Below are 1,062,514 nucleotides of genomic sequence, written 5' to 3' on the forward strand. Positions count from 1 at the left end.
TGGTGGGCACAGTGGATCACGGCGCTCTGCATCCAAGCCTCTGTGAGTGGCCAGGGTATCATGTGATCACTATGACTAATCATAGCGATCACATTATATTATGAAAGCAAACTGTCATGAATGGCTTTCATTCAAGAACAGCTTGCTTACTGTTGTGATGCTGTGATTGGATCACAACTATCACATGGTACCCCGCCAATCACAGCACTCTGTACTGTTTCACTGGCTGTAGTCAATTACAGCATGTCAACAGTAAGCAAGCTGTCATGAATGAAAAGTTAACTATTGCTTATACCAATGTCTATCACTATAATACCTTCCAGAGGTCAAGTGGTTAAAAGACCACAGATAATAAAGCGGTGAAAAATTGGAAAGTGCCCAGACAGTTTTATTAAGCAATACTAGACAAAATATAGAGAGATAAGGTACACAGGTGTTTCCATACAAGAATTAAGAGTGTCAGCTGTGTAAAATTTGCCAGAAGAAAGACAATTTTACTTCAGTAGAATAGGCTTAACTAATGTACTGTATGCCTAACTTTTATTTTTACTGTGGGGACAGAGGGTTGCAGTGAATGCCAATGATATAATTTGAGGTGGTTTAGGCACACACTCTTCACACACTTAGTTTTTATTTTCTTTCAAACAATAAAGTGGTGTGCTGCAATCCATAGGTAGCTTAAAAAAACTTTGATCACCCCAAACTTGAATACAAGACCCTATCAACATAAAAATATACTCCAAAAGATATCACAGCTTGCTGATATACCTTAAAGGATTCATTTCTCTTTGTAGAAAAAATGAAAAGATGAACTAACACTGTATACCCCCCCCCCCAGCAGTGTTGGAATAAGGGCATCTAGAGTCCAGGGCGTTATCCAGGACGTTATCCAGTCCAGGACATATGATGAGCAACCCCCCCCCCCCCCCCCACCAAAAAAAAAACAATAAACGAAGCACTAATCTTTATGCTTACCCCTAAGCACAAACCCCCCCTGTTGAAATCCCCTTCCCAGCATGAATCGTTGCCCCCCCCAACCCCCCAGCTCAATCCTCTCCCTTCCCATATGCCCCTAGCACAAATCCACCCCCCCCCCCAAAAAAAACCTGACCACACAGTGATGCAGGTAAAATAAAGCAGTTTATTGGAGAAAACAACAATAAACGCACAGCAAGAGTGAGGAAGTGAGAGCAGGAACAAGCCAGGGTCAAGTCCAGAAGCAGGTAGTGACCCAAGCCAGGGTCATGTCCAGGAACGGGTAGTCTGCCAATGCCAGGTCATCTGCCAATGTGGGGTCATCTGCCGATGCGGGGTCAAGAGCCAGGAGAGTCGTCAGCCAAGCCAGGTCATACACAGAGGAACACGGAGAACAGAAGACTGCTAGCAGAGATGCACCTTGGAGCACAAACACAAGGGCAAGGACTGCAACCCATCAGGTGATATATATATAGTCAAGTGTGCAACATCATCAATGAGCAACACCCAGGCAGCAGGCAATGGCCCCTCTGCGGAGCAAAAACTATTTCTGAGGAAAGTGAGCATGGAAAGCGCAGAGAAGGGCGGGAGCATGAACATCATTGGAGGGAACCCAGGAGCGCTCCTCGGGACCATAACCCTTCCAGTGCACCAGGTATTGAACCTGACCTCAGGACAGACAAGAATCCAAGATGCTGCTAACCTCATACTCCTTATGATTGTCCACAGGAATGGGACGAGGGCGAGGAAGTGAAGAAGTATAGTTGCAAACCAGTGGCTTCAAAAGTGACACGTGAAAGACATTGGAGATACACATGCCAGGAGTAAGATCAAGGGCATAGACCACCGGGTTCACCTTACCTTACGGAGGATGCGAAAAGGCCCAACAAAACGGGGGGCCATTTTAGGTGTGGGCACACTGAGGCACACTGAGGTTGAGATTACAGGTTGACCACCACACTTTCTCCCTGACCTGGTACGAAGGAGCAGAGAAACCTCTCCGGCGTGCCTGGAGCTTCTGACGGTGTGCAGAGACCCATAAGGTCTCTTGAATCAGCACCTTAGAGGAACGGAGGGCACCAAGATGATCCTCCACAGTCGGGATGTCCTTTGGTGAGGACAACTCGGGCAACACAGTGGGTTGGTACCCATAATTAGCCCCGAATGGAGACATTCTGGAAGAGTAGATGATGGCTGAGCTCCTGGCAAACCCTGCCCAGGGTAGCAGATCAACCCAATTGTCCAAAGGGTGGTAATAAATATTGCATATCCAGACTGGTCAGGAGTGGTAAGTGGGGTCCCCCATGGCTAGGTCCTGGGACCAATATTGTTCAATTTATTCATAAATAGCATTAAGGACAGGATCACTAGCTCAATATCAGTTTTTGCAGATGACACAAAATTAAGCAGGCAATAACTTCACATCATGATGCAGAAATCTTATAGAATGACCTGAACAAAATAACAGAGTGGGAAACTCTGGCAAATGAGGTTTAATGTGGAGAAGTGTAAGGTATTGCACTTAGGGAATAAAAACATAAACGCAAAATACTGTACGTGTTAGGGGGGGGGACCTCTGGGGGAATCAAGAATTGAGAAAGACCTGGGAGTCTTATTAGAAGATAGGCTAAGCAATAGCATGCAATGTCAAGCTGCAGCTGCCAAAGCCGGCAGAATATTAGCATGCATAAAGAAGGGGATATATTCCAGAGATAAAACTATAATCCTACCACTTTACAAAACGCTGGTCCAACCACATCTGGAGTATTCTGTCCAGTTCTGGTCTCCAATCCTCAGAAAGGATGTGCTGGAACTGGAAAGAGTCCAAAGAAGGGCAACTAAGTTAGTTAGGGGATTGGAGGACCTAAATTATGATGAGCGTTTACAAGCACTGGGTTTATTCACCCTAGAGAAGAGAGGCCTGAGAGGTGACATGATAGCGTTTTACAAATACCTCAATGGTGATCTCAGCATAGAAAAAAAACTATTCAGTGGCAATGAGTAAAAGAGGACACGCGGCCATACAATGCTATTAGAGGAGAAGTGATTTAACCTTAGGCTACGTAAGGGGTATTTTACAGTAAGGGCTATAAGAGTGTGGAACTCTCTTCCACAAATGGTGGTAAGTGCGGGGAGTATGGCCACTTTAACAGACTCTTGGACATACATCTCCAAGAACAAAACATTCAAGGGCATGGGAAAAGAATACATTGACACACACCACACAGGTTGAACTGGAAGGACTGTTATCTTTTTTCAACCTCAACTACTATGTATGTCCTGATGGTCAGAGATATAGCAGTGAAGAAACTGCTCCAGAGCTTTGTTGGAACGCTCAGCGGCACCATTGGACTTCTGAGGGTAGGCCAAGGAGAAGGAGAGTCGAATACCCAACTGGAAGCAAAATGCGCAACAGAACCTGGAGACAAACTGGCTCCCACGGTCCGACACAATCTCCTTAGGCAACCCGTGTAAGCTGAAAACCTCCGATGCTGAGACAGGCGCCTACTCCCTTCTCAGAAGCATCTACCTCTAGGACAAATGGCAAACCAGGATTGGGATGAGACAGAATGGGAGCCGAAGCGAAAGCAGACTTGAGGGCCTCGAAAAATTGAATGGCAGCAGGCGTCCAACTGTGGGAATCGCTGCCCTTTTTGGTCAGATCTGAGATAGGTTTGGCCAAAGAGGAAAAATTCCTGATAATGTTCCGGGTCATTGTAGCCGTATTAGTGCACAGAGACAATTGAGTACTGTCCGTGATACTTTTTTTATTTGCACTAACATACAATTTTAAGTTGCAAGCGAGGATGAATTTGCACAGACATACCATCAAGGAACATAAAGGAACATAAAGAAGATAGTTTCTGCACACCTGTGGGACATCATTTTTCACAACCGGACCACACTATAGAAGACCTCAATGTTTTAGTTCTTAAAGGGAATTTCAGAACTATCCAGGAAAGGAAAACTTTTGAATTAAGAATGATACTTCTTTTTGACACAAAAAATAATGGCTTAAATTTAGATATGGGTTTCCTTACTCATTATCCTACAGTTTTACGACCCCCTCTGTGACTATCCCCCCCACCTTCCCCCTGTCTTCAGCTCTCCCTCTGTCTTATCTCACTAACTATGCTAGTTTTATTACCATTGCCAGTTAAATTTGTTTATGTTTGTTTGGTTTTCTCTTTTATTTCCTTTGGCTTAGAGATTGTGTGTTTTTTTACCATTCTGCTAAACATTTTGTTAATCAGTACTGCTTGGATCTTGATGAAGGGGACATACCTCGAAAGCTTGTCCTGAAAAATTGTATGTTAGTGCAAATAAAAAAAGTATCACGGACAGTACTCAATTGTCTCTGATAATGTTCCGATAGTAGTTGGCAAACCCAAGGAAACGCTGAATGGAACGGAGACCACTAGGGCGAGGCCATTGTAGAACAGCTGAAACCTTCTGAGGGTCCATGGAGAACCATTTAGCAGAAATGATGTAGCCCAAGAAGGCAACCTGAGAGAGGTGGCATTCACATTTCTCAAGTTTACAGAAAAGCCAATTCTCACGTAACCATTGCAGCACCCGCCTGACATCCAGGTAGTGTGATTCAATGGAGTCCAAGTAAATCAGGATGTCATCCAAATAGACTATCTGCTGCAACATATCACGAAAGACATCATTGATGAACTCCTGTAAGGCACAAGCCAAAGGGCATCACCAGATATTCATAATGACCGGTTCTGGTATTAAACGCAGCCTTCCACTCATCGCCCTCCTTGATCCTTACGAGCTTATACGTAGCCCTTAGGTCAAGCTTGGTAAAGACCACTGCTCCTTTGAGGCGGTCGAACAATTCAGTAATCAACCGAATCGGGTATGCATTCTTGACCGTGATGTGATTGAAACCTCTATAATCAATGCAAGGTCTCAACTCACCCCCCCCTTTCTTCTTTACAAAGAAAAAACCGGCACCTGCTGGAGAAGTGGACTTGCGAATGTGTCCCCGGGCAAACGCATCCATCACATACTCCTCCATGGCTTTATTCTCCACAACCGAGAGAGGATAAACCCTGCCACAAGGGGAATGGCACCAGGTTGAAAGTCTATGGTTAAATCGTACGGGCAATGAGGAGGAACAGTACCAGCGCGCACCTTGTCAAATACATCTTGATACTCATGATATTCAGTGGGCAGCACTGAATTCGAGGAGGTACAAAGTACCTTAACAGCTTATGGATACAAACAGCGCCACACTGTGGAGACCAAGAGAGGATCTCGACCAACTGCCAATCAAAGGACAGATTGTGTTTCTGAAGCCAAGGGTACCCCAAAACAACAGAGTAGTGTGGGGACGATATAACCTGAAAACAGATCGACTCCTTGTGAACAGCCCCTATCGCCATGCCGACCGGAAAACAGTCTCGTGGGTAACCTGTGTCGGTTGCAGGGGTCTGCCATCAATCACCTCGATGCCTCAAAAGTGATATGGTCCAGAAATATTTAGACAGAATAAGGGTAGATAAAGCGCCTGGACCAGATGGCATCCACCCACGCATCCTAAAAGAATTGAGCGCTGTAATTTCAAATCCTTTGTTTCTAATTTTTAGGTACTTGTTAAGTACTGGAATAGTACCACTGGATTGGCGTAGGGCCAATTTGGTGCCTATATTTAAAAAGGGATCAAAATCAAGAAAACCTGATTTCTTTTTATGAGGAGATAAGTAAAAACTTGGACAAAAGGGGTGGCTTGGATTTTGCAAAAGCATTTGACACAGTTCCCCACACACGGCTAATGTGTAAAGGTAAAGTCTACAGACTTGGAAAGATCAGATTGTATATGGATAGAAAATTGTCTAAAAGATAGAATTCAGAGAGTAGTGGTTAATGATTCTTACTCTGAATGGTCTAAGGTTATCAGTGGTGTACCCCAAGGTTCAGCGTTGGGACCCTTAATTGTTAATATCTTTATAAATGATATAGGGTCTGGGATTAAAAGTACCATTTCAGTCTTTGCAGATGACACCAAGCTATGCAGTGGAATAACTTCTTTACAGGATGTCTCCAACTTACAAGCTGACCTCAATGCACTGTTTCATTGGTCAACTATGTGGCAAATTAGGTTTAATGTTGATAAATGTCAAGTTATGCACATTGTACCCTGTACAAATCATTAATAAGACCTCATCTGGAAAGTGCAGAGAAGGGCAACGAAACTGCTAAGAGGCATTTAGGAGCTCAGCTATGAGAAAAGATTAGAGGAACTGAATTTATTTAAATAGATATTTAACTAGACAAGTGTGCTCTTGAGCGGGTTTCTAGAGAGTGTACCGCATCCCTAAGTCTTAAGACAAAGTGTGGGGGTTCCCCTGGGGTGGGACTTTGTAGGCACAAAAGAAAAATTGAAAAAATGTTTTAAGAAAAATAACAATTTTATTGTAGAACAAAATATACATATTAAACATTAAAACCACAAGCAAGCAGAGAGCATCACATAATGTCAGAAACCAACCACACAGTACAAAGTTGATACCCGACGCGTTTCGAAGTGGCAGGGCAACTTCTTCATCAGGGGTTACTTTGGGTGGTTTTCTGTAGATATTAAATATAGTGATAAGACCACTTAAATGTAATTAGCAAAAAAACTAATAATTCAGTGACAAATGCAGAAAGAAAAAACTTTTTAAGTATACTAAACAATAATCATAAAGAAAAACTTACATGGTTTCCTGTACATAGGTTTTTACTGCTTACTAATATTAAAAACAAAACAGGGTTGATTGGAGCCTAAATGGTGCTATATGGTCTGAGCAATCCAATGTGTGTAAGAATACACAAGGAATTTTGCCAAAGGATGTGTCACCTGGATAATGGACAGCTGGAGTCCAAATAGACAGAAGAGCTTGCTTTTCACTCATTGTAAATTAAATCAAATAAAAATTAATGATTATGTTAATGATCATATATGTAGGGCTTCAAATGGCAAAAAGAAACATAGAAAATATTGTATGGATGCCAATAGAGTTAATTAATAGGACACTTGTTCTGTTGGTAATATATCATGATGAGGGTATATGTAAATTAAAGTGAAGAGGCTAGAGGGTATGACATGCATTGTTAAATTTATGCCAAAAAATCAATTTAACAGGACTTGGCTGTATAGGCGATGGCTTTCCTTCATATGAAGGGAAAAAAGTTTTTTGTTCCAAGTAACTTAATATATATAAGGTGCCAACTTCACACAAATGATGGTTTATACGATACAAAAAAAAAGTGGGAGAAAAAAGAAGGAAAAACTCACTAATAGATCATGATGGAAAAGCATCTTCTTACCTTGCTTGCAAAGCAATAAACAAATGTTGTAAAAGGGTGTGAAGACATCAAGCTCCTGGCAGGCTGTACATCAGAATGCCAGCAGGAGCTTGATTAAATAGTACCTGGAAGGATAAGTGAATTAGCCCGATGACCCTGAGCTGTGATCCGCCCAGGGCTCCCTGGATCACAGGGGCCGGGAACGTCCTCAGTGGGAGGTCTGCGCCGTATGGCGTGATGTCATGGGGGCGTGGCCAGTGCCTGCGTTCCACTGGCACGGAGGAAGCTCCGTCGGCGTGGACCGCAGGCGGGGCTGTGCTGGGCGTGTGCCAGACGATGCGAAAGCATTGTCAGATGAGGAAGAGCGGATGCTCAGTGTAAGGCGCCCACAAGGTGGCACCTCTCACCGTGCCGGGCTGGCCAAAGTGGGGACACACCTATAAAACTGGCAATACTGATAATCAAAGTGTAAATGTTTTGGGGTAGATATGGAACAAGTTTTATTCCAAAAGGAACAACTTTTCAAAAACCTTATTAAAAATGCCAAAGTAAATGAGAAGCCTCTAATGGCTGGTTTATCATACCCTAAAAAAGGGAGAAAGAGTCAGAGCAAGAAATATATAATAAATAAATAAGATGAAAAATATACAAATGTATTTAAATGTTTCAGAAAATGTAGAAAGAATCCAATTTGCACCAGTCATGATTCCAATACCTGTGAGGAAATAACAGTAAAAGAGGAAATCAACTTATGAAAGATGACCAATAAAGAACAAGTCCAACTAAGGAATGTGGGAAAACGGATGTCTAGAGACAGGAAATAATAACTACTTTTCCATGCCCCCAGAATTAAACCCTTCCAAGAAGGGCTTAAAGGAAATTACATCATTGAGGCCTGGGGGTTCAGTGGCTTTCAATGAATATATCCACCCCACTTCCAACTCCAGTCTCCGGCTCTGGAACTGGGTTGGATGCGGTCCAATATCAAAAACTTTAGTTTAGGAAATTTACCCGAATGCACCAAGCTTACATGGCGACCCAGTGGCAACTCAGGATCACAAGACTTCATGCATTTTATATGTCGGTAGGCCTGCCTCCAAAACTCTAATTTTGTCTTTCCAACATAGAAACAGCCGCAGTCACAGAGCAGTAAATACACTACTCCATGAGTGCGGCAATTGGCAAAATGCTTGGCTATAAATTTATGGCCGTTGGGTAAAACGGGATTTTTTTGTGTGTACATTTACCTACAGTAATTACAAGTGCCGCACATGTAGGTGCCTTTGTATTTGCAAGGGTCGCTCATAGAATTGCCTCTATATTCACTTTGTACTAATTTGTCTCTGAGCGCAGGTGCCCTCCTAAAGGTGAAATTTGGGGGTTTCTGGTACATGGGGTCCAAGAGTTGGATCAAGTGCCAATAGATGCCAGTATATCGTCACAATCTTACGTAAGTTGGAGTGTTGGTCTGAGTATTTGGTAATAATCCTAAGAGTGTTATCCTCCTTTCAATTTTTAGGGAGCAAAAGTTGATGTCTATTGTTGTTTAAGGCCTTCTTATAGGCTTTTTTAAAAGAGTTTTTGGAATAGCCTCTCAACAAGTGTCTATGCCTTAGCTCATTCGCTGCCCTTTGGAAGGTATCCAGATCAGTGCAATTACGTCTAATGCGTAAGTATTGACCAAAAGGGATTGAGCGTACCAAGGGTTCTGGGTGGAAACTGGAGGCGTGGAGGATGGTGTTGCCAGCAGTGGGCTTACGATAAAGACCACTGCGAACGACACCATCCTCACCCTTGTATACCTCAACATCTAAGAACGTGACCTTAGTAGGGTCCACACTCATAGTGAATGTGAGGTTAAAATCATTTCTATTCATTCTGCTGAGGCAGTTATCCAAAAGGTCAAGGGGGCCCTCCCAAATGAGAACAATATCATCTATGTACCGGACCCACATTTTTATGTGGTCCGTGTATAAAGATAAAGACTCATCTGACAAAAAGAATTGCTCCCACTCCCCCAGGTACAGATTGGCGTAGGATGGGGCACAGCAAGTCCCCATCGCTACGCCCTGTACCTGGAGGTAGTGGGAGCCATCGAAAGAAAAAACATTGTGGGTAAGGATGTACTGTAGCAGGGACAAAATGAACTCGCAATAGGCATCTAGTTTGTCCCAATGTATGATGGTATGCTGTACAGCCGCAATCCCCCTGTCATGGGGGATCGAGCTGTACAAAGCCTCGACATCAATGGTGACTAACAATGATTCTTGTGAAATGCTGATATTATTGATTTTGTCCAAAAAGTGAATGGTATCGCAAGTGTAGGAAGGCAGGCATACAACAAAAGGTTTAAAAAAAGAATCGACCAGTTTACTGGCATTATCAGAGATTGATCCCCGCCCGGAGATTATTGGTCTACCGGGTGGTTTTAGGGGGTCTTTATGAACTTTGGGAAGTGCATAAAAGGTAGGCGTGATAGGGAAGGCCGTGCGGATATATTCCCAAGTGTATTTGGGTATAGTATTGTTTAAATATGCAAGATCAACAAGTTCGTAAAATTCATGCTGGTATTTGAGGATAATGTCCGTGGTAATCCGTCTGTACCAGTGATTTTTTAATATTTTTAAACACATATTGACATATTGGGCATTGTCCATAAGGACTACATTGCCCCCCTTATCTGCCTGTTTAATGACAATGGAATGATTGTCGGCCAGTTTGTTGACTGCCTGTCTTTGCTCTCGTGGGATGTTGGGTTCAAGGGGAGAATGAAGTTTTAAATTATCAAGATCTTTGGATACTAATTTCAGGAAGGTATTGATGTTGGAGTTTTGTATTGGAGGACATTTATCTGATTTTTTCCTCAAATTTGAGGGTTGAATAGATATAGAGGGTTGATCCGTACGGATCCCCGCTAACAAGGAAGATAAATCAATACGATTGATTAGATCATCATTTTCTTCCAGAAGCGAACTTAGTGTGTCCAGTGCAGGGTCTTTGGAGATGGTATGTGGATTGTTCCTGCTATCTTTATGAAAAAGGGTTTTAAATTAAGCTTCCGTGCAAATAGGTGGAGATCCTTTGTGAACTCAAACTTGTCAAGTTTAATGCTTGGACAGAAACTAAGACCTTTTTGGAGTATGACAGATTCATCTTCATTAAGTGTGTAGCTAGAAAGATTGATGATCGATTGATCAACGTGAGAAGTGTCAGCATTGATCGTTAGGGAAGGGGTGGTGGGAGTGAGGGTGTTTGTTGTGAGGTGGGGGTGAGTTTTAAGGCCTTCTGATGTAGCAACTCTAAAAAAGTTGGATATAAGAGATCTATTGTGGAGGAAAGAGTAGATGATGGGCCCACAGGGGCTTGATTAGATTGAATAGTGTGAAGTGAATTGGGAGATTGTGAGATCGTGTTCACATGTTGGAAGGGTGTAGACAGTTTAGAGAGGGAAAGTGTCCCCTTTGTGTTTTGTTTATTATTGGGTTTTTTGGAAATTTGTTCTGATGTTACTTCATCGTTGTAATAAGGTCTTTTAGATCGGTCTGTGGTCACAGGTTTTTTGGTCTTAGAGTGGAAGGGACCTTGGGAGACCGGATAGGAGAAATTAGTATGAGGATCTTTGTTAATGGACAGATTGTTAACTTGTTTATTATGGGTCCAATTGTAGACCCTGCCTTGATGAAAGGCATTCCTAAGGATGTTTTTGTTATAGCGTTCAAGATGTTCCCTGAGCTTGACCTCACGCTCTTGGAACAACTTGTGCGTTTTATAATTTTGAATTTTTTCACAAAGTGATCCAATGTCTATGTCTAGTTTGGTTGACCGAATTGTATACTCCTCGATAAGTAATTTCATTAAGGAAGCCGAACACTCCCGCAGCGATTTTTCTCAATTGGTCTTGAACATAGGGCTCAGGTCCTCCAACGGGGGGAAGACTTGTATCCTAAGTCCAAAGGGATTGATGTTCTCCTGTAAGTAATCCTTAAAGGATTTGATATGCCAAAAATAAGTGGATTTTTTCTCTAATAGTTTGGAAAGTTGGAAAAAAAGGGAAAGAAGCTCGGTTTCAATGAATTCCTTTTTTCCTAAATCATTCAAATATTTGGACATGAGAGGGTCCCAATCGTCACCTGTGTAGTTGGACATGTTTGAAATTGATACACCTCAGAAACTGTTACCAATGCACAAAAATAGATATGAAATACAACAAAAAACTTATACAGACAAAGTATGTCCGAAGATATGTATAAATCCCAAAGAGGGAAAGAGAAATAAAAAATCAAAAAGTTGAACCTCAAAAAGAGAGGTATCAAGAAAGCCGGTCAAGAGCGGACGGGGAATGGTATTTTCTACCTCAATACAAGACAAGTGTGCTCTTGAGCGGGTTTCTAAAGAGTGTGCCGCATCCCTAAGTCATAAGACAAAGTGTGGGGGTTCCCCTTGGGTGGGACTTTGTAAGCACAAAAGAAAATTTGAAAAAATGTTTTAAGAAAAAATAAAAATTTTATCGTAGAACAAAATATACGTATTAAACATTAAAACCACAAGCAAGCAGAGAGCATCACATAATGTCAGAAACCAACCACACAGTACAAAGTTGATACCCGACGCGTTTCGAAGTGGCAGGGCAACTTCTTCATCAGGGGTTACTTTGGGTGGTTTTCTGTAGATATTAAATATAGTGATAAGACCACTAAAATGTAATTAGCAAAAAAACGAATAATTCAGTGACAAATGCAGAAAGAAATAACTTTTTAGGTATACTAAACAATAATCATAAAGAAAAACTTACATGGTTTCCTATACATAGGTTTTTACTGCTTGCTAAGATTGAAAACAAAACAGGGTTGATTGGAGCCTGACTGGTGCTATATGGTCTGAGCAATCCAATGTGTGTAAGAATACACAAGGAATTTTGCCAAAGGATGTGTCACCTGGATAATGGACAGCTGGAGTCCAAATAGGCAGAAGAGCTTGCTAAGCAAAAGCCAAGGAGAGCTGCAACAAGAAAGGAAAAGAGCATGCTTTTCACTCATTGTAAATTAAATCAAATAAAAATGAATGATTATGTTAATGATCATATATGTAGGGCTACAAATGGCAAAAAAGAAACATAGAAAATATTCTATGGATGCCAATATAGTTAATTAATTGGACACTTGGTAAGATATCATGATGAGGGTATATGTAAATTGAAGTGAAGAGGCTAGAGGGTATGACATGCATTGTTAAATTTATGCCAAAAAATCATTTTAACAGGACTTGGCTATATAGGCGATAGCTTTCCTTCATATGAGTTACTTCATATGAATATACTTGGAACAAAAAATGTTTTTCCCTTCATATGAAGGAAAGCCATCGCCTATACAGCCAAGTCCGGTTAAATTGATTTTTTGGCATAAATTTAACAATACATGTCATACCCTCTAGCCTCTTTACTTCAATTTACATATACCCTCATCATGATATCTTACCAACAGAACAAGTGTCCTATTAATTAACTCTATTGGCATCCATAGAATATTTTCGATGTTTCTTTTTTGCCATTTGAAGCCCTACATATATGATCATTAACATAATCATTAATTTTTATTTGATTTAATTTACAATGAGTGAAAAGCATGCTCTTTTCCTTTCTTGTCGCAGCCCTCCTTGGCTTTTGCTCAGCAAGCTCTTCTGCCTATTTGGACTCCAGCTGTCCATTATCCAGGTGACACATCCTTTGGCAAAACTCCTTGTGTATTCTTACACACATTGGATTGCTCAGACCATATAGCACCAGTCAGGCTCCAGTCAACCCTGTTTTGTTTTTAATCTTAGCAAGCAGTAAAAACCTATGTACAGGAAACCATGTAAGTTTTTCTTTATGATTATTGTTTAAAATACTTAAAAAGTTATTTCTTTCTGCATTTGTCACTGAATTATTTGTTTTTTTGCTAATTACATTTTAGTGGTCTTATCACTATATTTAATATCTACAGAAAACCACCCAAAGTAACCCCTGATGAAGAAGTTGCCCTGCCACTTCGAAACACGTCGGGTATCAACTTTGTACTGTGTGGTTGGTTTCTGACATTATGTGATGCTCTCTGCTTGCTTGTGGTTTAATGTTTAATATGCATATTTTGTTCTACAATAAAATTGTTATTTTTTCTTAAAACATTTTTTCAATTTTTCTTTTGTGCCTACAAAGTCCCACCCCAGGGGAACCCCCACACTTTGTCTTATAACTATTTAACTATGTAACTACGTAACTAGTGGAGAAACACGGGGCTGCAAAGGAATGGAATTTGCAGCAGCAAACGTACTGTCAATAAAGTACCTGCCAGCACCAGGGTCTACCAATGCCTGAGTAACCGCAGAACCTCCTACCCAGGAGAGGACAAATGTGGAGCACAAACACTAGGGCAAGGACTGCAACCCATCAGGTGATATATATAGTCAGGTGAGCAACATCATCACTGAGGACACCCAGGCAGCAGGCAAGTGATGATGCAAACAGAGTTCATAAGAGACAGCAGTCTGCACATGTCCAAGATTTCTGCCAACAGGAAGGCAAAGTAAGACCTTGACACCCTCTACCCCTCTAAGCACAAATCCTATCCACCCACTCCAAATCCCCCCTCCCAGCATAAATTCTCCCCAATCACTCATCCTAGTACAAATTCCCCCCTATTTCTCCTCCTAGCACAAATCCCCCCCTCCCCCCCCCCCCCCCCACACACACACACATCTTTTCTAGTACAAATGCCTTAAAATCCCCCCTCCTAGCACATATCTTCTTCCTTGCATCCCCTCTCCAAACACAAATCCCCTCAAATCACCACCCCTAGCACACCTCCCCAAATTTCCCCTCCTACAACAATGCTTATCTCCCCTGCTGCCCTCCAAATCCCCCCTCACATTACAAATCCCCCCTCCACCTCCTTTTGGTGCCCCCCCCACCTCACATGATACCACAATGCCCAGGGCAGCCTCTCCTCCTGCCCACCCCTTGTCCAAGCCCTGCCATTAATTGACACAGTACAGATGAGAGATTCCTGGCAGGATTGTTCAGGTGGGTTCAGACTAGGATCTGACCACGCCTAAGCTCATCCCTACTGACAAAGGGGTACTATATGGTGTCACTTGAGTAAAAGCAAGAGTCCATTATGGCAATGCCCAGTATTAAGTATGTAAAGTGCATCAAAAGCTGGATTTCAGCTTTAAATATGGTATCTCCACAGTGGAATGGCAGCTGTTACCCCCATTCAGACTGAAGAATATGAGATGAAATTTGGGTTGATGAATAACAATTTCAAAAGGAGGTTAGATTTAAACTACTTTTTAAGTTGTTATTTCTTCCAGAAAAGGAGTAATTTTAAGTAAAAAAATATCTACAAAAAAGGTAAACTGTGAGATGCTAACAGTACTTTGAAAACCAGTTCAAACCCGAAGGTTGACTTCATCAGCTGTTTTAACCTCTTAACGACCGCCAGCCCAACCCGTGATCACTCCTCGTGGAGACAGAACAGCAGTCTTCCACTGTAAACACGGCAGACCACTGTTCTGTCAGTTAAGAACACAGGGACCCTGTGTGCCTCCTATTTAGGAACACAGGTCTCTGTGTTCATGCAGAAAGCCCTACCCCCCCCCCCCCCACAGTTAGAGAGAATCTACTAGGAAGACATTTAACCCTTTGCTTGCCCCTGGTGTTAACCCCTTCCCTGCCAGTGTCATTAGTACAGTAACAGTGCATATTTTTCGCACTGATTACTGTAGTAATGTCACTGGTCCCCCCAAAAGTGTCAAAAATGTCAGTTAGGTGTCCGATCTGTCTGTCGCATGTTGCAGTCCTGTTAAAAATCGCTGATCGCCACTATTACTAGTTAAAAATAAATAAATGAATACAAATGACATAAATCTTTCCCCTAGTTTGTAGACGCGATACCTTTTGCGCAAACCAATCAATATACACTTATTGGGATTTTTTTTACCAAAAATATATGGCAGAATACATATTTGATTTTTCAATTTTTTATGGGGAATGTTATATAGCAGAAAGTAAAAATTATTATTTTTTTTTTTTTTTCAGAATTGTCGCTTTTTTTTGTTTATAGCGCAAAAATTAAACATCGAACAGGTGATCAAACACCACCAAAAGAAAGCTTATTTGTGGGAAAAAAAGACATACATTTTATTTGGGTGCAGTGTCACACAACTGCGCAATTGCCAGGTAAAGTAATACAGTGCATATCGCAAAAAATGGCCTGGTCATTAAGGGGATAAATCCTTTCCGGTCCAGAAGTGGTTAAAGCAGCAAACAGCATCTTTCCAATTAAGTTTTATTATAATATGCGATGGGTAAAATGTACACAAGATTCTACATTTTTCCTGTCACAATGCTAATGTGATTTGGATGGGTGCAATTTATTTTCATAGTTTGCATTTACTACCTCCGATGTTCTGCTATTTGGTAAAAGACAAGCAGGAGACATGCTTTGTTATGGCATTATTATGGAAAATGAATTTGTGAAGAAATTAGGATTCTGGGGAACCTCTCTTGACTATCTAAAGTAAATATTGTTAGGGTCTGCTTTGTTGCTGGAAGATTGAATTCACACTCTTAGCTTCAAGTTTCTCAACCCTATATAATCCGCTAACCAATTTTATAATATGAATTGCTACTATGCTCCTAGGAAACTTTAAAAAAAAAAGTGTTTTTTCTCCTGGATGGGAGCTAAGGATTATGTCTGATTAATGCAGGAATCGCTGTTAATGATATGCTTGAAGCTTAGAGTATGCAGTTCCTCTGGAGAGAGATATAAACACATTGCCTTTTATTTTTAGCTCTTGCTCCAATCAGTTACAAAATTGTATTTAACTGTTTCACGTTTCAATGAAGGTGCAGTGTGCTGCACTGTAACTTCCTCTAATTTTTCATGTAACAAAACTGGTATATTATGTACAGATTGAATACACAGTTACAGGGCCATCTTTAATGCAGGGCAAAAGGGGAAGCTGCCCCGGGCCCAGTCATTGTTGTGGGGCCCAAAGCAGCTGCCTCTTGATCCCGCACATAGTTGATAGGTGGATTCGGGAGGGCCCAAGAAAATGTTTGTCCAGGGTCCAATCAATAATAAAGACGGCCCTGCACAGTTAACACCTCCTGTGGTATTTGTCCAATCAAAATGAAACTGTTTTGTGAATGAGTATCCCTACTCATTCACAAAAAAGTGAAACATAAATAAAAACATGCAGTCCTTTAACTAGTTTGGGGCCACCCTATAGCAGATTTACTGCTACAGGGCAGCCCTCCTGTGCAGGATCACATATATTCAAGATTCCACCTACAGGGGGCGCGCATGATTTATCACAGCAGAAGTCAATCTGCGGGTGTCAGGCACTGGATGTCTGCCGACACCTCCAGATCGTCGGTAAAACACACAGAACCGAGATCTGTTTATGTAAACAAAGCAGATCTCCATTCTGACAGAGGAGAAGAGATGGATTTTTCGTCCCTGCAAAGCAGGGAATAAAATCCATGTCGTCCCTTAGTAAAATCAGCACAGACCTGTCACAAAAACACTGGCTAGGCACACAGTTAATCCTTCGATTGCCCTAGATGTTTAACCCCTTCCCAGCCAGTGTCATTAATAGAGTGACAGTGTATATTTTTTAGCACTGATCACTGTATTAGTGTCACTGGTTCCCGCAAAGTGGCAAAAGTGTTAGTTAGTGTCCGAATGTCTGCCGCAGTATTGCAGTCCTGCTATAAGTTGCTTGCTATATAAAAAAATAAGAGTTCCATAAATATATATACCTGTAACGCTCCTGCGTTTCATGTATGGTGTGGATTTTCAGCTGCAGAAATATTCCACTTCAGTAGTCATGTAAGAGAGATGCTGAGATACCATTCCCAACCTCAATGACTCATCATGTGTGGAAGGTCTTAATTCAGCTAGTAAATACACACACTCAACAAGCTGGTTCCTAGAGTGACTTTATGTATGTAGTAACACAGTGATGAAGATTTAAGAGACAGGTTGAGTGGAGGTGGTAGGTGACACTTGAAGGTAAGACAGTAGCAGATGGATGCAGGTAGGTTTAGCAATCATGTATGGTAGCAGATGACAGAGTAGCAGGTGGACATACAAGAGTGATCAACCCAGTGCAGGAATAAGTAGCAGTAGTCTTAAGAGCTAGCAATCTAGATATGCAGATGTGATAAATAGTCTTTACTATGCAGAGCTAGATAGTGTAAGCTTAGTATAAGTTTATAGAGGGTTCCCCTGCGGGGTACTTAGCACTAATAGCAATACAGCCGAAGGTTGGTTCAGGAGGAGCGGATGATCCGGAAGCGGGATGCAGGGATCAGCGCAGCGAGGTTCCGTCAGCGAGGTATGCTTGCAAGCACGAAAGCTTCAAGCCAAGTTAGCATCCAGGTAAGGGTGTTTGAAGGAACACATGTGAGTGAGAACCGGCGCTTTAAATAGCCATCTAGTCCGGCGCTGAGTGATGACAGCTTCAGTCTTAAAGGTGTATGCGCACCTTTCCAAAAGAGAATGGTGGGGCGCATACACTTGTGAAAAGAGTAATTTAGGGTACCAAAGGTACCGGAACATTACAATACCCCCCCTTAAGGCCGGCTCCTGAAGGCCTCTGGAGCTGGTTTGTCTGGGTATCTCGCATGAAAATTGCGGATTAATCTAGAGGCATGTATTTCAGAGGTGTTTAGCCAGGTGTCGTCTTGGGGCCCATAGTTCTTCCATCTAACCAAGTACTGAAGTCTTCTTCTGTAGATACGAGAATCCAGAATCTCTTTTATCTCGTATTCTTCTCCACCTTCAACTTGTACAGGAGGCGGAGGTGGAATATTAGGCCTTATTCCGTGGTCCGGAACATGGGGCTTCAGTAGCGACACATGGAAAATGGGATGTATTTTGAGGTCTATTGGCAATGTAAGCTGTACTGCAGCTTTTCCAATAAGTTTTTTGATTGGGAAAGGTCCCAAGAACAGAGGTCCAAGCTTTTTGCTAGGGATCTTCAGTCTTAAATTTTTTGTTGAGAGCCAAACGAGGTCCCCGATAGTGTACTGTGGAGAAGGTCTTCTGCGAAGATCATAGTACTTCTTTTGTTGACTGTGAGCGTGTGCAATGGTAGTATTTAATAAACCCAGAGAATCCTTTATTTGGGTAAGATAGTCTGAGGCTACTGGGTTGTTTGAAGGAAGGATGCGTGGTGGAAGAATAGAGGGATGAAACCCATAGTTCAAGTAGAACGGACTCTGCTTGGTTGTACTGTGGGTTGCGTTTTTGTAGGCAAATTCTGCCAGAGGGAGATGATCCACCCAATCATCCTGTTGGTAAGAAGTGTAACAACGTAAATACTGCTCGATGCATTGGTTGACTCTTTCAGTCTGTCCGTTGGTCTGCGGATGGTAAAGAGAAGTGAGCTTCCGCTCGATCCGTAGTATGTGACATAGTTCTTGCCAGAACTTAGAAATAAATTGGGATCCACGGTCAGACAGAAGAGTTTTTGGGATACCATGTAATCTAAAGACATGTTTCATCAGGAGTTCTGCCGTTTGTTTGGACGAAGGTAGTCTGCGAATAGCAATGAAATGTGCCATCTTTGTCAGATGGTCCACTGACACCAAGATGGTATTAAATCCTTTGGAAAGAGGCAATTCTACGATGAAGTCCAAGGACAAAACTTCCCATGGAGTTTGGGGTATTGGTAGACTGCATAGTAGACCGGATGGTCTCGTAGTGTCAATTTTGGACCTGGCACAGACATTGCATGAAGAGACAAATTTTTGTATAGATGTTTTCATGTCAGGCCACCAGAATTGCCGGGAAATCAAATTAAGAGTCTTTGTCATACCCATATGTCCTGCCATAGGCACATCATGAGATAATTCCAAGATCTTGGTGCGTAGGGTAGGTGGTATGTAAAGTTTGTTGTTGTAGTAGAGGAAGCCTTCTGCATCAGTATTTAGTTGTGGTGGGGGTGAATCCAAACTTATACCATGCAAAACCTCTTCCTTCAAGGAACGGACAACTCCAATAATGCGTTTGTGAGGTATTATAGGAACGGAAGGGATTTCAAAGTAGTTTTCTTCAGTTAGTCGTGATAGTGCATCCGCCTTTTTGTTTTTATCTGCAGGTGTGTAAGTCACTAGGAAGTTAAACCTTAGAAAGAATAGTGACCATCGTACCTGTCGGTGCGAGAGAGTTTTGCTAGCCTGAAGATATTGGAGGTTTTTATGGTCCGTGTATATAATTATTGGTAATTGGGTGCCTTCGAGTAAATGTCGCCAATTCTCCAGAGCCAATTTTATAGCAAGCAGTTCCTTTTCACCCACGGGGTAATTTATCTCGGGACTGCTTAGGGATTTAGAAAAAAAGGCGACTGGATGAAGTGGTGAAGTGTAGGTTGGTCGTTGGGAGAGTATTGCTCCTACTGCCATGTTTGACGCATCTACCTCCAGAATGTATTGGAGGGATGGGTCTGGATGGCTTAATATGGGAGCGGAAGTAAACCTTGTCTTTAACAAGTGGAAAGCTTTATTGGCTTCTTCTGACCATTTGAGTGGTTTTTTTATGCTAGTGAGCTGTGTGAGCGGTCTCACAATAGCAGAAAAGTTTTTAATGAACTTCCTGTAGAAATTTGAAAATCCCAGGAATCGCTGTAGCGCCTTGCGTGTGGTTGGTGTAGGCCAATCCTGAATGCAGGATATTTTACTCATGTCCATCTCGATTCCTGTTTTGGATATGATGTAGCCTAGAAAGAGTACCTCGTCTTTATGAAACAAGCATTTCTTCAGTTTCACATAAAGGTTATGTGCAAGCAATCTCGATAGTACAAGTCTTACATGTCTTATGTGTTCAGACAGGGATCGTGAATATATAAGTATATCGTCCAGATATACCACAACACAGACATCTAGTAAGTCTTTAAAAATATCGTTTATAAATCGTTGGAAAACTGCAGGGGCGTTGCATAGCCCGAATGGCATCACAAGATATTCGAACAATCCGTATCTGGTTCTGAATGCAGTCTTCCACTCGTCTCCATCACGGATTCGAATGAGATTGTATGCTCCTTTCAGGTCCAATTTTGAAAAATAGGTAGCTCCACGCACCTGCTCAATGAGCTCAGGGATAAGCGGTAGAGGATATCGATCTTTTATTGTGATAGCATTCAATTTCCTGTAGTCGATGATAGGTCTGAGACTTGAGTCCTTATTGCGAACAAAAAAGAGTCCTGCTGCTGTGGAAGAAGTGGAAGGTCTAATAAAACCTTTTTCCAAATTCTCATCCAAATAGGTTTTGAGATGGGAAAGTTCATCCTGTGAAAGAGGATAAACATGACCGAACGGCAATTTGCTATTTGGGAGTAGATCAATGCTACAATCATAGTCTCGATGAGGAGGTAATGCTTGAGCATTTTTCTCAAGAAAAACGTCAGAAAGATCCTGATAACATAGTGGTGCAATCTCATCTGTCACCATAGACAGAATCTTCCCGGAAGACGGGAGGTTACACGTATCCTCGCAATAGCAAGAGAGGAAGGCCAAGGACCTTTCCTTCCACTCTATGGTTGGTTGGTGTGTGTGTAACCAGGGAAGTCCCAACACAATGGGAAAGTGGGGTGAAGGTATTAAATCGAAGGTAGTAGTCTCCCTATGAGACTCGTTAATAGTGACTAGAAGTGCCTGTGTCTGATCGGTGATTGGACCAGAGGACAACGGAACACCGGTAATAAGACTTACTGAGACAGGTTTAAGTTTAGAAATAATAGGAATTTTATTTGAAGCAGCAAAACATATATCAATATAATTTAAACAAGATCCTGTGTCAATCATGGCCTTAGTAGTAATCCTGTTCTGGTCCCACTGTAATGTCAAACAAACAAAAATGTAAGGGTTAGTGAATGAAGTTGTCAATCCCCCTAGGAGGACATGTGAACACTCACCCTTCTTTTTGTTGACTAGGGGACAGACATTTATCTTGTGATCCGGGGATGCACAGTACAAGCAGAGATTTTCATATCGTCTTTTGGCTTTTTCCATAGTTGATAGCGGTGGGCGTATGGTCCCTACCTCCATAGGAACGGGGTTAACGGCCGGAATCCGAGAGGAAACGGATAATGGCATTCCCATTTTCTCAGCCTTTCTTTCTCGTAGTCTTCTATCTATGGTAATACTGAGTTGTATTAATGCATCCAGGGTTTTTGGTAGATCCGCTCGGGCGAGCTCGTCCTTAACGGCTTCTGATAGGCCAAGCCTAAATTGGGTTTTCAGAGATGCATCATTCCATTCTGAATCAAGGGTCCATCTCTTGAATTCCGCGACAAAGTCTTCTACAGGCCTCCTTCCTTGTTTCAAGGATCTTAATTGAAGATCGGCAGTACTCTGCCTATTGGGGTCATCATATAGGCTAGTGAGTTCTGCTAGGAACAAGGCATAGGAGTTGAGAAGCTGGTCGTTTTTCTCAAAAAGAGAGTCTGCCCAGGCTCGAGGATCACCTGTTAGGTAAGAAATAATAGTACAAACCTTAATGTGATCAGTAAGGTAGGTACGAGGTTTTAGCAAAAAAAGTAACTCACATGCGTTTTTAAATTCGCGAAATTTTTTGCGATCGCCTGTAAATACCAAAGGGGGATTTATCTTGGGTTCAGGGGACTGAGCAGAGGTAAGTTGTGTCAGTCTAATTACCTGCTGCGACAGAGCCTGATTGTCTTCTTTTAATTCAGCAAGTGCGTGTATTAACGCAGTTACTTGCTGTTTTAATTGTGTCACCTGAGTGGTTATTTCTGCTGAATCCATTTGTAGGTTCGTTCAATCTGTAACGCTCCTGCGTTTCATGTATGGTGTGGATTTTCAGCTGCAGAAATATTCCACTTCAGTAGTCATGTAAGAGAGATGCTGAGATACCATTCCCAACCTCAATGACTCATCATGTGTGGAAGGTCTTAATTCAGCTAGTAAATACACACACTCAACAAGCTGGTTCCTAGAGTGACTTTATGTATGTAGTAACACAGTGATGAAGATTTAAGAGACAGGTTGAGTGGAGGTGGTAGGTGACAGACACTTGAAGGTAAGACAGTAGCAGATGGATGCAGGTAGGTTTAGCAATCATGTATGGTAGCAGATGACAGAGTAGCAGGTGGACATACAAGAGTGATCAACCCAGTGCAGGAATAAGTAGCAGTAGTCTTAAGAGCTAGCAATCTAGATATGCAGATGTGATAAATAGTCTTTACTATGCAGAGCTAGATAGTGTAAGCTTAGTATAAGTTTATAGAGGGTTCCCCTGCGGGGTACTTAGCACTAATAGCAATACAGCCGAAGGTTGGTTCAGGAGGAGCGGATGATCCGGAAGCGGGATGCAGGGATCAGCGCAGCAAGGTTCCGTCAGCGAGGTATGCTTGCAAGCACGAAAGCTTCAAGCCAAGTTAGCATCCAGGTAAGGGTGTTTGAACGAACACATGTGAGTGAGAACCGGCGCTTTAAATAGCCATCTAGTCCGGCGCTGAGTGATGACAGCTTCAGTCTTAAAGGTGTATGCGCACCTTTCCAAAAGAGAATGGTGGGGCGCATACACTTGTGAAAAGAGTAATTTAGGGTACCAACGGTACCGGAACATTACAATACCATAGTTTGTAAATGCTAAAAGGTTCATGTAAACCAATCAAAATACGATTATTGGGATTTTGTTTACCAAAAACATGTAGCAGAATACATATTGGCCTAAAGTGATGAAGAAATATTTTTTTTAATTTTTTTATTAGAAATGTTTTGTATCAGAAAGTAAAATAAATTGGGGTTTCTTTTATTTATAGCGAAAAAAAATCAATTGGTAGCCAAATACCACCAAAAGAAAGCTCTATTTGTGGGAAAAAAATGACATAAACTTTATTTGGATACAGTGTTGCATGACTGCGCAATTGTCAGTTTATTGTCAGGTATCGCAAAAAAAGGCCTGGTTATGAAGGGGGGTAAATCTTCCAGGGGTCAAGTGGTTAATAAGGGAAAAACATGTACCAATATGTAAGTCCACTGTCAATCACATCATCTAGCAATGCAGATCCATATCAGTCATGATGAACTGCTCCAGTGTTTTTATCTTTTGCTGAATAAATTATTTTATCGTTTTTTTTCCCTGGTGAGTGGAACGCTTCCTGAGGTACTGTGTGGAGAGAGAGTCTCACATACTCTTGGATTATTTTTGCAGCAATATTGACCCACGTGTCTGGGACAGCTTTGGTTGACCTTACCATTGTGTAGGTCAACATTTGAGATAAGAGGCAGTAGAGACAGGTGATGAGCACACAGCAGTGGAGCACCTCTACTTTTCGTTTATTTGGTTTGGAACGTTAGATTTAGAGCATGCATGTAATTAAATGCATTATTTAAATGGCGATATCTTATAACCTTGAAGAAGAAGAAGACCACGGACTATTTATTTGAATTAGTATTGGCTATTTGTAAATATATCAGCATACTTTAATATATTTTGAGGGTCACTTTTGTGTTTATTATACCTAAGATTGCATTATGTTTTTTCTTTATGTTATGTGTTGATTTTTTTCATATATATTTATAATTGTGTTGCACTGCACTTTTTGATTTTTTAATGTATTTGTTTACATGGCTAGGGTTTCCCAGCCAGTAAATGAATGGGAGCAGCACGCACCGATGCCTAACAATCATTGACCATGGAAGAGGGAAGCTGTCATTTATAGTAATGGGAGAAAACCAGATGCTCTATATCAAGTTTGGAAGAACAACCGAACAAGCAAAGTTTAGTCTCAACTTGTGTTTGGACCAAACTGGGAGCTTAACCTTAGTAATCATAGGAAGGAATTTCTGTCACCTAAGAGAGAACAGTAATAGGGGAAAGGGGAAGGTAGCAGAAAGCAGGACCAAGAAAGGGAGAAAAAAGAATGGTCGATGGCAGGACCAAACTTCAACTAAGTAGGTGTGTCTAACTCTTTTAGAGAACCATTAGCTCCCGGTCAAAGCAGAGACTGGGAACAGATGGCAAACAACTCAAGGTTTACAAATCTTTGTAAGCTTAAGCATGGTTTCCAAAAGTTTAACTTGTTATTTCTCATTAGTGAAAGTCCAGTGGAGCCATGCTTTGTAAATAGTTTGTCTTTTATCCATTAAAACATAAGGCAAATTTGTATTTTGTGAGATCGTTTGGCTACAAATTCAAGGGCACTTCACTTGGATTCATGTTGATGGGGACTTGCAGCTGAGTGCAAAATCTCATATAGACTTCTCTCCATAAGTCTTGGGTAATTGGACTGGACTACCAGGTGTGAAAAAAATGCCTGTTACTGGGCAGCCCCGCAATCAGTTATAGCAGTGTCCCAATAATATCTTTGTCAGCCTAGAGGATACATACTATACTTGGTTTCTAGGGCCTTCAAGTTTTGGGAGGAAGATTTGGTAGTACAGCATATTTAGAACCGCGTTTTGAAGTTTGAATTATTGTTTAGGTTTGTTGCCCATTTCATCACATAGTTGTGGGTGTGTTCTGGGGATCCATGTAGAAGTTTGGTATACAGAAAATATATCAGATAAAAGTATATCTGAATAAGAGCGTAATCTTCAGAATTAATTCTAGGCTCCTTCCCAACTAATTCCTAGGTTAGTTGAAAAATAAATATTCTAATTGCGAAAAATGCTTAGCATTTAGTGGTCACTCGATGCACTGTGTCTTGAGTCATCTTCTTCCTTGCAGTGGAAGAGGGCCTGGGAGATGTTGACACTTCCTACTGGTTGTCCAGTTGCAGGGTCCTCTGAAGACTGCAGAGGCTGATGATAAGAAGAACAGATGATCAAATCAACTAGGCATAGCCCATGGAAGTGGCGCCTGTCAGGAACATTGATGGCAGACATAGAAAAGTTTAAAAAAAGGTTTTCAAAGGTATTTTTTCTAAGCTAACTAGGGAACGGGTGGGGGTGTGTAAGAGGGAAGGGTGGAAGTGTTTTCTGTGATGGGCTTTAAAACTATTTATCTATGTCCATCAAAAACACATTTACATAAACTGTAAATTGTTTGTTTTAAACTGTACACCTGTTCTCCATTTCTATGTACATTCTACATTTCCTGCATCATTTTGAAGCTCGGTTCTTTAGATGTTTTATAGCCCATTTGTTTGGTGTATAATTTTGTTGGTTGTGATTGTTACTATGATATTTATTACCAAAGTGTTACACTTTTTTTCAAGTAGGAGTCGCCATCAGTAGAACTGATGTTGCCTCTTGAACGTTTTTTCTCTCTGCACACTGTTTAATTGGAGCTTGATCTGCCTGGTACAAAGTATGACCTTCATGGACATCACACAGTTTTTTGTACCTGTTTTAAACTCTTAATATTACTGTCTCCCACTCGTTTCTTCGAAAAACTACAATGAACCTTTACAAAATTTATTGGCGAGTCAGGTCATCAGAAACTACATCATAAATAACTCTCTTTTCCCAAAACTTAGAGGAGTAGCAGGTGCCCTGTCAAGGATATCGAATGCTGGTATCCTGTTAAACAGGCGTGACCAGAAATGTATGGACATGCGCAGAGAACACAAGACTCAAGTATAGTATAAATATTGGGATTTATTAAAGATAAAGTAAAAAAAAAAAACAACAACAATATAAATACATATCCAGTATACCAAAAACCCATGAATCAAAACCAGTGAATCTAATGAGTGAAAGTGCTAACAGCGAAACAAACTACCTAAGCCAACAAAACAACCATATATAGACAGGAGGATATGGCTAAGAAGCGTAGTCAGTGTCAGAGCCAGGGTCATGCACAGGAGATTAGGCCACAGCGCCACCAGCAGATGAACCCATTCCTGACATGCCCCCAGCATTGCTCTCTCCTATAGGGCATCAATACTCACTAGAGTAGAAGACTTGGTACAAAATACTAAACTTTAGGTGGCCATTGAACAAAACCTCAATTTTATTGACCTAAGAGCCCTATCATGGGTGGATACTACATCACAGATATATGCCCATTCTTCCATCTCTTATGAAACAAATGCTAGCTGTTTGGGACCATACCATCTCATCTATACCCATCTCCTCTTATATAGGCCCTAAGAGAACATTTTTTTGATGACCACCCAGTATTTTCCTTTCCTTCCTCTCATCTCCTCCCCTCTCCAACCACAACCCCCCCCCCCCCCCCCCCCCACACACACACACACACACACACACCCTATCCTCCTTTTTAAATCTCTTCTTTGCCCTTTCAGGTTCACACCTTTTCCACAGTTATATTGTCCCTATCTCAATATACCAATACCAACACACAATTTTTACATTCTTCCCTAGCTGGTATATTGGTAATATCAGGAGATATCTTCTCCTCCCCCTTATGCAATGAAAATTATAGACATATCAACAATATTGTATTTGTTTTTCAGTAAATCTGACCACTTTCAGCTATAGGCTATAGTATGATGATGTACACTGCTCAAAAAAAAAAATTAAGGAACACTTTGGATATCATGCCACAACGTTTGATGGAAATGAAAATTATCAACCTACAGAGGGCTGAATTCAAAGACACCCTGAAAATCAAAGTGAAAAAAATGATGCAGCAGGGTAGTCCATTTTGCTGAAATTTAATTGCAGCAACTCAAAATGATACTCAGCAGTTTGTATGGCCTCAATGTGCTTGTATTCATGCCTGACAAGGTTAGAGCATACTCCTAATGAGATGCCGGATGGGGCATTTCCTCCCATATATGGACCAGGGCTTTACTGAGCTCCTGAACAGACTGAGGTGCAACCTGGCGGCGTCAGATGGACCGAAACATAATGTCCCAGAGGTGTTTTATTGGATTTAGGTCAGACGAGCATGGGGGCCATTCAATGGCATCAATTCCTTCACCCTCCTGGAACTGGCTGCACACTTTCGCTACATGCATTGTTATGCACCAGGAGGAAGCCAGGACCCACTGCACCAGCGTAGGGTCTAACAATGGGTCCAAGGAACTCATCCTGATACCTAATCACAGTCAGAGTGCCATTGTCTAGTCTGTATAGGTCTGGGCGTCTCCCCATGGATATGACTCCCCAGACCATCACTGACCCACCACCAAACCTGTGCTCAGGGTGAACCTGCTCACATCTGTGAAAAGCACAGGGCCCCCGTGGCAGACCTGCCAATGCTGGTGTTCAGTGGCAAATGTCAATTGAGCTTCGCAGTAAGCACATGGCCCACTAGAGGGCATCAGACCATCAGGCTACCTTCATGAAGTCTGTTTCTGATTGTTTGGTCAGGGACATTCACACCAGTGTCCTGCTGGAAGTAATTTTGTAGGGCTCTGGCAGTGCTCATCCTGTTCCTCCTTGCACAAAGGAGCAGATACCGGTCCTGTTGATGGGTTAGGGACCTTTTACGGCCCTGTCCAGCTCTCCTAGAGTAACTGCCTGTCTCCTGGAATCTCCTCCATGCTCTTAAGACTGTGCTGGGAGACACAGAAAACATTCTGGCAATGGCAGGTATTGATGTGCCATCCTGGAGGAGTTGGACTGCCTGTGCAACCTCTATAGGGTCCAGGAATTGCCTAATGCTATCAGTAGTGACACGGATCCTAGCCACATGCAAAACTTGTGAAAACAGGAGGAAAAGATAAGTAGGGAAAAAATGCCACTGGCCTCTACATGAAAACCATTTCTGCTTTGGAGGTCGTCTCATTGTCGCCCATCTAGTGCACCTGTTGTTAATTTCATTAACACCAAAGCAGCTGAAACTGATTAACAACCCCCTCTGCTACTTAACTGACCAGATCAATATCCCAGTAGTTTAAAAAGTTGCTAACCACCAGCCGCAGTTTTACTGAGGCAAGGTGGCTTGGCTTAGTAAACTGATGTAACTGCACGTTAGTCGCACGACCCCGCAATGTACTGATTCGGTTAAGAACCTATCAGTCATCAGGTCCAGGCCAATGATTTTTGGCCTGGACCTGGTGATCGGTTCTGACCAATTGCAGAGCGTCCTTTGCCTGTGTAATGTAAACACAGGCACAGGAAATTATGCAATCTTCTCTCCTGGAGCCCTTTTCGGTTCCAGCATGAGAGAAAAAAAGCATCAGACAGTTAGTACACAAGCACTACACTAACACAGTACACATAGGCACATATTTAACCCCCTGATCACCCAAGTTAACCCTTTCACTCCCTGTCACAGTGTCATTATATACAGTATACAGATAATTTACTGATCACTGTATTAGTGTCACTTGTTAGTGTGAGAGGCAGTTAGTGGTAGTTAGCGGCAGTCCCAGATAGGTTTAGGGTACCCACCATACATCCCCTAATAAAGATTTAACCCCCTGATCACCCCAGTTAACCCCTTCATTGCCCTGTCACAGTTTTACTATTATAGTGTACAGATGTTTTTTTCTAATCACTGAATTAGTGTCACGGGTGACATCAGTTAGCATTAACATTAGTTAGCGTCAATCCAGGACAGCGTCAGATTGCCTGCTGCATATTTAGTAATATAATTTAACCCTTTGATTGCCAGTGACACACACACACACACACTAAACACCTCCATTACTAGTATAGTGTCTGAATGGATCAATATCTTTGATCAGATCATAACTATACTAGTGTCCCAAAACTCAGCATTAGCAGGATCTGTCCCAACACCTTCTAGAACCTGCATTTAGCCCCTCCGCCCATACCCCAAGAAGTGCGGTATCAGCAGATTAATGTTACTTCCAATACACAGCATACTAAACCGCAGTGTTAGCAGAGTCATGCCTGAGCCCTAGCAGTTACATTTTTTAGTAGCGGTTCAAACAGTCCTTGACAACCACATGCTTTTTTACCTGTGAGTCACACTAGATATCTATTAAATTTATTGGCCAAAATGTCCAAACAGAGGTATACTAGTGAAGAGGCCTACACGATTCTGAGCATGATAGATAAGAGCGATGGGGAAGCCTCACTGTCAGAATCAGACTCAGTATTCGAACCTGTAGAGAGCAGTGGCACCCTGACAGATATAGACGGAGTAGTGGTCTCTGCTAAGATCAGGCATACCCGACCTCGCTCTTCTGTTGCTGAGGTGCAACAAGGGTGCAACAACAGTATGCAGCAGAGTGGCGGTACTAGTGCCGCTCAACCCTCTGGTGAACTGGCAGGCACCAGTGGCCTAAACAACCGATTTTACTCCCCTTGGTTTCTATGAGCTGTTTTTCATGGAAGATGTTTACAGATCTATTATGGACCAAAGCAATATATATGCCGATTAATTAATCGCTGTAAATCCAAATTTAACCCTTGCCAGAGAATTTGCATGGAAAAGTATCACTGTTTCTGAATTTAAAACCTTTCTGGGCCTATCCCTCCTCATAGGCATTACTAAAAAGAGTGAGTTGCGGTCATATTGGTCCACTGACCCAATTCATCATATGCCCGTGTTTTCTGCTGCCATGGCCAGAACTAGATATGAGCAAATCTTGTGGTTCATGCACTTTAGTGACAAAGAACTCTGTCGTCCTCGGGGTGACCCTGGATATGACCTTCTCCACAGAATTCGGACCCTTGTAAATCACTTTAACCAAAAGTTTCCAGCCTTATATATACCCCAACAAGCTGTCTGCATTGATGAGTCTCTGAATAAATTTTCTGGCTGCCTTGCTTTCAAATAGTTTCTCCCCAACAAGCGCACCAGATATGGGGTCCAGATGTATAAGCTCTGTGATAGGGCAACAGGATATACTTGTAGTTTAGACTTATGAGGGAAAAGATAACAAAGTGTCTGTACACTTATTCCAATTGGCTCTGCTGAACGCTTATGTGCTATACAAAGCGTCAAGAAGAAGTGGATCCTTCCTAAAATTCCAGGAAGAGATCATCACAGTCCTTCTGTATACAGAAGGTGCTATGGCCCAAATTCACAATCCAGATGCAGTGAGTAAGCTGCATGAGAGGCATTTTCCATATGTCATCCCTGGTACACCTACCCAAAGAGCACCCCAAAGAAGATGTCTTGTCTTTAGAAAATTCAGATATAGGCGTGACACCCACTATTTTTGTCCCTCCTGTCCTGGCCAACCTGGTCTCTGCATCGGGGACTGTTTCCGTCGCTACCACACACTAGTAGAGTATTAGTATAGGGCAGTGTTTTTCAACTCCGGTCCTCAGGGCACACTAACAGGCCAGGTTTTAAGTATTACCTTGGGGAGATGCAGACTAGAATACTGCAATCACTGAGCAGCAAATTATATCACCTGTGATGTATTTCAGTTTTCTTGCAAACCTGGCCTGTTAGTGTGCCCTGAGGACCGGAGTTGACAAACACTGGTATAGGGTACAGCACAGCACAGGCTAGGGCACACTTTCACACAGGGTCTCAAAAGATGTTAGATGGCTATCACATTTTGAGAGACCCTAGCCTGGAACATTTAAAGTTTTTTTTACAGTTACAAAAAAGTTTAAAAAAAAGTTACAAAATAAATAAATTAAAAAAATAAAAAAGCCAAAATTAGTTGTCGTTTTTATTGAGTTGATTTTCTGTTCTTACTCTTTTACTGTAATTTATAATATACTGCTATATTGTAATCTTTGTTGCTTTGCAGATACCACCATTCTACTGTATGGTGTGCTATTATAATGTAATGTTTTATTATTGCTGTGTTTTTCATTGTTAACCATAGTTTTCTTTGCAGATATCACCATTCTACTATTTTACTGTACTGTATACTATTATATTGTAATGATTTATTGTTACTGTGTTTTATTGTTAACCATTGTTTGCTTTGCAGGTATGCCGATCAGCTGCAGCACTGATTTGTTTATTTTGACAGCAACAGCGTTTGCTCTCAGCATATACCCAAATCAATGATTGCAGCGCTGTAGGAGGTAATTTCACCACCGCAGTTAAAAAAGAGCATATATGGTGAAGCAGAGGGGATCGGGTGGAAACAGAGGGTGGATCTCCCCTATGCTTCGTCATATATTTTTTAACACTTTTCTTGGCAGAGATTTCTTCATCCACATTGAGCTATAATACTGGTATAATACTATATATACTGGTACATCGCTGGACTTTGAGTGGTCATACCAGGATGAAGCCTGCAGATTTAGGCATCATCTTGGTATAATTTTTTACAGCCAGTGGTCGGCTTTTATGTAAAAGCAATCCTAGCAGATAATTAGCCTCTAGACTGCTTTTACAAGCAGTGGAAGGGGACTCCCCCTCCACTTTTTTTTTTATCAAAGACATGTAGCTAAATACATTTTGGCCTAAATGTATGATAAAAACTGAGTTTATTGGATATTTTTTATAAGAAAAAGTAGAAAAATGAATGTATTTACTGTAAAATCAATTTCTCAGTTCATCAGCGCACACAGCGCTCCATAAATCATAACTACTGGGTTATATTGCCTCCTTCAGGAGTAGGACTAGGCAGAACAAAAAACACCTGGCTGCGTTCATGGGCCTTCCTGACCTTGGTATATAACCCCACTCTCTGTTCTAGGTAATCAGTTTAGTAGCAAGCAGTATTAGAAGTATAACAACTCCATAGAGGGGTGGGTGCTGTGTCCGTCGATTAACTCAGAGAAATGGATTTTACAGTAAGTACAAAAATCCCATTTTCTCTTTCGTTCATCAACGGACACAGAGTTCCATAAATCATAACTACTGAGATGTCCAAAAGCAGTGCCAAAAGGAAAATGATGGGTAGGGACAATAATCCAAGGCTAAACATAAGAGCCCTTAACCAGGACACAGGAGCCTTAACCGGGTCACAGGAGCCCCGACTGAAAAATAAATTGTTTAACGAAAAACACCCCTTATGAGGAAATAGCCCCTCTTAATTAGCAGCCTGTAAAACTTTGCAGCCAAAAGAAGCAGATGTCAAAGTATCTAACTTATAGAATTTTGTGAAGGTATGCACCAATGACCAAGTGACCGTCTTGCAAACTTGCTATATTGATGACTGATGACAGAAGGCCCTAGAAGCACTCAGCGCCCGAGTAGAGTGCGCCGTGACAGAGAAACGTGGAACCTGACCTTTAATGGAATAGGCCAGAGTCACCATTTGTCTGATCCATCGGGAGATGGTAGCCGAAGAAGCGTCCAGCCCTTTTCTTGGTCCGTCTGTAACCACAAAAAGCGAGTCTGACCTCTGAAAGGACTCAGTAGCTGCCAGATACACGTGAATCGCACGACCCACATCCAAGGTATGCAAAGCTAATTCCTTGGGATGACCTGGTTTGGGACACAAGGAAGGAAACACAATGTCCTCATTCAAATGGATGTCAGAGACAACTTTGGGCAGGAATGATGGACAGGGACAAAGAACCACTTTATCCCTACTGACCACTAAATAGGGACTGCGACAGGATAATGCCGCCAATTCCGATACTCTGCCACCAAGAATATCAAGTATTAGCCACCAAGAATATCACCTTCTGGGGAAACGTAGGAAAGGAAATCTCCCGAATATTCTCAAATGGAGGTTTCTGGAGAACCGAAAGTACTAAATTTAAATCCCATGGCGGACCGTACAGATGGAGCCACATGTCGAACCCCCTGAATGAAGGTAAGAACTAAAGAGTACATGGCTAAGGGTCACTGAAAGAAGATTGCCAGGGCAGACACCTGGCCCTTGATGGTCTTCAAAGCCAACTCCTGATCAACACCCTGTTGAAGAAAGGTTAAGATTCAAGCCACAGAAAAGGATAGAGGATAAGCGCCAATCGACTGTGGCAGCAGATACCAATGTCTTTGTAAAATACATTTTTACTGTGTGTGTTGGGCATTTAACTGAGTAATAAACCTAAAGGTATCACTGTTTTTTTTACTTTTTTTCTGGAACAATATGGATTCTCTAGATTGAGTTTTAGTGTGATTATAACCCCCAATAAGGCATTTATTACTATATCCTCTTGCCAAGAGTCTGTCTCCTTAAAGATTAGCTTCCTTTTCAATTATTACTACAATTGCGATTTAAACTGAGATATTGTCCATATGGAATGGACCGTATTCTCTGGAAGCTCAGATCCTGGATCTAGAAAACAAGGTGGCAACACTGCATAGCATCAAAAACCTGGAAAGGAGCTTGGAGAACTGGGCTGACTTCTCAGTCGGCTACCGGCTCTTTAGTAATGACAGGCTGCACCTTAATGGGGACGGTACAGCTCTATTGGGGAGAAAGATGGCCACTGGAGGGGCTTTTAAACTAGGAGTTGGGGGGAGGGCTCAGAGGTAGAGTCAGTTAGTAGGGAGCAAAGGACAGAAGGTATTATTGGGGTCAGCAGCGATAGTAGATCCGTAACGTCAACCATTGGGGGGTCTGTGCAGACAAACCTCCGACCAAACAGGAATAAACTTCACTATCCACTTCCACAAAACTAAGAGGGGTATACGCAAATGCCAGGAGCCTAGCTAATAAAATGGATGAGTTGGAACTGTTAGTTCATGAGGAGGACATAGACCTTGTGGGAATAACAGAAACTTTGATCGACCCCTCACAAGACTGGCTGGACAATATCCAAGGGTATTCTGTGTATCGGAAGGACAGGGAAGGAAAAAGAGGGGGAGGGGTATGTCTTTATGTCAAAAATAATGTAAGGGTGGTAGAGAGGAGTGACATTATGGAAGGGATGAGTATGGTGGTAGAATTCATATGGGTAGAACTCCATAGGGAAGAAGAAAAGGGAAAAGTAATAGTGGGGGTTTGTTATAGGCCGCCCAACCAAATTTCTATCACTGTTGGGTAATGTGGCAAAACTGGGACCAGTCATCATATTGGGGGACTTCAGTTATCCCAACATTGACTGGGAAGAGGGGACTGCACACTCACTAAAGGCCCATCTCTTCATGAATATCTTACAGGACAACTACATGCCTCAGTTGGTGGATTCTCCTACTAGAAAGAATGCAGTGCTGGATCTATTAATTACTAATGACCCAGATCTAATCTCAGATATAGGAGTCCGGAACAACTTGGGTTCTAGCGATCACAGGATGATCACATTTAGCGTAAATCACAATATAGCAGGGCAAGAGGGGAACATAAGAACCCTAAACTTCAGAAGGGAAAACTTTCCCAAACTGTGCTCAATGATAGAGAAAATAAACAAAATAACTCAGTAAGGTTATATCTAGACCACTGTTCCTGATCTTTGCAGATAGTATTTTGACAGGAACTGTACCAGGTGGCTGGAGGAAAGCTAACGTGATACCAATATTCAAGAAAGGGCAGAGGCACATCCCAGGAAATTATAGGCCGGTCAGCCTGACATCAATAGTATGTAAACTACTGGAAGGGATGATAAAGGACTATATCCACAAACTTGCTAAAGACAACAACATCATGAGCAGTAATCAGCACAGGTTTACAAAAGGGCATTCTTGTCAAACCAATCTGTAAACATTCTAAGAGAAGGTGAGCTGTGAGCTAGATAGGGGGAGACCTGTGGATGTGGTGTATCTGGATTTTGCTAAGGCATTTGATACAGTTCCCCACAAACGCTTAATTCAAAAAATAAGGTCTGCAGGCATCGACCACAAGGTATGCTCTTGGATAGAAAACTGGTTAAAGGGGCGTGTCCAAAGGGTGGTAATAAATAACATGTAATCAGACTGGTCTGGGGTGGTAAATGGGGTCCCCCAAGGCTCAGCCATGGGACCAATTTTGTTCAACCTATTCATAAATAGCATCGAGGAAGGAATTGTTAGCTGAATTTCAGTTTTTGCAGATGACGCAAAATTAAGCAGGGCAATAACTTCATGATACAGAAACCTTACAGAATGACCTGAACAAAATAACAGAGTGGGCAACTACATGGCAAATGAGGTTTAATGTGGAGAAGTGTAAGGTATTGCACTTGGGGACTAAAAACATAAACGCAAAATTTGCTTTAGGGGGGGACCTCTGGGGGAATAAAAAATGGAGAAAGATCTGAGAGTCTTAGTAGAAGATAGACTAAGCAATAGAATGCAATGTCAAGTTGCAGCTGTTAAAGTCAGCAGAATAATAGCATGCATAAGGAAGGGGATATATTCCAGAGATAAAACTATAATCCTACCACTTTATAAAACTCTGGTCCGACCACATCTGGAGTACTCTGTCCAGTTCTGGTCGCCAGTCCTCAGGAGGGATGTGTTGGAGCTGAAGAGAGTCCAGAGAAGGGCAACTAAACTAATTAAGGGATTGGATTAAGGGAGACTAATTAATCTCAGCATAGAAAAAAAAACTATTCAGTAGCAAGGAATGTAAGAGGACACAAGGCCATACAATGCGATTAGAGGAGAAGTGATTTAACCTAAGGCTACACAGAGGGGTTTTTACAGTAAAATCTATAAGATTGTGGAACTCTCTGCCACAAATGGTAGCAACTGGTGGGAGTATGGCTACTTTTAAAATACTCTTGGATGTACATCGCAAAGATCAAAACATTCAGGGGTATGGGAAATGATTACATCAACACACACCTACACAGGTTGAACTGGATGGACTATTGTCTTTATTCAACCTCAACTACTATGTAACTGTGTATAAGCAGGGCTGGGTGGGCACTGGTGGCATGCAATATAGAATTGCCTGCCGTAGACTTACAGCATTGTCCTACTGGACAGTGATATCCAGAAATGGAACTTGCGTTTGATCATATGTCATCATAAATTGTAGGTTCCAGCTATTTGAATTCAATTGAGTCAAGAATTCAAGTAAAAGTTTTTCCTCTCCTTCCCGAACAATGAAAATGTCATTGAGGTACCTGTGTCATGACAAAACATGGCACAAGTACATTGAGAGGTCATCGCTGGCAAAGATGTCATGCTCCCACCCCTCAGGTACAAGTTGACGTAAGAGGGCGCACGAAATGTGCCCATGGCCATACCCTGCACCTGGAGGTAGTTTTTTTTTCTAACTATTCGGTTTGTGTTTTTAGATTCTTATCTGTGCTTCTCCTGAGGAAGCGTGTTTTGTACCTTGCGAAACGCATAGAGGCACAAACAGCACAGACTGTCCAAAATTGTTGGAATGTTTATACAATGACATGTATTCTATTCATGCATTTTCTACTGTTGGATCTTTTTGGTAACCATTTATCATGATATGGTTTTCAATGTAATTGATGTCATATGTGACTTCAAATAATAAATCTATGTATTTTTAATTTGTGGGTTGTGTCTCTTTAAAAGTCCCATGGGGTTATGGTTTTTGTTGTTGTCTGTACTATTTGGGACTGAGACATAGCTTGATCCCATATATTCCAGCTTCCATTTTGTATATAAACCTGCTCAGACTTTTTCTTAATGTACAATCGAAAGGCTGATACTATAGGTGATAGAGTCTTGTTGTCTCTGTTGCCCATAAAGTCTTTGATATTATTGAGTGGACAAATTTATGGACCATCCTGCAAAAATTTTAATTTGGGGAAAACTTTATTTCATGGGCCCAGCTGCTGTATAGTGCCCCTAAGGCTGCCATTAGAAAGGCAGGAGAGGTATCCGCAAGCTTTAGCTTATATAGCGATACTAGACAGTGGTGTCCACTGACCCCACTTCTTTTTGCTCTGGCTATTGAGCCTTTAGCGGCCCTGGCTATTGAACCTGTAGACGGATAACCCTGATATCCAAGGATTCGATTATAAGAAACTGCATGAAAAACTGATGTTATACACAGATGATACCATGCTGCTTTTAGGAGATATCTCATCATCCCTAAAAGAAGCTATGAGGGTCTTACTGGCATTTGGCCATTACTCTGGGTTAGTTATTAATTGGACTAAGTACTCACTTATGCTACTAGATAGATAGATGTCAGATCCACAGCTAATTACCCTGTTTGATATTCCAGTTTCTAGTGCCTTTAGGTATTTGGGAATTCAGGTAACCCCAAACTCCCTTGACTATATTCGGCTAAATCTAACCCCCCTACTTAACCACTGCCGATTAAAATGTGGTCTAGACTGAAACAGTCTCCAGTAGGCAGGATTAACCTTATAAAAGTTATCCAAATGCCACAAATTTTTTACACGCTCCATAATTCTCTCATAGTCATTGCTTTGAAGCTGTTCCACTGAACACTGCAGCAGGTCAAAGGGTTCACTAGGCTTAGCCCTACATGGGGCAATAGTCGTTAAAGAGAGCTGGAGAAATTGCAATATGGCCTGAAATGGCAATAGTATGGAGTTACCTACCTGTGACAAATATTTGGTAATGGAGAGTTCTCCAATAGCAGTTCAGGCATTCCCTCATCCATGATATTTTTTTAATCTTCAACTTCAGCATGCGATTAGGGCCCAAAAAGACGTTCATTTGTGAGCCCCACCCCTATTTTCAACTACATGTCTGAGATAACTTCCTATAAGGGGTTTATCTCTTGCAGCTATGCTATGCTGCCTAATATGTTCCTCCCTGATTTTACCAGGCAGGTGATATCCCAATGGGAACATGATGTTGGGACTTTTGAAGAGGAACAATGGGAGGAGGCTTTATTAGCGGTCACACAATGTTCTCTAAATGTTGCTCAATGACTGTCTCAGTTATATTTACTCTTATGTGTCCATTATACACCGGCTAGACCAGCAAGAAGGGAAGTGCCTGATGACCCCATCTGCACTCGATGCATGATAGATCATACTCATTTAATTTAACTTTTATGGCGATGCCCAAAACTACATTTCTCTATCGTTCATCGACGGGCGCAGTCTTCTGATCTTCATATCAGTAGGGTTAGGCTGCCCCCTACAGGAGTAGGACACTAGGCAGAAAAAAGTTCTGGCTACGCCTATGGGCAGTCCCAGGGGGTATACCCTCTCTCTTCCTGCTTCAGGATGTCAGTTTTAATCTGCCTAGTCAGTGTCAGGGACTCAATACAATGCGCAGGCGCACTGGCGTCACTAACCGGCGAACGCCTATGCGCATGCACTGAGGCTACCTTGGTAGAGTTCGAGGCTACCTTGGTAGAGTTCAAGGCTACCTTTGTAGAGTTCGAGGCTACTTTTTAGAGTTCAGGGCTACCTTGATTGAGTTCGAGGCTACCTTTGCTGAGTTCGAGGCTACCTTGGTAGAAGTTCGAGGCTACCTCGGTAGAGTTCGAGGCTACCTCAGTGTAGTTCGAGGCTACCTTGGTAGAAGTTCGATGCTACCTCGGTAGAGTTCGAGGCTACCTCGGTAGAGTTCGAGGCTACCTCAGTGTAGTTTGAGGCTACCAAATTGGCGCCAAAACGGCCTATTTAAACACAGCTGTCACTCTAGGTGATTGCTGTGTTGTCTTCAGCTCTCCTGTATCCTGTGCCTGTTATATCCGCTGTTCCTGTTTACCTGACCCGGCTTGTCTTTGGATTCTGATTGTTCCTGTTTACCTGACCCGGCTTGTCTTTGGATTCTGATTACCTGTTGCCCGCCCTGACCTTGGCTTGTTCTTACTATCCTCCTGTCTCGCCCTGATCTGTTTACCTGCTACCGGCTATTGGTCCTGGCTCTCCCAGGGAATCCGGGGGGCCGCGACCTGGTGTTAGCAAGCAGCAAAGTCCATCCCCACCATCCTGGGCCCTGGTGAAAACCGGCTAACACTCCGCGCCTCTGGTGAACCTGTGCCACGCCAGTTACCCGGTAAGCCACTGCTCTTACGTCAGGCTCTGCCACGCTACCCCGTGACAGTCAGGAGTAAGTTCTAGTTCCTTGCTGGGATCTCTGGTCCTGGCAAAGTTTTTTCTAAATAGTTTTTTCGAGTTAGCTTTTTCTCCGGATTTTTTTACTGTGAGATCTACAAGCAGCTATGCTGGATCTGGGTGACAAGCTGGATATATAGATCCAGTGGTCATCCCAGCCAGCCAACGAGCATGCGCAGACCTTAGCTCCGCACTGGGTCAGCCGCGACATAGTCCCACTGGACGGGGACTAGCCCCGGGAGTTAAATGCCTCACCAGGTCACATACGACTGGGTCTAGGCCCGAGTCGCAGCTTCCTATTTGGCCGACAGCCCCCCACTTCGACGGAGAAGGGTTCTATCAGGAGATGGTGCCCGCCTGTTCCTGGTATGGTGAGTAAATGTTCCCCCCTCTTCCCTTGGCAGGTTTTGGGGTGGACGCGGGCCCCTCCATAGGACAATCGAACCCTTACAACCCCGGATTCCTCTCTGTCCTGTCATGCCCCCACCTACCTGCCCCCCCTCACTACTGGGGGTATTGGGACATTTGTAACTACTCCTGGGGGCTGGGTCCGAGCTTCAGGCCACAGGTGGGGGCAGGGGGTGCGCCGCAGGCGACGGATGAACAATCGTGTGGGGGGGTTTCTACCTGTCACTCCAGGGCCCACCTTCCAATCGATCCCATTCAGGAGGCTGGGGGGTCCTCAAGAGGGTCCTCAGTAGCTCCGCAGGCCACGCGGGGTCACCATTTTATTGTAGCCCATGTGCTCTGCATGAATCGGCGGCCATCTTGGTACACCCGGCGCCATTTTGCGGTGATTTTCTGATAGGAATCACTGAATTGGAGTTCCTGGAGGCTTTTTTCTGGGTGGAGCCCCTCCATATACCCTGGTGCTGATCTCCAGATCTTTCTATCTGGATCGAGATCGCTGCTGACACGTGCTGTGCAAACGTTCTGGACCTCCTGGTGCATCTTTGGTGTAGGGTGGTGAGTTTGGGGGGTCTCTCTCTCTGCTGGGGGTCTCAAGTGCGTTCTGCCTGACCTCTTGGGGGCGCTGTAGCGTGGTGGGACGTTTTTGAAAAAAAAAAAAGTCAACTTTTTGCTGACGGATTTCCCTGGTGCAACATGGACCCTGCAGAACATGTGTCCCCACCTGACCCCCTCAAGGAGGCCACAGGGCCCTCCGGATACCAGCTGTCAATAGATGCACTTTTGGCGATCCTGGAATAGTTTGTGTCCCGAGTGGAGGTGGTCTTTAAAGGGCGAGGTGCTAAAAAACGCCCTCTGCCTACCCCTGCCTCATCTGATGTCTCAGATTCCGAGTCTGACTCAGCCACCGCAGACGCAGGTCTCCCTGCCCGGTCTACTACCTCACGCCCTGCGAGGATGACATTTCTATGTCCGCAACCGCGGAAGAAAAGGCACTGGTGGACGCACTGGTTGGATCTGTGCGTGAGACCCTAAATATGGAGGACACCGCTACAACTGTGACGCAGGTTACAGTTTGGCACTCACAAGCCATCCAGAGCGGCAAAGGTTTTTCCCTTTCCCGCATTTTTTGACAATATGCTCGAAAAAGAATGGGACCACCCAAAGCATTCCCCTGGGGTGCCTAGGCGGATTGCTAGACGCTATCCCTTTGAAGAGTCCGTTATAAAGAAGTGGACTGTGCAACCTACACTGGACCCTCCAGTCTCAGGACTGAAAAAAGCTACCAGCATCCCAGTGGAGGATTCCCCATCCTTTAAGGATCCGGCGGATAGAAAGACGGAGTCTGTGGCCCGCAATATGTACTCCCTGGCGGGGTCTGCGCTCAGACCATTGTTTACAGTTGTCCTGGTCTCGCAAACATTGACTGAATGGGCTAAGTTACTACGCCGTGACCTGGAGGGGAAACATCTTCCTCCTGCATTTGAGGAGCTGTTGGACTAGCTGGTGCAGGGGCTGCAATTTGTTTGCGATGCCACGCTGGATAGTGCTCCCATATTGGGCCGACTGTCAGTTTGGGCAGTGGTCCTCCAGCATATACTTTGGCTAAAATGCTGGTCTGTGGATCAGACTTCAAAGAAGGCCTTGACTGATCTTCTTTTTCAGGGGGATCAAGGAGATCGCCTGTTTGGGGCTACCCTGGATGACATTATCCAATGTCTCACAGGGGGAAAGAGTACCTTTCTCCCACAGGCTAAGAAGGGTAAGGACCTCGTCGCAGACGGGGTCCCTCCTTTTCAGCACACAAGTTTTTTCGTCCTTCAGGGTTAGTCCATAAGGTAAAGCCCTTCAAGACTCCCATGGGTGGTTCCAAGCGACCCTGGTCTGGCAAAAAAAAAAATCTAGTTTCTCCAGACCTGAGGACAAGGCCACTTTTGCCTGAAGGTGCGCCCTCACCCGTATCTGGGGTGGGGGAACATCTTTGCCGGTTCCCGGACCTGTTGCTATCCCGGATACAAGACAAATGGGTTCAAGAGGTCATACAATCCGGTTACAAGATCGAGTTTCGGTCCATCCCGCCGGTAAGGTTTTTCCCTTCCAATGTGCGGCTGTCCCCGGATCGCTTACAGGCTCTCTTTGGGGCGATACAGGACCTGGTGCAACAGGGAGTAATAGTTCAGTTTCTGTATGCGGAATGTTTTCAGGACTTTTATTCAAATCTGTTTATGGTCCCCAGGAAGGAAGGCAAGGTGTGTCCAATCCTGGACCTGAAAGCACTGAATTGCTTCGTGCGAATTCAAAAATGCAAGATGGAATCAGTTCACACGGTGGTGGCTTCCCTACAGCAAGGGGATTTCCTGGCCTCCATAGACATCAAAGATGCCTACCTTTAAATCCCGATATGTGCAGGGCACCAACAGTTTCTCCGTTTTGCCATGGAAGAGGATCGCTATCAGTTTGTGGCATTACCCTTTGGTCTCACCTCTGCTCCTTGGGTCTTCACAAAGGTGTTGGCTCCGGTCCTGGCGCTATTGCGACAGCGGGGGATATCAGTGCTGGGTTACCTGGACGATCTGCTTCTACATGCGGAGTCTCCCACAGTGCTGTAAAAAAATAAAATGTGACAATCACCATGAGAACTCTGGAGGAGTTTGGGTGGATTCTGAACCTTCAGAAGTCGACTATCTGGGCCTGACTTTGGACTTGTCCTCAGCCAGGGTGTTTCTTCCTCTGGAAAAACTCCAAAAACTACAGACTGCGATTCAGCTGTTGCTGTCTAGCAAATGGTCATCCCTTTGGACCTGTATAAGAGTTCTGGGACTGATGGTGTCATCCATCGAGGCGGTCCCCTTCGCTCAATTCCACACGAGGATACTCTAGAAGGAAATCCTTCTCAAATGGAACAAGAATCCAAATTCCTTGGACAATCAGATCCAACTGAGCCAGGTGACCAGGGAGTCCCTGATATGATGGCTTCTTTGCTCGATGCTCAAGCATGGAAAATCCTTCCTCCCTGTATATTGGACAATTGTCACCACGGATGCCAGTCTGTCCGGGTGAGGAGGGGTTCTCGGCAGGTTTTCTGCTCAAGGAGTCTGGTCCCTGGAAGAATCCAGGTTACCGATCAATGTTCTGGAGCTGAGAGTGATCAGGCTTTGCCTAGTCCACTGGACTGAGCACCTGCAGGGTTTTCCAGTGCGCATTCAATCGGACAAAGCCACGGGTGTGGCTTATGTCAATCACCAAAGGGGCACCAAAAGTGTCCTTGCGGCCTTGGAAGTGGCAGGCATCCTTCAATTGGTGGAACGTTTTGTTCCAGCTCTCTCCGCTGTTCACATTTCAGGAGTGGAAAATTGGCAGGCGGATAACCTCCTGCTTTGGATGCAGGAAAATGGTCTCTCCATCCGGACGGTATTCCAGCAGTTTCATTGGGGCACTCTATATGTAGATCTGTTGGTGTCTTGGATCAACAGGAAAGTGCAGAGGTTTGTGGCCCGCTCCCGGGACCCTCTGGCAGACGCCACAGACAAGCTGGTGGCCCTGTGGGGTCAGTATCAGCTGATATATGCCTTTCCTCCTCTCAAGTTGCTGCCAAGACTTCTTTGCAGGATCGAGGGATTCTGGTCATTCTTGTGACTCCAGACTGGCCTCGTCGGGCTTGGTACGCCAACTTGGTCAGGCTAGTCGCAGACGCTCCTTGGAGACTTCCTCTCAGGGAGGATTTACTGTCTCAGGGGCCAATCTTCCATCCTGCTTTACGGTCGCTGGATTTTGACGGCTTGGCTGTTGAGCCAAGGTGCTGAAGGACAGGGGTTTGTCTACTTCAGTAATCCCAACTATGCTTAAAGTGAGAAAAGCGACTTTTAGGAAGATCTATCATCGTACGTGGAAGTCGTATATTGCGTGGTCTGAGTCTCTTGCGGCTCCTCCTCGCTCTTACTCCGTGGCTCAGATCTTGGCTTTCCTTCAACGGGGAGTTGATCAAAAGTTGGCCTTGGGTACTATCAAGAGACAGGTCTCGGCCTTGGCAATCTTCTTCCAAAGGCCATTAGCCACCTATTCCCTGGTACATAAGTTCATCCAGGGGGTGCGACACTTGGTACCTCCGGTGCGACCTCCGTTGCCACCTTGGGACCTTAATTTGGTGCTGTCGGTTCTCCAGAAACCTCCTTATGAAAGTATTCGGGAGATTCCCCTGCTTACCTTATCACAGAAGGTGACCTTCTTGGTGGCTATTACTTCTGCGTGCAGGGTGTCGGAACTGGCGGTGTTGTCCTGTCGTTCTCCCTATATGATGATTCACAGGGATAAAGTGGTACTTCGTCCGCATCCGTCCTTCCTTCCGAAGTTGATTTCCAGTTTTCACTTAAATGAGGACATCGTGTTACCCTCTTTGTGTCCTAAGTCAAAACATCCTAAGGAATTTGTACTGCATACTTTGGATGTGGTTTGGGCAATCAGGGTGTACTTGGTGACTATTGAGTCTTTTCAGAAGTCAGATTCATTCTTTGTTTTTCATGGATGGCCCAAAGAAAGGGCTGCCTGTGTCTGCTGCAACTATTTCCAGATGGATCAGACAGACAGTGGTGCAGGCTTATTCAATTAAGGGTCAGGTTCATCCTTTCCCTGTTAAGGCGCATTATACTCGGGCGCTTAGTGCTTCCTCGGCTTTTCGCCATCAGGCATCTATGCTTCAGGTTTGCAAGGCGGCTACCTGGTCGTCTGTTCATACCTTCACAAAATTTCATAAGGTGAATATGCTGGCATCTGCAGATGCCTCTTTTGGCCGCAAAGTTTTGCAGGCTCCTATTTAAGGGGGTTTCTTAGTCTCCCTTGAGGGTGTTTACGTTTTTTTCAGGTGGGCCTCATCTTGTTGTTCTGAAGAGTCCTATGTTGCCTGGTCGGCTATGGTTTAGTCTTGGGGACTTATTTTTCTGCAAATCCCACCCCTCATTTTATGGCACTGCTGTGGGACATCCCTACTGATATGAAGATCAGAAGACTGCGTCCGTCAATGAACAATAGAGAAAATTGGATTTGTGTCTTACCATAAAATCCTTTTCTCTGAAGTTCATTTTGAGTTGGGTTGGTATTATTTTCTCTGACACTGCTTTGATACAAAACTGACATCCTATAGCAGGGAGAGAGAGGGTATACCCCCTGGGACTGCCCATAAGCGTAGCCAGATCTTTTTTCTGACTAGTGTCCTACCCCTGTAGGGGGCAGCATAACCCTACTGATATGAAGATCAGAAGACTGCGTCCATCAATGAACTTCAAAGAAAAGGATTTTACGGTAAGACAAAAATCCAATTGTTTACTGGACAGAAGTAATAGATATTATTAACCGGGTCTTTCAGGTCAAAATTAGAGGGCACCCTAAACAATATCTTTTGGGTAATATAGATGACATTCCTTTGGAAGAGGCCCCCAAACAAGCGAAAGCTAGAGCCCTTTTTTTCTGGCTCGAAATTTATTCTGAGGCAATGGAAGTCTACGGAGTCCACAACAGTGAAGGAATGGATAGTTCAAATGGGAAACACCATAAGATTGGGAAAATATATTTACCAACACAGGGACAGTTTTAATAAATTTGACAAGCTTTGGGCTTCCTGGTAGGATGTCCCTGGCTTAGCCACAATAGATCTGGTTCTGGATCGGATGTTATAACTGTGGTGCTGCAGAATTGACACCTATACTGTGGTTCTCCCTTAACATAATTTCCTATATGCCTGATTGTTTATATTTAAGTGTTTGATGTTTGATATTATGATCAGCGTTGATTCTTTGTGATCATACAGTGAAGTGCAATTTTTGGAACAAAAAAATAGATGTGAACGAGTAAAAAACTGTATTGCTCTGGAATCTGTAATGTTTATTTTATGTCTGTTAAATAAAGTATTTTTTAAAATAAAAAAAAATATTACAGAGGCTATTCCCATAGTAACTCAACAATCTATAATGCTTGCTACTTACTAGTTTGACCGCTATCCATTCAAATGTTTCTTTATGTACACCACTGTACCCAGCACAGTTAGGTCTCTCAGCTTATACTAACATACCTTATATTGTCTTTCTTGATATGACTTGTATGCCAAATGTTGAGGCCATTGTTCTTGTTAATCGCATTTTCACAATAAATTAAAAACAAAATATATATTACAGAGGCTGTAACTCTTCCTTACTCTAAAACCAATACAAAAGAGCTATAGTTCCCTTTTAACTCTGCTTTTTCTAGACAATACAGCAAAATATTTAAAATTGCTACACTCATATTGACTTTTGCATTAAATTATAACATTATGTTGGACTTGGCAAATTAATGTACTCTTTATGAATGAATGAATGAGATCCAGCTCCTCCAAGCACTCATTTCTTGAAGACAGATGCTTTTTAAGTTGAACAGGAGAAGCAATAGTTTGTTTGCAATACATCCAGTGCATACATACAGTCTGTACAAATATACAGTCAGAAAACCTTCATAGAGTAATATAAAGTACTTGTGGACATTTAAAAGCAATACATTGTGTTGAGTTTAGACTTCAGAATATAGGTTTTTATCTTTTTTGGTATTTTGGTTTTCATACACCATCTTTTCTAACACCATCATGTCTGCAATCTTTGGACTAACAATCGCTTGCACAGTGTCTCCTGCAGACATTAACCACTTTAATACAGGGCACTTCCCTCCCTTCCCGCCCAGGCCAATTTTCCCCTTTTAGCGCTGTTGCATTTTGAATGACAATTGCGCGGTCATGCAACACTGTACTTACACCAAATTTATATCATTTTCCCCCCACAAATAGAGCTTTCTTTTGGTGGTATTTGATCACCTGTGCGATTTTTACTTTTTGCTAAACAAATAAAAAAAGACAGAAAAGTTTGAAAAAAAGAAAAAAGTTTTTTTGTTTATGTTATACAATTTTGTAAATAAATAAGTTTTTTCCTGCACTGATGAGCACTGATGAGATTGCACTGACAGGCACTGATGAGGAGGCAATGATGGGGTGGCACTGATGGGGTGGCACTGATGGGGCGGCACTGATAGGCGGCACTGATAGGCGGCACTGATAGGCACTGATATGTGGCACTGATAGGTAGCACTGATATGCAGCATTGGTGGGCACTGATAGGCGACACTGCTGGGCACTGATAGGCGGCATTGATGGGCACTGATAGGTGGCACTGACGGGCACTGATAGGTGGCACTGACGGGCACTAATGGGCACTGATAGGCAGCACTGGTAGGCACTGATGGGCACTGATGGGCGGCACTGATCGGCACTGATGGGCGGCACTGATGGGCACTAATGGGCACTGATAGGCGGCACTGGTGGGCAATAATGGGCACTGGTGGGCGACACTAAAGGATGGCAATGATGGGCACTTGTGGACAGCACTGATAGGGAGGACACTAGTGGGCATCACTGATGGGGAGGGCAATGGGGGGCTCCCTGAGCCCTGATCGCCATCCCTGGTGGCCATAGTGGGCATCCCTGGGGTCATAGTGGGCATCCCTGGGGTCATAGTGGGCATCCCTGGTGGATCTAGTGGCATCCCCCCCCCGAGGGTCTGCACTGGTAATCAATGATCTGATTACCAGTGTCGACCCCCCCCCCCCTGTCAGGGGAGCAGCCGATCGGCGCTCCTTTACTCGTGCCTGTCAGGCACGAACTAAGGAAAGCCGATCAACGGCTGTTCCTGTTTTACTATGTGACCAGCCGTGATTGGACACGGCTGATCACATGGTAAAGAGCCTCCGTCAGAGGCTCTTTACCGAGATCGGAGATGCAGGGTGTCAGACTGACACCCCGCATCACCGATCGCCGCTCTGCGCGCCCCCGGGGGGCGCCCAGAGCGGTGTTATCCTGCCACCATCATATGACGTCCGGTCAGGATAACTCAACCACATTCCCGCCGTCAATTTGTAATAGGGCGGGCGGGAAGTGGTTAACTTCCATCATCCAATCATGTGCAACCTAACCATTTTTTTTATTTTCCTTGCACATAACTGGGTGTAGCACCCTCCTAGAATAGGTTGCTTGGGAGGATCGGGTACATCTTTTTGGCTCCTCTAAAAATTGTAGTAATGTGTACATTTTATTACTGTTTTGGGTCTCACAGGTTGCAGGTTCAGCTACTTCTCCCTGCCTTCTAGTAGGTTTTAGAATGTAGTGAGCTGGAAGAGGCAAACCCTGAGTTTAAATAGTTATGCGGTCTCAATCAATCCCGGTGGGAGGGGCGGGGTCACCCAGTAGGTGACTGAGAAGGATGTAAATAGTTTGAGGCTTGGAGCAGCAGGGTTCTTGTCCTGGAGGTGAAGATCCCAGCCTGAAGGGATGTTGCCCTTCTGGACAGGTTAGCTAAAGCCTACATTAGTTCTTCAAGGTCCCAGCTCAGTGGTAGCTGGAGGGGCCTGTTAAGGAGAGTTCACAGAGTTCCCAGCTTAGTGGGAGAAGAGGGGCCAATTGCAGACAGTTCAAGGAGGTCCCAGCTCAGTGGTAGCTGAGAGGGGTCCTGTTGAGGAGAGTTCCCAAAGTTCTCAGCCCAGCTCAGTGGGAGAAGGGCCTATTTCAGAGAGTTCATCAGGGTTCCAACTCAGTGGGAGCTGGGGGGGTTCTAAGTTCCTGGAAGCACGTTGAGCCAAGTAAAGGGCGTGCACGGATGATCTGGCCTGAAGATTCACAAGTGAAGTGTCTAGCTATTGGACAGGAGGTATTCAAGTGTCTGGAGACACAGTAAGTAGCCTGGAAGTAGGATCCCAGTGACTGTCTGCCGTTGAACCCCTTGTGTGACTGTGTCATTGTTGCTAAAGTGGAACTTGCCATGCTGGGAGTCCTAGTAGTGTTTGGGTTCTAGTCTCTGCCATGAAGGGAATTTCCCTGAAGAGAGTAGATATAATAGAAAGTGCTTACATGGTGCACTAAATTTTGGATTATCCCAAAAGCTTCCCTGCTCTCCAACCAAGTTCAACTAGCAATAAAGCATGAAAAGACACTCACTACCTGGGTATTGTAAAGTGTGAATTTGTCCAAGTGCTGTGTGCCTGGCTGCCTGTAGACTCAAATGGGAACAAAACCTGGGAGAGATCAGCAGGACCTGTCAGGGGCCTGCCCAACATGGGTATTCTTTGAAAAGTGAGGTTTCACAGCATTCACTAGGCTGAAGGAAAATCCCAATTCAAAGTGAACAGCCTATTTGTATTTAGTGACTCAACCCCTGTGCATCCTAAAAAAAAATTACAGAACATTCATCTAAAAGATTGTATTTTAAAGTTTCTTTGCAGCAAGATTGCATCCTTTTATTCCACTTGAGTGCGGACTGTTTGTATTTTGTTATCAATGGCCTCCGTTCATTTAAAAAAAAAAAAGAGTTAAGAATTGCTACAGCAAAATCTGTTTTATTTGTCATTACTTTTATTTAGGTCTCCTACGTATATCATAATGACAGATATTAGGGTAATTATTATAGTGGATACTACAAAAGCCACACAAGTATACATAATAGCATTACTCTCCGTAAATGGGTTTAGATATAATGATACAGATTATGCAGACTTTGTCATGTACATTCTTGATGGGCATATGACGTCTGTTTTTTAAAATGTGCAAATTATTAATGAAAAGAAAAAAGTTTAGCCATAGAAGGTAAAGCTCTTGTTATGTTTTATACATTGTCACACACACATAACCAACCTTCTTCACATACTTGCTTAATTAAAGAGAAAGGGTTCAGTGAATATACTGTAGGAACAGCAATGTCACACCAAAAGCAAACACAGCTCCCTTGTGAAACTAAAACACTGACGCCTAGTACATTTGTAATAAGCTGATTACTGATGGCTTTGAAAATGTTTGCTGTTCCAAAGATATTTGTCATGACCCGCATAACTTACTTAGGTTATGTAATGGTAATTTGTTTCTGTCAATTTTCTGACACTTTTCAAATTTCAGAATGATGGCTAAGGGCTGAATTTATTTTATTTTAGTAGTACGAATTAATTCAATGTTATAATGCCAGATAACTATTTAATTGAAAAAAAAAAAAAGATGAAAAAATTATTTGAATTAAGCAGAAAATGTTAAAAGCAACAACCAGCAGACAGTTTCTCAGTCTGCAGCTTAACACATCATGCTCTTGTGTTGCAAATTAGGCAATATCAAAATGCTTGTATCCAAAAAGCAGTATAAATATTTCATCTGAATAAAATAGCAACAACATTTGCAATTTAAAATGTAATCTTCAGGCAATAGACACAGATTCTTCAAAGCATATTTTGAAGTCCACAGCATTAGTAGATTCCTACAATCCAGTGAAAAAAAAAATGATTTGGTAAAATAAGCAATTTTTATGGTATCTATCTATCTATCTATCTATCTATCTATCTATCTATCTATCTATCTATCTATCTATCTATCTATCTATCTATCTATCTATCTATCTATCTATCTATCTCTGTCCGGACCAACCTTTTTGCACTAGGTACAATTTTAGTATGACCCTTCCCATTTAATCTAAATTTAACAGAACTCCTCTCACACTAATGTCCTCACTACATGTATATTTTATTAAAGCGCACAGCACATTATAAAGCTTATAATCCAATACAAACAGATCATTGCGGAGCACTTGTTAAAAGAGAAGTACTTTTCTGGTGTTAATCTATCTTGTTAATGTATTGCACCAAATTCATGATGCATCGGCGACACTTCTGGTTCCGACAGCGACTCATAAACTACAGTCAGGTAGTTCTAAAATTTAAAACTTCCTGAAGATGCCTGATTGGGGGAAACACGTTGGGATGGAACGCGAGCGCTGGCTTTACTTCCGGTGGCGTCACTTCTGGATTTTGGAATGCACGCTGCTTTTAATCATCAGAACAGTGACGTTATTACCCTGTTTCAAACCACATACTGCTGGAAATCCTGAGTGCCAGGGAGGGCACTAATTGATGTAAGTGCACATCTAACAGGGGGTAATCTGTGTGTGTTAAAGGAAGACTTATTTTAATAAATGTGAAATACCATGACTTCTTCTCTGTGGTCTCTCCCTACATATAATTAATCCATCTGGGCTGAGAGAGCTGCAGGGGAGCCAGGAGATCAGAATTGGTGGCACTGGAAGACAGAGGTGGCATATCCACATTAAAAGCATTCGATGACCCAAAATTGGTGGGTCATGGATGTCTGGTGAGTATATGGTGTGAAGGGGGTGTGAGTCACCATCACTTGTTTGGAGCACTGGAAGTTTGGTGGTTGTTTTAACACATTTACAAGAAGGACTTAAACATCAAAGTGAAGTCTGAATAAGCATGGTTTAAGCTTTAATGTATGGACTTTTCTTGAATTCTATTGTTTTTTTATTATATATATATATATATATATATATATATATATATATATATATATATATATATATGTATATATATATATATATACAAACCCGATTTCAAAAAAGTTGGGACAGAATGCAATGATGTGGAAGTTTCAAATTGCAATATTTTATTCATAATACAACATAGATGACATATCAAATGTTTAAACAGAGAAAATGTATAATTTTAAGGGAAAAATACGTTGATTTTAAATTTCATGGCATCAACACATCTCAAAAAAGTTGGGAAAAGGCCATGTTTACCACTGTGTGGCCAGGGCCGGCCTTAGGTGTTCAGGCACCCTGTGCAAGCTAATCCTGCCCCCCCCCCCCCCGCCACGCGTGCATTCTCTTGCACCTTTTTTTCACTTTTCTTTTTTATGATCACTGATACCCTAGCCCCCCTTACATCAGAGACCCCCCACACAGAGCCCCCTTACATCAGAGACCCCCCACACAGAGCCCCCTTACATCAGAGACCCCCCACACAGAGCCCCCTTACATCAGAGACCTCCCCACCGAGACCCCTTACATCAGAGACTCCCCCACACAGAGCCCACCTTACATCAGAGCCCCCCCACACAGAGCCCCCCTTACATCAGAGATCCCCCACACAGAGCCCCCCTCACATCAGAGAGCCCCCCACATCAGAGAGCCTCCCACATCAGAGACCCCCCCATACAGAGCCCCCTTATATCAGAGAGACCCCCACACAGAGCCCCCCTCACATCACAGACCCCCCACACAGAGCCCCCTTCACATCACAGACCTCCCACACAGAGCCCCCCTCACATCAGAGGCCCCCCTTACATTATTGCAGGAGAGAGACCTCACTTACCGCACGCTGTCTGCAACTTCTTTCCCGCCCACACATCCCCAGAGAGTGTGGGAGGGGGAGGAGAAGGGGCGGGAGAAGGAGGAGCTGACGATCTCTCTCCTCTGGCATCCCTGCAGATGAAGAGGAGGGATCAGTCAGCGACGGCATCTCTGTGGCTGAGCTGTGTGTGATACACAGCTCAGACTGCAGATGGTAGTAGACCGGGGCAAAGCCGCACAGCGGTAGGTAAGTGGCGGCCGCGGCTTGTGTTAACCCTGTCCAGGCCGCGGTCGCCGCTTACCTCCCGCTGTGCGGCCTGATCTTCTGCGAGCTGTGATGGCCGCACGGCGCCCCTGTTGCCCATGGCGCCCTGTGCGGCCGCACAGCTCGCACACCCCAAAGGCCGGCCCTGTGTGTGGCATCATCTCTTCTTTTTATAACAGTCTGCAAACGTCTGGGGACTGGGGAGACAAGTTGCTCAAGTTTAGGAATAGGAATGTTGTCCCATTCTTGTCTAATACGCATCTTCCTCTTTATGATGCACCAAATGTTTTCTATGGGTGAAAGATCTGGACTGCAGGCTGGCCATTTTAGTACCCGGATCCTTATTCTACGCAGCCATGATGTTGTAATTGATGCAGTATGTGATCTGGCATTGTAATGTTGGAAAATGTAAGGTCTTCCCTGGAAGAGACGACGTCTGGATGGAAGCATATGTTGTTCTAGAACTTGGATATACCTCTCACCATTGATGGTGCCTTTCCAGATGTGTAAGCTGCCCATGCTACACGAACTCATGCAACCCCATACCATCAGAGATGCAGGCTTCTGAACTGAACGCTGATAACAACTTGGGTTGTCCTTGTCCTCTTTAGTCCGGATGACATGGCGTCCCAGTTTTCCAAAAAGAACCTAAAATTTTGATTCGACTGACCCCAGAACAGTTATCCACTTTGCCACAGTCCATTTTAAATGAGCCTTGGCCCAGAGAAAACGCCTGCGCTTCTGGATCATGTTTAGATATGGCTTCTTTTTTGGCCTATAGAGTTTTAGCCGGCAACGGTGGATTGTATTTACCGACAATGTTTTCTGGAAGTATTCCTGAGCCCATGTTGTGATTTCCATTACAGTAGGATTCCTGTATGTGATGCAGTACCGTCAAAGGGTCCGAAGATCACGGGCATCCAGTATGGTTTTCTGGCCTTGACCCTGACGCACAGAGATTGTTACAGATTCTCTGAATCTTTGGATGATATTATGCACAGTAGATGATGATAACTTCAAACTCTTTGCAATTTTTTTCTGAGAAAGTCCTTTCTGATATTGCTCCACTATTTTGCGCCACAGCATTGGGGGAATTGGTGATCCTCTGCCCATCTTGACTTGTGAGAGACACTGCCACTCTGAGAGGCTCTTTTTATACCCAATCATGTTGCCAATTGACCTAATAAGTTCCAAATTGGTCCTCCAGCTGTTCCTTTTTTTTTACATTTAACTTTTCCGGCCTCTTATTGCTACCTGTCCCAACTTTTTTGGAATCTGTAGCTCTCATGAAATCCAAAATGAGCCAATATTTGGCATGACATTTCAAAATGTCTCACTTTCAACATTTGATATGTTATCTATATTATATTGTGAATAAAATATAAGTTTAGGAGACTTGTAAATTAGTCCATTCCTGTTTTACTCACAATCTGTACAGTGTCCCGTAGTAGAAATTCTGGAATATAGCGCTGCTTACAGTATATGTTTGATTTGGGAACCAGCTGGGTATTATTTATTCACTTAGAGAAAGCAGCTGGCTGTGTCAAGCACTGATATACATTGTACACGTTTAAAAAAGGTTTTGGGTTCACCTGGTTACAAATATACACAATAGGTTTTCATTCACCTTTTATCTTGGGCACAACTATAGGAGTAAAATGTACAGTACATTTTATAAAAAATTGTTTTTCAATTCCTATAATAAATCCTGGGTGCAGGAAGTTTTGGGTTTTTTCACATATTTCTAAAATGAGCCATTTTAACTTTGTGGCGCAATGAATGCAACAAATTTAAAATCAAATACCGACAGTTCGTACCTTACAAAAGTGGAGCTAATTAAGACCAATTATTTTTTGGCGTACAGAGAGAGAAATTGGAACAGACAGATTTATTGAAAATGTCTTATGTGTTCTAAAAGTGGTGCAGCATGTGCTACATTCAAGTACAAGTTCTAGACAGGTACAGTATATAAATTTGGTGCATTCTGCACCTTTTTTAGACTGCATGAAAGACCCTTTTGCAAAATCTGTCTGTGCCAATCTTGATGAATTCAAGGGTGTATGTTCCTTCCTCAGGCTCTAAACCCTCCCCCCAACTAAAATCTGACAGCTGTTGGCCTCAGCCAGATTTTATTCTATTCACTTACCTGATTTTCCTCTTTTTGCTAAATATGGAAATCCTTGTAAGTTTAAGAACACAAAAATCTTTAGACGTTTTAGATGTTGACCTCTGCTGCTGTAGTTTTCCATAAACATGACATGAGAGTAGGGATGGGTCAAACACCCCCCTGTTTGGTTCGCACCAGAATGCCTCGAACAGGGAAAAAGCTTGAGCGAACATGCAAACTCTAATAAAGTTTATGGAACACGAACATGAAAAACCAAAAGTCTTAAGGGTTTATATGCAAGTTATTGCCATAAAAAGTGTATGGGGACCTGGGTACTGCCCTAGGGGGGACATGTACCAATGCAAACATTTTTTTTAAAACAATCGTTTTTAAAGGAGCAGTGATTTTAATGATGCCTAAAGTGAAGTAAAGTGGTGCATCTGTACGATGTATAGAGCCTGCTGCAGCAATACTGCCATTTCTAAAGGAAAAAATGTCATTTAAACTTGCTCGCGGCTGTAATGTATTGTCGGCAATACAAATTAAAGAAAATGAAAAAAACTGGGCGTAGGGTCCCCCCCAAAATCCATACCAGACCCTTATCTGAGCATGCAGCCTGGCAGGTCAGGAAAGGGGGGGATGGACGAGCACTCCCACTCCTGAACCCTACCAGGCCACATACCAGGACACATACCCGATACCCATTTACAGAGGGGGGGGCTTTGATCTAGTTGCCCCCTTGTTAAAAGGTGGCTTCCAGATTCCGATAAGCCCCCCACCTGAAGACCCCGACAACCACAGCCCAGGGTTGTCGGGAAGAGGCCCTTGTCCCCATCAACATGGGGATAAGGTGTTTTGAGGGCACCCTAAGGCACCCTACCAATGTTGAGGGCAAACGGCATGGTATCATTCGGGAGGGGGGACGCTCACTGGTCCCCCCTCCCTTTCTAGCATGCCAGGCTACCTGCTCGGATAAGGGTCTGGTATGGTTCTTGGGGGAACCCCACACAGTTTTTTTTAAATTTTGGTGTGTAGTTCCCCTAAAAATCTATACCAGACCCGAAGGGTCTGGTATAGATTTTGGGGAGATCCCACGCCATTTTTTTTTACATTTTGGCATGGAATCACCCTTCAAATCTATTTCAGACCCAAAGGGCCTGGTATAGATTTTGGGGGGGACCCAACACTGTTTTTTTTCTATATTCTGTCATGGGGTTACCCTTAAAAGCCATACAAGAACGAAAGGGTCCCTCTCCCAATTTTTTCCCCAATTGTTTTTTAATTTACATTTTTTTTACTATTATTTTTTTAAATTCAGCTCTCAGCAGAGAAGCCTTAACAACCAATTGACTGTGCACTCGGTGGGCGAACATCCCACTCAGTGCGAGAAAGTTCAGGTGTGGCACCACTAGGTTCTAGTGGTCCCTGAACACTGTAACCCCTCACAGTTACTCTTGCTGGGCACAGGAACGGCCCTGCTGTTAAAAATTAGAAAAAAAAACGTAAATTACATGCACATGTCAAATAGGTGCAGAAAATTTGGGCCTTGGGTGTTGGTGATGCCCTAAACCAAAAACATTGTTGGTAGCTAGCATAATCAAGATTCAGGAATAAGATAGGCAGCATAGGCAATCTTCAAGAGATCCTAGATCCCCAGCAAATGTAATCAGTTACATCAATATCAGGGGCTTGATAGCTGCTGTTGATCCAAAACTGATTCATTTTAATAAATGTCAGCCAGTCAAAAGAGTCTGTGGACAGACACGCTGTTATCCATCACAAAACCTCCAGCAGCACTGAATGTCCATTCGAAAAGCACGCTGGAAGCAGGACATGCCAGTAGCTTAATTGCATGGCCAATGGTCCATCCTCAAGACCCAGTAACCCAGTGGATGCTCAGTTGGAAAGGTCTCCAAGTCTGCTCTTGCCCCTAGATAATCTTGCATCATATGTTGCAGATGCTGCCGATGGTTGCTTAAACCTAACAGCCCTGGGCACTGAGGACTAAAGAATTGTTTAAAGCTATCGGTCAGCCGGCTACCTTCTCCACCACTCTTCCTTTGACCGAACAAAGCCTCAGAAACACATTGTCCAGGAAATGGTAACCTCCCAGTGTCTGAACACAAGTTTTTCTTCAAGGCGTCCTCAAGATGTTTTATCCTCTGCTCCCTATGCAAAGGCAGGATGAGCTCCTCAACTTTACCCTTGTAACTTGGATCAAGAAGGGTTGCCAACCAGTAATTATTCCCTCTCCTTGATGCCATGAATCCTCGGGACCTTTCGCAGGCTTTGCAGAATCAGCGAGCCCATGCAGCGTAAGTTTGAGGAGGCATGAGATTCTGAGTCATCTGGGTCACTAAGGATGACTTTCTCAGGAACTACCTCTCCCCAGCCACGTACAACTCCTGGGGTTTTTGGAGAATGAAAACCATCCCTTGAAGACTGCTGTATGTTATCCTCTACATCCATGCTGCCACAATCCATCTCCTCCTTCTTTTTCTCCTGTGTGTTTTCCAGTCCCACAGCAATGGTATCTGCATAAAGGGGGCCTTGTGAGGAAAGTCTTCCTACCACTTTTCTTCCTCAAGTGCCCTGTCCTTGATTTCACGAAGCGTGTGCTCCAGCAGGAATACTAGAGGGTGCATGCATTGTCTCGGCTCACAATCCTTGTGGCCTTCTCAAATGGTGACAGGACAGTGCATGCATCCTTTATCAGCAGCCACTTGCATGGCGAAAAGAAGCCAAGCTCCCCTGAGCCTATCCTTGTGCCATATTCATGCAGGTACCCGTTGAATGTTGTATGATCGCTGGAAATGGCCACAGACTTTTCTGGCCTGCCTCAGAAGATCTTGTAAGCCCAGGTACCTATTCAAGAAATGCTGCACCTCCAAATTCAGGACATGTACCAAGAATGGAACATGTGTCAAGTGTCCCTGTAGGAGGGCGGAGAGAAGGTTGGTGCCATTGTTGCATACAACCATTCCTGGCTCAAGCTGCTGTGGTGTCAACCATCTCTGAGCCTGCCCCTAGCAATTTGGCCAAGCTAACATTTAGACGCTGAGCATGTGGATGGCTGGGACACTATTTTTTTCAGCAACTGGGGTAGTAAAATTTGCCTGGTGAACACAGCAGGTGGTGTACTGCTATCAGATTGGGTGCAAGTATCTGTGGCACCCATTTCTATACCATCATCCCTCTCAGTGCAGGTTTTTGAGAAGACTTGAGATAAAGTAGGGGTAGAGATCCCAGAAGAGGAGCAAGGAGAAATCTGCATTTTTTTTTTTCGATGTGGGCCTTTCAGGTGCTGTTGCCAACTGCGTTTTATTATCTTTTTTTATTTTTTTTATTTTTAAATACAGAGGGGGGGGGGGGCTTTGATCTGGTTGCCCCCTTGTTAAAAGCCCACAAAAAAAGGGGGGGGACCACTGCTGATGCAGAGGAGGGAAGTCTGCATTGCAGAATGAAGGAACAGCAATTAAGCTCTAAATACTTTTAGTGGTGCTGCAGGAAAAAAAAAAGAAACCACTGCTCACGCAGGAAGAGGAACACCTGCGACGCAAAAGGAGGGACAGCAATTATGCCCTAAATAATATTACTGCTGCTGCGCCACAAAAAAAATAAAAATAAAAAACACTGCTAATGCAGAAGAGATAGCACCTGCAATACAGAAGGGGGGACAGCAAATATGCCATAAATATTATTAGTGCTGCTGCTCCACAAAAAAACGAAAGAAAATCAGAAGGAATAGCACCTGCGACACAGAATGGGAAGAACTAATAGTGCAGCAACAGGACCTGATGCTGCTACAAAAAAAAAAAAAAATGTCAATGGAAAAATTAATGGGATCAGTGGGGTGACACAGATGTGCTGTATTCACCAACACTTCACCACTACACTTTTGTTACACAAGAATCACAGCACAGCACTACACTACACTGAATGCACTAAACTGACTGAACACATAATCCACTGACTATCCTGCCTAATCTCCACTAACACACTACACAGGGCTGCCGTGTAAGTGTGGGGCGTGGACTTAGCCCCTGAGCTATGATTGGCCAAAGTCACCCTGCCTTTGGCCAATCATGGCTCTGACAGGTCATTGTGCTATCATTGGCCAAAGCATACAGGTCAGGTGCATGCTTTGGCCAATCACCAGCAATTATGCACTGCAAGATCGCAGTGCATTATAGGGCACTTGTCGCCAGGTGAACTTCCCGCCGAGTGCCCCTGTTCAGCGAACACACAAAGACCCAATGATCGAGTCGAACATACGTTCGACTCGAACATAAAGCCCATCCGTACATGAGAGCCGTAAATATAAATAACAGGCTACAATGATACCCAAACAATCTTCACAAACATGTATTTGTCATGTCCTGCAAATAACAGGCTGCTTTATTAAAACCTGGAAAATCTGGGATTTAGTGAGTATTTTCTCTTTTTACAACTAACTTATCAGTATACATGGCAGCGGTCTTTAGTATTCATTTCCTTGATTGCAATTACCATGATTGAGATATGTGAAGCCCAATTTACAAATACAGGTAGTTTGAATGTCAGTGCAGAATTCATTGAAGATTCGGGTTTAGGTAAAACCTATCAAAATATCAAGCTTCAAATGAAAAAATAACACCTATCTAAAAAAAAATGTACGATTATAAATGTATACCTGTCACTTTGTTTTACGCATAAATAGTTGAAAGCTGTTATTAACTAACTGTTCGTAATTTTAAAGCAGTATTAAACCCAAAAGCAAGCATTTATTATATTGTAGCTTACCAATTCTTAGATGTAATGGATGTATTAGTTTCCTTTTTTAGGCTTTCTTTCTTCTAATTTCATCTGATAATCCAGCCAGCAAGTCTGATGTTCAAAAGCCCAAGCTCTCCCGCAGAATGTATCAGTTTACGTGGATGAGACCAAACACTTAACACTGGAAGGGGTGGTTAAAATTATCAGCTTTTATTTATTTATGTAAAAACTTTATTCCCAAAAGGAAAAATCTGCTTGATGCAACTGCCTATAAAGTGTGATCTGGAGTTTGGATTAAATTTGTTAGTGTATCTAAATCCGCTAATACGCCTATTACTACCCTCCCCTCAGACTGACAATGCTGCTGACTGCTGTGCTTCCTGTTCTCATTCCTCCAGAGTTGTGTCTCAATAATACATTGGGTGTGTTACTGGCCAAATAACCAGGTGAGGGGAAAAAGCCACAGAAAAGAAAATGGATGTAGCCATAACATTTAATGATTGGTAAGCTAGCTGCAATATAATACATTTTTGGGTTTGGGTTTAATACTGTTTTATGCACTGATCAATAACATGTGAATATAAAAATGATCAAAAGGCTAATTTTTGCTGAAATTTTAACTGCATCCAAAACTTTTTTGGATAGAGTGGAGAGGGATTAGAACAACTGTAAGTTTTTTATTGGTGTCTGTGCCCCTGTTAGGGAGATTAAGGTTGGCCATACACTATACAATTTTCTTGTTCAACTTTCCTTTAGATTTACCAAAACCATGTAATATAGGGTCAAACCTAAACACTTTCAATTTGTATGCAGTCAGGCAGGCCCTTGCACTACATAGTTTAAGGTAAATCTAAAGGAAATTGAATAAGAAAATTGTATAGTGTATGGCCAGCCTAACCCTCTCTATTTGTCCTATTTATCGTTATCATGGAAAGTAAAAGTTTTTTATTATGGAAAGTATTGGCTTGACCAGAACAGTAACAGAGGGGAACTTTTCCAATGATAACATTAGTTCTGGTGACCCTGGTGACACCTTGGGATTTCCTCACTCTAAAGGGGGTTTCCTCTCACTTCCTGTATTGGCTATGGGACAGGAGGTGAAGGGAAATCTCTCCAATGGGACAGAGATAGTAAAAAAATTAAAAAGAAAAAGAAACTGGCATTACCCTCCCTTATGCTGTCCAAAATGGAAAAAAAATACATTTTGTCCTTTAGGTAAGCTTATAATAAGTCTTATCTGTAGATAAAGTGAATATCTCATTAACTAGTTCTCTTTAGGTAATTTTTCACATCGGCTGTAGCCACGATGATGACTTCCATGCCCATGCAAGGCAGTGACGCCATTGTGGCCTGGCTATTTAGGCGGCCAGAAAGCGTGAAACCCAAAGGAAGCCCGGGTAAAAATGGAAGTGCTGGCAGAAGTGACAGCTCGGTGCTGGGGGGCTCTGATTGAATGGTAAGTCTGTGCATACTAGCACATTATGGCATAACACTGTAGGAGGCCCATTTAAAAGAAAAGTTGGTAGAGTTTGCTACCAGTTTAAAATATATTTTTCTCCTAGGCACTTGTGTTTGACCATGCTGCCCAGTACACTCCATAATTTAACAGACCTGGTCAGATACACTTCTTGAAGCTTGTTGAATTCCTGCTGAAGCCTGCTAGCAGCTGGCTTAAAGTGGCAGTCAACACTCCCATTAAAATCTGTGTTTAAAGTTTCCAAATTCGAGTTGAATGGTGCTTTAAAAGCTTCAACAAAGCTTGCTGAAAGTTCTGCAAATGCTTTGTCAAAGCTTGCTATTCACACTGCTCTTAAGCTGAAGCCTGTGTGTAACAGACCTGAGTAGAAATGCACTTCCTGTCCTCTCACTGTAGTGCTCTATGCTCACGTAGAATGGCAACACTCCTCAGCACAATTGTCCTCAGACAGACAATTGGTGCAGAGGGGTGTATCTGACCAGGTCTGTTAAATGTTATGGAGTGCATAGGGCAACATGGTCAAACACAAGTGCCTGTTGGTGTTGGACTGCATAGTAATATTTGGCATGATTGCAATAAGAGGAAAGTAGAGATATATCTATAAAAATGATGCTTATTAGTGTAATTTCTATTAGGCCAAAATGTCTTTGTATGACTTGAATTTGATTTGATATGATCACCAAATAAAGTGTAATGTAGTAATAATAATTACATTATATGTATTTATTCACCTCTTTGGGGCATTATGACACAAATGCAAGTATTTTCTCCTCTCATTACTACAACCTCACCCTCACCATATACTATTTTCAGCACAACTGATATGCAACTTGCCTGGTACAGTATCTAGTTACATGTATTTAACAGATTTATCATTAGAAAAACTTTATCTGTCAAGAATAATTAAAATATATTTTATTCCAGGCCACAGACCAGGATGGTAACTTTCCATCACTTTGTTGGTCGTGATTGCATGTATTTTTGTTGGTATCCTCTTTTTCCATATCTGCGTGACATTTTCAGTTTTTAATATAAACGTTATAATTTATATAGGAAGCTGAATGTTTATACATATTTGTAAGGTGCTTCCACAAAAAGGCCCAGTTCCAAGGGAGTTGCAGCTTGTTTGCCAATATTAAAAAGGACATTTCTATTTATAAATTGTTCAAAGGTGAAAATGTGTGTTTTAGCAGCTGAATTTTAAACAAATGGTAATCCATGCAGCAACTACCATTTTAACAGGGAAGTAACCGCGTATACACTTCATCTCTGTCTCACTTTGCATTTCTTATATGTTGACATACAAAGCTCCTACCATTTATTTAACTTCACTGTAGGCAGACCTATAGCTTTAAAAGGTCTTAGAGAGCAGTCTGGTTCAGTGGTTTAAGTGTACATTCCAAATGTATGCTCATACTGAAAAATCCCAGTTGTGTTCAGTCTCTGCTTTGTTTGTAGATATGCTTATTAGCAGTGTCTTGGATGTGCAATCCTTACACAGTTTAGAGAACAGAATATACTGTACTTACATATAAAAAAATATTTAAAATGTTCATATTTTTTCATTACAACAAAGTGAAATTCTGTAAATAATATATAAACAAGCTTCACTCTAAAAAGATTGAATATATCATGAACAGACATTAGTTTGATCAAACATTAGTATAATCAAACATTTTTAAAAATGGACACAAACTTCATGCTTTTTAAATACATTAAAATGCACTTTGTATGAAATAACAACTACAAGATGTGAAAAACTATTGTAGCACCCTTCAGTGTGCTACTAGTGTGAGAGCAGGCAAATCAATGTTTTGGCTTAATTTGTTAGTCTTTAACCTGAGTCAAAAGTTTATTGCAGGTCAGAGCTGGATGACTCATACAGGCAGGTCTTGGGCGCTTCCCCCTGGCTCTGGAAGTTTGGAGAATTTTTAGAAACTGGAGGGCGGAGGCCAGGAGGGATGATTTGCATACATAGTGGAGCTCAGCCAATCCCCAGGCAGTGGGCTTGGCATGGCAGCTGAGCCAGCCCTTAAATATGAATTTTGGCTGGGGAGTCTGGTGGAAGATAGAGATCGAGTGCTGAGGAACCTGTCTGTGGCCCTTGAGGGGACCCCTGTCGGGAGGGGGGGCCTCTACCTCGGTCTGGAGCTCGGGCTGGCTTGGGAGGATCCTACCAGTATTGCAGTTTAAAAGGAATCTTTACCTAAGCGGCAGCGGGAGAAAAAAGGAAAGGGTGAGTACATCAGTATGGTCAGGGAGAGAGAGATTGCCACATGTAGCAGGTATCTGTGGAAGCAGCGTTGTGCTTAAATCTCTCATTACCTTGCCCTGGGCAGTCAGGCAGGCTGGTGGAGACACAGCCGGGTGGTCTGGCAAAGAGTCAGTTGGACAGACTGGTAAAGAAGCAGCCGGGTGGGCTGGTGGAGAAGCAAGCAGGTGGGTTAGCATTTCCTGCAGTTGGTAGAGCTGGGATCAGTGTTTACGAGGGAGTTGGAGGTACTCCAGGATGCAGTCTACACCACTTTGTGCTACTTTCCTAAGAACTGAGAGTTCCTAGTCCTTAATGGGCTTTTGCATCTTTTCAAGCAGAGACTGTCAGCAGTCCGGCGTGAGATCAATCTGGAGTTGTACATAGCGAAGAAGAGTGAGATCAATCAGAGTTGTACATAAGCAGAAAGTTGTCCCTGGTTTTGTTGCTAGAAAGTTGAGCATTCCATAATTCCATAATTCCTATTCCTATTTTATTAGGGGTTATTACACCTAATAAAAGATAAAAACCCAGCTCAAAGACTATTCCTTGTTTTTTGTGGAAGTTACTTATTGCCTGGCTGTGCAGGAGTGGGGAACCCAGTTATCTGCAACCCCTGCAGGGGTAGTGCTACACTATTAAATTAGCGTGTTGTGGGAAGTCTGCCACTTAAAGTGGTTGTAAACCTTAGACATGAAATATGAAGGAAGCATATCCTTCTATAGTGTCAATTAAGGGCCCTAAGTGTCATATCTGTCTGCTGCTTCATTCCTCGTAAATGGTGACAGGAGAGGAACAGCCTCAGCTCTGTTTCTATATGCTGTGTGGAGGGGGGGGGGGTTGTTCCTTCCCTCCAATCAGCTGTCAGAGCTCTCCTCACTGAGCTGCACAGAGATTATCTTCAACTTTCCACCCCCTTTTATCTGATAGTTCAGACAAGCTTATATATTCTGGATTTTGAATGGATATGGAGAAGGGAAGACTGCAGATAGACATGTTCAACTTATATAGGAAGATTTGCTCCACCTCTGTGTATCACCTGAGGCCAGTCACCTCACTGGGTATATGTAAAGGTTTACAACCACTTTAAGTAAGTCATTGATTATGCAATTTTCCCATGGTGGCAGGAAAGAAAATTGCTTGATTCCCCCATCAACACATTCAGTGCTGATGGGAAAATACCTCCCACAGTGCTATTGTGTTCTGCCAGTGGGGACCCTTCCTTGCTGCCAGAACACAATGATTGCTTCTGGTTGCTATAACCTCCGGCAATGATCACATGAAAAAAAATGGACAGGCTGGTTGTAATGAAGTCTATCAATGGATCGACTTTAGTACAATGAGCCTGCCCATAGATGAATCGAATCTCAGCTGGTCAATGCTGAGATTCGATACATCTATGGCTGGCTCATACACCCCCAGATTGTCCTTTTTTCTACTGTTGGGAAGGTATTTGGGAAAAGTTCTCAAAATGGTATTGCCCCTCTAGTCATATTGAGTGTTTCAATGTTCAATGCTTACTCTTCTTACAAAGTAGAGCTTTAAGGTACTATTTTGCCGACACTAATTATTCCTTGTTACATCCTCATTTTCTTTTGCAGTAGTGGACAGCTTTTTCAAATTTGGTAGCAATTTCCTAAAGTTAAACTCTTTTGCATCAGAATGTATTCCCTAATTTATTTTATCATATAGATTAAAATCCAAAAATCTTCTTAGAATGGACCAATATTATCTCTACATCTCACAAACATATTCTTTTAAAATAACTTGGCTGGCAATATTAATTATCTAGCATTCTGCTAGATAAATAAGAAATATTCAAGAGGATTTGGACCCTCTGGATATGATCAGTACAAATCCAGCTTCTGCCAGGGAAAAGAAGATGGGGGCCTTGGGGAGTACACTTGTTATTCATGATCTCATCTTTCTTTCTCTTGGACTTATCTTCCTACTTCACTTTTATGTAATGCTCCTGAGCATAACTCGAGTTGTCATTGGTGTCTGGCCTTCTTCACCTGGAAACTGAAGGTACACAGTGTCACTGGTGAGTTTTGTTATTTATACCTACAGTAGTTGGTGTTTTTACACTGCTTAAAGTGGATCTCCTGCTGACTGCTGATGCACAGGTGGAGCACAGGAACCTGAAGGGGAAAGAAGCAGAGCAGTAGTCAAGACCAGCAGGAATCAGCAACATCATTTCTTAAAAACTATCTAACAATATAACCTTCATCGAACTTTAAGCTGCTGGCGTTTAAAGTGAAAAAAAAGAAAAGAAATCGCAAAAAAAAGGTGTGTTTGCAAAATATGCCATGCTAAATGCAAATAAATTTATCGTACCTTAACTTGTTAAAACTTTAATAAAAATAGTTTTCAAAAAAAATATATATATATATATGTATATTCTTACCTAGTGCATCAAATCATTTACTACATACCCAAGTACCAATTGAATATCACCAAATGTAATAATACATTACAAAGTGTACCACATAAGTTAAGTAAATACACAAATTGGGTATCACATTAATACAAAAAACAAAACACAATAGCAAATTATCAAATACAAATATAAAGATAGTGTCCATATATTGCATCTTCTAATATGCTTTTGCAATACGTGAAGTTATAAACATACACTGGTCTCAAAAGAAATGTGACCTCCACATTCCCCAGTTGGCACGCTCCCACCTTCTTAAATAGACCTTTATAGCAAAAGGTCAGGCAGAGCATGTTCTTTTTAAATTAAAGCCTGCACAGGTATATCCCCTTAAACAGATTTAGTTTGCTCAATACACAGATGTCCAAGCATGATGATAAACTCAAAAATTATAAAAGGAAACCATAGTGCGCTCTATAATATCAAACAGATATATTATAAAGATAAAAGTTATTCTCACATGTGTTTAAAAAACATCAGGCTTATCTAATGACTGCAGGAATACATCTCATAAAGCAATACTAAACACACATTGTTTAATTTACATTGTCCCTTCTATTTCTGTATATGGATGATGGCACTGCAATTATTTTAATTAAAAAAATGTAAGTACCTTTATCCTAATCTATATACAGATGTCACATGACACAGATTTTTCCCAGCTTGTCTGCAGGGAAACAAAAAGGAGCTTCTGGCCCTCTGCTGCTGGTCACCAGTGATGGTAGTAACTGCGTTTAAGTAAACGGCGTTACTTAACGCAGTTACTTTTGAGGGTAACGAGTAATCTATCTGATTACTCGTTCCCTCCCTGTAACGCAGTTGCTGCTACTTTCTGCTGCGTTACCGCAATTACATCTACAGCCACTAGATGGCAGTAGATGTAATTGTAATTCCCCCTCTCCTCTATGACCGAGGACGAGAGAGGAGGAGACTGTGAGTGAGCAGAGAGGACGAGTGCGGACTCCGGACTGAGTGAGTACAGCGCGCCAAGCCCAGCAGCAGCCAGCCACCACCACCATCCCCAGCCAGCCACCACCACCATCCCCAGCCACCACCATCATCCCCAGCCACCACCACCATCATCCCCAGCCAGCCACCAACACCATCCCAGCCAGCCACCACCATCATCCCCAGCCAGCCACCACCATCATCCCCAGCCAGCCAGCCACCACCATCAACCCCAGCCAGCCACCACCATCATCCCCAGGCAGCCACCACCACCATCCCCAGCCACCACCACCACCATCATCCCCAGCCAGCCACCACCATCATCCCCAGCCACCACCACCACCATCCCCAGCCACCACCACCATCATCCCCAGCCAGCCACCACCATCATCCTGTAATGTTCCGGTACCTTTGGTACCCTAAATTACACTTTCCACAAGTGTATGCGCCCTACCATTTACTTTTGGAAAGGTGCGCATACACCTTTAAGACTGGAGCTGTCATCACTCAGCGCCGGACTAGATGGCTATTTAAGGCGTCGGTTCTCACTCACATGTGTTCGTTCAAACACCCTTATCTGGATGCTAACCTTGCTTGAAGCTTCCATGCTTGCAAGCTTACTTCGCTGACGGAACCTCGCTGCGCTGATCCCTGTATCCCGCTACTGGATCATCCGCCTCTCCTGAACCACCCTTCGGCTGTATCGCTAATAGTGCTAAGTACCCCGCAGGGGAATTCTCTATAAACTTATACTAAGCTTACACTATCTAGCTCTGCATAGTAGAGACTGTTTATCACATCTGCATAAACTAGATTGCTAGCTCTTGAGACTACTGCTACTTTTCTGCACTGGGTTGATCTCTTTTGTATGTCCACCTGCTATTCTATCATCTGCTATCATACAACATTGCTAAACCTTCCTGCATCCATCTGCTACTGTCTCACCTTCAAGTGTCTATCACCTACCACCTCCACTCAAACTATCCCTCAAACTTCATCATTGTGTTACCACATGCATAAAGTCACTCTAAGAACCAGCTTGCTAATTGTGTGTATTTACTGGCTGAAATAAGACCTTCCACACATGATGAGTCATTGAGGTTGGGAATGGTATCTCAGCATATCTCTTACATGACTGCTGACGTGGAACTATTTCTGCAGCTGAAAATCCACACCATATAAAAACGCAGGAGCGTTACACATCCCCAGCCAGCCACCACCATCATCCCCAGCCACCACCAACACCATCCCCAGCCAGCCACCACCATCATCGCCAGCCAGCCACCACCATCATCCCCAGCCAGGCACCAACACCATCCCCAGCCAGCCACCACCATCATCGCCAGCCAGCCACCACCATCATCCCCAGCCAGCCAGCCACCACCATCATCCCCAGCCAGCCAGCCACCACCATCATCCCCAGCCAGCCACCACCATCATCCCCAGCCAGCCACCACCACCATCCCCAGCCAGCCACCACCACCATCCCCAGCCACCACCACCACCATCATCCCCAGCCAGCCAGCCACCACCATCATCCCCAGCCACCACCACCACCATCCCCAGCCAGCCACCACCATCATCCCCAGCCAGCCACCATCACCATCCCCAGCAAGCCACCACCACCATCATCCCCAGCCAGCCACCACCATCATCCCCAGCCAGCCACCACCATCATCCCCAGCCAGCCACCACCATCCCCAGCCAGCCACCACCAGCAGCAGCCAGCCACCACTACCACCACCAGCAGCCAGCCACCACCAGCAGCAGCAGCAGCCAGCCACCACCACCAGCAGCAGCAGCCAGCCACCACCACCACCAGCAGCAGCCAGCCACCACAACCAGCAGCAGCAGCCAGCCACCACCACTAGCAGCAGCAGCCAGCCACCACAACCATCAGCAGCAGCCAGCCACCACCACCATCATCCCCAGCCAGCCACCACCATCATCCCCAGCCAGCCACCACCATCATCCCCAGCCAGCCACCACCATCCCCAGCCAGCCACCACCAGCAGCAGCCAGCCACCACTACCACCACCAGCAGCCAGCCACAACCACCACCAGCAGCAGCAGCCAGCCACCACCACCAGCAGCAGCAGCCAGCCACCAGCAGCAGCAGCCAGCCACCACCACCACCAGCAGCAGCCAGCCACCAGCAGCAGCAGCCAGCCACCACCACCACCAGCAGCAGCCAGCCACCACAACCAGCAGCAGCAGCCAGCCACCACCACTAGCAGCAGCAGCCAGCCACCACCACCATCATCCCCAGCCAGCCACCACCACCATCATCCCCAGCCAGCCACCACCACCATCATCCCCAGCCAGCCACCACCATCATCCCCAGCCAGCCACCATCATCCCCAGCCAGCCACCACCAGCAGCAGCCAGCCACCACTACCACCACCAGCAGCCAGCCACCACCAGCAGCAGCAGCCAGCCACCACCACCAGCAGCAGCAGCCAGCCACCAGCAGCAGCAGCCAGCCACCACCACCACCACCAGCAGCAGCCAGCCACCACAACCAGCAGCAGCAGCCAGCCACCACCACTAGCAGCAGCAGCCAGCCACCACCACCATCATCCCCAGCCAGCCACCACCATCCCCAGCCAGCCACCACCACCAGCAGCAGCAGCCAGCCACCACCAGCAGCAGTAGCAGCCAGCCACCACCAGCAGCCAGCTAGCAGCAGCCAGCCACCACCAGCAGCAGCAGCAGCCAGCCACCACCACCAGCAGCAGCAGCCAGCCACCACCACCTCCAGCAGCAGCCAGCTAGCAGCAGCCAGCCACCACCACCAGCAGCAGCAGCCAGCCACTGCCACCTCCAGCAGCAGCCACCAGCAGCAGCCAGCCACCAGCAGCCAGCCAAGCAGCACTGCAGCAGCAGCACAGGTACAAAACATTTTTTAAAAATACGGTTACTCACAGACTCAGTCACTTAAAGAGTTACATCAGGAAAAAGTAACTCAGTCACTAACTCAGTTACTTTTTGGGAGAAGTAACTAGTGACTATAACTAATTACTTTTTTTAAGTTACATGACCAACACTGCTGGTCACATGTTCAAAATAAAAAAACAGCCTTTGTGGAATACAGAGTAAAAATAAATTATGAATATCAAGAAATTGTTTTAAATTTTCATACAAATATATATTTGAAATCAAATCTTTATTATTTTGCAGAGATAAAACAGTGGGGGTGGATTTCTGCCAGTAACAGGCTGTGTCATGCCCCTCCTTAGAATAAGAGGGGGATGAAGCCTCCATCAATCTACATGTAATATCTTACCCCCATTGTGTTTAGCTGGTTAGAGGCATGGAGGATGAGGGAGGGAGTAGGCTGGCATTTACCACTGTATATACGCGCACATGTGTGACTCTATAGTTACATGGGCTGCTCAGATGTGATAGGGAGGAAATGCTCAGCGTAGAAACTCACTGAAAACTGAGCATGTGCAGAGTTGCCACCACAGCTACAAAATCCCTAGCTGAATTGTGGACATGAACAGAAGGTGGAGATAGAGAACAGCAGGATCAACAGGATGAACCAGGATTTTTTGCAGAATACAGAAAACGAACCTCATAGTGATTGAGTGACTATGAATACTACATTTATTGATAGCTTTTTTTATGAAGGGGGTTTAGTGACACTTTAAGGGCTTGTGCAGTACAAGCTGCTCACAGAGACACACTGCGCAACCCCTCCAAGCAGTCTTAGGCACATGCATGATCTCCTTGTTCCGACCACTAGTTTAATTATTCATGACATCATCAGGGGCACACTTTAAGGAAAAGCTTCTATTTATTTATACACTCCAATACTCGTGAGTTCTTCCTCATAGGCTAAATACATCAATACATTTGTGCAGCATTATAAATCAAGTGGGCAGACAAATCTAAACAGATCATGGCCATAATAAAACATATGTACATAATAAATAAAAATGTGTAAAGGTATATGTAAGTAAGTTTGCAAAAGTACACTATATTTTCAAAAGTATTGGGACGCCTGCCTTTACACGCACATGAACTTTAATAGCATCTCAGTCTTAGTCCGTAAGGTTCAATATTGAGTTGACCCACCCTGTGCAGCTATAACAGCTTCACTCTTCTGGCAAGGCTATCCACAAGTTTTAGTAGTGTGTTTATGTGAAGGTTTGACCAATCTGCTAGAAGCGCATTTGTGATGTCAGGCACTGAGGTTGTACTAGAAGGCCTGGCTCGCAGTCTCCCCTCTAATTCATTCCAAAGGTGTTCTGTTGGGTTGAGGTGCAGGCCAGTCAAGTTCTTCCACCACAAACTCGCTCATCCATGTCTTTATGGACCTTGTTTTGTGCACTGGTCCAAATCATTTGGTGGAGGGGGGAATATGGTGTGGGGTTGGTTTTTTTAGGGGTTGGGTTTGGCCCCTTAGCTCCAGTGAAGTGAACACTTAAGGCGTCATCATGCCAATACATTTTGGACAATTTCATGCTCCCAACTTTGTGGGAACAGCTAGGGAATGGCCCCTTCCTGTTCCAACATGACTGAGCACCAGTGCACAAAGCAAGGTCCTGTAGGGTCTTTGACCCTACAGACAGTCCACATCTAGTTTAAAAGTGATATTGAAATCTGCCAGTGAAGTACAGACAGAATTTTTGTAATTATGGCAAATCCACAGAACCGTCATTAACAGAATGGAAAGACTAAGTAGGATTTTTCAGTAATTGAGTTTCCGGTAAAGTGCATGTGAAAATGTAAGCAACAATTTTTAAATATAATAAAATAAAAGTTATGCCATGTAAATGGGAACATGTAAGTGGGTGTTATAGTAATTTGGCTGCAAAAGTTGAAATACACTTTCTAAACAGGTATTCAATGTTTGCACATAATGCAATAAATTATTAAAGTACATGTAAACCTAGCCAGTAATATCTCATAAAAGCATTGCCATATAAATGCAATTTGAAAGGTAGTTTTTAATATTTTTAAATCTGCAGCTTTCATTACCAGGTGATCTTGCCATAAAGGTTCTTGTTCAGACACTTTCTGTTATAGGGTGACAATGCTCTGTCTTTGTTTCTCAAATGGAATCAAGCAATGTATTGGAATGTTCATGGTACAGAGTACCTTTGCCAGCTTGTAGACAGGTGCATTCTACTTTCTTCTCTGCAGGTGGCATTAGTCCACAGCAGCATTGCAGCTAGAGAGAAAGTAAAGAGGAACATGGTTCCACTCTGGTTTCCTGGGTTATTAGGGAAGCTATCTAATTGGATGCTGCCTCTCCAGGTGACTCCAGCTTCCATCTTGGGTCAGGTAGAGACTATTTAAGGCCCTGGCTCCCAGGCTTAGCACGCATTTGTGAGTGGGTAGTGTAGGGACAAGTACCCTGACTGTTAGGGACAGAACTGTGGCTGGGAAAGGTTCTGGACAAGTTGGGGAAGCGTAGGATTTGGAGCTTTTCTGCACATCTTCCCGCTTGGGCATGAGGCGGCCAGGCTGCATTCTGCCCTTCCAGGCACTGTCAGTTCCGCTGAAACAAGCTCTGTTCAGGCTCTTTGGACCCCTAAGTGTTCCCAGGTTGGGCTGTCTTCCCACTGAGATTATTGTGAACTATCTTTGCTTTACTTCAATACAAGTTCTTTACATCCCAATTGGACTTTGTGAGTTATTTTCACTGCACCATGCTTCATCCCACCTACAAGCTAAATGTCATTAATTTGGGGTTTACATCTGCTAAGGAAGGATGTGCTGGAACTGGAGAAAGTCCAGAGAAGGGCAACAAAAATAATTAGGGGAATGGAGGACATCAGCTATGAGGAAAGACTACAAGCACTGAACTTATTCTCTCTGGAGAAGAGACGATTTAGGGGGGATATGATATCAATGTACAAATATTGTACTGGCAATCCTAGCATATGGAAAAACCTATTCAGAGAAAGGAAATACAAAAAGACACGTGGCCACTCACTAGAACTAGAGGAAAGGCGGTTTAACCTTAAAATACGCAGGGGGTTCTTCACTGTGAGAGCAGTAAGGATGTGGAATTCTCTTCCGCAAACAGTGGTATCAGCAGGGAGCATTGATAGTTTCAAAAAACAATTAGATGGGCACCTTAAAGACCACAACATACAGGGGTATACAATGTACGGTTAACAGCAAACACACACATAATAGGTTGAACTGGATGGACTGATGTCTTTTTTCAACCTCACTAACTATGTAACTATGGGGGCACGCGCCGAATGGCTACAGGGGGAGCCAATCAGCGGGTCCGGCAGCTATGCCACTGGTCCCCCCAAAGTGTTAAAAATGTCAGTTAGGTGTCCGATCTGTCCGCCGCAATGTCGCAGTCCCGCTAAAAATCGCTGATCACCGCCATTACTAGTAAAAAATAAATAAAATAAAAATGACATAAATCTTTCCTCTAGTTTGTAGAGGCGATAACTTTTGCCCAAACCGATCAATATACACTTATTGGGATTTGTATTACCAAAAATATGTAGCAGAATACATATTGGACTAAAATGATGAAAAATTCAGTTTTACATTTATTTCATTGGGAATGTTTTATAGCAGAAAGTAAGAAAAATTGATTTTTACATGTAGGAGGGAAGTGTCAGAATTGCCCCAGTTACGAAGTGGTTAAAAAAAAACTTGAAATGCATGAATTCACATTATGCTGGTAGAGATAGGACTGACCAGTGAGGGGTCACTGTGGTACACCTGGACAGCTTAACTTCTGGACCGGAAGATTTTACCCCCTTAAGGACCAGGCCATTTTTTGTGATAAGGCACAACATTACTTTAACTGATAATTGCACGCTCATGGGACACTGTACCCAAATAAAACAGATGTCTTTTTTTTCCACAAATAGAGCTTTCTTTTGGTGGTATTTGATCACCTCTGCGGTTTTTATTTTTTGCGCTACAAACAAGAAAAGACCAACAACTCTGAAACAAAAACAATATTTTTAGCTAGTAAATCACCTAGAACCCCTGAACGTCATATATATATATATAATTTATTTATCAGAGACCCTGTAGAATACAATTATGAGTATTGCAATTTTTTCTATCACATGGTATTTGCCCAGCGATTTTCCAAACGCAATTTGTTTTTGAAAAAAGAAACAATTTTTTTACAGTGTGAAAGATAACGTTACGCTGAGTAAATACAGTATCTCACAAAAGTGAGTACACCCCTCACATTTTTGTAAATTTTTTATTATAACTTTTCATGTGACACCACTGAAGAAATGACACTTTGCTTCAATGTAAAGTAGTGAGTGTACAGCTTGTATAACAGTGTAGATTTGCTGTCCCCTCAAAATAACTCAACACACTGCCATTAATGCTTAAACCTCTGGCAACAAAAGCGAGTACACCCTAGTGTAAATGTCCAAATTGGGCCCAAAGTGTCAATATTTTGTGTGGCTACCATTATTTTACAGCCCTGACTTAACCTCTTGGGCATGGAATTCACCAGAGCTTCATAGGTTGCCACTGGAGTCCTCTTCCACTCCTCTGTGAGGACATCACGAAACCGGGGGATGTTAGAGACCTTCTGCTCCTCCACCTTCTATTTAATGATGCCCCACAGATGCTCAATAGGGTTTAGGTTTAGAGACATGCTTGGCCAGTCCATCAGCTTCTTTAGTAAGGCAGTGGTCATCTTTGAGGTGTGTATGGGGTTGTTATTATGTTGGAATAATGCCCTGCGGCCCAGTATCCGAAGGGAGGGGATCATGCTCTTCTTCAGTATGTCACAGTACATGTTGGCATTCATGGTTCACTTAATGAACTGTAGCACCCCAGTGTTAGCAGCACTCATGCAGCCCCAGACCATGATACTCCCACCACAATGCTTGACTGTAGGCAAGACACACTTGTCTTTGTACTCCTCACCTGGTTCCTGCCACACACGCTTGACACAATCTGAACCAAAAAAGTTTATCTTGGTCTCATCAGACCACAGGATATGGTTCCAGTAATCCATGTCCTTAGTCTGCTTGTCTTCTGCAAACTGTTTGCGGGCTTCCTTGTGCATAATCTTTAGAAGAGGTTTCCTTCTGGGACGACGGCCATGCAGAGCAATTTAATGCAGTGTGTAGTAGAGGGCTGCATTGAGTTTGGGCTCCCCCGGGACCAAATGCAAATCTTGCAGGAGCGGGCGGTTTTACCTCTGCTGCGGGCGGGAGTGGGCAGCCAAAAACTTTGCGGAGACCCACGGTGCAATTTGGTGTAACGTATTTTCCGGCGTATAAGACACCTTTTTTTAAATAAAAAAAAGATACCCCAAAAATCAGGAGTCGTCTTATACGCCAGGTACTGTAGCTTCAGCTAGTTACAGAACATCCCTATTAAAAATGTTAGCCTGCTGGATGTGTATACAGTACCTTTGGCAACTTACAGAACATCCCTGTTCTGTAATACTCCATGTACCATGCTGAGCCAATCACGGAAAGCGGTGTATTCTATAAATGCTTACAAAGCCTGCTCGGATTGGCTGAGTCAGAGAGGCAGGCTTATACAACCTTTGCCAATCCGAGCAGGCTTTGTATGCAATAATAGAATACACAGCTTGCCATGATTGGCTCAGCGTGGTACATAGAGTATTACAGAACAGGGACGTTCTGTAAGTAGCCAAAGCTTACAGTATACACATCCAGCGGGCTAAACTATTAATAATAGAGAAGTTCTTTATGTAGCAGAAGCTACAGTACATATTAGGGCACATCCAGTGGGCTAAAATATTTAATAGGGACATGATGGCTCCACTGATGTTATGAAATGGTGTTGCCTCAGAAGAGGGGGTAGTCTTATATGGCGAGTATAGGGCAAAACCGCTGGAGTGGACACAAACATTGCGGGTGCGGGCGGGAGTGGACACAAACATTGCGGGTGCGGGCGGTCCTGGACATACATTCTGCAGGTGCGGGTTTCATAAAACAGTCCTGCGCAGGGCTCTAGTGTGTAGCGTATGGTCTGAACACTGACAGGCTGATCCCCTACCCCTTCAGCCTCTTTAGCAATGATGGCAGCACTCATAAGTCTATTTCCCAAAGACAGTCTCTGGATATGATGCTGAGCACATGCATTCAACTTCTTTGGTCAACTATGGTGAGGCCTGTTCTGAGTGGAACCTGTCCTGTTAAACTGCTTTATGGTCTTGGCCACCGTGCTGCAGCTCAGTTTAAGGGTCTTGGCAATCTTCTTATAGCCTAAGCCAATTTTATGTAGGAGAATAGTTATTTTTTTCAGAACCTTGGAGAGTTCTTTGCCATGAGGTGCCACGTTGAACTTACAGTGACCAATATGAGAGAGTGAGATAACAATGAGTGTGATAACACCAAATTTAACAGCGCTGCTCCCCATTCACACCTGAGAACTTGTAACACTAGCGAGTCACATGACACCAGGGAGGGAAAATGGCTAATAGGGCCCAATTTTGACATTTTCACTTAGGGGTGTACTCACTTTTGTTGCCAGTGGTTTAGACATTAATGGCTGTGTGTTGAGTTATTTTGAGGGGACAGCAAATTTACACTGTTTTACAAGCTGTACACTCACTACATTACATTGTAGCAAAGTGTCATTTTTTTCAGTGTTTACACTCTTCACATTTTTGTAAATATTGTATATCTTTTCAAGTGACCTCACTTTTGTGAGATACTGTAGATACCTAACATGTCACATTTTAAAACTGCGTCTGCCTGTGGAATGGCGGCAAAATACGGTGTTTAGAATTCTCCATAGGCGGCACTTTAAATGCCTTTACAGGTTACCAGTTTACAACTACACAGGAGGTCTGGTGCTAGAATTATTGCTCTCGATCTGTTGTTTGCGACAAATTTCCCCATTACAGCCCTGCATGTGTAGCAGCTGATAATTATGAAGTTATTCCCATAAAGATTTACTCAGAACATGGACAAAGACAAACAAACAGCTACTTCTTCAGAATAACAATATGTAGGAATCTGCAACACAATTTGTTAAAATCCTTGCAAGGCATCACCCAGAGAGCAATATTGTTTTCTCAACAAAAGTGGAGTTAGTGCGGGTTCACAATGGTGCTTTGCGGGAACCCTGCAAATCCACTGCGGGTTCCCGCATTGCACCCGACTCGAAGGCAGTTCACACTGCCATATGCAAACTGCTGGGGTTGTCAATACAAATTAATTACACCCCCCAATTAGTTCACATATAGCAGTGCGAACTGTCAGTTCGGGCAGGAATCAGATCGCATAGGTGTGAACACCCATGCGATCCGATTCTGGTGCAGACCAAGAAAGGGTCCTTTGGGACTGTGGTCCGAATGCGATACAAATTCAGCCATGCAGTCTGCATGGATGAATTTGAATCGCACAGACATCGCATGTTATTTGCACAGCAGTGCGGTGCGAATTACATGTGATGTCTGACATTGCATATGTGTGAGCCGGCACTTAGTCTTTCAACAAACATTTTTGTTTTTACTTTACAATTACTGGTTTTCCACTTTTTGGTTGAGTGAAGCAGTGGTGATGTAACCAGGGCCTCCCAACCTGGGAAGGCTACTTTACCTGTGCCTTCACCTTTAGATGATGTTCACTGTCACATGTTCCAAGAGGCAGTCCCAGAGCAAGTAAAAAAGGCTACCACGAGAAGAATGGGGAGAAGATGAAAAAGAAGATATGCAAAGAACTGTTTTTGTGTCTAACATGAAGAGCCCATTTACACTATTGTGTTGCATTTTGAATGGCATGCCAATGCAACAAGGCAAAGTGCATTTGTTGTAGTGCAGCACAATGCAAACTAGTGTACAAAATTTGTGTCACATCTGTTTTTTGGCATGTTAGGGAGCATTGGCAGCAGGCACGTGCAGAGGGGAGGACAGAGGGTGCTTAAGCACCTGCCCCTTTGCCCCTTGATGCCCAAAGTGCCCTTTTGTCAAGGCAGGCATCCTAAGTGCCGCACGATGTCTTGGCTGCCAGGCTGTCAGCAGTCAGAACGAAGCCGATGCTTCCTGTATTGTTCCAGCTCCATCCTGTCACAGGCAGAGCGATATCAAATGCACACCGCCTGTGAGAGGAGAGATACAGTAAGTATTAGCTCCGCATGCTTCCTCTAGCACCACTCCTCACACTCTGGTGTTGATGTGTCTCAGAGGAGCCAGCATTTCCCGCCAGCAGTACCAGCCAGTAGTATCCACCAGCAGTACCAGCTGGCAGTACCCGCCAGCAGTACCAGCCAGCAGTACCAGCCAGCAGTACCCACCAGCAGTACCTGCCAGCAGTACCATCCAGCAGTACCCACCAGCAGTACCAGCCTGCAGGTAAACTGCAGTGCATCTGTGTGAAAGCAGCCTTAGGCCCCTTTCACATGATCAGTCTGTGCATTAGCGGGTGTAAATTGTTGTCATATGTTTTTTAATACCTAGTTGTGTTCTCTTATAATAAAATGTCATGTCCTTGTTCATAAATGTATGAACAAGGACATGACAATTTCTGGCTGCCTAAGTCACATGTGCTAGGGGTGCAACTAGCCCCTAGAACATAATCGTAAATATCCCAGCATGAGCAGTGTTCCTGACTACATTTTTCTGCCCTATCAATACAGAATAATCCATATCAATACGCGCATCAGGAAGGAATGCATCACGATAATTTGCTGTATTGAAATTTTGAGCACAACACTATTTAAAGCCCTGTTCTTGTGCCCCTTTTATACTTTGAGCACCTGCCCCTCCAAAGGTCTTTGCAAGGCCCTGACTGGCAGCCAAGTTCAATGGGTTGCTTTAACACAATGCAATTAATGCATGACGTAACGCATGTGCAGTAATGCATAGTAAAGAAGTAAATGGGCCCTCAAGCAAAACTCAAGGCATATATATTGGACAGACAGAAGTACAAATCTTTTTGCAAGTAGAACAACCCCCATATGCAGTATTTATCTGTGTTAAGCTTTTTGTCCAGAGTGCAGCTTTAAATCATGAAAAATCACATTCTCATTTTAGGATTCACAAGTACATGACTGGATATTCCAGGTTCACTGCATTTCACTTTTCTAACAGGCTAGCATGGCTAATTTCAGATGTTTAAAGCAATAAATAATTATTTTTTACTTCATACGTCTGGATTTATCCACCTTGGTCTGGTTATCTTATTGTCTATGGGAGTAAATCTGCTCCCATTTTAATTATGTATTTTCATTATATATTTTTAAATATGTCATCACAGTCTTCTGGGACTATAGTCCATTTATAAGGATAAGAAAAAAAATGAACGCTTCTATTTCAAAAAACATTGTCCTATTTCACCAGGAAAATGCATACAATTCATTAAAGATTGATAGGAATGCCAAAGTGAAGAGAAGAAAACAGTAAACTAAACTGATAACAAAAATGATGAATTGTGTTAAAACACAACAAACAAAGCTGAAATCTAGCCACATGGTTAAATATAGTGTTGAAATACTGTGTATGTATGGGTGAACTGTTTTACCTTCTAAAATAGTTGTATTTCCTCGAAAGAATCTGGCAGCGTCGGTCTTCCCAATACACGGGCATATTATTTACCTACCATACTGAGTCAAGCTAAGTATTGGTTCTCCGCACAGGAGGAAACTTATGGAATCAAATTGAAAGTTTTGTCACCGATACTCATGACCTCCCTGCTCTGGCTATAGCTAAGCATGTTAACTGTAAAGTTGAAGTACCACAATACCCGACTATTTTAGCCACAATAAATGCTTGGACAACATTACTAGGGCAGGAGTTCAGAGAGAAATCTTGTTTTTCACTCCGGATTCCGACTGCCAGTTACTGTTTCCTGTTTCCAGGAATATCTACCTCTCACTGGAAGAAGCGGGGGCTGAACTATCTCCCTGATAAAATTCCTGACCCTAGCATTATGGATACATTTACCCTCTCCCGAATAAACTTGTACAATCATGCGAATAAAGCCCCTCCACTATGCATTCCTGTCAGACTATGGGACTACCTAATGCATAAGTCACCCACTAACCGTAAAGGTATCTCCCTCTTTCACTCTGTATGTAATCATCCCTCTGGGTTTTGTAAAACACCCAACATGCTTAAATGGGAAGCTGAATTATCTCAATCATTTTCCATTGCTCAATGGCTGACGGCGTTAAAAGCCAACACCACTCCCTCCTCTTGTGTGGACCATTGGGACAATGCACAAAAGATACTGCACACATACTACATGACGCCTCACAGACTACACACAATAGATGACACCTTATCTCCATCTGTTGTTAATCTAATATTAAGGTCTCCCTTAACATTGCACAGTTTTCACCCACCTACACAAGAATTTTTGGCACCAGTCACTTTATATATTCGGATTTGCGCTGTGTGTCCTTTTTTGTCATTTTCCATTGCCTCGCTCCCCACTTACCTATGCAACATGGCCTCTCCTTTAGAACTGAGAATAGCTTCCTTAAACTGCAGGGGGTTTAATACTCCAGAAAAACGTAGACAAATCCTATATCATTTTCATAAAAAGAAAACCCAGGTATTACTACTCAAGGAAACCAACTTCCGCTCAGATACTATCCCCTCCTTGTCAAATAAATATTTCAATACATGGTTTCCCAGTACTAATCCAGGCGCCAGGTCTAGAGGAGTATCTATAGCCTCTCACAGCTCCATTAACCCTGAGAATTTAGACTACTATGTTGACCCTTCGGGTCGCTTTATATTTCTTAAACTAAAACACATGCAAACTGTCTTCACAGTAACTAATGTTTATTCTCCTAATCAGGAACAACTACACTTCCTCTCGACTGTGGCGGCCCGGTTGGAATCTTTTGGTACTGCTAATCTGATTCTAGGGGGTGACCTCAACGTGCTGCTGATTCCTAGACTGGACTCTTCTATGGGTAAGTCATGCCTCACTCCATCTACACTAAGGAAAATTCGCTCCCTTTTCACAAGATTAAATGTGGTTGACGTATGATGGATTTTCCACCCAGCAGAAAAAGACTACACTTTCTTTTCCATAGCACACAACTCTTACAGTAGACTGGATTACTTCCTCATTTCACAAGCTGCTAGATTCTGATCCCTCAACGTTGATTGGCACAAAGCTGTGGTCGGACCACGCTCCTATATACATGTCAGTAGGCCACCTTCCCAACACCACTAACAGGGGGACTTGGAGACTGAACCACAAACTCATCTCCTCTACTGTCTGCATAAACTCCATCTCCCAGTCCATCAGGGATTTTATCGACAACCATGCGAAAGACCAAACACACCCCATGACTCAGTAGGAGGCATTGAAATGTGTCCTTCATGGAGTGCTTATACAACATGGTTCCAGGTTAAAGCGTGAACGATTGGGAGATACTGTATACGCCGTCTCCTCACCCTGGTTTTCGACCTTGGAAGCCTCTCATAAACAAACTCTTGATGCTAAAGTTCTTATCGCTCTCTCGATTGCTCTAGGCAATCTACTCCGTCTGTTTGCCGAGAAATCCATGATCGCGAGAGACAAAATGAGGCATACACACTATGCACAGGCCAATAAATGTGGCAGGCACTTATCCAGAATTATACACCCAAGACAAGTCAGACAACCTATTCAATACCTCATTTCGTTCTCGAACAATAAGCTGTTCGGAATTCAATCGGTTTTACTCTTACCTACTGTATATAATTTACCTTCACAACCTCCTACGTATACGGACCCTTCTGACCCAGTGACCCTCGATCTTCCAACCTATATAAATGGAACAGCCCTCCCTATGCTATCTAACGAAACACTGGATGATTCGGAAGCTCCAATCACTGACATGGAGATCCTAAAGTCCATTAAAGGTCTTAAGAATGGGAAAAGCCCCAGCCATGATGGCTTCACGCCACGTTTCTATAAAACTTTCGCCCCTTTGCTGGCACCTCTAATGGCGAAAGCCTTCGAGGCCATAGACAAACAACACCCCCTATCCTCCGCCATGCTCCAAGTACAGATTGCAGTCATACCCAAGCCAGGGAAAGACCCCTCCAAGTATGGGAGCTATAGGCCCATTTCTTTACTTAATGTAGACCTCAAATTGTACTCAAAAATCCTGGCTAATTGCATTGCCCCCGCCTTGCCTGACATCATCCATGGAGACCAAGTTGGATTCCTCCCAGGGCTTGAAGCCAGGGAGAATACCACAAAGACTACACCTTTTTTCATATGCTCAGTGACTACACATTCCAGCTTGCCTTCTGGCGCGTGACGCCGAGAAGGCATTTGATAGGGTTAACTTGACCTTCCTTTGCCTGTCACTGCAACAGCTGGGCATGCGTGCAAAAACGTTAAACAGAATAATGTCCTTGTATTCTTTGCCATCGGCTGCTGTTCTTGCCAACAGAACGAAATCCAATGCCTTCTCCATAGCTAACGGGACTTGCCAGGGCTGCCCCCTCTCTCCCTTGTTATTTGCAATAGTAATAGAACACCTTGCACAAGCTATTAGACAAAACCCCTCTATACCAAGAATCTCCACCCCTTCAACCCCCTATAAACTCTCCCTTTACGCTGAAGACCTTCCCCTATGCGTTACCCAATCCCATATTAGCATCCCTTGTTTCTTACGGGAATTTGATAAATTTGGCAAATTCAGTCATTTTAAATTAAACATCACTAAGACCGAGGCCTTAAACATCTCCTTATCCAAGCACACCCTGGATTCCCTCCCTCAATTTCCCCTTCACATGGCAACCCCATTCCATTAAGTATCTGGGGACTGAGATCCCTCAGCGGCTACAAAACCTCTCAATTACAGCCCTTTGTTAACCAAAATGAGGAGGTCCATGGAATCATGGCACCGCATAAACACTCCCTGGTTTTGTGGCAGGAATATATAGAAGACGAACATCCTGCCTAAGCTTCTTTATCACAAGTGATTCCCATTGCTTTGCCCTCTGCATTTTTTCGCACATTACGCTCCTTTTCGATTCAATTTTTATGGCAACATCAACCGGCCCGACTTAAACATAAGATGCTCTGCACTTATAAGCAACTCGGGGGGCATGGGACTACCCGACTTTGAGACCTACCATATCTCAGCCACCCTCTCTAGAATACTGGAATAGTTCCCGAGACCATTAGCAAAAGCCAAAAAAAAATGGAAAAAAAAAAAGCCACCACACTCATTGAACAAGACATGTCTCCGATGGACCTGCAGGCCTTGCTACGGGGTCACTCAGACAAATATAAACGTATGCCCGCCCTGTCCCCCGGACACAGGCAGCTCTGAAGCAATGGTATCAAAGTCGAGATTTATTTTCGTTATCCACTCACCCCAGTCCCCTGACCCCTCTCTTTGACAACCCACTACTCCCGGAGGGCAGGAAGGTGGCGACATACGCCTCTTATGATAGAGGATCATGGCCAACGGCACAAAATTTTACCAACCCTTCTTCGGGCTGCTTCATACCTGGTTCTCCTACACAATTCTCTTCTATTGACTGTCTCACCAAACTTAACCTAAAAAAGTTTGGTTCCACCCTACACACAACATGACAAATAGATAGACCTCTGACCCCGTTCTAAATCACATGCACCCTCTCACGGGTACCCCGCCATACAATTTCAAACATATATATTGGGATTATGTCCCACACCCACGGCTCCCTACCAACGTATACTAAGGGGTGGGAAAGCGAACATGAGATGGAGATATCCACTGAGGAATGGCGAGCCGCTTTTCTGTTTACTCTAAATCCACCTTTTGCAAGAGAAAAAATTAAAAATATTGTCTAGATGGTACCGGGACCCGTGCACGTTGAGGATAATCTTCGCTAAGTCCTTAGAGACCAGCTAACGCTGCCTCAGAGCGAGAGGTACATATAAACATATTTGGTTGGACTGTGATCGCATTCAAAATTTCTGGCAGCAGATATTTCACACATATAATGAAATATATGATGAATCAATCTCCCTCTCACCTAAAGTGGCACTCCTCTCCATCCTCCCGGGATCGGTCACTTCACATAAATCTAAGCTCCTCCGTTTCTTCCTATCAGCCGCCAGGCAATTGATCCCAAGTTTTGAAAGACTGAGACCTCCCCCTCAATCACTATGTGGGTAGATATTATGAATGACTACATGTTAAAGGAGGGGAAACAGACCTTGGAGGGCAATGCCTGGGAAAAACATACATAATTATGGTATAAATGGATACACTACTCCTCTTCGAACAAACTTAACAAACGCTTAGCGCACTGTCAACGAACCCATGTCGGACATCAACTCTGACCCAACACTGCTGTCTCTGGTGCAGGGGTCGAACTGGGTTCCACTCAAGATACAACCTTAAGGGTATGGGGCACCTGCGTCTGGTTCTCGGAAAGAAAGTGACCCTACATCAACAAGCAGGAGATGATCTTTTTGCCCCCCCTTTTTTTTCTCTCTCTCACTCTCTCTCTCTCACTTCCCCCTATGCTTGCCCCCCCCCCCTTTTTTTTTTATTTATATTCTCACCAATAATACCACTACTGTACTTATTTACTCCCTCTGCGTAGGGATTTACTTCTGTGTATTGTCTCATATTGTGACGGTTACCCTGTGTAACTCGTCTAATGTACAACACTACTGTTATTTCATGTCCATATTTTCATTGCAAATAAAAATATATTCAACCAAAAAAGTCTGTGCAGGATAGCAAAATCCATTAAAATGGTACCAAAACACACACTACATACATCTAAAAACATGCACACAACCACAACACTCCTCATATGCAGAAGAACCCAAACTGTATCAAAAAGTGCAAAGATGAATATGATAAATGTAAGAAGGGTTAATATTCAACATGTTGGTGATAGAATCTCCATATTAGGGAAGTGGGGAGGGACTGTAAGGGATGGATATCAAACTAATTGACTCATCCAAAGATGGTTTGAAAGTCTCCTTGTCTCCAATGAATAGTTGTCAATGAATGAAGATGGCAATCTTTGAACAGTTGTCAAAGAATGAGGGTGTGTGTGGTCCAGAGGAGGCATAATGTTCACCAAATAGCAAAGTCATAAATCTTTTATGTATGAGCCTCAGTGAGCAGAGAAGCCCCCCTCGCACATCACAAATATATTAATCCATTGTAAGTCCTCCACATGAACAGCAAATAACCAAAGGGCTGGTAATGATGGTTTAAATAAGTGAGGTATACTCATTCGTCCAGTAAATCCATAGGGTTTATCCAAGTCATCAGTGGTTCATACGGAAAATGTACAAGTCCCTAAAGTCCATAATTGATTGTTGCATCACCAAGAGGGGAGGAGGATGACCAAAGGGGTGGATGGTGTGTACGCCTGACCAGTTTCGCCGGGCACAGGCCAAGTGCTTCAAAAGTATGATATTAGTGTACAGAAAAATATATTACAAAATAGAAAATAACAGAATACTTAAAGTTGATCTCCAGGTTTTCCATGACTTTATATAGTTTGTTTGGATGAAGCTGGCCCAAAATAACTATTTCTTTCACAAAGTGCTGCATTGGCTCTAAGCATTGTATGTACTGCACGTAGCCTCTGGCTGGGAGATAAAGACTTCCCATCCCACACCCGGAGCAGACTAGAGTCAGTCTTAGTGGCACTCAGCCATTCATAGGCAGCTTTGTATTCTGCGAATGGTCGTATAGCTTCCTCTGATTGGTAGGCTGATGATGTCATGTTCTCTGATTCAGCCAATCAGAGGAAGCTTTGTATTTATTTACAGAATCCAAAGCTGCCCTTGAGTGCTGCTCAGACTGACTCTGTTTTTTTTCCAGGTATGAGACAGGAGTCTCTGTCTCACAGCCGGAACCCAGCACTGTGTACTGTATGTAGCTGAAGCTACATGCAATACGCACAGTGCTTAGAGACATTGCAGCACTTAATGAAAGAACTTGTTTGTTTGGACCATCATGGTACAAAAAAACTATTTAAAGTCACAGAAAACCTGGAGATTAGCTTTAAAGGGTAACTCCACTTTAGTGGGGAAAAAATAGCAAATAAACAAAAAAACAATATAGCGTATACAATTGTGACACAAATCATATTGTAATTGAATGTTATTAAAAATTACCTTTCCTTTTCAAGCTGTTGTAGTTTCTGAAAATGCAATGCAATATGGCTACCTAGAGCTGTTCTGTTCACAGAATGTATACTGACCACACCCCAGAAACATAATTTCCTGCTTGTGTGATTGGCTCACCAATTTTCCCAGAAGTCTGCCTAAGATACAAGTCAGATTTCTGGCATCCCCTGCAACAAAAATTTAATTTTCTTTTTGGTGCGATACTTCCAAGTCTAAAAGGATGCAGGCCCAGCAGCTTTTCTCATTAGTGCCTTGCAACTGCCACAGCTGGTTGATAACTATGAATCCACTCCCATTAGACCCACTCAGCACAGGAGAACAGAGGAACAGACAATGATTACTTCAGAATAACAAAAGGTAGGAATCTTCAACAAAGTTTGTTAAAATCCATGTAATATAAATGGATCACCCAGAGGGGAATGTTTTTTGCTCAACAAAAGTGGAGTTACGCTTTAACTGAATTTTCCTGGTTTTAGGTTACTGAAGAATCTAGTTCAATATACCACAAGTCTCATCTAATGTATCAGAGTCAATGGCCCTCAGAAAGATTCTCTCAGCATGTGTATGTGGTTTTGATGGGAAAGGAGAGCAGCTGAGCTACAGATGCAATCATCTTTTCAGGACCCTGAGAAGGGAATTTATCAAAATGATATGACCAATAAAAGAAATGAGGAATAGCTGAGGTTTGTAGAAGTGTTTCATGACACTCAGCAGACAATCCTTCAGAAACAGTTTTCCTGACTATATCAATATTTCCATATGATCACATATCAATACAATACATTAATCAATATTTTAAATTGGAATGTTTTATGACTAGTTTACGATATGCGCATTTCAAATATCTGGCTTTCATTATTTAGTCTAGGGCCTAAAATGACTGATTATATTGCTGCTAAAAGCTTTGCTGACCCTGTTAAAAAAGGCCCATTGAAGCAAAAGGCGTGAATATTGACATTGATTCATAAAGCCCTTATCTCAAACTCAATTCAGAAAACAGGTTTTGAAATCCTTTCATGCTGGTATATGGTCATTTTACCACAGTGCTCACAGCTCTGTTGGAGGTGTTAACAACATGGCTTGTTGAGGCTTCAGGGATCAGGTGAAAGCTATTTCCTTTTAACTTACGGTTGTACAGTTTGGGGATAATGCAGCTGCTTTACTCTTACATCTTACTCCACTATCAAGGAGGAGTATAAAAGATCTTTGTTGAACCATTAGTAAAAATGAAGCAAAAGTACTTTACTGGAGACCCCCGTCCTTCAATCAGTCTATGGTTAGCCAAAATGAAACAAAACAAATTGATGGAATAGTGGAATAAAACCAAAAGAAGGAACAGTTTCAGAAAATATGATTCTTCTGGTTGGATTTCACAGGGTCAGATTACTATGGTACTCTCATGGAAAGTACTTAGCATTCAATTCTCCTGCAATTTTGGAATTAATGAAGTTACCAGCTTTCTCATTAGTAGAAAGTGGCCAATGTTAACCCATCTTACTTTAAATATGGACCATGCTACGTTAATTTGTGGTTAAGCATTTCTGCAAGTACAGATCTTCCTATGTGTTAATTGCCACATTAACCATCTGAAATTGAATCAATCAAAATGAAGAATTAAAAAAGTCCTTTGAAGCTCAATGGAAAGTCTCTGCTAAAGGGTTTGTTATCCACTTTAATCTGTCTGGGCTGGTTGTAATGAAATACAGCATGCCTTCTAAATGAGAGATAAATGAAATGCACAAAAATTTTAAATTGGATATAGTTTTGCAAAGCTGAAAGTTCTCAAGACGATGCCCCAGGATAGTACAGATTTGGGGGTACTCAGACTCCAATATTTCACAACATTATCTCTCCCTCGTGCAGTGCTGCTCCCCATTCTCCTCCCATCCAAAATAAAAATCTAGTCCACTCTGGTAATGATGTAAAGTTTAGAACAAATTTTACATTACACTGGTGCTTGATTAGCAAACACTATTGGACATTAATAGAAACAATGGTTGCATATCAATTGTGATTTGGCATGGGTGTCTTGCTTTTTTTTATGATGTAGCAAACACTCTCAATCAGGCAGGTTAAACACATAAACATTTATTGCGTCTTCAACTCTTATTTTTGTAACAGAACCATAGTGGCTAAATAAATTAAAGGAAGGATCCCAGACAGGACATACAGTAACCATACATTCCTTTCTCCCAGCAAAAAACAGCTTTTTTACAAACACTGACTGACAGATTAAAAGCAATACATGGTTACTGTGCTACATCCCTTCCGCCCCCTTAGCTAGCCACCACACTCTCTTATAAAAGCAATCTTCGAATTCATAATAAATCCTCACATAAGTAACCTGCTAGCTTGGGAGCTTTTTTCTACTTCTGCCTCACCTCCTCTAATTACTGCAAGGGTAAGGTTAAAATCAGATCAGCTGCTCTTCACTTGGCCTCTGCTGTAATAAATGTTTTTAAACCCACGGTAACACTAACTTTCATTGGCTCCTTTATCCCCTCGTCTTTATTGTTTTTTGTAAATGGAAACTTAAAAATGTGGGGTTTGTTTTAAAAAATGCTTGGGTCGGAAACATCACTTTTGTACTGTTATAAAAAGGAGACAAATGCCAAATAAAAATTGCCTTTGTGATGAGTATTAAGCAACCTTAGCTCTCTAGGGCTCTTTCACACAGGCGGACAGTTCAGATCCGCCTGTCCGTTTTTTTGGCGGATCTGAACAGTCCCCCCATGCATCCCTATGGGGCATCGGATGTCAGCGGAGACATGTCCGCTGACATCCGATCCGATCCGTCAAATCTGGATGGAAACCCTATTTTCCATCCGTCCAACGGATCGGATGAGAACGGACTGACGGTCCGTTCCCATCCGATTTCCCCCATTAGAGATGCATTGGAAACTGACAGCTGTGTCTCCACACACAGCACGGAGACACAGCTGTCATCCTCCTGCTCAGCGGGGGATCGGCGGATCGATCCCCCGCTGAGAAAAACGGACTCCGTCCGACAGACAGATTTTGTTTAACGTTTTTGTTCAAAAATGTTGTCATTTCTACCTACTGCACCAGTGCAGCCACTGTATGTGTGGTTGTGCAAGCTCCATCCATCTCAGCATGGGAGGTGCACTTTGGCATCTTCTTCTTGGGTGCCAGAGGACCGTGCCCTCAAACTGCCCACCTGTAAGCTAGCTCACAGTGACTGAAAACATACAATGTGCAATGTAGTTTCACCTAGTTGTCTAATAGTGCTGGCCCTCTTTCTCTTAGTCCTGTTATAAAGGGATTTAAGAAAATCTAATATAAAAACAAATGTAAGCAGTATCATTTAAAAGGCAAGGTCTGTGATAATCCTTGCATTATTTAAAACTATATTTTTAATAAATAAACTAGATTAAAAGGTGTTTCTGATCTTTGTGTGTAATTCTAATATGAACCATATAACAAAACCCTTTCTTTAAAAATAATGGCTTATACATATCTTAGATAAAATGCAGAAGAAAGCCCTTATAATAATAATATGTTTTATAGATCTAGAAGTTAGGCATGTATGTAAATGCTTTCACTCAATGTCAAATTCTATCTATAAATTCTATTTCCTCTATTATTCTGACCTTTCTCCATTTGAAAAAAGTAGTTAAAGAATTGCTCTTTAGACAGGTATGTAGGTGATTCTCAGATAATGTGTTACCATAATCCCTTGATAAGTTTATAAAAGAAAGGAAAGACCCCCTAAAAAGGGTGGGACTTTAAAGGTAACTAATAAGGATCTCTCTTGAGAAAGATAAAATTAAGTAAAATAAACAATTTATTAGAGCAGTTGTGATTGTAAAAAGGATCAATCAAATTAATAATGATACATTCAAAATACGATACAATATAATTGCAGATGCATAGCAGAATCCAACGCGTTTCGAAATTGTGTAATACCAGAGTCTTCCTCAGGGAATCTGCATGTCTTCCTGGAAAGCATAATCATATGCCACAAATAAATCCAAGAAAACAGGACAAAATATAATAACATACACTTTGTATATCACATCATCCATATCAGAATTTCTTGCAGTTGCGACAACATATTATTTCATCTTATGAGGTAATGTCACTTATTTGGTTAGTTGTAAATATACCAAAATAACATTTCCAGAAAGAAAAAAAAAAAAGGAAAAAAAAGGGGGGGGGGGGAGAAAGAAAAAAGGGGGGTAGAGGAAAAGAAAAGAAAAATAAAAAGAAAAATACACAAAATACCACTCGGTAGGTGTTCACATACCAGCAGATATTTGGAGCCACTCATATTATCCAAAGGGGGATATATTGGAATCCCGCACGGTGGGAGCTAGAGTCAGGTATTTGTATTGATTATGTATCCTCTTTACCTGCGAATAACAATTCAATGTCAGGGAGATTCGCTTAATGGGTAAAATTCCCTATATATCTATAATTTCGGGTCACTTCACCTGTTGTGATGATCCAAAAGGGGATAAGTGATGTGTGGGGACGGGGAGGAAGAAGGTCCTCAAATGAAGGAAAGGATTCCAATCACCTTTCCAATAGTCGTCCTCAAGTGGGGGTGCCTATTGGAACTTAATAAATAGTGACCCCTAAAGGCGGATAGAAAAACACAAAAAAGAAAAGGGGGTACTAGAAAAAAGAAAGGCTCAGAAAATGGATTGTCCTCAAATAGAATATGTAATAAACCCTTGTCATTTGGGGTATCTTACCTCCGTATTGGAGTGGGACATCCATAGTGCCTCAAGCGGCTTAGATGGATAGGGAGTCCACCAGGATGTAAATAGAAAATATAATGGTATATATACTATAATATATTCCAAAACTTCAGATGGATATCATTTGCCTGGAATACATATATAGAAATATTGCATATGAATATATATACTTTCAAATGTATATTAATGGAGTAAAGGCATGTACCCACTAAATAGTGAGTTTATTTCTATTCAATTGCCTTACCTCCGTATTAGTATGAGTTAACTACCATATCCGGACCAGTTCAGAAGATGCAGTGTCCACTCGGGAATGCACTTCTGTTCCAGAGTGGTTCAGTGTCAGTATTTTGCTTTGCCTAAAATATAAAAAATTATAATATATCTATCTGATTGCCTGTCCAAGGTGTTATATCAGCAGAGGATGTCCCCAATAAAACAGAGTGTATATATAAGTACCGTTTGATGAAAGAAAGCAGCAAACATTCAATGGCACTATCCGCCAGCGAGGACAGTTTGAGGTCCTAAGGCTGATGATACAGCTGATGGTATTCACTCACTGACCTAAAAAAATATATGTACAAGGCAAAATTCTCCTTAGTTAAAGTGCAGAAAGCATTCTGGCAACCAAGGGTCCCCCGAAGTGTACTTACTGAATTATGAAGAGGCTTAGAGGAACATCAATTCTGTCCTGTCACGGAGAGATCACTCACCGGACTGACTCTCGGCGTTCCCTTAAGTATCAGAGCGAGACCCGTGATTTCCCATTGAGTATCGCGGGATTCCGTAAAAATGAATAGTCGGCCTTAAGTGATGTCGTCATTTCCGTCTATTTAGTATCGCGGAAAATGCCGCGAGTTTTGACGGTGACATCACATCTGGTTTGGGTATATCCTACAGGTTCCACGGAGCATAACCACGGTGATGGACTTCCGCCCTAACTCACCGATGGGCGTGATTGCAGTATCCGCCCTTAGTTCTAATGGTCCGTGGATGTTATAAAGGGAAAACATAGAACAATAGGGCTATAGGGCATTTTTCAATGAAGAATCAATTCCAACAATATATATATAAGAACTGAAGATTCAAAAAATAAGGATTATAAGGAAAATCCAAAAAATATATATGCCAATTCCCTATTATAAGGGGAAATACTAATGCCTGTAGATACAAAAGGGGGGAAATCTTATCAGATATTGCCCTGGCACGGGTGGTAGCGTTTGACTCCCTAAAGGATCGGGGGTTCAGACATGGAGATTCCCACAATTAATGGGGGATTTATCCAGCTGTACAACGCATAATCTCTCCAGATGAAGATGGGACATCCAAAATCAATTTGGAGTCCCAGGGAGAGATATCTCACCCGTGCCGGGCTCCCAACCTGCGGGTAATCTCCCCATAAAAGGAATATGAGAACATGCAATGGGCATGGTTATGACTTCAAAACTGCTGGCCGGTAGACCCACCACGTGGGGGAAAAAAGAGGGAAGGGGGGGGGGGGTTTTGGTGGTTAAAAGGGAAATGTTGCTAATAAGGGTAATTACCTGATTGGATGTATTTGGAGAAACAGATGTTAGTCGCATCATGCAATCACATAGTATTATGCTACAAAAGTATAATATATTATTTATATTCAAAATAAATCAATATGAAGAACCCACTTAGAGAAATATATTAACCCAGGTAGGGTTAAATACTGGCAGCATATATCCTCAGAATGCTTAGAATAGAGCCCTACAGAGGGATAGAAGGTGGGAGAAAGAGACGCTGGATATAACTCTGAAAATAACAGAGGGGACATTTAAAGCATGTAGAGCAGACAAAAAGAGAGGGGAACAGGAAGGATAGAGGGAAATCAATATTTGAACACTGAAGCAAAAATATAAGTTGTTCATTGGGGGGACTCTTAATCTGTCTTCCCTGAGACGAATCCCTCCAAAAAAGGTCTATAACTTTCCGTTTCATTCAGGCCAGGGGGGTCGTTGCCCCAAGTCTAGCAATCCAGCGCATTTCGCATTGGAGAAGCTGCTTGTTCCAATCGCCCCCCCTGGCCGGAATGTGCACCCTTTCAAGGGCATAAAATGTGACTTTGGGGGTCCTGTATCTGTGGGCGGTGGCCATGTGTCGGCCAAGTGGTAGATATAGATTGCCGATGTTCAGGCTTTGCATATGTTTGCTGATGCGTTTCTTGTCTGGTCTTCCCAACATAAAAAGCCTTACATTCACATCGCATCAGATACACGACCCCTTTTGTTTTGCAATTAACAAAATGTCTTGGGTGATATAGTTCACCATTAGCGAGCTTTGTACTTTTACATCTGACTATCACCTTGCATTGGTCGCAGTTGCCGCAGGGAAATGTCCCTTTATCTCGGCAAGGATCTCCTCTATCTGCACCCTTGTATTCACTTTGGACTAAGTCATCCATCATAGAGGTGGCTCTTCTATAGGTAATAGCAGGGGAAGGTGTTACTATCTGTTGGAGGATAGGGTCTTCCCTGAGTATTGTCCAATGCTTTTTAAGAATCCCATAGATTTTATCATGTTCATTGGAGTAATTGAGAATGATTCTTGGTTGATTCTTTAAGGGTGCCCCTTCCTTTTTGGAGGTTTTAAAAAGTAGATCCTGTCTCGTGATAGTTTGTACCCTATTAAAGTTTTTCCTAAGACACGTCTTAGAATATCCTCTTTCGAGGAGTCTCTGTGTTAGTTCCCCTGCCTTTTCCTTGAAGTCCCCTTCTGCGGAACAATTTCTCTTAATTCGCAAATATTGCGAATATGGAATTGATCTCTTGAGGGGCTCGGGGTGAAAACTGGCTGCATGCAGCAGGGTGTTCCCTGCTGTGGATTTCCTGAATAGGGTTGTTGATATATAACCCTCATCACTTTTGTTAATAGTGATATCTAGAAAATCCACAGATTTTGAATCATAATGCATGGTAAAAAACAGATTCATGTTGTTTTTATTTAGTTTCCTAAGCCATTCCTCTAGGAGTTCCACCGGACCGTCCCATACCAGGAAGATGTCGTCGATGTACCTCTGCCACATAACTACGTGGCAGAAGTACATCGACAAGTCATCACTGGTAATGATGTTGTGTTCCCACTCCCCCAGGTACAGGTTGGCATAGGATGGGGCACAGCAAGTCCCCATCGCTACTCCCTGTACCTGGAGGTAGTGGGAACCCTGATAGGAGAACACATTGTGCTCCAAGATAAATCTCAAAATTTTCCAAGATAAACATATTTTAATTTAGTTCCTGAGGGCCTCGCTGTTTCAGAATGTTGGTTATAGCGAGAAGACAAGCTGTATCATCAGCCTTAGGACCTCAAACTGTCCTCGCTGGCGGATAGTGCCATTGAATGTTTGCTGCTTTCTTTCATCAAACGGTACTTATATATACACTCTGTTTTATTGGTGACATCCTCTGCTGATATAACACCTTGGACAGGCAATCAGATAGATATATTATAATTTTTTATATTTTAGGCAAAGCAAAATACTGACACTGAACCACTCTGGAACAGAAGTGCATTCCCGAGTGGACACTGCATCTTCTGAACTGGTCCGGATATGGTAGTTAACTCATACTAATACGGAGGTAAGGCAATTGAATAGAAATAAACTCACTATTTAGTGGGTACATGCCTTTACTCCATTAATATACATTTGAAAGTATATATATTCATATGCAATATTTCTATATATGTATTCCAGGCAAATGATATCCATCTGAAGTTTTGGAATATATTATAGTATATATACCATTATATTTTCTATTTACATCCTGGTGGACTCCCTATTCATCTAAGCCGCTTGAGGCACTATGGATGTCCCACTCCAATACGGAGGTAAGATACCCCAAATGACAAGGGTTTATTACATATTCTATTTGAGGACAATCCATTTTCTGAGCCTTTCTTTTTTCTAGTACCCCCTTTTCTTTTTTGTGTTTTTCTATCCGCCTTTAGGGGTCACTATTTATTAAGTTCCAATAGGCACCCCCACTTGAGGACGACTATTGGAAAGGTGATTGGAATCCTTTCCTTCATTTGAGGACCTTCTTCCTCCCCGTCCCCACACATCACTTATCCCCTTTTGGATCATCACAACAGGTGAAGTGACCCGAAATTATAGATATATAGGGAATTTTACCATTAAGCGAATCTCCCTGACATTGAATTGTTATTCGCAGGTAAAGAGGATACATAATCAATACAAACACCTGACTCTAGCTCCTACCGTGCGGGATTCCAATATATCCCCCTTTGGATAATATGAGTGGCTCCAAATATCTGCTGGTATGTGAACACCTACCGAGTGGTATTTTGTGTATTTTTCTTTTTATTTTTATTTTCTTTTCCTCTACCCCCCTTTTTTCTTTCTCCCCCCCCCCTTTTTTTCCTTTTTTTTTTTTTTTCTGGAAATGTTATTTTGGTATATTTACAACTAACCAAATAAGTGACATTACCTCATAAGATGAAATAATATGTTGTCGCAACTGCAAGAAATTCTGATATGGATGATGTGATATACAAAGTGTATGTTATTATATTTTGTCCTGTTTTCTTGGATTTATTTGTGGCATATGATTATGCTTTCCAGGAAGACATGCAGATTCCCTGAGGAAGACTCTGGTATTACACAATTTCGAAACGCGTTGGATTCTGCTATGCATCTGCAATTATATTGTATCGTATTTTGAATGTATCATTATTAATTTGATTGATCCTTTTTACAATCACAACTGCTCTAATAAATTTTTTATTTTACTTAATTTTATCTTTCTCAAGAGAGATCCTTATTAGTTACCTTTAAAGTCCCACCCTTTTTAGGGGGTCTTTCCTTTCTTTTATAAACTTATCAAGGGATTATGGTAACACATTATCTGAGAATCACCTACATACCTGTCTAAAGAGCAATTCTTTAACTACTTGTCAGTAACAGTGCATATTTTTCACACTGATTACTGTAGTAATGTCACTGGTACCCCCAAAAGTGTCAGCATTGCCAATAGTTTCCTGTTTTTATTACCAAAATCAAAGTTGCCTTGTCTAAGAGATTGCATGCCTAGTCTACATGAAGGTGTAGCACCGTCAAGCTGCAGCGAGGTGATCAAAAATTTCAGTCGTGGGAGATGAAGAATATTGGGCAGAGGCACTCTCGACTCCTGGAGTGGGAGCTAGAGTCAGGTGGTGACGGTAGCAACATAAACCTTGATCAACCCCTTGCTTGTTATTTTACGTTTGCAGAGCAATAACCATGTGTTGGAAACAAGCACCCCCCCCCCCCACATAGTGTCTCTTTGGATGTGGCTAATCAACTCTAGTTTGCCCCTCTATAAGGCCACCTACGCCAATACAGGGTGCCCCCATAAATTCAAAAAAGTCTGGTCCTGCTGGACGGAGGACACATGTACAGCGGTGGCAGCAGCTGAAGACACTCATTAGAATGTTAGCCCTGATGCAGTGAATTGTCTTGTGTAGCAATAAACAATGAAATTTAAGTCCATTCTTTATGATTCTGAGCTTTATGTATGTGGACCCCACTTCTCTCTATGGGGTTGTTTTTTTGCTATGTTTTCTGTTTTTTTTTTGTTTTATTTTTTAGTTGTTTTCCTTACTCACTTCCCGACCACTCGCCGCAGCTTTACTGCGGCAGGGTGGCTCTCCTGCGCAAACCGACGTAGACCTACGTTGGTCGCGCACGGTAGGTTGGGGGAATGCGCGTGCCGCCGGCGCGCTCCCGCCCCCACTCAGCAGCAGGGAAGCCGTTGCATGGGTCAGGCGGCTCCGATTGCCCCGCCGCTGAGAGAGAAGGACGGTCGACTATTGTAAACACAGCCGACCGTTGTTCTCCCTGAAATGATCACGTTATGATCATGTTATTCTTCTATATAGGATCACATGTCTCTATGGTAATTTCACAAGCCACACCCCGCCACAGTTAGAATCACTCCCTTAGGCTCACATTTAACCCATTGATCACCCATAGGGTTAACCCCTTCCCTGCCAATGAGGAGACCTCGGTATCCTAAATAGGAGGTGCTGTAGGACCTCTAGGGACTGCACTATTGCCGCTTCCAGAACTATCGAGGGGTTAGTTAAATCGGGCTGCAGCCACCAGTAACAGGTAACAAGCTGCATCGCAAAGGAATATTTTAAGCAGTCGGGCAGGGCGAAACCCCTTCTATCAACTGGTCTAATAAGGGTAGTGTATTTTTACCTAGGTATTTGAGTTCCCCATAGAGATGACAAAAAAAAGAAAAGAAAGAAAGTAAGTGGTACAAGGAGCCAGAGAGAAAGCAAGTTTTATATAAAGTTGTTAGATTGGGGTGAGTACTTAAGCATGTGCTCTATAGAATTAATTTGGCAAACTGTCAAGTCCCGGGGCCTTTCCCACTGGGAAAGAATGGATGGCAACGGTGACTTCCTCTGGAGAAATGTCGGCGACTAGTAGCTCTCTTGCTGAATCTGAAAGCCAGCCTAATGCCAAGGTGTCCAATATAGGGGTCATGGTGGCTGTGTCAAAATTTTGCAGTTAACAGGTGGTGTACAAGCTACTGTATGATCCAGATGAATTCCACCAGGATATCCTCCTGAGAGGTTAATATCTCCGGTAGTAGTAAGGATTTCTGGAATAATTGTAACAAGCCTGTCATTTTGGGCCAGCATTGCCAATAGTTTCCTGTTTTTATTACCAAAATCAAAGTTGCCTTGTCTAAGAGATTGCATGCCTAGTCTACATGAAGGTGTAGCACCGTCAAGCTGCAGCGAGGTGATCAAAAATTTCAGTCGTGGGAGATGAAGAATATTGGGCAGAGGCACTCTCGACTCCAGTTTGCAAGATGAAGGTGAGTGTTTCCTGCTCCGCCCTAAGAGCAGCTATAACAGAGACATAGTAACCTCTACTGGTCACCTTGAATGTATCCCAAATTACCTCCGGAGAAGCAGACCCAACATTGTGTTCCCAGTACTCCTGCAGTCTGGGGAAGATACGTTCCTGTGAAGTTTCATGGCTAATCCATTTGGGCAGTAAGCGCCATAGGGCGCAATTATGCACTGTCTGAACTCTTATGTCCAGTTTCAGGGGACTGTGGTTGGATAGACCCGAGGGCAGATAGCAGGCATCTTGAACCTCATCGAGGAGCACAGGATTGGCAAAGGCCAAATCTATCCGGGAAGATGGTTTAAACGTGGCAGAGAAGCATGAATATGCCCTGTCCTGGGGGTGTAACGCCCTCCACGCCTTGATGAAGTCCGCCGCCAACACCCAGGTAACCAGGTGAGAGCTGAAGTTGTTAGGGGTGTTGGTCTATCCAGATCCTGCGACAGAATGGCATTAAAGTGCCCCATAAACAGGATCTTAGCAGGGTAATGCAGGGTCAGCTTCTCCAGCAACAAGTACAAAGAATGCATCTGGCTAGGAGGGGGCAAATAGACATTAACTATAATATATTTCTGGTTCTATACAGTGATAACCAACATGACAAACTTCCCATTAGGGTTAGTGACTACATCATTTATTGTGCAAGGTAAACTCTTACTTATCAATACCGACACTCCACGGGAGTATGCGTAAGTTGCATGAAACGTTTTCTGTATCCATGGCCTTTTAAGGGCCAAGGTCTTGCTGTCCGTAAGATGCATCTCTTGCAAAGGATTATATGCGGGTTGTACATTTTTAGAAACTGGAACAATAGAGACCTCTTATATTTTGAATTAGGCCTCTAACGTTTCAAGACAGGATAGTTAGTGAGTATTTAGTGTTTCTGGCCATGCTGATAATGACATTAGCGCCAAGATATGGCACTGGGTAGTAGGATAATAACACCGTCACGGGCAGCAAAACCCTCAGAAAACTCTCTACCCTTTCACCATCAAAAGAAAAGAAAAAACACAAAAATGAAACATCTGGTGCCTGTGCCCATAACGCCTGCAAACTTTGGGGACTCTATCACCCTTGGGAGGGGTTCATGTAGAGGGGGGCTGCTCTGGAACAAGTCCCGGGCAACCGTGGCATCTCTAGGAATGACGCTGGAGTGATGGAATATGCTCAAAAACAAAAGTGACAGGGTTTTAAAAAACAACCAAGTAGGAAAAAGGAAAAAAAAGCAATAGTAGAACCTTGTGTGCTGTGTTGAAGTGCCCTGCTTCAAGAAAGACTGGCCTGCAGACAGTCAGGATTACACGCTCATGGGATGCTGTGTGATGCAAAAATGTAGTTCCAATAAGGAGGCATGATGAGAGGCAATCAGGAGTATATCAGGATAATGGCCATTCAGAGTTCACCGCGAAAAAAGGAAAATAAGGAGTGGGACAATATCCCTCAAACCTTTAGCGAGATGCCAGCCAAGTATCTGCAGCTGCAGGGGTGTCAAAGTAGCGACTAGTATGGCCATCAATGATTCTAAGCTTGCTTCAGTACAGGAGACTATATTTCAATCCACGCTCCCTGAGACGTTTGCGGATGTCAGTGAATGAACACCGGCATTGCTGTACCTCAGGGGAATAACCAAAGCGCGTAATCCTCGGTTCACATCCGGTAGCTGGGAACTTTTTATGCAAAGCTGAACAAATGTAACCAGGTGATTGGCTCAGAATAAGTGTAAGCGAAACACTGGCTGCACTGAACTGAACTAAACTGTGCTGAACTGATTAACAGCCATTTCAGCAAGGGGAGGGAGCTGCTGAGCAGGAAGAGTTTAACCACTTGCCTACTGGGCACTTTTACCCCCTTCCCACCTAGGCCAATTTTCAGCTTTCAGCGCTGTCACATTTTGAATGACAATTGTACGGCCATGCAACACTGTACCCAAATGAAATTTTTATCTTTTTTTTTTTTTTTAAAAAGAGCTTTCTTTTGGTGGTATTTAATCACTGCTGGGTTTTTCATTTTTTGTTAAAAAAAAAAATTAAAAAAGACTAAAAATTTTGAAAAAAAAAATGTTTTTCTTAGTTTCTGTCAGGAAATTTTGTAAATAAGTAATTTTCCTCCTTCACTGACATGCGCGGATGAGACGGCACTGATGGACACTATAGGCAGCACTGATGAGGCGGCCTTTATGGACACGGATGAGGCGTCACTGAAGGGCACTGATTAGGTGGCACTGAGGAGGAGGCACTAATATGCTGCACTGATGGGCACTGATAGGTGGCATAGATATGCAGCACTGATAGGCGGCACTGATAGGTGGCACTGATGGGCCCTGAAAGGCAGCACTTACTGGCATCACTAATGGACACTGATTGGTGTCACTGTGATTGGACACAGCCGATCACAAGGGTAAAGAGCCCTGTCATTAACTCTTTACCAAAATTGGGTTCGCAGCGTGTCCTAGGAACATTGCGCGACCACAATTGCCGTGCTGCATGTCACCGAGAGCGCACGTAAGCGTTGGTTCTGAGGCTCCATCATATGACGTCTTCCCAGAACGAGAAGTGGTTAAAAGGCTGAATAAGGCAGCAATGCACTGTGGGACCTGTAGTTCTGAGGAGAGACTGTACTGTGTAATCAAGAGCTTTTGAACTACATTTAATAAACAAAAAATTGTGCTGCGCTACTTATACATAAACAAATTGCTAACACATCAATAGTGAATATAAGATCCGTTTGTAGCACTGGAACATACAGTGCCTCCGGAAGATATTCCCAGAGCTTCACTTTTTCCACAATTTGTTATGTTAGAGCCTTATTCCAAAATGGATTGAATTCATTATTTTTCCTCAAAATTTTACAAACAATACCCCATAATGATGACGTGAAAGAAGTTTGTATGAATTCTTTGCAAATTTATTACAAATAAAAAAAAAAAAAAAATCCCATGTACTTAAGTTTTCAAAGTTTTTGCTCAATACTTTGTTGAAGCACCTGTGTCACCAATTACAATCTCAAGTCTTTTTAAGTATGATGTTACAAACTTGGCACACCTATGTTTGGGCAGTTTCTCCCATTCTTCTTTGCAGAACCTCTCAAGCTCCATCAAGTTGGATGGGGAGCGTCGGTACACATCCATTTTCAGATCTCTCCAGAGATGTTCAATTGGGTTCAAGTCTGGGCTCTGGCTGGGCCACTCAAGGAGATTCACAGAGTTGTCCCATAGCCACTCCTTTGTTATCTTGTCTGTGTGTTTAGGGTCGTCTTTCTGTTGGAAGATGAACCTTCACCCCAGTCTAAGGTCCAAAGCGCTCCGGAGTAGGTTTTCATCAAGGATGTCGCTGTACATTGCTGCATTCATTTTTCCCTTGATCCTGACTAGTCTCCCAGTTCCTGCCACTAAAAAACATCCTTACAGCTTGATGCTGCCACCGCCATGCTCTACTGTAGGGATTGTATTGGCCAGGTGATGAGTGGCACCTGGTTTCCTCTAGTCATCACGCCTGCCATTCAGGCCAAAGAGTTCAATTTTTGCTTCATCAGACCAGAGAATGTATTTCTCATGGTCTTAGAGTCCTTCAGTTGCCTTTTGGCAAACTCCAGGTGGGCTGTCATATGTGGCTTCCGATTGGCCGCTCTACCATGCAGGCCTTATTGGTGGAGTGCTGCAGAGAGGGTTGTTCTTCTGGAAGGTTCTCCTCTCTCCACAGAGAAATGTTGCAGCTCTGTGAGAGTGACCATTGGGTTCTTGGTCACCTTCCTAATGCCCTTCTCTCAAGTTCGCTCAGTTTGGCCGGGCGGCCCGCTTTAGAAAGAGTCCCGGTGTTTCCAAACTTATTCTATTTATGGATGATGGAGGCCCCTGTGCTCATTGGGACCTTCGATGCTCGTCTCAGAGGTCCACTTCCTTGGACTTCATGGCTTTGTTTGTTCTCTGACATGCACTGTTAACTGTGGGACCTTGTATAGACAAGTGTGCGCCTTTCCAAAACATGTCCAATCAACTGAATTTACCACAGGTGGACTCCAATCAAGCTGTAGAAACATCTCAGGGATGATCAGTGGAAACAGAACGCACCTAAGCTCAATTTTGAGTGTCATGTCAAATGCTGTGAATACTTATGTACATATGATTTTTTTCGTTTTTATTTTATTAAATTTGCAAAGATTTCAAAAAAACTTTCATGTTGTCATTATGGTGTATATGGCGTATTGTTTTTAAAATCTTAAGAAAAAAAAATAATTTAATCAGTTTTGGAATAAGGCTGTAACATAACAAAATGTGGAAAAAGTAAAGCTCTGTAAATACTTTCCGGATGCACTGTATACTGAAACTCAAAACTTCAGTGACACATTGACAACAATATTTTATCAATATTGTATCAATATAAGAAAAATATAAAATGATGAATAAACTTGTTTGTTTGTTTTTTTTTTAACTACATTCCGTAGAGAGGAGATTGCAAAGGAGGCTAATGCTGCATTTCCCCAAGCTGTACAGGACACAGCTTCCTCTTGCCATGAGGGATACTGGAGAATGCACATCGTTGTGCAGTGTGCGCCATCCCTGCTGCATATTGGCGGCATAAGCGGGAGTGAGCTCAGGGGTACCAACAGACAGTGTCATCTGGGTGCTGAACAAAGAGTGGACTCTGTGGTCGGATGGTGAGCTGCAATCAGGGGAGGACTGGGCCAGGGGGCAATTGCCCCCTGGACCGCTCTGATGCCCTGTAAAAAGGCTGCACTGCTTCTGCTACAGACATGCCTAAAGGATTCCTGGTGAAGAAAAGTAAAAAGCCCCTGCCGCTGTCCTACTGAGTGCGGGTTAAAGACAAGGAGAGAGCACAAGCACCCTCCACCCCACCCCCTTCCCCAGCATAAATGGTGTAAACTGTGTCTGAGCAGAGGCTGGTTTAATGCCCCAATGGAGACTCTCATCCCCCGGCCAGCCCCAACCAAGCTGTCCCAGATCCCCCCAACTGCCCCCTGCTGGCCAGGTCGGCAAGTGGGATTTAGCCGTGAGTAGAGAGTACCAGGAGTGGAGCTTCAGCCTGGAATGGTGGTCAGGAGGAGGACAGGAAGAGGGAGAGTGGAAGGGAGGCCGAGTCGCTGCACCATGGGCCCTCTCGTTTGTACTTGCCCCCGGGCTGAAAGTTTCCAGTCTGCCCCTGGCTGCAATATTTCTGGGACTGGGGAACTGCTGCTGTGGGGATTTACTATCTGCTGCTAGAGAGACTGAGCCCTTTATGAAATTACTATACAGTCATCTTGTAGCCCTATTGCTGCCTGCAGGCTTGAGTGGGACTATTCTTCTGTGCACTAATGGTACAACTGGGGCCCAATGCTAGCTGAAAAAAAGTGTGTCCCTGCTGCTAACATAGAGACCTTTACCTATTGCTTTTGCTAAGAGGTACTTCTCAGAGGACATTGCACCATATCCTAGCCATTCTCCTCCCACTAACTTTCTTACTCCTATAATACCAATACCTACCCTGTAAAAGGAATATGCTTATACTTACCTTTTTGCAGGGCACTCCAATCCAGTCACATGATTATCCCAGCAGTTGGCTTCAGGGGAGAGAAGAGAGCACTGACAACAGCTGGAATGCCCGATTGGTGGCGTCACCCAAAGGATTACTATAGGGCAGTGATGGCGAACCTTGGCACCCCAGATGTTTTTGAACTACATTTCCCATGATTCTCAACTACACTGCAGAGTGCATGAGCATCATGGGAAATGTAGTTCCAAAACCTCTGGGGTGCCAAGGTTCGCCATCACTGCTATAGGGCATCTGTTGTTGGCTGTCCCTCCTGTCCCCTGTAGCTGACTGATCAGAGCCAATCATGAAGAACCAAACCAAAATGCTTTGAGAATACTATAGGTAAGTATATACATCTGTCTTCCACAGGGTAGTTATTATAGGAGTTATGAGGGGGTGGGAGTGGTTTTAAAGCGTATGTAAACACAATATTTCATATTCCTAAAATGTGTCTGCTGTACCATGTATTTGTATGAAAAAGTATCCTGTTCTCTTTGTATTGCTTCCATTGTGCGAAACTGCTGGTATTCCAGCCACTCCCTCTGCTTTCCTATTTAAAACTGACCACACTTAGAGGGAATATCAGAGGGAATATCTTCACTTTCAAAAAAAAAGGGGAAAAAAAGATTTTCATTTCATTTCATTTTTTTTTTTTTTAATATATACACAAATGTTTTGCCTTTCATTCTATTTTAACCTGAATGGGTTGTTTTATAAGGTGATCGCTTACAATCACTTGTAAGAAGCTTTGTTCAATCAAGGCTGGAATTCCACTTTAAGAGTCATACCTTTGAATGCATTTAAAATAGGAAAGGCTTTTATAGCCATGCTTTTCTACAAACCACACACTTTAAATGAACATGGTGAAAAGCAATAGGATGTAAAACGCATTTGCATTTGGACATTATTTAATTATGAACACTGTGACTGATCCAATGCATGGGCTCAGAGCTTGCCTGGTCTTAAAACCAGTTCAGCTGGTACTTTCTGCAGGGGATTTTTAAAAGCACAGTCAGCTGATGATGTGATATTCTTAATGATATTTTTTACAGGCTGTGACAGGCTATTTTTTACAGGCTATGACAATCTCTGGAAAAATATGACATTCATGCAAGTATAACAATAAGCCTAATAGTAGCTGATTCTTAAAGAGTAGCAAAAGCAGTGAAAGAAACACTTGGAAAACAGCCTGGATGTCAGATCAAGGTATTGTCAAATCAAGCCAAACAAGATCATTTGCATGCTTTCAATGTTTTAGTGCACCATAAAGAAGGTACAGCTTTAACAGACCACCTGCAACATTTGCACATCTATGTAAACAGGTATCCTGTTATGTGGATCATGTCTTTTTAGCATTTGCAGCAGTAGAACATAAATTTATATTGAAAGCCATGCTTTAAAGATGCTTGAAAGCAAAAAAGTATTGAATTTGCTGGATAGAATGGATCCCTGACCTTCCCAATAACCTCAGTTCCTCCGACACGCCAGGTTGAGTGTACAAACATACAATATCACATGAAATCACTAAAAGTAATACTTAGTGCCCAATAGTAGTGCTATTTCAAAGAAAACAAGCAGGCAAATTTAAGTTTATTCCACCGAGTGCTGGAACTATACTGCCAGAGCATATTTATAGCGGCGATGCTATTCCTAAACCAACCAGGTATCGACTGTCCAAAAAAAAAAGGATGATGGTAGTGGATGGGGCAGGGGAACAAAAGGGGCATTATTACAATAATTATTACAAGGAGGGCAGTCCTTTGAGATGTTCTTCTGACAGCTATCATTGGGGCCCTTTAAGAGCATTGGTGCCCTTAATGACAGTCTCAGTTAACTTGCATGCAGTATAGATACAGAAGAGGTACAGTATAGACTTGGCTGTCACTGTAGAAGGAGGGGGTCCTAGGACTCTCCCCAAAAGTCTCTGGTGATCAGCAGTGGGATACAGAGGCTGAGTGGACACTCCAGCCTCCCTGTAGTAGCGATGCAGGTGCTGTGATGTGAGTGGTGCTGCACTGTCCCCGGGTGTCCTAACTCCAAGTCTCAGGCTCAGATCTCCACTGGTATGGTCTGCCGCTAGCAGGCGAATATCTAGACAGAGGTGCTCTCTCTCTAACTCACAAGGTGCCAAGAAGAAAAACTTTCCCGGACAGTGTAATAAAAATCATCTCTCCAGTCCTCCTATTGCACAGTGCCTACTGGGATCTGTAGTCTAAATAGTCTATTTGACCCATTATATGACTGCTGTCTCAAACTACAGAGCCCAGGATTCTCAGAGCTTTTCAAAGACCTCTATAGACTTGCTTGGCTTTAGCTCTCCCATGCTAGCCAGAGGAGAATGGTGCAGAATAATATCAGTATCTCAGTATAGGGAGAGAAGAGTGAAAGGCAATTTCTCCTACTCCATATTGAATAAGTCCAGCACCTGGCTACACATATACAGTATAACTGCAGCAGTCCCTTAAAGCTAAAATCAGGTTAAATCTATTAAGGGAACAGATAATTATTTGGCTTGCTATATTCATCATATTCTTTTAATGTTTTATCTCCTCTACGAGAACAAAGTTTATGGCAGGGCAAAATAACATTTGCAGTACATCTCTGCTATACATACACAATTCACCAGTTTTGGTTCACAAATAAAAGATCATTGTTAGGGTTAACATACACTTTATTCAACGAAAACATGCCATCAGATAGCAGCAATCTGAGCATATAAGTTTAATATTTAACGTGCCAATCCTAGAGTTTACTACATAGAGAAATGTGGAAGATTGGGAAAGAAGGATTTTCCAGGCACATAGGTTACTTAAAAAGCAATTTTATTCAAATTCCATCACACATAAAATTAAAGGGGGAAAAAAGACAAATAAATCACAAAACGAAAAAGGTCTGATAAAATTGACTGAACCCAGAATTGGCTGAGTAGTCAAATAGGTAAAATACTAATGGCGGCGGTTCCCCATCCGGAGTGGACATCATGGAGGTATAGGACAGAGCTGACACAAGGATACTTATACACCATTATCTGCTGGTGTACTTTGCTGGCTCTCTTTCCCACTGAATATATGGAGATATGCTTTCATAGCGCAATGTTTGGTGGCTCCCAGGCTTTACTACCCCTGGGCTAAACCTTCCTTTTTAGTATCGAGCTCTGTACCTGTCCATGAATGTCCCTTCGTTATTAACTATTATGTTTCTGCGGTGACATTTGTCCTGCATAACAAACACACAGAGTTATCCATTCTAATTACAAGCAGGCTCCAGACGAAGCCTCTATATGAGGCGAAACATGTTGAGCAACTTGAGCAATCGAACTACTATTTTTTGTCACCATTACCTGAGTATATAAATATGTATATATAGTCGCAATTTGTGACTATTAGCATTCATGTATGCATAACTAAATCTAGTCGAACTGCTGTATGTTACCTATTTGACTACTCAGCCAATTCTGGGTTCAGTCAATTTTATCAGACCTTTTTCGTTTTGTGATTTATTTGTCTTTTTTTCCCCCTTTAATTTTATGTGTGATGGAATTTGAATAAAATTGCTTTTTAAGTAACCTATGTGCCTGGAAAATCCTTCCTTCCCAATCTTCCACATTTCTCTAACATACACTTTACCAAAAGTTCTAACATTCTTGACAATCTGACTTTAAAATAAATCTTGACAGAGCAATGCATTTGCCAAGAGAGAACAATTTTTTGCTCATGTGAGAATATTAGTAATATGTGTAAAAAGAAGTAACATTTTAACCACATGTCGACCAGCCGCGGCTTATATGCGGCGGCAGGTTGGCAGGTTCCCGCAAATCGCCATACCTGTTTGCTGGAACGCTCTACTCGCCAGCGGGGAAGCCAATCCACGGGGCTGGCAGCAACAATTGCTGCAGGGCACCTGCGATCGCTCCCCGTGAAGAGAGAACAGTGGTCTGCTGTTGTAAACACAGCAGACCGTTGTTCTTTCTGGTATCAAAGCAGAGCTCCTGTGTTCCTCCTATTTACAGGTCTCTGTGTTGATTTCACAAGCCCATCCCCCCACAGTTAGAAAACACACCCTAGGCTCACATTTAACCCTTTGATCGCCCCTGGGTTAACCCTTTCCCTGACAGTGTCATTATTACAGTAACAGTGCATATTTTTAGCACTGATTACTGTAGTAATGTCACTGGTCCCCCCCCCAAAAGTGTAAAAAATGTCAGTTAGGGGTCTGATCTGTAAGCTGCAATGTCACAGTCCCGCTAAAAATCACTGATCACCGCCTTTACTAGTAAAAAATAAATACATCTTTTTGTAGATATGATAACTTTTGTGCAAACCAATCAAAACCCGCTTATTGGGATATTTTATTACCAAAAATATGTAGCAGAATACAAATTGGCCTAAAATGATGAAACAATTTGATTTTAAATGGTTTATTTTTTTTTAAATGTTATATAGCAGAAAGTGAAAAATATTGATTTTTTTTTGTTTATAGCACAAAAAAATAAAAAAAGCACAGGAGATCAAATACCACCAAAAGAAAACTCTATTTGTGGGGGTTAAAAAAAGGACATCCATTTTATTTGGGTACAGTGTCGCACTACTGCACAATTGATCTTTTAAACTAACGCAGTGCAGATTTGCAAAAAATTGCCTGGTCATTGAGGGGCAAAATCTTCCGGTCCAGAAGTGGTTAAGACGATGCCTTTAAACAATCACTTGATGCTGTATTTTCCCAACAGGGGAAACCACTTAGTTTTGGAACCCAACTGTATTTAAAAGTTAGGACAAAGATACAGAAAAGAGTTAATAATAGGAAACATCATTTTGGGCCAGTGAAAAATAGGAGCAGAACATAATACTCCACAAAGCTTCTGAACACTATTGTCGGGGTTATTGGGGGTTGATTAAAATAATAATAGGTAAAAAGAAAAATGATTTTAAAAGCCATGTATATTTCATATTATGCATATAAGAGATTCTGAACAGCATGGCGTCCATCTTGTTTTTAAGGTGAAATAGAGTTCATATATGTATTCTAACAAAATGTCTCTCACAGGCTTACAAAGGGTCTATGGTTTCAACAGAGATCTTTGTATTTCTATGTAATCGTAAATAAGATCCCTTTTGACATCTCGATCAGATAAAACTTAGTCAGTCTGACGCTATGTTAAGGGGGGATATCTCAGTCTGTCTATAAGTATATAACAATGGACAATACCCCAGTATATTCTAGCAGACATTTAAAGATGAACCATATAAGTTTTTATAAAAACATCATCATATGTAAGATGTATATTAACGATAATACATTGTATTCTTATTAATATAGAAGTGTGAACTTGATACTTATATAATATTAGATATATAATATATAAGTATACTTTTCTATGATGTGTAAGGACTTGTGCGTCTTAAAAACAAATTACTTCATGTTAAGGCATGTGGTAGGAGTGTTTATATAAGGATTGCTTTGGACTGGTTTAGTGCTCAAGGTGTCGTAAATATTCCCAAACCTAGACTATATCTGACAGCCCTTTGGCATGGTCAAATAAGTAATTGCTTTTCACTAGCCGACAGGTCAATAGGTCATCAGATAACAAATTGTTTTAATTATATTAAATACAAAATCTAATGAACGGTACAATACTGCCCTCTGGAGACAAAATACCAGGTTCAGTCTTGAGATAATTTGAGATATTCCAATATAAAAATATTATATTGTGTTAAATAATATAATTATTGAAATGGCATTACTTGCCAAGATGAATGATGGAAATACAGGTGGACATTTATGTATGTACTGGTAGTCTGGATAAAGTTTTATGTTGTGTTATATGATTAATCTCACATATAGAGAAATCATTTAACTTTATTATCCAAGTATGGGGTTAATTATCAAAAGGGGTGTGTCTCTGACCTCACTAGTTTAGGTATAGAATATCCCGACCAATTGGGATAATGTTTCATCCCTCTGGGTTTTACTTATGGTAATTTTTATAGCTCTTTGTTCTTACCATATAAAAGACCAACCCAGATATGAGATAGGGACACTTTACACTACTGACAACACACCTCACACTTACATCACACACGCTAATACATTACTCGATAGAATCATTCAGACATACTCTACCTTGATCCACATCATTCATCTGAAACTTGAAGGGAATCCACCATCTTAAGAAAGGCATCCATCTTAGGACTCTGGTAACGATTTGAAGCTAGCGGCTATCTTAAGTGTGGTAATTATGCCTTGCTATGTTATTTGATTTTATTCAACAATTGTTTATTCTTTCCTTATATGTTTTATATTGCATATTTAAAGGGTAATGAGATTACAATCCCAGCCGTATAAGCCATGGTAGATTTTTCTCTAAAAAGCTGATTTTTGTTTTTATACATTTTTATTAATATCAGATTAAGTGCATTATTTGCAATTTTAAGTCTTCCGTTTTGCATGGCTTATTCTCATTCCTTCTGCAGTGGAATGACTTTGGGCCCTGTGATTCGCAGACCATTGTAGTCTGTTTATATAGAACATTAATTTATGGCTTATACTATACCTGGGAAGAAATGGTAATCTTGCTTTCATTTTGTTTTGGTTTCACCTTGTTTCACTTTGTTTTAGTTTCACATTGTTTTACTTTCACTTTCATTATTGAGCTACACATCACATTGCATTGATTATTTGAAGTTAGTATTTTTATGTAGAGTTATTTTTGTGTCACTTCTTGTTTGATCATATATTGTGTTTGCATGTCTTGAGAATAAATATTTTTATATATATTCCACGCTGTAGACTGTACTCACTAAGATTGGTATATGCTTTTAAAAAGAAATTAATCAATTAAAAAGAATTCACGACATTGATTTATGGCAATAGGTGAAGACTCTCCTTTTTCACAGATCTTTGCTTATTAACCATAAATACACTGCTATATTCAGAGCAGTATAAATATTCTGATATAATTAAGTACGAGCGCGAGATATTTATTATTAAATATTCTTACATATAATGGAGGCCCCAGCGAGATAATTATTGATTTCTTACATATGCCAATCATAAATATTGATCAGGTGACATAATCAGTAACTTAAAAAAAAAAAAAAAAAAAATTTTTTTTTTTTTTTTTTTGGATTTTTTTTTATTAATTGCAATGTAATAGAAATGCCTTAAAAATGTTTATAGCAGGTAATGTTCACGCTGCCAACTCTGGCAAGGTGTGAGTCCCTGGTGGTAATGCCACAACCCCAGTAGATTTGGCACAGATCATAAATATGTGGAAACACCTCTCTGAGTCTGAAATGGTGTAATATGTAAATGCTGGTTAGAGTCATATATCAAAATCCTCAGAACGTCGGTCCAATAAAGGGCATCTGACATGGGTAGAGGACAACCTGTATGTATGAACTCACCAATAAGCTTATCTAACACCAAAAGACATCAGGAAGTGTAATCACATACTTTTTGGTCATGGCTAATCTTACTGTATCTTTATGAGGAACTGCACCAGAAGGCTCAGCAAAAAAGGAGTTTAGTAAAGTTTCAATCTCCACTCCAAATAAATGAGAGTATGAGATTAGGAACCTCCTTGAGCAGGTGAAAGTAAACTCTATTGGGACACATAAGTTAAGAGAATGTAGCGTGAAACTGCAAAATAAAGTAGAACTGTGGCAGAAGTCTTATCAAAAGTAAGCTGTAATGAAAGTAATCATGTGAAAAAGAGAAATGTAAATCATTAATGCAATAATTAGGAAGTTTTGAGCAAGGAAAAATGTTTCTAGCAAAAAGTTGCCGAGTAACCAGCAGTGGAAAAAAATAAAATAAATAAATAAAAATGTAACTGTTCAAATCATGACAGGAACTCATAAGTAAATACGTAGCAGAGTTCCATAAGGTCATGGTGTCCATGCAATAAGGGCAATGTTTATTAGTCCTGCATTTTAAATATGATATAATTATTCATAGACCCAGATATGATTCCCAGTCTGTTGGTTATGACCCAGACAAGGGGGGATAGTCAGGCAAAGAGTCCAGGTCCTACCCCAGCCATATTCCTAATATAGGAGGGCAGAAATTGGGCAGCCATGCATAAATAGGTATGAGTCATATCAGGTCATTGCAAAAAGACTAGCACCCCTAAAAAGATACCATGCACCTACAAAATGTAAAGGTTTTAAAAAGAGTACTGTCCTGATTTTTTTTGTCATGAAAAAGGTCCTTAAACATTATTGATCATCTTGAGGCCTATGAAAACAACTGTCTATGTTGTGCCTGCAGGATGTCATTTAAAATGCAGCCCATACAAAAAATCTCACTGCTGCTAGAGCTGTTATCTACAATTTAAAATGTACACAGCACCAAAGCCCCATTGAATTTTTGCTGTACTCAAAAGTGCCTACCACCCTTCAATGAAGGAGCTGAGTACAACCACCAGGAATTTAAATCCCTGTGCTTTGATGCATTGCCCATGCACATAAAAATAGTAAGTTTGGCAAAGGAGCAAGATATGCCACCTAGGCCCCAAGGGGACACCGGATACCTTAAGGAGGACACCGGACATCCCATTAACAAGGGGGGGGACACCCACAAATAAATAGGGATTTGCCCCATCCTAGGGTTCCCCAAAATCCTCGGGAAGTTCAAGTGACATTAAGGCCCAGACCTCACGCCAGAACCAAGTAACTGGTTCTGATGGGGATCTGTCCCATATGTCTGAACCCGAGAGACATAGGCACCGCAGGAGGCGGAGCCAATAATCTAATTCTGTAAAAGTTTTCAGCAGAATAGAAGCCAAATTGATCAGCTGATCAATTGGTTCCCTCAGGGCACTGCAGCCCAGAACTAAAATAAATTCCTCTTCAGGAACAAATCCTATGGCCAGCCAAAGGCCACAAAATCCTTAAATGCCCAAGTGGCAGGAATCAGTAGGGATACACTGAATAGAGGCATAGGATACAGAGGTTCTAACACCATTTTATCCCCAGATCACAGCATTGAGGAACCTGAAATCCCTGCCAGAGGGAATCTTGGTTGTTAGATACTAACTACCCTCCTATTTTTCAGTGGTCACTTCATCCCTCTGACTCAAACAGGTCGCTCAAAGCGGACATATTTTGAAAAATCGCCAATGACGGTGATACCAAGGAGGATCAAACCCTAATGACATAATGCAGTCAAGAGGTTAAAGGTTGTATACGGTAACCAAGAAGGAATCCTCAATGCCAGGTAGTTTGTTGCCTACAATAAATTGCATTGATGCCCCAAAGGGGGAGATATTATATTTTTTCCCTAAGTAGTAGGTAAACTTTAAACAAAGTATTGTATTACTATACAATTGTCCAATGTGTAGTATCCATGGCGATGGATACATCCCCATGTTAATAAGCCCCAGAAGTCAGTCGCCCTAGGAAAGGTCGCATATATAATCTCACCTTCCCTGGTGTCATAAAAGGGCTGATCACACGGTGGATTAAAGGAGAACTCTAAGAAAGCTTAGGGTACCAACATCGCATTGAAATGTCAATTGATAAGAATGTATATTCATACTATATGTTTCATCCAATAGGAAGAGCTTAACCTTCCATGCCAGGTCGTTGATTGGTATAGACGATGATGTTTGCCAAAAGACACAGCGCTCGGATGGGTCATCTCTCCTTAGAGTCCAGCTCAAGACGGAACCCCTCATTGCATCAGGTCCCTCTTCAGGAATAAAGCTGCGAGACGCCCCAGATTCTTGTTGACGGAGAGGAAGATTTGTTTCAACAGATCTTTGTGCATTTGATCCGAGGAAATCCATTGAGAGAAATCACACTATCTCCTGTTTTCAGTTGAAGGAGATGTGAGAATGATGCATTGCTTATGTGAGCAAACCTCAGTCTAGGTGTATGACACTCTAGACCATGCTGAAACCATTCATTATCCAACCAACATCCAAGGTTGAACGTCCAAACAGATTTCTCGGATTCCTGATTGCCAACGTTGTTTTACTGCGCTTTGAATGGTAATTGCCAATGCCATCGCAGCAGTTAATTTCTGTCTCCATTAACACTTTGCAAGCTGGAGATGCAGATTTCAAGGAACATTTGAGTTTCTTTACTAGGAGATCAGAAGTCAAAGAGACTAACAAGGAACAGTTGGTGACATAGCTAACATTGCAAAGTCGCTACGAACTGACATTTTGAACTGATTGTTTTTTTTTCTCTTCTCATTTTTTTTTTATTTTACCGATTTACTTAAAAGTTATGAGCAATTCCCAATATGAACTATTCTCTTACAAAAAGAGAACAAGACATTTTTTTTTTTCCACTACTCCTTAAAAAGCTTTCTTTCCAGATAGGCCTAAGTTGCTCACTTGTCTACTGGGAAGAAAGGGGGGGGATATGTCGGGGTTATTGGGGGTTGATTAAAATAATAATAGGTAAAAAGAAAAATGATTTTAAAAGCCATGTATATTTCATATTATGCATATAAGAGATTCTGAACAGCATGGCGTCCATCTTGTTTTTAAGGTGAAATAGAGTTCATATATGTATTCTAACAAAATGTCTCTCACAGGCTTACAAAGGGTCTATGGTTTCAACAGAGATCTTTGTATTTCTATGTAATCGTAAATAAGATCCCTTTTGACATCTCGATCAGATAAAACTTAGTCAGTCTGACGCTATGTTAAGGGGGGATATCTCAGTCTGTCTATAAGTATATAACAATGGACAATACCCCAGTATATTCTAGCAGACATTTAAAGATGAACCATATAAGTTTTTATAAAAACATCATCATATGTAAGATGTATATTAACGATAATACATTGTATTCTTATTAATATAGAAGTGTGAACTTGATACTTATATAATATTAGATATATAATATATAAGTATACTTTTCTATGATGTGTAAGGACTTGTGCGTCTTAAAAACAAATTACTTCATGTTAAGGCATGTGGTAGGAGTGTTTATATAAGGATTGCTTTGGACTGGTTTAGTGCTCAAGGTGTCGTAAATATTCCCAAACCTAGACTATATCTGACAGCCCTTTGGCATGGTCAAATAAGTAATTGCTTTTCACTAGCCGACAGGTCAATAGGTCATCAGATAACAAATTGTTTTAATTATATTAAATACAAAATCTAATGAACGGTACAATACTGCCCTCTGGAGACAAAATACCAGGTTCAGTCTTGAGATAATTTGAGATATTCCAATATAAAAATATTATATTGTGTTAAATAATATAATTATTGAAATGGCATTACTTGCCAAGATGAATGATGGAAATACAGGTGGACATTTATGTATGTACTGGTAGTCTGGATAAAGTTTTATGTTGTGTTATATGATTAATCTCACATATAGAGAAATCATTTAACTTTATTATCCAAGTATGGGGTTAATTATCAAAAGGGGTGTGTCTCTGACCTCACTAGTTTAGGTATAGAATATCCCGACCAATTGGGATAATGTTTCATCCCTCTGGGTTTTACTTATGGTAATTTTTATAGCTCTTTGTTCTTACCATATAAAAGACCAACCCAGATATGAGATAGGGACACTTTACACTACTGACAACACACCTCACACTTACATCACACACGCTAATACATTACTCGATAGACTCATTCAGACATACTCTACCTTGATCCACATCATTCATCTGAAACTTGAAGGGAATCCACCATCTTAAGAAAGGCATCCATCTTAGGACTCTGGTAACGATTTGAAGCTAGCGGCTATCTTAAGTGTGGTAATTATGCCTTGCTATGTTATTTGATTTTATTCAACAATTGTTTATTCTTTCCTTATATGTTTTATATTGCATATTTAAAGGGTAATGAGATTACAATCCCAGCCGTATAAGCCATGGTAGATTTTTCTCTAAAAAGCTGATTTTTGTTTTTATACATTTTTATTAATATCAGATTAAGTGCATTATTTGCAATTTTAAGTCTTCCGTTTTGCATGGCTTATTCTCATTCCTTCTGCAGTGGAATGACTTTGGGCCCTGTGATTCGCAGACCATTGTAGTCTGTTTATATAGAACATTAATTTATGGCTTATACTATACCTGGGAAGAAATGGTAATCTTGCTTTCATTTTGTTTTGGTTTCACCTTGTTTCACTTTGTTTTAGTTTCACATTGTTTTACTTTCACTTTCATTATTGAGCTACACATCACATTGCATTGATTATTTGAAGTTAGTATTTTTATGTAGAGTTATTTTTGTGTCACTTCTTGTTTGATCATATATTGTGTTTGCATGTCTTGAGAATAAATATTTTTATATATATTCCACGCTGTAGACTGTACTCACTAAGATTGGTATATGCTTTTAAAAAGAAATTAATCAATTAAAAAGAATTCACGACATTGATTTATGGCAATAGGTGAAGACTCTCCTTTTTCACAGATCTTTGCTTATTAACCATAAATACACTGCTATATTCAGAGCAGTATAAATATTCTGATATAATTAAGTACGAGCGCGAGATATTTATTATTAAATATTCTTACAATATTATGTCAGTGAAAACATTGCCAGAAATCCAAATAATTACCAGTGAACACTGGAATAGTGAAATAATGAGAACAAATGCTAAAAATAAGAGCATAATAGTTTTTTTCCACGTATTAGGGTATTTCAGGACAGTCCTAGGGGTTTTCAGGACAGGTAACCATGTTTATAACTCCTTTCTGAAAGCCATGGCAAAATACAGGTTAAAAGGCTAAAGGGTGATGATAAACCTTAGAAAGATTGCCTAGCCAAACAAAGAAAGGAAATGAGAGAAAAAATTTATGGGTACCTTCCTGCTCCAAGCAAAAAATAAAATGAGCAAAGGAAGACAATAATCCAAAGAATTTAAAGGCTCATAGACATTTGCAGCAGCCTTTGCTGCCCCTCTGAAAAGCAATCCATTGTGGTTCTTCAGAGAGTAGCTGACAGGCTGCTGGAAGGCGATATGTCACCTCCTTGCTGCCTGTTTTAACACTGAAAATGTTGCACCACTGCACCACAACCAGGGCAGTCTTTAACACGGGGCAAACTGGGCAGCTGTCCGGGGTCCAGTCATTGTCGTGGGGCCCAAAGCAGCTGCCCCTTGAGCCTGCGCTGTTACAGCTTTTAAAAAAGCTGTCCCTATACAACCTTGTCCAGACCAATCACGGACAGTGCAGCAGGTGCCTGGACACAGATCTGGCTGTGTCACATTGGGGCAAGTATGACAGGAGCTTACATGTGCTGCCTATAAGAGACAGAAAAATTTATTGCTGGGGACAGATCCCTCCCCCTACCTCTTTCCCCAGCAGCTGCTGTTTAGGCCTCTTTATGTCTACAAGTAGTGTTTGGCGAACGGTTTGGGCCAAGCAAAAGTTCAGCCCAAACATTGCATGTTCGCCCCTTCAGCGAACATCCTGCCAAGCACCCCACAATGCTGCATAGTGCATTCCAAGCCCTGATTGGGCAAAGCCAGCCCACAGTGTCCTTATACCAACAGATGAGTCATCCCTGCTGACAGCTGAATAAAAAAAAAAAAACATTGCCAACAATAGAAAAGAGTGAGTAAAATGCCATGCCCCCCCCCCCCCCCCCCGGGTCTGGTATGGTCTTTAAGGAGATCCCCATGCCAAGATGTTTTAAAAAATGGCATGGGCCCCCAGTTAAATGGGTGGGGGGTTGAACTTATGGGTGTTTTCAAAAGAAAATCTTTCTACTCAGGATACCGACCCAGCTAGTCATTTATGCTTTTTATTCACAAACAGTCATACATCTATGGGCAGGCCAGCTGTACTGAAGTTGATCCATCAATAAACTTCAGTACAACCAGCCTGTTGGAGTTTTTTTTCATGCGATCACTGCCGGCAGCTATAGCAGCCAGCAGTGACTACTGTGTCTGTGTTGATGGGGGAATTGAGCAATTTTCTTTGGAAGGAAAGAAAATTGCATAATCTATGGACTACTTAAGGCCCCTTTCACACATGCTGTCCGTTTGTCCGTTTTTCATCCATCCGTTGACGGATGAAAAACGGACATCAATGTATCTCTATGTAAAAACGGGTGACAACGGATGATCATCCGTTAACATCCGTTTTCATCTGCTTCTGTCAATGTCCGTTTTTTTGAACGGATGAATGCCCTATTTTTCATCCTTCAAAAAAACGGATCGGACGAAAAACGGATGACAACGGATGAAAAACAGATGACAACGGATGAAAACGGATGACAACGGATGAAAAATGGATAACAACTGACGAAAAACGGATGACAACTGATGAAAAACGGATGAAAAATGGATGGAAAACTGATACATTTAACGTGACTGAACTGATGAACTGAACGGACTGTATGTGTGAAAGGGGCCTAAGGGTCCATCCATCTTAGTAAAAGGGCCAAACCTGCAAAGATCAATACAGGTTGTTGCGTTTCGATGGTCTTCAACCAGGTAGCATGTAAACCTGTTAAAGAAACTGAAGGCAACATGATGTTTGGTCATAGCAGCTACTGTTAATTTTGTTGCTCTCCGTAGTAAGGAAGACTGTTGCTCTGTTAGTTTTTCCCTGGCTTTAGTGCAATTCAAAATAACTTAATATGAGGATTGAGTAATAATTTAAACAAACGATAGGCAGTATATTTTTAATTCAAGAAATTGAAGTTCTGCTTTGGTAAATATACAACACTCATAGCACTAACCCTTCCAGCACAGCCTCCTGAATCTAATAAACCATAGCTATTAGATGCTGTTAATGATATATAAGCACCTAAATACCTCCCAGATGTTGCATGTTAACAAATGTTTCCCATTTCACATTAATCAATTCTGAATCAGAGTAGTGAGCTCATTCTTTATATGGAAAATATAGGACATATATTATTTGCTCTCTATTTATGATTCATGCCCAGCAAAAAAAAATCCTCAATTGCAATCCTCATTTTTCTTCTGCATGCTTGTTTAATAATCTCCACCTATTATATTTTGCACCTATTTTACTCCATATCCTTAATAGTCACCCTATCCCCAGCCCCAACATTTTTATTAAACCACTGCAATAAACATAGCAAAGTTCACAAATATACTAAAAACACTGAAGGGCTCGGAAGGAGATCCTGTACTAACAATCCAATGTTAGTACAGTGACCCCCCCGCTGAGCTATTGTGTTTTAACAGGGGGACAGCCCCCCGCCAGAACACACTGCTCAGCGCTCTAAGCCATTGGCTGACAGCACTGATTGGATGCCGATCAGCAGACCTTTTTTCCGTCATGCCCCCTCGAAAGAAGCCAGACTGTCGAACACATGGGCAGAATGTCAGCCGGTTTGTATTAAACTGGCTGATACCACCCAATATTCGGCCTGTGTGTATGGCCCTTAAGTCTCTTAACTTTGCACCAGTGTGAATAACACGCAATTAAAAGAATGAGAAATAACATTTACTTACAGTAACTGAATGGATGACAGGAAATAAGTATTTTCAGGTTTATCTCTTAGGTTCTGTCCAGCTCAGTGAGGGGCCAAACCTGCAGACATTATTGATGGGTTTCAATGGTCCTGATAGCATTTCCCCCATCAAAGACCCCCCTGACAGTAAACATTTAAGTCAAGTCTTATAGTGTTAAAGAGAGTAATGGAGAAAGCTAGCCTATCACTATTCTTGTTCAATTTGTTGGCACTAAAATCTATACAGATTGGGTAGAATTCAGGATATTTTAGTAAACTGAGCAGTCCTGTTCTGGTATGTGGAATCAGGTGATATATTAATGAAATAGGTTTACAGTGGTTCTAAGCATCAGAAATGAAAAGTTAACAAACCATGTACTTCTATAGTGTTTTCTTGCCTCAATTTATAGCATTTTAATAGTGCAATTTATAGAGTGCGATTTCTGTCTGCTCTTTCCTTCCTCTGCTGTCTGTATAAGTCACTTCTGACAGTTTGTGCAGATACTGAGCATTCCTGGGTGACAACCCAACCCTCCTAAAGCACTCAATGGGAAATTGACAGCCTCAGCTGTGCATGTTTCCCTATGAGACTGTGTAGAGGGGTAGTGTTCATTTTCTCCACTGAGGTCTCAGATTATACTTAACTCTCCTCTCTGTTCTGTGCAGTATGACATCAGATGACTGCCCGCTGCCTCTTGGAGCTCAGAAAAGCTGTGTAAACAGTGCTCTTTGAATGGCTGTGAAGAAGAGAGTGTGGCAGATAAAAGGGTACAATGTATGTAGCAGGATTTATTTAATCTCTGTGTATCACCTGAGGTTAGTCTTTTTGGTGGGTGTACTGTATGTAAGGGTTTACAACCTCTTTAAAGATTTTGGGGTTTCATATTTAGCATGCAAAATTTTTATACCAAACCATATTAATGAGTACTGGTTATTTGTACATTTCTTTTTTATATTAGGCCATGAAAACAGTCAGTGAGTGTGTGTAATATGCATATCTGGCTTTATAGTATACCACAAACACAATAAACATTATTTGCTATATAAAAACCTCTCAAATTTTCCCTCCTCCTGTGGCACTGTGAAAACAGTATCTGCTTTCATTCACATTTGCAAATAACATATAAGGCCTATGTGCTGATAAAAAGGCTAATAACTGAGAAGGGCCTAAACCAGTCAGGTAGATACAGAGTTAAAGTATTTGTAAACCCTAACAATGAACTTAGATTCCCGCTCTCCTCTATGGGAGATCGGATGAAAATGGACTGCCTGTCCATTTTCATCTGATCCTATCCGATCTGATCCTCCAGACAGATGGAAAATAGGGTTTCCACCCGTCTGGATTTCACGAACAGGATCAGATAGCAGCAGGTGTCAGTGGACATGGCACCGCTGACATCCGCTGCTCCATAGGGGTGCATGGACGCTGACATCCGCTGCTCCATAGGGGTGCATGGAGTATCTGATCAGGTCTGCCTGAAAAAATGACAGGCGGCAGACCTGATTAGAAAGCCTGTGTGAAAGGACCCTTATGGTCTTTTAACGACTGGACACCCAAGCCAAATCTTGCATTTCTCTTCTACATGTAAAAATCATAATTGTTTGCTAGAACATTTTTAGAACCCCAAAACATTATATATATTTTTTATATATTAGAGACCCTAGAGAATATAGAGGAGACCCAAGGGAATAAAATGGTGGTCGTTGCAATTTTTATGACACCGTATTTGCGCAGCAATGTTTCAAACACGATTTAAAAAAAAACACTTTCATGACTGAAAAAAAAAGAAATAAAAACAATATTTACCCCAAATTTTTGTATATTGTGAAAGATAATGTTACGCAGAATAAATAGCATAACATGTTACACTTTAAAAGTGATCACACTAGTGGAATGGCGCTAAACTTCGGTACTTAAAATCTCTATTGGCTAGAATTATTGCTCTCACTCTAACCAACGTTCGTGACGATACCTCACATGTGTGGTTTGAACGCCGTTTACATATGTGGGCGCAACCCATGTATGTGTTCGCTTCTGCGTATGCGAGATAATAAAAAATTTAATAAAAAATGTTTTCATTGTTTTTTCTATTTTTATTTTTACACTTTCTCTTTCATTTTTTATTTTTTGATCACTTTTATTCCTATTACAAGGAATGTAAACATCCCTTGTAATAGGAATAGGGCATGACAGGTCCCATTTACAGAGAGATCTGGGGTCTATAAGTCCCCACATCTCTCCTGTATGCTGGAAAGCCTGAGATAAAAAAAAAAATATCGGTCTCAGGCATTCCAGCTAAAAAACTGCAGTGTTTACATCTGCCAGCCCTGGAAGTGACGCCATGACCATCTAGTCCACGGCCAGCTTTATGGTAAGCCATCCCCCCCCCCCCCCGCCCGCCGGCGGATTCATTCTCCAGCTCCCCGATCACACATGAGGACCCGGAGAAGCACTGGAGGGTGGAGGGAGCTGCAGGCATTATCCAGATATCTCAACTCAAAGTCCCAAACATCATATGACGTCAACCCGGGGGAAGTATTTAAATATACTATTGAAAGCAGCGTGTTAGATTTGTTTGGGAAGTGCGTAAAATATGTTGATCTTGTCAGAAATTCAGAGCTGTCCTGTGTGCTCTGCAAACATCTTGTGCCCTTATACAGTAGTTCTTATCTCAGACTACAGAATAATTAGCCTTTATGTTGAAAAGAAAGGAGAGATTATGCAGTTAACTGTAGCGCCCCACTGACCCTCGGCATCATGGAGGACTGACATTTCACCTCAGAGAGCTGGTTCCTAGGCATGATGGGTGTGTATGGTTGCAGAAAAGATGGGCACCAGTCGCTTTTAAATTGAACAATGAACAAGGTGAATTTATTGCTCACAGCAACAAACAATGCAGGGAGAGAGGGTAAGGTCACAGGACACACTTAGGACAGTAGGCAGACAGATTAGCAGACTCTAAAAACAAAAACAGCCAAGTGGACAGCAATACAGAACAAAGACTTTGGGCCTGCCCCCAAAGCTCTGTATCTTCGTAGCAACCACAGTCTCAAATAGCAATCCAAAGATTCATGGTACCATGCAGGGTTTCTTTGGAAGAGTCCCTCTTGATGCTTTCCCAGCCTCTCCATACTAGTCCCTTGTGGAGAAGTAACTCCATCCCTTTCCTCATGCCTCCAGGCAACAAATAGGCTCTCCCCACCAGAGCCTCCCTTGTGCCTCCAGGCAACAACCAGGCTCTCTCCACCAGAGCCTCCCTCATGCCTCCAGGCAACAACCAGGCTCTCTCCCCCAGAGCCTCCCTCGTGCCTCCAGGCAACAACCAGGCTCTCTCCACCAGAGCCTCTCTCGTGCCTTCAGGCAATATACAGACTCTCTCCACCAGAATCTCAAACACATGGTCAGGCCTTAGACTCCAGGCCTCATCCAACACAGCTGTTCCTCACACATCCACTCCAGACCACGGTCTGGGTGAGAGAAGCCTAATCACCTGACTTCCTCCACATATATACTCTCTCCCAGCATGCTCAGTGGCCTGAAACTACTACTGATTGGCTAAAAGAGATATCCATATTTATAATTCAGTCTCACTGCAGCTCGCCATGCTAATGCAAAATGCAACAGTGCCACCTATTGACAGAAGGGAGGAAACACAGATTAAACCAGGCTTGGGAGAAAACCCAAATGATCACAAAGAATACAAATTAGCCAGGGTACTAACCACCTAGCACAGCTATATTTACTAGTAGCCCCTGTTTAAGACAAGGGTGCTACATAAGCAAAAGAGAACTAGGAGGGTTAACAACGCTCAAATTCTCAATTAACCACTTCCCTCTTAATGAATCAGGCCATTTTTTGCGATTCGGCACTGTGTTATTTTAACGGACAATTGCACAGTCGTGCGACGTTGTACCCAACTTCGCATCATACAGGTACGGTGATTCGCGGGAACCTGCCGACCTGCCGCTAAATAACTGTGGCGGCTGGTCGGCAAGTGGTTAAAGAAAATGCTGTGTGTTGTCAGCCTGTAACAAAACCATAGGAGAAGGGTGCATTTCTGACACATGGGAGGTTGGAGGTAAAGGTCCCTTCTCTACAATCATCCAAAATATTTATATCTTTCCCCAGCATAAATTACTGACATGAAACCTCAGAGTGATTTGCAAGTCATAAATACATATTCATAATATTATATTGTTTCTGCTTACTTTGTCTATTGGAGAATACTCTCCAACAACAGGCAGATGAAAACAATAGTTTGAACTTAGGGGAAATCCAATGAGCACAGAAAGAGCTAATGCTGACTTCAGTCCAGCTACAATGCTAGATTTGGAAAAGGGACACGTTTTTTTTTCTTCTTTATTTGCTATTTTTTTTCCCCCCCATGAAAGTGGAGTTACCCTTTAAGGCTAGTGTAAATATCTTGCTGTGCAAAATACTGTCAATCACCATTTTAACATGATTACAGAAGAAAAGAGCACAGGTACAGTTTTATCAGTGTGCTGCTGTTCAATGATTCATTTTTCAATCACATGCTGGGTGAGTCCTGAATCAAGATTTCTGAATTTCCTTGTAATCTGCAGAAAAAGCTTTACATTGGTTGTACTGTCTAGCAGGGCAGGGGTTCCTAGGACACAAAACCAGATGTGCAAATTTATAAAATGTTTGGCAATGAAACAGTTCACATTTTTGTATTTGAAATATGCATTTAGAAAGTTGCCTGGATTCAGTTTTTAAAGTAGAACCAAAGCCATTTTTCCCCCTTTGGAGAGAGTTAAGCCCCGTACACACGTACTGATCGTCGGCCGAACGATCGGCCGTCTTTTGTCCAGGGCTGTCGTGTGACAGTTGAAAACTGCAAAAGACTGCACACGAATTTTGTCGGCCAACAACAGCCGACTGCAGAAGTGATGTCATGAGATGGTTAACTTTCCTTGTCTTTTTTCTTTTCTGAGCATGCCCAGTCTTGCAAATCTGCTGTCTGTCGGCCGAAATCTGTACTGACTGGCGAACAATCGGCCATTCTGGTGTTGGCCAACAAAAATTTTAATGCCTGCACGACAGATTCTGTTCGGCCGAAAATGCGCTGTCGGCTGTCGGAAGCATCATACTAACAAGCCTACAATCGGCCGATCTGTCGTCAGCCGAATCTTTACGGCCGACAATCGGTACGTGTGTACGGGGCATAAGGAACCATATAACCGTTGTCAGCTTTTTTTTTTACCATCAGTGTCCCATTGAGAGGATTTCTCTTCACTTGCTGTCCCATAACCAAAAAAATCAGGGAATCCCTGGGTGTCACCAGAATTAGTTTCCCAGTTGAAAGATTTTCCTGTTCTGGCGACAACCCAAAAGTTGGGATTTTCTTTCACTTTCACTTTTGGTAAAAACAATAATCGAACAAACAGAGAGGGTGAATTTTCCTGACAGAGGCACTTAAAGCAATAAAAGCCTGTCAGGTGATCTAAAACCTCTCCAGCCTATCCAAAACTATAAAAAAAAAAAAAAAACTATGTTGCCCTTAATTATACTTTAATCCCTTAATGCCACCTTAAGTGAGCTTTAATGCCTGGGAGGGGGTGTGATTTCTGTATCATGTGACTGTTGTGATTGGCTCTCACAGCAGTCATGTGATGGGTTAATGACAGCTTGGTCAGTAACTGAGCTCCCAGCAAGACAAAGCTCATGCCACCATAGCCATATATGTGCGATGGCTGGCAGTTAAAGCCCACTTTTCTTTCCCCCCACACGTGTTACAAGAGGTTAAACCTCACATCTTATAGTAACCCTTTTCTGCAAAAAAGAAAGGGTTGTAAATGTTCAAAGAAACTGCTGCCAGATATGAACTATTCAGTTTATAAACAACTCACCAGTGCAAAACCTCTGTTCCAGCCTGTCCCCAAGTACTCAATTGTTGCCTGCTAAGCACCGCCATGTTGACTCTTGTACAGCATAAAGAAGATGAGGTCAGGCTCACTACCAGCATATGAAAGACTTCTCTGCCCATACTGTAACAGTCAGGGCTGCTGTTAGAAATCACGGGGCCCCATACAGCTACAACCTGGCAGCCGCCCCCCCCCCCCCCCCCGGGTATCTTAAGACAATATTTTCACAAAACATACACTAAAATCATTATTAGCAGACACAAACATAACAGTGAACTTGTGTGAATTAGCCCTTTTTAATTGTTTTCTACAATTCAAAAAAAAAAAAAAAAAAACATAATTTATTTTAAAAATGTTAAAAATGTTTACAATCTTTTTATTTTACAGTTTTTTACAATTTGTTATTTTTTTACAGCACAGGGAAGCCTACAGTGCTACAGTTGGGGGGGGGGGCACAGTGAAAGGGGGGCACACAGGGAGGGGGGGGTCAGAAGCAGGCAGAACAGGGAGGGGGATTGGTGTCAGAGAAGCAATTACAGGAATGATGCCCTGTGTCTGTGTCTCTCCCTGCAGTATCTGAAAGCTGGCAGGAGTGGGATAAACTGGCTTTCAGCTGCTGCAGAGAGCCGCACAGGGCATTCTTCTTTAATTGCCCCTTTGCCCAACCGCACTGATTCCCCATGCTGTTGGGGTCCCCCTGCGTGCCCGGCCCCCTACAGGAGGACTGGTGGTCCCCCCTATCAGCGGCCCTGCTAACAGTCATGTGTCACTTCCCCCTGTGTACATCATTGACCGGGTGGGGGGTTTGAGATGAAGGCTTAGCTACTGACTCTTGAGAAAAAGCCCAATTTCGCATATCCGTAACAATGCTGTTAAGTCAGTTTAGGCTGTTTGTTTTTGGGAAATAAGAAGAGCGACTAAAACAGCTGATGAAACAAATGATGAAGGCACCATTAATATGCTCCAGGATTGGAAAGATTTGCTGTAAAATTCCATTTGTTCTGCTATTTTGTTGAGATGGCTTTGTACTGAAACCACAATAATAATCATATGAATATATAATGAATCTGCATATATAAAAATTGAGTTTAGCTATGCTATTTTATTTCTACCACTCTATAAATAAATGTGCAGCCTAATAAAACATTAATACTGAAATGTTTTCTTGTATTAAAACCAGGTAACCAGGATGCTTCCAGCTGATGTCCCGCAGAAGTTCCCTTATCTCGTATGGTATGGGAACAAACTCCCTGAAAGAGAATCAGCAAAACTTTCTCCTGGGAAGATATGTTGCTTACGTTTCCAGCTATATTTGTTAAATGACCTTTCCTTGCTGACCAGTCCATTAAATAGGAATACTGTATATTTGCTGATATTTGCTCTAAGTTAAAGCTGCAATTGGCTTTACATGCCAATTATGCTCATATAAGTAACATGACACTATACAAGTTCAATGCCCCCTGCAAACATTTTTACTCTGTGTTTTTTTAATCCTGAAAAAAAGATGTGTGAAATATATACTTTATCTGAAAGCATTACCTCATATACTTATACTACCTTCTTCATCTCACCAGGACAAATGTATTTTGGTCGCTGCTGAGCAAATAAAGGTTTTACATATTGTATTTACATAATTATAGCAGCTTACAACTACTGTGTAAAACTTGTATTTACATAAACGATACCAATATTGTATTAAGTCCCGGTTCACACTACCGCGACTTGTCAGGCGACTGGTCAGCCTGACAATTCGCGGTCCATTCTGTGATACGGGAACCGTTGTAATAGGAGCGACTCAAGTCGCTTTGACTTAGAAAATAGTTCCTGTACTACTTCGGGGCGACATCGGAGCGACTTGCAATGACTTCCATTATTTGAAGTCCGTGCAAGTCGCGCCGAAGTCGCGGTGCACGCGACTTCACAGGTCGCCCCCGAAGTCGGATCGCCATAGTGTGAACCGACACTAAGACATTTATTGGACAAAAAAAAAATCTCTCTGTGGACTGCTGCCTATACTGTTGCAGACAGAATTAGGTACTTACGTTATCTGTACGTACAATACATTTAAATATTTTTAGACATATACAACTGCTATTATTCACTACAACTGATCCCAACATGGATGTTAATAGAATCTGCTTCTTGCGCTTCGATACCAATTAACCATCTCATGTGGGTACCAAGTAACGGATATTCCCAAATTCTGTACAAATCTTCGTCATTCTCCTTGAGTCTAAAGGGACCGATTGAGTACAGGCCACAAATTTCCCCATAGCCTGATAGCCCTCACAATTAATAACCCACCCTTCACGTTGGACCTTACCACCACAAATTTTGCATAGTGGACCAATAAGGCATTTACAGAAATTGCACATTTTTGTAATGACTGAGGCATATTGTCAAGACAGACTTTACAAGATAAATATAATTTATCCACTATGGAAAATTTCGTTATACCCAAATTTACACATTTTTTAAAAGCATTAGACTGTCTTAGGAATGAGTTAACAACCATGACATTGTAACGCTCCTGCGTTTTTATTGTAGGCTGGATTTACAGCTGCAAAGTCTCCACTCAGTAGTCATGTAGAGATGTGTTGAATACCAGATCCAACTCTCCAGGACTCATCACCATGGGCCTGTCAAATTCAACATACAGATATATACACACTCAATGAGATGTTCCTGGAGTGATAGGATGTATATGATAGTATGAAGGTGATGTGCTGAAGGGACAGGTGTGAACAGTGACAAGGATGGTAATCACTTGATAGGTTTTGTATAGGAGAGTTCAAGATGGTATTTAGGAATGCAGATAGGTTAGTATCGAGTATGCTAACAGGTGGTAAGGACAGCAGATGATAAATACAGGATAGACTAACCCAGTGCAAGGATGATAGTAGTAGACAGGAGAGCTAGCAATCTATGCAGCAGTGCAGATGATAGATGGTAGTAGGCTGAAGAGCTAGCAATCTATGTAACAGTGCAGATGATAGGATAGTATAGATAGGTAGTAACAGTCCTTAATGTGCATAGGTAGATAGTGCAATAAGGTTATGGAGGGTTCCCCTGCGGGGTACTTATCACTTGTAATGTTAGTAGTTTAGAGAGGTCCAGTAGATAAGGGATGGTCCGGTAGCGAGATACAGGGATCAGTAGCGAGGTTCCGGTCTGCTCCAGGTAGAGGGAATAGCTGGAGGTTCCGATCGAGAGACAGGCTTGAAAGCATGTGGATAACAAGGCAGGTTGAACGAACAATGTGAGTGAGACCGCCGGCGGTTGAAATAGCCGCTCTGCGGCGCTCAGCAGTGACATCATCGTTCTTAAAGGTATATGCGTACCACCTGAAGAGAAAGGTGGGACGCATTACAGAGGAAAGTGGTGATTAAGGGTACCGGTGGTACCAGAATCTTACAGTACCCCCCCCCCCTTAAGGCCGGCTCCGGAAGGCCTATAGGACAGGTTTCTCTGGGTGTTTCGAGTGAAAGTTCCGTATAAGTCTAGGCGCATGAATATCAGAGGTATCCAGCCAGGTGTCGTCTTGGGGTCCATAGTTCTTCCATCTTATGAGATACTGGAGTCTTCCTCTATGGATGCGAGAATCCAAAATTTCTTTGATCTCATACTCTTTTCCGCCTTCAACTTGTATTGGAGGTGGAGGCAAGATGGTAGGCCTTATTCCTTGGTTAGGAACATGGGGCTTCAGTAGCGACACATGGAAGATGGGATGGATCTTGAGATCTGCTGGTAGGGTGAGCTGTATTGCAGCTTTTCCGATAAGTTTTTTAATTGGGAAGGGTCCCAAAAATAAAGGTCCAAGCTTCTTGCTAGGGATTTTTAATCTTAAGTTCTTTGTCGATAGCCAAACAAGGTCCCCAATAGCATACTGAGGAGAAGGTCTTCTACGAAGGTCGTAGTACTTTTTTTGTTGACTGTGAGCGTGTGATATAGTGGTATTGAGTAAGCCCAAAGAGTCTTTTATTTGGGTAAGGTAATCCGAGGCTACTGGGTTACTCGATGGCAGGATGTGTGGTGGAAGAAGAGTGGGATGAAACCCATAGTTCAAGTAGAACGGACTTTGCTTCGTGGTACTGTGGGTTGCGTTGTTGTAAGCAAATTCTGCTAGAGGAAGGAGATCCACCCAATCATCCTGCAAGTATGATGTGTAGCAACGTAGATATTGCTCAATGCACTGGTTGACTCTTTCAGTCTGTCCGTTGGTCTGAGGATGGTAGGGAGAAGTGAGCTTTCGCTCAATGCGTAAAATTTGACAAAGTGCTTGCCAAAATTTAGAGATGAATTGTGAACCACGGTCGGACAAAAGAGTTTTTGGAATTCCATGCAACTTAAACACATGTTTCATCAGTAGTTCTGCTGTTTGTTTAGATGAAGGTAGTCTACGGATAGCAATGAAATGTGCCATCTTTGTCAAGTGGTCCACTGACACTAGGATGGTATTAAATCCTTTAGAGGGTGGTAGTTCTACTATGAAATCTAAGGATACAACTTCCCATGGAACCTGGGGTGTTGGTAGACTACAAAGAAGCCCAGATGGTTTTGTAGTGTCAATTTTGGACCTTGCACAGATGTCACATGAAGAAACAAATTTTTGTACAGACGTCTTCATATCAGGCCACCAAAACTGCCTGGTGAGCAAATTAAAGGTTTTCGTTATACCCATATGTCCTGCCATGGGCACATCATGCGATAACTCCAAAATCTTGGTGCGCATAGTAGGGGGTATGTAGAGTTTGTCATTGTAATAGAGGAAGCCTTTTGCATCAGTACTTAGTTGTGGTGGAGGTGAATCCATTCTTATACTGTGCAAAATCTCTTCCTTCAAGGAACGGACAACACCAATAATGCGTTCATAGGGTATTATGGGAATGGAAGGGATTTCGGCGCAGTTATCTTCGGTTAATCGTGATAGCGCATCCGCTTTTTTATTTTTGTCTGCAGGCGTGTAGGTCACTAGAAAATTAAATCCTAAAAAGAATAATGACTATCTTACATGCCGGTGGGAGAGAGTCTTGTTAGTCTGGAGGTATTGAAGGTTTTTATGATCTGTATATATGAGTATTGGTAACTGGGTACCTTCGAGCAGATGTCGCCAATTCTCCAGTGCCAGTTTTATGGCAAGTAACTCCTTTTCACCCACTGGGTAATTCACCTCTGGGCTGCTTAGTGATTTTGAAAAGAAAGCAACTGGGTGGAGTGGTGAAGTGTTTGTTGGTCGTTGGGAGAGAACTGCTCCTACTGCCATATTTGACGCATCTACCTCTAGAATATATTGGAGGGATGGGTCTGGGTGGCGTAGTATGGGAGCAGAAGTAAAGCTTGATTTTAACAAGCAAAAAGCTTGATTTGCTTCTTCTGACCATTTGAATGGTTTTTTAATACTTGTCAGTTGTGTGAGAGGTCTCACAATAGCTGAAAAGTTCTTGATGAACTTCCTATAAAAGTTCGAGAATCCAAGGAATCGCTGTAGGGCCTTACGAGTTGTTGGTATAGGCCAGTCTAGAATACAGGATATCTTACTCATATCCATCTTAATTCCAGTTTTGGATATGAAGTATCCTAGAAATAATATTTCTTCTTTATGAAATAGACATTTTTTTAATTTCACATATAGTCTGTGTGAGAGCAGTCTGGACAACACAAGTCTTACATGTTTTATGTGTTCAGGCATAGATCGAGAATAAATAAGTATATCATCTAGGTATACTACAACACAGACATCCAGTAAGTCTCTAAAGATGTCGTTTATGAATCTTTGGAAAGCTGCGGGAGCATTACATAGCCCGAATGGCATCACAAGGTATTCGAATAGTCCGTATCTGGTTCTGAATGCTGTTTTCCACTCATCCCCGTCACGGATTCGGATTAGGTTGTATGCCCCTTTCAGGTCTGATTTGGTGAAATAAGTAGCCCCACGTACCTGTTCAATAAGTTCAGGGATGAGCGGCAAAGGATAGCGATCCTTTATCGTTATCGTGTTTAATTGCCTATAATCGATAATAGGCTTGAGACTGGAATCCTTATTGCGGACAAAGAAAAGTCCTGCAGCAGTGGAAGAAGTAGAGGGTCTAATGAACCCTTTTGTCAAATTCTCATCCAAGTATTCCTTGAGATGAGAAAGTTCATCCTGTGAAAGGGGATAAACATGACCGAAAGGCAATTTGCTGTTAGGGAGTAGATCAATAGTGCAATCGTAATCCCTATGGGGAGGCAACACTTGAGCATTTTTCTCAAGGAACACTTCGGACAGATCCTGATAGCATAGTGGTGCAATTTCATCTGACACCACAGACAGAATCTTCCCATAAGATGGGAGGTTACACATATTCTCACAATAGTGAGAAGGGAAAACCAAAGTCTGTTTTTTCCAATCTATGATTGGTTGGTGTGTGTGTAACCAGGGAAGTCCCAAAATAATAGGAAAATGAGGTGAGGATAGTATGTCAAAGGTGATGGTCTCCACATGTGATTCGTTGGTAGTGGCAAGGAGTGCCTGTGTCTGGTTGGTGATTGGACCAGAAGACAGTGGAATACCATTAATGAAACTAACAGAAACAGGCTTAGATTTTGAAATAATAGGTATTTTATTTAAGGTAACAAAGCGTGTATCAATATAGTTTCCACAAGATCCAGTGTCGACCATAGCCTTGGTGGTGATCCTAGTTTGGTCCCACTGTAATATTAAATGAACAAAAAGATAGGGGTTAGAGAAGGAAGTCGTTAATCCTCCTAGCAAGACATGTGAACACTCACCCTCTTTTTTGCAGACAAGGGGACAGGTGCTTATCAAATGATCCGAGGATGCGCAGTACATGCAGAGATTTCTGGATGTTCTTCTAGCTTGTTCAGTAGTCGTTAAAGGTGGGCGTATGGTTCCTACATCCATGGGAGTAGGGTCAACGGCCGAAATCTGAGAAGGACTAGACAATGGCATTCCCATATTTTCAGCCCTTCTTTCTCGCAGTCGTCTGTCGATGTTGATACTAAGTTGTATCAAGGCCTCCAAGGTGCCAGGTAAATCCGCTCGGGCGAGCTCGTCTTTAACAGCTTCCGATAACCCGAGTCTGAATTGAGTTCGCAAAGATGTGTCATTCCACCCTGAATCAAGGGTCCATCTTTTGAACTCAGATACAAAGTCTTCTACAGGTCTCCTTCCTTGTTTTAAGGCCCTCAACTGAATATCAGCAGTACTCTGCCTATTGGGGTCATCGTATAAACTAGCGAGTTCCGCTAGGAATAAAGAATAGGTGTTGAGAATCTGATCATTACTCTCAAAGAGAGAGTCTGCCCAGGCCCGTGGATCACCCGTCAGGTATGAGATAACGGTACAGACTTTTATTTGATCAGTGGGGTATGTACGAGGTTTTAACAAAAAAAGCAATTGACATGCGTTTTTGAATTCACAAAATTTTTTCCGATCACCTGTAAACACTAGAGGAGGGTTTATTTTAGGTTCAGGAGGCTGAATAGCAGTAAGCCGTGAGAGCTGGGTTACCTGCTGTGTCAGAGTCTGATTCTTTTCTTGTACGTCAGTCAGAGCAAGTATTAACGCTTTTACTTGTTGTGTTAATTGTGTCACTTGAGTGGGTAATTCTGCTGAATCCATTTTTAAGGTTCGTTCAATCTGTAACGCTCCTGCGTTTTTATTGTAGGCTGGATTTACAGCTGCAAAATCTCCACTCAGTAGTCATGTAGAGATGTGTTGAATACCAGATCCAACTTTCCAGGACTCATCACCGTGGGCCTGTCAGCTTCAACATACAGATATATACACACTCAATGAGATGTTCCTGGAGTGATAGGATGTATATGATAGTATGAAGGTGATGTGCTGAAGGGACAGGTGTGAACAGTGACAAGGATGGTAATCACTTGATAGGTTTTGTATAGGAGAGTTCAAGATGGTATTTAGGAATGCAGATAGGTTAGTATCGAGTATGCTAACAGGTGGTGAGGACAGCAGATGATAAATACAGGATAGACTAACCCAGTGCAAGGATAGATAGTAGTAGACAGGAGAGCTAGCAATCTATGCAGCAGTGCAGATGATAGATGGTAGTAGGCTGAAGAGCTAGCAATCTATGTAACAGTACAGATGATAGGATAGTATAGATAGGTAGTAACAGTCCTTAATGTGCATAGGTAGATAGTGCAATAAGGTTATGGAGGGTTTGTAATGTTCCGGTACCTTTGGTACCCTAAATTACACTTTCCACAAGTGTATGCGCCCCACCATTTACTTTTGGAAAGGTGCGCATACACCTTTAAGACTGGAGCTGTCATCACTCAGCGCCGGACTAGATGGCTATTTAAGGCGTCGGTTCTCACTCACATGTGTTCGTTCAAACACCCTTACTTGGATGCTAATCTTGCTTGAAGCTTCCATGCTTGCAAGCTTACTTCGCTGACGGAACCTCGCTGCGCTGATCCCTGTATCCTGCTACTGGATCATCCGCCTCTCCTGAACCACCCTTCGGCTGTATCGCTAATAGTGCTAAGTACCCCGCAGGGGAATTCTCTATAAACTTATACTAAGCTTACACTATCTAGCTCTGCATAGTAAAGACTGTTTATCACATCTGCATAACTAGATTGCTAGCTCTTGAGACTACTGCTACTTTTCTGCACGGGGTTGATCTCTTTTGTATGTCCACCTGCTATTCTATCATCTGCTATCATACAACATTGCTAAACCTTCCTGCATCCATCTGCTACTGTCTCACCTTCAAGTGTCTATCACCTACCACCTCCACTCAACCTATCCCTCAACCTTCATCATTGTGTTACCACATACATAAAGTCACTCTAGGAACCAGCTTGCTAATTGTGTGTATTTACTGGCTGAAATAAGACCTTCCACACATGATGAGTCATTGAGGTTGGGAATGGTATCTCAGCATATCTCTTACATGACTACTGACGTGGAACTATTTCTGCAGCTGAAAATCCACACCATATAAGAAACGCAGAAGCGTTACAGGGTTCCCCTGCGGGGTACTTATCACTTGTAATGTTAGTAGTTTAGAGAGGTCCAGTAGATAAGGGATGGTCCGGTAGCGAGATACAGGGATCAGAAGCGAGGTTCCGGTCTGCTCCAGGTAGAGGGAATAGCTGGAGGTTCCGATCGAGAGACAGGCTTGAAAGCATGTGGATAACAAGGCAGGTTGAACGAACAATGTGAGTGAGACCGCCGGCGGTTGAAATAGCCGCTCTGCGGCGCTCAGCAGTGACATCATCGTTCTTAAAGGTATATGCGTACCACCTGAAGAGAAAGGTGGGACGCATTACAGAGGAAAGTGGTGATTAAGGGTACCGGAGGTACCAGAATCTTACAGACATCAGTGGTGGAAAAACACAATAAAATAAATATGACAAGATACCATGTCCAACCCCTGATAAACAACCCCACACCATAACCCCCCCCCCCCCCCACACCACCAAATGATTTGGACCAGTGCACAAAGCAAGGTCCATAAAGAACCCTACATACTGAACCCTACAGACGAAGACTGGGATACCATTAAAGTTCATGTTCATTTGCATGTAAAGGCAGGTGTCCCAATACTTTTGACAATATAGTGTATATTCTTCTCCTAAAGTGCTATTTAAAAGCAATAGTTATTAATAACACATTTGTGGTTAAGGCATTTTTTATACAGTTAGGTCCCTATATATTTGGACACAGGCATAATTTTTTTCAGGTATTTACCAAAACATATTCAAACTATAGTTATATAATGGATATGGGCTGAAAGTGCACACTCTCAGGTATAATTTGAAGATATGTACATCCAAATCGGAGGAAGGGTTTAGGCATTACAGCTCTTAAGAATAGCCATCTCCCTTTTCAAAGAACCAAGTAATTGGACAATTGAATCAAAAGCAGTTTCATGGCCAGGTGTGGGCTACTCATTCATTATTTCTTCATCAATTAAGCAGGTAAAAGGTCTGGAGTTGATTTTAAGTGTGGTATTTGCATTTGGAATCTATTGCTGTGAACCTACATCATGCCTTTGTCTTGCAGGGTTTGTTTTTTTTTTTGTTTTTTTCTTTTCAGTATACAACCGCTTTAATGTATCTACACATGCCTGAACTACCTACAATTGTATTTATATGTCTCTGTATAATATACTGTATAATGATTGCCACTATGTGAATTTTTGTGAATGCTTTGTTTGTTTCTTTTGTACTGTCTTCAAATATACATACACAAAAAATTCCTCACTGTTACTCTTATTAATCGGTGTTATACAAAAGTGCTAGTGCTAAACTATGTCAAATTTGTGATGCACATCACAAAAACTCTTCAATATATAATCGTGTTCATAAATACTTATAAATATAGTGCATATAAATATAAAGTGCTATAGTGATAGTGATCAAAAAATATATAAATAAAATTAATAATAAATATCTCCAGTGAAAAGTTCATATAAAAAGTTCATAAGTTCTTCAATTAATTATATTGTGCTGAGTGACAGTCTTTGTGCAAACCAACAAATCCACAACAAAGTGCTAAGTGCTTGCTCAAGATATTCAATCCAAGGTGCCAGTGCTCATATATTGTGAGTGGGTGCTCCCCTCTCGGTCCCCTACTCACCAGAAGACAATCAAGTATACACCTTAATAATCCTTATTATGATAAGAGCCACGGAGGACACCAGCCAGCGATCAGATAGTTAGAGCACTCTGCAACTCGCACCATCCAGGATATGCCCAAAAATCAATAATAAGGATTATTCTTAAGGCGTATACTTGATTGTCTTCTGGTGAGTAAGGGACCGAGAGGGGAGCACCCACTCACAATATATGAGCACTGGCACTTTGGATTGAATATCTTGAGCAAGCACTTAGCACTTTGTTGTGGATTTGTTGGTTTGCACAAAGACTGTCACTCAGCACAATATAATTAATTGAAGAACTTATGAACTTTTTATATGAACTTTTCACTGGAGATATTTATTATTAATTTTATTTATATATTTTTTGATCACTATCACTATAGCACTTTATATTTATATGCACTATATTTATAAGTATTTATGAACACGATTATATATTGAAGAGCTTTTTTGATGTGCATCACAAATTTGACATAGTTTAGCTCTAGCACTTTTGTATAACACCGATTAATAAGAGTAACAGTGAGGAATTTTTTGTGTATGTGTATACACAATGAGTAAGCAGCGCTGATACTTCACCAATTTTCATTATTTAAAGGTATCCCCCCTTTTATCAGCAGCAGCTTTTTATATATTGTATTATTCATTTTAAAATCCTAAGCGCTGGCCCCATATATTTAATGTCTTCAAATATAAACTTAATAAACTAAACTTGAACTAAAAAAAAAATGCCTCTTTAAAATGCCTACTTAAAAGAACTTGGACATGCTTTTTAGTCAAAGTGAAGTTTAACAGCTATTTTTGTTTTCACTTTTCCTTTGATAAAAATTTAGCTGACTACATAAGACTTATTTAGCAAACAGCTTACACATTTTTTAGAATTATGAAGAGTTGGCAAATATTTTATGCTACATTAGAAATTGTGTATTAGGGATTGTTTGTGAATTTTATTATTTTATTCAGCATTAAAAACTGAACCTGCAACATGTGACCCTGAGACCTACAAAATATTCTCAACTAAAAATCATGGGATAATGATGCAAGCTGGAAATGTGATGTGACACACCATGAATTTGTGAATTAAGATCCTTTGTATGACTGATGTACCAGACACTAAGCTCCATCTTCTTTATTGTAATATTGCAGCCAGAATATGTCATATCTCTCAATTACTTTTCCCTGGTCCGCCAGATGTGATTTGTTGATAATTTTTATATGCAGCTTCCTGGCAACATCCTCTACAAAAATAGCGATGAGCTGAAACAGGATGGTGACTATGTGACCTTAATTCCAGACCACGGCACTGGCTCAGTTAATGGAGCATGGCACCACTAATAATGAAGATATATTTTATAACTGACTTTTTTGTTTTCAGCTTCAAAGCATAAACAAACACATAAAGGACTAGACGATGTAATGTAGCTCAATATACATTTTGACAGTTAAAACATTACCTTTCTTTTAATCATGCTTTATACAGTATTATGATAAGAGCCAATGCTTACAACTGCTAAACAAACTAAAGCTGCTTTGATTTGATTTGGCTAACCGGACCTTGGAGAGGACAAACAGTTAGAAGATTCAAATAAACAGTTTTTGGACTGTGTTTATAGTTGGACACAACACAGCATAGTTGGCCTGGAACAGCATGTATTCAGCAGCCCACAACGATAATAGAAGTGGATTACAGAAGAAGCAGAAGAGTTGTATAATTTCCTTGGTTACAGGTTAATGCTTTCTGGGAACTGGAAATGGGTCCTTTGGCCTGGGGATACATCCAGAAGCACTGTTAGACTGGTGCCATAATGCAGCTTTTTCTGTATTAGCTAAATCTATAGTGTCAACATACAGACATGCAACTGTCCCTTCCAGTGAAGGATTGTTTCAGCCTACTGGCAGAACTTAAAAAAGCACATACTTGACTCTTGCAACATCTGATTTCAAGAATTTGTAAACCTGAAACAATGTATGTTCTGTTAACAAATGTTAAAATTTGGAGTAGATAAATGCCTTGAAAACAGGGTAAAACATGAAATTGTGAACTATCCCCTGACTCTGAAAGACAGCTAGGTACAGTGTCAGTTTTTTTTTAAAGCCCAACTCCAGAAAACCTAAAAATCCTGCCTTGCAGTGGGGCTGCGCATGCACTGCATGGGTTAACTGCTCGTGTGTATCTAGGAGACAGAAAAGCACTTTTACTTACCTGATTCTCCGCTCCCCCAGAAGATGGGGCTCCTCCATGCTCCACAGCATCCTCATGTCCAATGTGTTGATGATGTCAGAAGAACCAAGACTACGACAGCATAGGGAAGAAAGGGCTGCAGGGACCAGTCTAGGATCAGGTAAGTAAAAGTGTTTACCAAGTCCCCTAGACTTAATTGAGCATAGTCCCACTGCAACTCAGGATTTTTAGTTTTTCTCGAGATCAGCCTAAATTATCTTTTTTTTTTTTGTACATCAGGGTTGTTGGCTTTGAAGCCATTTTACTAGAGCAGTGGACTCCAATTTAAATGGTTTTGTGTTCTGATTAGACCAACAGTAGTGAGATTTTTTCAGTACTACAAATATTAGGGATGTGATAGATCTGTTTTGATCTTTTAGTTGATTTTGTATATTGTTCTCAGATATACAAATCTTACAAGAATTGTCATTGTGTGATGATGGCAGTCTCCAACCCACCACTGCCACCAATATGTTATGATGGCTCTCTCAGCCTTACCCTGTACACAGATTTTCAGTTTGTGGGACAACAATCTAACTGCCAGTAGACAGAATTAGATTGCCAATCAGTCAAGAAACTCTGCAACTAACCCTTTACATACATGAACAATAGCTGCCACCATGTGTTTTATCAGAAACACAAGTTATTAAAATAAGACAGACACGCCAGCTAGGGAATAAACAGAGTTCCAATTTAGAGATAAAACATAAAGTGTTGTATAAAAAGACAAGAAAAACAGTGCAAGAAAAATATTCAAAGAAAAAGATATTATAAAAGTAGACAATAGCAACAGTAAAATAAATGTGAATAAAAGTGAAAAGTACTTATCAAAGTTTGCCTGGTCTTGGGTTCCAGCAGAGTACAATTCAATGCGCTTAAAGAGATACCAAAGTCTCTGTTTTTTTTTGTTAAAAGTAACAAACATGCCATACTAACCTTCTCTGTAAAGTGGTTTTACACAGAACAGCCCAGATCCTCCTCTTCTCAGATCCCTCTTTTTTTTTTAATTCTTTATTTAGTGCATTGTGCAATATAATTTAAAAACCCAAAACAGTATTCCAATACATACATACATATAAGTAATTATATCACAGTGATTGTGTGGCACTAGAGTTCATAAAAAGAAAGAGGTGATTAGTAGTAATCCGGCCCGGACTGGCCATAGGGCACAGCAGGCATTTGCCCAGTGGGCCGAGGACGGCAAAAGAGGCAGCTGCACATTGCATACATGGCAACTGTCCTTTTCTGTTGCTTCTGCACCTTCGGCTGGCAGCTCTGCGGTTTCTCTGGTGCGGGTGGGAGTACACTCTGCATTAGAGTCAATAGCATTGATGATAGTTATAGGCAAATGAGCTGCCCCGAACCTCTATCTCGGCACCTCCGGCAGCTTACGTGGAGTAGAGAAGCGTGCCTGTGGCAGGCATCCACCAGCTTCAGTACCCAAGCTCGGGCACAGAATCAGATGCACCTCCTGAGTCCCTTCTCCACTGTATACCGAAAGCTACCGGAGGTGAAGAGAGAGGTTCGGGCAGCTCAGCTGCCCATAAATATCATCAGTGCTAGTGACCCAGCTACATGAGATTCTGTGTAGGCTCCGCCCTCTGTGTACTCCCGCCACCACCAGAGAAACCACAGCCTGAGAAATGGAATAGAATGGTATGTGGCCATGGGGTATTCAACAGCTTTCAAAGGGAGGGAGGAGGTTACATAAGATCCTGGAGGGTAAGGAGGTGTATTGAGAATTCAGGAGGGGGTTGCAAAGATGTGCCGGGGGAGTAAATAGATGTAATGGGGGAAAGGGGGATGCAGAGGAATACTGGGGGTACAGAGATGTTTTGGAGGCACAGAGATTTGCAGAGGATATGGAGGGGTACAGGGGGAAGTGCAGAGATGTAGTGGGGGGTACAGAGACTTGCTGGGGTTAAGGAGGTGTGTTTGGGGTACAAAGATGTGCTGAGACCATTAAAGGATACTACTGGGAGGTGTGTGTGTGTGTGTATGTGGGGGGGGGGCAGAGAAGATGTGCTGGTGGATACTGAAGAGTGCTGGGGGTGCAGAGGTGTGCTAGGGTGTGCAGAAGTCTTCTGGAGGTATGAAGATGTGCAGGGGGTACAGAGTTGTGCTGGATGTATAGAGATGTTGGGGGGGTTACAGAGGTGTGCTGAAGGGACGTTGGTGTGCTGGGGGTACAGTTGTTACCTGCTGTAATCTCTAGCAACCAGTCAGTTAGCAGTAATAATGTGCTGTAACCTCTGGAAACCAATTTATGAGTGGCAATGATGTATGGTAACCTCTAGTAAACAATGTGTGAGCGGTAATGATGTGCAGTAACCTCTAGCAACCAATCGGTGAGTTGGAATAATGTGCAGTAACCTATAGCAACCAATCAGCTAATGGGAATGATGTGCAGTAACCTCTAACAGCCAATCAGTGAGTGGTAAGGATGTGCAGTAAGTGGTAAGGGTGTGCAGAAACCCTAGCAACCAATTCCAAAGACCACGTTATATACATAATGTACCAGAGAGATTATCCAAGATCTGGGTGTTCTGTATTTATCCTCTGGGAAGAGTGTGACCCGCATTCCAAAAATATACAATGTAACACTATCATGGGGCACATTGCATGTATACATGTTGTCATATAGGGGTTCCAGTAGACTGGGGGATTGAACTATTGGTATGGTGGTCTCCAATAATGATGTGGTGGGGTTTAATCTAGATGTGGTGTAGTATTGGTTTCATGTGGTGTAGTTTTTGGGTTGTAGTATTGGTGGGCTATTGTATTTGTGTGGTAGCCATGTAGTGCATGGTATTAGTGGTTCGTAGTACTGGTGTGGTTTTCTGTCGTATTGGTGTGGTGCAGTGTAGTAGCTGTGGGCTGCTCAGCCTGAAATGCCCGGGCCAATTTTTTGTCCCAGTCCGGGCCTGGTAGTGACCTTCTGGGGATTACCTGAAATAGCCCTTTTAGTTAGACCTATTTACTTATTCAGGACAATAATAAAAACCTTAAAACAGAAAAAGAGAATAGCCTTGGCTATTGGAACTAATTGTCACCATAGGACTATATTGTAATACCTTGTACGAGAGGTCTATAAAATCAAACCTCATCGCGCAATGAATTTCTATTTTTATTCCTTTCTTTTTCCCTAATTTAATAAAATTTGAGACACCCCCCCCCCCCCCCGAGGTTGGTGGCTGGGGGGGATCCTGAAAAAAAAAAGGAAGAAGAAAACACTGGATTGGGGGGAGTAAAAAAAGAAAAAGAAAGAAATAAACAGGACATAAAGCTTCTCTCTATCCACAGTCGTCCCCCCTCCACCCAAGAAAGACAGTGAGGGGTCACGGCATATCATCTTACGTCAGGGTCTATGAAACTAAGAGGGGGAGCGAACAGTAAATTGGGATGTGCACGTAAAGGCCGTCCATGGCAACCAGCTATCCCTAAACTGATCCTCTCTTCCACAGAGAGATGCTGTCTTGTTTTCCATTGTCCTAATTTAGTCTATTTTGGAAAACCACTGTTTAAAGGTTGGCGGGATTGAGCTCTTCCGTAGGCCAGGGATGCACGCCCAGGCAGCATTCAACAAATGTGCTGTAAAATAATTTTTGTAGTGGAGAAAAGGCATCAAAGCTTGGAAAGTTGGGGGTAACATTTATTGAGTTGGCCCGGACCTTGTACCATCTGGATAAGAGCTTATAGCCCTGTTCCTGAAAACTGTTAGCTATACGTAGATGTTTTATTGGCCAATTAGATAATCCTGGTAATTTGCTGTCCTCAGAATGAAGTGTGTAAATCGATCTCCCATCTGCAAATGTATGAAGAGATATAGCCTTACGCAGGCGTAATAAGTTGTTTACATAGGACTAACAGCAAATGCGGTACATACCTGCCATCTGCACACAAGTGCTGAAAAACTGTCAGTGGCCTGGCATAAAGTCCTGCGTCTGGTATACACGGCAAAATATGTGACAATTGAAATGCCTTTTGGAGAAAATGTATGGAAGAGAACATCATTCAAGGTGCTGATCGAAGGATGAGACTTCAGCCTGTAGTAGTGTTTAGGTGCGACCCAAGGAAGAGCAGATAAGGCAATCAGGGTAGCTTGTTGTTCAATTTGCGCCCATAATCTGTTTTGGGGAGATATGCACCAGGTTACCACCCTGGACAAATGTAGGGCTCTGTAGTATGATACCAGGTCGGGTAGACCAATTCCTCTGTGCTGTTTAGGTAAGACCAGCAAAGAGTGGCGAAGTCTGGCCACTTTATTACTCCAAATAAATTTGCACAGCATAGTCTGGAGTGATAGAAAAAAAGATTGAGGGAGTTGACCGTTGTCATCATAAATTAATTCCATCTGCCAAACCATGTGAGAGGAAATTAGTCTCGTATAATAAAGCAGTGTCCGGAGTAAGCTTGGGTCCCTCTTCGGCTCTCCTGGCCCTTCCCTCCTGTTGAGTGCCCCCACAGCAAGCAGCTTGCTATGGGGGTACCGGAGCTGAGCTGCAGCTCCCTATGTCCACACAGACACGGGGCCGTGCCCCCTCTCTCTCCTCATTGGCTCACTGACTTTGATCGACAGCAGCAGGAGCCAATGGGGCCACGTTGCCTTTTCAGTCAATAAGGAAGGAGAGTCCAGGGAATCCGAGACACTCCTACAATATAGCTGGATCGAGATGGGCTCAGGTAAGTATGGGGGGGGGGGCTGAGGGGGGCTACTTAACACAGAAGGCTCTTTATCTTAATGCATAGAATACATTAAGATAAAAAAACCTTCTGACTTTACAACCACTTTAAGTCTGATCCTGATAGAGTCACTGGCCCTCAGCATGGACTGACCCTCAGCAATGACTCTCAGCATTCGTATACAGTTTCATTGGTAAACTAAATGTTGTCAAACTACAGATCTAGTCATCTTGTTTTGTCCTTCAAGAGAGTGCTTATAGAAATTACATGATCAATCAATAGTCTGAGGAGGTGGGATTGCTAAAGAATGTTTGATATATTCAGCAGACCCTCCCTCTGAGGCCCGATTTCTAAATGCATAAATGTTTTCAAATGAGCAGAGTTATGAGTCTGATAACCAATATATTAACATTGCTCCAAACTGTTCCACAGCAAAGGATGCTCCATTCAGCTCTTTTCAAAATGTGAACATCAGTGCTGTGTTCTCTGCACCTCTGTGACCCCCTTACTAAAAGGACCTTCTTTTTTTCAAAAAGTCTGTATCAGCTCAATTATGCAGGATTTTTTCAGGATTCTCTGATTTCTCTCCACCTGGCTTCTAATTTTTTTTTTTTTTTTTTTTTTTTTTATTCGTGAGTGCACTGGGGCCACAGATTCTCAGGGAAGCTCATAAGGACAAAAGAAACTGCATAATGTATAGTTTCTTTTTATTTCATCATGTGCAATAAAACCACACTTACATTGTATCCTTCTTACAAATCAATATACATAAACAAGTAGAAGAAGGCTGTTTCAAAGAAACTGCCAAACCTCTTAGCTGCCGAGCTGCTGTACACTCTCCTCGCCAATGCTGACGTCACTAGCCATGCCTCCCTGACGCGTTGCATCCTTTGGATTTTTTCAAGGGTTCTAGAACAGATTAAAGCAATACACATCCTGATTTTGTTTTCTTTTTTTTTTCTTTTTTTAACTACCAGAGCTAAACTTTATACAACATGATTGAATTGATTTATGGAATAATGCTAATCAGACACCAGACACTCCTATTTTACAATGTCCAGAAGGCTCATGAGACACATCTGACCTTCTAGGAAAGATATATATAATATCTACATCAAATGTGTTATCTTACAAACTGTAATTTCACTTAGACTTGTCAGATTGGGAACCCTTGTCACATGGAAATATAGATGTATTTAGGCTAGATGGGATTATGGGTGTTTTTGCTGAGCATAATAAATCACTCTAGCATACCCTTAACACAACTCTCCAACCCTTTGTGTGGGTGTGTTAATTCTGTAATGCCTTCCCAAAGGGAACAGAAAAGATGGCTGCATTTTCAGCTCTGCACTTTGTCATAAAAACCACAGATGCTGAGAGACACTTTTTCTGAGGGCTTGTGTCTTTTGCAAACATTAGATTGGACTCTGCATGCACATTGGAATATATATTCAGAATTACATAGTTACATAGTTACATAGTAGGTGAGGTTGAATAAAGACAATAGTCCATCCAGTTCAACCTGTGTAGGTGTGTGTGGCTGTAATCATCTCACATAGCCCTTAATGTCCTGATCCTTGAGATGTACGTCTAAGAGTCTTTTGAAAGCCACCATACTACCCGCAGAAACCACCTCTTGTGGTAGATAATTCCACAATCTTGTAGCCCTAACAGTAAAGAACCCTCCTCATTGCCTGAGGTTAAAACGCTTATCCTCTAATCGCATTGTGTGTCCTTCGAGTCCTCATGCAATCCCTTCGAATGAACAGCTTTTTTTCTAAGCTGAGATCCCCATTAAGATATTTATAAATTGCTATCATGTCCCCCTTCAGACATCTCTTCTCCAGGGAGAATAAATCGAGCGATTGCAGCCGCTCTTCATAGTTAAGGTCCTCCAACCCCCTAATCAGTTTAGTTGCCCTTCTCTGGACTCTCTCCAGCTCCAACACATCCCTCCTGAGGACTGGCGACCAGAACTGGACAGAATACTCCAGATGCGGTCGGACCAGAGTTTTATAAAGTGGAAGGATTATAGTCTTATAGAATTCTATTGTTCTTTTAACTTTGTAACAGCAGCTGTTTTGCACATATCCCTTAAGAAGGGTAAAATGGAAACTGGTGCAGAGATTTCACAACACAATTGCCATGCCATACTCTTAGCACATAGCTGTAAAAGCCCTTGGAGTACCCATTACTGTACCAAATTACATTTTCTGCAAGCTGCTGCCTGGTGAAAGAGCTCCACCCAAAAGGGGAAGTTCCACTTTAAGGACTCGTCCCCCTCTTCTCTTGAAGAATTGGCACTTTTGAAAAAACAGGGGAATGGGTACCTGATTTTGCTAGGTACCCGCTCCCACTTCCAACCGCCTAGGCGATTGGTAGCGGAAGTTCTCTTTCCTCGCTCCACCCCTGCAGTCTTCTGGGTCACGTGACAGGTTCCAGAAGACTGCTTGACCATTCACGATGCATGAGCATGCACAGTGGACACCCAGCTGTGAAACCAAAAGCTGTCACAGCCAGGTGCCCATAGTTGAGATGCTGGCGCCAAGGAAAGAAGACAACAGGTGAAACTGGTTGGCTTGAGCACACCGGCCAATCATAGGACTGGTGAGTGGCTGTTTTTTAAAAGTCAGCAGCAACAGTTTTTGTAACTGCTAACTTTTATTTTTTTTCCACATGAGACTGGAGTTCCTCATTAATGCTAGCTGCTTGACACATTCCATCCATGCTAGTCACAGAGTCCAAGGGTGTCTGGTGGGCACTCGTTCTCTAAAACCAGAAGGAAGCTATCGTATTTAGTAGTGGTAACTAGGGATGATCGAACTTTTCAAAAGTTCGGTTCAGCCAGAACATCCGAACTTCCCGAAAGTTCGGCCCGGATTTCAGAACCCCATTGAAATCAATGGGACCCGAACTTCGGTAATCAAAAAACACCATTTTGAAGCCCTAAAACCCAATAAAACATCGGAACTTGTGTATAGTGGTATATATACCACTATATACAAGTTCAGATGTTTGTCCTGCCACCAAAGAACCCAAAAAATGCCCAAAAAAAAGCTTGCTACTAAACCGGCAAGGTGTGAAAAGCGAGAAGCCACTAACCTGTTCTATAAGTGACAAAATACAAACAATCTTTTTTTTATGGTTCTGGACATGCTACAGAGCTGAAACTTCACAGGTACACCTTTTAGACCCCCCAGACACAAAATCACACAAAAAAAAGTTCTTAAAAATTGTCATTTTTGAAAGAGAGCCAATTATTGAAAAAATTTAAAAAAATAAAACAAAATAAAAAAATGTCTTTGGATTTAGTATCTGGGGGGGGGGGGGGGGTCTAAAAAGTGTACCTGTGAAGTTTCAGCTCTGTAGCATGTCCAGAACCATAAAAGAAAAGATTGTTTGTATTTTGTCACTTATAGAACAGGTTAGTGGCTTCTCGCTTTTCACACCTTGCCGGTTTAGTAGCAAGCATTTTTTTGGGCATTTTTTGGGTTCTTTGGAGGCAGGACAAACATCTGAACTTGTGTTTAGTGGTATATATACCACTATACACAAGTTCAGATGTTTTGCCTGCCTCCAAAGAACCCAAAAAAATGCCCAAAAAACGCTAGCGTCAAAAAAAAAAAGCCCAGGTGTGTTGTTGCAGGCATTTTTTTGGGGTTTATGGAGGCAGGCAAAACATCTGAACTTGTGTATAGTGGTATATACACACACATACTTATATGTATTTTACACTTAGACATATATAGGTGTTATAGGAGCGTAACCATATTAGTGTAAATGATTTCATTAGCGCAAGCATATATTTCTGCTACTATCACACCTATATATGTCTAGGTGTATATATACATATAAGTATGTGTGTATATATACCCGTATACACAAGTTCAGATGTTTTGCCTGCCTCCAAAGAATCCAAAAAAATGCCCAAAAAACGCTAGCGCCAAAAAAAAACGCCCAGGTGTGTTGTTGCAGGCATTTTTTGGGTGTTTTTGGAGGCAGGCAAAACATCTGAACTTGTGTATACGGGTATATATACACACATACTTATATGTATATACACACCTAGACATATATAGGTGTGATAGTAGCAGAAATATATGCTTGCGCTAATTAAATCATTTACACTAATAAGGTTACGCTCCTATAACACCTATATATGTCTAAGTGTAAAATACATATAAGTATGTGTGTATATACCACTATACACAAGTTCAGATGTTTTGCCTGCCTCCAAAAACCCCCAAAAAATGCCTGCAACAACACACCTGGGCATTTTTTTTTTTTTGACGCTAGCGTTTTTTTGGGCATTTTTTTGGGTTCTTTGGAGGCAGGCAAAACATCTGAACTTTTGTATAGTGGTATATATACACACATACTTATATGTATATATACACTTAGACATATATAGGTGTGATAGGAGCGTAACTATATTGGTGTTAATTAGTTCATTAGCGTAAGTAGTTTTTTCTGCTCCTTTCACACCTATATATGGGCAGGTGTATATATACATACATGGGTGTGTATATATACCCCCTATACACATGTTCAGATGTCATGCCTGACTCCAAACATGTGCTCAAAAAATCCCTATAGACGCCTGCAGCCAAAAAGCAAGCTGACAAGGGCGAAGCCATATTACTGCAGCGAAAGTGACTTGAGAGAAACTATCTTTTCTCTATAGCGGTCACCCTGATATGGAAGGGTTTGGTCACCCTGCCATAGCAGTCACTGTCAGTTCACCTTACACTACATTACGGTCACCCTGATATGGAAGGGTTTGGTCACCCTGCCATAGCAGTCAGTTAACCCTACACTACATTACGGTCACCCTGACACTTCACACTTTCCCTACAGAAACTAAATTTTTGCATCTAACTAAAGTGTAAAAGAGCACTCTAACTACACTAGATATCCCTTTCCTCACACTAATAAATGCTAAATGACACTTTTAAAGTAAAATTAACAGAACTGCTTCCACTCTCTTCCATGTCCTGTATAACAATGCTAGGAATTTGGCGGGGGCTATCTTATATACTGGGGGGCGTATTCACTAATGATTGGACTATGGACCCCCTAGTCAATCCAATCACATTCCTAGCATTCTCCTGCCCCCTCAATTGGCTTTTGCTAATGGTTCTGGTCCAATCACGGGCTTTTAAAGCCCATTTCCTGAACCATTGTATTTTGGTCGGTTCTGGTTGCCGAATTCCGAACTTTTTTGGCAAAAAGTTCTAAATTCGGCCGAACCTCGAACACCCAATGTTCGGTTCGATCATCCCTAGTGGTAACAACACCACTGGTAAATATTACATTTCACACTGTATTGGTAAGTTCAATCAGCTAAACACCCATTTGTTCTATTTTTTTTGCACAGGATTTTCTATAGACTATAAAGAGTGCAGAGGTCTTTCTCACATTATTTCTACTGATGATCAAATGTTCTTAGCCTACAGTTTATAGGCCATTTTTTCAATTGGTGAATGTTAACTTTCATGGTCGAATGTTCTTATGGGTATTTTTTTTTTAAGAATTTGATGTTCGGGAATGTTACATTTGCCCAGAGAAAGGCAAAAAAAAAAAACTATTACAAACATATTACACTTGCACAAATGATGAGACGTTGGCAAAGCTAATTTTTTTTATAAATAGACCCCTTAGTCAAAGCACATAAACAGAGCACACAAAGTCACAGCACACAGAGAGATGATGTACACAGACAGAGGGAACTCAATCATAACACACAGACAAATGTGCCATGCAGACACAGTCACAGCACACAGTAGTGTTTTCAGTCTCTGTACACAGACAGCATGTGCAGACCATGCACTCAGTGGGTTTTTTTCTAAACTGAGATTGGTTGGCAGGGAGCAACTGCAGTGTTAACATAATACCCACTGACATGCAAACAACTTTCAGTCTTACGTAATTTGGCAACCAGAGATGACCATTTCATGTCTTTAGGTATTCTAGTTACAAGAAATTTGAATCTTCTCCTCGTTAGTGTATTCTATACTGAACAAAATTATAAACGCAACACTTGCTTTTGCCCCCATTTTTCATGAGCTGAACTCAAAGATCTATAAAAACCGGGATTCATCCGTGAAGAGAAAACCTCTTCAAAGTGCCAGATGCCATTGAATGTGAGCATTTGCCCACTCAGGTCAGTCACGACGACGAACTGCAGTCAGGTCGAGGCCCCGATGAGGACAACAAGCATGCAGATGAGCTCCCTTGAGACGGTTTCTGACAGTTTGTGCAGAAATTCTTTGGTTATGCAAACCGATTGTTGCAGCAGCTGTCCGGGTGGCTGGTCTCAGATGATCTTGGAGGTGAAGATGCTGGATGAGGAGATCCTGGGCTGGTGGGGATACACGTGGTCTGCGGATCTGAGGCTGGTTGGATGTACTGCCAAATTCTCTGATACGTCTTTGGAGACGGCTTATGGTAGAGAAATAAACACTCAATTCAACAGCTCTGGTGAACATTCCTGCAGTCAGCGTTCCAAATGCACGCTTCCTCAAAACTTGCAACATCTGTGGCATTGTGCTATATGATAAAACTGCACATTTTAGACCCCTTTCACACGGGCTTTCTGATCAGGTCTGCTTGGCAATTTTTCAGGCGGACCTGATCGGATGCTCCATGCACCCCTATGGAGTGGCGGATGTCAGTGGTGACATGTCCGCTGACACCCACTGCTATCTGATCTGATCCTGTCCGTGAAATCTAGACAGATGGAAACCCTATTTTCCATCCGTCTGGAGGATTAGATCAGATAGGATCGGATGAAAATGGACAGGCAGTCCGTTTCCATCTGATCTCCCATTGAGGAGAGCAGGGCTCTGACAGGTCTGTCTCAGCACAGTGAGCGGAGACAGACCTGTCATCAGCCTGCTCAATGGGGATTAGCGGATCGATCCCCCGCTGAGCAAAACGGAGTCCCCCGGGCGGAAAGCCCGCGTGAAAGGCCCCTAAGAGTGGCCTTTATTGTAGCCATCCTAAAGCACACACAATAATCATGCTATCTAATCATCATCTTGATATGCCACACATGTGAGGTGAATGGATTATCTTGGCAAAGGAGAAGTGCTCACTAACACAGATTTAGACAGATTTGTGAATAATATTTGAGAGAAATAGGCTTTTTGTGTACATAGAAAAAGTCTTAGATCTTTGAGTTTAGCTCATAAAAAAATGGGGGGGAAAAACAAAATAATTGTATTTAGTGTAGTTACAATAAGTCTTTCGGAACTGAGAACAAATCTTATGGAAGCTGTGCTCTCAGAAAGCATTAAACAGTGGAGAACATGGCACACATCCACAGTATATTGGAAGGGGTTAACGTATTCTTTAGCTATGGGTCCCTTTTTTTTTTACAGGTTATGACCTGCTAATCCGGACCTTTTGGCAGAACCCTAAATATAGGATGGGTGGAATCTAGAAATGGGTGGAGATTTACGTATCTCACTGAAGAGAGATATAGCAGAAAATCAAGTAGAAAGCTGGGCTTCCCTTGCTATTGCCCATGCGACACCACATAATCAGCATTGACCTAAAGAAAATAAGGACTTTAAACTTTACTTGAAGCTGGAGGTGCTGTTTTTACTTTGACAATGTTTGGTAGTTGTATACTTTTGCCTATTGCCAAGTTAAAGAAGATGGACTTTGCTTCTGGCTGGCATGGTGCTATTCAAAGAGGAAGCTACATTGTGGACAAGATCCTGAACAAAAGAAACATATTGCAAACCTAGTCAAGTTAGGAGTAATGGTGATTAGGGGAAGATGTTGCCCTCCTGGCAGACGCCTCTCTGGAACATGAGCCAGGTGACCTGAGCCCTCGTGTCTCATTGGCTCCAAGTCAGATCCCTAACCTGGAGCAACAGAAGGAATTACCTTGCGACATGAGTACTCCTGACTAGTTATGGGTTGGTGTTGCCATGCGCCAGGGGCATGATGTAACAGAAGGTTTCTAGCCCACCATGTGTACACATGTTAGCAGACAGCTTGGGACTACCTGGGTTGTGGGGTGGTTATAAACTGAAGCAGGAGGCCCCTGGGTAGCCCTGTACATCTGTAGGCCCTTAGTGTACTGACAACCATGCAGGACAGCAAGGTACCTGCCTACAAGTATATGAAGCTTCCTGGTAGTAAACTGTGTTAGAATGTTGGCAAAATATTGTTGTATCTGATTATTTCCTCTGGTCCTTGTTTTAAAGTGAGATTTTGTTTTTCAACTAGACCACAATTCTTCAGTAACCACACATTAAAATGGATAGTTATTCCTTTTTTTGAGGCATAATAAAGACAAAAGGAAAGCTGGAATAGCAGGTAATTGTGTATTATAATGGAATGCACTCATCCTTACTCACGCCTTGTCTCTGTTTTCCTTGTATTCAAACAGTTGTCTCATCGTTCAAGAAAGCTGCATCTAATCTGGCAGTGCATTTACAGTCAGGTCCATAAATATTGGGACATTGACACAATTCTAATATTTTTGGCTCTATACACCACCACAATGGATTTAAAATGAAACAAACAAGATGTGCTTTAACTGCAGACTTTCAGCTTTAATTTGAGGGTATTTAACTCCAAATCAGGTGAACGGTGTAGGAATTACAACCATTTGGATATGTGCCTCCCACTTTTTAAAGGGACCAAAAGTAATGGGACAGATTAACAATCATAAATCCAACTTTCACTTTTTAATACTTGGTTGCAAATCCTTTGCAGTCAATTACAGCCTGAAGTCTGGAACGCATAGACATCACCAGACAGGGGTTTCATCCCTTGTGATGCTCTGCCAGGCCTCTACTGCAACTGTCTTCAGTTCCTGCTTTTTCTTGGGGCATTTTCCCTGCAGTTTTGTCTTCAGCAAGTGAAATGCATGCTCAATGGGATTCAGGTCAGGTGATTGACTTGGCCATTGCATAACATTCCACTTCTTTCCCTTAAAAAACTCTTTGGTTGCTTTCTCAGTATGCTTCGGGTCATTGTCCATCTGCACTGTGAAGCGTTGTCCAATGAGTTCTGAAGCATTTGGCTGAATATGAGCAGATAATATTGCCCAAAACACTTCAGAACTAATCCTGCTGCTTTTGCCAGAAGTCACATCATCAATAAATACAAGAGAACCAGTTCTATTGGCAGCCATACTGATGAGGTGGTATGCTTTGGATCACAAGCAGTTCCTTTCCTTCTCCATACTCTTCTCTTCCCATCACTCTGGTACAAGTTGATCTTGGTCTCATCTGTCCATAGGATGTTTTTCCAGAACTGTGAAGGCTTTTTTAGATGTTGTTTGGCAAACTCTAATCTGGCCTTCCAATTTTTGAGGCTCACCAATGGTTTACATCTTGTGGTGAACCCTCTGTATTCACTCTGGTGAAGTCTTCTCATGATTGTTGACTTTGACACTAATACACATACCTCCTGGAGAGTGTTCTTGATCTGGTCAACTGTTGTGAAGGGTGTTTTCTTCTCCAGGGAAAGAATTCTTCGGTCATCCACCACAGTTGTTTTCCGTAGTCTTCCGGGTCTTTGGTGTTGCTGAGCTCACCGGTGTGTTCTTTCATTTTAAGGATGTCCCAAACAGTTGATTTGGCCACACCTTATGTTTTTGCTATCTCTCTGACAGGTTTGTTTTGTTTTTTCAGCCTAATGATGGCTTGCTTCCCTGATAGTGACAGCTCTTTGAAACTCATATTGAGAGTTGACAGCAACAGATTCCAAATGCAAATTGCACAATTGAAATGAACTCTGGACCTTTTATCTGCTCCTTGTAAATGAGATAATGAGGGAATAACACACACTTGGCCATGGAACAGCTGAGCAGCCAATTGTCCCATTACTTTTGGTCCCTTAAAAAGTGGGAAGCACATATACAAACTTTTGTAATTCCTACACCTTTCATCTGATTTGGATATAAATACCCTCAAATTAAAGCTGAAAGTCTGCAGTTAAAGCACATCTTGTTTGTTTAATTTCAAATCCACTGTGGTGGTGTATAGAACCAAAAAGATTAGAATTGTGTTGATGTCCCAATATTTATGGATCTGACTGTATATCACTTAATGGCAGTCTCTATCCAGACAGACCCTCCTGCAAAAAAAAAAGCTTTCTGAAACTTCACTTATGCTTTCACAAACTAAGAAAACCCTTCCAAAAGAAAATAGTTCAAGGTTTTAAAAAAATGGGAAGTGTGAAGGAGTTTATAGGGATTCATGCATCAGAAGATCATGCCATGGATTATTAATGTGGAGTTCATGTGAGCTTTCCATAGGAAGTAGAGGTGTAAGCTTGAGTAAACGAAGACACTGCACAGAGTCCCATAGGAAGGAACACATCTTTTATTTATCACCTCTGCATTCAAACAAAGGATGTAAAGCAATTATTGTACAACTCTGTCACCAAAAGAGCCTTTAAATGAATTATAAAAGGTTTTATTGCTACTTCACTGAAGGTTTGTAGAATATTTTTGGAACAAAACCAGGTTGTCTTGCCTTCCATTTATCTACTTTAGGAGAAGAATAAAGAGAGATTTCTATTACTGTCAAACATCCAACCTTACATGGCCTAAGATTCATGAACAACCAAAACCATTTTAGGTTAGGTTCATTCGGTACGAGTTGAAATAGTTTGCAGTGTGATTTCAAGAAGCAGCTGCAGTGCGAGTTGATGCAGTTCAGATGCAATTGTGAGGCTTTTTTGATGAGATTTGAATGCAGCTGTGATCTCTGTCTCTCTCTCGGAAAGGATAGGAAGTTAGAAAGCAAAGACTTCTGAAAACTGTGTTTATATACTGTTACTATGGGACAGATAAACAATATTCATTCGGTTTCCATTCAGGTCTATGGGCCTAAAAAGTGCACCACAGCACGCTAAGCTTGCACAAGACCCTTTAGCCTATCGCATCGGATTCGAACTGCATATATAATAGCATCCACAGCAGTGGCGGCCCGTGCATAGCGGGCGCCAGGGCGCCGCCCCCCTACCCCTAAAAAAAAGAAAAAAAAAGAAAAAAAAATGACAAAGCGAACAAATAAAGTTTTACAAAAAAAAAAATTGGGTTCGCCGGCCTTTGTAATGGAAGTGGTGGCTAGAGGGGGGGGGGGGGTGGGGTTACGTCCCAGAAGAGGCGCCGATCGGCAGCCTTCTGGGGGCGTAACCCGATCGCAAGTCCTTGCGATTGGACACCCCCACTTTCGGATATCCTGGCTGTGATTGGTCCAGTCTCCAGCCTGGACCAATCATCATCCAGGACATTCGATCCCTGACGTCACAATGGGGGCGGTGCCGGTGCGTGAGTCAGTCACTCACCGTCACCGCCGCTCGGAGGACGAGGGAGAAGCCGCTCTCCTTCCCGCCGCCGCCGCCGCAGAGAGGACGGACTGGATCGAGGAGGGAAGAACCCGCCGCCGCCGCCGCCAGGTAAGTGCATTAAATTGAAGGGAGCAGGCACGCTGCACTCTGCATTGATTGGGGGACAATGCTGTGGGCACTCTGCATTTATTGGGGTACATTGCTGTGGCACTCTGCATTTATTGGGGTACATTGCTGTGGCACTCTGCATTTATTGGGGTACAATGCTGTGGGCACTCTGCATTTATTGGGGTACAATGCTGTGGGCACTCTGCATTGATTGGGGGACAATGCTGTGGGCACTCTGCATTTATTGGGGGACAATGCTGTGGGCACTCTGCATTTATTGGGGTACAATGCTGTGGCGCTCTGCATTTATTGGGATACAATGCTGTGGCACTCTGCAATCATTGGGGTACAATGCTGTGGGCAATCTGCATTTATTGGGGTACAATGCTGTGGCGCTCTGCAATCATTGGGGTACAATGCTGTGGCACTCTGCAATCATTGGGGTACAATTCTGTGGCACTCTGCAATCATTGGGGTACAATTCTGTGGCACTCTGCAATCATTGGGGTACAATGCTGTGGCACTCTGCAATCATTGGGGTACAATTCTGTGGCACTCTGCAATCATTGGGGTACAATTCTGTGGGCACTCTGCATTTATTGGGGTACAATGCTGTGGGCACTCTGCAATCATTGGGGTACAATGCTGTGGGCACTCTGCATTTATTGGGGTACAATGCTGTGGGCACTCTGCAATCATTGGGGTACAATGCTGTGGCACTCTGCAATCATTGGGGTACAATTCTGTGGCACTCTGCAATCATTGGGGTACAATTCTGTGGCACTCTGTAATCATTGGGGTACAATTCTGTGGCACTCTGCAATCATTGGGGTACAATGCTGTGGGCACTCTGCAATCATTGGGGTACAATGCTGTGGGCACTCTGCAATCATTGGGGTACAATGCTGTGGGCACTCTGCATTTATTGGGGTACAATGCTGTGGGCACTCTGCAATCATTGGGGTACAATTCTGTGGCACTCTGCAATCATTGGGGTACAATGCTGTGGCACTCTGCAATCATTGGGGGACAATGCTGTGGCGCTCTGCAATCATTGGGGACAATGCTGTGGCGCTCTGCAGTGATTGGGGACAATGCTGTGGCGCTCTGAATTGAAAGGGGCATGCACGCTGAACTCTGCATTGTGGGGGCACAGCACAGTGTTCATTGCATTGAAGGGGGCACAGCACAGTGTTCATTGCATTGAAGGGGGCACAGCACAGTGTTCATTGCATTGAAGGGGGCACAGCTTCAAAGTCACGCAATTTTTTTACTGCGTTTTTTGGCGCGAAGCAATACCTATTACATTTTTCTTTTTGCGCCCCCCCCAAAAATTTTGAGCACCAGCCGCCACTGATCCACAGAAACTCATGTTATTTCACTAGTCATGTAATTCCATGTGTTCTGGAACACATCAGATGTTGCATCAGAGTGAACCAGGGCTTAAACACAGACAATCTGAGCAACTTATAAGTGCTGTGCAAATAGGAGCATACACTGAACACAGAACATGCTTGTAATCCCTTGGAGCGATTTTTAACATTCTTGTTTTAGATAGAGGTAGGTGAAGTTTAAACCCCAACCAGGGTCTATGGCCCTGGCAGTAAGATCACATATGTATCCACATGAAAAATGTGACAAGGCCATATTAGCTTTATGCCTGTCCAATTATCAAAATACTAGGCCTACCCCCATTAGGGCCATTGGATTTTTGGGCCTTCCCTTATGCACACGGCAAGGCAACAGGAATTTTGCAACTCTCGTACAGGCTCAATTATCAGTCCAGGGTATTTTGTTTTGTTTTTGTTTATTTAGGGCAGGGGTCTTCAAACTATGGCCCTCCAGTTGTTCAGGAACTACAATTCCCATCATGCCTAGTCCTGTCTGTTAATGTCAGAGTTTTACAATGCCTCATGGGATGTGTAGTTCCGCAACAGCTGGAGGGCCGTAGTTTGAGGATCCCTGATTTAGGGGATTAACTTGGATAGAGAATGGGAAGGCAAGGGATGCACAAAACTGTAAAACTTGAATGAAATCCTGAAGACTGGCTGATGTCTCTGGCTGCTAAGTATTAACATCACCAATGCTGTCCTCACCACATAGGGTTGATGGCACAGCTAAACTGATAGCAAAAAGTTCCAACTGATAAATGCAGATGCATAAAGAACTGCTGATGCACCTAACTGCTTTGAACCCAAGCTAGAGGTCTAGGATGGCTTTGATGGCTATGAACTAGCATTGACCACTTGCCGACCGCCATAAGTACATATACTGCGGCAGTCAGCACCGTGCAGGCAAAGTGACGTATGGGTACGTCACTCGCCTGCGAGCCAATAGGGGGTGAGCGCACGCCGTCGGAGGCGCGCTTCCGCCCCCGCTCGTTCACGGCCATCCCCACGCGACTGACCGGTGGCTCCGATGTCCACCGGTCACTCGCGATCTCCCGCAGGAGAGGGAGAAAGGCAGGCGGCTAATGTAAACAAAGCCGCCTGTTATTCTCCCTGATGTAACAGCAGAAATCATACGATCCTGCTATGTAGGATCGTGTGTCTCTGTGGTTACATCAAAAGCCACGCCCATTTACAGTTAGAAGCACGCCCCTAGGGACACACTTAACCCCTTGCTCTCTAATAAAGTTAACCCCTTCCCTGCCAGTGTCATTTTTACAGTAACAGTGCATATGTATAGCACTGATTACTGTAGTAATGTCACTGGTCCCCCTAAAGTGTCAAAAATGTCAGTCAAGGGTCCGATCGGTCGCCGCAAAGTCGCAGTCCCGCAAAAAAAAATCGCAGATCGCCACCATTACTAGTTAGAAAAAAAAAAACAATAAAAATGACATAAATCTTTCCCGTAGTTAGTAAACGCAATAACTTTTGTGCAAACCAATCAAAATATGCTTATTGCGATTTTTTTCACCAAAAATATGTAGCGGAAAACAAACTGATAGCAAAAAGTTACAACTTATAAATGCAGGTGCTACTCCTTAACCACTTTACGACCGGCGCACGACGATCTACGTCGGCACTCAGCCCCGGCCAGGCAAACTGACGTAGGCCTACGTCAGCACAATTTGCCGGCCCTGTGCGCGCTCCCGCGCGTCCCCGCCGCCGATGATGACTCGATTGGGTTCAGAACCGATCAGTCATCAGGTCCAGGCCAATCATTTTTGGTCTGGACCTGTTGATCGGTCCTGCCCAATCAGATCATCCTCTAAGCCTGTGAAATGTAAACACAGGCTTAGAGGAGATGTGCCCTCCCCCCACAACGGTCTTTTTGGATCCAGCGTGAGAGGAGAGCACATCTTACTGTGAGTACTGCACCAAGCACACCCACACACAGTTAGATAGGCACATTTCACCCCCGATCGCCCCCCCAATTAACCCCTACAGCACCTGACACAACACACACTATATACAGCATATAGCATATACCTATATACCTGTATAAGTGTGATTTGTGAACAGGTGTAGCCCTTGCGACCCCCCCTTTTCCACTCAAATTACCCCCCACCCCCCCCTAATAAAGATTTAACCCACTGATCTCCCCTGACCCCCCCCCTGATCACCGCCGTTAACCCCTACACCCTCTGTCACATCAGCACTAATACAAACGCAATATACGGTGTTATTGTATTTTTGTATTAGTGTCATTGTGATCAGAATTAGCGCAGGCGACTAAGTTTCTGTCCCAAGAAGGTTTAGGGTCCCCGCCACCCGCCCAATAAAGATTTAAGCCCCTGACCCCCCCCTGATCACCCCTACACCCCCTGCCATAACACACACCGTATACAGTATATAGCATTTTGCTATATACCCGTATAAGTGTGATTTGTGGTCAGGTCTAGCGCTTGCGACCCCCCTTTTTCCACTTGAATTACCCGCCACCCCCCCCTAATAAAGATTTAAGCCCCTGATCCCACCTGATCCCCCCCTGATCACCGCTAGTTAACCCCTACACCCTCTGTCACATCAGCACTAATACAAACGTAATATACTGTGTTTTTGTATTTTTGTATTAGTGTGATTGTGATCAGAATTAGCGCAGGCGACTAAGTTTGTGTCCCAAGGAGGTTTAGGGTCCCCGCCACCCGCCCAATAAAGATTTAATCCCCTGATCCCCTCCTGATCACCCCTACACCCCCTGCCACAACGCACACTGTATACAGTATATAGCATTTTCTATATACCCGTATAAGTGTGACTTGTGACCAGGTTTAGCGCTTGCCACCGTTCCTTTTATCCTTAGGATACCCGCCAGTCCCTTCCAATAAAGATTTAAACCCCTGATCCCCCCCTGATCACATCCCGTTAACCCCTACACCCTCTGTCACATTAGCACTAATACACACATAATATACTGTTTTTACTGTATTTTGTATTGGTGTCATTGTGACTTGAGGTTGCGCTAGCTAGCTAGTTTCTTTCCCAAAGGAGGTTTAGGGTCCCCGCCACCCCCCCCAGATCCCCAGCACATAGTTTAGAAGTAACCCCTTGATTGCCACACACGCACGCACGCACGCACGCACGCACCTACACTTCCATTTCTAGTATAGTGTTTGAACAGATCAATATCTGATCTGATCAGAACTATACTAGCGCCCCCATAGTTTAGGGTTCCCAAAACGCGGTGTTTGCACGATCAGTACTGATTCCGGCCAGCACCTGCGTTTAACCCTTTCACCCAGGCAAGTGTAGTAATCAATAGATTACTGTCACTTGCAAAAAAACACAAGACACAAAACCGTTGTGTTAGCAGAGTCAGGCCTGATCCCTGCTAGCATCAGCAGTTTTTTTTGTAGCGCTTGAAATAATCTTCGACAACCAGGTGCTTTTATTACCTGTGAGTCGCATCACTGTACGAGTAAATTTAGTTACCAAAATGACCAAACGTTCGTACAGGGATGAAGAGCTTCTCAGTTATATGCTGACCGAGTCATCTGATAGCGAAGGGGAAGCTACAATGACCGAATTAGTGTCAGTATATGAACCTGATGACGGCAGCGGCTCCCTGACAGATAGCTCCGACGACAGATGGGTCCCTGTTAGACCCAGGCGTACCCGACCCCATTCTGAAGTTGTTGTGATGCAGGAATCGCAGGGTGCTCGTATGGAGCAGAGTGTGGGTACTAGTGCCGCTCATCCTTCTGGCGACCTGGCAAGCGCCAGCGGCCTAGTACAACCTGGACCTAGTACAACCAGCACTGCAGTAAGACCTGGTGACGTGGCGAGTCCCCTAAGTGCAGTTGAAGCTGGTGCGGTGGCTAGCACAAGTAGTGGCCCGCGGCCACCGCGTATTCGAAGACAGGCCCGTAGAGCCCATAGTGCCCTCCCTGATGCGCTGGCATTTCCTAATTGGCAACCCACTGATACTACAGCGCCAGTACTTCCCCCATTCACCGCCCAACCTGGAATCCACGTGGAGACAGCTGGTTTTACGCCCCTGAACTTTTTTGAGCTGTTCTTCACGGAAGATCTTTACAGATCTATTGTGGATCAATCAAATTTATATGCACAACAGTTCATCGCCGCCAACCCAAATTCACACCTTGCCAGACAATTCGGCTGGAAACCTATAACGGTTTCCGAATTTAAGATCTTTCTGGGCCTTTCCCTCCACATGGGCATAACTAAACAGAGTGAATTGCGGCTATATTGGTCCACTAGCCCAGTTCACCATATGCGCATGTACTCTGCCTCTATGTCCAGGACGAGATACGAGCAAATTCTGCGATTTATGCATTTCAGCGACAATGAACTCTGTCGTCCTCGGGGAGACCCTGCATACGATCGGCTCCACAAAATTCGGCCCCTCATAGACCACTTCAATCAGCGGTTTGCAGCCTTGTTTACCCCCGAACAAGGAACAAGTTGTCTGCGTTGACGAGTCCCTGATTAAATTTACTGGCCGCCTTGCTATGAAACAGTACCTCCCCAGCAAGCGTGCCAAGTACGGGGTCAAGCTGTATAAATTGTGTGACAGGGCCACAGGCTATACAGTTAGTTTCCGGGTCTATGAGGGAAAAGATAGCTGTGTGGAGCCCCCCAACTGCCCAGACTACATAGGGAGCAGCGGTAAGATCGTTTGGGACTTGGTGTCACCCTTATCCGGAAAGGGGTACCATTTGTACGTGGACAACTTTTATACAAGCGTGCCACTATTTAGTCACCTTCTCGATTTACAAATTGGCGCATGTGGCACCGTGCGACCTAATCGCCGGGGCTTCCCCCAACGGCTTGTAGATTCCCGTCTTAGTCGGGGGGCGAGAGCCTGCTTGAAAACGGACAAATTACTTGCGGTGAAGTGGAAGGATACACGGGATGTTTATGTTCTGTCCTCCCTTCACCCAGACACGACGATCCAAATTCCTACGGCAACTGGCGTTATGGAGAAACCCCTCTGTGTCCACGAATATAACCTTAACATGGGAGGGGTGGACCTTAACGACCAGCTTTTGGCGCCGTATTTAGTTGCCCGTAAAGCCAGACGCTGGTACAAAAAAGTGTCTGTTTACCTATACCAATTGGCTATGCTGAACGCCTTTGTCCTATACAGGGCGTCAGGACGAACTGGATCTTTCCGGGAATTCCAGGAAGAGATCATCCTTGCCTACCTGTACCCAGGAGGCATGCCTGCCCAACTTCCCCTTCCAGATGCAGTGAGCCGGCTGCATGAGAGGCATTTTTCACATGTCCTCCCGAGTACCCCTACCCAAAGATGGCCCCAAAGAAGATGTCGTGTCTGTAGCAAGCGCGGATTTAGGCGTGACACCCGTTATTATTGTCCCAAATGTCCTGACCAACCTGGTCTCTGCATCGGGGAATGTTTCGAGCGCTACCATACACTAGTGGATTATTAGCGTAGGGTACAGCACGACACAGTGTAGGGCACATAAACACAGGGTCTCGAAGGATGTTGGATGTCCATCGACATTTTGAGAGACCCAAGCTGGAAGAGAAGATCGCAGATGATCGCAGTCCCTCCCAAATCAAGAAGTAAAGGAACAGTTAGAAAGAAAAATAAAAGGATCCAAAAACTGTTGTGGTGTCAGTAATTTTATATGTCCTTCTACTCCTTCCTACTATACTTTTTTTCAATGTCCTTTGTTTGTTTTTTCATTCTTTTGTGACCTGTTTCTCTTGCAGGTCCCTCGTCAGCTACCACGCATTGATTTTATATATTCTGACACAAACAGCGTTTGCGCTCAGCATATATGGATACCTTTGCTGATAGCAGCTGTGGTGATTTTCTGATTTCAGCACTGCAGTTAAAATCCTATTTTGGTATACGTGGATAGCGCCGTGTATACCCATCATTAAATTCAGTGGGTGGTTGTTTGGGCGGTTAATGATGAAGATCCAAAAACTGTTGTTGTCAGTCATTTTATATGTCCTTCTACTCCTTCCTACTATACTTTTTTTCAATGTCCTTTGTTTGTTTTTTCATTCTTTTGTGACCTGTTTCTCTTGCAGGTCCCTCGTCGGCTACCACGCATTGATTTTATATATTCTGACACAAACAGCGTTTGCGCTCAGCATATATGGATACCTTTGCTGATAGCAGCTGTGGTGATTTTCTGATTTCAGCACTGCAGTTAAAATCCTATTTTGGTATACGTGGATAGCGCCGTGTATACCCATCATTAAATTCAGTGGGTGGTTGTTTGGGCGGTTAATGATGATGATCCAAAAACTGTTTTTGTCAGTCATTTTATATGTCCTTCTACTCCTTCCTACTATACTTTTTTTCAATGTCCTTTGTTTGTTTTTTCATTCTTTTGTGACCTGTTTCTCTTGCAGGTCCCTCGTCGGCTACCACGCATTGATTTTATATATTCTGACACAAACAGCGTTTGCGCTCAGCATATATGGATACCTTTGCTGATAGCAGCTGTGGTGATTTTCTGATTTCAGCACTGCAGTTAAAATCCTATTTTGGTATACGTGGATAGTGTCGTGTATACCCATCATTAAATTCAGTGGGTGGTTGTTTGGGCGGTTAATGATGAGTAATACTACGCATTATTCCTGTGCTGATTTCTGATAGGTTCTCTTTTTTTCCGTTCAGCCCACAGGCTGCATGAAAAAAAAAAAAACCTATATGCCAAACAAGGACCAGCAATGTACTGGTACGTTGCTGGACTTTGAGTGGTTATACCAGGATGATGCCTGCAGATTTAGGCATCATCTTGGTATCGTTTTTTACAGCCAGCGGTCGGCTTACATGTAAAAGCAATTCTAGCAGGTAATTGGCCGCTAGACTGCTTTTACATGCAGTGGGAGGGGCCTCCCCCCCCCCCACCGCCGCCTTCCGCAGCCTTCCATGGTTTTTCTCGGGCTCTCCTGTCCAACCGGTTAACCCGAGAGTGCAGCCGGTGGTTCAATTATCTAACCATAGAGCTAATTGGAGATGAGAATGGCTCCAATCATCTCTATGGCCTAAGATGCCGGAGGCTACGAGCATTTTATGACTTCTGTTTCGCCAGAAATAAACAGGGCCATTGGGAAATTGGGAAAGTATTTTATCACACCAATTTTGGTGTGGTCAGATGCGTTAAGGTCAGAGGAGAGATCTAGAGTCTAAAAGACCCCAATTTTTTTTAAAAAGAGTACCTGTCACTACAGATTGCTATCATAGGGGATATTTAAATTCACTATGATAACAATAAAAATGATTTAAAAAAAAAAAAATTAAAGGAAAGGTGTCAAAATAACATAAAAAAGCAAAAGAAAAAAGAAAAAAAAAAAAAAATTGAGCCCCCCCCCTTACCCCCGGTGCTTGCGCGCAATGGCGCACGCAAGCGGTGGTCTAGTGTCATATGTAAACCACAATTTCAGCATGCATGTGAGGTATCGCCGCGATCGCCAGATCGAGTGCAGTAATTCTTGCAGTAGACCTCCTCTGTAAGTCTAAAGTGGTAACCTGTAGAGACTTTTAAAGGTTTTCAAAAATGTACATACGTTTTTGTCGCTGCGCAGGCATGCGCAATTTTTAAAGCATGTCATGTTAGGTGTCTATGAACTCGGCATAAGATCATCTTTTAAATTTTACCAAAAAAATTGGAATTATATAGTGTATCTGTGCAATAAATTAAAAAAAAATTTATTTTTTTCGCAAAAATTGCGTTTGGAAAATCTGTGCGCAAATACCGTGTGACAAAAAAATTTGCAACATCCACCATTTTATTCTATAGGGCCTCTGCTTTAAAAAAATATATAATGTTTGGGGGTTCAAAGTAATTTTCTAGTAAAAAAAAAATATTTTTTCATGTAAACAAAAAGGCACAGAAAAGGCTTGGTTTTCAAGTGGTTAGAAGAGTGGGTGATGTGTGGATAAGATTGAGTATAAAATGCCGGAACTGTTCAAACACCCCCCTAATGACCCCTTTTTGAAAAGTAGACACCCAAAGCTTTTTTTCTGAGAGGCATGGTGAGTCCATGGAGTATTTTATATTTTGCCACAAGTTTCGGGAAAATTATTATTTTTTTTTTTTTTGTTGTTTTTTTACAGAAAGTTGTCACTAAATGATATATTGCTCATGCATGCCATGGGAATATGTGAAATGACACCCCAAAATACATTCTTTTGCTTCTCCTGAGTACAGGGATACCACATGTGTGAGACTTTTTGGGAGCCTAGCTGTGTACGCGCCCCCGAAAACCAATCCACATCTTCAGGTTTTCTAATGGCGTAAATTGCTGATTTTACCCCTGACTACCTGTCACAGTTTCAGAGGCCCTGAAATTTCAAGATGGCACAAAACCCCCCCAAATGACCCCATTTTGCAAAGTAGACACTCCAAGCTACTGGCTGAGAAGTATGGTGAGTCCATGGAATAGTTTATATTTTGCCACAAGTTTCGAGGAAAAAAATTTTTTTTATTTTTTTTTATTTTTTTACACAAAGTTGTCAGTAAATGATATATTGCTCACACAGGCCATGGGTATATGTGAAATGACACCCCAAAATACATTCTGCTGCTTCTCCTGAGTACAATGATACCCCATGTGTGAGACTTTTTGCCAGTCTAGCCGCGTACAGGACCCGGAAAACCAATGCGCACCTTTAGGCTTTCTAAGGGCGTAAATTGTTGATCTCACTCCTTACTACCTATCACAGTTTTGAAGTCCATAAAAAGCCAAGATTGCACAAACCCCCCCCAAATGACCCCATTTTGCAAAGTAGACACTCCAATCTATTTGCTGAGAGGCATGGTGAGTATTTTGCAGCTCTAATTTTTTTTGGAAAATGAAGAAAAAACAGGAAAATGCATTTTTTTTCCTCTTTTTTCAATTTCCAAAACTTTGTGACAAAAAGTGAGATCTGCAAAACACTCAACATGCCTCTCTGCAAATAGCTCAGGGTGTCTACTTTCCGAAAAGGGGTCATTTGGGGGGGGGTTGTGCTGTCTTGGCATTTCATGGCCTCCAAAACTGTGATAGGTAGTCAGGAGTGAAATCAACAATTTACGCCCTTGGAAAGCCTGAAGGCGATGATTGGTTTTCGGGGTCCTGTACTCGGCTAGACTGCAAAAAAGTCTCACACATGGGGTATCCCTATACTCAGGAGAAGCAGCAGAATGTATTTTGGGGTGTCAGTTCACATATACCCATGGCATGTGTGAGCAATATATCATTTACTGACAACTTTGTGTAAAAAAAAAAAAATATATATATATATATATATATATATATTTCCCGGAACTTGTGGCAAAATATAAAATATTCCATGGACTCACCATGCCTCTCAGCAAATAGCTTGGGGTGTCTACTTTCCAAAATGGGGTTATTTGGGGGGGTTTTGTGCTATCTTGGAATTTTAGGGCCTCCGAAACTGTGATAGGTAGTCAGGAGTGAAATCAACAATTTACGCCCTTGGAAAGCCTGAAAGTGGGGACTGGTTTTCGGGGACCTGTACTCGGCTAGACTGCAAAAAAGTCTCACACATGGGGTATCCCTGTACTCAGGAGAAGCAGCAGAATGTATTTTGGGGTGTCATTTCACATATACCCATGGCATGTGTGAGCAATATTTCATTTACTGACAACTTTGTGAAAAAAAAAAAAATATATATATATATATATATTTCCCGGAACTTGTGGCAAAATATAAAATATTCCATGGACTCACCATGCCTCTCAGCAAATAGCTTGGGGTGTCTACTTTCCAAAATGGGGTCATTTGGGGGGGTTTTGTGCTATCTTGGAATTTTAGGGCCTCTGAAACTGTGATAGGTAGTCAGGAGTGAAATCAACAATTTACGCCCTTGGAAAGCCTGAAAGCGGGGACTGGTTTTCGGGGACCTGTACTCGGCTAGACTGCAAAAAAGTCTCACACATGGGGTATCCCTGTACTCAGGAGAAGCAGCAGAATGTATTTTGGGGTGTCATTTCACATATACCCATGGCATGTGTGAGCAATATTTCATTTACTGACAACTTTGTGAAAAAAAAAAAAAATATATATATATATATGTATTTCCCGGAACTTGTGGCAGAATATAAAATATTCCATGGACTCACCATGCCTCTCAGCAAATAGCTTGGGGTGTCTACTTTCCAAAATGGGGTCATTTGGGGGGGGTTTGTGCTATCTTGGAATTTTAGGGCCTCCGAAACTGTGACAGGTAGTGCAGAGGTGACATGCACAATTTACGCCATTAGAAAACCTGGGAGTGTTGATTGGTTTTCGCGGTCCTGTACACAGCTAGGCTCCCAAAAAGTCTCACACATGGGGCATCCCCATACTCAGGAGAAGTGGCAGAATGTATTTTGGGGTGTAATTCCACATATACCCATGTCATGTGTGAGAATTTTATCTTTTAGTGACAACGTTGTGTAAAAAAAAAAAAATAAAAAAAAAAAATAGTAATATTCCCAAAACTTGTGGTAAAATATAAAATATTCCATGGACTCACCATGCCTCTTAGCAAACAGCTTGGGGTGTCTAATTTCCAAAATGGGGTCATTTGGGGGGGTTTTGTGGTATCTTGACATTTCAGGGCCTCCTAAACCGTTAGAGGTAGTGAGAAAATGCAATGAAAAATGTACGCCCTTTGAAATTCTGATGGTGGGGATTTGTTTTTGTGGTCCCGTACACAGCTAGGCTCCCAAAAAGTCCCACATATGTGGTATCCCTGTACTCAGGAGAAGCAGCAGAATATATTTTGGGGTGTAATTACACATATACCCATGGCATGTGTGAGCAATATATCATTTCAATGACAACTTTGTGTAAAAAAAAAAAAAATAAAATTTTTAGTCATTTTTCAAACACCTGTGACAAAAAAATGAAATATTCAATGAGCTCAACATGCCTCTCAGAACATTCCTTAGGATGTCTACTTTCCAAAAAGTGGTAGTTTGGGGGGGTTTTGTACTGCCCTGCCATTTTAGCACTTCATGAAATAAGATAGGCAGTCAAAAATTAAAGCTGCGTAAATTTCTGTATTTACACCATAGTTTGTAGACGCTATAACTTTTGCGCAAACCAATAAAAATACGCTCATTGAATTTTTTTTTGTCAAAGACATGTAGCTAAATATATTTTGGCCAAAAAAAAAATACATAAATTGAGTATATTGGATATTTTTTAAAAGACAAAGTTGAAAATGTCATTTTTTTGCAAAATTTTCGCTCTTTTTTTATTAATATCGCAAAAAATAAAAAGCGCAGAGGTGATCAAATACCACCAAAAGAAAGCTCTGTTTGTGGGAAAAAAAGGACGTAAATTTCGTTTGGGTACCACATTGCATGACCGCACAATTGTCAGTTAAAGTCACGCAGTGCCGAGTCGTAAAATACCCCCTGGTCGGAATGGGGGTAAAATCTTCCGGGGCTTAAGTGGTTAAAGAACTGCTGATGCACCTGACTGCTTTGAACCCAAGCTAGAGGTCTAGGATGGCTTTGATGGCTATGAACTAGTATTAACCACTTGCCGACCGCCACAAGTACATATACTGCGGCGGTAAGCCCCCCGTGCAGGCAAAGTGACGTATGGGTACGTCACTCGCCTGCGAGCCAATAGGGGGCGAGCGCGCGCCACCAGAGGCACGTTCCCGCCCCCGCTCGTTCACGGGCATCCCCGCGCGAGTGACCAGCGGCTCCGATGTCCGCCTGTCACTCTCGATCTCCCGCTGGAGAGGGAGAAATGCAGGCGACTAATGTAAACAAAGCCGCCTGTCATTCTCCCTGATGTAACAGCAGAGATCATACGATCCTGCTATGTAGGATTGTATGTCTCTGTGGTTACATCAAAAGCCACGCCCCTTTACATTTAGAAGCACGCCCCTAGGGACACACTTAACCCCTTGCTCTCTAATAAAGCTAACCCCTCCCCTGCCAGTGTCATTTTTACAGTAACAGTGCATATGTATAGCACTGATTACTGTAGTAATGTCACTGGTCCCCCCAAAAGTGTCAAAAATGTCAGTCAAGGGTCCGATCTGTCCGCCGCAAAGTCGCAGTCCCGCAAAAAAGAAAAAAACGCAGATCACCGCCATTACTAGTTAAAAAAAAAAAACAATAAAAATTACATAAACCTTTCCCGTAGTTAGTAAACGCGATAACTTTTGCGCAAACCAATCAAAATATGCTTATTGCAATTTTTTCCACCAAAAATATGTAGCGGAAAACAAATTGGCCTAAATGTTAAAAAAAATTTGATTTTTACATTTTTTTGGGGGGGGATTTCATATAAAAAAATGTGAAAAATATTGTTATTTTCTTAAAATTGTCGCTCTTTTTTTGTTTATAGCGCAAAAGTAAAAAATCGCACAGGTGATCAAATACCACCAAAAGAAAGCTCTGTTTGTGGGAAAAAAAGGACGTCAATTTCATTTTGGTACAGCGTCGCATGACCGCGCAATTGTCCGTTAAAGTCACGCAGTGCCGAATCGCAAAATAGGCCCTGGTCTTTGAGCAGCCAAATCCTCCGGGGCTTAAGTGGTTAAGCGATCTCTTGGTTATGGGCATGCAAAATTCTGCACCTTGCCGCCCCCCTCTATCCAGGCTTGGGTTATAATGAAAAGAAGTTACTCACTAAATTCCTCTTTAGTGAATCCTGAGGTCCAAGAGGTTGCTGCATGGGCTTCCTGCTATACAGGCCCAAATCTTGACTGACATGGTGGCTTCACCTAAGCCTAGCTAAGGCTGGAAAGGGTAGAGCCTAAGCCTAGCAGAGGCTGGAAAGGGTGTGAGACTTCAACTGCTCCTTCTGTCTTTCACTAGCTCCCTCCTGTCCTTCCTTCTGCCCAGGGGTAGAACCCACCCCCCCCCCCCTCCAGGCAACAGGAACCTGCTCCCTCCCTGCCAGGCTCCTGAACATTTACAATATGGCCTATTCTTCTGGGCCTTGCCTACCCAGGGATTGGTGGAGATGGATCCATAAATATTCAGGCTTTAGCCTCTGTTCTTCCACCCTCTAAGTTCCAGAACTATCCAGCAAGTTCTAGAAGCCGGGGGGAGGGTGTAACAGAGGCCCAGCCCTTGGAGCTCTGCACAGCTAAACACAAACAAATTAACCTCAGCTCCTCTGCCTACAGTACTAAAATGTACATAATCTGTAGACTGTGGGTGCGACATTAGCATAATATGAACAGTCTTGCTTCAGTTGTGTCAATTCTTGCCCATATGTAGGTTACTTGTACAAGGTTGTTGTGCTGCATCTTCACAGCCAAATCTTATTTACATTGCCTTGATAAATGCAGAGAAGAATGGACATTGTAACGCTGACGCAAAGTAACTTTTCAGAGCTGAAGCTTAAAATGGGACAATAGTCACAAAATGACTTCAGGCTGGCCCCTTTTGCAGGTATAGCTATGTAAGACATTAAAATAGGTGTCTATACTGTTTAAAATCCAGTAAGACACTGTTTCACCCTGTTCTGAACATGCTCAGTTGCTCTCCACTTTTAGGCATTTTTAGGCACTGCTGAGTTTGTAGATCTGATGGCAGCCTTAAAGCAGAAATAAATCCTCCTATCCTTTACAGCCAAGGACGATGCTTCTGTTTAAACTGCAACTGCCATGCAGCTGCACATCCATGTGATCAGTTATGACACCAGCCATTCGATGGTTTGACAGTTTGGTTGAGAACATAAGCAAATTTGAATGTTAGCAATCTTGGCATTCCAGAAATGTAACTGTTTTTTGAAACCGTTAAACTTAAGGGTTCAGTTCCACTTTATGATTTACTGCTGTTTGGGGGCTCTGGCCATAAGCAAGATGGCAGCCTTCAGCAAGAAGCAAGTTGTTATGGGTAAAGTTCAGCTTTAATGAGCTCAAGGGTCATTTGCATAAACATACATCCCTTACCTTAGGGGAACAGGAAATTGTTGAGTTTCCAACCAACCTAATAGCTTTTCCTGCTGGCACAGTGATGTCTGTAGCACTCATGTGCCAGACAGACAACCTTACTGTCATACTATTCTGTTAGAATTGCAGGTATCTAATGGCAATAGCAACCATTTCTTTTTTAATACCTTGCCCTAAACTATTACTAGCCCCACTAAGGATAGTGTGTAGGGAACAGAACAACTACCTCCTCTTCTGGGAAAATGAGAATAATTTTCACAGCATTTTAAAATGCATGAATATCTTCCTGATTGTACATAAAAAAAGCTACTAAATCAGCTATCCCACTAATAAATATAGCTCTGTGATCAGGGAGTAATGTATTTAGCTTATAAGCAATTCTATCTGTTCCTTGTCTTTAATTATATTGTAAAACAACAATAATGTTTTTTTTTTTTAAATTTGTGCCTATGATATGTCAAAAGTATTGGGAAACCTGCCGTTTTACACACTTGAACTTTAATAGCATCCCAGTCTTAGTCCTTAGGGTTCAATATTTTGTTGGCCAACCCTTTGCAGCTATAACAGCTTTAACTCTTCTGGGAAGGCTGTCCGCAAGGTTTAGGAGTGTGTCTATGGGAATGTTTGACCATTCTTCCAGAAGCACATTTGTGAGGTCAGGCACTGATGTTGGACATGAAGGGCTGGCTCGCAGTCTCCACTCTAATTCATCCCAAAAGGTGTTCTAATGGGTTGAGGTCAGGACTCTGTGCCGGTCAGTCAAGTTCCTCCACCCCAAACTTGCTCATTCATGTCTTTATGGACCTTGCACTGGTACGTAGTCATGTTGGAACAGGAAGGGGCCATCCCCAAACTGTTACCACAATGGTGATAGCATGAAATTGTCCAAAATATCTTGGTATGCTGACGCCTTAAGAGTTCCCTTCACTGGAACTAAGGGGCCAAGCCCAACCGCTAAAAAACAACCCCACGCAATAATCCCCCCTCATAGAAACATAGAAACATAGAATGTGTCGGCAGATAAGAACCATTTGGCCCATCTAGTCTGCCCAATATATCTGAATAGTATGAATAGTCCCTGGCCCTATCTTATATGAAAGATAGCCTTATGCCTATCCCATGCATGCTTAAACTCCTTCACTGTATTTGCAGCTACCACTTCTGCAGGAAGGTTATTCCATGCATCCACTACTCTCTCAGTAAAGTAATACTTCCTCATATTACTTTTAAAACTTTGCCCCTCTAATTTAAAACTGTGTCCTCTTGTGGTAGTTTTTCTTCTTTTAAATATGCTCTCCTCCTTTACCGAGTTGATTCCCTTTATGTATTTAAAAGTTTCTATCATATCCCCTCTGTCTCTTCTTTCTTCCAAGCTATACATGTTAAGGTCGTTTAACCTTTCCTGGTAAGTTTTTTCCTGCAATCCATGTACTAGTTTAGTAGCTCTTCTCTGAACTCTCTCTCGAGTATCTATATCCTTCTGGAGATATGGCCTCCAGTACTGCGCACAATACTCCAAGTGAGGTCTCACCAGTGTTCTGTACAGCGGCATAAGCACTTCTCTCTTTCTACTGCTTATACCTCTCCCTATACATCCAAGCATTCTGCTGGCATTTCGTGCTGCTCTATTACATTGTCTTCCCACCTTTAAGTCTTCTGAAATAATTACTCCTAAATCCCTTTCCTCAGATACCGAGGTCAGGACTGTGTCAAATATTCTATATTCTGCCCTTGGGTTTTTACGCCCCAGGTGCATTATCTTGCACTTATCCACATTAAATTTCAGTTGCCAGAGTTCTGACCATTCTTCTAGTTCTCCTAAATCCTTTTCCATTTGGCGTTTCCCTCCAGGAACATCAACCCTGTTACATATCTTTGTGTCATCAGCAAAAAGACAAACCTTACCATCGAGGCCTTTTGCAATATCACTTATGAAGATATTAAACAAAATAATTGGTCCCAGTACAGATCCCTGAGGTACCCCACTGGTAACATGACCTTGTTCTGAATGTTCTCCATTGACTACAACCCTCTGTTGTCTGTCACTCAGCCACTGCCTAATCCACTCAACAATATGGGAGTCCATGCTCAATGACTGCAGTTTATTGATAAGTCTTCTATGTGGGACAGTGTCAAAAGCCTTACTAAAATCTAGATATGCAATGTCTACTGCACCTCCACCGTCTATTATTTTAGTCACCCAGTCAAAAAAATCTATAAGATTTGTTTGACATGATCTCCCTGAAGTAAACCCATGTTGTTTTTCATCTTGCAATCCATGGGATTTAAGATGTTCCACAATCCTATCCTTTAATAGGGTTTCCATTATTGATGTCAGACTCACTGGTCTATAGTAAATGATTTGGACCAGTGCACAAAACAAGGTCCATAAAGACATGGAGGAGTGAGTCCTGACCTTAACCTGACAGAACACCATTGGGATGAATTTTAGAGGAGACTGCGAGCCAGGCCTTCTCATCCAACATCAGTGCCTGACCTCAGAAATGCGCTTCTGGAAGAATGGTCAAACATTCCCATAGACAAACTTCTAAACCCTGTGGACATTATTCCCAGAAGAGTTGAAGTTACAGCTGCAAAGGGTGGTCCAACTCAATACTGAACCCTACAGACTAAGACTGGGATACCATTAAAGTTCATGTGCGTGTAAAGGCAGGAGTCCCAATACTTTTGACAATATAGTGTATAAAAGCAATAGTTATTATTAAAACATTTGTGGTTTAAGAATGCGTTATACAGTTAGGTCCATTTATATTTGGAAATAGGCACAATTTTAGTTTTTTTTCAGTTATTTACCAAAACATGTGCAAACCATAGTTATATAATGGATATGGGCTGAAAGTACACACTCTCAGGTTTAATTTGAGGGTATGTACATCCAAATCAGAGGAAGTGTTTAGGAATTACAGCTCTCAAGATTAGCCATCCCCTCTTTTTTCAAGGGATAAAAAGTAATTGGACAATTGAATCAAAAGCTGTTGGCCAGGTGTGGGCTACTCCTTCATTATTTCTTCATCAATTAAACAGGTAAAAGGTCTGGAGTTAATTTTAGGTGTAAAAACAGAAACGGCTAGTGGATGAGGGAGTTGACGAATAAGACCAACATCCCTTAACAAGAAGACAAAAGGAGAAAATTCCCCCAGTGGGACTTTAGCAGTCTTTATCCTAAAATAGGTAATCCCCGAATTACAGGTTATGTACAAACAAGTACAAAAATATAAAATCAATACTAAATTTATTAATTGCAAAAGACACAGAAAAAAACAACATGGAAAGAGAGTGCAAACATGTGTGTAAACATATAAATCAGGGTGGCTAGCTCTAAAAAGACTCCATCATATACTGTCACTGTAAATATGACCAATTGACATGGAAACTATTTTGACCATGGTGTGAGATGACTGTACACCCCATGAGACATGGGTGAACAATGTCTTCTGTAAAACATGGTGGAGGCAGTGTGATGGCATGGCCATGCATGGCTTCCAGTGGCACTGGGTCATTGGTGTTTATTAAAATGTAACAGAGGATAGAAGCAGCCAGATGAATTCTGCCGTGTTTAGAGATATACTGTGAGCCCAGATTCAGCCAAATGCAAAGATTATACTGTCAACCCAGATTCAGCCAAATGCAGCAAAGTTATTTGGGTGGCACTTCACAGTACAGACACACAGGGCAATGATCTAAAACACACTGCAAAAGCAACCCAGGAGCTTTTGAAGGAAAAGAAGTGGAATATTCTGCAATGGCCGAGTCAATCACCTGATCTCAACCCAATTGAGCATGCATTTTACTTGCTGAAGGCAAAACTAAAGGCAGAAAAACCCACAAACAAAGAACAACTGAAGAAAGCTCCAGTTAGAGCCTGGCAAAGCATCAGAAAGGAGGAAACCCAGTCTTTGGTAATGTCCATGGGTTCCAGACTTCAGGCAGTCACTGCCAGTAAAGGATTCCCAACAAAATATAAAAATAAACACTTTATTTATGATGATATTCATTTGTTAAATTACATTTTAGCCCCTGGAAATTTGTACTTGATATTTATGTTCAACTCCTTGAATTAAAGCGGTTGTAAACCCAAAGAACAAAAAAAAAAAAAAACCTGCAAGACAAAGGCATAATGAGCTAGTATGCATCGCATACTAGCCCATTATGTGTAACTTACCTTAGAACGAAGCCCCGACACGGACCCCCGAACATCGCTGCGGGCACTGCCATGATCACTCGCCGTCTCTTCCGGGTTCGTCGGCTCCAGCGCGGTGATTGGCTGGAAGAGACGGCTCCGGCGCGATGATTGGCCGGAGCGGCGATGACGTCACTCCCGCGCATGCGCGCGGGAGTGATTTTCCGGCAAGCTCCCGGCAAATAGATTGAAGGTCCCCCCGGACCTTCAGAGCGCATGCGCCGCTCGCACGAGCGGCTGCATGCACTGTAAATATCTCCTAAACCATGCCGGTTTAGGAGATATTATTTGTACCTACAGGTAAGCCTTATTATAGGCTTACCTGTAGGTAAAAGTGTCAAAAAGCGGGATACTACCGCTTTAAAGCTGAAAGTCTGTACTTCAAATTAATTTGGATTGTTTTGTTTTAAATTTTTTCTGGTGGCATACAAAGCCAAAAGTATGGAAATTGTGCCTGTGTCCAAATATATATACGGACCTAACTGTAAATGAAAAAAAAAAAAAATATATATATATATATATATATATATATATATATATATATATATATATATATATACTGTGTGTGTATATATATATATATATATATATATATATATATATATATATATATGTGTGTGTGTGTGTATGTATGTATGTGTATGTGTGTGTGTGTGTGTCATAATCTGTTCATAGTTAATAAATGACAGTCATGGTAATATTAGAGTGTATATTTAAATTAAAAAATACTGTATACCTTGTAATGGGCAGGTAAATGTAAATTGTAAATTTTAAAGTGGAGTTCCACCCTATTTTTATACTTACCTCCATCTTCTCGCTCCGGGTCACCTGAAAAATAAATGGATAATCGCATATTTTTTTTTTTTTTACTTACCTCGTAGCGAAGAAAATATACTTACCTTACTTCCTTCTTCCTCCTTCCTCGGCCGCGGCCCGTCGTCACTTCCTGGCTCTGCAATGATTCCTGGGAGCTGAACGTCATAGCTCCCAGGAATCATTGCGCCTGCACCGGCCCCGACGTCAGTTCCGGGTCGCGCGCGTCATCCCCTTCTAAACAGCTTCTGGGCATGCCCAGAAGCTGTGGAGGGGTGACGCGCGCGACCCGGAAGTGACGTCGGGGCCGGCGCAGAGCATCGTGGGACCACAGAAGGCGGAAGAAGACGCCGAAGAGGACGCGCTGGCTTCAAGCTGCCCACATCTGAGATGGCAGCGCTGGACAAGACGTTTGCAAGGTAAGTATTTCGTCTTGCAGGTAAGTGCAACCCGGGACAGATCAGAGGCTAGCCATTGTGGAATGCACTAGCCCTGACTGTCCCGGGGGTATTAAAAAAAAAAAAAAACAAATCCTGGGTGGAACTCCGCTTTAAGTAAATGTCTAGGTAAAAGCAAACAAAACCTTGCTCTCAACCAATTGCAATAAAAAAAAAAAGGTTGAAAAAGGTCCTCCAAAGCCCTTTACTAAACCAGTCTCAGCTATGATGTGTACTTCTGCGGTGTCTTACCCAGGAATGAAGTATTTTGTGATGTTATGTCGCTACTGCAGTCTTCAGGAACATATGAGAGTGCCACTGATGTACAGTCAAAGGGAAGTGACCATGTCACCAGGCTGTGGTGTGAGTACCTAACGAAGGAACCTCCTATTCTGTAGCCCAGAAGAATGAAAACTCAAGACCTAAGTCGTCACTTGACTATGGACATAAAATGATTTACATATTCTGAAAAAGCAGTAAACAAGCTTTAAAACAAGTCAACCCTGACCCCTCTAGCCGCTTGTATTGTGAGGTAATTAAAGTGGAACTAAAGTCTAATATTAAAAATCTGTAAGTAGGCAGGCTCTTTATTGAAATATTAAAATAAACCTACCTGTCCTCTCACAGTCTTCTGTAGAATATACAGTGGGTACGAAAAGTATTCAGACCCCCTTAAATTTTTCACTCTTTGTTATATTGCAGCCATTTGCTAAAATCATTTAGGTTCATTCTTCTTCCTCATGAATGTACACATAGCACCCCATACTGACAAAAAAACACAGAATTGTTGACATTGTTGCAGATTTATTAAAAAAGAAAAACTGAAATATCACATGGTCCTAAGTATTCAGACCCTTTGCTCAGTATTTATTATAAGCCTCCTTTTGATCTAATACAGCCAGGAGTCTTTTTGGGAAAGATGCAACAAGTCTTTCACACCTGGATTTGGGGATCCTCTGCCATTCCTCCTTGCAGATCCTCTCCAGTTCTGTCAGGTTGGATGGTAAACGTTGGTGGACAGCCATTTTTAGGTCTCTCCAGAAATGCTCAATTGGGTTTAAGTCAGGGCTCTGGCTGGGCCATTCAAGAACAGTCAAGGAGTTGTTGTGAAGCCACTCCTTCGTTATTTTAGCTGTGTTGTCTTGTTGGAAGGTAAACCTTCGGCCCAGTCTGAGGTCCAGAGCACTCTGGAGAAGGTTTTTGTCCAGGATATCCCTGTACTTGGCCACATTCATCTTTCCCTCGATTGTAACCAGTCGTCCTGTCCCTGCAGCTGAAAAACACCCTACAGCATGATGCTGCCACCACCATGCTTCACTGTTGGGACTGTATTGGACAGGTGATGAGCAGTGCCTGGTTTTCTCCACACATACCGCTTAGAATTAAGGCCAAAAAGTTCTATTTTGGTCTCATCAGACCAGAGAATCTTATTTCTCACCATCTTGGAGTCCTTCAGGTGTTTTTTAGCAAACTCCATGCGGGCTTTCATGTGTCTTACACTGAGGAGAGGCTTCCGTCGGGCCACTCTGCCATAAAGCCCCGACTGGTGGAGGGCTGCAGTGATGGTTGACTTTCTACAACTTTCTCCCATCTCCTGACTGCATCTCTGGAGCTCAGCCACAGTGATCTTTGGGTTCTTCTTTACCTCTCTCACCAAGGCTCTTCTCCCCCGATAGCTCTATCGGGACGGCCAGCTCTAGGAAGGGTTCTGGTCGTCCCAAACGTCTTCCATTTGAGGATTATGGAGGCCACTGTGCTCTTAGGAACCTTATATGCAGCAGAAATCTTTTTGTAACCTTGGCCAGATCTGTGCCTTGCCACAATTCTGTCTCTGAGCTCTTCAGGCAGTTCCTTTGACCTCATGATTCTCATTTGCTCTGACATGCATTGTGATCTGGAAGGTCTTATATAGACAGGTGTGTGGCTTTCCTAATCAAGTCCAATCAGTATAATCAAACACAGCTGGACTCATATGAAGGTGTAGAACCATCTCAAGGATGATCAGAAGAAATGGAAAGCACCTGAGTTAAATATATGAGTGTCACAGCAAAGGGTCTGAATACTTAGGACCATGTGATATTTCAGTTTTTCTTTTTTAATAAATCTGCAACAATGTCAACAATTCTGTTTTTCTGTCAGTATGGGGTGCTATGTGTACATTCATGAGGAAGAAGAATGAACCTAAATGATTTTAGCAAATGGCTGCAATATAACAAAGAGTGAAAAATTTAAGTGGGTCTGAATACTTTTCGTACCCACTGTACAATGAGGTGTGCAAAACCTGGAGGAGAATTTTTCTAAAATGGGAGCAGCCAGAACCTGGAGCAACTGTGCAAGGAAACCAATGAGCTTCTATCTTTCATTTTCAAAGCTTATCTGAACAAGCTTTCGATCATGAAAGCCATGCAAAGTGGCTTCAGATTCTGACTGCTCAGATTTTGAATAAAGAACACAAACAAAGTACACTGTTCATTCTTACATATGTTCCTTTTTTAGCACTGTAGCAGAACCTGACTGGCACTTGGCATTGAGTCTCAGGACAGCCATAATGGGAATTACAATTAGTTAATTTCAAGACGGTTCCAGGCACTGACACCATTTGCAGTTAAAACAATGTAATGATGTTTTAATTAACAATACAATAGCCTTCTATGCATCCAGAAAAATGTCTAGGATACAAAAAAAGTTCTTGTGATAAATTCTACATTTTTGTAACATTGATGACTCTAGCACTATATTCGATTTAATGAAGGAATGGCTTGTACCCCTGTACTGTGATTTGGGAATATACAGTACTTTGCCTTCTCTTTGCATAAATAAAAAGTGAAAGAAAGAAAGAAAGAAAGAAAGAAAGAAAGAAAGAAAGAAAGAAAGAAAGAAAGAAAGAAAGAAAGAAAGAAAGAAAGAAAGAAAGAAAGAAAGAAAGAAAGAAAGAAAGAAAAAACATGAATGATAATGTAATGATTTTTAATAAATAAATAAATAACTCCAATAATTGGTACTCTGTCTCTTGGAGTTTGGCTTTAGTACTATATGAGAATAAAAATAAAATGATCAGCACAACAGTGCATTTTACTTGAAGAATGCCCAATCAGTTCTTTCTGTCCTACAGGGAACATTGACATTTACGCATTACAAAATGCCAGTTGCTTATGCAAATATGCAATGGACATTCTTCCCCCTTGGGTACTTTAGAAGCATGACCCTTATATAATCTGTCACCTGGATTTCACTGTACCAATATGACTTCACAACAAAATAATCTATTTCAAATTTAAATATGCAAAATGGCCACTTTTTCATGTTGCGTGTAATGCCCAAAATGAATCATTTTAAATCAAGTGTACTACAAGTGAGATGATCTCTGTCAGATTTGCTTCTTTGCTGGATCACAAGATTTAAAGAGACACTCTCACCTAGCCCATGCACTGCAAAAGGATAATGTCTCTGAAGAGTGCAAGCCCCTCCTCCCTACCTCCACTGACTCCTCCAATGCTTTATTGCCACTTATTCCTCCTCCCCAGCCGGCATTGAAATGACTGGTGTTGGCAATATAATGGTCTGGATTCTATAGTCTAGCACTGTCACAGGGTATAAGGTCACATATTTTTCTTTAACAGGAAGTGCTGGGTACCATAGCTGGCTACAAGACACCTCTGAAATAGTAATTTTTCAGGCCTGTGTGCATGAGGCCTAACGCAGTTATTTAAAATGTATTTAAAGCTTGGACCAATGTAACTATGCATATACCATACCTGTGGGATTCCTCTAGAACACAGGTGTCAAACACAAGGTCCACGACCCGAATGTGGCCCCCCAGGCCATTTTATGTGGCCCACCCCCCTTGTCTCTGCCCCCACCTTGTCTCAGTAGTCAGCAACAGAGAGGACAGAACCCCTTTCCCAGATCCTGTGCTTCTCTGTGCTTCTGCAGAAAGCTCATCTTTGGCCACCCCCCCCCCCTTCTCAGCAGTCTGCAGCAGAGAGGAGGGCAGAACTTCTCCTACAGATCCTGCACCTTTCTGTGCAGCCACAACGCCACCTTGTCTCTGCCTCCCCTGGTCTCAGCAGTCTCTGTAAGCTGACTCCAGCCCTCCTCTGGTCCTCCTCCAGACCTTGCACTTTCTTCTTCCCAGATCTACTTGCATCTTCTTCCTGGCAGTAGCGCAAGGTAAGGGGTGCATTGTGGTGTAAGGAAGGGTGGGTGACTCTTGACTTATGATGGTGGGGGACTCTTGACATCTCATGTAAGGGTGTAAGGGGGCGTGGGGTGCTCTGGATATCTAATCTTACAGATATAACCGGCCCTTTGAGGTCATCTATAATGCTGATGTGGCCCGCAATTTGCTGCTACGTTCTCCTGTGGTTGTCTGCTGTCTGCACATTTTTTTCATATCTCTTGGATCATTTGTAGGATGGTTTTTTATATATAGTGCCCTGCTGGTTTATAGTGTTTTTGCTGGTTTATATTGTAAAATTTATATCATTTTATTCAGCTATACCTAGGGACTGATATAGCTGTTCACATAATACATAATTTTTATCACGTTTTTTATCACGCAATTTTTTATCACGTATTTTTATCAATTAATTTATCTTTATAACACGCCACTCCTGATTCCTATACCTTCTATCACTTATCTGTGACACGTAATATTAGTTATCCCTGATGACATTTATGAATTGTTACATTTAAGGCCGTGCTGATCTTATGGACTGTTATATTTAAGGCCGTGCAGATCTTGCATCATATATTTTAATATTGTGCCTATCAGCCATACTCAGAAATAGGACCCTTAGAGGAATTCATATTATCACTTTTCAAGTATTATCACTATATACACATCATTATTTTATCACTTCAACAAGCTACGGCTTGTACACTTTGTGTTTATTAGGTTTATGTCATGTGGATCTTTTGAATACCATTCACCATATATATATATATTTTTCAATACAGTAACCTTTATTAAATTTTATATCACTTTATTTATTAATAACATATAATAATATTAATACAGTCACCTTTATCAAATTTTATATTTATTAACAACCAGAAGATACATATAGTATATTTATTGCATTGTGGCACTTTTGAAGGCATTTATTTATTAATAAGAGCACATTGGCAGCGCCATACACCTCCTTTAATTTTTTGAAATTGAGTTTTACACCCCTGCTGTAGAAGCTGGAAATCACTGTAGTATACACCGCCACTGCAATAATCTCCTCCCAGGGGTGATGGGGAAAGTAGGGATCAATGTAGTAGCGGTGTCTACTACAGTGATTTCCAGCTTCTTGAGCAGCTATTCTCAACCAGGGTGCCTCTGGAGGTTGCTAGGGGTTCCTTATGCTGTGGTTGATTTACCCAGATAGCAAATAATTGAGCTGCAAGTTTGAAAATGACTTGCTAAGCTATTGCTAGACTTGCCAGGCATTACAAGATTTTTTTTTTTTAAGCCCGTGGTGTGTGAAACACACTCAAAAGACTTATGGGCCATACACACTATAAGATTTTCTGAAGACTTTTTCCTTTAGACTTACCAAAACCATATAATAGGAGGTCAAACCTAAACACTTTCAATTTGTATGCAATCAGGCAGGCCCTTGCACTACATAGAAAAGGTAAATCTGAAGGAAAAGGAAGGACAAGGGGCGGGAGGAGGAGGAGCTGACGATCTCTCTCCTCTGGCGTCCCTGCAGAGGAGGAGGAGGGATCAGTCAGCTGCGGCGTCTCTGTGGCTGAGCTGTGTGTGATATCCAGTTCAGACTGCAGCAGTAGTAGATCGGGGCACAGCCGCACAGCGGGAGGTAAGTGGCGGCCACGGCCTGTGTTGACCCTGTCCAGGCCACGGTCCCCGCTCACCTCCCGCTGTGCGGCCTGATCTTCTGCGAGCTGTGATGGCCGCACGGCGCCCCTGCTGCCCATGGTGCCCTGTGCGGCCGCACAGCTCGCACACCCCAAAGGCCGGCCCTGGGCCTTACCATACACTCTGGGTATCTGTGCTGGCATTACAGAAGTTTCAGGCAGGAGAGCCACTGTTCTTGTAGTAGCTCCCCTGAATGGCAGTGTAGAAATACCACGGCCTACTCTCATCAAGTACAAACAGATTCCAATCAAAAGTAAAGATCCCTATTCCTGCAGCTGCCTCTCACCACTCTCACTTGCGAGGCATAGCTGACCACATACCAGCTCTTGACAGAAATGCAGATATTCTTCTGCTTCTTGGCAGAGATATCCCAAGGGTACACCACGATCGCCAACAAATTAATGGGCCACATTAAGCACCATATGCCCAATGCCTGGACCTTGGCTGGGTCATCATACGCAATGCCTGTCTGGGTAATGTGAGGAGATCTTCCACATTTTTTTTTTTAAAACATGTGTCCTGCCAAATAGTTGCATTACCTGTTTTGAACAATGCTCACAGTACTACTATGTCAAAGAAAGACTTTGCAGGAAAGGCATGCAAAAGTTTTCTTATTGATATTAATAACCGGTAACACAGTTGCACAAGTGGCTGTTTTTTGTTTTTTATTTATTCATTGGTGATCTAGTGCGGTTTTTCGCAGGCAATTTGTCGGGGCAATGGCTGGTGTTGGCCCTTCAATCCTCACGGCACTATGGTTGATATGGTGTCAGGATGATTGAAGCGCATTATTTCTATTATTACATTGTAACATAAAATGAAATAGTTCAACTCACCATAATGCAGAATCAGAGGGAGCCCTGGGTGTGTCACTTGCCACCCATCGCCTGCCACCAGATGCAGCTAGTCACTTGCCACCAGATACAGCTTGTCACTTGCCACGTCGCCTGCCACCAGTTGCAGCTTGTCACTTGCCACATCTCCTACCACCAGATGCAGCCTGTCACGTCACCTGCCTTCAGATGCAGCTTGTCACTTGCCACGTCGCCTATGCAGCCTGTCACGTCACCTGCCTTCAGATGCAGCTTGTCACTTGCCACGTCGCCTACCACAAGATGCACCTTGTCACGTTACCTGCCTTCAGATGCAGCTTGTCACTTTCCACATCGCCTGCCACCAGATGTAGCTTGTCACTTGCCACGTCACCTGCCACCAAATGTAGCTTGTCACTTGCCACATCGCCTGCCACCAGATGCAGCTTGTCACTTGCCACATCGCCTGCCACCAGATGCAGCTTGTCACTTGCCATGTAGCCTGCCACCAGATGTGGATTGTCACTTGCCACATCGCCTGCCACCAGATGTGGATTGTCACTTGAAACGTCGCCTGCCACCAGATGAGGATTGTCACCTGCCACCAGATGTGGATTGTCACTTGTTCCATCATCTGCCACCAGATGCGGATTGTCACTTGCCACGTCACCTGCCACCAGATGCGGATTGTCACTTGCCACATCATTTGCCACCAGATGCAGATTGTTACTTACTACGCTGCCTGCCACCAGATGCAGATTGTCACTTGCCATGTCGCCTGCCACTAGGTGCGGAGTGTCACTATCCTGCAACAGTGACAGCAGAGAAAGAGGTTTCACTCGCCAGCTTTTCAGCACATGTGAGGGCTAGAAGTGAGGGATGATGTGATCTCTCTGCTCGCTCACCCGCCCGCTTACCGGCCCATACGCTCTCTCGCTCGCCTGCCCCCGCTTACCGACCCGCTTGCTTGACGGTCGGCCCACTCCCTCACCCGCTGCACCCGCGATCCGCCCGTTACCAGGCTGTGGCCCGGTGGTTGAAGACCTCTGATCTAAAGAACTTGATTCAAAGGGAGGTCAGAAGGACTGATGCATGTTGCTGCCTTAACCTCTGAATTACTTGATTCAAAGGAAGGTATGAAGGACTGATGCATGTTTCTGCTTCCCCTCTGAAGTACTTGATTTAAAAGAAAGTATGAAGCACTTGATTCAATGATGATTAGTTCCCCTATGTCAATGTACAGTATTCACTCATCTTGCTTGTCCCTATTTGCCAAAGGGACAACATATATTCCTGTTGAAGGTTTCTTCACTGTAAGAGCTGTGAAAATGTGGAATAGACTCCCTCCAGAGGTGGTTCTGGCTAGCTCACTAGATTGCTTTAAAAAAGGCCTGGATTCCTTCCTAGGTGTACATAATATAAATGGGTACTAATATTTATAGGTAAAGTTGATCCAGGGAATATCCAATTGCCTCTCAGTGGATCAGGAAGGAATTTTTTCCCCTGCTGTAGCAAATTGTATCATGCTTTGCTTGGGTTTTTCGCCTCTGGACCAACTGTGGGTATAGGATTGTGTATATGGGATTGTATAGTTGGGTTTTCTTTACTGTTTTTTGTTTTTTATAGGTTGAGCCAGATGGACTTTTTTTCAACCTAACTATGTAACTATGTTCCAGGTCATACAACTTCCAATGCATGCATTTCTGTCTGCTGTGTGTCTCAGCACAGATGTGGGAGTGCTAATGTAATGAAAAAAAAAACAAAAAAACATCTTCCAGCTGACCCAGTGAAGTGTCTGTGTCTCTGTGCGTCTGTGAAGGTTCTGCCTGCTTGAGGCTGTGTCGGAAGGAATTACTATATGCATGTAGAAAGAAAGTGGCACTTCCAGTCTCAGGAAAGTAGAAACTTGAGTTTTATTTCTTCAAATCAAAAAGTCCAACATCGACATGTGCAAGACAAACAGGAAGGAATTACTATGCAGTACTCACCTGCCCAGCACTAGACTGAGAGACCAATGATTGTGGGATATCTAGTTTCTTCATAGAAAGTATCAGTTCTAACACTTCAGAAGTCATGCATTAACCTGCGCAGTACCTTATGCCTCATGTTTAGAGTTGAGCGGACACCTGGATGTTCGGGTTCTACGGGTTCGGCCGAACTTCGCAAAAAAGTTTGAGTTTGTGACCCGAACTTTAACCAAATTTAACCCCGAACCCCATTGAAGTCAATGGGGACCCGAACTTTTGAGCACTAAAATGGCTCTAAAAATGTCATGGAAATGGAAAGAGGGCTGCAAATGGCAGCAAAATGTTGCTAAGAGCATGATAAGTGTCCTGAAAACAAATAGGGAAATAACTTAATAAAATACATAAAAATAAAAAATAATAAATCGATGTAGGAGGACGAGATCCATATGGAGTGGGAGGTTGAGGTGGCGATGGATGTGACGGTGTAGGTGGAAGCGGCGGCGGTGGAGGAGGACAAGGTCCATATGGAGTAGGAGGTTGAGGTGGTGGTGGATGTGGCGGTGTAGGTGGAAGAGGCGGCGGTGGAGGAGAATGAGGTAGCCAACACTGGTTTTAGTTTTTAATTAAATTTTTTTTTAAATTAGGGTACACCCCAAAAGAGTGAGAAAGATCAAAAATACAACAATGGCTGGTTAAGGCCGGTATATATGTCTATTCTGCACAAGGTACGGACAAGTCGCGTGGGATCCATGCCTGGTTCATTTTAATGAAGGTGAGCTTGTCCACATTTGCTCTGGACAGGCGGCTGCGCTTGTCTGATAATGCGCCCTGCCGTGCTAAATACACGTTCAGATAATACACTGGCTGCAGGGCAGGCCAGCACCTCCAATGCGTAAAGGGCAAGCTCAGGTCATATGCCCAATTTGGAGACCCAAAAGTTGAAGGGGGCAGACCCGTCATTCAGTACGTCTAGGCGTGTGCACACATACTGCTCCAACATGTTGGTGAAATGCTGCCTCCTGCTAAGACGTTCCATATCAGCTGGTGGTGCTGGTTGTTGCGGCGTGTTTACAAAGCTTTTCCACATTTCGGCCATGCTAACTCTGCCTTCTGAGGTGCTGGCGGTGCCCCGGCTGCGTTGGCTACCTCTTCCTCTGCCTTGTGCTTCCACTGTGCCCCCGCTGTCGGGTGGAAATGCCACCAGCAGCGCGTTTACCAGCATGCGCTTGTACTCACGCATCTTACGACCACGCTCCAGTGAGGGAATTAAGGATGGTACGTTGTCCTTGTAATGGGGATCCAGCAGCGTGGCCACCCAGTAATCAGCACAAGTTATAATGTGGGAAACTCGGCGGTCGTTGCGTAGACACTGCAGCATGTAATCGCTCATTTGTGCCAGGCTGCCCACCTCTGTGGGAGGTGTATCATCTGTGTCCTCTGTATCCCCCAACCATGCACGAGTGATGGTCATGAGCTGGTCTGGGTGCCACCCTGCTGTGAACATGGTTCTTCCTCCATCTCCTCCTCCTCATCCTCCACCTCGGCATCCTCCAGAACTGTGCCCTTGCTGGAGAATTGTGTACCTGGCGTTTGTAGGTGCAGGAACCCACCCTCGGAGCCACTTGTGAATGACTGCCCTGAAAACCTTGGAAATGATCCCTCTTCCTCCTCCTCCTGTGCCACATCCTCTTCCATCATCGCCCGAATTGTTTTTTCAAGGAGGCAAAGAAGTGGGATAGTAACCCTGAGAACAGCATCATCGGCACTGGCCATGTTGGTGGAGTACTTGAAGCAGCGCAACAAGGCACACAGGTCTCGCATGGAGGCCCAGTTATTGGTGGTGAAGTGGTGCTGTTCCGCAGAGCGACTCACGCGGGCGTGCTGCAGCTGAAACTCCACTATGGCCTGCTGCTGCTCGCACAGTCTGGCCAGCATGTGCAAGGTGGAGTTCCACCTTGTGGGCTTGTCACATATGAGGCGGTGAGCAGAAAGGCCGAAGTTACGCTGCAGCGCTGACAGGCGAGTAGCAGCAGGGTGAGAACGCCGAAAGTGCACACAGACCGCCCGCACTTTCTGCAGCAGCTCTGACATATCGGGGTAATTTTTAAGGAACCTCTGCACCACCAAATTCAGCACATGCGCCAGGCAAGGGATGTGCGTCAAACCGGCTATGCCCAGAGCTGCTACGAGATTTCGCCCATTATCGCACACCACCAGGCCGGGCTTGAGGCTCACTGGCACCAACCACTCATCGGTCTGTTGTTCAATGCCCCTCCACAACACCTGCGCAGTGTGGGGTTTTTCCCCCAAACAGGCAAGTTTTAAAACTGCCTGCTGTCGTTTACCCCTGGCTGTGCTGAAGTTGGTGGTGAAGGTGTTACGCTGACCGGATGAGGAGGCGGTAGAGGATGAGGAAGCGGAGTAGGAGGAGTTAGCAACAGGAGGCAAACTAAAGCGCCCTGCAATCCTCGGAGGTGGAAGGACATGCGCCAAACTGCTATCCGCCTCAGGCCCAGCCGTCACTGCATTTACCCAGTGTGCTGTTAGGGAGATAGAACGTTCTTGACCGTGCTTACTGGTCCGTGTATCCGTAGTTAGGTGGACCTTGCCACAGATGGCGTTGCGCAGTGCACACCTGATTTTGTCCCCCACTTGATTGTGCAGGGAAGGGATGGCTCACCTGGAAAAGTAGTGCCGGCTGGGCACGACGTACTGTGGGACAGCCACCACCATAAGGCTTTTAAAACTCTACATCTCCACCAGACGGAATGACAGCATTTCAAAAGGCAGGAATTTTGAAATGCTGGCATTCAGGGCCAGGGATCGCGGGTGGGTAGGGGGGTACTTCCTCTTCAGCTCCAGTGTTTGGGAGATAGAGAGCTGAATGCTTCCATGGGACATTGTGGAGATGGCTGGTGACCCAGGTGGTGGTGTTGCTGGCTGACCTTCTGTTTGCGGGGTGGCAGGTGCCACTGTCACTACAGAGGTGGATGAAGAGGCCGAGACTGCAGCAGAAGAGGAAGCAGGAGGAGCCAGAGACCTTTCTTGGTTTTTGAGGTGTCTACTCCACTGCAGCTCGTGCTTTGCACTTAGATGCCTGGTCATGCAGGTTGTGCTCAGGTTGAGAACGTTTATGCATCGCTTCGGCCTCTGATTGCACAGCATGCAAACCACTCGTGTCCTGTCATCAGCACATTGTCTGAAGAACTGCCACGCTAGACAACTCCTTGGAGCTGGCTTTGGTGTGCTCAGTCCCTTTCTACATTGGGCAGTAGCAGGCATACTGTCTAGGGGACAGCTGCTCTGCTTTTGCACCTTGCTCCCTCTTCTGTTGTGCTGGTGGCTTTGTGCGACCACCGCCTCTTCCTCCGAACTACACAGGTCACCTGCATGACGTTGATTCCATGTGGGGTCAAGGACCTCATCGTCCTCCACATCATCTTCCACCCAGTCTTCACCCCTGCCCTCCTTGTCGGTCTGCACAATTCTGAAAGCCGCAGCAGTTGGCACCTGTGTTTCGTCATCATCCGAGACGTGCTGCGATGGTCCTTGCATGTACTCATTTTCAAACATAAGTGGTTAGGCATCGGTGCACTCAATCTCTTCCACTTGTGGGGCAGGGCTAGGTGGATGGCCCTGGGAAACCATGCTAACAGAGTCATCAAAAAGCAGAAGAGACTGCTGCATGACTTGGGCCTCAGACTGCTTGGCTGATTTGCAAGGGGGTGAGGTGAAAGACTGATGGGCATCGGCTGCAGGTGCCAGATCTGATCTTTCAGCAGTAGACTGGGTGGGAGACAATGTGACGGCACTGGAGTCACTGTCAGCAACCCAATCTACTATCGCCTGTACTTGTTCTGGCCTCAACATTTGTAGAGCCGCATTAGGCCCAACCAAATACTGCTGCAGGTTCTGTCACCTATTCACACCTGAGGAAGGTGTTTCACTTGTGCGTGTAGCTGGCACTGATCGACCACGTCCTCTCCTTGTAACAGGAGCTCCACCAGCAGCACCACGCCGGGGCCACGTCCCTTATTTGACTTTCTCCTCATATTTCTCAAATTTAGAAACTTGCCCTAAATGGGTGTTTTTTGAATAGCAGAATAGAACAACAGTATGTTGTGTATTTTGCCCAAAAAGGGTGTTTTTTGACTAACACAGTAGGACAGCAGCTTGAATTCTACACGTACAGATGCAGCAAGCAAGAGCTATAAAATTATGGATTTTAGCCCAAAAAGGGTGTTTTTGAAAACCCAGAAAATTATAGCTATATATAGCTTAAAATGCACACTGAATAATGCGACAGAGGCCCAAGAAGGAGGGTGATGCCAAAAATGGGTGTTTTTTAAAACCCTGAAAACTATTGCAGTATTGCAAGCTTTTTTTTTTTTTTTTCACACATGCAGCAAGCAAGGGCTGTAAAACGGTGTTTTTTGACTAACACAGGAGGACAGCAGCTTGAATTCTACATGTACAGATGCAGCAAGCAAGGTCTATAAAATTATGGATTTTAGCCCAAAAGGGTGTTTTTAAAAACCCAGAAAATTATAGCTATATATAGCTTTAAATTTGCACTGAATAATGCGACAGAGCCCCAAGATGGAGGGTAATGCCAAACACACAGAAAACTATTGCAGTATTTCAAGCTTGTTTTTATCACACATGCAGCAAGCAAAGGCTGTAAAACTGTGTATTTTGCCCAAAAATTGTGTTTTTTTGACTAACACAGTAGGAGAGCAGCTTGAATTCTACATGTACAGATGCAGCAAGCAAGGGCTATAAAATTGTGGATTTTAGCCCAAAAAGGGTGTTTTTAAAAACCCAGAAAATTATAGCTATATATAGCTTTAAATGTGCTGGTGCACTGAGCTTGCATAAACCCCCCCCCCCCCCCCCCAACGCTGCCCACCTAACTAACAGATGGATAAAAGTATTTTTTTGTCACTGGGATCAGGGCAGGGTAAAAAGATTGTGCACTGCACCCACACAACAAAATCTATGTAGATGAGTTGAAGTTCTGATTAAAGAATAATATTAATGATTCTGTCCTTTTTCTATATACTCTCCCTCTCTCCCTCAATGCAGCAGCGCCCTAGTACACAACAACATCTATGTAGATTAATTAGAATGATCAAAGATTCTGTCCTACTCCTATGCTTTCCCTCAAAGCAGCAGCCGCAGGCAGCTTTTCCCTACACTAGATAGAGGAGAGTGACGTGCGGCGCTATGTGACTCCAGCTTATATAGATGCTGGGTCACATGCTGCACTGGCCAATCACAGCCATGCCATTAGTAGGCATGGCTGTGATGGCTTCTAAGGGCACACTAGTTAAACGCTTGTGGATTGGCTGCCCTGCATCTTTCTTTTACGCGCCATTAAATTGCCGGACACCAAACTCGATAACGAATATACAGTACAATGTCCGGGATCGGGTCCGGTACCCGAAAACCCTAAAGTCCGGTACGAACCCGAACGTTACAGTTCGGGTTCGCTCAACCCTACGTCATGTTTAAATACAGGAATAAGAAGATTTACATTACTATAGGCTGTGCGTACAGGCCAACAAACGTCACCATGAACTACATGATTGATGCACATGTTTTGATAGTGGAAAACATAGGATGCAGGTAGGAAGGTTTATAAAGCCTTTAACATTGCCTTCATCCCACAAGCTGCTAAACAATCCAGTGCTCCTTTATTCAGGGGATGGTCTAATACAGAGAAAGAGTTAGCCTAATTCGCAGGCCCACACTCTTCCTCTCCACTGGCAATGGTTCGGAGGACTGGTCTCCCAATGCTCTTGTCACTGACCTATTCAGTTACTTGTATCATGTTACCCTTTAACCCTTTTGCTGTCACCCATGTAAAGATTACATCAGTTTTAGCACTAACATGTACACAGACTATAGCAGCTGGGGGGTTGTTAACAATTTAAGAGTGAGCTATGTTCTTGTAGAAAGCAAAGGATGGCAAATGCTGCGTATCCAGGAACACCCACTCCTCCCGACTGACATCCACCTGTAGCGCTACTACCGTAGGAGCCGCTGGAAATCTGCTTAGGTTCTTCCCCAGTGGATTGCTCCGCAGTCAGACACATTCAAGGCACAGTCTAGGGGTGTTGTTTTTATTTTTTGGGAAACTTGGATAGGGTTAAGGCTTGAGGGAATTGTGGGATACTCCAAAAACAGAAAATATGTACAAGTTGAGGACAGTAAACTGCTTTCTGTAAAGCTGAAGCTGAAGTCCTTGCATTTAGCAGACTGTGGATTTGGCTTTTGGAATAGAAGCAGTTAACAGAACAAAAGCTTCTTCCTTTAGAGCGGGAAGAGCAGAGTCCCTTCACAGAGAACTAGACAGACTAAGCTCTTCAGGACACCAGCCAACGTCCCCTTTAGCACACAGTTGACTCTAAAGCACAAGAGGGATGACAGCATCTCAAAAGTCTCTAAGATCTCTCACAGCCGTCTGTACTCACAAAAAGGTCCAGGGACAGTGGGTTGCCTTCTCCCAACTTCCAAGCAACACTTTTCTCCAGTGATACCAGACTAGATCTTCAGCAGACAGACCCTCAGTCAGCTCTCCTTAGCTTCAGCATCCAGGCCCTCGGGCCACCCACTTGAGGCCTCACCAACAACAAGAACATGGTAGTGTTGCTCTGGAGGGCTGCAAGCCCTCCAGGCTACACTAATCCTCTCCAGGAAAAGACCCAGACCCCATTGAAAATATACAGTCTCCCAGCATGTCTTCAGGGCCTGCTTCCTGGGATTGGCCAGAGCTGTATAAATATTCATGCTATCATTTTTTTTTTGTAAATATTTTATTATATTTTTTCATATGAGAACACTGAAGAAATGACACTTTGCTACAATGTACAGTAGTCAGTATACAGCTTGTATAACAGTGTATAGTTGCTGTCCCCTCAAAATAACTCAACACACAGCCATTAACGCCTAAGCCGCTGGCAACAAAAGTGAGTACACCCCTAAGTGGAAATGTCCAAAATGGGCCAAAGGTGTCAGAATTTTTTGTGGCCACCATTATTTTCCAGCACTGCCTTAATCCTCTTGAGCATGGAGTTCACCAGAGCTTCACAGGTTGCCACTGGAGTCCTCTTCCACTCTTCCATGATGACATCATGTAGCAGGTGGATGTTAGAGACCTTGCTTTTCTCCACCTTCAATTTGAGGATGCCCCACAGATCCCAAATAGGGTTGAGATCTGGAGACATGCTTGTCCAGTCCATCAGCTTTATCCTCAGCTTCTTTAGCAAGGCAGTGGTTATCTTGGAGGTGTGTTTGGGGTCGTTATCATGTTGGAATACTGCCCTGTGGCCCAGTTTCGAAGGGAGGGGCATCATGCTCTGCTTCAGTATGTCACAGTACAGGTTTGCATTCATGGTCCCCTCAAAGAACTGTAGCTCCCCTGTACTCATGCAGCCCCAGACCATGACACTCCCACCATGCTTAACTGTAGGTAAGACACACTTGTTTTTGTACTCCTTACCTTATTGCCGCCACAGACACTTGACACCATCTGAACCAAATACTGTAAGTTTATCTTGGTGCCATCAGACCACAGGACATGGTTCCAGTAATCCATGTTCTTAGTCTGCTTGTCTTCAGTAAACTGTTTGCGGGCTTTCTTGTGCATCATCTTTAGAAAAGGCTTCATTCTGGGAAGACAGCCATGCAGACCAATTTGATGCAGTATGCAGTGTATAGTCTGAGCACTGACAGGTGGACCCCCCCCCCCCCCCCCTCAACCTCTGCAGCAATGCTGGCAGCACTCATACGTCAATTTCCAAAGACAACCTCTGGATATGATGCTGAGCATGTGCACTCAACTTCTTTGGTCGACCATGGTGAGGCCTGTTCTGAGTGGAACCTGTCCTGTTAAACCGCTGTATGGTCTTAACCACCGTGCTGCAGCTCAGTTTCAGGGTTTTAGCAATCTTCTAATAGCCTAGGCCATCTTTATGTAGAGCAACAATTCTTTATTTCAGATCCTTAGCGAGTTCTTTGCCATGAGGTGCCATGTTAAACTTCTAGTGACCAGTATGAGAGAGGGAGACCGATAACACCAAATTTACCACACCTGCTCCCCATTCCCACCTAAGACATTTTTGTCGCAGGGGATGCCAGAAACCTGACTTCTATCTTGGGCAGACTTCTGGGAAAATCCGTGAGCCAATCACAGAAGCAGGAAATGATGTTTCTGGGATGTGGTCAGTGCACATTCTTTGTACAGAACAACTCCAGGTAGCCATATTGCATTGCATTTTCAGAAAATTTACAGCTGCTGCAGATTAAAAAGGAAAGGTAATTTTTAACAACATTTAAATACAATATGACTTGTGTCGCAATTGTATACGCTATATTGTTTTTTTTTATTTTGCTATTTTTTTCCCCATGAAAGTGGAGTTACCCTTTAACCACTTGCCGACAAGCCACCGTACATATAGTGCGGTAGGTTGGCTCGTTCCTGTGAAACAAACTATTTGCCACAGGGAAAGCTGATCTGTGGGTCCGGCACCAGCGATCGCTCCCCGTGGAGACAGAATGGCGGTCTGCTATTGTAAACACTGTTCTGTCAGTAATTAACCCAGGGCTCCTGTATTCATCCGATTTAGGAACACAGGTCCCTGTGTTCATTTCATAAGCTCATCCCCCACACAGTTATAAAGCACCCCCTAAGGACACATTTAACCCTTTGATTGCCCCTGGTGTTAACCCCTTATTGCCAGTGTCATTAATACAGTAATAGTGCATAATTTTAGCACTGATTACTGTAGTAATGTCACTGGTCACCCCAAAAATGTCAGCTAGTGGTCTGATATGTCTGCCGCAATGTCGCAGTCCAGCTATCCCGCTAAAAATCGCAGATCTTTTTTTATGATCGCTTGAATGTTTCATGATAACTTGATTGACATGTACTTATTTGCTGTTTCGTTGTTTGCCTTTTTTGTGTTCTAAAATAAAAGTTATATTTGAAAAAAAAAAAAAAAAAACGCAGATCGCAGCCATTACTAGTTAAAAAAAAAAGAAATCAATAAAAATGACAAATCTTTTCCCTAGTTTGTAGATGCGATAACTTTTGCGCAAACCAATCAATATACAATTATTGGGATTTTTTTACCAAAATATGTGGCAGAATACAAATTGGCCTAAAATGATGAAATGAAAATGATTTTTTTATTTTTTTTATTGGGAATGTTATATTGCATAAAGTTAAAAATTATGTTTTTTTTTTTTTTTTCAGAACTGTTGCTCTTTTTTTGTTTATAGCCCAAAAAATAAAAATCGCACAGGTGATCAAATACCATTTGTGGGGAAAAGAAAAGAAAAGGACATCAATTCTATGTAGGTACAGTGTTGCACGACCGCGCAATTGTCAGTTAAAGTAAGGCAGTGCCATATCGCAAAAAATAGCCTGGTCATTAAGGGGGAAAACCTTCCGGTCCAGAAGTGGTTAAGACTTGGTAAACGGCAATATATGTGTATGTATGAGTGTGAGTTAGGCACCTTAGATCAGTGCTCCCCAACCTTTTTATCCCTGCGGACTGGTCAACGTTTGATAATTTTTCTGTGGCCCGCTGGGGGGGGGGGGGGGACGTCAATGCAGAGTGACCTGTGTGCCCCCAATCAATGCAGAGTGCCCACAGCATTTCCCCCAATCAATGCAGAGTGCCCACAGCATTGCCCCCAATCAATGCAGAGTGCCACAGCAATGCCCCCAATAAATGCAGAGTGCCACAGTATTGCCCCCAATAAATGCAGAGTGCCACAGTATTGCCCGCAATAAATGCAGAGTGCCACAGCAATGCCCCCAATAAATGTAGAGTATCACAGCAATGCCCCCAATAAATGCAGAGTGCTACAGCAATGCCCCCAATAAATGCAGAGTGCCACAGCATTGCCCCCAATAAATGCAGAGTGCCACAGCAATGCCCCCAATAAATGAAGAGTGTCACAGCATTGCCCCCAATAAATGCAGAGTGTCACAGCAATGCCCCCAATAAATGCAGAGTGCCACAGGAATGCCCCCAATAAATGCAGAGTGCCACAGCAATGCCTCCAATAAATGCAGAGTGCCACAGCATTGCCCCCGATAAATGCAGAGTGCCACAGCATTGTCCCCAATAAATGCAGAGTGCCACAGCATTGCCCCCAATAAATGCAGCATGTCACAGCAATGCCCCCAATAAATACAGCATGTCACAGCAATGCCCCCAATAAATGCAGAGTGCCACAGCATTGCCCCCAATAAATGCAGAGTGCCACAGCAATTCCCCCAATATATGCAGAGTGCCACAGCATTGCCCTCAATAAATGCAGAGTGCCACAGCAATGCCCCCAATAAATGCAGAGTGCCACAGCATTGCCCCCAATAAATGCAGAGTGCCACAGCATTGCCCCCAATAAATGCAGCATGTCACAGTAATGCCCCCAATAAATGCAGAGTGCCACAGCATTGCCCCCAATAAATGCAGAGTGCCACAGCAATTCCCCCAATAAATGCAGAGTGCCACAGCATTGCCCCCAATAAATGCAGAGTGCCACAGCATTGCCCCCAATAAATGCAGAGTGCCACAGCATTGCCCCCAATAAATGCAGAGTGCTACAGCAATGCCCCCAATAAATGCAGAGTGCCAGAGCATTGCCCCCAATAAATGCAGAGTGCCACAGCATTGCCCCCTTTTCAATGTAGAGATGCCAGCGTGCCACCTTTCAATGCAGAGCGTTCCCCCCGCGTTCAGACCCGTCCGTGCACTTACCTCACTTCTCTTCAGTTCAGTCCCCGGCTTCCCGCGTCTCCTCAGTCCTCCCGTGGCGCCTCCTCCTCGGCCAATGGCGTGGGGTTTGCCTTTCGGCCAATCAGGAAGCGGGAGGACCCGCTCCCTGATTGGCCAGGAGGAGGATCAGTGTGACAATATAGAATTTTCATTCGCTATTATCACACAATGGGCGGGCTCAGGGGAGGGGGGGCAATGCTCTGCGCCTCGGCCGCCACAGTGAAATTATTTAAAGTTCCTCGGGTGGCCCGGTACCGTTTGATCCACGGACCAGTACCGGTCCGCGGCCCGGGGGTTGGGGAACACTGCCTTAGATTGTAAGCTCCTTGAGGGCAGGGAATGATGTGAATGTACAATGTATATGTAAAGCATTGCATAAATTGACAGCGTTATGTAAGTACCTGAAATAAATAAATATATCACATTGTTATTTCTGGACTGAAAGTGATTGTAAACGATCACCTTGTAAAATGACCCATTCAGTTTAAAATAGAAATGAAAGGCAAAACATCTTCTCAGCTGCAAAGGGGTGGGGGAGGAGAAGCAGCAGTACACTAATCTTCTCATTGAATGGCTGTGCAGCGGGGGCATGTCAGGACAAGTCTGATATTCGGAGGAGAATACACAGAGTTCTAAGCATAGCTAGAGATCTGACCATGATGTGTTCTCCTGCTTAGTGTGGTCAGTTTTTAATAGGGAAGCAGAGGGACTGGCAGGAACACCAGGGATTTCATACTCAGGAAGCAATACAACGAGAACAGGATACTTTCTCATTCAAATACATGGTATGGCAGCCACATATCAGGATGCAAATGCTTTAACAACTCAGACACTTTGCATAGATGAACTTTTCCTTTACTTCTTAAACTAGTGAGAACTATGAGAAAAGACAAAGGGACACATAGAGCCATGTATAAGCCATAGAGCCATGTATAATCCATCACACGCCTAGGCACCGATCACAGGTGACACCCGCAGCCTCGACCACCCGATTCCCACTGTTTACCCTCTTTGTTGTGATCTGAAAGTCAGTTCGTGATTGGGCGGAACGTCTCTGCCGCTCTCTCACCATTAGCTGACCTTTGGGAAACCCCGCCTCTCTTATGCCTCTGCCGGTTACGTCACCATTCTAGGGGTGTGCCTACACGCTACGCAAGATGGCGGCTCAGGACGCTGGCCGGGACCGGGTGAGGCGGTGAGCCGGTGTATAAAGCTGAGAGGGGATGAAGAGGAGGAGAAGTCACAGCAGTCGGTGAGAGAAGCTGTGGGGGATGGTGTGTGTGGTGTCAGGCTCCGGTTATGTATGGCTGGTTGTGTGTGGTGGAGAGTAGGGAAGGAAGGGCGGCTTCCCACTCCTAGCCGTGTATGTAATAGGGAGTGTGTGAGGGCGGCTGGTTACATGTGTGCTAGCTGGGAGCCTTGTCTTGTATTGTACTGGAGAGCTCCTCCATCTCCTTATAATGTGTACAGAGAATAGGTGGACCTGGCATTACTCCTCCTCTCACAGTGCCAGCTGTCTGTCTGGGTCATACTAAGGAGCTCTGTCCATTCACCTCACTTGTTCTGGTTAGTGACCTGGAAAGTAGTGTGAGGTGACAGCCAGACAGAGTTCTGCAATGTCTTCCTTCAAGTGTTCCCTGTAAATGTCTCTAGTTTGGCTTTCCTGTAAACTGAAACTGATGGCTTTGTGTGTCTGGCTAGATTGGGTTCTACTCTTCCGTGTTAGTAATTTACATGTCGGTGGACTCTACACTCATGTAGATGTACTTAAGTCTTAAAGGGGCTCTAAAGGTTGTAAATATATATATATATATATATATATATATATATATATATATATATATATATATATATATATATATATAAATTTTTTTTTTTTTTTTTTTTTTTTATAGAACAAACGTTATACTTCCCTGCTCTATGCAGCCCTCATCCTCCTCTTCTGGGGGGTCCCGGCGGCGCTCCTGGCTCCTCCTCCTTCACTTCTGGGGGGTCCCGGTGGTGCTCCTGGCTCCTCCTTCACTTCGGGGGGGTCCAGGCGGCGCTCCTGGCTCCTCCTGGGGGGGTCCAGGCGGCGCTCCTGGCTCCTCCTGGGGGGGTCCAGGCGGCGCTCCTGGCTCCTCCTGGGGGGGTCCAGGCGGCGCTCCTGGCTCCTCCTGGGGGGGTCCAGGCGGCGCTCCTGGCTCCTCCTGGGGGGGTCCCGGCGGCGCTCCTGGCTCCTCCTCCTCTTCTGGGGGGTCCCGGTGGCGCTCCTGGCTTCTCCTCCTCCGGGGGGGTCCCGGCGGCGCTCCTCCTCCTCTTCATTGATTGCCCCAACAGGGAGCCACTTGAGGGGGCACGTTCCCCAGTCCTGCTGCTGCCGCCTCCATTAACACAGACCGTAGGACTCAACCCCACTCCTGTGTCTTTAGATTTAATAGCAGCAGGAGCCAATGGCTCCCGTTGCTATCAATCTGTCCAATGAGATGAGAGCCAGCAGCTGGAGACGGAGGGCTCGTGCACGGCGCTGGAAGGAATGGGCTCAGGTAACAAAAAGAGGGGGGGCTGCAACAAAGGTTTTTCACCTGAATGCATAAGGCTCCATTCACACCTTAGCGTATCATTTTCAGGCGTCTTTTTTGGGGGTTTTTTCAGCCGTTTTGTTTGCAGGTGTTTGGAGGCAGGCATTGACATCTAACAAAAATACTTGTAATCAGCCAAAAAAGAAGCTCATGTACTTTTTTGAGCATCAGACGTTTTGCTTCAGGGGACAAAACGCTGATATGTGAACAGGGGCCATTGAAATGAATGGGATTTTGTTGTTGGGTGTTTTGAGACTTCAGAGATGAGCATTTTAGGAGCTGAAATATGCTCAGGTGTGGACAAGGACTTAAGGTGAAAAACTTTGAGGCCTTGTTCACATCTGGGCATTTTTGGGGCATATTCCAAGCATTTTTGTTGGATGTCAATGCTTGCCTCCAAACACCTGCAAAAAACGCCTGAAAATAATATGCTCAGGTGTGAATGGAGCCTCAACCTTACAAACCCCTAACATCCCTGGCGGTATGATTGTCAGGAATTCTGTACCAAAAGCGGTACAATTGTTTTCATGGAAATTTGGCGTTATGTATTATAGGCCTACAATTCTTAGTAATTGCTGACTTAAACCTGACCAAAACAAGAGTCTAGTAGACATCCCAGATGTGATAAATTTGAAACACAAATGCGTGAATTATAATCGAAGCAATAATATTATTTTATTATTATATAATAAAATTATATTATTAGATTATAATTCATGCATTATATATAGATATATGTGTGTGTGTATATGTGTATATGTGTGTGTGTGTATATATATATATATATATATATATATATATATATATATATATATATATATATATATATATATATATATATATATATATGTGTGTTTTGTGCAACTTTTTTTTTTTTTTTGAATTTCCCTCCCTAGTTCCGCTCCCATGCAGCATTGCTGCTGCAGGGAATGGAACTAGGAAGTCATCAGACCGACGGAGGAGCGGCGGGACTCTCAGCTGGCAATCTCAGCAATGAGAGATCATCGCTGGATCGCCAGGAGAAGGTAAGAGAACACCGCTGCGCTCTCTGCACATCCACCCCGAGCGTGACTCGGGGTTACCGCTCCTGTAATGAAAAATCCACCCCAAGTCACGCTCGGGATTACCGCCTAGATGGTTAATCCCGGTGGGGCTGCTATCACACTGCGAGGGTAAACTCTCTAGGGAAGTGGACTCCAAACTGTCACCTTTTGCTTGTCTTTATCTGGCCCTTGAGCTTCTGCTGCTCTGGCTAACACCGGCAATGGGGCACCACTGCTCCTGCTGGGCCCCATTCACAAAATGAGATCTACCGCTTTAAGAAAGCGCAAAACATTTTTTGCCTTTCACAAATAAATGCAATTTCCACTGGGATGGATGCAGTGGAGAAGAATTAGAGCCCCTGTCAGGTTTTTATTCCTAATTAACCGCTTGCTTACCGCATATTTACTGTGGCAGTGTGGCTCTCCCAGGCAAACAGACGTAGGTCTACGTCGGTCCCTTGGTGACAGCTAGGGGGTATGCTCCCGATCGTCAGCGGGAAAGCCGATGCAGCGGGCAGGCGGCTCCGATTGCTGTTTGACACCTGCGATCGTTCCCCACAGAGAGAAAAGAATGGTCGGCTGTTGTAAACACAGCTGACCGTTCTCCTTGGAATGATCAGAGCCCCTGTGATCCTTCTATATAGGATTGCAGGTCTCTATGGTCATTCCACAAGCCACGCCCCCCCACATTTAGAAACGTGCCCCTAGGTACACATTTAACCCCTTGATCACCTACACTGTTAACCCCTTCCCTGCCAGTGTCGTTATTACAGTAATAGTGCATATTTTTAGCACTGATTACTGTAGTAATGTCACTAGTCCCCCCAAAAATGTCAGTTAGGGGTCCGATCTGTCTGCCGCAATGTCGCAGTCCTGCAAAAAATCACAGATCGCTGCCATTACTAGTAAAAAAAAAAAAAAATGACAAATCTTTCCCGTAGTTAGTAGATTCGATAACTTTTGTGCAAACCAATCAAAATACGCTTATTGCGTTTTTTTTTCCCAACAATATGTAGCCGAAAACAAATTTGACCTAAAATGTTAAAAAAATTATTTTTTTTTTTTTTGGAATGTCATATAGCAGAATGTGAAAAATGTATTTATTTTTATTTTTTTTCCCCAGAATTGTCGCTCATTGCTTTGTTTATAGCACAAAAAATAAAATCGCACAGGTGATCAAATACCACCCAAGGAAAGCTCTATTTGTAGGACGAAAAAAGGATGTAAATTTCGTTTGGGTACAGCATTGCATGACCGCGCAATTGTCAGTTATAGTCAGGCCATGCCAAGTTGAGGAAAGTGACCTGGTCATTAAGGGGGCGGCAAATCCTTCCGGTCTTAAAGCGGTTAAAGAGATAAAATGGTTTAAACTGTAGAAATATGCCAACTCACTAAGTCATGCAGTCCCTGCACCATACGTGTGTATTCATACAAAATAATAAGCATACCAGTCAAAAGGAAGCTGCTTTTACACCACATGTGATGTATCAAAAACAACTAAGTTACATTAGGTAAATACAAAATATCTTTAAAGATGTCAAACGTTGAATGAAAATAGTATCAAAAAATCACACCCATACATAAATACCGTTCTACAAAATTGTCTTGTGTGTGTGGTGTTTTTTTTTTTTTTTTTTCATATAGTTTTCTTTTAATATTTTGACATTTAGTCCCAGTTCGCACTGGTGCAGTGTGGGAAACCCTGCTGTTCAGTTCCGTAAAATAAAAATATTCCATTGCTTGAAGACCCTATTACTTTTGCGCAAACCACTCAATATACGCTTATTGGTTTGTTTGTTTTTTTTTACCAAAATTATGTATCAGAATACAGTAAAACCTTGGTTTGAGAGTAACTTGGTTTGAGAGCGCTTTGCAAGACAAGCTAATTTTTTTAAAAAATTTTGACTTGATATACAAGCGATGTCTTGATAAACAAGTAGCGTCACAACTGGGTATAAAAGAGAAGAGAGGCGCCTCTAAGTGTAGCAATATTGTTACATTTAATGAAGGTTCAATATTTAGCAGCTCACATGGTTGATGATTAAAGAGGCACATCTAAGTATGCCGGCATCCGGGGTAAAGCTTTCCACATAGTCCATCCTCCGCACTGTAATCTTCATCACACCCTTCCACGCTGCGCTCCAAAGTCTCGCTTTCAGATCACTCTACTGCAGGGTAGTCTTCCCAATCACAATTGCAGACTGACATCGGTGAGAGCCAGTGGTTCAGAAGATGGTCTATGTGGACAGTTTTACCCCGGATGCCTGCATACTTAGATGTGCCTCTTTAATCATCAACAATGTGAGTTGCTAAATGTTGTACCTTCATTAAATGTCCCCATACTGCTACACTTAGAGGCGTCTCTCTTCTCTTTTATACTCTGTAGCTCCTGCTGGAATTTGCTTCTAATCCCCTTGTGGAGGCGCCATTTGTGGATGGACATTTTATGATGACACAACCTATCACATTGCTATAATCTATGTATATAGACTATAAACTGAAAGACTTATGAATAAATAGTTGTGGAACGGATCATCTGAGTTTCCATTATTTCTTATGGGAAAATTTGCTTTGATATAAGAGTGCTTTGGATTACAAGCATGTTTCCGGAACCAAGGTTTTACTGTACACTGAATTTATGATGAAATTAGATTTTTTTTTTTCAATTTTGTTACTGGATAGGTTTTAAAGGCAGAAAGTAAAATATATATATAATTTTTTTTTTTTTCAAATTGTCTATTTTTTTTTGTTTTATGGTGCAAAAAATATATACTGCAGAGGTGATCAAAAGAAAGTTCTATTTGTGGGGGGGAGAGAAAGAACCCTTTTATTTATTTTTTTTTTCACAACTGTGCAATTGTCCGTTAAAGTAACGCAGCTGAATTGGTTAAGGAATGTAAAAAATCTAATAGCCCATCTTGCATAGTCTCTGCCTTTTTTTTTTTTTTTTTTTTTTTTTTTTAATCAGTTCTCTCAACAGTAATACATCCAAATCTTAATATGGAAATCATTGGGGTTGATTTACTTAACCACTTTCCAACTGCCTAATGACCATTTACGTCGGCAGTCAGCCCCTCACAGGCAAAGTGACGTAGTACTACGTTGCTAGCCTGTGAGGCCCTAGGGAGCGAGCGTGCGGCGCTGAAGGCGCGCTCCCGCTCGCTCACGGACCCCCACCCCCCCCGCTCGTGTGAGCGGTGGACCGATGTCCGCAGTCACTCGCGATCGTCGGTTACATCGGGAGAAAGGCATGCGGCTAATGTAAACAAAGCTGCCTGTCATTCTCCCCTGTGTAACAGCAGAGATCATACAGTGCTGCTATGTAGGACCATAGATCTCTGCTGTTACATCACAAGCCACATCCAATCACAGTTAGAAGCACGCCCCTAGGGACACACTTAACCCCTCCTTCTCAAATAAAGTTAACCCCTTTCCTGCCAGTGTCATTTTTACAGTAACAGTGCATATGTATATTACTGTAGTAATGTCACTGGTAACCCCAAAAATGTCAGTCAAGGGTCCGATCTGTCCGCCGCAATGTCGCAGTCCCGCAAAAAAAATCGCAGATCGCTGCTATTACTCGTTAAAAAAAAAAAAAACAATAAAAATGACAATCTTTCCCTTAGTAAACGCAATAACTTTTGCGCAAACCAAAATACGCTTTTTGCGAATTATTTTTTTTTTTTTACCAAACAGATGTAGCAGAAAACAAATTGGCCTAAAATGTTAAATTTAGATTTTTACTTTTTTTTTTTTTTGTTTTTTTTGGGGAGTTTCATATAAAAAAAAAATGTGAAATATTATTTTTGCAAAATTGTCGCTCTTTTTTTTGTTTATAGCGCATGATCAAAAAATCGCACAGGTGATCAAATACCACCAAAAGAAAGCTCTGTTTGTGGGAAAAAAGACATCCATTTCATTTGGGTACAGCGTCGCACAGTGCTGAATTGCAAAATAGGCCCTGGTCAGGAAGCGGGTAAAATCTTCCGGGGGTTAAGTGGTTAAAGTATATAACTAAAGGAAAAACTTTTTTTTAAAGAGTGCAGAGGGGTTAGAACACCTGCCAGTTTTTTACTTCTGTCTGTGCCCTCATTAGGAAGATTAATCCTCTCAATTTGTCCTGTTTACCGTTATCATTGAAAGTAAAAGAAAATCCCAAATTTTGGGTTGTCCCCAGAAAAGTAATAGAGGGGAAATCTTCCAATGGGCACAATAGTTCTGGTGACCTTCTACAGTGAGATATAGATGGGGGGGGGGGAAGTTTCTAGCCCTCCATTACTCTATCCAAAATGAATAAGAAAGTTTATCCTTTAGAAAAGCATGTCATGACTTTTTTGCAGCGATTTTTGCTGCAATTTGCATTTTTTTAATCCACCCAACAACAAATTGGCCAAAAAAGGAAAGGCCTAAAAAATGCAAAACACAAAATGCATCAAAAGCATGCGAATAATGGGTCAAAAACCTATGTGCAAAAATGCAACATGCACCTCCAAAAAGCACTGCAGCAATGGATCAAAAGCGAACTGCATAGGTGTGAGCCAAGCCTAAATGAGGGGAAACTCTGCTGACTTTCATCATCCAATCATGTGCAAGAAAAAATGCTGTTTTGCTTTCCTTGCATGTGAGTGGATATTCTTTGTAAAGTGAAGATTTACCTAATGTACTAAGCTCTGGAGCAAAATGCACAGTAAATTTGCCTTAAAGTAGGGCTCTTTTATTTTCCCATTATGGACTAAGTAAGGGATGGTTCTAACCCCTATAAGTTTTTTGTGTCCCCATTGGAAGATTTCCCCTCCATTTACTTTTCTGTGGATGATAATGGTAACACTGACAGGTGTTATAATCCACCTCCACTCGATACAAAACTAAACATTTTGTTTGCCTTTTAATTGCAGTATACTTTTAAGTAAATCAACCCCTGTGATTTCCATGTTTAGGTTTCTATGCATTACTGTTGGGAGAACTGATCCAAAAAGGCAGAGACTACTCAAAATTTACTATATTTTTATATCCCTAAATACTGCATGCATTTAAATACAGTAGTTCTTTCTGTGAATTGAGTTTAAAGTAATATTTAAGTCTCGTGTGTGTGTTTTTTTTTTTTTTTTTTTTTTTTTTTTTTTTTTTTTTAAACAAACATGCTATACTTGCCTGCTCTGTGCAGTGGTTTTGCACAGACAGGCCAGATCCTTCTCTTCTCAGGTCCCTCGCCGGTGCTCCTGGCCTCTCCCTCCTGGCCTCTCCCTCCTGTTGAGTTCCCCCACTGCAAGCAGCTTGCTATTTGGGCACCTGAGCCAAGCCTACTGCTCTGTGGGTCTATTCAGACAAGGGGCTGTGGCTTGGCCCTGCCCCCTCTCTCCTGATTGGCTCACTGACTTTGACAGCAGTGGATGCCAATGGTGCCCGCTGCTTTCTCAGCCAACTATAGGAGGAAAAGTCCTGGGCAACATTGCTGGATCGAGATTGGTCTCAGGTGAGCATTTGGGTGGGTGGGGCTGCTGCTGCACACAGAAGGTTTTTCATAGAATGCATTAAGATAAAAAAAAAAGAACACCTCCTGCCTTTAGAACCACTTTAATGCCTTTACCTGCAGTATTTACCAAGTGTTTTCAACATAGTAAATTGACACTTACAAAATCGCACCTAAATACTGCATGCAATTTTCTTTAGTGAATAGAGCCCATTGACATGAACCATTGATGGGGCACCATTCTTTCTTCTATGTGCTATGTGATCTTTTTACAGTCAGTAAAAAAAAATGATAATAAAGAATGGAGCTAGGTATTAGTCATGTTGTCATGCAAGTAGGTTCCAGTCCGTAGCACCCAACCAATGATGGTGTCTATCAGGCAACACCATAGTAATTCCAAATAATCCTTTGTAGCCAGCCTGTGTCTGGCAAAACCGGTCTGGTTTTTCAGCATCTATCCTCTCTCTGGGCATTGGTGATACAATCTTTTTGGCCAGGGTTGTTTACATACCAGCAGGAGTCTTTACTTTATGACAGTCTTGATCTCCTATTCCCATAGGCATCCATAAGTATCATGTGCATGCACCTAATGAAACATTCCATAATAATCTTGTCTTTTGATATACATGGACAATTTAGGCCCAAGGGGGTGATGGAAAATGCTCCCTGTGTGAAACCTGGAACATTTATTGTTGTGTGAGGGAGGTGACATTTATGTTCACACATATGTTTTGGCTGAAAAGGACCACTTTGATAACATATCAGATCTCAATGGGGAAAAATATCATGCTGGATATCTTTACGGATATGGACTGGGTAATGTGTTAGAAACTAAAGGATGCCACATAGAAATTAAAATTATCAACCTACAGAGAGCTGAATTCAAAGACAGCCTGAAAATCAAAGTGAAAAAATGACGCAGCAGGCTAGTTCATTTTGCTAAAATTTCATTGCAGCAACTCAAAATGGTACTTAGTATGGCCTCTACGTGCTTGTTTGCATGCCTGACAACGTCGGGCATGCTCCTTTTGAGAGGACAGATGGTGTCCTGGGGTATTTCCTCCCAGATCTGGACCAGGGCATCACTGAGCTCCTGAACAGACTGAGGTGCAACCTGGCGGCATCAGATGGACCAAAACATAATGTCCCAGAGGTGTTCTATTGGATTGAGGTCAGGTGTGCTTGGGGGGGGGGGGGGGGCATTCAATGGTATCAATTCCTTCATCCTCCAGGAACTGGCTGCATACTCTCGCCACATGAGGTTGGGCATTGTTGTGCACCAGGAGGAACCCAAAACCCACTGCACCAGCATCGGGTCTGGCCATAGGGGCAAAGATTTCATCCCATTATCTAATGGCAGTCAGGGTGCCATTGTCTTGTCTGTAGAGGTCTGTGCGTCCCTCCATGGATATGCCTCCCCAGCCCATCACTGACCCACAACCAAACTGGTGATAATGAACAATGTTACAGGCAGCATGACGTTCTTCACAGCTTCTCCAGACCCTTTCAGGTCTGTCACATGTGCTCTGGATGAACCTGTTGACAATTTTATGTAGTCCAGTGAGTTGCCATATATAAGTTGTCTTTCCCTCTGGTGGTTGAGTCAAATAAGGTTTTTTTCATCTGCCTGCCATTGTCCTAACAATCATGACTCATCCCTGCTGGCAGCTGGGGGATTCCCAGCTGCCAGCAGAATGTAAACAAAGGAGCTGTTGGTGAATAAAAAAAAAAAAAAAAAAAAAAAATATTTTTCTTGGCTGGAATGGACTTTAAGAGGGACCTATACCAATAAATAAGTTGTGGGGTTCCCCAAAAATACATACCAGACCCTTATCCAAGCATGCGACCTGGGGACCCCAGACTGTGTTGCCTTCCCTTAACCATACCAGGCCACATGCCCCCCCAATGGGGGGGGGGGCCTTTCCCATGTTGATGAGGACAAGGATTTCTTCCCACAACCCTGGCCTCGTGGTTGTGGGGGTCTACAGGGTCGGAAGCTTATTGGAATCTGGAAGCCCATTTAAACAAAAAAGGGGGCCTACGGAATCTGGCCTCCTGACATCCGACTTCTCCCATCAGTCGCTGCCGCTAAATGACAGCTCTGCTTCCACCCTGCCGCTGCAGTAAACAAGAGGGGCAGGACCACTGAAGTAATTGTGTAGATGTCCATATTCTGTCAATGACTTTATAAGAGAGGTGGGTGCATAACCAGACAATGACCTCATCTGGTGCTCTTACCCCACGGTTTACTTCGCAGCAGAGGAAGTGGAGCTGTCATTAGTTAATGGTTGGTGGCAGCGGGTCAATGATGATGATGATGATGGATGTTTTTTTTTCCCAATGAAGGACTTTTCAAAAGCCGTGTTCTGTTGTTTGTTTACTACTGACTGTATTTTTGGTCAATTAAAAGGGGTACCATGTATCCCATACTCAGTTACATAGGGTGAGGCAGGATCCGGGAGGCTTCCAGATTCTGACAAGTCACCCCTCACCCCCACAACCACAAGGCCAGGGTTGTGGGGAGGAGGCCCTTGTCCTCATCAACATAGGAGCAAAGTGCTTAGTTGAGGGCATGTGGCCTGTTATGGTTCTCTCTCCTTTTTCCCTAAGCTGCTGGGCTGCATGCTCCGATAGGGGTCTGGAGTCAATTTTGTATAACCACACATATTTGTTTTGGAGATGGGGAGTTCCTCTTAAAATCCATATCAGACTCCAAATGCAGGATATGGAGTGGAGGGGGGGGGGGGGGCAGGGGGTCATGGAGCCTTTTTCTCTACTCACCGACGGCTTCTTTGTTTACATGCTACTGTCAGCTAGGGACACAGGCAAACAGCTATTTCTTGAGAAAAACAAAAGGTAGGAGTCTGGAACAAAATTCTGCAGTGTACATAGATCACCCAGCGGAAAATATTCTTTTTCTGAACAAAAGTGGAGTTAATCTTTAACAACCAATGATTCATCCCTGCTGCTGGGATGAGGCACAGGTTGTTAGGATGCTGGTGGGTGTCAGCTCCTTAACAACTAATGCAAAAATAGACCGTGTCTGTTTACCTCCATTTAGGTCTGTGTAAAGGAAACAGGATTGAGACTTGTTCCATTTAAAAAAAAAAAAAAAAAGACTTGAAGAATGCGAATGTAAACAATATTATCCATTTACCCACAGAAATGCATTGCTGTTTGTTTATTATCTGTCAACGGAAGGATAAAAAACAGGCAACCGGAACACCTGGGTTAACACTTGTGTGGGCTGCGTTCTGCGTGAAGGGTAGTCCATTCATTTGAGTGGGCTGCCCTTCCTGTGGAAACACGGGGAAATAAGACCACAACCTTTTTTTTTTTTTTAATCACGCAGTATGGAACTGTGTAGTGCTGTGGCACCGTGCAGTTTAGCTCCTGCAAATGCAGGCATTTTGCCAATGTGTCTGCTAAAGTGCAGCACATTTCTGTTGCATGTCTAGAACGTGTTTGATTCCGACATGCAGCAATTTTAACTTAGCATTATGTACTGGAGCAATTTTTACATTTCTGCTATTGTCTCGATAAGCAAGTTTTTTTCTTTTGGTGACACTTGCAAAATTTTTTATCAATGCAAAAAACAACTCGTGCTTATGTAGGTAAAGGGTATACCATTTATTCTATACCTTGTTCCACTTTTAATGGCACTACAATGAAGTTTGTGGTTTAGTCTTGCAGGGGGTTACAAATTTAACCACTTGCCGACCGCCGCACGACTATCTACGGCAGCGGTCAGCCCCTCACAGGCAAAGTGACGTAGGGCTACGTCACTAGCTTGTGAGGGTCTAGGGAGCGAGCGAGCGCTCCCGCGTGGTCACGGACCCCCCCCCCCCCGCGCGTGTGACCGGCGGACCCGATGTCCGCCGGCCACTCTGCGATCGGTGGGGGAGAGGGAGAAAGTCAGGCAGCTTGTGTAAACAAGCTGCCTGTCATTCTCCCCTCTGTATGAGAGATGATCATATGGATCTACTATGTAGATCCGTTGATCACTCTGCATACAGCTGAAGCCACAGCCAATCACAGTTAGAATCACGCCCCTAGGGACACACACAGCTCCTCCCTCTCAAAAAAAGTTAACCCCTTCACTACCAGTGTATTTTTACAGTAACAGTGCATATATATAGCACTGATTACTGTAGAAATGTCACTGGTAACCCCAAAAGTGTCAAAAATGTCAGTCAAGGGTCCGATCTGTCCGCCGCAATGTCGCAGTACCGCAAAAAAAATCGCAGATCGCCGCCATTACGCGTTAAAAAAAAACAACAAAAATGACAAAAATCTTTCCCTTAGTTAGTAAACGCAATAACTTTTGCGCAAACCAATCAAAATACGCTTTTTGTGATTTTTTTTTTTTTTTTTTTTTTTTTTTTACCAAACATAGGTAGCATAAAACAAATTGGCCGAAAATGTTAAAAAATGTTGATTTTTACATTTTTTTGGGGGGGAATTTCATATAAAAAAAAGGGAAAAATATTGCTATTTTTGCAAAATTTACGCTCTTTTTTTGTTTATAGCGCGTGATCAAAAAATCGCACAGGTGATCAAATACCGCCAAAAGAAAGCTCTGTTTGTGGGAAAAAAAGGACGCCAAATTCGTTTAGGTACAGCGTCGCACGACCGCGCAATTGTCCGTTAAAGTCACGCAGTGCCGAATCGCAAAATACCCCCTGGTCGTTTAGCAGCCAAATCCTCCGGGGCTTAAGTGGTTAATAAAGCTTTTTTTTTTTTTTTGTGTAAAACCCAACTGAAAAGGAAAAACAAAATTATTTAAAAATTAAAAAAAAAAAAAAATGAAAAACAATTACTAATGGAAGAAGGGGAAGGTGTTATTAATTTGGGTTAATTAGCAAGAGAAGTATGGACTTTTTGTTGTGCACATTTAGGTCCCTTTCACACAGGCGGACCGTTCACATTCGCCTGTCAGTTTTTTCTGATCTGTCCCCCCATACATTCCTATGGGGCATTGGATGTCAGTGGAGACATGTCCGCTGACATCCGATCTGTCAAATCTGGACAGATGGAAACCCTATTTTCCATCCGTCCAGCGGATTGGATCGGATGAGAACGGACCAACGGTCCGTTCCCATCCGATTTCCCCCATAGAGATGCATGGGGAACTGACAGCTGTGTCTCCGAATAGAGCACGGAGACACAGCTGTCATCCGCCTGCTCAGTGAAGGATCGGTGGATCGTTCCCCTGCTGAGAAAACTGACTCCGTCCGACGGACGGAGTGTGTTAAAGGGGCCTTATACTTAGGTGGATGCAGCATCTGTCCCCTGCTGGCTCTGAGGCCTCATGCACACGGCACAGTTTTACAGCTTTTTTTGGCTTCAAATGTTTATTGGCTGCTAAAATGTTTTTTAGCAGCCAATAAACCTGTTATCTTATGTATCCATGCACACATAGGCTGTTATCAGTAGTTTTTGGCAGGGGCGCTCTCTGGACCCAGAACTAGTGGGTTTTAAAAGGAGTTTTTCAGCTGTAAAAACTTGCTAACTCTGATAAAAGCTTAAAAACGCTGCTATGTGGACTTTATCAGCGTATTTGAGCTATTTTTTTGGGGGTATAGTTTTGCTAAAAAACGCTGAAAAACATCACTTCAAAAATGCTTAAAAACTCATTCTACAGCTATAGCTTTCTACAGCTAACTCTACTGCTGTTTTTGTTCAGTGTACATGAGGCCTAACATTGAGAACCGAGTGATGTAACACAGCCGCTCGCTCAGCTCTCACAGCTCCCTGACTGACAGTCACAAGCTCTCTGCTCTGACTCCGCGCTCACTGGAGTGATGGGCTGTGGAAGGGGCAGAAGTGGCCGACTCAGGCTCTAGGCTGCTTGCTTGAGGCTGAGCTGGGTGTCGGTCTAGGTATGTGGGCGGGTCCTGACTTCATTGTCGTGATCTTGCTCAAGCCTGTGATGTCAGCTCACTGTCTGCTGAAAACGGCTCACAGGATTGCAGAATGAACTGCACTCCTGTGATCCACAGGGAGAAGTACAGCCAAACGACCTTTGGCTGTACTTCTCCTTTAAAGCGGTAGTATCCCGCTTTTTGACACTTTTACCTACAGGTAAGCCTATAATAAGGCTTACCTGTAGGTACAAATAATATCTCCTAAACCGGCATGGTTTAGGAGATATTTACAGTGCATGCAGCCGCTCGCGCGAGCGGCGCATGCGCTCTGAAGGTCCGGGGGGACCTTCAATTTATTTGCCGGGAGCTTGCCGGAAAATCACTCCTGCGCGCATGCGCGGGAGTGACGTCATCGCGGCTCCGGCCAATCATCGCGCCGGAGCCGCCTCTTCCGGCCAATCACCGCGCCGGAGCCGCCGAACCCGGAAGAGACGGCGAGGGATCATGGCAGCGCCCGCAGCCATGTCCGGGGGTCCGTGTTGGGGCTTCGTTCTAAGGTAAGTTACACATAATGGGCTAGTATGCGATGCATACTAGCTCATTATGCCTTTGTCTTGCAGGTTTTTTTTTTTATTTTTTTTATTTTTTAGGGTTTACAACCGCTTTAACTAACTTTTTTTATCAGTTTAGGCCAATTTGTATTTTGCTACATATTTTTGGTAAAAAAAAATCCCAAAAAGCATATATTAATTGGTTTGCGCAAAAGTTATGTTGTTTACAAACTATGGGATAGATTTTTTGACTTTATTTATTTTTTGTTGTTTCTATTAGTAATGGTGGCAATCCGTGATTTTTAGAGGGACTGTGACATTGCGGCGAACAAATCTGACACTAAAGCCCCGTACACACGTACTGATCGTCGGCCGAACGATCGGCCGTCTTTTGTCCAGGTCTGTCGTGTCTGTTGAAAACTGCAAAAGACTGCACACAAATTTTGTCGGCCAACAACAGCCGACTGCAGAAGTGATGTCATGTGATGTAAACAATCACTCTGAATAAAAGTCCATAAATGGAGTCATACACAAAGCAATAGCAGCGCTGATATTAAGTATCAATCAAAGCATGCAGGGAATTGCTACAGTGCACTAGTCCTTTCTCATTAAATGTCCATCTTTATATCAGTCTTTTTCACCAATTTGGGGTCACCAGTGAATTTTTATGGGGTCACCCGACATTCAATCCTCCACCGTTGTGATACAAGTACAAGATGGCAACTCACCAGACAAACTGGCCTTCCTATTCTCATAGAGAAGGCAAACAAGCATGAACTCTGTGGTCTTTACTCGATCGGCTGCAGCCCTTCGAAGAAGTCGGAAATGACGAAACGCGTCAGGGCGTGAACCTCGCGGCGACCGGAAGTTCTCGGGTGACACATTCGGAGGCACTGGAGGCTAGGAACATCAGCGTGGAGAGGGTGAGCCGGCCATCATCGCCTACCGATGCATCCCTGTGACTTCCCTATATGATTTATTAGAAGGCTTACTATTTGATTGCGTTTGTGAGTGCATTTATTGGGGGATTGGTTAATAAAGTATGGAGTGATGTTTTACAATATCACACTAGTGCGGTCCTTTCTTTTATGTTTTCCTTAACCGGTTGGTGAGTGACTCGTGAGCAAAGGGAACTCAGTTTTCTGTGGAGAGAGGTGTGTTTCTAACAGCTGCAGCCGATCGAGTAAAGACCACAGAGTTCATGCTTGTTTGCCTTCTCTATGAGAATAGGAAGGCCAGTTTGTCTGGTGAGTTGCCATCTTGTACTTGTATCACAACGGTGGAGGATTGAATGTCGGGTGACCCCATAAAAATTCACTGGTGAAAAAGACTGATATAAAGATGGACATTTAATGAGAAAGGACTAGTGCACTGTAGCAATTCCCTGCATGCTTTGATTGATACTTAATATCAGCGCTGCTATTGCTTTGTGTATGACTCCATTTATGGACTTTTATTCAGAGTGATTGTTTACATTTTTATCTTTGAAGTAGCTGCGATATTTCTCTGAACGAGATATATTTATTTATTTATTTATTTATTTGTGCGCAGAGGATATAGTATATTAGCACCGTCTGCTTTTATTTATATTATATATTGATTGACGATGTCATGTGATGGTTAACTTTCCTTGTCTTTTTTTCTTTTCTGAGCATGCCCAGTCTTGCTAATCTGCTGTCTGTCGGCCGAAATCTGTACTGACTGGCGAACAATCGGCCGTTCTGGTGACGGCCAACAAATATTTTAAAGTCTGCACGACAGATTCTGTTCGGCGAAAATGCGCTGTCGGCTGTCGGAAGCGTCATACTAACAAGCCTACAATCGGCCGATCGGTCGTCGGCCGAATATTTACGGCCGACAATCGGTACGTGTGTACGGGGCTTAAGTGACTTTTTGGGGACCAGTGACCCAATACAGTAATCGGTGCTAAATAATATCCACTGTTACTGTATAAATGAAGCTGGCAGGGAAGGGGTTAATACTGGGGGTGATCAAGGGGTTAAGTGTGCTTCTAAATTGTGCTTTCTTACTTTGGGGGGGGGGGGGGAGGCTCTGTGACAGGCACACAGAGATCGGTGATTCAGCTTAGCTGAGACACATGATCTCATTGTGCCTGTCTGACAGGAGAGCCGCATGCCTTGTTTATAGGCAGGAGGCTCTCCTGTCAGTTTCCCTGAAGATTGCGGGAGGCTGGCGGTGATCGCACCCACTCCTCCTGCGGTATGGCTCCCGCTGTGTCTAATCACAGCTGGAGCACGTAATCACGTAGATCTACATGATTATGCGCAGTCAAGCCGCCCTGCCGCAGTAAATCTGCGTGGAGCAGTCAGCAAGTGGTTCTTAATGTTACATTGTGTTTTTGAAAGAAAATTCTAAACCGTGTTTACAGACACCGCTTTAGTAAGCCCTGGTTCATACGGTTGTGATTTTCATGCGATTTGACAGTTCAAATTCGCATGACAAGTCACACCCCATTGCTGGAAATGGAACCGTTCAAATCGTTGCGACTCAGAAAAAAGGTTCCTGCCCTACTTTTTTAGGATTTCATTGTGACTTGCATAGACTTCTGTTAAATGAAATGGCAAGCCACAATTAAATCGGAGGTCCAAACCACGCTGATCTGCCGCTTTGAAATTGCGCTGAAGTAGCACGATTTCAAAGCCTCACTGGTGTGAACCAGGGCTAACTGTTTTACCTGCAGCTTTGCTAAAAAGTATTGTAAATGTTTTATTTTTCGCTACTCTTATGCAAGCCTGTTACGAGGCCTAATGCTCATCTGTTCCTGAAGAGAGACAGACACTACAGCCTTTCTCACTACAACATGGAGATTTGCTTTGGTGGTTTTAATGAACTCTGACCCTCCTATTCATAAATCAGTCTGATAAAGGATATAGTGAAGCAAGCAGTGATTTAAGAAAACAAAGATATGAATTAAAAAATGTTTCATAAAACAAATGGAATGTATATAGTTCTGATTTTTCCCAGAAAAACGTGTTGTCGTGCCACTTTTTTCTGTGAAAAACACAAGGCCTAGTTGTTCAAGGTGTGGTACTTTGGACATCTTCGATACTTATGCCTTATAAAACAGTGATTTTAGTGCCAATGCAATCTCTTCTTGCACAATGTCTACCTTTTATTGCCTTTGGATTAATAGACTTATTTGCTGCACTATGAAAATAATTTTTTGATCCTGTAAACTTTTTGCATGGCGTAAAGAAAAATGTTTCAGTTTAGTGGGCCAGGCAGTTATTTGATTAACTGACTTTTTTAAGCATTCTTGATTGTTATGTTTATAGGATTAATTTCATGAAGTGCTTGTACATTTATGAAAAGTAATTGTTCTAGCATGAAGGCGAATACAATCATTCAGTCGTAGTCAGCCATGCATAAGTTATTTGACAGCTAAACAGACTGCAAATAGACATTTACTCTTCCATTAATATAACAGATATAACTGTGTCTGCACATTGATGAAGAGCCAATTGTAATTAATCAGTTTTTACAAAAATGTCAAATCATTGCATTTGTAGACCTAAATAAAGATGCATCACAGAGTTTCTGCGTTTTATTTTGTATTATGATTAGCAGCACCTGGATGGTGCTTCTGCACCAATGTGTTTTATTTCTTGCTCTGTCCACTACCTCTCCTTTTTGTCCTGGATGCTGAGAATCAGAAATGATGGGGCCATGTGATTGGGACTTGCCTGTCTTGTGCTCTCTTATAATTTCCAAATGGAGAAGAAAAACTCTGTTTTAGAGTCTTTTGTTTATCCTTTTTGTAGATTCTTTTCATTAGGACTGTGCTTGAACATCCTCATCATGGCACATAGAATTAGAAGATCTAGCCATTTTATTCATATTACTCTGGAGTTTGTATATGTACAACCAAAGGTGTTTTTGTCATCAACTGAGCCGATTCTTCAATCGTCTTTGGGTGTAGGTGTCGGCATCTCAAGTAAGGGAAGCCGGAAACTAAGCCTTGCGGCTTCACAGCTGGGTTTCTACTGTGTATGCACGAGTCACGCTGCGCATTGTGAAGGTCCCGTAGGCTTCTGGGACCTGTCCGAGAAAACTGGTGGAAGGAGGGAGGGTGGCGAACTTCCTGTTCAGAACGCCGCATCGATCTGAGTCAGAAGTGGGAGCGGGTACCTGTCAAAACCAGGTACCTACTCTTTCTCCTCCAAAAAGTGCCAAATGTGGCAGTGGGGAGGGGGAAAACAAACTGAATTCCCCCTTTTGGGTGGAGTTCCGCTTTAAGTCTCTGGCACATAAAGCAAAGGGATAACTCTCTAATAGGACACTGACAACAAAAAATAAACTTTCTTTTCTTTTTCGTACATCGCAGGATATAGAGTCAGTTATTAAATATCATGACTACCTGGGTTATGCACCAGCTATAGGTTAACAAACACTGTCAGAAACAAACAGACAGGAAGTCCTCCTCTACATAACCCTTCCCATACAGGAAGTACTTCTGTTTTTTCACCAGTCTGAAGGTGATGGTCACAAGTATGAAGCTCTTTGCACAAACACTGCCATGTGCTCAAATTAGTTCCAGTAAGGATCCAGAGTTATATGCTTTCCTGGTCCATTGCTATGGCTAAAATGCTCAGATAAATGGTACCCGGGCCTCGCAGTAGTGAAAGAGGTCTAAATGCTGGAATTTCTTGTAATGTGACCATTCAGCGCTGGGCCCTGCATATATGAAACCCTGTGCAGTATTGACTGACCAAGGTGTTTCCAGCAGTACAGGTCCAGGGAAGGGGACCCCGAGAAAGAGGTCCCTGAGGGTTTACTTAGACATTGACCATTGTGATGGGAGAAGGTTGGATGTTTGTCTTACTAGACAGATCCCACCATGAGATTGGGATCCTGAGGCTCCAGGTGGGAGCAACCTGCTGTCATGTAATCCCACCAGACTGCTGTGCAACATAATCATGCCCATGAACTGTGTGTGACATAAAAGTGTGTGCATTTAGGCCAGGCCCCCTTACAAAGCAAATGCCCGCCACTGTGATGAAGGGGGACTTGATGAGGCTGTGTGATCATGTGACAGCCAAATAAAAGTTTTAAAACGGTTAAAAAAAATTGTATGAAAATAAATGTGTTTGATCTTTGGCTCTTTAATGCAGTATGTTCACAAATACTCCAATATGTATGAGAAAAAAAACATTAAAAGATAAGTTCACGTTTTGTAACCTGTTACACCAATATAAAGGGTGTAACATGTTGCAGATCCACTGGGCCCTGCTCCTCCCTGGCTCACTGATTGTCACAGGCGGCAGGGGACCTTCTCCCCCCCACTCTCTGCCAGAATCTGCAGAGAACAAGGCCGTGCGGGGCTCCGCCCGTCCGCCCACGTCACACATTCACTGATTCCTGTGAATTGAAAACTACAAGATTCGGCAGCCTTTGCGGCCGTTGGCTTGTAGTTCTCAATGGACTACCACGGCACTGTTGTAGCTCATTGATGCTTCCTGGTATGGTTAAACAGTTTACACACAAGAGCCTTCAAGAGCCCTGCATATTACCCACTATCAGCCAGGCTCCCAAATAAAAAAAAATAATAAATGCACATTTTTTTTTTTTTACCTGCTAAACTATGTACATTTATTATTTTTTTTATTATTTTTTTTAAATAGGTGAAATTCTTATCCTTTAAAGTTAACCTTGCTTTAATTAAAACAGGGAAAGTCTCTTGGTTTTAAACAGACAGAAGACCCTGTCTAGTACAGCCTTTTTCAACCAGGATGCCATGGCACCCTGGTGTGCCTTCTGGGTTCTTCAGAGGTGCCTTGACAAAATGTCTAAAAATTGCCAGATTGCCCAAAGAACGCCAACAAAGACTATTGCATACAAAGACCTTGGTCAAATAAAAGGTCTTCTTTATGAGTACTTTACAAAGTTTCTGCATTGATTGATTGCTAACATGTTTAAAGACTACTGCTAGCAAAACTTTCTACTGTAGCATTCCACATAATAATCACACAGTGATAATGCCATAGAGACATATTTTAGTATTTGTAAAATTCTGCATTTTATATGCTATTTATTTTTTTAATGCTGTTTTACCTTTGTTTAAACTCCTTCCCATCCCGGCATCTCTTTAAACAGTTCTGAACGCTCGGGCAGGGAAGGATCGGCTATCAAGTGACCATTGTCGCAGTGGTCCTATGATCAGAAGCTGGCCCTACCTACTAGCAATCCTTTAGTCTGGAATTAATGTTTTAATTTTTATAGTAGATACTGTGACTTTTTTTTTTTTCATTCTTTCTTTATTCTTTCCACATCAGTGGAAAATGTTTTAAGTTTCTCATGTGTTTTTGGGTCCTGAAGACCAAGCAGGGTTGCAGTGTACATTCATTTTTAATTTATCTGGGGAAATAACTTGTTGAATGTTTCATGAAAATGTTTTATGCTACTGATCATTTGTGTGATGTTATTAAAAACTTTAAAATTTGCTTAGTGTAAAACTGCGTATGGATATAAAAAATACATTTGTTACACCTTTGCCACAGTCAGTGAAATTGGTTACATGTTGTGCTGTTGAGAACATAATGCCTGCAATATGCGTGTGTACAGTATATGCATTTGTGTAATTTGTGCAATAGTATAATGGAAGAAGTTGCTTTTCTGGCAGAAAACCCCAAGTCAGCAAGCAGTAATGTACCAAATTCACCAAAAAGAAATAACATTTATAAATAAATGTATCAGTGGGAGGCGTTTTAAAGTGATATTAAAAGGGAAGATCAGGATTTAAAAAAAAAATAATCAAACATTTAGGCCCCTTTCACACATACTGTCCGTTCAGTTCAGTCATAATTTTTGTCTTCAGTCAACGTCCATTTTCATCTCAGTTCATATCCGTTTTTCGTCTGTTGTCATCCGTTTTTCATCAGTTGTCATCTGTTGTTCATCCGTTGTCATCCATTTTTCATCCGATCCCTTTTTTTGACAGATGAAAAATAGGGCATTCATCAGTTCAAAAAAACGTACATTGACGGAAGTGGATGAAAACGGATAATCATACGTTGTCATCCATTTTTCGTCCGATCCGTTTTTTTGACAGATGAAAAATAGGGCATTCATCCGTTCAAAAAAACGTACATCGACAGAAGCGGATGAAAACGGATGATCATCCGTTGTCATCCATTTTTACATAGCGATACGTTTTGCATGCGTCAACGGATGGATGAAAAACGGACTAACGGACAGCATGTGTGAAAGGGGCCTTATACACACCTAGGCTGATGCAATGCTACAATGTATATGTAAAGCGCTGCGTAAATTGACAGCGCTAGATAAGTACCTGAAATAAATAAATAAAATATGCTGCATTTGTTCCCCACCTGTTCTGTAGACAGAACTATAACTGAGCAATCAAAGACTGCTCTGAGCAGAGAGCCATGACTGTCAGTAGCTGAGAGGCTGGGCCAGGTGTCGGCCCAGGCTTATGGGTGGATGCTGACCATATAATCAGGATCAGAGTTATATAAAGTACTCGAAACCCATACTTGAGTAAAAGTACAAGTGCTCGATCAAAAAGTGACTTGAGTAGAAGTGAAAGTGCTCGATCAAAAAGTGACTTGAGTAGAAGTACTAAAGTATTCAACATTTTTTGTACTTAAGTATTGCAAGTAGTTTTTTTTTAAATTTTGCTACTCAAGTACTGAAAGTAAAAGTACTGTTATGTAGTTATTAAAGAAAGAAGTCAAAAGTTTGAACATCATATTGTTTTTTATTATTTCAAATGCAGCTTTTATTTATACATACAGTAGCATTTATTTTCGTATGCGCTGAGAATACACATGTTTTGAGCTTCATGAAACCTGACATCTACTGTTCTGGAATTGGTAATTTTTATAATAGTAATGAGTAACTATGCAGCACAAAAAGAAAATATCGAAGTAGAATGATTGAAATCATTGAAAAAATGTAGTGAAGTAAAAGTGGAAGTAGGAGAAAAAAATTCTACTCTAGGAAAGTACAGATACCGCCTTTCGGTACTTAAGTACAGTAGTGAAGTAGTTCTACTTAGTTACTATACATCTCTGATCAGGATCTTTTCAGAGCCTGGACCGCCTCAGTGACATCAGGCGACAGCGGGCCTCAGCTGAAAAGGTATCACAGGAGTGCAGAATGAACTTCACTTCTGTGATTCATTGGGGATGTATGTATGGTCAAATTAGCTTTGGCTATACTTCTCCTTTAAAGAAGTATAGCCAAAGCTTTTTTGGGTATACTTCTCCTATGGATCATAGGAGTGAAGTTTGTTCTGCACTCACGTGATCCGTTTTCAGCCGACCAGCGGGCTGAAGAAACCTGTCGACTGACGTCACAGAGCGAGCGAGTCCAGACTCTGAACAGATTGTATATGGTCAGGATCCGCCCAAGAACCTAGACATTCAGCTGGCTCAGCCTCTTACCGATCCACTGAAAGCCTGAGCCAGCCCCTCCCTCCCTCCCCTCCACAGCCTAGCTCTACAGTGAGCACTGGAGGGGAAAGCAGGGAGCCCCTGACTGACAGTCCCGGCTCCCTGCTTTTAGGTGAGGGGGAGAGCTGAGTGATCAGTGGTGTTTTGATCTCTCAGTTCTCACTGCAAAGTTGGAGGGGGGGGCAGATGCAGCATTCCTCAGGAAACTATTTTGTGACAATTCTTATCCCAGCACTTGCAATTTACAACTTTCACTGCTTTTGGCTCCTGCTCTCTGTCCTGTATTCCTGAACTTCCAGTCTTCCCAGGAAAAATTGAATATAGTGGTCACGATACAAGCATAATAAGGAACATGGGCAGGATTAAAAGATAGAATGCTACTTACCTGAGCCCCATCTCATTCCAGCGAGGTTGCACAAGAGACTCCGCTGTAGGGGACTCTCCCCCTGATCGGCTTAGACACACATCGGGCGCCATTGGCTCCCTTTTCAGTCAGTCAAAGTCAGCCAGTGAGGAGAGAGGGGGGGCCGGGCCGGGACGAGCCACTGCTCTGTGTCTGAATGGACACGCAGAGCAGTGACTTGGGCGTCCCCACAGCAAGCTGCAAGGGAGGGGGTCAGGAGTGCCGGCAAGGGACCTGAGAAGAGGAGAATCTGGGTTGCTCTGTACAAAACCATGGCACAGAGCAGGCAAAAATAACATGTTTATTTTTAAACGGGAAAAAAAAAAACAAGACTTTGGTATCACTTTAAGTTGTTTTTTTCTTTACTAGCTGCTATTAGCTAGGTAAGCATCTGAACAAGCCGATCAGGGGTCTAATAGACCCCTGACCACTCAATAAAGAGTACCTGTCGCTGCTCATGCTATCACAAGGGATGTTGTATGACATCCATAGAAATGGCTTCCAACTGGAGATGGTAAGAGGCTACAGGCATGCTACAAGAGATGAAAACTGCAGATCGATAAAGAGGAAAATGCAACAGGCGATGGTCACAGGCTGAGCACATGCTATTGTTGTAGACTGAAAAAACACCAAGGGACAGTCGTACACATGAGATCACTCCTATCATAGGCCATTTGCATATGAGTGATTCGATTCAATTTATCTTTACAGCTGTATTAAAACTACTTGTGCCACATGTGATATTTCTCTCAGCAAGGTCCTTTTTGAAAGATCAGACAGAAAGCAGACATTAAACTGAAAATTCATACTAGAACATGTCAAGTACTTTATGAATATTAAACAGTCATGTAATACACATACCTTTTGATAAATTCAAAGCACCTTTTACATCTGTTTGCATGGTGGTTGTCCAACAATCAGCATTGGAAACTGCTGGTCGTTTACATGTGACACCATGCAACTCATGGTGTAGCTCAGCCTTCCCATGCTATCTACACCTTGTAATTACAAAGCCTCACAGAAAACGCTTCCTCTGTTCCCTGATGCGGCCATCGACGTAGATAGCATAAGAGGGGCTAAGCGATACCATGCATTGCTTGATGTCACTGATAAATGGCTTGCAGTTTCCAAAGCTGCTTGTTGGACAACTGGAGAGCAGACACGTGTCTAACATGATGATATGCAGCTAGGTACATATGTTCATGTATTGATTCTAGGATGAACTTTCATTTTAAAAGAGAACAGGAACAGACCACTTACAAGAATTTAACAAAACCATTAACTGATTGTTTTTTATCTTTTGTGCCCCATTGGGCAGATTTCCCTTCTCTTCCTGTCCTATAGCCAAATCAGAAAGTGAGAGAAAATACCTCTAAACTGAGGGAATCCTTGGGTGTCACCAAAACTAGGGTCTCTATTGGAAGATATCCCTCTAATTAGTATTCTGATATAAACCCAAAATTTGGGATTTTCTTTTGCTTTCAATTTCATTTTCATTGATAGCTGTAAACTGGGCAAATATAGTGTGAGGCAGGCCATAGGCGGTGCAGATTTCTTTCCTGCAACCAGGGGTTACAGGAAAGAAACTTGCACGATTTCTCCATCAACACAGTCAGTACTGAGAAGGAAACCCCTCCTGCCGAGCAATTGTCTGCTCCTTCCGAGGGCAGGCAGGGGTAGCCGCCCACCGCCAGGAGAAGACTATGATTTTTGCTAGTGGCTATAGCAGCTGCTAGCCATAATCGCAAATGAATCTGGCAGGCTGGTTGTACCCAAGTTGATCGATCAACTTGATACATTTATCCTGCCCACACACATTTCAAATCTCAGACGGTTCCTGTTGAACTGGCCTAGATTTGAACCACTTCAGGCGGGCCATAGACGGTTCAAATCTCGGCCGGTTCAACAGGAAGCAGCTGAGATTTGAACTTTGTGTGGGCAGGCTGAATGTACCAAGTTGATTGATTAACTTATGTATAACCAGCCTGCCAGACTCCTTTGCAATTATTGCTAGCAGCTGCTATACCCCCTAGCAATAATCACTGTCTTCCCCTGGCAGGGACGGCTTCCCCCGCCTGCCCTCGCCGGGAGCAGACAATTGCTCGGCAGGAGGGATTTCCCTCTCAGTACTGACTGTATTGATGGGGGAATTCTTTCCTGCAACCCCTGATTGCAGGAAAGAAATTTGTACCATCTATGGCCTGCCTCACTCTCTCTATTTGTCCTGTACAGGGGTCAAATTCCGAAAGAATTTTCTTTGGATAATCAAAATCTGTTGCAATTTAACATCATTAGTCAGCCGCAGCAACAACCGATTTTTGTGCTGCCATTAAATTTGAGCGATCGGGCATGTTGGAAATTTTTTGAAAAATTAAAAGTTTTCTAATTAATGATGGGAGAATCGTACAAGAAATATAATAGAAAAAGAAATGCGCTAGAAAAGAAAATTCCTGGTAAGAAAAGAAGATTCTCGGCCATGAAATTTGTTTTCTGTTGCAACATGATGAAATTGAAGGCTTGGTTGGTTGAATTTCGAAATCAATGGTGGCACCATCTGATCACAAAATGTACAAAATTTCTGATTTTTGAAAGAAAACTTGTTCAGAATTCGACCCATGTATGGCCTGCATAAATCGAGGTCACAGTCGGCAATAAAAACTTAGATGTTCTAATCACTCTCCACTCCATACAGAACTTACAGAGGAAGTAAAACCCGCTGAATTAAAATGTGAAAAAAAAAAACAACCTGTAAAGACAAAGGCATAATGAGCTAGTATGTATCGCATACTAGCTCATTATGAAGTACTTACCTAAAAACGAAGCCCCCGCAGTCCCGACAGGACGGCCGACATGTTCGGCTGTCCTGCTTCCTCGATCGCGTCCTCCGGTCATCTGATTGACCAGAGGCACAATTGCATCACTCCCGCGCACTGGGCTCTGAAGGAACAGAATGGTTGGCCGTTCCTTCAGAGCGCATGCGCTGATGACATCGGCTGCATGCACTGTAAATATCTCCTAAACGGTGCATATTTAGAAGACATTTATAGCACCTATAGGTAAGCCTTAATATAGGCTTACTTATAGGTAAATGTCAACAAAGTGGGTTTACAACCACTTTAATAAAAAAAAAAAAAAAAAAACGTTGTCTTTAGGATACATTTTAGGTCAGTTTAAAAATGTCTTTGACTTGAATAAACTAGGTAAGGAAAACACTGACTGTCAGTTGGGCCCAGAGGAGCTGCTTAATTGACAGTGATCAACAAGTTGGGTGGGCACCAAGGATCTAAATGCTGTCCTCTTCCTCCTTGACCCCTTTCTAATTCACATACATCAAGATATGGACATTTGTACTGGCAGTCTGTTGAGGTTTATGCAGCCCAACTAATGCATGCACAGCACTGTGCCAAGTGGAAGAAATGCAATCAAAACAGAGGCTGCATAGGTTTACTGTTTAGAGCAGAGGTCTCAAAACTTTGCAATCTAAGAGCCAGTTTACTGTGCTTCAGACTTGAGGGGGCCCAGACTGTGACTAATGGAAGTAGAAAATGTCCCGGCATTGGTGGGAGTATACAATTCCCCATACATGGTGGCTAGTGTGAGGAGGAAGAAGCCCCAGGTTTTGTGTCATTGGTTGGAATAGCATCCCATCATTTATCAGTGGGAGGAATAGTGCCCCATCATTATTGTCAGTTGGAGGAATAGTGCCCCATTACTGGTGTCTGTGGGAGGAATAGTGCCCCATTATTGGTGTCAGTGGGAGGAATAGTGCCCCACCATTGGTGTCAGTGGAAGGAATAGTGCCCCACCATTGGTGTCAGTGGGAGGAATAGTGCCCCATTGTAGGTGTCAGTGGGATGAATAAGGCCCCATCGTAGGTGTCAGTGGGAGGAAAAGTGCCCCAACGTAGGTGTCAGTGGGAGGAATAGTGCTCCATCGTAGGTGTCAGTGGGAGGAATAGTGCCCCATGTAGGTGTCAGTGGGAGGAATAGTGCCCCATCGTAGGTGTCAGTGGGAGGAATAGTGCCCCATTGTAGGTATCAGTGGGATGAATAGTGCCCCATTGTAGGTGTCAGTGGGAGGAATAGTGCCCCATGTAGGTGTCAGTGGGAGGAATAGTGCCCCATCGTAGGTGTCAGTGGGAGGAATAGTGCCCCATTGTAGGTGTCAGTGGGATGAATAGTGCCCCATTGTAGGTGTCAGTGGGATGAATAAGGCCCCATCGTAGGTGTCAGTGGGAGGAAAAGTGCCCCATCGTAGGTGTCATTGGAAGGAATAGTGCCCCATCGTAGGTGTCAGTGGGAGGAATAGTGCCCCATCGTAGGTATCATTGGGAGGAATAGTGCCCCATCGTAGGTGTCAGTGGGAGGAATAGTGCCCCATCGTAGGTGTCAGTGGGAGGAATAGTGCCCCATCGTAGGTGTCAGTGGGAGGAATAGTGCCCCTTCGTTGGTGTCAGTGGGCGGAATAGTGCTCCATCGTTGGTGTCAGTGGGAGGAATAGTGTTCCATCGTAAGTGTCAGTGGAAGGAATAGTGCCCCATCGTAGGTGTCAGTGGGAGGAATAGTGCCCCTTCGTTGGTGTCAGTGGGCGGAATAGTGCTCCATCGTTGGTGTCAGTGGGAGGAATAGTGTTCCATCGTAGGTGTCAGTGGAAGGAATAGTGCCCCATCGTAGGTGTCAGTGGGAGGAATAGTGCCCCATCGTAGGTGTCAGTGGAAGGAATAGTGTTCCATCGTAGGTGTCAGTGGGAGGAATAGTGCTCCATCATTGGTGTCAGTGAGAGGAATAGTGCAGCCTCATTGGTATCAGTGGGAGGAATAGTTCCTCATGTCTGTGGAGGAACAGTGCCTCAAAGGCCAGATAAATGGCAAGCAAAGGGCCATATGTAGGCCATGGTCCACAGTTTGGAGACCCCTGGCTTAGATCAATGAACTGACCTATCTAGGGATTGGATTATTATTATTTTTATTATTTTTAATTAATATGGTAGGAAGAGCAAGGGTATGGGGGAATTTGTGAAGAAAAATATTTCAGTAGCACATTAATGTTTCATAAATGTTGCTTCTAGATATCCCTTGGGTCACATTATTCCTGTGTTTTACTGGGTGACAGAACTTTCCACAATGTGAAAGATTCCATGCCCCATTAACACTAGTAAAAAGCTGGCCCAGTTGCGTAAAGAGACTGAGAGCCTTCATGGCTGAATGGTTCACTATAAATATAATAATCCTGATTGTTTGACATAGTAAAATGCAGCTTGTGTTCTGCTGTGCAGTCTGTGAGACAGAGGTCACAGGCAAGCTGAATTCTGATGTATCTGGTATCATTTGATTACATTCATTAGCTTGTGCCAGGCTTGATTGTGTGCATCACTAATTCATGACATGGCTCTTTGAGTCATTGATTTTAACAGTATATTTTGAGGTTAGGGATAATCTTATCTGGTACCAGGTTACTGGTAAAGTGTACAGTTAGAAATGCACATATCATGAGCTCTGATTATATCCTATGCTACTTTATAAATTAGATGTGCTTACCTGTTTATTCAACCTCTGATAGATATGAATGTTTCATGCTTAGATTTTTTTCCACCAAATAAAGTGAGATCTGTTTTTCATGAAGGACCCATTCTGCCTTATTTTTTTTTTTGTTATCCATTCTTTATTTATAGAAAGTTTTCCCAAATACAATAAGCAGAAAAACATAGAATACACACTCTACATAAACCTAACCATCCACAAATAAAATCAGAAAGAGTACCAATAGGATACTACCACAAGTCTAGATCAACATAGGTACAACATAAACCCATCCTGGGTCAGAAGTATAGCCCAACACACTTCAAGAGACTAGATCTTCATTCTTAAATGCACGAAGTATAAAACTTTTTGCACCTACAAACATTCTTAGTCGTTTGACAGGCTATAGTTAGCTTGGTTATAGTGAGCTATGTTGTGAGCACTGAAAAAGCAAATTAATGTTACAATACTAACTATACAAAAGTAACTTATGATTATCAGTTTATGTTCTTAACAGGGTGGACCAAGGTGTGTCATAAAAGGCATCATATCGTTTATTATGCTCTATATTTAGCTTTGTCCCACATGTATTTAATATTTCAGCAGAACCAAAAAATTGGAATGGGAATGTAAAACTAATTAAGTCTTTACTCCAGGCAGATAGAATAAAAATCCAATTAATCCAGCTATATAGTCATTAAAAAGACAACTGGTATATTTTTATACACTATTTTAGATTCCTCAGTTTCTCTTGCTGTAAGGTTCCTGCAATCCCCTGTACAGCAGGATTCTGACTAGGAGAGAAATGGTGACTCCTAGGAGCCCATCAGTTTCTGCTAATCAGTGGGGAGAGCAAGGTGATCACTTTGCTGCTGCTCCTTTCTTGTCCAGTCAACATGCTGGGAGCATGTTTTGGACTAAACTGTGCTGTTCCTGCAGTAGAAGTCATGCATCATGATATACAGTTTGGCAGGAGTGCCTGTATAACAAAAAGCGAGTGTCCAGATTTACAGGACTTTAATCGAGTACAATTATTTCAGCAAATGTATTATAATTGCGTAGCTATACCCTGGCCCGGAATTCTGCTTTAAATGTACATGTTTGTTCTAATGGCAGTACTTTATTTTGTACTATTTTCCAAGTTTGGTTAAATCTGGTATACTTGGAAATGTCTCCCCCTCACCCCAGGTTTGTTTGAGGATAAGCACGTGCATGCAACTTGTTAGGTTAGTTGAAACTACTGCTTTTCCTGAGGGGTTGTGCTTGTTTTACCATGTTTCATATCTGGCTATGTCATCTTCTGTTGCTGTTGAATGGAACTCTTCACAGCTTGATTATACTTTATATAATGGGTAGAGATGAGCTCAGGTGTGTTTGGATACTAGTCCGAACCCTTTGAAGCTATCCTGCCAGGAAGCTGTCACTGCAGACCAATTATAACTGACCCAGGCATTCCTTGCCTAACAGCCGCACATATACAACTGTATCCTAAAATGCCTGAGATCATCCCTAATAATGGGTCATTGCATATGGATGACTGAACAGGTGGCTCACATGGCCTGTGAATAACATTAAAAAGTATCTGTATGGTGACTGCATGTAAAAATGCTTTGCACACTTAGACCTCCGCCTAGAGACCTGCTGTAGGGGACTCAGTCCCATTCCCCTTGCTCTTCTTCACATCTTTTTTCCCCCTCTCCTTTTTTTTTTTTTTCTCTCTTTTTTTGCGCTAAAAGCATAAAGAAGCAAGCAAAAGACATAGCATTTATCCAGGAGACCTAGTTTATTCAATCTAAATTGACTGCATTAAAAAATTACCACTTCCCAACGTCATAATACAGCACCCCTCCTGGCTCAAAATCTAGGGGTACCAGCACGAGGCTACTATTTCAGATTAGAATGGCAGATACCGAATAGTCAGTTGTACATAGGCTCACAGAGATTTTTGTTTGCAAATGTGTAAACCTCCGACACCAATCGGGTAGCTTTTCTTGACCATTTCTTTCAGGGAGCAACAGAAAGCCTTTTGATTTTAGGAGGAAATTTCAACCTCCCATTAGACCCACATAAGAATACCTCCAAGGCAACCTTTTCCCTTTTCTTTTGTGGCTCTGATACACATTAAAAATTCTCTACACCAACACGATCTTTTGGATATCTGGAGGACTTTATGTCCTAGACATAGGGACTACACATGCTTCTCTGCAATACAAAAAGGTACATGAGAATCAACTATTTTTTCATACCTAATCTCATATTGCCTAAAATTCTGGCATTTACAATTGAGTGTATGACCTTTTCTGATCACGCTTCGATCTCCTTGACATTAGACTCATGAGCCAAATCCTGGACATGAAAATCAGATGCCAGGCTTCTTCAAGACCCTTTTTTGCTTCCGATGTAGAACAAGAATTGCAACATTTCTTTTCCACTAATCAACATTTAGTTTAAAACCCTCTTACCACCTGGGAGGCGCATTAAGGAAGTATTGATCAAACATGGCCATAAACTAAAACTGTAAAGGAATCTTAACTTGCTTAACTCTTTTTGGATATTAATAACTTTGAGATTAAACACAAATGCACTCAAACATTACAGGATCAATAAAAGCTCACAAGACTAAAGGATGAACTCAGCTTGCTTAAGTTTAAGTAGAGTCAAAAGGGCTTTGTCTCGGTGTAAACAAACTTTCTACGAATTTGCCAACAAATGTGGATGCTCCCTTGCTAATGGCCTCAAAGCCCTCCCTTGCCAATGCTTTCAGACCACCTTCATCTTCCACATCTTGAATGACTCTGGAGACCTCCCCCACAGAGCTGTTGTGTTCACCCACCAGAACACGCCAATGGCTTAGAGTGCTGATCGGGAGCTGGTCGGCTGCTGGTTTTCCAGCATGCTTGTCCGACAAGCCAGCCAAACTTTTTATTGAACCCGCTGATGTTGCCCCGCATTCGGCCCATGTGCTTAACCCTATTATTATAAATACTTACTGTCAATTCGGACTCTGTATTTTTTTTTAGCTTCTTTTAATGGCCTAATTAACAGACATTCTTTCCCCAAAGATTCTCCACAGATTAGAAAGGACTTCAAGTGATACTTAAGTCTCGTTTTTGTTTAGTTGAAAATAACAAACATTATTATATATTATACTTACCTGCCTGTGCAGTGATTTTGCACAGAGCAGCCCAGATCCTCCTCTTCTTTTGTCCTTCTTAGAAGCTTCTGGCCTCTCCCTCCTGTTGAGTGCCCCCACAGTAAGCAGTTTGCTATGGGGGCACCCGAGCTTAGTGTCTAGAATGCGTTAAGTTAAAAAGAAACTTCTGACTTTACAAAAACTTTAAGTTACTGGGGCAAATCTATGATAACCTGGTTTGGTAGATGTAATGCAGTGAAAAATAATGAATACTTGGTTTCTATGCTTACTACAAACTCGACCATAGCCCTTCCACATTCCTGGCTTAAAACCTTGTGCTCAAATTTCATTAAATTTTTGGAGCTGAAGACTAGGGCTGCACGATATTGGGAAAAAAAGTACATTGCGATATTTGGTTTTCAATTATATATATTGCGATATTTCTCCACAGTCACGTGCTATCACTAGGAGACACATATCACAGGGGAGGAGACAGGCTGCACTGAGGAAGACGTTGCTTCAGCCAATCAGTGCTCAGTGCTTACATGACACTGCACAGCTGGAAGGAAGCGATGTGTGTGTGGTGTGCCCAGTGTCAGCTGATCACCTCCATCCCTCCCCCGATCTCACCTGGGGATGGTGCTGTGCCCAGAGTGTAGCCAGGGAACAGACACACCCAACCCCCCCCCCCCTGGACCGAGATCCGGTGTTATGCCGGATATCGGTTTCCCCTTGCTTTCGGCTGTGATCGGAACTCTGCCCCTCCAGCCCGATGCAATCCAGCTCTGCCTCTAGTCTCCAGCCGACCATTATTCTGCCCTGCTCCGCCCATTGTCTCTCCATTGAATCCATTTACAAAACATTACAGCCTGATCCCGCCCCCGTGCGCACCCCCGGTGCAGCCAGGAGAGACAATGGGCGGAGTAATGGTCGGCTGGAGACTAGAGGCAGAGCTGGGAGGGCTGGATTGCATCGGGCTGGAGTTCCGATCACAGCCGAAAGCAAAACGGATGTGTCGGCTGCCAACACTGTGAGTCCTCCTCCTCCCCCGAGTCCCGACTTCTCCCTGTGCTAAATATCGTGTCTTTGGCAATATGAATATCGCCCACGCCCGCAGAACGATAGTCGATATCACATCGACTATCGTTCAGCCCTACTGAAGACTCTCCACGATTCTCTAACGATGTCACTACCTAAATGTATTGGCTTCCCAGGTTCCTTTTGTTTTTATACTGCTCGTATTGTGGACTGGTGTTGTAATTCACATTCCAAATTGTGGATTTTCATTGAACAGGATTATTTATCCTTCCCAATTCAGTACCTTGTATAGCCAGAGCCCTAAGACCTGATTGTCTGGAGTGGATATCCACCCCCACTGCTTTCCCTCACTCTGTTAGTACTCCCGTTGAGTTGCTACCTGAGTACTGTCCAACACTTCCTCATCTATCCCTTTGCTACTCAAGGTTGGGGGAGTTTATGTACATTTTATTTGGTCCCAGCGATGTGTAAGATGCAACCTATGTGGGGGGTTGGAGTTCTATGTGCATCCATGCTCTATGGTGTACTTGCTTGTTGTTGTGTTTTTTTTTTTTTTTATATATATATATTATATATATATATATATATATATATATATATATATATATATATATAATTTGTTTTTTAGGTTTTTTTGTTCCTACTTGTGTGTACCTCTTTTGTATATTTCTTTGTAATCCAGTTTTGTACTTTTCAATAAACCCAGATTGAACATAAATATTGCAAGTGTGTTAAGTAGTATTCTATAGGTCTCATCTGTACAAGAGGTTAATACTTTGTATGCAGTTGAACTCCAGCTGATAAATATCATATAGATGTGAATTTTTTTTCCTGACACAAAATTTGAAGTTCTGCTCAGGCAGATCCATAAATCTCCGAAACACCTCAAAGTTAGGTAGATGACCTCAATTTTCTTTGTTCGGGCCTATTCTGTTTAACGCACAAAAGACGTGTCATAGTTCCCTGTACTATTGATTTGTTGCCAACAAACCTAGGTCAGTGGCTTTTACCTGTATGCACTCCAAATTCTAAGTTCAAAATTGCATCGAAAACATGCATCACTGTGTGTTACAATTCATGTCATCGCACAAAGGAAAAGCATGCTGATGCATGACAGCACACCAGCGCAACACTGAAATAAGCACCTCTATGCACATGTATAGACCTGAATGAGCCCTAACAGTCAAGCACTACAGCTCGGGAAACCTATTCGCCCCAGCCTGTTGATTGGGCAGTAAGGAAAATGCAACAAGCTGGGCCTATGAAATTCATAAAAGCAAACTCCCAGTAGTAAATTAACAGGACTTCTCAATTCTTTGGAGTCCTTATTTGCACACAATGCTTGCTTTACCTCTCTCTGAATCTTGCGCACTGGGAAATATGAGAAGTGATTATAATAACGGATTTCAGACACTTAGGGCTCTTTCACACGGGCGATCCGATCAGATCCGCCTGTCAGTTTTTTAGGCGGATCTGATCGGATCCTCAATGCATCCTCCATCTGATCGGAGACACCTCCGCTGACACCCGCTGCCATCCGATCCGGTCCGTGAAATCTGGACGGATGGAAATCCTATTTTTCCATCCGTTCAGGGATCGGATCGGATGAGAGCGGACAGGCGGACCGCTCTCATCTGATTCCCCCATAGAGAGCAGCATTGTCTGTGACACCTCCCTCTCCGCACTGCAAGTGGAGACGGAGCTGTCATCCGCTGGCTCAGTGGGGATGGGCGGATCGATCCCCGCTGAGCAGCACGGATCCGCCTACGGAGGCGGACCGTGTGAAAGAGCCCTTATAGTAGCAGTAGTTAAAACGCATTTAATGATTTTTATGGATGCATAACTTGAGTAAAGGCTGGTGTTTTATATCTGCCTGGAGTGCAGCTTTTAAAAGCTTTTATGTGTTTTTCCAGTTTTGAGTGTGGCTGCTTTTGTTTGTATTGAGCGTTAGTGAAATGCTGTTATTTTGAGTATTTTTCTAATTAACCACTTCGGCCCCGGAGGATTTGGCTGCTCAAAGACCAGTCCCTATTTTGCGATTCGGCACTGCGTGACTTTAACGGACAATTGCGCGGTCGTGCGACGCTGTACCCAAATTAAATTGACATCCTTTTTTTCCCCACAAATAGAGCTTTCTTTTGGTGGTATTTGATCACCTGTGTGATTTTTCTTTTTTTTGCGCTATAAACAAAAAAAGAGCGACAATTTTGAAAAAATAACAATATTTTTCACTTTTTTTTTTTATGATATTCTCAAAAACAAAAATGTAAAAATCTAAAGTTTTTGGATTGGTTTGCGCAAAAGTTATTGCGTTTACTAACTACGGGAAAGATTTATGTCATTTTTATTATTTTTTTTTTTTATTTTTTTTTTTAACTAGTAATGGCGGCGATCTGCGATTTTTCTTTTTTTTTTTTATATAAATATGCACTGTTACTGGAAAAATGACACTGGCAGGGAAGGGGTTAACTATATTGGTGATCAGTGGGTTAAATGTATCCCTAAGGGCGTGATTCTAACTGTGGGTGGGCGTGGCTTTTGATGTAACCACAGAGACATACGATCCTACATAGCAGGATCGTAAAGTCTCTGCACTTACATCAGGGAGAATGACAGACGGCTGTGTTTACATCAGCCATCTGCCTTTCTCCCTCTCCTGCGGGAGATCGCGAGTGACTGGCGGACATCAGAGCCGCCGTTCACACGCGCGGGGATCATTGTGAACGAGCGGGGGCAGGAGCGCGCCTCCGGCGGCGCGCGCTCGCCCCCTACAGGCTCCTGGGCGAGCGACGTAGCTCTACGTCGGTTTGCCCAGGAGCGGCTGACCGCCGCAGTAAATAGTCGTGCAGCGAGTGGTTTTTAAAAGCAAAGTTTGTCAAGTTGTCTGAGGTGAAGTGTCCCTAGCAAAAGATTATATGGCTATAAGCAGAGTCAACAGCAATATAGAAAAATGTGTTTTCGGATATTTTTTTGGTCACGAGCTGGCAGCAGTCGTCACTTTACATGAGTAGATTGCTAGGTGATAAGGCAGAAAGTATTATTAGCTTTGTTATTGTCTTCAGGCTTTGTGCTTGTAATTGGTAGATATTGTGCTGAAAGCTACATGTCTAGTCCATTCCAAAAAGCCTTCTGATTTTCTTTTTTAAAGCAATGATCTGTAATCTTTTTATATGGCAGTATCTTCATATTGCACTTTTCTGACAAACCTGAGCTGCCTGAACCCATGCTTTTCAAACTAACACTTTGCTTTAGAATTGCATACATATCATTTATCGTGGAAAGAACCTTTGTCAATGTCTGATTCAAGCTGTGTCAGTGCTGTTGGTCTTTTGAAAATTCATTCTATCACATTCTGCATTTAGTCGGCTATATATCATTATATATAGTAATAGCTGTGACTGTTTTTTGATCTACAACTGTACCCTGCTAAAGAAAAACATTACAGAATACTGTTTACATTTAAAATGTCCAGTCCTTGAAATTGAAAAAGGATTTCAGAAAACAGCCATTCTGCAGGGAATATTTTTGTTTGTGGTGTCCCCATGCCAATAACAAGCTTAGATAAATACAAAAAAGCTAACCGCTCTATGTAAATATTTCTGCTCCTTAACATACCAAAACTGTCAGTGGTGGAGTTGAAACAGTTGCTTAACATCTACTGACTTCCAGACCTTTGAATGGTCTAGAAGTGCCATTATCAATCAGAGGTTTGCTAGGGTTATCTTGAGCCGTGGCTGATTGACCCGCCATGTGATGGTGCCTGCATAGTAGGGATCGACGATTATCGGCAAAGCCGATATATCGAGGGCCGATATGCACTTTCCCTGATGTATCGGAATCGGCCCGGCGGTTACCGATCTTGCCGATATTGTGACGTCATGTCGTATGTTGCGCCACGCGCCTCCACACAATGAGACAGCATCTGCCTTTTTAGGCCGCCTCCCTCAGCCTCGTCTGGAGTCGGGACAGGGAGTGTACACTACAGTCACAGTGCACAGTGTGTTTAAGCCGCCACGGCCCCATACTGGAGTCTGGACTAGAGTCGGGAGTGGGACAGTGAGTGATTCTCATACAGTACAGTCACAGTGCACAGTGTGTTTAACAAAGCCGCCGTGGCCACATACACCCACCCACACCTGCCCGGTGCCAGCCAGCCACCCACAGGACTGTACCAGCCAGCCACAGGCCCTGCCTGCTCTGTACCAGCTAGCCCGCCACAGGCCCTGGGCCTGTACCAGCCAGCCACTCACCGCAGGGTGCCAGCCAGCCACCCAACAAAGGGGGCCAGCCAGCCACCCACCACACCACATGGTGCCATCCAGTCACCCACCACAGGGTGCCAGCCAGCCACCACAGGGTAGCATCCAGCCACCCACCACACCACATGGTGCCAGCCAGCCACCCACCACAGGGTGCCAGCCAGCCACCAAAGGGTGCCAGCCAGCCATCCACCACACAACAGGGTACCAGCCAGCCACCCATCACAGGGTGCCAGCCACCCACCACACCACAGGGTGCCAGCCAGCCACCCTCCACAGGGTGCCAGCCAGCCATCCACCACACCGCAGGGTGCCAGCCAGCCACCCACCACAGGATGCCAGCCAGCCACCCACCAAAGGGTGCCAGCCAGCCACCCACCACAGGGAGCAAGCCACAGCCAGCCACTCAAAGGGTGCCAGCCACTCATCACCACAGGGTGCCAGCCAGCAAGTTTTTTTAAGCCTATATTCAATTTCATTAGTGTCTTTCAAATTTCAGTGGAGATGGATGCAGATAGAAAAATTAAAAGTGTGGTCTGGGACTATTTCTCATCCCCATCTCCAGAAAAAGCAGCAGCAGTGTGCAACACGTGCACAAACAATGTATGCATGGGATCAATAACTGCAAAAACCAAAAATGTGTCAAATCTTTGGGCCCATCTAAGAGTTCATCATGTTGAATTGTATCATGCAGCACAGAAAAAACAAAATGAATCACAAGGTGAAACATCACTATCCCAGGCAACAATAACAGATATGTTTCAGAAAAAAAACAGGTGGCTAAAATCAGATGGAAGATCCCAACTGCTGGACAGAGTAATTGCAGAGATGATGGTCACTGGTAACCAGCCATTTACAATGGTGTCTGACTCTGGATTTAAGCGGTTCATGTCCATATTTGAGCCAAGGTACACACTGAAGAGTGACAAATTTTATCGAACTGAAATGCTGGGAAAGATTCAGCAAAAGGTCGTTGAGATAGTAAAGGCTATGCTGAAACCAGAGAATGCTGGCAACTCCCTCTCATTCACGACTGACTGCTGGTCAGGACAAACAGAATCACTAATGAGTCTTACATGTCACTTCATTGACAGCGGATGGACAAGAAGGCATTTGGTGTTGAATACAAAAGTGATGCAAGGATCCCACACTGGGGAGTACATTGGAGAAAGGTTTCTAGTCATGCTAGAAGAATGGGGAATCACCAAAGACCGAGTGATGCTTGTGCTTCGAGACAGCGGAGCGAACATGGTGAAAGGAATGAGACTTGCTGAAGTGTCAGACCTCAGTTGCATGGCACACACTAGGGATGCACCGAAATGAAAATTTTGGGCCGAAACCGAAACCGAAAATGCAGGATGCCCTTGGCCGAAAACCGAAACCGAAACCGAAAATGACTTTTTCCCCCAAAAAATTTTAAAATGGATAGAACAGGGGCATACACCAAAAACAGGCAGGCGTACACCTGTCGCTGCCACCCTGTCACAGTATATGTACTGTGACGGGTTGGCAAGAGGTTAATTTAATTACCAATGGTATTTGTATTATGAAGCATGAGGGGTTAATGTATTGCCACTGCTGGTCACTCATCTATTAGTGACTGACCAGTGGCAGGTAATTAACCCCTTTGTGCTGCATTAGTGCAACCAGTATCAGTGTTAATTAACACTGGTTGCACTAATGCAGCACAAAGGGGTTAATTACCTGCCACTGGTCAGTCACTAATAGATGAGTGACCAGCAGTGGCAATACATTAACCCCTCATGCTTCATAATACAAATATCATTGGTAAGCTGCCTCAGCTCTCTCCCCCCCCCCCACTGCCTCAGCTACCCCTCCTCGGGTGTCCTTCATTCAAAAGTCCCGCCTCTGGCCGGGGACACCGCCTCTCAATGACGTCCCTACTACTCTGTGCATTAGTGAATGGACATACCAGGCGGGAGGGCGGGGCGAGCGGCCGCTATAGATATTACTATGTGATCCATCCCTGTGCATCCCTGTAAGCCTGTCAACTATGTGTGAATGAGAACAGAACAGAACGGACCTGACACCGGGCGGGGGGAGCGGCCGCTATTAGCTGTAACTATGTGAGCGTTTCACTTCCCTGACAGGCATGTATCTCCGCTGACAAGGAAGTGAAGCGCTCACATAGTTACAGCTAATAGCGGCCGCTCCCCCCGCCCGGTGTCAGGTCAGTTCTGTTCTGTTCTCATTCACACATAGTTGACAGGCTTACAGGGATGGATCACATAGTAATATCTATAGCGGCCGCTCGCCCCGCCCCCCCGCCCGGTGTTAGGTCAGTTCTGTTCTCATTCACACATAGTTGACACTGACAGGGATGCACAGGGAAGGATCACATAGTAATATCTATAGCGGCCGCTCGCCCCGCCCTCCCGCCTGGTATGTCCATTCACTAATGCACAGAGTAGTAGGGACGTCATTGAGAGGCGGGCGGCCGGCCAGAGGCGGGACTTTTAAAGCCTGCCCTGCGCTGCGCTGCGCCCTCCTCCTTCTCCACGGCGGCCATTATTTTCGGCAATGTTAACCCATTATCGGCCGAAATGAGATAGGCTCATTTTCGGCCGATAATTTCGGTGACCGAAATTTCGGTGCATCCCTAGCACACACCCTCCAACTTGTGATAAATGATGGCCTGTCAATCCAGAGAGCTTTGCTTGACATAATTAGCATGCTGAAGAAGTGCACAGGTTATTTCCACCATTTAATCCTTGGCCTTACCGCTGTTCGAACACGATGGAACTCAACACTACACATGCTGCAAAGAATGCTGGAGCAGAAGCGAGCTCTTACCATATATTCAGGTGAATATGGAGAATAATCTTGTCCTACTGCTGATCAGTGGGACATTGTAGCCAATGTCATTGAGACCCTCCTCCCTATAGAGGAACTGACACTAGAGGTGAGTCATTACGACTCCTCTGTGTCATCTGTCATCCCATGTGTGAGAGTGCCGAAGATGCTGCTTCAACACAATGAAGGACCCAACACGTGTGACATTAAAACATGTAGGCAGGCCATGAGGGACAGCCTTGCCAAACGTTTTGAGAAGCATGAAGAGAATATGAATGTTGTGCTTGCATGTCTTTTGGATCCTCGATACAAGAACCATCCTTTCTCTTCTGATGATGTATTGGCCAAGGCAAAACAATGGCTGACAGAAGATATTCAACAGGAGGTACAGGAGGTTCCTGCCGAAAAGTCAAGAAGACAAGGTTTACAATGTGAAAGTAGTAGCAGTAGTCCACTGACTCCAATCCACTTCTAGCTTTTTTTTCTAGCAGTTTTGCACTGACTGCAGTTAGTAATTTAAAATCATTGCAGTGAGTGCACTACTGCAGCAGTAGTCCACTGACTCCTCCAATCCACTGTCTAGCTGTTTGTTGTTGTCTAGCTTTTTTTTCTAGCAGTTTAATTTTCACTGACTGCAGTGTTAAAAATGTTAATAAACAAACCTTAACATTTTCAGTAAGACTCCGTTCACACTGGGGCGACCTGTCAGGCGACCTGGACGCCTGACAGGTTGCCTTAGGTCGCCTGCCATAGAGTAGCTGTGGACCCGTTTTAATAGGAGCGACACAAGTCACTCCGACTTAGAAAAAGCGTCCGGAGCTTCTTTGGGGCGACCTGGAGCGACCTGCATTGACTTCAATGATATGAAGTACGTAACGGCTGCTCCGAGGTCGCGGTGCGAGCTGCGCACCGCGACCTATGAGGTCGCCCCGGCAAGTAGCGTCGCCCCAGTGTGAACGGGGTCTTACAGATTTGTGTTGAAAATTGTGTTTATTTTGCAAAACTTTAAATGTCCAAAATATTGGCCCATATCGGCCTATACTGATATGCAATGGCCAAAATATCGGTATCGGTGTCGGCAACGAAAAACTGATATCGGTCGTTCACTACTGCATAGTTCTGGGGCCAACACCACTTGGTAGAGCCAGTGGCAATATACAATTATACAATACATCATTTTAGCTTTCTAATGGTGACTTCCTGGCCACCCATTTGAAGGGGGAATTCTTCCCACTGGCCACCACTGTAAAGCGCTGTATTCCCACTGAAATAATTTTAACAGGGTTTCACCAAGATTTACTGTTTATCTTTCAGGATGCCTTTGGGGTAAACTATTGAGAAAGACTGGTCTAGAACTATGACAAAAGAAAGCACTATTTAAGGGGCCTATTCAATATATGGTGTCTTCCACCCTATTGTATGGCTGACTTGCACATATCTGCAGTACAGCTATCAGTGCTAAATCATTTTAGCCTTCCACTCTCCACTCACTGGCTCATTTGCAGCACATGCACAAATGAGTAAAGTTTACTTTTAGACATAATAGCAGGTTAAGGGCTTGTTCAAACCCGATGTGTTGGGATTCCTAGTACAAGACCAGGCAAGATGCTGTGTTTCCAATCAAGCCAGGTCACACCACTGTGCTGCGATGGTAAGCTATACAAATTTGTACAATTTGCAGTAATTGTTTGTTTCATCTCAGCATAGTGAGACATAATTAGGGCTAACAATTATTTTCATAAACAATTAGTTGACCGATTTTATTGTTTTTCGATTAATCGGATAAAATCCTCAAAGAAAGTGTGGTGTATAATTATTTAGTTATGTAAAGTTTAAAAAAGTTAATGTATTCTTGAATATCTATACGCAGTGGTAAATATAAATAACCAGCTAAATGGTTGGGGAACAAAATATCTAATCCACTCTGGGAGGAAGAGATATACTATATTTACTGTATATACTATTAGAGGCTGAATCTGGTACATATCTTCAGACTCCGAGATTAAAACTTTTATTCAAAGAAAATACAATTTTGAAATACCTAAAACGCACTGTTATGCAGATTTATAGATTTTCAGACCGCATTGTAATTTTATGGACTTTTTTGCATGGACATAATAATTTTTTTTTTTTTTTTAAATAATTTTTATTGAATTTTCAGAAAATAAAGGGTGTGTACAAACATCATAATGAAAATATGCCATATACATGTAAATAACAGCAGATAACTCTGGACGTGAAACTCACATCCACAAACTTACATACTTCTACTTGAATAATTGAACATAATAATTTTAAATATAATGCACAATATTGGCAAACTTTAAATGTAATTGTATTGCCTTATATCACCTCTAGTCTATCAGCCTCCAGCTTCTCTGGGTACAGATATTGATCTTCCCTGCGCAGAGCTCTTAGTGCCGGTTCACACTAGTACGACTTGTCAGGCGACTTGGTCAGCCTGACAAGTCGTGCACCGTCGCGGTCCATTGTGTGGTACAGGAACGGTTCTAATAGGAGCGACACAAGTCGCTCCGACATAGAAAAAGAGTCCTCTACTACTTCGGGGCGACCTGGTGCGACTTGCATAGACATTCATTTTATGAAACCCGTGCAAGTCGCGCCGAAGTCGCGGTGCACGCAACTTCACAGGTCGCCCCCTAAGTCGGATCACCATAGTGTGAACCGACACTTAAAGTGCTTTTAAACTGTGATTTATTTGTTTATTTTTTTTAAACTACAAACTTGTCCTACTTGCCTGCTCTGCAGTGGTTTTGCACATAGCACCCCGATATACCTCTTCTGGGGTCCCTCACCAGCGCTTCTTGCTGCCCCTATAGCAAGCTGCAAAGTATAGTATAGGGGGGCCCCTAAAGCAAGGTAAAAAGACATCTGCCTTTAAAAATACTCCCTTCTCCTGCCCAGGACTACATGTCCCACGAGGCATTGCTCCTCATACATTCACAAGTTCTCAGGCACTTACTGACATGAATGAACAGTGTACTGAGCTGTATTTGTGCTGCAATGGTTTTTCCTGATATGTAAACAAATAATGCATTCTGTATGCAGGCCAACTAATCGGCTGACCAACTGATCGACTATGAAAATAGTTGACGTCTCGATGACATGTCGAATAGTTGTTTCAGCCCTAGACGTTGCGGCCAGTAAAGTGATTGTAAAAGCAGAAGGTTTTTTTTTTTTTTAGCTTAATGCATTCTATGCATAAGATAAAAAGCCTTCTGTGTGCAGTAGCCTCCTAATACTTACCTGAGGCCCCTCTAGCTCCAGCGTTGTTGCAGAAGTGTCTCAGCTGCCTGGGACTCCCCTCCTCATTGGCTGGGACAGCAGCGTGGCGCCATTGGCTCCTGCTGCTGTCAATCAAAGTTAGTCAGCCAATGAGGCGAGAAAGGAATGTCTGGGGTATTTAAAAACGAAAGGGGCTTTATGGCAACTTAAACTTTTAATGCTTTTTTACTAAAAACCGTCTTAAAACCCCCAAACATTATATATATATATATATTTTTTTAAAGCAGAGGCCCTAGAGAATAAATTGGTAGGTGTTGCAATTTTTCTATGTCATACTTTTTAGAATTAAAAAAAAAAAACACATCCCCTCCCTGCTTCTTGTAAAAGCGATCCAGCAGCTTGTTAGCCGCTCAGATTACTTTTACAAGAGAGCTGACCGTCGGCTCTCAACCCTGCCGCTTGACCATAGCAGGGCTAAATGTAAAAAAAAGTCTGCCCGGCACCCAGAACTGCATGCTCCGGGTGTCAAGCGATAGGAATTTAACCTGATAAGTCTTTTGACGAGGGAGGTAGCAAATTTTTTGATACCTACTACGAAGGGGATCAACTGCTTTGCTTATTAACCAGCCCTCTCAACTTCAGAAAAGAAGGGGACATGGTTGACAGATTTTATTTACAAAAAAGCTAAGTTTTTGCTTAGACTGGAGCCTTCTGAGAGTTGATGCTTCAGGCCCTGTTCACACCTGAGCGTTTTTCAGCTCGTAAAAGGCTCATCTCTGAAGTCTCAAAACGCCCAACTAGCAAAATCCCATTCATTTCAATGGCCCCTGTTCACATCTGAGCATTTTTTCGCCTGAAGAAAAAGGCCTGAAGCTCAAAAAAGTACATGAACTTCTTTTTTGGCAGATTACAGGCGTTTCTGTTAGATGTCAATGCCTGCCTCCAAACACCTGCAAAAAACGCCTGAAAATAATACGCTCAGATGTGAATGGAGCCTTAGAGAGTAGAACTCCTAGTAACATGGCTACTGCTGTTCTTGGTCCAGATCCTTGTAGGTTAAGGGCTCTTTCACACGTGTGATCCGATCAGATCCGCCTGTCAGTTTTTTAGGTGGATCTGATCGGATCCTCCATGCAGCTCTATGGGACAGCGCATGTCAGCGGAGACACCTCCGCTGACACCCGCTGCCATCCGTATCCGATCCTGTCCGTGAAATCTGGACGGATGGAAACCCTATTTTTCCATCCGTTCAGGTATCGGATCGGATCGGATGAGAGCGGACAGGCGGACCGCTCTCATCCGATCCCCCATAGAGAGCAGCGGGAGCTGTGACACCTCCCTCTCCGCACTGCAAGCGCAGACGGAGCTGTCATCCGCCAGCTCAGCGGGGATCGGCGGATCGATCCCCGCTGAGCAGCACGGATCCTCCTACGGAGGCGGACCGTGTGAAAGAGCCCTTATTGTTAAAGCAGGGTTCCATCCGTTTTTGTGTTTCTTAAAAGTCAGCAGCTACAAAAACTGTACCTGCTGACTTTTAATAAACACGCTCACCTGTCCCAAGACCCAGCAATGCCGCTGGCGGGAGCCTCGGTTCTCTCCGCGGCATCTCTAGTGTGGTCACCCGGCTGTGACAGCTTGCGGCTTTACAGCTGAGTGAGTGGACAGGCAATCTTCTGGGACCTGTGACGTGTCCCAGAAGATTGCAGGGAGGGAGGGGGAGAGGGGAAGTTCCACTTAAACCTTCCACTTAAACCACCTGACCCGAGCAGAAATGAGAGCGGGAACCTGTCAAATCTAGGTACCCACTCCACCTTTCCAAAAAAATGACATGCCAAATGTGGCACGTCAGGGGGTCAGGAGGCCTTAAAGCTGAATTTACATTTTTGGGTCGAACTCTGCTTTAAGCCAGTAGTCAATATTTCTGCTGGATATTTTCATTACATTCCTTGAGTGATATGAAAAACTGATTCATGAAAGTGTATCACTATGTTATATATACAATCCACAAATGTATTTTTTTTCTTGCACAATCATTCCCTTAGCATTGGAGCATATAGTATATGCTAGCATTGCCTAAGTGTTCATGATAATGACTTTGGAGGAGGTAGGCTGGATAATGATCAGGCAGCCTTTGGTTATGTGAACAGCGTTTTCTCCATTACTGTTTGATCAATAATTCCAACAAGAATGTTAAAATTGTTTTTTTTTAAATTAAAATGCCACGAAACCAAAATCTTTTAAAACTTCCAATACATGCTATATTACATTTTGATTATTCTCACCCATCCATTACAGCATTTGTTTTGTGTAGACTGCAAAAATTCTGGTACATCTTGCCGTTCTCTTTCCTATTCTCCTTGTCTGTGCCTACTTTGCAGCCTAAGATTGTGTGAAGTGAACCAGCTGTTGTCATCTACTGGGCAGGCTCCCGTTTCAGTTCCCTTCATTTCTTCTTTTTCCTTATCTGTGTAGCCCATGTGACAATAAAGTTACATATGTGGCTGTATATACAGTGGTAAATGACAGTCCCCCTCCTCCATGTCCTCATATTGCTAAACAATATGGGGGCAGGATATACAGTGCCTTAAGTTAAATGTTTTGTTATACTGAATTTTATGTGATGGATCAGAACACAGTAGTCTAAGTTGATGAAGTGAAATGAGAAAAATATATACATAAAACAATTTTTTTTAGAAATTGAAAACAGAAAATTGGCATGTGCATATGTATTCACCCCCTTTTTTATGAAGCCCATAAAAAGCTCTAGTGCAACCAATTACCTTCAGAACTCGCATAATTAGTGAAATGATGTCCACCTGTGTGCAATCGAAGTGTCACATGATCTCTTTTTACATATACACACCTTTTTTGAAAGGCCCCAGAGGCTGCAACACCTAAGCAAGAGTCACCACTAACCAAACACTGCCATGAAGACCAAGAAACTCACCAAACAAGTAAGGGACAATGTTGTTGAGAAGTGCAAGTCAGGGTTCGGTTATAAAAAAAATATCCAAATCTTTGATGATCCCCAGGAGCACCATCAAATTTATCATAACCAATGGAAACATGGCACAACAGCAAACTTGCCAAGAGACGGCCGTCCACCATAACTCATGGACCGGGCAAGGAGGGCATTAATCAGAGAGGCAGCACAGAGACCTAAGGTAACCCTGGAGCAGCTGCAGAGTTCCACAGCAAGGACTGGAGTATCTGTACATAGAACGACAATAAGCGTTGGGCTTTATGGCAGAGTGGCCAGCAAAAAACAAAATGGCACGTTTTGAGTTTGAGAAAAGGCATGTGGGAGACTCCCAAAGTGTATGGAGGAAGGTGTTCTGGTCTGATGAGACTAAAATTGAACTTTTCGGCCATCAAAGAAAACTATATGTCTGGCGCAAACCCAACACATCACATCACCCAAAGAACACCACCCCCACAGTGAAATATGGTGGTGACAGCATCATCCTGTGGGGATGTTTTTCAGCAGCAGGGACTGGGAAACTGGTCAGAGTTGAGGGAAAGATGGATGGTGCTAAATACAGGGATATTCTTGAGCAAAACCTGTACCACTCTGTGCGTGATTTGAGGCTAGGATGGAGGTTCACCTTCCAGCAGGTCAATGACCCCAAACACACTGCTAAAGCAACACTTGAGTGGTTTAAGGGGAAACATGAAAATGTGTTGGAATGGCCTAGTCAAAGCCCAGACCTCAATCCAATAGAAAATCTGTGGTCACACTGAAGGATTGCTGTTCACAAGCGCAAACCATTCAACTTGAAGGAGCTGGAGCAGACTTGCAAGGAGGAATGGGCAAAAATCCCAGTGGTAAGATGTGGTAAGCTCAAAGAGACTTATCCAAAGCGACTTGGAGCTGTGATTGCCGCAAAAGGTGGCTCAACAAAGTATTGACCTTAGGGGGTGAGTGGTGGAGTTATGCACATTGATTTTTTTCTGTTTTTTTTGTCCTTTTTGTTGTTTGCTTCGCAAAAAAAAAAATTATATATATATTTTCAAAGTTGTGGGCATGTTCTGTAAATTAAATTATGCAAATCCTCCAACAAACCATGTTAATTCCAGGTTGTGAGGCAACAAAACATGAAAAATGCTAAGGGGGTTGAATACTTTTGCAAGGCACTGTAAGTTGAAGATTGATGTAGACTTTACCTTTCTGTTGGTGTGACACAGCCTGTGATTAGCAGAACTCCAGATCTCTTTACAGTGTGAACACAGTGAAAGCTAATGTCAGCTAACATAAACACCTATCCCATGTTACTACACAAAAAAAAAAAAAACCTTTGCTTTGAAATATAGATTAGTATGAAGCTTTAAAACACTCTTGCTATGAATTATTTATTTAACTTCTTTACGACTGCCCACCGCAGATGTTCTGTGGCAGGCAGCCGCTCTTGTGCAAACCGCGGTAACTATACGGCGGTCGTGAGCAGGAGGCTAGGGGGCGAGCGCGCGCCGCCGCCGGGGCACTCCTGCCCCTGCTCATCAGTGGGGAAGCCGATGCAGCAGGCGAGCAGCTCTGATTGCCGCCTGACACACGCGATAGTTCCCCGCTGAGAGAGAAGAACGGTCAGCTGTTGTAAACACAGCTGACCGTTCTTTTCCCTGGAATGATCATGGAGCCCCTGTGATCCTTCTATATAGGAACACAGGTCTCTATGGTCATTTCACAAGCCACGCCCCCCACAGTTAGAATCACTTACCTAGGCTCACATTTAACCCCTTGATCACCCACAATGTTGACCCCTTCCCTGCCAGTGTCATTATTACAGTAACAGTGCATATTTTTAGCACTGATTATTACTGTAGTTATGCCACTGGTCCTCCCAAAAGTGTCAAAAATGTCAGTCCGCCGCAATGCTGCAGTCCTGCAAAAAATCGCAGATCGCCGACATTACTAGCAAAAAAAACCAAAAAACAATAAAAATGACATAAATCTTTCCCGTAGTTAAAGCGGAGTTCCACCCTCAGAATAATTTTTTTAACAAAAATAGCACATTAATATTAATACATCTCGCTTCACAAAACCACTATTTGCATATTTATGAGTTGAACAGTGTATTTGTTTAGTGAAAATCTTACTTTTAATACTGCTGCCTGTGCATTGTCATCTTTACTAAGGGCGTCTGAAACAGCAGTGTAAGACTTCCTGACCTTCTTCCTGCTTGTTGTTCATTCTGGCTACCCAGAATGCAGCAGGAAATCTCGCACATGGGCAGTACTATGCTTTAGTCACATGACAGCTCCCCCTTCTTACATCGCCCATATCACAGCTTCTCTCTAACATCACAGCCCTTCAGTATTATAGTTCACCCCCCCCCCCCATCTCACAGTCACTCATATTACAGCTCACCCCTCACAGTCTGCCCCCAGCCCCCCCCCCCATTTCTAAGATCCCCCCTCTCACATCACTGCCCGCCCCCCCCCCCCCAATAATCTTCTCCCTACCCTAATGTTCTGGAGGGCGCGGTGGACTCCTCTTCTGGGTGTGATCGACTGCTGCTGCCGCTAGGCTCTGTGCCGTCTGCCCTCCTGCTTGCTTTGGGTTCAGCGGCGGGCCTGTGCATTAGGGGACTAGAGGAGTTGAACAGCTGCCACTCCCCCTGGAGACCTTACGTTCCCTGATGCCTGCTCTGCTGTGACTTCAACAGCAGGGACCGGTGCGTGCATGCGGACGGGTGGGGGACAGCTGCTGCGGTCCAGATTTAGGTGCATCTGGGTCCGGATACCTGGGTCTATGGTGAGGAGGGAGGGAGGCGGCCGGGGAGAGGAGAGTAGAGGAGCTGCACACACACACACACACACACAGCCCGGGATCCAGCCGGTCTATTATGTACTCACTCTGCACACGCCGCTGCTGCTGCAAACACCGCCGGGGATAACCTGAGCCGAGTTCAGGTTGGCTTACTGGTCTCTGACACCCCGTGAGATGCGGGGCTGTGCCGCTGCGGTAATATAATAAATAAAAAAGAGCGGGGCTGCTGTGAGTGCAGGGCAGGCAACCTAGGAACAGCGTCAACCCACTACCATGACAACGGCCATCGAGGCGTCATTTCCGGTTTTGAAAAACGCGAGATGAGGAGAGGCCGATTGCCCATTGCCTTCTGGGAGTTATTACACACAGCTCCCATGAAGCAATGCGAAACAGGAAATGACGACAGCGGCCGCGGCCGAGGAGGGGGGAAGAAGGAGGAAGTGAAAATTATAATGGGTTAAAAATAAGGTAGGAAACTCCAAAAAAAAAAAAAAAAATGCCCAATTGATCTTTAGAATGCACAGCCCGAACTAAAAATGTAAAGTTGTGAAAGAGGGTGGAACTCCACTTTAATAGACACAATATCTTTTGCGCAAACCAATCAAATATACCAAAAAGATGTAGCAGAAAACAAAATCAAATTTTTCTTTCACAAGACAAGTATGTGTGTGTTTTTGTTTAAAAGTCCACAAAAAAGTGTTTGCTGTTTAAAAGTTCCACTTTATAAATTTCAGCTCAAGCCAAAACAAGTGGGGAAGGGTTAGATCTCAGGTTGTTATTGCTGTGTCTTTGAGATTTTTCCTTGCTGTTATGTGGTGACTGAAAATCTCTCCAATGGGAAAATAAACCAGAGTAAGTAGAAAGCTCTTACCCACGCATCTAATTACTGTAGATTTGTAATTTACAAATAGTGCCAGATTAAAAATAAGACCCTTAGAGTCCTTTCACACGAACGATCCGATCAGATCCGCTCAGTTTTTTAGGCAGACCTGATCGGATCCCCCATGCATCCCTACGTGGCAGCGGATGTCAGTAGAGACATCTCTGCTGACACCCGCTGCTATCCGATTCCGATCCTGTTTGTGAAATCCGGGCGGATGGAAACCCATTTTTACATCCGTCCAGCGGATTGGATGGGATCAGATGATAACGGACAGGCGGCCGTTCTCATCCGATTCCCCCATAGAGAAAAGCGGGGATCTGACAGCTCCCTTTCTGCACACAGAGCGGAGACGGAGCAGTCATTTGCCTGCTCAGCGGGGATCGGCAGATCGATCCCCGCTGAGCAGCACAGAGTCCGCCGGCAGAGGACTGTGTGAAAGGAGCCTTAACCTTCCTAGCGGTATTCCCGAGTGTGGCTCAGGATTAATATTCAGTGCCAAAAGCGGTAACCCCGAGCCACACTTGGGATTTCCCCAGAATTATACTCACCTTGCCCTGCGATCCCCCAATGTCCTCCCCAGCTTTCCTCCAGCCGTCCTCCCGCTGTCCTCTTGCGGTGTGTTCAGCCGATGCCGGCACCTCGAGTGCCGTGTCGCAGGGGGGTGGAACCGGCGGGAGATTAAAAATAAATAAATAAAAAAAGAAAATGACATGATACAGTGTAATCTGTTAGGATTACAATTTTATATCATGACATTTCACCTAGTGGCTTTTCCAGTGCCCTGCCTGTACTTTCTGTGGTACTTTGTGCCTGGAAAATTGATAACGTCCATGGCGTCCAAAATGCATTCTTTTAGCTCAAAAACGCTTTTGGACGAACTGGAAAACAGCGACGGTGAATCGGAAATATTTGAAGAACTGAGCGATAGTGATCCATGGGAAAATTCGTCATCAGGTACTAAAAGCGATAACCGCGACAATTCTGCTACTGAGCTCAGCGATATGCGGACTTGGTGCTCTATTGACTGCGGTACCGATCAGGCAGCGCCCCCAAGATACCCATTTACTGGAGTACTGGGTATGAAAGTTGACGTTGACCAGGACCACCCCTTGGCATACCTACAATTATTTCTGACCGATGAGGTTATTGAAAAAATAGTTACTGAGACCAACCGGTACAAAGAGCAACAATTGGCTACGCATAAGAAGTTTGCAAGATGCAGAAAGTGGGAACCAGTGACCAAAGATGGCATTTGGAAATTTCTGGGCCTAATAATTCTTAAGGGAGTGGTGGGGAAACCCCTGCAGAAGTGGTATTGGACAACCAATACATTACTTGCCACTCGATTCTAAGGCACGGTCATGTCAGAGTACAGACTTTCCCTCATAATGAAATATCTCCACTTCGAAAACAGTGAAGAATTTGATGAAATGTATTATTATATTATAATTTATGTTTTCATGTTTCAAACTTTATCATACCTGGGATGTCTACTAGACTCTCGTTTGGACAGATTTAAGTGACTTGTTCGTAAGAATTGTAGGCCTAAAATATAAAACAACATATTTCCATGCAAAACAATGTACTGCTTTTAGCACAAAAATTCTGACATAATCAGACCACCAGGAAGGTTAAAGAACCCACTAATATGGAAAGTTTTAGTTTTATTTTTTTTTTTTATTCAATACATTTTTATTAGGCCCCATTCACACTGGGGCGACGCTACTTCCCGGGCGCGCTGCTCGCACCGCGACCTCGGAGCGGCCGGCACGGACTTCATAACATTGAAGTCTATGCAGGTCGCTCCGGGTCGCCCCAAAGAAGCTCCGGACCCTTTTTCTAAGTCGGAGCGACTTGTGTCGCTCCTATTAGAACGGGTCCACAGCTTCTCTATGCGAGGCGACCTGTCAGGCGACCAGGTCGCCTGACAGGTCGCCCCAGTGTGAACGGGGGCTTAGAGTTTTAAAAAAAGTTTCAGTTTTAAATGTGTGACTTTATTATTGCAATATTCTGCATTTTGTGGAAACACCCCAAAACACACTTTGACATACACTGCATCGCACCTCTACTTATGTAAATCTGCGAATCGGTGCTGTTCATCCATGGGAATGTGTGTTGTGTATAGTTTACATTCTCTCATTGCACAGTTTAGTGGAATCCAACAACCTATGTTTTAGAAGTAGGGCTTGTGCTGTATGTAATACTCCTCTTCTAAGGAATCATGCCTTGTTTCTTTGGTAATGAGCCATTTTACTTCTTATCAAGTGAGCAGATGTTCTGAAATTTGTGTGAACTTGTTTTCACTGTCTGTGTTTCCTGTTTCTATAAAAAGTATGTGCTTGTTATTTCCAATCCATTCTTTGCTTTGGTTAAAGGAGTACGACCTCTTTTCTGTAGTGGAATCTTGTATCTCGTGAGAATATTGAATTCAGTGGTTTAATTTTAGACCGTTGCATTTTCCTATCAGTACACAGTATAACTGCAGTTTCTGTATTCACCCCCTTGGAAGTTTTCATGTTATTGTCATAGAACATTGAATCACAGTGGACTAATTTACTTATTTTTAGACACTGATCAACAGAAATAGGTTCTTTTATGTTAAAACTTTAAAATCGCTTGGCAGAGGTTTCTTCTGATTTTATCTACTTGTGTTTTGCCTTCCTCTGTTCCTCCGTCCTCACTCATCAAGTTGCTAATTTTTTTTGTCAATAAATCCTTTCCATTATAATGTTATACCTTACTTTAGACCAAATATGTAATTATGTAATAACTGTGCCTCTGTGGTTCTCTGTGGTGTGCAATGCAGACAGACCATGGCTAGTGAGGGGGCAAACCCAGTCCTGTGCATAGTTTTTTTTAAAAATATCAGAGCACCCTGATTCAAGTGATTGTAAAGTCTTGTTTTTTTTCCTATAAAAATAACAAACATGTTATACTTACCTGCTCTGTTGCAGTGGTTTTGCACAGAGCCGCCCGGATCGTCCTCCTCTTGGGTCCCTCTTCTGTTTTCCTGGCCCCTCCCTCCTGTTCAGTGCCCCCACAGCAAGCAGCTTGCTATGGGGGCACCTTAGCTCTGTCCATTCAGACATGGAGCCCCGACCTGGCCCCATCCCCTTTATCCCTTTATTGGCTAGCTAACTTTGACAATGAAAAAATAGGATTTGACAGCCAATGGCGCCGCTGCTGCCTCTCATGGCTGAGCCACTCTTGGACATTTCTGGACAGAGAGGGACCTCCGGTAAGTATTAGGGGGACTGAGGGGGACTGCTGCACACAGAGAATGCTGCACACAGAGAATGCATTAAGATAAAAAAAAAAAAAAAAAAAACCTTCTGCCTTTACGACTCCTTTTTAATACTCCACTTAAGGGTCCTCAGCTTTGATGCAAGCAGTGGGCTGGCTGATTGAAGAATTTATGCAAATCTCAGCATTCCTTAAAGCGGTAGTAAACTGCATACTAACACATTATGAAAGACGAACCTTGAAACAAAGTCCTCCAGCGGTGCGTTGTCACCATTGACAGGGGTTCCATCTTCACCTGATCTTCCTCCTAGGTTTGCGGGCTACGGCCACTTTAATGGGTGAGCCGCGAAGATATCATGCGCATAGTAGTCATGACCGTTGGTCAGAGCTCTGAAGGAAGGGCATGGGTATGCCCTTCCTTCAGAGTGCATGCGCCGGTGATGCCACCGGCTGCCAAACAAGCGAATATCTCGCTGTACGTTTATGTGGTATTAATTTTACCTACAGGTAAGCTTTATCTTGAGCTTACCTGTAGGTAAAAATCACAAAGTGGCGTTTACTACCGCTTTTACCGCTTTAACCACTTGCCAACCGCCCACCGCAGATATACTGCGGCAGGCTGGCTCAGCTGCGCAAATCTCTGTACCTGTACGGCGGTCTCCCCTGCTGTCCCCGTGATGTTCTGATTCGGTTCAGAACTGATCAGTCTTTAGGTCCAGGCCAATGATTTTTGGCCTTAACCTGTTGATGGGTTCTGCCCAACTGCAGAACTTCCTGTGCCTGTGAAATGTAAACACAGGCACAGGATATGATGCAGTCTCCTCTCCTGGAGTCCTTTTCGGTTGCAGCATGAGAGGAGGTAACATCAACTGTGAGTTGATGTAACTGTGAGTACACTGACACCAGTACACATAGGCACACATTTAACCCCCTGATCACCCGCAGTTAACCCCTTTATTGCCGTGTCACTATTACAGTGTACAGATCTTTTTTCTGACCACTGTATTAGTGTCACAGGTGACATCAGCTAGCATCAATTCAGGAGAGCATCAGATTGCCCACCACATATTTAGTAATAAATTTTAACCCTTTGACACACACACTAAACACCTCCATTACTAGTATAGTGTCTGGACGGCTCAATATCTTTGATCAGACGAGAACTATACTAACCCCAATGGCATAGTATTCCCAAAACGCAGCGCTATCAGGATCAGCCCCAACACCTGTCAGCACCTGTATTTAGCCCCTGCCCCCCCCTCCCCAAGAAGTGCAGAATCGATAGATTACTGTCACTTCCAATACACAGCACACTAAACCGCACAGCGTCAGGCCTGATCTCTGCTAGCACTAGCAGTTAAATTTTTTTGGTAGCGGTTCAAACAGTCCTTGACAACCAGGTTCTTTTTTTTACCTGTGAGTCACACTAGGTACCTATAAATGTATTGGCCAAAATGTCCAAACAGAAGTACACTAGTGAAGAGGCCTACATGATGCTGAGCATGACAGATGAGAGCAATGGGAAGGCCTCACTGTCAGAATCAGGCTCCGTGCTCGAACCTGAAGACAGCAGCGGCACCCTGACCGATAGCTCTGACGACGGAGTAGTTGTGCCTGCTAAGGTCAGGCATACCTGACCCCATTCTTCTGTTGCTGAGGTGCAACAACCACAGGGTTCTCGTATTCAGCAGAGTGGCGGTACTAGTGGCGCTCAACCTTCTGGTGAACTGGCAAGCACCAGCGACCTAGTACATCCTGGTCATGCACCAGCACTGCAGTAACACTTGGTGATGTGGCGAGTCCCATAAGTAGTGTCCCGCAGCCAAAAATAATTCGAAGACAGGCCCGTAGATCCCATTGGTGTCCTTCCTGATTTGCACTTGCAAATCCTGATTGAGAACCCACAACTTCTGCAGCGCTCATATTTCCCCCATTCACTGGCCAACCCGGAATTCAGGTGGAAACAGCGAATTTTACTGCCTTTGGTTTTTATGAGCTGTTTTCCACGAAAGATCTTTACAGATCTAATGTGGACCAAAGCTATTTATATACCGATCAATTCATTGCCACAAATTCAAATTTGACCCTTGCCAGAGAATTTGAATGGAAACGTATCACTGTTTCCAAATTTTAAACCTTTCTGGGCCTATCCCTCCTCATGGGAATTACTAAAAAGAGTGAGTTGCAGTCATATTGGTCCACTGACCCAATTCATCATATGCCCGTGTTCTCTGCAGCCATGGCCAGGACTAGATATGAGCAAATCTTGCGGTTCGTGCACTTCAGTGACAATGAACTCTGTCGTCCTCGGGGTGACCCTGGATATGACTGGCTTCACAAAATTCGGACCAAAGTTTACAGCTGTAACGCTCCTGCGTTTTTATATGGTGTGGATTTTCAGCTGCAGAAATAGTTCCACGTCAGTAGTCATGTAAGAGATATGCTGAGATACCATTCCCAACCTCAATGACTCATCATGTGTGGAAGGTCTTATTTCAGCCAGTAAATACACACAATTAGCAAGCTGGTTCCTAGAGTGACTTTATATATGTGGTAACACAATAATGAAGGTTGAGGGATAGGTTGAGTGGAGGTGGTAGGTGATAGACACTTGAAGGTGAGACAGTAGCAGATGGATGCAGGAAGGTTTAGCAATGTTGTATGATAACAGATGATAGAATAGCAGGTGGACATACAAAAGAGATCAACCCAGTGCAGAAAAGTAGCAGTAGTCTCAAGAGCTAGCAATCTAGTTTATGCAGATGTGATAAACAGTCTCTACTATGCAGAGCTAGATAGTGTAAGCTTAGTATAAGTTTATAGAGAATTTCCCTGCGGGGTACTTAGCACTATTAGCGATACAGCCGAAGGGTGGTTCAGGAGAGGCGGATGATCCAGTAGCGGGATACAGGGATCAGCGCAGCGAGGTTCCGTCAGCAAAGTAAGCTTGCAAGCATGGAAGCTTCAAGCAAGGTTAGCATCCAGATAAGGGTGTTTGAACGAACACATGTGAGTGAGAACCGACGCCTTAAATAGCCATCTAGTCCGGCGCTGAGTGATGACAGCTCCAGTCTTAAAGGTGTATGCGCACCTTTCCAAAAGTAAATGGTAGGGCATATACACTTGTGGAAAGTGTAATTTGGGGTACCAAAGGTACCGGAACATTACAATACCCCCCCCCCTTAAGGCCTGCTCCTGAAGGCCTCTGGAGCTGGTTTGTCTGGGTATCTCGCATGAAAATTGCGGATTAATCTAGGGGCATGTATGTCAGAGGTGTTTAGCTAGGTGTCGTCTTGGGGCCCATAGTTCTTCCATCTAACCAAGTACTGAAGTCTTCTTCTGTAGATACGAGAATCCAGAATCTCTTTTATCTCGTATTCTTCTCCACCTTCAACTTGTACAGGAGGGGGAGGTGGAATATTAGGCCTTATTCCTTGGTCCGGAACATGGGGTTTTAGTAGCGACACATGGAAAATGGGATGGATTTTTAGGTCCATTGGCAATGTAAGCGGCACTGCAGCTTTTCCAATAAGTTTCTTGATTGGGAAAGGTCCCAAGAACAGAGGTCCAAGCTTTTTGCTAGGGATCTTCAGTCTCAAGTTTTTTGTTGAGAGCCAAACGAGGTCCCCGATAGTATACTGTGGAGAAGGTCTTCTACGAAGATCATAGTACTTCTTTTGTTGACTGTGAGCGTGTGCAATGGTAGTATTTAGTAAACCCAGAGAATCCTTTATTTGGGAAAGATAGTCTGAGGCTACTGGGTTATTTGAAGGAAGGATGCGTGGAGGGAGAATAGAGGGATGGAACCCATAGTTCAAGTAGAACGGACTCTGCTTGGTTGTACTGTGAGTTGCGTTGTTGTAGGCAAATTCTGCCAGGGGGAGAAGATCCAACCAATCATCCTGTTGGTAAGAAGTGTAACAACGTAAATACTGCTCGATGCATTGGTTGACTCTTTCAGTCTGTCCGTTGGTCTGCGGATGGTAAGGAGAAGTGAGCTTCCGCTCAATCCGTAGTATGTGACATAGTTCTTGCCAGAATTTAGAAATAAATTGGGATCCACGGTCAGACAAAAGAGTTTTTGGGATACCATGTAATCTGAAGACATGTTTCATCAGGAGTTCTGCCGTTTGTTTGGACGAAGGTAGTCTGCGAATAGCAATGAAATGTGCCATCTTTGTCAGATGGTCCACTGACACCAAGATGGTATTAAATCCTTTGGAAGGAGGCAATTCTACGATGAAGTCCAATGACAGAACCTCCCATGGAGTTTGGGGTATTGGTAGACTGCATAGTAGACCGGATGGTCTCGTAGTGTCAATTTTGGACCTGGCACAGACATTGCATGAAGAGACGAATTTTTGTATAGATGTTTTCATGTCAGGCCACCAGAATTGCCGAGAAATCAAATTGAAAGTCTTTGTCATACCCATATGTCCTGCCATAGGCACATCATGCGATAATTCCAAGATCTTGGTGCGTAGGGTAGGTGGTATGTAAAGTTTGTCGTTGTAGTAGAGGAAGCCTTCTGCATCGGTATTTAGTTGTGGTGGGGGTGAATCCAACCTTATACCATGCAGAACCTCTTCCTTCAAGGAACGGACAACTCCAATAATGCGTTTGTGAGGTATTATAGGAACGGAAGGAATTTCAAAGTAGTTTTCTTCAGTTAGTCGTGATAGTGCATCCGCCTTTTTGTTCTTATCTGCAGGTGTGTAGGTCACTAGGAAGTTAAACCTTAGAAAGAATAGTGACCATCGTACCTGTCGATGCGTGAGAGTTTTGCTAGTCTGAAGATATTGGAGGTTTTTATGGTCCGTGTATATAATTATTGGTAATTGGGTGCCTTCGAGTAAATGTCGCCAATTCTCCAGAGCCAATTTTATAGCAAGCAGTTCCTTCTCACCCACGGGGTAATTTATCTCGGGACTGCTCAGGAATTTAGAAAAAAAGGCGACTGGATGAAGTGGTGAAGTGGGGGTAGGTCGTTGGGAGAGTATTGCTCCTACTGCCAGGTTTGACGCATCTACCTCCAGAATGTATTGGAGGGATGGGTCTGGATGGCGTAATATGGGAGCGGAAGTAAACCTTGTCTTTAACAAGTGGAAAGCCTTATTTGCTTCTTCTGACCATTTAAATGGTATTTTTATGCTAGTGAGCTGTGTGAGGGGTCTCACAATAGCAGAAAAGTTTTTCATGAACTTCCTGTAGAAATTTGAAAATCCCAGGAATCGCTGTAGCGCCTTGCGTGTAGTTGGTGTAGGCCAATCCTGAATGCAGGATATTTTACTCATGTCCATCTCGATTCCTGTTTTGGATATGATGTAGCATAGAAAGAGTACCTCATCTTTATGGAACAAGCATTTCTTCAGCTTCACATAAAGATTATGTGCAAGCAATCTCGATAATACAAGTCTTACATGTCTTATGTGTTCAGACAGGGTCCGTGAATATATAAGTATATCGTCCAGATATACCACAACACAGACATCTAGTAAGTCTTTAAAAATATCGTTTATAAATCGTTGGAAAACTGCAGGGGCATTGCATAGGCCGAATGGCATCACAAGATATTCGAACAATCCGTATCTAGTTCTGAACGCAGTCTTCCACTCGTGTCCATCACGGATTCGAATGAGATTGTATGCTCCTTTCAGGTCTAATTTTGAAAAATAGCTCCACGCACCTGCTCAATGAGCTCAGGGATAAGCGGTAGAGGATAGCGATCTTTTATTGTGATAGCATTCAATTTCCTGTAGTCGATGATAGGTCTGAGACTTGAATCTTTATTGCGAACAAAAAAGAGTCCTGCTGCTGTGGAAGAAGTGGAATGTCTAATAAAACCTTTTTCCAAGTTCTCATCCAAATAGGTTTTGAGATGGGCAAGTTCATCCTGTGAAAGAGGATAAACATGACCGAACGGCAATTTGCTATTTGGGAGTAGATCAATGCTACAATCATAGTCTCGATGAGGAGGTAATGCTTGAGCATTTTTCTCAAGAAAAACCTCAGAAAGATCCTGATAACATAGTGGTGCAATCTCATCTGTCACCACAGACAGAATCTTCCCGGAAAACGGGAGGTTACACGTTTCCTCGCAATAACAAGAAGGGAAGGTCAAGGACCGTTTCTTCCAATCTATGGTTGGTTGGTGTGTGTGCAACCAGGGAAGTCCCAACACAATGGGAAAGTGGGGTGATGGTATTAAATCGAAGGTAGAAGTCTCCCTATGAGACTCGTTAATAGTGACTAGAAGTGCTTGTGTCTGATCGGTGATCGGACCAGAGGATAACGGAACACCGGTAATAAGACTTACTGAGACAGGTTTGAGTTTAGAAATAATAGGAATTTTATTTAAAGCAGCAAAACATATATCCATATAATTTCCACAAGATCCTGTGTCAATCATGGCCTTAGTAGTAATCCTGTTCTGGTCCCACTGTAATGTCAACAAAACAGAAATGTAGGGGTTAGTGAATGAAGTTGTCAATCCTCCTAGGGAGACATGTGAACACTCACCCTTCTTTTTGTTGACTAGGGGGCAGACGTTTATCTTGTGATCCGGGGATGCACAGTACAAGCAGAGATTTTCATTTCGTCTTTTGGCTTTTTCCATAGTTGATAGCGGTGGGCGTATGGTTCCTACCTCCATAGGAACGGCCAGACTCCGAGAGGAAACGGATAATGGCATTCCCATCTTTTCAGCCTTTCTTTCTCGTAGTCTTCTATCTATGGTAATACTGAGTTGTATTAATGCATCCAGGGTTTTTGGCAGATCCGCTCGGGCGAGCTCGTCCTTAACGGCTTCTGATAGGCCAAGCCTAAATTGGGTTTTCAGAGATGCATCATTCCATTCGGAATCAAGGGTGCATCTCTTGAACTCTGCGACAAAGTCTTCTACAGGCCTGCTTCCTTGTTTCAAGGATCTTAACTGAAGATCAGCAGTACTCTGCCTATTGGGGTCATCATATAGGCTAATGAGCTTTGCCAGGAACAAGGCATAGGAGTTGAGAAGCTGGTCGTTTTTCTCAAAAAAAGAGAATCTGCCCAGGCTCGAGGATCGCTTGATAGGTAAGAAATAATAGTACAAACCTTAATGTGATCAGTAAGGTAGGTACGAGGTTTTAGCAAAAAAAGTAACTCACATGCGTTTTTAAATTCGCTGAATTTTTTGCGATCGCCTGTAAATACCAAAGGGGGATTTATCTTGGGTTCAGGGGACTGAGCAGAGGTAAGTTGTGTCAGTCTAATTACCTGCTGCGACAGAGCCTGATTGTCTTCTTTTAATTCAGCAAGTGCGTGTATTAACGCAGATACTTGCTGTTTTAATTGTGTCACCTGAGTGGTTATTTCTGCTGAATCCATTTTTTAGGTTCGTTCAATCTGTAACGCTCCTGCGTTTTTATATGGTGTGGATTTTCAGCTGCAGAAATAGTTCCACGTCAGTAGTCATGTAAGAGATATGCTGAGATACCATTCCCAACCTCAATGACTCATGTGTGGAAGGTCTTATTTCAGCCAGTAAATACACACAATTAGCAAGCTGGTTCCTAGAGTGACTTTATATATGTGGTAACACAATGATGAAGGTTGAGGGATAGGTTGAGTGGAGGTGGTATGTGATAGACACTTGAAGGTGAGACAGTAGCAGATGGATGCAGGAAGGTTTAGCAATGTTGTATGATAACAGATGATAGAATAGCAGGTGGACATACAAAAGAGATCAACCCAGTGCAGAAAAGTAGCAGTAGTCTCAAGAGCTAGCAATCTAGTTTATGCAGATGTGATAAACAGTCTCTACTATGCAGAGCTAGATAGTGTAAGCTTAGTATAAGTTTATAGAGAATTCCCCTGCGGGGTACTTAGCACTATTAGCGATACAGCCGAAGGGTGGTTCAGGAGAGGCGGATGATCCAGTAGCGGGATACAGGGATCAGCGCAGCGAGGTTCCGTCAGCAAAGTAAGCTTGCAAGCATGGAAGCTTCAAGCAAGGTTAGCATCCAGATAAGGGTGTTTGAACGAACACATGTGAGTGAGAACCGACGCCTTAAATAGCCATCTAGTCCGGCGCTGAGTGATGACAGCTCCAGTCTTAAAGGTGTATGCGCACCTTTCCAAAAGTAAATGGTAGGGCATATACACTTGTGGAAAGTGTAATTTAGGGTACCAAAGGTACCGGAACATTACAACAGCCTTGTATACACCCAAACAAGCTGTCTGTGTTGAGGAGTCCCTGATTACATTTTCTGGCCACCTTGCTTTCAAACCATTTTTCCCCAGCAGATGTGCCAGATATGGGGTCAATATGTATAAGCTCTGTGACAGGGCAAAATGCTTTACATGTAGTTTCTGGGTTTACGAGGGAAAATATAGCAATGTGGAGCCCCCCTACTGCCCAGACTACAGTGACAAGATTGTTTGGGACTTGGTGTCACCCTTATTCAGTAAGAGGTACCACTTATACGTGGAAAACTTCTATACAAGCGTGACATTTTTAGACACTTTTTTTAATTTTATAATTGGCGCACGTGGCACCCTGCAACTTAATCGTCGGGGCTTCCCCCAACGGTTTGTAGATTCCTGACTTAGACGGGGGTAGAGAGCCTGCTTGAAGTCTGATAAATTGCTTGCAGTGAAGTAGAGGGACACGCAGAAAGTTTTTTGTTGTGTCCTCCACTCACGCAGATACGACAGTCCAAATTACAACAGCGACTGGTGTTGTTGAGAAGCCCCTCTGTGTCCACGAATACAACCTTAACATGGGAGGGGTGGACTTCAACGACCAGATGATGGCGCCGTACTTAGTTGCCCGTAAGGCCAGGTGCTGCTACAAAAAAGTGTTTGTATACTTATTTCAATTCAGGATACAGAGTTTCTTGGTAGGTTTAATTTTATCATTTAAAAAAAAAATTAATATTGAAGTGATAATGTAATGGAAACATTTGTAAGTAGATATTTTAATTAAAAACCGCATTGGAATGATCAGTGGATTTAGAAGCAGTTAGCTGCGTATATCAAATTTTACTGTAGATTTTATTTCTCCCTCTCCGGCTACCCAACCCTTCCTATTTGTCATCAAAAAGCTCAGGAGGTGGGAGAAGTTCATACAACTTCAGCTGCTTGTATCCTCGAGTGTTCAGATTTTTTGAGTTTCTCCTGGAATACAACCTCTGCTTACGAATTTGTCCTCCTTTGCTCAGTTTGGGTTTTGGCAAGTGACAGGATTATGTAATATATATATATATATATATATATACAGTAAACCCCCGCTCCATCGCGGTTCAGTTTTTGCGGTCCCGGTATATTGCGTTTTTTTCTGTAATGTTATTTTACTATATAAATCATTAAAAATTTAATATTTTTGTGGTTTCCATAGCTCTTGCTATGTCTCTCAGTATCTTTTATGTGTTTAAATGAGTTTCTATTGTTTTAAAAGTGTGTTTAGAGACCTCAAAATGCTTTTACGTACAGTGACAGTAAAAAAAAACATGCCTACATTGTATTTTAATAGGGTTTTTCTATTTTGCGGATTTTCACTTTTCGCGGCTGGGTCCGGAACGTAACCCCCGCAATGGAGGGGGGTTTACTGTATAGGTGCATTATCCTGAGACAAATAATTTATTGTATAAAAACATGGTAAGTATTACACTCACAAAATAGTTAAAAGCGCATCACAGATCTTGGCATGTTCCGTCCAAATGTATCAACATGTGCAGATACAACAGAAACTGAAGACCCCCTAAGTCAGTGCGCCCTCTGTGTGTTTTTGTATGGTTGCAGTGTTACAGACTTCCCCAAGTATTTGAGGGCAGCAAGACCGTGGTTATCCACTTTTAACTGTGATAAAGATCTATGCATACCCATCTGGAGGGGCCATTTTCCTAAGTGCAGGAGGCATTGTGTTTGACTGTTTAAAAGTGGAGCGCAGGCCCTGGCAGTGAAAGGGTTAATGAATTTGAATGTACACAAACACAATATAATACCCAATTTTTTGATAAATAAAAGATGGTATTACACCGAGTAAATAGATTTGGTGCAAAATAGCATTTCCAATAGGCTTGCAAAGTTGCAAAACAATAACATTTCCAAAAGTGTCCTCAATCTTTGCCACCATTGTATATGTATCCTGTTGCCATTCAGGTGCTTATTGGCCCTTAGGCCCGCCATAGAACGTTAGAATCTTGGATGGTTCAGCAGGAACCTGCCTAAATTGGAATCATTAATGGGCAGGCTGAATCAACCAAGTTAATCAATCAATCAACTTGGGTAAAACCAGCCTTCTGGATTCCCTTGCGACTATTGCAAGCGGCTGCTATAGTTGTTAAACAGTGATCACTCTCTTGCCCAGCCCCGCCGGGAGAAGAAAATTGCTTGGCAAGAGGGATTTCCCGGTCAACACTCTGTGTTGATGGGGGAATCGAGCGACTTTCTTTCCTGCAACCAAAAACATTCTCTCGGTGTATGGCCAGCCATAGTGACCCTGGCTCACACATTGAAAAAGGCTTGCCTCTCCCTGATTCTAAACTCTTCACTGTTCACTGATATCCCACAGGCTATTAATTAGTCAGTGTGTTGTCTGTAAGTGACTTTATTTTCAGAGCCTCTCCAGATGTCAGACCTAGATGTCTTGTGGGGCAGAGCCACCCACTCAAACAGGGTTAGTATTAAAGTTACACTTAAGAGGCATACTTGTAATGTAGTGAATGTGAAATTCACTGCAAGTAATTATTTATGGTGCATGTGTTTTAAATTACAGGGAATTATTAAATACTTGTGAATGTCACTTTCATGTGCTGTATAACAAATGAGTTTCTGATATGCACTTCATCCACATTCTTCATACTCCTATTGATTTTTTTTTTTTTTTTTTTTTTAACATTTATAAGAAATGCAAGCACATATTCTATCACCTTCACATACATCTTTTATCAGGAGGAGTGCTCTACCATTTCTTTCTGTGACTCACATGACTGTTACATTGATTTTTATGATCATCCACAGCCAACTAAAATGCTGGAAATTTTTCAGTGTCCCTACTGGATTCTGGAAAGCACAGCAAGCTCAGCGCCGGTTCACACAAGCCGACATCCCTGCGCGACTTAATCGCGGCTTGCATACAACTTCTTTAGCAGAAGTCAATGCAAGTCATGTTGAAGTCACCCCAAAGTAGTGCAGAACCCTTTTTCTAAGTCGGAGTGACTTGAGTCGCTCCGATTAGAACGGTTCCATTGCCGGTAATGGGGTGCGACTTGTCATGCGCCTTACTCTGCTGTCTTCCCATCACACAGAATAAAAATCAAGTAATTTTCACTAGCTGTTTTATGCAAGGCATTCTTTGAAATGATTATACATATTTATAGTCCTTGCCCCCTCTGTAAATGAGAAAATAATGTTAAAATATGGGAAATGATGATGAGACAGATATGAGTTGTGCTGCGTTGCATAAACAAGCACTAATCTGTGATTTTAAGGAAGAAGTGTAACAAATTGGAATCATGAAATGTTGAAATAGCCATGGCCACTCTGTGGTGGAATTTGCTGATGTATTAGGCACCACTTATCTTCCAATGAGCCATATCATTAATCCAAAGTATAAAGGAGATATGCACTTTTCATGGAAAAAAGGGCTGTTTTTTCTAATCTTATTCATCCAGTCTCGGCACCATTTTAAACTTTCTCCAGGATCAGCCAGGTATTTTAGATGATAGAAAGGGACAAATTACACACCGCAAGCGCTGTAATGCCATGCTTTAAAGAAACAGGAGCATATTTTTTCTCTATCGTCCATTGACAGACGCAGCTCTTATGCTTCTTCTACCATAGGGTTATGCTGCCCGCTACAGGAGTAGTACTAGGCAGGAAAAAATTCACTGACATGCCTACAGGGGCTGTCCTTCATGGCATAACCCCACATACTGCCACAAGCCAGTTTCTTGCTGCCTAGTGAAGGAGTAGGACCTAGGTTTCCTGCTGGGACTTCGGTCTCCATTTTTTTTGTTCTTTTAAGAATTTTTCTGTTTATTTCTCTTTACTCACTAACGCTAGCTAGTGTCAGGGGGATCCTTCTGGTGAACTACAAGCGACAGCTGGCTGAGGTTTTGCACTGGATAATATAGATCCTTACGGTCTCCCAGCCTTGCAAAGGAGCGTGAGCAGGTTATTTTTCCACACTAGGCCTCGCCACGACAGAGCCCCTGTGGACGGGGACAAGCCTGGGAGTGGATGTCTCGCTGGAACGCATCGATCTGGAACGCCCTGATTCGCAGTGTACCCCTCAGCTGGCAGCACCCCCACTCAGGGTTGGAGGTGGTCTGTCCAGGACGGAGCCCACCTGATCCAAGTTATGGTGAGTAAACTGAGCCCCCCATGTCTCTAGTGGCCTCTAGGGGGGGATGTGGGCCCACTCCTGGGGATAATAGGACCCCGTTTTCCTAAAAGATCCCCCTGGCCTATCAGGATCCCGGCCCTGCCCTCCCTGCTCCCCCATGGGGGCGCTATATTCGGCGCCTCGTGCCCGAGGTGGGATATACAGTGATACCTTATCCTGTGGGGTCTGTTTAGGTAGATCCCTGGTGTGGCCTTGTATCTGGGTCCTGACCGCATGGCAGCATTCGGCCGCTATCTTAGGTGTAGGCATCGGCTCATTGTGCGTGAGGTGATGTGGCCATTTTCCCTGAGCTTCCTATGCAGTTGTATTGGCGCCATTTTGTTGTAGTCTGGAGCTACACAGGCAGTTCGGCCTCTTGTGGATTGTCACTTCCTGTGACATCGCTTCCTGTGCTCAGTTCTCCATGCTGCAGATATTGCTGGTTCCTCTGTGAGGGATACAGTATGGGGGTCGTTTCTGGGCATTCCCTGCACACTCTGCTACCTGCCGCTGTTTAAAGGGTAACTCCGAGTACAGCGTGATCGGGCGGTGCGGACCGCAATTGCGAATTTTAAGGGGCAGTGCACGTTTTTTTTTATCACATTGCAAAATGGAGTCCCAGGTGGTAAATTTTCCATCAGTCCCCCTCAGTGCGACTGCTGGTACGTCCGGCTCGCAGCCCATAGTGTCTTTTTCTGCAGCATTGGAAAGTCTGGCATCAAAGGTTGCTCTTGTCATAAAACATGTTGCAAACCAAAAACGGCCGTTGCCTTCTAGGTCTTCTGACTCAGAGACTGATATGGTAGCCACGGACAACTCCCTCCCTGAGGGATTCTTGTCCTCTCATTCAGATGGCGAAGAGGACCTGTCCTCAGCCGCAGCGCAGGAACACGCTATGGTGGAAGCACTGATTTGTTCAGTAAGGGAAACTTTACAATAGTCTGATGAGCTCACACAGTTAGGAAAGCAGGCAGTTTTGACTCCCACATAGCCCAGAAATCGGGTCAGGTGTTTCCTTGTCCCGAGGAATTTCAGGATATTGTGAATGAACAATGCGGTGGTGCCTAAGCATCTTTTGTTGACTCAGTCTTGAACCGCTGGATGGTGCCACCTAGGGTGGACCACCCTGTTTCCAGCTTTAACAAATCTACTGTGGTACCCGTGGAATATTCCCCGGCCTTCAAGGAACCATTGGACAGACAAGTGGAATCCCTTTCCTGCCACCTCAAAAACTGTTCTTGGTGTCCGTTCTGATTTCACAGACGGTAACGGTATGGGTGAAAGTGCTTAGGGGTAACTTGAATGCTGAGATAATTCCCCCAACCTTGATTGGACTCACGGACCAGATGGCCCAGGCCCTGGTGTTTGTGTGATGCGTCCTTGGACGTGGCCCCTCTGGTTGCCAGTGGGTCAGCGGTAGGGATTGCCATAATCCTCTGCATGGTGTAATTTAAGAGCTGGTCGCCTGACCAGGCTTCCAGAAGGCCTTAACAGATCTCCCCTTTCTGGGCGAGCGATTGTTTGGAGACTCCTTGGATGAGTTGATAAAAGGCTTAACGGGGGGTAAGAGTACTCTTCTTCCCCTATCCTCCAAAGGCGGTTTTTTGGTGTCTCCGGGACACAAGAGAAAGGTAAACCGTTCAGGGCATCTGGAAGGAGCAAAAAGGCTTGGTCGGGTAAGCCCAAGACCAGTCAGCCCAGTTTGGCGGACAAATCCTCTTCTTCATGAAGGGGCGCCCTCACCCGTTTTCTGCGTTTTCTTTCAGGAACCCTGGATGTCCTTGATCCGGGACAAATGGGTTCACAAACTGATTAGTTCTGGGTACAAGTTAGAATTTCGGTCTCGGCCGGTAGGCAGATTCTTTCCCTCAAATCTTTGTCTGTCTCCAGATCGCTTGAAGGATCTCAGGGAGGCAGTGCATGACTTCCTTGCACAAGAAGTGATTGTGTCGGGTCTCTTGCAGGACCGATTTCAAGGTTTTTATTCCAACCTGTTCACGAAGCCCAGGAAAGAGGGCAAGGTGCGTCCTAATTTGGCCATAAAGTCTCTGAACCGCTCTGTGCGAGTGCAGTCGTTTTGGATGGAAATTATTTGGTCAGTAGTAGCGTCTTTAGATCAGGGGGATTTTTTAGCCCCCATTAACATCAAAGATGCATATTGGCACATCCCTATGTACGGGGGACACCAGAGGTATCTCTGTTTTGCGGTGGTGGAGGAGCACTTTCAGTTTGCGGCGTTACCATTTGGTCTCGGCTCCGCTCACAGAGTCTTTACCAAGGTTTTGGCCCCGGTGTTGGCGTTGCTGCGCAAAAGAGGGATTGCGATCCTAGGATATCTGGACGTTCTCCTGTTGAGAGCAAACTCTCACCCAGCCTTGTTGGGTGATCACGATTCAGACCCTTCAAGAGTTCGGATTGATCATCAACTTCAAATAATCTGCACTGTCCCCGTCGGTGCGACTGGATTACCTGGCACTAACTCTGGACTCCTCCGTGGCGAGGGTCTTTCTTCCTGGGGACAAACTTCAGAAGTTGCAGGGAGAGATCCGGATGCTGCTGGAAAGCAATCTCTCTTCTCTACGGACATGCATGAGAGCCCTGAGTCTGATGGTGTCCACCTTCGAGGCGGTCCCATTCGCTCAGTTTCATTCCAGGCCTCTTCAGAAGGAGATCCTTGTCAAGTGGAACAGGATGATAAGTTTTGAGCCGACTCACGAGGTCAACGCTCTGTTGGTGACTTTAGTCTCATGCCCTGAGTCAGGGCAAGTCCTTTCTACCGCTGCTGTGGACGGTGGTCACCACAGATGTCAGCCTGTGGGGCTGGGGCAGGGTGCTGGATGACCCCTGTGCCCAGGTAGTCTTGTCGACAGAGGAGTCTTCTTTACCGATCGATGTTCTGGTACTCAGAGCAATCGAGATTTGTCTGATCTATGGACAAATCGACTGTGCAGTCTCCCTGTTCAGATCCTATTGGACAATGCCATGGCTGTGGTTTACATCAATCATCAAAGGGGCAAAAAGAGTGCCTGTGCGGCCCAGGATGTGGCCAAGATTCTGAGGTGGGCGGAAGGATAGGTTCCGGCTCTCTCCGCGGTTCACATTCCGGGAGTGGAGAATTGGCAAGTGGATTACCTGAGTCATCATGTTCTAGATCACGAGGCTTGGTCCCTTCATCCAGAGGTATTTTCGTCACCTGTGTGTCCATTGGGGGACCCCGGAGGAGGACCTGTTTTCATCTCGGTTAAAAAAAGAATTGCTAAGGTTCGTGGCCAGAATTTGAGATCCTCTGGATCAGCTGTTGTCGAGGTTTCTCCGCAGGATGGTGGTGGAGAACGTTCCTAGACTGGCCCTGTCGGTCTTAGTATGCAGACCTGGTAAAGATGGTCGTCGTGCTTCCCTGGCGGTTGCCTTTGAGGGAGGACCTGCTGTCTCAGGGGCCGATCCTCCATCCTGCTTTTCGGTCCCAATTTTAAACGGCATGGCTGTGAGGCCAGGTGCTAAGAGATAGCGGTTTCTCTGAGTCTGTGCTTGCTACCCTGCTGAGGGCCAGAACAGCGACTTCCAGAAAGATTTATCTTCACACGTGGAAGATGTATATTTCATGGTGTGAATTGCAATAATTGCACCCTTGCCTTTTTTTCGGTGGCTAGGGTCTTGGCTTTCTTGAGAAAGGGGTTGAGCAATGGTTGGCCTTGGGCATGATCAAGGGCCAAGTGTTGGCTTTGGTGATGTACTTCCAACGCCCGTTGGCTGCTAATACCTTGATTCACACCTTTCTTCAATGGGTTTGTCATATGGCTCTTCCGAGACGATCCCCCTTGCTTCCGTGGGATTTGACTTAGGTTTTGTCTATTCTTCAAAAGCCTCCTTTTGAGAATATAGGGACATATCTCTGCCTTTGTTATATCTGAAGGTTGCCTTTTGGTGGCTATTACTTCTGCTCACAGACTGTCTGAGTTGGTGGCGCTTTCCTGTCCGCCTTATTTGGTCGTCCACAGAGTAAAAGTGGTTCTCCGACCTAATCTGTTTTTTCTTCCTGCGGTGGTGTCTGATTTCCATTTAAATGAAGACATTGTTTGCCTTCACTCTGTCCTAAGCCTAAGCATCCAAACGAAATTGCCTTGCACTCTTTGGATGTGGTGCTGGCGATCCGGGTTGGGCACGGAGTCCTTTTGGAAATCACTTTTTTTTTTTGTCCTTACTGAAGGATCTCGTAAGGGTTTGTCTGCGTCTGCTGCGACTATATCCAGGTGGATTAGGCAGATGGTTGTACAGACTTGTTCATTGAAGAGTCAGGTTCCTCCTTTCCCTGTGACAGTGCGTCCTACCAGAGTGCTGAGTGCGTTTTGGGCTTTTCCACATCAGGCCTCTAATCTAAAGTATGGTTCTTGCGCTAACACAGAGGATGGTAAAGATACACCTCAATGCAGCATATACTCAAGCTGGTGCTAAATAAAACAGCTGTTCAAAGTAATATATAGGGGGTTGTAATGCGCTTTAAGGTGTACTAAAACCCGTATAAATAAATCTGTATATAATAAACAAGTAAATCATATAAACATCCTATTCCAAATTGTGAATAAAAATATAAAGTGCTCCTGTGCTTCAAGTATATGTGATGTACATAAACTTAATTTCCAATGCCACTGTGCATATCATAAAACATCATCAATCCTTATTATTAAATGAGGTGCCTTAAAGCAGATAAATATATAAGGTGCTTAATATAAAAAGTGCAGGTGCATCAATATAAAATCCTAGTATACAACGTGCTTCTATAAATGTCTAAATCAATATGCTTCTTCCAGTGTTAGATGCTAAAATTAGGTGTCCCAAAAAATTATATAAAGTAGTCCAATCAAACATACAAGAGTCCAATCTGTAAATTAAAATATAAAGTGATCCGTAGTGCTTTCTATTTGGAGGAAAATAAGGAAATTAAGTTTACGTACATCACATATACTTGAAGAACAGGAGCACTTTATATTTTTATTCACAATTTGGAATGGGATGTTTATATGATTTGCTTGTTTATTATATACAGATTTATTTATACAGGTTTTAGTACACCTTAAAGCACATTGCAACCCCCTATATATTACATCAGGCCTCTGTTACTCAAGTGTGTAAGGCGGCGACTTGGTCATCCTTGCATACTTTTCCAAAATTCTACAAGGTAGATTTGTTTGCATCTTCGGATGCATCCTTTGGCCGCAAAGTTTTGCAGGCTGCTGTTAAGAGACTTGTTTTTCTCTTTCAGGGGTTTATGCTTGCTTTCTATGGGTAAACTCCTGTGGTTCCTGGTTGAGCTTTGTTACACAGTTGGCTATGTTAAGCCTTTGGAAAAATGTTACCTTTTTTTTTTTTTTTGCGCTCTTCCCACCCCTCATGCCTACTCTGCTTTGGGACGTCCCTATGGTATAAGAAGCATAAGAGCTGTGTCTGTCAATGGACAATAGAGAAAACTGGATTTTTGGAAGAACTTACCGTAAAATCCTTTTCTCTGGAGTCCATTGACAGACGCAGCACCCGCCCCTCTGTTATGGGGATGGTTTGTCTTCTTTTTCACTGCTTGCTATGAAACTGGCTTGTGGCAGAGTGTGTGTGGGAATATGCCGTGAAGGACAGCCCCTGTAGGCGTGTCAGTGAATTTTTTACTGCCTAGTACTACTCCTGTAGGGTGCAGCATAACCCTATGGTATAAGAAGCATAAGAGCTGCGTCTGTCAATGGACTCCAGAGAAAAGGATTTTACGGTAAGTTATTACAAAAATCCATTTTTTTTTCTTTTTTGGGTTACAACCACTTTAAAAGTGAACCTGTACCTTTTGTGGCAATTAGCCAGTCAAATGCTTGGAAAGAGACAGGATAATTTTTAAAACTTATACAGGACTTTTTCTCAGGACTTAAGGGGATTAATTAGGGGTTGGAGAGCACATAGAAGAAAACTATGAGTAATGAAAGAGACCTATTGATAAAGCCTGTTACTTTGCCCTGAATGGGAACAGTACAGGTTTAATTTAGATGAAAAAAAAAAAAATAATCTGGTTAAAGGTAGCACCAAATCGCAAAAACATGTTTATTACTCAGTGAATGCCTCCGGACTGTGAAATCAGTGCTGCACTGCAGAGGCCAAACTATCAATATTACACTATACAAAAAGCATTCTTGGAACAATTGATGCTGACTCAAGAATTGCTTTATTTCCCAGCTGTACTGTGCATTATTTCTGTATAATGGTGATCTTGTGTATTTAACCACCTTACCACCGGAGGATTTTGCTGTCTTACGTCTGGGCCACTTTTTGCGATTCGGCACTGTGCGAATGTAACTGACAATTGCGCGGTCATGCAACGCCGTACCCAAACAAAATTTATGTCATTTTTTCCCCACAAACAGAGCTTTCTTTTGGTGGTATTTGATCACCTGTGCGATTTTTACGCTATAAACAAATAAAGCGACAATTTTGAAAAAATAACAATATTTTTCACATTTTTTTTATATGATATTCCCCCCCAAAAAATGTAAAAATCTAAATTTTTTATAATTTCAGGCCAATTTGTTTTCTGCTACATATTTTTGGTAAAAAAATCGCAATAAGCGTATTTTGATTGGTTTGCGCAAAAGTTATTTACTAACTAAGGGAAAGATTTCTGTCGTTTTTGGTGTTTTTTTTTTAACGAGTAATGGCGGCGATCTGCAATTTTTTTTTTTTGTGGGACTGCGACATTGCGGCGGAAAGATCGGACCCTTGACTGACATTTTTGACACTTTTGGGGGTACCAGTGACATTACTACAGTAATCAGTGCTATAAATATGCTCTGTTACTGTAAAAATGACACTGGCAGGGAAGGGGTTCACTTTTATTGGTGATCAAGGGGTTAATGTATGCCTGGTGCTTACTGACGTGTGTGGGGGGAGGGGACTATGTGACACAAGGACAGATCGCAGGTTCAGCTAAGCTGAACCCTGCAATCTGACCCTGCCTGTCACTTAGGAGATCCGCCCGATTTGTTTACACAAGCCGGCGGATCTCCACACTCGATTCCCCGACGATCGGGGAAGAGCGGCGGTGATCACCGCCGCTCCTCCCCTGGCCCGACTCCCGCTGTGACTGAATACAGCGGGAGCGAGCCTCCGGCGGCGCATGCGCCGCCCAGAGACGGGAATGTCTGGCGACGTAGGTCTACGTCGCCAGACGTTATCGAGCCACTTTGCCGCAGTAGAGCTCTAGTGAGCAGTGGTAAAGTGGTTAAATATATTTAGAGATCGTTTGCTTACGCAAAGCTTTTTTTTACTTTTTTTCTATACATTTTAGTAATTAACCTCTCAAGCTGGTAAAGAGGAGCTCCAGCCATTTTTGTGTTTTATTAAAAGTCAGCGGCTACAAAAACTTTAGCTGCTGACTTTTAATAAACAGACAGTTTAAAGGGAGAGAAAAAAATTCCTGCGCTAAGTTAAATAAATGACAGTGTATTCGATATGAATTATGTGAGCAGCTAGCACCAAAATCAACTAACAGTGATCAATAACCAAAATCTTTACAAAAAGTGCAGCGCTAAAGTAATTTGAATAATAATGTGGCAAGTGGAGAACCACAAAAAAAACATATACAATATAAGCAAAATAGTGTCCAAAATACTGAATAAAGTCCCAAAACAGAAATGCAAATGAAAATGAATCCGCATGCAAGGTGTTGAGGAGAACAATCCTTTTCAGTGACACCCAGGGAAAAGTGAAGGATGGGGACACCTCTGTGCACAAGTATCACAAGCAGCTTACCAGAACTCCTTGGCTACTCAATTTAATGAGACAGCCTCTCCCAGCAAGATGTTATACCAATGTCACCAGCGGTTGTCAAGCTCCAATGCTTCATAATCACTCCATCATATAAGCATGAGTATATAAAAAGAATAAAAGCCCATAGCGTAATTCCGTAACATATAAAATCCAATTTATTAAAAGAATACTACTCACAGTGAGAAGGTAAAAAACAGGTACATAGAACAGTGCGGCGTCCCGCAATTGTCCAAAACAGCATCAAGCAATGTAAAGCAGCCGGCTCCGTAAGGGGGCGTGTGGACTTTGCATCTGGAGTCGCCAACGTTTCGTCATCAAAAGACTTCGTCTGGGCGTGACTCCAGACACAACTCACACGCCATTTGTACCCCCACATCTAGGTGAGTGACAACCTCGTCCACCAATGATGAAGCAGCGTGGAGACAAAGGTTGTATACATCCAACAATGATGGCCGACAACCCGGAAGTGTAAGCAGTGTCATCACATCTGCCAATGGTAACCACCAACCCGGAAGCGGAAGTAGTATCATCACATGATCTCACTCAATAGGAAGTGATAGACTACCCTGCACTCCATCCCTCTCTATGGTAGCTTAGTGCAAACTAACCACTGCGGGCTATATCATGCACCCACCACTAGAGACAGTATACCTCGCTCATGATTAAAAACTATAAGAAAATAGGGAGGAGTACAGTGTATTAATCACAAAGATTGAGGAGAATTACACAATTTAAAAATACCTATATTGAAACATAATACTTATTTAAGCACTATGTATTTCATAAAACTTTACACATCGTTATTCATAGATTGGGCTAATATGAACACACATCCTGTTGTGAATAAATAAAACGCCATCTTGTGGCCAAAAATGTGTGAAACATCTAATAAGAAAAATGATGAAAAGGTGAAAAAACAGTGAAAAATTACTAAAAACTTTAAAAATTTATACAAAAAAGGCTTTTATATTTTTATATATATATATATATTTTTCTTTATTTCATATGATTAAATATTAATTTCATTTTTTAATATATTCTTAATATTACACTGTTTTCACCAACAGCCTTTTTTGTATAAATTTTTAAAGTTTTTAGTAATTTTTCACTGGGACCTGTGACGGGTTCCCAGATGACTGTGCGGAGGAAGGGAAAGTGTGAGCAGATACCGGTCAAAACCAGGTACCCACTCCACTCAACCCCTCCCCTACAAAAAATGCCATTTGGGGAAGAGGATTGGGGTGGAGGAGGCAGCCCTAAAGCAGAACTTCCCCTTTTGGGCGGAGCTCTGCTTCAACTAGGTTGCTTTCTTGTTCTCCCAATTACAAAATCTATTATGATAATAAAAGTTTTTTTTTTTTTTTATATTTAACCACTTGCCTACAGTGCACTTTCACCCCCTTCCTGCCCAGACCGATTTTCAGCTTTCAGCGCTCTCACAATTTGACTGAGAATTACTCAGTCATGCAACACTGTACCCATACAAAAATTGTGTCCTTTTTTTCACACAAATAGAGCTTTCTTTTGATGGTATTTGATCAATACTGGGTTTTTTATTTTTTGTGCTATAAATAAAAAAAGACTGAAAATATCGTGAAAAAACACATTTTTCTTTGTTTCGGTCATAAAATTTTGCAAATTAGTCATTTTTCTTCACAAATTTTGGCCAAAATGTATACTGCTACTTATCTTTGGTAAAAAAAACCCAAATAAGTGTATATTATTTGGTCTTTGTGAAAGTTATAGAGTCCACAAGCTATGGTGCGAATCATTGAAAATTGATCACACTTGATTACACCTGATGTACTGAAGGCCTATCTCATTTCTTGAGACACTAAAAGGTCAGGAAAGTACAAATACCCCCCAAATGACCCCTTTTTGGAAAGTAGACATTCCAAGGTATTTAATAAGGGGCATGATGAGTTTTTTGAAGTTGTAATTTTTTCCCACAATGCTTTGCAAAATGAAGATTTATTTTTTTTTATTTATTTTTTTTTACAAATTGCCGTATTAACAGGTTATTTCTCTCACACAGCACATGTATACTTGCAACTACACCCCAAAACACATTCTACTACTCCTCCTGAGTATGGCGATACCACATGTGTGAGACTTTTTCACAGCCTGGCCACATACAGAGGCCTAACATCCAAGAAGCAGCGTCCGGCATTCTAGGAGCATAAATTACACATATAATTTCCTGACAACCTATCGCACTTTTGAAGGCCCTGGAGCACCAGGACAATGGAAACCCCCATAAAATGACCCCATTTTGGAAAGCAAACAGCCCAACGTATAATTTTTGAGGCATAATGAGTCTTTTGAATATGTCATTTTTTTCCACAAGTTTTTGGAAAATGTGGAAAGAAAATGAAAACACATTTTTTTTACACAAAGCTGTCCATTTATGCAATATTTCTAACACATCGCATGTACATAGCAAAACTTGCACCCCAAAATACATTCTGCTATTCCTCCTGAGTATGGCGATACCACATGTGTAACACTTTTTCACAGTCTGGCCACATACATAGGCCTAACATCCAAGTAGCGCTTTACACAAAGTTGTCCATTTATCCACTTTAAGACTGGGCCTATTTTTGACACTTGGTGTTTACAAGCTAAAATCATTTTTTTTGCTAGAAAACTACTTTGAACCCCCAAACATTATATATTTTTTTTTAGCAGAGACCCTAGAGAATAAAATGGAGATCGTTGCAATATTTTTTATCACACCATATTTGCGCAGCAGTCTTCCAAATGCGATTTTTTTGAAAAAAATTCACTTTTTTGAACTAAAAAATAAGAAAACAGTAAATTTAGCCCAATTTTTTTCCATAATGTGAAAGATAATGTTACGCCGAGTAATTTGATACCCAACATGTCATGCTTCAAAATTGCGCATGCTCACAGAATGGCGCCAAACATTGGTACTTAAAAATCCCCATAGGCAACATTTTAAAAATTTCTGCAGGTTACTAGCTTAGAGTTACAGAGGAGGTCTAGGGCTCAAATTATTGCACTCGCTCTAACGATCGCGGCGATACCTCACATGTATGGTTTGAACACCGTTTACATATGTGGGCGGGACTTGCATATGCGTTTGCTTCTGCGCGCGAGCTAACGGGGACAGGGCGCTTTAATTTTTTTTTTTTTTTTTTTTTCCTATTTATTTTATTTATTATTTTTTTATTTTTACACAGTTTAAAAAAAAAAAAATGTTTTGATCATTTTTATTCCTATTACAAGGAATATAAACATCCCTTGTAATAGAAATAGGCATGACAGGTCCTCTTTATTGTGAGATCTGGGGTCAAAAAGACCTCACACCTCACAACTACACTAAAAAAGAAAAAAAAAAAAAAAAATTGTTGAAAGAGGAAAAAAAAAAAAGCAAAAAAAAAAAGCGGCCCTTTAAACCGGTTGCTAGGCAACGTCTTTTGACGTAGCTCCGGTCTTCCAAGACCATAGAGTTGAATGAGGGCCATCTTGCCCTCACTCGACTTCCTGTCTCTGAGGATCCGGGACCGGATAGTTTTCCCCGCTGCCGGCTGGTCCGGTAAGCTGGGAAAACATCTGGGACGTGGCAGGAGGGGGGGGGGCACCTCTTCCCCTGCACCGTAAGGGTAATTCCGCGGCGAATCCGCCACTGGGACCACCCTTATCTGAAAGCCGACCGCCCGCCGTTTCAAAAAATACCGGGGTTATGGGGGCTATCTGCTGCCATAACCCCAGTATTTAGCTTTTAATGGCCAACGCATATAGTCGTTAAGCGGTCAGTAAGTGATTGCATGTATATGGCAAACAGGTGACGATGACTGACGGGGTGACAGGTGACGATGACTGATGGGGTGACAGGTGACGATGACTGATGGGGTGACAGGTGACGATGACTGATGGGGTGACAGGTGACGATGACTGACGGGGTGACAGGTGACGATGACTGATGGGGTGACAGGTGACGATGATTGATGAGGTGACAGGTGATGATGATTGATGAGGTGACAGGTGACGATGATTGATGGGGTGACAGGTGACGATGATTGATGGGGTGACAGATGACAATCACTGACAGGGTGACATGTGACGATGATTGATGGGGTGACAAGTGACGATGACTGATGGGGTGTCAAGTGACGATGACTGATGGGGTGACAGGTGACGATGACTGATGGGGTGACAGTGATTGATGGGGTGACAGGTGACGGGCGATGGTGCACGGCGGTACTGATGGCAGTCTCTGGTGACCGGTGAACTTTTGGCTACGTTCACATGTGAGCGTAGCGATCGCAGGCAGAATCACTGCAATTCTGCCCGTGATCCAGAAATCATTGCAAATTGCGGGGCGCCTGTGCGTTGCCCGTGATTTGCAATAGCACCCCAAACGCTGTGCGATGTTGCTGCGATTTCCGCCTGCCGAATCGCGGTAACATCGCGCAAACAATGCATGACGCTCCAAAGAAACTCTTGTACCTTTTTTGGGGCGTCATGCGATGTTTGCGCGATGTTACCGCGATTCGGCAGGCGGAAATGGCGGCAACATCGCACAGCGTTTGGGGTGCTATTGCAAATCAGGGGCAGCGCACAGGCGTCCCGCGATTTGCAATGATTTCCGGATCGCGGGCAGAATCGCAGTGATTCTGCCTGCGAACGTTATGGGTGTCAATTTCTGGGCACTGATGAGGTGACTGTTGGGTGACAGGGGACATTGGGGGGGGGGGGGGGGGGCTGAGGACTGTGTGTGGGGACCTTTATTAGTGTGATTTTTACTTTTTACATGTGTACAGAGCAGTAACTCACTATTTCTAGCTCTGCTCCCCTCATACTGGAAACTGTATGAGGAGAGAAGAGCTAGTAACAGTGAGTTACTGCTCTTTGTTTACATTTTCTGATCGGCTGTGAATGGATTCACAGCCGATCACATAGTAAACAGTCACTGTCAGTGACTGTTTACTACCGCCGGTGACAGCTGTGTTCCTACGGAACACAGTGCCACCGACATGACCGCGCTGCGCGCTCCCGATCGCGCATGCGCGGTCATCTTGTGGGCGCCTTCATTGTGATCGGCTGTGTCATTGGAACACAGCCGATCACGTGGGAAACAGCCACGCCCATTGGCTGTTTCCCCCCTGCCGGTGACGGGGGGTGTCCCGGGGACACCCCGACACCGGCAGTGCACGGCGGCGCGCACGCGATCGCGCGCCTGCCCTGCTTAAAGTGCCGCCGTCATATGACGGCGGCCCAGGATAATGGTCGCACCGCTCCGCCGTCATATGACGGCGGGCGGGCGGCAAGCGGTTAACCGGTTTTATTGAGTTTTCAAATGTTGCAAAATACATAAAACCGTTATTGTATGCGTGTATGTAAATACACACAGACATCACATTTTTAAAATTGTTGTTGTTGCAGATTATTGAGCCTTTTTTTTCTTCTAGGCAGTAAATTTGAAGACTGCTCGCAATGGAACTTACAAATGATAGCTTTGTCCCAACTATTACTCAACTTGAAGGATATCTCTCTGAACACAACTCCAATGTTGTTTGGCTGCTCGTGGGTAAGTTATTGTTTCTGCATAAATATATATATATAAACACGAGAGGGTTCTTCAAAAAGTTTCTGCACTTTTTTTAACCCTATCAAATATAACAAAATGCATACATTTTTTGAAGACCCCTCGTATATTGACTGCACTAGGCCCTGCCACTGTGTTAGAAGAGGGTAATGGCATAAATGGTTCTCAAAGTTGCAGAATGAGTGACTCCAGAAAATTGGTTCGGAGTGGAGAAATCTGGCTTTTCAGTTTTATCCGGGTTTTGTAACTCCTGGATTGGGCTTTGGAGTCCGGAGGCTTCCAACAGCTTTAGAAGGGTAGAAGCCCCTACCCCCCTGTGCCTGGGTCTTGCCGGAGACCAACAGGGTGAGTGTGCAGGCACATATCAGAAATATAAAAATTAAACATTGTTTCACTATGATTTTAAAAACAAAGTAGACATAAAGAGAGGTAAAATTCCAAATGAAAGATGTTTAAAAAAAAAACATATATAAAAGGAGGATTTATTTTCGGTACGGTCTCATAATTTTTCATTTGAAACCTATTGATTTTTTCCATGCAGGGGTTCTTTGGTTTTTTCACAATGCATTTTTCCCTGTAATTGTTTTTGATTATCTTGTTTCATTCATGTCTTAGTTTTTCATTAAGCATGTTTGTTATGGTAAATGTTCCAATATTTTATGCTGAGATATTTTATGGATGGTTTGTTGGGTTACAAGTTAGTCAGTTTATGCCAGAAACTGTCATTCAAGGTCAGGATATCTTAAACTGACAGATATTTCGTGGTCAGTCTTCACCTTAGGGCTGTGTGTACCCTTTAAGTCATTGTTATTTTGCGGTTTAAATTTTTAAACAAATTGTGGAAGCATGCAAAGGATCTTAAAGGGAACATTTCCATGTGTCAATTTCTACATGAATAACCCAGTGCATTCATAAAGTATTCAGACCCCTTTCTCATTTTTCAATTTTGTTATGTTGCAGCCTAAAACTACAGTTGTTTAAATTCATTTTTTTCTCATTAAGCTACACTCAGTACCCCATAATGACAAAATGAAAACAAAATTTCAGAAATGTTTGCAAATTTATGAAAAGGGAAAAACTGAAATATCGCAATGGAATAAGTATTCAGGCCCTTTGCAACAACACTTGAAATGTAGTTTAGGTGCCTCTGTTTCTCTTGATCATTGCTAAGATGTTTCTACACCCTGATTGAAGACCACCTGTGTTAAATTAGGTTAATTGAACATGATCTGAAAAGGTACACACCTCTATAAAAAGTCCACACAGCTGACAATGTATACTGTATCAGAGCAAAAGTCAAAGGAACTGCCTGCAGAGCTCAGAGAGAGGGTTATTGCAAGGCCCAGATCTGGGAAGGCTACAAGAACATTTGTGTTGCACTGATGGTTCCCAAAAGCACAGTGGCCTCAATAATTCTCAAATTGACAAAGTTTGGCACAACCAGGACTCTTCCAAGAGCTGGTAGCCCAGCCATACTGAGCAATCGGGGGGAGAAGGGCCTTAGTAAGAGAGATGACCAAGAACCTGATGGTCGCTCTGGCTGAGTTCCAGTGATCCTGTGTGGAGATGGGACAAAGTTCCAGAAGAACAACCATCACTACAGCCCTTCACCAATCTGGATTTAATGGCAGAATGGCTAGATGGAAGTCCCTTGGAGTTTGCAAAAAAGCTTTGGCTAGAGGTGGGCTTTAAGTCAAGCACATCTACAAAGATAAAATTGTGGCTGATTTTTAGAATGTCTTCTGATGTACTAGTAGCACTAGTAGCCTTGTGGGTATCACAGTGATCTATTACAAGCATTTTTTTTTTCTTGTTACAGCTACCATCTTGTCCTGTGGATGGATTATTTATCTAACTTATTACAACTCCAGGAATATAGGACTTATTTTAACACTGGTACTAAATCGATTGTACAAACATGGCTACATACACATTGGTAAGTAATCTTTTTTGAGCACTTAGAAATACAGTGTTGTACTTTGTCAACCATCAATGGAAGCTAGAAAATGATCATATATCATGTGATATGTGCAGTGGGTTTACATTATATTAACAATTAAATTTTTTTTTTAAATGTTTTCTTTTTCACTTAGAGCAACTATAAAATATTGCATCTGGGCATTATGTAGTTTGCATTCGTCACTCTCTTTTTATGTTTATCTGGAAATGCTTATCTGCTTTACTGAAAAAAAACCCTTGTTCACAGAAATCAGTAGCACAAGCTGAAATGTATGCAGATAAGGACTTTATCAAAGAGAAGAAAGGGCGCCGCTTACCAACCCAGTGCATTAGTATGTAGATAAATGTGGTCTCATCCTGTGTCTCTCCAGCCACGTGGCTGAGGTTGGGAGGACGTGGCTAAAGCAACTCTTGCTGAGGCCACGTTCATTTACTTACTAATGCACTGGGTTGAAGAGCGGCGATCGGCACTCTTTCCTTCTATTTGATAATGCTTTTACCCTTCCGAATGGTGAACTGACGCCAGCTCTCTTCACTGCAACCGGTGGGCAGATCTCTATCCCAGCTTAGAAGAGCACTGCAAGTTTTATTTGGATCACAGTTAAGTACTTGGAGTCATTTCTTCCTCAGCCATTCCCATGCTCATTGTTGCTGATACCTGCAATAAAGCTTAGTTAACACTGCCCCCTTAAGGTGTGAAGGCTTTAAGACAAGGGTATGCACCTGCTGTGGCAACGATGCTTGACTTTGCACTGTGTCAAAAATCGCCAGTATTCATCAAAGAGCACTGTAGGTGTAAACGAGGCCTTAGTTGATGAACTAAGGTCCTGCTGTGTGAGTAAATCCAGCTATGATCAGCTAAAACAGCTGTTCTCTGGAAGTGTTGATTAGATCTTAGCAGCGCTTTCACGTGCATTTAAAGAAACATGCAGCATGCTTGGATCTTCTGCACCAAAATGTATGTGACTGCAGAGCAAACCCATATAAATGCAAGTTACACAAATGCATGTAAAGCGCATGCGGAACTGTACACTGGAATGAGGATTGTGGTGTAATTGAGAAATGAGCAGAAAGATTTTTTTTCTTTTGGTTTAAAACAGGCATGTCTAACCTGCAGCCCAAGGGCTTGCATGCGGCCGGAGCCGCAGGCAATGTGACCCACTGCCCCCTGACAATTTTTTTTTTTGCTGGGGAGGAAGAAAGTCGAGTCGGGGGCATGCCCACAGCGACTTCCAACTAACTGTAGGCAGAGGCTGCCTCGAAGGGGAGGGGGGGCGAGCGCCGCTGGATTACAAACACGGCAGGGATCTCCTGCTTACCCAGCGGCTGCTGTCATACGAAGCTTCACCTCCTGGACGGACCTTGGTGACGTCTATCATAGGAGCCGGTCCAGGAGGCAGGACTTCGTATGACATCAGCCGCCGGGTAAGCGGGAGATCCCCGCTCTGTGTAATCCAGCGGCTCTCCTCTATCTTCATTGCAGACTACATTGGATGGGCACGCACTGGTGAGGCTGCATTGGATGGGCATCTACTGGTGAGTCTACATTGAATGGACACTGATCAGACTGCATTGGATGGGCATGCACTGGTGCCGCTGCATTGGATGGGCACTGATCAGGCTGCATTAAATGGGCATGCACTTGTGAGGCTGCATTGGATGGGCAGGCACTGGTGAAGCTGCATTGAATGGGCATGCAATAGTGAGGCTGCATTGAATAGGCACTCACTGGTGAGTCTGCATTGGATGGGCACTGGTGATGCTACATTGGATGGGCACTGATCAGGCTTCATTGGATGGGCATGCACTGGTGAGGCTGCATTGAATGGGCACTGATCAGGCTGCATTGGATTGGTATGCACTGTTAAGGCTGCATTGGATGGGCACTGATCAGGCTGCATTGGATGGGCACACACTGGTGAAGCTGCATTGGATGGGCACTGTTTAGGCTGCATTGGATGGGCACGCACTAGGCTGCAAGTGCCGTGCAATCTCTCGGCTGCCGCGGGAGACTTAGGATGTCTGCTGTCAGTGACGGAGCCATTGCTTCCTGTATAGTTCCAGCTCTGTCACAGGTGGAGTGATATGAAATGCACTCCGCCTGTGATGGGAGCCAGACAGGAAGCAGCGGATCTGCTCTCTACTGCAGCCGCTGCTTCCTCCAGCAGTACCCGACGTCCTGACCAGCAGTACCCGCATGACCAGCATTACCTGCCAGCAGCAACCGCACCAGCAGTACCTGCCAGCAGTAACCGCCGGCAGTCTGCAAAATAAGTAGAAAAGGTATGTGCGTTAGCGTGTGTAAATTGTTGCAATATGTTTTTTAATAACTAGTTGTGTTTTGTTATATTATGTCATGTCTTTGTTCATACATGTATTAATAAGGGCATGACATTTTCTGGCTGCCTAAGTCATATGTGCTAGGGGTGAAATTAGCCCCCAACACATAACTGTAAATATTCCAGCAAGTGCAGTGTTTCTGACTCCTACCATGACCATTTCAAATCACTGAAATGGTCATGGTGGTTAGAGTGTTCATTTAATATCTCTCAGAAGAAGTAGACCTCTGTATACTGATTGCATTTAATTTGATCATCCTCTAGTTGTGTTAAATTAGTGCGGGGGGGGCAGCGGTGCGGGAAGGGCGCGGCTGCGTTTAACTATAGTATATATTTTATATGCAGCTCGAGAAACATTTTCTACAGTCAGTGTGGCCCAGAGAAGCCAAAAGGTTGGACACCTATGGTTTAAAATAAAGCTCTTTCCTAGTAAACCCTTTATTTACCTCCTTTTTTAAATTTTTTTTCCCCTCAATTTTCTGTCATTAACCACTTAAGCCCCGGAAGATTTTACCCCCTTCCTGACCAGGGCCTATTTTGCGATTCGGCACTGCATGACTTTAACGGACAATTGCACGGTCGTGCGACACTGTACCCAAACGAATTTGACGTCCTTTTTTTCCCACAAACAGAGCTTTCTTTTGGTGGTATTTGATCACCTGTGCGATTTTTTGATCATGCGCTATAAACAAAAAAAGAGCGACAATTTTGCAAAAATAATTTTTTTCACATTTTTTTATATGAAATTCCCCCCAAAAAAAGATAAAAATCTAAATTTTTTAACATTTTAGGGCAATTTGTTTTCTGCTACATATGTTTGGTAAAAAAAATTGCAAAAAGCGTATTTTGATTGGTTTGCGCAAAAGTTATTGCGTTTACTAACTAAGGGAAAGATTTTTGTCATTTTTATTGTTTTTTTTTTTTAAACGAGTAATGGCGGCGATCTGCGTTTTTTTTTTTTTGCGGGACTGCGACATTGCGGTGGACAGATCGGACCCTTGACTGACATTTTTGACACTTTTGGGGGTACCAGTGACATTACTACAGTAATCAGTGCTATACATATGCACTGTTACTGTAAAAATGACACTGGGAGGGAAGGGGTTAACTTTATTGGAGAGGGAGGGGTTAAGTGTGTCCCTAGGAGCGTGCTTCTAACTGTGATTGGATGTGGCTGTGTGTCTAACAGCAGAGATCAACGGTCTTACATAGCAGGACCGAGTGATCTGTACTTTTACACAGGGGAGAATGACAGGCGGCTTTGTTTACATTAGCCGCCTGCCTTTCTCCCTCTCCACCCGACGATCGCGAGTGACCGGCGGACATCGGGTCCGCCGGTCACACACGCAGGCTGCTTAGGGAACGAGTGGGGGGCGGGAGCGCGCCTGCCCCCTATTGGCTCCCAGGCTAGTGACGTACTGGTACGTCACTTTGCCTGGGAGGGGCTGACCGCCGCTGTATATAGTCGGGCGGCGGGCGGCAAGTGGTTAAATCTTTTCTTTTCCTGCCCTCCTTAGCTATGTTTATGATTTTTTTATTATTTGCTTTCATTTTGTCTATTTTTTGTAGGGTAACCATATAAAAGCCACATAGGGAAAAGTAAAAAAGAAAAAAAAAAAAAAGCCATCAATTAAATTGAAAATAACTTTACCATGCTTTTGAACTATACTTTTCAGGTGGTTTTAATAAACACTTCTGGACCAGAAGGTTTTACCATCTTAACTTTAAGACCGAAAAATTTTCCCCCTTAATGACCAGGCCCTATTTTGTGATTCAGCACTGCGTTACTGTCCCCAAACAAAATTTACATCCTGTTTTCCCACAAACAGAGCTTTCTTTTGGTGGTATTTGATCACCTGTGTGATTTTTATTTTTTTGCGCTATAAACAAAAAAGGGGTACAATTTTGAAAAAAAAAAAAACAATATTTTTTTTTATTTTTTTATACTAGTAATGGCGGCGATCTGCGATTTTTTTTTTTTTTTTGGCGAGACTGCGACATTGTGGCGGACAGATCGGACCCCTAACTGACATTTTTGACACTTTTGGGGGTACCAGTGACATTAGTACAGTAATCAGTGCTAGAAATATGCACGGTTACTGTAATAATGACACTGGCAGGGAAGGGGTTTACCCTATGTGTGATCAATGGGTTAAATGTGACCCAAGGGGAGTGATTATAATTGTATGGGGGCGTGGCTTGTGAAATGACCATAGAGACATGTGATCCTTTATAGAAGGATCACATGAGCTCTGTGATCATTTCAGAGAGAAGAGCGGTCAGCTGGGTTTACAACAGCCGACCGTTCTTCTCCCTCAGCGTGGAGCAATCGCGGGGTGTCAGACGGCAATCGGAGCCGCCTGACCCTTGCATCGACTTCCCAGCTGTGGAGTGGGGATGGGAGCGCGCCTTGCTGGGATCTCTGGTCCTTTTTAAACAGATTTTTTTTCCTCTTTTATTATTTTATTTTCTGGATATTCTAGATCCTTATGGTCTCCCGAGTCCGGCCAGCGAACGCGACCCTACCTCCGCTCCACACTAGTTCGGCCGCGACATAGCCCTAATAGACGGGGGCTGGCTGGTGAGTTAAACGTCTCGTGAGAATGCACAGGACCTGGTCATGACCTGAGTCGCAGCGTGCCTCTGGCCCGCAGCACCCCCATTCTGACGGTGCGGTGGTCTGCCTGGAGTGGTACCCACCCAGGTTCCACGATATGGTTAGTAGTGTCCCCCCGCTCTCCCCCTTGTGGGTTTTGGGGTGGACGTGGGCCCCTCCTTGAGACTGTGGGACCCCCAGATTCCCCTCCTTCTCCCCAGCCCCTCTAGGGTCACTGTGGGCCTTCCGTACCCCCTCACTCCCAACCCCCGTCTCCCTGGAGGTTCTGAGCTAGCTTTTGCCATATGCTCTGAAGGGGGGCTTCCTTTGGGGCTGCTGCTGACTGGTTTCTTCGGGCACACACTGGGGGTTACAACAGGATCCTTCGTCACTCTGGGGGGTTAGTGACCTGGGCAGGGGGGTACTAAGGGCTCCCGGCTGTTGTGTTGGGCTGGGGGAGCGGATGGATGCTTTTTGGGGAGGCCCAACCTCCGTTTAGGCATTCTCTATGGGCGGAGGGGGGGGGGCGAGGGCAGCCCCCGCTGAATGTCCTGTGGTCCCCTTGGATGGGATCTGTGTGGCTGGGCCTCCATCTACTACTAGGCCATGCGCCCAGTATGCCGCCTTCCCTGCGGGGGGCGCTGTGAGGTTGCTCACCTTTGTTTAATACAGCATGCTAAATTTGTGCATATGGCAACCCCCCCCCTTTAGCGCAGCAGACCCTCTGGGTACCTTGTCTGCGTGTCCGCGTCACGGCGAGCAGCCCCTTTTAAGGGGGCCATTTATTTTCTTGTGGGCCTCTATGGAGAGGTTCGGTGGGCGATTTCCCCCCCCCACCCCTGTTTTTTTCATGGGGTCCAGTAGGTGATCCATTCGTGGGCCCTGGGTCGGCGTCCCCTTGCAGGATCGCAGTTGGTGACCCTCACCTGCCTGTTTTGTGTCTATGCAACAATCCTGATAGTTATATTTCAGGGTGAGCTTAGTATGTTGCGACCCTACTGGGTCTGCTTTCTCGCACTTCGTGTTCTCTGATAGTGAGGATGTTTCCTCTTCTCCTGCAGCTACTCGTGCAACGGCGCTGGTGGATGCACTGGTTGTATCAGTGCGGGCAGCTTTAAAATTGGAGGATGCAGCTGCTGCTGCTTTGTATGAAGGGCCGGTCTCCATTGGTACCTGCAGCTCCCCAAAAGCGGCAAAAGGTGTCCCCTTTTTCTGCTTACTTGACAAAACTGTCGCGAGTCAGTGCCCTAAATGCATTATGTCAGTGCCTAAGTGTTTTTGCTACACGGTATCCCTTTGAAGAGTCCCTGTTTTAAAAAAGTGGAAAGTCCCACCTGTGGTAGATTCTCAGGGTTTTAGGGCAAATAACTCCACTTTAATTATGGTGGTGGAGTCTGCGGCTTTTAAAGACCCCTTTGACGGAAGAGCCAAGACTTTAGTCCGCCACATGTTTCCTGTGGCCAGTTCCGTACTTAGACCAGTGTTCACCATAGCATTTGTGTCCCAGACTTTAACGAGTGCGCAAAGCTTTTGCGCCAGGATCTGGAAGTGGAACAGCTTTCCCCTGCCCTTGCAAGCTGGTGGACCAGTTGGTCTAGGGGTTGCAGTTTTGTCTGTGGTGCCTCTCTGGATGGGGCTCCCTCGGTTTCTAGGCTGTCCACAACAGCTGTGACAACAGTGGTCCTTCAGGGCCTGTTATGGCTGAAATGCTGGTCTGCGGACCAGTCTTTCAAAACGGCTTTATCTGTTCTCCCCTTTTTGGGGATCGCCTATTTGGATCTTCATGGATGATATCCTTAAGGGACTTACAGGTGGAAGAATACTCTTCTTCCACAGGCTGTCAGGGGCAAAGAGTCCTGTCACAGAGAGCGGGTTCTTCCAGACCTGCAGACAAGCCCTCTTCTACCTGAAGGGTCGCCCTCACCCGAGGTGAGGGGACATTTAAGCTTATTTTCTGGACCCATGGACCTTCCTGATTCAAGAAAGGGGAGTCCACGAGCTGATCAGGCCTGGCTTCAAGATTGGGTTTTCAGTCTCATCCTCCAGGGAGGTTCTTTCCTTCCTATCTGCGCTTGTCCCCAGACCGCCTGCAGGGTCTCTTCGGGGTGGGGTGGGGCAAGTCTTTCTGCTACAAGGGGTGATTGTTCCGGTTCCAAAATCTGAACATTTACAAGGTTTCTAGTCAAATCTGTTTACAGTTCCCAGGAAGGAAGGCAAGGTATGTCAAATCCTGGACCTCAAGGCTTTAAACCGCTTGTGCGGGTACAGAAGTTCCGAATGGGGTCTGTTCGTACAGTAGTGGCATCCCCACATCAATAATGCTTACCTTCATATTCCATTAAATGTCTGTCATCAGCGTTTCCTCCGCTTTCCGTGAGTGAGGAGCATGCTTAATTCATGGCGATACCCTTTAAATGTACCACCCGGTGCTAGCACTGTTGTGACAGCGGGGGATTTCAGTGCTGGGGTACCTGGACGATCTTCTTCTGCGAGCAGATTCTCCGACTGCTCTACAGGACAACCTGGACATCACCGTGTGGACTATGCAGGAGTTCGATTGGACTTTAAACTTCCAGAAGTCTGCTCTGGTTCGGTCCACCAAGTTGGACTATCTGGGTCTGACTCTGGACTCGGCTTAAGCCAGGGTGTTTTCTTCCACTGGACAAGCTCCAGAAGCTGCCAGATGCTATTAGACTTCTGTTGTCCAGCAGTCGGTTGTCTCTCAGGACTTGCATGCGGGTACTGGGCCTAATGGTGTCTACCTTTTGAGGCGGTTTTGTTTGCACAGTTCCACACTAGACCTCTGCAGAGAGAGATTCTTGCCAAGTGGGACAATAATCCACAGTCTCTAGACAATCTGATCCTGCTGAGTCGGGGTACGAGAGGGTCCCTGATCTGGTATCTTCACTCTCCGGATCTTACACAGGGAAAATCCTTGCTTCCAATGTACTGGACGGTGGTCACCACAGATGCCAGCTTGTCTGGGTGGGGAGGTGTTTTGGGCACAGATTGTGCTCAGGGGGTCTGGACTTTGGAGGAGTCCAGACTGCCAAGCAATGTACTGGAACTTCGGGCGATCAGAATTTGTCTGTTCCATTGGATGGTCTGTTTTTAGGGGTTTCTAATATGGGTTCAATTAGACAATGCCACGCCTGTGGCATATGTCAATCACCAAGGGGGCGCAAAAAGTGTCCTTGCAGCTGGGGAAGTAGCCGGCATTCCAAGTTGGGCGAAACCTTTCTTTCCAGCTCTCTCTGCTGTGCATATTCCGGGGTTGGAAAATTGGCAGGCAGATTACCTCAGTCCACAGGCCTTGGGCCACAGGGAGTGGTCTCTTCATCCGGAGGTGTTTCACCAGCTGTGTCTCCAGTGGGGAACTCCCGAGGTAGACCTGTTGGCCTCTCGTCTCAACAGGAAGGAGCAGAGATTTGTAAGCAAGGTCTCAAGATCTCTAGCCGATGCCACGGACACACTGGTGGCTCCTTGGGGCCAGTACCGTCTGATAACGCCGTTCCCCCCTCTCCAACTTCTGCCGAGACTTCTACAGAGAATGGAGGCAGAAGGAATTTGGCTGGTCTCCGATGTCCCTTGGCGACTCCCTCTCAGAGAAGACCTGTTGGCCCAAGTGCTGATCTTCCATCATGCTTTACAGTCGTTGGTTTTAACGGCTTGGCTGTTGAAAGCCAAGTGCTGAAGGGTAGGGGGTTGTCGGACTTGGTGATCCCCACGCTGCTAGGAAGTCTACCTCTAGGAAGATTTACTATTGCGTTTAGAAAGCATGCATTGCTTGGTGTGAGTCTCTGGGGGTTTGGTTTCTCCCTGCTCTTTTTCGGTGGCTCGCATTTTGCTGTTCCTCCAGAAAGGTGTGGAACAGCGCCTCTCCCTGGGTACCATCAATGGCCAGGTGTCTGAATTGACGATTTTCTTTCAATGTCCTTTGGCTACGCATTCCTTGGTTCGCACCTTTTGTTTAGGGGGTTTGCCACTTGACTTTACCTGTGCGGTTTCAGTTGCCTCCATGGAATCTAAAGTTGGTACTGTCTGTTACTCAGAAACCGCCTTTTGAAAATATTCCTGAGATTCCTCTGCTCACATTGTCCCAGAAGTTAGCCTTCTTGGTGGCAATTACTTCCGCAAGCAGGGTGTCCGAGCTGGCAGTTTGTCTTGTCGTTCACCTTTTCTGGTGGTTCACAGAGATAAAGTGGTGCTTCGCCCATGTCAGTCGTTCCTTCATAAGGTTGTCTCTGGTTTCCATCTAAATGAAGACATTGTGTTTCCTTCCCTGTGTCCTAAGCTTAAGTATCCTAAGGAGCTTGTCTTGCATTCTCTGGATGTGGTTCGGGAGATCAGGGTGTACCCAGTCGTTTAGGAAATCAGACTCACTTTTTGTTCTTAGGGATGAACCTGGCAAAGGGTTGGCCTTGTCTGCCGCGACCATTTCCAGATGGATCAGCCAGACGGTAATGCAGCCTATTCGATCAAGGCTCAGGTTCCTCCTTTCCCTGTTAAGGCGCATTCTACATGGGCGCTTAGTGCTTCCTGGGCCTTCCACAAAGACGTCAGTGATGCAGGTTTGCAAGGCGGCCACCTGGTCTGTGCACACTTTCATAAAATTCTACAAGTAGATGTGTTGGCATCTGGGGTTGTTGCTTTTGGCCACAAGGTTTTGCAGGCCGCTGTTTGAGAGGACTTGGTCCTTTTTGAGGGTGGGTATGGTTTTTTTTTTTTCAGGTGAGCTGCAGTTGTTCCTGGTTGGCTAGTTTTAGCATTTGGGATTTTTTTCTGCTGGGTTTTTCCCACCCCTCATTTTGACACTGCTTTGGGACATCCCAGTGGTCAAGAAGATTCTGGAGCTTTGTTCTTTAACGAAAAGGAAAATTGGATTTTTGCCTTACCGTAAAATCCTTTTCTGTTCATTGACGGACACAGCACCCACCCCTCTATTGAGTTGGGTTATTTTTCTTCTGACACTGCTTGCAACAAAACTAAGTGCCTATAGCAGGAAGTGGGAGTATACCCCCTGGGACTGCCCCATAGGCATGGTAAAGCTTTTTCCTGCCTAGTGTTCTACTCCTGTAGGGGGCAGCATAACGCAATTGTCAAGAAGATTCTGGAGCTGTGTCTGTCAATGAACATCAGAGAAAAGGATTTTACTGTAAGACCAAAATCAATTTTTTTTACTTTCTGCTATAAAACAGCCAATAAAAAAAATTTAAAAAACAAATGTTTTCCTCATTTTTGGCCAATATGTATTCTGACACTTATTTTTGGTAAAAACATCCCAATAAGTATATATTGATGGGTTTGCACAAAATGTATCGCGCCTACAAACTAGGGGATAGATTTATGCAATTTTTATTTAGTTATTGATTTTTTACTAGTAATGGTGGCAATCAGCAATTTTTTGTGGTACAGCGACATTGTGGCGGACAGATCGGACACCTAATTGACACTTTTGAGGGGACCAGTGGCATTACTACGGTAATCAGTGGTAAAGATATGCACTGTTACTGTACCAATGACACTGGCAGGGAAGGGGTTAACACCAGGAGTGATCAAAGGGTTAAGTGTGTCCCTAGGGGGGGCTTATTAACTGTGTGGGGATGGACTCATTAGATGAACATAGAGATCTGTGTTCCTAAATAGCAAGTACACAGGATCCCTGTGTTCATCTGTGATAGAACGGCGGTCTGCCTTGTTTACATTTTATGTTGTTTCGCGCAATAGAGCCGACCTTCCGCCGTATATGTGCGACAAGTGGTTAATTGACATACAAGATGTTCAATGATAAATTTTTGTAAACAATATTTATAAAAATACATATAACACAGGATTGGATAATTGTACTTTCAACGTAGACAAAATAAAGTTACAAAAACACTTTCAATGATGATGATTCCACAGGTAAATAAATACCCTCAAAAACCCTACAGCTCAGCATTTTCCATGTAAATAAAACTGCACTGATCTTTCCTTTGCATGAATGTTGATTCTACCCATGGGGCTGGGGTGCTGTTTGACCATTTTCTTCTACCAATGACTTGTCAGAAAACTGTTAAACACATCTTTATATTATGGTATATTACCGTACAATAAAATTAGACTTATTGCCACTAATGTATGTACAAATGTCTTAAAGCGGAGTTCCGGCCTCGGGGGTCAGTTTGATCTAAAAATACCCCCCGGGACAGTAAGGGCTAGTACATTCCATAATGGATAGCCTCTGAACTGTCCCAGGTCGCACTTACCTGTAAGAAGAAATACTTACCTTGAAAATTTCTTCTCCAGCGCTGCCATCTCCGGTGTGGGCAGCTGAAGCCGCAGCGTCCCTCTTCGTGTCCTCTTCCGTGAAGTCGGAGTCCCACAATGCACTGCACCGGCCCCGCTCTTCACTTCCGGTGCAGGTGCCGCATCCCTGCACAGCTTCTGGGCATGCCCAGAAGCTGTTTAGCAGTGAATGCCGCGCCTGCACCGGAAGTGACGAGCGGGGCTGGTGCAGTCACATTGATTCCTGGGAGCGGTGACGTTCGCCTCCCAGGAACCATCGCAAACTGGAAGTGACGGCGCGGGCAGCCGCAGAGGGAGGAATTGGAAGGAAGGTGAGTATATTTTCTTCTATAATAAGGTAAGTGACCAAAAAAAAAAAAAAAATTGCCAGTATCCATTTCTTTTCAGGTTCCCCTTAGCAAGCGGATGGCCCAAAATCGATTTTATCGATTTTGAGGCCGGAACTCAGCTTTAAAGAGGTTCTAAAGTTAAAATTGTTTTTTTGTATTATGGCTGTGCTCATGTGCATATTTTAATTGCAAAATATAAATGTAAACATGGTTTTAAATTATTAGTAGACGATGACAAGTGTATTTAGGAAAAGTAGCTTGTGTCAAACTTGGATACACGCTTATTGCAATACAGAACCCTCACAGTGCACATAAAGAATCTGTTATTTAAAAAGTAATACACTTTGAGGAATTTTAGGTAAAATTCTGCCATTTGGGTCACCATGCAGATATTATGCACACTGACTTTACATTAATTATCTAAATTTATATGCTTCTCTCTAGCTCATGCTTACATCCTCGCAATGAGTTGTATGTTCTAACTTTCATCTTAAATAAAATGATACTTTCACAGAAAATATTGCTTGAGCACTGTATTTTTGATAAAGGCCTGTTCTGCTGATGCCAGAACTTGCTGCTTTACTGCTGACAAGATAATAAAAGCCTAAAGCTAACAGTGACATCCATGTTTCTTTATTTTTGTAATTCTGGCTTACTGAACGCTTGTCCTTTTGTCTAGGGAAGAATGATTTCATGTAAAAGTTCTGCAGAAATCAGTTTTCCTGCTTGTCTGTATCTGTATGAAATGCCTTATTGTCACTATGTACTTTTTCAAGGGCCAAGTAAAGGTAAAGAAGATCTTTGTGTAGAAAATGTAAAGCCATAACACTAGCCACCCTCTGGTGTTTACATGCACTTTTTCTAATCTTCTTGAATACCCTGGGTTCCTGAAAACTTGGTTGGCTCTTGCTTCCCGTGTCTCTCCATTGGTTCTTATGTATATTGAATAGGCACAGTAATCAATAATGAGCTGTAGTAGGGAGAAGGCTTTTGATTCAATTTTAAAGTCCATGTAAAGCCTTTAGTTTTTTCCTCTCGGTGTGATGAACAGCCATTTATAATGCAAATTGGCAAATTCCCTGCGAGAGGAGGTCTGGTCTGAGAGGAAGGGAAATCGGGCTCCGATAACAGGAGAAGTGGGAACCAGGGCCTGTTCAGCCAATGTGGGGCCACCATGACGATCTCCACATCTTCTGCTTGGAGTCTTTGTAGAAATCTGAGAATAATGGGAATCGGGGGAAAGGCATATATCCTGCTGAATTCCCATCTGTCGGTCAGAGCATCTGTTCCGCAGGATTGGTGACACCTACTGCATCTGAAGTACCGGTCCAATTTGTGGTTGCAGGGAGATGCAAACAGGTCTACTTCGGGTGAGACCCCTAGTTACAGAATCCACTTGAATGAGTCGATGTGGAGAGACCACTCGTTGTGATTCAACTGGACTCTGGAGAGAAAATCTGCCTGGACATTCTGTGGCCCTGGAGTGTAGACCGCCGAGATGTTGGACAGATGGGCCTGAGCCCATGTCATGATTGGGTCTAATTCTTGAAAAAGGGAGAAACTTCTGGTTCCGCCCTGTCTCCAAGTAAGCCACTCCTGTGGTGTTGTCCATTCAGAGAAGCACGGATTTGCCTTCTATCAGGTGGCGGAAAGCTCGAATAGCTAGAAAGGCCGCACGGAGCTCCAGGATATTGGAGACCAGGGAGTGGGTTTGTGGAGGCCACTTCCCTTGAGCCACTTCTGCCATGCAATGGGCTCCCCAACCAGAGTTGCTGGCGTCTGTTGTAATGATAACCCAGGAGATGGGGACTAAGGAATGACAATTGAGCAGGTTCTTGCGTTGGAGCCACCATAACAGGCTGTTTCTCATATTGTGGGAAATAGATACGCTGCTTGTGTTGTTCCGGATCCCACTGAAGAAGGAAGCCTCTCTGAAAAGGCCGTGTCCGCCATAGCGCCCACTTGACCATAGTGCCGATGATCTTGAGACACTGGGATGCCATCAGAAAGGAGGAGGAGAGGGCTGGGAGGATCCTCTCCTGTACCACTGGGATTTTCTCTAGAGGTAAAGAAATTGTACCTTGAACGGTGTTGAATTGAGCCCCTAGATAGACCAGATGTTGAGTAGGTTCTAGATGGCTCTTCTGTAGGTTCAACAACCAGCCGAACTCCATAAGAGTTGCAGTGACCTGATCCCTGTGGGACAGAAGTTGATCCCTGTCTTGGGACAACAGGAGGAGGTCGTCTAGGTAGTGATGTAGACGTACACCTTTTGTCCTGATCAGAGCTACCACAGCCAGAAGGACCTTGGAAAACACCCTTGGGGATGTAGACAGACCGAAAGGGAGGCAGATTAACTGGAAGGGCCAGTGCTCTATCGCGAAGCGGAGGTACTTGTGGAAGCTCACTGCTACAGGCACGTGGAAGTATGCGTCTTTGAGATCTATGGACGCTAGCCAATCTCCTGGAAGCACTGCTTTCTGGATGGTAGATAAGGTCTCCATCTTGAACCTTTCGTTCTTTATAAATTTGTTGAGATAGGTGAGGTCTATCACGGGTCTCCATGATCCATTCTTTTTTTGTACTAGAAAGAGGGGCAAATACACGCCCTGGAACCTCTCTTGCATGGGCACCGAAACTATTGCGCCCTGAGCCACCAAAGTGCTTACATAGTCGAGCAAAACACTTCTTTTCTCATCCTGATAAGGCAAGCGGGTGGGAATGAACCTGGGAACGGGATCTGTCAAGAAAGTCCATGTCCAAGTCTTGATGGTCCAGAAGTCTGAGATTGAGGCTGCCCAGACACACTGAAAGTGGAGCAGGCGCGCCCCCACCTGGCATGTCTGAACGGGCCCAACCTCAAAAAGACTTTGAGGTTTCTTGCCCAGAAGGTGCTGAGCTTCTGACCGTTCTACGGAAGATGCTTGACCTCCTTTCCGGTTTCTTCTGTAGTCTCGCCCGGGTCTGTATGAGCAGGCATCTCTTGAATGCTCTGCAAACTGTTTTCTTGGTTGCGGTTTCTTAGGACCAAAGAGGTGCCTATCCTGAGGGAGAAAGCCTGATTTTCCAACCGTAGCTCTAGTAATGGCGCTATCCAATTTGTTCCCAAACCGGGAAGAGCCTTCAAAGGGAATTTTGCACCATGCCAGTTGGGAGGCTGGATCAGCCAGCCAGGGGCACAACCACAGGGCCAGTTTGGCTGTGACAGAGGACAGCATTGTCCTGGATAGGAGACGTAGAACATTGATAGATGCTTCTCCAAGAAAGACTGAAGCTAGCTTGAGTTCTTGAATGGGAGAGTTTTCCACTGCATCTTCAGAAACACTTCCCAGCTTCAGCTCCACGTCCGAAACCCAGGTTTCCATGGCCTTAGACATAGCTGCCAATGCTAGTGCAGGTTTGCAGGCCGCACCGGCCGTGATATAGATTATTTTCAAATCTAGATCCATCTTCCTATCTAGAGGATCTTTAAAAGAAACTGCATCATCCAGCGGTAGGGTAACGTGCTTTGCCAGTCTGGGTGACTGCGGCATCAACCAGGGGAGCTGACTCCAGATGACTGACATTCTCTGATTTAAAAGGATACAGCTTTGCTAATTTAGAGGATAGGAAGGCCTTACTGTCCCCTCTGCTCCATTCTTCCAAAATAACATCCTTTCATTCTGAAAGGAGTGGGAAGTTTAGCCGCTCTTTCCCCAAGTGTTTGAAGAACTTCCGTTGCTTCGTCTGTGGGGTGATGGGATCTTCCCATTTCAGAGCTTCCTTGACTGCTCTGATAAGAGGTGGAACAAGAGCAAAATTAAAGCCCCCAACTGCACCATCTTCTTCTTCCGAATCACTCTTTGAAGATTTTCCGGAAGTGAAACTCGGTTGAGAGGGGCCTTGGTCTTCAAGGGCCTCAGCAGGAGAGTTGGAAGTAGCAGGACCAGGTGCGGGACTAGTGCCCTATTCTTTCGGGGATTGTTGAACAACCCGCTTCACCAAGGATTCCAACCTCTGGTCTTCAGACTCCCTCTCACCGAATGCACAAGCAAAACAGGGCTCGCAAAGGGACTTGTCCTCCGGGACATGCGCCCCACAACCCCAACAGGCTCTCTGGGCCGTATGGCTACTGTGGCGGTGTGTGCGGTGTCTGGAGGAGGAATTTGAGCGTCTCCTCTGGAGCCTGCTCCCTGATGGAGACTCATGGCGTCTGGACCTTGAAGAAGATTCTCTTCATGGCCTGACAGGGTCTCTTTCTTGACCAGACCTGGAGGAGCTGGGAGAAAGAGAAATCCAGGGAGACACAGGATTTAGCCATGAATCATGAGCCAGCATTACTCCCTTCACGCTCCCTCTAAATGTACCAGCACTCACCTGTTGTGAGAGGGCTGGCCACAAGAGGGCGGTGACGCAGGATCCATGTTTCAGGCAAAACCACAACTGACAAGGGAAAAAGATATAATGGATCATAATAAAGCACAGAGAGCCATAATGTGTCTTTCCCCTCATCCATCCATCCATCCGCTCCCCCCCCACCTTTCTCCACACCGCCAGTACAGACAGAATCCGGCCCCCCCCCAGTCCCCACATACCTGGATCACACAAGGTAGAGGCACAGGGAAGTTGTCGCTGTGCCCACAGTGCTTCCCAATAGCACTGAGGCTGACAGCTGTTTAAATTTTGCGCCAGGATGACGTCAGCGGTGACCTGGCCGCGATCGCAAGTGCACATTGCGCAAACCAAGCCTCGCTTTCGATCGCGGCAGACTGACCCTGTCAGGATATCCTTTGGGCATATGAAGCACCACACAGTTGAATAGCCAGAGGGGATTTAAGTGTCACTCACCCGTCCGTGGCTGGGCCCTGGACACAGACACCGCATTGAATTCCTAGGTAAGCCGACCAAAATTTCACAGGAATAATCCAAATAGGGTCCTTGAAGGAGGACAAAAAAGGAACACTGGCTGTACCTGCAAGCTGAAATTTATAGAGGGGGGTCCTATACCATTGGAGAGGAGGCGGGGTTAACCCACACGTAGGCTGCCATGGAGACAGTCAGGAAAGGCTTCTTTTGTTGTTGTTTATTGTTTCTGATCATGTGCAGTCTTTTTGTTTTCTGTTTTTTTTGTATGAAAATCGTTCGAAAACAATACACATTAACCACTTCTGGACCGGAAGGATTTGCCCCCTTAATGACCAGGCCATTTTTTGCGATTCTGCACCGCGTTACTTTAACGGACAATTGCCCAGTCGTGCAAAGCTGTACCTAAATAAAATTGACGTCCTTTTCCCCACAAATAGAGCTTTCTATTGGTGGTATTTGATCACCTGTGCGATTTTTTTTTTTTTTTTTTTCATATTTTTTGGGCTATAAACAAAAAAAGAGTGACAATTCTGGAAAAAAAAAAAACAGTGTTTCTCTTTTGTTTACTGACAGACACAGCTTCAATTCTTCAGACCATTGGGTATTATGCTGTCTCTCTTCAGGAGTAGGTCTAGGCAGAAACCTTTTTGGTTACGCCCCTGGGGCAGTCCCAGAGGGTATGCCATCACTTCCTGCTCCAGGACTTTTCCAGAGCCTCTCCAATCCTATGGAACTCCTTACCCCAATCTGTCTGATTATCTCCTTCTCTATTAGCTTTTAGACAATCCCGGAAAACCTTCCTCTTCAGAGAGCCTATCCTACCCACACTTAACAACTATACTTCCATTTTCTCCATCAGCTCATGCCCCACAGTTATTGCCTTTTGGTTCACTTGACCCCCCTTCTAGATTGTAAGCTCTAACGAGCAGGGCCCTCTAATCCCTCCTGTATTGAATTGTATTGTAACTGTATTGTTTTCTCTTATATTGTAAAGCGCTGCGCAAACTGTTGGTGCTATATAATGGAATTTTTTACTTTTTGTTTTTGTTCCTGTGTGTGTACTGCAATCAACAGCCGGATTAGGCGACACACTGGATAGTCTAGATCTTTACGTCTTCCCATTCTGGCCTGCAAGCACAACCCAACTGTTAGCTCCGAGCTAGGTTTGCCACGACATAGCCCCACTGGACGGGGGCTGACCGGCGAACGAAAACCCCTTGTGAGGTCACATGGCCCTGGTCACGACAACAGTCACAACCAAAGTCGCAGCGTACCTCAGGCTGCAGCACCCCCAAGATGGTGCGGTGGACCTCTGGGGTGGCAACCGCCTGGTGACCGTGGTATGGTGCCAGTTCTTTTCAGAGGGGGAGGTGTCTTGAGAGTGTGTTCGGCCCAACGTGTCTGGACTCAGGTGGAGTCCAGGTTGCCGATCAACATCCTGGAAATTCAGGCGATCAGACTGCGTGTGTCTCATTGGACGGGTCGTCTGCAGGAACGCCCTGTGCGGATACAATCAGACAATGCTACGGCTGTGGCATATATCAATCATCAAGGGGGCGCAAAGAGGGCCCTGGCGGCTCTGTAAGTGGCTGGCATCTTGAGGTGGGCCGAACAATATGTTCCAGCCTTCTCTGCTGTGCACATTCTGGGGGTAGAGAATTGGCAAGCAGACTATCTCAGTCGGCAGACGTTTGATCTGGGAGAATGGTCTCTTCACCCGGAGGTATTTCAATTACTGTGTCTTCAGTGGGGGACTCCCGATGTGGACCTGCTGGCGTCCTGTCTCAACAGGAAGGTGCAGAGGTTTGTGTCAAGTTGACCCCTTGGGGTCAGTATAGCCTTTCCTCCAATAAAACTTCTGGGGAGACTGCTATGCAGAATCGAGGTAGAAGGAATTCCAGTCATTCTAGTGGCACCAGATTGGCTTCGCCGGTCTTGATACGCAGGCCTGGTAAGGCTGGTAGCAGATGTCCCTTGGAAAATCCTCTCAGGGAAGATCTTCTGTCTCAGGAACCAATCTTCCATCCTGCTTTACGGTCCCTGGCTTTAACTGCTGAGCTATTGAAAGCCAGGTGCTTAAAGACAGAGGGCTGTCGGAGTCAGTGATTCCTACACTGTTTAAAGATAGGAAATCTACTTCCAGGAAGGTATATCATTGAGTTTGGAAGGCGTACATTACTTGGGGTGAGTCGCGGGGGGGGTTTCTGCCTGCTCCTTTTCTGTGTCTCGCCTGTTGGAGTTTCTACAATTGGGTGTAGATCAACGTTTGGCTCTGGGCACCATCAAGGGCCAGATTTCCGCCTTGACTATTTTTTCCAAAGGCTGTTGGCAGGGAGGTCCTTGGTTCACACTTTTTTGCAGGGAGTTCGCCATCTGGCTCCTTCCAGGTGCGATCCATGGTACCTTAATTGGTTTTGTCGGTTCTTCAAAAACCACCTTTTGAAAATATCAGAGAAATTCCTCTGCTCACTGTCGCAGAAGGTGCCTTTCTTAGTGGCTATTACTTCCGCATGTCGTGTGTTGGAGTTGGCTGCATTGTCCTGACAGTCACCTTGGTTATTCATAGGGACAAAGTGGCGTTGCAACCCTGTCAGGCGTTCTTTCCTAAGGTTGTCTCAGGGTTTAATTTGAATGAAGATGTGCTACCGTCCCTATGTCTTAAGCCTACCCATCCTAAGGAAATTGCCTTACATTCTTTAGATGTGGTAAGGGGGATTCGGGTTTTCCTGGCCGTGACTGAATCGATTTATCTGATTCTTAGGTATTGGCTTCTTGGGATTGGGGGAGGGGGGGGGCAGGGGTGCCATGTTGTGAATATACTTGATTTACCCTGTACCTTTCAGTTGGTGATTGTTTCTGGCAGGGGGGGTCGTTTTGATATTGGTGACATTATTGCTGTATGGTTGTAATTTTCCTTGGGAATGATGTGAAATGTGTGAAGGCTGTAGTTTCTTGTTTTCTTTAATAAACGTTGTTTCTGATTTAAAAAAAGAAAATCTGATTCTTTGTTCTTACGGATAGACCTTATAAGGGGCAGGCCGCATCTGCTGTGATCATTTACAAGTGGATCAGGCAGACAGTGGTGCAGGCCTACTCCATTAAGAGACAGGTTTCTCCTTTCCCTTTTAAAGTGTATTCTATTAGGACGCTTAGTGCCACCTGGGCCTATCGCCATCAGGCGTCAGTGGTTCAGGTGTGCAAGGCGGCTGTGTGGTCATCTGCACACACATTCACAAAATTTATAAGGTGGATGTACTTGCATCTTCGGATGTGGCATTTAGCCGCAAAGTTTTGCAGGCTGCGGTTGCAGAGGCTTCTGCTTCTTGAGGGTGAACATTTTTTTCCTGGTGGTGAGCTCCAGTTGTTCCTAGTTGAGCTCCTGTTTTTACCTGGTTTGCTATGTTTAGCCTTGTTGGGAATTCTGCGTTTGCTGTGTCCCTCCCCCCCCCTCGTATTGATACTGCTTTGGAACATCCCAATGGTCTGAAGAATTGAAACTGTGTCTGTCAGTGAACGAAAAAGAAAACTGGATTTTTGTCTTACCGTAAAATCCTTTTCTCTGAGGTTCACTGATGGACACAGAACCCGCCCCTCTGTTTGGGTTTAGTTATTTGTTCTTCCGACACTGCTTGTTACAAACTGGAGTCCTACAGCAGGAAGTGATGGTATACTCTCTGGGACTGCCCGAGGGGCGTGACTAAAAAGGTTTCCGCTTAGTCCTACTCCTGAAGAGAGACAGCATAATACCCAATGGTCTGAAGAATTGAAGCTGTGTCTGTCAGTGAACCTCAGAGAAAAGGATTGTACAGTAAGACAAAAATCCATTTTTTTTTCACTTTCTGCTATATAACATTCCCCAAAAAAGAAGAAAAATCTATTTTTTTCATCCTTTCAGGCCAATTTGTATTCTGCTACATATTTTTGTTAAAAAAAATCCTAATAAGCGTATTTTGATTGGTTTGCACAAAAGTTATCGCGTCTACACACTAGGGGAAAGATTTATGTAATTTTTAAAATTTTTATTTATTTTTTACTAGTAATGGAGGTGATCTGTGATTTTTAGCGGGACTGTGACATTGCGGCAGACAGATCGGACCCCTATCTGACATTTTTTACACTTTGGGGGGGGGGGGGGGCAGTGACATTAACACAGGAATCAGTGCTAAAAATATGCACTGTTACTGCTGTGTTTACAACAGCTGGCCGTCCTTCTATCTCAGCGGGGAGCCATCGCGGGTGCCTGGCGGCAATTGTGGCTGCCAGCCCTGTGAATTGGCATCCCCTCTGCCTAGTGGGGGCGGGCGCGTGCTCGCCCCCAGGAGTGCTTCTGCGAACCGCCGTACTGGTACGGCAGTTCACGCAGCCGAACCAGCCGGCCGCAGTATATCTGCGGCGTGCGGTCGGCAAGTTGTTAAACGAAAATTGTTCATTCTGTTCCTGTACGAGAAAAATTTTGGAATTTGTTCCTTTTGTAAATTTTAGTTCGGAACGTCGGAATCGGCTGTTGAAACTTGTGTACACACTATCAGAAAATCATACGATCGTTCCTCGGACTAAAATGTTTGCCCGATTTTCTTATAGTGTGTACGAGCCCTAAATTACCTAAATAAAATTTAACTACTTTACCTCTTCTTTAATAGTAATTATAGCTTGGTAGCTGGATTTCTCATGCATCAAGCAAGTCAGTGCTGGAGAAAGTGGAAGGGACTGACCAATGCTTTTACATATTTTCTCTAAATTGCATGTAGAGCAATGTGCTCTCAATCTAAAGGGCTGTAGACCAGGTTAGGTTTGTCTATTCATTTGTGTGGCTATGAAGAGTGAAAACAATGTTTAAACATTCTGATTCATGGCTTCTAAATCTGCATAGGGAATTAATTTCGAATTTTGTTTGTGTTTTACAGGATCATTTTCCTTTTCTGTCCTCTCTGGAAAGATCATGCTACGTGAAATATACTATATTACAGAAGACATGTCTATTAGGTATGTGATGTTTTCTATAGCCAGTGCAGTGATTATTGCAATGGATCATTTAATAAAGTTTTGAATTATATAACTCAGTGGGGAAAATGTATCAAAACTGGAGCAGATAGAATCTAGAGCAGCTGTGCATTGCATCCAATCAGCGTCTATCTTCAGCTTGTTCAGTTAAGCTTTTAAAATAAAAGCTAGAAGCTGATTGGTTGCTATGCACAATTGCTCCAGTCTCTAGCTGCTCCAGTTTTGATACATTTTTCTCAGGAGGGAAATAAAGTATGAGCCCTGCACCGCTTTTTTAGGCTGAGAAAATGGAGCTGCTCCCTATTAAACAAAAGGGGTGCAAGCAGATTATTCCTGGCTCTGTGACTGATATGGTGAAATTGTTTAGCTGGAGCTGCATGCTCTGATTTCTACCTGCCCCACTCAATGCTTCTGCCCACTCAGGTGAGATCAGGAGAGAGAAGGAGGTGTAACCCTGCAGAGTCTGCCTCTATCCTGCAGAGAGAGGGATGTGAGCTCTTTGCAGACAGTTTTCATCCCCCAAATTCACAAGACAGATCTGTAGTTCTCAATGGACTACGACGGTGGTAATCGGTGCAATTGTAGTCCATTGATTCTTCTTCCAGCTGACAGTGCTAGAGGAAGAGTCTGCAGGAGCCTGTCATTGTACCGGTCATTGATCTAGGATTCCTGTAAAAAATGCACATTTTTCTCTGCATAAACTTGCATTTATTATTTTATTTATAAAGGTGAACCTAGCTTTAAACCCTATTCGCAGCCCAGCTGTCCAATCACAACACATTAAGTTCTGCTTTCAAGTTGGAGACATCCTTCAAAGACATTATTACACTCTTTGGTTTCATCTGCAATCACATAAATGGTACTTTTTATCCCAAAATCCATAAAGCTTGTGAATTAAAGAGTAAGGGTTCCACCACTGAACCTTGGGATACACTACTAATAGCCTTAAGCCCTGTACACACGTACCGATTGTCGGCCGTAAATATTCGGCTGACGACCGATCGGCCGTTTGTAGGCTTGTTAGTATGATGCTTCCGACAGCCGACAGCGCATTTTCGGCCGAACAGAATCTGTCATGCAGGCATTAAAATTTTTGTTGGCCAACACCAGAACGGCCAATTGTTCGCCAGTCAGTACAGATTTCGGCCGACAGACAGCAGATTTGCAAGACTGGGCATGCTCAGAAAAGAAAAAAGACAAGGAAAGTTAACCATCACATGACATCACTTCTGAAGTCGGCTGTTGTTGGCCGACAAAATTCGTGTGCAGTCTTTTGCAGTTTTCAACAGTCACGACAGCCCTGGACAAAAGACGGCCGATCGTTCGGCCGACGATCGGTACGTGTGTACTGGGCTTTGGACCATTCAGAGTATGAATCGTTAATCACTGGTCTCTGAATACAGTCTCTTCTGTTCATTTAGAAACAAAATGTCCTAAGCCTATTGACTTTAAATTAGCCTCATTAGCCATGTGTGGGAAACTGTCAAAACGCTTCTGTAAAGTCCAAGTATACTGTATCCACAGGCACTCCTTTGCCTATGTTTTTACCGAAGATCATGGGAGTACTAAGTATTCCAAAACTCACAAGAAGATGCTTCTGCTCTGTGCAGGAGTGACTTCTCATGAGGCTGGGATCCTCTTTGTTCCAAGGATCTCACTAGAAGGATTGTGATTTGATACTTGCCTAGGAACTGTGACCAGAAGCCAGGAGGAAGGGAAGTACATCTTTCTTACTTTTTTTTTTTTTTTTTCACAATATTTTTTTTTTTTACCTATTTCATGTGGCATTTTAGAATGGGGTTAGAAGGCATTGTGTAATAAGTGGGCCTTTCTTTTTATTGCTTGGTCTGCTTTAAAGCAGAACTAAAGCCATCAATATAATGGTTTCTCAAAACAACAACATTCAAGGCATGCTGTGAATAACTATCACAGTTGCTTGCAATCTGAACCAAACTGTAAAACCATCCATGGTGTCATAACTGATCACATGTGCAGTACCATGGCAACTGCATAGCAAAAAGAGGCTAACATGGCAACCTCCTTGGTTGTAAAGAACAAGTTAGTTCTGCCCTAATGCGATTGTAAAGGGATTTCTTTTTTTATACCAAACATCTCCATACTTACCTTCTATGTGCAATGTAATTGCACAAAGCTGCCTCAAACCTCCTCTTCTTAAGTGCCCCGCCGGAGCTCCTGGCCTCTTCTCTCTGTCTAGTCCCTCCATGGTAAGTGGCTTCCCATGGGGTCACTCGTGCATGCTCGCTTCCGAGCCCCACTGCTGCATCCATTGACACAGACAGCAGGACTGTCTCTTCTTCCATCCATGTGAGGGAGGAGGGCGGGTGAACTGTCAGAGCTGGCTCTGAGCTGTATGAGAGAGATGCTGTCAGCTCAGAGCCCTGCGGCTAGCAACCCCGATGGGGCCCTCCTGACAGTGGCGGACCACCAGGGCCCAGTCGCAAGTGCGACCTTTGCGACCCTGGTAGTTCAGCCACTTGCTCATTTCCTTTTCACTCTGCCCTCTCCTCCTTTCAGCATTTCCTTGTTATCACGTAAGCACTGCAGTATCACTGACACCCTGTGTTGCTTCGCCCTTTCCCATTCTGAATGGTGCAAAAACAGGAACTGCAAAAGGACGAAATCAAATTAAATTTGGGTACGTAAACTGCTTGCAATTACAAAATACATTTTTTGTTGGAAATCTCTGCAAAAGGGACAACGTCATAAAAACCAGGTGGAAAATGTAACCTTTCCATACTCGGAAACACAAAATAATAGTTTTAGCTCCAGTACTGTATTGAGATAAATTAACTAGTGTTCAGAATAAGCTACCATACATTGTGACACAATTTTTATTGTGTTGAAATAGGACAACCTATTTTTGTTCAGCTAATGGCATGCTACATTCTGGTGTGTTTCTTTTTATTTTTCCTATGCATTGTTAATGGCAAATTCCTTTCTTTATATTTTGGAAAGGTATTACTTTTTCATGAAATATAAGTACATATAGAAAGAGTAGAAGGCTCTAGGTCTCCATTCCATTGACAGACCCTCTGTGTTTGCATGTAATGTCCTTTGAACAATTGTTTTAAATTCTATACCCTGCATTACAATGGGGTATTTATTATTATACATGTATTACAGTCAGTAAAATAATTCTGTACATTTTTTTTTTTTTGCTTTATTTTTATAAATTCTTTAATATTTCAGATAAGTGCACATAAATGGTTCAAAAGAGGCAATTTATAAAAAGGTATCCAAAGTAACAGCCTGACCAACATGACATACATTTTCAAATTCATATTCTGGTAAAGTGTCTCTGGAAAAGTGACTAAGTTTCATCTTTATATCCTATAGCCCATTCTGTACCTTTTTATGGTAAAATGCAATCAACCATTAAGCTAAGAAATTATGTGTTTCTAGCTAAATGTTGTGTCTTTGAGTAATTGATTTGTGGTTCTAGTTGCTTACAGCTTAGTGTTTTTGTTTTTACTTGGAATATAGCCAGGTAGGCAGCTTGCCCAAATCCGCTTTATTTAGTAACCTAATGGTAAGATTATATAATCCTATTGCTCTAAAATTAAAATGTACAACACTGTTTTATTGGCTTTGAGGTTCTTAGAATCCATCAGTGAATATTCTTAGGCAGTATATTAGTGCTGTCTGTTTTGAACAAGCAGTAGCCTCAATGTTTAATTGATAAAGTGGGTCAAACATTATAAATTAGGAGGCAAATTCATTAGCCTGCCTAGACTTTATCTGCACATTCCTGTTCAGATTCCTTTGACACTTAACCATGTCCCAATGATGTAATTCCAACTGCCGCATTTCTTGTCATCAGACCATACTGCTGATCACTGTTGTGGGTTATCACTTCCCAAGACCTAATTAAAGTGATAGTGACAACAATGACCGCACTAGAGTTGTTTATTGTAACTAGATCTGATCATGGATTGAACTAGATTTGACATTTTATTTTAATTATAAACAAACTTTATTGAGTTGTACAACAGACAAAACATTCACAATGATAATTCGCAATATGCGCATATACAACAGGAAAGAACATAACAGTAGAACAAAAACTGAACAAGAACAAAATAACCAAGGGAAACTGCAAGTGATTATGAGTTACATGTCTGAGAGGTCTGCAGTCCTCTATCCCATATCTTATTATATTTAGCCGGACATCCCCTATTAGTGTAAATTATCTTCTTGTAAGACAAGGTGGTAATCACTTCAGCAATCCAGGTTGCTAGAGTAGGGGTCAAGGCCTGCATCCAACTTCTAGCCACTAATTTCCTGGCAGTAAATAGGGTTTCATGTAGAAATTTTAACGTATATTTGTCCAGATCTGAGTCCGGAAACAGTCCCAATAGGCACTGTCTGGGGTCCAGTTTGACCGGTGAGCCCATCTGATCATGCAGAAACTGCACCACTTGTTCCCAGAACCGATTAACCCGGGGACAGTGCCAGATAAGGTGCTCAAAGGTGCCAATGGAGATCAAGCATTTGGGGCAATCCGGACACAGAGAAGGAGCAAGTTAAGCCAACTTGGACTGTGTGAGATAGGCTCTATGGATAAAATATACAATGTGTCAATCGGTCCGACATCTTAGGAGACACCAATTTGCCCATCTCCAGGACCTCACTCCAATCCCCATCATCCATTTCACCAGCATCTGCCTCCCATCTAGATTTAAGAGAATAAGCCAGCTGTGTAGCAGACGGGGTAAGTAGCATGTAATAGGAAGTCGAGATTAACTTGCATAAATTACTCCCTTTCAACACCACTAGGATGTCGAGAGGCTGTAACTGTGGATAGGTACAAGCAAACTGCACCCTTAAAGCGTGGCGCAGCTGCAGATATCACACATAAATACATGATTTGGCAGATGGAACTCAAGTTTTAATTGGTCGAATGTTTTAAGTCTACCGTCTTGGAGAACGCGCGACACCTGGAAGACTCCACATCAGATCCAAATCTTCGGGTCAGGGAGCTGTAACAGTTCACTCAATCCCTTATTATACCATGGAGGTGTATCCTCGTGCATCAGAGGGCAATTCATCTTTGCTGTGGCCAAGTCCCAAATTCTTTTACTGTGAAAGGGGAGACCAAAATGAGATGAACCACCAAAGGATCCACTAAGACCTCTCAGTATATCACAAAAAGGGTGGGGGAAATGCCATTCAGAGCTCTGGCTCACTAAGGCTTTATCGCGCACCTATCAGCCTTATCAAAGTAGTACAGATGGGACAGCTGTGCCGCCACATAATACAGACCCAAATCAGGAACTGCCAAGCCACCCAAAGATGTGGGGCTCTTTAAGATCCTCCACGACAGTTTATGCCTACTAGTACCCCAAATGAACGATTTCAGTATAGTATCCATCATTTTAAAATATTTCAATGGGATATAAACCGGGGAGTGCCAGAGGACATACAAAATCTTCGGTAATAACACCATTTTAACTAAACCTATACGGCCCATACCCCCCAGCGGTAACTTCACCCAAATCTGTGTCTTATTTTTCAGTAGCGGTAAAAGAGGCTCCACATTCAAAGGGATAAAATCCGACAGTTCCCTAGACACCTGGTTGTCCAAATATCCAAAGGAGCTAATTCTCTGCAGCGGCAGAGAGGCTTGATCAGCTGGAGGGGGGGAAAACATCTATAGAGAGGATCTCTGACTTGTCCCAATTAATCTTAAGGCGTGAGAAGGCCCCAAAAACGCTCAATAATTTGAAGTGCAAGTGTAAGGGAGGGACCGGAGTCGGCAAGGTACAGGACTATATCATGCGCATATAACCCTATTTTCTCAACGAGAAGCCCAGTGCACAGACCCTTGACTCCAGGGTGGGATCTCAAGGCCATGGCCAGCGGCTTAACTCCTAGTGCATACAACAAGGACGATGTGGGACAACCCTGATGCGTCCCCCTATATAAAGGGAAGGCGGCAGAGGTCCAGCCATTAGCCACCACCCTCGCCTGGGGTGCAGTATACAATATAGAGATTCATTTTATAAATTTGGGACCCAAACCAAAACAGCAGAGACACTTCCATAAATAGGTCCATTCCACTGAGTCAAAGGCCTTGGCTGCATCCAACGTGACCACCACCCTGGAGCCAATCATGTGAGAAGATTGTAAATTCATGTATAAACGTCTGGTGTTTAAAAACGGTATTCTTTGCTGGCATGAAACCTGTTTCGTCAGGATGAACAATCGATAGAATTACTTTGTTCAGCCGTAGTGCCAGAATCTTGGCTAGTATTTTAACATCAGTTTGTAGCAATGATATCGGTCTATATGACTCCGGCAGATGGGGATCCTTACCAGGTTTGGGTATCAGGACTATAAGGGCTTCCCTCATAGATTCAGGCAGTGTGTTTGCCTCAAAGGCCGTTTGATACAACTCTAGGAGTCTGGGGAACAGGGTGTCAGAGAACTCCCTATAACATTCAATCGGCAAGCCACCCGACCCTGGGGCCTTCGACCTAGCAAAGTGAGCCTTAGCGGATGTAATATCTTCCCCCGATATAGGAGCCTCCAGGACCGCCACCTGCTCGGCAGACAATTTAGGAAAAGATAGAGCTCATAAGAAGTCACACAGAGACTGCAATGAGTAATCCACCTTAGATGTGTAGACCTCACCAAAGAAGACAGCAAATTCCCTGGCAACTGCTTCTGGTTCTGTAATGAGGTCCAAGGTCTGGGAACGTAACGCTATCACCACTGGAGGTCTAGAGTCCAAATGTGCTAAATAGGCCAATAGCTTACCCGGGCATTCACTATGCTCAAACATTTTTTGCTTTGTAAAAAACAGCCGCTGCCTAGCTTTTTTATAACAAAGAGCTTCAGCCGAGGGTGCCTCCACAGACAATATATGGTGACAAAAGCCAGCATCTTGCAGTCTGGGAATGAGACGCTGTGAAAGCAGAATGAGATCAATGTGAGACATAGTGGAGTGAGGCGCAGAGAAACAAGAATAAGCCCCACGTCTGGGGTAAAGATGGTTCCACGTATCAATCGGGGCAAAATCCGCCACCAAACGAGAAAATCGGGTCACACGGTCAGGGTGGGGGTTGTCCGGTCCTATTCTGTCCAGGCCTGGGTTAGACACCATATTAAAGTCGCCCAACCAAATAGCCGGGACAGAAGGATGACGAGACATGGAGAACCCTTCGGTTAGTACATTGGAGTTGTATGGAGGTGGCATATACCATGCCAAGATCAAAATAGGGGAACTATAGACATGAGTCAACAAAGAGACCTATCTACCTCGGGGGTCCAACTTCATCAACTGTATCCAAAAACTACTGATTTGGCGATAAGCACAGACACACCTCTGGAATGACTAGTGGGGGTAGAGTGAAACACCCAGCCAATCCACGGCTTCTTCAGTGCCTGCTGCAAAGAGCCAACAATATGTGTTTCAACCAATATAATGATATCTACACGTTGGTGCTTTAAAAAGGACAATATGGCTGTGCGCTTCACCCTGTCCCTAAGGCCCCGAACATTCCAAGTTATGAATTTGAGCGGTGCTGTCTAGAGGGGACAAAGTAATAATAAAAACAGACGGTAAAGGTAAACCCCCAAAGCAACAAGGCTCAAATTATATACAGCAGCTTAAAACCAAAACAATACATAATAAGTATAAATGCTATGACCCCTGCAGCGGTAAGCAAACTATCGTAGAAAAAGTGGTGGAGTGCATTCCGAAGAACCAGAAAAAAAAAAAAAAAAAGACCTTACCCACCCAGGTCTACAGAAACCCCAACATGTGCAAGCATAAACCCCAAACCATAAAACTATTAGAGCAGTAAATTGAATTCGCCAGCACACTCCCTGGACCCTAAAAAGGGCACAGAGCAGTGACTGGGGCACTAGACTTAAAGTAAAACAACACAGGAGAACAATGCATCGGAAAAAAAAATAAAATAGAAAAACATAAACTCCTCGAGGGCAGCAATTTCTCTGAAAAGCGTTGAGAAATGGCAGACCATATCCCATAGAATAGGTCCGCAGTTCACAACAGTGGCAACGGAACGGTCCACCTGTATTGAGGAGAAACAGGAGCAACATTCCCACACAACATCCACAGGAGTTTGTAAAAAAAGAAACCTCCGGGCGGTGCTGTATGAAGGCACATAGAAAACATATAGCCCACAGGAGTCATATAGGGAATATAGGGCTGATTATTACTAGCCAAGGTTCTCCAGTCAGATGGCACACAAAAAACAGGGGAAAAAAAGGGAGAAGCCCCCCACATGAGGGGGGGGGAAGGCGGGGAAAGCTCAGGCAGGTACATTTTGGCGGTCCAGTCACTCCACGGCCAGGGCAGGGTCCTCAAAGAACTGGACCCGGTCATCCGCCTCCACTCGTAGACGTGCAGGCTACAACATAGCATATTTAAGGTGGAGGGCATGCAGACATCTCTTAACCTCCTGGAACCGAGGCCTCTGTCGCTGGACTTCACTGGAAAAATCAGGGAAAGCCGCCATGTGACCATTTTGAAATGGTATGTTACCTTTTTCTCTGTCTCTGAAATTGACAAACTTGGCAATAAAGGTATGAACCGGCGCCCCTGATGGGGTGGGTCTTGCAGGGATGTGGTGCGCTCTCTCCACAGCAAACATCACAGACAGGGCCAGCGGCTGACATTTTGCTGAAGCCCAGAGCCCCTGAGCAGAAGTAAACCATAAAGCGTAACTAAACCCATTGATTTAATGGTTTAAAAAAACAGTTACATTCCTGGAATGTCGGGATTGCTAACTGTCACATTTTATATGTCCTCAATCAAACTGTCAAGCCATTGCTAATACAAGTACAGATTTTGCTGGCTGTAATGGTGATCAGGTACAGATGTTGCTGCCTACATTGGTGACATTGGAACAGTTGTTGCTAGCTACACTGTTGACATTGTGACTTGTGGCTATCAATCAAGGACACAGTGATTGGATGCCCTGGTGTGTGACAGTTTACACTGCTGTGGCTAGCATTGAGATCATTGTAGATGGCTACACTGGTGTTTTTGTTTCACAGTAAAATTACTGTAGCGCACAGTAAAATCACAGATTGTCTCTGTCTTCTCTCACATCATTCTCTGTGTAAGAGGAAACTGAATTGATGTCTGTAACATGCAGCCTTTGTTTACTTTTGTAATCACTGTGATTGGTCACATGGTGCAGGGCCAGTTTCATTTTTCCCTGTACCCCTCTCTGTGATCTGCTATGTCTGGTGAACACAGTGATCACAAGTCGGGCCACACTACACCCTCAAAGGCGCACATGGGTTGTGGGATTGGAAGCACATAATACGCCCTTCAGAATCCATGAAGCTTATGCCCAGTAGCCACTGTAGGGAAAAAAAAAAGACCGGATAGGAGCTTCATGGATTCTGAAGGGGTTAACGTACAATTATTACAAACACATCTTAAAGTGTATGAATAGCCCAATTTTTTTTTTTTTTTAGATTTGGATACAGTAAAAAATGGTTAAAACTCCTGCAAGGTTATTTGTTCTATCATTGTACCATTGAGGGAGGTTGCCCTTCACTTTCTGTCCCAGAGATGCAACTGGAAGTAAGAGGAAATCTTACAAACTGAGGTTCCATAGACATTTGAGTGCAGTACTTTACGTCTAAAAGCATGTTTACGCGAGTATAAATGAGTATATTACAACATTGGTGAAGAAGAATTTTTTACTCATTTATAATTTTGCGCACATTTACACGCCTATACTCCACCTTACTCAGGTCTTTACAGTTTTTGTTTTTTGCTCCGAGACATTCTGTCAAGTTCCAGAGTAAACATCAGTAAATTTTCATTTTCTGTGCCAGAGACAGTGGCCACCAGTACAAATGGAGGGGTGAATTTCCACAGTCATAAAAACTTGACAGATGATCTAACCCTTCACTACTTTATCCAAAACTCAAATAGAAAGTTTTGTTTAAGGCCCCTTTCACACTAGAGCGACTTGTCCTGTGGCTTGGGACTGCAAACTTGCATGACAAGTCGTACCCCATAATTTCCAATGAGTACCACTCATATCTGTGTGACTTCAAAGTAGTCCCGTCACTACTTTGGTCCAAGTTTGATGCGACTTGAGGTCCATAGATCTTAAGATTACACAAGTATTACTTCAAGTCCAGTCACATTTGCGGCAGAATCGCACGCCTTTCAGGCCACACAAGTGTGACTAAAAGCAGGGAAAGGAATATCCCAGAAAAATAAAATTTCCTGACTGTGGTCTGAATCAACATACTTCTTCGTATGTCTTACAGTTTTCAGTATGGTCACCCTAGTGACCTCTTACAAGAGTCGGAAAAATCCCCTTGTAATAACTACTTTGTCCAGATTGGAAAAGTTATTTGGTGGTTGTTTGTTGATAAACATGTCTGTTCTTAAGGCCTGGCAGAATGTGAAGGATGTACAGCTGGAAATAAGTTAATACTGTGTATGTACCTACTATATTGGTAGGGGGTGTCCTGCAAAAACCTCACTCTCAATAATGAAGGGGGGCACCATTACAATTAGTTTTGGTTTAGAACACGATAGAAAGTGTGTTGGGAGTATATGAATTTTGAACATACCCATTTAGAACTAGCAAACGTCCAAACTAATTTTATGTGCTCTATTCCTGATGTTTACTGGGTGTTCCCTCATGTATGCTGTTGATAATAATGCATTCCATCATTATTTATTTTTACTGCAGAATTCAAGATGGATTTATTATATTTCGTTGGTGGAAAATGTATAACCCTAAGCAAAAACAACATGGTGAGTATATACTAATGTGATATGGAGATGTACTGTTTTGAAACTGTGTTGGTTCTATTAAAGACTATATACTGTATACAGTGAGTGTGTGTGTGTGATATATAAAAAATATATAATTTATTTATATATACATATTCATTTTTTTTTTTTTTTTTTTCAAACATTATGGGACACAGGAGAAGTATTTTGGAAACTTAAGACACTGGCTCATTTGCCAGTACCCAAGCTCCTCACGGCCAGTCCAGTATAACCCATCACCATGCATTCAAGTCTCAGTTTTTTCAGTGTCCTTAGGTAAACAACTTGCATAGTTGGCAAGGTTGAATGAAGACACCAATCCCTCCAGTTCACCCTGTGTGTGCGACTACAGTTTTCCATATCCATGTACAAATCTGAAAGTTTTTTTTAATTTTTCCATGCAGCCTGCTGGCACCAACAACTGTGGAAGGAAGTGCCACATCTTTACCACTCAGTTGGAGATTGAACTGCTTCTCATCCAACTTCATTGTGGGGCCGCGTTTTTGTTTAGAAATCTTTTCTCTCTTTTGTTTTTCCCCTGAAATGTTTTCCTATTAGCAAGATTACTCAGCAACTGCAGAGCTACTGAGATTATTTTTTTGCTACTCTTATGCTTTTTGGATTTGCTACTCCTCTACTTTGCCCTGGGGGACAGTACCTTAACCCCACCAGCAAGAAGATGTGGCCCCAGTCTGTAATATTGTTCTTTGGGCACTGGAGTCCACATTATACACTCACCCAGATAAGTGTGAGCTAGCCATAGGGTGTTCTACAGGTCCACAGCCATGGTACACTCGCTAAGTGGATTCCTGCCCTTTTAGGAAGTATGCCCACTGTGGACATCATCTTCGGTTGAAGCCAAGCTGCCCATTAACATGCTGGAGCTCAAAGCAATAACTATATCTATGCAAACACTGAACTCTGCAAGAACACCCAATCTGGGTGCAATCAGTCAATGTCGTGTCTGAGGTGTACATCAACCACTGAGGGGGAACTAGGAGCATGCAACCTGATCATCTCATAGGCAGTGACTTACTGGGGTTGATTTACTACAACTGGAGAGTGTAAAATTTGGTACAGCTCTGCGTAGAAACCTATCAGCTTCCAGGTTTTTTTTTCGTCAAAGCATAAATGAATAAGCTGAAGTTAGAAGCTGATTGGCTACCATGCGCAGCTCCACCAGATTTTGCACTCTCCGGTTTTAGTTGATCAACCCTACAATCTCTATGGTCCACATTCCAGGAGTGGACAACTAGAAAGCGGATCTCCCACTTCACTCCCAGAAATTACTCTGTGCCTCGCATTATGGCCTTCCTATAATTCCTTTATCAGTACTTGGCCTTAAGGGCCCTGAAAGGATAGCTTTCAGCCTTGTCCATTTTTTTTCAACAACCTCTGGCTTTGCTCTCCTTGACAAATTCTTGACTCAAGGCGCATCTTGGATCAGGCCTGCCTTACAGCACCCTGTGCGTCTTTGGGACATCAACTTGGTTCTTGTTATACCTACATAAACCACTCTTTAAACCCATCAGGGATGACTGCAAAATGGCCATTTTGGTTGCTATCACATGAGTCAGATATATCTCTGAGTTGGTGGCTTTCTTTTTCTAGGAAGCTATTCCTTATTCTTCACAATGACAAGTTTGTCCTACGTCTAAAGTGGGGTACACACTAGTAGAAAATCTGCCGAAAATTGCCGTCCGAGGTAAAATCGTACGATTTTCGGCTAGTGTGTACACAACTTTCAGCAGCCGATGCCGACATTTTCAACGAAAAAAAGCGGAGGGACAAACCCCAAAATTTTTATCGTCCTTCCCCAGACAAACAATTTTAGTTTGTGTATGCAGTACGTCCGTGAAAAATCGGATACGAAAGACCGCGCATGATCTGAAGTTGCTGACAACCCAGAAGTCTGGGAACAAATGTCCAAAAAAAAATAAAAAATCGGACGAGAAATTTCATGAACATTTATACACTGTCGACTAAAAATGGTAATGAACGCTGAGCAAGAGAGAGAAAAATCGGAGGATATTTTGTCCGATTTCCGTCAAGTGTGTAAGGCCCTCCTTTCTTCCTTAGGTTTTATCAGTCTTTAACCTCAGAATAGATATAATGCTTACACCCTTTTCCCTGCTTCAGCTGTCTGGTACAAGCCCATGGCTTGGGATTCTGCTTCTGTATTACCGAATCCTTCAGTCCTCTAGCAGCTGAAAATCCTGTCCATGGTCCTGGATTATTGTGTCGACAGACTAGCTGATGCCATTTAATTAGTTTTAACTGTGTTCTTTTAGGAACCCCTTTATTCTTTGATTTGTCGGTGTTGTTGTTTGGCATTGTCTTTATTTTTTTAATTATATAGTCATATTTTGTTTTGTTCTGTAATGCTGAGTGGTTGGATTTGTTTAATGATATTGACTGATGTGAAAAGTTCAACTGTTTTGAGATTTAAGACAAGTAAATACACTAAATATCCAGTTAAAATGGAATCTTGATTAAGGAATGAGGATTTGGTTAATGTTGCTTTCATTGGTTCTGAATTACACAACAGCAACTGTAAATCCCCAGTGTGAAGTGTTTACTTAGTGTGATTGTCTGTGGTTTTGACCTCCGTCATGGCCATAAGGGAAAATTTGTCAGGGAAAAGAACAAAATTGCTTGAGAGTAATCCTTTTATTTAGAGTACAGGGTTTAGTAAAGGATTTATTCCTATGCAGATGATAATGCACGTCCTTTATATTGTACAAAATTTGCTGTAACATGACTTCAAGTATGCAGCCAGCAGCAAGGAATTCACTATTTTTTAGATACATATTAATTTATAGTATTATATGTCTTCATAGACATTTATAGTAGTCACTCAAAAACTCAAAACATCAGTCAAACTGTAATGGGAGTGTGGCTTCTAGAAACCTGTTTCTAACATTCCTTATAAAATAAAAAGTGTATGCGATTAATGGTCTTGGGGAGTTTTACAGAGTTCTCGGTCAGAAATTGCTTTGTCTCAAACAAGCTTCATTGCTAAAACAATTAAAGTATTAAACCCAATACTTTCGTATAATTATTTGCAGTTTCTAAAACAGGTGGGTTGCAAACTGCTTGCTTGTATTAAAGAAAGTACTGATTTAATTTTAACTCTACCAAAAACCCCAGTGCAGTCTTAGAAAAGTGATCTATGTGTGGCCTCTCCAACTTTAACAAAGTCAGTCTAATGATTGACTCCTGTCCAATGCACTTTTTGGTAAATTTATCTTGATCAGTGGCTGACAGTGTTTTCTGACAGTGCAGAGTCTCCACTGTCAGATTACAATATCTCAGCAGTGAGAATTCCCCATATCCACCCTGACTGTGTGGATGGAGGATTTTTTTTTTTGTTTTATGTGGCCCGTTGGCTGAGCAGAAAAAAAAAAAAAGATCCGTCCTCTGGCCAGCCTTAGCTGTCTTTTATAGTTACAGTTGAAGAAAATTGAAAAATAACACTGGACCCAAAATGTTATTTTATTGGTATTACTATCTTAAACACCTCAATACCGTCACACCTATATACATATGCCCTTATTTGAGGTAGGTATACCGGGATTCTGATTGCAGTTGCTACCATCATCTGGGTACCATTCTTTTTAGGCAGCGATTCCCTATCTGGTAAAAGTGATCTGAGTGGCTATATAGCCACTTGATAACTTTTACAGGGGCTGCCCGCCGCTACCTGCCTCATTTACCTGGTTCTCCTGTCCCAGCAGGAAGCCTGATACCAATACAGTCGGTTGCATCGGATTTCCTAGACAGAGTGAGGGGAACTACTGTTGGTCCTCCCACTCTGTGATGTCAGAAATGGGAAAGTGTTGTGGATTTTGTCACTTTTGGTTTGTTTACCAGCTTTTAAAGCAGCCAATCAAACCGATCTCGGTTTAATCGGCTGTTTTGGAGGGCAGAGGAAAGATCTAGGGTCTAATAGACCCCAGATCTCTCCTTAAAGTTGACCTCTCATGGCCCATGCTATCAAAAGGGATGTATTTAATCCCCTGTAATAGCAATTAAAAAAAAAAAAGTACAGTGTAAAAAAAAATAAATAAAAAAAATTTAAATAAAATAATATTTTCATCTTTTTTTTAAAGCACCCCCATGCTCACATGCAAATGCGAATGTGCACATCTGTCCCACACACATGTAAATGACTATCACACCACACATGTGAAGTATCACTGCGAGCTTTAGACTGAGAGCAATAATTTTTGCACAAGACCTCTTGTGTAACTGTAAACTGGTAATCTGTAAAAGATTTGAAAGTGTTGCCTATGGATAATTTAATGTAATGTAGTTTGTTCACATTTCACAGGCGTGTACAATTTTAAATGCAAATGGGGGGTAATGGCGCAAACAGATTACCAGTCATGCTCAGGCAGTCCTTACTGGGCTGGGGGATGGGGGGGGGGGTATTAAATATGCAAAATGCAAAATATTGTGTGACATTGCAACAACTATTTTATTGTCCAGGGTCTCTGCCTATATATATATATATATATATATATATATATATATATATATATACACACACACAGTATTTCACAAAAATGAGTACAGCCCTCACATTTTTGCAAATTTTTATTATATCTTTTCATGTGACAACACTGAAGAAATGACACTTTGCTACGATGTAAAGTAGTGAGTGTACAGCTTGTATAACAGTGTAAATTTGCCGTCCCCTTAAAATAACTCAGCACACAGCCATTAATGTCTAAACTGCTGGCAACAAAAGTAAATATACCCCTAAGTGAAAATGTCCTAATTGGGCCCAAAGTGTCAATATTTTGTGTGGCCACCATTATTTTCCAGCACTGCCTTAACCCTCTTGGGCATGGAATTCACCAGAGCTTCACAGGTTGCCACTTAAGTCCTCTTCCACTCTTCCATGACGACATCACTGAGCTGGTGGATGTTAGAGACCTTGCACTCCTCCGCCTTCCGTTTGAGGATGCCCCACAGATTCTAAATATTTTAGGTTTGGAGACATGCTTGGCCAGTCCATCACCTTTACCCTCCTCTTCTTTAACAAGGCAGTGGTCGTCTTGTAGGTGTGTTTGGGGTCGGTATCATGTTGGATTACTGCCCTCTGGCCCAGTCTCTGAAGGGAGGAGATCATGCTCGGCTCCAGTATGTCACAGTACATGTTGGTATTCATGGTTTCCTCAATCAACTGTAGCTCCCCAGTGCCGGCAGCTTTTATGCAGCCTCAGACCATGATATTCCTACCACCATGCTTGACTGTATGCAAGACATACTTGTCTTTGTACTCCTCACCTGGTTGACGCCATCTGAACCAAATATGTTTATCTTGGTCTTATCAGACCACAGGGGATGATTCCAGTAATCCATGTCCTTAGTCTGCTTGTCATCAGCAAACTGTTTTCAGGGTTTCTTGTGCATCATCTTTAGAAGAGGCTTCCTTCTGGGATGACAGTTATGCAAACCAATTTGATGCAGTGTGCAGAGTATCGTCTGAGCACTTACAGGCTGATCTCCCATCCCTTCAACCTTTGCAGCAATGCTGGCAGCATTCATTTCCCAAAGTCAACCTCTGGATATGACGCTGAGCACGTGCACTCAACTACTTTGGTTGACCATGGCGAGGCCTCTTCTGAGTGAAACCTGTCCAGTTAAACCGCTGTATGGTCTTGGCCACCGTGTTGCAGTTCAATTTCAGGGTCTTGGCAATCTTCTTATAGCCTTGGCCATCTTTATGTAGAGCAACAATTCTTTTTTTCAGATCCTCAGAGTTCTTTGCCATGAGGTGCCATGTTGTACTTCCAGTGACCAGTATGAGAGAGTGAGAGCGATAACACCAAATTTAACACACCTGCTCCCCATTCACACCTAAGACCTTGTAACACTAACGAGTCACATGACACCAGATAGGGAAAAATAGTTAATTGAGCCCTATTTGGACATTTTCACTTAGGGGTGTACTCACTTTTGTTGCCAGCGGTTTAGACATTAATGGCTGTGTGTTGAGTTATTTTGAGAGGACAAATTTACACGGTTATACAAGCTGTACACCGTGTCATTTCTTCAGTGTTGTTATATATATATATATATATATATATATATATATATATATATATATAATGCATATAAAAAGTCTACACATCCCTGTTATAATGTCTGGTTTCTGTATGTTAAAAAAACATGACAAAGGTAAATCATTTCAGAACTTTTTCCACCTTTAATGTGACCTATAAACTGTACAACTTAGTTGAAAAACAAACGGAAATCTTTTGGGGGTGGGTAAAAATAAACTAAAATATTGTGGTTGTTTAAGTGTGCACATCCTCCTATAACTGGCGATGTAGCTGTGTTTAGAATTAAGCAATCACACTCAATGTGACGAGACCAATCTCGCCACTGGTTGTTGGAGAAGCCTGGTTGCTCGCCTCCTGCAATATGACTATGGACCCTCTCATCAGCCCATGCTAAACATAAACACCATGGCAATTTGACTGTGTTTGTGGCATCTGAGCGCTGTTTGGATATGTTGAGCGCTCAGATCCAGGCTATCTGGGGATGGGTTGAATATGGGGTTCTGTTCAGTAGCAAGGAACAGGAAGCCAACTCCTAATATGGGCATTACAGGAAGTTCTGAGGAGATGGGCGGTCTATTGACACTCAGAGTAATGTGTATTGAGATCTCGTTAGGGAACCATTGTTCTGTGTCTGACTATTGTGTACATTGATTGCCCCCTGGGGCTTCTGTCTCCTTGCATTGGTCAAAGCTATCTGACCAATCCCTGTTGACTCATTTTCAAGCCCTCATTTGCATATGCTGGAGAGGACCTTAGTGAGAACTGCAAGTACTTTACAATTGACCAATGGGAAAGCGGTTGTTGGGGGAAGGATGTTTCAATTTCTGTATAAAAGTGTGCTCTGTTCTTCCAATAAATGTTGTTCCTGTTTTACCCTCATCTCGGAGCTTTGTCTCGTTATTGGGGGAATCTGCTGCAGGGATTGCTATGGTCTTCCATACTCCCTTAGAGAATCACTAAGCTCTTGTAAGAGCTTGTGAAAGAGCTTGTTCGTGCTGCACTCTCTGGGGAAAGAGAGGTTCACCCACAGGAACCTGGGGCCTTGTCGTTGGTCCAGGGTGGGTAGGAGATGCCAAGACCCTAACCAAGCTGCGGCGGTTCGTGGAGTCTGAAGTGCTTACGGTGTCTGGTGGAGTGCTTGGAGCCCTCGGGAAGCACTAGGAGCATCTGTCAACTGAGGTACCTGCTCAGGGGTGCCCTGTTCCGTAACAATTGGTGGCAAGCGACGGGATGGAACCAGCAGTGGAGTACAGATACTCTCTGAGAGAATATGACCGTATGGTGTGGTTACGGCTGAACTTTTTCGGACCCAATCCACTGGAGAGATCCAAGCGGTTCGTGAAGAACTTAGTGTTCGGGACTCTGCTAGACAGGGCAGAGAGAGAGGGCCAGCTGGCACGTTGGGAGGAACTCCAGCGGCAATTACAGTTAAGGGAAGAGGAGAACCCAGTCTCCATTCCCCAGCGGCAGCCTGATTTATTGGGAATTGGGAGCCCAGTCTCCATTCTCCAGCGGCAGGCTGAGTTAAAGGGGGCAGAGACAGTCGGTCCTGTCGCCCAGCAGCAGGACTCTGTGTTGGGAGGAGAGACAGTCTGTCTCCCTCCACAAAGACTGGAAGTATGTATGGGAGAGGAGATTGTTACCCCCTCTCCCCAGCGGCAGCTTAATGTACCAGGGGGAGACTGTAAGCCCCCCACCAGTGCAGATGGGACCGAGGTCTCTCCACCGGTCCTGCAGGGAATTGGGAGCCCAGTCTCCATTCCCCAGCGGCAGTGTAAAGTGCAGGGAGAGGAGAGCAGTGTCCTCCCTCCCCAGCGGCAGTGTGATGTGCCGGGAATTGGGAGCCCAGTCTCTTGTCCCCAGCGGCAGAGTATCCAACAGGGAATAGAGAGCCCAGTCTCCTTTCCCCAGCAGCAGAACTCTGTATTGGGAGGAGAGACAGTCGGTCTCCCTCCGCAAAGACTGGAAGTATGTATGGGAGAGGAGATTGTTACCACCTCTCCCCAGCAGCGGATCATTAATGGGCAGAGTGTTCTATCGGGAGAGGAGCTTGTTACCCCCTCTCCCCAGCGGCAGCTTAATGTACCAGGGGGAGACTGTAAGCCCCCCACCGGTGCAGATGGGACCGTGGTCTCTGCACTTACCACACAGGGGGTAGGGATGGTCGGTCCTACCCCCCCACGACAGAGCTGTGTATCCAAGGGGGAGACAGTCAGTCTCCAGCCACCAGGCTCCAACCAGACTACTCCGGTGGTAGTGCTGGCACCAGGACAGAGTACCGCTGGTCTCTGCCCACTCAGCAACCCACCAAGGCAGCCTACCAGTCCCTTACACAGCCGTGGTGAGGCACCTGGACATGGACAAATTTCTCCTCTAACCAGGTGTAGTAACCATTTATTGTGGGTTGGTCGTACTGTTTTTTCTGCTTTGTGGGTGGGCTGTTGGACTAACAAGGGCACTGACCGGCAGGAGGTCAGGTACCCTGTTAGTCTTTTTGGAAAGGGGGAGAGATGTGACGAGACCAATCTCACCACTGGTTGTTGAAGAAGCCTGGTTGCTCGCCTCCTGCAATATGACTATGGACCCTCTCATCAGCCCATGCTAAACATAAACACCATGGCAATTTGACTGTGTTTGTGGCATCTGAGCGCTGTTTGGATATGTTGAGCGCTCAGATCCAGGCTATCTGGGGATGGGTTGAATATGGGGTTCTGTTCAGTAGACTGGGAGTTATGCATTTTTGTGTCTTTTTGTGTTTCTTTAAACATGTGGCTAATGGAGCCTTGCCTCTCCTGGAAGCTAAAACGTATTCCTGTAAACTGTAAGGAACAGGAAGCCAACTCCTAATATGGGCATTACAGGAAGTTCTGAGGAGACGGGCGGTCTATTGACACTCAGAGTAATGTGTATTGAGATCTTGTTAGGGAACCATTGTTCTGTGTCTGACTATTGTGTACATTGATTGCCCCCTGGGGCTTCTGTCTCCTTGCATTGGTCAAAGCTATCTGACCAATCCCTGTTGACTCATTTTCAAGCCCTCATTTGCATATACTGGAGAGGACCTTAGTGAGAACTGCAAGTACTTTACAATTGACCAATGGGAAAGCGGTTGTTGGGGGAAGGATGTTCCAATTTCTGTATAAAAGTGTGCTCTGTTCTTCCAATAAATGTTGTTCCTGTTTTACCCTCATCTCGGAGCTTTGTCTCGTTATTGGGGGAATCTGCTGCAGGGATTGCTATGGTCTTCCATACTCCCTTAGAGAATCACTAAGCTCTTGTAAGAGCTTGTGAAAGAGCTTGTTCGTGCTGCACTCTCTGGGGAAAGAGAGGTTCACCCACAGGAACCTGGGGCCTTGTCGTTGGTCCAGGGTGGGTAGGAGATGCCAAGACCCTAACCAAGCTGCGGCGGTTCGTGGAGTCTGAAGTGCTTACGGTGTCTGGTGGAGTGCTTGGAGCCCTCGGGAAGCACTAGGAGCATCTGTCAACGGAGGTACCTGCTCAGGGGTGCCCTGTTCCGTAACACTCAAACTCATGTTAAATAGAAGTGAGTACACACCTGCCATCATTAACCCATCAGTGCCTCTGATTAACCCCAAATAAAGTTCAGCTGTTCTAGTAGGTCTTTCCTGACATTTTCTTAGTCGCATCCTACTGCAAAAGCCATGATCAGCAGAGATCTTCCAAAGCATCAGAGGAATCTCATTGTTAAAAGGTATCAGTAATGAGAAGGGTACAAAAGAATTTCCAAGGCATTTAATATACCATGGAACACAATTGAAGACAGTCATCATCAAGTGGAGAAAATATGGCACAAGAGTGACATTACCAAGGACTGGTCACCCCTCAAAGAGTTATGAAAAAAATGAGAAGCAAACTGGTCAGGGAGGCTGTTAAGAGGCCCAGAGCAACGTTAAAGAGGCTGCAGGAACACATGGCAAGTACTGGCTGTGTGGTACATGTGACAATCCCCTGTATTCTTTGTATTTCTGGGCTATGGGGTAGAGTGGCAAGACGGAAGCTCTTTCTTACAAAGAAAAACACCCAAGCCTGGCTAAATTTTGCAAAAACACATCTGAAGTCTCCCTAAAGCATGTGGGAAAATGTGTTATGGTCGGATGAAACCAAGATTGAACTTTTTGGCCATACTTCCAAAAGATATATTTGGCGCAAAAACAACACTGCACATAACCAAAATAACACCATACCCACAGTGAAGCATGGTAGTGGCAGCATCATGCTTTGGAGCTGTTTTTCTTCAACTGAAACAGGGGCCTTAGTCAAGGTAGAGGGAATTATGAACAGTACCAAATACCAGTCAATTTTGGCACAAAAACGTCAGGCTTCTGCTAGAAAGCTTAACTTTATCTTTCAGCATAATGACCCAAAGCATACACCCAAATCAACAAAGGAATGGCTTCACCTGAAGAAGATTAAAGTTTTGGAATGGCCCAGCCGCAGCCCAGACCTGAATCCAATGGAAAATCTGTGGGGTAATCTGAAGAGGGCTGTGCACAGGAGATGCAGTTGCAAGCTGACCGACTTGAAATGTTTTTGCAAAGAAGAGTGGGCAAATATTTCCAAGTCGAGATGTGCCATACTGATAGACTCAGTTTATAGGTCACATTAAAGGTTGAAAGAGTTCTTAAATGATTTATCTTTGTGTCATTTTTTTTCATCATAGAAACCTGACATTTTAACTAGGGGTGCACTGATCCGACTTTTCACCGAACCCAGGACTCACTGCACCAGCTTAGGGTCTGACAATGGGTCCAAGGATTTCACCCCAATACCTAATGGCAGTCAGGGTGCCATTGTCTAGCCTGTAGAAGTCTGTGCAACCCTCCATGAATATGCCTCCCCAGACCATTACTGACCCACCACCAAACCGGTCATACCAAACGATTTTACAGGCAGCATAACGTTCCCTGCAGCTTCTCCAGACCCTTTCACGTCTGTCACATGTGCTCAGGGGGAACCTGCTCTCATCTGTGAAAAGCACAGGGCGCCAGTGGCGGACCTGCCAATTCTGGAGTTCAATGGCAAATGCCAATCAAGCTCCACGGTGCCAGGCAGTGAGCACAGGGCCCACTAGAGCACATCAGGCCCTCTGGCCACCCTCATGAAGTCTTTTTCTGATTGTTTGGTCTGAGACATTCACACCAGTGGCCTGCTGAAGGTCATTTTGTAGGGCTCTGGCAGTGCTCATCCTTTTTTCCTTGCACAAAGGAGCAGATACTGGTCCTGCTAATGGGTTAAGGACCTTCTACGACCCTGTCCAGCTCTCCTAGAGTAACTGCCTGGAATCTCCTCCAAGCTCGTGAGACTGTGCTGGGAGACACAACAAACCTTCTGGCAATGGTACATTAGGATGGGCCATCCTAGAGGAGTTGGACTGCCTGTCCAATCTCTGTAGGGTCCAGGTATCGCTTCATGCTACCAGTAGTGACACTGACCCTAGCCAAATGCAAAACGAGTGAAAAACATTCAGAAAAGATATGTAGGGGAAAAAAAGTCAGTGGTCTCCACCTGTAACATCATTCCTGTTATGGGGGTCATCTCATTGTTGCCCATCTACTGCACCAGTTGTTCATTTCATTAACACAAAAGCAGCTGAAACCTATTGTTAACCCTCTGTGATACTTAACTGGTCAAATCAATATCCCAGGAGTTTACTTGACTTGATGTTATGCTCTGATTAAAAAGTGTTCCTTTTTTATTTTTATATATATATATAAAATCTAGTCTAATGTTTGGGGGGTTCTAAATAATTTTGTAAGCGTGTGCGATACATACCAGAATTGGTCTGTTTTTGAAGCAGTTAATGTATTGATGTTGATGTAAATAATCTGTTTCTGGGAAGGTGGCCCCCTACACCACAGAGGATCTTCATGGTCTCCTTGGCTTGTAGTGTAATGTAACAAAAATGGAAATTTAAAGGCAACACCACTAACCAGAGGTCCAGATACAACTTTATTCCTAAAAAAGTCAGGGGGACAATCCAAAGAATAGTCAACTAATTTTAAGGGTCCAAAAATGCTTAATTGAACACAATGTGATTGTACTGAGCTGCTGACAAGAGATGCTGACAAGACATGCTTGTAATCACACTGAAAGGAATAACATTAATAGTCTAGCTTTCTTCTAGTGTTCAATCAAACTCTGATGAAAGGGGTGTTTTTGAACCCCAATAACACGTTGGCCGTTCTTTAGCTTGTCCCTTGACTTTTATTAGAATAAAGCTGCATCTGGACCTCTGTGTTGAAAGCAACAGCCTCACACTGCAGCCACATGGGATATACCACTCCTATAGACCAAGAAGACCATCAATCCAGGTCAGGGTGGACCCAAAAGATGCACTAGTGAGGCGATAGGGGGGCTAAAGAGGACAAGTCAAACAGTTTTTTAATGGCAGAGTTTCGTGCTCTGCGGGATTTAGCGCTGCTGTACGAGAAGGGGAATACCGGGGGCCCTATGGGATCCACCGGTCCGGTGGATCCCGTGGATCCTGTGGGCCCCCCCGTCTCCCCCTCCTCAGGAGCAGCGGCATTTGTCCAAAATTTTTAAGTGAAAATCTCTAACTTCCCGGACCTTACTACGGTCCCAAATGTATGGACATTTGTGCAACAAGTAACTAATGACTTGAAGAACAATGAATGGCATCCAATATCAATGAACCTATCACTAGAAAAAGAAACTGCCTTAAAGGAACTGAAAAAACAGTACACAAATTGTAATTAAACCATCTGATAAGGGTGGCAATATTGTAATTATGACACAATACCAACTTATGTGCCATAATGTACTTCACAACAGAGATTGGTATCGTCCAAACTCTCAGAATTTGGTAGACACATATATTGACAAGTTCCGCTCCTTAGTGGTAGGGGCCTTCTTGGGTGGTTTAATCAACAAAGACACTCTGGATTTCCTGAACAATAAATTTCCTAGATTATCTACATTCTATTGCCTACCTAAGGTACACAAGAATTTAAGAGAGCCCCGGGAATGCCTATAGTATCGGGAATTGGATCTCTCACTGAGAATGCTAGCAGATATGTAGATTCGTTTCTACTTCCCCATGTTTTGCGCCTACCGTCATACATCAAGGATACGTCAGACTTCCTAAGGCATTTAGAAGGGATTCATGTTTCTCCAGGCGTCCTCATCGTGACAGTTGATATTAAGGCACTTTACTCAAGTATCCCTCATGAGTGGGGCATCCGGATTACTGAATCCTTCCTTAAAGAACAAGATAGACACGCATGGCCTTTGATGACATTTGTCACCAAACTGCTTTATTTCATTCTTACGAGGAACTATTTTGTATTCTCCAATCAGATGTATCTTCAAACCCAGGGGGTGGCTATGGGCACTTGCTGCGCACCATCATATGCAAATCTATATCTCGGTGGTTGGGAAAGGACATTGTTTTTAGATGACATGATGGAAGAAGGGTTATCACAAACCCTTTGTTCGTATAGGTTTATTAATGACCTGTTCATTATGTGGATGGGCAATCTACAAAACTTGCATCAATTTTTGATGAATCTTAATGTTGATGATTTCAACCTAAAATTGACCCCCTCCATCCACCATCAATATGTGTCCTTTCTGGACCTGGAGGTCAGGATCCAGGAAGATGGTACTATAGCAACTAATCTATATAGGAAGCCCAGTGCAGGCAACACTATATTGTGCGCAGCAAGTGCCCATCCCGCCCCCTTGGTGAGAAGCATACCATATGCTCAATACCTTAGATTACGCAGGAATTGTTCCTCGGAATCTGAATTCAAAACTCAGGCTGACAATTTACATCAGTGGTTATTGAAAAGTGGCTATGCACGCTCCACACTTAGGAAAGCATTTAATAGAGCTATGAGACAATCGAGAACTTCCTTGCTCTATAAAACCGCTATCAAAAAAGAGATGAATACGGTTAAAGTAATTACTAAGTTTTCAGGTAATGAAAGAGACCTACGTAATCTTTTGAGTAGACACTGGCATCTTCTAACTAGTGATTATACCCTCAAAAAATATGTGAGGGACACTCCGGAACTGGTACTTAGAAGGGCTAGATCCCTTCGTGACCAGCTCACGGTGAGCATTACACCTCTGAACAGGCCACTGGTGCTCAACCCAGGGGCACCTTTAGGTGTACTATGCCCATGGGTTAGACAGGCTAGTGGTATTCGTTTGCCAAATGGTAAGTGGCATAGGTCCAAACAATATGCAGACTGTGCCACCCAGGGAGTAATCTATTTAATGACCTGCCTTTGTGGCACTTTTTACGTAGGTAAAACAATCAATTTGGGCAAAGAATTGGGGATCACTTATATTATGCAGGAGGAGGGAAGATCTTGACTACTGTAACCAGACATATTGGGATTATGTCGTAGATATAACAATTCAGTGGTGTCATTTTTTGTGCTTGAGGTAATTCCTCAAGATCCACGAGGTGGAGATTGGGATAGTCATATTCTACAGAGGGAAACCTTCTGCATGAATGCCTGAATGACATTTTTCCCCCTGGTATTAATGAAGTGCTCACATATAAACACTTTCTATAAGGTCAGCAAGATCCCCCCCCCCCCCTTTGGGATAATCTCTAGTATAGAGACTCATTTATGGTTCGGTCTCCCTTACTTTTGGTATTGGACTTATTAATCTATTTGGCATTTGTTCCAGATGTGGAAGTATGTAGTCCCTTCTGGTCCGTGTTGCGGTCCCCATGGGCGCGGGGGACACATGGACGTATTTGTCCACCTTTGTTGCTTTTGTGGTATATTTATTGTATATTTGTATATTTATTGTATTGTTATTGTGAAGAAACTTTCATTGTATTTATTTGAAACTTGCTCTATTACTCTGTTGTATTCTGTTATAACAATCTTGCTTTTTTCTTCTGTGTTATTCTTTGTATATATTGATATAAAAAGTGTTTGTGTATAATGCAAAATGATAATATTGGATCGTAGCATTGCAGTGTCCTCACTATCCACTAGGGGGAGCCCAGACCGGTAGTCTCATAGGCGGGTGTGCGTTGCCTGGAGGGTTGGCATCGGCGGGTTGGAGGGGAATGTCTCCTCTCCTCTCCCTCATTGTGGCCTCCTCTGACTTGGTGTCTCCGCTTTGGTGGATGTATTTCCGCCGCTTGATCAGGAACCGGAACTGGGCATGCGCAAATTTTCGCACGTGCACAGTTTGGCAACGGGTCTGGCGCTTTACGTCCGGTGTCCCGGGATTGGCGCCGTCCGGATTGAGGCCCCTCTTTGAGACTCCGCGTCTCTTGTGGTGAGACTGTGATGGTCATGCGAACGGAGTCCATCTTGGAGGAGTAAGTAACATGGGAACTAGCACACTCTCTTTATTTTTGAGAGCCAATATACTACTGGGAAAAGCTTTTTGGGGAATCCTTTTTGCTCCATACTTTATATAAAATTATCCTTATTATGTACTAGATCCACGGAATATCCTATAGCTGTGTGAATATGCTAAACCTGGTATACCCCATGGAATTCCAAGGGTGAATGTACTACCACATGGCAGTCTGTTGAATCCCCTCCTTGTTTTGAACAGAATATGTCCTCATTTGGATATCCTCCGCACATGACCCGCAGATTCTCATCTGTGTACAGACACAATCTCATAGGGTAAAATATTTATGGTCCTATTATTAATGATTAAAGACTTTTCACATATGGAGGTTTGAATAGTAACTATATTTACAAGCCTATATATTTTCCCTTTCCTGCCCTGTCCCTTTGATCCTGTATAAAGGAATGTGTTTGCCAACAGCAGTTGAATCATCTATATCTACGCAGAACAACGATACAATAGCAATTCTCCACTAAGGGACATGTTGATCCTCAGGGCTCTATTCTGATGTCAACCTTTGTTCCAGCTAAACAGCTTAGGTTACCTAGCTTTGTTCTAGTTATATGATGTTGTCCCACCATGGACACTCTTTTTCTACATTTTACATCTGCTTATTGTTGGTTGGGCGTCCTATGGGTGCCTCCACACCCGCCTGGGGGAAATTTCTGGTCTTGGGCTCTATATTCCTTCCCCACATTTCCATCTTGGTGGTGGTGGCACTGCATAATAGGGATCCCTTTAAAGGTGTCTTTCGCTCCATATATTTTTAGCAACAATACTAATGTATATGTTATTGATATTCATACTGTATTTTTCTGTCCACTACAGTTAAAGTGCTAGAACTTCTGAAGTATGGATGGGCATGGACATGACTCGCATAATATATATATATAACTGTACTATGTTCAGGATTGGAGAATATGGTTATCTCGAATGATCAGTCCTTAGCCCAGTCAGCATATTTTTGACTATATTAGGTGGATAATCAGCTCTCATTGTATGATGCTGTTGCCTGGTTAAACTGTGTTGTATGGATATTCTGCTTTTACAAAAACAATTTTTGTGTAATAAATTTTGATTTTACTATATTATATGTGTCTATATTCCTGCTAATCTACTAATTTTTTATGGCACCATTAAAGTCCTCTTTAGCCCCCCTGTCGCCTCACTAGTGCACCATTTGGGTTCTCCCTGACCTGGATCTATGGTCTTCTTGGTTTATAGGAGTGGTATATCCCATGTGGCTGCAGTGTGAGGTTGTTGCTTTCTTTCATGCATGATATTGGACGTAGGTGCCTGGTTTAAATACTGCCAATCACAGCCTTATATAATATCATATGGACCTCTGTGTTGTTTCAGTTTCCATTTCTGACGACTACAGTATCCTTCCCTGTGAAGATTGTGAGATCCCAAACTGTGGGAAGAGAAGTCCAGAAAGATAATAATACACATTAGACCTCCTAGAAGAAACGCATAATAGATGCTCTGTATATCATATTTAGTATCCAACAAATCATAATAATAATATTCTAAATAATGTGACGCTTTTGGAAACTTGATAGCGCAATCAAACTTTTAATTCCATCTTTTTGTCAATTTCACCCGAAAGTACAGATGTGCCTCGGAGATTTGGCATTAAGGTATTAATACTGCACACTATTTTTACGCACTTCTCAGATCTTAAGGCTGATGGAAGGAAAGTCCTATTCTCCAAAACGTGTTCCTATGACCCTTTGGGATTTCCAGTAAGTTATAAGGAAAGAGAATGGTTTGTAATTATCCCCCGACAGCACTCCCTTATCTGTTTACCGGTATTTCAGTGTGTTGTCCGCACACTTTGCCTCCCCGCACCCTGGTGATAGCTCTCCAGATTGTACACCTGCGATGTCACACATCCCCCGAGGACATAACTTACCTATATGTACGCCCTCTATTCCTATACTTATGAGTGCATTACCTTTAGTGTGTGTTTATGTGCCATTTGATTAAAGATGTTACTGCACTATGTGGCTTCTTTGTGCCCCTTTCTATTCTCTTTTTAGTTAGCTCTGTATCTCTTTCTCCAGGACAAGAAAAAACTATGACACTCTGGGCCGCCTCTAGGTCTGTCCGTACTTTACTGGGTCTCTTCCTATTTTTTGCCCGGAAAAGTATTATGCTTAAATGGAGGGTTTCCTCTGTTCATACCCTAAACACGTGGAAGTCGTTGGTCAACTTAGTCATCCCCTTGTACAACAGAACCTATCTGCACAGGGGCTGCCCTCAAAAATTTCACAAGGTGTGGGATATCTGTTCAGAATCTGATTCCACTACTGCCGGGCAGGATAGCCCTGCGGATATTCCAACTTAATTTTCCGACTCTTTCCCGGCCTTAGCCAGTTTAATAGTGTTGAAGTGGTAGATGCATTGAATTGTCTATCAAGATATTTCAGCTCCTTAAACCCCTTGACTAATGTTGATGTAGAGATGAAGGACTATCTAGTGCTGATAATCCGATCATCATCCCCATTAATTATGCTTCCTGTGTGCTTGAGCACTTTCACTCGCCTTTCTTAGCAGCAAGCTTGTTGATATGTGTTTTTTCTTTTGTTTTCTTGAGCTGGGGTATGCCCAGAGGCTATGTTTTGTTCCTCTTATACTTTCAAATAATAAAAAGAATTTGCAAACAAAAAAACGGAAGCAAAAAAAAAAAAAAAAAAAAAAAAAACAGCACCATGGCAACTTCCTTGAAAATGCATGGATTTTTTTTCAGTGTTCAAATCAAGAGTCAAATCCATCTTCTTGTGTCGATCAAAGCCACTATTTTATAATTTAGATAGCTTTGCAGTTTTAACAAAAAGTGAAATTGAAAGTTTGATTGCTCTATCAAAATGCCACATGTATGGCAACCTTTGGGCAAGGCATCCAGGAGCACAAAATGCATTATTGTGCCGATAGCCCCTTGCACACTGTCAGACACTCCTGAGTATTAGTCTTAGCATAAAAAACAAGAGTTTGATCTGTGGTCTGTATAAAGCAATTTCTAGGAATGGAAGGGTATGTCATGTAGGAATGATTACATTTTCAAGCACATCATTTGTATATGCCAGCTCAGAACTTACTATTTGACTCAAAGCATTCTATTTTATGTTCTTAAATACTAAATATTGCAAGTTAAATGTAACCTGTCAGATTTGTCTTACATAATTTAGGATTACACTTTTAATGAGGCCTAATAGCTACCCAGGAGAATCAAATCTAAAAGAAAAAAAACTCAATCATCTTCTTGTTGGTGATAGTTTGACAGGGTCCCAAGTGGGCCCTGGTCTGCTTTAATTTTCCATGTATAATTGATCAGAGTCTCTTGGAACTGATACTCCTAATTAATAGCCTAACTTTCTGTTCTTCTCTATTAAGCGTTTTACTTTTCTTTTGTACTGTGTTTTGGCACAAGTGTATCATATACTGTGGTACAAGTGTAAATAATGTTATGTGTTTTCTGCTTCTCTTTTGAAGAATTATTTATAAAGATTAGATGCATAAAAGTATCACATTTTTTTTTTAAATGGCGTTGCTTATTCCTGTTCGATTTGCAGGGAGTTGAGCCAACTGGGTTGAAAATCTGCAAAAACGCCAAACCTAAATCTGAAGGACGTTGAAGTGACTGAATTTGGTTGGCTTTATAGGCTGCTCTACCGCCTCTAAATAGCAGATTCCAGGTTGCAGTAGTTTCAATTTACAGCTGAGAAACCTGGTGGAGGATGGGTCATTGTAATTTATACAAATTACCTAGCTGAATGCTGTGAATAATGTGGATTACCTAGCAGGATGCTATGACTGATGTGGATTACCTTGCTGGACACCGATCAGCTCTTGATTTACTTCTGGGAACATTAATACATTTTATTTTCTTTATCATTCATTAGGGGACACAAGGTTAAATCTGAGACAAGAGGTGTTATGCTGCTGCCTGCAATAGATTGGTTAAAGCCCGAAGCAAAGCCAGCTATAACCCCTCCCACTCCCATTGTTCTTTTTTTTTTTATGTCAGTGTCTTAAGATAATGTACATCTTCTCTCCCTTAGAAGTAAACCCTTTTCACTAAACTTTTTTTCTGCTTTTATCATGATCCTTTTTTTTATTTTGCTTTAAGATTCTTTGCTTATTGCAGAGCCAGAGAGCAAGTTATTTGCAGTTTTCCAGGTCAGCTGATCCTCGACATAGCCTTGGAGGCTGTATCCAAACCCCACCATGAAAATGGAGGACCAGCCTATAATGATTTGTATTTCTGTCTCTGGCTGTGCCCAGATAGGGGTTAATGCCTGAAGCTCTGACTATGGCACTCCATGTGTTGTAAGGTATGTGTGGGAAGCCAGTGCGTCACACAGATCTGCCCTGGCCGCCACCTGTCACGGGTTCTACGCTTTCCACTGACCTCGGAAGCAATGTGAGAGGCCTCCATCTCTCCATGAGGAAGCGGACATAGTCCGTCCCAACAGACTGCCGTCTGTTCAACTATGAATGGAGATTCTGCTGGGCTGATGTCTATGAGCATTGTCAGCCATTGACTCCACCTGTCTTGTTCAATCTGTGTTATTATCCCACATTGTGCCTTTCACCTGTGACAAGATGTTATAGACTGTGGAATGTTTTACTAGTGTTGCCAAGCTTCAAGTCAGTGATTCATTCCATTCATTGCTTTCTACAGTACCCATCATCCAGGAATACTTAAGAGGCTCCTGAAATCTTATTTTCAACCAGGCTAATATTGCATGGATACTAGTAGTGGACACCTAGTCACAATATTAACATTGTTCAAATACTACCCCTTACTCATTGGAATATGTCTATGAGACTGCTGTACTTTGATTTATTTTAGTCCTCTCAGGAGCGCTCAGTTTACTTACTCTGGTACTTGGTCTACTTGGGCGACAGTCAGGTCAACAGCAGGGGGATTTGGTGCTTGACCTGCGGAGACCCACACTTCTGGTACAGTGGGCTGCACCATTATCTTTATCTCCTTTGTTGTCACTGTTGGTCATTTCCAAGGTGGAACCTCTTTTCGATACACAGCCACTAGCTTTATTTACTTACACATTCTGTGGCCACTTAGTATGACTGGGCTATGAGCGTGTGAGTGTGGCGTCTGGTGCTGATGCTTTGGGTTTTAAGACAACATTGTCTTTTTTTATAGGTATGTGGGTGGTTCCTTTTTGATATTTTTTCAGCATAATGTTTTGTATTTTCAACAATACATTTTTGTAATTTGGTACTCTTTGACTTTTGCTCTCGTTTTTGTAACCATACCTCGGTGGCTTACATATATGATACTTTAGGTGGTTCTTCTTGCCTGCCTGTGTTTTTTATATACTCTTACAAACGTGCAGTATGTTAGATCATGAGTGCAGAGGGAACATTTCTGTGGATTCTCTTGGCTCCTGACCCACTGAAGCAGCATGGGTCGCTCAAGCCCAAGGGCCTGACGCTGACACCCTGGACTGTTGACCCTCTGCTGGGGTCCTCACTAACTCCCCCAAGTGCAACACCATCCAGGTAGAAATTTTCGGCAACCATGTCAGAATTCATGGCTGATATCAATCTGGTAGCTAACACAGGAGATACAATTATGCCTCCTATTTTTTTCCTTCAAAGTCTGTATCTGATTTTCTTTCAGTAAGAATCTGACTGTTCCTGTCAAGGTGATTTTATTTGCTGTCCCGTTCATCTGCAAGACCCTTGGTGTATGGTCCAAAGATGCACTCAGAGATCCCGCTTCAATCCTTACTGATCATTCGGTTTTCAAACAATTGGAACCTTATGTATGTTGCCCTGCACTATACTGATGTCATATGCCTGATGGGTCTCTTGTCTTTTCATATGGAGGACCCTGTGGCTCAAATGCTGGTCTGTGGAACATCAGTGCAAAAAATGCCCATTCGTGCCCTTTTATGGTTAGCGCTTCTTTGCTGTCTTTCTGGACAACTTTAACGGGGGATGACAAAGGAGAAAAAGAAGCAAAAGAAAGCTAAGGCTCAGACTGGCAAACAGCCTGCTTTTGAAGCTAAGAAGAGTTCCTGTCATTTCTCCCATTACTCTAGGTTCAAAGCCAAGCCTTGAAATCAGTTCCACTGCAAGCCTTGAACTCCCAAAGCCGTCAAGCCTGTGAGCGAGCCCTCTATACCATGAGTAGGATATAAAGGCAGACAAATCCAACCTTCGAGTCGGGGAAATTTTCAGAGGAGTCTTGGAACCCTTTCGGTGCAGGGCATGTGGTCACCAGGCAAAGCTTGTCTTCCAGTAAACATACCGGAGCATACCGGAGCTCAGAGAAAATGGGTTATCCATTTAGCACTGGACTTCCAAATTCCAGCGAGGCTGAAATTCAAGACCTCTGTTACAAGTGTGTACCTCCTGGCTTCCACGTTCAACTAAAAACTGAGCAGTATTGTCTCCTGGTGCTGGGACACACTAGCTATAACAAATTGATGGCCTAGTGACCCAGTGGGATTAGTCATCTATGCCATTTCCATTCTGAAACTTCTTCCTTATCTGCTTTATAGAATCAAAACAGAGGGTATCTTGATGCTATGCATCATGTCGAAATTGCCCAGGTGGATGTGGTACTTGGACTTTATAAAGATTAACCATGGGCACTCCCTGTTCATCTGGTTCTTCAATTCCAAGGACCAGCTTACCACCCTGCTTCATGGTCGCTGACTTTTAACTGCAAGGCTGTTTAAGTCCAGGTCCTAAATTGTAGGGCATGGCTCGTTCTGTTTCTCCTACATTTCTAAAAGCTAGAAAATGCACCTCTCGCAAGGTCTATCCTTGCACTTTGAAGATGTACTTTACATGGTACGAGGCAAGAAAATGAAATCCTAGGAGGTAGGTACTCTGTGCGATGCATCCTGGCCTTCCTCTAACCTGGCATGGATCAGCATTTGGCTTTGAGTACCTCAAAGGCCAGATCTCTACTCTTGTAAATGCTTGCTTCTTATTCCCTGGTGAAAGCCCTTTGTACAAAGGGTAACTCGCATACTGTAGTTTTACCCATATGCCCATTAAAGGGACATTTGGGAAAGGCAAAAAATGAGTCAGTCCATCAAGAGGAAGCAATAGAAACTTAAGAGAACTCTTCTCGAGAGAAACTCGAACAGCTTGAACTGCATCTAAAACAATAGAGGAATATCTCAATGGGATGTACCATTCCAGAACAGAGATATAGAAGAACAATATCCTGGCCAAGATGAAAGGGGGATATAAGGGAGAAAGGATCTAACCCTCAAGACAACCTTGTCCCTATGTAGCACCAGAAAAGGTTCTTTACAAAACAAGGCAGTTAACTCCCCCTGCAGAGGTAATGGGAAAAGAAGGCTGCCCTGTGAGTGAGAGCAGACATAGGAATCTCTCTAATAGGTAGGAAAGGGGGTTTTGAAGGGCTGACAGAACTAGGTTGAAGTCCCATGGAGTCAAAGGTGGACATATCTTCTGGTTTCTCCCTTTCACCTTGACCCGGACATTGTGCTTGTATATCTCTCTCCTGTGATGGTACATCCCATGGAGAAATTCCCCTATTGTTTTAAATGCAGTTCAAGCTGTTCGAGTTTATCTCTCCGCTATGGCTTCCTCTTGATGGACTGACTCCTTTTTTGCTTTTCCCAATTGTCTCTTTAACAGACATCACGCCTTTCTTTCTACTGTTCCAACTGTCTTAGTAAGCTCATTATTCAAGCCTGTAAGCTTAAGCAGTATGTTCTAAATTTTCCTGTAAAGGCACACTACACTAGAACAGAGTCCCTCTTGGGCCTTTAGGCATCAAACATCTGTTGGCTGCTTCCTGGTCTTCTGTTCACACATGCTCTTTGGGCGGCATGCTACCCCAGTTCTACACTGCTGTTTTGGAAGGATTATTGGTGTTTGTTTGTGGTGTTGCCCTGTTTTTGGACATCCCTCTCGTCCCCTAATGAACGATAAAACAGGATTTTTGTATTTACATAAACTCCTTTACTTGGATTCCATTAAAGAACAAGGGTCCCACCCCTGGCTTTATTATCCACTCCTCCTACTGCTTTTCGACAAAACTGAAGATTGAGAGGGAGGGAATGGCTGATCAGTCAGTGTCCAATCCCCAGTAATATAGCCCCTCTTGTCTCAGAATTAACTCTGTTGCTCCATACTGAACATTCTGAACTTCAAAAAAGACTTTCACTGTAAAAATCCATTTTAAATAGCCAGTATATTTGTATCTGTGGTTTAGTTAATTAATGGATTTTTAAATTGTGCTTAAAGTATCAGACCTTTATCTATTCATGCAACCTGGGTGGTAAGGAAAGGGAGGGCAGCAAGCACGTGCCCCCTTTTGCTACCATACTGGGCCACATTCCTTTCAGCCTCTCACTCTACAAAGCCCACTTGTCCCAATGATTAGGGACAAGGGCCTCTTCACCACCTTCCCACTCTTTGTTAGTATAGGTAAGGGGTATAGGTTCAGTTTTTTTTTTTTTTTTTTATCATAAACATGTTATACTTACCTGCTCTGTGTAATGGTTTTCCACAGAGCTGCCCGATCATCTTGGTCCCCCCAGCGGCACTCCTGGCTCCTCCCCATTGACCAGCTCCCCCCAATAGCAAGCCACTTGCTATGGGGGCACTGGTGCATGTTTGCTCCAGAGCCCTGCTCTGTGCATCCATGAGACACATAGAGCTGTGGCTCGGCCCCGCTCTGTTCTCATTGGCTCTCTGGCTGTGATTGACTTTGAGTACTTTGGGGCACACATTAACGTTTAGTTCTTCAAGTAAATTGTATAAAATAGGATTGTAGTGGCTCAACATGAAGTGGAAATCGACATTCTTACACAGGGATTATACTATTGTTTGCTAATTTGCAGTATTAGTGTAATGCTATATGCATTTAGGCATTTTGCTGGCCACACACAAATTTATATATCAGTTTTGCCACACAGCGCAATGCCACAGATGTCGCAAGTTTTGAGGGAGCATGCAATTGGCACGCTGATTGCAGAAATGTCCACCAGAGCTGTTGCCCGTGAATTGAATGTTTATTTCTCTACCATAAGCTGTCTCCAAAGGCGTTTCAGAGAATTTGGCAGTACATCCAACCGGCCTCACACCTGCAGACCATGTGTAACCAACCCATCCCAGGACCTCCACATCCAGCATCTTCACCTCCAAGATCGTCTGAGACCAGCAAATCAGACAGCTGCTGCAACAATCAGTTTGCATAACCAAAGAATTTCTGCACAGACTGTCAGAAACAGTCTCAGGGAAGCTGATCTGCATGCTCGTCATCCTCGTCGGGGTCTCAACCTGACTGCAGTTCATCATCGTAACCGACTTGAGTTATGAACAACGAACACGGGTGCATTTTGTTGATGGCATTTTGAATACACAGAAATACCGTGATGAGATTCTAAGGCCCATTGTTGTGCCATTCATCCACGACCATCACCTCATGTGGCAGCATGATGATGCACAGCCCCCATGTTTCAAGGATCTGTACACAATTCCTGGAAGCTGAAAACATCCCAGTTCTTGCATGGCCAGCATACTCACCGGACATGTCACCCATTGAGCATGTTTGGGGTGCTCTGGATCAGCGTGCACGACAGCGTGTTCCAGGCCCTGCCAATATCCAGCAACTTTGCACAGCTATTGAAGAGTAGGGGACCAACATTCCACAGGCCACAATAAACAACCTGATCAACTCTATGCGAAGGAGATGTGTTGCGTTGCGTGAAGCAAATGGTGGTCATACCAGATACTGACTGGTTTTCGGACCCCCCCCCCCCCAAAATAAAACTGCCCATTTTAGAGTGGCCTTTATTGTGGCCAGCCTAAGGCACACCTGTGCAATAATCATGCAGTCTAATCAGCGCCTTGATATGCCACACCTGTGAGGTGGATGGATTATCTCGGCAAAGGAGAAGTGCTCACTAACACAGATTTAGACAGATTTGTGAACAATATTTGAGAGAAATAGGCCTTTCGTCTACATAGAAAAAGTCTTAGATCTTTGAGTTCAGTTAATGAAAAATGGGGGCAAAAACAAAAGTGTTGCTCAGTGTATAAATAAAATTCACTCTTCACATATATTGGTAGGGCATAAATCAGCATTTTATCTTTTAATAATAAATATACCATATAAATGTCACCTAAACAAATCCTTGATAACATGGCCCATGGGGTATCAACGAGCATTGTGGGTTTTATAGGAAAGGGTTTATTGTTGTTAGCCTTGCAAACCCTGTCTGGTAAGCTTGTAGTGGGTTAGAGCAGCCTTTTTAAACCATGTTTCCCAGACATCCTGGGGTGTCTTTAGGTGTCTCCAGGGGTGCCTTGGCAAAAATGCCTAGAAATTGCCCAAATGTATACAAGCCTGCTTATTAGTTACATAAAGCCACAAGTTTGCATTATGCATTACAACTTGTCAGCCACCAGCGTCCTCATCGATTGATAAGGAGAATGTTGGGGACTTGCACATCATTCTTGTTTTCCCCTCCCCTGCCCCTGTCCATCAGCTCTGAGATCACATTAACTGAGTGAGGAAGAGAAACATTGGAATACTAGTCAGTACCAGTGTGCAAAGATGTTGCTTTGGAAGAATAATCTCCTCCTAACGTTGGGCGTGCTACTTGTGTGGTTGTTGCCGTGGTATGTAAAACTATTAGTTTAGTTTTTAAACTTGAGAATAGGGTGCCTCGAAATTGTGTGAAATTTTAAAGGGTCACTTGACTGAAAAAAGGTTGAGGAACACAATAGGTTTTGAATATTTTTGTATTCCCTCTGTAGGGTGACTAAACTATACAAACAAAGTTTTTTTTTTTTTTTTTTTTTTTACAATATAATCTTGTTTTGTCTTTCTAGATCCCAAAGCAGAAACCAGGCTGTACATTACAGTAAATGATTTTGAATTCCATGTGTACAATCGCTCTGATCTTTATGGACACCTCCAGGAAGTTTTTGGTTTAGACCCAACAATATTCCCTCCCCGGAAAGAAGATGATAAGGTCCGAGAGAATGGAAAAGAAAAGGTGCATGCTGGACTTGCAAGGTAATATGGCTTCTTCAATTACTAGTTATTTTAAAAAGTAATTTGCATTTAAAAGGGTTCTAAAGGCTGGATATTGTTTACCTTAGAGCATTCCCTGCATTGAGTTAAAAAAATGTATACTCATCTGAGCCCGTTCTCGATTCAGCGCTGTGCCCATCTGCAGCAGCTTTTTCTCTGTTTACGAAAGCCCTTGGTCGCTGTCAATCAAATCCAGAAAGGGAGAGGCAGGGCTGAGCTGTGCTATATGTGTCAATAGATGCACACTGCTTAGCTAGGGAGCAAGCCTGCAGGTGCGCTCCCATGGGCAGCAGCTTTCTATAGTGGTGAATCGGGAGCTGTTCTGGTTAGACTCCTCTATTCATGTCTGGCCAGTATGTGTGCGGACTTATTGTGGACTTATAGAGCCAGAGCAGCAGTAGTGTTCCTGTTCTCATTTCTAACTCCTCCCACTCCCAGCATCGCTTTAGTTTTTCTTGGTGCTATATAGCAGTGGCAGTTTTACAGGTCTCTCGGCAGCGTAAGCGGCTCCACCTCTCTCACTTGTAGAGAGATCATCGATCACCATCTGTGCACTTGAGCATAGATAAGTATCCCAGGGCAGTTTACTCTGTGATGCCTTATCCCACACTGCAGCTGCATCTCCCTTGTCCCTGCCACGAGTGCAGGGCAGGGAACGATCTGTGAGAGCCACCGAGAGAAAAGCTGTCTTTGTAAACACAGAAGGCTTCTGTAATTACAAGTGACTGTGGTGAGCAGGGAGTGGAGGGTGAGGAACTGAGTTTCACCTGAAGAAAGCCCTGGGTGCAAGGGCCACATGAAATGGCCTGGTGAGCTGGATTCGGCACGCAGGCCTTGCGTTTGACACATGGCATTAAGGAGATTTCCTGGCTTCTGTAGACATCAAGGATACCTACCTCCACATATCTATTTTTCTGCTTCATCAGCTGTACCTGTGCATTGTGGTTGGGAAGCAACAATTTCAGTTTGTGGCTCTGCTGACAGCCCCACTTATGTATATTAGCATGCTGACTCAGATTTTGGCTGCTTTATAAGACAGGGGATCACCATTCTTCGGCCAATGTGCAGCAGACAGTCCTGCAGGAGTTCGGCTAGGTCCTCAACCAAAAGTTGATTCTAGAGCCTCCATCATGGCTTGAATATCTGGGCCTCGTCCTTGATATGGCCTTGGCATGAGTTTTCCTTTACCAGGAAAAGCTTCAGACCCTGAGGTCAAAGGTACAGAAGTTAGAGGAGCTCCAGCCAACTATAAAGTAAATAAAAGTCAGCAGCTACAAAAGGTTGTCTTTATATCCAGAGACAGGCTGTCTTTATATCCACAGTTGCTGTCGGATTAAGCAAATAATTACTCAAGGCTTATGACCTTTAAAGGTAGGGTTCCTCTCTTTCCTGTGAAGGCCCATTGTACTAGAAGTGTTGGTTGTTCTTGGGTTTTCCTATATCAGGTCTTGGTTTCCCAGGTCGTTAAGGCAAACACCTGGTCATCTGCCTGTATATTCTCTATGTTTTATCAGATCAGTGTTCAGGCCTGACACTATTCTCAGTCAGATTCTACTCCAGGCAGCCCTGTAAGGGCCTTATCAATTATTTTGTTATGTTAAGGGGATTTTTTCTGTTTGCCATTGTTTAGCCGTTTGCCCATACCTCATGGAATTGCTTAGATGGTGCTCAATTCCCCATAAACACAGTCAGCGTTGAAGAGTGGGTTGAAGATGGAAGCACCAGGGACCTGCAGGATTAGTGACAGTGCTAAAATGTGATGCATACTAGCAGTCTATTTCATAAACCACCTGTGGGCACATATAATTAAAAAAAAAAGTTTATTATAGCTTTAATGTGGAGGACAGGGAGGCAAAATAGATAATTGACAGGTCACATTGACAGCATGGAAATTAGATGTACTGGAGAGGTACGTGCTGAAAGGGTGAAAACAACAATCCCACAATCAATTAAATCCCCTCACTGTAAATCTGATCCCTTCCTTCACAAATATTCACTGATGGATACCCACTTCCTCTCAGATGTAAACACTATAGTGTTTTATAGTGTGCTGACCAATTACAGCATGGAAGTTTATATAGAGACCTGTAGAAATAATGTCCACCAATCCACCATTCTTAAAAGTTTAACCGTGGTTGAAGTAGAACCTTGGCCCATTGAAAAAATAATATGCTGTAGCATCCAACTTTAATTGCATCTACCTCTACAGTTTTTTTTTTTAGCCCATCTGCAAAGTCTCACAAACACATATGTTGAGCTTGCCGGTGAAATCCACCTAATGAATCCCTCTGTGATGGGTACAACGATTCTTAGTTTTTCCTGAATTCAGAATTTCTGAACTCAGGTATAGGCTGTGTCCACTTGAACTACACTGGGATGAAAAAATGTTGCAGATCATTTCTATGTGTATTTATGACTTTAACCACTTTAGGACCGCTCATTGTGCTGCTACTGCGGCACAGTGGCTCCCCTGGGTTCAGCGAGAAAGACCTGGATTCCTAGTGGGCTCGGGCGTGCACGTGGCGCCGTGGTCGGCTCGCTCCCACTGTGTTTAGACACAGTGGGAGTCGGGCCGGAGGAGGAGAGGCGGCTATTGCCGTCTCTCTTCCCCGATTGACAGACAGGGAGAGATCACAGGATTCAGCATAGCTGAACCTGCGATCTCTGTCACAGAACCTCCTCCCCCCACACACGTCAGTAAGCATGAGGCATACATTTAACCCCTTGATCAACAACAGTGTTAACCCCTTCCCTGCCAGTGTCATTATTACAGTAACAGTGCATATTTATAGCACTGATTACTGTAGTAATGTCACTGGTCCCCCCAAGTGTCAAAAATGTCAGTTAGGGATCCGATCTATCTGCCGCAATGTCACAGCCCCGCAAAAAAACACAGATCGCCACCATTACTAGTAAAAAAAAAATAAAAATGACAAATCTTTCCCGTAGTTAGTAAACGCGATAACTTTTGCGCAAACCAATCAAAAACCGCTTACTGCGATTTTTTTATTCTTACCAAAAATATATAGCAGAAAACAAATTGGCCTAAAATGTTAAACATTTTGATTTTTAAATATTTTTTTGGGGAATGTTTATAGCAGAATGTGAAAAATATTGTTTTTTTTTTTTTCAAAATTGTCGCTCTTTTTTTCAAAAATTCAAAATCGCACAGGTGATCAAATACCACCAAAAGAAAGCTCTATTTTTGAGAAAAAAAAAGGACGTAAATTTCATTTGGGTAAAGTGTCGCACAACCGCGCAATTGTCCGTTTAAAGTAACGCAGTGACAAATCGCAAAATTTCGCCTGGTCAGGAAGGGGGTAAAATTTTCCGTCAAAGACATGTAGCTAAATACATTTTGGCCTAAATATATGACAAAAATTGAATATATTGGATATTTTTTAACAGTCAAAGTAGAAAATGTCAATTTTCAGAAAATTTTGGCTCTTTTTTATTAATATCGCAAAAAATAAAAAGCGCAGAGGTGATCAAATACCACCAAAAGAAAGCTCTATTTGTGGGAAAAAAAGGACGTAAATTTTGTTAGGGTACAGCATTGCATGTCCGCGCAATTGTCAGTTAAAGTCACGCAGTGCCAAGTTGAAAAAAGTGGCCTGGCCATTGAGCAGCAAAATCTTCCGGGACTAAAGTGGTTAAAATAATGTAATAAAAATATTGAACAGAAAAAAATGTTGCCTGGAACATAGCTATCAGCATTGTCACTGCTAGTTCACAAGCCTTTAGCTAGTCTTGCACACTGCTTTTTGGATTGACATTTGTTTGGACTGTATAACGTGGGCCTTTAGCTTTAATAGTCAAAAGTTGACACTATGGGGTAGATTTACTAAAACACATGCACTGAATCTGATGCAGCTGTGCACGGTAGCTTTGCCAATACAACCTGGAAGCTGATTGGTTTCTGTGCAGAGCTGCACCAGATTTTGAACGCTACAGTCTTCGTAAATAACCCCCTATGGGCCTTATTGATGAGGGCAATTGTGTCATTCTGTGTTGCCCCAGTGCAGTAAGTAAACGGATTATAAAATAGTGGAACAGTATGATACCCTATATACCCTTGTGTTACTGGGCAAAATTATTAATTCCCACAGTCTCTTAATTGTCGAATTACACATAAACATGTAAACATTTTTTAGCTCAGATATAATATTTATAGGATCTCTGTAGATTATTTTAAAAGCAAACATTGTGATGTTTTGCCTTGTTTAAAGAGTCAGCCCACATAAAACTGTGTGTAGGTACTTGGTAGATACAGAGGGGTTGAACTAATGAGAAATTTTAGTATTTTGCTGGAACTCTGAAAGTGAGATCTTGATATCACATGTTGCAGCTCTGCCCATCTGCTGTGGTCATAATAAAGATACCTCAACTTCATTATCTCCATTTATTAATTTTTACATCACAGAGAATTCAGAAGGAAGTGTGAGACCCCACCACCACCTTGGCTGCATTAGGGGGAACAGAGCTGCAAACTCCAGCATATCCTTATTGCCACTGGTGGCAAGAGGAAGCTGTGGTTTAACCTATTGACACACACAAACAATTAACTTACTGTACCTTTTAAAGAATAGCTAGTATATTTGTCAGTGCTTCGTCCCTAATTTTCTTTTTATTAGCAGTGCTAAAACGGAACCTCAAGATCCATCCTCATCATGGAGATCTCTCATACCAGTGATTAAAGTGAATATCAGCACAGTAAGTAATATATAATTGTATGAAGATGTTTGCCCTTTATGGATACTGTATATTGACTTTCTAGTTTAGTCTTTGGTGGGTCCAGGGGCAAGTAATGTTTGCTGATAATCAGTGGCGGGCCGTGCATAGGGGGCGCCAGAGCGCCGCCCCCCCCCCCCCCCCAAAAAAAAAAAAGAAAAAAAAAATAGTAAAAAAAAAAATGACAAAAAGAACAAATAAAGTTTTGAAAAAAAAAAAAATTGTGTTCGCAGGCCTATGCGCTCGGCCTGGTGGCTATGGGGTGGGGTTTACGACCCAGAAGAGGCGCCGATTGGCTGCTTTCTGGGGGCGTAACCTGGGCGCAGGAAAAGGCGCTGAGCCACCCCCACCTTCGTGATATCCTGGCTGTGATTGGTCCAGTCTCCAGCCTGGACCAATCATCATCCAGGACATCGCTGACTCGCAATGGGGGCGGTGCCGGTGCGTGCGTCAGTCACGCACCATCACCGCCCGATCTCCTTCCCGCCGCCCGGACCGGAAGACAAGAAGACTGAAGAGGAGGACGTCCACAGCGCTGCTCGTCTCGGTTCCCGGAATCCCGCCATCCCGCCGCCGTCAGAAGGTAAGTGATTGAAGCCGACCTGTGCCCTCACCTGTGCCATGCCTGTACCATCACCTGTGCCATGCCTATGCCATCACCTGTGCCATGCCTATGCCATCACCTGTGCCATCACCTGTGCCATGCCTATGCCATCACCTGTGCCATGTCTATGCCATCACCTGTGCCATGCCTATGCCATCACCTGTGCCATGCCTATGCCATCACCTGTGCCATCACCTGTGCCATGCCTATGCCATCACCTGTGCCATGCCTATGCCATCACCTGGGCCATGCCTATGCCATCACCTGTGCATTGTCTATGCCATCACCTGTGCCATGCCTATGCCATCACCTGTGCCATGCCTATGCCATCACCTGTGCCATCACCTGTGCCATGCCTATACCATCACATGTGCAATGCCTATACCATCACCTGTGCCATGCCTGTACCATGACCTCAAAGTCATGCAATTTTTTTACCGCGTTTTTTGCCGCGAAGCAATACCTATTACATTTTTCCTTTTGCGCCCCCCCCCCCCCCCCCCCCAAAATTTTGAGCACCAGCCGCCACTGCTGATAATGCTGTTCCTCCTTGATGTTGCTTTTTCACAAGTGATCTGTGAGCCTTCACACACATTCCCGTATGTGGAGGGGAGAAGTAACTTGATTAACTTGAGTACAGCGACCTGCAGGCCTGGTAGTAGCTGCAACTCCAGCATTCAGCCACTGGTGACAATCTTTCAAGTTTTTAGGTTAGGGTCTTTTGCATCTCTAAGGTATAGATCAAAACAAACTAAGCAACCTGCTAGTTTGTACTACGTATATAAAACAAGTTGTAATGTTTTTAATAGATACTTTTATTAAGGGCTCTTTCACACGGGCGTTCCGTATGTCCGTTTTTCATCCCATCCGTTTGCGGATGAAAAACTGACATAATGTATCTCTATGTAAATACGGATGTCAGTGGATGATCATCCGCTGACATCCGTTTTTCATCAGTTCAGTTCAGTTCAGTTTTTTTGAACGGAGGAGAACCCTATTTTTTCTTCCTTTCAAAAAACGGAACGGACGCAAAAACGGATGTCATTGGTGTCATCCGCTGACATCCGTATTTACATAGACATGCATTATGTCAGTTTTTCATCCGCAAACGGATGGGATGAAAAACGGACATACGGACCGGATGACACAAGTGTCATCCGTGTCCGTTACAAAAAAAAAAAAAAAGGACCTGATCGGGCAAAAAAAAAGGAACGCCCTTGTGAAAGAAGCCTAAAGTAACATTGAATTAACTTTGGTGATGAGAGAAAGCAGCTATATTTTCTTGTCTTGTTTTGAGCTTAAAGGCGAAGTTCACCTTTAGTAACATGTGACATGTTACACCCGTATTTAGGGTCACTGTGAACTGATGAGCACCCTTGTATTTCATTACTCTGCAGGCAGGGGCCTGACATTGCACCAGCAATCTACTGATTGCGGATGCAATGCTCTGCAGGCTCCTGCAAACAAAATGTGCATTTATTAATATTTTTTTTAAAGTGAAATGTGAACTTATCCTTTAGGCTCTGTTAGATTTTAAAGAGCAGCAGTTAGAGACTTCAGAAAAGTAAATGTATTTTACAACGCCCTTTCCAAAAAAGTTTGGATGCTGTGTAAAATCTACATAAAAGCAGAGTGCAATGATTGCAAATCTTCTAAACCCGTATTTATTCAAAATAGAAAATAGAAAGCTTATCAAATGTTCTAACTGAGAAAATGTATAATTTTAACTCCTTTCCCTAAAAAGCCTCTGGATTTCTTTTACATGTAGTCGACTTCCACTGCCTTCTGCCGCGTTACCATAAGGCTCCATGTACATGGGACGTTAGAAAAAACGTGCTGCAAAGCTAGTTCTGACGCCGGGAAAAAGCAGCTGTTAAACGTGCTTTTAGTAGCTTTTTCCATTGGCGTTATTGCAGGTTTGGCCACGTTGCTTTTAGCAGCGTTTTTTCTGCCTCCATTCAAAATCAATGGTTCCCTATGGGAGCCTATTGATTTGAATGGAAGTCGCACCGCAAGTCGGATCAGGATGATCCGACTTGCGGTGCGACTTGCGCTGTGAGAATCTTGAGGGGGAACTCCACGCCAAAAATGGGAAAAAAACTGCATGGGGGCCCCTCCCAGGTTCCAAACCAGGCCCTTTGGGTCTGGTATGGAATTTGAGGGGAGCCCCACGCCAAAAAAACGGCGTGGGGTCCCCCCCAAAATCCATACCAGACCCTTATCCGAGCATGCAGCCCGATAGGGCAGGAAGGGGGAGGGGACAATCGAGCGGCCCCACCCCCCTGTACCATACCAGGCCACATGCCCTCAACATGGGGGGGTGTTGGTGCTTTGGGGCAGGAAGAGCTCTGCACCCCCCACCCCAAAGCACCTTGCCCCCATGTTGATGAGGACAAGGGCCTCATCCCCACAACCCTGGCCGGTGGTTGTGGGGGTCTGCGGGCAAGGGGCTCATCGGAATCTGAAAGCCCCCTTTAACAAGGGTGCCCCCCAGATCCCAGACCCCCTCCCTATGTGAATGGGTATGGGGTACACTGTACCCCTACCCATTCACCCCATAAAAGGCAGTGTATGTAAATAACGACAGGAGACGTTTTGGAAAGTTTATTAAAAATCTTCATCCGGTCTTCTCCGCTCTGGTCTTCTTCTCTCCGCTCTCCTGGTCTTCTGGTCTTCTGCTGTCCAATCTTCTGCTCTTTTGCTGTCCGCTCTTCTGTTCTTTTGCCCTCTGCTCTTCTTCTTCCTCCGGTCCTCCTCAGAAGATGTCTCTGGTGATTATGCCGGTCTCCGGTCTCTGCAGCTTGTTATATAGCCAGTAGGGACGTGGCCTCCCGATGACGTCACCGGGAGGCCCCTCCCCCTTATGTCACAGATGACGTCATCTGTGACATGAGGGGGCGGGGTCTACTCATGATGTCACCTGGCGGCCACACCCACAATGGCTATATAACAAGCTGCAGAGGTTGGAGACCGGCATAATCACCGGAGACATCGTCTGTGGAGGAAGAAGAAGAGCCGAGGGCAAAAGAGCAGAAGAGCGGACAATTGTTGCGCAAATAACACATTACATAAAAAATTTCAATGCCCACCATTTTATTCTCTAGGGCAGTGTTTCTCAACTCTGGTCCTCAGGACACACTAACAGGCCAGAGTTTAAGTATTACCTTGGGGAGATGCAGACTAGAATACTGCAATGACTGAGTAGAAATGATATCACCTGTGATGTATTCCAGTTTTCTTGCAAACATGGCCTGTTAGTGTGCCCTGAGGACCGGAGTTGAGAAAAGCTGCTCTATTGCTTCTGCTTAAAAAAAAGTATATAATATTTGGGGATTCTAAATAATTATCATTGGTGGTGGGAGTGTCATAGTCTGGGGCTGCATGAGTGCTGCCGTCACCGGGGAGCTACAGTTCATTGAGGGAACCATGAATACCAACATGTACTGTGACATACTGAAGCAGAGCATGATCCCCTCCCTTCAGGGATTGGGCCGCAGAGCAGTATTCCAACATAACGACCCACAAACACACCTCCAAGATGACCACTGCCTTGCTGAAGAAGCTGAGGGTAAAGGCGATGGACTGGCCATGCATGTCTCCAGACCTAAACCCTATTGAGCATCTGTGGTGCATCCTCAAATGTAAGGTGGAGGAGCGCAAGGTCTCTAACATCCACCAGCTCCGTGATGTCATCATGGAGGAGTGGAAGAGGACTCCAGTGGCAACCTGTGATGCTCTGGTAAACTCCATGCCCAAGAGGGTTGTGCACTCACTACTTTACATTGCAGCAAAGTGTAATTTCTTCAGTTTTGTCACATTAAAAGATATAATAAAATATTTACAAAAATGTGAGGGGTGTACTCACTTTTGTGAGATACAGTGTGTGTGTGTGTGTATTTATTTGTTCATATCAGTGTCTGTGTGTTTTAGGCAGGTAAAAAAAACAGCGAAATGTGCACTATTGTTTCTGGGCTGTACTATGGGTACAAACAATAACTAACAAACACATATGGGATAATACTGCAATCGTCAGGAGCAGGGGAATTTATTTTGGGTTATTCTCTAGTGGTAAATTATGATAATAGCAAGAAATACACAGCTAAATTTAATTTTCTTTTTTTTTTTTTTACTATTTTGGGCCAGTTTTTGTTTGTAATAACAATATCAGGAGTTATCCATTACCATTTAACACCAAAAGAAAGCCTGATTTGTCCTGAAAGAAAACAAGGTGGTATTCACCTGGATACACAAAGTAGTTGTGACGATATGTACAGTTTTACTAACACATTTCAGAGTTGCAGAATTGTATTTACATTACATTTACATTAGACGTGAAGGGGTTAAATATAACTTTTTAATGTATTTTTCCATTAAGCCATTTTTCCAAAAGTGAGAACAATGAAATCTTGGTAAATAGCATATCGGGCTAAATAGAGGCATAAAAACATCCCAGCGTGGCTAGTTCTGATTAGTATTTTGCTATACACACAAGCAAAATCCAAATGTTACAGGATATTTAAAAAAGTACTGGGGGTAATATATAATCCAAAAAAAAAAAAATAAGAAACATGAACTGAAAATAATGGAAGAAGCATAGACATGGAAAAAAGAAAGAAAAAGAGAAAGTATTGTCCAGTCAGCGGAAGGCGCAGAATCAATATATTTGTTCAGGGCTATGCTGAAAGATCAGCCCTAATAAGGTTCCAGGGTTCCCACTTGGTTTCAAAAAGGTCATAGGTATTATGAAGTTTGGAGGATAAGAGCTCCATCGATTTGAATCTCCCTCGTGCGTGTATAGAGATCCTTTTTATACAGTAGTGGTATTATTATTTTTTTCCAGTGTAGTGCTTTTAGACTAGTTAGCAGTCAAAATATGAGCTGCAAGTTTGTTAATTTTAGAAGATAAACCTAGAAGGTGTAGTCCAAAGGAACAGGAGATTTTGATTTATCAATACGTTTTGCAACCCAGTCTGTCACAGTACACCAGAACAGTGCATTTCTTCTGACAAGTCCAAAAAATATGGAATAACTTACCCAATGCTTTTCCACATCTCCAGCACAAGTCAGCACTGTCTTTTAGCAGCTCCAGCAGCCACCAATCGCAGTTGTCATTTAAGGTTTATTTCTTGAAAATTGAAAATGTAATGGTAATTAATGTTGTTAATGTAAACAAAGGTAAAATATTGATGACTGATCAGATTGCATATTAAATTGTAGGGACGCTTGGCTTTTGGAAATCATTACCAACCACAAACCTTATGTGTAAATTTTGATGATGCATTCCTTACATACACCACTAAGCCCCCATCAAGCCACCTGGACCAGTTCATGCACATACTGAAAGGCAAACTGGAGAATGTCAGGGTGATGCTTGTGCCCAGTCCAAGATATGTCGGCCTTCAAAATGACGAGTAAGTTTTTTAATAACTATTTTACTATAACTTTATTTTCACATTGGTAATGTGTTCTAACTGCATAGTTTGCTCTCTGTTTTTTTTTTTTTTTTTTAACATGGCTGTGTGATTACGCTTTAATGTGTAAAAGTAAATTGTTTTTATGCTTGCACTTGCCTTGCTAATAGTGTGTAGACTTTTATGGCTCTCAAAAAATCACATACAATTTTATAGAATCTAGACTACTTGATACCAGTTATAAACACGAGTTCATAGTGCTAAAATACCATCCCAAATCCAGTGGTAAAAATGTGTCCATACTATACTGCTGCCGCTGGCATAGCTGAAGCAGTGATTATGGATGGATTATGGATGGATGAAATTACAAAGCAAGGCAAGCACACACATCTATTTTCATAGATAATCTTCCTATCATAGCAGGCAAAAGTTTATAGGGAGTCCTGAACCACTGGCAAGATTACAGAATTGTGCCAATAATGGTGCAGACAACCAGCACAGGCAACATTTTAGCAGTGGGGACAATCTTGACTTAATAGGCATATGATGCAGATGCACTCCAAATATTTTCTGTAAAAGGTGGACTCTTGTGTGTGGGGTTCACACTGGGATCCACAACAAACTGATGTGTCCAGCCAGAAAATCCAAAAACAATATTAAACCAATCAGTAGAATCAAATGATTCATGGTCACCTCCTTTATTAAACATTGAAAATTAAAAAGTAATCCACTTAAAAGGTAGTCCACTCCAGAAGCCCTTCCAGTGTTTCCTCAGTGTGATGGAAAGTTATGCTTGTTGCCAATCAAGAGGGGAAGCGAGTAGGGAAAACTGCTGGGGGGGTGAGGGCAGAAGAGCCTCTGTGGACCAACAGAGCTGCGCACTGAGTCGCACTGGTAGATGGAAACCAAAAAGGACTTCAGCCTTCCTTTTTGTTCTCCATTGTCCATAGTTTTTGGACCTACTGGCTGGACACATGAGTTTTTTCTGGGTCCATCTTTTAAAGCGGAGTGCATTGGCATCATATGCCTATTATCATTAAGATTGTCCCCACTGCAGAATCTTTTGTCTGCACGCTGTGTTGGTTGCCTACACCATTATCAGCACAATTCTGTATACTTGTGTGTGGTTCAGGACATCCTATCAACATCTGTCTGCTATGGTTGGAAGACCCTCTATGGAATACTACAACGTCTGCGCTTGCCTTCTTCTTATCATACTCTTTATATTTACTTTCTTGGAGATGGGTACATTTAGAAATGCTATTACTCAAAACATTTTTTGATAACTATACAGCTGCACAGGCTTTAAAAATAGTCATGCATTTTGTTGTATGTCTGTTTCTTGGAAATCCCTGCTTCATATTCCTTTGTCACAGGGTAATACATTCCTCCAGCTCTGACCTCCCCACGTTCTCCATATTGAAACAAAGTTTGCGTCTTTTTTCCCTCATAATCCACAGTGGCACCCTCAGGAATGTAAAAATTCTTCAACAGTTGAGGTATTTTTATTGCCTTCAGGAGATTTGCACACTGGCGTACACCAAAAAATGTTAAGCCAACCCCTGTATAAACCTGCCTCCAACTGTCATGCCTTTTTTTTTTTTTTTGCTGGTGTCTTTTGAGATCAATCTTTGCTGAGAAATCATAGCTATAATTTTAGCTTTTATTTTTTTTCTTAATTTAAGATACTCTGTTAATATTTTCTGTTTAGTGATGTCATACAAGATTTCAAGAAACACTGCACAAACTTCTCTTTACCTAGCAGCTATCTTGAGCAGCATATCCTTGGCAACCGCCCATCGGGCATTGAGCTCTGCCTTGTGGCACTTCTCAAATCTCTGTGTACTGAGTATGTAGTCTGTGTACTGAATTAGCCTCCTGCTATTCATTCTCGTGGAAGCACCTTCCTGTTGCTGCTTCTAAAACATTTTTTGGATCATCTAGTCTGCAGATCCTCTGCCTGTCTGCATTGACTTGGTCACCTCGGAATTCCTGTGACCCTCATCAGCTTTAGCTGCTTTGGTTTGTGAGTATGCAAGACTTTGCCTCACTTTAAGCCCAAGTATTCCCAGCAATGTAGAGCAGCGTGTCTTTCTGAGACCCACAGAGGACAGCCCTGCTGCAACAGTTGACTACAGCCTATACTCCTCCATTGTTGATAATAGGCTATTTCTTAGTACTCCCTAAAGGGAGGGATGCCTGCAACATAGATTCTTGAGCCCCTATTACTATAGGGTAATTCACTTCAAAATCTTATACAGCTCCGCTGTCTGAGACTGACACGTTCCATACACCCGTGGAACCTTTAATATCCATTTCAGATTTTTTTTTATTGATTTTATGCACACATATTGGTCACAGAGGCACTTTCAACAACAAGCTATATGAGAAGTTGGAAAATACGCTCTCAGATAGCGGTGTGCTGGGCGTATGGGTAAGGTAATAAGTGCCACATCCTAAATTGGGTCAAAAATTGCAAAAAAAGGAAACATGGACTTTGCAGGCACTGGGTATCATAAAATCACATACTTTATTTTACAATGCATTTAAAAACATAAAAAAAAATAGAAAAAAAGCATAGAACAGTCATATCCCATATGAGGGGAATATGAGATACAGGATTAGTAGGGAAATAATTTACATGGGTGGTAATACACATTAATACAGTCCCAATAATATGTCAGTAGTATTGATACTTCACATCGGGACGATCATCACCACAGGTGACAGGGAACGGTATAGTCGTCCCAGGTAGATCGAACGATGTGTGTTAGCAGTAGATCATAGAGTACTCTATACCTGGTCCTAGCCAGGTATAGAGCGTAAATGATCATCAGATTGATGATGTTCTCACCTTTAAGGATTTCACTAATTATCAGTTGGATTGCCTACCCTGAGTTTGAGTTGTCAGATCTCTGTCCTGCACAAACCAGATGTTGAAGGAGCATCCCCAGTAGCCGCTCTGGCTCATGCAGAAAGCGTGCATGCACAGTGTGTTCTCTTAGTTGCTGCTACTGCAGAGAGAGCACTCTGTTTGAAAGGGTATTCCTGATGCCTCTGGTGCTTGGTATGTGTGCTTGCCTTAATGCAGGAGGTCTTAGGATGGGGTAGAGGAGCCCTGTTCTTCATCTAGTACCATAATAATACCTCATAGACGATCACAGTCTTTATCCCACTGAAGCTACAGATCTCAGAGCCAGACATTCCCTGACTCATCATCTCAGCCCTCCACATAAAAGGTACCTTTTCACTTTTACACTTGCAGGGTTGTTTGTTTGTCTTGCTGAAACTTCTTACAGCTTTATTTCCTAGCAGTTCCGACTGTCAGATTTCCCCTTGTAGCCTCTTAAGCTTTGGATCCCGTGTCTTTGTTTAGCTGCCTTTTTCTGGAATTACTATACCCCATTGTGTGCACGCTGTTAGGTGCCTGTGAGGTAAAGTCCAAAGTGGAGCTTGAGTGCTGAGGATCAGTGGCGTAGCGTGGGTTGTCAGCACCCGGGGCAAGGCAAGTAATTTGCGCCCCCTAACCCGCGGGATTTTAGCACTCGAGTCTCTTCCACTAGATTAGTTAAAGAAACCCTTACCCCCTAAGCACATGTATTGTTTGTTATGAAAATACTGATGTAATTAAAGTAAAATGCATCTAAATACAAGTTTGAATGACCAGCGTGCCCCCTTTCAATGCAGAGAGACCAGCGTACCCCCTTTCAATGCAGAATGACCAGCGTGCCCCCATTCAATGTAGAGAGACCAACGTGCCACCTTTCAGTGCAGAATGACCAGCGTGCCCCCTTTCAATGCAGAATGACCAGCGTGCCCCCATTCAATGTAGAGAGACCAGCGTGCCACCTTTCAGTGCAGAATGACCAGCGTGCCCCCTTTCAATGCAGAATGACCAGCGTGCCCCCTTTCAATGCAGAATGACCAGCGCGCCCCCTTTCAATGCAGAATGACCAGCGTGCCCCCTTGCAATGCAGAATGACCAGCGTGCCCCCTTTAAATGAAGAATGACCAGCATTCCCCCTTTCAATGCAGAAGGACCAGCGTGCCCCTTTTCAATGCAGAGAGACCAGTGTGCCCCCTTTCAATGCAGAATGACCAGCGTGCCCCCTTTCAATGCAGAATGAACAGCGTGCCCCCTTTCAATGCAGAATGACCAGCGTGCCCCCTTTCAATGCAGAATGACCAGCGTGCCCCTTTTTAATGCAGAGAGACCAGCGTGCCCCCTTTCAATGACATGCGTTCGCCTTTCGGCCAATCAGGAAGCGGGTCTCGGACCAGGCAGCCAGGCTGCTGACTCAATAGCTGCTAAACTGACAGAGCAGTGAAGAGGGGCGGCATAGGCGGGGCTTGGCTTTCAACGCTACCTCACCCTACACCAATGCACAGATGAGGCACAGTCCAGCCCCGACCCGCCATTTTCAGCCATAGGGCGGCCGCGCTGGCCATCTCCCAGCCTACAGATGGAGGCAGCCGCAGACAGTGTGTGAACTGTGTATGTCAGAGCAGGGGTCAAGTCCTGGGAAAAAAAGTGTGGTAACTCACCCAAGACCCCCCCCCCCCCCCAAGTGACATTGCAAAAAAGTACCTAAAATGCCAGTATTCTGTGCTAAACAGTACAAATATCAATATTTAAACTATAAACATGTAGAAAGTGCTATAAGCAATGTGTTAAAGTCAAAAGCCATATTTCTCCATTTACATGAAGGTCAGATTAATATAACCCCGCCAGCACGGAGTCCCTCCTTGCATCGGAGTCTGCAGAATTCCCCCTTACAGTGCAAGGGAACTCTGGCATAAAGGGGAATTCTGCAGATCATGCTCTAAAGGAGAACTCTGATATAAGGGAGGGGCTCTGGTGACCAGAGACCACCTTATATCAGAGTCCACAGCGTTCACCTTTGCATCAGAGTTCACACTTACATTAGGGTCTGCAGCATTGCCCTTTACATCAGAGCTCCCCTTAACATCAGCGTCCACAGAGTTCCCTTTTGCACTATAAGGGGACTCCTGCAGACTAATGTAAAGGGGAATGCCAATAACTCTGATGTAGGGAGGACTCTGGTCACCAGAGACCACCTTCAGCAGAGTGAATGCACTAAGGAAGGGGTGGGTCCTGATATATGGGGAAACCTTTATATCAGTGCCCCCTACCTGGCTCCACTGACTTGGACTTGCCTGGCAGGGGGGTACTAATGTGGGCACCTGGGGGATTGCCCTACATCTCTATCAGCTGTTTAGCAGCCAGCATCTCATTGATTTTGGGGGGGGGTTAACAACAGGATACTGTATGTCCTAGGGGGGCTTTGGAAGTAGAGATGACTTGTTCCGGGGGTGGGGGGGATGGGGGTGGACTGATTTCATATACAACCCCCCCTCCCCCAGCACAAGTCATCCCTTCTTCCAAATCCCCTCAAGGACATACAGTATCCTGTTAGAACTTAGAACCCCCCCCCCCCCCCTCATTCCCTGCAAGTATTCATTTTTAGCTTGTCTCCCTCACTCTCCTTCCTTGAGTTTTATCTTCCAATGCAAATCCCACTGACCCCCCCGCAAGTGTCGTGTATAGTGTGTGTGTGTCTGCTCTGTAATAATCACAGACCTGAGATCCGCACGGAACATGCACAGCGATCTCCTCCTCCCAAGCTCTTCCTGTCTGTACTGTCCGAGGGAGGAGGGGGCGGGTTCAGTCTGCTACAGTGTAAAAGGCAGCTGGGGGAGGCAGATGCTGGGTGCCGTACAGACTACAGAGCAGAGATTAGCGTGTGGGACATCAAACATCCCACAAAAGCTACGAGGAAACCTAACTTCTCTGGCTTCTCCGGGCGCTGGCTCTGCCTGCAGGACGCGGCTGCTAATGGGAACGGCGTTCCTGCTGCGGAAAAAGAGGAGGAACGTCATTCCCATGTGTTCCTGCAGGACTCGAGCCCTGTGTCAGAGTCACAGACAGAGTGACACTGAGGATGCGCCCCCCCCAGATGTTGCGCCCGGTGCGGCCGGCCCCCCCTGCACCCCCCACGCTACGCCACTGCTGAGGATTCAGGCAAAAACGTAGTCAGAGAGATCGGGCCGGCAACAGATCGGGCAGATTGGTATACAAACGAAATCCAAAGAATGGTCAGGCAGGCAGAGGTCATACACAGGCTGGTGGTGAAGTACGAAATCGACAGGCTGAAGAGGAGTCAGGAATTCAGGCAAAAGTTCATACACGATAATCAGTCAAAGAGCATACAGCACACCCAGGGAGATAATCCAAACAAACAGGCACTCAGTAAGAGGAAGTGCTGCTATTTATGGGCTGGTTAAATTGTACATTGTTTGCAGCTGGCAGCAGGTGGGGCTTGTGAGTCCAAGGCAAAGCATCAGGCTGGAAAATCACAGCAAAGACTCCAGAGCTTCCCTGTGGCACAGCAGGCAAGGCTGCAGGCTGAGAAACTGGGAACCTCCCGGTTCAAGGACATCCAGATACATGACACATGCTGGGATCTCAATTTGAGAGTGGTATCCCATTCAATCCGACACTCCTCTTTGCAGTGAAGTTCTTTTCCGTTATCTTCGGTCATCTTGCGCTAATTGTGATGCTTGACTTGCTTCAAGATCTATCCTTCTCTGGATAGATCTTGTGACTTATTGGATCAACAAGAATCAGTTCACACTATACTCTCTTGTGATTGTCTGACTCTCCAGTGTACTCCAGTAATTGTACATCTTACCCGCAACATCGAATTACATGTCTAGCCTGGTGCCCTTTATTCCTGGATTCCCTATTGTGGAATTCCTAGGACATAACCTCTGAAAAGAGTCCATGACCTAGATTTTTGTTTTTCCTGCACTTCCTGCTAAGCCATGAATCATATTGTCTACACTCTTTGGGTATAACAATTTTTGTCCATTTACTTATTTAAGTGCTTGTGGGATTATAGGGGAATTCCTTTTCACAAAGTCCTCCCTTTTCATGTTTTTCCCTCAGTGCTTTCCAATTCTTCTTTTGGAAAATCTAAAATTTGGCCAATGCCCAAACCTGATCCTTTGGACGGCCTAATCCTGCTGTTTTCAAACCAAGCCAGGGTGGGAATTAGCTCTTAATTATTTTTTCATCCTGGTGGGATTCTTCTCATTGGTCCTGTACTCCTAGTTCATCAAACCAGTCAGTTTCACAAGTTCAAGGGATCTCTGTTGGTTAGTTCTTCAATTTATCCTACGCTGTACTGAAAGCGGAACGTTAATCATAAAAATAGGTCTTGCTAGATCACTTCAGGCTTGAACCCTTTTGCAGGTATATGTATGTAAAACATTAAAAATACGTGTCTGTACAGTATGGTTTACAATCCAGTAATACACTGTCTCAACATGCTCTGCACATGCGAAGTTCTCTATTTTTTAGGCACTGCTGAATTTTTAGAGGCTGATCTTCTGGCAGCCTTAATGGAATTAAACCCCGCTATCCTTAACAGCCAAGGAAGCTGCTTTTGTTTGATCTGAAACTGCCATGGTGCTGCACATGTAATCAGTTATGACACTAGCCATTTGATGGTTTGACAGTTTGGTTAAGGATACAAGCAGATGTGACAGTTTGCAACCCTGGCATTCTGGAACTATTTTTTGAAACCGTTAAATGGGTTTAATACTGATTGCAGAATACTGCAATCACTGAGCAGCAAATGATATCACCAGTGATGTATTTCAGTTTTCTTGCAAACCTGGCCTGATAGTGTGCCCTGAGGATCGAAGTTGAGAAACACTGCATTAGACAGTGAACATCACCACGAGGCCTGGAGCCTGCACAATAACCTCTCATATTTCCATCATCATAGGTTCTCTTTGCAAGTAACCTGCCTTGAATACGGAAATTGTGACAAAAATACTAGGTCATACTTTGAGATCAGCACCTCTGTAGTTGACTACATGTTTTTGTATAGGCCTGCGTGAATTCCCTTCTTATTTTTCTAGTGGTATACTTATGTTTTTTGATAAAACATGCCCCACTAGGTTTCTAATAAGTGTGCAGTAAATTATTATAGAATAATCTGACTGCAAGCCTGGTGCACCTGTCTATGCCCTCTACACCTGTTGCTGTGTTTGCATTTTTTGTTTCTTGTGCAAATGTTAGCTTTCCTTGAGGCCTTTCCTGTTTACAATTACTACAGTGTTCAAAATAAATTCCAACTGATTGTTCATAATGATCATGTAAATTTGTAAAGTATTTATTGAAGTCCTCAAAGGGCAAGAGGTATGAGATAATAAACCCCAAACTGCAGTAAGTACAGGTAGACATGGCACTGATAAGAAGTATTACATACTATAAACTGTTAAGATTTTTATGGGATGTTTACTAGACTAGAAAGAAATATCTTTGTAGAATTTTTCAGCCTATACTTTTTGTGATCTTTTAAAAACTTGCTTTTATAGGTATGTGCAAAAATTGAGGAATGACTCTCTGATCTTTGTGCATAGTACATTAAATAAAGTCTTGCACTCTTGAGACAGACATGCCTTTACATAATATGATTTCCTATGCTGCTTCTGTTATCAGCAATTCTGTCTTTTATAATTTGAGTGGTATCAATGAGAGTGGTGTGTCTGTGTAAAAAAGTTTTTTTGTGCACACAAAATTATTAAAAATATAGGTTATAAAGTAATTTTTTGCCTGGAATGTAAGCCATTATCATTTGGGTCTGTTTAATGTTGTAAAAGACTGTTTTCCCTCAGCACTGAAGTACTCTGGAAAAGGCCAAACAAGCATGATAAATAATGCTAAAAAATTAAGGGCATTTGAAAGTAGAGGAAATGTTTTCAAACTAGGTCTTTTCAGGACCCAGGAGGTGAGATAACTCGGAAAATTCCTTTCAGTGTGAATTTAATCAGAGCTGCGTGATCGTGAAAACAATCACAAACATTTTTCTTATAAGATTACATCAAATATTTCATCTTAAGTCTCAATATCCTATTACTAGTGGCTTATCTGGCACTTTATATCAGAGGGCAGTTGGAATTGTGGGCATCATCAAACTTTTATAAGGTTTTTTCTTTTTTTTTTTTTTTAAAGCTCATCTGTAGCTTCCACAAAATATATAGTTTAATTCAAAGTGCTGAAAATACTCATCTTGCAAAGTTGTACTCTTTTGTGGGGCTAGCAAACCATTGCCAGCTGCAGTGCAAAACTCCATTGCCAGGCAGGAGGCTGCAAAACAGACAGCTGCTTTCTTCCTGGAAGCAGCAGTCTCTCTACAGTGGTCTGGCATGCCTCCAATTGAGTCAGAGCTACAGTGCACCATTCAACATAGTTTATGCTGTCTTCTGGTTGCCTAGCCCTGACCCAGTAAGGAGACATGTTGGACCATTGAAGAGAGTCCACTACTTCCACACAGAGAGCAGTGGTCTTAAATCTAACCCCATGGTTGTCTATAGACTTTTGTACTACAGCTGGGAATGATTTGAACTCCAAAAAAGTAAGTTTTGCAGAGTGAGCATTTTCAGCACCCTGCATTTATGAGTTTTTTTTATGGATGCTACAGTCGGGCTTTAAACATACTGTTACTTTCCAGGTATAACATGAGCTCTGGTATCATCTCAGTGGACATGTTTTTGCAAATGCAGAAGGGAGGGTCAGCAACCAGATACTGTCAGCATCCGGAATAGTTTGAATCTCTGGAAATATCTCTCATAGCCAATTCCTATTTTCTCTTACGCTGTCTGACAGACACAGCCTCTTCCAAGTTTCATCACTATTGGGTAATGGCGCCCTCTGCAGGAGCAAGTTAGGTAATTAAACTTCATTAAAAAGCTTTAACTAGAAACACCTTAGGGGCTGTCCCTCTCGACATTACCCTCAGACACTTAGAGCTTACTAATCAGTTTTCTTGCTGCCTAGCTCAGGAGTAGGACCTAGGATACCCTGCTGGGACTCCGGTCTCAGTTTTTATTTTTTCTTTGAAAAATGTTTTCTTTTATTTTCTCACTCACGAACGCTAGCTAGTCAGGGGGATCCTCCTGGTGAACTACAAGCGACAGCCGGGCTGGGCTTTGCACTGGATAATCTAGATCCTTATGGTACCCTAGCCTGGCCTACGAGCGTGCGCAGGTTGTGTTCCGCCCAGACCTCGCCACGACGGTGCCCCGATGGATGGGGACGAGCCTGCGGGATTTTTTCTTCGCTAGGACGCATCAACCCTAGAACGCCCTGTGTTGCAGTGTCCCCTCTTGGCTGACAGCACCCCCACTCAGGGTGGGAGACGAGCTGTATCGGAGCGGAGCCCGCAGTCCATGGTATGGTGAGTGATGCTACCCCCCGTGTCCCTGGGACAGTCCTCTGCGGGGGGGGGGGGTGATGTGGGCCCACTCCTGGGGATGTCAGAGCTGACGGTCTCTGTGAGGCCATTTTCCCTGTGTTTTCCCATATACTTTCTATTGGCATCCATGTTTGTGTAGCTCAGGGGGCTGTTCAGTCTCTAGTGATTTCGGTCACTTCCTTCAGCCATCTTTCAGTTGCTGTAGTGGAAGCGTGGAGAGTGGTTTGTTTTCTCTCTCTCTGGCACTTTAAGGGGTTTTATTGCTTTTTGGGCATTTCTCCGTAGACACATTGCTTTCTCAGTTATCTAGCAATATAAAGGGGTACTCCAGCAGCAGCGCGGGATCGCGGTGCGGACCGCAATCGCCAATTTAAAGGGCCAGTGTTCCTTTTTCTCTTGCGTCCTCTGACAGTCGCCACCCGTTCAGTTAGCCTTCACTAGTGGGTAATGGCGCCCTCTGCAGGAGCAAGCTAGGCAGTTTTAAATGTTAATAAAAAACTTTCTACACTTAGGCGCACCTCCAGGGGGCCTGGAGGACTACAAAGGACAGCAGAGCTGGGCCTCGCACTGGATAATAGATCCTTATGGAGTCCCGGCCTGTCACTGAGCTTCGCAGGTCACTGGCGCGCCCTGGCCTCGCAACGACAGTGCCCCTTTTGGGATGGGGACGAGCCTGCAAAGTTTTCTTCGCCGGGATGTCTCAACTCTGGAACGCCCGTAAGTTGCTAGCATCCTTCCTGGCTGACGGCACCCCCACTCGAATTGAACAAGTCCACGGTGGTTCCCGTGGAGGACTCCCTGTGTTTAAAGACCTGATGGATAGGCGCGTGGAGTCACTTTCCCACCACATGTACTTGGTGGCTGGCTCACTCCTCAAGCCGGTGTTCTCTTCCGTGCTGGTCTCTCAGACATTTACGGAATTAATTAAGGTGCTTAGGCGCAACTTTGTGGCTGAGTCGGTTCCTCCGAATCTCATTGAGCTCATGGACCAAATGGCCCAGACCATGGTGCATCTGTGTGACATGGCCCTGGATGAGGCTCCCCTGGTCGCAAGATTGTCTGCGGTGGCGGTTGCACTCCGCCGCATGGTGAGGCTGAAGAGCTGGTCAGCAGACCATGCCTCTAAAAAGACCATGTCTGATATCCCCTATTTGGGGGAATGTCTTTTTGGGGACTCCTTGCATGAGATTGTCAAGGGTCTCACAGGGGGTAAGAGTACCCTCCTAATAAACAAAAACAAGCTGAGCTGAGTGATAAAAAAATATAAATGTGACAATAAATGATGAATATGCTTAAATCAAATAAATATGTGCATAAATATATAATACATAATATATATTGCTGTGTAAGTGAAGTCCAATAAGTCCCAAATCCGTGAAGAAAAAGGATGCTGAAAGGTATAACACCACACCGTACTGTGTACTCCACCAATGAGTTATCCTCCTTACCAGATGAATGGTACAATTAAGCCTGTAATCTCCAAAGCGGATGACCACCAAAGAGACAGCCATAAAAAGATCTCCTCTTGGGCCACAGATACAGATGCTGCACAGGAACTAATGTTGCCAAATACACCTTAGGGGACACTCAGGAGCCGGCCCTCAATGACACCCATGTATCGCCACCATAGAAAGAAAATAGAATTGCTCCATAGCGTAAAACCGTATGACTTTATTAAATAATATAATGGAATGCACTCACATATAACGCAGAGTAAAGAGCAGATAAACAAAACGAGCCGCCGGCCGGTCGGCTCCTCCGCCTGTCCTTACTTCCTGGAACGCATGGATGAAGTCAATACGCCGCGACCCGACGTACGTGTCTTCAGAAATTACGTTATCAAGATGTATTTTTTTTTATCACACGAGCGCGGTTACATATTTTTTTGGTTTTGCTAAGAGTACCCTCCTGCCCCAATCCACGAAGGGTAAATCGCCCCGCACGCGGCAAGGTCCTTCCTTCAAGGCTCATCCGGGGCCCTTTCGTGCCTCAGGGGCGCAGGAGAACGGAAAATCCTTCAAGGCCCCTGGCGGTCACAAGAAGCCGTGGTCTGGTAAGCCCAAAGCCGGTCAGTCCAGTGCTGCGGCTCAGTCTTCTTCCACATGAAGGCACGCCCTCACCCGTTTCAAGGGTGGGGAGATGTCTGCGTTACTTTCAGGAGCCCTGGTTGTCCCTAATTCAGGACAAATGGGTTCACAAACTGATTCGTTCAGGGTACAAGATGGAATTTCGATCTCGCCCCGCAGACAGGTTCTTTCCACCAAATCTCCGTCTGTCTCCCGATCGCCTGATGGCTCTCAAGGGGGCGGTGCAAGATCTTCTTGCTCATGGCGTTATTGTCCTGGTTCCACAGCGGGAGAGATTATGTGGGTTTTATTCAAACCTGTTCATAGTGTCCAGGAAGGAAGGCAAGGTTTGTCCGATTCTGGACCTCAAGTCACTGAACAGCTTTGTGCGGGTGCAGAAGTTCCGGATGGAATCCATCCGGTCGGTGGTGGTGTCTTTAAGTCGAGGGGATTTTCTGGCCTCCATCGATTTTAAAGGAGGCGTATCTTCACATCCCTGTCTACGAAGGTCATCACCGGTATCTCCGCTTCGCAGTGGCAGAGGAGCATATTCAATTTGTGGCATTACCCTTTGGTCTAGCTTCGGCTCCCAGGGTCTTTACCAAGGTTTTGGCCCCGGTGCTGGCTCTGCTGCGCAAGAAGGGGATTGCGGTCCTTGGTTATCTGGATGATCTCTTGTTGAGGGCGAGCTCGTGTGTCACCCTGTCGGGCGTTCTGACGGTCATGGTTCAGACGCTCCAGGAATTCGGGTGGACCATCAACTTCCAGAAGTCGGCACTGACTCTGTCAGTACGTCTGCAATCTCTGGAAATGGTCCAGGACTCTACTCAAGCAAAGGTTTGTCTCCCGGAGGAAAAACTTTGGACTTTGCAGGGTGAGATCAGTTCCCTCAGGGACAACTATCTCCCCTACCTGCGGACCTACATGAGGTCCCTGGGGCTGATGGTTTCGGCTTTGGAGGCGATCCCGTTTGCCCAGTTTCACACAAGGACTCTGAAAGCAGAGATTCTTGTCAAATGGAACAGGGATCCCCAGTCCTTGGACAGGATGGTGTGTTTGAGCCGTCTCACGAGGACGGAGCTTTCATGGTGGCTTCTGTCACCCACTCTGAACCAGGGCGAATCCTTTCTGCCCCTGTTGTGGACGGTGATCACCACGGATGCCAGCCTGATGGGCCGGGGTGGAGTACTAGACTCTGTGCCCAAGTAAAGTGGTCGTCTGAGGAATCCTCCTTGCCGATAAATGTCCTTGAGCTCATGGCAATAAAGCTTTGTCTGCTCCATTGGGCGACTCTGTTGCATGGTCGCCCGGTTCAGGTTCAAACTGACAATGCCATGGTGGGGGCTTACATCAATCACCAAGGGGGCACCAGAAGTGCCCAGGCAGCCAAGGAAGTGGCCGAGATTCTGTCTTTGGGCCGAGGCGCACGTTACAGCTATCTCTGCTGTTCACATTTCTGGAGTGGAGAACTGGCAGGCGCACTATCTGAGTCGTCAGTCCTTGGATCAGGGGGAATGGTCCCTGCTTCCGGAGGTGTTTCGGCTCCTGTGTGTCTGGTGGGGACTCCGGACCATGGATCTGTTCACGTCTCGTCTCAACAAAAAGGTGGAAAGGTTTGTAGCCAGGGCTCGAGATCCTCTGGCAGATGCCACGGACGCGTTGATGGTGCCTTGGCACCGGTATCAGCTGATTTATGTCTTTCGCCCTATTCAACTGTTCTCTGGGTTCCTCCGCAGGTTAGCGCTGGAACAGGTACAAGTGATTCTGGTGGCCCCAGACTGGCCTCGTCAGTCTTGGTACGCAGACCGCGTCAAGATGGTCGTCGAGCCTCCCTGGCGGCTACCTCTGCGGGAAGATCTGCTGTCTCAAGGGCCGATCTTCCACCCTGCTTTACGGTCTCTGGCTCTAACAGCATGGTGGGTGAAGGCCAGGTGTTGAGAGACAGAGGTCTCTCTGGTGCTGTTATTCCTACCTTACTGAGAGCTTGGAAGGCTACCTCCAGGAAGATTTGTCATCGTACCTGGAAGGCGTACATTGCCTGGTGTCAATCACAAGGGTTGCATCCTCGCTCCTTTTTGGTGGCGAGGGTTCTAGCTTTCTTGCAGAAATGTGTGGAACAGCGTTTGGCATTGGGCACGATTTAAAGGTCAGGTGTCGGCCTTGGCCATTTACTTCCAGCTTCCCTTGGCGACTTATTCCCTGATTTGCACCTTTATTGAAGGGGTGCATCATCTGGCTCCTCCACGGAGGGCTCCTTTGCCTCCGTGGGATTTGAATATGGTTTTGTCCGTTTTGCGAAGACCTCCCTTTGAAAACATCAGAGACATACCTCTGCCTGTGTTGTCCCAGAAAGTTGCTTTTTGTAACACTCCTGCGTTTTCTGAACAATGTGGATTTGCAGCTGCAGAAAAACTCCACTCAGTAGTCATGTAGAGAAACGCTGAGATACCAATCCCAACTCCCAAGACTCATCACTGTGGATAGTCTCTGATTCAGCATACAAATATACACACTCAATAAGATGTTCCTGGAGTGATCTATGTATATAGTAGTATAGTGGTGATAGGCTGAAGAGACAGGTTTAAGTAGAGACAATAGTTGACAGACACTTGAGAGGAATGTTCTTGAGAATGAGATGGTAACAGGAAGGATGCAGATAGGTTAGCAATCATGTATGGTAGTAGATGATAGGATAGCAGATGACATACAGGAGAGACTAACCCAGTGCAAGGATAGATGTTAGTAGGCTCAAGAGCTAGCAATCTAGATAGTGCAGATGATAGTAACAGTCCTTAGTATGCAGAGCTAGATAGTGTAAGCTTTAGTATGAAGGTTTATGGAGGATTCCCCTGCGGGGTACTTATCACTAGTAGCAAGCAGTAGTAGAGAGGTTCGGTATGAGCGGGTGATCCGGTAGCGGGATACAGGGATCAGCAGCGAGGTTCCGACAGCGAGGTATGCTTGCAAGCATGTGAGCTTCAAGGCAGGTTATGCGGCGTTGAACGAACAATGTTAGTGAGACCGCCGGCGGTTGAAATAGCCGCTCCTGCGGCGCTCAATGATGACAGCATCGGTCTTAAAGGTGTATGCGCACCTTACCAAAAGAGAATGGTGGGGTGCATACACTAAGGAAAGTGGAATTAGGGTACCAAAGGTACCAGAACATTACACTTTTCTGGTGGCTATCACTTCTGCTCGCAGAGTGTCTGAAATGGCAGCTCTGTCCTGCCGGTCGCCTTACCTGGTCGTTCATAGGGAAAAGGTCGTTTTGTGACCCAACAAGTTTTTCTCCCTAAGATGGTGTCTGCCTTCCACCTCAATGAAGATATTGTTTTGCCTTCGCTTTGTGCGAAGCCTAAGCATCCCAAGGAATTTGCCTTGCATTTGTTGGATGTGGTTTGGGCGATCAGGGTCTACCTGTCGGGCATGGAATCCTTTAGAAAGTCTGATTCCCTGTTTGTCCTTCCTGAGGGACCTCGGAAGGGTTTGGCTGCGTTCGCTGCAACCATTTCTAAATATTTCATAACTATTTTTAAGGCCTATTCACTCAAGGGTCAGGTTTCCCCTTTCCCTGTGAGGGCACATTCTACACTAGCCGTGAGTGCCTCTAGGGCTTTTCGCCATCAGGCTTCTGTAGCTCAGGTGTGTAAAGCGGCGACCTGGTCGTCTGTGCACGCTTTTACCTAATTCTACAAGATTGACGTGATGGCATCCTCGGATGCTTCTTTTGGCCATCAAGTTTTCAGCGCTGCGATTTGTTGAAGAGACCTGTTTTCTTGGGGTGAATTTGTTGTTCTGGGGGTAGCTCCTGTTGGTTGAGCTTTTGATGCCCTGTTGGCCACACTTTGTTCTAGACTTGTTGGCACGTTACCGTTCTGTTGGTTGCGTCTTTTCCCACCCCTCACACCTGCACTGCTTTGGGACATCCCAATAGTGATGAAACTTCGAAGAGGCTGCGTCTGTCAGAGGACGTAAGAGAAAATAGAATTTTTGTAAGAACTTACCGTAAAATTATTTTCTCTGAGTCCTCTGACAGACGCAGCCCCCGCCCCTCTATTTTGGGGTGGTTTGTCTTCCTGTACTGCTTGCTACGAAACTAATTAGTAAGCTTTAGGTGTCTGAGGGTAATGTTGAGAGGGACAGCCCCTAAGGTGTGTCTAGTTAAAGCTTTTTAATGAAGTTTCACTACCTAGCCTGCTCCTGCAGAGGGTGCCATTACCCAATAGTGATTAAACTTGGAAGAGGCTGCGTCTGTCAGAGGACTCGGAGAAAAGAATTTCATGGCACGTTCTTACAAAAATTATATTTTCTGCAAAAACAGCTGGCTGGGATTGTCTGCAGTAGTCAGTGTGTACTGACAGGACTGACAACCAACCTAGCTGAAATTAGCCAGGTCACACTACAACCAGCTTGTGCATTTTTGTCAGGGAATGAAGGGAAATTGGTATTTTCAGGGCTTCATAATGAGACACATATACAGTATCTCACAAAAGTGGGTACACCCCTCACATTTTTTGTAAATATTTTGTTATATCTTTTCATGTGACAATACTGAAGAACTGACACTTTTCTACAATGTAAAGTAGTGAGTGTACAGCTTGTATAACAGTGTAAATTTCTGTCCCATAAAAAAATAACTCAACACACAGCCATACGCTGGCAACAAAAGTTAGTACACCCCTAAGTGAAAATGTCCAGATTGGGCCCAAAGTGTCAATATTTTGTGTGGCCACCATTATTTTCCAGCACTGCCTTAACCCTCTTGGGCATGGAGTTCACCAGAGCTTCACAGGTTGCTACTGGGGTCCTTTTCCACTGCTCCATGACGACATCATGGAACTAAAGGATGTTAGAGACCTTGCGCTATTCCACCTTCCGTTTGAGGATGCCCCACAGATGCTCAATAGGGTTTAGGTCTGGAGACATGCTTGGCCAGTCCATCACCTTTACCCTCAGCTTCTTTAGCAAGGCAGTGGTCGTCCTGGAGGTGTGTTTGGGGTCGTTATCATGTTGAATTACTGCCCTGCGGCCCAGTCTCCGAAAGGAGGGGATCATGCTGTGCTTCAGTATGTCACAGTGAATGTTGGCATTCATGGTTCCCTCAATGAACTATAGTTCTCCAGTGCTGGCAGCACTCATGCATCCCCAGACCATGACATTCCCACCATCATGCTTGACTGTAGGCAAGACACAGTTGTCTTTGTACTCCTCACCTGGTTTCCGCCACACACACTTGACACCATCTGAAACAAATAATATCTTGGTCGCATCAGACAACAGGACATGGTTCCGGTAATCCATGTCCTTAGTCTGCTTATCTTCAGCAAACTGTTTGTGGGCTTTCCTGTGTATCATCTTTAGAAGAGGCTTCCTTCTGGGACGACAGCCATTCAGACCAATTTGATACAGTGTGTGGCGTATGGTCTGAGCACTGACAGGTTGAACCCCCCACCCTTCAACCTCTGCAGCAATGCTGGCAGTACTCATAGATAACCTCTGGATATGACGCTGAGAATGTGCACTCAACTCCTTTAGTCGGAAGCTGTCCTGTTAAACTGCTGTATGGTCTTGGCCACCATTCTGCAGCTTAGTTTCAGGGTCTTGGCAATCATCTTATAGCCTAGACCATCTTTATGTTGAGCAACAATTCTTTTTTTTTCTTTTTTTCAGATCCCCAGAGTTCTTTGCCATGAGGAGCCATGTTGACTTTAATAGCTATGTGTTTAGTTATTTTGAGGGGACAGCAAAATTATACTGTTATACAAGCTGTTCACTCACTACTTTAAATTGTAGCAAAGTGTAATTTCTTCAGTGTTGTCACATGAAGAGATATAATAAAATATTTACAAAAATGTGAGGGGTGTACTCACTTTTGTGAGATACTGTATCTCATTTGGGTTCTAGACTACCGAATTTGAATCTTTGTTTTCCATACCTCTTCATTTAGTAAATGATCACAGCAAAACCAAGACTCCCGGATGAAGCATTAGAGAAGAGAGCAAAAGCATTGCTTTTTGTCTTGGAAGGGCCTTCTATAGTTTATTTCCACATTGAATCTGTCAGTGCTGCTTATTTAAAATTATGGACAACACAGGAAAATGGAAGGATACCCATTTGTTATATTTATCTTTAGTCTTAATGTGAATGCAACTAGCTAGAGATGGTATTCTCCTTGGCCTAAACCTGCTTCTATTTTACAGTCTTATAGTTACTTTATATGGTGCAAATATTCTTTTCAATATCCCTGGAAAATATATGATGTTCAATTTGTTGTTTTCTATTCTAAGGCCTCCAAGACTCATGGGAGAAGGATTTGTGGTCATGCAGTCTAATGATGTTGACATCTACTACTACATGGATGAGCCAGGTAATCTGAAGCTAGAGGATAGAAATAGCTAGCTGATACAAGTAATTGGCTCCACAGTTAATTCATTTCAAGGTTGTATGTAATGTTCCAGTTTCTCTATCTTGCCTGATACGTTCCACTGATGTCAGTGATGAGCATCTTCTTGACAGTTGTGACCCTTGTGCTCTATTTGCAGTTTGTTCTACTTAACCTATGCGGTCTTGACAAGTTTGCTGTCTGCTATATCTTTTTTTGGTTATGGATTGCTTTAATGTTGTGTTTTTCGTACATTAATTTCAGATGGTATGATATTGTATTTTTTCCAGCAACTATTATTATTGGTGATATTTTACATTAAAGTGTTACTGAATCCACAACAGTAAAATCAGTCTCTATATGCAGTTAAGCATGCTTGTTGTACTCACTGTGGAACCTAAAGGCTAAATCCTCTGCATTGTGTAAATAGGCTGTTTGATCCTGTCTTTTCTGTTCCTTTTCTTCTTTCACAGTCCCCGAATCACCTTCTGATAGAACAGAGGGCAGGGGACAAGCTGCACATGCTCAGTTTGGTGTGTATTGCTAGAGAGTTTTTTTTTTTCTCTTTGTTTTGGAAGAGTGCATGTGATCAGCACAGGGCAAATCATTACTATCCAGTCAGAGGGTCAAGGGTCCTGCAGCCTTATAGGACAGTCAGATCAGAATGAAAAAAAAACTCTTCTTACAAGCTTTAACCAGACACTAATAAAATTCACATTCAGACTGCTATATACTGCTGACTATCTCTCTGGTGCCTCCTGCATTTCCTTTCAGAGCAGCTCTGGAAGGAAGCCAGACCGTTATTCTTGATCTTTATAGATAGTCTACAGACGGGTATGGAGCCAGCTGATTGCAAAAAAGCCAACATGGTACCAATATTTAAAAAAGGGCCAAGATATATCCCAGATATCTCTCTCTCTCTGTCTCTCTCTCTGTCTCTCTGTCTCTCTCTGTCTCTGTCTCTCTCTCTGTCTCTCTGTCTCTCTCTCCATAAAATGTGATCTGATCATCATCTAAGTCACAACAATAGACAATCACAGTCTGCTTAAACTAATAACACACAAAGAATGAAACGTTGCCATGTTTTTATTGAACCGTGCAGGTGGAAAAAGTATGTGAACCCCTAGACTAATGACATCTCCAAGAGCTAATTGGAGTGAGACGTCAGCCAACTGGAGTCCAATCAATGAGATGAGATTGGAGGTGTTGGTTACAGCTGCCCTGCCCTATAAAAAAACACACACCAGTTCTGGGTTTGCTTTTCACAAGAAGCATTGCCTGATGTGAATGATGCCTTGCACAAAAGAGCTCTCAAAAGACCTACGATTAAGAATTGTTGACTTGCATAAAGCTGGAAAGGGTTATAAAAGTATCTCCAAAAGCCTTGCTGTTCATCAGTCCACGGTAAGACAAATTGTCTATAGATGGAGAAAGTTCAGCACTGCTGCTACTCTCCCTAGGAGTGGACGTCCTGTAAAGATGACTGCAAGAGCACAGCGCAGACTGCTCAATGAGGTGAAGAAGAATCCTAGAGTGTCAGCTAAAGACTTACAAAAGTCACTGGCAAATGCTAACATCCCTGTTAGCGAATCTACAATATGTAAAACACTAAACAAGAATGGATTTCATGGGAGGATACCACAGAGGAAGCCACTGCTGTCCAAACAAAACATTGCTGTACATTTACAGTTTGCACAAGAGCACCTGGATGTTCCACAGCAGTCAGCAGTACTGGCAAAATATTCTGTAGACAGATGAAACCAAAGTTGAGTTGTTTGGAAGAAACACACAACACTATGTGTGGCGAAAAAGAGGCACAGCACACCAACATCAAAACCTCATCCCAACTGTGAAGTATGGTGGTGGGGGCATCATGGTTTGGGGCTGCTTTGCTGCGTCAGGGCCTGGACAGATTTCTATCATCAAAGGAAAAATGAATTCCCAAGTTTATCAAGACATTTTGCAGGAGAACTTAAGGCCATCTTTCTACCAGCTGAAGCTCAACAGAAGATGGGTGTTGCAACAGGACAATGACCCAAAGCATAGAAGTAAATCAACAACAGAATGGCTTAAACAGAAGAAAATACACCTTCTGAAGTGGCCCAGTCAGAGTCCTGACCTCAACCCGATTGAGATGCTGTGGCATGACCTCAAGAAAGCGATTCACACCAGACATCCCAATAATATTGCTGAACTGAAACAGTTCTGTAAGGAGGAATGGTCAAGAATTACTTCTGACCGTTGTGCACATCTGATCTGCAACTACATGACACGTTTGGTTTAAGTTATTGCTGCCAAAGGAGGTTCAACCAGTTATTAAATCCAAGGGTTCACATACTTTTTCCACCTGCACTGTGAATGTTTACATGGTGTGTTCAATAAAAACATGGCAACATTTTATTCTTTGTGTGTTATTAGTTTAAGCAGACTGTGATTGTCTATTGTTGTGACTTAGATGATAATCAGATCACATTTTATGACCAATTTGTGCAGAAATCCATATCATTCCAAAGGGTTCACATACTTTTTCTTGCAGCTGTGTGTGTGTATGTATATATATATATATTGTGGGGGATCTACTCGGTGGCGGGTATGGATGACCCCTTGGGGGGGGGGGGGGTTACGTTTACACAGGGAGATAGCCGAGAAGTGGTTGCAAACAACAGTTTGGTTTATTCTTCTTGCAATTTACTTCACACCAGTGCAAGCCTCAAAACATCAAAATAAAACACAATATAAATCCTTGCCACTGTGGGCGGCTACCTTCTCACATACAGGAACCTACCTACGGAGTCTGTCTCCAACCTACTGTTGGGCAAACTTTGCTGATCCTACAGCAGACACCCAATAGTCCATTTATTTTCTCTTCACATAACAAATGTCCATTGAACATGTCCCTTTTCCTCTTCACATTGAACATGTCCCTTTGTTTGTCTCTTCACATAGCAACCATTCCTTTGCTTGTCTCTTCACATAGCAAACAGTGCATTTATTTCTTTCCACATAGAAATAGTCCAAGACCTCACCTTGAGTAGTCTTCACACTTTTTACCCTCCTCAGCGCACATCGCTCCAGGAGGTCTTCACACTTTTTACCCTCCTCAGGGCACATCGCTCCAGGAGATCTTCACACTTTTTACCCTCCTCAGCGCACATCGCTCCAGGAGGTCTTCTCCCATGCTCACACAGCGTCGGGAGGCACACATCTGACTGTCCTCCTCTCCCCAGCTCACACAGCGTCAGGAGGCAGCAATCCATAGACTTCCTTTGGACAAATTATAGAGGCCTTAATTTCCTCATTCTGAACAGCTGAAGTCTGTTCACCGTCCTTAGACAGTTCTGGCTACCTTTGCAGCCGACACCCTATAGTAATTGGTGAATTTTCTAAACCAGGTGGAAATGTATCTCCTGTCTGTGACTACATCCACAGATTTACCTGACTTCCTGTCACAATATATATATATATATATATATATATATAGCACCCTCCTAGGTAGGTGCTAGTAGGTAAACTATAGTTTGCTCCATCTGCTTATCAGGGGAGCCTGATCGGTAGTTCTGCCTGTTACATGTGTCCATGTGTGATTCACTTGGTCTGAGGGAGTGTCCCCACTGTGTCCAATAGGGGAGCCTGTTGTACAGTGGAGGAAACCCAACCAGTGACACACAGGCTTTGTGACTGTCCCAGAGGGTTGGCACAGGCAGTAGTGCATCCTGGGATATGTTATATAAGCCAAGGGCACATGTGACAGGGCGTCTTTTGGGCGGGAAGCCAGGTCCCAGAAGGAGGGTGACGGCTGTCTCTCCTCCTGTTGCCGACGAAAGTGGTCACAGGTGGTCGGCCTTGTGGACCATAAGTGTGGTGCTGAACCAGGCGATCCAGTGAATGCTGACAAGGGAGTTGGAGGCAGAGCAACCCAGGGAAAAACAGTGTCTGTGAGTACCGGGAAGCTTGCTAGGGGACTGTCCAGGAAGGGGACCACTCCGGTAGAGTGTCAGCGGACAGGGAGTCAGCGCACACAGCAAATGAGAAAGGGAGTGCCAAGTTAGACCCTGAAGAGCAATCTAAACAAGAGTTCATATTCTTATCTTCACTTCAGTGGCAAGGTGAAGCAGCGGCCTTGCCGCACACACTGCAGATAGTTGTCCTCAGGATTGTGCATATTTCAAGTTGAAGTATCCCACTCATTCCCTTCTCCCATCCAAGTTCTAAAATAAAATACAAAAAACCAAATCCCCTGGACTGTTCATTGTCTGAGCCAAGAACTGTTAATGCAGTGTATCTGCTATCAGTTGCTAATGGTAACCCAGGGGATCCCAAGAAGGGTAATTCTCAGCGCCTCCCTAGGGGGCAGTGCTATACATATATATATATATTTTTTTTTTATTATCATTATTATTATTTCAGGTACTTGTATAGCGCTGCCAATTTACGCAGCGATTTACATATATATTACACATTCACATCCGTCCCTTCCTTCAAGGAGCGTACAATCTAAGGTCCCTAACTCACATTCATAGTAGGGCCAATTTTATACAGGATCCAATTAACCTACCAGCATGTCTTTGGAGTGTGGGAGGAAACCAGAGTACCCGGAGGAAACACACGCAGGCACAGGGAGAACATGCAAACTCCAGGCAGGTAGTGTCGTGGTTGGGATTCGAACCAGCGACCCTCTTGCTGCTAGATGAAAGTGCTAACCTCTACACCACTGTGCCGCATATACAGTATATATGTATATATATTTTGGCATGGGGTAGTTGGCTCTCCTAGTAGATGTGTTTCTACAATCAATCCAGGGAAGTCAGGAGCTATATTTATAGGTAGCCCACTTTTATTGAAAATTTGCAGAAAGCAAAATAACAGTCCAACATAGTTCCCCATGTAGGGGATCTTCGTCAGCAGAATGCAAACACTGGAAGATGCTCAGCCACCTGACTTCGAACGCTCACTAGGCTTCAACTGCAGTTCCACACTGCACCTCTTACCAGTCTCTCTGACTGTGTTGTCCAGCTTTCCTGGATACTTGGCTCTCTAGCATTAAGTTGTAGCACCCTGCTGCAAAGCCAACCTCCAGCCTATGTATTGGGGTTCTTCTGACACCCCGATAGGAGCTGACCTGACTCCTGGAACCTGGACCTGCTGCCTCCTGGCAGATCACCTCTGACCCCTTGATGGTACCCTCTGTCTCTTGTCTTCTGGCTTGGGGCCCTCTGATTCTGGGGTGAGACCTTCCGTCTCCCACATTAGGAGCGATCTCCAACTAGAAGCTCTGAGCTATCCTCAAACTTGATGCCAGGTTTCAGGCATCTAGCAAAACCTGGACCAAGGATTAAATATTTAATCCAGAACTACCAACTCCGGAGAAAGCCAAATACACAATTTTCTCTGCCTGCAAACACTAGTCTGGAATGTCACATTTACCCAAAAATGTGAATCCTGTGTCACATTTTCCTATATTCCCAGTGATAGGTCATTCACTGTCACAATATATACAGTGGGTATAGAAAAGAATCATCCCGGTTTAAAATAATCCCATTTTTTTGCTTTGCAGCCTGACACAAAGACAGACTTGGTTTTTGGTTTTATCCAGCTGTTTTTACTCTGCAAAAATAAAAAAAAATAAAAACAGAATCACTGAGTTTGAAAAAAGATCACCCCCCGCCCCCCTTGTGTCAGTATTTTGTTGAACCACCTTTTTCTTTAAAGAGGAAGTAAATGCAGGAAAAAAAAACGAGAAAAAAAAAAAAAACCTGTAAAGACAAAGGCATAATGAGCTAGTATGCATCACATACTAGCTCATCATGAAATACTTACGTAAAAATGAAGCCCCGCAGTGTCGCCCGCTCAGCAAAAGGGCGGCCGACATGTCTGGCCGCCCTGCTTCCTTGTTCGCCTCCTCTGGCCATCTGATTGGCCGGAGGCGCGATAACATCACTCCCGCGCACGCGCGCGGGACCCGCCGGTCACGGCATAGGGTTCTGAAGGAACGGCACGGGTGGCCGTTCCTTCAGAGCGCATGCGCCGATGATGTCATCGGCTGCATGCATTTTAAATAGCTTCTAAACGGTGCATGTTTAGGAGATATTTATAGCACCTATAGGTAAATGTAAAAAAAGTGGGTTTACAACCTCTTTAATTACAGCTTTCAGTCTGTTGGGATATGTCTCTAGGAAGTTTGTACATCTTGACTTTGCAATATTTGCCTACTCTTCTTTGAAGAACTACTCAAGTTCAGTTAAATTCGATAGTGACCGTTTGTGAACTGCAGTGTTAATTTCGTCAATGAAAATGTTTTTGTCAAAGTTTTTGTCAAAGTTTTTGTCAGCAGCATTTTTACAGTATCAAATTTGAAACTAAAAGTACACCACAATTTCGTCCACTGACGAAAACTATGAGGAAAATAGATTCCGTTTTCGTTAAATGAAAACAAAAATGTGAGGCACCTCCCACCTCAAGGTCCGTTGGCTGCTAATGCTCAGATTCACACCTTTATTCGGGGGTGCGTCATCTGGCTCCCCCGTGGAGAACCCCGTTGCCTCCGTGGGATCTCAACCTGGTTTTGTCCGTTCTTCAAAAAGCCTCCTTTTGAGAACATTAGGGAGATTTCTCAGCTTTCTTTATCCATGAAGGTTGCCTTTCTGGTGGCAATTACTTCTGCCTGCAGATTGTCTGAGTTGGCAGCTCTGTCCTGTCCTTCGCCTTATTTGGTGGTCCACAGAGATAAAGTGGTGCTCCGACCTAATCCGTCTTTTCTTCCTAAGGTGATGTCGGATTTTCATCTCAATGAAGAAATTGTGTTGCCTTCTCTATGTCCTAAGCCTCAGCATCCCAAGGAAATTACCTTGCACTCTCTGGATGTGGTTCGGGGCGATAAGGGTTTATGTGGCGGTAACGGAGTCTTTTAGAAAATCAGACTCTCTCTTTGTTCTTACCGAAGGACCTCGGAAAGGTTTGGCTGCGTCTGCTGCGACCATTTCCAGATAGATCAGGCAGACGGTTGTTCAAGCTTATTCGCTGAAGGGTCAGGTTCCTCCTTTCCCTGTGAAGGTGCATTCTACTAGAGCGCTGAGTGCCTCTTGGGCTTTTCCCCGTCAGGCCTCAGTAGTGCAAGTTTGTAAAGCAGCGACTTGGTTGTCTGTGCACACTTTTACAAAATTCTACAAGGTAGATTTGTTGGCATCTTCGGATGCTTCCTTTGGCCGCAAGGTTTTGCTGGCTGCTGTTTCATAAGAGAATTGTTTATTTCTCTTTGGGAGTTTTTCTTTCATGGGTAAACTCCTGTTGTTTTTGGTTGAGCTTCTTGTTACCTAGTTGGCTAAGTTTAGCCTTTGGAGTTTACGTTTACTATCTAGTTGTGTTCTCCCCACCTCTCATGCCTACATTGCTTTGGGACGTCCCAAGGGTCTAAGAAGTATGAGAGCTGCTGCGTTGTCAATGGACTATAGAGGAAACTGGATTTTTGTAAGAACTTACCGTAAAATCCTTGTCTCGAGTCCATTGACAGACGCAGCACCTGCCCCTCTTATATGGGGATGGTTTTGTGTCTTCTTTCACTGCTTGCAACAAAACTCTTAGGCTGGAGCAGCGTGTGTGGGGTTATGCCTATAGGGACAGCCCCGTGGGCATGGTGAATTGTTTTTTTCCTGCCGAGTACTACTACTGCAGGGGGCAGCATAACCCAAGGTTTTAAGAAGTATGAGAGCTGCGTCTGTCAATGGACTCAAGAGAAAAGGATTGTACGGTAAGTTCTTACAAAAAATCCAGTTTTCATGCTGAGATAATCAAAATGACCACAGCTGATCACAGTTGTAAGTCAAACGGCTTTGTGTGCCATTGAGAAGGTGATTAGCTACACCTGATTGAGTTTATAAGTCATTTTTGAAGAGGGGGGTAATCCTTTTTCCAACTCAGTGTTTGTTTGTTTTTCTGACATGTTGGCGTTATAGGTTTCACTTGAATGTTATAACTTGCATGAAATACAGCTGGATAAAACAAAAACTGTGTCTTAACTGCAGGCTGAAAAGCAACAAAATGTGATTTTTTCTTTTTAGAGGGGATGATTCTTTTCTACACCCTCTGTATGGTGTGTCATTTTTAATTTTATTCCACCGAGTATTGGAACTACTGCCAAAGTGCATTTTATGACAGCGATGTGTTATGGTGCACCATAATCCTCTGGCCAACAGGGGGAGAACTAAAGCAAAGCAACCCATAGACTTCAATGTAAAGCACTTGGAATACTGGGAATTGTAGTCCAAAACAGCAGTCATGTAATACTAGAATCCCCTTTCTGAACTGGAAGTTTCAGCATGCTTTGGACAGCAGGAGAAGTTATTAAAGGTTTCTTTTTTTTTTTTAACTGCCTGGGAAAGGGATATTTCTGGGTGCAGAGAAAAGCAAGGAGAGCACATCTGCTGCACAGACTTGTGAGAGGCCAGACTGGTGAGGACTGAACCTGAGACCCAGGGAGAGACACCAGAGGGCCGCACAGCATAGACCACAGAGATCGAACTTGTAGTGCTGCAGCAGGGAGACCACTGGAGTTACTCATACTCTTCTTCCCACTGCTGATCGTTAAGAGGCTTCTTGAGAGAAGAGAGAGAGAGAAAGAGAGAGAGGCGTACCCTCCCATAGTCAGAGTTTGCAGCTGCAGCACAGGGACTGGTGAGAGTGCTCATCGCCCACCATTCACACTGTTAGCAGGAACTAAGTCACTGGAGACAGGATATTAAGTCTATCACAGCCATTCAGCATCTACACCACAATCTATACCTCATCTATAGTGCACCTATACTAACTCTATACCGCATTATGCCTAACCTTTACTGCATCTGAACCACATCCACTCTTGCACCTGTGCCAAGACTATAACGTAACTATACTGTACCTTTACTGCATGCTGGTTAATTGGGGCAGTCATTAAGCGCACTGATGCTCTTAAAGGTCCCCAACAATAGTCGGCAGAAGAACATCTCAAAGGGATGCCCATTCTGTAATAATTATCTTCCACCCCTTTTTGTTCTTCTGCCCCCTTCTGCTACCAATTTATTTTTCTTTTGGACAGTGCATACCCAGTATGCTGTATAATTCTAATACTCAGTAGATTAAGCTTTATTACTATCCACTGCTGCACTGTAGATTACCTGCTAATGGTAATGCTCATCTGGATGCCAAAAGTCATCTTTTGCTTAGTTCTTATTACTAATTACTTTTTATGCAAAATGTTGTTATTGCCTTTGTTAATCAATTTCCCTGCTTGCCTCTTTCCCCACCATATTGGATGACAAAATATTAATTTTGCCGTTACTCACTGGTTCAGTGCCTGTTTTCTTGGACATGGTAGTATTAACGGTTACCATTTACTACTTCCAGTGCTTTTCTGTGGTATTGCATTCTTGGTACATTCAACCTAGTGTTTCAGAAGGGCTAAAGTTTTTATGGAGGTCAAGGCATTGAACAAAGGACCCATCCTAACCATCGGCTTCTACGGGGGTAGTGTTCCATATGGATGTGATAAACATTTTGTTTTCTTGCTTCAAGTACTTTCTTGATTAGTAAAAAAAAGAAAAGGCAATTATAGAATATTTCATATAGTAATAAGAGTCTTAAGGTAAAATCTGATCATATATAATTTTGTTTGACGTAAAGGACTTGTCCCAGAAGACACTGTGGAAAATGTTGAAGAGGAAAGCAATTCGGAAGATGCAAAGCTGCAAGACTTGCCACCTTGCTGGGGTTTAGATATTGTCTGTGGAAAAGGAACAGATTTTAACTATGGCCCATGGGCAGATAGGCAGAGGTATGCATTAATTCTATTTTTTCTCAACAAAACAATTTGCTGAAAGACGTGAATATTCCTGAAAGAGTATTAACATTTTAAAAAGAGCACTTGAAAACACAGTCCCCATTTGTAAATTGTGTAACTGTTAACCCTGCTTCTCCTTGGAATTGGCAGTATATGTGGAAAATAAAGGTGCGCAAAACAGTGTGAAAAGATGGAAGCAGCACTAGGAAAGTAATAATGAATGAAAATGGCAAAGAAATAGTGCGCTAAAAAAAAAAAAAATATTATAAATCAATGTAATAAACGTAATAGAAAACAGCGAACATAAAAGTCTCTCAAATAGTGTAGGTCTGCTTAAATTTCAAAATAATAAGTGAGTCCGTGCCAAGGTGATGTGACAATATATGCAGACAATAGTGCTTCAAAAAATCAGATGTTCTCTGTGCCAGGGTCCACTCCAGGAATCTTGTGTTAGCCAGGGGAGGCGTGTGCTCTCCAGGAAGGAAGACAAGAGACCGACCTGATGTGTGATCTCCCTCCAGCGTTTCTCAACAAGTGACACCATCTTCTTGATGGACCTTCCCCTTCCTGCCCAACCTGCATAACATCTGCATGTTGTTCACCAATTTCAACTGGGAGGTACTATCTCTTTGGTAATTGTGCCTTGAGCCACCGGAACCCTACAGCTGTGAAGTGGACAAGTTCTAGGATATCCCAGCGAGAGCACACCACTCTTTGCTATCCATATACTGGATTTTTCTATCTCAGCAGTCCAAGCTCATATCTCCCTGATCTCTGGTAAGAATTAAATTTTACCACCGGGTGTCACCATTTCACCATACTGTCACTTCATGGTTTGAATGTCATTAGTGGAGTGTTTTGCGGTAAGAGGCCACCCTGGCACAGAGAACATCTGATTTTTTGAAACACTGTTGTCTGCATATATTGTCACGTTACCTTGGCACGGACTCACTTATTATTTTTATTTTGAAGTTTAAGCAGACCTACACTATTTGAGAGACTTTTATGTTCTCTGTTTTCTATTACATTTATTTAATTGATTTATAATATATATATATATATATTTTTTTTGTTAGCGCACTATTTCTTTGCCATCTCCTTGGAATTAACTGGTTTTCTGCAGTAATTTGCCATTAATTGTGATCTGATCCTCATCAGGTGATAACACACAAACAATTCTGATTTCATGTGTTGTCTTTATTGAACACAATCCTTAAACATTCACAGTGCTGGAGGCAAAAGTAAGTGAGCTCCCAGAGTTAAAGTGGTTGTAAAGGTATAAACCTTTTTATTTTAATGCATTCTCAGCAGAAGAAAACAAAAAAAACCTTTCAATGTCATCCCCCCATCCTGCTGTCAATGAGCTCCTGAGAGCAGGGGGCGGTGTAGAGCCACACTGTGTGTGCCAATAGACGCTCGCAATGTGACTTGGGATCAAGCTCGCATTAGTGTTTCCCCGTAGGAAGCAGCCTGCCATGGGGGCACTTGTGCAAGAGGAGGAGCCAAGTCCACTGGCAGGGAATCCCAGAAGAGGAGGATTGGGGCTGCTGTGTTCATAACCATTGTACAGAGCAGGTAAGCATGACATGTTTGTTGTTTTACAAAAAAAAAAAAAAACCGTTAGAATCACTAAAACTCCTTTGGCAGCAATGACTCCAAGCAAGTGCTTTTGTTAGCTCTGGATCAGACCTGCACAATGTTCATGAGGAATTTTTACCATTCCTCCTTACAAAACTGCTTCAGCTCAGACACTTTTGGATGTCTGGTGTGAAGGGCTCTCTTGAAGTCCTTCCACAGCATTTCTAAGGGGTTAAGGTCTGGGCTGTGACTGGACCACTCCAAAAGGCAAATTTTATTTTTCTGAAGCCAGTCTGTGGTGGATTTACTTCAATGTGTATGGAATGCAGCGCAAAAAACTAAATAATCAACCTAAATATCTGGTGATGACAAATCAATAAAATTACAAATCACAATTCATCAAATACTGTACAAATCAATATAAACAACCATTCATCACTTCATAACTGTATGTGCGAAAATGTAAATAAATAAAAAAAAAACTGATTTAAATTCATAATTGTTCTTCCGCGATAGTCAATAATCTTCATTCTTTCAATTAATTTGCTAGATGAACCAAAATACATATAAATATATTTACCACTTCATTAATGTGCAAAACTACAAGGAATGTGAATAAAAAAGGAAAAAGTTCTGCCAATTCATATAGCTTTGTGTCAATTCCTCTCTGTGCTCTCCCTACCCAGGGAACCTCACACCGCCACATTGAGGTCACACTGCGGCCATTTATGGGAGTTCTGTTGCACTGTTCATTTTTATGTGAATATTTACATTGTATTTTATGTTGATTAGATTGTTTTATGGAGAATGAATAAAGTACCAAACTATGATCCTTGTATCGGGCATTGGCCTGTGAGCTTGCTTCCATTCAGCCATATCCTTAATGAGATTGCCCCTAGTGGTGAAGTTACAGCCCACTGTGGTTTAAAAGGACAGATAATGCAGGCAGAAGGGGAGCTTATCTGTGCTAAATTGCAGAGTCTATATTCTGCTTCATTAGAGAAGGTGGTCTGGTGACACTCACATGTGGATTCACTCACAGAACACATAGAGCCCAACTATGGCCCTCCAGTTCAGTAACTACAATTCCCATCATGCCTAGTCATGTCTGTGAATGTCAAGGTTTTACAATGCCTCATGGGATGTGTAGTTCCAAAATAGCTGGAGTGCCATAGTTTGGAGATCCCTGACAAAGAGGAATTGGCACTATATATATATATATGAATTGCTGGAACTTTCTCCTTCTTCGTTCATGTTTATTTTTTATTTTTTTTGCACATAAATTCATGAACTGGTGACATTTTTTATTTCTATTTATTTTGGTTCATCTTTCACATTAATTTATTGATCCCTTTTTTTCTGCTTACAATCGTTTTTTTCCGTGCCTCCGGGGCGTAAGAAAAAGGTAAGCTATTCAGAGCTTCTGGATGGGGGTAACAAGCATTGGGGGTAGCCCAAGACTGGTCAGTCCGGTGCGGCTGACAAGTCCTCTTCAGCATGAATGGGCGCCCTTACCAGGTTCAGGGGGTGTGGGGCAGGAAGCAACATAAGCCACACAGCTCATGAAGATGAAGCTGCGTCTGTCGATGGACATCAGAGAAAATCTTATTTTCCTTCCAGGGGAAAAGGGGAAGAAGGTGGTCTCTTCAGTAAAAAGGTTGGTGGTCGCCCCCTCGTGCTCCAGGAGAGAGATCCTGAGAGTTCTGGGGCTCATGTCAGCCAGCATCCCAGCAGTAGCCTTTGCGCATCTACACTCAAGAGACCTTCAATTTTTCCATCTTTCCTCCTGGGACAAAAAGGTAATCCTCACCCCACAGGTAAAAACCTCCCTGGAGTGGTGGTCAATTCCAAGCAATTTAGAAAAGGACAGACCTTGGGGTCAGTGAAGCCCTCTGAAGGTCACCACAGACGCAAGCACCTGGGGGTGGGGGGCTCATCTAGAGGGAGCCCAAGCCCAGGGCATCTGGGACAAGGAAGTAGCCCAGGCTTCCTCCAACTTCAGAGAACTCAGAGCAGTGGGCGAAGCCCTAAAAGCCTTCGAGAGTTCAATTTCAGGCATGCAAATCCAGGTCTGCTCAGACAATGCTACAACAGTAGCTTACCTGAATCGCCAAGGGGTTACCAGGTCCAGACCCTTGTTGTTACTAGCCCAGGAAATCCTAGACTGGGCCGAAGGAAGAGTGATCTCCCTGTCGGCCATTTACATAAAAGGGGAAAGCAACTGGAAAGCAGATTTCCTCAGTTGCAATCCAGTAAGACAAGGAGAATGGTAGCTAAATCCCAAGGTATTTTAGACACTAGTCCAAACATTCGGCTGCCCAGAGGTAGACCTATTTGCCAGCCTACTAAACAGAAAGGTAGAGAGATTATTTTCCTTTTCACAGGAAAGAGGGATGTTGGGCCTGTATGCTCTGGCCCAAATATGGCGGTTCAAGTTAGCCTATGCCTTTCCCCCTCTAACTCTTATACCTCAAATTTTACAGAAGCACCTCCTTGGAAGCTTCCGAACCTCCCAGACCTGCTATTAAAGTGACCAGTTTGGCACCCCAGGCCAGAGTTCTTCCAGTTGACGGCCTGGTTAGTGAGCGCCAGATCCTTCGATTAAAGGACTGCTCAGACAGAGTGATAGACACACTCCTCCTGAGCAGAAAACCAGTAACGAGGAAAATATACCTAAAAGTTTGGAAAACATTTTGTACTTGGCCGCCTCTGTCCCCATAATCTTGGATTTCCTACAAGATGGGGTAGAGAAGGGTGTGGCGGTTAACACCCTTCGGGTATAAATAGCAGCTCTGTCAGTTTTTCTAGACATGAGGCTTGCAAAGGAACCTTTAGTTAAAAGATTTTTGATGACCAGGGATAGAGCTACTCCTGTCACAAGAGACAGGTTCCCTCCTTGGGACCTGACTAGGGTTCTAGAGGTGTTATCTAAAAGACCTTTTGAACCTATAGAAGAGGTTCCCTTTAAGTTTTTGTCCCTAAAACTAGCCTTCCTCTTAGCTGTCACGACGGCCAGAAGGGTAGGGGACTTACAAGGTCTTTCTATTAAAGAACCATTTATGTTGATCTTCCCAGATAGGATTATTCTCAGGCCAGATCCCTTATATCTGCCCAAGGTAGCATCTTCCTTTCACAGGAAGCAGGAAAAATGTTACCATCCTTCTGTGATAATCCTAGGAATGAAAAATAAATTAAATGTTATTGTTTAGATGTGAGGAGATGCCTCCTTACTTTTTTACAGAGGAACAGGGAGTTTAGGAGATCTAATCCTCTTTTGATCCTCTACTCTGGACCAAGAAAAGTACTGCAGGCATCAAAACCTTCAGTCTCCAGGTGGAGTAGGCAAGCCATTACCATGTCTTATGAGGTTTCAGGTGTTCCTGCACTAGCAAAGCTGAAAGCACACTCAACAAGAGCACTGGCAACATTCTGGGCCGAAAAAGCAAGAGCTTCCTGGGAACAGATTTGCAGTGCAGCCACCTGGTCCAGCCATGACACCTTTCTGAAGCACTACCAAATGGAGGTGCTGTCTCAACAAGACCTAGTTTTTGGCCGAAAGGTACTACGGTGGTCCCACCCTAAGGTAGGCCTGTGGTTACTTTATTATACTCTCACATGTTTGCTGTCCTGGAAGGTGAGAGGAGAAAACCGTCCCTTAAGCCCCGTACACACGTACCGATGGTCGGCATACAAATGTTCCTCTTTTCTCCCCGGGATGTCGGTGTCTGCTGAAAAGTGCAAAGACAGCACAAGGACAGCACAAGAATTTTGTCCGCCGACTGCAGAAGTGATGTCATGTAATGGTTAACTTTCCCTGTGTTTTCTATTTTCTGAGCATGCCCAGTCTTGCAAATCTGCGGTCTGTCGGCCGAATTGTGTACTGACAGGCGAACAATCGTCCGTTCTGGTGTCGGCATACAAAAATTTTCATGTTTGCAAGAAAGACTTTTGTCCGCGGATTGTGCGCAGACATCTGTCGGAGGCACCATACTAACACGCGTACAATCGGCAGATCCTTCGTCCACCGACTTTTGTATGCCGACGATCGGTACGTGTGTACGGGCCTTTAGACTTACCGGTAACGGTGTTTCTACAAACCTTCCAGGACGGCAGGCCTTCTTCCCGCCCTGTTAAAAGGGTGAGGAAAGAATGTAAACAATAGGTGGTAAGTACTAAGTGATTATGCATCCCTTGTGAATCGGTTGGAGAACTACTTTTTACAACTGAGCGACAAAAGGAAGGGTGGGGCCTTTTAACAGCTGTGAACTGATTGTGTTTCCTGTAGGGTGGAGCCTCTCGTCTCTCACATGTTTGTTGTCCTGGAAGGTTCGTAGAAACACTGTTCCCGGTTAGAAAAACGGACAGTTTTCCTGCTTATTTGATTGGTTCACCAATTCTTCCAGGAGTCTGCACCAACATACAAGTCAGATTTCTGGCATCCCCTGCAACAAAAATGTCCTAATAGGAACACGTCTAAAGGGATGCAGGCCCAGCATATTTCCACAGTTGATAGATAATTATGAAAACACTCCCATTAGACCCACTCAGCACAGAGAAACAAACAGGAATTTCTTCAGAATAACAAAAGGTAGGAATCTGCAATAATCCTAGATCACCCAGAGAGGAATGTTTTTTTTCTTAACAAAAGTGGAAATACGCTTAAAACACTTTGAGATTGCTTTGTATCCTATTGCAGCCTTATGCAGATCGGTCAGATTTTGCTTAGTTTTTCGTTCTAATATTGATTTATTCCCACTGTATACCTAACCATTTGCTTCTCCTGACAGGGAGTGCTTGTGGAAATTTTTCTTCCCACCAGATTATCAGATTTTGAAGATTTCTGAGATTGCACAGCCTGGCAAGCCTCGACAGATTCAGGCATTTGAGCTAAGAATGAACATCATTGCAAATGCTACAATAGATCTTCTTTTTACCAAAAATAAAGTAAGTATGCCCCATAAATCCAGTGAATTGTGTACAATAAAAACATTCTTGTCTTGAAATATACCGTATGTGTGTAGGAGGTAGTATGGCGAAAACACTGGAATGTATTATTGAGATGTCACTAGAAAGATATTGTAGATATATGTGAAGCTAGCCCCTTACTGTAACTGGCTGTATTTCCCAAAGGGCTTTAAACTGGAGTTCCACTCAGAAGTGGAACTTCCGCTTTAAGGCCTCCGGGCCCCCTGACATGCCACATTTGGCATGTCACTTTTTTTTGGGGGGGGGGTCGGGTACCTAGTTTTTTACAGGTATCCACTTCCGCTCGAGCCGCATCACATCACAGGTCCCAGAAATCTGCCCATCCACTAAGGATGTGCAGCGTGAGTCGCACATGCACAGTGCGCACCCGGCTGTGAAGCCACAAGCTGTCACAGCCGGGTGCCCACAGTAGTGATGCTGGCACTGCTGGGAGAACAGGGAGAGAACCGAGGCTCCCAAAGGCTGCATTACTGCACCGTGGAGCAGGTGAGTGTGTGTTTATTAAAAGTCAGCAGCTACACTTTTTGTCATTGAATCCAACTGTCATATAGTAATTAGGTAACACAATTACCTTTCTGTGAGCCAGGTCCCAGTGGTATGCAGAGGCTAGCTGTGTGAAATCACTGAACCATACAGGAAGCTCTCTGTATGTCTTCACCTTCTGTTGCAGTACTGGAAGGATATTTTACATTTGTATCCACACAGCATTCATCATGTATTATTCAAGTTTAAATGCATTAGGCATTATTATGTTTTTAATAAATATGCTGCTGAGGTAAGGTTCCATGTGCTTATTGCTTCATATTTTATTCACTTGTCTAGTTACACCTCTACCATGTAAAGATAGTTGATATTCTTACATTCCTACATACTTTACTTACATAATTTCATTGTTTCAATGTTCTTTGAACATCCTATATCTAATAAAAGCAGACATCTGTTTTTTATGTCCATATATACCCTTCTGCTGATATATATATATATATATATATATATACACACACACACACATATATATATACATATATATATATATATATATATATATATATATATATATATATATATATATATATATATATATATATATACACACAGGGAGTGCAGAATTATTAGGCAAATGAGTATTTTTGAGGATTCATTTTATTATTGAACAACAACCATGTTCTCAATGAACCCAAAAACTTATTAATATCAAAGCTGACTATTTCTGGAAGTAGTTTTTAGTTTGTTTTTAGTTTTAGCTATTTTAGGGGGATATCTGTGTGTGCAGGTGACTATTACTGTGCATAATTAATAGGTAACTTAACAAAAATCAAATATACAGTATACCCATTTCAATTATTTTTTTTTACCAGTGAAACCAATATAACATCTCAACATTCACAAATATACATTTCTGACATTCAAAAACAAAACAAAAACAAATCAGTGACCAATATAGCCACCTTTCTTTGCAAGGACACTCAAAAGCCTGCCATCCATGGATTCTGTCAGTGTTTTGATCTGTTCACCATCAACATTGCGTGCAGCAGCAACCACAGCCTCCCAGACACTGTTCAGAGAGGTGTACTGTTTTCCCTCCTTGTAAATCTCACATTTGATGATGGACCACAGGTTCTCAATGGGGTTCAGATCAGGTGAACAAGGAGGCCATGTCATTAGCTTTTCTTTTTTTATACCCTTTCTTGCCAGCCACGCTGTGGAGTACTTGGACGCGTGTGATGGAGCATTGTCCTGCATGAAAATCATGTTTTTCTTGAAGGATGCAGACTTCTTCCTGTACCACTGCTTGAAGAAGGTGTCTTCCAGAAACTGGCAGTAGGACTGGGAGTTTAGCTTGACTCCATCCTCAACCCGAAAAGGCCACACAAGCTCATCTTTGATGATACCAGCCCAAACCAGTACTCCACCTCCACCTTGCTGGCGTCTGAGTCGGACTGGAGTTCTCTGCCCTTTACCAATCCAGCCACGGGCCCATCCATCTGGCCCATCAAGACTCACTCTCATTTCATCAGTCCATAAAACCTTTGAAAAATCAGTCTTGAGATATTTCTTGGCCCAGTCTTGACGTTTCAGCTTGTGTGTCTTGTTCAGTGGTGGTCGTCTTTCAGCCTTTCTTACCTTGGCCATGTCTCTGAGTATTGCACACCTTGTGCTTTTGGGCACTCCAGTGATGTTGCAGCTCTGAAATGTGGCAAGTGGCATCTTGGCAGCTGCACGCTTGACTTTTCTCAGTTCATGGGCTGTTATTTTGCTCCTTGGTTTTTCCACATGCTTCTTGCGACCCTGTTGACTATTTTGAATGAAATGCTTGATTGTTCGATGATCACGCCTCAGAAGCTTTGCAATTTTAAGAGTGCTGCATCCCTCTGCAAGATATCTCACTATTTTTGACTTTTCTGAGCCTGTCAAGTCCTTCTTTTGACCCATTTTGCCCAAGGAAAGGAAGTTGCCTAATAATTATGCACACCTGATATAGGGTGTTGATGTCATTAGACCACACCCCTTCTCATTACAGAGATGCACATCACCTAATATGCTTAATTGGTAGTAGGCTTTCGAGCCTATACAGCTTGGAGTAAGACAACATGCATAAAGAGGATGATGTGGTCAAAATACTTATTTGCCTAATAATTCTGCACTCCCTGTATACACACATACATTCACTCCCCCCCCCACTTTCCTTTTTTCTTATATCCATTTGCCAGCGTTTTTTTTCTTTGCCCTTGGATTTACTAATAATCCTAATAGCTGCTAGTAATAAGGCCTGCTTTCCTTCTGTTTGCCCTTCTTTTCTTCATCAGCCTCTCTCTTTTTCTATGTTTGTCTCTGCTCTGATATTATAGGCTACCTGCCTGTGGCTGTTGCAGTATAGCAAATGTAGGCATATCATGGGAAGATCAAGGACAGGGTGGGTGTGAACCAGTACATTAATGTCCTTTTACCAGCCTCCACACCCCCTCTGGTACTTTGTACTGGTACTCCCCACTCATGGTAACTTCATGTAGATGCAGTTGTGCCCTTTACACATGATGAGATTATTAAAACAGCTTGCCAATGCATCACATTTACTTACACAGGCTTCTGAGTTGACAACTCCTTATAATAAATACAAAAAATATCTAAGCTATTCAGTTAATTTAGTGCCTTATGTACAAGTCTGCAAAATAACCTATGTAAATTCATATGTCAAAAACCGATTGAATATATTATGTTCTGTATTGAACACTTTTTGCTGCTTTTTCAATTATGTTCATTCTGTTGTGAACTATGAAATAAACATTTAAAAAACAATACAGTAAGTAGTATATTTCTGACAGAACCTTATGATATCCACAATTCTGAAAGCAGAATGCTGTCTGTAAGACATACAATTCATACGTACAGAGATGCTTCTACAAGAGTCTGTTTACACAGGTGTCAGAAGCAAGAAATAACTAATAAACACATGCTTTATTGACATATTCAGGTAAAAATGGAACTTGTTGAAGATGCATTTAAATGTAGGTATTTAAACAGCAGTTAAATTAAGCCATTCATAGGAGACTTTTGTCTGTTAAAGAGTGATGTGGGTATCTTTGACCATGTGGAAGTAAAGGAAAATCCTAACTAACTCTAAACCTACTAGCAGCCACATTCTAAGCTTAATCTTTGTAGCCGCTTAAAGAAAAAAAAAAATCACTATACTTACCTGTTCTACAGCGGCTCCAGTCCGGTCCCCACGCTGAGCTGTCAGCAGCAGCTTCAGCGTGTGGGAATGTGCAGCAGAGGCAGCCAACAACAAAAACTCCATAGTAATTCTATGGGTGACGTCACTTCCCAGGCTTTTCCCAGCCATTGTTGCACACGGAGGATGCTCCTGGAGACTGGACCAGAGTGGCTGCTGAACAGGTAAGTATAGAAATTTTTTTTCTACAGGGCTAGATAGATTAGGCTTAGAATGTGCCTGAGAGTAGGTTAAGAGTTAGTTAGGTTTTACCTTTACTTCCACTTTTATCAAACATAGGACACGGGAATAGTTCATTTTTAGACCATTGGGTTATGCTCCACCTCTAGGCAATTGGATACTGGTAAATGGCAATGCTTAACTTAGGCCTGCATAACCCCTCCCTCTCCCAGCATTGCCTCTGCTGTTTGCCGGTGTCCTTAGGCGATGGGCCTATCTCTTTCTGCTGAGAAAGTTTCACCTTTTATGGTACTCTTTGACTGTTCTAGTAAGTTTTTATGCAGCCAGTGAGCCTTGAGGCTTTTGTAAAGCAGCCTTTATCTGGATTGGTCCCTACAAAATTCAGTGCCTGGAGGGAAGGTACCTGGGGGGACTGTACCTGAACTTAAGTAAACACGCATGTAGCATACGGGCAAATTCCCTTTCACTTTACACGTTTATGTGAGTACTGCCGTAAACCCACAAACAGCTCCCATTCAAAGCATGCACCTGTATGCTATATGCAGGTCTACCCCATTTTTTAGTGTATACTGTGCAACCACCCCCAGCTATTCATTTATGTATGCAAAACCTGTACTTTTTTGGGTGTGAATGAACTCTGAAATTGTAGTCTGTATGGACTAAATTGACCTTGTGCATGAGGCCAAATAAAAATATTCCCTCCCGAAGATGACATTGGTATTCACCGCGCAAGCATCAAATGCTTATGTAAGTGAATGCAAGGTCATTTAAAACTTTAGCATATCTGTGAGAAAGTTGTGATCATTTACTGGGTTTATTCACATGAAACCGCAAGGAAATAAAATATATCACTCCAAATCTGTTACCAAATTAGCACATTATCTGTCCAGAAAAAAAAAAAAAAAACAATAAAAAAATAGTAGGGTAGACCTAGCCAAAACAGAAAAACGCTCTGGGACTCAAGGTTATTTACCCTCATTTTACCATTCCACTATGTTACATAAAAGTCTCACTAATGTGATATCATTTTAATTAGCAGACTTTGCTGATTGTATTTCAGGGTAAATTATAGAAGTGCGCACGTTACAAAAGCATTGTGTTAAGGGAAAAATTAAAGGAAGATTATATATTTTTTTTCAAAATGTTTTACTATTTACAGTGGGTACGGAAAGTATTCAGACCCCCCTTAAATTTTTCACTCTTTGTTATATTGCAGCCATTTGCTAAAATCATTTAAGTTCATTTTTCTTCCTCATGAATGTACACATAGCACCCCCATACTGACAGAAAAACACAGAATTGTTGACATTGTTGCAGATTTATTAAAAAAGAAAAACTGAAATATCACATGGTCCTAAGTATTCAGACCCTTTGCTCAGTATTTAGTAGAAGCCCCCTTTTGATCTAATACAGCCAGGAGTCTTTTTGGGAAAGATGCAACAAGTCTTTCACACCTGGATTTGGGGATCCTCTGCCATTCCTCCTTGCAGATCCTCTCCAGTTCTGTCAGGTTGGATGGTAAACGTTGGTGGACAGCCATTTTTAGGTCTCTCCAGAGATGCTCAATTGGGTTTAAGTCAGGGCTCTGGCTGGGCCATTCAAGAACAGTCACGGAGTTGTTGTGAAGCCACTCTTTCGTTATTTTAGCTGTGTGCTTAGGGTCATTGTCTTGTTGGAAGGTAAACCTTCGGCCCAGTCTGAGGTCCAGAGCACTCTGGAGAAGGTTTTTGTCCAGGATATCCCTGTACTTGGCCGCATTCATCTTTCCCTCGATTGCAACCAGTCGTCCTGTCCCTGCAGCTGAAAAACACCCCCACAGCATGATGCTGCCACCACCATGCTTCACTGTTGGGACTGTATTGGACAGGTGATGAGCAGTGCCTGGTTTTCTCCACACATACCGCTTAGAATTAAGGCCAAAAAGTTCTATTTTGGTCTCATCAGACCAGAGAATCTAATTTCTCACCATCTTGGAGTCCTTCAGGTGTTTTTTTAGCAAACTCCATGCGGGCTTTCATGTGTCTTACACTGAGGAGAGGCTTCCGTCGGGCCACTCTGCCATAAAGCCCCGACTGGTGGAGGGCTGCAGTGATGGTTGACTTTCTACAACTTTCTCCCATCTCCTGACTGCATCTCTGGAGCTCAGCCACAGTGATCTTTGGGTTCTTCTTTACCTCTCTCACCAAGGCTCTTCTCCCCCGATAGCTCAGTTTGGCCGGACGGCCAGCTCTAGGAAGGGTTCTGGTCGTCCCAAACGTCTTCCATTTGAGGATTATGGAGGCCACTGTGCTCTTAGGAACCTTAAGTGCAGCAGAAATCTTTTTGTAACCTTGGCCAGATCTGTGCCTTGCCACAATTCTGTCTCTGAGCTCTTCAGGCAGTTCCTTTGACCTCATGATTCTCATTTGCTCTGACATGCATTGTGATCTGGAAGGTCTTATATAGACAGGTGTGTGGCTTTCCTAATCAAGTCCAATCAGTATAATCAAACACAGCTGGACTCAAATGAAGGTGTAGAACCATCTCAAGGATGATCAGAAGAAATGGAAAGCACCTGAGTTTAATATATGAGTGTCACAGCAAAGGGTCTGAATACTTAGGGCCATGGGATATTTCAGTTTTTCTTTTTTAATAATCTGCAACAATATCAACAATTCTGTGTTTTTCCTTCAATATGGGGAGCTGTGTGTACATTCATGAGGAAGAAGAATGAACTTAAATGATTTTAGCAAATGGCTGCAATATAACAAAGGGTGAAAAATTTAAGGGGGTCTGAATACTTTCCGTACCCACTGTACTTTGATGTGGATGCATTCTTCTGCTGTTTCCCCAGTGCCTGGGATGATTTAAACACCCACCCCTTCTGGACTTCCTTTCTTAATAGATGCCAGTGCAGTAGATGCAATACTGTACATTGTGGGACTTCTGCTGCTGTGGTTACTTTGCTACGATCCTGTTGGATCTATTAAACATTTAATTTGTGTTCCTGTGCAACGTGTTATCCAAGATGGTGTTCCCAGTCTGGTCTGGGTGATAAAACCTGCAGCCCCGCCCCATTGGTGACATCTCCTGTATGGACTTGGTGTATCTGTGTCTGAACTAAAATGTTCCCATTGACTGCACTCTGTCCATGACCCCAGTTAGTTGGTGACCATGTTTAGTTTGGGGATCCAAGCATGCCCCTGTTTGGTTGAATGCGCAGGGTGGGATGGGGAAGGGGAATGGTTCTGTACATGTTCTATCAGTTAGTTGTTTGAAGTATGGTTTCTTTCCCATTAATGATTTTAGCTCAACTAAACCTGAACAGCCGTTTAGTCGAGCTTTGTATTTGTTTACATTAGTCCTCTGGAATTCGGGGAATCTGCTACATACACTACTGCTGATCCTTGTGCATTTTTTGGAAGATATTCAGGTTCCTGATGCTTTCTGCTACAGCCCGCCAAGGGTTTGATGCTCCTAGAAAGAAATCCAGTTGGCGATTGGCTCCCTGCGAACAGGAAAGACCCCAGTTGAAGGCCGCTTTCCAGCCGAGTTTTACAAGATACACAGTGAAATTCTTGCTGTTAGGATACAAGAGGTTCTGTCTGCATCATTGACTGCTTCCTTCTTGTCATCCTCTGTGTAGAGCTATTATAGTTGTGGTGCCTAAGCCCGGTAAGGATCCAGAACTTTGCTCTTCATACAGACCCATTTCACTTTTAAATGTGCATGCCAAGATCCTTACTAAATGTGTTGACATCCTGTCTTAACAAGGTTATTCTGTCTCTGATCCACAGAGATCAGACTGGGTTTCTGCCAGGTAAGGGTACTGACATACATCTGAGAAGGTTATTTACAGTCATTGCCAGTGCTGGGTTCGGGGAGGGTCCTGGGGTAGTGGCTTCCCCTGGGCGCCGAGAAAGCCTTTGACTCGGTAAAGTGGGAATATCTGTGGCTAGTTTTGGACCAACTTTTATATTAAGGTTGCAACTGCTGTATTCGACCCAACAGCCTGCACAAATGGTATTCTATTGATGCCATTTCCCCTCCACTGAGGCACCAGGCAGGGTGCCCCTCTTCCCGACCCTTTTTTTTCTAACTATTGAGCCACTGGTGGTACTCTTGCGAGCTTCTCCTGAGGTTCAGGGTTTCTTAATACCACCTTTGGCTAAAAAAGTATCCCTATATGCTGATGACACCCTCCTATACCTACGAGATGCCCGTCATTCTCTGGTGGCTGCCTTGGAAATTATCAACCATTTTGGTTTATTTTCGGAAGTCAGAGTGAATTGGGATAAATCAGTCCTATTTTCCCTAACCCGGGAGGCGCCCCCTGTAAGCCTATTCCGCAGTTCTGTGAGGAATCAAGAGCGGGGATCTTCCAATCATCCTGGTGGCCGTACACATCCCTTGGGGGCTTCCTCTCAGAGAAGACCAGTTGTCTCAAGGGCTAATCTACCATCCTGCTTTACAGTCACTGGTTTTATTGGCTTAGCTATTGCCAGGTACTAAGAAATATAGGTTTGTCTGGATCAGTGATCCCTACTATGGTGAAGGTGAGGAAGTCGTCTTCCACCAGGATATACCATCATACGTGGAAAGCGTACATTTCTTGGTGTGAGTCGATTGGCACCCATGCTTGATCCTTTTCTGTGGCTCTGATCTTAACCTTTAATCAATGGGGCATTGATCAGAAATTGGCCTTGAGTTCCATCAAGGGCCAGGTGTCTGCCTTGGCAATCTTCTTTCAGCGACCCCTAGCCACGCACTCTTTAGTTCGTACCTTCATTCAGGGGGTTCCACATAAGGCTCCACCTGTATGGTCTTATTTGCGCCATAGGATTTAAATGTAGTGCTTTTGGTTCTCCAGAAACCTCCATTTGAGAATATTCGGGAGATTCCCTTGTCTACGTTATCCCAGAAGGTGACATTCTTGGTGGCTATTACCTCGACCCGCAGGGTATCGCATTTGGCGGCATTATCCTGTTGCAGTCCCTATTTGGTGTTCCATAGGGATGAAGAGGTTCTTCGTCCCTGTCCATCATTCCTGCCCAAAGTTGTCTCTGATTTCCATTTGAATAAGAGAATTGTGTTGCCTTTCTTGTGTCTCAAGCCGGCTCATCCCAAGGAATTTCCTTTGCATACCTTGGATGTGGTTCGTCCATTCGAAGGTCTGACTCGCTTTTTGTGGTTACAGACGGACCTAGAAAAGGGCTGGCCGCTTCTTCAGATACCATCTCCAGATGGATCAGACAAACGGTGACTCAGGCCTATTCCATTAAAGGTCAGATTACACCTTTCCCTGTCACAAGGCATTCTACTCAGGCGCTGAGTGCTTCTTGGGCCTTCTGTCATCAGGCATCAATATCGCAAGTTTTCAAGGCGGCCACTTGGTCGTTGGTGCATACCTTCACAAAGTTCTATAAGGTTAATATTTTGGCATCTGCGGATGCTTCCTTTGGCCCCAAAGTTTTGCAGGCTACTGTTTAAGAGGGGCTATTCCCTCTTGAGGGGTGTTTTTCTTTAAACTTGTATTTTTCACATGGGGCTTCTGTGACCCGGTTAATGCTCCTGTGTCCTGGATAAGGGCTCTTATGTTTAGCCTTGGGTTATTTTCCCCACCCCTTATTTTCCTTTTGGCACTGCTTTTGGACGTACCAGTAATTATGATTTATGTAGTGCTTTATGTCTTTCGATGAACGAAAGAGAAAGTGGGATTTTTGTACTTACCGTAAAATGCATTTCTTTACATTCATCGACGGACACTGCACCCACCCCTCTACGGATTTCCTTTACTGCTAATAATGCTTGCTACTAAACCGTTTACCTAGAGCAGAGAGGGGGGTTATATACCAAGCTGAGGACAGCCCATGGGCATAGCCAAATGTTTTTGTTCTGCCTAGTCCTACTCCTGGAGAAGGCAATATAACCCAGTAGTTATGATTTATGGAGCACTGCATCCGTCAATGAACTCAGAGAAATGGATTTTACGGTAAGTACAAAAATCCCATTTTAACCGATGAGGATTGGTGTGAGAGACTTCAGCAGTATATTCCGTTTATGATTTCAGCTAGAGACCAGTTTGTTACACTTGCCGACTGCCAGCAGTATATATACTGCGGCAGGTCGGCTCTGTCCCGCGAAACAACGTACCTGTACGTCTCTTCGCGAGATCGCTAACGGGGGCGTGTGCACATTCGCCACAGGGGAAGCCAATTTGCGGGTCCGGCGGCCGCGATCGCACCCTGTGGAGACAGAATGGCGGTCTGCCGATGTTAATGCGGCAGACCACTGTTCTGTCAGTTATGAACACAGGGATCCTGTGTTCCTCTTATTTAGGAACACAGGTCTCTGTGTTCATGCAGCAAGCACACCCCCCCCACAGTTAGAAAGGACCCCCTAGGGACACATTTAACCCTTTGATAGCCCATGGTGTTAACCCCTTCCCTGCCAGTGTCATTAGTACAGTAAAAATGCATATTTTTAGAACTGATTACTGTGGTAATGTCACTGGTGCCCCCAAAAGAGTAAAAAATGTCAGGTGCCTCATCTGTCTGCCGCAATCTCACAGTCCCGCTAAAAATCACTGATCGCCACCATTACTAGTAAAAATAAATAAATACATAAAAATTATATAATTCTTTCCCCCTAGTTTGTAGACGCGATACCGTTTGCACAAACAAATCAGTATACACTTATTGGGTTTTATTTTTTACCAAAAATATGTAGCAGAATACAAATTGACCTAAAATGATGAAAAACTTTGATTTTTAAATTCTTTTTATTGGGAATGTTATATAGCAGAAAGTAAAAAATATTGTTTTTTTGTTTTTTTTTTCAAAATTGTCGCTCTTTTTTTGTTTATGGAGCAAAAAATAAAAATTGCACAGGTGATAAAATACCACCAAAAGAAAGCTATATTTGTGGGAAAAAAGGACATCAATTTTATTAGGGTACAGCGTAGCACGACCGCGCAATTGTCAGTTAAAGTAATGCAGTGTTGTATCGCACAAAATGGCCTGTCATTAAGGGGGTAAATCCTTCCGGTCCAGAAGTGGTTTAATTGAAATTTCTGCATAGAGCGTATAAAACGCCTCATCTGTCATTTACCATACTGCGGATGACCTCTGTCCCAAGTGCAGATAAGCAGTGGGGAACTTCATCCACATGGTATAGGCTTACCCACTACAACAGAACTTTTGGCAGGCTGTGGTTGCTGACATTGATGCGATTGGCGAAGTTACAATTGAGGCATATCCTTTGGTTCTTCTGCTTGGGATTACTGATAATCTGCTTGCCAATACAAACACTAAATTGATTATTTTTGATGCTGCCTATTATGCCAGCAAAACTATCTTGTCTTAATGGAAGACACCTGACCCTCCTACAATATCAGCATGGAAATCTATGGTTAACGCAACCTTACCCTTATATAGGTTGACCTATACGGGACTTAACTGCTCCCAACAATATGATAAAATATGGTCCTCTTGGGTACAGGCTAGACATCTTATGATATAAGTTTCCTGATAGGTTTCTTCTTTTGTTTGTTTACTCTGCGCTTTGAGACCCCCCCCCCCCCCCTCCCCCTCTGTTTTTTAATTGTGTTTGTATTGTACTTAGCCTGCTTGGTCTATATTTAAAGATCTTTCCAAATTTTGCTGCCATGTGCATTCTGAAAAATTGGGGTTTAAAGCCCAAGTTTTACCTTTTGCCAAAAACATTGAGGGGTCTACTTTTCTAAATTGCCATTTTGGAGTAGTTTCAGGGGTTCCATTCCTGAGCAACTGTAAATGCGGTTCAGTAGCAAAAAACAGACATGCCAGTTTTCAGACACTGAGAGGCAGAATGCGCTCTGTTGTTTCTGGGCCCTGCCATGTTCCCACCAAGGGATAAAGACATATTTATGTGGTGTTCTCAAGTATAGAAGTAGTAGAATAAAGTATTTTATAGCATCTGTACCTACTTATATACATAGGAAATAAAAAATAAAAAAAACTAGAAGCTACTATAATTTTTTTAATTTTTATTCATTTTTTGCTTTAATTTCAAGTAACTCTGAAATAAAACTTAATTACAAATGTTCAAAACATTTAAAGTTTAACAGTTCAAACTGTTTTCTGTTTAATTATGGTGCAATTGTTGGGGTCTTCCAATACATTTTTGAAGATGGGACCTTTGTTGTCATGTCAGTGTAAGAAAAAATAATTCAGAAATAAAATCTAACATATACCCAATTGTTTCCAGACCATCAATTTTCCCCAATAACTTGGAAAAAAATGGCAACTTTGGTATTGTTTGATTCAAGACAAATTAAAGAATAAGTTCACCTTTAGGAGCAAGTTACACATATTTAGGATGTAACATGCTCCTATGAACTCACCTCCCATCGCCAGCACTTCCTGCTCTGTGACAGTCGGCTGGAGATCTTCTTCCCGCACCCACTGTCACTATTTGAAAACAGAGCGGCTGTGTGCGGTTCCGACCACACAGCAGCATCATTCATTTACAGAGATCTGTGAATGAAAAAACTTCCACCTTGGCAGACGGACTTGTAGTTTGAATGGGCTGCAAGCATGCTCGTAGTTAATTAATTCTACCTCTAGCTTTTTTTTTAACTGGAAACAGGTACAAGCACAAAGCTGAAGGAAGACTGTGCAGGAGCCTGACATTGCACCTACGATCTGCTGATCACAGGTGCAATGCTCTTTAGGCTCCATTAAAAAAATTAAAATAAATAATAATAAATGGACATTTTTTTACCGACGAAAATGTGCATTTTTTTTTTTTTTTTGTAAGTTGAACTTATTATCCTTTAAAAAAATGTATTTCTGGATTAAAAAGTCTGGTGCAGCTCTGTATAGAAACCAATCTCCTTCCAGGTTTAGTTTCGTCAAAGCTTAATTGAACAAGCTGAAATTAGAACTATAGACAAAACTTTTTTTTTTTTCATTTTGGATAGAGCAAAGGAAGGTCATAACCCCTGTCAGATATGTTTCCTGGGATAACCTAAAATCTGAAATTTTCTTTTGCTTTCACTTTCAGTAATAATATTAAAAATGACTATAACTAAGGTAAATCTCCTTAACGGTGCCACAGACAGTGATAAAACCTGACAGGGGTTCTAATCCCTCTCCACTCTATCCAAAACTAAAACATAGTTTTAGAGCATAACTAAAACGAACTAAAATGCATTTAGGTATACTTGAAGTTAGAAGCTGATTAGCTACCATGCACCATATTTTGCACTCTCCAGTTTTAGTAAATGAACCCCATAATTTTCACCATTTTTGTCTCTCATTTCTAAAAAAAAAAATTAAAAAAGAAAGTATATCATTTTAAGTATCAAAAGAAAGTACTATTAAAAAAATATATATTAAGATGACTAACTTGACTGCAAAACAAAGTAGGAAATTTAGCACACTTGAAAAACCTGGAAAAAAAAAGACCTGAGACTCAAGGGGGTTTACATAGGTTAAAGGTGTCAGGACTTAAGTGGTGGAAGCAAGCCAGGGCTAAAGTAACATCCACATATAGATGCACATTGTACTGCCATATGGGAACATTTTCTGTCAGTAGAGGTTGCAGAAGTTAACATGCACTTTCTTCTATAGGAAACAAATGCCGTGCATGTGAATGTGTGGGCAGGATCTTACTTGGAAGTGAACATTCCCATGACTGTCACAGAAAATGGTAAGATATTTTCCGAGCATATTGCTGAGAAACTACAGTAACCTTCATAATGCACAAGCTGTTAGATGTAATGAACCAGTATTTCCTCCAGCAAGCTGGACAACACATCATTCAGATCAGCTCTAATGTTTAGTCATGTCATATTTGCTGAGAAAATGTTTGTCTTTGTGACACCCATTTCTCTGCAGAATAAGTTGTGCCTTTATTGCACGTTGCAATTTCTCCTCTGTGAGGAATGGTAAAAAATCGTTTATGCAATAAACACGTTGACTAGCTGTTTTTGAATACTTCATAGGAATTTGTGTCTTTTGCGTGGACACCATACACATTTTAATAGCCAGTACAAACAAGTAATTAAATGTAAAATATTAAATGCTACAGTATCATGAAGCCTGCCTATGTCTGCTTAGTATTTTCAGGCTAAGCTCTGATAAACGAAAAAAAATGTTCTCTATATGTAGCATTTTAGCAGGTTTGTGATTGCAATGCAATTCCTCAGTAAATTGATGTTAAAATTAAGTTATACTTTTATCTTCATACAGTCCCTTCTTTAAATTAAAAAAATGTATCTGTGACATCTTGCCAAGGGATATCTTGTATTTGTGCACACAGACTGGAATAGTTTTTTTTTTTTAATGCTCTAACATCTAAATTTTGGTGTTTTTTTTTTTTTTTTCTTGTTCAAAGTTTTTATTGATGCTTAACATAGAAAACATAGGAATGTACAGTAACTGCCATACCATGAAATATAGTATGCAGATAACGCATGGTATGGTGCACATAACAAAATTGAGATAACAGTTAGCATTTCTTAAATGTCAAAAAGGGGAGTGATTGGCGCTGCCAGGAAAGTAGGTTAATGGGAAATCTGGGTTAGGCTCCTATAGTTCAAGACCAAGTTCAACACATGCAAATGCACATAGAATGTATGTGGGAATGAGAACTATATAAGTAATAGGATATAAAAACACAATGGGTGTGTAATATGTGTGTAAAATTAACACTGTGTGCTGATACCAAATCAATAAATAAATAAATGTGTTCAATACCTAAACGGCTTATTGAGACTCAACATAAATATGCAAATATATGTAAATGTAGGTATAAAAATATAAAAGCATATAAAGATAGTATTAATAAATTATGGTGATATAGAGAGTTAGTGTGCAAAGGTGCTAAAAAATAAATATAGTGCACTAATCAAACTAAATAAGGTGCATTCCGAATAGTCATAACCATCTATTCAATAAAGTGCAACTGCATACTCATAAGCAATGAAAATAAATAAGTGGGTGAACTATGTGCATCCCACACTGGTGACAATATAAACACTAGTAAATAAATAAGTGCAGCCGTGCAAATAACTATATAAATTATGAAAGTGAGAACCATATAAATTCAAAGGCTCAAAAAGCAGGTTCTGTGTATTTTAAAATTGTCCAAAAATAGTGCAATCAGAGTTGGTACAGAAATCATAAAGTTCTATAGTCCATATAAGGATGGAGTAAGGTGCTCTTTTTTTCTATGAAGCCGGGAGTGCAGTGAGTGATTGGAAGATAGGGTGCTCCCCCTCTCCTGGGGTCCTGTGCTTACCGGATGTCCGTACCCCTACAGGGGTAAATGGCGGGTCGACATCACTTCCGTCTGAACGATCCCGAGGCTAGGAACGCACGCTGATCCCAGGCGAGCACCGCGAACGAGGTAGTTGCGGACCCTATGCCATACGGATGCGCTGCATGTTGATTTTATGTGAGTACATGTCTTTTTTGGAATCTAAATAAAAGTTTTAAAGGCAATCCTGCACTATCGGAGGCTTCTGTTTTTCCCCTTTTTCATATACCCGGGAATTGTACTGGAGCTCTCTCCCTGATGCTTTAACCCCTATGTGTACCGGAGCAAGGAGTGGATACGAGTGGTAATAGGAAGGATAGGACGGAACCAGATTGCCGGTGTATGGGAGCGATCCCTGTTATCGACCCGCCATTTACCCCTGTAGGGGTACGGACATCCGGTAAGCACAGGACCCCAGGAGAGGGGGAGCACCCTATCTTCCAATCACTCACTGCACTCCCGGCTTCATAGAAAAAAAGAGCACCTTACTCCATCCTTATATGGACTATAGAACTTTATGATTTCTGTACCAACTCTGATTGCACTATTTTTGGACAATTTTAAAATACACAGAACCTGCTTTTTGAGCCTTTGAATTTATATGGTTCTCACTTTCATAATTTATATAGTTATTTGCACGGCTGCACTTATTTATTTACTAGTGTTTATATTGTCACCAGTGTGGGATGCACATAGTTCACCCACTTATTTATTTTCATTGCTTATGAGTATGCAGTTGCACTTTATTGAATAGATGGTTATGACTATTCGGAATGCACCTTATTTAGTTTGATTAGTGCACTATATTTATTTTTTAGCACCTTTGCACACTAACTCTCTATATCACCATAATTTATTAATACTATCTTTATATGCTTTTATATTTTTATACCTACATTTACATATATTTGCATATTTATGTTGAGTCTCAATAAGCCGTTTAGGTATTGAACACATTTATTTATTTATTGATTTGGTATCAGCACATAGTGTTAATTTTACACACATATTACACACCCATTGTGTTTTTATATCCTATTACTTATATAGTTCTCATTCCCACATACATTCTATGTGCATTTGCATGTGTTGAACTTGGTCTTGAACTATAGGAGCCTAACCCAGATTTCCCATTAACCTACTTTCCTGGCAGCGCCAATCACTCCCCTTTTTGACATTTACACCTGACGCTCCCCCATTGGGGGTGCATCTTTTGGAGTGGGCAGCAGCCATTAGTGTTTTATTTATAGAAATTTTACGCACTATTTTATAGATAGTTTATCCTAAGCGCGGATCTTTCTTCTTTTCTTCAGTTAGCATTTCTTAAACAATGGAAGCGGTTTTAGAGGTAAAGTAAGTTAGGTACTGAGTGTTGTCTTATTCCCCCTGGCACCCCATATGGGACCAATCTGTGCCTGAGGGGAAAGCAACCTATGTTTTTTTTTTTTGTTTGTGTAAAACACTTTTTGGGATCATATACAATATTTGCAATATAAGGTTGTCACCTCATCCCTTGAAAACCAAGGCTTCTGAGGCTAATTTACCCACTTCTGGACCATAAGGATTTACCCCCTTAATGACCAGGCCATTTTTTGCGATACGACACTGCGTTATTTTAACTGACAATTGCGCGGTCATGCAATGCTGTACCCTAAGAAAATGGATGTGCTTTTTTCCCCCACAAATAGAGCTTTCTTTTCGTGGTATTTGATCACCTGGGCGATTTTTAATTTTTTTCGCGCTATAAACAAAAAAAGAGCGACATTCCTAAAGTAATCAGTGCTAAAAATATGCACTGTTACTGTATTACACTGACAGGGAATGGGTTAACACCAGGGGCGATCAAAGGGTTAAATGTGTCTCTAGGGGGTGCTTTCTACCTGGGGGGTTGGCCTTGCTGCATGAACACCGAGACCTGTGTTCCTAAATAAGAGGAACACAGGATCCCTGTGTTCATAACTGACAGAACGACTTCCGCCAGACCCGCAAATTGGCTTCCCCTGTGGCGAATGGTCACGCGCGCCCCCGCTAGGGTCCAGCAAAGCATCATACAGGTACATCGTTTCACGGGACAGAGCGGAGCTGCCGCAGTTAATGTACTGCTGGCGGGCAGCAAGTGGTTAATGCACATAAGGTACTAAGTGAGCCTAATTACCAACTTAATCAGCAACAGAACCTGAGCAATTAATATATGTTCAGTTTAAAGATGGATGAGGTGGCAACCCTAAATTGCAATGCATCATATTAACCACTTGACCACTGGAAGGCTTTACCCCCTTCATGACCAGACCATTTTTTGCTACTTTAACTGGCGATTACTCAGTCATGCAACACTGTATGCAAATTACATTATTTTAATATTTTTTTCACACAAATAGAGCTTTCTTTTGGTGATATTTCATCACCACTGGGTTTTTTATTTTTTGCTTTAAAAACAATAAAATGCTGAAAAAATAAACACATTTAAAAAAAAAAATGCAAATCAGTTTTTTTTTCATAAATTTAAACCAAGTTTAGTCTGTTACATTTACAAATAACCCAAATCATTGTCTAGGTGAAAGGTATAGCATCTAGAAACTATGGTATACATATTTGAAACTTGATCAATCCTGATATACTGATGGCCTATCTCATTTCATGAGGCCCTATAAAGGCCAGGACAGTACAAATACTCCCCAAATTATCCCTTTTTGGAAAGTAGAAAGTTCAACTTCAAGGTTTTTACATACAGTCTCCAGTGCAGTACAGCGTCATCATATGACTGGTGTTGCCGTGATCAGGATACTGACTAGTGACCGCATGTTAAAAGAAAAATATTTTTTTAATTACATTTTTTAAACTTTTTTTTTTTTTTTACACACTGTCAGAGTAGCTCAGAGTCACCATAGCTACACTGTGCTACTCTGAGGGTGATCCAGGATTTTTTTTACATTATTATTGCTTAGAACAGTGGTGATTGGTCATAGCAATCACATGATACCCTGGTCTTTCACAGTGGCTGGATACTGAGTGCCAGGGGGCGCACCAGTGTGCATGTGCTAAGCATTACACAGTTAAGTCGCTTAGCCTGCAGCCGCCACCCGCAGTAAAATTTGATCTCTAGATCAGAGAGACTACAGTCTTTTTTTTGTGGTGTGGATTTTCTAATTAGATTGAAAGAGTTCAAAATTTAGAGGGTTATATGTACTGTACTTGAAAAGCAGAAGATACAACCTCATCTGGCATCATCTATAGAGCTATTTTAAGGTGTAGAAAACTTGAGGGTAACCATTAAAGTCAGTTTGAAATATTGTAGGATTAGGATAAGGATAAGTAGGATAAGGATTTTTATATAAAATATGGAATTTTATTGAGAATTAAAATTAAATAAAAATATGTGAAATAAAAAAGTCTGGCAGAGATTCCTACTCTGGCTTTTGGTTGTTATTGTAATTTCCTTTCTTTCATCATTGTTTTTTTTTCTTGTTATGTAACATTATTTTTTCATTTGTTTGTTTTTAGGATACTCTCCAACAATTAAAGGACAATTGTTACATGTTGATACCACAACTAGTATGCAGTTCCGGTCTCTTCTTGAAGCTGAAATGCTTGCAGTAAGTTTGGATTAGGCTTAATTATTATTTGTATTATATTGTTAATGTATATTTTTATCTCTGTCCCCATCTAGTATCATTAGTGATATGGGAAGGAACAAGGTTGCTTAGGTGGCTTTCCATTACAAATAGATTAAAGAGGAACTACAGCCTCTGTATGCTGTAGCTCCTGACTTTAAATAAACAGACACTTACCAGCCCAGGAGTGCCATATTCATCCAGGCTGGTTCCTTGCCGGTGTTTGAAACCCCAGCGCTGCCATCTTGATTGTGGGAAGCTAGCATAGACTTCCTGCTGTTTCACAGCTGACTCCCCACTGTGCATGCGCGATACGTGCTGTGCTTTCAGACTAGTTCTGCAGCCACCTGTGACACTTCACGTGTTCCAAACTTCTGCATTTCTAGGTTAGAAATGCAGAAGTTGTAACGGGTACCTGTCAATAAAAAGTACCTTCTCCCAAGAAAATAAATGAACAAACTTGCCAATAATAGTAGAGGAATCAGTGTGTGCTTCCATATTTTCTTTCTGCACAGCTGATTATCAGGCGAGATGAGTCCTTAAGGGGCTTCACCTTGCTGGGTTTTGAAGCTTCGGGTCAATCCAGTGGATCTTTAAGATGTGCCCTGTGTTTATCTTGGTCTCTGTCAATAATAGGTATAGGAGGGGGAAGGAGGAGGATGAGCGGAACTTTCACTTTTAAGTGAAGTTCCACTTTTAGTTTGGTGACCTAGGTGTTTCTTGTAAGAAGCATCTTTGTTTCTTCATATCGAGAGAGACCAATTAAAGTGGTTAGGGAATTATATTTGGATGTGTGAATGTGTTTTAGCTAAATCTGTGGTGGGACAGTAAGACAAGCCTGCTAACTTCCTGTGTAGTGTGGTATGGAAAATTTTTTTTATGTGGTTATCCTAGTAATATCAAATTACATTTTTAACTAAATGAGCTCAGCTTGGGATTTCAAGATGGAAATATTCAATATAACTAAAAAAGAAAATATGTTTATTGTACAAAATTCAACAAACATACCGTATTTATCGGCGTATAACACGCACTTTTCCCCCTGAAAATAGGGGGCAAATTGTGTGTGCGTGTTATACGCCGATATCATTAAAAAAGGCAGGGTACATACAGCAGTATCAGCCGAGCGGATGCCAACCTGCGAGTCCCGGGCTCCTCAGACCTCGCATTGCAAGCCTCGGGCAGCCGTCCTCCTATCAGTGTGTTACACAGTTTAACTCTCGCGGCCGTCAGAGTGTAACCACGGTAACACTCTGCACAGCTCGCGAGAGTTTAGCCTGAGCTGAGAGGAGCAGTGAACTGCCGAACATGAAGCAGCCAGGTACAAGTAAATAAAAACATGTGGGATAAAATAGCACACCGTAATCACTGCCAGACAGGGGGGAGGGGGAGCTAAAAGACACATACTGGCTGACAAGCCCCCCTCCCTGCAAAGCAGAGTGTGTGTGTCTCTTTGACCTCCCTTGTAAGGCAGCAGTGTTCACTGGTGTTAAAGGGGGCCAGAGTATGAGTCTGCCGGGGGAGGTGAGGGGCTAAGAGACACACACTAGCTCCTCCATTCCTGCAAAGCAGAATGTGTGTCTATTTGCTGTCAGGCACTGTATGTCCAGAACTAATACCCTTTTAGGTACAAATGTTTCAAAGTGATGAAGGGGGACAAAGTTCTGAGCTACCCTTATTTTTCTTCAAAGTTTTTTTATTTTAATTAAGTTTTTTTTCCCCAGAAAAATCCCTCTTAAAATAAGGTGCGTGTTATACGCAGGTGCATGTTATACGCCGATAAATACGGTAATTCTTCTGGATGTAGTTGTCCCAAACTGAATACAGGCGGTCCCTGGATTACAAACATCTGACTTATAAACGGAGGGAGACCACAGGAAGTGAGAGGACATCTACCTCTAGGAAGGGAAATTAACTCTCGTAATTGTTCTCATGGGAAAAAGGTGTCTTCACTGAAGCTTTATCACTAATCCTTGTTTAATCAACAACCCAAAATTTTCAAAATTCAATTGTCCCCGGGACAGGAAGTGAGGTGAAATCTTCTGAACAGAGGCATAGACAGCAAAGCAAATGATACAGGGGTGTTAACCCTTCCCTATGCTATCCAAAAAACTTAAATATTTTTTTTTGCTGGAGCTACACATAATAAATGTACCTGTTCTGGCTTACAAACAAATTCAACTTAAGAACAAACCTACAGACCCTATCTTGTTTGTAACCCGGGGACCGCCTGTATAATGTTTGTTCAAATAGTCATGTGAGTTCTAGATTCACAATATTTTCTTCCTGTGTAAATTGTTACAAATATTGAAGTGTTTGAAAGGCATATTTTGCTACAGGACCACTCGTGTGGGGGCGTGCTCCCAAACCCACACAAGCATGGCTTGGTCTCGCCCCTGCTTCCACCACACAGGATTAGATCGACAGCAGCAGGAGCCAATGGCTCCCTCTGCTGCATCGGTGTCCTGTAAACACAGGTGAGCAGCGCTTCTGCAGGCTGGCACAGCGCTGGATCGAAAAAATCGAGCCAGGTAAGTACTTAGTGGTGGTGAGGGGGGAATTGATCATGTAAAGTTTTAATGCAGAGAGTGCATTTAAGTAAAAAAAAAAAAAAAAAAAAACCTTATGCCTTTAGAGCTACTTGTTCCCATTATGTGCAGAGACCTGTGTTTTCTTCACTAGAAGAATGCTGGTCTCTGCAATGACACACAGAAAATATTTTTCTGTGTGCCTTTTTTACACATCAACGCATGTCAGTGTGTGTAAATACACACTCCTACATGCATAAAACGCATGTAAACACTTATCTCTGCGCAACAATTCTGTGTATTTTGTTCATGAGTTTTTATGTGCATGTAGTGTGAATGAGCCCTAAAGGATCAGTATACACACGATTAGGATATTCTATGTTTTATATGGTTCTAGAGGAGGTAAATATTCAAAGATTTCTTTTGGTAATGTCAGTAATTCATTTTTCAAAGCTTGCACACCAAGAATGTCAAAAAAATGAGTTCCATCAATGTTCTAGCTAGTTTTTTTTTTCCCTTTACATCTGTTTAATATAGTGTACATCTTGTTTCCCTCTCCTTAGTTTCATATAAATGCTAGTTACCCTCGGGTGTGGAATATGCCCCAAACCTGGCAATGTGAAATTGAAGTGTACAAGGCAACATACCACTTTATATTTGCTCAGAAAGGCTTTTTCACCGGTAAGTAACATGATTTGGCATAACATTACCAAAGTCATTGATCGTTTTTTCTTTTTTTTTTTTTTTTCGATAGCCTGTATTTAGTATTTTTGTAAAGTTGTTGCTATTTAAATGTGAATAAAGTGGATGTTCCTACAAATGTTTTTCAACCGCTTGATGGAAACCAGTATATTTTTAGATGTTGTACATGCCACAAATTTTCATAAGTCTCCAGCACATCCTTTTCTGTATTTTTAAAATGAATATGCTTACTTAACAGTGTTGGCCATATGAAAATATTTAGGTCACTAAATACTTCTTAAGCCTGTTTAAGCTTCATGCTGACTCTTCACTGGTCAGATTTCTACACCTCTGTCCTTACTATTGTGGGTGTACCTATAAGAAGTGTGCAAAAAGTAGGGAAAGATGCATATAAGGACTGTTTTAGTTTAAAAAAAAATGTAGTTTTAAATGCCCATGATAGATAACATTTATACATTCTACCACATATCTTAATTAATTTAGTCTGTGAAACTTCTAGGAGCATGCTGGTTCTTTTTTCATAAAAACCCTTGCAATGCCTGATGTGGCCCTTAATGTATTGTAAAGCTTCTCATGAAAATGTAACAGAGGTGATATAAACAATGTGAACAAGTCGCCAGTGTGAGAAAGAGGTGGAGAGTCTTAACCAATGAGACATTAACAGGAGCAGTACAATTCTGGAGCAGGCTTGGGGGTTTTTGACATGAATAGTGCAGAGCAGAACCTAGAGAGATTTAGAAAGCTTATTGACATACCAAATTTAATAAGGTATACACAATCTTGTAAGTGATTTTCTTTCACAGTACAAATTAGACTCTCGATATACAGTATGTGCTGCCAAACAACTTGACTGCTAATTGTTACCTACACCTGACCACTTGCATTTGAACATTCAATTTCGAATCAGTTTGTGATATTTCATTGACAATGCAGTTCTAGAATACTTATTATTGGTTTTAGTAATTCAGAAGTGGTTTGCTGTTTAAAATTCTTTAGATATAAGTTTAAATGTGTTTATAACGCTAATATCAAAGAACATACACAGCAGCACTGCTTTAATTAGACATTTGACCAGTGCTTTAAAGCAAATTTATTTAGTGTAATACCATATTTACAATAGTTAGCTCACATCTTTAGTAACTTTTTTGAGATATGTAATCATGGATTGTGGACAGGACATGTCATTCTGGCCTAGGCCAGAATGGTGGAAAACTGCCAGAAAAAAAAATACAGACCCCTCTGGAAAAAATCAACCTGGGAGAGGGGTTAATGCTGGTGAAGGCAAGGATCAAAACTTTATTTGTGGCGTAAAGTTCTGCTGTAACAAAACATTTTGTTGTTCTTGGCATTTAGTTGTCAATAAGTTTTTACTTAAAAAAAAACAAAACAAAAAAAAGCCAGAAAATCCTCTTGAAATGTACAGTATGTTTTATTTTCTCTGGGAATCTATATTGAGTTTTACTTTTTTTGTGACATGCTAAACATTTTCTGAACTTTCCTGACAGCTTGTTGGGAACATACTTATCACTGAAAAGCTCATATTGTTTTTCCCTTGCATTCATTGATGGACACAACTGTTCTTCAGATAGGCACGGCATCCATCTTCCTATGGTCTGGTATGGCCGCCATTTTCTTGTAGTCTGGTGTGATGGCCTTTTTTTTGGTTGGTACCTCTATGCTGGTCTTGTGTTGGGTTAGGGGCCTGGGCTGCGGTGGTCATTTTGTTGGCGATCACTGGGTGGCCATTTGCAGTAGGCAGTGGCCATTTTTCTAGAGTTTGTGGCAGTGACCATTTTGCCTATCACTAATGTTCCTCTGGGCACTCCCTGAGGATAGCTTTGCTTTCCTCTGGATCAGTTGGCGCACTGGCACACACAGCCCTCCTTCTCCTGGCAAACTTTCTGTTTTCCCCTGCAACCGTGGTGCAGCGGTGAGTCCTTCTGGGGTAACCTCCCTCTCTGTTTCGGCTGGTTACGGGTGGTTTTTGGTGCTTCCCCCCTTTCAGGTGGACTTCCTTTGGGGTGTCTCCTCCCCAGAATCCCTATGTAATCCAAGGCTCAAAATGTATCCCCCCGTGGAGGCAACGGATCCCTCAGGCCCCCTTGTCACACCAGATGCCTTGTTGGCTGTCCTCAAAGTCCTTGTCTCCTGGGTGGAGAGGGCGTTGTGTTCTAAGGCCCGTAAAAAAAAAACGCCCCCTCTTCAGAAGCCTCTAAGCCCGGATTGGGCTCCGCTTCAGCTGTGGGGCTAGTTTTTTCATGAGTGCCCTAATGATTCAATCTCTGATTCCTGTAATGGCTAGGATGAGTCCTCCGTCTCCATGGCCATGCAGGAAAAGATGCTGGTGTCCACGCTTATCACTTCAGTGCAGAAACTGCTGAAACTTAAGGATACCTCAGGGGCTGCCACAGAAGTGGCTGTTCCCTTTGGTACGCACAAGCTGATTCGCTCAGCAAAGGTTTTTCTTTACAGTACCTATTTTGAGCACTTTGTCTCCAAGAAGTATGTGTGTGATGAGTATTAGGATGCAGGCACATTACTTTCCAAGCTCTCTGTCTTGGCGCTGGTGCTTCAGTAGAGCCATTTGGCTCAAATTTTGGTCTGCTGAGTAGACGTCGTAGAAGGCCTTAGCGGACATACCCTTCCAGGGTTAGCGGCTCTTTGGTGCTATCCTGAATGACATCATCAAGGATCTTACCGGTGGAAAGAGTTCCTTTCTCCCACAAGTTTAAAGCTGAAGGAGCTACGCCACAAGCAAGGTCCTTCCTTCTTGGTGCACTAGTGACTTTTTTGTCCATGTGGCTCCTTGGACAATGGAAAAAATAAGTCGCGCTGCGTGATATGGGTAAACAAATAAATGTCCAAACAAATGAGTGTCCCAAATAACAAATTGAACGACGTTGGAAACAGTGAGCAACTCCACAGTCTCTTTAGGAAATGCGCTTACCAAATAGCCACTAAAAATCAGCAAGATTCATGAGCCGAGATGTAGTCACAAATCTGGGAGATTGGAGTGATCAGAGTCCTCAACGAATGGTGTTAGTAGTAAACATAAAAAAGAAGAAAAAACTTGCATAGTGTGATACCGTACAAATAATGATCAAATCATAGATTCCACCACCAAGGGAAATCCCTTAACAATTGTGCAGCAGCTCACCAAATGAAAATAGTGATCAGTGAAACCGAATATCAGGGAGCGAAAAATAGAAGAAGGGACCACCACCAATTGTAAAGCCTCTTACCAGAGTTAAATTAAATTTATGCAGACAAGGTCAATCCAAAGGAGAACCAAGAAGCCAAAAGAGTCACTCAGATGGCACTGCGAGCCTCTTACCAGAAGAAAGAACAATCTGTGCAGTATGATCTCTTATCGCATTCCCTTCACAGGTGTAGCTTCATGACCAACGGCATCAGTAATAATTGCTGTAAACTCAGTACCCGAGTATAATGCACCAGCCAGGGTATAAGAGAAAAACGCCAATAGTGTAATATATTCTGGACAGATTTATTGGATAAAAAAGAATACACTTACAGACAAAGAAGATAAAATCGTGTAGGATGGAAAGCCGCCGGCCGGACGGCAAAGCGCATCCGTTCCTAGGATAACTTCCGGGATGACGTCAGCACGCCGCGACCTGACGGCGTTTCGTCCAAGAAGACGTTATCAAAGGTACGGACGGCGTGCTGACGCCATCTCTTATATACGAGAATAATTGTACAATACCCGGGTATTGTACAATTATTCTCGTATATAAGAGATGGCGTCAGCACGCCGTCCGTACCTTTGATAACGTCTTCTTGGACGAAACGCCGTCAGGTCGCGGCGTGCTGACGTCATCCCGGAAGTTATCCTAGGAACGGATGCGCTTTGCCGTCCGGCCGGCGGCTTTCCATCCTACACGATTTTATCTTCTTTGTCTGTAAGTGTATTCTTTTTTATCCAATAAATCTGTCCAGAATATATTACACTATTGGCGTTTTTCTCTTATACCCTGGCTGGTGCATTATACTCGGGTACTGAGTTTACAGCAATTATTACTGATGCCGTTGGTCATGAAGCTACACCTGTGAAGGGAATGCGATAAGAGATCATACTGCACAGATTGTTCTTTCTTCTGGTAAGAGGCTCGCAGTGCCATCTGAGTGACTCTTTTGGCTTCTTGGTTCTCCTTTGGATTGACCTTGTCTGCATAAATTTAATTTAACTCTGGTAAGAGGCTTTACAATTGGTGGTGGTCCCTTCTTCTATTTTTCGCTCCCTGATATTCGGTTTCACTGATCACTATTTTCATTTGGTGAGCTGCTGCACAATTGTTAAGGGATTTCCCTTGGTGGTGGAATCTATGATTTGATCATTATTTGTACGGTATCACACTATGCAAGTTTTTTCTTCTTTTTTATGTTTACTACTAACACCATTCGTTGAGGACTCTGATCACTCCAATCTCCCAGATTTGTGACTACATCTCGGCTCATGAATCTTGCTGATTTTTAGTGGCTATTTGGTAAGCGCATTTCCTAAAGAGACTGTGGAGTTGCTCACTGTTTCCAACGTCGTTCAATTTGTTATTTGGGACACTCATTTGTTTGGACATTTATTTGTTTACCCATATCACGCAGCGCGACTTATTTTTTCTATATGTTATGTTAGGGTGTGGTCGCACTTGAAGTCGCTGCTTTTTGATTGTTTTGTTCACCTTAGCGCAGTTATTCCTTTTTACAATTTCTCCTTGGACAATGGGTTTAAGCCCTTTAATGCTCTTGCGGGTGGCTCTACGTGGCTCTGGTCTCACAAACCCTCCTCAGCATGAAGGTTTGCCCCCACCTATCTCCATGGTGGAGGAGTCGCCTTCACTGGTTTACAAGCCCGTGGACCTCCCTGATCAGACAACTGAGTCTGGGAGGTGATCTCTTCCAGTTACAGAATAGTTTCATTACTGTCCACCAGAACAATTCTTTCCCTCCAATCTTCACCTCTCTTGAACTCACCTGCAGGCTGTAAATGTGGGGGTGATCGCTCTGGTTCCAGACTTGGAAAGGTTTTGAGGGTTCGACTCCAACCTTTTTACAGTCCCAAACACAGAGGAGGTGTGTCCAATCTTGAATCTCAAGGGTCTGATTTGCTTTGTAAAGGTTGCAGAAATTGAAGATGGCATGCCTCCATTCAGTGGTGGCCTTTCTTCCTCTGGGGGATTTTCTGGCCTTTATAGAGGATGCGTATCTGCACCTTCCCATCTGTGCTGGACACCAACATTTTTTACGTTTTGCAGGGATGCGCATTACTAGTTTGTGGCACTCCCCTTGAGTCTGCCTCCAGTTTTTACCAAGATGCTGTCTCTGGCCCTTGTGTTGTTGAGGCAGCGGGGGATTGCCGTGATTGGCTATCTAGATGAGCTTCTCCTTTGAGTGGAGACTCATTCTGTGTTGTTGAACAACTTGGCAATCACTATACGCATCTTGCAGGACTTTGAATGGGTCCTGAACTTCAGAAAGTCTGTTCTGACCTGACCTGGAGACTGGAGTACCTTGGTTTGATCCTCGACTTGGCAATGTTTCATTTATTGGACAAGCTTCGGAAGCTCTTCTTAGCTGTTCGGCTGCTACTGTCCTGCAAGTGGGTTTCTCTGAATCCTCTGGGCTTTATGGTGTCCATCTTCGAGGCTGTCCCGTATGTGCAGTTCTACATGAGGGGTCTATAGAAGGAAATCTTTTCTAAGTGGGACAAGTCTCCTCTGTCCTTGGACAACCAGATTTGGCTGGTCCAGGGGGCCAGGGTGTCTCTGGTGTGGTAACTTCGACCTCCCTCACTTCTGTAAAGAAAGTTCTTTCTTCTTCTGCTCTGGACAGTGGTCGCTACGAACACCAGCCTGTCTAACTAGTGAGAAATTGGCTCAAGGTTGCTGGAAGTCGGGAGTGGCTTGTCTACTGTTTAGTGTTCTGGAGCTTCAGGCACTCAGACTGTGTCTAAAGTAGTGAACAGAGCTTCTCTGTGGGTGCCCAGTCAAGATTGTTCCACAATGCCATTGCAGTGGCCTGTGTCAACCATCATGGGCAGCACGGGCAGTATTGACAGCAGCGCTGGAAGCTTCCAGAGTCCTTGTCATGTCCTGGTTCTCTTTGCGTTGTACATTCCAGAAGTAAAAAAAACTGGCAGGCAGATTACCTAAGTCTTCAGACACCGAATCAGGCGGAGACGCTCTACCAGGGCAATTGGTGCGTCTTGAGTGTTCATCAGGCATCTGTATCTCAAGTTTGCAAGGCAGCTACCTTGTTGTCTGTGCATACCTTTACCAAATTTTTCAAGGTTAATGTTTTTGCATCTTGAGATGCTTCCTTTGGCTGCAAAGTTTTTTGAAGCTCCTTGTTTCCCCTGTCAGGGGTGGGTTTGTTCAGGCAGTTGGCTGTTTTTGTGATGTGGCACCTGTTTGGTTTTTCCAACCCTCTCTGATGGACTGCTTTGGGACATCTCTATGGTCAAGAATGAAGAGAAGCTGTGTTTTTCAAAGAACGTAAGAGAACACTGGGATTTTTTTTTTTTTTTTGCTTACTCGCCGTAAATTCCCTTTCTCTGAGTTCACAGACCGACAGCAGCCAACCTCCTTTTGTTTTTTTCCTTTACTGCTTTGTGTTTAATTGGCATGCTTATAACACAGAGGCTGGTTTATACCAGCTAGGACTACCCATAGGCAGTGCTGTCTTCTTTTTCTGCCTAGTGTCCTACTCCTGTAGGTGGCGCTAAAAAATCTATGGTCAAGAATGAAGAGAAGCTCTGTCCGTCAATGAACTCAGAGAAAAAGATTTTATGGTAGGTAACAAAAAATCCAGTTATTTCTGTTTCCTAGAGTAAACTGTAATTTCCACTTGACTGTAGTATGACAAGAGAATTTGCCTTTAGCTGATGAATTTATATTGTGAGCTTTTTCTGGCAATGTTTTCCCTTCTGTTGGTTTTCTTGTGTTTTTTTATGCTGTTATAGGTCCTCTATTTCCTAACATTGAGAAGAGCAGATGTTGGTTCTGCAAAAATAAATAAAAACAATTATCATGACATTTACTGTTTGGTTAAGGAGCTTTAGATTTTTACAGTGGTAAAGTATACAAGTTGCAACGGCTGGGTAGGGCCAGTGCAAAATAAATAAATAAATCAAAAAGCAGCAACTTCAAGTGTGACCGCACCCAGAAACAATATGTATATAAAAAGTTGCGCTAAATAATCAATAAATAAGACAAATTAATGTCCATTAGTGAGTCCAAAAATGAATAGTGATATGAAGAAACAGGAGATTATCAATTCAAGGCTCCCAATGGTTTTGTGCTTACCGAAAAGCCAAATGTAAATGGCAGAAAATCAAGGACAGAAATCTTGAAGCCTTTAACCAATGGAAACGCTTGTGGAACTCCCAGGGGATTCAAATGTATGGTGTTCATAAAATAAGAAAAAAGAACGTCATAGCGTAAAACCAAACAACACAGGAAAATATAAAAAGTAAGATGCACTTACATAAAGAGTACAATGCCTTCACCAGTGAATAGCACCACTATGTGAATCAAACTCATGCAGGTACTCCTTACCAAATAAAAAAGGAGTGTGCTCATTAAATGATAACAAAAAGATTTATTAATTTTTACCTGTCAACGATCCTTTGGAATTTATGAGCACTATATTTATATTTCGGTAAGAATTACCTGTATGTGCCTGACTCACCTATCGGTGTTTATTCATTTGGAGTTTATGTTTAACATCAGAACTCAATATATGCACATAACCTCTGGGGATCTGGTAAGAAGCGCTAAGATTGGTGGTGGATTCCATAAGTCTGTTTGCCTGTCAGCAATTCTTTTGTTATCATTTAATGAGCACACTGCTTTTTTATTTGGTAAGGAGTACCTGCATGAGTTTGATTCACATAGTGGTTCTATTCACTGGTGAAGGCATTGTACTCTTTATGTGAGTGCATCTTACTTTTTATATTTTCCTGTGTTGTTTGGTTTTACGCTATGGCGTTCTTTTTTCTTATTTTATGAACACCATACATTTGAATTCCCTGGGAGTTCCACAAGCGTTTCCATTGGTTTAAGTCTTCAAGATTTCTGTCCTTGATTTTCTGCCATTTACATTTGGCTTTTCGGTAAGCACAAAACCATTGGGAGCCTTGAATTGATATTCTCCTGTTTCTTCCTATCACTATTCATTTTTGGACTCACTAATGGACATTAATTTGTCTTATTTATTGATTATTTAGCGCGACTTTTTATATACATACTGCAAAAAAACTGCTTATTTTAATTGTACAGTTAAGGAAGCAGACCCTGGATTATAGGTTCTGCTTTTTCTTGCCAGATTAAAAAGCAACGAATTTGACAAATGCTTTCAATAAACACTGTCATGCTTCTGATTATTATCTACCAAATGGGTAGTCTTTCAGCAGCTGCATATTTTAAAGATACATAAAGTTGTGCTCATAAGTTTACATACCCTGGCAGAATTTATGATTTCTTGGCCATTTTTCCGAGAATATGGATGATAACACAAAAACTTTTCTTTCATTTATGGTTAGTGTTTGGCTGAAGCAACTTATTATCAATCAACTGTGTTTACTCTTTTTAAATCATAATGACAACAGAAACTACCCAAATGACCCTGATCAAAAGTTTACATACCCTGGTGATTTTGGCCTGATAACATGCACACAAGTTGACACAAAGGTGTTTAAATGGCTATTAAAGGTAACCATCCTCCCCTGTGATCTGTTTCCTTGTAATTAGTGTGTGTGTGGATTAAAGGTCAGTGAGTTTCTGGACTCTGACAGACCCTTGCATCTTTCATCCAGTGCTGCACTGACTTTTCTGGATTCTGAGTCAAGGGGAAAGCAAAACTATTGTCAAAGGATCTGCGGGAAAAGGTAGTTGAACTGTATAAAACAGGAAAGGGATATAAAAAGATATCCAAGGACTTGAGAATGCCAATCAGCAGTGTTCAAACTCTAATCAAGAAGTGGAAAATGAGTGGTTCTGTTGAAACAAAACCACGGTCAGGTAAACCAACTAAAATTTCAGCCACAACTGCCAGGAAAATTGGGATGCAAAGAAAAACCCACAAATAACTTCAGGTGAAATACAGGACTCTCTGAAGACATGTGGTGTGGCTGTTTAAAGATGCACAATAAGGAGGCACTTGAAGAAAGATGGGCTGCATGGTCGAGTCACCAGAAGAAAGTCATTACTACATGTAGCACCCTCCAAGGTAGGTGCTAGGTAAATTATAGTGGGCCTTGTCTGCTTAATAGCATGGCCATGATTTTCAGTTAGGCTGGCATGTGTTCCCAGGCATGCCTGTTGAGGTGGGGAGTCTCCCCTCTGTGTCCCAATGAGGGCTTTCATTGGGCAGTGGAGGAAACCTGACCAATAGCACACCATGGCTTGTATCCATCCTGGAAGGGCAGATTCTGCCGCAGAGCATTCTGGTAGGGGGTATAAGTCTGTGGGGAGCAGATGACAGGTTGTCTTTGGCGGGAAGCAGAGTCCCAGGAGGGAGGATACGGCTGTCTCTCCTCCTGACAGGAAGCATCGGGTTTTCCAGGCGGCTTGCCTGAGGGGGGTACAGGGCTGAGATGAGCTGCAGAGAGGATCTGGTGTTCAGAGGACCAGTGGAGCTGAGAGGGGACGAGTTTCAGGAAAGCATTCCCAGTCGTGAGTACTGTAAACTGCCCCTGGGGGTCTGCCTAGTGAGAGGGGACCACTCTGGAGAATGTCAAAGGGATCCAGGAGCTAGCTAGCCGGTGCAGGAGCAAAGTAAAGGGTCTGCCAGTGTTGACCCTGAAGAGTAAAAGGGAGTGCCAGTGGTTGGGCCCTGAAGTGCAGTGTGTACAGTGTCAAGAGCTGCAGCAGCATTACAAGACGCTACCTCAGTCAGGAAGGACTGGAGCGAGTAGTGTAAAAGACTTTTGAGCTAACCAGAGTGTCAGAAGTCAGTTTTCGATACAGTTCAGCAAGTCAGTGATTTAAAGCGACAGCAAGCGTTGGTCGGCATCAAGTCAGCGCTGAAAGGCATTTTTCTCTTACGTCCTCTGACAGTCGCCGCCACTTCATAATCTTCACTAATGGGGTAATTGACCTTTGCTCCGCAGGAGTAGCTAGGCAACAAGATTTGTTAATATCAAAGCTTTTAGCATATCACACCCCTAGGGGGTGGTCCCCTCAGTCAATACCTCCCTGCTTCCTGCATTCTCAACTCAGTTTCTAATGCCTAGCTTAGGAGTAGCTGGCTGATCCTGTGCTGGGGCTTTCAGTCTCAGCCTTCTATCCTCTTTTTGATTTTACTTTGAGTATTTTTCTCTTTCTTTTACTTAGCTGTTCTTTTTCTCAGCATTAGTTTAGTTTCTTCGGATGAAGATGATCATGCAGAGCTGGATCTCGGACTGGCCACCCTGGATCCCAGGGTTCAGGGCCAGGGGCTTCCCAGCCTGCCATCGAGCGTTCAGCTCAGGTTTCCCTGGCATATTGAACGACCTATCCCTGTTCGCTGCAGGGATGCTGCCTGTGAGGTGGCTACCTCACCGGACGCCATTTGCGGTTTCGCACCGCAGTTCCACTGCGTCCTGGCTGCGACACTCCCTGTCCTTAGTGCAGCGGTTTGGTCGCTGGAGAAGGCTCCCCACGCCATCCGGACTGGTAAGTGCAATTCTATGTGGGGACCTGTCTGTTTTGGGTGTCAGTCTGTGGCTGTGTGACCCTGCATGTCTGTGTATGTGCTGAGCTCCCTGTCAGATTCCTGTGTGGAATAGCTGCCTTTCTGTGGGCTGCGGGGGGCTCTCCCGCTCTGCTATGTGAGAGTATGGGGCAGACTGTGCGGCGGCCACTGCTGCGGCCCTCCATTTTTTGCGGCAAATTATGGTGACCGGCCCTGTGTGGTACGGCGCGGTGTTTTGGCGCCAAACGCCGCCATTTTGGTGGCGATCGATCATACAGCCACATGTCGGCGCCATTTTCTCATTGCCTGAAATGCCTCGGCCGAGCGGCCATGTTTGTGTAGCCTGCATAGGCTTTATAGGGCGGTCAGTCATTGCATCACTTTTGCTCTGGAACACCGATCGGTGGCAGCAGCCTGTGTGGTCTCTCCAGATTTTTACCTTTCCTTTTCCTGTATTTCCTTGCTCAGTGTCCTTATCCCTGTGGGGGTCGGTACATACAGTAGTGTGCTGTGGGCTACGCTCGCCGCGGTCTTAAAGGGGCAGTTCTCCTTTTTCAATTATTGCTGGGGCATGGATTCTCAGGATTGCAAGTTTCCTCCCACCTTGGTGGGGGGCCAAGGGGCTGCTACATCCCCCGAGGGGGCTGATCTGGCTGCTATTGTGGCGAACTTGGCTTCTCAGGTGCAGATGCTAATGGCTGATCGATCCGCAAAACGGCCCAGATTGTCTATTTCCTCTGATTCAGAGGGCGATGGGGCTGCTATGGCTGGAGTGCCCTTCTCAGGGTCTCGCTCATCTCTGAACCTTGGGGGGTCTGAGGGGGAGGCTGAGGTAGAAGGAGATGATAATTCTCCCCCTGGCTCGCCTGAAGAGCTTGCACTCATGGATGAGATGGTTGCTTCTATCAAGGAAACACTGCGTTTGCAGGATGAACCATGTCCTCCTGCTTTGATGTCCTCTTATGGGACGCAAAGGAAACGCAAAACAGCGCAGGTTTTTCCCTGCCCTGCGGAATTTCAGCGCGCTGTTGATGAGCAATGGCGCAATTTAAAGAAGCCCTTTACTGTGCCAAGTAAGTTCAAGCTGCGTTATCCCTTTACACCCACCACTGATGAGCGTTGGTGTGTGCCGCCTCAGGTGGATCACGCGGTGGCGGTTTTGAATAAATCTACTGCGATCCCTGCTGAGGATACCCCGGTGTTCCGGGCCCCAAGGACAGGAGATTGGAGTCTCTTGCCCGTCATGCTTATACGGTTGCTGGTTCTATGCTGAAGCCTATTTTTGCTTCTATTTTGGCAGCCCAGGCTATTGCGGATTGGGCGCAGGTGCTCAGGCGCACCCTGGTGGCTGACTCTGCTCCACCGACAACATTGGCTATGGTGGATCAAATTCATCAGGGTGTCATGTATTTGTGTAATGCGGACTTGGATTTAGTCCCTTTGGCTGCACGCCTCTCAAGTGTGGCGGTATTGAACCGTCGCCTGATATGGCTGAAATGTTGGTCGGTTGACCAATCATCTCGCAAGACTTTAGCTAATTTGCCCTATGCGGGATCTCGCCTTTTTGGCGAGTCTTTGGATACTCTGATAAAGGGAATTTCTGGGGGTAAGAGCACTCTCTTACCCCAAACTCACAAGAATAAGTTTGTTCGCGGTAAGAAGAATACCTCGTTTAGGCCCTCTCAGGGGTCCTTTCGTGCCTTTCGGTCGCAATATAAGGGCAACTCCTTCAAGGGCCAAGGCTCCCAGAAGAAGCCGTGGGCAGGTAAGCAGAAGTCCGGCCAGTCCGGGTCCACTGCCCATACCAATTCGGCCTGAAGGGGCGCCCTCACCCGGTTCTGGGGTGGGGGGACGTTTGCTCGGTTTTCTTCAACCCTGGCTGGCCCGCATTCGGGACAGGTGGGTTCAGGAAATCGTTCGATCTGGATACAAGATCGAGTTTCTCTCTCGGCCGGCGAGCAGATTTTTTCTCTCAAATCTTCAACTGTCTCCGGAGCGCTTGCAGGATCTGCACCTGGCAGCGCGGGACCTGCGGGCCCAGGGAGTGGTGGTTCCGGTGCCTCATCGGGACAGATCTCGGGGGTTCTATTCCAATCTGTTCACTGTGCCCAGAAAGGAGGGCAAGGTACGTCCGATTTTGGACTTAAAAGCTCTGAACCGCTTTGTGCGGGTTCGCAAGTTCCGCATGGAATCCTTGCGCTCGGTGGTGGCTGCCCTGGTTCCGGGGGAATTCATGGCCTCCATCGACTTGAAGGATGTGTACCTTCACATCCCCATTTTCGAGGGTCACCAGCGGTACCTTCGATTCGCCATTGCGGAGGATCATTACCAATTCATGGCGTTACCCTTTGGTCTCGCTTCGGCTCCGCGGGTTTTCACCAAGATGCTTGCGCCGGTCCTGGCTTTATTGAGAGCCCAGGGCATCTCTGTCTTGGGGTATCTGGACGATATCTTGATTCGGTCTGCGACCAGTCAGGGCCTGGTGAACGACCTATCCATCACGATGCAGACTCTGCAGGAGTTCGGTTGGACGATAAATTTTCCAAAGTCAACGCTGTGTCCGTCGGTTCGTCTTCCCTACCTGGGGATGATCCTGGACTCTGTTCAAGCGAAGGTCTTCCTGCCGGAAGACCAGCTCCGGACACTTCAGGACGAAGTCAGGTCCCTCAGGGACAATCAGTGCTCGTCCCTCCGGACGTGTATGAGGTGTCTGGGATTGATGGTCTCGGCTTTCGAGGCGATTCCCTTCGCCCAGTTTCACACGCGGGATCTTCAGGCGGAGATCCTGGCCAAGTGGGACGGGCGTCCGCAATCTCTGGATCTGCGGATTTCGTTGAGCCGCCTCACCCGAAGGGGTCTTTTGTGGTGACTCCAGTCCCCGGCGGTGTCGGGGGGCAAGTCCTATCGTCCTTTGTCGTGGACGGTGATCACCACGGATGCCAGCCTGTCGGGCTGGGGTGGTGTTCTGGGCGTTCTGTCCGCCCAGGGAACTTGGTCGGAGGAGGAATCCTCCCTTCCAATCAACATTCTGGAATTGCGAGCGATAAATCTCTGCCTTCTGCGTTGGACGGACAGGCTTCAGGGCCGGCCGGTTTGGGTGCAGACGGACAATGCCACAGCGGTGGCCTACATCAACCACCAAGGGGGCACCAGGAGTGCCCGAGCGGCTCGGGAAGTAGCCGACATTCTGTCTTGGGCCGAGACGCACGTCCCGGCGATCTCTGCAGTTCACATTCCGGGACGCGCGATCCTCGGGCAGACGCCTCAGACGCGTTAGTGGCGCCCTGGCATCAGTATCGTCTGATGTATGCCTTTCCACCGATTCAGCTGCTGTCCAGGCTCCTTCGCAGGTTGGCCTCGGAACCGCACACGGTGATTCTGGTGGCGCCAGACTGGCCTCGCCGGTCTTGGTACGCAGATCTCGTGAATCTGGCGGTCGACGCTCCGTGGCGTCTGCCTCTTTGAGAAGATCTCCTGTTTCAAGGACTGATATTCCATCCTGCTTTACAGTCGCTGGCTTTAACGGCCTGGCTGTTGAAAGCCAGGTCCTGAAGGATAGGGGTCTCTCCCCTGTGGTCATTCCCACTTTGATCAAGGCTAGAAAAGCCTCTTCGGGGAAGATTTACTACCGTACTTGGAAGGCGTATTTTGCCTGGTGTGAGTGCAGGGGGTATTCCCCTCGCTCGTACTCTGTATCGAGAGTGTTGGCTTTCCTTCAAACAGGCGTGGACCAGCGTTTGGCGTTGGCCACGATTAAGGGTCAGATTTCTGCGCTGGCCGTTCTCTTTCAACGCCCTGTGGCGTCTAATTCTTTGGTTAGCACCTTTGTTCAAGGGGTGCGACACTTGGCCCCTCCTCGGAGGGACCCTTTACCTCCATGGGACTTGAACCTTGTTCTGTCCGTGTTGCAGCATGCTCCCTTTGAGAAGATCAGGGAGATCTCGTTGTCTCTATTGTCCAAGAAGGTTGCCTTTTTGGTGGCGATCACTTCGGCTCGCAGGGTTTCGGAGCTGGCGGCCTTGTCCTGCAGCTCTCCCTACTTGGTGATTCACTTGGATAAGGTGGTCTTACGACCTAACCCTTCTTTTCTTCCGAAGAGGATCTCGGAATTTCACCTCAATGAGGACATTGTCTTACCTTCGCTTTGCGCGAAGCCTAAGCATCCAAAGGAGGTGGCTTTGCATGCCTTGGATGTTGTCCGGGCGATCAGAGTTTACCTGTCATCGACGAAATCCTTTCGCAAGTCGGATTCTCTATTTGTCCTTCCAGAGGGTCCTCGGAAAGGGCATGGCGGCGTCGGCTGCGACCATCGCCAAATGGATCAGACAGACCATTGTGCAAGCCTATGCTTTGAAGGGGAAGGTTCCTCCTTTCCCTTTGAAGGCGCACTCTACCAGGTCTCTGAGTACGTCTTGGGCCTATCGTCATCAGGCTTCTGTGGCCCAGGTGTGTAAGGCGGCGACTTGGTCGTCTGTTCACACCTTCTCAAAATTTTACAAGATGGATGTTCAGGCATCGGCAGATGCTTCCTTTGGCCGTAAAGTTCTTAGTGCGGCAGTGCCTTAGGGTCCCTTGTTTGGGTCCTTGGCTGTTGGGGTGTTTTTACCCCTAGGTTACTTGTTCTTCCTGGGTTGTTGCTCCTGTTGAGCACGTTTTTCCTGTTGCCCAGTTGGTTCTCTTACTTTGGTAAGGTTCTTTTTTCTGATGTGGGTACTGCGTTGCTTTAGGCGCGGCTGCGTTTTTCCCACCCTCATGTCTACACTGCTCTGGGACGTCCCCATTAGTGAAGATTATGAAGTGGCGGCGACTGTCGGAGGACGTAAGAGAAAACGGAATTTTTGTAAAGTCTTACCGTAAAATTCCTTTCTCTGAGTCCTCCGACAGTCGCCGCCCCCACCCCTCTTTTGGGGTTTGTTTATGTACTCTACTGCTATGCTACTGAAACTGAGTTGAGAATGCAGGAAGCAGGGAGGTATTGACTGAGGGGACCACCTCCTAGGGGTGTGATATGCTAAAAGCTTTGATATTAACAAATCTTGTTGCCTAGCTACTCCTGCGGAGCAAAGGTCAATTACCCCATTAGTGAAGATTATGAAGTGGTGGCGACTGTCGGAGGACTCAGAGAAAGGAATTTTTTTGTAAGATTTTACAAAAATTCCGCTTTTCTCAAGTGTCCCAATTTGTACCTAGTTGAGCCAGAGGAGTATCCCACTTATTCCCTTCTCCCATCCTCATATAAAATAAACAAAACGAACCAAAGATGCCGGACTGTTCATTGTCTCAAATCTCACACTTGGGCAATCAGCTTAAATGTGCTGTTGGTGTTACCAGTGACCATGATAGACCCACATCAGGCCCAATGCCTGGAAATCCTGCTACATACGCAAATGCCACAAACTATCCCACTTAGAATACACCAAACCGCACAGAGACAAGCCTCAAACCTGGCACAAAGTCATTTGGAGTGAAGAGACCAAAATTTTGCTTTTTAGCCACAACCATAAACGCTACGTTTGGAGACGAGTCAACAAGGCATATGATGAAAGGTATACCATTCCTACTGTGAAACACGGAGGTGGATCGCTAATGTTTTGGGGATGTGTGAGCTACAAATGCACAGGAAATTTGATCAGAATTTGATGGCAAGATGAATACAGTATGTTATCAAAAAATACTGGAGGAAAATCTGCATTTATCAGCCCGAAAGCTGCACATGGGACGTGCTTGGACATTCCAACATGACAATGATCCTAAACACAAAGCCAATTCGACCGGTCATTGGCTACAGCAGAATAAAGTGAAGGTTGTGGAGTGGCCATCTCAGTCTCCTGACCTCAGTATCATTGAGCCACTCTGGGGAGATCTCAAACTTGCAATTCATGCAAGACAGCCCAAGAATTTACAGGAACTGGAGGCTTTTTGCCAGGAGAATGGACATCTTTACCATCTGAGAAGATAAAGAGCCTCATCCACAAATACCACAAAAGACTTCAAGCTGTCATTGATGTTAAAGGGGGCAATGCACGGTATTAAGAACTGGGCTATGTAAACTTTTGATCAGGGTAATTTGGGTAGTTTCTGTTGTCGTTATGATTTAAAAAGAGTAAACACAGTTGATTGATAATAAACGGCTGCAGCCAAACAATAATAAATGGCTGCAGCCAAACACTAACCATGAGTGAAAGAAAAGTTTTTGTGTTGTTCATATTCTCGGAAAAATAGCCAAGAAATCATAAATTCTGCCAGGGTATGTAAATCTATGCGCACAACTGTAGGTGTTTCTGGCTTTTTGAACAGAAGACTTTTGGGCTTTCATTCTTAAAGTGATTGTAAACTATCACCTGGTAAAACAAGCCATTCAGTTTAAAATAGAAATGAAAGGAAAAACATTTGTGTGTAACAAAAAAAAAAAAAACTTAATAGCTTTTCCCCCTTTTTTTTAAGTGGTCGGATTCCCCCTCTCAGCTGCATAAGAGCTGGGGAAAGATAAGCAACAATGCACTGATCTTCCCAGTGAAACACATCAGATTGTTGAAGGAGAGCAGGCTGAGTTCCCAGCACAGCTAGAGTATTAACCACAGTGTGTTCTCCTGCTTAGTGTGGTTAGTTTCTAATAGCAAAGCAGATGGACTGGCTGGAACACCAGGGATTTCACACAAAGGAAGCAATATAAAGAGAACAGGATACTTTTTCATAGTATACGATACAGCAGCCACATGTCAGGAATATGAAATGTTGGGGTAACAATGCTCTAAGTTGTATTGGCTCGCAATTGCATTTGGTTATAAAATGTTTCTGGTTCTACTTTAGATCTAATACAAGACTGGTCTAGTGACAATGCACCAGATTTATTTTCCTTTGTCCCATATACTTGGAATCTAAAGATAATGTTTCATCAGTTTGAGATGATCTGGGCAGCAAATCAGCACAACTGGATTGATTGCTCAACTAAGCAGCAAGAAAATGGTAATGTATTTGTTTCTTTGTTCTCCATTTCTCCTAATAGCCTTAGATTCAGGGCTCATTCATAGATTGTGCAGAGACCTGTGTTTTTCTGCACTGGGTCAACGCAGGTCACCGATAGGGCACATAGAAAATAATTCACACTGCAATGCAGCGGGTAGACATGTAATATTTTACAGCAGCACTCTGTAAGGCGCTGCATGTCCCTGCTTGGCAGCACAGCGCATCATACTGCTGTGCGGAGACATGAATGAAGTATCACTTTGTGTCACTTTTAATAAGGTTTAAAGAAGGAAAAAAGGCTGGCTGCAATGTTGAAATGCGTTTTGCCCTGCAGCCTCATTGCACCTAAATAGCTAGCTAGTACTAAGCATTTTAGCATACAATACTGTGTGATGAAGCCCTTAGGGCTCATTTACACATGCATCAGTACACTGTGTTTATGCAGCATTTATTCTGTTTTTTTTAAAGCCTCATAACTGCCCTTCAGCGCCTGCCATAAATTTTACAATAGCACCATAAAGTGCTGTTTACATAGGAGCACTGTGTGATGTTACAAAAAATAAGCTGCATTTCACTTTTATGAGGCATAGACGCTTGTCAGCCACCATTATTTATTTTAATGGTAATGTTCTATAACCACTCCTTAAAGCGGAGTTCCCCCTCAAAATCAACTTTTCCCCGTCCGCTTGCTCTAAATTACCTAAAAAAGAATTGGATAATGAAAATTTTTTTTGATTCACTTACCTTGTTTTTAAAGAAAATATACTTGCCTTTCTTCCTCTTCCTCCCTCTGCGGCTGTGGCCCGCGCCGTCACCTGCTCCTTGCATTGACTCCTGGGAGATGAACGTCATCGATCCCAGGAGTCAATGCGCCGGCACCAATCCTGCTTGTCATTTCCGGTGCAGGCACGTCATTCCCTGCTGAACAGCTTCTGGGCATGCCTAGAAGCTGTGCAGGGTTGACTCGCCTGCACCGGAAGTGACGAGCAGGGCTGGTGCAGGGCATTCTGGCACTCCGACGTCACCGAAGAGGATGCTCTGGCTTCAGCTGCCCACACCTGAGATGGCAGCGCTGGACAAGACATTTTCAAGGTAAGTATTTCTTCTAAAAGGTAAGTGAAACAGGGGACAGTTCAGAGGCTATCGTTGCTTAAATGCACTAGCCCTGACTGTCCCGGGGTATTTTTATCTAAAAATGTTTTATTCAGGTTGGAACTCTGCTTTAACAGCACCTACAGCATTTATAGTGTGTGGTGTGTTAGTGAAGGATCGATAAAGTGTTAGCTGGGCATGGGGGGGGGAGGCAGTGGCATGCCAGAATGCACTGGGAAATTTCAGAGAACTAGGATAGAGCAGCATCAGCCACTTCCTGTTTGTACAGAGCAGCCATGTGGTAACACCATTTGCTTCTGTGTGTAGTCAAAAGCATCAGACCAGCCAGCAATACCTCAAGCGCCAGGTAGGAGCAGAGGCATTGAGCATTATTGCCAGTGGCTTTTTGTTTCAGCAGAGTTGAGCTGGACCAATCCAAGTTTCAAAGAGATCAAAGTATACAAATCCATCTTGCAGAGAATTCACAAAAATATCTGCTATTACACTATAACCAAGCCACACCTCAAGCAGATCATTTCCTCTACATCACTTCCCTTGTAAGCACTTCCCACTAGAAAAGCAACACATTGATGGGTATTTATCAAGCATTCTTGAAGCTTTTTTCTATGCATCATAAATGCTATAGGGTGCTTTATAGAGACATTAAAATAATCATTTATGCAACACCTAGGTGGATGCAGCATCAATCCAATAATGGATCTGTCCCCCACCTGCAGAACAGAGAGCCGTGATTGTCAGTCACTGGCTCAATGCTCTGCCCCTCCAGCGCTCACTGGATGTCTGGGCTGTGGAGGGGGTGGGAGGGCCTGGCTCAACCTCTCAGCAGATCGCTGAGAGGCTCAACCAAGTTCCGGTCCATATGGTTGGGATCTTTCCCGAGCCTGAAGTTCAGTGACGTCAGCCAACAACAGACTTTAGCCCACTGTCGTCTGCAAACGGGTCACAGGAGTGCAGAACAAACGGCACTCTTGTGACCTACAGGAGAAGTATAGCTGAAGTAGCTTTGGCTTTAATTTTCCTTTAATGAGCATTGCTTTGTTCTTCATAATCAACACATGTGTGCATGAACCCTTAGCTGTTAGACTAACATATCTTTGGAGTGTTCTTTTCTATGACATTTTTCCTGCTAATACAGCTATTTCTCTATCATTCATTGACGGACGCAGTCCTCTGATCCATATCAGTAGGGTTATACTACCCCCTACAAGAGTAGGACACTAGGCAGAAAAAAAAGTTCTGGCAACGCCTATGGGTAGTCCTGGAAGGTCCACCCTCTCTCTTCATGCATAGGATGTCAGTTTTAATCTGCCTAGTCAGGAGTAAAGACCTAGTTCCTTGCTGGGATATTTGGTTCTGGCATAAAAGTATTTTTTTATGTAGATTTTTTTTTGCTAGCCTTTTTCTCCAGAATTTTATCCTGTGAGATCTTCAAGCAACTATGCTGAGCTGGGCAACTGGCTGGATATCTAGATCCAGTGGTCACCCCAGTCTGGCCAGCGAACGCGTGCAGGCCTTAGCTCCACGCTGGGTCGGCCACGACATAGTCCCACTGGATGGGGACTGGCCCCGCAATTTAAACGTCTCACCAGGTCGCACACGACGGGGTCTAGGCCTATGTTGCAGCATTCCTATTTGCCCGACAGCCCCCACACTGCAGTGGAGAGGGGTCCTGTCAGGAGATGTCGCCCGGCTGTGTTCCTGTACGGTGAGTAAACGCTCCCCCCTCTTCCCTGGTGCATTTTGGGGTGGACGCGGGCCCCTCCCTGGGATGGTCACACTTCTGGGTTTCCCTCTGTCCTGTTGTGCAAACCTTCCCCCCCTTCCCACGTGGGGGACTGTTTGGGCCTACCTGAGGCTGGGACCTAGTGTGCAGGCCGCATGGGGGGCCGGGGAGTGTGCCGTCCGCAGTGCTCGGTCGATCGTGTGTGGGGGGAGGGGCTTTGGTCGGTTCCTGCAGGGCTTCCTAATGCAGGATGGTGTAGGAGGGCTGGCGGGGGGTCTCCATGTGGGTCCTGTTGCCGCGCGGGGCCGCCATTTTGTTGTAGCCTCGTCTGCTATTATGGCGGCAGCCATCTTGGTACACCCATTTTCGGCCATTTTGCGGTGGATTCTCTGCTGTGAATCTAGGTGGGAGTGCCTGGAGGCGTTTTCCGGGGGGTGGAGCCCCTCTCTTCACCCTGGGCAGTTCCCATTGCTCACTCCCTATTGGGAGAGCTTTCTGGTTACACGTGCTGTCCTGAGAATGCATACTGGGACAGTGGGTTCTGGAGGCCTCTTTCTCTCTCTGTTGGGGGTCTGCAGGCGTGCCTGACCTATGGGGGGGGGGGGCGCTGTAGCACGGTGGGACTGTTTTTTTGCAAAAAAATAAATGTAATTTTTGTCATTTTTTTGCAAATTTTGCTGGCGGGTTCTTCTGGCTCAGTATGGACCCTGCAGACCATGTGACCCCACCTGACCCCCTCATGGAGGCCGCAGGGTCTTTCCGGAGCTCCACTGTCCATCAGTGCATTTTCGGCAGTTTGGGATGCATTTGGGCCCGGGTGGAGGTGGCCTTGAGAGGACGCGGTACGCTGAAACGGAGGCCTCCCTGCCGGGTTTTTTACCTTGCGCCCGGTCTCCTCGGATAATGAGGATGACATTTCTACCTCCCCTGCTGTGCATGATACAGGCGCTGGTGGATGCACTGGTTGTTTCAGTGCGTGACACCCTGCAATTTGGAGGAAGCAGCGGCGGCTGCGCCTAGGGCGCAGGTTGCATCTGGCACACATGCCATCTGGAGCAGCCTAATTTGCTTGCATGCTCATAAAGAATGTGACCGTCTGAGACGTTCCCTTGGGGTGTTTAAGTGGCTCCTAGACATTACCCTTTTTAAGGAGTCTGGTAAGGTGGACTGTACTGCCTAAGGTGGACCTACGGACTGTAGGCTGAATAGGACTGGGGACCTTGATTTGGTGCAGTCGGTTCTTCAAGAACATCCCTTTGCAAGTATTCGGGGGTATCCCCTGCCTACCTTATTACAGAAGGTGGCCTTCTTGGTTGCTGTCACTGCGCGCAGGGTGTCGGCACTGGCGACATTGTCCTATCGTTCTCCCTATATGGTGGTTCATGGAGACAAGTGGTACATCGTCCAGGTTCCGTTCTTCCCTCCGAAGGTGGCTTCTAGTGTTCACTTAAACGAGGACATTGTTTTCCCATCTTTGTGCATAAAGCTAGGGATGCACCGAAATGAAATTCTTGGCCGAAGCCGAAGCCGAATAATAATAAAATGTTTGGCCGAAGGCCGAATACCGAACACGGTGTTTTGCATTTTTTCCATTTATTTTGCCAATTTTTTGTCCTCTCTCTTATCCTCTCGTGTCTCTCTCTCTCTCTTGTCCTCTCATGTCTCTCTCTCTCTTGTCCTCTCGTGTCTCTCTCTCTCTCTCGTCCTCTCATGTCTCTCTCTCTCCCTAAATGTTACTGTAGGGAATGGGATTCAGTGCACACTGCAGCCTTGTACCATAGGGTTAATGTTAGTGACACTGTAGGGATTGGGAAGGATGCTGGGAATGGAAATCAGGAAGCATGCAGGCAGCCTTGTAAATTTTAATTGCAGATACAGGGCACTGGGCAGGTCAGGGTTAATGTGGTAACATCAATTACTCAGTGACAGTCAGTCAGTGTCAGTGTGGACTCGAACAGATTATACAGTGACAGACAGTCTCTCATAGTGGTGGTAGTAGGAGGCTGGAGGTGGACTAGTAGGAGCCTGGAAAGGAGCACAGCCGCATACATACATTACTCACTCGTGCACTGCAGCCCGCCCCACACATTCAGTGAGTCTTACTCTCCTCCCTAGTTTTTTCAATGGCACATTCAGGAAGCCAATCACGCTGTGAGTAGCGGCACAGCGGAACCAATCAGGTGTGCAGGCATGCGTGATTGGTTCGCTGTGCAGCTAATCACGGCGTGATTGGCTTCCTGAATGTGCCATTGAAAAAACTAGGGAGGAGAGTAAGACTCACTGAATGTGTGGGGCGGGCTGCAGTGCACGAGTGAGTAATGTATGTATGCTCACCGCTGAAGTGTCCCGGCTTCCCCTGCCTAACACGGAAGTCTGTGAGTCCTCCTGTCCTCCTCCGAGTCCCTTCCCCCTGTAAATATCGTGACCTCGGCGATATGAATATCGCCTACGGCCACAGAACGATAGTCAATATCATATCGACTATCGTTCAGCCCTATTATTCGGCACAAAATTATTCGGCCTTTTGACTTATTCGGCCGAACACCGAAAGTGCTATTTTTTCTATTTTCGGCCGAATAATGTTCGGCCGCCGATTATTCGGTGCATCCCTACATAAAGCTTAAACATCCTAAGGAATGTGCATTGCATACTCTGGATATAGTTCGGGCACTCAAGGTGTACTTGGCGACTACTGAGTCTTTTTATGAGTCAAGTTCGCTCTGTACTCATGGATGGCCCTCGAACAGGGCTGCCTGCGTCTGCTGCGACTATTTCCAGTTGCATCGGACAGATGGTGGTGCAGGCTTATTCAATTAAGGGTCAGGTCCTACCTTTCTCTGGTTCAGCCAATTCTACTCGGGCGCTTAGTGCTTCATGGGCTTTTCGCCTCATTTTATGGCACTGCTTTGGGACGTCCCTACTGATATGGATCAGGGGACTGCGTCCGTCAATGAACGATAGAGAAAACTGGATTTTTGACTTATCGTAAAATCCTTTTCTCTTAAGTTCATTGACGGACGCAGTACTCGCCCCCTATATTTTGAGTTGGGTTGCTGTTACTTTCTGACACTGCTTTGATACAAAACTGACATCCTATGCAGGAAGAGAGAGGGTGTACCCTCCCTGGCTGCCCATAGGTGTTGCCAGAACTTTTTTTCTGCCTAGTGTCCTACTCCTGTAGCGGTCAGTATAACCCTACTGATACGGATCAGAGGACTGCGTCCGTCAATGAACTTAAGAGAAAAGGATTTTACGGTAAGTCAAAAATCCAGTTTTTTTTTTTTACTAATGGATACTTTTCCTTTTACAGTGCCTCTAAAATAGCATTTATTTCCTTGGGGGGTTTATATTGTCATTGAACAGTAAATTACAGTAGAGTTAACTTTTTTTGACCAAAAAAACGTGCTTTTAAATATCAAAGTCAAAACCGATCTTTACAAAGGATTTCAAACTAAGTACAATGAAAAAAATTGGATTTTTGTCTTACCGTAAAATCCTTTTCTTTGAAGTTCATTGACGGACGCAGTCTCTGTTCTTCATAACAGTAGGTTATACTGCCCCCTACAGGAGTAGGACACTAGGCAGAAAAAAGTTCTGGCTATGCCTATGGGCAGTCCCAGGGGGTATACCCTCTCTCCCTGCTATAGGATGTCAATTTGGTATCAAAGCAGTGTCAGAGAAAACAATACCAACCCAACTCAAAATAGAGGGGCGGGTACTGCGTCCGTCATTGAACTTCAGAGAAAAGGATTTTACGGTAAGACAAAAATCCAATTTTCTCTATCGTTCATTGACGGACGCAGTCTCTGTTCTTGATAACAGTAGGGGCGTCACAAAGCAGTGCCATAAAACCTGAGGGGTTGGAACAGCAGAAAATAATTCCCCAAGGCTGAACCACAGCTAACCAGGCAACATAGGACTCATCAGAACAACAAGATGAGACCTACCTGAAAAAACCTTAAGCACCCTCAAGGGAGACTAAGAAACCCCCTCAAACAGCAGCCTGCAAGACGTTGCGGCCAAAAGAGGCATCACAAGATACCAGCACATCCATCTTATAAAATTTTGTGAAGGTATGAACAGACGACCAGATAGCCGCCTTGCAAACCTGAACCACAGATGCCTGATGGCGGAAAGCCCAGGAAGCACTAAGCGCCTGAGTAGAGTGAGCCTTAACAGGGAAAGGTGGAACCTGACCCTTAATTGAATAAGCCTGCAGCACCATCTGTCTGATCCATCTGGAGATAGTCCCAGCAGACGCAGGCAGCCCCCTCTTTGGTCCAACCCATGAGTCCAAAGAGCGAATCGGACTTTCGAAAAGACTTAGTAGTCACCAAGTACACCCTGATTGCCCGAACCACATCCAAAGTATGCAGTGCAAGTTTCTTAGGATGCTTAGGCTTAGGACGCAAGGAGGGTAGCACAATATCCTCATTTAAGTGGAAACTGCAAACCACCTTCGGAAGGAAGGACGGATCCGGACGAAGCACCACTTTATTCCTGTGAACCATGATAGGGAGAACGACAGGGCAACGCCGCCAGTTCCGACACCGTGCGCGCAGAAGTTATAGCCACCAAAAAAGCCACCTTCTGGGATATGGTAAGCAGGGGAATATCCCAAATATTTTCAAAGGGAGGTTTCTGGAGAGCCGACAGCAGCAAATTAGAATCCCAAGATGGCAACGGAGGCCAAGAGCCTCACACCACACAATTAACGACTTCCACGTACGATGATAGCTCCTTCTAGAAGTTGCTTTTCTCAATTTTTGCAGAGTGGGAATCACTGAAGCAGACAATCCCCTGTCCTTCAGCACCTGGCCTTCAACAGCCAAGCCGTCAAAGCCAGCGACTGTAAAGCAGAATGGAAGATCGGCCTTTGAGACAGTAGATCCTCCCTGAGAGGAAGTATCCAAGGAACATCTGTGACTAGCCTGACCAGGTCAGCATACCAAGCTCGGCAAGGCCAGTTCGTAGCCACAAGGATGACCGGAATCCCTTCCACCTTGATCCTGCGAAGAAGTCTTGGCAGCAACTTGAGAGGGGGAAAGGCATATATCAGCTGATACTGACCCCACGGAGCCACCAAGCGCGTCTGTGGCGTCTGCCAGAGGGTCCCGAGAGTGGGCCACAAACCTCTGCACTTTCCTATTGATCAAAGACGCCAACAGATCTACGTCTGGAGTGTCCCAATGAAGGCACAGCTGCTGGAACACCTCCAGATGGAGAGACCATTCCAATGGAGCCGAGGCCTACTTACTGAGGTAATCCGTCTGCCAATTTTCCACTCCTGGAACGTGAACGGATAGAGCTGGAACAAAACGTTCTGCCCAACAAAGGGTACTCGCCACCTCTAAGGCCGCCAGGACACTTTTGGTGCCCCCTTGGTGATTGACATAAGCCACAGCCATGGCATTGTCCAATTGAATGTGCACTGGACAGCCCCGAAGGTACTCCGTCCAGTGAAATAGGCAAAGCCTGATTGCTCTCAGCTCCGGAACATTGATCAGTAACCGGGATTCCTCCTGTGACCAGACCCCTTGAGCAGAAAGCTTGCCTAGAACACCTCCCCACCCGGACAGACTGGCATCAGTGGTGATCACTGTCCAATATATGGGGAGGAAGTATTTTCCTTGTTTGAGTGTCAGGGACCAAAGCCACCATATCAGGGACCCCCTGATCACCTGGCTCAGCTGGATCTGATTGTCCAGGGAATTTGGATATTTGTTCCATTTGAGAAGGATTTCCTTTTTGGAGTATTCTCGCGTGGAATTGATCGAAAGGTACCGCCTCGAAGGACGACACCATCAGTCCTAGAACTCTCATACAAGTCCGAAGGGACGACCATGTGCTGGACAGCAATAGCTGAATTGCAGTCTGGAACTTTTAAAGTTTTTCTGGAGGAAGAAACACCCGGCTGAGGACGAATCCAAAGTCAGGTCAGATAGTCCAGTCTCATTGGAGGAACCAGGGATGACTTCTGGAGGTTCACAATCCACCTGAACTCCTCCAGAGTTCCCATGGTGATCTCCAAGTTTGTCACCAGGACTGTGGGAGACTCCCCACGGAGAAGAAAATCGTCCAGGTAACCCAGGACCGATATCCCCCGCTGGTGTAATAAAGCCAGGACCGGAGCCAACACCTTTGTGAAGACCCGAGGAACAGAGGCGAGACTAAAGGGTAACACCACAAACTGATAGTGATCCTCTCCCATGGCAAAATGCAGAAAACGTTGATGTCCTGCACATATTGGGATGTGTAGGTAGGCATCTTTGATGTCTATGGAGGCCATGAAATTCCCCTGGTGTAGGGAAGCCACCACCGTGCGAACGGATTCCATCTTGAATTTTTGAACTCGCACAAAGCAATTCAGTGCTTTTAGGTCCAGAATTGGACGCACCTTGCCCTCCTTCCTGGGGACTGTATACAGGTTTGAATAAAACCTATGAAAACATTCCCAATTCGGAACCCGAACTATTACTCCTTGTTGTAACAGGTCCTGCACTGCCCCAAAGAGAGCTTATAAGCGATCAGGGGATAGTCGCACGTCGGAAAGGAAAAACCTTACCGGAGGGACAGATCGAAACTCAATCTTGTAGCCGGAACCGTATGACCTCGTGGACCCACTAGTATTGTAGCCGGGATAGCCACAGGTCCTGAAATCGGCAAAGACATCCCCCTACCCCAGACACAGGAAAAGGCACACCTTCAGGCCGAAGGGGCCTAATCCGCAGGTCTGAAGAAACCCCCGTAGTGAGGTGGGGGGATGGGGTACAGGTAAGGGGGGGTGCGTGACATGACAGAGGGGAACCCGGGAAAGTGAGGGTCCGACCATCCCAAGGAGGGCCCTGCGTTCACCCCAAAACCCGCCAGGGAGAGAGAAGGGAACAGTTTCCTTACCATACCCGAAACAGGTGGGCGCCATCTCCTGACAGAACCCCTCTCCGCCGAATTGGCCAATAGGAACGCTGCGACTCGGGCCTAGACCCGGTCATATGCGACCTGGTGAGACGTTTAACTTGCAGGGCTAGTCCGCGTCCGGTGGGACTATGTCGCGACTGACCTAGCGTGGAGCTGGGGTCTGCGCGCGCTCGTTGGCTGGCTGGAGTGACCACTGGATCTATATATCCAGCCCGTTGCGCAGATCCGGCATAGTTGCATGTAGATCTCACAGGAAAAAAATCCGGTAAAAAACTAGCTAGAAAAAAATAAATCTAAAAATAAAACTTTTGCCAGGACTAGAGATCCCAGCAAGGAACTAGGTCCTCACTCCCGACTAGGCAGATTAAAACTGACATCCTATAGCAGGTAGAGAGGGTATACTCCCTGGGACTGCCCATAGGTATAGCCAGAACTTTTTTTCTGCCTAGTGTCCTACTCCTGTAGGGGGCAGTATAACCTACTGTTATGAAGAACAGAGACTGCGTTCGTCAATGAACGATAGAGAAATACAATTTATCTGCATAAAAATATACTACCTTTATCATGATACACTTTAGGCTTCATGCACACGGATGGTTTGGCCCGTCAGTGTCAAATCTCATCATTTTAATTTGCCTAGAAGGCATAGATGCAGCATCCAGCCCCACTAGCAGCCTGACAGGCTGAAAAACACTGCAGTTAGACATTGTACCAACTATTACGTTCAGGGACTTATGCCACAGAGGCATGAATTTTGCATTTGTGGGATATGTCCGTGAATGCATATGACCTTCAACACAAATACTGCTCAGTTCAGCGTCCAGCCGCCACTTACATCAGCCTGTCATAGATTTTTACAGGCTGCTGAGAGCAGGGCTGGACACTGCATCTGTGCCTCCCTGGTGCCTGAAACACTGGCATTTGATGCTGATGGGCCATTCTGCATGTAGCCTAAATCAGCACGAGTACAATCAAGTAATTTACAAAATGGCATAAGTAACATGAATTTGTACCATAAATGTACTTGTATCTAGCAGGTCCTTCCTTTGTTGAACAGAAATAGCATTTCTTATGCAATGGAACCCTCCAAGCAACTCTGTAAAAATGTAATTGAAAAGCACAAACCAAGGGATAGTTACTTTAAATTCAGGAATTAGTGAATATCACTTGAAGTACAGTTAAATAAGTAGTTAAAGCAGTTGTATCCCCTTTGAAAAAAAAAACAATAAAAACCTGCCGGACAATGGCATAATGTGCTAGTATGCATTGCATACTAGCACATTATTAAAAACTTACCTTAGAACGAAGCCCCCACACGGTTGCCCGGACAACGCTGAGGGAGCTGACATGCGCGCTGTAGTTCACTTTCCGGTAAGGAGCTCTGAAGGGCCGGCAAGATACGCCGGACCTTCAGAGCGCGTTGCGCCGCTGGTGTCAGCGGCTGCGTGCAGGGTGAATATCTCCTAAACCGTGTAGGTTTAGGAGATATTAATTTTACCTACAGGTAAGCCTTATTATAGGCTCACCTGTAGGTAAAAATTTAAAAAGGGGAGTATACTACCTCTTTAAGAATTAGAAAAAGTGTGGCACAGCTGTAAATTTGATAAAAACATGCCAAAAGTGAATGATCATTCAAGGAAGAGAGTGATGAAAGAGGCCACCAATAGGTGTATGACAACTGTAGGGAGTTATATGTCTTTGACTGGAGAAGAGATGAACAAGACTATGTATACAACTGTTTTTTAGGTGCTTCACGAGTCACAGCTGAGATAGTGGCAAAAGAAAAATTCTTCATGTTTGCCAGAAAGCACCTGTGAAATGCTGAAGGTTGTTTTTACGAATGTTATATGATCTGATAAGTCCAAAATTTAGCAGTTTGAGTATTAAACACAACATCCCCACCATGAGAAATGGTGGTGGCAGCACAGTGGCATAGGGATGTTTCTTGTAGAAGGTCATGAAAGGGTAGAGTGAATTCCGCAAAATGTGGGGAATTTCTGGATGAAAATCGAACACAGTTTAAACATAGGAAGGAGTCTAAACATTGTCCAGCAAGATAATGACCCCAAACATAAAGTTAAAACGTCACAAGAATGGCTTAAAAATAACACTTTTACTGTCCTTGAATGACCAAGTTAGAGTCCAGGTCTCAATCCAATAGGCAAGTTGTGACTGTAGGCTGTCCACATCCGATGCTTATGCCAGAGCTAGAGCAGTTTTGCAAATCGGAATTGTAAAAATTCTCAAGGCTGAAAAAGACCTATTCACACAGACTCAAGGCAGTAATGATGTCACGTGTGCATATATTAAATCCAGACTTGAAAGAGTTATATATTCAGTTATTTATTTTTTTATTATAATATTTGAAATCACTTTACAGAGAACTATTTTCTCTTTGACATTAACCACTTGCCGACTGCTCACAGTATATTTACTGCGGCAGTCAGCTCCTCACAGGCAGAGCGACGTAGGTCTACGTCGCTAGCCTGTGAGGCTCTGGGGAGCGAGCGCGCGCCCGCGGAGGCGCGCTCCCGCGCGGTCACGGACCCCCCCGCGCGTGTGACTGGCGGACCCGATGTCCGCCGGTCACTCGGCGATCGTCGGGGGGGTCGGGAGAAAGTCAGGCGGCTTGTGTAAACAAGCTGCCTGTCATTCTCCTCGGTGTAAAGACAGTGATCACACGGATCTACTATGTAGATCCGTTGATCAGTGTCCTTACACCTCAAGCCACAGCCAATCACAGTAGAAAGCACGCCCCTAGGGACACACACAGCCCCTCCCTCCCAAATAAAGTTAACCCCTTCACTACCAGTGTATTTTTACAGTAACAGTACATATATATAGCACTGATTACTGTAGAAATGTAACTGGTAACCCCAAAAGTGTCAAAAATGTCAGTCAAGGGTCCGATCTGTCCGCCCCAATGTCGCAGTACCGCAAAAAAAATCGCAGATCGCCGCCATTACGCGTTAAAAAAAAACAACAAAAATGACAAAAATCTTTCCCTTTGTTCGTAAACGCGATAACTTTTGAGCAAACCAATAAAAATATGCTTTTTGCGATTTTTTTTACCAAACATATGTAGCATAAAACAAATTGGCCGAAAATGTTAAAAAATTTTGATTTTTACATTTTTTTTTGGGGAATTTCATATAAAAAAATTTGAAAAATATTGTTATTTTTGCAAAATTTACGCTCTTTTTTTGTTTATAGCGCAAAAAGTAAAAAGCGCACAGGTGATCAAATACCACCAAAAGAAAGCTCTGTTTGTGGGAAAAAAAGGACGTCAAATTCGTTTAGGTACAGCGTCGCACAACTGCGCAATTGTCCGTTAAAGTCACGCAGTGCCGAATCGCAAAATACCCCCTGGTCGTTTAGCAGGAAAATCCTCCGGGGCTAAAGTGGTTAAAGAGTAATTTTTTTGTTAATCAGAGTAACAAAAAGAAAATCCCCTGCTATTCAATGTTCTATAACAGTAAGACAATAAAAAGGGGGAAATCATTTTTAAAGGCGCTGTATAGACAATATCTTTACAACCGTAAATATATATTGTATTAAAATCAAAAAAAGGCTTTAAATATTCTCCTTAAACAGTTAATTCTCTGCATGAGATGCTAAGTTAATGTAATTTTTTTTTCCAGGGAAACTGTACCTATATTTGCAGTTGTTTTCTTAAGATTTCTTTTTGTCCATGTTAAATCAATAACGAACAACTGTAGCCATTATAGTACATGTGGAATAATTTTTTCCAAAGCTTTTATTTTTTTGTTTTTAAGCACTAGAAACCTTTTGTATGGATTTTTTTTAACCTTTTATTGTATGCACTTTTTTGTTCTTTTAGTATATCTTGCTGCCTGTGGAGAAACATTAAACATTGATTTTGCACTGCCATTTACGGATTTTATACCAAGTACATGTAACACCAGGTTTTCCCTTAGAGTAAGTGTAATTTTCTTTTATTGTTCTTAGTTGTGACTAAACATGCTTTGCTCTTGTCCTTCTTGCTGGGCTTCTATTCAAAAGTGGATCGTATAATTGCTGTTATAATTGGACCATACAGTTCTATGCCAATGAGTGCTTTTGTCTTGTTTTGACACAATGGATATGTGTTTCATTCATACCAATGAGATTATCATTTTCATTCTCTCAGGCCTGCCATACACGGAGCAAATTCATTTGGTTCCCCTATCCACACAGACAGTGTTGATGCGGGAATCCCTCCTGTTTAAACATTGTCTTCTCGTGGTGGGCGGGGCGGAGAAAAGACATTGATTATTGTTAGCAGCTATAGCAGCCGCTAGCGATAATCACAGGCAGAACCCAGAAGGCTGCTTTTACCCAAGTTGATCAGTTTGGTACATTCAGCCTACCCATACACTGTTCGAATCTCGCCTGGTTCCTGTTGAACCGGTCAAGATTCGATCAGCGTATGGCATGCCTTAGTTCCATACAAGAGAATAAAAGTAGACTAAATTGTATTAACACACAGAGTCCTTCTTTTAGACTTCATGATAAATTATGCTGTTTGTTAGCGGAGATGTTGACTTTACCAGATTGCTTTTGACTCCTTTGATGAAAGAAATACACTGGTCCCAAAGTAGACAGTAGATGTTTAAAAGCTGGTTTTATATCTTTAATCATCAATGTGACCTAGCATGGTTTTATGCTCTTGAAGTATCATAATTTAATGTGTAAATTTTAGGTAGTATCTTTTTTGTTTTTTAAGTGTATCTAACCCGAAAGACAAACATTTAATATATTGCAGCTTACCACTCCTTAGACATGGTGGTCACATTGGGTGTTTTCTTCCCTTTTTATTTTCACTCGTGATCCTGCCAGTAACACACTTCCTGCCTTATATTGGCAATTCTTGCTTACCCTAATGTATTTTTAAATCCAAAATAGGACAGGACTGCAGATACCTTCCCCTCTCTTTTAACACAGTGGGTGGCATTCTCTAGTCATGAAGGAAAACTAGGAAAAATGTAACTGATGCAATACAGGCAAAGTGCACAGAAAGTTATTAGCAGACATTTTTTTTTTTTTGGTACTTATTGAACAATTTACAACATATTACATAACTCTTTTGTTGGTACTGTATTTAACAGACCGAAAGGGACCAAATAAGGAAAGTTCTATTGTTAGGGTTTGCCTACTCTTTAATCTGAATAGGCTCCCGAGTGCATATGATAACTTGGCAGGGGTTTAATTCGGTGTTTATACTTTTGTGACTCTTGTGCTTTTTGCAATGCTCACAATTCCCATAGTATGCTATTATAAATTGTGTAATATTCTTTTAATTTATTTTCTTGTATGGTCTAATTTTCTTTCTAGTTGCTTATAGAAAACAAAAGGCAGCCATAAGATGAAAATCATTGCTGTTTTGCCTTTGCGTAAATTGATAAATTAACATTTTTTTGTTTTATTTTAGGGAGGAGATGTGGACCTTCACTTGTTTTTACCCGACTGCCATCCCAGTAAATATTCTTTGCTTACATTGGCAAAGGATTGCCATCTTAACAAGACAAGTCCGGACTCCTGCAGTTCTACAGAGAACCAGAGTGGCTTGAAACACTGCAAAACAAAATGGAGAAATGTAGCACGAGTCGAGTAAGCATCCTCTAAGTAACTCTTTGGCTTTATGGAAAGGCCACAAAACAACAATCTCTAGCAGTGCAGCCTTATCACTTTAAAGGCAACATATCATAAAAAAGGGTGTAAGGTGTCCTGCTTCCTAAAATACTGCTTGCTTATCTTATGGCTTCTGCATGTTCAGAATGACTAAAACAAGTATGCACACCTGGAGTTCTGGGTGCAGTTTGATTTAATTTGCTGCATTCCCGTTCAGGGTCAGGGATTCAAAGATTATTGAAGCCATAGGGAAGCATGACTGCAAGGCAAGGCAAACAGAGGGCAGCAGTGGTCACCTATGTATTTCTCCCATCACAGCTTGTGTTAAAGCAGTTAGTCTCCATTTGTAACTGTATTTATTACGATAGAGTGCCTGAACAACTTTATACAATGCATTTGACATAGCAAAGCAAAAGAAACAAGCAGATGACACCGTGTTCCAAAGTGATACAGGAGTAGTAAGGCAAAGCCAAAATTTAAACATTCCAACAATAAAGGATTTAAATGATACATTTATACCTGCTCAAAATTATTTAAAAAAAAAAATTGTGACATTAAAAATGTGTAATGAACTTATATGTCCAACAAGTTATCAGAAAAAAATTGTGTATATATCCACACGAAAGAGCTGCACATCTTCAAGCTTATTTAAGCCCAAAATTTAAAGAAACAATTGACTGCACTTTTTTAAATGTCTAATGAAAATATTAATGCCCACAATCCCTAGAATCCAAACCGAACTAAAGTGCTCAGTGAAAACTAATATATGTATACAAATCAAATGAGCAATAAGCAATTGTGCAAACAGTTCATAATTTGCAGTTCTTAATTAAAATGCTCAATGCAGATAAATGGATCCAAATGTGAAGGAAAGTGACACCCAAGGGAATAGTGCTCTTCCTCTCTTTCCCAATAGAAGCATACCACACTGACCATAAATGTATGACCTCTTTTCTCAAAGAATGTCAAACTCATTTAAAGTATTCCAAATAGATGTTCCCATATACATCTGTCAGGTTTCCAATTAACCGATGGTATCCTGTAGACATGGGCAATTAGATCTCCCCATACTCTATATCTGATGGTACTCCTGCACCTTTAAGAGACTCTGTGCAAAACTTCCCTCACATGGGAAAAAGGGTAAAGGTACCTCTTATAGTGTAGTAATATCCAGTTTTATTTAAAAATATTTAAATTGCACTTACATCAGTAAAACATGATTAGGCATGTAACAGCATGGAAATGGAAACTGAAAGCACTGGTTTGCCTTGGAACCATCAAATATATGGGGAGATCCAATTGTCCATGTCTACAGGATACCATCAGTTAACTGAAAACATGACAGATGTACGGTATCTCACAAAAGTGAGTACACCCCTCACATTTTTGTAAATATTTTATTATATCTTTTCATGTGACAACACTGAAGAAATTACACTTTGCTACAGTGTAAAGTAATGAGTGTACAGCTTGTATAACAATGTAAATTTGCTGTCCCTTCAAAATAACTCAACACACAGCCATTAATGTCTAAACCGCTGGCAACAAAAGTGAGTACACCCCTAAGTAAAAATGTCCAAATTGGGCCCAATTAGCCATTTTCTCTCCCTGATGTCATGTGACTCATTAGTGTTACAAGGTCTCAGGTGTGAATGGGGAGCAGGTGTGTTAAAATTGGTGTTATCGCTCTCACTCTCTCATACTGGTCACTGGAGATTCAACATGGCACCTCATGCCAAAGAACTCTCTGAGGATCCAAAAAAAAAGAAAAGAATTGTTGCTTTACATAAAGATGACATAGGCTAAAAGGAGATTAACAGGACCCTAAAACTGAGCTGCAGCACAGTAGCCAAGACCATACAGCATTTTAACAGGACAGGTTTTACTCAGAACAGGCCTCGCCATGGTCTACCAAAGAAGTTGAGTGCACGTGCTCAGCGTCATATATACAGAGGGTGTCTTTGGGAAATAGACGTATAAGTGCTGCCAGCATTGCTGCAGAGGTTAAAGGGGAGGGGGGTCAGCCTGTCAATGCTCAGACCATACACTGCATCAAATTGCATCTGCATGGCTGCCGTCCCAGAAGGAAGCCTCTTCTAAAGATGATGCATAATAAAGCTTGCAAACAGTTTGCTGAAGACAAGCAGACTAAGGCCATGGATTACTGGAACCATGTCCTGTGTTCTGATGAGACCATGATAAACTTATTTGGTTCAGATGGTGTCAAGCGTGTGTGGCGGCAACCAGGTGAGGAGTAAAAAGACAAGTGTGTCTTGCCTACAGTCAACCATGGTGGTAGGAGTGTCATGGTCTTAAGGAGTGTCATACTGAAGCAGAGCATGATCCTCTGCCTTCAGAGACTGGGCCGCAAAGGCAGTATTGCAACATAACTACCCCAAAAACACCTCCAAGATGACCACTGCCTTGCTAAAGAAGCTGAGGGTAAAGGTGATGGACTGGCCAAGCATGATTCCAGACCTAAACCCTATTGAGCGTCTGTGGGGCATTCTCAAACAGAAGGTGGAGGAACTCAAGGTCTCTAACATCCGTCAGCTCCGTGATGTCGTCATGGAGGAATGGAAGAGGACTCCAATGTCAACCTGTGAAGCTCTGGTGAACTCCATGTCCAAGAGGGTTAAAGAGGAAGTAAACCCTCCTCTGCAACTTGTACCTATAGGTAAGCCTATGATAAGACTTACCTATAGGTACTGTAAATATCTCCTAAACATGCACCGTTTAGGAGATATTTACTTTGCATGCATGCAACCAGTGATATCACTGGCGCATGCGCTCTGAAGGAACAGCCGCTCGTGAACGTCGGCTCCTGTGCGCATGCGTGGGAGTGACCTCATCGCGGCTCCAGCCAATCAGATGGCCGGATGCTGCAAACCCGGAAGAAGGACGACCGAAAATGTCACCTGTGAGAGAGGTGAGCAGTCGGCACTGCGGGGCTTCGTTCTAAGGTATTTCATAATGAGCTAGTATGTGATGCATACTAGCTCATTATGTGTTTGTCTTTCATGTGTTTGTTTGTTTTTTTAATTCTGAGGTTTACAACCTCTTTAAGGCAGTAAATGGTAAATAATGGTGTCCAAACATAATATTGACACTTTGGGCCCAATTTGGACATTTCCACTTAGGGGTGTACTCACTTTTGTTGCCAGTTGTTTAGACATTAATGGCTGTGTGTTGAGTTATATTGAGGAACAGCAAATTTACACTTTTATACAAGCTGTACACTCACTACTTTACATTGTAGCAAAGTGTAATTTGTTCAGTGTTGTAAAATGAAAAGATGTAATAAAATATTTACAAAAATGTAAGGGGTGTACTCACTTTTGTGAGATACTGTATATAGAAACATCAGTTTTGGATACTGTAAGCTAGTTTCACGTTCTTTGAGAAAAGAGGTCATACATTTCTGATGAGTTCGGTGTGCTTCTATTGGAAGAGAGAGGACAAGCACTTTTCTCCTGTGTTACTTTCCTTCACATTTGGATGCATTTTTCTGCACTGAGCTCTATAATTAAGGACTGCATATTATGGACTTTTTGCAAAATTGTTTATTGTGCATTTGATTTGTTTACATATATTTGTTGGCATTGAGCACTTTAATTAAGATTGGATTTCGGAGATTTTGGGCATTATTATTTTTTATAAGACACTTAAAAGAGTGTGATCTGTTTGTTCCTGACAATAAAGGATTATACAAAATTGAGTAACAGTCTTAAACATTTTTGACATTTAGAAGAACAGAAGATGTAAACTAGAGAGGTTGTCAGACCTACATATGTGGAAACCAGTTTAACCTGCTATAGAAACTATAATGTAGGGAGCAAGAAAAGGAAAATTGTAGAAAGAATGTGTGGTTGATGAAAAAAGAAAGGAAATCAAAATCCTCCCTTATAAACAGAAGTGTGCGTGTGGACACGGCACTTATTGAGGGGTTAAAACAAAATGCTTCTCTGTGTCATATGGGCAGCACAGTGGCTAAGGGTTTAACACTTCCACCTAGCAGCCCTGGGGTCATTGGTTAAAATCCCCATGGTTAGCACTACCTGCATGGAGTTTACATGTTTTCCCTGTGCCTGGGTGGGTTTCCTCTGGGTACTCCTGTTTCTTCCCACACTCCAAAGACATTCTGATAGGGTAATTGGCCCCTGTCTAAATTGTCCTTATTATGTGGATATATGAAAGTGAGTTAGGGACCTTAGATTGTAAGCTCCTTGAAGAAAGGGAGTGATTTGAATGCATAATAAATATGTAAAGTGCTAAGTAAATTGACAGTGCTATATAAGAATTTGTAATAAATTGATCCAAAGTCAACAATCGTGAGATAAGAGGTGGTGGGGCAGTTAGGGCCGATGCCAGGGAGAGGAAGCAGTCTATGAAAAGGACCTTTCATTGCAGCTGCTGCCTCTAGTGAAGCCAGAGTAACCATATATGTCTTTACCGGTATAGGGTATTATTAATATTATTAATATACAGGATTTATATAGCACCAACAGTTTACGCAACACTTTACAATACAGAAAGGTGACAGTACTGTTATAATACAATAAAATACAAGACGGCCCTGCACATAAGAGCTTACAATCTAATAGGGTGGGGCAAGTGGTACAAAAAGGTTGTAACTGAGGGGAATGCACTTTTGGAAGTGATAAAAGATTAGTTGGAGGCATGATAGGCTTCCCTGAGGAGTTGAGTTTTCAGGGATCGCCTAAAGGCAGCCAGAGTAGGGGATAGCCAGATTGGGGTAGAGAGTAACAGAGGATGGGAGAGGCTCTCGAGAAGTCCTGGAGACAAGCATGGGAGGAGGAGACAAGGAGACAAGATTGGTGATGTAGCTCGGGGCAAAATTGTGAATGGCTTTGTATGTTGTTGCTAGTATTTTGAATTTAATTCGCTAGGTGATTGGAAGCCAGTGTTCGTATTGGCTAAGAGGGGTAACAGACACTGAGTGGTTGGTAGGGTAGATGAGTCTGGCAGCAGCATTCATAATAAACTGAAGAGGGGATAGCCTATGGAGAGTTAGGCCTATGAGAAAGAGTTGCAATAGTCAAGTTGAGCGATTACAAGGGAGTGAATGAGTAGCTTGGTGGTTTCAATCGTTTAAAAGGGGTGAATTTTAGAGATGTTACTGAGGTGAAGTCTACAAGCTTTTAACAATGATTGGATTTGCAGCTGAAAGGACAGGTCAGAGTCTAGTAACCTAGCGTCAGAGGAAGGCTTGATGGTTGCATTACCTTGATAGAAAAGTCATGGGGGGGGGGGGTAATAGCTCAATTTTAGAGAGATTCAGTTTAAGGAATTGGTACGACATCCATTCTGAAATGTCAGTATTGCGAGAGGAGACTGAGGAAGTGAGGTGAGGAATAGACAGATAGATTTGGGTGTCATCAGCATAGAGATGGTATTGGAAGCTGTGGGAGGTTATCAAGCAACCAAAGGAGAAGGTGTAAATAGAGAAGAGAAGGGGTCCAAGAACAAAGCCTTGGGGGGACCCCTACAAAAAGAGGAAATGGAGAGGAGGAGACAGAGTTGTAGGTAACACTGAAGGAGTGATGTAATAGATGGGAGGAGAACCAATATACAGCAGAATCTTGGAGGCCAAGGGAACAGAATTTTTTGAGAAGGAGTGGGTGGTTAACGGTATCAAAGGTTGCAGAGAGGTAAAGTAGTAGGAGTATGAAGTAGTGTAGTGGCCTTTGGTTTTAGGTTGTATTCAATGAGGTAGGAGCCAAGACGGTTGTAGACTAAGCATTCCAAAAGATTAGGGGTGAATGCGAGCAATGAGATGGGTCATAAGTTGTATAGCTTGGTGGGGTCCAGTGAGGGCTTTTTAAGTATGGGGGTGATCTGTGCATGCATTAGAGGGGAGGGGACGATGCCAGTAGAGAGGGGGAGGTTAAAGATGTGAGTGAAGAAGCATAGGATAGAATAAGAGGGTGAGTGTAGCCGCTGCAAGGTAAAAGATTCCAGGGGACAATAGGTGGGCATCTGAGAAAAGTTTTGTAAGCTCTTTAGTAGTAGCCAATTTAAAATAGGAAAGTGTTGACTGTGCTGTTAAACAAGGCATGTTATGTGGGGAAGATGTCTTTACAGTGGATGTTGATAAGGCAGATGGAGTCTGACAGGATGTAGGTGGAAGATCACCATATCCCCTTCTAGAATAACTTATGAAAATTGGATGGATAAACAGAGATCCTACAAACTACTGGTATTCACTCAAACCAAGAAAAAACAGCTGTACAACTCCCAAAGGATTTTTGAGTATGGGAATAGGGTGGGTAAACATTTTTTCACTAAACTAGATCATAACCAGACAGTTATCCCTAGAATAATTTCCTGGGTCAGGAGACTACAGCCTATAACCACCTACTAGACACAATTGTATAATTTTATACCAATTTATATTCATCCTCTGTTACCTACTCAGATGCTGACCTTGAACTATATTTTGCCACTGTCAACTTTTCATAGCTAACACCCAATCACTAACAGGTATTGGAAGCCCCGTTGACTATAGGAGAAATCGGGGCCGCAATCTCCGCTCCTTTCCTAATAAATCCCCCAGAATAGATGGGTTCCCACCCAATTGGTATTCCACTTTCCATTCCCAGCTTGCAGAGACTCTCCTTTGTACCTTAAAGGAAGCTTTTGATACTGGGATACTCCCAGATTCAATGAGAAAGGCTCTGATAATACTTATATTAAAACCAAGAAAGGACCCCATGATGTGTGAATCATATGAACCTATCTAACTAATTAATACAGATGCCAAAATCCTAGCCAAAGCCTTGGCCTTGAGACTTAAAAAATCTTTGGAGGGATATGCTTTGTTTATATTTTATGTCTGAGGTTTACAACCACTTTAAATTGTTCCCCAACACCTCTGCATTCTATGACCAGTAGCGTTTTTGATATCTGCTATGTTGTGGGTCAATTTAGGTTTCTGTAATGGCTTTGATTTTACTTCTCTTACTGCCGTGCTCATAGTACAAATTTGAGTGGGTAAAAAGGGCTTTACGTTCAAGGAGGATCAAGTGTGATTCTTGTGCTTGAGCAGTTCAATTGCATTGTATGTGTGTATACTAAAGATTGTTTCTGATGCTGTTCCAGGATACCAGTATTGGTTTATAAGATCATTGATTTGTTTCAAGTTGAACTTCTTAATGTAATCCTTATTTTACCAATACAGAAAGAAAAAAAATTAAATATTTGAGGACAGCTGTGTCACTTAATGAAGCAACTCAAAGGTTGCACAGATCGAACATCTCAAAATTTGAAGTGTACATCAAAGTCCATATCCATAATACCTCAAAAAAAGAACACAAGCAAACTACAGAGATATAGTCTAAACAATTTTGACTCCGTGTGGGCTAGTAGAGTCACGCAACTTAAGTAGGTGGCATAAGTGAAGACCACACAGAGGGTACAAGGCTAATCGCTGCAAGTGCAATCCGCCACACAGCCAAAGCACTATAGAAATGTGTGGTAAATCTTAAGGTCATCAAGGCATCAGCAAGAGTCAGACTCCAGTGGAGAAATACCCAGCAAATAGCCTGAGGGAAAACGTCAACATAACAAAACATAAAAATGGAGTCTAAAGTTAATGAAATGGGGAAAAAGGATGCTATGAAAGTAAAGCTTCTTTAGCTTTAGTGCTTAAAGCTTTGTATTTGCTCCATAGGAGTGCATTTATGAGCCTCCTATAAAGAAAAAGGGAGAATTTCCCAGTATCTGTAAATTAGTGTCAGAAGGTGTTTTCTATGACCTCTTTGTTTTGTGTATCATTCGGTTGGGACTGGTTTTAGCAGCAGGTAAATTAGGGTCTGGGGCCCTGCCCAATGTCTAGGGACAAGGTAACAGGAACGTGGTCAGATTATGTTTGGTTAAAAGGGGAAGCTCTAGCAAAAATAAGTAAATTTTTCTGGGAAATGAAGTGATCAATTTGGAAATATTTCCTGTTTTGCTATATTATAAACTGGGTATTTACTTTATTTTGCTATTCTACATTAAGAGCTGGTTGGGTGGAGTGCTGGACTGTCCCATCTGTAATGCTTACCATCGACTATATGTGGCATCCAATTTATCCACAAAAGGCTGATGAACAACTGAAGCAGTCATGTAAGCTTGATTTTTATTTTTTTTTTTAACTGTGTAAAATTAAGCAATTCTGTTTGTGTTTGCCATAACAGACCATTTTCAGCCTTTCTCAAACCTAAAATGCAATCCTTACCCTTACATTACTAGTATCAGAAATAGAGGAATCAATGCTTTCGATGCTGAGGCCTAGCAAGAGAACATCAGAAAGAGTCACTTCTCCCACTGCTTCTAGCAGACCAGCAGTAGATCCTTCAGAGCTTCCACCGGACAAGCTGCATGTGGAGCTGGAACTTTCCCCGGACTCACAAGTTATATTCTATGGACCCCTCCTAAAAGCCTTTCTGTCAATAAAGGTACATATTCATCTAGCTCTTTCTAGGTATTGATATAAATGGAATATCCACTGGGAGAAACCTAGAGACTGCCTTGCTTCTTCTTCTTTCTTTAAAAAAAAAAAAAAAAAAGTCTCATCTGGTTGCCATGATCTAATGTCTTTTTAGGGCATACCCCTACAACAAGCATACAGCAGATCATAACTCCAATCTTACTTAATTTGCTCTATAACTGTTTCACACCATAGGTTCAGAAAGTGTTGAAGTTATAGGATCAGTATAACTGATATCTAACTAGATATTTGCAGAAGGAGATCAGTGTTGGCAGCCCTCCAGGTTTTTCTCAGCACAGATTTTAAACCTATATGTAGCACTATATGCAGCTTTTCCGCAAATGGCCTATATTCTCATACTTTACTCACTCCTACAGTGTATTTGTTTGCTATAAGTATAAGAGGATAACTACATTCATTTATAGAAGTGCTTGTTTCTGCATGTACCCCTGTATAAACCTCCATTGTTTTTGCACTACTGGAAGCAGGCCCTTTATGTCCTCACATAGCTCTGCTGTCTTGTCTTTTCGAGTTATGATAATCTTCACAGTACATACATTTGGGGGCAAGGCATTTATCTATGCAATCACTAACCGTGAAAAAGAATGTTTTCTCTTTCGTTCATTGATGAACACAGCTCTTGATCTTAATAACCATCGGGTTATACTGCCACCTACAGGAGTAGGACACTAGGCAGAAAAATAATCTGCCTATGCCTATGGGCAGTCCCAGGGGGGTATACTCCCTCTCCATTTTTTTCCGCCTAGTCAGGAGTAAGGACCTAGTTCCTTTCTCCTGCATTTTTCCTGTGAGATGTACAATCAACTGCTAGACTCTGTGACAGGCTGGATAATCTAGATCCAGTGGTCACCCGAATCTGGTCAGCGAGCACGTGCAGACCTTGCCCCACTGGACAAGGGCTGGCCTGCGAGTTGAACACCTCGTGAGGCTGCATACGACCGGGTCTCAGCCCGAGTCACTGGGTTCCTCCTGGCCGACAGCCCCCCCATTTCAATGAAGAGGGGTTCTGTCCTCTTCCTTGTATGGTGAGTGCTGTTCCCCCTCTCCCCCTGAAGGCTTTTGTGGTGAACGTGGGCCCTCCTTGGGATCGTCGTATGCCCAGGTTCCCCTCCTTCCCGTCAGGCACCCCTCTTTTATCTGTACCCCACCCTTCCCCCCCCTCCACTTATGCTGGGGCTGTTTGGGTGGTCTGGTCCGCCTCCTGGGGTGGGGGCAGGGCGCTATACTAGCGATTGGGGCTGGGGGGGGGGGCGGCGATCGGAGGATCGGGCTGTGCAGGGAGGTTGTATCTGGTGGGGGCTCCTGTCAGGGACCCCCATCCTGCCTGGGTCTGTCCTTTAGTAGGTTTGGATAGTAGTTCCTCGTTATTGCAACTCCCAATTGCGAATACTGTATATGCAAAATCAAAGAGAGATCTCCATAGTGTAAAACATAGATTTATTTAAAGAATAAAACAATTAACTTACATATCAGTAATATGCAGTCTGCTTGCTCTAAACATACGATGGATGCCACCTCGGCCATGCGTTCCAACTACTGGAAGTGACGTCAGATGCTAGGCTCCTGCTTTACGGGTTTCACCCCTCCCACTGGGCATCATCTGCGTCAACCAGCTGGCTGCGGGTAAGCAGCGTTGAGATACCAAACCTCTCCGTGGATGTATGGATATCCCTCTCCGTTGCTGTTTGCTGGCCGTTTCGCTTGTGTAATGTGGCTCCTATTATAGGCAGTTAATGCAGATGACGCCCAGTGGGAGGGGCTAAACGCATAAAGCAGGAACCTAGCTTCTGACGTCACTTCCGGTAGTTGGAACGCACGCCGAGGCGTCGTCCATCGTATGTTTAGCGCAAGAAGTCTGCATATTACTGATATGTAAGTCAATTTGTTTTATTCTTTAAATAAATCTGTTTTACACTATGGAGATCTCTCTTTGATTTTGCTTATATTCTCAATTGAGGGTTGCAATACCGAGGAACTACTATCCAAGCTTACTAAAGATATATTGTATCAGGAAGAAATGAAAGATATTCACCAATGCTGGATAGCATGAAATTCTCTATTTCCCCCATCTGTCTGGTCAGTGGGGACACAGGAGGGGAGCACTGAGTGATTCTCGTATATTCAGTTTTCAGCACTGGCACTTCAATCAATTGATCTGCTTCATCAGGACTTTTTTTTATCTAATTTATTTTGGATTACATTATTGTTATCACACATGGTTTTGTGATATATTTGTTCATTTTGCACTTGTAACTTTATATTTAATACTTGGAGCAATTTTCTGTATTCAAGAGCAGCGCTGATATTTACACCATTCATTTTAAAGGAACATAGCACCTTCATATCAGCAGCAGCCTATCGTATTTATGATAATTAATTGTTCAATTTGCACACGGCACTTTGTATTTATTATTTGGAGGCATTATTTAGAGCAGCGCTGATATTCACATCACGTATCATTTAAAGGATCACACCGCCTTTTTATCAGCAGTGGCCTATTTTATAATATATTCTTGTATTTTTTAGCATTCAATTTATTTTCCTTAGCGTGGACGCTTTACATTTAAAGAGGAAGTAAACCCTCCTCTCCAACTTGTAACTATAGGTAAGCCTATGATATGACTTACCTATAGGTACTGTAAATATCTCCTAAACACAGTTTAGGAGATATTTACTTTGCATGCAGCCAGTGACATCACTAGCGCATACGCTCTGAAGGAACGACCGCTCGGGCCGTTCTTTCAGAGCCCTGTGCCGTGATTGTTGGCTCCCGCGTGCAAGCGCAGGAGTGACGTCATCGCGGGTCCAGCCAATCAGATGGCCGGATGCTGCAAACCCGGAAGAAGGGCAACCGAACATGTCACCCATGAGAGAGGTGAGCTGTCGGCACCGCGGGGCACCGCAGGTAAGTATTTCATAATGAGCTATTATGGGATGCATACTAGCTCATTATGTGTTTGTCTTTCAGGTGTTTTTTTTTTTTTTAATTCTGAGGTTTACAACCTCTTTTTAAGTATAACCCAATGGTTATGAATATCAGCAGCTGTGCCCGTCAATGAACATCAGAGAAAAAGAGAAACTCATTGTTAAGTTTATATGCACTTTAACTGTTTGAAAAAATGGTTGCTTGGTATCCATAAGGCTGGCCATAGGGTACTTTTTTTTTTAGCTCAGCCAATGGGCCACTCACCTCAAATCTGTGGTCAGCTTTGTCTTGTTGTAATGTGTATGCAAAACTAGAAATACAGACTTGTCTGATTTAATGCTAATTTGACATTTAACAATAAAAAAAAAAAAAAAAGTATGGGTTTAAGTGAAAATAAAATAAAATGTTCTTGCCTAGTTGGATGAAGCATCGATCCCCTGCCGCCTAGAAGACTGAGAGCTGTGTGATCAAACACTGCTGATTGCTCGGCTCTTGGTCTTCAGGTGCAGAGAGCTGTTGACTGGTAAGTCACCTGCTGTCTGCTCTGCCCCTTCAGCACTTACTGGAGCGCTAGGCTGTGGAAGGGGGCTGGAGTAGCTGGTTTAGGCTCTCAGCAGCTCACTGAGGGTCTGAGCTAGCTGCCGGTCCCGGCATGTGGGCAGATCCTGACCATATGGTTGGGGTCTTTTTAGAACCTGGACCGCCTCTGTGATGTCACCTGACAGCAGGCTTTAGCCTGCTGTTGGCTGAAACAGGTCATAGGAGTGCAGAATGAACTGCACTCCTGTGATCCATAAGAGAAAAAAGCTTTGGCTATACTTTTAAGGCATTTGGATTAACTGTCTCGTGTGTTCATCATATGTTCATTTACAGAGAGCCAAAGAAAAATCTTATTTTCCTATAATGTTGATGGCACTTAGAGAGTTCTATAAAAAATGAATGCATTTAGCATGTCATTAAATGGAAAACCTGATTTATTGTAATCTATAACTGGATAAATAACTGTAAGATTTTTAACTGTATTCTGCAACAGATCATACACTTCATAAGTGCATGCCTTATCCCTTGTCTTATCCACTATGGTACTGGCAATGCTAAATACGGATCCATCACATTTGAAATTCATACTGTACATGTCTGCCTGCTGTGATGCCAGGCGAATAATGCTTTCTTGTAGAAAGGACCTCCAAGATAAGGAATGCACTGGGTATTTCCAATGACACCTATCAATGAAAATGTATTGCTGTCAATTCCTGTTTGCATATTTTACTTACATATGTATGTACCAAACTGCATGTTTTAGAGACTTGTGAAAATCTTCTTGTGTTGGATAAAAAAGAGCATTTCTTTTTGACCCTTATCAATATTCTGTTTTCACTTTGTGAGTTCCATTTTCTGAGGTTTATGGCCTCTCCTTTTCATCCCAATCATGGTATACTAATTAAAACATTGTTCATGTATGTCCTTCAACCTTTTTTTTGTAGAACTCTGCAGGGAACAATTGCATTATTCTATGTGCTGCTGTATTTCTGAATAGGGTTTTTAAAGTGGAATTAGAACCAGTGGGCTTGGTGCTGAAAGCTTTATTAGCGTCTGGTCTGTTGCTTTTTACTGGGTTCAGCTGTGGGACCATTCTTTTTTTTAAATGACTTTGTTTTCCCATTGACTTTCTTTTTTATTTCTAAACTATAGCTGCCCATAATATTTTGCAAAGCAGTTTCTGTCTAAAATAGCTCACCTCCACAGCCCAATATCAGTTTGTTCTGTTGAAAACCTGTGGCACTATTGTAGAATATGTTTCTAATTTATTTTTTGTGAAGGACAGGCTAACGCTGATACATGTGAAATAATTCAAGTCCTGTTGAGATGAGGGTTCAAGGCCAATGTTCTCATAATGATCTACAACACTACCGTTTTTTTTTTTTTTTTTAAAGTTAGCCTATAGAAACTGACTGTAGGATTTTTCATAAAGAATGAGCATATTGGTGCCCTGTTTTTTCAAATCAAAATGAATTGCTGCTACAAAAGTAAAAAATTATATAGAAAAATTACTGACTGACTGCCAGCTTCTGCACATGGTGTTAATACAAGCCTAATGGATGAGAATGAGCCACATGAGTCAAATGGTTTTAAGTTCAAAATGCATTTCTTTACACTGGTTAGTCAGATTCTAGTTATCTTTTAGTACAGATTTAAATTTTGTTGCATTGGAATAATGCACACAGTCTTTAATAGTTATGTAGACTTGGGTATTAAAACCACTTTAAGTCCTAGTACGTAATGCAGTCAGAAAGTAGTCCTAATGTCATCCACTGAGGGCTCCCTGAAATGTGGAGCAGGAAAGCATTTTGAGGCACAAGAGCTTTTGCGTTGTTGCACCACACTATAAGAAATGCATCACACAGCTTCTCTGGCCTGAAGAGCGCAGGGACATTCTGTAACCCCTTTTTTTCATTTGTTTTGAGTATAACTTACTGCAGGGTCTAAAACTGATTCTCTTTTATTCTGGTTACTAGTGTCTTTCTAGTGGGTAGCGATGGGTTTGGGCGTGTTCGGATTGAGCCTGCCAGGAAGCCGACATAGCACACCGCCAACCATAGGCAGCGTGCATATGTGCAGCTGTCAGTCGGGAAATGCCTCACTGCCTATGATTGCCAGTGTGCAGTGATGGCTTCTTGGTGGGCTCGATCCGAACATGCTCAAGCCCATCGCAACTAGCGGGGCAGAAGAGACATAGTGGGGGTTATTTACTAAAAATGAAGAGTGCAAAATCTAGTGCAACTCTTCATAGAAACAAATCAGCTTCCAGGTTTTATTGCCAAAGCTTAAATGTACAAGCTGAAGTTAAATGCTGATTGGCTACCATGCATAGCTGCAACATATTTTGAGTGCACCAGTTTTATGTGGACTTGGTGCTTCCAATTTCATTTTTCAGTGCTAGACCCTTATTTTACTGTTTCATGTTGATCTGTTTTTTATTCAGGATCATGTGTTGGCTGCCTTTTACTACAATAAGGACATTGATTTAGTTAATACCAAGCGCAGCAAATTATCTATATTTAGTTTCCTCTGCTTACCTTGTCTCAGATGGTTGCCTTTTTGGTGGCTGTTACTTCTGCTCGCAGAGTATCTGAATTGGTGGCGCTTTCCTGCCGTTCGCCTTATTTGGTGGTCCACAGAGATAAAGTGGTAATTCGACCTAGTCAGTCGTTTCTTCCTAAGTTGGTTTCTGATTTCCATCTAAATTAAGACATTGTGCTGCCTTCTTTACGTCCTATGCCTAAGCATTCTAGGGAAATTGCTCTACATTCTTTGGATGTGGTTCGGGCAATTAGGATTAACCTGGCGGCTGCTGAATCTTTTAGGAAATTAGATTCTCGGTTTGTCCTTACGGAAGGATCCAGAAAGGGATTGGCTGCGTCTGCTGCGACCATTTCTAGGTGGATCAGGGAGACGGTTGTTCAGGCCTATTCACTGAAGGGTCAGGTTCCACCTTTCCCTGTGAAGGCACGTTCTATTAGGGCACTGAGTGCTTCTTGGGCTTTTCTCGCCATCAGACATCAGTGATACAAGTTTGCTAGGCGGCAAGTTGGTCGTCTCTGCACACGTTCACAAATTTTATAAAGTAGATGTGTTGGCATCCTCGGATGCTTCTTTTGGCCGCAAGGTTTTGCAGGCTGCTGTTTGAAAGAGACTTAGTCTCTTTGAGGGTGTTTGTCCAGGTGAGCTCCTGTTGTTCCTGGTTGAGCTCTATATTCTCTGATTGGCTAAAGTTTTAACCTTGTTGGAAATTACGTTCTTTATCTGTGTTGCTTTCCCACCCCTCATGCAATTACTGCTTTGGGATGTCCCAATGGTCAAGAATTATATGGAGTTGCGTCTGTCAATGAACGATAGAGAAAACTGGATTTTTGTCTTACTATAAAATCCTTTTCTCTGAAGTTCATTGACAGACACAGCGCCCTCCTCACTATCTTGAGTGGGTTGGGGTTTTTCCTTTTAACACTGCTTGCAACAAAACTTAAGGCTATAGCAGAGTTTTTGGGTGTATACCTGCAGGGATAGCCCCATAGGCGTGGTAAAGCTTTTTCCTGCTTTAAGACAAAAATCCAGTTTTGTTCGTCCCTCCGGGGCAACTGACAAGGGATCAAAGCCTTTCAGGGCCTCCTCTGGTGGATCCAAGAGAACTTGGTCTGGCAAGTCGAGAGCAGGTTTTTCCAGACCTGCAGACAAGGCTCCTTCAGCATGAAGGTGAGCCCTCACCCGTATCTGGAGTGGGGGAACTGGTTTCTGGATCTGTGGACTTTCCTGGTACAAGATAAGTGGGCCCACCTAGTCATACAGTCTGGCTACAAGATTGAGTTTCGTTCTTACCCTCCAGGAAAAGGTTCCTTCCTTCCAACTTTCACCTGTCCCTGGACCGCTTACAGGGTCTTTTTGGGGCAGTGCAAGACCTGTTACTTCAAGGGTTGATTGTCCCGATTCCGACATCGGAAAGTTTTCAGGGGTTTTACTCAAACCTGTTTACAGTTCCCAGGAAGGAAGGCAAAGTGCATCCAATTATGGAGCGCTGAACTGCTTTGTGCGGTTGCAGAAGTTTAGAATGGAGTCCGTTCGCACGGTGGTGGCATCCCTTCATCAGGGGGATTTTCTTGCCTCTATCTACATCAAGGATGCTTGCTTTCACTTTCCGATATGTGCCAGTCACCAGCGCTTTCTCCGCTTTGCCGTGGTAGAGGAGCATTATCAGTTTGGGGCGTTACCCTTTGGTCTCGCCTCTGCTCCTAGGGTCTTCACGAAAGTGTTCGCCCCCACGCTAGCATTGTTACGTCAGCGGGGAATCGCAGTACTGGGCTACTTGGACGACCTCCTTCTGCGAGCAGAGTCCCCTACTGCTCTGGTGGAAAACCTGGAGATCACCATACAAACTCTGAGAGATTTTGGCTGGATTCTGAATTTTCAGAAGTCTGTTCTGTTTACGTCCACAAAGCTGGACTATCTGGGTCTGACTCCGGACTCGGCCTTTGTCAGTGTGCTCCTTCCTCTGGACAAACTCCAGAAACTTCAGGCTGCAATTTGTCTCCTGCTGTCTAGCAGATGGTTATCCCTATGGACATGCATGCGGATGCTGGGCCTGATGGTGTCTACCATATTACGTTGAAGACGTACATCACACGGTGTGAGTCTCTTGGGGGTTCATCCTCGCTCCTTTTCGGTGGCTTGAATCTTGACCTTCCTTCAAAGGGAGGTTGAGCAGAAACTGTCCTTGAGTACTATCACGGACCAGGTACCGGCATTGGCGATCTTCTTTCAATGACCCTTGGCCACACACTCCCTGGTGCGTACTTTTTTTCAGGGAGTTCAGCACTTAGCTCCTCCAGTGCGGTCTCTGTTGCCACCTTGGGCCCTTTAATTTGGTTCTCTCAGTCCTCCAGAAGCCTACTTTTGAAAATCTTCTAGAGATTCCCCTGCTTACCCTGTCTCAGAAGGTGGCCTTTTTGGTGGCTATCACTTATGCATGCAGGTTGTTGAAATTGGCGGCGTTATTTTGACGTTCACCTTACTTGGTGGTTCACAGAGATAAGGTGGTTCTTCACCCCTAATATATAATCAATTAAACCAACAAAACTGTGCTGCGCCAGATAATGAACAATGAAAAAAATATATTACAAAAAAGTCCATAAAATGAATAGATCCACCTTGAACATCACTACAGTGCATATGCAAATAAAGGCTGTGCTCAGTGCTTCTCCATTACCTGTGATTTCAAGCCTCTCACCCCGCATTTTGACCCGTGTGTCACCAGCGGGTCTGAATCAGCTGTTCATCTCTGGGGATTTTAGCAGTCTGGTAGAAGTAGGTGTACCTCTGGGCTGACTCCTCGGGTAATCAGTATTAATCCACACTGTACCTCCTGGAGGCCAAGTCAGGGATATACAGATATACACTTTGGTTTTGTGTAGATGGTTTTCATGTATGTTTTGTACTTAAAGCACATTTTATAAGGAATTTGTGCTGATTGTTCATTTGATGTATACTTTGCATGGTTGTTCGCCCCTGTCCATTGTTCCTCCCAAAGGTTGTCTCTGATTTTCATTTGAATGAAGACATTGTGTTGCCTTCCCTGTGCCCCAGGCCAAAACATCTGAAGAAAATTGCTTTTCATGCCTTAGATGTGGTCCGGGCAATTAGGGTGTACCTGGCAGCTATGGAGTCTTTTAGGAAGTCAGACTCACTATTTGTACTCATGGATGGACCTCGTAAAGGTTTTTCCGCTTCCTCTGCAACCATTTTCAGATGGATCAGACAGACAGGGATTCAGGCCTATTCCATCAAGGGTCAGGTTCCTCCTTTCCCTGTCAAGGCACACTCTACTCTACTTCCTGAGCCCTCCGTCATCAAGCATCAGTGACGTAGGTTTGCAAGGCGGCTACCTGTTAGTCGGTGCACACTTTCACAAAGTTCTATAAAGTGGATGTGTTGGCATCTGCGGATGCTACTTTTGGCCGCAAGGTTTTGCAGGCTGCTGTTTAGAGGACCTGGTCCTCTTTGAGGGTGTACTGTTTTTCAGGTGGGCTCCAGTTGTTTTGGTTGAGCTCCTGTTTACCTGGCTGGCTATAGTTTAGTCTTGGGAATTTCTTACCACTGTTCCCATACCCTCATGTTTAACACTGCTTTGGGAGGTCCCAATGGTTAAGAAGATCAGCCGTGTCTATCAATGAACGAAAGAAAAAATGGGCTTTTTGACTTACAGTAAAATCCATTTCTCTGATGTTCATTGACAGACACAGCACCCACCCCTCTGTGGAGTTCTACAAAGAAGGTCTCATATCTTCTTATAACACTGCTTGTATTAAAACTGAGTACCTATAGCAGAGAGGGGGAATATACCCCCTTGGACTACCCATAGGCATAGCCAACCTCTTTTTCTGCCTAGTGTTCTACTCCTTTAGTGGGCAGTGTAACCCAAGGGTAAGAAGATCAGGAACTGTGTTTGTCCATGAACATCAGAGAAATGGATTTTACGGTAAGTCAAAAATCCAATTTTTGGTCTGATGCTGCTAAATGTCACAAGAGAGAAAATTGACATGCTACAGGAGAAAATGGCCCACTACATGTCATGAAAGGCTATAGCATTTGTGTGTTCTATGGGCTTGTCTGTAGAGTTGAGTGGACACCTGGATTTCCGTGTTCGGCGGGTTCGGCCGAACTTTAAAAAAAAGTCCGGGTCCGTGTCCCGGACTTTTGCCGAACTTTTCCCGGACACCGAACCCCATTGAAGTCAATGGGAACCCGAACTTTCAGGCACTAAAATGGCTCTAAAACACCAAAGGAAAGGGCTAGAGTGCTGCAAATGGCAGTAAAACGTAGTTAAGAGCATGGCAAGTGCTCTGCAAACAAATGTGGATAGGGAAATAACTTAAAACAACAAAAAAAAAACAGAAAAATAAAACAATGTTCTTCATCTCTGAAGGACGAGGCCCATATGGAGTAGGAGGGAGGTTGAGGTGGTGGTGGATGTGGCGGTGTCATAGGCGTGCGCACAGGGTGTGCCGGGTGTACCTGGGCACACCCTAATCACCTAGGGCACATTAGCATTATCGCTCTGTTTGCCAGTGAGGAGATGGGAAAGATCTCCCTCGGACCTGCTCTGCTCTATTTCACTTTGCCAGCAGGGAGAGTAATGTATCGGGGCCATGTACATGTAGGCAAACACATGCATGTGTATTTAAACTTTGGGGTGCACACCCTAATGCAATAGGCTGCGCACACCTATGGGCGGTGTAGGTGGAAGCAGCGGTGGAGGAGGACCAGGGCCAGATTAAGAGCATCATGGGCTTGGTGCTGAGGATTTTGAAGGGCCTTAAGGGCCGTGCCTTGGCATGCACCCAGAGGAGGAAGGGTGCAGCCATGCATGCCTAATTCAACATGGGATGCTGTCTCTGAAGCCCATAAACACATCCATGCATCGGCAACTGTCCCTCCTTGTCCGGCCTTCGTGCTGTGTGGGGAGGTTCTGAGGGAGCTGCCTGGGGAAGCGAGCATAGAAGCCAGACTTCTGTGTTTAAAAGTGACAGAAGAGCGGTAACAGTGAATATGGCCAACCCGGGGCCTATATAAAAGGTAGGGGCCTGGAGCTGCAGCTCCAATAGCCCCTACCTTAATCTGGCCCTGAGGAGGACGAGGTAGCCAACACTGCTTCTTTTCACAAATTTTAAATGAGGGTACACCCCAAAAGAGTGAGAAAGAGCAAAAATGGAACAATGGGTGGGTAAGGTCGGTATCCATCGCTATTCTGCACAAGGTACGGAAAAGTCCCGTGGGATCCATGCCTGGTTCATTTTAATAAACGTGAGCTTGTCCACATTGTCTCTGGACAGGCGGCTGCGCTTGTCTGTTATAACGCCCCCAGCCGTGCTAAATACCCGTTCAGATAATACACTGGCTGCAGGGCACGCCAGCACCTCCAAGGCGTAAAGGGCAAGCTCAGGCCATGTGCCCAATTTGGAGACCCAGAAGTTGAAGGGGGCAGACCCGTAATTCACTACATGTAGGCGTGTGCACACATACTGCTCCACCATGTTGGTAAAATGCTGCCTCCTGCTAAGACGTTCCATCTGAGCTGCTGGTGCTGCTGTTTGTTGTGGCGTGCTGACAAAGCTTTTCCACATTTCGGCCATGCTAACCCTGCCTTCTGAGGTGCTGGCGGTGCCCTGGTTGCGTTGGCGACCTCCTCCTCCTCCTTCTCCTCCTCTGCCTTGTGCTTCCACTGTGGCCCCGCTGTCAGGTGGGAATGCCAGCAGCATCGCGTCTACCAGCGTGCGCTTGTACTCGCACATCTTGCGATCGCGCTCCAGTGAGTGAATTAAGGACGGTATGTTGTCCTTGTAACGGGGATCCAGCAGCGTGGCCACCCAGTAATCAGCACAAGTTAGAATGTGGGCAACTCGGCGGTAGTTGTGGAGACACTGCAGCATGTAATCGCTCATGTGTGCCAGGCTGCCCAGAGGCAACGAAAGGCTGTCCTCTGTGGGAGGTGTATCGTCCGTGTCCTCTGTATCCCCCCAGCCACGCACCAGTGATGGCCATGAGCTGGCCTGGGTGCCACCCTGCTGTGAACATGGTTCCATCTCCTCCTCCAGCTCCTCCTCCTCATCCTCCTCTTCCTCCAGAACTGTGCCCCTGCTGGACAATTGTGTCCCTGGCGTTTGTGTGTGCAGGAACCCACCCTCGGAGCCCCTTGCGAATGACTGCCCTGAAAGCCTTGGAAATGTTACCTCCTCATCCTCCTCCTCCTCCTCATCCTGTGCCACATCCTCTTCCATCATCGCCCGAATTGTTTTTTCAAGGAGGCATAGAAGTGGGATAGTTAAGCTGAGAACGGCGTCATCGGCACTGGCCATGTTGGTGGAGTACTCAAAACAGCGCAACAAGGCACACAGGTCTCGCATGGAGGCCCAGTTATTGGTGGTGAAGTAGTGCTGTTCCGCAGAGCGACTCACGCGTGCGTGCTGCAGCTGAAACTCCACTATGGCCTGCTGCTGCTCGCACAGTCTTTGCAGCATGTGCAAGGTGGAGTTCCACCTTGTGGGCACGTCACATATGAGGCGGTGAGCGGGAAGGCCGAAGTTACGCTGCAGCGCTGACAGGCGAGCAGCAGCAGGGTGAGAACGCCGAAAGTGCGCACAGATGGCCAGCACTTTCTGCAGCAGCTCTGACATATCGGGGTAGTTTTTAAGGAACCTCTGCACCACCAAATTCAGCACATGCGCCAGGCCAGGGATGTGCGTCAAACCGGCTAGGCCCAGAGCTGCTATGAGATTTCGCCCGTTATCGCACACCACCAGGCCGGGCTTGAGGCTCGCTGGCAGCAACCACTCATTTGTCTGCTGTTCCATGCTCCTCCACAACTCCTGCGCGGTGTGTGGTTTGTCCCCCAAACAGGCAAGTTGTAAAACTGCCTGCTGTCGTTTACCCCTGGCCGTGCTGAAGTTGGTGGTGAAGGTGTTACGCTGTCCGGATGAGGAGGCGGTAGAGGATGAGGAAGCGGAGTAGGAGGAGTTAGGAACTGGAGGCAAACTGAAGCGCCCTGCAATCCTCGGTGGTGGAAGGACATGCGCCAAATTGCTATCCGCCTCAGGCCCATCCGCCACTGCATTTACCCAGTGTGCCGTTAGGGAGATATAACGCCCCTGACCGTGCTTACTGGTCCACGTATCGGTAGTTAGGTGGACCTTGGCACAGATGGCGTTGCGCAGTGCACACCTTTTTCCCCCACTTGGTTGTGCAGGGAAGGGATGGCTTGCCTGGAAAAGTAGTGGCGGCTGGGCACGACGTACTGTGGGACAGCCACCGACATAAGGTTTTTAAAACTGTGTGTCTCCACCAGACGCAATGACAGCATTTCAAAGGCCAATAATTTTGAAATGCTGGCATTCAGGGCCAGGGATCGCGGGTGGGTAGGGGGGTATTTCCTCTTCCTCTCAAGTGTTTGGGAGATGGAAAGCTGAACGCTTCCACGGGACATTGTGGAGATGGTTGGTGACCCAGGTGGTGGTGTTGCTGACAGATACTCTGTTTGCGGAGTGGCAGGTGCCGGTATCACTACAGATGTGGCTGGAGCGGCCGAGACTGCAGCAGAAGAGGAAGCAGGATGAGCCAGAGACGTTTCTTGGTTTTGAAGGTGTCTACTCCACTGCAGCTCGTGCTTTGCACTTAGATGCCTGATCATGCAGGTTGTGCTCAGGTTGAGAAGGTTTATGCCTCGCTTCAGGCTCTGATTGCACAGGGTGCAAACCACTCGTGTCCTGTCATCAGCACATTTTCTAAAGAACTTCCACGCTAGAGAACTCCTTTGAGCTGACTTTGGTGCGCTCGTTCCCTTGCTGCGTTGGGCAGTAGCGGGCGTAGTGTCTAGGGCACGGCCGCTCCGCTTCTGCACCCTGCTCCCTCTTCTGCTGTGCTGGTGGCTCTGTGCGACCACCGCCTCTTCCTCCAAACCACTCAGGTCACCTGCATGACGTTCATTCCATGTGGGGTCGAGGACCTCATTGTCCTCCACATCATCTTCCACCCAGTCTTCACCCCTGCCCTCCTTGTCGGTCTCCACAATGCTGAACGCCACAGCAGTTGGCACCTGCGTTTCGTCATCATCGGAGACGTGCTGTGATGGTCCTTGCATGTACTCATCTTGAGAAATAAGTGGTTGGGCATCGTTGCACTCAATCTCTTCAACTTCTGGGGCAGGGCTAGGTGGATGGCCCTGGGAAACCCTGCTGACAGAGTCCTCAAAAAGAAGAAGAGACTGCTGTATGGATTGGGGCTCAGACTGCTTGCCTGATTTCCAAGGGGGTGTGGTGAAAGACGGTTGGACATTGGCTGCAGGTGCCAACTCTGACCTTTCTGCAGTAGACTGGGTGGGAGACAATGTGAAGGAACTGGAGGCACTGTCAGCAACCCAATCTACTATCGCCTGTACTTCTTCAGGCCTCATCACGTCTAGAGGTGCATGATGCCCTACCAAATACTGATGCAGGTTCTGTCGCCTACTCACACTTGTGGAAGGTGTTTCACTTGTGCGTGTAGCTGGCACAGATCGACCACGTCCTCTCCTTGCAACAGGAACTCTACCAGCAGCACCACGACCCAGGCCACGGCCCCTATTTGACGGTCTCCTCATATTTCTGTAATTTATGATCTTGCCCTAGAAAGGTGTTTATTGAATAGCGGAACAAAACAACAACAGTATCGCATGGGTGTATCGCACAGTCAAATATGCAAACTATGCCGCAATTTAATGTTTTTTACCCCAAAAAGGTGTATATTTAATAGCGGAATAGGAAAAAGGATAAAAAAACGGTGTATCTCACACGTACAAACACAGACTAGGCCCCGATTCAAATTTTTTGTACCCTAAAGGGAGGAAGAGGAGTAGGAGGAGTTGGGAACAGGAGGCAAACTGAAGCGCCCTGCAATCCTTGGTGGTGGAAGGAGATGCGCCAAACAAATTTAAAAGGTGTATCTCACACGTACCAATACAGACTATGCCGTAATTTAATTTTCTTACACTCCAAAAGGGTGTATATTGAATAGCGGAATAGAAAAAATGTTATAATACGGTGTATCTCACACGTACAAACACAGACTAGGCCCCGATTACAATTTTTTGTACTCTAAAGGCAGGATGAGGAAGAGGAGTAGGAGTTTGGAACAGGAAGCAAACTGAAGCGCCCTGCAATCCTCGGCGGTAGAAGGAGATGCGCCAAACAAATTTAAAAAGGTGTATCTCACATGTACCGGTACAGACTATCCCGCAATTTAATTTTCTTACACTCCAAAAGGGTGTATATTGAATAGCGGAATAGAAAAAATGTTATAATACGGTGTATCTCACACGTACAAATACAGACTAGGCCCCGATTACAATTTTTTGTACTCTAAAGGCAGGATGAGGAAGAGGAGTAGGAGTTTGGAACAGGAGGCAAACTGAAGCGCCCTGCAATCCTCGGCGGTAGAAGGAGATGCGCCAAACAAATTTAAAAAGGTGTATCTCACATTACCGGTAAAGACTATCCCGCCATTTTAATTTTTTACACTCAAAGAGGGTGTATATTGAATAGCGGAATAGGACAAATTTTACAAAACGGTGTATCTCACACGTACAAACACAAACTAGGCCCCGATTACAATTTTTTCTACCCTAAAGGCAGGATGAGGAGTAGGAGGAGTTCGGAACAGGCAGGAGGCAGACTGAAGCACCCTCAAATCCTCGGCAGTATGAGATGCGCCCCAAAAATTGGAAAGGTGTATCTCACACGTACCGACACAGACTATCACGCAATTTAATTGTTTATACCCAAAGGTTTTGATTAAATAGCGGAATAGAAAATATGATCCAAAAAAAAGTGTATGTATATCACACAGATAAAAAGAAGATTGTAACCGCGCTAAAGGTGACAGGTAGTGAGCTGCGACTTCAAGTGTGACCACACCCCTAAATATTATGTATTGTACAAGTCGGGCTAAATTGAAAAAACAAACAAATAAATATCCAACTGTTTAAAGTCCTAAATATCATAAGGTGACTAGTGATGTATGAGAATCTTGTGCTGCTTCCAAAAGATCCCGTAGGAATTGTGCTTACCAGAACGGCAATTTTAAATTGCAGAATTCATGTGATGAGATGAGTTCACGTGCCCAGGTGATCCAATGGAATTCTAGCGTAAGGAACTCCCGATATAATGGTCTTGTATCATGTGGAGGAAAAATAATAATCCATAGCGTGATACCGTACAAAAATGTCAATATTATAACTGTGTAGGACTACACAGTTATAATATTGACATTTTTGTACGGTATCACGCTATGGATTATTATTTTTCCTCCACATGATACACGACCATTATATCGGGAGTTCCTTGCGCTAGAATTCCATTGGATCACCTGGGCACGTGAACTCATCTCATCACATGAATTCTGCAATTTAAAATTGCCGTTCTGGTAAGCACAATTCCTACGGGATCTTTTGGAAGCAGCACAAGATTCTCATACATCACTAGTCACCTTATGATATTTGGGACTTTAAACAGTTGGACATTTATTTGTTTGTTTTTTCAATTTAGCGCGACTTGTACAATACATATGTATATCACACGTACACAACCACACTAGGCCCCAATTACTATTGTTTGTACCCCTAAAGGCAGGATGAGGAGTAGGAGGAGTTTGGAACAGGCAGCACCCTCAAATCTTCAGAAGTATGAGATGAACCCCAAAAACTTGCAAAGGTGGATCTCACACGTACCAACACAGACTATCCCGCAATTTAATTGATCCCCAAAGGTTTTTATTGAATAGCGGAATAGGAAATATGATCAAAAAAAGTGTATGTATCTCACACGTACACAACCACACTAGGCCCCAATTACTATTGTTTGTACCCCTAAAAGGCTGGATGAGGAGTAGGGGGGAGTATGGAACAGGCAGCACCCTCAAATCTTCAGAAGTATGAGATGAACCCCAAAAACTTGGAAAGGTGGATCTCTCTCACACGTACCAACACAGACTATCCCCCAATTTAACTGATCCCCAAAGGTTTTTGATTAAATAGCGGAATAGAAAATATGATCAAAAAAAGTATGTATATCACACGTACACAACCACACTAGGCCCCAATTACTATTGTTTGTACCCCTAAAAGGCTGGATGAGGAGTAGGGGGGAGTATGGAACAGGCAGCACCCTCAAATCTTCAGAAGTATGAGATGAACCCCAAAAACTTGGAAAGGTGGATCTCACACGTACCAACACAGACTATCCCCCAATTCAACTGATCCCCAAAGGTTTTTGATTAAATAGCGGAATAGAAAATATGATCAAAAAAAGTATGTATATCACACGTACACAACCACACTAGGCCCCAATTACTATTGTTTGTACCCCTAAAAGGCTGGATGAGGAGTAGGGGGGAGTATGGAACAGGCAGCACCCTCAAATCTTCAGAAGTATGAGATGAACCCCAAAAACTTGGAAAGGTGGATCTCTCTCACACGTACCAACACAGACTATCCCCCAATTTAACTGATCCCCAAAGGTTTTTGATTAAATAGCAGAATAGAAAATATGATCAAAAAAAGTGTATGTATATCACACGTACACAACCACACTAGGCCCCAATTACTATTGTTTGTACCCCTTAAAGGCTGGATGAGGAGTAGGGGGGAGTATGGAACAGGCAGCACCCTCAAATCTTCAGAAGTATGAGATGAACCCCAAAAACTTGGAAAGGTGGATCTCTCTCACACGTACCAACACAGACTATCCCCCAATTTAACTGATCCCCAAAGGTTTTTGATTAAATAGCGGAATAGAAAATATGATCAAAAAAAGTGTATGTATATCACACGTACACAACCACACTAGGCCCCAATTACTATTGTTTGTACCCCTAAAAGGCTGGATGAGGAGTAGGGGGAGTATGGAACAGGCAGCACCCTCAAATCTTCAGAAGTATGAGATGAACCCCAAAAACTTGGAAAGGTGGATCTCTCTCACACGTACCAACACAGACTATCCCCCAATTTAACTGATCCCCAAAGGTTTTTGATTAAATAGCGGAATAGAAAATATGATCAAAAAAAGTGTATATATATCACACGTACACAACCACACTAGGCCCCAATTACTATTGTTTGTACCCCTAAAAGGCTGGATGAGGAGTAGGGGGGAGTATAGAACAGGCAGCACCCTCAAATCTTCAGAAGTATGAGATGAACCGCAAAAACTTGGAAAGGTGGATCTCTCTCACATGTACCAACACAGACTATCCCCCAATTTAACTGATCCCCAAAGGTTTTTGATTAAATAGCGGAATAGAAAATATGATCAAAAAAAGTGTATGTATATCACACGTACACAACCACACTAGGCCCCAATTACTATTGTTTGTACCCCTAAAAGGCTGGATGAGGAGTAGGAAGGGAGTATGGAACAGGCAGCACCCTCAAATCTTCAGAAGTATGAGATGAACCCCAAAAACTTGGAAAGGTGGATCTCTCTCACACGTACCAACACAGACTATCCCCCAATTTAACTGATCCCCAAAGGTTTTTGATTAAATAGCGGAATAGAAAATATGATCAAAAAAAGTGTATGTATATCACACGTACACAACCACACTAGGCCCCAATTACTATTGTTTGTACCCCTAAAAGGCTGGATGAGGAGTAGGGGGAGTATGGAACAGGCAGCACCCTCAAATCTTCAGAAGTATGAGATGAACCCCAAAAACTTGGAAAGGTGGATCTCACACGTACCAACACAGACTATCCCCCAATTTAACTGATCCCCAAAGGTTTTTGATTAAATAGCGGAATAGAAAATATGATCAAAAAAAGTGTATGTATATCACACGTACACAACCACACTAGGCCCCAATTACTATTGTTTTTACCCCTAAAAGGCTGGATGAGGAGTAGGGGGAGTATGGAACAGGCAGCACCCTCAAATCTTCAGAAGTATGAGATGAACCCCAAAAACCCCAAATATCATTCAGCTCTGCTGCAGGCCACAACTTAATTTTTTTTAACCCAAGGCTGTATATTGAATAGTGGAATAGAAAAAAAGTGTATGATTTTTGAAACCACTCAATATTAGCACATGTGAACTGAACACAGCAGTGTATGATCAGTCACTCAGCACAGCACAGCTGAAGGAAAAAGGCTGCACACAGTGCCTGATAGAAAAATACTTTTCTCCCTCCTCCTCAGTGGGCAAAAAAGATTGTGTTCACTGCACCCCAAAAAGATTGTGTTCACTGTACCCCAAAAAGATTGCGTTCACTGCACCCCAAAAAGATTGTGTTCACTGCACCCCAAAAAGATTGTGTTCACTGCAGCCCACACACAGCAAATGGATGTGGACCACTGACACCTGCCTATCTCCTATCCCACACCACACAGCAATATCGATTGTAGTTTGTAGAACACACTTTCCCTAAAAATCAGCAGACTCTATCCCTAACAGGATTGATAAGATCGTAGATCGGGTGACTGCAAACCCCACCCCACACAGCAATATTGATTGTAGTTTGTAGAACACACTTTCCCTAAAAATCAGCAGACTCTATCCCTAACAGGATTGATAAGATCGTAGATCGGGTGACTGCAAACCCCACCCCACACAGCAATATTGATTGTAGTTTGTAGAACACACTTTCCCTAAAAATCAGCAGACTCTCTCCCTAACAGGATTTATAAGATGGTAGATCGGGTGACTGCAAACCCCACCCCACACAGCAATGTCGATTGTAGTTTGTAGAACGCACTGTCCCTAAAATCAGCAGACTCTCTCCCTAAAATGCCTACAACTCGCCCTGCCTAACACACTCCGACCTGTCCCTCAATTCTATCTGGACACAAATGTTTTTTTTTTCCTGTCTGTCCCTAATCAGCAGCCAGCACGTTGATGTGTGCTCTCTCCCTGATCTAAACAGCAGAATGACGCCGCAGCGGCGCTGCCTCGAACTTATAAAGACTTGGTCACATGCTTCAGACGGCCAATCACAGCTACTGATACATTTGCAGGCATGGCTGGGATGGCTTAGGCACACCAGTTAAACGCTTGTTGATTGGCTTTTGAAAGCCCGTCATGAAAAGCGCGCCAAAGCATGCAAAACCCGGAAATAAAACGACAGAATACGGATTTTTACCCGAATATACAGTAAAGTGTTCGTGTCCGTGTTCGGGTAAAAAAAATCCAATTATTCGGTACGAACACGAATAATACAGTCCGTGTTCGCTCAACCCTACTTGTCTGTTACAGAGAAAACTTTTTTCCAAAATACATTGCTGTGGCGCCTATAGACGCACATGAAAATGTCTTCAGGAAGGGGCTTATTTGTTCTAGTTTAACCTAATTGTGTTGCGCTGTCAACAGATGAAAAGTGTAAGTGCATAAAAAATAATGCAATAAAGATAGAAAATTGATAAGAAATCCCCAAAATTCATATTAGTGTACAACCCAAATAAAAAGTGAAAGTGCAAAAAGAAAAAAATTTAAAACAAATTCGTAAATAATCCTAGAAATATTCATAAAAGTGTCTGAAAAATGAACTACAAAAGTCCATAAACCGAATGAATAAAACAGCCACCCAAATATTCAAACAGATAGATAGATTCTTCATCACTTGTGTCACAAACTGCTTACCAGATTCTCAGACCTCAAAAGAAGGAGGTCTGGCTACGCTTTAGGGGAGAAAACCCAAATGGATGAATGATGGCTTCCCTGTAAATTAATTGGAACTCATCTCACCATCAGCAGCAATTCTCCATAAAGTACGCCAGCTTAGAATAAGCAAGAGGAAGAAACTCTCTCAGTGTAGTAGTTAAAATCTAATTTTATTAAAATAAGGAAGACACTCAGTTATGAAAGGTTTAACTGCATTTTAATTACAGTAACTCAATCAACGCCTCTGCAGGTGCTATGACATCGCTGATGTAGATCCACCTGGTGTTTTTCGTCCAATGAGACATTGTCACTTGGGCAACAGAGTATAGCAGGCTATGAAAGGCTGAACGCTGCTCAGACCAATGCTATTTTTTGCCAGGTGTGAGATAGGAAGGCCTTGTCTCGCACCTAGAACACAGTTCTGTATGCTGTATGTAGCTTCAGCTACATACATTTTATATAGCATACCCAACAGCCGCACATTAGTGAGGGAAAATTGTTTGCCCTTACAAACTATTAAAAGCTGATCTCCAGCTTCAATTTGTTTAAATAGTTTGTTTTAGGCTGAGTTGTCCAAACAAATTATTTCCCTTACTAATGTGCTGCCGCTGTATATGCTGTATAAATTGTTTGTAGCCTGAGGCTACATACAGTGTACAGCACTGTGTTTCGAGTACGTGAGGAGACCTTCCTGTTTCACACCTAAAACAAAATAGCATTGGTTTGCGCGTCACTCAGCCATACATCAGCCTGCCTCTCTGACTCAGCCAATCAAAGAAAACTTTGTATAATTGATATAATACAAAACTTTCTATGAATGGCTGAGCACCACTCAGACCGACGTTATTTTGTTTCAGAGGTGAAATAGTACTGTATACAGGCTGTATACACTACAGTTCAGCTAAAAACCGTTTATTCAGCACATCCAGCGGCTGCACAATATTAGTAAGGGAGCTTGCTTTGGCCACCTTGGCCTGACCAAACTATTTAAACTGAAACCAAAGCTGGAGATCAGGTTTAAGTAACTACCCATTTTACGTTTGCTGTGTCTCGTTTTCATGATTACATTTCATATATAAATGTTTGTTCTTTGAATCTTTGTATCCTTTTATTGAACAATTGCTGTTAAAAAATATATCATAAAACAATTTATCTAAAGAGTGTTCTTTTTATTGAAAGTCTGTTGACAGAGCTTTGTCTATAACCTGTGTGGAAAAAATATGGAAGCTGACATTTTTTTAAAAGGTATATGCTCTGTGGTTTTGATCCTGATCTTCGCTACTTAGGTAAATAAATAGATGTTCTTTTTTGGCACAGCAGAAATATTTGCTAGATAACATTTGCAGCTTGGTGTCAGATTTCCTGGAACTACACTTTCATTTTTTAAAACTGAAATACAAGATTGATCCACTTTTAAAACTTACATTGGACAAGCTTGGGTACATGTAATTATCAATCATTTATATCTGGAGGACCTCTGAGGTTGTTAAATTTTGCTGTAGTTGTCTGTGCTACATACAGTCGGAATGATCTGTTCTGGGTTCTGCTGGTTATGTTTGCAAATCTATGTGGGAGCCACGCTACCTCTTCAAGTTGCATTGCAAAGTATGGTCCATAATTCTAAACTAACAGAGCTCCCATCCAGGGACATGTCCTGCAATACACAAAGTAAAGGCAAGTAAACCTGGAGGTAACCCATTTCTCCTTCCAGAAGCCTAGAATAGCACCAGGGCAGTTGTAGACTTTCCAATGACTCTCAGCAATCAAAAACTAGCTTTTTAAAAGCAACATGCACAATGCCAACACACTTGTCATCCAGTCAGGAAAAAAACTGTCAGAACACAATAGCACAGTCGGGAGATTGCTGTACTAACATTGGATAGTTCTAAAATTATGCTTTAAATCCTATACAGTCATCAAAGCATTAGCAGCGATCCAGTATGTAAAACACCGTGTACTTTCAAAGTCATCCAAGATAAAAGTCCCATTCGTGAGTGATGTTTATTAAAGGAATTCAGCTAATCTATTCCTCGTACTACCAATGTGAGTGTTTAGACATACTAATACTGTCACCACACCTCGTGAGATCCGCTCCCCTTAGAGGTTTGCACTCACCGAATATCCAAACATCAATCGCCTTGTAACAATATATCCTTGTTCACCTGAGGCCCCAATGGATACAAGATATTCACCGGAAAAGATCTTGATTATTTCAGGTCCACCGATCGGACTAGTTATCTTCCCATATATAGTGGACATCATCCGTTATGGCTTAGGAACATACCAAAGGGGCAATTTAAGCAGATTAGGAGGAACTGCACCTCCGATGTTGACTGACACAATCGCAACTAATTAAAAAGAGGTTAACCTTAAAAAGAGGTTAAAAGGATATAGGCCAGAGTTTTTGGATGAGGTAATTCAGGGTGTTGGTCAGACCTCCCAGGAGATGTGTTTGGTTGATAAAGAGAAATCTAAAGCTGGATACACACCATACAACTTTTGTTGGCAGATTTCCTTTAGATTTAAGCCTCGTACACACGCACCGATTGTTGGCCGACCGATCGGCCGTCTTTTGTCCAGTGTTGTTGTGTTGGTTGAAATGTGCTCTAGACTGCACACGAATTTTGTCGGCCAACAACAACCAACTGCAGAAGTGATGTCATGTTCTGGTCTACTTTTCGTGTGTTTTTTCTTCTCTGAGCATGCCCAGTCTTGATCATCATATTTTTGTCGGCCGAAATCTGTACTGACTGAGGAACAATCGGCCATTCTGCTGACGGCCAACAAAAATTTTATAGCATGCACACCAGATTTTGTTCGGCTGATGAAAAGTCGCAGTCGGTTGTCGGAAGCATCATACTAACAAGCCGACAATCGGCCGATCGGACGTTGGCCGAAAATTTACGGCCAACAATCGGTGCGTGTGTACGAGGCTTTACCTTCAACTATGTAGTGCAAGAGCCTGCCTGATTGCGTACAAATTGAAAGTGTTTAGATTTGACCTCATATAACACACGTGGCCATGTCCGCTGACGAAGTCATAATGACTAAATGCGACACCCCACGCGACACCCAACGCTGCCAACAGGTCGACTCTACCCAGGAATCACCGCACTCAGGGTTACGCCAGGGATCGGTGAGAGATATCGTGCAGGCTGAGCAGGTTCTTTTGAGTTGTTCTCGCTGTTTGATGTTGTGTTATGCCATGATAATTATCATTGTTTGTAAGTGCATTTAGGAGAGGGGTTTTAATTAATAAAAAGTGGGGTTTCCTTATGTGCCTCATTTTGACAGGGACAGGAATGGGAACAACCAAAATGACCCTTTGTGGTTTCCAAATGTTTTGCTGTATGTTACCCTTTTGAGGAGTCACCTTTAAAAAAGTGGACAAGTTCACCAGTTTTGGACCCTCCTGTTTTCAGGTTAAATAAAGCAACCATGATCCCATTAAAGGAATCCCCGTCCTATAAGGACCAGGCTGACGGGAAAGCAGAATCTGTGGCACGCAGCATGTTTACTATGGCTGGTTTGGCATTATGGCCAGTCTTTGCCTCAGCCTTGGTGTCTCAGACCCTAACTGAATGGGCCAAGTTTTTGCACCAGGGCCTGGGGGGTGAGCCAGGTCCTTGCTACGTATGTTGATTTAGCGGACCAGTTGGTCCATAGGCTGCAGATTATTTGTGATGTAGCTTTGGATACAGCTCCTGAGCTGTCCAAACTTTCTGTTTCAGCGGTGGTGATTAGGCACGTGCTGTGGTTTAAGAATTGGTCCGCAGACCAAGCCTCTAAGAAAGCTCTCATTGATCTGCCCTTTCAAGACAATTGCCTGTTTGGGTCTACCCTGGATGACATCATTACGTGTATGAGGGGGGGAAGAGTACCTTCCTGCCACAATCCAGGAAAGGAAAGGAGCCTTGTCGCATGGGGACCCTCCTCCTCAGCACAAAGAAAATGATTTTGTGCTTCTGGGGAAAGAAGCACAAAATCTTTCAAATATTCCTTAGAAGGTTCCAAGCAACCTTGGTCTGGTAAGCCTAGAGCTAGCTTCTCAGGACCCGCAGACAAGACCCCTTCAGCATGAAGGTCTGCCCTCACCCATTATTGGGGTGGGGGGACATCTTTGCTGGTTTCTGGCCCTGTGGCCTTTAATTTTTGAGTATCAAGGAGATCCGCAAAATGTTTTTTTTGGGGGTACCCAGAAAGGGGGGCAAAGCTTGAACTTGTAAGGTTTTTTAGGTCCCGAGTCTCCTTGTGCGGATTTAATTCCTGTAAAGGTTCAGGTTATGTCCGAACTACCTAAGGTTCCCCCTATTCTTGTCCATGGAATTGAATTACCTAGGTCTGATTTTAATTCTGACCAGGATGGTTCTTCCTCTGGACAAATTTCAGGAACCACAGGTCGTGATTCACTGGCTGCTGTCACACAGATAGTTCTCTCTCCCGATTTGCATACAGTTTCTGAGTCTGGTGGTATCCACCTTCAAGACAGTTCTGTTTGTACAATCTTACTTGCACCCCCTTTAGCAGATTCCGCTCCACAGGAGGATACCGAAGTTCGTGGCAAGATCACGGGTTCTTCTGGCAGACGCAGCAGGCATCCAAGAGCCACGGTAAGGCCAGTATCATCCTCGGCTCAGGCTTCTTCCGCAGTTCCTGTGAGGAATCAAGAGTGAGGATCTTCCAATCATCCTGGTGGCCATAAACGTCCTTTGGGGGCTTCCTCTCAGAGAACACCAGTTGTCCCAAGGGCTAATCTACCATCCTGCTTTACAGTTGCCGGTTTTAATGGCTTAGCTATTGAAAGCCAGGTACTAAGGTATAGAGGTTTGTCTGGATCAGTGATCCCTACTATGGTAAAGGTGTCTGTCTTGGCAATCTTCCTTCAGCGACCCCTAACAATGCACTCTTTAGTTCGTACCTTCATTCAGGGGGTTCGACATGTGGCTCCACCTGTACGATGTCTTTTGCCGCCATGGGGTTTAAATTTAGTGTTTTTGGTTCTAATACGCCTTTTTTAAATTGTACATGAGGCCTAAAACCTACATTTAACCACCAGATGCAAGTTATATATTATGACCTGAGTTCTATTGGAATACTTTGTGAAACATTCCATCCACAGTGATTACCTTTAGAGGCCCTAGAAAACTAAGGTGAGGTTTAGTGGTTGGTAAACATCCACTTCCCTGTTAAAATTTGAGTTGTAGTTGGCTGATGTAGACAGTTGCAGAGATATAAACTCAGTTCTGCTTCATAAACTTTTAACTGTAAGGACATGCGATTTAAACCAGCCCACTTACTGTTTAATTTTCTGTAATCTAATGACATATAATATTAACTTATCAGAAATATACTATTTTATCTAATTTTGTTTTTATTACAATTTACTTTTATGAAATTGACATTTCACTGGTTGTAGAAGAAATACTATATATATATATATATATATATATATATATATATATATAGCTATTTTTATTCTATTTTGGGAAAGCGAAGAGGCTCAACGGTTATTGGTAGCTGTAAATTATGCATGACACTGGGATGTCCAGAAACAACCCAATCATTTTTGCTTGCACCGAGGAGGCAAGTGAACACCATTTCAATCTTCAATACAGGAGGGCTTTGTAAAGCAAGCTCAGCCTATACAACAAAACATCTGCTCCTTCGAGCCATTAACGAAACTCAAGTCCGTTTCACTGTTTTCTTCTAGTGGGTTTCCCAAAATAAACAGGCAGCACTTGTACTTTTTTACTGTTTTGTTAATAGTCAGCCTTTTTACCTAGTAACGGATCCAGGTTGGGAAAAGATTATGACCATATAGTCTGTATCCACCCAGAAGCGTAAGCCTGCACCTGGCTCAGCCTCTCTTCTGCACGCTGAGAGACTGAGCTAGTTAGTCCCTCCCATTTCCAGCCCGGCGCTCCAGTGAGCACTGGAGGGGCAGAGCAGACAGCGGTGATGGAGCAGCAGGTAGAACTGAGCAACCAGCAGTGTTTTCTCCCTCAGTTCCCAGCCTCAAAGCTGGTGGGGTACAGATGCATCATTGGATCAATGTTGCATCCACCTAGGTAAGTATGATTTAAAAAAAGAATAAAACAAATCCCAAAACTTCTCTTTTAGCAGTTTGCTATATGCAGAGATTATCTGATTGTTTTCTTTTCCTGATTTGTGCAAAGCTTCTTTTAAATTTCAAAGCAAATTGTTGTATTTGACGTTTCAAGTTTTGGCAGTGTTTGCATATTGACTAGATTTTTTTTTTTATTACCCACTTCCACTCTTCTCTGTTTTAGGAAAACTATTTTGGAGAGGATGACATGTACACAGACTTTGAAGACAGCACCTCCAGCCCTGTATTATCAATGGCCACATCTTCTAGCTCTGGCTGGACTGCAGTAGCAATGGAGAATGACAAGAGAGATCATAATCTAGCCACTAAATTAATTCATCCCCTCACCCTGAGGCCATGGGACATCACTGTACTGGTCAATGTGTATAAAGTGCATGCCAAGCTGCCAGTGGTGGGTAGAGTACCATACATATTTTTCATTATGTCTTTAACTCTTTTGCTGCCAAGAATGTAAGGCTTATGTCAGAACAGAAACGTCCAGACAGGAACTCTGGCTCAGTAAGCCCTACATCCTTGGATTTCCTTATTTTTCATAAGCTCATAGTCACTTCAGCGACTAAGAAACTTTAACAGGAGGGTTCCCCTAATTCTCCTGATAAAATGAATAGCTGTGATCAGTGGCTGACAAAAGTAAATTCTGATTGAGCATTCCTGTGTTCATTAGTAAGGGTTCATTAGCAGGGCTCCAAAAGAGGAGGAAATTAGGGTCTCTGTGTCCTCAATCTTTTTCTCCATCTCAAAAATGAAATATCAGGCTTCTGCTTATACTCCTGATATTTCACCAAAAGTCCCTGATGGTACTGTTAACAAAAATCAATAAAAAAAAAATAAGGAATAAAAACAAAAAAACAAAAAAAAAAAAAACAAGACCACACACATACACTAGCTCCCATTCACATTTTTGCATGAAGGAGATGCGCCTAACATCACGCGGGTTCCTACACTGCATAAAATTGTGTCATCCCTTCAGGTGTCAATGACAGCCCATTGCATCTTGCTAGCATGCATACATTGTATTACATCAAAACGTATGGTAACAAAGAAAAAAAAAAAAGAAAAGTGCACAATTGGGTGTTATTGTCACACATTGGGAGCCCTTGAAATGAATAGGGCAGTGATGGCGAACCTTGGCACCCCAGATGTTTTGGGACTACATTTCCCATGATGCTCCTGTTCTCTACAGTGTAGTTGAGCATCATGGGAAATGTAGTTCCAAAACATATGGAGTGCCAAGGTTTGCCATCACTGGAATAGGGTGTCCAAATGCAACACACCCTAACTTGCATTAAAAGCGCATACACAATATAGTATAGTCCATCTTCTTTATTACCAACCGATACGCTACTCACCTTAGTTACATGCTCTTGTTTCCATCTGTTGCCTAGGCTCTTTAAACAAGCCTCTATCACTCAGTTATTGTTTGTATAGATATCCCATATAGCCTGGCACATTCTGTTTACTTATTACCAGGCACCAAGATGTTGAATTCATTTTTGTTTCCTGTATACATTTAGGACCTATTTCTGTACCTTTAGGCATCATGTACAGTACAGCTGCTAAACTGAAGTTTGAAAGCAGTTGGACATTTTTTTTTTAGCAGCCCCTGAACTCTCCTCTGTTATCTTTTTGTCGTTTATAGCAGTTTAGAGGCAGTTGAGGTTACAGGCATTTTTTTGAAAGCAGAAAAATTGCGTTCAGGACTGTCGTTTACCGGCATTTCAAACGCCAAATGCTTGTAACCACTGTAAACCGCATTTATGCACATTTGCTTTTAAAAGCATTTTTAAAGGGGAAAAAATTTCAGAAAATTTTTAAACGTATAAAAATGTTGACAAAAACAACAATTTCACCACATGCTGTTGCCTGCACAAAGTGAGTTCAGTAGCGATGAACTCTGGTCCTCTCACACAATTTTCTGCCTTTGGAGCCTCAGCAACATCAGGAGCATTTCCTCACACATGCTCATGATGGGATCTTCGGCACTCACAAGCCATCCAAAGCGGCAAAGTTGTTTCCTTTCCCTGCCTATTTTGACAGAATTGTCGGCTTCCTAAGTGCTTTACTAGGCGTTACCCCTATGAGGAGTCTCTTCTTAAGAAGGGGACTGTGCCACCGGTGGTGGACCCTCCAATTTCCAGAATTAACAAGGCAACCATGATTCCAGTTGAGTCCCCGGCCTATAAGGATCCGGCTGATTGGAAGGCGGAGGCTGTGGCCCGCACTATGTACACCTTAGCTGGTTTGGCAATGAGGCCGGTATTCACGATTGCCCTAGTATCGCAAACTCTGACCGAGTGGGCTAAGCTCCTACACCATGACCTGGAGGGGGAACAGCTCCCCCCTGCCTTTGTCAAGCTGGTGAACAAACTGGTTCAAGGGCTGCAGTTTTTCTTTGGATTTGGCTACCCTAATGGCTCGTCTCTCTGTTTTGGTAGTGGTCCTGCGGCATGTTTTTTTGGCTTAAGTGCTGGTCTGCGGATCAGACTTCAAAAAAGGCCTTGACTGATCTTCCTTTTCAAGGATATCACCTATTTGGAGCTACCCAGGATGACATCATTAAAGGTCTCACAGAGGGGAAGAGTACTTTTCTTCTGCAGGCTACTAAGGGCAAGGAACCTAAACATAGATGTGGGACTTCCTACTCAGCTCATTAGAAGTTTTTTTTGTCCCTCAGGGTTGACTGACAACCTTTCAGGGCCTCTTCTGGAGGGTCCAAATTAACCTGGACTGGCAATGCAAGATCGGGCTTCTCCAGACCCGGGGACAAGGCTCCCTCTGCATTAAGGTGTGCCCTCACCTGTATCGGAAGTTGGGGGATGGCTTCGCTGGTTTCTGGACCCACGGACTTCCCAGGTGCAAGACAAGTGGGTCCACTAAGTCATTCAGTCCGGCTACAAGATCGAGTTTTGCTCTTGTCCCCCAGCAAGGTTTTGTCCTTCCAACTTGCGCCTGTCCCTAGACCATTTACAGAGCCTGTTTTGGGCGGTACAAGACCTGTTTCTTCAAGGGGTGATTGTCCCTGTTTCAACCTGGGAACATTTTCAGGGTTTTTGCTCAAACCTGTTCACAGTTCCCTGGAAGGAAGGCGTAGTGCGTCCAATTCTGGACCTCAAGGCATTAAACTGATTTGTGCGGGTACAGAAGTTCAGAATGGAGTCCATTCGTTACCTTTTGGCCTCGCATCTGCTCCTCGTGTCTTAACAAAAGTGTTAGACCCGGTGCTAGCTTTGCTAAGCCAATGGTGGATCGCGGTACTGGGATACTTGGACGATCTCTTTCTGAAAGCGAAGTCTCCTCTTGCTCTGGTGGAAACCCATGAGATCACAATACGAACTCTGTGGAAGTTCGGCTTGATTCTGAATTTTCATAAGTCTGCTCTGGTTCTGTCCACAAAGCTGGACTATCTGGGCCTGACTCTGGACTTGGCATTAGCCAGAGTGCTCCTTTCTCTGGACAAACTCCAGAAATTGCAGGCTGCAATTCGCCTTCTGCTGTCCAACAAATGGTCATACCTCCGGCGGGTGCTGGTCCTGATGGTGTCTACCTTTGAGGCAGTTCTGTTTGCACAGTTCCGTACAAGGTTCCTGCAAATGGAAATTCTGACCAAATGGGACACGAAGGAGTCCCTGATATGGTGGCTTTGTTCTCCAGTGCGCATTCAATCAGACAATGCCACGGTCGTGGCTTATGTCAATCACCAGGGGGGCACAAGAAGTGTTCTGGGGGCTCTGGAGGTAGCCGGCATTCTAAGGTGGGCAGAACGGTTCGATCCAGCCCTCTCTGCCGTTCACATACCCGGGGAGGAAAATTGTCGGGTGGATTAACTTAGTCGGCAGGCGTTGCACCACGGGGATTGGTCACTTCATCCGGAGGTGTTTCATTAGCTGTGTCTCTGGTGGGGCACCCCTGTTGGCGTCTCAGCTCAACAGAAAGGTGCAGAGGTTTGTGGCTCGGTCAAGGGATCCTCTGGCAGACGCCACAGACGTGCTGGTTGCCCCGTAGGGTCAGTATCATCTGATTTACGTCTTTCCTTCTCTCAAGCTTTTGGCAAGACTTCTATGCAGGATCGAAGCAGAAGTAATTCCGGTCATCTTAGTGGCTCTGGACTGGCCTCGCCGGGCTTGGTACACTGATCTGGTGCGGCTGGTCACTGACGTTCCTTTGCAGCTTCCTCTCAGGGAGGATCTGCTGTCCCAAGGACCGATCTTCCATCATACTTTACAGTCGCCCGGCTTTGACGGCTTGGCTGTTGAACGCCAGGTGCTGAAGGATAAAGGTTTATCTGAGTCGGCAATACCTACACTGTTGACAGTTAGGAAATCTACCTCTAGGAAGATCTACCATTTTATGTGGAAGACGTACATTGCGTGGTGAGAGTCTCTTGGGGGGTTGTTCCTCACTCCTTCTCGGTGGCTCGGATCTTGACCTTTCTTCAATGGGGGGGGGGGGGTTCTTGAACAGAAATTGGCCTTGAGTACCATCAAGGGCCTAGGTGTCAGCTTTGGCGGGCTTCTTCCAACGACCTTTGGCCACACACTCCCTGGTGCATACCTTTCTTCAGGATGTCCAACAGTTGGTTCATCCAGTGCGGCTCCTTTGCCGCCTTGGGATCTTATTTTGGTGCTTTGAGCTCTACAGAAGCCTCCCTTTGAAAATATTTGGTTTATAAACCTGCTTACGCTAATCCAGAAGGTGGCCTTTTTAGTGGCTATCACCTCTGCATGCAGAGTGTCGGAACTGGCAGCGTTATCCTGTCGTTAACCTTACCTGGTGATTCACAGGGATAAGGTGGTTCTTCGCCCCTGTCCATGGTTCCTTCCAGAGGTTGTCTCTGATCTTCGTTTGAATGAAGACATTTTTTTGCCTTCCCTGTGTCCCAGGCCTAAACATCCGAAGGTAATTTCCTTGCATGCCTTGGATGTGGTCTGGGCTATTACGGTGTACCTGGCAGCTACGGAGTCTTTGAGGGAGTCAGACTCTCTCTTTGTGCCCACGGGGTGCCCAAACTTTCGATCCCCACTGTATCTGTTACGAGAGAATCCTAGTAGCTTAAATATATTGGTCTCCTTATCTCCATGTGTAAAAAGAGATGACATTCGGTTCTCAATGGGTTAGTATAACGCATTTTAAAATGTTTTACTTGTATACCTTATGTAAAATTATTTCTCTGTCGCTCATTGACAGACACAGTCCTCTTGATTAGTAACACATTGGGTTATACTGCCCTCTACAGGAGTAGGACACTAGACGGAAGGAAAAACGTTCTGGCCACACCTTAGGGGCAGTCCCAGAGGGTATATCCTCTCACTTCCTGCTACAGGATGTCAGTTTTTTCTGTCTAGTTAGGAGTAAGGACCTAAGTTACTTGCTGGGATCTTTGGTCCTGGCAAGATTTTTTTAGAAAGACTTTTTTAATAGACAGCTTTTTTTCTCCAGTTGTTCCTGTGAGATCTTCAAGCAAGTACGCTGAACTGGGCGACGGGCTGGATGTTGAGATCCAGTGGTCACCCCAGTCAGCCTGCGAGCACGTGCAGGCCCTAGCTCCGCGCTGGGTCGGCCGCGACATAGTCCCACTGGACAGGGACTGACCCTGCGAGTTAAACGTCTTGCCTGGACGCCAACGACCAGTTGGAAACTGAGTCACGGCGTCCGTATTGGTCGACAGCCCCCCCCACTTCGGTGGAGAGGGGTTCTGTCAAGAGTTGGCGCCCGCCTGGTTCTGGTATGGTGAGTAGAATGTTCCCCCTCTCCCCCTGACGGGTTTGTTGGTGGACGCGGGCCCCTCCCTGGGATGGTCGGACGCTCAGGATCCTGGGTCTCCCCTCTATCCTATAACAGGTCACAGATCCCCCAATTGAGTGTGATTGTGTGAATAAAAGACCAGGAGGCTTGGTTTGGGAGCTGACTATCTAAAGTCACTGTATAGTGTTAAGGGACTATGACTAAGGTCAGTGGCAATACTGTGATGATGGCCATATACAAAGAGCATCCTACCTGATAAGATTGCAAGACAGGCCGATGCCTGTGCCTGGACTACCGCCATCCGCAGGCCACCATCCTGCCGCAGGCCGCATAGGCCGATAGCTCTTTCGCAGGCCGTAGCAGGCCGCTGCCATCTTCCACAGGCCGCCGCCATTTCCCTGCAGGATGCGCGGGGCCGCCATCTTGGCGTAGCCTCGTGTCTCCAGCATGGGGGTGGCCATTTTGGAAGTGACCAGTTACCTCGTGGAGAGGCTTGGGAGGAGCCGGAAGGCGTGTAAAGGGGCGGAGCCGCCTCCTTTACCCGGGAAAAGTGCCAAAAGACTTCCTGTCTGTAAGAAGACAGCGCTGAGGCAGGTTGATAGAAACTTCTGTGCATCAGCTGGTGAGCCTTGGGGTCTCTCTCTCTCTCTCTCTCTCTCTCTGTGGGGTCCAAAGCAGGTAACACTGAGGGGCGCTGTTGCGCTGGGGGATTACAAAAAAAAAAAAGGTTTTTTTTCTTTGCAATTATTTTTGTGTTTGCTGGCAAAGTGTCTTGTATAATCATGGACCCTGCCACACATGTATCCCCACCTGATCCCCTCGAGGTGGCCGCAGGACCCTCCAGTACCCCACTTGGATTGATGCATTATCAGCAGTTTTGGAGTCTTTGGTATTCCGGGTGGAGTTGGCCTGTCAGGGACGGTGGTCAAGAAAACGACCCCCGTCTACCCCTATTTCATCTGATACTTCAGATACGGATTCTGAGCTGGTCACTGCAGCTGCAGGTCCCTCTTCTGGGGCTGCTGTCTCAGGTACGGTCTCCTCAGACAGTGAGGAGGACGTTTTTGCCTCCGCCATAGCACAAGAAGTGATTTGGTGGATGCACTAGTTGTGTCTGTCCGGGAAACCTTAAGTCTTGAGGTTACACCGGCAGAGGTAGCTGAGACTGAAATTCCTTTTTGGTACTAGTTAGCCTACCAAAATGGCGAAGGATTTTCCTTTGCACAAATGGGGTCGTCTGAAACGTATCCCTGCTATTTCCAAACGCATGGCTAGGCGCTATCCGTTTGAGGAATCCCTCCTTAAAAGATGGACGGTACCACCAGTGGTGGACTCACCGATTTCCAGATAAAGCCACTATTATCCCGTTGGAGGACGCTCCGTCCTTTAGGGATCCGGTGGATCGAAGAGTGAAAGCGGAATCCCGCTTCATTTTTTCCCTGATAGGGTCAACCTTTAGGCCAGTGGTTGCCATTGGTTTAGTTTCAAGTATGGGTTGGCTAATCTCCCCTTTCAAGGGGATCGCCTGTTTGGGTGAGATTATAAAGGATCTCACTGGGGGGCAAGAGCACTCTCTTGCTAAGACAGCCTGATGCGCCCCCACCCATCTCTGGGTTGGGGGGACGTCTTCACCGCTTTCCAGATCCATGGTTTTCCAGAATCCCGGACAAAGGGGTTCAAGAGGTCATACGGTCGAGATACAAGATCGAGCATTCAATCACTTCTACCGGTGCGATTCTTCCCTCCCAACATTCGTATGCTACAGGGAGCGGTAGTTCCCGTTCCTTGGATAGAACGTTTTCAGGGGTTCTATTCGAACCTGTTCACAATGCCCAGGAAAGAGGGCAAGGTGCGTCCAAATTCTGGACTTGGGAAAGATGGAGTCCATCCGAACAGTGGTGGCCTCCCTGCATCAGGGGGATTTCCTGGCGTCCATAGAAATTTAGGATAACTATCTTCATATCCCCATCTTCGCAGGACATCAGCGTTTTCTTCGCTTTTCCCAAAGATCATTCCTGGTCCCACCAGGAGACTGAACTATCTGGGAGATCCTTGGCAAGAGTGTTTCTCCTTGCGGAGAAACTCCAGAAGGTTCAGTCAACGATTCGGATGTTGCTGTCCGTCAACTGGCTGGGACTGATGGTGGCCTCCTTAGAGGTAGTACCGTTTGCCCAGTCTCATACCCGAATTCTCCAAGAGGAGATTCTTCTCAAATGGAATCGGAATCTCGATTCTCTGGACAATCGGATCCGGTTGAGCGAGCGGACCAGGGAGTCTCTGGTCTGGTGGCTTCGGTCTCCGATGCTCAACCAGGGGAAGTCATTCCTTCCGATAGTATCCAGGTTACCAATAAAGGTATCGGAACTGAGAGCGATCAGACTTTGTCTGATTTACTGGACCGAGCAGCTCTAGTGCAGCCCGGTTCGGATCCAATCAATGCCAAGGTCGTGGCTTATGTCAATCGCCAAAGGGGCACCTAGAGTGTCCTGGTGGCCATCAAAATGACCAGCATCTTTCGTTGGACGGAACGGTTTGTTCCGGCTCTCTCCACAGTATTCACTCCGGGGGTGGGAAATCGGCAGGCAGATTTTTTCAGCCGTCAGATTCTGGATCAAGGGGTATGGCCTCTTCATCCAGAGGTATTTCACTAGCTGTCCCTTCATTGGGGCATCCCGGGTGTGGATCTGTTGGCGTCTCGGCTCAACAGGAAGGTGCGGAGGTTTGTAGCATGCGCCCGCGATCCTCTAGCGGACGCAGCAGACGCGCTGATCGCCCCGTGGGGGCAGTATCAGCTACGGTATGTCTTCCATCCTCTCAAGTTACTGCGGGAACTTCTTCGCAGGATAGAGGTGGAGGGAATTCCAGTTATCCTGGTAATTCCGGACTGGCCTCGTCGAGCCTGGTACACCGACTTGGTGAGGCTAGTCGCGGACGCTCCTTGGAGACTTCCTCTCAGGGAGGATCTGCGGTCTCAGGGACCGATCTTCCATCTTGCTTTACAATCGCTGGCTTAATGGCCTGGCCATTGAGACCCAGGTACTGAAGGACAAGGGATTGTCAGCCTCAGTTATTCCTACTCTAGTTAAAGCAAGGAAAGCGACTTTCAGCACATGGAAGTCTTATATTGCGTGGTGTGAATCTCTTGGATTTCCTCCATGTATTTATTCAGTGACCCGAATCTTGGCTTTTCTGCAACAGGGGGTTGAGCAGAAGCTGTCCTTGAGCACTATCAAGGGTCAGGTTTCAGCGTTAGCAATCTTCTTTCAGAAACCTTTGGCTACTCATTCCTTGGTGTGGAATTTCATCCAGGGAGTGCGGCACCTGGCTCCGCCAGTGCGCGTGCCCTTACCGCCCTGGGATCTTAATCTGGTCAGGGATATTCCCTTGCTTACATTATCCCAGAAGGTGGCCTTCTTGGTGGCCATTACTTCTGCACGCAGGGTGTCAGAACTGGCCGCATTATCTTGTCGTTCCCCATATCTGGTGGTTCATAGGGATAAGGTGGTTCTTCGTCCGAATCCATCCTTCCTTCCTAAAGTGGTTTCAGAGTTTCATCTGAATAAGAATATTGTGTTACCTTCCCTATGTCCTAAGCCTAGCCATCCTTGGGAGGTTGCATTACACTCCTTGGATGGGGTTCGGACAATCAGGGTACACTTGACTACTACGAACTCGTTTCGTAAAACGGATTCACTTTTTGTGATCACGGATAGCCCTAGAAAGGGGTTGCCTGTTTCTGCCGCGACCATCCCTAGATGGATCAGACAGACGGTGGTACAGGCTTATTCTATTAAGGGGCGGGATCCCCCGTTCCCTGTTAAGGCTCACTCTACTCGGGCGCTTAGTGTTTCCTGGGCCTTCCGCCATCAGGCGTCAGTGGTCCAGGTTTTTTAAGGCGACTACTTGATCGTCGGTTCATACCTTTACAAACTTTTATAAAGTTGATGTGATGGCATCGTCGGATGCCTCTTTTGGCCGCAAGGTTCTGCAGGCCGCAATTTGAGGAGACCGGTTCTACCTCGAGGGTTTTTTTCCGTTGGATTTTCAGTTGAGTCTCATTATTTGATTTAAATGAGCCTTTAAGACTTCTAGTCGGCACCGGTTGGGCCTTCTAGAGTTGAATTTTTCTGTTATCCCACCCCTCATTTGTGGCACTGCTTTGGGACGTCCCAATGTGTTACTAATCAAGAGGACTGCGTCTGTCAATGAGCGACAGAGAAAAATGGGTTTTTGTAAAATCTTACCGTAAAATCCTTTTCTCTTAAGCTCATTGACAGACGCAGTACCCGAATCCTCGGTTTTTTTGAGTGGGGTTTGGTTAAATTCTCTACACTGCTTTGTTACATAACTGACATCCTGTAGCAGGAAGTGAGAGGATATACCCTCTTGGACTGCCCCTAAGGTGTGGCCAGAACGTTTTCCTTCCGTCTAGTGTCCTACTCCTGTAGAGGGCAGTATAACCCAATGTGTTACTAATCAAGAGGACTGCGTCTGTCAATGAGCTTAAGAGAAAAGGATTTTACGGTAAGATTTTACAAAAATCCATTTTTTGCCACTTCACTTTCCCTGCCTTGGTCATTAAAGTTAAGCTCCCCTCTTTTTGCAGGTAAAAAAGTGTGCATTTTCTATTTTTTGTTTTAGGAGCCTGAAAAGCATTGCTCCAGCGATCGATGGTGCCAGCGGCTGGTGCCTTATTGGTCTCCTGCAGACTGTCAGTGTTAGCTGTCTGCCCATACATCATCCGGGCAGACAGTTTCACAATGACAGGAAGAATCAATGAATTACCACAGTGCTCCACAACGCTGTGGTAATTCATTAAGAACTACAAGCCGACAGCTGCCACGGATATCGGTACTTGTAATTTTTTCATTCACGGAACTCTGTAAATGACATGACCGTGTGGGTGAAGCCCTGCAAGGCCACACTCTTCAAAAAGTAACAGCTGTTATAGGGAACTTCTCCCTGTACTGCTTTCACACAGAGACAGCGGATCCCTGAGCTGCTGCAGGAGCAGGAACATGTTACATGTTCCACCCTAAAAATAAGTGGAACATTGACTTGTTCCCAAAGGTGAACCTATCCTTTAACTGTCTGAAAATGTCTTGAAGCTAAAATGATTCTAAAGGCTAGACCTTTTTTACCTTAATGCACTTTTTGCATTAAGGTTAAAAAATGTCCTACTTCTATCACCCCCCCACCTCCCTTCATATACTTACTTATCCCCTTTATACTTAAGTCCTATCTTGATCCAGCTTTGTACCCCTCTGAAGTGGAGCTGGTCTCTCTCTTTCTCCTCATAGGCTTAGAGACAGCAGCGGAGCCATTGGCTCCTGCTGCTTTCAATCAAATCCTGTGAAAAGGGAGTGGGGGCAGAGCCAGGCCCGAGCTCCATGTGTTAATGGATGCACACAGCCCGGCTCGGGAGTGAACCTGCAGGTATGCCACCAAAGGAAGTGGCTTCCTATGGTTGCACACATAGAAGAAGAGAAGCCAAGAGTGCTTGAGGGGGACCACAGAAGAGGAGGTTCTGGGCTGCTCATAGTACAGTAAGTATGCCATGTTTATTATTTAATTAAAAAAATACTCTTTACGACCTCTTAAAATTTGTATCTTAGTTTACTTTGTGTTGTACTCCAGTAGAATCAACAAATCACACTCTTGTTGTTTTAACTTTAACTGCCAGCATAGAAAACAAAGAATGCTTATATATAGTAGAAAACACCTGCAGCAATTCCCGGAGGTGGTGAGTGGTCGGTGCACTGAACTGTAGTGCCCTCTCAGCGCTCGAGCAAACATGTAGATAAAGGAAATCCGGCAGCTCGATCTTCCGCAATGAATTCAGTTATGAATTCCTGTCCTAGTTCAAAATATTACAGGACTTACGCATTTCGATGTGTAGTCTTATTCATAGCCAATGGCTAAGGCTATGATTAAGGCTACATACCGAAACACGTAAGCCCTGTATTTTGTAATATGGAATAATAAATGTCTTCGGAAGATCGAGCTGCCATCTTTCCTTTATACATATATACATTACTTTATACATTTTCCTTTATACATTCTACATAAAGAATGCTTTTGGTTTGTAACCGAATTGTAAACTTGAGCTTATAAGGTCTTGTACTACATGTACAAATCAAGCATTTGTCTTACAGTCTGTGAACTAATAATACATATCTCTTTTCACTTAGCATTGCAGTAATGATGCACCAGAATGTCCAACTGCTTTTCTGGAGAGACTCTGCTTTGAGATGAAGAAAACTTATCGTGAGACTTTTCTCCAGCTTGTACTGTCTCCTGTGTACATATTTGTGAATGACAATTACCAGGTATTTTTAGGACTGTTTGCAAATTTTTAATTTTCTGAGGGTTGCACTTTTTTAGTAATTGGAAATGATGATAATAGGAATGAAAAATTTACTGAGTGCAGAACTGCTTGTAAAGTATTGGTTTGTTCAATTTTTTTTTTTTTTTTGCATTCCACAGTAGGATATATTCGCAGTAGGTTGCAGCTTTGGGTAGTATTGCAACATTTTTTTTTTAGCATAAAAGGAAGCCTGCTTCTGTGATTTTTTTTCAAATATTGAAACAAATTGTGAAAGTGTCGGTATTTAATCTCTATAGGAGATTACAGAAGATGGTTTACGGAAAGGTATAAAAAATGCACATGTTTTGTATGCCTTTTTTCAGTTGTTCTCTTCTAAGTTTGCATAGATAACTTGTTGCAGTTATGAGCTTGTTCAGCATAGGGTGTATATGTTCAATCTGGTTATTTGTAATTAAACAGCAACCCTTGTGTCATTTTAATTTTAGGTTTCTGTAATCCTTAAATCACTTGTGAGATGTTTACTTTGTCACTTTTGAGATGCAAATTACTTTGAAAATATGCAGTTTTTAATAGGCTGATATTCTACATTTTGTCAAATGCTGTATTGTAACTTTTTCTGTGCACTTGACGCCAAGTAGACTTCGCACCTGAAAATAGTAATTTTCAAATTACTATTAGAAAGTGTTTATACTTAGGCTCCATGCACACAGGACGTTCAAAAAAGTATTTCTGGACTTACAATTGCTGGCAGGAAAACACTTTAAAAAGGCGCTTTTAAATGTTTTTAAACGTGTTTATGCAAGTTTTTTTTTTTTTTGAAAATTCTTTGTATTGTTTTCATTAGAAAGTTTAACAAAACAGAGCCTCTGGGCATTCCCCAGCTCGAAAAACACATCTAGATAAAAACAAAAAACTTCAATTGCTCGTTCCGCCAATAGATAAGGATATATGTGACTATCCATATCATATAGGATCTCCCACTCCTCTACCCCCCTCTCAGAAGAGAAAATTAGAGCCCGAATATTATAAGCCAAAAGGGACTCTGGCTCATTAAAGATAAGCATGAAAAATGGCACCTTATAAGACATGAGAGGCTAGGTCATATGAGCATCTACTAGGTGTCATTATGAGGGGATTGAATCCAAATATCCCATACTTTCCCAAACTTGGCTGGGCAACCCTGCGAGGCGTATGAGGCTTTGTATAATGGGATAGCATTGTTTATCTGAGCTTTCCAGAAATGTAATGAGGGTGGCCCATGCGACTTCCATTTGATGGTTATGGCTTTCCTTGCATAGAATAAAAGTAGACCTATTAGCGTCCTGGTTGCTCGACAAAAAGCCAGTGAGTTCACTAGACCAAGCAAACGCACCTCAATGGACAACGGGGAGTGGATAGCGGTTTAGGAGGAGATAGTCTGTACCTCCACCCAGAACCCCTTCACCTTGGGAGAAGACCAAAACATATGATTGAAGTCCGCTACAATTTCAGTACATCTCCAACAGTGGAGATAGGCCGTAGGGTATATTGTGTTGAGACGATGTGGTGTCAGGTAGGCCCTATGAACTATTTTAAATTGTATTAGGCGATCTCCAACCAATATCAATTGTTGAAAGGGGTATTCCCATAAATCTTCCCAAGCCTCAGCATCTTAATCAGGAAATTCCACATGCCATTTGGAGTACAAACTCTCGGAACCAAAATGGCCCGAGGATAATAGGAATTTATATATGTTAGGTAATGGTTTCACTAGGGTGTCATTTCTTAGTAGGGTTTCTAAGTTACCTTGAATAATATTTGGTCCCTGCATATCAAATTTGAGTGGAAAAGGCTTGCCTTAGTTGCGGGTAACGGAAAAAGTGGGAGTTAGGGAGATTGTGTTTATTTTTTAATTCATCGAAGAACCTTAAAGTATTATATACAAATTATATACACAAATCTGGTCCAGTGACTTAATTCCCTTCCCAGCCTACAACACTGGATCAGGTATGGAGTAGAATTCAACTTGGAGCGGATTGAGCCAGACGGAAGTATTTGGAGACCATCTATTAGATTCATCTGGGTGCTGACACACAAACAACTGCCATGCCCTAACCACTGCTTTCATGGATAGTGTTACTAAAAAAGGAGCTTAAATTCCTCTGTATAGTAGACATTGCCTCATAGGACCCTATATGTGCTGCCTCAAGAACCACAGAGGTTAGAGTTAGAATCATCAGAAACCACCCAACCATGTGCATGTGTAAGAAGAGCTGCGTGAAAATACTTTTGAAGATCTGGGCATACCAGACCACCCTGCGTCCATGGCCTTTGAAGGGTTTATTTCTTGAGTTTTGGAGTGCCAGATTTCCACAAAAGGGGAGTAATTATGAATTCAAATTTTCTAAAGGCGGCTTTTGGAATCCGGGTTCGTGAATGACGTATAACATAGAGCAATCCTGGAAGTGTTTTCATATTTAGAAGATTTATTCCTCCAATAAGTGATAACAGCAGATTGTTCCAGGCCTTCAATCTAGTTTTAAGAATGGTTAACTGGGGATTATTATTATTATACAGGATTTATATAGCACCAACAGTTTGCGCAGCGCTTTATAGTGTGGGGGAAGACAGCACAGTTACAGTACAATTCAATACAGGAGGAATCAGAGGGCCCTGCTCGTTAGAGCTTACAATCTAGAAGATAGAGGTTTAACTTGGTAAAGTCTGATACATTAGAAGTGATATTGACTCCCAGATACCAAATGGATGTGGTCCAGGATAAGGAAGGGAGGAATCAACAGCTTGACTAGCTTGGGAGTCGATAGGAAGGATTTGAGATTTTTCCCAGTTGACTTTCAGCCCCGAGAGAGCCGTGAACTGGGAAAAAACTTTTAATGCTGCACGGAGTGAGGGACCAGGATCATTAAGAAAGAGGATAATATCATCAGCATAAAGTGCCAGTTTTCTGTTATTGATCCTAATTTAATGCCCCAAATTTCCCTGGATTGTCTTATGGCAGAGGCTAGATGCTCCATTAGCAACGCAAATAATGTGGGGGACAAGGGGGCACCCCTGTCTTGTCCCCCTGTTTATCGGGAAGGCCTCTGAGAGCATACCCCCGAGTTTAATCTGGGCTACTGAGGATTTGTATAGTATGCTAATCCACTTACAGAAAACAGGGCCAAAACCAAAAGCCTTCAACACCGATGGCATATAACTCCAGGTCACGGAGTCAAAGGCCTTCTCTATGTCCAATGCTGCCAAAACCCTACTTTGTGAGTCTGAAGACGGAAGTTGTAGATTGGTAAGCACTCTTCTCAGGTTAATATCAGTTGTCTTCCCCGGCATAAAGCCAGTTTGATCTATATCTACTGAACCCGGCAGGACCTCTTTCAATCTGGTGGCAAGAACCTTGGCGAGTATCTTGAAATCATAATTAAGGAGAGATATTAGGTCTGTAGGATGAACAGAATAACAGGTTCTTCCCTGGTTTCAGGATTACAACTATATGCGCTTGATACATTGAGGGTGTAAAGAGGCATTTTCAAACAGGCTGCGTAGAGGTCCCGAAGGCTGGGTGCCAACCGCTTAGCATACATTTTGTACCAGTCTCCAGGAAGGCCATCTTGCCCCGGAGTTTTTGCAGCAGGAAAGGAGGATAGATATTGCCTTTGCAATTTCAAGTAATGAAATTGGAGATTCTTGAGTAATGGTCTCTTCAGGCGTTAAAGAGGGGAGAGAAAGACTCAGAAGTTTGGAGAGTATATCAATTTCAGTAGAAGCTAGGGGTTGGTTGTATAAAAGGCGCTAAATATTATTTAGTAGGGTTTGTGGTTCAGAAGTGCATTCTCCGGTACCTAATTGAAGCTACGACACTACAGTCTGAAAATGGGGTTCCGCAACCAGATTAGCCAGAAGTCTGCCATTCTTATCCCCAGATTCAAATATCCATCCCGCCTGAATTCTGGATTCACTTTGTGTTAGATCACTGTAATGGAGTTTTATATCCCTTCTCGCCTGGGCCAGTAGGAGATGGGTCTCTAACGTAGGATTGGTGGCGAAAGCCTGAGCTGCGTCCATTTCACATTTCTCCAAATGTACTGTTTGCGTAGCATATTCATTTCTAGTAGCTTTAATTGCTGAGATATATTCTCCCCTTACGGTTGCCTTAAATGCATTAATTGTTACTAATTTGTAGACATCATTTCAGAGGCGAATGGTCTGACAAACCTGCTGGAAGATAGGAGGCTTTAGACAAATTTTGTAAAACAGGGGAGCTACCAAATGCCAGGTAAATGCGGGAACTCGATCTGTGTACTGACGATAGGTGGGAAAAAGGATTTGGTATGGGCATTCTTCAGTCTCTAGAGTTCTGTAAGAGTCTCTAGAGTTCTGTAAGAGTGAAAGTCTGTGCCCACTGCTGCAGATCCTGGTCAGCAGATCTTTGTGTATTGGAGGTGTCCTTCGTAGGATCCAGGATAGAATTGAAATCTCCTCAGAACACAATATGTGTACTTTGATAAGGAGCCAATTTTTCAAAGATTGTATAAAATAGTGAGTAGTCAATAGGCGGAGGCAAGTAGATATTAACAAATGTCTAAAGAACGTTGTGTATGTTCAAGAGTAGTATGATATAATGGCCTCTGGGATCTGTAATAACTTTGTCAACCTTACACGGCAAGGACTTATTAATCAAAATAGCTACCCCCCTTGCATAGGAAGAGTATGTGGCATGGAATGCCTGTTTGACCCAGGATCTGCGCAGTGCCAAAACCCCATTTCCCATTAGATGCATCTCTTGCAGAAACAGAATGTGTAGCTTATAGGAATTTAGGTACTTGAATAACTGATCTTTTGAATTTTTTGTTGAGTCCCCTAATGTTCCATGAGATCAATTTAAGTGGCATCGAACCCATACTGACTAGCATTAAAAAATATAGGCAAACACCATTGCCTGACATCAACCCTCATGAGGAGCCTCCCCCGGTCCCGAGGGAGCATAGAGACAGTGGGAGAGATTTGCAAGATTAGGTTATGATATACCAAACAAGTAGGAAATAACCAGGTAATGCGAAAAGTTCGAGCAGGTAAATCATCACAAACCAAAACAAACATAAAAAAATCCCTACAGACTAGCAACACCCCAACTAAACTGGCTAAGTCAGTTTTATACCCGAAACAAAAATAACGTCTCTTCCTTCTTTTATGAAGATGGAAGCTAAAAGAGGAACTGCTGTTAGTATCAAGTTAGCTTCTGTGGTGGAGAAGTAAGCCGATAAATGTTCGTAGACCTTGAACTAGATAGCTTCCATTGCAGGACTAGGAAAAGTGAAAAAATCTACTGGGATAGACACAAAGGGTCAAAAAAAAAAAAGGAGGCAATTAGCTCTAAGGAGCTTTTGTTAGGAGAAAGATGGATCAATTCATAAAAAATTAATCAATTCTTATTTGGGGCAGTACTCAATCCGGCTCACCCATCTACAAGATATGGAAAAAAAATTTCTGAGATTGGGAGCTGCAAACCAGACTGCCATGCAGGAGCCCAAGACCGAAGACTATCTGCGTTAACTGGGTAATGTGCCAAACAGAACAGGTAATCTTCGAGATGTAATTAGGAGCAGAAAAAGGACAACACACAAAAAAAAAAAAAAAAAGAGATACGCTCTTCTTCTCTTCTCCTCCTCTCAAAAAAAAAAATATTGTAGCATACTAGAGCCAGGTTAGGAATATGGATAACTCTTACCGCACCCTGGATAACCACTCATCTGCATCCGCTGGGGTGTCAAAAAAGCGGACAGTGCCCTTGTGTTGTACTCGCAGGCGGCTTGGATATAGCATACTGTATTTCATATTCTTCTCACGAAGCCGGAGTCGGACATCTGTGAAGGTTTTCCTTTTGCGCTGTAATTCTGCCGGGAAGTCAGGAAATAGTAGTGTGGACGAATTTTCATACCACAGATCAGGATGTTTGTGTGCCTCAGATAGGATTCGATCTTGGTCTCGATAGTTTAGGAATCTGACCCAGAAGGGCCATGCTATGTTCCCAGGTAAAGAACGACCAGTTTGGGACCATGTTAGCCCTTTCTGCCACGTAGGTGGGGGAGACATCTGTTATTTGAAGGAGGTGTTTAAAAAAGGATTCTCCTTCCAATCATTCCGGGAGACCAATAATGCATACTTTATTTCGGCAAAGCCGATTTTCAGCATCAGATTTGGTGATGAGGGCTTTAACTGTGCGCTGAAGATCTTCTATGATGCCAGAATTCTGTGTAGTGTCATCCTTTGTTGTAGAGACTCGTGATTCAGTTTCAGTAAGGCGGCCTCCGGTTTTGTCAAGGTAATTTCTAATGAGGTTGCATTCCTCTGTGAGTCGATCCATCCTGACTAACAGGGATGTCTTGCTGTGCTCTATGGCTGCCGGGATGTCTTGCTGTGCTCTATGGCTGCCAGGATTTTTGCAGAGTTCTCTTTTGGAAAAGCGGCAGCAGCAGCTGCCCCTGACTCCGTGCCCTCCATGTTTAGGTTGGCCAGAAGAGCCTGCAGCTTGCCAGCTAAAATGACGTCGGACCTTGTGCCACCAAAGGCTGCTTACCAGGCATCACCAGAGGGCATCATCGGATACCGGAAACGCCGCTGGTACTGGTGTGAAAGGATAGCTTTGCGACCCGGTGCCTTTGAGAGTGGAGATCCATGGATGAGATCAGAATGTTGGGAGCTCTTCACTAACACGTCCGCACTCTCTATATCCAGCCACGCCCCCGTTTATGCATGTTTTTCAGCGTTTTTCAGCGTCAGTGTTTTTTTAAATTACACCAGCTTACTACATTCAGCTCTGCAATTTAAAATAAAACCGCTGAATGCTGATAAAGTGCGTTTATGAGCGATGAAAGCAAATGATCCGACCCGCGGATTCAACCAGCAGATTGGCAACATAGTGAAGTCACAGCTCCTATGTTACCCGACATGTTTCCCCGTAACAGGCATCATCTGGGGTTGCAGGATGGAGCTGGTACATCAGTCACTCATTTATAAAGCGATCAAGACACTGGAAGAGTGATGCGAATCATGTTAACCTGAAGTCACAGTACAATGACTGCTAAATATAAACACAACATTCCCAATTCAAAAAATATATACAGGGTATAGGAAATGGAAAAGATTTTTCAAATACGATTGATCCAAATACCCCCAAAATAAGTGATATATACAGGGATCTCCCAAATAAAATTGAACCCTGTGGCTTACATGCTAGCACTCTCATGTGGTGCAGAGGAGTAACTGCACTTATACAAACAAATATATTATATAACCATGTTCTAGAGTACAAAAGCATTCTCCATAAAATGTACAAAACTTTTTTTGTATAAAAATGGATATATAAAATACAGAAAATGTTTAAAAACAATCTATAAAAACATTTGATTTATAACAACCTACAAAGCATAATAAAGTAAGGCGAAGATATGAAGAGTATGATCAACTATTATTAATAAAATAATTTATTTTCCATTCTGTGAGAGCTAATGGTCTGAAAGATTTTAAAAAGCCAGTGTGTTACTTGTCTCGATATCTGTCGTCTAAGGTTACTACCTTGCTAGTGAGGATTGTATTTTTGTATCCCAACTACTTCCTAAGAGGAGAGGTTTTGATTAAGCAATGAGAAGTTTACTTTGACAAACGGCTCTTTTCTCCATCTTCAGGCTCGCCTTCGATAGCACCTAGGAAGATGGGATACAGTTCTGTGTGTACTTTGTTCCCTGGGGATCAAAACACATTAATAAAAAAATAAAATAAAATTAAGTGAGCCTTCTTCTTTAAAAGTGTATTATGAGATCTTTAAATGTTTGGCTGGAGTTTGGCCTTAAGGCCAAATATTTTGATTTTTTTTAGCTCAATTGGGGCTTTGACACTGAATTAACGCTTGATCGATTGTTACTACAGAATACTTGTTTGAAACCTTATTTAAAAAAAAAAAAGGTAATAAATATGTGAAGTACAACCACTGTGTTTGACTGTGGTAGTGAGAATTAAAGTGGCATAAAAAGAATATTTTAGTGGAAGCATTATTTTCTTTTGTATCATTTCTCATATATACTGGAATATACAGTGGGGAAAGTAATCATTTGATCCCCTGCAGATTTTGTAAGTTTGTCTACTTACAAAGAAATGAAGGGTCTATAGTTTTTATCATAGGTGTATTTTATATGATAGAGATAGAATATCAACCAAAAAGCCAGAAAAAACACAATACAAATGTTATAAATTGAATTGCAGTTCAGTGAAAAAAATAAGTATTTGATCCCCTACAAACCATCAATAATTCTGGCTGCCACAGACTGGCTACAGTATGTGCTCATGTGGTACACGGATTACTCCTGTCAATTTAAAAAGGTGCTCACAATGAGAACTCTTTATGTGTATAAAAGACACTTGTCCACAGAATCTTTTTCTTCCATTCAAACCTCAACATCCTGGGCAAGACCAAAGAGCTGTTAAAGGAATTCAAGAACAAGATTGTAAATCTGCACATGGCTGGAATGGGCTACAAGACCATCAGCAAGAAGCTTGGTGAGAAGGAGACAACTGTTGAAGCGATTTTTCACAAATGGAAGAAATACAAAATGACCATTAGTCACCTCGGTGTGGAGCTCCATGCAATACTTTGCATCATGGGGTAAGGATGATCATAAGAAACCGAGGGATCAGCCCATAACTACACAGGAGCAGCTTTGTGAATGATCTCAAAGCAGTTGGGACCACAGTCACCAAACAAACCATTGGTAACACAATACGCCGCCATGGATTGAAATCCTGCAGCGCCCGCAAAGTCCTCCTCCTCAAGAAGACACATGTAGAGGCCCATCTGAAGTTGCACAATGAACATCTAAATGATTCAGAAAAGGATTGGGAAAAACTGCTGTGGTCAGATGAGATCAAAATGAAGCTCTTTGGCATTAACTCGACTCGCTGTATTTGGAGGAAGAAAAATTCTGCCTATGACCCTAAGAACACCAACCCTACAGTCAACACGGAGGTGGAAACATTATGCTTTGAGGCTGTTTCCCAGCTAAAGGTACAGGCCGATTTTGCCGCATTGAGGGGCAAATGGACGGATCCATGTATTGTAAAATCATGGATGAGAACCTTCTTCCCTCAGCCAGGACACTGAATATGGGTCGTGGATGGGTCTTCCAGCATGACAATGACCCAAAACATACAGCCAAGGCAACAAAGGAGTGGCTCAAGAAGAAGCAGGTTAAGGTCATGAAGTGGCCTAACCAGTCTCCAGACCCTATTCCTATAGAAAATGTATAAAGGGGGCTCAAACTTCGAGCTGCCAAGCAACAGCCAAGAAACCTTAGGGATTTAGAGTAGAACTGCAAAGAAGAGTGGACCAAAATCCTTCCTCAGATGTCTACAAACCTGGTAACCAACTACAAGAAACGTCTTACCTCTGTGCTTGCCAACAATGGTGTTTTTTTTAAACACCATTTTGAAAATAATACTTTTATTCATTGTGTCAATATACTTTGGCTCAGTGCATAGTGACTTGAATAATTTTTGAACTTTAATCATTGACACTTTATCAAAGTAGTACTGTACATGTTAGATCAGCAATTAAGATTTTTATCCCTGCACTCATTTGAATAATTTCTGTGTACATGCAATACATTGCGGTTGATATATTAAAGGCAATTAGCTTGTTCACTTTGCAAGAGAATTCTCACTCAACAAGGGAATTTTCCCTTAGTTTAGTGAATGAGGTGAAGCTCTGCTGACCACCATCATCCAATAATATGCAATCAAAAATTCTACTTTCCTTGCATTTAATTGGGTATTCTTTGAAAAATACATTTTCACAGCATTCACTAAGCTAAGGGAAATGCCCATTTCAAACTAAACAGCCTATTTGCCTTTAGTAAAATCACCCCACTGAATCGAGAGGGATACATATTAGAATTATTTGTTGGATTTCAACCATTTAAATTTTTTATGTGGGTATATATTTTCCTTGTGTTGAAGATCCTAATTTCACTGTAACAACAATTAAGGAAAGGCTGTGTATGGTAATGAGGTATTAGTGGTAAAATATAACATCATAGGTTTGAAAGGCGCCTAAGCCATGTGCCCACATTCTATATACAATATTTGAAGCCTGGTGCCTTGTCACTCATCAACATTACCATCATTTTGATGTTTTTATAACTCACTGTCACTGTTCACATAAAAACAGAATGCAATGATTTGCAAATCTCATAAACCCATAGTTTATTCACAATAGTAAAGAGAGAAATGAAAATATATAACATTTTTAAATTGAGAAAATTGTCCATTTTAAGAAAAAATTAACGTAATTTTGTAATTGATGGCAGCAGCACGTCTCAAAAAATTTGGAACAGGGTCATGTTTACCGCGATGTAGCATCACCTCTTCTTTTAACAATACCCTGTAAATGTTTGGGAACTGAGGAGACCAGCTACTGGCGTTTTAGGAGAGGAATGTTGTCCCATTCTTGCCTGATAATGATTCTAACTTCTCAACAGTCTTGGGTCTTCTTTGTGATATTTTTGATGCACCAAAAATTTTCAATTAGTGAAAGGTCTAGGGTTTCAGGCAGACCAGTTAAGCACCTGGACTCTTTTATTGCTTCTTCTGAAGCCATGCAGTTCTCATAAATGCAGTTTAGCATTGTCCTGCTGAAATAGGCAAAGATAAGTTGTCTGGATGGGAACATATAGTACTCTAAAACCTGGATATATCTTTGAGGTGTTCCAAACTACAAAGCCTGATGTGTGCAATGATATACTTACAGTATCTCACAAAAGTGAGTACACCCCTCACATTTTATAAATAATTAGTGAGTGTACAGCGTGTATAACAGTGTAAATTTGCTGTCCCCTCAAAATAACTCAACACACAGCCATTAATGTCTAAACACTGGACCCAAAGTGTGGCCACCATTATTTTCTAGCATTGCCTTAACCCTCTTGGGCATGGAGTTCACCAGAGCTTCACAGGTTGCCACTGGAGTCCTGGTCCACTCCTCCATGACGACATCACAAAGCTGGTGTATTTTTGAGACCTTACACTCTTCCACCTTCTGTTTGAGGATGCCCCACAGATGCTTAATAGGGTTTAGGTCTGGAGACATGCTTGGCCAGTCCATCACCTTTATCCTCCGCTTCTTTAGCAAGGCAATGGTTGTCTTGTAGGTGTGTTTGGGGTCGTTATCATAAATACTGCCCTGCGGCCCAGTCTCCGAAGGGAGGGGGTCATGCTCTGCTTCAGTATGTCACAGTACATTTTGGCATTCATGGTTCCCTCAATGAACTGTAGCTCCCCAGTGCGGGCAGCACTCATGCATCCCCAGACCATGACACTCCATGCTTGACTGTAGGCAAGACACACTTGTCTTTGTACTCCTCACCTGGTTGCCGCCACACGCTTGACACCATCTGAACCAAATAAGGTTATCTTGGTCTTATCAGACCACAGGACTTGGTTCCAGTAATCCATGTCCTTAGTCTGCTTGTCTTCAGCAAACTTTGTGGGCTTTCTTGTGCATCATCTTTAGAAGAGGCTTCCTTCTGGGATGACAGCCATGCAGACGAATTTAATGTAGTGTGTGGCATATGGTCTGAGCATTGGCAGACTGACCCCCACCCCTTCAACCTGGCAGCACTCATACGTCTATTTCCCAAAGACAACCTATAGATATGATGATGAGCACGTGCACTCAACGTCTTTGGTCAACTATAGCGAGGCATGTTATGAGTGGAACTTGTCCTGTTAAACCGCTGTATGGTCTTGGCCACCGTGCTGCAGCTCAGTTTTAGGGTATTGGCAATCTTCTTATAGCCTAGACCATCTTTATGTACAGCAACAATTCTTTTTTTTTTTTTTCCCAGATCCTTAGAGAGTTCTTTGCCATGAGGTGTCAAGTTGAACTTCCAGTGACCAGTATCAGAGGGTGAGAGCGATAACACCAAATTTAAAACACCTGCTCCCCATTCACACCTGAGACCTTGTAACACTAACAAGTCACATGATACGGGGGAAGGAAAATGGCTAATAAGCTCCTTGAAGATAGGGACTGATGTGAATGTACAATGTATATGTAAAGCACTGCGTAAATTGACGGCACTATATTAGTACCTAAAAATAAACAAATAATTGGGTCCAATTTGGACATTTTCACTTTGGGGTGTAATCACTTTTGTTGCCAGCGATTCAAACACTAATGGCTGTGTTATTTTGAGTACACAGCAAATTGACACCGTTATACAAGCTGTACACTCACTACTTTACATTGTAGCAAAGTGTCATTTCTTCAGTGTTGTCACATGAAAAGATAAAATATTTACAAAAATATCAGGGGTGTACTCACTTTTGTGAGATACTGTATATACCCATATATGGCAACTTTCAAGAACAATACAAGACGGGCATGCGCATTCCCACAAACCAAAAAAGCCCAAAACGTTTTTTTTACCATTAAAATATACAGTATATCATGTGCATTTTAGTTAGAAGGAACATTCTCAAGACAAAGAAGAGGAGGAGGCTGTCAAGAATTGAAAATCCTCTGTAGTTTTTACCTTCAAAGTGATTTGCTCAGCAGTACTCAACGGAGGAGGAATTCCAAAATAAATTGGGTCCTGCAACTCATGACCCAGCTATTTTTTTTATTTAAAGTAGACTTCTTACTCATGCCTTCCACATGAGTAAGATCCTATGGCTCAAGTATTGGTCAGCAGAACTTCCCTGCAAAAAAAAAAATCTAGTGGCTACATTTTTGAGGGTTAAAGCTTGTTTGGGCTATCCCTGGATGCCTTTACCCCTAATGAAGAAGGCAATGTGACAAGTCAGAAACTGGGGACGTCTTCGTTATTCAAGAAGAGTTTTTTTCATGAACAACAATCTCTAAGAACCAGCCTGTGTTCTATTTTCGAAAGAAGAACTGGACGGCAAATGTCCAGAGGACAGAACATGTCCTGACAAGGTTTGTGTGGGTGGTAAACCTTCAGAAGTCGGCCAAGATCTGATAAAATGTCTGGGGTACCTAGGTTTAGTTCATGACACAGCACAGATGAAGATGAAAAATGCCTGTCTCCTGGATCCCAGGTGGAATCCTCAAGGTTGTTGGCGAGTTCCTTGATTTCGGCCACATGAAGGTGCTGAGAAAGATGGTAGCCACCTTCAATGCAGTTCCCCATGTCCATGTTTACTCTCTAACTGTTGCAAACCAATGTCAGGAGAACTGGGCTATGCCAATGCATCTGACTTCCAAGAGGTCCATGCAAATGTTGGATGTCAGGAAATCCTTCCTTCATATGAATTTGAAGGACTTGATAACAGAGGCAAGCCTGCCAGGTGTTTTGGAGAACTTCTTCTCAGTTCAGAGAGTGTGGTAATCAGAGGAGCAGAAATAGCTGATCAACATCCCAGATCTTCAAGATAATGGCTAAATCTGGTATGCCTACCTTCAGGGTCTCTCTATGAGGGTTCAGTCAGACAATGCCATAGTTGTGGGATACATCAAACACCAAGGAGGGACAAGAATTAACTTAGGAAGAAGCAGACTTGATCTTGTCTTGGGCAGAACTATGCATTCCAGCCCCCTCCACCATGCATATTTGTGTCATAGAAAATTGGCAGACTGACTTTTTCATCTGTTAGAAGCTGAATCCGGGTGACTGGACCCTTCAGCTGCAGATGTCTGCAGAGATTTGTATTTGCTTGTGTGCTCTAGATGTGGATCTTTGGTGACCAGATTCAACAACAAATTTAGACAGGTTTGTTTTCCAGGAACTTTCAGGCATTTGCAGTGGACTCCCTGATGACTCCTTGGGATCAGTTTTTCCTGATCTATGCCTTCCCTCCAATGCAGCTTCTTCTTGCCTGTGCAAACATAAATCTTGGCAGAAGGGCTGTGGGCTCTTCCTGATCAACCAGATTTTCTTTCGCAGAGTTTCACTCCACTTTACAGTCACTGGATTTGATGGCATTGCTGTTGAAGCTCAATTTCTGAGGGATAGGGATGCTTCTGACTTTCTAATTTTTACCCTTCCCAAGGAAAAAAAGTTAAGCTCAAGAAAGGTATACCATTGCACATGAAAAGCCTTTTTTGCTTAGTGAGAAGCCTATAAGTTTCATCCCCAACAATATGTTGTGGGGCACATTTTGGCATTTCTTCAGTGGTCTGTTAAGATTTTAGCTTTAAGTGCCAACAAGGGACAGATATCGGCCTTGGCCATTCTGTTTTATAGGCCTATCGCATCTTAATAATTGGTAAAACCCTTTGTGCATGGAGTTACGCAGATTTTTCTGCCTGTGTTGCCCCTCTGGTCTCTGTGGGACATTAAATTGCGCTTAAAATTTTAGTTTTGAACCGTTTCCAGAGAAGCTCTCGTCACTCCTTACATGCAAGGTTGTCTTTTCATTTGCCATTTTCTATGCTCACAGGGCCTCAGAGTTGGCTGTGCTTTCCTAAAATATACTTTTTAGGGGTCTTCACCAGGATAAGGTGGTGTTGAGTCCCCGTTTCTCTTTCCTACCTTAGGTGGTTTCTTCATTTGACCAGAATCAGGACATTATGTTGCCATCTTTTTGTCCTTGGGCCCTCATAAGGATCAGGCTGCTTCTTGATCCTTTAGGTGGGTTCATCTGTTCTATTCGAAGGCCTGGGGCCTTCAAGGGCAAGGTTCCCCCTTTCCTGGGCAAGGTTTCTCCTTTCCTAGGCAAGGCTCGTTCTTCTTGGGTTATTTAGCATCGAGCTTTTGTTGTCGTGAATTTGAAATCCTGTGTCCTGTGTTGTACTCCATGAAATGGATTTTACAGATAAACAAAATTCCTATTTTTTTGCATTGATCCAAAGTATATAATTTATTTGGTCTTAATGGGCTGTCAGAATTCCATTGTATTACATGCGTACTGTCTTTCAATCAATACATATGTGGAAACCCTTGATTCAGTGTGTATGAATGTGGGGATTTTTGCATTTTAGAAAGATAGAAAATAAAAAAGCAATTTGTTACTTGGAAATGTTTCTGAAGATATTTGTACTAAGATTTTGTAATTCACATTGCATTTAATAATAATAAAGAAAATGTGGGCATCCTCGGAATTCATCTCTAACCCAGACTCAGAACTCCTGCTTTTTTTTTTTTTTGTACTCCAGTACTGTGCCTACTGCACTAGGGGGTAGGAAATGATCTGGCCCACAGCTCAGTGGAGTACAAAAAGTGGTAGTTTGGCATTTGGGTTAGAGATGAGTTCAAAGGACACCCATGCTTATCACTATTTTAGAATTCTGGTTCCAGTCTCCGAAGCTACCTCCTTTCTGATTTCAACTGTGTTGTAGCTTCTAGCGGTTTATCTCCAGCTCTGATCCAACTGCAGAGCTTTCCAAAAACATCAGTCCAAAATTATATAAAAATCCTCATCAATCATATAAAATTAAATGCATTTGATTCTAAAACATTGTAGCTTAGCTTTTATACATAGAGATCCATGGCAAGGCATAACACTGTGCTTAATCTGAATCTGATATAATGCAATCTTTTAGGCACTCTGCTTTTTGTACATGTTGTTGTAGGCCAAAGACCGAACATGTGTGTGTTTAGTTCATACATGTTTTTAGGATTTGTGTTGCTTGTCTCATGTATATCCTCATAATTTATGCAGAGGCCCACAGTGGATGGGATGCTTCGAGAAGGGCACATTAGCCTGTCTGGATTACAGCTACGTGCACATGCAAACTTTTCTGCAGAAGGCTTACCTCTAGGCACAGATACCTTGGAATATGCATGGCTAATAGATGTGCAAGCCGGTGCTCTTACTGCCATGGTCACAGCACCACAGGTAAGAATATATCCTTTTTATCAAAATATTTTTTTTTTTTTCTATCAAGGTTCTTCAGTTGCTGCAGAGCCACTGCGGTTCCTGTTTGCAGCTTCTGGATCTGTTATGTCTCAGCTTTAACTTGGGGCACTGTACTCTGACCCGCCAGATAGAAGATGCAGAGCTGATCTGGCCCCTGATGTCGCCCTCCAGGTACTGGATCCTGCATTTGGTGCTAGGCAAATGGTGCAATGTGTTGTTACAGTGCATTGAGAAAGTATTCATTCCCCTTGAAATTTTCCACATTTTGTCATGTTACAACCAAAAACGTAAACTTATTTTATTGGGATTTTATGTGATAGACCAACACAAAGTGGCACATAATTGTGAAGTGGAAGGAAAGTGATAAATAGTTTTCAAAATGTTTTACAAATAAATATGTGAAAAAGTGTGGCGTGCATTTTTATTCAGTCCCCTTTACTCCGATACCCTTAACTAAAATTTAGTGGAACCAATTGCCTTTAGAAGTCACATAATTAGTAAATAGAGTCCAACTGTGTATAATTTAATCTCAGTATAAATACAGCTGCTCTGTGAAACCCTCAGAGGTTTGTTAGAGAACCTTAGTGAATAAACAGCATCATGAAGGTCAATGAACACACTAGACAGGTCAGGGATAACGTTGTGGAGAAGTTTAAAGCAGGGTTAGGTTATAAAAAAAAATATCCCAAGCTTTGAACATCTAACGGAGCACTGTTCAATCCATCGTCTGAAAATGGAAAGAGTATGGCACAACTGCAAACCTACCAAGACATGGCCGTTCGACAGGCTGGGCAAGGAGTGAAGATGGAAACCCTGTCAGCGGTGACAGCTCACTGCTAGAAGGCCTTTGTTCTAAGGTAAGTTTCACATACATGATAACTTGCAGGTTAATAAGTTCGCTGGTGGTTTACTACGACTTTAAATCTTCAGAATTCAGCAACTCATTGCTTGGCCCTGCCTACGGACCTATTTAAAGTTTTTCTTCCACTGGACAAACTCCACACTTTTTGCTCCTGTGCTCGGACTTTACAGTCCAAGGACCAGCCTACCCTCCTTTTTTGCGTGAAGGTTGTAACCCCATTGACCCAATATCATTCCATACCACAAATTTAACATAATGGTGATATGGGATGGGCAGGCTCAGTCTGTGAGCCACCACATTCCCCCGACCTCAAAACCAGGTTTGTCTTGGTCTGGTAATAAATAATTCTGACTATGGAAATCAGAAAATCCTTCCTCTTGATGGTCTGGAAATTCTCACAATGATAAGGGATTTGGTCTCCTGGGAAAGCTCACCTTTTGATTAATGCTCAGAGTGATCTGGTTATATCTTTAACACTGGATTTCTTGTTTCTGAGCTTATTTGACAGGGATTTAGTCAGCTGATTCCACAGCAGTGGCTTACAGCAACCATCAGGAAACCCGAAGTCTTGGGACCTAAAGAGAAGTGATTCCAATTCTTACTTGGGCAAAAAGTCATTTTGCAGCTATGTCAGCTGTGCATATCCCAGGCATAAAATGTCGGCAGGTGGGCATCCTCCGTTATCTGGATTCCGGAGAGTGGTCTCTTCACCCTGAGGTGTTTCTAGACCTCTATTGAAAGTGGGGTATGCTGGACATGGACCTTCTGGCTTGCAGGTTCATCAACAAACTGGGCAGTATTGTCTCCAGAAGCAGGGATCCTCTGGCCTTTGTGGTGGACACAGGATCAAGTTGGAAAGCTTTCCGGTGATTCCCATTGGGATGGCCCAGGTAGCTACGATACTTAGACCTGATCAGGCTCCTGGCAGACTCTCTTTTGGACTTCCCAGATAGGCCTTGGTTGCTTGCTTTGACAGATTGTTTGTTGTCCTGAGGGATAAGTGTACTTGAATCAGTTTTCTTTCCACTTCTAAACTTCGTAAAGAGATTTCCATCAATTGTCTAGATGTGGTCCATGCTGTTCTAATTTATTTCCCAGCTACAGCTCCTTCTCATCAGTCAGAGACTCTGCAGATCTTGAAGTCAGCTTCTCCACCCCCAACTGCTAGGATTTGTGAGCTCAGCAGTCAAGCTTATGACCTCCAGGGCAACAATTCACTTTTTTTGGTCAAATAATCCACTAGATCAGTTAGTGCTTCATGGGCTTTTATCATCAACCATCTTTTGCTCAGATTTGCAAGGCTGCTACCTAGTCATTTGTTCATATGCTTACATTTTGCTAGGCAGATGTTCAGGCTTCAACTGATGCAGGTTTCAGTTTTTTGCTATTGCCCATCCTTCAGTTGAATTGGTTTCGGATGTTTCAGTGTTTCAGATTACTATTCGGTGCCCCTTAACCACTTGTCGACTGCCGCACGACTATTTTCTGCGGCGGTCAGCCCCTTACAGGCAAAGTGACGTAGTACTACGTCGCTAGCCTATAAGGGTTTTGGGAGCGAGTGCGTGCCGCCGGGGGCGCGCTCCCGCGCGGTCACAGATCCCCCCCCCCCCGCGATCTTCCGTTACACCGGAAGAAAGGCAGGCGGCTAATGTAAACAAAGCCGCCTGTCATTCTTCCCTGTGTAAGAATGGTGATCAAACGGTTCTACTATGTAGGTACGTTGATCACTGTTCTTACACATGTAGCCACAGCCAATCACAGTTAGAAACATGCCCCTAGGGACACACTTAACCCCTCCCTCTCCAATAAAGTTAACCCCTTCACTGCCAGTGTCATTTTTACAGTAACAGTGCATATGTATAGCACTGATTACTGTAGTAATGTCACTGGTAACCCCAAAAATGTCAGTCAAGGGTCCGATCTGTCCACTGCAATGTCGCAGTCCCGCAAAAAAAAATCACAGATCGCCGCCATTACGTGTTAAAAAAAAAAAACAACAAAAATGACAAAAATCTTTCCCTTTGTTAGTAAACGCAATAACTTTTGCGCAAACCAATCAAAATATGCTTTTTGCGCTGTTTTTTTTTTTTGCCAAACGTATGGTTAAAAAAAAAAAATTGGCCTAAAATGTTAAAAAATTTTGATTTTCACATTTTTTTGGGGAATTTCATATAAAAAATGTGAAAAATATTGTTATTTTTGCAAAATTGTCGCTCTTTTTTTGTTTATAGCGCATGATCAAAAAATCGCACAGGTGATCAAATACCACCAAAAGAATGTTCTGTTTGTAGGGAAAAAAAGGACGTCAAATTCGTTTAGGTACAGCGTCGCACGACCGCGCAATTGTCCGTTAAATTCACGCAGTGCTGAATCGCAAAATACCCCCTGGTCAGGAAGGGGGTAAAATCTTCCGGGGCTTAAGTGGTTTTAATGTACGATTAAGAAAATAAGAATTTTGTACCTGTAAATTCCTTTTCTTGGAATACTAAACCGGGGCATGCTGGGAGGGTTGTCCTTACAACTTTGCTTTGCCAGTGTCCATTTCTCCTGAGGCTGACAGCATAGCTCAGGGCCTGCCTTGGCCTCGCCCTTAGCCAGGGTGTTTCTTCCTTCGGAAACACTCCAGGAGCTCCGGACTGCGATCAGCTGTTGCTGTCCAGCAAATGGTCGTACCTTCGAGCCTGTATGTGTGTTCTGGGACTGATGGTGTCGGCCTTTGAGGCGGTCCCTTTCGCTCATTCCACACGAGAATCCTCCAGAAGGACACCCTTCTCAAATGGAACGATAATCACATTTCCCTGGACAATCCGATTCAACTGAGCTTGGTGCCCAGGGAGACACTGATATGGTGGCTTCAGTCCCTGGTGCTATCTCCAGGGAAGTCCCTCCTTTTCGCTTTATTGGTCTATTGTTACCACAGATGTCAGTCTATCCGGGTGGGGAGGGGTTCCCGGTGGATTTTCTGTTCAGGGAATCTGGTCCCTGGAATTATCCAGGTTGGCCTCTTACTGTGCTGGCACTGGGAGCGATCAGGCTTGCCTGTTTCGCTGGACCGAACGACAATGGGATTGTCCAGGGTGCTGTCAATCGGACAATGCCACAGCCGTGGCTTATGTCATTTGCTGGGGGGTTCCTTAATTGCCCCCTGCGGCCTTGGAAGTGGCCGGCATCCTCCGATGGGCGGAACGCTTTTCCAGTTTTCTCCGTTTTCCCTTTTCCGGAGTGGGAAATGAGCTGGTGGATTTCCTCAGTCGACAGACCTTGGATCTAGGAGAATGGTCTCTCCATCCGGAGGTGTTCCATCAGTTGTGCCCAAGTTGGGGCACTCCAGATAGGGATCTGTTGGCGTCCCGGATCAACAGTGATGTTCAGCGAGCGGGATTCCCGGGTAGACGCCGCTGACGCGCTGGTGGCCCTGTGGGGTCTGTATCAGCAGCTGTATGCCTTTACTCCTCTCAGGTTACTGCTGTGACTGCTTGCCGGATGGAGGTGGAAAGGATTCCGGTCATTCTTGTGGTTCCAGACTAACCTCGTTGGGCTTGGTACGCTGACCTGGTTGGGCTGGTCGCGGATCCTCCCTGGGGGATTCCTCTCAGGGAGGACCTACTGTCAGGGGCCAATTTTCCATCCTGTTTTACGGTCGCTGGTTTTGCTTGCTTGGCTGTTTATTGCCGGGTGCTGAAGAACAGGGGAATGTCTACTTCAATCATTCCTACTCTGCTCACACTAAGGAACGCGACTTTTGGAACGATGAATCATCGTTTGTGGAAGTCATATATTGCGTGGTGTGCGTCTGTTGTGGTTCCCCAAGCTCTTGCTCTGTGGCTCGATTGTTTGTTTGCTATTTTTCCACGGGGAATTTATCAAAGGTTGGCCTTGCGTATATCGAAGGTCATGTCTTGGCCTTGGCAATATTATTTCTAAGGCTATTGGCCACTTTTTTCCCTGGTGCATACTTCATCCAGGTGGTGCGACACCTGCTCTCTCCGGTGCGACCTCCGTTGCCACCTTGGGGCCTTGCTTGGTGCTGTCGGTTCTTCGGAACCCTCCCTTTGCAAATTTTCAGGGGATTCCCCTGCTCACTTTGTCCCTGAAGGTGGCCCTTTTTTCTTTGTAGCTATTCCTGCTGCGTGCAGGGTGTCGGTACTGGTGGCATTGTCCTGTCGTTTCTTCCTATCTGATGGGTCATAGGGATACAGGATATTCGTCCGGAACCGTCCTTCCTTCTGAAGGTGGTTTCCGTTTTTTCATTTGCATGAAGTCCTCTTATTTGCCTCTTTGTGTCCTCAGCCTACACATCCGAAAATTTGCATGCATGCGTTGGTTGTGGTTCGGGAAATCTGGGTGTACCTGGCAATTATTGCCTTTTTTCACAAGTCAGGTTCCTTTTTTTGGGCTCAGGGATGGCCCTGGGAAAGGGTTGCCTGCGTCTGCTGCTACTGTTTCCAGATGGGTCAGGCAGATGGTGGTACAGGATTGTTCAATAGGGTCAGGTTCCTCCTTTCCCTGTGAAGGCGCTTTCTGCTCGGGTGCTTAGTTCTTTCTGGGGGTTTTTTTCGCCGTCCGGCTTCTGTACTTCAGGTTGGCGAGTCGACTACCTGGTCGTCTGTTCCCACCTTTACAAAGTTTTATAAAGTTGATGTGCTGTCATCTGCGGACGCCTCCTGTTTGCCGCAAAGTTTGCGGGCTGCTGTTTAAGGGGGCCCTTAGTCTCCCTTGAGGGTTGCTGTTTCTCAAGTGGGTCTCATCTTATTGTTTCGGTGAGTCCTGTTTTACCTGGTGGGCTATGTTTAGCCTTGTGGATTTGTTTCTGCTGTCCCACCCCTCATTTATGGCACTGCTTTGGGATGTCCCTACTGATATTAATCAAGAAGTCTGCGTCTGTCAATGAGCGACAGAGAAAACTGGATTTTTGACTTACCATAAAATCCTTTTCTCTTAAGCTCATTGACAGACGCAGTACCCGCCCCTCTGTTTTTGAGTTGGGTTGGTATGATTTCTCTGACACTGCTTTGTTACAGAACTGGCATCCTATAGCAGGAAGTGAAAGGGTATACCCCCTGGGACTGCCCATAGGTGTAGCCAGAACTTTTTTTCTGCCTAGTGTCCTACTCCTGTAGGGGGCAGTATAACCCTACTGATATTAATCAAGAAGAAGTCTGCGTCTGTCAATGAGCTTAAGACAAAAGGATTTTGCGGTAAGTCAAAAATCCAGTTTTTTCACATTCTGCTATATACCATTCCCAAAAAAAAAAATGTTTCATCCTTTTAGGCCAATTTGTATTCTGCTACGTATTTTTGGTAAAAAAAAATTGCAATAAGTGTATTTTGATTGGGTTGCACAAAAGTTATTGTATCTACAAACTAGGGAAAAGGTATTTATGTAATTTTTATAAAAATTTTTTTTACTAGTACTGGTGGCGATCTGTGATTTTTAGCGGGTCTGCAACATTGCGGTGGACAGATCGGACCCCTAACTGACATTTTTGACACTTTTGGGGGGACCAGTGACATTACTACAGTAATCAGTGCTAAAAATATGCACTGTTACTGTAATAATGACATTGGCAGGGAAGGGGTTAACCTAGGGGTAATGAAAGTGTGAGCCTAGGGGAGTGTTTACTAACTGTATGGGGGATGGGCTTGTGAAATGACCACAGAGACCTGTGATCCTACATAGAAGGATCACAGACTTTCTGTGATCATTTCAGAGAGAACAGTCAGCTGTGTTTACAACAGCTGACCGTCCTCCTCTCTCAGCGGGGAGCGATCGCAGGTATACGGCAGCAGCCACGGCCGCTGGCCCCGTGGATCAGCATCCCCGCTGCCTAATGGGGGGGCTCCCCCTCCAGCACCACGCACGCGACCGACGTAGAGCTACGTTGGTTCGCGCAGGAGAGCCAGCCTGCCGCAGTAAAACTGCGCGGGCAGGCAGGAACCGGTTAAAAAGCAAAATGAAACGTGACATAAAAACACACACACTTCCACCACTTCAACATTAAAATGAAAACATTGTCAAGCGACGGCAGCAGCTGCTCGGACGGCATACACATTTTCGACCTGCTAGTAAAAAAGGATGTAAAAACCAGAGGCTCAATGAGAGTGACTGAGTAGTGGGAAAGGAAAAAAACCTTATAATTATGTATCACTGTGCCAGCCACTGAAATTATATGTAGACGTCATTAGGAAATACATCCCCTTCCACGTGTCGCTATCAAAGGTCTTACACATAATGTGCCTAAAGTGTAGGTCTTGGCTTGCCCTGTGGCATTAACAAGCAATACACTGCCTGGCCAAAAACAAAGTCGCCACCAAAAATAATGGTCAACACACTCTAATATTTTGTTGGCTTTGATTACGGCACACATTCGCTGTGGCAGTGTTTCGATCAGCTTCATTTTTCACTAAGCATTCATTTTTCACTAAGATTTTGTATTGATGATGGGAGAGTCGGACCACTGCGCAAAGCCTTCTCCAGCACATCTGAAAGATTCTCAATGGGGTTAAGTTCTGGACTCTGTGGTGGCCAATCCATGTGTGAAAATGTTGTCTCATGCTCCCTGAACCACTCTTTCACAATTTGAGCCCTATGAATCCTGGCATTGTCATCTTGAAATATGCCCGTGCTATCAGGGAAGAAAAATTCTATTGATGGAATAACCGGGTCATGCAGTATGTTCAGGTAGTCAGCTGACCTCATTCTTTGGACACATGTTAGTTTGCTCAGTTTAGTTAGTTGCTTAGTTAATTCCAGGTGGTGAATTTTTTTTGCCCAGGCAGTGTATAATCCACAGTCTACATGACAAAACAGTAAGACAATAAACTGCTTTTTCATCAATTTGAAATGCCCAAACAATCCCCTCTTGGGATTATGACTATGGGTGAACAACAACATTTTGCTGTCTTACAGAACTCCTCAGGCTGTCATGGGAAATTAGATTTGCAGTCTTGCAGGAAAACCTGTATGTCTGTGGAGCAATGCATAATTTTAAAGTTGAAATTGCTCTGAAACTTATTTGAAAATGGTAATTATCTTATTATTCACACAAAGTAAAACTTTCAACTTTGCATTTGAAAACTCAGTTGGTTTATAGGCTGGACTTTCCTCAGGTATTCTGCTATTAATGTGCTTTAATAGATAATGTGCCCTACCCTATGGAAACTATATGCCTTGAGTCCACTAAGTAATTACTTCTCAATTCCTATTTGTGGTTATAATGGTTGTCGCCTTGCAGATGGAATATTGAACATTTTGTGAGTAGACAGAAGCAGCATTTGAACTGTGCCTGCAAACCTATCACAGCTATGCACTTTCTCCGTATATAGACCAACTATTATAATTGATTGGATAAGTATGAGGGAGAGAGAAAAGTAGCCCGCTTTTTAAAATTTTTCGCATAAAGCTATGCAGCATTCTACCGCTGAGCAAAAAAAGAAAAATAATTTAAATGTGCTGTTTCTCGGAATTGATAAATATGTAACTTCTATTTTCAGAGAGCTCTGTCTTGAATAACACATTGTATACGCTGGCACTATGTACCCAGTTCTAAAAAATAATGTGACTAAACAGGGGGTTAGATTATGTAGCAGCAAGATTAAATTCTTCTTTTAATTATCAAGCTGTGCCCATATGTTACTCGTTTTTATTATTGCCACTTCTGATTACATTGCCTGAACTTGTACCTTGTGAGTAACCTGCTGTCTTGCAGGTGGTGTGTTTGCTGGATTGGGGGCAGACCTTTGTGTTCCATGTCGTGTGTAATGAGTTCCAGATGGAGAGGCCGAAGTCTGTGGTGATCTGCCAGCATGGCATCGATCAGAGGTTTTGTGACGCTAAGGTTGGTATTGCAATGTCCAGCTTAAATTAGAAATATAAGGGGCTGATCAGATTTCCAGAATGTATAACACCCCAAAAGATGTGCTTTACTTTATTAGCAAATGTTTTATTATTGTATATACTTTGCCATTCATTCACAAGTTTCAGTGCAGCCCTGAACAAAGTGAGTTTGAATTCTCATTTAAAGTATAACTAAAGGCAAAACATTTTTTTTTTTTTTTTTTTTTTTTTTATTCACTTTCATCCTTCTTGTCTCCTTGTCTCTTGTCTGCCTCTTGTGTTTTCTTCATACTAGTTACTCTTTTTTCTTCTGCCTTTTTTCATACAGAATCTGTGTTCTTCTCATTTTCATCTCAGAATGCGTGTATGATAAGCTAATCCAGTGTTTCTCAAACTTTTTCAGTCCAGGCACCTTTAAGGCTGGGTTCACATATATGCGTGGCTGATCTCTGTGCAGAGTCCAGTGCGATTTCCATTCAGCTGTTTAGGTGCGATTCAGATGCGAAATTGACACTAAATTTGCACCCGAATAAAACTGGAAAATGCACAAAACCCTTTTTTAATTTGCACCACAATCAGCCCGCATATATGTGAACCAGCTCAATTGAAAGCCGGTCTAGTTCTTGTTAAACAGGTCAGATGTGGTTCAAAATGCATGCGATTTTCAAATATGTGAACTGAGCTTTAAAGTGGATCTAAAGTCTCAACATTTTTTACCTTGATGCATTCCTTGCATTATGGTAAAACATGTTTAGGCATCAGCATCCAACCTCACCCCCCCTTTACTCACCTGAGCCCTAATTCAATCCAGCACTGTGCACGTCTGCACCTCTTCTCTCCCCTCAATTCCTGGTTTTGCTGACTTTGCTGGGGCACCAGGAGCCATTTTCTCCCAGTGCTGTCAATCAAAGCCAGTGATGACACGTGGGGCCGAGTCCTGCTGTCTGTGTCAATGGACACAGCAGGGGGCTCGGGAGCGAGTACGCACAAGCGCCTCTATGAAAAGTGGCTTCCCATGGGGGCACTGGACAGAGAGGAGGGGCCAGGATGGCCAGAAGGGGACCCAAGAAGAGGAGGTTTGGGGCCGCTCTGTGCAATTCTATTGCATAGAGCAGGTAAGTATAGACATGTTTATTATTATTATTTTTTTTTTTTTACTTTTACAATTTCTTTGCATACAAGTTATACATAATCTTGAGGCACCCCATTTTCAAATGTGCAAAAATGAGTGCAGCAGCATACACACATGGGCCACCCAGCATTAGAGATAATCTATTCCTCCATCTTTGCAAACTGGTAACTGACTAGTATTCCAGGGTTTTCTCTTCTCCCTCAGTTTCTCTCCCTCACTCTCCCTCCCTCACAAGTATGTATGTATGTAATGTATGTAAGTCATATGATTAACATGAAAGCCAGGCAACTAGCATTTTCAGAATGAGAAGTCTGCAATGGTAGTAATCATGTTTTTATTAAAAAAAGTTTACCAGCATTGTATTTTAGTGGGTATTCTGTTAGGAAGCTAAATGCCCTTTATCTTGTTTGTTGCTTTTTGCAGTTAAGCTGCTATCCAGGACCATGTCTGCCAGCTGATGACCTGAAATACCGAATGACGCGACTGTCAGCTGATGGAGCAGATCTCTACATTGTAGAACATGGCTGCGCTACAAACCTCAAAGTGAGTTACTCAGAGTAACCGATAGCAGTACTTCATTTTTTTGATGCTCTGACATTTAAAATTAGAGGTCCATTTTTGTTTTGGTTGACAATGTAATTTGTCCTAAATAATTTTCTTATTTAACATAATTAACACAGTTTAGGAAGGCATTTACCATCTGACTCAGAGCCTCTAGTTTTGTTTTAATTTCTGTAGCAAATGTTGGGCTTTTTGTGCCACACGATTATTCTCATTAGAGTCACCCCTTTAGTTTAATGTTTCATAAATTACCCTATCTATTGTACTGCAGTCCAAAAGACAGACAGGTAAATAAACATAAATGAATGTGAGCTATGTATATGATTAATATATGTTTATGCTATTACCATGCCAGTGAGGCGATACCTTCTCTTCTTGCAGACTGCTTAACACCAATTCCTCCAACCCCAATACCTGAAACATATTATAAAGGCACCACTGGGTAGTGCAGTAGAATTTGTTTGGGCTCACAGTACTGACACATCCCCCTCAGCTTGATGTTTTGTGTGCAGTTATTTGTATAATTTAATGATAGTTCAATAATTAATGCATTAAAGCAATTCTGTAATGAGATAGTATGGTAACTGCCATTACTGAACTCTTTCTCTAAAAGTTGCCTCTCTAGAGTTTTGCAATCCGCAAAGTTCAGGCTTTCTGCTGATTGCACAGCTCTAGCTCTGACTAGTGGAGGAAAGGGTGGTGTGTCGAACCACAGCACAGAGGCTGCTGCTTCACAAAAATCTGCAGTCCTCTTCTCTCTTTTGATGGCCATGTGAAAAAGGCCTTAGCATCAGGAGATAGTGGTCAGGGGTGTATCCTTCATGTGTGCAATGTGTCCGATTCCAAGGAGCTTGGAGCAGCTGTGCTCGCACACGTTGCACAACAAGTGTGGGGAAATGCCATTAGTTCCCCCTTTTTTTCTCTGTCACAATTCTGCTTGTCACACAGACAGTTTTAGCAGCAGGGTTGAAGGCGGGTGTTAAAGGCTGGCATTGAAAGTAGAGGGGTGGGAGGGGGGGGCTGTAGCAGGGCTGTGATTGGCTGTAATTTAGCCCCACCTACTAGACCAGGAGGAGGAGAAGAGCCAGAGATGCTGTTGACTGTACTGTGACACAGAAGATCACCTAACAGTAGTTAAGTGTGTGACAATAAATAGGTGTCAGTACATTAGAAGGTAAATGCAGATTGTATCATCTACATTCATATTTGCATCTATTTACTTTAAGTATGACCTGTAACACAATAACAAACCACACTGCAGTAATAGGCCCCAAATAAATGTTTCCTGTTTCAAATGTCTTCGCTACAGCATTGTAGTTGCTTGTCAATTTCTTTATATAATAACTGATTTGTTGTTTTGGTGTTTTCTTTTCAGATGGGTGCTATCAGACTTGCAAACTGCAACCTACATAACCAAGCTGTTGGTGAAGGCATTAGTGCTGCAATTCAGAATGTGCAGCTGAAGCAGTACATTGAACAGCTGGACAGCAGCAGACTAGGGCTGCAACCTGCAGTCCTGCGCAGAGCTTACTGGCTGGAGACAGGCTCTGTCATTTTAGGACTCATTACTGCAGATATCGCCCTGGCTGCTGATCATTCTTCTAAACACGAGGTCCAAAGGCACTTTCTAGAAACTCATGACAACCGGACTAAAAGGTAAGTGACATGAGCTCCAGGCCAATTTCTTTCTCAGCTCTTATGACTGATTTATACAGTATAGTATTAATAATGTTGTCGAAATGCAGCGAACAAAACACCCGTTTGTGGAAAAGAACCAGCACATAATTCAAGAAGTCAGAGAAGAGCTCCATGTCAGGATGCTTTCTGGTAGTTTGGGGATTGTGCCACCCATCCATGTCTTATGAGCACTTTGTGGCCCCTCTTTGGACATAGGTATAGCTTTGGTGATGGACGCATGGTCCCTTAAGGCAAGCATTTCAGTCCATATTTGGAGATCTTTCATCCTTCACATCTCCGATTGAGCTGGTGAAATCGCCTTGTACCAGCAGGTCAGGTAGGCTTGGTTGAACTCTAGTCTCCGTTAAATCAAGTTTCTCAACCGGTGGCCTAAACTTAGGGTTAGAGAAGCGAAATCTTCTAGGATGTCATTCCCTTCTGACAACCTAGTGGCGCAGTCAGAGACCAGCAAAGTGGTTGGGGAGCCCTACTTCAAGAGCAATGGGCTTGGGGTCATTGGCCTTTTTCAAGGGTCCAGGATGGTTTCCAACATCCTGGAGTTGAGAGCAACATTTCAGGCTCTCCTAGCCTTTAGTCACCTCATCCAGAGTGGACCTGTCCTGGTGAAGTTAGACAACATGACTGGCCTACATCTGTAAACAAGGGGGCACTTAGTCCCTCCCTCCTAAAGGAGGTGTGTCAAATTCTTCTAAAGTCAGTCCAACTCAATCTTCTGCAGCTATCTGCGGCCTATGTGCCTGGCCGGAAGAATCTTCAGGCAATATATTTGTCCAGGACATTTCTGAATGACAATGAATGTGGTCCAGACTGCTTCAAGTCTTGAGAACTAACAGTGCTTGGTAATTTCTTCCAGAGTTTTTTCTACCAAGTTTTTCCAGGGTCCAGAATCCGCAGGCAATTGGGATGGAGGTGCTGATCGCAGAGTGGATCTCCAAGACAGCTTATGCCTTTCTGCTGCTCCCTTTGATTCTCAGCTTTCTGCTGAGGCTGTGGCGGGGCGGGGGGGGGGGGGGGAGAGGGGACAGTTCTAGTGGTAATCCCAGATTGGCTGATGGGGCCTTGGTACCTTCTGCTCCTCCGGAGTGTCAAGTATCGACTCCCTCTGCCGGTAAGATCAAATCTTCTCCCATCGTTCCATTCATTCAGCACCCGACAGGCTCAAGCTTATGGCTTGGGGCTTGAGAGGCAGAGGCTAATAGATCTCGAATGCTCTGTAAAGGTTGTGAATACTTTTACAAAAAGCAAGAAAAAACAGCGCTAACCGTGCCTAGAGTAGAATAAGACATAAACTCACAGGATTGCTGCTGATCAAGGTTTTACACTTGACACTTAGGAAGTCTGTCATGTTCTAAAGTTTCTAAAGCCGGGGCTTAATTTATGCGTAAGTAAGCTAGGGCCACATTTCAGCTATCTCTGCCTTCACCGGCATACAGTGGACATCCAACACTTAATGATATGGTTTTCAAGCTGCAATTTGTTTGAAACCTCCCTAAGGGATGTTTGTCCCTGAAGTGGGATCTTCCATTGGTTTTGGACAATTTTTGCATCAGATGCCTTCAATCAAAGTGGCCCCCTGTGTGGTACCTCTTGCTGAAAACTGCTTTCCTGGGGACAAAAACATCCGCCAAAAGAGAATCAATATGAGCAAACTTGGGGTTTAAAGAACCCTTTCTCACGTTCATCCTGGACAGGGCAGTACTCGTGTCGATGCTAGAGATCATGCCTAAATGGCCTTCAGAGTCCATAGCAAACAAGAGGTTGTCCTTCCTATGTCCCTATTGGGGAGTACCTAAGTAGTTAGCCCATCAGACATGGGCCAAGCTTTAAAGTGTCGCATCGAGGGGACTTATGGCATCAGAAAGTTGGAGCACCTGTTTGCCATTCCAGGTGGAACGCATAATGATTTCACGGTTTCCAACAAGAATATTGCCTCTTGGTTGGTGAAGCTCATCTTCTTGGCCTACAAGTTGAAAGGGTTGGCTGTGACGGGGGATCACGGCACTCTCTACTAGAAGAGTCTCGACCTTGTGAGTGGCAGCAGGCTGAGTGTTCCCAGAGACGATCTGCATGGCAGCTACATTCATGGCTCATTACTCTATAGAAGCAGCCTTAATGACATAAGTTTGGCAGAGGCATTCTGGCTTCTGTTTTTAGCCAGAATTAAGGCATGTGTAGCATTATCCCTCCCCTGTGTAGCTAGTTAGTTCCCAGCTGTGCTGACATGGAGCCGTCAGGAAAATGGAAACTTTAATGACAAATACTTACTGTAATTTTCCTTTCCTGACGAGCTCCATGACAGCACAGATCCCACCCAGCTTGGTAGGACTAGTTACAGAACGCTGAGGCTGCAGGTGCCTCAAATTTATTTGAGTTAGTTAAGCATAGGGGTGGTGGAGTCTATACCAAGCTGTGCTGCCATGGAGCTGGTCAGGAAAGGAAAATTACGGTAAGTATTTCTCATTCAATTTTTTTTTTTGCTTTTAAGTGTAATGTGAGATCTGAGATCTACATTCCTTGTAATAGGAATAAAAGTGATTGCATTTTATTTTAAAGGGACAGTATAAAAATAAAAAGTAACAAAGAAAAATAAAAATGAAAAAGCCCTGTACGTAAGTCGCACCCACAAATGTACGTTATTCAAACAAAACATGTGAGGTAATGTCACGATCGTTGGAGCGATAGCAATAATTCTAGCACAAGACATCCTCTGTAACTCTAAACAGGTAACCTGTAAAAAATGTTTAAAGTGTCGCCTATGGAGATCTTTATATACTATAGTTTGTTGCCCTGCCACGAGCGTGACATGTTGGGTATCTATTTACTCGGCATAACATTATCTTTCACATTATACAAAAAAATTGGGCTAAGTTTACTGTTTTTTTTTTTTTATGCAAAAAAGTTTTTTTTTTTATGCAAAAAAGTTTTTTTTTTTTTTTTTAAGTTGCATTTGTAAGACCGCTGCATCTTTGGTTACGTTCTGCCGAATGCAAACTTGTTACAGTGAGATACACCCATTGCATACTGTTGTATTGCGCCTTGCAATAAAAAAAACATTTAGGGGCAAAAAAAGTTGATTGCGGCCCTGTCCGTATATGTTACAGTGAGATACACCCATTACATACTGTTGTATTGCGCCTTGCAATAAAAAAAAACATTTAGGGGCAAAAAAAGTTGATTGCGGCCCTGTCCGCGTATGTTACAGTGAGATACACCCATTGCATACTGTTGTATTGCGCCTTGCAATAAAAAAAACATTTAGGGGCAAAAAAAGTTGATTGCGGCCCTGTCCGCGTATGTTACAGTGAGATACACCCATTGCATACTGTTGTATTGCGCCTTGCAATAAAAAAAACATTTAGGGGCAAAAAAAGTTGATTGCGGCCCTGTCCACGTATGTTACAGTGAGATACACCCATTGCATACTGTTGTATTGCGCCTTGCAATAAAAAAAAAACATTTAGGGGCAAAAAAACAGAAAATTCCTATCAAATACTTACAGTCATTTTCCTTTCCTGATAGTCTCCATGGCAGCCTACGTGTGGGTTAACCCCGCCTCCACTCCAAGGGTACAGGACCCCCCTCCCATAAATTTCAGCTCTCAGGCACAGCAGGTGTTCCATATCTTAGCCGAATCCAAGACGAGAGGGTGGGAACTCCGGCTGCCATGGAGACTATCAGGAAAGGAAAATTACGGTAAGTATTTGATAGGAATTTTCCGTTTTCCTGTCAGTCTCCATGGCAGCCTACGTGTGGGAAATAACTAGCTCACGCCACATGGGTGGGAATGCTTTAGCAAAGAAAACTTTAATTCATGCTATTTGCAGACAAAACAGTCAAACCAAATTTAACTGAGGACAGAGAAGCAGGCTCCACACAATAGTGGGTCATAAAAGTATTGACCGACGACCATGAAGCCGCTCTGCAAATTACATCTGGAGCCACGTGCCGCGAGGCCGCCCAGGAAGTAGAGATACTCCTTTTAGAGTGCGCCGTCACCGCCTCCAGAGGAGCCAGCCCCTCAGCTCTATAGGCCTGCTGGATAGCTGCCACTATCCATGATGCCATAGTCCTGGAAGAAGCAGGTTTACCTCTGTTCTTTCCCCAGAACAGGACAAAGAGGTTGTCAGACTGCCTGAATGGTGCAGTTGCTTGAAGATAGACTTTTAAGGACTCTCCTACATCCAACGGGTGTGGATTGGACTCATCAGATGACCGGAAGGTAGGCAGGACAATCTCCTGATTCTGGTGAAACACACCGAGGTGACTTTCTGATTTGAATTCAGCATGGGTATCAGAACTACCCGATCTGGGAAGAAAGTCAGAAATGGTTCTCTACATCCGAGGGAACTTAACTCAGAGACCCTTTTAGCTGAAGTAATGGCTACCAGGAAGACAGTCCGGATGGTCAGATCCTTGATAGAGGAAGAGGATTCTATGCCCGTTTTTGAGAGGGCATTTAGGACAAGAGGTAGATCCCATTTTGGAAACCTAGGTCTTCTTTGGGGATTGAGCCTGACTGCTCCTTTGAAGAACTGTTGAATCAGTGGGTGTTGGGCCCACATGACCCCAGAGAAGGCAGACAAAGCCGAAACTTGGACTCTTAGAGTTGCCCCTGAAAGGGGCATATCCAGACCAGCCTGAAGAAAACTTAGTATTTCTTGAATCCCAGGGACTGAGGAAGACATACCTTCTGGATATGCAGACTTCATGAATCTTGACCAGATTCTGCAGTATACCTTATTAGTACTTGGTCGTCTAGCATTCATCAAGGTGGAAATGGCTGTAGATGGGCAGCTGAGCGATTCCAACCCTTCCCTCTCAAGAACCAGACCGTCAACCGGAGAATTGCAGGACAGGTGTGTACTGATGTTCCCTGAAGAAGCAAGTCTGGTCTGAGGGGAAGAGGGACCGGGTCCCGATAACTCAGCTGTAGGAGCAGCGGAAACCATAGCCTGTTCAGCCAGAAAGGCGCCACCATCACTACCTCCACATCTTCCGCTTGAAGTCTCTGCAGAAATTTGAGAATGATGGGTACTGGAGGAAAGGCGTAAGCCCTCCTGAACTCCCACCTGACGGTTAGCGCATCTGTCCCATAGGCTTGATGGCATTTGCCTCTCGTAACATACTTTTCCAACTTGTGGTTGCAAGGAGAGGCGAACAGGTCGACTTCGGGAGATACTCCCAACGACAGGATCCATTTGAACGACTCCACAAGGGGAGCAGATTCCAGACGGGCGACATCTTCAGGTTTGAAGGGATATAATTTCCCAAGTTTGGAAGATAGGGAAGACTTACTATCCCCTTTACTCCACTCTTCAGTAATCACCTCTTGTAATTCAGAGAGGGAAGGAAAGTTGATACGCTCCTTGCCAAGGTGCTTGAAGAACTTCCGCTGCTTTTTCTGGGGAGACACAGGATCCTCCCATCTTAGAGCTTCCTTAATGGCTCTGATCAGGGGTGAAACCAGGGCAAACTCAAAGCCGCCCACTGCCCCTTCTTCTTCCGAATCACTGTCAGATGATTTTGCAGAAGTAATGCTCGGTTGAGAGGGGCCTTGATCTTCCTGCACTTCCGCTGGAGAACTGGATGTAGTGGGACCAAGTGGTGGGACCGTACCCCATTCTTTCAGGGACTGTTGTACTATTCTCTTCACTAGAGATTCCAATCCATGGTCCTCGGGCACCCTCTCACCGGCTGCTTGAGCAAAACATAGCTCATATAGGGACTTGTCCTCCGCCCCACAACCCCAACAGGCTCTCTGGTATGTGCAGTGACTCTGGTGTTGTTTATGGTGTCTGGGGGAGGAATTAGAGTGTCTCCCTCGCTGCCTACTCCCTGATGGAGATTCATGGCGCTTTGATCTGGAGGATGAACTCCCACGAGGTCTGACAGGGTCTCTTTCTTGTGACAAATCAGGCCTAGAAGAGCTGATGGAAAAAAAGAAAATCGGGGAGACACTGGATTTAGCCATGAAACAGGGACCAGCTATCCCTCCCCCGCCCCCCCTGAAAAATGCCAGCACCTACCTGTTGTGAGAGGGCTGGCCACAGAAGGGCGGTGACGCAGGATCCATACTTCAGGCCAATAACCATACTGATAAAGAAAGGTAATACACATCAGACACCAGGATAGTGATACATTGTGAGGTAGCAAACCATCCGCCCCCCCCCCACCCCCTCTGCAGTCAAGTATCCATTGCACATACCTGTAGCAAGGAATCCAGAGACACAGGGAAGCTGCCGCAATGCCCACAGTACTTTCCCAAAGTACAGGGGAACCGTCAGCTGCTTAAATCTCCCGCCGGAATGACGTCAGCGGTGATGCGGCCGCGATCGCTAATGCGCATGCGCGAACCAAGCCTCGGCTTCGTTTGTGACGTACTGCGCATGTGCGGGACTACGAAGCGTCCACCGATTGGTCGCAAGAGGCAGAGGAGGAAGAGGAAGGGTTGCTGGAACACAGGAAGCGTTCCAGCGCCATTGGGGCCAAACAAAGACTGCAAAGTGATAGAAAGAGAGACAAACAAAGTGTACATAAATGACAAATACCGCTGCCATGAAGGGATGCAATGCGAATCTTCAGACCCATGTCAGAAAACGCCGGCCAAGCTTCAGTCAACCGCAGAGAGCAGGGGAATTTAAATGTCACTCACCCACCCGTGGCTGGGCCCTGGACATGCAGACACCATCCAAAGTATCCTGAGGTAAGCCGGACAATAGTAAGACATCAGAATTGTAGGTCCTTGGAGGAGGACAAAAAAGGAACACCTGCTGTGCCTGAGAGCTGAAATTTATGGGAGGGGGGCCCTATACCCTTGGAGTGGAGGCAGGGTTAACCCACACGTAGGCTGCCATGGAGACTGACAGGAAAAGTTGATTGCGGCCCTGTCCGCGTATGTTACAGTGAGATACACCCATTGCATACTGTTGTATTGCGCCTTGCAAAAAAAAAAAAAACATTTAGGGGACAGAAAGATATTAAATTGCGGCTTAGTCTGTATCTGTACATGTGAGATCCACTCGTTGGATACTGTTGTTCTAGTCCGCTATTCAATGAACACCCATTTAGGGAAACAATATTACATTTCGGCTTAGTCTGCATATTTTACTGTGAGTTATACTCGTTGGATACTGTTGTTCTAGTCCGCTATTCAATAAACACCCATTTAGGGAAAACATTTTAAATTGCGGCCTAGTCTGTATCTATACGTGTGAGATACACCCGTTGTATACTGTTGTTCTAGTCCGCTATTCAATAAACACCCATTTAGAGAAAAAATATTAAATTGCGGCTTAGTCTGCATATTTTACTGTGAGATACACTCGTTGGGTACTGTTGTTCTATTCCGCTATTCAATAAACACCCATTTAGGGAAAAAAGATTACATTGCGGCCTAGTCTGCATATGTTACAACGCAAAAAGGCACACAGGTCTCGCATGGAGGCCCAGTTACTGGTGGTGAATTGGTGCTGTTCCGCAGAGCGATTCATGCGTGCGTGCTGCAGCTGAAACTCCACTATGGCCTGCTGCTGCTCGCGCAGTCTGGCCAGCATGTGCAAGGTGGAGTTCCACCTTGTGGGCACGTCACATATGAGGCGGTGAGCGGGAAGGCCGAAGTTACGCTGCAGCACTGACAGGCGAGCAGCAGCAGGGTGAGAACGCCGAAAGTGCACACAGATGGCCCGCACTTTCTGCAGCAGCTCTGACATATAGGGGTAATTTCTAAGGAACCTCTGCACCACCAAATTCAGCACATGCACAGGCAAGGGATGTGTGTCAAACCGTCTACGCCCAGAGCTGCTACGAGATTTCGCCCATTATCGCACACCACCAGGCCGGGCTTGAGGCTCACTGGCACCAATTACTCATCGGTCTGCTGTTCAATGCCCCTCCACAACTCCTGCGCGGTGTGTGTTTTTTTCCCCCAAAACAGGCAAGTTTTAAAACTGCCTGCTGTCGTTTACCCCTGGCTGTGCTGAAGTTGGTGGTGAAGGTGTTACGCTGACCGGATGAGGAGGCGGTAGAGGATGAGGAAACGGAGTAGGAGGAGTTAGGAACAGGAGGCAAACTGAAGCGCACTGAAATCCTTGGTGGTGGAAGGACATGCGCCAAACTGCCATCCGCCTCAGGCCCAGCCGCCACTGCATTTACCCAGTGTGCTGTTAGGGAGATATAACGTCCCTGACCATGCTTACTGGTCCACATATCCGTAGTTAGGTGGACCTTGCCACAGATGGCGTTGCGCAGTGCACACCTGATTTTGTCACCCACTAGGTTGTGCAGGGAAGGGATGGCTTGGCTGGAAAAGTAGTGGCGGCAAGGCACGACGTACTGTGGGACAGCCACCGCCATCAGGCTTTTAAAACTCTGCGTCTCCACCAGACGGAATGACAGCATTTCAAAGGCCAGGAATTTTGAAATGCTGGCATTCGGGGCCAGGGATCGCGGGTGGGTAGGGTGGTACTTCCTCTTTTGCTCCAGTGCTTGGGAGATAGAAAGCTGAACGCTTCCATGGGACATTGTGGAGATGGTTGTTGGTGACACAGGTGGTGGTATTGCTGGCAGATCCTCTGTTTGTGGGGTGGCAGGTGCCACTGTCACTACAGAGGTGGATGAAGAGGCAGAGACTGCAGCAGAAGAGGAAGCAGGAGGAGCCAGAGACCTTTCTTGGTTTTTGAGGTGTCTACTCCACTGCAGCTCCTGCTTTGCACTTAGATGCCTGGTCATGCAGGTTGTGCTCAGGTTGAGAAGGTTTATGCCTCGCTTCATGGTTATGACTGCACAGCGTGCAAACCACTCGTGTCCTGTCATCAGCACATTGTCTGAAGAACTGCCATGCTAGGGAACTCCTGTGAGCTGGCTTTGGTGTGCTCGGTCCCTTGCTACGTTGGGCAGTAGCAGGCGTAGTGTCTAGGGCACGGCCGCTCCGCTTTTGCACCCTGCTCCCTTTTCTGCTGTGCTGGTGGCTCTGTGCGACCATTGCCTCTTCCTCCAAACCACTCAGGTCACCTGCATGACGTTCATTCCATGTGGGGTCGAGGACCTCATCGCCCTCCACATTATCTTCCACGCAGTCTTCACCCCTGCAACCCTTGTCGGTCTCCACAATTCGGAATTCCGCAGCAGTTGGCACCTGTGTTTCGTCATCATCCGAGATGTGCTGCGATGGTCCTCCCATGTCTTGAGACATAAGTGGTTGGGCATCGGTGCACTCAATCTCTTCCACTTCTGGGGCAGGGCTAGGTGGATGGCCCTGGGAAACCATGCTAACAAAGTCATCAAAAAGAAGATGATACTGCTGCATGACTTGGGGCTCAGACTGCTTGGCTGATTTGCAAGGGGGTGAGGTGAAAGATTGATGGCCATCGGCTGCAGGTGGCAACTCTGACCTTTCAGCAGAAGACTGGGTGGGAGACAATGTGAAGGAACTGGAGGCACTGTCAGCAACCCAATCTACTATGGCCTGTACTTGTTCTGGCCTCAACATTTGTAGAGGCGCATTAGGCCCTGCCAAATACTGCTGTAAGGTTCTGTCGCCTACTCGCATCTGAGAAAGGCTTTTTACTTGTGCGAGTAGCTGCCACAGATCGACCACGTCCTCTTCTTGCAACAGGAGCTCCACCAGCAGCACCACCACCCAGCACTAACATAGTGGAGCAGGATGTGTGCACACGCCTAGACATACTGAATGACGGGTCTGCCCCCTTCAACTTCTGGCTCTCCAAATTGGGCACATGGCCTGAGCTTGCCCTTTACGCCTTGGAGGTGCTGGCCTGCCCTGCAGCCAGTGTATTATCTGAACGTGTATTTAGCACGGCTGGGGGCGTTATCACAAACAAGCACAGCCGTCTGTCCAGAGCCAATGTGGACAAGCTCACGTTCATTAAAATGAACTAGGCATGGATCCCACAGGACTTGTCCGTACTTTGTGCAGAATAGACATGTATACCGGCCTTACCCAGCCATTGTTGTATTTGATCTTTCTAACTCTTTTGGGGTGTACCCTAATTTAAAAAGATATAAAATTAAAACAAAAACCAGTTTTGGCTACCTCGTCCTCCTCCACTGCCGCTTCCACCTACACCGCCACATCCACCGCTACCTCAATCTCCTACTCCATATGGGCCTCCTCCTCCTTCTCCGCCGCCGCTTCCACCTACACCGCCATATCCTCCGCCACCTCAACCTCCTACTCCATATGGGCCTCGTCCTCCTCCTACATCATTCAAGATGATTATTTTTTATTTTTATGTTTTTTATGTTCTTTTAAGTTATTTCTGTTGGCGTTATATCACTCCCAGTGAAGTATAGACTTGACTGCCTGCCTCGGTAGTACCACAAGTCTCAGCGGATCCGGAGATTACTCTGAACAAAGACACCCGGAGCGTATAATTGTCCAAAGGCATCTGACGAAAGGTTTATTTCATACAGCTTATATGACAAAAATGTCCATGACAGGAGAACAATGAAAGTACAGATACGCCTCCTTGACATGTTCCCAAAAATATACATTGTATCATTCTGCGAGAAGGAGAGATAATTTAGCCTGGTTTCTCACGACAAACCAGCTGTGTACAAACTATACAGCTATTGTTTCTCGGGAAGGTTGTTTCTCTAGGTTGAGCAGCTTTGCTATAAAGGTGCGTGGAGGTGCTCCCTGGAGTGGGGGTCTGCCTGACAGGCGATGGGCCCGCTCCACCACAAAACTGGGAGAGAAGGCTTCCCGGCCATAGGTGGTGATAAGGAGCTGCTCCAAAAAATCAGCCGGATCAGACCCCTCAGCCCCCTCAGGTAAGCCATTTAGGCGGACGTTACAGCGGCGGAGCCTATTCTCCATATAATCCTGCTTAAGCAGGAGCTGGCTCACCTGAAGCTGGAGATGATCTGACGTAGTGACGTAGCCGTATCTGCAGGGGGGGGGGGTAATGCATCCTCCACTCCACCAAGTCTGTTTTTTAGTTTCTGTCATCCTTTCATGCAGTTTCTGCATATCCTGCCTGATGAGGGACACATCTATCTTTACCTCCTCAATCTTAGCAGTCAGGGACGCCTGACATGCCGAAATAGCCTCTAGGACCTTCGCAGTATCAGCTCCCGCCGAGCTAGCCTCAGTCCCGCCTCAGCGCCATCTTGGGGAGCTTGTTCCTTGTCCTGGCGGCGATATTTGTCCAGCTTAGCCAGGGTGTCAGCAGGCTTTTTCGGCAGGGACATATCGCCAGTGATGCAGGGCAAGCAGGCAGACGTGGGGAGCCAAAAAAGGGGTGCAGGACAGCAGGATTAATGTGTGCAGGAGATCGGGCTGGCAGAGCTCAGCTCACCCATGTCCTATCGCATGCCGCTCCAGGCCACAAATCCATCTGCAGTACATTTTAGTCAACTAAAATGTCCTACATTTTAGTCTACTAAAATCGAATGGGTTTAGTTAAATTTAAGAGCATAATTTAAGTATTTCTCTAGAATTTCCAAACCTATTATATACTCCTGGAGTAATACATTCTAATATGTTATTATTTCTTGTATTAAGGTTTGAACAAACTCACAGATACAGATTTAGCCGCTCTGGGTGGCCTGAGGAGACCTGTAATGCACAGTGCTCTGGAGGTTGGTCTGTCTGAGGAGGCCTGTAATGCACACAGTGCTCTGGATGGTGGTATGAGAGGAAATGTGATATCACCTCCTCTGTCCCTATCAAATGTCTCTGAAAAGTGACCTAAGCATGGATCACTTGCTATGGTTTGGCCGCAGTGGTGGTGTACTCGCAGTTTTTCTGCATGTTACTCCTGGTTATAGCCGCAGTCCCATAGACTTCTATTAGGTTGCACATTTTTGCTACATTTTCTGAAAGCTCACCAAAAGTCCTGCATGCTGCATCTTTGATGCGCTTTGATGAAAACCCTACAAAGACATGAAACCTAATAGTAGTCGTTGACACTGCGGCTATAACCAGGAGTGTATGACTGTGTGACCTCGCGCTTGTGGTGTGTGAATAAATAAATAAATATGGTGTATTCAATAGTGTTAGCTGCCTGCTGCAAGAAAAAAGTGCTAGTGCTTTTTTGGAAGTATAAGTCAGTGTTTGCAGCGCTGCTAAAAATACCTATGTTCAATAATTAAGTATAAAATATCCCGTGCAAAACAAGTGCAATAATAAACATATACAAAAATTGGTAATGTGCAAACATATGCTGTGCAGAAACTGTGCTGAAAAAGCAATGATTATATCATATTATAAAGTGCAAACAGAGTGCATCATAAATGTCCATACAACAGTCCTTAAATGGAAAAAAGTGCTTGGTGCTTGTTCCGTGCTGCTTGTGGGGTTCCCCCCTTTGTGAATCTACTTACCACAATGTGGTTTGACAAAAGCAGGGAATGCTGACAATAAATTCCTTGGAATCCTTAGGGGCTGTTGTATAGATGTCGGAAGCGATCCTTTTTCTGTATTTAGTAATCCCAGGTATCCTCATAAAAACAGAAGCTTATCATGGTGAAGATCGTTTTAAAAGGTTTCATTTATTGAGGTAAAATACAAAGGGAATACTCACAAACATGTTAAAAAATAAAAGCCTGTACTAGGAACACGGCGCGGTGGTCAGCTGCTCCCGCAGCGTGCGCTTCACCGGCCGGAAATCACGTGGCTATCCTCTCGGCCAATTGGAGGGAGGGGCGGGCACAGGGAGGGAAAGCATATCCAGCCTCTCCCATTCTTTAGGGGGGGGGGGGGGGAGAATGTGCTGTCCAAAAGGTGCCAACGGACAGCAGACATCTGGGGCACTGGAAGATACGTTCCGGAGTAAGATAGGCTCGATGCAGTATACAAAGTTGAGTAAACCTATCTGATATTTTGGGGGAAACGCATTTAGCACTGTCGAGCACATCACCCTAGTCCTCGTCCGCAACCTCCTCCAATAAGGGTTCCCATCTGTCTTTGAGAGCATAGGCCACTTTAGTAGCTGTGGGAGTGATCAACAGCTCATAGATCAAAGCTGTCATCTTTCGGTGGTCCATACCATTCAACACCAGGAGCACATCAAAGGGTCTCTAGAGTAGACTAGCTCACAGGGCATGGCTTAGCTGAAGGTAACGAAAAAACATATGGGAGGGGAGTGCAAACTTCTGTTGGAGTTTGGCAAAACTTTTAATGGCTCCCCAATGCAACACGTGTGAGAGCAGATAAAACCCCCCGGGTGACCCAAGCACCTCAGATCTGGTATCTGCAGGAGTTCAGGCAATTATCTATTAAACCAAAGCGGGGTATGGTTATGTGGGGTGTCACAATCCAGTCAAGTCAGTGCCAGGTCCCAGACTCTCTTATATTGGTATAGAAGACCCGTGCAACACGGGGGGCTGGGAGACCCAACTAGTCCCCTCAACAGGTCACAAAAGGGGAGATTAGTAAGGGACAGGGAGTCAGCGCAAGCCAACAGACGGTACCTCAGATTATGCTGTTTATCATTGTGATAAATGTGGGACAACTGGGCAGCTAAGTAGTACAAAGGGAGGTCCAGAACTGCCAAACCACCCAAGGAGGACGGAAGTTTGAGCACTTTTGAGGAGAGTTTATGCCTGCCAGTGCCCCATATGAACGAATGCCATATGGACTCAATAACCTTAAAGTAGCATATGGGTAAGTAGACCGGATAGTGCCACATGACATACAGCACCTTTTGGAAAGCGGATCATTTTGACTAGCCCTATGCGACCCATAACACCCAAGGGCAGCTTGGCCCAGACTTGAGTCTTGGCCTTCAAAAAGAGCAATAAGGGGTTCCACATTTAGGGAGATGAAGTCTGAGAGCACTCTGGATACGTGAATGCCCAAGTTTTTGACAGCACTGACCCTAAGTAAGAGCATAGAGGCCTGCCCCAAGGTAGGGGGAAAAATATCAATGAAAAGGATATCCCAAATAATACAGAGACCAGAAAACTGGTCAAAGTCTTTAATAAATTGAAGAGCGGTAGCAAGGACCAGCATCAGCGAGATACAGAAGCATATCGTTTGTATAGAGACCAACCTTTTCTATCAGGGGGCCAACATGTAGACCCACAATACCAGGGTTAGTGCGGAGTGCCTCTGCCAGAGGTTCGATCGCGAGTGTGTACAAAAAAGGGGATATGGGGCACCCCTGGTGTGTCCCCCTAGACGGGGGAAAGAATCCAGAGATCCAACCATTTGCCAGTACCTGGGTTCGAGGAGCGTTGTACAAGATGGTCAGCCATTTGTTAAAATGTGGGCCAAATCCAAATGTATGTAAACCGTGCCATAGGTATTGCCACTCGACAGAATCGAAAGCCTTGGCCGCATCGAGCGTAACCACTGCTCTGGAGCCAACCCAAGCATGAGAGGCCTGCAAAGTCATAAAAAGGCATCTGGTGTTATAAGCCGTGTTCTTAGTCAGCATAAAGCCCGTTTGGGCAGGATGAATCAGCGAGAGAATAACCTTTTTAAGATGAAGGGCAAGAATTTTTGCTAGGATTTTTACATCAGTTTGAAGGGGGGATATGGGTCTGTAGGATTCAGGCCAGAGCATGTCCTTCCCAGGCTTCGGGATCAATACAATTAGGGCCTCACACATGGAATCAGGCAGAACATCCGCCTCTAAGACTGCCTGATACAGGGCCAGTAATCTAGGTACGAGAACATGGGTAAAGTGGGTATAAAATTCAATAGGTAGGCCATCTAGACCAGGAGCCTTACAGTGTGCAAAGCTAGTCAGGGCCAGCTGAATCTCGTCAGCAGTGATGGGAGCCTCCAACATGGCCACCTGCTCTCCAGACAGTTGAGGTAGAGAAAGGCCATTAAGAATCCCGGTCAGTTCATGAGGGTCGTAATCAACCCTGGAGGAGTAAGTGTCGTGAAAAAAGTCAGCAAACATATGGGCAATAGTCTCAGCAGCGGTAACAAGGGTGCCATCCAGGGCAGCCAGATTGATGACAACTGGTGGGTGGATATCCAGATGGGCTAGATACGACAGCAGTCTACCTGGTCGCTCCCCATGTTCAAAAACCTTCTGCTTGGCAAAAAACATTTTATGTCTAGCCCTTTCATAACCGAGTTGCTCTACCAATCTCGCCTGGAGTCTCAGTCTAGCGAGGGCTTCCGGAGAAGGCGCCTCGGCGTACTGATCCTCCAGAGAAGACAGCTCATCCAGCACCTGAGTGTAAGAGGCCTGGGACCGTCGTTTTAAATTGAGATGTGTTCAGTGAGGTGGAGGCGGGCATGAGATTTAAAGGTGTCCCACACTGTAAGGGCATCAGAGGCACCATCATTGATCGCAAAAAACGACACCCACTCCACAGCCAAGGCATTAGAGTCTGGAATCACTGACAACCAGAAGGGATTTAACCGCCAATTAAAGGTAGGTGGCCTGGACAAGGCCTCCATAGTCAGCCAGTAGGGAGCATGGTCTGATAAAATCATTGGGCAGAAACCTGCCGCCTGCAATTTAGGGGTAAGAGGGGATGAGACAAAAATGTGATCTATGCGGGTCATAGAGGCGTAGGAGGTGGAAAAACATGAGTAAGCCTTTCTATCTGGATATAGGTGTCGCCATGAGTCAGTGAGGGAGACGTCCGCCATGAGGCGACCAAACCGAGTCACACGGCCTGCTGACTGTACAGGGGGGTTCTTAGTAAGTTTATCCAGCTCGGGGTTGGCTATCATGTTAAAGTCCCCCAACCAAATAGGGACAGAGGGGTGTGTAGCCATGAAATCAAACCCGGCACTGAGGACGTTAGCATTATAAGGGGGTGGCACATAGTAAGGACAGGGGTACCAGATATGGTCGCAAAAAGAAATACAAACTTACCGAGTCCGTCTCCACCGAGCATATCTCAAAAGGGACTGGCAATTAACACAGAGACACCACGGGAGTAGTTAGTGTAAGTGGCATGGTAAGACCAGCCCACCCAAGGTTTCTTAAGGGCACAAACTAAAGATCCAGTGGCATGGGTTTCAACCAGGACAATAATGTCCGCAGATGGAGCTTTCAGAAAAGAAAAGATGGCCGTACGTTTAAGCTTATTCGAATGCCACAGACACTCCACAATAAAAGCTTCAAGGGGCCATACTGGTGGGTAGGGAAGAAGAGAGAGCCCAGTGGAGACAAAACCCCCAGAAACAGTAAAGGCATGCATAGCAAAAATAGCAATAACATGTAGGCAATATAGAGCATCACAGGAAAACATAAGGCATAAGCAACCAAATCCATAGTAGCGTTGTAAGCAGAAAAACAGTGCTAAAAACATAACAAACACCCTAACCCACCCAGCTCTACACAAACCCCAACCCATGTGAGCATAAATCCCAAAACCTTCAGATATTCCAATAAAGCAGATAATTCTCCAGCCGGAAGTCAAGGTCAGGGGAACATGCCCCGACAACGGCTGGGGTACAACACTTAATGAAAAAACCCATAGAAGCAGCTGTAAGCTGCAGGTGCGATGCACTTGCGGGGCAACCGTCCTCTGAAGAACGATGGATCGTGAGGGACACGACCATTTCCCAATTCCCGTGGGAATAGACATCCAGGAGCTGAGCAGATAGTTCAAGGCAACTCTGTGGCGACCCAGGAATGGGCCTTAGGCAAGTGTGGTCCTAAAATCAATGTTCAAAACTGAAAAGGAGTAAACAAAATAGCGATAGAAAACCGGAACCAACGTGAAAAACAAAAAATGGCATATCCAACATCAGGGCAGCAGCCCTGCCACCACAGCCAGCCCTAGGAGTAATGGGGCATAAGAGTGTCAAAGCAGTAGAGCGGAGACAACATGGAGAGGACTGCAGGGGGGAGAAGTACTCACGACCCAGGTAGGATTCAGTCTTTCCAGCCACTCCACGGCAGCCTCTGGCTCCTCCAAAAAGTGCACAAATCCTCTCCCAACAACCCAGAGACAAGACGTATTTCAAGTGGCAGGCCCGCAATCTCCGCTTGATCTCGGCGAACCAGCTGCGGCAGCGCTGAACCTCCACCGAAAAGTCCGGAAAAGCAAGGACATGGGTGTTGAGGTGGGGAATGTTGTCCTTGTCGCGGGACAATCGGAGGATAGCATCCCGGTCTCTAAAGTTGAGAAATTTGGCAATGAACACACGCGCCGGTACCCCCGGAGGCGGTGGCTTTGTTGGCACTCAATGAGCGTGCCCCACTACAAAGGAGTGTGAGAAGGACTCCCGGCCGTACACCTTAATAAGGAGATCTTCAGAAACGTGGCAGGATTAGCCTCCTTAGCTCCCTCAGGCAGGCCAATAAAGCGCAAGTTGTTGCGGCGCATACGATTTTTTAGTTCATCTTGTTTTGAATTGAAGCTTGGCAATATGACGTGCAGCCTGGTCCGAGGAGGCCTGCAATGGAGGAACGGCGTCCTCCACGTGGCTCAGGCGATGTTCGGCCTCTGAGACACGATCTTGCAGCTTCTGCATGTCCTGGCGAATGAGGGAGATATCTACTTTGACCTCCTCAATTTTGGTGGTAAGCATCACCTGGCAAGTGGAAATGGCCTCCAGTACCTTCGCAGTGTCCGCGGCGGGAGGCTCAGTGTCAGGCGAGGAGGAGCCGCCATCTTCGGCCGGGGAGTCCTTGTCCTTATGGCAGTATTTGTCCAGCTTTGCAGCCGCGTCAGCGGTTTTCCCGAGGGGGAGACATACCACCACTGGGAGCACAAGCCTCAGGAGCAGGTATAGGTATGATTCAGGCTCAGGATAATAGGCAGCATAGTAGAGTAGGAAGACCGCCGATGGAGCTCCTGTAAAGTGCGTCTTACTCCATGCAGCTTCAGGCCACGCCCCCTAGAACTGATTCCTATGTTTTTAAAGTAAAAGTAAACTTTAATTTGCAGGCTATTTATAACAGAAGAGACCCTATTTGTCTTTTCAGCAATAAATGCATCTTCCTGCCTGTCAGCTGTCATGTACGCTAAGCCGCACATGTGTAGTTCAGTGATCATTTATGGCCACCCCCCCCTCCCCCATGCACAGCTCAGTGATCATTTATGCCCCCCCTCCCGATCTGTGCCACAGCGATGTGATTCCCATGCACAGACCCCAAAGGAAGACAGGGTGAAGATGCAAGCGCTGGGAGCCCACCGTTCTAATATGCCATACTGTTCTAATATGTGCACATTATGGCATAACCCACCCTGGGGCCCCTAAAATGAAGATCATATAGTGGCGTTAACTACTGTTTAAAAAGCTAGGAAATCCTTTTTTTTGCAAGGGCTCCCATCACATTTGGAAAGCATACTTCGCATTGTGAGATGCAGAAAGGTTTTATCTCAAGAATTTTCGACTGGATGCATCCTGACCTTCCTTCAATCTGGTCTGGATCAAAAGCCTGTTTTAAGTGCCATAAGGCCCGATCTTGGCTCTAGCATGACTATTTGACTGCTGTTTCCTTATTCCCTAGCTGATTAACAGCTTTTGTTTACTAGTGTCCAGCGGCAGTATAACCCAGGTGTCTTAAATCCTTTGGACTCTGTCCTTTAATGATCCCCTTAAAAGGGATTTTGTGGCATGTCCAAAATCATGTTTTATTGGCTTCTAAATATAAAGTGTAACAAGCTTAACAACTTATAAAGGAGAGTGCTATTACTATCTTTTTCTTCTGAAAATGTTAGCTGCCTGGTTTTCATGCCAGCTTTCTTGGTTCATTACTTTGAGTCACTGACATACAGGGAGTGCAGAATTATTAGGCAAATGAGTATTTTTGAGGATTAATTTTATTATTGAACAACAACCATGTTCTCAATGAACCCAAAAAACTCATTAATATCAAAGCTGACTATTTTTGGAAGTAGTTTTTAGTTTGTTTTTAGTTTTAGCTATTTTAGGGGGATATCTGTGTGTGCAGGTGACTATTACTGTGCATAATTATTAGGCAACTTAACAAAAATCAAATATACAGTATACCCATTTCAATTATTTATTTTTACCAGTGAAACCAATATAACATCTCAACATTCACAAATATACATTTCTGACATTCAAAAACAAAACAAAAACAAATCAGTGACCAATATAGCCACCTTTCTTTGCAAGGACACTCAAAAGCCTGCCATCCATGGATTCTGTCAGTGTTTTGATCTGTTCACCATCAACATTGTGTGCAGCAGCAACCACAGCCTCCCAGACACTGTTCAGAGAGGTGTACTGTTTTCCCTCCTTGTAAATCTCACATTTGATGATGGACCACAGGTTCTCAATGGGGTTCAGATCAGGTGAACAAGGAGGCCATGTCATTAGCTTTACTTCTTTTATACCCTTTCTTGCCAGCCACGCTGTGGAGTACTTGGATGCGTGTGATGGAGCATTGTCCTGCATGAAAATCATGTTTTTCTTGAAGGATGCAGACTTATTCCTGTACCACTGCTTGAAGAAGGTGTCTTCCAGAAACTGGCAGTAGGACTGGGAGTTGAGCTTGACTCCATCCTCAACCCGAAAAGGCCCCACAAGCTCATCTTTGATGATACCAGCCCAAACCAGTACTCCACCTCCACCTTGAGGGCGTCTGAGTCGGACTGGAGCTCTTTGCCCTTTACCAATCCAGCCACGGGCCCATCCATCTGGCCCATCAAGACTCACTCTCATTTCATCAGTCCATAAAACCTTTGAAAAATCAGTCTTGAGATATTTCTTGGCCCAGTCTTGACGTTTCAGCTTGTGTGTCTTGTTCAGTGGTGGTCGTCTTTCAGCCTTTCTTACCTTGGCCATGTCTCTGAGTATTGCACACCTTGTGCTTTTGGGCACTCCAGTGATGTTGCAGCTCTGAAATATGGCCAAACTGGTGGCAAGTGGCATCTTGGCAGCTGCACGCTTGACTTTTCTCAGTTCATGGGCTGTTATTTTGCGCCTTGGTTTTTCCACACGCTTCTTGCGACCCTGTTGACTATTTTGAATGAAATGCTTGATTGTTCGATGATCACGCTTCAGAAGCTTTGCAATTTTAAGAGTGCTGCATCCCTCTGCAAGATATCTCACTATTTTTGACTTTTCTGAGCCTGTCAAGTCCTTCTTTTGACCCATTTTGCCCAAGGAAAGGAAGTTGCCTAATAATTATGCACACCTGATATAGGGTGTTGATGTCATTAGACCACACCCCTTCTCATTACAGAGATGCACATCACCTAATATGCTTAATTGGTAGTAGGCTTTCGAGCCTATACATCTTGGAGTAAGACAACATGCATAAAGAGGATGATGTGGTCAAAATACTCATTTGCCTAATAATTCTGCACTCCCTGTAGATGGGGTATGCAGAATGATGCCTTATGACTTTACACTTTGCTAATCTTCATACTTTCGAGTCAGTTATTAAAAGTATGAATGCCAGTTATTCGTAATAACTTCCATGCATTGAGCATTTTCAAGATGATTCCAGAAATGCCATCCTTCATATGTCTCTTGTGACATGTTTGCATTACAAAAACAGGTGTAGATTTTAATTAAATATATTGTTCAGCCAATAAAATGGCTTTTCAGTTTTCATTCTATTATGGTGTGCTAAAGAATGGGGTTTTCTAGCTTTTGTTAAGAAACTATTCACAGACATTTTTTTTAACACTTTTTATTGGAACACATTTTTGTACATAAGCAATATAGGCAATGCAATATATTTGTTAGACAACGTATTACATAACAACATATTCACAGACATTTTGTGTGTTTATTAGGTTGTGGTTCCTGTGGCCTGATGATGCAGTGAAAAATAAGAGGAGCCGGAATAAGTGTGGTTGCCTAGGAGGCTGCAGGTTTTTTGGTGGAATCGCGACAGGAATTGACTTTTTCCGGCTGGAGGAGCTGACCCCTTCAAGCAGCTCAGCATTCTCAAACACCAGCTCAGACTCTGATATGTTTTATGGACAATCTTTGCTACATCCTAACGAATGGATTATAACTAAAGAGGTGCCAAAAGCGGGAGAAGGTAGGCTGTAATCGTGTTAGGCTTATTATATGGTAGGAAAGTTCAATTTCCTTCCTTTTATCTTTTATCTATGAATCTCCTGTAAAAACGATTAATGCAGAAGTAAAGTTTGCTTTTTAAACCCATTATTGTGTCACACTGGTGTAAACTAAAGAATGGGTCACATGCACCAGCCCCCTAAGCCAAAATCCCCCCCCCCCCCCACAGTCCCCCACTTTCACCTCCTTCCAACCTCCCTCACTCCTCTTTCTAACGCCCTTCTCACTCCCATTTCCACCCCAACCCCCCCCCCCACTCCCATTTCCACCCCCATTTCAACCCCCATTACCATTTCCAGCCCCCTCACTCCCATTTCCACCCCTCACTCCCATTTCAACCCCCATTCCCCCCCCCAACACCCTCTCACTCCCATTTCTCTAACCTCCATTGACAGAACAGCCTCCATCTTCATTAGCTGAATGGGTTATGCTAGGCAGGAAACATTTAAATGTACACGCCCACGGGGCCAACCCCACAGGCATAACCCACACACCCTCTGCTCAGAAAACCAGTTTGTTTCTGCCTAGAGAAGGAGTAGGACCTAAGTTTCCTGCTGGGTCTTAGGTCTTTTATTCTTTTCAGAATATTTTGTTTTATTTCTCTTTACTCACTTTGCTAGCTAGTGTTCAGGTGGATCCTCCTGCTGATCTGCAAGCAATGCCGACTGGGGTTTTGCACTGGATAATCTAGATCCTTATGGTCCCCCCCCAGCCTGGCCTATGAGCATGAGCAGGTTATAGTCCCGCACTAGGCCTCGCCACGATGGTGCTCCTTTCAGGATGGGGACGAGCCTGCGAGCAGATGCCTCGCCGGGACATAACTACCTGGAATGCCCTGAGTCGCAGCGTACCCCTTGGCTGGCAGCACCTCCACTTCAAGTGGGAGGAGGTCTGCCCAGAGCGGAGCCCACCTGGTCCATGGTATGGGGAGTAAATGTGACCCCCCTTGCTCCTGGTGGCCTTGGGAGGGATGTGGGCCCTGTCCTGGGGGATAATAGGACCTGTACTTCCTAAAAGATCCCCCTGGCCTGTCAGGTACCCAGCCTCTGTGCCCTGTCTCCCTCTCCCACCCCGCGGGGGGCTATGTAACTGGGACGCCTGGCGTCCTGAGGGGGGTGGCGATAGTACCTTGTTGCTTGCTGGGTCTTGTTGCAGGTCCTTGAGGCCTTCATTGTGGGGGTCCCTGGCCACGTGGCACGCCGTGGGCGCCGCCATCTTAAGTGTAGGCAATGTGTATATTTTTCCCATTGACTTGTATGGAGCAGCCATTTTCCCTGAGCTTCCTATTACAATGCATTGTTGTGAATTAAGGGTGCGCTGATAAATCAAAGCTGCTACCTGAACTGTGTATAGTGATAAATTGATGAAAATAAGGTGCGCTAAATGATGATCAAAGTGACAAATCACAATGTGCGTGACTATAAACATATACAGTGAGTATATACAAAAAATATGGACCAGTGTTGTCCAAGTGCAATAACATCCACAAATACAAAATTACACCAAGTGTATCATAAAATGTGAAATGATAACAAAATATTGTTAGTCCCAAAGTATGAATGAAACAACCAAGTCCAATGGTGATCTTCACCAGGTGCTGCAAAAGCAATATAAACTGAAGGTGATAAATCCAGTGCTCTGTGACTAGAGATCCCGCCACCAACTAGCTTTCCTCCTTACCAAAGGTATTAAGGTGGAGCGCAGAAAAAAAAAAATTCTGATTGCTAGATGACAAGGAGGAGATATCTTTAAATTAGCCACCCAGTGGTATGGTATAAATGGCCTCTTACCAAACAGTGGGTATACCAAGCACAGAATGAATCCAGTAGTCGATGCTCTTACAGTGGGTCAATTGCCAATGGTGGTATCCCGCTCCTACTATCGGTTCCTATTTCCCCTAACTTCCACAGATGAACATGTGTGGGGCAGAGAAAAGACGGACCATAGTGTATTATCCCCGAGATGTGTTTATTTAAGTAGGTAATGCACTTACATTAAAGGATGGGAATCGAGCGACAGTTGCAATCGGTACGCCAACCTCGGCTGCAGACCGGGCTGTGCGTGACGTCTGTGGCGGCACGACACGCCTCCTCTCTGACGCGTTTCCTCTGACAAGGCTTCTGCTGAGATAGGAGGGACGTGCGCGCCGCCACATCCGCCCTTAAGAAGCTCCAAGATGATTACCACTTCCGGTGTCCGCAATGTATGTGCGGAAATCCTTCTACATTAGTTAATCCACCATATGAACATAAAAATTCAACTCCAAACATCCCGGTCTATCTTGGTCTAGTATATAGAACCTAAATATGGTACATCAATATGTAATTTGGATCGGTCAGTTTTAATGGGGATCGGGACTCCGGAAGTGTGTAAATCCTCCAACTTTCTGTGCCAGCATATAAAGTATACATAGGCAACTAAAGGAAAAAAGGGGGAAATAGAATAGGACAACAAACAAGTCCTATATGGTGCAATTAAATGACCAATTCATATTAAGACTGCATATTTAAATAGTTAAAATATTAAAAACATATTAAATCATTTATTAGTTCATTAAAAGAAAAATGATTAAAATGTGACTAAAAGATTAAAATAGAATGTAAAGACTAAACAAGGATTCAACTGTTGTTTATATGGGTGTTGGTGTCCCATTCAATGTTGTGTCCCCAAGGCCTAAAGCATTTTATCTCATAGATCCAGAAGGTTTCCCTTCTTGAAATGGATCTTTTTAGGTTGCTCCCTCTCCAATGTGGTGTGTATTTCTCAATCACTATAATTTGTAGATTTTTTGGATTTTTGTGATGACATTTGGAGAAATGCAGGGAAACACTATGTCCTGGGAACCCTTTTCTTATATTGGTAAGGTGCTCCCCTATCCGGATACTGGCAGTACGTATGGTTCTCCCAATATATTGCTGGCCACAACCACATTGGAGTAAGTATATAACTCCCTTGGTATGACACGAGATGAACTCCTTGATGGCGTACTCTTTTCCAGTAACAGTGGATGAGAACTTATTAGTTCTTATTGTCTTCGCTTCTTTACAAATCTGGCAATTTCTGCATGGGAAGAAGCCTTTCATGTCTGGGAAAAATTTTGGTACTTTAGGTTTTTCTACTGGGTTCCTGGCAATGAGATCTTTAAGGTTCCTAGCTTTCCTAAAGATCATGTTGGGTTTATCGGGCAGAGTAGGTCCCAAAATTTTGTCTCCTTGAAGGATGCTCCAATGTTTCCTAAAGACATGATTAAGCCACCTATAGTTGTGGGAAAACTGGGTGACAAAGGCAAAATCAAATTTCGACTGAGAATTGTCATGATGGGCTGGTTTCGGTACAATAAGGTCGTCTTGTGTTTGTTGACATATCTGCTCAATTTCTTGGTCTAGTATTTGTGGCTCATATCCTTTTTCTAAAAATCTTTGTTTTAAGACATTGGCTTGCTCTTTAAAATCCGACTCATGTGTGCAGTTGTGTCTAATCCTTTTGAATTGACCTTTCGGAACCGACCTAAGCCAGTTAGGATGATGGCAACTGTCCATGGTAATAAAACCGTTCTTGTCGGTAGGTTTAAAATATGTTTTAGTAATAAAACCTGAACCATGTCTTAAAATCACAAGGTCTAAAAAGTTTACAGATATGGGGCTGGATTCATATGAAAATCTAATTCCCCAACTGTTGCAATTCAGCTGGTCCATAAAGATTTGTAGTGATTCATGGCTCCCTTTCCAAATAAAAAGTGTATCGTCTATGTAGCGTCTCCAAAACACAAGCTCCCTGGCCCTGTTGGAGAAGATGTTGCGATCTTCCCACAGAGCCATGAAGAGGTTAGCTACACTGGGGGCAAATTTGGCCCCCATGGCTACACCCGTGCGTTGGAGGTAGAATCGTTGGTTGTAATAAAAATAATTATGTTCCATGCCAAATATTAAAAGATTTAAAATGAACTGTTTCTGTGCCACTGATATGTCTTGGTTGGTGTCCAAAAAGGTACTGACCGCTTCATACCCCATCTCGTGTGGAATAATTGTGTATAAAGACGCCACATCGGCAGTTACTAATAGTACATCTCCTTCGATGTGTAATTGTTTTATTTCCTGTATGCATTGTGTGGTGTCTTTTAAGTGCAGTCTTAATATGAATTGTTCATTTAATTGCACCATATAGGACTTGTTTGTTGTCCTATTCTATTTTCCCCCTTTTTTCCTTTAGTTGCCTATGTATACTTTATATGCTGGCACAGGAAGTTGGAGGATTTACACACTTCCGGAGTCCCGATCCCCATTAAAACTGACCGATCCAAATTACATATTGATGTACCATATTAAGGTTCTATATACTAGACCAAGATAGACCGGGATGTTTGGAGTTTAATTTTTATGTTCATATGGCGGATTAACTAATGTAGAAGGATTTCCGCACATACACTGCGGACACCGGAAGTGGTAATCATCTTGGAGCTTCTTAAGGGCGGATGTGGCGGCGCGCACGTCCCTCCTATCTAAGCAGAAGCCTTGTCAGAGGAAACGCGTCAGAGAGGAGGCGTGTCGCGCCGCCACAGACGTCACGCACAGCCCTGTCTGCAGCCGAGGTTGGCGTACCGATTGCAACTGTCGCTCGATTCCCATCCTTTAATGTAAGTGCATTACCTACTTAAATAAACACATCTCGGGGATAATACACTATGGTCCGTCTTTTCTCTGCCCCACACATGTTCATCTGTGGAAGTTAGGGGAAATAAGAACTGATAGTAGGAGCGGGATACCACCATTGGCAATCGACCCACTGTAAGAGCATTGACTACTGGATTCATTCTGTGCTTGGTATACCCACCGTTTGGTAAGAGGCCATTTATACCATACCACTGGGTGGCTAATTTAAAGATATCTCCTCCTTGTCATCTAGCAATCAGAATTTTTTTTTTTCTGCGCTCCACCTTAATACCTTTGGTAAGGAGGAAAGCTAGTTGGTGGCGGGATCTCTAGTCACAGAGCACTGGATTTATCACCTTCAGTTTATATTGCTTTTGCAGCACCTGGTGAAGATCACCATTGGACTTGGTTGTTTCATTCATACTTTGGGACTAACAATATTTTGTTATCATTTCACATTTTATGATACACTTGGTGTAATTTTGTATTTGTGGATGTTATTGCACTTGGACAACACTGGTCCATATTTTTTGTATATACTCACTGTATATGTTATTGTTCATAGTCACGCACATTGTGATTTGTCACTTTTATTACAATGCATTGGCAACCATTTCTATGTAGTCCTATTGAACTGCACTAGCAGCGTGACCTTTTACATCCAGGCTGAGGTCACTTCCTGTAATTCTTCTTCCTGCTGCAGTCTGTTCAGGAGGGTTCTCACTGGAAGTGGTATAGTAGTGGGGTCCTTGCGGGCATATCCCTGATCACTCTGCTGTTAGTGTATACTTCAGGGGGAATCTTCAGACCGCTGCGATTGGCGCTAGGAACCGCGATCGACGCTTCTTAAAGTGACAGTACTCAGATTTTCTGTAACTTTGATTATTGAGTCCCAGGCTATAAATTCACCCTCAGACCCACTCTGTGCAACTCCCGGACAGTCCGGATCGCAGTCACTGGCCGCGATTTCAGCAGCTCTGGAAAACCTGGCAACAAAAGTTGATTTCTTCATGAAAAAGGTTAATAGCAGAAAACGGCTGCTGCCTTCTTCATCTTTGGTGGAGTCCTCTGATTTAGAGGCTGATGTGGTCCCCACAGACGCCCCCCCCTCCCCATCACTCCAGCAGGTTTGCATAGCCGACACCCAACCTTGGCCAGGTCAGATGACAGCACAGCGCCCCCACTAGATCACTGATAAGAATACATACAACACTTGATCTTTGCCAATTTTCAAATTGGTATAGAATTTTTAGCAGCAGGGTCCGTTCCTGAGCCCAGCAAGAATAACTGCGAGGGGTTGTGTTGTTCAGGCACCGCCAACAACCAAGGCCCAATTTTTCTGCACCTGTAGGACAAGTACATGCAATTTCAAAATTGGTATGGAATTTTTAGCAGCAGGGCCTATTCCTGCGCCCAGCAAGAGTAACTGCGAGGCAACATGTTTTGCATTGCTACATGTTCCCCAGGTCAGTATCCGGACCCCCATACACTTTTTTGTGGGCAATAACTTGCATTTAAGCCTTCAAAATTAGACCGTTTGATTTTGGACATTCGAGTCCCAAAGACTTCAATAGAGTTAGTTTGAACAAACGTTTCCCCTGTTCGCGGTGTTCTGGTGTGAACCGAACGGGGGGGGTGTTCGGCTCATCACTATCTGTAATGAGCTTGCAATTTATGTTCTCTTTTGCATTATCCATATTTTATATTATTCATTTTCCATCTTGTAAAGTCTGTTTATTAGTATTAGTGGGAGGTAATGATGGTGTACCATCTTAAAGGGAAATTATATCATCATTCTCTTAGCTTATTTTTTTTATTATTATTCTTTGCCAGGAACCAGGCATAGAATAGGGTAGTTGTATTCTATTCTAATCCTCACTTTCTTCTGCTTTTTCTTCAGCCTCATGTTACAAGGTAGCCATATACCAAATGAGAAAGCAGAACATATGGCAGAACTGGAGGGTCCCACATTCAGTTCACTGATGGTCTCTCCCCCTTATGCAAATATAGAAGCTTTATTGCGTACTAGTAGAGAGGTGTTGAAAGTTTGACCTCTGGGCTGCTAATCCAGCAGAGCTGAAGCCAAATTGTCAAAGAAAATCCCAGCTCCTGCACTGAGTATGCACTAAAGCTGGAAAACCTTTTGATAAAGTTACAAGAAATTGAAGTACCTGTAATAAATCTATATTATTTTACAAATGTGAATGCCTACACTATTTTAAAATGATTGTAAAGTTTCGTTTTTTTTATAAATAACAAACATGTTACACTTACCTGCTCTGTGCAAGGGTTTTGCACAGAGCAGCCCTGATCCTCCTTTTCTGGGGTGCCCCGGCCGCGCTCCTGGCTCCTCCTCTTTCCATGGGAGCACCCGTGCGGGCGCGCTCACGAGTCCTGCTGCTACATCCTTTGACACAGACAGTAGGACTCTCCCCCGTCCCCTGCTCCTGTGTCACTGGATTTGTTTGACAGCAGTGGGAGCCGATGAATCTATCCAATGAGAACCTGAGACAGCGTCTGGAGCCACTGGGCTTGTGCTCATCAATGTAACTTGGGGGGGGGGGGTCTGGGGGACAACTGCGACTAAGAAGGTTTTTCACCTTAATGCATAGAATGCATTAAGGTGGAAAACCTTGAGACTTTACAAGACCTTTTTGCTTGCAGTTTCATTATGTTTGTACTAAATAACACTTCTGTATTAATGTTGTTTTGTAATATTTTCCAAATGTTTTCCTGGTAGTGTCAAAGTTTGTCTTTCCCTCCCATTTCCCTCACTTTCCTGTCTCACTAGCCAGTAGGAACATGCAAGAGATAGGACGGCCAAGCTTTAATACTATAATAAAACAATCTATGCGCTTCCCAAATACATGTAACAGCTGCCAACTTAAAATACTGATAAAAGTAAACAATGTAAAAACATGTAAGCAGCGCTGTTTAAATGGACAGTCCTAAGTCCAGCAAGGACAAAACAAAGTTTGATGAAAAAAGGGGGGGGGGATTTTTCACCCAGGTAACAAGGTAACATGCAGTGGTGAGCCCAATCCTCCACCACACACTGACTCTTACCAAAAGTATGGGCCCACTGTTTCCACAAATGGCCAAACAGCACGGTGGGTGATTCAAAGGATCACTCAGCCTTAGACATCCTGACTGCTCTGATGGTTGAATCCTTCCGGAGCCAAAAGGTACCTCATACAAGGAAAGAAGCCAAGAAGAAGGCCTCATAGTGTGATATGTTTCAAATATTTATTTAACATAAGGTGAAAAATCACTCACCCAGCAATAAATACAAGGCGCATGTAATAAAAACAGCGTTCCTGTTTATATCCAAGATAATGGCCGACTTCCGGGCGCCCCTCATGACGTCTGTACGACGAAACGCGTTGGGAGGAGCCAGCCTTACGCTATGTCATCGCGCCTGGATGTTGGCCATTATCTTGGTTATCAACAGGAACGCTGTTTTTATTATATACGTCTTGTATTTTATTGCTGGGTGAGTTATTTTTCACCTTATATTAAACAAATATTTGAAACCTATCACACTATGAGGCCTTCTTCTTGACCCCTTTCCTTGTATGAGGTACCTTTGTGCTCCAGAAGGATTCAGCCATCAGAGCGGTCAGGATGTCTAAGGCTGAGTGATCCTTTGAATCACCCACCGCGCTGTTTGGCCATTTGTGAAAACAGTGGCCCCCTACTTTTGGTAAGAGTCAGTGTGTGGTGGAGGTGGAGGATCAGGCTCACCATTGCATGTTACCTTGTCACCTGGGTGAAGAATCCCCCCCTTTTTTACATCAAGCTTTAGTACTACCAGGAGGTGGCAGGGCTTTGCCAGTCAAAGTGGCTCAGTATTTTAGATTTACGGCAGAGAATTTAGTGCTGTTTAAGATATGTGCAGCCACCTCTAGTTGCTTGCACTAGTTCCTAAAAGCAGGACATTGTATATATATATATATATATATATAAAAATACGTTTTTATTTTTCAAGGTAAGCCCACTGGCTGTAGAAGAAAAGATTGGGACTCCAGATCTGTAGTCATAGAGATTGAAAGAAAAGCGCAACATCTGAGCTTACAAGTACCACTACGATCTCACAGTTCTTCATCTTCGGATGAGAACAGCAGTTGCAGTGCTGCTCTACCATTGTTGGCTGGTGAAAAAGACAGTCCTTCTTCTGCAGCTGAAGAAACTTTGGGGAACATAGACTTTCCACCCAGAGCCAAGTCCCAAGAATCTCATAAAAGGTGACTGGAGTTAATCTACTTCTTTTTATTATTTCTGAAAACTAATCCAATTCCAGGTAAAGAAAATTGATTTTTCAATTTGTTTTTGTGCCAGAAAGCACATCGCACCAGGTATTGTCTACCTGTTGTATCTTGAAAGTCTATGAAAATACAATTCTTACAAGTGATATGTATTTTATATTACCAGTTTAACCACACTATAACTACAATTTTTATACGTTTATTCCAGCAAGATTTTTTTTAACATGTTCTCTTTTGTTGCTGGAGGAGTCATTTTTACCATTTGCTATGTTTTTATCAAATGTTTTCTCTTTCTTGTTAATTATGCAAATGTATTAAAGGTTTATTCATTTGCCTTTGAATTAAAGTATCTTTAAAGGCTAAGTCCACCTTACTGACCATGTTTCATATTACACCCATATTTATATTCACCCCTATGTTATTTCCACAGTTCGCAGCCCCCAACCCTAATTTGCCCCACCTTCCTGGTGAATCTGTGGAGTTTTCTCCCCACAAGCTTATGTCATCTCCACGGCTGTGGAGTCGGTAGATAAATGTTCCGACTCCTCTGTATTAATATGTATTAATCTTTCCACACTGACTTGGGTGAGTGGCATTGCAGTAACTATTCTGGCCACATCACTAGCGATCTCTGGAACAAGGATGGCTTCTTCAACAGTAAGTTTTGATGAGCGATCATACTTTTCAACTTCTTTTAGTGCTTTATAAAACTCCTGTTGGAATTTTTTTATTTGGACATTTACTGGTTCTGTAACGCTTATGCGACGTCGCTTTCCTTTAGCAACTTCCATTTTGTCTAAGAAGGAATCCAAGTCTAATTCTTAGTTTGAAGAAGATGATCCTGAGTTACCACTATTGCTTAAAGAACTTCATCCTGTGGAGGTATTTCAGCTCGTAATCCCTTCATGCGAACTTCTACATCATAAAGGGCCTTTTTCCCAGTAGCAGTCTGTTCACTGTTCAACAAAAGTCAGCTCATTGGGTCGACATAAATAGCCGCTAACAAGATTTCATTTTCCAGCAAAAGACTCTCTTTTCATCATTGAAGATGCAATGCCCTCAGCTATTAACCCTCCATTTTTGTTCAGGCGATATAACAGGCTCTTTCATTCCAAGAGGAATTTACCCGGGGTTAGATCGTCACATTGCAACCTCTTGGTGACAGTGAAGGGGTGAGAAAGAAGGTTCTCCAGCTCTTTTGTTTGTGTCCACTGGCTTTCAGTTAATGCAAGATTTTCATTGTCCATTTCTTCTATGAAGTCTTTAAGTTCAAGCAAACACTTCACCATTAAATAAGTGCTTCCCTAGCGAGTTGTTTGATCAAAAATGGCTCCTTTTCCTGCGCGTCTTTTCAAAATTGCATCTGTTTTTGGGGCCCTGGCTGCAACAGTTACTTGCCATAATTTGCCAATTAGTGTAGCTGCATGGCAATCTTTTAATCCATCTCTTATGGCAAGTTGCAGTGTATGAATAGCACATCGCATATGATGAATAGTAGCAAGCTTCAATGCTTCTTCAACAAAGTTGTCTAAAAAAATGTCAGCATTCTCTTCAGTTTCTAAACTTTCTCCAAAACTTGCAGAGCTGTCTTCCTCTAACTCTAATATCTGTTTGTTTCCTTCTTCATCTGCGTTCATCTTCTCAATCGTGCTCAACATGTTAGAAGCGTTATCTGTCACAACACATAAAATCTGTTCCTTTGTAATTTCAAAATCTTCTAGAACACCCTCCACTAACTTCTGAAGGTAATCACTGGTGTGATGTGCCTGAGTGTCCTTTAATCCGAGGGTCCGTGTTATTGTTTTGTTATTTTCATCCACAAATCTAACATTAATAGCAAAATAATTGACTCTGTGACGTGTGCATGCATCCATTTTAAGGAAGACAAAACGTCCTTTCAGAACTTTCTGTAGTTCTTCCTTTTTACATTTGGCCTCCTCAATTATAAGTTTCCTTATACTAAGTCATTAATTATAACTTTTTGTGAATTGGGACATTTAAACTTGCTTTTTTTTAAATTCCAATCTAAATTTAGTAGGAGTCGGAGTCGGTGCATTGTTTGCCAACTCCGACTCCAGGTACCCAAAATTTCCTCCATTTCCGCATTTCCGACTCCACAGACCTGGTCATCTCTTTGAATTTGGTGCAGCTCTGTGTCTCCACCCAGACAGCCACCATTCCTTCACAGAGATCTCTGAATAGAGTTACAAGTCCAATCTGCCATACACTTGTAGTCCATTGATACTTCCGCTATCCACATTACTCAAGATCTGTACCTCGGTAGGGAGCTTCAGCTGGAGGAAAAGTCTACAGGAGCCTGTGCATGGTACCCACAATTCACTGATAGGAGTTGCAATGCTTCTCTGATGCAAACAATTAATAAATACACTTTTCTTGTTCCTACAGTACAGGACACAGGCAGATTCAGGGACAGCTGGATTATAGGCATGCACCTTCAGGTGTTTAGACATTAGCAAAAAGACTGTGAGGTCCCCTTTTTTCCTTTTCCGCTCCCTGCAAGCAACAGTTTGCTAGTTTCTTTAGGTGTTGGATATTCCTTCTCTACTGAGTGGGGATTTCTTTGTTATGTTGGTTACATTTACTGATTTCTTCAATTTACTCTTTTTCGCTGTGTTATGGCCATGGTGGAATATTATGCAGTTTCTGATTTGGTGTCCCACGGACAGTGGTTCGGGGACCATAACTAAACCCTGCCAGAGAAGACGTTGGAATTGTCTACAAAGTTGCTTTGGGCACTGGATTCTACATCAGGCACTCACCTTGGCACATTGTGCAGCACATTTGGTTAGTCACAGGGTGCTATACAGGTCCAGAGCAGATGTGATCTTGATTGGTGTGACCAAGACCCTGAAGACCCCTTCACCCTTACAAAGCAGGGAATTAAGGGTCAATCTTTATCTTCCCCTGTGTGGAACTACTGGGAACCACTGGGGCTGCAGCAGCCTTTAAGAATGCTGTGTAGAAGTTTGAGGTTCTTTACAAATCCTCTTTTTTGTTCTAATTGGTCCAGCAATGCAACACATCATTGCCTCAGTGGCAGTCTGTCATTCCTTGCAGTCTGTAAGAATAAGGATACATGCAAATTAATGACACTGCAACCCAATCATGCAATCAGGGTCAGCAAGAGCTCTGTTTCTACTCACCGTGCCAGAGTTAAGGTTTCCACCCCACAACACAGGTGTCTTTCCATGTTGATAAAGGTGGCAACCAGGTGAGGATGAATAAAATTTCTCTGTATTTTGTCCAAGGAGCACACATGTTCCAAACAGAGCCAGCACTTGTTGGCTCAGTTTGGAATATGTCTACTCCTTGGCTAAAATAAAGAGAAATTTAATTCATCCTCACCTGGTTGCCAACTTTATCTACATGGAAGGACTCCTGTATGAAAAGGATGTCTCATTAACTGGGATCCATTTCTGCATTACCCTGAGCTTCTTCAGTGTTTGGAACTCCTACTCCCTGCCTTGAAGCATTACAAGGATGGAATGGCTGACTCCCTATGTCAAAAGGTTCCTTTCATCTCTCACAGGCCTCCTCTCACAGGCCTCCTCTTACATGCCTCCACCAGGAAAATAACTCCAACGCAAGTTTTGTCATCCCAAGCCAGCTAAACCCGGCTCCAAGCCTTCTACACTATAATGAGTCGTCCCACTTCTTCAAGTGGGGGGGGTTGTTTGTAAGCCTTTGCAGCCATCTGGATCCAGGAAATTCCTGACTTTTGGTTCAATCTGTCATCTTCCAGGCCTACAAACTTGAGTTTTAATCTCTGCCTCCTCCCTGATTTATGTTCTAACTTGCCCCCACTCTGCAGCTATCACAGGCTCTTTAAGGTATTCTCCAACACCTTTTTTTTTCTTGGAGGTTAGTGTACCCTTTCTTGTAAGGGAGAGATAGGAGTTTTAACTCAAATCTGTTGTCAGTGCAAAAACCCAGCAGTGACGTGTCCCATTTTGGACCTAAAATACATCACCAAATACTTGAGCATAAGACCAAATACAGTATATTGTCAAATGTATTGGGGCGCCTGCCTTTACACGCATATTAACTTTAAAGGAATCCCAGTCTTAGTCCGTAGGGTTCAGTATTGAGTTGGCCCAACCCTTTGCAGCTATAACAGCTTCAACTCTTCTGGGAAAGTTATCCTCAAGGTTTAGGAGTGTGTCTATAGGAGTATTTGACCACTCTTCCAGAAGCGCATTTGTGAGGTTAGGCACTGATGTTGGCCGTGAAGGCCTGGCTCGCAGTCTCTGCACTAATTAATCCCAAAGATGTTCTAAACCTTGTGGATAGCCTTTGCAGGAGAGTTGAATCTGTTAAAGCTGCAAAAGGGTGGGCTATCTCAATATTGAACCCTACGGACTAAGACTGGGATGCCATTAAAGTTCATGTGCGTGTAAAGGCAGCCGTCCCAATACTTTTGACAATATTGTGTATATAAATTTCCTGACTTGCTCAGCTGGGCATCAGCATCTGTCAACTTTTGAAGAAAATAAATTCTACTCTATATAGAACTTTAAAACGGTTGTAAACCGCTACACTTTTTTTTTTCCTTTACCTGCAAGGCAAAGGCATAATGTGCTAGAATGCATCACATACTAGAACATTATGTTAAACTTACCAGAAAGCGAAGCATTCCAGCGATGCGAGTCATCGCTGGAGAAGACGTCCATCTATATCCGGTCTTCCTTCTGGGTTTGCGGCTCTGTGACTGGCCGGAGCCGCAATGACATCACTCCCACACACATGAGCAGGAGCCACCAGTCATGGCACACTGCTCTGAAGAAACGGCACGGCCAGGTGTTTCCTCAGAGCCCATGCGCCAGTGACGTAACTGGCTGCTAGGACAGTAAATATCTCCTAAACGGTGCATGTTTAGGAGATATTTACACTACCTATAGGTAAAACTTTACTTCCTCGTTAAGGCGGCAGAGTAAAAAGAGAATACGTGCACATTTTTTTTTACCTGCAAAAAAGATATGCATTTATTATTTTTTCACAAAAAGTGAACTTAGCCTTTAATTGTGGTGTACAGTGTGTATATACAGTATCTCACGAAAGCGAGTACACCCCTCACATTTTTGTAAATATTTCATTATATCTTTTTATGTGACAACACTGAAGAAATTACACTTTGCTGCAATTAAAGTAGTGAGTGTACAGCTTGTAAAACAGTGTACATTTGCTGTTCCCTCCAAAACAACTTAACACACAGCCATTAATGTTTAAAGCTCTGACAACAAAAATGTGCAAATTGGGCCCAAAGTGTCAATATTTTGTGTGGCCACCATTATTTTCCAGCACTGCCTTAACCCTCTTGGGCATGGAGTTCACCAGAGCTTCACAGGTTGCCACTGGAATCCTCTTCCACTCCTTCGTGACAACATCACGGAGCTGGTGGATGTTGGAGACCTTGCACTTCTCCACCTTCCATTTGAGGATGCCCCACAGATGCTCAATAGGGTTTAGGTCTGGAGACATGCTTGGCCAGGCCATCACCTTTACCCTCAGCTTCTTTAGCAAGGCAGTGGTCATCTTGGAGGTGTGTTTGGAGTCTTTATGTTGGAATACTTCCCTGCGGCCCAGTCACCGAAGGGAGGGGATCATGCTCTGCTTTAGTATGTCACAGTACATGTTAGCATTCATGTTTCCCTCAATGAACTGTAGTTCCCCAGTGCCAGCAGCACTCATGCAGTCCCAGACCATGACACTCCCATTACCATGCTTGACTGTAGGCAAGACACACTTGTCTTTGTACTTCCCACCTGGTTGCTGCCACACACGCTTGATACCATCTGAACCAAGCACGTTTATCTTGGTCTCATCAGACCACAGCTGTGGTTCCAGTAATCTATGTCCTTAGTCTGCTTGTCTTTAGCAAAATATTTGGGGGCTTTCTTGCACATCATCTTTAGAAGAGGCTTCCTTCTGGGATTACAGTCATGCGGGCCAACTTGATATAGTGTGCAGCGTATGCTCTGAGCACTGACAGGCTTACCCCCCACCCCTTCAACCTCTGCAGCAATTCTGGCAGCACTCATTTCCCAAAGACAACCTCTAGATATGACGCTGAGCACGTGCACTCAACTTCTTTGGTCGACCATGGCGAGGCCTGTTCTGAGTGGAACCTGTCCTGTTAAACCGCTGTATGATCTTGGCCACCATGCTGCAGCTCAGTTTCAGGGTATTGGCAATCTTCCTATATCCTAGGCCATCTTTATCTAGGGCAACAATTCTTTTTTCAGATTCTCAGAGAGTTCTTTGCCATGAGGTGCCATGTTGAACTTCCAATGACCAGTATGAGAGAGTGAGAGTGATAACACCAAATTTAACACACCTGCTCCCCATTCACGCCTGAGACCTTGTAACACTAACGAGTCACATGACACCGGGGAAGGAAATTGGGCCCGATTTGGACATTTTCACTTAGGGGTGTACTCACTTTCTTTGCCAGCGGTTTAGACATTGTGAGCTGTGTGTTGAGTTATTTTGAGGGGGCAGAAAATGTACACTGTTATACAAGGTGTACACCCACTACTTTACATTGTAGCAAAGTGTCATTTCTTCAGTGTTGACACATGAAAAGATATAATAAAATAATTACAAAAACGTGAGGGGTGTACTCATTTTTGTGGGATACTGTGTGCATAGATATATATATATATATATATATATATATATATATAATATTGGAGCACCCTTAAAGTCCTATATATGGTTGGTTTTCGTCTCCAAATACTTGAAAATTCTGAAGTTCCGCATGGAATCCCTCAGGTCAGTCATCACCTCCCTTCACCCAGGGGTTTTTGTGGAATCACTGCATGTCCCATTTATCCTCCACATCAGCGATACCTGCGTTTTGCCATAAATGAGCAATATTTTTGGTGATTTTATTTGTCCTTGGCTTGGATCTTTACAAAGGTTGTGGCTCTGTGGTTGTGGTGATTGCTAAAGAACTGAGGCTTGCATTGGGGGAGATTTTATATGGGGATCCTCAGTTGGCAGCGTCCAAGCACCTGAACCTACCTTAACTTATCTACCTGTAATGCCTATGTCTTCTATGTACTCCAAGACCTAGATTTTACAAGCAAGTCAGAAATCTTTTTTTCTCTTACGTCCTCCGACAGTCGCCGCCCCTTCCCAATTCGTCACCAATGGGTATTGACCTTTTCTCCGTAGGAGTAGCTAGGCAACAAGAATTGTTAATACAAAGCTTTTAACATAGACACACCCCTAGGGGCTGTCCCCTCAGTCAAAACCTCCCTGCACCAGCATTCCCAACTCAGTTTGTCTTTGCCTAGCTTAGGAGTAGCTGCTATCCTTTGCTGGGGCTCAGTCTCAGCCTTCTACCCTTTCTTTGATTTTATTTCAAGTACTTTTTTCTCTTTTTCTGGCTAGCTGTTATTTTGTCAGCCTTAGTTTACAGATCTTCTGATGAAGATTCATCATGCGGAGCTGGGTCTCGGACTGGCCGCTCTGCATCCCAGGGCTGATAGCCAGATGGATCCCCAGCCTGCCATCGAGCATTCAGCTTAGGTTTTACCCTGGCACATTGAACGACCCATCCCTGTTCGCTGCAGGGATGCTGCCTGTGAGGTGGCTACCTCATTGGACGCCATGACTGCGGTCCGCAAGCGTCCTGGCTGCGGCACTCCCTGTCTGCCCTGATAGCGGTTTGTCGCTGGAGACGGCTCCCCACGCCATCTGGTACGGTAAGCACCTTCTGTGTGGGGACCTTCTGTATGGGTGTCAGTCTGTGGCTGTGTTTACCCTCCATGTCTGTGTGACTGCGGGCTCCCTGTCAGATCCCTGTGTGGCTGCATGCCTGTGGGCTGCGGGGGGGGGGGGCATCCTGCTCTGCGGTTTTATTATGCTCTGGGTGCAGTTGGAGTACAGACATGTGTGTGTGCGGTGATCGCTGCGGCGATCCGCCATTTTTATTTCACTGTATAATGTGTCCGGCCCTGTATCGATGCAGCGCCAGGTTTTGGCGCCATTCGCCGCCATTTTGGTGGGCGATACTGTCTGTGCACATGGCGGCGCCATTTTCTAGTAGCCTTTTTTCCTCTACCGAGCGGCCATTTTGCTGGAGCCTTCCATAGGCTATATCTATCAGTCAGCATTGCATCACTTCCTCTTTCCCCGGGAACAGCGATCGGTGGCAGCAGTCTGGTGTGCTCTCTCCAGGTTTTTACCTGTCGGTCCTGTCATTCCTTGCTCAGTGTTTGTCTTTCCCTGCGGGGTTAGTGCATACAGCAGTGTGCGGTGGGCTGCGCTCGCCGTGGTTTTAAAGGGCCAGTACCTTTATTGCTTTTCTATACTGGGGCATGGATTCTCAGGATAGCAAGTTTCCCCCCGCCCTGGTGGGGGACCAGGGGGCTGCTGCACCCCCCGAGGGGGCCGATCTGACCACTGTAGTGGCTTCCTTGGTGTCTCAGGTGCAGATGCTGCTGGCTGAACGATCCGCAAAAAGGGCCAGGTTATCCATTTCCTCTGATTCAGAGGGCGATATGGCTGCTGGGGCTGGCGTGCCCTTTTCAGGGTCCTGCTCATCTTTGGACCTTGTGGGGGGAGAGCCTGAGGTGCAGGGGGTTGATGTTTCTCCCCCTGGCTCGCCTGAAGAGCTTGCACTCATGAATGAGCTGATTGCCTCCATAAAGGACACCTTGCACTTGGAGGATGAGCCTGCTCATCCTGCTAGGACGTCTGCTTTCGGAACACAGAGGGCTCGCAAATCAGCGCAGGTTTTTCCCTGCCCTGCTGAATTTCACCATACTGTTAATGAACAGTGGCGCAATTTAAAGAAGCCTTTTACTGTTCCAAATAAGTTTAAATTGCTTTATCCGTTTGCGCCTGCCACAGATGAGCGTTGGTGTGTGGCGCCTCCGGTGGATCACGCGGTAGCCGTTTTGAACAAAGCTACTGCGGTGCCCTCCGAGGACACCCCGGTTTTCCGGACCCTACGGACAGGAGAATAGAGTCTCTTGCCCGTCATGCCTATATGGTGGCTGGTTCTATGCTGAAGCCTATTTTTGCTTCCATTATGGCGGCGCAGGCTGTTGCTGATTGGACCAAGATGCTCAGGCGCACCTTGGCGGCTGATTCCGCTTCGCCTACCACGTTGGCTATGGTGGACCAGATCCATCAGGGTGTCATGTACTTGTGTGATGCGGACTTGAATTTAGCTCCCTTGGCTGCACGCTTGTCCAGCGTGGCGGTTCTGAACCGTCGTCTGATTTGGCTGAAGAATTGGTCGGTCGACCAATCTTCTCGCAAGACGCTGGCGGATTTTCCCTATGCGGGGTCTCGCCTTTTTGGCGAGGCTTTGGATACCCTGATCAAAGGGGTTACGGGGGGCAAGAGTACTCTCCTGCCCCAGTCCTTCAAGCATAAGTCTTTCCGCGGAAAGCGGAATTCCTCGTCTAGGCCCTCTTAGGGGTACTTTCGTGCCTTTCGGTCGCAGTCCAAGGGCAAGCCCTTCAAAGGCCAAGGCTCCCAGAAGAAGCCGTGGACAGAGAAACAAAAGTCCGGCCAGTCCGGTTCAACTTCCCATACCACTTCCGCCTGAAGGGGCGCCCTCACCCGTTTCTGGGGTGGGGGGACGTCTGCGCGGTTTCCTACAACCTTAGCTGGCCCGCGTTCGGGACAGGTGGGTTCAGGAAATCGTTCGGTCTGGTTACAAGATCGAATTTCTCTCTCGGCCGGCGGGCAGATTTTTTCCCTCAAATCTTCAGCTGTCTCCGGAGCGCTTGCAGGATTTGCACTTTGCGGTACGGGACCTGCGGGCCCAGGGGGTGATGGTCCCGGTGCCTCATCGGGACAGGTTTCGGGGGTTTTACTCCAATCTGTTCACTGTGCCCAGAAAGGAGGGCAAAGTGCGTCCGATTCTGGACTTGAAAGCTCTGAACCGCTTTGTGCGGGTTCGCAAGTTTCGCATGGAATCCCTGCGCTCGGTGGTGGCTGCCCTGAGTCCGGGGGAATTCATGGCCTCCATCGATCTGAAGGATGCGTACCTACACATCCCCATTTTCGAAGGTCACCAGAGGTACCTTCGATTCGCCATTGCGGAGGATCATTACCAATTCTTGGCGTTACCTTTCGGTCTCGCTTCGGCTCCGCGGGTTTTTACCAAAGTGCTGGCGCCGGTTCTGGCCCTGTTGCGAGCACAGGGCATTGCTGTCTTGGGGTATCTGGACGATATCCTGATAAGGTCAAATGCCAGTCTGAGCCTGGTGACCGAACTGTCCACCACGATGCGGACTCTGCAGGAGTTCGGTTGGACCATAAACATTCCGAAGTCGACTCTGTGTCCCTCGGTTCGCCTTCCCTATCTGGGAATGATTCTGGACTCTGTCCAAGCGAAGGTCTTCCTGCCGGAGGACAAGCTCCGGACTCTTCAGGACGAGGTCAGGTCCCTCAGGGACAACCGACACTCGTCTCTCCGGACATGCATGAGATGTCTAGGTCTAATGGTTTCGTCTTTCGAGGCGATACCTTTTGCCCAGTTTCACACGCGGGGTCTCCAGGCGGAGATTCTGTCCGAGTGGGACGGGCGACCGCAATCCCTGGATCTACGGATCTCGTTGAGCCAGGACACCAGAAGGGGTCTTCTGTGGTGGCTCCAGTCCCCGGCGGTGTCGGGGGGGGCAAGTCTTTTCGTCCTCTGTCATGGACGGTACTCACCACGGATGCCAGCCTGTTGGGCTGGGGTGGTGTTCTGGGCGTTCTGTCTGCCCAGGGAACTTGGTCGGGGGAGGAGTCTTCCCTCCCGATCAACATTCTGGAATTGAGGGCAATAAAGCTTTGCCTTCTGCGATGGACGGACCGGCTTCGGGGCCGTCCGGTTCGGGTTCAGACGGACAATGCCACTGCGGTGGCCTACATCAACCACCAAGGGGGCACCAGGAGTGCCCGAGCGGCTCGGGAAGTAGCCGACATCCTGTCTTGGGCCAAGACGCACGTCCCGGCGATAACGGCAGTTCACATTCCGGTGGTGGAGAATTGGCAGGCGGATTATCTGAGTCGCCAGACCCTGGACCAGGGAGAATGGTCCCTTCACCCGGATGTCTTCCAGATGTTGTGCGCGAAGTGGGGTTCCCCAGATGTGGACCTGTTCGCATCTCGTCTGAACAACAAGGTGGAAAGGTTCGTAGCAAGAACGCGCGATCCTCGGGCAGACGCCTCAGACGCGTTAGTGGCGCCCTGGCATCAGTATCGTCTGATGTATGCCTTTCCACCGATTCAGCTGCTGTCCAGGCTTCTTCGCAGGTTAGCCTCGGAACCGCACACGGTGATTCTGGTAGCGCCGGACTGGCCTCGCCGGTCTTGGTACGCGGATCTCGTAAATCTGGCAGTCTGCCACTCCGGGAAGATCTCCTGTCTCAAGGGCCGATATTCCATCCTCCTTTACAGTCGCTGGCTTTAACGGCCTGGCTGTTGAAAGCCAGGTCCTGAAGGATAGGGGTCTTTCCTCTGAGGTCATTCCCACTTTGATCAAGGCTAGAAAAGCCTCTTCGGGTAAAATTTATTACCGTACTTGGAAAGCTTACTTTGCCTGGTGTGAGTCCAGGGGGTATTCCCCTCGCTCATACTCGGTGTCGAGAGTGTTGGCTTTCCTCCAAACTGGAGTGGACCAGCGTTTGGCGCTGGCCACGATTAAGGGTCAGATTTCTGCGCTGGCCGTTCTCTTTCAACGCCCTGTGGCGTCCAATTCATTGGTTAGCACCTTTGCTCAGGGGGTGCGACATTTGGCCCCTCCTAGGAGGGACCCTATACCTCCGTGGGACTTGAACTTGGTTCTGTCCGTGTTGCAACAGGCTCCCTTTGAAAAAATCAGGGAAATCTCGTTGTCTCTGTTGTTCAAGAAGGTTGCCTTTTTGGTGGCGATCACTTCGGCTCGCAGGGTGTCGGAGCTGGCAGCTTTGTCCTGCAATTCTCCCTACCTGGTGGTCCACAAGGATAAGGTGGTCCTGCGGCCTAACCCATCTTTTCTTCCGAAAAGGATATCGGATTTTCACCTGAATGAGGACATTGTCTTGCCTTCGCTCTGCGCGAAGCCTAAGCATTCGAAGGAGGTTGCCTTACATTCCTTGGATGTTGTCCGGGCGATCAGGGTCTACCTGTCGTCCACTAAATCTTTTCGCAAGTCAGATTCTCTCTTTGTTCTTCCTGAGGGACCTCGGAAGGGCATGGCGGCGTCGGCTGCGACTATCGCCAAATGGATCAGACAGATCATTGAACAAGCCTATGCCTTGAAGGGGAAGGTTCCTCCTTTTCCTGTGAAGGCGCACTCTACCAGATCTTTGAGTACGTCTTGGGCTTTCCGGCATCAAGCTTCTGTGGCCCAAGTGTGTAAGGCGGCGACTTGGTCGTCCGTTCACACTTTCTCAAAATTCTATAAGGTGGATGTTCAGGCGTCGGCTGATGCCTCCTTTGGCCGTAAAGTTCTCAGTGCGGAAGTCTCCTAGGGACCCTTGTTTTCATTGGCCCTTGGTTGTTGGGGTGTTTTGCCCCCGGGTTGCTTGTTTTTCCTGGGATTGTTGCTCCTGTTGAGCACTTTTTTCCTGTTGCCCAGTTGGTTCTCTTACTCTGGTAAGGTTCCTTTCTCTGATGTGGGTACTGCGTTGCCTTTCTGCGGTTGCGTCTCCCACCCCTCATGTCTACACTGCTTTGGGACGTCCCATTGGTGACGAATTGGGATGGGGTGGCCACTGTCGGAGGACGTAAGAGAAAACGGAATTTTTGTAAAATCTTACCGTAAAATTCCTTTCTCTGAGTCCTCCGACAGTCGCCGCCCCCCGCCCCTCTTTTGGGGTTTTTGTGTACTCTTACTGCTATGCTACCAAACTGAGTTGGGAATGCTGGTGCAGGGAGGTATTGACTGAGGGGGACAGCCCCTAGGGGTGTGTCTATGTTAAAAGCTTTGTATTAACAATTCTTGTTGCCTAGCTACTCCTACGGAGCAAAGGTCAATACCCATTGGTGTCGAATTGGGAAGGGGCGGCGACTGTCGGAGGACTCAGAGAAAGGAATTTTACGGTAAGATATTTTTTTTTTTATCAATGTGGATGCATTTGTTAATTTTTGCAAAAGGTGGACTTTGTCTTTAAAGTAATCAGTGCAGGTGTTTGTTTGCACTGCATACAATGTGATACTCCTTTTAAAGGTGTGTTAACATTTTTAAATAAAGTAAAAGATGAAAGAAGGATTACTATTAAACTGTACTCCTCACTTTGGCAGGATATATACTAAAAAGAAACTGTAAAATCAGACTGGTGCTGTCAGGTTTCATCTTTATGATGTAGGAAGGAATCTTGTAGCTTTTTGCCACATCTTTCAGAAAATAGGTAAAGGGTTGTTTTTATACTGTCTTTTTATATACTGTATGTAATAGAAATTAAATCAGCTTAGTTCCATCTATTTATTTATTTTAGTGTTCCAATGGAAGCCTCAGGAAGCAGTCCAGTTTCGCCAAACTCGCAGGACAGGTCTGCAGTCCATTCTCCAATTCGCTCTCCCCTGAAGCGTCAGGCATCTGTATGTTCCACACGGCTCGGTAGTACAAAGAGTCTTTCAGCGGCATTTTATGGTGACAAACCACTAGGTCCTGTTGGAGTTCAGTTCAGTAGTGATGTCTCACGCAGTGATGAGAATGTCTTAGACTCTCCAAAACAGAGGAGGAGCTTTGGCTCCTTTCCATATACTCCATCTGCAGATTCCAACTCTTTCCATCAGTACCGTTCAATGGACTCTAGTATGTCTATGGCAGATAGTGAAGCTTATTTTTCTGCGGCCGAGGAATTTGAACCCATAAGCAGTGATGAAGGTCCTGGCACATATCCGGGGAGAAAAAGAAGGAAAAAGCAAACTCAAAAAATTGACTATAGCAGAGGATCTATTTACCACAGTGTAGAGGGTCCTTTAACTGCTACTTCACAGGCAGAAGCGAGATTAGATCCAAGAACATTACCACTTCGAACTCATGCTTCTCAGGCTTCATTCGTCTCTGCCCTAGGTGGGGAAGAGGAAACACTGGAACATGTATATGCAATGGAAGCCGAAAAACCTGTGGATAATGAACATACTTCTCAGCAGCCAATTATGTCCTGCTATCAAAACTATTTGAGCCAGTTTCAGGTGTTTAACTGGTCTGTAAAACACCCAACAAATAAAAGAACTTCAAAGTCTTCCCTACATAGGCCATTAGACCTAGACACTCCAACAAGCGAAGAAAGCTCAACTTCCTATGAACAGCTTTGTGTTCCAACTTTTAAGGTAAGCATATAGTAAATAATGGGGGAAAAAAAGTCATTTGAGAATTTCTTTTACTTAATAATTCCATTACCATAAAATACAGCGGTTTATTGTTTTTTTATAGTGCAGGGATTGGATATGAGCTCAAATTTTATGGGTGGTGGTAGATGCGGTGGCTGACAAAAAGCACAATTAGGTTTCTGCCATCTGTTGATCAACATTCAAATGCTGGTTTAATATCTAATCAATCCTGATTTCTCTTTCGTTCTCTGATGGACACAGCTCCATGTTTTCTAGACCATTGGGCTTTATGCTGTTCTCTCTTCAGGAGTAGGACTAGGCGGAAACCTTTTTGGCTACGCCCCTAAGGCAGTTCCAGAGGGTATACCATCACTTCCTGCTATAGGACTTCAGTTTTTTTCTGCCTAGTCAGGAGTAAGGATGATCGAACTTTTGAAAAGTTCGGTTCGGCCAGAACATCCGAACTTCCCGAAAGTTCGGCCCGGATTTCAGAACCCCATTGAAATCAATGGGACCCGAACTTCGGTAATCAAAAAACACCATTTTGAAGCCCCAAGACCCAATAAATGCCCATAAAAAGTGCCTAGGGTTCTGGGTCATGCCCCATTAACTATTAATCACACAAAAAAGTTCTTAAAAATTGTCATTTTTGATAAAAAAGCCAATTATTGAAATTTTTTTTAAAAAAAAGAGAGATTTTTTGATTTTGACTTTGGATTTAGTATCTGGGGGGTCTAAAATGTGTGCATGTGAAGTTTCAGCTCTGTAGCATGTCCAGAACCATGAAAAAAAGATACATTTTCAGTAGAACAGGAATGTGGTTCGGGAGCCTCCTTTAACACCTATATGATCTTTTTTTCTGGTTCTGGACATGCTACAGAGCTGAAACTTCACAGGTACACCTTTTAGACTCCCCAGACACAAAATCACACAAAAAAAGTTCTTAAAAATGTCATTTTTGATAAAAAAGCCAATTATTGAAAAAATTAAAAAAAAAAGAGAGATTTTTTGACCTGGACATTTTTTTTTTTTTTACGCTAGCGTTTTTTTTGGCATTTTTTGGGGTTCTTTTGAGGCAGGCAAAACATCTGAACTTGTGTATAGTGGTACTGTGCACAAGTTCTGATGTTTTGCCTGCCTCCAAAAACCCCCAAAAAATGCCAGCAAAAACACACCTGGGCATTTTTTTTTGGACGCTAGCGTTTTTTTTGGCATTTTTTGGGGTTCTTTTGAGGCAGGCAAAACATCAGAACTTGTGCACAGTACCACTATACACAAGTTCAGATGTTTTGCCTGCCTCAAAAGAACCCCAAAAAATGCCAAAAAAAACGCTAGCGTCAAAAAAAAAAAAAATGCCCAGGTGTGTTTTTGCTGGCATTTTGTGGGGGGTTGAACCCAAAAAAATGCCTTCTATTAAACCGGCAAGGTGTTACAGCAGAGAAGCCATATTCCTGTGCTTAAAGTTTTTTAATACAAACAATCTTTTTTATGGTTCTGGACATGCTACAGAGCTGAAACTTCACATGTACACTTTTTAGACCCCCCAGATCTGAAATCCAAAGTAAAAATCAAAAAATCTTTTTTTTTTTAATTTTTCAATAATTGGCTTTTTTATCAAAAATGACAATTTTTAAGAACTTTTTTGTGTGATTTTGTGTCTGGGGGGTCTAAAAGGTGTACCTGAGAAGTTTCAGCTCTGTAGCATGTCCAGAACCCCAAAAAAAAGATCATATAAATGTAAAAGAGGGGTCCCACCATCCCTGCTCTACTGAAAAATTATCTTTTTTCTGGTTCTGGACATGCTACAGAGCTGAAACTTCACATGTACACTTTTTAGACCCCCCAGACACTAAATCCAAAAAAAGTCATGCCTGCCTCCAAAAATGCCCGATAAATGCAAGAAAAAACGCAGTAGAGAAGCCGTATTCCTGTTCTAATAAAAATTATAAGAAAATGCTCATTTTTGGGGGGTTCTGGACATGCTACAGAGCTGAAACTTCACATGTACACTTTTTAGACCCCCCAGATACTAAATCCAAAATAAAAATCTCTTTTTTTTTTTTTTTTTTTAATTTTTCAATAATTGGCTTTTTTTTATCAAAAATGACAATTTTTAAGAACTTTTTTTTGTGTGATTTTGTGTCTGGGGGGGGGGGGGTCTAAAAGGTGTACCTGTGAAGTTTCAGCTCTGTAGCATGTCCAGAACCAGAAAAAAAAAGGATTGTTTGTATTAGAAAACTTTGAGCACAGGAATATGGCTTCGCTGCTGTAACACCTTGCCGGTTTCAAAGCAGGCATTTTTTTGGGTTCTTTGCAGTCAGGAAAAACATCTGAACTTGTGTATAGTGGTACTGTGCACAAGTTCAGATGTTTTGCCTGTCTCCAAAACCCCCCAAAAATGCCAGCAAAAACACACCTGGGCATTTTTTTTTTTGACGCTAGCGTTTTTTTGGCATTTTTTGGGGTTCTTTTGAGGCAGGCAAAACATCTGAACATGTGTATAGGGGGTATATATAGACATATATGTCTGAATATATACCCCTAGACATATATAGGTGTGATAGTAGCAGAAATATATTCCTGTAAATGATTTCATTAGCGCAAGCATTTATTTCTGCTACTATCACACCTATATATGTCTAGGGGTATATATTCAGACATATAGGTCTATATATACCCCCTATACACATGTTCAGATGTTTTGCCTGCCTCCAAAACCCCCCAAAAAATGCCAGCAAAAACACACCTGGGCATTTTTTTTTTGATGCTAGCGTTTTTTTGGCATTTTTTTTGGGTTCTTTTGAGGCAGGCAAAACATCTGAACATGTGTATAGGGGGTATATATAGACATATATGTCTGAATATATACCCCTAGACATATATAGGTGTGATAGTAGCAGAAATATATTCCTGTAAATGATTTCATTAGCGCAAGCATTTATTTCTGCTACTATCACACCTATATATGTCTAGGGGTATATATTCAGACATATATGTCTATATATACCCCCTATACACATGTTCAGATGTCATGTCTGACATCAAACATGTCCTCAAAAAAGCACTGGCAGTGGCAGCCCCTGCAGCATAAAAAATGCTTGGCTGGTGAGAAGCCATATTCCAGTTCCGAAGCTATTCAGAGAAATGATCATTTCTCTATAGCGGTCACCCTGCTATGGAAGGGTTTTGTCACCCTGCCATAGCAGTCACTGCCAGTTAACCCTACACTACACTACGGTCCCCTTACACTTAACACTTTCCCTACAGAAACTCAATTTTTGAAGCTAACTTAAGTGTAAAGGAGCACTCTAACTACACTAGATATCCCTTTCCTCACACTAAAAATAGCTAAATGACACTTTTAAAGTAAAATTAACAGAACTGCTTCCATTCTCTTCCATGTCCAGTATAACAATGCTAGGAATATGGCGGGGGCGATCTTATATACTGGGGGGCGTATTCACTAATGATTGGTCTAGGGACCCCCTAGTCACTCCAATCACATTCCTAGCATTCTCCTGCCCCCTCAATTGGCTTTTGCTAATGGTTCTGGTCCAATCACGGGCTTTTAAAGCCCATTTCCTGAAGCATTGCATTTTGGGCGGTTCTGGTTGCCGAATTCCGAACTTTTTGGGCAAAAAGTTCTAAATTCGGCCGAACCTCGAACACCCAATGTTCGGGCCGAACCGATGGTGGACCCGAACCGTTCGATCATCCCTAGTCAGAAGTAAGGACCTGGCTCTCTGCTGGGATCCCTGGAATGCCCTGGCATTTTTTCCTTTTCAAATTAAATTTTTTACTTTTTCTTTATTATTTTTGCTCCTGTGTGAACTACAATCAACAGCCGGACTGGGCGACTGGATATCCTAGATCCTTATGGTCTTCCCAGTCTGGCCTGTAAGCGCGACCCAACTATTGGCTCCGCGCTAGGTTGGCCGCGACATAACCCCACTGGACAGGGGCTGGACAGCGAGGGAAACACCTCGCAAGGTCACTTAGCCCTGGTCACGATAGCAGTTACGATCAGAGTCGCAGCGTACCTCAGGCCGCAGCACCCCCATTGCAAGATGGTGAGGTGGACTGCTGGGAGTAACGCCCACCTGGTGCGGTGGTGTAGTGAGTAGTGTCCCCCCTCCTTTCTTGCGTCATTGCTGGGGTGGTCATGGGTACTCCCTGAGGATGGTAGGCCCCCTCCTGTGTCCTTCCTCTCCCTCACATTCTTTCCCCCATCTCCACAGTAGGGTTCCTCCTGTGTAGGTTGCCCTCACCTGCCCGCTGCTTCCCCCTTAGACCCTCCTAGGGGGGCATGGGTGCATTTGGGTAGCAGGGCTTGTAAGATGTTGGGCCGGAAAGTGGTGGGTGGGTGCCGCCGTCGGCCCACTCTTTTTGGTGGTGCTCGTACCTGGGTGCAGCGGGGGGGGGGGGTCACCTCCTGGTGCATCACCCTTTCCATGGGGTCCCAGGTCTTGTGCCGCCATTTTGCCATGGATTCTGCATTCCCAGCTTCGGCAGCCATATTTTCTGTAGTCCAGCGGCTATGTTTTGGGTTTCCCATAGAGAATAACAGTGGCCATTTTCTTGAGTTCGGTGATGTGCTGCCGGGGGCCTCTAGCGTCAGTGTCGGCCCTTCTTTTTTGGCAATTGAGCATCTGGAGCGTGTATCACCTCCTGGAAGCTGCGGGACCCTCTTGATCTCAGTCTGCCCTGGTGGCCATGACAGCAGCCCTGCAGTCACTTGTATCCAAAGTATATATGGCCCTGCAAAGGAGGCCTAGCAAGAAGCGCCCCCGCCTTCATCTGTATCCTCTGCCTCCTCTGAGTCTGAGGTGGATCTGGCCGCCACAGACTAGAGTCAGCCTACGGGTTCTGTGTCCACGCATGCTGAGTGCTCTAATAGTGAGGATGAGTCCTCCTCCTCTGCAGCCGTGCATGAAAAAGTGCTGCTGGAGGCCTTTTCGTGTCAGTGCAGGAAACTTTAAAGTTGGAAGACTCAGCGGATGCTGAGTCGGCGAATAGGTGTTCCTATTTCCTGCCTTTTGTGACGAGATTGTCACTAGTCAGTGGGGTTCCCCAAAACGCATGGTTGGAATACCTAAGTGCTTCGCTAAGAGATATCCCCTTTACGAGTCCCTTCTGAAGAAAGCCTACGGGTTCTGTGTCCACGCATGCTGGACGTCGGTGGACTCTCAGGTTTCCAGGCTAAATAAGGCCACCCTTTTGCTGGTAGACGATTCTCCATCCTTTAAGGGTCCCATGGACAAGAGAACTGAGGCTCTGGTCTGGTACCTTTTCACCGTGGCTGTTTTAAGTTTGAGACCGGTGTTTGCTATCACCTTGGTATCTCAGACCTTAAATGAATTTTACGCCAGGATCTGTAAGGGAGTCAACACCCTCCTGAGCTGGCAGATCAGTTGATCATGGGGGGTTACAGTACATTTGTGATGCATCTTTGGATGCGGCCCCCTTGGCCGGCAGGGTATCTTTGATTGCGGTGATTCTTTGATATGGTTGAAGCACTGGTTGGCCGACCAGGCTTCTAAAAAGGTGATGACTGATTTACCCTTTGTAGGTGACTGTTTGTACGGGGCCTCTATGGAAGAGGGTCATCATTAAGGGTATTACGGGAGGTAAAAGTACATTACTTCTGCAGGTTGCTAGGGGCAAGAAACCTCGTTGTAAACTTGGTCCTTTCTTCTCGGCTCACAAGCGGCCCTTTCGGGCGGGCACCTATGGTTCCGCAAACAAGCTTTCACTAGCCTGAAGGAGCGCCCTCACCCACATCTGGGGTGGAGGGACGTCTTTGCCTTTTTCCGGATCCGTGGACCTTTTTCATTCAGGACAGATGGGTCCACGAGTTGATTCAGTTTGGTTCCAAGATCAAGTTTCGGTCCTTGCCTCTGGCAAGGTTCTTTCCTTCCATCCTATGCCTGTCTCACGAGTGGCTACATGGCCTCTACAGGGCAGTGCAGGACCTGTTAGCACAAGAAGTTATTGTGCCAGTTACAGAGTCAGAATGTTTTCAAGGATTATAGTCAAAGCTGTTTACAGTTCCCAGGAAGGAAGACAGGATTAGTCCCATCTTGGATCTCAAGGCTCTAAACCACTTTCTGTGGGTTCAGAAGTTTCAAATTGAGTCCTTCCGCACGGTAGTAGCTTTTCTTCATCAAGGGGATCTTTTGGCCTCTATCGATCTCAAGGACGCTTACCTTTCATATTCCAATATATGTCAGGCATCAACGTTTTGCCGTGGGCGAGGAGCACTATCAAGTTGTGGTGTTACCTTTTGACCTCGCCTCAGCTCCTTAGGTGTTCACAAAGGTTTTGGCCCCAGTTCTGGCCTTGCTACGACAGAAGGGGATCACGGTACTTGGTTACCTGGACGATCTGCTTCTGCGTGCAGAGTCTTCCTCGGCTCTAGAAGCCAACTTGGACATTACTGTGTGACCTCTACAGGAGTTCTGATGAACACCACATTTTCAGAAATCGGCACTGACACTGTCCACCAAGCTGGACTTCTTGGGTCTGACGCTGGACTCAGCATCAGCCCAGGTGTTGGTGTTGCATCAGATCACCTGCAGGGACGCCCTGTGCGGATACAATCGGACAATGCTACGGCTGTGGCATATGTCAATCATCAAGGGGGCACAGAGTGCCCAGGCAGCCCGGGAAGTGGCCGGTATCTTGAGGTGGGCAGAACTATATGCTCTGGCCCTCTTTGCTGTGCACATTCCGGTTGTAGAGAATTGGCATGCGGACTATCATAGTCGGCAGATGTTGGATCCGGGACAATGGTCTCTTCACCCGAAGGTGTTCCATCAATTGGGCCTCTTCGGTGGGGGCCCCTCAATGTGGACCTGCTGGCCTCCCATCTCAAGAAGGTGCAGAGGTTCTTGTCAAGGTCTCGGGATCCTCTGGCCGACACCACAGATGCCCTGGTGGCCTGTATCGTCTGATTTACACATTTCCTCCAATACAACTTCTGTCAAGATTGCTACGCAGAGTCGAGGTAGAAGGGATTACAGTCATTCTGGTGGCACCAGACTGGCATCACCAGTCTTGGTATGCAGGCCTAGTAAGGTGTACATTACTTGGTGTGAGTCGGGGGGTTTCTCCCTGTTCCTTTTCTGGGTCTCGCCTGTTGGCGTTTCTACAACTATGTGTAAATCAATGTTTTCTTATGGGCACCTTTAAGGGCCAGATTTCTGCTTTGGCCATATTTTTCCAAAGGCCATTGGCGGTGAAGTCCTTGGTTCACACTTTTGTGCAGGGAGTTCGCCATCTGTCTCTGCTGGGGAGATCCCTGGTGCCTCCGTGGGACCTCAATTTGGTACTGTCGGTGCTTCAAAAGCCTCCCTTTGAAAATATTCAAGAACTTCCTCTGCTCACTTTGCCGCTGACGGTGGCCTTCTTAGTAGCTATTCCGTCCGCACGTAGGGTGTCTGAGTTGGCTGCGTTGTCCTGTCGGTCACTTTACCTGATGTTTCATAGGCACAAAGTAGTGTTACGACCTTTTCAGGCGTTCCTTCCAAAGGTTGTCTTGGGGTTTTATTTGAATGAAGATATTGTTTTACCATCCTTATGTACTAAGCCAAAACATCCTAAGGAAATTGCTTTACATTCCTTGGATGTGGTCAGGGCGATTCGGGTGTACCTGGTGGTGACTGAACCGATTCGAAAATCTGATTCTTTGTTCTTATGGCTAGACCTCGTAAGGGGTAGGCCGCATCTGCTGTGACCATTTCCAAGTGGATCAGGCAGACGATGGTGCAGGCTTATTCCATTAAGGGCCAGGTTCCTCCTTTCCCTGTTAAAGCGCATTCTATGATGGCGCTTAGTGCCTCCTGGGCCTTCCACCATCAGGCAACAGTGGTTTAGGTGTGCAAGGCAGCTACGTGGTCATCTGTACACACATTCACAAAGTTTTATAAGGTGGATGTGCTTGCATTTTCGGATGTGGTGTTTGGCCGCAAAGTTTTGCTGGCTGAAGTCGCAGAGACTTTTGCTTCTTGAGGTTATAATTTTTTTGCTGGTGGTGAGCTCCAGTTGTTACTAGTTGAGCTCCTGTTTTTACCTGGTTGGCTATGTTTAGCCTTGTTGGGAATTCTGCGTATTGCTGTGTTTTTCCCACCCCTCATTTTGATACTGCTTTTGGACATCCCAATGGTCTAGAACAGGGCTCAAAGCTAGCCAGGCCTTAAGGGTTACTCGCCACCAGTTGCCCCACCCAACTCCTACCCTGCCCCGCCCCTAATTCCGCCCCTAAACACGCCCTCATAAATTATCTCATAAAATGACACTGTTAAATGTTTTTGCATTAATGCAGAAGTTACAAGAATAAATATTAATAACGTTTTCAGTGCCCATCAGTGCAGCCTCCTCAGTGCCCATCAAGGGTCTGGAGGGCGGGGGGCTGAAGAGCACTAAGGGGCTGGAGGGGGGGGGACTGAAGAGCACTAAGGGGCTGGAGGGGGGGCTGAAGAGCACTGGGGGGCTAGAGAGGGGGGCTGGAGGGGGGGGACTGGAGAGCACTAAGGGGCTGGAGGGGGCTGAAGAGCACTGGGGGGCTGGAGGGGGGCTGAAGAGCACTGGGGGGGTGGAGGGGGGGCTGAAGAGCACTTGGGGGCTGGGGGGGCTGTAGCGGGGGCTGAAGAGCACTTGGGGGCTGTAGGGGGGGCTGAAGAGCACTGGGGGGGCTGGAGAGCACTGGGTGGCTGGAGGGGGGGCTGAAGAGCACTGGGGGGCTGGAGGGGGGGGCTGAAGAGCACTGGGGGCTGAAGGGAGGCTTAAGAGCACTGGAGCCCTGGAGGTGGGGCTAAATAGCATTAGGTGGGCTGGAGGGGGGGCTGAAGAGCACTGGGGGGCTAGAGAGGGGGGGCTGAAGAGCATTAGGTGGGCTGTAGGGGGGGGCTGAAGAGCACTGGGAGGGCTGAAGAGCACTAAGGGGCTGGAGAGGGGGGGGGCTGTACAGCACTGGGGGGCCAGCAAAAGAAAAAAGAAGTTGGATAGGAGGAGCGGTGGAGTGGCTGCATATAGAGGAATTGATCTTTCCATATTCCTCCTGCAGAGAGGAGAATCAGGCATCCAACAGCTGCAGCAATAATATGGAAAGATCAATTCCTCTATATGCAGCCGCCCCACCGCTCCTCCTATCCAGTCACACAGGGAGGCTGCTAAATCCTTGGACACTCACCTGCTTCCAGCCCCTGCGAGCAGCTCAGCACAGACTGAGGGAGCAGCTGCCTTAACATGAGATGATCAGCGCGAGTACCGGCTTGACCCCCTCCATCGGTATGCCACTGCTGGCCGGATAATGTCAGAGCGGCGGATCATCCCACTGTAACAGCTTTAATTGTAATTGCCGAGCGCTCGCTGACACACACAGTCCCGCCTCCTAGCCCGGCTTCTTTGATAGACGTCACACGTCCTGGTTGGCCAGGTGTTCTGTCTATCAAAGAAGCCGGGCTAGAAGGCGGGACTGTGTGTGTCAGCGAGCTCCCGGCAATTACAATTAAAGCTGTTACAGTGGGATGATCCGCCCCTCTGACATTATCCAATCCTTTGGCTGGTCGGCTTTCCTCTCCTCTCTTCCCCTGAGCGGCTCCCGGAGCTCGCCCTACATAATTTTCCACTCGCAAAATGCGAGCAGGCGAGTGGAAAATTTGAGGGCTGGTCTAGAAGACATGGAGCTGTGTCCATCTGTGAACGAAAGAGATAACTGGATTTTTGTCTTACCGTAAAATCCTTTTCTCTGAGGTTCACTGATGGATAAAGCACCCAACCCCTCTGAGTTAAAAGTTCTTCTGACACTGCTTGTTACAAACTGAAGTCCTATAGCAGGAAGTGATGGTATACCCTCTGTGACTGCCTCAGGGGCGTAACCAAAAAGGTTTCCCCCTAGTCCTACTCCTGAAGAGAGACCAGCATAAAGCAAAATGGTCTAGAAGACATGGAGCTGTGGCCGTCAGTGAACCTCAGAGAAAAGGATTTTATGGTAAGACAAAAATCCATTTTTTTTATTTATTTTTTTTAAATATTAGAATTTTTAAATATTAGAAAATGATTCTCATACAGATTCTAAATTGTTTGCATGTTTTGTGATATTAAAGTGATTGTAAAGTCAGGTTTTTTAATTTTAATTTAAAATAACAAACATGTTATACTTACCTGCTCTGTTGCAGTGGGTTTGCACTGAGCAGCCCGGATCCTCCTCTTCTCGGGTCCCTCTTAGGCTTTCCTGGCCCCTTCCTCCTGTTGGGTGCGCCCACAGCTAGCAGCTTTAAATGGGGCAACCAGAGCCAAGTCACAGCTTCCTGTGTCCATTCAAACACGGAGCTTTGGCCTGACCCCGTCCCCTTTCTATTCTCATTGGCTAACTAACTTTGGTTGTCAGCAGCAGAAGCCAATGGGGCCGTGCTGCTGTCTCAGCCAATGAGGAAGAGAGTCCCAGACAGCCGAGACATTCCTACAACATCGCTGGAGCTAGAGGGACCCCCAGGTAAGTATTAGGGGGGCGGGGGGGGGGGGCTGCTGCACACAGAAGGCTTTTTATCTTGATGAATAGAATGCATTAAGATAGGAAACCTTCTGCCTTTACAACCCCTTTAAATATTCTGCAGTTTAGATTCAAATTTTGTAAGTACTGTATGCCTTGAACATCTCCCTTTTTTAAGTGGTGAAATCCTAGTTGGTTGCTCTATCCCCACTTACTAATAATGTAATCAAATCTTCTTCTACAGTTTATTTGATTTAGCATGCTTAGTATACAGGGCATACACAGTCTGCAGTCTCCTCTTTTCTAGTCGTGGCTTTGCCATGCATTAGTAAAAATTACAATGACACTGTAAGTCAGTTCTTTTCTTTTGGCCTTTAGGTGGTGAAACAGGGTTTGTCAGCCAATGCCTTACTTGACCGTGGGATGCAGCTTATGGGTTCTTCCTCCAGGTATGTTGTCTACATATTACTACATTATTTAACAGTTTAAAAGACTTGTGTGTAATTTCACTTTATCCATGTTTAAATAGGTTGCAACAGCTTCTGTCTTTTAAAATATATTGTGGAAAATCTTGCCAGGTGGTTAAGAGGTCTTGCGTGCTAAGAAGTGTCTGATTGAGAAAAGAGGAAAAACAATACAATACCAGATTAGAAATAGCAGTACAGTTTATTGAAAATGTGAGCTCTTTTCCTGTGAGCTGGGTGTCTCCCTACAATCAGCTCTCAGACCACTCCTCGCTCTGCAGAGTTTAAATTCAGCTCTCTGCCCCCTTTTTTCTGAACTCTCAAACAAGCTTATAAATTCAGCACTTTATATGGAAGTAGAGAAGACTGCAGATATACTGATACAACTTATGTAGGAGGATTTGTTTCATCTCTGTGTATCACTTGAGGATAGTCCCTTCAATGGGTACATGTAAGAGTTTACAACCACTTTAAAGCTTTGCCTCCCAGGCAGTGCCAGGACAAGGTCATCCTACGCCCAGGGCAAAGATTTCAAACTGGGCCTCACTGGGAGTAGTGGGTGGAGCTAACAGTGGCATACGGACCAATTGTATGTATTGTTTGTGGCATGCACTGAAATAGTACCAATAGTTGTGCTACAATGCAGCAAACTGAAGAGTTTAAAATGAGTGCACAGATATGGGGCCATGAGTGGCAAAGCAAAAAAAATGTCCCGGTGTCTGTGGTGTCACTGGAAGGAAAAATGTCTCTGTGTCAGTGGTTTTGCTAAGAGGAACAATGGTGCTGCACTAGTTTCAGTGGGGAAAACTTCCTCTGCATTGCTGGTGTTAGTCTAAGGAGGACTTTCAGTGGGAAGAAGGAAGGAAGGAATGGGAGCTGGGCTCTGAAGGATGCATGGTATTAAAGGGATCTAGGAGGCTCTGAGGGGGGTAGGGGGGCTGAAAGGGCCCGCTAAAATGTGCTGCATCATTGCTGTCCATCTGAAAAATGATCCGTGGCTGATCAATTTTCATAGTGTGTTTGATAGTCAGTGAGGAGGTAATATGCCACTTCTTCGTTGCCTGTTTTAACCCACTGCCTTGCAGCCATGTGCATTGTATGTAGTTGCAGAGTGGTCCCATTCCATTCAGTTTTTGCCTTGAAGCAAAGCATCAGGCCATGGCATCTGTACAGCCCTGAGCAGCTGCATTGCCCAGGCTTGTAAAGCGTCACCTATGGATCATAAAATGTATTGTAGTCTATCGCCATTTCACAGGCATTGTAGTTCTAAAGTATGACATATCTATCTATTATGTATATCTATATGTATAGATGAGTATATCTATTTACTCGGCATAAAATCTTTTTTTATATATATTTTAACAAAAATTTGCTTATTATATTGTGTGAGTGTGTTAGCACTAAAATTCAACAAAGTGTATTTTTCCTGAAAATTTGTGTTTGATATACTGCTGCGCAAATATTGTATGGCATAAAAAATAATTACAACTACCATTTTATTCTTATGGGCCTTTGCTTTCCGAAAATATATAATATTTGGGGGTTCTAAGTAATTTTCTAGTAAACAAATGATGATTATACATGCATTTGAGAAATATTAGAATTGACTGGGTTTTGAAGTGGTTAATCTTTCTACTCTGATGGTCAGTGATATTGCTGTTTAAAATGTCCCTTGCAGTTGATGGGCAATGGCAGTTTTAATTACCTCCTTTTTGCTGCATTAGTGGCCAGTGGCAGTGTTTATTAACCCCTTCATGCTGCAGCATAAAAGGGTTAATTTACACTGACACTGGTACCAATACAGCACAAAGGAGGTAACTAACTGCCACTGGTCACTGATGCATCAGTGGCCAGTGGCAGTACACTAACCCCTTCCTGCTGCACATTACTGACTAATGTTATAAAATAATTAATCCCTAACCCCCCCAATCACAAAACCCCACACTCCCCAAGGAGTTCACCAGTCCTGTTCTCAGGAAAAGGTTTATTACTGATTCACTATACTGTCAATCTGTGAAGTAAAGTGTCAAGTAATGTTTAGGAGGACTGCCTGCTGCTTTTGTTGTTATTACTCACATAAGATCCGACCAACGTGGATTCTCCTTTGAACCATCGACACCACACTCTCTTCCTGTTCCAGCCTCCGAGTGAGTCAGTATGAGGAGGAATCTGTTGAACAGAGATACAGTCAGGTCCATAAATATTGGGACATTGACACAATTCTAATCTTTTAGGCTCTATACACCACCACAATGGGTTTGAAATAAAAAACAAACAAACTGTGCTTTAACTGCAGACTTTCAGCTTTAATTTGAGGGTATTTACATCCAAATCAGGTGAAAGGTGTAGGAATTATAACAGTTTGTATATGTGCCTCCCACTTTTTAAGGGACCAAAAGTAATGGGACAATTGGCTGCTCAGCTGTTCCATGGCCATGTGTGTGTTATCCCCTCATTATCCCGTTTACAAGGAGCAGATAAAAGGTCCAGAGTTAATTTCAAGTGTGCTATTTGCATTTGGAATATGTTGCTGTCAACTCTCAATATGAGATCCAAAGAGCTGTCACTATCAGTGAAGCAAGCCATCATTAGGCTGAAAAAACAAAACAAACCCATCAGAGAGATAGCAAAAACATTAGGTATGGCCAAATCAACTGTTTGGAACATCCTTAAAAAGAAAGAACGCACCGGTAAGCTCAGCAACACCAAAAGACCACGGAAAACAACTGTGGTGGATGACCGAAGAATTCTTTACCTGATGAAGAAAACACCATTCACAACAGTTGGCTAAATCAAGAACACTCTCCAGGAGGTAGGTGTATGTGTGTCAAAGTCAACAATCAACAGAAGACTTCACCAGAGTGAATACAGAGGGTTCACCACAAGATGTAAACCATTAGTTAACCCTTAAAAACAGGAAGGCCAGATTAGAGTTTGCCAAACATCTAAAAAAGCCTTCACAGTTCTGGAACAACATCCTATGGACAGATGAGACCAAGATCAACTTGTACCAGAGTGATGGGAAGAGAAGAGTATGAAGAAGGAAAGGAACTGCTCATGATCCAAAGCATACTACCTCATCAGTGAAGCATGGTGGTGGTAGTGTCATGGCGTGGGCATGTATGGCTGCCAATGGAACTGGGTTCTCTTGTATTTATTGATGTTGTGACTGCTGACAAAAGCAGCAGGATGAATTCTGAAGTGTTTCGGGAAATATTATCTGCTCATATTCAGCCAAATGCTTCAGAACTCATAGGATGGCGCTTCACAGTGCAGATGGACAATGACCCGAACCATACTGTGAAAGCAACCAAAGAGTTTTTTAATGGAAAGATGTGGAATGTTATGCAATGGCCAAGTCAATCACCTGACCTGAATCCGATTGAGCATGCATTTCACTTGCCGAAGACAAAACTGAAGGGAAAATGCTCCAAGAACAAGCAGGAACTGAAGACAGTTGCAGTAGAGGCCTTGCAGAGCATCACCAGGGATGAAACCCAGCATCTGGTGATGTCTATATGTGCCAGACTTCAGGCTGTAATTGACTGTAAAGGATTTGCAACCAAGTATTAAAAAGTGAAAGTTTGATTTATGATTGTTAATCTGTCCCATTAGTTTTGGTCCCTTAAAAAGTGGGAGGCACATATACAAACTGTTGTAATTCCTACACCGTTCACCTCATTTGGATGTAAATACCCTCACATAAAGCTGAAAGTCTGCAGTTAAAGCACATCTTGTTTGTTTCATTTCAAATCCATTGTGGTGGTGTATAGAGCCAAAAAGATTAGAATTGTGTCGATGTCCCAAATGGACCTGACTGTAATTCCGCCTGACAGTGAATTCTTACATGGGTCTTTCTAGACTAGTGCCAGCCAGGTGCAGAAGACGGCTCCAGTACTGTGCACCTGTTGCAGCTCTACAAGAGCACTATGTGTGCTGTACATGTTCTTTTATGGATAGCAAGGGTAATCTGCACACTGCTGTGCATCTTCAGCGACAGCTACCGTCAGGCTGAATTTAGCCAGACCTGCACTATGTCATCTCGCTGCACTCCACCTGTGCTGTGCCCCCCAGTGAATTTTTGCGCCCAGGGTTTCCGTCCTTCCGCCCCCCCCCCCCCCCCTTTGTCTGGCCTGTTCCCAAGATCATAAGTACATGCTGCAAATCACACTGTAAATACCCTTTTCTCTTCCATTCATCGACGGACACAGCGCTTCATAAATCATGAATTTTGGGTTATAATGCCTCCTCCAGGAGTAGGACTAGGCAGAACAAAAAACACCTGGCTAAGCCCATGGGCCGTCCTCAGCTTGGTATATAACCCCCTCTCTGCTCTAGGTAATCAGTTTTAATCTGTCTAGTCAGGATCTATGGCCCTATCAATTTTTTTCTCCTTCCTTACATCTTTTTTGTTTTTTCTTTCGGGAGATCTGCAATCAACTCTCGGGCTGGGCAACGGGCTGGATAATCTAGATCCAGTGGTCCCCCCAGCCCAGCCAGTGAGCACATGCAGACTGCAGCTACGTGCTAGGTCAACCGCGACATAGCCTCCCAGACAGAGGCTGGCCTGCAAGTTAAACGTTTCGCAGGGTCGCATGCGACCCGGCTTGGGTCTGAGTTGCAGCAGTCCCTTGGTCGACAGCTCCCCTGATTCAGTGGCAAGAATTTTGTCTGGAGCATTACTTGCACCTTGGAAGAGTAAGTACAGTCCCCCCTCTCTACTTTTGGTGTTTTTTTTTGGGGGTGGACAGGGGTAACCTCCAGGGATGATCGGATCTGCCTGCAGTTTCCCTCCTCCCTGAGCTGAGCTTCCCCCACTCCCTTTCCACCCTGTCTGGACTTGGAGCCTGGTGGGGGTCCCAGGGCAGAGGATGCAGTGGAGACCCCTGGGGTCTCCCCTGCTATCCCTACTCTGTAAGGGTCCTGGGATAGTGGGTCCTGCCCTGGTAGTCTGGAGGGGTCCCAGTGTAAGAGACCCCTAGGTGCATGCCCCACTTTTTGCAGTGTGGGTATAGTGCAAGGGGGTCCCAGTGCAGAGACCGATGCAGAGTGCGCAACTGAGTCTCCCCTTAAGGTGTGTACTACCTTCTGGAGGGGGTACCCTTGCAGAGGGTGCAGCGTTGCAGAGTGTACAGGGAAGATCCTGGCAGCAGGCTGTAGCTGATGGCGGCCATTTTCACTTAGTCTGCCTGGTCCCCAGTTGGTGGCCATGTTTGAGTAGACTGATGATGTCACAGGGCCATTTTCCATTAGTCTGGCTGGTCTTGAGTTTGCGTCCATGTTTGTGTAGCCCGATGTCACGTAGGCCATTTTCCCTTAGTCTGGCTGGTCTCCAGCTGGCGGCCATGTTTGTGTAGCCCGATGATGTCACTGGGGCCATTTTCCCTTAGTCCAGGAGATGCTAGAAAGGACCAAAGCCTCGTGGGGATGCCGAAGCTCCTCCTCTTCCGCCTCAGTTTTCTTCTCCTGTGTCCGGGACATATGAATAGGGATGGGATCCATGGTGATGCTGGATCCAAATTCTCGGCGCTCCTCTCATCCGTAGGGTGAGTCCTTGGGGGTCCCTGTTATCTCTCTCTCTGCTGATTGGGGGGATACTTTAGTGGTGCCAAAAGATCATTTTTGTACAGCAAGGTCTTCCTTTTCTTATGGAGCCTCAGGGTCACATTTCCCTCACTGACCCTCTCATGGAGATGGCAGGTCTCTTGGAACCTCAGCTTCCCATGGTTGCATTGACGGTCGTCCTGCACTCCTTAGTGTCCCAGGTGGATGCAGCGTGTGGGCAACAGCCCAGGAGGAAGCATCCCTCGCCTTTCCCTGCTCAGTCTCTCATCTGATTAGGAGCCTGATGCCGCCGTGGACACATATCACAACCCCAGATCCATCCGATAGTGAGGATGATTCCTACATGGTCGCAGCAACGAACTAAAAAGCGCTGGTAGACGCACTTATCACTGCAGTGCGTGAGACTTTAAAAATAGAGGATGCTGCTGATGTAGGTACGGACGTGGCTGTGTCGTTTGGTAGACATAAGTCACGTCGCGCTCCAAAGTTGTTTCCTTATGTGCCTTATTTTGACAGTTCTTCCTGTAAGTAATGGGAGTAACCAAAATTACCATTTGTGGTCCCCAAACGTTTTGCTGTACGTTACCCTTTGCAGGAATCTCTTTTAAAAAAGTGGACTAGTCCACCAGTGGTGGACCCTCCTTTTTCCAGTTTAAACAAAGCTACCATGATCCCAGTAGAGGAATCCCCGTCCTTTAAGGACCCGACTGACAGGAAAGCGGAAGCTGTGGCAGGCAGCATGTTTACTATGGCTAGTTCGACATTGCGGCCAGTCTTTGCCTCAACCCTGGTGTCCCAGACCCTAACTGAATGGGCCAAGCTTTTGCACCAGGGCCTGGGGGGTGAACAGCTCCCCACTACTTATGTTGAATTAGCAGACCAGTTGATCCATGGGCTGCAGTTTATTTGTGATGCAGCTTTGGATACAGCTCCTGTGCTATCCAACCTTTCTGTTTCAGCGGTGGTGATTAGGTGCATGCTGTGGCTTAAGAATTGGTCCACAGACCAAGCCTCTAAGAAAGCTCTCATTGATCTGCCCTTTCAAGGCAATCACCTGTTTGGGGCTACCCTCGATGACATCATTAAGGGTATCAGGGTGGGGGGGAAGAGTACCTTCCTGCCATAATCTAGGAAAGGGAAGGGGTCTTGTCGCAGATGGGGGCCCTCCTTCTCAGCACATAGAAAATTATTTTGTGCTTCTGGGATGGAGAATAAGGAAAATAGATCTTTCAAATCTTCCCTGGGAAGTTCCAAGCATCCTTGGTCGGGTAAGCCTAGAGCTAGCTTCTCTAGACCCGCAGACAAGACGCCTTCAGCATGAAGGTCTGCCCTCACCCATTATTGGGGTGGGGGAACATCTTTTCTGGTTTCCGATTATGTGGACCTCCTTCATGAGCATCAAGGGGATCCACAAAATGATTCTTTTGGGGGTACCCAGAAGGGGGGATAAAGCTTGTACTTTTCAGGTTTTTTAGGTCCCGAGTCTTCTTGTGTGGATTTAATTCCTGCAAAGGTTCAGGTGATGTCCAAACTACTTAAGTCCCCCTATCCCTGTCCAGGGAATTGATTTACCTAGGTCTGATTCTAATTATGACCAGGTTGGTCCTTACTCTAGACAAACTTCGGGAACCACAGGTCGTGATTCACTGGCTACCTACTATGGTAAAGTCTTCTTCCAGCAAGATATACCATCGTACGTGGAAAGCGTACTTTTCTTGAGTCAATTAGCCCTTATCCTCGATCCTTTTCTGTGGCTCGGATCTTAACCTTTCTTCAACAGGGCGTTGATCAGAAGTTGGCCTTGAGTACCATCAAAGGCCAGGTGTCTGCCCTGGCAATCCTCTTTCAGCGACCGCTAGCCACACACTCTTTAGCTCGTACCTTCACTCAGAGGGTTTGACATGTGGCTCCACCTGTACAGTCTCTTTTGCCGCCATGGGATTTAAGTTTAGTACTTTCGGTTCCCAGAAACCCCCATTTGAGAATATTCTGGAGATTCCCTTGCCTACGTTATCCCAGAAGGTGATATTCTTGGTGGCTATTACCTCGGCCTGCAGGGTATTGGAATTGGCCGCATTATCCTGTTGCAGTCCCTATTTAGTGGTCCATAGGGTTAAAGTGGTTCTTTGTCCCTGTCCATCATTCCTGCCCAAAGTTGTCTTTGACATCCATTTGAATGAGGACATTGTGTTGCCTTCCTTGTGTCCCAAGCCGACTCATCCCAAGGAATTTGCTTTGCGTACCTTGGATGTAGTTTGTGCGATTCCGGTGTACCTGGTAGCTACTGAGTCATTTTGGAGGTCGGACTCGCTTTTTGTGTTTATGGATGGATCAAGAAAAGGGCTGGCCACTTCTCCAGCTACTTTCTTCAGATGGATCAGACAGACTGTGACTCAGGCCTATTCCATTAAAGGTCAGGTTCCATATTCCCTGTTATGGCACATTCTACTTGGGTGCTGAATGATTCTTTGGCCTTCCATCATCAGGCATTAATATCGCAAGTTTGGAAGGCGGCGACTTGGTCTTCGGTGCATACTTCACAAAATTCTATAAGGTAGATACTTTGGCATCTGCGGATGCTTCTTTTGGCCGCAAAGTTTGCAGGCTGCTGTTTAAAAGAGGCTGTTCCCTCTTGAGGGGTGTTTTACCTAAAAGTAATGTTAACTATATTATAACATGTTAACAGAAATGGCTTCCATATTTTTGTACTTCAGTGTTGTTAGGTGTTTCTGTAGTGTTTTCTGCCTGTACATTTGACCCACTCCAGCCCTTGGCACAGTGGAACTGCTCCTCTGGAACCTTATCAGTGGTCAGAAAAATGTTTCTTTTGCTATAATGTATGTTGTTTTTTTCTTAATATTCAGTACTCCATACACTCCTCTGGAGAAGAAGGCAATGGAAAACACAGATGATGAGACACTCACCGAAGAATGGACTCTAGATCAACCAGTATCTCACACTCGCACAACAGCAATTGTAGAAGTCAAGGGTACAGTGGATATTGTTCTTAGCCCGTTAGTTGCAGAGGCATTGGACAGGTACAACTATAGTTCTATTAGTTTTATCAAATGGAAAATGTTATGCAAATTATATTTCTACATAAAAAAAAAAAAGCGCATATTATATAAAAGCTGTTCCATTTTGTAGATCTTTTGCTTTAAAATGTAGATGCTTACTGAAAAAATCCTTCCATACATTAGTTTTGCAATAATTTCTTTAAATTGTGAATTATGTATCCTAGTTACTACATTTTTTTTCTCGTTGGTGTCGCACATTTGCTGTTTTGTATGTTTAAATCCAAAATTGCAAACACCTAATGTATATGGAAAACTTTATAAAGAGGAATTTCTAAAGATCCATTAAATGCTTCCTTAAGCCTGTTGCCCTAAATAGCAGTTAGAGCAAAACTATTTTCACTCACACCTATGACAAATAGATGGTTATATTTTCTTAGAAAGATAATTATTTTAAAGAATGCATCCAAATACAGTATAAAACTAACGCATTATTAGTATCTATTGTAAACACATGTTATGTTGGACTTAATGCATGCCTAACACTTAAAAATTACACACAATAGTAATTAAGTAACCTAGAAGCTTGCAAACCCACTGAAGACATAGAACAATTGTATTGCTGCTAATACGTTTTTAAAGGTAAAACAGTATTTTATAAATATACAAAGTAAACAAAAAAAAAACAACTGCGCTAAAGGGCTTAGTACAGATATAAACGTAAGACAGCAGCACTCACTATTGTTCAAACACTAACAATGCAAAACATATAAACCAAATAAATGTTTGTGCTATCTCTTTAAACTCTTTAAAAGAAATTTAAAAAACACACCTACAGTGTCATAAAAAAAAAAACACACACACACACAGTGCTTTAAATAAGTGACATAAAGTCCATAAGTGTTGACACACCATGCTTAAGGCTCGGTTTCCGCTACCGCGACTACGAAGTCATGCTACTTCTAGCGCGACTTCGTAGCTAAAGTTGTTTGCTGCTTTCAGTGAGACTTGTCCCTCATTATAGAGGGAAGTCGCACTGAAGCCGGCTCAAAAGTAGTGCACAAACTACTTTTGAAGTCGCCGCAACTCAAGTCGCGGCAGTCGAAACGGGCCGAATTGAAATCAATGGCTTTTGACTTGCTGTGCGACTTGACATGTGTCAAGTCGCACAGCAAGTCGCACTAGTGGAAACCGAGCCTAAAGACTTGTGTTTAGCGAATAATCCTCCAAGTGCTCCTCCACCATCACATCAAACTGCTTACCAGGACTAATGGAACCCACAGATCAGGAGGTCTTACAGTCCTTCAATATGTGATCCAGAGAGCAACCAGGAACCAAACGCTCTAATCACAAACAGCAGCTCTGTAGTTAACTCAGCCATGTTGCAAGAAAAAACACAAAAGAGGGCTCCATACTGTGCAGTACTTAGGTTGAAGCATTTATTTTAAAAAAGGATCGGTACTCACAAATTTTTAGTGTACAGCAAAATGTACAAACTGAGCCTTAAAAAAAGCTGAATGCCCCTGGATGACGTCTTTTTGAAACAAAACGTACGCGGAGTGACAAGCATAACGTAGTGATGACATCATCACACACCCTGTGACAGGTGGAGTGTTTTCATGCAATGCTCATTTGTACATCTTGCCCAGTTAAAATAGTTTACATTTAAAAAGTCAGATTCCTGCATATGCCAGATGATTGTGTTTTTCTTCAGGGCTCATTCAAATATATGCAATTAAACTGAAATTTTAAATTGTGTTAGTTTGCATTTGTGCAATACTTGATGTACCTTTTTGGACGCATCAATACATATTATTTAGATCATTAATGTCAATAGCAGTTTATAAAGATGCAGGATTGTTAATATTGCATGTAAAAATACATGAACACTTGCACAGAAAAGTGTGAATTGTCAGCCACAGTGTAATAACTATCAGTTCTACAGACAGAAATTATAAGCAGATAAGCAACATTTTAAAAAAAACTGATTTAACAACAGTTTAAAATGTATACGCTTAGAAAAATAACTATAATGAAACTGACCTAAATACATTGTTTCCTTAATTGATTGTATTATAGAGAGTGTCACAGGAGGGATGGGAACACCTAAAACCCCAAAGGAGAGCTGTTTCAGGGAGATATCAATACTGAATGGCAAAAAGTGAGGAAAAAACAATTGGTGACTCAGTCCATCAGACTCCATCTATAACTGAAAAATTTGAGTGGATTGACCATTTGGCTTTAGAGCCTGAAAGTTAAAATACAAAACACAAAATTCACACAAGTGCATACAGATTTAAAGTTCTGAAATTATTTCTAATCTGTATTTCAAAACAATGAAAAAGAAACAAAATTTCGGTCATATTTTACAGTATAAAAATAAGGTTTTATATATACAAAAACCCTTAGACATCAAGATGCAATACTTCTGCAATTAAGATAGTGGCAGCTATTACAATATTAGTGTCTTTGTGTGTTTGCGTTCTTGTACCACAAGGGCAGGTAATACATTTTTTGTTTTTTTTTATAATCCGACATTCTTTCCCCTCTTTATCTGTCAGGTACATAGAAGCCATGGTTCATTTCACCAGTACAAGACATCCAGCTGCAATTGTTGATGATCTGCACACAAAGGTGCTAAAAGAAGCCGTTCAGAACAGCAAAACTACGTTCTCGGAAAATGTACGCAATTTTTTTTTCCTCGCGTCACTGTAATAACATTTTTTATATTTTATTTTCAGAATATGTATGCTATATAGGCTAAATGTTGAACTGAGTGTGGTGTACAAGACCTTAGTGGGAACACAAGAAGAAAGGAAAGACAATATATAATTCCTAGTAAACGTCTGGGCATTATATTGGTGTAATCATGAAGAATGGAACTATAATCTTTACATTAGGGCTGTGTATAATTTATGTGCTTGTACTGGAAAATATATTGGTGCTCTCATAAAACCTGTTACTGTGAAAGCAATATATTGTCTTCTATTTAGGAGCTCCAGGGTACTATTTACTGAATCATGCTATGCAGTGGTACTTTTAATGGTCTTGATCGATTTATGGAAGTAACCATCTGTATTACTGTTTTTTTCCAGCTCTCTTCAAAGCAAGATAATAAATTGGCCAAGCCCGAGACTCAGGTTAAAGGGAGCACAAATCAAACACAAACTAAATCTGTGCTAACCCAGGATAATGTGAAAATCAAGGGACTGCAAGCCAATGTTTCCATTCCCAAGGTGATGATTTGCTTCAGAACTCTTACAAATGTAGCCAAATATTTTTAATGTGCAGCATTACCCAATAATGATATTTCTTTATCGTACATCACGGGAAACAGAGCAGCCATAATAATTACTATCTGGGTTATACACCACCTATAGGTGAATGGACACTGACAACCAAAAAGACAGGAAGGCCCCCTCTATATAACCCCTCCCATACAGGAAGTACCTCAATTTTTTCGCCAGTGTCTTAAAGGTGATGGTCATGGTTGGAGAAGCTCTCCATATGCTACAATCCCGGGTAAGATCTCTGGATCCAAGGGGATTGGCAATCAGATCCATTCGAAAGTGGAAGACTAAAAGGATGGTACCTGAGCCTCGGTAAAGGGAACGAGGTATTGCCTGTAATGTGACTCTCTTGAGCGCTGGACCCTGGGATCCGGAACCTTGGTAAGATTAACTCCAAAGGCGTGGCAGCAGGGTGCCCTGCAGGTCCAAAGGAGTGGCCCCAAAAATTAGGGGGACCTGGTCCTTAAAGGTCGACAAGTGACAGAACCGGCCGTAATGGGTGACGTTTGGATTCTAGCTATAGACAGAAACTTGCGGTGGGAATGGTAAGTTCACTTTAAAGCGGAGTTCCGGGCAGAGAAACGTTTTTTTCCTGAACATACCCCCGGGACAGTCAGGGCTAGCACATTCCACAATGGCTAGCCTCTGATCTCTCCCGGTTCGCACTTACCTTTTAGAAGAAATACTTACTTAGAAATTTTCTTCCACAGCGTTTCCATCTCGGTTGTGGGCAGCTGAAGCCGGCGCGGTCCTCTTCTCTGTCTTCTTCCGCGTCTTTGTGTCCCAGAATGCACTGCACCGGCCCCTCTCGTCACTTCCTGTGCGGCGCCACATTCCTAAACAGCTTCTGGGCATGCCCAGAAGCTGTTTAGCAGGGGAATGCGGCGTCGCCCGGAAATGACGAGCGGGGCCGATGCGGCGCATTGATTCCTGGGAGCTATGACGTTTAGCTCCCAGGAATCATCGCGAGGCAGGAAGTGACGGGGTGAGCCTCGGCGCTGGAGGAGGAAGCTGTCATAGGTGAGTATTTACGATCTTCAATAAAAAGGTGAGTAAACAAAAAAAAAAAAAAAATAACTATCCAATTCCTTTTCAGGTGCGGCAAACCTAGCGGAGGGGCACAAAAAAAATATATATTTTTTGTGCCCGGAACTCCGCTTTAAGTATGATGCACTGTTACCTTCTAATTTAACAGATACTGGGTGCCATGTTTTATGTCTCCACAAGAGGCAGTATGTGTATTCAGCTGTGGCCTGTGTACCTTGGATGCCCTTTTCTGCTCTCAATCCCCCTGATGCTTGGGGGGCGGTGGGACTTTGTACATCCCGCCCGCGCATCCGCTTACCCTCTGTGGCTCAGGTTCAGGGAGCACCTTTGGTGGCCATCCCTGTGGTGGGAGATCGCACGCAAGTACAGCCTATATACATGCACGAGCATGCATGTGGAGGCGAGAGGGGGCGTGTCCATGATGTGTTGGCATGCATGTGGCATAGAGACCTGCATGTAGCATGCTGCACATGCGCAGTAAGGGGCGAAGACAGCGCGGCATTTGAGGAGCGTTCCCAATGGTGTGAGCTTCTGTCAGAAGCTGGATGGGACACAGAGCGGAGCTGCAGCTGGGTCCGTGAGTCACTGTGGGTGGATGTTTACAGGCACTGACAGGTTCTGTTACTTTGGGATAACTGTGCTGTGTGTGATAAGCTGTTACAGCTTTGCACAAGCTTTGAGTACACTAAAGAGTACTTCAAGTTTTCTTGTCTGTAGCAATGTCCTTCTGAAAAAGGAACTGGGGGGTGGGCACAGTGGGAAGGGGCACAAGTGTGCCACTGTCAGGATTGGAAGATCCTAGCCATAGTAGCCACACCTAGTGCTTCTGTCTCAGCCTACGACACTAAGGACAATTTGGCATCAGCTTTAGCTGGCCTTGTGGGAAAAATTTCTGGCATAATTGCTTCAGTGTCCAAAGGAGGGAGGAAACGTGATAGATCCCCCTCACCTGAGCCCCCTCCCCCCCCCCCCCCCTGTTTTAGTTCAGGATTGGGCAGAGGATTTGGAAGAGGTAGCTGTAAATGGCTTAGAAAAAGACCACGCAGAGGATTCCACTTCTGGGGAGTCAGGGTCTGAGGAGCCACTCTCAGCCGATCAATCACAGAGATTGTTAATTCAGTCTCTCACTGAAATGGTACGGTCTGGATTTAAGTTACCTCCCTTAGAGATTTCTGAAGTCTCTTTTTCCTCATTAGGCTCGTTACGCCCTCCTCAAAATTCTCAGGCTTTTACCTTACATCCGCTTTTAAAGCAGATAGTATATGCTGATTGGGATCATCCAGATAGGATTTTTATTCCTCCCAAAAGGTTTTCTTTGTTGTATTCTATGGAGGAAAAATTCACAAGAAAATGGAGTATGCCTACAGTGGATTCTGCTATTTCTTCGGTAAACAGAAATTTAACTTGTCCTGTAGATAATTCTCAAGTGTTTAAAGATCCAGCTGATAAGAAATTGGAATCTTTACTAAAATTTTCCTTTGCTATTGCAGGGTCTGCAATACAACCGGCAGTGGCGGCTATATTAGTTTGTCAATCTTTGAAAGACCGTATTAAATGGGTGTCCAGGAGTGTTCATTCTCAGGGAGAGTCTACTAAGATTTAGCATATTTTCCTTGGGCTTTGTGTTTTGCAGTAGATGCTTTTAGGGACTCCATACGGCACATATGTGCAGAATCCTGTGGCCAAACAGTTGGTCTGCGGAATTACCATGTAAAAAATTGCTAGCTGGCTTTCCCTTTCATGGGAAACGCCTATTTGGTGACGATCTGGACAAATATATCCAAAAGATTTTTTTTTTTTGGGGGGAGAGTGCGCTTCTACCAGTTACGAGGAGAAGTAAACGTCCTTCTTTTAAGGTGTCTAAAATTCAGGTTCACAGTACTTCTAATCCCAGGCAGTTTCGACGGCCTCAGCCATCTGGATCTAGAGCCAAGCCTTTAGGTCAATGGCAGAAGAAACCCTGGGCCCAGAGGCCTACCAAGCCTAGCTCTAAATCTACCTTGTGAACGAATGCACCTACTCAGTCAGGTGGGGGGAAGGCTGCTTCAGTTCTTGTAGGCCTGGGTGGAAATCATTCAGGACAACTGGGTTATTTCCACAGTCTGGCAGGGGTACAAACTAGAATTCCGGGTTTTACCTCATCCTCGGTTTGTAAGGTCAAACATACCTGCAGATCCTCTAAAAAAAGAGGATCCTTCTTTCTGACTTTGGATCATCTGAAGTCTCAAGCAGTGATACAGAAGTTCCAAACGACGAGAAATTCAGGGGCTTTTACTCACACCTTTTCGTAGTCCCCAAGCCAAATGGAGATGTGAGACCTTTTCTGGATCTTAAAGCTCTGAACTAATTCTTAAACATTCCCACATTCCGAATGGAGTGAGTTCGCTCAGTCATGGCCTCTCTGCAAGGAGGAGAATTCTAACATCCATAGACATCAAGGATGCATACCTTCACGTGCCAATTTCTCTGGCCCATCAAAGGTTTTAGCGCTTTGCGGTGGGTGGGAGACAGTAATTTTCAGTTTGTGGCCTTGCCCTTCATGCTAGCCACGTCTCCGCAAGTGTTCACAAAAACCCTAGCTCCAGTATTGGCTATTCTAAGGTCTTAAGGGATAGCAGTGGTAGGGTACCTGGATGATCTAATACTTATAGACTGGTCGGCTTCTACTCTAAGCCAGAATGTGTTACAGGCAGTTCAGTTTTTAAAACGTCTGGGTTGGTTTCTGAATTTGGCAAAGTCAGCGTTGCAGCTGGTTCAGAGTATAGAGCAGGGGTGTCAAACTCTTTTTCTCTTACGTCCTCCGACAGTCGCCGCCCTCTTCATATTCGTCACAATGGGGTATTAGACTTTGCTCCGAAGGAGTAGCTAGGCAACAGAATATGTCAATATAAAAGTTTTAACACATCCCACCCCCAGGGGGTGGTCCCCTCAGTCAATACCCTCCCACTTCCTGTATCCATACTCCAGTTTCAATGTCTAGCTTGTCAGGAGTAGCTGGATGTCTCTATGCTGGGGCATTTGTCTCAGCCTTTTCTCTATTCTTTTTTTGATTTTGTTTGAGTTTTTTCTCTCTGTTTGCTTAGCTGTTCATTTTGTCAGCGTTAGTTAGTTCTTCTGATGAAGAGGATTCGTGCGGGCTGGGACTCGGGCTGATCCCCCTGGTCGCAGGTTGTGGGTCAGTGGTTTTCCCGGCCTGCCATCGAGCGTTCAGCCAGGTATCGCTCCTGGCGCAGTGAACGACCCATCCCTGTTCGGTGCAGGGATGCTTGGTGAGGTGGCTACCTCACTGGACGCTGTGTGGTTTCTTAACCCCGGTTTCGTGCGTCCTGGATGCGACTCTCCCTGCCTCATGTGCTGCGGTTTGTTCGCCTGTGCGGGTCCCCCGCGTCATTAGAAGGTAAGTGTACTTATGTGGGGACCTGTCTGTCGGGGGGGGTGTCAGTCTGGGACTGTGTAACCTGCCTCTATTCACACTATTTGGCTCCCTGTCATTCTGCCTGCACGCTGTGGGCTGCAGGAGGGGGGGCTGTGTGGCACTGTGTGTCTGCCTGTTACTGTGTGAAGCGCTGTGTGCTGTGGGGCATGCCTTTGGTCATGTTGGGGGCACTGTACAGCGGTCGCTGCGGCGACCTGCCATGTTGATTTTTACATGGGTGATGTGCTACATCGCAGAGCGGGGGAGCGGCGTTTTCGGCGCCAAGCGCCGCCATTTTGCCTGCATCGCCCCGGCCGCATGTTTTCAATGCGGGCGGCCATTTTCTTGTAGCCTCTCATAGGCTTTACAAGAGCGCCCTGATTGCATCACTTCCTCTTTCCTGATGTGCACCGATCGCAGCAGCAGCTACTACAGGGGTCCCCTCAGGTTTTTTAACTTTTCTATCTGCCTGTATCCATTGCCTGTTTTCTGTGCTCTCCCTGTGGGGGTCTCATTAGGCTTGTGTGTGTGGCGGTGGGCTGCGCTCGCCGCGCTTGTTAAGGGGGCAGTTAACCCTTTCTTGTCAGCATAAGTTTTGTGGGGCAATGGATTCTCAGGAGGGCAAATTTCCTGCCACATTGGTGGGTAGCCAGGGGACTGCTGTTTCTCCCCCAGGGGGGGATTTGGCTGTGATTGTGGCTAATCTTGCTGCCCAGGTGCAAATGTTGGTGGCTGCTCAATCCACAAAAAGGTCCAGAGTTTCAATTTCCTCTGGTTCAGAGGGTGATGGTGCGGGGGCTGATATGGCCGGGGTCTCCTTGTCGGGGTCCCGTTCCTCCCTGGATCTTGTGGGGTCCGAGGTGGAGGCTGAGGTTGAAGGGGTGGATAGTTCTCCCCCTGGCTCGTCTGAAGAGCTTGCACTCATGGATGACTTGGTTGCTTCCATCAAACAAACGCTGCGCTTGCAAGATGAACCGTGTCCGCCTGCTGCTTTGGCAGCTTATGGGACAAAGAGAAGGCGCAAAACATCGCAGGTTTTTCCCTGCACTGATGATTTTCAGAGCGCCGTTAAGGAACAATGGCGTAATATTCGCAAACCTTTTGCGGTACCCAGTAGTTTTAAACTGCGTTATCCCTTCACGCCCGCTACTGACGAGCGTTGGTGTGTACCACCTCCTGTGGATCACGCGATCGCGGTTCTGTATAAGTCCACTGCAATTCCTGCTGAGGATACCCCGGTATTCCGGGATGCTACAGACAAGAGGCTGGAGTCTCTTGCCCGTCATACCTATTCTATTATGGGTTCTATGCTAAAAGCTCTGTTTGCTTCCCTTATGGCGGCCCAGGCGGTCGCGAGTTGGACGCAGGTGCTTAGACGCGTTTTGGTGGCTGACTCAGCCCCGCAGGCGACATTGGACATGGTGGATCAAATCCATCAGGGTGTCATGTATTTGTGCGATGCGGACTTGGATATGGTCCCGTTGGCCGCACGTGTACACGGTGTGGCGGTGTTGTCTCGCCGTTTTGGTTTGGTTGAAGTGTTGGTCGGTGGACCAATCTTCTCGCAAGACTTTAGCCAATCTCCCTTATGACGGTTCTCGTCTGTTTGGCGAATCCTTGGATACTCTGATTAAGGGGATCACTGGGGGTAAGAGCACGCTCTTACCCCAATCCCAGAAGGCTAAGTCGGCTCCTGGTAAGAAGCATGCTTCCTTTCGACCCTCTCAGGGGTCCTTTCGTGCCTTTCGGCCGCACTTTAAGGGCAAACCGTTCAAAGGTCAGGGCTCTCAAAAGAAGCCGTGGACAGGTAAGCAGAAGTCCGGCCAATCCGGATCCGCTGCCCACAACAGTGCGGCCTAAAGGGGCGCCCTCACCCAGTTCTGGGGTGGGGGGACGCTTGCTCGGTTTTCTACAACCTTGGCTGGCCCGTGTTCGGGACAGGTGGGTTCAGGAAATCGTTCGATCTGGTTACAAGATCGAGTTTCTCTCTCGGCCGGAGAGCAGATTTTTTCCCTCAAATCTTCAACTGTCTCCGGAGCGTTTGCGGGATCTGCACCTGGCGGTGCGGGACCTGAGAGCTCAGGGAGTGGTGGTCCCGGTGCCTCATCGGGACAGATTTCGGGGGTTCTATTCAAATCTGTTCACTGTACCCAGGAAGGAGGGCAAGGTTCGTCCAATGCTGGACTTGAAGGCTCTAAACCGCTTTGTGCGGGTTCGCAAGTTCCGCATGGAATCTCTGCGGTCAGTGGTGGCTGCCCTGGTTCCGGGGGAATTCATGGCCTCCATCGATCTGAAGGATGCGTACCTACACATCCCCATTTTCGAGGGTCACCAGAGGTACCTTCGATTCGCCATTGCGGAGGATCACTACCAATTCGTGGCGTTGCCTTTTGGCCTCGCTTCGGCTCCGCGGGTTTTCACCAAGGTGCTTGCACCACTGCTGGCCTTGTTAAGGGCCCAGGGCATCTCTGTCCTGGGGTATCTGGACGACATTCTGGTTCGATCTGCGACCAGCCAGGGTCTGGAGAAGGATCTGTCCGTCACGGTGCAGACTCTGCAGGAGTTTGGTTGGACGATAAATTATCCAAAATCGACACTGTGCCCGGCGGTTCGTCTTCCCTATTTGGAAATGATCCTGGACTCGGTCCAAGCGAAGGTCTTCCTACCGGACGACAAAATCAAGGTTCTTCAGGGAGAAGTCCAGTCCCTCAGGGACGTTCCGTGCTCATCCCTGCGGAAGTGCATGCGGTGTCTGGGTCTGATGTTCTCGGCTTTCGAGGCGATTCCCTTTGCCCAGTTTCACACGAGGGGTCTCCAAGCGGAGATTCTGTCCAAGTGGGACGGGCGTCCGCAGTCTCTGGATGTCCAGATTTCGTTGAGCCTTCGCACCAGAAGAGATCTTCTGTGGTGGCTCCAGTCCCCGGCGGTGTCGGGGGGAAAGTCTTTTCGTCCTCTTTCATGGACGGTGATCACCACGGATGCCAGCCTGCCGGGCTGGGGTGGTGTTCTGGGCGTTCTGTCCGCCCAGGGGACTTGATCGGAGGAGGAATCCTCCCTTCCGATCAACATTCTGGAGTTGCGTGCGATAACTCTCTGCCTTCACCGTTGGACGGACAGGCTGCGCGGCTGTCCGGTTCGGGTGCAGACGGACAATGCCACGGCGGTGGCTTACGTCAATCACCAAGGGGGCACCAGGAGTGCCCGAGCGGCTCGGGAAGTGGCCGACATTCTTTCTTGGGCCGAGACTCATGTCCTGGCGATATCGGCGGTACACATTCCGGGGGTGGAGAACTGGCAGGCGGATTATCTGAGTCGCCAGACCCTGGATCAGGGGGAATGGTCTCTCCACCCGGCTGTCTTCCAGATGTTGTGCGCGAAGTGGGGTCTTCCGGAAGTGGACCTGTTCGCGTCTCGTCTGAACAACAAGGTAAAAAGGTGCGTGGCAAGGACGCGCGATCCTCGGGCAGACGCGTCCGACGCGTTGGTGGCCCCGTGGCACCAGTATCGGCTGCTGTATGCGTTCCCGCCGATTCAATTGCTGCCCAGGTTCCTTCGCAGGTTGAACTCGGAACCACACGCGGTGATTCTTGTGGCACCGGACTGGCCTCGCCGGTCCTGGTACGCGGATCTCGTGAACCTGGCGGTCGACGCTCCTTGGCGTCTGCCTCTTCGAGAAGATCTCTTGTCTCAAGGGCCGATATTCCATCCTGCTTTACAGTCGCTGGCTTTGACGGCCTGGCTGTTGAAACCGGGTCCTGAAGGATAGGGGTCTCTCTCCGGAGGTCATTCACACTTTGATTAACGCGAGGAAGTCTTCCTCGGGGAAGGTCTATCACCGTACTTGGAAGGCCTATGTTGCCTGGTGTGAGTCCAGGGGGTTTTCACCTCGCACATACTCTGTGTCTAGGGTGTTGTCCTTCCTTCAGACGGGTGTCGACCAGCGTATGCGTTGGCTACGGTCAAGGGTCAGGTGTCTGCGCTGGCCGTTCTCTTTCAACGTCCTATAGCGTCTAACTCTTTGGTTAGTACCTTTGTTCAAGGGGTGCGACATCTGGTCCCTCCTAGGAGGGCACCCTTGCCTCCTTGGGACTTGAACCTTGTGCTGTCCGTGTTACAACACGCTCCTTTTGAACAGATCAGGAAGATCTCGTTGTCCATGTTGTCCAAAAAAGTCGCTTTTTTGGTGGCGATAACTTCGGCTCGTAGGGTTTCGGAGCTGGCGGCTTTGTCCTGCAAGTCTCCGTACTTGGTCCTTCATCTGGATAAGGTGGTCTTGCGACCCAACCCTTCTTTTCTTCCGAAGAGAGTTTCGGATTTTCACATCAATGAGGACATTGTCCTGCCTTCGCTCTGCGCGAAGCCCAAACATCCGAAGGAGGTGGAGCTGCATTCCTTGGATGTTGTTCGGGCGATTAGGGTTTACCTGAAATCGACTGAATCTTTCCGCAAGTCGGATTCCTTGTTTGTCCTTCCTGAGGGACCTCGGAAGGGCTTGGCTGCGTCGGCCTCTACCATTGCCAAATGGATCAGACAGACTGTGGAACAGGCCTATACTGTGAAGGGGAAAGTTCCCCCTGTGCCTGTGAAGGCGCACTCTACAAGATCTCTGAGTACATCTTGGGCCTGTCGTCATGGGGCTTCTGTGGCCCAGGTGTGTAAGGCGGCGACTTGGTCGTCCGTTCACACCTTCACGAAATTCTACAGAGTGGATGTTCAGGCATCGGCAGATGCTTCCTTTGGCCGCAAGGTTCTTAGTGCGGCAGTTCCTTAGAGCCTCTTGTATGGGCTTCTTGGCTGTTTGGGATACATGTTGTTATCCCTAGGTTATTTGTTTTCCTGGGATTTTTTGCTTCTGTTGAGCAAGTTTTTTCTTCTGTTGCCCAGATGGTTTCCTTCCTTTGGTAAGGTTCCTTTCTCTGCTGTGGAGACGGTGTTGCCTTGGGCGCGGCTGCGTTTCCCACCCCTCATGTTTGCACTGCTTTGGGACGTCCCCATTGTGACAAATATGAAGAGGGCGGCGACTGTCGGAGGACGTAAGAGAAAACGGAATTTTTGTAGAATCTTACCTGTAAAATTCCTTTCTCTGAGTCCTCCGACAGTCGCCGCCCCCGCCCCTCTTTTGGGGTTGTTTGTACTCTCTACTGCTATTCCACTGAAACTGGAGTATGGATACAGGAAGTGGGAGGGTATTGACTGAGGGGACCACCCCCTGGGGGTGGGATGTGTTAAAACTTTTATATTGACATATTCTGTTGCCTAGCTACTCCTTCGGAGCAAAGTCTAATACCCCATTGTGACGAATATGAAGAGGGCGGCGACTGTCGGAGGACTCAGAGAAAGGAATTTTACAGGTAAGATTTTACAAAAATTCAGTTTTTTTTTTTGTTTATTTTATTGCAGGCTGCATTAGCACTAAGGTTGCCCTCAAAGAGCCAATTGTATATGTAATACCAGATGTCCATAGCACCCCACACCCTCTTACATCAGATGTTAACAGCCCCCACCATCAGAAGTCCCTTACAGTGCACCCCCCTTACACCTTGTGCTGCTGAAGAAGCTTGGGGTGGAACTGGGAAGCAGAATGTGTGGGGTCTGGAGGAGGACCAGAGGAGGGCTGGAGTCAGCAGCTGGAGTCTTGTATGGGGTGGCCCCAGTTGTGGCAGCTAATGCTGCCATTGTACCCCGGGACATCCCCTCCTCTCCCCTGGCTTGTCGCGGGTTCCCCGTAGATCGGCCTCATGCAGCTGGGCGGCCCAAAATTTAGGTTGTGGCCTACTAGGCCGCCCCCTTCTGGTAGGTCGGCTTTGGGGGGGAAACCGGGTCCCAGGCAGATTTCTCTTCCAGGGTGCTGTGGGGCATCCGCCTTCCCCAGTGGCTCTGTGGGGGTAGCCTGTCTGAAGGTCTTCCCGCATTAGCGGCGGGTGGCCCCCCTTAGGGGGGGTCAGTTTGCTGCCTCCTATGCGGGCCTCCTTGGAAGGGCACCCGCGGGGGACCCCCTTGCGGGGTTCTTTCATTAGCCCTCCCCCCTTTTTGCGGGCCTCAGTCCGCACCCACTGTGGGGGGCTTGAGTCGCCGACCCCCTGGGGTATCCTTACCCCTGGGGTAAGGATAGCGTTGAGCGTTGACTTAGCGCTGCGCCCCCCGCCCTCTCCTGTCTCTTAAGATCATGCATCTGTTTCGGTCACTGTGGATGAGACCACCCTGCGGGGTCTGAGTTCACTTTTCCCTGAACTATTAGACATTGCGGATTATTCCTCCATGGCTGCTGCACCACACAAAAGAAGCGCTGATAGATGCACTGATTGCGTCAGCGTAGGAGCCATTTATGTTGGAGGATGCAGACATATCTGTTCCGTTTGTCACCCATAAGCCGTCCCATACAGTTATGGTTTTCTGTTATCCAGTTTATTTTGACAATTGTGTATATAAGTGCTTGGGTGCATCTAATACCACCCATGATGGTCCCAAGATGCTTTGCTGTCCGGTATCTCTTGAGAAGCCGCTTCTGAAGAAGTGGACGCTCTCACCGGCGGTGGGTTCCTTTATTTCCAGGTTGACTAAGGTGACCATGTTTCTGGTTGTAGAATTCCTAGCCTTTAGGAATACGGCTGCCTGGCAGGCAGAATCTCCAAGGCCTGTTACATGTTTACTATCTCTGGTGCCTGATTGGGGCATATTTTGGCCTCCGCTCGGGTTTCTCAGACACTAACGGGGTGGGCGACCATGGGGGTGACCGGTTCCCTCCGCCTGTGGCCATCCAGCAGACTGGTTTGTCCAGGGTCTGCAGTTTGTCTGCGATGCATTTTTGGATGGGGTTACCTTGAGTCTCTAAACTATCTGTCGCGGTAGTGGGGCTTGGGCGTATTTTGTGGCTGAAGTGTTGGTCTGCGGATCACACCTCCAAGAAGGATCTGACTGAATTGCCTTTTCAGGGAGAGCGCCTCTTCAGGGCTACCCTGAATGATATCATTAGGAGTTCAACGGGGGGAAGAGTACCTTCCTTCCACAGTCTGGGAAGAGGAAGGTTCCTCGCTGACGTTGTGAGACTTCCTTTTCAGCCCATGAAATGTTCTTTCATCCCTCAGGGACTTCAGAAAAAGGTTTCAAGTCCTTCAAAGCCTCTTCAAGAGGTTTCTAGTGGCCTTGATCTGGCAGTCAGAGAGCAAGATTCTCCAGATCGGCTGACAAGACCCCTTTGGCATGACGGTGTGCCCCCATCCATCTCTGGGTTGAGGGGTGTCTTCGCTGGCTCAGGGTCAGTAGACCTCCTGGGTCAGTGACCAGTGGGTCCAGAAGGTGATTGTATCCGGTTCCAAGATGGAATTCCATTTCTTGTCCTCTGAAAAGGTTCTTTCCTTCCAATGTGCACCTGCCCCAGGATTAGCTGCAAGCTCTGTTCTTTCATGGTTCCCAGGTGGGAGTGCAAGTTCGTCCGATTCTTGACCTCAAGGTCCTGAACCATTTTGTGTGGGTACAATAATTCATGAAGTCCTTTCGGATGGTGGTGGCGTCCCTGCATCAAGGTGGTTCCCTGGCTTCAATGATGCCTACCTGCACATTCCTATTTGCACTTGGCATCAGCGTTTCCTTTGATTTGTTCTGAGAAAGGAGCACTATAAATTTGTGGCGTTACCCTTTGGTCTAGCCTCTGCTCCTCGGTTCCTCAGGAAAGTTTTGGCCTCGGTCTTAGCATTTTTGTGTCGGGGGAGATTGCTGTGCCATGTACCTGGATGACCTCCTCTTGCAAGCAGAGTCTCTGTTGGCTCTAAAGGCCGATGTGGAAATTACTCTCCAGGCTTTGAGGGAGATCGGGTGGCTTTTGAATTTAAGAAGTCTGCCCTGGTTCCGACCAGGAGATTGGATTATTTGGGGCTGAGTCTGGATTCAGCTTTAGCCAGAGTGTTCCTTCCTCTGGGAAAGTTGCAGAAGTTGGATTCTGCGATTCAGCTGTTAGCCCACAAGTGTCATCCCTTCGGGTGTGTATGCAAGTGTTCGGCCTGATGGTGAAATGTGATTTGTTTAAGTCGGGTGAAGAAGAGTTCTCTGGTCTGGTGGCTACGCTCCCTGACCTTACTACAGGACAAGTCCTTTCTCCCTTTTTACTGGACAGTGGTCACGACGGATGCCAGCCTGTCTGGGTGGGGATGGGTCCTGGGGCTGAACTTGACCTAGGGCTGTTGGATGTTGGAAGAGTCCAGATTGCTTGTCAATGTCTTGGAACTTTGAGTGATCAGGCTTTGCCTGAATCATTGTGCGTATGTGTGTGTTAGCAGCCCTGGAGGTGTCTGTCATTCTCCGGTGGGCAGATCGTTCTTGCCCTCTCTGCCGTGCACATTTCCGGCTTGGAAAATTGGCAGGGGAATTACCTCAGTCATCAGGCGTTGGTCCAGGGGGAATGGTCCCTTCATCCAAGCGTGTTTCATCAGATATGTCTGCGGTGGAGCACCCCCGAGGTGGCTCTATTGGCCTCCCGGCTCAACAAGGTGCCAAGGTTCGTGACTGGGTTGCAAGATCCTCTGGCAGACTCCACGGATGCTCTGGTGGCTCCATGGAACCCGCATCAGCTGATTCACGCCTTTCCTTTCTTCCAGCTTCTATGCAGGATTGAAGACAAAGGGATTCCAGTCATTCTGGTGGCTCTGAACTGGCCTTGCCGGTCTTGGTACGCCAACCTGGTTGGACTGGTTGCCGAACTCCTCTGGAGGCTTCCTCTCAGGGAGACGATCTGTTGTCTCAAGGGCCGATCTTCCATCCTGTTTTACAGTCGCTTGCTTTGAAGGTCCTGGCTGTTGAGAGCCAGTTGCTGAAGGACCGGGGCTTGTCTGGCTCGGTCATTCCAACCATGTTGAAGAAGAGGACATCTACATCTCAAAAGCTTTATCATCTGATGTGGAAGGCGTACATTCCCTGGTGTGAGGTTCGAGGAGTCCATCCTTGTTCCCTTTCCGGGGGTTCAGATTCTGGCCTTTCTTCAACAGGGTTGAATCAGAAACTGGCTTTGAGCACTTTGAAAGGCCAAGTGTCTGCCTTGGCAGTCTTTTTTCAAAGACCATTGGCTTCCCATTCATTGGGGCTTACATACCTTCAGGGGGTTCATAAATTTACTCCGCCTATAAGTTCTTCGCTGCCACTGTGGGATTTGTACCTGGTTCTGTAGGTTCCTCAAACACCTCCCTTTGAAAACATATGGGAGATTCCATTTCCTAATGCTGTCACAAAACGTGGCTATCACCTCTGCTCGCAGGGTGTTGAAGTTGGCAGCTTTGTCTTGTCGTTCTCTTTATCTGGTGGTTCACTAGGATAAGGTGGTCCTGTGACCACGGCTGTCGTTCCTCCCAAAGGTTGTCTCTGCTTTCCATTTGAATGAGGACATTGTGCTGCCATCCTTGTATCCCAGGCCGGCTCATCCCAGGGTATTTGCTTTTTATACTCTGGATGATGTTCGAGCTATTTGGCAGCCACTGAGTCCCTTTGGGAGTCAGTCTCACCGTGGAAGGGGCTGTGGAAGGGGCTTCCTGCTTCCTCTGTTACCATTCTGCTACTAGATGATCAGACAGACGGTGACCCAAGCTTATTCACTTATGGGTCACGTTCCCCCCTTTCCCTGTGATGGCACATTCTACTCGGGTACTTAGTGCTTCTTGGGCCTTCTGTCATCAGGTGTCAGTGGCGCAGGTGTGCATTGCGGCCACTTGGTCGTCTGTGCATAGTTTTCAAAGTTTTACAAAGTGGATGTTTTGGCATCTGCGGTTGCCTCCTTTGGTCGCAAAGTTTTTGCGGGCTGTGATTTAGAGGGTTCTAAAGGGTGTATTTCAGGTTGGGCTCCCGTTGTTCTAGTTGAGCTACTATTACCTGGATTGGCTTGTGTTTAGCCTTGGGTTTGTTATTCCCACTTCTTAGGTTTGGCACTGCTTTGGGACATCCCTATGGTGAAGAATATGGAGCTGTGTCCGTCAATGAACGGAAGAGAAAATAGGATTTTTGTATTCGCCATAAAATCTGTTTCTCTGAGTTCATTGACAGACACAGCGCTCACCCCTCTAAGGAGTTTTTTGCTTCTGTTACTGCTTGTTATAAAACTGAGAATCTCTAAGCAGAGAGGGAGGTTATGCCAACTGAGGACTGCCCACAGGGCGTAGCCAAACTTTTGTGTTGTCTGCCTAGTCCTACTCCTGTAGAGGGCAGCATAACCTTATCGTGAAGAATATGGAGCTGTGTCTGTCAATGAACTCAGAGAAAAGGATGTTACAATGAATACAAAAATCCTATTTTTTTGCATTAAATTCATGAAAGTGTATTTTTTCCCACAAAATTCAATTTGAGAAATTGCTGCGCAAATACGCTGTGACATAAAAAAAATTGCAACAACTGCCTTTTTATTCTCTAGGGCCTGTTTGGGGGTTCTAAATAATTTTCTAGCAAAATAAATACTGACTTTTACATGTACGAGAGAAATGTCAGAATTGTTTTTCATTTTTATTATAATAATTAATTTGCCTTTTTTCAGGTTAATCTCTGTTTGTTACAAGCATCAATTGAAGAGTCCTCTAATACATCAACAAATAAAAGTGTCACCCATGTTTCTTTGGTTGCTCTTTGCTTTGACAGAATTGCTACACAAGTCCGTATGAACAGGTAAAAAATTATCATTGCTTTTCCAAGTTGTAATATACTTCTCAAAATCTGAAACCGATCATATTTTCTATCAGAGGAGCATAACACCTGCTTTGTGTCTAATTGGATTCCTTCATACTTCATTTGTGAATTCACACACACAGTGGTGACAGGCTTTTCACTCCATTGTAAAATGCCTGTCACTGCAAGGACACGCAATTGTTTCCTTTGTGTCCCATTCACACCGCAACGTGCTGCCAAAAATGCATGGCAATGTACGGCAGCACAGCGCATCGCACTGTAGTACATTGCCATGAATTAAGTGTATGTTTTCTACACTTAAAAAAAGTTTGTACAAAAAAAGAAGGGGAGCCGTGTGATTTGCTGAATCACACAATACACTGCCCCCTACTGCATCAGGCAACAGAGACCTGCAAGGTGAATCGCTCCGAAAGGTTTCCGTTGCAGTGTGAATTACCCCAAAAGACAATGTAAGCAAAATGATTTCCTCAGACACTTTCATAAGTGACCTAGCATGTCATTCTGTTACAGAGACTGCGGTCTTATCGAAACACAGAGAACATGCATCAATTCTTGTGCCTTTTCTAAAGCAGGTACACAAGTATTTGCAGAATCCTGCTGTGCAAATGAAGAAATGTAGATTAATGCAGAGCTTGAACAACAATGAAAACATGGAATATTTTCTTGACTATCTTCCTTTCTGTTGCAGGGGTGTGGTAGAAGAATCCTTAAATAACCCAGAAACTGGTCGGCCAGCTGTAAACTTTGAAAAATATGCAAATGCTACTAAGATGCAACCGCAGTCCTCAGGATCCCTAAGGTCCAATGCTGGAGCTGAGAAAGGAAAAGAAATAGCTGCCAAGTTAAATGTACATCGAGTACATGGTCAGCTCCGGGGGCTTGATACTTCAGGTATACATATGGAGGGTGATGAGTATTGTCACTTTGCATAGGACTTTCACTTATATCAGTTAATGTGGGAAAAATTACTTTTGCAAAGAATGCCTAATTATGTGCAAAGGAAAATAAAGAGAATATTCTCAGTCATTTAATACAGGACACAGGAGAAGTAGCCAGTTTCAGAGGGCATGCAGCTGTCTTTAAGAGACTGGACCCAGGAAAACAAGAGCGGGAAGGAAAGCCAAGTATAACCCCTCCTACTCACAGCATGCCATTTTTGTTTTGCTTGTGTCCTTAGGAGAAAGGATGTCTGCTCTGAGAAATGCAAACCATTCCTCGTGCCTTCTACCTTTTTTTTTTAGCAAGATTTTTTTGTCTGGTAGCAGGCTCAGGAACTTTAGTTTTAGTAATCCTTACAAATAAGATTATGTGCCACCTACAGTTGAATGGACACTGGCAAAAAATCAGATTTAAATTTCAAACATTACGATAGGGATCAGAAGACTGGATCCAATACTACAGCTATAACCAACAGGAATTTTACTCGGACCCCACAACAGATGAAGAGTGGATGCGACGCGGGGACGGCCTTTAATGTTGCCGGTCGGCAAGTAGACCCTGCGTGTAATGATTAGAAGTGTAAAGCTTGGGCCTTGACATGTACGTTGTAGACTGGTTGGTCTCTTCTGCACTTTTTTTTTTTTTTTTCCCCTGAAGACCTATTCTGGCAACTTGTCCCTGTGTTTTTTTTTCTGTTGACTCTATCATGTTGTTGGTGTTCAGGCTCTGTGTTCCTTCAGTTTGAGTCATTGTTTTTTAACGGTGATCTCTTCCGCCCTGGTCTTGAGGATCAGGTTGATTCTCTGCGGCATTTCGTTTTTCGTTGGTAGTTTCTCTGTCTTCAGGTAGTCCTGAGTTGCAGACAGTACCCAATCCCTTTTATGGGCCTGTCTGTGGCTTTTGCCCACCCCTCAGTTGGACTGCTTTTAAACATTCCAACTGTTTTTGAATACTTGTGTCTGTCAATTAATTGGAAAGAAAAAAAGACCTATTTACTCATTGTAAAATCTATTTCTTGCCTTTATTTATGAATTCTATAGACTCCACAGTCTAGGTCATTTTTAAAATACACAAAATCTGATTGTGTTTCTTTCATTTTTGCCTTAGCATCCTGCATAAGTTCCAGGCAGTTGTGTCCTTTGTACCAATTCTAAACAGCTCAGTGTAGGATTCTAACTAAAGTTTGTTATGTAGAAAATTAAACTGAAGTCTTGTAATGTATTGGTTTCCTTTCCATGTTAGATATTTTTGCTTCAAAAGAATATGTTTTTGCATTTCGCTTAATTTGCTATATAATCCATTTATTTATTGTCCACTAATTTTCTGCAAATTAGCATGTGATAAATAAAAGTTTACGTCATTTTGGTTACAGAAGTTTGTAAATTCCACACTGCCACAAAACACTGTATATGTTTAGAAAGGCCAAATCACTAGGCGATTTATTCACCCACAGTGACATTACTTGGAAAATGAATCATTCCTTCATAGCTTAGAGCACAAATAGACATTAATTACAATATTTATTGTCAGCCTTTGAACCTTTTTGCATATGTTTGCCTGATTCCCATATGATTATTTGTAAGGACGTTTTATTGCCTATTTTAACCACTTGTTGACCACGCTATAGGCGAATGACGGCTACAGCGCATTCTTCCAGTTCTGGGAGGGCGTCTATTGATGTCCTCCCAAAACCATGCCCCCCCCACGCGTCTGACGCCCTCTGTCATGATTGCTGTGTCCAATCACAGACGATCACAATGTAAATACACTTGCCAGTTATCAGCATGCCTTTCCTCACGCTGTGGAGAGAGCCGGTAACCAGCTAGTGTGAAAGGAAACACCTGCACTGATAATCAGGGCACTGATCAGTGTCCTGATTATCAGTGCAGTCTTAACAGTGCCCATCAGTATTGCCAATCATTGCCACAAATCAGTGTCGCCTCATTAGTGCCTATCAGTGCCCGTTAGTGCTGTCTCATCAGTTCCAGTCAGTGCAGCCTCATCAGCGTACATCAGTGAAGGAGAAAAATTACCTGTTTGTGAAGGTTTATAACAGAAACTACATTTTTGATTTAGCAAAAAATTAAAAAAAAAAACAATGGGGATTAAAGGAGTTGTAAAGTCTCAAGGTTTTTTTTCCATTCTATGCATTAAGGGGAGAAACATTTCTGCTTCAGCTGCCCCCCTTTTTCTTACCTGAACTTGATAGTTCCAGCGAGGAGCACAAGCCCAGCAGCTCCAGCCGCTGTTTCGGGTCCTCATTGGATAGATTGATAGCAGCTGGAGCCATCAAACACGACACGGGAGCCGGGGGCAGGGCCGAGTCCTGCTGTCTGTGTCAATGGACGCAGGAGCGGAGCTCGTGAGTGCACCCGCCTGTACGCCCCCATTGAAGGTGGCTCTATGTTGGGGCCCCCAATGAAGAGGAGGAGCCAGAAACTTAGTTGGGGCACCCCAGAAGAGGGGGATCAGGGCTGCTCTGTGCAAAACCCTTGCACAGAGCAGGTAAGTAAAACATGTTTGTTATTTAAAAACAAAAAAAAACCTTTACCACCAAAAGTTTTTGTGTGAAAAAATAATTGGTAAAAATGTTATATGGTTACAGTACTGCATGTCTGCGCAATAGTCATTCAATGTTCGACAGCACTGAAAGCTGAAAATTGGCCTGGGCAGGAAAGGGGTAAAATTGGTTAATATATAAGCTTACGCTGTCCCAGAAGGTGGCCTTTTTTGGTGGCTATCACCTCTGCATGCAGCGTGTCAGAACTGTTGGCATTATTCTGTCCACCTTACCTGGTAAATCACAAAGATAAGGTGGTTCTTCTCCCCCGTCCGTCATTCTCTCTGTTGTCTCTGATTTTCATCGGAATAAGACATTGTATTGCCTTCCCTTTGTCCCAGGCCTATATATCCAAAGGAAATTGCCTTGCACGCCTTGGATGTGGTCCGGGCAATTAGAGTGTACCTTGCAGCTATAGAGTCTTTCAGGAAGTCAGACTCTCTCTTTGTGCCCACGGATGGGCCTCATAAAGGGTTGTCTGCTTCCTCTGTGACCATTTTCAGACCGACAGTGATTCAGGTCTATTCCATTAAGGGTCAGGTTCCTCCTTTCCCTGTTAAGGCACACTCTACTCGGGTGCTTAGTGCCTCGTGGGCTTTCCGTCATCTGGCGTCAATGACGCAGGTTTGCAGGGTGGCCCACTTGGTCGTCCGTGCACACTTTCACAAAGTTTTATAAAGTGGATGTGTTGGTATCTGCGAAAGCTTCTTTTGGCTGCAAGGTTTTGCAGGCTGCTGTTGAGAGGACCTGATCCTCTTCGAGGGTGTATTGTTTTTTCAGATGGGCTCCAGTTGTTTTGGTTCAGCTCCTGTTGCCTCGTTGGCTACTGTTTAGCCTTGGGAATTTTTTTTCTGTTCTCACCCCTCATGTTTAACACTGCTTTGGGATGTACCAACATTTCTGAAGATCTGAAGCTGTGTCCGTCAATCAACGAAAGAGAAAATGTGATTTTTGACTTACCGTAAAATCCATTTCTCTGATGTTCATTGACGGACACAGCACCCACCCCTCTGTGGAGTTGTAATTCTTCTGACACTGCTTGTAACTGAACTGAGTGCCTATAGCAGAGAGAGGGTGTATACCCCCTGGGACTGCCCATGGGCGTAGCCATACTTTTTTTCTGCCTAGTGTCCCACTTCTGTAGGGGCAGTATAACTCAATGGTTATGAAGATCTGAAGCTGTGTCCATCAATGAACATCAGAGAAATGGATTTTACGGTATGTCAAAAATCCAATTTTTTTTTTGCTTTTTTTTTTCCCTTGATAAATGCATTTTAAATATATACTTTGCTGCAATTTACAAATACCGGTGACCTCCCCACTGATTACTTACACTGTTGTGAAGGGGGCCTTGAGGATTTTTATGGGTGACATTTCAAAATAGTAGAAGTGATAATTGCTTATATTTAGTGATTTCCACACACAATATACTGAATTTTTCCATTAATGGAAATTACTATTTCCTTTAGCTGTAGTGCTATTTGCATACCTTTTCAACAGTGTTAGGGAAATTTTTGCTATACTCCTAAATGCATAGTTTCCTTTTTTTATTCGTGTTTAGCGTTCTGCACATCAGAGAAGTTTAATATTGGTTAAATAAGTGATTTAAATGCTCCGTTCCAGTTTATCTGTGTTATAGTGTGGTAACTGTAGAATAGTTTCCAAGCATATTCCATACTATAATTATTATTGCGTCTGCTACTTTGCAGTTAAGCATTTTTCAAACTTATTATGTTTCTTTCTCTTTTTTTGATCAGATGCTGGAACCTGTGCAATCACTACTATTCCCTTTGAGAAATCAAAGGTTCTTTTCACCCTAGAGGACTTAGATGATTTTACATTTGTGGATGAAACTGAGCAGCCTCCAGCTACTGATGTCACACGCATTGGTCCAAGCCAAGAAAAATGGGGTTGGATAATGTTTGAATGTGGAATTGAAAACCTGGTAATTAAAGGTAATTTTGTTTTGTCACTATCCATAATAAAATATAATTGTGGGAATATGGGCTGTGATGCAGTTCAAACCTTAAAGATACAGCACACTCATAACAATGTATTGTGTGATTGTGGCAGGGCACATGTGTAGAAAAAAATAAGGTAAGTTGCTAGTGAGGAATTGTTTTTAGAAGTGTGGTTGCTGGAGCTGTCATCCTTATTCTACAAACATTTGCATAAAATGTTTCCTGACAGCCATATGCACATGCTTATTCCAGGTCAGTACATTCTCCCTACTCCCAAAACACACACATATTGTTCCAGATTAAAATGAACACATAGAATATCCAAATTAGGGGCCTGACACTGATCAGAAACATGGCAATAGAGACACAATTAGTACAATACTTGAGCTACCAGAAACAGGTCCACGGAGGCAACATTATTACTGTACTGACACCCTAAATACGGGTGTTACATGGTTCAAAAGGTGGCATTAGCCTTTAAAAGAGAAGTTCATCTTTTTAGTCAAAATAATAAATACACATATTTAAGCCGAAAAAAAATTCAGTGGGCCAGTGCTGCAATGTCATACTTCTGTGTACAAGCCTTGCAGCTTTGAGTCTGTACCTCCATTCGGGCTGTCAGTTTGAAAGTGAAAAGGCTTGTGAATGAACTACTGTGGATGACGGTACTTGTAGTTCATTTATTGACAGGAAACTGAATAAATGACGCAGCTGTGTGGGCAAAGCCCTGCACGGCCATGCTGTTTTTGAATTGTGACAGCGGGTGTGAGGGAGAAGATCCCCTGCCCGCTGTCACACTGAGGGGGGATTTGAGGGGAGAGGCGGTAGGTGCTGGAACATGTAATGGGTTGAAACATGTAACATGTTCTAAAATGTGAACTTATCCGTTACCCACTACTGGAGCCATGTTTGCACATGTTCCATTCCTATTGAACCCAGACCCTAAAGACCTCTTTCGGGATATGCCCACTGAGATGGATGAAGTGCACTGTGGATAAGGTAAGATAGACTTTCCCTGAAATTATGACCATGTTTTACATGTGAAGCATTATTTCACTTAGTGCGTTATTCCCCTCTGTAAATGTCTCTACTACATAGGTAGCATGGAGCTCATATGCAAGCCCACTGAATAGCCTTCTCACTGTCTTTTTTCACCCTTCTCACACACTGCTCCAGCTACACCGACGCAGGATCAGGAAGCATCACAGCCCAGAAACCTTCAGAGCAGACTCAGAAAGCTGTGCGGGTTCTGGGCCCACCCTTAGCAACCGATGGTGACATCATTGGTTGGCAGGACATGAGCTGGTGGCCCACTTCGCTTTCTGAGTGCCTGTGGCAGCTGCAGGCAGGTTTAAGACAGAAGACTGGCAACACTGTACTAACAAATAGGTTTAACTGCCGACTATTAGAATTTTTTATTGGAGACATTTTTGCCAATATCTCCACGGCACCCCTGGGGACTCTCTGTGGCACCCCAGTGTGCTGTTGCACCCCGGTTGAGAAACCCTGTACTAAGTATGCCAAAAGTTTACTTTTAATTATAAAATATGTTTGTATATGTGATTATTCTACTTTTTTTTCCTGGAGGTAAAATATTAAATTTTGTTTCCTGCACAAAGGTGGGCGGCAGTCTGGTGCTATATTGTACAACTCCTTTGGCATGATGGGCAAGTCAAGTACCACTGACCAAACTGGCCTGCAAAAGTCTAATGACTCTTCTGATTCCCCAACTGGAAGTGGCTATAGCACCGATGTATCAGATGATAATATCCCATGTGATGGGGTCAGTCCGTCTTCAGACATCAATGGAAATTCTGTATCCGATGAACAGGTAAAGCCTTATGCAGTTTTCATCTCTTGTTTGCTTTATCCTGCATGCAGTATGTTTCCTTCTGTCGTTAGTCATTCCCATCTTTAAATACCTTTAAATCTTTAAGCTTTAATTATCATGTTTTCACCTTTAAATCTCCTGTAAAATTATTTAGATTTTTTTTTTTAAAGAGCACAGCCACTGGATGGTATGATTAATAAGGTACTTAACCACCTAGGGCTTTTTCCTCCCTAAATACCCTCAAGTCCAAGAGTGTTCTTTCTTAGTTTTAGTTGACATTGGTTCTACACATTTTTTTTTTCAAATATTTTATTTATGTATGCAAAGAGAGAACAGAGAAATTAACAAGTACAAACAACAAGAAAGAAGAAAAAAACAGACATAGTACAGTGAACATAGCAACACAGGAGTGTCATTGGTACATACGGATTATCATATCAGTAGCACAAATCAAAAGCAATAACCATCATTTGCATGTAAAGCCTGCTATATACACATAGATGAAAACATCTGCTGATTACCGGTCAGGCGTATTATAGTATCAACAGTCATATATAGATTTTCATAATCCAGCTTATCCCTCCCTCCTCACCCTCCAAAAAGCGATGCCAGAAGGGATATCTCATATAAAGTGCGCGTGGAAATGAAATAAAGAGGAAAAAGAGAGAGAGAGAAAAAGAAAAAAAAAAGGGGGTGGGGGGGGGGTGGAAAGGGGGTATATAGGAAATGTAAAGGAGGAAATAAATGGGGAGGGGGAGGGACAATGAGGTGCATCGATCAACACACAGCATTGGAACCCATTAAGGCTTTCCGCCTATCACAAAGAATAAACATATTCCAGATCAACCAAGTTTTATCATATTTTTCCCTTGCATGCTGAGCTGTTAGGATGAGATCTTCCATTTTATTGATCTCTTCGACCTTACGTATGCAGTCACTAATAATCGGGGGTGTTGCTTTTTTCATAGCAATGGAATGCAGGATTTGGCGGCATTCAAGATGTGGTGCAGTAAAGACTTCCTGTATTTTTGGATTGGGATGTTTGAGAGATGAAGCAGGAAGAAAGTGGGGTCATCAGGGATCTCGTAGTCAGTAAAGTCTTTGGCAAAAGTCCGGACCGCACTCCAATAGTTTAATAAGTAAATACGTTTCAGGCAGGCCAAAAAAATGTGCAGCAACATTCCTCGGTCCTCCTGGCATCTCCAACAGAGGTCCGTAGTGTGTGGATAGAATTTATGAAGTTGGGTGGGTACAAAATACCACCGCATCAGTATTTTGTAATTGGTTTCCTGCATTTTAGTACGGGTTGATGACTTCCAACGGGAGCAGGGTAATGTTCTGTGTCTGTTGAGACGTAAAGGTGCGACCAAGATCCATCTCCCAGTTCTTCAGGGATGGCAGGGAGCACTGCGTCGGCGGAGATATCAAGAGGTTATACGTTTTAAAGAGAGGACGAGCTAAAGTACTCTCGCCAGTGCAATACTCTTCAAAGATCGTGAGATTGCGAAGGTATGCCTCCGGGTTCGACAGAAAATGTAGGTAATGGTGGACCTGAATCGCTTTCCGGAAGGGAAGTCGAAAGGATCCCTGAACATCTGTCAACTGAGCAAGTGTTGGCCACCTATTCGCCATCAGGAAATGGGGAGCCTGGAAGAGTCCTCTTGCCCTCAAGTCGAGAAATGGTTGATCCTGAAGACCGGGGGAAAAAGCCGGATTACCCTAAATTGGGAACAGGGGTCACGCAGTTGAGGGTATAGATGCATGCGCAAGAAGGGAGGAAAATACTCTGATGGTTGTACCCACAGTGGGGTGCGTTGTAAGGGTACGCGGCAACAAGTCCCTGCACCAAGGAGCTCCCAGTAAAAAGATATCTGATAAAAAAATGTTCTATTTGCACCCATAATTTATGGTGGAAGTGCTGTCCCCAGTTTATCAGTCTGCTGAGGTGGGTTGCCTGATAGTATTTTAACACATCTGGTAGGGCTAGGCCCCCGTGCGATTTAGATCTCGTGAGAAGACTGTGCGGGATACGTGGCTTCCTATGTGCCCATACAAACTTCGTAAACATAGCGTGCATTGCTTAAAAAAACTGGTAGGCAGCGCAATTGACAAAGCCTGAAATAAATAAAGAAGTTTGGGGAGTACGCACATCTTCAGGAGATTGCATCTCCCGAACCAGTAATGTAATCCCTGGTGCCAGGACTCCAATAGTTTAAGAATCCGGAGAAGAAGAGGAGGGAAATTGAGCTCGTAGAGTTTGGAGAGGTTAGGAGGTATAAGGGTGCCCAGGTACTTAAGGGCCCTACCTGTCCATTTAAATGCGAGACTGGCTTGTAAATCTTGTAAAAGTGTGGGGTGACGCCAACTCCCATGGCCTCGGATTTAGTAAAATGTATTTTTAAATTGGAGTGTCGACCGTACAGCTCAAATTCAAGTAAAAGATTAGGGAGGGAAACACTTGGGTTAGTAAAGGAGAAAAGGAGGTCATCCGCATAAGCTGAAACCTTGCATTGTGTATCTCCTATACGCAAACCAGTGATGTTGGGATGGGAACGAATTTTGCAAAGGAAAGGTTCCAGGGTAAGTACAAGAAGCAGGGGGGATAATGGGCAGCCCTGTCGAGTTCAGTTAGTGATTAGGAAGGGATCTGACAAAATCCCGTTACTCTTTACCTGAGCAGAGGGTTTGAAGTATATCCGAGAGATCCAATTCTACATATGCTCCCCAAGGCAAACATATCTCAGCACTGAGAACATAAACTGCCAATTCACGTGATCAAAAGCTTTTTCCGCATCTGTGTTTAAGAAAACGGAAGGCGTATGAGTCTTGCTCGCAACATGTATTAAGTTTAGCACCTTAGTCTTGTTATCGTGCGCTTTTCGGGAAGGCAGAAACCCAACCTGATCCAAATGTATCAGCTGCGGCATGTGATCAGCCAAGCGTGTCACTAGAATTTTAGTGAATATTTTGAGATCTGTATTCAGGAGAGATATAGGCCTATAACTACCACAAGCGGCAGGATCTTTGCCCTCCTTGTGGATGAGGGAAATATGTGCCCGTAAAGTGTCCTGTGAGAAGGAAGAGGTGGACCCTAGGGCATTAAATAGCTTCAGCATATGAGGGCCTAAAGTGGACAGAAAAGATTTATAATATTGGAATGTAAAACCGTCGGGGCCCGGCGCCTTCCCTAGCTTAAGGGATCCAACTGCTGTTTGTAACTCCTCCATCAAGATAGGGGCCTCCAAGGTCTTGTGGACCTCCTCAGGGAGCTTAGGGAGATCAGATGAAGTAATATAATCGTCAGTCTGAGACTGGGGTATGTTGTGTTCAGGGAGGTTGTAAAAGGAGGTGTAGTAGACCCCGAATTCTTGAGCTATATGTTTAGGGAGAGTAATTTTTTGTCCGAACTGGGAGACCAGGCGGGGTATATAGCTAGCCGATCACATTTCCCTCACAGAGCGTGCCAAGAGCTTTCCGTATTTGTTCCCCCGAGATGTAATGAAGTTTGCGACACCTTTGAAGATCAGCTTTAGCTTTGTAAAGCTGAATGTCCGTAACCGGTTTGCGGAGCGCTAATAATTCCTGTTCAACTGCGGCATCTGAATTCCGCTTATGGCGTGTTTCTAGCTGATGGATTTCCTGAAGTAGGGAGGTGACTCTCTCTACCCTGGCCCTCTTAAGGCGAGAACCATGCTTGATAAGCACTCCTCGGATCACCGCCTTATGGGCCTCCCATAGGATACCCGGGTCACCGTCTTGGGTTCCACACATTTTACCTTTTTGCATTTTTAGTCTACCCTAACATATTTTACATTTACATTTTTTGGGGGACAGATGGAGCTTTCATTTTGTAGCAGATTTTATACATATTTTTCCTGGTAGTACAGTACAGAACACAAAGTACTTTAAATCATTACCATGTGTTGTGTTACTCACAGCTACACACAGACCATGCTGTATGGAACACAGTGGGCCAGTCTCTAATGTTTCTGACATGTATGTTGTCTCCCATCTGGCAACATCTCCTGAACTTCTTTTCACTGCAGGAGCATAGGCTATAAGAATTACAACACCTGGATTGCTGCAGCCTATAGATGATTAAAGCCCCGTACACACGGGCCGATTGGTGGCCGACATTGACCAGTTCTATAAAAAAGGGCCAACGTTTTGCCCCTGTTTAAGGCACTTGGCCTGACAGAAGCCGGCCGGGGCATGCTGGAAAACCAGCAGCTGACCAGCTCCCGATCAGCACTTTCAGCCAATGGCAGAGACCGCTGATTGGAGTGTTCTGGCAGGGGGCTGTCTTCACTTTCCCATCTAGATAGGAATTTTCTGCAACAATCTTAGATTTCATAAATACAATTTTTGCCTTTTTTTTTTTATTTCCCCCTTAAGCCAGGCACAGTCCCTGAGGAGGAGGAGCGTTCTACTGATGTTGAGATCCCTCACCTTCTGAGGCATCGGATCGAGATGACACCCCTGCTGCTGAGATTTACCTCAAGCTTAAGGATACTATAACTACCCTTATTAACGCTGTATGCTCTTGCTTAGCATTACAGCAGCCTGAGTCGGTTCGCCCTAAGGTGTCCATACGTATGGGGTAACGTTAATTCCCTAAACTTACCAAGACCTACCCAGTCCATAAGCTGGTTGAGCCTGTCCTATATGGGAACTAGTCTCATCAGGAGATTTTTTTTCTCCTCCGAAAACATTTTGCTGAACAAAGTTCTATTGAGTGAAGTTTTCGTTGCAAGTGGGCTTTCCTGTGGTAGATCTTACAATCTCCTGCCCTAATAAGACCTTTGTGGCCCCCATGGAGGACCCATGATATAAGAAATTAGAGGCCCTTAATAAAGTTCTTTTTTTCTGAGCCAGGCCCTGCCATATAACCCGTGTTTGTGTCTATGGCAGTCTGCCAGACTATTGCTGTGTGGGTTAAACATATGGCTCCTTATGAGTGCCTTGGTCCCCAGTCAGTTGGACCTTTTATCAATGAACTTGCACTACTGTTTGAATTTCTTAGCAGATGCACTTTGCAAATATTCCGAGTAGTCTTCTCTCTGCCCACATGCTCAGCTGCTTGGCTTAGCTCCCATGCAAGAAGCACCTGGAGCGGTTACCATTTGAAGGTAAACGTGTGTTTGGTCCCTCCTTGTATAAATACATCAAGGAGGTCACGGTTGTCGGATGACTCTCCCCTTAGAAAAAAGACTTGCACCTTTGCAAGTTCTGTAGGTTTTCTCTCCCTTAGCTTGGAAAGAGTTCCTTTCATCCCTCTGTCTTACAATGCCAAATCTAAGTCAAGAATTTTCTTTCGTAAGATCTACAACTTTTGAGTCAAAGGGTCAAACCCTATGCCTCCAGAATGTTTTCAAGGCTGGGGGGGGGGGGGGGGGAGTCTGTCAGACATCTTGGCTGTCTTGTCACACTAAATCTCAAACACATGGATCTAAAGTGTCATTTCCCAGGGCTATAGATTGGAATTTCACATTCTTCCTCCTTCCTGCCTCAAGCTCAAACCTGGGATTGGCTTGTTAGATTGTTGAGCTATTCTATGATCTTTATGTGTGAGTATTTTGACAATATTAATAAAAACTTTTGGTTGGAGATGGTTTCACGAATATCTTTGCCTTTTTTTACATGCATAATTGAAGTTACGGCAGATTTTCTCTAATGTTCTGTCTGGGATGTCATGTGATGCCACAGAGGATTTCAGTGTTATGAGCAAATAATTACTTCTCTTAAACAGTAGGTCAATGTAATTTGGTAAGCAAACCCATTTGGTACATTTGTGGAGGATTACTGTGTTGTCACTGTTTGGAGTGCAGTCCCACATTTCAATCTGGGGTCTGAAGATCCATATCACCTTGATATTTCTTTTTTTATCTGTGGTGGTGGACCCACTATATTATATGGGACTTTCTTATTTACTGTATATTTATAATTTTTTTAAGGAGCACATCACTGTTGTTTATTTGCCAATTGATATCTATTTGATGTGCCAGCAGGATTTCTTGTTAACCTTTTATTTTCAGTCTATGGACTTCTTATGTGTCTGGCTGTGAATTCTCTGGTGACTCCATTGGATCAGATAAATCTGATCTATGCTTTTCAGCCTCTCCAGATTTTCCCTTGCCTATATCCCAGTATCGCGATGGAGGCCATTCTGGTGATCTTAATTGCACCAAATTGGCCTGGCAAGACATTAAACTTAGACATACTTTGACTCCTGGATGGTGCCCTGGACTGATCGGACCTCCTGTCCCAAGGGCCAGTGTTGCATCATGCATCTTGTTTGCTGGCTTTAACAAGTGGCTTCTGAAGCCATAGTCCTGAGGGACAGGAGCCTTTTATATTCTGTCATTCCTGCACTAATAAACGTTGGAAAGTCAGCTTCATGCAAAGTCTGGTTGGTGCTAGGAGCTCTCATCCTAGAAAGTACTCTATTGGATGTTTTCTGAATTTCCTACGGACCTTTCTGGATCAGCACCTGGTCTTGAGTGGCATCAAGGGACAAATTTCAGCCTTGACCAATCTATTTTAGAAACACTTAAACTCTCGCTCTGTATAGTTTTTTTAACAATAAAAATGCTATACTTGCCTGCTCTGTGCAATTGTATTGCACAAAGCAGCCCCAGACCTTCTTTTATGGGGTGCCCCATTGACACTATTGGCTCCTCCTTTTCTTTGTTCCTTGTCTGACCTTACCTGTAAGATGGCTTTTCTTGTTCTCTAACCAGCTTGTTATGACAACTTTCACCACCTTTTGGAGTCTTTATGAGGACAATGAATGAACTGTTGTTTGCGCGCTTTTTTAACCCACCTTGGAAATAAAGGGATTGCACATTTTTTTAATTAGAGCTGCTCATTTATTAGTCTATATTTTATGCATGTGCCCGTCTAATTTCATAAACATTGATTGAATATATTAGTTAGTATCTCATATTACTTAGTTTTGGTGAATCTAAAATTGATTGTACAAAGTTTGTATAGTTAGATTGTAACATGTATGGTGACCCAAAGATAAGATCAAGTTGGGTTGGCATAGCCACAAGTAGCACAATGGCAACTTTTTCCCTGGTTTGCAATTGCTAAAAATTTAGATGATCTTTTATTCAATAACATGAGCATTTCTTTTTAAGAACAAAAAATATATATGTATTTGTATGTATTTTCTCAAACCTTACTTGTTATTGGGTTATTGAATAGAAAATACAAAAATACAGAGATGTACTGTATAGGGAATGCATAGATTCCATTCACAATAAACTGATTACTTATCCAGTTAACAGCACCGGTAGTGAAATACAGAAAAATCACTTTGAATTAATCATTTTTTCTAACTGACAATAACAGGTAATGAAAACATTGTTTAGAGTCAGCAATACATGTGAAAGGAAGTACATAATGCTTAGCAAAGAGCACCATCGATAAAGAATTATAAAAACACTATCTGTCCAATATTGAGACAATAATGAAAGAAATACCAGCATAAACAATGAACATTGCCCAAATTATACCAACTGAGCAATTTTATAACCAGCCTTACCATAGATAATGATTAAAAACAGAATGTAGACAGATAGTTTGTGTTAAATTTGACTTTGACTTGTTAGCCATGTATCCCATGCTGCATGAAATTGTTTGCGTTTACCTAATTGACATGCGATAACTTGTTCATATGTTAAAATAAATTTAACTGTTGTATGAATTGTTGTATGACCTCTAAGTCATTCGGGATTGTTACCTCTCCATTTCCTTAGTATTAGCAATCTAGCAAAGACAAGTATGTGTATTAGCACTGGCCTGTATCGCAAAAGGAAATTGTCTATACCAATGCTAAGGAGATCTACAGTTGGGTTAGGTTTTGTCAGGCATCCAGAGATATCCAAAATTAGTTGGAATGAGGTTGTATGTAGAATTTTGCTTGTTTAATTCCTCTAATTTCTCTGAAATTAAGCCAACTTGAAATTAAGCCAACTTGATCCGCGTTCACTAACTGAGGCATGTATGTTGAGGGTGTGTTTACTATGATTTTCTCACATAACTTAAGATCTGTATTTAATAGGAAAATTGGGTGGAAGTTTTAAGATTTTACCGGTTCCTTTTCTGGTTTTGGAAGAGTTATAATATTAGCCTTTAACATTTCAGGTGGGAAGGTGCCAGAGGACACATTGCATTGAAAAGTTTTTGTAAATAAGGGACAAGATGTGAGGAAAACCACTTAAATATTCCGCTGAGAAGAAGGTCCTGGGGCCTTGTTGTTTGAGTGGGATTGAATGACCTTTTCCATCTCCGTAGTAGTAAAGGTTGCGTTAGTAACCTGTAATTGTGCCCAAGAAAAACAGGAGGAGGCTAAGTGATTTAAAAAAAAAACGGGAAATTCGTTTGGATGTTGGTTGGGGAGTATTAGAATCTTCCTGTAAAGTATACAGTGAACTATAGTACACGCTAAATGCATCTGCTATATCCTGAGAAGTAACTAATCTTGAGCCATTGGTAGGATGAAATATGTAGGAATTTTTTTGTTTTTAACAGGATGGATCTTCACTTGAGAGGCTAGGAGCTTGCTTGCTTTATTACCATTAGAAGTTTGTGCGAAATGCACATAGGTGTCGGGCATGTTGAGCAGATAGATAAATGGGGACATTAGCGGTAGGGTGTTCAGAGCTCCTAAACCCAAGGTGGGTATGGGGAAAAATCACAAGAGTAGCCTAAAAACAACATCAAACGATGATATATGCAACCAGTCAAAATTACGAGGTTTGTATACCAATGCCAGAAGCCTGGCCAACAAGATGGGAGAGCTGGAGCTGCTGATGTTTGAGGAGAACTTAGATTTTGTGGGGATAACTGAGACTTGGTTCGACAGCTCTCATGATTGGATGGTGACCATTCAGGGGTATTCCCTTAATCGCAGGGATAGAGAAGGTAAAAAAGGGGGAGGGGTATGTCTGTATATTAAGAACAGTGTACAGGTAAATATGAGGGATGATATTAATAATGGAGCTATGGACGAGGCAGAATCCCTATGAGTAGAACTTAAAAGGGAAGGCACTATAGGGAAGGTAATATTGGGCGTATGCTATAGGCCTCCCAACCAGAGGGAGGAGGGGAAGGCTGACCTCCTTTTACAGATAGGATTGGCAGCAAGGATGAAAAAATGTCATTATAATGGGGGACTTTAATTATCCAGATATAGACTGGGCAGAAGGAACCGCGCATTCAGCCAAGGCTCGGCAGTTCCTAAATGTTTTGCAGGACAATTTTATGGGTCAGATGGTGAATGCACCGACAAGAAACAATGCGGTACTTGACCTACTGATTACCAACAATACAGACCTGAAGTGTACAGAGCATGCTTGTCAAAGATACTGCTTGATAAACACTCAAAAACATGTAGAGAAAAGCAATGTCCTTAAAAGTCCATAAATCCAGGAGTGCGTGAAGTATATAAATGGATCACCATCCACCACCAGGTGTCACACCGATAGATAGCAGAAATGGCAACTCACCAGAAAACGATGCTCAAGTGTTCTCACACCAGAGCAAACTGAGCAGGGATACCATACAGATGTAGGGAATACACGCATGGAAGACCAGAGTCTCTTCACCACTGCCGCATAAAAGTATCCTTCACACACTTTCCTCAATGTAATGGTGTTATGGAAAAAGAGAAGGGCTCCAAATAGTGAAGTACCATCAAAACACTTGCTTTATTAAAACATAAAAATTTTGCACTCACATGTAAAAGCATATGGGTAGGCATTGAATATCATATCTCCGGTCAGAGAGGAAGCCTATCTCGTCCAGTGTACTGGGCTAACTCCACGCCAGCCCAGTCCCTTCCAGGGGCGTAACCTGACGACACATCCGACATCACGGGACACGGCAGAGGAGCTACCCGGAAGGGACTGGGCTGGCGTGGAGTTAGCCCAGTACACTGGACGAGATAGGCTTCCTCTCTGACCGGAGATATGATATTCAATGCCTACCCATATGCTTTTACATGTGAGTGCAAAATTTTTATGTTTTAATAAAGCAAGTGTTTTGATGGTACTTCACTATTTGGAGCCCTTCTCTTTTTCCATAACACCATTACATTGAGGAAAGTGTGTGAAGGATACTTTTATGCGGCAGTGGTGAAGAGACTCTGGTCTTCCATGCGTGTATTTCCTTCATCTGTATGGTATCCCTGCTCAGTTTGCTCTGGTGTGAGAACACTTGAGCATCGTTTTCTGGTGAGTTGCCATTTCTGCTATCTATCGGTGTGACACCTGGTGGTGGATGGTGATCCATTTATATACTTCACGCACTCCTGGATTTATGGACTTTTAAGGACATTGCTTTTCTCTACATGTTTTTGAGTGTTTATCAAGCAGTATCTTTGACAAGCATGCTCTGTACACTTTAAGTCATCTAATAGTGATTTTATGCGCTACTTCTTTTCCATTTTTGTACTTCCAAATATTATCCAGTATTTGTTTAAGTAGCAGCAGTGTTTCCATACTATAGCAGTCAAGTGACTGACTCCTCCTAAAGCGCAAAGATATTTGGACTTGACAGTTGGTGTCTAAGTTTTTATATATATATTTAACAATACAGACCTGATCACGGATATTGAAATATGGGGCAACTTAGGAAACAGTGACCATAGTATTAATCATAGTAATAGGAAACACAAGGGTAATAGAAGGACACTGAATTTCAAAAGAGCCAAATTCCCAAAACTACGCTCTCTGCTAGAACATATCAAATGGGATAGAACCCTGGAAACAAAGAACACAGAGGAAAAATCGGAGTGCTTCAAGAGCATACTAAACAAAGTGATTGGACAGTGCATTCCAAAGGGAAATACATTTAAAAGCGCAAAACTAAACCCTGGGTGGCTAAACTCCAACATAAAAATGCATATTAATATTAAAGAAAAGGCCTTCATAAAAAATACAAGACTGAGGGGTCATTGCCAGCATTCAAGCATTACAAAGAGTGTAATAAGAAATGTAAAGACGAACTAGAAAAACGAGAGACATATAGCGGAAGAGAGTAAAAAGAACCCCAAGAAATTCTAAGTATATAAACCGTAAGAAAGCGAGGCCAGAACACATTGGCCCCATAAAAGACTACTACGGAAATATGGCCACAGAGAACAGAGAAAAGGCGGAAGTGTTAAATAATTTCTTCTCTTCAGTCTTCACAAAAGAATCAGGGGGCTACACTAACCCAGCTTGTAAGGCTAAACTAAATAATACACCTCAGGAAGTACCGCCATGGTTAACAGAAGATAGACTTAGAATTAAACTAGAGAAACTTAACATAAATAAATCACCGGGACCGGATGGCTTGCACCCGAGGGTTCTTAAAGAGCTCAGCCAGGTGATTGCCAGACCATTATTCTTGATCTTTAAGGATAGTCTACAGACGGGTATGGTGCCAGGCTGCCAGCTGATTGGAAAAAAGCCAACGTGGTACCAATATTTAAAAAAGGGCCGAGATATATCCCAGGTAACTATAGGCCAGTCAGCCTAACATCAGTAGTCTGCAAGATTTTGGAGTGAATGTTAAGGGACCACATACAAGACTTTAGTAATGAAAATGGTATTATTAGTAGTAATCAGCATGGATTCATGAAAAATCGTTCTTGTCAAACCAATCTATTAACCTTCTACGATGAAGTGAGCTGCCACCTAGATAAAGGTAAGCCTGTGAATGTGGTGTATCTGGACTTTGCAAAGGCCTTTGACACCATTCCCCACAAACGCTTACTGTACAAACTAAGGAAGGTAAGTATGGACCATAGGGTGAGAACCTGGATAGAGAACTGGCTCCAGGGGAGAGTCCAGAGGGTGATGATTAATGGGAAGTACTCGGATTGGGCGGGCGTGGTCCCCCAAGGTTCTGTCCTGGGGCCAATCCTGTTTAATTTATTCATAAATGGTCTAGAGGAAGGGATATCGAGTACAATCTCAGTATTTGCAGATAATACTAAACTAAGCATGACAATATCTTCTATGCAGGATGTGGAAACCTTACAATCGGATCTGAATAAAATAATGGGGTGGGCAACTACATGGCAGATGAGATTTAATGTTGAAAAATGTAAAGTAATGCACTTGGGTGTCAGAAACACAAAAGCAAGCTACTCACTGGGGGGGGGAAACTTCTGGGTGAGTCTAGGATGGAAAAGGACCTTGGGGTACTGGTAGACAACAGGCTTGGCAGTGGCATGCAATGCCAAGCCCCTGCAAGCAAAGTCAACAGAATACTGGCATGTATAAAAAAGGGGATTCACTCTAGAAATAAAGAGATTATTGTCCAACTCTACAACTCTACAAGACTCTGGTCCAGCCCCATCTGGAGTATGCTGTCCAGTTCTGGGCACCGGTCCTCAGGAAGGATGTGCTGGAACTGGAGAGAGTCCAGAGAAGGGTAACAAAAATAATTAGGGGAATGGAGGGCATCGGCTATGAGGAAAGACTACAAGCACTGAACTTATTCTCTCTGGAGAAGAGAAGATTGAGGGGGGGATATGATATCAATGTACAAATACTGTACTGGCGACCCTAGCATAAGGAACAAACTTTTCAGAGAAAGGGAATACAATAAGACATGTGGCCACTCACTAAAACTAGAGGAAAAATGGATTAACCTTAAAATACGTAAGGGGTTCTTCACTGTCAGAGCAGTAAGGATGTGGAATTCTCTTCCACAAGCAGTCGTATCAGCAGGGAGCATCGATAGTTTCAAAAAACTATTAGATGGGCACCTTAAAGACCACAACATACAGGGGTATACAATATACGGTGAACAGCAAGCACACACACACATCATAGGTTGAACTGGATGGACTGGTGTCTTTTTTCGACCTCACAAACTATGTAACTATGTAATGCGGAGTTAATTTTATTGCTGAGGTCGTCATTTTATTGCTGAGGTTGTATGTAGAATTTTGCTTGTTTAATTCCTCTAATTTCTCTATAGTACTGTAGTTATTATTTGCCAGGCTGCCTGTCCTTTGGCGTTTAGCTTGAGCACCAAGTTTCAACACAACACCTCTTACAAATGCTTTATGCTTATTCCAGACAATGAAGGGATCAGTGACAGAGGGCGCATTAACCTCAAAAACCTCTTGTATGTGTTTTAGTATATGTTTAGTGTTTGACAGTTAAGCCATTAAGAAAGTGTCATTACGTCATAAGGACATGCGCTCTCCACTACCTGTAACCACTATAGCATTCGACACAGGTGCATGGCCAGACCATGTAATAGAATGAACCTCTGATTGAAGGAAGTTTTGAAAGAGAAACTTGTCTATCGCAAATAAGTCTATTCTTGAATAGGTAGGGTGAGGTTTAGAAAAGAAGGTGAAGTCATGCAGAGTGTTGACAGCGCCATATGTCATACCTTTTGGCAGTTTTTAGAAATCCAGGCAGGGTAACGTTGCGAACATGCTTGAGTAGAGGGCCAGATAAGTCCAAAGGGGCATCTGGAACTGTGTTAATGTCCTCCCTCACGGGAATGTGACTTTTTCTCAGTTTCTGCACTTTCTTTCATAGCTTGTGCAGAAAAGAGCGTTGCTTGGTGTTGGGGACATATACAATATTTCACAAAAGTGAGGAAACCCCTCATATTTTTGTAAATCTTTTGTTATATCTTTTCATGTGGCAACACTGGAAAAATGACACTTTGCTACAATGTAAAGTAGTGACTGTACAGCTTATATATCTGTGTAAATGTGCTGTCCCCTCAAAATAACTCAACACACAGCCATAAATGTCTAAACCTGCTGGCAACAAAAGTGAGTACACCCCTGTCAGAATTGAGCCCAAAGTGTCAATATTTTGTGTGGCCACCATTATTTTCCAGCACTGCCTTAACCCTCTTGGACATGGAGTTCACCAGAGGTTCACAGGTTGCCATTGGAGTCCTCTTCCACTCCTTCATAATGCATTCTATGAATTAAGATTAAAAGCCTTCTGTGTGTAGCAGCAACCCCTAATTCTTACCTGAGGTCCCTCTCTGTCCAGTGATGTTCACGAGTCCCTCAGCCGTCCGGGACTCTACATCTTGATTGGCTGAGACACAGCCGCTGCACCATTGGCTGCCGCGGCTGTCAATCAAATTCAGTTAGCCAATCAGGAGAAGGGGGGCGATGCCAAAATGCAGCTCTGTGTCTGAATCGACACACAGAGCTGCAGCTTGGCTCGGGTGCCCCCCATAGCAAACTGCTTACTGTGGGGACACTCGAAAGGAGGGAGGGGCCAGGAGCAGCAAAAAGGGACCCGAGAAGAGGAGGATCTGGGGCTGCTCTGTGCAAAACCAACTGCACAGAGGAGGGAAGTATAACATGTTTATTTTTTATTTTTTTGTAAACAAAACTTTACAATCACTTTAAACCGCTGTATAGTTTTGGCCACCGTGCTGCAGCTCAATGTCAGGGTCTTGGAAAACTTCTTATAGCCTAGGCCATCTTTATGTACAGCAACAATTCTTTTTTTCAGATCCTCAGAGAGTTCTTTGCCATGAGGTGCCATGTTGAACCTCCAGTGAACCAGTATGAGAGTAGTGAGAACGATAACACTAAATTTAGGGGTGAAAATATTTTTATTAATGTAAAGAAAAAACAATAGGTGTGTAAACTTTTACAAACAATTCAAGTGTACATGTTTGGGAATTCAAAACAGAAATGATTCAATAACAGAAGGCATCATTAAAGAACAACCTAGACAGCATTGTATCAAATGATTCAGAGCCATAAAGCCATACATGGGCAGGGTAAAGAAACTCGTGGTACCACACAAAGCTTTAGGCTAGCCCTCGTAAAGAGATGCGAAAGAGAATGCAGGAAAATGACAGAAGAACTGTCGAGCCTCGAAGGAAGTGATCTGTAGGAAGAAAAGAATGGACGTTTATAATGTGTAACCAGAGGGAGTAAGGGAAAGAGGAAGATGATGGATAAGAAAGAGAGAAAAGAGAAATAGGGACATCATGGAAGAGATATTGGGAGGAATAGTAATGTGTAAATAATGCATGGTAATAAGCAGAGAGGCTGTGTACCGGCAGAAGGAGGAACCAGGAGAGGCCACGGACCAGCTCCCAATATTGCGAAGCTATACTTAAATCAAAAAATTGTTAATAGTTAGGAGGAGGAGAGCAGATTTTTAAGGGAGTCAGAGGAGGAGAAATTTGTCCAAACGAGCCATAAGGCCATAAAGTTGGGATAAGTGTTATTATCTAGGGCCAACATCTACTCCGTGCTCATAATGACATTCATTACTGAGACCCAGATGGCTAGAGACGGCGTTCTCTCCATCTTCCAAAATAATGGAATAAGCTAACGAGCAGCCGACAGCAAGAAACGCAGCAGGCCCCTTTTTTGAGTGGTAACCGAACCAGGTAGCATGGAAAGCAGAGCAATCGCGGGAGTGGAGCTTAGGGTGGTCCCATAAATTATGTTGTAAATCTAAAATATCTGATTCCAGAAGGGTCAGATCCTCTCTCATTCCCACCAGATGTGTAGATAGGTTCCAGTCGCTGTGTTACACCTCTAGCAAAAGTTTGAATTGGAAGGAAAAATTTTGTGTAGTGTCTGTGGGTCCCTATACCAACGTGAAACAATTTTTAAAGTTCTTTTCTTGCGAGTAACAGGAGATGGAGGATTTATGTGTGAAGAAGGAAGTTTTCCATTCACTGTCAGTAAACGTCTTACCCAGGTCCCTAGACCATTGTGGAGTGTAAGTAAGTAAATCGGGTTGGGTGATCATCTGGAGCAAACAGTAGAGGGAGGATAAGAGATGGCTAGGGGCTTCTCGCTGGGTGCAAATCCTTTTGAATTCTGTAAGAGGCCTGTGTACCTCAGGGAAGAGAGATAAGGCTTTGGAAAAGGATTCAAGGTGTAAGGATGTTAACCGGTTGGTCGCATTGTGGGATACAGCTGGGGGAGCCCGAGGGGGGCGCAAAAAATCATGCGTGACTGGCCAGGAGGAGTGTAAATGTGCCAACCGCTGAGGTCCCCTCACCGGTAGGAAAAGCTGGATTGTCAAAAAGTGGCATAAGTGGGGAGGGGTCTGAGGAGAGGGTAGAGCAGAGACCCCTCGCGTACCATAGTTTTAGCTCGGATTGTGTCAGCGGGGAGATGGAGTGCAGGCGGGAAAATTCCTGACTATAGCCCCAGAGAGGTGCCCGGAGATCTACTGGGGAAAGGTCCTGTTCAACCATGATAGAGGCCTTTGGGAAGAGTCGAGGAAACCATTCCACGATTCGCGCCATCACGGTGGCTTTATGATAGAGTTCGAAGTCCGGGGCGCCTGCGCCGCCACTGGATTTTGAGAAGGTGAGCAATTTATATTTAACTCTGGAGAGGCCTCGATTCCAGATAAAACGGATAGAAAGAGAATCGTAGGGAGGAAAAAATCTATTTAGGAGCTAGAATAGGGACGGTTTGGAAGAGGTAAGGAAGGGTGTCCATTTTTAAAGTATTAATGCGACCCATCCAGGGCAGTGTGGAATTACCCCATAGTTCCAGGTCTTTTCTAATACGGGATAACATAGGGGCATAATTAAGAGAGTATGGTTTGGATAAATCAGCTGGAATCGTGATCCTCAGATAGGAGATGCCCCTAGTTTGTCATTGGAAAGAGTAATTAAAGCACCTTTGGCGGGTACCAGTAGAAATCTGGAATGGAGCCGAAGAAGAGCCATTCACAATTACAGTAGCAGAGGGGTGGGAATATAAAGACATCACTTTAGAGATAAAGTTGGTCCCTGGACCTAATTGTTCTAGGGAAAGGCGGAGGAATCGCCAATTAACTCTATCAAACGCCTTTTCGGCGTCAAAAGAGAGTAAGCATGCTTTGAGGCCACAGCGTTGAATATATGAGATGAGGTGAATTGTTTTGGTCGTGTTGTCCCTCGCCTCACGGCCTGGGACAAAGCCCACCAAATCCTTATGTATTACCTCGGGTAACAAAGGAGACAAACTAACGGCAAGTAATTTTCGCAAAAAGTTTAATGTCAATATTCAGTAAGGATATCGGCCGGTAACTGCCGCACTGGGAAGGGTCCGTACCAGGTTTTCGGGAGAATAGATATGTTAGCCACTAATAAGGCAGCAGAAGGCCATCAATGGAGTTGAAGGCCACAGTGAGCAAGGAGGAGAGGAGGGACGCGAAGGTCTTATAGAACTGAGGGGCTGGCGGCCTTCCCTATCTTCAAGGCCTTAATGACGTTAAGATATTCAGTTTCGGAGAGCATTTTATCCAGGTCAGAGGCGGCCGTAGGGTCAATTGTAGGGGTTGCAGTTTCATCTATATAAGCCTACATATGGTCGTGAGGGGCAGTCAAAGTGTTGCAAGGAATGTTGGGCGGCAGGTTGTAGAGTTGGGTATAATATTGCTGGAAGGAAGCCGAGATGCCCTGCGTGTTATGCCGCTTGCCCTGAATGGGATCAACAATAAACGGGATAGAGTGTCATGGAGGTCTGGGATGCAAAGTCCTTGCCAGGTGTTTGCCACATTTGTTGGACAAGGAATAGTGGTGAGCACGAGCCTTGTCCCAGGCTATAAGTGAGTAAGAATCTAAAATGCAGAGCAAATCCCGTCGAGCGTTGAACCGGGCAACATAGGCAAAGGGCTGGAGATCTCTCTTGTGGGCATTTTCGAGTGTCACAATAGTGCTTAACAAGCGATCAATTTCAGCCGTTCTAGCCTTCTTCAGCCGAGAGCCCTGTTGGATGAGGGTACCGTTGATAACACATTTTAGAGCCTCCTAGCGGGTGGGGGGGGGGGGGGGGCCTCGCGTCTGAGGCATGGTCCAACATGAAGTGGTTTATAGTCTTGGCGACCTCAAACACGCAGACAGGATCTCGTAAGAGGTTGTCATTAAGATCACACGAGGTGCCCATGCGGACGGGGGGGGGGGGGGGGCTGCGCCAGTTTTAAATGTATAGGGGCATGGTCCGACCAAAGGATATGGCCTATTGAAGTGTGTAATGGAGTGTCTAACAAGGATTGAGAAATGAAGAAATAATCTAACCTTGCATAAAACCGCACTGAACAGCCGGGGGGGGGGGGGGGGGAACACAGTAGACACACGGTACATAGACCCGAGTCCCCCGGCCCACAGGGGGGGTTAAAATCATACATATTAAGAAAAATGAAAAAACATGAAGGATGCAAGAAAAAAAAATATGAGCATAGCAACAACAAATATGCGCAGGTAGCAGATGATCCGATATCCGAGGAAAACATGGGGACGTCTCCGAGTCACCTCGGTCAACGGGAAACAGTGATCCCGGAAGAAGTGACTGGAAAAAAAACAAGTAGAACAATTAAACTGCAGTCAACAAACAACAATCGAATAGCTGTAAAAGTGAAAAGGTCTAACGCCCCATTTCCGCAACCTAGCAGAAAGGGGGTCTGCAGGAGCAAATTTCAGAGGAGACACAGAGATCCTGTCAGTCATTGGGAGCTTTAGGAGTGGGTGACCTGGTTCTGCATTTGCGGCCCTTCTTCTGCCACTGAGGAGCAAAAGGGAGGCCTGGGGTGGCAGAGGTAAGGGGGCCAATCGGGCAAAGCGACTTGAGGAAGTTCTAGGATGCCAAAGAAGGTCGGGAGATCCCCGAGCTTGCGGAAAACTGCTGTCTTGCCTTCGTGGTGCACCCTAATATGAAAGTGGAAGTGCCATTGGTACTTAATCTTGCGGTCTTTTGAGCATTTGTGTCAGAAGTCTCAGGGCTTTGCGCATAGCCAGGGTTTGGCGAGAAAGATCAGGCATGAGCATGACAGGAGTATCATTGAATAGAATGGTGTCCTGTGTGCGAGCAGCTCACATGATGGATTCCTTTTCTTTGTAAAAATGAACTCTGCAGAGAGTGTCACGTACAAATGAGGGATCGGGAGTGCGGGGGCCTGAGGTCCTGTGAACACGATCCAGTTCAATAGTGTCATCCTTGGCTCTGTGGAGAATAGTGGTAACCGCTGCAGGTAGGTCCTTGGACTTGACAGACTCAGGAATTCTGAGTATCCGAATGTTATTGCGACGGTTCCTATTTTCCATGTCATCCTGTTGATATGAAAGTTGTTGGAGCATAGTGGTGTGGAAATTAAGAGTCTGTTCGTGGGATTGGACAGCAGCACGCAGGTCTTCCACAGTATTTTCAACAGCTTTAAAGCGTACTCCAATATCGCGTTTTAATTCGGATATCTCCTGTTTATAGGTTTTTTCCATCCTTCCAACATAGTTTTCAAAGTCAGTCTTAGTAGGGAGAGAGGTAATGTAGGCACGAAGGGATTTGAGCTGGGATTTAATGTCCCAGCCATTTGCAGAACCAGGGAGGTATGAGAGTAACTCCTATAACGCCTTAGTGAAGCACCCGGGGTGTCAAGGGGTTCAAATCCAGACTGAGAGCTCATTTGAAGCTCCGGGGCAGGTTCCAAACGCGCCAGTGAGGGAGGCACCGCTGCCATCTTGGGGGTCAAGCTGCCTCTGTTCTGCAGCCGATGAGCGGGTAAAGAACTGCCCAAGGTCGTTGTTACTGACATTTTTTTGGTCCTTAAGCTGATGCTTCCCCATCGCGGATGAGGAGGACTGAGATCCCTACTGAGGTTAGCCCTGTGAGGCCGGGGGGCCAGGGGTCTAGGAGAAGTGTAGTTCACTGCGCCATGCGCCAGGCTACAACCTGAGGAGCAAGTTTCAATGCACCGTTAATACAGAATGGCACTAAATCAGTCTTGTTGCAAAAGTAATCACTGAGCAGACAGTGCGACTAGGACGGTGGCTAGCTTGATGGAGGCCGCACGTAGTGCAGCTGGAACTCTGGAACGCGGAGCTGTGGGTCACCTTCCGCCAGGGGTTTGTAGAAGTCCAGGTTATGCAGGCCAGGGTGGTAAATATGACATGTGATAGAGGTGTATAGAGATAACTCGGGTAGTGGGACCCTGCGCAGGCCTGGTAATGGTAGGTCACTGTGAGGCCGGAGCCAAATGGCGGCCGGCCGTTGTAGGTCTCAGATGGACAGCTAGGGGCAGTCTCTGTGATGTCCCCTGGTGTTTGGAGGGGTAAGAGGACGGCTGTGAGGGGTACAGTTAGTGAGGATGTAAGTTCTACTTGGCGGCAGCGCGAGTAGGCCAAGGGTCCCAGTGTGGAGTGATCCGGACAGTCGGGGCTACAATACTGTAAGGGTACCGTCTGGTTCCGTATAGGGTGCACAATCTGTGCAGCTTTTTTTTTGTGATTCCTGGCTTTGTCCGCGCAGAAGATGTCTCCGGATTGAAGTGCAGGCGCGGCGGAGCTCCAGGTCTGAGCGCCCGACGTGGCTCACATCCAGGACACGCCCCCGATAACCACCAAATTTAACACACCTACTCTTCAGTCACACCTGAGACCTTGTAACACTAATGAGTCACATGACACCGGGGAGGGAAAATGGCTAATTGGGCCCAATTTGGACATTTTCACTTAGGTGTGTACTCACTTTTGTTGCCAGCGGTTTAGACATTAATGGCTGTGTGTTGAGTTATTTTGAGGGGACAGCAAATATACACTGTTATACAAGCTGTACACTCACGACTTTACATTGTAGCAAAGTGTTATTTCTTTAGTGTTGTCACATGAAAAGATATAATAAAATATTTACAAAAATGTGAAGACTGTACTCACTTTTGTGAAATACTGTATTTTCACTATCATATAGAGAACATTATTGATTTCACAGGTCAAGATAATGTACGTTCCTAATTCATCCTCAACAGTATCAATAGGTTTGAAAGCTACCTGAGTCCCTGACTGCTATTAATACTCCTTTACATTTTTTTCTGTGCATTTGACATGCCAATGTATGGAAACTTTTTAGGACTAAAATGTGGCATATTTTGTTTACAAAAATGCGTCTCCTAGAGGCAAATGATCTCACACTGGGTTATTTGGGTTATTAAGACCCTCTACATTTTACAAAGTAATTTTAAAGTGCAGTGTGAGTTGTAGGCATTGCTAGTATTTTCTCCATCCCTTGCGGCAGGGTGGCGACGGTACAAGTATGTATGGATACAACAGAGTTACCTCAAGAGAACAAGGCAGGAGGGTTCTAGTCTTCTGGTTGAGTTGCAGCAAGGGATGTTGGCTAGAGCCAAACTTCAAGTGTATGAAGAGAAGTAACCATAGAGAAATTGTAATGGACAGACAGCTAATATTTCCAACTAAGAAAATCTGAGCAAAAAAAACATGTATAACAAACAACTAAGAACAAAAAAATCACATTTGCTCCACAAATGTAAAATCTTAGGAGATAGCAAAGAAAAAATAGAGTTAGTGCAGTCAAAACTTTTTCCATGGGGGAAAACCGCTTTAGTCCAGATAGGAGTTAGGTGACTCTATTCAGGATCAAGATATTTGGGGTGGATGAGTTGCTTGTGAGGATGTTCAGATGGATCAAGTATCTGCCAATCTCTTAACAGGTTGAGGCCTTCCTCAAGAGATCTGATTGTGTAGGTTTTGCATCTTTAGTAACCATAAAATTTACCAGGTGGCTCCATTTGTAAGGTATACTGTGGTTACGCAACGGTTTTGTAATCGTCTGGTGAGTTTTACCTACGCAGAATCATTGAGCACTGGATCCTCCCCTCTGAACACTGCGAACACTTTATAATTTGATGACTAGCACTGCTCGCACTTTGTCACTGGAGGATTGCAATATGAACTTTATTTAATGAATTTTCTATTTACATATTTACTGTATATTCTATCATTGATTGAGGATAATATTTATGCAAATTATTGCACTACATGAGCATCTTTTTTTTTTTTTTTTTCAATATTTATTGCACCTGCACTTTGTTGTTGGTGGAAGTTTGGTTGTAATTTTGGTGCACAATATTAATTGATTATTTGCAGATTAGCACAAACACATAATATTACATATGTAGTAGTATCATTATACAACTTAATTGTTGCTATTTATATATTTATTGCACCTTAATTCAGCACATTTTCAGCACTAGCACTTTTTTGATTAGTTCACATATAAGTTTTAATCACTCCACAATACAAGTCTTGCACTTCAATATTTAATAACCATCACTACTAAGAGTTTTTGAATCCGAATTTATAGTTAAATAGGAGTATATATTACAGATATTGCGCTTTTTTCAATCCTTAATTATTACTTACATACCATTGCTATGGTTTAGTGGTTGCATCTCTGATAGTGTACCCCTATTAGTTAAAGGCCTACTACATATCCTGTGCGCTAGTTCCTTTATTAGCTAATTATACGGTGGTTACGCAACGGTTTTGTAATCGTCAAAAGGTTCTTTCTTTGAAGTAAAGTGTATTGGGTGAGGTTATCGAAAAACCTGCATATTTTTTAGGGGGGTTAGCTGAATTTTTGGTTACCCATAGTAGCTTCTCCTTAATATGGTCAAAATCCATACGCACTATCGTGTCTCTGGGAAGCTTATCGGGTAAGTGCATGGGTTTGGGTAATCTGTGGACGTGGTCAATGATCAACTGCTAGGGAGGTACATTATATTACCAAAAGTATTGGGATACCTGCCTTTACACGCACATGAACTTTAATGACATCCCAGTCTTAGTCCGTAGGGTTCAATATTGAGTTGGCCCACCCTTTGCAGCTAGAACAGTTTAAACTCTTCTGGGAAGGCTGTCCGCAAGGTTTAGGAGTGTGTCTATGGGAATATTTGACCATTCTTCCAGAAACGCATTTGTTAGTTCAGGCACTGATGTGGATGAGAAGGCATGGCTGGCAGTCTCCACTCTAATTCTAATGTTCTATCGGGTTGAGGTCAGGACTCTGTGCAGGCCAATCAAGTTCTTCCGCCCCAAACTCGCTTATCCATGTCTTTATGGATCTTGCTTTGTGCAGTGGTTTGTAGTCATGTTGGAAAAGGAAAGGCAAACCCCAAACTGTTCCCACAAAGTTGGGAGCATGAAATTGTACAAAATGTCTTGGTATGCTGACACCTAAAGAGTTCCCTTCACTAGAACTAAGGGGCCAGGCCCAATCCCAGAAAAACAACTCCACACCATATTCCTCTCTACACCAAATGATTTGGACCAGTGCATAAAGCAAGGTTCATAAAGACATGGATGAGCAAGTTTGGAGTGGAGGAACTTGACTGGCCTGCACAGTCCTTACCTCAACCCAATAGAACACTTTTGGGATGAATTAGAGCAGAAACTGCGAGCCAGGCCTTCTCATCCACATCAGCGCCTGATCTCACAAATGCACTTCTGGAAGAATGGTCAAACATTCCCATAGACACACTCCTAAACCTTGTGGACAGCCTTCCCAGAAGAGTTGAAGCTGTTATAGCTGCAAAGGATGGGCCAACTCAATGTTGAATCCTACGGACTAAGACTGGGATGCCATTAAAGTTCATGTAAAAATGCAGGCATCCCAATACTTTTGGTAATATAGTGTACTGTATATCGGGTAGAAAGTAGCCTAATAATTTGGTGAAATATTCCCTCAACTGCGTAGGTTTTACAGTTTCTGGGACACCTCGTATTTTTAAACGATTGCGCCTGAAGCGATCTTCCAGGTCCGCTCACTTATCTTTCATCCACTCCACATCATCCTCCCTTTCCTTTCAGACATCAACTAATTAGTTAAATGTGGTGGCGAATTCCCCCATTTAGACTAAAAATGGCTAACTCTCTCCCCCACATCCTGCACTTTTGTTTTAGGCTGGATTTACACCGGTGCGTGTCTGTTTACCGTTTCAGGTGCAAATCAGGTCTGAATTTTGGACTGAATTCGCACCTGAAACGGACCAGAAGATGCACAGGACCCTTATGCAATTTGGACTGCAGCCGCCTCGGATGTGTGTGAACTGGCTCTATTGAGAGCCGGTCACACTCTCCTGTCATGCAAATTGGATGCGGAGAAACTCATCACTCATCAGTGTGAACCTTAAACTGTTGGACCAAGGTTGTAACATCAGAGTGAATGGTATTCCTAAGACACTTGAACATTTCTTTCTCTTCCATCACAGGCCGATACATTTTGGCAAAAGCAGTAATAGAATTTAACAATTCTTTGTCACTCTGAAAGGTTAAATCTGGACAGCTTACCTCTGCTAATTCGTCCTCTTTAGATGCAATTTTCAGTCTGGTTTTTGCTGTGATGGTGCTTTTCTGTGTGTCAGACTGTGAGCGCCATTCTCCTTGTTGCTAGCCTCCTTGCCCTCCCTGAAGTTAGAGAGCGAGCTAAAGGGACATACATTTTTATTTTTTAGAATCCCATTACTTGGTCCAAGGGGATATATTGAGATTTAGCAGACATTGTGGTTAAATAAAGCTGGAGAAAAGGAAACGTGAGCAAAGTGGGAATCGTTTTTCATGGCAGCCAATCACATTTTTGTTTAATTCTCCCATAAAATGAAAGGAGAAACCTGATACTAACAACAATTTTCATTTTGTGCTTATTTTATTCTTTGTAATTCTAATGCAACAGACTTCTTTTACATGCATTGCTCCAAATTATGAATACAGTTGTGAGAACAGATTGTTTTTATTAAAATTCATGGTAAGCTATCCATAAAATTACGGTTACATTTTGTATGTATTTTTATGTTTCATAATAGTGTTCTTTTACCATCTGATCTCTCTGTCACCTGTTTTAACAGAGCAATAAGCAGCTCTTAAGCACATCATTTTACAATAGACTGGTATGTCATACGACTGCCTCCCAGAATCGTGCCTGGCGCATGTCCCACGAGCTGCGCTCTGGTACATGCCACATGGGCCACGCTCTGGGGCAGTTTATCACCAGCTGTGTCCACCGCTGCTGGTACCATGTGATTGCTATGGCCAATCGCAGCAGATCACATGACAGTTGCACACAATGAAAGACATTAAGGGAAAATGTCCAGATTGGGCCCAATTAGACATTTTCCCTCCCCGGTGTCATGTAACTCATTAGTGTTACAAAGTCTCAGGTCAGGTATGAATGGGGAGCAGGTATGTTAAATTTGGTGTTATCGCTCTCACTCTCGCATACTGATCACCAGTATGGCACCACTTGGCAAAGAACTCTCTGAGGATCTGAAAAAAAAGAATTATTGCTCTACATAAAGATGGCCTAGGCTATAAGAAGATTGCTAAGACCCTGAAAGTGAGCTGCAGCACAGTGGCCAAGACCATACAGCAGTTTAACAGGACAGGTTCCACTCAGAACAGGCCTCACCATGGTTGACCAAAGAAGTTGAGTGCACATGCTCAGCGTCATATTCAGAGGTCGTCTTTGGAAAATAGACGTATGAGTGCTGCCAGCATTGCTGCAGAGGTTGAAGGGGTAGAGGGTCAGCCTGTCAGTGCTCAGACCATACACCGCAAACTGCATCAAATTGGTCTGCATGTCTGTCGTCCCAGAAGGAAGCCTCTTCTAAAGATGATGCACGAGAAAGCCCACAAACAGTTTGCTGAAGACAAGCAGACTAAGGACATGGATTACTGGAACCATGTTCTGTGGTCTGTTGAGACCATAATAAACGCATTTGGTTTAGATGGTGTCAAGTGTGTGTGGCGGCAACCAAGTGAGGAGTACAAAAGACAAGTGTGTTTTGCCTACAGTCAAGCATGGTGATGGGAGTGTCATGGTCTGGGACTCCATTGAGCATGAGTGCTGCCGGAACTGGGGAGGCTACAGTTCATTAAAGGGAACCAAGAATGCAAACATGTACTTTGACAATAATGAAAAGAAATGGCTGCACTCAGATGTGGTCAAAATCCAGGTTGATTGGACTTCCCAATGTGGCAAAAAAGTGGCTAGGTAGACGCGTTTCACACACTAATATGTGTGCTTAATCATTATGAATGTTTATTAATAAATAATAAATTAATTAATAAATTAATAAATGTTCTGTTTTGTTTTTTGCAAAAAAGATAAAAAAAAAAACAGCAGTGATTAAATACCACCAAAAGAAAGCTCTACTTATATTAAAAAAAAAAAAAAAAAAAAAAAAAATCATAGGAGTACAGTGTTGCATGAATGTGCAGTTGTCATCCAAAGTGCGACAGCGCTGAAAGCTAAAAATTGGCCTGAGCAGGATGAGTATAAATGTGTCTGGTATTGAATTGATTAAACTAGCCTTACCCATTCCATTCTGCTAGTACATTTTCTGTACAGTCTTCTTTAGATTTACCAAGACAATGGTCACTGCATAGTTATCGGTAGTTTTAAATAAGCTTGTACAAAATGGTTGTAATGTATATTTGAGAATTATACAAAAATAAGGTATTTGTGTGTCCTAACAGATACTTGGGTATGCATTTAATGATCTTATTTTCTTTTAAAGGATGAAGGCGTTGAGTCAGATGACTTGAAAAAAGATCTTCCGTTAATGCCGCCTCCTCCAGACTCAAGTAGCATGAAGCTCACTATAAAGGAGATCTGGTTTAGCTTTGCAGCACCCACAAATGTACGCTCAGCAACTCTTAACTTTTCCAGGTGTGTGTAATTAAATAAAGAAATGAACTGTTAAGTGCTAAGTGGCATTTAAATGTTACAAGGGTATGTTGTCATTGCAGGATCAGCTCCTAAATTACTTTGAATTTTTCATTTAGGCAATTGAACCTCCTCAGTACTGCAACTCCAGCAGTCAGCGCATGGTTGGTTCCTATTGACCAGTTAAAATCGTCTCTGAACAAGTTGGATACTGAGGGCACATTAAGAGTCTGTGCTGTAATGGGCTGTATTATGACTGAAGCTTTGGAGGTGAGTGAAGGGTTAATTTGTTTATACGCTTGTTTTAGAATGTAGGTTTGCTGTTAGGAGGGTAATGTGGGTGAATTTCTTAAAATATTTAATTATGTCATTTTCCGTTGTAATCTCATTGGACTCCTTATCCTGCTGCATTCGTTTGGGAATCCAGCCTTATATGTTTATATTTTATCTATATTCCACTTTGGAAATCTTAGATATTTGTAAGAATAAGGCTTGACCATACATTATAAAACATGTTTTTTTTTTAGATTTACCAGAACCATATAATATGAGGTAAAACCTGAACACTTTTCAATTTGTATGCAATCAGGCAGGCCCTTGCACTACATAGTTGAAGGTCAATCTAAAGGATATTGAATAAGAAATGGTATAATGTATGACCAGCCTAAGGACATTTTCATAGTTTTCTGAATGAGCTACTTGAAGGGACTGATAAATAACGAAGACTCAAAAACATACCAGCAGTGCCCAAAAAGCATTGAAACCTGAAACCTACCTGACTAATACTATGGCTAGGAAAACAGACAAAAGGTGTAATAAAATTAGACTTAACATAATCTAACAAGTAGTAGTCTGGAGGAGGTCTACACCTTACTTGACTGTAAAGCCGAGGTTGCACCTAGTAAAGGGGATAAAGTCCATAATTCCTAGGCAGGATTCCCACCTTTGCATCTCTATTTTCATGTGCTTTCTTATTGCTTCAGCCAGGTGCTTTGTCATGCATTGACATTTTTCTGCCATTCCAAGTTAAAGCCCTTACAACGGGCATCAAATGAAAAAAAAAAAAAAAAATAGACTTGAACTTTTTTGACCAACGTGTCAAAATACCACATATAAGAGAAACCAGAGACAACCCCAAGTGTTCCCAGAAGGAAAAAGAAGAAATGGATTACCTCAGTACCCAAGGACTACTTAAAAAAACATCATATACATGTAGATTTTATTAGTACAAAGTCTACAAATTCATATATCCACATATATAGATAAAATAAGATTTATCTCATATTCACTCAATGTGATTTGAAACATATAAAAACATATAGCACTGGTAATATGCCACCCTCAGAAATGAAGAGAACTGAGGGTGTAATGTACAATTAATCCCCTACAGGTTTTGCAGACACCATACCACATATGTTTATGCTAACACCATTAAAGGCAATGACGAAACCCTGCACATGCATTACCATGTGTTAAAACGTACAGGTGTGAATATTTTCTGAACATCCTGTAGGCACGGCATATATCCCAGATGTTGGGCAGTGACCCACAATGTATACTTTTATTAGTTATAGTTTGTTGTTTTATTTACCTTTTGTTACAGAATAAAAGCATTCATTTCCCAATGCGGAGTAAGTACAACCGACTCACAAAACAAGCTCGCTACCTGCAAGAAAATCCCTCCTGTCTCCTTTGCAATTTGCTTCATCATTATTTACATCAAGCTAATTATTCCATTATTGAAGATGCCACACTGGTAAGTTTAAGGGGTCTTTTCTTTATTTCATTCCTGATGTTGTTAAGTGTGTGAAAGATTTTAGTTTGTTGTAAATAACATTCCTTGAGTGTTTGGAATGATTTTGTTACTTTCCTAACAAGATAAGTTTGCTGCCATGAATATGAAAAGCACCTTATCTCAGTGGGCAAGATGTATGCTATTTGGTATTAACCCACACTTTGCTGTATTGCAGTACCTCTGCACAAAGTCATGATCTGTCATCACAAAATGGTCATAAAGGAAACTTCTAGTGTTTGTTCAGTATTTTTTTTAGTTATTGTCCATTTCTCACACAGTCTGGGTTGTCAGATTTGTAATCCTAGTCTTCTAGTATATCAACAATGTGTGTTGTTTGCCATGGTGCCAAGTATTTGCCAGGTGTTTGTCAATCAAATCCCTGGCACCATGGCAATCACCTGTTTTATACTGGTAGATGGGGATTGACTAGTTGACATAATTGGCTGTGTGCAGTACTAGGGCTTCATTTACAGTAACATAAAAGCATGCTAACTGGCTTGAGCTCAGGTGGCAAGTGCAGGGAATAAACGCACACACTCTAGTTTACGTAATTGCAGGCATCTCTGTTGTGCTGACATTTAGAAAGATTTAGTTTTTTTAACACACCTAGTGTTTTCTTTCTGTCAGTGACCCATGTCTGATATCTGTACCTTGCTTCATGCTTGTCATATACCTTGACCTCCTATTACTCACCCTTATCAGTTATTTGTTTTGAATCTCCAGCCTGCCAAATAATATATATGCTATTTGGCAACCCCTTTCTGCCCTTTTCTGACTCCTCTCTCTATCATACATGTTGATTCACCTCTTGTTACTTGTGCTTATTTTGTACCTTCTTTATGTCTCCTGCTTACTGTATTGTACATGCCCACCTTGTAAGTAAACACCCACCTTCATTTTTACATGGCATAATATAAAACTCAAATGCATACTTCCTGAAAATAGTTTCTCTTTATACACTAGGGTTTTCCAAGGTGGATGGTCTCAACCATTTAGCAAGAGGCAGATTTTCTAATATGATTTCCAGTTTATGGTTGTGGCATTTAATCCTTCAAACCTTTTGAAGATGTTTTTTTCTTTTACTATTTTGGATAGAGTAAGGTAGGATTTTGACACATTTTTGTCCCATTGGGGAAATTTTCCTTTACTTCCTGTTCCATAACCAAAACAGGAAGTGAGCGAATCCCAGTGTTGTACCAGAACTAGTGTGCCCATTGGACGATTTCCCCTCTATTAGTGTTTTAATACCTCTCTACCCTATCCAAAACAAAAAAAAAAGTTATAGATCTGTTGATTCTGTCAGAAATGCTTTGAGCTTCTGATTTCCTGTGCACTCTGCCTTTGCTGCACTAAATTCTAAAGCATTTTTGTTATCCCTACCCAATTTTCCTCTGCCGGATTATGGAACACCTCTTTCTTATATTATTGCAATAAGGAGAAGCTGAGGTGTTATGTAATCCTGATCAGGAGCAAATGGCCCAGGGTGACAACATTGCTCTTCCATAGATCCAGTACGTACGTACATGTGCACTCCGGAGTTTTACATCAAACAATATTGTCCAGACATGTCTTTGGACTACAGAATAACTCTCCCCAGTGTTATGAAGAACATTGTAGCTACTGCATGTCCGGACCGGTCAAGTGCTATATATTAAATATCTGAGCTTGGGGTTAGATAAAGATCATTTTTATTTTCATGATGTCAGAACTGCCTCATAAAATTGCAGAGATAGAAGCCATGAAAGAGCGAATACAGCTGCCTACAAAAAACCTTTATATAATTCCAGACATTACTAGATTTTACATGCTTGACCAGTGTAAGTATGCACAGGATACCCTACCTGGCTTTTGTTCCTGGAAGCTAGAAATCACTGGTGTAAACACCGCTACTCCAGTGGTCTCCACTTTCTTCTGGGTCCCATATTTTGTAGCGAGCCTGATTCATTAAGAAAAGAAGAGGTCAGCCGCTCAACATGGTCATCTTGAAGAGAATGCTTTGCATTTTCCTAATGAATGCAAAGTGTTCTGTGATTGAATGAAGACGAGAGTTAGACATCACTGTCCCACCTTTCTTCCTAATCCAGTCAGAGAGCTCTTTCATTTATTTAGAAAATGCAAAGCATTCTTTGTATGGTGCCCCTGCTGAGTGACTAACCTCCTGTGTTCAATAAGCAGGAGTGCAGCCACTTAACGCGAGACCTGGAAGCAAGTGGAGATTACTGAAGTAGCAGTAGAGTGGAGGTCACCGAGGTAGCAGTGTCTACTTCAGTGATTCCCAGGTTCCAGGGGCATCAGCCAGGTATCTCCCACAGTACACAGAACATGGAAATGCAAGTATTTTAGTAAAAAACAACTGCTAAATACCTTTTCTCATCAGCAGTGTGTAGCAATCTTGTGACTTATACCAGTGTCTGGTTAAAGCTTGTAGGAGGAGTTTTCATTCTACTCTGACTGTCCTATGAGGCTACAGGACCCCTGACTATGGATGGGCTCTGTGTTGGAGTCGAACTTTAGCCCCACACCAGAGGTGGAGGACTTGAGTCACATGACTTGACTTAAGTCACCAGTTTGAGGACTTGAGATTTGCTTGACTAAAATTAATAAAAGACTTTACTTGACTTTGACTTGGTATTCATGACTTGAGACTTGACTTTGACTTGAGACATATGACTCGAAATGACTTTACTTTTTTAAGTTATTAAATATTTGCATTTTCTCAAGATGTGTTAAAGCAAAATGAATGTGCCTGTTATGTTTCTGACACCACAGTCACTTAAAACACCTCAGTGTAGTCTGATTTTTAGGACACTGGCTGTTTAACAATGGAAATACTTAACATGTTTTTAGTGACTGTGGTGTTGAAACATGACCGGACGAAGGATTTTGAGCTGTTTGGGCATTCAAAGTGTTTCTTTAACCACTTACCGCAAAGTGACATAGATCTACGTCGGGTAACTTAACGGGGATATACCGGGATGATGCCTCTAGCTAGAGGCATCATCCCGGTACCGTGGTTTAGTGCCAACGGTCGGCTTTCCGTCGGTAACGACCGATGCGGCTCCGGAGCCACTCAATCGTTACCCGGGTGAGCGGGAGGGGACGTCCCCCCCCGCCAACTTCCGTGACTTTTAACGGGCCTCCCGTCCCACCGGGAGACCCGAGCACCCAGCCGGCACGTCCTCCGGCTGGATGGAGTCCCGATCAAAGCCGGAAACGGCTTCGATCGGGACTCCGATGACGTAACCCGAAGGCGGCGTCCATGATGTCACTTCCGGGTTAATGTGTTGCAAAAGGCAGCAAATTTAAAAAACGGCTGTATGCAAAAACACAGTTTTTGGCGTTTTGCATACATGGAAGTGTAGTGGAGGGGTCTAGGGTCTTTTAGACCCTCGATCCCTCCATAAAGAGTACCTGTCACTGCATTTTGGTGTCACAAGGGATGTTTACATTGCTTGTGACAGCAATAAAAGTGATCAGATTTTTTTTTTTTTTTTTTTTAAACTGTAATAAAGTTAAAAAAAAAATAAAATAAATAGGAAAAAAAATTTAGCCGTCACCGTTAGCTCGCGCACCAAAAAAAAAACGTATACGGAAGTCGAGCCGCGAATAAAATTGCTGTTCAAACCACACGTGAGGTATCGCCGCGATCGCCAGAGCGTGAGCAATAATTTAAAAAAAGAGCTACACTCTAACTAAACTGGTAACCGTTAAAAAATTTTAAAGTGCCGCCTATTGAGATTTCTATTGACCGTAGTTTGTCGCCATTCCACGGGTGCGCGCAATTTTAAACCGTAACATGTTGGGTATCTATTTACTCGGCGTGACATCATCTTTCACAATATACAAAAAAATGGGCTAACTTTACTGTTTAGTATTTTTTAAATGCATTTTTCAAATTTTTTCCAAAAAAATGGCGTTTTAAAGACCGCTGCGCAAATACCGCGTGACAAAAAATATTGCAATGACCGCCATTTGATTCTCCAGAGTCTTTGCTAAAATAATATATATAATGTTTGGGAGTTCTAAGTAGTTTTCTAGGAAAAAATACTGATTTTAACTTGTAAACAAAAAGTGTCCGAAATAGGGCTGGGGCTTAAGTTGTTAATAGGCCAAGAAAAAACACTAAGCAGTTTTGTTAACGTTGAAAATAAAACAAAACCTTTCCTGACCACTGACTTTTAACTGGTTTAAATGTGAAAATTGGGGTAGATCAGTATTTTGACTTGATTTGTGACTTGACCAAAATAAATGACTTGACTTGACTTGCTTGACTTCTAGCAAGGACTCGACTTGACTTGCTTGCTTTGCGCCACAGTAACTTGGGACTTGCTTGAGACTTGAAGGTTAAGACTTGTGACTTGCACATGTGTGACTTACTCCCATGTCTGCCCCACACTATATAAGGCTGCTGCTTACACGGCAGCTGTGTATGGTGTGTGACAATGGAGATTAGGCAGGTAGTCTGTGGATAGTGTGTTCAGTCAGTATCGTTTCAAAATGTATGGATATGTTGTAGTCCTGGGTCCCTTCTCAGTGCTCCCCAAGTTTGGTGTCCCTGTCACTTATGGTTCGGGAGCAGTGCTATGTCAAGCTGACCAAGATTTCCCATAGGCGCCAATGTTAAAGACCGGGAGCAGTGACACATCAAGCTGACCAATATTTCCTATATATGCCAATGTTTAAGACGGGGAGCAGTGCCATGTCAAGCTGATCAATATTTCCCATAGGTGGCAATGTTAAAGACAGAGAGCAGTGCCCAAGTCAAGCTGACTAAGATTTCCCATAGACGCCAATGAGCACTGAAAGCTGTAAATTGGTCTATGCAGGAAGGGGGGTGAAAGCGTCCTGTGTTTAAGTGGTTAAGAGTAACTCTATGACAGAATAAAAAAAAAAAAAAGCCCCCCCCTGCCCCAAAGCACCCACCTCCTTTGTTGAGGGCATGTGGCCTGATATGGTTCATGAGGTGGGGGGTGAGGTGCTCCCCCCCCCTCTCCTTTCCTGACCTGCCAGGCTGCTTGCTCAGATAAGGGTCTGGTATGGATTTTGAGGGACCCCACACTGTTGTTTGTTTTTTTTTTTAATTTTGGCGTCGGGTTCTCCTAAAATCCATACCAGACTCAAAGAACCTGGTATGTACTGGGGAGGGGGGGGGGGGCTACACCGTTTTTTTTTTTTTTATCTGTATTGCCAGGAGCCGACAATACATTACAGCCATGAGCAAGTTTAAATGACATTTTTTTCTTTAGAAATATCAGTATTGCGGCGGCAGGCTCCATACATCGTACAGGCACTTTACAGGCACATTAAGGGGACCCCCCAGGCACAATATTAAAATAAATGTTTAATTTTTATTGTTTCACTTTAAGCATCATTAAAATCACTGCTCCTTTAAAAACGATTATTTAAAAAAAAAAAAAAAAAGATTTTTGCATTGATACATGTCTCCCAGGGCAGTACCCAGGTCCCCATAACTTTCATATAAGCATTTAAAATGAGGACTTTTGATTTTTCGTGTTCATGTTCTATAGAGTTTGCATATTGGCTAGAACTTTTTCCCTGTTCGAGATGTTCTGGTGCAAACCGAAAAGGGGGGTGTTCGGCCCATCCTTACCCCTGACTCTTTGTCTGGACAGTGCTGATTGGCCCCGTGCTGATCACATGCACCCTCCCGAGAAAAAAAAAAAACGCTCTAGCATTACACACAAAACTGAGCTTGTGCAGAGGGACTCAAGGCTCTGTCTGATCCGGAGATTAATTGGGGACAGTGGAAGTAGGGGAGGATTAGAGGAGACAGGATCAAAAAGCCTTTTTATACAATGCAGAGGATTAACCCCTTAGGTTCCACAGTTAGTATAACAAGTATGCTTTACTGCATATACAGACTGATTTTACTGTTGTGGGTTTAGTAACACTTTAAGTTGAAGGGCCGATACCGATATATCAGGGAAAGTGCATATCGGCCACCGATATATTGGTCTACCCCTAGTTCTAATCCATCTATACTCTGTCCTAAACTACATTTTTGCATTTAGTTATACTTTAATGATACTTAACCCTAATTTTCATGTTTCAGATCAGAATTGTGCTTGGCCCCCCTCCCCATCAGCATATACTTCAGTTTTCTTCACTTTTCCACCATTTAATTCAGCCACCAAGAGTAAAGAATGAAGTCCTGTGTAAACCTAGGTTAATTCTAGTCAGGAGCTTACACGGATTCAAGGACTGTCTCACCCACCCCTATGTGATAGCTCTGTCACTGGATCTGTGTCCCCTTGTGATAGCAATAAAGTTAAAAGTGGTTCTAAAGCTAAAACATTTTTTTACCTTAATGCCTACATAGGAAAAGTAACCAGCATAGAATGGTTCAAATGGTGAAATAAGAACATGATTATTATTACCTTTGTGTCACAGAGTGATGGACTCCCTGCGTTGGTCACCTTGAAGAAAGGGCTTGTTGCTCTTGCTAGGCAATGGATGAAGTTTATTGTTGTTACACCTGCTTTTAAAGGCGTTCGATTGCTCAGGCCAGCTCAACCACTGAAGCCTCAAAATTCAGTCAAGAAAAATGAAGATGATCTAAATGGTTTGGAGAATGGCGCAGCTCTGCAGAGTGACACCAGTGCTGATGGTGCAGAGTTTGAATTCGATGCAGGTATGCCTTTTCTGTATACTGTTCTGAACATAACCTGCTCATCTTTCACTGCCTCTGAGATGATAAACTGCTTAATAATAATAATAATAATGTCAAATTCCAGAAAGGTCTCATGCACACTGCAGCTTCCAGATGCCTGTTTTACAGGCCTCTGACTTTTTTTTTTTTCTGCCCCTAAACACCCCTATATGTGTTACCCTGTGTCCATGCACACATAGGCATTTAGTGGCAGGAGCATATAGGGGCAAAAATCTGAATGCACCAAAATCACGTTCAGAAGAGCGGTTGGGCAGAAAAAAACCCTATATGCGCCTAATTGCCCCTAAACGCTAGGCACGTTTAGTGTTTGAGCGTTCATTTCAATGGTCAGAATAAATTATTATTCTGGCCAATTAAATGAATCAACGCCCAAACGCTTGACGCTCCAGAACATGTCTATAAGTGCCTAAAAGCATTCCTAAAAGTTCTTAATCAGTTGTAAACTCCGCTTTTGAACTTGTACCTACAGGTAAGCCTATAATAAGGCTTATGTGTAGGTACAGTGAATATATCTTCTGAACTTGCAGTGTTTAGGAGATATTCAGACTGGATGCAGCTGGTGCTGTCATCGGCACATGCACTCTGAAGGGACAGCATACCCGTGCAGGTCCTTCAGAGCTCTGTGCCATAAACCGTGACTCCTGTGCACACGTGCATGAGCTATGTCATTGCGGCTTAGCCATTCACAGGACCAGAGGCAGCAAACCTGGAAGGAAGCCCTGTCAGTGGTGACAGCACACAGCTAGAGTGCTTTGTTCTAAGGTAATTATGTCATAATGTGCTAGTATGCGATGCACACTAGTACATTATGCCATTGCCTTGCAGAGCATTTTTCATTTTTTTTTGTAAGGGCCGCTTTAACACTGCTTTTCTCCTCACAGGAGAAAGGCATTCTAAAGAGCTGTATGTTCATGAGGCCTAACGCATTATGTATTGTTTACACCTATCTTCTGTTTCCTTCTAGCACTGCGCGCTTCTTTCCAAAACAAACTGGAGGTGTCTACTAACCTGATGTCTACTATGAACTCTAACTCAACCACTTTTAGTATCTATTATTTGTAGTACCAAGTATTTCAATTCATGCATTTCCATACAGGGTCAAAATATGCCCACATTAAAGCCTAAGTTTAGTCTAAATTAAAGAGGAAGTAAACCCTCCTCTGCAACTTTTACCTATAGGTAAGCCTATGATAAGGCTTACCTATAGGTACTGTAAATATCTCCTAAACATGTACCGTTTAGGAGATATTTACCTTACATGCAGCCAGTGACATCACTGGCGCATGCACTCTGAAGGAACGGCCGCTGGTGCCATTCCTTCAGAGCCCCGTGCCGTGACCGTCGGCTCCTGCGCGCGTGCGCGGGAGTGACGTCACCGCGGCTCCGGCCAATCAGATGGCCGGATGCCGCGATCCCGGAAGACGGGCGACAGAACATGTCGCCTGTCATAGAGGTAAGTTGGCGGCAAAGCGGGGGCTCGTTCTAAGGTAAGTATTTCATAATGAGCTAGTATGCGATGCATACTAGCTCATTATGTGTTTCTCTTTCAGGTTGAAAAAAAAAAATGTTAATGGGTTTACAACCTCTTTAAAACCAGAAAAATCAGCACAAGGGACATAACTTACTTTTACTATAATGCATCCCTTGTGCTGATTCTTCTTTGTATGAGAAATCTTCATCTGTCCGAGCCTCCCCTCCCCTCCCCTCACCCCTACTGGTGTAATTTTCTGTGCAGCAGGGGTTAAGCCTCCATTACACTGCTGTGGAGTGGTTTTCCCGCACCGCATGTGTGGGTTACCTGTGCTTTTGCCATTGACTTCTATTGCATCAGGTGATTTTGGTGCATTTTCTGAAAGGGCTCCAGAAGACCTAGATGCATGACTTTTGGTGCGATTTCAGAACACACACCCAAACTGCCTGGTGAAATAGAAGTCTGTGGCAAAGCACAGGAAACCCACATATACACTACACTGCACATGTGGTGTGGAAAAACTGCATCAAATCAGTGTGAAAGTGCTATAATACAGCTGCTGTTTTCAGATGCTGTAAAGAAAGGGCAGGCATAGTTGAGCTCTCTTGATGGTGGCAGGGGTGTGGGGCTTGGACAGATAAAGATTTCTCCTACATCACAAAAATTCAGCACAAAGGGCGCATCATACCAAATGTAAGTTATGTCCCTTGTGTTAATTTTTCCATTTTCAATTTAAGCTAACCTTTGGCTTGAAAGTGTTTCTAAAGGCAGAACATTTTTTACCTCAATGCATTACCTGCATTAAGGTAAAAAATGTCCCAGTAGTTGTATTGTCTCTTATACTTCCCTATCCTATCTCAATCCAGTGTTAAAAAACACCTGTCTGCAGCGGCGTTAGTCTCTCTCTTTCCTCACAGGACTCAAAGGCAGTAGCGGGAGCCATTGGCTCCTGTTGCTGCCAATCAAATCATGTGAGGAGGGAGCAAGGCCGAGCTGCGCTATGTGTGTGTCTATGGATGTGCACAGCCCGGCTTGGGAGCGAGCCCACACGTGTGCCCTATAGCAAGTGCCTTGGTATGTTGGCACATGCAAAGGATTAGGATCCTAAAACGCCAGCGAGGGACCCCAGAAGAGGAGGTTTGGGACAGCTCTGTACAATACCATTGCACAGAGCAGGTTAAGTATAACATGTTTATTTTTTTAGAAAAAAAATTCAAGCCTTTACCACCACTTAAAATCTTCGGTAATGTGACAGCTCACATACAGTTAGACAACTAACTAATGCCCTTGGTTTTTTTTTTTTTGGTTTTTTTTTTTTTTATCTGCTCTTTTCTTAGGTCTCATTTAAATGGGTTTTGAGTCCCCTGTCAGCGGCTTGAGTCACCAGGTGGCCAATGTAAGTGTTTGGGGATGCAGCAGCTGCAGGGACACGGACAGTTTTCATTCACCCAGGTCAAATTGGAATGTGTGGCTGTGTTTGTGCAGCTGCTGCATCCCTATACATTTACATTGGCTGCCTCCATGCAGCGCCTGGCCGCTTAAGACACATAAACTCGCAGCCCATTCACAGGTTAGGGGCCGCAGCCCTCTCTCATGGCTGTGACGTGTTTCACACCGTGGCAGAATGGGTTAATTTTCTTCATTTGAGATCTATCCACTGTCGTGGAAGACCCCTTACCTTTTATAGTATGTAGAGCAGATGTCTGGAGCCCTACAGTTGGTTTGAGATGTCTTGCTGGAAGCATCTAAACGTATGTCCCATAGGATAGGAGTCTGCTGTCTAAGCAGATGCACAGACCACAATGGTTAAGATGATGAAAGGTAGATGCTATAACCAAGGAGCACCTGACTAGCCTGGTCTTCAAGAGATGCTGTCTTTTCAGACCTACCATCAATGTTATCACCAGGATCATCATGGGAGACTTCTAGATGATCGTGAGCTGGCATTCATATTTTTTTTTTTGGTCACTATCCAATCCTTTTGTAGGCAGCAGTATAACCTGACTATTTGTAGCGAAAAAGAAAGGGAATATGGGACTTTAATTGAGTGCAGCTGGACACGTATCTTATATTAAGTATATGGTATGGATAATCTATAAGACCCCAAAAATGGGGACCCAACAAGAATTGAACCTTGGACATGTGATTGATAATTCATAGCATAGCATAGCAAATATGGATATCAATAAAGAGACATACATACAATTGGTATACATAAAGGTAAATGTAATAATAACACATCCAAAATCACTATTCATAAATAATAGATTTATTGTGACAACCAAAATTCTATGGGTACTCAGTCTTAAAACATATAAAATTTGATATACAAAATTTAATATAACCCAGAAAATGGGGACCCATAGAAAGTTGACACATATTCAATATTCTAATTTATCATTTATAATTTGAAGTATGACATATACAAATAACCATATCAGATCACATATACAAATCATATAAGCGGGATAAATACATTAATAACATATCCAGAATAATCATATGTAAAAAACAAATTCAATAGGAGAATAGATTCTTCATAAATACACAGTCTTAATATCTAGGAAGCTTGAATAAGATATTAAATTTGAGTGCTTGTAGGCTCGACGCGTTTCATGGACCTCCGTCCATTCATCAGGAGCATAAAAAATAAATTGTGTATCTGGAAAAACAGATGTATATGATACAAAAATATTAGTATGGAAAAAAGGGAGGGGGGAGCAGAAAAATAAATATATGTAAAAAATATATGGAGTGAACACTACCTTAAGTAGTGTCATATCTCCAAACAATCAAATTCTAGAGAGGAGGTGACTATAACCTGACTATTTATGACTTTGTTTCCATAAATGGGCATATAAAAAAATCTATTTGTTCTTCACACCCCAGCTTTCTGCTTCACTGCTCTCTGGTTTACTATTATTAATGACCTTAAAGAAACGTGTAAATAAAATCACTGATAAGCTCAAACATAGATAAAATACAAGCAGGGATGCAGTGGGTACAAATTGGTAAACCATGGGAAAGACAGGAATTGGTCGTGTTGTTCATTTAGTCATCGTGTGTTTGTCTATTAAAATTATTTTGTGTCATGAGTTGATCATGCAGAAATCCAGGTATTTCCAGAGAGCTATTTCTTCTTGTACCTGTACACCATCTTTCATGTGTGTTCTTTGGCAAAAAATTGACTTTTCGACTTTCCGACATTTTTAAAGATGGAAAAATTAACTCTTTGTTCTTTTGAAGATAAAAAAAAAAATTCTATAATGGTGTAGGGCTGAGGTAAATATGTAAATATTCTGCTTTTCAGGAGGTGTGCTTTGTAGAATATGGAAATGGAATAGCTAAAATCATGCAAACTAGTATTTCAGTATTATAATTCTTTATAAAATGTTATTTCTTTTTCTTTTAAAAATCAATATTGGTCTTAGTAAAATTGTCTCACACGGAAAATAGCTGCAGATTTATTCAAATATATCCATTTTGAGCAGAAAACAAGGTTGAAGATGATAGACCCGATACTATAACACAAGTTTTATGTACAGTAAATACTTCTGTTGTTGGTGTGATATGGGTGGATTTCAATGCCACATTGCCATGTATAGGTTGCAGGTTTAATTTAAGATTTTCAAGCTTGTAGGAACTCCAAATAAATTGCTTTTCCTTTACAGTTTTTCAAGCTAATATGAATTCTGATAATCTAAGACTCTTTTCTTTTTATGGTCCTCTTCATTTTAGTGGTCTACAGGAGATTATTTGTATAGAAAACTATCTCATGTTGGGGGAGGTTAACAATAGCAAATAGCTAAGCACATAGCTAAGTTACATAAATGCCAACCACTGATTTGTAATTCTCCTCAGCCAATCTTGTGAACCAGACACCACTAAACATGCCATATTCAGGTCGAAGGCCTGGTTCACAATTATGCGTGTTTTAGTGCTTTTTGCAGACACGCATTACAGTCCATTTACCATGGTTTCCAATGGGACACGTTCACATCCATGCTTCTTTTAGCCGCTGCATTTTTGGAAAGAGTCAGGGACTCTTTCTAAAATGCAAAACTGTGCATTTTTGGTTCAATATACGAAGTGGCAGAAAATCATGTAGTGCTGTTTTGCTGTTATTATGCCGCAATTTTGCAGCTTTTTTTTAATCTGTCCAACAACTAATTGGCCATAAAAAAAAAGCATAAAAAAATGCAAAACACGTCAGAATGTATGTGCAAAAACACAAAATGCACCGCAAAAAAGAAATTCGGGAACGGATCAAAAGCAAACTGCATAGATGTGAACCAGGCGTGAGACTTGCACTGCAGTTATGAAAGTAAACATATCACCCATTAACTTGCTGGATAGATAGTGAAGAAAAATAGATTACTCATGAGCTAATCTCTCTGCTCACTCAGCTCTCTCTTCCTTTCAATATGTTTACTGCCAGTATTTGTAAACCACTGCACATCATGATTATATGCTGGCACTGGTCCTCCCAGAAACAAGTTGCTATACATGGGATTACAAGAGGCTGTTATTAAGACAGTTTTGGGTACTTACACTATATGATGTTAAAAATACATTTAATTTTAATGGATATAAAACTGCATTGATTGATGTCTTTTACATCTGTTTGGAATTAAGCTTTACAGTGAAAACATGTTTATTACAAGAGACCTTTTTAAGGACTATCTTGTATTTTTACATTTTCAATAATCTGTTCTAGCTACCATTAGTGAACATACCATGCTGCTTGAAGGGGCAAATACAAAGCCTCCACAAACTGGTGTTTCTTCAGGTCCTGTAAGTGGTGCTGAAATTATGAGGAAGCTGTCCAAATCTCATGCTCATAACGACTCTGCTTTGAAGATTAAGGTAGGTTTCTCTGCTTTTTTAGCTGTGCATTGTGAGATACAAGAAACACCATTCAAAAGGTTACGTAGTGATAATATTTGTGCCCCATAGGACACAGGGTACTTGATATTCATAACTACTTGGGTAACGCTGCCACTTTCTTGTGAATGGGCAGATACTGAGGACCCTCTGCACAGTTGTCCCTGTAATGGCTCCTCTGAGGAAAGGATTAGCTGTGAATACCTGCCCTTATCTCATATTTACTCTCTTTTAGGGAGACAATCCTCTGGTTCCTTTGTATCAAGGGAGGAATTTTCAGCAGGGGTCCTCACTGGTTTAAAGTGCCTGGGATGCAAACATGGGTGCTCTCCTTCCCCCCTTTTTGTGGGGGAAGGAGGTGTCAGGAGGAGGAAGCTGTTAAGAGCTGTTAATCCCTCGTGGACAATTTCTCTCAGGAGGAGTCTTGAAGTCCTGGTCTGTCTCTTACACAGAAGACCACTGTGGGCTTCCTGGCGTATATGGTGCACACTAACTTAAAGTTGACTCTTCCAAAGTCCTCTTCTTCTATAGTCATTTAATTTGGGTCCTGACAACTGCCTAATGATCCCAAATCTGTTCCTGTGCACCCTCAGTTGAAGGAAGTGATGAACACGGATTGGGCTCACCAAGCATTTGGCTCAGCAGTACCCCATGCAGCAGGTTTTTTTTTTTACAAGAAATTGGATTCTCTATCTTCTGGCCCAGATGTTTCATACTTGAACAAGACCCTGACAGTTCTGGTAGATGAGGTCATGGTCTTTAAAGATGTCACAGGTAAGAAATTAAAGGCCCTCTTTTGGGCATCCTAATCTGGTGGGCATGGCTCTGCAGCCTGAGAAGGCTGCGGTGGGAGTTTGCCAAGCCCTTATAGTCTGGGTAAAGCTTATGCCTAATTCCAGGGGATATTGCAATTTGGCAGTTCTGGAAGATTTTCTGAGAGCTTTGAGTTGATTGTGGGAAAAAAGCTCTTATTCCTAAAGAAAGTCAGAAATGGTTACCACCTTTAGAATCCAAGAAGAGTTTCTTTTAGTAGCAGCAAATCTTGGGCTTTAAGCAGATGCCTACATCTCTAATATCATAACAGATAGGGCAATAGTCAGAAACCTATTAGGCCACCGTCTCAGGTACAATGTATAGATCAAAAACAAACCCCCCCCCAAGGGACTTTATTGGCCAGAAAATAACAAAGATCAATATTTGGAAAGGTTAAATGTAAAAAAATTTGTACAAACTTTATTGTACTCTCTTTTTCTGCGTGGTGCAAGGCCCATAAGTATCATCCTTGACAGTATACTGTGGCGCACATTTTGACCTTTCTCAAGTCTGGTGTGGAGATGTTTCTGGCTTTTAAGCACCATCAAGTTGAACTTTGCTGTTTTGTTTCAAAGACCTAATATGTGCAGGGTGTCACACAAATTGCTTCACCTTTGCAGCCCCCTTTGTCTCTATGGGACCTCAGTTTGATCTTGCCTTGTTTGCAGACTTCTTTTGAACCATGCTGAGAGATTCCCTAATTGCTCGTTATTCACAAGGTTGTCTTTTTTGGTTACCATTACTTCAGCTTGCAGACTCTTGGCATTCAATATGCTTTACTGCAAAGAACTTTTCCTGGTTCTTTACCCACCATAAGGTGGCGTGGAGACCTTGGTCCTCTCTTGTTCCTACGGTGGTTTCCTCACTCCACCTGAATCAGGATATTGTGTTGCCATCTTTTTTTCATAAACCTAAGCAACCTCACTCTTTGGATGTTAATCAAGTTTATTTGAAGTCTACAAATTTGTTTTGAGAGTCTGAGGACCTTTTTGTTTTATTTTCGCAAAGGGTCAGGCAACTTTTCGATCCACCATTTCTAGGTGGATTCATCAGCTCATTTCTGACTTGTTATCAAGGGAAAGGTTCCTCCTTTCCCAGTCAAGACCCATTTCACTAGGAATTAGTTTATCTGGTGGCAGGCAGCTTTGTATTGGGGTTCTTCCCAATTTTTTGGGTTTTAGATTTTGGCTTTGTTGCTGTGTTGCCCCTCGTGTTAAGTGCTTTGGGACAACCCAAATAGGCATAAATATGAAATAACCTGTGTCCTGCGAGGTATGATTAAGAAATTAGGATTTTTGGTTTACCTGTAAAATCCTTTTCTCCGAGTACATCACAGGGCACAAGGATCCCTCCTCTCTTTGTCTGTGTTCCTCATTGCTTGATAAAAAAAACTGAGGCTCGGTTAAGGTTGGAGGGGTAATGCCTGGGCAGGAAATCCCTGCCTTTTTCCCAGTGTTCATTTACCTGAAGTTGGTAGCATATCCCAAGTAGTCTTGAATATGAAGTGCCCTGTGCCATGTAATGTACTCCTAGAAAAGGATTTACAGGTAAACAAATTATCCTAATTGTATTGACACTCAATTTTTTTTCACCAGCCAGGTGTCATGTGAGAAATGTCCTTGTGTACCATTAGAAATGGTATGGATTTGAAATTCTTGCATGTCTGTCTTAAGCCATACACAGATTTTACTTTTGTTTAGCCTTATGAGCCCTAGGAATGGCAAAAAACAGTAGTCCAGATCTGTCCAGTATATGTGCAGTACTGTAGCAGAATTTACAATAAATGTACACATGGGATGTTTGTCATGTCTCCTAAATTATGTTTTGTTTTTTTTCAAGTTGTTTTTATTGTCAATTTTAACAGTACTAAAACAATTTAGCAATATAAAACCTATCGCCAAGATAAGCTTCATGTTGCAAACTGTATAATAAACAAACAAAAAAAACTAAGCAAAACAAAATACAGTAACTCAAAATAAAGTAATTCACAGCCTATCACCACCTCCTATAAACATTAAGTGTAAATCAGTGGTTCTCAACTCCGGTCCTCAGGACCCACTAACAGGCCAGGTTTGCAAGATAACCGAAATACATCACAGGTGATATAATTTGCTGCTCAGAGATTGCAGTACTCAAGTCTGCATCTCCCCAAGGGAATACTTAAAATCTGGCCTGTTAGTGGGTCCTGAGAACTGGAGTTGAGAACCACTGGTGTAAATGGTTGTAAATACCGTAAAACTCTGATGTTTACACATTGATCTTTATTGGATGCAGTTTCCATTTACCAATGAATAGGCATCTTCCCCTATTCTAAATATGGAGTTTTATGCTTAAATTATTGTTCCCCTTCCTATTGACCCTTTCTCTTCAATCATCCCTGTCCAACTCATAGCTTGGATCCTCAGCCTCCAAAATGATGTTTAATTTTAAAACTGTGCTAAAGTCAACCTATCAAAATAAAAGACATAGGTTACCCTTGCTTCCTTCTGTTATTTTCTAACCACCATGTTGGTCCTTTGGCTTTGCTACTTAGTGGTTGTCTGACTTAAAACATTATACACTGCTCAAAAGAATTAAAGGAACACTTTGAAAACACATCAGATCTCAATGGTGAAAAATATCATGCTGGATATCTTTACTGATATGGACTGGGTAATGTGTTAGGAATGAAAGGATGCCACATCGTTTAATGGAAATAAAAATGATTAACCTATAGAAGGGTGAATTCAAAGACACCCTGGAAATCAAAGTGAAATAATTATGCAGAAGGCTAGTCCATTTTACTGAAATTTCATTGCAGCAACTCAAAATGTTACTTTGTATGGCCCCCCCATGTGCTTGTATACATGTCTGACAACGTCCGGGCATGCACCTTTTGAGAAGACGGATGGTGTCCTGGGGTATTTCCTCCCAGATCTAGACCTATAATGGCTTAACCACTTTAAATTATATATTGCCCAAACATGTCATGGGTATATGTGAAATGACACCTCAAAATACTTTCTGCTGCTTCTCCTGGGTACAGAGATACTACATGCGTGAGACTTTTTGGCATTCTAGCCGCATACAGGACCCCGAAAACTAATCACCGCCTTTAGGCTTTCTAAGGGCGCAAATTGTTGGTTTCACTCCTCACTACCAGTTTCAGAGGCCATGAAATGCCAAGACAGCACAAAACCCCTCCAATTGACTCCTTTTCAGAACGTAGACCCCCTAAGCTAATTGCTGAGAGGCATGTTGAGTATTTTGCAGATCTCGCTTTTTTCACAAAGTTTTGAAAATTAAAAAAAAGAAAAAAAATTAATTTTTCTTAACATTCTTAATTTTCCAAAACAAATGAGAGCTGCAAAATACTCACCATGCCTCTTAGCAAATACCTTGGGGTGTCTACTTTCCAAAAAGGGGTCATTTTGGGGGTTTTGTGCTATCTTAGCATTTCATGGCCTCTGAAACCGAGATAGGTAGTGAGGAGTAAAACCAACCATTTACGCCCTTAGAAAGGCTGAAGGTGGTGATTGGTTTTCGGGGGCCCCTCCCACTGCTTGTAAAAGCAGTCTAGCCGCTAATTTGCCACTGAGATTGCTTTTACATAAAAGCCCACCACTGGCTGTAAAAAACTATACCAAGATGATGCCTAAATCTGCAGGCATCAATCCTGATATGACCACTCAAAGTACGTCACTGGTCCTTGTTGGGCATATATTGTAAGGTTTTTTTTTTTTTTCAGGCAGCCTGTGGACTGAACGAAAAAAGAGAACCTAACAGATTCCTCCATTCACATTGATCAAGGTGGATGAAGAAATCTCTGCCAGAAAGTGTGTGGTATGCCCCACCATTAGACCTCACAGCATCCACCCTCTTCAAATGATGGGTATACATGCAATGTTCTTTTTTTTTTTGTTCAGCACATGGGCTGATCGAAAAAAAAGAACATAACAGATTCCTCCATTCACATTGATCGATGTGGATGAAAAAATCTCTGCCAAGAAAAGTGCTAAAAAATATATGGCGAAGTAAAGGGGAGATTCGCCCTCTGTGTCCACCCGATCCCCTATGCTTCGCCATATATGCTCTTTTTTTTAACTGCGGTGGGGAAATCACCTCCTACAGCGCTGCAGTCATTGATTTACGTATATGTTGAGAGCAAATGCTGTTGCTGTCAGAATAAACAAATCAGTGCTGCAGCTGATGGGTGTACCTGCAAAGCAAACAACGGGTAACAATAAAACACAATAGCAATAAAACATTACAATATAATAGTATACAGTGCAGTAAAACAGTAGAATGGTGGTATCTGCGATTAGGGTTAATGATGAAAAACAGTAACAATAAAACATTACAGTATAGCAGTATATTATAAAGTTCAGTAAAACAGTAAGAACAGAAAATGAACTCAAAACGACAACTATTTTTTGATTTTTTATTATTTTCTTTTTTTTTTGTAACTGTAAAAAAACTTTAAAAGTTCCAAGCGAGAGGTCTCTCAAAATGCGATAGCCATCTAACATCTTTCGAGACCCTGTGTGAAAGTGTGCCCTAGACTGTGCCGTGCTGTACCCTATACTAATACTCTACTAGTGTGTGGTAGTGATAGAAACAGTCCTTGATGCAGAGACCAGGTTGGCCAGGACAGGATGGACAAAAAAACGGGTTTCACGCCTATATCTGCGTTTTCTACAGACACAACATCTTCGGGGTGCTCTTTGGGCAGTGGTGCCAGGGAGGAGATCCAGAAAATGCCTCTCATTCAGCCGGCTCACTGCATCTGGATTGTGAATTTGGGCCACAGCACCTTCTGGATACAGAAAGGCTGTGATGATCTCTTCCTGACATTTTAGGAAGGATCCACTTCATCCTGACGCTTTGTATAGCACATAAGCGTTTAGCAGAGCCCACTGGAATAAGTATACAGACACTTTCTTGTACCAGCTTCTGGCCTTATGGGCAATTGTTCTTTGAAGTCCACCCCACCCATGTTAGGGTTGTATTCGTTGACACATAGGGGCTTCTCAATAACATCAGTCACAGTTGCAATTTGGACTGTCGTATCTGCGTGAATGGAGGACAGAACGAAAACATTCCATGTGTCTCTCCACTTCACTGCAAGAAATTATTTACACTTCAAGCAGGCTCCCCCCCATCCCTGTCTAAGTCAGGAATCTACAAGCTGTTGGAGGAAGCCCCCGCGATTGGGTAACACAGTGCCACATGTGGCAATTCCAAACTGAAAAAGGTAAAAAGTGTCACGCATGTGTAATAAATGTCCACATATAAATGGTACCCCTTTCCAAATAAGGGTGACACCAAGTCCCAAACAATCTTGCTGCTTCTCCCTATGTAGTCTGGGCAGTTGGGGTGGCTCCACATTGCTATCTTTTCCCTCGTAAATCCAGAAACTTCATGTATAGCCTGTTGCCCTGTCACAAAGCTTTTACATCTTCACCCTATCTGGCACGCTTGCTAGGGAGAAACTGTTTGAAAACAAGGCGGCCAGAAAGCTTAATCAGGGACTCATCAACGCAGACAGCTTGTTGGGCCGTATACAAGGCTGCAAACTTTTGGTTGAAGTGATTTACGAGGGGCCGAATTTTGTGGAGCTGGTCATATCCAGGGTCACCCCGAGGATGACAGAGTTCATTGTCATTGAAATGCATGAACCACAAGATTTACTCATATCTAGTCCTGGCCATGGCAGCAGAGAACATGGACATATGATGAATTGGTCAGTGGATCAATATGACCATAACTCACTCTTTTTAGTAATGCCCATGATGAGGGATAGGCCCAGAAAGGTTATAAATTCTGAAACAGTGATACATTTCAATGCAAATTCTCTGGTAAGGGTCAAATTTGGATTTGCGGTGATAAATTGATAGGCGTATAAATTGCTATGGTCCACAATAGATTCCACCTGAATTCTGGGTTGGCCAGTGAATGGGGGAAGTACGGGCGCTGCAGAAGTGGTGGACTCCCAATCAGGATTTTCAAGCACATCAGGAAGGACACTATGTGCTCTACGGGCCTGTCTTCGAATTCTTCGTGGCTGCGGGACACTACTTGTGCTGGCCACCGCACCAGCTTGAACTGCACTTATGGGACTCGCCATGTCATTAAGTGTTACTGCAGTGTTGGTTTGACTACGACCAGGATGTACTAGGCCGTTAGTGCCTGCCAGTTCACCAGAAGGTTGAGCGGCACTGGTACCGACACTCTGCTGCATACAAGAACCATGCGGTTGTTGCATCTCAGCAACAGAAGAAAGGGGTCGGGTACGTCTGACCTTAGCAGGGACCACTACACCATCGTCAGAGCTATCTGTCAGGGTGCCACTGCTCTCTACAGGTTCGAATACTGAGCCTAATTCTGACAGTGAGGCTTATCCCATCGCTCTCATCTGTCATGCTTAGCATCATGTAGGCCTGTTCACTAGTGTACCTGTTTGGACATTTTGGCCAAGAAATTTTTAGGTACCTAGTGTGACTCACAGATAAAAAAGCACCTGGTTGTCAAGGACTGTTTGAACCTCTATCAAAAATGTTAACTGCTAGCGCTAGCAGAGATAAGGCCTGACTCTGCTAACGCTGAGGTTTAGTGTGCTGTTTATTGGAAGTGACAGTAATCTGCTGATACTGCACTTCTTGGGGGCTGGGCGGAGGGGGCTAAACGCAGATGCTGGCAGGTGTCGGGGCTGATCCTGCTAACGCTGCATTTTGGGAACACTATTTTAACTGCTTGCGGACCGCCGCGAGACTATTTACTGCGGCGGTCAGCCATTCACAGGCAGAGCGAGGTAGTGCTACGTCGCTAGCCTGTGAGGGTCTAGGGAGCTCCCACGTGCCCCCGGAGGCGCGCTCCCGCGCGATCACGGACCCCCCCCCGTGCGTGTGACCGGCGGACCCGATGTCCGCCGGTCACTCGGCGATCGTCGGTGCAGAGGGAGAAAGGCAGGCGGCTAATGTAAACAAGCCGCCTGTCATTCTCCCCTGTGTAGAAACAGTGATCATACGGTTCTACTATGTAGGAGCGTTGATCACTGTTCCTACACCTCAAGCCACAGCCAATCACAGTTAGAATCACGCCCCTAGGGACACACATAGCCCCTCCCTCTCAAAAAAAGTTAACCCCTTCACTGCCAGTGTAGTTTTACAGTAACAGTGCATATATATAGCACTGATTACTGTAGAAATGTCACTGGTAACCCCAAAAGTGTCAAAAATGTCAGTCAAGGGTCCGATCTGTCCGCCGCAATGTCGCAGTACCGCAAAAAAAATCGCAGATCGCCGCCATTACGCGTTAAAAAAACCCAACAAAAATAACAAAAATCTCTCCCTTTGTTAGTAAACGCGATAACATTTGTGCAAACCAATCAAAATACCCTTTTTTGCGATTTTTTTTTTTTACCAAACATATGTAGCAAAAAACAAATTGGCCAAAAATGTTAAAAAATTTTGATTTTTACATTTTTTTGAGGGAATTTCATATAAAAAAATTTGAAAAATATTGTTATTTTTGCAAAATTTACGCTCTTTTTTGTTTATAGCGCAAAAAGTAAAAATAGCACAGGTGATCGAATACCACCAAAAGAAAGCTCTGTTTGTGGGAAAAAAAGGACGTCAAATTTGTTTAGGTACAGCGTCGCACGACCGCGCAATTGTCCGTTAAAGTCACGCAGTGCCGAATCGCAAAAAAAAAACCCTGGTCGGAATGGGGGTAAAATCTTCCGGGGCTTAAGTGGTTAAACTATTGGGGATGCTAGTATAGTTCTGATCAGATCAAAGATATTGATCTGTTCAGACACTATACTAGTAATGGAGGTTTTTAGTGTGTAAAATGTATTACTAAATATGTGGTGGGCAATCTGACGCTGTCCTGGATTGACGCTAACTAACGTTAACACTAACTGATGTCACCAGTGACGCTAATACAGGGGTTAACTGGGATTGATCAGGGGGTTAAATCTTTATTAGGGGATATATGGTAGGTACCCTAAACCTATCTGGGGCTGCCGCTAAACTAGCACTGACTGCCCCTCAAACTAACTTACATCAAAAGTGACACTAATGCAGTGATCAGTAAACTATCTGTATACTGTATATAGTGACACTGTAACAGGGAGTGAAAGGGTAACAGGGGGGTGATCGGGGGGGGACAAATGTGCCTATGTGTACTGGTGTCAGTGTAGTGCTTGTGCACTCACTGTCTGATGTCCTCTTCTCTCACGCTGGAACCGAAAAAGGGCTCCATGAGAGGGGATTACATCATATCCTGTGCCTGTGTTTACATTCCACAGGCACAGGACATTCTGCAATTGGTCAGAACCGATCATCAGGTCCAGGCCAGAAATAATTGGCCTGGACCTGATGACTGATCGGTTCTGAACCGAATTGGCGTATCGCAGAGACGGCAGCGCGTGCACCCCTACCCCCAAGCGTGACTGATGTACAGTTACGTCAGTTCACGCAGCCGAGCCAGCTTGCCGCAGTAAAACTATGGTGGGTGATCGGCAACTGGTTAATTGACTTGATGCTATACTCTGATTAAAAAGTGTTCCCTTAAGTTTTTTTGAGCAGTGTATATAGGTCAGGGCTTCTGACTTTTGATGTCCCATGTCAGTATCATAGGATGAGCCTTGCAAAAGAGAAGTGAGAGAGACCACAGTGGCTGGCTTTTGTTCTTTTGTGAAACCTTCAGGCTACATGTACACTAACCTACCCTGACCGCTACTGTGGGAAAACGCAAAGCAGGGCAAAAATTTGCTGAGATTTGCGTTTTCCCATGGTGGTGGTCAAAACTTTCCTATCCTTTATCATGATTTTTCCATGTTCAGGAGAGGGAGGTTTAACCTCACCTAAATGCGGCAGCTACTAAACTCTGCTAAAAGCCTATGTGTACATAGACACATACTCTTTTATGGAGTTGACTTTAGGAGCTTTGGCAAAAAAAAAAAACATGTGAAGCTCCTAAGCTCACGTTTAGGAGCTGCAAGTGTACATGAAGCCTTAGGCAGGCTATTGATAATTCAAGTACTTACATATTCTTAAAAGTAAATTAAATGGAATTTGAAACAAGCCCACAATGACCTCTGCAGCTGCAGGCACTGTGGAGCCGTTCATCTTCATATTTCACAGCAGAACCACTAAAGACATTCGAGCCAGTTGTTCAGCACCTCAGCTCCTCCTGCTTCTCCCTCACTTAGAACTTTTGTTTACATGAGAAATTAAAAGGCTGCTGAGTCACTATTTGGAGGAGGAGCTGAGCCTCTGAATAAATTACTTGGCTCAACTTCAGGGCTTCTACTATCCAGAGGCCAGTGATGTGTCATGTGGCGACATGGGAGAGGGAGTGGAGTATTCTTTCTGCAACTGTGAGATATTTGTTTTTTGCTTACTAGATTCAGAGTTTCTAGGGTGCTCCTGAGACTAGCTGGTGGTACAAATTACCATTTAATACTTTTTTTTTCTATTTATTTTTCTACTTGCATAGAGTGGATATATATAAAAATACCCCCCTTTAAAATAATCATATTTTGTTTCATTGCAGCCTGAAATGAAGACAGACACAGTTTTTGTTTTATCCAGCTGTATTTACTCTAGCATTTAAAATACACGTATGAAAATAATTATAGACCCCTCATTTCTTTGTAAGTGGGCAAACTTACAAAATCTGCAGGGGATCAAGTAATTATTTTCCCCATTGTATATAGCATCCATGTAAAAGAGATAACACCAACATGTCGGAAAAAAAATAGTTTTCTATACCCACTGTATGTGTACTTTTAATATCAGATGTATAGGTTGTCCATGCAAATTGAGAATTAGTGCATAATACAGTTGTACAGGGTAAATTATTCTGTGTTTTTTTTTCTTCATGTTTATTTTAGTATTAAGCTAAACACTACTATACAATTACCAAAATCAGTTTATTAGTTCAGCTGCTGAGGACCACTGAGTCTTTTCTTTTTCCTGCAATTTTTTTAGGCACCATGCACACTAGTGTTTTTCATAAGCTCAAAAAAAGCTAGAAGAAAATGCTGGATGGAAAATGCTGATAATAGCATTTTTGTGCCAGCTTCTAGTAGCATTTTTGTAGCTTTTAGGAGCATTAGCATGTTATTAGCGTTTTTACAGTACATGAAGAAAAAAGTAGGAGCATTTAGCAGCATTCAGCGTTTTTTTTTCTGCTGGAAAAACGCTGCAAGAAACTCTACAAAAACAATTTTCTTTTCTGCTCCTAGACGCTGAAGCTCAAAAAATACTAATAGCCTAAAGTAGTGTGCATGGACACATAGGATAACACTTTTTAGCTTCTAGGGGCAGAAAGAAAATGCTAATAGCTTTTAGGAGCTTAAAAAAAAAAAAAAAAAAAAAACGCTAGTGTGCATGGAGCCATTAGGTGTAACAGCTGTAGTTTCTTACAAAGGTATTCAGGACTTAAAAGCATATATTCATTTTTCATTCAATGCAGTGTCTTTTAACATGAGATTGTTTACCTTTTGTCTGCAATAAGCTCTTCTTGCTTTTGTTATTTAGGGAATCCATCCATATCAATCTCTGAGTTACACCAGTGGAGACACAGCAAATGACTCTCCTGCACATGTCAGCAGGTCTGGATTGCCTGTTAAGGAAAGTCCACGGAAAGAGAGTCTCTTGAGTTACCTGACAGGGAGCTTTCCAAGCCTACACAATCTGCTGGAGGGGACTCCACAAAAAAGTGCTGCTGCAGTTAAAAGCAGTTCACTTACCAGGACAGGTACAAAATACTTGTCAGGTTTAACATAAATTTATTTTGGCCCCATAGTTCTGTGAAATTGCTTCAGTAATCATTTTTTAATCAAATTTTAAAGTTCTAGGAGCCTCATATATTCATCTAAAATTTGCCATATTTTGGTTGCAATTTTACTTTCCTTTATTATGTAGAAGGCAAAGACCAACATTTTGAAAACTGTATAATATTGTGAGAATATTCACATTTGAAAACTGCAGTTCTTTTGTGTTCACATTTGTGGCATGCCTTTTATAACCCTCCCTTCTTACATGGTATATCTTAAACATTAAAGGAAGTTTAGAAATATTTAAAATGTGCATGTTTGCGTACATAGTTTATGCCAAGTGTGTTGCATCTTCTGTGCATTGATATAACTTGATTACTACGTTGTCTAATTATTTGTTTACATAATAATTCATAAAACCTGTCTTTTCTGTTTCATCTAAACATATATGTACATAGCATTGTCTTTGTTGTGTCAGTGCATGTGCCAGTATGTAGCTCTTATGCCTGTCATTTTCATTCTCTAGCATATAATATATTGTGTTTCATATTTTATGATGTATAAAACACATCTAGCAAACAGATAATAGAGTTTGCACAAAAAAATTAAACCATCGTCTTACATTGTTTAAACAATGGAAAGTTTGTTTAAGACCCCAGCCATGAGAAATGTACTGGTTTCTGTCATTATTGTATTACCAAAATATTGAACAGTACATACTTCTTATCAGAAACATTGTTCTGTATTGCCTTTCCTTTAGTAAGTTTTGTTCTGAATATTACAAGCTAAATTAAGCACATAAATACATTTTTTTTTTTTACCACAGTATAGTTGACAATAAGTGAGAACTTGGATAAAACTTTTAACTTATAAGATTTATACACTTGGTAAGGATATCCTTTTATATTGTTAAAGTCCTCTGAATCGTCTCCTAATTTATTGATACAGGGAATCCTATGGGCACAGAAATTTTATCAGAACACCCTTTATTGTCTGAACCATCCTCTGTGAGCTTCTATAACTGGATGTCAAATGCAGTGGGTAATAGAGGCAGTGTGGTACACGAATCACCCATGATCAAGTCTGGACACAACAGCCTTCCCACAGGTATTGGCACTTAGGTTTATTTGGACATTTTTAAGTACATGAAGGGACAGAGACCACATATATGTTTGAGTAATATTCAGAGAGGGTCTCTTCCATTTTTAAGGCTGTTATAGTACAAACATATAAAAAGAAGCATACTACCACATTCTACAGTAAAACTCCTATCATACCAGGTAAATGTCATCAAATTTTTTCACTTTGAGCCAAAAATCGCACTGCTAGTTGCTGTACTCCCATAAGTTATCCAGGAATACCGGCTCATGCGTCTTTGTGTGTTATGTGATCATTGTCACATATATTCATGCTTTCATTCATCAATAACATCAACATTTATATATATTGTCCTCTGTGTTGTTCATTGGGAAGGGTTTTAAGAGGACTTGTGACTTTTTAAATACTAAGCTTCTCACATTGGACTTATGTAAAACCTGAAAGAAATAAAAAGCAAAGGAGCTTTTGGTACCAACCAACAAGTGCTCATTGTCATTTTACACCTAGACAGCCAGAGTTAAAGTTATTGTAAAGTCTAATTTAAAAACAATAAATAAATAAATAACATGTTATACTTACCCTGCTCTGTGCAGTTGGTTTTGCACATAGCAGCCTAGATCCTCCTCTTCTCATGTTCCTTTGTTGCTGCTCCTGGTCCCTCCCTTCTGTTGAGTGGCGCTACAGAAAGCAGCTTGCTATGGGGGCACCCAATCTGAACTGCAGCTCTGTGTGTCCATTCAAACACGGAGCTGCGGTTTGGCCCTGCCCCACCTCCTCTCTCTCCCAATTGGCTAACTGACTTATGGCGCCGCAGCTTTGTCCCAGCCAATCAGGAGGTAGAGCCCCAGACGGTGGGAGGACATCGTTGGACAGAGAGGGAACTCAGGTAAGTATAAGAGGGTGCTGGGGAGGCTGCTGCACACAGGAGGTTTTTTATCTTAATGCAAAGAATGCATTAAGATAAAAAAACCTTCTGACCTTACAACTCCGTTAACTTACAAAATGTAGCTAATCTATACTTTCTTCCAGTCTTCACAAATGTAATCCTAGGACAACATGGGGTTAATTTATAAAGAGTTTGCATAGCAAGTCAACCATTTAAAGTGCATTTACATTTGTTCTGTGAGACTGAAATAAAAACAAATCTAAATAGGCTATATCATGTGCTGTTCAAATGTAAATAGTAGATTTAAACAGAAAATGCCACATGATATAACTAAGAATTTTATGACAGTTCTACGATACGTAGCTCAATCTAATGACCAATTGTAGTGTTTTCTTCCTAAAATCAGCATGCAGTAAATATACATACACTTTCACTAAGCAAATTACTGTATGAAGAGGTCAAACAAGTCTAACTAGCTTGTTCAATTAAGCTTGGATAATAAAACCTAGAAGCTGACTGGTTACTATGCAGAGCTGCACCAGATACTGTGTGCACCAGTTTATGTAAACTAACCCCTGTGTGTTACAAATTGCCTCAGATGGAAGCCTACACAAAAAAAAAAAAAAAAAAACTTTTGTGGCCTTTGTGTATGCTGAAACTTTTCTGAGAGTCATCATCCGATTACTCTGTTTAACAAAAAAATAGTTGTTTCAGCCTGGACTAAAGCTTGGTACACACTGTTAGATTTTTTCATTCAACCAAGAGTATTGTTAAAACAGATTCCTGCATCCACATAAGCGAGGTGGATGCAGCGATCCTCCCCGCTGTGCTTTTTTCTTTTTTTTTTTTTTAATGATTGCACTTTTCCACTGTCAGAATGCACTGATTAGCAGTGCTGGGACAAGGTCATCTAGAGCCCATGGCAAATGTGCCAAACTGTGTCCCCCCCCCCCAAGATGTATGAGCATTATGTGTCAGCAAAAATCCCCCCACATAAACACTGAGCACCAATCTGCATGATTACCCCTTAAGTAGGGCTGGGCGATAAAACAATACCGATAGGTATCGCGATAGTCCCGCCCTCGATAGCAATAAGGAAACTTGCACGATAAATCAAAGTCCGCTCCGACGGGTTTAAACTTTTAAAAATGGCGCCGCCCGGCGCCAACACGTCATTGCGCACGCGCCGCCGCCGCTCGGGAGAGGCCGGGAATAGCCGAAATTACACGAGCGGTGACGGCGCGTGCGCGATGACGTATCGGCGCCGGGCAGCGCCATTTTTAAAACGAAGGCGCCTCTGGAACAGGTAAGTGAAACAGCTTCACTACCTGCCGTTATGCAGGGCTGCGGGCATACTACAAGGGATGCAGTGCTGCGGGCATGGTCTACCTGTACCATGCCTACAGCACTGCATCTCCTGTAGTATGCCCACAACCCCGGATCCTCTTGTACCATGCCAGTTACCCTGCATTCTCCTGCACCATGCCAGTCACCCTGCATTCTCCTGCACCATGCCAGTCACCCTGCATTCTCCTGCACCATGCCAGTCACCCTGCATTCTCCTGCACCATGCCAGTCACCCTGCATTCTCCTGCACCATGCCAGTCACCCTGCATTCTCCTGCACCATGCCAGTCACCCTGCATTCTCCTGCACCATGCCCGCCACCCTGCATTCTCCTGCACCATGCCAGTCACCCTGCATTCTCCTGCACCATGCCAGTCACCCTGCATTCTCCTGCACCATGCCAGTCACCCTGCATTCTCCTGCACCATGCCAGTCACCCTGCATTCTCCTGCACCATGCCAGTCACCCTGCATTCTCCTGCACCATGCCAGTACCCTGCATTCTCCTGCACCATGCCCGCCGCCCTGCATTCTCACCCTAGGGTCCTTATTTTAAATGGGTAATAAAAAATATCAATATATATCGATATCGACCGATATGAAACACTGATATCGTGATACAGTTTTCAGCCATATCGCCCAGCCCTACCCTTAAGCATAATTTCCCCTTCCTCCAAGTACAAATCTGCCCCCTGCTGAAATCCTTCATCTCAGCTCGATTAATAGAAAATACAATTCACCTTTCCTAGCACAAATACTATACCCCTTAAATTACCATTCCAAGTACACCCCCCACACACACACACACATCAAATTCCTGCCTCCCAGCACAAATTCCTTCCAAATCCCCCCTCCTTGCACAAATCTTCTTCCCCCATCCCTCCTAACATGAAAGTTGTACCCCTCTAGATGAAGAAGTCACTCACATGATGCAATCCCCATGTTGAGTGCTCTCCACTGCGGTATAGTAGTATGAAGAAAGTTGGTGGCACACCACACTGTAGAGACTCCAAATCTTTATTCCATATAGTAATCAAGGACACACACAGAGACAGAGTGATCGGAGCTGTTACCACATTTCATTCATATGCTAGTGCTTATTCATAACGAGGATTAATAAGCTATGGATAAGCACTAGCATATGTGTGAAACGTGTTAACAGGTCTGATTACTCTGTCTATGCTGTCCTCGATTACTATATGGAATAAAGATTTGGCATCTATACAGCGTGGTATGCCCCCAACTTTCTTCATACCCCTATTCCTCCTCCCAACACAAATCCATAACTCACCACTCTTAATGCGCGCCCCCCCCCCCCCCAAATTTCCCCTCCTAGAACAATACTTATCCCCTGCCACCCCACAAATCCCCCCCCAATCTCCATGTAGAGCCCCCCCTCCCCACCTCACATGATACCACAGTGCCCACCCCTTGTCCCGGCCCTGCTGATGAGTGCTGCATCGGTTGGCTGCAAACCACTGATTGAAGGAGGTTTTCCAGCTGTGCCCCCCCCCCCCCCCCCCCCTCTGCTATAGGTCTTCAGTTTTGTTTTTTTCTGCCTAGTCTGGAATAAGGACCTAGTTCCCTAGCGGGATCTCTGGTCCTGGCATTTTTTTCCTTTTAAATGGCTTTTTTTTTTTCTCCTGTTTTATTTTCTGCTTGATCTGCAATCAACTGCCGAACTTGGCGACGGGCTGGATAATCTAGATCCAGTGGTCGCCCCAGTCTGGCCAGTGAGCGTGTGCAGACCACAGCTCCGTACTAGATCGGCTGTGACTTAGCCCCACTGGATAGGGGCTGGCCTACGCGTTAAATGCCTCGCAAGGTAGCATACGACCAGGTCTCAGCCTGAGTTGCAGCGTTCCTCCTGGCCGACAGCCCCCCGTTTCGATAGCGAGGAGGTTCTGTCTGGAGGTTCCTGGTGTGGTGAGTATCTGTCCCCCTTCTCTCCCTGCAGGGTTTTGGGGTGGATGCAGGCCTCACCCTGGGACAGTCAGAACGTGGGTTCCCCTCCTTATCGGACCCCCTGAATATTGGGGGTCCCTGTGAGTCATCTAGCCCCCTCCCTCCCATTTGGGGTAGCGTGGTGGCTTGGGATGTGTCTTGGGCTGGAGGTTGGGACTTGGCTATCGGCTGGGAGAAAAATAAAAAATTAATATAAGGCAGCGCTAACAGGTAAAAGACAAAAAACTATGTATACAGTGCTAAAGGTGTATAAAAATATATCCGTGTAACTGCGATCAAAGTATTAAAATACTAGAATACATATAAAATAAAGTGCATTCGTGATCAACAAGTCCAGAAATCAATACATATTAAAGTGCAAAAATATATTCCATCATGTGTCCATTGTGCAACCATATGCAAGGTGCAAAATATATAATAAAGTGCAGTCCAAAAAGATTTCTTTCAAATAAACTATGGGGCTGGAAAGGTGCTCAAATCCATAAAGTGCCCAGGTGCTCTTCAGGAAAAAACTCCCTATGGGGATGCACTCACCAAATTCAGGATATAAATGAGCCTTAAGCAGATATGATATCCCTTGGCCGGATGGATGGATTAAATGCAACCTCTTAGAATGGCTCTCTTAACCACTTAAGCCCCGGAGGATTTTACCCCCTTCCTGACCAGGGGGTATTTTGCGATTCGGCACTGCGTGACTTTAACGGACAATTGCGCGGTCGTGCGATGCTGTACCTTAACGAATTTGACGTCCTTTTTTTCCCACAAACAGAGCTTTCTTTTGGTGGTATTTGATCACCTGTGCGATTTTTTTGATCACGCGCTATAAACAAAAAAAGAGCGTCAATTTTGCAAAAATAACAATATTTCTACTGTGATTGGCTGTGGCTTGAGCTGTAAGGACACTGATCAACGGATCTACATACTAGATCCGTTTGATCAGTGTCTTTACAGCGAGGAGAATGACAGGTGGCTTGTTTACACAAGCTGCCTGACATTCTCCCTCTCCCCCGCCGAGTGGCCGACGGACATCGGGTCCGCTGGTCACACGCGCGGGGGGGTCCGTGACCACGCGGGAGCGCGCCTCCGGGGGCGCGCGCTCGCTCCCTAGACCCTCACAAGCTAGTGACGTAGCCCTACGTCAATTTGCCTGTGAGGGGCTGACTGCCGACGTAGATCGGCGTTAGGCAGTCGGCAAGTGGTTAATGGTTCCTCTCCTCTCTCTCCCCAACAGTGTGTTTCAAAAGAAAGGGAAGAAGCCAGACATAGTGAAGCCCGTAGGTATTTATTATAATCAAGCTAAAAAATGGTACTCACAAACATATCGTAGTAATCAGCATTGGTTTAGCAAAACACTGCGTGTCACTCCACTTCCGTGTACGCTGCCGACGTGCGTTCCACGGTGGTTACAGGAAATGACGTTGTGATGCTCCGCTGCTCGGAAGTGCGTTGACGCGTTTCTCCCGCCTTAATGGGCGTTATCAAATATCGGCTGGGAGAGGGGGACACTCCCTGCTATAAGGGCCCTGTGCTCGGGTTCCCCCTTCCCTCGGGCTTGCAGCCTGGGCTCCAGGGATCCCTCTTGGAGCCACACATGGTGGCCATTTTTTTGTAGCCTGGTGTTTTCCAGTGGCAATGTTTGTGTAGTCCGGTGGCCACTTTGCGTCGGTTCGGCATGCTGAAGAGTGGCGGTCTTTACAGAGGAGTCTCTGGGCGACGATCTCGGCTGTGGGAGCTCCTCCTTTTCTCCTGGTGCTGACTCCTGTTTTTTTTCTTTCCCTTGGACGCCGCACGTGGAGCAATTACATCCTGGTGCAATCAGTGCTACTCTGGTGGGGGGGTGAGTCTGGTGGGGTCCCTCCCTCTCTCTGCTGCAGGTTGTTGGGTGCTCTGTTTTCTCGCGACCTGGTGGTGCTACCAGCGCGGTGGGGGTGTCCTTTTGCAGTGCTAGACACTTTTTGTGGGGTTCCCCTCTTTAATGAGGGAGTCTCTGGAGCATGTTTCTCCACCTGACCCCCTTTCAGAGGCTGCAGGTCCCTTAGGGTCCCAACCATTCATTGATGCATTGACGGCGGTCCTGGAGTCCTTTGTGTCCCAGGTGGAGGTGGTTTTGGGGGGAGGGCTAACAAGAGGCGCCCCGCCTTCCCCTGCCTCATCTGTCTCATCAGATCCTGAATCTGACTCGGCCGTCGCGGATGGGGCCCACCCTGCGGGGTCTGCGGCCACGTTCCACGAATTATCGGATAGTGAGGATGACTCCTTCACACCTGTAGCTGTACTTGAAAAGGCGCTAGTGGATTGTATCTGTGCATTAATCTTTAAAAAATGGAGAATGTAGCTGAAGCTGCGGCGGAGGTGCCAGTCTCCTTTGGCACTCAGAAGCCGTCTTGTGTGGCAAAAGTGTTTCCTTATCTCTCCTATTTTGACAGATTTGTCCCAAAAGAGTGGGAGCGTCCAAAACATCCCTTTGTGGTTCCTAAACACTTTGCGGTGTGGTACCCCTTTTGAGGAGTCCCTCCTTTTAAAGTGGACTGTTCCACTGGTGGCGGACCCCCTGGTTTCCAGGTTTAATAAGGCAACCATGATTCCGGTTAAGGAATCGCCTGCCTTTAAAGATTCGGCTGAAATAAAAGCAGAGGCTGTGGCCCGTAATATGTTCTCTGTTGCTGGTTCAGCGGTTAGGCCGGTCTTCACCATCGCCTTGGTGTCGCAAACTCTGACCATGTGGGCTAAAATTTTGCTCCATGACCTAGAGGGTAAGCAGGTTCCCCCTGCCTTTGCTGAACTGGCGGGCAAGTTGGTCAAGGGGCTGCAGTTTATCTGTGATGCCTCTTTGGATCCAGCTCCCCTGATCTCTAGGCTGTCTTTTTCGGCAGTGGTACTTAGGCGTGTATTGTGGCTTAAGTGTTGGTCTGCAGACCAGACCTCTAAAGAATCTCTGACTGATGTATCTTTCTTATGAAGATCACCTGTTTTGGGGCTACCCTGGATGACATCATTAGGAGTCTCACCGGGGGGAAGAGTACCTTTCTTCCACAGGCTGGAAAGGCTAAGGAACCTTGTGGCAGACATGGCCTGTCTTTTTTCCGCTCACAAGAAGTTTTTTCGTCCATCAGGGTCCACTGATAAGGGTTCAAAACTTTTCAAGTTCTCCTCGGGAGGTTCCAAGCGGCCCTGGTCTGGCAAGCCAAGAACAGGATTCTCTAGACCCGTGGACAAGGCTCCTTCACCTGTGCCTGGGGTGGGGGGATGTCTTTGCTGGTTTTTGGGCTGTGGCCTCTTTGGTAAACGGCAAATGGGTCCACGAATTGATGCTGTCCAGCTACAAGATCCAGTTTCGTTCTTACCCTCTAGAAAGGTTCTTCCCTTCCAATGTGCATCTGGACTGATTGCAAGCTCTCCTTGGGGCGGTACAATACCTGCTGCTTTAGGGTGTGATCGTCCCAGTTCCGGCCTCGGAATGGTTTCGTGCTTTTTATTAAAACCTATTCACGGTCCCAAAGAAAGAGGGCAAGGTTCGTCTGATTCTGGACCTCAAGGCCCTGAACTGCTTTGTGTGGGTACAGAAGTTCAGAATGGAGTCCGTTCGCACCGTGGTGGCATCCCTACATCAGGGGGATTTTCTTGCCTCTATCAACATCAAGGATGCTTACTTTCATATTCCAATATGTGGCCGACACCAGAGCTTCTTCAGTTTTGCTGTCGGAGAGAAGCATTATCAGTTTGTGGTGTTGCCCTTTGGTCTCGCCTCCACTCCTCAGTTCTTTACAAAAGTGTTGGCCCGATAATGGCTTTGCTATGTCAGTGGGTGATTGCAGTACTGGATTATCTGGACGACCTCCTCCCGCAATCGGATGCGGTTCAAAACACATCCAGTTTGCATATATGTGAAAAATGTGACCCTAAACCTAAGAATAGGTCCACAAGCACAGGTATTAAAAAAAAAAAAAAACATATTCCATGAACTCCTTCTCAGTAAGATATTAAGGCTCAGTCAGTACCACCTGCTAAGTTTACTGTGGGGAAGGGGGGAGGGCCAGGCAATCATCTCCGGGATGAGAAAATAGTCCTCTATCACCCTTTACAATAGTAGGAAGAGGAGAGTTCCCAAAACCATCTGTCCTCCATCCCAACAGCTTCACATGGCAACACAGATGCCTGCAGCTAAAACTGACATCAAAGCATCAATGCTCTGACCTCCACCCAATCAGCCCAAACTTTTCCGAATTTTTTACTTACGGGCCCATATATGTGAGTTTGTACAATGGCAGGACAGAGTCTATAAAAGCTCTCCACTGAGTGAGTTTTGGGAGGTCAGTTTGCCTCCACCTCAAAAGTATAGCTTTTTTGGCGTAGAAAGCAGCATAAAACACAAAAAGGCATCTGTAAGTAGAGTGAACCACAGATCCCTAGTAGAATCCGCGGATCCACTGCCATATGTAAACCTCCTATCCTATTTAAATCCGCTACTACCTCCCATTAAAAATTCTGAATAAGGGGACATTCCCATACTAAATGGTAAAATGTACCAACCTCCATTTAGGACAATTTGCAGAGCCTGCAGGGTAGATTCGGGAGAGGTGTTGAGGAGTGTAATATGCCCTATGAAGAAATTTAAGTTGCATAAATCTGTCTCTCGCCAAAATAACCCCGGGCACATAGTTTTGAATCCCTTCATCCCAATCATCAACAGATAAGTTGGGAATATCCCTCTGCCAGTGATGAAACAATTGGATCGTCTTATTCGTGTCCCCACTAGCAATCCTAAGGTAAATCGAAGAGGGGATCCTATCCGCATTAGGGGTGATAAGGAACCTTTCCAATTTCTGAGGAGCAAGTGTTTGGCTAGAGGGAAATTGCACGTGTACTGCATGGGGGAGCTGCAAGTATCTAAAAAACATTGAAGAAGGTAGGTGAAATGCTTCCCGAAGACTACTAAAGGAAAGGAGTGGCCTCGCAGACATAAATATGTTGCAGCGTTTAAATGTCAAATCTGGCGTAAACACTAGAATTAGTGATAGAGAGTAGATGTGGCAGCTTAGGATTGCCCCAATAGCTGACAACACCTGGTCCAACACGTGTGCAACAGGGATGTCAAAAGAGGCAACGATCTTGGGCCACAATGTATCAAGTTGCTCAGAGCTAAATAGGTACCCAATATGGCAGCCTCAAAGTTACCCGTCAGATTAGTTCTGGTTTGTGAAAACCATCAGCGTACCGTGACTAGCAATGCTGCCCAGTAATATTTCCTAAAGCATGGTTGAGCTAACCCTCCAGACAAGACTGCAAGGTAGCTCCAGCTATACAAGGAATAGCACCATCCAAAAGAAAGACGTAGCAACATTGTCCAATTTATTAAAAAATGGAGCAGGAATGGGAATTTGGGGAATTACTAAAAATATAGAGGAATTTAGGGAGGGAGGTCATCTTAAGTAGATTTATTCTACTCACAGGGGTCAGAGGTAACATTTTCCAGACCTAGCATTTGTGTACCAATTGGTGCAGGACTGGATAAAGACTATCCATTAGATAGCAAGAGGGATATTCCCAAATATCTAAACTTAGAGACCCATTTCAGGGAGGTCGGGTTGGAAGGAGGGGAAGCAGACCGGGACAATGAAATTGGCACCCACTTATCCCGGTTAATTCTGAATCCAGAAAAATATATAATTTGTAACCAGGAGATAAAATGAGGGCCAAATCCTAACCTCTGCAGCACTTGCCACAGAAGCTCTCACTCCACGGAATCAAAGGCTTTCCCCGCATCAATCAAGGCTACCACCCCAGTGGAATGCCCGGCTTCGGAGATAAACAATATTAGTATGCAAACGGTGTATATTAATGTCAGTGCCCTGACCCGGCATGAACCCGGACTGGTCACCATGGAAAATAACAGAGATCGGTTGATTGGCCAGCATTCACATTAAGGAGTGAGATAGGTACGAGGTACACAACTCCAGGTCCTTTCCAGGCTTGCGCACCACCACAATAATGGCCGCTGACATTGAGAATGGGAGACAGCCAGTGTCCAGGGTTGTCTGACTGACAGAATAATAATAAGAGACCACAATATATAAATTAGTCTTGAATTTGGCTGGCAGACTGTCAGGGCCTGGGGTTTTACCATCCTTAGAGGATATAACAACCTTCAGCCACATTCTAGCAGCCGTCCACAGTACTGGGAAGCCAACAATGTTCAAACAAGCGTCTAGGAGCTCAGGGGTGAAATCTGACATAGAAGCATAAAGACTAGCGTAGTACTTTGCAAATCGTTTGTTGATGTGAGCTGGATCGGAAAAGAGGGTGCCATCCTCGAGTCCTGTGAGCAATATGAGCAACTTAGGTACATTCTCTAGCCAACCTGGCTAACAGTCTGCTAGCTTTCCCCCCTTGCTCAAAAATACATTGTTTGAAAGAGATGTTTCCTGCAGGAAGCAGCTCATAGCAACGCAAGCTTCCAATAGGCCACCTGCATGTCTCTGTATATACCATTATCTCTAGTAGGGATGTATTGAGATTCTAGTGCCTGCACCCATATTTCTGCCTTAGACAACTGAAGTCAGGACTCCTTACGAATGTTAGCAATTGACCTCAGGTATACGCCTTAAAAGTATCTCAGACTACATCTGGGCTTGCAGATTAAGATAGTCAAGCTCCCAGTAGGTACGTAAATCTGAGGACATCAGTGGCTCAACCCTCTCATCTGTAATCCGATATCGGGACATTCGCCATAAAGCAGTCCCTGAGTCAGAATCTGTCACCAATGTCAATAGCAGGGGGGGGGGGGGGGGGGGTATTATCTGATATGCCATGCGGTAGAATTGATATTTATTGAATTTGGGCAAGCAAAGGATTGCTAAAATAGATTAGATTAATTCAAGATAAAGTATCATATGTGGTTGAGTAACACGTATATTGTTTCTCCCGAGGGTGTTTCCATCTTCACGCATCATGCACACCAAAGACCTCCATCCATACGAGAGAGCACCAAGTCTGTGGCCATACCAGGGTGTAATTTATCGAGGGCTGTATTAGGAGGCATATTAAAGTGTCCCACCAACAGAATATTTCAGTAGGATAGAGGGCCAGAATAGGGGCCAGTTTATGGAGTACCACCATAGTAGCAGGGGGAGGAATATAAATGCCGCCTATGATCATTTCAAGACAATCACACAGTGCACTACATTTTCCCTTCCGGATCCAGATGGAGGTCAAGAAGTGTAAAAGACTAGGTCTTTTAGGCCAATATGCTGGCCTCTTCTAGAGTAAGAGGGGGCATGGAAGTAGGAGCCCACCCGTGGCCTTTTAAGAGAAAGCAATCAACTTCCAGTCTTGATATATTTTTAGGAAGGAAAACTTAAGGGATCATTTAAATTTTGAATTCAGACCCCGGACATTCCAGCTGTGAGGGGGGCCATGATGGTTGTAGAGAAGAATAAGGTAGCTCTGGGAACACCAAATCTCCATCTAGATCTGGGGGAACCCCCAAGACAATAGACGTGCCGCAGAATATAATCAAGGAAGCAGTGAGCAATAGCCCACCTCATTATATCATATAAGTAGGAAATCATGTGCTTAAGAAAAAGAAAACAACAAAAAAACAAAAGCTTTTGTGTCTCCATGGAGAAGTCCCGAAAATCATGAGCTTCGCCTCCTCAAAGTGCAGGGCCTTCAACTTTCTAGTTTGAACAAAGAATGAGATCATGTTCTCTAAAATTTAGTAGTCGCAGTATAAATGTATGTGGTGGGGCCCCCATGTAGCCAGCATCCTGTGTGCGCATTCCACCACGAAGAAGGCCGAAAATGGTGCCTGAGGAAACAGATTGCGTAGCAAACGTTGAGCAAAGGCCCACTGGATCTTGGGCCTTGGCTCCCTCAGGTAAGCCCAGGATACAAAGATTATTTCTGCGGTTGCGGCTTTGGTTTTCTGCATTCTCCATGCAAAATTCCAGGGCCTTTACCTTAGTACACAGGGTGTGGAGGGAGGCGGTGTGCTCCTATGCGCTGCTCAGCCTCTGCCAGACAGGTGCAAAACTTATATATGTCCTTACGTATAAGGCCAATGTCGGTTTATAGCCAGTCAATATTACCCATTAGGGTAGCTTGGCAGATGAAAATGGCTTGCATGAGGGCCATGAAGGTGGCTTGCTCCAAGATCGTGCACTCTGTGTCCACCGTGTAAGTCACCATATGGGAATCTGCGGAGGAAAAGTCTTCTGCTCTGTCGGATGAAAGAGCCAACAATGTTGCATTCTCGGGTACGGAGAACTGCCTCCCCTTAGGCATGGTAAGCAACAGCAAGTGTTGAGGGGGGTAGTAGAGAATGATGATCTGCTGGGTAACAGGATAAAAGGCAGGCTAAGCAGTGGAGCTCCCTTACTATGCTTCTGCTTCGGCCGCCATCTTGGACACACTCTCCCTTATTTTAAATGTTTTTATAATGGATAGCCTAAATTGTGAAATAAAATGCTTGTGGTATCATGGAACAGACAAAAAAATGGTACGCTTATCAACTAGATATGCAAAATCAAAAACTTCTTGTTTGAGGTAAACCAAGTATTTTATTCTTTCTTAGGCTGCCGGCTTTTAAAGTGTAACTCTGGGCAAACGTTTAAGCACACTTTTTACATGCATATTTTATGTTTGCTTTTTTACCCAAAAATAATTTGTAATTTTGAACAGCTACTCTTGTGATTTACATACTGCTGAGCCAGGCAATTGTCACACTTGTTATATGTCTTCTTTCCATCTCCAGTCTGCTCATTGCACAATGAATCATCAGTATCGCCTGAGAATTTAGCAGAGATTTGATCTTGTAACAAGTGAACCTGCATCAGAATGTAGTAAAGCTGTATTTGAAGTGGTAAAAAGAACTTCCTGTCTGTGCAGTGTAACAGGAGTATGTAGATCACAAGATCATTGAAAGATCAATCTAAATCTTTTGGCAGGTAAAACAGTTGTCATTATGCAAGAACATTTGCCAACAGAGCTGTTCTGTGGACAAATTCATTTTGTTTACACCTATTTTTTTTTTTTATAAAGTGTTTCTTTTTTTTCCAGCAACAACACATAACTTGCCAACCATTCCTTCAGCTTCAGATTTCAACACTGTATTATCAAGTGATCAGAACACAATGGATGGAACCCACTCTCAGCACAGCAGCAGCCAAGATGATATAGCTGGCATTGAAGAAAGCAACCAAGGATTCCCTGCTGTCCAGCTTGCAGATGCACAGGTTGAAAAAAAATAACACTTATATGACTTATTGAGAACTCTCCTTGGATCAGCATAAAATAACAAGTCTATTTTAATAAAATTTTTGCTCTAAGTACTTTAACAGTGTAAAACAGGGGTCTACAAACTTTCTAAAGAAAGGCCAGTTTTTTGTCCTTCAGACTTTAGGGGGGCCTGACTGTGGCCAGCCGGAGTTGAAATTGTCCTGGCATCAGTGGTAGTAAACCCACTGACCATCTCTTGTATCATGTCTGCAGTCTCTGACCATCTCTTGTATCATGTCTGCAGTCTCTGACCATCTCTTGTATCATGCCTGCAGTCTCTGACCATCTCTTGTATCATGTCTGCAGTCTCTCACCATCTCTTGTATCATGTCTGCAGTCTCTGACCATCTCTTGTATCATTTCTGCAGTCTCTGACCATCTCTTGTATCATGTCCGCAGTCTCTGACCATCTCTTGTATCATGTTTTTAGTCTCTGACCATCTCTTGTATCATGTCGGCAGTCTCTGACCATCTCCTGTATCATGTCCGCAGTCTCTGACCATCTCTTGTATCATGTCCTCAGTCTCTGACCATCTCTTGTATCATGTCCTCAGTCTCTGATTATCTCTTGTATCATGTCCTCAGTCTCTGACCTTCTCCTGTATCATGTCTGCAGTCTCTGACCATCTCTTATATCTTGTCTGCAGTTTCTGACCATCTCTTGTATCATGTCTGCAGTCTCTGACCATCTCTTGTATCATGTCCGCAGTCTCTGACCATCTCTTGTATCATGTCCTCAGTCTCTGACCATCTCTTGTATCATGTTCGCAGTCTCTGACCCTCTCTTTTATCATGTCCTCAGTCTCTTACCATCTCCTGTATCATGTCTGCAGTCTCTGACCATCTCTTATATCTTGTCTGCAGTCTCTGACCATCTCTTGTATCATGTCTGCAGTCTCTGACCATCTCTTGTATCATCTCTGCAGTCTCTGACCATCTCTTGTATTTTGTCCGCAGTCTCTGACCATCTCTTGTATCTTGTCCGCAGTCTCTGACTATCTCTTGTATCATGTCTACAGTCTCTGACCCTCCCTTTTGCCATGTCCTCAGTCTCTTACCATCTCCTGTATCATCTGTATATTAAGTCTAGATGCTCTCTCAGTTGTCTATATAGCCACAATTATAAAACTCTTTTTAAACATAGAAGATAGCTGACATATTCAGGAACAGTAACACACTGCACGTCTCTCCGAGCACATACCACTGTTGGCTGTAGTTGTGCTTGATGATAATTACCACTTCATCCACTTCAGGGCTCTCTGTGCCAGACGGACAAGGCTGAAAGATCAAGAAGAGAAAATACTATTGAGTAGTATATTACGCTTTGTTGGAAATGGTGCACATTCTAGGCATGACTTCCCCTTTTTGTTTTGTCAATTTGACTGACAGTGAACTCATTGCAGATGGTCAGAGCAAAACAAAAAAAAATTGGGAGTTGCAATACAATTAAGTGAGACCTGACTTGTAGTGCTGAGGATAGACAGGCAGGCTGAAGGCTGGGCATTACGATAACTCTGAATCAAATCAAATTATACATTAAATCATTTTTTAAGTAATTCTATTTTTCCTGATATTTCAATTTTAATTACTGTGATATCTTTTCTGTTCTAGGTGGTGTTTAAACCTCTGCTGAGTCATACAGGTATCCAGGCACAAGACGTTGTCCCACTAAGCTATAGGATGTACTTTGGGGAACACCTGTCCTTCTCTGGCACTTTAGACTGTCTCAGAGCTGATATAGTTGATTCTGATACTTCAAAAGAAAGGAGGAGTAAACGAGCCAGAAGGTTTGTTTCTTATTTAATATACTGTTTTTCGATCATCTTATTTCTATATTAAAAGCTGAAATAATTGTCTCTTATGTGTGTCTTTAGACAAGGAGCCATCAATCTTCCTCCACTTGAATTCAAACCAGCTCTAATGCTAGAAACCTTCAGTATAAATGCTGTGGTAATGGAAAAATCTATGTCCACTCCCCAGAACCCCACCAGTGCACTCTCTTTTCATGACCTCAGCAAAAGATACTATAACACCTTCCACTGTAACTTCACCATATCCTGCCAATCCATCAGTCAGCATGTAGATATGGCCTTGGTACGGCTTATACATCAGTTTAGTACAATGATTGATGACATCAAGGCAACACAGACAGATATCAAACTCAGTAGATACACAGCTGGCTCAGCTTCGCCCACTCCTACCTTCAAGACAAGGAAACATCGAGATTTTCGTTCCTCTGATTTCAGTCGCAGCTCTAGGGGCAGTCTAAATGGAGGCATAAGATTGAATAATTTAAAGAACAAAAGAGCCAGCACTGATAACAACAAGAAAGAGTCTCGAAACAAGAACTCATTGGGAAGGTCAGAACGGAGAACATCCAAGGTTTCTCGCAAGGGCTCTAAAGATGCGGTAGACCACATGACAATCCAAATGGATGACTCAGATTCCATAACTGTTTCAGAACAAAGTGAGCCCTCTGCAGAGTGCTGGCAGAACATGTACAAACTGCTCAACTTCTACTCTCTTATTTCTGACCCTACTGGGTTTTTGGAAAAGTCATCCGAACCTCTTGGTCCTGCAGGTATTTATGAACACAAAGCCTATACGTTTTCTTTTTTGACCATATTCTGTGTAATCGTTTTAATAATGTTATTGCATCAAAATATATCTCGATCACCCTGTGTTCCTGTAAAAAAAAGATATGAAAGCCAGTGCCTTTGCTGGTTTGAGTTTTCATGTGCTCAGAGTAGGTGAATGATATCAATGACTGCATTGCTTTTATGTCAAACAAAGGGCCAAGAGGAGGCAGGTTTACCAGAATATAATAATATAAAAAAAAGGCCTGGGAAAGTAACCATGACAAAATGTCAAAAATAAGCCTTATAATAATACGCCAGGCACAATAAGATATGTAGGACATTGAAGTATTTAATTCAATTAAAATTAGCATTTTTTACAGTTTTGAAGACCTCACTTCCAAAAAAAAAAAGATATTGATTAAATAGAATACGTTTAGGGACAGACAACAAAAATGGCAAAAGGTCTGAGGGATGAACCATATCAGGGGAGACTGTAGGAACCTAATCTGTTCAGTCTTGTAAAAATCGGAAGGGGGGGGGGGGGGCTTGCTTGAAACCTTTAAATATATTAAGGTTGTTAATAGGGTTCAGGTGAGCAGTGTGGTTCAGGTGAGCAGTGTTTTCAGTATTAAGCTCTGGTCAAAAACATGGGGGCATGACCTTTAAACTGTCAGTAGAAAAGTTCAAAAAGGACCTTAGAAAACTGGAACTGACTTCAGCAGAGGTAGTACGTTAATCAGCAATAAGTACATTTAAGCATGCTTGGGACATACAAAGATCTTATACTGATGAAATAAAAAGGGGGTAAATAATAAAAAAAAAGGGCAGACCTGATGGTCCACTTTGTCTTTTTCTGAAATCAATCTATTCTGTGTTCACACTGACATGCAGGCAGCCTAGAGGCATTGTTAGAGATTTGTTCCTGCAGTGGAAATAGCCCCCCCCCCCCAAATGAGAACCTTAAAATAAAAAGGTCTGGCCTTGCAATAAGGAACATGTGTAAACTTGGATACTTAGTCATTAAAATGTATATCACAAAAAAGCATGCACTTATGGAAGGAGCACCAAACCAAAGGATAAGATTCAAAAATGAATTTATTGGTTTATACTAAAAAACAACCATCCTGTTTCTAGGGTCAGATAATCACTCCCTCCTCATCAGGGTGTCAGTTGAGGTAAGAATCTTGAATGGACTCAAAATAGAGCTTTTCTGTGTTCATCTATGTATGAAAGCTAATTTCTGGATCAGCCTAGCAGTATCTGATTGATCTTGCTTTAACCCCTTCACGCGGTGTAACTCAAATATGTGGCTTTTTGCTTCAAGGGGTTGTGCCAGGGTAATGCCTGCAGCTGCCTACGGTCGGCTTTCTTGTAATAACAACTGATGCGGCTAATCAGGCACTCGGCTATTATTAGGAGCAGCATTATTAGGCCCCTCCCGCCGCCTCTTTCCACTCTGCCTGGGCTCTCCCATCCCACTGGGAGACCTATGTGACCAGCTGGCATGTCTGCCGGCTGACTGGAGACCCGAACAAAGCCGGAATCGGCTTTAATCGTGTCTCGGATCTAGTAACCCAGAAGCGAAGTCATGACCTCACACGCCTGCAAATGTAAACAGTGTTTAAACCACACAAGTGAGGTACTGCCGCGATCGTTAGAGCGATAGCAATACTAATAGCACTAGACTTCCTTTGTAACTCTAAATAGTAACCGTTAAAACATTTTAAAGCATCACCTATGGAGATTTTGAAGTACCGTAGTTTATCGCCATTCCACAAGTATGCACAAAGCATGACATGTTAGATATCTATTTAGTGGGCGTAACATCATCTTTCACAATAAAAAATGGGCTAGCTTTTTTTTTTTTTTTTTAAATTCATGAAAGTGTATTTCCTCTTTCGTTCATCAACAGACACAGCGCTCCATAAACCATAACTAGTGGGTTTTATTGCCTCCTCCAGCAGAGTAGGACTAGGTAGAACAAAAAACACCTGGCTACACCCATGGCCCGTCCTCAGCTGCTATATAACCCCCCTCTCTGCTCTTGGTAATCAGTTTTATTCTGTCTAGTCAGGAGTAAGGACCTAGGCTCCTAGCTGGGATCTCTGGTCCTAGCAACTTTCTCCTTCCTTACATCTTTTGTTGTTTTTTCTCTCGGGAGATCTACAATCAACTGCCAGGCTGGGCGACGGGCTGGTTAATCTAGATTCAGTGCTTCCCTCAGTCCAGCCAGCGAGCGTGTACAGACCACAGCTACGCGCTGGGCCGACCGTGACATAGCCTAACGGACAGAGGCTAGCCCACGAGTTAAACTTTTCGCAGGGTTGTGTATGACCAGCCTTGGGTCTGAGTCACAGCAGTCCCTTGGCCGACAGCTCCCCTACTTCGGTGGTGAGGAGTTCTATCTGGAGCTTTACCTGCACAATGGAAGGGTAAGTACAGTCCCTCCTCTCCCCTTTTTTTTTTTTTGGGGTGGTGACCTGGGTAACCTGAAGGGATGTTTGGACCTGCCCCTGCAGGTTCCCTCCTCCCATCCCTAAATCCCTCATTGAGCTAGGCTTCCCCCACTCCCTTTCCCCCCTGTCTGGACCTGGAGTCTGGTGGGGTCCCAGGGCAGAGAATGCAGCAGAGACCCCTAGGGTCTCCCGCGGTATCCCCACTTCGTAAGGGTCCTGGGATAGTGTGATGTCCCACCCTGGTAGTCTAGAGGGGTCCCAGTGTAGGAGACCCCTAGGTGCATGCCCTGCTGTTTTTAGTGTGTGTATAGTGCAGGGGGTCCCAGTGCAGAGTGCATAGCAGAGTCTCCCCAAAACACGTGTCCTACCTTTGGGCGTGTTCCCCTTGCAGAGGGTGCAGTGTTGCAGAGGGTGCAGGAAAGATCCTGGCAGCATGCTTCAGTGTAGCTGATGGGGGACATTTTCCCATAGTCTAGTTGGTTTCCGGTTGGCGGCCATGTCTGTGTAGCGTAGCCGAATGATATCACGGGGGCCATTTTCCTTTAATCTAGCTGGTCTCCGGTTGGTAGCCATGTTTCTGTAGCAGATGATGTCACGGGGATGTTTGAAGACTGAGGCCTCGTGGAGATGCCGAAGCTCCTCCTCTTCCTCCTTAGTTTCCTCTTCCTGTACCCGGGACATATGAGCAAGGATAGCGTCCATGAGGATGCTGGGTTTGAATTTTCGGCGCTCCTCCGGTCGGTAGGGAGAGTCTTTGTGGTCCCTGTTATCTCTTTCTCTGCTGATAGGTACCCTGAGCCTTGGGGGGGGGATCCTTTAGTGGTGCCAAAAAGATTGTTTTTGTACTGCAAGGTCTTCCTTCCTTATGGAGCCTCAGGGTTACATTTCCCCCACTGACCCCTTCATGGAGAGGTGGCAGGTCCCTCGGAACCCCAGCTTCCCATGATTGCACTGACGACGGTCCTGCAGTCCTTAGTGTCCCGGGTGGAAGCGTCCCCCGCCTTCCCCTGCTCAGGTTGTTTCATCTTATTTGGAGTCTAATGCCGCTGTGGGCGCGGCCTGTCCAGGGGGATTTAATTTTACACTCCCTGATCCATCTGATAGTGAGGATGATTCCTCCTAGGTCACAGCAGCGAATGAAAAAATGCAGGTAGTCACCTCGCACTCCAAAGGTGTTTCCTTATGTGCCTTATTTTGACAGTTTTTTTTTGTAATGAATGTGAACAACCAAAATTACCGTTATGTTTTGCTGTATGTTACCCTTTTGAGGAATCACTTTTAAAGAAGTGGACTAGTCCACCTCCTCTTTCCAGGTTGAATAAAGCAACCATGATCCCAGTAGAGGAATGTCCATCCTTTAAGGACCCGGCTGACAAGAAAGGGGAGGCTGTGGCACGCAGCAAGTTTACTATGGCTAGTTCGACATTGCGGCCAGTCTTTGCCTCAACCCTGGTGTCCCAGACCCTAACTGAATGGGCCAAGCTATTGCGCCAGGGCCTAGGGGTGAGCAGGTCCCCGCTGCTTATGTTGATTTAGCGGGACGGTTGGTCCATGGGCTGCAGTTTATTTGTGATGCAGCTTTGGATACAGCTCCTGTGCTGTCCAAACTTTCTGTTTCAGCGGTGGTGATTAGGCGCGTGCTGTGGCTTAAGAATTGGTCCACAGACCAAGCCTCCAAGAAAGCTCTCATTGATCTGCCCTTTCAAGGCGATCGCCTATTTGGGGATACACTGGATGACATCATTAAGGGTATCCTGGGGGGGGGGGAGAGTACCTTCCTGCCACGGTCAAGGAAAGGGGAAGAGCCTCGTTGCAGATGGGGGCCCTCCTTCTCAGCCCATAGAAACATTTTTTGTGATTCTGGGATTGAGAATAAGGGAAATAGATCTTTCAAATCTTCCCTGGGAGGTTCCAAGCAACCTTAGATTGGTAAGCCTAGAGCTAGCTTCTCCAGACCCGCAGACAAGACCCCTTCAGCATGAAGGTCTGCCCTCACCCATTATTGAGGTGGGGGGACATCTTTGCTGGTTTCCGACCCTGTGTACTTTTGTAAGCGTCAAGGAGATCCGCAAAATGTTTATTTTGGGGGTACCCAGAAAGGGGAACAAAGCTTGTCCTTTTCAGGTTTTTTTAGGTCCTGAGTCTCCTTGTGTGGATTTAATTCCCGCAAAGGTTCAGGTGATGTCTGAACTACCGAAGGTCCCTCCTATCCCTGTCGAGGGAATTGATTTACCCAGATCTGATTCTATTTCTGACCAGGGTGGTCCTTCCTCTGCACAAACTTCAGAGACCACAGTCCTTGATTCACCGGCTGCTGTCACACAGATAGTCCTCTTTCCCATTTTGCATACAGTTTCTGGGTCTGGTGGTATCCACCTTCAAGACAGTTCTGTTTGCACAGTCTTACATGCTGCTCCCGCAGGTTTGGCTCCACAGGAGGCTACGGAAGTTTGTGACGAGGTCACAGGGTCCTCGGTGAGGCCAGTATCAACCTTGGCTAAGACTTCTTCCGCAGTTCCTGCGAGGAATCAAGAGCGAGGATCTTCCAATAATAAACGTTCCTTGGGGGCTTCCTCTCAGAGAAGACTAGTAGTCCCAAGGACTTATCTACTATTCTGCTTTACAGTCGCTGGTTTTAATGGCTTAGCTATTGAAAGCCAGGTACTGAGGGATAGAGGTTTGTTTGGATCAGTGAACCCTACTATGGTGAAGGCGAGGAAGTCGTCTTCCAGCAAGATATACCCTCATACGTGGAAAGCGTACATTTGGCATTAGTTGATTGTCGCTCATCCTCGATCCTTTTCTATAGAAGGATCTGACGTGTGGCTCCACCTGTACGGTCTCTTTTGCCGCCATGGGATTTAAATTTAGTGATTTCGGTTCTCCAGAAACCTCCATTTGAGAATGTTTGGGAGATTCCCTTGCCTACATTATCCTAGAAGGTGGCATTCTTGGTGGCTATTAACTCAGCCCGCAGGATATCGGAATTGGCAGCATTATTCTGTCGCAGTCCCTATTTAGTAGTCCATAGGGATGAAGTGGTTCTTCGTCCCTGTCCATCATTCCTCCCCAAAGCTGTCTCTGACTTCCATTTGAATGAAGACATTGTGTTTCCTTCCTTGTGTGCCAAGTCAGCTCATCCCAAGGAATTTGCTGTGCATACCTTGGATGTGATTGGTGCAATTCAAGTGTATCTGGCAGCTACTGAGTCCTTTCGGAGGTCAGACTCGCTTTTTGTGGTTACAGATGGACCACGAAAAGGGCTGGCCACTTCTTTGGCTACTTTCTCTAGATGGATCAGACAGGCGGTGACTCAGGCCTATTCCATCAAAGGTCAGGTTCCACTTTTACCTGTCACGGCGCATTGTACTCGGGTGCTGAGTGCTTCTTGGGCCTTCCGTCATCGGGCTTCAATATCGCGAGTGTGCAAGGCGGCCACTTGGTCATCCATGCATACCTTTACAAAATTCTATAAGGTAGATACTTTGGCATCTGCGGAAGCTTCTTTTGGCTGCAGAGTTTTGCAGGCTGCTGTTTAAGAGGGGCTGTTCCCTCTTGAGGGGTGTTTTTTCTTTAAACCTTTTTTTTTTTCCAGACGGGGCTCTTGTGACCCAGTTAAGGCTCCTTTGTCCCGGTAAGTCTCGATTCACACATATGTGATGCAGGAACCCTGCAAATCCATTGCAGGTTCCCACATCGCATTCAACTCGCAGCTGGTTCACACTGCCATATGCGAATCGCTGGGGGTGTCAATACAAAGTTAACGACAACCCCAGATCAGTTTGCATATCACAGTGCAAACTGTCAGTTCGGACATGAATCGGATCACATAGGTGTGAACACCCATGCGATCCGATTCTGGTGCGGACCCAAAAAAGGGTCTTGTGCGTGTTTCTTCCGAATCCGTTGCGAAGTCATGCAATCTGTACAGCTGAATTTGCATCACACAGACATGGCATGTCATTTGCAGTGCAGTGCGCTGCGAATCAAATGCGAAGTCTGTCATCGCATATATGTGAACCGGCTCTTAAGACTCCTGTGTCCTGGTTAAGGGCTCTTATGTTTAGCCTTGGGTTATTTTTCCCCACCCCTCATTTTCCTTTTGGCACTGCTTTTGGACATCCTACTAGTTATGATTTATGGAGCACTGTGTCCGTCGATGAAGGAAAAAGAAATTGGGATTTTTGTACTTACCGTAAAATCCATTTATCTGAGTTCGATGGACACAGCACCCACCCCTCTATGGAGTTCTGATGCTTCTAATACTGCTTGCTACTAAACTGATTACCTAGAGCAGAGAGTGGGGTTATATACCAGCTGAGGACGGCCCATGGACGTAGCCAGGTGTTTTTTTGTTCTGCCTAGTCTTACTGCTAGATGAGGCAATATAACTCACTAGCTATGATTTATGGAGCGCTGTGTCCGTCGATGAACTCCGAGAAATGGATTTTACGGTAAGCACAAAAATCCCTATTTTTCCAAATAAATTGCGTTTGCTGCGTGAATACAGTGTGACATAAATTATTTTGTTCTCTATGGTCTCTGCTAAAAAAAAAAAAAATATATATATATATATATATATATATAATTATATAATGTTTGGGGGTTCTAAGTAATTCTCTAGCAAAAATACTGATTTTACCTTGTAAGCAACAAGTGTCAGAATAGGACTTAGTCTTCAGGGTTAAGCTGTTGTTTTTTAAATTTTTAGGAAGGAGTCCATCGGAACCAACATGCAGGGTGGTGTTTGAAAATGAACAGGACAGCAATAGCCTGAATAAGAGTCAGAGAAAACGCAGTCTAGTTACAGCAGAGCCTCAGCATGTCACTCTGATCGTGTTTGGAATAGGCATGGTGAATCGCACTCACCTAGAAGCTGACATTGGAGGCCTGACCATGGAATCTGAGCTCAAGAGGATTCATGGCAGCTTTACCCTGAAGGAGAAAATGAAAGGTAATGAACCAGAATTGGAGTAGATTGAAAACCATGGATTTTCTTCATCTTTGTGAATTGTGCACTTTGTAATTAAAATCATCATAGTCTACTTTTGAAAGTAAGAAACTATAGTGTGACTTTCCATACAGCAATATTATAACCATTCATTATTGACTGTTGTGAATCTGATTTTGGCATGATTGCTTAATCACATGAACTGTTTGAGATGTATGTTCGCAGGATGAAATAGTAAAGTAAAAAACTTGATTCTTTCATTCTGAAATTCCAAATATTCTTGCTAGAGGAGATTATTTTAGTTTTGGGGCTTTTCTAGAACTCGGTTTGGTTTAATTTTATATTTTTAAAACTGCTGTTCTTTTAAAGAGCACTTGCAGCAAAAAGCTTAAATTCTGATTTACTTTACTATTTCTAGGTTTTAGCCCTGGATCACAGTGGTGCGGCTTTAAAATCCTGCTACTTCAGCACGATTTAAATTCTGCACATCAGTCCGATTTGCACTTTCCATTTCATTGCGGCTTGTGACTTCATTTAACAGAAGTTTATGCAAGTAAATTGGGTAAAAAGTAGTGCAGGAACCTTATTCATAATCACTGCGATATGAACGGTTCCATTTCCAGCAATGAGGTGCGACTTGTCATGCGATTTGAAACTGTGAAATTGCATGAAAATTTGCACTGGTGTGAATGGGGGCCTAGGAACCCCCTCCCTGTTTGAGGACTGATTGGCTATTTCATGTCCCCTTTCATATAATATTCTAAAGGCCAAATCAAGTTAAAGTGTTACTAAACCCTGGACCCTGCATTCACTATATCTGGTCTCCCACCATACACAGATCACGGAAATGCAATCATTTTAGTAAATATAAACTGATAAATACCTTTTCTCATCAGCAGTATATAGCAGTCTTGTGACTTCTAGCAGTGTCTGGTTAAAGCTTGTAGAAAGTGTTCTCATTCTACTCTGACTGTCCTATGAGGCTGCAGGACCCCTGCCCCTCTGTCTGGACAGTGCTGATTGGTCCTGTGCCAATCACATGAACTCTCCCAAGAGAAAAAAAACCCTAGCAATACACACCAAACTGAGCATGTGCAGAGTGACTCCAAAGGCTCTGTCTTATCAGGAGATGGTTAAGGGACAGTGGAAGAAGGGGAGAATCAGAGAAGACAGGATCAAACAGCCTTTTTACACAATGCAAAGAATTACCCCCTTAGGTTCCACAGTGGGGTATAACAATCATGCTTTACTGTATATACAGACTGATTTTACTGTTGTGGGTTTAGTAACACTTTAAAGTGTATGTAATCCTAACAAAATAATTTATCTGCTACCTTTTAGTTTGTTAAATATGTCTATAAAAATGTTTAGTTATTTCTGTTTAAAGGGTGCAAAAAATACCTGTTATTCCTGACAGAAATTCAGTGAACTGAATTCACTGTGGGTAGCTCCGCTAACCTCAAACCAAACATATATCAATTATCCTTCACAGTTGCTTCACCACTAGTGATGCGTAACCAATACCCAAAGAAAACTATACTGTAAACAATATAGCAAATATCAAAGTAAAAACATTAATGTGAACTGTGTATTACAAAAAACAAAACATTCAGGTATCATAACAAAGTGTCCATGGATTTTTTCCATTTCAATAGTGAATCTTGCTCATACAGTGCTTCACTCAGCTTAAATGTGTCTAAATCCACCAAGATCCAAAATGCACACTCCCCAAAAGGTAGTGTAATATAGACCTGAACAGTAATTGCATCTGTTAGTTCCCTCTATTGGCCTTTCTTAAGATCCCTGAAACTGGTGACAATGCTCCACTGGTTCCCAATATGTTCCACCTAGATTCCCTAGATTCAAGCGTTCATAGAATTAAATAATAGCCAGTAGCAGAACTACCAGGGTCGCAAGAGTCGCACTTGCGACCAGGCCCTGGTGTTACGCCACTGTGGGGGGACCCACTGACTTCTCCTTTAGTTACGCTCGGGTTGGGTCAGTCTCTGCTCACACAGCACAGCGGACCGCTCACACACCTCTGGGTCCACCCATTCAATTTGCAGCTGCAGGCAGTTATCAGGAGTAGAGACCCAGAACAGTAAAGGGGGAGGAGCTGGAGGAGATCGCAGCCACTGTGTGAGGAGACCCATCCCATAATAGGTGTCAGTGGAGACACGTGGAGCAGAGAGAGGGAGAGACCAGGGGCATTGCAGGGGGAACTGATCACTAGCAACAAGTAAGTGTCACTGATCCTGGCACCCAGCACTGCCATCGAACCCAATCCCCACCACCACAGCTGCCATTGATCACAGCCCCCCCAGCATTGTCACTAATCACCGCCCCAGCACTGCCATTGACACAGCCCCCCGAGCACTGCCACTGATCACAGCCCCTCCCCCCAGCATTGCCACTGATCACAGCCCTCCCCAGCACTGCGATTGATCACCCCCCCCCCCAACACTGCCGTTGATCACAACTCCCCACAGCACTGCCACTAATTATTGCCACTGATCACACCACACCCAGCATTGCCACTGATCACACCACACCGAGCATTGCCACTGCTCACAGCCCCCCCCAGCACTGCCATTGATCACAGCCTCCTCAGCACTGCCCATTGATCACAGTCCCCCTCCCTGCATTGTCACTGATCACACCCACCATCACTGCAACTGATCACAGCCCCCCCTCCCCAGCACCCAGCATTTTCACTGACCACCCCCCCAGCACTGCCAATGATCACAGCCCCCCGAGCACTGCCATTGATCACAGCCCCCCCCTGCACCGCCATTGATCACAGCCCCCCCAGCACCGCCATTGATCACAGCCCCCACCCAGCACTGCCACTGATCATTGCCACTGATCACACCACCCCTAGCATTGCAACTGGTCACAGCCCCCCGTCCCACAATGTTTTCTACCAAAGAGTGTTCATGTATGGGCTCAAATGCCCAATTCAGATGTGCATGTCCTAAAGACCTGGCTGAGGCCTGCTACACATTTTTATGTGCACAAGATAATAAAAGATGCCAGTGCTGAAGAGGAATGGGGGGGCTAACAATTTACCTCGGGTGAAGTTCTGCTGTGACATGAACAAGCTTACCCCCTGGAAGATTTCCTGCTCTATATTTGGTGGTAACTGCAATTGTGATATTTTGGATTTCCCTTCACTTTTTTCCTGGTAACAATGTTCCTCTGCCCCCCCCCCGCCCCCTAGCATTGTCACTGATCATCCCCCCAGCACTGCCATAGATCACAGGCCCCCCAGAATTGTCATTGATCACCCCGGCACTGCCACTGATCACAGCCCCGCCCCTCAGCATTGCCACTGATGACACCCCCCCCCCCTCAGCACTGCCACTGATCACTGCCCCTCACAGCATTGTCGCTGATCACCCCCCCCCCCCTCAGCACTGCCCCTTATCACCCCCCCAGCACTGCCATTGATCATAGCCCCCCAGCATTGTCACTGATTTCCCCCCCCCAGCACTGCCACTGATCACCTCCCAGCATTGCCACTGATCACAGCCCCCCCTACATTGCCATTGATCACACCCCCACAGCACTGCCACTGATCACCCCACAGCACTTCCGCTGATCACAGCCTAGCACTACCACTGATCCCATTTCCTCCCAGCACTGCCACTGATCACTCCCCCCCCAATCAGCACTGCTGCTCATCTCATCCCCCACCAGCTCTGCTGCTCATCCCATGCCCCCACCAGCTCTGCTGCTCATCCCATGCCCCCACCAGCACTTCCACTCATTCCATTCCCCCCCCCCAGCACTGTCACTCATCCCATGCCCCCACCATCACTGCCACCAATCCCATTACACCCCAGCACCTGTCACTCACCCCCCCCCCTCCCAGCATTGCCACTCATCCTATCCCCCCCCACCCTTTCCACTGATCCCATCAACCCCCCAGCATTGCCACTGGTTGACACCCCCCAGCACTGCTACTCATCCCATTCCCCCCAGCACTGTCACTCATCCAGGGGTTAATTTTCCAGGGGTCACAGGACAGGGTTCGTAATTGAAACCGGCCCCATGATCCAGGGGGCCCGTGTGGCCCCCTGTACACCTGGATAGGAAGAGCAGCATACGGAGGAACCAATCCACTCCATTTTCCTACTGCAGCCTTTCGGCTATTCAGATGTGCATGGGGCTGGGTTGCCCTTTCTATCTACCTCCTACTGCCCCAGGCAGCTGAATACTCCCCCAGCCCCCCTCATTCCCTGAAGCACTACCGGGTTCCCCCCTCCCCTCTCCCTCTGGTTGCTTATCATCTGTCAGGATGGAGAGTGGGGACCAGACTTTTCCTTGTCTTATTAAATAGTCAGTGATCTGTACCATTCATAACTGAGGTATAGTAAACTGTGTTTACTATGCTTCAGTTTGTGATAGAACGGAAAGCTCTGTACAGAGCTCTTCCTGTCCATTCATTCTGTACAGCTGGGGTTGCAAAGTTGGAGGCTGAGGGCTGTGTCCTCAATCTCCTTTCTCTGTCGCAGACCCCTGATATCTCACCAACAGGGCTCCTAAAAATTGTAAAAAATAAATAAAATGATAAAAAATAATAAATAAAAAAAAAAATACTGACACCAGTGGCAGAACTACAAGAGTTCCACTTGCGACTGGACCCTGGTGTTTCACCACCGTGGGGGGAGCCCCTGCTGGGGATCGGGGGGCCCTTTATGAGTTCTTGCACTGGGGCCCTGCAGGTTCTAATTACGCCTCTGATAATAGTCATCATTGCGCAACATTCATATAAAAGGTTTATTTAGGTATTAAAAAAAAGATTACACTTACATTTGATGGTATCTTTAGACCGGCACTAAGTCTATCCAGCAATCTCTCAGGCCGTGCGTTCGCCGCTCTGTTCAATGGAGCCTGCGTGCCTTTGTTTGAGGCTAGTGGAGCGTGGATGACATAACGGCCCACTAACGGATTTGAGGCTTGGAACGCACGCTGGCTCCATTGAACGGAGCAGCAATCGCACGGCCGTATAGATTGCTGGATTGACGGTCTAAAGGTACCATCAAATGTGAGTGTAATCTTTTTTAATACTTAAACCTTTCTCTATCCTTCATTGACAGACACAGCTTCATATTCTTCTTGACCATTGGGTTATTCTGCCCCCTACAGGAGTAGGACACTAGGCAGGAAAAATCTTTACCACGCCTATGGGGCAGTCCCTGCAGGCATACACCCACACACTCTGCTATAGACTTCAGTTTGTTTCTGCCTAGTTTAGGAGTAGGACCTAGTTCCCGGCTGGGACTTCGGTCTTAGCTTGCTTTTTTATTTTAAAGGGAACCTTTGTCAAAAATTCAATTTTTTTTAGCTAGTTATTTTTCTGAGAGAACTGCAATCAACAGCCGGACTGGGTTTTCGGACTGGATATTCAAGAACCTTAAGGTCCCGTGTGCAGTTTATAGCCCAGCGCTAGGCCTTGCCACGACATAGCCCCAATGGACGGGGACTGGCCCGCGAGTGAAACAACTCGCCAGGACGTACACAACCTTTTTCGGCTTGAGTCACAGCGTATCCCTCGGCCGTCAGCACCCCACCCAGAGTTGAGAAGCAGTCTGTCCGGAGTGGTGCCCACCCGATATCGTTGGTATGGGGAGTAAGCGCCCCCCCATAACTCTGGCGGTGTCGGGGTGGATGTGGGCCCCTCCCTGGGATAGTCAGACCCTCGGCTACCCTTCTCTGTAGGTACCAAGGCTTCCCCCCCCCCCCCGCTTCCTCCCCACCAGTCATAGAGGTCCCTACCTCAGTCAGCGACGAGGGTCCTCGGGGGATGGATGCGCCGAGGCCGCTATAGCGGATCCGCTGGGGGGGGTAATCCTGGTGGGATTACCTGCCGGGACCCCCTTAGGGGGTCCTGGAGAACGCATGGCGTGCCGTGGGGGCCGTCATTTTGCTGTAGAATCAGTTAGCCTCATTTTGCAGACTTCCTCATTGAAATGCATGGGCGGCCATGTTTTTTTGGTTCCCCCATAGGAATGCATTGGGCGGCAATTTTCTTGCAGTCCGCGATTGCTGGACAGCAGGGAGCAGTTAGGCCTTTACTCTAGTAAATGACCCAGGTATTTCCTCTTCCTGTGAAGATCGATTTTCTACATAGCAGAACGATCCTGTTCTGCTCCATATCGGAGTTCATAATGGAGTCCCAGGAACAAATTTCACCTACTGATCCCCTCCTTGTGGTTGCGGGGACTTTCGAGTCACAACCCCTATCTGCCTTAACTGCAGTCTTGGAAAACCTGGTGTCAAAAGTGGATGTGATTATCAAAAATAGCACTAGTAAAAAGCGCCCTATGCCCTCTCCTGCCTTCTCAGATTCTGAGGTAGATACGGCCGCCGCGGACGTATGGCATCCTGAGTGATCTGCGTCATCGCACTCGGATGGTGAGGTTGAGCAGCCACGCGGGAAAGCTGGTGGAGGCACTTATAGTGTAAGTGTGGGAAACTATAAAAATGGCGGATGATTCTGCAGCGTCAGAGACGCAGGTATCTTTTGGCACCTGCAAATCCCATAAGTCGGGCAAGGTTTTCCCTTGTCCAGAACTTTTTGACAAAATTGTCATTGAACAGTGGGGGCGCATCAAACAGATTTTAGTGGTGCCAAAGCGTTTTAAAAGGCACTACCCATTCGCGGACGCAGTGTCCGCAAGATGGACCGTACCACTGAAGGTGGACCATCCGGTTTCCAGACTGAACAAATCTACTGTGGTCCCGGTCGAGGAGTCCCCAGTCTTTTTACAGACCCTGTGGATAGACTTATTGAGTCTCTGTCCCTCCATTTACACGTGATAGCGGGCTCAATACTTAAACCGATCTTTGTGATCACTCTGGTGTCCCAGACCATAACGGAATGGGCAAAGTTACTAAAAACTGACTTAGAAATGGAACAGCTCTCTCTGGGCCTGACAGAGCCAACGGATCAAATGGTCCAAGCCCTACTGTGATGTGTGGCTAGATGCGGTCCCCCTTTGTAGCCAGAGTGTCCGCAGTGGGGGTATCTATTAGACACATGGTGTGGCTAAAAAGCTAGTCTGCAGATCAGGAATAGACGTGGGCCTTATTTCACAGTCCACAGCATGCAAGAGAAAGGATCTAAGCCATTTAGGTCTTCTGGGGGTTCCAAGAAGACTTGGTCGGGTAAGCCGAACTTGCAGACAAAACCCCGTCTGCATGAAGGGACGCCCTCACCCATATCTGGGGTGGGGGGGACGTCTTTGCTTCTCTCTGGAACCATGGACTTCCTTGATTCAGGACAAATTGGTGCACAAACTGATCCGATCGGGTTACAAGATCTAATTCTGGTATCGATCATCAGACAAGTTCTTCCCGTCCAATCTACGCCTATCTCCAGACCGGTTAAGGGATCTACGAAAGGCGGTACAAGATCTGCTGTCGCAAGGGGTGATTGTGCCGATTCCTTCTCGGGAACGCTTTCAGGGGTTCTATTCAAACCTGTTCACTGTGCCCAGGAAAGAAGGCAAAGTACGTCCAATCCTGGACCTCAAGGCTCTGAACCGCTTTGTGCGTGTACAGAAGTTTTGAATGGAGTCCATTCACGTGGTAGTGGCGTCTCTACACGAACGAGACTTTTTGGCCTCCATCGATATCAAGGACACATATCTACACATTCCTATTTACACTGGTATTCAGCATTTTCTTTGCTTCGCTGTGGGAGAGAAGCATTATCGGCTTGTAGCGTTACCCTTTGGTCTCGCCTTTGCCCCCAGGGTCTTCACCAAAGTGTTGACTCAGGTATTGGCATTACTGCGACAACGGGGGATTGCGGCACTGGGGTACCTGGACGATCTCCTCTTAAGAGCAGACTCACATTCAGCCCTGTTGGGCAACTTGACAATCACGGTTGGAACATTAATTTAAAAAAATCTGCCCTGGTCCCTGTCTGGCTGGGGAGGAGTGCTGGGGACGCTGTGTGTCCATGGGTCATGGACAGTAGAAAGTCCAGACTTCCGATCAATATTCTGGAACTCAGAGCAATAAAGCTTTGCCTGAGTCACTGGACAAATCGTTTACAGAGTTGTCCAGTCCAGATTCAATCAGACAATGCCACCGCTGTGGCTTACATCAAGCACCAAGAGTGTTTTGGCGGCCCGGGAGGTGGCCGAGAACCTGAAATGGGCGGAAAATTTTGTTCCAGCCCTTTCTGCAGTGCACATCCCAGGTGTAGAAAAATGTCAGGCGGATTACCTGAGTCAGGTGTTGGATCAGGGGGAAGGGTCTCTGCACCCGGAGGTGTTTCACCTCCTTTGTGTTCGGTGGGGGACACCCGACGTCGACCTGTTAGCTTCTCGACTCAACAAGAAGCTTCACAGTTTTGTAGCCAGGTCTCAGGATCCTCTGGCCAATGCCACAGATGCACTGGTGGCTCCTTGGGGTTATTATCGGCTGATCTGTGTGTTCCCTTCCCTAAAACTCCTGCCGAGGCTTCTGCGCAGGATAGAGGTGGAAGGGATTCTGGTGGCCCCAGACTGGCCTCGCCGGTCTTGGTATGCAGATCTGCTAAGCTTGGTCGCCGATCCCCCCTGGAGACTTCCTCTCAGGGAAGATCTGCTTTCTCAAGGGCCGATCTTTCATCTTGCTTTACAGTTGCTGGCTTTAACGGCATGGCTGTTGAAAGCCAGGTATTGAAGGATAGAAGTCTTTCTGATTCAGTGATTCCTACACTGTTGAAGGCCAGAAAGTCTACTTCTAGGAAGATCTATCATCATACGTGAAAATCGTACATCTCATGGTGTGAATCGCTGAAGGTGCATCCTCGCCTTTTTATTGGTGGCTAGGATTTTGACCTTTCTTCAAAAAGGGGTTGAACAGCGGTTGGCCTTGGGCACTATCAAAGGCCAAGTGTCTGTGGCTGTGTTTTTCCAACGTCCTTTTGCTACCCATGCCATGATTCACACTTTTATACAAGGGGTTCGCCATGTGGCTCCTCTGAGGCAATCCCCACTACCTCCATGGGATCTTAATTTGGTATTGTCTGTTCTTCAGAAACCTCCTTTTGAGAACATTAGGGAGATTCATCTGCTTACACTGTCTCAGAAGGTTGCCTTTTTGGTGTCTATTACTTCTGCCCACAGAGTATCTGAATTGGCGGCAATGTCCTGCCGTTCACCTTATCTGGTGGTCCACAGAGATAAAGGGGTACTTTCGACCTAATCAGTTGTTTCTTCATAAGGTGGTTTCTGATTTCCATCTGAATGAAGACATTGTTTTGCCTTTACTCTGTCCTAAGCCCAAGCATCCCAAGGAAATTGCTTTGCATTCTTTGGATGTGGTTCAGGCAATTAGAGTTTACCTGGCGGCTACTAAATCTTTCAGGAAATCAGACTCTCTCTTTGTCCTCACCGAAGGACCTCAAAAGGGATTGGCTGCATCTGCTGTGACCACATCCAGATGGATCAAACAGACGGTGGTACAGGCATATTCACTAAAGGGTCAGGTTCCTCCTTTCCCTATGAAGGAGCATTTTACTAAGGAGCTTGAGTGCCTCTTGGGCTTTTTGCCATCAGGCGTCATTAATCCAAGTTTGCAAGGATGGACAGACGCAGCACCCGCCCCTCTTATTATGAGTGGGATGGGGTTTTTTCTTCTAAACACTGCTTGCAAAAAAACCTGAAGCCTATAGCAGAGTGTGTGGGTGTATGCCTGCCGGGACTGCCCCATAGGCGTGGTAAAGATTTTTATTGCCTAGTGTCTTACACCTGTAGGGGGCAGCATAACCCAATGGTCAAGAAGAATATGGAGCTGCGTCTGTCAATGAATTTCAGAAAGAAGGATTTTACGATAAGTCAAAAATCCAGTTTTTATATGAGTGCTGCGCAATAATGGCTATTATTTAATTCTATGAACACATGAGAGAGAATCTAGGTGGAACATACTGGGAACCAGTGGAGCATTGTCACCGGTTTCCAGGATCTTAAGAAAGACCAATAGAAGGAACCAACAGATGCATTTACTGTTCAAGTCTATATTACACTACCTTTTGGTGAGTGTGCATTTTGGATGGTGGTGGATTTAGACACGTTTAAGCTGAGAGAAGCACTGTATAAGCAAGATTAATTATTGGCACAGAACAAATCCATGGACACTTTGTTATAATACCTGAATGTTTGGTTTTTGTAATACACAGTTCAAATTATAGTTTTTACGTTGATATTTGCTATATTGTCTACAGTATAGTTTTCTTTGGGTATTGGTTACACATCACTAGTGGTGAAGCAAATGTGAAGGATAATTGCTACTTGTTTAGTTTGAGGTTAGCTCAGCTACCCACAGATTTTCATTAGTATACGCTCCTATATGGAGTCACGTTAGCTGCAGCAAACCAGATAATAATAGTTTGAAATGTATTTTTCTCTTTTGTTCATTGACGGACACAGCTGCAGATCTTCTTGACCCTTGGGTTTATGCTGCCCCCTACAAGAGTAGGACATTAGGCGAAAAAAACGTTTGACTACGCCTATAGAACAGTCCCAGGGGGTATACTCCCACTTCCTGCCTATAGGTCTTCAGTTTTTTTCTGCCTAGTCAGGAGTAAGGACCTAGTTCCTTGCTTGGATCTCTGGTCCTAGCATTTTTTTCCCTTTTAAACTGAATTTTTGTGTGGCGGACCAGTTGGTCCAGGGGTTGCAGTATATCTGTGATGCCTCTCTGGATGCGGCCCCTTTAGTATATAGGGTGTCCGTGACAGCGGTGACTCTTCGCTGCATGATATGGCTGAAATACTGGTTTGCAGACCAGGCTTCCTAGAAAGTATTGATTGATCTCCCTTTTGTAGGAGACCGCTTGTTCGGAGCTTCCATGGAAGAGATCATTAAGGGTTTTACTTGGAGTTAAGAGTACTCTGCTTCCACAGACTACCAGGATCAAAGAGTCTCGTTGCAAACGTGGCCTTTTCTTCTCGGTCCATAAGCGTTCCTTTCGTCCCTCGGGATCTAAGAGCCAGAGATCAAAGACCACCCGTGACCCTGCAGGGGGTTCCATGAGGGTCCTGGCCTGGTAAGTCGAAAGCTGGTTCCTCCAGGACCACAGACCAGCCCAGTTCTGCCTGATGGGATGCCCTCACCCGGGAGAACGAGTTGATTCGGTCCAATTACAAGATCGAGGTTCCGGTCCTTGCCTCCAGCAAGGTTCTTCCCTTCCAACCTGCGTTTGGCCCCAGATCGCTTACGGGGTCTTCTTGAGCGGTACAGGATCTGCTTTCACAGGGGGTCATTGTACTGGTTCTGGAATCTGAACAATTTCAGTTGTTTATTTCAAACCTATTTACTGTTCCCAGGAAGGAAGGCAAGGTCTGTCCAATTCTGGACCTGAAGGCCTTGAACCGTTTTTTGTGGGTTCAGAAATTTCCAATTGAGTCTATTCACATGGTAGTGGCATCCCTTAATCTACGGGATTTCCTGAGCTCTATCGATATCAAGGACGCTTGCCTTCATATCCCAATATATGTGGGGCATCAGAGTTTCCTTCGCTTTGCTGTGGGTGAGGAGCACTATCAATTTGTGGTGTTACCCTTTGGTCTCGCCTCAGCTCCTCGGTTGTTCACAAATGTTTTGGCCCCTGTGTTAGCAGAAGTGGAATGCAGTACTGGGGTACCTAGACGATCTCCTTCTGCGAGCAGAGCCTCCGAATGCCTTAAAAGACAGTCTGGACATTTTGGTGCAAACTCTGCAAGAGTTCGGATGGAAACTGAATTTCAAAAAATCTGTTCTGGTCCCATCCACCAAGCCGGACTATCTGGGCCTGACCCTGAACACGGCCTCAGCCCTGGTGTTTCTTCTAGAGCTGAAACTCCAGAAGTTGCAAAATGCGCAATGGCTCCTGTTTTCCAGCCAGCGGTCATCTCTCAGGTCTTGTATGCAAAATCTGGGCTTGATGGTCTCCACCTTCGTGGCGGTTCAGTTTGCTCAGTTCCATACTAGATCTCTTCAAAAGGAGATTCTTGCCAAAGGAACAAGAACCCACAGTTTCTAGACAATCTGATCCTTTTGAGCCAGGGTGTGAGGGGATCCATGATCTGGTGGCTCCGCTCTGCAGCGCTTCGACAGGGAAAATCCTTTCTTCCCCTGTACTTGGACAGTGGTCACCACGGATGCCAGCCTGTCCGGGTGGGGGTGGGGGGTGTCTTGGGCACGGATTGTGCTCAGGGGGTTTGGACCCTGAAGGAGTCCAACCTGCTCCTGGAAATTTGAGCAATCATGCTTTGCCTGACCCAATGGACGGTTCGTCTGCAGGGGCGCCCGGTAAGGACTCAATCAGACAATGCCATGGCGGTGGCATATGTCAATCATCAAGGGGCACCAAAAGTGTCGTAGCGGCCCGGGAAGTAGCCAGCATGCTAAGGTGGGCAGAACGGTTCATTCCAGCCATCTCTGCTGTGCATATTCCAGGGGTAGAAAATTGGCAGTGGACTACCTCAGTCAGCACTCAGACGTTGGCGCAGTGAGAATGGTCTCTCCACCAGGAGGTGTCTCATCGACTGTGTCTACGGTGGGGTTCTCCCAATGTGGACTTGTTGGCCTCTTGTCTCAGCAAGAAGGTGCAGAGGTTCATAGCAAGGTTTCGGGATCCTCTGGCCGACACCACAGACACTATGGTGGCTCCTTGGGACCAGTATCGTCTGATGTACGCATTTCCTCCGATAAGTCTTCTGGGAAGAATCGAGGCAGAAGGGATTCCGGTCATCCTAGTGGCTCCGGACTGGCCTTGCAGTTCCTGGAATGCAGACCTAGTACGGATGGTCCCAATATTCTTGGGAGACTCCCTCTCAGAGAAGATCTGTTAGCTCAAGGACAGAGCTTCCATTTTGCTTTACAGTCGCTGGCTTTAACGGCCTGTCTGTTAAAAGCCAGGTGCTGAAGGATAGAGGGTGTCTGATTCTGTGATTCCTACGCTGTTAAAAGCTAGAAAGTCTGATTCTAGGAAGATTTTCATCAAGTCTGGAGGGCGTACATTGTTTGGTGAGAGTCTTGGGGGGTCTCCCCCCATTCCTTTTTGGTGTCTCGTGTTTTGGAATTTCTCCAAAGAGTAATAGATCAGCTTTTGGCCTTGGGTACCATCAAAGGCCAGATTTCGGCCCCGGCGATTTTCTTTCAATGCCCGCAGGCCACAAATTCTTTGTTCACACCTTTTTTCAGGGGTCCACCACCTGGTTCCCATGGTGAGATCTGCGTTACCTCCGTGGGACCTCAATTTGATGTTGTTCGTTCTTCAGAAACCACCTTTTGAAAATATATGTGAGGTTTCTCTGCTTACTCTGTCACAGAAGGTAGCCTTCTTGGTATCTATTACGTCTGCTCGCAGGGTGCCAGTCATTCCTTCTTAAAGTCCTCTCTGGTTTCCATTTGAATGAAGACATTGTGTTGCCTTCCTTGTGGCCTAAGCATCCTAAAGAGATTGCCTTACATTCTTTGGTTGTGGATTTAGATCTTTTTGTCCTTACGCATGGAACCAGTAAGGGGCTGGCCATGTCTGCTGCGACAATTTCTAGATGGATCAGGCTGATGGTGGTGCAGGCCTATTCCATTAAGGGTTAGGATCCTCCTTTCCCTGTTAAGGCGCATTAGTGCCTCTTGGGCCTTCCGTCATCAGACGTCGGTAGTGCAGGTTTGCAAGGCGGCCACCTGGTTGTTCATGCACACTTTCACAAAATTTTATAAGGTGGATGCGTTGGCATCTGTGGATGCTTCTTTTGGCCGCAAGGTTTTGCAGGCTGCTGTTTGAGATGATTAGTCCTCTTTGAGGGTGTTTTTTGCTTTTGTCAGGTGAGCTCCAGTTGTTCCTGGTTGAGCTTCTGTTTTACCTGGTTGGCTATGTTTAGCCTTTGGAAGGGTGTTTTCTTGCTGTGTTCTTCCCACGCCTCATGTTGACACTGCTTTGGGACGTCCCAAGGGTCAAGAAGATCTGGAGCTGTACGTCAATGAACAAAAAAGAAAACTGGATTTCTCTTACGTCCTCCGACAGTCGCCGCCATCTTCATATTCGTCACAATGGGGTATTAGTCCCTGCTTCGTAGGAGTAGCTAGGCAACAGAATATGTCAATATTAAAGGTTTTAACATATCCCACCCCCAGGGGGTGGTCCCCTCAGACAATACCCTCCCATTTCCTGTATCCATTCCTCAGTTTCAATGTCTAGCTTGTCAGGAGTGGCTGCATGTCTCTATGCTGGGGCTTTTGTCTCAGCCTTTTTCTTCTTTTTTGATTTTATTTTGAGTTTTTTTCTCTTTCTTTACCTAGCTGTTATTTTTACCAGCATTAGTTTAGTTCTTCTGATGAAGAGGATCATGCGGGCTACGTCTCGGGCTGACCCCCCTGTTCGCAGGTTGTGGGTCAGTGGCTTCTCAGCCCGCCATCGAGCGTTCAGTCAGGTACTGCTCCTGACGTTCTGAACGACCCATCCCTGTTCGGTGCAGGGATGCTATGGTGAGGTGGCTACCTCACTGGACGCTGTGCGGTTTCTTAACCCACCTTTGCTGCGTCCTGGATGCGACTCTCCCTGTCTCATGTACAGTGGCTTGTTCGCCTGTGCGGGTTCCCCACGCCACCTATGAGGTAAGTGTAAATCTATGTGGGGACCTGTCTGTCTGGGGGGTGTCAGTCTGGGACTGTGTTACCCTGCCTCTGTCACACTGTAAATGTTCCCTATCTCTCTGGCTGCATGCTGTGGGCTGCAAGGAGGGGGGCTGTGCTGCACTTCTGTGTCAGACTGGATCTGTGTGTCAGACTGTGTGCTGTATAACATGCATGAATCGTGTTGGGGCACCTTACTAAGACCGCTGCGGCGGTCCGCCATGTTTACTGTGCATTTCACTGAGGTGAGGGAGCGGAGTTTTCTGCGCCAGGCGACGCCATTTTGACAGCACTCGCTCCGGCCTCATGGTAACACTGCTGGCGGCCATTTTCTTGTAGCCTTCCATAGGCTTGCACAGAAGCGCCCTGTATTACATCTAATCCTTCTCCCTGGGCGCACCGATCGGAGCAGCAGCAGTGGTCTTTGCAGGTTTTATCCTATCTATCCCTGGGTCCTTGCCTAAGTTTAGCCTTTATCCCTGTGGGGGTCTCGATTGTGCTAGTGTGTGTGGCGGTGGGCAGCGCTCGCCGCGCTTGTTGTAGGGGCTGTTAACCCTTTATTTTCAGGTCTGTTCTGGGGGCAATGGATTCTCAGGAAAGCAAATTTCCTACCACTTGGCGGGTTCACAAGGGACTGCTGTCTCCCCCCCGGGGGGGATTTGGCTGCGGTTGTGGCTAATGTTGCTGCTCAGGTGCAAATGCTGGTGGCTGCTCAATCCACGAAACGGCCCAGACTTTTAATTTCCTCTGAATCAGAGGATGATGGTGGTAGGGCTGCTATGGCTGGGGTCTCCTTATCGGGGTCCCATTCCTCCCTGGATCTTGTGGGGTCCGAGGTGGAGGCTGAGGTAGAAGGGGTGGATAATTCTCCCCCTGGCTCGTCTGAAGAGCTTGCTCTCATGGATGAATTGATTGCTTCTATCAAGCAAGAGCTGCATTTACAAGGTGAACAGCGCGCTGTTAAGGAACAATGGCGCTATATACGCAAGCCTTTTGCTGTACCGAGTAGGTTCAGGCTGCGTTATCCCTTCACACCCGCTACTGATGAACGTTGGTGTGTGCCACCTCCGGTGGATCACGCGGTGGCGGTTTTGAATAAGTCCGCTGCGGTTCCCTCAGAGGATGCCCCGGTGTTCCGGGATGCCACGGACAGGAGACTGGAGTCTCTTGCCCGCCATACTTACTCTGTTGCCGGGTCTATGCTGAAAGCTTTATTTGCTTCACTTATGACAGCCCAGGCTGTCGCGAATTGGACGCAGGTGCTTAGGCGCGTCCTGGTGGCTGAATCTGCCTCCCCGGCGACTTTGGATATGGTGGATCAAATCCATCAGGGTTTCATGTATCTGTGTGATGCGGACTTGGATATGGTACCGTTGGCTGCACGTGTACACAGTGTGGCGGTGTTGTCTCGCCGCTTGGTTTGGTTGAAGTGTTGGTCTGTGGACCACTCTTCGCGCGAGAACCTTAGCCAATCTGCCTTATGATGGGTCTCGCTTTTTTGGCGATTCTTTGGATACGCTGATAAAGGGGGTCACGGGTGGCAAGAGCACGCTCCTGCCCCACTCCCGCAAGGCTAAGGCTGCTCAGGGTAAGAAGCATGCTTCTTTTCGGCACTCTCAGGGGTCCTTTCGTGCCTTTCGGTCGCACTATAAGGGCAAGCCCTTCAAGGGTCAAGGCTCCCAAAAGAAGCCGTGGTCAGGTTAGCAGAAGTCCGGCCAGTCCGGACCCACTGCCATAACAATGCGGCCTGAAGGGGCGCCCTCACCCAGTTCTGGGGTGGGGGGACGCTTGCTCGGTTTTCTTCAACCCTGGCTGGCCCGGGTTCGGGACAGGTGGGTTCAGGAAATCGTTCGGTCTGGCTACAAGATCGAATTTTCTCTCTACGGAGAGCAGATTTTTTCCCTCAAATCTTCAACTGTCTCCGGAGCGTTTGCGGGATCTGCACCTGGCGGTGCGGGATCTGAGGGCTCAGGGAGTGGTGGTCCCGGTGCCTCACCGGGACAGATTTCGGGGGTTCTATTTCAATCTGTTCACTGTGCCCAGAAAGGAGGGCGAGGTTCGTCCGATCCTGGATTTGTAGGCCCTGACCCGCTTTGTGCGGGTTCGCAAGTTCCGCATGGAATCACTGCGGTCGGTGGTGGCTGCCCTGGTTCCAGGGGAGTTCATGACTTCCATCGACTTGAAGGATGCGTACCTTCACATCCCGATTTTCGAGGGTCGCCAGAGGTACCTTCGATTCGCCTTTGCGGAGGATCACTACCAATTCGTGGCGTTACCTTTTGGTCTCGCTTCGGCCCCACGGGTGTTCACCAAGGTGCTTGCACCGGTTCTGGCTTTGTTGAGAGCCCAGGGCATCTCTGTCCTGGGGTATCTGGACGACATTCTAGTTCGGTCTGCGACCAGCCAGGGTCTGTCCGCCCAGGGAACTTGGTCGGAGGAGGAATCCTCCCTTCTGATCGATATTCTGGAATTGCGAGCAATAAATCTCTGCCTCCGTCGTTGGAGGACAGGCTGCAGGGCTACCCGGTTCGGGTGCAGACGTACAATGCCACGGCGGTGGCTTACATCAATCTCCAAGGGGGCACCAGGAGTGCCCGAGCGGTTCGGGAAGTGACCGACATTCTGTCTTGGGCCGAGACAAACGTCCCGGCAATGTCGGCGGTTCACATTCCGGGGGTGGAGGACTGGCAGGCGGATTGTCTGAGCCGCCAGACCCTGGTCCAGGGGGAATGGTCCCTCCACCCGGATGTCTTCCAGATGTTGTGCGAGAAGTGGGGTCTTCCGGAGGTCGACCTGTTCGCGTCTCGTTTGAACAACTAGGTGAGAAGATTCGTGGCAAGGACGCGCGATCCTCGGGCAGACGCGTCGGACGCGTTGGTAGTCCCGTGGCATCAGTATCGACTGATGTATGCGTTTCCACCGCTTTAATTGCTGTCCAGGTTCCTTCGCAGGTTGCACTCGGAACGAAACACAGTGATTCTGGTGGCACCGGACTGGCCTCGCCGGTCCTGGTACGCAGATCTCGTAAATCTGGCGATCGACGCTCCATGGCGTCTGCCTCTTCGAGAAGATCTTCTGTCTCAACTACCGATCTTCCATCCTGCTTTACAGTCGCTGGCTTTGACGGCCTGGCTGTTGAAACGGAAATCCTGAAGGATAGAGGTCTCTCTCCTGAGGTCATTCACACTTTGATCAACGCGAGAAAATCTTCCTCGGGGAAGGTCTATTACCGTGCTTGGAAGGCTTATTTTGCCTGGTGTGAGTCCAGGAGGGTCTCACCTCGCACCTACACGGTGTCTAGAGTGTTGTCCTTCCTTCAGATGGGTGTTGACCAGCTTTTGGCGCTGGCTACAATCAAGGGTCAGGTGTCTGCGCTGGCTGTTCTTTTTCAACGTCCTGTGGCATCTAACCCCTTGGTTAGCATCTTTGTCCAAGGGGTGCGACATCTGGTCCCTCTGAGGAGGGATCCTTTACCTCCTTGGGACTTGAACCTTGTTCTGTCCGTGTTACAACGTGCTCCTTTTGAACAGATCAGGGAGATCTCGTTGTCTATGCTGTCCGAGGAGGTCGCATTTTTGGTGGCGATCACTTCGGCTCGCAGAGTGTCGGACCTGGCGGCTCTGTCTTGCAAGTCTCCGTACCTGGTCGTTCACTTGGATAAGGTGGTCTTACGACCTAACCCTTCTTTTCTTCCGAAGTGCGTTTCTGTTTTTTTCATCCCCATGAGGGCATTGTCTAAGCATCCGAAGGAGGTACAGTTACAATCCTTGGATGTTGTTCGGGCGATTAGGGTTTACCTAAGTCGACTGAGTCTTTTCGCAAGACGGATTCCTTGTTTGTACTTCCGGAAGGTCCTCGGAAGGGCATGGCGGCGTCGGGTTCCACCATCGCCAAATGGATCAGACGGACCATTGGACAGGCATATGCTTTGAAGGGGAAAGTTCCCCCTGTGCCTGTGAAGGCGCACTCTACCTGATCGCTGAGTGCGTCTTGGGCCTGTCGTCATGGGGCTTCTGTGGCCCAGGTGTGTAGGGCGGCGACTTGGTCGACTGTACACACTTTCACAAAATTCTACAGAATGGATGTTCAGGCATCGGCAGATGCTTCCTTTGGCCGCAAGGTTCTTAGTGCGGCAGTTCCGTAAGGGCCCTTGTTTTTGGACCCTTTATTTGTCCGGGATTTGTTTTCATCCCTGGGTTATTTGTTTTTCCTGGGTTGTTGCTCCTGTTGAGCAAGTTTTTCAGGTTACCCAGCTGGGTTCCTTCCTTTGGTAAGGTTCCTTTCTCTGATGAGGAGACGGCGTTGCCTTTAGGCGCGACTGCGTTTCCCACCCCTCATGTTTGCACTGCTTTGGGACGTCCCCATTGTGACGAATATGAAGATGGCGACGACTGTCGGAGGACGTAAGAGAAAACGGAATTTTTGTAAAATCTTACCTGTAAAATTCCTTTCTCTGAGTCCTCCGACAGTCGCCGCCCCGGCCCCTCTTTTGGGGTTTGATGTACTCTCTACTGCTATTCCACTGAAATTGAGGAATGGATACAGGAAATGGGAGGGTATTGTCTGAGGGGACCACCCCCTGGGGGTGGGATATGTTAAAACCTTTAATATTGACATATTCTGTTGCCTAGCTACTCCTACGAAGCAGGGACTAATTGTGACGAATATGAAGATGGCGGCGACTGTCGGAGGACTCAGAGAAAGGAATTTTACAGGTAAGATTTTACAAAAATTCCGTTTTTTTTCTTGCCGAAAAAACTTTTCTCTGAAGGACACAGCACCTGCCCCTCTATTGAGTTGGGTTTTCTGTTCTTCTGACACTGCTTGTTACAAGACTGAAGACCCATAGCAGAAAGTGGGAGTTTACCTCCCCGGGACTGCCCTATAGGCATAGTCAAACTTTTTTCTGCCTAGTGTCCTACTCCTGTAGGGGGCAGCATAAACCCAAGGGTCAAGAAGATCTGGAGCTGTGTCCGTCAATGAACATCAGAGAAAAGGATTTTACGGTAAGACAAAAATCCATTTTTTTTAACTATCAAACCCCTTTTGTTATGTAAACGGTGGGGGGGGGGGGGGGGGGGTATGCTGTAGTCTTTACACATTTTCTGTCTTCGAGTGACAATGCTGCTTCTCCATAGGTACAGTATAGTAAGTGAGCATTATAACTTTTGGTCAGAAAGTGTTAAACGGGTCATACATTGTACAATTTTCTTGTTCAATTTTCTTTGGAATTAACTTAATCTATGTAGTTCAAGGGCCTGCCTGATTGCAAACAATTCCAATGTGTTTAGGTTTGATCTCATATTATATGGTTTTGGTAAATCTAAGTGCCGGTTCACACTTGTGCGGCTGCGGAGATCGCATGTAATTCGGAGCGCACTGCTCCTTCATTACATGCGATCTCATGTGCAGTGCGAATTTCAGCCATACACTTTGTATGGCTGAATTCGCACTGCATCCGCACCAAAGACGCACAGGAGGCATTTTTTGAGCCGCATCAAAATCAGATCGCACAGTGGTTCACACTTGTGAGATCCGATTCTGTGCGTACTTGCAGATCGCACTGCGATATGCAATCAAACTGGGGGTGTCGTTAACTTTTAATTGACACCCCCTGCGTTTCGCATATGGCAGTGTGAACTGCCAGATTTGCGGATGCGATGCGGTAACATGCTGCATATTCGCAGCGTTCCCGCATTGCACAAGTGTGAACCGAGCCTAAAGGAAAATTTCATAAGAAAACTATAATTTTATGACCAGCCTTACTGTCAGAATCACCAGGTGAAATTAAAGGAGCCAAAAAAGGAAAACCAGTGCAGTGACCACATTCAAGGACTGACAATTTCCATTATATTTCATTTTTGTTGTCAATAACAGCAAGAAAGGAGGAGATTAGTAGTTAATTTAGGGTTTCCAGCAATAAAACAACAGGTCACTCATTGGTTATCCATGTACGTTATAGTATGTAATAGACGTAGCAATGCTCCCATATATCATTGACCAACACAGTCCAACTAGAAACAGTCCATACAATAAAATAAATATTAAGATAAGTTGCTAGTAAAAGGACCTGGTCACCACTATATCCACTATGTGTGACTACGTGCAGTGGACTACCTCATAAAATCAGTGGAAAGTCTGTCCACACCCCAAATGAAGTGTGCGCTTACCAAAAAGATGTGGCTGACAAATTAGCATAAACGAAGTGTAACAGAAATCCTCTGTGTATAGCCACATATGTGCAGAAGGAATAACTTCATATGAGATCCACAGTGGGGCAGACCAGAGAAGTATAGTGAAAAAAATTGGATATACACAGAGGATTTCTGTTACACAGCATTTAGGCTGCTTTGTCAGCCACATCTTTCTTGTAAGCGCACAGTTCATTTGGGGTGTGGAAGGAGCACTTACCACTAATTTTAAGAGGTAGTCCATTGCAAATAGTGACACACACAGTGGATATAGCGGTGATCGGGTCCTTCTCCTGCTTTTACTCCCCCTCCACCCATGTGAATGAGCCTTAATAACAAGCATCCACTGTGTGTGTTAAATGAGCTGCAGCGTGCAAGTAAGCTTCTTGAACCTCAATGCCACCAATAAACTATCACAGGTTATTCCCCTTCACTATTTTTTATCTTCGGTGGCAATCGTAAACACACTTTACTGTTTTAGCTGGTGCATGCACATTGTTTTGTCAAACAGTTGATTTGAAATGGTTGTTTTTACATTTTTTGCACTTTGTCTTCTTTAAGATGTGCTTCATCAGAAAATGACCGAGACATGTGCCACTGCTCATATAGGAGGTGTTAATATTGTTCTTCTGGAGGGCATTACACCAAATATACAGTAAGTTGCTCTTTTTTTTTTTTTTTTTAACGGTCTGATTATTAACCATATAGTATATGTTGTTGAAGTAGTCCTGTATCTAGGATTGTCATCTGTTCCTTATATTAACTTGTTTTTGATGGCCTGTGGCTCTCATGTTTAAGGTGATGAGTGCAAATAGACTGAAATTGTTTAATGAAATTTATGCTTTTTTTTTTTTTTTATAGCTAAATAGCTGATGAAACTGCTCAGACTACACTAATCCTTGGAAAGTTTTCCATTTATAATTTTAAGATGCAGACTAACCTTAGTCAAGAGTTCATGTGTTTTGCTTTCAGCTCTTAGCTGTTTTTCTGGAACATTTATTTTATCACTATCACTATCTGTGCACTTTTTCTAAAATATTTAATATAGCACTGCATTATCTTGTGGGATCCAGTGTATTGTAGTTTATGTTAACAAATTTGTTCTTAGAGCTGTACAACTTTATTTGTGACAACCAGGAATGAGCAAAGATCAATATTCAGCTTGACACATAATTTTGTTGAAATTGAACTGTGGTTGATTCAACTCATTTCATCTTAATATCTGCAAGATGAAAATAAAGTTTTACGTAGGCAGGATGATACGATTTTCTTTCCTGCAACCAGGAAAGAAAATCACTCCATTCCCCCATCAACACAGCCAGTGTTGATGGGGGAACCCCTCTCACAAAGCTATTCTGTTCTCCCAGCAGGGGGGGGAGGGTGGGAAGGTGGGGGGCCTTCCCTACTGGGAGAGCACCGGTATAATTGCTAGCGCTGCCGCTGAAAAATCCGACATGTTGGTTATACTCAAGTCGATCAATCAATAGATGGTTCGAATCTTGGCCGCCAAGGGAGGACTTTTTTTGTTTGGACAATATTGTCTCCAAACAGTGGGGGTCCCCAAAACGCACCTTTGCAATGCAGTATCCTCATGCTGCAGGGGAGGGGGGGGTTCCATGGGGGGGGTCCCCTCCTGGGGTCTGTGAACTTTTCCCTGGGGTCCAGTTGGGTCCATGGTCCCTTTCAGCACTGCGTGGTACCGCCATTTTGCCGTGGTCTCGGTATTCCCGGCTTTGGCGACCATGTTTGTGTAGTCCAGGGGCCATGTTTTTGGTTTCCCTATAGAGTTGCAATGGTGGCCATTTTACTGTAGTCTGATGCAGTGCTGAGGCTGTGGGGGCCTCTAGTGTCAGGTCAGTGTTTCCTCTTCCTGCAGTGTGGCAGACCATTTTGGCGCTCTCCAGCTCGGGAGTCTCTGGGGGTATATATCCTTCCTCTGCTGTATACAGCGCCACGGGTGCGCTGATTCTTGTGGTGCCCAAGCAGTGCATTGGGGGGGGGCCTCCCGTTTAAAAAAATAATAAATAATACATTTCTTTGCTGAGCAGCGCAGTTCCGTTTTAACCCTTTATGGTCATGGAGCCTATGGAGCACGTTTCACCGCCGATCCACTCCTGGAAGCTGCGGGACACTCTGGGTCTCAATCTGCCCTGGCGGCCATGACAGCAGCCCTGCAGTTGCTAGTAGCGTTACAAGATCGAGTTTCGGTTCTTGCCTCCATCAAGGTTCTCTCCTTCCAACTTACGTCTGTCTCCAGAGCGGCTACAGGGCCTCTACGGGGCAGTGCAGGACCTGTTACCACAAAGAGTTATTGTGGCGGTTCCAGAGTCGGAACATTTTCAAGGTTTTTACTTCAATCTATGCAGGATGTGGAAACCTTACAAGCAGACCTGAACAAATTAACGGGGTGGGCAACTACATGGCAGATGAGGTTTAATGTTGAAAAATGTAAAGTAATGCACTTAGGGGCCAAAAACCAGAAAGCAAGCTACTCACTAGGGGGGGAACCTCTGGGTGAGTCTAAGATGGAAAAGGACCTGGGGGTACTGGTAGACAACAGGCTTGGCAGTGGCATGCAATGCCAAGCCGCTGCAAGTAAAGCCAACAGAATACTGGGATGTATAAAAAAGGGGATTCACTCCAGAAATAAAGAGATTATTCTCCCTCTCTACAAGACTCTGGTCCGGCCACATCTGAAGTATGCTGTCCAGTTCTGGGCACCGGTCCTCAGGAAGGATGTGCTGGAATTGGAAAGAGTCCAGAGAAGGGCAACAAAAATAATTAGGGGAATGGAGGACATCAGCTATGAGGAAAGGCTACAAGCACTGAACCTATTCTCTCTGGAGAAGAGAAGATTGAGGGGGGATATGATATCAATGTACAAATACTGTACTGGCGACCCTGGCATAAGGAACAAACTATTCAGAGTAAGGGAATACAATAAGACGCGTGGCCACTCACTAAAACTAGAGGAAAGGCGGTTTAACCTTAAAATGCGTAAGGGGTTCTTCACTGTAAGAGCGGTAAGGATGTGGAATTCTCTTCCACAAGCAGTCGTATCAGCAGGGAGCATTGATAGTTTCAAAAAACTGTTAGATGGTCACCTTAGAGACCACAACATACAGGGGTATACAATGTACGGTTAAAAGCAAACACACACACACACATCATAGGTTGAACTGGATGGACTGTTGTCTTTTTTCAACCTCACTAACTATGTAACTATGTAAATCTGTTTACAGTTCCCAGGAAGAAAGGCAAGGTTCGTCCGATCTTGAATCTCAAGGCTCTGAACCACTTTGTGCGGGTTCAGAAATTTCGGATTTAGTCCATCCGCACAGTAGTAGCTTTCCTGCATCAAGGAGATCTGCTGGCCTCTATCGATCTCAAGGACACTTACCTTCATATTCCAATATATGTCGGGTATCAGCGTTTTCTTCATTTTGCTGTGGGCAAGGAGTACTTTCAATTCGTGGCATTATCCTTTGGTCTCGCATCAGCTCCTCAAGTGTTCACAAAGTTTTGCAGGCTGCGGTTACAAGATCGAGTTTCGGTTCTTGCCTCCGCTTTTTGGGGGTGAACATTTTTCCTGGTGGTGAGCTCCAGTGGTTCCTAGTTGAGCTCCTGTTGTTACCTGGTTAGCTATGTTTAGCTTTGTCAGGAATTCTGCGTTTGCTGTGTTTTTTACCATCCCTCCTGTTGACACTGCTTTGGGACATCCCAATGGTCTGAAGACTTGAAGCTGTGTCTGTCAGTGAACGAAAGAGAAAACTGGATTTTTGTCTTACTGTTCTCTGAGGTTCACTGATAGACACCGCACCCGCCCCTCTGTTGGGGTTGAGTTATTTGTTCTTCTGACACTGCTTGTTACAAACTGGAGTCCTACAGCAGGAAGCAATGGTATACCCTCTGGGATTGCCCCAGGGGAGTAACCAAAAAGGTTTCCGCCTAGTCCTACTCCTAGAGAGCGAGAGTTTAAGCCCAATGGTCTGAAGACTTGAAGCTGTATCTGTCAGTGAACCTCAGAGAAAAGGATTTTACGGTAAGACAAAAATCCAGTTTTCTCTTTCCTTCATTGATGGACACAGCTCATTATCTTCTTGACCATTGGGTTATACTGCCCCCTACAGGAGTAGGACACTAGGCTAAACTTTTATGCCAGGACTTGGAGGGGAAACTGCTTCCCCCTGTCTTGTGGAGCTGGCGGATAATTTGGTCTGGGGCTACAGTTTATCTGTGTTGCCTCTTCGGATGCGGCTCCTTTGATTGCTAAGCTGTCTGTATCAGCAATGGTCCTTCGGCGTATTATCTGGCTGAAATGCCAGTCTGGGGACCAGACTTCTAAGAAGGCCTTATCTATTCTCCCCCTTGTAGAGGACTGCCTGTTTGGAGCTTCCTTTGAAGACATAATTTAGGGTCTCAAGGCAAGGGATGAAACCCCCTCAGGGCCTCCACCGGAGGTTCCAAGAGGACATGGTCTGGCAAGCCATGAGCGGGCTCTTCCAGACCTGCGGACAAGGCTTATTCTGCATGAAGGGGCGCCTTCACCCGTATCTGGGGTGGGGGGGACGTCTTCGTTGGTTTTCGGATCTGTGGACCTCCCTGGTACAGTTCAAGTGGGTCCAGGAAGTAATTCGGTCCGGCTACAAGATCGAGTTTCGGTCTTCTCCTCCGGAAAGCTTCTTCCCTTCCAACCTGCACTTGTTCCCAGATCACTTATGGGGTCTCTTTGGGGCAGTGCAAGACTTGTTACTTCAGGGGCGATTGTTCAGGTTCCGACTTCGGAATGTTTTCTGGGGTTTTACTCAAACCTGTTTACATTTTCCAGGAAAGAAGGCAAAGTACATCCAATTCTGGATCTCAAGGCGCTAAACTGCTTTGTGTGGGTACAGAATTTCCGATTGGAGTTTATTCGCATGGTAGTGGCATCCCTACATCAGAGATATTTTCTTGCTTCTATCAACATCAAAGACGCCTACCTTCCCTACCTTCACGTTCCAATATGTGATGGTCACCAGCGCTTCCGCCGTTTTGCTGTGGGCGAGGAGCATTATTAGTTTGTGGCATAACCCTTTGGTCTCGCCTGCGCTGCTCGGGTCTTCACAAAAGTGTTGGCCCCGATGCTAGCATTGTTGCATCAGTGGGGGGTACCTGGACGATATTCTTCTGTGAGCAGAGTCTCGGACTGCTCTGATGGACCACTTGGAGATTACTCTGCGAACTCTGAGGGAGTTTGGTTGGATCCTGAATCTTCAGAAGTCTGCTCTGGTTCCGTCCACAAAGCTGGACTATCTGGGTTTGACTCTGAACTCCGCCTCAGCCAGAGTGTTTGTTCCTCTGGAAAAACTCCAGACATTGCAAGAGGCAATTCAGCTTCTGTTGTCCAGCGAACGGTCATCACTCCAGGCTTGCATGTGGTTGCTGGGCCTAATGGTGTCTACCTTCGAGATGGTTCGGCTTTCACAGTTTCACACGAGATCTCTGTAAAAGAGATTCTGGGGAAATGGGACTAGAATCCACGGTCTCTAGATGTGGCTTTACTCTCCGGCACTTCGACAAGGAAAATCCTTTCTCCCCCTGTACTTGACGGTTGTCACCACGGATGCCTGCTTGTCCGTGTGGGGAGGCGTCCTCTGCACAGATTGTAGTCCGGGGGTCTGGACTCTGGAAGATTAATGTACTGGAACTCCGAGCTTCCAGACTTTGTCTGGATCATTGGGCAGTTCGTCTTCAGGGGTGTCTGGTACAAATTCAATTGGACAATACCATGGCCGTGGTCCATGTTAATCACCAAGGGGGCACGAGAAGTTTCCTGGCAGCTCGGGAAGTAAGCGCCATTCTAGGGTGTGCAGACCATTCAAGGAAGGTACAGAGGTTTGTGGCACGATCTCGGGATCCTCGGGCCGACGCCACAGACACATTAGTGGCTCCTTGGAGTCAGTATTGTCTGATTTACGCCTTCCCCCCTCTTGAACTTCTGCCAAGACTCCTGTGCAGGATCGAGGTAGCAGGGATTTCAGTCATTCTAGTACTCCGATCTGGTACTGCTGGTCTCTATGCTCCTTGGAGACTTCCTCTCAGGGAAGATCTGCTGTCCCAAGGGCCATGCTTCCATCCTGCTTTACAGTTGCTGGCTTTGACGGCTTGGCTGTTGAAAGCCAGGTGCTGAAGGATAGAGGTTTGTCTGAATCAGTTATTCCTACGCTGTTAAAGGCTGGAAAATCTACCTCTAGAAAGATCTACCATTGTACTTGGAAGAGGTACATTGCGTGGTGTGAGTCTCTTGGGGTTCTCCCTTTTTCCTCCAATGGGGGGGTTGAGCAGTGCCTGGCCTTGATCACCATCAAGGGCCGGGATTCGGGCCTTGTCGGTTTTATTTCAACGTCCATTGGCCACACAATCCTGGGTGGGTACCTTTATCCAGGGAATTGGACACTTGGCTCCTCCAGTGCGGTCTCCATTGCCACCGTGGAACCTCAATTTGGTTTTCAGTTCTCAAGAAACCATCCTTCAAAAATATCCGGGAGGTGCCCCTGCTTACATTGTCCCAAATGGTGGCCTTTTTGGTGGCTATTTCTACTGCGACCATTTCCAGATATATCAGACAGACAGTGATTCAGGCCTATTCAATTAAGGGTCCGGTTCCTCCTTTCCTTGTTAAGGCCCCTGGGCCTGCCGTCATCAGCTGTCAGTGCTGCCGGTTTGCAAGGCGGCTAACTGGTCATCTGTGCACACTTTCACAAAGTTTTATAAGGTGGATGTGTTGGCATCTACAGATGCTTCTTTTGTCCACAAGGTTTTGCAGGCTGCTATTTAGAGGACCTGGTCCTCTTTGAGGGTGTATTGTTTTTTTTAGGTGAGCTCCAGTTGTTTATGGTTGGGCTCCATGTTACCTGGTTGGCTACAGTTTAGCCTTGGAAATTCTTTCTTGCTGTTCCCACCCCTCATGTTTGACACTGCTTTGGGACTTCCAATGATCAAGAAGATAAGGAGCTGTGTCCGCTCACCACTGAGACGGCTGACATCTTCCCTGATGTTTCTACAGGGTTTGCAGGCTCAGGCTCGGTGATTTGCCAGAGCCTCAATTACGTCACTCCCGGGCATGTGCACGGGAGCCACCATTCACGGCACATGGCTGTTCCTTCAGAGCGCATGCACCAATGACGTAATCAGCGCTGTATACAGTATATATCTCCTAAACGGTGCAAGTTTAGGAGATATTTACAGTACCTATAGGTAAGCCTTATTATAGGCTTACCTATAGGTATAAACAAGGGGAGTGTACTTCCTCTTACATGACAGTTTTCTGCGCTGAACTTTTATAAACTGGAAAAAAATAGGTTAAGTTAAATACTGAACTATCACAAAGTACAACAAAGGAAGTGAGAATAAAACCTTACACCAATTTGTTGAAAGGGGTAAAAAAATCTACACTGATCTGTAGCTCAGTAGTATAAATCCTGGGGGTCAACGTTGTGTACACACCTACAGTATGTCTTTAGTTTTCCTTTCAATAATTTTTATTGAGATTTTTCAAGAAATGTAACATTCAGTACGTCAGTATACAGAACAGCTGGAACATTTAGCAGTTTACAGTTTCATGTCAGAAGAAAATTCACAAAACATTACAGAAAGATCATACAGTACTATAACTTCAGTAGGAAAATTAACATTATACAACTTTTGTGGGGCAAAATAAGTGCACTTATGAAGGTGGTACAAACAACTTTCCGAGGGTCAATGGGGTAGCGATAATGGTCTTCAAAGGACTGAGGTGTAGTTTTTACTGCCCGTCCAGGAGGACCAACGGTGGATAAACTTGGCCCCTTGGGCCATAGACAAAGCATGTGCTTTCTCCATAGAGAATTGAGTGTTAACCAGGCAGATGACTTCCAGATGGGAAGGGGGATCAGGTTGCTTCCAATGTCTCGCTATAGTGGATCTGGCTGCAATCAGTATATGAGTATACACTATGCACATGTCCAAAGGGATGTCATCTATACCTAAAGAGAGGAGGGCCATGGCTGGACTGATGGGTCGTAAAATACCTGTGACCGTAGATAGGATCTCGGACACCCTCCTCCAGAAGCCCCTGAGGCTTTTGCAGGACCAGAAAATGTGATAGATGGTGCCAACGTGGCCGCAGCCCTGCCAGCACAGAGAATCCGCTTGTTTATAAAATTTGGACAGGCGATATGGCGTGAGGTACCATCTAGTTAGGATTTTTTGGGATTGTTCCAAGTGCGTCACGCACCTAGAGGCCCTGTATGTGCTGCGGATAGCATTTTGCCATTGGGCGGCGGAGAAGGAGGTGCATAGATCCTCTTCCCACTTGGTCATTTGGGAGGTTTTGTAGAATGACAATTTGTTGTGAAGATGGTTGTATAACAGGGAGATGCCTTTAGTCTTAGTGATAGGGGATGAGCCATCTAGAAGAGGGAAGGCAGGTTGGGGGGGGGGGGGATGTTTCGAAAGAAAACTTGTTATTGAATTATACGGAAATCTGGCAGACTCAGGTAGGTCAAATTCGGTCTGAAGCTGAATGAAGCTTTTCAGGACAGCATTTGAATATAGTTGGGACACAGTTTGGATACCAGCCTTAGTAAATTTGGAGATGGAGGTGAAGGGAAGAAGAATTTGGAGAGCACATAAGGGAAATGAATTTGGAGTGGTTGGGGCATCTGAATCAGGACTTGCCAGCAAAGTCCTCCATGCTTTCAACGTCATTTGAGTGGTGATGGGGAGCTGAGCCAAGGGTATGGGTTTCCAAAGGTCCGCTATGAGCAGGAGGTGAAGATCAGTGGATTTAGATAAGAAGGATTCTATGGTCACCCAGGGTGGTGTGGGCGAGTAAGGAACCCACTGCTTGATGGGCGCAAGTTGAGCTGCTATGCAGTAATAGTGTATGTCTGGGAGACCTAAGCCTCCTACAGATTTATGTCAGACCATGTGGGAGTAGTTGCATCTGGCTCTTTTTTTTGCCACACCAGTGTACGCATCAGTTTGGTCAATGTGTTTATGTAGGTTGTGGGGATTTGAACCGGGAGGGTGCGAAAGACATACAATATCTTAGGTAAACATATAATTTTAAAGGCTGCAATCCTACCTGCCCATGACAATTCCGTGCAGGCTATGGATTGCGTGTCAGTCGAGATGGTCGCTATAAGAGGCTGCATGTTGGACGATAGCAATTTGGACAAGGGATAAGTGAGCTTCAGGCCCAAATAAGAGACGTTCTCGGACGTCCAAGTGTAGGGAAGAGTAGATTGCAGGTGTGAGACGGTTGATGGGTGAACCCCCATGTTCAGTATAAGGGATTTGGTAAAGTTTACCTTATAATAGGATATGTTGCTAAATGCTTGGAGAAGGTGGTGTGCCGCGGGTAGGGAGGTGAAGGGATGCGTAAGACTAAGGATCACATCGTCGGCAAATAAGGTAATGGAGTGGTGTGAATGTGAGAATCTGAAGCCTTGTATCATGGGGTGTTCTCGAATAGAGATGGCTAGGGGTTCTATAATCAGATTGAAGATAAGGGGGGATAGAGGGCAGCCTTGGCGGGTGCCATTCGTAATCGAGAATACTTTAGAGAGTAGACCAGAAGAAAGAACCTTGGCAGATGGGGAGGAATACAGAGCCAAGATCGCTGAGGCAAAGGGACCTGCAAAGCCGAACTTAGTAAGCACTGCTCTCATATACCCCCAGTGGACGCGGTCGAATGCCTTTTCTGCGTCAATAGAGAGCAGCAGAGAAGGCACTCGAGCATGCTCCGCCTGGTGCATGAGGTTTATCACCCTTCTAGTGGCGCCTGGGACCTGCCTGTCCCTAACGAACCCCATCTGATCGGGACCGATCAGATTGGGACCGATCAGATCGGGTAGGATCGCGGCCAGTCGGGTCGCCAATAATTTGGCATAGATTTTAACATCTGTGTTCAGCAAGGAAATGGGGCGGAAGTTGGCGGGGGTGGTGGGAGATTTACCCGGCTTGGGAAGGGTTACTATATGGGCCTGTAGCATTTCTGAGGGGAAGGATTGGGATTCAACGGTGTCCAAGAACAAAGTAAGGATGTGGGGTGATAATAGTTCATGGAGGGATCGGTAATATTCGTTAGTGAGTCCATCCGGACCAGGGGATTTGTTCATTGGAAGCGATTTGATGATGCGCAAGCGTTTTTGCTGAGAGAATGGGGCATTAAGGAACTCTATCGCAGTTGGGGTAAGTGCGGGGACTTTGACGCCATCTAGAAAATTTTGTATGGCGGTTTCAGTGGGTTGTGGTGTAGAAGTATCCGATTTAAAGTTGTATAATGAACCATAATAATCAGCAAAGGCATCAGCGATGGCTTGCGGGTGGCATAGAGATATACCAGTATGTGGATGCGTTAAGGAATTGATTTTGGTCTTGACCCTACGAGCCTTCAATCTGGAGGCTAGAAATTTCCCCGCTTTATTGTGCGATGTATAATAGGTAAGACGGAGGCCTACTAGTAGTTTATTGTGTTTTTCCCATGGAGTCTACGAAGGTCTAGTCTCAGAGAAGTCAATTTAGATAAAAGGGTAGGGGAGGGTGACATTTTGTGTTGCTTGTCTAGGAGTTGTATGTCTGCCAGTAGCCCGGTTAGCCGAGATGTAAACCTCTTCTTCAGTTTTGGCCTCCAGCTGGATCAGAAGGCCGCTAACATACGCCTTGTGAGTCAGCCAAAAAGTAGTTGGGGAAATTTCTGGAGTGTTGTTAATTTCAAAGAATTCCTGCAAGTGTTTTTTGATGGAGGAGGCAGACTCCTGATCTGTCAGGAGGAAGTTGTTACATCGCCAGAGGTACGTACTTGGGGCACTAGGGCCATTGTCAATGGACAGGTGGATAGCTGCGTGGTCTGACCACGTGATAGGGGAGATTTTCGTGTCAGTAACTACTTGGAGGGTCGGCAAATCCACTAGAAACAAGTCTATCCTAGAATATGAACCATGACGTGGGGAAAAGTAAGTATAGTCTCTTTCTTCAACATGGTGGTAGCGCCACACATCATGGACCTCGTCCGACTTGATCAGAGATACCAGAGTAGGCAGGTGAGATGGTCACTTAGAGGATGAGTCCAAGGAATGGTCCACCACCAGGTTGAAGTCTCCACACACAATCCCCTGTTTTATTTTGTTGATTTGAACCGACAATTTCTTCAAAAAGCGCAATTGGTGTGTGTTAGGAGCATAAACATTGACAATCATTGACAATAGTGTAGAGACAGTTATCGATAAGACAAACCAATATAATGTATCTACCTTCTGTGTCTGTCACCGCCTTAGAAGCCGTGAAAGAGACAGAATCAGCAATAGCAAGCAAGACACCTCGCTTCTTGGCAGAAATCGATGACAAGAAAACGTGTGGGTACTTCACATGATGGCAGGCGGGAGTCTTGCCACTATGGAAGTGCTTTCCTGAACAGCAATTATATCTGCCTTGGAGCGTACAGCTTCAGACCATAAAGAGAACCATTTGGCAGGGTGGTTTAACCCCTTAACATTGAGGGATAAACACTGTAAAGGCATTAAGTACAGTAATGGGTACAGATCAGGAGAGGTGGGTTATCGGATTGCCGTATGGCGGGATGGAGTATCTTGGGAGTGCGAGAGGGATGACTAGAATATGAGTTCTATGGAGATCACTGGACAGAAAAGGAATCACTTACACAGTACTTTGACGAAATGGGAAAGATGAGCAGTCCTTCGGAGATACGGTCCAGCCAATGTCAAAGGGTGGAGGGAGGATTCGTAGAGGATACACAAGGCTGGTGCTATATCCTGGGAGTATGAGGAGAAGTACTGCAAAAAGGGTGTTAGGGAAATAAAAACAGAGAGAACCAGCAGTACGATAAAACAATAGTCAAAGCACATAAAAAGGGTCCCAGGGGACCAAAGAGCAACTGAGGCTGCAAAGCCTGTGGGGGACAGAGTACGGTGAATGGTACTCTGATACCTGAGAGGGGCCCGGAGATCCCGTTGAAGTGAATGGGAGCGTCCTCTAGGACGGAGCATGAGATGGTTTGGACCTCCTAGCGACGACATGCCAATCTGGTTGGACATGTTGAGGAGAAGAGTTCCTGCGATTGGAAGGTTTCGGCGGAGGGTCCGGTACAATCCCCCATTGTCGGAGGAGGTTGAGGCCTTCATCCAGGGTAGAGGTATAGGAAGTAGATCCTTGATGTGTGATACACAACTTGGCAGGATATTTCCATTTGTATACAATACGATTGTTCCTCAAAGCCTTGGTAATGGAGTTCAAGTTCCTCTGCAGTTGAAGCGTGTGTTGCGAATAGTCGGGCAGGACCTGTAGTGTCGATGCTTGGTCCGGAAGGTGTTCCTTGCGGCGGAATGCTTCCAAGATTGGTTCCTTAGCCTGAAAGAAGTGTATGCGCATCAGAACATCGCGCGGAACTTCTTGTGGGAGGAAGGAGGGCTTGGGGATGTGGTGGATCCTATCAATAGCGAGGTCAGACGGAGAGAGGTCAGGAACAGCTGTCTTAAACAAGTCACGGACAAAATGTGGCAGCTGATTCGGGGTTACGGATTCAGGGATCGCCCTGATTTTCAAGTTGTTGCGCCGTGACCAGTCCTCCAAGTCGGCCAATTTTGCCTGAACACGGTGCATGTCTTTCTGATATAATGCATGTGAGTCAACCATTGCATTGTAAGAGGTAGTAAATTCACTCATCTTATTTTCCACGGTGTGGACCCTTTCCCCCAAGTCTGCTATTCCTCCCTGGCATCGCGTCATGGCGGCAATGATGTTGGCTTGAAGGGAGGTGTGTAAAATAGTAAGCATATTTTTGATTGTGGTATCTGATACTGGTTGTCCAGTTGTTTGAAAAGATGAGAACAGGTCTGGAGTGGGAGCAAAGGAGGATGAAGTGTGTTGATCAGAACTAACCTCCATGGAGAGTGCAGGCTGTGCAAGGTGCCTGGGTTTCATTCTAGGCTTGGACTTGGCAGGGCTCTGAGATGAAGGGGTAGGTGGTGTGGAGCCCCCTCAGCTGCGTGGAGTGTCCCTCTGTGCCTCGGGTGATGCGTGCAGCAGCGTGGGTATATGAAGTCCCTCCTCCTGGAGCTCCGGTGCGCTGGCCGCAGGAGGGTGGTGCGCGCAGCCGCAAGCCAAGTCTCCGCCGCCATTTTGGCGGAGTCCGGCGGGTACCGCGGGAAAGAAGTCAGAGGGTTTCTTTACAGCTGCTGCATCATTCCTTCTTCTCCGTTGGGCCATGTTGTTGGCGGGGTATTCCGGTGTCCGGTCCGGTATCGCTGGCGGTGCGGAGGACGCTCTGATGGGAGGTAGATATGATTAAAGCCGGGACCTCACAGGAGCGCTCAAGTTAAGCGGCCATATTCTTCGGCGGTCGCCACGCCCCCCCAGTATGTCTTTAGTTTTTACCTTGTATAAATATGGGTTCTAGGGCTTTAACACCCTTTTATAACAATACAAATGTATATAACTAGTATGTAATCAGAGGTCTTGATTCTGATTGAGGTTGGGGAACTTCACTCCTGTAAAATAAAAAGCAGTGTTTAGGTAACCCTCACGTCACAGCAATTAAAAGATGAGCACATGTTTATTTAAACAAATGACTGTTGCCTCACTTGCTGTAGCAATAAACTAAACATTACCACTATGATAAGCACATGTGATCAACATTAGAGATGGGGCAGAGAGGGGCCTGGCTCAAAAGGAACAATGGTCAGACTCCAACCTCCGCTTAGTAAACGTGCCTGGTGCAAGTGGGAACTAAAGGCTAAGTTATTTTAAAGTGTTACTAAACCCAGGAGCCTGCAGTCACTATATCTGCTCTCCCACAGTACACAGAACATGGAAATGCAATCGATTTAGTAAATATAAACTGCTAAATACCTTTTCTCATCAGCAGTATATAGTAGTCTTCTGACTTCTATCAGTTCCTGACTAAAGATTGTAGGAGGAGTTGTCATACTGCACTGAGCTGTCCTATCAGGATCCAGGACCCCTGAACCTCTGTCTAGACAGTGCTGATTGGCTCTGTGCTGATCACATGCATACTCCAAAGGCTCTGCCTTATCCGGACATGTTTTGGAGTCAGTTAAAAAAGAGTATGATCAGAGAAGACAGGATCGAACAGCCTTTTTACACAATGCAGAGGATTAACCCCTTAGGTTCCACAGTAAGTAAACAACCATGCTTTATTGCATATACAGATTGATTTTACTGTTGTGGCTTTAGTAACACTTTAAGTGTTTGTACTTAACTTTTGGGCTTTAATTACCTAGAGTGCATATAAGAGAAGCTATCTAAAGTCACTTTCTTAGGTTTTTCAACATGTAACTTGACAGATTTGCATTTATTTTTATCCTTTCTTTGGTTTTTTTTTTTTGTTTCCTTCTTGCTTTCTCTTGAACCTTCATCTTTAGACTGGAGGATTTCCCTACATCTCCAACAAGCACAGCCAAACAAGAGTTTCTGTATGTCCTGAGCATTACTTGTATAGTGGTTGTGATTGTGATGTGTTTGTTAGAAGTGTTTTATTTAATCTTTTTTGCATCCCTTATTATTATTATTATGTTCTTTGTTTAAAAGAAATATGGTAAGTATTTGAATTTGGGCAAATCCAGCCTGCATACAGACAAAAGGAGCAAACTTGCATTTAAATGAAGCAAACCTTTGTGTCTGTCACTGTGTATTAGTACTAGCTGCTTTACCTCTTCATAGCTTGCGTGAGGATCCTTAAATTCTCTCATAAAATACAATTGGTAATTGGGTAGAAGTGCATCATATGCTAAAATCAGTGTAGCTATGTATAAAATTCTGTGCTAATTTATTATGTGCAGATTTGAAAGAAGAAGAATTCTAAAAAAAAAAATACATGTATGAAAGCATCTTAAAGTAAAACTATAGCCAATTTTCCATAATTTGTCAGGGTATTAGAACAGGAAGTAAGTAGACTCCTCAAGATGGACACTTACAGCATTAAAAGTACTTTACTACAATGGGAAAAGGCTAACATGTCTGACAGGCTGTCTGTGTCTCTGTTGGGGATGTTTTTCTCATTTCATATGCAGTTACTAGGATAAGAGTTTAGAGATTTCTCCAGTGAAGACAGTAAGACTTTCACAGAGGATTAAACAGTTCCCTACCATGTTATATAATAGAATGTGTCCCATTATATAATATTTATTTGTTTTGACACTACACCCCAGTAACAGAGACTACTATAACAATGAAATCAAGTAGGTACTTTCAACGTGGTTGTAAAGCGACTTTTTAGGGGGGCACTAGGAAGATAGGATGAGCAAGGAATGCCAGCAGGTAACCCTGGAAAAAATGGATCAGGGTTGCTGTGTGAAAATCCTTTGCACAGAGCAGGTAAATATAACATGTTTGTTATTTAGGTAAAATTAATAAAAAAAAAAAAAAAAAAAAAGATCCTTTATAGTCACTTTATGGTGTCACACAATTCAACACAGAAAATGTGTTTGACCAAACAGTAAGGGCTGGTTCACACCACAATTTCTTCGTTCTGGATGTATTTCTTCCTGCGTGTTTTCTGGTGCATTTTTGCTGTGTTCGGTTGTGTTTTTTCCCTTCCTTTTTTTCTTCATCTCAATTTAGGATATGTGGATTCCAGTGCAATTTTGATGCATTCCAGTACGTTTTTCATGCATTTTGCCGTGTTCCATACAGAAAAAAATGTAGCATGTTCTACTTTTGTTGTCTGCACTGGAATGCATTGCACTGGTGTGAAATAGGGCAATTGGAATCCATGTTAAACACGGTCTATGCGTTTCTTAATGCAGAATAAAAATGTACTGGGCTGCATCTGGTGTGAACCAGCCCTAATACAAAAATATTACATTTTATTTACAATTCCATAAAAATACACACATAATTAATACAAAAGTACACAAAAAATGGGGTATTATTTAATATTAGTACCACAACTAGATAAGTAGCATAAAGAAATAGCACCAATCATGTCCTAAACGTGATTCTCGGGTCCTCTACTGCAATGGGTGATGGTTAACGAAGAGCTCATCCAGCTTAATCAATGTAGCAAGGATAAAGTACAATCCCTATTCAGGGTTTTAGAGCAGCATATATTCCCAACCAGATGATGTCCTTCTCAGGGAAGGCCTTGCATATTTCAGCAGGACAGTGCTAAACTACATAATGCATCTATGACAACAGCATAGAAGATTCTGGTTGCTTAACTGGCCTGCCTGCAGCCCAGACCTTTCACAAATTTTAATTATTTGGCACATCTTGCAATAAAAAAATATACGATAAAGAAGACCCAGGACTATGAGCAGTTAGAATTCTATATCAGGCAAGAATGGGACAAAATCTTCTCCCGAAACTCCAGCAACTGGTCTTAGTTCCCCGACATTTACTGTGTACTGAGGTGATGCTAAACTGTGATAAGCTTGGCCTGTCCCAACTTTTTTGAGACATGTTGCTGCCATCAATTTCAAAACAACCATCATTTTTTCTTTCTTAAAATGGTCCTTTTTCTCAGTTTAACCAATTGCTGACCGCCCCACGCAAATATACTGCGGCAGGGCGGCTCAGCTGCGCAAAATCACGTAGATCTACGTGATTTTTGTGCACGCGGTCCCGGCAGCGCACGCGCCGTCAGAGCCACCTTCCATCTGTGTTTAGACACAGCAGGATGCCAGCCGCTGGAGAAGCAGCGGCGATTGCCGCCGGCCTCCCGCGATTGTCAAAGAAACTGACAGAAGACCCGCCTGCTTATGCAAACAAAGCAGGCGAGTCTTCTGTCACACAGGCAGGGAGAGATCAGGAGTTTCAGCTGAAACCCCGATCTCTCTGTGCCTGTCACAGAACCCCCCCCCCCCTTACAGGGGGTAAGCACAGTTAAGCATACATTAACCCCTTTGATCACCCCCGGTGTTAACCCCTTCCCTGCCAGTGTCATTTATACAGTAACAGTGCATATTATTTAGCACTGATTACTGTATTAGTGTCACTGGTCCCTAAAAAGTGTAAAAAATGTCAGGGGTCCCATCTGTCCACCGCAATGTCGCAGTCCCCCTAAAAATCGCTGATCGCCGCCATTACAAAAAAAAATAAATAAGAAAATAAAAAGTCCAACAATCTACCTGTAGTTTGTAAACGCTATAACTGCGCAAACCATTTAAAATACCCTTTTTTGGGATTTCTTTACCAGAAATATGTAGCGGAATACAAATTGGCCTAAACTGATAAAAAAAAATTAATTTTTATATTTTTTTATTGGGAATGTTTTATAGCACAAAGTAAAAAATATGGTGTTTTTTTCAAAATTGTCGCTCTTTTTTTTTGTTTATAGCTCAAAATTTAAAAACTGCATAGGTGATCAAATACCACCAAAAGAAAGCTCTATTTGTGGGGAAAAAAGGACATCAATTGTATTTGGGTACAGCCTCGTACGACCGTGCAATTTTTCGTTAAAGTAACGCAGTGCCACATCGCAAAAAATGGCCTGGTCATTAAGGGGGTAAAACCTTCCGGAGCTCAAGTAGTTAAACATATTTTCTATTGTGAATAAAGTATAGGTTTATGAGATTTGCAAATCATTGCATACTGTTTGTATGTAGATTTTACTGGATAACAACTTTTTTGGAATTGAGTTTGTACAAAACCGCATTCCATTATATTCATCCCATTAGGTTTTAATAAATGTAGCTGACTTCAGACTCAGTCCCTGCTGTAAACCACAGGAAATATAAAATTTTAATCATGCTGTGTGCATGTGCAGCATGTGAACCACTTGAAGAAGACTGCAGGGGACATAAAGCAAGGCAGACCATGCCCTTTTGACAAAAACTCCAAATGTTCCAGGCAATAACTTCAACTGGCCTGATGGAACTCAGACTGTATTGCATTTCTATCACCCACTTATGGTGTAAATAGCTGCAACACACAGGAGGCCATCCGTATATTCGTTACACCATGTAAATAGCTGCAACACACAGGAGGCCATCTGTATATTCGTTCCAAACCACAGGTACTTTTAGTGCCAACCGCCAATATATCGTTAAATCAGAATGAATCTATAGATGCCTTGAGATGATACAATATACATTATAACTGTTCCCTAAGGCTTGTGGGAGTGGATTGCTTTTACTCCATGCATCTGGCAGAGACTTAGAGACACACAAAGGAAAGTAGTGTTGGATGATATGCAGGACCTTAAAGCCTAGTACACACGCAACGAATTTCCGCCGACCGGTCGTCCGTCTTTTGTCCAGAGTTGTGTTTTGTTGGTTGGAATATGCCTAGACTGCACACGAATTTTCCCGCACGACAATATTCTACTTCAGAAGTAATGTCATGTGTTGGTTTGCTTTCTTTGTCTTCTTTCTTCTCTGAGCATGCCCAGTCTTGCCCATAAGATTTTTCCCTGTCGAAATCTGTACTGACTGCACGAAAATCGGACGTGTTTTGACGGTGGACAAAAATTTTATAGCCTGCACACCAGGATTTTTTCGGCCGAAAAGTCGGAGTCGGTTGTCGGAAGCATCATACTAACAAGCCGAAAATCGGCAGATCGGTTGTCGGACGAAAATTCCCGGCCAAATTTAGACGCGTGTGTACGAGGCTTTAGAGTGGGATCAGCTATAACATACAGTATCATCTCAAAGCATCCCCTTACTCTTTCTGAAGATAAGTTTAAGTGCCTATCTAGAATATTTGGAGTTTTTGTCAGAAGGGCATGGTCTGCCTGGCCTTTTTATGTCTCTTGCAGCCTTCTGCAGGTGGTTCGGGATATCCACATAGGGTACCACACGTGCACACAATATGACCTAAATTTTGTATTTCTATATGGTTTGAGGATATGTGTAATTTTTTGTGTTACTCTTTGAGCAGACACATTTTCTGTGGTTAACTAAAAATACTGTGTTGCGCTAAACAAAGTAATTATAGTGCAAAGATTAGTGAAATACCAAAGAAAGCTATTTAAAGAGGAAGTAAAGCTTCCTCTGTAACTTATACCTATAGGTAAGCCTATGATAAAGCTTACCTATAGGTACTGTAAATATCTCCTAAACATGCACAGTTTAGGAGATATTTACTTTGCATGCAGCCAGTGACATGACTGGTGCATGTGCTCTGAAGAAACATTAACCCTATCCCGTGAACGTCGACATGCACGCAGGAGTGACATCATCGCGGCTCCGGCCAATTAGATGGCCGAAAGACACAAACCTGGAAGGAAGACTGGGTATAGATGGACGCCGTGTGAGTGGTGAGCGGGCAGTTCTGCGGGGGCTTCGTTTTAAGGTATTTCATAATGAGCTAGTATGCGATGTGTACTAGATCATTATGCCTTTGTCTTTCAGGTTTTTATTGTTTTAAAACATTTTGGGGAGGTTTACAACCTCTTTAACGTTTAAAAAAAAAATACAAAACAGATAAAAGAGAAAAAAATGCACACTTGTTACTCAAAGTCCATGTCATGATCCCATTATTCACTGAAAAATTAAATAAATTAGTGCATCCTCCACCAGTGTGATAAACTGTCACCAAAAATAAATGTGTAGAGGCTTCCCAGAGTTCCATGACCTCCTTAATTTTAAAGAAAAGGTAACTCACATGGGTAGAAGCTCCCTTACACACTGTAGGACACACAACTTGATAGTAGATAAAATCCAAAGACACTCAAAGATATCAGATTGTTCTCACATTAGGGGTAGAGAGGACCCCAGGGCCTGTTGACAGGGTTTCCTCTGATGCCAAACTCTCTTGCACTTGCCACTTTAAAAAAAATGCATAAAAGGACACCCGTGCTCCACTTAGCATGAACTAGATACCACAATTTTAGTAAAAACTGTACTTACACAGAAGAAAGGCAGATGCAACGCTGTATAATAACATCATCATAAAGGACACATCCAAATTGGGATGATATCATGTGTGTGACCCTGCCCTGACCAGTTTAGTCAAATATGACATTCTCAGAGTACTCAGATTTTCTGTGGTGAATGGTGTGACACATTAAAAGTCTCTATTTGATGTACAAGTAATTGCTGTAGTACTTTCCCCGCTATGCAAAACAAAAAAGGTTGGTTTGAGTTCCACTTTAATTTAAATTTGAACACCACTAACATTAACCTAATTAGATGCACATCATGATCTGCAAAATTTTTATTTATGCCTGCTGCACATTATAAAATAATTGCCCTTATTAAAATCAATGCCTATTGGTAAAATCAGTGACTGATATCTTGCTCTGATCTTTGTATGTTTTCATGTTCCTTTAAGAAAACAGAATATGCACACATTGTCTTGGCATTCCAGTCAGCAAGATCTTATCTAATTTACCCATACTTGCAGTTGCAATTTGGAAGTATATTCTGGTGCGCTGTTTTTAGTAACAGGTTACTCGCAGATTCCCATCTTTACTCTTCGATTGTGTCAGCTTTGTAGGTTGTTATGTATATGCCTTTTATAGAAAGGGATATTTCATCCAACATATTTGCAGTCTTCAGACGCTTGGAAAGGGAAGGTATGTCACAAAGAATGAGATAGAAGAGTAAAGATCCCTGATCCCATTGATATGCCTTATTTGGTGGTTGTTCCACTTGTATGATACTTCTAGTTAGAATTTGCACTTGTATGCAAATGAGCTGTGTACAGGATTGTCTGGTCTTCTAACTCAAATTATAAACCAGAAATTTTACACTGCAATTCTGTACTGACCAATACAGGTAGTTAGTTGTGAAGTGTTTTGCAATGTACTTTATCTGAGACTGGACAAACAGGAGCATGTGTGCAGTCACTGCATGAAAATTGATTGGTACTACCAGCTTGACGGAGGGACATTCAGTATATTCTTTTACTAATCCCTTTTTTTGTTTTTTTTTACACAGGACCGTGGTCAAATGCAGTATTGCAAAGTCCCAGGCACTGTATAGTGCACAGAGGGGCCTCCGAACAAGCAATGCTGCTGTCTTCAAAGTCGGAGCAATCAGCATTAACATTCCACAGCACCCAGCTACATTGCACAGCATGATGGTGCGCAGTTCTCACCAGCTCTCAAAGCAGATCTCAGACCTCATCAGGCAGCCTTCAACAGTGTGAGTTGTGGTGTACATATCAGAAATTAGTTCAGTTGGCCCTCCATTTACATATGCTGCAAGTAAAAAAGTGTCTGAGAACATAGCCTAAAACAAGATCATTTCACAGTAGATGATCCCTTCAGAAGACTTGACAAGTGTATGTAAAGCAAAAACTTTTTTTTTTTGTTTTGAGAATTTAGCGAGTTTTGGGACAGTGTTCAAAACTTGTAACCTTGTCAGTTTTTTTTTTTGCTGTTTCCAGTTAAGTAAATTTTGCTTTATTTCCTGTTCTGTACACACACACAACAGGAAGTGAGATAAAACCTCCCCAAAGTTAGGGAAATCTCCTCTCAGACACTTTTCCCTTTATTTCTGTTCTGGTAACAACCTAAAGTGTTTGTTACCCTAAAAAAACAAAATGATCCTGTTCCCTTAAAGCATGTTATACAGCGCAGTGCTTGTGCTGTGTAATTTGGCCACTTGTAACATCTAAAAAACCTGGCTGATCCTGCCAATTTCTACACTCCCCTCTGTAAACTGACCACGGTAAATTGTGGTCAGTGTATGTGCCTCTGTCATATGCATGCCTGCTCTCTGCTCTCCTGTGTCATCCTCTCTCCTCCCCCCCCCCCCTCCCCTCCCCTCCCCTCTTTGCCTGTCAGCTCCGTGTCATGGCCAACCCACCCCTCCTGCTGCTGAAATAACTATTATTATGTTATATAATCCTCTTTGTTTCCTAAGCCTGTGTGCCTCTGTCTATGTGTTTTATAAACCAAATGCTGTGAATACCTGATTTTAGTGTGCTGCTCGGCGATCACGTGACCAGCTGGCTCTCTCTCCCCTCCTCTCCTCCCAAGTGATGTCAGCAGGGGAATCTTCGCCCCGCTCCCTGCAGCTGGGAAAGGAGAGAGCCGGCTGGCCAAGCAGCACCCTGAAATCAGATATTCACAGCATTTTTGTTTACCTTTTTATAATGGTCACCAGAGCAAATAGAGAAAATGAAATTTGTTTATTGCCATTCCAGGTGTTGTCTATAGTAATATAGTATAGCATAGTATCCAAAAAAAAAAAAAAAACCTTTCACTTTAAATACCTTACAAATTTGATAATAACCCCTTCCCGCCGACCGTACACCTATATGTGGCCTCACGGAAGTGGTCTTTTTTCCGTGAGGCTGCATATATGCGTATCCCCTGCACAGCACGCTCCCAGCACAAAGACCTGGCTCTCACCGAGAGATCGGGACCAATGATCGGGACCTGGGACTTTTGATTCCAGTTCACCTGATCGCTGTGATAGCCAGTGATCAGTCCCTGTGAGCCTATCCCTGTGTATACTTCCTTTTCTGAATGTAGAGAAAAATACCTTGTATCTTCCTCTTCTTGCAAGAGAGGAAAATGTAAACAAGCCAAAGTGTGTAAAAAAAGAAATAAAAAAATTAAACAAAAATAAAGAAAATAATAGAAAGATTAATGGTTATCAGAATTAGTGTTAGGGACGGGGTCAAAGGTCACAGTCAGCATATTTTAGGAAAGGAAGAAAAAAAAAGTTAGTGTTAGTTACTGTGTTTTAGGCAGGATTAAAAAAAAAAAAAAAAAATGTGGATCATTGTTTCTATACTGTACTACTGGTACAAACAACAACAAACATATGTGGTATCACTGCAATCATCAGGAGCAGGAGAATTTATTTTGGTTTGCTCTTTGGTTGTAAATTATGATAGCAAGAAATATACAGCTACATTTAAAAAAATATATATAATATAATATATATAGATATATATATATATATATATATATATATATATATATATATATATATATATACAGTATATATATAGATATATAGCTATATATTAGGCCAGTTTTATTTTAATTTATCAGCATAATTAAACATTTACATCAATTGTGATAAATTACATGTAGAGGCCAAGGTGGAGCATTTCAATTTTTATAGATATTTCCAGATGTTTCTACCAGATCATTTGACCAATGCCTGTTACACATAGATTGATGTTTCTTTTACAGGGTGCCCCCTCCCAAGGAAGATGTAGCAACTCCATTACTATCTGAAAAAACCCCCTCAAGTGTTAACCAGACTCCAATTGAAACTATTGTATTCCCTCAACTCCCGGAAGGACTTGAAAAAAAGCCTATAGTGCTGAAGTTCAGTGCAATGTTGGATGGTATTGCTATTGGAGCTGCATTGTTACCGTCCCTCAAAGCAGAGTATAAAATGGGGAGAATGAGAAGCCATGGGATGACAGGTAAAAGAGAGCTATAATGCCTAATGTTAAGTTGAGTCACATACAGGCTCAGTTCACATATATGCGAATTGCATGCGTTTTGAACCGCATCCAAATCACATGAGCTGGTTCACATATGTCTGGGCTGGCTGCAGTCAGTTTTTTTTTTTTTTAAAGAGTCCTGTGTGTTTTTCAGTCCAATTAAGATGTGAATTAAATTAAAAAATCTCACCTGAATACCTAAACCAGTGAAAAAACTACACCGGATTCCTTTTAAAAATCGCAATTAAACCGCGGCCGGACATGTGTGAACCGAGCCTCATTCATTCTTGTATAATAAATGTTGATTTTACAGTAAAAAAAAAAAAACGATGTCACGTTTAGTGCTTATCAAAAAATATACTTTCTCTATCCTTCACGACAGACGCAGCTCCATATTCTTCTTAACCATTGGGTTATGCTGCACCCTACAGGAGTAATCCCTGGGGGTATACACCCACTCACTCTGCTATAGGCATTGTTTTTTTTCTGCCTCGTTCAGGAGCCCTTTCATCCCTCCGGCACAAAGGAGAAAGGATCTAAGCCATTTAGATCATCTGGGGGTTCCAAGAAGATGTGGTCAGGTAAGCCGAGAGCAGGCCCTTCAAGATCTGAAGACAACTCCCCTTCTGCATGAAGGGGGGCGCCCTCACCTGTAACTGGGGTGGGGGGATGTCTTTGTTTCTTTCCGGACCTCTTTGATTCAGGACAAATGGGTCCACAAACCAATCCGATCGAGTTACAAGATCGATTTCACGTCTTGACCATGGGACAGATTCTTTCCGTCCAATCTACGCCTATCTCCAGATCGGCTAAGGGATGTACGAGAGGCGGTACAAGATCTGCTGTCACAAGGAATGATTGTGCCGGTTCCCTCTCGGGAACGCTTTCAGGATTTCTATTCAAACCTATTCACTGATCCCAGGAAAGAAGGCAAAGTGCGTCCTATACTGGACCTCAAGACTCTAAACTGTTTTGTGCATTTACTGAAGTTTCGAATGGAGTCCATTTACATGGTAGTGGCATCCCTACACCAATGACACTTTTTGGCCTCCATCGATATCAAGCACGCATATCTACACATCCCTATTTATGCTGGACACCAGCGTTTTCTTTGCTTCGCTGTAGGAGAGGAGCATTATCAATTTGTGGCATTACCTTTTGGTCTCTCCTCTGCTCCCAGAGTCTTCACCAATGTGTTAACTCCAGGATTAGCATTACTGCGACAGCAGGGGATTGCAGAACTGGGGTATCTGGACAATCTTCTCTTAAGAGCATTCAGTCCTGTTGGGTGACTTGTCAGTCACTGTACGGACTCTGAATTGTCAGTCACTGTACGGACCCTGAAAGAGTTCGGTTGGAACATCCGTTTCAAAAAATCTGCTCTGGCCCCATCTTCCAAACTGGATTATCTGGGACTGACTCTGGTCTCAGCCTCAGCGAGGGTGTTTCTCCCTCTGGAAAAGCTGCAAAAGTTGCAGAGGGTGATTCGCTTGCTGTTATCCAGCAATCTGTCCTCTCTGCAGACTTGCATGCGAGCGATAGGCCTAATGGTGTCTACCTTGGAGGCGCTTCCATTTGTTCAGTTCCACATGAGACCTCTGCAAAGAGAAATTCTTGTCAAGTTGAACAAGGATCCAAAATCTTTGGACAATCTGATTCGGCTGAGTCAAAACACAAGAAGTGCTCTACTGTGGTGGCTGTCTTTCTTCCTTCCCTTGTATTGGACCGTGGTAATCACGGATGCCAGCCTGTCCGTTTGGGGTGGAGTGCTTGGAAAGATGTGTTTTCAGGGGACCTGGTCTCTGGAAGAGTCATTTTTCAGCTGTAAAAACGCACTATATCTGATAAAAGCTTAAAAACGCTGTAAAACATGGCTATTCTGCATTTATCTACACTTTTGAGCCATGAGCTTTTGTGGAGGTATAGTTTTTCTAAGAAAAAGATAAAAAAAACGCTACAGCTGAAAAACTCTACTGCAAAAAAGCTGAAAAACTTCTACAGCTACAGCTTTCTACTGACGTTTTGTGTGCATGAGGCCTTAAAGTGCTTTTTTTAATTTTCGTTTTGTTAGAGTTTGGAAGGGTCAAGACCCGTGTCAGTTTATTTCTAGTTGATCTTTGTTTTGATGATTTCTTTGACAAATTGTAGATAGCCTTGATCCTCTGCTATAAAGAAAATAATATAAACATTCCTTTGTTTTTCGTATTTTAAATGTTGGATGCTTTTTTATTGCAGGTGCACAGACCAGGTTTACATTTGAGCTCCCAAATCACAGACTGCGCTTCACATCCAGGGTCTCTTCTACAGATATGTCAACTATTCCCCCCTCAGCCAGTCTCAACCTTCCTCCAGTCACCATGCATGGTAAATACATCATGGAAGAGCATGACAACTACTCAGATCAAGCCTGGAGCATTGAAGACCTTCCTGCTAAACACAGTTACTACCTTCAGGGAAACTATTTACGTTGTATGGCTGAGGTAAGTAGCCTCAAAAAAAGTACACTCACAGTTTAAACCATATTTACCCCTGCTGCGGGGTAGTAAGTGTTGGGTACCTAGCTAGCATGTAATGTACCATTTTGGTATTAGTTAATTAAGGTACCCGTGGAGGATAAAAAGCCCATCACTAAATAATCTCAGTACAGCAATGTCTCTGTGAGGAATTTTTTAAAAGACTGTTAAACTGCGTAGCATCTTGTGACTTTCATTTGAGGCTGATTATTGACCACACAAGCCTATACATGGTACCAGGCAAATTTGCTTAGTTAAATGCCCTGGTTCGGTGTCTGGTAGATGTGAAACAGATTGTGCAGGAAGGTTTGTGTATGTTGCTTTTTTATTCTACAGTTGTATAATGCTTGAGCAAACCTCACTGGTTTCTACAACCCTTCAAAAAAATCAGCGATTGAATGATGTAATGCTTTGGGGGAATTTTACTAAAACTGGAGCAGATAGAATCCGGAGCAGCCAGTCAGTTTCTAATGTCATCTTGTTCAGTTAAACTTAAAAAATTAAAGATAGAAACTGATTGGCTGCCATGCACAGCTGCTCCTGTCTTTGTAAATCCTCTTCTTTTTTTTTCAGTTTATTGATTACATGGCTCTTTCACCCATCAGAGCTGAAAGCAGAAATAAGCTTCCTCAATCAACATTAACTATTTTTCATTATTATCATGCAGCTAGCATTAGTAAATAGATAGGAAGGTATATTATATTTACATGATTTAAATATATATAGATATAATTTCTTTTTTTTTGCATTTCAGTTGGTTTCCGGTCAAGACCAAAATGATATTATACATCCCATGAGTCATCTTGGGCATTTTCTTTCTTTCATCTAAAGAGGGGGCTTTCTTAGTAAACCACACCCAACTGCCTGCATGCCTGAGCAAAGGCCAGATGAATTTCAGGAAGTAAAGGCTACAATTCATGCATGCTCAACCTGTGGCCCTCCAGCTGTTGTGGAACTACAAGTCCCATCATGCTTCTGCCTTTGGGATCATGCTTAGAACTCTCAGCCTTGCAAAGCCTCATGGGACTTGTAGTTCTGCAACAGCTGGGGAGCCACAGGTTGAGCATCCATGGTCCACATGAATCATCTGCCATTGCTCAAGATGGCCATGGCTAGAAATGCTAGAGGAGTGTTTTTCAAAGTGATTTCTCAGCAAAATAAAGCATGGAGACATGGATGAATGGCTGAGTTTGCGTTGAATATTAAAAATGAATTATATAGTGCAAGGCTCGACAAATCCTAGACGTCAGATCGCCATTACAAGGATGCACAATTCATATCGCCTGAACTACATGTCCCGGATGCTGGGCAGTTTACTTGTCAGATAAAAGGATTCGGGCAGCTGCGCTTCCTCCGAAGTGCTTCCACAAATCCCAGGCTCGGCTTGCCCATCTGCAGGCCGGTAGGGGGGAGGGAAGAGAGCAGACACACATCCTCTCTCCTCCCCTTCTGGTTGCTTACCCGGAAGTGATGTGTTTCAGTTACCCCAGCCATCAAGGCCATGAAAGAATGTATTGCAGTCCGATGTGCATTGCTTTACATTCAGTTGAACGCAGGGGAGACCCTGGATGTCTTAAAGAAAGTCTGTCCCCTATGTGATGAAAATAAAAGTTAAGTAAAAAATTAAAGTTACTCCGTAACACATAAAATCCTCCCACCCCCACATATTTGCACGAACAAACATAAACACACGGGTTGGGGTGCTTATGCCTGAAAACGTTGATTGCCATACTTATGCTACATATTGCCGAACATGCCGGAATGAGAGCAATAGTTCTAGCTCCAGACCTGCTTTGTAAAGCTTAACTGATGACCTATAGGGGGCTTTTAAAGCATCAGGGCGCTGAAGTTTGTAGCCATTTCATGGGCGCATGCAAATGTAAGGTTTTACATTTTGGGTATCTATTTACTCAGTGCAACCTCAGCTTTTTTATTTTACAAAAACAATTAGGGATTGGGTAATTTATTGCATTTTTGTACCCCCTAAAATTAACTTTAATGTGTTTTTTACAAAATTGTTGTGTTTTCTAGACCTTTGCGGTAATATCATGTGATAAAAAAAGTGGAACTACCACTATTTTATTCGCTTTAAGTCTGGCCATGTGGCACTTACTTGCCTTGCGCAAGCAGGATTCCCTGCATTCATTGCCGCTGGTGTTATGCCAAACACGACATCCTTTCCGATGTGCCTGTGCCTGGCTTGTCCTTGCTGACCTCCGATGTGGCTGCTTTGCCAAACGTGGCATCCCTCCAGATTTGCCTGGGCCACATGGGGTCTGCGGGATACACATCCCTGTTCTAAGGAGTAAAACATCACACCTGTTTGAAGTTGTCGATTTAGTCATTTTTAATATTTTGTTTTACATCACTGCTGTTTTCAAGTTATACAGCTGAAAATAGAAATCCAGTAAACATTTTTCAATAAATTAGCAAATAAAATTACAGGCCTTCGCTTTAGGCTACATGCAATTTTAACCTGAACTGTGGAAAGGAACATACCCTTCATAAGCCAGCCTGCACAACACTGACTAGTGCCAAAGTTATATCTTACTTTTATGTTTCAAACTATTAGGCTTCATACACACCTATGCAGTTTGCTTTTGAGCAGTGCCTGCAGTTCTCTGCATTTTTTTTCACCACTATTTTGTGGTGATTTGTGTTTTGCGTTTTATTTAATGCTTTTTTTGGGGGGGGGGGGGATTTTTTGGGCAGATTAAATCACAGCAAAACCGCAATAAAAACAAACTACATGTTTTTCTGCAGCTTCTCAGTCAAAATCTATTGCAATAAAAAAAAAAAAAAAAAAAAAACACCGTTTTTCATTTAAAAAAGTCCCTGACTCTTTCCAAAAATGCAGAGGCACAAAAATGCATTGATGTGAATGTGTTCCATAGGAACCCATGTTAAAATAATGTCCTGCGATTCTGAAAAAAACATAAAAAAACGCATTGGTGTGATTGGAGCCTTACAGTGTACTGCTCTTCTGTTTATTTTTGTTGTCAGTTTGAAACTTTACAGACTGTCCATCTGAATTACAGGTTGGGTCATTTGAGCACAATCTAACCACTGACCTACTGAACCACCTAGTTTTTGTACAGAAAGTCTTCATGAAAGAGGTCAACGAAGTAATACAGAAAGTCTCAGGTTTGTGGTGTTTATTTTGTTTAGAATTACTATTTTTATTTCAACTTGGTTGTGTAGTTACAAAAAAACTACATTTAGAGACGTTTGTTAAATAACAGTAAATGTACAGAACCCTAAGGATTATTTCAAAAAACAACACGTATTAATATGTGTATAATTACACTATACCCTCATCTCATAAATTTAAAGATTGTAAAAGTTGCCATTATGTTCAGTTACTGATATCATCAAACTTAAAGGGATTGTAAAGACAGAAGGTTTTTTTTTTTATACCAATGCATTCTATGCATTAAAATCTAAAAACCTTCTGTGTGTAGCAGCCCCCCTAATACTCACCTGAGCCCGTCTCTATCCAGCGATGTTACAGGAGTGTCTAAGCTGCCCTGTACTCCCCTCCTGGGTTGGTTGAGACAACAGCGTGGCGGGATTGGCTCCTGCTGCTGTCATTCAAAGTCTGTCAGCCAATTAGGAGAGAGAGGAGGCGGGGCTGGGTCGCTGCGCCGTGTCTGAATGGAGGGAGGGGCCAGGAGCACTGAAGAGGGACCCGAGAAGAGGTGGACCTGGGCCACTCTGTGCAAAACCAACTGCACAGAGCAGGTAGGTATAACGTTTGTTATTTTTTTATTAAATGAGAATTTACAGTCACTTTAATGTCTACAATTAAAATGACTACAAACACTATGGTATTTTCTAATACCTTTAAATTTTCTAGAAAGAGCACAGTAGATTGTACACCTGTCTAAAGTAAGGCAAATCTTTTAGACTTTTGTTTTAATTCCTGAGTTTGTTTTTAAGCACAGTTTCAATATAATTTGAATGCAAAAATAATTTCTCTAGCATGATCTTCATGCAGTTGATTTCAAGAATGAAATATGATTATTGGAGCACTAAGTTCTGTTTAACAACTGGCAGGGCTATAAGAAAAACACTTATCTTAGCTGATCTGGCAGTCCTGTATGTATATGAATGTTCTGAATTATACCTGGGTGAAAATTGAAGACCAATTATATTATTGACTGTTGGCTTTGAGCATCATTGATACTATTAACAGTATGGTTTTATATACTTAAGTTTTGACTGTTCATCCAAATGAACCATTTAGACTTTTATGACTTTAGATTAAAATTAGAAATTATCACTTTAAATAAAACCTGTTGTAAGTAATATGTAGGCTGCCACTGTCAACATACTATTCAGAAAATGCTAGTTACTTTGCTTTAAATGGCTACTTCATTGCATGCTTTTTCTGGGACAGTGTCTCAGAAAGTATTGAGGCCTTCAGAGAAGTACAATTGCCAGACAGCTAGTTTTCGAAAAGGTTAACAGTGGCCACCTACATATTTCTTGTTGCACAGGTTTTATACAAATGTTTTATATATTAAATGGTATCCATAATGTAATGCAGTGTTTAAATAATACTTCCCTTTTTAACCAGCACTGCCAGCTTAGTCAGATGTGTGACTTTTTTGGGCCTTACAGCCTGCTGCATCCTTTAGATAGGTGTAGGTCTCTAAAATCGAATGCATCTGCAGGGTTGAGATAAAGGTTTGCCATAACGTCCTGCAAATAAAACTAGATTACTGGATTGGAGGCTAGAGCATGAAGATGAGCTTTGTTTGTAGATTTATTACTAACATCCCTTGCATTTAAGAGCCGGTTTACATTAGCGCGACACGACTCCTTACTACTTCAGGGGCGACTTGTGCATTACATTGCACCACGACTTTGGAGCGACTTGCAGGGACTTAACATAATGGAAGTCTATGCAAGTCGCTCCGAGGTCACCCCGAAATAGTACAGGACCCTTTTTCTAAGTCGGAGCGACTTGTGTCGCTCCTATTAGAACGGGTCCTGTATCGGTCAATGGACCGCGAGGGAGCGCGACTTGTCAGTCTGCCAAGTCGCCTGACAAGTCGCGCTAATGTGAACCGGCTCTTAGTCTTCTGTTTGTTTGTTTTTGTTTGTTTTTTGTTTGAGTGCAGAAATGTACTTTTTGTAGTGTTTCCCCAGAGGAAGCAAAGGTCTAAATCAAATTATACAGTAAAGCAGCCATTCTCAACCAGGAGTTCATGGAACCCTAGGGTTCCTCCTGTTTATGCTAGGGGTTTCAGCTGTGGCTGATTAACCATCCACCTAATGGTGATTGCTATGTTCCAGGTCCAGTGCCACTTGACAGAGCCAGCAGCAATGACACCAGTGATCTTCTTATATGTATGTAAGGGTTTGTTCACACGTGCATCAATACCCTGTGGTTAATCTGCATTCAGTGTTAATAAAGCCTCATAGCTTCCCTTCAATGTCTGCCATGAATGCTACAATGGGCACCACACAGTGCAGTAAACAAAAGAGTGATGGCATTCTGTTTTGTTAAAAATTAAGCAGCATGTTGCTTTCAGGAGGCATCGCTGCTTTCAGCTACCAACATTAATTTTAATAGTAGTGCACCTTAACTGCAACAATAGAGTTTAAAGCACATTAGAGAAACATTTATAAAGTGTTAGCTGAGTGTTAGGGAAAGACAGTGGAGGTTCCTGTACCCCAGAATGCACTGGAAAATGATGGAGTGCTAGGAAAGAGCACCTCCAGCCACTTCCTGTTTTTACAAAGCAGCCTTGTGATAACACCATTTGCTTCTGTGTGCAGGCAAAAGCTTCAAGTCAGCCAGCAGCCAGCAATACTGACAGCGCCAGGCAGGAGTATTGAACATTATTGCCAGTGGCAAAGCTTTTTGTGTCAGCAAAGTGTTTGTGCCAGCAAGAGTCAGTGCCAGCCTCACCAGCAATTGTTTGTACATGGAAGTGACAATGTCAGCCAATATCATGAAGGCTATCAATGGATTCAATGCATAATATTGAGACAAATATCAGCTGCGGAATCCAAAGGGCCTGGTATGGATTGGAGGGGGGGGTACAACCCCACGCTGTTTTTTTTTTTTTAATGCTTTTTGTTTACATTCTGCTGTCAGCGGGGAATCCTCCCCTGACAGCAGGGATGACTCATGGTTGTTAGGACGCATGCTGGTGTCGGATCCTTAATAACCAATGACTCATCCCTTCTGCAGACAGCAGATATGAGTCACTAGTTGTAAAGAAGCTAGCAGGTGGTGTTGGCAGCACCAAAAAGGCATGTACATGCATTTTTAGTGCTACTCCATGAAGTCTATAGGGCACTGCAGCACACGTAAGTAACACAAGCACCTTCCCCAAAGTCGCATCACAGTTGTGTTGTATTGATATGAACAAGCACCATTGAAAACAATGGGATTTCCTAAGTCCTGTGATTCTGAGTTGCATCTAAAATTGCACTAATGTGAACGTGGCCTAAAAGCTTTGCACACGTACACTTTTGTTCTGGTGTTTGGGGAGCTCATTGTAGTTTTGGATTTTCCAATGCATGTTTGTAAATATCAGCATGTTTATGTCCTATTGAGTTACATTTGAAATGTTGTCTATGTATCTACAGGAGGCGAGCAGCCAATTCCACTATGGAATGAGCATGACGGTACAACAGATGGAGACAAGCCAAAAATCCTGCTTTATTCCTTAAATTTACGATTCAAGGTGTGACTTTAATACAATTTAATTTATCTCATTTTTTGCTGTGCAGTGCATCCTGAAAGTATTCACATCGCTTCACTTTTTCCACATTTTGTTATGTTACAGCCTTATTCCAATATTGATTAAATTCAATATTTTCCTCAAAATTCTACAAACAATACCCCATAATGACAACGTGAAAGAAGTTTTTTTTTTAATTTTTAATTTTTTTTTGTTTACAATTTTTAAATTTATTATAAAAAAAAAAAAAAAAGTGTACATAAGTATTCACAGCCTTTACCCAATACTTTGTTAAAGCATCTTTGGCACCAATTACAGCCTCAAGTCTTTCTGAGTATGATGCTACAAGCTTGGCACACCTATTTTTGGGCAGTTTCTCCCAGTCTTCTTTTCAGGACTTCTCAAGCTCCATCAGGTTGGATGGGGAGTGTCTATGCACATCCATTTTCAGATCTCTCCAGAGATGTTCAATTTAGTTCAAGTCTGGGCTCTGGCTGGGCCTCTTAAGGACTTTCACAGATCTGTCCCATAGCCACTCCTTTCTTATCTTGTCTGTGTGCTTAGGGTCATGTTGGATGATGAACCTTTGCCCCAGTCTGAGGTCCAGAGTGCTCTTGAGCAGGTTTTTATCAAGGATGTCTCTATACATCGCTTCATTCATCTTTCCCTCGATCCTGACTAGTCTCCCACTTCCTGCCGCTGAAAAACTTCCCCACAGCATGATGCTGCCACCACCATGCTTCACTGTAGGGATAGTATTGGCCAGGTGATGAGCAGTGCCTGGCTTCCTCCAGACATGACACTTGCCATTCATGCCAAAGTGTTCAATCTTTAATCAGACCAGAGAATTTTGTTTCTCATGGTCTGAGAGTCCTTCAGGTGCCTTTTTACAAACTCCAGGCGGGCTGTCATGTGCCTTTTACTGAGGAGTGGCTTCTGTCTGGCCACTCTACCATACAAGTCTGATTGGTGAAGTGCTGCAGAGATGGTTGTTCTTCTGGAAGAAGGTTCTCCTCTCTCCACAGAGAAATGCTGGGGCTCTGTCAGAGTGACTATCGGGTTCTTGGTCACCTCCCTGACTAAGGCCCTTCTCCAGCGATCGCTCAGTTTGGCTGGAATTCCCGCTCTAGGCAGAGTCATGGTGGTTCCAAACTTCTTCCATTTACGGATGATGGAGCCCATTGTGCTCATTTGGACCTTCAATGTTGCAGAAAATTTTCTGTGCTCTCGGAGGTGTCTCAGAGGTCTACAGACAATCTTTGGACTTCATGGCTTGGTTTGTGTTCTGACATGCACTGTTAACTGTGGGGCCTTATATAGACAGGTGTGTGCCTTTCCAAATAATGCCCAATCAGCTGAATTTACCACAAGTGGACTCCAATCAAGTTGTAGAAACATCTCAAGGATGATCACTGAAAACAGGATGCACCTGAGCTCAATCTTTTTTTTTTTTTCTTTTTTTTTTTAGAAATAATTTTGAGTTTTATAAGAGGAACAAGCCAGAGTGTACAAACAGTTGAGCAATAATACAAGAAAAAATATTGGTCAATCCAGTAAATAACAAACAAATTTTATGAGTACATCTTAAAGGACGTTTCTCTTACGTCCTCCGACAGTCGCCGCCCACTCACAAGTCTTCACCAATGGGTATTGACCTTTGCTCCGCAGGAGTATCTAGGCACAAGATTTGTTAATAACAAAAGCTTTTAGCATAGACACACCCCTAGGGGCTGTCCCCTTAGTCAATACCTCCCTGCACCAGCATTCCCAACTCAGTTTGATCTTGCCTAGCTTAGGAGTAGCAGGCTTTCCTGTGCTGGGGCTTCAGTCTCAGCCTTCTACCCTTTTTTTTATTTTATTTCAAGTATTTTTCTTTTCTTTACTAGCTGTTATTTTGTCAGCTTTAGTTTAGGGATCTTCGGATGAAGATGATCATGCGGAGCTGGGTCTCGAACTGGCCGCCCTGGATCCCAGGGCTGAGGGCCAGATGGATCCCCAGCCTGCCATTGAGCGTTCAGCTACGGTTCGCCCTGGCGCCATGAACGACCCATCCCTGCTCGCTGCAGGGATGCTGCCTGTGAGGTGGCTACCTCACTGGACGCCATTCTGCGGTCTTGTGCTGCAGTCCACAGCGTCCTGGCTGCGGCACTCCCTGTCGTCTTGATAGCGGTTTGTCGCTGGAGACGGCTCCCCGCGCCATCCGGTACGGTAAGTACCTTCTGTGTGGGGACCATCTGTGTGGGTGTCAGTCTGTGGCTGTGTGTACCCCCATGTCTGTATGAAGTGCGGGCTCCCTGTCAGATCCCTGTATGGGTTAGCATGCCTTTGTGGGCTGCGAGGGGGGGACCCTCCCACTCTGCTGTGAGTTCTGTCTGGGGCAGATTGGGTGCAGACATGCTTGAGCGACGGCCGCTGTTGCGGCCTGCCATTTTTTTGCAGAAATGCTATGGACGGCCCTGTCTCTGTACAGCGCTGTGTTTTGGCGCCACTCGCCGCCATTTTGGCGGGCCGCGCTCGTTCGAGCACATGTCGGCGCCATTGTCTTGTAGCCTCTATCCCTCAGCCGAGCGGCCATTTTTGCGGAGCTTTCATAGGCTATATCAGTCAGCCGGTTATTGCATCATTTCCTCTCTCTCTGGAACAGCGATCGGTGGCAGCAGCCTGTTTGTGCTCTCTCCAGGTTTTTCCTTCATTGTCCTGTCATTCCTTGCTCAGTGTTCTCTATCCCTGCGGGATCGGTGCATACAGTAGTGTACGGTGGGCTGCGCTCGCCGTGGTGTTAAAGGGCCAGTACCTTTTTTTCCTTTCATTGCTGTGGGCATGGATTCTCAGGATAGCAAGTTTCCCTCCGCCCTGGTGGGGGACCAGGGGGCTGCTGCTCCCCCCGAGGGGGCTGATCTGGCCACGGTAGTGGCGTCCTTAGTTTCTCAGATGCATGTGCTGATGGCTGAACGATCCGCAAAAAGGGCCAGGTTATCCATTTCCTCTGATTCAGAGGGCGATGTGGCTGCTGTGGCTGGCGTGCCCTTCTCAGGGTCTCGCTCATCTCTGGACCTTATGGGGTCTGAGGGGGAGGCGGAGGTGGAAGGGGTTGATGTTTCTCCCCCTGGCTCGCCTGAAGAGCTTGCACTCATGGATGAGCTGATTGCCTCCATTAAGGATACGTTGCACCTGGAGGAGGAGCCCACTCCTCCTGCTAGGGTGTCCTCCTTTGGGACGCAAAGAACCCGCAAATCAGCGCAGGTTTTTCCATGCCCTGCAGAATTTCATCATACTGTTAATGAGCAGTGGCGCAATTTAAAGAAGCCCTTTACAGTGCCGAATAAGTTTAAACTGCTTTATCCGTTTGCGCCCTCCACCGACGAGCGTTGGTGTGTGGCGCCTCAGGTGGATCACGCGGTAGCCGTTTTAAACAAAGCTACTGCGGTTCCTTCTGAGGATACCCCGGTTTTCCGGGACCCTACGGACAGGAGGTTGGAGTCTCTTGCCCGTCATGCCTATATGGTTGCTGGTTCTATGCTAAAACCTATTTTTGCTTCGGTTATGGCGGCCCAGGCGGTTGCCGATTGGACGAAGGTGCTCAGACCCTGGTGGCTGATTCGGCTCCGCCTACCACGTTGGCTATGGTGGATCAAATTCATCAAGGAGTCATGTACTTGTGTGATGCGGACTTGAATTTAGCTCCTTTGGCTGCATGCCTGTCCAGCGTGGCGGTGCTGAACCGTCGTCTGATATGGCTGAAAAGTTGGTCGGTCGACCAATCTTCTCGCAAGACGTTGGCGGACTTTCCCTACGTGGGATCTCGCCTTTTTGGCGAGGCTTTGGATACTCTGATCAAAGGAGTTACGGGGGGCAAGAGTACTCTCTTACCCCAGAATCCCAAGCACAAATCTTTCCGTGGCAAACGGAACTCCTCGTTTAGGCCCTCTCAGGGGTCCTTTCGTGCCTTTCGGTCGCAATCCAAGGGCAAAGCCCTTCAAAGGCCAAGGCTCCCAGAAGAAGCCCTGGGCGGGTAAGCAAAAATCCGGCCAGTCCGGTTCGTCAACCCATGCCAATTCCGCCTGAAGGGGCGCCCTCACCCGTTTCTGGGGTGGGGGGACGTATGCGCAGTTTCCTCCAACCTTGACTGTTCCGCATTCAGGACAGATGGGTTCAGGAAATCGTTCGATCTGGTTACAAGATCAAATTTCTCTCTCGGCCGGCGGGCAGATTTTTTCCCTCAAATCTTCAGCTGTCTCCAGAGCGCTTGCAGGATCTGCACCTGGCGGTGCGGGCCCAAGGAGTGGTGGTTCCGGTGCCTCATCGGGACAGATTTCGGGGGTTTTACTCCAATATGTTCACTGTGCCCAGAAAGGAGGGCAAGGTGCGTCCGATTCTGGACTTGAAAGCTCTGAACCGCTTTGTGCGGGTTCGCAAGTTCCGCATGGAATCCCTGCGCTCAGTGGTGGCTGCCCTGAGTCCGGGGGAATTCATGGCCTCCATCGATCTGAAGGATGCATACCTACACATCCCCATTTTCGAGGGTCACCAAAGGTACCTTCGATTCGCCATTGCGGAGGATCACTACCAATTCGTGGCGTTACCTTTCGGTCTCGCTTCGGCTCCACGGGTTTTTACCAAGGTGCTGGCGCCGGTTCTGGCCCTGTTGCGAGCACAGGGCATTGCTGTCTTGGGGTATCTGGACGATCTCCTGATAAGGTCAAATGCCAGCCAGAGTCTGGTGACCGACCTGTCCACCACGGTGCAGACACTGCAAGAGTTCAGTTGGACCATAAACTTTCCGAAGTCGACTCTGTGTCCTTCGGTTCGGCTTCCCTATCTGGGGATGGTTCTGGATTCTGTTCAAGCGAGGGTCTTCCTGCCGGCAGACAAGCTCCGGACACTTCGGGACGAGGTCGGGTCCCTCAGGTCCAACCAATACTCATCTCTCCGGACATGCATGAGATGTCTGGGTTTGATGGTCTCGACTTTCGAGACGATCCCTTTTGCCCAGTTTCACACGCAGGGTCTCCAGGCGGAGATTCTTGCCGAGTGGGACGGGCGACCGCAGTCCCTGGATCTGCGGATCTCATTGAGCCAACGCACCAGAAGGGATCTTCTGTGGTGGCTCCAGTCCCCGGCGGTGTCGGGGGGCAAATCTTTTCGTCCATTGTTGTGGACGGTGATCACCACGGATGCCAGCCTGTCGGGCTGGGGTGGTGTTCTGGGCGTTCTGTCCGCCCAGGGAACTTGGTCGGAGGAGGAGTCCTCCCTTCCGATCAACATTCTGGAATTGCGAGCGATAAAGCTTTGCCTTCTGCAATAGTCGGAACGGCTTCAGGGCCGTCCGGTTCGGGTTCAGACGGACAATGCCACCGCGGTGGCCTACATCAACCATCAAGGGGGCACCAGGAGTGCCCGAGCGGCTCGGGAAGTGGCCGACATTCTGTCTTGGGCCGAGACGCACGTCCCGGCGATAACGGCAGTTCACATTCCGGGGGTGGAGAACTGGCAGGCGGATTATCTGAGTCGCCAGACCCTGGACCAGGGGGAATGGTCCCTTCATCCGGATGTCTTCCAGATGTTGTGCGCGAAAAGGGGCTCCCTAGATGTGGACCTGTTCGCGTCTCGTCTAAACAACAAGGTGGAAAGGTTCATGGCAAGGACGCGCGATCCTCGGGCGGACGCCTCGGACGCGTTAGTGGCGCCCTGGCATCGGTATCGTCTGATGTATGCCTTTCCACCGATTCAGCTGCTGTCCAGGCTCCTTCGCAGGTTAGCCTCAGAACCGCATGCAGTGATTCTGGTGGCACCGGACTGGCCTCGCTGGTCTTGGTACGCAGACCTCGTCAATCTGGCAGTCGACGCTCCGTGGCGCCTGCCGCTTTGGAAAGACCTTCTGTCTCAAGATATTCCATCCTGCTTTACAGTCGCTGGCTTTAACGGCCTGGCTGTTGAAGGCCAGGTCCTGAAGGATAGGGGTCTCTCCCCTGAGGTCATTCCCACTTTGATCAAGGCTAGAAAAGCCTCTTCGGGGAAGATTTACTACCGTACTTGGAAAGCATACTTTGCCTGGTGTGAGTCCAGGGGGTATTCCCCTCGCTCGTACTCGGTGTCGAGAGTGTTGGCTTTCCTCCAAACTGGAGTGGACCAGCATTTGGCGCTGGCCACAATTAAGGGCCAGATTTCTGCGCTGGCCGTTCTTTTTCAGCGCCCTGTGGCATCAAATTCATTGGTCCGCACCTTTGTTCAGGGGGTGCGACATTTGGCACCTCCTAGGAGGGAGCCTTTGCCTCCATGGGACTTGAACCTAGTTCTGTCCGTGTTGCAACATGCTCCCTTTGAAAAGATCTGGGAGATCTCGTTGCCTCTGTTGTCCAAAAAGGTGGCTTTTTTGGTGGCGATCACTTCGGCTCGCAGGGTGTCGGAGCTGGCGGCTTTGTCCTGCAGCTCTCCCTACTTGGTGGTTCACAAAGATAAGGTGGTCTTGCGACCTAACCTGTCCTTTCTGCCGAAAGTGATCTCGGATTTTCACCTTAATGAGGAAATTGTCTTGCCTTCGCTCTGCGCGAAGCCGAATCATCCTAAGGAGGTTGCCTTACATTCCTTGGATGTTGTCCGGGCGATCAGGGTTTACCTGTCGTCCACTAAGCCTTTTCGCAAGTCGGATTCCCTCTTTGTCCTTCCTGAGGGACCTCGGAAGGGCATGGCGGCATCGGCTGCGACTATCGCCGAATGGATTAGGCAAACCATTGTGCAGGCCTATGCCTTGAAGGAGAGGGTTCCTCCCTTCCCTGTAAAAGCGCACTCTACCAGGTCGTTGAGTACGTCTTGGGCTTTCCGGCATCAGGCTTCTGTGGCCCAGGTGTGTAAGGCGGCGACTTGGTCGTCCTTTCACACCTTCTCAAAGTTTTATAAGGTGGATGTTCAGGCATCGGCCGATGCCTCCTTTGGCCGTAAAGTTCTCAGTGCGGCAGTGCCTTAGGGACCCTTGTTTTGGGTCCTTGGCTGTTGGGGTGTTTTACCCCTGGGTTACTTGTTTTTTCCTGGGTTGTTGCTCCTGTTGAGCACGTTTTCCTGTTGCCCAGTTGGTTCTCTTACTGTGTGTAAGGTTCCTTTCTCTGATGTGGGTACTGCGTTGTTTTTTTTGCGGCTGCGTCTCCCACCCCTCAGGTCTACACTGCTTTGGGACATCCCATTGGTGAAGACTTGTGAGTGGGCGGCGACTGCCGGAGGACGTAAGAGAAAACGGAATTTTTGTAAAATCTTACCGTAAAATTCCTTTCTCTGAGTCCTCCGACAGTCGCCGCCCCCCGCCCCTCTTTTGGGGTTTTTGTGTACTCTTACTGCTATGCTACCAAACTGAGTTGGGAATGCTGGTGCAGGGAGGTATTGACTAAGGGGACAGCCCCTAGGGGTGTGTCTATGCTAAAAGCTTTTGTTATTAACAAATCTTGTGCCTAGCTACTCCTGCGGAGCAAAGGTCAATACCCATTGATTAACCTTCCTAGCGGTATTCCGAGTGTGACTCGGGGTAAGATTTTAGTGCCAAAAGCGGTAACCCCGAGTCACACTCGGGGTAGCGCTAAGAAGATTGCTGGATGCTGGAGGAGGTTTTACTTACCTTTTCTCCGGGATCCAGCGAAGACTGCGAGCGGTGTGCGGCGGCGGAGCTCTCTCCCGATCGTCTGCGAGCCCCGGCTTCCGTCTCCGGCGACGTGACGTCCGCCGGGGGGTGGAACCGGCGGCAAATTCGAATGTAAAATGCACCAAACACACTGATACCGTTCAAAATAAAATAAAATCACATTACATTACCCCCCAGTGCCCTTTCCTGCAGTTTTACTGTACTTTTTATGTAAATATATGTATGTATATATATATATACATATTTATACAGTATATATATATATATATACGTATATATATACACATATACATATATATATATATATATATATATATATATATACACACACATATATATATATATATATATATATATATATATGTATATATATATATATATATATATATGATATACACGTAATTCTTGTGAATGAGCAGCCCAAACCAACTGTATACATTATATATATATATATATATATATATATATATATATATATATATATATAAATATATATATAATATATGTATACATACATATATATATATATATATATATATATATATATATATAATAAATGTATACAGTTGGTTTGGGCTGCTCATTCACAAGAATTACATGCTTTCAGCACCTAAAATAATGGTACCGCTTTCAGCACCTAAAATCCAAAAGAATCATACCGCCAGGGAGGTTAAGACTTGTGAGTGGGCGGCGACTGTCGGAGGACTCAGAGAAAGGAATTTTACGGTTAGATTTTACAAAAATTCAGTTTTTCTGTGGTTAACCGCTTGCCGACCGCTGCAAGTACATGTACTGCGGCAGTCAGCCTTCCTGGGCAAAGCGACGTAGTACTACTACTACTACTAGCCTGTAGGGGGTGCGCGCCCCCGCTCGTTCACGGCCATCCCCGCGCTCGTTCACGGCAGCTCCGGTGTCAGCCGGCCACTCGGGATCTCCCGCTGAAGAGGGAGAAAGGCAGGTGGCTGATGTAAACAAAGCCGCCTGTCATTTTCCCTGGTGTAACAGCAGAGACTATACGATCCTGCTATGTAGGATCGTATGTCTCTGTGGTTACATCAAAAGCCACGCCCCTTGACAGAAGCACGCCCCTAGGGACACACTTAACCCCTGGATCTCTAATAAAGTTAACCCCTTCCCTGCCAGTGTCATTTTTACAGTAACAATGCATATGTATAGCACTGATTACTGTAGTAATGTCACTGGTACCCCCAAAAGTGTAAAAAATGTTAGGGGTCCAATCTGTCCGCCACAATGTCGCAGTCCCGCAAAAAAAATCGCAGATCGCCATCATTACCAGTTAAAAATAAAACAATAAAAATGACATAAATCTTTCCCATTTTTTTTTTTGGGGAATTTCATATAAAAAATTTGAAAAATATTGTTATTTTTTCAAAATTTACGCTCTTTTTTTGTTTATAGCGCAAAAAATAAAAATCACACAGGTGATCAAATACCACCAAAAGAAAGCCCTGTTTGTGGGAAAAAAAGGACGTCAATTTAATTTGGGTACAGCGTCGCACGACCACGCAATTGTCCATTAGATTCACGCAGTGCCGAATCGCAAAATAGGCACTGGTCTTTGAGCAGCCAAATCCTCCGGGGCTTATGTGGTTAAAGAATGAAACTGATTAGATTTCACAACGTATCTTAGAAACATTAATCGCAAAACATAAGAGAAAAGAATTTCAGGACAATAGAACTAAAGCAATAGTGCACTCTAGTGGACAATTCGGGGAAGACAATTGTCATTTGTCCTGTGTGTATTCCTGCCAGGGTTTCCAAAATTGGCACATCTTGTGTACAGAACCTTCCTTGGGGGCCATAATATGTTTGAATATGTAAACTTCCCTAAGTAACCTAGTAACTTCATTAATTTCAGGGACCTCAACAGATTTCCATTTTCTCATCAGGACAGCTCTGGCCGCAAACAAAATCTGCATGGTAACAGGTCTAAGGGAACAGTGAATCGATTCACTTCCTATGCTCAATATAGCAAGAGCAGGGTTTTTCTTGAGTAGGTTACCGGTGACATTCGCGATCAATCGGAAAACGGCTGTCCAAAAACCTCTTACATGTAGGCATGACCATGTCATGTGGGGGAGTGTACCCTCTTGGGCACCACATCTCCAACAGTGGGCGGAATTATTTTTAGAAAATTTGGCAATCAGATGTGGCGTAAGGTACCATCTCTGGTGGAATTTTTGAGCTGACTCCCAGTAGTTTGTGCACCTAGTATATTTTAAATTATTACGGATGGCCCTGATCCACTGATCGGTTGTGAACGTTAAGTTAGGGTCCTTCTCCCATTTAAACATTTGTGGGGTTTTCACAAAGGTTGTTTTCATTTGCAGTAAGTTGTAAAAGACCGAGATACCTTTCCCAAAGTTTCAGCTCCCTCCATAGATTTTCTATAGGATTAAGGTCTGGAGACTGGCTAAGCCACTCCATGACCTTAATGTGCTTCATCTTGAGCCACTCCTTTGTTGCCTTGGCAATATGTTTTGGGCAGTTGTCATGCTGGAAGACCCATCCATGACCCATCTTCAGTGTTCTGGCTGAGGGAAGAAGGTTCTCATCCAAGATTTACCATCCAAGGGACAATACATGGTCCCTCAATGAGGCAAATTCAGCCTGTACCTTTAGCAGAGAAACAGTCCCAAAGCATAATGTTTCAACTTCCATGCTTGACTGTAGGGATGGTTTTCTTAGGGTCATAGCATTTTTCTTCCTCCAAACCCGGCGATGGTGTCTACCTTTTGAGGCGGTTCCATTTGCAAAGTTCCACACCAGACCTCTGCAGAGGGAGAAATTCTTGCCAAGTGGGACAAGAATCCACAGTCTCTAGACCAGGGGTCTTCAAACTACAGCCCTCCAGCTGTTCAGGAACTACAACTCCCATCATGCCTAGTCATGTCTGTGAATGTCAGAGTTTTACAATGCCTCATGGGACGTGTAGTTCCACAACAGCTGGAGGGCCGTAGATTGAGGATCCCTGCTCTAGACAATCTGATCCTGCTGAGTCGGGGTATGAGAGGGTTCCTGATCTGGTGGCTTCGCTCTCCGGCTCTTCGATGGGGAAAATCCTTGCTTCCCCTGTACTGGACGGTGGTCACCATGGATGCTAGCCTCTCCTGGTGGGGAGGTGTTTTGGGCATGGATTTTGCTCAGCAGTCAATGTACTGGTACTTCGGGCGATCAGACTTTGTCTGGTCCATTGGATGGTTTGTTTTCAGGGGTGTCCGGTACGGATTCAATCGGACAATGCCATGGCCATGACATATGTCAATCACCAGGGGGGCACAAAAAGTGTGCTTGCAGCTCGAAAAGTAGCCAGCATTCTAAGGTGGGTGGAAATTTAAGTTCCAGCTCTCTCTGCCGTGCATATTCCGGGGGTGGAAAATTGGCAGGCAGATTATCTCAGTCAACAGGCCTTGGACCACAGAGAGTGGTCTCTTCATGCGGAGGTGTTTCACCAGCTGTGCCTCTGGTGAGGAACTCCCGAGCTGGACCTGTTGGCCCCTCATTTCAACAGGAAGGTGCAGAGATTCGTGGCAAGGTCTCAAGATCCTCTAGCCAATGCCACGGATGCACTGGTGGCTCCTTGGGGCCAGGACTGTCTGATATACGACTTTCCCCCCTCTCAAACTTCTGCCGAGACTTCTACTGAAGTTCGAGGCAGGAGGAATTCCGGTCATCCTTGTGGCCCCAGACTGAGACCGCCGGTCTTTTGGTGATGTTGGTTCTTCAGAAACCGCCATTTGAAAATATTTGTGAGATTCCTCTGCTCACATTGTCCCAGAAGGCAGCCTTCTTGGTGGCAATTACTTCCGCACGCAGGCTGTCCGAGCTATCAGCCTTTTCTTGTTGTTCACCTTATCTGGTGGTTCACAAAGATAAAGTGGTGCTTCGCCCTTGTCAGTTGTTCCTTCCTAAGGTTGTCTCTGCTTTCCATCTGAATGAAGACATTGTGTTTCCTTCCCTGTGTCCTGAACCAAAGCATCCTAAGGCGCTTGCCTTGCATTCTCTGGATGTGGTTCCGGAGATCAGGGTATACCTGGCGGCAACTGAGTCATTAGGAAATCAGACTCACTTTTTGTCCTTACGGATGGACCTCGCAAAGGGTTGGCCGCTTAGTGCTCCCTGCGCTTTTCACCATCAGGCGTCAGTGATGCAGGTTGCAAGGCGGCCACCTGGTCGTCTGTGCACACTTTCCCAAAATGATACAAGTAAATGTGTTGGCATCTGCGGATGCTGCTTTTGGCTTCAAGGTTTTGCAGGCCGCTGTTTGTGAGGACTTTGTCCTCTTTGAGGGTGTGTTGGGTTTTTTTCAGGTGAGCTCCAGTTGTTCCTGGTTGAGCTCCATATTACCTGGTTGGCTAGATTTAGTCTTTGGGAATTTTTTCTCCTATGTTTTTTCCCACCCCTCATTTTGACACTGCTTTGGGGCGTCCCGATGGTCAAGAAGATTCTGGAGCTGTGTCCATCAGTGAACGAAAGAGAAAATTGGATTTTTGTCTTACCGTAAAATCCTTTTCTCTGATGTTCATTGACGCACACAGCACCCACCCCTCTATTGAGTTGGGTTATTTTTCTTCTGAAGCTGCTTGCAACAAAACTGAATGCCTATAGCAGGAAGTGGGAGTATACCCCCTGGGAGGCGTTCTAAAGCTTTTTCCTGCCTAGTGTCCTACTTTTGTAGGGGGCAGCATAACCCAGTGGTCAAGAAGATTCTGGAGCTGTGTTCGTCAATGGACATCAGAGAAAATGATTTTTCGGTAAGACAAAAATCCAATTTTTCCCCACTGTAAATAATCTTAACCAGAGCTACATTTAATTTGCTTAAAGTATAAATAAGGCCAAAACGTTTTTTTTTCTTGTGTTGGAAAGCATAGGGAAGTCACTGTATCTATTTTCGTTAGACTCCCAAACGGATGCACAGCAATAAATACCTGCCAGTCGTTCTAATCCCTCACCACTCTAAATCGAAATAAGTGTTGCCTTTATTTATACTTTAGCACTGTTATTTTTTCAAAAATTTTTTATCCAATTTGGCAACTCAGTGCTGCTAATCTCTTCTTGTTTCTTTCAGTCACTTACAGTCCACATACTCTTGCTTCAATGTCAGCCACACATTATTGTTATGTACCTTTCCTACCCGGTGTGTGTTGGGACAGCCTCTTGTAGTCTCCGTTGGGGGAGCTTTTGAAAGTGTGACACCACAGGAGCACAGCTGGGGGACCACAACAATATATAGCCTGAACAGGACCCTTAAAGAAGAAGTATGGCCACTGCTTTTTTGACTATACTTCTCCTATGGATCACAGGAGTGCAGTTTGTTTTGCACTGCTTTGACCCATTTTCAGCCTGTAGCGGGCTAAAGTCCACTGTTAGCAATTGTTACTCAGCTGGTTCAGGCTGGGGAAAGATCCTGACTTTATAGTTTTGATCTACCCAGATGCCTGGACTGGCAGCTGGCTCAGCCTCTTAGCTGCGCCTCTGGTAGGCCGAGCCAGCTACTCCCTCCCCTCCCTATCCAAGTGCTCCAGTGAGTACTGGAGGGGTAGAGGAGAGAGCCGATGACTTGACAGGTACAGCTCTCTGCTCGAAATGGAGGGCAGAACTGAGCATTCAGTGGTGGTTGATCACTCCGTTCTCAGTGCAGAGGTGGCGGGGAACAGATGCAGCATCGGATCAATGCTGCACCCAGCTAGGTGAATACAAAGGTTTTTTTTTTTTTTTTAATAACACATACTTCTTCACCGGTTATCATTTTACTGAAAGCTGCACTTTTAAAGATATTGAAAACAACATTTGGAGCTCCATTTAAACAGCATTTTTTTTCTACTTTCAACTTATGTTTGGGAGAAACCAGTGGATCATTGAGCCTAAGCATCCCACATAACAGGACTATCCTTTTGTGATAGATTTTAAAAACAAATGTGCTCAGTTTTTAAGCATGTTTTTTTGTTTGATGTTTTTTCCTAGAATATAACCGTGCATTCCCGTTGTTCTTATTTACAAGATTGACTGCATCCTGACAGATAACACTGATAATTAAATATTGGATTTATGGTTGTTTATTCTATAGGGCATCCAAGTGACAGCTACAACTCCCTCCATGAGGGCAGTCAGATTTGAGACCGGTCTGATAGAACTGGAGTTGTCGAATCGAATTCAGACAAAAGCCTTACCTGGAAGCAGTAGCTATCTAAAGCTTTTTGGCAAATGTCAAGTTGATTTGAACTTGGCTCTTGGACAAATTGTGAAACATCAAGTAAGCAACTTTAGATTTAGTTAATGTAATAGTTTTCGTTTGTTTTTTTAAGTACATGGTGAATTTCCTATTTACCCTACCATAACTTGTCTAGACTTTTATTTTGTTGCAGTCATCCTTACATGCCTTTTCCTAAATGTTAATATTGTGACCCATGCAGGTTTATGAAGAGGCTGGATCAGATTTTCATCAAGTTGCCTATTTTAAAACCCGCATAGGCTTGCGTAATGCACTGCAGGAGGAGATCAGCGGCTCTACAGGCAGAGAAGCAGTGCTTATTACCTTGAGTAGACCCATTGTCTATGCACAGCCTGTAGCCTTTGACAGAGGTACTAGCAGCTGCCTTTCTATTTCTGTCTACCTTTCACAATAAGTGTAGAGTACCCTAAACAATACTTTACTTACCTCAGGTGTATAAAAACATGTTTGAAAACAAGAGGCTGATTTTCTTAGCTTATTTCAGTCATACCCAGGTGTTTGTTCATAATTTGTTCCTAAACACATGGCAACCTTTTTATTCTGTACAGTTCTCTTGCTGACACTCACACTTTATAAAGCCTGCTAATGTTTATTTTATTTTTTTTCTATAATCCTTTTAAAACATTTAAATTCTTGCAGCCCTGCTGGTTACTTGCAGTTATTTTTATATTCTGCATTTTACAAAATGTGTTTTTATTTTTCCCAATTGATGGTTCCTTTCCTTAAATTGCTACAGTTTACATTTTTAAATTATTTTTTTTTCAATAATACTTTTTGTAGTCTCTTAAAAACAAAGACTTTTTGCTTCTTTTTTTTACCCTGACTATGTTTCCCATATCTACATCCTGAAGAAATTTCCCAGTTAATGAACTGGATAAGTATGACTAAGTTTTATCATTTATTTTTCATAATGACATATAAAGTGACTATTAATTTGTATCTCTGTTGAAAGCTGTGCTATTCTGGCTGAATTACAAGGCAGCATATGATAACTGGAATGAGCAGCGAATGGCACTAAACAAGGATATTCACATGGCAACAAAGGAAGTAGTAGACATGCTGCCAGGAATTCAACAGACATCTGCCCAAGCACTTGGAACTCTTTTTCTCCAACTCACAGTCAATGATTTGGGGATATGTTTACCCATCACCAATGCACCACAGGTATTGAGCTCAGCACCATCCTTCAATGTTTTAACCTTTATTATAAACGAATGTGTAATAGTTTATATAATCATATGCGGGATAAACATACAATAAGTGATTTGTTATGCTTAGCCTTTTCATTACCTCATTCGTTTTACAATCAAGTTCTGTTTTGTTTCTACCAGGCAAATCACACTGGTGACTTTGATACAGGCTCTGCTTTGGTACTGACCATTGAAAGTACTTTGATAACAGCATGCTCATCAGAGTCTCTGGTGAGCAAAGGGCACTTTAAAAACTTCTGCATTCGTTTTGCTGATGGATTTGAGACCTCTTGGGATGACTGGAAACCAGAAGTCAGAACAGATCTAGTGATGAATGCATGTAAGCATGTTTCTCTGTTTATTTGTTAACATAGACACAAAATGACAAGTAATAAGTAGGCATTCTACCTGGATGTGTACACCTTTTTTGTACAAACTATTCAGCCTGGACTGTTAAAGTGGTGGTAAAGTTGTGTGTGAAATTTTTATCTACAGGTAAGCGTATATTAAAGCTTACTTGTTGGTAAAATTAATATCTCCTAAACGCGCACCGTTTAGGAGATATTCCACGCAGAAGCCGCCGGTGACGTTACTGGCACATGCGCTCTGAAGGAACGGTATACTGTCTGTGCTGTAAACAGTGACTGCACAGGAGCAATGTCATTGTGGCTCGGCCAGTCAGATGGCCGCAGCCCGCGAACCTGGAAGGAAGACTGAGGGAAGACAGGGCACTGCTTGAGGGCTTCATTTTAAGGTAAGTCTCTCATAATGTGTTAGTATGCATACTAGCACAATATGACATTGCCTTGCAGGGTGAATTTTATTTTTTTACAAACATCACTACTGATTTAAACCCAAATTACCCCTGTTTTTTTTTCCCTTTGAAGCCTAGCACTTCATTGGAAACGTTGGTGTTTTTTCAGAAGATACACTCATTAAAGTATGATTGTAGAATTTACTTAAAAATATTTAATGTCAGGTCTTTTACATGTTTACATAGCTGATGAACCATATTTTGACTGGTTGTATTTTTTATGCAAATTTGAAAATTATATCTATAGTGGCTAAAGTTACACAAGCATTTATGTATAGGGAATTATGCCATTTAACAGAAACTATATAGGTGTTAATTAAATTGTTTTATATGTTTACAAAATCAGCTCTTGGACATTTTGAATTGTTTATATATTTTGGAAAGTCACTTAGAGTGTAAAGGTGAATGGGTACCAAAAAGCCCCCAGTGCTCTTTTCCTTTTATATTATATATATCGGTGAAGTTGAAGGCACAGGTCTGTACTAGAGGGGCTATGCTGCCCTTGAAACTGGGAAAGGAGGTTTATGTGTGTTGGGATCGGGATGTACATGAAAGACCTCTGGGTATTCTGGGGTGGGATCTCAGTGGACTGGAAACAAAATTCTCCTTGTGAAAGTGGCACTTTGCTTTATTATTATATAAGATAGGAAGGGACGGAGTAGATAAAACTTGTGATATTTTCAGGGTGCCCTAAATTTCATATATACCATGAATAAATAAAACCACTGCGGCCTAAACCCACGTTGGACTGTGGGAAAGGTAGTGAGAAAAGTAACAGCACCGATTCGTCCAAAATGGACGGGTACCTCCACAACTGGTGAACACCTGAGCAGTCTAAAAGGGAAACTCAGGGGGACCGAGTCACCCTGAAAAAGTAGTTGTAAACAGAGGACCAACCACGGTATCTAATTCAAATCTCTTTTTGAAAAATTCCTATCAGTCAGAGACAAAAATGGAAATATAAAACCCCCAATGACCTCAATAAAAGCAAGCAGACAACATTGTCACACTACACATAGTCCTCATGGGCCCCATGCACGCACTAATAACACCAACTAACAGACTAGACAACAGACTAGGCAATCTCCACTAGAAAGCAAATGATGGAAAATGCCAATTCAGGGCAGTAATCATTCAGAGCTGCCCCAACGGTATCGGGCTGCTTCCAGATGCACAATGATAAGTTAAATAAGTTCAAACTTGTGGCTGTTCATGTGGCCAGTATCAAAATTGGATGGACCCAATGACCGATGTCGCTTATGTAGAGAAAATCATTATTTCTCTTTTGTTGATTGACAGACACAGCTCCTGTCATTCTTGACCATCGAGTTATGCTGCCCCCTACAGGAGTAGGACACTAGACAGAAAAAAACCTGGCTACACTTATGGGCAGTCCCAGGGGGTATACTCCCTCTCCCTGCTATAGTCACTCAGTTTTTTTGGCCTAGTCAGGAGTACGGTCCTAGTTCCTTGCTGGGATCTTTGGTCCTGGCAAAATTTTTTAGATAGAAAATGTTTTCCTCGTGGATTTTTCCTGTGAGATCTACTATCAACTGGCAGACTGAGCGACAGGCTGGATAATCTAGATCCAGTGGTCACTCCAGTCATTCCAGCGCGCAGGCATCAGCACTACGCTAGGTCATCCGTGACATAGCCCCACTGCACGAGGGCTGGACCTGCGAGTTAAACGCCTCGTGAGGTCGCATACGACCTGGCCCCGGCTTGAGTCACAGCGTTCCTCCTGGCAGATAGCCCCCCCCCCCCATTTCAGTGGAGAGGAGGACTCTGGAGCGGTGCCTACCTGGTTCCTGGTATGGTGAGTAGCTGTCCCCCCTCTACCCCTGGAGGGTTTTGGGGGGCACGTGGGCCCCTTCTTGGGACGGTCGGACCCCCAGGTTCCCCTCCTTTCCACAGGCACCCCCCCTTGTCAAGTCCCCCACCCTCCACATACGCTAGGGATGTATTTTTTTTTTTGGGTGATCTGGCCACCTTCCAAGGGTGGGGTCAGAGCGCTAATGATGATGGGGGTTGGGGGGGTGCGCCGCCAGTGGCCAGATGATCAATTGTGCGGGGGGGGGGGTTGTACCTGGTGGGGGCTCCTGCCAGGGCCCCCCATCCTGCCTGGTTCTGTCCTGAGGCTCCCTGTATGCCTCACGTTGCTGCCATTTTTTTTTGTTGCCTGTGTGTTTCTATACACAGCGGACATGTTTGTGTAGTCTGGTGGCCTTTTTTTTGTGGTTTACCATTGCAAATAGCAGCAGCCATGACAGTGAAGCCCGGTGGGAGCCCCTCCTTATCCCCTGGTGCTGACTTCTGGATCACTTAGCTTCCTGATCGCCGCACGTGTAGTGCAGAATTTTCTGGTGCTTGCAGGTGCCTGTGTCGGCGGGTGGTGAGTCTGGTGGGGTCCTCTCCCTCTCTGCTAAGGATTGCTCTGTACCTTGTGTTTTGTGACCGGGTGGTGCTGCCGACGTGGTGGGGGTTGTCCCTTAGCAGTGTGTTACACTTTTGTGGGGTCACCCTGGTGACTCATGGAGTCCTTACAGCATGTTTTCCCACCTAAACCCCTCCCGGTCCCACCCATCCATCCATGCACGGACATTGATTCTGGAGTCCCTTGTGTCCCGGGTGGAGGCGGCTTGTGGGCGATGGGCTAAAAAAAAGCTCTGTCTGCGACCACACGCCTGGAATCCTCTGATAGTGAGGATGATTCCTCCACATCTGCCAATGCACACGAAAAAGGCGCTGGTGTATCTGTGCGTGAGACCCTGAAGATGGAGGACGCGGCTGAAGCTCCGACGGAGGAGCAGGTATCCTTTCCCTCCCTATTTTGACAGAATTTTTCGCTAAAGAGTGGGGATGTCCAAAGTGTCTCAGTGGGGTTCCTAAGTGCTTTACTAGGTGTTACCCCTTTGAGGAGTCCCTTCTTAAGAAGCGGACTGTGCCAGCGGTGGTGGACCCTCAGGTTTCCAGATTAAACATGGCAACCATGTTTCCGGTGGAAGAGTCCCCGACTTTTAACAATCTCAATAAAAAAGTTGGCGCTTCTGTGGTCCGCTTCTGGTATGGTTTTTTGGGGTTTTGGTGCCTCAAACCAAAGATAGTGGGACTTTAAGGGCAAGTAATGAAAAGAAGTGTTCAGTAGCGGTAAAATTCCAACAATTTATTAAAAAAGCTTTACAAGGTAATAGACAGGTTTGTAGTGGATGGGTTAAAGGCCCATCAGTGAAGAGGTGAGGAGTTGATGAAGGATCAAGTAACAAGGTGAGAATGGTGATTTTTGGAACATTTATCTCTGTTGTTCCATGCTTCATTGTTCAGGCTTGGAATGTGTCAGAGATAATATCCGAAAACATCCTACGCTTTTTGGCTGGGTAACAGTATAAGTGCCTTTTATCAAGGATTGGTCGCCATGTCTGAAAATACAATAATTTTTGTTTTAAATACACATATGCAGACCAAAACGGAATTGGTGCAACGTGACTTGGTACATACATATTGCTTTTTCGTCTGATCCATGTATGTAGGCTGGTTCCCTCTGGTCCCTGAATCGCATAAAGAACTTTATGCTGCTTCTGCAGATAGTATATATATGGGGTAAGTTGAAAAATGTTTATAGGGTCCTTTAAAAGTATATATATATATATGTATGTGAATTCATATTGTACTCACAAGCTAATTCTCATAAATTAGCTATGCTGGTGGAATCCTAGGTCTCCCTGATTCCCATCAAGCAGGTAAGTGTGTGACTAATGAAAAAAGGAAAAACGATAAACATTTCATAGATTTATGGTGATTAGTTTTATTGTGAGGAGTCAAAAGGGTACCGGTGAGGAAACAAACTCCTGTTGTTATTATAGGAGTTTCAAAGTAGTTTCCACTGTTCCACTCACTTTTTGTAGTCTTGCAAGCAAGGTGAAGGTCCGGTTTGGCAGCGCTTCTCAGGATGTGCCTCTGTCACTCTCACAGAGGGAAGTGATATCCTGAGCAGTTCCCCGGCCTTATATAGTGATTCGCTCATGCGCAGTGCTGCGCTGCGCGATACCACATGTCACGGCTGTGACGTGGCAGCTTCCCAGTGCGCTTGCGCTGGGAGAGGCTTGGTGCGCACCTGGGATGCCGTGTAGCCGTGACAGGCTATGCTGGCCGCCGGCACGTACAGTAGAGCTGAAACCCCGGGGAGGGGAATCAGAGGGGGGTAATAAGTACCATCCTTTTTCTCCTTTAGCCCCGGTCTTGGGGTACCGGGGCTTTCCGTGCCGGATGCGATTTAAAAAGGATCAGAGGGGCGGTCATTTCATGGTATCGACTTAACATAAGAATACAGCATAATAAATATTTATGGAAATCATTAGTATTGGGTCATATAAATTTATAATAATTGTGGAATATAGGAGACCTATTTCTAGTTATACATTTCTAGTATTAACAGCAGTTAAATACAAAGGTGGGAAGTGACACAAAATGTGTCTGGGTCGGCTTGCTGGTAGGGGGAGAGAGGATGGCCCGGGTTGGACATAGGAGGTGCATCCCATGGAACTGGGTGTATCTCATATTGGTTGTTTTAACAAGGATTAGAGGATTTTCTGTCATAGGTACGGCCCATAAAGGGTCTCTGGAGGGGTGTCTAACTGTATTATTAGACATTTGTTTTTTTGAAAGGGAGAAGTTCAGGATTATGGGTGTTTGTTTTCCATTGGTTTAATCCTAAGACTTAAGTAGGAGGTATATTTGAGGTATAGATATGATGTAGGTGTCCCTTTTATGGGGGTACCCTACCGGTCAATTTTTTTACTGGATTAAATTAAGGAATGTGTTACAGAATTGTGCAAGAATTCTTGGTTTGATAAGGATAGATTGTGAGACTAATTGGGGGTCACAAAAGAGCTAGATCAAGGGTTTGGGTGAATGGATCATGTTTTGTTTCTAATGAAATTAATCCGTTTTTCCTGAGGCAAAGCCTTCAAGGAATGGGCGGACACTTTAAGGCCAGGTGGTAGTGTTGCTTTTAACAGTCTAATCCAGTGCATTTGTAACGCTTCTGCGTTTTATGTATAATGTGGATTTACAGCTGCAGAAATATTCCACTTCAGTAGTCATGTAGAGAAACGCTGAGACACCAATCCCAACTCCCAAGACTCATCATGTATGGATAGTCTCAATTCAGCAAGTAAATACACACACTCAATAAGATGTTCCTAGAGTGACTTATATGTATAGTAATATAGTGATGATAGGCTGAAGAGACAGGTTGGGTATAGATGGTAGATGACAGACACTTGAAAGGAATGTTCTTGAAAGTAAGATAGTAGCAGATGGGATGCAGATAGGTTTAGCAATCATGTATGGTAGCAGATGATAGAGTAGCAGGTGAGCATACAGGATAGACCAACCCAGTGCAAGAGCAGATGGTATTAGGCTCAAGAGCTAGCAATCTTAGTTAGTGCAGATGTAGTAATAGTCCTTAGTATGCAGAGCTAGATAGTGTAAGCTTTAGTATAAAGGTTATAGAGGTTTCCCCTGTGGGGTACTTATCACTAGTAGCAATGTAGTAGAGGAGAGGTTCGGCAAGAGCGGATGATCCGGTAACGGGATACAGGGATCAGCAGCGTGGTTCCGATAGCGAGGTATGCTTGCAAGCATGAGAGCTTCAAGGCAGATTATGCAGCGTTGAACGAACATGTGAGTGAGACCGCCGGAGGTTGAAATAGCCGCTCCAGCGGCGCTCAGTGATGACAGCATCGGTCTTAAAGGTGTATGCGCACCTTACCAAAAGAGAATGGTGGGGCGCATACACTTAGGAAAAGTGGAATTAGGGTACCAAAGGTACCAGAACATTACAGTACCCCCCCCCCCTTAAGGCCGGCTCCTGAAGGCCTCTGGAGCTGGTTTGTCTGGGTACTTCACATGAAAGTTGCGGATTAATCTAGGGGCATGTATGTCAGAGGTGTTTAGCCAGGTGTCGTCTTGGGGCCCATAGTTCTTCCATCGAACTAAGTATTGAAGTTTTCTTCTGTGGATACGAGAATCCAGAATCTCTTTTATCTCATATTCTTCTCCACCTTCAACTTGTACAGGAGGAGGAAGTGGGATAGTAGGCCTTATTCCTTGGTCAGGAACATGGGGCTTCAGTAGCGACACATGGGAAATGGGATGTATTTTGAGGTCTATTGGCAATGTAAGCTGTACTGCAGCTTTTCCAATAAGTTTCTTGATTGGGAAAGGTCCCAAGAAGAGAGGTCCAAGCTTTTTGCTAGGGATTTTCAGTCTTAAATTTTTTTGTTGAGAGCCAAACGAGGTCCCCAATAGCATACTGAGGAGAAGGTCTTCTGCGAAGATCATAGTACTTCTTTTGTTGACTGTGAGCGCGTGCAATGGTAGTATTAAGCAAACCCAGAGAGTCCTTTATTTGGGTAAGATAGTCTGAGGCTACTGGGTTATTTGAAGGAAGGATGCGTGGTGGAAGAATAGAGGGATGAAACCCATAGTTCAAGTAGAACGGACTCTGCTTGGTTGTACTGTGGGTTGCGTTGTTGTAGGCAAATTCTGCCAGAGGGAAAAGATCCACCCAATCATCCTGTTGGTAAGAAGTGTAACAACGTAAATATTGCTCGATGCATTGGTTGACTCTTTCAGTCTGTCCGTTGGTCTGTGGATGGTAAGGAGAAGTGAGCTTCCGCTCAATTCGTAGTATGTGACATAGTTCTTGCCAGAACTTGGAAATAAATTGTGATCCACGGTCAGACAGAAGAGTTTTTGGGATACCATGTAACTTAAAGACATGTTTCATCAGGAGTTCTGCCGTTTGTTTGGACGAAGGTAGTCTGCGAATAGCAATGAAATGTGCCATCTTTGTCAGATGGTCCACTGACACCAAGATGGTATTAAATCCTTTGGAAGGAGGTAGTTCTTCTATAAAGTCCAAGGACACAACTTCCCATGGAGTTTGGGGTATTGGTAGACTGCATAGTAGACCGGATGGTCTCGTAGTGTCAATTTTGGACCTGGCACAGACATTGCATGAAGAGACGAATTTTTGTATAGATGTTTTCATGTCAGGCCACCAGAATTGTCTGGTAATCAGATTAAGAGTCTTTGTCATACCCATATGTCCTGCCATAGGCACATCATGCGATAATTCCAAAATCTTGGTGCGCATGGTAGGTGGTATGTAAAGTTTGTCGTTGTAGTAGAGGAAGCCTTCTGCATCGGTATTTAGTTGTGGTGGGGGTGAATCCAAACTTATACCATGCAAAACCTCTTCCTTCAAAGAACGGACAACTCCAATAATACGCTTGTGAGGTATTATAGGAACGGAAGGGATTTCAAAGTAGTTTTCTTCAGTTAGTTGTGATAGTGCATCCGCCTTTTTGTTCTTATCTGCAGGTGTGTAGGTCACTAGGAAGTTAAACCTTAGAAAGAATAGTGACCATCGTACCTGTCGGTGAGAGAGAGTTTTGTTAGTCTGAAGATATTGAAGATTTTTATGGTCCGTGTATATAAGTATTGGTAATCGGGTGCCTTCGAGTAGATGTCGCCAATTCTCCAGAGCCAATTTTATAGCAAGCAGTTCCTTTTCACCCACGGGGTAATTTACCTCTGGACTGCTTAAGGATTTAGAAAAGAAGGCGACTGGCTGGAGTGGTGAAGTGTTAGTTGGTCGTTGGGAGAGTATTGCTCCTACTGCCATGTTTGACGCATCTACTTCCAGAATGTATTGGAGGGATGGGTCTGGATGGCGTAGTATGGGAGCAGAAGTAAACCTTGTCTTTAACAGGTGAAAAGCTTTATTTGCTTCATCTGACCATTTGAATAATCTCTTAATGCTAGTGAGCTGTGTGAGGGGTCTCACAATAGCAGAGAAGTTCCTGATGAATTTCCTGTAGAAATTAGAAAATCCAAGGAATCGCTGTAGCGCCTTGCGGGTGGTTGGTGTAGGCCAATCCTGAATGCAGGATATCTTACTCATGTCCATCTTGATTCCTGTTTTGGATATGATGTAGCCTAGAAACAGTACCTCTTCTTTATGAAACAAGCATTTTTTCAGTTTCACGTATAGGTTGTGTGCAAGCAATCTCGATAATACTAGTCTTACATGTCTTATGTGTTCAGACAAGGATCGTGAATATATAAGTATATCGTCCAGATATACCACAACACAGACATCTAGTAAGTCTCTGAAAATATCGTTTATAAATCGTTGAAAGGCTGCAGGGGCGTTGCATAGCCTGAATGGCATTACAAGATATTCGAACAATCCGTATCTGGTTCTGAATGTAGTCTTCCACTCGTGTCCATCACGGATTCAAATGAGATTGTATGCCCCTTTCAGGTCCAATTTTGAAAAATAGGTAGCTCCACGCACCTGCTCAATGAGCTCAGGGATAAGCGGTAGAGGATAGCGATCTTTTATTGTAATAGCATTCAATTGCCTATAGTCGATGATAGGCCTGAGACTTGAGTCCTTATTGCGGACAAAAAAGAGTCCTGCTGCTGTGGAAGAAGTGGAAGGTCTAATAAAACCTTTTTTCAAATTCTCATCCAAATATTCTTTGAGATGGGAAAGTTCATCCTGTGAAAGAGGATAAACATGACCGAACGGCAATTTGCTATTTGGGAGTAGATCAATACTACAATCATAGTCTCGATGGGGAGGTAGTGCTTGAGCATTTTTCTCAAGAAAAACCTCAGAGAGATCCTGATAACATAGTGGTGCAATCTCATCTGTCACCACAGACAGGATCTTCCCGGAAGACGGGAGGTTACACGTACCCTCGCAATAGCAAGAGAGGAAGGCCAGGGTCCGTTCCTTCCAATCTATGGTTGGTTGATGTGTGTGTAACCAGGGAAGTCCCAAAACAATGGGAAAGTGGGGTGAAGGTATTAGATCGAAGGTAGTGGTCTCCATATGAGACCCGTTAGTAGTGACTAGGAGTGCCTGTGTCTGATCAGTGATCGGACCAGAGGATAAAGGAACACCGTTAATTAGACTCACTGAGACAGGTTTAGGTTTAGAAATAATAGGGACTTTATTTAAAGTAGCAAAACGTATGTCAATATAATTTCCACAAGATCCTGTGTCAATCATGGCCTTAGTAGTAATCCTGTTCTGGTCCCACTGTAATGTTAAGCAAACAAAAATGTAAGGGTTAATAATTGAAGTTGTCAATCCCCCTAGGAGGACATGTGAAGACTCACCCCTCTTTTTGTAGAAGGACATGTGAAGACTAGGGGACAGACGTTTATCTTGTGATCCGGGGATGCACAGTACAAGCAGAGATTACCAGATCGTCTTCTGGCTCTTTCCACAGTTGATAGAGGTGGGCGTATGGTTCCTACCTCCATAGGAGTGGGGTCATCGGCCGAAATCCGAGAAGAACTGGATAATGGCATTCCCATTTTTTCAGCCTTTCTTTCTCGTAGTCTTCTATCTATGGTGATACTGATTCGTATCAATGCATCCAGGGTTTTTGGCAGATCCGCTCGGGCGAGCTCGTCTTTAACGGCCTCTGATAGGCCAAGCCTAAATTGAGTTTTCAGAGATGCATCATTCCATTCTGAATCAAGGGTCCATCTCTTGAATTCAAAGGCTTCCACAGGTCTCCTACCTTGTTTCAAGGACCTTAATTGAAGATCGGCAGTACTCTGCCTATTGGGATCATCATATAGGCTAGTAAGTTCTGCTAGAAATAAGGCATAGGATTTGAGAAGCTGATCGTTTTTCTCAAAAAGAGAGTCTGCCCAGGCCCGAGGATCGCCTGTTAGGTAAGAAATAATAGTACAAACCTTAATGTGATCAGTAAGGTAGGTACGGGGTTTTAGCAAGAAAAGTAACTCACATGCGTTTTTAAATTCGCGAAATTTTTTGCGATCGCCTGTAAATACCAAAGGAGGATTTATTTTGGGTTCAGGGGACTGAGCAGTGGTAAGTTGTGTCAGTCTGGTTACCTGCTGCGTCAGAGCCTGATTTTCTTCTCTTAATTCAGCAAGTGCGTGTATTAACGCAGTTACTTGCTGTTTTAATTGTGTCACCTGAGTGGTTATTTCTGCTGAATCCATTTGAGGTTCGTTCAATCTGTAACGCTCCTGCGTTTTATGTATAATGTGGATTTACAGCTGCAGAAATATTCCACTTCAGTAGTCATGTACAGAAACGCTGAGACACCAATCCCAACTCCCAAGACTCCTCATGTATGGATAGTCTCAATTCAGCAATAAATACACACACTCAATAAGATGTTCCTAGAGTGACTTATATGTATAGTAATATAGTGATGATAGGCTGAAGAGACAGGTTGGGTATAGATGGTAGATGACAGACACTTGAAAGGAATGTTCTTGAAAGTAAGATAGTAGCAGATGGGATGCAGATAGGTTTAGCAATCATGTATGGTAGCAGATGATAGAGTAGCAGGTGAACATACAGGATAGACCAACCCAGTGCAAGAGCAGATGTATTAGGCTCAAGAGCTAGCAATCTTAGTTAGTGCAGATGTAGTAATAGTCCTTAGTATGCAGAGCTAGATAGTGTAAGCTTTAGTATGAAGGTTATAGAGGTTTCCCCTGTGGGGTACTTATCACTAGTAGCAATGTAGTAGAGGAGAGGTTCGGCAAGAGCGGATGATCCGGTAACGGGATACAGGGATCAGCAGCGTGGTTCCGATAGCGAGGTATGCTTGCAAGCATGAGAGCTTCAAGGCAGATTATGCGGCGTTGAACGAACATGTGAGTGAGACCGCCGGAGGTTGAAATAGCCGCTCCAGCGGCGCTCAGTGATGACAGCATCGGTCTTAAAGGTGTATGCGCACCTTACCAAAAGAGAATGGTGGGGCGCATACACTTAGGAAAAGTGGAATTAGGGTACCAAAGGTACCAGAACATTACAGCATTTCAATTTGTAATAGTGTCTTATTCCAATCCCCTCCTCTTGTTGGGATACGAATTCGGTCAAGGGCCATGAATATCATTTTAGGCATTTTATAATTTTGGTCATATGCGACATGTCTTCCAAGAGGGACATAATAGTTGCCAATCCGCATGCTCTGTAGGTGTTTATTAACCCTTTTTCCGAATTCCTGTCGGGTTTTACCTACATAAAAAGAGCCACATTCACATGATACAAGGTAGAATATTCCTTAGGTCTTGTAATTAGTGAAATGTTTGGGTCTGAAGGTATCTCCGTTTGGTAGTATCGTGGTTGTGGATTTGCAGATGACTGAGCATTGAGCACAACTTCCACACGGGAAGGTGCCCTTCGTCTTACATGGATCCTTTCTTGATCCTTCTTTGTGTTCGCTGTGTACCAAAGTTTGTTTAAGTGATCCAGCTTTCCTGAAAGTGATCACGGGATTATCTGGTACCAATTCCCTGATGTTTGGGTCTTCCTTGAGTATTGGCCAGTGTTTTTTTAGTATGTTCCTTATTTTTTTATGCTCGTTAGTGTACCTCATGATTATTCTCGTGGTTTGTTCCTCTTTGCTGTGTTCTGGGTTTTTGTTCCCTTTAAATAGGATTTGCTCTCTGTCTCTTTTTTTTCACCCTATTGAAGGCTTTCCTTGGTGATGTTTTTGTGTAGCCCCTTTGTATGAGGCGCTCAGTAAGGGCGTCCGCTTCAATCTGGAAATCCTCTGCGTTGGTGCAGTTCCTTTTTAATCTCAAGAATTGGCTGTATGGAATGGATTTTTTAAAGGGATGTAGGATGGAAGCTGGAGGCGTGCAGTATTGTGTTGCCTGCGGTTTCCTTTCTATAGAGGGTTGTCATAACTTTTCCGGTCTCATTTTTGTAGATCCTGGTGTCTAGGAAGGAAACTCACGTTTTACTGAAGCTCATGGTGAAATACATGTTGTACTCATTTTTGTTCATCTCTTTAAGACAATCATATTCTCCAGTCCATTCCACATAATCAGAATGTCGTCTATGTATCTTTGCCAGATCATGATGTTGTTGACATATCCATTATTCTCGTCTTTGGCCAGAAACTCTTTTTCCCACATCCCTAAGTAAACGTTTGCATAGAAAGGGGCACAACTAGTGCCCATGGCGACTCCACACGTTTGGAGATGGTATGTGCCTCAGAATGAAAAAACTATGTGATTGAGGATAAAGTCCAGCATGTCTACGATTAAATCGTTACATTTTTTATTGTGTTGGCTTTGTTGGCCCAGTGTTTTTTGGACTGCTTAGAGTCCTTTATTGTGTGGAATATTATTGTATAACGATACAGCTGGTATCAAGGATTTTTAGGAGGTGGACGGTGTCTTTGGTGTATGAGGGTAGTTTAGTGACGTGGGGTCTAAGATACACATCAATAACTTTGAGGGGGGGTACGACGCTCAACCAAATCACATACATACATACATACATACATTAAATAAATATATACAGTATAAGTGCTAATTTTAATTAAATTTCAATTAAACTTAAATTTCAATTAAAATTGTGATTTATAAACCATACAAAGTGAAAATCTGTGCAAAAGGTGAAATAGTACATATAAGTTAAACTATTAAAGTCTCTAGTGCAAAAGGGCCAGCAAGAGATATCTCAATCACAAGGCAGCTGGTGAGTATCCTGAAGCTTGATAGTAGAGATACACTTCACCTTCACTCCTTCACCCAGTGAGTGCAAAAATGACTGCTTACCAGATTAATCGGACCCCTTGATTATAGGGGGTCACATAAGCAGTGATATCTCTCCACTGATCAAAATGGGACAATAATCCATAAATATCCTTCCGTACTAGGTATACACAGTGGAATTTTTAATGGGTCACTCTCCCTTTAAATATGAGGTATTATTCCTGTTTTCCAATTCATTGGGACATGACCCCTGATGACGTTGGCGACGTGCTGACGAAGCGCGTCTGGACGTGAGATCCTAACAGCGGAAGTTCCGGTTTGAGGTGGAACACAGATGGAACGCAGAAGTGGTGTGTCCATCGCCTGAAAACCGCAATCTCCTTGATAATGGCTTATTGAAACATGATGCCGGTCATTGTTGTGCCTCAAAAATCCCACTTTTTGACATAGTTATGCTCTTCAATACTTTAGAGTAGGGTGATCAAATGTCCCCAATTCCTGGGGACACTCCCCAACCAAAGGAAGAAACCCTGTTTTTGTAAAAAAAAAAAAAAAAAAAAACTAAGGATTTGTCAAAAAGATAAAGAGACATATGCAAATGCATAGGGAAACACATCTGAAAAATTTGATGATTTCTCCAAGACTGGAGTAAATATTGGCTCTTCTGAAACACGGAAGGCAATTTGCTAGAGGGAATAAAACATGTATTGGTGGTTCCAATTCTCAGATACCTATGAGTTTTATTATTCTATTAATTTCAGTTTAAATTAATCTGTAGCTGTTTGAGAGAGACCAAGAAGAACTGCTTCAAAACCACAAGGACAATGTGAAAGCTGAAGATGCAGACTGGATACCTAGGCACGCAGGGACCTGTAGGAACCTTTGGCTCAGGGTCACTTAATATGATTTGTATCTGCTGCCAAGGAAGCACAGGAATATTAACGCATATGTGCACTGCAGTACCTTGTTTTGACCGGTACATGGCGCAGTCAAAGTGGGCATGAATGGCAACAGAGGTGGAAGAACTTCAGTCCAGCAGGATTACTAACTGAGAGGATGAAGGGCTGGCAGCTGCACATTGAATGTGAATGGGTACCACTAATTTCTTATAACCGCAATGTCCTGACCTTCTGCCCTGCTATGACCATTTTAATGTCCTTTGTAGCCCTCTTTAGGAACAGAATAGGTTCAGTTCCATTAGGCATTTTTGGAGCTTGGGCTTGGTTGGCTGCGCTCTTTTTACAAGTAGTAAACTGTCTTACCTGCACAGTCTCTATAGCAACAGAAAACGTGTTGTCGGTGTTGTCTTTGGAAAGTAGGTAGGTTATGACAGATCCCGCTGAAAGTAAAATATTTGTTGTCTAAACTTTTGAAGTGACCCTATCCTGTGACAAAACATTCTCCTGAACAGAAATAAAGCAATTCATTTAGATTGTATGAATGTATAATACATGATTTAATAGCATAAAATACAAAAAAAAATGTTTCAGATAGATATTAAGATAGACTTTTTAACCACTTAAGCCCCGGAAGATTTTACCCCCATTCCGACCAGGGGGTATTTTGCGATTCGGCACTGCGTGACTTTAACGGAGAATTGCGCGGTCGTGCAACGCTGTACCTAAACAAATTTGGCGTCCTTTTTTTCCCCACAAACAGAGCTTTCTTTTGGCGGTATTTGATCACCTGTGCGATTTTTTGATCACGCGCTATAAACAAAAAAAGAGCGTCCATTTTACAAAAATAGCAATATTTTTCCCTTTTTTTTATATGAAATTCCCCCCAAAAAAAATGTAAAAATCAAAATTTTTTTAAATTTTCGGCCAATTTGTTTTATGCTACCTATGTTTGGTAAAAAAAATCGCAAAAAGCGTATTTTGATTGGTTTGCGCAAAAGTTATTGCGTTTCCTAACTAAGGGAAAGATTTTTGTCATTTTTGTTGTTTTTTTTTTTAACGCGTAATGGCGGCGATCTGCGATTTTTTTTGCGGTACTGCGACATTGCGGCGAACAGATCGGACCCTTGACTGACATTTTTGACACTTTTGGGGTTACCAGTGACATTTCTACAGTAATCAGTGCTATACATATGCACTGTTACTGTAAAAATACACTGGTAGTGAAGGGGTTAACTTTATTTGAGAGGGAGGGGCTGTGTGTGTCCCTAGGGGCGTGATTCTAACTGTGATTGGCTGGGGCTTCAGCTGTATGCAGAGTGATCAACGGATCTACATAGTAGATCCAGATGATCAGCTCTCATACAGCGAGGAGAATGACAGGCAGCTTGTTTACACAAGCTGCCTGACTTTCTCCCTCTCCCCCGCCGATCGCAGAGTGGCCGGCGGACATCGGGTCCGCCGGTCACACGCGCGGGGGGGTCCGTGACCACTCGGGAGCGGGAGCGCGCCTCTGGGGGCGCTCGCTCGCTCCCTAGACCCTCACAAGCTAGTGACGTAGCCCTACGTCACTTTGCCTGTGAGGGGCTGACCGCCGACGTAGATAGTCGTGCGGCGGTCGGCAAGTGGTTAAAATAAGGGGAAAAAAAAAAGTCTCTATTGCAAAAGGGCCAGCAAGAGATTTCTCTTTCTCATTCTCAAGGCAGCTGGTGAGTATCCTGAAGCTTGATAGTAGAGATGCACTTCACCTTCATCTTCACTCCTTCACCCAGTGAGTGCAAAAATGACTGCTTACCAGATATATCGGACCCCTTGATTATAGGGGGTCACATAAGCGGTGATCTCTCTCCACTGATCAAAATGGGACTATAATCCATAAATATCCTTCTGTATTGGGTATACACAGTGGAATTTTTAAATGGGTCACTCTCCCTTTAGATATGAGGTATTATTCCCGTTTTTTAATTCATTGGGACCGAAGATATGTAGAGAAAAGAAAGAGGGGCTCTCATGGCGTAGTATCAAACAGTGGACAATTTATTGAATTAAATTTGCACTTACTACAGTCATGTTTCAATAAGCCATTATCAAGGAGATCGCGGTTTTCAGGCGATGGAGACACCGCTTCCGCGTTCCACCTCAAACCGGAACTTCCGCTGTTACGATCTCACGTTCCGACGTGTTTCGTCAGCACGGCGCCAACGTCATCAGGGGTCATGTCCCAATGTATTAAAAACCGTGAATAATACCTCATATTTAAAGGGAGAGTGACCCATTTAAAAATTCCACTGTGTATACCTAGTACGGAAGGATATTTATGGATTATTGTCCCATTTTGATCAGTGGAGAGATATCACCACTTATGTGACCCCCTATAATCAAGGGGTCCGATATATATGGTAAGCAGTCATTTATGCACTCACTGGGTGAAGGTGAAGGTGAAGTGTATCTCTACTATCAAGCTTCAGGATACTCACCAGCTGCCTTGAGATTGAGATATCTCTTGCTGGCCCTTTTGCACTAGAGACTTTAATAGTTTAACTTATATGCACTATTTCACCTTTTGCATGGATTTTCACTTTGTATGGTTTATAAATCACAATTGAAATTTAATTAAAATTAGCACTTATACTGTATATATTTATTTAATGTATGTTTTTATGTGATTTGGTTGAGCGCCGTACCCCCCTCATAAAGTTATTGATATGTATCTTAGACCCCACGTCACTGTTGAAACCCCCTTTTTTTCCACACATATATTATTGTTCACATGCACCAATAATTTAATATCAATCATCATTATATTTATTTTTATTATCCTTTAGCGCAGGTTGTTTTGGTTATTAACACCAAATTTTTCCACATATCAATAACTTTGCTTGTTGATTCCGTGATGTTGCCATTTCCCGAAATTATTTGTCTACCTGGTGGGTTTTTTTGGTCTTTGTGTACCTTAGGTAAAGAGTAAAATGTGGGTACTCTTGGGTGTGTGGTTCGTATGTATTCCCACAAAGTTTGGGATATGGTTCCATTGTTGAATGCTCTGTCAGTTTTTCTGTAGAATTCCTCATTGTAGGTTTGTATCATCACGGGTGATATTTTTTTGTAGCATTTCTTGTTTTCTAATACACTCATACACATGGATCTATATTTCTCCATTATGAAGACATTCCCTCCTTTTATCCAAGGCTTTAATGGTGATTTCTTCATTATCTTTTAGTTCTTTTTGAATGTGGCTCTTTTTATGTAGGCAAAACCCGACAGGAATTCGGAAAAAGGGTAATAAAAACCTACAGAGCATGCGGATTGGCAACTATTATGTCCCTCTTGGAAGACATGTCGCATATGACCACAATTATAAAATGGCTAAAATTACATTCATGGCCCTCGACCAAATTCATATCCCAACAAGAGGAGGGGATTGGAAATAAGACACTATCACAAATTGAAATGTGCTGGATCAGACTGTTAAAAGCAACACTACCACCTGGCCTAAATGAAGCGGAAAGTTTCCTCCCATTCCTTGAAGGCTTTGCCTCAGGAAAAACTGATTAATTTCATTAGAAACAAAACATGATCCATTCACCCAAACCCTAGTGATCCACTCACCCAAACCCTTGATCTAGCTCTTTTGTGACCCCTAATTAGTCTCACAATCTATCCTTATCAAACCAAGAAGTCTTACGATTAAACCAATGGAAAACAAACACCCATAATCTTGAACTCCTCCCTTTCAAAAAACGAATGTCTAATAATACAGTTAGACACCTCCCAGAGACCCTATATGGGCCCTACCCATGACAGAAAATCCTCTAATCCTCATTAAAACAACCAATATGAGATACACCCAGTTTCATGGGATGTCCAACTCGGGCCATCCTCTCTCCCCCTACCAGCAAGCCGACCCAGACACATTTTGTGTCACTTCCCACCTTTGTATTCAACTGCTGTTGCTGTTAATACTAGAAATGTATAACTAGAAATATGTCTCCTGTATTCCACAATTATTATAAATTTATATGACCCAATACTAATGATTTCCATAAATATTTATTATGCTGTATTTTTATGTTAACTCGATACCATGAAATGACTGCCCCTCTGATCCTTTTTAAATCGCACCCGGCACGGAAATCCCCGGTACCCCAAGACCGGGGCTAAAGGAGCAAAAGGATGGTACTGATTACCCCCCTCTGATTCCCCTCCCCGGGGTTTCAGCTCCACTGTACGTGCCGGCGGCCAGTATAGCCTGTCACGGCTACACGGCATCCCAGAAGCGCACCAAGCCTCTCCCGACGCAAGCGCACTGGGAAGCTGCCGCGTCACGGCAGTGACATGTGGTATCGCGCAGCACTGCGCATGCCCGAACCACTATATAAGGCCGGGGAACTGCTCACTTCCCTCTGCGAGAGGGCCAGAGGAACATCCTGAGAAGCACTGCCAAACCGGACCTTCACCTTGCTGCAAGACTACAAAAAGTGAGTGTAACAGTGGAAACTACTTTAAAACTCCTATAATCACTACTGGAGTTTGTTTCCTCACCGGCACCCTTTTGACTCCTCACAATAAAACTACTCACCATAAATCTATGAAATGTTTATCTTTTTCCTTTTTTCATTAGTCACACACTTACCTGCTTGATGGGAATCAGTGAAACCTAGGATTCCACCAGCATAGCTAATTTATGAGAATTAGCTTGTGAGTACAATTCACATATATATATATATATATATATATATATATATACATACATACATACACAGTGCCTTGCGAAAGTATTCGGCCCCCTTGAACTTTGCGACCTTTTGCCACATTTCAGGCTTCAAACATAAAGATATAAAACTGTAATTTTTTGTGAAGAATCAACAAGTGGGACACAATCATGAAGTGGAACGAAATTTATTGGATATTTCAAGCTATTTTAACAAATAAAAAACGAAAAAATTGAGCGTGCAAAATTATTCAGCCCCCTTAAGTTAATACTTTGTAGCGCCACCTTTTGCTTCGATTACAGCTGTAAGTCGCTTGGGGTATTTCTCTATCAGTTTTGCACATCGAGAGACTGAAATTTTTGCCCATTCCTCCTTGCAAAACAGCTCAAGCTCAGTGAGGTTGGATGGAGAGCATTTGTGAACAGCAGTTTTCAGTTCTTTCCATAGATTCTCGATTGGATTCAGGTCTGGACTTTGACTTGGCCATTCTAACACCTGGATATGTTTATTTGTGAACCATTCCATTATAGATTTTGCTTTATGTTTTGGATCATTGTCTTGTTGGAAGAAAAATCTCCGTCCCAGTCTCAGGTCTTTTGCATACTCCATCAGGTTTTCTTCCAGAATGGTCCTGTATTTGGCTCCATCCATCTTCCCATCAATTTTAACCATCTTTCCTGTCCCTTCTGAAGAAAAGCAGGCCCAAACCATGATGCTGCAACCACCATGTTTGACAGTGGGGATGGTGTGTTCAGGTTGATGAGCTGTGTTGCTTTTTTGCATTGTTGCCAAAAAGTTCGATTTTGGTTTCATCTGACTAGAGCACCTTCTTCCACATGTTTGGTGTGTCTCCCAGGTGGCTTGTGGCAAACTTTAAACTACACTTTTTATGGATATCTTTAAGAAATTGCTTTCTTCTTTTTGCCACTCTTCCATAAAGGCCAGATTTGTGCAGTATACGACTGATTGTTGTCCTATGGACAGAGTCTCCCACCTCAGCTGTAGATCTCTGCAGTTCATCCAGAGTGATCATGGGCCTCTTGGCTGCATCTCTGATCAGTCTTCTCCTTGTATGAGCTGAAAGTTTAGAGGGATGGCCAGGTCTTCATAGATTTGCAGTGGTCTGATACTCCTTCCATTTCAATATTATCGCTTGCACAGTGCTCCTTGGGATGTTTAAAGCTTGGGAAATCTTTTTGTATCCAAATCCGGCTTTAAACTTCTCCACAACAGTATCTCAGACCTGCCTGGTGTGTTCCTTGTTCTTCATGATGCTCTCTGTGCTTTAAACGGACCTCTGAGACTATCACAGTGCAGGTGCATTTATACGGAGACTTGATTACACACAGGTGGATTCTATTTATCATCATTAGTCATTTAGGTCAACATTGGTTTATTCAGAGATCCTCACTGAACTTCTGGAGAGAGTTCGCTGCACTGAAAGTAAAGGGGCTGAATAATTTTGCACGCCCAATTTTCAGTTTTTTATTCGTTAAAGTTTGAAATATCCAATAAATTTAGTTCCACTTCATGATTGTGTCCCACTTGTTGTTGATTCTTCACAAAAAATTACAGTTTTATATCTTTATGTTTGAAGTCTGAAATGTGGCAAAAGGTCGCAAAGTTCAGGGGGGGGGTGAATACTTTTGCAAGGCACTGTATATATTTTGGAATCCACATGGGTGAATTGCTAAATATATACAGGAATAGGGGGTAGACATTTCATCTTTAGTAGGTTTACTTTCCCAATAGGTGTTAGGGGTAGATTCTGCCAAGCCTGCAGTCTACCTTTCAATGTTTGTAGCAGAGGGGTAACATTTAAGGTAATGAAGTCTGAAACTGAACTAGAAATATGGATGCTTAAGTATTTGACTTTATTTACTTGTAATGGGCAATTAACTGCAACCCTGCAAGACAGAGAGTGGATTTTTAGTGGGAGAATTTGGGATTTGCTCCAATTTGCCTTCAGGCCAGAGAAACCAGCAAAGGAGGTCAAAATGCACAAAGTGGCTACCAGGGACGCATCAGGGTCACGCAGAATTAATACTTGTGTCATCAGCATACAGTGCCATCTTTTCTGTCAGACTTCTGACCTGAATACCGCGCACCCCTGACGAGGCTCTCAGAGCCACTGCCAGAGGTTCAATTAACAGGGCAACGAGCCCGGGGGACATGGGATAACCTTGCCGGGTGCCCGTCTTACTGGAAAAAAGGATCAGAGAGATCAAGAGATCAGGCCATTAAGTTTAATGGCTGCAATAGGGCTATGGTATAAAATATTTATCCACTGCCTGAACCTAGAGCCAAACCCATATGCCTCTAACACTAATGCCATACACTGCCAGTTCACCGAATCAAAGGCATTTTCCAGATCTAGAAAAACAAGAACACCTCCGCTGGATATATCCGGTCCTAATTGCGTATTGGTAAAAAATCCTATGCAGGTTGATGTCAGTGGCTTTTTTTGGTCAGGAAAAATTAAGTGCTCCAAGACGGGCATGAGTCTATTCGTTAACAATTTGGTGAGTATTTTGATATCCAAATTAGGTAGAGAGATAGGTCTATAAGAGGAACTTTGAATGGAATCCTTGTCAAACTTGGCTAGCAGCACTATATGTGCCTCATAGAAAATGGGGGGAAGGGAGCCCGGCTCAAAACACTCAGTGTACAACTTAAGTAATCTTGGTAAAAGAACCTCAGCATAGTGTTATTACCACTCAATCGGAAGTCCATCCGGACCTGGTGCTTTTCCACTAGGTGTTCACCACCACCTCCCTAAAGGAAGCATTTAAAGTCTCCCTAGCCTCTTCAGGCACAGTAAGCAAGTTCAGGGGGTCTAAAATTGCCAATAGATCTGTTGCATCATAAGGGGGTATATGCGAGTAGAGGTCTGTATTAAAGAAAACAAATGTTTGTAACACATCTTCCCTGTTAATAAGCAACACTCCTAATTGGGAGGAAAGGTAAGGGATCACTGTCTGAGATGTATCTTTAGCCGTCAATAATGCTTACATCTTCCCATTTTTTTCCCCTTGTTCAAAAATCCTTCCGCACTCTGACGCAAGGAGCAGTGTGCAATGTCTTGATAATGGAGGTGCAGATCTCTCCGAACACATTGTAAATTTACCTTAGTATCTGGGGAAGGAGTAACAGCATGCTCATTTACGCATTCTCGATCTTTGTCATGCAGGCTGGCCAACATGTAGTTTTGTTCTGTCCTCACTGCTTTAATAGCTGATATGTATATCCCCTAGAAGTATCTTTAAATGCATGCTATTAAATTTGGCAGGTAAGTGACCCTTCATTAGTTTGGCAGAACGATTTTAAGTGTGGTTTAAAGATCTCCTCTACCACAGACTCTCCCACCAAGCCAGGTGACAATCGCCAGGACCTCTTAGACCCACAGTCTCCAATTTGTAGGATAATTTGCATAGGGGTATGATCAGATACACTCCCAGGAAGATATGTAGCATCAGACACCATAGATAGGAGAGTCTCATTGGCAAACGCCATATCCATTCTGGATGAGGAGGTAAACACTGCAGACAAATGCAAATAACACCTGTCCATGGGATGTTTCCACCTCCATAATTCAGTGAATCCAGCAGCCTCAGCCCACTGAGATAAATCGTGTTTAGGTGTTCGTTGTGGATTAGAGGTATCAAGGGTGTAATCTAGGATATTGTTAAAGTCACCCGCGATCAATAACTTAAAGGGAGAATGAGGTGCTAGCTTTAGAGTTTATGACTTTTATCCTTTTAACTTATTAGTAAATACTCTTGCTTTCATAGGTGTTGTGCCAGATGGAACATATGAAGTGTGTTCTCGGACAACAGGGCAAGCTTCGGCAGGTACGATTAAATTAGCATTTCCTATTATAACCTTAAGGATTTATGAAAATACAGTTTGGTTTGTACATTCTTGTGCTGAGTTTCTAAAAGAGCAGGCATTCATATCTATTTCTTTATTCAACACTAGAAAGCAATAGTGCTGGCACATGGACCCTCAATGTATTGTGGAAGATGTGTGGTATTGATGTGCATATGGATCCAAATATCGGAAAAAGGCTCAATGCCCTTGGCAACACTCTGACCACATTGACTGGAGAAGAGGACATTGACGATATTGCAGATCTGAACTCTGTAATCATGGCTGATCTCTCAGATGAAGATGAAGTTGACAGCATGTCTCCTACAGTCCATTCAGTATGTTCCCATACGACCATTATTTATATTTGTCCTGATTTTTTTCTTTCACTTCAGGCTAGCACACACAGTATGCATTTGATTGTCTAGTCAATAGGGAGGAAGGGTTAACCATGATATGCAAGTGGATATGAAATGCTGGTGGCTAGATACAATTTTTCTTCCTCTTTGACATTTCTACCTCAAGCTGTATGGCGGTTACTTAGGAAATCTAGCTCATGTTAAACCAGTAATGCCTCCAGAAATATTTGTGTACTCTTTGCTTTCTGTCTGTTCTAATACGATACCTAATCTTTTAGATGCATGGCCTACTTATTATTTAAAACTAGATTCTGTGAACCAATTGGGAGAAATATATTTTTCAGTCTTTAGGCAATGTTATGGATGCTAAAACATTCTAAACCTGCCAATGTAAAAATCTTACACACTGTTCATGGTAGTTCTCACATCTTGCTATGTATTGATAATAGGTTTGGAACGCTGGAATTAAATTTGCACTAAGGCTTACAGAAAAAAATCCAAAGCAAAGAGGATTTTGTCATACAGCTTTGGTGCCTACTAGAATTGTGTACAATTTCGATGAAAATGCTTTTTTGTCTTCAATATTGTAGGCATTATATAGGCATGCACTTGTTTAATTTATACACAAGCAGGATACTATAGCTTTTAAGGATAGATTCAATTTGTGAATCTCTGAAAGCTGAGTGAGAAATCTCAGAAACCAGTTGGTCATGGCTAAACAGATACATTAGCCTTTTCTGTTGTGCTATTTAGAAGCATATGTTCTCTGACTTCTTAATAAAGCTTACTGACACTTATATTGAACAGACTGGCTCCTAAATTAGTTTGACACTTATTTACTAAGTTACTGACATTTTACAATCTTAGGGTAAATTTTTTCTATATATATATTTTTATTTACTTTTAGGGAAGTATTTATATAAAAAAAAGGCGTATAGCAGTTTGCCTGGTGAAAGTGCATGCACATTTGTTCTGTGAGTATGAGGTAAAAATCAAATGCTATTAGGCTATTTTATTTTTGGGGCAAACATTTTTCACTGATTTAAAACCGATACCATTTCTCTTTCATTCATTGAAGGACACAGCTCCATATCTTCTTGATCGATGGGTTTATGCTGCTCTCCATAGGAGTAGGACACTAGGCGGAAAGAAATTTGACCACTCCTATAGGGCAATCCCAGGGGGTATACTCCCACTTCCTGCTATAGGATTTCAGTTTTTTTTTTCTACCTAGTCAGGAGTAAGGACCTAGTTGCTTGGGATTAAATTTTTATTTTTTTATTTTATTTTCTGTTTCTGAACTACAATCAATTCTGTTCCTACGAGAACTACAATCAATTCTGTTCTTGTGAGAACTACAATCAACTGTCGGACTGGGCGACGGACTGGATATCCTAGATCCTTATGGTCTTCCCAGTCTGGCCAGTGAGCGAGACCCGACCTTAGCTCCACGCTGGGTTGGCCGTGATATAGCCCCACTGGATCGGGGCTGGCCGGCGAGTTAAAGGTCCCGCAAGAACACATAGTCCTGGTCAGGATCCTAGTCATGATCTAAATCACAGCGTACCTCTAGCCCGCAGCACCCCCATGCCAAGATGGTGGGTGGTCTGTCTGGAGTGCAGTAAGTAGTGCCCCCCTCCTGCCCCTTTGGTGGTCCCTCGGGGTGGACGTGGACCACCCCCTGGGTTGGTCAGACCCCTGAGTGCCCTTCCTTCACACTTTACGCTTCCCCTTAATATCAGGGACCCTCTGCGGACCACCCCCCATACCTAACTCCCCACCCTACTGGGTCTGCGTCCATGCACCCTGTGTTTTCTGATAGTGAGGATGATTCCTCTTCCACTACAGTCACGCATGAAAAGGCGCTGGTGGATGCATTGATTGTATCAGAGCGGGAAACTTTAAAATGAGAGGATACAGATACTACTGCGTCGGCTGCAGTTTGGTACCCACAGAACCTCCAAGGCGGCAAAGGTATTCACCTTTCCCGCCTGTTTCGACAACATTGTCGCAAGTAAGTGGGGTTTCACCAAACACATGCTTTGCTAGAAGGTATCCGTCCACGCCACAAACACGTTTTTTTTGGGGGGGTGTTCCTGGTGGGGGTCCCTAGCGGGGGGCCCCCCTTGCTGTCCAACTGTATCTGGTGGTCCTTGGAGGGTCCCAGGAGCCGCGTAGCAAGGGGTGCAGCCGCCATCTTGTTGTGGATTCAAGAGCCGGCCCCTCCGGGACCGCAGACAAGCTCACTTCTGCCTGAAGGGACGCTCTCGACGGTATTTGAGGTGGGGGGGGACGTCTTCGCTTTTTTTATGGATCCGTGGACCTTCTGGATTCAAGACAAGTGGGTCCATGAGTTGATTCGGTCTGGGTACAAGATCGAGTTTCGGTCCTTGCCTCCGGCAAGGTTCTTTCCTTCCAATCAGCGTTTGTCCGCAGATCGTTTACAAGGTATTCTTGAGGCGGTATAGGATCTGCTCTCACAGGGGCTCATTGTACCAGTTCTGGAAACGGAATGCTTTCAGGGGTTCCCAGGAAGGAAGGCATTTCAAATGGAATCCATTTGCATGGTGGTGGCATCCCTTCATCAAGGGGATTTCCTGGCCTCTATCAATATCAAGGATGCTTACCTTTATATCCCAATATATGTCGGGCATCAGCGTTTCCTTCGCTTTCCCGTGGGAGAGGAGCTTTATCAATTTGTGGCATTACCCTTTGGTCTTTTGCCTCGGCTCCTCGGGTGTTAACAAAAGTTTTGGCCCCAGTGTTGGCTTTACTGAGGCAGAAGGGGATTGCTGGGGTACCTGGAATGTAGACATTTTGGTGCAAACTTTGAGTTTAAATGGAAACTGAATTTCCGAAAATCTGTTCTGTTTTCATCCACAAAACTTGACTATCTGGGCCTGACCCTGGACATGACCTTAGCCCGGGTGTTTCTTCCAGAGGTGAAACTAAAGAAGTTGCAGAATGCGACACGGCTCCTGTTTTCCAACCGGGATCATCCCTCAGGTCTTGCATGCAAGTGCTGGGCCTGATGGTCTCCACCTTCGAGGCGGTTCCATTTGCTCAGTTCCATACCAAGTCTCTATAGAAGGAGGCTCTTGTCAAATGGAACACGAATCCACAGGCTCTAGACAATCTCATCCTGTTGATCCGGAGTACGAGGGGATCCCTGATCTATTGGCTCTGCTCTCCGGTGCTTCTCCCCCTGTACTGGACGGTGGTCACAACGGATGCCAGCCTCTCCAGATGGGAAGGTTTTTTGGGTACGGATCCTGCTCAGGGGGTTTGGACTCGGGAGGAGTCCAGTCTGCCGATCGATATCCTGGAAATTCCGGCGATCAGGCTTTGCCTGATTCATTGGATGGATCGTCTGCAGGGGCACCCGATGAGGATTCAATTGGACAATGCCATGGCCGCGGCATATGTCAGTCATCAAGGAGGTACCAAAAGTGCCTTAGCGGCCTGGGAAGTAGCCGGCATTCTAAGATGGGCAGAGCGCTTTGTTCCAGCCATCTCTGCCGTACATATTACAGGGGTGGAAAATTGGCAGGCAGATTACCTCAGTCAGCAGAAGTTAGATCAGGGAGAATAGTCTCTCCACCAGGAGGTGTTTCATCAACTGCCTCAGGTGGGGGACTCATGATGTGGACATGTTGGCCTCTCGTCTCAACGGGAAGGTGCAGAGGTTCGTAGCAAGGTCTGGGGGATCCTCTGGCCGACGCCACAGATGCTCTTGTAGCTCCTTGGAGCCAATATTGTCTAATGTACAGTGGCGGCCTGTGCATAGGGGGCGCCAGGGCCCTAAAAAAAGAAAAAAAAAATTTACAAAAAGAGCAATAAAGTTTTTAAAAAAAATTGCGTTCGCTGGCCTATGTGGAGGCTGTGGGGGGGGGGGGGGGGGGGTTTACGACCCAGAAAGGCGCCGATTGGCTGCCTTCTGGGGGCGTAACCTGGGCGCAGGGCACTGCGCTAGGACACCCCCACTTTCGTGATATCCTTGCTGTGATTGGTCCAGTCTCCAGCCTGGACCAATCATCATCCAGGACATCCCGCTGACGTCGCAATGGGGGCGGTGCCGGTGCGTGCCTCAGTCACTCACCGTCACCGCCGCTCACCTTCCCGCCGGTTCCCGCCGCAGAGAAGAAGAGAGGCCGAGATGAGGGAGAAGCCGCTCACCTTCCCGTCGCCGCAGAAGAGGACGAAATATCGAGGAGGGGAGAAGCCGCCGCCGGGAGCCGAGCCGCCGCCAGGTAAGTGCATTAAATTGAAGGGAGCACGCACGCTGGTCTCTGCATTGATTGGGGGACAATGCTGTGGGCACTCTGCAATCATTGGGGGACAATGCTGTGGCACTCTGCAATCATTGGGGGACAATGCTGTGGTCACTCTGCAATCATTGGGGTACAATGCTGTGGGCACTCTGCAATCGTTGGGGTACAGTGCTGTGGGCACTCTGCAATCATTGGGGTACAATGCTGTGGGCACTCTGCAATCATTGGGGTACAATGCTGTGGGCACTCTGCAATCATTGGGGTACAATTCTGTGGCACTCTGCAATCATTGGGGTACAATGCTGTGGCACTCTGCAATCATTGGGGGACAATGCTGTGGCACTCTGCAACCATTGGGGGACAATGCTGTGGCACTTTGCAATCATTGAAGTACAATGCTGTGGGTACTCTGCAATCATTGGGGACAATGCTGTGGCCCTCTGCAATCATTGGGGACAATGCTGTGGCGCTCTGCAGTGATTGGGGACAATGCTGTGGCGCTCTGCAGTGATTGGGGACAATGCTGTGGCGCTCTGCAGTGATTGGGGACAATGCTGTGGCGCTCTGCATTGAAAAGGGCTCGCACGCTGAACTCTGCATTGATGGGGGCACGGAACAGTGTTCATTGCATTGAAGGGGGCACAACACAGTTGCATTGAAGGGGGCACGCATGATGAACTCTGCATTGTGGGGGCACAGCACAGTGTTTATTGCATTGAAGGGGTCACAGCACAGTGTTTATTGCATTGAAGGGGTCACAGCACAGTGTTTTTTGCATTGAAGGGGGCACAGCACATTGTTCATTGCATTGAAGGGGGCACAGCACAGTTGCATTGAAGGGGGCATGCACGCTGAACTCTGCATTGTGGGGGCACAGCACAGTGTTCATTGCATTGAAGGGGTCACAGCACAGTGTTTATTGCATTGAAGGGGCTCACAGCACATTGTTCATTGCATTGAAGGGGGCACAGCACAGTTGCATTGAAGGGGGCATGCACGCTGAACTCTGCATTGTGGGGGCACAGCACAGTGTTTATTGCATTGAAGGGGTCACAGCACAGTGTTCATTGCATTGAAGGGGGCACAGCACAGTTGCATTGAAGGGGGCATGCACGCTGAACTCTGCATTGTGGGGGCACAGCACAGTGTTTATTGCATTGAAGGGGTCACAGCACAGTGTTTATTGCATTGAAGGGGCTCACAGCACATTGTTCATTGCATTGAAGGGGCTCACAGCACATTGTTCATTGCATTGAAGGGGGCACAGCACAGTTGCATTGAAGGGGGCATGCACGCTGAACTCTGCATTGTGGGGGCACAGCACAGTGTTCATTGCATTGAAGGGGGCACAGCACAGTGTTTATTGCATTGAAGGGGGCACAGCACAGTGTTTATTGCATTGAAGGGGGCATAGCACCGTGTTCATTGCATTGAAGGGGGCACAGCACAGTGTTCATTGCATTGAAAGGGGGCATGTACGCTGGTCTCTGCATTGAAAGGGGGCATGTACGCTGGTCACTGCATTGAAAGGGGGCATGTACGCTGGTCTCTGCATTGAAAGGGGGGATATACCATCTCCTGTACCATGACCTGTGCCATGCCTATACCATATCTGTGCCATGCCTATACCATATTTGTGCCATGCCGATACCATATCTGTGCCATGCCTATACCATCTCCTGTACCATCACCTGTGCCATGCCTGTACCATCACCTATGCCATGCCTATACCATCACCTGTGCCATGCCTGTACCATGACTTCAAAGTCACGCAATTTTTTACTGCGTTTTTTGGCGCGAAGCAATACCTATTACATTTTTCTTTTTGCGCCCCCCCCCCAAAAAAATTTTGAGCACCAGCCGCCACTGCTAATGTACGCATTTCCTCTGCTGACTCTTCTGCCAACACTTCTGTGTAGGATCGAAGCAGAAGGGATTCCGGTCATCCTAGTGGTACTGGACCGCCTTGCAGGTCTTGGTACACAGACCTAGTATGGCTGGTCACCGATGTCCCTTGGAGACTCTCTCTCAGAGAAGATCTGTTAGCTCAAGTACCGATCTTCCATCCTGCTTTATAGTTGTTGGCTTTTACAGCCTGGCTATTGAAAGATTGAGGGGTGTCTAAATCGTTGATTCCTAGGTTGTTAAAAGATAGAAAATCTTCTAGGAAGATTTATCATTGAGTCTGGAAGGCGTACATTACTTGCTGTGAGTCTCTGGGGGGGTTTCCCCCTGTTTTTTTCTCTAGGTCTCGTGTCTTGGAGTTTCTCCAACGAGGTGTAGCTCAGCGTTTGGCCTTGGGTACCATCAAAGGCCAGATATCGGCCCTGGCAATTTTCTTTCAATGCCCGTTGGCCACAAATTCCTTGGTTTAAATTTTTGTTCAGGGGGTCCACCACCTGGCTCCCCCTGTGAGGTCTCTGTTGCCTCCTTGGGACCTCAATTTGGTGATGTCAATTCTTCAGAAACCGCCATTTGAAAATATTTGCGAGATCCCTCTGCACACTTTGACACAGAAGGTAGCTCTCTTGTTGGCTATTACTTCTGCACTCAGGGTGTCTGAGATGGCTGCATTGTCCTGTCGTTCACCTTACCTGGTGGTTCACAGAGACAAGGTGGTGCTTCTTACCTGTCAGGTGTTTCTTCCTAAAGTCGTCTCTAGTTTCCATTTATATGAAGACATTGTGTTGCCTTCTCTGTGTCCTAAGCCTTAGCATCCTAAAGAGATTGCCTTACATTCTTTAGATGTGGTTAGGGCAATCAGGGTGTACCTGGCAGTGACTGAGTCGTTCGGGAAATTGGATTCTCTGTCCTTATGGGTGGACCCCGTAAGGTGATGGCCGCGTCTGCTGCAACCATTTCCAGATGGATCATACAGACCGTGGTGCAGGCCTATTCCTTTTAGGGTCAGGATCCTCCGTTCCCTAGTTTGGCGCGTTCTACGAGGGCGCTTAGTGCCTCTTGGGCCTTCCGTCCTCAGGCGTCAGTGATGCAGGTATGCAAGGCAGCCATATGGTCGTCTGTGCACAGTTTCACAGAATGTTATAAGTTGGATGTGTTGGCATCTGCAGATGCTTCTATTGGCCGCAAGGTTTTGCAGGCCACTGATGGAGAGGTTATGTCCTCTTTGAGGGTGTTATTGGTTATTTTTGTCAGGTGAGCTCCACTTGTTATTGGTTGATCTCTTGTTTTGCCTGGTTGGCTATGTTTAGCCTTTGGGAAGTGTGCTTTTCCTTGCTGTGTTATTCCCACCCCTCATATTGACACTGCTTTGGGACGTCCCATCGGTCAAGAAGATATGGAGCTGTGTCTGCCAATGAATGAAAAAGAAAACTGGATTTTTGTCTTGCCGTAAAATCCTTTTCTCTGATGTTCATTGACTGACACAGCACCTGCCCTTCTATTGAGTTGGGTTTTTTGTTCTTCTGACACTGCTTGTTACAAAACTGAAGTCCTAAAGCAGGAAGTGGGAGTATACCCCCTGAGACTGCCCACTACTCCCATCGAGAGCAGCATAAACCCATTGGTCAAGAAGATATGGAGCTGAGTCTGACAATGAACAACAGAGAAAAGGATTTTACGGTAAGACAAAGATCCAGTTATTTGGCCATTAAATGGTGCTAAGTATTATAGGAATTTCCAATGATATGTGATGCCAACTAGTGGCCAAATTAAATGTTTTCCATTTTAACACCACATGAACTAGCCTCATAACATTTGTTTTTTGCCCTATTGGCACAGAATTAATGTAGATTCACTTTCACTAAGCAAAGTACTATATATATATATATATATATATATATATATATATATATATATATATATATATATAATTTTATTTTTTTTTTTAATACACCCCTTATTGTTGTCACTCACTGTCAGGTGCTCATTATTAACTAGAGGGTTTTGTGTGCGTAAGTCTGGAGGTGTGCATACTGTTGTATGACAGAAATATAGCCCCTCAATAGAGCCACTAAAGACTTTGGTTTAAAATACTCCCTCTATGCTCTCCTTTCATAATTTTTATCTTTGCTAATTTTCCTCCATTACTTTCTTCTAAACTTTGCAAGGTAGTTGCTTCATCAATTTAGTATATTACTGGATTGTCGGAGAACTAACCATAATGTTTACTGTCCAGAATTCAGAAGCAGTTTTTATAAATGGAGAAAGCCACAAGCCTACCCTTGGCCAGCGACTTGTAAATCACCTACTTGGCCTGAACCACAAACGTCAACGTTACTCAGTCCCTGCAGATTATCTCTCTGGTTCAAAAATATCTGACTCCGGTCCTGTCAGTAAACACACAAGCGCAAGCAGGTCTCGCTCATGGGCAAATGTATGTAAAAAAAAAAAAAAAGAAAAATAAATAAAGTAAAATAAAGATGGTCTTCAAATCAACCCACATCATTTAATTGGGTGAATTGTATAAGGAATGAAATCTGTACTAAATCTATGATTATTGCATGCCTAACTCACAGGGAGATTGGTTTCATTTGATCAAGTTAATATATCCTTGTGTTTTGAAAAATTAGTATGTAACAAATTATATTTTCCTAGGAGACTGTTGATCATAGACGACCTGGGCAGCTTGGAAGCCAGAGTGCTGATCCAAGAGGAAGGAAATTTGTGAAACGCTTGGTTGATATACGAGAACTCAATGAACAAGCCAAAGTTATTGATGATCTGAAGTAAGCAGCTTTTACAGGAATATAGTTTAGTATATCTGGAAAATATATAATTCATGCAAAAACATATTCCCTAGCTATTGCTGTGACTGTTGCACATGTGTATTATATCCTATGATATGCACAAGAACTGGGTAGTAAACACAATAAATCAAAGGTAACAGCTTGGAGAACATGTAATCAAAGCATGTTAAATCCCCTAGCTGTATGCTGTTGTATGTATTTTCTCATATTTACATGGGACTCTTGTGGCTGCTCTAGTTTGTTCCCACAATCCAAAAATTTAGCAGCAAATGAACGGTCTTTTGTGTCATTTTTTTTTCTTTGTTGGTTAGACTGGATGGTCTTTCCTCAAGCAGATTAATTATGTAATTTGGCCCCCGGTTGTGAAGTGTTCTTTCTTGTATTATGGAGCTGCTGAAGAAACATCAGATCATAAGCTCCACAGGGGAAAACACTGATCCGATAGTGAAAGTGTAAACTAGTATGTCAGTACTATACGATAATGGCAAATATTTGCACTTCATTTGGTATTGGTAGATGAAAAGCAATGCTCACCTGCATATACCCTGTGATCCTTATTCTTTTTTAATATCTGCCGTCCAACCCTACTCAGAAGATATTAGCACTTTTCAATAATTTTCATATTATTTTCATATTTAGAAGTGATTTTAGGTTTTCTGTCAAATATGCATGGCAGTGTGTGTACAGATATGAAAGAGCATTTTAGACATAATGGCTCAATATCATACTGAAAATAATGTATTAAATGTTGACATTGAAACTAATTAGGCATGCTGTTTTTTGTAAGAAAACTTGGGGCAAGTGAAGGAACCATAAACCAGGAAATTCAGCGCTATCAACACTTGGAGTCAGTGGCAGTAAATGACATCCGTAGAGATGTTCGAAAGAAGCTGCGCAGATCTAGCATGAGGGTAGGTTGCTGGAGAGCATTTAAATGTATATAATACAATATTGTTAAGTTGTTAAGAAGATTTTTACTTGTTTAAATTCTCTCTCCACTAGGCAGCCTCCTTGAAAGATAAATGGGGTCTTGGATATAAACCAAGCTACAATCGTTCCAAGAGTATCACTGCTTCCGGAAGACCACCTCTGAAACGAACAGAAAGAGCCAGGTACATGATGCTTTATACTCTCAAGGGTTTAACATATTAATTCAGTTTCTTTAAAGGAGTTGTAAAGTCAGAAGGTTTTTTTTTATCTTAATGCATTCCTATACATTAAGATAAAAAGCCTTCTGTGTGTAGTAGCCTCCCCAGCACCTCCTTATACTTACCTTAGCCCCCTCTCTATCCAGCGATGTCCACGAGTGTCTCACCCCTCCAAAACTCTCCCTCCTGATTGGACACAGCTGCGGCGCTATTGGCTCCTGCAGCTGTCAATTAAAGTCAGTTAGCCAATCAGGAGAGATAGGGGGCGGGGCTGAATGGCAGCTCCCTGTCTGAATCTCTGCTCCGGTGCCCCCAGGTGCTCTGTGCAAAACCAACTGCGCATATGAGGTAAGTATAACATGTTTGTTATTTTTTTTTTTTAAAACGAGACTTTACAATTACTTTAACTGTGTTAAGAATTATGTGCACAGTAGCAGAAGAAATAGGAGTGTATACAGTCGTGGGCCCAACAACTCACTTGGTTGCCATTTTTTCTTTTTTTTTTTTATATGCTTCAAATGAAAAAGTGAGTCTTTTGTATGCTCAAGTTTAAAAAAAAAAAAAAAGACCAAATTATCTATTTTGAGATACATTTTTCTTCTACAAACCATAGGGATTATATTTAAGTACCATGGTGCTTTTCTTATACCATGCATGCCTTTATTCACAGCAGTTTATCATCTTGCTGACATTATTGAATGTGCACATGCTAGTGCAACAACTTGTTCTACTTGCCCGTGTGGGATTAGAGCATGCTAAATAGGGGCATCAGCAGTTTTCTGTGTTCTTGGTAGTTTTTATGCAGTGGTGTAGCATGATTTTTTAAGCACAAACAGTAATATGCACAATGAAGCTTTTGCCCAACTAACACGTAGATATCAACTTGTAATAGACAATATATAGTTCTTTGCAAGTATATTGTTAATGCTGATAACCTTTTGCTTCTAAACTAATCTTCTAAATTGATGTGTATCCCTTCTGGTGATTTTTGTCAAGCTTGTTACTTTCTTTACCCTGAAGTATTTTTAACTGTCATTATACCTGGAGAAAGAAATCATATATATTTGCTTTCCTGTTTAGTTCTAGAGTAGATGGTGAAGAGCTTCCAGAAATTCGTATTGAAGCTGCTTCTCCTGCAGGTCCAAGAGTAACATTCAACATTCAGGATAGTGTAAGTATAATGCTCAAACTTAAATGGCCCATCTCACCAGAATCTGAGCTTGTGCTCCTATTGGTTGGTTACAAAGTTATTAAGTATTTGCCTATAATTTACATATTACTGTAGAGGTTATAGTGTGCTATTGTAAACAAATGGGTAGGGCACAGTCTTAAGTTGGGCTGCAGGAGATAAGATCACTTGCTTGTGAAAAACCAGGTAATTGCAGGAGGTGGGGTCCACTCTGTGTTAGTACATGGAAGATTCAGAATCCCCGTAAAATGATTAAAAAGCGTGCTCATTTCAAAAAATGGATTCTTTATTACAGACTTACCTGTAAAATCCATTTCTTGAAGTACATCATGGGACACTGAGCCATAAATCATAACATATGGGTTATATAGCCACCTACAGGTGAAGGACACTGGCAACCAATCAGAAAGGATGCTCCCCTATATTAACCCTCCCACACGGGAAGCACTTCAGTTTTGTAGCAAGCAATAAAGGCTTCATAGTAGAGGGGAGGGACCTCTGTGTCCCGTGAATTATTTCAAGAAATGGATTTTACAGGTAAGTCTGTATTAAAAAATCAATTTTTCTTTTTGTACATCACGGGACACAGAGCCATAAATCAGAACATATGGAATGTCCCAAAGCAATGCATCTGAGGGGAGGGGGACACCAAAACATACCACCATCCGACTACAAAAAGGATTACACCACTGCCTGCAGAACACTGCAGCCAAATGCAGATTCCTCCTGGGTCCCAACATCCACTTGATAGAAATGAGTGAACGCATGCACAGGCGACCAGGTTGTGGCCTTGCAAATCTGAGCCATAGAGGCTTGATGCCCAAGAGGAACCTACTCCTCTGGTCGAATATGCCTTTACAGGAAAAGGTGGAACCTTCCCTTCTAAACCATATGCCTGGGTAATACCCTGGCGACTCCAATGAGAAATCGTAGACTTAGATGCTGCCAACCCCTTCCTTACGAATCCGAGCTGATTTCTCTAAGTAAAACTTGCGTGCACGCATTACATCAAGAGAATGCAGTAACTTTTCCTCCTCTGATTGAGGATCTGGAAAAAAGGAAGGCAGTATAATGTTCTGATTCAAATAAAAAGCGGACACACCTTGGGCAAAAAACCTGGGTGTGGACATAGAATCACCTATTTTGATGAAAAATCAAGAATGGCTCTTTACAAGAAAGAGCTGCTAGTTCAGATACCCTTCTAGCTAAAGTTTTTGCAATCAAAAGACCAGTTTTCTGGTTAAAAGAACCAGGGGAGCCTGCCCCAGAGGCTCAGAAGGCTGTTTTTGTAAAACTGTCAGCACCAAATTTAAGTCCAAAGGACACAATGGTGGCTTCACAGGCGGAAGCAAACGTAACATTCCCCAGATGAAGGTCTGAACCAAACGAATGGGAAGTGATCGTTTCTTGGAAGAAAACCGATAAGGCTGAAATTTGCTCTTTAATAGTGCTCAAGGCTCATTTCATATCTATCCCTGCTTGAAGGAAAGCTAGAATTTTCCCAATGATATATTTGCGGGGATGCCATTTCCTGGCTTCACACCAGGCAATGTAGGATTTCCAGACCCTGTAATAAATGTTTCTAGAGACTGGTTTCCTAGCGTTTTTCAGCGTATGAACTGCATGACCAGATACACTCCGCTCCTTCGAGATTAAGGCTTCAATGGCCAATCCGTCAAATTTAGAGACTGTACAGCAGGGTGTAATATAAGATCTTGAGAGTGTAGGTCCGAACGCATTGGAAGAGCCCAAGGCCTCGTCACTGTCAACCCTTGGATTTGTGCATACCAAACCCTCTTCGGCCATGCCGGAGCTACCAGAATTACTGGTTTTCCCTCTAGCTGGATCCTGCGCAACAGACGCTGTATCAGCTGCACCAGAGGAAAGGCATAAATCAGGGAATACTCCTTCCAAGGAGTCACCAAAGCATCCACTCCGACTGCGAGTGGATCCCTGGTCCTGGACACAAATCTATTCAACTTGTTGAACCTGGATGCCAACAGAACTACGTCTGGGACCCCCCAGCGTAGGCAGATTGATTGAAAAATCTCAGGATATAAGGACCCTTCCCCCGGAAACATCTGTCGACAGCTCAAAAAATCTGACTACCAGTTCTCTATTCCTGGAATAACAACTTCTGTCAGGCATGGCACAAACTTCTCTGCCCAGGATAGGATGATATCCACCTCTTTCTTAGCTGACTGACTCTTTGTGCCTCCTTGATGGTTGATATAAGCCATGGCTGTGGCATTGTTGGATTGCACCCTGATAGGGTGACCCCGAAGTCTGGGCGTCCAGAATTTCAAAGCCTTACTGGCTGCTCGGATTTCCAGAATGTTGATGGGGAAGCGTCTCTCTACCCAAGACCATTTCCCCTGGACATTGGCTTTCTCCAGAACCGCTCCCCAGCCGGAGAGACTGGCACCTCTAGTCACCACTTTCCAGGTCACTGGAAGAAAGGATTTCACCTTCTGAAGATTTCTGGTCAACAACCCACAATTCAGACCCTGACATACTCTTGGTACCAGAGACATGAGACAGTCCAGAGACTGAACCCTTCCGGTCCATGTAGACAGAATGTTGTTCTGTAAGGGTCTGGCATGGAATTGAGCATAGGGAATTGCCTCAAATGCGGACACCATCTTCCCTAGTAACATCATGCAAAGATGTATAGAAGGATATCTCAGCCTTACTATGGACCGAACCAGATCCTTCAGGTCTGTGACCTTTCTTGTTGGCAAGAATATCTTTGCCTGTACCGTGTCCACAAGAAGACCCAGATATTCCAGACGCTGAACCTGCTGTAATGCTGACTTTGCCAAGTTCAGTATCCAACCCAGACGTTCTAGGAACTGTACTGTCTGGAGGACATTTCGGCTTAGAGCTGAAGCCAATCGATCTATTAGTAATCAAATGATACAGCACTACTTATGCATAATAAATAGTACACATGTGCAAAATAAGCCAAGTTATAAGGTGCATGCAGTATATTAAAGTGCTAAAATGTGCAATATACTCATATAATTGTGCAAAAAAGATGCAAACAAATCACTCATAAGGTGCACTAATAAATAAATGTCCATGTAAAGTGCATTAACAGTTCATACTAATTTCTTCACATCCCAAAAGGTGCAAAACTTGGCAAATAAGGTGCTTAAAAGTGCTTGTGCTTCCTCCACCACATAACGATGGCCTTTCACCTCAAGGTACCACTTAGTACTTAATATGCCGGGCTAATCTCCACTTATATGGCTACCACCACATTCATAAATGCTGCACATGAAAACAGCTAGTCTTCCTGTTCTAACAACGTCGATTTGGGGTTACCAGGTGCAGATTTATCTGTACCTGATAACCCCAAATCTACGTTGTTAGAACAGGAAGACACGCCACATTCCCCCGCCATACGCCTTTTTCTGACATCAAATCTGGGAATAGCTTTTTTCATATGCAGCATATATGAATGTGGTAGTAGCCATATAAGTGGAGATTAGCCAAGCATACTAAGTGGTTAAAGGAACGATTTTAGATACGGTGGTGCGGCTTATTTTATTACCTCATGGGAACAGCTGATTAGACCTTGTGGTGAAACACAGGTCTAACCTTGAGGTGAGAGGGCCATCTTTATGTGGTGGAGGAAGAACGAGCACTTTTAAGCACCTTATTTGCCAAGTTTTGCACCTTTTGGGACGTGAAGAAATTATTATGAACTATTGATGCACTTTACATGGACATTTATTTATTAGTGCACCTTATGAGTGATTTGTTTACATTTCTTTTGCACAATTATGTGAGTATATTGCAAATTTTAGCACTTTAATATACTGCATGCACATTATAACTTGGCTTATTTTGCACATGATGAGCCTGGGATAGAGGCACGTGAAGATATGCATATTTGATGCCTATGGATGCTAGAAATTCCTCTCCCTGCAGGGATGCTATGACTGAATGAATTGACTCCATACAGAAAGTACAAACGTTCAGAAACTGGTTTAGAGCTTTGAGATCCAGAATAGGTCTCACATCTCCGCTTGGTTTGGAGATTATGAACAGGTTTGAGTAAAAATCCCTGAATCTTTCGTTCTCTGGCGGAACATTCATTATCGCTCTTTGAGCCCTCAGTTGGTCTAACGCCAGAAGGAGAGACCTTCTTTTTAGGGGATCTGTCAGTATACTTGACCTTATAAACCGAAGATCTGGGAACACCCAAAATTCCAGTTTGTACCCCTGTGAAATGGTGGAAATAACCCAGTTGTCTTGGATCGTTTTAACCCAAACCTTTGAGAACTGCTGCAGCCTTCCCCCCACCCAAGTGAGTGGGGGCGCCCCTTCACAGAGTAGGCTTAGAGGAAGACTTGGCTGATCTCTGGGCCCAGGGCTTTTTCTGACCCTGCCCTGAAGGCTTGGTTCAGGTCCTGGAATTAGGTCTGTGGATCTTAAAAGGACACTTGCTCTTCCTTTTCACAGGTAGCAATGTACTCCACCCCCCGAGATCTTTTGGATAAATGTATCCAAATCGTCACCAAAAATACTTTCTCCCTGAAAAGGGAAGCCAGCCGGATCTGTCCCGGTTCGCACTTACCTTTTAGAAGAAATACTTTCTTTGAAAATTTCTTCTCCAACGATGCACTGCGCCGGCCCCGCCGTCACTTCCGGGGCTGCAGCGTCATCCCTGCACAGCTACTGGGCATGCCCAGAAGCTGTTTAGCAAGGTATGACGCGCCTGCACCGGAACTGACGTCAGGGCCGGTGCAGGCGCATTGATTCCTGGGAGCGATGACGTTCAGCTCCCAGGAATCATTGCAAAGCGGAAGTGACGGCGCGGGCCGCGGCCGCCGAGGGAGGAAGTGGAAGAAAGGTGAGTATATTTTTCTGCAATTACAAGGTAAGTAAAAAAAAAAAATCTTAATTATCCATTTCTGTTTCAGGTGACCTAGAAGCAAGCGGATGGCCCAAAATCAACTATGTCGATTTTTTGGCCGGAACTCCGCTTTAACCAAAGGATTCTGCACATATGCACTGTCATCAGAGCAACTCGTGACATTTGCCTTATGGAGTCCTTAAGCGTATCCACTGCGAAACATAAAGTGCGAGGTAGAGCTGACCGATCTTTCACAGACTCTCCTTGAGAAGGAACTGTCTTGGACACTTGCTTCATACTGTCTTTTAAAGACTGACAAACTCCTATGACCGCTACTGCTGGTTGTATCGCAGGTCCTGCAACCGCAAAGGAGGCTTTCAATAAAGATTCCAACTTCTTATCTGCTGGATCTTTAAAAACCTGGGCATTATCCATAGAGCAGGTTAAACTCTCGTTAACCGAAGAAATGGCAGCATCCATTTCTTAGTAAACTTTTTCCTCCATGCGGCGTACGCCTGTATTTAAAGGCAAAGATTCTCTCTTGCGCGTGAATGGCCTTCGCCACAAACACGCTATCAAGGGAGGAGACATACATGCGGGCGCTTATGCACCAAGGCGAAAACAGCAACCACATGGGGTTGAGAGCAGCTTAGGCTGAATTTTGTTTGTCACAGCTGATACCCTTCAGGTGATCAGCCCAGGGCAAGAAAACAGTGTGATAACAATAAGCAAAGAAATAACGTTTTAAACAAACTTTTCATCATTTCCACATCTGCACAAGCTCATATAATCACAATTGCTATAAATGGCACATTTAATCCCAGAGGAAAAGCCAGAGCTGTCAACAAGATGTATTTTGCACAGCTTAACATCCACAGTCATGCACACATTGGTTTGTCACAGCTGATACCTATCAGGTTATCAGCACAGGGTGAACACAGTGTGTCAGAAAAAACGAGCACAGAAATAATGCTTAAAAAGATGTATTTTTTCATAGCTTAACATCCATAGTCTCATGCACACATTGGTTTGTCACAGCTGATACCTATCAGTTGATCCGCACAGGGTGAAAAAGAAGCACAGAAATAATGCTTAACAGGATGTATTTTGCCTAGGCTTAACATCCTTAGTCTCATTCAGAGACTCACATGGCACTCGGTCTCTGTTATCTTTTTAAAGGGAACAATGCATAAAATATTTACAATTTGCAATTATGCCAGCAATTTTTACCTTCAAGGTTTGCTGAATAGGTAAATATTTTAAATTGGACTCATCAGCCTGCCGCAAGATTCTGTATGAACCGGAATCCAATCTTCACCCGTCACGACCAGTGTGGGAGGGGTTATATAGGGGGTCACCCTTTCTTATTGGTTGCCAGTGTCCTTCACCTGTAGGTAGCTATATAACCCATATGTTATAATTTATGGCTCTGTGTCCGGTGATGTACGCAAAGAAACCAAGTTTTTTAATTTCAGTTTATTTTTATTTACAAAGTTGATTTTATAGGGTGGCATCTTAGATACATTTATGATTTCATCCCCTAATGTAAGTTTTATCTTTGTATTACATCTGTTGGTTTATGAGTGTTATCTAAAATCAAGTGTTTTTAATTTTTTTTTTTCTTTTTCAATAAATGAAGTTAAATAAAACAGTTTTAGGGATAAATCGTCAATCTCGCAGTTCTTTGGAGGAAGGGTATTTCAAGGTATTTGTAAATTTCACACTAACTTCATGCAAATGTTAATTACTTTTAATCTTTACCACCTGAAATGTAAGCAGAATGTGCATCAATTCGTTTTATTCAATGCCGGTGCTAACACAAACGCTCAGTAGCTCAGTTTTATGTATTTGTTTAATATCAGTGGGCAAATGCATCTGTCTGTAAGAACCTCTAAAATCCCCATGGGCATATAGATTATAAATAAAAGTTTTAGTAAAGTTTAGTTTTTTTTTGTTTTGTTTTTTTTAATGATAAACATGTCATACTTACCTGCCCTATGCAGTGGTTTTGCATGGAGCAGCCCCAATCCTCCTCTTCTCGGGTCCCCCGCAGGTGCTCCTTGGGTCCTCACCCTTGACCAGTGCCCCCAGTAGCAAGCTGCTTGCTATGGGGGCACTGGTGCTAGCTCCCAAGCCCCGCTCTATGTGTCCATAAGACAAACAGAGCCATGGCTCCCAGCTCTCTCAATGAGGAGAGAGAAACCTAGGACAATCAAGGCTCCCGTGCTCATTGCTAGATTGAGAGGGGACTTATGTGAGTACCGGGGGGGTTGGGGGTCAGAGGGGGGAGCAGCACATAGAAGGTTTTTTACCTTCATGCATTGAATGCATGAAGGTGACAAACTTCTTCCGCCTTTACAATCATTTGAAGTTACTTTATAGACCTGCTCCCAGTTGGTCCAAACAACAAATACACTACATATAAATGTGGTAAACAAGGCAATGTGTAAGGTACAAGGGTTTACAGATTAAAGTTAAAAATAACCTGAACTGTTGTAGCTGACTAAATGGTAAAAATCAGGGGGCAATATAGTAAATACCATTCTGAAGGCATCCTGCAGCTGATCATTTCCCCATTACTGACTTCTATTTCTCATTTTACACTGTGTCTTTGTGTGGAGAAAGCCATCTTGGAAAAAGAAGGGCTTTGCTTCCTCACATCAGAGCTTCCCACAGATGACAATTTGATGACTGATGGGGGGGAAATTCAAGAAGATTGTTGCACCACAAGTTCTCAAGTTCAACTTCCTCTCTTGCAAGGAGAACAGTTCAACAGCAAGTAGGGAAATTGCCGCATCTCATGAGCAGTCAGTGGCAGCAGTGACTTCGATTACACAACCCTTTCCTTCACAGAAAATGTGCTGCTATTTTCAAGGTGGAACTCAAGGCAGAACAAATATGCAGTTTAGTTTTAGGCAACAGTTCACAGAAAGCTTATTGGGGAACTGGTGGGAGTGCAGAGAAGGGCATTCAAATTGATAAGAGGCATGTAGGACCTCAGCTATGAGGGAATATTAGTTGAACTCAATTTATTCTCCCTTGAGAAGCGGCATTCTACATGGTGATATAATCTCCATATCAAAACTTGTCCAAATAATAAGCTTGGTTTTAAAGTTATTTACTTTAAGGTCATTACAAACAATAAGAGGGTCCTCTTTGCGACTGAAAAAAAAGAGGTTTAACCTCAGCATACAGAAAGGTTTTTCTACAGTAAGAGCTTTGAAAATGCTGAATAGTCTCCCTAGTTCAAGCCAGCTCAGTTGATTGTTTCAAAACATGCTGGATGCATTCCTAAATGCACAAAATATAGCTGGATATTATCATTTTCAAGTAATAACACCAGAGATTGCTGATCCAGTAAATATTCAATTGCTTTAGCATATCAGGAATTATTTTTTTCCCTTGGTGGAACAAATTAAACCATGCTTTAATGTTTTTTTGCCTTTCTCTGGATCAACTGTGGGTATAAGGTTCTTTACATTGAGGTTTTTAATATTTATTCATTTTTATTTTTTATTTGTAATGGGAGAAGCCAGTGAGATGGGAGAAGCCTACTCCGGTAGGGGTAGGCTTCTCCCATCTCACTCAAATAACTCAAATATAACATAGGTTTTTAGAGAGCCTAACCAGATAAGGTTAATTATACAAGGGCACTGAATTTTGTCCATTGATGAAACAACAAATGCATCTCATTGCCGGCAGTAAAAATATGTTGCTGTACAATTTGCTACATATATTTGCATGAACAGTTTCTTTTACTAATAGACCTTTGATTTTCAGGACATCTTGGTGATTCAAACTACAATTTTTACTACTGCAGCGCTTTCATTTTTATTTACTCTCGGTGGCTGGGTGTCCTCCATAACTGTGTGCTTTTATTGATCACAACATTAACCCATCCCATCTCTTCCATTGCTCACCAGCTCATTTTTGTCTTTCATTACGGAAATTCTTGGGATTTTCCAACTGTTTTACCTATCAGTCTGGCGGTGTTTTTGAATTACCTGACAATTTTATTCCTGGTAATGAGAGCTAAACACTGCCATATAACTGTTTTTTTTTGTTGTTGTTTTTCTTTTCCCCCTTAAACAGTTTCCAGAGGAGGTAGATGGTGATCTGTTGTCAGTTACCATTGATGGTCCATCTCATTACTCATCCATTAGTGATGGTGCACATCCCGTGTTCAGTTCCCCAAACACCCCACTAGTGTTTTCACCAGGCATTCCTTTCCAGACTGAAGAAAAGAGAGAAGACACTTCTTCCTCATCCTCTGAGGAGTCTGAAAAAGAAGAAGACCATGAAAGGGAGAAGATGTATATTTACAGGAAACCTCAGTGAGTATTCTATTTTAATTTAATATTTAGTGGTCTAAATGAGCAGTTGTAAGACTAATTTGTAATCCCATTTAATAGGAGTTATTTTTTATATTTCCCTATTTAGCTACAGGTTTCTCATGCTTGTTGTCATTTTTTTTTTGTGACAATCATATTTTTTCCTGTGTTTGACATAATACCTTTCCCTTGAAGCAGCAAATTACTAAACGGAAAGGATGAATATCTTTGTCAGCTGCAGACATCAAAATTAAAATGAATCTCTTATCAAATTATGTATGTACAAGCAAAAAGTGAATAGGAAGCAAGCATTTTGCAGATAGGCAGAGAAGCTGTAAATTATATTTTTAATTTTATACATGTACAGATATATTTGCGAGAACATAAGAGGTTTGGGACTTTGAATGAGGTACATACAAATTGTGTAAGAAGGAAAAAGGTTTGGGACTTTAAATGAGGCGTGTAACCAACACTTGGTATATTGCATGTAGACATGGCATACATTAGAGTACACAAATTAATATTGTTACGAACAATTATTTTGATGGGTAGTCTCATCAGCAAATTAAAAAAAAATAATAAAAAATAATAATTGCTCCACTTCATAAAATAAATTATATACATCCATGATACAGGTGAGCCATAACCCACTAATGGGGATATGTGAGATTGAGAGCCGATTTGTGGAAAATCATAATCAAGTTACAATGTTGGTCTGTGATAAACAAAAATAAGTATAAAGACAAACATCGAAATACATGATTAAAACAGAAAGATTAGACTCTGTATTTCTCTATGCATTTCTTGGAATTCACTTCACTTCCTCAGGAGCAGGCGCAATTAATGTGTCTACAAAAAACGTATATATATCAACAACAGTGTATCTGAATGATTTGCAAACAATGTATTGAAGAAACCAAATTAGACCGATGCCCTTCACAAGTTATTACTTACAAATCAGCTCTTAACTGCTGACATATGGTGTATAGGACCAAGGGCCATCTAGGAGGGTCTGTACCAGGAACTGTGGGAGTGATACCCATGCACGTTTGATAGCGATGCGAGGACTGCAGGGAGAGTGCAAATCTCCATGGGGGGAATGTATATGATGTACATAGTTGTAATGCAAATATGTTAATTATTTGGGTGACATATATAGTGTGGCTGATGGTTGGAGCCCAAATAAAGGAAAGGAAAGAACCAATGGAGTGAGTGTGGTCGTGTGCTAAAATATTAAATAAATGTGTGATAGGATAGAGAATCCACCATAGCCTAAACAGTGAACACTAGTTATATGTGCAGAGTATGTGAGGAGAAAAGAACAGAAATAAAAATTGAAATAGTGTCAGAATGTGAAACCCAAAAACCCCACAGGGATCTTATAAAGATCAGTCCTGGTGTGTGTGAAAAACATTGAGTCAATTGACCACCAACTGGTTTAGTTTATGTTGTCTGTTATGTCCATGATAAAAGGTACAGTGCCAGATATGCCCAAAAAAAGTGCAAGTGACGATGCAGTCCCAAAGAGGAGGTATAAATATACCGCCTTTAAAATGTAATTCCGGGCAGCTCCCAGCGTCATGCGGATGTTCTTAACGAGGAGGTGCATCATCACCTAAACTGTTGTTGCCGATCAAGTGTTTGGCGCCAAAGAATATTACAGATTTATGTATAAAACCCATAAGAAAACTAGTGGTTGGGTAACTTTGTAAAACAGAAGCCTTTAGGAGCCCATTCACGCCTATTCATTTTAAATCCTGTCAATACATGTCCATAGGTTAGTCATTGTTTTATACTATTTGCAAGAAAAGCTATGAATCCATCCTCACAGCCCAAACTGAGAATGTGGTATGCAATCTCCTGCAAATATAACCACTCGGGTCCCACATTCTTCTCCCTGCTTGGGTCTGAAAAGCACCCATAACAACTTTCTCCTTTACTAAAAAGCAGCTATCAACCTGTCCTTTTCCTGGTAAGCAGCCTAGTGTTCGAAACTCTTGGTTGACTCATGATGTTACTACAGGATCAGAGTCAGAAAATGTCAGGCATAGAAAATAACTTAGAACAAAGTGTAATTTTTCTTTCGTTCATTGACGGACACAGCTCCTGATTCTTTCTAACCATTGGGTTATACTGCCCCCTACAGGAGTAGAACACTAGGCAGGAAAAAGCTTGACTAAGCCTATGGGCAGTCCCAGGGGGTATACACCCACTCTCAGCTATAGGCACCCAGTTTTTTTTTTTCTGCCTAGTCAGAAGTAAGGGCCTAGTTCCTTGCTGGGATCTCTGGTTCTGGCAATTTTTTATTTTTAAATGGAATTTTTTCCTATCTTTCTTATTTTGTTCTTGTGAGAATCTACAATCAATTGCTGGACTGGGCGACGGACTGGATAATCTATATTTAGAGGGTCCCCCCAGTCTGGCCAGCGAGCCCATGCAGACCACAGCTCCATGCTAGGTCGGTTTCAACATAGCCCCACTAAACAGGGGCTTGCCCGCAAGTTAAATGTCTTGCGAGGACGCATAAGACCTGGCCTCAGCCTGAGTCGCAGCGTTTCTCCTGGCCGACAGCACCCACATTACTATAGAGCGATGGTCTGTCTGGAGCGGTGCCCACCCTGTTCTTTGTATGGTAAGTAGCTGCCCCCCCCCTCTACTCCTGGAGGGTTTTGGGGTGGACGTGGACCCCTCCCTGGCACTTGTCCCCCTCCTTCCCCCCAGCCCCGCTAAAACTTTGGTTGTCACTGTGGGTCTTTTGACCCGTGGGTACGCGCCTCACGCAGCCGGATCTGGCCGAAAGTTTAGGCCACGGCTTAGCTCCCTACTAGTAGGAGGCATTATCCTGTTCACCTTATTCACAGGTGATTCACAGGTTTAAGGTAGTGCTTCGCCCCTGTGCGCCATTCCCTCCTAAGGTGGTCTCTGACTGTCATTTGAATGAAGACATTGTGTTGCCTTCCCTGTGTCCCAGGCTAAGGAAATTACCTTGCTTGTTTTGGATTTGGTCCAGGCAATTAGGGTGTACCTGGCAGCTACAAGTCTTTTTGCAAGTCAGACTCTATTTGTGCTCACAGACGGATCTCGCAAAGGGTTGTCCGCTTCTTCTGCGACCATTCCTACATGGATCAGACAGACGGTGGTTCAGGCTTTTTGCATCAGAGGTCAGGTTCCTCCTTTCCCTGTCAAGGAGCACTCTACTAGGGAGCCTAGTGTCTCCTGGGCTTCCCTCATCAAGCGTCAGTGACGCAGGTTTGCATGGCGCCCACCTGGTTGTCGGTGCACACTTTTACAAAATTTTTATAAAGTGGATGTGTTGGCATCTGCGGATGCTTCTTTTGGCTGCAAAGTTTTGCTGGCTGCTGTTTAGAGGACCTGGTTCTCTTTGAGGGTGAATTGGTTATTCAGGGGAGCTCCAGTTGTTTATGGTTGAGCTTCATGTAACCTGGTTGGCTATAGTTAGCCTTGGAAATTTTGTTCTGCTTTTTTCCCACCCCTTATGTTTAACAATGCTTTGGGACATCTCAATGTTTAAGAAGAATCAGGAGCTGTGTCCATCAATGAACAAAAGAAAAAATGGGATTTCTCTATTGGTCATTGACAGACGCAGCTCCATATAATTCTTGACCATTGGGTGTATGCTGCCCCCTACAGGAGTAGAACTCTAGGCAGGAAAAAGCTTTACCACGCCTATGGGGCCGTCCCTGCAGGCATACACCCACACCCTCTGCTATAGCCTTCAGTTTGTTTCTGCCTAGTTTACGAGTAGGACCTAGTTTCCCTGCTAGGTCTTCGATGTTAGCTGTTTTTTTTTTTGCAACCTTTTTGTAAGACTTTATTTTTTAGTTCGTTTTGTTCCTGAGAGAACTACAAGCTGGGTTTTGGACTGGATTTGCTAGATCCTTAAGGTCTCCCAGCCCGGCCAGCGAGCGTGCGCAGGTTATAGTGGCCCCCTCGCTGGGACACATATGACTTGGGTTGCCCTCAGTCGCAGCGTACCCTCTGGCCGTCAGCACCCCCACCCCGGGTGGAGAGGTAGTCTGTTTGGAGTGGCCCACCTTATGCTGTTGGTATGGTAAGTGTCCCCTCCCATTTCTCTGGCGGTCTCGGGGTGGACGTGGGCCCCTTCCTGGGAAAGTTAGACCCTCGGGTATCCCTCGGTTCCTCTGGCCTCTCGGTGATACCAGACCCCCCCTTAGGCTTTTCTCCCTCACAAGCAGGTTCCTACCTCGGGGACGGATGTATTGTGGCCGCTGCGGCTCTTCTGGGTGGGGGCTATCCTGGTGGGGCCCCTCCTGGGGACCCCCAATGCCACTGTCTGACCCCCCTGGGGGATACTGGAGACCGCATGGCGCGCCGTGGGGGCTGTCATTTTGCTGTAGTTTCTCTGTGCATCAATGTAAAAATGTTCCCATTGAAATGCATGGGCGGCTATGTTTTGGTAGTTCCTCCATAGGAATTCATGGGGCGGCCATTTTCTTGGAGTCCACAATCGCTGGACAGTAGGAAGAAGCTAGGGTGACACTAGACATGACCCAGGTATTTCCTGATCCTGTCTCAGATTATTTTTTTCTATGCACAAAACATTTCTATATCCCTCCATATCGTTTTGGTGCTATGTTACTGTGGTCCTGTAGGTATTTTTCATTCACCCTGCTGCAGGCTGTGCTAGGACTGGGATTTGTGGTGCAGCGGTGCAGATCGCATTTTTTGCAGTTTTTTCTTAAAGTGACACTGTTTTTTTTGTATTAAGTAGATGTGTAGTCCCTGGACAAAATCTCACCCACAGTGCGGTTGCGGGACCCTCCGGGTCACAGCCCCTGTCTACATTTACAGCAGTTTTGGAAAACCTGGTGTCAAAAAGTGGATTTCGTTTTAAAAAATGCCACTAGAAGAAAGCGCCCTATGTCTTCCCCCTGCTTCTCTAGTATCCTCTGATTCCGAGGTAGATATGGCCGCCGCAGACGCCTGCCATTCTGGTGGATCTGATGGCGAGGATAATGTATCCTCGTCGGCAGCCGCGCGGGAATATGCGCTGGTGGAGGCACTTATAGTGTCAGTGCGGGAAACCTTAAAAATGGTGGATGATTCTACAGCATCAGGGACGCAGGTGTCTTTTGGCACCTGCAAATCCCAGAAGTCAGGCAAGGTTTTTACCTGTCCGAAACTTTTTGACAACATTGTCAGTGAACAGTGGGGGCACATCAAACAAATGTTAGTGGTCCCGTCCCTAAGCGCTTTAAAATGCGCAACCCTTTCACGGACGTGGTATCTGCTAGATGGACCGTACCACCAAAGGTGGATCATCCAGTTTCCAGACTAAACAAGTCTACTGTGGTTCCGGTGGAGGAGTCCCCGGTATTTACAGACCCAGTGGATACACGGATTGAGTCTCTGTCCCACCATTTGCATGTGATAGCAGGCTCAATACTAAAACCGGTGTCACAGACCATAACAGGATGGGCGAAGTTGCTGAAAGGTGACTTGGAAAGGGAGCAGCTCTTGTCGGGCCTGATAGAGCTAACAGGGCAAATGGTCCTAACCCTTCTGTATATATGTGATACGTCACTGGATGCGGCTCCACTGGTAGTCAGAGTGTCTGGGGTGGGGGTAGCTATTAGACACATGGTGTGGCTAAAAAGCTGGTCTGCAGGCCAGGCTTCCAAAAAGGCTCTTTCTGAACTTATGGGGGACAGGTTGTTTGGATCCTCCCTGGATGAGTTGATCAAAGGCCTTACGGGTGGGAAGAGTACTCTTCTTCCCCAATCCACCAAGGGCAAGGCACCGTGTAATAGACGGGGGCCTTCATTTACTGCTCATAGGCGGCCCTTTCGTACCTCCGGGTCACAGGAGAAAGGAGCTAAGCCATTCAGGTTTTCTGAGGGTTCCAAGAAGACATGGTCGGGTAAGCCATGAACAGGCAATCCGGAACTGCGAACAAATCCTCGTCTGAATGGATGCCCTCACCTGTTTCTGGGGTGGTCTTTGCTTCTTTCCGGAACCATGGACTTCCTTGATTTAGGACAAATGTGTTCACAAACTCATCTGATCGGGTTACAAAATCAAATTCAGGTCCAGATTGTCGGATAGGTTATTTCCATCCAACATCCACCTATCTCCAGATCGGTTAACGGACCTAGGAGAGGCGGTGCAAGATCTGCTGTCACAGGGAGTGATTGTGCCATTTCCCTCTCAGGAACGTTTTCAGGGGTTTTATTCAGACCTGTTCACTGTGCCCAGGAAGGGTGGCAAAATGTGTCCAATCCTGGATCTCAAAGCTCTGAACTGCTTTGTGCGGGTACTGAAGTTTCGAATGGAGTCTATTCGCACGGTGGTGGCATTTCTACATCAGGGAGACCTCTTGGCCTCTATCAATATCAAGGACGCATATCTACACATCACTATCTACGCTGGACACCAGCTTTTTCTTCGTTTCACTGTGGGAGAGGAGTACTTTCAACTTGTGGCATTACCCTTTGGTCTCACCTCTGCTCCAAGGGTCTTCACAAAACTGTCGGCTCTGATATTGGCACATGTACGTCAGAGGGGGATTGCGGTCCTGGGGTACCTGGACGATCTCCTGTTAGAGAAGATTCTCATTCAGCTCTGTTGGGGATTTGGCAATCACTGTAAGGTCTCTGCAAGAGTTTGGCTGGACCAACAATTTCGCAAAATCAGCCCTGGTACCATCCTCAAGACTGGTCTACCTGGGCCTGACTCAGGATTCCACTTCGGCAAAGGTATTTCTTCCCTGGACAAGCTGCAGAACTTGCAGGGGGCGATTTGTTTGTTGTTGTCTGTGGACTTGCATGAGAGGCCTAGGCCTGATGGTGTCGACCTTTGAGGCGGTTCCATTTGCTCAGTTCCACACCAGGTCATTACAGAGGGAAATTCTGGTCAAATGGAACAAAGATCCAAAGTCTTCGATTCTATGATTTGGTTGTGTCCCAACACAAAGACTGCCCTTCTATGGTGACTTAGCTCATTGGCATTGCGCCAGGGCAAGTCTTTCCTTCCATTGTATTGAACCGTGGTCACCACGGACGCCAGCCTGTCCGGCTGGGGGGGAGTGCTGGGGAAGCTGTGTGCCCAGGGGTCTTGGACAGTGGAAGAGTCCAGACTACTGATCAATGTTCTGGAACTCAGGGCAATAAAGCTTTGCTGTTGTCACTGGACAAATCGTCTACAAGCTTGTCCAGTCAGCATTCAGTTGGACAATGCCACGGCCATGGCTTGCATCAATCATCAAGGGGGCACCAAGAGTGTCCTAGCTGCCCGGGAGGTGGCCGAGATCTTGAAATGGGTAGAGAATTTTGTTCCGGCTCTCTCCACGGTACACATCCCAGTTGTGGAAAACTGGCAGGCGGACTACCTGAGCCGTCAGGTGTTGGATCAGGGGGAATGATCTCTACACCCGGAGGTGTTTCATCTCCTGTGTGCCCGATGTCCACCTGTTGGCCTCTCGGCTCAACAAGAAGGTTCAAAGGCTTGTAGCCAGGTCACAAGATCCCCTAGTTGACGCCGTAGATGCACTGGTGGCTTTTTGGGGTCATTATCGGCTGATCTATTCGTTTCCACCGCTGAAAATCCTGCCAAGACTTCTGCGCAGAATAGAGACGGAGGGGATTCCAGTCATTCTGGTGGCTCCAGACTGGCCTCGCCGGTCTTAGTACGCAGATCTGGTAAGATTGGTCGCCGATGCTCCTTGGAGACTTCCTCAGGGAACCTCAGGGAAGATCTGCTGTCTCAAGGGCCGATCTTCCATCCTGCTTTACAGTCACTGGCTTTAATGGCGTGGCTGTTGAAAGCCAGGTGTTGAACGATAGGGGTTTTTCTGATTCAGTGACAAAGAGGTGTCGAACAGAAGTTGGCCTTGGCTACTATCAAGTGTCGGCCTTGGCTGTGTTTTTCCAACGTCCTTTAGCCTTGCATGCGTTGATTCACACTTTTATCCAAGGGGTTCGTCATGTGGCCCCCCTGAGGCGATCTTTGTTAGCTCCGTAGGATCTGAATTTGGTATTGTCTGTTCTTCAAAAACCTCCTTTTTGAGAACATTAGGGAGATTCCTCTGCTTACACAGTCTCATAAGGTTGCCTTTTTGGTGGCTATTACTTCTGCTTGCAGAGTATCAGAATTGGCGGCGCTTTCCTGCCGTTCGCCTTATTTGTTGGTCCACAGGGATAAAGTGGTATTTCGACATAGTCAGTCGTTTCTTCCTAAGGTGGTTTCTGATTTCCATCTAAATGAAGACATTGTGCTGCCTTCTTTATGTCCTAAGCCCAAGCATCCTAAGGAAATTGCTTTGCATTGTTTGGATGTGGTTCGGGCGATTAGGGTTTACCTGGCGGCTAAAGAATCTTTCAGGAAATCAGATTCTCTTCTTGTCCTTACGGAAGGACCTAGAAAGGCATTGGCTACGTCTGCGCCACCATTTCTAGGTGGATCCGGCAGCCAGTGGTTCAGGCTTTTTCACTGAAGGGTCAGGCTCCACCTTTCCCTGAGAAGGCACATTCTACTAGGGCGCTGATGCTTCTTGGGCTTTTCGCCATCAGGCGTCAGTAATACAAGTTTGCAAAGCGGGAACTTGGTCGTCTGTGCACACTTTCTCAAAATGTTATAAAGTAGATGTGTTGCATCCTCGGATGCTTCTTTTGGCCGCAAGGTTTGGCAGGCTGCTGTTTGAAAGAGACTTAGTCACTTTGAGGGTGTTTGTCGAGGTGAGCTCCTGTTCCTGGTTAAGCTCTATATTTTTTGGTTCGCTAAAAGTTTTAGCCTTGTTGGGAATTATGTTCTTTTTCTGCATTGTTTTCCCACCCCTCATGCAAATACTGCTTTGGGACGTCTCAATGGTCAAGATTTATATGGAGCTGCATCTGTCAATGAACGATAGAGAAAACTGGATTTTTGTCTTACCGTAAATTTGTTCTTTGACAAACACAGCACCCGCCCCTCAATCTTGAGTGGGTGGGGTTTTTCCTCTAAACACTGCTTGCAACTAAACTGAAGCCTATAGCAGAGTGTGTGGGTGTATGCCTGCAGGGACGTCCCCATAGGCTTGGTAAAGCTTTTTCCTGTCTCTGCCTAGTGTTCTACTCCTGTAGGAGACGACATAACACAATGGTGAAGAATTATATGGAGCTGCGTCTGTCAATAAACTTCAGAGAAAATGATTTTACAGTAAGACAAAAATCTAGTTTTTTGACTTGCCGTAAAAATCAATTTCTCTGGTGTTCATTCACTGACACAGTACCCACCCCTCTGTGGATTTGGCTGTCTTCTGACACTGCTTGTAACAAAACTGAATGCCTATAGCTGAGACTGGGTAAATACCCCCTGGGACTGCCCATGGGCATAGTCAAGCTTTTTCCTGCCTAGTGTCCTACTCCTGTAGGGGAGCAGTATAACCCAATGGTTAGGAAGAATCAGGACCTGTGTCCGTCAATGAACATCAGAGAAATGGATTTTACAGTAAGTCAAAAATCCTATTTCTCTTACGTCCTCTGACAGTCGCCGCCCGTTCAGTTACCCCTCACAAGTGGATAATGGCGCCCTCTGCAGGAGCAGGCTAGGCAGTGAAAAGGTTAACAAACAAAAGCCTTTACACATAACACACCTCTAGGGGGCTGTTCCTCAGCTATTACCCATCAGCCACTAAGAGCTGCTCTTCAGTTTTATGCTGCCTAGCATTAGGAGTAGGCTAGGTCTTCCCTGCTGGGACCTAGTGTCTCAGTTTCTTTATATTTTTTCTTGAAAAGTGATTTTTTTCTTTGAAAATAGCTTTTTTATTTCACTCACTATCGCTAGTTAGTCAGGGAATTCCTGGAGGACTACAAGCGACAGCAGAGCTGAGCCTCGCACTGGATAATATAGATCCTTTTGGAGTTCTAGCCTGCCACCGAGCGTTGCAGGTCATTGGTGCTCCCTGGCCTCGCAACCACAGTGCCACTTGGGATGGGGACGAGCCTGCGGAGTCCCTTCTTCGCCGGGAGGTGTTCCTTATCAGAGTGGTGCCCACTTTCGCTGGACTGGTGAGTGTTATTACCCCTGGGTCCCTGAAAGGGGACTATTATCTATGGGGGTGTTCTGTGGGCCCACTCTTAGGGGATGGCAGTACATGGTGGCTTCTCTGGTATCCCCCTCCTGGCCGTATGGCATGGTCCCCTTCCTCCGTGCCCCTGTGGGGGGTGCTCTGCGGTGCATACTGCCATGACTGGGGGGTGTGGGGGCTTCATACATCCCAGGGTGCTCTCTGGGGTTCCCTGTGGGGGGCCAGTGCATTTTTTTTTTTTTTTTTTTTTTGCTCCATTTGGCGCCGTTCACGCGGCCACTATTTTGGGTGAGGGCAGGCTTTTTTTTTTTTTTTTTCCAAATGGCTTTTTGGGACTCACTGTTTGGGCAGCAGCCATTTTAGCTCATCGTTTTGGCACCGATCGGGTGCCATCTTTGGTATGGGCAACCACCTAGTAAGGGTGGCAGCCATTTTGCCTGTGCTTCCTCCCATATACTTTTATCAGGCACCATTTGTTTATGGCTCAGGGCGGGCATAGGCCTCTCTCATTTTCACTGCAGCAGCAAGTACAGACACTGTGGGTGATTTTAACTGTTTTCTCGGGCATTTTCCTGTAAAAACTGTATCTTTTTGTGGCTATTGCTGTTTCTGAAGGGTCTCCACAGGTGGTGCAGTTTCCGTTTTGAAGGGCCAGCGTCCTTACAATTTTTTATTACTAAAATGGAGTATCAGGATGGCAAATTTCCCACAGACCTGGTTGGTGCTTCAGGAACTTCTGAATCCTCTTCCATGGCCTCATTATCTGCTGCTCTTGCGACTTTGGCGTCCTAAGTGGATCTGCTGATGTCTGAACGCTCTTCTAAAACACGGCCTATGCCCTCTCAGTCTTTTGACTACGAGCCTGATTTGGTTGCCACGGACAACGTCCCCCCTGAGGGGTCCCAGTCCTCACATTCAGGTGGGGGGAAAGAAGAGTCTTCCTCTACGGAGGCGCGGGACCGCGCTGTGGTGGATGCACTTATTAGCTTCATTAAGGAGACTTTAAATCTTAATGCTGAGCCCTCCCTGTCAGGTAAGCGGGTTTCCTTTGGGTCCCATAGTCAAGTCAGGTTTTACCCTGCCCCGAGGTGTTTCACGCAACCGTGAACGACCAATGGCGGTGCATCATGCATATGCTGGCGGTGCCCAAGCAGTTTACATGCCGTTATCCCTTTACAGATTCTGTTGATAATCGTTAGACGGTGTCACCTATGGTGGACCACACTGTTTCTAGACTAAATGAATCTACCTTGATGCCCGTGGAGGACTCCCCGGTGTTTAAGGATCCGGCGGATAGGCGTGTGGGGACACTTTCCCGCCACATATATTTGGTGGCGGGCTCCCTGCTCAAGCCTGTGTTCGCTTCTGTGATGGTTTCTCAATCTGTCACGAAATTGTCCGGGGGGCTTAGGCACACGTTGGTGGCAGAGTCGGTATCTCCGGCTGCCCTGGACAAGGTGGATCAAGTGACTCAGGCCGTTATGTACCTGTGTGACACGTCCTTGGACGAGGCTCCCTGGGTTGCACGGCTGTCTGCGGTCGGGGTTGCGATCCGCCGCATTATTTGGCTATTTTGGGGACACTCTGGATGTGTTGATCAAGGTGCTTACAGGGGGCAAGAGCACTCTTTTGCCCCAAGCCTTTAAGGGAAAATCACCCCACGCTAGGCGGGGCCCTTCTTTTAAGGCTCATTGTGGGTCCTTGCGTGCCTTTGGGGCACAGGATGACGGGAAATCCTTCAAGACCTCAGGTGTTCACAAGCAGCCATGGTCAGGTAAGCCCAAGGCCGGTCAGACCGGTTCGGCGGCCCAGTCCGCCTCTTCCTGAACGGACGCCCTCACCTATTTTAGGGGTAAGGGGAGTCTGCGTTGTTTCCGGGAACCCTGGTTGTCCCGAAATCAGGACAGGTGGGTTCACGGACTGATTCGTTCAGGGTACAAGATCGAGTTTCGATGTTGTCCCGCAGACAGGTTCTTTCCATCAAATCTCCATCTGACTCCCGATCGTTTCGGAGATCTCAATGGGGCGGTTCAAGATCTTCTTGCCCAAGGAATCATTGTGCAGTCCCTTCATGGGACAGGTTTTGCGGTTTCTACTTCAATCTGATCATGGTGCCCAGAAAGCAGGGCATTGTTCATCCAAACTGGGCCTGAAGTCTCTGAACCGTTTTGTGAGGTTTCAGAAGTTCCAGATGGAATCCATCCGGTCGGTGGTGGCATCGTTGAGTCCAGGGGACTTACTGGCCTCCATCGACTTGAAGGATGCGTACCTGCACATCCCTGTCTCCGAGGGTCATCAGCGGTATCTCCGCTTTGCGGTGGCAGAGGAGCATTATCGGTTTGTGGCGTTGCCCTTCGGCCTTGCTTCGGCTCCCAGGGTTTTCACCAATGTTTTTGGCTCCAGTGCTGGCTTAACTGCGTTTAAAGAGGATTGCGGCCCTCGGTTATCTGGACGACCGCCTGTTAAGGTCGAGATCGTGTGCCACCTTGATGAGCGATTTGTCGATCACGGTTTAGACGCTCAAGGAGTTTGGGTGGACTGTCACCTTCCAGAAGTCGGCTCTGACTCCTTCGGTTTACATCCCGTACCTGGGGATGGTCCTGGACTCCGCTCAGGCAAAGTTCTTTCTCCCGGAGGACAAACTCCGGACCCTGCAGGGCGAGATCAGGGCCCTCAAGGACAACGATCTCTCCTCTCTACAGGCCTGCATGCGGTTCCTGGGCCTTGATGGTTTCGGCTTTCGAAGCGATCCCATTTGCTCAATTTCACACAAGAACTCTGCAAGCAGAGATTCTTGCCAGGTGGGACAGAACACCTCAGTTGTTGGACAGAAGGATTTCTCTGAGCCACCTCACAATATCGGATCTTTTGTGGTGGCTCCTGTCACCGACTCTGCCACAAGGCAAGTCCTTCCAGCATCTGCTGTGGACGGTGATCACCACGGATGCCAGCCTGTCAGGCTGGGGTGGAGTTCTGGGCATGCTTTGTGCCCAGGGAACGTGGTCGGTGGACGAGGCCTTCTTACCGATAAACGTCTTGGAGCTCCGAGCAATCAAGCTCTGCTTGTTCCGTTGGTCAACTCGGCTTCAAGGTTGCCCAGTTCGGGTGCAGACGGACAGCGCCAAGGCAGTGGCTTACTTCACTCACCAAGGGGGCACCAAGAGTGCCCGGGCGGCCAAGGAAGTGGCCGAGATCCTCTCTTGGGCCAAGACGCACTTTCGGCCATTCACATTCCGGGTGTGGAGAACTGGCAGGCGGACTATATGAGTCGCTAGACCCTGGACCAGGGAGAATCGTCCCTGCATCCGGTGGTGTTTACCTCCTGTGTGCCCGGTAGGGGACTCCGGACGTGGATCTGTTCACGTCCCGTCTCAACATAAAGGTGGGAAGGTTCGTGGCCAATACCCCCCATGCTCTGGCGGACACCACGGACGCGTTGGTGGTGCCCTGGCACCGGTATCGGCTGATTTATGCCTTTTCTCCAATTCAACTGTTATGCAGGTTCCTCCACAGGTTGGCGTCGGAACTGGTGCGGGTCGTTCTGGTGGCCCCAGACTGGCCGCGTCGGTCTTGGTACGCAGACATCGTGTAGATGGTCGTCGAGCCTCCCTGGCGGCTTCCGCTGTAAGACGATCTACTGCCTCAAGGGCCGATCTTCCATCCTGCTTTACAGTCTTTGGCTTTGACGGGGTATCTATTGAAAGCCAAGTCTTGAGAGACAAGGGTCTCTCGAGTGCTGTCATTCCTACCTTATTGAAGGCTCGGAAAGCTACCTCTAGAAAAATTTACCATCGCACCTGGAAGCCGTATATTGCCTGGTGTGAGTCGCAGGGGTTCCATCCCCGCTCCTTTTCGGTGGCGAGGGGTTTTAGCCTACAGGAAGGTTTGGATCCGCGTTTGGCGCTGGCCACGATTAAAGGTCAGTTGTCGGTCTTGACCATTCTTTTCCAGCGTCTCTTGGCGACTAATTCCTTTTTTCAGACCTTTATTCAGGCGGTACGACATCTGGCTCCCCCGAGGAAAGCTCCTTTTTTACGCCATGGGACCTGAACTTGGTTTTGTCCTTTTTTGCAATGGCCTCCCTTTGCAAGCATCAGAGACATACCTCTGCCTGTGTTGTCCCAGAAAGTTGCTTTCCTGGTGGCTGTCACCTCTGCTCGCAGAGTGTCTGAATTGGGGGCTCTGTCTTGCCGCTCCCCTTATCTGGTTGTTCATAGGGACAACGTGGTCTTGAGACCCAATCCCGCTTTTCTTCCCAAGGTGGTATCTGCTTTCCACCTTTACGAAGATGTTGTCTTGCATTCCCTTTGTGCGATTTCCAAGCATCCAAAGGAACTTGCCTTACATTCCTTGGATGTGATTAGGGCGGTCAGGGTTTACCTGTCCGCTACTGACTCTTTTCGGAAGTCTGACTCCCTGTTTGTCCTTTCTGAGGGACCTCGGAAGGGTTCGGCCGCGTCCGCGGCAACCATTTCTAAATGTATCAGACAGACGATTGTTCAGGCCTATTCAATCAAGAGTCAGGTGCCTCCTTTCCCTGTCAGGGCTCATTCTACTAGAGCTGTCAGTGCCTCTTGGGCGTTTTCTCCATTAGGCTTCTGTGGCTCAGGTGTGCAAAGCGGCGACTTGGTCCTCTGTGCACACTTTCACAAGATTTTACAAACTTGATATGATGGCATCCTCGGATGCTTTCTTTGGCCGTGAAGTTTTGTGCGCGGCGGTTGTTCTGCAGAGACGTGTGTTTCTGTTTCTGTATTTGTCCAGGGTTGGCTCCTGTTGAGCTTTTGTTGCCCTGTTGGCATAGTTTTTTCAACTCTGGCCTGGTTGCACGTTGCCTTTTCTTTGGTTGCCTCTTCCCACTCCTCACACCTGCACTGCTTTGAGACTGTCAGAGGACGTAAGAGAAAATAGAATTTTTGTAAGAACTTACCGTAAAATTATTTTCTCTGAGTCCTCTGACAGTCGCCGCCCACCCCTCTTCTTTTTGGGGTTGATGGCCTTTTTTTTTTTTTTTTTTAGGATGTTTATATATATTTTTAAGTTGCTAAAAAAGTTTTAAAAAAGTATAAAGCACCAGGTCTACAGGACTCTAAAGTATGCTGGGTTTTTATTCCCAACATTGGGCTACCCTTAGAAACCAATAAATATACAGAATCATCCCACATCAAAAGCTTTAACTCTAACAGCCCTCCAACTACTCCTTATATTAAAATAGAGGTTCTCCCTAAAGAATCACATTACCTATACACAATTCTCTACAGTTTTTATAACCAAGCTAACAAAATGAGCTGCACTTGAGTTCACATTCTTAGCAAATAAACAATGGGCTTCAACACAATTTATACAGCGGACAAAGCATTCACTCATCATCCTCATCATCTTCCTCATCCTCTTCTTCCTCATCATCTTCATCATCTTCTGGTTCAACCTTCTTCTTTGAGCCTGCTGGCCTGCCAGGAACCTTCTTACCAGCATCACTGTTGCCGTTTGCTCGATATGCAGCAACATCCTTCTCATATTTCTCCTTGAGTTTTGCTGCTTTCTGTTCAAATGGCTGCTTGTCTTTGGGCGTCTGTTCAGCCCACAGCTCTCCTAGTTTCTTAGCAGTATCGCCAATCGACAGACCGTGAATTTTGCTCTTTATCTGGGGCCGATGTTCAGAACAGAACAGGAAGAAGGCAGATGGTGGTAGTTTTGGGACATTTGGGTCCTTCTTTTTCTTTCCCTTCTTCTCCCCCTTGGGTGTGATATAGGTCTTCATTTCCCTTTCATAGCGAACCTTGTCACCTTTGGCCAAATCTTCAAACTTGGATTTCTCCTTGGCAGACATGGTCTTCCACCTCTCGGAGCACTTCTTAAAGAACTCTGCGAAGTTGACGGAGGAGTCCGGGTGTTTATGTGAAGAATGGCCAGCGCAGGGTCGGGGGGGTTTAGAAAGCCTTTGATGTCGGCTACAATTTGAAATATTTTATTCCAGTAGCTTGTTAGGCAAACACAGGAACAGAGGACATGGTGGAGGTTAACCGGTTGACCGCATTGCCTCCAACAGAGTGGGGAGTATAAGGGGATGTATTTTGCCAATTGAGTAGGAGTCTTATACCATCTGGCTATTACCTTTTGGGAGAGATCCCAGTGGTTAATAGTGGGATGCTTTGAGCATTGATGTGAAGGACTGTGACCATTGTTCAGAGCAGAACTGTTTACCTAGATCCGATTCCCATTTCATCATTGGCGGAGTCTTTTCAAATATCACTTTGTTCTGGGGGTTGGTTGATCGTTATCTACCTGTTGGATAGTATGGGGTTTGCCACCGTCCCTAACGTAATCGTACAAAGGGTAGGTACCTCAGGCCTAGGGGTAAGGGGGACTTTGTGGGCAATGTGATAGGAAGTAAAGCGAAATGCAGACAATAATAAAAAATAATAATAATAATCGTGTTTGTTTACTGTATAGAAAGCATTATATATACAGTACAGAACAATATGGGTGAGGGGTTGTAGACCCCTAAGTGAAGAAGGTGATAAAAGTAATGAAGAAGTGACAAGTTGTGAAAGTAGTGACTTAATAAATGGGAAGCTTCTCTCTATGGTTAGAGAGTTTTCCTATGTTCGCGTCCCAACGCGTTTCGGCTCGCTCCTGGAGCCTTTTTCAAGCGTATAAGTCACACTTGTATCTGTAATAATCATATGAATGGTCATGGTTATAAATAAATGAATACCATTGATTGGTAAATCCAACAGTGGTATTTTCAAAAAAATTTATACATACATTCATGTTTTGCCATAAGCGGTGATGCCGTCCCTCAGAACAGCGAGAGCGCGAGCCTTGTAACCTGCAAGGTATTGAGTTCGGGTGAAACGTGTTAGTCTTTTAAGGGGTGCTATGTGTATTGAATGGATTTAGACTTACTGACTGTGTCACAGGTTTCTTAGAGCCCCTATTGGTCGGATAGAACGTCAGGTAGTCCCATCCGAATGGTGCTCTGGTGTCTGCTATATCCCACTCCGGATTGGAATTGTGTGTCCAGCCTGGAGGTGTCTGTGTACAAATTTTTTGATGCTGAGTATTTGAAATTTTTGAGTAGTTGGGGGGTATACATATAGTACAACAATTGTATCTGAGCCCTTTCTTGGTGTGTACCTTGTAGGGTTCTCTATGGCATAAAGGTCGAGCATATGTTCCAATGCGTACTTGACCCTCCGAGTTGTGTGCCCCAGTTGGTTGCTGGCTGTAAAGATACATATACATAACAACAATTTAGTCCGTGTGTACGGCTGTCTCTTATGTGTGGCCATAAGTCGCCGTATATATGGCTGAGTAGGAAGTACTCTTGGGTTTATATACCTTCTAGTGGGTGATTTCGGTGCGTCCTTCTTAGGGTTAAACCCTCGATCGGGCGACTTGGGTCATTCCGATTGTTGGAAAAAAGCTGGTGACCAAAGAGTATATATGGATTGTATCAGGGGTCTGGGGTGTCCCAGTTACCTAAATGGTTGCTAAAACTTAGTTATATGAGAAAAACCATAAACATATACACAGGATAAGGGGGTGTAGGACGATGCAGAGTAGTGGGTATATGGTCATATTCCGTTGCCTGCTAGTTATGTGCACAACTTATAATGTAGCTTGTTAGACCTAATTGTTTAGTACCGTGAACAAAAATATTGGCAGGAGAATCGGGGGTTAAATGCCCGAATTCCGTCCTGGCTTGTATGTTATATCAAATGCTAGCCATTTAGCCCGCAGAGAAGCCTCGGGGGCACATAAGGATGGCAAGGTGAGTAAAGTGTTAACAATGCTTTGATTGGAGATATATGTATCACAGAATCGTTGTAGGGCATCTTCCAACACTTTATAAATGAAATGCTGGCAAAAGCAGGGCTGGGACTTACGTTTAGTGGTATTGCACTGGCTCATATACTTGCTTGTATTGCAGGTTGGTACTGGCTCTCACGGGACCTCTCTCCTCTCTGGGTAGATGAGAGTGAGAGGACCCGTGGCTCCCCGGCCTATTTAAGAGGGACGCGCATGCGCAGACCGCGCCGCACGTCCCTCCAGCTGATTCCCTTCAGCTGACGCTGATGTGTAGGGCGCGTGCGCGGACTGCACGAGCACCCTCACATACGTCATCCGGGACATCCGCTTGCGGCCGCCGACACGGAAGAGCGTGCGTGCTCCCATAGTTACGGGAGGGGGCGTGATGTCAGAAGCCTCTTCGCATCTGTGTGCCCCTGCCGGCCCGATCGGCAACAGCAGGGGCTTTCCGCGCCGGGTGTTCTGGGGGATGAAATGCACTTGCGCTCATGGGTACAGGACATATAAGTAAAGGATGTATTTGAGCAACAATTATACATATAAGGATAATCAAAACTGCAATAAGCATGTAGTCCATGTGAGTGATATAGTATTAACAGCAGTACATAATTCAAACGTGGGTATGTATGGAGTGACAATTCAAGGGAGAGGGATTTGGCCAGGGATGTTGACCTGGATTCTAAACGGATTGGACCCCGGCATTGCCTATTTCCTGGCTCCATTTGACCTCTCAGGGGGGGGGGGGGGCAGTCTTACAGATTGTTGATCATCTGAAATCAGATGACGATTGATCGTAATGATGAAGATAGGGGCGTGGGTGATGAGTAACGGGCCATATGCCGGTTGCAAATTTTATGCCTGGTGGAAGATTGCTTGAGGATTTGATGTCATCAGGGAATGGGAGACGACATCAAATCAGCTGAACCAGGGGATAAATCCAGAATAAGTCAAAAAACGTCAAGAACAGAACGGGTAGGTATGGGGAGTCTATGACCCACTTTTCTCAGTCCGTCTTCCCTTTACATAGGCAAAACTAAGCAGGAGTTTGGGAAAAGAGTTAACCAACACATGAATAGCATGGAACTTTGTAACTTTTATCTGCCCCTTGGGTGTCACGTGGCATACAAACATGCCTATAGAATGCCAAATGTATCCTTTATGGCACTAGAGAGGGTACACATCCCCAACAGGGGGGGTGACTGGAACAAGACCCTACTGCAATTGGAAATGAGGTGGATCCATCGCCTCAAGGCCACTACACCCCCAGGACTGAACGAATCAGAGAGTTACAGACCATTCCTAGAAGGCTTCTCCTCAGGGAAGACGGACTGAGAAAAGTGGGTCATAGACTCCCCATACTTACCCGTTCTGTTCTTGACGTTTTTTGACTTATTCTGGATTTATCCCCTGGTTCAGCTGATTTGATGTCGTCTCCCATTCCCTGATGACATCAAATCCTCAAGCAATCTTCCACCAGGCATAAAATTTGCAACCGGCATATGGCCCGATACTCATCACCCACGCCCCTATCTTCATCATTACGATCTTGTCATCTGATTTCAGATGATCAACAATCTGTAAGACTGCCCCCCCCCCCCCCCCCCTGAGAGGTCAAATGGAGCCAGGAAATAGGCAATCCCGGGGTCCAATCCGTTTAGAATCCAGGTCAACATCCCTGGCCAAATCCCTCTCCCTTGAATTGTCACTCCATACATACCCACGTTTGAATTATGTACTGCTGTTAATACTATATCACTCACATGGACTACATGCTTATTGCAGTTTTGATTATCCTTATATGTATATTCGTTGCTCAAATACATCCTTTACTTATATGTCCTGTACCCATGAGCGCAAGTGCATTTCATCCCCCAGAACACCCGGCACGGAAAGCCCCTGCTGTTGCCGATCGGGCCGGCAGGGGCACACAGATGCGAAGAGGCTTCTGACATCACGCCCCCTCCCATAACTATGGGAGCACGCACGCTCTTCCGTGTCGGCGGCCGCAAGCGGATGTCCCGGATGACGTATGTGAGGGTGCGCGCGCAATCCGCGCACGCGCCCTACACATCAGCGTCAGCTAAAGGGAATCAGCTAGAGGGACGTGCGGCGCGGTCTGCGCATGCGCGTCCCTCTTAAATAGGCCGGGGAGCCACGGGTCCTCTCACTCTCATCTACCCAGAGAGGAGAGAGGTCCCGTGAGAGCCAGTACCAACCTGCAATACAAGCAAGTATATGAGCCAGTGCAATACCACTAAACGTAAGTCCCAGCCCTGCTTTTGCCAGCATTTCATTTATAAAGTGTTGGAAGATGCCCTACAACGATTCTGTGATACATATATCTCCAATCAAAGCATTGTTAACACTTTACTCACCTTGCCATCCTTATGTGCCCCCGAGGCTTCTCTGGGGGCCAAATGGCTAGCATTTGATATAACATACAAGCCAGGACGGAATTCGGGCATTTAACCCCCGATTCTCCTGCCAATATTTTTGTTCACAGTACTAAACAATTAGGTCTAACAAGCTACATTATAAGTTGTGCACATAACTAGCAGGCAACGGAATATGACCATATACCCACTACTCTGCATCGTCCTACACCCCCTTATCCTGTGTATATGTTTATGGTTTTTCTCATATAACTAAGTTTTAGCAACCATTTAGGTAACTGGGACACCCCAGACCCCTGATACAATCCATATATACTCTTTGGTCACCAGCTTTTTTCCAACAATCGGAATGACCCAAGTCGCCCGATCGAGGGTTTAACCCTAAGAAGGACGCACCGAAATCACCCACTAGAAGGTATATAAACCCAAGAGTACTTCCTACTCAGCCATATATACGGCGACTTATGGCCACACATAAGAGACAGCCGTACACACGGACTAAATTGTTGTTATGTATATGTATCTTTACAGCCAGCAACCAACTGGGGCACACAACTCGGAGGGTCAAGTACGCATTGGAACATATGCTCGACCTTTATGCCATAGAGAACCCTACAAGGTACACACCAAGAAAGGGCTCAGATACAATTGTTGTACTATATGTATACCCCCCAACTACTCGAAAATTTCAAATACTCAGCATCAAAAAATTTGTACACAGACACCTCCAGGCTGGACACACAATTCCAATCCGGAGTGGGATATAGCAGACACCAGAGCACCATTCGGATGGGACTACCTGACGTTCTATCCGACCAATAGGGGCTCTAAGAAACCTGTGACACAGTCAGTAAGTCTAAATCCATTCAATACACATAGCACCCCTTAAAAGACTAACACGTTTCACCCGAACTCAATCAATACCTTGCAGGTTACAAGGCTCGCGCTCTCGCTGTTCTGAGGGTCGGCATCACCGCTTATGGCAAAACATGAATGTATGTATCAATTTTTTTGAAAATACCACTGTTGGATTTACCAATCAATGGTATTCATTTATTTATAACCATGACCATTCATATGATTATTACAGATACAAGTGTGACTTGTACAGATACAAGTGTGTACCCTTGAAAAAGGCTCCAGGAGCGAGCCGAAACGCGTTGGGACGCGAACATAGGAAAACTCTCTAACCATAGAGAGAAGCTTCCCATTTATTAAGTCACTACTTTCACAACTTGTCACTTCTTCATTACTTTTATCACCTTCTTCACTTAGGGGTCTACAACCCCTCACCCGTATTGTTCTGTACTGTATATATAATGCTTTCTATACAGTAAACAAACACGATTATTATTATTATTTTTTATTATTGTCTGCATTTCGATTTACTTCCTATCACATTGCCCACAAAGTCCCCCTTACCCCTTGGCCTGAGGTACCTACCCTTTGTACGAATATCTCTTTGTTTCCCAGAATATTGTAAAAGATTGATATACCTTTTTTCCCTTCACCTGAATTTTGGTAGAAATCTTTCGCCATAGTGGGAATTTGAATAGTGGGTATCGGTTATTTATGTAGGAAGGTCTTGATCTGCGCATAGGAGTATGCTACGGAGGGTGGGAGGTTATATGTTTGCTTGAGGACATGTAGCGGTAGCAAGCCGTGATTTTGTCCAGCCAGGATACTCCGTGATCCTTCCACTTTTGGACACTAAGGTAGGGTATGAGGACCTCCAACGTGGATAGGGGTATGCGAAGGGTGGAGGTATGTGGGGACGTAGTAGAGTAGGTGAGGAGCTTTCTCCAGGCCAGCATAGTTGCGATTGTCATGGGGGGAAGGTTGTGCGTCGACAGTGATTTCCAAGTGTCCGCTAAAAGTAGTAGGTGGAGTGATTTGGTGTCAATTGAGTTGAGAAACCAGTATTTTGTTTGGTCCAGAAGTGACGCCAGATACTAATCTTCCATTATGGGCCAGTTAGTGCCTCCTAATTTTATATGTCTAGTAAGGTGGTGCACAGAACATCTAGGTCTCTTCCCCAGCCAAACAAATTGTTTGATTAACCTATTTAATTCTGTGAAGTATTTGGGCAGGATGGGAAATGGTAAAGTGCGAAATAAGTATAAGATTTTAGGTAGTTCCATCATTTTAAAGGTAGCGAGTCCAGGATAATTCTAATTTTTCCATGCGCATTAAGTTTTGGCAAATCTCAGTGATGAGGGGTTTAAAATTGACATCCACAATTTTGGAAATGTCTGCAGACAGGCGAACTCCCAGATATGGTAAGGTGTCATCTGTCCACGAGTAAGGGAAATGTTGCTGTATGTGACGTTTGGTGTGGGGGTTGACTCCTAGGTCAAGTATCAAGGATTTATGAAAATTTACCTTTTAATACGAGAGGGAACTGAAACAGGTGAGTAGCTCATGTACGCACGTTAAGGACACTAGAGGGTTGGATATTACCAGAACAACATCGTCCGTTAAGCGGTTGATGACGTGAGTGTAGCGGTCGGGGTGAGACCTTTAATGTGAGGGTGTGTCCGAATCGATTCCGCCAGGGGTTCCATCATCAAGTTAAAGATGGCAGGCAACAGGGGGCAGCCCTGTCGCGTGCCATTAAATATTTGGAAGGGTTTGGATAGGAAACCAGACGTGAACACTGTAACTGAGGGAGTCGAATAAAGCACCGATATTGCGGATAAAATTTTTACCTTAACGCCAAATTTGCGAAGCCTTACCTGCATATATCCCCAGTGAATTCTATTGAACGCTTTTTCAGCGTCAATTGAAAGAAACAAGGTGTTCTATTTTTGGAAATTAACTTGGGGGATGACCTCTATGATACGCCTAGTCGCATCAGGGGCTTTTCGGCCTTTAGTGAAGCCGAGTTGGTCCGTTTGGCCAGACTCGGGATCACTGCAAATAAGCGTTTTGTTCGAAGTTTTCCGTAGATTTTAATATCAGAATTCAAAAGTGAAATGGGTCGGAAGTTGGGCGGTGCAGTGGGGGGTTTGCAAGGTTTAGGAAGGGTTACTATATTGACAGTCAACATGTCAGGTGGGAGTGCACCTTCCGTGGTCATTGATGTGAACAGTGTGTGTAGGTGGGGCAGCAGGATTGGTTGGAAGAGTCGATAATATTCGTTGGTGAGGCCATCCGGGCCCGGAGACTTGTCAAGGGGCAGATTAATGATAACCTGTTGGAGTTCAGGGATGGATAAGTCAGCATTTAAGGCAGACAATTGGGCCTCTGTCAATTTGGGTTGGTTGATTGAGTATAAAAAGTCATTAATAGCTTCTGGTGATGGTTTTGGTGTTTCAGACTCAGCTTTGAAATTATATAGTGAACCATAATATTCGGCAAACGTATAAGAAATTTTCTAGGGGTTCAGGACTTTGGCGTTAGTGGTGTGGTGGAGTAGATGAGGGATAGTAGTCTTGTTTTTTTGGACTTTCACCCTCTAGGTGAGGAATTTGCCTGCCTGCCTTGTGGTTGGCATAGAAGTGAAGCTGGAGGCGACGTAAGTAGAGGTCGTGCTCGGTACAGAGATGTTCCCTGAGTTTATGACGTGTGGCAGAGATTTGAGAAGCAAGTTTTGGGGAAGGGCAAGTTTGATTGGCCTGGTCAAGGGTCTTTAATTCAGATAGAATGGCATTTAAGTGGGCGGACCTCTGTCTTTTATCCCGAGCCCTAAGTTGTATCAGAATACCCCGAATGAATGTTTTGTGGGCATTCCAGTTATTGAATACACTTGTCGCAGCCGGGTCATTGTCTGTGAAAAATTGGTTAAGGTGCTGTGAGATTGCAGTTTGGTAATCTGGGTTGTGGAGTATGGTGTTATTGCATCTCCATACACGTGTTTGAAAGGGGGCACTGTGGTCGGAAACATGAATAGTAATAGCGGCGTGGTCTGACTAAGAAATGTCGTGAATGGACGAAACCGAGATCCGTTGTAATAACAATTTATCCATTAGGAAGTAATCTATCCTGGAGTATGAATTGTGTCTAGGAGAGTAGTAGGTATATGCACGCTCTTCGGCATGTTGGCATCACCAGGCGTTGATCAAGTCTTCAGTCTGCAGGAGGCCCTTTGAGGAAGGGGCCCTCTGTAGAGTACTAGAAGTTGTATCGAGGCTTGGGTCTGGAGCCATGTTAAAGTCTCCGCATATGACTTTATTCCCCTGTCGCATTTTAGAGATTTTTTTAAGCATTTTTTTCACATATCTCTGTTGGTGCGAGTTGGGAACATAGATTGCAGCTATGGTGTATAAGACAGTATTCAGTTTGCACAAGAAAATGATGTACCTCCCTTCAGGGTCAAGATGTGAGCTGAGAAGTTCAAATTTGACTGTATGACTGAATGCCAGAAGTACTCCCCTTTTCTTGGCTGTCGTGGAAGCTAGAAATTGGTGAGGAAAGTCCTTGTGGGAGCAGCGTGGTGTGTAGTCTTTGTGGAAATAAGTTTCTTGCACTGCCACCACGTCTGAAGAGTGCTTCTGTGCTTCATCCCAAAGTGATCTTCTCTTTGCGGGGTGGTTTAAACCCTGGGCATTAATCGAGAGAAAGTTTAACGGCATATTTGAATGAATTGGTCAGGGGATCAGTTATGGATATCAAGGGATAGAAGTCCATCTCGTGTAACTCTGAGACGTGGGCAATGAAGCTGTGCATGTGTGTCGGGTATGTTTTGTCAGGTCCGGAGGAGTGCCCAGTCAGACGAGGAACTGTTGGTTGCCGTACGAAGTACAGTTCCAGGAGTGGGCCAGTCAAGATGATTGCGGAGTCTAGAACGAGCTGCATCATGGAGGGTCGATCGAACAAGGATTGAGAAGAGTTGTGTCATGGATGTCTTAACACAAAGAATCTTGAAAACAGGTGAATTTTAAGTGCATGTAGACGCATAGGTTCTGGAGATTGTGAGGGTGTTGCAATTCAATGTAAAAACATAACAAAAAAACAAGAAAGATGAAAAAAGGTGGGTCCAATGGGATCCGTGTAGCGCATGCTGCTTACAAAAGTGAGGGATAAGGGCACGGTGGCAGGTACCCTCAAGTGCACTCAGGGAGGCTAGAAAGACGCAGGTTCGGAGCCAAACAAAAAAGTAGGTGAGTAAAGTTCACTTTCATCTTTTCTGGTGGTTTTTGCGGTGGCGGACAACTTGCCACTCAGAAGTGAGGTGGCAGACCCCTTCTGGGGTAGCAGGCGGACTTTGGTCCGGATTGTCGTGGAGATGCGGGGGTATGATTCCCCATTCCCGTAGGAGTCAAATACCAGCTTCAATGGACGTGATAAAGTGGGAGGAGCCATTGTGGGTGACGTTAAGTTTGGCCGGGTATTTCCACTTGTATTCAATCTTGTGATTGCGGAGAGCTTTTGTAATGGTTGAGAGGTCTCTCCTTTGCTGGAGGGTAAATTTTGAGTAGTCTGGAAGGAGTTGGAGGTTAGCTGCATGTGGCAGAATGTGCTCACCTTTTCTAAATGTTTCAAGGATGCGTTCCTTTGCTTGAAAGAAGTGGATCTGTAGTATTACGTCTCTAGGGACTTCAGTTGGTAAGAACGAGGGTTTAGGGAAACTGTGGACTCTGTCGATCGTCAGATCGGCGGATGACAAAGTCGGCAACAAATCCTTAAATAGGGAGTGGACATAATGCGATAATTGTTGAGCAGAGACAGTTTCAGGAATCCCTCTTATCTTTAAATTATCTTTAATCTTTAAATTATTCCTGCATAAGCGGTCTTCAAGATCCACTAGTTTGGCCTTGATCAGGGTGAGTTGTGGGAGTCTACAAGTGCATTGAAAGAAATCGCCACTTCATTAAGTTTATTTTCATTATGGGGCACCCTCTGGCCCAGGTCATGGACTTCCACCTTGCATTGCTGTATGGATGCCAGCATGTCTGCTAGGAGAGAGGCCCTCAGTGACATTAGCATTTCTTTTAAGGTGACATGTGAAATGGGCTGGCCGGTGGTGGGAAAGTGGGCAATAGGGTCCGTGTGTAAAGCAGCATGCCACTGTGAGATTGCATACCTCCTATAGCGGATTGCTCCTTGGACTCTGGCATGTCTCCCTGTTCTCTGTGGGGCCTTTATTTTAATAGGCTCCTAGTGGAGGGTGTGCTGGCATCAGATTCAGAGGATGTAGGTCTGGAGGCAGCAGCGTTCTGTTTCTGCTCCACCATCCTTGCTGTGTCCGCTGAAGCTCCGCCTTCCGCTGGAGGTGGTAGGTGCGGCGTGTCAGTGTGTCTCCCGCCGCCATTTTGGTGAAGCCCGAGCGGGAGGATTGGGAAGTATTCCTGCATTTTTCTTGCCGGTAATGGGGTTGAGTGGTTCCTCTGCATAACGGGCGGGTGCCTCGGGTGTTCAGGAGGCGGTCAATCGTGAAGAGACAGTGTAGAGCGGGCTACAGCAGGTGTGAAAGTCGATTCTCGCTGAGCAGAGCTGCACTTGCAAGCATCCATCTTGCAGCGCGATTACCATGCCCCCTGACTTTTGTTAACCTTTTTACTGCCTAGCCTGCTTCTGCAGAGGGCACCATTACCCACTCTTGAGAGCTAACTGAACGGGCGGCGACTGTCAGAGAACTCAGAGAAAATAATTTTATGGTAAGTTCTTACAAAAATTCTATTTTTATGCACTAGTATTTAAAAAATATGTGAAATACAAGGTGTCAATCATCAAAACAAATGTACATATATGTGATTTTAAAAAAATAGGAGAATAGCAGCACTTAAATGTATTGCACAACAATAGAAAATAAAGTTTAGAAAATAAATGCACTTATCCAAAACAACAGTGCTAAAAAAAATCACTAATGGCATCAAATAAAAAAGGGTGTTGTTTCACAAACAATGTGAAATAATGAAATCAAAAGCGAGTCCTTGGTAAATAGATTAAAAAAATGTCTAATGCACAAGATAGTGTGATCAGGTGTAGATTCCTGGCAACAGGTGATTCTTCCTGTATAATATTGTGAACCTATTTAAATACACCGTGCTCCACTGCATGTAAAAGAGGATTTGCCTCTTACCAGATGGATTGACCTTTGCAGGTCTAACACAGCCTTTTTGCAGCTTTTTCAATGTAAGCAAAGAGCCCCTCATCTATGGGGTGACACTTTCTTAGCAAATCCAGGCTCTCAGTATGGATGGATAAACCACATCTCATTAACCTCATGCTGTGCTAGTAATCCATACTCCAGCTTGTTGTATCACACATGAAAAAGGAGGAAACAACTCATTGCGTAGACATCCATAAAAAACTATTTATTGGTATAGATATGTACTTACACGAAAGAAGGATAATATAGGCAAATCAGTTACACACAGCGTCTGGCGTCCTTACAGACGATAAGACGTCACTGTTACCACTAACCCTAAATGTGTAAATGCAAGTGAAAATCATGCTAAAAATGTAATCCCCCTGTTTATTATCTTTATAGGCAAACCAACCGCAAGAAATCCTCTGGATTTGCTGCAGTCCATCAACTGTTCACAGAGCGTTGGCCTAGCACACCATCCAATCGCAATGTATCCAGCACTACCACTGAGAGAAACATAGACTTTGAACTAGATATAAGGGTGGAAATTGACTGCGGTAAATGTGTTCTGCATCCCACAACTCTGCAACAGGACCATGATGAAATCAGTTTGAGAAGGTAATCTTTGCAAAGCCTACTTTACATGTAGCTGTAGTGCAACCAAAAGGTAATGTTGCAAAGAGCCAAATGTATTTTTGTATATTTTTATACAAAAATCTAGGGTTACTTCTCAACCATGAGCTAGTGTCAGATATTTGTTAAAGACTGAATCTGATTGGTGCCAAAAGCTGAAGCAGAATTGCAGTCCACATCATGATGGGTGGGCTGTTGCCATAATGTCCAACTAGGTGCTTGTGCCTGGCAACCGGGTGGTGCTGCCAGCGTGGTGGGGGTTGTCCCTTGCAGTTTTTTACACTTTTTGTGGTGTCCCCCTGGTATTTAATGGAGTCTTTGGAGCACGTCTCTCCACCTGATCGCTTCTATAAGGTTGGGGGCCCTCTGGGTCCCAACCATCCAACGATGCACTGACAACGATCCTGGAGTCCTTTGTGTCCCAGGTGGAGGTGGTCTTCGGGCGACAGGCTAGCAAAAAGCGCCTCCCGCCTTCCCCTGCCTCATCTAATACTGAATCTGATTTGGCCGTCGCTGACATGGGTCACCCTGCTGGGTCTGCAACCATGCGCCAGGAATCTTCTGATAGTGAGGATGATTTCTCCATGTCTGCAACCGCGTACGAAAAAGCGCTGGTGGAAGCACTGATTGGATCTCTGCGTGAGACCTTGAGGACGGAGGCACAGGTTCCCTTTGGCACTCACAAGCCATCCAGAGTGGCAAAGGTGTTTCCTTTCCCCGCCTATTTTGACAGAATTGTCACTAAAGAGTGGGGAGGACCAAAGCTTCCCCGTGGGGTTTCTAAGCGCTTTACTAGGTGTTACCCCTATGAGGAGTCCCTTCTTAAGAAGTGGACCGTTGGTGGACCCTCCGGTTTCCTGATTGAACAAGGCAACCATGATCCCGGTTGAAGAGTTCCCGGCCTTTAAGGATCCAGCTGACAGGAAGGCAGAGGCTGTGGCCTGGTTCAGGACTGAGGCCGGTATTCACCATTGCCCTGGTGTCGCAAAATCTGACCAAGTGGGCTACGTTTTTATGCCATGACCTGGAGGGGGAACACTTCCCCCCCTGCTTTTGCTGGGCTGGCGAACCAGCTGGTCCAGGGGCTGCAGTTTATATGTGATGCCTTTTTGGATGGAGCTCCCCAAGTAGCTTGGCTCTCTTTTTTGGCAGTGGTCCTACGGCGTGTCTTTTGGATCAAATGCTGGTCTGCGGACCAGACTTCTAAAAGAGCCTTGAATGATCTTCCCTTTCAAGGAGATGGCCGGTTTGGAGCTACCCTGGATGACATCATAAAAGGTCTCACAGGGGGGGAAGAGTACCTTTCTTCCGCAAGGGTACTAAAGGCAAGGAACCTTGTCGTAGATGTGGGCTTTCTTTTTCGGCTCATAAGAAGTTTTTTCGTCCCTCATGGTCAACTGATAAGGGCTCAAAGCCTTTCAAGGTCTCCTCTGGAGGATCCAAACAAACCTGGTCTGGCAACCTGAGAGCGGGGCCTTTCTTTTCAGCTAACAAGTGGCCTGTTTGTCGCTCAGGGTCTCAAGACAAGGGATCTAAGCCCTTCTGGGCCTCCGCTGGATGTTCTAAGAGGTCTTGTTCGGGCAAACCACGAGCAGGTTCTGCCAGACCTGCGGACAAGACTTCCTCTGCATGAAGGGGTGCCCTCACCCGTATCAGGGGTGGGGGGCGTCTTTGCTGGTTTCCAGACCCGTGGACTTACCTGGTGCACGATCCACAAAGTGATTCAGTCCGGCTACAAGATCGAGTTTCTCTCTTGCCCCCCGGCAAGGTTCTTTCCTTCCAACTTGCGCCTGTCTCCGAACTGCTTACAGGGTCTGTTTGGGGCGGTACAAGACCTGTTACATCAAGGGGTGATTGTCCCGGTTCTGACTTCGGAACGTTTTCAGTGTTTTTAAACCTGTTTACAGTTCCCAGGAAGGAAGGCAAACTGCTCCCAATTCTGGACCTCAAGGCGCTGAGCTGCTTTGTGCGGGAGAAGAAGTTCAGAATAGAGTGCATTTACACGGTGGTGGTGTCGGGGGATTTCCTCGCCTCTATCGAAATCAAGGATGCTTACCTTCACATTCCAATATGTGCCAGTCACCAGCGCTACCTCCGCTTTTCTGTGGGTGAGCAGCATTATCAGTTTGTGGCGTTACCCTTTGGTCTCGCCTCTGCTCCTCGGGTCTTCACAAAAGTGTTATCCCCTGTGCTAGCTTTGCTATGCCAACGGGGATTACAGTACTGGACAACTTGGACTATCTCCTTCTGTGAGTGGAGTCTCCCTCTGCTCTGGTGGAAAACCTGGTGATCACAATACGACCTGTGCAGCAGTTCAACTGGATTCTCACTTTTCAGAAGTCTGCCCTGGTTCCGTCCAGAAAGCTGGACTATCTGGGCCTGACTCTGGACCAAGGGGAGTGGTCCCTTCATCCAGAGGTGTTTCATCGGCTGTGTCTCAGGTGGGGCACCCCTGAGGTGGATCTGTTGGCGTCTTGGGTCAACAGAAAGAAGCAGACATATGTGGCTCGTCAAGGGATTCTCTGGCAGATGCCACAGACGTGCTGGTGGCCCCGTGGGGTGAGTATCATCTGATTTACGCTTTCTCTCCTCTCAAGCTTCTGCCAAGACTTCTTCTATGCATGATCAAGACAGAAGGGATTCCAGTCATCTTAGTGGCTCCGGACTGGCCTCGCCGGGCTTGGTATCTGAGTCGGTGATTAAAAGCTAGGAAATCTACTTCTAGGAGGACCTACCATTGTACGTGGAAGAAGTACATTGCGTGGTGTGAGTCTCTTGGGATTCATCCTCGCTCCTCGGTGGCTCGGATCTTGACCTTCCTTCTACGGGTGGCTGAACAGAAATTGGTCTTGAGTACCATCAAGGTCCAGGTGTCGGCTTTAGCTGTCTTTTTCCAAGGATCTTTGGCCCCTCACTCCCTGGTGCGTACCTTTCTCCAGGGTGTAGACATTTGGTTCCTCCAGTGCAGGCTCCGTTGCCGCCTTGGGACCTCAATTTGGTGCTTTCGGTCCTCCAGAAGCCTCCCTTTGAGAATCTTTTGGAGATTCCCTTGCTTATGCTGTCCCAGAAGGTGGCCTTTTTGGTGGCTATCACCTCTGCGTGCAGGGTGTCGGAACTGGCGGCATTATGCTGTCATTCACCTTACCTGGTGATTCACTGAGATAAGGTGGTTCTTCGCCCCTGTCCATTGTTCCTTCCAAAGGTTGTCTCTGATTTCCATTTGGATGAAGACATTGTGTTGTCTTCCCTTTGTCCCAAGACTAAACATCCAAAGGAAATTGCCTTGCATGCTTTGGATGGGGTCCGGGCAGTTAGGGTGTACCTGGCAGCTACTTAGTCCTTCAGGAAGTCACACTCTTCGTGTTTGGACCTCGTAAAGGGTTGTCTGCTTCCTCTGCATCCATCTCCAGATGGATCAGACAGACAGTGATTCAGGCCTATTCCATCAAGGATCAGGTTCCTCCTTTCCCTGTGAAGGCGCATTCTTCTAGAGCGCTAATTGCCTCTTGGGCTTTTCGCCATCAGGCACCAGTGATGCAAGTTTGCAAGGCGGCAACTTGCTCATCAGTGCACACGTTCACAAAATTCTACAAGGTAGATGTGTTGGCACCTTTGGATGCCTCTATTGGCGGCAAGGTTTTGCAGGCTTCTGTCTAAAAGAGAACTTTTTTTTGTCTTTGAGGGATGTATGTTTTTTCTAGGTGAGCTCAGGTTGTTCCTGGTTGAGCTCCTTGTTACCTGGTTGGCTACGTTTTGCCTTTGGGGAATTACATTCTTCTTTGCGTTGTTTTTCCCACCCCTCATGCAAATACTGCTTTGGGACGTCCCAATGGTCAAGAAGATGTGAAGCTAGGGGCGTGGCCGCGGTGCGGAAGATGGCTGCTTGCTAATCCTGCTCCGCCGAGCCGTCCGGGACATACGCAGCAACACAGAGCTCAGACCCCGCAGACACCCGCCCGTTACACCGGTAACCTCCGCAAGCGCCCGCCGACATGGCCCGCAGAAAGAAGGGACCGGAACAGTCGAACAAACTGTCCGGTTTCCTCGTATCACAGAGCTCCGGGCTACACCAAAATGGCGGCGCCCCGGGACCACGAGGAGGACAGGGAGCCGCTGCTCTCCACAAACTGCAGCCGCTCTCCGCTCACCCATCCCTCCACAGGCAGATAGCCAACCCGGACAGTGGCCAGTCATCTGGGTCGTCCTCTCCTCCTTCTCCCTCGTCCAGGAGTCCAGCTAAGAACAGGCAGAGGAGGGACTCACCGCAGAGATCAGCCAGATTCTCAGGTATGGACACCAGCCTCCCTGGACAGCATGCACTTGCTTCTCCCTCTCATGGCCCTGACCCCTTTGCCTCCTTCCCCACTGGCAGCAACCCTATTTCGGAAGGCACTATGAGAGACATGATGTATGCCCTGCGCAATACTATGCAAGCTGACATGCGGTCATGCATACAACAACTCAGGACTGACATGGGCTCTTTGGGCACTCGGGTTGACTCCCTAGAACGCACGGCTGACACACATGCCTCTACTCTGAATTCTGTCATCACAACTCTTAACACCCAAACGGATGAAATCCACTGGCTCAAAAGTAAAGTGGCAGATTTGGAAGACCGCTCCCGGCGGAACAATATAAAAATTAGGGGAATACCTGAGACAATCCTGCCTAACCAGCTCCTTCCGCATGTCACTGCACTCTTCCAAGCACTGCTCCCTAACGCATCCACATCTGACCTCATTATAGACAGGATACACAGACTGCCAAAACCATCATTCCTGTCAGGAGATGTACCAAGGGATGTGCTCCTCAGGGTTCACTTTTACCATGTGAAAGAGCAAATTATGATGGCGACGAGGCAAAACATGCCACTTCCGGAGGGATACGCAAACTTACAACTACTACCAGACCTCTCCAGGCATACTCTGCAAGCCAGGCGTAATCTGGCCACCATAACTAAAGCTTTACGCAACCACAATGTGCCACACAAGTGGAAGTACCCAGCAACTCTATCTGTCACTCATGGCGGATCCACTGTCCTGATAAAAACTCTGGACGAAGGGATTCAGGCACTGCGGAGATGGAACATTTTGCCACAGCAACCCTTTAATCCCCCTGCATCGCCTCCCCTCAGGTCGCTGGAAGCGGACTGGCAACTGGTCTCCCGTAAGAGACCCCCCAACCAAGACGACATCTTTACGAGCTCTACTATGTCATCTACCTAACTCCGACGAATGTCCCAGGCCATAGGAGCGCGAGCCCTTGGCCCTCTCACTTTGTATCGGTATGTCCGATCACGAACTGCTGAGACGGTCCTTTTCTTACCCTTTTACCCTGTTTGTTTTTTGTTCTTTTGTTTTTCATCAGTTTACTTCTGTTCTACATGGCATCATCACTGAGTATAGTGACATCCTACGACAGTCCCACACCATTGGGATACATGCTTATGGACACGTTAGGAACCAAGACTTTCTTCACCTCTACAGTAACAACCGGTGCTCAACCTCACTAGATCATCCGGACGCCCCATGACCATTAAACTTTTATCAATCAACGCCAATGGCTTAAACCATCCCGCTAAGAGGCGCACATTATGGAAGGAGGCCTTGGAGCATGGTGTGGACGTTTTAGCGGTCCAGGAGACCCACTTCAAAAAAGGGGTTCACCCGTCTTGTGCCCACAAGGACTACTCCCAGATCCTTCTGGCCTCCGCAGATGAAAAAAAGAGAGGAGTTCTTCTGGCCTTCCGATCGTCGCTATCGGTCAAGATTCATCATTCTGTCCAGGACCCACAAGGACGATTTATAATAGTGGTATGTGAACTGAACGGCTCTACGTTCACCATAGTTAACCTGTACGCCCCAAACTCTCATCAGTTGCGATTTTTGAGACGTCTACTCAAGCAGGTACATAAAGTTAAACAGGGTCGCTTGCTTATGTGTGGCGACTTCAACGTTGTTGCAGACCCCGGGCTGGACACTTCTTCGTCCCCCCGGGGCCGGCAACAATCGATGGGGGGGCTGTTACATTCAGAAAAACTGTATGATGTATGGCGGTGCCAACATGCCGCCGAGAGGGATTACTCCTACTTCTCATCTAGACACAGGTCTTACTCTCGAATAGACTTATTTGTGGTTGATGGAGATTTCCTGTCAAAAGTGTCCTCCTCAACGATCCAGGACATCACTTGGTCAGATCATGCAGCGGTTGAACTGATCGTCGAGAAGAACGCTCGGGTAGCAACATCTCGTATTTGGAGATGCGACACTGGAATGCTGCAGGACTCGGGTTGCTCTGCTCGGGTCTCGGGCAGCTTAAAGGAGTTCTTCCTGCTTAACAAACCGTCGGTCTCGGACCCCTGGGTGCTTTGGGGTGCACACAAGGCCTTCGTGAGAGGGGTGTGCATTCAGCAGCAGTCCAGGAAGAAGAGACTGCGGAACCAGAAAATGTCTTCCTTATTGAATGAGATTCATAGGTTGGAGGAAAGTAATAAAAAGGGCCCCACAGTCGTTATGTCAGACCGCCTAACTCAACTTAGGCTGGAACTCCGAATTCTCCTTCTGGAGGCCTCGGACAAACACCTCAATTACCTAAAGCAAAAATCTTACTCTCAGGCAAACAAGGCTGGTAAATTTCTGGCGAATAGAGTGAAACAAAAACAGGCCAAGTCTAGAATCCCGTTTTTGATAGACCCCATCACTAAGGCCAAAATTACACACCCGCAGGCTATTGCAGATGCCTTTGCATCCTTCTACGGTTCCCTGAATAACTTAAGATGACCCATTAGAACTTCAACCCTCAGTGACAGCTATAGAGAAATTTTTAAGCGCCATTAATTTACCGACACTTTCCGCATTCCCAACTGGCCACGCTCAATGCGCCTATTAAGCTTGAGGAGGTCCAATCTAGCATTAAAACCCTACCGAAAGGCAAGTCACCAGGGCCTGACGGTCTCCCCAATGAATATTATCAGCTATTCCTTCCTCATATAGGTCCCACACTGACAGAGGTCTTTAACAAAGCTATGACTAATGCTAATCTCCCCCCTGACATTTTGAGTGCACATGTAGTCACCCTCCCGAAGCCCGGCAAGGACCCAACTACCCCAGCAAATTTTCGCCCCATTTCTTTACTAAATTCGGACGCTAAAATTTACGCGAGAATCATATCCAAACGTATCCAACAGTTTCTCCCTACATTGATAGCCAAGGACCAAATGGGCTTTACACCTGGTCGTCAGACATCTAAATGCCACGAGGCAAATGGTGAATATTCTTCACCTAGCACACCGACGTAAGATACCTGCTGTCCTCCTAACGTTAGACGCCGAAAAGGCATTTGATAGGGTGCACTGGGGTTACATGCGCCACGCGTTACAAAAATTTGGTTTTTCCGGCCCTATCCTTTCAGCCATAATGGCCCTGTACTCCTCTCCCTCTGCCCAAGTGTACACATCTGGGATAGTATCCAGAAGCTTCTCCATCACTAATGGTACGAGGCAAGGGTGTCCCCTCTCTCCCACGATTTTTAACTTACTCATAGAACCCCTCGCCGAAACTATCCGCTCACATCCCCAAATCGTAGGCTTTCCCTATCCCACATACCACCACAAAATTACATTATTCGCGGACGGTATTATCCTCATGCTGACATAACCGTCTACATCTCTCCCTGCTGCATACACAATTTTACAACAATTTCACCGTATATATCCTATTACAAGCTCAACGCGTCCAAGTCCACAGTTCTAAACCTAGGAGTTGCGCGTCAGGCACAAACAAAGCTCGAATCCCTGGTCCCCATCCCCTGGTCGACGGACAAAATCCACTACTTGGGTATTGATCTCCCAGCCGACCCTAAAAAACTCTTGACAGTTAATGTCACTAGACTTCTCCACAAACTGGACACAGAAACCACACGTATGCAACCTTTGTATTTATCATGGCATGGAAGAGTGACCGCTTACAAGATGTTTTTGCTCCCCCAAATTTTGTACCTGTTTAGGGCCCTCCCTATACATTACCCGGCAACATGCTTAGCTAAATTCACATCTCATATGAAAAAGTATATATGGGAGGGGAAAAGGGCTCGTTGTTCTTCTTCCACCCTAACTACCAAACGATGTTATGGAGGAGCTGCAGTTCCTGACATTCCGGGATACTATTGGGCCACTGTGTTAGCTCAAACCCGAAACTGGTTCCACACAGCAGAAGCCCCCCTTTGGGTAGACTTGGAAACAAACTTAGCCCCCACGAGACCCTTAGGGATCTACTTCTGGGAGATGCGTGGCTCCCGTGGAGCCTCTCCTCTTTCTCCCCCACCATGCTGGCCTCTATAAAGGCCTGGCGCAAGGTCATCGGGCCTGATAAGGACCGTGCCCTTCTCCCTGCTGAAAATATTACAGCTTCACCTCTCCACGTATACCTACCTGACCTCCCTGTAAGTGTCACTACCCAGGGGAATATTGCTACTTTACAGCACCTATACAGACAATCCTCCCTCATGTCCCCTGACCAGATTCAGACCCTATACCAAATACCACACTCCAAGTTCTTCCAAATTTACAGCATACACCATTTCATGTGACAATATCCTGTACAACATATTAAAGTGGAGGGTAAAGTATGGGAGCTGCTTACGGCGGCCCCCACGACTAAACCAAAACTATCTAACTTTTACCATGCCATTCTAGATACTGACAATTTCTTTAAAACAATGACCATGTTCAAATGGGACAGGGATCTAAGGGAGAGCTTCTCGGTGTCACAATGGAAACGAGCAATGTCAGAAGCAAATAGATACACTCACTGTGCCAATCATTGGGAGATGACTCTTAAAATCACCCGTAGATGGTACTACACACCATATCGGTTAGCAGGATTTTCCAACAAATACTCTCAACTCTGTTGGAGAGAATGCTCCTGTGTGGGTACAATATTTCATGTGATGTGGTCCTGCCCGTCTCTCACCAGCCTGTGGAACCGAGTGTTCAGTTACATAGCAAAATACACGGGATGTATAATCACACCCAACCCAGCTTTAGCCATCCTGCACCTGGGTATTGATACCCTCCCTCACACATACAGACCATGGACCTCACATGTCCTGTTGGCCATGAGAACACTAATTCTGAGGAGGTGGAAATCTACAGAGGTGCCCAACATATCTGAAGTGATTTCACTGTTACGTACTAACTATCAGTTTGAAAAATCTCTAGCCATTAATGATTCGCAGCTACAAAAATTCACTAAGTACTGGGACTTTTGGTCCAAAGATTGAAGTTTAACCATTCTTGTTATGTATAATTGACTCTGATGTTTGTCATGTACTTGTTGTACTGCCATGTACTTGTTACATTGAAAAGCCATGTGTCTTTATTTCTATGTTTAATTCCTTAATAAAAAATATTTTCAAAAAAAAAAAAGAAGATGTGAAGCTTCATCTGTCAACGAACGATAGAGAACTTGATTTTTGACTTACCGTAAAATCCTTTTCGCTTAAGTTCTTTGACAGACGAAGCACCCGCCCCTCTACTTATGAGTGGAATGGGGTAGTTGTCTTCTAAACATTGCTTGCAACAAAACTGAGGGCTGTAGCAGAGTGTGTGGGGTTATGCCTGTAGGGACTGCCCCATAGGCGTGGTAAAGCTTTTCCTGCCTAGTGTCCTACTCCTGTAGGGGGCAGCATAACCCAATCGTCAAGAAGATCAGAGAAAAAGATTTTACGGTAAGTCAAAAATCCAGTTTTCCTTTTTCAGTCTGCAGCTGCTGTAAATTTCAGAAAATGCAATGCAATATGGCTACCTGGAGGTGCTCTGTACACAACATAATTTCCAAATAATGTGATTGGCTCCCTGATTTTCCCAGAAGTCTGCCTAAGATACAAGTCCGATTTCAGGCATCTCCTGCAAAAAAAATGTCATTTTTGGCAAGATACTCCCAATAGGAACAGGTCTAAAGGGATGCAGACCCAGCAGATTCCCTCATTAGAGCCCTGCAGCTGCACAGCAGATAGATAACTATGAAACCACTACCATTAGACCCACTCAGCACAGAGGAACAAACAACGATTTTTTTCAGAATAAAAAAAAAGGTAGGAATCTGCAACAAAGTTTGTTATAATCCTTGAAATGTACATAGATCACCCAGAGGGGAATGTTTTTTCTCAACAAAAGTAGAGTTACACTTTAAAAAGAAAACAATATAACACATAAAGCAAACAAAGTAGATTTGGCATGTAGAAGTTAACTTAACTTTCGTTGAAGAAAAATACAGCAAATAAAAACAATGATAGCATATACAATTTCTAAATAGGCTGTATTGTAATTTAATGTTATTTAAAATTACCTTTAACAACTTGCCGACCGCAAGTACATATACTGCGGCGGTCAGCCCCGTGCAGGCAAAGTGACGTATGGGTACATCACTCGCCTGCTAGCCAATAGGGGGCGAGCGTGCTCCCGCTCCTGCTCGTTCACGGGCATCCCCACACGAGTGACCGGCGGTTCTGATGTCCGCCAGTCACTCGCGATCTCCTGCTGAAGAGGGAGAAATGCAGGCGGCTGATGTAAACAAAGCCACCTGTCATTCTCCCTGATGTAACAGCAGAGATCATACGATCCTGCTATGTAGGATTGTATGTCTCTGTGGTTACATCAAAAGCCACGCCCCTTTACAGTTAGAAGCACACCCCTAGGGACACACTTAACCCCTTGCTCTCTAATAAAGTTAAACCCTTCCCTGCCAGTGTCATTTTTACAGTAACAGTGCATATGTATAGCACTGATTACTGTAGTAATGTCACTGGTACCCCCAAAAGTGTCAAAAATGTCAGTCAAGGGTCCGATCTGTCCGCCCCAAAGTCGCAGTCCCACAAAAAAAATATGCAGATCGCCACCATTACTAGTTAAAAAAAAAAAAAACAATAAAAATTACATAAATCTTTCCCGTAGTTAGTAAACGCAATAACTTTTGCGCAAACCAATCAAAATATGCTTATTGCGATTTTTTTTCACCAAAAATATGTAGCGGAAAACAAATTGGCGTAAAATGTTAAAAAATTTAGATTTTTACATTTTTTTTGGGGGGGGGGGGAATTTTATATAAAAAAATTTGAAAGATATTGTTATTTTTTCAAAATTGTCGCTCTTTTTTTGTTTATAACGCAAAAAGTAAAAATCGCACAGGTGATCAAATGCCACCAAAAGAAAGCTCTGTTTGTGGGGAAAAAAAGGGCATCAATTTCATTTGGGGACAGCATTGCATGACCGCGCAATTGTCCGTTAAAGTCACGCAGTGCCGAATCGCAAAATAGGCCCTGGTCTTTGAGCAGCCAAATTCTCCGGGGCTTAAGTGGTTAAAACTGAAACTGCAGAGCTGTAATTTGCAGTGTATTATAGCAACCTGGAACCGTTCTGTACACCAACAGTGTACAGAATGCCCCCAAAAATGTAATTTCCTGCCTGGGTGAAGAACTCTGCACAAGTCAAGTTTTTGGTGTCCTACGCAAAAAAAAAAAAAAAAAAAACATTTTTTGTTAGATACTTTTTAAGGATTAATCACTTAACTCAAGCTGACATAGACCTAGAAGCTAGAGGCATCATCCCGGTACCGTTTTTTAGAGCCAGAGGTCGACTTTTCGGGAGCTGCTCGGCCGTTACCCCAGCGAGCTGGATGGGACCTCCCGCCGCCTTCCGTGGCTCTGCCCGGGCCTCCCGTCCCACCGGGAGACCCGAGCAACCAGCCGGCGTGTCCGCAGGCTAGCTGGAGTCACAATTAAAAAGCTGGATGCTGCTCGATCGGGTATCCGATGACGTAACCCGGAGGCATCCTCCATGACGTCACATACGGTTTACACGGCTGCTGAAGGCGCCGGATTTAAACAGTGAGTGTATTCAAAAATGCAGTTTTCGGCGTTTTGAATACATGGAAGTGTAGTGGAGGGGGGTCTAGGGTCTTTTAGACCCTCGATCCCACCATAAAGAGTACCTGTCACTGCCTATTGCTGTCACAAGGAATGTATACATTGCTTGTGACCGCAATAAAAGTGATCAGATTTTTTTTTTTAAAAAAACCTGTGTTAAAATTAAATAAAATAAATAGGAAAAAAAAAATGTAGCCGCCCCTGTCGCCGTGAGCTCGTGCACAATAGAAAATGTATACAGAAGTCGCGCCGCAAATTAAATCGCTGTTTAAACCACACATGAGCGAAGGCAATAATTTTAAAAAAAGAGCTACACTCTAACTCTAAATTGGTAACCATTAAAAATTTTTAAAGGTCGCCAATGGAGATTTTTATTGGGCTTTTTATTTTATTTATCTATGGAGATTTTTATTGGGCTAACTTTACTGTTTGTTTTTTTTTACATTTAGCGAAGTGTAATTTTTCCAAAAAAATGGCTTTTGAAAGACCGCTGTGCAAATACCACGTGACAAAAAATATTGCAATGACCGCCATTTTATTCTCCAGAGTCTTTGCTAAAAAAAACAAAAACTATATATATATATATATATATATATATATATATATATATATATATATATATATATAATATATATATATAGTTGTATATATTGTTTGGGGGTTCTAAGTAGTTTTCTAGCAAAAAATACTGTTTTTAACTTTTAAACAACATGTGTCAAAAATAGGCCCGGTCCTTAATCACTTTTGATGGGATACAAATACTGCAGTTTCTCTCGCCAGACTTCTTAAAGTATACCAGCTGACTAAAATGAATGTGTGATTATATATATATTTTTTTTTTTTTAAGAGAAAGTACTGTATAATGATTTTAGTCGGTTGTATTTTCATCTTTTTCTTTGAATATTTACAAATTGAAAAACTCTCTGCTTAGGAGTTATGACAGAAGCTCACGTAGTCTTGACCAAGATTCTCCATCTAAGAAGAAAAAATTACAGAACAACTATGCATCTACCACTCATCTACTGGCTGGAAAGAAGGTGCCATCATCTCTCCAGACTAAGTCTAGTGACTCTGAAACTACAGTTTTTTATATTCCTGGAGTTGATGTGAAGGTAAGACCAGAGTGAGGTATATTACTTGACTATGGTGCGCAAATACAGACATAAGGATCTTCATAAAACCCTTTTCTCTGTGTTCTCTGAAGACACAACAGCAAAGTTCTTCGATCTGGTGCCACTGGGTTATACTGCGACTGGGACATACCGTCCCAAAGCAATGTGTACAGGGTACATTGGGGGGGTACAGCAGCAAAAGGAAAAATACTAATTAAATTTAAACACAAAAAATTAATTTGGTAAAAGTTTGAACAGAAGACGAAGTGGCCAGTTTACAAATCTACAGTTGTGTTCAAAATTATTCAACCCCCACTGAAATTGATTGTTTTGGCCAGTTTGACATTGATTTTGATCATTCACTCATCCTGCTTACAATTAAATCAAAGAGGCACGTGTAGGTCAGACAAATATAACATAACATTTATATTGAAATAACCACAAATGTCTTTTCTGTGCTCACATCATTATCAGTTTTATTCAACCCCAGTGACATTCAATCTTAGTACTTAGTACAACATCCTTTTACAGTTATAACAGCTTTTAAACGTGAAGCATAGCTTGACACAAGTGTCTTGCAGCGATCTACGGGTATCTTCGCCCACTCGTCATGGGCAAAAGCCTCCAGTTCAGTCACATTCTTAGGCTTGTGCACTGCAACTGCTTTCTTTAAGTCCCACCAGAGGTTCTCAATCGATTTAAGTCTGGTGACTGTGATGGCCACTCCAAAATGTTCCAGCCTTTAATCTGCAACCATGCTCTAGTGGACTTGGAGGTATGCTTGGGATCATTGTCCTGTTGAAAGGTCCAACGTCTCCCAAGCCTCAGGTTTGTGACGTACTGCATCACATTGTCATCCAATATCTCCTGGTACTGAAGAGAATTCATGGTACCTTGCACACGCTGAAGCTTCCCTGTACCTGCAGAAGCAAAACAGCCCCAAAGCATGATTGACCCCCCGCCATGCTTCACAGTAGGCAAGGTGTTCTTTTCTTCATAGGCCTCCTCCAAACATAGCGTTGATCCATGGGCCCAAACAGTTCTAATTTTGTTTCATCAGTCCACAGAACACTATCCCAAAACTTCTGTGGCTTGTCCACATGACTTTTGGCATACTGCAGTCGACTCTTCTTATTCTTTGGAGACAGCAAGGGGGTGCACTTGGGAGTTCTGGCATGGAGGCCTTCATTACGCAGTGTGCGCCATATTGTCTGAGCAGGAACTTCAGTACCCACATCTGACAAATCTTTTCTCAGTTCCTCAGCAGTCACACGGGGACTTTTCTCCACTCTACACTTCAGGTAGCGCACAGCAGTCAAAGTCAGCATCTTCTTTCTGCCACGACCAGGTAGCGTTTCAACAGTGCCCTTTGCCTTGAATTTGCGAATGATGCTTCCTATGGTGTCTCTTGGTATGTTTAACATCTTTGCAATCTTCTTATAGCCATTGCCCTTCCTGTGAAGAGTATTCACCTCTTCTCTGGTCTTCCTGGACCATTCTCTTGACTTCACAATGTTTGTAACCACACCAGTAAATGTCTAGAAGGAGCTTGAGTATCACAGTCATTTTAAAGCTGCCTAATTGGTGCTTATTAGGCTTTATTGCTGCTCCCTGACATCCACAGGTGTTTTCAATACCTGATTGAAAACACTTCAATGAACCTCTGTTCTTCAGAGTGGTAGTCTTTAAGGGGTTGAATAATTGTGTCAATGAAGAATTCACAAAAAAAACATTTACTACTGTATTACAAAACCAATTGATGTCATTTTAGTTGCATATGGTTCTTTAAGAAGTCCTTGTAGGATTTCATTCTGAGTACAATTACAAATGTACACTAAATTCCCTAAAACCCTTTACAGCATTGGGGGTTGAATAATTTTGAACACAACTGTAAGAAACTGAAACCTGATGACAGAAGGTCCAGAAAGCACTCACCGCTCTAGTGGAGACCTAATCAAGACCTAAAGTTAGGCCAAAGTACCCAAACAATCATCCAAATAATGTAGGGCTCTTCTTGCGATTAACTGGTTTTGGACAGAGAGAATGAAGAACACTATTCTCATTCAGATGAAAGACTGAAACTACATTGGGAAGGAAAGAAGACTTGGAACGGAGCACAGCCTTATTACTATGCAAGACCAAAGAAATAGACATGCCAGTTCATAAACCCTGTGGGTCAAAAAGGCCACCTTTTGAGTAATTGCTAAGATGAGAATTCACCCAATGTTTTCAAAAGCAGCTTGCTGCAAAATGGAAAAAGTTAATTTCAAGCCTGACAGCGTAAAGGTCCAAGGGAACCTTGAGTCACCTCTTTTACATACAATAGGTGAACACCAGGATATTAGAAAAGCGGAGACGTTCCATGCCAACATGTAGAGGAGGCTGGAGAGCCCTGTACAAGATAGTCAATGGCTTTGATAAGGTATCTTCTCTAAGTATACATTTAACGTTTGGGGTCTCCACCGCAAATGCAGTTGCTCCTAATTGAGAATGGTAGGCATTGCGGACCTGTAAGTATCTCAAAAAATAGGAGTTAGATAGACCGAAGAGGTATTTTAGATTGTCAAATGTGGTCAGATCTCCTTCTGTGCAAATATGTGTAAGTGTCTTAAAGCCCTTGGATGTTCAAATTATTGGATCCGGGATAGACTGAAATTCTGGGAGACCTGAGTTAAACCAAAGTGGTGTATGGGGTGACCACTGAGTATTGACCACAGTGCCTGCTGGTACAATGGAGCTCCGGGCCTTGAGCAGTGCCTTCATAGCTAGGTAAGTTTTTTTTTTCTTTGCTTTGAACCTGGTGTCCTACTCCTACAGGTGGCAGTATAACCTAGTGGTCCCTGGTCTAAGATCTTCAAGTTCTTTTTTTAGTATGTAGGCCAGATTTTCTTTGGTGTTTCCTTCACAGCAGTTTAGGAGAGATTGTCCTTGGTAGCGTATTACAATTTTCTGGTCAAATGTGTGTTTGAGACAAGTACACACTATAGAGGGATATGCTTTGTTTATATTTCATATCTGAGGTTTACAAACACTTTAATCCAAAAAGTTAGGAATTTTACAAATGTTCAGTATTTAAACCAGCCCTAGATCTATGCTTAGATTTTAGATCTCTAACTCACTGTTTATATGCTTTTTCTTTTAGTTGCATTACAACTCAAAAACACTGAAAACTGAATCGCCAAATGCCTCAAGGGGATCATCTTTGCCAAGAACTCTTTCAAAAGAATCAAAGTTGTATGGTATGAAAGATACTCTACCATCTCCTTTACCTAGTACTGTCCACAGCAAGACTAACACATTGTTACCACCCCCACCCCCACCAATCCCCTCAGGTACTTTTCCTCTAACTAATCTATACCTAATAACCATTTTTATTACCTGCCTGTAACAATGTAATGTCTAGAAAACCACGTTGCAACACTATTTTTGTTCATTGATGGACGCAGTCTCTGTTCTTCATAACAGTAGGGTTATACTGCCCCCTACAGGAGTAGGACACTAGGCAGAAAAAAAGGTTCTGGCTACGCCTATGGGCTGTCCCAGAGTGTATACCCTCTCACCCTGCTATAGGATTTCAGTTTTAATCTGCCTAGTCAGGACTGAGGACCTAGTTCCTTGCTGGGATCTCTGGTCCTGGCAAAAGTTTTTTTTCTAGCTAGTTTTATTCTAGCTAGTTTTTCACCAGATTTTTTTTCTGTGAGATCTACATGCAACTATGCCAGTTTTGGGCGACGGGCTGAATATATAGATCCAGTGATCACCCCACGCACAGACCCCAGCTCCGTGCAAGGTCGGCCATGACACAGTCCCATCGGACGGGGACTGACCCTACTAGTTAAACGGCTCGCCAGGTCTCATACGACCAGGTCTAGGCCCGAGTCGCAACATTCCTATTGGCCGACAGGCCCCCCACTTCAGCGGAGAGGGGTTCTGTTAGGAGATAGCGCCCGCCTGTTCCAGGTATGGTAAGTAAACTGTTCCCCCCTCTCCCCCTGGTGGGATTTGGGGTGGACGCATTCCCCTCCTTGGGACGGTCGGACCCTCACTCTCCCGGGTTCCCCTCTGTCCTGTCACGCCCCTCCTCCCTTACCTGTCCCCCCTCTCCCCCCCCTTACCTTCCCAGTCTTCCCCCTTACCTGTCCCCCCTTCCCCCCCCCCACTCTCTACTAGAGCAATGAGGCGATTGAAGCTACTTGTGGGCTGGGACCGGGCGCAGGCCGACATTTGGGGTGGGTCCTCTGCCGGCGACCGGACGATCGATTGTGCGGGGGGGGGGTTTACCTGTCACTCCAGGGCACCTTTTCCTTTTGATCCCATCCAGGAGGCTCAGGGAGATCGGCGGCCATCTTGGTACACCCGAGCAGCCATTTTGCGGTGGGTTCCCATTGAATTTCAATGGCGGCCATGTTCTTGGAGTCCCTAGAGGCGTTTTTTTGTGGTGGTGGAGCCCCTCCCTATACCCTAGTGCTGACACTCTGCTAATCGGGATCGCTGCAGACACGCGCTGTGCAGACATTCTGGGCCTTCCTGGTTCATCTTTGATGCGGGTGGTGAGTCCGGGGGGTCTCTCTCTCTCTGCTGGGGGTCCCTGTGCGTTCTGCCTGACCTCTTGTGGGCGCTATAACGCTGTGGGCCATTTAAAAAAAAAAACGTTTTTTTTTTACTTTTTGTTGCGGTGTTCCCCTGGTGCAGCATGGACCCTGCGGAACATTCTTCCCCATCTGACCCCCTCAAGAAGGCCGCAGGGACCTCCGGATCCCAGCTATCTATAGATGCACTGTCGGCTGTCTTGGAATCCTTTGTGTCCCAGGTGGAGGTAGCCTGTAAAAAACACCCCCCCCCCCCCCCCACTTACCCCTGCCTCATCTGATGTGTCAGATTCTGAATCGAATTCAGCCACCGCAGACATGGGTCTCCCTGCCGGGTCTACCTCCTTGAGCCCTGTCTCCTCTGATAGTGAGTATGACACCTCTTCGTCTGCCACCGTGCAAGAAAAGGTGCTGGTGGACGCACTGGTTGCATCTGTGCGTGAGACCCGAAACATGGAGGACGCAGCTGCGACTGAGGCGCAGGTTGCGTTTGGCACTCACAAGCCATCCAGAGCGACTAAGGTTTTCCCCGTTCCCGCATATTTTGACAACATGGTCAAAAAAGAGTGGGACCGCCTGAAGCGTCCCCCTGGGGTGCTTAAGCGGATCGCTAGGCGCTACCCCTTTGAGGAGCCCTTATTAAAAAGTGGACTGTACCACCTACGGTGGACCCTTCGTTCTCCAGACTGAATAAAGCTACCATGATCCCAGTGGAGGATTCCCCGCCTTTAAGGATCCAGCAGATAGAAAGGCAGGGTCTGTGGCCCGCAATATGTACTCCCTGGCGAGGTCTGCGCTCAGACCGGTGTTTACTATCGCCCTTGTGTCGCAAACTTTGACTGAATGGGCTAAGTTACTACACAGTGACCTGGAGGGGGTAAAACTTCCCTCTGCCTTTGCGGAGCTGACTGACCAGTTGATTCAGGTGCTGCCCTTTATTTGCGATGCCTCGCTGGATGTGACTCCACTATTGGCCCGACTGTTGGTTTCGGCAGTGGTCCTACGGCCTATACTTTGGCTTAAATGCTAATCAGCGGATCAGACTTCTAAGAAGGCTTTGACTGATCTACCTTTTCAGGGTGATCGCCTGTTTGGGGCTAACCTTGATGACATTATCAAAGGTCTTACAGGGGGTAAGAGTACTTTTCTCCCACAGGCTAACAAGGGTAAGGACCTTTGTCCTAGACGGGGTCCCCTCCTTTTCAGCACACAAGCAGTTTTTTTGTCCCTCAGGTGCTAGTGATAAAGGATCAAAGTCCTTCAAGGCCTCCCCGGGTGGCTCCAAGTGACCCTGCTCTGGAAAACAGAAGTTGGGTTTCTCCAGACCTGCAGATAAGGCCCCTTCAGCCCAAAATTGCGCCCTCACCTGTATCTAGGGTGGGGGGATGTCTTTGCTGGTTTCCGGACCTGCGGCTATCCCGGCTACAAGACGTGGGTCCACGAGGTCACACGGTCCGGCTACAAGAACGAGTTTGGATCTGTCCCTCCGGGAAGGTTTTTCCCTTCCAATGTGCGGCTGTCCCCGGATCGGATTACAACAAGGTGTAATAGTTCTGGTTCTGAATTCTGAACATTTTCAGAGCTTTTACTCAAACCTGTTTACGGTCCCCAGAAAGGAGGGCAGGGTGGGTCCAATTCTGAACCTAAAAGCGCTGAATTGCTTTGTGTGAGTTCAAAAATTCAAGATGGTATCCGTTCGCACGGTGGTGGCTTCCCTACATCAGGGGGATTTTCTGGCCTCCATAGACATCAAAGATGCCTACCTTCACATCCCAATATGTGCAGGACATCAACGGTTTCTCCTTTTTGCCGGGAGAGAGGATCACTATCAGTTTGTGGCGTTACCCATTGGTCTCACCTCTTTTCCCCGGGTCTTCACAAAGGTGTTGGCTCCGGGCCTTGGCATTGTTACGCCAGCGAGGGATATCGATCTTGGGTTACCTGGACGATCTGCTTCTCCGTGCGGATTCTCCACGGCGCTGGTGACAAACTTGGAGATCACCATGAGAACTCTGGAGGAGTTCGGGTAAATTGTGAACCTCCAGAAGTCATCCCTGGTTTCTTCAATGAGACTGGACTATCTGGGCCTGACTTTCCATTCGTCCTCAGCCAGGGTGTTTCTTCCTCCGAAAAAACGTCAAAAGCTCCAGATATAGCTATTGCTGTCCAGCAAATGGTCGTCCCTTCAGACTTGTATGAGAGTGACTGAGGGTGTCATCCTTCGAGGCCATGCCTTTCGCTCAATTCCACACGAGAATACTCCAAAAGGAAATCCTTCTCAAATGGAACCAAGATCCAACTTCCCTGGAAAATCAGATCCAGCTGAGCCAGGTGACCAGGGGGTCCCTGATATGGTGGCTTTGGTCCCCGATGCTCAAACAAGGAAAATACTTCCTCCCCATATATTGATCAGTGATCACCACGGATGCCAGTCTGTCCAGGTGGGAAGGTGTTCTAGGCAAGCTTTCTGCTCAAGGGGTCTGGTCGCTGGAGGAATCCTGGTTTACGATCAATTTTCTGTTGCTGAGAGCGATCAGGCTTTGCCTAGTTCACTAGACGGAGTACCTTCTGGGCTGTCCAGTGTGCATTCAATCAGACAATGCCACGGCTGTGGCTTATGTCAATCACCAAGGGGGCACCAGGAGTGTCCTGGCGGCCTTAGAGGTGGCAAGCATCCTTTGTTGGGCGGAACATTTTGTTCCAGCTCTTTCCGCCATTTACATTCCAGGAGTGGAAAATTGGCTGGCGGATTACCTCAGTCGGCAGGCCTTGGCTCCAGGGGAATGGTCTCTCCATCCGGATTTGTTCCAGCAGCTGAGCCTTCATTGGGGCACTCCAGACGTAGATCTGTTGGCATCTCAGATCAACAGGAAAGTGCAGAGGTTTGTGGCCCGCTCTTGGGACCCTCTGGAAGATGCCACAGATGCGCTGGTGGCTCCGTGGGGTTACTATCAGCTGATGTATGCCTTTCCCCCTCTCAGGTTGCTGCCAAAACTTCTTTGCAGGATCGAGGCCGAAGGGATTCCGGTCATCCTTGTGGCTCCGGACTGGCCTCGCCAAGCTTGGTACGCCGACCTGGTCAGGCTAGTCGCTGATGTTTCTTGTAGACTTCCTCTCAGGGAGGATCTACTGTCTCTAGGGCTGATCTTCCATTTTGCTTTACAGTCGCTGGCTTTGACAGCTTCTCTGTTGAAAGCCAGGTGCTGAAGGACAGGGGATTGTCTGCTTTAGTGATTCCCACTCTGCCTAAAGCGAGAAAAGTGACTTATAGGCGGATCTATCATCGTACGTGGAAGTTGTATATTGCGTGGTGTGAGGCTGTTGGGATTTCCTCCTCGCTCTTACTTTGTGGTTTGGATCTTGGCCTTCCTTCAATGGGGAGTTGATCAAAAATTGGCCTTGAGTACTATCAAGGGTCAGATTTCGGCCTTGGCAATTTTCTTCCAGAGGCTATTAACCACCCATTCCCTGGATTCCAGTTTCCACTTAAATTAGGACATTGTTTTGCCTTCCTTGTGTCCTAAGCCTAAACATCCTAAGGAATTCGCGCTGCATACTTTGGATGTGGTTCGGGCAATCAGTGTGTGCTTGGCGACTACTGAGTCTTTTCGAAAGACTGATTAGTTCTTTGTTCTCACGGATAGACCAAAGAGAGGGCTGCCTGCGTCTGCTGCGACTATTTCCAGATGGATCAGACAGACGGTTGTGCAGGCTTATTCAATTAAGGTTCAGGTTTCTCCTTTCCCTGTTAAGGTGTACTCTACTCGGGCGCTTAGTGCTTCCTGGGCTTTTCGCCATCAGGCATCTGTGGTTCAGGTTTGCAAGGCGGCTACCTGGTCGTCTGTTCATACCTTCACAAAAAATGTATAAGGTGGATGTGCTGGCATCTGCTGATGCCTCTTTTGTCCACAAAGTTTAGCAGGCTGCCTCCCTTGAGGGTGTTTAAGGTTTTTTCAGGTGGGTCTCATCTTGTTCTTATGAGTCCTATCTTGCCTGGTTGGCCGTGGTTCAGCTTTGGGGAATTATTTTCTGCTGTTCCCACCCCTCATCTTTAAGGCACTGCTTTGGGACGTCCCTACTGTTATGAAGAACAGAGACTGCGTCCGTCAATGAATGATAGAGAAAATTGGATTTTTGTCTTACCATAAAATCCTTTTCTCTTAAGTTCATTGACAGGCGCAGTACCTGCGCCTCTATTTTGAGTTGGGTTGGTATTGTTTTCTCTGACACTGGTTTGATACAAACTGACATCCTATAGCAGAGAGAGAGGGTATACCCCCTGCCCATATGCGTAGCCAGAACCTTTTTTCTGCCTAGTGTCCTACTCCTTTAGGGGGCAATATAACTCTACTGTTATGAAGAACAGAGACTGCGTCTGTCAATGAACTTCAGAGAAAAGGATTTTACGGTAAGACAATTTTTCAATATTTTAGTCATATTTTTGTAACCAGTGCAAACAGGAAAGTGTATAGCAACATTGGAATCTTGCTACCTGTACACTTATTCAATAACTGAGTGGTCAGTGTGAGGCTACAGCTTATGCCACTTACAAATGGTTAAAGTAAACCTTAGGCTCATGATCAAAAATGCAGGAACACAGGTCATACAGGAATGAACTTGTCAAATCCACCATCATATTCAGATGTATAGGTTGCCAAAGTTATATGCAAATTTCCTGTAAAAAAAAAAAATGTGGCTCCAACCTCCCACCCAATACATTTTAAGGTATGTACAGTGCCTTGCGAAAGTATTCGGCCCCCTTGAACTTTTTGACCTTTTGCCACATTTCAGGCTTCAAACATAAAAATATAAAACTGTAATTTTTTGTGAAGAATCAATAACAAGTGGGACATAATCATGAAGTGGAACGAAATTTATTGGATATTTCAAACTTTTTTAACAAATAAAAAACTGAAAAATTGGGTGTGCAAAATTATTTAGCCCCCTTAAGTTAATACTTTGTAGCGCCACCTTTTGCTGCGATTACAGCTATAAGTCGCTTGGGGTATGTCTCTATCAGTTTTGCACATCGAGAGACTGAAATTTTTGCCCATTCCTCCTTGCAAAACAGCTCAAGCTCAGTGAGGTTGGATGGAGAACATTTGTGAACAGCAGTTTTCAGTTCTTTCCACAGATTCTCGATTGGATTCAGGTCTGGACTTTGATTTGGCCATTCTAACACCTAGATATGTTTATTTGTGAACCATTCAATTGTAGATTTTGCTTTATGTTTTGGATCATTGTCTTGTTGGAAGACAAATCTCCGTCCCAGTCTCAGGTCTTTTGCAGACTCCATCAGGTTTTCTTCCAGAATGGTCCTGTATTTGGCTCCATCCATCTTCCCATCAATTTTAACCATCTTCCCTGTCCCTGCTGAAGAAAAGCAGGCCCAAACCATGATGCTGCCACCACCATGTTTGACAGTGGGGATGGTGTGTTCAGGGTGATGAGCTGTGTTGCTTTTACTCCAAACATAACGTTTTGCATTGTTGCCAAAAAGTTCGGTTTTGGCACCTTCTTCCACATGTTTGGTGTGTCTCCCAGGTGGCTTGTGGCAAACTTTAAACTACACTTTTTATGGATATCTTTAAGAAATGGCTTTCTTCTTGCCACTCCTCCATAAAGGCCAGATTTTTGCAGTATACGACTGATTGTTGTCCTATGGACAGAGTCTCCCACCTCAGCTGTAGATCTCTGCAGTTCATCCAGAGTGATCATGGGCCTCTTGGCTGCATCTCTGATCAGTCTTCTCCTTGTATGAGCTGAAAGTTTAGAGGGACGGCCATGTCTTCATAGATTTGCAGTGGTCTGATACTCCTTCCATTTCAATATTATCGCTTGCACAGTGCTCCTTGGGATGTTTAAAGCTTGGGAAATCTTTTTGTATCCAAATCCGGCTTTAAACTTCTCCACAACAGTATCTCGTACCTGCCTGGTGTGTTCCTTGTTGTTCACGATGCTCTCTGCGCTTTAAACGGACCTATGAGCCTATCACAGTGCAGGTGCATTTATACAGAGACTTGATTACACACAGATGGATTCTATTTATCATCATTAGTCATTTAGGTCAATATTGGATCATTCAGAGATCCTCACTGAACTTCTGGAGAGAGTTTGCTGCACTGAAAGTAAAGGGGCTGAATAATTTTGCACGCCCAATTTTTCAGTTTTTTATTTGTTAACAAAGTTTGAAATATCCAATAAATTTTGTTCCACTTCATGATTGTGTCCCACTTGTTGTTGATTCTTCACAAAAAATTACAGTTTTATATCTTGTTTGAGGCCTGAAATGTGGCAAAAGATCGAAAAGTTCAAGGGGGCTGAATACTTTTGCAAGTCACTGTATACTTTTCCTACTTATCCTTTCTGCCACCCTCTATCATCAGCCTTAATTAACCCACCTCATGAACTTCTAATATGCACTATCATGCAAAAGTTTAAGACAGGTGTAAAAAAATGCTGTCAATTAAGAATGCTTTCAGAAAAAGACGTGTTAATCGTTTATTTTTTTATCAATTAACATAATAGAAAGTATATGAACAGAATAGAAATCCAAATAAAATCAATATTTGGTGTGACCACCCTTTGCCTTCAAAATAGCAATAATGTTTCTAGGTACATTTGCATACAGTTTTTGATGGAACTCGGCAGGCAGGTTGTTCCAAACATTTTGGCTAACTAACCACAGACCATTTGCGGATGTAGGCTGCCTCAAATTCTTTTGTCTCCAAGTAATCCCAGACAGACTCCACGATGTTGAGATCAGGGCTCTGTGGAGACCAAACTATCACTTCCAAGACTCTTCTTCTTTATGCTGAAGATAGTTCTTTTTGTGTTCAATAAATTTTTATTGATTTTCAAGAATAGCAAGGAACAAACAACAAACACCAGTGTAACGTACAATGGTTCAAAACTTTTCACAGGTACAAAATAGCAGATATTATAACATGCATGCAAACAGGTTCAGCAGTATGTGAGCTTACATCTTAGATGCGATAGTGGGTATTGAGGAGCCGGCCGGAGCTGCGTCGACCCCCCCCCCCGCACTTCATCTGGGCGCAAACTGTGCGGGAAGGGAGAGCACAGGTCCATACCCACTCATGATAAGGAATAAGGATGTATGGGATACAAAAGGGTAGCAATAGATCATTCACAAATGCATGCTAGGTAGGTTGGCATTACGCCACAAAAGCCAGCGGTTATCGAAGGATTTGCAAGTTCCGCAGTTGATAGCTAACAAACGTTCAAAAGTATAGTTGCGATTCACCAAGGTTTTAACGTGCGATAAATTAGGAGAGTTTTGAGAGCCCTAGTTTTGGAGTATGTTATTGCGAGCCGCGAGCAGTATGTGGCATATCACCTGTCTCGCTTGTGGTGGAAATTGGGCGATACCCAGATTGAGCATCGCCAGACCTTGGTCGGGCTGTGTCAAGGAAGCCGTGATGGATGAGATCATTTGGAAGACCGTGTTCCAGTAACTCGTCAGACTGGGACACTCCCACATTATGTGGGGGAGTGTGCCAACCTGTCCACATGATCGCCAGCAGAAAGCAGAGTAATGGGGAGAGAATTTTGAGAGTTTTATACGGTGTATAATGCCATTTAGTTTGAGCATCATTTCCCAATAATTGGTACATTTGGAAAATGTATATGTAGATGAATGGCCAGTTGCCACTCTGCCCAAGTGTACTTCCTCCCAAGGTCCCCCTCCCACTTTTGCATGGGTAGTGATTTTTGGGGTTTGGATTTGGATTGCAACGTGTCATAGAAGAGGAATATGCCCCCTTTAATCAGAGTATATTTGGTAAGGAACTGCCATACCGAAGGTGGAATGTGTAAAGGGGGTAATAGGTATTTGCTGAGAAATTGTGATATGCGGTAGCAGGAGAAGTACATTGCTGGGGGTAATTAAAATTTCTGTTTCATCTCAGTCCATGTGAGAGGCCTACACTCTGACAGGAAGTCTTGTATATGAACAATGCCATGTGCTGTCAGGGGCTTGGTGTATAGGAAAGGTATCCTGGAGGCTAGTGCCTGTACAGGGATAAGAGGGGTGGTGATAGGGGGTGTATCGAATGGATTGGAGAGGAGATGGCGCCATGCTAGTACGGAGGCTCTCACAGTCGGGGGAAGGGGTAGGAGGTCCCAAGGTTTTAATGAGTCTAGGAATAGGAGAGGACCATTTCTAGGTCTACCCATCGTGGCCGGTCAGGTGTGCAAAACCAGTGGTGCAGTTGATCGAGGATCGCCACTAGCCTGTAATCATTTAAGGTCGGGGGGCTCCATCCCACCCACTGATTTGTGGGCAACTAGATATTTACGTGCGCATCTCGGCTTCTTGTGGAGCCAGAAAAATTTGGTCAAGGACTGCGTGAGAGATGCTACATATTGGTGGGGAATAGGCAGAGGGAGAACCAAAAAGTGGTATAGGATTTGCGGTAAAATTGACATTTTGTATGCTACCAGTCTGCCCACTAACGATAGATTTTTCACGGACCAGTCGTTCAGTTGAATTTGGACATTGCGGATCAGGGGTTCGTAGTTCGCTTGTGCAAAACAACGAGCATTTGGGGCTAGGGTTATGCCAAGATAGGGTTTGCCATCCTGCGCCCAGGTAAAGGGTAGGGTAGTCTGGAGGAGGGCTTTGGTGTTGTGGTCGACCCCCAGATTCAGGATCAGGGACTTAGAGAAGTTCACCTTATAAAAGGATACAGAGCTAAAGGATTGTAGGATATGCAGGGCTTGAGGAAGCAAGCTTTTAGGTTCCGTTAGGAAGATAATCACGTCATCAGCAAAATGATTGATGACATGGTTCTCATTTCCCACCTGGAACCGAGTGACTAGAGGATGTTGGCGCACTGTCTCTGCGAGCGGTTCAATCATCAGATTGAAAATGGTGGGCGAGAGCGGGCACCCTTGGCGGGTGCCATTTGAGATTTGGAAGGGTTTGGACTGGAGTCCCGATGTGTACACCTGAGCAGAGGGGGCACGAATACAAAGCCATGATGGCTGATTTGATGTTCCCTCGAAACCCGAATTTGGTCAGTACTTCAGACATGTATCGCCATTCCACTCTATCGAACACCTTCTCTGCGTCAATAGACAATAGCAGAGAAGGTGTCCGAATAGTCTCAGCAAGGTGCATTAGATCCAGAATCTGACGTGTTGCATCCGATGGCTGCCTCCCCTTCACAAAACCCAGGTGGTCATTTTTAATAAGAGTTGGGATGACAGTGGCCAATCTGGTTGCAAGAATTTTTGCGTATATTTTTACATCAGTGTTAAGGAGGGAAATGGGCCTGAAGTTGGACTGGGTGGTAGGGTCTTTACCTGGTTTAGGAATCGTAACCACATATGCTTGTAGCATTTCTTTTAAAAACAAGGAGGTGGCAGCCGCTCGGTCGAACACGAGGGATAAAGAAGGCATCAAGGGTTTCAGCATGGTTTTTTAGTTCTCATTAGGCAGGCCATCGGGGCCTGGAGATTTGCCATTCGGAAAAGAGACGCTATAATTATGCTCACCTCTAGTTCCGTTATTGGGGCGCTGAGAGAGTTAATTTGGCCTTTGGAAAGCATTGTAAGATTGATCTTGTTGAGAAATGTGAGGATCAGGTCTTCAGTAGGTTGGGGCATATTGGGATCATTCTTCAAATTATAAAGATCGCTGTAATAATCAGCGAATTGGTCTGCAATGGCTTGGGGGTTGATAAACTTATGCTTAGATATAGGGTGTACGAGGTATCCTATTTTTGCTTTAGTCCTTGCAGCCTTTATCCTGTTGGCTAAATATTTCCCTGCTCTATTGGTGTTGTTATACGTTTGAAGTTTTAACCGTCTGAGGTGCATAGCGTACTTCTGCAGCAGCAGGAGCCTAAGCTCTTCTCTCTCTCTCTTCTCTCTCTGTTTTTTTATTTTGACGTTCCAAGGAGTGAATATCTCTGAGGAGAGAGTCCAAGCGAGAGTTATAGCGTCTCTTCAATCGGGCACTCTGCTGCAACAGAATCCCCCTTATAAATGCTCTGTGCGTAGTCCACAATAGAAATGCATTGGGAGTGGAAGGAATATTATGGGCGAAGAATTCCATGAGGTCGTCAGTAATAATTTTTGTGCGGTCTGGATCCTGTAATAAGCGGGTATTGCATCTCCACACAGGATTCCTGGCGGAGGCAGCACCTTCCTCTATAACAATCGATATTGGCGTGTGGTCTAACCACGTGATGTCAAAAATATCCGAGTGGGATATACATTGTAGGAGACTTTTGTCTGGGAGAAAAAAGTCAATGCGCGAATATAATCTGTGCCTGGGTGAGTAGTAGGTATAATCATGCTTGGAGTGCTGGCACCTTCACACATCATAGAGGTCCTCACTGCGGAATAGATTGTGTAGGCAAGGTCCGCCCCTAGATTTACCTTTGGTGGAGTCCAGGGCTGGGTCTGGTACAGCATTGAAGTCACCACATATAAGGACCTGTCCATGTCTGACTTGGTTTCGTTTTTTAAGTACTTTCCTCAAAAAGCGGGCTTAGCGAACATTGGGGGCATACAGGGAAACTATTGTGAAGGGTTTAGAATTGACATCACACGTTAAGATAACATAGCGACCGGAGCTATCTAGAATGGATTGTTTGAGATTGAAATTAACTGTATCTCTCACCGCTATAAGCACTCCTTTGGCTTTTTTGTCTGAGCTGGATAAAAAAGTGTGGGGAAAGTGAGGGTGGTAGCATGCTGGAGTCTTATAACTCGCAAAATGTGTCTCCTGAACACAGAGAATATCCACGTTACGGGCAATAGCTTCCCGCCATAGCGATCGCCGTTTGGCCGGGTGGTTTAACCTTTTGGCGTTTAGCGATAGACAGGTAATAGTCATTGGTGTGGTAAGTGGATGTTGCTTGCAGGGAAACGCATGGGCTTACGTGACCATTGTGGAGCCTTATTCAGTCGACTCTGTGGCAGGTTACCAATGTGAAAGAGTGTGTTAGAGATGATGGTGGAACCAAGAAAGGATAAGGGAAAGATAAAAAAGGGAACTGCAAGCGATACTGGGAACATGTAGTATGCTCTTATGAGCCCAGGGTACGGTGGGGTATCCACTAAAGACCCCCCGGGACTACATGGGTAGTTGAGTAGTGCCTTGAGCACCATGCTTATTTCTCTTGGAGTGTGAGGAGTGTTTGCGGGTCACGACCTTCCAGTCATTTTGGATCGCAGCTGGGAAGTGGTGGTGGGCACTGGATGGATCCATGGTCTGATCTGGGAGGATTCCCCATTGGCGTAAAAGTGAGATGCCCTCATCCAGGGAAGAGATGAATGCAGTGGTGCCGTTGTGGGTGACCGTGAGCGTTGCCAGATATTTCCACTTATGTGGTATTTGGTGATTCCGTAGGGCCTTAGTGATGGTGGCCAGGTTCCACCTGCTTTGGAGGGTGTGGCGGGATAGGTCAGGTAGGATCTGTGTGGATGCATAAGCCGGGGGGCGCTAATCTTGTTTGCGGAATTGCTCTAGCAGTGCTTCTTTGGTTCTGAAGTAGTGTACCCTCAGTAAGACATCTCTGGGGACCTCGTCCGCTAGAAATGATGGCTTGGGGATCCTGTGTATCCTGTCCACAGTAAGTTCTAGATCTGAGGAATTAGGCAGTATGGTGAGGAATAAGTCTTTAGCGAACTGTGGAAGCTGAGATGGTGCAACAGATTCAGGGACACCCCTTAACTTTAAGTTGTTTCTAGGTGAGCGGTCCTCCAGATCTGCCAACTTATTTTTTATCCACATTATGTCTTCATTATGGGCACTGTGTGCATCAACCAAAGTATTGTAGGACCTAGAGTATTCCCCTAAGGCCTGCTCCACCTGATCTACTCTGCCACCCACTTCATGTACTTCTCTGCGGCACTGGGATACAGAGGCCACAAGGTCCGGGTGTAGGCATGAGCATGTCCTTCAGCACTATGTCCGAGATGGGTTGCCCGGTGGTAGGGAATCCAGGAATGGGGGTCATTGGCACTCCTGGCAATAGTGGGAGATAGGGAAGCCTCAGTCACCTCCATAGTAGGCAGCCAAGCATCTGCCTCCTGTGAGCCCGTTCACGAGCGAGACTTAGCAGGGCTCCTGGTGGAAGGGGTAGAGGCTCCTAAGGACGATCTGCTGTGTGGGGGTCTCTGGCTGGCAGGGGAGCCTCGGATGGGGTCAGATTGTTGTAGGCCGCGGCCTTCTCCGGGAATCCTGGGCCGCCGCCATCTTCGAGCGTTCACCGTGGCATGGAGGAGAAGAACCCGGTCAGCTTGCGAGGCCAAAACGGCGGCTCTGGCTTCTTCTGCGGCATGGCTTCTCTGCTCCGGATGGCGCTGGGTGGATGGTCGTAGGCACTGTTAAATGTGTATTGTCCCGGCGGTCTGGCGGAGCTCCTCTCCTAAGCAGCCATCACAGAGCTCAGACGCCACGCCCCCCCACCTGAAGATAGTTCTTAATGAGATTGGTTGCATGTTTGGGGGTCATTGTCCTGGCACAGAATAAAATTTGAGCCCATTACAAGCCTCCCTGATGGTATGGCATGATGGATAAGTATCTGCCTGTATTTCTCAGCATTTAGAACACCATTGATCCTGACCATATATTCAACTCCATTTGCAGAAATGCAGCCCAAAACTTGCAAGGGACCTCCACCATGCTTCACTGTTGCCTGGAGACACTAATTATTGTACCAGCCCTTTGGCGAACAAACTACGTCCTGCTGCTGCCAAATATTTCAAATTTTGACTCATCAGCCCAACACACCTGCTGCCATTTTTCTGCACTCCAGTTTCTATGTTTCATGCATAGTTGAGTCACTTAGTCTAATTTCCACAAGAAATTTGGCTTTTTGGCCGCAATTCTTCCATGAAGACCACTTTTGTCCAGACTTCTCCGGACGGTAGATGGGTGTACCGGAGTCCCACTGGTTTCCGCCACTTTTGTGCTGATGGCACTGCTGGATAACTTGATGTGTCTTTCATCTGCTGCAATAAGTTTTTTTGGCTGACCACTGTGTCTTTGGTCCTTAACATAGTCTGTTTCTTTGTGCTTCTTCAAAAGAGCTTGAACAGCACATCTTGAAAGCCCAGTCTGATTTGAGATCTTTGTCTGGGAGGGACCTTACTGTTGCAGTATAACTACCTTGTATCTTGTTGCTGTACTCAGTCTTGCCATTGTATATGGCCTGTTATCAGTTTCAGTTAACAACTGTTTCAACCTACATATGAAATTGATAATCATAAGCCCCATATTGGTATATTTGGCTAACCATATACCTGACTTTAATCCTACAAAATCCCTGACTTTGTGCAAGTGTATAAAGTGTGCAAGTGTAAGAATCAATGCTGGTTTGAAGCCAAAGGGTAGTCCCAAATACTGATTTGATTTAGGTTTTTCTTCTGTTCGCTGACTTTTCATTTTGTGAATTTTTAAGAATAAACAAATAAAATATATATTTTTGAAAGCATTCTTACTTTACAGCACTTCACATCTGGCTTTAACTTTTGCACAGTTCTGTATGCAGCCACAATGCTTACTTTCTGACAGCTCTAATTTTTTTCCCACTGTCTGCATGTGCACAGAAGAAATCCACAGACTTTCTGCTGAGACACAAGACACTAGTAATATGGTCAGGTAGCAGTCTATAAGGTTCTACAGTGTAGACAGCAGGAAGAATATCCAGGCCCTGCAAGAGGTAAAATTGTGGTGGGCCAAAGGGCAGAACCACATTTTACCTTTACAATAAAAGTTGTGATTTACATATACAGATTATTATATCTTTATATCTACTGATTGTTTTCAAACTGCTTGTGTATTTTGTGCTAGATGCCCAGACTGAATTTACCAGGTTTGTGACATGTTTATTTTACGGCTAAATGCAGAAGCACAACATTATATATCAATAATCAGATCCTGCTTTGCCAAAATTTTAACAATAGCTCATTGAGGGCGTCCATCAGAAAACGCAGTGAGAGTCAGAGGCCAAGTGCAATGAATCAGAGGTGAAATATAAGATAGGGGAAATTTGGCAGAAGTCCCAATCACCTACCAGATATCTCCCCTGAAATCCTGTAAAGCATACAATTACAATGTTCAGTGTATGTAATGCAGAAAATTTCCAGAGACTGATCATACTGCATTGTGGATGGTCAGAAACTATGGGCATGCTACAGGAGATTTGCTGGCCATACGTGTATCTTTTTTTTTTTTGTTTGTTTCAATCAAAAAATGAATAGATTGCCCCATCCACACAAGGGATATGGGAGGAGGAATCCTCCTTGCTGTGCTATTGTATGCTGATAGCGGGACGACTCCACTGTCGGAATACACTGATCTGTGCTGCAGCCTATTGGCTGTACGTACTGATAGAATAAAAAATGTTCAGCTTCTATTGAGCAGGAGGCTGTCAGAGACAAGTTTACTACAGCGCCCTTAAAAAAAACTACTGGTGCCACATTTGATATTGCTATCAGCAACTTACTAAGACGAAAAGGAAGAGAGAGAGAAGAAAATAAACATAAATAGAATAAGAAAAGGACTATCAAGGGGATAGTCATAACTGAACCTCCAAAGTCATAGTCATCATCAAACATATAGCTGTCTAGATTTACAGAACTCAAGGATATTTTTCCGGAAAAAGGTTATACCACATCACCCAATTATTTTTAAACTGGGAATCAGCTTTTTGAGAGTAGGAAAAAAACCATTCATATAAGTATTGGTCCTTTACCCTATTGATGACATCTGTCACACTGGGCGCTTTAGTGGTTCTCCAGGCCACAGTGATAGCAAGACGAGCCGCTGTAAGTATGTGAGTGACTACACAGCGGAATTGCGGGGGAATTTTATCTATGCCTAAATTAAGAGAAGTGCCAATTCAGAACTAGGAGAGAGTATTAGCCCTGTGACCGATTTTCCATCAACCTAAACAGTGCTCTCCAGAAACATCTCAAACATTTTTTTTCCCATTTTAAATGGAGCAATGTGCCCCGTGGGCCACAATTCCTCCAACATAAATCAGAAGTGTCCTTGAAGAACCTCGTCAATTTAGTAGGAGTTAAGTAACTTCTATGAAGCAGCTTAAAGTCTCAGTGGTTTCTAGAATGTGTATATTTATGGTGGGAGTGTATAGCTCTGTGCCAGTCCCCCAAGGGGTATGTAGATTTAAGATAATTTTCCCAGTTAATCATAGTTGACAGTTTAGTGGGCGCAGAGTGCTTTGCAATTCATGGTAGAACCACAAAAGACCCTTGGGTTTTTGGTAATGTTTAAGTAAATACTCCCATATATTCGTTTGCAATACATATTTCATATTTGGGTATTTAAAATGGTAGTGGTGTAGCTGAATATGCATGAAAGACATGGGGATGTGAGTTTGAGAGACCATTTGTTTATATGTGGAGTCATAGGGGTATAGGCCTTTTGGTATCTTTAATGAGGGAGTTAGAAATTCATACGAGCCGAGAGTAAGTTCTCTAGAGGTAAGAAGTGTTGTCTGTTATTGCGGAAGCGCACCCCAGGCTGCAAGGGTGGCATCTATGGAAGGAAGATCAGGGTAATGTAGCTTTCTCTTAGTCAATGCCCCTAGGAACAGTGAGGGTAGATCCCTATTGGCCACCAGAGCCTTTTTCCAATTGTACCAAAGCTTATCAGAATTTGCGTTGAACTAATCTTTCATCTGATACAGAATGGCCCCCTGATAATAATGTTTTACATTTGGGTGTCGTGCTCCTCCTAAGATCTTGGGTTTGAGCAAAGTTGAGTAAGATAATTTCGCCATTTTTCCATTCCACAGATACTGCCTAAACAGTTTATCAATAGTGCAGAAGAAGGCATCAGGCAGTATTTTGGGTAGCACTGTCATTTTTAAAGCTGCAATTTTACCTAACCAGGACAGTTCAAAGGAAGCTAAATGAGTAAAATCCGTTTTGACAGTTGTCAGTAAAAGAGAATAGTTAACATCATATGTGGCCGTGGAGGGGACAGCCAGATTGATCCCCGGGTATGGAAGGGATTTCGTCCATTGGAAAGGGTATTGCTCTTCCAGTTTTGTCAAAGTGGCTAAAGGTAAGAATAGAGGTAGAATCAATGACTTAGTGGCATTTAGTTTGTAATACGAGGCTTTACTAAAAGTCTTGAGTACCTGTTGGAGTCTCTGCAGGGAGACAAGTGGAGATGTTAACATGAGTATCACGTAGTGTTATAACCCAATTTTATGATCTTTATCTGCTATTCGTATACTGCGGATTAGTTTGTCCCCTCTAATGGCCTCCGCCAGGGGTTCCATCATTAAAGAAAAGATCAAAGGCCATAATGGGCACCATTGGTGATGGGAAATTTATCAGACATAGCGTTTGATGTATAGACATAAGCAGACGGCACAGTGTATAAAGCCGAAATTGCGGAATAAATGAAGTCCGTTAACCCAAATTTAGCAAGCAATGCTCTCGGGTACCCCCAGTGAACCTGATTGAATGCTTTCTCAGCGTCTAGCGTAAGGGAACACCGTGGGGACCTTTCGAGATTCGGCTATTTTGACAAGATTGAATAGCCTACATGTGTCGTCCGGTGCCTGTCTACCCTTGACAAAACCTACTTGGTCTGCTGTCACTAAGTGGGGAGTGACGTCCACAAATCTGTGAGCAAGTACTTTCGCATATGGTTTCAGGTCAGTATTCAAAAGGCATATGAAGCGAAAATTTTGTGGGGCGTCAGGTTTTTTTCCCTGGTTTAGGTAGGGCCACTATGACTGCTTGAAGCATTTCAGCTGGGAACGAGGTGGAGATAATTGCTTGGCTGAACAATTTACAGAGGTAGGGAACTAGAGTGGGCTCAAATGCCCTAAACTATTCAGCGGAGAATCCATCCGCCCCTGGCGATTTATTTGAGGGAAGCAAATGAATCGCTAGGGAAATTTTTTTTTCTGTGATAGCAGAATTTGGAGTCTGTAGCATGTCAGCATCTACTGTGGGGAGGTCTACCAATGCTAAGAACGCTGTAATGGTCTCGTCAGACGGTTGCGGTGTCCTGCTGTCCGAGTGCAGATTGTATAAGTCGCCGTATTAGTTAGAAAATGCATTGGCTATGGCTGAGGGATGGTGTACTACTGTATTTAGTTTAGGATAAATTATAGAGGGCAGTTTGGTCCGATGTTTTTTACGTATGTAGTTCGCCAAAAGTCTGCCTGCCTTGTTTCCCTGAGAGTAGTGTTTAGCTCTAAATATGTGGAGCAGGTGTTGATGTTCCTCAAATAATAGTGTTTTAACATCATGTCTACATTGGGACAGGTTTGCTGTCAGCAACTTACAAAAGGTTAGAAGGTAAAAGAAATTACAGCATAGAAAAAGTAAGAAAGTGTGAAAGAAAAAAAGCTAATTATTTAGCTAGTAGAAACCAGTTCCTTTTACTGTTCTGAGTAATCACCTAGGCAATGCAAAATCACCTAGGCAATGCAAACACTACTGATTGATGCTACCATAACCAGGACTAAAGGGCCCCAAGATGAGCACCAGAACTGTTGAGGCTCAGACTGAGTGGTAAATCAAAAGGTGCAAAAATTCAATGGAATGTTTTTAAATTATACCTCTCAATAATTTTCTGTATAAAGTAAATACTTTTAATTTTACAGCCAAAGGAAAGGGAAGTGGTGGAGTGAAAACCGCAAAACTGTATGCTTGGGTAGCACTGCAGTCTTTGCCTGAAGAAATGGTCATCAGTCCAAACCTGCTTGACTTTCTGGAGAAAGCCTTGGAGACCATACCCATAACACCAATAGACCGAAATTACACTGGTAAATATTGCATTTCAGTAATATATCTATGCTATTCCAACAGATGAAAAGCCTTACTGGTATATGCAGCATTAGGTTGGTTATTAATGCCACCTTTGTTTTCTGTTAGATGTATTTCTTGGTGGTGGTGGTAACACAAGGATCAAATTACTACAGTGTAGTGAATTTTCACACTTGATGGAAAATTTCATTTAATTCTTACACATTTCATATACAGTCAGGATTTTTCTCATACTTACAGCTTGTCATTTTTATTTATTTATTTTTTACTGGAAGGGCTTTGCACTGGTGCTAAAGGCATCATAAGATACCTAAAAATAAATTGGTTTACTGAATTTGTGTCTGTGAGCAGTTCTAATTTATCTTATTTAAATGAGGACATGGTATTTATTTTACTGGAGTCATTGCAGAATATAGTTATGAGCTGAATACAGGTAATACAAGTTGTTGAGTTATTGTAACTAATAAAATGTATAAAGTAAAAAGGGAAAATGGCACCCAAAAAATAAGATAGCTGTGATATTTTTGCTCAGTCTGGCTTAAAGCAAAACTAAACCGTGGTTGAAGGAAATGAAATTAAACAATGTATGACTTGCTTTATTTTTTAAATATATCCATAAAGCATCCATCACTAGAATCTTTGGTTCTAACTCACCTTTCCTGAATGTACTTTGACATTTAATTGAAATGGTAAATATGTCCTACGTTTCACACAGTATCTTTCATTTTAGTACCTCTACCATTATCTTGTCATACTGGACATAGCATGTAATGAAACATTACAACTATATATATAATATAATATGCTATATGATTTATATAAATGTATGCAAGTTTGGAAATGTGTCAGAATTGCTTCTTAGTAAATCATGTAAACATTATGTTCTCTTCATTAGAAATGTGTCTTTATTGGTATGCTTTGGGCAAGCATGTTACTGTGTGTGTTTTTGCTTTGTTACAGCAGTGAGTGCTCAGGATGAGGATATTGGACAGTTTGATCTGCAGGATCCATTGGAAGAGTCAACTACCTCATTAGTGTCCTCTTCAACCTCTGCCTATTCTTCCTTCCCAGTAGATGTGGTTGTGTATGTAAGAGTGCAGGTAAGCCTGATTTATAAAACTTTTTATATTCTTAATGATCTGCTTGTTTTCTAAATAGCTCTTTATATTTCCAGAGTTTTATCCTTATTCCCATTCTCTTTCTAGCCTTCCCAGATCAAGTTTAGCTGCCTACCAGTTTCACGTGTTGAATGCATGTTGAAGCTGCCCTCATTAGACCTAGTGTTCTCCTCAAACCGAAGTGACCTTGAGACACTGGGTTCAGCCCATCCTTCTGATGCTAGTATTGGGAATCTATCTATGCCAAGTGGATCAAAAGCAAACCTGAACAAATCTGGGATGACAGGTAAATCATTTGTTGTCTTGTTTTCTTTATAAATTCTTTGTTTTAATTTTGCAAAGAGAAATTACAGATCGTTATACACCTTATTAATTCAAAGCAATCCAGAGAGATGTATAGCACTCGAAAAACTATCTGCTCAGGAGGATGTGCATATTCATAGAACTACATGTATGAATAAAAGTAGAGCAAAAATACAGTAAGGCTGTGTGCATGAAGCTAGAGACATTACATCAATCTCTCATCTGTATGACTGTAGGCAAGGAAACAGCTGAACAGATCGGGAACACAAATAAACATCCTCTCAGACATTGAGGTAGTATATGAAAAACGCCCCATTATTGGAACTTGAAACCTGCCATCCAACTCAGAATGCCAGTATTAGCTAACACTAAACTCGAAACAAAAAGAATGCCAGATAAACTTCAGCATATAGGCTGAGCAGCCAAACTGACATACATGGGCACGTATTCTCCATAAAAGAGAACTCTGAGAGAGAAAAAAGTCAGGTGGCGAAGAGAGGAAGATAAATTGAGTGGAAATAGAAGAGAGAGAGTGGGGACTAAAAAAAAAAAAATACCAGAAACATAACCAAGTGGGTCATTACGAAAATCTGTCTGTCCAATAGAGCCGGGTTTTATGACATTGGCTTGTTTTTAAGTTGGGTCTGCAGTACTTTTGAGAAATTCTATAATGAGGGTCGGCAAGCCGTTGATCATCCGGTTGATTGTGGGGAGCCGACAGGTGGATTGTGACCATGGCCCTGCCTCCCCCAGCCTTTGTCGCTTTTGTTGACTGCAGAGCGGGAGGCAGCAATCGATCACCATCTTATGGAATGTTAACTCCAGCAGCTTCCCGCCTTCTACCCAGCACTAGGCCATCTCCTGTTCTCCGCTCTGCTGTACACACACTGGCAGATAGGAAGTGCTACCTACACAACCTGTGTGTATGTGGGGGGAGGACACACTGTTTGAGGGGGGTGCAGAGGATACTGCTTTGGGGGATGGGGTGGCAAAGTACACTGTTTTCAGGGGTCAGAGAACAGTACAGTGGAGGGGGGGTGATGTTAAGCGGGGCAGAGGACCCTGTTTTAGGGGGTAACAGGATACTACAGTGGGGGGGTGATGTTAAGGGGGGCAGAGAACACTGCTTTGGGGGCAGAGGACACTATAGTGGGGGTTGATGTGAAGAGGGCAGAAGACACTCCCTACTCCTGGTGTATAAGGTTTCATAGTAATGGGCAGGCTTTTATCTTGTAATAATTTATGAAGCCATGGCATATACTAAAACTTCCATATAGTTCATACTTTGATAATAAATTAGATTACGTTTACTATACTTACTATAGACTTTACATTATACTTTTACAGGCAGCCAGTAACCTTTTAGTGCAGGTATATGTTGGCAGTCCAGGGCCTTCTGAACTCATCCTGTATCATATGTGCTCCATGTAGCCCAAAATGGGACCTGGATCACCCTTCCCTCCATCGAGTTTTGAACCCTATGAGCAGCAGTTGGATGTTTTGCTGAGCATATCCTATTTTGATGCTTTGCAGTCAGCTAATTGTAGGTGCATATCATAGACCTATTGCTTGTAGGATTCTTTGAACTTTAAATGCATGAACTTTAAATGCATTTCAAGGAGGTGTTTCAAGTTTTATTTAGATTATGCTCAATGCAGCTACAGGTGGGGCTTGGCTGACCCCTGAAGTGTACAAGTTTTCATAACTTATTTGAAGAACATTTTCTTCTTTGTCTGGTTGTTCTTGTTCATATTATGGCATAAACTAAAAAAACATTTTTAAGATCAGCTGGTCCATTGTTATAGAGCTGCTGTTTACAAGTAAACAAAGGAATCACGGTAGCAGTCTTTACCGCTTGAACACTGCCTTTGGCTATATTTTCATCCTTGCTCTCATTACTTTGCTTCAACACAGTTAAGAACTTTACCCAGAACTGTAGTTTTTCAGGGCATTCATTTAATAAGATTATTTTTCTTTCTTGCAGGGCCATCTCCAGGGCTAGGCAGCCCTCTTGGAAGGACTCGACACAGCAGCAGCCAATCAGATCTGACCAACTCGAGTAGCAACTCATCAGGACTGAGTTTCACAGCTTGCATGTCTGATTTCTCTCTGTATGTTTTTCACCCCTATGGAGCTGGCAAACAGAAATCTGGAGTCTCTGGTCTTACTCCAGGTTCCAGTGGCTTAGGTATGATAAGATGAAATTCTATAGTATGTTCATCAAATTTAAATACAAACTTTATAAATGTTTTTCATCAGATATCATAAGACCTCTCACCCAACTTTACCATATGCAGCAATGTTGTGCTTTCCTTTCTACCGGCATTTCTCATGTTTATAAGCTTAGATACAGTATTTCACAAAAGTGAGTACACCCCTCACATTTTTTAAATATTTTTATTATCTCTTTGCATTTGACAACACTAAAGAAATGACACTTTGCTACAATGTAAAGTAGTGAGTGTACAGCTTGTATAACAGTGTACATTTGCTATCCCCTCAAAATAATTCAACACACAGCCATTAATGTCTAAACCGCTGGTAACAAAAGTGAGTACACCCCTAAGTGAAAATGTCCAAATTGGGCCCAAAGTGTCAATATTTTGTGTGGCCACCATTATTTTCCAGCGCTGCCTTAACCATCTTGGGCATGAAGTTCTTCAGAGCTTCACAGGTTGCCACTGGAGTCCTTTTCCACTCCTCCATGACGACATCACGGAACTGGTGGATGTTAGAGACCTTGTGCTCCTCCACCTTCTGTTTGAGGATGCCCTACAGATGCTCAATAGGGTTTAGGTCTAGAGACATGCTTGGCCAGTCCCATCACCTTTACCCTAAGCTTCTTTAGCAATGCTCTGCTTCATTATGTCACAGTGCATGTTGGCATTCATGGTTCCCTCAATGAACTGTAGCTACCCAGTGCTGGCAGTACTCATGCAGCCCCAGACCATTACACTCCCACCACCATGCTTGACTGCAGGCAAGACACACTTGTCTTTTTTTTATTCTTCACCTGGTTACCGCCACACGCTTGACACCATCTGAACCAAATAAGTTTATCTTGGTCTCGTCAGACCACAGGTCATGGTTCCAGTAATTCATGTCCCTAGTCTGCTAGTCTTCAGCAGACTGAGTGCTTTCTTGTGCATCATCTTAAGAAGAGACTTCCTTCTGGGACAACAGTCATGCAGAGCATTTGATGCAGTTTTCAGCGTATGGTCGAGCACTGACAGGCTGACCCCCCCACCCCTTCAACCTCTGCAGCAATGCCAGCAGCACTCATAGGTCTGTTTCCCAAAGAAAACCTCTGGATATGACGCTGGGTACATGCACTCAACCTCTTTTTGTCAACCATGGTGAGGCTTGTTCTGAGTGGAACCTGTCCTGTTAAACTGCTGTATGGTCTTGGCCACTGTGCTGCAGCTCAGTTTCAGGGTCTTTTAAATCTTCTTATAGCCCAGGCCATCTTTATGTAGAGCAGTATTTCTTTTTTTCAGATCCTCAGAGAGTTCTTTGCCATGAGGTGCCATGTTGAACTTTCAGTGACCAGTAGAAGAGAGAGTGATAACACCAAATTTAACACACCTGCTCCCCATTCACACCTGAGACCTTGTAACACTAAGGAGTCACTTGACACTGGGGAAGGAAAATAGCAAATTGAGCCCAATTTGGACATTTTCACTTAGGGGTGTATTAACTTTTGTTGCCAGCGGTTTAGACATAAATGGCTGTGCGTTGAATTATTTTGAGGGGACAGCAAATTTACATTGTTATACAAGCTATACACTCACTACTTTTCATTGTAGCAAAGTGTAATTTCTTCAGTGTTGTCACATGAAAAGATATAATAAAATATTTACAAATATGTGAGGGGTGTGCTCGCTTTTGTGAGATACTGTATATTTATTAAACTGCACATGCAACAATTACAATAATACATATAACCTTTTTCAGATTAGTTGAAATATTTGTCCATTGGCACAGTTTATATCATTGGTATAAAGGTGTGAATTTTGACATATTATTTACTTGAAGGTCATGTGGATGAGGAGCTCACTTCAGTGACCGGCCGGAAAGATTCTCTGAGTATTAACCTGGAATTTGTCAAAGTCAGTTTGTCCAGAATGAGACGTTCTGGTGGAACTTCTTTCTTTGAAGGTTTGTCTGCTAACAAAGCTGCTAGCAAGATGGATACTACCTTAATAAACATCTCAGGTAAAACATTCTATGCCATATGGCTAAATGCAGTGAAGCTATGCGATTAGGCTAACATATGTTTCTCGTTCATTTAGCTGTCTGTGATATTGGTTCAGCCTCTTTCAAGTATGACATGCGTCGACTTAGTGAAATTTTAGCATTTCCGAGGGCATGGTATAGAAGAAGTATCGCTAGACGCCTCTTTCTTGGTGATCAGACTATAAATGTGCCCGGTAAGATTCTTTGCTTGCTGTGTAAAATAAAGCTTATGAGGTGATGGGAAATAATGGTGTAGACTACATATTCTTTGATAAGAGCTTTCATCACTATATATTACTAAGCTAATAGGGAAATGGATGTTGGAGAAACGGCTCACACTAGGCTCAAAACCTCAATATAAAACATATTGATAATAATTAGACATATGGCTAAAATAAAGATACTTATCCTTGTGTTAAAGCCTCGGTAAATGAGCCCTCTGCACACTATAGTAGGGAAATAACGTGTCAGACAGTTAGCCAAATGTTAACATGTATAATATGAAGTCACTCACCTCTGTGCCATTTTTCTAAAACCTTTTAATGCTAGCTAATAACTGGATTCTATTTAATTCCGCTTTTATTAGCCTCTGGACCTGGGACTCCTGATTCAGTTGAAGGAGTCAACCAGCATCTCTCCCCTGAATCTTCTCGCAAAGCGTATTGCAGGACTTGGGAGCAGCCCAGTCAGTCGGCCTCATTCACTCACATGGCACAGTCACCCAATGTTTTCAGTGATCACAGTGCAAGCAACAGTATGTCTCCTGGAATAACATCACACTCCTTGAAATCACCTGCTGTAACCAGATCGAGAAGTGTTTCAGATTCCTCCGTGCCGCGCAGAGGTACTTTTAAACAAGACTGGTAATAGCTGTAGTAGACAATTCTCTTACTTTGTTGATCATTGTTGATCTGTTGCTGCAGGCTAGTTACTTAGTACATTTCCATAGCTATTTCCACTGCCTTAAGCCTGCCATCGATAGATGGAATCTTGGCCACTAAAGTAGGGACCGGTTGAGATTCAAATTAACTATGGGCAGGCTGGTTGTACCCAAGCCGATCCCTTTGTCGACTTGGGTACAACCAGCCTTTTGGATTTTTTACATGCAAATACTGGTGGCTATAGCCACTAGCAGTAATTATTGGGTTCTGCTGGCCGGGAAAGGCATTCCCCCATTAGCTTGTGCATCAGAGATAGAAAATAGATTGAGACTCATTGGATTGTACCATAGTGTACATAGATGCTTATAAAGGTGTATAGGATACATTCAGATTTCCCTTATTATTTGTTTCCCTTATTGATTTCTTGTATGTGGCCTTTGTATAACACTAGCTCTTTTCCAGTTCTGATGTAAAATAAACCATGATGCCGAAGCTTATATTTTACTTTTTTAATGTTGAACAGTGCTTTACATCTATATAGTGTATCGTAATGTGCACGTGACTTATGGTACAAATTTACTTCTATGTAGCCAACAGAATAAAGGAATGTCTTATTTAGTTGGTCTCTAAACATATTTTTCTCTTCTCCTTCAGATTCTGTCACCAAGACTTCAACACCATCTTTCAGTAAAGCTAGTAAACCATCCAGCCAGCAGGGGTCACCATGGGAAACTCTGGTTGTGTTTGCAATTAATCTAAAGCAGCTGAATGTTCAAATGAACATGAGCAATGTAATGGGAAATACAACGTGAGTTCATAAGCTTCTTCATAACACAATATTGGGTTCCAAATGTGCAACACTAGACTTGCAGCCCATTTTCAATTGACACGTAGCGAAAAACTAGAGCCAAGGGAAAGGTTAGATCTATTGTCAATTTGTTCTTGCTGTGTGTGTCTCAGTATGAGATTTTTTTTCCTTCCTTTCTTTTATAAAGGTCTCAGTCTAAACAGGAATTGTGGTATAATAGTAATAGCTAGAAGTGAAAAGGGAAACCACTCCAAATGGGACACGGGCAGTAATGTAGGTCAGGTAAGAAGTAAGCGCAGAGCCTTGGTAAGAGTTTAAGAACAGAAGGAGATCTTATATTTGGATACAAATAGAATCTATATTATTCATCATTATCTATACAAATAACTTCTATGTTATTCACCAGACCCTGGTGAATAAAATGGTGGTAGTGTAAAATGTTCATGTCACATGATTTTTGCTCAGTTATTTATCAAACACATATTTTCAAGGAAGAATAAACTAAAATAAATTTGAGTGAAAACAAACATAATATTATACCCATTTTTTAGTAAAAGATGGGGTTGCGTTGAAAAAATAGATACCAAAAAATAAATTGTAAAATTGTGCATGCCTGGGGAATAGCAAAAAAAAAACACTATGGCTGCCAAAATTCTTCTCAGGTGACGCTTTAAAAGCTTTTTACAGGTCATCAGTTAAGAGTTTTTTTGTTTTGTTTTTTTCTTAACCACTTACCGCCCGCCCGCCGTCATATGACGGCGGGACGGTGCGGCTATTATCCTGGGCGGACGTCATATGACGTGACCCAGGAAATGCACGGCAGGCGCGCGATCGCGGGCGCGCCGCCGTGCACTGCCGGTGTCGGGGTGTCCCCGGGACACCCCCCGTCACCGGCAGGGGGGAAACAGCCACTGGGCGTGGCTGTTTCCCACGTGATCGGCTGTGTTCCAATGACACAGCCGATCACAATGGAGGCGGCCGGGAGATGACCGCGCATGCGCGATCGGGAGCGCGCAGCGCGGTCATGTCGGTGGCACTGTGTTCCGTAGGAACACAGCTGTCACCGGCAGTAGTAAACAGTCACTGATAGTGACTGTTTACTATGTGATCGGCTGTGAATCCATTCACAGCCGATCAGAAAATGTAAACAAAGAGCAGTAACTCAGTGTTACTAGCTCTTCTCTCCTCATACAGTTTCCAGTGTGAGGGGAGAAGAGCTAGAAATAGTGAGTTACTGCTCTGTGTACCTGTAAAAGTAAAATCACACTAATAAAGGTCCCCCCACACAGTCCTCAGCCCCCCCCAATGTCACCTGTCACCCAACAGTCACCTCATCAGTGCCCAGAAATTGACACCCATAACATTCACATGTGAGCGCAGCGATCGCAGGCAGAATCACCGCGATTCTGCCAGCGATCCGGAAATCATTGCAAATTGCGGGACGCCTGTGCGTTGCCCGTTTTTTGCAATAGCACACCAAACGCTGTGCGATGTTGCCACCATTTCCGCCTGCCGAATCGCGGTAACATCGCGCAAACAACGCATGACGCCCAAAAAAGGTACAAGAGCTTCTTTGGGGCGTCATGCGTTGTTTGCGTGATGTTACCTCAATTCGGCAGGCGGAAATCGCAGCAACATCGCACAGCGTTTGGGGTGCTATTGCAAATCACGGGCAACGCACAGGCGTCCCGCAATTTGCAATGATTTCTGGATTGCGGGCAGAATCGCAGTGATTCTGCCCGTGATCGCTACGTTCACATGTGAATGTAGCCTAAAATTCACCGGTCACCAGAGACTGCCATCAGTACCGCCGTGCACCATCGCCCGTCACCTGTCACCTATCAGTGACCATCGCCCGTCACCTGTCACCCCATCAATCACCGTCACCTGTCACCCCATCAATCACCGTCACCTGTCACCCCATCAGTCACCGTCATCTGTCACCCTATCAATCATCGTCACTTGTCACCCCATCAGTGATCCTCACTTGTCACCCCATCAATCATCGTCACATGTCACCCCGTCAGTGATTGTCATCTGTCACCCCATCAATCATCGTCACTTGTCACCTCATCAATCATCGTCACCTGTCACCTCATCAGTCATCGTCACCTGTCACCCCATCAGTCATCGTCACCTGTCACCCCATCAGTCATTGTCACCTGTCACCCCATCAGTCATTGTCACCTGTCACCCCATCAGTCATCGTCACCTGTCACCCCATCAGTCATCGTCACCTGTTTGCCATATGCATGCAATCACTTACTGACCGCCTAACGACTATATGCGTCGGCCATTAAAAGCTAAATACTGGGGTTATGGCAGCAGATAGCCCCCATAACCCCGGTATTTTTTGAAACGGCGGGCGGTCGGCTTTCAGATAAGGGTGGTCCCAGTGGCGGATTCGCCGCGGAATTACCCTTACGGTGCAGGGGAAGAGGTGCCCCCCCCCTCCTGCCGCGTCCCAGACGTTTTCCCAGCTTACCGGACCAGCCGGCAGCGGGGAAAACTATCCGGTCCCGGATCCTCAGAGACAGGAAGTCGAGTGAGGGCAAGATGGCCCTCACTCAACTCTATGGTCTTGGAGGACCGGAGCTACGTCAAAAGACGTTGCCTAGCAACCGGTTTAAAGGGCCGCTTTTTTTTTTTCTTTTTTTTTTTTTTCCTCTTTCAACAATTTTTTTTTTTTCTTTTCTTTTTTAGTGTAGTTGTGAGGTGTGAGGTCTTTTTGACCCCAGATCTCACAATAAAGAGGACCTGTCATGCCTATTTCTATTACAAGGGATGTTTACATTCCTTGTAATAGGAATAAAAATGATCAAAACATTTTTTTTTTTTTAAACTGTGTAAAAATAAAAAAATAATAAATAAAATAAATAGGAAAAAAAAAAAAAAAAAAAATTAAAGCGCCCTGTCCCCGTTAGCTCGCGCGCAGAAGCAAACGCATACGCAATTCCCGCCCACATATGTAAACGATGTTCAAACCATACATGTGAGGTATCGCCGCGATCGTTAGAGCGAGAGCAATAATTTGAGCCCTAGACCTCCTCTGTATCTCTAAGCTAGTAACCTGCAGAAATTTTTAAAATGTTGCCTATGGGGATTTTTAAGTACCAATGTTTGGCGCCATTCTGTGAGCATGCGCAATTTTGAAGCATGACATGTTGGGTATCTAATTACTCGGCGTAATATTATCTTTCACATTATGGAAAAAAATTGTGCTAAATTTACTGTTTTCTTATTTTTTAGTTCAAAAAAGTGAATTTTTTTCAAAAAAATCGCATCTGGAAGACTGCTGCGCAAATATGGTGTGATAAAAAATATTGCAACGATCTCCATTTTATTCTCTAGGGTCTCTGCTAAAAAAAAATATATAATGTTTGGGGGTTCCAAGTAGTTTTCTAGCAAAAAAAATGATTTTAGCTTGTAAACACCAAGTGTCAAAAATAGGCCCAGTCTTAAAGTGGATAAATGGACAACTTTGTGTAAAGCGCTACTTGGATGTTAGGCCTATGTATGTGGCCAGGCTGTGAAAAAGTGTTACACATGTGGTATCGCCATACTCAGGAGGAATAGCAGAATGTATTTTGCTGTGCAATTTTTGCTATGTACATGCTATGTGTTAGAAATATTGCATAAATGGACAGCTTTGTGTAAAAAAAAATGTGTTTTCATTTTCTTTCCACATTTTCCAAAAACTTGTGGAAAAAATGACATATTCAAAAGACTCATTATGCCTCAAAAATTATACGTTGGGCTGTTTGCTTTCCAAAATGGGGTCATTTTATGGGGGTTTCCATTGTCCTGGTGCTCCAGGGCCTTCAAAAGTGCGATAGGTTGTCAGGAAATTATATGTGTAATTTGTGCTCCTAGAATGCCGGACGGGGCTACTTGAATGTTAGGCCTCTGTATGTGGCCAGGCTGTGAAAAAGTCTCACACATGTGGTATCGCCATACTCAGGAGGAGGAGTAGAATGTGTTTTGGGGTGTAGTTGCAAGTATACATGTGCTGTGTGAGAGAAATAACCTGTTAATATGGCAATTTGTAAAAAAAAAAAAAAAAAAAAAAAAAAAATCTTCATTTTGCAAAGAGTTGTGGGAAAAAATGACAACTTCAAAAAACTCTCCATGCCCCTTATTAAATACCTTGGAATGTCTACTTTCCAAAAAGGGGTCATTTGGGGGGTATTTGTACTTTCCTGACTTTTTAGTGTCTCAAGAAATGAGATAGGCCTTCAGTACATCAGGTGTGAGCAAGTGTGATCAATTTTCAATGATTCGCACCATAGCTTGTGGACTCTATAACTTTCACAAAGACCAAATAATGTACACTTACTTGGGTTATTTTTACCAAAGATAAGTAGCAGTATAAATTTTGGCCAAAATTTGTGAAGAAAAATGACTAATTTGCAAAATTTTATGACAGAAACAAAGAAAAATTCGTTTTTTCACGATATTTTCAGTCTTTTTTTATTTATAGCGCAAAAAATAAAAAACCCAGTATTGATCAAATACCATCAAAAGAAAGCTCTATTTGTGTGAAAAAAAGGACACCATTTTTGTATGGGTACAGTGTTGCATGACTGAGTAATTCTCAGTCAAAGTGTGAGAGCGCTGAAAGCTGAAAATCGGTCTGGGCAGGAAGGGGGTGAAAGTGCACTGTAGGCAAGTGGTTAAATTGTATACGTTTTTAATGTGATATTCACATACAAAATACATTTAAAAAAATAGCAGATTATAAAAATACAGTGATGTTTATTCCCATCCCCTGCTTTCCCTCATTCCACCACCCCCCCCCCCCCCAACACACACACACACACACACACACACACACACACACACACACACACACACACACACACACACACACACACACACACACACACACACACACACACACACACACACACACACACACACACACACACACACACACACACACACCACACACACACACACACTGTTACTCATCTGTTCCACTATTTTTGGTTGCTCCCCTTCTCCTTTGTTTACCTACTTTCCCTCATCCTTCCCTATTTCACCCAGACTTCTTAATATCTGCTTGTCTTAACTCAACCCATTTATTTAAGAAACTTTCTGCCTGATCTTCTTCTCTGCTACCCAAGTACTCCATATTGTATATATATTCAATTCTTTTGAGACAGTCTCTTAAGTGTGGGGCTTTCTGAGTCCAACCATCTTTTCGGGATTGCCCCTTTTGCTGCTTTTATGGTATATATTTGATTTGTCAGTTTTATGGAATAAACAAACCCAGGGGTCATCAACAATATCCTCTCCTATAATTTCCCGGATACACTGTTGAACCCCCTGCCAGTATATACAGATATTTAGGCAGTCCCACCAGATGTGGAACATTGTACTCAACCTACCACAGCCCCTCTAGCATAGCAAAGAATTTTCTGGTTGGCATTTTTGTACTTTTACCGGCGTCATATACCATCGCAATAAGCATTTAAAGTTCATCTTAGTGGTGTTTACATCAACAGCAGAATTGTATACCGCTCTCAGTATTATATTTATTTTGTGTTCTTTTAACCACGTTCCTATGTCTTTTTCCCATGTTTCTGTGAATGGTGGGTTTCTCTATCGTTCATTAACAGACGCAGCTCCATATTCTTCTTGACCGCTGGGTTATGCTGTCCCCTACAGGAGTAGGACACTAGGCAGGAAAAATCTTTACCATGCCTATGGTGCAGTCCCTGCAGGCATACACCCACACACTCTGCTATAGTATTCAGTTCATTCCTGCTCTTGCCTAGTTTTGGAGTAGGACCTAGTTCCTGGCTGGGACTTCGGTCTTCGCTTGTCTTTTTTATTTAAAAGGGAACCTTTGTTAAAATTTAATTTTTTAGCTAGTTATGTCCCTGAGAGAACTGCAATCAACAACCGGATTGGGTTTTGGACTGGATATCCTAGATCCTTAAGGTCTCCTAGCCCGGCCAGCAAGCCTATGCAGGTTATAGCCCAGGGCTAGGCCTCGCCACTACAGAGCCCCAATGGACGGGGGCTGGCCTGCAAGTGAAACACCTCGCCGGGACGCACATGACCTGGTTCGGCCTGAGTCGCAGCATACCCCTTGGCTGTCAGCACCCCCGAGTGGAGAGGTAGTCTGTTCGGAGTGGTGCCCACCCAATGTCGTTGGTATGGTGAGTAGTGTCCCCCCATAGCTCTGGCAGTCTCGGGGCAGCCCCTCCCGGGGAAGGTCGGACCCTCGGGTACCCCTCATTCCCCCTGGCCTCTCGGTATGTACTATACTCCCCCTAGCCCTCCCTCCCCACCATCATGGAGGTCCCTACCTTAGCCAGCGATGGGGGTCCACGGGGGGGTGGACGCGCCGAGGCCGCTATAGCAGGTCCGCTGTGGGGGGGGTTAATCCTGGTGGGAGTCCGGGGGCCCCCCCGATGCCACTAATCGTTTGGACCCCTTAGGGTGTCCTGGAGACCGCACAGCGCGCCGTGGGGGCCGCCATTTTGCTGTACAATCGTTCAGCCTCATTTTGCAGAATTTTCTATTGAAATGCATGGGCGGCCATGTTTTTGTTGTTTCCCCATAAAAATGCATTGGGCGGCCATTTTCTTGGAGTCCGCGATCTCTGAATAGCAGGGAGCAGCTAGGCCTTTACTCTAGTGAATGACCCAGGTACTTCCTTTTCCTGTGAAGATCGTTTTTCTACACAGCAGACCGATCCTTTTCTCCTACATATCGATCTGTGGTATGTCTGTTGGGTTCCTTGGAGGTCTTCCTCACTCACCCTGCTATCGGCAGTGCTAGTGGCAGGAACTTGTAGTACTGCTGGTGCAGCTTTGTGGTCCGTTTTTTTTTTTGGCAGTTTTCTTAAAGGGACACTGCATTATTCCAGGGTTCTTATAGAGTCCCGGGGACAAATTTCACCTACAGATCCCCTCCTTGCGGTTGCGGGGACCTCCAGTTTGCAACCCCTGTCTGCCTTAATGGCAGTTTTGGAAAACCTGGTGTCAAAGGTGGATTTGGTTTTAAAAATGCCACTAGTAAAAAGCGCCCTATGCCCTCCCCTGCCTCTCCTGTATCCTCAGATTCTGAGGTAGATATGGCCGTCACGGACACATGCCACCCTGAGGGATCTGCGTCATCGCACTCGGATGGCGAGGACGATATATCCTCGTCTGCAGCTGCACGAGAAAGCGTGCTGCTGGAGGCACTTATAGTGTCAATGCGGGAAACTCTAAAAATCGCGGATGATTCTGCAGCATCAGGGACACAGGTGTCTTTTGGCACTCGCAAATCCCAGAAGTTGGGCAAGGCTTTCCTTTGTCCGGAGCTTTTTGACAAAATTGTCAATGAACAGTGTGGGCGCATCAAACAGATGTTAGTGGTGCCGACGCATTTTAAAAGGCACTACCAATTCCCGGACGCGGTATCCCATCGCGGTACCCGATGAACCGTACCTCCGAAGGTGGACCATCCGGTTTCCAGACTGAACAAATCTACTGTGGTTCCGGTAGAGGAGTCCCCAGTTTTTACAGACCCCATGGATAGATGGATTGAGTCTCTGTCCCGCCACTTACATGTGATAGCGGGCTCAATGCTTAAACCGATATTCATGAGCACTCTGGTGTCCCAGACCATAACTGAATGGGTAAAGTTACTAAAAAGTGGCATAAAAACAGAACAGCTCTCTCCGGGTCTGCCAGAGCTAACGGACCAAATGGTCCAAGCCGTATTATTTATATGTGATGCATCGCTAGATGCGGCCCCCCTTGTAGCCAGAGTGTCTGCAGTGGGGGTAGCTATTAGACACATGGTGTGGCTAAAAAGCTGGTCTGCGGATCAGGCTTCAAAAAAGGCTCTATCAGATCTCCCCTTTACAGGAGACCGTTTGTTTGGATCCTCATTGGATGAATTAATCAAAGGACTCACAGGCGGGAAAAAGTACTCTTCTTCCTCAAACTCTTCTTCCTCAAACCTGGAGTTTGCCAGGAGCAAACTCCAGGTTTCCCAAAATAGGCTATAATGGAGACGTCCATGTGGAGATGGAGGGGTGGGACAAAAGACGACGGACAGCCGCACTCGTCACCCCACTTGTGGAGTGAAGACGGATATGATGGGGGAGTTCCCCCATAACCCACGGCAGACCCCCCAGAGAGACGGTAGTCTGTCCCCTTTCGAGCTGCACCCATAGTTTACCAGCACCATGCCGCCACCAGTCTATTAGTCGGCCAAGGTGAACAGCTTGGTGGTACCTCACCACATCTGGAAGGGCCAGACCCCCAAATTGCTTCGGTAACGTCAGGTGAGAACGAGAGAGCCGAGACCTCCCATTTGCCCAGATAAACTTCATGAAAATACTATGGATTTGGGCAAAAAACGGGAAATGGGAAGACGGGATCTTCACGGGAGGGCCTGTAAAAGATGTTGGATCTTAGGGAGAATCGTCATCTTAAGTAAGTTACACCTCCCGAACCAGGAGTGCAAACCCGTATTCCAGGACGTCAATAGTTGACGAACGTGGGTCAAGAGGGGAGGGAAGTTCAGCTCGTAGAGCCGAGACAGATCAGACGGTATCTGGGTACCTAAGTAGGTCAGGGCCGTCTGGGTCCATTTAAAAGGTAGCGTCGAGGATAGGTGATCTAAGAGCGGAATCGGGATACCCACCCCTAGGGCCTCCGATTTTTGAAAATTAATATTAAGGTTGGAACAGCGACCGTATTGTTCTATTTCCTTCATCAGATTGGGTGCCAAGATCACTGGGTTAGTAAGGGAGAACAGCATATCGTCAGCGTACGCTGAGACCTTGCATTCCATCTCCCCTACCCAAACACCCGTGATATCGGGATTGGACCGCACCCTGCCTAGAAATGGTTCCATGGAAAGAGCAAAGGCGAGAGCGGGCACCCCTGGCGGGTGCCGATAGATATATGAAAGGTGTCGGAAAACACCCCATTACACTTCACCTGTGCTGAAGGGTGAGAATAAATGTGGCCTATCCAGGACAGCAGATTTTCACCGAAGCCCTTCACACGGAGCGTTGACAGCATGAAACGCCAGTTGACGCGATCAAACGCCTTTTGCGCGTCTGTATTAAGTAGGACACACGGCGTTCGGGACGTCTGAGCCACATAAATGGGGTTCAGGACCTTAGAGGTATTGTCCCTCGCCTCTCTGGAAGGAATGAACCCCACTTGGTCCAAGTAGACCAACGAAGGCATATACTGGCCCAAGCAGTTGGCTGATATCTTCGTAAGAATTTTTAGATCCATTTTCAACAAAGATATAGGCCTATAGCTACCGCAGTGAGAAGGATCTTTGCCATCCTTGGGAAGAACTAAGATGTGGGCCCAGAGCGTATCCGGTGGGAAGGACGACTCCCCCCTACCCAGCATGTTAAGCCACGACAGCAAGTGCGGGCCAAGCACCTCTAGGTAGGTGGGATAGTATGGCATAGTAAGGCCGTCCGGTCCAGGGGCCTTCCCTGCCTGAAACGCACTCACCACCATTTTAAGTTCCATCAACGTGATGGGGGCTTCCAGCTCCTCCCGGGCATCCGCCGCCAATGACGGGAGATCTACCGAGGCAAGATAGTCATCTATGGAGGACTGTGTCACCCCCGGGTCCGGTAGCTTTTACAGTGATTCATAAAAGCTCTGAAATGCGTCTGCTATCTATTTGAGCAAGGGGGGGAGGAGGGGGGAGAGGGAGGAAGGGTAGAGCGAGGATGATGGAGGGGAAAAAGGGGGGTGGGAAAAGAGAGGGAGGGAGGGTTACCGAAAGGCAGAGAAGAGAGAAAAGTAGAAGACAAGGAGACAAGAAAAACAAGGAGGAAATGGAAAAGGAGGAGAGAAAGCGTGGGGGCAACTACCACCCCTCACCAACTAAAGGGCAGCTCAGCTGCCAGGCACCCAAGGTCCCCTAAGGTCACTCAAGCACAGGCCTAATTGGGGATGTGGGTAGAGCAGGCACAGCCCAAACCACAGGCTCCGGCCCACCACCCAGCCCAACAGTAAATGCGTGTCATAATGATGAGGAGACAAAGGTAGGTAAGTTTCTGGCAATTGAGTGTATAGACTAGGGGATGAATGTCACGGGGACAGGCCCCCAACGGTCACAGGAAGAGTGCAGAAGAGGAAAGGTCAGACCAGGGATGGTAAATCAGGGAGAGAGGGCCACGCAAAGCAACCCACAAGGCTAGCCATCAGAGGGCATACAGTAGACAACTTAACAACAACATCCCAAACCAGTAACCCCCCCCCCCCCCATGGAGGAGGGATCTAAGTAGCCGCCAACCCCAAACAAACAGGCAGTCCGTCCCAAAGCCTCCGCAAAGGGGATGTTACCATCGGGGAGAGCCCGGTTCCCCTTCCCCTCCCCCATCCCACAATAACTCCCGTCAACCGGCCACTCCGATCCCCCTCCACAAATAATAATGCATAGTCCCCCATGAGAACCCATATAACCGTCAAACCTCCCTTCATATAGGAGCACCCCCCCACAGGCAAAACATCTAAACAATCCCTCCCCCCCACACTCCTGAGCCACCCCCAACCAGCGCGAGTCCACAATAGTCCCAGCAATAAGAACATAGGTGCCCAGGCCCCATTTAACCAGTGTAGCAAAGTGGAGATGGTAGTCCTGGAAACACATGGCCCCCATATCCACTGAGTGTATAGGTCGATCCGCCAGTAGGCTACGTAAGTCCCCTATTCTCCGGACCCTTCAGTTCCCCCCAGAGGAGGACCCGAAGGGCTCCCCCAACAAAAAAGGCACCGATAGGTGAAGGATATTGAAGGAAGTCCGCTCGGGAGACCCCGAACAGCAGCCCCTGAAACACAGAGGAGTCCTCAATGTCGGGGAAATCAGGCTGCGGGCCAGCCCGGGGCATTATACAAGCCCCATATGTCCGGGAGGTCAGCACGCCCTGTATGGCAGCATACCCCCAGGTGGCAATCTCCAGCGGGTCCTCCAGCAATGACCAGGGCGACCCTCCCGTAAGCCACCCACCCCATGGGCCCCCCCCCCCCTCAGGCATCATGGAGTAAAGGACCGGGCGTGGGCAAGTCCAGGGACCCCCCGAAACTCCCAGGAAGTGTGGCGGTCAGGGAGGGTCAGGGCCAGGCTGCAATGCAGACACCGTCGCCATCCACCTGGGGAACGGGGGGTAAGAGCCGTAGACAAGGGTAGCGGACCACATAGGTCACTGGGCACAATCGCTCCACAGGCTGGGCAGTATTCAGCAGGGGCTCAGCCGGCAGGAGGGAATGATGGCTCAAGGGGAGGGGAATGGCTCAAGAGGACATTCCCACCTGGAGGGGCAGCAGGGCAGGGATACGGCCGCCGCCCCAAGCACACAGCAGGGAGTCACAGCCAGTGGGGCAATAGAAAAGAACCCGTGGGGTGGAGGGCGGAGCGCCCCAATACTCACAGTACCACAGGTCCTACATCTCAGTCCTCTCTCTGGGCCTCCGACACCCCAGAACGGAGCCGTATGTGCGTGAATTGCGGTCTAGGAGGAAGTGGTGCGTCGCTGCTGTGGAGATTTCTGTTCCGGTAATCCGCAGGCCGAGGGAGAAGCAGCAGCCAGTCCAGGATCTGCACAGGTTGAACGCCCAGGTACGCAAAGAGGGCCGGTAGTTCTGAAGGAGATCTCTGGGTGAAGGAGGAGTTGGCCTTCCGGACCGTAAGCGCCAGTGGGTATCCCCAGCGGTAAGTGGCTCCGTCCCTGCGCACCAGGTCCAAGACAGGCTGAAGAAGCGCACGGCGGTACAGTGTGGCTCTGGAAAGATCCGGCAGAATCCGCACCTGAATCCCCTCAAAGTCCACTGTATTGGCCTCCCACGCCTTGCGGATCACCAGCTCCCGATGGGTGTAACGGTGAAAGAGGCAGACGACATCCCGTGGATGGTCAGGGGAGCGGAGGCCAAGGGCCCTGTGGATCCGGTCGAACTCCAAATTAGTTGGAAAGGAGTCCCCAAGCAGGTTGTGCCAGGATAGCAGTCACTGAGGCCGCTAGGTCTTCTTGGCCTGTAGCTTCCGGCAGTCCCTTAAAGCAGACATTGTTCCTCCTGCTGCGTTCCTCTATATCCTCCATATGGAGTTGCATAGCAATAGCAGCCTCCCTGTGTGCCTTCTGCTCCTTATCCAGGACTACTACACGGAGGTCCATTGCAGCCAAGGTTGCCTCCCCCGAAGTCACTCTGTCCGCCACTTGCTGCACTTCCCCCCGCACCTGCTGTACCTCCCGACGGTGCGCGGCCTCCAGGCGGCCCACGATGGTTTCAATGTCTCTGGTGCAGGGTGGGGAGCGCAGAATGCTCCGGAGTTCGTCATCCATCCCCGCTTGCGCATTCCCGCCAGAAGGCCCCGGGTCCATCACGGCCGCCATATTGCCCGCAGGTGAGGAGGTCTGCGAGGCCGGGAAAAACGCTGAATTTCCCCCGAAGGATGCGGTCTGCTGGGAGTGCCTGAACCTCCGGACGTTCCCCGTGTCTTCCTCCTTCTGACCGACCTTAAAACTCGCCGTCAGAAAATCGTGAAATCAGGCTGGGTGAGATACGGCACGGAGCTCTGCAAAGACACGACTTCAGCCAGCCATGTCCAGACCACGCCCCCCGACACCCCCCTTTTATCTACCGGACATATAACCAAATCATGCTTTTTTTCTATGGACAAAGTACCTTGTTTGATATACATGGGGTCTTGTATTTTTTTAATTTGCAGTTCTTCTACCTCTCCTTAGTTACCATATTCTTGAACACTTCTAAGTGCTTATTGTCCTTATTGAGATGGTTGAACACGGACCTATTAGCTAAGTTAGAATGTGTCCCTGCTAGGGGTAAAGACTCCCTTTCTCCTGGTTTAGACAAGAAGTATTTTTTATTATTCAAACCCCTCACATATTTTTGAACATTGATATATGTATGAAATGTATTCAAATTTTTTATTGGAGCAAATTTGAGACCTCTATTCAACACCTTCATTTCATCATTAGTTAAGTTAGTACCGCTAATGTTGAAGATTCCAGCTCCTGCCGGAAGTTTTTTCTTTTAAATATGTCTTCCAGATCTCCTCCCTCTCGTTCTCTTCTTTTCCCCCTGAGAGTATATTGGATCACCCCCCCTTTGGGCCTGGAGTCCCTAAAAAAATGGTGATCTTCCACCTCCATTCTATCCGCTAAGGGTTGAAACCTATTATTCAAGGGAATAGAGTCCCTCATCTGAGGGTAATCATTCCCACCTACATAACGAGGAGGCGTAGTATACTCAACGGGGTCCCTATTGGGTGAAAAGTGGGGTACAAAATTCCTTTGTGGACGTGCCCCCGATAACCTTTTCCCTTTTCTTAGCTGAGGCCTCCTTGTCCCATTTGACCATTTTGGTTTTAAGATCACCCGACAGTCTAAGAAAATCAGCCTTTTTCTTAAAAGGCTCTATCTTAGTCTGAATCTCTTGAATCTGGGCCTCCAATAGCCTCATTTTTCTTTGCTTCCTTTTAAGCAGAAAAGCAAGTAATTCAAATCCCTTCTGATTAAAGAAACTACTCCACTCTTGCATAGACTCTACACCCAACAGACCGTCGTTAGGCGGGATATCCCACCTTAGACTTCTCGGGATCAAATTAGAGGAAATATACCTTTCGAAAAAGGCCCACCACATTTTAATTTTCTTATCAAACAGATGTCCTCATTTCTTTAAAAAGACAGATAGATCATCAGAGGTGTTGGCTATTGGAATTATGCGAAAATACCTCATCCAATTTGAACTCCCTCTGCTCTAAGTATTGGAATATCTCCATAATGAATGCTGCTGAGAGAAAAGCAATGTATAAAATAGACAAGGAAAACCTGTTCACTGTGCCCAGAAAAGAAGGCAAAGTGTGTCCAATCCGCTTTGTGCAGGTACAGAAATTTCGAATGGAGTTCATTAGCAGGGTAGTGGCGTCCCTACACCAAGGAGACTTTTTTGCCTCCATCGATATCAAGGACGCACATCTACAAATCCCTGTTTACGCTGGACACCAACATTTTCTTCGCTTCGCGGTAGGAGAGGAGCATTATCATTTTGTGGCGTTACCCTTTGGTCTTCCCTCCGCCCCCGGGGTTTTCATCAAAGTGTTGGCTCCAGTATTGGCATGGGGATTGCGGTACTGGGGTACCTGGACAATCTCCTCTTAAGAGCAGATTCACATTTATCACTGTACAATCACTGTACGGACTCTGCAAGTGTTTGGCTGGAACATCAATTTTTAAAAATCTGCTCTGGTACCATCCTCAAAACTGGATTATCTCGGCCTGACTCTGGACTCCGCTTCAGCGAGGGTTTTTCTTCCCCCGGACATGCTGCAAAAATTGCAGGGGGTGATTAATTTGCTGTTATCCAGCAATCTGTCCTCTCTGTGGACTTTCATGTGAGCCTTAGGTCCGATAATGTCGACCTTCAAGGCGGTTCTGTTTGCTCAGTTCCACACTAGACCCTTACAAAGGGAAATTCTTGTCAAATGGAACAAAGATCTAAAGTCCTTGGCTACTATGATTCGATTGAGTCACAACACAAAGACTGCTCCTCTATGGTGGCTTCGCTCGTTAGCACTATGGCAGGGCAAGTCCTTTCTCGCATTGTATTGGACTGTGGTAACCACGCACGCCACCTTGTCCGGCTGGGGAGGAGTCCTGGACGGTAGAAGAGTCCAGACTTCTGATCAATATTCTGAAACTCAGAGTGATAAAGCGTTGCCTGAGTCACTGGACAACTCATTTACAGGGTTGTCCAGTCCAAATTCAATCGGACAATGCCACGGCCATGGCTTACATCAATCATCAAGGCGGCACCAAGAGTGTCTTGGCGGCCCGGGAGGTGGCCGAGATCCTGAAATGGACAGAAAGTTTTGTTCCATCCCTTTCCGCAGTGCACATCCCAGGTGTGGAAAACTGCCAGGCAGATTACCTGAGTCATCAAATGTTGGATCAAGGGGAGAATGGTCTCTACACCCAGAGGTGTTTCACCTCCTGTGTGTCCGATGGGGGATGCCCAATGTTGACCTGTCAGCTTCTCGATTTAACAAGAAGGTTCAGAGGTTTGTAGCCAGATCGCAGGATCCTCTGGCCGACACCACAGACGCACTGGTAGCTCCTTGGGGGTCAATATATCAGCTGATCTATGCATTCCCTCCTCTGAAACTCCTGCCGAGGCTTCTGAGCAGAATAGAGGTGGAAGGGATTCCATTCATTCTGATGGCCTCAGACTGGCCTCGTCAGTCTTGGTACGTAGATCTGGTAAAGTTTGTCGCCGATACTCCTTGGAGACTTCCTCTCAGGGAAGATCTGCTGTCTCAAGGGCCGATCTTCCATCCTGCTTTACAGTCGCTGGCTTTAACGGCGTGGCTGTTGAAAGCCAGGTATTGAAGGACTGGGGTCTTTCTGACTCCTTAATTCCTACACTGTTGAAGGCCATAAATTCTACTTCCAGGAAGATTATCATTGTACGTGGAAATCGTACATCTCATGGTGTGAATCGCTGAAAGTGCATCCTCGCTTTTTTTTCAGTGGCTAGGATTTTGACCTTTCTTTAAAAAGGGGTTGAACAGCGGTTGGCCTTGGGCACTATCAAAGGCCATGTGTCAGGTTTGGCTGTGTTTTTCCAACGTCCTTTAGCTACACATGCCTTGATTCTCACTTTTATACAAGGGGTTTGCCATATGGCTCCTCTGAGGCGATCCCCGCTACCTCTGTGAGATCTTAACTTGGTATTGTCTGTTCTTCAAAAACCTCCTTTTGAGAACATTAGGGAGATTCCTCTGCTTACACTGTCACAGAAGTTTGCCTTTTTGGTGGCTATTACTTCTGCCCGCAGAGTTTCTGAATTGGCGGCGCTATCCTGCCGTTCACCTTATCTGGTGGTCCACAGAGATAAAGTGGTACTTCGACCTAATAAGTCTTTTCTCCCTAAGGTGGTTTCTTATTTCCATTTGAATGAAGACATTGTGCTGCCTTCACTCTGTCCTAGGCCCAAACATCCCAAGGAAAATGCCTTGCATTCTTTGGATGTGGTTCAGGCAATTAGGGTTTACCTTGCAGGTACTAAATCTTTCAGCAAATCAGACTCTCTCTTTGTCCTTACGGAACGACCTCGAAAGGGATTGGCTGGGACTGCTGCGACCATATCCAGATGGATCAGGCAAACAATGGTACAGGCTTATTCACTGAAGGGTCGGGTTCCACATTTCCCTGTGAAGGCGCATTCTACCTCTTGAGCTTTTCGCCATCAGGCGTCAATAATGCAAGTTTGCAAGGCTGCAACTTGGTCGTCTGTGCATACGTTCACAAAATTCTGCAAAGTAGATGTGTTTGCATCTTTGTATGCTTCTTTTGGCCACAAGTTTTTGCAGACTGCTGTGTACAGAGAAAATGTTCTCTTTGAGGGTGTATGTTTTTTCTAGGTGAGCTCCAGTTGTTCCTGGTTGAGCTCCATGTTCACTGGTTGGCTAAGTTTAGCCTTTTGGGGAATTGCGTTCTTTTCTGCGTTGTTTTCCCACCCCTTTGGGACGTCCCAGTAGGGAAGAAGAATATGGAGCTGCGTCTGTCAAAAAAAACTTCAGAGAAAAGGATTTTACAGTAAGTCAAAAATCCAGTTTTTCAGTCCTGCCATCCCAGTAACTATTTTATAAATCTGGGAAATACCATGTTTTACGTTTATTTGTGGATTACAACATTTTTCCACAGGGTTCAATTCCTTCTCAGATCTGATAAGTTGTGGCAGGAATCCAACAAAGTGTTTTAACTGAAAATATCTCCATTCGTTCAACAACATATTTTCCCCCTTAATTTTAAGTTTGTGATATTGCATTATCTTTCCACCTTGTGTGATATATTTAGCTGCGTGTTTTTGATCCAGTTACCAAATTGTGTCTCATTTCCGGTTGCAAAATATTTTGTGCCTTCTAGTGATAATGGTGAATTATATTTCCATTTAGCTTGTCTATGTATCGTGTCCCATATCTTATATACAACGTTCGTCATTTCAGGTGTATCCACAGGTAATTTCCTATATTTAGGAGGTATCCAAATATTTTTACTTAAAGCGGAGTTCCGGGCACAAAATCGACCTGAAGGAATTCACCTGAAAAGGAATTGGATAGTTAGGGTTATTTTTTTTTTTTACTCACCTTGTATTTGTAGAAAGAAATACTCACCTATTCTCCACTTCCTCCCTCTGTGGCCGCGGCCCACGCCGTCACTTCCGGTTTGCAATGATTCCTGGGAGCTGAACGTCATCGCTCCCAGGAATCAATGCGACGGCACCGGCCCCGCTCGTCACTTCCGGTGCGACTCCACATTCCCTGCTAAACAGCTTCTGGGCATGCCCAGAAGCTGTGTAGGAATGCGGCGCCGCACCGGAAGTGACGAGAGGGGCCGGTGCAGGTGCATTCTGGGAGAAGAAGACACGGAAGAGGACGCAGAAGAGGATCGTGCTGGCTTCAGGTGCCCACAACAGAGATGGCAACGCTGTAGAAGAAATTTTATAAGTGAGTATTTCTTCTTGCAGGTAAGTGCGAACCGGGACAGATCAGAGGCTAGCCATTGTGGAATGTACTAGCCCTGACTGTCCCGGGGGTATGTTCATTGAAAAAATGTTTTTGTGCCCGAAACTCCGCTTTAACTGCGTTCTGCTTAATGTGGTTTCAAGCTTAACCCATCTTATATCTGAATTTACTTTTGTCCATTCAATCATTTGTGAAATTATAACTGCTTTGTAGTATCTTTTTATATCTGGTGCGGCTAATCCCCCCTGTGATTTATCTTTATGAGTACCATATTTTGGATTCTTGGCTTCTTTCCCTATCAGATGAACTTTAAAAAGCATTGTTTTTATTGTTTTAAAATATGTACATGGAATAGCTCTTGGTAGCATTTGCAATATGTAAAGGATTTTGGGTAGTATTACCATTTTGGCTATATTTATTCAGCCCAACAAAGCAAGTGGGCGCCTTGATATTTTTTTGATGTCTGCTTTTATCTCATTTAGCATGGGTATGTAATTAACATGGTAGAGGTCTTTCAAAGATGAGATTACATTTATCCCTAGGTACTTTAATTCGGAATTTGTCCAGATAAATGGCAATTTCCTCTGTAATGCTATCTCCTCTTTTCTGCTTAGCCCAATATTCAAAATTTCGGACATTATTGGGTTAATCTTGATGTTTGATAATTCCCTATGTTTTTTTAGTCCTTTGATAACATTTGGAACAGTTATCCTAGGGTTAGTAATGAAGGACAAAATGCCATCAGCATATGCTGCTACTTTATGCTTTTGATGTCCTACTTTCACTCCTCCAATGTCTACATTATTCCGTATATAGTGGCTAAAAGTGGTTCTAGTGACAGGACAAACAACAGGGGCGACATCAGACATCCCTGTCTTGTCCCCTTATTCAAACTGAACAGGGGCGAGGGATCTTCATTAACCTTTACCAAAGCAGATGGATTCCTACACAGTGCTCTTATCCATTGGTTCATTCTAGGGCCTATACCCAGATCTTCTAGAGCAGTGGTCCTCAACCCTGGTCCTCAGGGCCCACTAACAGACCAAGTTTGCAAGATAACTGAAATACATCCTAGGTGATATAATTTGCTGCTCAGTGATTGCAGTACTCTTGTCTGCATCTCCTCAAGGTAATACTTACAACCTGGCCTGTTAGTGGGCCCTGAGGACCGGAGTTGAGGACCACTGTTCTAGAGTTTCTAGCATGAAGTCTCAGTCTACTCTGTCAAGTGCTTTCTCAGCGTCTATTGACAGTAGAATGTCGTGGGCTTTAAAACCCCTGGATTTATGTAATAGGAGTAATTTTCTTATCCCATTATCTTTTCCCTCCCTACCAGGGATGAATGCAGTCTGGTCTGCATCAATACAATCCGGCATTAAATCTTTTCATCTAGCTGCCAGGACTTTTGCATACAATTTTATATCCGTGTTTAATATTGCTATTGGCCTGAAACTAGAGCACAAATTTGCGTCTTTCCCTTCTTTAGGTATTACCGTTATGCAGTGCCTTGCGAAAGTATTCGGCCCCCTTGAACTTTGCGACCTTTTGCCACATTTCAGGCTTCAAACATAAAGATATAAAACTGTAATTTTTTGTGAAGAATCAACAACAAGTGGGACACAATCATGAAGTGGAACGAAATTTATTGGATATTTCAAACTTAGTTAACAAAATCATGAAGTGGAACGAAATTTATTGGATATTTCAAACTTTGTTAACAAATAAAAAAACGAAAAATTGGGCGTGCAAAATTATTCAGCCCCTTTACTTTCAGTGCAGCACACTCTCTCCAGAAGTTCAGTGAGGATCTCTGAATGATGCAATGTTGACCTAAATGACTAATGATGATAAATAGAATCCACCTGTGTGTAATCAAGTCTCCGTATAAATGCACCTGCACTGTGATAGTCTCAGAGGTCCGTTTAAAGCGCAGAGCGCATCATGAAGAACAAGGAACACACCAGGCAGGTCTGAGATACTGTTGTGGAGAAGTTTAAAGCCGGATTTGGATACAAAAAGATTTCCTAAGCTTTAAACATCCCAAGGAGCACTGTGCAAGCGATAATATTGAAATGGAAGGAGTATCAGACCACTGCAAATCTACGAAGACCTGACCATCCCTCTAAACTTTCAGCTCATACAAGGAGAAGACTGACCGGAGAAGACTGACCGGAGAAGACTGACCGGAGAAGACTGACCGGAGAAGACTGACCGGAGAAGACTGATCAGAGATGCAGCCAAGAGGCCCATGATCACTCTGGATGAACTGCAGGGATCTACAGCTGAGGTGGGAGACTCTGTCCATACGACAACAATCAGTCGTATACTGCACAAATCTGGCCTTTATGGAAGAGTGACCAGAAGAAAGCCATTTCTTAAAGATATCCATAAAATGTGTCGTTTAAAGTTTGCCACAAGCCACCTGGGAGACACACCAAACATGTGGAAGAAGGTGCTGTGGTCAGATGAAACCAAAATCAAACTTTTTGGCAACAATGCAAAACGTTATGTTTGGCGTAAAAGCAACACAGCTCATCACCCTGAACACACCATCCCCACTGTCAAACGTGGTGGTGGCAGCACCACGGTTTGGGCCTGCTTTTCTTCAGCAGGGACAGGGAACATGGTTAAAATTGATGGGAAGATGGATGGAGCCAAATACAGGACCATTCTGGAAGAAAACCTGATGGAGTCTGCAAAAGACCTGAGACTGGGACAGAGATTTGTCTTCCAACAAGACAATGATCCAAAACATAAAGCAAAATCTACAATTGAATGGTTCACAAATAAACATATCCAGGTGTTAGAATGGCCAAGTCAAAGTCCAGACCTGAATCCAATCAAGAATTTGTGGAAAGAACTGAAAACTGCTGTTCACAAACACTCTCCATCCAACCTCACGGAGCTCGAGCTGTTTTGCAAGGAGGAATGGGCAAAAATTTCAGTCTTTCGATGTGCAAAACTGATAGAGACATACCCTAAGCGACTTACAGCTGTAATCGCAGCAAAAGGTGGCGCTACAAAGTATTAACTTAAGGGGGCTGAATAATTTTGCACGCCCAATTTTTCAGTTTTTTATTTGTTAAAAAAGTTTGAAATATCCAATAAATTTCGTTCCACTTCATGATTGTGTCCCACTTGTTGATTCTTCACAAAAAATTACAGTTTTATATCTTTGTTTGAAGCCTGAAATGGGGCAAAAGGTCGCAAAGTTCACGGGGGCCGAATACTTTCGCAAGGCACTTTATATGCATTTAGTGATTCTGCTCTCATCTCCTTTCCCTCACCTTTTCCATTCATGTATGTACAAAGTTTTGGTACTAATATTTCTTTAAACTTTCTGGACTTTTTCCTGTCGCTGAATTTTGTAATGCCACCATTATCTCCTTCTCCTGAAATTGGAGCCTCGAGAGCTTGCATTCTATCTGTTTGTATCTTAGATAGTTTTGCTTCCCTTATATATTTTTGTATCTCTTGTATTCTTTTTTGTTCTACTTCTTCTGTCCCTTTTTGTCTCACTGTGTATAGAGCACTGTAGAGCTTTGAAATGCCTTGGCTATTTCTGTTGTTGAATGTACCATTACACCTCTGTTTTTTTATTTTATCTATGTAATTGATCAATTTTGTATTCTTCAGCATTCTTGCTAACTTTTTCCCTAGTTTGTTTCCCAATTTATTTTTTTATCTCGTTGCCCTATTGAAGGCCCTTCTTGTTGCATCTTCCATTAATTATTTTAATTTATCTCTTTTTAATACAAGGGATTGTTGTATCTCGTCCTCTCTCTAGTCTTTTTATGTTTTTTTTCTTACTCGTATATTTCTCTTATTAGTCTATTTATGTTGATAAATCTTTCCTTTTTTTTTTTTTTGAGCCTATCAAAATCATTACTTCTCTAATGTATGCCTTCTGGGCCTCCCATATTGTAGCTTTAGATATATTTGGGGTCTCATTACTCAAAAAATATTGTTCCAATTCTTTCCCCATCTTTTTCCTGACTTCTACATCCTCAATCAGTTCTTCATTGATCCTCCAAATATTCATAAACCTCTGATATCCTGGGAGTTGTATTTTCATCATTACTGGGGCATGATCTGATAGTGTCATTATTCCTATTGATGTTTTAACCATCGCTTCTATCAGTCTATGTTCTTTTATGATGTAGTCCAGTCTTGAGTACATCCTGTGCACAGGGGAGTGGAAGGAGTAGTCCCTCTCCCTCGGGTGTTGGATTCTCTATGCATCTATCAGCTGACAGTGGTGTAACTTTTTCCTTACCCTCCTGAGCAGGCGACTTCCTGTCGCCTGAGCATGTGATGTAAAATCCAGGATTGGATCCATACAGAAATTAGAGTCTCCTGCCAGAATTAATTTGCTCCTTTTAAACTGCGTCACCTTCTCTAATATTTTGAGCAAATATCCTTTCGAATTTTTATTTGGGCAGTATATATTTGCCACTGTGCAGTTCATACCCTGTGGTTGGCCATTCAGGAAGATATGTCGACCTTATGGGTCTAACATCATTTTCTATGCCAATCGCTACCCCTTGGCTTTCCTGGTCAGTGAATCTCCATAATACCAGACCGGGTCATTTTTATAATATGATTTCACGTTTGAATCTTGTGCAATATGCGTCTCCTGTAAAAATATTAAGCTAGCAGAGTATCGTCTAAGTTCTTCTAGTACCTTATATCTTTTAGATGGCGTATTTAGACCTCTTACATTATATGTCAGAAAATGTAAGGTTTTCATCGCTTCTACTTCTCCTCTCACCTCCTGTATTTTCCTTCATCTCCTCCCTGCTATCAGTCTGAACTGAATGCCAGTATAAGGACATTTTTGAAGAGTCCTTCTAGGGAGTCTTACCCAGAGAGCAAAAGGGGAAACAACATAAATAAGTAACTTTAGCAATTCAAGACATTTCCTTCTTCTTGATTCTTGCCCCTTCCCTCCCCCCTCCCCCTTCTCTCCCTCTCCCACCCAATCCCCAACCCCCCTTCCCATTCCTCCCTTTCCCTTCCTCCTCCCTCCCACCCCCATTCCTCCAGCTGATCCTGCCATGTTGTAGATTTAAACAATTCCAGTTCCCTGAGTAGGTTACAGTGCTTTACTTGGGCGCGCCTCGCCCCTCTTCTCTTGTCATCCTTGAGTGGAACTCTGTCCAATATACTTGTTAGTTCCCTTCTGCCTTCTTGGGGTAATGAGACATGGGGCTTGCTAGTTGGCTCAGTTTGCCATCCTTCGTTTCCTAATTCCTTCCCTTTCCTCCCCTCTGCCCCCCCCCCCCCCCACCCCCTCCTGCGAAATTTCCTCTCAATATTTGTTTACTCTAGTTACTTTTCCTCTTTACAGATCAGTTCTTTTTCTTAGAGGCCAATTGCCAGTGTTCTTTTTATTGAGCTTTTTCTTTGGACCCGTCTTCGGGCCATCCTGGGATATTTAGTATGGGGATTTCCAGTTTTTTTCAGAAGTCCTGCATTTCTTCAGGGAATCTCAGTCTTGCCACACAACCTTCCCTCTGGCCCTCCAGACATACTGGGAACCCCCAGTTGTACCTTGCACCATTAACTTGCAATGACTCCAGAAGTGGTTTTAGCCATCTCCTTCTGCTTAATGTTTCCTTGGCCAGGTCTGTAAAGATCTGTAGATTAGCCTTTTCAAATTTTAGCGGTGCTTTCCTTTTCAGGCTTTCCCAAATTCAGGCTATCTTGCTGTAGTTCTGGAACCTTACAATTATGTCATTCGGGCCCTCCACAGGTGTTCCCATTGATCTTCTGATCCAATGTACTCTCTTAATCTTTATATGTTCATCGTCTCCTCTATCCAATAGTGGGTTAAAGATTTTCCTCATTTTCTCCATTAGATCTTCTACATTTGTGGGTTCTGGTAAGCCCTGCATTCTTCCTTCTGTTTCTATTTTTGTGGTCTTCCTATTTGTATGCCAGGTTCCTTTGTTGCATCTTTAACTCTTTCATCTTTCCTCCCAACTTGTTTATTGTCTGTGTGTACTCTTCTTGTTTCTTTTCTTTTTCTTCAATCCGTGTCAGTAAATGGCCCAGGTCATTATGTATTGTTGTCATTTTTGCTTTTAAGGACTTTTCTAAGGCTGTAAACATGGCCGCCATTTCTGCTTTTGAAGGCAAATGAGTTTTCATGTTTTGTTCTGTCAAGTAGGCCATCTCAGAGTCTCTCTCTAAGTCCCTTGTCCTTCTGGCAATTGTCCAGGAATATTTATGCCGTTGATGATCTCCTTTGTCCACTTTTTTTTTCCCTTCTGTCTGTTTACCACGGGTGCTCTGTTGTTTATCCGGGGCCTGCTTGTCTATTAATTCTATGCGGTAGTGTACAAAGTCTGTCGCCCTGTAAAAGAAGAGATGTGAAAGAGTCAAAAACTCACCGGTCTGTTGAAGGGGTCTATAGGGTATAGCCAACCTGTATATGAGGGATCAGTTTCCATGGAGGGAATCACTTGAGTCCATGTAGATATTCCGTTTTCCCACCTTTAATTTCCTTCACATTTGCGGTTGTAATATCTGTGGGGGGGTCAGGCACAGTTTTCCTTTCCCCCGTCACCAGTCCTTTAGCCACTCATCCTGTTTTGCTGCCGTTTCTTTGCTCAGTCCTGGGTTTTCTCACACACCCCGGAGCAGCAGTGGCTGCCGCCTGGCTCGGCCTGGACTCCCTCGGTCATCCTGGTTACCTCCACGTCCCGGCCTCACCACAGCCCAAGCCTCCCTGCACAGCTCGACTGGTGCCCTGTCCGTCCCAGCTCCTATTGTCCTCCAAGGAGGCAAGCGCTCCTCAACTGCTTCCATCGGTCACCTTGGGGATCCCAGGCTACCTGAGGGCGGAAGCATAGACTGAGTGGAGAGGGCTCTATCGAGCCAGGTATAGGTGGTGAGCTGGGGGGGGGGGGGCATTTTTGATGTATATGGGAATCCAGTTCTATGCAGATCATGCTTTTAAGGGTCTAAATACTTGGTTTTGTCATTTCTGCTATAGGAAGAGATCGGCCAATCTGAATTCTACTCTCTTTCTTTGTTCAGGAAAGACTACTTAGTGTGTTTAGCGAACAATGAAGGAAAGCTAAGGCTGGCTATAGACTTAACAATTTTCTTTCCTACAACCATGGATTGGCTCGATAACCCCAACAACACAGTCAGTGTTGATGGGGGAATCCCTCCCGCAGAGCCGTTGTGTTCTCCCGGAGGAAGCTGTCCCCACCTGGAGAATACAGTGATCATTGCTAGCAGCTATAAGTAATTATCACATGTAAAATCCGACAGACTGTACCCAGGTTGATCGATCAACTTTGGTACATTGAGCCTACCCATATATGGTTTAAATCTTGAGATTTGAACCGTCTATGGCCAGCTTTAAGATTAGTTGCATCTAGGATAATATTTCACTCCTTTTTCTTTGTTTTTTCTTGTCCTTTGAAGTAAACCTGTTAACATAGTCCTTTGTTACAATTTGAGTATATCGAGTTTATCACTTATCTCTGACAAGTGAGGAGACATGTCTGCTAAACCAAGGGTAATTTCCAAAGGGAATAACAGACTCCTTTCTTTATACAAAGAATCACAACCCAACGTCCCTTTACTCGAATTAGCCAACTGATTTTATATACAGTTTAATTTAAGTGAAATAATGACCAGCATAGTGAGTGGTATCTATTTGTCTGTGTTTAGGTGGACTACAAGTGGACTAAAAAGCCAAGGTCGCTTGTCTGTTGGAAGTAACAGGGATCGGGAAATCAGCATGTCTGTTGGGCTGGGGAGGTCTCAACTCGATTCCAGAGGTGGAGTTGTAGGTGGAACTATAGATGTAAACACCCTGGAAATGGTTGGTAAGTATTCATATAATATTAATGGTACAGTGTGCCAAACAGATTTTCCGCATGTAAATTATCTTTTTTATCTTTTTTTGTATTCATGCTGTTTTGTTTCAGATAGTTTTGTTTTTTGTACTTAGCACACATTTTTTGCAAGACCTCACAATACCTGCCACATTTGACATTAAGACCCTCCCTAGATTTTATTCATCATTGAAAGCTTAGGATAGCCAAATAAGTAATAATAAAATCATTCAATATAACAATAATTTATTATAGTTTAATTATGAAATAGTTATGTTTTTCAGAAGCCAGATACATTGAATAATCAATGAAATCAATAAATAATGATTTTAAGTTCAGCAAAAATTAACTTTGTTTATGTTCTGTTGATGACTTTTTAAATAAAGATTGTTTGAAAAGATTGAATCTGTGATGGGCTGATCTCTTATTAAGTGCGTGGACATGTGCTAGAGGTGTCTTTAGATACAGCACTGATAACTGTAGTAATGTCACTGGTACCCCCAAAAGTGTAAAAAATTTCAGTCAAGGGTCCGATCTGTCCGCCGCAATGTCGCAGTCCCGAAAAAAAAAAATCGCAGATCGCCGCCATTACTAGTTTAAAAAAAAAAACAATAAAAATGACATAGATTTCCCGTAGTTGGTAGCAGCGATAACTTTTGCGCAAACCAATCAAAATACGCTTATTGGGATTTTTTTTACCACAAATATGTAGCAGAAAACAAATTGGCCTAAAATGTTAAAAAGTTTTGATTTTTACATTTTTTGGGGGAATGTCATATAAAAAAATGTGAAAAATATTGTTATTTTTTCAAAATTGTCGCTCTTTTTTTGTTTATAGCGCAAAAAGTAAAAATCGCACAGGTGATCAAATACCACTAAAAGAAAGCTCCGTTTGTGGGAAAAAAAGGACCTCAATTTTATTTCGGTACAGCATTGCACGACCGTGCAATTGTCCGTTACATTCACGCAGTGCCGAATCGCAAAATAGGGCCTGGTCTTTGAGCAGCCAAATCCTCCGGGGCTTAAGTGGTTAAGCTAGTAGGGGTAAAAAGAAAATTTTTTGGCACATAACAGGATGGAAAGCATAAGTAATGGGTGTGTACTATTTTGGGGATGCTTAAAAGTAAGGCAAAACCAATCCTTGTATTGGGTTTTCACTGTGTGCCTTCTCTGTCTAAATTATGATAGAATAGAATTTAATCAAATTGCTGTTTACAACTAAAATGTTTGTGTTTCACTTTAGCTCACATTTCAGAACACCCTAACCAGCAGCCCAGCCACAAGATTCAAATCACAATGGGCTCCACTGAGGCTCGTGTTGACTACATGGGATCCAGCATCCTTATGGGGATCTTCAGCAATGCAGACCTTAAGCTACAAGATGAGTGGAATGTCAACCTGTACACCCCCATGGACACCAGCATCTCTGACAAAAGGTATTCTTTAATATACAACACTACATGCATAGTGTATTTATCAAACATGTCACCGATTTATATGTACTATCATAAGGTGCTTATTAGAGCTGCGCGATTCTGGATAAATGAGAGTTTTTTTGCTTAGAATAAAGATCTAGATTCTCGGCGTAACATCATCTTTTACATTATACAAAAAAATTGGGCTAACTTTACTGTTTAGTTTTTTTTTTTACATTCATTAAAGTGTATTTTTTCCCAAAAAACTGTGTTTGAAAAACTTCTGCGCAAATACAATGTGATATTAAAGATTGCAACAATCGCCATTTTATCCTCTAGGGTCTCTGCTAAAAAAATATAGATAATGTTTGGGGGTTCTAAGTAATTTTCTAGCAAAAAATAGAATTTTTGTAAAAACTTACCGTAAAATTATTTTCTCTGAGTCCTCTGACAGACGCAGCCACTTCATAGTTTCCTCATAAATGGGTAATGCGCCCTCTACAGGAGTAAGACTAGGCAGTGAAACGAATCAGTTTCGTAGCAAGCAGTGAAGGAAAAGACAACCAACCCCAAAATAGAGGGGCGGGGGCTGCGTCTGTTAGATGACTCAGAGAAAATAATGTTTACGGTTAAGTTCTTACAAAAATTCTATTTTCTCTTACATCCTCTGACAGACGCAGCCACTTCATAGTTTCCTCACAAATGGGATGTCCCAAAGCAGTGTAGGCATGAGGGGTGGGAAGAAACACAACCAACAATCCATCAAGGCCAGAAAAAACCGTAGCCAACGGGGCAACAGAAGCTCAACCAACAGGAGCTAACCCCAAAACAAAAAATTCACCCCAGCGAAGAGAAAACCACATCTCTTCAGCAAACAGCAGCCTGCAAGACTTGGCGGCCAAGGGAAGCATTCGAGGATGCCATCAAATCAATCTTGTAGAACTTTGTAAAAGTGTGCACAGACGACCAGGTCGCCACCTCACACACCTGAGCCACAGAAGCCTGATGGCAAAAAGCCCAAGAGGCACTCATAGCTCTAGTAAAATGTGCCCTCACCGGAAAAGGAGGTACCTGACCCTGCAGTGAATAGGCCTGAACAATAGTCTGCCTGATCCATTTGGAAATGGTTGCAGCGGACACAGCCGAACCCTTACGAGGTCCCTCAGGAAGGACAAACAGGGAATCGGGTGTCCAAAAAGATTCAGTGGCCGACAGGTAAACCCTGATCGCCCGAACCACATCCAGCGAATGCAAAGCAAATTCCCAGGAATACTTTGGCTTCGCACAAAGCGAAGGCGAAACAACACCTTCAATGAGGTGGAAGGCAGACAGCACCTTAGGGGGGAAAGATTGGTTGGGCCACAGAACAACCCAATCCCTATGAATGGCCAGAGAAGGCAAACGGCAAGACAGAGCCGCCAACTCAGACACCCTGCGAGCAGAGGTGATAGCCATCAGAAAGGCAACCTTTTGGGACAGCAAAGGCAGAGAGCTATCTCTGACCTATTCAAAGGGAAGTTGTAACAGAACAGACAAAACCAAAGTCAGATCCCACAGAGGTAAAGGGAATCCCCTCGGCCGAGCCAGATGATGCACCCCTCGAAAAAAGGTGCAAATTAAGGAGTTAGTCGCCAAGGGCCATTTGAAAGTAAAAGGCTAAGGCCGACACCTGACCTTTTACAGAGCCAAAAGCCAAATGTTGCTCCACTCCTTTCTGCAGAAAGCTAAACCCCTCGCCACCGAAAGGAGCAAGAATGCATCAAAGCACTACCAGTGCATCTGAGGCAACGGCCAGAGGATCTCGAGCCCTGGCCACAAACCTGTCTACCCTGCTGTTCAGACAAGACACAAACAGATTCACCTCCGGAGTTTACCATCAGGCACATAAGAGGCCAAAAACAGCCGTAAGCGGGGACCATTCCCCCTAAACCAGATCCGCAATCACACACAAAAAAAGTTCTCAAAAATTGTCGTTTTTGATAGAGAACCAATTATTGAAAAAAGAAACAAGAGATTTCTTTGGATTTAGTGTCTGGGGGGTCTAAAAAGTGTACCTGTGAAGTTTAAGCTCTGTAGCATGTCCAGAACCAGAAAAAAAAGATACTTTTTCGTATAATTTTTATTAGCGCAGGGATGTGGCTCCGCTCCTTTCACACCTATATGTGTGTATGTGTATATATACATATATGTGTGTGTGTGTGTGTGTGTGTATATATACCCCTATACAGAAGTTCAGATGTCATGCCTGCCTCCAAAGACGCCCAAAAAATGCCCAATAAACTCCTGAAAAAACACACCTGGGCGTTTTTGTTGCAGGTGTTTATTGGGCATTTTTTGGGTGTCTTTGGAGGCAGGCATGACATCTGAACTTCTGTATAGGGGTATATATACACACACACATATATGTATATATACACATACACACATATAGGTGTGAAAGGAGCGGGACCCCATCCATGCGCTAATGAAATTATTTGCAGGGATGGGGTTCCGCTCCTTTCACACCTATATGTGTGTATATATATATATATATATATATATATATATATATATATATATGTGTGTGTGTGTGTATATACCCCTATACAGAAGTTCAGATGTCATGCCTGTCTCCAAAGACGCCCAAAAAACGCCCAGGTGTTTTTTCAGGCTTTAATTGGGCATTTTTTGGGCGTCTTTGGAGGCAGGCATGACATCTGAACTTCTGTATAGGGGTATATATGCACACACACATATATATATATATATATATATATATATATACACATATAGGTGTGAAAGGAGCGGAACCCCATTCCTGCAAATAATTTCATTAGCACATGGATGGAGTTCCGCTCCTTTCACACCTATATGTGTGTATGAGTATATATACATATATGTGTGTGTGTGTATATATACCCCTATACAGAAGTTCAGATGTCATGCCTGCCTCCAAAGACGCCCAAAAAATGCCCAATAAACACCTGCAAAAAAACACCCAGGTGTGTTTTTTCAGGCGTGTATTTGGCATTTTTTGGGCGTCTTTGGAGGCAGGCATGACATCTGAATTTCTGTATAGGGGTATATATGCACATACACATATATATATATATATATATATATATATATATATATATATATATATATATATACACATACACACATATAGGTGTGAAAGGAGCGGAACCCCATCCCTGCAAATAATTTAATTAGCGCATGGATGGGGTTCCGCTCCTTTCACACCTATATGTGTGTATGTGTATATATACATATATGTGTGTGTGTGTGTGTGTGTATATACCCCTATACAGAAGTTCAGATGTCATGCCTGCCTCCAAAGACGTCCAAAAAAAGCCCATTAAACGCATGAAACGAAAACGCCCAGGTGTGAAAGGAGCGGAGCCACATCCCTGCTCTACTAAAATTGATAAGAAAAATTATCTTTTTCTCTGGCGGTCACCCTGACATGGATGAGTTCAGTCACCCTGGCATAGCAGTCAGATTCAGTTCACCCTAAACTACATTACGGTCACCCTGACACTTAACACTTTCCCTACAGAAACTAGATTATTGAATCTAACTATAGTGGTATATAGTACCCTAACTACACTAGATATCCCTGCTAAATGACACTTTTGCAGCAGGAGTAACAGAACTGCTTCCACTCTCTTCCACAGCCCTTGTCTTACAGTGCTAGAGATTTGGCGGGCTATGTTATATACTGGGGGGCGTATTCACTACTGATTGGCCTCTGGACCCCCTAGTCACTCCAATCACATTCCTAGCATCCTCCTGCCCCCTCAATTGGCTTTTACTCACGTTTCTGGTCCAATCACGGGATTTTAAAGCCCAGTTCCTGTCCCATTGCATTTTGGGCGGTTCTGGTGCCGAATTCCAAACTTTTACCGCACAAAGTTCGGAATTTGGACGAATTTCGAACAGTCAATGTTCAGGTCGAACCGATGGTCGACCCGAACCGTTCGATCATCCCTATTCATCACTCCTGGAACATGAACCGTGGAGAGAGCCAGAATGTGTGCCTTGGCCCAATACAGAACCTTGGCCACCTCCGTCGCCACCCGGGCAATCCTGGTGCCCCCTTGACGACTGATGAAAGCCACAGCCGTGGCAGCGTCGGACTGCACCCGAAACAGGAGATCGTGCAGCCGAGGCGTCCAATGGAGCAGGCAGAGCTGGAACGCCCTGAGCTCCAGGACCTGGAGCGGTAAGGGAGTGATCGATGGAACGCCCAACAGGGTCGGGTGAAAAAAAAAAAAAACCCAAAACCTTTCCTACCGAGGAACCAGCAACAACACTCCCTGTGCAAGTGGAGCCCGCACCGCCTCCCTGGGATCCCACAAATGATCCAGGGATAAACAGAGACATGGCGGAAAGAACAAGTCTGCCGGGCGAGACCGAAATACGCTATGGAACCCTGAACAAATTAGTTTGTGAACCCATGAGTCCTGAACCAGAGACGCCTAGGTTTCCAGAAGGCAACGCAGACGTCTCCCCCCCCCCACCCCCGAAACGGGTGAGGGTGACCCTTCAGGCAGAGGAGGAATCATCCGCCGAACCAGACTGGCTAGTCCCGGGCTCATCCGACTAAGCCTTGTCCTCTCGAGGCTCTGAACGGTCTTCCTTTTTCCTGCGACCCTGAGGCACGAAAAAGTCCCCAGTGAGCCTTAAAGGAAGGACCCTGCTTACCTCGGGGTGCCTTAGCGTTCGCAGACTGGGGGAGAAGAGTGATGCGCCAAAAATACACAAATCATAAAGTGATGACTAATAATAATACAATAAAATCACATCCTGTTCATAAGGCACACAGCAATGTATGTGCTTCCAATAAAGTGATGTTCAAAATGTTCCCGTGTTCAATTGAAGAAAATTATCCGGTGATGAAAACAATATGTGAACACCAGTGTAGTGAATCCCTCCACCAGGTGGATTAGCCTCTCACCTTCCTATAGGACCCAAGCGGGCCAGCAATCACATGTAACATGGATCAGACTTCCAGGAAAGAGCCTCACTGTATTGCACCTCAAGAGATTCCGGGACATATAGGAAAAAGATGGAAAAATCTAGTGCTCTCCGCTGAGTGCCCTACAAATGTGAGTGGATCTGTCTTTCTTTAATAAAGCATACCCTTATCAATAAGCGGAGAGCACTAGATTTTTCTATCTTTTTCCTATATGTCCCGGAATCTCTTGAGGTGCAATACAGTGAGGCTCTTTCCTGGAAGTCTGATCCATGTTACATGTGATTGCTGGCCCGCTTGGGTCCTATAGGAAGGTGAGAGGCTAATCCACCTGGTGGAGGGATTCACTACACTGGTGTTCACATATTGTTTTCATCACCGGATAATTTTCTTCAATTGAACACGGGGACATTTTGAACATCACTTTATTGGAAGCACATACATTGCTGTGTGCCTTATGAACTGGATGTGATTTTATTGTATTATTATTAGTCATCACTTTATGATTTGTGTATTTTTGGCGCATCACATTTTGGTATGATTTAGAGCTTATTGTGATTTGTAAACACGATTGGTGCATGCTGCCGGACACTATTATTATTAACATTTATGCTTCACTCATATGCACTTGATTTATGCACAGTGAATTGGTGCTGAGTTTATTTTATCACATATATTAGGTTTGCGCTGATAGTTTTTTGGTATTTTATTTGGGGGAGAAGAGTACTCTTACCCCCAGTTAGACCCTTGATTAACTCATCCAAGGAGTCACCAAAAAAGCGTTCCCCCAAAAAGCGAAGATCAGACACGGCCTTCTTAAAAGCCTGATTGCCGACCAGCTCTTCAGCCACACCATGCGGCGAAAGGCAATCACCACCACAGACACTCTAGCGACCAGGGGAGCCTCGTCCAGGGCCGCATTACACAGATAGACCATGGCCTGAGCCATCTGGTCCATGAGCTCAATGAGTGTTGGAGGAACCGACTCAGCCAGCAAGTTGCTTTTAAGCACCTTAATCCATTCCGCAACCGTCTGATAAACCAGTACGGAGGCGAAAACAGGCAAGTGTAGGTGGCGGGAAAGCGATTCCATGCGCCTGTCCACCGGGTCCTTAAACACCGGGGAGTTTTCTGCGGGCACCACCGTGTACTTATTCAACTGGGAAACAGTGTGGTCCACCTTAGGGGACACTGTCCACCGATTGGAAACAGTCTGCGAAGGGGTAACGGCGCTGAAAGCGCTTGGGCACCACGAGCATGTGCTTAATGTTCCGCCATTGCTCATTCACAATATCGTGAAACTCCTCGGGACAAGGGAAAACCGGACCAGACTTCTGGGCTTTGCAGGAGCCAAAGACAACCCGCTTTCCTGACTGTGTGGGCTCATCATCAAGTTGCAAAGTCTCCCTGACTGAGCGAACCAGTGCATCTACCAGAGTGCTTTCCCGTGCTGCAGCTGAGGATTACTCATCATCCTTGCCATCTGAGTGTGAGGACAGGGACCCCTCAGGGAGGGCAGTGTCCGTGGCAACCATATCAGGCTCTGAATCAGAAGACTGAGAGGGCATCGGCCTTTTTTGAAAAGCATCTTGCGACATGACAAGATCTACTTTGGACGCCAAAGTATCTATGGCTGCAGACAGAGAGGCTAGGAAAGGCGATCTGGACCTCCCGGATGTACAAACAAGATCAGTAGGGGAATTTTTATTCTGGGACTCCATATAGGCAATTTTACAAAAAAAGGTACACTAGCCCTCTAAATCCACGAGTGCGGTCCGCACCACTATATTGCGCTACCGCTGGAGTCCCCCTTTAGCTAGCAGGTACACTGATAGAAGCCAAATGTATCTGAAGAATGCCCAAAAAGAACCAAAGACCCCCTTACTGTGCAAGAGAAACAAATCAGCTACTGCTCTCCACGCTGTCTGCAGCAAGTGAAAATTGCTGGGAGGAAGTGACCAAAATCACTTGAGGCCGAACCCCCCTGAGCCACAATAACATAGTGGAATTGGAAAGGCACAGGGAAAATGGCTGCTGCTCATACAGTGCGGCCTACCCACAGCCAAGATGGCGCCCGAAAACGGCGCCAACACACAGCAAGACGGAAAATGGCTGCTGCCCTTACAATGATGCAGCCTTGCTGCCCACACCCAAAATGGCAGCTGAAAACGGTGCCAGGGATCAGGAGCCCAGGGAACAAGGCCACCGTGGGAATCCACCACAGGGAACCCCCTAGGACAAGGTAGTTGCTATATACCCCCCCCCCCAGGCGTTAGATGCTGCTATAGCGTCCCCATCGGGAGCAGAGAGGGCAGGACCAGGGGGATCTTACAGAGACCGCAGCTCTGCCATCCCCAGGGGTGGGCCCAGATCTCCCCCACAGGTGACTGTCCCAGGGACACGGGTTGTATCACTAACCATACCATGGACCGCAGGCTCCGCTCCGAGGCACCTTGCCTCCCACCCTGTGTGGGGGTGCTGCCAGCCAAGAAGGGTACGCTGCACTCCGGGCGTTCCAGGGTGATGCGTCCCAGCGAAAACCTCTGTTTGCAGGCTCGTTCCCATCCGCCGGTGCACCGTCGTGGCGAGGCCTGGGCGGACCACAACCTGCTCACGCTCGTTGGCCAGGCTGGGAGACCATAAGGATCTAGATTATCAAGTGCGATACCCCAGCCCGGCTGTCGCTTGTAGTTGACCAGGAGGATCCCTCTGATACTAGCTAGCGATAGTGAGTAAAGAAAAATAAACATAAATATTTCTCAAAGAAAATAAAAAACAGAGACCGGAGTACCAGCAGGGAAACCTAGGTCCTACTCCTAACACTAGGCAGCAAGAAACTGATTAGTAAGCACAATCTGTCTGGCGTAATGTCTAAAGGGACAGCCCCTAAGGGTGTGTCTATTGAAAAGTTTTTCTATGGGTTTCACTGCCTAGTCTTACTCCTGTTTGTGAGGAAACTATGAAGTGTCTGCGTCTGTCAGAGGACGTAAGAAAAATACTGATTTTAACTTGTAAGCAACACATGTCAGAAAAAGGCTTAGTCTTTAAGAGGTTAAACTGCCCTCACTTACAGATGGAAGGTAATTCCTTTGATCTAAAAGAACAAAATGATACATTGTAAAATGTGTTTATATTTATCTAGCAGCCTTAACAATGTTGATAAACATTTGCCTAAGATTCGGCTCACACTAGCGCGATTTGTCAGGCGACTTGTCAGCCTGACAAGTCGCGCTCCCTCGCGGTCCATTGACCGCTACAGGACCCGTTCTAATAGGAGCGACACAAGTCGCTCCAACTTAGAAAAAGGGTCCTGTACTACTTCGGGGCGACCTTGGAGCGAATTGCATAGACTTCCATAATGTGAAGTCCCTGCAAGTCGCTCCGAAGTCGTGGTGCATGGTAATGCACAAGTCGCCCCCGAAGTAGTACAGAGTCGTGTCACCCCAGTGTGAACCGACTCTGAGGCTCTTTTTTGGGTTTTGTTTTGTTTTTGACAGTTGTGAGTGAGCAGAGAACAGCTCTGTAAGAATCGAGGACATGCCGTTTTAGGATCGTGAGGGGGGGGGGGGGGGGGGTGAATTGAGATCGTGATTTTTTAACATGCAGCTCTAGTGCTTATTTTTTAGACTGAAAAACTCTCTTTTTGGAATTTATTATTTTACTTACCAATGTCCCAAGTAAACTGTATATAATAATAATATATAATATCTTTATCCTAGTGTCATATTTATCCATGGAGATCTGCAGTGGGATATTTTTCAGGTAATGATCTCCCGATCTACTACTCCAGACCTCATCAAGATCGGAATGAAGCTGCAAGAATTTTTCACTCAGCAGTTTGATACAAGCAAGCGAGCTTTATCTACATGGGGTCCAGTATCTTACGTTCCACCAAAAGCTGTGGTCACCAATGTTGAAAAGAATTCACGTGAGCAATGTATGAATTTTTTAAACCTTTAAAGCCCCAAATGATGCTAATTTTTATAGTTAAATACTGAAGAGATTTTAGGTTTTAAAAGGTAACAGGAAATAAGATATGGAAGAACATTCCTTTCCTGGTGTAATCTGTAAGTGCTATCCAAATGTTAAGATCTAGTGAGAGGGTGCAAGGAGGGAAAAGCATGCCATTGGTGTCTCACAGCTACCTCAGACTGAGGATGAACTATTAGAAACCTCTTCTAATTATTACAAGTACTTAAATAGCAATGTCAATTTATACAGTGCTTTACATATACATGTTTTACATTCACATCAGTCCCTGCCCTCAAAGAGCCTACATTCCAAGGTTCCTAACTCGCTTACATACATACACATAATTTGGCCAATTTAGACAGAAGCCAATTAATCTACCAGCATGTCTTTGGAGTGTGTGAGGTAACCAGAAACCCACACAGCACAGGGAGAACTTGCAAACTCCAGGCAGGTAGTGCCGTGTTTGGGATTCAAACTGATGACTCTAGTGCTGCTAGGCAAAAGCTGAACATAACTGCTGGAGTGAAATACATAGTTCCTAAACATGCAGGAGATACTGCTTCTTTAGGTCAGACCACTGTCTAATAGAAGTGTTAAATGGGTTTAGAAGAGTCTAGCTTAATGAGAGAGTGAAATGAAAACCTGGTTACCACTACTGCTTGTAACGTCACTGGCCAGCTAGAAATACAGCTGCAAAGGAGATGGGACAGCAACACAGTCATTCAAAATCTACGCAAAGGGAATCACTGGCAAAATTTAGGTTGGGAGGAGTCACTGTCAAAACACAGGTTAGAATACTAAAGAAAAGAGGCTTTTTTTTCCATTCAGTAAGGAATAGATTTTTCCATCCACACCAAGAAAGTATATTTAAACCTTTATTTCATCAAAATGATATTAGGGCTTGTGTGGATGGGTAAATACAGTTTGCATTCAGGTGCATTTAGCTTGCATTTGATATCAGTTTGAGATGTTCCTGAATATAATCTGAGTGGCCTCCTCATCATTGTGGAATGTATTTGACCTTCTAGGAAGCATCAAGCTGTTTTTTGCATTCCCTTTGGTTTATATAGGGTAGAAAAGAAGTTCTGTAGTGAACAAAAAGCCCTGTACACAGGCTTTTAGGCTCCATGTACACTAGGCTTAAAAAAAACCTGCCAGTTCCCTTGGCAGAAACAAACACATATACAGCCTTTTTGTACACCTGAAAAAGTGTTTAACATTTTTTCTCTTACGTCCTCCGACATTCGCCGCCTCTTCATATTCGTCACATATGGGGTATTAGACTTTGCTCCGAAGGAGTAGCTAGGCAACAGAATATGTTAACATTAAAGCTTTTAACATATCCCACCCTCAAGGGGTGGTCCCCTCAGTCAATACCCTCCTACTTCCTGCAACCATATCTCAGTTTTAATGTCTAGCTTGTCAGGAGTGGCTGGCTCTCTCTGTGCTGGGGCTTTGTGCCCCAGACTCTTTCTTCTTTTTTGATTTTTTGTTTGAGTTTTCTCTCTACCTTTACATAGCTGTTCTTTTTGTCAGCGTTAGTTCTTCGGATGAAGAGGATCATGCGGGCTGGGTCTCGGGCTGATCCCCCTGGTCGCAGGTCGTGGGTCAGTGGCTTCCCAGCCTGCCATCGAGCGTTCAGCCAGGTAACGCTCCTGGTACAGTGAACGACCCATCCCTGTTCGGTGCAGGGATGATTGGTGAGGTGGCTACCTCACTGGACGCTGTGCGGTTTCTTAACCCCCATTCTGTGCGTCTTGTATGCGACTCTCCCTGCCTCATGTGCAGCGGCTTGTTCGCCTGTGCGGGTCCCCTACGCCATTGTGAGGTAAGTGTATCTATGTGGGGACCCGTCTGTCTGGGGGGGTGTCAGTCTGGGACTGTGTAACCTGCCTCTATTCACACTGTTTGTCTCCCTATCTCTCGGCTGCATGCTGTGGGCTGCAAGGGGGGGGGGGGGAGCTGTGTGACACTGTGTGTGTCAGCCTTGTCAGTGTGTGCAGCTGTGTGCTGTGAGGCATGTTTTGTGGCATGTTTGGGCACTATACAGCGATCGCTGCGGCGATCTCACATGTTGTTTTTATACATGCATGACGTGTGTTTTTACTGTACTGTGGAGCGGCGGTTTCGGCGCCAAACGGCGCCATTTTGCCTACACTCGCTCCGGCCGCATGTTCTACATGCATGGCGGCCATTTTCTTGTAGCCTCCCATAGGCTTTCATAGAGCGCCCTGGCAGCATCACTTCCTCTTCTCCAGGAACACCGATCGAGGCAGCAGCAGCGGCGAGGATCTCCTCAGGTTATATCCTTCCTATCCATTGCCTGTGTCAGTTTTATTGTCCCTGTGGGGGTCTCATTGTGCTTGTGTGTGGTGCGGTGGGCTGCGCTCGCCGCGCTTTGATAAAGGGGCAGTTAACCCTTTATTATCCGGCATTTGTTATAGGGGCAATGGATTCTCAGGAGGGCAAATTTCCTACCGCCTTGGTGGAAAGCCAGGGGACCGCTGTTTCCCCCCCAGGGGGGGATTTAGCCTCTATTGTGGCTGGCCTTGCTGCTCAGGTGCAGATGCTGGTGGCTGCTCAATCTACTAAAAGACCCAGAGTTGCTCTTTCCTCTGATTCTGAGGGTGAAGGTGATGGGGCTGTTATGGCGGGGGCCTCCTTATCGGGGTCCCGCTCCTCCCTGGATCTAGTGGGGTCTGAGGTGGAGGCTGAAGTTGAAGGGGTTGATAATTCTCCCCCTGGCTCGCCTGAAGAGCTTGCAATCATGGATGAATTGATTGCTTCCATAAAGCAAACGCTGCGTTTGCAGGATGAAGTGTGTCCCCCCGCTGCCTTGGCGGCTTATGGGACGCAGAGAAAACGCGGGACGCCGCAGGTTTTTCCCTGCAATGATGATTTTCAGCGCGCTGTTAAGGAACAATGGCGCAATCTGCGCAAACCTTTTGCTGTACCTAGTAGGTTCAAGCTGCGTTATCCTTTCTCGCCTTCCACTGATGAAAGGTGGTGTGTGCCTCCCCCAGTGGATCACGCAATTGCGGTTTTAAACAAATCCACTGCGATTCCTGCAGAGGATTCCCCTGTGTTCCGTGATGCCACGGATAGGAGATTGGAGTCTCTTGCCCGTCATACTTATTCTGTTACGGGTTCTATGCTTAAGGCTCTGTTTGCTTCTCTCATGGCGGCCCAGGCGATCACAAGTTGGACGCAGATGCTTAGGCGCGTCCTAGTGGCCGATTCGGCCTCGCCGGCGACCCTGGACATGGTGGATCAAATCCACCAGGGTGTCATGTATCTGTGTGATGCGGACTTGGACCTAGTTCCGTTGGCTGCACGTGTGCACAGCGTGGCGGTGTTGTCTCGCCGCCTGGTTTGGTTGAAATGTTGGTCGGTGGACCAATCTTCACGTAAGACCTTAGCCAATCTGCCTTATGATGGGTCTCGCCTTTTTGGGGAGTCCTTGGATGTGTTGATTAAGGAGATCACCGGAGGTAAGAGCACTCTCTTGCCCCATTTCCCCAAGGCTAAGGGGGCTTCTGGGAAGAAGCATGCTAATTTTCGGCCCCCTCAGGGGTCCTTTCGTGCCTTTCGGTCGCACTACAAGGGCAAACCGTTCAAAGGTCAAGGCTCTCAGAAGAAGCCCTGGTCTGGTAAACAGAAGTCCGGTCAATCCGGATCCGCAGCCCATAACCGTGCGGCCTGAAGGGGCGCCCTCACCCAGTTTTGGGGTGGGGGGACGCTTGCTCGGTTTTCTTCAGCCCTGGCTGACCCGCGTGCGGGACAGATGGGTTCAGGAGATCGTTCGATCTGGTTACAAGATCGAGTTTCTCTCTTGGCCGGAGAGCAGATTTTTTCCCTCAAATCTTCAACTGTCTCCAGAGCGTTTACGGGACCTACACCTGGCGGTGCGGGACCTGAGGGCTCAGGGAGTGGTAGTTCCGGTGCCTCATCGGGACAGATTTCGGGGGTTTTATTCCAATCTGTTCACCGTGCCCAGAAAGGAGGGCAAGGTTCGTCCAATTCTGGACTTGAAGGCTCTGAACCGCTCTGTGCGGGTTCGCAAGTTCCGCATGGAATCCCTGCGGTCGGTGGTGGCTGCCTTGGTTCCGGGGGAATTCATGGCCTCCATCGATTTGAAGGATGCATATCTTCACATCCCCATTTTCGAGGGTCACCAGAGGTACCTTCGATTTGCCATTGCGGAGGATCACTACCAGTTCGTGGCGTTGCCTTTTGGTCTCGCCTCGGCTCCGCGGGTCTTCACCAAGGTGCTTGCACCGGTTCTGGCATTGTTGAGGGCCCAGGGCATTTCTGTCCTGGGGTATCTGGACGACATTCTGGTTCGGTCTGCGACCAGCCAGGGTCTGGAGAAGGACCTGTCTGTCACGATGCAAACTCTGCAGGAGTTTGGTTGGACGATAAATTTTCCAAAGTCGACGCTGAGTCCATCGGTTCCTCTTCCCTACCTGGGAATGATTCTGGACTCGGTGCAGGCGAAGGTCTTCCTGCCGGAAAACGAACTCAGAACTCTTCAGGAGGAAGTCAGGTCCCTCAGGGACGTTCCGCACTCGTCTCTGCGGACGTGCATGAGATGTCTGGGATTGATGGTCTCGGCCTTCGAGGCGATTCCCTTCGCCCAGTTTCACACGCGGGGTCTCCAAGCGGAGATCCTGTCCATGTGGGACGGGCGACCTCAATCTCTGGATCTTCAAATCTCGTTGAGTCATTCTGTGGTGGCTCCAGTCCCCGATGGTGTCGGGGGCAAGTCGTTTCGTCCTATCTCGTGGACGGTAATCACCACGGATGCCAGCCTGTCGGGCTGGGGTGGTGTTCTGGGCGTTCTGTCCGCCCAGGGGACTTGGTCCGAGGGGGAGTCCTCCCTTCCGATCAACATTCTGGAATTGCGTGCGATAAATCTCTGTCTTCATCGCTGGACGGACCGGCTGCAGGGCTGCCCGGTTCGGGTGCAGACGGACAATGCCACGGCGGTGGCCTACATCAACCACCAAGGGGGCACCAGGAGTGCCCGAGCGGCTCGAGAAGTGGCCGACATTCTGTCTTGGGCCGAGACTCATGTCCCGGCGATAACGGCGGTTCACATTCCGGGGGTGGAGAACTGGCAGGCGGACTATCTGAGTCGCCAGACCCTGGATCAGGGGGAATGGTCTCTCCACCCGGCTGTCTTCCAGACGTTGTGCGCGAAGTGGGGTCTTCCAGATGTGGACCTGTTCGCGTCTCGTCTCAACAACAAGGTGAGAAGGTTCGTGGCAAGGACGCGCGACCCTCGGGCAGACGCGTCGGACGCGTTAGTGGCCCCGTGGCATCAGTACAGGCTGATGTACGCGTTTCCACCGATTCAGTTGCTGTCCAGGTTCCTTCGCAGGTTACACTCGGAACGCAGCACGGTGATTCTTGTGGCACCGGACTGGCCTCGCCGGTCCTGGTACGCAGACCTCATGAATCTGGCGGTCGACGCCCCGTGGCGTCTGCCTCTTCGAGACGATCTCCTGTCTCAAGGACCGATATTCCATCCTGCTTTACAGTCGCTGGCTTTGACGGCCTGGCTGTTGAGACCGAGGTCCTGAAGGAGAAGGGTCTCTCCCCAGAGGTCGTTCATACCTTGATCAACGCGAGGAAGTCTTCCTCGGGGAAGGTTTATTACCGTACTTGGAAGGCCTATTTTGCCTGGTGTGAGTCCAGGGGGTTTTCACCCCGCACGTACTCGGTTTCCCGAGTGCTGTCCTTCCTTCAAACGGTTGTCGATCAGCGTTTGGCGCTGGCTACGATAAAGGGTCAGGTGTCTGCGCTGGCCGTTCTGTTTCAACGTCCCGTGGCTTCCAACTCCTTGGTTGGCACTTTTGTTCAGGGAGTGCGGCATCTGGTTCCTCCTAGGAGGGATCCTCTGCCCCCTTGGGACTTGAATCTCGTTCTATCTGTGTTACAACGTGCTCCTTTTGAACAGATCAGGGAGATCTCGGTGCGATTGCATTCTTTGGATGTTGTTCGGGCGATAAGGGTTTACCTTAAATCGACTGAGTCTTTTCGAAAGACGGACTCCTTGTTCTTCCAGAGGGTCCTCGGAAGGGCATGGCGGCGTCGGCCTCTACCATCGCCAAATGGATCAGTCAGACCATTGAACAGGCCTATGCTTTGCAGGGGAAGGTTCCCCCTGTGCCTGTGAAGGCGCATTCTACTGGATCTCTGAGTACGTCTTGGGCCTGTCGTCATGGGGCTTCTGTAGCCCAGGTGTGTAAGGCGGCGACTTGGTCGACCGTGCACACTTTCACAAAATTATACAAAGTAGATGTTCAGGCATCGGCGGATGCTTCCTTTGGTGCGGCGGTTCCCTAGGGTCCCTTGTGGGGACCACTGGCTGTTGGGATAAGTTTTTTATCCCCTGGTTATTTGTCTGTTCCTGGGTTGTTGCTCCTGTTGAGCACCTGTTTTTTCCTGTTGCCCAGCTGGGTTCCTTCCTTTGGTAAGGTTCCTTTCTTTGATGCGGAGACTGCGTTGCCTTTTGGCGCGGATGCGTTTCCCACCCCTCATGTTTACACTGCTTTGGGACGTCCCCATATGTGACGAATATGAAGAGGCGGCGACTGTCGGAGGACGTAAGAGAAAACTGAATTTTTCTAAAATCTTACCTGTAAAATTCCTTTCTCTGAGTCCTCCGACAGTCGCCGCCCCCGCCCCTCTTTTGGGGTTTGGTTGTATACTCTACTGCTATTCCACTAAAACTGAGATATGGTTGCAGGAAGTAGGAGGGAATTGACTGAGGGGACCACCCCTTGAGGGTGGGATATGTTAAAAGCTTTAATGTTAACATATTCTGTTGCCTAGCTACTCCTTCGGAGCAAAGTCTAATACCCCATATGTGACGAATATGAAGAGGCGGCGACTGTCGGAGGACTCAGAGAAAGGAATTTTACAGGTAAGATTTTACAAAAATTCCGTTTTTTCTGCCACAAAACTACAATCAAAAACGCAAACCAGGTTTTTTTTTTTTCCTGCCTCTAAACACTGAGCTTAAAATATGCCTCTAATCACTTTACTTTAACGGACAATTGCACGGTCGTGCGATGCTGTACCCAAATTAAATTTATGTCCTCCACAAATAGAGCTTTCTTTTAGTGGTACAGTAAACCCCCCTCCATTGTGGGGGTTACGTTCCGGACCCAGCCGCGAAAAGTGAAATTCCGCGAAATAGAAAAACCCTATTATAATGCATTGTAGGCATGTTTTTTTTACTGTCACTGTACATGTAAAAGCATTTTAAGGTCTTTAAACACACTTTTAAAACAATAGAAACTAATTTAAACACATAAAAGATACTAAGAGACATAGCAAGAGCTATGGAAAACACAAAAATATTTAATTTTTAATGATTTATATAGTAAAATAACATTACAAAAAAAAACGCGAATTACCGGGACCGCAAAAACTGAACCGCGATGGAGCGGGGGATTACTGTATTTGATCACCTAATTTTTTATATGAAATTCCCCCCAGAAAAAATTAAAAAATCAAAATTTTTTAACATTTTAGGCCAATTTGTTTTCTGCTACATATGTTTGGTAAAAAAAATTGCAATAAGCGTATTTTGATTGGTTTGCGCAAAAGTTATCGCAGCTACCAACTACGGGAAATGTATGTTATTTTTATTGTTGTTTTTTTTTTTAACTAGTAATGGCGGTAGTCTGCGATTTTTTTTTTGCGGGACTGCGACATTGCGGCGGACAGATCGGACCTTTGACTGACATTTTTGACACTTTTGGGGGTACCAGTGACATTACTACAGTTAATCAGTGCTATAAATGTGCACTGTTACTGTACAAATGACACTGGCAGGGAAGGGGTTAACTTTTATTGGTGATCAAGGGGTTAATGTATGCCTGGTGCTTACTAACGTGTGTGGGGGGAGGGGACTAAGTGACACAGGCACAGATCGCATGTTCAGCTATGCTGAATCCTGCAATCTGACCCTGCCTGTCACTTAGGAGATCCGCCCGCTTTGTTTACACAAGCGGGCAGATCTCCACACTCGATCCCCGACGTACGGGGAAGAGCGGCTGTGATCACCGCCTCTCCTCCCCTGGCCCGACTCCCGCTGTGACTAAAAACAGCAGGAGCGAGCCTCTGGTAGCGCGCGATCGCCGCCCACAAGGGGAGGAGTCCAGTGACGTAGGTCTACGACGCTGGACGATATCAAGCCACTTTTCCGCAGTACGGTCAACGTGACCGGTCGGCAAGTGGTTAAACCTCAGAAATGAAATCTAAACAAAGCATATCCCTCTATAATGTGTATGTTTCAGTCCACTAAGTGTTACACTAAGTGTAATTTCTGTCTGCTGCTTTGTTCCTCTGCTATTAGCATAATTCACTACGGACAAGTTTTCCTGACACCAGGAAAAAATGGTGACAGGGGAGGGACCTTTAGCTGAATGACAGCCTCAGCACTGTTCCTGTGTGCTGTGTGGAGGGGGTGTGTCTCTTCCCTCCAATCAGCTTTCAGAGATCTAATCATTGAGCTCTGCAGAGTGTCATTTTAACTCTCTTCCCCCTTTTTTCTGAACTCTCAGACAAGCTTTATAAATTCAGTACTTTGAACGGATGTAGAGAAGAGAAGACCACAGATAAAGAGGTACAATTTACGCAGGAGGATTTGTTTAATCTCTGTGTATCACCTGGGGCCAGTCACTTCTCTGGGCATATGTAAGGGTTTTTCTACCACTTTAAGCCAGTGTGCATGGACCCTAGATAACGTGAGTAATTTTAGGAACTGAAAATCACGTTCAAAAAACTGTATCTGAACTGTCATCATGACTTTTATCAGTAGTCTGCAGCTATAATCTTTGTAGGGTCAAGCAAGGAGCAAGTACAAGTAAAGCGATGCAAAGGTTGTACATGTTTTATACAGTAGTGGAATTCTTGCCGTTTGCCTAGTAAATATTGTTACCGGCTTGCCTCCTTCCTCTTCTCTTACCTGGATGTACTGTTAGCAGCTGTTGTCTTGAGTGACTTTCTGAACTATAGTAATGACGTTTTTAGACTTGCAAGCTGCTTGGCTTGGTTCAACCATATATAAAGAGAATCATAACAGTAAAGTATGACAACTAAAGGGCACTTTTTTCTTTAGGAAGACACAAAATAAACAACCGCATATGCTTCTAAGCAGCAAAATACAAAAACCAATTTCAGCTGTAATTGATTAGAGACAGTATTATGAATTAAAAGTAAAATATATATATATATATTGTATAATACTGAACAAATCAATGGTGCCACACATGATCATTTTTGGTTTGACATTTATTTTCTATTGTGTGAATTTTTAGTGCTGGATGCAGCTCACCACCGTCACTGGCCTGGAGTTCTGAAGGTGATCTCTGGCTGCCACATATCCTTGTTTCAGATTCCCTTGCCAGAAGACACTGTTCAGTTAGGGGGCTCAATGAGCCTACACGGCAACCACATGACCTTAGCGTGTTTTCATGGACCCAATTTCCGTTCTAAATCTTGGGCATTGTTTCACCTGGAGGAGCCAAATATTGCATTTTGGACTGAAGCACAAAAAATTTGGGAAGATGGTAAATATTCTCTAACTTTATTAAATAAAAACCATAGTGTAAAGCATCATATTGGGAATCCAAGTGAAGTTATAAGCAGTTGGACACTTCCACGTGGTCTGATTTCCTTTCCAGATTTATTTGTTTTTAATTAAACAGGAAAATGGACATTCATAAATCTTCCTTGTTCAATGTTCACATAAATTGCTACAAAATATGAACAAGCCAGGAAAGAAAACTTTTTCTTGAGTTCTGTCCTAAGAAAGCCAGTTATTCCCCCAGTACGTGCTACCATTTTCACTAAAGAAGGTGGTGTCAAACACCTCTGCCCTTCATGTTTTTGTCTTGTGTCAGTGCTTTTTGCATGTTGGTAGCAGGAGTGGTTAGTGATGTAGTGAGATCAGAGTTTTGTTGCCAACTTTTGACTAAAACTCTTTTCTCTAGCGCTCATTGACAGACGTAGTCCTCGGTGATACACCACCTTCGGGTTATGTTGCCTCCACAGGAGCAGGACTAGACAGGAAATTAAAAGCTCTGGCCACACCCTAGGGGCAGTCCCAGAGGGTATATCCTCTCTCTCTCTGCCTCAGCAAATCAGTTATTTTCTGTCTAGTTAGGAGTAAGGACCTAGATACCTTGCTGGGATCTTAGGTCCTGGCAAGAATTTTTTTCTTAAAGGATTTTTTAGACAGCTTTTTTTCTCCAGTGTTCCTGTGAGATCTTCAAGCAAGAAAGCTGAACTGGGCGACGGGCTGGATGTTGAGATCCGGTGGTCACCCCAGTTCAGCCTACGAGCGCGTGCAGGCCATAGCTCCGCGCTGGGTCGGCCGCGACAAAGTCCCATTAAAGGACTGAACCCGCGAGTTAAACGTCTCGCTGAAACGCCAAAGACCATGAGTCACGGCGTCTGTATCGGTCGACAGCCCTCCCGCCCCGGTGGAGAGGGGTACTGTCAGGAGTTGGTGCCCGCCTGGTTCCGGTATGGTGAGTAGCATGTTCCCCCTTTTTCCCTGACGGGTTTTGTGGTGAACGCGGGCCCCTCTCTGTATGGTAAGAAAGAGTCCCTTTCTATCCTATAACATGACACAGATCCTCCTACTTTGAGTGTGATTTTATGTGTGCAAAAAGCCAGGAGGCTTGGTTTGGCAGCTAACAATCGAATTGTATACATGTTTAAAAGATGTAATCTGTGGCATTCTGGGAATCTTATGGGTTAAGTATAAGCTACCTACCAGTCAGAAGCCACGGACATGTAGACTGCCTTCCAAATCAGATCTCCAGCTATTAGCAGGCCTCCCGAACGGCCATGCGGTCCGCCAGGGCCGGTACCGCCAACCACGCCATATCCCCATGCAGAGAGAGTGTTGTGTGCCCTGCAGCACACCGCTATTCAGTACAGGCCGCCACCATTTTTTTTGCTGGATCGCATGAGCCGCCATTTTGGCATAGCCTCGTGTCTCCAGCATGGGGGCGGCCATGTTTGAGGTGATCCAAACACCTCGTGGAGCTTGGGGGAGGCGCCGGAAGGCGTGCAGAGGGGCGGAGCCGCCTCCTTTCTTCCTGGGCAGCCAGCCAAAAGACTTCCTGTTTGTCAAGACAGCGCTGTAACCTGTTGCAGTTAAACTCTGAGCATCAAGTGGTGAGCCTGGGGGTCTATCTCTCTCTCTCTCGATCGATAGGGATCCCTAGCAGGTAACACTAAGGGGCTTTTTGTGGCGCTGGGGGTCAGAAAAAAAAAAAAAAAAGTTTTTTTTTTTACTTTTGAATTATATTATCCAGGAAGTGACTGGAATTATCATGGACCCTGCCACACATATTCCCCCACCTGTTTCCCTCGAGGGGGCCACGGGACCCGCCGGTGCACAGAGTATAGAGTCATTTACAGCAATTTTGGAGTCTATGGTGGCTCGGGTGGAGGCGGCCTGTCAGGGACGGGGGTCAAGGAAGCGACCCCCGCCTACCCCTATACCATCTGACACCTCTGACTCAGATTCAGAGATGGTCACGGCAGTTGCAGGTTCCTCTGCAAGGGCTGTTATCCCAGGTAAAGCCCCCTCAGACAGTGAGGAGGACGCTTCTTCTCCTGCTATAATTCAGGAAGAAGCATTGGTGGACGCACTAGTTGTGGCAGTGCAGGAAACCTTAAAACTTGAGGCTTTACCGGCAGAGGCAACTGAAACAGAGATGCCTTTTGGTACTAATAAGCCCATCAAGACGGCGAAGGCTTTTCCTGTACCTAAATGTTTTGGTAATCAGATTAAAGGAGAATGGGAGCATTCTAAACGTACCTTTACTATTTCCAAGCGTATTGCTAGACGCTATCCGTTTGAGGAATCCATCATTAAGAAATGGACGGTACCACCAGTCGTGGATCCGCCTATTTCCAGGCTGAATAAAGCCACGGTTATTCCAGTGGAGGACACTTCGTCCTTTAAGGATCCGGTGGATCGAAAGATAGAAGCAGAGTCCCGCACCATCTTCTCTCTGATAGGGTCAGCATTTAGACCAGTAATTGTTATTGGTCTAGTTTCCCAGACACTTACGGAATGGGCGAAAATGGTACGCCAAGATCTTAGGGGAAAAGATATTCCCCAGGAGACATCTGATTTGATGGAACAGATTATACAAGGGCTACAGTTTATCTGTGACGCAGCCTTGGACACTACTCCCTTATTAGGGCATGCATCTAAGTTAGCGGTGATCCTCAGACGTGTGCTGTGGTTAAAATGCTGGTCAGCTGACCTAGGTTCCAAAAAGACCTTGACCAATCTCCCTTTTCAGGGGAATCGTCTATTTGGGGCCAACCTAGATGAAATCATTAAGGATGCCACTGGGGGCAAGAGCACTTTTTTGCCACAGGCTGCTAAAGCTAAGGGACCTCGCAACAAGCGAGGACCTTTCTTTACCGCCCATAAAGGGCGCCCGGCTGGTACTAGCGGGAAAGGCAAGACTCCTCCAGGAGGGTTCAAGAAGGGCTGGTCGGACAAGCAAAGGACCAACCCAGCCAAACCCGAAGCAAAGGAGTACACAGCCTGAAGGTGCGCCCCCACCCGGTTTCAGGGTGGGGGGACGTTTTCACCGGTATTCAGGACATTAGATCGAGCATCAACCACTACTACCGGTGCGATTCTTCCCTTCCAACATTTAAGTACTACAGGAAGCGGTAGTTACCGTTCCCTGAATAGATCTTTTCCTTTACCCTTTCCTAAGATTAGTCCCGATACCTCACAGGAATCGGATCTGGTTGACCAGATAGGCCAAGTAGCTTCTAGTCGGGTGACTTCGGTCCCTGAGGTTCAACCAGAAAAGATCACCTTTCCTGATAACTATCAGGTATCTGATAAATGTGTGGGAACAGAAAACGACCAGACTTTCTCGGATGGTCGGGGCCAGATAGCTCTAGGGACGCCTGGTTCAGATCCAATCAGCGCCAGTGGTCCTAGAAATTCTAGGCTGGCCTCCTCAAGCCGGCCTGGCCGACTTGGACATGTTAGTCGCAGACGTTCCGTGGGAACTTCGTCTCAGGGAGTGTCTGTGGTCTCAAGGACCAATTTACCATCGTGCTTTACAGTCGCTGGGTTTAATGGCCTGGCCATTGAGACCCAAGTACTGAAGGACAGAGGTTTGTCTACTTCAGTCATTCCTACCCTTATTAAAGCAAGGAAAGCGACTTCCAGCAAAGTCTATTATCACACATGGAAGACTTATATTGCGTGGTGCGAATCTTTAGGATTTCCTCCACGTACCTATTCGGTGTCTCGAATATTGGCCTTTTTGCAACAAGGGGTTGAGCAGAAGCTAGCCTTGAGCACCATCAAGGGTCAAGTTTCAGCATTAGCAATCTTCTTTCAGAAGCCTTTAGCTACCAAATCCTTGGTGCGGAATTTCATCCAGGGGGTGCGGCACCTGGCTCCTCCAGTCCGCGCGCCCTTACCGCCCTGGGATCTTAATTTGGTTTTGTCGGTTCTACAGAAACCTCCCTTTGAAAACATCAGGGAGATTCCCTTGCTTACTTTATCCCAGAAGGTGGCCTTCTTGGTGGCTATTACTTCTGCTCGCAGGGTGTCAGAACTGGCTGCATTATCATGCCAGTCCCCATACCTAGTGATTCATAGGGATAAGGTAGTACTTCATCCTAAGCCATCCTTTCTTCCTAAGGTGGTTTCAGATTTTCATCTGAATGAAGATATTGTACTACCTTCCTTGTGTCCTCAGCCCAAGCATCATCGGGAACATGCGTTGCATTCCTTAGATGTGGTTCGGGCAATCAGGGTATACCTGAAAGCTACGGAATCTTTCCGTAAGACGGATTCACTTTTTGTGATCACGGATGGCCCCAGAAAGGGTTTGCCTGCATCTACCGCGACCATTGCCAAATGGATTAGACAAACGGTGGTACAGGCTTATTCTATTAAGGGTCAGAGTCCTCCGTTCCCTGTTAGGGCGCACTCCACTCGAGCGCTCAGTACTTCCTGGGCCTTTCGCCATCAGGCGTCAGTGGTCCAGGTATGTAAGGCGGCCACTTGGTCGTCGGTACATACCTTTACAAAATTCTATAAAATTGATGTGACGGCATCGGCGGATGCCTCATTTGGCCGCAAGGTTTTGCAGGCCGCAATTTGAGGAGACCGGTGGTCTACCTCGAGGGTTTTTTTCTGTTTGAAAAAAAAAAAAAAAATTTTTTCTCTTTTTTGTTGAGTCTCATCATTAAGGATGAGCATTGTAAACTTCTAGTTGGCACCGGTTGGGCCTTCTAGATTGGGATTTGATTTCATTTTCCCACCCCTCAGTTGTGATACTGCTCTGGGACGTCCCGAAGGTGGTGTATCACCGAGGACTACGTCTGTCAATGAGCGCTAGAGAAAAATGGATTTTTGTAAAATCTTACCGTAAAATCCTTTTCTCTTAGCTCATTGACAGACGTAGTCCCCGCCCCTCTGTTTTTTGAGTTGGGTTAAAATCTCTAAAGACTGCTTTTTCACATAACTGATTTGCTGAGGCAGAGAGAGAGAGGATATACCCTCTGGGACTGCCCCTAGGGTGTGGCCAGAGCTTTTAATTTCCTGTCTAGTCCTTCTCCTGTGGAGGCAACATAACCCGAAGGTGGTGTATCACCGAGGACTACGTCTGTCAATGAGCTAAGAGAAAAGGATTTTACGGTAAGATTTTACAAAAATCCATTTTTGTCAAGTTTGCATTTTGGGAGTATGTTTGAAGAAGCTGATGGAGTGAATCGTATAGAGACCTCTATGTTTACATTCTTGGTGGTGCTTTAATATCAGTATTAGCTAATGTGGATGCAGGACATATTTGTTTTTTAACAAAATGTTTATATTTAATTAGGTTCGATTGAACACTCTACCTATATTGTGCAAACTCTGGATTTTCACCTTGGTCATAACACTATGGTTACCAAACCTTGTGGAGCACTGGAGAGTCCTATGGCAACAATCACTAAAATAACACGGAGAAGGCATGAAAATCCACCACATGGAGTTGCCAGTGTAAAAGAATGGTTTAATTATGTCACTGCTATGAGAAATGAAGGTCAGTCTTGTACAGCTATCTACAGTTTGCCAGAAGTACAATGTGATTGCAGTTTTAGTGACCAGTAAAAAGAGTATCTCCCTATAACAATAAACACATGCACATTAATGCAGTGCAGCAGATGGGAATTCAATTCTGAAAAAAAGATTGTCAATACAATCAGCAAAATATTGGTGCTTTGTTAGTGAGGGCTGCATGTAGGACAACTAAGAGACAAGCATATAATATTTCACAAAAGTGAGTACACCCCTCACATTTTTGTAAATATTTTATTATAGCTTTTTATGTGACAACACTGAAGAAATTACACTTTGCTACAATGTAAAGTAGTGAGTGTACAGCTTGTTTAACAGTGTAAATTTGCTGTCTTTCAAAATAACTCAGCACACAGCCATTAATGTCTAAGGCTCCATTCACATATAGGCATTTCGGATTTCGACTGGCCAAGCATTTCTCCAGACCTAAACCCTGTTGAGCATCTGTGGGACATCTTTAAGAGGAAGGTGGAGGAGCACAAACTTTCTAACATCCACCAGCTCCGTCCTGTCATCATGGAGGAGTGGAAGAGGACTCCAGTGGCAACCTGTGAGGCTCTGGTGAACTCCATGCCCAAGAGGGTTAAGGCAGTGCTGGAAAATAATAGTAGCCACACAAAATAATGACACTTTGGGCCCAATTTGGACATTTTGACTTAGCCATGTGCTCACTTTTGTTGCCAGCGGTTTAGACATTAATGGCTGTGTTGAGTTATTTTGAGGGGACAGTAAATTTACACTGTTATACAAGCTGTACACTCACTACTTTACATTGTAGCAAAGTGTCATTTCTTCAGTGTTGTCACACAAAAAGATATAATAAAATATTTACAAAAATGTAAAGGGTGTACTCACTTTTGTGAGATACTGTATATATAAACATTCCATTTCACGCTTTCTATGCAATTGCCAAGCATTCACGTTGATTTGGATGACTTTAAGGCCAGTTTAAAACTTGGCCTGTTCTGCAGGAACCAGCCGAGATTCAAACCGTGTGGGCTGGTTGAATGTCGATCAATCAACTTGGGTACAACCAGCCTGCTGGATTCAGGTATGATTATCTCTAGCGACTGATATAGCCGCTAGCAATAAAGCCCGCCTGGAGTAGACAACTTGTCCGCAGGAGGGATTTTCCTGTCAGCACTGTCTGTGTTGATGGGGGAACCGTGCAAACCCGGTTGCAGGAAAGAATATTGCACCGTCCTTGGCCGGCCAACAAAAGTCAAAATATGTTTGCTAATTATCAACTCCTGTTAGTTGCAAGGACTTAAGATGTGGAAAAAGACTTTCAGACTGTCCTAGATTTTTGGGCTTACTCCAGTTTTCAGGCATCAAAGCTGAATTACTAACCAAGTTTATAATATTCACACAAAAAGAGTGAAGGTTTACTACAATTATCCAATCACATGCAGATTAAATAAATCACCATTGTTTGGATAATTTAAGTGAATTTTTCATTCTTTTTAGGTGAACATTCTCAGTTAATTTAGTAAATCAGACTCCTTGCTCCAAAATGTTAAGAGTTCCTTACCTAATCTTGCGGCAGGATTCCAACACGTCCCCAGTCAGACCATGAGCTTGGCAATCAGCAGTGAGCCTTAGCTTTACCCTGATTCAGCGGGGGGTGTGCTGAACTGCTGCAGTGAGATTAGGACTGGAACGCTTTTACAGTAAGATTATTTTTTACAGCCTAGTGGTGGGGCATCGGCTATATCCTGAGGTATTCACACTGTCAGTCAGTCACATGGTCAATCACACTGAATATGATGGGTACAACATTGAAAAACAAATGCCCAAAAAGTTTGTTACAAAACTTCATTTGAGCTTTAAAAAGCAAAACTGTAAGTGAATTGTAAAAGAGAAGTGATTGCAAACTAATGTTTTTTTTTTGTTTTGTGATAAAGAAGCAATTGCAAACTAAAGTAAGTTTTATTTCCCTGTAGAACTGAACTTGCTTCGAAATGTTGATGCAAATAATGCAGAGAGCAGCACAGCAGTAAAAAATGCCAGTGTGTTGAGTGGATTTCGGGGAGCATCTAGTTATAACCATGAAACAGAAACAATCTTTGCTTTGCCCAGAATGCAATTGGATTTTAAATCTATACATGTGCAAGAGCCACAAGAACCAACACTGCAAGGTATTTGTTAAGCAGAGGTCATAGGGGCTAATGCTTGTATTCACGCTAAAAGAAAAGTAAGCCATAGAAAACAGTAAAATAATCTTTGTTTCGTTTTCAAACTTGGAATGTAGAGATTACAGTCGGAAACTCATTGTGTGGGCAAGAAGATATGTTTATTGTAGCACACATGTCATTGTGTACATTAGTCCCAATGTTTTTTTAAAGGTTATCTCTTTTTTTTTTTTTTTTTTAATTTTACATTTTTATTGAAATTGTGCGCATACAAATAGTATAATCAACATATGAAACGGTACAACATCTGGAAATGCTAGTTCAGTCACTTTTCATTAATATTATTTCAAATATATCAAAGTCAATGCCAATTCCATACGTAAAAGTATAGCATAGGTAATAAACATTGAAGGACTAACCATCCTTCCTACATCTACATATAACCAGACCTAACATTATAATCCATCCTCATAAGATCAGTGGTAGCACAATCCACTAACTTAAGATAAATTGGGCAATTTGAATTTTGCAATCCACTCTTCCCATTGCTGTAGGAACCACATTCTCTTGTCATGTATGGAGGCATATGAGTGTTTAAACGAGCATTGTATCTGGACTCTAGATATAACCTCTGATACTGAAGGAACAACCAATGATTTCTAATTGTTCAATATTGCTAGATGTGCTGCAAATAAAATATGAAGTATTAATATCCTAAATTGTTTGGGGACCTCTGAGATCGTAAGACCTAAAAGTGCCAGGGCTGCAGATGGTTGTATAATGCAACCAGTGACTGAGGCTATCAATTTGAAAATTTCTTTCCAAAAGCTAGTGAGCAATTTATACTTCCATAGTATATGCAGCAGGTAGAGAGAGCAGTTTTGGTAAGTGAATATTAAACCATAGAGGCATATGGGAGTGAAATCTAGGCGCACTAAGTTTGCTCACAGTCAGTTCTCAGGTACGTTGATGGTGAGAAATTGTACGGTCATGACATGCAGCTGAGCCTTAAAATGATCTTCAAAGGCGTGAAAGGAGGGTGGGCAGTCAGCTTGTAGACTAGGGTTTGGTATCGTACCATATTCTATTTAAGTGGTAAAATTTGGAGAGCTAAGCTGCTAGGTAGTAACTATTGAAGTCCGGCAAGGCTGCTTCCCCCAGGGTCACTAGGCTATTTAAGGTCTGCCAGGGTAGTTTGCATCTGCTGCTGCCCCACACAAAGGTGTTTTAATATAGAATCAATGTTTTTGAAATTGTTCAATGCATCAGAGAATGCCAAAGGATGTATAGGATTTTTGGCAGCAGTACAATTTTAGTTAGGTTTATTCTACCCATGGCCCCCAGAAAGAGCTTGGCCCATGTCTGAATTTTAGCTTTAATTAGGGTTAATAGGGGTTTTACATTAACAAACACATAATTGATGGAAGAGTAGAAAACACATACCTCCAAATACTGTATCAAAGCTACCCTAGTGAGAGGAAGGGTGGCCAGTGCAGGAGAGGAAGGAAAGTGAGCTAGGGGAAGAATCTGAGACTTGTCCCAATTCATCCTCAGGCCGGAATTCTCCCCAAACCACTCAGTGGTGTGTAAAGCAGCTGATATTATGGGCTGTAGTCCTCCAATTACAGAAGCATATCATCGGCATATCAGCGAAGTAAAAAATTAAGCTTCTGGATTCATAATTCACTACAGAGGTTACCTAACAGAGGTTCACTGCACTGCTCTCCCACTGTTTTCAACCCTAATGATATTTGTGGCTGCCCAAAACTCTCAGGAGAAAAGAGAAAACCTGGGACATATGATTAAGCAGTGTGCCTACCCACAAGCAGGAAAAGTGTCTGCATTGTAATAGGGTTCAGCTTCATAAATTAAATCGTTATATTTTAGTTTAGCAGGAGCATGACTATGTTGATCATAGGAAATTTCATTTTTACCTATGTACACCTGTTATTTTGTTCTTTACAGATGTTGACAGCAAGCCAAAGGTGGAGTGCAGCGTTGTTACAGAGTTTACAGATCATATATGTGTCACAATGGATGCTGAATTGATTATATTTTTGCATGATTTGGTGTCTGCCTATTTGAAAGAGAAAGAAAAAGGTATGGATTATTTTGTGTAATGTCAATAAGCCACTAATAATTGTTATTTTAATCATTGTAAGAAAAATTATAAACTTGCACATACTGTATACATCGATCAGCCTTAACCACTTGCCGACTGCCTAACGCCGATCTACGTCGGCAGTCAGCCCCTCACAGGTAAAGTGAGGTAGGGCTACGTCACTAGCTTGTGAGGGTCTAGGGAGCGAGCGCGCGCTGCCGGAGGCGCGCTCCCGCGTGGTCACGGACCCCCCCGCGCGTGTGACCAGCGGACCCGATGTCCGCCGGTCACTCGGCGATCGGCGGGGGAGAGGGAGAATGTCAGGCAGCTTGTGTAAACAAGCCACCTGTCATTCTCCTCACTGTAAAGACACTGATCACACGGATCTAGTATGTAGATCCGTTGATCAGTGTCCTTACAGCTCAAGCCACAGCCAATCACAGTAGAAATCACGCCCCTAGGGATACACACAGCCCCTCCCTCCCAAATAAAGTTAACCCCTTCACTACCAGTGTATTTTTACAGTAACAGTGCATATATATATAGCACTGATTACTGTAGAAATGTCACTGGTAACCCCAAAAGTGTCACAAATGTCAGTCAAGGGTCCGATCTGTCCGCCCCAATGTCGCAGTACCGCAAAAAAAATCGCAGATCGCCGCCATTACGCGTTAAAAAAAAAAACAACAAAAATTACAAAAATCTTTCCCTTTGTTAGTAAACGCGATAACTTTTGCGCAAACCAATCAAAATACGCTTTTTGCGATTTTTTTTACCAAACATATGTAGCATAAAACAAATTGGCCGAAAATGTTAAAAAATTTTGATTTTTACATTTTTTGGGGGGGAAATTTCATATAAAAAAATGTGAAAAATATTGCTATTTTTGCAAAATTGACGCTCTTTTTTTGTTTATAGCGCGTGATCAAAAAATTGCACAGGTGATCAAATACCACCAAAAGAAAGCTCTGTTTGTGGGAAAAAAAGGACGCCAAATTTGTTTAGGTACAGCGTCGCACGACCGCGCAATTGTCCGTTAAAGTCACGCAGTGCCGAATCGCAAAATACCCCCTGGTCGGAATGGGGGTAAAATCTTCCGGGGCTTAAGTGGTTAAAGTGATTGTGAAGTCTAGTGGTTTTTTTTTTGGTTTTTTTTTTTGGTTTTTTTTTAAAAACAATCGTCATACTTACCTCCTTTGTGTAGTGGTTTTGGACAGGACAGCCCATATCCTCCTCTTCTCGGGTCCCGCTTTGCTGCTCCTGGCTCTTCCCTCCTGTCGAGTGCCACCACAGCAAGCATCTTGTCCATTCAGACACGGAGCTGCCGTTCAGCCCCACCCCCTCTTTCTCCTAATTGGTTAACTGACTTTGATTGACCAAAGCGGAAGTGTCTCAGCCAATCAGGAAGGAGAGTCCTAGACAGCCGAGGGACTCATGGACATCTCTGGATGGAGATGGGACTCAGGTGAGTATTAGGGGATGCTGGGCGGCTGCTACACACAGAAGGCTTTTTATCTTAATGAATTAAGATAAAAAAAAAAAAACCTTCTGCCTTTAGAACTCCTTTAACCACTTTACCCCCCGCTCACTGTGCCTCTACTGCGGCACAGTGGCTCGTTATCGTCCAGCGACGTAGACCTACATCGCTGGACTCCTCCCCCTGTAGGCGGCGCTCCCGCTGTTTTCATTCACAGCGGGAGTCGGACCAGGGGAGGAGCGGCGGCGATCGCCGCTGCTCTTCCCCGATCGTCGGGGGAATCTAGTTTGGAGATCCCGCCCGCCTGTGTAAACAGAGCGGATCTCCTAAGTGACAGGGAGTGACAGATCGGAGTGTTCAGCATAGCTGTACATCCGATCTGTCCCTGACTCACTCAGTCACCTCCCCCCACACACGTTAGTAAGCACCAGGCATACGTTAACCCCTCCCTCTCCAATAAAATTAACCCCTTCCCTGCCAGTGTCATTTGTACAGTAACAGTGCATATATATAGCACTGATTACTGCAGTAATGTCACTGGTACCCCCAAAAGTGTCAAAAATGTCAGTCAAGGGTCCGATCTGTCCGCCGCAATGTCGCAGTCCCGCAAAAAAAATTGCAGATCGCCATCATTACTCGTTAAAAAAAAAAAAAAACACCAAAAATGACAGAAATCTTTCCCTTAGTTAGTAAACGCAATAACTTTTGCGCAAACCAATCAAAATACGCTTATTGTGATTTTTTTTTTTACCAAACCTAGGTAGCAGAAAACAAATTGGCCAAAAATTTAAAAAAAATTTGCTTTTTACATATTTTTTGGGAGGAATTTCATATAAAAAATGTTAAAAATATTATTTCTCTAGCGCTCATTGACAGACGTAGTCCTCGGTGATACACCACCTTCGGGTTATGTTGCCTCCACAGGAGCAGGACTAGACAGGAAATTAAAAAGCTCTGGCCACACCCTAGGGGCAGTCCCAGAGGGTATATCCTCTCTCTCTCTGCCTCAGCAAATCAGTTATTTTCTGTCTAGTTAGGAGTAAGGACCTAGATACCTTGCTGGGATCTTAGGTCCTGGCAAGATTTTTTTCTTAAAGGATTTTTTAGACAGCTTTTTTTCTCCAGTGTTCCTGTGAGATCTTCAAGCAAGAAAGCTGAACTGGGCGACGGGCTGGATGTTGAGATCCGGTGGTCACCCCAGTTCAGCCTACGAGCGCGTGCAGGCCATAGCTCCGCGCTGGGTCGGCCGCGACAAAGTCCCATTAAAGGACTGACCCCGCGAGTTAAACGTCTCGCTGAAACGCCAAAGACCATGAGTCACGGCGTCCATATCGGTCGACAGCCCTCCCGCCCCGGTGGAGAGGGGTACTGTCAGGAGTTGGTGCCCGCCTGGTTCCGGTATGGTGAGTAGTATGTTCCCCCTTTTCCCCTGACGGGTCTTGTGGTGAACGCGGGCCCCTCTCTGTATGGTAAGATAGAGTCCCTCTCTATCCTATAAATGACACAGATCCTCCTACTTTGAGTGTGATTTTATGTGCAAAAAGCCAGGAGGCTTGGTTTGGGAGCTAACAATCTAATTGTATACATGTTAAAAAGATTATAATCTGTGGCATTCTGGGAATCTTACGGTGATAAGAATAAGCTACCTACCAGTCAGAAGCCACGGACATGTAGACTGCCTTCCTAATCAGATCTCCAGCTATTAGCAGGCCTCCCGAATGGCCATGCGGTCCGCCAGGGCCGGTACCGCCAACCACGCCAAATCCCCATGCAGAGAGAGTGTTGTGTGCCCTGCAGCACACCGCTATTCAGTACAGGCCGCCGCCATTTTTTTTTTGCTGGATCGCACGAGCCGCCATTTTGGCGTAGCCTCGTGTCTCCAGCATGGGGGCGGCCATGTTTGAGGTGATCCAAACACCTCGTGGAGCTAGGGGAGGCGCCGGAAGGCGTGCAGAGGGGCGGAGCCGCCTCCTTTCTTCCTGGGCAGCCAGCCAAAAGACTTCCTGTTTGTCAAGACAGCGCTGTAACCTGTTGCAGTTAAACTCTGAGCATCAAGGGGTGAGCCTGGGGGTCTATCTCTCTCTCTCGATCGATAGGGATCCCTAGCAGGTAACACTAAGGGGCTTTTTGTGGCGCTGGGGGTCTGAAAAAAAAAAAAAAAGAAAAAAAAAAAAAAAGTTTTTTATTTTTGAAATATATTATCCAGGAAGTGACTGGAATTATCATGGACCCTGCCACACATATTCCCCCACCTGTTTCCCTCAAGGGGGCCACGGGACCCGCCGGTGCACAGAGTGTAGAGTCATTTACAGCAATTTTGGAGTCTATGGTGGATCGGGTGGAGGCGGCCTGTCAGGGACGGGGGTCAAGGAAGCGACCCCCGCCTACCCCTATACTATCTGACACCTCTGACTCTGATTCAGAGATGGTCACTGCAGTTGCAGGTTCCTCTGCAAAGGCTGTTATCCCAGGTAAAGCCCCCTCAGACAGTGAGGAGGACGCTTCTTCTCCTGCTATAATTCAGGAAGAAGCATTGGTGGACGCACTAGTTGTGGCAGTGCAGGAAACCTTAAAACTTGAGGCTTTACCGGCAGAGGCAACTGAAACAGAGATTCCTTTTGGTACTAATAAGCCCATCAAAACGGTGAAGGTTTTTCCTGTACCCAAATGTTTCGGTAATCAGATTAAAGGAGAATGGGAGCATTCTAAACGTACCTTTACTATTTCCAAGCGTATTGCTAGACGCTATCCGTTTGAGGAATCCATCATTAAGAAATGGACGGTACCACCAGTGGAGGATCCACCTATTTCCAGGCTGAATAAAGCCACGGTTATCCCAGTGGAGGACACTTCGTCCTTTAAGGATCCGGTGGATCGAAAGATGGAAGCAGAGTCCCGCACCATCTTCTCTCTGATAGGGTCAGCATTTAGACCAGTAATTGTTATTGGTCTAGTTTCCCAGACACTTACGGAATGGGCGAAAATGGTACGCCAAGACCTTAGGGGAAAAGATATTCCCCAGGAGACATCTGATTTGATGGAACAGATTATACAAGGGCTACAGTTTATCTGTGACGCAGCCTTGGACACTACTCCCTTATTAGGGCATGCATCTATGTCAGCGGTGATCCTCAGACGTGTGCTGTGGTTAAAATGCTGGTCAGCTGACCTAGGTTCCAAAAAGACCTTGACAAATCTCCCTTTTCAGGGGAATCGTCTATTTGGGGCCAACCTAGATGAAATCATCAAGGATGCCACTGGGGGCAAGAGCACTTTTTTGCCACAGGCTGCTAAAGCTAAGGGACCTCGCAACAAGCGAGGACCTTTCTTTACCGCCCATAAAGGGCGCCCGGCTGGTACTAGCGGGAAAGGCAAGACTCCTCCAGGAGGGTTCAAGAAGGGCTGGTCGGACAAGCAGAGGACCAACCCAGCCAAACCCGAAGCAAAGGAGTACACAGCCTGAAGGTGCGCCCCCACCCGGTTTCAGGGTGGGGGGACGTTTTCACCGGTATTCAGGACATTAGATCGAGCTTCAACCACTACTACCGGTGCGATTCTTCCCTTCCAACATTTAAGTACTACAGGAAGCGGTAGTTACCGTTCCCTGAATAGATCTTTTCCTTTACCTTTTCCTAAGATTAGTCCCTATACCTCACAGGAATCGGATCTGGTTGACCAGATAGGCCAAGTAGCCTCTAGTCGGGTGACTTCGGTCCCTGAGGTTCAACCAGAAAAGATCACCCTTCCTGATAACAATCAGGTATCTGATAAATGTGTGGGAACAGAAAACGACCAGACTTTCTCGGATGGTCGGGGCCAGATACCTCTAGGGACGCCTGGTTCAGATTCTATCAGCGCCAGTGGTCCTAGAAATTCTAGGCTGGCCTCCTCAAGCCAGCCTGGCCGACTTGGACATGCTAGTCGCAGACGTTCCGTGGGAACTTCGTCTCAGGGAGTGTCTGTGGTCTCAAGGACCAATTTACCATCATGCTTTACAGTCGCTGGGTTTAATGGCCTGGCCATTGAGACCCAAGTACTGAAGGACAGAGGTTTGTCTACTTCAGTCATTCCTACCCTTATTAAAGCAAGGAAAGCGACTTCCAGCAAGGTCTATTATCACACATGGAAGACTTATATTGCGTGGTGCGAATCTTTAGGATTTCCTCCACGTACCTATTCGGTGACTCGAATATTGGCCTTTTTGCAACAAGGGGTTGAGCAGAAGCTAGCCTTGAGCACCATCAAGGGTCAAGTTTCAGCATTAGCAATCTTCTTTCAGAAACCTTTAGCTACCAAGTCCTTGGTGCGGAATTTCATCCAGGGGGTGCGGCACCTGGCTCCTCCAGTCCGCGCGCCCTTACCGCCCTGGGATCTTAATTTGGTTTTGTCGGTTCTACAGAAACCTCCCTTTGAAAACATCAGGGAGATTCCCTTGCTTACTTTATCCCAGAAGGTGGCCTTCTTGGTGGCTATTACTTCTGCTCGCAGGGTGTCAGAACTGGCTGCATTATCATGCCAGTCCCCATACCTAGTGATTCATAGGGATAAGGTAGTACTTCATCCTAAGCCATCTTTTCTTCCTAAGGTGGTTTCAGATTTTCATCTGAATGAAGATATTGTACTACCTTCCTTGTGTCCTCAGCCCAAGCATCATCGGGAACATGCGTTGCATTCCTTAGATGTGGTTCGGGCAATCAGGGTATACCTGAAAGCTACGGAATCATTCCGTAAGACGGATTCACTTTTTGTGATCACGGATGGCCCCAGAAAGGGTTTGCCTGCATCTGCCGCGACCATTGCCAAATGGATTAGACAAACGGTGGTACAGGCTTATTCTATTAAGGGTCAGAGTCCTCCGTTCCCTGTTAGGGCGCACTCCACTCGAGCGCTCAGTACTTCCTGGGCCTTTCGCCATCAGGCGTCAGTGGTCCAGGTATGTAAGGCGGCCACCTGGTCGTCGGTACATACCTTTACAAAATTCTATAAAATTGATGTGACGGCATCGGCGGATGCCTCATTTGGCCGCAAGGTTTTGCAGGCCGCAATTTGAGGAGACCGGTGGTCTACCTCGAGGGTTTTTTTCTGTTTGAAAAAAAAAAAAAAAAAATTTTTCTCTTTTTTGTTGAGTCTCATCATTAAGGATGAGCATTGTAAACTTCTAGTTGGCACCGGTTGGGCCTTCTAGATTGGGATTTGATTTCCATTTTTCCCACCCCTCATTTGTGATACTGCTCTGGGACGTCCAGAAGGTGGTGTATCACCGAGGACTACGTCTGTCAATGAGCGCTAGAGAAAAATGGATTTTTGTAAAATCTTACCGTAAAATCCTTTTCTCTTAGCTCATTGACAGACGTAGTCCCCGCCCCTCTGTTTTTGAGTTGGGTTGGGTTAAAATCTCTAAAGACTGCTTTTTCACATAACTGATTTGCTGAGGCAGAGAGAGAGAGGATATACCCTCTGGGACTGCCCCTAGGGTGTGGCCAGAGCTTTTTAATTTCCTGTCTAGTCCTGCTCCTGTGGAGGCAACATAACCCGAAGGTGGTGTATCACCGAGGACTACGTCTGTCAATGAGCTAAGAGAAAAGGATTTTACGGTAAGATTTTACAAAAATCCATTTTTTTTCAAAATAAATGCTCTTTTTTTGTTTATAGCGCAAAAATTAAAAATCGCACAGGTGATCAAATACCACCAAAAGAAAGCTCTGTTTGCAGGAAAAAAAGGACGTAAATTTCGTTTGGGTACGGCGTCGCACGACCGCGCAATTGTCAGTTAAATTCGCACAGCGCCGAATCGCAAAAAGTGGCCTGGACGTAAGACAGCAAAATCCTCCGGTGGTAAAGTGGTTAACTTAATGGCCACTCACTTAATATTGAGAAGATTCTCCTTTTGCTGCTAAAACAACCTTTCTCTGTAGTGGCATGGATGCCACTAGGGCTCTGAAGGCTGGCACCAAGCCCGTCAGTAGCAGTTCCTTTAAGTCTTCAAAGTTGTGAGATGGGGTCTCCATGGATCAGACTTGTTTTTCCAGCACATCCCATATATGAAGGGAGACATGAGGCACTAACACCTAATATACAATATATCTAAAACACACCTCAGTTGATAAATGTGAAAATAAAATGGGGAGAAATATCACCAATGAAAGTGCTTAGTGACTGTGCACAAATTGATTACCTATAAAAATAGGTGATGGTGCAAATATAAGCAAAATTTAAACATATAATAAATAAAGTGCTGGTGCTCAATCCTACATGGTTCACGTGTTGTGAATATGTGTGCTACAATGAATAAATAAATATTATGCTTCATGCAATATATAAATAAAACACCAAACAATCACACACCATATGATGATTACACAGTAATGCAATTGGCAAAAAAGTCCACAAAAAATATAATTTCCAAAAATGCGTGGTGCTTTGTTTTTCCTTAACATCCTTCTTTCTATTAGTGGGGTGACAAAGTGACGCAATGGGTGTCTGATCCTTCACCCAGTGAGCCGGGGTCACTTACCAGATGCACCCAGGCCTCAAAGGACCTATGGTGCAGGTAGAACTTTTTAAGAGATCTTTCAGCCACACCCTCCTCCTAGGTGGGGATTCAGGGGTAATTGTTCTTCAGAATGGATTGCTCAAAACTCTTGTTTAAGGCTCGGTTCACACTGATGCGATGCGGGAAGGCTGCGAATTCGCATCCTGTTCCCGCATCGCACACGCACCCCCGGCAGTTCACACTGCCATATGCGATCCGCTGGGGGTGTCAATGTAATCTTAACGACACCCCCAGTTTGATCGCATATCGCAGTGCGATCGTGCAGTTCGCACAGGATCGGATCGCACAAGTGTGAACCGCTGTGCGATCCGATCCTGATGCGGCAGCAAAAATGCCTCCTGTGCGTCTTTGCTGCGGGTGCGATGCGAATTTAGCCATACAAACTGTATGGCTAAACTCGCACCGCACAGCTGATCGCATGTCATGTCGGAGCAGTGCGCTCCGACATGACATGCGAACCCCGCACACGCAGTAGTGTGAACCGGGGCTTAGTGGCTCAAATTCCAAGTGTCTCAGGAAAATAACAGGGAGAAGACCTCATGGTGCAATATGTATTTATTAAATAAAAGTAAGCAGAAGAAAACAACTCATGTTTTCTGGTGCCACATAGGCAGTATAAAAATGACAGGGAAGCCGCTAGGCTGATCGCTAGGAAGCCACTCCTTTCTTCCGCGTTCCACACTGTAATTACCGCAAACCGGATGTGACTTCGGGCGTGCTGGACCTCAATGCATTTCGCTACACAAGCGTCATCAGGAAGTGTTTCTATTACAAGGGAGGCGCCCATTACTCTTTACACTATTTTAACATCCCATATATGCTCGATTGGATTGAGATCTGGAGAATTTAGAGGCCAAGACAAAACCTCAAACTCGTTGTGTTCCTCAAACCAATCTTAAACCAATTTTGTAATGTGATATTGGGCGCAATATCCTGCTGAGAGAGGCCACTGCTTCAGGGAATGCCGTTTCCATGAAGGGGTGTACTTGGTCAGCAGCAAAATTTAGGTGGGGGGAAGGTAGTACACATCAAATTGTCAATAGTATTGTAAAAAAAAAAACTGTGTTTATGGTAATGGATAAAGTGTTTAAAATATACGTGCAAACTAATTTAAGAAGCTGCTGCTATAATAAAACATATGAAATACAATTTAAGCACTGCTTCAAAATGACAATGCAATATGCAATATAATCAATAGTATATAAAAGTGCAGGTACGAAAATAGAGTAAACAATATTACATAAAAGTGCTAGTGCAAAAGTAAATAAAGTCCATTAGTGCAATATAATGCAGCACAATATAAAGTGTCTGTGCTTGTTTTCTTCTGGTGCTGCCACAGTGCTTCTTCGTGCTCCCCTCCTGTAATCCCCACTCACCAGAAATAGGAATCAAGTAGGCATATAGTCCTTCCAGGCACAAGATGTATGCAGCTATGGTTCCTCTCCTTCTTCTCCAAACACAAAGGGTTAGAATAGTGGTACTTCCTGGATCATGGGTATTCCTATTTAATTCCTCCAATCACAAGGCACTCATCAGGTTATTGTAAAATGAGAGAAAGGTACCCATAGTATAAAACCATTTTGGATTTATTCAAAATTAAAACCAAATGCACTTACAATTCATGCATAAATACAAGCATACAGTGGGGATCGAAAGTTTGGGCACCCCAGGTAAAAATGTGTATTATTGTGCATAACGCCAAGGAAAGATGGAAAAATCTCCAAAAGGCATCAAATTGCAGATTAGACATTCTTATAATATGTCAACAAAAGTTAGATTTTAATTCCATCGTTGACACTTTCAAAATTACAGAAAACAAAAAAAATGGCGTCTGCAAAAGTTTGGGCACTCTGCAGAATTTATAGCATGCACTGCCCCCTTTGCAAGGCTGAGACCTGCCAGTGTCATTGATTGTTCTCAATCATCGTCTGGGAAGACCAGGTGATGTCAATCTCAAAGCTTTTAAATGCCCAGACTCATCTGACCTTGCCCCAACTGTCGGCACCATGGGATCTTCTAAGCAGTTGTTTAGAAAACTGAAACTGAAAATAGTTGACACTCACAAAGCTGGAGAAGGCTATAAGAAGATAGCAAAGCGTTTTCAGATGTCAATATCCTCTGTTCGAAATGTAATTAAGAAATGGCAGTCATCAGAAACAGTGGAAGTTAAAGCAAGATCTGAAAGACCAATAAAAATATCAGACAGAACAGCTCGCAGGATTGTGAGAAAAACAATTCAAAACCCATGTTTGACTGCACGATCCCTCCAGAAAGATCTGGCAGACACTGGAGTTGTGGTACACTATTCCACTATAAAGAGATACTTGTACAAATATGGTCTTCATGGAAGAGTCATCAGAAGAAAACCTCTTCTACGTCCTCACCACAAAAATCAGCGTTTGAACTTTGCAAATTAACATATAGACAAGCCTGATGCATTTTGAAAACAAGTTCTGTGGACCAATGAGGTTAAAATTTAACTTTTTGGCCGGAATGAGCAAAGGTACGTTTGGAGAAGAAGGGACACAGAATTTAATGAAAAGAACCTCTGTAGTAGAAGGAAAAATGAATTCAATAAAATTTTAGCAAATTTTGGATGGTAACTTGATGCCATCTGTGAAAAAGCTGAAGTTAAAGAGAGGATGGCTTCTACAAATGGATAATGATCCTAAACACACCTCGAAATCCACGGGGGATTACATCAAGAGGTGTAAACTGAAGGTTTTGCCATGGCCTTCACAATCTCCTGACCTCAACATAATTGAAAATCTATGGATAGACCTTAAAAGAGCAGTGCGTGACAGACAGCCCAGAAATCTCAAAGAACTGGAAGACTTTTGTAAGGAAGAATGGGCAAAGATACCTCAATTGAAAAGACTCTTGGCTGGCTACAAAAAGCGTTTACAAGCTGTGATACTTGCCAAAGGGGGCAGTACAAGATATTAACTCTGCAGGGTGCCCAAACTTTTGCAGACGCCATTTTTTTGTTTTCTGTTATTTTGAAAGTGTAAATGGATGGAAATAAAATCTAACTTTTGTTGACATATTATAAGAATGTCTAATCTGTAATTTGATGCCTTTTGTGGATTTTTCCATCTTTCCTTGGCTTCTTTATGCACATTAATACAAATTTTTACCTGGGGTGCCCAAACTTTTGATCCCCACTGTAAGAGCTGGTGAGGTTCGCCGCTCAGCATGCATTCCAAACACTGGAAATACGTCACAGTGCTGTCCCTGCTTGACGCATTTTGCCCCTCCTATCAGGCGCTTCAGAAGCTGGGGACTCTCATGATCATTGCCCTGTTATGTACTTAAGCCCTCCTAACTACACCCCTGGAACTCCTACTCCTCCAAACTAGATGTTTACCACGTGTGTACTGACGTCACCGCCTGCGTGTGTCAACTACTTATCCTATTTTAAAGATGGTAGATATCCTATTAATCTTTTTAGAAATATTCACATTAAAGAAAATTCTATATTTGCAAGTATAGATGTTAATTCAATGTACACTAAGATTAAACAAAAAGATGCACTTAAAGCCATAGAATGGGCTTTAATACAAGAAACTAATCTGAAAAATACACAAATTTAATTCATGTTAGATATTTTGAAATTAGCTATGGGAGGGAATTATTTTTGGCATGAAAAAACCTTTTACAAAACAATTAAGGGAGTGGCCATGGGAGCAAAGTATGCCCACACGGTGGCCAACATTTTTAATGTAAATTGGAATCGGAGGACATATTTGCAAAATCCATTCCTGAATTAAGGTTATATAGGAGATATATTGATGACATATCCTTGATATGGGAGGGATCTGAACTAACTTTACAAACGTTTCTACAACAAATCAATATTAACAAGCACCACATTTCCTTCACAGCCCCAATTACAGTGCTTTCCTAAGCCTTCCATCATCAGGTGTCAGTGAGACAGGATTGCAAGGCAGCCACCTGGTCCTCGGTGCACACCTTAACAAAATTTTATATGGTGGATGTGTTGGCATCTGCAGATGCTTCATTTGGCCGCAAGGATTTGCAGGCTGCTGTTTAGAGGACCTGTTCCCTCTTTGGGGGGTGTAATGTTTTTAGGTGGGCTCCAGTTGTTTTTTTTTTTTTTTTTTTTTTTGGTTGAGCTCCTGTTACCTGGTTGGCTACGGTTTAGTCTTGGGTATTTTTTCTTGCTATTCCCACCCCTCATGTTTGACACTGCTTTGGGACATCCCAGTGGTCAAGAAGATCAGGAGCTGTGTCCATCAATGAACAAAAGAGAAAAATTGTATTTTTGACTTAACGTAAAATCCATTTCTCTGATGTTCATTGATGGACACAGCACCCAGCCCTCTATGGAGTTGTAATACTGCTTATGAAAAATTTGAGTTCCTATACCAGAGAGGGGGAGTATACCTCCTAGGACTGCCCATAGGTGTAGTCAAGTTCTTTTTCTGCCCACTGTGCGACTCCTGTAGGGGGCAGTATAACCCAGTAGTCAAGACGATCAGGAGCTGTATCTGTCAATGAACATAAGAGAAATGGATTTTACGGTAAGTCAAAAATCCAATTTTTTCTGCTTTCAACAAATCAACTTCAGGAACAACTTGTGTGTGTGTATATACATACAGGTGCATCTAAAACAAATTAGAATATCATCAAAAAGGTCATTTATTTCAGTAATTCAATTCAAAAAGTGAAACTCATATATTTTATATAGATGTGTTACACATAGAGTGATATTTTAAGCACTTTTTTTTTTTTTTGATGATTATGGCTTACATCTAGTAAAAACCCAAAATCCAGTATGTCCGAAAATTAGAATACAACATAAGGCCAAATAAAAAAGGGAAAAAATACAGGAATGTTGGCATGCTAAAAAGTTTGTCCATGCACAGTATAGTATGCACAATACTTGGTCAGAGCTCTTTTTGCCTGAATTACTGCATCAATGCAGCGTGGCATGGAGGCGATCAGTCTGGGGCACTGCTGAGGTGTTAGGGAAGCCCAGGTTGCTTTGATAGCAGCCTTTAGCTCCTCTGTTGGGTCTGGTGTCTCTCATCTTCCTCTTGACAAAAGCCCACAGATTCTCTATGGGGTTTAGGTCAGATGAGTTCGCTGGCCAATGAAGCACAGTGATACCATGATCATGTGACCAGATATTGGTACTTTTGGCAGTGTGGGCAGGTGCCAAGTCCTGCTGAAAAATGAAGAAAACATCTCCATAAAGCTGGTAAGCAGAGGGAAGCATGAAGTGCTCTAGATTTTCCTGGTGGTCCAGTGTGAAGTTCCCACTGTCTGTAATGATTTGGAGAGCCATGTCATCTGCTGGTGTTGGTCCACTGTGTTTTAACAAGCCCAAAGTCAGAATAGCCCTCTACTAGGAAATTCTAAAGCACTTCATGCTTCCCTCTGCTGACCAGCTTTATAGGGAGGCTGATTTTGTTTTCCAGCAGTACTTTGCACCTGCCCACACTGCCAAAAGTACCAATACCTAATTTTTAGGGCTTCTTATTCGGGAACTCTATCTGAAATGACAGCCTTGATCTTTGCATGGATCATCGCTTGTGTGACCTTGTTTTTGACCGCAAGGACACAGAGACTAGGAGTCTTCCATGATTTAGTGATGATTTGTTTGGCCACCGCTGTGACCTGCAGGAGAAGTTTGAACTGACGCTTGGATAAGTTTGGTGGCTTGAGATTTAAAAGTGCTATTAATGGGTCGGGTGATAGAGCTGTATCGAAGAGGTAGGAGAGCATGTTGAACAGTTTGGACCAAAAGGTTTTCACAATTGGGCATGACCACCAGATGTGGTGAAAATTCCCTTGTGCAGGGCAGCCTCTAAAGCAAGTGGAGGGGTATTGAAGAACATATCTGGCGATCCTGGCAGGAACCAAGTACCAATGAGTTAGGACTTGGTAATTAGTTTCATGTGCCACAATGTTTTGGGAAGAGGATTTTGTGTCCATCCAAATGTGATTCCAATCTGCACCTTCTAATGTGATTTCTAGGTCTCTTTCCCATCTGGATGTGTAGGAGGGGATGGCAGAGGATGCCATGTTAAGTAGATGAGTGTAGAGAGTTGAGATTAGGACTCTCCTATGCGGGTCGTTTTTACAGGCTTGTTCAAAGAAGGACAGGAGAGGGAGTAGGTGAGTCTTTAGGGATTAGGGGTGTAAAGAAGTGTTTGCTCTGATGGTATCAGAAGATTTCAGAAGTTGGAATATCATTAGATTCCCTGAGGGTTGGGAAGGGTTTTATACCATTGGGGGTTATGAATTTGTAAGCTCTGATGAGATTAGTGGAGGACCATTTTTGAAAAGAGAATGGTGAGGTCCAGGCAGGGTAAAAGGAAGGGTTACGTAGGAAGGAGAACATGAAATTATGATGAGATTGGAGTGAGTGCTTGTGTTTAAGGCGGTCCCAAAGAGAGAGTGAGTGGCGTGTTATTGGGCTATGCATCATACGGCGATCAGAGGGATGGAGCCAGAGGAGGTCACATTTTGACCATTTTCAAAGCTACCCAGAGGGGTATTTAGGTGGTGGAATGGTACTTTGGCAGCTGGGCTAGTTGGGCAGCATAGTAATATTTTGTAAAATGCAGAAGGCCTAAGCCTCCTCTAATCTTAAGCAGTTAGACTGTTAAGTTGTGAGCAGCTCCTTCCTATTTCTTATAAGTGTTAGTGCATAGGATTCTATATCTACTATAAATTCACACCAACATGTTCAGCAATGTCTAGCTGCATTTATACAAAAAATAAGTTTCTGCATTTCCGGACTGTTCAGCCTGGTCTTCTGCAGCTAAATGGGTCGAAATACATCTAAGCAATTACATATAGACTCAGGGGAAGTGATTCTGGGAAATATAAAGTTTGTTTTACCACCTGGATCATTTTATTCTTAATGCAGGTGGCCTGTGTGCATGAAACCTCACTGTTTGCCTAGTAACCGGTTTCCTGTAGCTGAGTATTGTAGTGTGTATAGATAATGACATCCTAAATGGTTAAAATGGAACTGAATTCAAAAAGGGAAGATTTGCTTTGTAATAGGGAACAACTTAGAAGTGTTGATTGTGTTTAAGCAATGCCATGAAAGACTTACTTCTTGTCCTAATTAGAAAAAAGCATTTCCTGGTTTGCAAATGTGTGAAGGCCCTCTTGTGCCTATAGCTTCATAGTTGTATATCTTGAAGTGTAAGAGTTAGGTCACTGTGGCCTCTGACTGCCAGTCTTAGGAAATGTGGAGTGAGGTCTTGTGATATCCTTATTGTGCTGCTTACTGTTCTTCCTGGTGGCTCTGATATGAGGGAGCAAAACTCTACCTCTACCAAGATGGCCACCATCAGTAATGGTAGATCAACTGCAGGGAGACACCAGGCAATACTATTGACTAGGCCTTGACCCTCTGCTGCCTTTTTTGGGCCAAGCTTCCAGAGTTCAATTCCTTTTTAAATGGAAAGTATAAAATATTTTTAATATTTTTTTTTTTTATTGTGACTTTCATGTTTTGTATGCCTTTATCACAAAATTTTTGTAACTGAGTTGAAATAGAGATTTGTACAAGAGCCACTAATGTAAAAACATTGATAACATTATTTACATTCATCTGATCTTTTACATATGTACAGTGTGTTCAGAGAGAATTCACAGCGCTTCACTTTTTCCACATTTTGTTATGTTACAGCCTTATTCCAAAATGAATTAAATTCATTATTTTCCTCAAAATTCTACAAGAATGACAAGAAGTTTGTTTAAAATCTTTGCAAATTTATTTAGTGCTGGGTCACACTTATGCGATGCAGGAAGGCTGCAAATTCGCAGCCTGTTCTCACCTCGCAAACGCAGCCCTGGCAGTTCACACTGCCATATGAGATACGCTGGGGGTGTCAATGAAATGTTAACGACACCCCCAGTTCGCACAGGATCGGATCGCACAAGTGTGAACCACTGTGCTATCCGATCCTGATGCGGCTGAAAAAAAGGGTCCTGTGCGACTTTGGTGCGGGTGCAGTGCGAATTTAGCCATACAAAGTGTATGGCTGAACTCGCACCGCACAGCCGATCGCATGTAATGAAGGAGCAGTGCGCTCCGACATTACATGCGATCGCCGCAGCCGCAAGAATGTGAACCGGCACTTAAAAAAATAAATAAATCACACGTACATAAATATTTATAGCCTTTGCAATGACACTCAAAATAGAGCTCAGGTGCATCCTGTTTCCTGACTTCCTGAAGACACCAAGTACAGTGAAACATACATCAGAGCGGGAATTCATCACTTCCGGCTTCCCATGTCACAATATACCAAGGCCCTGAGCTAAGAACAAGGCGCTCAAACTGACAGACCACATCCACACATGCTGTAGATCCCCAGTGCCAGGCGTAGGCACTGTTATATGTGAGTGCAATATATATATTTTGTATGCCATTTAAACATCAATAAACTTACTACACTACAAAAGTCCCTCTCTGTGTCCCTGGTGGAGTATATTTCCTACCTTTTAAGCTACAACCCTAGGGATTTTTGGAGTGGAATGGTGCCAGCTTAGAAACCAATCTGGTTTCCTAAAATAGCACATTTTGACCTTCTGTAAAAAGGAGTCAAACATCTCTGGTGAGTTACCATCTATCTCCTTAGAACCCGTGGTGAAGCAATTAGAAGACCTACACATCTAGAAGCACTTTGTTATTGGTGTTGCACGCAGTCACGCTGGATTTATTCTAGTGATTGACCAATATCGTTTTTTTAATGCCAATACCGATACTTCGGTCATCGGATATCGGTATCGGCCGATATCTGCCAATATTTTCGGACGTGTAAAGACATTTTTTTTTTCTAAAGGTACTTTTGTGGAGGGATCTAAAAGACCCCAAACCCCTCCTCTGTCCTGAAAAGCATTCAAAACACCAAGTTTGGCTGTTTTGAATGCTGTCAGTTTTTTTTAATTCTGTGCCGAGTATGGTTTTTTTACATGGAGACGCAGTACACCGGGTCTTCTCTTCGGCAGCGGCGGCAGTGGAGGTAGGATGCCCGGGACTCCCAGTGGCATGGGACACCCGGGCGAGCCACGGAAGGCAGCGGGAGGGGGAACATCTCAGCCGCATCAGTTGTCATTACAAGTCAGCCAACCGTCGGCTATGGACACCGGTACCGGGGTGATGCCTCTAGCTGCAGGCATCACCCCGGTACAAGCACTTTACCTAAATATTGGCAATATCGGTAAATCCAAAGGCCAATTCCGATATATTGGGGAAAGTGCATATCGGCCCCCGATATATCGGTGTTGCCGATAATCGGTCAATCCCTAATTTATTCATTGTTTGTTATCAATTTGTTGATTATTACCTTTGCATCAATTTTATATTACTTTTTTTATGGGTCATGGGTCATGCAGTCTCAGATGGCCCCTTAATAACTTGATATGTCCATTTATGAGTACACATGGTGAAGCACCAACACCTTTTCTATTCTTCACAAAATTTAACAGTGATGTATCACCTTTAAAAGGCGCAGCAGCACCACCACCACTTGCCACATTGTTATGCTTTCTGTTTCCACTGATCATCCCTGAGATGTTTCTACAACTTGATTGGAGTCCACCTGTGGTAAATTCAGCTGACTGGACATTATTTGGAAAGGCACGCACCTGTCTATATAAGGTCCCACAGTTAACAGTGCATGTCAGAGCACAAACCAAGCCATGAAGTCCAAGGAATTGTCTGTAGACCTACGAGACAGGATTGTATCGAGGCACAGATCTTCTGCAGAATTAAAGGTCCAAAGAGCACAGTGGCCTCCATCATCTGTAAATGGAAGAAGACGTTTGGAACCACCAGGACTATTACTAGAGCAGGCCACCCGGCCAAACTAAGCGATCAGGCGAGAAGGTGGATCAACTAAAATAATATAACAAACGGTGCACTTAGCCTCAAAACATTCTAAGTCAAAAACTTCTGCAATCAAAAAATCCTTGAATAGTGAGTAAGGATAAGATGCGCTGTTGTTGACTATCCCAAACTCAAAACGGCAATATTTTCAAGTATATAACAAATTTATACAAAATAGTAAAATGTGCTTCTCCAAATAACTGAAACAATGAATTAAACCCTGAACACAAATACCTAAAGTGATTGTAAAGTCTTGTTTAACAAAATAAATAACAAACATGTTATACATACCTGCTCTGTGCAGTTGGTTTTGCACATAGCAGCCCAGGTTCCTCCTCTTCTCGGTCCCTCTTTGATGCTCCTAGCCCCTTCCTCCTGTCGAGTGACAGCAAGCAGCTTGCTATGAGGGCACCTGAGTTGAGCTGCAGCTCACTCTGTTAATTCATACATGGAGCTGCAGTTCGGCCACCCCCCCTCTCTCTCCTGATTGGCTAATTGACTTTGATAACTGCGGGGGCCAATGGTGCCGGGCTGTGTCTCAACCAATCTGGAGAGAGAGTCCTGGAATGGCCAAGGGACTTGTGGACATCGCTGGATACAGATGGGGCTCAGGTAAGTATTAGGGGGTGCTAGAGCAGCTGCTACACACAGAAGGCTTTTTATTTTAATGCATAGAATGCATTAAGATAAAAAACCTTCTGACTTTACAACTCCTTTAACTTATGTGTGCTTATTGGAAAGACGTCCTGACGAGGCGTACGTGATGTATGCGAAACGTGTTGACATAAGCAGCGCAAAGGGTTCCACCTCTGCTAGCCTGTGGACTTCTGGTTCTGTTTGACACTCGGATGCTAGTCGGCTAACCATGATCTCGCTTAGGAACCTAGGTGTGTGAGATACGGAACAACATCACTCTGCCACGCCACTAATGGTACTCTTACACGAGTGTATGATATGAGGAAAATGGGACCGGAGTGAGACCAGGACTGGGACCTCCCGGCAGAGGTAGGAGAATGGTCTAGTGCGGAAGATGGGTAAGATATCCCAAGATACCCTAGACCAAATACTCTGAAGCCTTGAGCTGCCTGTACATTTACCCATTGATATCCTACTGTGGCGAGTTATTAAATTGTTTATCTGCCCGGCATCACTATTTGGCCATCGGGACTATTATACTTACCACTCAAGGAGTTTTTGCTCCCTGTTTTTAAGCCAGGGAGTTATGTGGCTAATGGCTGATCAGACTCTGACAATCCATTGACTGGTTAATTTACGTTTTTTACCTTGGCTACATTCAACCGGTGGAATTTAGTTTCCTAGGACAGTAACAGTATTGACACTAATTTGATTGTGTCCAAGCTATCAGATTTAGTCATCATGTTGCCACCACACTGCACTTGGTTTCAGTTTGTGATTTTCACTAAGGGGAGTTTTTCTTGAAAAGAGGGGGTTACCCTTGAACTGAAATAGATCGAAAACTTCTTCAATTAACTATTTACCTTCTTCATGAAAGGTGCATTAGTGGAGTACATGAGAGAGTGAATTGGGGCCCGTTTTATGTGCTTATCAAGACAACGTTGTCTGTGTGTGTTCCACTGGATGTCTGGGTGGTATTTTTACCTATATTATTGTAAATCATACCTTTTGCTATTATCTTAAAAAAATTGTTGCATTTTACACCATTGATGGTTCTCTGTTACAACTATTCCTCCTGAGTACCCCCCCCCCCCCCCCCCACAGGGGGACCTCACGGACTGTATTTTTTTAATGTTTTCCACCTTGACCTTAGTTGTGGAGGTACCTGGTCCAACCGGACAAAGCGGTAAAATGCTATATTAGTACCACCATTCCCCTTATCAATAAGGGTTTTGAATGGGCAGAGGGCTTCGTGTTCTTTTATTATTTAGTGCTTTTTGGAAAGAACCCGCTGAAAGACTTGCAGGTAATAAAACAAAATGTACAAGAAAGTTTAGTAAAAATGTAAATAAAAAATAAAGCGGTGCACCACAGTTAGTATGTTGGCAGAAAATAAAAGTTATTCCAACTTCCCACATGCAATTCCAAGGAAATACTTTTAGTGCAAATAAGATGATTCCACATTGAAGGTGTAACATCACTGTAATGTATAGGTGTGGTTGGTCCCTTACCAAATGGTATGATCCCACCAAGAGATCATATGTTTGTATATGAGTTCTCCTCTGAAAACAGGTGGTCACCCGGCTTCAAGAAGCAAATCCAAGCTCATCTATCTCCTTGATCTTGTATGCCAGAGAGCCTTAGTCAGGGAGGTGACCAAGAACCCGATGGTCCCTCTGATAGAGCTTCAGAATTTCTCTGTGGAGAGAGGAGAACCTTCCAAAAGAACAATCATCTCTGCAGCACTCCACCAATCAGGCCTGTATGGTAGAGTGGCCAGACATGAGCCATTCTACAGTAAAAGGCACATGACAGCCTGCCTGGAGTTTGCCAAAAGGCACCTGAAGGGCTCTCAGACCATGAGAAATGAAATTCTCTCGTCTGATTAAACAAAGATTGAGCTCTTTGGTCTGAATGGCAAGCGTTATGTCTGGAGGAAACCAGGCAATGCTCATCACCTGGCCAATATGTTTTTCAGCAGCAGGAACTGGGAGACTAGTCAGGATAGAGGGAAAGATGAATGCAGCAATAAACAGAGACATCCTTGATGAAAACCTGCTCCAGAGCGCTCTGGACCTCCGACTGGGCCAAAGGTTCATCTTCCAACAGGACAAGGACCCTAAGCACACAGCAAGATAACAATAGAGTGGCAATGGGACAACTCTAAATGTCCTTAAGTGGCCCAGCTAGAGCCCAGACGTGAACCTGATTGAACACCTATGGAGAGATCTGAAATTGGCTGTGCACCCTCACTCCCCATCCAACTTGATGGAACTTGAGAGGTCTTGCAAAGAAGAATGGGAGAAACTGCCCAAAAATAGGTTTGCCAAGATTGTAGCATTATACTTAAAAATGCTTTAGGCTGTAATTGGTGCCAAAGGTGCTTCAACAAAGTATTGAGCAAAGGCTGTGAACACTTATAAAGTAAATAGGATTTTTATCATTTTTTTATTTGTAATAAATTTGCAAAGATTTCAAACAAACTTTTTTCACATTGTCAATATGGGGTATGGTTTGTAGAATTTTGAGGAAAATAATGAATTTAATCAATTTTGGAATAAGGCTGTAACATACCAAAATGTGAAAAAAATAAAGTGCTATGAATACTTTCTGAATGCACTGTATCTACATCCCAAATTCCAGAAAAGTTGGAACCCTGTGTAAAATCTACATAAAACATGAATTGCAAATCTCCTACACCCATATTTTATTCACAATAGAAAGTAGAAAACATTTTAAATGTTTAAACTGAGAAAATGTACCTTTTTAATTATTTGAAAAAAAAAAAAGGGTAACTTTGAAATTGAAGGCTGCAACATGTCCAAAAAGTTGAGAAAGGGCAACAAAAAGCTGGCAAAATATGTGGTACTAACAAGCAAAAGCTGGAAGAATGTTTTGCAACTAATTAGGTTTATTGGCAACAGGTAAGTAACATGATTGGGTATAAACAGAGCATCCTAAAGAGTCAGTGTCTCAGGAGTGAAGATGGGCAGAGGTTTAATCTGTGAAAAACTACGCCAAAAAAATTCACAATTTTAGAATAATGTTCAGTGTAAAAGTAGAGGAACTTTAAAAATATCATCATTTACATTACATAATATCAAAAGATTTCAATAATATGGAGGAAACTCTGTGCACAAGGGGAAAGGTCAAAACTCATTATTGGATGCCCGTGATCTTCAGGCCCTCAGATGGCTCTGCATTGAAAACAATCATGATTCTTTGATGGACATGACTGCATGGGCTCAGGAACACTTCAAAAAATCTCTGTCAGTGAACACGGCTTGCCCTGTGATCCAAAAATACAAGTTAAAGCTCTATCATGCAAATAAGAAGTCATATTTGAACATGATCCAGAAGCTCTGCTGTCTTCAGTGGGCCAAAGCTCATTTAAAATGGTCTGTTGCAAAGTGGGAAACTGTTCTGCGGTCAGACAAATCAAAATTAGAATTTTACATTCTTTTTGGCAACCATGGGCACCGTGTCTTCTGGACCAAAGAGGAGAGGGACCTTCTTTCTAAGGGCTTATTGAATGGGCAGCTTGCATATCTGGAAAGGCACCATCAATGCTAAAAGATATATCCATAACCTATATGATAGGTTTTAGAGCAGCATATTCTCAGGTAAGAACGGGACAAAATTCTTCTTCCAAAACTCCAGCAACTGGTGTCCACCGTTCCCAGATGTTTACAGAGTGTTGTTACAAAAGAAGGGGATCCTACGCCATGGTAAACATGACCCTGTCCCCCAACTTTTCTTGCATTGGGGTTGTACATTGACAGCTTTTTGTTGCTCAGTTTTGTTTTTGTTTTCTTAAATGGTAAATTTTCTTAGTTTAAACATTTGATTGATATGTTTTCTGTTTTCTATTGTAAAGGAACTATGGGTTTATGAGATTTGCATATCATTGCGTGTTTTTTTTTTTATGTAGATTTTACACAGCATCCCAACTTTTTTGGAATTGGGTTTGTATAATAATTGAAAAGGCTTTACTTTGCTTTTAAATGCAAAGTTATCAAGTTTTACCTTGTCTTATCTTACTATTCGACATCAATCGGGGTTTAGTGAATCCCATTTCATGTTTTTACTGTGGATTAGGATATTATTATTATTATTAATCTGTTATATCTAACCTACATAACTGTATGTAATTGTATGCCTTTTACCCGCAGTTATTTTTCCACCACGAGTTTTCACAACTCGCCCAGGCCAGAAGAGTCCTGTGATCCAGATTGATGATGCTTCTTCTGAGAAAGAAAAAGAAGAAAACACTAATTACACTTATGTGGACTGGAGAGAATTCATGTGCAATACTTGGCATCTGGAGCCCACACTAAGGTTACTTTTCTTTCCAAATATTTACTATATTGTTCTTAACTCCTTAGAGCTAGCGCCTCCCGGCCCTTCCGGTTTAGGATTCTGGGAGGTGGGACGGGATTTAGGGATCATGTGACCGTTGGTAACTGTGCCAGGAACGTGCTCTCGGCACAGCTGTATTTGCACTAATGCAGGCAAATATGTGGCAGCTGAGCGCCAAGGCTCAACCTCCTAGAGGCCGCATATTTGCGTGCGGCAGGGGCTAAGAGGTTAATTTAGCTTTGTTTGTATGTAATAAACTGTAATATACAGACACAATCTATGAGATTCTATGGGATTTGTGTGAACCATACTAAAAACCATATCTATTTTGGTTGAGGTGAATGTATTGTTACATTTAGTCATTTTTTTGTGGTTTCCTCTACTGGGTATCTAAATTCTCATACATTTTTTATAGAGCCACCGTTTGTAGTAGGTAGAGGAATCTACAGGACTGGGAAATACATAGTGTGAATTAAACACAGGCAACACACTAACATTAAACAATAAAGCAAAACCAATCAGCGCAATCCCCCTCTATGTCTCGAGATTGCTGCTGCCACAATAAAGTGAGATTTCATCACACTAAAAGGTAAGATAAAGAAAACTATATAGTGTAGCGTAACCTCTAATAAATCTGTAAATTAAACCTTACACTATGAACATAAACAATGTGCTATTAAATAAGTATGTATCAATCTCCATATAATAAAATAAATTGTGGTGTGACACCAGGTGACAGTTCTTGCAATATTCAGTGTCCACCACCACTTGCGCTCCACTAGCTGCTCACCTCAGTGTTATGACCCCTTGCATCACCAGCCAGGTCACAACAAGCAGTGGTTCCCTTTTAGGGAAAAAAAATGATGGGAATAGAACGTCTTCAATCCTCCAAATCTTCTCTAGCTCAGTGTCAGCATCCTAGTAAGCTGATGTACATATAAAGATGGGAATAAAATACCCATCTAGTGCTCTCACTCACAGTAAAAAGCACTTAAAGTATAACTAAAGGCAAAACTTTTTTTTTAGTTTCAGATAGTGTGGGGAGGGATTATAATGCTTGTCAGTTTTTATTGCTGTCTGGGCCCTTGTTCACCCTCTCTATTTGTCCTGTTTACCATTATCATTGAAAGCAAAAGTAAAAGAAAATCCCAAATTTTGAGTTGTCCCCAGAAAAGTAATAGAGGGGAAATCATCCAATGAGGGCACTCGTTCTGGTAACCTGGGGGTCCCCAAAGAATTGCCTTAATTTGCAGGGATTTCTTCTCACTTCCTGTTTGACTGTGGGACAGGAAGTAAAGGGAAATCTCTGCTATGGGACACAGGTGGTGAAAAAAATTGGCAGAATTTATAATCCTCCCTTGCTGCATCTAAAATGGAAAAAAAAAAAGTTTTGCCTATAGTTCTACTTTAAGCCGTGCTAGCTATTTCTCACATGTGTCAAACAATAATCACGGATAGAGATGGCCAGAAGATGACTCTGCCCCCTAAATGTGCTACGTCCAAGAGGTGTGGCCTTCATTAGTGAGGGTCTGTATTTTATTCCCATCTCTATATGTACATGGGCTTACTTAGATGCTTACACCAAGTTAGCTATATTCCTATAATTGAGAACCACTGCTTGTTCTGATCTGACTGGTAATGCAAGGGTCAAAACACTGAGGTGAGCAGCTAGTGGAGCACGAGTGGTGGCTGACACTTGATATTGCAAGAACTGTCACTTGGTGGTCTATAATCTATTATAAGCAGACTATTATTAATTTATTTTATTTTTATTGTCACAACACAATTATATTATTTTTAATTTTAAAATAATATATTATTTTATTATATGGAGATTGATGCATACTTATTTATTAACACATTGTTTATGTTCACTATAGTGTAAAGTTTGATTTACAGATTTATTAGAGGTTGCGCTACACTGTATAGTTCTCTTTCACGCACAGACATTGCCACTATTTCCAAAATCCATTTGAATTGCTGTCTCAGTTAACTGATAGCAACTTTTTTAATGTAATCCTCCCCCTTTTTATATATATATATATATATATATATATATATATATATATATATATAGATAGATTTTTTTACTTACTCTAATGGTCATCAGTATATCAGGGAATATTACATTTATTTTTTAACCACTTTACCACCGAAGGATTTTCCTGCTAAAAGACCAGGGGGTTTTTTGCGATTTTTTACTGCGTGACTTTAACGGACAATTGCGCGGTCGTGCAACGCTGTACCTAAACAAATTTCACGTCCTTTTTTTCCCACAAACAGAGCTTTCTTTTGGTGGTATTTGATCACCTGTGCGATTTTTTGATCACGCGCTATAAACAAAAAAAGAGTGTAATTTTTGCAAAAATAACAATATTTTTCACTTTTTTTTATATGAAATTCCCCCCCAAAAAAATGTAAAAATCAAAATTTTTTAACATTTTCGGCCAACATTACAAACATGTAAGGATTTTTTACGATAAATAGCATGTATTAATATATTTGATGTATGTTACATTTATTATATATCTTGTATTTTTATGTATCCCAGCATAATAAATGCTAAGACCACTTTAGCTAGTGTTATTTGCAGCTAGAGAAGAGTTTAAAGTGGTTCAAAAGCCTGAACATTTTTTTTTTTACCTCAATGCATTCCTTTCATTCCATAAAGGTAAAAAATGTTTAGGCATTAAATTTGGCCCCTTAGCCTCCCTTATACTTACCTGAGCCCTCATTCGATCTAGCACTGTGCATGTCTGCAGCTCTTCTCTCCCTTCAGTTCCTTGTCTCACTGGCTTTGCTGGCTCACTAGGAGTCATTAGCTCTCAGTGCTGTCAATCAAAGCTAATGATGAGGGAACGGAGGACGGGGGACTGGTTTAATGGACCCAGGAGCTGGGCTTGGGAGCAAGTTTGCTGCACACTTGGGACACACTTAACCCCTCCTTCTCCAATAAAGTTAACCCCTTCCCTGCCAGTGTCATTTTTACAGTAACAGTGCACATGTATAGCACTGATTACTGTAGTAATGTCACTGGTACCCCCCCCCCAAAAAAAAACGTTGATAGGAGGATCCCTTTTGTGTCACAATTCCACCCATTCTCACCCAGTATATTAAAGATTGTAGGTAGGCATTGGTATATACGTAAAGAAAATTACCCTTTAATTGCTGAATTCCCTCCCCTCTTCTATGGGGTCTTTATTGCTTGCTACAAAACTGAGGTACTTCCTGTGTGGGAGGGGTTATATAGGGGAACATCCTTTCTGATTGGTTGTCAGTGTCCTTCACCTGTAGGTGGCTATATAACCCATATGTTATGATTTATGGCTCTGTGTCCCATGATGTACAAAAATAAATATAATTTTTTTTTTTAAGTCTACTGTTGCTCAGGTGATATTTTTAGCTGAAACCGTGGCACAGTATATGTGCATCGCTGCACCCTGAGCCTTGTTAGCATGGGGATCCTGTTACGCTACACCAAAGGGCTTTAGTTTGTTTTGCGCCATTCTGCCTACAAGATCCGCACAATAATCTTCGCTGGCTTCTATACCCAGGCACAGAAAGTACTAGAACTGTGTCTACTAAATTGTGACTGCCATACAGGTGCTCCAGTTTGGGCTGACAGTGCTCTCAGCTGGGTGGCTGCTTCCCCCTTGAATTTATAGGCCTTTTGTAACTCCTTGCAAGCCTCGGTCTCATGCAGACAGATGTTTGGGGAGGACTGTGGGGTGGGCCCTGGTAGGAAGGACCCAAACAGAATTTGCTCTGTAATGACTCCCCAAAAGGTCAGATTAGCCCTGAGCCCCGGTTCACACTTGTGCGTGTGCGGGGTTCGCATGTAATGTCGGAGCGCACTGCTCCGACATTACATGCGATCGGCTGTGCGGTGCGAGTTTAGCCATACAGTTTGTATGGCTAAATTCGCACCGCAGCCGCACCAAACACGCACAGGGACCCTTTTTTCTAGCCGCATCAGGATCGGATCGCACAGCGGTTCACACTTGTGCGATCCGATCCTGTGCGAACTGCACGATCGCACTGCGATATGCGATCAAACTGGGGGTGTCGTTAAGATTACATTGACACCCCCAGCGTATCGCATATGGCAGTGTGAACTGCCAGGGGTGCGTGTGCGATGCGGGAACAGGCTGCGGATTTGCAGCCTTCCCGCATCGCATAAATGTGAACCGAGGCTCAATCCCTTTTCCTGACTGGTATTTCTGCTGTTTCAGGGGTACATTCCTCAGAGGCTTGGAATGCCTGGGATTCAGAAGTACCAAATTCCTTCCTTTTGTCCCCTTTTGAGGGAAGATGAGGTGTCTGGAAATTCTTAAGCATGAGTTGAAGTAGAGGTGGAAGCTAATGAGAATCAGGAATCTTTTATGGAAGATTCCTCCCAGCACAAATCTCAGGTTCCAGGACTGTTTCAGACACAGGCGACTAATGTGGGCTTCCTGGAGGAGATGGGACACGCTAATCTTAGCTGTAAACCTCAGTCATGAAATATGAAAAAGCACATCCTTCTATACTGTGTACTTGTCACTCTCTAAAACTCTGAGTATTGGTCTTCTCTGCTGCCTTGTTGTTCTGTTATCACCTTGAGTCACTTTTGGCAGCTTTTCACGACAAAAGGTAGAAAGGCGATGGGGAGGGAGCTGCAGCACTTAGCCAGTGACTCATTTTCACAGCTGTGCTTGTTTTCCATACTGTGTGAAAGGGGTGTGTCCCTTCCCTCCAATCAGGGTACAGAGCTGTTGGTTCTGTGAAGACTTCAGATTCCCGCCCTCTGCTCCTAGATAAAAAAACAATCCTTTCCTCTTTGTGTTTTTAGAACGATCTAAAGAAGAGATTACTCCAGATACACATCTACAACTTATGCAGGAGGATTTGTTTAACCCCTATGTATCACCTAATGCTGGTTCTGGATTATTGAAACTACCAAAAAATCCCAAGTCTTTTCCAGTGCACTTTCTATTTATTACAAGTGGTGATGTATGCCATCGGGCTCACGTGGAGAAGGGGTTTTCACCACAGAAGCATTTTGCTCACCAGTACCCCATGGAGGAGGAATTCTAATAGAAATTGGGTTCACTAGTGGTTCACTTGACTATTACCTACTAAAAAAAAAAAAAAGACTGTGACAGTCCCAATGGATAAGGCCCTGGTCTTTAAAGAACCCACAGAAAGAGGTCAGAACCTGTCTTTGAGGCATCCCTCACTCTAGTGGAAGCAGTGCAGTGGTGGGAGTTTGCCAAGCCCTTAAAGCTCATGCTTTGTTCCTGAGAAACAGATTTAGAGGATCCAGCTATTTGACAGCTCCTAGAAGACTTTCCAAGAGCCCTTGGTTTCTCGGTGGAGAAACCCAAGCGGAAGACTCCACTAAACCGCTTTTATGGGTGGGCACTGTGTCTGTCCACATGAGAAAGATTCCATGGCTCAGGTGTTGGTTGTCAGAACTTCTCTGCAAAAAGCAGTGTGCACTTGAGGTGGCAATTTAGAAAGTAGTGAAACCTTTTTAAGAGGAGTGTCTTTCTCAAGCAATCAGCCTCGGGGTGCAAGCAAATCCAGTCTTCCGGCTCTGGAGGCAAGTTTCTCTCACAGTAAATGGGCACCCAAAAGTAGGCGAGTGGGGGTGAGGGGACATCTATTGGCTTCTGCAGCTGCCTAAACTCAGGAAATCTAAGATTACTAGGTCTGCAGCATAGTATCCAGAGGTTACAAGCTGAAGTTTCACTGCTTTCCCCATCCATGCTTTATGCGCTCAAGGGTATCCTCGGATCCACAAAAGAGAATGGTTTTCTTTGTGGCCCCAAGTGCTGTCTTAAGGGGTCATTGTACCTGTGCCAGCAGGAGAGAGGTCTCATGGCTTCTATTCCGACCTTGGTCTCCGGTCTAAGCCAAATTGAGAAGTCTGGCCTATTGTTGACCTCCACGGTCTTACGTTCCTGACAGTACAAAAATTCAGGGTTAAGTCCACTCAGTCGCTGATTGCTTCACTTCATCAGGGAGATTTTCTATCATCAATGAAAATCAAGGATGCCTACCCTTCACATTCCAATTTTCTGGCCTTGCCACCATTTCTGTGATTCGCAGAGAAAGATCACCTCTTTTACTTTGTAGCTCTGCCTTTTGCCTTTTCCATAGCCCCCAGAGTGTTCACCAAGGTGTTGGCTCCAGTTCTGGTGTTGTTGAAGACCCGGGGTATCCCCACTTGTGGGCATACCTGGACAACCTGCTTCTAAGGAAACACTTGGCTCTGAAACTGATGTCTAATGGTACAAGTCCTAGAAAGGTTTGGCAACTTTAGTTGTCGACCCTGGTTCTGACTCAACAACTGGAGTACTAAGGCTTAGTCCCTGATACAGCTCAGGTAAATGTACTGCTCCCACAAGAGAAATGCCTATTTCTTCAAGCCCAAGTGAAGTGCCTGAGGCCAATGGAACGTCTCTTTTTGAGCATTTCTGGGGAAGAGGTTGGCCTCCCTCAACTTGGTCCTCCATGCCACACTTTATTCCAAGGCTGTGCAGCTCAATAACCTTACAGTAAGGGACAAAAGCCAGGTGTCCTTGGATCTGAAAATGCTAATCACTCCCAGGAGTAGGTAACTCTGAAATATGGTAGATATCGACAAAGATCCTAGGTACAAGGGAATCCTGCCTTCCAATGAATTGGAAGATCTTGACGATGGATGTCAGGCTCTCAAGCTGGGGGAGATATTCTGGAGAACCTCTCAGTTCAGGGAACATGGACATGAAAGTTGCCTTCCCTCTCTGCTGTGCATATTCCCATCATCGAAAAATGGGCAGAAGACTTTCCTAATCGTCAGCAGCTGGCGTTTGTGGTAGATGGCCTGTAGACTCCTTGGGATAAATTTTTCTTGATCTATGCCTCCTCTTCTTTTCAACTTCTTCCATGTCTGTTGCGCAGGATAAAGGTGGAGGGCATTGTGGTGATTCTGATTGCACTGGCTTTACCAAGGAAAATGTGGTATGCCAGTATTATCAATCTCTTGGCAGACAAGCTGTAGGCTATTCCAGGTTAACCATATTTGCTATCACAGGGTGCGATCTTCCATCCTGCTATAAGGTCACTGGTTTTCACAACATTTCTGTTAAAGCCCAAGTCAAGAGGTAAAGGGGCGTTTCTGATTTCTGTAATTCCTATCCTTCGAAGTTTGAAGTCTAAAAAGTCGACCTTCAGGAAAGTGTACCATCATACACGGAAGACTCATTTCAACTGGTGTGAAGCTCATACGTTTTATCCTGACAGTATGTTGCGGGGTATATTTTGGCTTTTCTCCAATCTAGTGTGGAGATGTCTCTGGCTTTGAGTTTCACCAAGAGGGATGTCAGCTTTGGCTGTGCTTTTTTCAGAGACCTAGTATGTTTCCTTCTTTGATTAAAGTTTTTGTGCAGGGTGTTGAACTTGGTCCCATTTCCTACCTCGGGAGGCTTCTACGTTCCACCAAAATAGGAACATTGTTTTGCTCTCATTTTCACATAATCCTAAGCATCCTAAGGAGAAGTTGCTTTGTTCTTTGGTTGTTGTTCAAGCTGTTTGCATTTATCTGAAGGTACAGCTTTGTTTTAACAGTGAATCTCTATTTGTTCTGACTGCAGGTCCCCACAAGGGTCAGGCTGCTTCTCAATCCACTATTTCTAGATGGATTTGTTAGCTAATCTCTCAGGCCTATGTTATCAAGGGGAAGATTTGTAATTTCACCAGGAATGTCACTGCTTCCTTTGCAATTAGGCTTCTGTTCAAGTTTGTAAGGCTGCTACCGGGTCTTCTGTTCACATGTTTACTAAGTGTTACCGGTTGGATGTTTATGCCTTTTTGCCTGTTCCGCATTGCTTGCTGCAAAAATGTGGCTCAGCTGAGCTGGGAGGGTTATGCCTAGCCACTAATAAATATGTGAACAGACCAGCGCAGGTATAAGTGAAGATGCTCGTAATCAAAGGATAAAACACACAACCTTCAATAGAGTCATAAAGATAAAGGATTGCATTGTATGATTATCAATATTTATAGAAGAACATTTTCCTGTTAGTTTATAGAGGCGCTGCAATTCTTTATCTTTATGCCTAACCAGTGTTCAGTCACCTGGAGGTGGCAGCTATGAACTTTTGTCCTGTGATGTATTCTTCAAAAACAGGTAAACCACAAATCCTAAATCTTAACATCACTGTATGGGTTTATAAGCTATACACAGAAACCAGATTTTTAAAACACTAAATTGTTTAATTGTACCTGCTAGTACCTGTGTTAGATTCAAACTCACTCTCTGTGGAGCCTCCTTGGATCCTAGGCCCAGGCTGAGGCAGCTGATCATGCATTACTGGAAAAAAAAAAGAGGCAAATTTGAACGAATTGTAGGCCATTGGGTTGGCAGAGTTGTGGCTGATTGTGGACAAGGCATGCAATACGCTAGGTGGGAGCTAATCCTGGACCATGAATGGAATAAGTGGAGTTGGTGTAATGATTTTTGCCATGGGGAAAGAATGGCAGAGCAAGAGGTGGTCATGAACAGGGCAGAAACGAGGCAGAGTGGGAGTTGATTGTCGCTGAGAGGGGAGTGGAACAAGATTGTGTGCCACTGAGATGCTAAGCAGCATCTGATCATGAACTAAAGGGGGAAGAGGAATGAGGCAGGGGTAATTTTGGCTGAGAGTTAGTGGGCTGATGATTGTGACTTAATGGGGGACAGAGCTGGAGCTGATTGTGGAACGGGCTTACAAGAGGCAGACCAGGATCTGAATGTGAGGTCAGGAAAGGGGGTGGGGGGTCAGAGAAAATAATGTTACTGCTGTGGATGTAGACAATTATGAATGAATAATGTTTTTACTGAGGACCTATTAGAGTTACAGTGCAAAACTCCAAAGGGGCTAGATCCCAAATGTGGTACATGCGATTTGTTGACACATTCACTCTTAGCCAAAGAATCCTCTAGCATTTTCAGTTTCTCTGAATGCTACAAATAAAGGGTTGAAACTCACATGTGATGTAAGTAGCTGGTTAGGGCTAATCTCTGAGATGCAGGCCCCAATATTTGTTAAGCACACGGGTTCACATGAAACAACATGCAGGTTCACATGGGAGCAAAATCCTCCAGCGAAAACAGAAAGTTACATTCTTTCCTAATAACCCAATACTAAAGCAATATTTTTTTTTGATGATAATGATTGCTGACGCATGTTTCGAACATATATTTCATTTCTGTTAATCTTTCGTAATTATGTGATTTTTTAGAAGTAGAGGATTCAGAGGCATTATTTTTTTTAAAAACATTTTGAGATAGTTGGTAGCTGTGTTTGTATTTTTACAAATCTGACAGTGGAGTTCCTGTGCTCCTGGTACTTGCATGCACTTTTATTTTTTATACAATTCAGTTACCTTGAAAACCTGGGGTTTTATTTGTGCAAAAACATGACTCTTGTGACTGTGCTGGGGCTGCCCCCTTCCACTTTGCTTTTTAACCTGTTGGCTGGTAAGTCTTCCAATCTTACTTTATGAGCAGGAGGGAGACAGAGAGAGCAGGAAGGAACATTGTTGTTGTTTCTGTAATACAGCACTCTGGTTTTTGTTATAACTGGATGCACTAGAAATAGCAGTGTGTGCAGGCTTTGAGAAGTGTTGGTTTTTTAATAATGCACCCAGATTACCATGATAAAAATCCCATAAGTGCACTTTAACCCAATGTTATATAAGAAAGTTGAACATCTTCAATTCTTAGCTACTGTCCATTATGTTTCTGCTGTTATAATAACTTTACATTTTACTGTTGCCTTCACTCATAGGAACCCTAGAAATATGTCTCATTTCAATGCATGAAAAGGTAAAGAAATTTCAGTGTTCTGAAACTTTCCGGTACATTTGTGAATACTGGGGGTGGTGAGAGTAGCAGAGCTGAGAAGCCTGACACAGATCACTAGTACTTAGAAAAGGAAGAGGCTTGGGGGTTACTGTCAGGTATTTTTTTTTTTTTTTGCATATTTCCAGACATGTAGTAACGTGCTTTTTCGTTCCCCTTTTCTCCTTAGGCTAATATCTTGGACAGGAAGGAAAATTGACCCTGTTGGAGTGGATTACATACTTCAGAAATTAGGTTTTCACCACGCCAGAACTACAATTCCAAAATGGCTTCAGCGTGGAGTCATGGATCCACTGGACAAGGTTCTTTCGGTCTTGATTAAAAAACTGGGGTCAGCTTTACAAGATGAAAAGGAAAAGAAAGGAAAAGAGAAGGAGGAGCACTGAACATGCAGAGAAATGCGAACAAATTGTCAGAGATCAAAATAAGTTACACCTTTTTATACTGTACAGAAGGATATTTTGAACAGATGCATTTGGATGTGACAAACTTTTTTTTTTTATTATTTCACTGATTTTAACTCTCATCCCTGGGAGCAATTTTAGCTACATTTCTTCCTGTGATCACTCCCATGGCCTTTTGCTGTGATATGACATGCCACTGCAATATTTGCATTTCTGTGCATTAATCTGTTTTCCACAAGACATCATTTGAGCCTGAAGCAGACCCATTAATGTAGTTCTCCTCCGGCACTATGTTCATCTCAATACAAATAAGACTCAGGGATGAGAGGGGTTATAAAATTCCGTTGTGAATGTAATTGTTTACTGTGGTGCATGCTGCCATTTTGCATAGGAGTATGCACTGCATGCGTCTGTATATTTTGGACTGAAAAAAGGGGTTTAACACTGTAAATGGATGGGGTATGTGTCATTACTTTTAAGTGCAATATTATTTTCTGTAATAACTGCAGAATGTTAACTGTGAATTTTCTTGATTTTTTTTTTCCCCCATTGGCCATAATAATAAATTGTTGAAAATGTGAAAATGGTTAATGTTCTTTTTGTTTATGTGGCTTGTTTATTTGTATGAAATTATTTCATACAATCTACTAGTAGTTATCTGCAGAGATTGTTTGGATGTTAACTGTACTTTTTATATATTTCCATCTCTAATTTTATTAAAAAAGGACATATAAAGAGAAAAGCTCTGTAGTACAAATTATAAATTGGTACAGTTAAAAATGATCCAGCCAGCCATAGATGGATCAAATTTTGGCCGGTTCAACAGCAAATGTCCAAGATTTGATCCATCTAAGGGCAGGCTGGTAGTAATGAAGCAGATTTTTGGCATGTGATTTTTGCCGACGGCTTTAGCGGTAATCATTGTGTCACTTACGTTATTATAGGCATTGTAGAGTAATTCATTTTCAAAATACAGGATAGAGGTAGAAAAATCTTAGCACTTTTCTATAAAAAAAAAGAAAAAAAAAAACATCTGACTCTAATGCCTTCTAATGTAAACACACAACATGTGTTTCTGAGCTGTTTGAAACCAACCGGAATTGAGAGTCTTTGTTGTCGGTGTTGAGAAATAACAATTTCACATTACAAGCAGCACAAGAAGTGGGTAGAAGCTTGTTTTAACCCTCTCATTGGCAGGCCCTGTGCTCCACTTTTTTTTAATTGCAAAGAGCAACTTTATTGAAGAATAAAAAAAAGATTGCAACATACAGCAAAAGTACACACAGTGGTAATAAAAAAACAAGCATACATGTAAAGAAAGGAGGTGAGGTCATCATAGAAGGCACAACAAAGGCATCTAAAAATATCCACAAGAGGGGGGAACAGACGTGGGGAGATGGGCACACACACCCTGTCAATTGGGAGGGCCAAGGGGAACGGGCACAAAAGTGGCGAGTAAGCCAAACAGGGAGGCCTCAGCAATACCATTACAAGCTACGACCTCACAGAGGGCTCCTGTTGCCATCTATCCCATATTTTGTTAAATTTCGTAAGGCAACCCTTATTGATGTATATCAAAGAGCAAAAGGGGTTCCCCTAGGGGCGGAACTTTATCGGCAATTACCCATCAACAATGTACACAAGAGTAAAAGTATACAAAAGTTTATTTAAACGCATGAAAAAAAAAAAAAAGTGGAAATACAAGCGGCAGGGGTACATCCAAGAATTAAGGAGAAAGAGCGTGGAAATACCCAAATGGAGAACTGACGCGTTTCGGACGTGGCCTTTCTCAAAGGTCAATTGGGATTCATCTCTGAATGTAGGTAAAAAGACATAGTCTGTAAATAATGACTGTATCGTATATATCAATACATCATCACATAGTATATAGTATATTACAAGGTATAACAACATACATTGCATCTACTGTACAATCAAAAAATAGCATATTATGTGAGATATATGTAAACATAGTAGATAATACGCACCGCTCCAATCATTCCAGATGTATTTTGCCGCATATAAAACTATGCTGCAGTTGGAGAACATGCAGCAATAAAAGAAAAATAGCGCTTAGGGCAGGGGAAAGGAAAAAAATCGTAAGGCCAACAAAGTGTGGTCATATAGTTGCAGCAGTATATGTTGTCTGAGAGTAAGAAATAAAAAAACAAAAAACCATCGGTCACTGACTCCTCACGATTTTTCCCACAAGGATCCCAAGTGGCTCAGCATAGATATCTAAGAAAGAGAAGGTGGAGAATGTTTTCCATGTAAATTAAAATAATCTGGCATGTAAATTATGTCAGCCAGAAAAAGGTTCCAAAGTGAGTGCATAAACTTGTACCTGTGGTCTGTATATGGTTCCTGATCAGGGTATTTCAATTATACTTAGAAGAACGGGATATGTCTTTGTGGAAAATATGGAACTGTATATATATCAATCAGGGAGGTCCCTTTAAGAAAGTATATATGAGTAGAATTAGCAAACTACATTTTGAGCATAAACGTTGAAGAAAAGACGAGAGGAAAAATGGAGAGGGGGAAAGTGTTGGGGGGGGGGGGGGTGGAACGAAACAAAAAATATATCAAGAACCAACCCAAGGTAGCGATGAGAATATATCATGGAATCTAGAGAAGAGACACTTCATTAAAAATTATGGAGTGTCATAAATGGTGCCAATATACCAAAAGTATCAGGTATGTGAGAGTGAAAGAAAGACAAAAATAGGGTCCCAGCAAATGTGAACACTGAGAGGAACGTATAAGACTCAGAAAAAAGTGCACATAAAAATAAAATGCATTGTGCAGAAAGTTTGTGAATAGGGGTGAAAAGATGATAGAGCATCCAATACGGGAATGATATTATCATACTACTAACTACGGGAAAGATTTATGTAATTTATTGTTTTTTTTTACTAGTAATGTCGGCGATCTGCGATTTTTTGCGAGACTACGACATTGCGGCGGACAGATGGGACCCCTAACTGACATTTTTGACACTTTTGGAGGGGCAGTGACATACAGTAATCAGTGCTAAAAATATGCACTGTTACTGTAATAATGACACTGGCAGGGAAGGGGTTAACAGTATAGGTGATCAAGGGGTTAAATGTAAGCCTAGGGGAGTGATTCTAACTGTGGGGGGGTTGGGCTTGTGAGATAAACACAGAGACATGTGATTCTATATAGAAGGATCACATAGCCTCTGTGATCATCTGAGGGAGAAGGACGGACGGCTGTGTTTACATCAGCCGTCCGTCCTTTTCTGTCAGCAGGGGGAGATCGACCGGTGTCGGGCGGCAATCGGGGCTGCCTGACACCCGCACTGGCGCGTGCTCGCCCCCTAACTCCTCCCAGGCAGATGACGTTTATTAATTGTGATTCGTGATTCTGCCTGGGAGAGCCACTTTGCCGACGTAAATGTACAGTGCACTGTCGGCAAGTGGTTAAGAGAAGTATTCACTAAGATATGGTTGAGCAGATAACCCCCCGTGAGCTCCAGACATGCAAATAAGGGATAGACATAAACTCAGGTAAGGAGGGGTTATGCCACAGGGGAGTAAACCCGTGATGTCTAGGGAGATCCAGCCGGGTAGAGACCACCTCCCAGACCCTCCAGCAATGGTGAAACATAGAGCGCCGCTCGCCAGGCGTCCCCACCCCCAGCAGACCACCGAGCAAAGCGTTCAACGCAAAAAAATGTGTGCTAGTATATTCAGCTGTGCAATTTCCTTATAAAAACAAGGGTGCATCCATGCAAATAATCAGGGTGCAGTGACTCGTTCCTCCACCAGGTGTCATCTATGGGTGTCCTAACTTCTCACCTCAATAGCTTGAAACAATCGCCTGAATATATATTAGCCCTCGGTTGGGTACTTTCTGGCCGGATGTCCTGTCTAGCACACATTTTTTTGCGGTGAAAAGTATATATGGACATTCACTGAAGACTGCACTTTATTAATTTAAGATTTAATTTATTCATTTTACATATGGATATATACTGAAGTTTGAAAATAATTTTTTATGCACTGATGGTATTTATTTATTGATTTATGTATTGGAATTCACTCATTGATTGAAGTTTTACACACAATAATTGATTAAGTTATTCAGTGATTGAAGATTATAAGCACTCAGCACTTTACAATTGATAACACTTGGCACTATTGTGGAAAATTATTTTAATTTTGGAAAGTTCTTAATTGAGTTGAATGTTTTAATAGGCATTGTAGAACTAACCAACACACCTACCTCACCACAGAACATATTATTTATTTATTTATTTATCCTAAGCACATTTATTTTAATCACCATCTCCACTTCTAAAAGCGCGCCACACACCCCTATATATAATATTTTACTGACTGGTGTCTGGTACCAGTTTAGTGGCGCAGCATTCAGAAAGGGATCCATCACCTCTAACAGCGCAGGTATCACCTATACATATACAAGGATCAGAAACCCAGCCATTCGCCAACACCCTGGTGGAAGGAGCCTGGTACAGCAGACAGACCTATTTAACCACTTGCCGACCGCCGCACGACTATTTACTCCGGCGGTCAGCCCCTCACAGGCAAAGCGACGTAGTACTACGTCGCTCGCCTGTGAGGCTCTAGGGAGCAAGCATACACCGCCGGAGGCGCGCTCCTGCTCGCTCACGGACCCCTGCACGTGTGCCTGGCGGACCCAATGTCTGCCGGGCACTCGCGATTGTCCGTTACAGCGGGAGAAAGGCAGGCGGCCAATGTAAACAAAGCCGTCTGTCATTCTCCCCTGTGTAAGAATTGAGATCATACGGTTCTGCTATGTAGGACCGTTGATCTCTGTTCTTACACGTCAAGCCACATCCAATCACAGTTAGAAGCATGCCCCTAGGGACACACTTAACCCCTCCCTCTCAAAAAAAGTTAACCCCTTCACTGCCAGTGTCATTTTTACAATAACAATGCATATGTATAGCACTGATTACTATAGTAATGTCACTGGTAACCCCAAAAGTGTCAAAAATGTCAGTCAAGGGTCTGATCTGTCCGCCGCAATGTCGCAGTCCCGCAAAAAAAAAATCGCAGATCGCCGCCATTACTCGTTAAAAAAAAAAAAAAAAATCTTTCCCTTAGTTAGTAAACGCAATAACTTTGCGCAAACCAATCAAAATACGCTTTTTGCAATTTTTTTTTACCAAACATACGTAGCATAAAACAAATTGGCCTAAAATGTTAAAAAATTTAGATTTTTACATTTTTTGGGGGGGAATTTCATCTAAAAAAATTTGAAAAATATTGTTATTGACGCTCTTTTTTTGTTTACTGTATAGCGCATGATCAAAAAATCGCACAGGTGATCAAATACCACCAAAACCATACCACCGAAGAAATCTTCCGGGGCTTAAGTGGTTAATAAAGGTAGGGCCAAACCCGTATCCCCACTCAACTGAATCAAACGCCTTGGCGGGATCCAAGGCAACAACCACCCGTGTACCCGAGTTGTCATGACTGGCTTGTAGGTTCATGTAGAGTCTACGCAGGTTGAAGGAGGTATTTCTACCAGGCATGAAGCCTTCTTGGTCAGTGTCAATCAGGGAAAAAAAGTACCTTGTTGAGTCTGGTGAACAATAGTTTGGCTAAAATTTTTACATCGACCTGTAACCGTGAAATAGGACGCTAGCATGCGGGGAGTCCCAAGTCTTTCCAGGGCTTGGGGATCAGCACTATAAGCACCTCCCGCAGGGAAGGAGGCAGAGTGGAGCTCTCGAAGATTGCATTGTAGAGTGATAACAGTTTGGGCGTGAGGAGGTCAGAGTAGCGGGAACAAAACTGCACAGGAAGGCCATCAAGGCCTGGAGCCTTGGACCGTGGAAACTGTGCTATAGCGTCCACAACCTCATCAATCGTGAGTGGGGCCTCTAGGTCCGCAACCTGTGGCTCCGAGAGCCGCCTGTGCTCCACTTTTAAACTCAGGTGGCCATACCATTTTTGCATTTTTTCCTTTTCTTTTACAGCTTCCAGAGTTTAAAGTATATAGAGGGGTCAGCCTATCAAGCATCACATCCCAAATATGTACACTAAAGAGTAACACTGTGGACTTTGAGGATGCTGAAGGACGAACAGGCTAAAAAAATAAATCATATAAATACAAACTTTATTTCACATCAATTAACTGCTTGCCGACCGCCGCACGACTATTTACTGCGGCAATCAGCCCCGTACAGGCAAAACGACGTAGGGCTACGTCGTTCGCCTACGTGCCTCTAGTAATGTCACTGGTACCCCCAAAAGTGTCAAAAATGTTAGTCAGGGGTCCGATCTGTCCGCCACAATGTCGCAGTCCCGCAAAAAAAATTGCAGATCGCCACCATTACTAGTTTAAAAAAAAAACAATAAAAATGACATAAATCTTTCCCTTAGTAAACGCAATAACTTTTGCGCAAACCAATCAAAATACGCTTATTGCGATTTTTTTTACCAAACATATGTAGCAGAAAACAAATTGGCCTAAAATGTTAAATTTTGATTTTTACAATTTTTGGGGGGGAATTTCATATAAAAAAATGTGAAAAATATTGTTATTTTTTCAAAATTGTCGCTCTTTTTTTGTTTATAGCGCAAAAAGTAAAAATCGCACAGTTGATCAAATACCACCAAAAGAAAGCTCTGTTTGTGGTAAAAAAAGGACATCAATTTAATTTGGGTACAGCGCCGCGCGACCGCGCAATTGTCTGTTAAATTCACGCAGTGCCGAATCGCAAAATAGGCCCTGGTCTTTGAGCAGGAAAATCCTCCGGGGCTTAAGTGGTTAAAAACACATATAAAATAATGGTGAGGTTGAATTGTGTTGCAAAACCCTCTTAATTGTTTTGGACCCCACTACAAATTGCTCACATCACATCCACTATAGTTTTGCATAACATATATAGGGTGTCCCCATACACTTGTGATGTGCTTCAATGCGTTTCACAGGATAAACTCGAAATTATCATAAAAAGTAAAAAAAAAAAGTGTATTCTAAACAACACAGTGTATTTCTTTTTTTTTTTTTCAATAGTTTTTTATTAAAACATTTTCAAGTAACAGAACACACAACAGGATACAACATACAACATAGGTTCTCAGCTGAGAAAGCAGATATCAAACCATATTCACAAGTTACATTTATCACAGATAACAGTGATAAGTATTTGTTCATATTTTGAACATCGCCCATGTTTGTGGGTGCCAAAAATAACCTTCTACAGAGGTTGTGTCATACAGCTGATTGCGGGTGGTAAAATAACATATGTAATTATGGGGTAGTGATACATACCCTGAAGTAGGGAAGAGAACAGATATAAGACATAAATGGAAACAAAATGAAAATACAAACATAATGCAAATAAAATGTAGGGGGAGGGGGGAAAAGGGGCATTGCCTGACCACATAATGGAATGAAGGAGAAAAAGAGTTAGCGAGTGAATGTTATCCTAGAGAGTTTTGGTAGGAGATCTATTGCCCATCTAGTCTGTCCAAATTTTCCATTGTGTAGCAGTTTTGGCCCTATAGCCATGTTTAGTATTCAATAGTTTTTTATTGAGTTTAAACAAAACCGTAAAATAGTAAAACATAGAAAAGGGGGTAGCATACAGAAAAGTACCACGCACCACAACAGTGCTTGTCAGTACATGAATCATAACATTATTGGCAACAGAGAAGGCAATAGTAAAAAGTTTGACATCAAGTCCCAAAACTGAGGTTCCTCAAAAGGAGGTACAGCTAGAGTCCAAAGGACCCACCAAGCCCAATAACAGACCGGCAAGCAGAGGCCCCACCCCACCCCAGACACCCCGAATGGGCACAAACTGTGTCCACGAAAGGGCGCAGCCTCCCCCAACCCTCCTCCCCCAGAAGAAGAAACCAATGGGCTCCCTTCAATGGCCAAAAAATATATAGCAACCCAGACCCATATTTGGGAACCCAAACCAGAGCTCCGAAATCAGAGCTAACAGCGTCTCTCCTGCAGCTAGACCCCCAAGGGAGCAAACAAACAAAGAGAAAAAAGACCAGAGAAAAGAAAAAGGAGAATAGCCCACACCACTATGGGCAGAGAAAGAGAACAAGAAAATAAAAGGGAGGAACAGAAGAAAAAGAAAAGAGTAATAAATAAAAAAGAGGTCAGGACGAAAGCAATGTAAAGTAATCACGTCCTCCTGCGCCGGACCCCAAGCCACCCGGCCGCAACTACGGAGCCTGCAAATACTCTATCCAGGGGCCCCACACGCAGTCAAATCTATGTTGCCTATCCAAACGAATACTAGCCAACTTCTCATTAAGCATAATCCACGACATTTTATTTTTCACCTGTAATATATTGAGTCCAGGCGTTTTCCAAGCACGCGCTATAGTAATTTTTGCAGCCAGGAGAATAAAAAATATAAGGGAACATATATTCTTGGGAATCTCAACTGGCAAGTCCGAGAACAGCACCGTCTTGGCGTCTCTATCAATCCTCTGGCCCGTCACTGAGTGTATCAGATTAATTACCGGAATCCAATATCGCCGAACCTTCGGACAACTCCACCACACATGGTACATATCCCCGTGCTGCCCACATTGTCGGAAACACAGGGGGGAGGTGCCCGGAAACAATTTGGCTAGTCTCGTTGGCACCAAGTACCACCGAGATAGCACCTTATCGTTTGCTTCCACTAAAGTGGTGTTGAGTATACCCCTGTACACCATGGTCGACCATCAGTCCCAGTCCTCCTCGTCAATAGTTTCCCCAAGTCAGTCTCCCATGCCAGCTGATAGGAAGGCTTAGCAGTCGTGTCGGCAAATAGCCTGTACAGTTCCGTGATTCCCCCCATCGTCTCAGGCCTCCCCATGCACCTATTCTCGTACAGAGTTCTAGTCGTGATGTCGGTATGGTTGTCCTTAACCACTTTACCACTAGAGCATTTTGCTGTCTTACGTCTGGGCCACTTTTTGCCATTCGGCGCTGTGTGACTTTAACTGACAATTGCGCGGTCGTGCAAAGCCGTACCTAAACAAAATTGACGTCCTTTTTTTCCAACAAACAGAGCTTTCTTTTGGTGGTATTTGATCACCTGTGCGATTTTTACTTTTTGCGCTATAAACAAAAAAAGAGCGTTTATTTTGAAAAAATAACAATGTTTTTAACATTTTTTTATATGAAATTCCCCCCAAAAAAGATGTAAAAAACAATTTTTTTTTAAATTTTTGGCCAATTTGTTTTCTGCTACCCATGTTTGGTAAAAAAAATCGCAATAAGCGTATTTTAATTGGTTTGCGCAAAAGTTATTGCGTTTATTAACAAAGGGAAAGATTTATGTCATTTTTGGTGTTTTTTTTTTTAACGAGTAATGGCAGCGATCTGCGATTTTTTTTTTTGCGGGACTGCAACATTGCGGCGGACAGATCGGACCCTTGACTGACATTTTTGACACTTTTGGGGGTACCAGTGACATTACTGCAATAATCAGTGCTATAAATATGCACTGTTACTGTAAAAATGACACTGGCAGGGAAGGGGTTAATTTTATTGGAGAGGGAGGGGTTAATGTATGGCTGGTGCTTACTGACGTGTGGGGGGGGAGGTGACTGTGTGAGACAGGGACAGATCGGATGTCCAGCTATGCTGAACTCTCCGATCTGTCACTCCCTGTCACTGAGGAGATCCTCCCGCTTGTTTTTACACAGGCGGGCGGATCTCCACACTAGATCCCCGACGATCGGGGCAGAGCAGCGGCGATCGCCGCTGCTCCTCCCCTGGCCCGACTCCCGCTGTGAATGAAAACAGCGGGAGCGCGCCTTCGGCGGCGCGCGAGCGCCGCCAACAGGGGAGGAGTCTGGCGACGTAGGTCTACGTCGTCAGACGGGATCGTGCCACTTTGCCGCAGTACTATTCCAGTACTCAGCGGTAAAGTGGTTAAGGGTCCGAAGAAAGTGGATAATTTGGCGGAGGCGATAGGACTCCCCAGGGGGCATCTTTAGTGTCTCTCTGAAATAGGTAGGAGGCCGAACCCCCTTGTGATCTATGAAATGACCTATTCGATAAAGTCCCTTGTCAATCCACCACTGAAATTGAGAAGCCTGAAGCCCCGGGAATGTGAGGGTTATTAAAGAGGGGAGCCGCCGGCGTGTGAGGGGACCGAAGAGGGTATAGCTTACATGCCACGTCCCAAAGCCTCAATGAATGGGACAGAGCAGGGCACAACACTGCCCTCCTTTCCCTGGCAGGCAGCCACAACAGAAGATCCATAGGCACGGGCAGATAGGCCTGCGCCTCCAAATCCACCCAATACGGCCTATTGACGGTGACAAAAACCTGATATAATTGTGCCAGCTAGGCCGCCCTGTAGTAACGCAGGAAGTGGGGGACTCCCAGCCCCCCCCCCTTCCACTTAGATCTGTACATAGTGGAGCGGGCCAGCCGCTCCCCCCCTATGCCAAATATATTTATAAATAAGGGCCTGAAGCTGCCGCAAGAATGACATCGGCAATGGGATCGGGAGAGTCCTAAAAAAATAAAGGACCCTTGGAAGGACCGTCATCTTAACGGCCGCTATCCTGCCCATCCAGGAGAGATCATGTGCCTGCCAATGTTTCAGACCTTGGGACATAGCGTCAAAAAGAGGCGTATAACTCACCCTGAACAACGAGGTAACGTCGGGAGTCAGCCGAACCCCTAAATAGGGAAGCGCCCGTGAACACCACTGAAAGGGGAAGGAAACCCGCAGAGCCTCCACAGTCGCGACCTCCAGGTTAATATTTAATGCCTCCGACTTAAGTTGATTAACCCTGAGGCCAGACACCCCATCAAATCGCGATAAGAGTGCAAACAGGTTGGGCAAGGTGGTGATGGGATCCGTGACAAACAGCAATAAATCATCGGCAAACAATCCACACTTATGATGCCGACCAGAGCTCTCCACCCCATGTATATTAGGATCAGATCTGATAGCTATCGCCAATGTCTCAATAGCAACAACAAAGAGAAGAGGCGATAGAGGGCAGCCTTGCCTAGTTCCCCTCGCTATCCTCAAAGGACCAGAGACACCACCATGCCCAACTATATTAGCCGACGGACTAGAATACAACGCCTCCAAAACATTGAGGAAAGACGGGCCACAATTCCACCGTGAAAGGACCCGAAAAAGAAATGTCCAGGATAAAGAGTCAAAGGCCTTATGAAGGTCCAATGACAATAGCATGCCCTTGCGGGGGGAGCCCCCATCCCAATTTGATCGCAACACCGTGATCAAATCCACCGCCCGTCTAATCTGGTCCGCCGCCTGCCTCCCGGGCACAAAACCCACCTGATCAATATGAATACTGTATATTGTGCCAAAAAAGTATTGAACCTGTTAGCATAAATTTTCGTTATAAACTTAAGATCAGTATTGGTCAGGGAGATGGGCCTATAATTAGTTGCGTCGGTATGATCCTTGCCCGGTTTAGGTATGAGACAGAGGTTTGCTCTGTTGCCATCCACGTCGAGCAGCGTTCCCTCCCGCAATGCTTGGAAAAAGATAAGTAAGTGCGGGGCCAAGTGGGCTGCAATTTTTTTATAATAAGCGGCCGAAAAGCCGCACGGGCCCAGGGTCTTAGAGGGCTTCGCCTGCTTGATCACCTGCAAGACCTCCGCCAACGTAACGTCCCCCTCCAGGAACTCCCTGTGGGAATCCGAGAGGGAGGGAAGGCGGACATCCCGCAGGAAGTCATCCACCACTTCCACTGCCACAGTTCCCTGAGCACTATACAAAGAGGAATCGTACTTGTGGAATATAGACATGATCGTCTGAGGATTTTGGGTGAGCGTACTGTTCGCCCTCCGCAGCTTGGGGGGCGCCACCCGATGCAATCGGGGAGTCAGCTTACGAGCCAGCATCGTCCCCGGTTTATCCTTTTAAAAGTATAGAAGGTGGCTTACGTCCACCGCAAATGTTTTTCCGCCCGGGTGGTCAAACAAAAATTAAATTCTAACCGTACCACATCAATCTTGTCTCTAAGGTCCAAGTGTGGATGTTGTTTGTGGGTGCGCAGTAGTTCAGACAACTCCCCCTCCTTTTCCTTGATAAGAGCTTGCAAGTTCTTTTTCATACGCAATGCAATCTGTAGTAATTTCCCCCTGATAGTGGCTTTATGAGCGGCCCAATTAATGACCGGAGAAGTATACGCCGGGTCACTGGAGGCAAAATAATCTTTAATGTTTTGTTCAAGCTCAAAGCATACTGTAGGATTGCTCAAAAGCGATTCATTCAACCGCCAGGGAGCTGGTCGCCTCCGGACAACCAAGTCGTCACAGGAGGTCCATACCAGGGAGTGGTCCGACCAAGCGACATCCATTATCTTACTACGCTGAAAGAGGTAAGCAGATGATCAATCCTGGAGTAGATCTGGTGGGCATGCGAAAAAAAAAAGTATAATCTTTCGCCGAGGGATTTAGCTCGCGCCAAAGATGAATCAAATTATGATAATGCAGCATTTTAGCCAATTTAGAACCTATTTTAGGATAATGTCTAGAGGAGGATGTCGGTTTCGCCGTCTTATCGAACACTGAGTCGAAGGTAACATTAGAGTCCCCCCCATAGAGTACCAGGCCCTCCAACTGGGGAGTAAGTGCATGCAACAGAGAATGGAAGAAGGGCAATTGACCAGCATTGGGGGCATAATAAGAGATAATAGAGACCGGGGAACCCTCCAAACACCTCACCACCAGTAGGAATCAGCCCTCAGGGTCACTAACCTGCCGCTCCAAAGTGAAGGACACCCGCCTAGAAAAGCTAATCACCACCCCCCCCCCGTCTTGCCCGGACCATTAGCTAAGTAAAAAGTGGGGTAATGGTGGTGTAAAAACGTTGGATTATAGTTTGGCGGGAAATGCGTCTCCTGTAGGAGAAGCACATCCACTTGTAGGGATTTGTATTGTTGAAAGGCCTGCCGCCTCTTAACCGGAGAATTCAGACCCCTCACATTATGTGTGACAAATTTCACCGGGAGCCTAACTGTAGCGTTTGCCATAGTGCACAGGGAGTGATACCAATTTACCCACCAGACCACAAGACCACTCGGGGAGAGAGCTCAATTCGTGACCCCAATGCAGCAACCGGGAGTCCGTCGTCGGGAGGACAAAAAAGACAAACAAAACGAGGAAAAGAGAGAAAGAGAAAGGAGAGACACAGAAGAGAAGAAGAGAACATTGAGGACCGGAGAGTCCCCAAAGGCACTATTGACCTAAATATAAAAGAAATATGAATTAGTCAAATCAAACAGCAACAGAAAAATCTGTAAACCACCGAGGAAGTACCCCGGCAAACCACAAATGTGACACTGGGCAAGCCCAAGAGTTGGTTTGGCCTCGTCTCACCCACGAAGGGTGGGAAACAAAGTCAAACAGGGTGCATGACCACCACCACTGGCCCTCACCAGCCCAAAAAAGATACAACAGTCAACAATATAAAAATAATAATATCTGTGGGGGTCGACGACCCAGAGACCCAGTAATCCCGGCCCGGAGGAACACAGAACACTCCGAGGCCAGACAGTCTCCAGTCCCAGGACCCCCACAGCTAGCAACAGTATATCAGGGTTTCCCAGCCGGGAAATCCCATGTAAGATCCCGCCCAAGGATCAAAAGTGAAAAATTCAAAAATCAAAAGGAAGCACTAAAAAGCGTCCAAAAAAGAGAGTCGTGTCAAAAAACACTGCGCCTGAAGGTGGAAGAAGAAAAGTGAGTTAGCACAAGGTCACCTAGGACCTGGAGTCTCCATCAGTCCATCAGGGGGGCTTGCTTTTCATCTTGGCTTGGCTCCTGGTAGACCACCACACCTGAGGCAACGGACTCTGCGTGGACCTGGCTGCAGAAGACTGAGTAGAAGGGGGTCCATCCGGATCCGTGGAGATCAGACCCAGGCGCCGCAAGAGGGCCTCCCCCTCGGGGAAACTTGGCAAAGGAGTGCTTCTTATTATGATACATAAAGTTCAGTCTAAAAGGAAACGCCCAATAATACTTGATGTTTTTAGCTATGAGGGGTTGTAGCAATGGTTTTAGATTTCTGCGTTTATGGATTGTAGTAGGTGATATGTCAGCAAATAGAAGAAATAGAAAAATTTCTGCGCTAAACTAAAATAAAAAAGAAAAGCTGCATACACAAGACCCACAAACAAAGATCCAAAAATTTGAAACAGCAAAAAGTGTTTTGCTGTTTCATATTGGCTTGGCGAGGTCATTTCATTAATTTGAATGACCACAGTGTTCTGGTAAGCTGCCCTCCATCTGCTGCACTGTATGGTGTCCTTCTACTTACACTTCCCTGGTGGTGTTGGATTTGAAGAAATTATTTGGACTATTCACCATTTTTCCTTATGGTTCTGAACCCTTGTCATCACTTATTGGGACTTTTTGTGGTTTTCACCAAATATCTATTATTTGCACGTGTTTTATGCCATGTGAATTTTATTTTTATTTGTGGTTTTTATATTCACTTATGTTGCCCTATATTTATGATTAGCGCTACACTTTTTGCTGTTTGATATGTCAGCAAATATCTGGATTTTATGGTCACGAAGCTGTAAATCAGCGATGTCCTTGGCTCTAGACATAATTTGCTCCTTAACCTTGTAGTAGTGAGGCTTCACAATTATGTCACGTGGGAGACCGTCGTCCCTCAGCGCCCTGTGCGCCCTGTCTAATTCCAACTTTTAGGGGTTAATGTCCGGTATCAGGTGCACTATAAGTTCCTTAGTGATAGCTTCAGCATGAGTAAACGACTCAGGTATACCCCGCACCCTAAAATTATACCGACGAGAGTGGTTTTCCAGATCATCAATTTTAGTCAATGCTTCCTCAAGCCTATTCTGCAAAGTCTCAATACAGACCGTGTTCTGGTTTGTTCTCGCCACTGTATCTTCCAAAGTAGATTCAATAGAACCCATGTGGGAGCCCAGAGCCTGGAATTCCTGCTTTAAATCAGATGTAATGCGCTGGCTAGCTTTTTCAAGGCCCTGTTCCAGTAAAGTAGAAAATTTTGCCAATAAGACAGGGTCACCAGAATATTCCGGCTGTGGATGAGGGGCTGCAACCTGTGCGCCAGACAGTGGGGTAAAGCTTTCACCCAAACTCCCCTGGCTCAGTGCTATATCACACAGGGCTCTGTCCAAGTCAGACTGTGAAGAGGCCTGTGAGCCCCCTCTATCAGCCTCCGCTGATGGTCCCTGTTGAATCTGTGCAGGGAGAGCTGATATGGAGCCCTGCTGCAGCTTCTGTGCGTAGATCGGGGCCGCTGCCGCCACCTTGGCCATGCAATCCGCGGCTTTTAAATGTCTCCCATAAGTTTTCCAGGGGTTGCCCCGGCTTACTCAGCGGTCTAGTTCGGCTCCCGGGGGTGGCAGCAGGCTGGCGTGGTGCTCCGGAGATGCGGGCGGGATCTGCAGAAGCACGGGCAGGCACTAACAGGCTGGCTGGGAGCGGAGCTGAGAGATCACACAGCCGCCATCCTCAGCCACGCACATGCGCCTCTCCTGTAGCCATGTTTAGTAGCTAACATGAGTTCATACGAATGATGTAAGCGTATGATCTCAAATATTTACAAAAGGTTCGGGACCTTATTAGATTTCCATCTCCTTGTAATGAGGAGTCTGGCTGCCAAAAATATGTGAGAGACTACAGTTCGGTGCAAAGGAGGGAAACCCTCAATACCCAAGTTTAGAACTGCCATTGCAGGATTAGGTGAGGTGAGCATACCTGTGATGCCGGTGACAAAGCGGAACACACTATTCCAAAAGCTGGCTAGATGTTTGCATGCCCAGAACATGTGAACGATATTACCAGTGTCTCTGCACCCCCTCTAGCACAAGGGGGAGTTCGTTTTCGAAAAATTGGACATCCTGTAAGGCGTGAGGTTTCATCTCAATACTATCTTTATTTAAAATAGTTTTTATTGCATTTACAAGAGCAGAAAAAAAAAATAACATAAATGTGCACATGTATACAGGTATTACATATGACATCCCAACTGCTGATGGGGAAACATGGTATGTTGTGAATGTAGAGAATGGGTCTATGCAATAACAGCACATGAAGGATAGAAAACATTGAAGAAAAACATTGGTCACCTAAGTGAACAGCAAGGCAATATTTTTCATCGCTAATGTCATCAAAAACTCATAAGAATAACGAGAATGTGAGTAATTCCAAAAAGATTAACCCTCGTCATAGCATGTAGTACTAGTAATATTCCTTTAGGCCAAACCACTATGCCCAGTTCTGCCAGGCGTCTCTTATTTTATTATGGGTTCCGTTTGAGAGTGCAAACATGGTTTCGTAGGTAAAATGGGAATGCATCACTGCAATCACTTCAGTCACAGGAGAATACTTCTGTGATTTCCAGTGCCTCATCAGTACTAATCTTGCAGCTAGAAAGAGATTAGTTTGCACTATTTTAAGGTTACAGGGGAATGCATCTATTCCTATATTTAGTAGTGCTAGGCCGGGGGATATCAGGACCGGAAAGGTAGTTATATCCAATGCTATGCTAAATATGGGAGGCCAGAAGTTCGCTAATTTTTTGCATGTCCAAAGAGTGTGGTACAGTATTTCCACTTGACCACAGTCGCTCCAGCATAGATTAGAGGATTGAGGTTGAAATTTAGACAATATATAAGGTGTCAAATACCATCGCAAGGTAATCATATGCATAAGCTCCCAGAGGTTAGTACTTCTAGTAGCTTTATACAGAAAGGCAAAGGCTTGTTCTCATTGATAAATACTGAATTCCTGTTCTAGGTCCCTTTCCCAGGCCAGGATTGAGTCACTTTTAGTAAAATTGTTCTTATCGTTTAGTATCCCATATATACGAGAAATACCCCCCTTGGACGTTTTAGATTGAAGCAAGTAATCATAAATACCCTTCAGGATTTCATCAAATCGTTCAGGATTTTTACGAAGGAGGGATGTTATTTGCATGTAGATAAGTTATTCTGATTTCGGCAGGTGATATTCAGTGCAAAGTGCAGAGAAGGACTCGGAAACCAGAAATATGAGGTGATGATCGAATATAAGCTGCCAATGGCTCCATAGGAAGATTGAAAATTAACGGGGATAGGGGGCTCCCTTGTCTAGTCCCATTCGAAATCAGGAATTGTTGGGAAAGCATTCCGGACGTAAATACTTGAGCTGACGGGAACATATACAGCCCCATAGTGGCCGAGAATATATGCCCCGTGAAACCAAACTTTAGTAAAACCTCGCTGAGATAGGTCCAATTGATGCGGTCAAATGCTTTTTCCGCCTCCAGGGCAAGGAGTAACGTGGGTGTGTTTGTAGTCCTTGCATAGTGAATTATATTATTGACCCATCTTGTGGCGTCTGAGGTCACCTTCCCTTGTGGAGACCACCATTGCCTGCCCTGGGAGCTGGATTGCTGTACTTCGGCACCCGCGGCCTACCTCCGAACCGTCATCTTCTCCACGGGACCACGGAGACCAGCATCGGGCACAGGGTAAGCCATCCACCCCCACGAAAGTGCCTATTGGCTCCCTGAGACCCCTGCAACACCTGGCCTCGCCACATCCGCAATTTTAAAGCCCTAACGGAACTTTATAATCTTGGGCCTACCGCGGCCGGCCGCCATCTTGGCCTAGGCCGCACACTCTGCCACAGCACCCCCAGCTCCTCTGGTGACTCTCAGCTCACCCTACCATCCATCCCTGCTCCACAACAACCTACCTATCGCCCCATCACATTCACTCTGCTTAAATCGGTTCTATCAACCTGGGAACAAGCATCTCCGAAATTGCGGCCTAACCGCAAGACAGACTCCTTTGGCGCACCGCGGCTCAAGTACCCGCCGCCCATCAAGCCTCCGGCACCGCATCCGGACCTATGTAAGTCCTCCATTCACTGAGACCAGGGCATTTCTTGTTAAGGCGACCTCCCCAAGGCTATACGTTCCTGCACCCACTGCATTATCCCCCCTCCCCACCCGTTCGATCATGCCTCGCCGCCGCAGAGAACTCATCCAGCCCCAAAAACTGCAGCTTTTCTTCCCTTCTTGCTCTCGTGGCAATTAATCCCCCCTGCTACTAGCGCTCCACAAGCCATCCCTGAACCTGGGAGCTCAAAACCTACACCCAGATGCTGTCCCCCTATATGATGGAACCCCCCCGGTCCTGGAATCAGTCTCAGCCCCCCTGGGTAGCTCAGCCAAATCTAAACCCAGAAAAGACTTGGGGGTTGATGCGTCACATCTGTCATGGGCAGCTGCTGAGGCCACAGATAATTCACAGGGGATGGACACCGGAGTCGCGGACCCCATAGCTGCCTTCCCTACTACTGGACAGCCCATATCTGACATTACCCTCAAAGACATGCTCCTATCCTTGAGAGCCTCCCTTCAAACCGACCTGCTGCAAGGAATTAATCAGTGCAGATGAGAAGTACGTATCCTTGATTCCAGAGTCTTTAGAGAGGAACAACTCTCTGAGTGTGCCCACTCCTTCAATGCTATGGTGGATGCCCATGATACCCATTCTGAGGACATACAATGGCTAAAAGATAAAGTTGCAGGTCTGGAGGACCGTTCCCGCCAGAACTATCTTAAAATGAGGGGAATTCCAGAATCCATCACACCAAGGACGTCATTACGGACAAATGGAGTAAAGGGGACAGCAAGTCTTCCCTATCCTCCAAGCTGGCGAAGCTCTATCCATTTACATATATATATATATATATATATATATATATATATATATATATACATTGCAGTTGCCTGCCCATGTGTGAGAGGCCACAGGCCCACAGACTGTACTGTGTGCACACCACTCATATAGGGTGGCACAGTACCTTGCACGCATAGTATCACTAATATTCTGAAGCTGCAGTGTTAGTTAGAGCAGGGAGAGTGCTGCTGCTGCTCAATTAATGAATTAATAGCTAGGCCAGTGTTCTGTGTCCACTCCAGTCCTCAAAGACTCATCTGCTTTTATATATATATATATATATATATATATATATATATATATATTGCAGTTGCCTGCCCGTGTGTGAGAGGCCACAGGCCCACAGACTGTACTGTGAGCACACCACTCATATAGGGTGGCACAGTACATTGCACGGCGCACGCGCAGTGCCCCAAATTGGAAGTAAGAGGACCGACCAACCATCTTTTTGCATCTCCCGGTTCCTAAAATCTATTCCATACACCGGCCCCTGATAGAGGACGTAACAGGGATTAAACTGATAAGAATAGTAATACTTAACACACCACTCGTATAGGGTGGCATGGTACATTGCACGGCGCATGCGCAGTGCCCCAAATTGGAAGTAAGAGGACCGACCAACCATCTTTTTCCATCTCCCGTTCCTAAAATCGAATCCATACACCGGCTCCTGATAGGGGACAAAACAGAGATTAAACTGGTAAGAACAGATTTTTTTAATTTAAAAAAAAGAAGACAGCCTCTGCATAGCTGGGTATTTTTTGGCCGTGTTACTGAACGCTCATGCACAATGGCTGTAGGCTCATGCGTCCTTTTGCAGAGGTGACAAACCTGGTCAGTCAAACCCAAGGCAACATCATCGACCTCATCCTATATGCGTTTTTTCTGGAGCGTGCCCTGCGAAGAGTGCTGGTTCAGGCCGTAGATGAGCATGAAGAGGAAGAGTTGTGGTCACCATCACCACCAGAAGCAGCCTTGCCGTCATCAATTGCTGGACCTGCGGCAACGCAGAGAGAGGAGTCTGAAGAAGAGGAGTCAAAGGAGGAAGGTGGCTTTGAAGAGTTGGAAGACCAACCACAGCAGGCATCCCAGGGGGCTTGTTGTCACCTTTCAGGGACCCTTGGTGTTGTGCGTGGCTGGGTGGAGGAAGAGACCTTCAATGACATCAGTGAGGACAAGGAACGGGACATGGCTAGCTTGGTATCCAACCTGGTGCAAATGGGGAGTTTGCGGTTGTGCAAATGGACTGTTTGCGGTTGTTTGCGGTGCGTTAAACGGGGAGTTTGGTCTGTCAGAGTCTGGTCTGTCACTGTGAAGCGGGCATAACCCTTACACTACCTGATTGATACAACATCATACCTGATCGTATACACACACTGGATGTTTTAACCTCCCTGGCGGTATTCCCGAGTGTGGCTCGGGGTGGAATTTCAGTGCCATTAGCGGTAACCCCGAGCCACACTCGGGGTACCGCCAGGGAGCATCGCTTGATCCTGGTAGAGGTTACTTACCTTTTCCCCCGGGATCCCACGATGTGTCCCTGCAGCATATGGCGACCTGATCTTCTGCCCGATGCTTGTGAGCCCCGGCTTCCATCTCCTGCGACGTGACACTCGCAGGGGGGTGGAACCGGCGGCAAATTTGAAAAGTAAAACACACAAAACACACTGATATATTGTAATCCTATTGGATTACATTACAAAATAAAATACATTGACATTAGTTTGCCCCCCAGTGCCCTTTCCTGCAGTTTTACTGTAATAAATATATACAGTTGTGTTCAAAATTATTCAACCCCCAATGCTGTAAAGGGTTTTAGGGAATTTAGTGTACATTTGTAATTGTATTCAGAATGAAATCCTACAAGGACTTCTTAAAGAACCATATGCAACTAAAATTACATCAATTGGTTTTGTAATACAGTAGTAAATGTTTCTTTTGTGAATTCTTCATTGACAAAATTATTCAACCCCTTAAAGACTACCACTCTGAAGAACAGACGTTCATTGAAGTGTTTTCAATCAGGTATTGAAAACACCTGTGGATGTCAGGGAGCAGCAATAAAGCCTAATAAGCACCAATTAGGCAGCTATAAAATGACTTTGATACTCAGCTCCTTCTAGACATTTACTGGTGCGGTTACAGACATGGTGAAGTCAAGAGAATGGTCCAGGAAGACCAGAGAAGAGGTGAATACTCTTCACAGGAAGGGCAATGGCTATAAGAAGATTGCAAATATGTTAAACATACCAAGAGACACCATAGGAAGCATCATTCGCAAATTCAAGGCAAAGGGCACTATTGAAACGCTACCTGGTCGTGGCAGAAAGAAGATGCTGACTTCGACTGCTGTGCGCTACCTGAAGCGTAGAGTGGAGAAACTCCCAGGCGCAACCCCCTTGCTGTCTCCAAAGAATAAGAAGAGTCGACTGCAGTATGCCAAAAGTCATGTGGACAAACCACAGAAGTTTTGGGATAGTGTTCTGTGGACTGATGAAACAAAATTAGAACTGTTTGGGCCCATGGATCAACGCTATGTTTGGAGGAGGAAGAACAAGGCCTATGAAGAAAAGAACACTTTGCCTACTGTGAAGCATGGCGTGGAGTCAATCATGCTTTGGGGCTGTTTTGCTTTTGCAGGTACAGGGAAGCTTCAGAGTGTGCAAGGTACCATGAATTCTCTTCAGTACCAGGAGATATTGGATGACAATGTGATGCAGTCCGTCACAAACCTGAGGCTTGGGAGACGTTGTGTAATGTTCTGGTACCTCTGGTACCCTTGTTCCATATTTCTCCTTTGCTAATTGCGTCCCATCTTGTGTAACAAAGAGACGCATATACCTTTAAGACCGGATGACATCATTGCCGAGCGCCGCTATGAGCGGCTATTTCAATCGCCGGCTTTCTCTCACTCACCGCTCGTTCAAACCACATGTTCACCGCACCTACTCCTGTGAAGTCGGAGCTGCTGACATTTTCCCTTTGCTGAACTGAAGCCGGAACCTCGCTGGTGATCCGTATCTCGCTACGGGATCACCTCTCTCTAATAGACACTGTTACTACTAACCTATCTAAGTGATAAGTACCCCACAGGGGATTCCTTACTAACCAATCTCCTACTGTCATCTACTGCAATTACCAAGACTATCTGTATCTATCTATTCACTATCATCTGCATAGACTTTTAGCTCTTGGGACTACCTTCAACTATCCTTGCACTAGGTTACTCTGTCTAAGTATACTCCATCTGTGTCCTCTTACCATCTGCACTATACTTGACATCAGAACCTATCTGCTTTACCATCACCTGCAACTCTCCTAATACTACTTCTAGTGCTCACCATACAATAGCCTGTCTCTCATCTATACATCCTCATATATTCTATCCCTCCATTAAACATCTAATTAAGGTATATATATATAGTATATAACAGGCTGTGCACTGTGATGAAGTCCTGAGAGTTGGATATGTTTGTTCAACAGTATCTCTACAAGGCTACTGAGTGTAATAATTCTGCAGCTGTAAATCCATCCACTAACAAAAACGCATGAACGTTACAGATTGAACTAGCCTTTAAAAAAAAATATGGATTCAGCAGAATTATCCACTCATGTACAGTAAAACCTTGGATTGCGAGCATAATTCGTTCCGGAAGCATGCTTGTAATCCAAAGCACTCTTATATCAAAGCAAATTTCCCCATAAGAAATAATGGAAACTCAGATGATTCGTTCCACAACCATTTATTCATAAGTCCTTCAGTTTATAGTCCATATAAAAAGATTATAGCATTGCGATAGGTTATATAACCATAAAATGTCCATCCACAAATAGCCACTTCCACAAGGGGATTAGAAGCAAAATCCAGTAGGAGCTACAGAGTATCAAAGAGAAGAAAGGCGCCTCTAAGTGTAGCAATATGGTTCCATTTAATGAAGGTACAACATTTAGCAACTCACATGGTTGATGAATAAAACAGGCACATCTAAGTATGCAGGCATCCGGGGTAAAGCTGTCCACATGGACTATCTTCTGCACCGCCGGCTGCTAGTCTGTAATCCTGACCGGGAAGACCACCCTGCAGTAAAGGGATCTAAAAGCGAGGGGCAGCATGGAAGGGATGACGTAGATGGCGGTGCAGAGGATGGTCTATGTGGACAGCTTTAGCCTGGATGCCTGCATACTTAGATGTGCCTGTTCCAATCATCAACCATGTGAGTTGCTAAATGTTGTACCTTCATTAAATGTAACCATATTGCTACACTTAGAGGCGCCTCTCTTCTCTTTTATACTCAGCTGTGACTTGAAGCTACTTGTATATCAAGACATCGCTTGTAAACCAAGTCAAAATTTATTTGAAAATTTTGCTTGTCTTGCAAAGCGCTCTTAAACCAAGTTACTCTCAAACCAAGGTTTTACTGTACTACAATTAAAACAGCAAGTAGATGCATTGATCCTTGCGCTTACAGAGGTACAAAATGAAAATCAGACCTTGAGACAGCAGCTTGGCCGTCTCCCACAGCTTTCTGCTGCTCAGCCCCGTGAGCCTAAAAAAAACCCTCCTCTAGTGTTTTCTGGTGATCGGAGCAAATTTTTTTGTTAAAACCTCTAACCTACACCACTGACCAAATTAAGGTTTGTACCGTCATCTCCTATTTAACGGGTGAACCCTGGGCCTGGGCAGACGCTCTCTTTGAAAAGGATGATCCACTCCTTAATTCTTATCCCTTATTCCTAGCACAACTCGCTAGTTTATATGAAGACCCCAACAAGCAGAGTACCGCTGATACCCAATTACGGGCCTTAAAACAAGGAAGGAGACCTGTTGAAGATTTCGTGGCGAATTTTAAAAGATGGTCCCCTGATTCAGGGTGGAACGACACATCTTTGCGAACGCAGTTTAGACTCGGCCTATCTGAGGCCGTTAAAGACGAGCTCGCCCGAGCGGATTTACCTGGCACTCTAGAGGGACTGATACAGACCAGTATCAATATTGACAGACGACTACGAGAAAGAAAGGCTGAGAAGATGGGCTCACCATTTTCCAGTCCTTCTCGGATGTTGCCTGCTGACCCTACTCCTATGGAAGTAGGAATGATACGCCCACCTCTGACCCTTTCTGAACGTGCCAGGAGGAAAACCGAACATCTTTGCATGTACTGCGCATCCCCGAATCATTTGATAAACGGCTGTCCCCTTGTCCGCAGAAAAGAGGGTGAGTGTTCAAATGTCTTGCTAGGAGGACTCACAACTTCCTTTTCTAATCCTTATCTTTTTGTTCATTTAACATTGCAGTGGGACCAAACTAGGATCACCACCAAGGCTATGATCGACACAGGATCTTGTGGAAACTACATTGACATTTGTTTTGTCTCCCTTAATAAAATACCTATTGTTTCAAAACCCAAACCTGTATCCGTTAGTTTTATTAACGGTACCCCTCTATCCTCTGGTCCTATCACCAGTCAGACACAAGCACTCCTTGTAACTGCTGACGAGTCTCATGTGGAGACCACCACCTTTGATGTATTAACTTCACCACATTTTCCAATCATTTTGGGACTTTCCTGGTTACACATACATCAACCAATCATCGATTGGAAAACAAGAACGCTAGCCTTCTCTTCTCACTATTGTGAAACGACGTGTAATCTCCCCACATATGATAGGATCCTGTCTGTAGTGTCGGATGACATTATTCCCAAGTGTTATCAGGATTTATCGGAGGTTTTCCTTGAGAAAAACGCTCAAATGCTACCTCCCCATAGGGACTATGATTGTTGTATCGATCTACTCCCTAACAGCAAGTTGCCTTTCGGACATATTTATCCTCTCTCACAGGATGAACTTTCTCATCTTAAGGAGTATCTGGATGAGAACTTGGCAAAAGGATTCATCCGACCTTCTACTTCCTCCACTGCTGCTGGACTCTTCTTTGTCCGCAATAAGGATTCTAGCCTTAGGCCTATCATTGATTTCAGACAATTAAATGCCATTACAATAAAGGATCGTTATCCTTTACCTCTTATTCCTGAACTTATCGAACAGGTGCGTGGGGCTTCTTTCTTTTCAAAATTGGACCTAAAAGGGGCATACAATTTAATTCGAATCCGTAAAGGGGATGAATGGAAGACGGCATTCAGAACCAGATACGGACTGTTTGAGTACCTTGTAATGCCATTTGGGCTATGTAATGCTCCCGCAGCCTTCCAACGGTTTATAAATGAGATATTCAGAGACTTGCTTGATGTTTGTGTTGTAGTATATTTGGACGATATACTTATCTATTCTCATTCCTTACCTGAGCATATAAAACATGTGAGACTTGTGTTGTCAAGACTACTTGCACATGACTTATATGTTAAATTAAAAAAAATGTTTGTTTCATAAAGAGGAAGTACTATTCCTAGGATATATTATATCTAAAAATGGAATCAAAATGGACATGAGCAAAATATCCTGCATTCTGGATTGGCCTGTGCCAACCACTCGCAAAGCATTACAAAGGTTCCTAGGATTCTCTAACTACTATAGGAAATTCATTAAGAACTTCTCTGCGATTGTGAAACCTCTCACACAACTTACAAGCACGAAGAAACCATTTAATTGGTCAAAAGAAGCAAATGGAGCATTCTGTCTGCTGAAATCAAGCTTTACTACTGCCCCCATACTATGCCATCCAGACCCATCCCTTCAATACATCTTGGAGGTAGATGCGTCAAATATGGCAGTAGGAGCAGTTCTCTCACAACGACCAACAAACACCTCACCTCTTCACCCAGTTGCTTTCTTCTCAAAGTCATTAAGCAGCCCCGAGGTGAACTACCCAGTAGGTGAGAAGGAGTTATTAGCCATAAAACTGGCGTTCGAGAATTGGCGACATCTACTTGAGGGCACTCAATTGCCAATTCTGATATATACTGACCACAAAAACCTTCAATACCTTCAAACTAATAGAACTCTTTCCCACCGGCAGGTACGGTGGTCGTTATTCTTTCTGAGATTTAATTTTTTAGTGACTTACACGCCCGCAGACAAAAATAAAAAAGCGGATGCACTCTCACGACTAGCCGAGAAAGATTGTACTGAGATTCCCTCAGTTCCTATAATACCATTTGAACGTATTATCGGTGTCGTTCGCTCCCTGAAGGAAGAGATTTTGCACAGCATAGGATTGGACTCACCTCCACCACAACTAACTACTGACGCAGAAGGCTTCCTCTACTACAACGATAAATTATACATACCCCCTACTATGCGAACCAAGATCTTAGAATTGTCGCATGATGTACCTATGGCAGGACATATGGGTATGACTAAAACTTTCAATCTACTTACTAGGCAATTCTGGTGGCCAGACATGAAGACAACCGTAAAAAAGTTTGTTTCATCTTGTGATATCTGTGCAAGGTCTAATATTGACAACACGAAACCATCGGGGTTACTTTGTAGTTTACCGATACCCCAGGTTCCGTGGGAAGTGGTATCCTTAGACTTCATAGTGGAACTACCACCTTCCAAAGGATTCAACACCATCTTGGTGTCAGTGGACCATCTGACCAAGATGGCACATTTCACTCCTATCCGAAAACTACCTTCATCCAAACAAACAGCGGAATTACTTGTGAAACATGTCTTTAAGTTACATGGTATTCCAAAGACACTGCTGTCTGACCGTGGTTCACAATTCATCTCAAAGTTTTGGCTAGCTCAATGTCAGATACTGCGAATAGAGCGTAACCTTACTTCTCCCTACCACCCTCAGACCAACGGACAGACAGAGAGAGTAAACCAGTGCATTGAACAGTATCTGCGTTGCTATACTTCGTATCTACAGGACGATTGGGCAGATCTCCTCCCACTGGCGGAATTCGCCTATAACAACGCGACTCATAGCACTACTAAACAAAGTCCGTTTTACCTAAATTATGGGTTTAATCCCACACTCCTTCCTCCACGTATCTTGCCATCAAGTAATCCAGTGGCATCTGATTATCTTGCCCAGATAAAGGATTCTCTGGGATTACTCAACAATACCATATCCCATGCTCATAGCCAACAAAAGAAGTACTACGACCTCCGTAGGAAACCCTCTCCCCAATATGCCATTGGGGATCTTGTTTGGCTTTCCACAAAAAATCTGAGACTAAAAATCCCTAGTAAAAAACTTGGACCTCTATTTCTGGGACCTTTCCCAATAGAGAAGCTTATTGGAAAAGCTGCAGTACAACTCACATTACCAGCAGACCTCAAGATACATCCTGTCTTCCATGTGTCTCTACTGAAGCCCCATGTTCCTAACCAAGGAATAAGGCCTACTATCTCACCTCCACCTCCTGTACAAATGGAAGGTGGAGAAGAATTTGAGATAAAAGACATTTTGGATTCCCGTTTCAATAGAAGAAGACTCCAGTATCTTGTACGATGGAAGAACTATGGGCCCCAAGATGACACCTGGCTGGATACCTCCGATATACATGCCCCTAGACTGATTCGCAATTTCCACTCAAAATATCCAGAAAAAACAGTTCTAGAGGCCTTCCGGAGCCGGCCTTAAGGGGGGGGGGGTACTGTAATGTTCTGGTACCTCTGGTACCCTTGTTCCATATTTCTCCTTTGCTAATTGCGTCCCATCTTGTGTAACAAAGAGACGCATATACCTTTAAGACCGGATGACATCATTGCCGAGCGCCGCTATGAGCGGCTATTTCAATCGCCGGCTTTCTCTCACTCACCGCTCGTTCAAACCACATGTTCACCGCACCTTCTCCTGTGAAGTCGGAGCTGCTGACATTTTCCCTTTGCTGAACTGAAGCCGGAACCTCGCTGGTGATCCGTATCTCGCTACGGGATCACCTCTCTCTAATGGACACTGTTACTACTAACCTATCTAAGTGATAAGTACCCCACAGGGGATTCCTTACTAACCAATCTCCTACTGTCATCTACTGCAATTACCAAGACTATCTGTATCTATCTATTCACTATCATCTGCATAGACTGTTAGCTCTTGGGACTACCTTCAACTATCCTTGCACTAGGTTACTCTGTCTAAGTATACTCCATCTGTGTCCTCTTACCGTCTGCACTATACTTGACATCAGAACCTATCTGCTTTACCATCACCTGCAACTCTCCTAATACTACTTCTAGTGCTCACCATACAATAGCCTGTCTCTCATCTATACATCCTCATATATTCTATCCCTCCATTAAACATCTAATTAAGGTATATATATATATAGTATATAACAGGCTGTGCACTGTGATGAAGTCCTGAGAGTTGGATATGTTTGTTCAACAGTATCTCTACAAGGCTACTGAGTGTAATAATTCTGCAGCTGTAAATCCATCCACTAACAAAAACGCATGAACGTTACACGTTGGACCTTTCAACAGGACAATGATCCCAAGCATACCTCCAAGTCCACTAGAGCATGGTTCAGGTTAAAGGCTGGAACATTTTGGAGTGGCCATCACAGTCACCAGACTTAAATCTGATTGAGAACCTCTGGTGGGACTTAAAGAAAGCAGTTGCAGTGCACAAGCCTAAGAATGTGACTGAACTGGAGGCTTTTGCCCATAACGAATGGGCGAAGATACCCGTAGATCGCTGCAAGACACTTGTGTCAAGCTATGCTTCACGTTTAAAAGCTGTTATAACTGTAAAAGGATGTTGTACTAAGTACTAAGATTGAATGTCACTTGGGGGTTGAATAAAACTGATAATGATGTGAGCACAGAAAAGACATTTGTGGTTATTTCATTATAAATGTTATGTTATATTTGTCTGACCTACACATGCCTCTTTGATTTAATTGTAAGCAGGATGACTGAATGATCAAAATCAATGTCAAACTGGCTAAAACAATCAATTTCAGTGGGGGTTGAATAATTTTGAACACAACTGAATATATATATATATATAGATATACACGTTTATCTATCTGTAACGTTCATGCATTTTTGTTAGTGGATGGATTTACAGCTGCAGAATTATTACACTCAGTAGCCTTGTAGAGAATCTGTTGAACAAACATATCCAACTCTCAGGACTTCATCACCATGTACAGCCTGTTATATACCATATATATTAATAGATGTTTAGTGGAGGGATAGAATATATGAGGATATATAGATGAGAGATAGGCTATTATATGGTGAGCACTAGAAGTAGTAATAGGAGAGTTGTAGGTGATGGTGAAGCAGATAGGTTCTGATGTCAAGTATAGTGCAGATGGTAAGAGGACACAGATGGAGTATACTTAGACAGAGTAACCTAGTGCAAGGATAGTTGAAGGTAGTCCCAAGAGCTAACAGTCTATGCAGATGATAGTGAATAGATAGATACAGATAGTCTTGGTAATTGCAGTAGATGACAGTAGGAGATTGGTTAGTAAGAATCCCCTGCGGGGTACTTATCACTTAGAAAGGTTTAGTAGTAACAGTGTCCATTGGAGAAGGGTGATCCCGTAGCGAGATACGGATCACCAGCGAGGTTTCCGGCTTCAGGTTCAGCGAGGGAGAATGTCAGCAGCTCCGACTTCACAGGAAGAGGTGCGGTGAGCATGTGGTTTGAACGAGCGATGAGTGGAAGCAAACCGGCGATTGAAATAGCTGCTCATAGCGGCGCTCGGCAATGATGTCATCCGGTCTTAAAGGTATATGCGTCTCTTGTTATACAAGATGGGACGCAATTAGCAGAGGAGAAATATGGAGACAAGGGTACCGGAGGTACCAGAACATTACAGTACCCCCCCCCCCCCTTAAGGCCGGCTCCGGAAGGCCTCTAGAACTGTTTTTTCCGGATATTTCGAGTGGAAATTGCGAATCAGTCTAGGGGCATGTATATCGGAGGTATCCAGCCAGGTGTCATCTTGGGGCCCATAGTTCTTCCATCGTACAAGATACTGGAGTCTTCTTCTATGAAAACGGGAATCCAAAATTTCTTTTATCTCAAATTCTTCTCCACCTTCCACTTGTACAGGAGGTGGAGGTGAGATAGTAGGCCTTATTCCTTGGTTAGGAACATGGGGCTTCAGTAGAGACACATGGAAGACAGGATGTATCTTGAGATCTACTGGCAGTGTGAGTTGTACTGCAGCTTTTCCAATAAGCTTCTCTATTGGAAAAGGTCCCAGAAATAGAGGTCCAAGTTTTTTACTAGGAATTTTTAGTCTCAGATTTTTTGTAGAAAGACAAACAAGATCCCCAATGGCATATTGGGGAGAGGGTTTCCTACGGAGGTCGTAGTACTTTTTTTGTTGGCTATGAGCATGGGATATGGTATTGTTGAGTAATCCCAGAGAATCCTTTATCTGGGCAAGATAATCAGATGCTACTGGATTACTTGATGGCAAGATACGTGGAGGTAGGAGTGTGGGATGAAACCCATAATTCAGGTAAAACGGACTTTGCTTAGTAGTGCTATGAGTAGCGTTGTTATAGGCGAATTCCGCCAGCGGGAGGAGATCTGCCCAATCGTCTTGTAGATACGAAGTATAGCAACGCAGGTACTGTTCAATGCACTTGTTAACTCTCTCTGTCTGTCCGTTGGTCTGAGGGTGGTAGGGAGAAGTAAGGTTACGCTCTATTCGCAGTATCTGACATAGAGCTAGCCAAAACGTTGAGATTAATTGTGAACCACGGTCAGACAGCAGTGTTTTTGCAATACCATGTAACTTAAAGACATGTTTTACAAGTAATTCTGCTGTTTGTTTGGATGATGGTAGTTTTCGAATAGGAGTGAAATGTGCCATCTTGGTCAGATGGTCCACTGACACCAAGATGGTGTTGAATCCTTTGGAAGGTGGTAGTTCCACTATGAAGTCTAAGGATACTACTTCCCACGGAACCTGGGGTATCGGTAAACTACAAAGTAACCCCGATGGTTTCGTGTTGTCAATTTTAGACCTTGCACAGATATCACAAGATGAAACAAACTTTTTTACGGTTGTCTTCATGTCTGGCCACCAAAATTGCCTAGTGAGTAGATTAAGAGTTTTAGTCATACCCATATGTCCTGCCATAGGTACATCATGCGACAATTCTAAGATCTTGGTTCTCATAGTAGGGGGTATGTATAATTTATCGTTGTAGTAGAGGAAGCCTTCTGCGTCAGCAGTTAGTTGTGGTGGAGGTGAGTCCAATCCTATGCTGTGCAAAATCTCCTCCTTCAGGGAGCGAATGACTCCGATAATACGTTCAAGTGGTATTATAGGAACTGAGGGAACCTCAGTACAATCTTTCTCGGCTAGTCGTGAGAGTGCATCCGCTTTTTTATTTTTGTCTGCGGGCGTGTAAGTCACTAAAAAATTAAATCTCAGAAAGAATAACGACCACCGTACCTGCCGGTGGGAAAGAGTTCTATTAGTTTGAAGGTATTGGAGGTTTTTGTGATCAGTATATATCAGAATTGAAAATTGAGTGCCCTCTAGTAGATGTCGCCAATTCTCTAACGCCAATTTTATGGCTAATAACTCCTTCTCACCTACTGGGTAGTTCACCTCGGGGCTACTTAAGGACTTTGAGAAGAAAGCAACTGGGTGAAGAGGTGAGGTGTTTGTTGGTCGTTGTGAGAGAACTGCTCCTACTGCCATATTAGACGCATCTACCTCCAAGATGTATTGAAGGGATGGGTCTGGATGGCATAGTATGGGGGCAGTAGTAAATCTTGATTTCAGCAGAGAGAATGCTCCACTTGCTTCTTTTGTCCAAATAAATGGTTTCTTCGTGCTTGTAAGTTGTGTGAGAGGTTTCACAATCGCAGAGAATTTTTAATGAATTTCCTATAGTAATTAGAGAATCCTAGGAACCTTTGTAATGCTTTGCGAGTGGTTGGCACAGGCCAATCCAGAATGCAGGATATTTTGCTCATGTCCATTTTGATTCCACTTTTAGATATAATATATCCTAGGAATAGTACTTCCTCTTTATGAAACAAACATTTCTTTGATTTAACATATAAGTTATGTGCAAGTAGTCTTGACAACACAAGTCTCACATGTTTTATGTGCTCAGGTAAAGAATGAGAATAGATAAGTATATCGTCCAAATATACTACCACACAAACATCAAGCAAGTCTCGGAATATCTCATTTATAAACCGTTGGAAGGCTGCGGGAGCATTACATAGCCCAAATGGCATTACAAGGTACTCAAACAGTCCGTATCTGGTTCTGAATGCCGTCTTCCATTCATCCCCTTTACGGATTCGAATTAAATTGTATGCCCCTTTTAGGTCCAATTTTGAAAAGAAAGAAGCCCCACGCACCTGTTCGATAAGTTCAGGAATAAGGGGTAAAGGATAACGATCCTTTATTGTGATGGCATTTAATTGTCTGAAATCAATAATAGGCCTAAGGCTAGAGTCCTTATTGCGGACGAAGAAGAGCCCAGCAGCAGTGGAGGAAGTAGAAGGTCGGATGAATCCTTTTGCCAAGTTCTCATCCAGATACTCCTTAAGATGAGAGAGCTCATCCTGTGAGAGAGGATAAACATGTCCGAAAGGCAACTTGCTATTAGGGAGTAGATCGATACAACAATCATAGTCCCTATGGGGAGGTAGCATTTGGGCGTTTTTCTCAAGGAAAACCTCCGATAAATCCTGATAACACTTGGGAATCATGTCATCCGGCAGTACAGACAGGATCCTATCATGTGTGGGGAGGTTACACGTCGTCTCACAATAGTGAGAAGAGAAAGCTAACGTTCTTGTTTTCCAATCGATGATTGGTTGATGTATGTGTAACCAGGGAAGTCCCAAAATGATTGGAAAATGTGGTGAAGTTAATACATCAAAGGTGGTGGTCTCCACATGAGACTCGTCAGCAGTTACAAGGAGTGCCTGTGTCTGACTGGTGATAGGACCAGAGGATAAAGGGGTACCGTTAAACTAACGGAGACAGGTTTGGGTTTTGAAACAATAGGTATTTTATTAAGGGATACAAAACAAATGTCAATGTAGTTTCCACAAGATCCGGTGGCAATCATAGCCTTGGTGGTGATCCTAATTTGGTCCCACTGCAATGTTAATTGAACAAAAAGATAAGGATTAGAAAAGGAAGTTGTGAGTCCCCCTAACAAGACATTTGAACACTCACCCTCTTTCCTGCGGACAAGAGGAGAGTCGTTTACCAAATGATTTGGGGATGCGCAGTACATGCAAAGATGTTCGGTTTTCCTCCTGGCACGTTCAGAAAGGGTCAGAGGTGGGCGTATCATTCCTACTTCCATAGGCAGGGCCGTCGCGTCAAGGCAGGCAAACCAAGCAATTGCTTGGGGCCCCGAGCTGGCCTGGGGCCCCAAGACCCGACACAGACTGACATTATCATCCAGGGCTCGAGTCCAGCTGCGGGAACGCAGGGGAACGCAGAGGAACGATGACGTCGGTTCCTGAACTCTTTCCATTGCAAGAATGCAGTTCCCATTACCTCCTGTAGGGGGCCCGGCCGGCAGCTGTGTTTCACAGAGCATCCGACAAAATTTTACGACACAGGCACATTTTTTTTTTTTGCTTCTGAAGTTCTGCCTGTTTGCCGAGTTCCCTGCTGCTCCCATGTGGTCTGAGTGACCAATGACCATATATCCTGGGCCCCAAGTTCCAGTCCTGGTGGAGTGATATGCTGTGTCACAGGGAGCAGAGGCTGTCAGCAAACAGCAGCTTCTTCACTGACTGTCTCGTGTCTCCTTCAGCAAGTAAGTGCTGAGCTGAGGAGAGGGAAGGCTCAGGGGAAATCAGCAGCAGCCAAAAGCCACCAAAGCACAGAGGGATAGACAGTATGAGGAAAGTGGGGACCAGCAAGTCTGCAGTGAATGTTGCTTAAATAAGGGATTGTCATTGTCACTAAAAAAAACAGCTTCTTTCTTCACCTATGCCATGCCTCTGTTGCACATGATTGATACAGCAGCTAAATGTGATCATTATCATCATGTTAATCACACAGTGCAGTTGCATTGAACCACAGCATCTGTATTGTGTGATTATTATAATGATGATAATGATGATGATCACAGGACGGACAGTGAAAAGCATTCTTAGGCCTCATTTAGGGCCCTTTTAGGGACACCGGACACTTGGCGCTGCAGATATATGTCTCCTGTGCAGGGCCATCTTTTACCAGCATGGGATGCACAAAGTGTTGTGTGCGCATCCGCCTCGCCTGCCAGTGTCCTATTCATTTCTACTGGGAAACGCAGTTGCATGGGTACAACCACTGGGTCCTATTCTAAAATGCAGGTAGGTGTGGGTGCAGGTCCAAATAGAAATGAATGGGAAGCTGGCACGTGGACGCTCACAATACTTTGTGCATCCCCATGCTGGTAAAATACAGCTCTGAACAGGAGACACAACCTACACTTTCTTCATGTGAATGAGCCCCTTACACTTGTGTTTAGGGTGTAGAAAATTTTTTTTTTTTTTTTTTTTACCATCCCCAAACATTTACCCTTATACTGCAAAACAGCAGAGGATGGATACTATATGATGTGGCCATGATGCTTTTTGTGTAGCAAAAATGATCCCCATGGTTGTGTTCAGCCGCCACTTGCACCTGTTTTCCTGGGCTCTCCCATTCCAACAGGTTGGGTTGGCATTGCACAAAGAAGAAGAAGGAACACATGTTTCTTTCTCTCCTCTGTGAAAAATAAAGCTGGAGGCTTTGCGTGTGTGCGGGGGGGCCTCCATGTCCATTTTGCTTGGGGCCCCCAAATTCCTTCAAACGGCCCTGTCCATAGGAGTAGGGTCAGCAGGCAACATCCGAGAAGGACTGGAAAATGGTGAGCCCATCTTCTCAGCCTTTCTTTCTCGTAGTCGTCTTTCAATATTGATACTGGTCTGTATCAGTCCCTCTAGAGTGCCAGGTAAATCTGCTCGGGCGAGCTCGTCTTTGACGGCCTCAGATAAGCCGAGTCTAAACTGCGTTCGCAAAGATGTGTCGTTCCACCCTGAATCAGGGGACCATCTTTTAAAATTCGCCACAAAATCTTCAACAGGTCTTCTTCCTTGTTTTAAGGCCCGTAATTGGGTATCAGCGGTACTCTGCTTGTTGGGGTCTTCATATAAACTAGCAAGTTGTGCTAGAAATAAGGGATAAGAATTAAGGAGTGGATCATCCTTTTCAAAGAGAGCATCTGCCCAGGCCCGGGGTTCACCCGTTAAATAGGAGATGATGGTACAAACCTTAATTTGGTCAGTGGTGTAGGTTAGAGGTTTTAACAAAAAAAACAATCGACATGCGTTTTTAAATTCACGGAATTTGCTCCGATCACCAGAAAACACTATAGGAGGGTTTATCTTAGGCTCACGGGGCTGAGCAACAGGAGGCTGTGTGAGACGGCCAAGCTGCTGTCTCAAGGTCTGATTTTCATTTTGTACCTCTGTAAGCGCAAGGATCAATGCATCTACTTGCTGTTTTAATTGTAGTACATGAGTGGATAATTCTGCTGAATCCATATTTTTTTTAAAGGCTCGTTCAATCTGTAACGTTCATGCGTTTTTGTTAGTGGATGGATTTACAGCTGCAGAATTATTACACTCAGTAGCCTTGTAGAGAATCTGTTGAACAAACATATCCAACTCTCAGGACTTCATCACCGTGTACAGCCTGTTATATACCATATATATTAATAGATGTTTAGTGGAGGGATAGAATATATGAGGATATATAGATGAGAGACAGGCTATTATATGGTGAGCACTAGAAGTAGTAATAGGAGAGTTGTAGGTGATGGTGAAGCAGATAGGTTCTGATGTCAAGTATAGTGCAGATGGTAAGAGGACACAGATGGAGTATACTTAGACAGAGTAACCTAGTGCAAGGATAGTTGAAGGTAGTCCCAAGAGCTAACAGTCTATGCAGATGATAGTGAATAGATAGATACAGATAGTCTTGGTAATTGCAGTAGATGACAGTAGGAGATTGGTTAGTAAGAATCCCCTGCGGGGTACTTATCACTTAGAAAGATTTAGTAGTAACAGTGTCCATTGGAGAAGGGTGATCCCGTAGCGAGATACGGATCACCAGCGAGGTTTCCGGCTTCAGGTTCAGCGAGGGAGAATGTCAGCAGCTCCGACTTCACAGGAAGAGTGAAGCATGTGGTTTGAACGAGCGATGAGTGGAAGCAAACCGGCGATTGAAATAGCCGCTCATAGCGGCGCTCGGCAATGATGTCATCCGGTCTTAAAGGTATATGCGTCTCTTGTTATACAAGATGGGACGCAATTAGCAGAGGAGAAATATGGAGACAAGGGTACCAGAGGTACCAGAACATTACACTATCCATCTATATATATATATATATATATATATATATATATATATATATATATATGTATACACACACACACATATATATATATATAATATATGTGTACGTGTATATATTTATATATATTTATATATATATATATATATATATATATATATATATAAAAACACATGTATATATATATATATATATATATATATACTTTAACTTATTTATAGTTATTTATTATATTATAATTTATGATTTTGTGTTTCAAACTTTATCATACCCGAGATGTTATAAAGAAGTACGCACAGTAAAAAAAAAAAATCATATGTAAATAGTTGGTTTGGGCTGCTCGTCCTTAAGAATTTCTAGCAAAATAATGGTACCGCTTTCAGCACCTAAAATCTGAAACAATCATACGGCCAGGGAGGTTAAAGCACGTTATTCCAAACAGTTTAGGAATGTTAGGTGATTTATGCCCTTTATGGAATAAAACCCGACTCTGCGTCAACTACGTAATTTTCCATGGGAGTTTTGCCATGGATCCCCCTCCGGCATGCCACAGTCCAGGTGTTAGTCCCCTTGAAACAACTTTTCCATCACTATTGTGGCCAGAAAGAGACCCTGTGGGTTTAAAAATTTGCCTGCCTATTGAAGTATATGGTGGTTCGCCTGTTCGCGAACATTTGCGGAAATTCGCGTTCGCCGTTCGCGAACGGAAAATGTTATGTTCGCGACATCTCTATTGCAGTGTCTGAGCTGATTTCACTCAAGACATGCCATAGGTACACTGTCTCTTTTAATGTCAGTTTTTTAGTTTTAAACGGCTTTTGCGGCTGCAAGTGCACTCTGCCCACAACCAAACCACCTGTTGTAATATTTGGGGGATTGTGGCTCCACAGGACCGAGTGCAAAACCGTTAACGTTTAAACAAAAAAAGGCTTTTATTCAGCAGGAAAAACAAAATAAGGCTTCCAGCAGCACACAAGCACAAGAATACAAATTAAAGTCTGCTTGTCTTCAGCACAAAGTAAAAGCAAAAACAAATACAGTTTGTAGGTGGATCTTCACCCCTAATGCCCTGTACACACTATCAGATTATCTGAAGACTTTTGTCTTCAGATTTACCTTTTCTATGTAGTGCAAGGGCCTGCCGGATTGCATACAAATTGAAAGTGTTTAGGTTTGACCTCATATTATATGTTTTTGGTAAGTCTGCAGACAAAAGTCTTCAGATAATCTGATAGTGTGTACAGGGCATAAGGTTTAACAGTCCTTGTTAAATCCTACTTTTGCAGCCTCCAGCAGACTCACAGCTCTCCAAGACAGGTGTATTCACCAACTCCTTCTCACCACCACACCTATCACTACTTTCTGTCTTTTCCTGGAAGTTCTTAACCCTGTGTGTGCTGGAATCCTAGTAGTCCGAATATCACTTCAGGGTCTCCGAAATCCTGTGTCCCAAATATCTCTCTATTAAACACAGAGAGAACTGCGAGTCAGTCCTCTCCTGATTCAGGCTATTCCCGGGATTTCCTCACCCGTCCTGGGTGACCCCCTGAGTACTGCCACACTTCCCTTAAAGGGACCATAACCTAAATATTGGTGCTATATAGCACCCATCCAGGTCCCAACCTTGGCGTCCTGTACATCTGTAGATCTCACATAGCTGGAGAGAGTGGGTATTAGCCACTTGCTGTAATTGATTGATGGCAGTCTCATGGTGTCCGGTGGTAGCTTCCACTTTCTCTAATCTGGTAGCCACAGGCTGTATATCAAAGCGAAGATCAGCGATGGCAGCTGATAATGTATTCTTAATGTCAGATGCAATGGCTTGCATATCTCCCAGGCTGAGAGGAGGAAGCAGTGGAGGAGACAGAGTGAGTGTGCCTGTCATGGGTCGGACTGCAGCTGAGAGACTGTGTTGAGCGAGAAGAGGCTTGTGAGGGAGCCTGTGAGTCCTGCTGTTGAGAGCGGAAGATCTCCGGGATATTTCAGCTTAACTGTGTGTCCCTGTCCCATAGGGAACAGGAGCATGTGGCCGAGGCATTCTGAGCAGGAATCAGTAGATCAGGCAGCCATTCAGCACTGGAGCCAAGCAGCACCCTATGTTCTTTGTAATCCATCAGAAATTTAGTAGGCAGGACTGACATTATATGCTTAGGAATTAAGAGTTGTGCGGACTGTGGAGAGAGAGCGTTCATCAATGGCTGATAATGCCCGAGAGGTGACCTCAGCTATCAGCTTACTATGGTTCATCTGTTGTTAGCGCTTCTACTGTGAACCAGCACTTGCTGACACATGGGAGCTGGATCACATGACTAGACCTGAGTGGCATAAAATTAGGTAAGTATACACATCTTTTTTACACAGGTTAGTCAGTAGAGGTGTCAGGAGAGAGGATGGATACTTTTTAAGATCAGTGTAGCACCCTCCTATGTAGGTGCTAGGTGGATAAAAGCTTAGCAGCTCCATCTGCTTATCATAGGGAGCCTGATTGTTAGTTTTGCCTGTTGCATGTGTCCATGTGTTATTAATCTGGTCTGAGGGAGTGTCCCCATTGTATCCAATAGGGGAGCTTGTTGAACAGTGGAGGAAACCCAGCCAGTGACACACAGGCTTTTATGACTATCCCAGTGGGTAGGCACAATAGTGGTGCATCCTGGGATATGTGATAAAAGCCAGGGGCACATGTGACAGGGTGTCTTTGGGCGGGAAGCCAGGTCTTAGGAGGAGGGTGACTGCTGTCTCTCCTCCTGCTGGTGAGGAAGGTGGTCACAGGCCTTGTGGACCAGAAGTGTGGTGCTGAGCCAGTTGGTCCAGTGGATGCTGACCAAGGAGAAGAAGGCAGAGCGACCCAGGGAAAAACAGTGTCCGTGAGTACCGGAAAGCTTGCCGGGGGTCTGCCCAGGAAGGGGACCACTCCAGTGGGGTGTCAGCGGTCAGAAGGTCAGTGCATGCGGTCAGTGAGAAAGGGGATGCCAAGTTAGATCCTGAAGAGTAATCTAAGCGAGAGTACATATTCTTTATTCTTCACTTCAGTGGCAAGGTGAAGCAGCTGCCTTGCCGCATTCTACAGTAAGTTGTCCTCAGGAATTGTGCATAGTTCAAGTTGGAGTATCCCACTCATCCCTTCTCCCATCCAAGTTCCAAATAAAACACAAAAACCAAATCCCCTGGACTGTTCATTGTCTGAGCCAAGTGTTAAAATGATACGTTTCTATAGACTGTTGCTTCGGATAACCCAGGGGAATTCAATTTCAGCAGCTCTCTAGGGGGCAGTGCTACATCAGTTAAAGCGCTGGTAGTAAAGAAGAAAAAAAAATAAAAAGCCCCCCCCTGCAGGATTAAGCCATAATGTGCCAGTATGCACTGCATATTATCACATTATGTGGGACTTACCTTTAGATCGGATTCCTCCAGTGGCGCCCTGTCCCATCTTCACCCGGTCTTCTTCCAGGTTCATGGGCTCAGGCCATCTGATTGGCTGAGCCACAATTACGTCACTCCTGCGCAGGAGCCCCGGGCACGGGACGGAGCTTTGAAAGCAGTGCCGTTCCTTCAGAGCGCATGTGCCTGTGATATCACAGGCTGCTGCTCGCTGGAATATCTCCTAAATGGTGCGTTTTAGGCAGGCCTGGACTGGGACATAAAAAAGGCACAGGCATTTTAAACTGAGCAGCCCATATCAGGGGCGGATTGACAACTTATGGGAGCCTTGGGCAATAGGAGATCACGGGCCCCCCTGTGTCCCCGCCCACACTCAATCCACACCCACACAAAGCCCCACCTACATATTGCAGCTAAGCAGCATAGAGGGGGCATTTAAAAATCAACTGCAACATAGTCTGCTGGAAGTTACCAGCTTCCTTCCATAATAGCTGCTTTCAGATTTAAAGTAGAAGTTCAGCCTAACACTAAAATCGCTACATCTATAGACATCCACATCTAACACTAACCTATATAACCCTGTAAAGAAGAAATCAGTATACATACTGAAGCTGATCCGACCCACGCCGAGCTGTCAGCGGCGGCTTCGCTGTGGAGGCGGGTGAAGAGGAGGTAGCGGACAACAGAAGCCCCATAGTAACTCAATGGGTGACGTCACTTCCCATTCATTTCACAGCCTTTGTTGGCAGTGTCCTCTGCAGAGCTTCCACTGCTGGAGACTGGACCGGAGTGGCTTCAAAAAAGGTATGTATGCTGATTTCTTCTTTACAGGGTTAGATAGGTTAGTCTTAGATTGTGGATGCCTATAGATGTAGCGATTTTAGTGTTAGGCTGACCTTCTCCTTTAGAGATGCAGCCATCTTTATGAAGCAACCAAGGGAGATTTATGAAAGCAGTGGGTTTGTGTGCAAAATCATAAGTTGGGCTCTAAAACTAGAGAAAGAAGCGCGCTATGGCAAATATTGGGCGTGGTTTTTGGGGGCTGTAGGTAAAGCCTGCTGGTTACATAGTACGGTAGATGCCCAATGATTAAGGTATTGCCTTGTGTGGGCGTTTGGCTCCAACTCCTTCCTGACAGCGTTGCCAACCCCCAACAACTTTTTTGAGAGAGAGAGGAGAGAGAGAAAGGAAAACAGGAGGGGAGAGAGGCAGTGAGTGGTGAGAGAGAAGGGGAGTGAGTGGTGGTGGTATGTCTGCTATTCACAATTATGGCCTGTCTCACCATTATATAAAGAACAGTTTATCCCCTACCCCCACACGTCTCCTCTAAGTGTGATCTTTCCCCAGTCCGTGTAGATGGCAGGCTGTCACACTTTGGTTCTCAGCTGTCTCTGGTCCCTCTCCCTTCCCCCTCCGTTACAGACAGTAATTCTTACCAGTCCAGGAAGTGTCCTACTCCTCCCCGGGCTCTCTGGCTCCATCGCTCTCCTCTCAGGACTGGACCCGGAGCAGCTGAATCCATCCTGTCCCGTCCACCCAGGAGTCTCTTGTGGGTCCCGGCCCAGGTGCCTGAATGGTCAGTGTGCCTGGGGGCAGGCCTTGCAGCTCTCACCAAGCAACTGTGGCCAGCGCTGATTGGGGCTCACTTGGCAGGCCCCCGCCCCCCTGGAGTCGGAAGACGCTTAGGCTCCATGTACATGGGACGTTAGAAAAAACGTGCTGCAAAGCTAGTTCTGACGCCGGGAAAAAGCAGCTGTTAAACGTGCTTTCAGTAGCTGTTTCCATTTGCGTTATTGCACGTTTGGCCACGTTGCTTTTAGCAGCGTTTTTTCTGCCTCCATTCAAAATCAATGGTTCCCTATGGGAGCCTATTGATTTGAATGGAAGTCGTACCGCAAGTCGGATCAGGATGATCCGACTTGCGGCGCGAGAATCTTGAGGGGGAACTCCACGCCAAGAATGGGAAAAAAACTGCGTGGGGGTCCCCCCAGGTTCCAAACCAGGCCCTTCGGGTCTGGTATGGAATTTGAGGGTAGCCCCACGCCAAAAAAACGGCGTGGGGTCCCCCCAAAATCCATACCAGACCCTTATCTGAACATGCAGCCCGGTAGGGCAGGAAGGGGGAGGGGACGAGTGAGCGGCCCCACCCCCCGGACCATACCAGGCCACATGCCCTCAACATGGGGAGGTGTTGGTGCTTTGGGGCAGGGGGAGCTCTGCACCCCCCACCCCAAAGCACCTTGCCCCCATGTTGATGAGGACAAGGGCCTGATCCCCACAACCCTGGCCGGTGGTTGTGGGGGTCTGCGGGCAGGGGGCTCAGCAGAATCTAGAAGCCCCCTTTAACAAGGGGGCCCCAAAGATCCCGGACCCCCTCCCTATGTGAATAGGTATGTGGTACACTGTACCCCTACCCATTTAGCCCATAAAAGGCAGTGTATGTAAATAACGACAGGAGACGTTTTGGAAAGTTTATTAAAAATCTTCATCTGTTCTACTCTGCTCTGGTCTTCTCCCTCTCCTGGTCTTCTGCTCCTTTGCTGTCCGCTCTTGAATGGAAGAAAAAAAACTTATAACGTGGCTGAACGTAGGTTCATCACGTTCGGTCACGTTTGGTCACGTTCGGCCGCGTTTCTGCGTTTGAAACGCCGGGAAACACACGTTCGAACGCAAATAATTGCGTTCCAAAAAACGTCCCTGAACTCAACTGCCTGCAAATGACTGTAAACGACCCTGTGTACATGGACAGATAAGATAAAATGTAGATGGGTTCAGGGGCTTCTGAAAAAAAAGCCCAACTGCTCCTAAACGGCCATTTACAACGTCCCGTGTACATGGAGCCTTAGAGAAGGGAATGACGCCACAGTTTTACAGGACATGCAGCGCACCGGGCCTGACTTTAGGAAATATTTATTTATAATAAAGCTTATCTGCAGGTAAAAAAAATAACCAGAGAGAGTTTACCACCACTTTGAGGTTATCTTGGAATTCTACTTCAAAGCAGATTGGAAAGAGGTCAACTGCAGTTCAAATGCACCAAGCAGTGGTTTTAAAATGACCTCAGAAGCATCTCAAACTGATGTGTAGCAGGATTCCTAGCCGTTTTGCTGGATACGGATCACCGGGTGTGACCTGCGCACGTTTCACCAAGTGTGAGTATTGAGACATGAAACAGTCCAGTATCTTTGGGTTTTTAGGTTTATTAAGAACTTGGATGGGAGAAGGGATGAGTGGGATACTTCTCTGGCTCAACTATGCAAAATTTGAATGGGACAACTGAAAAATGCCTGTTGACGCTGACATGACGCTGGCTGGATGCCGGTTAACGCTGACTTGCTGTCGGTTAACTCTGAGCTGACTTCTGACACTCCTTTGTGGCACAAAGTCCTCTGTACTGCTCCCTTTAGCCCTCCTGGGTGAGGTAGCTACTTGTTGATCTGCTGCACTGCTGTAACACTTCAGGGCCCGCACCGGCACCCCCTTCTCTACTGGTTAGCTGGCTCTGGATCCCTCAGACCTCCTGGAGTGGTCCCCTATTCTATGCAGACCCCTGGGTAGTTTCCAGTACTCACGATACTGCTTTCCCGAAAACTCCTTCCCAGCAGCTCCACAGCACACTGGATCCCTTTCTGCAGCTCAGTTCAACCTTCCGTCCTTCAGGCCGACCGCCAAGGACACCTTCTCTAGCGCTGACAGGAGGAGAAACAGCCGTCACCCTCCTCCTGGGACTCTGCTTCCCGACAAAGACCCCTGTCACAGGCTCCCCTCAGGCTTATACCCCCTCCCAGGATTCACTGCGGCAGATTCTGCCCGCTGGGATAGATACAAGCCCTGGTGTGCTATTGGCCAGGTTTCCTCCACTGTCCAATAAGAGCCCTCATTGGACACAGTGGGGAGACTCCTTAAGCTCAACACACACCTGGAACACATGACAGCCTAGCTGAACAATATAATATAATAATATTATAATTTGCCTAGCACCTACCTAAAAAGGGTGCTACAGATGTCATTAACACAAGCCCTTGGACTGGCCATGCTGAAACTTACAATGAAAAGCACTGAAGTGGGAACCTTCTATGGGACAGTAGTCAGAACATATATTCACCTTAGGGCGTTTTCACACTAACACTTTTGGTGCGCACCCGGGTTCGATTGACGCCAGAATTTGGTTCTTTTTGATGATGTGCGCACTGTCTTTGAACTCGGGTGCGCACCCGTGAACCATACCCATGTCCACTTAACCACTTGCTGACCGCCGCAAGTACATATACTGCGGCGGTCAGCCCCTCACAGGCAAAGTGACGTATGGGTATGTCACTAGCCTGTGAGGCTCTGGGGAGCGAGCGCGCGCCGCCGGAGGCGCGCTCCCGCTCGGTCACGGACCCCCCTGCGCGTGTGCCCGGCGGACCCGATGTCCGCCGGGCACTCGCGATCGTCCGTTAGAGCGGGAGAAAGGCAGGCGGCTGATGTAAACAAGCCGTCTGTCATTCTTCCCTGTGTAAGAACAGTGATCATACGGTTCTACTATGTAGGACCGTTGATCACTGTTCCTACCCCTGAAGCCACAGCCAATCACAGTTAGAATCACGTCCCTAGGGACACACACAACCCCTCCCTCTCAAATAAAGTTAACCTCTTCACTGCCAGTGTAATTTTACAGTAACAGTGCATATGTATAGCACTGATTACTGTAGTAATGTCACTGGTAACCCCAAAAGTGTCAAAAATGTCAGTCCAGGGTCCGATCTGTCCGCCGCAATGTCGCAGTCCCGCAAAAAATCGCAGATCGCCGCCATTACGTGTTAAAAAAAACAACAAAAATGACAAAAATCTTTCCCTTAGTTAGTAAAAGCAATAACTTTTGCGCAAACCAATCAAAATACACTTTTTGCAATTTTTTTTACCAAAAATATGTAGCATAAAACAAATTGGCCTAAAATGTTAAAAAAATTAGATTTTTACATTTTTTTGGAGGAATTTCATATAAAAAAATTTGAAAAATATTGTTATTTTTGCAAAATTGATGCTCTTTTTTTGTTTATAGCGCATGATCAAAAAATCGCACAGGTGATCAAATACCACCAAAAGAAAGCTCTGTTTGAGGGAAAAAAAAGGTTGTTTAGGTACAGCGTCGCACGGCCGCGCAATTGTCCGTTAAAGTCAAGCAGTGCCGAATCCCAAAATACCTCCTGGTCAGGAAGGGGGTAAAATCTTCCGGGGGGCTTATGTGGTTAAAAAGGTTGGTCTGGGGTACGGTTCATGTGAACTCCAGTACGGTTCGCTGCTGATGAGAACGCAATCATACCAAAGTGACTGAGTTGTATAAAGTACTAAAAACCCATACTTGAGTATAAGTACAAGTGCTCGATCAAAAAGTGACTTCAGTAGAAGTGGAAGTGCTCGATCAAAAAGTGACTTGAGTAGAAGTACTAAAGTATTCAACATTTTTTGTACTTAAGTATTGCAAGTAGTTTTTTAAAAAAAATTTGCTACTCAAGTACTGAAAGTAAAATTACCAGTAGTTTTGAAAAAAAAAATTGCTACTCAAGTACTGAAAGTAAAAGTACAAGTACTGTGCTATGTAGTTATTAAAGAAAGAAGTCAAAAGTTTGAACATCATATTGTTTTTTATTATTTCAAATGCAGCTTTTATTTATACATACAGTAGCTTTTATTTTTGTATGCGCTGATAATACACATGTTTTGAGCTTCATGAAACCTGCCATCTACTGTTCTGGCAGTGGTAATTTTTATAATTGTAATGAGTAACTATGCAGCACAAAAACAAAAAAATCGGAGTAGAAGTATTGAAATCATTGAAAAAATGTAGTGAAGTAAAAGTGGAAGTAGGAGAAAAAAATTCTACTCTAGGAAAGTACAGATACCGCCTTTCGGTACTTAACCACTTAAGCCCCGGAAGATTTTACCCCCTTCCTGACCAGGGTTTTTTTGCGATTTTTTACTGCGTGACTTTAACAGACAATTGCGCGGTCGTGTGACACTGTACCTAAACGAATTTCACGTCCTTTTTTTCCCACAAACAGAGCTTTCTTTTGGTGGTATTTGATCACCTGTGCCACTTTTTGATCATGCGCTATAAACAAAAAAAGAGCGTAAATTTTGCAAAAATAACAATATTTTTCACTTTTTTTTATACGAAATTCCCCCCCCCAAAAAATGTAAAAATCAAATTTTTTTAACATTTTCGGCCAATTTGTTTTATGCTACATATGTTTGGTAAAAAAAATCGCAAAAAGCGTATTTTGATTGGTTTGCGCAAAAGTTATCGCGTTTACTAACAAAGGGAAAGATTTTTGTCATTTTTGGTGTTTTTTTTTTAACGAGTAATGGCGTCGATCTGCAATTTTTTTTGCGGTACTGCGAAATTGCGGCGGACAGATCGGACCCTTGACTGACATTTTTGACACTTTTGGGGGTACCAGTGACATTACTGCAGTAATCAGTGCTATACATATGCACTGTTACTGTAAAAAATGACACTGGCAGGGAAGGGGTTAACTGTATTGGAGAGGGAGGGGTTAAGTGTGTCCTAGGGGTGTGTTTCTAACTGTGATGGGACATGTCTCCTATTGTAAAAACAGAGATCAACGGTTCTACATAGTAGAACCATCTGATCTCCATTTTTACACAGGGGAGAATGACAGGCGGCTTGTTTACATAAGCTGCCCGCCTTTCTCTCGCTGTACCGACGATCGTAGTGTGACCGGCGGACATCGGGTCCGCCGGTCACACGCCCGGACTCCTCTGTGAACGAGCCGAACGCGTGCTCGCCCGCTATTGGCTCAGAACCCAGTGACAGGCTAGCGACGTAGATCTACGTCACTCTGCCTGGCCGGGGCTGACTGCCGCAGTAAATATACTGTGTGCAGTCGGCAAGCGGTTAAGTACAGTAGTGAAGTAGTTCTACTTAGTTACTATACATATCTGCAAAGCGAGCAATTCTATCCATTTTGGCACCTTCTCGTTTACAGCGGTTGCCAAGCAACATGAGTACACGCCGGCTGCAGCTTGACACAAGTGTACCGCGGTTCGGATACAAAAATAAAATGTGAACACAGTCCATCGGGGGAGCAATCGAACTCGGGTTCGGACCAGGCAATCGCACCAAGTGTGAAAACACCCTTAATTAAAACACTGAACTTCAAAATGTTCCTTTTGTGGATTCAATAGGCCGTGGGCCTTTATTATAGTTATTCATTTGTCCCATATGTGATAGGCGGGGACATTTAATGCCCCACCCCCCCCAGTTATTAGTATCCCCATGGAATGTATGCACCCCACAGGCTCAGCCACCTGTTCTGGTTTTATAATAACCCTCTGGCATAATGTTGCATTATTTTACAACCATAGCAACTAATCGTTTCTATTCAATGTCAGATTCGGGAAAAGTGTTCTTCTTAGCACCTACTTCATACAACACCACCTATCAGCAGCCATGATGTACCACACGCGATGGGCGGAGACTGCTTTCCGCACTATTTTCTCTGAACGCTGCAGAATGTATGCGCACGGAACGCCGATAGGTTGAAGTCGGCATGTGATCAGTGTTGCCCTGCTGTGATTGGCTGATTGTTGCGAGGCTTGGCGTCGCGGTGAGTAGTGAGGAGCGGTTTCTCACGTAGGTGCGGAGATAGAAGAGAGTGGAGGTAATGCATGTTGTTGTTTGTGGGGTGAGGGGGAAATGTATGAACTGGTGAGGGCTCACATGTTGGGTTTAGGGAGTTCTAGGGGTTTCTGTTGCAGTCTTTTTTTTTTTTTTTCAGCAGCGTTAGTCTTGTGCAGCTCCTTCGGCATGAGCCTAGAAGGCTTGGAACACCTTGTGTCGGTTGCTTTTGTTAATTAGTCACCTGTCAGTAGCTTGGCTGTCTTTGGCTTCAAGGCCTTGTAATGAGGAATTTCATTCCCTCCATGTTTCTTTTTAATCCCTCTTATCCAATGTCTTAGGTAGGTAAGGGGGGCTTTGCTATGTATTTCACATACCTGCTCAGCAGATCCAGCATTGTCCTTCTACCCTCCCCTGTCAAAGGTGTTAAAGCCCAGGTCTCATGCTGCCATCTTTGGCCTTCTCAATAAGTCCATTGCCTTTTCCGGGTTCAGGTTACTGGCCCAGCTCCACCCAGGATCACTGTATGTGCAGGCACCTGGGATTCGTGATCGGGATCTCCTAAGGGGTTAGGGGAGAATGGACATGTCTTTCTCACCTGGTGGGGCTGAGAATTACAAAAAAAATGGTGGTTTATAAAGAGGGAGGAACGTAAGGACCTAAAGTGTAGTTCCACTTTAGGGCCCGTTCACCCTAGTCCGCACTAAATCACAGCTTTTTTAGTGTGTGGACAGCAGCCATTTTGGGGTACAGGTTTGGGGGGGGGGGGGCAGTGTGATTCACTACAGAGCTGGGGGGGGGGGGGGAGTGTGATTCACTACAGAGCTGGGGGGGGGGGGGGGGGGAGAGTGTGATTCATGTTTTATTGCATTGGACAACTCCCTTTTGATTTTCTTGTCTGAAGTTTTTGTGATTGGTATATATGCCTGATGCTGTGTAGGAATTTTTCCTCTGAGCCTATAGGTCTATTTTAACATGGAAAAAACATAGTTAGAATTGTTGACCGCCTTTGTGATTCAGGAAGCATTACAATTACAGTAAACCCCCCTCCATTGCGGGGGTTACGTTCTGGACCCAGCCGCGAAAAAGTGAAAATCCGCGAAATAGAAAAACCCTATTAAAATGCATTGTAGGCATGTTTTTTTTACTGTCACTGTACGTGTAAAAGCATTTTAAGGTCTTTAAACACACTTTTAAAACAATAGAAACTCATTTAAACACATAAAAGATACTAAGAGACATAGCAAGAGCTATGGAAAACACACAAATATTTCATTTTTAATGATTTATATAGTAAAATAACATTCCAAAAAAAACCGCGAATTACCGGGACCGCAAAAACTGAACTGCGATGGAGCAGGGGATTACTGTACATATGATACGGTCTTCCGGTAGAATTAACACAGCAGTCTTTGTTTTTTAAGTCCCTCCATACCAAAGTTTATTACCCGTTGATTTGCCTAGTAAGTCTGTTTTCTACTTCTTTTAGTAGACAAAAATTTCAAACAGGGGCAGTTAGAGGGTTGATGCAAGCTAGTTGATGGGATGCTTACAATGATCAGCATTTATTAAGGCTAGGTTCACACCTATGTGTTTTTTTTTAAAAAATGCACTACATTCCGAGTAACAATTTTTTTTTTGGTAACGCTCACATCTGTGGTTTTCATCAGTGCATTATTTTGACAAGTGCAGGAACTTTTTTACAGCACATGGTTCATTTTTGGCTCACTAGACTTTAATGGAATCTCATGAAAAATGCCATGCATGTGTTTTTGGTGCGTTCCCTGTATTAACGCATACACCTAATCTACAACTGACAGTTGTGCGGTCATGCGACACTGTACCCAAATAAAATGCCCCCCCCCCCCCCCCAAATGTTGATATTTTGATTGGTTTGCACAGAAGTTATGGTGTCTACAAACTATGGGATATTTTTATGGAGGTTTTTTTTAAACTAGTAATGGTGATCTGCGACTTATAGCGGGCCTAAGATATTGCTGCGGACAAATTGAACACTAAAGGCCCGTACACACGTGCAGATTGTCGGCCGAAAAGATTCGGCCGACGACCGATCGCCTGATTTTCAGCTTGTTAGTATGATGCTTCCGACAGCGCACTTTCGGCCCAACAGAATCTGTCGTGCAAGCATTAAAATTTTTGTATGCCGACACCAGAACGGCCGATTGTTCGCCAGTCAGTACAGAATTTGGCCGACAGACAGCAGATTTGCAAGACTGGGCATGCTCGGAAAAGAAAAAACACAGGGAAAGTTAACCATCACATGACATCACTTCTGCAGTGATTCGTGTGCAGTCTTTTGCACTTTTCAGCGGACACGACAGCCCGGGGACAAAAGACGGGCCGATCGGTCGGCCGACGATCGGTACGTGTGTACGGGGCTTAAGTGACACTTTTTTGGAAACCAGTGACACCAATACAGTGATCAAAAGACACACACTGACCTAAGTCAGTGAATCAGCGCTCACTGGACCACTCTGGAGGGGACCACATGACCAGTGGTGCCACAGATGAAAGAGGAGGTCCTCCGAAACGACGTTGCAGCCCGCCCTCCGCTCTTGGTTCAGTGTTCGTTCCTGTCGGCTTCCGTGGAGGAACCGACAGACTTGTCCTTTCTACTTCCGGTTTCCGGGTCATTACCTCCCTGCTGCACGGCGGATTGCGGTGAGGCTGCCCAGCCAGGGAGCCCACGCCATTTGCGGCATCACCCGGTATTGCCGGTATCCAGGACTGCCTTCACCATTATACAGGACCCAGATGCGATTATCCTTCATCTTGCATCTTCCATCGGATTCACTGTGGGGACTGTCCTTTTGCACCATGCATGCTGTCTTATTGGAATACCTGTTTTTAACATGTAAGTTACTACATTAAATTATATAGCTGTTCATCTACCTTTTATGACTTGGCGCCCTTGTTCTTTTTCTTTGTTACCAATACAGTGATCAGTGCTACAAAATATGCACTGTAACTGTACTGACGACACTGGCTGGGAAGGGGTTAACATAGGGGAGATCAAAGGGTTAAATGTGTGCCTAAAAATGTGCTTAGTTACCGTGGGGGAGGTGCTTCTACTATGGGAAGGCGGAGATAAAGTTTCACTGCCTTCTCTACTGACAGAACAGTAGTCTACCTTGTTTACATAGGGAGACCGCCATCCTGCTTGTTTTCTGAACAATCCTAAACAGTGAGGCACGGCGGACATGGAGTCGGCCGGAACCGCTGATTGGCTCAGGAGTGGGTACGTTACGTAAAGGCCATCTAAATCGACTTTTTACAATTAAAACTACCCTCTCCACTGACAATGCTGCTGTCCAAGGTTGGTTCTGTGGCCACAGTAATAAAACGTCAGGGGCATACTGTGAACAAACCTTCATTTTAGCCTCTTTAGCTTTTTTTTTTCTGTCTATCCCGGTCTGCCTGCTTGCAGAGTCAGTCACTGACAGTTTTCACATAGTGTAACAGAAATTCAGGGAGCCAGTATTCTGTACTATGAGTTGAAGTCCTGTCATGAAGACCTGACATAAATTCTAGGAAGTGCAGAGGTCCCTACATCTGTGTGGCTGTGACGAAAAGCGTATTTATTAAGCCAATGTTTCTCAACCTTTTATCAGTCACCAGACCCTTTTAGCTGCTAGTATTTTTTTCTAGAAAATAACTTGTAACCCCCTAACATTATATTTTTTAGCATTCTACTTTTTTTATGTCACACATTGTTAGTGCAGTGGTTTTTTTAACACCCATTTTTTTTTTTTATAAATTTAAAGTGATTGTAAAGTCTCGTGTTTTTTTTTTTTTTTTTTTTTTTTTTTATTAAATAACAAACCTGTTATACTTACCTCCTCTGTGCAGTTGGTTTTGCAGAGTGGCCCAGATCCTGCTCTTCTCAGGTCCCTCGTTCCTGCTCCTCGCCACTCCCTCCTTTAAGTGCCCCCAGAGCAAACAGCTTGCCATGGGGAAACCTGAGCCTAGATGCAGCTCCGTGTGTCCATTCAGACAGGGAGCTGCCGTTTGGCCCCTCCCCTCTCTCTTGATTGGCTCACTGACTTTGACAACCATGGGAGCCAATTGCGCGTGTATCTCAGCCAATCAGGTGGGAGAGTCCTAGGACTGCCAAGGAACTCGTGGACAGAGAGGGGGCACAGGTAATTATTGGGGGTGCTGCTACACACAGAAGGCTGTTTATCTTAATGCAGGGCTTGACAAATTTGTTTGGAATCTAGGAGCCAGCTAAAAAAGTTAGGAGCCAGTTTTTCTTTTTTTTTTTTTTTTTTTTTTTTTAACAACAAAGCTTTATTTTTAATGACGAAAATAACCGATCTTAAATTTAAACATAAAGATGACTAGAACCAAACATCGCATTTAACTTGTGTAGATAATGAATATATTCTGATGTGACACACCAGCTGTTTAATGCAATGTCATTTTTTTTCACTTGGCTTTTTGTGGCCATGAATATGCCTTGTACTTTTGCAATTAAAGTACCAATGGTCAACGGCCTTTGCAGGATCAAAATCCTTCACTGATGGTCCATTCATGTTGGTCATCAACAAATCGCCTAAACTTTCTTGCTGCATTAAAGATCTGAACTTATTTTTTACAAAGTTCATTAAGCTGAATCCTCTCTCACAACATGCGGTTGAGACAGGCAACACAGACACTATAGACAACAAGTTTCCCAAAACTGGAAATCTGCCTGTGTTGGAGAGTGCCAAATCCAGAAGTTCACTCAGTTTCTTTCCTTTTCCAAGGACTTTAAATTCATACCACTCATTGTGGATTGCATGCATGCATTTATCATGCATTTCAGGCAGTGAGAGTTGTTTCTGGAAATGCTGAGCCAATGTTGTAATGTCATCAACACCATAGTCTTGTAGTGCTTTTCCCGATGGCCAGGCAAAGGTATCAAACACTGCAGTGGAACGTTCAATATTCCTTTGAATGAGAAATCGCTCTTCTAGATATTTTACACCATACTGAATCAATTTGTCCTTTTCATGCTGGGTCAAAGAAGTTGCAGTATTACTGAGTCCATGCAACTGTACATCTTGATACTGTCCTTGTGATGTTCCAGTTAGAAATCTCTCCTCATACTGTTGTGGCACATCTTTGAGAGATTTTAAAGAAGAAATAGTGTTTTTCACATGCAACTCAATTGTGCTTAAGAAAAGCTCTTCCCTTTGAAATAAAAGGGAGAGGTTCTTAATAATTTCTAGGTAGTCAAGCAGAAAATGGAGCATGTGAACAATTTTAAAATCAGTTAGTTTTTTCAACAAACCATGTGCAACTGCAGAAGCGGTGTATTTTTCTGCAGCAACACTTTCCAGGTGGACTGTCACACATTTCCAATCTTTGACAAGTGCAGAGAGAGCACTAACTTTGCTTGACACCCATCTTATGTTATGCAAGTACTGACATTTCTGGATCTTTTTTCATGAAAACTTTCAGCTACCTGCTTTAGCTGTCGCATTCTCTTGGGTGAATGCTGGTAAAATTGGTACAGCTTCTTTAAAACGGAGTCAATTTCATCAATGCATTTTCCCTCTTTCACAGAGCTTAATACACTTAAATTTAATCTGTGTGCAACACAGTGAATGCCAATGACATGACTGAGATTTTGACGTACTTTCTGTACCAGTCCATTTTCAGCTCCAATCATGCTTGCAGCACCATCTGTACCAATTCCAATCAGCTGGTTTGAAAAAAGCCAGTCTAAAAGACCATGTGTCTTCAGCTCTTTAGTGATGGTTTCTAAGTACCCATCTGCAGTTGCCATTTCAAGAGGTAGGATTGATAGAAATACTTCTTTGATCCTATTGTTCTTGATGTATCTGACATATAATATTAATTCTTCTACTCCTCCTTTGTCAGTTGATCCATCTAGCATCAAGCTAACATATTTCGCCTCCTTTAGCTCGCAGATGAGTTATTTCCGGATTACAGTTGCAATATGTGAGATGAATTCCTTGCATCTCTTGTCATTTGCATACTCCTCTCTCACATCAACCCCTAGTTTCCCTGTTGGCTCTAACAAACCTTTAAAGTCTGTATATGGCTTGTTGTTTTTTTAAATAGAACTTTCATGTGGTTGAACATCCCTTGGTCCATTTTGTGAATGCATACAGCCAATGGTGTAGCTTCTGGAGCCAACAGGGCATGATTGGCCTTCATACATTTTTCATGCTGCAGTGACTTTCCATGTTTCTTGAAGGTCTCCAGTTTAAATGGTCCTGAAAACCCTTTCGCAATCTTGGATGTGTGGTCAGCAATGCCAGGGAAGGAGGCACAACACTCACATATGACTATAACTGTGTTATAGTCATATTTAAGCCATGTGAGTTCTTTGCACCAATCTTACTTAAACTTCCTTCTGCCATCATTTTGAGGGCGACTTGTTGAAGGGGACTCCTCTGCTGGTTGTTCTTCTCTTGTGCAGTTTGATTCTGCAATAACATTTTGCACTGCACTTTCTGAACAAGAAGTCTTCGCAAAGAAATTTGTCATTCGCAGTTGCTTGGTATCTTATCTTCTGACGTCACGCCTTTTGCAGCACATTTCATTTCTTCTGAATTCACAAACAAAGATGTTTTTGTTGAAATCCCAATAAGTAAAATAGTCTACAAATTATGGTGTGTATATATACTGGAGTTATTTGCTTTTTTTTTTTTTTTTTTTTTTTATACTAGTAATGGCGGAGATCAGCAACTTAGAGCGGGACTACAATAGTGCAGCATACAATCTGACAATGACACTGGGAGGGAACTAACTGCCACTGACATCTAAAGTGACACTAATACAGTGACCAGTGATAATATACACTGTACTAATGACACTGGGTAGGAAGGGGTTAACACTAGGGGCAATCAAAGGGTTAACTATGTCCCTAGTTGCGTGTAAGGGCTCTTTCACACGGGCGATCCGATCAGATCCGCCTGTCAGTTTTTTAGGCAGATCTGATCGGATCCTCCATGCAGCTCTATGGGGCAGCGGATGTCAGCAGAGACACCTCCGCTGCCATCCGTATCCGATCCTGTCCGTGAAATCCGGACGGATGGAAACCCTATTTTTCCATCCGTCCAGTTATCGGATCGGATGAGAGCGGACAGGCGGTCCGCTCTCATCCGATCCCCCATAGAGGGCAGCGGGAGCTGTGACACCTCCCTCTCCGCACTGCAAGCAGAGACGGAGCTGTCATCCGCCGGCTCAGCGGGGATCAGCGGATCGATCCCTGCTAAGCAGCACGGATCCGCCTACGGAGGCGGACCGTGTGAAAGAGCCCTAAGTGTTTACTATGTGGTGCTTTAACTAAGGCAGGGCTCGACAATCCCCGGGCGCCAGGTCGCATTTGCGACTAGAATTAGCGACCTGGCGCCTGGGGGTGCCCTGCAGAAGGTGTCCTGTCATTTTTGCCCGGACTTCCACGCACGGAGTGCACGGACTTCCGGGCCGTCCGAAAATTGAGGCCCCGGCTTTTCGGCCTACTTGAGATGACATGCTTCCAATGGGGAACTGGCGCCCTCTTGTGGAGGCCGGGAGTAATGACTGTTGTAATGACTGTTTCCACTGCCTTTTTGTTCTCAATTCATTACCATCTCCCTGTCCAGTTAGTTACCTTTGACAGGGAGTGTGGTTATTATTATTTAATTTATTTTTTAAATGTAAAAAAATAAAAAATTCTTTTTTTTCCAATTATTAAAAAAAAAATATATCTATATCCTTTTTTTTTTTTTTTTTCCTCATCGCCATGCCACAGCCGAAGGCCCCTTTCACACGGGCTGTCTGATCAGGTCCGCCTGTCAGTTTTTCAGGCAGACCTGAGCGGACCCTTGATTCTCCTCTATGGAGCAGTAATCTGCCGCCATCTGATCCTGTCCACCAAAAGCAGACGGATGGTGGTTCTATTTTCTATCCATCCCGTGGATCGGATCAGATGGCATCGGATGGAAAGAGACAGACATTGTGCTATACATCCAATTGTGCTATAGAGGAGAGTGGGGTTCTAGTCGTATTTATGTGTAAATTTAGTATCCGTTTTTATTAAATAAAGCTTGGTTGTTAGTTTAAAAAAAAAAAAACTGGCTCCTAACTTTTTTAGCTGGCTCCTAGATTTCAGGAAAATTTGTCAAGCCCTGAACTAAGGAATGTGACTGTTTTTATTTCCTGCTTTGCAGGACACAAAACCAGCACATCCCCGCTATTAATTTACTAACACAGGTCTCTCTCCTGTCATCCGCTCCACCAATTGACAGGCCGCAGTGATGAATCATTGGCCAGGCCCCCTGATTGGCATGTGCTGGAGCTGGAAGTGTCAGATCGCTGCTTGCCCACAGCAGGGCTAAATGTAAAAAACACATGGCTGGTGCCCAGAACTGAATGTACTGGGCATTGGGTGATATAGTTTGCACAACCCTGTGAAAGGAATGGCAGCCACAGCACTTCTAGCCCCCAGCCACAAACCAAACACAGCAGAAGGCATGTGGACCATCCCCAGTAGGTCAGAGGCCCAAGGCAGAAACGCAGCATCACAGCCTGTCCATCACTAGGCCATGTAAAGCCTTGTACACACTATCATTTTTTTTTTTTTTCGTTCATCCCAACAGGTTTAAGGAAAAAAACTAACAGCGCAGGTCTGAGCCACTGTACTAACAATCTGATGTTAGTACAGCTATCTTCCCTGCTGAGCTATTGTGTTGTGACAGGGGGGACAGCCATTGGCTGAGAGTGCTGATTTTATAGCATACTCATCTGACAGAAGCCAACCCAGATGCCATACACACGGGTCGAAATGGCAGCCAGTTTTTATTGAGCTGGACGATGTTGCCCGGCATTTGGCCCATGTGTACGGGGCTTGATGGTGTGATGTGCAGGGGCTCACTAGGGAAAAACGGTGCAGAAAGGTTGGGGCGATAGGAGATCCAGTGTCCAAGAGTAACATATGCCACCTTAGGCCCCTTTCACACGGGCGCCTACGCTAAGCAGAATCCGCATGCTCAGTGGGGATCTCTCTGCTGATCCCCGCTGAGCAGGCAGATGACAGGTCCTGTCCGCTCTGCTATGCAGACACAGCCCATTCTCCTCTATGGGGCAATCAGATGGAAACGGACCGTCTGTTCCCATCCGATGCCATCCAATCCAATTCGCTGGACGGATGGTAAATAGAACCACTATCCGTCTGTTTTTGGCGGACAGGATCGGATGGCAGCAGCTTGCCACTCCATAGAGACTGAAGGGTCCGATCAGGTCCGCCTGGAAAAACTGACAGGCGGACCTGATCAGAAAGCCAGTGTGAAAGGGGCCATCGGCTGTGTGGCATGGCAGGGCAGGGAGATGATGAAAAATAATATATATTTTTTTTTCCATAAAAGATTCTTATTGTGAATAAGGGATTATAATGCAAAACAAAAGATCAACACATTGCAAGGAGATTACAAAATGCAATTTTTAAAGTAAGGCCCCTTTTCACACGGTCCGCATTCCATTGCGGACCGTGCTCTGCTCAGTGGGGATCGATCCGCTGAGCCGGCGGATGACAGCTCCGTCTCCGCACTGGGAGGTGTCAGAGCCCCGCAGCTCTTTATGGGGAATCGGATGAGAGTGGACCGCCTGTCCGCTCTCATCCGATCCCCAGGGCCGATAGAAAATAGGGATTTCACGGACAGGATTGGATGCGGGTGTCAGCGGACATGTCACCGCTGACATCCGCTGCTCCATAGGGCTGAATGGGGCATCCGATCAGATCCGTCTAAAAAACTGACAGGCGGATCTGATCTGAACGCCCGTGTGAAAGAACTAACACTTTTGCAGAAGTGCATAAATATGTAAAACACATTATCCTTGAACTTCCAGGAGAGAACAGTGTAAAATGGGATTTAAAAATAAAATAAAATAACCACACTCCCCTGCACACTTACCTTTAATCAAAGGGCGCCAAATGAAGACTGCAAAAACTTCTGTCTCTCCACCTCTAGGGAAGGAGAAAGGCGGGCATTGAGAACAAGCAGTGGAAATTCCTTGCAGCACGGTTAGTTACCGCTTGTTGTAATACTCCCGGCCACCACTAGAGGCTGCCAATTCCCCATTGGAAGCATCTCCATGAAGAAGGCCCAAAAGCCGGGGACTAAATTTTCGGATGATACGGCAATTCGAGCGCTCGGGGGGGGGGGGGGGGGGCAAAGCGGCAGGACATCTCCTGCAGTGCACCCCAGGCGCCAGGTTGCTAATTCTAGTCGCAAATGCGACCTGGCGCCCGGGGATTGTCGAACCCTGTCTTAATGCATAGAATGCATCTTAAGATAAACCTCCTGACTTTACAACTCCTTTAATGAATATAAAAAAAAAAAAGCCAAAAAGCAATATATACCCCAATATTTTTGTATAAAATGAAAGATGTTACGCTGAGTAAATGGATACCTAACATGTCATGCTTTTAAAATTGCGCACTCATGGAGTGGCGACGAACTACGCTACTTAATCTCCATAGGCGATGTTTTAACCACCTCAATACAGGGCACTTAAACCCCCTTCCTTCCCAGACCAATTTTCAGCTTTTAGCGCTGTTGCAATTTGAATGACAATTGCGCGGTCATGCAACACTGTACCTAAACCAAATTTGTGTCATTTTTTCCCCACAAATAGAGCTTTCTTTTGGTGGTATTTGATCACCGTCAGTTTTTTTCTTTTTTGGTGCACAAATTAAAAAACACTGAAAAATTTGAAAAAAAAAAAAAAAGTTTCTTGTTTAGGTTATAAAATTTTGTAAATAGATATGTTTTTTCCTGCACTGATGAGCACTGATGATGCCGCACTGACAGGCACTGATGAGGAGACACTGATGAGGAGACACTGATGGGGTGGCACTGATGGGGTGGCACTGATGGGGTGGCACTGATGGGGTGGCACTGATGGGGTGGCACTGATGGGGTGGCACTGATGGGGTGGCACTGATGGGGTGGCACTGATGGGGTGGCACTGATGGGGTGGCACTGATGGGGTGGCACTGATGGGGTGGCACTGATGGGGTGGCACTGATATGCAGCACTGATGGGCACTGATAGGTAGCACTGATATGCAGCACTGATGGGCACTGATATGTGGCACTGATAGCACTGATATGCAGCGTTGGTGGGCACTGATAGGCAGCGCTGATGGGCACTGATAGGCAGCACTGATGGGCACTGATAGGCAGCACTGATGGGCACTGATAGGCAGCACTGATGGGCACTGATTGGCAGCACTGATGGGCACTGGTGGGCACTGATAGTGGCACTGTTGGGCGGTAATGATCGGCACTGATCGTCACTGATGGGTGGCACTGATCGGCACTGATGGGGGGCACTGATGGGCACTGATAGGCAGCACTGGTGGGCAATAATGGGCACTGGTGGGCGGCACTGATAGGTGGCAATAATGGCACTGGTGGGCAGCACTGATAGATGCCATTAAAGGGCAACACTGATAGGGAGGGCACTGGGGGGCTCTCTGAGCCCTGCTTGCCATCCCTGGTGGCCATAGTGGGCATCCCTGGTGGTCATGGGTGGGCATCCCTGGTGGCTTAGTGGCACCCCTCCCCCCCCAGGGCTGCACTGGTAATCAATGTTCTGATTACCAGCACAGACCCCCCCTGTGATCAGTGAGTAATTAGAAATACTCACTGATCACCCCCGCAGCAGCACCGATCCTCTGATCTTCTCCTCACTGACAGGATCTGTCAGGAGGAGAAGAGATCGAAGCTGTTACAACGGCTCTATTTACATTACATGACGGCTGTGATTGGACACAGCCGTCATGTGATCAGGAGGGCCAATCACAGGGCCCTCCTGCCGAATGTTGTTGCCGTGTGTCCGAGGGACACAGGCACATCGAGATCGCGCCGCTGCGCGTGCCCGCGGCGGCGCGATCTCTCTCCTTCTGAAGGACGTTCCGGGAACGTCCATTCAGAAGGACGAGACTCCCACCCGGCCGTATATGTACTATGGCCCGGGTGGGAGGTAGTTAAACACCTTTACAGGTTACCTGTTTATAGTTAGAGGAGGTCTAGTGCTAAAATTATTACTTTCGCTCTAATGTTCGCAGCAATAGCTCACCTGTGGTGTGAATACCATTTAGGCTAGCCATACATTATACAATTTTCTTACAATTTTCTGTACAATTTTCTTGAAATTTACCTTGAACTATGTAGTACAAAGGCCTACCTAATTGTATACAAGTGAATGTGTTGATTAGCTTTGACCTCATATCATGTGGTTTGTGGTAAATCTATCAGAAAATTGTACAAGAAAATTGAACATTATTATTATACACGATTTATATAGCGCCAACAGTTTGCACAGTGCTTTACAATGTGAGGGAAGACAATACAGTTACAATACAATTCAAAAGAGGAGGAACTAGAGGGCCCTGCTTGTTAGAGCTTACAATCTAGAAGGGAGGGTCAAGTGAAACAAAAGGCAATAACCGTGGGGGATGAGCTGATGGAGAAAATGGAAGTATAGTTAAGTGTGGGTAGGATAGGCTTCTCTGAAAAGGAGGGTTTTCAGAGATTGCCTAAAAGCTAATAGAGTAGGAGATAATCGGGGAGATAAGGGTAAGGAGTTCCATAGGATTGGAGAGGCTCTGGAAAAGTCTTGGAGGCGAGCATGGGAGGAGGTGACGACGGAGCTAGAGAGCAGGAGGTTTTGAGAGGAACGAAGAGAGCGATTAGGTTGGTATTTTGAGACTAAGCAAGTGATGTAGCTAGGGGCTAAGCTGTGGATTGCTTTGTAAGATGTTGTAAGTATTTGGAATTTAATTTGTTGGGTGAGTGGAAGCCAGTGGAGGGCTTGACCGAGAGGAGCAGCGGACACTGAGCGATTGGTAAGGTGGATGAGTCTGGCGGCAGCATTCATGATGGATTGAAGGGGGGATATGCGGCAAGATTTGGAAAGCGATTGGATGTGGGGTTTGAAGGAGAGTTCGGAGTCCAGGACAACACCTAAGACCTTGGCATGCGGGGATGGGCTGATAGTAATGCCATCGATATTGAGAGAGAAATCAGGGGGAGGGGCACGTGGTGGAGGAAAAACTATAAGTTCGGTTTTGGATGGATTGAGTTTGAGGAAGTGGTGAGACATCCAGACAGATATATATGATAGTAAATTAGTGATACGTGAGGAGACTGAGGGAGAGAGCTGAGGGGTGGATAGATAGATTTCGGTATCGTCAGCGTAGAGATGGTATAGGAAGCCGTGGGAGGCTGACCCAGGTCCTGAAAATAGAAGGGGTCCAATAACAGAGCCTTGGGGGACCCCAAAAGAGGAGAGGAGGAAATAGAATTGTACATAACGCTAAAGGTGCGGTTGGATAAGTAGGAAGATAACCAGTGAAGAGTACAGTCGTGGAGACCAAAGGCATAGAGTTTTTTGAGGAGGGGGGGGGGGATGGTCAACCGTATCAAAGGCAGCAGAAATGTCCAGAAGAGTACAGAATAGTGTCCATTAGAGCTGCACAATTAATCGTTAAAAAATCTCGATTCACCCCCCTGACGATCTTAAACTGCATGTCTTTAATTCTAAGCCCCCTGTTCACACTAAGGCGACCTGTGAGGTGACCTGGTCGCCTCACAGGTCGCCTCCCATAGGGAAGCTGCGGACCCGTTCTAATAGGAGCGACACAAGTCGCTCCATCTTAGAAAAAGGGTCCGGAGCTTCTTTGGGGTGACCAGGAGGCGACCGCCATAGACTTCAAGTCCGTGGCGGCCGCTCGGAGGTCGCGGTGCGAAGTAGCGTCACTTGCATGTGAACGGGGGCTTACTGAGCCGTTTTCTGCTCACTCACAGCTGTAAGGGAGAGCAGTTTAACCTCTTAAAGTATTTTTTGCTAGAAAATTACTTAGAACCCCCAAACATTATATATATATATATATATATATATATATATATATATATATATATATATATATATATATATATATATATATATATTTATTTTAGCAGAGACTCTAGAGAATAAAATGGCGATCATTGCAATCTTTTATGTCACACGGTATTTGTGCAGAAGTCTTTCAAACGCAGTTTTTTGGGGAAAAAATACAAGTTAGCCCAATTGTTTTTTTATATAATGTAAAAGATGATGTTGAGCCGAGAATCGTGAGAGAATCGTGATCTTTATCCTAAGCAAAAAAATCGTGATTCTCATTTTCGCCAGAATCGTGCAGCTCTAGTGTCCATTGGTTTTGGCCGTTAGTAGATCGTTTGTTAGTTTTAGGAGAGCAGTTTCAGTGGAGTGTTGAGGCCGAAATCAAGACTGAAGGGGATCAAGGAGGCTATTCTCGGCAAGGTGGTCGCACAGTCGGTTGTAGACTAGACGTTCGAAAAGTTTGGATGAAAAGGGGAGCAAGGAAATAGGGCGTATGTTGTTCAGATTGGTTGGGTCCAGTCTTGCATATACCTTCGCTTCTGTGCGCAAGCATGAAGAGATGGAGGCACTTTACTTTTTTGTTTTTACATTGTCCCCCTTTTTTTTTTTTTGTGGGTACGGAAAGTATTCAGACCCCCTTAAATTTTTCACTCTTTGTTATATTGCAGCCATTTGCTAAAATCATTTAAGTTCATTCTTCTTCCTCGTGAATGTACACATAGCACCCCATACTGACAGAAAAACACAGAATTGTTGACATTGTTGCAGATTTATTAAAAAAGAAAAACTGAAATATCACATGGTCCTAAGTATTCAGACCCTTTGCTCAGTATTTAGTAGAAGCCCCCTTTTGATCTAATACAGCCAGGAGTCTTTTTGGGAAAGATGCAACAAGTCTTTCACACCTGGATTTGGGGATCCTCTGCCATTCCTCCTTGCAGATCCTCTCCAGTTCTGTCAGGTTGGATGGTAAACGTTGGTGGACAGCCATTTTTAGGTCTCTCCAGAGATGCTCAATTGGGTTTAAGTCAGGGCTCTGGCTGGGCCATTCAAGAACAGTCACGGAGTTGTTGTGAAGCCACGCCTTCATTATTTTAGCTGTGTGCTTAAGGTCATTGTCTTGTTGGAAGGTAAACCTTCGGCCCAGTCTGAGGTCCAGAGCACTCTGGAGAAGGTTTTTGTCCAGGATATCCCTGTACTTGGCCGCATTCATCTTTCCCTCGATTGCAACCAGTCGTCCTGTCCCTGCAGCTGAAAAACACCCCCACAGCATGATGCTGCCACCACCATGCTTCACTGTTGGGACTGTATTGGACAGGTGATGAGCAGTGCCTGGTTTTCTCCACACATACCGCTTAGAATTAAGGCCAAAAAGTTCTATTTTGGTCTCATCAGACCAGAGAATCATATTTCTCACCATCTTGGAGTCCTTCAGGTGTTTTTTAGCAAACTCCATGCGGGCTTTCATGTGTCTTACACTGAGGAGAGGCTTCCGTCGGGCCACTCTGCCATAAAGCCCCAACTGGTGGAGGGCTGCAGTGATGGTTGACTTTCTACAACTTTCTCCCATCTCCTGACTGCATCTCTGGAGCTCAGCCACAGTGATCTTTGGGTTCTTCTTTACCTCTCTCACCAAGGCTCTTCTCCCCCGATAGCTGTTTGGCCGGACGGCCAGCTCTAGGAAGGGTTCTGGTCGTCCCAAACGTCTTCCATTTGAGGATTATGGAGGCCATTGTGCTCTTAGGAACCTTAAGTGCAGCAGAAATCTTTTTGTAACCTTGGCCAGATCTGTGCCTTGCCACAATTCTCTCTCTTGAGCTCTTCAGGCAGTTCCTTTTGACCTCATGATTCTCATTTGCTCTGACATGCATTGTGATCTGGAAGGTCTTGTATAGACAGGTGTGTGGCTTTCCTAATCAAGTCCAATCAGTATAATCAAACACAGCTGGACTCAAATGAAGGTGTAGAACCATCTCAAGGATGATCAGAAGAAATGGAAAGCGCCTGAGTTAAATATGAGTGTTACAGCAAAGGGTCTGAATACTTAGGACCATGTGATATTTCAGTTTCTCTTACGTCCTCCGACAGTCGCCGCCTCTTCATATTCGTCACATATGGGGTATTAGACTTTGCTCCGAAGGAGTAGCTAGGCAACAGAATATGTTAACATTAAAGCTTTTAACATATCCCACCCTCAAGGGGTGGTCCCCTCAGTCAATACCCTCCTACTTCCTGCAACCATATCTCAGTTTCAATGTCTAGCTTGTCAGGAGTGGCTGGCTCTCTCTGTGCTGGGGCTTTGTGCCCCAGACTCTTTCTTCTTTTTTGATTTTTTGTTTGAGTTTTCTCTCTACCTTTACTTAGCTGTTCTTTTTGTCAGCATTAGTTAGTTCTTCTGATGAAGAGGATCATGCGGGCTGGGTCTCGGGCTGATCCCCCTGGTCGCAGGTCGTGGGTCAGTGGCTTCCCAGCCTGCCATCGAGCGTTCAGCCAGGTAACGCTCCTGGCACAGTGAACGACCCATCCCTGTTCGGTGCAGGGATGATTGGTGAGGTGGCTACCTCACTGGACGCTGTGCGGTTTCTTAACCCCCATTTTGTGCATCTTGTATGCGACTCTCCCTGCCTCATGTGCAGCGGCTTGTTCGCCTGTGCGGGTCCCCCACACCATTGTGAGGTAAGTGTATCTATGTGGGGACCTGTCTGTCTGGGGGGGTGTCAGTCTGGGACTGTGTAACCTGCCTCTGTTCTCACTGTTTGTCTCCCTGTCTCTCAGCTGCATGCTGTGGGCTGCAAGGGGGGGGGGGAGCTGTGTGACACTGTGTGTCAGCTTTGTCAGTGTGAGAAGCTGTGTGCTGTGGGGCATGTTTTGTGGCATGTTTGGGCACTATACAGCGATCGCTGCGGCGATCTGCCATGTTTTTTTGATATATGGCTATATGTGTGCATTACTGTACTGTGGAGCGGCGGTTTCGGCGCCAAACGGCGCCATTTTGCCTACACTCGCTCCGGCCGCATGTTCTACATGCATGGCGGCCATTTTCTTGTAGCCTCCCATAGGCTTTAATAGAGCGCCCTGGTCCCATCACTTCCTCTTCTCCTGGGTACACCGATCGAGGCAGCAGCAGCGGCGAGGGTCTCCTCAGGTTATATCCTTCTTATCCATTGCCTGTGTCAGTTTTATTGTCCCTGTGGGGGTCTCATTGTGCTTGTGTGTGGTGCGGTGGGCTGCGCTCGCCGCGCTTGTTAAAGGGGCAGTTAACCCTTTATTATCCGGCATTTTGATATTGGGGCAATGGATTCTCAGGAGGGCAAATTTCCTACCGCCTTGGTGGATAGCCAGGGGACCGCTGTTTCCCCCCCAGGGGGGGATTTGGCCACTATTCTGGCTGGCCTTGCTGCACAGGTGCAGATGCTGGTGGCTGCTCAATCTACCAAGAGACCCAGAGTTTCTCTTTCCTCTGAGTCTGAGGGTGAGGGTGAATGGGCTGTTATGGCGGGGGTCTCCTTATCGGGGTCCCGCTCCTCCCTGGATCTAGTGGGGTCCGAGGTGGAGGCTGAAGTTGAACGGGTGGATAATTCTCCCCCTGGCTCGCCTGAAGAGCTTGCAATCATGGATGAATTGATTGCTTCCATAAAGCAAACGCTGCGTTTGCAGGATGAAGTGTGTCCCCCCGCTGCCTTGGCGGCTTATGGGACGCAGAGAAAACGCAGGACGCCGCAGGTTTTTCCCTGCAATGATGATTTTCAGCGCGCTGTTAAGGAACAATGGCGCAATCTGCGCAAACCTTTTGCTGTGCCAAGTAGGTTCAAGCTGCGTTATCCTTTCTCACCTTCCACTGATGAACGGTGGTGTGTGCCACCCCCGGTGGATCACGCAATTGCGGTTTTAAACAAATCTACTGCGATTCCTGCAGAGGATTCCCCGGTGTTCCGTGATGCCACGGATAGGAGATTGGAGTCTCTTGCCCGTCATACTTACTCTATTACGGGTTCTATGCTTAAGGCTCTGTTTGCCTCTCTCATGGCGGCCCAGGCTGTCGCAAGTTGGACGCAGATGCTTAGGCGCGTCCTAGTGGCCGATTCGGCCTCGCCGGCGACCCTGGATATGGTGGATCAAATCCACCAGGGTGTCATGTATCTGTGTGATGCGGACTTGGACTTAGTCCCGTTGGCTGCACGTGTGCACAGCGTGGCGGTGTTGTCTCGCCGCCTGGTTTGGTTGAAATGTTGGTCGGTGGACCAATCTTCACGTAAGACCTTTCGGTCGCACTACAAGGGCAAGCCGTTCTAAGGTCAAGGCTCTCAAAAGAAGCCCTGGTCTGGGAAACAGAAGTCCGGTCAGTCCGGATCTGCAGCCCATAACAGTGCGGCCTGAAGGGGCGCCCTCACCCGGTATTGGGGTGGGGGGACGCTTGCTCGGTTTTCTTCAACCCTGGTTGGCCCGCGTGCGGGACAGATGGGTTCAGGAGATCGTTCGATCTGGATACAAGATCGGGTTTCTCTCTCGGCCGGAGAGCAGATTTTTTTCCCTCAAATCTTCAGCTGTCTCCGGAGCGTTTACGGGACCTGCACCTGGCGGTGCGGGACCTGAGGGCTCAGGGAGTGGTGGTTCCGGTGCCTCATCGGGACAGATTTCGGGGGTTTTATTCCAATCTGTTCACCGTGCCCAGGAAGGAGGGCAAGGTTCGTCCAATTCTGGACTTGAAGGCTCTGAACCGCTCTGTGCGGGTTCGCAAGTTGCGCATGGAATCCCTGCGGTCGATGGTGGCTGCCCTGGTTCCGGGGGAATTCATGGCCTTCATCGATTTGAAGGATGCGTATCTTCACATCCCATTTTCGAGGGTCACCAGCGGTACCTTCGATTCGCCATTGCGGAGGATCACTACCAGTTTGTGGCGTTGCCTTTTGGTCTCGCCTCGGCTCCACGGGTTTTCACCAAGGTGCTTGCACCGGTTCTGGCGTTATTGAGAGCCCAGGGCATTTCTGTCCTGGGGTATCTGGACGACATTCTGGTTTGGTCTGCGACCAGCCAGGGTCTGGAGGAGGACCTGTCTGTCACGATGCAAACTCGACAGGAGTTTGGTTGGACGATAAATTTTCCAAAGTCGACACTGAGTCCGTCGGTTCGTCTTCCCTACCTGGGAATGATCCTGGACTCGGTGCAGGCGAAGGTCTTCCTGCCGGAAGACAAACTCAGAACTCTCCAGGAGGAAGTCAGGTCCCTCCGGGACGTTCCGCTCTCGTCTCTGCGGACGTGCATGAGATGTCTGGGATTGATGGTCTCGGCCTTCGAGGCGATTCCCTTCGCCCAGTTTCACACGCGGGGTCTCCAAGCGGAGATCCTGTCCGTGTGGGACGGGCGACCTCAATCTCTGGATCTTCAAATCTCGTTGAGTCATCGCACCAGAAGAGACCTTCTGTGGTGGCTCCAGTCCCCGATGGTGTCCGGGGGCAAGTCGTTTCATCCTATCTCGTGGACGGTGATCACCACGGATGCCAGCCTGTCGGGCTGGGGTGGTGTTCTGGGCGTTCTGTCCGCCCAGGGAACTTGGTCGGAGGGGGAGTCCTCCCTTCCGATCAACATTCTGGAATTGCGTGCGATAAATCTCTGTCTTCATCGCTGGACGGACCGGCTGCAGGGCTGCCCGGTTCGGGTGCAGACGGACAATGCCACGGCGGTGGCCTACATCAACCACCAAGGGGGCACCAGGAGTGCCCGAGCGGCTCGAGAAGTGGCCGACATTCTGACTTGGGCCGAGACTCATGTCCCGGCGATAACGGCGGGGCACATTCCGGGGGTGGAGAACTGGCAGGCGGACTATCTGAGTCGCCAGACCCTGGATCAGGGGGAATGGTCTCTCCACCCGGCTGTCTTCCAGATGTTGTGCGCGAAGTGGGGTCTTCCAGATGTGGACCTGTTCGCGTCTCGTCTCAACAACAAGGTGAGGAGGTTCGTGGCTAGGACGCGCGACCCTCGGGCAGACACGTCGGACGCGTTAGTGGCCCCGTGGCATCAGTACAAGCTGATGTACGCGTTTCCACCCGTTCAGGTGCTGTCCAGGTTCCTTCGCAGGTTACAATCGGAACGCAGCACGGTGATTCTTGTGGCGTCTACCTCTTCGAGACGATCTCCTGTCTCAAGGGCCGATATACCATCCTGCTTTACAGTCGCTGGCTTTGACGGCCTGGCTGTTGAGACCGAGGTCCTGAAGGAGAAGGGTCTCTCTCCGGAGGTCGTTCATACCTTGATCAACGCGAGGAAGTCTTCCTCGGGGAAGGTTTACTACCGTACTTGGAAGGCCTATTTTGCCTGGTGTGAGTCCAGGGGGTTTTCACCCCGCACGTACTCGGTTTCCCGAGTGCTGTCCTTCCTTCAAACGGGTGTCGATCAGCGTTTGGCGCTGGCTACGATAAAGGGTCAGGTGTCTGCGCTGGCCGTTCTGTTTCAACGTCCCGTGGCTTCCAACTCCTTGGTTGGCACTTTTTGTTCAGGGAGTGCGGCATCTGGTTCCTCCTAGGAGGGATCCTTTGCCCCCTTGGGACTTGAATCTCGTTTTATCTGTGTTACAACGTGCTCCTTTTGAACAGATCAGGGAGATCTCGTTGTCTATGTTGTCCAAAAAGGTCGCCTTTTTGGTTGCGATCACTTCGGCTCGCAGAGTGTCGGAGCTGGCGGCTTTGTCCTGCAAGTCTCCGTATCTGGTTGTTCATTTGGATAAGGTGGTCTTGCGACCTAATCCTTCTTTTCTTCCGAAGCGAGTTTCGGAATTCCATCTTAATGAGGATATTGTCTTGCCTTCGCTGTGCGCGAAGCCTAAACATCCGAAAGAGGTGAGACTACATTCTTTGGATGTTGTTCGGGCGATAAGGGTTTACCTTAAATCGACTGAGTCTTTTCGAAAGACGGATTCCTTGTTTGTTCTTCCAGAGGGTCCTCGGAAGGGCATGGCGGCGTCGGCCTCTACCATCGCCAAATGGATCAGGCAGACCATTGAACAGGCCTATGCTTTGCAGGGGAAGGTTCCCCCTGTGCCTGTGAAGGCGCACTCTACTAGATCTCTGAGTACGTCTTGGGCCTGTCGTCATGGGGCTTCTGTAGCCCAGGTGTGTAAGGCGGCGACCTGGTCGACCGTGCACACTTTCACAAAATTCTACAAAGTAGATGTTCAGGCATCGGCGGATGCTTCCTTTGGCCGCAAGGTTCTTAGTGCGGCTGTTCCCTAGGGTCCCTTGTTGGGGACCTCTGGCTGTTGGGATAAGTTTTTTTATCCCCTGGTTCTTTGTCTTTTCCTGGGTTGTTGCTCCTGTTGAGCAATTATTTTTTCCTGTAGTCCAGCTGGGTTCCTTCCTTTGGTAAGGTTCCTTTCTTTGATGCGGAGACTGCGTTGCCTTTCGGCGCGGATGCGTTTCCCACCCCTCATGTTTGCACTGCTTTGGGACGTCCCCATATGTGACGAATATGAAGAGGCGGCGACTGTCGGAGGACGTAAGAGAAAACGGAATTTTTGTAAAATCTTACCTGTAAAATTCCTTTCTCTGAGTCCTCCGACAGTCGCCGCCCCCGCCCCTCTTTAAGGGTTTGGTTGTATACTCTACTGCTATTCCACTGAAACTGAGATATGGTTGCAGGAAGTTGGAGTGTATTGACTGAGGGGACCACCCCTTGAGGGTGGGATATGTTAAAAGCTTTAATGTTAACATATTCTGTTGCCTAGCTACTCCTTCGGAGCAAAGTCTAATACCCCATATGTGACGAATATGAAGAGGCGGCGACTGTCGGAGGACTCAGAGAAAGGAATTTTACAGGTACGATTTTACAAAAATTCCGTTTTTTTTTTTTTTTTTTTTACTAAATCTGCAACAATGTCAACAATTCTGTGTTTTTCTGTCAGTATGGGGTGCTTTTCTGTCAGTATGGGGTGCTATGTGTACATTCATGAGGAAGAAGAATGCACCTAAATGATTTTAGCAAATGGCTGCAATATAACAAAGAGTGAAAAATTTAATGAGTTATGAATACTTTCCGTACCCACTGTATATCACTTTTATTTCTATTACAAGGAATGTTAAAGAAATGATGGGTCTTTTTTATTTTTTTTTTATTTTACCTTTTGCTTAAAGTGGATGTAAACTTTCACATATACCCAGTGAAATAAAGAGCCTCAGATGATACACAGAGATAAAACAAAGTTTTACTTGTATATGTGCTGTCTTCAGCTTTCTATACTGTTTAGAAAGTGCACTTCCTGTTAGAATTTTCTTTTCCTGATTCATCTGTGGGTGTGTATTCTTGCCATAGACTGTTAGACAACTGATTGGAGGAAAGGCACAAAACCCCTCTCCACAAAGGCAAAAACATGAAGAGCTGTGCTGTGAATAGACCAGTTGTCTGCTAATCTATTTCTATGCACCCTCCCGACACAAAATTCAGCCTGGTTTTATCTCCGTTGATGGAGAACTTGTTAGAAGTTATGCTTATAATGAAGCAGGAAAAAGCCATGGGACTTAGAGCTTTGAAGAGAGATAAGTAAACTACAGATGTGCCCAGGTAAAATTTCATTAATGAGGTTTACATCCAAAAAAAAAAAAATAGCTTCCACCCTAGACCGGAAGTGACATCATGACTCCAAGGCCATAGAGGTGATCAAAGCGGATCTACTCATTGATCACCTGTGTTGCCAGCCGGCGGAAACGGTAAGCCTGAGAGACACTGGCGAGTGGTGGGAGGGGAAGTTGCTTCTAAAGGTGTTCCAGTGGCTCATGAGTATACGTATATATACGTATTGCGATCAGGAATTGGCTAGAGCACACAGCAGCGGGATTTGTAACCTGCTGTGTCCACTGGACACAGCCGATCACCAATTATTGTGACCAGGCTGCTGTGAGCGCTCCTGATGCAATGTGATTACTTTGACCAATCGCACATGAACAATGGTAAACAATGATGCCATTGTTTACTACTGTGTGAGCTTTGTGATTAGTCACAGGGATCACATGGTAAAAGGGCCAATCACAGTGGCCATGTGATAGCTGTGACCAAACGCAACAGTACACATGGTTTAATTAAGCAACCTTTACACAGTCTTTTATAGATTTGACCCCTTTCACACGGGCGCCTCTGTCTTACGGATTCTGCTTGCTCAGTGGGGGGATTACCTATAGGGGTGTTGAATTTAATCATAGCATCACGATTCAGCAACCCGCAATTCTGCATCGATGCTGCGACCGGCTTAATCAATGTGCTAATGGTGTCATGTAGCGCCGCCCCTTCCTCTCCGCACAGTGATGGCTCTTTGAAATTCGTCTGTTTTCCTGCCTCCCGCTGACGTCATCCCCAGCTGCTTGGCATCGCTGCAGGAGGAGACACGAGGAGCGAGCGTCCCTGACTCTTGGATAGAGATGAGCTCTGGTGTGTTCGAGTTTCCACGTGCCCGATCCCGCCAGTAAGCCGACACTGCACTCCCCTAATCACAGGCAGTGAGACACTTCCCGATCAGCAGCTGCACAGATCGGGAAATGTCTCACTGCCTGTGATTACTGGAGTACAGTGTCAGCTTCCTGGCGGGATCAGGCACGTGAGGACTGTCCTCTCTACTCTCGGGCAGTCTGCTGCGGTAGACCTGAGTGTCGGAGCGAACATTCCCGGCTCCCACATGGGTCGTCCTGAGTGTCCTCCATACTCCAGCGAGTGTCCAGTGCACACTGTCCTCCGTCCTCCTCCCACAGGCCTCTGTGGGCAGAGGGAGACCCCCGAGTGAGCGTCCTAGACCCCAACTCCCAGTCCTCATTGGCTTAGGTGTCTGCAATCTGTCATCATCACTGATCAGGTACTAGTCTAAAGCTCCGTACACACGCGTCGATAATTGGCGGTGAAGTTTCGGCCAACGTCCGATCGGCCGATTTTCGGCTTGTTAGTATGATGCTTCCGACAACCAACGCCGACTTTTCGGCAGAAAAAAATCTGGTGTGCAGGCTATAAAATTTTTGTTGGCCGTCAACACAACGGCCGATTTTCCGTCAGTCAGTACAAATTTCAGCAGACAAAAATCTGATGAGCAAGACTGGGCATGCTCAGAGAAGAAAAAACACACGGAAAGTAAACCAGCACATGACATCACTTCTGAAGTAGATTTTTGTTGGCCGAGAAAATTCGTGTGCAGTCTAGGCACATTCCAACCAACAAAACACCACTCTGGACAAAAGTCGGACGATCGGTCGGCCGATAATTGTTGCGTGTGTACGAGGCATAAGTCTTCAAAGGCATAAGTCTTCAAATACTATTACAAATGTTGTTGAACATATGACACTGCCAGAGGGAATAATGAAGATGTTCGAGAAGCAGACTCTTGTATTGCTCACTTTGCTCGGATGTTAAGGGACAATTTGCACAATTGCACAGTAGTACTCATTTGTGTAAACACAGGCACACTGACAGTATCTTCTGCATCAGTTAACTTCCTCGCATCCGCGCTACAGCCTATATACGGCTGCAGCGCGGACTCGAATTTTTGGGAGGCTGTTTTTAAACGGCCTCCCAGAAGCAGGCTCCCCGCGCGCTCCCGCGAGCGCGCATCGGGGAGAATCTGTGTCGGCCGTGTCCCTTGGACACAGCCGTTCACAGATCGTGGTGAATGGCCAATCACAGCGGCCATTCACCACGTGATCGGACCATCCAATGAGAGATGATCTCATATGTAAACATATGAGATCAACTCTCATCGCCGGCGCTCCTTCCTCACACGGAGCCTGCAGTGTGAGGAAGGAGGGGGAGCCGTCAGCCGCCGGGGACTCACAGCAATGTAATCAGGGCACTGATCACCAGTGCATGTGAAAATGTGGAGCCGCACACAGATAGATGAAATCAAAAAGGGTGTCTTTATTCTTCAAAATCATCCAGGACAAACAGACAGTGTGAGGAACAGAATATGTCCAAGGTAGACGCGTTTCACGGCACGAATGGCCGCTTCTCATTACCACGGTGTGGGATAGCGACAAGGGAAAGGAATGAAAAAGTAGAGGAGGGGGGCATATAATATGTATATATAAAGTCAATATTGCAAGCAAATGCCGGGCATATTCCAAGTATATTTTAGATAATACTATAAATAATCTATGTACATAGATTATTTATAGTATTATCTAAAATATACTTGGAATATGCCCGGCATTTGCTTGCAATATTGACTTTATATATACATATATGCCCCCCTCCTCTACTTTTTCATTCCTTTCCCTTCTTTCCTCCCCTCCCCCCTTTCCCTTCTTCCCTCCCTCCCCTCCCTTCCCCTTCTCCCTTCCCCCTTTCCCCCACCCTTTTTCTTCCCTCCCTCCCCCCCCCCCTTTTTTCCGCTCATAGACCAGTGTTTTATCAACATCATTATTATACATATATAGCCTTCTTTTCTTTTTCTGGTCTTCACATTAATGATCATTTCATGGGCGAAATAAGTAAGTATCGATTAAATGCCTAGCAATATTCCTGGTCAACATTGGGGGTTTTTTATCGTTCTTTTGGGACCCCATCCTAACGACTATGCACACATCGCGCATTTAGAGTATACACATGCCGATATATGTTTCAATATGTTTCAACAGTGTTTTTGAACTTGATGTCTGTATATTGTTACATTTTGTTTACTAAGTTTATGATCATGTTTACAGACATTCAGATCCTGATATGGTCATATTTATGCGATGTCTTTAAAGAAAGTGTGGCCATTCATAAATAAACTTTTTCACACACACTTTCAATTTATTCACATATATTTTAACGTATACATTTTCACTCTCACGGATATTTTCACATATTTTCCATGTATTTACATATGTGTATATGTTTTATATACATTTTATATATACATATTTGTATTCACATTTTTGTTCATCACTTTTTGATTTCTTTCACTTACACTGATCACATACACATTTATTATTCATCATATTTTTACAACACATTTTCACCGTCACATCATCATTATTTCACACACCCATTTAAACACACATTTTCTCAGAAAATCACGTCAATATTTTATTCTTATATTGCATATTTATATACATATTTCTATTTATATCTTTACATTTCACATTCTCACTTTTCATTTATTATTTTTTCACTCTTATCCATTCAGGACACTTACATGGCACATATACATAAAGATAATATTATATTACATATATATGTGCACATATATATAACAAAAAGTTTTCTTTACATTTTATTTCCCTCAGTCCACATATTGTACCATTGAGAGACCATACACCAATGAAGGATACATGAATATCTGTGATTCTATGTGGCTCTATTTGTATTCAGATTGTGTATATGGTTTCTCACTTTGAATCTGCATGTGTGTATTCAACCCTTTTGCGCTAACTTTGTTGTTTTTACAAATTACATTCATGTGTATACTTATTTGAATGTATCGCTTTTAACCATTGTTTTCACACATTTTGTCTAGTTGTTTCATGTGTGCTTTGACATGTCCAGGTGTTGGATCGCGGAGAAATCGGATGTTCCATGTGGTTGATTACTTAATGACACACAGTTGCGAGGAGTCGCAACAATCAATTTCCTGGTTCATTATCCTTAAATATTGACCGATTTCCGCTATCCCACACCGTGGTAATGAGTAAGCGGCCGTTCGTGCCGTGAAACGCGTCTACCTTGGACATATTCTGTTCCTCACACTGTCTGTTTGTCCTGGATGATTTTGAAGAGTAAAGACACCCTTTTTGATTTCATCTATCTGTGTGCGGCTCCACATTTTCACATGCATCTTTCCGGACGGCGGATCTAGCCAGCACCAGATTGGACGCACACCTGAGCGGCATTCCCTGCCCCTTCCCCCCTTCACATTACTGATCACCAGTGCCCTGATTACTAAAAGGTAAAAAAACATACAAATTGCCCCCAACAGTGCCCACATTGCCCGCCATCAGTGTCCCCTATCAATGCCCACAATCAGTGCCCATAGTGCTGCCAGTCAGTGCTCATCAGTGCCTGCTCATCTAGGCACTGATGAGCACTGACTGGCAGCACTATGGGCACTGAGTGTGGGCACTGATGGTGCCGCTCATCAATGCCACCCGTCAGTGCCTATCAGTGCCGCCTATCAGTGCTCATCAGTGCGGCATATTAGTACCTCCATCAGTGCCCATAAGTGCCGCCTATCAGTGCCCATAAGTGCCGCCTATCAGTGCAGCCTATCAGTGCCGCCTCATCAGCGCACATCAGTGAAGGAGAAAAATTAATTTTTAAAATTTACTCGCAGAAAATAAACTTTTTTTTTTTTTTCAAAATTTTCTGTCTTTATTCTTTTCTTTTTTTTGTAAAAAATAAAAAAACCCAGAGATGATTAAATACCACCAAAAGAAAGCTCTATTTGTGTGGAAAAAATGATAAAAATTTCATATGGGTACAGTGTAGCATGACCGCGCAATTGTCAGTCAAAGTGTGACAGCGCTGAAAGCTGAAAATTGGCCTGGATGGGAAGGGTGTTTAAGTGCACAGTAGGCAAGTGGTTAATTTATGTGCAAATTATAATCGACCTAAACAATAAAGTGACTGTGTGTGCAATGTGCATGTGTGAGTCAGTGATGAGCAAAACCATAAATCATTAAAAAAGGTAATGAAGTATTTGTGAATCGACGATCACGAAGACATAAACCAAACCATAATTAAATGGCGTATGTTGTGGAACATTTTCCTCTCAGGTACAGATACCTGACACCTATTAGTCAGTGATACCAAATCAGATGTGTAGCTACATAGAGATCAACAAGAATCAGTAGTTTGAATCAAAGTGATCTGAATTTTATTATTCCGCGTTTGAGATTAAATATGCAATATGACATATAAAGAAATAGGTTTTATCAAGATATTATTTGGCCAATCAAAATATTCCAGTAGTCATCAGATTTATTTGTCGCAGTAGTCATCAGATTTATTTATTGCTTTTGCAAGGTTGCATAAACATAAAGAGATAGAAAACAAGAGATTAATTCTTCACAGCCATTTTGTTCTAAGCAGCCATCTTGCCACCTCGCATACGTTTGGGGACATGTGTGTTGTTGTAGCGGTTTGTGTCCTTTGTATCTATAATATATTAGAATATCTTTTATTATTATTTAATGAATTATGGTTTATGTCTTTGTGATAGATTCACAGATCCTTGATTGATACCTTTTTTTGCATAGAATAACTAAAATGCAGCGCTAATAAAGTCCACAACGTATGATGAGTTCACAAATAGGCAATATGTGATGAATCCAGTGTCACAAAACGCCTTGATGTGTGAAGATGAAAAACGATAGTGGATAGGATTGGGACAGCATGCACCTTCACCAAACAAAACGAATGGCCTCTTACCAGATCGTAATGATCACTGCTCTCACAGTGATCATGAATGCCTTGAGATCCTTATTAAGATCAAGCTGAAGCACACTGTGTTGAGTCTCAAATCGTCCAGGACAGGGTGGTATAGTGGTAACGGCTCAGGCAAGATAATGCTGGACACATAGCTGAGCCCTTGTTATTGGTGGATGACATTGATATCACTATTCAGACCTTGAAGGAGTTTGGTTGGCTTCTGAACTACCAGAAGTCTGCCCTGATTCTGTCCAGGAAGTTGGATTACCTGGTTCGGACTCTGGATTCAGCTCTGGCCAGAGTGTTCCTTCCTCTGGACAAACTCCAGAAGTTGCACGCTGCGATTCATCTACTGCTTTCCGGCAGGTGGTCCTCCCTCCGGACTTGCATGCGGGTGCTAGGCCTGATTATATCTACCTTGAGGCAGTTCTGTTTGCACAGTTCCCTTCAAAGGGAAATCCTGGTGAAATGGGACAAGTGTCTGATGTCCCTGGACAATCGCATTCAGCTCAGCTGGGAAACCAGGAGTTCCCTGTCAGTCTGTCAGGGTGGGGAGGTGTCCTGGGGCTGAGCTCCACTCAGGGTTTTTGGACGCTGGAAGGAACCAGACTATCGATCAATGTCTTGGAACTTTGTGCAATCACTGGACGGATCGGTTCCGGGAGGGGGGGGGGGTCTAGCATTTGTCAATCACCAGGGCGGAACAAAAAGTGTGTTGATGGCTCTGGAGGTATCCGGCATTCTCCGGTGGGCAGAACACTTCGTTCTGACCCTTTCCGCCCTCTCCTATCTGAGTCAGCAGGCGTTGGACCAAGGGGAGTGGTCCCTTCATCCGAAAGTGTTTCATGTGATATGTCTATGGTGGGGCACTCCCAAGGTGGACCTGTAGGGATAGACCGATATGTTTTTTTTCAGGGCCGATACCGATATTTTGGTCACAACGTATCGGCCAATATTTTCTACTTTTAAAGTTTTGAAAAATAAAGAATTTTTGACACAAATCTGATCTGGTACTGAACATGTTAATTGTTTAATGGCTGACTGGCTGGCACCTTGTGGTGGTTGGTGGGTGGCTGGCTGTGATACACTCCTGTGAGGCTAGTCCTGACTCCAGACGAGGCTGTCCAAGGCGAGGGAGACGGCCTAAGAAGGCAGAATGACATCACAAAAATATTGGCTATATAGGCCAGTTCCGGGGCCGATATTGATATATCAGGGAGAATGCATATCGGCCCTCGCCGATAATCGTTCTATATCTAGTACTGAGGTTTGTGTCAGTAGCTGAATCCTCTGGCGAATGCCACAGACGCTCTGGTGTAGGGCTGCTGAATTTAATCGGCAAATCAATGCATCGTGATGCGACTGTTCACGATTCTGCATCGATGTGGACCCCCCTTCCCCCTCCCTCTCTTGGGAGAAAAGCATAGTGGTGGTGGATTGGCGTGGGAGCTAAATAAAAAACCTCCGCCCCCTTCGTCTCTTTGACCCGAGGAGCAGCGGTGACGTTATCCCCAGCCGCGTGTGTATATCAGCGTCGCTGCCTGCCCTGAGTGTCTCTGCCATCTTGCAGCCAGCCTGGACCTGGAGCCCCAAGCATCCCTGCAGCAGCCAGCCGACCAGGACTTGGAGCTCCAAGCATCCCACCGCAGCCAGCCAGGACCTGCAGCCCTGAACGTCCACCCCCCACAGCCAGCCACTGGAGCCCCCAGCATCCTTACTGTCCAGCGTATACTTGGCTGAAGTTTTTGTCTGCGGATCATACTTCTAAGAGGGCCTTAACGATCTCCCTTTTCAGGGGGATCTCCTGTTTGGCACTGCCCTAGATGACATCATATAAAGGTCTCACGAGGGGGAAGAGTACTTGTCTTCCACAGGCTAACAAGGGTAAGGCCCCTCGTTGCAGACGGGGTCCCTCCTTTTTGGCTCACAAACAAATTCTTCATCCCTCGGGGACAGTCGACGAGGTGAAGTCATTCGAGACTCTAGGGTGGCTCCAAGTGACTCTGGTCTGGCAAACAAAAGATAGTTTTTTTCAGACCTGCAGACAAGGCCTACTAGGCCTGAAGGTGTGTCCTCACCCACATATGGAGTGGGGGGGGGGGGGAGTCTTTGCCGGTTCTCGGACCTGCGGCTGGCCCAGATCCCAGCCAGCTGGGTTCAGGAGGTCATGCGGTCCAGTTGCAAGATCGAGTAAGTAAGGTTTTCCCTGCCAATGTACGGCTGTCCCCGGATCGCTTGCTGGCACTCTATGGGGCAGTACAGGATCTGGTTCAACAAGGCTGGACCTAATGTAGGGATCGACCGATTATTGGCAAAGCCGATATATCGAGGGCCGATATGCCCTTTTTCCCCGATATATATCGGAATCGGCCCCGGAGGTTACCGATATTGCCGATATTTTGGGAAAGTGCTTGTACCGGAGTGATAACCTGCAGCTAGAGGCATTACCCCGGTACAAGCCTCCATAGCCAACAGTCGGCTGTCTTGTAATGACAACTGATGTGGCTGAGGGGCCGCTCAGCTGTCATTACAAGGAGCGGGAGGTGACATCCCCTTCTGTGGCTCGCCCGAGTCTCCCATCCCACCGGGAGACCCGGGCAACCAGTCTGCATGCCCGCCGAAGACCCAATCAAAGCCGCATTCAGCTGTGATTGGGGCTCCATGAAAAAACCCAGAAGTGATGGCATGAGTGACATCACGTCCGGGTACTGTCTGGCACCAGATTTAAAAAAATGACAGCATTCAAAACAGCCAAACTTGGCGTTTTGAATGCTTTTAAGTGCAGAGGATGGGTTTGGGGTTTTTAGACCCCCAGATCCCTCCACAAAAGTACCTGTCTAAAGAAATAAAATAAAAAAAATATATATTTTTTTTAATGTACAATATCGGCCCATATCTGTATGTCAAGATTGGTATCAGCAACAAAAAACCGATATCGGTCGATCACTAACCTAATGGCCCTGGATGGTTTCGTGCGAATCAAAAATTCAAGATGGTATTGGTTTGCACGATGGTGGCTTCCCTACATCAGGGGGATTCCTGGCCTCCATAGACATCAAAGATGCCTACCTTCACATCCCATTATGTGCAGGACACCAACGGGTTCTCTGTTTTTTTTTTTTTAGTGGGAGATTACTATCGGTTTGTGGTTTTACCCTTTGGTCTCGCCTCTGTTCCTCGGGTCTTCACAAGGTGTTGGCTCCGGTCCTGGCACTGTTGTAACAGCGGGGTATATCGGTCCTGGATTCCTGGCCGATCTGCTTCTCCGTGCGGAGTCCCCTACGGTGCTGACGACAAATTTGGAAGTGGAGTTTGGGTGGGTTCTGAACCTTCAGAAGTCGTCCCTGGTCTCTTCCATGAGACTGGACTATCTGGGCCTGACTTTGAACTTGTCCTCAGCCAGAATGTTTCTCCCTCTGGAAAAATTCTTGAAACTTCAGACTGCGGTTCAGCTGTTGCTGTCCAGCACATGGTCATCCCTTCGAACCTGCATGCAAATTCTGGGACTGATAGTGTCCTCTTTCGAGGCGGTCCCTTTCACTCCATCCCTTACGAGGATTCTGCAGAAGGCAATCCTTCTCAAATGGAACTAGAATCCAAACTCTCTGGACATTCGGATCTAGTGGAGCCAGGTAAGCAGGGAGTCCCTGATCTGGGGGCTTCGGTCCTCGATGCCCAAGCAGGAAATCCTTCCTCCCCTTATACTTGACAATTGTCACCATGGATGCAAACCTGTCCGGGTGGGGGAGGAGTCCTCGGCAGGTTCTCTGCTTAGGGAGTATGGTCCCTGGAGGAGTCCAGGCTACCAAACAATATCTTGGAGCTGAGAGCAATCTGGCTTTGGCTAGTTGACTGAAACGGGTACCTGCAGCTATCCAGTACGCATTCAGTTGGACTATGCCATGACTGGATTATGTCATTCCCCAAGGGTTTCCTTGCGGCCTTGGAAGTGACAGGCATTCTTCGTTGGGCAAAGCGCCTTGTTCCAGCTCTTTCCACTGTTCACATTCCAGGTGTAGAAAATTGGCAGACAGATTATCTCAGTAGACATGCCTTGAATGCAGGGGAATGGTCCCTTCATCCGGAGATGTTCCAGCAGTTGTGCATTCGTTGGGGCACTCCAGATGTGGATCTGTTGACGTTGCATCACCAGGATAGTGCAGAGGTCTATGGCCCGCTCCCGGGACCCTCTGTCAGATGCACTGGTGGCACCATGGGGTCAGTATCAGCTGCTGTCTAACTTTTCTCCTCTCAAGTTGCTGCCAAGACGTCTTTGCAGGATCAAGGCGGAAGAGTTTCTGGTCATTCTTGTGGCTCCGGACAGGCCTCGCCGAGCTTGGTACGCCGACCTGGTCAGGCTTGTCGCAGACGCTCCTGGAGACTTCCTCTCAGGGAGGATCTATTGTCTCCAGGGCCAATCTTCCATCCTGCTTTATGGTCGCTGGCTTTGTTGGCTTGACTGTTGAAAACCAGGACAATGGATTGTCTGCTTTAGTGATTCCCACTCTGGTTAAAGCGGGGAAAGAGACTTCTTGGATGATTTATTATAGTACGAGAAGGTCGTATGTTGCGTTGTGCGAGTCTCTTTTGGCTCCCCCTCTCTCTTACTCGGTGGCCCGAATCTTGGCTTTCCTTCAACGTGGAGTTGATCAAAAGTTGGTCCTGAATGCTATCAAGGGTCAGGTTTGGCTTTGGCAATTTTCTTCCAAAAGGCCGTTGGCCGCCCGATCCCTGATGCGTAATTTCTTCTGGGGGTGTGACACTCCGTCACCAACTGGGGACCTTGATTTGGTGCAGTCGGTTCCTCAAGAACCTCCTTTTTAAAGTATTTGGGGGTTTACCCTGCCTACCTTCCCCCTGTCTACCTTATCACAGAAGATGGCCTTCTTGGTGGCTATCACTTCTGCGCGCAGTGTCGGCACTGGCGACAGTGTCCTGTCGTTCTCCCTATATTTTGGTTCATGGAAATAAGTGGTACTTCGTCCAGATCCGTCCTTCCTTCCGAAGGTGGTTTCTAGTGTTCACTTGAACAAGGAGATTGTATTACCATCTTTGTGTCCTAAGCCCAAACATCCGAAGGAATGTGCACTGCATACTTTGGATATAGTTCGGGCAATCAAGGTGTACTTGGCGACTACGGAGTCTTTTTGTAAGTCAGATTCGCTCTCTGTACTCATGGATGGCCCAAGAAAAGGGCTGCCTGTGTCTGCTGCGACTTTTTCCAGATGGATCAGACAGACAGTGGTGCAGGCTTATTCAATTATGGGTCAGGTTCTACCTTTCCCTGTTTCGGCGCATTCTACTCGGGCGCTTAGTGCTTCCTGGGCTTTTTCACCATACAGGCATCTGGTCTTCATGTTACAAGGTGGCTACCTGGTCGTCCGTTCACACCTTTACCACATTTTATCCGGTGGATGTGCTAATGATAGAGAGAACTGGATTTTTGACTTACCGTAAAATCCTTTTCTCTTAAAGCGGAGTTCCGGCCTCAAATACCTTTTTAGTAAAAAAAAAAAAAAAATACCCCTATAATACTAATCCATCGCCCTTTACAGAACCTCTATTCTCATACTTACAAGGTGTACAGTATTGGATTTTAGTCAAAATCTTACTTTTAAAAACCCTGTCTGGGCGCGGCCATCTTTGACGTGGGCATCTGAAGCCACAGTGTAATCTGCTGTGTCCTTCTTCCTGATTCCAGGAAGTGTTCTGGGAGTTCTTCCTGATTCCGGCCTCCTGGGAGTGATGACAAACAGCTCCCAGGATGCAATGCAAAGGTGGAAGTGATGTCGGTGGCCGTGGCCACAGAGAGGGGAGAAGGAGGAAGTACAATCAAAAATGCCCTGAAAATAAGATTGGGGACCCCTGAAAAAAATTGAAAATGCCCAATTGTTGAACAGCATAGCGAGCACTCCAGGAATCACTAAAGTTGCAAAATAGGCCAGAACTCAACTTTAAGTTCTTTGACGGACGCAGTACCTGCCCCTCTATTTTGAGTTGGGTTGATGTTACTTCTCTGACACTGCTTTGATACAAAACTGACATCCTATGCAGGAAGAGAGAGGGTGTACCCTCTGAGACTGCTCATAGGCGTAGCCAGAACTTTTTTTCTGCCTAGTGTCCTACTCCTGTAGGGGGCTGTGCATCCCCTACTGATATGCATCAGGAACTGCGTCCGTCAACTTAAGAGAAAAGGATTTTACGGTAAGTCAGAAGTTCAGTTCTCTCTATCGTCCATTGACAGACGCAGCAGCAATGCTATTTTACCGTTGGGTTATGCACCATCTACAGGAGTAGACTAGGCAGTGAAAAAAAAAATCACTAACGCCCCTATTGGGGCTGTCCTTCTCGGCATAACCCCCCCCCCCCCACACATACCTGTGCTCTCAAATCAGTTTCTGCCTAGTGAAAGAGTAGGACCTAGGTTCCTGCTGGGAGTTTGGTCTTAGTTTTTTATTCTTTTAAGAATGTTTGTTTTTTTTTTTTTTTTTTATCTTTACTAAAACAATCTATCGCTAGCTAGTCTCAGGGGAATGCTCCTGGTGAACTACAAGTGACAGCCGGCTGCGGTTTCACACTGGATAATCTAGATCCTTATTCTCCCAGCCCGGCCAACGAGCGTGAGCAGGACTAGGCCTCGCCACGACGGAGCCCCTGTGGATCGGGACAAGCCTGTGAGCGTATGTCTTGCCGGGACCGATCGACCTGAAATGCCCTGAGTCACAGTGTGCCCCTTTGCTGGCAGCACCCCCCGCTCAGGGTGGGAGGCGGTCTGCCCGGAGCGGAGCCCACCCAATCCATAGTATGGTGAGTAATACTAAACCCCTCATGTCCCTAGCGGCTTTTGGGAGGGTGATGTGGGCTGGCTCCTGGGGATAACAGGACTCTGTTTTTTCCTGAAGGATACCCCGGGCCTATCAGGACCAGGCCCTACCCTCCCTGCTCCCGCATGGGGGGAGCTATATTCGGCGCCTGGCGTTCGGGGGTGGGGGGATGTACACTGTTACCTTGTCCTGTGGGGGCTTTTTAAGTAGATCCCGGTGGTGGCCTCATGTCTAGGTCCTGAAAGCATAGCAGCCTTTTCAGCCGCCATCTTAAGTGTGGGCATCAGTTCTCTGTGTAAGGTACAGCGGTCATTTTCCCTGAGCTTCCTATACTTTTGCATTGGCACCATTTTGTTGTAGCCTGGAGCTACATAGGCAGTCTTCGGTCTCTTGTGATTCTGTCACTTCTTGTGAGACATTTCAAGCTGAATCTCCATTCTGCAGAGTTGCTGATTACGCTGTGAGGTGGTACAGTATAGGGGTCGTCTTTTGGGCATTCCTCGGGCACACTGCTCCTGCAACTATTTTTAGGGGGACTCTGGTTACAGCACGATATAGCGGTGCGGACCGTGATTGCGATTTAAAGGGCTGATGCACCTTTTTTATACAACTTGGAAAATGGAGTCCCAAGCAGTTTATTTCCCCTCCAGACCCCCTCAGTGTGACTGCCGGTGCATCCGGATCACAGTCTCTCATTTCTTTCTGCAGCATTGGAAAATGTGGCGTCACAGGTGGATTTTGTAATGAAACGTGTCACTAGCCAAAAACGGCCACTGCCTTCTCTGTCCTCTAATTCAGAGCCTGATATAGTTGCCTCGGACAGCCCCCTCCCTGAGGGATCCCTGTCCTCGCAGTTGGGACAGTGAGGAGGAGATGTCCTCCTCGGCTGCGGCGTAGGAATATGCTATGGTAGAAGCAGTGATTCATTCAGTAAGGGAAAAATTTAAATTGGATGATGAGCCCACACAGTCAGGTAAGCTGGTAGTTTTTGGCTCCCGCACAACCCAGAAATCGGGTAAGGTGTTTCCCTGTCGTAAGGACTTTTACGATGTTGTGAATGAGCAATGGCTGCGCATTAAGCACGTGCTAGTGGTGCTCAAGCCACTTTAAATGCCGTTTATCCCTTTGCCGACTCGGCCTCGAACCGCTGGATCGTGCGACCTAGGGTGGATCACCCTGTTTCCAGGTTAAACGAGATCTATTGTGGTGCATGTGGAAGACTCCCCGGCGTTTACGGACCCGGTGAATAGACGGGTGGAATCCCTTTTGCGCCACCTGCATCTTTTGGTGAGCTCAATACTAAAACCTATCTTTGCGTCCGTTCTGGTTTCTCAGACGGTAACGGAATAGGTTAAAGTGCTTAGGGGTAACTTGACCACTGAGAGAGTTTCCACGCCTTTGAGCTCACGGACCAGGTGGCCCAGGCCCTGGGGTTCCTGTGTGATGCGGCCCTGGACGCAGCGCCTCTGGTTGCCAGAGTGTCAGCGGTAGGGATTGCCATATGCCGCATGATGTGGCTGAAGAGCTAGTCGGCTGACCAGGCTTCTAAGAATGCCTTAACAGATCTCCCCTTTTTGCGTCAGTGCACGCATTCACAAAGTTTTACAAGATGGATGCCCTGGCATCTGCAGATGCTGCTTTTGCAGGCCGCTGTTGCAGAGGCTACAACCTCTTGACGGTGTGTTTTTTTTTTTTTTTTGATAGGTGAGCTCCAGTTCATGGTTTAGCTCTTTGGTTACCTGGTTGGCTATGTTTAGCCCTTTTGGGAATGCTGTGTTTTCCCACCACTCATGATGACACTGCTTTAGGATGTCCCAACGGTCAATGAAGATATGAAGCTGTGTCCATCACAAGAACAAAAGAGAACTGGATTATCTTACTGTAAAATCCTTTTCTCTGATGTTCATTGATAGACACAGCACCCACCCCTCTGTGGATTTGGGTTATGTATTCTTCTCGCACTGCTTGTTACAAACTGAGATCCTATAGCAGGAAGTGGGAGTATACCCCCAAAGGAATGCCTCAGAGGTGTAGTCCATTTTTTTTTTTTTTTTTTTTTTTTTTTTTTTTACTCCTGTAGGGGGCAGCATAACCCAACGGTAAATGAAGATATGAAGTTTTGTCGAATATCAGAAAAAAATGTTATGGTATGACAAATCGACCAATTTTTTTCGCTTTTGTTCATTGACGGACACCGCTTCAAATCTGCATTTTGACAGATAGGTTATTCTGCTCTTTCTAGGAGTAGGACACGAGGTGGGAAAGGGTTAACAAAAGTTAACAAAGCTTAATTGGATTGCTCATGGGGCAGTCCCAGGTGGTATACTTCCACTTCCTGCTCTAGGATCTGTTTGTTTTCTGCCTAGTCAGGAGTAAGGACCTAGCTCCTTGCTGGGATCTCTCTTCCTAGCATTTTTTTCTTTTTTTAAACTTTTGGTTTTCTACAATCAAGCTGTTCCTATGAAAACTACATTCAACTGCCGGACTGAGTGACTCACTGGATATCCTAGATCCTTATGGTGAAGGGTGACCTGTTCGGAGTGACCCCTGCCTCCTGGGTCCCATTCGGCTATGGGGGGTCCTGCAATCTTTAGTGTCTAAAGTGGAAATGGTGTTGCAGAAAAGGCCTGTCAAAAAGCGCCCTCTGCCTTCACCTGGTTCCTCTGTCTCCTCAGATTCTGAGGCTGATTTGGCCGCTGTGGACGCAAGTCACCCTATTGGGTCCGCGTCCACGCACTTCAAGTGCTCTGATAGCGAGGATGAGTCCTCTTCCACCACCGCGCAAGAAAAAGTGCTTGTAGAGGCACTGATTGTGTCAGTGCGTAAAAAATTTGAAATGGAGGACTCGGATGCTACGTCTACTGCTCCGGAGCAATTTGGCACCCGCAGGCCATCCAGAGCAGCTAAAGTGTTTCCCTTCCCTGTCCATTTTGACAAGATTTTTACTAGTCAGTGGGGGTCTCTGAAATGCGTGGCTGGGATACCTAAGCGTTTCGCTAGGAGAGAGATCCTTTTGAAGATTTTCTTCTGAAGAGACTGACAGCACCACCGGTGGTGGACTCTCGGGTTTCTAGATTAAATAAAGTCACAATACTACAAGTGGAGGATGCTCCGTCCTTTAAGGACCCTGCAGATAGGCTAAGTCCTTGGTCCGGTATCTTTTCACTGCGTCGGGTTCAATCTTAAGACCAGTGTTTGCCATAAACTTGTTTCTCAGTCCTTGACAGAGTGGGCGAAACGTTTACACCAAGATTTGAAAAGCGGGTCAGCACCCTCATGAAATGACGGAACTGGCGGACCAGTTGATACAGGGGTTGCAATACATTTGTGATGCCTCCTTGGATTCAATCCCGTTAGCCTGCAGGGCATCGGTGACAGCAAGGATTTTACGCCGCATGATCTGTTTGAAATGTTGGTCTGCGGACCAAGCCTCCAAAAAGATTCTGACGGATCTTCCCCCCTCGGGGACCGTCTGTTCAGAGCCTCCATGGAAGAGATCATGAAGGGTCTCACGGGAGGCAAGAGCACTTTGCCGCCGCAGGTTTCTAAGAACGGAGAGCCTTGCCGCAAATGTCCTGTTTTTTTTTCGGCTCCAAAGCGGCCCTTTCGTCCCACGGGATCACAGGATAAGGTGTCTAAATCCTCTTGCCCCTTTACAGGGGGGGTTAAAAAAAACCCTGGGGTGGTAAGTCCAATGCGGGCTCTTCCAGCCTCGTGGACAAGCCCTCCTCCGCCTGAAGGGACACTCTCACCCGTTATAGGGGTTGGGGGATGTCTTTGTTTGTTTCCGGATTCATGGACCTCGCTGATCCAGGAAAAATGGGCATTCGAGTTAATTCGGTCTGGTTACAAGATCGAATTTCGATCTTTGCCCCTGGCAAGGTTATTCCCTTCCAGTTTGTGTCTGTCTGCCGATTGGCTTCAAGACCTCCTAGGAGCAGGACAGGATTGGTTGTCACAAAGGGTAAGGATAATAGTCCCAGTTCCAGAGTCAGAACGTTTTTTAGGTGTTTTATTCAAATCTCTTTATAGTACCCAGGAAGGAGGGAAGGTTTGTCCAATCCTGGATCTCAAGGCCCTGAACCACTTTGTGCGGGTTCAGAATGGAATCCATTTACACAGTTGTAGTGTCTCTTCATCAAGGGGACTTTCTAGCCTCCATCGACATCAAGGATGCTTACCTCCATATCCTATCTACATCGTGCTTGAGTGTTGTCTTCGATTTGCCATAGGCGAGGAGCACTATCAATTTGTGGCCGTCCCTCACCCACAATTGACCTCCTCTGACTCTGAATCTGAAGGGGAGCTCTTCTTTTAAGATTGCTCTGATTACGATGGCGAACCAGACCGGGCAGCGCCCCAAAAGATACCTAAACACCTGTTCCCAGCAGAAGAAACCCCTAAAAGCTATCTACGTAACAGAGGATATACAGAAAGGTCAGGCCACCAATTCCGTTCCTGACCGGTTATATAGGAGGGCTTACGAGGGAGGGGCGGCAGGATTTCAGCCTAACTTGCCCAATACCTATGTAGCCAGGAATGTGGCATTCTAGATTTAAACAACTTCGTTGTCATCTGGAAAAAGTCCCTGGCACGGAGGAAGCGCTGGATTCCCTACTCTTGATAGAAAAGGGAGTGGCGTATATGGCTGACGCCTCTGCGGAAGCTGTTTGGGTTTCTGCTCGCACCACAGGCCTAATTAACGTGGCCAGAAGAGCTCTGGGATGGGATGGGGACTACGTGTCAAAGAATAAGTTATGTAACATTCTCTTTGACAATAGCTTACTGTTCGGTCATAAGGCTCGACAAAAGTGTTGGCAGGGACAGCCGACAATTCCAAAGGATTCCTGTCCAAGAGAAAAGAGAAGCCAAATGTTTTTTTTTTTTTTTTTTCATTGTCCTAGAGAAGAAGCTCAATCAAAAGGTGAAAAGACAAATCCCCAACGAAGATGGGCCTTTAACAAAAACAAGGGGAAGCCGAACGACCTCTTCCCCATCTCCAGGCTCTACAGTAATAATCCCCAATGGCGCTAGCCTACCGGTGGGAGGAAGACTACGGCATTTTTTTGCCTCAATGGCAAAGTTTCTGTGCAAACCCTTTCATCCTGCAGATAATCAAAGAGGGATACAGGATCAAATTCATAACAAAGCCACCAACCAGCCTCTGTGTCGCGTCTCTCCCAGATTCAATACACCTAAGGAAAACCATGGTGGTAGCGGTCACAGAGCTACTAAGAGAGTGATCATTGAACTTCATCCTTCTCAGCAAGTGTCGGGTTTCTACTCCCAAGTTTTCCTCAGACAAACATTGCCTAATCCTAAACCTGAAGGGCCTCAACTGACCCAATAAAGGAAGTTCAATATGCGAACCATCTTCTCAGTGAGATCCTTACTTCCAGAGGTGGCCTTTCTAGTAACCCTCGACCTGAAGGACGCTTGCCTCCATGTTCAGACGAATCCCAGCCACCAGAGATTTTTGAGGTTTGCTATCCGAGCGAAAAAGCAAATCAGTCTCTTCCAGTACCAGGCTCCCCCTTTTGGAATCTTGTCCGCTCCTCGCATATTCACAAAAATCGTGGCAGAAGTCATGCAGGAGCCCAGATTGAAAGGTGTCCATATAGTACCATATCTGGATGACTTTCTAATCTAGAAGTGTTGGCAAACCTTCAAACGACCAAAATTTTCCTTACCCTCGTTAGGCTGGAAAATTAAACCAAATCCAATCCCAGAGGGTGGGGTATTTTCTGGGTTACACTATCGATTCAGTGGCCCAAAGGATCTTCTTTCCAGAAGACCAAATAATAAAACTGACCAGCGCGTCAAAACAGCGGATCACCGCAACCAGGGCGACAAGAAGGATTAATAATGGTCCTCCTAGGACTCATGTCGGCTTCCGTTCCAGCAGTTTAATGGGGCCAACTTCACATGAGAGCACTACAGTGCCATCTCTTAAAGTGGTTACAAACCCACTTTCTCTATCGTTCGATAAACGCAGCTTCTTATCTTCATGACTCATAGGGTTATCCTCCTATCAGGAATAGGCACTAGGCAGGAAAAAAAGCTTAACCACACCTATGGGGCGTTCCTTGCAGGCATAACCCCTCAGTCTCTGCCATCATCAGTTTGTTCTGCTTATTGTCAGGAATAGGACCTAGCTCCCTTCTGGGACTTTGGTCTTACCTGTAATAGGGAAAGTTTTTTTTTTTTATTCATTTATTTTTTTTTTGTAACTAGTTAGTTCCTGAGGACCAAGATCCAGAGGAACTACAAGCAACAGCCAGGTGCGGTTTCGCACTAGATAATCTAGATCCCAGGTCTCCCAGCCTGGCCATCGAGCATGAGCAGGTTATAGTCTAGAACTAGGCCTCGCCACGACAGTGGCCCGATGCATGGGGACGAGCCTGCCAGTGGACAGTCTCGCTGGGATGCATCTACCTGGAAAGCACTGAGTCTCAGCTTCCCATTGGCTAATAACACTCCCATCCCTGGTGGGAAGCTATTTTTTTTTTTTTGAGTGGTGCCCACCTGGTACCATGGTATGGTGGGTAAAACTGTCCCCCCAAACACCCTTGGTGGTCGCGGGGCAGGCGTGGGCCCCTTCCTGGAATGGTCAAACCTTAGGAGCTCCCTGGCACCCCGGAGGACTAATCTGGTGTACCCTTTGGCTTTCCCCCTACCCCTAGTAATAATGCGCTTCTATGAGGGGGGTGGGCATATGGCATGACTTATAATCGTAGAGGCAGAGCTTCTTCCTCTTCCTTTGCAGACAGTGTTAGTTTTTGTTTTTACACTGATCAGGCTGGATGCTTTTCTGCGGTCTGGTAACTTACCTGGGTTTCCCTGGGTTTTTTTTTTTCCTCTTCTGCTCTATTATTACATAATCGGGGATTGTGAATCTGCAGTAAAAGCGGTGGCACCGAGTTTTCTGCGGTCTTAAAGGGACATTACACAATTTTATTTTTATTATTTATTTTTAACAATGGAGTCACAGGATAAAAATTCACCTGCAGATCCCTTGGAAGCGACTGCGGGACCCTATGGTTCAGTCGCAGCCAGAAATTGCAGTTTTTCTGCAAAGCCTGATGTCAAAAGTTGATTTTGTAATTTCTGGGGCTGCCAGCCGCAAACGCACTCCGCCCTCACCTCCATCGGCAGGGTCTTCGGATTCTGAGACAGTTATGGTTGCTGCGGACGCAGACCTCATTGAGGGGTCGGTGTCTTCACATGCTGACAGTGAAAAGGAACTGTCCTTAGCCGGTGCGCGGGAACGCGTATTGGTGGAAGCCCTGATCGTTTCTTTGCTGGAATCCCTGAAATTGGCTGATGAACCTACAGCATCAGATACGCAGGTGTCTTTTGGCGCCCGTAAATCGGGCAATGTATTCCCTTGTCCAGAATTGTTTCATACTATTTTGTGGATGAACAATGGAGACGCATTAAGCACATGTTGGTGGTGCCGCAGCTTTTTGCACGCTGTTACCCTTTTGCGGAGGCGGTGTCCAATAGGTGGGACTGTACCACCGAAAGTGGATTCTCCGGGGGCCAAGTAAATAAAGCGACTCTGGTACTGGTGGAAGAGTCCAACCTTTCCGGATCCCATGGATAGTTGGGTGGAATCCTTGTCCCGCCATTTACATGTGGTAGCAGGTCACATGTTAACCACTTCCCCACCAGGCCTATTTCGGACACTTTTTGTTTACAAGTTAAAACCAGTATTTTTTCCAAGAAAACTACTTAGAACCCCCAAACATATATATTTTTTTAGCAAAGACTCTGGAGAATAAAATGGCGGTCATTGCAATATTTTTTGTCACGCGGTATTTGCGCAGCGGTCTTTAAAACGCCATTTTTTTGGGAAAAATTAAATTTCACTGCATTTAAAAAATACTAAACAGTAAAGTTAGCCCATTTTTTTTGTATATTGTGAAAGATGATGTCACGCAGAGTAAATAGATACAGAACATGTTTCGGTTTAAAATTGTGCCCCCCCCCCCGTGGGATGGCGACAAACTACGGTCAATAGAGATCTCAATAGGCGACACTTTAAATTTATTTAACGGTTACCAGTTTAGAGTTAGTGTAGCTCTTTTTTTTTAATTATTGCTCACGCTCTGGTGATCGCGGCGATACCTCACGTGTGGTTTGAACAGCGATTTTCATTCGCGGCTCAACTTCCGTATAAGTTTTTTTTGTGCGCGAGCGAACGGTGATCGGGGCGGCTAAATTTTTTTTTTTTTTCTCCATTTATTTTATTTTTTTTAACTTTTATTAGTTTTTAAAAAAAAAAAAAAAAAAAATCTGATCACTTTTATTGCTGTCACAAGCAATGTAAACATCCCTTGTGACAGCAATATGCAGTGACAGGTACACTTTATGGAGGGATCGAGGGTCTAAAAGACCCTAGACCCCTCCACTACACTTCCCTGTATGCAAAACGCGGAAAACGGCGCTTTTGCATACAGCCGTTTTTCAAATTTGCCGCAGTTTTGCAGCACACTAACCCGGAAGTGACGTCATGGACGCCGCCTCCGGGTTACGTCATCGGAGACCCGGTCGATGCCGCTTCCGGCATTCATTGGGACTCCATCCAGCCGGCGGACGCGCCGGCTGGGAGGTCGGGGCTCCCGGTGGGACGGGAGCCCCAGTAAAAGCCGTGGGAGGGGGGGGACGTCCCCCTCCCGCCCCCCCGGGTAACGATCGAGCGGCTCCCGAGCCGCATCGATCGGTACCGACGGAAAGCCGACCGTCGGCTTCAAACAACGGTACCGGGATGATGCCTCTAGCTAGAGGCATCATCCCGGTATACCCCCGCAAAGTTTGACGTCCACCCAGGGGGAAGTGGTTAAAGGTTACCTTTTGTGACTGTTTTAGTAGCGCAGACTGCAACTGAATGGGTGAAGTTACTAAAAAGTAACTTGGAAATTGCACAGCTTCCCCCTGCGGTACTGGAACTAATAGACCAGTTGACCCAAGCACTAGTGTTCATGTGTGGTACGTCCTTGGACTCAGCTTTGTTGGTGGCCAGGACGTCAGCAGTGGGGATTGCTATTAGGCGCATGGTATGGCTAAAATGATGGTCGGCTGAACAGGCTTCTAAGCAGGCTGTTTGGATCCTCCCTGGACGAGTTGATCAAACGTATCACGGGGGCTAAGAGCACTAATCTGCTCCAATCCTCGAAGGGCAAGGTGCCGCATACTAGACGGGGGACTTCCTTTACTGCTCACAAATGTCTTTTTTGGGCCTCCGGATTGCAAGAAAAAGGTAAGCCGTTTAGGTCTTCTGGGGGTTCCAAGAAGCCGTGGTTGGGGTAAATCCAAGTCTGGCCAATCTGGACCTGCAGACAAGTCCTCGGCTGCATGAAGGGGTGCCCTCACCCAAGTCTGGGGTGGGGGGGAACGTCTTTGATTCCTTCCGGATCCCAGGACCTCCTTGATTCAGGACAAATGGGTTAACAACTTATCCGACTTGGATGCAAGTTTGAATTCTGGTCTTGTCCGTCGGACAGGTTCTTCTGGCTCAATCTTTAATTATCCCCAGTCCGGTTAAGAGACTTGAGAGGGGCGGTACATGACTTTGTCGCAAGGAGTGATTGTTTCGGCATCTGCTCAGGAACGTTTTCAGGGGGTTTCATTCAAACCTATTCACCGTGCCCAGTAAAAGAAGGCAAGGTGCGTCCCATCCTGGATCTCAAGGCCCTGAACCACTTTGTGCGGGTACAGAGGTTTCGGATGGAGTCCACCCGCACAGTAGTAGTGTCTCTGCATCAGGGATATTTCTTAGCCTCCATAGATATCAAGGACGCATATCTACACATCCATATCTACACTGGACACAAGCGGCTTCTTCGCCTTGCGGTAGCAGAGGAGCATTATCAATTTGTGGCGTTGCCCTTTGGTCTCCCCTCCGCTCCCAGAGTGTTTACCAAGGTACTAGCAACGGTATTAGCACTGCTGCGCCGGCAGGGGGATTGCGGTACTGGGGTACCTGGATGATCTCCTGTTGAGAGTGGACTCTGATTCTGCTTTGCTGGGGGATCAGACGATCATGGTCAGAACTCTGCAGGAGTTCGGTTGGAACATCAATTTCAAGAAATCCGCGCTGACTCTAGTTCTGAGACTGGATTATTTGGGCTTGACTTGGATTCAGCCTTGGCTAGGGTTTTTCTTCCCCTGGACAAGCTGCAAAAGATTCAGGGGGCAATTCAGTAGTTGTTGGACAACGATCTGTCCTTTCTGAGTTTGCATGCGAGCCTTGGGTCTGATGCTATCGACCTTCGAGGCGGTTCCATTTGCTCACTTCCATACAAGGGCTTTGCAAATGGAGATTCTTGTAAAATGGAACAAGGATCCAAAGTCCTTGCATTCTTTGATTCCGTTGAGCCACAACACTAAATCTGCTCTGTTGTGATAGATTCAGTCTCCAGCACTGTGCCAGGGCAAGTCCTTTCTTCCGTTGTTTTGGACGGTGGTAACCACAGACCCCAGCCTGTCGGGCTGAGGCGGGGTTCTGGGGAAGCTCTGTGCCCAGGGTACCTCCTACAATAGTCAAAACTTCCGATAAATGTTTTTGAGCTCAGAGCGATTAAAGCTTTGTCTGAGTCATTAAACGACTCGTCTGCGAGGTTGTCCAGTTCGGATTCAATCAGACAACGCCACGGCTGTGGCTTACATCAATCACCAGGGGGGCACCAAGAGTGTCTTGGCGGTCGAGGAGGTGGTTGAGATTCTGCCCTGGGCGGATTACCTGAGTCCTCAGGTGTTGGATCAAGGGAATGGTCCCTACAATCCTGTGTGTTCGGTGAGGGACTCCCAAGGTCGATCTGTTTGTCTCTCGCCTCAATAAGAAGGTGCAGAGATTCGTAGCCAGGTCTCGAGATCCTCTGGCTAACGCTACAGACGCACTGGTGGCTCCTTGGGGTCGGTATCGGCTGATTTATGCATTTCCTCCATTGAAACTCTTGCCGAGGCTTCTGCGCAGGATAGAGGTGGAAAACATTCCGGTCATTCTGGTGCCTCCAGACTGGCCTCGCCGGTCTTGGTATGCAGACCTGATAAGGCTGGTCGCCGATACCCCTTGGAGACTTCTTCTCAGGGAAGATCTGCTGTCTCAAGGTCCGATCTTCCATCCTGCTTTACAGTCGCCGGCTTTAACGGTGTGGCTGTTGAAAGTCAGGTGTTGAGAGATAGGGGTCTTTTTGACTCTGTGATTCCTACACTCTTGAAGGCTAGGAAGTCAGTTTCTAGGAAGATCTACCTTTGCACCTGGAAACTGTACATTTTATGGTGTGAATCGCTGAATGTGCACCCTCGCTTGTTTTTCAATCGCTAGGATTTTGGCCTTTTTTCAGAAAGGGGGGAACAGTGGTTGGCTTTGGGTACTATCAAAGGCCAAGTTTCGGCTTTGGCAATATATTTTCAATGCCTGTTAGCCACGCATGTCCTAATCTGGACTTTTATGCAGGGAGTGCGAAATATGGCTCCTCCGAGGCGATCCCCGTTACCTCCGTGGGATCTAAATCTGGTGTTATCTGTTCTTCAAAAGCCTCCTTTTGAAAAAATTTGGGAGATTGTGCTGCTTTCTTTGTCTCAGAAGGCTGCCTTCTTTGTGGCGAACACTTCTGCCCGCAGAGTATCTGTATTGGTGGCGTTGTCTTGCCGTTGTCTTGCCGCTCACCTTATCTGGTGGTACACAGGGATAAGGTGGTACTTCGACCTAATCAGTCGTTCCTTCCTAAGGTGGTTTCTGATTTTCATCTGAATCTACACATTGGGTTGCCTTCACTTTGCCCTAAACCTCAGTATCCTAAGGAGTATGCCTTGCATTCTTTGAATGTGGTTCGGGTGATCAGGGTTTATTTAGACACCACTGAGTCCTTTAGAAAATCAGACACTTTTTGTCCATACTGATGGACCTCGTAAGGGATGGCTGCGACCATTTCCAGATTGATAAGGCAGACGATGGTACAGGCCTATTCACCGAGGGGTCAGGTTCCTCCTTTCCCAGTGGAGGCTCATTCTACGAGAGCGTTGAGTGCCTCCTGGGCTTTTCGCCATCAGGTGTCGGTGTTACAAGTTTGCAAGTTGGCAACTTGGTCGTCTGTGCATACGTTCACAAAAGGTAGATGTGTTGGCATCCGTGGATGCTTCTTTTGGCTGCCAGGTTTTGCAGGCTGCAGTTTAACCACCTCAATACTGGGCACTTTCACCCCCTTCCTTCCCAGACCAATTTTCAGCTTTCGGTACTCTCGCACTTTGAATGACAATTACTCAGTCATGCTACACTGTACCCAAATTAAATTTTTATCATTTTGTTTGCACAAATAGAGCTTTCTTTTAGTGGTATTTATTCACCGCTGGGTTTTTTATTTTTTGCGATATAAGCAAAAAATAACAAACATTTTGAAAAAAAAACAATATTTTCTACTTTGTTATAAAAGAAATCCAATAAAATCAAATTTTGTCATAAAATTAGGCCAGAATGTATTCTGCTACATGTCTTTGGTAAAAAAAAAAATCCCAATAAGTGTATGATAATAGGTTTGTGTGAAAGGTATAGAGCCTACAAGCTAGGCTATGTATCATTGAAAATTGATCAATCCTGATGTACTAACTACCTATCTCATTTCTTGAGGCCCTAAAATGTCAGGACAGTACAAATACCCCCCAAATGACCCCTTTTTTGTAAAGATGACAGTCCAAGGTATTTAGTAAGAGGCATAGTGAGTTTTTTGAAGTTGCAATTTTTTTTTTTAGCCATTTGGGTAATGAAAACATTTTTTCCTACAAAATTGTCATATTAACAAGTTCTTTCTTTCAAATAGCATAGATTAACTTTTTTTTTTTTTTTTTTTTTTTTTTTTTGATTAAACAATTACACCCCAACAATTACACCCCAAAATATATTCTGCTACTTCTCCTGAGTATGGTGATACCACATGTGTGGGACTTTTCCACAGCCTGGCCACATACAGAGGCCCAAAATGCAGGGAGCACTGTCAGGTGTTCTAAAGGCATAAATTACACATTTCATTTCCTGAGTACCTATCACATTTTTGAAGGCCCTGGATCATTTTTTAGCCATGTAGACAGATGTGTGCAAATGATTCCTGGGACAGATGTGTGACAGATGTTGATCACTGGGATGACAGATGTGCACCAGATTAGACAGTTGTGGGCCAGATGTGGCAGATGTGTGACAAATGATCACTGAAAAATGTGTCAGATGATCATGGACAGATATGCCAGATGTTGATCACTGGGATGAAAGATGTGGTTGATGTGCGCTGGATGATTACGGACAGAAGTGGCAGATGTGCGCCAGATGTGGCAGATGTGCACCAGATCACGGACAAATGTTCCAGATGTGCACCATATGATCGCAGAGAGATGTGGCAGATGTGCGCCAGGTGTGCACCAGTTGATCAGACAGATGTGGAGGATGTTTACAGGGATAGAATATTTTATTGGGGCATGTGTGGTACAGGTGTTTTTACTCAGGACACTGGGGACAGCAATCCGATCCACTTCTCCTCTGACAGAGGCTGTCAGTGAGGAGGAGAGCAGATCTTAGCTGGCAGCCAGGGATCAGTTTGTATACAGCACTTTTTCTGTTTTTTTTGTTTTTTTTTTACTCACTGGTTACCCAGATAAGTGAGTAAAAAGCAGTAAAAATGCTGTATGCTCACTGATCCCTGGCTGGCAGCTGAGATCTGCTCTCCTTCTCCTCACTGACAGCCTCTGTCAGAGGAGAAGCAAAGCCGATCACCGTTAGAACGGCTTTGTTGACATCACATGACAGCTGTGATTGGACACAGCCGTCATGTGATCAGGAGGGCCAATCGGAGAGCCCTCCTGCCGAGCGGAGATGCTCTGTGTCCTAGGGACACAGACACATCGGGATTGCGCCGCTGGGCGTGTATGCAGTGGCGCGATCACCCTCCTTCTGAAGGACGTTCGGGAACGTCCACTCAGAAGGAAGCTCCCACCTGGCCGTATATGTACAGTGGCTGGGTGGGAGGTGGTTAAAAGAGAACTCTTTAGTTTCTCTTTGAGGGTTCAATTTTTTCCGGGTGAGCTCCCTCCAGTTGTTGCGGATTGAGCTCTATCTTACCTGGTTGGCTAAGTCTAGGCATTGGGGACTTGCGTTTTGTTTCTGCGTTGTTTCCCACCCCTCATGAATATACTGCATTGGGACCTCCCTATGAGTCATGAAGATAAGAAGCCACATCTGTCGAACGATGGATCTGGATTTTTGTAAGAACTTACCGTAAAATCCAGAAAACAAGGGAATTATGCAATCAGACGGCAGCAATCTGAGCATATAGGAAAAACAATAAATAGTGCCACATCCCTTTTTAAATAGAATATGGAAGGATTTGGGAGGCAAGGACTTTAATGGCACGGAATTGTTAAAAAGTAAATTTTTATTGATAAATTCTTATAAAAGCAAAATGGGTTTCTTTGTACAATAAAATATACACTTTGGTCTGGAATAAGGCGCACACTGGTTTGCTATAACAGTGAAGTTGATAGATGTTTGATACAGAATATCCAACTATATGCGAACAAAAACTCTTAATAATAAAGTACAAGTAAATACTTCACATCAAGGGGATCTAATGAAGGGTGACAGAAGATGAGACTGCCGTCCAACAAGATCAGTTGATGCTGTATTCAATTTTTCATATTGTTAGTATTCACATTGCTCGACATGTTTCGCTACAATTAGCTTCATCTGGAGCGTTATAATAAGGTATTCTGTATAGTGCTGTGGAAGAAAATAACGCAATAGCGCCAAATGTAACTAACGAGGAGGGTGTCGTAGATCAGAACAGGAGTAGGTGGAACATATAGTAGAATGAGATCTTAGCCGCATAGGAAATAGCATCCAAGGGTTAGTGGATACTTAGCTGACATCATGTATACACTCCTGTGTGGACAAATGAGCACCCTCCCCGGGAACCGCCTCCCCAGTCATGGTGGCTGTTTCCCATCCCCATCCCCATCCCATCCCCATCTCCAGACGAAGCAAATTGTAGCAAAACATGTCGAGGAATGTGAATACTAACAATATGAAAAATTGAATACAGCATCAACTGATCTTGTTGGACGGCAGTCTCATCTTCTGTCACCCTTCATTAGATCCCCTTGATGTGATGTATTTACTTGTACTTTATTATTAAGAGTTTTTGTTCGCATATAGTTGGATATTCTGTATCAAACATCTATCAACTTCACTGTTATAGCAAACCAGTGTGTGCCTTATTCAATGCCAAAGTTTATATTTTATTGTACAAAGAAACCCCTTTTTGCTTTTATAAGAATTTATCAATAAAAATTTACTTTTTAACAATTCCGTGCCATTAAAGTCCTTGCCTCCCCAATTCTTCCATTACCGTAAAATCCATTTCTGTGAAGTTTGACACACTCTGCACCTGCCCCTCTACTTCTGAGGTATTGATTTTTTTGTCTTCTAAATACTGCTTGCAAATAAACTGCTTGGCAGTATCTGAGGGGTTATGCCTGCAGGCACAGCCCCCATAGGTGTGTTGAAGATTTTTTTCTGCCTAGTGCCCATTCCTGATAGGAGGAGCATAACCCTATGAGTCATGAAGATAAGAAGCTGCTTCTGTCGAACTTCAGAGAAAAGGATTTTACTGTGGGTTCTTACAAAAATCCATTTATTATGACTTTTACCTATAGGTAAGCCTTTAATAAGGCTTACCCTATAGATGCTGTAAATATCTACAAAACTTGCACCGTTTAGGAGATATTTACATTGCATGCAGCAGATGATGTCATTGGCGCATGTGGTGTGAAGAAACAGCCACCCGTTTCTTCAGAGCCCTGTGCCGTGACTGGTAGGTCCTGCGCGCATGTGCGGGAGTGAAGTTGCGGCTCCGACCAGTAATATAGCTGAAGTCCGCAGACCCGGAAAGGAAGAGGGGTGAAGATGGATGCGGCCGGCAGCGATGACAACGCAGGCTTTGTTGCAGGTAAGTGTCACATAGTGTGCTAGTATGCGATGCATACTAGCACATTATGCTTTTACTTTGCGGGGGGGGGGGGAGGAAGAGTTTACTTTCTCTTTAAGCCATTGGGATGGCCAGACAACCTCGCTGGAGGAGGAGATCTCTATCCATCTTATCAGAAAGTCCTTAGCTTGGTGGCTAAAAAAGGACTCCCTGACAAAGGGAAAGGCTCTAACTTCCGCCTATCTAGGTCAGTCACCATGGACGCAAGCGTCCTCGTTGGGGAGGCCACATAAGCCACCAGTTAAGACAGGGAGTCTGGAACTGTACGGGGCCAGAAGTTTCCTCCAACTTAAGGGAGCTTGCGGCAGTACAGAAATCCCTGCTCGCTTTTCAGAAAGAAATGACGGGCGGACACATCCTGGTGCTGTTTGACAATGTCACGACGGTGGCGTACATCAACCACCAAGGGGGCATGCATTCAAAATCTCTCATTAGGGTGTCTCACGACCTACTATCTTGGGCATAAACTCATCTGCTCTCCCTTTCAGCTGTCCACATAAAAGGGACGGTCAACGTTCTGGTCGATCTTCTAAGTCGCAGACTGCTGGATCCAACAGAATGGGAGCTAAACCACCAAATCTTCTCAGCACTCACCCTAAGATGGAATTCCCCAGAAGTGGACCTGTTCGCCACAGTGAACAACAAAGTAGCGAATTATTTCTCCTTGAAAAGAGAGAAGGATTTTTTAGGGATAGACTCCCCTCCCAATCCAGCTCATTCCAAGGACAATCAGGAAGATTCGGCTAGAGGGAATGAGTGATTCTTCTAGCGCCTTTCTGGCCAAAAAAGAGCACGGTTCACGCCTCTGAAAAAGATGGCGTAAGAAGACCCTTGGATCCTACAGAGCTAGAGCGATCTATATCACAATCGGGAGCTTATCACCCACAAATCCAAACCTTGAAACTGTCAGGATCCTGAACAGTGCACGCTTCTAGACAAATGACTCTCAACCAAAGTGGTAGATATCCTACTACAAAGTAGGAAGCCAGTAACCAGGAAGATTTGCGGCAAAGCGTGGAAGATGTATACATCAAAAAATGTGGTCCAAAAATAGAAGTCTGCAGAGCATTAGTATCATTCTAGACTTCATCCTGGAGGGTGCAGAAGCTGGGCTACCAGAGAGTACCCTCAAGGTCCAGTCGGCAGCCCTATCAGTATTTCTTGACATGCTGATAAACAATCCCTGAGTCAAAAGACTTTTCAAATCCATCAAGAGAACATGTTATAGCAAGTGCCTGAGGGAAGCCTCCTGGGACCTCTCATTGGTGTTCAAGGCCCTCAGTAGAGACCCTTTCGAACCTCTCACGGAAGAATCCCTTAAACACCTCACCCTTAAGGTAGCATTACTGGCTGCAATCACATCAGCCAGGCGTGTAAGTGAGCTACAAGCCCTGTCCATAAAAGTACGATCTTTCCAGATAAGCTGGTACTCCCTCCCTAAAGTTGCAACTGCATTTCATCAATCACAAGAAGTGGTATAACCATTTTTATGCCAGAGTCCTTTTTACCATTGAGAAGTTATTGCTATACTGGATGTCAGGAGGTACGCCCTATGTTATTTGGAGGTCACTAAACCCTTCAGGAAGTCATCCAACCTCTTCTTCATATTGTTCGTAGGCACTCGCAAAGGAAAATCGTCATCTAAAAGTTCTTTAACCAAACTGATCAAGATGGCTATACAGCCTAATCGAGCCAAATCCAGACAAGTCCTCCAGATGTGAAGGCTCACTCCACTCGCTCTGTAGCTTTTTCCTGGGCAGAAAAGGCTGAGGCATCCATCAAGAAAATTTGCCGAGCAGCCACCTGGTCCAGTGACTCCACTTTCATGAAACATTTACAGGATTGATCTGGTCTCCGCCCAAGATCTGACTTTTGGTTGTAAAGTCCTGCAAGCGGCAGTCCCACCCTAGGGATGCATTGTTAGGGTCTCACGACCATCCTAGAGGATGACTTGGGAAAGTCATGTGATTTATTGCTTAATAACTCCCTTTCCGGTGTTATGAAAATGAATGGAGTTTGGAGCATAGAAATTTGATCGGTGGGCTGAAAACTTCACTGCGCTGAAAAGCGCACTTGTGGATATTAATACGTGCCAAGCGCCAGTAATCCATTTTACTGAAAAGTACAATGTACAGCTCTTTTTGTATAAAGTTTATCCAAGTGCTCGGCAACAACAGAGACAGACACACGCTGTTTCACGGTCAATGTCCATAGTAGCAGTCCTGCTTAAGGCAGCACTCCTGTTTATTTTATAGTCCAGGAACAAAAGGGATTTACAGGGGTGGTGGAGTCAACACAACCAATCAGACATGTATACGTTTTAAAAGTACAATAGGAAAGGGGAGTGTATGTTCATGGAGAGACTCCAACTGTGAAGTGAAAGCCAAACTGCCAAACACTATCGTAGATTCTTATAGACTCAGTCATGCTAATTCACAAGCATGCACTCCCATCATAACCTGTTAGAGTAAATCCTATATAATACAGGTCCCTCTCAAAAAATTAGCATATTGTGATAAAGTTCATTATTTTCTGTAATGTACTGATAAACATTAGACTTTCATATATTTTAGATTTATTACACACAACTGAAGTAGTGCAAGCCTTTTATTGTTTTAATATTGATGATTTTAGCATACAGCTCATGAAAACCCAAAATTCCTATCTAAAAAAATTAGCATATCATGAAAAGGTTCTCTAAACGAGCTATTAACCTGATCATCTGAATCAACTAATTAACTCTAAACACCTGCAAAAGATTCCTGAGGCTTTTAAAAACTCCCAGCCTGGTTCATTACTCAAAACCGCAATCATGGGTAAGACTGCCGACCTGACTGCTATCCAGAAGGCCATCATTGACACCCTCAAGCAAGAGGGTAAGACACAGAAATTTCTGAACGAATAGGCTGTTCCCAGAGTGCTGTATCAAGGCACCTCAGTGGGAAGTCTGTGGGAAGGAAAAAGTGTGGAAGAAAACGCTGCACAACGAGAAGAGGTGACCAGACCCTGAGGAAGACTGGGGAGAGGGAAATGCCAAAATGCCATAAGTCCAGTGTCAAGTACCCACAGTCAGTGATGGTCTGGGGTGCCATGTCAGCTGCTGGTGTTGGTCCACTGTGTTTTATCAAGGGCAGGGTCAATGCAGCTAGCTATCAGGAGATTTTGGAGCACTTCATGCTTCCATCTGCTGAAAAGCTTTGTGGAGATGAAGATTTAATTTTTCAGCACGACCTGGCACCTGCTCACAGTGCCAAAACCACTGGTAAATGGTTTACTGACCATGGTATTACTGTGCTCAATTGGCCTGCCAACTCTCCTGACCTGAACCCCATAGAGAATCTGTGGGATGTTGTGAAGAGAAAGTTGAGACACGCAAGACCCAACACTCTGGATGAGCTCAAGGCCGCTATCGAAGCATCCTGGGCCTCCATAACACCTCAGCAGTGCCACGGGCTGATTGCCTCCATGCCACGCCGCATTGAAGCAGTCATTTCTGCAAAAAGGATTCCCGACCAAGTATTGAGTGCATAACTGAATATCATTTTTTGAAGGTTGACTTTTTTTGTAGTATTGGTCGGATGAAATATGCTAATTTTTTTGAGAGGGACCTGTATAGTTCATAAAAAAACATATTCGATAGTGATCATGCTACTGTTCCAGTGAATGAGACTTTGTCTGCAAAGGACAATATCCGCAGTACTTCAATCATGTGGATCAAGCATAACCAAAAGCTCCCAGCCATTAATCCTGGCAAAAGGGCAAATATTGTCCAAACGATAAGAATTCCTCTTCACAAACATATCGCCGTCAGTGAATACCAGGGCCCCGGCTGGCTGATATACATTTGTGCGGTGGAGTTTGCCTTGCGCTGCCATGAATGTGGACCGGCACCACCGATGGTGATGATCAGGCTACAAGTAGCGTGCAGTCTCCGTTTTTAATGGAAGGTTTCCACAATTACAGGTCTTTCCTCAATAATGTCAGTTAAAGCCATATTTGCTGTGCATAGTGATTACTGGTACACTGACACTGGGAGACATAATGGCAATTTAACTAAAAACACATCCTGAAAATGTCCACAAAAATATTAATACAATTTCCACAACACCAGGAATCCTCCCAAGGATGGTGGACCCCCATCTTACTAATGGGGAAATTACCACTATAAATATCAGGCTGTTTAGCCTTTACTGTCCAGGTTCTCTCTCTCTCGGTCTCTCTGTCTCTGTCTCTCTCATCAGCAGGGCCATGCTTTTCAGCTGTGCTGTCATGTCTCCCAGGTGTGGCTGTTGAGATTGTGGAGTCTCCCCACTGTGCTCCTTGAGAGGGTTCTCATTAGGCAGTAGAGGAAACCCAGCCAATGGCGCACTCAGGCCTGTATCTACCCCAGAAAGGGAGATTCTGCCGCACAGCATTCTGGGATTGGGTATAAGTTTGAGGAGAGCACATGACGCAGGGTCTTTGGCGGGAAGCAGAGTCCCAGGAGGGAGGGTGTGGCTGTCTCTCCTGTCAGAGGAATCGGGTGTCCCAGGCAGCTTGAATAGTGAGAGGGGCAGAAGGCTCAGCTGAGCTGCAGAGAGGATCTGGTGCAGAGGACCAGCGGAGTTGAGAGGGGTCCAGTTTCAGGAAAGCAATCCCAGTTTGTGAGTACTGCAAACTGCCCATTCACTTGAATGGGCTGCCCTACCTTTTGAGAAACGCACCATAGAAGGTCTAGAACATTTTCAGGTATGCGGCTTTGCAAGTTTGCCACATGACAAAACGTGGGTCTGCTAACTTTTTTTAGAGTGCCATTGAAAATGAATGGCACCACAATCACTATGCGATTTTGCAGTACATTTTTAAAATGCGTGAGAAAACATGCATTTCCCATGCACTTTGTCACATGTTCAGGAAATGCAAAGTGTTAATGCAGCCTAAGGACTCTCTTACATGGGTGGCTGAGCCATGGATTTACTTCCACCCCTGGCTGTGCATCAGAATCCTAAAAATGCAGTCAGATAGGGCTGTACACATGCTGTGGCTGAAATGTTTTACTACACAGCTGCAGCATTTTTAACGCATGCTGCAGAGTTGGACATGTAGCACCACCTATCACACTGGGTTGTGTGGAGCGGCTCACAACAGGGGATCTAGTGCGTCCCTGTTCTTCATTTCTGGAATGAATCAGGCCCAAATTCTTGGCTCAATTCAGACCTGAAACAGACCAGAAAACGCACAGGACTTTCCTGCAAACTGCTCTGCAGCCGCCCCAGAGCTTTGTGAACTGGCTCCATTAAGAGCCAGTCACACTCTCCTGACATACGAATTGGATGCAGAAAAAACCCACGTCCAATTCGCATCAGTGTGAACCCAGCCTTAACCCCCCCGCCCCCTTTTCAGTTAAAAGGGGGCTGATCTGCAACTGTAAGCCAAACACCTGACTTATTTGCAGCGTGGTCTCGCAATGTAAAATTACCATTCAGCAATTTTAAAAAAGTATAACAAAATCCAAGTGCCAGGAATTAGAGTTAGCAAGGGTATGATTTCTGTCATGGCTGCAACATGATGCCCCATCACTGGTGTTGTCGGGGGGCAATAAATGAACGAAAAAGGCATATTGAGGTTTTTTATGATTTTATCCGATTAATTGATTAATCGAAAAAATAATCGGCAACTAATCGATTATGAAAATAATCGTTAGTTGCAGCCCTAGTTAAATAATCCTTTGAATAACTTTACAAAAAATTATACGTACAACTTCTAATATAATATTTCAACTTTTATTAAAGGTTTTCCAAAAAATACTTCAATGTGGTTGAAGTTTAAGTGGCAAAAATAAAATGTAAACAGCACTTTAACATCAGGCAGGAATAATGCCATTAATTCAAAACCAAAAGCATTCAAAATGCCATATAAATTATAAAGCACTGCAGTGCTCAACAACACTGTGTGTGCAACCGTGCAAAAATACAAGAGACACATAAAGTGCCAAACACTTTAGGGCATGGGTGTCCAACCTTTTGGGTTCTCTGGGCCACATTGAGTTTAGAGAAATTTTCTCAGGCCGCATGTAAAATATATACTATAGTTGAGGTATAAGTAATAAAACGCTGCCATGCCCTTCCCGTGCCGCCACGCCCCGTCCCCCAGCACTAATTTAACACAACTAGAGGATAATGAAATGGAATCAGTATACAGAGGTTTACTTCTTCTGAGAGATATTAAAGGAACACTCTAACCATCATGACCACTTCAGTGATTTGAAGTGGTTATGGTGCTAGAAGTCAGAAACACTGCACATGCTGGGATATTTACAGTTATGTGCTGGGTGCTAGTTGCACCCCTAGCACATGTGACATAGGCAGCCAGAAAATGTCATGTCCTTATTCATACATGTATGAACAAGGACATGACATAATATAACAAAACACAACTAGTTATTAAAAACATATTGCAACCATTTAGACACGCTAATGCACATACCTTTTCTACTTATTTTGCAGACTGCTGGCGGGTACTGCTGGCGGAAGCAGCGACTGCAGTATAGAGCAGAGCCGCTGCTTCATGTATGGCTCCTGTCACAGGCGGAGTGCCTTTCATATCAGCAGCGGCTCTGTCACTGACTGCAGACATCCTAAGTCTCCCGCAGCAGCCGGGAGATTGCACGGCACTTGCAGCCTAGTGCGTGCCCATCCAATGCAGACTAAACAGTGCCCATCCAATGCAGCTTCACCAGTGCCTGCCCATCCAATGCAGCCTGATCAGTGCCCATCCAATGCAGCCTCATCAGTGCAAACCCATCCAATGCAGCCTCATCAGTGCGTGCCCATCCAATGCAGTCTGCAATGAAGAGAGAGGAGAGCCGCAGAATTATACAGAGCGGGAAACTCCCGCTTACCCGGTTACTGCTGACATACAAAGTCCTGCCTCCTGGACCAGCTCCTATGATAGACATCACCAATGTGCTGTCTATAATAGGAGCTGGTCCAGGAGGCAGGGCTTCATATGACAGCAGCCGCCGGGTAAGCAGGAGATCCCCGCTCTGTTTGTAATCTGGCCACGCTCGCCCCCCCTCCTCCCCTCCCCTTCAAGGCAGCCTCTGCCTACAGTTAGTTGGAAGCTGTTGTGGCTGTGCCCCCAACTCAACTTCCTCCCCAGCAAAAATAAAAATAAAAAATTGTCAGGGGGCAGTGGGCCACATTGCCTGCGGTTCCGGGCCGCAGGTTGGACATGCCTGCTTTAGGGCATCAGGCATGAAAAATGCCATATCTGCCTAACACTTTAACTTCTTTAAACTACAAGTCAGCTCTCTGCCTTCAGGTAATCTTTTGCTGTATTGGCCATTATTTTTGGCCATTACTTTTGCACAGTATTGAGCAGTGCTTTTGTTGGACTAGTTGGCTCCTTTAAAACTTGGTTACTTTTTAGGTATGTTTTCCATATACAGTGTTATTGTTGACCAGTATTTTTTTTAGTGTGTTACTTGTAAATGTAAAACATACCTAAAAACTAACATAGTTTTAAAGGAGCCAAGTCCAACAAAAAGCAAGCACCGCTCAACACTGTGCAAATTATAATGGCCAATACTGAGGAATGATTACCTGAAGGCAGCCAACAGTCATCTTGTAGTTTAAAGAAGTCCCAACAATACAACTCAAGAGTGCAACAGGTACAGGTTGGGGGCCTGTATCTATAATATAGCATTGCAATGGAGGAAGGTTAGCATATCGACATGCTCTGCAGTTAGGCTTGCTCTTTTTTTAGTCACAATGTTGCCAGCAACTGAGAAAAGCCTTTCAGATGGGGTTGATGTTGCAGGCACAGACAAGTAACTCTTTGCCAGCATGGCCAAGATGGGAAACCTCTAGGGCTGAAACAACTAATCGATTAATCGCCAACTAATCGATTATGAAAATAGTTGTCAACTATTTTTGTAATCGATTAATCGGTTAGCCGATTAGTTGTCCTGCATGCAGAATGGATTATTTGTTTACATATCAGAAAATACAGTGCAACGCACATACAGCTCAGTACAACGTCCATACATGTCAGTAGATGGCAGAGAATGTGTGAGGAGCAATGTCTCATGGGAAATTTAGTCCTGGGCAAGAGAAGGAACCAAGTGATTCTAAAGGCAGAGGTTCCCCCCCCCCCCCCCCCTCCACTCATCATAAAGGCTTCATGTCTGACTCCCTGTTAAAATATCCTGCATATCCGACTTCTGGGCATATTTTTTTTATATACATACACATGATACAAGATATAAACACTTTCACTGTTTCACAGTAGAAATTATAATTATATTACAGTAGCGATTATCTGCTTTTGTTTTTTTTTTTTGTTTTTTTTTACTATAAAGGGCTTTTTTTTTTTTTTTTTTTAACCCCATCATGACAGGTGATAAAAAAAGCATGCTGCTGCTGCTACTAAAGGTCTTATGTTGCCCATACACGTTTTGGATTTTTGGACAAAAGTATTTTCATCTACAGTATATTTATACAAAAATTATTTGTATATTCGTTGAATGGACGAGTGTTGTTTCAAAATTCCATTTGCTTTTAACATTTAATTTCAAAATGAATATAACTTCTGAGCAAAAACCACATACACCATTTGAAGATTCGTTTGATCGAGAAGTTTTCTATTCTGCTCCTTCGAATGTTCCTGTCACTGTGGTTGACAACGAACACCGAATAGACCCCACTAATGGTTAGAAAAATCGGATGAATGTCTTTAAAAATTTTCTAAAAAAAAATTAGTTTGTGTATGGCCAGCATAGGTGACAGCAGGTCCAGGGAGTTTGTATCAAACTACCTGCCTATTAATAAGGGAGTGTGTCATGAATATTATATACCAATCCGGTCTGAAAATTTGCAAAAAAGTGTTTAGGTCTTTTCAAATTTTAAAAATGTTGGTCTCGGAGTCTGATGTGTACCACATTTATACCTCTAATAATACATATATCTGTCTCAGAGTGGATTAAATCTCCAACTATATAGCTGGATGTTTATATTTACCTCTGCATATAGATATTCAAGAATATTAACTAAATTATACCACAACCTTTTTTTGTTGAGGTTTTTATCCGATTAGTCGATTAATCGAAACAATAATCGGCCAACTAATCGATTATGAAAATAATCGTTAGTTGCAGCCCTAGAAACCTCCCTTCATTTTCCTTCCACCATTTCAGTGGATTTTCTTCCTTTGGAATGGCCTGCTCACTAAAGTACATGTGTATCCCATTCCTCACAACTTCACTGTGAATTTCTGGATCTTGGATGTGACCAGTGTCATCCTCACCATTACTGTGCTGTTTACATCTGAATCTGAAAACTTGCCTCTTTTCTGAAAGTTTCATGTCTGGACTCATTGCACTGGCTGACTGAACCTGTTCCTCACATTGACGTTGATGTGTTTGCTCTTCCTCATATCTTCTTTTCTCTTCAAGAGCAAGAGCTTGGACCTTGAGGTGAACTTTTAAACTATCCTCTGCTGCCAGGAATTTTAGCTTGCGGAATCTGGGGTCCAGGGCTGCTGCAATAAGACATATATTTTCTCCACCGTCATCTCTGAATTTAGTTTCCTGCTCCCATCTTGTGGTCATCTCCTGTACGGCAACATTTCGGAAACTTTGACTGCCGCTGTCTCGCAAATTGTGCTCTGTATGGATTTCTGGAGGCCTTTTACCAAAGGAGGTAGAGCGGAACCAGTCACATAGGACTCTCCACTCAAGAAAACAGTAGCACACTCAAAAGGCTTCAAGACTTGTTCCACTTCCTCAAGTAAGCTCCACTGATCATGTTTTAAAGCGGAGTTCCGGGCACAAAAACAATTTTTTTTTTTTGTGCCCCTCCGCTAGGTAGAGCTCACCTGAAAAGGAATTGGATAGTTTTATTTTTTTTGTTTACTCACCTTTTTATTGAAGATCGTAAATACTCACCTCTGACTGCTTCCTCCCTCGGAGCCGCGGCTCACCCCGTCGCTTCCTGCCTCGCGATGATTCCTGGGAGCTAAACGTCATAGCTCCCAGGAATCAATGCGACGGCACCGGCCCCGCTCGTCATTTCCGGGCGACGCCGCATTCCTCTGCTAAACAGCTTCGGTGCAGTGCATTCTGGGACACGAAGACGCGGAAGAAGACAGAGAAGAGGACCGCGCCGGCTTCAGCTGCCCACAACAGAGATGGAAACGCTGTGGAAGAAATTTTCTAAGTAAGTATTTGTTATATTCTCCGTGTTGTGAGAGACACAGGACTCTGGTCTGGAACAACGGTTGTTTATTCAGGACTCTCTGTACAGCATTACAGGACAGCTCTGCATATCAATACATCTCTACATGTGTCTAAAGATGGCCACTCTGCCCCTTGACCCTTGTCATCACTCCTGGGTGGAGCCAGCCTTAAAGTGACAGTACATGTGAAACCCTTCAGGTATAACAGTATTTCTTCTAAAAGGTAAGTGCGAACCGGGACAGATCAGAGGCTAGCCATTGTGGAATGTGCTAGCCCTGACTGTCCCGGGGGTATGTTCAGCAAAAAATCATTTCTGTGCCCGGAACTCCGCTTTAAATCCAGGAAGCGCTTCCCTCGTGGTGTGACATCAGAATCGGCAAGTGTTGCAGTCACAGGCCACCTCTGTTCAAGCCAGGCGACTGATCATGTGTAAAGTACTGTTCCATCTTACGGATACATCATTTATTAGTGCATGATCAGGGGTACCCATTTGTTGTTGCTTTGCTTTAAGCTTTGTAGTGGCCAGCTCACTTTTTTTAAAATGTTCCACAAGGCACTTCGCAGCCCTCAGTGTCTTGCTGATCTGGGGATCCCTCAGGGCATGGTTGACAACTAACTGCAATGTATGACCAGCACACCTGAGAGAAGAGATGCCAGGATGCTTTTCTTCCAAAATACGCAGAGCAGCGACAACATTTGCAGCATTATCATGAACAACTGCAATTGCATTGGCCATGGATATCTCAAACGTCTCAGCTGCTTTTTCCACCCAGTTAGCAATGTTTTTAGCTGTGTGGAGATCTTCAAGTAGCATAGTGGTCAGATTGTAGGATGTAAGCTTCCAGTCTTCATTAATGAAGTGGCATGTGACACCCAAGTATGCCTCTGTGGCAATACTGGTCCATGCGTCTGTGGTGAGACCTATTTTGGATTTGACATCTTTGATTGACGCTTTCAATCTTTCAAAATTCTCCTGATATTTCCTCTCCATCAGCTTAGTGAAATGGGACCTGGAGGAAAGTGTGTATCCTGGGTAAAATGTGCTGATCATCTCACGAAATCCTTGACCGTCTACAATGGAAAGAGGTCTTATATCTTTTACAATCATGTTGAGTATGCTATTGGTAAGTGTAATGGCCACTTGGGGTGTGCAAGCAGTGACATCCTTTTTATGAAAGCAAAAATCTTGTACACAGCTTTGCCTCTTCCTGAGAAAAACAATAATAATTAATAACATTACCAATTTACACATCTATGAATGCTCAGCCTCAACGCTAACAATATTAATTGTATTTTTTCTAGTAGAAGTTTGAGATATCCATGGCCAATGTTGTAATTAATAATGCTGCAGTGACAGTCAAATATGTTGTTGCTCTCAGGTGTGCTGGTGGTAATGGTCAGATCATTGCACTTGTCAATCATGACTTGAGGGATCCACAGATCAGCAAGACAGACACTGAGGGCTGCAAATGCAAATTACCTTGTAGTCCATTTAAGAAAAGTGAGCTGGCCCGGCCTGAGCAATCATCAGCTAGCATTAATTATATTGTTGAAATTAGTAGTACTAGTACTTACAAAGATGGCTCGTCCTTTGTCGTCAGTGCGCCAGGATGCTTTCTTCTGAGGTACTCGTGCATAGCAGTTGTGCTGCCGTGGTATGCCATTTCACTTTTGCAAAGGGAACAAAGGACCATTTTATTTTGCCTTTGCTGAAAGTATTCCCATACCCTTGACGACCGTGATCGTGCTCTCGCTGCCTTTTGTGGTACTGGAACTGTGCTGCTGGAACTGCTGCTGGAAGCCTTTTGTGGTACTGGAACTGTGCTGCTGGAACTGCTGCTGGATTTTTCTCCCCCAGGATCAGAAGTCGCCATTACCGCTGCTATGTTCCTCTATTTACAAGCAACTCGAGCGAGATGCGTGTGACGTCACGTCACGTGTTGACGCGTCGACGCCTTTCACGCACGTCGACGAATTTTTGTAGTCGACGCGTCGTGGCATCCCTTATATAGTGCCTTGCAAAAGTATTCGGCCGCCACCTCTAAGTCGCCGCCACCTCTAAGTCATCACTGTTGGGTATTGACTTCCGCTCCGCAGGAGTAGCTAGGCATAAAGACTTAGTCAAAAGAACAAAGGCATTTGCATATACACACCCATGGGGGCTGTCCCATCTGGTCAATACCCCCCTGCAGTGACCACTCCCAACTCAGTTTTTATCTCCCTAGCGTCAGGAGTAGTTTGGCTTCCCTGTGCTAGGGCTACAGTCTCAGCCTATCTAATTTTTATTTTTTTTTTTTTTTTGATTTTCTTTTGAAAATGTCAGTTTTCTCTTACTTGCTGTTTATTTTGTCAGCTTTAGTTTTAGTCAACTCTTCGGATTAAGATGGATCATGCTGTGCTGGGATTCGGACTGACCGCCCTGGCTCTCCAGGGCAGAGGGTCAGATGGACCCCCAGCCCGCCATCGAGCGTTCGGCTATGGTTCGCCCTGGTACTATGAATGACCCATCCCTGTTCGCAGCAGGGATGCAGCCGTGAGGTGGCTACCTCACAGGACACATCTGCGATGCTGCAGTGTCATGTCCCTGGCAAACGGCACTCCCTGTCATGAGGACAGCAGCTTTCCATTCATAGAGGCACCCCACGCCATCTGGTACAGGTAAGTACTTCTGTGTGGGGCCTCTGTCTGGGGTGGCAGTCCTGTGTTGCTGTGTGTCCCCCATGTCTGTACCTGTGTGACTCCCCGATGCGGTCCCTGCGGGGATCGCTTGTGCATACGCTGCGGTGCTGTATGTTGTTGGGGGTCCCCTTCCCTGTGTCACTTCGGTGCTTGTTGGGGGTGCAGACTGTGTGTGTGGCGGCCGCAGCGGGGTAAATCTGTGCAGTCCGCCATTTTAGGTATGGGCAGGCATGTTTGGCTTCTCTATGGGCAATCTACATGCTGTTTTTGGCGCCATTTGTCGCCATTTTTCGGTAGCCAACCATACAATCCTATGGGGCAGCCATTTTCCCTGGGTCATGCAGCCTATAAGTTCAGGCTACTCTAGCAGCACTTCCTTTTCCTCTGAAGCAGGACACACGGCACACTCTGCGGGGCTCTGCAGGTTATTGCTCTCAATATCTTTCTGTATTGTCATTTCTGGCTCAGTTTTTTCTCTCCTGTTTGGGGGTCTTTGTCACTGTAGCTAAAGTGGTGGGCTGCGCACTCCGCGGCGCTCTTAAAGGGACAGTACTAACTTTATTGCACTGTTTTTTTTATCACCTTGAGCAAGGGATTCTCAGGACAGCAAATTCCCCCCAGCTCTGGTGGGGGTCCCCAGTTCTCCTGTGGCCCCTCTGAGACCTGATTTGGCCGCTGTAGTGGCGACCTTGGTGTCAAACATGGAAATGCTGATGGCTGAACGTGCTGCTAAAAAGAGGCCCAGATTGTCCCTCTCCTCTGATTCAGATGGTGATATGGCTGCTGCGAGCGTGCCCTTTTCAGGGTCTCACTCATCCTTGGACCTGCTGGGGTCTGAGGGGGAGGCAGAGGTGGAGGGGGTTGATACCTCTTCCCTGGGGTCGCCTGAAGAGCGGGCGACCATGGATGAATTGTTTCTGTTAAGGAAACACTACATTTGGAGGATGAACCCTGTCCTCCGGGCGTTGTGTCCTCATTTGGGGCGCACAGGACCCGCAAGTCGGCGCAGGTTTTTCCCTGTCCAGCTGAGTTTCATTACACTGTTAATGAAATGTGGCGCACGTTAAAACATCCATTCCTGCTGCCTAGTCGGTTCAAATTGCTTTATCCTTTTGCACCGGCTACGGAATCACGATGGTGTGTGCCTCCACAGGTAGATCACACTGTGGCCGTGTTAAACAAGGCTACCTTGGTTCCTTCTGAGGATACCCCGGTTTTCCGGGATCCCACGTATCGACGGTTGGAGTCTCTAGCCCGCCATTCCTATACGGTGGCGGGCTCGTTACTCAGAGCCGTTTTCGCATCCGTTTTGGTGGCTCAGGCGGTGGCTGATTGGACTAAGGTGCTTAGGAGCAACCTCGTGTCTGATGATGATCCGCCTGCCCGGCTGGAAATGGTGGATCAAATTCACCAGGGAATCGTGTATCTGTGTGATGTGGCCTTGAATGAGGCCCCTTTAGTAGCTTGCCTTTCTAGTTTCTCGGTACTTAACCGGCGACTGATATGGCTGAAAAGCTGGTCGGCTGACCAGTCCTCGTGAAAAACAGTTGCTGATTTTGCCTATGCTGGCTCTCGCCTTTTTGGCGAGCCGTTGGATACCCTGGTGAAAGGCGTCACGGGGGGCAAGAGCACCATGCTGCCCCAGAACCCGAAGAACAAGTCTTTTCGAGGCAAGCGGGGTTCTGCGCCTAGATCCACTCAGGGGTCCTTTCGTGCCTCTCGGAACCAATCAAAGGGCAAGCCCTTCAAGGCCCAGGGCAGTCAGAAGAAGCCCTGGGCGGGCAAACAGAAGTCAATGCTGGCTCGGCGGGTCAGTCCGCCTCTGCCTGAAGGGGCGCCCTCACCCATTTCAGGGGTGGGGGGACGTTTGCGCGGTTTCCTCCAACCTTGGCTGCTCCGGATATCAGACAGGTGGGTTCTGGAAATCGTTCGATCGGGATACAAGATCGAATTCCTTTCCCGGCCGGCGGACAGATTCTTTCCCTCAAATCTTCAGTTGCCTCCGGGGCGTCTGCAGGACCTGCATCAAGCGGTGCAGGACCTTCTTGCTCAGGGGGTGATTGTCCTGGTGCCTCATCGGGACAGGTTTCGGGGGTTTTATTCAAATCTGTTCTCTGTGCCCAGAAAGGAGGGCAAAGTGCGTCCTATTCTGGACCTGAAAGCGCTGAACCGCTTTTGTGCGTGTTCAAGTTACGTATGGAGTCTCTCCGCTCGGTGGTGGTCTCCTTGAGTCCAGGAAAATTCCTGGCCTTGATAGATCTGAAAGATGCGTACCTGCACATCCCCATTTTCGAGGGTCATCAGCGGTACCTTCATTTTGCTATCGCAGAGGACCACTACCAGTTTGTGGCGTTACCTTTCGGTCTCGCTTCGGGGACCAAGGGTTTTTACCAAAGTGTTGGCGCCGGTTCTGGGCCTGCTGAGGGCTCAGGGCATTGCAGTCTTGGGTTACCTGGACGATCTACTTCTGAGATCGCGTGCCAGCCAGGACCTAGTGCGCGATCTGTCCACCACGGTGCAGACGCTGCATGAGTTCGGATGGACCATCAACGTTCAGAAATCGACGTTGTCTCCATCGGTTCGTCTTCCCTATCTAGGAATGATTCTGGACTCTGCTCAGGCAAAGGTGTTCTTGCCGGAGAACAAGCTCCGGACTTTGCAGGACGAGATCAGGTCCCTCAGGGACAGCCCATCCTCGTCATTCAGGGCCTGTATGCGGGGTCTGGGGTTGATGGTTTCGGCCTTCGAGGCGATACCCTTTGCTCAGTTTCACACGCAGGCTCTCCATGCGGAGATCCTGGACAGGTGGGACAGACTGCCTCAGTCCCTGGATCTGTGTCTCTCCTTGAGTCGTCAGACCAGATTGGCTCTTCTGTTGTGGCTCCAGTCCCCGTCGGTGGCGGATGGCAAATTCTTCCGTCCGTTGGTGTGAACGGTGATTACCACGGATGCCAGCCTGTCGGGCTGGGGTGGAGTCCTGGGCAACCTGTCTGCCCAGGGCACTTGGTCGGAGGTGGAGTCCACCCTCCCGATAAATGTGCTGCAATTGCGAGCGATAAAACTCTCTCTTCCAGTGGTCGGACCGACTTCGGGGCCGTCCTGTTCGGGTACAGACGGACAATGCTACCACGGTGGCTTACATCAACCACCAAGGAGGCACCAGGAGTGCTCGGGCGGCCCGGGAGGTGACCGACATTCTGTCTTGGGCCGAGACTCCTGTCCCGGCGATCTCGGCAGTTCACATTCCGGGTGTGGAAAATTGGCAGGCCGACTATCTGAGCCGCCAGACCCTAGACCAGGGGGAATGGTCCCTACACCCGGAGGTCTTCCAAATGCTGTGTGCGAGGTGGGGATCACTGGATGTGGATCTGTTCGCATCCCGGCTAAATCGAAAGGTGGAAAGGTTCGTGGCAAGAACGCGCGATCCGCTGGCGGACGCCTCAGATGCATTGGTAGCCCCTTGACATCAGTATCGTCTGTATGCCTTTCCCCCGATTCAGTTGCTATCCAGGTTCCTCCGCAGGTTAGTCTCGGAACCGCACCTGGTGATTCTGGTGGCTCCGGACTGGCCTCGCCGGTCCTGGTACGCCGACGTTGTTCACCTGGCAGTGGCGCCTCCGTGGCGTCTGCCTCTGTGGGAAGATCTCTTGTCTCCGGGTCCGGTCTTCCATCCTGCTTTACAGTCACTGGCTTTAACGGCCTGGCTGTTGAGACCCAGGTCCTAAAGGACATGGGTCTCTCCTCTGGGGTCATCCCTACCTTTTGTCAAGGCTAGAAAGACCTCCTCTGGTAAAATCTATTACTATACCTGGAAGGCTTATTTCGCCTAGTGTGAGTCCAGGGGGTTCTCCCCTCGCTCGTACTCGATGTCGAGAGTGTTGGCCTTCCTCCAGTCTGGGGTGGACCAGCGCCTGGCGCTGGCCACGATCAAGGGCCAGGTGTCCCCACTGACTATTCTTTTCCAATGCCCTGTGGCGTCTCATTCCCTGGTTCGCACCTTCATTCAAGGTGTGCGACATTTGGCTCCTCCCAGGAAGGAGCCCTTACCTCCATGGGACTTGAACTTGGTTCTATCCGTGTTACAGCGTGCTCCCTTTGAAAACATTCGGGAAATATCGTTGTCTCTGCTGTCTAAGAAGGTTGCCTTTTTGGTGGCAATC

The 1,062,514-nt window shown here is 44.3% G+C and overlaps 2 protein-coding genes and 1 pseudogene across 13 annotated transcripts; 1 reads left to right on the forward strand and 2 right to left on the reverse strand.

The window, feature by feature from the left end:
* The first annotated feature begins 193,584 nt into the window (after window positions 1-193,584).
* On the forward strand, window positions 193,585-947,761 carry BLTP1 (bridge-like lipid transfer protein family member 1). 11 transcript variants are annotated; one of them, XM_082243836.1, is made up of 87 exons: window positions 193,585-193,699; window positions 272,281-272,399; window positions 274,237-274,353; window positions 295,678-295,756; window positions 306,493-306,557; window positions 332,888-333,074; window positions 337,730-337,805; window positions 343,645-343,838; window positions 362,481-362,560; window positions 372,227-372,377; window positions 378,749-378,905; window positions 392,451-392,529; window positions 397,642-397,733; window positions 400,843-400,960; window positions 418,481-418,636; window positions 432,232-432,329; window positions 433,822-434,000; window positions 442,045-442,151; window positions 442,278-442,483; window positions 469,479-469,706; window positions 481,249-481,386; window positions 497,052-497,228; window positions 505,821-505,949; window positions 507,504-507,623; window positions 509,017-509,297; window positions 530,004-530,254; window positions 538,930-539,185; window positions 552,658-553,498; window positions 564,369-564,439; window positions 572,884-573,057; window positions 575,595-575,715; window positions 576,129-576,269; window positions 591,293-591,420; window positions 592,130-592,332; window positions 596,698-596,895; window positions 598,521-598,732; window positions 625,048-625,199; window positions 625,316-625,466; window positions 626,800-626,952; window positions 633,403-633,643; window positions 639,871-640,019; window positions 651,380-651,599; window positions 652,567-652,725; window positions 665,970-666,145; window positions 667,800-667,975; window positions 668,063-668,769; window positions 675,935-676,177; window positions 697,548-697,641; window positions 711,410-711,460; window positions 717,869-718,075; window positions 720,085-720,323; window positions 722,580-722,824; window positions 725,896-726,001; window positions 729,464-729,561; window positions 743,274-743,459; window positions 743,620-743,788; window positions 744,391-744,602; window positions 744,770-744,968; window positions 767,421-767,480; window positions 767,608-767,834; window positions 776,265-776,462; window positions 776,684-776,814; window positions 777,623-777,746; window positions 777,838-777,947; window positions 779,064-779,154; window positions 785,676-785,741; window positions 788,129-788,370; window positions 816,056-816,271; window positions 829,140-829,320; window positions 832,463-832,652; window positions 851,546-851,707; window positions 852,672-852,808; window positions 852,914-853,112; window positions 855,114-855,317; window positions 857,165-857,344; window positions 857,422-857,559; window positions 857,952-858,209; window positions 858,901-859,054; window positions 884,273-884,430; window positions 885,683-885,875; window positions 894,531-894,748; window positions 904,119-904,370; window positions 909,693-909,896; window positions 911,875-912,069; window positions 914,029-914,163; window positions 936,883-937,048; window positions 947,110-947,761. In XM_082243836.1, the coding sequence occupies exons 2-87, from the start codon at window positions 272,306-272,308 to the stop codon at window positions 947,324-947,326; spliced, it is 15,243 nt and encodes a 5,080-aa protein (XP_082099962.1). In that variant the 5' UTR covers window positions 193,585-193,699; window positions 272,281-272,305; the 3' UTR covers window positions 947,327-947,761. The 11 variants fall into 11 exon arrangements, with proteins under 11 accessions (XP_082099962.1, XP_082099965.1, XP_082099968.1 ...); XM_082243839.1 differs by having other exon boundaries at window positions 894,531-894,739; XM_082243842.1 differs by having other exon boundaries at window positions 832,463-832,559.
* Window positions 803,498-808,610, reverse strand: LOC309544693 (high mobility group protein B2-like; the record flags this gene model as incomplete). Its single annotated transcript, XM_082243605.1, has 2 exons — window positions 803,498-804,363; window positions 808,603-808,610. 2 exons carry the CDS (start codon window positions 808,608-808,610, stop codon window positions 803,772-803,774), a joined length of 600 nt encoding a protein of 199 aa, XP_082099731.1. The 3' UTR covers window positions 803,498-803,771.
* A 50,999-nt stretch (window positions 947,762-998,760) lies between the features above and the next one.
* LOC309563806 (zinc finger protein 862-like) lies at window positions 998,761-1,000,899 on the reverse strand (annotated as a pseudogene). The gene has a single exon. The product of its transcript is annotated as a zinc finger protein 862-like (transcript).
* Window positions 1,000,900-1,062,514: the final 61,615 nt, after the last annotated feature.

The sequence above is a fragment of the Pelophylax lessonae genome, assembly GCF_965119305.1.
Source record: "Pelophylax lessonae genome assembly, chromosome: 1".
Taxonomy (NCBI): Eukaryota; Metazoa; Chordata; class Amphibia; order Anura; family Ranidae; genus Pelophylax; species Pelophylax lessonae.

Excerpts from the sequence above, each read along its gene's own strand:
- BLTP1 (XM_082243836.1), top strand. The coding sequence starts at position 272,306 with ATGGAACTTACAAATGATAGCTTTGTCCCAACTATTACTCAACTTGAA. Across the intron at positions 481,387-497,051 it reads TTGTGAATGACAATTACCAG|AGGCCCACAGTGGATGGGAT; the intron begins GTATTTTTAGGA and ends TAATTTATGCAG. Across the intron at positions 651,600-652,566 it reads CAGTTCACTTACCAGGACAG|GGAATCCTATGGGCACAGAA; the intron begins GTACAAAATACT and ends TTATTGATACAG.